At 41.1% G+C, this 1,021,987-nt stretch overlaps 3 protein-coding genes, 1 non-coding gene and 2 pseudogenes across 4 annotated transcripts; 2 read left to right on the forward strand and 4 right to left on the reverse strand.

Annotated features, from left to right (window-relative positions):
• Positions 1-19,263: 19,263 nt before the first annotated feature.
• LRGUK (leucine rich repeats and guanylate kinase domain containing) lies at positions 19,264-88,257 on the reverse strand. Its single transcript, XM_046020246.1, has 16 exons — positions 87,967-88,257; positions 80,406-80,513; positions 77,916-77,997; positions 74,337-74,437; positions 70,696-70,777; positions 61,154-61,278; positions 56,762-56,905; positions 51,453-51,533; positions 49,560-49,646; positions 47,889-47,995; positions 42,972-43,091; positions 36,018-36,114; positions 31,485-31,598; positions 28,312-28,513; positions 27,594-27,689; positions 19,264-21,446 (listed from the first exon to the last, which is right to left on the reverse strand). Exons 1-16 carry the CDS (start codon positions 88,255-88,257, stop codon positions 19,264-19,266), a joined length of 4,020 nt encoding a protein of 1,339 aa, XP_045876202.1.
• A 38,461-nt stretch (positions 88,258-126,718) lies between these two features.
• EXOC4 (exocyst complex component 4) lies at positions 126,719-867,483 on the reverse strand. The gene is made up of 18 exons (XM_046020865.1): positions 867,374-867,483; positions 843,583-843,772; positions 832,022-832,216; positions 813,269-813,453; positions 800,329-800,438; positions 781,755-781,998; positions 762,802-762,976; positions 669,589-669,734; positions 665,052-665,140; positions 534,045-534,141; positions 348,558-348,777; positions 289,795-289,931; positions 275,304-275,459; positions 245,996-246,174; positions 198,332-198,473; positions 190,467-190,645; positions 187,622-187,781; positions 126,719-128,234 (listed from the first exon to the last, which is right to left on the reverse strand). Exons 1-18 carry the CDS (start codon positions 867,457-867,459, stop codon positions 127,997-127,999), a joined length of 2,928 nt encoding a protein of 975 aa, XP_045876821.1. The 5' UTR covers positions 867,460-867,483; the 3' UTR covers positions 126,719-127,996.
• On the reverse strand, positions 256,160-256,651 carry LOC123952090 (gametocyte-specific factor 1-like; the record flags this gene model as incomplete). Its single annotated transcript, XM_046021331.1, has 1 exon — positions 256,160-256,651. A coding segment is annotated over one exon (492 nt), but the record flags the coding sequence as incomplete, so codon positions are not given.
• LOC123952093 lies at positions 472,158-473,147 on the forward strand (annotated as a pseudogene).
• Positions 809,723-828,289, reverse strand: LOC123951809 (annotated as a pseudogene).
• A 29,032-nt stretch (positions 867,484-896,515) lies between the features above and the next one.
• Positions 896,516-896,679, forward strand: LOC123952429. The gene has a single exon (XR_006820664.1). It is a non-coding gene; the product is annotated as a U1 spliceosomal RNA (small nuclear RNA).
• The last annotated feature ends 125,308 nt before the right edge of the window (positions 896,680-1,021,987 follow it).

Here is a 1,021,987-nt window from a genome sequence, read left to right on the forward strand (position 1 = left end):
CAAATGACTTCAGAGGAATAGAAAGAGAATGGAGGAAATTTTTTAAACTCAAAAGGAAATAAAGAGGTAATAAGAGTCTGGAGAAAATGACAAATATTTAAGATAGACAAAGATGATCCAACATACAAACAATAAGAGCCCTTGATAAACCAAAACAAGAAAACAGGATAGGTCACAAAAACAACAATATGAGTCTCAAGTATGACAGACTGTCAACAGCAGACAAGAACTCAGGATATGCTGCCCCCAGAACCCTTCCTGGATCTAGTAAAGAATGGGCCTAGACAACAAACTACTAAACATTGGCCTGAGGCCTAATGATGAGTATCAAGGGTGTACATATCTGAGAAGTAAGACAAAATGAGAGTTAAAAGGGAGCAAGTGTATGACTATGTGCTGAGAGTGTAGCTGTAACACAACCACAAATGACTGGGGCTGGGGTTATCGGAGAACACGTGCAAACAAAATTTTTAACTGTTCTCGGTCTTTTCTACTGGCACTAGTCATATTGGTATTGCTATTTGGAGACTCTTCTGGACACAATCTGGATAAAACACGTGAGAAGTTTCAGAGACGTTAAACTATAGTAGACACCATAGTTCTATCATCTCCCATGTCTTTCAGAATCAGGATGCTCGGGGCGCCTGGGTGGCTCAGTAGGTTAAGCCTCTGCCTTCAGCTTGGGTCATGATCTCAGGGTCCTGGGATCGAGCCCTGCATGGGGCTCTCTGCTCAGCGGGGAGCCCGCTTCCCTTTCTCTCTCTGCCTGCCTCTCTGCCCACTTGTGATCTCTCTCTCTGTCAAGTAAATAATTAAAATCTAAAAAAAAAAAAAAAAAAGAAGAATCAGGATGCTCAGTGTGAAAAAAAGATATGTAATAGAGAAGATGCATAAAAATCCTCAAGTCTTGAATCTGAATTGGAAATATTAACTTGAACCCGTGAGGCATTTTATCCACAGAAAAAGCCTAGAAGCAATGAGCAACCCAGCAGCAACAAGCACTCCTTGGAACCACATGTCCTTGAGCTATCACCTCCCACTTAAAGAAACCAGGGCTCCTTGGAGAAGAGATGGTTTGCGGGTCTGGGGCAGGTAATGCACAGAAGAGTGTAGAAGATCGTGTCCTAACAGAGAGCAAGGTAGCTACTGAAGTTGACATGGGTCATATTAAAGGACACAGGAGCTGCCTGAAGAGGCTCTCAATGGCCAAAGGTAAGGACAATTTGAGTTTCAATAGGATACAAAATGCAGTGGGTAGATGCATTCAATATGTACAAATCAAGAACATAATGATCATAAATGATATTTAAAAATTAACTGGCCACCTCCAAAGAATAATAGGAGACCATATCTTGGAAAAAAAGTGCTTAGACCGCTGATCCTACGTGATCTGTGCCACTTGGTAGCCAGGTAGTAGATGAGAGGAGCATCTCTTTATAGTATCACTCCAGCTAATACACTGGTGAATGTCGTGTCCTGAAAAATGCATCTGAGTAGAAGAAAGCATTTTTCTTTTGGAATCAAAATCGACATTGCTAAGTTGTGTGATCTTGGACAACCTCCCTAAGCTGAGCTCCCTCACAGTATTGAACGGAGTGGTACTTAGTAGATATAGGTACCCAATATTTTGTCACCACAGATCCACCTTCTCCCTGGCCTTCATACATTCAGGTACTTCGTGGGATTGGACGGGACTAATGTGTCATATACACGCATTTGCTAAAGTGGCTTTGAATGAATCAGCCATTCAGCAATTTTTCTGGAGAACTGGCTTTTGGTAAGCTGGTCTGCCCCAGGAGTGAGGGTATCCCCTCAGGAGGTCAGGAGATCTGGTTGAAGAGACAGATACAATTGAAGTTCAAGTGAAGGTTGAAAATCAATCTTCTTCTGGAAGGCAAAAATCTAGTCACAGTTCCAGAGCAGAAAATCTTCACTAAGCCATCATAGCCTTCATGAGTGCCTTCCAGGCAGCCAATCAGGCAAAAGGGGGTTGCAATTAACAGAGAAACTAAAACATAGTGATATCTAACAAAACTCATGAACCTGGACTTCTATAATCAATAGTATATGTGTTGTATACATAAAAACCTTTTACTGGATAGTGTTTGTTACGTATTTTTGCAACAGTAAGAAAAGAGCTGTGTATTGTTTTTTGTTTGTTTGTTTTGTTTTACTCAAAACTAAAAACTGCATTTGAGAAGAAAGGTTGATCAAAATTATATTTACAGTTCTCCAGGAATCTTTCTGAAAATGTTCAAATTAATACGCTCTGGGAGTCGTTCATCAAAGTAAGTACCATTTAAGCTAAGAAGAGAGAAGAAATAAAGCAACAAGGATTGTATAAGCAAGGAATGAGGAAATACACTGGGTATCTATTTAAACTCAAATTATGGTCAAATTCATGGAAAGCATTTGATATTGATAAATTTTTAGAGTCACAAGCAAGAAAAATGATGTTAGCAGATGTTTTTTCCAGACTTAAAGAACGAAGAATAATACTCTTAGACATGTTTTTATAACACAGACAAGACATGTGGGTCCCAGTGATCCCAGAGATGAGAAACAAAATACAGCTGTTGGTATATTAGGCACCAGTAATCCTGAGGATGTCTCCATGCTCCATTAGCCCATTTCTACTCAAGTAAAGAAGCAGTAGTAGAAAGGCTAGAGAAGCACAGACCTCAACCACCAAAGAGAAGAGACCAGAGGCATCTCTATCAGACGATTCCATTCAATAAGGGCAGGATCAGCTCTACTTCGTTCTAGTGTCTAGAACAGGGTCCAGTAAGCAAATACCTGGTATCCACTGAAAAGCAAATCTAATCCTTATACACGGTAGGGATTCAACAAACTCAAGACATGTGAGAAGAAGGGAAGATGAATGAGTGAGAAAAAAGAAAGGGAAAGAGTTAAGGAAGGAAAGAGGGGGGAGGCTTCCACATATGGGAATGGTCAGGATGGCTAGGAGAGCAAAGGCTCTTCCCAGGATTGCTAAACTAGCAATGACAGAATGAACTCATCTTCCAACAAGCCATTACACAGATTAAGAATACTACTTTCCCACATGGCCTGTAGCTCATTATTTCCCTTTCCCCAGATTTATATCCAGGAGGACAGGAAGCTAAGTTTCAGCCCCTAGGAAGCTCTCACCCTACTGGGCTCTACTACTATGGTCTGAATTCTTCATTGTCTTCCAGTCCTTCAGATTGATCATGTAGTTGTACCTCTGTCTGGTTTTGGTTTCAGCATCACCCTTGGACTAAAACCCTGTAGACCACCTTTGATTTTTCAAGCTATGGGAAATCCTACCCAACCCCAAAGAGGGTAAGTAACTCGTTGAGGCTTGTCCAGCTAGTGAACAGACAAATGGCACTCATTTCACTACACCGGGTTCCCTCTTAAACCCCCAGGCGCCAGCATCCCTTGCGTCCTTTTCAACCTTTACTACCTCCTTCCCTCTCCCGAGATAAGCAGTCTCGTGGCTGTTATGGTAACCACTTCCTTTTTTATACTTTTATCACCTAAATATGCATCCCCAAGTATTATGGTTTAGAATTGCCAATTTTTCAATTATATACTAATAGAATCATATAGTGCGCATTCTTTAGATTCAATCATTCTTCGTTCAACAGGATATTTGAGAGAGATATCCATGGAGCGAAGTTTGTTCCTTTTCATTACTATATATATTTCACTACATGAATATTCAAAATTTCACTTGGCCAATTTATTGCTAGTGGACATCTGAGTTTCCAGTTTAGGACCATTATACGTAAGACTACTACGAACATTCTTGCACACACCTTTTGGTGCACATGGCCCCACATTTCCATTGGAATCCCACTGCTGAGTCATGCTCAACTTTAGTGGATAATCCCCTTTTATTTTCTCAAGTGTATAAACTGAAACTCCCACCAACTGTCCTATAAGAGTTTCTACTGTTCACATCCTAACACTCAACTCATGATTTTAGTGCTTCTAGTGTATGTGTAGCAGCATTTCACTGTGGTTATAATTTGCATTTCCTGATAAAGAGGTTGACTATCTCTTCACATAATTATGGCCTTCTGGATATTATCCTTTGCAAAGAGGTTTTTCTGTATTTTTTTTCTTAATAATTTAAAAAAGTTTTTTATATATTCTAAATAAAAGCATTTTGTTATTTATATTTATTGTAAATGTCCTCCCACTCTGTGTGCTTTCTCTTTTTTCCTCTTTAATTCTGTTTTTTTAATTGACATGTTACTAATTTTAATGTTCCCCAATGTTTTAAACGTTTCCTTCGTAAAAGTGCTCTTTGTATTACATTTAAGGAATCTATACCTGCCTCCAAGTCATAAAAGTCTCCTCTTACATTATCTTCTAGAAGTATTCTTGCTCTGTCTTTTAACATTTATATAGATAATCCACCTTAAATTTTGTAATCACATCTTGACATACATGTAGTCAGAAGCTATGCACAAGTAAAGGGTAGAATATTAGAATATAGGAATGAGGCAGAAAGACCTCAGGTGCACAGGGAGTTTGGGGTAGATTTAAGCAGAGGAAGAATGCCGTTTTCAATTAAACGGGAAGGAGCTTCAGAGAAACAGAACTCAAAAAGCCTAGACGATGGAAATTTCCACCTATCCGTTACTGTCAAATGGCTCCTTGATAGTTTCTAAAAGTAAATATGAATACATTAGACCTACAGTGAAGATACCCAAAAAAGCATAAAAATTTCTACTTTGTGGGGGGGGGGTGCAATTTAAGATACAGGTTTTTGACAGAAGAAGTTGCTATTCCTTTCTTTAATCCACTGAAAGTTTTCAAAAATACACGGAAATTTATGTTGGGGAAAGTAAAATGAGCAAAATAACATCTTCTCCAAAGGGTTGCAATGAAAGGTACATGAGATAATTTACATAAAAGCCTTTTCCAAATTACAAATGCTGTGTAAAGGCTATTTATGTTCTCTAACATAACGTGTTAACATCTTTCTAAAGCTTCCGCTGTCCTATGGCTCATTTTGCATTGTTAACAGCTACGCAAAAGGTTAAAATCTGAAAAGTACTTAAAATTTTAAAAATAGCATCGAATCCATCATCTTTAAAAGAAAAGGAGGCGCTAAAAATAACCTCAGGCACATTCCGCCCCACATATATGACAGCAGTAATTGAGTATTTTGTACCTATTTCTGAAGAATGTATTCTGGTTGTTGGGGGTTTGATTTGCTGCTCTATGAAATTGTTGTTACATTGTTTCTCTACCAGCACTGACTGGCAACCATACCAGAACCTCCAGGCGCAAGGAGTTTGAGGATTGTTACCATCAGGGATCAGTCACTGCCAAGGCTCTAACAGGTCTAGATGTTCTAGACCAGGCTATCGATGCCCTAAACAACGGGGCTGAACAGGTTTTTGGGGAGGTGACTGCCAGGAAGGAGTGACCCATGGACAAGTTCATGAGACTACTTTGACCCCAAGTGGCCTGCACTACCTGCTCCCTTCCCCCCAACTCCATCTACCACCACCAATGTGGGGGGCCCCTTGTAGGATCACACTGACTTTTTATCATACCCTTCCCTCTCCAGTTTCTCCAAACTTTTTATTAATCTTATACTGAAATGTTGGTCATGAATTATAGTGAAGAATACATTGTGTGTCTGGGTTTTTTTTCTCTCCCCCATTTCTCTTCCTCTGACCCTCTTTTCTCACTCCTAAATACCTGATTGCCCTTAACCAGACAAAATCTGTCTTTAATCAAGTCTGGAGGTTCTCTAACAGGTGAAATTCAGATTGGTCATATTTAAACACATCGTGAATACCCGCTCACGGGCGTGGGGCAGGGCAAATGAATGGTGCGTGTTTCTCATCAGCGCGTGTGAGGCTGTGCAGCAGGACAGCAAAAGTGGGTTGTGAGGGGTTCTGGGTGTCAGGACGCAGACTTCATTATGAAGGAATAAATGTGGCTAAGAATTTGTTCTGGACTTTACGCTATGGGTCTGCTCTGTCCTGGGGACAGAAAGAAACCTTTATTAGCAAGGCTAAGCCCCAAGAAGCATAAAGCCATACCAGCCAAGAACAGGATAACGAGTGTAGAGAGAAAGGGGTAAACTGATAAAGAATGGAGATTTCCTGGGATGGAAAGATAGAGGCTGAGAGGCTCTTCTGGGAGAGAGAGCTCCCTAGGGGTCAGTCCTATGTGAGGACCTGGTAGCAGATGATATGGAGAATACCAGTGCCACTGGCTCAGAATGGAACTCAAGCTCTTAGACTGGGGGGCATCTCCATGGTAACCATGGTTTTCTAGAAGCCAGGGGCTCTTCCTCAATCTTCCAGAGGATGTAACCCTCAGGGTTCTTGAACTTAACCCAAAGAATGGGAGTAATCCCAACTCTCGTGGCTGATATTTGACTTCCCACAGATCCTGGTTGATGGCAACAATTCCAGAATTAATTTATTTTGGATAAATCAATATGATGTTTCCTGCACTTGCGTATCATGGTACAAATTCATATTATTTATAAGTGTTTGGAGTGCACGCACCCTCTGTTTCTCCTAGGAAGCCCTGATCGGTACCCAAGCCCTTTGCCCTTCCGCAGGTGACTGGACAAGCAGTCTCACATGATCTTTGGGGAAGGGCTTGAAAAGCGCAGCTGGGCCAATTAGATTTTCTTGCCTCTCACAATACAAATGACAGAGACCCAGAGAAGTGGCCAGGAATTGGGAGCACAGAGCCAAGAGGCCACGGAGAGTCAGGGCTGGCGTGCATGAGAATGAGTTCAAATGATGTGAGCGGGAAGCCTGTGTGCGTGAAGGAGGCCGGGCAGCAGAGACAGGACCACAGAACACTTGAGAATCAGCAGCAGAGATGACAGGAACTTGAGGACTCCGGAAGGCAGGGAAACCCGAGCACCTCACTCGTTCATTCTAGAGCCTGGCATTTCCTGTGAGGTCTGTTCTGCAGCCCTGCTCCTGGTGCACCGGGAATCCACTCTCATGTTTTCTCCGTAACTACCTCTTATGTAAACTGACTTGATCGGGCATCTGCTTCTTGCCCCTTGAACACTGGCATCGTGGGACTTAATCCACGTAGCCTGCAGAGCTACGCCTGGATATACCACAGCCCAAAACTTTTCATCAGAGGTAACCAGTCCGAGGCTTTCAGCCACCGCCTACAGTTCTGACTTCAGAGTCTGATGTGATTATTTGCCGACAACAGCCGCGCCTTAAGGAACCACCAACTAGGACCTGACAACCAAAAGGCAAGTCCTGTCGCATCTGTGGTGACAGCAGTGGCTACGAGTTAGGCATCTTCAAATTCCCAGACCATCCTATAATACTATGACAAATGGAAGCTGAGCACAACCTCATCTGCGAGCAGAGCAACTCTGCACTCCGTCCTCCCACACAAACCGATTTTTCTGGGCGGTCTGGGAACTGAATTGCAACAAAGTTACATGAGCCGCTTGAGCACTGCCAAGTTATACAACAGGGCCTCGGAGTGGACTCCGTTCAAGTCTCAGCCCAAGAACACTGGCCATTTTACCCCAACAGGAAAGCCAGTTTTCTCTTGAAAGGCATATTTTACCACATGGGTGCTGTCGAAGTCCTTTTCTATTCTTGCTAAAGAGAAGAGTTGAGAGTCCAAGTTTTGACTAAGGGCTAGGGAAAGGGACTCATGAAAGCTATGCTGAATATTCTTTGTAGAGCCCATGTCTATTCGTACAGGTGTAGAAAGAGGCTAAAAATTTGTCTTCAAGATAAATCATAAGGAACTCTCAATCTCACAAAACAAACTGAGGGTTGCTGGGGGAGGGGGGTTGGGTTATGGACATTGGGGCAGGTATGTGCTATGGTGAGTGCTGTGAAGTGTGTAAGACCTGGACCCCTGGGGATAAAAATACATTATATGTTTATAAAAAAATAAAAATAAATTATTTTAAAAAATTGGCTTCAGCTCATACAGTCAGAGAAGAATTTTGGTGAAACTTAGTCTCAGAATACGAGATCCCCTTTTGGTCTGAGCGGAGCAACCCCCCCCCCCCTTACCACTGGGGTTTTTTGGGCTGAAAGTCTGGCCCATAATTTCACAAAGTAGTTTCTGTCTGTAGAATCCAGGAGGTCACACAGATTCAAAGCGGAGAGCTTGCGAGCGGAATCTTCAGATTTCAGCGGAGGCCTCTTAGTACCTGGGAGGAAAGAAGCCAAAGTTTGCAAATAAGAGGCACGAAATAGCATAAGGGGACTTTCTGAAGTGAGGAGGATGCTTTGTATCTGGATTGTCCCAAACAAGCAAACTCAATACTTAAAGTCTGTGCATTTCAACTTGAGAGTAAGATAACTAAAAATATGTCTGGGTGGCTCAGTCGGTTAAACGTCTGCCTTCAGCTCAGGTCATGATCCCAGGGTCCTGGGACCGAGTCCTGCTAGTGAGGAATCTGTTTCTCCCTCTGCCTGCCCCTCTGCCTACTTATGTGTACTCTCTCTCTCTAAAAAATATCTTTATCTTTAAATAAATAAAAATAAATAAAATAAAATAAAAATAAAAATAAATTTTAAAATATCTTTAAATAAAATAATGTCTTAGAAAACAAGGTCATAATTATTACTGATTATAGTAAAGTCAGGCCACAGCACCTAGTAGACGTGTCCTGGGAGTACACTTGGTGCTCATCAAGACAGGCTTATGAAGGGAACTGAAGGAAATCCTGGCACAAATAATACCTTCCAGATACTTAAATATCACACTGGTAATCACTTTCTGTTTGACAAAATTCTCCTAAAAGGCTAGAAAGAAAATAAAACATGCAACACTGAGAAGAAACTTAAAAAAATAATGGAATGGATGATGAGATCACTGTTTGACAGACTTTATGCATAAATAATGCTGAAAGTTTCCTTTAAAACATTATTAGAATGTCCAGAGACCTAGGACATAAAGAACCTAAGTTTCTATTACTGCTCATCTACAGAGACCCCTGCTGTAAATGCTTTTGGATATATATGAGCATTAGCGACTTTAGGAATATTGCTTTAAAAATGCTAAAGTAGGGGCACCTGGGTGGCTCAGTTGTTAAGCGTCTGCCTTTGACTCAGGTCATGATCCCAGGGTCCTGGGATCAAGTCCCGCATCGGGCTTCCTGCTCAGGGGAAAGCCTGCTTCTCTCTCTCCTACTCCCCCTGTTTGTGTTCTCTCTGTTGCTGTGTCTCTCTCTGTCAAATAAATAAATAAACTCTTATAAAAATGCTAAAGTAAAAAATTTTTAAATTCCAGAATAAATGATCCCCTCATGTTCCACCAAATGGCTGATGGAGCAGAGATGGGAAGCTCTCTTGACCCAAAGACAAGAAAACACTAGATGATATGTAACAGAAATTTGTCATACATAGCACAGCTGAGAAAGCAAGAAAGAAAAATTTCCAGGTGCTGGAAGTGAAGGTTCCAAGTCAGAAGAGTGGGAATCGATACCAAGAAATCCGTGCTCCTGTGGCTGAGGTTTCTGGACTGGGAGTCCAGTCCCTGTGTTCCTGAGGCAGAAGCCCTGGGCTCTTGATACGGTGAGAAGCCGCAAAGCGGGTGTCTGGAAATCGCAGCCCATAGACCAAGGGACTGTGCTTGGACACGGAGTCTCGCCAGAACTGGGGATGGAAGCACCTGTAGGAAATCGGGCCTGTGATCCTGGGTTACATGCTCATATGGAGAACCTGAACTCAAGCTCCCACCAGATGGTGTGACAGTCCCAGACCAGTGAGATAAGGAGAACACTTGTAGGCGAGTCAAAGTATTTAATCCTGTGGGAAAGTCTAAAGCTCCACAGTCCAACACCTGCCTTGGGAAAGACAGAGAGACAGAGACTGAGACTCAGAAGATAGCAACAAATGAGTGTGTCCACACCCAAGGAACCCTAGGCAACAGGGCAATCTGAGAAGCGCTGAGGGTAACTATGGTTGTGACAAGCCCCAGTGACAATAAGGGATCATCGCATGTGGAGACCTTCTTTGTTAAATCTTCATGATGGAAAAACCATTCAACCCGTGTTTGTTGAGTTCCTGCTGTGCCAGCCAGGGCTCTGGATGCTGGGGATACCGGCAATAGACAAAAAGCCTATTCCCTGAGCTGTGGGAATTATAGCCTCGTGCTGGAGAGAGACGAACTACACGTCAGATGCTACAGGCGGTAATACGAGCAGCGAAGCCATGGGCAGTCAGATAAGGGGACAGAGCAAGAGAGGGCATGATGGTCAGAGAAGTCCTATCTAAGGGGGTGACATCCGGACAGGCAACTAAAATCACAAGAAAAGCATTCAACTGTCTGGGACAAAAGCATTATCATGTAGAAAGGGATGCTTTTTATAAGGACCCAGGAGTATGCTTAAGTGAACTACAGGAAGGAATGGATATGGCTGAAGCAAGGTTGGGGGGGAGGGGTATAGTGAGATGGAGATGATGGAGACTGTGCTCAAGAAAAAGAAAGAAAGAGAACGCTTGTTATCTTGATGGGACTCTGAGAACCGAGAGCATTGTGAAAAAGCAGAAGAATTTGAGAAAAGCTATAAAAAATTAAGTTATAAAAATTAAAGAAATAGAAGCTATTTGCATTGAGAAAATTTCCACAGAAATTTCCAGTCTATGTGTCAGGGTTCTTTTTTCTACCTTTCTGAGACATAAGCAATTTGTACCATGGTGTGAACAAGTCAATGTGATAATACAATGGTAAAGATAATGTGTTTACATTATTATTAAACTACCTTGTAATGCCACCACGTTAATGAGTTGAACTCCTATAATGAAGAGTTTCATACAGTTCTTAAAACAGTTTCTAGTGTCAGGGGGTGGGTTATGGACACTGGGGAGGGTATGTGCTATGGTGAGTGCTGTGAAGTGTGTAAACCTGGCGATTCACAGACCTGTACCACTGGGGATAAAAATACATTATATGTTTATAAAAAAATAAAAAAATTTAATAACAAAAAAACAGTTTCTAGTGTCTTAATACATTAGTGGACAAGGGATCTTGCTTCTCAAAAAAATATATATATATATATAATTACCACTGTTACAATAACCTGCAACCAAAGTTTCTTAACATAATTTTATTCAAAGTACCTACATTAAAGACAACCTTGAGGCAACATTAAAATATATATGTAAATTACAGTCCACAAAAACAACCAAGTTCTTCAGTATAAAGGCTAGTTAAATTTATTTAAACACCTACAATGAAGCACAAATGAATTTAATGATGCATGACAGATTTTAAAGTTATTTTATGGATTTATGGATTTTATGCATTATTAAATGCAGGAAAATATAAATGAATTAACTGGAACAAGTGGAAGAACATCTTAAATTAATTCTAAGTAGCTTAGATCTTTTATTTAGATTTCTATCCCTTTGTAGTCAAGTGAATTAAAATAACATGCATAAAACATTGTAAAAGAAGCCGCATAGAATCCAACCTAAATAACAAATGCAGTACGAGCCATGTACCTGAGAATAAAACACGTTGAGTATATATTTAATATCGTACCTTTACACAGACAAAATAAGGCCTTTTCCTGCATAAAGGAGGGAATACAAAATGTTGATCTGACATTATAGGCAGGTAACCACATAGCCATGTCAATAACTAGTAATAAAATTAGAATTTGGGAATCAGACTGTGAATATTTTTAGAAAAAAAACCCCTATTTGAATAACCAATTTTTCTACATTAATGAGATTAGTTATATAGCAAAGCAACTAAGTCATTTTCCTGTTCAAAAATATGAGACTAAACACTTGTAAATGTACATTTTTTTAACATTAAAAAAAAAAAAAAAAACTTGGGAAAAATCAATCAACTAGAATTTGTCCCTGTTTCAAAACCATGGGAAATGTATGACTTGAAAATAGGCTTTAATTTTCAAACAAAAGTTCTCGGATAACTGGAGGGTTTCAGAATCGTTCACGCCCCCCCACCCCATTCAAATGGGGCTTAAAAACAAACACCACAAAACCATATGTTTATGTATATAATAGTGAGGTGTGTTTTTTTTTTTAAACTAAAGAGAGTAATTTATCCTTACCATGATTAATCACATACACATATAAAATATACAAATACTTGGAAAATCACTGTAAAGGAGTCAGTACTGAAATATGTAACCATAAAAATGGACAAAAACAAATTAAGGCACAATAATCTGTGATACAGTATTTATTTATTTTTAATGAGTTACATAATTTTAGTAGAAAATTAAGGAAAACTCAGTTCATCAGGAAGTATTATCACAAAACTAAAGCTTCTGAAAAAAGCTATTTTTCTAGGACAGAATTAAATCTTGAAAGTCTTTTCTATCTGTGCTTCCAAGAGAGGAATAAACGCAACTAAGATTTCACACAATATCCATAATAATTTTCCATAGTAAGATAAACTTTTATAGAGGAAAGCTACCAAGACCAAGGAAACAGAGTAATAATGTTTATGTTCTATATGGTAAAATGAATACACTTATTAGATCCTTCTAAAGTGAAGTGCTCTATTCTTGAGTTTCCAATCAAAGAGTAATCAGCTACTTAAACAGAGAACAGAGTCTGTATCAGGACAAAGGAAAGCATGTGAATGTATATTCTCACACAGAGATAATGAGGTACACAAAAAAATGATTCTTTCCATTGAACTTCACACTGAAACCTCCTCAATATAGCTGCACTAACGGGCTCAATATTTGGTCCCACAAGAATGCCTGGCCAGCTTAGTTGGTGCAGCATGCTACTCTTGATCTCAGAGTTGTGAGTTCACACCCCATGCTGGGTATAGAGCTTACTTAAAAATAAATACAAAAATAAACTTAAAAATAGAATAAAACATATAACAATAGTACCCTGAATTTCATTTTTTTAATGTATTAGTTTATCATTAAGTAGTCAATTGATGCTTTAAAGGAGATAAGATATAGGACAGGCAAATTTCAAGATGAGAAACTTGGTATGTAAGATCTGCATATGTCCAGCACTTGGGCAAGAGAAAGGAGAAGCAGGAAATAGGAGAGAAATCTTCAGGGAGTTTGGATACACATGAAAGCCTTCTTCTCTTTTAAGTGATATGTTTGATAATAAGGCTGGTGATGAGACTTCCACCCAATCCCATACTCTCATCTCTGGCAAGCGCAAGGTACTTCCTAAGGGATCATCCTTCAAGAACAGCTTTTTCAAAAATGGTACATCATTGGCAATTCCTCTAGGAAAGACCTTTTTTTTTGGTCTTTCTTCACTTTTCTTCATCCACGGAAACTGAGGGTCTTTAAGATTGGGTAGCTTGTAAGAGTCAGTCTTGGTCTCAACCCATCACAAAAGGAAAACAGAATGCCTACTATCTGGTAGTTGATTTCTGAGTTAAGTAACTTGACAGTTCTTACTATCTAACCAATTTGAAATGCAGAATATAAATGGCTTTGACTTTATCAATAAAGAAATATCAATAATAAAATAATAGATAACATTTATTGAGCATGTACTATGTGCCAGCTGCCATGACAAGCCTTTCCCATGTGTTTCACCAGGAGATTTCATAACAACCCCAGAGCTGATGTTTCCCCAACTCACTTCTACAAGCTGCGATGTTCGTGTGAACGCCCATCAAACAATCTCTTCATCTCTGTAATACACCACTGAACTACAATTTCTTCCCAACATTATCCCAATTCTGTTTAAACTCCTTAATCCAATCAAGGTTGTGAAAATTTTTTAAAGGATTTTCAGAGAAGACCATACTATTTGCCAAATAATTCTACCTAGTTTGAATGGTTGTTAAATCCAATTAATAATAAAATGCTATGCTTACATTTTTTTTTGCTGCTTACATGTTAACACTAACATTCATATACACATACTATGTACCAGACATTTTCTTTCAACTTGTTAACTCATTTACTCCTCACAATAACCCTGAGGTAGGTTATCGTCTCTACATGAGTATTCTGTAACTTGCCCAAGGTCACACAGCTAGACTGTACTAATCCTGGGATTTCCAATGATTATTTTGACTGTTAGTGTTATTTGAAATTATGAATTTCTAAGGTTATAAACTTTTTAAAGAAGCCTCTGGGGGGCACCTGGGTGGCTCAGTGGATTAAGCCTCTGCCTTTAGCTCAGGTCATGATCCCAGAGTCCTGGGATCGAGCCCCACTTCGGGCTCTCTGCTCAGCAGGGAGTTTGCTTCCTTCTCTCTCTCTGCCTGCCTCTGGCCTACTTGTGATCTGTCTGTCAAATAAATTAAAAAAAAAAAAAAAAAAGACTCTGGCTTTTGCTAATCATGCCCACACTCTCATAATCATCTTGGAGGTGAAAGATTTGGTGGTCTGACATTATTTACCTATCATCAACACAAAGAAATGGTTAGGCTCTTATTATCCTTTTTTTTCTGAACGCCTGCTCAATAATAAAAAAAAAAAAAGTGATTTCTAGAATCACGTCTTTCATATTGAACTAAGCAATTAAATTCAGCTATGAACATATTGTGCTAGACACTACATAAATAGCACAATTATCTAAAGTGGAGTTGGGAAGATCTTTTATGTTAACAAGATGATTTCAGGGTTGTCATGGAGCAAAAGGAAAGGGAGTCAGCTAAGTACTTAGTCCTGAAAACACTACTGATCAAAAAAGTTTCAAAGTGGTTTTTTCTTGCTTTACCTAAGAACTTATTTTTGTGCCTAAGAATTTTGGACATATCTTCTCTGGAGCCCTAATACTGACAAAGAGTGTAACTGCCAATCCGCTGGATCCTTGCTGTTGTCCCAGAAAGGAATTCAGCATTCATGTCATTCATGTCAACCCATCCCATCACACATGAACAACCAGCGCAGGGAAGCATCTAGTCAAACAGGCCTCCAGGAACAACACCAGAGCAAAGCTCCAGAGAGCTCAGCACAAGGGTTTTCCAATCACAGGTTGCAAAATGAATTGTGGAATCCATTTTGTAGGTTACGGCCAGCATTTTTAGAAACTGGGATTAAGAAGAACAGAAGAAAACATCCAGGTTTATCACTATAGTAAGGTGTCTCCTACACGTGTCTGGTGAGGGTGATGATATTGTAAAATGTATTCCTAGTTAATGGATTTTGGGTCTGAAAGTTTGAAAGCCACTGTTCTAATGAGCCCTAAGTGCATAGATTTTCTAGTACTAAGCTTTATTTTCAATTAAATAGACTGCTGGATTCTCCATAGCCATCCAGTAGAGCCTGTTGTAGTAAATGGATTAAATCACAAAAGCAACCTTAAATTTTATCCAGCCCAACTAATCGCCTGACATATGGAAGCTTCTCGTAAGATTCCCAACACAGAGCCTCTAAGTTCTAGAGAAAACCTGTTTGTTCCTTTGTACATGACTTCTAACTTTAAGAAAGCTCCTCATTATGTATGCCAAACTGAAAGAGAACATAACATAAGGTTGCTCCTTCACAGGACAGGTTTTCATACATGTGAATTTGATTCTATGTAACCTTTTCCAAACAAACACAGGTTCGTTGTAGAAAATTTGGAAAATACTAAAAAGCATAAATGAGAAAATAAAAATTATTCATAATCTGACACCCCAGAACTCACAACTGGAACCATACTGGCTTCACCTCCGTAATCTGCTTTTTCCTTAATATCTAACAAATATTCTTCTCTATATTCGTCTACAACATGATTATAATGGCCATGTAACATTTTAGCATATGGCTAAACCATAACTTTTCCATAAGTTATTTTTAAAATCCCATTGGGTGGCTACATTACTTCCAGATTTTATTATAAAGACATCAATGGGAACATCTTTCTATGTCAATTACTTCCTGGGGATAAGTCATAGATTAGAATGACCGGGTTAAACATAGGCAATATTTACAGGCTCTGACGGATACTGCACAACTGTCCCCCCAAAAGTGGCGCCAACTTACTTTCTCAGTGAAGACACAGAAAGCGTGTTTCCCCTTAACCTTACCAAGAATAGGCATTAATTTGCTTTCCATCTTTGCCAGTTTGGTACGCCCCCAAATCTAATCCATTTTAATTTACAGAAGTACTGAAAGCTAAATGTATTTTGACATGTATTTTGGCCATTTTTCTCTCCTCTTTTGTGAATTACCTGACCATGTCCTTTGTCCAATTCTCTTTTGAGGCTTTAAAATAACCGATTTAGTTCTTTAAATATTTGAAGAAGTCTCTTAAGCCCAGCGGAACTATATTATCTCTGTTGATGTCAACACTAGCTGCCAGACTTCCTTTAAAAAGCTAAAGATCACATTAGCTAATAGAGTGACTAAAGTTTGCAGCGTGTTTTTCTGTCCCATAAAGACCACTTTACTGAGGAATACAGCAAATGGAAGTGATGTGAACCTTGTAAACGTAGATGGAAAATGACAATTCTTATACAGCTAAAAAGCAGAAGTTTCTGTTATACCAAGAAAATCAATAGTAGCAGTAAAATCCTCCCACCACACATGAGTTAGTGATCTTGGCTACTCCCTTCCTTGGACAATAAACAAAGTATTGACCAGCTGCTCTGAACCCAGGACATTTTGACATGCCATCAAAACACAAAACTTAGACCATCACAAACCCCCGCGAAGGGAGCTAGAGCTTCCTCTAAGTCAAACAAAGGGAAACCTGGCTTTTCACTTCCTTTGAGAATCCTAAGAAAAATGCATCCTTGAATGCCCTAAGCAGCCTCAGAACCAGTTGCCAGAGGAAGAAACCACGTGTTTTTCTAAATTTCTCGCCTAAGTGAGGTATCAGCGCTTCTGAGATGCACCATTCATGGCTCATAAAACAAGGGGTGGTTATCCTTATTTTCTTCACATCTGTCCTCCCCAACCCCCCACCATGTCCCATCCAGATACCTCCTGAATCTGTCCATTCCTGCCACGGTGCCTTATTACAGACCCTCACCATCTTGTTAGAACTATTGCAATAGCTTCCCAGCCATCCTTCCTACCCCCTGTACTACCTGAAATTCATCCTCCATACCAACTCTAGACACATGCCTCTAAGATAAAAATTTAACTATTCAATGGCTGCCCACTGTTAGATCAAGTTTCCAAACTCACTATTAGCATAGCACAAAACGCCCTTTGGATCTACAGAACCTCCAGCTCTCTTGACATCTGGGTCCTCAGAAGAAATGCTGTGCCAGCTCTTACTGCCATGCTTAGACATATGCTGTTCCCTCTTCGAAGAAACCTTTGCTCTCTCCCATCATTCTGATTTTGCAACCCTGGTGACTTGGCTGAAAGATAACCTCCTTTCGGAAGTGTTTTGTGATCTAATTCTCCCACCCCAAGCTAGATTCAGTGCTCTTCCTTGGTATCCTTATGACATTCTGGAAAAGTTAATAAAGGGGTTTGCCTATTTGGTGTTAAACCTGGCCCAGTGTGCTGTGGGGCTTCCGGCTACCCCAATCACATGGTGTTGTAATGAACTCTCTTATCTGTCTCCCTGGATAAAAGACGGAGCTCATCATCTCACTGTGTACATCTAGCAACCAGAGGTCTGGCAGCTAGAAGGTTCTCAATCAATGCTTGTTGGATGACTGAACTAACTCCATAAACATAAGTTATGATATGTTAAAAAAATATATACCTTACTACGGTCATCTTTACAAATCAGATAAATCAAAGGGTAATTATTGGCATAACATAGGCTCTTCATTTTACAAGAGGATTCCTGCCTCCTGGATTTTAAAAATGTCAACTTCCTCTATTGAACTTGAAATAACATCTGCCATACGTACAATTTCATGGACACATACCTTTCGTAGATGATAAGATCCATTTATACAAGCATTTAGTCCTCCATTTTTTCTCTTTTGGAAATACAGGATGCCAAACACAGTTTCTGATGCTGCTATCTACATTGTAAGCACCCAATATATACCTTGTAACCCTTTAAGAGCCAGATCCCAGGTTAGCTGCTTTGCTTTCAGTCCCTGCTGTCCGGAAATGCAGTTGCCATGTACGCGAGGAGGGGCCCCCAATGGTTACATGTATGGGACCCTGTCTCTGGCCAGAGTAGATTAGTTTAAGAATGAATACTTGGCCCAAGCCAGGCCAGTCAATATCTTTCCCGGAATTTAAAAAAAATTTTACGATTAAAGAACATGCAAATTAATCCCTTTCTAGTAGTGGGAGCTGCCAGATGTAAAACCAGATATAAGACTTGAGAGGTACTGGTGGTCGTGTTCCCTGCCATGTGCAGAAACTTCTATGGAGTCCGTCGGAACCAAAGATAAAGAGCCACCATGGAGAAAGAACCAGAGAAATGACAAGAGTGCTGTTGATGACAGAAAATACTGGGGATGACGAGAGTCTGGGTTATGTTCAATAACTGGTCCCCAGTTCTGAGGTAGGCTCGGCTCTACCTCTACCCTCCCCATAGTTTGGTTGTGGGAGACATTCCACTCCCTTCTCGTAGATTCCCGTAAGCTGCCTCCGGTTGGACCCCGGTCACTTGTCAGCAAAGGAATCCTGATGGTATGAGTTGATAAACGAAAATGGATTCCGCTCCATCTTCTCCCCACTAACCCTTTTCACTGGTTCAACCAGGTGGTTTGGCATAATGAAGGCATGGACTAATTTACATGAGGTTCCTATTTGGAGAGAGAAGGAAGGTATTCATCCTGAAATAAACATCGAGCAAAAGTAAGTTTCAAGTCATACATGCCAACACAAACCCGGAGCACTCAGCAATCACAGTGTCACTGTGCAAGGAACGTATCCCCTGCCCTTCCGAAGACTCCCATGAATTAACTGCGGGTCTGGAACCTTGGCGGGAGTGACCAAGACCCAGAAACTGCAAAGGCTTCCTTTCTCAGAGTTCTCCTTCTGGATCCCTCAATAAGGCAAGAGGCAGGTGAGAAAAGTGACTTTTCCTAATGGAGTCAACAAAAACAATGGCAACGTGACATTCCTTCAGCCAGAGTTCGAGCACATATTGGAATTCCTACAAGTCTGGACACACAGGCTCCCTGCTGGCACCAGCTCTGTTAAGACCAGCTCTACAGCTTGCTGGAGTACCCCACTCGAGGGGCTGCTCTTTGAGGCTACAATGGCGAACCACAAAAATTCGCACAGACTTGCTGCCTTCTAAGAACCCAATGGCGTGACGGGGCTGGTGCCCACCCCCTCATGCTTACGCGGGTGACAGAAGGAAGCTGGGATATGGAGTCATAGTGGCCTGGCCACCACTTTCCTTTCTGTGACAGCACTGCCTCCAAGGGGCACAGACATTAGAGACCCAGTGCTCCAAGGGTGGCTTATACCTTGGTGCTCTGACTGCCCCTGGCTCGCAGTCTTCCTTCCCAGCTGCCCCGTTCCTCGGCAGACACATGACTCTGGGGTGTGGCTGAGCTCTTGTCCTTCGGTGCTCCCCCATGTTTCCGGCTGTGTTTGTCTCTGGCTTGCTGCCCAGGAGTGCTGTCCCTTTGGACAGAGCTCTCTTTGGTCTGACTGGTCCCCTTCTGGGCGGAAGCCTGCAGCGGGGAGTCCAAAACAGTCTCTCTCTTTGGAAATCTTCCCCTTTTATGAGCCTCTTCTTTTCTCCTCGGATGTAGCCTAGAAGCAGAATCTTCTGGTCTGGACTCCGTAGAGGAACTTTCACTCTGGAGAGGTCTCCTGGGCAGGGGCTGACCCTCCTGAGTTGGTGGACCACCACTGAGGGCCGCTTTAGTCTCTTGAGATAATCCTCCAGAATTCCTTCTTTTCGAGGATGGTCCTTTTTTGGACACAGTTCCCTTCTGAACCAGGTCATTTGTGGGGAGGCTGGCACCGGCCTTTTTTCTGGAAGAATGTTCCTTTTCCCGCTTCTCTTCTGGTAACTGGGGATCCTTAGGCAATGGTTCAGCATGGGTTGGCTCAGGGATTTCTGGTGCATGGACTTTTCTCCTCTGGTTCGCCTGAGGACTCTGAGGTGGGCTGGGATTAGGATGGTCGGGAACCTTACTCTGGGATTCTGGCTGCAAGGCTGTCTGATGGCTTCTAGGTGGTGCCTTTTTCAGATGCCCTGGCCCTTTAGTTGTCTCTCTTTGGACAGGGAGTTTTTTTTTCCTAGCTCCTATCTGCTGCACTGGCTCTTGGTTTTGGGGTAAGGCCCGTACATCTGAAATCTTGCTGGAGGAGTGGCCTGCTTTTGGAGCTTGCCTTTCCTTTGCAGGCCTTGAATCATGGTGAGGCCCTGTGTTCTGAGGCAGCCGCTGTTCAGAGAAGGGAGGGGGAATTTGTGGGAGCCTAACGACCTGAGCCTCCTCTTCCTGGGGCAGATCGGGGGCAGGCTGTGGCATGTGCTCCTGGATGGGGGGGCTGATAAGAGGGAGCTTCACCTCCCTGACCTTTTCTTCTTGGACTTGCTGAGGACTATGGTCCAGATGGGGGCTCGGATTTTGTGGTGGTTTGGAATGGGGAGGGCTGATGGGAGGAAGTTTACTGGTGTCTCCTTCCTGAGCTAGTGGAGGCCTGGGGGAGGAAGTCACTGTTTGATCTGAGGCTGTTCCTAAAGCTTCCTCCCTGCTGGGTGACAGGAGTTTGGGTGTGGGCCTCCGGCTCTGGAGTGGAGCAAGGACCTGAGGCTGGGGCAGCCTGGTGGGAGCCAGGCGGCTTCTGGGAAGCAAAGTCATTGGGTCATTCCTGTCCTGGGTCTGTTTGATAGCTGCTGAATCCTGAGGTTGTGGCAATTCTGGGTAAGGAGTGCTAACCCGAACCAATTCTGCTTTGGGGATTTCCTCTTCTAGAAGTTGTTGGGAATCTTCTGGAGATGGTCCCGGTGTTTTGGCCCCATTAGGATGGGGTGGGTCTCTTGGAGGCTCATAATGGGTACTGTTGGGTGGCAGATCAGAGGACTTGGTTTCCTCATCCTGGGTTCTCTGGGGGCTGAGGGATGTTGGGCCAGATCCCTGGGGAGCCTCAGATGGGGGAGGGCCAGTAGAGGTTACCCTGGCCTCCCCTGATTCCTCATCCTGGTCTGGCTGAGGGCTACGAGCTGGAGCTGGGTCAGGGTGCTGAGAAGGCTCCCAGGAAGGAACAATGGAAGGCTGCCCTATTTTATCCGCTTTTGCCTCAGATGTCTGGGACTCATTTTCGGGGAGATCTGTCGTTATTATTTTTGAAGAAAGATCTGATTCTTGAACATCCCCTTCCTTCTGGTTTGGGGATAAGTCTTGGGCCTGCTGGGAAGTAGCAGGTGCTGAGGAGCTGGGCTGTGGAGGAGGCTGAGCACTGACATGGCGACTGGGAGAACGTTCTTCTTGATGGGCTGCTCCCTCCTGGGTCAGCTCTTGGTTCTGGGAGGAGGCTAGGTTCTGATGTTCAGGGACCTGTGCATGAGTCTGTATTCCAGAGAGATGCTCTGTTATCTGGCCATCTGCTTGCAGTTTCGCCAAGCGCCTTGGCGATGGGACCAGATGCGCTGGCACCCCAGAGGGGGTCTTCTTGCTAGAGAGAGCTCCTGCTTTAATATAAGAAGAAGTTAGCTAAAAACACCTTAACATGTACCATGCAACTAAGTAACTTTAGAAATAGAAAAAAAAATCGTTTGTTTCCTTTCCTGATGCACAAAGACCTTTGAAAAGAATAAAATTACACATAGAGAAGAACTGTAACTGTTCCTTCCCCTTGGGGAGACTAGATGCCTAGAATTCTCTCATTCAGTAGAATGTAGAAAATCGTAGTCAATGGAAACCATCAACTTCAGCAAATAAACATAAAGAGACTTATTCACAGAACCAAAATTTACATCCGGGTGAGAGAGTGACAGCAACACTTTTTAGGTGAATGAAATTTAAAATGTCCACAGCTTAGAGAGGTCAGTGCTGCTTTTGATGGCAGAAACTGGAGGGTGGATGTCTAAGCCAGGGGTAGTCCTGCTTGTTTAATGGCAGTCCCCTTCAAGAAACTGGGAGCTCTCTGAGGAATAATCAGCCCACCAAGGGAAGGGAAGGCAAGGCAAGGCATGGGAAATTCAACAGGCACTCAATAAGTCAGTAGGGGGGGTGCCTGGGTGGCTCAGTGGGTTAAAGCCTCTGCCTTCGGCTCAGGTCATGATCCCAGGATCCTGGGATCGAGCCTCGCATCAGGCTCTCTGCTCAGCAGTGAGCCTGCTTCCTCCCTCTCTCTGTCTGCCTCTCTGCCTACTTGTGATCTCTGTCTGTCAAATAAATGAATAAAATCTTTAAAAAAAAAATAAGTCAGTAGGGAATGGAAGGAAGCAAAAAATGGATTCCATGGAAGCATGAGGTGCCATGGCTCACAGGAGCTGCTCCTGATATTCCCCCCACCCCCCATTCCCGCTACCCCCAGGGCTACTCTTTTCCCTCAGAGTCTACTCCAGGTTTCAGCAATGGCTCTCAGAGGCTACTAGCCCATTAACATTGCAGACGGGGACACTTCCTTCGATCACCATGGGAGCAAGTTCTCCGTGTGATTCTGGTCTCATGGACCAACCAGGGACTCGATCAGCGCGGCAGGCACTTGTTTCTAAGAGAAGCCCATACATATTCTGGTGGCCCACAGAACATCTTAACCTGGCCCTAAGGACATGGCTCTGAAATGCTGTAGTCAGGGGTGGCACACCAGTGTGGAACAGCCTTGAAGAAACTAGTCTCGGCCCACTTTGAGGGAAACCTGATGCTCAGAGACTGCAAACCAAGTCAGACCTCCAAGATGACCCCACGGTGATCCATCCCCAGAAGCAAACCAGGCTCCTGGCCACGGTCCATTCTCCTCCACAGAGGAAGATGGGCGTGGACTACTCTGGGTCCTCCCTGAACCTCCTCGTCTGGAGAGGTAGCCTGTGCCTCCAGTTGAACCAGACGTCTCCAGGGAGGGGTTGGGGAAGAGTGGGGACAAGGAAAATCTTTCCACTTGGTGGCATTTCTGAGGGGATGGCTCTGCTCATCATTCCTATCTCCCTAGTTCATGCCAGTAATAGACTGAACACAAATTTAGTCAAGAAACAAGCCTAAATTAAAATATAAGAACAGTAAAAATGTCTAGAAGAGGCAAATTCATAGAGACAGAAAGTAGATTAGAGGTTACCAGGGACTAAAAGGAGAGTTATTGCTTAATGGGAATAGAGTTTCTGGGTGGGAGGGATGAAAACTTTTGGAAAGAGGTAGTAGGGATGGTTATACAGCACTGTGAATGTAGTTAATGCCATTAAGTTGTATTAAAATGGCTAAAATGGCTAATTTTATGTGTTTTTTTTTTTAATCTCACACACAAAGAAATTTTAAAAAATAGAAAGGCATAAGAACAGTAAAACCCAATGCTGGAAGCTCTTTCTCTTGGTAAACCCCTGGTTTCCTAGAATCAGACACACAAGGATTTTTTCCCCCCACTTTTAGAATTTGACAATTCACATCATTTGGCAAATGAAGCCCTGCCCCTTATCAGAGATAAAGACACCATGTGGGACCTAGTAAATTGCTCAATTTCCCCATTTGACTCATCATCACCATCATTTTCCTCTCTCACTAGTCAGATCTAAATAATGATTTGCAAATATAATTTTATTTTATGATTTCTATAGCAGGAACTCAGGGTGGTAGTTGGATCAGCTTTTTAAAAGCTTTATTGGGAGCACCAGAGAGTATTCCAGAAATAGGCTGTAGAGAGACACAGGGAAGGTAAAGACATCCCTTACACTGAGTTGTGAATAAAGTGAGTTTTTTATTTCATAAAAACTGTACTGTTTCCTCAGGATTTTTTTGGTCATCATGCTTTAGAAATGAATATTACCTCGCACTGCTATAAGGGAAAAAAAATAAGATCATCCGTACCATGGTTGATAAATATTTTTAATTAATGGCATTAATTATAATGGTATGTCTCAGTATTTTGAGGTTTTATAATCACTTTGTACCTAATGTTACTATTTTGTATGTGCATTTAATGGAAATTCAATTAGTCTCTCCTCTGGTAAAGGTTTGCATTTCTGGGTCCAGGCTGATGTGGTTGCTATGCTGATAGACTTCAGGCTTATTTTTATGAGTAGAAATTTAAAATTGCATTCTCAGTTACAAATTAGCAACATGAAATTACTGAAGATAAGGCTATGTATTATTACTTCAAATATCTAGGAATAGTTCTCAATTGGCATTGGTACAAGATTCCTGCTTCCATGAAAACAAAGCTATTGGCCACCAGATTTCGGTTTGTACTGAAGCCTAACTTATAGGCAGTCTAAACTAAGGGGGAAAACCTCAGCAAATTCCAGAATGTTCCATAATATTATATGTAGTTGGCTTTGTTGTTTAGAAATGGCAGCTCAAAGTGATTTCTCTGATCAAATTAATGATTACTGGTGAAATCTGGAATATGAAACTAAGGCTTCTAATTTCCAGTTCAAATTTCTAATTGGTCTTTCATAGAACCTTAAATATTTTTTATTTCAACTTCTTACTTTTGACGGCCCAATTAAATATTAAAAAGATTCCAACTATGCTGAAATTACTGATCTTTTCTTTCTAGGGGTCTCATTTATACTTACATAGGTAATGTAACTCTTTACGTAAACATACATGAACTACAGAACTTAAAATCAGAGTGGAAGCAAAAATGCAAAAGCCAGCCAGTCCTGGGGCAGTGACCCTGCTGAGGCTCTGGTCCCTTTTCGGGGAGTCATGACGCTCATTTTGAGGTGGTTATGGTTGGGCCCTGCTCGCCTGCGGTGAACCCCTGTACATGGGGGTCTGCCCTCCTTGGCATTTACTTCACGCCCTCAAACTCCAAGAGGCCCCTGGCTCTACTCTTGAGCCACTAGAGATCCTTTTAAAGCTTTATTAGTAAGGACCATGCTCATTAGAATTTTTAAATACTCACTTGAATCACATCTGGCCTCCACAAAGTCACTTTATGTGCAAGTTTATCCTGAAACCATCGACTGAAGACAGTAACGTCCTCCACAGATGGACTATTTAAATAAAATGAGGTGGTCTGGCTTCTTAAGAAAACACTAACCCTGCCAGGAAAACGGGGGTCTATGCAGGCCAGTGAATTGATGCATTAATTATAAACCTTCCCTCTACTTTTAAAAGCAGAGGCTCTATGAGTCAATAACCGAATGACCCAGTTTCTGTTATGCAGTGTGTCTGAGAGGGAGAACCTTTTAACAAATTCTATAATTCATACTTTCCATGAAATCAGACAGGCCGAACCTAATCAGTCCAAATAAATGAAGTTTCATTTTACCCTTTAAAATGGGAGTCTGTTTTCCTATGCACACATTATCTGGTCTATTAATTCACCAAATGGTAACTGCACCGAATCGTCAGCGTCCTGGTGGTCGCAGAATGTGGAATGATGGAGAATACGGAATGATGGGAGAGCTGGACCCCCACTGACTGAGATCTAGCTCAAACGCTATAGCTCACAGGTGCCCTCTGTGCTGCGGACTGACAAACACGCTTCTCTCCTTTTCTCAGAACTGGTCAGGCTCGGGGGACGGACTCACGCTCATCTAAATCCACAAGGGGCTGATTTAAAAGCCAGAACACCAACTGATTCATTTACAGTGGGAGCCTGGCCTGGCTCAGGGATCAGGGCAGGGTGTTCTAACGTAGGAGAGCGCCCCCAGTGGAACAGCTCCACCCGGGGGACCAAATTAAAGATGAGAAGTTGCCAGGTTAGCAAAGACTGAAAGCAAAGAGAGGCAGATTTCCTCAGGAGAGACTTCCATCCAGCTCTCAAAGCCTCAGGAGATATGCCATGTCCCCTGCCCAGCATGGCTTTCTAAAAAACCAATGGGAGTTTATCCGTGTGGATAAACACATGGGCGTCCCCATTGAATGTCCCCCCTTCAAAGACTGGGCACAGTCCTCCAGTCCTCCATGAAGCCTGTCTGCACATAGGGCACACTTTCTTTCGCTCCTCTGTAGGCGGGAAGTCCTACCCTGGTCACCTGTCTTCTAGAAGAAACACACGGAAGGACACCCTCTGCTACTTGTTGGTTGCGAACCGGTGTCACATTGACCTCATTCCAGAGGTCCCTGACCTGAAAAAAGTGTGTAAAATTGCTAAAGGGCACCGCCAGTCCGAACTCTGGCAAAATCACGGCCTGGCCTGCCCCGACCCGGCCAGTGAAGTCCTACTGGGCCAAGAGTCATGGAGGCCAAAGCACACGAACACACAGCAAGTCAGGGTCTCGCATCAACGTTTTACAAGATGTGATATGTGAGAGCAGTTCAGCCCACTGGATGGGGACCTTCTTTTTCTTCATTCGGGTGGCAAAAACTACACAGAACACAGTCTGTCGTCCCCACCATTTTTAAGTGTTCAGTTCGGTAGTGTTACGTATATTCACGTCGTTCTGCAACCAAGCCCATGAGCTCGTTTCATCTTGTAATAGTGAAACTCTGTAGTTGTTAATCAACAACACTCCATTCCTCCCCCTCCCCCAGCCTCTGGCAGTCATCCCATTTTTCTGTCCTGATGGATTCGACTAGTCTAGGTACCTCATAAATGTGGCATCAGACTGTATTTGTGTTTTTGGGACTGGCTTACTTCACTTAGCGAATACATCCTCCTTGTGGCGTGTGTCAGACAGAAGCCCCTTCCTTTTTAGGGGTGAATAACATTCCACGGTGTTTATCAACCACATTTGGCTGATTCATTCGTCTGTTGATGAACAGTTGGGTTGCTTCCTCCTCTCAGCTACTGTGAATAATGCGGCAGTTCACTGGGGTACAAGTACCTGGGTGAGTCCCTGCTTTCAGTTCTTCTGGGTAAATATCCTGAGGTGGAATTGCTATATCATATGGTGATTCTATTTCTAATTTTTGAGGAATAACTACACTGTTTTCCATCGGAGCTATACCATTTTACTTTCCCAATCTCTCAACATCCTTGCCAAAGCTAATTTTCTGTCTTTTTTTCATAGTCAGCCATCTGAGTGGGGATGAGGTGGATTGGGGAGAACCTTCTAAATACATCTCAAAATATTCATGTGCAAAAATTCTAAGTTAAGGCTTTAGAATTCCTGGATTCCGAAGAGAGACACTGCTCTACAGCCCATGCTGTTTGCTGCACATGTTCCATGAGGCACTAACTCTCCCTCAATGGAGAGCATCAACTCCATCTAGCACGATAGTCAAGTGAAGTTCTGAACAGCAAAGCAGCTTGCCCAAGGGAGCTGGAGGGCCACAACCAGGCTCATACCCTCTGACTGTGCTCTTCCACTATCCTCTCTAGTACCAGACACTTGGATGACTGTGGCAATGCAAAGAAAAGGAGAAAAAAATCTATTGGCCGAAAACAACACTAAACACAAACTTGCCGAGCAGAATGCCACCTCAGCTCCCTCAGGGAGCCAAACTTCTGGAAGGCTGAGCTCTGAACCAGGAGGCTGGCCCTTATTTACCATAAACCACCAAGGAGGCACTGTCCCTGAAGGACAGCCCTGTGAGTGCCACTATGGCCACCCAGACCAGGAGAGGGACAGGTGCAGGGGGCTGATTCATGTAGCTCACTTGTGAAGACAATCACACGGGAGGAAGGAGAGGGATGAAAGAGTTAGAACCAGCTTGAGCCTGGTGGACGAGAACCCACATCGCAACTCAGACTGGTTTTTCTGGCACAAAAAGGGAGAGCGTAGTACCTGCAGTGGGAGCCAAATTCTTGGATGTTTCCTCAGACAACCCAAGGTATTCTCTGATGAGGCAACTCAGCTTTTGGTAGGCAACTTCCAGATCATCTACAGTAAATGAGAGAAGGTACTTTAAGGCAACAGAATCATACCAAACTACAGCCAATTTGCATCTGATGGTGGTAATGATTTTCTAGGCTACATCTAAGTTACGACTATTGTGGTAGGCAGAATTTTGAGACCCTCAAGACACTTCACCCTCATATAACTGCCTTCCTTCAGTGTGGGCAGAACCCGTGAACGTGAGGGGGTGTTACTCCTGTGATTATGTCACGTTAAATGGCAAAAGGGAGTTTTGCAAACGTAACGAAGGTTACTCATCAGTTGAGTTTGGGCTAGTCAGAAGGGAGACTCTCCAGGTGGGCCTACACAGGATCACATGAGCCCCATAAAGGAAGAGTGTTTTCTGGTCGAAGAGGAAAGCAGAGACTTGAAGCATGAGGAGAACGTGATGTCACCAGCTTGAAGACAGAAGCGCCACCCGCACACGACCTGGGAGCAGCCTCTAGGACGTAGGGCAACCCCTCGCAGAGAGCTAACAAAAGAAGCAGACACCCAGTTCTACAACCACAAGAAACTTCGTCAGCCAACAGTTAAGACATACGTTACGGCAGATTTTCCCCCAGTGACATTACACTTCAAAACTAAAACTTCACTGAAAGTTACTGACCTGCATTGATGATCGCATCAAAATATCCTGGAAATTTCTGATTGGTTTTAATATAAAGGTCCACTCTGGACACAGCAAATTCAATCTCTACACGACTGAATAATCCTTTTCTCCGCAAATATCCCTCATATTTTTCCTTGTCCATGGGCACCACCAGGATATATCGAGGCTCAAAATAGGAAAATTTCAAACTTCTTACACCCTATTTGTTCAAAGAAAAGGTAATAAATTAGAAACAGACACATAATTTAGAAATTACGTTGGCGACATCTGACAACACAGGTGTAGTAAGTAGTCTTGTATTACAAGATTTGGATAATTAGCTATTATTTTCCTGTAATTATCTCAAAGTTGGATTACTTTCCTTTGTTTGTCAAATACTGTTATTGGAAATAAAAGAACTACCTGGCCATCCTCTAATTAATTACTCTAATAAACAGGATGGTTAAAAAAGAAAATTGCTAGAGACCCCTGGGTGGCTAGGTCAGTTAGGTGTCCAACTCTCGATTTAGGCTCAGGTCATGATCTCAGGATCATGAGATTGAGCCCACTGTTGGGTTCCACACTGGGCATGGGGCCTGCTTGAGATTCTCTCTCCCTTTCTCTCCACTCCCATTCTCTTAAAAAAAAAAAAAGGAAATTGCTAGATACAAACAGATACATTCACAGTAGTGCTGTATCTTTAATACTGAAAAGTAATTTCTCTTTTTCTTTTTTCAGATTTTATTTTTAAGGAATCTCTATACCTAATGTGGGGCTTGAATTTTTTTTTAAATCTTTTATTTATTTGACAGAGAGAAATCACAACTAGGCAGAGAGGCAGGCAGAGAGAGAGGAGGAAGGGAGGCTCCCTGCGGTGCAGAGCGCCCACGCAATCCCAGGACCCTGGGATCAGGACCTGAGCGGAAGGTAGAGGCTTTAACCCACTGAGCCACCCAGGTGCCCCAGGGCTTGAATTTATAACCCAGAGATCAAGAGTCACATGCTCTACTTAATCAGCCAGGTGCCCCACTGAGAAGTAATTTCAAATCTACATTTCAAAGAACATTCTCTGCAGCTTCAGGACCTAAAGATCTTACCAGAGGAAAAAGGCTCCTCTGTTACCCCATTGTCATCTCCTTGGGACTGGCCCTATTCCTAAACCAGCAACCTGGTTGGCTGGTTCCTGCTACATGTCACAGCTTCTACCCAGACCAAGGGACAACCAAGCTGCCAGGAGCTCACACCGAGAAACAGGGCTGGGTGGTGGTCTGTGGATCTGGAGGGCTGGGTGGTGACAGCCCGCAGCTCCCCAGCTACTGCAGAGCGCGAGCCAATCCCACAATTGCTCCCTGGCCACAAATTTCCTCATCCCTGAAATGCAAGAGTCCTTCCAAACGAGTTCTAAAGCCCCTTCCACCTTGATCCCATCATCAGCAGTTGAGCTCAATGTTCAAAATCTTTGTTTTAAACATGGGGGGATGAAATATGGGATCTTTTACAAAATAATTTCTAAAACTGTCAATGACAGTAGTTTGGAAAAAGGCTTTCACTGGGGAGAACCAGGGACACCAGACCTGGTTTACAGAGTCAACCTCTTGGAAATGAGTAGGAGAGAGTTCTCAGGGAGGAAAAAGAAGACGGGAGCCAGCACTCTGAGAACCAGTGAACCAGAAGAAGGTAAGCACAGGAAGCTGGAGAGTTTCTGCCTTGTCCGAGGAAGATATTTTTGGTGATTAGCATAGAAACCCAGAAAATCTCCTTAGAGATGCAAATGCAGTCAATTGCAGAAAGAGGAGAATTGTGGGATTTTGAAGTTAGAAAAATTAAGGAGCTGGAAGAAACAGGCCCAGTTTCACTGCAGTGAGGCAACACACCCATCCGAGGAGCCAAAAAGGAAATCAGAGTCTCCTGTTCTGCCCAATTACAAAGAAAACAAGTTTTAAAAGAAGTTTCAGAGTCGATAGAAACAGAGTATCTGGCAGCCCAGATTTTGTTTTCTGTAAGTTTGATCTAACAGAATCATTTTCCTGACTTTTTTTTCTGACTACAAAACTTACACCGCTCAGTGAAGTTAGCTTCCAGAAACGATCAAGTGTTCTTAAACACATCGCATACTTAATAAAGCCATACATTGTTAAAACAATTAAATATGGGGCGCCTGGGTGACTCAGTGGGTTAAAGCCTCTGCCTTCAGCTCAGGTCATGATCCCAGGGTTCTGGGATGGAGCCTCCCGTCAGGCTCTCTGCTCAGCAGGGAGCCTGCTTCCTTCCTCTCTCTCTGTCTGCCTCTCTGCCTACTTGTGATCCGTCTGCCAAATAAATAAAAAAACTTAAAAAAAACCACAATTAAATAGGATAGTCATGGTTTTACTCTGGATCTGGACTGGATCCATATTCTAATTACATATTAAAAATATGTAATATTCTGCATATCCTAATTACAGAAGATCACTGGGGAAGATGGCATATGGGGGCAGAGAGGGAAATCTCCTGAAATCTGCAAGTCTGAATTGCTCCAAGCTGGAATGGACTGCAACCTGCGAGCAGCGGGAGTCTGACAGCACAGCCCACGGGTCTCCCACGAAGAATCGGAGAACAAGGGCGGCTGCACAGAGCGGCCAGGCAGGTCCCGAGGGGACAGTGTACCAGCTCCACAGCCAGTGAGGAGGACCTTTACCTGGATATCACTTCATATAAACAGAGACCACATGCCCTAAACAAGGGAATGAGGAAGTTAACACAGAAAGTGAATTGTGGGGTGGCTCAGTTGGTTAAGCAACTGCCTTCAGCTCAGGTCATGATACTGGATACTGGAGTCCTGGGATCGAGTCCCACATCGGGCTCCCTGCCCAGCAGGAAGTCTGCTTCTCCTGCTGACCTCTCTCCTCTCATGCGCTCTCTTTCATGGTCTCTCTCTACCTCTCAAATAAATAAATAAATATTAAAATATTAAAAATATTAAAAAAAAAGAAAGTGAATCGTGAGTAGCACTTCTATTCCTAGTATATGTGCAATCCATGTCTTCTGTCATAACTCTGGTTATAATTGTGCATGTCTGGCCACCCCCTGTGCCTCGCAGGGTGCTAGGTGCTACCCCTCCCTCAACCGCAAATATATATATATAGATCGACAGACTCACATAAACACACACACGCATTTAAAATAAATTGACTGAATGAAAAGACACTTACTTCTATTTCCATGTGAATACAGCTTGCCAAACCGTCTCTTGCGATACCTTCTATGGTGTCCCTATTTAATCCGTAACTGTGATTACCATAATTAAATGTCAGAATGAATTTCCCCTGAAATTTGAGAAGCACAGAGGTTTTTCATATAACAGCTGCCATAATGAAACTGAATATAAATAAAACTATCTGATATCTTACTTTTATATGTTTCCATAAAGCTTACAAATAGAAGGCTGACGATGGGTTTATGGAACTTAATATCAAAATGTGGTAGAGAAATTTATTCAGAATTCTTGGCTGGCAAAAAAAAATGAGTTTTTGGAGATCCCGTAATCTGATGAAACACGTAAGGAGAGTGAAGGCACTGAGGAGAGTGAAGCTGCCAGTAGGACAGAGCATTTTGCTTATTTACCTGTTTCCTTGCCAAACGTGCACCATAAACTGTCATTACTGAGAAAGCAAAACCGATGGCCTGCTCTTTGCCTCAGCCATGTTGGCTACACTGGTAGACTAGGTACCCCAGAAAAAGCTCCCATTCTTGAAAGCCTTGCATTCCCAGATAAGCCTGAAGGCCATGAATTACAGGGACATCTAAAAACCTTGCATCCTGAGATAAGCCATGAAAAACAGGCCCAATTCTGTTTTTCCTTATAAAACACAGCTTTTTATTGACACTGTCCCAAATGTTTTTCAACAGAATTGCTGTGTGACCTAGAGTCATTCGAGGTTTAAATACTGCCTTCCATCTAATTTCTGGAAGCCCAGTTGTTCCCAAAGCTGTACTCCCTTGCAAAACAGTCCAAGTTAAAGCATGCCTCTCGAAATTGACCATTTCTTTGACACTGTTAATGTTTATTAAGCTACTAGGTCTCATCTAAACTGGAAAGCTGATGACAAAAGAAGGAATAAAAATATGGATGATCTTGGCAACTATGGCTCCTCACACACGGGATTTTAAAAGAAATGAAATGAAAGCTTGCAAGGCTGAACCCTGTCAATTGAATTGAATCCCATCGGATGGCAGCATCATTAAGAAAAGTAGTCGTTAGGAATACTTTATGCTACCTTTGCCCCCTGGACTGACATGTTCTGGAGATTTGGGGACGGGGGACAGGCCATCTGTCGGGGTGGTGGTGCATGGCACGGGTGTTGGAAGTCCATGAGACACAGAATACCTGTTGTGGTGGGGTGGGTCTCTAGTGAATGTGTCTGCTAGCAGTGATGAAGACAATCCACACACTTCGTAATCCAAAGGACTTTATATCATGCATTTTAAAAGTTAAAAACTCAACAACAAATATCCTAATATTTTGTCTTCAATGTCAAGCCTTCTTTGTTCTTTTTTTTTTTTTAAGATTTTGTTTATTTATTTGACAGACAGAGATCACAAGTAGGCAGAGAGAGAGGAAGGAAGCAGGCTCCCTGCTGAGCAGAGAGCCCGACACGGGGCTCAATCCCAGGACCCTGGGATCATGACCTGAGCCGAAGGCAGAGGCTTTAACCCACTGAGCCACCCAGGCGCCCCACCTTCTTTGTTCTTTGAAGCAAATAGTACGACATCTTATATATATATATACATATATCATATGTACGTAATATGATACATATATACATTGCATCTATATAGATAGACAAGATCCCTATCTGAATCTCCCATCAGGTATACACTCTATCTTGCTTAACGTGACTCACCCTGTTTTCAAAATGCGGGGGATTTTTTTTGGTTTTTTTGGAGGTAGGGTAGAGAGAGAGAGGGAACCTTAAGCAGGCTCCATATCCAATGTGGAGCCTGACATGGGCCTCGATCTCACACCCCAGAGATCATGTCCTAAGCTAAAATCAAGAGTTGGACACTTAACCAACTGAGCCACCCAGGTGCCCCTCAAAATGTACTTTTGAATCACATTTCAGATAAATACTGTGCATTTGTTCACTTGTGTGTACAAGGGCCGCCCTCTGTGGAGTGCAAAAATATTCTCTGGGAGAATGAAGAGTTGGGAGGAATCTGGCATTGTACTTTAGTACATAAAACAGGCTTTGTTATACTTCTTTTAAAAGAATTTACAATAAGTGTCCTCCAGCTCCTGGCTGGTGATAGTCCTTTCACATCTTCCTGCTGGAGGGTTTCTTTCTTTTTTTTTTTTTTTAAGATTTATTTATTTATTTGACAGACAGAGAACACAAGCAGGCAGAGAGGCAGGCAGAGAGAGAGGAAGGGAAGCAGGCTCCCCGCTGAGCAGAGAGCCCAACGTGGGGCTTGATCCCAGGACCCTGGGATCATGCCCTGAGTGGAAGGCAGAGGCTTTAACCCACTGAGCCACCCAGGAGCCCCTGGAGGGTTTCTTAGTAAACAACAATAATCCTATTTCAGAAGCCTCCAGGTCTATGATCTTACTTCCACAAGAGAGAAAGAATATCTTCAGGGGCGTGACTGCACGTATGTCCTTAAAAATGGACCGTGTGTCTGGGGCACGTGGGTGGCTCAGTTGGTTAAGCGACTGCCTTCAGCTCAGGTCATGATCCTGGAGTCCCAGGATCGAGTCCCACATCAGGCTCCAGCTCCACGAGTCCGCTTCACCCTCTGACCTTCTCCCCTCTCATGCTCTCTCTCTGTCTCTCTCTCAAATAAATAAATAAAATCTTTTTTAAAAATTAAAAAAAAAAAAAGGATTGTGTGTCTGTAGGCATGCAGTGGGGTGACGATCCACATGTAGGTGATGAGGGAATGGAGGAGAGGGTGCCTCCACAGGAGGCATCAGGGGCCTGGGTATGCCAGGGTAGTCTGCCAAGGCAGGGCAGCAGGCCGGCTGGGTGGGGGTTCCGGGGAGCGGGGGTGTGTATACAGGAGGCGGAGTGTGTCGGTATGACTGGAGAAGCTGACAATGTGTCATGAGTTACAACCTCTCATGGTTTGCCTCTTCGTGAAACAGTCTTGAGCTCGCTTTAAGGAAAAGGAGCTCAGAAGCAAAATTCCAGTTGAAGAAAATGACATTATACTGAAGTAATACACGTTAGCAGAAGCAGTAAAAACAAGCACTACTCACACAGACAAGGATTTTGTAGAGGGAGTCAAACACTGAAACCAAATATGGAGTGTAAGTACAGCGACTTCTTAGACCAGGAATTAAACCAGACTTAGTTACTACCGATCCAGTAAGATATGGAATGTCAGGGGAGCATATGGCGTACTGAGAACAGACGAACTGAACCAAGGGAAAAAAATGCCTCAGACTCTTAACAAGAGAAATTAACATGAATTTCAGGAACTAGCTCTTTTTCAACCCAAAGAGTCCTAAAGGAATCCTTCTTACTAATATCAAGATAATGCTTCTTATCGCTATTAAGGCTTTTAGAAATATAAAAATCCCAAAGTACTCTTGATACATTCAAATGAACTACCAAAATACAGCCCTAGGAGAGAAGATTATACTGAATCTCAAAGATGTTCTTTTGACAAGGTTAGAGGGGAGACGGCCTAAAGATTATAGGACTATCTCACTTTCGTTTCTCTGTGAATGCAAGAGAAAACATGCACTATGTATAAAGTTGGGCATTCAAAATCAAACTCGTAGAAACTGCAGATCTCAGACTTAATTCTACCACAGTTATGCACACTGATGTGTAACATGGAAGCTTAAGGCTATATATATGTCCAGGACAGGCCAACTGAATAAGACACTCCATGATGAAATGATGTTTAGGGCTGCAACAGTTAGAAAGGACCACTGATGGGGCACCTGGGTTGCTCAGTTGGTTGAGTGTCCAATTCCTGGTTTCAGCTCAGGTCATAAACTCAGGGTCCTGAGATCGAGCCCCACATCAGGCTCTGCACTCAGTGTGAAGTCTGCTTGTCCCTCTCCCTCTGCTCTTTCTCATAAATAAATAAAATCTTAAATTAAAAAAAAGAAGAAAGCACCGTGACAGCAAACAGGAGGGGTCTCTGGACAGCACACTCCAATAGCAAGAGAGGCTCAACTCACATCACACATCAGATCGGGTCTGTGACAACTGCCTATGTTGAATAAAGTCTGATTAAGAACAGTGGCACGTGGGGCGCCTGGATGGCTCAGTGGGTTAAGCCTCTGCCTTCGGCTCAGGTCATGGTCTCCAGGTCCTGGGATCAAGTCCCATATCGGGCTCTCTGCTCAGTGGGGAGCCTGCCTTCCCCTCTCTCTCTGTCTGCCTCTGCCTACTTGTGATCTCTGTCATATGAATAAATAAAATCTTAAAAAACAAAACAGCAGGACATGATAAGCATGGATCACAAGCACTTTACATAGAGGTCTTATTTCCATTTTCTTAAAATGTCTACTCATTGAGCTTCACTGAAAATTTACAATACTCTCTCCAAGATCCTAAAATAAAGCTGCATGTCAACAAGGATGTACACACGGTTTAAGGAAAAAACAACCTAAAAAGAACACTTCTCTCATAACAAACACAAGATTTTTCTCTTTGTTATCACTAGTTCCTAATATTCCTACCAGAGGAAGAGTATTTCTTGTGTAATACAAACAGAGGAGAAGTTCTTACCATATTTAGCATTTCATCAAAAACTTCCTGAGAGATAAAATGGTAATCCACTCGATCCCCTTCTCCAAAGTAAGGCGGTCTTGTGGTGTGGCAGGCCCTGAAAGCACAGTAGATAACTGGTCGGCTTCCAGCAGCTTGAGATTGAAAATAGAAAAGGTTTGAGTAAAAGTAGGTTTTAAAAGTTGAAATTGATCCATGAATCATGAGTTGTGAGGTAACGTAGTTCTGGAAACACTGTGGTTTCAAAGTGCTAGACCACATTCAGCTGCTCCACTCCTCCAGGGCTCATACAAACTTGGGATCGTCCACACCGAGTACAGACGCGCTGGTATTGGTCACCTCCTCACACACGACTGCTTCCGCTCATTTCATGTCTATTTCCACCCAAGAGTCTTCGTGTCCTCTCTGCTCTGTGGGCATTTCCCCGGGCCCCTCCTACTCCCTCACCTGGCTAGCCCACCTGTCTTCCAGGACTCAAGTTAAGTGCCCTGCTCCCCTCCCGTCCCCCACCCCCAACCCACAAGCCTTTCTTGCCCCACCCTGTGGCTGATTATGCTGCTCTCCACGTGCTCAGAGTCTCAGTGCCTGCCACCCATCTCCACCCAGTTCCTTGCCCAGGACCCCACCTCCTCAGCTCCGCCAACACCAGGTACAAGCCTCCCATGGGAAGCCCTGGGTAGAGCTCTCAGCTCAACCAGAGAGGCCCTTGCTGACCACTGTGACAGCATCCCCTCCCCGTCCCCACACCCTCCCACTTACTCCCTGTCACTGGAACTGTCTTCCTTTATCCACATATCTGGTTCTTCCCTGTCTTCCCCAGCAGAACATACAACTCAGGAGGACAGGACTTTATCTTGTTCATCTTTCTTGCTACTGCATTCCCCACAACCCACCTCTGTGCAAGCAGTCACTAGTTATCTGTAACATGAACGAGTAAAGGGACACCTGGGTGGCTCAGTCGGTTAAGCCGCTGCCTTCTGCTCGGGTCATGATCCCAGGATCCTGGGATCGAGTCTTGCATTGAGCTCCTTGCTCAACGAGGAGCCTGCTTCTTTCTCTGCCTCTGCCTGCCACTCTGCCTGCTTGTGCGTGCTCTCTCTTTCTCCCTCTCTGACAAATAAATAAATGAGTAAAATCTTTTAAAACACGAGTGAGTAAATGACACCTGTGAGGTGGATAACGGGCATGACCAACTCCACTTGGTGGAGGACAATAAAGACAACTAGTCTAAGGCCACAGAGCAGAGCAGCGTCAGTCCCAGAAATAGACAATGGGGTCCCAACTAGCCCATGACTCTCGATTTCATACCCCATTTCCTAGTGTTGAGTTCTGGGACTACAGTGCAAACTGATCTTTTGTATTATCCTGTGGTTTTCAAGGAGCAGATGAGACTAGCTAGACGCTTGACATGGTATTTCAGGTCTTCCTCACAAGAAGCCATGAGGCGAGTGTTGCTGTTCCCATTTCACAGATGATAAAATTGAGGCAAAGCAGTTAGGTGACTAAGCAGCAGTGCCAGGATGACCCCACATCAATTCCTCTTACTATCAGTTACGCAGCATCGTAACCTCAAAAGCTTCTCTGTTACAGGGCCCAATTTTTATCATTTATACCACTGGTTCCCCTTCCATTACCATCAAGAACTAACTGGACTAGTAAATGTTAAAGTCTTAACATTCTACTTAAATTATAGACCCAGGAAGGAGAGTATATTCCAAGAAGACACTGTCAAACACTATGGTATTTGTTTTGTGGTGTGACTACTCTGGCATTCCTTCACACACCTTGGCAGGGCCCTGGGACCTCTGTCTAGTGGTGTCCTTGACAGGTGGAAAAGCTCAGTGACGGGGCACCCCGCACTGCACACCCTTCACACAGCCTTACGCGCGATATTGGATTTACATTTTCCAACAAAGGAACTGAGCGGCAGGAATTTTTTTCAGAATTTCTAAAAGGAAGACAAAGCCAAGAAGTAATTTGAAGCTTCTAGGCAGGTAAATAAAGAGAAGGCTTCAGAGAGGAGGAGGATGCGGATGACAGAGCCTGTATGCACTGCAGAACCTTCTATTACGATCGACCTAAGACGACTTGTGCGTTTTTGAATCCTGTCATCTAATTTTCACATGCAGAAATGTTCACTGTGGAGTAGGTTGCCCAAATGCGAACATCTTAAAAAGGAAATGCTGCAGAGTGAGAGGAGTGTTTCACTAAACTTAGAAAAAAATGATGCCAAATTTTAGACAGAAATCTGCCTGGGCCATCACCTCCGGTGTCCTTTTGCTTCCCGGTCTCAATACAATTCCATTGGTAATTTAGATTTCCATGAGTTTATTATTTACTAATTAATTTACGAGTTAAGTCACGGTTTACAACGGGAGCCACACCAAAGAAGAACTGAGTTAGAGATGAACGTCAGACTACAACACTGGGCCGGAGCGTCTGAGAGTGAGTTTGGACCTTCGAAAGGCCTCTTCATGGGCCAGCTGTCCTGGAGGATCCTAGCAAATCAAGTCCCTGGGGAAGAGACGATGATTGGGAGGGGACGGAACCCGCAAGGTCAATGGAATGTCCCCATATCCAGGGAAATGTAATAGGATGAGAAGATGCCAGAGAAGCGCTAGCCAGTTGGATGAAGGGCAGAGATGTTTTCAGTTTGATTCAGAAGCACATAGTTTTAGAATCTCAGTTCTGAACCAGACTGCCTCAGGAAATAACAAACTTCTTGCTACTGGAGATATTTGGGCAGAGGCTTGGCTGTGAGCACATCCAAATTCAAGTACATGTTGTGATGAGCACCGGGTGCTGTGCGCAACTAACGAATCACTGAACACCACCTCAAAGCTCACGAGGTACTCCATGCTGGCTAACGGAACACAGGAAAAAAAAATTCAACCACAAGGGAAAAAAAGATAAATAAAAAAGAAAGAAAGAAAAAAGAAATATATTCAAGCCCACCATAGCACACCACATTGTTAGTAAGCGAACTCTTTCAAAGGCTACCCGAAAAAGACAGGTCTTCCTAGGGCATTCAGTAGAAGAATTAAATTGGTCCTAACCCTCAATGCAAATATATGCCAATTAACTGCTGGGCATAAAGAGATCATCAACATCTAAGATGCTAGCACCACGTCTGAGTATCCTATTCCAGGAAGCCACCGCCCCGCCCACTCTCCAGTAACAACACGCCCACTTTCTAACTCACACCATGGTGAGCTGTGACTGTACCCCAGCTGGTCCCCGGGTCTCCAGTCTCCCCTTCCCACCCTCTGCCGAGCCGCCCACAGGGCGCACTTTCTGGAACACAGCAGTCCTCGAGACACTCCCTGCTTACAAATCCTTTCTGCTCAGACTCCCGTCTGTGTGTCTGGTCTTATCTTCTGCCGTCTCCCCGCACCCTCGGGTACTCCAGGCTGTACAGGCAGCTCATTAAATGTGCCTGTCCTTCTTCCCACCCCGAAGGCGCTCCCACTCGAGTTCCACAGCCCACGTGTCTTCCACATCTTCTATCCTGGAGATCATCGCAGCACCCATCCAACTATCCTGTGAGCCAGCACTGACCTGACTGAATCCCATACTAGATGCTAAGCTCCCAGGACAGGGCCCACGTCTGTTCATTCTGCAGTTCTCTGCCGGCACACGGCTGGTGCCCAATAAACACTGATTAGATGAATAAATGAGCCGTTCTATTGGTTTGTCACATCTGGATAAGCAGGCATTAGGTTAGCCTGCATTAAGGTAGCTGCGGCTCATACATCTCATTTAACTAAAGAGCTGTGGTCTTCTCCGTTATTGCGTTAGCGTACTGAAAGTAAAGATGTTTAGCAGTCGGCATCAAGAAAAAGGTCATAAAGGGGCGCCTGGGTGGCTCAGTGGGTTAAGCCACTGCCTTCGGCTCAGGTCATGATCTCAGGATCCTGGGATCGAGTCCCGCATCGGGCTCTCTGCTCAGCGGAGAGCCTGCTTCCCTTCCTCTCTCTCTGCCTGCCTCTCTTGTGATTTCTCTCTGTCAAATAAATAAATAAAATCTTAAAAAAAAAAAAAAAAAGAAAAGGTCTTAAAGATAGCTACTGCTGTAAAACAGAGATCTCAGAAAGAAGACTAAAGTTTTTCTTTCATGACTATTCAGATCACTTTCAAGGCCTTAAATCGGGAAGGTGGACAGGAATACTGGCATTGTTTTATGTTTCTCTCGTTATCCATTACTCTGTCAGGGAGCCACTGATTTGTGTGGTAATATTAAGGTTGGAAATAGATTTTGAAGGCAGTAAATTCCTATCCCCACATAGAACTAATACAGGTAAGGAAAGAACCACCAACCTACTTCTAAAACCAAGAACAAATAGAAAAATCAAAACCTAACACAAGAACAAAATCTCTCAGCCATTCCAATGCTTGTTAGATCACCACATTATGATTTTAATATTGATATATCTGGATACACAACTTAGTGCATAAGAATTTCATTGGATGTCTCAATCATGGGGCAGTGTGATTTAAAAAGACAGAATACCACGAGAAAATGAAATAGATGGGAAAGAAAAGATTCAAGCAAAGGGCAGAGAAAGTGCCTTTGTAAATACTTGAATATTTCAAGATGAAACTGTTTTCATGCCTTTTTTCCCCATTTCATTAAAAATCAACAAAAATTATGTTGGATAAGGAATTTAAAAATCTAAACAAGAGCAACACCTTGCCTCTGAAGATGTGCTTTGGTTTCATCATTTGTTTTAATCAGAAAGTTGCGGCACATAAAGTGGTACTTTCTTACCTTCTCCACAGATAAAATTACTGGCTGTCTAAAATCTTCCTTCTTAATCCAATGATATGATCTTTGATCCATACCTTGATGGGATTTTTAAAATGATGTGCCACTGAGCAACTCTGCCTCCTTGGGGACGCCAGTGAAAGGTGGGACAATGCTTCGGAGCCTGCGACGGAGGGGGATGAGTGGGTGTGTACTTGGCAGCAAGGCTGTAAGGCGCGTCTTTCCACACTGGCCACTAATTCCAGCAGGAGGAGAAAGATAGCAGTAGCAGTAGTAACTGTAGGCACGAAGCTAGTTTTAAGGTTTTGTTTTGCTGCCTTGTGCTTCCACACGACACTAATTAAAGGTCTGAGTTGTCCACTAGATTACAAATTCCATTAAGGCAAGGACGTTATCAATCTTGTTCTCACTGTATCTTTAGGGCTTAGCACATGGGAGGAATTCAATCAATATTTATTGAATGAATCGGTAAACAAATGAATGAATCCATCCATCTCTCCATATATCCATCTGTGGCAATTGTGGAAAATCACCTTTGTTTCTTATGGTAATTTCCTATGAAATATGGTATAGAATACCCTTAATTCATTCATCCTGTTCACTCATTCAATCTGTCACTTGGTTAACAAGTATTCCTCATGTAGGTATTAAGTGCCTGGTCATCTCCTAAACACCGAGAACCAAATGGTGGGCAAAGCTGACATTGGTCCATACCCTCCTTGGGCTTACAGTTGAGTAGGGAGGACAAACATTAAATAAATCAATCACAAGCAGGATGGATAAGCATTCTAATAGGGGAAAAACAGGATTTAATAAAAATGAATAAGAGGAAGGCCAGCCAAGCGAAAACAGAGAGGCAGACTGTCTCACAATCTTGGTGAGGACTTAATAAACACCTTAATAAACACACCTGATCCTGCGGGCCTCCATAAACGTGTATCACAAACACATATGAAGGACCTGGCTCTCAACATTGACAACATAATTAAAAGGAATTCTAATCAGAGAAAGCCTTGGTTTCCAGCATTCTGGTTTGCTAAAAGGTTCTGGGTTTAGATGCTGGCACAATGGTTGGGATACACAATCTGCTGACTTTGACCTTCCATTCATTGTGTTCTACTTATCTACAGGTTCAGCACCCCTATATAGGTAGGCATAATGGCACTCTATACTTTTTTATTCTAATGTTAAGTTTTAATTTAATTTTGTTACTTCAGGGTACTTAAAATATATTAGTAAATAAATCATTTTATATATTTGGATCCTGGAGTTGTTCAAATGAGGGATGTAATTTTAGATATCTAAATAAATGGACCTGTTTCAAATAGTATTTACATTGTTTGAACATGTATAGCTTAAGGGAAGGCGAGGCATTAGAAAATAATTTGCATTTATTTTTCTTGCTGTCTGAAAAATCTTTGCAGTCCCCTCCTCTGGTCACCGACAGACATTACTAATCTAGAAATAATTGCTTTGCCATAGGTTAAAAACGAAAAGGAAACCAGTTCGAAAGATCACAGTGGCGACTCTAAATCTGACTCCCAGAAACCTTTAAAAAGTCTTTAAGCCTCCCCGCACCCCCCCCAAAAAGGTCTTTAAGCCCAGCTGAAGAATTTTTTTAAATGGTCCTCATTTTTTTGATATTCTCCTCTATTTTAACTGGACCATGAGGGAATCACATGGCAAAATGTCTGCTCCAGAAAACTGGAGTGCAGTGAATGCTAGCCCAAGGGAAAGAAAAGGAAAAGCCTTTGCCGTCATTTCTCTTCCCTTCCTCATGAAACGGGCCTCCGAAGAGGCCTCCTCATGTGGAGATGAGGCAGTGGAGGGGCAGGTGGCGGGAGTCCGGGGAGGAGCGAGGAGGGAAGCTCACGGGTCTTCCCACCCCCATCCTCGTCCCTGATGTCGCAGCTGGTGGCCACAGGACGAGCCTGGCCTCCGACGCCACACGCTTCACTGAAAACGCACAGATTTTGCAACCCTTGGAGAGTGATGTCAGCGGTCGGCGAATGAAGGTGAACATTTGGGAGAATAAAGGACAACAACATGCAGGGTCTCTCTCACACTGTGATAAATGGCAAAGAAACCGATGAGCCTTCTCTGTACCTTTCCAAGCTTGCTGAAAATTAACAGCCCCAAGCAGCAACAGCCGACATTTTCCGTCCTTCCCGGCCAGTGAGCACACTTACCCGTACCGGAAGTACGTGCTGAACTGTCTGCAGAGGCGGTGAGCGAGTTCTCGTTTCCCACAGGCTTCAGGACCGGCCAGCACCAACATGGGATAGGGGGCGTCCAGGCGGGGGAGAGTGCTGGAATACAGGGCAGGCAGTGATGGCCGGGTCTGGTCACATACACAGCCAGCAGGCAGGGTCTACACCCCAGTCACACCCAAGTCAGGGTCTCCACCCCAGTCAGGCCTAAGTCAGGGCCTACACCCCAGTCAGGCCTAAGCCCGTGACTGAGCACCTGCTACCTACAGGCACTGGACAGGAGGCTGGTCCTACTTTCCTGAGCAAGTTCATGAGGATAGGTCAAAAATAATATTCAAAGCATAGATAACAAGTCAAGTCCAAATGCATGTAAATTTACTTTACCCACATTTTTGAAAGGAAAAATATGGTAAAATGTGTTAGTTCTTGGTTGATCAAGTATTTCCCTAAGAACTTCAACATGAAAGAAGGAAGACTGTTCTCTGAGAAGTTTTAGTATCTATGCCCACTGAATTAGAACACAGATATGCAATGAAAATGGTAATAATTAAAATTTACCTAAGCAATCAATATGTCTCAGGCACTACTCTATTAGTCCGATGGACATTACCTCATTTAATTACTACAGGAAGTGGATGAAGATGTTTCTATCATTATCTATCATTATCCCCATTACATACACAAAGAAACTGAAGTACAGAGAGGTCACTTAACTTGCTCAAAGGAACAGCTAATGGCTAAGAGCCACTATAGGAATCAAGACATGGCTTCTGGGCCTGGAAGACTGGACTAAGGAGTGAAAACATGCTGGCTGATGTGTGTGAATTCCACTCGTGCCACAACTATGAAATACAGAATAAGATATATTTTAAGAATACATGCTAAGGCATAGATTCTATGAAGAATGGAGGTGGTGGCAGTATAATTTTTCAATCTCTCTGAACACTCACAGGGGAAAAATACAAAAATCAGAAACAGTTAACAGCAAAAACCCATGGATAACATGTGTAACAAAACCAGATGAAAAAGTATTTCCATGAACCAAAAGCCCACAGAGCCTTGTACATTGCAGGGATCCATGCGGGGGGGGGGGGGGGGGAGGGGGGGGGCAGAAATGGGGCAGCAAGTGACACGCCTGAAGACAAGGGAACCCCAGCAGGGCCAACGGGAACCACTGGAAAGCAAACAGGCTGAAATGCTACATGAACAAAATCTGTACATCCATATTCATAATAGCTGGATTTGTAATAGCCCCCAAACAGAATCAGCTCAGAAGTCTTTCAAGAGATGAATAGTTAAACTAATCGTGGTGGATCCACATAAGGAATATGACTCGGCAAAGAAAAAAAAAAAAAAAAAGGAATGAATTGTTGGTATATCCAACAATGGATGCATCTCTAGGGAATAAGGCTAAGTTAAAAAAAAAAAAAGCCAATCCCAAAAGGTTATACATGATATGATTGTTTGTATCATATTCTTGAAATGACAACATGATAGACGTGGAGACGGGACCACTGGCTGCCAGGGAGTAGGGGAGTTGAAGAGGAAGGAGGTGGCTGTGGCCCTAAAGGGGAAGCACAGGGATCCTTGTGACAAAACTCTTCTGTGGTGGTGCTCATACGATCTAGACGTGTGGCAACACTGCATGTAACTAAAGGCACCCATGAGTACATGCGAAGCTGGTGAAATCTGATCAGGCCGGTGGGCTGTATCAATGTCAAGTTCCTGGTTTTGATATTCTGCTATAGTTATGCAAGGTATTACCACTAGAAACATCTAGAATTTCTCTGTATTATCTCTTACCGCTGCATGTGAACCTAAAATTATCTCAAAATTATACGCAACTTATGAATCATTGAACACTATGCCAAACACTAATGATGTCCTATTATGGGCTAATTGAATTTAAATAAAAACAAATAAAAAATAAAATTATCTGAAAGTATAATTTTTAAATGATTAAAGAGAAAAACAATTGAAAGTGACAAATATTGAGTATAGGCAAAGGAGATCTTTCTGAAGGAGAAAACCAAAGCAAAGGAACAGAACAAATATTAAAGACCATAATTCAAGAAAACTGTCCTGAAATTAAAAAAAAAATAAAACTATGCATTGAAAGAGTATACAGCATACCTGGGAGTATTAGCCCAGAATGACTAATATTAAGACACAGTCTAGCAAAATGACTTGATTTTAAAGAAAAAAAAAAAATCACTCAGCTAGAAAAAAAGAGCACACAACCTATAAGGGAAAGGAAATTGTTTTTAGATTTTGATAGATGTTTTGCACCGCTCCCCAAAAAAGAGTATCATATTTTATAAATTCAAGGAAAAAAGTGTGAGAGTCATGGATTTTTAAATATAACAAAAATGACTTTCAAGTATAAAGGACAGAGAATATTATCAACATATAAGTGTTCAAGGGATACTGATCCCATAGCATATCCTAAGGAGTCTATAGGAGATCAAGCTTTGCATACCCATTAACTCAGAAGACATTAATACAAGGGCTGATGGGAAGCCATAAATATGTAGTTATCCATAGAACTAAGACAAATGACGGCAAAGGGGGAAGTATGGTGGGTGATGGATACACGTTCTGACAATATAAATATGGTACACTATTTTTAAAGTGGGTGATTGACACTTACATAAAATATATACAATAGGTAAGTTCTCAGGGATAGAAAGGAGATACAAAGTCTCCAGGGACTGGGAGTAGTGGTAGTAACTGGGCAGTTACTGCTTAGGGGTTGCAGCTTTTGCTGGGGGGTGGAGGGATGAAAAATTTTGGAAACAGGTGGTGATGATGATTGCCACGACAGTGTAAATATAATTAATGCCACATAGTTATACACTCTAAAATGGTTAAAATGGCAAATTCTATGTTATAGATACTTTACCACAATAAAAAACGGGGGCAGGGTGATGGGAAGAGCATAGGCAAAATATGATTTCAGTGTTTTCGGCAAGCATGTCAGTGGTAGTATTAGGACTGATGCTGTTGTGCTGCAATATGGGATTTTAAAAAAGTAATTATGGGATATTCTAAATCCATCTCCCTCTGTGTCTTTGATGTGAGAGGAAAGGAGGACACAGATGTAATAGAGAGGAGGATAAGTAAAAGCTCAACTATCGTCTTGAAATTGAGTTGTAAGTATCAGTATGAATTCAGGAGGTATTTTATCATCTACCTATAAATAAATATGGATCAATATATATAGACTAGATATAAGTGCATTGAATAGATGTAGACAGAGACATATAAGTAGATAAACAGGATAGATAAAATAGACCAGTGGGTGATTGGATAGATGGGTGGATGGCTGGATGAATGGATGGATGAAAGGAAGGAAAGAAATACATTCTTAGGTCTGTCTACTAAAAAGCCTAACAACAAGGACCAACTCAGTAGCAATGATTATCTCTAGCAACCAGGTTGTGACTGGGAAGTACCATTTCTCACTGAAACCAACCAGGGCTTCTTGGAGAAGTGGTTAATTCCAGAGTATGGATAGGGCTTGTAGAAGATAAGCCTGGAGGACCTTGTCATACAGGAGAGCAAGAAAGCTATCAGTGACCACCAGGCTGGAGTCAAGATTCTGCCATGTAATTTTAGTATTGTTTCCTCACCCTAGTTGCACCAGGGGAAGGGACAGTGTTCCCCAACAATGCAGTATAAGAGTGCCAAGGTCAAGAGTTAGGGTTCCCTATGGGGCCAGCCTGGGAAGGGCAATGATAGTCTTGCCCCTGTCTCCATGAGTTTCTCACAATGAACACTGCTTCATTTTGGAGCATCTGGGGCTGCTTGGCCATTTTGCTCTGGTCTACTCGATAGCCACAAATGATGATGAAATACGTGTTTTTCAGGCAGTGCTATAAATTTCTTTGATACATGTTTTTATATAAATGTACCCTAAAGCATGAAACAACTAGCAATCTCATAAACTAGGAAAGAAATACAACAAGGACATAAATGCCCTTCTTTTAAATCAAATGTGCTTTTCCAGATGTATGCAAATAAATGATAAATCAGTTCACCTAGAGGGCGACCATAAATATATAAAACTGTCAATGTCTATATTATTAAATTACATGTAAAAAAATCATGTCCTGGATGCAAAATAAAACATGTGCTCTCTGTGGGAAACCAACCATGTGAAGTACAGAAGCAAATACCACATAAAGAAGGGAAGCCATTTATAACGAAGAGATTTTACAAGTATTTTTAAAATGCCTTTGGGTATTGATAGAATTTCTGCAATATACTTATAGCATAAATGGCCATCTGCTCCAACAGATTGTTTAAAAAGAAACGGAGAAACTGTGGTAAATCTGTCTTTGAACTTAGAGGTGAGAGACTCTGTTCATGCGCTCAGCTAAGCTGGGTGACTCACGGGCTCAGTGCAATCGGTGTAAAGACGATCTCAAATTTCCCTTGGGCTTCCTTCTATGGACTTTCTCATAGTCTGCATTCATGCTCTTTGGCAGGGCTATCGAGTATTTACTCACAGCTAAGGAAAAAATTTACGGTGGACAGAAATCATCACAATTCTTTGTTAATGAGGCAAAGGTCTATGGTTCTGTCCTACAGCAGGAAAACTGACACATTTTAAACATGTTTCAATGTTCTACGTCAGAGCTAACCACCATTCAAGGGGCCAGATGGTCAAGGGGAGACGAATCCACTCATCTCCACACCTGGGAAACCACCAGTGAGTGAACCCCGCGCTCGAGCATGTGACGATAATCCCTAAAACTGAGACAGTCAAAAAAAGACCCTCCTCTCAGAGAAGGTGAGGAAGGGATGAGTCACAAAACAGAGGGCTAGGGCAGTCGCCGAGGATGTCCTGTGCTCACCACCCTGAGTTCTACCCTGGGGATCCCTCACGAATACCTGTCAAAGATCCTCTGGGGCTGCATCACGCTGTTGACGACATGGGTCAGGTGATCTTGGGCTGCGACCACTTCAGGGGGAGGGTCATACATATTCACAGCTGCAACCTTTTCCAGAATTAGAAATGCAAGAGGAAAACATGATTCATTTCTTCAAAGAAGACAAGTCTTAAATTTTCTTGAGCGAAACATTCAAGACAGGCAACCGGGTATGGAAAATAATTTAACACATGCTCACGACCTTTGCGCTCCATCTTCCTGTCTACTCTAACTTTCCCAAAACCTAAATAAGGGTGGTTATCTTACAATACCGAGCTGGAGTCCACGGGTCCCCCACTTCTTTCTGCTCCCTGGTTTGGGAGGGAAGAAGTAAACACCAAACCTCTAAAGCCCAAGAGTACTTTTAATATAGTAATAAGCATTCCCGCTTTGAGCCTGAGAGGAAAGAATAAAATACAAAGTTCTAGATCTCAGGTCGTCGATACCATGGGGATGTGTTCCTCATGCCATCCCACCAGGAGCTATTCCAATTATCCCAAATTCTACCCAAACCTCCTCTTCTTTCAGCAGAGCTTCCTGTGTTCAAAGATGGGGGTCTTTCCCTCGTGACGTAGACTTCTCTAACCGAATGTCCTTGTCACCCCTCTACATCCACGATCCTCGTGTACCCCTCCTTTACTTAATGCAGGCTTTTGAACTACACTCCCTTCACAAAACGTTAAGGAGAAAGAGAAATCTAGGAAGTGCCTCTGAGTTTGAGAATAACAAGGCACTAACATCCGCAACTATTTTTAACCGCAGTTTCCAAGAGGCACATATGAAGCGGAATATCTGCCACTCTACATGCTTATACCTGTTTTCATGCTCATCTCAAATTTGTATTTAGTGTAGGAAATCCTTCGTTAATGGAGATTTCAGCTGTCACCGGTCACTAAAGCAAGACAAAGTCCCACCCCGGTATGATAGCAGGGAGGCAGGTGCTAGCGCATCAGGTCCCATCACTCTGGAACTGTGTGTCCAGGGGGATCATGAATTCAAAGAGCGAAATTAAGGGTTTAAAATACCAGGAGAGTAGGGGCGCCTGGATGGCTTAGTGGGTTAAAGCCTCTACCTTCGGCTCAGGTCATGATCCCAGTGTCCTGGGATCGAGCCCCGAATCGGGCTCTCTGCTCAGAGGGGAGCCTGCTTCCTCCTCTCTCTCTGCCTACTTGTGATCTCTGTCTGTCAAATAAATAAAATCTTTAAAAAAAATAATAAAATACCAGGAGAGTGATCTGAGTACCTTTTGATTATATATGTAGAGTGATGTAATAATAAATTTCATTATTAAATGAATGTTTAGAGCAACACAGAGAGAATAACACAGCCTCCAGATATGGTAGTTATCCAAAATTAACAGACTGCCATCGTGCTGCTGCCTGGAGCTGTGGAACGCGGCTTCCGTCCCCACTGCTGGCCTGTTGACTGCGCAAGAGCAGCACCTTCGCCACATTCGTGCTGACGCTCAGCTTTGTAGGGGGTTAAGCCACAGAGTAAGGAAACACTCCCTAAATAAGCCGTTACTTCCCATATTGCCTTGTGTGCCATTTATTGATTACATTGGTCCCACGGCGGGCAGCAAAGCCCTTGAGCACATTAACTCTCAAACACATGGAATAATGTGATTACATACCTTTTCTTCCACTTTAATTTTCTTCTGGTCTAATTCTGTTAATCGTAGGAGCATAAAAATCACGAAGAACCAATATTCAGATTTTTCCTAGTTAAAATATGAAGAGGAATATTCAGTTGCCTTTCTTTCCCACGTGAGCAAGCACTAGTATGCTACTCCCACAAGTTGGTGTTTCAGCTTCTACCCTGTCCACACACACACACACACACACACACCCTTCAGGGTATTTGCACTTCCATGCTCACCAGTCCTCTCACATTAACTCACATGCAGACTGTGCCTTGTAGCTTACAAAGCTCTTCAAATGTGTGATCTTGTTAATCTCCCTGTGACATAAGCAGGACGGGTATGACCATCCTCATTTCTAAAGAGGAACTAACCAAGCCTCAGTGGTGAAGCATTTCACCTAAGATTCCGTGGCCGGGGATTCAAATCTATCCTGCAAATAATGAACATTATTTATGACAACTTTGTCATTTGTTTAGTATTATTTTGTATTATTTTGAACTTGTACTGTTTGGAATTTATTTTACAATAAATAATATTCACTTATAGAACAAATTCCTTATTACTCCCAACCATCTGCCATGTTAGGATTATCTGGCTTTTAGAAATATAATTAAAGTTTAGGGGCGCCTGGGTGGGTCAGAGGGTTAAAGCCTCTGCCTTCGGCTCAGGTCATGATCTCGAAGTCCTGGGATCGAGCCCTGTATCGGGCTCTCTGCTCAGCAGGAAGCCTGCTTCCATCTCTCTCTCTCTCTCTCTCTGCCTACTTGTGATCTCTGTCTGTCAAATAAATAAGTTTAAAAAAAAAAAAAGAAATATAATTAAAGTTTTGTATTAAGAAGCAACATCTTTGAAGAGAAAGGTATTAGTGGGTGATGCATTTATAGATAAGAATGCACATGAAATGAACATACAGAAGTATCCTTTTTGTCCTTTGAGGTGCGAGTTGGGGAGGTTGTGTATATAAGTGAGCTAACGTGTGAGAAAGGGTTTGTGGTATTTATTTATGCACATGCGCAAACACTCCGCCTGGCTCGAAAACTGGAAAGCGGAGGGAGGTTGGTGGCTGCTTTGTAAGCCCTGCTTCTTTCTTACCAGAGATGCTTTTAAGTTGGTGGCCACTACTCCAATACCAAGGACTGGATTTATTTTTTAATCTTGTTTTTCATTTTTGCTTGTGCTTTATTTTTTTTCTTTTTGTTGGCCAGACATGTTCATCAAGTTACACACACAGAAAAAGGTACTCAGAGGTACATTTAAATTCAAGAGTCTCTGGAAAGGGAAGGGTATAGGTAGCAAAGTGGAACGAAGGACAAATGGAAAAAGAGGGAGGGACAGAAGCCAGGAGAGAGAATCTATCAAGGGTAGGAAAGACAGAGGCTTGACAAACAGTGGAGTTTTGAATACCAGAGGGGAACAATCCAGAGGAAATAGAGTATTTCTTTCTATAATCGTTTTTACACCACCACCAATTTCCCCAACTATATCCAGACCAATTACTATAGATATCTGATCTGAGACCTTCTTTCCCCTCGTACACCACAGGAACCAGTCTGTCTACACCTCCAGCATGGCGCCTTCTATGACCTAAAAGGACATTGCTCCAGGGTCAGTGGCTGCGTCAGGTGATTTTTATTACCAGTTGGGATGAGTCACACGTGACCCCCGCAACCCCCAACCCCAACCCCAGACAGGCACTCCAGGCTCCACTGTGCCCTTTGGCATGAACAGCCCCTCCTTTGCCTAAACCTCCTAATTGTTTCCTTAGAGATGGAGAGTGAAGGTAAACACGGGGCATTCACATCCCTGCTGCTCCTTATCAAAAGTACCTCTGGAAGAATTCCAAAAAGGTCCTCACCCCCTCTCCCCACATATTCTCTCTCTCACCTGAATTGGATTTCTTAGAAAATTGAGAACCCGGAGGAGAGGTAGATTTTCAATGTATTCTATTTCACCCAGCTCGGCAATCTGTTTAATCAAAGAAACAAAGTATTATCAGTAGACTAACTGTGCAACCCATAACATAAAGTTCTGTGAAGGGAGCTGACTTGGATCTTCTAAAGTCAACTTCTTCTAGAAACTGTTCTGTTGCGTAGCCCAGCCTTCTAATGAGTATTTGGATCGCAGAGCACAGGAATGACCGCGAGCCGCCTCACGAAATGGGAACACACACAGCCATGTTTTCTTTTTTCCTCTCTGCTTAAAGAACCGTGAGCTGATTCTCCTCTCAGCCATATTTATTTTAAGGCAGAGATAACTTAGTATGCAGAATCAGAGAAACAGGACAAAAAACACAGGTGGGGGCTCCGTGGTTCTCTCTCCTCGGCCCTAATCCTTCCTAACCCTCCTGTTCCCCAGTCCCCCTCCCCAGCGCTGCCTCTGCTAACCTGGCTATTTGGGACTGGTGAAGACTTCTTACTATGTGTGTATGTGTAGCTCTATTGTTTTTTCAACAAGAGGTAATTATTTTAAGGAAAGATAAAAACAGAAACTATACGACACAGTTCTTGACATGGGTGTTCGCCTTACAATTTTTTGTTTACACTGTATCCTTATGTTTTATACTCTTTTCTGTGTAGGTTATGTTTCATAACTTTGAAAAAAGGTTGCTGGTCAGTTCCTTAATTTGACCACGGAGAAAGCTTGGGTTGCAGAATTCCTGAATTTCCCACTAAAGACAGTTTTACTTAAATTTCCTGTAGTTAGCATAATTATAATTTTATTTCAAATGTGGCTATTAAACTTTTGCAAAAAAAAATTAATAATCACGTCATTTCTATTTCTCCCCAAGTCATTCCCGCGTGCGTTGTGAACGCGCTCTCCAAAGGGAGTCACCAATAATTTCTGAGTTATCCAAACACAAAATGCAGCTAAAATTAAACTACTCCCAGAGCTAAATCAGGGGAAGAACATATGCACCATGTTCAAGGGATGCCATTTTCAAAGACGTACTATACAAGGTAAATTCTGAGTCATCATATAGAGCCTGCATTAGTTCTAGATGCTTATGAATCAGCATTAATCTGCTTATAGCGCTGCTATGCTATGGGACACAGCACTTTCAACACAATGGCTATAGCCATTAGAGGGACATTTAGATCCTCTGCAAGATAAAAGGATCATTCTGTGATTCAGGAAAGTGGAATAGTCAACTAGGTTCACACTGCTTGGTCAGAGCAGTGGGCTGATTTTCCTCTAGCATACGGCCCCTGTGCTTGGACCCAACACAGATGCGAGAAGGGGGATGTTTTCCTGCAATGAGCATGTCTCACCACTAAGTCCTGGCCATGTGCCCTGGCACACAGTGCTGGTGAGCGTGGAAACTGGCATGTTTTTCCTAAGGGGCAAGCTGACGGGTTACGTGTACATAAGCTATGAACCAGCTACCCCATCCTCAAGAGGTTTGCACTGAAGAGATCATCAGACCGCCAAACGTTAAATAAAGAACATTGGGCCCAACATTTTTGTAAAAGTTTAAAAATTCCTCAATTCTGAATAACCCCAGCATTATGTGATTAAATGAGTCATAGCACAGTCCCATAATAGGAACACTATGCACCCTTTAGAAGGGTAGAGATATCTCTGATAACTGACATGGAAAGCTCTTGAAATGTTGCAAACAACATGAATAGCATGATCACGGACTACATAAAATTAGAACTAAAATGTCAGCTGGGATCATCTGGTCTTTTGAGAGTCACGTGAGAAGGATCCAGCTCCCTTCCCCAAGAGGTTGTTAAGGGGAGAGCAAAGCACGTATGGGCTAGCCCGGCTTCAAGATCCTACGCCTGCTGAATTAGCCACACTCCACAGATACTGGCTGTCCCGACTGTGCCCTTGGTCCCTCTTCTGAAGATCTCACCCTACAGCAGATCCATCCTCATGCCTTCTTCTCAAATGCCAAACCCAGGGCTCTGCGCCTCACTGACTATTCGTTACAGTAGGTGTAGGGGTACAGCGCCCCAAATGACCTGAAGTGAGACATCGCCGGAAAGGTTCTATTCCTGGAGGACCTTGAGCCATGTCACACCAGCAGAGCTGATCCCCAGATTCCAGATGCCCCTCTTCTCAAACCTTCTCTGCCACTGGGGGCAGAGACCCCTAGCAGCTTGTCAACTTCAAATTCCTAGGGAGAGCAGTTCAGTTGACTCATGTCACCGTTTGCTCCGAGGCTATGCTCTCCCAGCCCCAGCATCCACACTTAAAGCCCCCTGTGAAGGCTTTTTTCTTTGACTGATTGGCTGATTGATTTGTGAAATAATGACACCAGAAGAAGGAAAACAGTGTTCTCTGAGTAACTCCCCAACCAATGTCTTGTTTCTAGAAGAAAGGACAGAGGTTATCATAGAGTTAACATTTGGGGGATAAGTTTTAAATGGCAGAAATGACATCCACACTCACAAGGACTATAGAGAGTGATAAGGGCCCCCAAATCACCCAACGATGGGAAATATTTGCAAAGGAACTTAAAAGAGATGATGAAATGATCGTGTGAGGGTACAGCCATGTGTCAGCCGCTAAAAGCAAGTAAATAATACTGACGGAAGTACAAATGATAAAACATCAAATTAATCATATGAGGAGCAACAGCTAAGTTATGCTTCTGTAAAATGACAAACTTTCCATCCCTGACATGGTATTCTCAGTGGTACTGGGGAAACCTCTGAGGAAATCTGTGCAAGGCACGAAGAACATTTCAAACTACTGTTGGTTGCTCCCCAACCTGCCCAGTGGGGAGCCAGGGAATTGTGTTATTGTTACGGACTCAATTGTTCCCAAAGGATTCCCTGCTTTGGGACACATGGCCACTTTTTCTTTAATGGAGTCTCCTGAATATTTGAAATTTATAAACTCCTTTACTCACTTAATGATACTTTTTTTTCCCTTAAATGTTTTCAAATGTAACTTGAAATGCCTATTGAAATGGAAGAAAATGATATACTTATTCATGAGGTCTTTCTAGAGCAGCACTATCCAATATGGTAGTTAGTAGCCACATGTGGCTAATTAGCACTTGGAGTCTGGCTAGGATGAACTGGAATGTGCATTAAGTATAAAATACACATCAGAAGTCAAAAGCTTAGCATGGGCAAAAGGTTGTAAAGCTCCTCATCAATGATTTTTTTTATATTACATATTGACATGATGATATTTTGGATGTATTGGGCTAAATAAAAGATATTATTACAATTATTTTCACTTATTTCTTCTTACTTTTTTATTGTGGCTATTAGAAAAGTTAAAATTGTATATTTGGCTCACAGTTATGGCTTGCATTATATTTCTATCACTCTTGGGGGCACCTGCGTGGCTCAGTGGGTTAAAGCCTCTGCCTTCGGCTCAGGTCATGATCCCAGGGTCCTGGGATCGAGCCCCGCATCAGCCTCTCCGCTCAGCAGGGAGCCTGCTTCCCTCTCTCTCTCTTCCTGCTTCTCTTCCTACTTGTGATCTCTCTGTCAAACAAATAAATAAAATCTTAAAAAAAAAAAGAAAGAAAGCACTCTTGTAGAGCATTATACTCTAGGCTTTCCTGAAGGAAGAGTCACCAGCATTTCATTTACTGTATTATGTTTCAGCATTGAGAACACTGAGTCTGGAGGCAAACCATCCTACATTTGCATTCTTGCTCTGCTTTTTGCTGGGTGTAGGATTTTGGGCATGTTACACTTAACCTTTCTGTGCCCCTGTTTCCTCATCCAGAAAATATGACAATAGTAGGGGTATAATGAGGATTAAATGGGACAATGGATGTGAAGCGCTTAGAACAGTGCCTTGTGCACAGGTACTCAGCAAATATCTCTAGATGATCCTTTGACTGCAATTATTACTATTATTAACATGAATCATTATTCCTTTCCCTGACTTCTGAAATGCATTCAGCTGGGATTCGATGAATGCATTTCACCTTTTCAATACTCCCTGGATACAGGTAAGAACCATTTTCATGGTAATTTCACGAAAGGACACTAAACCCATATGAAATAGAGACTATGCTGACTCCATAAGACACGTGGCAAGGGGAACAAAAGTTAAATGAACTTCAGAAGTTGACAAAACAATTTAATATGCAAATCAAGTAAAAATAAGGACTAAGAGTTTTATCTGTGATTAAAAGTCAACTTTTTCCCAGACCTAAAGATGGCCTTTTCTTGATGTTTAGATGAGCAGGTAATACAAGTTCATTGGAGAAAGAGTCATCAGACATAACTGATAAGCACCATCGCACCTGAACAGAGAAAGGTCTCCACAGCACCACATCTCCCCCCAGATAAGACCCATGCGTCTTTCAGGGCCCAAGTTTGCATTTTCAGGAAGAAATAGTCAATTTCTTTTGGATGTCTTTCAAAAAAATGTGGTCAAGTACTCAGAATAAAATTGTTTTGCAGACATTATTGCTTAAGTCATCAATAAACCATGATTACAAGCCCAAATGCTTCATTGAAAATCATGTATAATAAGAGTGAACGCCAGGGGCGCCTGGGTGGCTCAGTGGGTTAAGCCGCTGCCTTCGGCTCAGGTCATGATCTCAGGGTCCTGGGATCGAGCCCCGCATCGGGCTCTCTGCTTAGCAGGGAGCCTGCTTCCCTTCCTCTCTCTCTGCCTGCCTCTCTGCCTGCTTGTGATTTCTGTCTGTCAAATAAATAAATAAAATCTTTAAAAAAAAAATAAGAGTGAACGCCAATATTTATAATTTGTGAAACAAAGCTTGTATTAAACCAGATATGGAAAATTTTAGTCTATCTAATCCCCAACTCCTACAAATTAGGAACATACACTATTGTTACCAACAGAATATTGGACTATGCCTCTTCTCCTTAAATGACAGTCACGGGCAACACCAGCCTGAGGCTCTTCTCATGTTTCCCATTTCCCTGCTCTGACACTTTAGATACTCCCAAGGTCACCTTTCTATACAAAATTTTACATGAACATATCTACTTCAGAAAATCATGTCCACTCGGTTGCAGATTAAACCCTTAAAACAATGTATTAGGAATCATCAAATTTTCAAAAATTAAGAATCGTATTAATTACAAACAAACAAAACAGTCCTTCTGCAACTATTGCTCCTGGAGATTTTCTAGAATGATTCTAAGCTGGCATTTCAAGTGAGAGCCCTGGAGAAACTAATAATGGGTCCTAATGTGTCCTCTTCTGCAGACACTGAAACCAGGACAGATGACATGTGACGTTACCTTATTATCTTCCAGGTTGATCACCTCCAGGAAGTCATGGTTCTCCAAGCCCTGGAGGCTGCTGATCTGATTGTGGGACAGATCCACGATCTGCAAGGCTTTTAGGTCCTCCAAACCCGTGATCTTCTCAATCTGGTTACTGCTCTACAATTGGTAAAATACATTCAATATCTTAATGTATCTTAGTAGGAAAAAGTGTAAGGCCAAGTTTTCATTCTGGATATTGCTCAAATCTCCCAAAATCAACAAGTCATTCTTGTTCCCCTGCCTCCTCCCATTTCCACCCTAAACACATATATGAACACCCCAGAAAGAAATCCCAGTATTTCAGCTGGAAGAATCAGAATGTCATATTTTCACTAAAGTTCATGCAAGATGAATGTTTGAATCAGTAGGACAGACAGAAGCTAGGTAGTATAAGCTTTTAACATTGTTTACCTAAAGCCTGAAAACAGCATGACTCCATGTTTACCTTCAGAAACAATATTTAATGCAAGTCTTTCAGCGCCATCATGTTACACCACTCAAACAGTGTGACTACCACAAATGCTTGGTTTTTAGGAACATTCTAAATATAATAACTTCCTATCACAAAGGCCAAGGTAGTCTGATTCATGGCTTGAATTATTCATGTTCTTGTACAGGTTCCTCCTCTGGAACCTAGGCTAGACCTATGACTTCCCTTAAGCAAAAGAATATGGCAGAAGTGTGCCAGTACCAAGTCTAAGAATTAAGAAGGCCTGGTAGTTTCCCTTCTTGTGTCTTGGAGCCCTGCGCTGCCATGTAAGGACTCTAACTACTCTGTTAGGAGAAGATTTTTGGAGAGATCCCATGGAGAAGAGGTCACATGGAAAGGGGCCCTGACACTAAAGAGAAGAAAAATCCAGCCATTCCAGCATCCGCTCTGAGTGCAGCCCCTGCCAGTCTGCCGGCTTAATGAAGCAAGAGCAGCAGAAGAACCACCCTGCTGAACCCAGCTCAGATTGCAGAACGGCTAGCCAAAATGATGGTTAGTGACTAATATTTCTCCATGCACTACACTTGGGGTGGCTTGTTATTCAACAATAGATAACTGTGTTCTTCAATAATTCACACATAAGCATTTTCTCAGACAATGAGCATAAAACAAAGATTCAGAGATTCTCTTTCCGAACCCCATGGACCATAACCAGAAATGACAGTGGCCACAATAATCTGCATTTTCTTGTGTATTTTCCAACATACAGTTCCTTGGGTTTCTTAGCCTCAACGTGTAAAAACATGCCACAGTAAAGTTACACTATCAGTTTTAGTTGGGAATCATAAACACAATTTTGAGGTTTCAATTAATGACATAAAATGCCCATCTTTAAACTTTTAATACTTTTAATAAGCATTTAACTGAAAACTAAATTATAGCATGCTCTTCCATCTACAGTATTTTTTCCTGATATATGATTGCTGGTACATTGTAATAGCAAGAGCTCATTTTCATCCTATCTTTCAGAAGATTTCACTTCAATAATGAGCAAGATTTGTAGTCATTAGTTTAATTCTGTGACTCTTTAAAATATATTACTAGAATGTTGATATTCTACAAAGCTGGGTGATAATACATGGGGGTTCATTAAACTAGTCCCTTTTTAAAATATATGTTTGAACAATTCCATAATCAGAAGGGAAAAATACTCATAATCCCCATTTGCCTAAGTTAAGTCAAATTTCCTACTATTCAGAGTTCAAAAAAGTTCTAAAAAGTGTAATAGGAAAGGAAAAGAAAAAACTGCACTAAAGTTAACATATCTATACTAATTTAACTTACTGAAATAAGACCTCAATATCCTATTTAAAATATGCCCACATATAAAATTTATATACAATACAGTTCTTCCCAAAGGACTTTGAAGTGTTAAAACTATGGAAGACAGACTATAATAAATCTTTACAGCGTCTCTGATGGCTTTCAAAGTGGTAGATGCAAAAGAGTAGAGTGAGGCATAGAAACATTTAATTAGCTAGCCTATGTTCATAAAGGAAGGCAGAATAGGGAGATATTCAGAATCACAGAATTTCTGAGTTGAAAGTCATCCAGTCAAACCCTTTATCTGAAGCTGAAAAATGGACACATTGACCCTCAAAGTGGACATCCAGTTTCAGCAAGTTCTTTTCTGTAAAATCATGATGAGCAGGAAAAGGAGGCCTTTAGAGCAAAGCTATATTCTTAAACAGATGAAATGAGAAATATTCTTCATCTCCCCAATTTGGAAAGGAAAATACAAACGGCTCTTAGTAAGACAAAACGAATTTTAAAGTGTGGAATGTATTCTCCTCCCTTGCTCAAAGAAGCAGTTGACAGAAAAGCCCATGAGTGACCCACATTATCCCCTTCCATTTACTGTAAAAGCTGATGGTAGAGAATTAACTGGTTTGTATAGCAAATTATTCTCTTTTCTCTAAAAAAATGTAAAATGAATTATTTGCAGTAGTAAAGCAGTTGGTTTTCTAATTCCACAAACTAAAACATAAGAGCATTAACTGTTGAAACAAATGTGTATCTTTTTATCTTACATATTTCATTAACATTTGTGAAAGAAACCCTTACTCTTCTCAAAAATTTTAAGGGAAAATGAATGATGGCATGGTCCATATTTTCTGATTCATCTTGGGTGACTGGGGCAGGGACTGGGAACAATCCCCCTAATTTATTTGTAGAAAAAATGTCTTTTATGCTTTTTCTAAAAACTGCTTGAGATGGGACAATCAACATGGATTACTTGTTTAGTTATTGAAATAAACTCTTGGGATGAAAGTGCTATGTGTTAATTTTTTTAATCATGAGTTCAGTTCTCCTCCCTCTAAGCACACCCCCTTATCTCTTTCCACATACCATGCTCCACTTAAAGTTAATGGGAGCGCCAGTAAAAAGAGATGTAAAGAGAAGGATAAGGTTCTAACGAGGTACCACCAGAGTAGTACACATTGCCAGTATTCCTTTAAATTATCATTTTTTGAATGTGACTTTCTTTTATAATTTTTAGAGTTGCCCACCAACATAACAAATTCATTTTCTTTTTATGTTTTGCTAACATGCCCCTGTGGACAGATAACATGAAACCTTAGGAACATTATAAGACCTCTCCATGCCTCCAGTCCATCCTGGGTACTGGAACCAATACTTTGCCCTCACCTAACTCGCCATGAGGAGTGAAGTCTCTTGAAAAAGTGCTTCAAGCTCAGAGAAAGAAAAATGAACACTAGCCAACCTTCCGCTATCTGTAGTTTAAATAAGACAGGAATAGTCTATTACAAATGTCATAAATCTGCAGATAACCCCAAGATGTCATTTCTAAAAGCAGTTCAACAATCTCCCATGGGATAGTTCACATAAGAAATTAATAAGCTACCAGCCTTGTGGCTTAAAATCCTCTCTGCCCACCTTGTGACAGATATAATAAAAAACAGCAAAGCCACCCAAGGGTAAGACGTAGAAGAGAGGAGGAAAGGATGAAGAAACTTGAATAATCCACAACTATATCATCAGCTTTTAAATTAGTGAGCTAATCTGTTATTTCAAAAACACGGTATATATCTTTAGAACTATTATAATTCTGCTGACTTTTTGATAAATTATCTGCATGTTTATTCATAGTCACAGTGCACGTCAGAGCTTAAGAAAAGTTCTATGGGAAAAAAATTTAAAAATTTCAAGTTTCTGATTGGAATCGCTCCTTTAGTTTCAGCATCAATTTTGGTTTTCTAAAATGGGAAGCTAGCATATATTAATATAAAAGCACTGCCAACATTCAGATAACATCTTATGGTTCATTTGAGAACAATAAAGTGTAAATAGCACTAAATATTATGCTTAAATATGCTTAAATGTTATTTCATCAGTGAGACATTATGAAATGTATTTTTAATAGTTGTTAAAAGTATTCTTTTCTTTCTCAGTGTAAAATGTCAATCCTTTAAAACATTGAATTTGGACACCAAATTAGAAAATCACTTTACTACAGCAGGAAATATTGATCCTACATGTATACAGCACTGAAAGGAGCAAACAAAATGGAAGACAAAAACTTTCATGAAGGAATCAGTTCTTCATCTTGAAAAATCCTGATTTTCATTCAGTTATCATTCATACACTTGCTAAAACATTAACTAGTACTTTCCATCAAGAATAACTTTTTAGGGCATCTGGGTGACTCAGATGGTTAAACATCTGCCTTCAACTCAGGTCATGATCTGGGGGTCCTGAGATCTAGCCCTGCATCAGGCTCCCCGTTCAGCAGGGAACTTGCTTCTCCCTCTCCCTCTGCCTGCTGCTCCCCCTGCTTGTACTCTCTCTCTGGCAAATAAATAAACAAAATCTTAAAAAAAAAAACAAAAAAACAAACTTTTGGTTAGACTCACCAGACAAAGGATCTTGATTGGCAGCATACCTAAGCCGTTAATTGATGTGATCTTGTTCTTGGCCAGACTCAGGTGCGTTAGGCCACTACACAGCTCTAGCCCACTGATCTCCTCTATCCTGTTGTCTATACACCGTGACTGTGTTTAAGGAAAACGTTATGAGAAACATTCTGAAAAGGGGCGCCCAGGTGGCTCAGTCGGTTAAGCATCTGACTCTTGCTTTTGGCTCAGATCATGATTTCAGAATTACGAGATTGAGCCCCACATCGGGCTCTACACTCAGCACCGAGTCTGCTTTTCCCTCTCCCCTCTCTCCCTCCACCCCCCACTTGTGCACACACACTCTCTCTCAAATAAAATCTTTAAAAAGAAAAAATGTTTTGAAGAAAAAAAACAGTGTCATATCATAAAGCACTAATAGATGCCAACACAGGATGAACGCTAAATCTTGAAATATATTTTTTTCATTATAGAAGTTAATACTAAAAAAAAAAAGTTAATATTGGCACTGCTTAAATTATTTTAAAGACACAGCTTTTGAGTATGCTCAGTTGCATTCTGCATTCTTAAGTGACTCATTTAATCAGTGAGGAGAAACATCTCAGGGTGCTTCAGAAGCTGCCTCCTTGGCAGTGATTTTCCTCGGTTCCTTAATAATTTCCACAAGAAACTCCCGTGCTCTCCCCAAGTCGGGACTTTGGCTTCGTCATCCTCAGAATCAGGGGAACAGCCTGGGAGATGTCCCCGGTGGCAGACTGGTGGTAAAGAACCAATACCCGGACACAGAGAGGAGCAGCCTTTTCTGTCTCTATCGGTTTCTCTTCTCCCTTTAAAATAAATGAGGCCTAAATTCCGTCTTCATTTCCTCACGTTAAGTTTCTAGTCATTTTAAAATTTAAATTGCGTCTGTGTTTCTATCCTTAGAATCACCTAAAACTGCAGTCCCAAAGTCACCAATTCTATCCCCCTCTCTCTGGTCTCAATCTCTTCAGCAAATTTTCAGGATTTAGTATCATTTGCGCACCACAACTCATTTTCCTTCCCAAGTAACTGAAGAGATCACGGTTCTCTCAGCCACTCGCAATCCGCAGGGCATCCAGTCAATCAGCAGGAGTTGGCATTTTGTGCTTTAAAACACCTCTTTAACGATCCCCTTCCTTTCAGACCACTCCACTACCAACTTAATCCAGCTTTAGCACCAATGGGAGCATCTAACGTCCACTTCTCGCCTCAAATCACCTGACACACTGTAGTCAGGTTAATTTTTTCAAAATATTGATTAGATATCATGTTTCAATCAAAAAATTCTCACAGGACAAATTCCAAATTCCTCACTCTGGCATCGGAAGCCCCTGACTTGACGCAAAACCTATTTGTCCAGTTTCATCTCCGTTAGAACCCAGTGAGAATTCCCTAAGTCTGCCAGGTCAGTCTTCTCAGCAGGTCTGGAATGTACCAAGGACTTTCTTACTTAGCAGTGTCTTTTTTTTTTTTTTTTTAAATCATATTGCTTTCCTACCCTTCCTAAACCCTGCCCAATCCTCAGGACTTAATTTCAAACTCTATTTCTTTTCTTTCTTAAACATATACATTAAGCCAACTTCTTGGGGCACCTGGTTGGCTCAGTGGGTTAAAGCCTCTGCCTTCCACTCAGGTCATGATCCCGGGGTCCTGGGATCGAGCCCCGCATCGGGCTCTCTGCTCAGTGGGGAGCCTGCTTCCTCTTCTCTCTCTCTGCCTGCCTCTCTGCCTACTTGTCATCTCTGTCTGTCAAATAAATTAAAAAAAAAAAACTTAAAAAAAAACCAACTTCTTTATTATCTCTTTTTGAAAGATAATCCCATATTCTTATTTCTGTTGCTCTTAATTACTTAAGTACTCACAAAGGACAGGCTGGGAGAACATATTTGCAACAGAAATAGTAGATGAAGGATTACTATCTAGAATACATAAAGAATGACAATAACTCAATCCAAAAGAATAAAGACAGAACCAGTCAACAGAAAATGAGAAAGAGTACAGGGAGGAAATTCTCAAGAGCAAACCCAAGCAGCTAATAAATGTATTAATCAGGAGAATGCAAATCAAAGTGCCCTTCCTCACCTATCAGTTTAACAAGCATTTTAAAGGGTTCTGAGGAACAGACTGAGGGTTCATTATGTCAGAGCCAACTTGAAAGCAACCTGGCAGGGTCTGCTGTAACTGTCAATTTGTCACATCAACTTCACTTCTTGATATCCACTCTGGACAGACCATTTCTTCCTCGAAGCCTTTTCTGGTCAACTTCCAACCTCCCACCTATCTCTTTCCATTAATCATTCCCCTTTTTTAAAGGGGAAGAAAAGATGCTTAAGTGTCACAAAAACAGGTATTTTGCCTCATAATTCTCTGTAGATCTCCTAAGTCCACTAGTTACTAATTATGTGACTTAACTTCTCTCGGCTCAGACTTTTCACTGGTAGAGTGGGAATAGCAAACAATGGGTTGCTATGAAAACTGAAAGTTTGATCACAGAAAAAAATCATTGGAATGAGGCTCACAAGCTATAAAGTTCCTCACAATTATAAGGCAGTTATCATTACCACATTAAAAGCGCCTGAAGCCAAGGAATCACATCCTCTACCTGTTGGTCAACAGCACAAAATGTTAGATTGAAAGCCAGCATCTACTCCAAAAAGATGTAGGCAAGAGAAAGAGATAAATCAGGAAACCAGAAGCAGTGAGGATAACGTACTACCAAATGAACCAGACACTCCTAATTTTTCTCCATTGGTTCCAGATTTGATCCTTGGAAGCATAGTTTCGCTTGTCATCAAATATGCATTTTCAAATGTACTTTGATAAAGCTCTCCTGCCAGGAGAGCTCTACAAAGCATTCATGCTCACAAACACCACACTCTTTCTGCTTGTTTCCTCTGCACTGTTTAAATAATCATTCTCAAACCAGAACGAAGACCAGGTCTTTGCTGATACAGATTGTAACAAAGGCTGTGAAATGTGGGAAACAGAGATTAAACTCTCCCACAGCTATAGATGAAATAAAATGTCCTTGGCAATCTTTGGTAAGAAAAATTAGGCAAGGAAAACTTCAAGTGGCCGTCTGCCTCCAGTTAGCACAGAAGCAATAGTCCTTAAGTCCTATGTCAGGTGCACTAGTGTCCACATAGTTCTGCTCCAACCGTTATGAAGATGCTCAATGGGGAAGAGTAAAACAAATGCTTGTGGGCACTGAGTCAGGAAGCCTTCCCATGGGAACGGGGCAAGGATCAGAAAACAAGGACTTAGGAATCCTGAAACTGTCGAGAGCTAGTGGGAATTGACAAGGCAAGCTTGTTTATTGTGTATGCAGTAATTTTCCAAGACAGCCGAGGCTAACCCCAGTCACTCAGTACATCTGCTTCACTCTCCAGCTTTGACTAGTATAGCAAGTCAGGTTTTATGAAATTCGCCTCGCAAGGGCCAAGGGAAGAGGAATACAGGTGCCTCAATGCAGCTGGGGGGCAAAGTTGCAAAGTTCTTCAAGTTGCAAAGGCTTGAGGAACTGACTGCACAGCTCTGCTGAGAAATAAGTTCATTTCAGAAAAACTGTCTATTTCCCAACTCTGCACTCCCCTTTAAACTGCAAGGAATTTCAGTCTCTATAAATTAATCACATTCTTGACTGATGAGTACTTTTTACAATGGCCCAACACCCCACCCCCACTGCCCACCACCACACTCTCAAGGTCACAACATCTGTGACCACGAGTAACGATAAAGGTCAGTATGCAGTAGTCCGTTTAGAGGTCTGAGTTCACAGCTTGCTTTCGGGAATACCTTTATCTCCCTCATCTCTCATCTTCTTATTTTAAGAACCTGCATGGAATGTTACTTGTCCTTCCTCTGAACGTTATTCTTTTGCATTCTTTCATGTAGGTCTTGGGACTTTCCAACTAGAAGAAATATAATCTGGTAAATCACTAAGCCATTACAATGAATTAGCTTACTGGGTTAACCCTCTTAAGTACATTTTAATTTTCAAAGGCCGCTGGCTATCAGAAGAAGGAGACTCAAAGAACTCAAAATCATCATACTGCATTCCAGCTCTAAAGTTTTACATTTCAGTGAATAAATCTTTTACAGTGGAACTTTAGGTCCTCAGAAACTGAGGGACGGAATCCAAAGGCACATAAGCGTAACTGTGCAGCAAGGAAGAGCCCCACGATGTAGTTTTATATCTTGGTGATGCTGTCAGCAGTTTGCAGAGCTTGACATGAATTATTCACTAGTTCCGTATTCGCTCTTATTCGTTTGTCTACAATCATAAAATATGGTTCGGGTGTAGAGAAAACAGTTACTGAGAAATAAGTAGGAAATCCATCACAATTCTCTTAGTAGAGAGAACCGCAATGATAGCTTTAATCAAAACCAATCCTGAAAGATCTATATCACCTTACCAGTGAAAAATGTTCTTCACTATAGGAGTGAATGTCTAAAAAATGAAACACACATACACTTTAAATGGATAGGTGATAAAAGTAGTTATGACTCAATGAATTGCAGCACGGGGACAACAATGGAACTTAGAGGACGAATCTCAGTGCAACCACTGACCACATGATCCTGGACAGTAAATGAGCCTCCCTGGGTCTTAGGCTCCTCTTTCATAAAAGAACAGTTAGGAGTAGATCATCTCTAAAGTCCGGTCTGGATTTTAAAATTCTGTGAATCACTTTTTAAAAGCTCCATGGCTCTATAACCATCTAACAAATTCTAATGAATAATCAATCTGTCGATACTTACCGGTAAAGAATACACAGCATTCTTTCTTAAGAATAGTCTTTCTTGACTTATCCTTGACAAAGTTTATCAGCTTGTGATTTAGGATGTTTATCAATTAATCATCAGTTAGCCACAAATGGAACGACAAAATAGCGTAAGATAAACCAAAAACTTGATTTCTTAAACCAGTCCACTTTGAGGCACTAATTTAATCTACAATCGCAATGTCACCATTAACCAGGTCAATTAACAGACTTGTATTTATTTTAAAGAAGTGCTTTTTAAAGATGCTAATTACAATTTTGTTGAATTATATTTTAAAAGTGCACATGTTCCCCTCAAATAGAAAAGACATATTCGCCCACTAAGGAAAGCTTGAACATAAAGAGCACAAAAATGATAGCCACCAAACCCCTAAAAAGGACACACGGAATGGCATCAGATTAGGAAAGCGTGCCCTTCGAGGTACAACAGAGAGGACTGGCTAGCTTAAAGCTGGGGATCTTCAAGTGCACTCCTCAGACCAGCAATATCCGCACCACCTGGGAGCTTATAAAAATGCAAATTCTCAGGTACCACCCCAGACCTACCCCATCAGAAGTTCTAAGGATGGAGGCCAGCAAGTTTTTAAACAAATCCTCCAGGGGATTCGGCTACAGCTCAAGTCTGAAGCTTGGTAAATAACTATTTTCAAAGAAATTAATAAATTTCCGATTTAAAACATTTTTAATGGACACAGGTACAGCATCTGCCCATACACAGCCTGCGTATATTTATTTTTAAAAGTCTAGTGAACACTCTGGAAATGGGTCCTACCTTCAGCCCAAGAACATGAACAGTAACTCACTTCTACCTCTGCACGCCCCTCCTGTTGCATCCAACGCCTCCCTCTCGGAGATGGCCACCATGCTGAATTGTCTACTTCCTCTTCCTTTTCCCCTTTGGTTGGATACTAAAATTATATTTAGTTTTATTAAGATGCATCCCTACTGCTCCATGGAGATAAATTTCATTCGTTTTCACCACCGTAGGATATGTTAGGAGTGTAACGTAAGTTGTGCTTTCTCTTATCAATGAGCATATGGGCTATTTCAACTTTCTGCTATGACAACCAGTGTTGCTATGAGCATTCTTATACAAGCCTCCAGATACACGCTGCTAAACTTCCCATATGTAGGAATGAAAGTGCTGGGCCACCGGGAATTTTGATGTTCAACTTTATAAAAGAGCGTAAAATTGCTCTCCAAAGTGGTTGAACTAATTTCATACCCAAAGGAAGGGGGAAAAAAAAAGAGAGAGAGAGAGAGAGATCCTCTTGACCTACATGTTCTCCAACACTTGGTATTTTTAGATTTCTTTTTTTTTTTTTTAAGATTTTATTTATTTATTTGACAGAGAGAGATCACAACTAGGCAGAGAGGCAAGCAGAGAGAGTGAGAGGGAAGCAGGCTCCCTGCCGAGCAGAGAGCCCGATGCGGGACTCGATCCCAGGACCCTGAGATCATGACCTGAGCCGAAGGCCTTGAATGGATGTAACATAGTATCTCATGTGGTCTTGGGCTGCATTTCTCTGAATACAAATGACGCTGACATCTAGTCATGCTACTAGACTTATCCGACTCATTTTCTGTAAAACACTTTTTATACATCTTCTCCCATCTTCCTATCTGGGAACATGGAATATATTTCTCTTTAGTTAGGTCTTTACTGCTCTTCGATAAAGTTTTATTAGATTCCTCCCACAGGTCTTACTCATTGTTAATAAGATTCCTTTTTATTGCTCTTGTAGATGGGGTCTCTGTTTTAAGTTGTGCTTTCTAATGGCTTGTTTGTGATGGAGAAAAATGCAATTGATTTCCTTTTATTGAAGTCATATCCAACTACTTTGTTGAGCTCTCAAAACTATCATTTCTAGTAGTTCATTGCAAGTTACTGATATTCTCTATGGACAACCATGTCATTTGCAACAAGAACAAAAAATCTTTTTATCTTCTCAATTTTTATACTTCGGGGCTTTTTCCCTCGGTTTTACAGTGCTGGCTAAAACCACCAAAACAGTGATGGATAGAAAGGGCAATGGTAGAGATCTTTGTCTTGTTCCCAATTTTAAAGAACGTTTAGAACATGTCCCCAGTTAGGACAAAGTCTGCTTCAAATATTTGTATAGACCTTTTCAAGTTGAGGAAATTCCCTGTAACTAGTTTACTAATAGTTTTTATTGTAAATAAGATTCTATAAAATTCTATCTATTGAGTTTCTAAACCTACTGATCATATGGTTTATTTCTCTTAATCGGTTAACATAGTTAATGACATTTACTGACCTTCTAATATTAAACTATCCTAATATTCATGAGATAAACCAAACTTGGTCATGGTATTATCTTTTTCAAACACTGCCAGATTCAGTTTGCCAATACATGGTTAGGATTTTTACATGTAGATCATGGGTGAAAGGAGTCTATCATTTTCCTTTCTCTTATCGTTCCTTATCTGCTTTTGGATATCAAACTAATCTCATGAGCGTGAATCGTGAATATGCTTTCTATTCTCAATCTTTGAAAGATTTTTTCATTATTGGAAGATCTGTTCTTAAAAGTTTGCATCTGGTGGGAGTTTTTTTATATGAGTATTTTAATTTAATTTACTTTATATGAACTACATTTATAAATACAGGACTACTCAGGGTTTCTATTTCCAAATCAGCATATTTTTCTAAGAATTTATCCATTTCATTTAGGTTTTCAAATGTACTGGCATAAAAAATGTTTAAAAATTCTTATGCAAAGCTTTTCAGTCTTTTCAAAAATCTAATCTAATAACATAATTATATACAGTATGTATGACACTCTAAAACAGAATAAGAGGCATATTCAGTACTGTTTAAAAACCAGCCTACTATCTATTCAAAATGGTAAGCTAAGAATTTGTTTCATTAAGAGTTTATGAAGGGTAGCTTGTTTTGGCTCCTTGTGTTTGCATTTTAAAGACCACAGGTGAGGAATGCTGCCATGTTACATTTTAATTATATGTTCATGTTCTGAATTTCAATTGGTTCTGCTGTAATGAGGACAGCTTTTTATACTTTGGAGAGAAGACTGAATCGCTACATCTAAAGTCAGGCTAAGGAAAAAAAACACCAAGAAACCCTATTTTTCTTCATGGTGTTTGACATTTACGAATCGTAACAGTTTTTCACACAGAAAAATAAATTTATGTAGAACTTAAGTCTTCCGTGATAGACATGTTTTAAACTGCACCCTCTGTTTGGATTCCAAAATCCTATGGAGTTGTTTTCTCTGGCAGTTCCATGCTATACACAGAAGAGTATTTTCTGGGAGGCAGATCCCAGATTGCCACGTGACCGCCCCCATTCAGGGTGCCCTAAGCTGGAGCTCTGGATGCTCCCTCCTCCTTTCTGGCTGGTAGGAGTCTCTGGCATGGCTGACTTCTAGACCAGTGCTTCTCAAGCTTTACCAAGTGCATTCCCATCACCCAGGGGTCTTGTTAAAAATGGAGGTTCTCATGTCAGGGGTCTGCGGCAGATCCCAGAGCCTGCATTTCTAAGAAATTCCAGGCAGTGGTGTTGCTGATATCATTAATCTTCCCTGAGGAGTGTTCTTCTAGGTGGTCTGAGTGGATTTCTGAGTCAGGTGGCTTCTGGGTGGTCAGCCTCTACCTTCTTGCACATTCAGTATGTATGACCGTCAAGCATCAAGTGAGAAGTTCTACCAACAGGTGCTGCCAACATGTACTACTTTTGGTTTGCCATCAGAGCATTTCATTTCAATCATTTTTCTCAGTAGGAAACATTTAGGAGAACTTGCTCGCTTCAAGAGCACCCGCTAAATTCCCAATAATGGCACATTCCACATACCAGTTCTAAAGAACATGGCGCTATGTTCGAAGTTTCCCATCATATATGAAAAAGGCTTTTCCCCAATAAAATACATGCTCAAGACCATATACCTTCTGTTCTCCCCACATCTCAGTCTCATTACAAGTGTAGTGTTCTAACTGCTGCCCTGTCCCTGGAATGAGGCACCCAAGGGCAATCAATTCACTCCCCACTCTACCCTGAAAAACCCTCAGGTGGGCAGAGAGATACTGAGAAAGAGAAGACACTGCTCCCTTAGCACCCAGAAAACATCAGTCTCCGGTGTAAAGAGACTCCAGCTCATTAAACTCACAGATTCCCAATTAACCCTTTAGGATCTTGACGCTGGTGTGTGCATACTTCCAGGTAGATGTTCTCCATGGGAGCCTGACTCATGCAGTATATATGTTCCTAAAGTTGGCTGCTCATCGAAAGAGGTTGGTTTTGCTTTTTTTAAAAAACAAAAGTATATTTTAAATACACCAGAAAAGTTTGCTATTTAAAGGGTAGTTACTATGAATTCTTTCGTGAAATAAAAAAAAAAAATCACTTATTTTCCTTTTGGTCATATCTGAATTTCCAGATACTGACCTTATTATATAAAACAGGACACAAGTTTAAGTAAATTCCAAGAGTCAATTAGAAATAAGCCTATGTTTATCAGAAAATGACTGTCTTATGTAGCTTTTTCAGGTGGATGATGCTCTTGGCAAGCTCTGACTTACAATCTTGCTCCTTGGTAAATAAAACATGTTTCTTCATTTTGTGAATATCAATTCTTAATCATTCAAATGAGTCACACATCTCCAGTAAATTGCTTATCTGGTACCACTCCAAGTCATCCAAGAACACAGTTATTAACAGGCCTATTACCCAAATTTCCCCTTTATTCATTCAAAGGATACTGTCCAAAATTAGTTTAGTGAGAGTCTGGTATTCTGACAAATCACGCATTTCAGAAATTTGATTGTAGGAAAAATCCACCTTCTGATGAGAAAAAGAGAACAATAGGTCAAAGTTTATTTCTCGTCTGCTTAACCACAATAATTTCTCACATAAGATCTTTCTGGCCGTGGGGTTAGAATCCATTACTGAAAATATGCCAAGGCTAACACAGCCACCCATATCTAATCACGTTCTGTCTGGACTCTTGTCTGTTCAATCTGAGGGACAGGGGGAAGGAGTCCCCCCCCCCTGGGCCCGGTGCAGACACCCCCACCCCCAAACACTTTCCATTCCTGCCATTCCTCTCTCCATTTCCGGCAATCACTTCAGGCTTTCTTCATCTTCCCACAGAATTCACCTCAATTCCGCTTTTACCACCATTTCTTTCATTTTCTCTACTGCCCCACGAGCGGCATTCACTTAGTTCACGTGTTCATCTTTTCTCTGCCTTTTCTCCTCTCTCAATATATTCTCCCGAGTCACTTCTCAAGTGCCAGAAAAATCTTTCTTATTCATCCCTCAGGCTACATCTCATCCACTTAACACCCTTTCTCAAAACGGACTATTTTAGGAAAGCCTTTTCAGCAACATGAGTTGTTCTTTCTCCAAAATAGGAGACAAAAGAAAAACAACATTAAGTGACTTTTAATATTCACCCCTGAGCAAAAGATGAACAAAAAGGATTAAAAAAAAATTTTTTTTAATGCTACATTTATAACTTGCTGGGCACATGTAATAATTCTCTGGAAAACTATCAAACAATGTTCTAATGAGCACTATTCTTATATTCTAGTGCCCTTTAAAACAGGGTCCCCCTGTACAAAGAATACTTTATCAATGTATTAAATACTAAAAACTTCAAATATTAAAAAACATATTGAAAACTCACATGCCAAGAGAAGAAAACAGATTAAGTTGATTACAAGTTAGCAACAGGACCACATTGTCAGTAAAACACAAGTGTGTGAACCATGTGAAGAAACAGTAATGTGCAAACAAAATATTATTAGTTCAAAAAACCCCAAACAATTGGAACACAAAAACTGACGCCGATATAAACTACAACTATGTCAAACATAGAGCATGGCTGACCTAAAGCGTTCCGTCTGATGTGACCGAACGAAGTTTCATATTCACTTTGGTCTTCTGCGTAATTGTGATGGACCGGGAGTCAACACTGATCTAGGCTTACTTATAATTGACACTTTTTTCCATTAATACCTTCTGTTCTTGTGCCACCGTCGTGTCTGCTCCTCTCTGTCTAACTCTAGCCCTCTCTGGGCCACATGCCCATACTGTGCCCTCTGGCACCTGTGTTACCAGGTGTGCTGAGAGGCTGGAGAGGGTTCTGATTGGTGCTCTGACTCCCCCAGGAGTTCCACCGGACCCGAAGGCTTGCAGGGAGTCCCATCCACCAAATGAACCTGCTGGACTTACTAGGAGCAAAGCATTCTGGGAAATACAGAACGTGTATACGAACAGGCCCCTGCGTTCAGGAAAGGTGAGCCTTCTCTGGCTGGTGGCCCAAGGCTCACAGATAATAAGGGAACAGGATGTAGAGCTTTCTGAGAGGGTGGGATGGGGTACACAAGCCTGGTTTCCTGGGTAGACACGGGCTTTGGGTGGCAGACTTTGGGTTCCGTCCCAACCCTGCTACCTCCCAGCAAAGATGACATATGTGATTTGCCCTTTCTCTACTCTGGAGTCCTCATCTGTGAAATGGGACCGTCCCACCTGCTCACAGCTTTACAGGGAGGACTGCTTAAGGATAATGCCCTGAAAACACCAGCAGGCCTGGGTCATGGCCCCCAGGCTGACACAGAGTTCACAAGGGCTTGGAGCGCGTCACCCGGGGCGGTCTGGCTCTTGGCAGGCACTTCTCTACAGGGACTGATAGATTTGCTCTTAACTCTCTGGGAGCTCAGAACCTTAAAGACAGGGTTTCTGTATTGTTTTTGTTCATTGGTGAAGCCTTCTTCGGGGAGAGGGTGGGGAGGGTGAATGGAAGAAATTCCAAGGAAGTTTTTCCCAAGGGAAGGGTTCATGCGGTTGCCTTGACTCATTTCCCTGGGGCGTAGGACAAAGCAGAACGGGACAGCAACTCAGGGAGAAAGGAAACAGCTCTGCAAATACAATTCCCAATCACCTGGTGATCACGGGGCCCCACGCCGAGTACAAATAGGCACCTCGTATGGCTTATTTGGACAAAGGAACGTCACCTTGGCAATAAGTATAATTTCAAAGGAGAAAAAATTTTAGGGGTGCCTGGATGGCTCAGTGGGTTAAGCCTCTGCCTTCGGCTCAGGTCACGATCTCAGGGTCCTGGGATCGAGCCCCGCATCGGGCTCTCCGCTCAGCGGGGAGCCTGCTTCCCCCTCTCTCTCTGCCTGCCTCTCTGCCTACTTGTGATCTCTCTCTGTCAAATAAATAAATATCTTTAAAAAATTTTACCCCAGTACTGAAAAAAAAATCGGGGTAAACATAAGAAAAATTAAAAGAGCATCTCACTAGCAGTATGGGTGATGTCAGATTTTGATTTCAAACCAATTTTCCTATTTGTGCAAACCCTACTACTTGGGATCTGAGTTCATTTGGTTTGTAAATAAAACAAAATAGATAATAAAAGGCAATAAGTGATGTCCAATATTTAATGAAATACATTCGTCTACTCGAACACTAATCCCAAGCTCCCAGTGACAGCTCTCAGATTCGTCAGCACATTAGAGCCACCTGGGGGTCCTTTAAAAAAATTCCACACCCAGGCCTTCCCTTGGGCCTCTTGAATCAGACTCTCTGGCAGGAAGATGCAGGTGTGTTCCAAAGTCTCCAGGTGACTGAAATGTGCAGAAGAGTCTGAGAACCACGAATCTCTAACCTGTCTGCTTCAGTGTGGCCCACGGACCACCAGCAGGGGCATCACTTGAAAGGCTGTTAGAAACCACAGTCTCAGGGCACCTGGGTGGCTCAGTGGGTAAAGCCGCTGACTTCGGCTTAGGTCATGATCCCAGAGTCCTGGGATCGAGCCCCAAGTCAGGCTCTCTGCTCAGCAGGGAGCCTGCTTCTCCCTCTCTCTCTGCCTACTTGTGATCTCTCTCTCTCCATCAAATAAATAAATAAAATCTTTAAAAAAGAAAAGAAAAGAAACCAGTCTCAGGCCTGACTTCAGAACCTCCAGGGTCAGAATCCCTGGTTTCCGCAAGAACCCCGGATGACTGTACGCACATTAAAGCATGAGACACAGCCCAGAGCCAGCTGCTCCATCAACTCCCATTCACACAGTTTGGTTCTGTGTCAGATGCAAAAGCAACTTCAGAGATGCAAGATCAGAAATCATTGTTGGAAAAAAAAAAAAAAGTATTTAGCTGTGAGAGAGAGAAGTTAGTTCTTTAGCCTGAACACTATTAGCAAAGCTTCCTAAGATTATTTGCAGACAGTCTTCCTTTCTCATAAATGATACCCAAATCCCTTCTTACTTCATTTCAGACACTTACACTATTTACTCCCATATCTCAGGCTGTCTGAACTCCCTATTTGAGCACTGTATTGCGTGTTAATGTACTTTGCAGACCACTTAATGAATGAATGCGATGATCAAATCTACCTTGAGATTTTTAGGTGGCTTGAAATTGAAGAATGTCGTCAATTTATTGTGAGAAGCATTAAGTTCTAGAAGGTAAGGCATACAACTCACACAAGACAGATCTGGGGGGAGAAACAAATACAGAAATAAGGTAAGCCAATAAAATCAAAATTAGACTAAGTCATTAAAAACAGCTTATGTTACATCAGAGCATTTTCTCCTTATGCCAGTTGCAAGCACTTCTTAATTATTCCAAGCAAGTGAAATGAATAAAAATAGGAAAGCATGAAACACAGGCAATGTGGAGAACTCTCCATGAGCTCCTACCTTCACCTTCTTCCCCAGGGCCTCCCCTTCTCCTCAACATTTTTCTAGCTACTGGTACATCCTCCAGGTCCCAGCTCACTCTCCCATGAGCTACTAACAGCCAAATTCTTAAAAAATACCAGCCTCAGGGCGCCATCAGTGGGTATTAAAAAATACCCACTCATGGCTCAGTGGGTTAAAGCGTCTGCCTTCGGCTCAGGTCATGATCCCAAGGGTCCTGGAATCGAGCCCCGCATCAAGCTCCCTGCTCTGTGGAAAGCCTGCTTCTCAACCTCTCCCACTCCCCCTGCTTGTGTTCCCTCTCTAGCTGTGTCTGTCAAATAAATAAAATCTTAAATAAAAAAAAAAAAAACCAGCCTTGGAGGAAAGGACGAGAAACTAAAGCCACAGATAATCCCCTTGATAATCCCCTAAGTGACTGTATTAAGTCTTTTCACAAAGACTGAAAATGCCACAATTAGAGAAGTTTCTTTGTTATAAATTAAATTTTGTTTTAGTTGGACTTAGCCCTAAATCTCATTAATTATTTGAAGTGATTTAAATTATTACTATTATTTTACTTTGGCTCTGGATTGGTTCAGAGATAGGTCCGAGTTTTGCTCTTTATCCCAAGCAAATATTCTAAACCTCGAACACTAAGCAAAGGACAGCTCTGCTCTAATGACAGTAACATATAAAACATAAAAATGGTGAAGTTCTGTGTTGCCCTTCTCTGCCCCTCTACAGCAGAGGCACATTTCGAAGCAGCAGGATAAATTAGACAAAGACTCAGGAAGAGGATTTACAGCCCTGTCTCCAGCAGGAACTCCAGTCTCCCACCTGAAAACAGTAATCATAACAGCTTTCCCTCTCTTTCCATTCTAGGTCACAGAAACAGCTATTACATGCCTCCCCACGCCTAGGAAGGCCTTTAGTGGAGCAGCAGGGGCCTTCCCTGAAGTGGGCGGAGAAGGCACCATGAGCACACCCCTCCGCCTACCACCCCCTCAAACAGCTTTCCTTCTCGAGATCCTGCCAAATTCTACATCATTTCTCTAGTCTAAATCACACCCTTCTTTAGCCTGTCTTTATGGAATTATTCTAGGATGGACAATACACTGAGACTTAATTGGTGGGACTTAATGAGTGAATCAAGGAAGGCTGCCTGGAAAAGGAATCTTAAGGTGAAACTGTAACTGTCATGACTTGACAAGTCTTGCCTATTTGTCCTTCCTGAGCTCAGCTCCATTTCTCTCAGTCAACTCTATTACTATCCAATGGACCCCATGTCTCCTTGGAGCTGATCTTTCTGTGGGCAGGTAAGTGCTGGACCACGGAGCTGTCCTGAAGCAGAAGCAGCCGCTACCACTGAAAGGGAGCTACGGAAATGGCAAGTACATCCCAATTCTGTAGATGACCAATCCTTTCAAATCACTCGGAGGAAAAAATGCATGGTCTGGATTGTGGGCCCTCTAACTCTGGCCGGCCCGTTAATCCCTACTTGTTGCAGTGATCTCCATGTCCACCAGATGGCAGGAGCTCCTCGCGTCTACAAGGGTGGTTCTCAAACTGTGGTCCTGGGTCGGGCACACCCGGCTTCCCAGGGGAACTAATTAGAAATGCAAATTCTCCAGTCCCACCCCAGAGCTGCAGAATCAGAAACTGAGGGCGGGGCACAGCGGGCTGTGTTTTAATGCCCTCCCCAGGTGATTCTGATTCAAGTGAAAATCTGGTCTACATCAGAACATGAATTAAAAAAAAGAAAAAAATATATATACTGTGCCTTACACATAGTAGGTTCTCGAACACTGGATGTCCTTAAAGACGTCCTTAAAGACGACTGATCTGAGAAAAGTTCCCTTCACAACTGGGGAGTCCCAGCTCAAGCTGAGGGGGTATGAGGCCACCCCTGAGCACTGCGGCCCATCACGCTGCAACTCCTTACCCAGGGATAGAAACAGACCTGGGAGTGGTGGCGGCAGGGTAGCTCCTGCCAGTGACACTGAAAAACACTTCCTGATGACAGGATATCTGGGATTTGATTAAAAATAACCCTAGCGGGGGCGCCTGCCTCACTCAGTTAATAGTCTGTCTTCGGCTTAGGGGCTTAGGTCATGATCCGGGTCCCCAGGAGGGATCTCCCTGCTCAGTGGGGCGTCTGCTTCTCCCTCTGCCCCTCTCCTCCCCGTGCTTGGGCTTGCTCTAAAATCTTTAAAATAACCCCGGGGGGAGGTGGTCAGGGAGGTATAGGTGAAACCAGATAGGCGACCGGCTGATCAATGTTGAACCTGCATGTTCATTACAACAGTCCCTTGTGCCCATGTTTGTAATTTCCCATTGAAAAAAAGATTTCTAAAACTAGAAAAAAATAACTCACAAACAGTAGCATTAGAGGAAAAAACGAAGTTGAACTAGTTCTTAGCCACTGAAGAGCACGGCTGGATTTTAATTACTGCTCTCCTAGGAGGGGAAGAAATCAGAAAGGGACCAGAGAAAACCGTATCAGCAACATTTAACCGCCAGGAAAAAGACGGGCTAAAGTCGCCAGTGGAAAGATGATCAGCAATAAAGCAGGTCAAAAACAACTGCTGAGTTCCCTCCAAGTCTAACGAAAAGAAACTGGACACTTTAACTTCAAATGAGATCAGAAAACAAGAATCAAGGTTTGAAGAAAATATGACTAACTGCATTAAATGTGAGCAAGATTTCTCAGCAAATACATTACGGAGAACCACAAACCGTGCAGTGGAAGAACCAGCTACATGTAAAGAGACAGTAAAAAAAAAGAAAAAAAAAGGAAAAAAATAAATGTGTGGAATCCCTGGCACTCAAGTAAGAAGAAAAGAAGTAGCTGGCCAGAATTAAAATGTAGATGCAAAAGCAAAATTAAAAAAAGAATCCGTTAAAGGAAAAAAAAGGTGGGAGGGGGAGAAGGACTAATTCATCTGTACGGAAAAACTAATAGGGGGAAAGACAAGGGAATCATCAAATATTCAGGAGGTATTAAAGAAGTAATGAGCTGTCTCTTACAAGGAAAAAACAAAGCAGACATTTCATGGGATACGTTTCAACACCACTGAACGATTCGAACCACGGACAATGGTGCATGTCGGCTGACTTTACTCATCACCCATGGTGCCTTTTTTAGACGCAAAGTAGAGCTTCGATATGTGAAGGGATCCACAGTAGCACTTACACCAAGTTTTGTAGGATTAACCTCTATTACATACTGCGCAGCTTTAATTTTGAAATAACTGAATGATCCATCAATCTACAAGAACAAAAATTACATACCTTCAATTTTATTTACTGAAAGATCCAACTTCTGTAGGTGAACATATTCACAGAGAATGCTAATGTCAATTAAATCACAACCCTGAGAAGATAAAAGGTAAAAAGACTTTAATGCTGCTTTAACAGGTTAGTACTCTGCCATCTCCTGACACCTGGAAGTAAGAGTGGACAGAGATCCAGAATTTCTGTAAGGATAGTAATGATAGTATACTTGTACTATACTTAGAGAAAAAGTATAGTAAAAATATACTTACTTATAGTAAAAGTATAGTAGTTGAATGAAAGAACTACATCTGAGGCCTCCTACTAACAGGATCTCAACGCAGATGACAAACCCATTTAAAACATGCATTCCTCTAAAGAAGAAAATAGCTTGGAAAATTAGTGATATTAGCAAAAACAAATACAACATGAAAAGGCAAATTAAAGCAGTGTTGAATAGACCTTTAGAGTTTTATTATTTTTTTAAAAGGAGAAGAAAAAAAAAAACCCATAGAATAGCAGTAAGGCCAAATCCTTTCTTTTGTAGAAGAAAAGGCAGATGCCTAGAATTTAAATGAAATGCTAAAGAGATCACGTATCACCAGATCATTAATAACACTGTTACCTACATTTTCACAAGGTCCTGTTCAAAGCTCCTTCACAGTAATCTCATCTGACCAAGTAAAACTGAGATCCATAAGGCAGACTAGTCCCAGTTTGGTGATGAGGAATACGAGGGACAGAGAGGGATTGTGAATAACCTAAAATCACACAGCAAATTAGCAACAGAGAAGCAGATCCAAGTCTCCTAATCCTTCTCCAAGATTCCTGCCATGAAATCGTGCTTCTGGAGAACTTCAGGAGTGGGGAAGAGAATTTGATCCCTTGGAACAGACTCTTATCGCTGGTTTATGTTACAATGTCCAAATCAGAAAAAGTCAACCAATGAAGTATCATGATAAGCAAGTTCTCAAGCACACTGATAAAATGTTTAATGAAGGCCACAAGAATAGTGTAATAAATATGAAAGAAAACCTACTATGCACAATGCACTGTGCATGATGAGAAACACAGTGCAATGATGGGGTAGAGCTGAACTGTGCCCTTAAGAAACTTGGACTTTGGCAGGAGAGATGCTATGTATGTAAGTAATAAGAAAAAGTAAAAAATAACATGTAACATTAGATATAAGGGGATGAAATCACCAAATCAGGCAACCGTAAGAAAATGTATGCAGTAAGACAGGTTATAAAGGCAAAGTAATTCAATATGATATATCTCAAATGTAAGGAGGTCAGGGGCAAGGTAAGGTAAGGTAAGCTTAGTCCATCTAGCTGAAATAAGATTTAAAGGATTGCTTTTTTTGTTTCTTTTTGCAGATCAATTTAAGGCATAGCACTACATACATGAGTAGAATATTGATTGAAATGGACTTGTGCAGGGATGTATCGGGTGCTGGAATTATCTACCATTCCAGTGCCTAACACAGGGCAGTGCGCACAGAGGCTCCCTATAAGTTACTGCTTAACTAAGCAGTTTACTTAAGTTACTGCCGAGTCATCCAGAACACGTTGTAACGTAAAAATGGTAAAAGGTTACAGCCTTAATATGCTGTCCTCAAAGAAGATGCCATGGAACCAGCATGAGTGAAAAGAGCTTAACATTTCTTGGATACTTTACAGTTCAAATCCAAGAGAGACCAAGATTATGAGTTGTATATGCTCATTATACATACTTCAGCCATATTATATAGCACAGTAGCAAAATTTCAGTGTGCTTTTTTTCACCTACGTATCTGCCTTTACTGTGTGGCTCTCCAAGCAATATTTAATACTTCATAATATAAGGAAGCAAAAAGAGTTAAATTATTTTTCTAGGGCTTTAGAGAAACAAAAGGAAGAAAGAATCTGAAATACTATGAGTACCTTGCTATTATAGCTTTCCTTAAAAAGTGAAGCCAAGATTATGTGTTAGTATTGATATCTTGAAAATTGATGAACAACACATTTTTGTCTTTAATAATGGGTATCTTTTGGAAAGTGAGCTGTGGCTTAAAGCACTTATTTCTTCACATACTTGGTGGGGGGGCAGTCAATATCAAAATACTTTGTTCCCTTGGATTTAGATATTAATTTTAGTCCTGGCACTGATCAGAGAGAAAATTATTAAAGAGTTTTTGATTGGTTTCACAGAGTCAAATTCAACTTCTGGAAAGAAAGCATTGATTACTATAATACAGACTACTTAAGATGAAAGAAACAGACTGATGGGAATGAAAACAAAGGAATTCAGGGGCTGATTACTGGACTGCCCAGAGCGCTTTGATGCCTCACATAACACAAATAACTCTTATCACCAGTCTCCATCAAATGAAAGACTCTGAGATCTAGGCCCACCACAAAAACTGTGAATGCCAGAAAAAATAGATATGAACCAGAAAAAATAGAAATGATCCAACCAGTATTAAGATGTAGCCTAGTCAGCCCATGGTGATCTTGTCATACTCACTGGTAAAGCTAGATTGAGATAGACCTGCTCAGTCCCAGAGCCTGAGCGCCCCAACTGGTGAAGGGCATTGGCCACGACCTCCTCTCTCAGGACCCCATCAAATTTCTCCTGCAAAAAAACAAAGACAAAAACAAAACAAACAGGTGGACAAAGGACTTCCATTAGAAAAGAAACAGTCCAGGGGTGCCTGGGTGGCTCAGCTGGTTAAGCGTTGACTCTTGATTTAGGCTCAGGTCATCATCTCATCATCTCAGGGTCATGAGATTGAGCCCCACATCAGGCTCTGCACTCAGTGGGGAGTCTGCTTGAGGCTCTCTTTCTCTCTCTTTCCCTTTGCCCTGCCCCTTGCTCATTCCTGCTCTCTCTCTCTCAAATGAACACATAAATCTTAAAAAAAAAAAAAAAAGGAAAGAAAGAAAAAGAAACAGTCCACCCCCTCACAGCCAGCATTTAGTATATTACATACTCAGGAGCTGACCCTTCCAGAATTTATCAGCCCTAAAGAAAATTCTATGTTGAAGACACATACATAGGACATATATAATCAAATATCTCTTAAATAGGTGTTCTTATTACCACTGAATTGTCGGGTGGTCACTTGCATTAGGTATTGAAAGTGACATACAACAGCAATGGAAACATCACCATTAGCGGTGAGAGCTACGCTGATTGAGGGCTTCTCGGCTCCAGAGAAGAGCTCGTAACGATCAACTCATTGAATCCTCCTGACAACCCGGAGGCAGGCACTCTTGGTTCCATTTAACAGATGAAGAAACTTAGGCTTACAGGGGTTAACTTGCCTGAAACCACATAGCTAGTGGTATAATAATAATAATAATAATAATAATAATAATAAGCCTGATTCTGTCGGACTCTGAGGCAATTCTAACCACTATCCTAGACTGTCGGCCTCCACCTGAAAGGATTGTTGCATCCAAATTAAGGCAATTACTTTGCTAAATCTGGTATTCTTGCTGCGGGGGAGGGGGGGAAGACAACAAAAAAGAAAACAGGTTCTCTGTTTGCTTCCTATTAGCTAATTTTACTGGATTCATACAATTTACAAGATTTATTAAAACGGTAATAACTGGGGTGCCTAGGTGGCTCAGTGGGTTAAAGCCTCTGCCTTCGGCTCAGGTTATGATCTTAGGGTCCTGGGATCGAGCCCAGCATCAGGCTCTCTGCTCAGCGGGGAGCCTGCTTCCCCTGCCTCTCTCTTTCTGCCTGCCTTTCTGCCTACTTGTGATCTCTATCCGTCAAATAAATAAATAAAATCTTTTAAAAATAACAAATAAAAATAAATAAAAAGGTAACAATCACTGCCATAAGGAGATTGGCCCTTGGTGTGTAGAAAGCCATGAACCAGTGATGCGTCAACATGCCCTTTCCCCAAAAATAAACAGAAGAGACAACAGGTAGATCCGTATTAGCTCCGTACTGCCTTCAACTCTATAACGACCAACACATCAGCACGAGGACACAAAACTCAGTAATCCCATTAGTCACACCAATATAATTAACTGCGACTAGCACGTATACAATGACGGCAAAAGACTCTTTCCAGTTCTGTATTAATTCAGGAACCAATAGCGCTGCTCGGGCTGCTGGTACTGAGGGCGAAGTACATAGGCTTGCGCTAGGAGCAGGAGTTTCTCTGTGCCAGCCCTCCACTAGTCCCGGAAAGCAAGTATCGCCCGTGCATACAGGGGAGATAGTGCACAAGCTGTGAGGCTGCACAGGCTTGGTTTGAGCCCCCAATCGGCCATTTTGAATTTGTGACTTTGGGAAGATAAAGTTTTCTCTGAGCCTCTTATTCTTCATCTGCAAATAGGAAACGTTATTACCTTCTCTTAATGGGTTAAGTAGAATGAAAAAAAAAATACTGTAAAGCTCTTAGCACTTTGCCTAGAACTATAGCAAGTGTTCCCACTGAATGACAGTTGTTTCCAATAATTGATGAAGTTAGAAATTCTGCATCTTAAGGCTTCCTTCTTCCATATCAATCAACCTGTTTACAAACAGAGGAAAGACAATCACTTTTCTAAACAGAGTCCCAACTTCTTATACAACATCTGGGAAGGATTAGAAATGGGGGTGTCACCTTCCCCTCCAAAACTTTCCATCTAAATCTCTGAATTTTTTTTTTAAAGATTTTATTTATTTATTTGACGGAGAGGTCACAAGCAGGCAGAGAGGCAGGCAGGGAGAGAGAGGGGGAAGCAGGCTCCCCGCTGAGCAGAGAGCCTGATGTGAGGCTCTATCCCAGGACCCTGAGATCATGACCTGAGCTGAAGGCAGAGGCTTAACCCACTGAGCCACCCAGGTGCCCCTAAATCTCTGAAGTTTACCTGACCCACACCCTCTATTTCCTGGTGTGAGAAGATACATTGCCCCCCACCCACTGAGGATAGTAGATAAGTGTCTGCCTTTCAACACAGCCATGGATGTGGAAGCCCGGCACGCTGGTCAGCATTTTCCCAGCTCCCCAAGGCAAGCGTCCCCATGGCAACCCCCTCACACATCCCTTGAGGGTCTTGCCCTTTGTCAGCATCATGCTTTTCCCTTCTGATCTTTGGTCATTTTCAGACCTTTAAAAGCCCTACTTGATCTTGGGCAGTTTCGGAGCCTAAGGATGGCCATTCAATCCCCCTCCTGCCCCCAAGCGCTCATGCGCGTGCACATGTGTTTCTTTTTCAACTCCAGACACTTTAAATTGATCTCTTCTCGGCTTCAGCCACTCGTTGCCATGGCCACACCCCGGACCAAGTCATCCTGCTGAACTGTTCCACCTTAGAAACCTCAGACCCTAGCATTCTCCTCTGCGGTCCTACACTAACTCCGCTCCATTATGACAACCTCTCTAGCTGGTTCATCCTTTCCTCTCTCAGAGTCTACCTGTCCCCTCTCACTTCCTTCCCTGCTTGGTATCCCCTGGGCCATTTCAATGTCTCTCTACCCTTAAGTCCCTGACTCCTGGTCCTGACTCAAACTACCGCACACATACCCAAACCTGAATCAAGTTCACAATCAACTACTGCGCTGAGGCAGGGACTGTCATCTCGTCATTCATCTGAGACAAAAATCTTTCCAGCATGCCGGGCACGTGCTAGCCAGTATGCTCGGCTCAGTGGATAGAGTTATGAATAAGACATGGTGTCTGGCCTTAAGGGATTCACAGTTCAGTATGGGAGACAGACAAATACACAAGCAATTTCAAGTAGTTTGATAAATATTACAATACGAGTAAGGAGGGTGCTTTGACCATAAGCAGGGCATCCATTTTTTGCCAGTTCTAGGGGGAATTAGGAGGTTAGCAAAGCCTTGCTGGGGGAGAAAGCAATGAAGTTAAGACATAAGTAACTAAGTGACTCTGGCAAAGGAGAAGAAAGGGGAGGAGAAGAAGACCAAGAAGGGTACAGCAGGCAAAAGGGCAACAGGTACAAAACTCCAAAGGCAAAGGTAAGCACAGCCCATTGGGGAAACTAGAATTCAAGATAGCTGAAGCATAAAGCAGGAGGGGGAAGACGGTGCCTGGTACACAGCAGGGGCTCAAACACAGCTGAGTGAATTAAAACTGCTCCTGCCCTTGAGCCACGGAGTGCGCTGGGAGGGGACCCCCAGCCATGCACGCTGGTACCACTCCAGTGTCAACTGTTCGCTGCGCCCGCTGCTGTTCCAGGCCCTCGTTCATCAGCTGCCTTTCAGCCCCCCACCCCGGCCCCCCAGCCCGGCTGTCAGATCTCCAACCTCTCCTCAAGTCTCCAGGGGCCTCCCCTCCTTTGTCCTCACTCTCAGCAGGTGCATTGCTCCCCCACTTCCCGTAGAAGTGACCAGACATCAACCCTGCCAGCATTCTGCACCTGTCCGAACGCCCTTCCTTCGAGTGTCAAAGGCAGACTATTCCTTTTCCACACTCAGGGACCCCCACTTCCTGCTTCCTCAGGGATCTTGCCCAGAGACCATCCATTTTGCCCTCTTTGCCTGCGATGTCAGCCAGTCTCTCTCCATATTACTCTGCACCCTGTCAGTTCTCCAGCGACACAAGTCTGTGAGTCCCTTCCTGTTCCTTCAGCTACAGCTCTGGTATCCCTCAATAACCAAGCTACCGCAGAGCTGCTTTCGCATCCTTTAGTGCCCCTCGCTCACCTCCCACTCACTCTTCAGGGCACTTCGGTTAGGCTTCCGCCTTCACGACATCACAAAACCACACGGGCCAAGGTCTCCAATCACCCTCAAACGGGGAAAGCTAATGAGCACTGTTTAGGGCCCTTCCCGTTTAACCTACTGGCAGCACAACTCATTTCCACTTTTTCAGACTCTTCCTTGCCTTGGCTTCCCCTCACACAATGCTTCTTTCTTCTCCTTCTTCGCTTACCGTTCCCTTCCTGTTGCCTTCCCTGGTTTCTCTTCATCTGCTGCACCCCCTTAGGGTACATTCTTCCCTTGGCCCTCCTCTTCTCTTCCTGGATGATCTCACAGACCCCAATGCTGATGATCTCACGTCTCCTGCCCTGAGGCCCCCTCCCCTGATTTCCAGAGTCATGTGATTCATCTGTCTAATCTTTCCTGTGCTGCTGCACCTGTCCCCTTTCCAACTGCTGTGGAAATTTCCTGTGGTGAACAGCCTTCATATGTCCCCAGACTGTGCCAGAGACCCAGCAGTCATCCCAGACTTCCAATACTTACTTAGTAACTGTCCCACCTTAAATATTTTAAATGTCTTCATCTTTAGCTTCTTTTCCATTCCCATGTCCACTTCCTTAATCCAGACTCTTGTCTCTCCTCCATAGACATTGCTAGAGGCTTCTCATGATCTGCCTGTCTCCAGTCTTACCATCCTCTAATCTAACCCCAGTCGGGCTGCCAGGGGAGCTCCCCACCGCTTAGAGACCCAAGTCCATGGTAAAACAGCGTAAAACCCTCCAAAATCTGGCCCACACTTCACCTGTGTGCCCACACACTCCCTCACCCAGACAAGGGTGTGCTTCCCCGAAGTCTGCCATGATTCCTGCAATCCAGCTGTCATCTGTACACATCTAAGTACAACACTTCAGATGCTCAACAGCTGTGATTTACTCACATCCTTATCTAACCTTGAGCACAGGGGACACCTAGGTCCTCAAGGAAGTTCTCATTTTCTTCTGTCATTACTACTGCTATTATGCATTACTTCTGTAACTTTTAGGACCCTACTCTGTTCAGACACTCTATCAAGAACTTTAACAGGCTTTCTTATCCGATTTGATATTTATAACTATCCCATGAGTAGACACTACCCACATTAAGTTACTGGCAGAGCAGTTTCCATGCACCAGACACATGTGATGGGCCCGTATGGAGTCAGAGTGGCTCCTACATAGTAATCATTCAATGAATGTTTGCTCAAAGTCAGTGAAATTTACCAAATCACTTAATAAGCTATAGTTAGATTAAAAACCTGTGTGTTTTATTATTTGTATTAGTAAAAATAATATATTATGGTAAGTATTTTACTTATGGTTCTCATCTAAGTCTCACAACTCTCCTATGAGATAGGTATCATTAGAATTCCCAGATTACAGAGGAGACATAGAAGTGAAATAACTTACTCAAAATCTCAAAACTAACCAAAGGCAGTATTTTGAACAGCTGGTCTACCTTCTTTGAGTTCACCAGGGGCTTCTGAGACTAATTACGCCATAGGCACTCAGTAACAACTGTGACCATTATGGCATTATAAACCTTAGCCAGGCAAGGAGATGGACAATAAGTCTTTGACCATGAAAAGTCTAAATTTTTCCTCAATTCCAAGTTTTCAGCTTATTCAGCTATTAAAATTTATTGGACACTCCAAAAAGCTAAAATAAGATGTAAGAATACAAAATAAATATTAATATTTAGAACATAAGTGGAGGACAAAATAAACTTTTCCACACACAGCCTACAAGCCAGGGATAACCAGTTCAAGTCAACCCCCCCACCCATGGTTTGTTAATGGCATACTGAACACAGGTTAATATCAGCACTAATGAAACCCACAGCCCAAGAGCATGTGTTAATTAGAATAATAAAGTAAACCAGTAATTCATCTGTGAATTCCTTTGGGGAGGAAGCTGGTAGAAACCATACAAACATCTCAAAGTTATAAAAACATTGCTACAGTTTTGCATTTATCACTGTTAAGAGGGTAGCAAAGTAAATCAACAAAAGATGAATAATGTAAGTAATAATTTTCTATCATCCACTTTAAGAAAAACTAATGTGTAACCAGCCCATATAGAAGGAAGTAGAAAAAGAGGAAAGTCAAAATGGGAGAGAAGGGTGGAAAAATGGGCCAAATATTGAAAATGGATAGAAGGGTATTACGAAAGAAGGGAACCCACGTGGGAAAAGAATGAAGGTGGTTAATAGTAAAATCAGAGGAACATAAGACAATGCAAATTTCAGACAGGTGAATACGAATAAACAGGAAAAATGAGAAAAGGAGTTTGTGAAAGGAATGGGGCTAGCAAAGAAAAACATATGTGGCCTCAAGGAGAAGAGGGGATTAGGAAAATGCACAAAGATGCAGAGCAGGGAAGCCAAAATATCACAGAACTGGGGTACTGCAAACATTCTATTTTTTTGTATTATATCTACTTCAGAAATGATTTTGCAGCAGTTTATACCATGAAGGAAGAGGAAAGGAGAGAAAAAAACCCAAGAGAAAAACTATTAAAATGAAGAAAAATATTGATTCTGAGTTTCCCGGCAGCCAAGACAAAGAGGAAAACCCAACAGTTTATTGAAAGGAAGCGAATCAACTTATGTTTTTGAAGGAAGGCAAACAATATATTAGAAGCCAAGAGTGTACACACTCTTGTACAGTGTAGGAAAGAAGTGGAATTGGGTGAGGTTTAGAAGATGTACTGTAGAAAAGAGAATTTATAGTAATGTGAAGGCAAAGCCACAGCTCAGGCAATACAGATGGGAAGGGAAGAAACATTCTCCTCCTGCGAAAACACTACCACAGTGAGCCGGCTGTTTGTACACCACTGTAAGGGGGTGTGTGTTGCTTGTGTAATACATTACATAGCCCAGGCAGAAGCAATACATTACTTGGTCTTTGGTAGCCCTTATCGGATTACTTCAGGACAGTATTTTTTTTTCCCCCTGGAGGAAGGAGGATGAAGGGACTGGAAGTGGGGAAGAGTGCTGGAGTACCTCACAATCACGGAAAAGGGTGCAGGGGCTGCCAAGGACGAACTCTGCACGTTCCCAATACCGTCGAAGCCCAACTTTTCAAAGCTAAAGCTCTAACTCCCCATACAAATAGGTGGAAACTTTTTCATCAGGACGCTGCGAAACTTGACTCTTCGGACACCCAATGTGCTAGGGACCCAAAAAGGAGACACGTGGAAATAAATGCAGGCAAAAGGTGAGGGAACAGGAAGAAAGGAGCAGGAGCCTAGGAGCGGCCGGGGAGAGGCACTCCGGACGGCGAGGGCCCGAGGGCTGGTGAGGGGCGCGTGGGGGAGCTGCCGCCCGAGTAGCAGGGCCCGACGCCAGGAGAAGAGAGAAAGGGGGTGGGAGTAAGGCACACCTCCAAATCCTGCATCTCGGACCCTGAGGACTCCTCGGATTCCCCTTCGCCCTCGCCCTCGTATTCCTCTCCGTCCGCGTCCGACTCTTGAGAGCGGTGAATGAGCTGCTGGAGCAGGTAGGAGGAGGCTTTGTGGAAAGTACCTTTCGATCTCTGCCCCATGGGAAAAGAAGACCAGCGAGACTGCCGCTCTTTTTCTGAGTGCGGCAGAATCCACTGGGCTCCGGTTCGTGAACCGCTCTGCAGAGGGGAAGACATCGGCCACTGGGGACCGCTCTCGGCGGCCGCCATTTTTGTTTACCGGGGTTGCCCAGGAGACGGCCTCCAGGGGAGGAGGCGCCGCAAGGGATTGTGGGCTGTAATCTCCGCCCCTCCGCGCGTCTTGGTTTACAGTCTGAGCCACCGCGGGCTCGCGGCTTTTTCTTTCTTTTCGTCTGACTCGTATGGGTGTTTCCCCCCTCTCTTTTAGTGCGTTCAGTCGCTGGCTTTCTTTTTACTTGTCTTTCTCATATTCACCTCTTTTCTTCGCACCCCTTTTGTCTCCAACTGGTTTCTCCTGACCTGGAGGTCCCTTTGGGAGATTTTTCATCCCACCCTGATGCCACCTGTGAGCATCCTTCATTCATCTGCTTCATTCGCAGAGGCCCTTTCCACAGAGTGGCCCTTTGAAAGTGTTAGATGTCTCTAATGATCTCCGTCGAAAAGCTAATTAAGACTGAAACTTTGAGCGGACCGCGCGTTGTTAGACCAGGTTCTGCATAAATGAAATAGAAGGCACGGCTCCTGTCTTTATTATTTAATTGCAGATACTAAAGAAAAAGGACCAGAGGAGGACGGGAGCTGATTTGCAATTAATTTACATTTTCCCCTTGAAATGAGAAGCCCTGTCCTTGGGGAGAAAAACGGGCAGTGGTCTAACAATCCAAACAGAAGAGGAAAAAAAAGAAAAAAAAGATTGTCAAATTGACACTGTATCTGAAAGCCTCTGAAAAGCTATTAGCATCCCATAAATAATTGTATTAGTCAAGTGACCTGCATTGGTAATTATTTTTATCTTGTTGCATAGGTTCTCTGTGCAGTTAGATACTCTTGCAAGATTACAAAGCATGATTTTATGCTAGCGTGATTTTATGTGATCCAAATCCCATAGCCGTGAGCTCCACTAAGTAGACTACGGAAAAGCAGAATGAAAATTATAGTAACTATTATTGCCATAGTGATGACAATAAAGACCTTTGCAGGGAAGTCGCTTGCATCCTCCTGGCCTTACAGGGCTTTTTCTCCATGCTTCAATGATAGCAGTTGCAAATGCAAAATGATCCTGTCAATGGCTGCCAGGGGAGAAGAAGAAAAAATCCGTATGGACACCATCCATTGACTATTATCTTTCTCAGTGCTGGAGGGACCATTAAAACTGACATAAAGCTTTCAGAATTACCTTCCTTCATTATCTTGCTAGTCATAAATGTAAAGGCCACAATGAAAGTATCTCTTTTTGCTCTGCTCATCTTGCTGCTTGTTTATTTCTTTTTCCTGTGGGTGAAGACTCCTCCAAGGGGTTTTTCCTTATCGTCACCCCCACAAGACCTGACTCTTGCTAACTGACATACAGAAGAAGGGGGCAGAAAGCCTAAATATGGAAACCAGGTGTGGTTTTGGTTTCTTAAAATAATTCAATCAGCATTTCTAGCAAAGCAAGATTTGCCAATGCCAGTCTATTGAGGATAGTGTCTTAAGATGGAGTTAGTTAGGACCTATCAAAGAATAATTTTCAAAAAATTAAAAATATGATTCTCATACAAAAATGGAATAAAACACTTGTGAAAGATTTTATTCAACCTATTCATTAATGAGAGAGCCAGTAATACGGTAACAGGGCATTCACAGTCCGTAAAGAGAGGCATTCTGAAATAAGTTCACTAAGTTAAAGGGAAAAAAAACGGCTGATACCCTACAGGACATTAAACTATAGCTTCTGGAGTTATGTCTGTCTGTCTGTCTTTCTTTTTAAGATTTATTTATTAGAGAGCATGCGTAAGCGGGGTCAGATGCAGAGGGAAAGGGCAAGAAGCAGATTCCCCGCTGAGCACGGAGCCAGAAATCGGCTCAGTCTCACCACCCTGAGATCATGACCTGAGCAGAAATCAAGAGTCTGACATTTAACTGATGGTCCCACCGGGGCACCCCTGGAGTTATATATTTCTAAGTGCTCTCTTTTCACCTTTACATTTATGCTGTGTCTATCCCCACTTGACAGATGAGGTAACTGAGGCCCAGAGAAGTTAAATAACTGGCCCGAGTTCAAGTGGTGGTGCTGAAATCCAAACCCAGAATGACCAGTTCTACAGTCCACCTTTAAGTACCGTTTTTGCAGATGGAAGATATAAGTCAAGATAAAGGTAGACAAGAGGTCTCAGGAGAAAGAACATGTATCAGTTAATGTTCTTCAGTAGAAATAAGAGAATTCACTCAGACAATGACCCTTTCATATAGAATCATGGCATGTCAGAACTAGAGAGAACTTAAAAGCTTATCTTATCGAATGTTCCCTTTTATAGGAGGAGAAACTGGTGGTCCACCAGAAACAATAACTTGCCCCAAATCACGTGATTTATTAACAGCTGAGCAGGAACTAAGAGTTTAGACCTCTCACTGCTCAATCTTTGCTCTTGCTAGTTCACCAAAATGCTCCTGGGGCTGGAATTTTATGAATAGAACACTTTGGGGTTCTGGGCATCAAAATGCAAGACATTACCTCCATAAAATTATGTTACCAGGTAGAGAAGACAAACAGGCAGAGGGAGAAGAAGTGAGAGGAGGAAATATTTTGTCTAAACTCTTACTGGCATAAAATATCAACAACTGCTTCCATTTATGCTCTGCTTATAGTAAACAAGGCTTACCCTAAGTGCCATCTACATATCTCAATGAAATATTCCAACTGCTTGCTGAAATAGGAATCGATATTTCCATTTTACAAAGGGGAAGAAGGATGCTCCAAAATGCCAAGTGAACTGCCCTGTCACACAGTTTGTGTCCACACCAAAATTCCAACACAAGTCTTACTGGATCCAAAGCCTCTGGTCTTAACCAGTAGCACTCTGTCTTCTCGAGAAGTATGAATTGGTTTTTCAGGAAGTGAGGCACAAAGAGCATGCCCTTGATGAGAGCCAGAAAATGTACTATATATGTGTGTGCATGCGTGTGTATGTGTTCTGGGCAGGCAGGAAGAGCTCAGGATTCTGGGACCAGGGAAATAGAGTAGGCGGGGCCAGCAGTGGGATATGGTAATCCAGGAGAGTAAGGGCTTCTGGGATAGCCCGGGATCCTTTCCGCCGCTGATGATGTCCCCTTCCCGCCAAGAAAGTGGAATACTGTCACCATGAAGCTAAGAGCAGCTCTCTTGAGAGGACAAACAGAATAGGCTATTGGGAGGAGAGTGTCAAAGGGGTCAGGAGCTGTAGTGTGGAAAGAAGGTGCTAATTACCAGCTTTAGGGACTAGGTAGCTGGGCCTCTGTGACAGTATTTATCATACTGTTGACTTTTTGTGTGGAAGAGGGATCTTCCCCAATCCGGAGCCAGTACTCTAAGGCAACTGGCAATGGGAAGAAAAGGCAGGGACCAACCTTCTATTTCCTGTATTTGGGAAGAGTACCTTCCCCGGACTGTGGACCTTGGGCAAAGCAAGGAATGTGTGGCAACTGGCAATGGGAAGAAAAGGCAGGGACCAACCTTCTATTTCCTGTATTTGGGAAGAGTACCTTCCCCGGACTGTGGACCTTGGGCAAAGCAAGGAATGTGTGGCTCCATCCCCTTCATGTACCTATGCCCCAATTTTGTGCAAGGAAAAACAGGTGGGACAGTACTTCTCAGGTATGTTGAAATGGCAGCACCTTGAACTTGTGGTATTTTTTTAATGGAATATATAAATTTTTACAGACTATCATGAAATGGGAGAACAGATAGACCATTGAAGGCACCGGTGATATGAGAGTAACAATGAAAACATAACCACCACTAATAATGTTTAATGGGTATTTACTATGTGCCAGGTAACCTTATAAGTGATTTACATATATTAATTCATTTTATCCCTATTAGGACCCTACAAAGTTGAAATTAAAATCCCTCTATTCTAGATGAGCTAAGCATAGGGAGATTATAACCCACTCAACCTACTTTATCACACAGTGGCAAAGCAAGGACTCAAATAGAGAAAGCTTGGTTTCCCAGCCCACATCCTTCATCAAAACACTACTTCATGGGGCACTTGGCTAGCTCAGTTGGAAGAGCGGGCCACTCTTATCTCAGGGCTGTGAGTTTAAGCCCCATGTTCGGGATAAAGATTACTCAAGTAAATAAGAAACAGAACAAAACACTGTACTTCTGTTCAACCACTTTTGTGAAAGTTTATGAAGGCTGTTAGGGACTGAATTTTCCTGTCCCCCTCCTGCCAAGTCCCTGTGCTGAAATCTAATCCCCAGTGTGATGGGGTAAGGAGATGGGGCCTCTTGGAAGTGATTAGGTCATAAGGATGGAATTCTCATGATGGGATTATCCGAGGCCAGAGAGCTGGTTCCCTCTTTCTGCCTTGTGAGGATACACCGGGAAGGTGGCAGTTTGCAAGCTGGAAGTTCTTCCCCAGAACCTGAACCTGGCACCAAGATCTTGGACTTCCAGCCTCCAGAACTGGGAGAAGTAAATTTCTGTTGTCTATAAATCACCCAGTTCACAGTATTCTGTTACAGCAGCCAAAATTGACTAAAATAGGGGAGACCCTTAAAGTTGAGATCATTCAATGCATTAATGTCATACCTCGTTTACTTTGTTATCCCTTTCTGTGAAGATGAGGTCATTCTTCATAAGGAAGTTCATTATCTAATAACAGCCTAGTGAACTGTGGACAGTAAGCAAATAATTATACAATAATCATTTAATTTCAACTGCCATAATGGCTAATGAGGGAACATGTAGGAGCCATGAGACCATAACCTAGGGCCTTGACACAATATGGTGTGGAAGGATCCTTCGAAATGTTAAGACAGACAGACGCTTGGAGCCTCACGATTATTTTCAAACAGGCTGGGGAAAGACAATACAACAAACGAGGAACTTCATTTGTTATCTTTATAGAAATCAGTTGCATCCAGATTATGGTGGGAGTAATTAATCAGGCTGGTAGAACCTAATAAAGTCCTGGCAGGACTTGACTGAGCCACATACTATGTGTTCTAAGTCGGGGTGCCTGGGCGGCTCAGTCGGTTAAGCATCTGCCTTTGGCTCAGGTCATGATCCCAGGGTCCTGGGATCAAGTCCCACATTAGGGTCATGGCTCAGTGGGAGCCTGCTTCTCCCTCTGCCTGCCACCACCCCCTACTTGTGCTAACAAATAAATAAAATCTTAAAAAAAAAAAAAAAAGGTAAACCCTTGATCTCTTTAGTCAAGAAATTTGCATTATAGTTGAGCAGCAAGATATAGAGATTTCAAAAAGAGAGGGGGCACCTGGGTGGCTCAGTGGGTTAAACCTCTGCCTTCGGCTCATGTCATGATCTCAGGGTCCTGGGATGGAGCCCTGCATGGAGCTCTCTGCTCAGCAGGGAGCCTGCTTCCCCTCCCCCTCTGACTGCCTCTCTGCCTGCCTGTGCTCTTTCTCTCTGTCAAATAAATAAATTAAAAAAAAAAAAAGTCTAGGGTGTACATAGGAATAATAAGAATAACAGTGATGATTAAAAAATGGAAAGAGGGGCGCCTGGGTGGCTCAGTGTGTTAAAGCCTCTGCCTTCGGCTCGGTTGTGATCCCAGGGTGCTCGGATCGAGCCCTGCATCGGCCTCTCTGCTCAGCAGGAAGCCTACTTTCCTTCCTCTCTCTCTGCCTGCCTCTCTGCCTAACTGCAATCTCTCTCCATCAGATAAATAAAAGTTTTTCAAAAAGTACACAGGAAGGGGGCGCCTGGATGGCTCAGTCGGTTAAGTGTCTGCCTTCAGCTCAGGTCGTGATCCCAGGGTCCCTGCTCAGCGGGGAGTCGTCTTCTCCCCCTCCCTCTGCCTGCAGCTCCCCTGCTTGTGTGCTCTGTCAAATAAATAAAAATCTTAAAACAAAAAAATGTACACAAGAGGGCACCTGGGTAGCTCAGATGAGTAAGCATTTGCCTTCAGCTCAGGTCATAATCTCCAGGTCCTGGGATCAAGCCCCACACAGGGCTCCCAGCTCAGCCAGGAGTCTCTTTCTCCCTCTCCCTCTCCCCTTGCCTGTGCTCTCTCTCTGTCTCTCAAATAAATAAATAAAATCTTTTTATTTTATTATTTTTTAAGATTTTATTTATCCTTTTGACAGAGAGACACAGTGAGAGACAGAACACAAACAGGGGTTGTGGGAGAGGGAGAAGCAGGCTTCCTGCCCAGCAAGGAGCCTGATATGGGGCTCGATCCCAGGACCCTGGGATCATGACCTGAGCTGAAGGCAGATGCCTAATGACAGAGCCACCCAGGCACCCAATAAATAAAATCTTTAAAAAACAAACATAAAAGTACATAAGAGAAGGTAAGTCCCACCTGACAGATCTGGAGGTAGTTTCAGGCACTCGGGGAGGGAGCAGGTGCAGACCACTCCCGACAGAGGGCTCACTCCTCCAGGCAGTGGAAGCAGTCCAGTCCACAGGAGCTAAATCTGTCCCCAGATAGGGATGTTCAGAAGCTTTGAGGATGAGGTAAGAGGTGAACAAGGCCTTCAAGGAGGAAGGAGACACGTCAGAGGAGCAGAAGAACGGGGAGTCAAGTGATGGGAAGTTGCATAGATCGAGGCAAGGAGGCTGGCCTGGACATGTTTTAGGAAGAGGCTCTGAGAAGTAACGGGTCTAGACATAAAAACTGCTCACGGGAAGTCGGGAAGGAGGGAGGGTGCCGACTTCCTCAAAGAAGAGGGGCGTGCCTGAAGGAGCAGGTGAAATTCCCTCATGTCAAAATATCTTAGAATCTAGGGGATGACAGTAAAGAAAAAGAGGAGAGGAGATGGGCCTCGTAGGCGATTCTGACAGCCACGTGGAGAAGGCAGGAGCCATACAATTCTTGGTTTTCCGCCCAGTCCCTTACACTCAGATGCTGCTTTCCCATGGGACGAATAGGGGCTCCGCTGGTCCCTGACACAGCGTGTCTTCTAGGCACTGGACACAATTCCCATCCACACCTTGTGGCCAGACTTCCTCAGTTTCCTTTCTCCACGGAGGGTCCCTCCCTTCCTTGCTGAAGCACCTGGTACATAAGCTTTATGAAAAGCGCTTTATAAACATGTATTGACAGGTTCAGAAGCTTAGCTTTGTGGTGATTATACCGAATGCAGCTGCTGCCTCAGTCCTCCTGAGTGAAATGACACCCGCGTGGAGGAGTGTTTGGAATTAACTTAGAAGGACGCCGGTCCCAGCAAGGAGGACCTGGTCTCTGAAGCCGCCAGAAATCAGAATTCTGACACAAACCAGAATTCCTAAACTCAAAGGACTTCACAGGACTCCTTTAGATTAGACCTGGGATCTAATCCAAGCCTGTCCTCACGCCTACCTCCCCAGGTCCCAGGGAGAGTTCAGTCAGAGGAATAGGAACCTCAAAATGAAACTCAGGGCTTCAGGGTGGTAGATGGCAAATACAGCCAGGGATTCTCCTGTCCCAGTCCGCGCACCCCTTGCCAGGTGACTTCAGCCCCTCCCACTAAGGGGTGGAGCCTATTTCTCCACTCGGAGTGAGACTTGCTTCAGCCCACGGAACAGCTGCAAATGTGGTAACAGCAGAGACCGGAAAATGCTTGGGCATTGGGCCAGCCTGCCCACCTGCCTGCCTCCGTCCCTCCCTTCCTTCCTCTCTTTTTTCTTTCTCTCTTTCTCTCTCCCTCTTTTTCCTTCCCTTCTTTCCTTCCCTTTTTTCCCCCCATCTTTCTGTCTTTTCCGCCTTTCTTTCTTCCTCTTCTTTCTTTCCCTCCTTCCCTCCCTTTCTTCCCTCTTTCCATTTGTTCCTTCCTTCCTCAGAGAGAGAGAGAGAGCACGCACACAAGCAAGAGGAGCAGCAGGCAGAGGGAGGCGCTGGCTCCCCACTGAGCAAGGACCCTGATGATGTGGGGCTCCATTCCAGGACACCGGGATTGTGACCTGAGCCAAGGCAGACACTTGACCGACTGAGCAGCCCAGGCGCCCCTGTACTGTTCTCTCTTGGTGCGCCTAGGAAGATGGTAATCACCCTGTGAAGAAGCCAGGACCAGCCAGCAGGCTGATGACAGACCCGGGTCTAGCTCCCTGGGGCTTTGGGTCGCTGCCTCCCATTACCAGGCACATCAGCAAAACCAGCCCAGATCAACCGACACCAGCTGTCCTGCTGACTGACTCAAGATTTCTAGGGGAACCCAGCAAAAACCAGACTAGAAGAACCGTTCAGTTAACCTAAAGAAGGATGAACTAAATAAATGGTTGTTTTAAGCCACTGAGATCTTGGGATGGTCTGAAAGGCAGCAGAAGTGAATTTATACATAGTGTCTGGATTGCCTATAGTCTCGTCTCACTGGTTAGTGACAGACTGATCTTAGAATCTTTATCTTCCAACTTTCACTCAAGTGATTTTTCTTCTTTTTTTTCCCTTTTTTGGCCCTTTTTTTTTCTTTTCATTCTTCTTTCTTTTCTTCTTCGTGTGTGTGTGTGTGTGTGTGTGTGTGTGTGTGTGTGTGTGTGATTTTGGAGGACAGAAGTCCCAAGATCTGAAGCTGGCAAGCTGAAGACCCGAGAGAGCCCACGGCATAAGTTCCTGGCCAAGAGCAGAGGAAGACAGATGTCTCAGCTTAGCAGTCGGACAAGCAGAGTTCCCTCTTACTTCGCCTTCTTGTTCTATTCAGATCTTCAATTTTTTTTTTAAGATTTTATTTATTTTGAGAGACAGAGTGAGAGAGATCACAAGGGAGAGGCGGAGGGTAAAGGGAGAAGCAGGCCCCTTGCTGAGCCGGGAGCCTGTCAGGACTCCATCCCAGGACTCTGGGATCACAACCTGAGCTGACAGCAGTCGCTTAACTGAATGAGCCAGTTGGGCACCCAGGGTCTTCAGTTTTGATTGCAGGAGCCCCCCATATTAGGGAGGGCAGTTTCGTTTACTCAGTCTACTGACTCAAGTGTTAATCTCACTTAGGAGCATTGTCACAAATGCACCCAGAACAAGTCTGACCGAATGTTTGGGCACCTCGTGACCTGGTCTGGTTGATGCGTAAAATTAGCCAGTACAGGAGCTAACGCTTGTGAGTGGTTTCTAAATAAGGGACAGAAACAAAGTCCTTTGGGATCTGTCAAAGGGAAAAGAACAAATCTCATACCTTTTCCCATCAGTGTTCCAGTGGCCCCATCAGACCCTGGCAGATGCTCTGACCACCATCATCCATTTCGTGCCCCACTGCCTGGGGGAGCACTCTTGTGTTTCTTAGGTCTGGATGATGCAAGCCACGAAAAGTATCAAAAAGTCTAGCGTGGGGGCGCCTGGGTGGCTCAGTGGGTTAAACCTCTGCCTCATGATCTCCGAGTCCTGGGATGGAGCCCCGCACCGGGCTCTCTACTCAGCAGGGAGCCTGCTTCCCCTCCCCCTCTGACTGCCTTTCTGCCTACCTGTGCTCTTTCTCTCTCTCTGTCAAATAAATAAATTTTTTAAAAAAAAAGTCTAGGGTGTACATAGGAATAATAAGAATAACAGGAATGATTAAAAAATGGAAAGACCCACACTTACATGAGAAATACAAGTAGACAAGAGGTAGCTCTAGAATTCTATGAAACATTCAAAAGTGGGAAGAGGATGATACAGAAATCATACCTGGAGTCATGTCGCTGGGCTTTTTGGAGTCACAGGATCCTGGCAACATACATACCATCAATCAATAAACATCAAAATCAAAACAAAAAATCAATAACCATCAGAAGAATAGGACCAGGTCCTGCCCTTGGGCCTCTCACTGCCCTTAGACACCCAGGTGAGCAAATCTGTGTTTGAATTATTTATCTGCTTTGTAAAGAGTCTCGCAGATACCAACAGCTCTGAATATCTAGTATTTTCATGATAAATAAATAGAGGCTCAGGGTATTTTTTTCAAAGGTCATTAATTATTGAGGTCCCCTCCAGCAGCTCTTACTCTGTCTCATTTGGGATTTTTGTTCCTGACCAAATCAAGTTACTAAAGAGTTCGTCTTGACTGGGAATTCAGTCAGGAAGTGATTTACGGCTTTTATAAAATTCCTTTGCATAAAAATCATGTTGGAGAAACTTGATTTTTGACTATTTCGGTTCTGAGTTGTTCTACAGCCTTTAAAAAATGTGGCAAAATACACACACAATTCACCATCACAACCACTGAAAAGTGTACATACAGTTCAATGATATTAAGTATATTTACACAGCTGTGCAAGGGTCACCACCATCCATCCCCAGAATTCTTTTCATTGTGCAAAACTGACTCTATACCCATCAGACAATAACTCCCCATTTGCCCTTCACCCCAGCCCCTGGAGATCACCATTCTGTCTTCTGTCTCTATGACTTTGACTAGTCCATGTGCTTCATGGAAGTAGAATCATAGAATTCTTGGTGACTGGCTTATTTTACTTAGCATAATAGCCTCAAGGTTTATCCATGTTATAGCACATGTAAAATTTTTCTTCTTAGGTCTGAATAATATTCCATGATATGCCTATACCACATTCGGCTCATCCATTTATCTGTCAGTGGACACTGCGGTTGCTCCCATCTTTTGGCTGTTATGACTAATGCTGCAATGAAATGGATGTGTGGAGACCCTGCTTTCACTTCTTTTGTGTATATGCCTAGAAGTGGCATTACTGGACCAGACGCTAATTCTATTTTTAAATTTTTAATGAACTGCCATACTGTTTTTGATAGCAGCTGCATCATTTTACATTCCTATTAACAGTGCATAAGGGCTCCAATTTCTCCACATCCTTGCTAACACTTGGTACTTTCTGGGTTTTTTTTTGTTTGTTTGTTTTGCTTTGTTTTTGGATGATAGTCATCCCAGTGGGTATAAAGTTGTATCTCCTTGTGGTTTGGGTTTGCATTTCTCTACTGGTTAGTGATGTGGAGCATCTTTCTGAGTGTTTATTGGCCATTTGTAGATCTTCTTTGGGGAAATATCTGTCAGTCCTTTGCCCATTTTAAAATCAGGTTGCATGGGTTTTGTTATTGAGTTGTAGAAGTTCTTTATATAGTCTGAATACTAATCTTTTATCAGATATATGACCTGCAAATATTTCACTCATTCCATGGGTTGTGTTTTCACTCTGTTGATTGTGTTGTTTGATGAACAGAAGTTTTAAATTTTTACTTAGTCCAGTTTATCTATTTGTACTGTTGTTCTCTATGCCTTTCCACATTTGAGAAGTGACTGTCATAGTCTGGAAGCTTTTCTCCCATGTTTTCTTCTGACAGTTTTATAGCTTTATCTCTTATGTTTATGTCTTTGACCCATTTTGAGTTAACTTCTATATATGGTTCAAGGCAAGATTCAACTTCATTCTTCTGCATATGGACATCCAATTTCCTTAACATTATTTGTTGAAAAGACCCTATTACTTTCTTTAACATATAAAATTATCAAAAGAAACAAGGATTGCCTCTTTAGGCAGAGAGTATTACCACTGTACAAGATGGGACTAATTATAGGGCAGGCATTATCAAACACATTACTGGGATTAATTTTAATAACCTGTAAGGCATAGGCACTGGTTAGTCTCCATTTCTTCCCTGTCCCATCTCTTCCTCTCTAGCCTCCATATCTCTGGAGGGGCTGACCCCTGCAGATGATATCATCTGGCTCCCTTGCCTTTTGTCTTTTAATTGATTTTGGCCAAAGAGAAGCCAGGTGAGAGAATGATCAGAGTTTCCCTTATACCACCTGCATCCCTCCATGACTATTGTTCCAGTCTAGAGAACCCCATCCATAGCTTCAGTTCTCACTGGGTTCAATTAGAATATTGTTTGTTTCCCTTGATCCTTCCGTTTCTGCTTCAGCTAGGCCCTGATATCTCAACATCCTTTGGTGGTTTCCTTAACTCTACCCATAGTCTCTTTGTTAAATTCTATTCAGAAGCCTAACCAAGTGGGCCTAATATTTCCTGCTGAGTCCCTCACTGATATGAATGGTAAGTGAACATGAAGACAGCTTTTTATTTTTTCTTTTTAAGATTTATTTATTTGAGAGAGAGAAAAAGCAAGCATGCATGCATGTGCATAGAGGGAAGGGGCAGAAGGAGACACAGTCTTAAGCAGACTGAGCTCAGTGCAAACGCTGACCTGGGGCTTGATCTCAAGATCCAGAGACCATGACCTGAGCCACAATCAAGAGTGGTTCACCCAACCAACTGCACCACCCAGGCATTCTGAAGACAGCCTTTTTTAAAGGAGCTAGTGAAGCTAATTAGTATAGTGAAATATTCACCATGGTATTTACATCCTGTTTAGAAGTGGAAGGTTGAGTGAGAGAGGCTCAGGAGTCATCTCTCCTGCGTTTTTCTTTTCCTTTCTTTTTTTTTTTTTTTTTTTTGGATGCAAGGGAAGTCTAGGGCTATACCATCCTGAACATGCCTAATCTCATCTGGATGCAAGGGAATTAGGGGGGAAGGGAAGGGAAATCATGAGGTTTTTTGTTTGTTTGGTTTTTTTTAAACTAAGATTTCAAAGGGAAAACAATGTAAAAGACCAACATGCCTGCCAGGTATAAAGATAGCTATTATAAGCAGACCAGTAGTAGGAATTTATACTACTAGCAAATTAGAGCAGCCTGAAGGGTTTCTTCAGTCTCCCTAAACCCAGTCAGGAAGTTACATGTTGTTTATATGCCACTCATTGGTAAAGACAGGTTTACTATTTGGGCATAAGAAGTAAACCCAGGGCTGAATTACATTAAGCAATAATTTATATCAGAAGTTAATGAGACAGCTGGCTTGAATGTGAAAGTACCCAAGTATTCTATGACTTTTAATCTTGATCCTTTAGTCACATCTCAAAGGTAATTGTCTCTTCCCTTGGCTCAATTCTCTTCTATGCATGTGAACCTAACTAAAGGGCAAACTGCTTCTAAAGGGCTAAACTTGCTTCACTTAGTAAACTAATCTGACTGTGTCTGGAAGGGACCTCTGCCTGTAGCTGGACTTGAATGGATTCCTTCTGTAAACGTTCTGTAAACTACACCCAGAATATTGTACCCTAGGGGTGAATCCTGGGAACACACTTCCTAAAACCTTCCGGCTACCCCCATTACTGATTCTATCCACAAGAAAATGCTACTATGTTTATAAATGTCCCAGCCACCTCCTGGCAGCAGCTTTCAGAATGGGAGGCTTATAACCACAGAAGTAAACAATCCAGTGCACAACCTGTGGGGTAGTTTGTAAACCCAACCTCTTCTGATCATGATAATCATCACAATTTAGAAGGTTACATGGCTAATTCCTAATCCTCTGCCATCTCAAAAATTACCCTTTACCTTAAAACTTCTTTTTAAAAATATTTTATTTATTTATTTGACAGATAGAGATCACAAGTAGGCAGAGAGGCAGGCAGAGAGAGAGAAGGAAGCAGGCTCCCCGCTGAGCAGAGAGCCCTATGCGGGGCTCAATCCCAGGACCCTGAGATCATGACCTGAGGCATTGGCAGACAAAGGCAGAGGCTAAACCCACTGAGCCAACTAGGCACCCCTTTAAACTTTTTTAAAAGAAGTAAATGGATATGGATCACGGTTAAAAATAGGGAGAGATCTTCTCCATGTCCAATCAGCTCATACTTATTCAAATAATGACTAGGAGTCTGGGACAGAGGGCTTCCAATTTGATTCATATCTCCCCATTCAACCATTTCTCAAGGAAACTGCCAAGTCTTCTTAGATAAATCCTAAACAATATTTTATATTTTCATTATGCTTGTTTTTAAAAATGAAAGTAAAAAGACAAAGTATTTTTCACCCTGGCAATAAACCTGCACAGGCAGAGAATTAGATGTCAGAATCTTTAGTAGCAGCCACATTATTTAGCTGATGAATTAATAGGAATTTGTGGAAGAGGAGGTAGGATTTAAAGTCAAAGCTGAATAACAATTAGGTCTTAGTGTCATTAAAATTCTACTTTCAGCCGCTACTAATTGTCTTTCTGACCACAAAAGACATTAGTTTTTCTGAGTAAGGAGGAAAAAGATCTATATTGTTTTACGACACTATGCACTGAAGAGACTGCCACTGTAGAAAGAGGTTGTCATTTAAACTGCCTAGACAGGAATAGATGAACAGAAAAGGGGGAGGTGGGGAGAGCACTGAGAAGCATGTGAGGATCTTGAAAGCATGAGCAAATTCAGTGGCAGGAAAACAGATGAGGGAGTGTAAGAAGAAATAGCAGAGGCCAGCATCAGGACCTCTGCCTTGACAAAGGGGGCAGAGAGCACTGGACACCAGGTGTCCGTTATTGAGAAAAAGATCAGGTGCCTTGAAAGGGAAGGTTGGGGGTGTCATGCAAGGCCAAAGACAAGTCAATGTGACTCCAAAGGACAGTGTAGCTATTGGTGTTAAGCCTTTAGCAAATTTTCGTCATTGAGATACTGGTTGGTATCTGGAACTCACTTGGGGGGCAGCATTCCCAGCATGATTATGCCTTACCACCCCCTCCCACCCCAAACAAATGCTGGTCTACTAAGAGTATCACGAGGAGTATCCACCCCTGGTGATTCCTGGTTAGAGACAATTAATATGGAACCTGAAGGCATATCCCTATGAAGCAGGTCCCTTCATCTATTAATTGAGAGTTACAGAGCACTGACCTTTGAATTATGTGATGAAGTACAGAAGCTGAGCTATTAGACTGTTAAGACTATAATTCTGAGCCCAACCGTTCACAAATGGAATGATCGAAGGTGAGGAAACATAATAGCATCCGTAACATGTGGAAATCCAAAATAGGAAGGAGGTCCTCACTGCCAGACCTCAAGACTGTAAAGCAAATCTGATAAACACACGGCCCCTGGAGAAGAGCAGGAAAAAAAAAAAAAAAAAAAAGCTGATTTCATAAATTCTGAGCTACTCCTCCTAGAACAGAGGAACAAGAATTCCTTCTCAAGGAGCAGCCGTTTAAAAGAGAGCTGCCAAGAGAGGTCGAGATAAGAAAGGAATGACTCAGCAAGAAGATGGCAGCCCTTGAAAACCGAAATATGGGTCAGAGCCTCAGCCCTTCTTAGCCTTTCTAATGGCTCCTCCGAGGGCAGTTCTGTTAACTTCGAAGCCATCCCTGAAAGATGAAAATGAACATCCCATGATCTCATCACAGCACTAAAAGGGGTCACATTCTAGTTAGCAAATGGCAGGCTCTCTTTATAATTTACATGCTTAACAGAAGCTTCTAGATTCCTGGAATTTCCCTTAGGGAGACAAAATAAATAAGAAAAGCTGCCTGTGATAACCCGTGGTGTAGTGGGAGAAACGGAACTAAGTACAGATGATTCTGAAAGATGGGTGAATTTCGTAATACAATGTGAGGGATGCCAATGAGGGAGCGAGGACCAAGTACTAAGGGAAGGCAGAGGAGGCTGTGACTAATGGACCCCACTTGGAACCCATCCTTCCTCACCATCGGAGGCTAGGGAGCAAGTGCAGGATTGAGTCCTAGTGAGGAGAGAAAGGGCACGCCAACGTTTTCCCTTTTGTTTGGGTCCCTTAATTTGCTAGACTGGCTCTAGGTGCCATCTGTCCTCGATATTTATGAAAAATACCTTATTGTACTTATTTTCTCGGAAGACTCTGTGGAATTGTAAATCATGTCATATGTGTCCCCTGAAAACAAATCTAGGATGTCAACCCCCCAGCAAATTAATACGCAGCTGGCCTACCCACTATCGCTACCGTTTCTAATACAGATGAAGGGATTTCATAAATAAGACCCCTGATATGTGGCAGGCACTATGCTCGGCTTTTTTATACCTTCTCTTTCTTAATATTCACAACAGTAGGAACAAGTATCCCATTTTGCAAACCAGAAGACAAGAGTTAGGGGGTTAGGTGACTTACCTAAGAGTACATGAGCCCATAGGTAGGTGGTCCAGCACAAAATGTAAACCTAGATCTTCTTGATGTGGGAAACAAAGGCAAAAGAAAAATTAGATTTCCTTACTACATACAGCCCTTTCACAGGTCCTCAAAACAGGCAGAGTGACATCCCTCTTGGAACTCAGCTGCCTTGATGTTAGTACTTCACTAAGTGTAAAGGTTAACCCAACCCCCAGGATCCTGTAAGTCTACTTTAACATATAAAGATGCCTTTGGGAAACTTCTTTATCTCTACCTACCCCCTCTTCCTAGATACATGTTGGCAGTCATCCTTCAAGCCCATGACCCATTGATCTACATCTGAAGGGTCTCATGACTGTTTACTAAACAATAATCAATGACCTTTCTGAATAATAACTACAGAGATCCTGGAAACCTTGCTTGCCAAAAATACCTGGGAGGCTAGTGCTATCCCCAGCCCCCTCCAAACTTGAAGGTATAAGATGGGCCACTTCTCATGACCCCAGTGCAACTCTTTCTGTCCCGTGCTTCAATAAAACCACCTTCTTGCACCAAAGATGTCTCAGGAATTCTTTCTTGGCCTTCGGCTTCGAACCCTAATGCCTATATGCTCTTTCTACCACATTCTGTGCATCCCCCAGAAACCTGAAATACAACCCGCACCAAAGAAATCTCTTAGAAGAAAAAAAGCTGAGGCTTCACTACTTTAACAAATAGAATGAAAGCATCGGGTCATGAAATACCCAGGCTGGAGCACATCGCTAACACCTGTAGACCCAATAGCTCTCACCCCCAGCCTCCACCCCACCCCTCCTTCCTCACAGACCCTGCACCTCCTTAGGAACTCTGCTTACAAGCAGACAGGTGTTGCCTCCTGGAGCCTGGCCCCACCCAGTAAAGGCTCTGCTGGGGCCTTGATTGATTTCAGTCCGGGAGGTCCCTTTCCTTGCTGGCGATTGGCTTAGGATGTTCACAAGGAACCCATCTGGCCAATGATATGTTTCCACCGAAGGAGCTTCTGCGAATGGGTTCCCACTTCTAAAAAAAAGGCTTCAGGTGGGGCGCCCGGGTGGCTCAGTGGGTTAAAGCCTCTGCTTTCCGCTCAGGTCATGATCCCAGGGTCCCGGGATCGAGCCCCACATCGGGCTCTCTGCTCCGCAAGGAGCCTGCTTCCTCCTCTCTCTCTCTCTGCCTGCCTCTCTGCCTAGTTGTGATTTCTCTGTCGAATAAATAAAATATTTTAAAAAAATGGCTTCAGGGTCGCGTGGGTGGTGCAGTGGGTTAAGCTTCTGCCTTCAGCTCAGGTCATGATCTCAGGGTCCCGGGATCGAGCCCCGCATTGAGCCCTGCATCGGGCTCTCTGCTCAGTGGGGAGCCTGCTTCCCCCTTCTCTCTCCCCCTGCATCTCTGCCTACTTGTGATCTCTGTCAAAGAAATAAATAAAATCTTTTTTAAAAAAAAGTTTCAGAGGCAGAGATGGCCTCTTCTTGCATGGTTTGGGGACACTAACATATAAGCCTCTTGGAACTAGGTCAGCATAAAATCATCAGCCTTTGTAATCAGTGGGAACAGGAGAGAGGGAGCCTGTTTCCTGAAAAATGGCTGCTTCAGCCCAGATCAGGGACCACCTTGGGTCTTTCATTACTTGCCTTGATCATGGGAACCATTCATGGATGTTTCCAATGGTTAACTGGTTATCTGAATTAGTTTGCCTCCCCCCCCCACCCCCCAGAATCTGGAGCAGTTAATCACATCACGTTCATTTCTTTTGTAATTTAGAGAACTTTCTCTGTGAAATGCAGAGCAATTTCACAGAAGCCATAGGAAACTTGTCTTCCCAGGGTCCCTTATAAGATCAAACAGGTATCTGTCAACAAAGGGCAGTCATCCCTGCTAGAGCTCTTTAATGTGATAATGAGATAATGCGGGTCTCTGATTTCTCCTGTGCTTGGAAGGGTCTGCCCACTGCACCCCGCCTGCACCTCTTCTCCCAATTCATCCCCTCTCAGCATCCTCCTCCCACCTCTCTCTTAAATGCAAATAAATTTCTCAATATCCTCTCTGTTCTGTACACTCTTAACCCTTTCTCCTTACCACTTTGCGCTTGCAGGGCACCCCAGATCTTTACCCATACATTCAGGTCAACAAAGGCTTATGGAGTGCCTCCTTGGAGCAAAGCACTGTCATAAACAAAGTGGAAGATAGAAACCTGGTGTGCCTGGGTGGCTCGGTCGTTAGGCAGCTGCCTTCAGCTCAGGTCATGATCCAGGGGTCCTGGGATCGAGCCCCACATTGGGCTCCCCACTTGGTGGGAAGCCTGCTTCTCCCTCTCCCACTCCCCCTGCTCTCTCTTTCTGTCAAATAAACAAATAAAATCTTAAAAAAGAAAGAAAGAAAGAAACCTGAGTCAAGTCCCGGCTCTCAGTTAGTTTAGACTCTTGTGGCAGAACTAAATCCGGATAAAGTAAACAGAAAATACAAACCAGGGGCACCTGGATGGCTCAGTGGGTTAAGCCTCTGCCTTCCGCTCAGGTCATGATCTCAGGGTCCTGGGATCGAGCCCCGCATCGGGCTCTCTGCTCAGCGTGGAGCCTGCTTCCTCCTCTCTCTCTCTCTCTCTCTCTCTCTCTCTCAGAGAGGCCTCTCTGCCTACTTGTGATCTCTCTCTCGGTCAAAAAAATAAATAAAATCTTTAAAAAAAAAGAAAAGAAAATAGAAAATACAAACCAGGCTCCCATTCTTGACCGGCGGCTGCAGAAAGGGCCAGTGGAACTGGGGCTAAGAGCAGGTGGGAGGCACTGGACAGAAGAGGACTGTCAGTTCTGCCTGACAGTTTGCCGATCAGCTAGAGGACTGATCACAGATGAATGATGCTTCTACCCCACCTTCCATCTCCCCCTTTCTGGGATCCTTCTTACCCTGGCTGTTGACTCTTTCTGTGCATCTTTACCTTCTCTCTCAAACGAGGAGCTCTCTTCAACTACTTAAAAAAAAAAAAAAAGTGCTGTTAGGATTGTCATTACCTTCAGCTTCCCTTTCCTCCTAAGTTGCATATTTCCTGGGATCTTTTGAGACGGCGTGTGAGGCTGAGCTAGCTCCAAGATTCAAGTAAGGCGCCATCCCTCAGCCTGTGGGGACGAGAGTCCAGTCAGGGGAAAGAGCTGAGGCTTTCCGGGGTAGTGGGCCGCTGGGTTAGCCCCCGTCTATGAGTAATGTTCCCTGCCTGAGCACTGCTGTGCTCAGTGGGACAGGCTGCAGGCAAGTTGATGGGGGAGGGGGGGGCGTCCAACGACCCGTGTGCCTCCATCAAAATGTGGGACAGTCTTGGAGCATCACATGGATTGCCTCTGTATAACTCGTTCACTGTGAAAGCTAAGGAAACCCACTAAGGATCGCTATTTGTAGAGTTGGCCTCTGTCCTGGTGTTACTCAGAACTAAAAGGACCATTAGTACTGAAAACTAGGACTTCTTACTGGTCACACCCAACTAGCTATTCTGGAGCAAGATACTTTGCTTCTTTTATCTCCAGAGTTCTCACTGAAAGCTGGGAGCAATGAACATATAGCCCGGGGTCGCCTTGAGAGTGATGTGGGCTAACGTAGATTTAACCCCCGGCACAGTACGCCGCCCAGAGACAGCCCTCCGCGAGTGGGAGTTCTCCTCCAACCCCCCAAATCCCTTTCCGTAAACATTTCCTTGAGAGTCTACTTTGGGTTTAGTACAAAACACTATTTGTGAACTGAGTCAGTCCTACGGCCAACCTTCCAGCAAGAGTAGATCCCATAGAATATTGGAGAAATTTCTAGCAAATTCATCGGTCAAAAATTTCAATGTAAAGAAAAATCGTCTATTTTGAAAACAAGATGGGAAACCCCCAGCTGTCGTGGATGAACAGCTTAGCAAGGATGACGTCCCCTGCTTCAGAAGAGGCAATGCGACACCCTCACGTAAGGTGGCCACAGGTGGCTGCTAAATCCTTGAAATGTGGCTGGCGTGAACAGAGACGTACTGGGAGCACAGACAGACACTGGATTTTGGAGCGTTCAAACCCAAAAAATCCCATAAAATACCTCAAACATTTAAAAATTAATTATATGTTGAAATGGTACTATTTTGGACATATTGGGTTAAGTAAGATATTTTATTAAAAATGTTATGAGATTTTATTAACATCAACTTCACCTGTTTTGTTTTTTTACCTTTTTAAATGTGGCTGTTAGCAATTATTTAATTACTTGTGGCTCACCTTAGACGTTTACTGGATGGGGAGGAGATGGTAAGTAGTTTTGACGACAAGCCACCGTGTGGGGTCTTAGTTTTATTGGGCTTAGAGACTGCGGGAGATAGTATTCACTTTTACCTGGCTTTATAAAGACTTCAGCATAGAAAGAGTTACGTATAGTTTGTATTCTTCTACCGAACTTAACCACAGCTTTTATACTCTGCTTTAAAAGAAAGTAGTTTCTCTCATTCTGTTGCAAAAAGCATCCAAGTTCTTCTTTCCAAATGCAGCTTCTTTTGTCTCTCTCTCTCTCCCAATGCATCAATTAAGAATACTTTGATGACCAGAGCCTCCTCTGTCGGGGAGCTCGCTCACCGCTCACCGACTAATTAACTCTCCAAAGAGAGCTGAGAGCTTTGCTTTCTTACTCCCTCCGTGTCTCCACTTCCGTTTCCTGTTATGGCTGGGAGAGCAAAGCAAGAAGATGGCTCTCTGGGGCTGCAGGGCCTCAGGCTTGAGTCCTTGTTTTTCCAGGTGGGGAACACCTTCCCTGACAAACAGTGTATTTATTTCATTACTTCATCCTCTCGCACAGAGACAGGACTTGGCTAAAAGCAAGGTTCCAGCACTTTTGCCACTGACCAAATCTTTTCTTTTTTTTTTTTTTTTTTTCAGATTTTTAAAAATCTATTTATTTGACACAGAGCGAGATCACGAGTAGGCAGAGAGGCCGGTAGAGAGAGAGGGAGAAGCAGACTCCCTGCTGAGCAGAGAGCCCGATGTGGGGCTTAATCCCAGGACCCTGAGATCACGACCCGAGCTGAAGGCAGAGGCTTAACCCACTGAGCCACCCAGGCGCCCCTGACCAAATCCTTTCTTTGTTAATAGTACTTAAAACAAAACAAAACAAAACAAACAACCATATTTGAATAGATGAGAACAGTTTTTAAGTGGATTACCAGACTGTTTTTCCCCCCATTTCATTTCCTGTTTGCTAGAACTGTTATTTTATAGTTGGCTTCAAAATTCCAATTCTCACGTCAAGGTGAATGATGTCATATTTTCTCTCATGTTCATTTTCTTCCAAGTTTAACGCCTGCCCCACAGACGACCACAAAATGAATGTGTGAAGGAATTCCTCAACTCCCTCCACATGGCCCTCCCTTCCTCACTAAATCGGTCAGTGGCACTTCTGTCCTCCTAGTCATCAGGTTCCAAACATTGACAACCTGTGGTCCCGTTCCTCTCTCTCCCTTCCTCTCCGGAGACTCACACATTTGCTAGGTCAACAGACAGTCTCATCACTCGTCTTCATCCCCTCTGTTCTGTTGCCATTTTTCCTACTGCAGTTGTCCTAGCTTCTTCCTCGGGGGCCAGCAGCAGCTTCCTGGGCGGCTTCCTGTCTCTCATTTCTCACAGCAGATGTGTCGATGTGTCCAAGTTTATCTTCCTGTAGATACGACCAAGTCACTTCTTAGAACATAACCTGGTTCCCCACGACTTACAGACTGAAGTCAGACATCTCAAATCACTTCTGGTCAAAGTGGATATAAATAAGCATGAAACAACGGAGAAATAAAATCCCCCAGATTAAAAAAAAAAAAAATCCTGCCATTCAAAGCTCTGTATTGCCTGTCCCCAAAATACCTTCTCATGGCTCCTGTTCAGCCTCCTGGTTCCAACAAAACCGAGCCACTGCATGCTCCCGAGATGCAAGTCCGACTCTTTTTTTTTCTTTTTTTTTTAAGATTTGAGAGAGAGAAGGGGAGGAGGGGTAGAAGAAAGAATCTCAAGCAGATTCCTTGCTGAACGGGGAGTCTCTACTGAATGGGGCCTACTCAGGTCTTGATCTCAACACCCCAAGATCACATCCTGAGCCCAAATCACGAGTCAGACTTGCGCCTGACGGAGCCACTCAGGCGCCCCGCAAGCCCAGTTCTTAACTCAAGAGGCTGGTGCTCTCACCTTCACCCGAGCCTCTCTTTTCCCACGCCTAAAAATATAGTCCTACAAATCCCTATTGGCTTGCTAGGGCTGCCATAACAAAGCACCACAAACTGGGGGGCGGGGGTGCTTAGAACAACGTAAATGTATTGCCTGGCAGTCCTGGCAGCCAGTGAGAGATCCAGATTTCAGCAGGACCACACCCCCTGTGTAAGGCTCTGGGAAGGAGCTGTTCCAGGCCTCTCTGACAGCTTCGAGTTCCTTGGCTTCGAGCAACATAATTCCAGTCTTCGCGTGGCATCTCGGGGTGTGCGTGTGTAAATTTCCCTTTTTTACAAGGACATCATTGACACTGGATGAAGCCTCCCCCTACTCCACTCTGACTTTATCTTAACTGATCACAGCTACCATGACCTGATTTCCAAATAAAGTCACGATTCCTTAGCACTAAGATTAGGACTTCCTCTAGCCAAGCTGAAATGTCACCTCCTTTTGGAAACATCCCAGACCCACCGTCCTTTTCCCTATCCCAAACATGATAGAACCACTCTCCCTGTCTTTATCACCTCTGGCCTAAGTAGCCCCTATGACTTTTCTGTGTTTTGTGACCCAAGCACTGGCTTTGTGTCTGGTTTAGGCACTGGGTTGTCACCAGGCTGCTTTTTGAAAGGAACGCCAACCCCGCTACGGCAACTCTTAACTTGCACACCCATCCCTCGCCCTGGAAGGTGGAGGAGGAAAAGCATAAATGTTTCAGAGGACTCTCCTTGGTCCTGGAATCCCGTTGAGTGCGACGAGGAGATGTCCCAGAGGCAACTCCTTGCAGGACAGTTGTCCCCAGAACAAGAGCTGGAGTTCTGAAGACACCTCCGCGGATGACGTCACCTCCAACAGCTAGAGGCTGTGCTTCCAACTGCAACCGTGGGTAGAAGCGAGGTTGCTTCCAGCCCTCCCCACCCTTGCCGGCAGCTCTCGCTTCCAGAGCAGTTAATCTGCTATTTAAAATGCAGATCTTGATTTTTTTTCACTGCCTGCTCAGCCACATTTGGAGGTTTTGATTAGGAGATAGCGCCCTGTGTGCAAGAATTGGGTCGGGTCACACCATTTAATAAAGCTATCATGACTGATGTGAGCACTACACACAAAAGGGAACGGGAGGCGTACAGCTATAGTCCTTGTGGCATGAAATCGTGCAGCTTCCGCTGGGGTAGGGACCTTTTTGATGTCACAGGGTGAGGGATTAAGTCATAATTATGTAGATCTAAATTACCTTCCAGCAAACCTACTGGCGGTTCTTCATTAACGTCGCAGCAGGCTTTAATTCCAGCATAAGACTGATCACCCTTCAGCTGCCCGACATCCAGCCTGCAGAATATGTTTGGAATTAAGCAGGGACTTCGGTGAAAAGAACATCAGGTGCCATTTCTCTACTTTGTCTCAGACTCGATTTTGGTGAATAAGTGCATGTCCTCCTGTCACGATGTTGCTTGGACGTGTGCTTGCTGGTTGCACACATTTGACTTCACTACCCAGAGCTCGTGGCGCTGACGTCGGAGAACCTAGTGGTGATGAGGGACCTTGCATGTCACGGATCATCTGAGTCTTCACCAGAAGGCAGTCCAACTCCAAGTCAGATTTCTTCCAGAAACTTTCACAACTAAGGTGGCCCACTGATAGGAACACGAAACTTTGCCAGGCCCAAATTAGATTTAGAGCCACAACATCTTCGTGTCTTTTCTGGAAACACCGAGATAGTGAGGAGGAGAGGTTTAGGGATAAAAGGAATCTGCTAGGAACTTGGATGTTTCCATTCATATCAGGTTGTGGAGGTTGATCCCTGATCAATGGGCAGGAACTCTTACCATTGGTGAGTTGACTCCTGTTTTGGATGACCCAGGAACTTGTCTCAGCAAGGATGTCTGTGAGCCACAACCATCTCCTCCCTCTTCCACCGGAGTAAACCGAGGAGGCCGCCTCCTAAATGTTAGGTGAGATAAAACAGCCTCGCTTTAGGAGACTTTCCTGCAAGCAGTAGACAGTGAGATCTACTTCTCTCCATTAAGGAGGGAGATAGGCTTTCTCGTACTCATCTTCTGGGATTGGTTACCCATAGCCTTTTTTTTTTTTCTATCTGTAATAAGGAATGTTCTTCAGTTAAATCCGGTAACGTTTAGGGGCACCTGGGTGACTCAGTCTGAAGTGTCTGCCTTCAGCTCAAGTCATGACTTCAGGGTCCTGGGGTCGAGCCCCAAGTTGGGCTCCTTGCTCAGTGGAGAGTCTGCTTCTCCCTCTCCCTCTGCCCTCCCCTCTAGGTTTTCCATCTTTCCCATGCACACACACACACACACTCTCTCTCTCTCAAATAAGTAAAATCTTTAAAAAAAGATTGAAAAGTCAGGTAATGTTTAGCCCTAACAAAAGCATACAGAAGATGACAGAGTTGGGAGGGATAATCTGGACCAATGATTCTCCAACCAGAATTAGCTAGTGGGCTGAAAAAAGGGAAGATATTGTCAGGTCTCACCACTAGGGGAGGATGTCAACATCTCTAGCGATGGGGAGTGGAATTTTTTTCTTAAGCTGCCACAAAGTTTAATTTTAATTCTAGCAACTGTTCTAATTCTTCTGTGTGGTTTCTGGACTCTTATTTTTATCTTAGCTTGTTTATGGATGTGTCATAATTCTAGACTACTTCAGATTCTTTCTGGAAAACAGTGGTAGTGGTGTGTGTGAAATTATAAGTAAATTTGAAAACAGAGGTCATCCGGAAAAAATCCTGTACCCACTAGAGAAGGACACCACATTCATCATCTGTGATAAACAGCCATCCATCTCTGATTGAAAATTTTAAGTGACAGCAGCGCACCACAGTAAAATGTGATTTCTCCCACTATAGGCTGCTCTCGTTGTATAAAGTTCTTCCTCATATTGAAACAAAATTAGCTTCCTGGTAGCATTTCTCTATTGATCTTAATTCTTTCCTTTCATTATTTTAAAGGACTTTTGCCTCTCAGTATTCATTAGTTACTATTGCTGGATAACAAATTAGCCCCAAGCTTAGCTGCTCAAACAACAGACCCCGATGGTGTGAGATACACAGCTTCGGAGGGTCAGAAATCCAAGAGCAAGTTACCTGGATGACTCTAGCTCAGGGGCTCTCGTGAAACAATGACTGAGATATCAGCCGGAGGGGCTACCGTCATCTGAAGGCTTGACGCAAGCTGTAGGATTGGCTTCCAATGCGACCCAACCACATGGTGGTTGATGGGAGGTCAGTCCTTTGCCATGTGGCTGTCTCCATTGGGCTGTTCCAGTGTCCTCAGGACGGAGCAGCTGGCTGCCCCAGAGCAAGGAATCCAAGAAAGCAAGGAGAAGCATCAGTGTTTTCAGTATCTAATATGGTCACCGCCATCATTTCTGCCACATGCTGCTTGGTAGGATTATGTTGCTAACTGCAGCCCAACTCAAGGGGTACAAAATTAATCTCTATTGATAATCTCTATTTATATTCTCTATTTGGTGGGGCATTATTCTTATGCTTCCATTTAACTCTTTATATATGGTTTCCTTTAGTTCTGTAAACATATTTATAATAACTGATTGAAAGTCTTTATATAGTAAGCCCAACATCTAGGCTTCTTCAGGGACAATTTCTATTGACTGTTTCCTCTCCTGTGTATGGGCCATACTTCCTGTTTCTTTGTGTGTCTCATAATTTTTTGGTTGAAAATTAGACATTAAAAAATTTTACTGAAATACATCACATGCCAACCGTAATAAGATTCATACTTTTAAAAATGCATAATGCAATGGATTTTAGTATATTCGCAAGATTGTACAATCATCACCACTATCTAATTCCAGAACATTATCATCAGCCCAAAAAGAACTCCATACCCATTGAAAACTGGACATTTAAAATACTGTGGCAGTTCTGGAAATCAGACACCTTCCTCCACCGGGGTTCTTGTTGCTGTTTTTGTTTTGTTTGTTTGTTTTGGGGGGGTTGGGGGGAAGGGCAGAGAGAGAGGGAGAGAGAAAATCTTAAGCAGGTTCCATGCTGTGCACAGAGCCTGACGCAGCTCAGTCTTACAACCCTGAGATTATGACCTGAGCAGAAATCAAGGGTTAGACACTGAACTGACTGAGCCACCCAGGTGGGCCATTGTTGTTTCATTATTGTTTGTTTTGTAACTTTCCTGGACAGAGTCTGTACACAGATATGTACTCCCTGTCATGTGTGACCACTAAAGTCTGTGTTCAATTAACGTAATGGTCAGATGATGACGGAACAGAAATTTCCATAAATGCTTTGAACCAATTAGTCTCCAGTCTTTCCCAAGAGGCACTGTGTGTGTGTGTGTGTGTGTGTGTGTGTGTGTTTATGTGTGTGTATCTTTGCTGGGGCACACTTGCAACACTCCTTAAGTATATACAACTTCCTGCTTGTTTAAGTTCAGCAGTGGTGAGAAGTTGAGAATTTCTGTCCCTCTTATACCTTTCTGGAGTGTTCTCACAGTCCTGCACATGTGTGTGTGGTCTTCCAGATCCTGTGATAATTTTGGAGCTTTTCAAAGGCCCCTATGAACAACTCATTTCTGAGATCATCCTCTTAAAGTTTTGGTCACTCTTTTGTTGGCCCCAACTGGTATTCAACCTCAGGCACTCGCAATGAGAAACAATTGCTATTTACTGTTCTTGACAAACGCCCTAGGGATTGTGTTCCCTCCTCCCTCCCTACCCCCAGTAAGCTCTGAATCAGGTCAAATAATGACAATGTCCTATAACTAGGGCTTTCCATGGAGCTATAAGACAGGTAAAATAGTGACAATTCTATGTGAAAGGGGCTTTTTGAGGGGCTCCAAACTCAATCCACCTCTCCAATGGTCGTATGGCTGCTCATTCTCACAGCTTACCATGATTCTGAAGCTGCTGTTTTTCATGACAGCAGAGCAAGGGTGAGGGGCACGGGAATAGTGCGAGTTAAAAATGCTACAGAAAAGAAAAATGCTACAACATTTGCTATTCTCATGGAGATTCAGCAGTTTTTCTGGAATAAGAGCTCATTGGGTTGTTGGAAGCCTTCGGTTAGTTTCCACTTAATTTTGGCAATTTTTACAAGTATTCTTACTGATTTTATGGAAGAATGAATTTTCAGAAGTTCTTGCTCCATCATTCTGGAACTCTCCAAGGTCCACCTCTTGAAGGGAAGAGTACCAGAGAATTTGTACCTATATTAACACCACCACACAGCATCTGTTCCCAGAACTCAAATCCAAAGTCTCACCTGCCAACCTGGCACAGAGGCGCCATTAGCAGTGATGAGATGTGACAGCGGAATTCAGGGGTGGGGAGACCTGTCCTTTGGGTGAATACATTTTTTAGAGCTGAACCAGATACTTTCCAAGAGTTGCTCATCCTCTCTTTGACCTCCTGGAAAGCCTATAACCTTGGAAACCTCTGTAAAAACCTGAAAGGAGGGGAGGCATCTACATTCAAAGAAGCTTCCAGGAGGCTGTCCTGATATAAAGATAATCCAAGGGCAGTGCAGGCATCCCCTGGGCTAAGGAGATCTGCCAGCCTCCCTGATCGACTTTCCCGTGAGGTCACTCACTGTGCTTGGAAGCTCTTCTTCTTGCCTGGATGGTGCCCTACCAATTGGCAGCCATGTTCTCATTTTTGGCCAAGCCCTCTGGCACTTTTTATGTAGTCCATGGTGTCCTGAGATTTTAATACTGTCTTTCATGCTGTCTTGAACACTAACAAGAGACAAGTTTCTTTGCTATTGGATGAATAAGGACGTGACCACAGCTTCCATGGGAGTATTTTCGAAGTATAACTTAGGTCTGTACAGTTGGCTCCTAAGTAGCTGCCTTCACAGTGGCCGTTTATATATGGTGGTCAAGGTAAGAACTAAACAGTGGAAACCCCACCCTCTTGGCTGAGCCATGTTTCCAGAAATGAACAGCTGAGACCAGGCTCTTTCTCTTTCTTTCACAGTGAAGGGCCTTCCCAGGACAGCTAGGATAGCAGTTTGCAGGAACCACACAGCCTTGGTTTGCCTCATGTGTAGGTATCAGAATGACATTACAGGTGCTCTTTTTTGTTTGCTATAATAAGCCTAGTTTTCTGTGGAGAAGGAAGCTGAGAGATTTTTCACTTTGCGATACACTTACAGGGAGGAACTGGCACACACAGTAGAGAAGCAGGAGAATAACCAGAATGTACATGCTAGACCTTGCCCTCTTGCTGATCCTGAACTAAAAAGTGTGACAGGGCACCTGGGTGGCTCAGTCGGTTAAGCGTCTGCCTTCAGCTCAGGTCATAATCCTAGGGTCCCGGGATGGAGCCCCACATTGGGCTCCCTGCTGAGCAGGGAACCTGTTTCTCCATCTCCCTCTGCCAGCTGCTCCCCCTGCTTGTGCTCTAATAAAGAAACAAAATCTTAAAAAAAAAAAAAAGAAAAGAAAAGAAAAAGAAAAAGGAAATGAGACAGATTAAAGATGGCTAAAAATTCTTTAATATATCTCTGTTTGAGAGGTAGGATCTATTACCAGCCTATTACCTTTTGACATTCAGAATATGGCCAAAGTGATGTCAAGCCAGTTTTAGGGCTAGCTTTAAAAAGAACTGGCAGCTTCTGTTTGGGTGTCTTAGTGTCCTAGCCATCATGAAAAAGTGCAGCTACTCTGCTGGAGAGTCCACATGTGGAGGCGCTGAGACAATGCAGGGAGGGAAGAGGACCCTCAGAGCCATTCCTGCCAAGATGACAGTCACGTGAGTAAAACATCTCGAATGCTCCGGACTAGCCCAGCTGCCAACTCAATACCACAGGGTGACCCTGGTAGACACCACATGAAGCAGAAGAAGTGCCCAGCTAATCTCTGCTCAAATTCTAGATTCAAAGACCCATGAGATCCAATAAAATGATTAGTTCCAACTATGAGATCGGGTTAGCGTGTTACACAGCAGTATCTACTGCAACAGGCAGCAGTGCCCTTCTTTGAGAGTATGCCTTAGGCTAAGCAAAGGACCAGAGCTAGACCCTGACTTTTCTGCAGCTGCATCCAGAAGGGCCCTCACAGACCTTCTTAGGGTGCCAGGACTAAGGGCCTGTCCTGTGCAGCACCGGGTGGAGTTCCTAGTTGCCTGCTGGTGTGCAAGCTGTCCTCGGTGTGTCTTGTGCTTATGATTAACAAGTAAGTATCTAAAAGAGAAACTGTTGCATCACCAACATGTCCATTTCCAAGCTTTTTGAGACATACTGGCAAGTTGTGATTCTGGAAAGTTCCTACCAATTTCTAGTTCCTTCTACAGTCTGAGAGAGTGTCTGCTTCCTGCCCCCTCAGCGACATGAGCTATTATCAACTGCAGTAGTAAATGTCATCTTACGAGTAATGTCATCCCTTTGCATGACCTTGCTTTGCTCATCTTGGTATCCATTGTGCCTGGCAGAGTGTCTGGAACAAAGCAGGTACACAATAAAGATTTTTTGAATGAATAAAGCCTCAAAAGGCTGCGAAATCTATTCCTCCAACCCAAAGTTCTCTCCTGTCTACTCTTTTTACTCTAGATGTCCCACAGTTGCTTCAAATTTTTCCACTCCCTTCTTCACGTCCAACCCTGCTTCTCCCCTCCCCCATGGTGCTCCCGGTCTTACTGACTGGGACCTCACCCCCTCAGGTAACCTAGCCAGAAACTTGGGAACCTTCCTTTGCTCCTTTACCACTTCCTCTTACTTTCTCCCAGCCAACCAATGATTGTGTCCTGAAATTCTATTCATTCTTCACTCCTACATTCATTCTAAAAATATTTCTTGATCATCTAGTATGTCCCAGGGTTTGGTCTAGGTGTTGGAAATCCAGAGAACAAAAGATACAAATACCCCAGCCCTCATAAAATGTATATTTTAGATGGTGAAACAAAACAAAACAAAAGAAATTAACAACTAAATTCTATGGGATGTCAGATGGTGATCAATGTGATCAATGTGATCAATGGAGAAAAATTAAGCAGAGAAAGGTGACAGGATATGGGAGAGGGACTTCTGTATTAAACAGGTAGTCCGTGAAGGGTTCACTTAGGTGAAATCCAAGCAGAGCCTGGAAGGAGGTAAGGGAGCCATCACGCTCTGCACCTCCTGAATCTATCCCCATTTGTCTGTCTGCACAGCCATTGCCCTCGTTCAAGCCACCACCATCTTTCTCCTGGATTATTACTAGTCTCCCTGCCACCCACTTTCTAATTTATTAACCATCTTCCTCCAGGGTGATATTTCTCAAGTCAAAACCTGATCCCAACTCTCTTCCCTAAAACCCTAAACTCTTCGAGGTAAAAACCAAAAATTCATTCCTATCTCTTACAAACCCCCAAGACCTTCTCTAACTTTTTGTTCCCCAGGTGCCCCTTGATAGCCATAGCTACTTACAGTTCCTTCGATAAGCATGGCGCTGAACTTTTAAAAACCTTCTTAAGCTCCTCTTTTCTCATTTCATGAAGAAAGTCACAGTCCTCTTCTTGGTGTTGCTTCCTTTTTATTTGGTTTGGAGATGCATTTCAGAGAGCCTGCCTCCCTTTAAAAGAGCCATTCATTCAGAAAAGGTAGGTTTTGGGGCAGGATGAAACTTTCTAATCAGTAAGGTAAGTGCTAATCATGCAAATGAAGGATGTCTGTAGTGTAATAAGTCAGGGGTGGCGGCTCTGCATTATTAATAAGCTATGGGCTGGTGGCATGGCCCTGGATATTAATAGCATAAGGTAGATGGTGTGATAAGGGCACAAAGCTCTGTACCCTTGGAAGGGGAGCCAGTTTGCGGCAGCAATAGGGGCCAGGTTTGGGGGCTCTGTGTACCAGCTGATGGGGTCTCTGGACCAGACTTCGTGATTGTGGGTGAGTGGGGTGGAGGGTTCAGGGGGTCAGAGAAGTGCCACATAAAGGGGTCTGGACCTGGCTTTGTTTTGGGTGGGGGGAACCTCGTCAGTGCCTTTGTGTTCTGAGGCAGGCTGGGACTAGACCCTGGGTCCTGCCTGACAAATTCAAGTTGTAGGTGCCATGGTCATGTGGACCACTCATTGCAAAGTCATGTCCACAGCTAGGAAGAAGACCATCAGTAGATGTCCTCATGTGCAGCATTAGAGAAATGGATCTGAAGGGTGGGATGTTAATGACGGGCAGGAAAGCCCAAGCATGAGAGGGGTTAGACGTGGGTGGTGAGATGTGTTCAAGATATACGCTTGGCTGGGAAGACTGTTGGCTCTTCCACTTTTTCAGGAATGAATTTAAAAAAAGGTAAAGCCAGTACCTACAGCTATGGAACCAGACTTCAAGGCCTGGGTCCCCATAAGGAACTCTGTCTCTAGATCTGTCTAGAAGGTGAGTCTGATCCTGCTGACAAAGCCTTGTTGTGTTTGCCTTGGAATGAATGTTCTGATAACCGTGTTGGTTGGAGAGCAGGGACAGAGAAGGGGAATTCATGGAACTTACAGAGCATCTTGAAAGATGCCATTCATCTTAGCTAATAATGTTGCTAATAAAGGTTGTCTGCAGCTTGCTTACTTGTCACCTACTACCTGCTAGAGAAGTTGTGGGGAAGAGGTATATCGCTCCTCCTTACTTCTTATGGTTGAAGGCTACTGATGTTTACCAAAGGAACCTGACAAACATCATGTCAAATTGACTTAGCTCTATGCTATGGTCTGAATGTTTGTGTTTTCCCAGAATTTGTATGTTAAAATCCTCATCCCCTACATGATGGTGTTAGGAGGGGCAGCCCTTGGGATGCACTTAGGTCATGAGTGCTCATGAATGGGGTTAGTGCCCTTAAAAAAGAGACCCCAGAGAGCTTCCTGACCCCTTCTACCACGTGAGGACACTGTGAGAAGGTGCCATCTATGAACCACAAAGTGGGCTCCTTCACTAGATACCAAATCTGTCACTGCTTTGGTCTTGGGACTTCCCAGAACCAGTGGGAAATACATTTCTATTGCTTATAACCTACCTAGTGTCTGGTATTTCATTAGAGGAGCCAAATGGTCCTCATGGAGGGGTAGGATGCCGGACAAATTACATAGATGCTTTTCCTTCTAAGCTCTGAGTAGGGTCTAGGACACTGTGCAACCATCTCAGGGGTCTGCTGCGGCAGGACCTGTGCCATGACTTGCTGTATCTAGGAACATGGAAATAAAAATTCAAGGAAATGGTAATAGTTAATAAACCTGTAGAACTTAAGATTTTCTATAACCCCTGTGAAAACACCTCAATGCTTCCTAGCCTACAGATGAGTGAATTGTAGCGCTTAAAGTACCCAAAGACCTAGTGCCTTGTGCTTCAATAGTATCTCAAAATTAGCTAAGTTAACAGCATTTCAGTGTTGTGTTTCCTCATTTTAAAATCGCAGCTTCAGATCTCTTTCATAACCACTAACATTTACTTCCATTGGGACACCAGAGAAATACAAGGAACTCTAAGCTATTGACGAAGATGGTAGAAAAACAGAAAATTGATTTTTTGCCAGTCTTTTCACGTTTTTGTGAGTGGACCTAGGTTATCAGAAGATAAAAACTCAATTCTAGGGACTGGTATTGAATGGCCCTGTGATGGAAAGCTTCCAAAGTAAAAAGGGTTGGTCCAGTGGGATGATTAGACCCCAGAGAAAATTCAGGAGCAGAGATATATGGCCTCTTGTTTAGGCATTTTCAAGCTTTAAAACAGTTAATTGTAATGCTCTTTTTTTTTCCCTCTGTATGTAGTGGGTGTCTCTAGAAGCCTCCCTATGAATAATCAGAAATACTGAACTGAGGACTGTGTAGATGGCCCACTAATACCAGGAGTTTCAGGAGTTCAAGGACGGAGACAGAAACATTAAAAGACATAAAGTGGGGGGGGGGGGGGCTCCAGGGTCACTCTTTGAGTGAACAACACGTCCCTAGTTGTTTCTATCTCTAGCTCAAATGTGCTGACAAGCTCTTGATCCTGGCAAGGCACTCTTCTCCCTCACGTCTCTAAATTTGGCTCCTGGTCCCATCACTCCACCCAACCAGCTCTCTTTGATGACAATAATTTCATCCTTTTTAAAAAAAAGTTCCTTTCTCTTTCTGCTCTCATTAAGGTCAGTCTCTTTGTCATGCATATTAGTCAGGACAAGCAAGGCTATGCTGCAGGAACAAACAACCCCCGAATTTCAATAACAAAGATTCATTTCATTCTTACATCACATGTCGAAGGCATGTCAGCTTGGGCTCTGCTCTGCATTGTCCTCCTTCTGGGACCCAAGCACACTGAATGGTCACTGTCTGGCACTTGCTGGATGTCATGGTGGGGGTGAGGGGCAGTGAGCTCTGGAGGGTTGCACACAGTAATTAAATACTTCAGGAAATGTTACATTTCTACCCACAACTCACTGGCTACCTAATCACATTGTTCCACCCAAACAAAAAAGATCCAGGAAATACAATCCTACTATATTCCTGGAAGGTAGAGAGCAGGAAATCAGGTATATTGCTCTGTTCTTTCCATGCAGACATGTCATGTCTTTGGAGGCCCAGGCTTGCCTTCTACCACTCTACTTGGCAACTTACCAGCATGGGGCATGTGTGGGCTCCCAAATGCAGGGTGTCTGGGATTGACAGTCAAGACATCTGGATGTGGTCCTGCCTGGGTCACCAAGTGTCCCTACTCTCTTCTCCTGGAACATCTTACTTGACCATTCAGAAAAGTGAACCGGTGGGGATAAATGCTCTCCAAAGTTTGATTCAGCTCTTACAAATCCACAATAGATTTGTTACTGAGAAATTGAGGTCATCGCTCCACCCCAAATTAAAATAAAAGGGACATCCCCTCTCCTACCTTATAGGCAGATTATCTGGGGAATAAACTTCCTGTTTCAGGGCAGAAAAGGAAAAGAAAGGTAAAGGACAAGAGAGTCATTTGGGAAACTCCTTTAAAGAGGCTACTGTCTTGAAAGATCCAGGACCTGCCGGTGGTGGAAAGAAAAACACACTTTAGCATTTGGTGCAAAGAGGGGAGAACTGTCCCTCCCACCTGGAGTGTCAGGCTCCAAAGCTAGGAAGAGACCTCCTGTGGCTTCCAGGCAGCTCTGGACCTGCACCTAGCTCACAGCGCCCCCAGCAGACAGGTCCTTGGGTGGGCGTGAGTGCAGGGCCTGCATGAGACAAGACTTCCACATCTGGAGCAGCAGAGGGCATCCGGAGCAGGGGCGGTCAAGTGGTGAGGACACACAGATGACCATTCTGTCTTCACCATTTTCCGGCTGTGCTTTAGCAATGGAACCTTGACACAACCCAAAGGAAGGGAAGCCTCTTCCCTACCTCCCTACCAGGAAAACACAACAAATTACTGTGGTTAAGGTGGTTGCTGAGAATAGTAAGTGGGAGCTCAGAGCCAGATTTGGTGTAGAGGGGGAAAAAAGACATTTTTCCCCTGCTCAGTTTCGTAGATCCATTTATGAACTTCTTTTAGAGATCCCTGATCCGACACTGCTCAGCACAGGCAGGAAGAGCAACCGCAAACTCATACCCGGGCAGAAGGCTATTCTGTCTGTTAAGGCCTGGTCCCTGATGGGTCCTGGAGCCTTCAGTTTAATGAGATGCGCATCATACACGGCAGGCAATGAGATGCAAACTCACTAAAAGCTAAAAGGGAAGCAGACACTGGAGGGCAGGTGTCCTGTGTTGGGGAGGGGACTCAGACAATGCAGTGACAGACTCTGAACTGCTGCGGTCTGGCGGCTTCAGGCTTCAAGCACAAGGAGCAGCATCCTGGCCCTGCCTGCCGCGTCCCAGGCCTTTCTGACAATAGGCCCTGTCAAGATGGCGGCGCTCCTATACCACATCCACAGAGCAGGTTTTCTAGGTATTGGGTCAACAGCTCCTCAAAGAAACAGATGAAATATTCTTAGAATATTGCTTCTGATGCATATGTCATATTTATCATATGGTAGAAGCTGAAAACCTCTTTTACTTTATGCAGAAACTGTGGGATAGGTGCTATTATTATTATTATTATCCCATTCCTCAGATGAGGAAACTGAAGCTTACAGCATTTAATAGTTTATACAACAGCCAACCACTTCTATAAGGCTGAGGTGACCTTCTGAGCCAAGGTATAGAGGATTCTAAAACCTGAGCATTTGGTCCCCACCCCCCAATACGCCAGCATTTGGTCCAAGTATGGGTCATCATCAACCTCCAGGGACCGAAAGTTGTTTTTTTTGGTTGTTTTTCTTTTTTTAAAAATTATTTTATGGAAGCTTTATTTTTATGAAATATTTTTATGGAAGCTTTCGTTCTTTCTTTCTTTAAATTTTCTTTCTTTAGTAGAGAGAGAGCATGTGAGAGAGTGAGTGAGAGAGAAACAGAGAGCAGGAGCGGGGGAGAGGGAGAAGCAGACTCTCTGCCGAGCAGTGAGCCTGATGCGGTGCTCCATCTCGTACCCTGGAATCGTGACCTGAGCCGAAGTCAGACGCCCAACTGAGTCACCCAGGCACCCCCCCCCCCCCCGAAAGTTCTTGGGTCCAAAAATTTTGTACATATGCTGGCCAGAGGCAGCGGAGCAGCCCCAGAGGAGAGTAGGAAAGGCAGTCTTAAACCCAATCTGGGAGTGGCTCCCCCTGGCGGCTGTAGGAGAGGACACAGCCGATGAGAAGTCCCTCGAGGCTCAAATACAGCTTGTGAGGGTCTCTCCTTTCTCCCTAGGGATGAGATGAAGGGGGGTTGCCAAGCCTGAACTCTGGCGTTGGCATGTCTGGGCTACGTCTCAACGTGAGCCTTGGTTTCTTCTGCAAAGTAGGGATGCTAATAGTAACAGTCTATAGGATTTTTTTGAGGGTTCAGTGCTCAAAAAGTGCTATCTAAAATAACATGATAGCAATCACAAAAACAATAGCAAAAACCAGGTGCTGTCCTCTTGATCGCTTGCAGTAAACACACTTGTGAACGAACGCTCGGCCTGGCAGGTACGTAAGGTTGGGATGGAGAGATGGGCGGTTTTTCTCCTCTTACGGTTTGTATTGCAAAGTCAGCAGGAATCTGAGGCCACATTTCTAAGAGGGATGGAATATAATGGAAGCTACACTCACCCAACCGCTCTGAACCTCATTTTCCCCCCTCATTTCTATGGACATACATAAGCTGTCTATACATTAAAAAAAAATTCATGTGCAGCCTTTACAGGTCCCTGCATTCCCAGGCTCCCAGGGGCTCCCGCTCCAGGTGTGTGACTGTCCCGACAATATTTTTAATTACAGACACGAGTCTTGGGCAGGGATGTCGAAACAACCCCCTCAAACCAGGCCCCCGCTCCTCAGGCTCACACCTCGCCCCATTAGCAGAGGCTTCTCCCGGGTTGGCCTCGGAGTTTCCTTTTAAAGAGATTTCTAACTCGATTCCGGTGGCTTTTGCATCTCATTACGGTCGTGATAATTAGCTCTATCTCATTACAGCCCAGCCCCGCTGGAAAAGGATTAGTTGTTTTCAGGTGTAGACCCATGGTGGGCCCCTTACCACACCTCTTCAAAATTCCAGGCAGGCTGCCCGCCTCCGCCAAATGAGGACAACTCCTTCCAGCTGTGTGCACTTCATGACAACTTCCATTGCAGGGCAAGGCTCTGCTGTATTTCACATCTGGTCACACGTTTATTAATTATGCGCTTCGTATAACAGCCAGGCCTAATTAGGACACAGCCGAGACCTTTGCTGAGCCAAGTCTTTCTTTGTTTTCTTCTTCTTGGTACCTCATTACCCTCCCTCCAAATTAGGCCCAATTTGTTTTACATCCCTGCCCCATTAAGACAATTGCTCTCAGGTGTGTGAATTTCCGCACCAGCTCTGCTTGTTCTAGCACATTCTGGTTGACTGGGACACTCCTTGTTTTCCTATCACCTCCTGCTCCGAGGACAGCCACTTTGCCGGGCTTCTCATCACATCTGCCTCTAGTGGAGTGGAGACCAGCTAGGGCTCGTTGAAGCCTGACAGCTGTGTTTTACTGTGAAATTTCTGTGCCCCGTGTGCTAGGAGGCAGAGAATCAGGAACCCAGTGGCCTCAGGCCGTTCATGAAACCCAGGAGGCACGAATCCATTTGTTCCATTCACATATGGTAAAGGGGGGATCTTTCAGGTTCTGGAGAGCCAGGAAGGGCCCAGTGAACAGAGAGATACAGTCCCGAGCTTCCAGAAGGGCAAAGCTCAGAAGAAAGCAGCAGAGGGGCAGGATGAAGATGTCAGACCTCAATCCTAGGAGATGTCTTCCTAAGTGAAAGGGTGGTCTTGATGCATTGAGTGGCAAATAAAAAACTCGGGGGAGGGCAAGATCGGGGGGAAGTTGGTTAGCTCTTCGTCAGAGTGGATGTATAAGCTCCATGTCCCAAGGGACTGCCCCTCCTGCTTGACATTACATGAATCCTGTATCACCTGAGCTGTCTAATAGGCAATGGCCATCTTCTTGACCGAATGAACGCAGTAGCGCTGAGACATTCATGGATATGACTTGACAGGAGGATCGTTGGGTTTGGTTGCCAGTTCAGCTTGGCTAGTATTTGTGTTTTTCTCCCCAAGCTATTTGAAACATAAATTAATGATGGTCAGGCTGAGCAAACGATCAGGCAAGAATGAGGTCTTGCTTCTATGAATGAAGTCCTTCCGTCTGCATCCATTTGGCCATCCCCCACCGAACAGGACATGGGCTGTCCTGGACCTGTTAAAAACAAGTGATGTGCCATCCTATAAAGAAATCTGCACCTTGAATGTCTTGGACAAAGAGGCACAGATCACTTTTTCTGTGCAGAACTGACATTTTTCAATCCCATCATTATTGTAAGCAAAGCAGGGATTCTACTTTTCTAAACGCTCCCCCGCAGCAGCCCATCTGCCATTTTCCTGCTGGTTCTCAGTGTTCTTGGCATTCTACTCACTCCAAATCCATGTCCCTTTTCACATCCAATAAAACTATCTTAGGCACTCACCAACTCCACTCCTAGCTCCTCTGGTATCCTTGTAACCTCCCCAGAGGTCTAGACCTAGAATGGAAGGAAGGAGAAGAAAAGGTACAGAAGCTATGCTGGGAAGCCGTGGCCACCTATAGGCAGCCTCCAGACCAAAGGGGTCAGCTCAACGTTCCTTCATCTCCCCTCTCCCACCCCGACTTCTTGAGTAGACTACTTTCCTACGATGTTGTTTTTTCCATGGTTTTCTCCTACATGGATTCAACTTCTTTCTGACCAGACTCTGAACCACACAGATTTACAGTATTCCTTCTAGAACCCTCTGGAAGACCATCTTTCTGCTGCCTGCTGAATTCCCAGGTTGGTCCTGATTTCTAACTCAGCCCTGAGTGTACATCCATTAGGGTTTTGGTTAGCATCCGGTGTCCATACCCTGTCTTAAAGGTAGACAATGAAGTGCCCTCCCTCATTGTCTAGTATCTGGCCGTAGGTCTTGCTGCATTTGGCACATATTAGGAATGTTTGCTGAATAAAGAACTCAAGAAAAACAACACACAGCAGTTATTTCAGCTTCTCAAAAGATTCTTTAATTTCTGCCTTTCCCACCAAGACCAAATCTGTACAAACAGGTATACGATTTTGGACCATCACAATATGGGGCATTGCCATGTATGGTCGAAGTCCTTCCGGCTCTCCTCCCCACGTGTTTCCAAGTGTGTCCCAATCAGTGCATTGCTTTCTCCTGTGACATATCAACCATGGGCAGCAGGAGTGCTTGGAGACTTGGGGGACAATGGCGGGGTCCAGTGTGCCAGGAGAGGTGAGCAGCCAAACCATCTGGGCACATTTTAGAAATGGCCTCCGCTGGCGGGTACACAGAGGTTGAATGTCATGCCGTCCCATCTTCCGGGCACTCAGCTGAGTGGACCAGGGCAACTTTCTAAGGTGAGGAAGACCTAGGGGCTCACATCGAGAGCAAGTAAGCATCTAAGAACCGCTCACATCCAAACAGTGTTAACTGAGAATCAAAGTTCTTTACCCACGATTTTCTCTTGGAAAGCAGAGGTTAAAAAATCAAGAGGAGGGCAGACTGCCTTTCATTCTTCTATTTTTGTGATTAATTTGAAGGCTATTGGTTTTGATGCAGCAGCAGTAAAGACAAAAAGGCAATACACTGACCACATTCTGTGTACAAGCTGCTGCACACAGAACTTGCTCAGGGACGGAGATAAAGGGACTTTCCCCCCTAGCCCCAAAGAGGTCCTATTTTGGTTAGGAAAACTTGTTGAAAATTACAGCCAGTTGAGAAGCCACTGATCTGAGGTTGGCAATAGAGATGGAAGGCAATGCACATGTGCTCATTTCACTGAACTGTAAACTGACAGGGTCGGGAGAGTCAGAAGCTACTGTTTGTGTAAGAGAACCCCATGAAGTGTTTTAGGAAGGGACGAAAACTGAGGGAGTCCGTCTGCTTTCCAAAGACTGCTGGTAGCTGTAATTTGTGCATTCATTTTTTTTCAGAGTCCAATTTGATACAACCTTCCTCCCATCCCACCCTAGTCACTCCATCCTTTGGAACCGACTGCGCTAGAGAAGACATTAAATCAAAACATTCTGTACTGCAAACTCCCTTTAGAGTTTATATGAAAAGCCCAAAGAGACACAAAAAAATATCCTCACGTCTTCTCTCCACTAAAGCATCAGCGTAGAGAAAAGCAAATCCGCTCCGAATATACCCAATAAGATACCAGAGAAAGAGCAAAGAGGACTGAATGAACAAAAATGGTGCCCCCCACCCCGCTCATCTCCCCCCACGCCCCCCGCCCCCAGCAGTGCGCCCAATTAAACCGTAGTTATTTTCTTATCCTTGGTGGCTTGCTTGATGGCAGCCTGCTCGCAAATGATCTCCTTGAGCCGCTGCAGCCTCATGTTCTGGGTGGTCTGGTCTCCCACCCCAGTCTGACTGCGGTGCAGCAAGGTCAGGGCGTGGATGTACTCTAGCTCCGTGTACTTCACGCCCTGGTCCACCACCAGGTTCAGGAGTTCGTCGGCTGTGTTGTATAACATCTCGTAATACTGCCTGGGGAAGGAAGAGGGGACATTGCTCACCATCTCCATTGTCGGCCGTTTATGTGGTTTTAGGGGTAATGAATATGTTGTTTATAAATTACTTATTCCATAGGGATCTGTCGATCACTAGACCTTGTTCTCAGTCCTATGAATATAAGGGAGAACAAGACACACACGAGCTCTGTCCTCTTGGAGCTCAGCGGAGTTTTCTCCATGAGAGTAAGTCTGATGGAAGCCTCTGGGAGACCTCCCATCTTTCAGGGCCTCCGTTCACTCGAGATTTGGCCTAATGTTATATTTACTTAGCAGGTTCCAAAGAAAAAGAAGTAGGGCCAGCACCAGGAGGGAGGGAAATAGTCATCTGGCAGGCGCCATGAAAGCTGGTTTTGTCTTATTCAATCCCTCGTTCATTTACTTATTCGTTGGAGGCTCTGTGAAATGTGTGGTTTTCTCCTCCATAAGGTGGGATAATAACAGTACTTACCTCTTCGGGTTATTGGAAGAATTAATTCATCCCTATAAAGCACTCGGAATGGTGCCCTACTAACATACCTGCTCCGTAAATATTAGCCATTATTTGAAATAATAATAGTGTATTCATAGTAACGTAATGATGGTCATGGAAGTATATAATGATGAGCAAGACACGGCCTCTCTCCTCAAATAGCTCAGAGATAAGTCGGAAAGATAACGGAACCAGGGAAATAATGGTTGAGTTTCTGTTGACAAGGTTCATTTCCAAGTACTGCATCTTTTTTTTTTTTTAAAGATTTTATTTATTTATTTGACAGAGAGAGAGATCACAAGTAGGCAGAGAGGCAGGCAGAGAGAGAGGAAGAAGCAGGCTCCCCGCGGAGCAGAGAGCCCGATGCGGGGCCCAAGTACTGCATCTTTTAACCCTCACTATACTTAGGGAGGAGCCCCTTCTCAGATAAGGAAACTGAAGCATACCAAGTTACAGGACTCACTCAGCGTCCCAAAGAAGGAGGGGCTGTGGCAGGATATGCACCGGAGTTTCTAACTCTCCTTCTTCATGGATACAGACAAGAATAATGCTCCACGTGACATGAAGGCAGTATAAATGTTATAAATTTATAGCAGAGAAAGGAGAAATCCTACCATGCTGAGGGGAAGGTGAAGAATCAAGGAAGACTTCATATGGGGTACGATCCTGTCAGGCAGGGCTTCCAGGAAGGAAATTCTAGATTAAGGGAAAAGAGAAGAGCAGAAGCAGAGACTCCTCCTGGGAGGGGGAATGTGGTTAGCCTGGGGAGTGTAGATGGACAGCAGAGTTGTGGGAAAAGGCAGTTAAAGTCAGAAGGCAGACGGTTTGACATCAGGCTAGTTAAATTAATAAAGAACCTTAGACTTAGTCAAGTCAGTAAAGGACCTCCCTCCCTCACCCCACAAGGTTCTATTGAGAACGGAAGCACCATCCAAGTTGTGCTTCTGGAAGACTAAGGTGATACTGGTTCACAGAATGGTCTGGGGATGGGGCAAAAAGTTGCAGACTTGAGATCCATTTGGCTGCAAGGCCACTGGCCTGGGTGAAGGAGAGGAGTGTAGTACCCATAAGAGAAATACGCATTACAGTGAGTCTCCAGTGTGGAGAGAACATGGGGGGGGGGGGGTGTAGCCAGAAAAGGAGAAGGCAGCCATTTGCCCTTCTTAAAACCAACATTATGCCACCACTAACCCTCAGGGAATCTACACTAACTTGCATATTTACTACAAATCACCCAGGAGGTAAAGTTGAGTACAGGCTCTGTGCCAAGCGATGCTCTCACAGCTGGTTAGGCAAAGAACTGAGAAGCCTTCCCAGGCACAGTTTACTTCCTTCTCTCTTCCTGAAAGGAAAGGCACTTTGCCTCAATGGAGGGCAGACCAAGGCAGAAGGCCTAAGGCAACTGCAGAGATGAAGGGATCTTGTAGACCTACCAGGATCATTGGACTTGAGTTTTGAATTTGTTTCCTGTTCATCAGGAACATCTTGATAAAAAGACATCCTCTGGGAGAAGTAAGTTATTCTTGCAGTAAGGAATATATTCTGGGAGCTCATAATTTTAAGAATATTTTATAAATTGTTGTTACAGTGGGAATATGGTCAGTAACGGCACTGATGTCTTTTCACATGGCTAGTAATTCCTTTTCCTGCTCTGCTAAATCTCCTTTTCTAATTAATATGCTCTTAAAAAAAAAAAAAGAATACGCTTTCACAAATATTTCCTAAATAGTGGCAGGAATAGTAAATGCTCATTTTATATGGGCAAGTTTATGAGCGATTTCAGGCAGCAAAAGGGTCAACATCCTTGTGCAGAGGGTCCTCTTGGGGCTAGTTTTCTGTAAATGAGAGTTCACTTTCACTTCCTGCGACCACGTATTTAGAAATCACTGCTCAAAGGTAACCTTGAAGGCAGACAGAGGTGCTTCTAATAGGAGAGGCAAATTAACTCCGGCCTGCAGACTTCCGGGAGCCCAGTATCAGATTCGGTCAGGAACCTTTCTGAGGCTTCATGTTCAGCATAAAACCCACGTGAATTACCCATACCCCATAATACATCTGTTGGAACTTACAAATTTTAAGAAAAACCTGATACTGTAGGAAGATGCGTATTTATCTGATGGCTTTGCATGTTTCTTGGCACACCATGGCTTCCTCCCTGATGCCAGCCCCCATTTTGAGAAATGAGGCCCTGCATCATCCAATGTGCTGTCTCTCGGATGCACAGGTAAGGAAGAGAGCTGCCCATTTAGGGAACTACCTAAGAACACATAACTTGCTGGAAAAGAACACATATTGAAATCTAGACCTACCTAACGGAATGACAGAAAATTGGGGGCCCATGATTCTCTCAAGGTTAGAAGGGACATGGTGGCTGCAGTTCTCGGCTGGTGGTTCTCCAGCTAGAAAGTGCCTCGGGAGCTTATGAAAAGTACAGATTCCTTAGGACCCCACCCCAGCTGTTGTGATTCCCAAAGGTCCCGAACCTAGTGGGGATTCTGACCCAGAGTCTCTCTGGTGTGGGAAGAGTTACAGAACCATTCCCAACTCCTTGAGCCAAGGACCTAAAAGCGTTAGGGAAGGAGAAAGAAGCAGCAAGTGGATGGTGATGCTTTTGACTGAGATTAAACCAAAAGAACTGGGTTTCTTTGTATTATGATGTTGATATTTTCATCATTTATCTTAAGAAGTAACATCGATCCCACCTAGCCAGATGAAACTGGATTTCTTTAGAAAAATCTGATGACTTGTTTCCAGGGATACTGGCTGGTTTTCTACAGAGACCACTGTTCCATGCTGGGAGCAAACAAGAAAACAAAGATGCCTGGATTTCCAGTCAGTCCTGGTGCCTCCAGTGTGATACGCGATGAAGGGTGAGCCACTTAACTCCTTAACGTTTCAATATCCTCTGTGCAATGAAGAACTTTCTAAATTCCAGAATGACACTCTGAAGTGGACTCAGAGACTAAAAGAGTCCTCAAGAGCCTCAGATGAACAGTGTCCCAGATTTGCAAAGCAGAGTTATTAAACAAAATTGACAGGTAACTGATGGTGTGTTTTCTGTAGTTAGGGGAAAAAAATTACCCATAACCATGATGATATATTAGGTCATAAAGAAACATAAATATTTAAAGAGGGCATGAAATTCATTCATCTTGCAGACTAGTACCCGGCAGCAGAGATGACGCTAAATCAGCACAGCGACGGTGGTAACCGGAGGAAGGGTGCGACAAAGTGCCCCAAGGAGAAAATAGGAAAATGCCCCAAACTGTACAATGAGAATGGGCCTCCATGATAAACACTGACACGCTGAAATGAAATCATGTAACCCAATTGGGATAAATAATTTACCAGCACTTATTGAGGCTCCAGGAAAATGAAAGCTTGATCTTTATCATCGAGCATTACAATAGCAGCCGTGGCTTCCAGGCATCACGTTTTTGTATGAGATAGCGCTTAGCTGCCGGGATGGGAGCAATGAACACACATTTGATTTAGGCCTTTTCCAGCTCATGACTTGGATGGCAAGTCTCTTCAAAGCCCATGACATTTGGAAGCCAACTGCCAGACGTGGCCCAAAGATCCTATTCCAGAAACCAGAGTTCCACGTCACCCTGATGGAGGTGGTTTCCTCCCATGGTTTCTCTCTTTGAGGTGCACCTTTGTGCAGAGGTTCCCAAAATGGCCTGAGTGGACAGGGAGGCAGGTGGGGCGATAGGAGAGAGTGGTGGGGGGGGGGGCTGATGTCACCTAGACTGGTCTCTTGTGCCCAGTCGGGAATATGACAATGTTCGCACTTTGTTCTGGTACAGACAGATGATTTTCTCACACCTTCCTCACCTTCCCTTTTTCAATGGGCTTTCTTCCCTGTGTGTTTTTCTTACTTTATTGTAATGGCACTGAACGGCCCCTCTTTCTCCCCATTGACTGCATTGGCAAATACTTACACAAGTGAGGATAGGAAGGGCATGTTGGTAAGCTGAGCAGGTCTCCTTTTTCAAGTTTTCTTTTCTTTTTTAAGATTTTATTTATTTATTTGGCAGAGAGAGAGGGATCACAAGTAGGCAGAGAGGCAGGCAGAGAGGCAGGCAGAGAGGGGGAAGCAGGCTCCCCGCTGAGCAGAGAGCCTGATGCAGGGCTCAATCCCAGGACCCTGAGATCATGGCCCGGGCTGAAGGCAGAGGCTTAACCCACTAAGCTACCCAGGTGCCCCCTTTTTCAAGTTTTCAAATGGAGTTTATTTAACCTTTCTCTGATTGGGAAATTAATATACATGTCATATAGACTATACAGACTCAACAGAAAGATTAAGCAGAAACGAAGATTACTCCTAGAAGTCCATTATAAAATATAAATATTTAAAAATATATGTATATAAATATAAAAATATATATTTATTTTTTATTTATAAAAATATATATTTATTTATATATTTATATTTATATATATAAAATATATAAAAAATATACCACATTTTTGCATGTCTTTTTAGCTTTTGTTTTCCATATGTGATGTTCTACCAATTTCTCTATTACAGTTGAAATATTTGGGTTGACAGACTGTTAGACACTTTGTTTCCAATTTTATTTTACTTATTTGTTTTGGTTTTAACAATAAACCTCATTGGCTACAATACTGCCACTGCGCAAAGCTTTTTGGTTTGGTTTTAAAAAAAGATTTCATTTATTTATTTAGAGAGAGAGAGAGCATGAGTAAGGGGGAGGGACAGAGGGAGAGGGAGAAGGAGAAACAGGCACCCCTCTGAGCAGGGAACCTGTGTGGACATGGGGCTCAATCCCAGGACCTGGGCGATCATGACCTGAGCCGAAGGTAGACTCTTAACCGACGGAGCCACCCAGGCACCCTTTTGTTTCCAATTTTAAACACTTTCTTTCCTGAGGATAGATTCTAAAGCAGTTTTAGTCAAAGGTAAGTATAGTATTTAGGACTTGGGCAATGCTGCCAAACTGCTTCCTAAAAGAGTTGCATCGATTTTTCTTCTACCAACAACACAGGACTGCACCTACCTTCTTCTATTCTTTTAACAGTCATGAAGTCAAACCATTTTTCATCTACTTACTGGTTTTTAATGTACATAGGTCTGTATGTATGTTTTTTTTTAAAGATTTAATTTATTTATTTGATAGACAGAGATCACAAGTAGGCAGAGAGGCAGGCAGAGAGAGAGGGGGAAACAGGCTCCCTGCTGAGCAGAGAGCCCGATGCGGGCCTTGATCCCAGGACCCTGGGATCATGACCTGAGCTGAAGGCAGAGGCCCCAACCCACTGAGCCATCCAGGTGCCCCAGGTCTGTATGTTTAAACGTACATAGTCTGTTGATATACCTTTGTATATCTGGAGTATAAGTGCTCTTCTCATTCAAGAACTCTTAAGAAATTTCCACAAACAAGAAGCAAGACCTTTCTAGTCTCTTGTCCCTGGTTCCACCTCCCACTCTGCCACACTCATCATAAAAGTTATCACTGCATCTCTGAAAGCTACTGCCAAGTTTCAGCTCTCTTCGTTGTAAATGGAGGAAAGAAAGCCCTAGTAAAACCAGCAATTCCCACACAGCAACTGTCATTCTTAGACCTGTAGGCAGTCCTGAGAGTCTGGGGTTGGGGGTGGAAAGAAGGTGTAACTGGGGGCTGTCCATAGTCCCCGGGGAAAGCTTTGCCATCTGCCTCCCTTTACAGGGTGGGGTCCAGAGTCCAAAATCCCTGAAGAAAATCTGTATTTTCCATGGTTACCTAGTTATGTCTCATACTGGGTGTGAGAATCTGTCTTGATTGAGGTACTATTAATAATAATGTCTAGGGGCGCCTGGGTGGCTCAGTGGGTTAAAGCCTCTGCCTTCAGCTCAGGTCATGATCCCAGGGTTCTGGGATCGAGCCCTGCATTGGGCTCTGCTCAGCAGGAAGCCTGCTTCCTCCTCTTTTTCTGCCTGCCTCTCTGCCTACTTGTGATCTTTGTCTGTCAAATAAATAAATAAAATCTTTTTTTTAAAAAAAAAGGTCTAAATTTTAGGTGCACTGGCATACACTACCCTTTGACGTAGCTACGGCAAACATCCACACTGCACAAACAAGCACACAGCCATTTGTCGAAGGCCTCACAATCAAGGACTTTGAACCCTGTATGTCATATAGACTATACGGACTCAACACAAAGATTAAGCAGAATATGCCATAATATGGATATAATGGAAGCGGTAGAAAGTGGAAGTACTAATTGCAAAGAAGAGTTGCATAGCAAATTTTAGTCATGATTCAGGTAATAGGGACAAAATAAAATTCACGTACTAACTCAACTCTGCCTTCTATGGTAATGGAATACACTAGTATTTCGGTAATTCGAAATTCATTTACATATTCTGTAGTTAATATTTGAACAGCACTGGATTTGATCTGGGAGTTCAGGGCTCTAAAACAAATAATGAAGTCATGCTGTTGAGTCAGCATTCCAGAAGTTACAGAAATGAGTTTTGGCTTTTTCAGATTTTATTTATTTATTTGACAGAGAGAGATCACAAGTAGGCAGAGAGGCAAGCAGAGAGAGTGAGAGGGAAGCAGGCTCCCTGCCAAGCAGAGAGCCCGATGCGGGACTCGATCCCAGGACCCCGAGATCATGACCTGAGCCGAAGGCAGTGGCCTAAACCACTGAGCCACCCAGGAGCCCCGAGTTTTGGCTTTTTCATCAAGTCACGTGTTCCTCGCTTTTTGCTGGGTAATGGACAAAGTCACCTCTCTTTCCAAAAGTTGGCTATCCTTCTGACTGATTACTTCCTTGAGGAAGAGGGAAAACTAAGCAATGTCATTGTAAAGGCTTTTTCATCTAGTCCTTCCTGAGATACTCAAAGTAATAATGTCAACAAGACAATTGGGCTCTGAGGCAGACTTTTTTTTTTTTAAGATTTTATTTTTATTTATTTGACAGACAGAGATCACAAGTAGGCAGAGAGAAAGAGAGAGAGAGAGAGAGAGGAAGGGACGCAGGCTCCCTGCTGAGCAGAGAGCCCGATGTGGGGCTCAATCCCAGGACACTGGGATCATGACCTGAGCCGAAGGCAGAGGCTTTAACCCACTGAGCCACCCAGGCGCCCCTGAGGCAGGCTTCTTAAACTTAAGTTTTGAAGGAGCAAAATTTTACCTGAATTTAACTTAGTATTGACAGTACCCCCCCCCCCATATTCTTTTAAGCCAATAGTTGCAGCATTTTGAGAACGTGAATAAAAAACCCAGTAGTAGATGGGTCACTAAATTGTTGGGTAAAACATCCAACTCCTGTTCATTCAATGGTATGCATGGTGATAAGCAGGGAGATGGAGAAAGAGAAAAGAAAGAGACTGAATAATCCATAACTAGGTAATCATCCCATAAATAATTAAGAGGTAGTTAGAGCAGAAAGACTTACAAGACTTAGAGAGAAGTGAATACTCAAGAGATCAACTAAGCCCAGATTCTGGTTAAGTCTTTCACTCCCTGCTAACTCGTTGTGTGACCTTGGGCAAATGCTGTCGGCTCTTTGGACGTCTGCTTCCCAAACTGAAAACAAAGAGGTCAGAGCAGATGCTATTTAAGCATTTTTTTGGATTTTAAAACCTTTATAGCGTCCTCCACTTGCTCCTTTAAAACCATGGGCTTCCATCAGAATTAGCTGATGCTGATTTTCCCTGAACCGTAGTAGGTGAGATGCTGCAGTGATTGATTTGGAAATATTCTGAACAAGTGTAAACTCAGCTCAGATGTGTACTTTCCAGACCAATAATAAAATGGATGGTAATCCCGCGTGTCAGAAGAATAAATTAGTTTATTAAAAAATATAATATAATTGCTCTCATTTGTCTTCCCCTTCAAAGAGCTTAGAGTTTATTACAGACATGATTGAAAATTCTAATTTGAAATCGTGGAAGTTATTTCCATTGCAGGAATGAGAAAACTCAGGTAGAGAAAAGTGAAATAATTCTCGGAGAGGTACTGGCAGAATTGGATTTACGTTCTCTAGGGATAGTTCTTAACATTCCTGACAACAGACGGGGGGCAGGCTTTTGTTCGGATCAGGGCATTCCAGAAGAGAAGCGTGGTCTTTAGAAAAGACAGTGGAGACATTCCCTCAGCGGGGGGCAGGAGAAAATCATTCAAGAGGTAGTCAGAGCCTGAGAATCTGGTGTGCTAGTCCTGTGCAGGCTTGATGGGTCATCCACCTGCATTTTCTTCATAGAAAGTGGCGCGCGCGCGCGCGCACACACACACACACACACACACTCTCTCTCTCTCTCTCTCTCTCTCTCTCTCTCTCTCTCTCTCTGCTTTCCCGGACAGCGCTGTCCTTAACCGCGGTTACCTGATGGCTGAGTCTGGATAACCAGCACGTGTCAGTAGTACCCGGGGAGGGGGTCTCTTCTGAGGAGATGCTAAAGCTAAAATGGACTGTGTTCATCCTTCTCAGGAACGTAGGCTGGTATTTTGACAGCAGGCCCCAGACCCCTGCTTTATTTCAGAAAACAAAACCACTCGAAACAAAGGAATTCCTCAGAGACCCATCACTTGTGAGGTGATGATCCTCTCCCAAGCTCACTTACAGTCCCTGAAATGGGAAGAAAATTTCTTCTGGTTCTCTCAGCTAGAAATTTTGCTCCTCACCTTCGCAATACCTTCTACATTTATACTATCTGTGGCTGAAATTTCCTCCTCGGGAACTTAAGGATTCCTATGTCGCTCTCCGCTCCATCAGATAATTTTTTAAATTAAGTTTTCCGCAGCAGGGCTAGAGGAAGATCTGCATTTTAAATTCAGTACAATTAAAACTGTGTCTCTTTGGTCTGGCACTGCCTTCGGTCAAACCCCATTTGTATGAATAATTATTCAGTCCATTAAGAAGTCTGCTCAACTCCTTCTCCCATTTTGAAGGTTTTAATAAATATTGATCAGGCACACTTCTGTTTGCACTTGCCAAAGCAATTCTGATGGATTCATCTTCTGATGTTATCAAATAATGAAATATGAAAGAGTGAATAGAATTAGCCTCTTGTTCTGTGATTTTTTATTTAGGTCCTTCATTTTACTTTCATAATTGTGTTTGTCTCCTACTCCTGTAAACGCTCTTTTGATTATCAAAAGGTGAATCCAGGTTAAGGAGAGTTATGCTGTGCTGAATATCACTTTAGAGAGTTTTTTCAATTAAAAAATAATATAGAGAAGATCATAGGTTGATAAAAGGAGATAGTATTACGTACTTTGGTGGTCTCCAAGCCACATATTATTTACCGATTAGCACAGGGCCCTTATACTGAGTATTATCGATATGGCCCAGGTTAGCCATCTGGGAAGTGGTTGTGACATACGCAGAAGAAAAATAATTCAGAGGCCCTACAGCTTTTTCCGTTTTAAGCATTTATCAACTTTTCAATAAATAATGCAAAGGATTTCTTCAAAGGAATATCTAGTGTTATTATCACTAGTACTTAGGAAGCCATAGTAACATCTTAAAAGCTAATACGGTAGTGTCCCCTTATCCACAGTCTTGCTATCTATGGTTCCAGTTATCCACGGTCAACCACGGTCCACAAGCAGAGGACCCTCCTCTTGAAGTATCACTAACAGCAGCCTCGTGCTACGTCACATGCCTATGTCGTCCACCTCACTTTATCTCATCACACAGGCATTCGCCATCTCCCATCATCACAAGAAGGATGTGCACGAGATATTCTGAGACCACATAACTTTTCTTACGGCGGACTGTTATAATTGTCCCCCTATTTATTATTAGTTACTGTTGTTGGTCTCTTACTGTGCCTAATGTACAAGTAAACTTTGCCGAAGGTATTACGTATAGGAAAAAGTACGTAGGAGGTTGAGTACTATCCGTAGTTTCAGACATCTGTGACACGGTCTTGGAAGTTATTCCTTGCACATAAGGGGGGACTATTGTAGAACAGAGAAAATTATAGACATATAGTCCCTTGGTTTCGAGAAGCTTCTTTTATCTCCACTTTGAAAAAATACAATCACGACCCAGATCAAAGATATCTAGGACACTAGGTAAAACTTTACAGTAAAATAAATCTGGGCTTGCCAGCCAGCCTGCCCATGCTGCTCCTCTCTGTTGGTCTGTGGGAAAGAAGAAAAGAGTTGGAGGGCACTAGACAAGGAACCAAGTCAAGGATAGGATTCTGCTCCTGTGCCTACCAATTAGTGATGGATGGGGAAGTGAAGGGGTCACTGGTGTTGGGTTTCCATATTTATAAAATGGAAATCCTTTTCTACCTGTAAGTGTTTGGCGAGAGACGTCAGTGAGGGTAGGCACGGACTGCATGGCTTCGATGGAAGAACCTGCCATTCGAATATTAAGGCAACGAGGCCAAGGTAACGGATCCATTCCAGTAGCTGCCAGTTCTTTCCTTCAGCCACTGACTCTGCCCTAACCAGCTACCCCACAAGTGTGTTTCGACAAGGTCTGGGTGAGGCTGAGTGGATGGTTCACTGCAAGCCGTTATCACTGCTGGGGAGCCTGACACAAGAATTGCTATTCGGCCATCAGCTGGCTAAGTTACTCAAACCCTTACCAATGACTTTTGGTCCTAGTTAGGGATCCCACCGCACTTCTCGATATTGGTACGGGGGATTTCTCTACTTTGCTGAGACAAAAGAACTGTATCTTTTAGGGCTGAAGGGCCAGAAAGAAAAACGGGTTTGGCAGAGGAACAAAAAAAATCACAGATTATTTGAAAAGCATGAGCATATGCAAATCGGCAGGTCCCAAAGGCAAAATACTCCAGGGCGTTATTTACTAAACCCTCAGGTTATTTACAGAAGCAAGAAAACCTAAATAAACCAAAGCTACAAAATGGGCCACCTGAGATTCAAGGACATGTGACTCAGACCCGATGTCAATTAGAAAAATGATAGACTAAATCAGAAAGAGCTAATGGAAATATGTACAATATCCAGCAGGGTTTAATTAAAAACCCAAATACTCTGACAAACGTGATGGATAGCTTTGGGTAGCAATGTGAATTTGGTGGATGGAAACACCACTGTGGCTGATATATATTTGCATGTCAGTGAACCATTTTATCCAGTGCCTCTAAAAAAAATGTAACTAGCAAAACGAATTTATTTTGAATGGCTACCCCTGATGGGACATTGGCTGAAGAACAAACAAAGGGTAATGATAAAGGCAGATCAACAAATTCATAGAGAAAGCATCTAGCGAATGCTGAGGACACTGGCTTATAACTGATCTCACTTAACACCTTCATTAATGTGCAAGCACATACAGGTGCCGCCAAGGGCAAATGTTACTAAATGGGGAAGGGCTGTGAATAGCAACAAAGAAAGAGAAAGATTGTAACGGACTCGAGAATTCGAGTTGGGGCAGAAAAGAACGAAATGAGACACATGTGGGGAAAACCCAAGTGAATTTCTTTGGAAGAAATTCTACCCTTCTGTATTTCATGGTGGGGAGGAACCTTAGAACAGCACTAGTAAAATGGTTCATGGGGGGGAGGTGTGTATGGGGGGCGGGTAAGGACAAGCAACCAGAATTTTCTTACTACCTATAAAAAAAAAAAAATTAAAAGTACCAGTTTTAGGGCAAGGACGTGATGATAACCCCTCCTTTGTTGTGCTTCAGAATTCTGTCTTGCTATAGACCCTAAAGCCAATGGAAAGAAAATCAGAAAAGAGCATCAAATGGGATTAAAGGGACAGAAGGTTGGAGGAAAAGAGAGGATTAAAAGATATTTGGTCCAGCGTTTGCTCCAATGGCAGCTTATCAAGAAGTGAGGTTTTCCCTGACCACCTTCTCGAAGGCAAGACCTGCCCCACTCATCACACTTTGTCCTTTTACTGAACTTCACTTCTGTTCAGCATCGATCTTTAGCTAAAGATATTAATATATCTTAAATATATATTAAATATATATATTTATATATATTAATATAAATATATATATTATAAATATATATTAAATATAAATATATATTAAAAGTGTTTTCTGGGGATAGTTATATTTTTATATGTATTTTTTAAATTTACATTATACGTATTTTAAAAAATGTATCTACCAATGAAGTTAGAGACCCAGCATCTTCTAGTGGTTAAGCTAATGGACTCAGGAGCCAGCAACCTCGGTTCAGATCCTAGTTCCGTCTCTTACTATTTTTATGCTCTTGGGCAATTTACTAATCTCTCTTGTGGAGGCCGAGAAAATCAAGGCCATCCCACCTCAGGTTTAGCCTTAGCATAAGTGCAGCCATCTTAGCTCCGGAAGCCATCTCAGACCCCTGTGCCCAAGGGCTGAACTTTCCCCCACCCTGCTTTAGTAACCCCCACCCTGTTTTGGTTCCAGGAATCCCCACCCAGGAACCCATAAATACCCCTGCCTTAACTAAGCTCGGGGTCCAAGTCCCTACTTCGCCGTGTTGGGTATACTTGGGCCCAAGCTTAAGCTTGTTGAATAAACCCTTGTGCGACTGCATCGGTGCTTGACTCCTTGGTGGTCTCTCGGACACGAAAACTTGGACACAACACTCTGTGGTTTCTTTTCTTCATCGGAGAAAGGAAGTAGCAATATGGGGTTGTTACAAGGATCAAACGATGAAGATGAGTGGCTGGAACGGAGTAAGTGTTGTTTGTCTACTATGTGAATGTCTGCCGCCCCCCCCCCCCCCCAAACACAGGGGCTGTGACAGCAGCGTTGGATTCGGTCTCACTCCTTGGTACCTCCTGGCCCGAGAACAAGACATCTGTGGGTGTGGAATCAATGAAAAGGAACCGATGAATGACAGATTGGACAGTCAGTCCATCTCTTAAGTGACAAAGGACAAAGTAAAAAGCAGTCGGATTCTTCGACACTGATGGGGAAGCACCTATGAATGAAAGAGGTGCTCTGTGTAAAAGGAGGGGTCCTGTGACCCAGCTCTGGGGGGGAGATGTGGAGCACCTCTGTGGGGGTCACCTGGCTGCAAATAAAGAAGGGGGGGACAGAGAAGAGACCTGTTTCTGGCTAATGATGTGCAATCTGCCATCTTCTCTTTCATCCTCCAGTGGGGTTAGACATGAATCCCACAACTTTTCTCTGATGCATACGACCTCGGATATTTCTTGGTTTCTCTGAACTTCAGTTTCTTCATTTATATGTGGGGTAGGTCACGTAACATTACAAGTTAAGTTTGAGGATTAAATCAAATGACATGGTAGGTATGCCTTTGATCCCAGCGCCATTAGGATCCTGCTAGGGTTTTGTTTTGTTTCGACATTGTGGATTTAGTATCTACCCCTTTCCCTCATTCTTTCATGTCTGCCTTCAAACATCCTTATGTTTCTCCTCTTTTGAAAACAAAAACAAGAGAAAAAAAAAAACCCAAATCCAAACAACAACCTCCACAACCTTCATGCAATCGTCTGTCTCTCGTTTCTTTTCTCCTTTTCATTGTTAAATTTCTTGAACAAATCATTTGTATTCACCGTCTCTCCTTCTAAAGCCTCCATTTTGTGAAACTACATTTTAAAAAGTCACCAATGACATTCTAATACATAAACACAATGGCTTTTCCTTAGTCGTCTTCCTCTTGGGTTTTCCATTCTGAACCAACTCTCTTTAAGTCATGTTATTAGATCCTTCTCGAGCTCCCTCAGATTCTTCCAGTTCTTTCTTGGCTCCTCTTCTGTCCGTTGGCTGCAGGCATTCCTCGCCGGCAGTCCTTGGCCTTTCCTTCTCCTCTCTCTGCTTCCAAGTCTTACCTGTGCATGAGATCTCCTCTCTCAACAGATCAAAGCTTTATTTTCATGGGTTTCCAGACATTTCTACTAGATGTCCTTATCAGGTGCCTAACTTCCAAAGTTTGCGAAATCTCAAAATATCAATGTCACTATTGACTCTTGTCTGATCAACATCCCTTACGCTCCTTGCTTATCTCCAGTCTCACTACCACAGCTCAGAGTCTCTTCTCAGTAGGTTATGACAACTGTCTCCTACTGGAGTCTCTCCTGCTCACTCACTCGCCCAGCCCAGACTAATACTCTCCGTTTCCAACCAGATCAGATTACTATTCCTAATAAAATAAACAAACAAGCAAACAAAAAACCCAAAACAAGGGGCATCTGGGTGGCTCAGTGGGTTAAGCCTCTGCCTTCGGCTCAGGTCATGATCTCAGGGTCCTGGGATCGAACCCCGCATCGGGCTCTCTGCTCAGTGGGGAGCCTGGTTCCCTGCCCCCCACTCTCTGCCTGTCTCTCTGTGATCTCTTTGTGATCTCTCTCTCTGTCAAATAAATAAATAAACTCTTAACAACAACAACCCAAAACAAAAAAGACTTGTGTGTTCACTGATGTCAACAGGATCAAGTCCCCAAACTTCTAACGCTGACAATCCAAGGTGGCCCCGAGTCCACCTTTTCTTCCATCTTCTCCCTTTAACCTTCTATTTAAGCCAAACAGAGCTCCTCATGTCTCTAGAACATACTTTGTCCTTTTTTGCATTAGACTTGTGTATCAAAGCCTAAAGAACCCTCAAGACTGATGAAATCTCCTTCCACTACGAAGCCGTCCCCTGAACAACTTCTTCCTTCTCTGTTACTGCATGGGTCCCCCATTTAACATGCGACATTCCAAGCAGGATCTGCTTTTGAAAGAGGTTATTAAGATTCTTTATGAAGAGTGATACAATAAAAAAAGTTACCAGGGTCTAACAGGAGGTGATGATAGTACCTACCCCATAGAGCGTTATTGAGCTAATACCTGTAAAATGCTTAAAACAGTGTCTGGCACCTAATACACAGATATTCGTTGAATAAGCAAAATAAAAGGTACAAACAAGCATATGGTACAAAGCCTTTTTCTCCACTCCTGTCTCCTAGCTAGCTACCCTGTTTCCTGTCCTAGAGCCCATCACCACTACTAGTTTCCTGGGTAGCCTTCCAGATACATTGTATACATACACCCCTGTAGTTGTGTGTGTGTGTGTACGCACCTGTGAGCATGCACGCGCACATGTATTTAAAGAGCAATGGTGTTTACATGCTCTTCTGCACTTGGCTTTTCCCACTTAACTACGTATCTTGGAGACGGTTGCACTTCAGTGCATATCGACCTGCCTCATTCTTCTTAATGGCTGCGGAGGATTCCATTGTTTGGATGCACCATATTATGTATTTATGATCTTCTCCCAGAATGTGGGCCTCCTGATGACAAAGACGATGTCTTACGACTCTCTGCAGCTTCCTCAGTGCTGATATGGCACCTTTTAAAACCATTCTTTGTTTATTCGCTCAACAAACATTTAAGCATCAGTTAGGCATCAGGTAGTCTCCAGTAGGTTCTGGGGCTGCAGAAGTGAGTTCTGGGGCTGCTCTCTGGAGAGGACAATAGCCATGTGATTACAGCAGCGTGATAGTGGCTGTAAGAAAGGTACACGTGAGACTCCCTAAGATCACAGATGGGGGACTGGACACTTCTTAGAGCAGTCAGGGAAGGCTGCTTGGAGGCAACGTCGGTGCTGAGGCAGACACAAGGGGAAGAAAGTGCTTCATATGCGAAGTCAGTGGAATGTGAGAACTGGTTAGGAAGGTGGGATGAACGGTGTAAGAGAATGGTCGAGTTTCATTCTTCTACATATCGCTGTCCAGTTTTCCCAGAACCATTTATTGAAGAGACTGTCTTTTTTCCATTGAATATTTTTTCCTGTTTTGTCGAAGATTATTTGACCATAGAGTTGAGGGTCCATATCTGGGCTCTCCACTCTGTTCCACTGGTCTATGTGTCTGTTTTTATGCCAGTACCACGCTGTCTTGGTGATCACAGCTTTGTAGTAAAGCTTGAAATCGGGTAACGTGATGCCGCCAGTTTTGTTTTTGTTTTTCAACATTTCCTTAGCAATTCAGGGTCTCTTCTGACTCCATACAAATTTTAGGATTATTTGCTCCAGCTCTTTGAAAAATATTGGTGGAATTTTGATCGGAATGGCATTAAAAGTATAGATTGCTCTAGGCAGTATAGACATTTATTCTCTTACACCGTTCACAAAGATAAACTCGAAATGGATAAAAGACCTCAACGTGAGACAGGAATCTATCAGAATCCTAGAGGAGAACATAGGCAGTAACCTCTTTGATATCAGCCACAGCAACTTCTTTCAAGATAAGTCTCCAAAGGCCAAGGAAACAAAAGCAAAAATGAACTTTTGGGACCTCATCAAGATCAAAAGCTTCTGCACAGCAAAGGAAACAGTCAACAAAACAAAGAGGCAACCCACGGAATGGGAGAAGATATTTGTAAATGACAGTACAGACAAAAGGTTGATATCCAGGATCTACAAAGAACTTCTCAAACTCAACACACACAAAACAGATAATCATATCAAAAAATGGGCAGAAGATATGAATAGATACTTCTCCAACAAAGACATACAAATGGCTATCAGACACATGAAAAAATGTTCATCATCACTAGCCATCAGGGAGATTCAAATTAAAACAACATTGAGATACCACCTAACACCAGTTAGAATGGCCAAAATTAGCAAGACAGGAAACAACGTGTGCTGGAGAGGATGTGGAGAAAGGGGAACCCTCTTACACTGTTGGTGGGAATGCAAGTTAGTGCAGCCACTTTGGAGAACAGTGTGGAGATTCCTGAAGAAATTAAAAATAGAGCTTCCCTATGACCCTGCAATTGCACTGCTGGGTATTTACCCCAAAGATACAGATGTAGTGAAAAGAAGGGCCATTTGTACCCCAATGTTTATTGCAGCAATGGCTACGGTCGCCAAACTGTGGAAAGAACCAAGATGCCCTTCAACGGATGAATGGATAAGGAAGATGTGGTCCATATACACAATGGAGTATTATACCTCCATCAGAAAGGACGAATACCCAACTTTTGTAGCAACATGGACAGGACTGGAAGAAATTATGCTGAGCGAAATAAGTCAAGCAGAGAGAGTCAAGTATCATATGGTCTCACTTATTTGTGGAGCATAACAAATAACATGGAGGACATGGGGAGATGGAGAGGAGAGGGAGTTGAGGGAAACTGGAAGGGGAGATGAACCATGAGAGACTATGGACTCTGAAAAACAACCAGAGGGTTATGAAGGGGCGGCGGGAGGGGGTGGGGTGGGGTGGGAGGTTGAGGAACCAGGTGGTGGTAATAGGGAGGGCACGTACTGCATGGAGCACTGGGTGTGATGCCAAAACAATGAACACTGTTATGCTGTAAATAAGCAAATAAAAATAAATAAATTAATTAAAAAAAAAAAAAAAAGGAAGGTGGGATGAATAGGGTATTTGCAGGGAAGGGGCTCCAGATGGTTTAGTCCTCACTGGGGTGCAAGGGGTACATGGAGGGTGAGGGAGGGACAGAAGGTCAGCGAGGTAAGCTGGAGCCAGGGCAACACAGACCTTGTGTGTCACACCAGAAACCTGGGACCCACGGTAGGAGGAAGTGTGGGCGGAATGAGAGGATGAGGGTGAGACCGACTTAGAGTTGCTAACCTTTTACTCTGCCTATGTTGTTCCAACTAAACAATCATCTGTCATTTCAGGATTTTTTTTATGTAGTTATTTTGAAGATTTATTTATTTATCTGAGAGAGAGCAAGTGCACACATGGGTAGGGGGAGGGGCAGGAGGAGAGAATCCTCAAGCAGACTGCCTGCTGAGTGCAGGGGCCCCAATGCAGGGCTGGAGCCTATGACCCACGAGTTCTCAACATGAGCTGAAACCAGGAATCAGATGCTTAACCGACTGAGTCACCTAGGCGCCCCTATTATGAGGATTTCATAAAGGAAAGTCTTTTAATACTCCTCAAGTAGGAAGGTAATTATTTCAGAACAAAAAATTATATTCTCTTTGATGAGAAACACACTACAGGATCACTATTTTTCTAATTGTCCTAAAGATGAGGACAGTTTTGCTGCAGTTTCCAGACTGGCATGGGGGAACCAGCGCTGTGGTTGATGGGAAGGCATCTGAAGACAGAGGGTTTTTGAAACAAGTCAGATGTGAGGACAGCTGGGATGTAGAAAGACCTCTTGGGCTGTAGGGCGTAGGTCAGCCCCTGTGAGAAGCAAGGGAGCCTTCCAACTGTCCAATTACCCAGCTTTCCCTGGTTTGCTCGATATCTCCTGGTCAGACCGTATCAGTGTTCCAGGTGTCCTCACCACGTCCCCAAGCATACAGCGGAACAAAATCAACGTCCAAGAGAGAAGCGGATGCCAACACCTCAGCAGAAAAACACATCCTTCTGTCACTTCTAGTGCCTTCTATTCAGGTCAACACTGGCCTGGAACCGTGAGGACACACTCAGCAGGATGGAGAAGAGGCAGAGGCGGAAGGGCAGCGGCAGCAGGAACAGAAGACGGCAAGAGGGACGCCTTTCACCAAAAGGTACCACCTATTTCTACTCTTCTACTGGGCTGTTGGAAAAACAAGGCAAGGAGGACCAAGATGTATATAATCATATATAAAATTCTAAATTAGGAGTACGATCATCATCTTATTTAATCTCTGGACAACCACACACAACAGGATTGATAACCTTAGTCTGGCAGATACAGAGAGAATCTGAGAAAAAGGTCACTAGTTTTCATGGACTGACGATGGATTCCAAGCCTGGTCTGTGGGATTCTCTCCCAGTCCAGGGGATTCTCCATGGGGATTCCGGGAGCACTGGTAGCTGACGGTGTCCTAGTGCAGGGCAAGAATTTACACCAGATTTTTGTTTTACAATCGGGATTTGAGTCTGGGGAGGGTGTCTGGAGGGATATGAGGTAAAACAGGATATAATTAGCCACGGGGAAATTGATTCTGAGAGTCTGCAGAGAAAATCCAGTGCGGAGGGACAGAATAGAAATTTTTTTCAACAGGCCCTTTCCATATAAAAGACTAATGCGAGACTGTTCAACAATGCCGTTCTCCTAAGTCTATAAATAAAGAAAAGGGTGTTTGATGGAGAAAGTATATATAGCATTTGCATTCTTTTTGTAGGAAGAAAAAAGTATCCGATTTGAAAAACCTCCCAGAAAGGGCACCATAGGAGAGAAAGGTCTTAGAGCGCGGTTAATACCTCCATTTAAATGCTAATGCTAACCTATAGCGCCCGACCACACAAAAATGAAAGTTTTTCAAAGACCATAAAGTGAATTTAAAATGAAAACCTAATTTCCTGAATAAAAGATTTTTTATTTCGGCAGAGAAGCGGATACATGGAATTGCACGAGAGGAATACCCTGCCGATCAGGGTAAAAACCAGCCACAAAACCACAGCGCGCCAGGCTAACCGCAGGGACGGGGGCTGCCTCTGTCACATACCTGGGTTTCCCTTCAGAAGACTTCCCTTTGGAGCTCAGCATTTGCCCCAGATGGTGCCTGATCGAGGGTGTGGCTCCCCATCCCCCTCTCCACCCACCCCCCACCTTTGGAAGGAAAGGTAGAGCCCCAGGCAAGGAGGGGGGGGCGGCGACAGTCACATGGTCGCAGCCACGCTCTACAGTTAAGTCTTGTAGTTTACTGTGCGCAGGTTATATCTCAGTAAGAGCGTACTACCTTCCTCCCCCATCCACCTAAAACACAGGAAAGAAAATGACAGCAGGCAATAGGCTAGGTGTTGGGGGTGGGCACCCGGATACGTATTTTTAACTCAGCCTCGCATCCTAACATTATGACAAATACTGGTTTTATGAACTTTGAAAACAGTATGGGGGCAAAAAAAGCTCATCACAAAAACCACACATTATAGGATTCCGTTTAAATGGTATCTCCAGAAGACGCAAACCCACAGAGACAGGAGATTAGCGGCTGCCAGGGGTGGGAGTCAGGAAACGAGGAGTGTCTGATAATGGATACAGTTGGGTTGATGAAAATGCTCTCAAATTATCTAGTGATGATAGCCGCCCAATCGTACACCATCCAAAAAACCCCACGCAGACCGCACACTTTAAAAGGGTTAATGTTTATGGTATGTAAATTGTATCTCAAGCTGTTATAAAAATGCTAATTTTATGAACTACAACCCTGACTTCTTTAGCTACACGGAGAATGTACACCCACAGCCAATAGCGGTGTGAAGATTGATCCATTAATCAAGACATTTGCTGCAGTTCAATGTTCGCCCGGGACATTTGCAGAAAAGATTCTGTCAGCTGACAGATACGGGAACATTTTCACCAGCTCCCCTATCCACCAAGTTCCCCTGAAATGTACCGAAGCTGTTTGCAGGGCTCCATACTTTGGTAGGTCCTCCCCGCGGACGCCTCCTCCAAAGCCTTTGCACAGAATGCCTTCGGACTGCCTGTAGTCGTGCAGGCTATTCTCAAGATAAGCTTATGACAACGAATAATGAACAACCCCTAGTAGAAAAACAGGTTAGGACTGGGGACAGTTTTATGCACATGGTTATGGAGTAACAGAAATATAACCACGGGGCGCCTGAAGGGCTCTGTCTGAAGGGCTCCGTCTGAAGGGCTCCGTCCGTTAAGCATCTACCTTCAACTTAAGTCATGATGTCGGGGTGAGCGAGTCCAGCACTGGGATCCCTGCTCAGTGGGGAGTCTGCTTTTCCCTCTCCCTCTGCCCCTTCCCCCGACTTGTGCTCTCTCTCTTTCTCTCTCTCTCTAATAAATAAATCTTGGGGGAGGGAAAAAAAAAAAGAAATATAACCGAGCTGACAATTCACAACTGATTATTTTAATGTTTTGTTGAGGGGAAACAATTAGTATTTATTTAACACTAGATGCCAGACGCTTTCCCGTTGCCCTGGATTTCATCCTCATTGCCAGAACTCACAAAGGCTAAATACCTAAGGCTGCCTGATTGGTTAACAACAGTCTGGCTGAATTCTGCCTGCCTGATAATATACTACCCTAGCTTACCTCGCCCAGATCATTCCAGAAAAACTCTGAAATGGGACGTGAGAAAACAGTTTATACTCGGGAGCAAGTCTGGGGAAACAAAACTGTTTGTAACGGAAAGCCCCATTGAGATGCTCCTTGTGACAGCCCTGTGTAAACCGTAAAGTGCTATGCAAATACACCTATTTGGCAAAAACATATTATTATTATTATTATTTGAGCCTGGGTGTTGGATGGGGGGAATTAGAAGCTGAGATGCAGACAACTCCTCACCCTGTGGCTGCCGTGCTAGCTTCTGCGAAGTTAAAGCAGAAGAGGAGACTTCCTGCCATGGTCTGCTCTCCACCAGCTGGTCTTTATTCATGGTAATGAGTGACTTTCCAAGGCTGAGTTGAGGCTGCACAAGGTGGGAAGGTGGGGGCAGGATGGCCTGTGATCCCTGTGAGTACAGGTTTGGAAGAAAAAACATGCTGATTCTCCATAGGAAAAACAGAAAGTTATTCCCAAGACAGCAAAATAGCCTGGAAACCTGAACCCAGTGTTTCGCAAATATTAGAGAAGGTTGGGGGGAAGAGCGAAAGGGTGTATTCCATTCACTTCACATTCACAACCTTCAGAGTCAGTGTCTCCTAGTTTCCAGGGCTTTCAAAAATTGAATGACCCTCCACAGTGCTTCACATATGGTCTGGTGGGCTCTGGGGCAGCAAGCAGGATATGCCTGTTGGTTATTCTGTGGCCCCGGGGAAATGCCGATCTCAGGACATGAGGATCAGTGGAGGAAACTCGATGAGAGGAACACGGCATAGGGGATTACTTGGGGTTATCCACGAGTCTGGAGGGTCACCAGCACGCCCACTCTGCCCGGATCTCCAAGCTGCTGGTATGGTCACTAGACTCCAGCATTACCAGGCCAGTGTGACTAACCAAGGCTATCCCAAATACCCTGCCTCAAATTAGGACTACGGGTTGAGCTGTAGACGCTAAGCAGGGGGGTGTGGAAAAGAACAGGCAAGACACCAGTAAGCCTTCAGTCTGCCCTTTCTACGGCGAGACTGTTTGGGCCAGTTCCCTGCCTCCCCTGCCTCCCAACTTCCATCTCAACGGTGTAAATGTAGGGGCAGAGGAGAGAGCTCACCTGCTGCCCCGAAACTTACAAGAGCGTGTAGCATACCTGCGTTAGAGTTCAAAACCAAAGGCCACGACCATCTGAGGCTCTGCTGGGAGATGTTACACGTGACCTCCGGGCCAGAAAGGAACCGCTACGTCTGGAGGGCCCCGATGTGCCACCCAGGCAGCTGGCGGCGTCCCTCCCAATGCAGGTCTGTGTTTCTGCTGAGAATCTGCTTTACCGGGAAACATTTCTAGTGTTTTCAGAGAGGAGCATTTCAAGTGCAGTGGTGAAACACACATTGGTTGGTGACCCAAATGTCTCTGCAAGTATTTTCTCAGGCTGCAGGTGCACGTGTTTACAAACCCCCCTGCAGGGATGTTGTGGAAATATCTGCCTGGGGAGAGAAATCGCAATGCTATCAAGTGCAGCCGGGATGTCATGAAGAAAATGCCTCTGTGTCCTTTTATATTCCGTGAGACAGTGTAGACACGACATCTCATGTGCTTCTGTTCCAGTCCTTGCCCTGTCACTAGCTAATGAGTGATCTCGATCACAGCACGTAAGGCTGCGGTACCTCAGTTTCCCTATCGGACGCAGACATGGGTTGACTAGAAAGACGACGTCTGAGCACCATCCTCACCCATGACAGAGACTAAAGTGGGAGGAGGGGTAGCAGCATTGTTATTATTTCCGTTTTCCAGCTAAAGAAATTTACGCTTTGGAGAGATGAGCCCCCCAGGTCTAATGGCTTATCAATAGGAGAGCTTCCAATCTTCATCTCCTATGCCCCCAAGCCTGCAACTTTTCTATCACACCACACAGGCTCGTGACCAATTTTCTGGCTTCCTGGGTGTCTCTGTACTGAACCACGGCGTCCCCAGTCACAGATAGCCCACATTTATGATTGGTCCACTTAACTTTCATTTCTTCCCCACCATGCGTTATGTCACTCGATCTGCCCTGGGCGGGGGGGGGGGGGGGGGGGGGACAACAACAACCATGTTTTTGACAAGAGCATCGCGCTCCCTGGGAATGCAGGAGATGGGGCCCGATTTCAGTGCGTGTTCAATTGAAAGTAATAGTGGCTCCATTGTAATAAAAAGCTTTATTGTGCTTTGTAATGAAGACACAAAGCACTTAGTTGAAATCACAGTCTTTTAAACTCGTCTGCTTTATACTCTACCACAGAGATGCAGCTGCAAGGGGATTCAAAGGGAATTTTACAGCATGACTGCCTCACGGTAGCCAAAGCTCTGAGTGGGAACCTCGGCTTTGCCCGGGGACTACCTCTGGGGTCAGCGTTTCTCATCTTTTCTCTCCTCGCTGTGTCTATGGCAGGCACTCTCTGATCTTTCTGGACGCTTATTCTACTTGTGAGGATTGACAGGCTTCCCCCAAAGCTCCATTACACATTACATGATCTCAGGCAGGGTATACAAGCCCCGTCCCACCTACCTCTCTCTACATGCGCGCGCGCGCGCGCACACACACACACACACACACACACACACAGCCACAGCCACATGTGCACACCAGAATAAGAGACTGTTTGCTCAGTGGGAGGAGAGGGAAATGAGGATTTTCCAGCCCTTAAATAAAGATTATAACTGTTGTTGGGCTGTACAAAGATACAGAGTAATTAAAAAGCTCTTCAAAGAATGGAATACGTACATTAAATCCAGTTAAATAATTTTTCAGAAACACTGCAAGCCACCCTTCTTGCTGTTTCATTCTCTTATAACGAACCGAAGGAAGAATATCTCATTCTCTAAATGGAACTTTATGGAGTTTCAATAAGCCCCCTCAGCACTTATCTGAATCTTTAATTAGTTCTATAATATACTGATGATATCAAGCCTAATTAAATTTATATAGATAAGGTGCAATGAAATTCTAACCAAGTGAGCTGGAAAGCATATATTAAATAGTAAATTTAATGGTTCAAGCTGATAACTATAATTTTCTATCAAAAAATTAAATTCAATTTACATGTTGTATTCAAATTGATTTTGAGTGTGCAAATTATTGGAAAAATCTCCTGAATGTATCAGTAAAATTGCTAATCCAGTCTGTTTAAATATCAGTTATTAATGTCTGCATTTGCAAATAAGCCACACACATTTGCATTTTTACTGCACATGGTAAAAATTATCTAAACCTTATGCCATTTTATTAAGAATACTAAGTGATTTTTCTTTTAGCTTCCTGCATAAATTAAGGGGCCAAAGAAATGACTATTGGGTCTAAAGAAAAGTCAGCAATTCAATATACAGCAAGGCAAAGATGATACATATTTATTGCTGACTAAAGCAGTTCACTTTACTTTTTGGGAAAAAGCGATTAGGATGGGAAAATCCTTCCTTATTTGGAATCCACTGGAATGGAACCATACACAAGGTCTGATGCCATAATCACAGGGAGAGGTGGACATGCACACATTTGGCAGTGTTTGCCAACAGTTTTGGGAGGGGAAGGGAAACGCAATGTTATGTTTATCAGAGAGAAAGGTACACACCAGAAGATTATATTTCAGCCAAGAAATAGGCTTGGGAAGCATTATTAACTATATACAGGATTATTCAAAGACAAGACCCAACCACCTGTACCATATACGATAATCAGTAATTGTGCCATTCTTGGTTTTCACAGGTGACTGGCTACCATTTAGAACAATCAGCACTGAACGTGGCTTTTTCTTTGCTGACATGCAAGAACATTGAAGATGTTACAAATATTGTTAATTAAGCTTCAGTGACCTCAGAATTAGCTGTATGCTTGTACAAATTTCTGCATTGATTACTTGGGACCAGCCATTATCTGCTTTCCCCAAAACATAACTTTATTACTCTTGGATTCCACGGGTTAGAAAGCTATCTTTGAAATGACCAAATATTCATTAAACATCTATTATATGTCATGTGCTTGCATTACGGAAGATACCAATAATATGCCAATGATGTCAGAGAATAGGAAAATGAGTGTCGAGGAGTTGAGCATTTCAGAAAAGGGGTGATAGGTAGTACGACGCATTTTGAAGAGTAGGAAGTTGGGGCGCCTGGGTGGCTCAGTCGTTAAGCCTCTGCCTTCAGCTCAGGTCATGATCCCAGGGTCCTGGGATCGAGCCTCACATCAGGCTCCCTGCTCGGCAGGAAACCTGCTTCTCCCTCTCCCGCTTTCCCTGCTTGTGTTCCCTCTCTCGCTGCCTCTCTTTCTGTCAAATAAATAAATAAAATCTTGAAAAAAAAAAAAAAGAGTGGGAAGTTTAAGAATAAGTCAGAACAAATGCATGGACTCACATGTAAGGAGCACTGTGATCAATGGGAACAGAAGTTTCTGGAATAAACAATGAGAGAAGAAGCTGGCCAATTAAGAAAGGACAATGAATAGGATAATTTTTATTCAAGCTTATAAAGCCTCGGCTGGATAATTTGTAATAAAGTTGCTCTAAGGATGGAATGACAAGTTAATTTAAGGGAAACAACATCACAAAGGATGTCTGACACTAGAAAGATATAAATACCCACTGAAGGACTGTTGCTTTATTCCAAACATGGGAGGGCAGTGATGGTGGAAACAGTAAAACAGCAGCAGAAGCTGGAACCTTCTGGAGGAAGAAAGAGTCAACGCGTCTTTGTGTTTAACAGGATACATGCAGTTGGCAAGACTGATGAATGTGCCACGGACTGTGTTAGGAATTTCTAGAAAGTACAGTCTAAGGTTAAGGTACTAAGGTTCAGCTTTGGCAGACCTTGAGCCTGTTTTTACAGAGAACCAAAATCAGAGCAAATGGGCCTGTTAGTCTGTTATTAAGAATTTGAAAACTGAAGAGGAAGAATTGCTTGGCCCTGATAGAGACGATGAAAGACAATAGGGGGCCCACGCTGATCCAGATATCCCTCCTGAATGGAGAATGCTCTTGTTTAGAAGTGGGAACTTGCTCTATGAGAGAATAAGATGAACTCTTTTCAAATGCAAACTCTTCAACAAAGTGAAAGCCTGTGGTTTCTGACCTTGCCTTCCCCTTGCCCCAACCCCCCACAGCTGTTCATTCTGTGGGGGCCCGCTGAGCACAACAGTCTGAACTGCTGGCGGGGGGGATCTATTCTGAACGGGGAGCTCTGAGGAAGGGCAGTGAGGAGGGAAACACTCAAGGCCTGGCAAAATGATATCATTTCGCATGACTGTGATGGCCTGTTCCCATCCCTAACTTTTGTTCAGAATGTTCCAAGGATGAGAGAGCAACTACAGAGGGTCAAAGAAAAGGGACTGGGACTCTCACAGCGCCTTTTGAAAACTCGGTCCAATCGTGGACTGCCTTGCCAGAAAACAATGAAATCGACATCCACACGGATTTTGCGTCTAGTTTTGCAGTTTATGGACCCCCTGTAGCTGCATTATGCACTCCATGTGAGGATTACCCGGTGTAGACTCTACATGTTACACACAGACATCACCCCCCACACAGACATACAAAGATCTGCATCTTCTCATAGAGACTCATCCTTTCTGCACCAGGCTTACGTGTGTGTGCATGCACGCACGCACGCGCACAACACACCTATCCACCTATCAAGCTGTACGTAACTCTCTTCCACCCACTTGGAATTCTCATTTATCAGGATCTCTGCTCACACTAACCAGATGGAAGCAGGAACATGGGGCAGTTTAAAGTGGGTGGATCTTTCCATGTTGCAGCCAGGAAATGAAGGGAGAAACCTCCGTGTCACTGCAAGCAGGAACGCAGGTTATGGGATTTATTGGTATAGACACACATCTGCTTATCTTGACATGGGCACCTTGAGCGCTCTGAGACTGCTGGGTAAGCCAGTGTTCATTTGCCTTCATTCTTAGGGCCCTCTCCCTGAGCCAGCCACGCCGCAGGAGGGTTCGAACTTACAGCCCAGGGAGCGTACAAGAGCCCCTCGTTATTGCCGAGGGTGATATACAGAGATGGGGGCATCCTGCGGTTCTTGGTACAGACCTCCTCCCACTGTCGCTACCTGAAAAGACCAGGGCATGGGGGCCATGCAGGGCACCGAAGGAGCATAAGGTAGAAATAGGGAAACAAGTACAACAGAGATGAGAATAAATTAGAAGGAAGAGCCAGGGAGAGCCGAGGAATCAGAAGGAAGTCACAGAGAATAAAATGTTTTGCAAGTGATTTCTCCAAAAGGATTAATGTGCCCACCTCATTCAGCTCTGCACTCTCCAGCCATTTAAAAGACAAATTAGAAAGGCCAACAACATCTGAACAGCGGACTTCAAGTGGCGGCTCTGGAAGTGCATCAAGGTAAATACGGACGCCAAGAGGATCAACCCCGCACTTGGCGAAGACAGTCTTATTCTGCGATGTGTCACAGGCCCTGAAATTAACAAAGGCTTAAATCTTTCTATATGTTTCTATGTGTTTACTGGATCACCCTGGGGGAGTCTCAGGCTGCCCCATCTCGGGCCGCATGTTAAGCCTGAAACCCGCCCCGCCGAAGCTCCCGGTCCGCCTGGTGCACATGCCTCTCAGCTCAACGGGTTCAGACAGGCCCCATCTGCCAGATATGCTGATTCCTACACGATCAACACGCAGTTCCTGAGCCCAGCGCTTCTCAGACCTGCCTCCAAGAGCATGATGTCTGTGCTGCAGCACGGGCCACAGAAGGGGAGGGAGGCGGATGCAGCGCCAGATTTCATTCCCATCTTGACCTTTCGAAGGGAAGTTGTGGAAAGACAAGCTACCTTTTTTAGTTCCCTGTTACTCAGAGTGCTAGGCATTTTGCACAGAACTCCCTGCGTTCAGAACCAGTTGGTAAGTAGTAGGACGCCGAGGATTACTATTTTATAACTGGAAATACTGGCGTGAGAAATATGTGCTTTTTCAAGAACTTCCAGCGTTCAGGGAAGAAATGAGGAGGCGAAGCTAGCAAGAGGAGGTCTCCCTGCATGAGGAGCAGTGGGGACAGCTCACTTCCAAATCATGCCTGAAACATTCACGGCAAAGCATGTGAAGCCATGGATGCCACGGGAAGACTGTCGGGTCTCATTGTCTTGGTGAAGGATGCAAGGGGTGCGGAGTCTAACACCAGGCCTGCGTCTTGGCAGATGGGTGTTGGAACTAATTGAGATGATACATTTGAACTTCTTTGGGTCTCTCTGCTAGAGAAATTCAATTATTATTGAATTATAATCCTCTAACGTATTTTATTCACCATCTCACGCTTTTTGATTATCTGAGCCTGATTTCTTTTTATAATTCAAAGTGTTCCAGGGAAGGAATAAAGTTACCATGGTCTCCTTCTGTGAGGAATCCATTCCACTGAAATCCCCTTCAATGGAGCTCCGTAGGGTTCGGCTCAGGGCGCTGTGGGAGCAGCGTGCAGTCCTTTGATTGAGAAAACTTGGTCAAAAGCACGGATATCTTTACCTTTTGGTCTTTACCCTCGTTGCCTTTCATCCCTCCTCTTGTTACTATATTCATGCTTCAAATGAGAATCAAATTCTTCTCCCTTGCCTAATTTGATTCACTTTTCCATAATGTTGGCTGACCATCCAACACATAAAAATGGGGGGACCAAGCTACACACTCTCTTGCATGCTACTATAGGAAGAGTTAGCAACTGCTGACATTTTCCTTATATTTATACCATTGGCAGTTTCACTTAAGCCTTAAAACCATCCTAACAGGGGCACCTGGGTGGCTCAGAGGGTTAAACCCCTGCCTTCAGCTCGGGTCATAATCCCAGCGTCCTGGGATCCAGCCCCACAGCAGGCTCTCTGCTCAGCGGGGAGCCTGCTTCCCCCGTCCCCCCCCACCTGCCTGCTTATGATCTCTCTCTCTCTGTCAAATAAATAAATAAATAAAATCTTAAAAACAAAACAAAACACCCTAACACATAAGCCAACCGCCTCCATTTTTAGAAATAACTAAAGCATGGAAAGGTCTGGAAATGCCTGGAGGTCACGCAGCTACTACTAAGTGGGTGGGCTGGGATCTAAACCCTGGTTCGCATTGTGTTTCCATTTTACTAAGTTGCAAAACAAGCAAGTTTTGAGAAGAGGCACAGAACCCTTCTCCCTATATAGAACCCATATATTATCACATGGCTATAGATTATCTAAAGAGAGGAAGGATCTTTTAGAACCTCTGAATTATACAAAGCTATTTAATCAAAGAAAAAAATGTACTTAGCAGCTCTGAGGATCCTGATTTGATACATAGCCAGAAAGAAGGAACCTATGTTTCTAGATCTTAAGAGAGAATTACTGAACAAGGCCACGAGACAGTCACCGTGGTCCTTTTCCCTCTGAACTATGTCTATAACTGATTTACAGAGACAACAACTTTTCCTTGGTAGGGGTCTATCGGCATGAAATCTGATCAGTTAAGAGAGAGACGAGATAATGGTTGTCATGCCTAAGTCTTAGGTTCATGCTAGAATACAAGTTGCCATTTCCAGAGACCTTCCACCAAGTCAAGTCAGCTGAGTAGCTGTAAGAAGGCAGCGGTCCCTTTCTGTTGCCAGTGTCTGGTTTAGAGGAGGGTGTGTGAGACAATTAGGGCCAGTAAGACACGAGTGGAAGTCCATTAGCGAGACTGCTTGAAAACGTTTCTTTGAGACAGAATTTAAGCAAGAGGGGGAAACTGTCCTTTTCTGCTCCATGTTATGATGCTTGGAAGTGTAGGAACCTGCCTGGGACGACAGAGGGGGCTGTGGAGCATGAAGCCAACAGACCTTGAGGAGCGAACAGCAGAGAGCTGGCAAGATATAACATATATTCAACGAAGTATTATTCGGCTGTAAAAAAACAAAGAACAAAATCTCACCATCTGCAAGCACACGGATGGAGCTAGAGAGGATAATGCAAAGTGAAAAAAGTCAGTCAGAGGAAGACAAATACCATTTGATTTCACTGATATGAGGAATTTCAGGAACAAAGCAAATGAACAAAGGAGACACACCAAGAAACAGACTCTCTCTCTCTCTTTTTAAACATTGTATTTATTTTTGCAAGAGACAGAGAGAGAAAGAGAGAGAGAGGGAGATGGTGAGCACAAGAGGTGGGGGATGGGCAGAGGGAGAAGCAGACCCCTGGCTGATCAGGGAACAAGATGAAGGCCTTGATCCCCCCACCCTGGGATCATGACCTGAGCCGAAGGCAGATGCTTAACCGACTGAGCCACCCGGGCACCCAAGAAACAGACTCTGAACTCTAGAGAACAAACTGATGGCCAGAAGGGGAGGTGGGAGGGGGATGGGTGACACAGGTGGTGGGGATTAGAGGCCACACTCATGATGAGCACTGAGTCTTAGGTAGAGTTGTGGAATGTTTTAAATGTTTTAAGTCTCCGAGTCCCTTCCCTCTACTGTACGGAGTCAGATGTATCTAACAGATAAACCTGGTGTGAAAGACAAAAAGTACAGCTCACTTGCAATACCTTTCTCCTCTTTCCGGTATTTTATTACTTTGGTGTAAAAATGCTGCCCTCTATGATTTAAATAATTAACTATCTAAACCAATCTAACTATTTAAACTTCCAACTCATCTGCTGCCTGGCCCCGCTTTTTAAGAGGAAGCTACTAATGACCCTTTTGTAAACTTTTCTTCCTCTCTCTATGGTCCATATTTCACCTTCCACTGGCCCCTGGCTTCCATTTTCTCTTAGCCGTATTTTTACTTTTGCCTGTGTTGTCCTACAAGCACAACCTGGTCTCCCGTCCTTTGCTGCATGACGTCGGGTGAAAACCAGAGGACATTTACATCATTGCGAGCACCGCGTATGGCTCGGTGCCTGGCCCGGTACTGTGTAAGGAGTACACTTCCCTCTATCATTCGGTCATAACCGTGAGGCGTCTTCAAGAGCATGCTTCTGGAACTCTGCTTTGTATTTGGACCATGAATTTTTTCTGCAGTTTTTTTTCCCCCTCAAAATTTCAGATTGGCTTTTCTTTTTCTTACATTATTTATATTTAATCATAGCTTAAGGTTTTTTTTTTTTAATTCTTAATCATACTATGCATCTTCTTGAGTCTTTCTACTCCCAGAGATCTTTTCCTGGGGGTGTTGTATCTCGTCACCACAAACTGGACTGGATCCTTCTTCAAATCTGCTTCAAGGCTGCCCTTTTGCTGTTTTTCTGAGTGGAATTGAGTGTTTTTTTAGACATCATGTTTTTTAATTTTTTGGTTTATTTACTTGCTTTGCTTGAATACATCCTTAGTTCCCCGGGAAGAAGAGCATGAAAAGTAAACTCTCTGAATCCTTAAAATTCTAACCATGTCTTCATCTTGCCCTCAGCATGGCGGATACACCCTTTGGATGCATGTTTCTAGGTTGAAATCATTGCTCCTCAGAGCTGAGCAGGTATCATTTCATTACTTCCTAGCACTTAGTGCTACTGATCACACGCCTGATGCTGGCTGACTTGCTTTTCTCCCTCTCTCGCTGAAGCTTTTAGGAACTTTACTTTTGGCACTATGATAGTTCACAAGGCTGCCTTTAGGTAAGGCTGTTTTTTTCATCCGCCGCGTTGGGCACCCAATAGCCTCATCTACTGTGAAGGCCTGTGCCCTTAGTTTTAGAGAAGTGTTTCTACGATTCGGCAACACTTTCCCTTCCCTTTCATTGTCTCATCTCTTTTCTTGTGACTCCAATTAGTGGGATGCTAGGCCTTTAAGTACAGCTTGGATCACGTTCCTAAAATGCCTCTCCTCTTGGTGGGAGAGAGTTCTGCCTGCGAGAGTTATGTGGCGGGTGCTGAAAGTGCTAACAGGTAAGTCTGTTTCTCCTGTGGGTTAGTGGGTGGGGTGCCAACTGTCAAGTGGGAAACCTCTTTCTCTGATGCCACACGAAGACGGTCTGTTCTGGGGCCGTGACAGCCACACCAGATGCCCTGACTTTCCCCAAATATTTCCCAAGATGGCTCCTTCAGGGATAAATTCTGGGTGCTGGCATTTTACAGGGGTGGATAAAATGTGCTATAATGACATTTTCATATTTATAGAATTTTCATTAATCCTTCTGTTTTCAGTCTCTCTCGGCAGTCCCATTTTTAACTGTGGGTTATGAACCTGGAACTACTCCAAAGTGCCATTGCACATTCTAGTCAGAGGTCCCTCCACCCCAGTTTACCCATTAACTGTACCCCTTCTCCTTCCCATCTTCCAGAAATTCTGTTGGCCACCTCTGTTCACTGGTAAATCCCCTCCTACTCTTTCTCTGCTTGAATGGATTCTTGTTTATTTTTCTGTGGAAGTACAGTCCTGACGGCTGCCATCTTGAATCCTACATATTTTTTAACCCGTGCAAGCTTTGAAAAATACTGGAGATGATGCCAAATGTTTTACCACAACTTTTAACGTATGGCACTGAAACTCAGTGTGTGCTCAGGGAGAGCACAGTATTGCCCATTATGGGCACCTAAGCAGGCCCACGGAGAGGGGGAAGCGGCTGAAGCTGTCCATTGGGCTTGGAGGAGCTTCAAACCGTTATCAACTCCAGAAACAAGCGAAGAAGAGAGACGCTGGGCTCTAATGTGTTGACTCTTAATGATGCAGGATGCTTGGAGCCCCCAGGCTGGGCTTTACTGAGAGGCCCAGCTGCTTCCGCAGGTAGCAAGGTGACTATCACAGTCCCCCTCCCCCCATCAGGCGGAGCCACCCAGCTCCGGGCTGGGCTGGTCCGGTCCCAGCTGGCACCACTGCTGTGAGGGCCGTAATGAGCAGCGGCAGTACAGGGTGTCAGATGGCTCAGAGCCTGGGGTGGTGAGCAGCTTCTGCACCTTGATGTGGCGTGGAGAGGTGCCAATCAGCCCCATGAGCAGCAGGAAGACAGTGGCAGAGGCAACAGCTTGTGCGTGAGGGCGATGACAGCAGCCATAGTGACGACAGGCGGGCAGCTGCCACCAATACGAGTGGCAGCCGCTGGACAGCGACAGCAGCTACAACTGCAGGAGAAAGTGGTGACAGGCTTAGGGGACACACACCTACCGCTTTGATATAACAGACGGAAAATCACTTTCGATATACAGAATACTGGTTTCTAGGTAATGTGGTTAGAAGAAAAGACTTCACGATGCTTAAAGATGCCTATGACAAGGTGGCCTCTTTCTAACACCAAGGTCAGAGAACCTCTGAAGAGATTCTGTCACCATATTTCTGTCACTGATTCCGCATTTCAGCTTGCAGGGGGGCATCTGTGTCTAAAAGGGCCAGTACTTCTAGAAGGGCTGTACTCTTTGCTGTCATCAGGTGGCAGTAACGAGTCATAATTTATAATCCCAGATGGTTTGGGTTGTAACTAGGGAGATCAGACATTCAGAATCTTAAATCATGACTTTGTAACTCATCTCACTGTCTGCTTATTAAAACAAGTTAAGCCGAGAGATTCACGAACAAATGAAAACTCAGAAAAGAAAAATCTTTCTTGCAAATACAAAACAAAAGAATTTCCTTACATTTCTTGCACTATTCTTAACTTAATGGATCTATAATGGAGTCTCAGATTCTTTCTCTTTCATTAGATGAGTCTATTTTAACTTGGGGATTGCTTTTTCTTGAGCGGCTTTCTATAGCATCGCTCCTTTTCTGTAATAAGAAAGGCTTCCTTCAGCTGGGATGTAAGTGTTTGTCAGATTATTTTTTTTAATTAATTAATTTTTCAAAAAATTATTTATTTATTTATTTGACAGACAGGGATCACAAGTAGGCAGAGAGGCAGGCAGAGAGAGAGGGAGGGAAGCAGGCTCCCCACTGAGCAGAGAGCCTAATGTGGGGCTCGATCCCAGGACCCTGGGGCCAGGACCCTGGGATCATGACCTGAGCCAAAGGCAGAGACTTTAACCCACTGAGCCACCCAGGTGCCCCTGTCAGATTTTGAACGAGTAATACCTTTCTCTACCCTCCCAAGTGCAAATTTCTCTTTGTCTAGCTAGAAGTTCTGTAGTCCTAATTAGCTCCATAATCAACTCTTAATAATGATGAAAAAAAAAAATCATCAGGAGCACTAAAAGCATTCCCTTACTTCCAGAGGCAGTGTCTGTCCTCAACCACAGACAGTGATTCCCTTTTGGGGGTGGGAGCGGGAGAGAGGGAGAGAGGCAAGGGAGGAGGAAAGGAAGGAGGGAGAGAGAGAAAAAGAGAGAGGGTGGGGAGGAGAGGGGGAAAGGGTAGAGAGAGGGAGAGCGAGGCAAAGAGAGCCGCTCCCTATCATTCTTTACCATTATTCTCCATTTTAGTTCTTATTCGCTTTTTTTTAAAAAAAAAAAAAACAGCTTTATTGGGTGTAACTCACATACCATATAATTCACCCACTTCAAGTGTAATGGCCTTTATCTTCTTTATAGATAATAGATAATGTGCAACCATCACCACAGCTGAATTTAGAACACCATCATCACCTCAAAAAAGAAAGCCTGTACCTTTTGGCTACCACGCCTGTCCCCCCTGCTCCCTACCCAGCCCTGGGCAACTACGAATCTACTTTCTGTTTCTACGGATTTCTCTGTTCTGGACTCTTATATGAATGGAATCAGAGCAAATCCGATCTTTTGTGACTGTCTTTTTTCACTGAGCATAATGTTGTCAGGATTCATTCATGTGCTTCAATCTTTTATAGCCAAATAATAACCCATTGTGTGGATAGACCACATTTGCGTATCCATTCATCCAGCGATGGACATATGGGTTGTTTCCACCTTGTGGTTATTATACATAATAATGCTATTTATGGACACGTTTCTGCGGGGACATATGTTTTCCTTTATTTTGGGTGTATACCCAGGAGTGAGTCTTATGAGGTTTTAATATCCTTTCTCATCTTAGTCCTCTCTTAGTCTTCTTCCTCTTAATTGTTATCCCACTCATCCCTCTCATTACTGAGCCCACCCTCCTCCACCACGTACAAGCAGGAACTAGATCCTCATCTTTGACATTCTAGTAATGGTTATCTCTCAAGTATGTTCAGGAGGTATGAATGGATGACTTCTTGCTAATGGATGATCCCTTGAGGTATGAATGGATGACCCCTTGCCAATGGATGATCCCTTGAGGTATGAATGGATGACCCCTTGAGGTATGAATGGATGACCCCTTGCCAATGGATGGCCCCTTGAGGTATGAATGGATGACCCCTTGCCAATGGATGATCCCTTGAGGTATGAATGGATGACCCCTTGCCAATGGATGGCCCCTTGAGGTATGAATGGATGACCCCTTGCCAATGGATGATCCCTTGAGGTATGAATGGATGACCCCTTGCCAATGGATGGCCCCTTGAGGTATGAATGGATAGCTCCTTGCCAATCTGTCATAACCACCTCAAAAAACTGACTTCTTTAGGAAATGCTTCAGATATTGAAATAGTTCAAATTACAAGCTTTTGTGCTTATACGTGGCTTTATTCATTAAGGAAATTAGTGGTAAGAAGCTCCCAAGAGTACATGGTTCCAGAGATGTGTAAGAGCCTAAGAAGAGGCTGTTTTAAAAGGTCCACCAAGGTCCTAAGGTGAAACAGAAGCTTAATGTACAATGAACACAGGAGATTATCAAGTTACATATTCGGGATGAGACTATCCTTAACAGCTTAGAAGAAACATTTGGGACCTAAAGGTCCTCTCACGTCTGCTCACTAGATATGGTGAGGTAGACGAGAACACTTGAGAACATTCTTTCAAGGCAGACAGCAGATGTCTAAATCAGTCCAGATTCCTCTCAGGGTCAGAGTAAGAATCTGAAGGTTTTTGTAAGTGACCACAACACTAAACCTGTTCAAATTGGTCAGATACCTGGATTCTCCCTGTCTACCCAGCATTTTAAGGTTGTTTCTCTAAGTTACTAGCATGAACTCGGGCTCAGGAAAAGAACCCATATACCCTGTGGAAAAATGTTCATTGGAAGCAGAAGATTAGTACCCAAGTTAGCACTTAACAAGCCAGTGACGAGACTCAACCTCCCGTCCTGGGCAACTGTACTGTGTCTGCCAGTATGGGAGTCCAGCCACCCTCCACACCGACGCAGACCTACGATATCCTGGTTCTTCTGCTAAGGAGATAACTTCCGGCTCCTTAGCAGCAGGAGAAGTCTCCCCCTCCAGTCTCTCCCTCTCACATAATCACAGTCCTTATATTTTGTTTTGACTAGGAGTTTAGCAGAATTCAGATGGTAATTGTGTTATCATTTCTACTTTAATTTGCTTAAGAAAAAAGATTCAAATTGATGTGGGCAGAGCAGATATTTATAGCGATGAGAGAACATGGCAATATCAATATCAAAAGGTAATAAAACGAATAATCTTTCTGTATTTACTTAGTAACAAGGATATGAGTATGTGTGGATAGTGAACAGAAGTCATAATTATTATCACATGGTAATTTCTGTTTATAAAGAAGTGTCTAGCAGCAATATTATTCTAGTCTTAGAGAAGGAAAACATTATGGGGAGTGGGGTTAACAAGATACCCCTTGAGTTGTAAAAGAAACTAGGGGGAGGGGTTCAAACTACACAAAGATGGTGATGCTTCTTTTCTGGAGATTACCTGCCACTGCTCGAGGACAGCATGGCTTCCAATGGGAATGTGAACACTGGGAAAGTTGACATCAGCCTCCAGGAGGCCCTGAGTCTTGGGGCGTGGGGTGGGGAAAGGGGAGTCCTGACCAAGGAGTCAGGAAATCTGAGTTCTAGTCCTACCAGGATCCCTCACTGGCCAGTTTCTCCATCTCCCTAAGCCAGTTTCCTGCCTGTTAAAGGAAGGTGACAGATGACACCACCTCAAAGTCCTTGCAAATGAAGACTTTCTAGGTTTCTGTGAAGACAAGGTGATGTAAGACTCTGACAGTCAACTGGGACTTCTCTTGCCCAGATTCTACAGCCATTTCTCCCTTCTGTGGCTTGCTCCTTTCCCCAATCTCAAGGAAACTATACTTAGCTTAGTCAGGTCAGTTTTTGTTCTTTCTCCCCTCGTAGTCCCTGAATCTGCTGCTCAGTGGTTTTCAGCCAGGGCTGGGGAGGGAACTGGGCTTGCTTTCCTTTCCTCCTTAGCGCCCCAGAGAAGAGCTAATTAATTTACATAGAAACCTTCAGCCTCACAGGAGGGCTCTAAACACAAAAATGCAGATTACTATTATTTCTGGGGATTCAGCATTTATTGTTAATCAAAGTGACAGAGGACAAGTGAATATATATTTTCAAAAGGCTTTTCTCTTAACCCCTTGGATAACAGTCACCTTGGAACTTTATTTTTGTAGGAGCCCCTTAAATATTTGAGACACCCGGCTGTCACATTCAGGGTTACAAAACAGTTCTTCCTGAGATCCAACTAAATTGGAAACTAAATGGTACAACGCACTGTACTAACCAAGCTCCTGATTTTCTTTTTTTTTTTTTTAAAGATTTTATTTATTTATTTGACAGAGAGAGATACAAGTAGGCAGAGAGGCAGGCAGAGAGAGTGAGAGGGAAGCAGGCTCCCTGCCAAGCAGAGAGCCCGATGCGGGACTCGATCCCAGGACCCCGAGACCATGACCTGAGCCGAAGGCAGCGGCTTAAACCACTGAGCCACCCAGGCGCCCCAGCTCCTGATTTTCTTAAAGGTACAGTTTAAGGAGAGCAGCTGCATCCAAAAATTAGACTTCGGAAACTTTAACTGCTTTTGCTTCTGCAGAAAGTGACCTTTTCTTGGTCTTATCGTCCTCTTAAATCTCCCCGCTCTCAAAGTACAGCTCAAAACTGCATTTTTTCTCTATTTCAATCCACTCCTAGCAGCACTCTGTCTAGCTCTTTCCATAAAATAATTTTGAAGTGTCTGTCTCCTTTGGCACCTAATAAACTCAGTACTTCACTGCGTATGCCACTCACTTATTACATTTCATTCATTCAGCACAATGTTATCGGGGGTAGTTCTTTCTTGTTTTTGTTTTTCCGGGATCCATCCGACTGCTTCTGGTAACAGCAGCTTTCCTTTTCTCTAGAACACTTCCTGGGAAGTCCTGGTCTGAAGGGTCAGCCCCTCGCAACAGGTGTGGGCACGTGATGCGGACCGTCCAATCAGAGCGCCCCTTCCTCCCGGCCACTGCGATTGGTTCGTAGGAGGACAGGACCATCAGAGTCCCTCCATGAGATTTGCTGTGCGGATTTTGGAAGCGAGAGGGTTTCTTTCCCTAACATTCTCTGCTAAAAGTATGATATTACTTTGCGGCTATTATTTTGAGGAGGACAAAGGCTATATAATAATAAAGCCAAGCAAATGCAAACAGAAGCAAGAGTCTGATGGATTAAAAAAAAGACTGAGTCCTGCTGATGTGGTTTGAATCCTTGGACAAAACTATGTCTAAACTAATCACCCCTTGAATATCTCAGTTTCATGATTCAATAAATTCTCTTTTTTGGCACAAGCTAGTTTGGATTTGGTTTCTGCTCTTCGCAATAGAAATAATCCTGACAAATACGCTGGATGCCTACTGTACCTAGCACTGAACACTTACTCTGCAGCCTGAAGTTTAGACACAGGATAGCTAAATCCCCAAGGTAACGCCTATGATAATGGAGGTAGCCCTCCCATTACTCATGCCTTTACATAGTCCCCTCCTACACTAAACGTGGGCTAGCCCAGTGACTTGCTTTAACTGACAGAATGTGGCAGAAGTGATAATCCTGTGTCCAAGACTTAAGGCCTGGCAGCTTCTACTTTCATGCTTTTGGGAGCCCCAAGTCACTATGTAGGAAGTATAACTGCCGTGATGGAGAAATCACTTGGAAGAGTTATGTGGAAGGTAGAATCTCGGAGACTAATTGAGGAGAGAAAGAGAAGGAGCTAGTTACCCTGACACCCCAGCTGAGCTCAGGCTTCCAGCGACCCCCACCAGTCACACACAGACAAAGGAGTGTGGATGCTCCAGGTCTAGCTGCCATCACCTTACAGCCATGGGAGACATCCCAAGGTAATCCAGCAGAACTGTAGAGCTGAGCCCCAGTCCATATGCTAAGTCAACAGAACTAATGTCATGGCTGCTGTACTTGGTACTAAGTTTGGGGATGATTCATTATATAGTAATAGATAATGGAAACAAACGTATAAAACTGATAATTAGGTTTTCTCAACTATGGGAGCCAAGCTTCAGGGCATACAAACAAGCCAGTTTTGCTTTCTCTTTAAAAAATTAAAATTTCTGGGGCGCCTGGGTGGCTCAGTGGGTTAAAGCCTCTGCCTTCGGCTCAGGTCATGATCCCAGGGTCCTGGGATCGAGCCCCACATTGGGTTCTCTGCTCAGCAGGGAACCTGCTTCCCTTCCTCTCTCCCTGCCTGCCTCTCTGCCTACTTGCGATCTCTGTCAAATAAATAAATAAAATCTAAAAAAAAAATTAAAATTCTTTTTTTATTTTTAAAGGTTTAATTGACACAGAGAGAGACAGCCAGAGAGGGAACACAAGCAGGGGGAGTGGGAGAGTGAGAAGCAGACTCCTCAACAAGCAGGAAGCCTGACGTGGGGCTCGATCCAGGACCCTGGGATCACGACCTGAGCCAAAGGTAGATGCTTAATGACTAAGCCACCCAGGCACCCCCCCAAAATTAAAATTTCTTGATGGATATTTAAGTATACTATAGAATTAGCCAAGATAAAGAGATGCGGTGTAACTTTATATAAAAACTTTAAGAGCAATGAGTAATAATCAAAGTTGACATTAAAACTTCAATAGTAACGATTAATAATGTAAAACTGAGCTTTGCTGAAGACTGAAAGAACTAAAAGTGAAAATTTACTCGATTCACTAGATTTTACCATGTATATGTATGTAACAACCAAGGTTGTAAGTTGCAGAGAAGCAATTATTGAAAGAGTACTGGGTAAAATTCACAGATGAGCCAGGAAAGTGAGCAGGAACCAACAGGCTAGGCAGCAGTTGAGATCATGGCCAGAAGCACTCCAGAATCACCCTGCAAAGACAGTTTCCTGAAGATACCATTGCTGCTGCCACTTAAACACAGAACACTGTGTTTTGCTTAGCTGCCAGCAGAACTGGATGTTGACCCTGCCATGGTCACTGCTATCGGCCACTCCCCAGGTAGCTGGAAGTTTCACCACTGCTGATAACACCTCATATGATTCTCCGTTACCCCTGACCTTGGAGTCCCTAGCTCCCTGATTAGTCTGGAGTAGGTGCATCTGATTGTCTGTTATAGGCTGGGTCCCCACAGAGGAAGCAAGCCTGGACTTTGTGTTTTTATGATGGAGGATGGGCTCTGTCTCCCTCGAAGGCCATGCTGTGGAGAATTCTCTCAACACAGGAGGAGATTTAGAAGCTAACTGGTCAAAAAATGACAAATGTCAGTCCGAGATCACTCCTTTTATTTTTCTTTTAAAACGACGAGTTTTGGGGCGCCTGGGTGGCTCAGTTGGTTGGGCATCCAACTCTTGATGATTGATCATGAACTGAGATCCCATCTCAGTTCATGGGATCGAGCTCTTCGTTGGTCTCTGCGCCTGCTTGGGATTCTCTCTCTCTTTCTGTTCCTCCCCTCCCACTTGTGCTCATTTTCTCTAAATAAATAAATGAAATCTTCAAAATGACTGGGTTTTCTACTGATGGAACAAAAACACCTATCTTCTTGCTTTCCCCTCTCTTCCAAATATGTAAAATTCATTGAAAAACCGTAAAAGCTTCTTACAAGCTATTTAAGACAATTTCATTTCATTAGTCATTGTATTACCACCACATGTAGGTGTTTGGATACTTGGGGAATTAGGGTTTGTATGTAGCAGTGACCCCCCTCTCCCCGTGCTGTCTGATCCTGCCTTCTTACCTACCCTGGACACTCTCTAATGCTACTGTGTGCCAGCCCTCAGAGGTCCTACACCCCTTCCTGCCTCTGTTGGGCCTGACAATAACTGCCATCATTCCTAGATAGACAATAGGTGCCGTGCCAAAATCCTTTCTCATAATCCTTTTTGCTTCCTTTTGTGTATCCCTGCAGACCTATAAAACATTTCCTTTCAATTTCTTGCAGGGAAGATAAAAAATTTGTTACCCCTCCTTGAAGCCCTTTCAACGAAGAACACCCGGCATCATCATCTAATAGAGTCTATAAAATCACTGAGGCTGTGGTATATCTTCTTGAAATACTAACGCGTTTCATTGTCATGAGCTGTATAGAACAATAGCTAAAATGCAGATAGAGCTGGCTTTGAATCATGGTTCTGTCAGTTGCTAGTTGTGTAGACCTTGGGTTACTTAATCTTTCAGGCTGAATTTTCCCATTTGTAAAATGAAAATGCTAATACCTAGACACACTAGGTTATTACAAGGATTACATCTGATAACCTGTGAACATCACCTAAGAAGAGGGCCTTACACAAGGCTCAATACATGATAGTTATTGAGGTAGGTGCTCAATACATGGTAGTTATTGGTAACTGTGTGTTAACAATAATAGAATGAAAGACATTTTGAGCAGTTTGTTGTTACTGTTTCGCCTTATTTATATGTGGAAAACTGAAATGCGATGATAGAATTATAGTGCTTTAAAAACTCCACGATGCAGCACGGGAAGAAAAGAAGGGGTTACAGATGTAATCAGAGATTCTGGCTTAAACTGAGATATCATATAGCCAACAGGTTTTAATAGACAGAATACAGTAAAAAATAGACATAATGGTAAAACTACACTAAACACAGTGGTATTCTTTGATAATGGAAGGGATCTTCCAGTCTCGGGGGAAACATCATGAACACCAATGATCACTGTAAGAAAAAAACTCAGAAGTCCCAGTAAGTATGATTTTCCATACAGAAGAATTCTCCAATAGACAACCAATTAATCAGTAAGATAAGTAATGAGACAACCAATTCTCACTGCTCTTCTCTTTGATTCTAAATATAAATGACAGTTTGAAGAGAGAGATTAATATTGGAAAGGGGAAAACTTATTTTTCTAAGTAAGGGAGAGCTTGATCCAGGAGATTAAGCAAACCTTTGAAGGTAGGATTTATGATGGCTCACTGGTCAGGAATGGACAAGATAGATTTGATGGAACAGAAAAACGTAATACCATAGGAGTTAAAAAGAGATATGAAAATGTACAATTCAAATTTTTAGGGGTGACCCATCCCTAGTGCTAACTAACAGTAAGGGACCTACCTATGACAATATGTCATGCTGGCCAGGATATCGTCCTCACTACTATATCTGCTTGGATAAGGACCTCTTCTAAGATAGTTGTCAAAAGGAAATTTCTCTCTTATTCTACAGGTGAGCTAACAAAAGGGTCAGTGTCATCCAAGCAGATCTGCATAGGCCCTACTGAAGAAAGGGACCCCAGGAAAGGAGCTGCAGCTTTCAATGGAAACTTTTCCTTTCCTTTCTTTCTTTCTTTCTTCTTCTTCTTCTTTTTTTTTTTAATTTAAAAAAGGGAAAAGAGCTATTAGAGGCTCTTTGGCTTCAGGGCCCGTAATTTAAACATATGCTTTTGGTGGGAAGGAAGCTCAGAATGCCCCAGACCACATTCTTTCCCTCCACACCACAAACAGTAAATATTTAAGGCTCATTAGAGAAACTGGCAAATAGCTAATAGCCAACAGCCACAAAACTTAACTAAGGCAATCAGCTCCCTGGCAGACATATGCTTCCCTTGTTCAAATGTTAGTTATGTCATTATCATTTCAATACTTTCATCCCCGGAGAACTAGGAAACCAAGAAAAGAAAAAGGGGAAATTTCTGAAAACTGAAAAGTAAAAATGCTCCTATGCTATATAATTAAAGTTAACAAAAGACACAGACCCACTGCCACGTACGCGGAGCGGAGCGAAGCTGAAACTTCAGATGACTGATTTATCACAGCAAGTAATTACTTTATGTTTTTCACAAACATTTGAAACCTATTATTACTTTCACAGCAGCACACATCAACAGAAGACTGTCACCTAAGGGAGAAATGGGGGAACTGGGCTGTAATTAATTGCCGCTTGAACGTAGCCATGAAGCCTTTAATGTTGTCAATAACATGGTCCAGCCCCTAAAAAGCCCCAGCTGCTCCCTCCTTCCTGTGTCCCCAGTACCCCCAAAATGTTTCACCAGTGTCTTTGTTAAATAGATTGCCGCGAGGAGAAGGAGATGGGGTGCTACTGCTTGCGGGAGAGCGGAGGCTGGGGATCCACCATTCCCCCGACCTGGGGGGACAGAGAGAGAGAGAGAGAGGTCAGTTAAGAGCTGGCCTCTCCCCCTCCGCCCACCATTCGTTCTCTCTCATGAGATTCCATTTGCAATTGAGCAAAATCGGAGGTGGGCAATTCTTGGGGAGGAATTTAAACATACAGATACCAGGCAATGGAAATCATTACAGCAGCCAGCGAAGCCTCAATCTTTAAAGGTTAGAACACAAAGATTAAGAGTGCCTCCAGGAAAAAGCAAAATGGCTGATCTGAATAAAACCTTTCCATCAACTGGAAAACCATAGCACGGCAGAGAAGATGAAGAGTGACAGCAGATGTGACATTTATATTTTTTGAGCACCTACATGTTTATTTTTTGAATTACCGTTCTGAGCCTTATAGGACCTTTATAGGTCATGCAAAAGCAGTAGCCAGCTTCTGTTGGTCTTACTCTCCAGGAGGTGTGGTGAGCAAATGCCACAACTGGGAGCTTGACTGGAAGAAACTGGCCTCCCCTCCTTCTGTCTTCATTCCTTCATATATACACATGCCTTCATTTTTCTGTCCTTTTAGTCATCAAATATTAAAAGTGCCTGTTACATACTGTGTACCTGAGAAATCTTTACAGTACCTTTATGGAATTAGATTGAAGTGTTTTTGTTTTTGTTGTGAAACAGAAAGCAGATATTTATTTTATTTTTTTAAAGATTTTTAAAATTTATTTGAGAGAGAGAGAGAGACCATGAGAAGGGGGAAGGTCAGAGGGAGAAGCATACTCCCTGCCAAGCAGGGAGCCCGATGTGGGACTCGATCCTGGGACTCCAGGATCATGACCTGAGCCGAAGACAGTTGCTTAACCAACTGAGCCACCCAGGCGCGCAATGAAGTTAATTTGCTTCCTCTCAAAAGCCTTTCCTGGGATAGCGTCTTCTGAGAGCTGGTGGCCGAGGCGGGGCTCTGGACCTCTGTGCCCCATCTCTGACTCTACCTTGTGCAACTCTGGGCAAGTTGTGTCTATAGCAGATCGTCTACTCAGAGCCTTATTTTTAGATAAGGAAACTTCAGCTAAGAGAGTGGAAGTGACTTGCCCAAGTTTATACCACAACCGTGGATTGAATCTGTTTATTGGCCTTTGACTACCTCAGCGAAGTACTAGTTGGGTCACCCCCAAACTTCCAAGACCACAGTTGACTCGGCCTCAAAATAGTTGTCATCGGATCATCGTCATGGTGCCTGTCCTGACGGGTGATGCTAATGGCTCCACTTAATCCAGAAAAGGGTTTTCAGGCAAGTCTTACTTTGACTGCCTGCAGCAGGAGGAAGATGGAATCCGGGTGGGGGGAGTGGGGAGGACTAAAGCAAACCGAGGGGCTGAGAGAGAAATGGCCTACTGTGAGTCTCAAAGAACACAGGAAAGGCCAGAATTTCTCGAAGAGCATCCAAGAACTACTGGCATCAGGCTCTCGGGGGCACTTGCTAAGTAAACTGCAGATTCCTGCTCTCCACCCCCTTCCCCAACCTGAACTTTCTAGACTTGAATTTTTAGGGCTGGAGTCAAAGAATTCCACTTAAAAGAAATTCCCTATACCATCTAGCCTTTGATAACCATTTGGTTTATCCGGTTGGTGTTTTAAGAGTACAGATGGATGTATTTGGGATTAATGATGGAGTTTACCCATGATATGATCATATGCTAGCTCTAATCTGTGGTATGATTCTGAGAGAGTGTTTTCTGTTTTATTTTTAGATTTGAGAGAGAGAGAGAGAATGCATGCGTGCGCAGTAGCCAGCTTCTGTTGGTCTGTGGGCGGGGGAGGATGAAGGGCGACAATCTCAAGCAGACTCCCCGCTGAGCGCAGGCTTGACATCATAGTGGGGCTCCATCTCATGACCCTGAGATTGTGACCTGAGCTGGAGTCAAGAGTCAGACACTTAACAGCTGACTGAGTCACCCAGGTGCCCCACAAGAGAGTGTTCTTGAATGTCAAGTACTACTGCTCCAGCACAGTTCCTTGGAAGTGGGACAGACCAACAATGGGCAGTACTGAGTACCAAATGGCTAAGCAAAACCAGCCCTCCCTCACACATTCCAGTGCAGGAGAGGTCTGCAGAGCCTTCTACAATGAAACTGCTAATTAAAGCTAATTAAAAGTGCCAGAGACTAGAGCTTGATGGAAATCAAGCGGGAAGGACAACCAGAAAAAAATAAAGGAAATGTTTGAGAGCCAAGAGCCTAATTGAAAAATGAAATCATATTTTAATTACACAAAGCAAACAGAGACCCAATATTTACCAAATGAGAACCCTGATTTCTCATGGCTAAGAACACAGAGAGACTTTGGTGTTGGACTGATCAAAGTTTGACTCCTACAACTCTTATTATTATGTAAACTGAGAATTTGCTTAGCCTCTTTAAGCTTTAGTTTTTTTCATCTAGAAAATGAGGTCACAATAGTTACATATAGAGTTTCAGTGAGCCAATACAGGCAAAGCACTTCTTACGGTGCATCTCATGTACTGAGGTTCAATTACACGATAGTAATAATACTTGCTCTGTGTAAAAGAATGAAACTCGACCATTCTCTTACACCATACATAAAGATAAACTCAAAATGGATAAAAGACCTCAATGTGAGGCAGAATCTATCAAAATCCTAGAGAGGAACATAGAGAGTAACCTCTTGGACATCGACCACAGCAACTTCTTTCAAGATATGTCTCCAAAGACAAAAGAAACAAAAGCGAAAATGAACTTCTGGGACTCCATCAAGATCAAAAGCTTCTGCACAGCAAAGGAAAGAGTCAACAAAACAAACAGGAAACCCACTGAATGGGAGAAGATACTCACAAATGACACTACAGACAAAGGGCTGATATCCAAGATCTATAAAGAACTCCTCAAACTCAACACACACAAAATAGATAATCACATTAAAAAAATGGGCAGAAGACATGAACAGACACTTCTCCAAAAAAGACATACAAATGCCTAACAGACATATGAACAAATGTTCATCATCATTAGCCATCAGGGAGATTCAAATCAAAACCACACTGAGATACCACCTTATACCAGTTAGAATGGCAAAATCAACAAGACAGTAAATAGCAAGTGTTGGAGAGGATGTGGAGAAAGGGGAACCCTTTTACACTGTTGGTGGGAATGCAAGTTGGTGCAGCCACTTTGGAGAACAGTGTGGAGACTCCTCAAGAAATTAAAAATAGAGCTTCCCTATGACCCTGCAATTGCACTACTGGGTATTTACCCCAAAGATACAGATGCGGTCAAAAGAAGGGCCATCTTTACCCCAATGTTCATAGCAGCAATGGCCACAGTCGCCAAACTCTGGAAAGAACCAAGATGCCCTTCAATGGACAAACAGATAAAGAAGATATGGTCCATATATACAATGGAGTATTATGCCTCCATCAGAAAGGATGAATACCCAACTTTCGTATCAACATGGACGGGACTGGAGGAGATTATGCTGAGTGAAGTAAGTCAAGCAGAGAAAGTCAATTATCGTATGGTTTCACTTACATGTGGAGCATAAGGAATAACACGGAGGACATTGGGTGAGGGAGAGGAGAAAGGAATTGGGGGAAATCGGAGGGGGAGATGAACCATGAGAGACTGGACTCTGAGAAACAAACTGAGGGTTTTGGGGGGTGGGTTGGGCAAGCCTGGTGGTGGGTATTATGGAGGGCATGTATTGCATGGAGCACTGGGTGTGGTGCATAAACAATGAATTTTGGAACACTGAAAAAAATAAAATAAGAACGGTAATAGTTGCTCTAATATCATCACTGCAAGGAAGTAATTTAGGCCTGTAGGTAGTTTATACTGAAGTCGGTTGTCTTCTAGAAGCCGTCCTTGTTTCAGGGAAATGAAAGGGTGGAGTCATAAGTCTAGGCACATGTTTACTTCTTGGTAACGTACTTATATTTAGCTTAAGGATGCTCTCTGGAACATACACGGAAATTCGTATTTATCAAACACTCTGAAACACAAATCACATTCATAAACATTTTAGATTGCTGTTACAGAGCAGTAGAGGGGAAAAAAACCCACCGAGAAACGAAAAACAAAACACAATTATGGTAACTAGTCATAAGAACTGTCGAATGAGAAAGGCGCTGGGAGGAAGTCAGGCCTTGATATGGTTTGTATGAGCTTTAGCTGTTTCCGTGGCTATCCCAAAGGCTTGCCTGTTTCCTACGTTTAAGCACCAAAATTAAACACTGTATCTTCATTTAGAAAACAAGAAAGGTCAGCTTCCAGCCTCAAGTTTTTCGGTAAGAATTCTAATAAAGTCAGTAAATGATCATTCTTGGGCTTGAGTCAAGAACAAGCTTCATATCTTTTTAGTACACATCTTTTTAGCACAATCATTTCCTGGCAGAAAAATGGCCTCGCTGGGTGAATTAATTTAATTTCCTAACTGTGACAACTACAAAGGTAGTGCAGGGTATATAAATAGCACAATTTGATGAGAGATTTTGGGCAAGTCACTTCTGATTTCCAATCCTTGGGATCTTTATTGGAAATAATACCGCCTGTCATCTATGCTAATCTCTGAATCATTCCAATTCCAGTACATGCGCTACAAAGGGAAGACTACAACTATCTGCCAGTAATCTTGAGTAACCCTGAATTATACATTGCCATTATATATGTACAAGGTATGGTGACATTAATTGAGCATAATCAAAAGAATTCTTACTTAATCAAAGCCTCATACATAAGATATGACCAATCAAGCATCAATACAGACAGGTATTACTTTTGAGAGTTTTATAAATACTCATTTTTGGGGTACTCTATGGGGGATGAAGAGCCCCCCTTGGACAATTAGTGATCGGTTAATTGCTAGAAGGTATGGAACCTACTATGAGTACCATAAATACAGAAAAAGCAGATCAGTAGAAAGAGGGATGATCAGAAACAGTGTAGCAAGGTCAAATGAAGGTTTAATTAGGGAGATGTAATATTATTTATGTCTACTTATACAAATTTTAAAGAAAATTTTCTCAGAGATTAAGCTATATAAATTTTATTATTAAATTTTATTAATGGATATATTTCCTCCTACCAGGCAGCAAAAGCTATTTAACCCATCATATTTTCAAATTTACTCTGACCCCCAAGAAAGTTAGGGCTAGTGTTGTATCACCATTAAATTCAAGAGATATAACAGAATTTTTAGGGGGCACCATCATTAAAAGAATTTGGGTAATAGACAAATCTCTCCTATAAAATTTATCACAAATCCACATGATTAATAATCTTGAGTTGAAAACCTGGAGTCTTACAGGTAGGGTTTGAAACGGGATAGGTTATTCTAGGATTGGAGAAGCAGCTAAAACCAATGGCAGAATAAAGGTGGGGAAAAATTAGCAGAGAAAAATATATGAAAAACATATATATATGTAATTTTTCAGAAACAGAATTGCTTTTCCGGCAATCAAATGACATTTTATTTAATGCGGGGGGGGGGGCATTTCATGTTTTCAGCTGAATTACCTCCAAAGCCTACTTCAGAGGCAGTACCCACTCTTCATTCCCGGGAGTGATGGGGATTTACGGGACCACAGATAATCATCTGTCTGGATGTCTGTGGGTGTTTCCAGTAGATGGCAGCATGTCATCGCTAATTCCCGTCAGGCTACACCCTGGTCAGCCCAAAGAGGAAAACCCACACCTCTGCTGCAGAAAACCAAAGGGCTGCTCCGGGTGCAAGCAAGAGGTTTGTGTGAAGAAGTCAGCCTAAACAGCCGCCTTGGAAGGAAATTCAACATTTTCAGCCATGCCAGAGATCATTCTTGGCCTTTGATACATACAAGGTCAAGGATAAAGCAGGGGTCTGAGGGGATATATATTCAGTTTTAGGTTGAATCTGTCACCTGGAGGGAGCGCCTCAACTGTTTGCCTCAAAGGGGAGTCCGAGAGGTTAAAATGGGACGATGATTTAATTTATGGGGAAGAAAGGTGCTACATGAATTCATGGAGGGAAGGACCAGTTCTTTGCAGCAGGCTTGTCCTTTTCTGCTCTTGTACCTTCCCCTATCCTCTTCTCATGCCCTTTCTATCCTGGCCTTCCCCAGGACACAGTCCTCCGTCCACAGTGCTGATTTCCCCTACCGGTTTTGAACCACAGGCCTAGGCTGACGACTCCCCACCTCTGTTGGTTCACGACAGCTCCTCCCACCACTAGCTTCTAGCTCACATGTCTAGTTGTGTGTTAGACATCTCCACTTGGAAATCTCACAGGCCGCTTGCACTCATCACATCCACTGATGACCTCCATCAAACCTCCCTCTCCCCATTCCTGGAGGTTTACCTTTAAAAAAAAAAAAAACAACAACACCTAATTGGCTTTACTCAGTGATTTCTGAATCAGGCAGCATCCTATCTAGCAAATGGAAGGGTGGTCCTAGGACCCACCCATGTCAGAAAGTACCCTGATTCCTTTTTCTTTATTCTCATGGTTCCATCACTCTCTAAATCCTGCCAATTTTAGCTCCTATGTATCTCTCAACTCCACGTCCTCCATCTCCCCCAGTTTGGACCTGGTTCAGGCCTACACCCTCTTGACAATCACCTTCCACTTGGCCTGCAAGGGCTGTGGCTTATCATCCTCCTATCCATTTCTCACCTAGCTGCTCAAGTAATCTTTTAGAATACAGATCTAACCATCTCGCTCTTACGCTGACTCCATTTACGCTACAGGATAAAGTCTGAACACCTTATCATCCACCCCTCCCCCCAGAATCTTCTACCACTCTCTTCCTCAAGCATATGCCCCAGTCACCTTGAACTGCCCTCTCCCAAATGGCTCCCTCCTCATCCTGGATAACTCTGCTTCAGATTAACATGAAGCATCACCTCCTCCAAAAATTCTGCCTTGATCTCCAACCTCCCTAATGGACTGGGGGAACTCAAAAAGTTAGGTATTGCCAACACAAAATCCCCCCAGAGATGTAAGTATAAAACATGGGCTACTTATTTCCTGTGACGGGAAGCTTTCAAGCTTTAAAGTTCAACCTCTTTTTAACAGCCTTATTGAGATATAATTCACACACCATACAACTCACTCATTTAAAGTGTACATTTTCTATGTCCTTTTGTATAGTCACAGGATTGTACATCCATCAGCACAATCTACTTTAGAACATTTTCATTATCCCCAAAGGAAACCCAAGTTCCCATTTTCTCCCGACCCTCCAGCTTTAAGTAACCGCTACTCCATTTTCTGTCTCTATAACTTTGCCTACTTTGGACATTTCATCTGAATGGAGTCATATACTCTATGGTCTTTCACGACCAGCTTCTTTCATTTAATGTGATGTTTTCAAGGTTCATGCACGTTTGTCATTATGGATCAGGGCTTTTCTTTTTATAGCTGAAAAATACCCGTTGTGTGTGTTTATCACATTTTATTTCTCTATCAGCTGAGGGATATGTCTGGGTTGTTGCCACTTCTTGGCCGTTACGAAAATTTGTATACAGATTTTTATGTAGGTGTAGGTTTTCATTTCTCTCGGTAATACCTAGAAGAGGAATTGCCAGGTCATAGGGCAAGTGGGCAGTAAGTCTAACTTTTTGAAGACCTGATGCACTGCCTTTCAAAGCAGCTCTGCCATTTTATATTCCCACCAGCAACGTATGAACGATCCGGTTTCCCACATCCTAACACTTGCTGGAGTGGACTGTCTTTTTGATTACAGCAATCCTAGCGGGTGTAATGTGACTATCTCATTATGGTTTTGATTTGCATTTTCTTAATAACATCTTTTCATGTGTGTATTCTATACAACTTCTTTGGAGAAATGGCTATACAAATCATTTGCCTGTTTTTCGATAGTTTTTTCCAATAGTTTTAGACTTACAGGAAGATTGAGAAGACAGCACAAAGATTTCCCATATAACTTGCACCCAGTCTCCCTATTATCAATATCTTAGTGTGATATCTTTATCACAACTAATGAATATTGATACATTATTTATTTTTTTAAAAGATTTTATTTATTTGACAGAGAGAGATCAGATCACAAGTAGGCAGAGAGGCAGGTAGAGAGAGGGGGGGAAGCAGGCTCCCTGCTTAGCAGAGAGCCTGATGTGGGGCTTGATCCCAGGACCCTGAGATCATGACCTGAACTGAAGGCAGAGGCTCAACCCCCTGAGCCACCCAGGCACCCCGAATATTGATACATTGTTAACTAAAGTCCATAGTTTATTCATATTTTCTTAGTTTTTACATAATGTCCTTTTTCTGTTCCAGGATCCCATCCAGGACACTGATTACACACAGCTGTCATGCCTTCTTAATTATTTATTAATAAAGATTTTATTTATTTGAGAGACAGAGAGAGATCATGTGTACACATGGGTGGGGGGGAGGGGCAGAGGGAGAGGAAGGAGCAGACTGCTGAGTGGGGAGCCTGAAGTGGGGCTTGACCCCAGGACCCTGAGATCATGATGTGAGTTGAAGTCAGATGCTTAACTGACTGAACCACCCAGGTCCCCTCCCACGCCTTCTTAGTCTTGTTTTGGCTACAAAAGTTTCTCAGACTTGCCTTGTTTTTGATGACCTTGATACTTTCGAGGAGTACTGGTATTTCTTTCATAGGATCTTCCTTTATTGAAAACTTTCTGATGTTTTCCTCAGTTATACGGGGGGTTATAGGTTTTGGGTAAGATCACAGAGGTAAAGTTATCATTTTCATCCCCTCAAATCAAAGGTATATCCAACAACATGCTTTGTGTAATTTGGCGTTGCCCCTTGAACCTGGCTGAAGTACTATTTGTCAGATTTCTCCACTATAACGTTACCTTCCTCCGACGGCTTATGTACTCTTTGGAAGGAAGTCCCTAAGAACAATCTACACTTAAGAAGTCAAGAGTAAGTTTCCTTATTTAGGGTAGTAGCTGTGTAATTCATTTGGAATTCTTCTGTATAGGAGATTTGTCTCTTCTTCCTCACTTATTACTTTATTCAATCATTTTAATTGTATCACTATGGACTCATAAATATTTATTCTGTACTTTGTGTCATAATCCAATACTTTATTTTGTTGCCAAATTATCCCAGCTTTGGCCATTAGGCTCTCTTTCGGTTGGCCCCTGTGTCCTTGTGACACATTCCCATCAAAGTGGGATGTGTGTGTGTGTGTGTGTGTGTGTGTGTGTGTGTGTGTGTATGTGCGCGTGTTTAGTACTTCCTTAACTTCTGGATGCTCCACACTCATCTTATATATTTTCTGTCCTAGTCCTAGAATCAGCCATTTCTCCCAGAAGCCTTGGTTCTTTCATTGGAGAAGAGTATTAGAAACCAAGATCTGGACACTAGGTGTGCTCATTGCTACTGGGGCACCTTTACCTATTCTTTAATTGGGTTATTTGCCTTTGTATTATGGAGTTGTAAGAGTCTTCTATGAATTCTGGATACAAGTTCCTTATCAGATATGTGATACGAAAATATTTTCTCCCATTCTTTCAGTTGTCTCTTTACTTTCTTGATTCAGTCTCTTATTGAGTTAAATAAATATTGTTGTGTTCTACTTCTCTGTATAAACCTATGTCCCGAGGAGGTGTTTCAAGCAAGCTTTCTTTCTCCTTTGGTTTCCAGATTCCAAATAGTTCCTTCATTACCAGTGGGATTTTTCTTTTGGATACTGTGAAGATGTCCTATGTATGTGTATTACACATAGAAGATGCAGGGCCTTACTGGTTAAGTAAACATATACAGAACAGCTCCAAAGCTGAACCAGAGTTGCTTGAAGGGGGTTGAGGGCTGGAGAAGGGAGGGGTGGAGCATGGAGGAGCACCTTCCTTAAAAATAAAACCATTCGGTGTCCTTCGAAGAGAGATCACAGCTCCTCTTCATCATGGGAAACACATGATGAATAAATATGCTGGGAACAGCAGGGCTTTCTTAGTAATCATTCAGTGAGAAAAGAGAGGGTGCCTATTTGGTCTTTTATATATCACACCAGAAGCCTCTAATTGCATTCTTGTTTGTCTTGAATGCATCAGACCCCACCACAGAACTGAGCAGTGAGAAGTCTGTTCCCAAAGCTTGTTTCTGCACTACGTAAGTTGTGTAGAGAAGATCAAGGAGTGCAAACCAAAGCATTTCAGCCCTCTTGTAAGGTCCACCAGTACCCCAATTCTCTGTCCTGAGCTAACAAACTACTAGCACCATTTGACACAGATGAAGACAAACTCTTAAAACACTTGCTTCTGGGGGCACCTGGGTGGCTCAGTGGATTAAGCCGCTGCCTTCGGCTCAGGTCATGATCTCAGGGTCCTGGGATCAAGCCCCGCATCGGGCTCTCTGCTCCGCAGGGAGCCTGCTTCCTCCTCTCTCTCTGCCTGCTTCTCTGCCTACTTGTGATCTCTCTCTCTGTCAAATAAATAAATAAAATCTTAAAAAAAACCAAAACCAAAAACAAACAAAAAACACTTGCTTCTGGGAAACAGACCTCTCTCCTCTTTTCTTTCCTGCTCCTTCTCAGGTTCCTTTGCTGGTTTGTCCTCAGCACTCCAACATCTCAACAGTGGAGTACCCACCCAAGGCCCAATTCTTGGATGGCTTCCCTTTTTCTATGCTTGTGTTGTCAATAAGATCTCATTTCTCATTCCATCTCATGGCTTTAAATCCCATCTACCTGCTGATGATTCCCAAACTCCTATTTCTAGCCTAGACCTCTTTCCTGAATACAGATTTGTACATTCAGCTCTCTCTTCCTGACTTCTATTCAGATGTCTAATGTGCATCTCAACCTTAGTATTTCTAAACCCAAACTCGATACCTCCTTCCTATCTGCCCTGTTTCCACCTCCCCAAACTCAACCTGTCTTTCCCAGTGTCTAGCGTACTTTCATTTCAGTAAATCAAAACTCCATCCTTTGAAATGCTCAGAATAAAAACCTTGGAGTCACTGGTTTACTTCCAATCCTTCAGAAAATCCTGTCAGATCTGCTTGTAAAATATATCCTAATCTGACTACTTATCTTCTGCAGTGCCGCCATCTTGGCTCGAATCAATACTATCTTTCATCTAGGTTATTGCAGTAGTTTCCTGACAGCTCCTTCTGTTTTTGCTCTTGCCTGCAACCTACCTTCCCCAAATGTCTACTTACCACATAGTAACCAGGAGTGATTCTTTTACAATGTAAGTCACATTATGGCAGTCTCTATTCCAAACCGTCTGATAGCTTCCTATCTCACTCAAAGTAAAAGCCACTGTTAACGCAACAACCTTCAGGATCTCAGCTTCTTAGATGAAACCTGTGATCCCGTCTCTGATTCTTCCCTCTACTCATTCACTTCATACATACTGGCCTTTCTGCTGTTCTTTAAATGCCAAGCGTACTTCTCCTTCTGGCTCTTTCCTCTGTGTGTCTTTTCCTGGTATGCTCTTCCCCTAGATATCCACATGGGTTGTTCCCTGTCTTCCTTTAGCTTTTTCCTCAATTGTTACCACATCATTAAGGGCTTCCGTGACCACTCCACAATTGTGGGTGACCTTCATTACCTTGGCATACTCTCTTCCCCTTCCCATGCCTGATTTTCACATATATCATCTGAGATACTTTATATTTTACTTCTTTATTAGTCTGCCTTAACTGCCTGAATTATAATAGTGTAAATTCCATAAGGGCAGGACCTAAAGAGAAGACACTCAATAAACAACAGTTGAATGAGTGAATGAAAGAATGAGTAAAAGGGTGAAGAAGCTTTCTTAATGTGTTGGAACTTCTCCCCTTACCACTTCCTGAATCTAAGCTTTCATTTCCTTATCTTTGTCGGATTTAAGTATGAGAGATGCGAGTCTAGAGAAAATCAAAATGAGAAAAAAATCGAAGTGAGATGAAGCCTTGAAGGAAACCAGAGGTGGCAGGAGAGATGAAGGAGAAAGAGAACTGTAAAGGGACAGATGTCAGAGGGAAAATGTGGGGAGAGCGGGAAGAACCAGGAAGAAAACTCTGGACTCATCTACTTGAATAATGGCTTCACTTAAAGTACAAAGATTGTTGGAGCCACTCTGGGGACCTCAGTGCTCAGCCAGACTTCTCCCGCGGTGCAGTGCCTGGACTTCCAGGTTATTTCAGAGACTCAGTCTGGAGAAGTGCAAGACAGCTCAGGGGAAGATGATTTGTCATGAAAGGAACTAAAAAAAAGCCCGCTCAAGAAGCCTTTCCATTTTCTAGTTAACCTGCAGTCATTTTCCAGGACAGAGTATCATCTTGACTCTAAAAATGTACAATGGGGTTAAAAGGGTCAACACCATAGCAAAGATCATTGTCTGGGGGACAGAGTTTCTCTAATTCCGGTGATTATACAGGTTATGCTGATCCTTGGTCACCTGAGATTTATCTTCCTACTAGAAATGAGAGTAAAGGTGTGTAGAAAAAGAGATCGATAGCAATGCCGCAAGGAGAAGAATCAACACAAATGGAATCACTCCACATTCTTCTTTATTACAGAAAGGGTGTTGTATTTTCCACTGGCCAGGGAGGCTGTGGAGGTGAAAAAACTACAAGAGCATTGCAACTTCTTGTTAAGTAAGTTTTCTGACACACGGCAACTAGTGATTAATTACTGTGTTAGAAGATAACATTCCTATAGAGACTTGCTGGAAATACAGATGCTGCCCATGCTTGATTAGACACTGCTTAAGGAATGCTGAGGCACACTGCTGCAGTCTATTATTTCTGGCTATTTTGGTATTGCTGTTATATTCATTTTATACAGCTTCAAATTCAGTGGAATCGATGGAGCCCATTTCCATGAAATCTGTCCTACCAAAACCAGAAACAGAAAAAAATAAGGCCATAAAGCGTGTCTGTGTATCTTCAATGTATGAGAGCAAGAGCAAATGAAGGAGAAAGAGACAATGAATCACAGGGATACATGGTTCCTTTTGTAAAATGCTTTATGTTCTAGGGAGATGCTGTTCCTTGTAAACCTGTAAGAACACCAACCCATGTCAGCTAGTGAAACTCTTAGGGCATTAAAGACAGACTAAAATTTGTCATTATCCAAGTTCTTCATCAGCACCAAAAGAAGCCTTGAGTGGATACTTATCCATTCATTCAATACCCATGATGAGCACCTACTCTGGGCTCAGCACTAAGAAAACAGAAAAGAGTCTCGGTCTTGGGACATATAAGTCTAATAGGGAGAGGTCTTCTGAGGGGTGCCTGGGTGGCTCAGTCAGTTACACGGCCGACTCTTGGTTTTGGCTCAGGTCATGATCTCAGGGTCATGAGATTGAGCTCCACATTAGGGTCCCCACACAGCAGGAGTCTGCTTGGGATTCTTTCTCCCTCTCCCTCTGTCCTTCCCTGCCACACGATCTCTCTCTCGCTCATCAAATAAATGAATAAATCTTAAAAAAAAAAAAAAAAAAGGAGAGGCCTTCTGAACCAAGACTGGAAGGACAGAATCAGTCAATGCTACATATTTATGCTGCCCATTTCCTTTTATAATCCATTCAGAGTAAACAGCAATAGTAGCAGTACCTCTTCCAAATGGTCACATTTCAGGTCACACCCACTGCTTTGGACATCAGTCCCAAATCCAACTATAAAAGGCCTGGCTCAGTTGCCATTTAATTACTTCCTGAAGAGGCAGTGTGGGCACGCAGCCCACAGATGCCGACCTCAATACTGCCCAGTCAGCATTTCATTATTCAGGTGCTAGTTTTTTTAGGATGTGCTGGGGCCCCATACTGTCTGCCAAAACCTGTTAATTTACTTATTTCAGCTAAATAAAAAAATCATTTAAAGAAGGATGATTGAATTTAAGAATTATATTCCTCAGAGAATTAGTAATGCTTCTCTGTATCCCTCAGGCCTCCATGTTCTTAACTTCCCCTTGTCAATGTTATTATGAACAGACTAATTCAATAATGAGATCATTCCCCATAAGAGCGACCAAATAAATGCAGCCTTCAGTCACACCTGGTTTCCCTAATCTGAGCAAAGAAGGCTTTCTACCAAATTTAGCCTAAAATAGGGAATTTAATGAACACACAACACACACATGCATGCACAAAGGAAGAATCAGACAGGGAAGGAGGACAGAGAAGCAGAGGAACAGAGCAGCAATGGAACAAATGGAAGGAGAGATTGGAGAAGAGAAGCTAAAAATGAAGATACATTGTTATAGGCTTTCAAAACAAGGATCCTAGCATATATGTCTTGATAACTGTCAATGTAATGTAATATTTCATTATTTCCTGAAAGGTCTTAAAAATGATTTCAAATTTTCTGGAAATTCTTGAGGAATGCAAAAATCCAATGAAATGACACAGAAGTACCAACGTTAGGCAGGAGAATTCCAGATGATTAAAAACAAATGACTTCCTAGCCATAAAGGAGTTTATGAAAAAATTCACTAAGGTACAAAGAGTAGTAAAACACCAAGATACCATAATCACTGTCTATCTTCTTCAAAACTGTTTTAGCTTTCAATGAGTACCAAAGGTCTGATGATTTAAGTAAGGTATACAGTGTTGAGACCACATGAAGAGAGAATAAAACAACCCTTAAATTTGAAAAAGTACATTATAAAGAAACATTAAAAATTGAGATCCGCAAACTAGGAAAGAGTAAGAGTGCACTTTAAAAGAAGAGCCTTCAAGGACATGGAAGGTGAGCCCAGTTGATGATGAGTGATCACTGTCCACACAACGAAAACGAGAAGAAGGGATTTCAAGTGGGAAAGAGAGAAGAGATGAGGAAAAGGTTCATGAAAACATATATTTAACACGTGCTTTATGAAAGAAAAAAAGAAGGAGATAATCCTAGTGGATTTATAAATTTTCAAATGTTTACAAATTTGCAAATGATTAAATAATACCTAATTTATACCATTGAATATTTGTTCAGATATTAAAAGTGGTACAGTGGACCCTTGAACAATGTGGGTAGGGAGGGGTGCCAACCTCCTACACAGTCACAGATGGTGTATAACTTCTGACTCACCCAAAACTTTAGTATGAATAGCCTACTGTTGGCCAGATATTGTACCGATAACATCAATAGTTGACAAACACGTTTTGTAGGTTATATGTATTAAATACTGTTTTCTCACAAGAAAGTAAGCTAGAGAAAAGAAAATGTTATGAAGAAAATAAGGAAGAGAAAATACATTAATTGCAGTGTATGAAAAAAGTCTGCATATGAGTGGACCTACACCGTTCAAACCCATGTTGTTCAGGGATCAACTGCCCTACCAAGGACTATCAGCGGCTTTGGGAAAAATAATGTTTTCAATGAAGGTTACTGATATGGGAAAATGCAGTTAAACAAATATAAAATTGCATTAACATAGTTCCAATTTTGTACAAAGAGAAATCAAATGCATACATAGTATGAAAATTCACTTGTATCCCTGGCAGAGGCACAAGGCCAGGAGAAATTACACCAAATGTCATAGTCTCCAGGTGAAAGTTTAATTTCAGTCATGTTTACTGATATTGTTTGTATTTTATGTGGCATATCTTATGCAATAAGCAAATATTACTTTTAGAATAAGAAAGTTACTGAAGTTTTGTACTACGAAGAACTTAGGTTAGAGAACAGGAAAACTCCCTGCCCAAGGCAGGTTCCACATTCAATAGAATCATAGAGCATTACCTTCTCTAAGATTGATGAACATCTAATTGTTTCATTTTTTCTTTAATTTTTCTTTAACTTTTTAAGTACTAAGAATCTATTTTACTAAGGGATTTTGAGAGGCAATGGGATCTTGACTTTGGTACAAGGGACTGAGCCTGGTCCTTCCTCCTACCTTGCAAAGTCCAGGTCTGCCTCCCGCGACATGGTGATGTTGGTCAAATTCTGCTGCAGGACAAAGATGTTCCTACACATCTTCTTGATGCCGGACTCACTGATGCGCCTGAAGTACTGGGCGCCATTAATGAGGATGCAGGAGATCAGGTGACCCAGGCCTGAGGGACCAGCACAGATCAGCGGTGGAGGGGCGGGGGGGGGGGGGGAGAAGAAAAGACAGATTAGTGCCACGTTGTGTGAACGTACACATGAATTTGCAAAGATGTCTGTCTTCAAATCCTCCACAGATTGAAATGATCAAAGAAGACATATCTCTGAGGGTTGCTGCACCCACTGACCCTGCAGTAGTTCTGGAGTACTTATACATCGTCCTAATAGCTACAAATGGAGAGGCTTTACGCAACATACCCACTGCATACCCCAAGCCACCATGCCAAGGGCTTAGAAAATAAGCCAGTTGGTTACAAACTACTGAAGAGCATTGGAACTCTTATTTTTCTGTAAAGAGGCACTGAAACCAGAGAAGAACACATGCAAATACAATGATCTGTTTTGTTTCCTTTTCCTCCCACAAAAAAAGACAAGGGTGTATTTTTGGCTCAAACGTTGATTTGGAACCTAAAAAGCAAAAATATGTCAGTAAGAAATGGATGCATGTGGGTCACCATTCTTCAAAGCTTCCCCTGGAACTCTAAAGCTAGTCTGCCTAGTCACAAGCAGTCTACTGTCTTCATGATCTCCCTCTTCGGAAGTCATAGAGTCTCCATGGTGACGGTTCAAGGCGGGGCTTTAGGATCCATGACTCCCTCTGTCTGCAGAATGAGTTTCCCTTGACGAGGATGAACGCAGAAAAGGGAGAGGAGGAGCGTTCTCTCCTGCCTCAGCTACACTCGTGCAGTTGCTTCCAGACCACAAACTCACCTGTACGTGCAACTACTTGAAAGGGAAGTAAAAGGCTTTTTACTCAAAGAAAAGGAAACACACGTGTGGATTTTACATTTAAAGCCACTGATTGATGTGAAAAATCTCTGTAGGTTAAGTTTGGGTATGATTTTACTGAGTCCATAACTCCGGGTATAATTTTGTTCTGCCATCGTAAAATGTAATTTGCCTAAGCGGAGGCAATGAGGGGGTGTAGTGTTTGTAGAGAATAGTAAATAATAATAAATACATTAAATAAGTAAATTTAGGGGCAGCTGGGTGGCTCAGTCGGTTAAGTGTCCTACTCTTGATCTCAGCTTGGGCCTTGATCTCAGGTTTGAGTTCAAGCCCTGCATTGCATGGAGCCCACTCCCTGCCCAACATGGAGCCCACTTAGAAAAAAAAAAAAAAGTAAATTTATATGACAAATATACATAAAAATTATCATAATAATTTTTAAAAAATCCAGTAGAAGTTGTCTGTTCTGTATTATTACCATACATTGGCAATTACTATACACAAACAATATCTGTGATAAAATGCTCCTCTTCTCCACGCCAAAGAAGACTGATACCTTCTCACCCCCATTCCCTACCCCTTGGGAAATTCTGTATTATGCCTTTTCAATTTAGGAAGAAATATCACAGAGAAATATCTAGAGCTTTTTCAAACAGAAGGTATTATGATTCCTTCATCTTTATCTACGTTAGAGCGTTACACCCATATTTCAAGAAGATGTTGCTATTCATCAGGATTGGATGTTAAGAAATGGGCAAAATGAGAGGGAAAGTCTGGGAACTGTGAATGTTGATACACGGGGCTTGGAAGAGTCACGGTCAAGAGCAAGGAGGAAACAGTGTAGTGAGCGAGGAGTGACTCCTCAGATGGGCACCACAGCTCCAAGCTACAGAGGACTGCTGTGGCTCTCAAATTCTCAGTGCTACAGGGAGAACAGTTAACCTCTTAATCACTAACACTTTTTGGCTGAAGTCTTCTAGGAATAGTTCCTTTCAGGACATAGCTCTCTCTTTATGACATAATTTAATGGGAAAATAGGATTTTCAGTTTTTTGGTCCAAGTTTGCTGGGATATAACTGTTTCATAAAGCAAGCAGTGGCCAAGCCTTTCTTTCCTATCTCCAGGTTCTACGGTCCTTTGCACAATGCACTTTCTTAACTGTTTTGAATAACATTGCTTTAATTCTGAGAGATACCATAGATACTTCTGGGACCCAGGACTATATACAAATAAACCAAAACAAGAAAGGAAGGAATATAGTTTGAAGTCCTAAAAGTCCCACCCATGAGAGAAATTCAGCATGAAAAATTATTTGGTTGGCACTGCATATTTAACAATGTTGAAGGTGAATGCCTTTATGCGGAAATGTCTTTCGTGTCCTTCCCTTGCCAGCCTGCCCCATGGCATTAATGGATCCAGCCTTCCTAAAATCTCTGCTGATCAGAGGTTTCTTTTCAGACAACGGCTCATTCTTTGAGAGAAAACTTCCCCTTCCACTGATAATTTTAGTTAACAGATCTTTTTTTGGAGTCTTCTCATTGTATGTGTGCTTCTTTTTCTTTTATGAGCTTCTCTTGAGCTAACTCATGGTCCACTCTACATATTTACCCAACTCTCATGAGTGGCGTGTCAGGGAGGCAGCCAGGCTGCCATCTGCCTTATGTTGGATGAAATCTTATCAACCAGAAGCAGATGGCAGCCAGACTGTTGTCTACCTAGCCATCCGCAGAGAGACTAGGTACTGCAGCTTTGATCCAAAAAGAGAAAAACCGAACCAAAACAAAACCCAAACAACTATAAGTTGTGAACTTCAATAATAGGGAAAGATTTAAAAAAAAAAAAAAAAACAACACCCATCACCCTTCCTTCCTCCCCAAATCCTGGGGACACAGGCAAGGTCTGACCTTCAAATATATATTGGAACTTGTGCTGCTGAAGGCTGGCACTCATGGCCTCTTCAATGGCGCTGATGTCTTTGTTGAGCTTGACCACCAAAGGGTCATAATCCATACTTTCCACATTAGCCACAATGGCGTAGTTCCCCTCCTTTGCGAGGGGGATGAGATAATGGAAACAGTGAACCCTGAAAAAAAGGCAAAGACGGAGAGGGCAGTTAGTAATACATTTTCCTGATGAAACAATAATCTTGGGACAGACCGCCCAAATATTTAAGGCAGCAGTGACCCAGTAAATATTTAAGTCGTCCTCCGCTTGTTCACCAGAAAGCCATCTAATGAAGAAGGGAGGGATCCGGAGCAAGTTAGCTTCTGTGAGCCTCGCCTGCTTGACCCAAACATCGGGGGTGAGGAATAAACAAGCGCTAACATCCCCTTCAAAGACCAGATTATATGCCCAGTGCGAAAAGCATTCTATCCTTCAACAGACACTGCTGTAGCAGAAATGAGAGGCAGAGGTCACGGAGCTCAAAAAAGTTGCCTCTGGAATGAGACCATTTTGGTTTCAGTTCCCAATTCCATCATCTGCTGGCTGCGTGGCTTTCGGTGAGTTACTTCATCTCTGTCTTGATTTCCTCATCTGTGCACTTGGGATGGTAACAACACTTAACCTCTAAGGGGCTCTGAGGAGCTACTGAACACTGAGCATGAGGCATGGATGCACGGCACAGGGCAAGGCACAGCAAGTGTTGGCTACCATCACTATGACTATAATTAATCTATTACTTCAGTCAAACACTATAATAAATTTACTTATTTATTTAAAAATAAAGTTGTGTTGGGCCTTGGGAATGTGAGACATGGTTTGTGCTCCGAAAGACTCCATAGTTTAGTAGGGCAGACCAAAAAAAAAAGACCAAAAGAGGGCAGAGTGTCACTCAGGAGCACGTGGTCCTCTGGTGAGAACCATGGAAGTCTGCCACTGGGGTGTCAGGAAAGGTTTGCAACATAGGGTGAAACTTAAGTACATAAGATGATCTGAATGAGCTTAAAGAAGGAGGACATTCCTATGTGGACACTGCCTCAGTCATTCTGACCATGTACCCGTCTTGGGTTCTTTTTGGTAGTTATTGGGAACTGCCAAAGAAGTCTGAGATGGGTAAGGATCGGCTACTCCATAACCTTGGTGTGAAGCTGTGACAAAAGCAAGTTTCAGTCCAAACAATTCCTCCACACATATAGGCATTTTTAAAGAAACAAAAACAAACAAAACCCTTCATCCTTTGGCAGACCCAGTTCAAACAGGCTGACTGTAAACTCAGTGAGGTAGACAGGAAGATGTTCAGAGTCAAAACTCTGTTACCCTTATAGTCTGTATCAGGTAATGGGAAATATTCCTAAACAAAAGGCTGCAAAAGCCTTGGGCATTATTGCTAGTGAACTGTCTTCAGGCTTGACTACCATCTTTTTTTTTTTTTTAAGTAAGGTTTATTGAGAAATAATTAATAAAAGTAAAATGCACCCTTCTCAGTGTATAGTTCTATGACATTTGACAAGTCTAGACAGTTGTGTAATCACTACTATAATCAAGTTGTAGAACCATATCACCACCCCCAGAATTCCCTTGAGCCCCTCTGCAGTCAACCTCTACCCATACCCCAAGGATCTGGCAACCATTGATTTACAGACACTTCCTATACTTTTGTCTTGTCCAGAAGGCCCTATAAATAGAATCATTTATAGGCTTCTGGAGTTTGGCTTCTTTCACTCTGCTTAAAGCATTTCTGCTTATTTGCCATTCATATACCTTTGTGTTCATAATTCTTGCCCAATATTTTTATTAGGTTGTTTTCTTATTATTAAAATTTGAGAGTTCTTTATATGTTCTGGATACAAGTTATTGATTAGATATACATTTTGCAAACATTTTCTCCTCCTCCTTGGCTTGTCTTTTCATCTTAGTGATGTCTTTTGAGGAATGGTTTTTAATTTTGATGAATTTCAGTTTATTATATTTCTTCTTTTATGGATGGTGTTTCTGGAGTCATATGTAAGAAATCTTGGCCTAAATAACATCACAAAGATTTTTTCCCCCCTAAGTTTTCCCCTGGAAGCCTTAAAGTTTTAGGTTTTATATTTAGATTAATGATCCATTTTTTAAACATATTTTGGCAAGATTTTATTTATGTACCTGAGAGAGAGAGCATGTGCTTGTACAAGTGGGCAGTGGGAAGGGGCAGACGAAGAGGGAGAAGCAGACACCTGGCTGAACAGGGAGCCCGACACGGGGCTCGATCCAGGACCCTGCGGATCATGACCTGAAGGCAGATACTTAACTGACTAAGCCACCCAAGTGCCCTGATTCGTTTTGAGCCAAGTTTTTTTTTTTTTTTGTTTTGTTTTGTTTTTTAAAGATTTTATTTATTTGACAGAGAGAAATCACAAGAGAGGCAGGCAGAGAGAGAGGAAGGGAAGCAGGCTCTCCGCCGAGCAGAGAGCCCGATGCGGGACTCGATCCCAGGATCCCGAGATCACGACCCGAGCCGAAGGCAGCGGCTTAACCCACTGAGCCACCCAGGTGCCCCTTGAGCCAAGTTTTGTATAGGATTGTGTTACATTCTTACAACTTGCTTATGTGGGGGGGAATCTAAAGATCTTGACTACCAGCTCATATTCATTATGGGTGATCATCTAACAGCTGCGTCAATTAATGACAAATTTTGCCAATAAAAATTCACACTGGCCTTCCTGTGCTAATTGGCAAGGTGTATACTGTTAATCAAGACACCAGTAACCATGCTGGTTGCAGCCCCTTCTGGAATGTGACCTTTCTAATATCACGAAAGCTGACCGATCCTGGAGTGGGATTCACGACGAGGGAAACTGATTACTACTGTGGTTGAAATGAAACTGAGTAGCTCTTAACTGAAAATAAAATCAAGCCTTCAATGCTAAAGTATTTTTATAGTAAATTACACATGACGTAACTCCAGACAATGGGAAGACCACATACAAAGGCATGAGGGTATGAATGAAGGCCGGTTTTCAGGAATGACAAGTGGTTCCTTTTGGTACACACACATCACATGTGAAGACAGAGGCATGAGGTTCACTTGGGGAGATGGGCAGGAGGGCCGGTCATCATCAGCTTTGGAGGCCATCTATGGACTCCGGACTTTATTTGAGAAGCCACCAGGGGGCCTTACGAGGATTTTGAGAGGTGAAATGATATAATCAGATGCACGCTTTGGCACGATCGCTCTAGCACAGTATAAAGGGTGGACTGATGCTGAAGAATGGAAGCAACTGAAAGTAGAGAGACTACTTGGGATAGTCTCAGGAACTGGAGGTGAGAGCGTATCAGATCCTGACGTGAGTGGCATGGAAGAGAAGTAAGACTACTTCAAGGAACTGTCTTCCTCTCCCAAAATGGTTAGAGATGAAAAAAGATATTAAAGTAGCCACTGGCAAATGTCAAATTCAAAAAGTGTTTCTTTTCTTCAGAGTCTGGCATGCTGTTGCTGACCTTAAGATGACTTTGGCATTAAGGGTTTCTACAAATATTGCTGATTACGCAGCAGGATGGGTAATTTTCAGAAAGTACACACTCCGGATCCCAACGGTAACAGGCGCTCGCTGTGGAACCCACTTAGAGCCCTCCTGATGGGAAGAGAAATCAGCTGATAAAGGTGACATTCCTGGCATCGTGGACTCAAATGGCAACTTAATTTTCTTCTTCTAAAGTTCAAATAGGGGGGAAAAGCCTCAACAATTTTTAATGGTCTCACCATGCCTTTCATTTCTTGGGAGTGTCATTTGCCTTATGCTTCAAACTGTGGAAAGGGGCTGCTTGTTGGTTAAATGTGACCTACAGGGACACGGGTAAAATGTCAAATGCTCTTTGGATGGAGCATTTGGTCCTTCAACATGGAACCTATTGGATTTGAGAACACCTGGTTTGAACGTTAACAACATTACAGAAAAATACGGGCTGCAGATATGGAGGTATTTTGGTGAATAAGATAAATTTTTGGCATCTGAAGTTGTTCTGGCCTTCTTGCTAGCATTTCTCACTATTTTTTCCCCATTAATTTCTTTGTCTATTCTATCTGTGCTCTCTTATTCCAGTGGCTTCAGGGGTAGAAGTACCAGAGACAGTACCTAACCAGCCACTTCTTCATTGCACCAGCCCCAGAGGGACAGGGCCTAACTTCTAACTCTCTTTTACGGTCAGACTGGAACGAGCGAAACCAACATTAGGAGATTATGGTGATAAGGACGATGCTGCCCGTACAGCCTCAGGGCCTCTTGAATACACGCAGTGGGCTGTTGGGTGAAAACAGAGCCTTCAAACGACTTCATTTCCTTTAAAGAGCAACAGATTTTGTTTGGACAAACAGCACTTCTTTTGTCTGGGTTTGATTTCAAACCAGCTCATTCTCCAGAAGCATTCAGATTTTTATTGAGCAGTTACTACGGGGGCAGGACTGTTCCAGGTTCTGGGGCCAGAGGAATAAAAATGGCACAGCTGACTCCCTCCTCCTAGGAGTCATCATCATCCACTGTGGATACGGGGGAGCCTGGCACCCTCCTTATTTCAGCATTTCCACGGTATAGTGTACTGATATGCTAGTGATGCACTTTGCTCATTTTGTATTATCAACCGTATGAACACACACACACACACACGCTTGTTACTGTGACAGAGAATGAATGAAATCTGTCGATATTCATTTCCGGAGCCATCCACAGAACTCTCTGCCTAGTTTTACTTGTCATACTTCAAAACGAACAAAGACAGTATGGAACATATTCATAACAAAGCAACCCGAATGTTGAAACCATGTGATATGAGAAGGTAGGAGAAATTAATTTAGAAACAATAAACATGTTTAGTGCTTTTAGCAAAAGTCAAGGGAAGGAAATTCTGCATCTAGGACTCTAAAACTCAGTACTTTTGTTATTCGTTCTTACAATGACCTTTTTCTGTTTTTCAGCGATTGCTGAAGGAGATACAGCAATGGGTGTCATCGCGATGAGTGGTTTCTTGTAAAGTTAATAAATAATGACTAAGGTATGTTCAGCATTAAGAATAGTACCGTCATGACGTATGAAAATAAAGAGGGCAGAATAGAGGTTAAGGATTTAAAAGACTTACTCAAACACGTTGAAAAATCTCCCACTGGGAATTAACTACACCACAAGCGGCTAGTTCTGAACATGGAACACTTTGTGTTTCCAACACAATCGATAGCATAAATTCCAGGAGCTGTGATAGTAATTAATTTGATGTTCCTTTGCTTTTCTGTGCAACCCGGGTAACAGAGGCTTCAGAATGTTACTGATTTTTGTTTTTGTTCCTGTCTACTGCCTTTCTCTATTCATAGAAACCACCTGATTTATTTCACTGTCAGCTTGTAAGTAAACAGAAAACAAATCTAAAAATTATCACAGAACAAATCGGGAAAACACAGAGGAAGGGCCTTTCTTCCCGGACAGCTGCATGTAAGGAAAATGATCAGAAATGAGGCCAGGTGGAACACTTCCAACCTGCAGTGCTGCTTCTCTTACTCCACTCGCAAGGTGCGGCGTGATTAAGAAGTAAGCCATTGGACAAGATAATGAAGAATGAACAGAGCACGAGGCATACACAAGAAATGACGTCCAGAATACATGATCAATTACGCTTTGCCTAAGCACATCTGAAAGATAGCCAATTTCTAACTGGAGTCCAGACATATGAACCAAAATCCTATTTACGTTTTTAAAACCTCAACCTAGTAAAGACTCCAAATGAAACAACAAAATGCTCTATGAACTTTGATAATGTCTCATGGTAATACAGAAGATGTGTTACTGTACACTTTCTGATCTCGAATTTTCTGATTCTGAAGTTCCAAAAGTCCGTATCCACCAGGGGTCTGATGTGGCTACCCAGAGGTCTCGTAGATGCCTCTAACTAACCATCTCCCAGATGGAAGTCTTGATTTTCACCCCTCCTGCAACCCTTCTCCTCCCTCAGGCTTTCTCACCTCTGTTAATGGCCCTGGCACCCACAGAGTTACGCTGGGCCCAAAGCTGCTAGTCTTCCTCGAGTCTGTCCTTTAGCTGCCACCAGCCCCAGCGCCCCAGCCAGGTGACCAACACATTTCATCAGCTCTGCCTTTGGAATAGATTTCAAACCAACCGTTTTCGTGCAACCTCTCTGCTGATCTGGAGCTCATAACTGGTCTCAACGCACGCTAGGCTTCCATTCATACTCCTTCCTATAATCCCTTTTCCAAACGATAGCTGAAGTGCCCTTTTAAAAATGAAAATGAATGAATGAATGAAGGAATGAATGAAGCTCTCTCCCTTGCTTGGAACCTTTCTATGTCTTTGCGATGCCCTTAGAATGAAATCTGAGCCGGTCACCTGGTCTGCGCGGCATGATGACATGCCAGGCTTCACGACCCCACCTCCTTGTTCCCAATGCTCTACACACCCTAACCCTTCTCCACTCCTCAACACGGCCAAGCTTGATTATCTCGGGACCTCTCGGTCTGAGATTCCCTTTTCCTAGGTCTTTACACACGTGGTTCTTTCTTGTTACCATGTCACATTTTCTTTGACCACGCTATCTAAAAAGCAAAGAAGCCGATACCTCTTTGTAGTCAACCCCAGTTACGCTCTGCCATGTCCAGAATGAAAACTAGCCACGTGCGGCTATCGAGCACTTGAGATGTGACCAATCTGAATTTCAATGTGCTCTAAGTGTAAAATATGCAGATTTGGAAAGACTTCATACACAAAAAAATGTAAACTAGCTCATCCATAATTCTGACATTAGTTATATGCTGAAATGATAATATTTTGGATACACTGGGTTAGACAAAATATATCATAATTTATGTGTTTGCTTCTACTTTTTCAAATGTGACTCTTAGAAAATTTCAGTGATTTATGTGGTTCAAACATATGGCTCACTTTGTAGTTGTATCAGCACTGCTTGATTCCATTAAGATATTTTGTTAGTTGCACTTATGTGAAATTATCTCTCTTTGTTCGTTCATTGGCTGTTTCCTCCATTAGAATGTAGCTCCATGAGAGCAGGGCCCTTGAGTGATTTTTTTTTCATTGCTGTATCCCAATTCCTAGCACACCGCCTGGCACAGAGGGCACTTAGTAAATGTTCATTGAATGAACAAACGATTGAAGACTTTCCTGTCTTTTCTTTCTACCACTTCCATAGGTGTGATAAGAGAGGCTACCAACACTAAGAATGTTCTACACCGCAAGGGAAGGAACAAGAATCCAAGATTACAGAATCTTTGAAACTCTTGTCCTGAATTATGATTAACGTAATCTCTTCTTAGGTCTCAAGTTCTTGAAGAATGGCTCCTGCATCTGTATATTCCCTTACCGATTAGCAGAACACGTTCATGAAAATGTCAGTGACCATAAAGTCACCATAATCACAAAGCTACCACATTCTGAGCATTTATTTTGTGGCAGGCATTATACTAATGATTATTTCATTTACGAAGTCTGTAGACCAGGAATTATTGTTTTACTTTTATGATGAGAAAACAGGATCAGGAGAGGTGGATTAACTGACTTTAAGATGGCCTAACTAGCTGGTAGAGACATTCAAATCCAGAACATTCTGATGTCACAGGGCACGCAGACTCTGAATCACCATATTTACGATACAGTGTGTGCTTAAAACTTTTACAGTGATTGGTTAACACTAAAAATCACATTCAGTGTAAAAAAATAAAAAAGGACATCAGTAGTAAGAATGAAAAGTTACAGTGATATGCTCCAGAATGAAGCAAGCGATAGGTGACCTGCGGCGCATTTCAGCTGCGGTCTTGGGCTTGCCTGCATTATACCTGACTTCCAGATGCAGCACCAGCAAGCAGCGGTCAGCCATATCCTGGAAAGATCTGGCAAGTTCACTCAGCGTTTGCATGATCTGCTCCGACACTGGGGGCAGATCCATGGTCACATGGCTCTCCTGAGCTGGAGACAGCACTGAAAGGAGAAGAAAACACAGTCACTGCACTAGGTGCCTGGAGATTTGCTGGAAATGACATCTGACTTTGCTGTTGTCATGTTTTTACCAATTTGACTAATGCTGGTGTGGGCAGCATTCAACATCCAAGACACAATAGACTGTTTCTGTACTTGATTCAATACTGATTGTCTTCAACCAATTCACAGATTATTGGAGCAGAACCTTGGCGTTGGAAATGGCCTGAGCAGGCGTCCGGCCCAAGCACGTGGTCAAGGCTTGTGTCTCTTGCACATCTTCTAGTGATTGCTGGGCTTCTGCTTACGTACCCCGATGAGTGTGAACGAAAACTCAGTACCGTTTAAGGCAGCCTACTCCATCTGGAAAGCTGTGACCATCTCTACCTACTGACATCTGTTGCCATTAACTTCTAATCATGGGCTCTGATTCTAGAACTTGGCAACCATTCTCATAAGTGTTAGCACTTCAAGTATTCAAGACACCATGTCTTGTGGCTTCCTTCAAGTCTTCCCTTTTCTAGGCTAACTAACTTCAGTTTTTCAGCTATTCTTCATATAATCAGAGTGAATTGTTTTTTAATTCTCTTAATTTGCCAACAAACCCATTCCAATTGTTCTGTATCTCCCTTGAAATGTGGTACTCAGGACCAAACATAACAAATACCACAGAGTAGGGGCTCCTGGGTGGCTCAGTGGGTTGAGCCTCTGCCTTCGGCTCAGATCATGATCTTGGGGTCCTGGGATCGAGCCCCACATGGCTCTCTGCTCAGCGGGGAGCCTGCTTCCCCTCCTCTCTCTGCCTGCCTCTCTGCCTACTTGTGATCTCTGTCTGTCAAATAAATAAATAAATAAATAAAATCTTTATAAAAAAATAAATACCACAGAGTAGATCTGTCCTGTCTACATAGAATGATCAATTCCCTGGTTCTAGATGTTATGCTGCTTGCACATGAGGAACAAGAAGGTGAACTCTTCTTGGGTGGGGGGTAGGAAGAGTGAGCTGTAGTCTGCTCTATCTCATATATAGCCTACAGTCAGCTGAAAGCCCCAAAAGGTCGTTTGGGAAAATTTCATAGAGCTACCTTCTGTATCTCTATTAAATAATTAATAAAATATTTATGGTACTTGGACATTTTCTTCAGGAAAATATTGAACAGCAAAAATGCAAACTATATTTATATCTAGACTTCTGCTGCATATCCAGTTCCCCACAACTTCTCAAAGGTCACCAACAACGAATTTGGCAATTTCATTCAAAAGTTCTTTTAGTACTCTAGAATTTTCAAGACAGGCTTTGAATCCTGTTTCCACTACTCACTTACTATGTGACCAAGAGCTAAACACTTAAATTATGTCTGCCTCAGTTTCTCACTGTAAAATGGAGATGATACCACCTACACCCTGGGGTTCTGGGGAGCATTAAATGGGTTAACGTGGGTAAAACACATATAATAATAGCATATCAACCTCACTTAATGTTAATACAAATAATAAGTAATTATTATTATTCTTTAGCATGTGATTTGTCCAGATTAAGAGTTTTAAGCTTAACTATAGTGTCAAGGTAAAAGATAATTCCCTTGAGATTCCATCATCAGTATTTTTTGCTTTTCCACCTGAAAATCCTTCTGTCAGAGGATGCAGTGTCTTTTGGAAGAAGGGCACTTAGGGCCTGTGAGATCTGGCAAAGCATCACTGACTGGCTCAGGAGGGGTTCCCCTTACAGGGTAGAGAGTCCCAGGTGGCTGTGGCAGGGTTTATAGCCACAGGCTGTCAGAACTGCATCTGTTTCTAGACTTTGCTATGCCCAGAGAATGGCCCAGAAAGACAGCCCAGCCTCGTAGGGCCAAGTTCTCTGGGAAACCAGACTTGAATAAATTCAGGTATTATGGCAAAGATTGAACAAAAAACAAATTTGGGCCAAGGGAACAGATCTGTAAGGAAGAATGAAATGTAATGACGTAGATTTAAAATTCCTACCAGCCTTGGCATCACTCAAGAGGCTCACTAACTCCACCCACAGGAGAGTGGCTACGGCATGGCGGCCCCTCTCCACGGCCAACACTGCCCAGCCTGTAGGACTGCAAGACGAGATCACTGCCTTCGTAATGTTTTCATCTGGCAGGCCACATGAAAGCAACTATAAGGAACACTAGTCTAATACTTCAAAGCATGTTAGGGCTTTGAGCCCTTGGACTCTGCTGTTGAATGACACTGACCGTCGATAGAGAGCTCTTTCTGTGCCACGATGGGGGCAGAAATCAGACCCCAAAGAGATCAGACTCGTGGCTTAAGGTCCAAAGTTATATCAATCTCCCAACACTATCAAAGACATTTTGGACAAATTCCACCAAGAAGAAAAATCCAAGTAGACGAATTTAATGGAAGATAAACAGTCAAGAGAAAACTTGGAATGAGTGAGGTAAAAGGAGTTTAGAAAAGCAGCACATTGCATATTCCGCTCGACTATCATCTACAACAAAAATGTAACATTTCAGTAAAGCAACATGAAACCTCATGCCTGAGTTCTATAGAAAAACCCTCCTGTGAATTCCCCAGGGCTCCCTGAAACTTACAAAGTTTTCTTAACAAGAAGGAATTATTGGAGCAAAATGCTGAGCATGGCAAACAAATACAACACAAAACAGTGAACTCTCTCTTAAATGTCAAATGGAAACCTACAAAAAAGCAATGCTGACAGAAGCGGCTGGGGATACAGTCGAGATAGGAGGTGACTGGACACACACCTGGGACATCCTTTTAGAGGCCATGAGGTGGTTTATCTTAGGGATTACTCTTCATATCATCAAAGCCCACATATAGTGGACTTTAAAAATATTAACACTTGGGGCACCTGGGTGGCTCAGTGGGTTAAGTGTCTGCCTTCGCTCAGGTCATGATCTCAGAGTCCTGGGATCGAGCCCTGCATCTGGCTCTCTGCTCAGCAGGGAGCTTGCCTCTCTGCCTACTTGTGATCTCTCTCTCTGTCAAACAAATAAATAAACATCTTTAAAAATATATTAGTACTTGATCATTTTATTAAGATATACACTTTGAGCTGTTCTGCTAATACTAGGGATGGGTCCCATCAGATCATTCATAATATCCTGCTCCTCTTATAGCCACTGTATAAAAGCAGGCATCTTAGAGACTCCCAACTAACTAATCGTGGCAACGGAACTGTGGCTTTTTGTACTAAATTGATCGGTTTATAGGAGGATGCTGAAGCTTGCTCTCCACGGCAGGCACTCCTTGTTAGGTGAACCAAGACACATTTTCAATTCTCCCCTCTCCCTTGCTCACACACTATAGACTCCAGAAAGCTGAATGTTCACATTTCCGGCCTTGGTCGTAGCGAGAGGAGGCCACGTGTCCCCGTCTGCCCCATGACCTTTAATATAGATTCTTCTGTGGCAACTTGACTTAACCCCGGCTAATTCTGCAACTCATCTTCTGACAGAAAAACGAAAGTATGGATTGTTGCCCCTAAAACTTTCTGGATTTTAATCTCAAAAATGTCTTCAATGTCACTTGTCCATCTTTCCCTAGTGCTTGGTTAGCTCCTTTCCCCCTTCTCAGCAACTTTTCCCAAACCATGTTGCTTTGTCCTTCCTACTCTCTTGTCACTCCTCTTTTTTTTCTTTTTTAAAGATTTTATTTATTTATTTGACAGAGACAGAGAGAGAGATTCTCATTAAGATTTCAAGGGAATCATCAACACTTGCTCTCTCTGTGGTCTTGCCTATTAACCCTTCCACATGCCATAATCCTTCTACCTTTGCCTCTTTACTACAGCATTATTCTCATCATCACCAATGATCTCTTAATTGCCAAAACCGGTGGGTGCTTTACAATTCTAATCTCAGAAAGGCCCTCTGCTATGTTCAACGTTGACTGGCCACTTCCTCTTAAAATTCCACTTACTTTTGGCTTAGATGGCACCCTACTCCTCTGGGTGTCTGTTATCTCTCTGACATTGTTTTCATCATTTCCTTCCCTGAATCCTCTTCCTTTAGCCCCCCCAGAAGTGCTGGGGTTCCCAGGACTTATTCCTCTGTTGGTCTCCCTTACTTGTCATTCTGTATGTTCTCCCTGAGTGAGCTCATCCATTTTCATGGCTTTTGCTATTATCTAGGGATTGAGGACTCCTAAACTTCATTTGAGCAACTGTGCAAGCTAACCTTACCTGTATATCCCACAGGCATCTCAAATGCAATGTGTTCTAAACAAAACTCATTATCTATCTTCAGCATCTGCTCTTTATCCTGAATTCCCTCTGCATCAGTGGTGTAGCAATCTAGAAATCTCAGCTGCAAGCTTGAGAGTAATTTCTGAGCCTCTCCTCTCCCTCACTCTCCCCGGCAAAGACTAATTTCTGCCAATTTCATTTCCTAAACGTCTCTTAATATCTTTTATCTTTTCTGTACCTGCTGTGACTTTCTTGGTTCAGTCCTCATTTCTGCCATGAACTACTACTACAGGAGGAGGCCTCATGCCTGGCCCCTACCTTGAATCAATCCTCCATGTTTAGCTCATTAAATGAGTTAGAGAAGCAGAGTTATTCCTCAAAAACACAAATGAGACTTTGTCAATTTCTTGTAAAAATAATATCAGTGTTTCCCATTGCTTATGTGTTGACGTCCAAGCTCCTGAGCAAGGCTTTCCATGATTTTTGGTTTCTGTCTAATACTCCAGTTTTTCACCATTTCTCTAACTCCCATTTTCTCCTTTCTCTCCAACTTCTCTCCTTTTCCATCCTGGCCCACTAATCTGACACTTTCTTAAAGCAGATTCCCTAAACACATCCTGCTGTTTCAGGATTCTGTGCCTTGGATGGTTCTTAATCCTCTTTCTAAACTATTCATGCTTTCTGGCTCAGAAAGTGTTTCCTGATTCTCCAGGCTGGGTCATTGGCTCCTCTGTCCACCCCCAGGCCCCTGTAATTCCATACAGTAGTTACCGGATACCATTGACATCTGTTTATCAGTATGTCTTCCTATAGATCAGTAACTCCTTCACAGCAGAGATTATCTATATATCTATATCTGTCCATATCTGTTGGGAGGCATACAGGAGTTCGATCAATGCTTTTTTATTAAACAGAACAAATGGTTTAATTGACCAATGTGCCAGGACAAATAATTCACATAATAACAGATTGATGAAAATCAGGAGAGAGAAGGCACAGCTTGCCATTTACAACTGTAACTTTTCCCTTAGTTTCTTGAGTATATCCTGGGGACAGAGTGGGCATATGGAAGTAGTTCATGCTAGCTGGTTTCCTGGGCTGTTCAGGAATCCTGCAGAAGTGCAGTCTAAAGGAATTCTGGTCAATCCCTACAGCCCAAGCACTTCCCTATAAATGGTATTGCCTTTAGAAGTCACTTTAATTTCATGAGTCCGCCTCGTGGAAGCCAAGCCTTGGGGGTCCTCTCTTTTCCACGGACATAAAATCCCTGGCATATCAAATAACCAGTATCTTCCAAGGGAAGCCAGTGTACTGTCATGGAGAAGCAATCAGCCTAGGACATTAGGATGTCTCAAGTGGTTCCACATCCTAATATTAACCAGACTGAAATGTGTTTAAGTCTTAAAATTAGTTGAAATTGGACGCATTCAGACCCAGAAGAGCATCTGTTTTCAAGGATGCAGCTGCTACACTTTCAATGGCAACTTACTGTGACTTCTTTAATTGATTCAAAGGAGGATGCCCTTGTGCATCTGTAATATTATCTAAAATTGTTACAATGTTAGCTTAGACTGGTATCAGCTGTCATCAAAGTGATAAATTGAAAAGGAAAAGCTGGTTATTGTGGCAAGAAAAGAAAGGTTAACTCTGTGAATTCAAACTTTTTAGAAGATGGAAAAAAGACAATGAAGAATGATCCCATGAGATTTTCTCACTTGAAAACATTTTAGAAGATCAAATTTTGGTACAATCATTATTTCTGACTCCTCTTGCTATTTGTACATAGAAATGATAGACACCATATAACAATGTCTGCTTGAACCTCGGATACATTTATTTAATTTCCAATCTGCAGTTTCCTCTTTAGAAAATCATGGTAATCGTATCTTCCCAACTCCCAGAGCGGTGGGTTATTAGGTTCTGTAAATAATTTTGAGATCCTTCAATGTTGTTACCTGGCTGACATTTTTTAAATATAAAAATAGGAATGCAGATTAGGCCTGTGACATTAGGAACTCCAGGGGCTTATAGAAGCAGAGGGAGCTGGACCAGAAGACCCTCACCCCAACTCCTCCCTCTCCCTAACTGCCTGCAGGATTGTGCTGCTATCAAGCCTAATGGTGGGGACGGATCGAAGGGTGTCGGACACTCTCAGGCTGTGGTTCCAAGTTGGAACCTCAATGCCAGCTAGCTCTGTCCTCGGGCTTTTCAATTTCTCTGTACCACCATCCTACCTTTTATTCATGCTCTGGAATTATTTGTAAACCTACACAAGCTAACCAGCCCCGACACCAGTGCTTTGCACACAATAGTCACCCTTCTAAGTGTTTGTTCAATAAATCACTCATCTATTTATGAAACCGACTGGCTTCCGGAAGCAGAGGTGATATTCACATGCTAAAGTCTCTACTGTCTTTATAGCATCAAATTTGAATTTTTTAAAAAAAGATTTTATTTATTTGACAGAGAGAGAGAGAAAGAAAGAGAGCACAAGCAGGCAAAGCAGCAGGCAGAGGGAAAAGGAGAAGCAGGGTCCTTGTGAGCAGGGAGATCCACATGGGGCTTAATCCCAGGACCCTGGAATCATGACCTGAACCAAAGGCAGACACTTAACTGACTGAGCCACCCAGGCACCCTGAATTCTGAATTTTCTTAGGATAGAGGTGTCCTTTCCTTTTTATCTAAGGCAGTTACTCCAAATGTTTCATGGTGACTCTTGGATCATTCTTTCTTTTTCTGAAATACATTTTTAAACTCCCTGCTATGCTCTGCCAGCAGTCCTAGCTTTTGGCACGGTCATTTACCAATTTAGCAAGTCATCTATTTTGTCACTCCTTCCCATCCGCTGAACAATCCAGAACTTTCCCTGAAGTTCTTCTGCTGCATTTCTTTTTTTTTTTTTATTTCTTTATTTTCAGCATAACAGTGTTCATTGTTTTTGCACCACACCCAGTGCTCCATGCAGTACGTGCCCTCCCTATTACCCACCACCTGGTTCCTCAACCTCCCACCCCCACCTCCCCCAAAACCCTCTGGTTGCTTTTCAGAGTCTATAGTCTCTCATGGTTCATCTCCCCTTCCAGTTTCCCTCAACTCCCTCTCCTCTCCACCTCCCCATGTCCACTGTGTTCTTTGTTATGCTCCACAAATAAGTGAGACCATATGATACTTGACTCTCTCTGCTTGACTTATTTCACTCAGCATAATCTCTTCCAGTCCCATCCATGTTGCTACAAAAGTTGGGTATTCATCCTTTCTGATGGAGGCATAATACTCCATCGTGTATATGGACCACATCTTCCTTATCCTTTCATCCGTTGAAGGGCATCTTGGTTCTTTCCACAGTTTGGCGACCGTGGCCATTGCTGCAATAAACATTGGGGTACAGATGGCTCTTCTTTTCACTACATCTGTATCTTTGGGGTAAATACCCAGCAGTGCAATTGCAGGGTCATAGGGAAGCTCTATTCTTAATTTTTGAGGAATCTCCACACTGTTCTCCAAAGTGGCTGCACCAACTTGCATTCCCACTAACAGTGTAAGAGGGTTCCTCTTTCTCCCCATCCTCTCCAACACACGTTGTTTCCTGTCTTGCTAATTTTGGCCATTCTAACTGGTGTCAGGTGGTATCTCAATGTAGTTTTAATTCGAATCTCCCTGATGGCTAGTGATGATGAACATTTTTTCATGTGTCTGATAGCCATTTGTATGTCTTCATTGGAGAAGTGTCTGTTCATATCTTCTGCCCATTTTTTGATATGATTATCTGTTTTGTGTGTGTTGAGTTTGAGGAGTTCTTTATCGATCCTGGATATCAACCTTTTGTCTGTACTGTCATTTGCAAATATCTTCTCCCATTCCGTGGGTTGCCTCTTTGATTTGTTGACTGTGTCAGTTGCTGTCTTCTGCTGCATTTCTATATAAAGACCAGGCTTACGTAAGAAACATGTCAGGTGGGTTCTCTTCAATTCTGCTTCCTATTTCAGAAGCAGTGGTTCTTCTGTCCCTGAATAATACCTAGTTCTTTTTAGTCCAGATTTTCCTAGAAATTTTAAGTTTGGACTAGCAAAATCAATTGACTCCGAAAACCAGAATGCTGCCTCAGACTGTTCCCTGACCCACGCAATTACGATGGCCAAGGATGGGGGACACACTGGACATTATTCACACTAGAGCTTGTGCAGGTGCACCTGTGGGCGACCAGCTCTGGAAACACAGCCCAGTCTCAGAGGCCTAACACCCAGCCGACGAAGCCTCTTAGAGCTAGCGGCTGTGCAGCAAGAATGCCAAGCCTTTTCACTGCTGCTTCTGGAAGGAAGCTCTCTTTTGTCTCCTCTGAAGGGAAGGAGGACAAATGGAAGGGATTTTTTTTTTTTTTTAAATTGGGGTGGCTAAAAATGGAAGAAATTCATCACTAGGAAGGACAAAAGAGATTAAGAATGGAGGAACTGGAGCACAAAGTGAATGTGTGTTATTTATGTTTGCTTTTCTAGGGTCTAATTACCTAATTGATAAAATATTTATGGTAAAAAAAAATGTTTCCAGTGGGTGCAGGAGGCAAAGACCTACTTTCATTTCTGTGCTACTATCTGTTATTTAAATGATCACGTGTTTTATCTTTCCCCCGTTAGTCACAGACTTATGAGCAACACAACTTCGTGTCCTGTGGAACAACTCTCTCCCTCACCCTCCTCCCCCTACCCCAAAATGTCTTCTATGACCCTAACTGAAGGCAGTGATGCTTTGGGGAAGAAAAGGTGTGTTTGCACCACTCGCTGCCCAGCCTAATGGCATGGATGTTCCATAACACTGGTTTAAGAATGTGTTATTATAAGACAAATAAATAAATAAATAAAGACCAAAGATCAAATCTTTATAAAGAACTCAGTTTTAAGGACGCCGCTTAAGAGTAATTTCCCTCTCTTCTGTTGGTGGGAATGCAAGCTGGTGCAACCACTCTGGAAAACAGCATGGAGGTTCCTCAAAATGTTGAAAATAGAACTACCCTATGACCCAGCAATTGCACTACTGGGTATTTACCCTAAAGATACAAACATAGTGATCCGAAGGGGCACGTGTACCCGAATGTTTATAGCAGCAATGTCTACAATAGCCAAACTATGGAAAGAACCTAGATGTCCATCAACAGATGAATGGATAAAGAAGATGTGGTATATATACACAATGGAATACTATGCAGCCATCAAAAGAAATGAAATCTTGCCATTTGCGACGACGTGGATGGAACTAGAGCGTATCATGCTTAGTGAAATAAGTCAATCAGAGAAAGACAACTATCATATGATCTCCCTGATATGAGGACATGGAGAAGCAACATGGCGGGTTAGGGGGATAGGAAAAGACTAAATGAAACAAGATGGGATTGGGAGGGAGACAAACCATAAATGACTCTTAATCTCACAAAACAAACTGGGGGTTGCTGGGGGGAGGTAGGATTGGGAGAGGGGGAGGGGGCTATGGACATTGGGGAGGGGAGGCGAACCATAAGAGACTATGGACTCTGAAAAACAACCTGAGGGTTTTGAAGGGTCACGGGTGGGAGGTTGGGGGAACAGGTGGTGGGTAATAGGGAGGGCATGTATTGCATGGAGCACTGGGTGTTGTGCAAAAACAATGAATACTGTTACGCTGAAAAAATAAATAAAATGGAAAAAAAAACTTGCAAGTCCATCTTAATAACGATGGACTTGATGTACTTGGTAGGATGTCTTGAGGCAGAAGGCTTTAGAGCTGGACAGACTGGGGTTCAGATCCTAGCTCCCCACCTACTGGTCTGCGATCTTGGGCAAATCCCTAAACTTGCTGAACCGTACCGCAGGCCTGCTTTGCAATCGTTAATAAGATGAACTCACACAATATATGTGGTACCTGAGTGTTTTGCCTGATTAAAGCACAGTATTTAAAAAAAAAAAAAAGAGTAATTTCCCTCTCTGTGAAACCATATTCTTTCCTGCTGGTTCCCAGAGGAACAGAACGTATTCTCTCCCTTATTATTACCTGTAGAGCACAGTTCTTAACAACAGTCGGCCTCACTGTCCTCACATGTCTCCTCAGAGAGTTGCTGTGAGGACCAAATGGGGAGCACAGCCCCTCTTGCGGTGCCTGCCACAAAGCTAGGACCATGTGAACTCCAGTAATGCAAGGCCTCCCTTTCCCCCTTCCAGTCTTGGCACAGCTCCCCTCATGCTGTAGAGTCCCCGGGAGCTTGTGAGATCTGTGAGAACGAAAGCCACAGCCTACTCTTCCTGGCATCTCTCACAGTCGAGCTCCTCCTTACCCTCAGCAGTAATGCCTGTTGCCTTGAATTGGCAGGTTAAGGACAAATAAAAAATTTTTGTGTCTTTTTCTTTTCATTATAGCTCCACAGTGCCTTTAACCCAGTGTCTTCCAAATAGCTTACTAGCTTGGAACATTATTCTGTTTCAGGGTAAGAAACTGAACCTCCAGGAAGGCCATGAGTGAAACTGAAGAATTATCCCAAATATTGACCTATACAGAGAAAACAGGGCAGATCCCTGTAAGGCTCATGGTGAAGGGCAAAACAAAAATAAGAACCGAGATATAAAAAAAAAAAAAAAAAAAAAGGAAAGGACTGTTGTTCCCTTAGGCTACACAGGATAAGAGGTCAATTCTGAGCCAACAGGATAAACGACACGGGGCATGTTGTAGAGAGAACATCACACCCCGTTCCTCATGCAACAGGGCTCGCTCGACGTAAGGAGCCTGAGCAAAGCCCCAGGTCCTCCCAGACGGTGAGCTTTAGTCTCGACTTCTCTACAGTGTCAACCAGCCCAGACACACTGGTTTTTATACCTCGAGAGTGACTGTACAGACATTAGTCCCCTCCGGTCCTGGGGGGAGACATTAAGATTGATTTTTCCTTTATTCCAAATAATCCTCCCCAAGGCCTGGTAAAAACCTAATCATCTACTAAAAAGGCGTGTGGTGTGGCCAATTCAGCTCCTGCCGGATATGAAAGAGAAATGGAGGAAAAGCTAATGAACAGCTCCTGTCCTTGTGCTGAAAGGCTCTATTGTGGGACTCTCTTAGATTTCCGCGGACTCTGTAAGCCTTTTGTGTTTCTGTAACACCCAGCCTCAAAAAGCATCTTAAGGTGTTAACAAATACTTAGCCAGATATTTTCTGTGAGTAAGCGACACAGATTTAAGTTGCAAGAGAACTGCAGACGCAAAAATATTACGTGGCATAGAGATAACATTTATTCATGTGTCAACGGGATCCTTCCAGCTCTAGGATTTGTAAATCTTCCGGAAAGCCTCCAGGGATGACTCATTAACTGTGTAAATTGGAAACAGGAGGTCCACTTGCAAATGTTGAGACTGAACCGAACAGAAATAAAGCACACTTCCCGACAGGGCACGGCCGACCGTGCCACACAGGGAGACAGAGCTGAGGGAGTTACACGGAAAGCCCTTGCGGGGGTGTCTCTTGCACGTGACTTCTCCCAGTGGCCTTTGTCCCTGTGACTCTCCTCTCCAGGCAGCTGCATCATTCATACATTTGGACTTGAGGTAAGAAATAATCATCCTGACCTGCAGCAGGCACAAGTTTCACTTTTGGGAGGATCACCTTACCTACCTCCCACGAGTCCGGGGATTCAATGAGAAAATACATAAAGGCTCAGAACAGTGTTTGCCTCATGAGCCCTTAATACATAGCAATGACTATTACCATCGCAACTACTATTAACACTATTGTTTATTCAATAATGACGTACTGAATGAAACAACAGCAGACCCCAGGATCCTTCTCCTCTGGCCATAGCTCGGAGCAGGCTTTGGGGCAAACAGACGAGCTTTAGACGGTGAACAGCAAAACGTGGTGAGCAATCGTGAGTGAGGAACAAAAAAGGTTCTAATCCTAGAAGCACCGGTTACTCTGATCCTATGGGCTGTGAGGACAACACACGTAAGACGACTGACTTATCAGGAAGCCAGCACTGATCCTGCCACCAAGCACACAGACCAGCCCCGAGACTAGCTGTGTCACCGGCGACGGCTCCCTCCGAAGCATGTTGGAAGTAAGAAATGCAGAGAATGAACCTCCTAACACACATGGTACAGGACTTGCAGGTGTAAATCTTGCTGAGAGAATTTCTCCTCAGTGAGGACAGGGGTGGCCACTTCTCCAGTGTGCGGTAAAGGTAACAGTTAACTAAGTCCCTCCCCTTTGAAGCTCTCTTGTGTCAGATATGACCTCTACAGGCTAAATGGATGAGCTCATGCCACACACATACTGACTAATGCCTTGTGAAGGTTAATACTGTACAGCATATTTCTGTCTTTACACATTAGTAACACATGAATACCGTTCTCACACGCATTCCAGCCTTGCCGTATAATCCCCAGAATCATTAACAATCACAGAGATGCTTCCAGAATCAACTGTCCTAAATATCAAAAGACTCCTAATCTGTTTTGAAGCCAGTTAAGGGTAAGCTACATAGAGAAGCAATCGTTTTTCTATCAAGTGAGTATATAATCTGAGAATACGTATTAACCTTACTGGAAATCTAAGTAACTTTCTTTCTCTAAGTAAAAAGACATGAGTGTTCTCATAGTAACTATGAACACTACTTTTTCTATTGTTATGTAACAACATTTCTCTTGGATTGATCAAGTTTAGACTTAGAAAGTGGTGGTTAAATTCTGACTCGACTATCTACTAACTGAATAACCTTGGGCAAACTGCAAAGACCCTGAACTGGGGTGATACCTGTTTCAGCCTCCAAGGGTCATCGTAAGGACTCAGGGTCTAGAGAGCACATAAAGCATCTAGAACAATCCATGGCACATAGTAAGTGCTCAGTAAATCTCAGTTACTATTGCTGGACTTCTTGCTGGGAATCCTGGAAGACTGGGACTCCTAGACTCATCTCCTTACTCATTAAAACACCTTCCAAAACACTGGGGAGTTGTGGACTTAGCTGTTCATGCGGCTAATGGACAGAAAGAAACTGATGCAGTAAGACATTTACACGTGTAAACGTCTGACATTCTGACCTTAAAATAAGGAATCACAAAAGTTAGAGAACATTATAGAATTGTGGCAATGTTCAAAGCAGTGGAGGCAAACAGGAGAAAAGGAGACTGCAAGTGGCAGGTTTAAATTTTACCTTTTCATCTACAAAGCGAGGAGAAGGACTTCCTCCCAAGTTAGTTTCAGTGAAAGTGGGGGCATTTCAGGCAGGCACGAGGAAGTGGAGCTTGTCGGGAAAGCAAGGAAGGACACCCGGAAGCAGCTTGGGAGAAGATACAGTAGGTGTTTCTCACATTATTTTGAGGGAGGAATGACAGGGATCTTTCTTTTCATGGAAAGGATGTCTGTAGCACTTGGTTCTTGAGCAAAGGGAACTTGGGCATTATCTTAGGAATTCAGAAGGATATTCCACAAAGCTTGGAAACTGTGCTTTTGAGAGATTGGGTCTGCCTTCCTCACACAGGGCTTAAAAGGTCGGATTTGTGCTATGAATCAGCATTTACTTCATGGTCACAGGTTACTCCCCCCCCGCCAAAGGCAGAGTGAGGAGACGGGAGAGGAAATGTACATGGGTGTGTGTCCACGTGGTACAGCTAAGCGAGCAGGTGACCAGGAATCGACAGAGCCTTCCGTTTTGACCTGAAGCGACCAAAACTGTTACTTTCACCTGAAGAGCGAGAAACCATGTTATAAATTATTTTCATATGCACATAAAGACACTGACAAGTCAGCTCTTCTGTGGAGGCTTAAAACAGCTGAACGGGGCTTATTTGGGAAAGATGTTTTTTATCTTCCCTACCAGAGGGAGACTTGTCATTTTATTTTTTCTTGGGAATATGTTCCCCTCGATATTACCCTAGATTACATTTATTGTAGAAAGTGAGATGAGAAAATACACTTGTGCCTTGGTCCTTGGTCAACTCGGCATTGTCCCCAGCCCTTTTCTGGAAGCTCAGGAACGAACTGTATTTTCCAATAGCTTGCCGGTAGGGCAAAGGTACTTAGATTTTGAATAAGGTGAATACGTATCCAACTCCTGCCAGCAAGAGGCACTCGCAGAAGATGTGGAAGGCAAAGAGAGAGGGAAGACGTGCTCCTCCTCTTGCACTGGTAGAAAGATGCTCAGGCAGATGGCAAGTTAGAGGGGTACACAGCTGTTTGCAGGAGAGCTCTGGCGACAGCTGCTTCCTCCTGGCACTTGGTGAAACCTCTGGGCGCCTTCCCTCCATGTCCCCATTTCCTGAAGCTGGCAGCTCCTTTCCTTGCTCTTTGCTTCCTTCCACTGTTTTCTAAGCTTTTTAAAACCCTTTCAAAAACATCTAATTCCTTGTATTAAATTCCCTCTTGCTTGAAATACCTGACATGGTTTCTGTTTTCCCAACTGAGTCTAGAGGAAGAAATACATACAAGCTTCTATGCATGAGATATTCCTGAGACCATCTCGAGCAGGAGGGAGTGGGATGAAGAATCGCTAAGAATCCATCCCCGGGTTCCCCTTTCATGGAAGCTGGTGACCTCTAAGACCAGGATGTGCGGAATGTGCTCAGCAGAGCTGCTAGTCTCCCCAAGCCCATTCTCTTGCTTTCTGCCAGCTCCCTTCATCAGAAAAGCTCCACTTTTATTTGTAACCTGTTAAGATCTGGCAGCAAAAATCTGCTGAAAGGGCCATTTATAAACCACTGTCCTTGAAGAGGAGGGATTTGGTCACAAGCAAACCATTTCCCATTGCACGCCAGCCTAGAGATACCCGCCAGAGTAGGGATAAAAGTCAAGCACTTAAATTACAGCACAACTCCTAAAGACGGAGGATGAATGGCAGCAAAGTCTGTATAAACATTTACTTGGAAACAAGTGACCAGCTTTCTCTTTATTAGTTTAGCCACATGAATTCTAGTATCTTTTTTAAAAAAATGTGTTTACGGAGTACTGAACAAATTATAAATTGCTCTCATTTTGAACTACACCTGCCAAGACTCCCTTGCAAAATAGATTCGACCTTCCCTTTGGAAAATGTTTCACTGATCCAATGAGCTGTCCAGTTTTTCAGAAAAGTGTGCCATGGGCTTCTCTACTATTTTCTAACGAAATCCCAGGTTAAAGATGTAGACTGCCACAAAGCTGACTTCTTAGAGAAGTCACTCCATTTGGAGCTGCTTTCAAAGACTATATTAAAAACTTCAGATTAATACTGATTTTTTTTTTTTCGAGAGAGGACGCACATGCATGTGCCCATGAGCAGTGAGGCAGGGAGGGCAGAGGGAGAAAGAGAGGGAACCTTAAGCAGGCTCCATATCTAGCATGGAGCCCGATGCGGGGCTTGATCTTACCACCCTGAGATTATGACCTGAGCTGAAATCAAGTCGAACGCTTAACCAACTGAGCCACCCAGGCGCCCCAATATTGAGCTTATCTTCCAAAACAGCTCCACGTTTGTGAGCACGCTAAGCATGTAACAACTTCCAGCCTCCACAGTTTGGATCACTGGCCCTCAGACAGGCTGAAGTCATAAAATGTAGAAGGAACCCCCTACTGACCGCTAAAAGCTTCGATCTCTTTGTTCTTAGGCTCATTCATCTGAACATTTAGTTTTAAGTGGGTACTCACCAATTTTTATCTCTTTCTCTGCTGGACCAAGCAGAATTTTATTTTCAGAGCAACACTAAGATGACACTGGTAAGCCTTGGTTTGAAAAGACACAAGAGCTACACAGAAAATACATTCACGTTCATTTGGAGATCAGACACACACATTGAGATCACAGCAAAATCTGGCCTGCTAATTTTATGGATATATGCACAGTGCTCCGGCTCCCTCCATTACACAGCCTGTTCAGTCTCTTCCCGGGGTCCTTGGGCAGCGAGGACCCTTTCCTTTTCCTCGTGTGAACCCACGGGGGCTTCTGCCTCTCCCCGCATTCCTCTCTGGGTGCCAACAATCATGCTGGTTCTTGGGGTCATGGGCAAACTTTAGTTCATGATTTCTAGAATTTCTTCAGATTTCCCCTGTTTTGAGAACAGGAGTACCGGCTGTAATCTGGAGTTAAGTCATTTTTCACGTGTTTTACATTTTCTCGAATTCAGGAAATTTCTTGAATACCCCGAGATAATCTATTTGAATTCTACTTTAAAACCTTAAAACAGGCCATCTGATGTTTTTCTCGCACTTGTTTCTTACTATGACTTATCTATTATTTTTTCATTTGAAAAATAGCCCCTTTCTAAATAGAAACAGAAGAAGGGTGGTTCTGCCTTCCATTAGCATCACCTTCATCATTTTGCCAAATGTGAGCCCATCCATTTCCTGTTCTTTCTGTGTCTAAATACAGGTAAATTTTATTGTCCGCAGCATCTCTAGTGTCCACCGGGTGATTCTGGGTGTTTGCGACCCTCACACTTTACCCAAGGCTCACCCTCCATCTTCTGTGCCTACTAGGTACTCGTTCTTTCATTCTTACGTCCTTCCACATGGGCTTATCAGAGAGCTCTTAGGAGGTGAGACCACAGTGTGGTGATAAAAGGTTCAGACTGGAAGCAAACAGGGTAAGTTGAAATTCTGGCTCCCACACCAACGGCTTCATAGCTGTGTGTCCTTGGGTAAGTTTTTTAACCTCTCTGTGCCTCAGTTCTTCAGTATGCAAAAATAGAGAGAATCATGGTATTTGTTTCATGGGGGTACTGTAAGGATTAAATGAGAGAATGACTGTGTGTGTTTAATAATACACCCTAGAATAAAATGTGTTTGATATTTTTTTTTGTTGAAATGATTTAGCCTTTTACGGTGTAAATTTTGTCTTGTATCATCTCCCACAGATGTGAGCTATGTTCTCTTTGATAGGTTCTAACCATGGGATCACAGTGATATATTTTCTGACTGTCTGAAAATTTAACTCTGTGAAAATGATACATCCCACTATGCCTGGTATTTACTTTGCTGTGTAAACTCCAATATGACATGGTAACATTCTCCAAAGACTATTACAATGTTCACTTTCCCACCGAGTTCTTCCTTTTGGTGAGAATTACATACAGAATATTGAGTCTCCACATTTTCTCCTTCTTGGGAAGAAAAGTCATTGGAAAGACAATTCAAGAACTTAATTCCCATCCTATTTTAGCTGAATTAGACTTTTGGAAACTACTTGAAACCTCCCATCACAGCTGCCACCATGTCACTTTGATCATTTTATCAAGAAAGCATCATTCAGAGCCTGTATTTCACTGAGTGGTCTGTAGTATACTTTTATAACAGTATCAATCACTTCTACAGAACTCAAAATAAACATAGGAATGCCTACAGGGTTTTTATTTCCTTCAGTGCTACAAATGTTCCCCATTTTCCATTCTGCCATTATCTTAGGTGAAATCGTTTATACAACAAAGATGTTGATAAGTAATTAGCAAAATCAGTAGTACAGTCAATTCTCAATAAAACTTGCACAGGAGCCCATTTTTTTTTCTAGGATCTCCTATTTTCATTTTAGTTATCAGCATCCTCCTCTTCCTTCATTAAACCACTCACAAGAACTACGACAAAGCTGAATTCCTTTAAGGGCATTCAGATGCTTACTTCCCAGGGTGGGCATCACCTGAGTCCTTCTCGGTTATTTATTTTGTAATTATCATAATATGTTTATAATTCCATATGCTAACCCATAAGCAGAATTCCTGGTTCACTCCATCTCCCAACATGGGACAAATGCAGGCTAGGAAACAAATGACTTTTGAATGAGTCTGTTTTGCTGCTTCTAGACTAATATCTAAGGTTAGATTTGTGTATTAGAGATCAAATACCATTAAAATAATTGTCTCTCTACTGAAAATAATTTCTATGACTCAGTCAGTTGAGTATATCTCCTAAGGAGAATTTTTTACAATCACGTTCTAGTTCAACTATGAAATTTGGATGGCTTCCTTTATTTGCTCATATTTATGTCTGAGCTGTACTACACATCTGTGATGTGCAGGTACCGTTTCATTTTAGTGAGCATCACTTCAGCATATGGCTCTATTGGCAGAGCAATTCCTTATCCCCACCCAGGGCTTGGCACAGGCACAGTCCACCAGTTGCACAGACAAGGATTCTGGAAAGGCTTTTGATGTCTGTATCCTGCACTGCCTAGATTGAATTAGTGATGGAAGTCCGCTGATCATTCTTCTCTAGTATCTCCAAACCATCCCCACAGCCTCCATCTTGGATGGTCCTCCACCATTCATCACCCGTGTTAGCCTAGCAGGTTTCTAACTAATCTGTTTGCCTCAAGAATTCTTCCTCTCCGATTTATCCTCCTAGAGTCCTGCCGAAGAAATTACTCTAAAACACCGTTGCATCATGTTTCTCTTATGTCTAACAATCTTTTGATAGCTTGCCCTTACCTTTTAAGTAACATCTCAACTGGTCCTTGCCCAAATCTCCAGCTTCATTGCTTGCTGCTCCCCTACCAGGAACCTATGTTCCAGGCCCAATGAACCCATGAACGACCCTGAACTCATGCTCTTTTCTTTCACTTCATAGCCTTTTCTCCTCCCCTCCGCTTTTTGGTTTCTCCTCCATAAAATGCCCCTCTATCCTCTCTTTGCCTGGTGAATTCATCTTTGTTCTTTAAGATCCACATCAGCTTCCCCCTTTTCCAGAAGGCCTTCTCTGATACTTACATTTTCCTTAAAACATGCTTCATGCTTTCCCATTGTATGTTGTGTTGCCCAATCACAGTATGGTGTAATTACTTTTCAAGCCCGTCTTTTCCATGACCTAGAAATACCCCACAGGCAGAAGGTGGGTCTTGTTTACTCATGGCCCTGCCGCCTAGCATCTGGCTGGTACTGCGTTACCTGTTAAGCTGAGGCGATCCACAAATATTTACTGAATCAGTATCTTCTCTGATGGCCCCAAGAGACAGTACATTGATGTAGTTTAATTTCTATCGGATAAATTCAACAGAACACATGATTTATGAATTCCTCTCTATGCCTCTAACCAGTGTGGCTCTCCAGCTGATTGACCATGTGTCTTTTTGTCTCCACAGTAGGGGATGTCTACTGGAGAAGATGAATGGAGAGGAAAGCAGCTGGCCAAGCCAGAGAGTAAAACAGGACAGTCGGAGGACAAAGGCAAAAACAGAGGAAAGTCAAATTGACTTTTCTAGGACCACTCTCAGCACCTCCTCATTCTCTGCAACTTGAAGAATCCATAACACAGAAAATTACCCCCCAAAATCCCTTCAGACAATGCAAATCTCTGTTTCTGCATTTGCAGGGTCCATCTGAGTTGCTTTATTTAAACATAAAGACATGAAAACAACGCCCCCTCCACACGTCCTACAACAGTATGCTTTCCAACATGCTTTGAACTTGATGAAGCAATTCTGGTTATTTCAAAGTTTGTTAAAATGTCACATCTGCTTTTATTAGATAAGGAAGCAACCTACAAGATAAGGAAGAGAGGTAAAGGATTTTCTAATCCCGGAAATCAGACGCATGCCCAAGAATCACCCAAGCAGATTTTCAGAAAGATAGAAAGAAAGCCCCTCATATGAAAACTGCCCTATGAGAAAGTAGAAATCATTGTTCAAGTGGACAGATGAATCGTCGACAGTGAGGGGTGCTGCAAGAATGTACGAGAAAGAAAAAGCTAGAGAAGTGAGTAACATTTCTTCTCAGTTTCATGAAAAGTCATGTCGCTCCCAGAACAACATCCCAGCTCGGTCACTGGCTAAGCCTAGATCATACCTCAATGCTTCAGCTTTTCCATCTGTAAAATGGGCATAAAGACACTAGTTTTATTATTATTATTTATTTCATAAGTTATTTATTTAGATAACTTTGGACTGTGGGTGTGGGATTAACCAAAGGATGAATAGAGTAGGAGTCTCAGATGTATAGTGAGAGAGTGTTTCTGCCGGGGACGCGACAGGAAAGGGGGGGACGGGAAATAAATACAAAATGGATGGAATGACTTCTTGGGTAACCCCGAAGTGCTCACTTCAGGGAAGAGAGGAGGGATGCCCGACAGAGCTCGGAAAGGGATGTCAAGTCATCCGAGATGAGCTGTGATAAGCAGGCCTGACTACGTTGCCCCCATCAGCTCAGTAAACACTAATGATGAAGACAAGTGCAGACAACCACTGGTGATAAAGAGGCAGCTAAACACTCTATTAGTTTTTCATTTTGTGAATTAATGTCCTTTGTGGAGTGTGTACACTAACCAGTAATGAGTCGGCTCCTTAGAACTGCCTGGGGTACTCCACTCTGCCTCTGCAGGAAGGCATAAATTTCACATGGAAATCAGCACTTTTAAGGAGGCAATAACTCCTTTAAAAGAAGTTTGTTTTCGATTAGTTTCTACACACATCCTGCTTGAAGAAAATCTGCCTCTTTTTTTCAATCAACCTTCCATCCTTCCCTATAAAGATGAAAGAAGAAAGAGGCCAAGTGGTCTTCCATAAGATTTTATAGATAAATAGATCGCTCCAATTTCCCTAAAAGCCCACATATAAACCGGGAATATTTAAGAAAACCAACACCTCTGAAGCCCTATTAGTCTCCCATAACAATAAAGCGAAATCAATCTCTTACTAGTCAAGTCTTGCACATTAAGCCTGATGATTAAGTTTCCTCCATTCGCCAAGGCCCTGTGAACCTTATCTACCCCCGCAGAATTAGAAAGTCAGGCTGGGGCCTCTGAGACACATAATCGTATTTCATTTCCCTAGGTTTAAAACCGCTATAGCTCACGAAGGACTCCGCGGTGAGGGCTGAGGTTCTCCTTTCGGCCTTTAACCAGCCTCTCTGTGAGTATTTCAACTAGAAGACATTTCTTAAAGGAGAAGGGTCTGGGGAAGGCCCCTGGAACCTTCTGGTGGTGGTGGTGGGGGGAGGTGTGTGTGCCCTGTGGCTGACAATCCCGATCCAGTGAAGCCTGTACTCATACAACAAAACTGAATAAGAGCCTGAGACAAAAAATAGAGTTGTTTCTTCAACTTAGTTGGCTTCCTTTTTAATATAAAAAGTTAATTTCAGGGAGATTGCATACTGATATAAACAAGTAGATGAGGAGCCAAGAGGTCTAAATTCCATGACTGGTTTCTTTGCTGATTTTCTAAGGAGGGCTTTGGATTTATTTTCTTCTCTGAGATTTATATACTACTTGTTTTCTTAAGAACTTGAAGTTGCTTCTCATATATTACCTTATATTAGTCTTGCAGATTTTAATTAAAAAGATATATTACATACATAATAAAAACCTCCTGAAATATATACTGCTATTTCTAAACTAACATTCTTAACGTTCATCCCTTCAAGTCGAACCTATGGCTTTGTTCTTTTCTCCATAATCTTCAGTATTTCCTAGATAACTGTGTTAAAGCAGAAAACACTGCATTGATTTGACCGGGCATCTGTATTCATGTCCAATGTAGATAATGGCCCCACTAGGCTATAAGGCCCCAAATGACCCGGGCCTTGTATCTTCTGTTCACCATTGAATCGACTTGCCTAACCCAGTCCTGGGCACAGAGAAGGCTGAAGGAGTGAAGTGACAGAATGAATGAAAGAATACATAACCTTTCTAGTTTGGTGTTAATTTCATCCTCCTCCTTCCCTTCATGAGAGTTCTCATCTCTTTCTTTTTTGATGCTTTAGTATCACAGATTCCTCTTTAATATTTAAGCATAAAACTAGTCCTTTCTTCAAATCCTTAACAATAGTCATCCCACAGTTTGGGGCCAGCAACATTTATTATTTGACTCCCCTCTTTTTTTTTGCACCCCTTGCCTTACTCGTCAGACAACCCTCCTGAGCGCTGGCATTCCTTTGGCTCCTGGACTGTCTCTAGTCTGAAAAGAAGTTCCTAAAAGTTCACAATTTCATCTTCTCCTATGGAGTATATTTTGTAGTTTATCATATCACAACAATACTTAAGTGAAGCCGATGGTTTTTCTTGTTACTCAGTTAGCATTTATAAAACACTTAGAGTATATTCTAAAATATCCTTTAAAACTAAAAGGCATTCACAGAGTTGGTTTAAAAAAAAGAATTCTGAGCTTTTCAAAGTGCTGAGCCCTTCCAATAGGGCAGTCAGTCCCCTACAAAAAATGGGAGCCCCATCCCAACCTTTCTGCGCTGATGGAGTGAGTACAACTTCAGGGGGTGACTAGATGGGACCACAGGGTGCTGAGCGCCTTCCCCTGGGAGCTGGTTCCTTGTTTTGCTACTGCTTGCCACCCCAGCATCTCGGAGCCATCCCTACATGGCCAGCATGTGAAAACATATTGAAATCCTCCTCAGATCACAATACATCTGTTCTAAGAGGCTGGATGAGAGATGCCAGGGGAACATTAACTCAGAATTTCCTAACTCAAGTGAAATTAAAATCTCAGCCACAGTGAAGAATTAATGTAGCCCTTTGCATTTTAAATACATATTTTAATTAAATGACACCCATCCGCAGAATATGAGACTGCATTTTTATTGAGGATTTCAAATGATATAATCTGTTCCTATGAAGCATAAATGGCTTGGTTCATGTTTCCAGAAACCTCAGAAGAATTATATAGATCTGGCATCAGCACATGTGGTAACACTCAATTTTGCTTAAATTTAAATCTGTTTGACTTGCATGGTAAGTGTTGTTTGTGTGGTAAGATTTAGATTGTGTATGAAAGTGACGGAAAATAAGAGCACAGCCCCTTAAACGTCTTGGATCATTGCTGCGGTGAGTCTGTCCCTGGGAACGCCAGGGTCAAGGGCAGAGCATCTCTGCCCCGCTAGAGCTGTGTAGCCTCAGTGATAAGCTCTTAACTCATTTCACCTAATGAGAAGCTTCCTCTAAGGTGAAAGATATGCTAATAGGCCTAAAGACTGAAAAAGAGACGGGACAGCTACCTGGGAGCCGCACAATTCCACGTGACAGAAATGATTTCCGGCCAGTGTAAGTTTCCAGGAAACCCAACTACCCTAACAGGGTAGACAGCAAATGCTTCCCTTTCCCTTTAATGTGCTTATTTAGTATCTTTGCTCTGAGCAGCTGTTTGACCTGTATGTCTACAGAAAGTACGGTCTTCAAGATAGAGCACCTAGAGAGGGCAGGATGGAACCTGGACTCTGGACCCGGCTGTGGCACCCCACCGATGTGTGACCTCGGAGAGTCAGACATATGGCGCTCAGTTTCCTGTCCATAAACTGCCTCCCATCTGGTCGGTGTGGAATCCGAGCCAGCTGCTGCTGGTGAGAATCAGGTCTGGGACTCACACCGTCCTAAGTTCTAGTTCTGGCTTCACCACCTGCACGATTTCCTGGAAGTTGCTCCATCTTTTGAATCACTTTGGTCAACTAAAAATTGAGATGATGATGCTTATTGTATTAGTTTCCTGCCGCTGCTTTGACAAATTACTACAGAAGTAGCAGCTTAAAACAACACACACTTAGCATCGTATAGTTCTGGAGATTAGAAGTCTGACATGGATCTCCCTGGGCTGAAACTGAGGCTTCAGAGGCTGTGGGCTGAATTCACTTCCGGGTCAGCACTCGCTGCTAGAGGCTGTCCACATTCTGTGGCTTGCGGCCCTTTCCTCCATCTTTAGAGCCAGCAATGGAAGGGTGAGTCCTCACAGGGCCTCGCTCTGACATCTTATCTGCTTTCCCTTCACTTGTAAGGACCTTTGTAGTGACACTGGGCCCACCTGGATTACACAGGATAATTTCCTCTACTGTAAATTGAGCTGAGCAGCCATTTTAATTCCCCTTTGCTGAACATACTTGCAGGTCCTGGGGAAGAAGACCTCAACATCTTTTGGAGGCTACATTCTGCCTACCAAGTTACCTTCAAAGCACTATAATAATTAGAGATAATGTTCTAAAACTCCTAGTATAGTGCTCGCTTCGGCAGCACATATACTAAAATTCCTAGTATTGTGTCAGGTGCATAGTAAGTTCTCGGTAAGTGGCAGAGTTCATCATTGGAACTGCCTAGTTGACTGAGGTCTTGTCAATCTTGGACATTCTGTTATAAAAGAGTAAAATGTTTTGCTAATAGCTTTATGTTTTGATCATTAAGAAGTAGGTTCCAAGATATAAGATCATGTATCTGTAAACATTTGTCTGTTAATGGCCAGAATATTATAATAGCATAGTTATCTGACTTTCTAGTTAATCTGCTGGTAGAAATTTAAGGCAAGTTAAATATTCTGGTGTGATTATTATGCTCTTAGGGAGATTTGCCTCAAAAACTATGTCAGATAGCTTGTGGAAATATCTTAAGAGTAAACTGTTTCTATTATTACTTCTGGGGGTGTAATGTTGTAGATCCAAATATTTTATCAGCTTTTCTTATGTGTATTTATACAGACACACACATGTAATATAAAGGTTTAATATTTCATTATATATAAAACTGAGTAAATTATCCAGGTTCTACTACCTTATGGAAGTAGCGGAGACACAGAACCCAGTTCCATCTACTCTGTGGTAGGGATCCTCTTGGTTGTGGCTCTCTAATAGCCCTTAAGAAACCAGAAAACATCTTGATTGAGATAGTGTGTCTAAAAGCAAGGCAGAGTATCGGGAGGCCACCTGAGATCTTATTAAATATTAGATAGGAGAGCTCTTATTTTCTCATCCAAACATAGGCAAATAAACTATGCTGCTATGATTTGGGTTTGGTGGTCAGTACTAGGAATGATGGCAGACTACGGTTACTCTCGTCATCAGTTTCACAGGAGAAACTGAAAGTCCAGATTCCAACAGACATTTGGAAAGTGTGTTTTTCTCCAGTTCCTGGATATCAGGAAGACTGGAAATTTATGGACAATGGGCTCTTCCTTGACTGGGTCTATCTAATGTTTTCATGCAGGACTGTATAGTATTCCTTACAACTGATCATAAACTTAAAAGTGAAGACCCAGGGAGGACGTCTACTGGTGTAATCACTTTTTAGCTCACTTTTTAAATGTAATCAAAGCTACAGATGCCCGTAAAGAGTCATTTTTGGAAGCTTAACTCTTTTAGTTGATTTTTCACAGTTCTCAGCCTTCTACTTGTCCACTTCGCTCCTTGATTTCCCACTTCTCGGTGTTTGCTGCCCTCCCACTAGCAAGATGAGAACTCAGCTCCCTCCACATATGCACACTCTTCTCACTGCTTTCTTGCTAACGTTGCATCTTAACTTCGGTGAGATCCATATGCTGCGTTGACATTATTCTTACTAAGTGCCCCTAACATCTAAGGCTGTGTAGTAGTCCCTAGTCCCCCTCCCCCACCCAAACCCCAGACCACAGGCTCGTTTCCTCTGATGCTAATAATGTCTTTGCTACTTAGCATTTGGTTAGTTTCTTACGTACTTAGGGATCATTCAACCCCTAACACTTTCCCTGATCAAACAATTTCTTCTCTCCCCAAATCCAAACACACTGGGTATTCTGAACAGATGTCTCCTGAGACCTTCTCAATGTCTCATCTCTGGGGCAGTTTCTCCCTATGCCTGCTGCATAGCTGCCCTGTTGGCATCTCCCGTCATGACCATGTTGGGGTTCTTTCTCTGTGTTAATGATCTGCGATATCTGTTCCTTCTCACCATGCCTTCCTATTTTTATATAAACTCTTCAAGTTTGGTAGATTCTGAAGAAGGCTGAATGGAAAATGTATTTTTTGAGATCTTACATATGTTTGACATGTTTTTGTTCTTCACTCGCACTGAACTGACACTTTTGGCTAGGTACAGGATTCTAGGTTGGAAATAGTTTTTCTTAGAACCTAAAAGGTATTTTTCTATTGTCTTCCAGCTTCCAGTGCTACTTCTGAGGAGTCATTGTTTTCTGTTTCTTGATTTTTTTTTTTCTATAAATCACTCCCCCAGCCCCTTTTTTTCTCCTGGACAGTGTAGGGTCTTCTCTTTATTCTGAGGGTTCTGCAATTTTGTGATGACTGCTTTGTTAGGAGGAACCTAGCTCTGTTTTCATCCCTTAGAGACTCTGGTCTCATCTAATTTGAAAATGTTTTTTGCTTTGGGTGGTTTTCTTCATTTTTCTTTGATGTTTCTCTTTATTTCTCTCCTCTCTCTGTGGCCCTATTATTTAATTTTTGGATACTGGACTGCTCCTTGGGTCCTTTTTATTTCTGCCTAGTTGTTATTTGTCTTTATGTTATCCTTTTTTTTTTTTTTTTTAATATTTCTTCAACTCTATCTTTTAACTTTTCTTTTGGTTAGGGGCTGTAATTTTCACTTATTTTTCTATCCATGAGTTCTTCTCTGTTCTTTGAATGTTCCTTTCATATAGAATACTATTTTTGTTGTGGATGCACTGTCTTCTCCTCCTTCTTCTATAACTTCCTTCTTCTTAACTATAACCTTCTTCTTCTGGGATACGAACTGTAAGTGCTTTCTGCCCCCTCCCCTGGATAATCCTTGTTTCGTCTGAGTTATGTTTTTCTGTTTACTTTGGTCTCTGTGTTTCATATTTGGTTTCCTCAAATGTCTCCTGTCACTGGCTCTCTGATCGTAGTTCAGCAGGACTGACTTGAAGTTTTGTGTCTGTGGAGATGGTGCTTGTGGACTGCGGTCACCACGGCAAGTGATCTGGTTGGTCTCCTTCACTGGGGAACTACAGATATCCGTGTCCTTGGGTTTTGTTTTTGTTTTTCTTCTCTTGGGCTGCTCAGAGTCTTCAGACTTTCCAGTCTCCTGTCTCACGTTATATACCTGGCTGCCAGCAAACTGGGGAGAGAAGGCAGGTCTCAACAGCCATTAATGTGAACCGTGAATAAGCCACCCCAATTTCAGGAGGGTAGCCCCACACTCAACTATGACATATATCCCACAGCCCCAAGGAATCTGTACTTTACTATTTTCAGGAAACCAACCTCCGGTGTTGTTTTGACTTGATAGGAGCAGTGCCACAGCTATGTGAGAGAGGGTACAGAATCCGAGAGTGAATGTCTCACAAACAGCTTTCAACTAGTCTTCCCGTTTTCAGCCCCATCTTCGTTCCTTCTTTCAGAGTAGTTAGCCATGCCATTTTTTTTTTTTTTAACATAAGTTGTATAACTTCTTGGTGTACTCACTACCGGTTCAGAAATTAGCTTTCTTGGATTTTTCTCTTCTGTTGTCTTTGTTCCTGTGGACTCAGACCTTTAAAATTCTCCTCTGCCTTGTTTTAGTGGGGTTAATGGAGAAAGGACAGATTAATGTGTATGTTCATTCCATCACTTTTTTTAAATAATTATTTAGGTTCATGCTAATGACAATTATTAACTTTATAATTATATTATGATGTGGTTGGACCTGGGGTGTATTTTACTCAGAATGGCCTTCTTCCACTTCCTCCAATCCATAGATCCATCGAACGTGCTGAGTGTCCATCCCTCCTAAATTCTAAAATTCTATGCCAGTGTCTTCCTCAGCAAAATGCATGCGTGGGTGTATCAACGTGGTATTTTACATAAGAAACAGGCAGGCTTCAGGCATCATAATTAATCACTGGTTTCATTCCTATCTCAATGTCTTGAGAAGAAATCTGCTGGGAACAACATCAAAGATAGAGATGGCAGCTTTTATTGATTCTACACAGCCTCTGACTCTGTGGACATGAACGATTCACAGCTAAGTCTATGAGTTGAGTTCAACACTAATCTCCAGTTACAGCATCAAGTTTAGAAGGTGCTCTGGTTGGAGCAGAAGGTGGAAAACCTAGAACTATGCTTGCTCAGGACCCTTCCAAGCTGTCTAAAAACCACTACTCTATGGCAAAAAAATTGGGGGGCCTAAATCAACAATTTATTAGTCCACTGGAATAAACCTAGAATTGATTTTTTTTAAATTTTTTATTTTATTATTATTTTAAAAAGATTTTATTTATTTATTTGACAGAGATCACAAGTAGGCAGAGAGGCAGGCAGAGAGAGAGAGGAGGAAGCAGGCTCCCCACCAAGCAGAGAGCCGGATGTGAGGCTCGATCCGAGGACCCTGGGATCATGACCTGAGCCGAAGGCAGAGGGTTTAACCCACTGAGCCACCCAGGCTCCCTGTTTTTTTTTTTTTTCTTTTAATTTAATTTAATTTATTTGACACAGAGAGATCTCAAGTAGGCAGAGCAGCAGGGAGAAAAAAAGGGGGAAGCAGGCTCCCCACTGAGCAGAGAGTCCGATGTGGGCCTCAATCCCAGGACCTTGAGATCATGACCTGAGCTGAAAGCAGAGGCTTAATCCACTGAGCCACCCAGGTGCCCCTAGAATTGTCTTTCTTTAAAAAAAAAAAAAAAAAAAAAAAAGATTTTATTTATTTATTTATTTGACAGACAGAGATCACAACTAGGCAGAGAGGCAGGCAGTGAGAGAGTGAGAGAGGGAAGCAGGCTCCCTGCTGAGCAGACAGCCCAATGTGGGGCTTGATCCCAGGACCCTGAGATCATGACCTGAGCTGAAGGCAGAGGCTTTAACCCAATGAGCCACCCAGGTGCCTCTAGAATTGTTTTTTTGAGGAAGATTCTGACTCGGTTTATAGCTTCTCCTTTAGCCCTACTCCAGACAGGTTTTCTTCACTGGATTTCACAAATGCTTACTGGGTCTATGCCACAATATAGCCCTGGTGAGAGAGGCTGTTCGTGTCTATACATAGAGTTAAATACAGTCCATATCACATTATCTTAAATGTACTCTCATGGTAAGTAAATGGTAGTATAGGGGTAGTTGGTGGGGAAGAGAGTTCTCTCTGAGACTGCTGCATAGAGCATGTGTTCTTGAAGTCATTCAGATAGAAATATATACTTCCCCACCAGAAAAATAATATTAATGGAGGTTAAGGTCAATTTTGGGATCCATTCATGCTAATTGAAACAATCCACATTTTTTCCACCCCCTTCTGTATACTGTTGGGATAAACAGGAAAGGAACCAAGTCCATATTTTCCAAATGCTTACAGTCTGGTTGGTAAGGCAGATACAGAAACAGACAAATGGTACAATACAGTATGTAAGATGCTAGAGATAGCTCTTGGGTATGACAGAGCTCAGATGAACGTGACTTAATTCAATATGAAAGGGCCCACAAAAGTTTGTTGGAAGTGGTGAGGCTTAAGCTGAATTTTAAAGGATGAATGGGTGAAGGAAAATGGGAAAAGGTAGGAGAATGGGCATTAAGTTCGGAGGAGACAGCCTGAATAAAGATAAGGGGCTGAGAAATGGCAGGACATTGCAGGCAAACTAAGGGCAGTTTTGGTGTTCATAAAAACAGAGATACAGGGGCACCTGGGTGGCTCAGTGGGTTAAAGCCTCTGCCTTTGGCTCAAGTCATGATCTCAGGGTCCTGGGATCGAGCCCTGCATTGGGCTCTCTGCTCAGCAGGGAGCCTGCTTCCTCCTCTCTCTCTCTCTGCCTGCCTCTCTGCCTACTTGTGATCTCTGTCTGTCAAATAAATAAATAAAATCTTAAAAAAACCCAGAGATACAGAGTGTGAAGAACATTCTAAGTCATGTTAAGGATCTTGGACCTTGCCCACAGGATGATGAGAAGCCACTATAGCAAGCTGTATGGTCAGATCTGCCTTCGGACAGATCACTTCGGAACAGCAGTTGTATCATAGGAGGAGAAGAATGGAAGCAGGCTACTGAGAGGATCGGGGTGAGAAAGAACAGAGGTGTCAATTAGGGCAGTGGCAGTAGTGATGAAGAAATGACAGATGTCGAAATATTTAGGAAGAGATGCAGCAGATCTTCATAGCAACTATCAAAAATAGGCATTACTATTATACCTAATTTAGAGATGGGATAATTGAAACTCATAGAAATTAGAAATCACGTTGCATATCCCGTAACCAGAAATAACAATGTTTCTACGGGAGAAATGCATTCAGAGTTTTAAAAAAGAACTTCTGGATGGCAACATGTTCATCATTGTACCAAAACAGGTGCTGAAGGAGAGACTGAGGAAGGGAAAGACCAGTCAAAGAAGGTCAGAAGGAACATTTTCAGTAAGTAAAATCCACATTTAGCAAGGGATAAAATAGGTATGTAATTAAATATATTGCTTTAAATAAGGACATTAGAGGCTAAAAATACTGTGAAAATCCAAAGGTAATTGTACTGTTTAATCTTAGGAGAAATTCTTAATGGAGATAAATAGAGGACGTGAAGGGAACCTTCCTATGCTCTGTAAGATAATTGTTACTATCAGTGCCTGAAATGAGAGGAAGCAAGAAAGGGAATGGGCGTACCTGCAGATGTAAGGAAAAGGGCTGGCTCATCTGTAGACACAGATTTACCAGGCGGCTCAGCAAAGACAAAGGTAGCAGATTTCAGGCTCTCACTGCAAGCGCTTTGTTAATTTAGCTTAATTTGATGAAATATTTACTGAGTTCCTGCTATGTTCAAAGAGCTATGCCTGAAGCGGTTCTATTACTGATACTGATAATTACACCGGCCACGTCGACGTCTGTATCAGCACGAAGAACTCACTGGGACCTGTATGGTACACCAGGTTGGCCGTGGTTTCTGCTCGGTGCTTTGGTTTATGATCCCCGTTGACGCGGAGCATTGATGAGGGAGAGCAGTCTTAGCACGAGCTGATTTGGCAGTGGGGGCCAATTCACATAACTAATTCAGTGTGGAAAGTAGGAAATTAAGTGAATGGCAACATGGGTAATTGACCCCTAATGAATTCAAGCTAAATAGCTATTTTCACTATTCTTGTTTCTCAGTATATTACTGGGATGCATTTTTCAACCGTTTAGATGTTTCAAATGGCTCTGCTGAAATGAAAAGACGCTCTGTGATAATGAAGCCTTTTTGTTGTTTCATGGTGTATGTGAAACCGTAAGTGATCCTTGGTAAAAGACTGGTGTACAAAGAAAATCTAGAAATAATCAATTAACCCAACAGTGGTCACAGAAAATATAATATTAGCACGTAAGGATCTTAACTTCCTTTGTTGTTGTTGTTGTTGTTGTTTTTTGGATCTTAACTTCCTAATCGAAAGACCAGGATGGCTTGCACTCTTTACACTCTTGTATTTAAAAAAAATTTTTTTTTTATTATGTTCAGTTAGCCAGCATATAGTACATCATAAGTTTCTGTGACTAAAGTTATACTTCGCCATCAGGATTTTATTGAAGCCTGATGACCACAGTTAATAAAAATCGAGTACTTTTAAGTTATGGTAGATGTTTTAAATTAATGTATATAGGTATTTATTTATTTTTAAAATTCCTCTCTATATGGTATTAAAGAAGTGTTGGTATCTTGTATACTGTCCTAGGGATATTCAGGGCCACTCAAACATTGAATAGTCTGTAGGTACTCTGCTCTTAAAAAATAAGACAGTTTATAAGACATCTAACTGGAAGAAAAATTCATCCGCACAATCAACTCAATGAGACCTGTTGTAAGTTTTAATTCCTAACGAGAGAGAGAATGCAGATGAACACAGATGGGAGCTGTTGACACCAAAAGGGCTCTGGGCTTGGATGTCCTGTCATTTTTGTTAGTTTTTTCTAAAACCACCAGGCAGCAGTGTCTTCATTTCTATGTCCCCTGACACACTCAAGTGCACATAACAGAGAAAGTCACTTAATGAGAGCGGAGGTTTAACCTGAAGTTTTGCTCACTGTGACCCTGAATGAACACCCCCTGACCCTAGGCCTGAGGTCCACGGCCACATGGCTTTTGGGAGGCTGTGAAATGTGAGGGCTCAGGGTCTAATTTCAAAATGCGACACACCAAAGGTCCCATGACAGTGAAACGAAACTCAGGCAGCATGGCCCAGTTAACAACTGGTGGGGCAGGAGAAGGGGAGAAGCAAACCAGACACAGACCTGGGCATTTCACACTGAGGAGCATTATGAGCAAATATGGCAGCAAAATGAAGAGTCAGAAATAAAATATCCCCAGGATGACTAAGAATGGGGAAACAAGCTTTAAAGAGAAGCAGAAGGATAAAAAGCCCTATCCCTGATCGAGAGGTCACTGCTGGCCAGGCATTGTGTCAGGCATTGGGCACAAGAGTGGATCGATCCTGTGAGGAAGTGATAATATATATAGACAATCCCAGGGATGATATCAGAAGTGCCTGCCCAAGGCCAAGCTCATGCTTGTGTGTTGAGTTATTCTGGTGCTGAGGAACAAGAGTAAGGCAGGAGCATAACGCGGTCTCAAAACTCCATGGGCAGGGCTGGGTCAAGAGAAGAGAAAATGTGGGTACAGTGCTGAAGAGAAGCACCGCTCCCACTCGTTTGTAGGCGGAGTTTCCGGCCACTGGTGGCGCGTGTGGCAGCCATCTGTCCGTCAGTGACCCATGCTCTGTTTCCTGGAGCGAGGCAGATACAGCAACATATGCAACAGTCTTCTGTGGGGGCGTTTCCCTAGCACACTTCCAAGATTTCTGTGAAAAGCCCCAAGGCTGCTGGCTGGAGAAATGTGGTAATCGGGCTGTGGTACCTTTCAACAAATAACACGGAGGAGTTTTCCTCACGCTCCCTCTTTGAGAAGCAGGCATGACAGAAGTTCCGAACATCTCCTCTCTCTGAGTCAAGTTTGAGCAAATATTTTTCTTCATAAAGCTGACCCTAAAGGATGGCCTTCGTAATTCCTGTTTGAAGAGAGACTCTAATGCTATTTCTGTTTTGGTGCTTAAAATAATACTCCATAAATCTTAAAATTAATATTTTGGTAAGTCTCTGTGGGCTTGCAGTATCCTGATTAAAAGTCTCTACTGTAAAAAGTCAAAGTCTTATCATCACAGGTCTTGAGTGAAGTTCTATATTGCCCTAAAAATTGTGCAAAAGACTCTCTTGGAAGGAATGGACAGTTCCTCACTAGACCCAATGAGTTTCCAACGAAGGAAGAGGACACATGACCACTTTATTATTCTGATCCGTTGTTCAGCCTCCCTCACCTAAATCTCCCAGAGTCCTCACTATGAAAAGACGGCGGTTAGTTTAATTAGAAAATAGACCTAATATAGGACACTGTCCAACACAGAACCTGGAGTAAAAGATAAACACCTAAAACTATATGTTACAGATCAGTTCCAAGGCTTAGAGAAAGTATATGCTTCTTTTAAAAATAATTCACTAAGAAAAAAAAAAATAATTCACTAAGAACCACAGAGAACTGAATTTTTTCAGACTTAGAATGTTAAGATTCTCAATAATGAGCTATACAGAGAAAGTGATATTGTTTGAATTTGCATTTCTCCCCCAGGTATTAGGCTAATGACTTTATCATTTTCCTTTTAGGAAGTTACCCACATAAAGACAATCTTTATATATAGAGACCCACTTATGTAGCTTATCACCACCTTTACTGAGGTTCTATAATATAATAATTCTGATAATACCTTGGCTTGTCTTCTAACAACAGCTTCATAATACCTCATCTTTGCCATACGCTGTGTTGTTTCAGGAGAATGAGGTTCCGAAGAGATACAGAATACACACATATTGGAAAATAAAAAGAATAAAAAAAGAGGAAACCCTCAACTGCAATTAAAATGCAGCAGTCCTCCATGACACGTCCCAACGCTAGTTAATACAGACATTTCCAATAACTTTAATCTTTAAGTGGTGATTGTCCAGGAAAAAAAAAAAGAAATCAAGTTTGCGTTTCTTAAAAGACAAGAGGGAAGAAAATGACTTGTCATATCTGACTGGTTCGGAAATATAAAATCCAATTCTGAAGAAGTAGAGATAAGAAAAGTGGTGTGGAAGTACCATCAGCTTAGCAAACACTAAATAATGAACAATGCAGAGACTGTCCAGCATGATAAAATACTCTATTAGAGGGACTGTTTTTAAATGAGTGATAATTGTGGCCCATCCACAGTGAAAGGTTATTGAATTTTTATCTATAGCAAGAAGCTTTTGACAGACTTGCTGAAAAGTCACCTACAAATAGTACCTTCTTTAGATGAATTTGACCAAAGGGGTTTTCCAGCATGTGACATCTTTCTGACATTTACAGGATTTTTGCTTCCTTGAAGAATCTGATCAGATATTCTTAGTTTCTAGGAAGACACTTAGGTTTTTCATCAGTTGTCCTCATTATTCTTCCTTTCATAAAAATGGGATTAAACTGTTAGTTGAAGACTCCAGTCAAATCCACCCAGGATTCAATGACTAGAGCTCCAAGATGAGAGTACATAGAATTAACTACTGTTAGTAAACAACACTACTCCTTGGAAACCTACACCATATCAAGTGTATCATATCTAGCACCGTATCATATCTCCTATAAAGGAGGAGGTCTTTTACATTTTTATTGTATGATTTATAATACTGGATATATATTTGTATATATATGAATTTAGGACAATAAAATAAAAGAGAACCTTTCCTTAAATACAGGACTACAAAATTTGGTTCCAAATTAGATTCTCATTGTGGATGGAGGTGGGGAGGGGAACAGGTTTTAAGCTTTAGCTTCTTAAAATGGGTGGAATGTCAAGATCACTTACCCCCTTTAAAAAAAATCTATTTATTTCTTTATTTATTATTCTTTTAAAATTTAAGTAGGCTCTATACCCAGCATGGAGCCCAATGTGGGGCTTGAACTCACGACCCTGAGATCAAGACCCGAGACGAGATCAAGAGTCGGATGGTCAAACAACTGAGCCACCCAGGCTCTCCAACTCATGCCCCCTTTTAAAGTTCACTCAGTGAGGGGTGCCTGGGTGGCTCAGTGGGTTAAGCCGCTGCCTTTGGCTCAGGTCATGATCTCAGGGTCCTGGGACTGAGTCCCGCATCAGGCTCTCTGCTCAGCGGGGAGCCTGCTTTCCTCTCTCTCTCTCTCTCTCTGCCTGCCTTTCTGCCTACTTGTGATCTCTCTGTGTCAAATAAATAAATAAAATCTTTAAAAAAAAAAAAGTTCACTCAGTGTCATTCATGCCAGGAATGCAGCATCACAATCACCTTGCTGTAATTTTGGGAGACAGCTGAAGAAGAGCTTACCCCTGGGGGCAAACAGAGGCACTCCGGCATTCGGAGCCACACCAGGAACAGGTGGTTAGGTTGTTTTTCTAGACACTGTGGTCTACACTCTGACAAACAGTCAGATTTTGGTCTAGATTTTGTCACCGTCCTGTTCTAACCTTGGGCAAATGGTCAAATTTCTGTTTCATGATCATGCTTTGAGAAAATGAAGACTGGCCTGTCAACGAGCCTGAGGCAGGGATAAGGGATTAAGAATTAATGGTTACAAAGGACCTTGAAAGTATGAAATGCAATCTAAACACTGAGTCCATTACTGTCCTTGTGACGCCCCTCTGGGACTGGCGCATGCACACACAGACTCACGCATAGCGCCCTGCTGCCACACTTCACTGGGGCTGGCCGTCTGCAAAGGGTCCTTTCGTACTATTGATTAATAAGTAAGCTGTCCCGGGATGCCTGGGTGGCTCAGTGGTTAAAGCCTCTGCCTTCAGCTCAGGTCATGATCTCAGGGTCCTGGGATCGAGCCCCGCATCGGGCTCTCTGCTTGGCAGGGAGCCTGCTTTCCCCCCTCTCTCTACCTGCTTCTCTGCCTACTTGTGATCTTTGTCTGCCAAATAAATAAATAAAATCTTTAAAAAAAAATAAGTAAGCTGTCTGAAAAAGCATATCCAGTTTACATTTGGAGCATTTTTCTAAATCCAATCTCCACAGATAGCAATTTCTTCCATTAAATTCAGGCCAGCCCTCTATCCTCTTTGTTTTCCCTGACAGGATTTGTCTCTCCTACCCACACTCCGCTTTGTGGCATCCCTAAACTTAGTTTCATGGGTGAAGAAATTAAAAGACACACTCTTTGTCTAGTGAGGAGTTCATTAAGTCATGGTCAGTGGGCTTATCTCAAGTTTTAAAGCACCCAACTATCTCAGGACTTCTCTAGATAAGAGCTTAGATTTAATAGTAGAATCCAGGCCTTGAGGTACAATCTTTCACTTGGTTCTCATTGTAAGAGGCTTCTGTATTTGGCAAATCAGTCCCCTTAGATTTTCTGCTCAAGTCCTGCTGCCCTGATGGCTACTCTTCCTCACCTCAGCTTGGTGTTGGCTCAGGTAATCCTGCACCTGCACTATTCTCCTCAGTCTGAGTCCTCAGCACGCCATTTTAGAGTCCTCTCTTGTTTTCCAACCCCTTCTGGCCTCCCCCCACTTCCCAAAGATTTTCAATTTTATTTCTTATTCCTGTTGCCATTTTATAGTTTAGTCTGAAGATACAATTGTTCAGCTGGAAGCTCCCAGCCACCAAACTTAAGTATCCATGATATTACCATATTTTAATAAAATATTTCCCTCATGGATACAAACGTTGGTGCTTTCAGAGATACAGCCCCATAATTCTTTATGGACAGATACTCAGAGCACCATAATTACACTGAAATGCCCACAGCACTAGGCTTCTGCAGCTTCACAATTGATAATCACCTCTTTGCTGAGGGAGCTTGGGTACTGCTTTCTAATCAGTCCTTAGGACAGGATAATGAACTCTACAGATGACCATCTGACTGACAGGAAGGGAATTGTTTTCGGTTCTGCCTTTAAATAATAACCGAGCCCTCTTTTTATAGTTTTGAAGAACAAAAAGAGTATCTTTTGACGATTCAACTTTGGCTTCTCAGAAGGACACTTGTAGACAGGTGACTTTCAGACCCAGGTCCATTCTCAGACACATTCCCATGACCTCGGAAACACTGGGGAACTCTGTGCAGTGAGAGCCATGATTTACTAGGAATGATTCAGGAGCACATATGTTAGAGTGTGAAAAGCAACACAGGACTTGAGATCAAAGAGAAGCCCAAAGAGGTGAGAGGAAGGTCAAGACCCAGCACTAAGGGAGGAGAGCAATGAGAGAGCTCTAGTGAGCAGGTTGAGAGTCGGAACCCCGGGAACCCCATACTGAGTCGCCATGCTGTGTTAGCATATACTAACACCTCCCGAGTTCATCATCTCAGTTAATGGTTAGAGCAACCTGATGAGTTTGTATCACTGCTTCTATTTAACAGGTAAAGAGACTTATTTAGCTCAGAAAGGCTACGTAATTACCCTACGCTGACTCAACTTGCCTCGCCTATCTCCAAGTGAATCTGATTTCAAAGTCACATATGTGCTATAAGCCTCCTAGACCAGGAGAAGTATGGGAGAGAGTCTGTGGACTAAAACAACATCATAGATATTCAGGGATAGGCAAAAATGGCCCTGATTTAGAAGCCATGTGAGGGCACTCAATGAGAGGAAAGAGGAAAAAGACAAGGTAAAAATGTTTAAGAAGAGGACTTCCCATTGTGTATCAGTATTTAAAATGTACCAAAAAGCAAAGCAACATGGGTCACCCGGAAGCTGGGGCGATAATCAGCACTAATAGCGCATAATGCATCTGTATGGAGAAAGAGCTAGGAGGGTCCAGATGGTCTTCCTTATAAAATGGGAGACCTACCAGCATCTCTACTGTTAGTAACAACAGGGCTTCAAGAGAGTCCTAGGAATCAGGTGAGTACCCTAAGCACAGGGAGTTTCTAAGCAATTCCTACTTAGGATGAATTTCAATCAGTTTATAAATAACAGAGTACAATTATGACTGAAAATGAACAAAATGGAATCATCATCAGATCATCATTTAGTGTTTTTTACTCCTACAAAACATATTAGTTGTGAAGTTGGGTACAACACGGAAACATACTTGGACATTATTTTAAAAAGTGATAAAAGCTCACATGAAAGTAGAGGTAGCACCAATTAAGTAAGATCAAAATAAATCCGGAGTTGGACACTGGGCATGAAACTCATGAAGGAGATGTAAGATGGCGGTAATTTAATTTTCTCAGAAAAGAGCCATGATCATGAGGGGCCCCTGGTGGCTCAGTCAGTTAAGCATCCAACTCTTGATTTTGGCTCAGGACATGATCTCAGAGTTGTGGGATCGAGCCTTGTGTCGGGCTCCACGTTCAGCATGGAGTCTGCTTGAGATTCTCTCTCTCCCTCTCCCCACTCACATATTCTTTCTCTTTCAAAATCAATAAATAAAAATCCTAAAATATGAAAAAAAAAAAAAGCACGCTCATGAAGTTAACCAGGGCAATGAACGTGGACAGTACCACCAACAGAGGAAGGAGGATGGTAAGAGTGAAGCCACAGAAGGAGAGTCAAGAAAATGACAACTAATAAGACCAAAAACGGATGATGGCCTAGAAAGCCTAACCTCAGAAAGATGATTAGAGCAACTAAATATGTAGGGTTGTGCTAAGCAGTGCCTGACAGGGAGCTGTCTGATAACAGTCGACAAATATTTGAAACTTGTAAATACTGCAGCAAGAGAGGAATTACCACGTGTGGAGTTTTAATTAAAAATAATCAGATGAAATTATGACAGGAAAAACTCTGGCTTAATAGTTTGACAAATGCAAAGCTGAAACAGAACAGTGTCCCATGGGATCTTGCCTAGGGACGTTTTTATTCACATTCGTGTCAAGGCAGAAAAACATACGGCCGTGGGGGTGTGTGTGTGTGTGTGTAGGGGTCTGTATTTTATCTTTCATTTACCAGTAAGGCAGAAAAAGCCCTTGACAGTGAGCTCTAGCATGGGAGAATTCATATTCCATCTTCTAGAATGGAATGAAATGTTTTATTTATAAAAGGACAGATAGATAGAAATAGGTAGACAGAAAAAAATGATAGAAAATGATAAATTATCGCAGGCAACACATAAAGGCTTCCTGGTATGCCACAAAACCATGCATGTGAGGGATGGGAGTATACAGACACCTGGACCTTCTCCATCCTTAATTTCAGTTACACAACTGACTTATACACAATTTCGCATTCATCCAATTGGTTTGACATTTGCAGCCTTTTGTATTAAGGGAGACAAGGATTCTTTGTGCCCTTCTCCTCTGACTGGCTTGAGAAGGGTAAGAGGAATATTTATATTTTTAACCAAATTTGAGCCACAGTTTGACTAACTAAAAGACTGCTAAGCACAAGTGGGCTGTTGACTCTGGCAGAGACTCAAAGTACAACATTTTGTGCCTGGTGTTCTTGTCCAGGAAGTGGGAAGTCATGCTAATCCCGAGCTTTTGAGAATAGAAGAACTGGCAAAATAACTACAAATAATTTCCCAACAGAAAGAGGAAGAGAAATTAAAGAAGACACAAGTCGGGGGGGGGGGGGCGCTCCCAATCTGTGGTTCTCCATCTTGGCTATTTGTTGATTCCCCTGGGGAGATGATAAATGCACAGTGGTCTGGGCCTCTCCCCCAGAGGGTCTGAGTGAAAGCTCCACAGGTGATTCCAATATAAGCCAAGGTTGTGAACCAATCCTTTAAACCAGTGGTTCTCGACCTCTGATCTGATTGGTCAGGGATGCCCGGGCCATCTGCTGGAACAACGAAATGGAAATCTCTGACAATAGGGCCCAGCATCACGATTATAAAAGCTCCCAAATGATTACAATTGATGTGCAGCCAGCTTTGAGAACTGCTACTCTACATTTCCCAGGAAGCAAGTCTCACTCATACACAGGCTTGGAGTCAACACTGCACATTGACTTTTTAGTAAAGAAAATTCAGGGAACTCTTTTAATCTCAGCACGGCTTTGTCTGAAACATGACCGTGTATGCTTATTAAGTGGTGCTCAGCACACATGGCTGTAGGCCCTGATCAGTAGCTCCGGGTAGAAAAAACAGCTCCCGCCACACAGAGCCTCTCAGACCCATAAGATTAGAGAATGTATATCAACTGCATAATTGTTGAGGGTAGACAACTATTTTCTTTAGCAGCTATTCAACTTGTCCAAACACTGGGCTTATAAGAGATGCATTCATCATGTCAAAAAATAGTCACTAGAGAGATAAACACACAAGTAATTTATGGTGGAAAAGTGGAAAGTTGCTCCAGAATTCAGGAGGAACTGTCTGGAGAGGGCTACATGAGTTGGAGGCATAAAAATCAATCCCAGAACATCATCAGTGATAAGTCACATTGATAGGAGCTTTTCTTGGTGAAACGATTTGATGAGAATTGCACTTTATCTCTGTGGTTTTCCTTCCCCAAACCCGTAAGTCCAGTCTAATCATGGAAAGAGATTAGGCAAACCCATACCGAAGGATGTTCTGCAAAATACCCGACCAGTTTTCCTCCAGACTGTCAAGGTCATCAAAAAGGAAGAAAGTCTAGGAAACTGTCACAATCTAGATGAACTTGAAGAGCTATAATGACTAAATACATTATGATATCCTAAATGGGAGCCTGGAACAGAAGAAGGACATTAGGTAAAAGCGAAGAAAATTCTAATAAAGTAAAGACATAATAGTGATATATCAATATTCGTTCATTAGTTGTGATGAGAATGTACCATATTAATATAAGATGTTAACGATAGGGGGAAACTGGATGTGATATATATGGAAACCCTGTACCATCTCTGAAACTTTACTCTGAATCTACAGCTATTCCAAAATTTAAAAAAAAAAATTAAACATATTTTTTGAAGATTTTTACTTATTTGAGAGAGAGTGAGAGGGAGAGAGATCACAAAGGCAGAAGGAAAAGCAGACTTGCTACTGAGCAGGGAGCCTGATGCGGGACTCAATCCCAGGACCCTGAGATCATGACCTGAGCCGAAGGCAGAGGCTTAACCCACTGAGGCACCCAGGCACCCCTCAAAATCAAAATTCTAATTAAAAAAATCAATCCCTGGACCCCCACAATAGACATACTAGCATTTGACAACGAACTGAGGTGTGGAATTCTATTAGAGTGTTTGTGAACCGTGAGGAAGGTGCACAGTGACTGGAGAAGTGTCAGTATCGCAACCGAATTTGAAACAAGCAAAAAGGAAACCACAGTCATTTTACATTGGTTGACTTGAACATTTCTAAAAATGATTGAACAAATCAAATAATCAACCAAATTGCAACAGAAATCATCTGATGGTGTGCAAATTTGCCAATTATATGAAATTACATTCCTGCAATAGTAAAACAGCTGTCCTGTCCTGTGCCTGACTGTGTGGGGAGAAATCAAAGATTCTGAACAAATTATATAAATACAGCATAGGACCAGTGTTTCCCAGGAGTCGTTCCATGGAAGCAGAGTCCTAGGAGATGTTCTGCAGAGAGAGAATTCACTGCTAAGTTTGGGAAACACTGCATTGCTGTCAATGTGGCTGGTGTGACTGAGGAGCTGAATTTTTAGCTTAATTTAATTTAAATTTAAGGAGCCACCCAAGGGTAGTGGCTGCTGTATAAGACCGTGCAGTATCTAGAATTTATTACATAACACGGCAACAAGACAGGTGGAGTTTCTAAGTTACTTGTAGAACAAGTAGAACTTGTGTAGAACTTGTGTAGAACTTGTAGAACTAACTTATAGAACTAACTTGTAGAACAAAAACAGAGTGACAAATTTGAGAAATGTCCTACTCTCAACGATGATGAAATTCAAAAGGGATATGTGCACTACTCCTGTAAATTTAAGGAATAGAAATTCTGGTTATACACTGGCAATGATGATCAGAAGAAATGATCACAGGTTAAATGTTGGCATTAAAGCGCTTGCATTAAAAAAATCTGATGATCCTCCTGTATGGTTTAATAGAAACACGGCTAGAACGGCCTCCCCAGCACTGCCAGGACTGAATCTTGGTCCTGGTCAAGACAGTAATGGAGTGGACAGAAAATTAAATTGTGAGTTTGAAGACTTGCTTCCATCCCGGCTCGGGCATAGACATGCGGTGTGACCATTCTGAAGCTTCCATTTTCTCATAAGCAAAATAACTGAGTTGGACCAGATGATTTCTAAGATCCCCAGCAATAAATTCATCACTTTAAGAAAGAAGTATAATTTGCACACACAAATTTATGGCAGCACCCTTCACAATAGCCAAGAGGTGGAAACAACCCAAATGTCCACTGACAGATAAATGGCTTAAAAAAGGCAGCAGATACATACAGTGCAGTATTATATTTCCTTCTTGTCCTGTCACATACTACAACATAGATGAGCTTGAAGACAGTATGCTAAGTGAAATCAGCCAGTCACCAGAACAGAAATACTGTTGATTCCACATACATAAGGATATCTAAAGTCAAATGAACAGGAAATAGAATATAGTTACCCAGGGCTGGGAGGGAGAGGAAATGGAGAATTGTTCAATGGGTAGAGAGCATCAGTTGTACAAGATGAAAAAGTTCTAGAGATCTGCTGAATAATATATTTAATGCTACACTAATGTACACTCAGAAATGGTCAAGATGGGGCACCTGGGTGGCTCAGTTGGTTAAACATCCGATTCTTGGTCTTGGCTCAGGTCATGATCCCATGGGTCGGCATGGAATAAACTTGAAGATTCTCTCTCTCTCTGCTCCTCCCCCACCTTGGGCTTGCACACTCTCTCTCAAATAAATAAATAAATAAATCTTAAAAAAAAAAAAGATAAATAGTTGTAAAACTAATACTACAATTCCTGAACAAATCCCAGAAACCAAAATTATAACATTTACTCACCCTGGGTGTTAGAGGGATGTTTTAACCTTTCGATTTCGCAGACTGGAAAAGACTCAGACATATTTTATTGTTTATCGTCTACCCGCACTGCATGTGGGCTCAGAAAGAAATTTAGTCATGGGAACTGTGAGCAGAGGTGGACAGCCTGGGTCAAAGGAACCTACGGTTGGGCCCATATTCACCAAAAGCCAAGTTCACCAACCAAGAGGGTGTGAGTGAACTTGGTCCTGCTCTGGGCTCCTAATTCTGCCATGTTCGGTTGCCCTTGATTCAGAGACTGGGATTGTCAGGCCAGAAGTCTTTAATATCTAGAGATGGGCAGGTAGTGGCCAGGGAAGTATTTTCAGAGACATCTAGTATTTTATGGATAAAATATTCAACACCTAATTTTTGAAGAATAGGCCGAAGAAAGAGGGTTAGACTGAAGTAAAGGGACTTAAAAAAAGAAAGAAAGAAAAAAGTGACCTCCCAGATGGTAAGGTTAAAGAGCAGAATATGTAATCAAGGAAGTTCTAGGATATCTAGTCCTGAAGATTTTTTTACAGAATCCAAGACAGACAGGAGGCCCCCTGAGGAAGCAGTGCAGACAAAACAAGCCCCTGCACCCCTCTAGTTCTCTGCTGTCTATTTTTAAAAGCCATGCATCTCTAAAACAAAACCATCAATTTTCAAATTGAATATACTCCAACAATTTTTATGTAGGTCACATTTGCCGAGAATTTTCTTAACCGGAAGAGTTCATCTCAGAGTCTTTGTTTAGGATTTGTACGTACACACAGCAGATAGTACAAAGGGCAGATGCTATCTTCCACCTGTACTACAAGGTTGAAATTGTGATCCATGGGGGAAAATATGTCTAAACCTAGATTCTGAATGCCCAGTGCTAAATGTGATCCTTCTCAACTTCTTTGCACTGAAACCATGTCCTGAACATAAAGGAGTTCTACAAGGTGGAGCAGGAGACAGAGACTGGGTTGCAGATGCAGAGCAAAACAGAGTCAGAAGACAAGGCTAATACAAAGAGAATCGGGGGGACCCATGAGAAAAGGTCAAGCTGGGTCAATCCAAGGCTTTTCTGGAACTGTTTCCGGAGCTCTTAGAAAAAAATGCTCATTTTTAGTCTGGGATCAAACAATCCTGGGGCTGCTGGTGGCCAAGGATGCTGCCATACGGGAAGTGCTTGCCTGAGATGGAAAGCAATAAAGAGAAAATACCAAGAGATGGAGGAAGGGAGACAGAAGGGCTGGGAGAGAGAGAGTGTGTGAGCAAAAGAACATGCATGTGTAAGCATGTCTGGGACAAGGTGCTATCTTGTAAACCTGGATCCAGCCATACCTGAAGCCTTTGATTTACCAGTTTTATGAGTCAGTGCGTTATTTTTCCTTCAATATGTCTGTTTCTTTCCATGGAAAGAATCCTAAGTAGAACAGGAATGAGTAAGAGGAGGGTGGTGGGGAATACCAGAAGAAATGGAGCAGGAATCAAGTATGGCAGTAGGACAAAAGCAAGAGCAGTGCCTTCGATGTAGTCAGGACCTCTTTGAGGCGAGGAGACCCTTTTAAGTGCAAACAGACAGAGTGACATTTAGGAAATGCTAAAAGAGACAGAAAAATTATCTTCGAAGAAATGGTCAGCTTTCACCTCTTGGACGATTGGGCATCCACGCCCGGCCACTAAATTGCAGTCCTCTCTTCTGTGTGACATGGGATGTTCTGGGTGCGTGACCGTCATGCTATAATGTTTGGAAAGATATTCTACTATGGAAATCATTTTCTGCAAATTTCCTCTAGTCCATCAACACGAATAGCTTCATCATTCTATCAGAGCCACCTATCTCCCAAATAGTTAACAGAACGTGGAGCAAGAAATAAGCCTAAAATCTTCTCTTCTGGATTTCTTCCCATCCTGCTGAGTATCCCTGAGTGCTAGATAAAAGGCTGGCATTTTCTTCATGTTACCTCGTCTCCAGATTTGGAAACACTTTTGTGGAGGTAATCACTTGGTTCGGTTTTCAAAGGAATAATAAAGAGCTTATCCCTTATTCTCTTTCTAGAGTCACACTGACACGGAGCAGTCAAAGTAACCCATTACCAGAAACTTCCCTGCTTTGCTCAAATTATAAACATCAGTGGGCATCTCTCCTGGGAATTCAAAGAACAGATGAGTGTGGGTGAGCCAGCCCTGCTGTTCGAATGAACCAGGTTTGCTAAATGTTTTGTTTTAGCAAAGACAACCTAAGTAGTGATTACGGTTCACTTGGGTTTTGTACTGATCGTCAAAATGCTGACAGTCACTTAAATCACTCACTGGGTGGAATAATCACCCTGAAAAGAAATGGGAGAGTACAACTCGCATTACAAAATGGAACTGAACACAGGAGACAAGTAGCAACGGGTGTGGTAGAAGCGATCTTTGTCAGAATAACAGAGATGATTAAAGACAAGAATTAGATTTCAAGTGTACTGGGTACCTCGGTGACATGAACACAACAGGCAAAGGGAGACAAACCATAAATGACTCTTAATCTCACAAAACAAACTGGGGGTTGCTGGGGGGAGGTGGTATTGGGAGAGGGGGAGCGGGCTATGGACATTGGGGAGGGGAGGCGAACCATAAGAGACTATGGACTCTGAAAAACAACCTGAGGGTTTTGAAGGGTCAGGGGTGGGAGGTTGGGGCAACCTGAGGGTTTTGAAGGGTCAGGGGTGGGAGGTTGGGGGAACAGGTGGTGGGTAATGGGGAGGGCACGTTTTGCATGGAGCACTGGGTGTTGTGCAAAAAGAATGAATACTGTTACACTGAAAAAATAAATAAAATGAAAAAAAAAAAAAAAAAAAAAAGAACATCTCTTTTTGAGAAGAGCTCGTGTCAGGTTGGCCTGTGTGTGTCACCTGGGGTCTTTCTATAGAGCTTCTGGACCGTTTTGCTTTTGCAAAACCCTTTTCTTTTCTTTTTTCTTTTTTTTTTTTTTAAAGATTTTATTTATTTATTTGACAGACAGAGATCAAAAGTAGGCAGAGGTAGGCAGAGAGAGAGAGGAAGGGAAGCAGGCTCCCCGCCAAGCAGAGAGCCCGATGCGGGGCTCGATCCGAGGACTCTGGGATCATGACCTGAGCTGAAGGCAGAGGTTTTAACCCACTGAGCCACCCAGGTGCCCTGCAAAACCCTTTTCAAATGGACAGAACAGAATCTGGAATGCTGAGCCACCAGAAATAAGAGACTGCATTATGAAGTATTAGATGTTGATGGCCTCCAAATGAGAGGACCCCTTCCAGATGTCACTAGTCAACGGACCCCAGGCAGCCCTGCATTTGTAGGGGTCAAAGGAAACTGGGAAAAGCAGCTTGTGGTCCTATTACAGAACTGCTTATTTGGCAATTAGCAGAAGGGAAATGAGTTCTGACTTTGATTTTTGGTGGAGCGGGGTGAGGCTGGGAGATAAACTGGGTAATTTCGGCCACTGCTTGTGTCGGACCGCCTGACATTGACAGGATGAGAAAGTTGATGGCCTTTCAAGGATATCTCCAGACCGGATCTGCTCAGACCCCACACTGTGCCCAAATTACCCTCTTCTTACAGATTCTGAGACTGAACGTGTAATTTTAGCTTCAGATAAAAAGTTATGTTAAATAATAAGCATAAAAATAAAATATAAATGAAAAGTAGTATTTGAAGAAGACTTCCAAGCAGAGTATATCATTTTGCTCATAGGCTCCCTTCCTTCTGTCCATTTCCCCCCACACAACGGAGTTTCAGGAGAGCTGCAGCATCAGCGAGAGGCTGGTGAGCGTTCAACGGATTCTGAGCCTCTAGGGGGTGCGTATTTCAGGGAAGAATTTACCCTGTGGGTTTCCTCCCCCCTCTTCCATCTCCAGGCTGGAAGCCATGGGTTAACCAAATCATGACTTTTCAAAAGACAATGATAATAAAGAACTTACTCTGAAGTTCACAGCCCAAACAATGCAGGCTTTTTCCTTCTCATTATCTCCTAACAGTTAACTCTAATATCAAGTTCAAAGCTGATTCTGTTTCTTTCATGTTATTGCTGTTGTTTTACTTTTTTCCTGCTGTTTATTTATGTATTCAAATCTGTCAGCGCCTTGACTCCTTCCTATCATTTTTTTCTTTGCTTCTATTTTAACGGCCTAACACATACTTCTGAACTCATGCTTTTGATGTGCCCTAAAGTATTGATTTTATCGCCAGTGAATAAAGTGTATGTGCCCTAAAGGTTTCAAACTATTCTTCTCGGAGTCATTGGTCCTCAATAGAAAAAAGTTTCCTGTTTTTATTTCATATCCTATGCCTGCCATTCCTTGAATTCTGTAAGTGTTCTGTCAGCACTTACAGAATCCCTGTTTTTCTTCGGGAATCCCTGTTTTTCTCGGTGTCTCTATTTTCTAGCACCTTCGTCACTTCTATTATTCTTTCGTTGGACACTTTTTCATTAACTTTATGGCAGTTCACATGAAAACATCAGCCGTGTGCTCAGCTCTGGAACAGTTCTATCCTTGAGAAGTTGTAAGGAGGACAAAGGCACTGTTTTCTGTTCTGGAGACACAGTGGTGTGTTTTTCCCTGATTTTATGTTTCAAAGGTTTAGTACCAAGCTATGGTGAACGTGAACCTTTTTTGGCTTTCCATGCTCCACACAAGCAAGTGGCGATTCCTTCCATTAGCAGGATCACAAAGTGAGAGGTGCAGCCTAAGCAGAGCCCTTGCACAGATCTAGCACGGACCTTCTGATGACTTGGGACACCCCTCCTACAGGGACATGTACTTGTACCCGTGTTTCAAATGAAACTACCCAGTCTAGCTTCTTCCGTCGTCCCCACAACCATCGCCGTACAGATACTTACTCTGGGATGTAGAAAGATTAGAGAAAGCTGACTTTGTTCGACCTGCTAGCCACTCCAGGCTTTCATGCATGTTGGCCAAAGCTTTGAGGTCACTGACATCACGGAGGATGTCTTGCGGAGGGATTAGCTTATCTCCCAGGTTCCCAATAAGGACTTCTGACTCCTTGCCGAAGGCTGCCCTAAGAGACAAATCAGAAACATATTTCACATACAGCATGGAAAAGAGGGGGTATGCAATACCGTTTTAGGCAGGGCTGTCAGTATTTCATAGCATGCTTTGTTTCCCAAGTTTACTGTTGTGAGAAAACTATCATATACCTGCTTACAATTGTTCCAGTAGGAGAAAGACAGTTCTTAGAAGAATGAAGTTTCCCTGATGCTCCTACCTTCAACAGGAAACAGCATGGGGCCTCACCTAGACAGTGATGGTCCCTGGGGACGGCTTTGATGCCCACTAGCTTGTGGCTTTTTTTCCTTGTCTCTTCTGCTATGGACACTGACCAAAAGCTTGGGGCATGAAAAATGTACAAGGTTTGAAGGTTATTGTGATAAATAAAACCACCAAGTTAATCAGCTAGGAAATGTTTTAAAATGTTCAAAAGCAGGGACACCTGGGTGGCTCCAGTGGGTTAAGCCTCTGCCTTCGGCTCAGGCCATGACCTCGGGGTCCTGGGATCAAGCCCTGCATAGGGCTCTCTGCTCGGTGGAGAGCCTGCTTCCCACCCCTCCATGCCTGACTCTCTGCCTGCTTGTGATCTCTCTCTCTGTCAAATAAATAAAATCTTTAAAAAAAAAAAAAATGGTCAAAGCAAAGAGGGTCCAGTCTCTTTAAGAGAGCAGATTATAGTTGAGATGACGACAGGCCTCCTTCCTTCACTCCCTGACTTGTTGTAAAAGGGATCTGAAGCAAACTACAAGGCATTAAGGTATGTACTTAAATTAGAAAAGAGAGACCAATAAAAACCAATGCTGGATCCTTTCACTGACTGGAAAAGTAAAGTTGGATGGTCTGCACACAAAAGCCAGCATGCTCATGATATCTGGTGGAGGGAGGCTGAAAAATGAAGTTCTGTGGGGTCACAGGAGGAGGGAGTCGGGAGGGCCCCTGGAGACCATGCAGTGCCGCCACAGCACGGAGGCAGAAATGGAGGCTCAGAAAGTGAACTGTTGTGTCCACATAACACACGAGTGGCAGAGCTGGGACTCTGTCTAATTCCCACAGCGCCCTTCCTTTCAGAAATACAGAGGGCTGAAATGACAGAAGACGACTGACGCTGCTAGGGAGAAAAATCTTGTCTTTTAGGGACGCAGAGCCGCTGCCGGTGAAGGCTGGAACAGGCACCTGGAGAGTTCTCTCTGAAAGTCCCAAAGCTTTTTAAAACTCAGAACACCTTAAGTGAGCAGAAACAAAGGCTTTATTTTAAGGAGCAGGAACCAAATTATGTTTCAAGCCAGCGGTGACGAGTAACAGGTGACAGAGTCAGGACGACGCTTCACCGCTGGAGCCCAGCACCAAAGCAGACGTTCCACGTGGAAAGAAACAACGGCTGTGAATTAAAAACTTATAAAAAATGTGTGTGCTACCGAGCAGTGAGTCCCCACGAGGCTTCTTATTTCAACGCAGCGTTCCAGTGTTTTAAGGAAAAGTCGTCCTCAAGTGACCGAGTTGGGTAAGCTGTGGTCATGGAGGCAACAGAGACTCCGCCCAGGAAGCGGAAGAGCACATATGAATTGACTCAGCGGTCTCGTGAGAGGTCTTGGGGCGGAATCCTAAAGTCTGCATCTCGAACCAGTTTCAGAAAGCATGCTTTCTTTGAGTACTAAGAGTTGGAGCATAGGCTTCTAAGTCACCCGAACCTGGTGCTGAATCCTAATTCCGCCATTTACTGCCGGACGTGGCTTCGCTTCTCTGATCCTCGTTAGCAGGGGGTGAGGGTGTTGACCTTGGATGAAGTAATATAAACATCAGAGGGGACTTCAGAAACCTTTACTGGGACAATTTGAGTAATTCCAAAAGTAGAGAGAACGGGTAGGATAATCTCCCCCGGGTCAGTCTTCTTTCACCTGTCTTTCTCCACACCCCACCCCTTTGGAGGATTTTGAAACAATCATTCAGGTGATGTGAGGCACGTGACCCAGTGCATGGAACTTGGTGAAAGCTAACAAGCTGTAGTTATTATCACCTACAGGCTGTTGAGATGGCTGGTTTATTTGGCATCAACCCAGGGTAATGCTATGATGAATGAATTAAAATAGACAAGTGATCAGAAGTCAGTCAATTAGATCTCAAGGGCTAGTTTTACAAATGGAACCTCATAGCACCACAGCAAATGTTACCATGTCTTAGAGTCAGGACTTCTGAGAATCTTCAAGAGGTAAATTACTGTGATGGAAACTACTAGCTGCCTGCCCAGTATCCATCATCCCATGCCTTCTTAGGCAAAGGACGCTGGGATTGTTGGGGTCAGCCATGTGTTCGGCTTTAAAACAAACCAAAACAAAACAAAACAATCCCCTGCTCAATTTCCCAGCCCTTCTTCCAGAAGCGGTGGTCAATGAGCTATAAACCAAAACCAGTAAGTGGGCTTCCAAGAAAGCCCTTTTAAGCCATCTTAGCTGGCAGGGACCTCTTGTGCCCCCTGCATTTCTGGAATGCAGTTATGGCAGGTGAAGCTACAACAGGGCTTCTTCAAACATCAGATGACCTTGAGCATGAGAACAATGCTGAGAATAATGGAGCCAAAGATTAGAAGGGCATGGCGGAGCTGACGCCACCACAGAGCTGCAGTGCAGGCCCAGACAATGCGCTTCTGGGCTTCGTGTCACTGGAGGGACAATAAAACCCTATTTGTTTCGGCCACTGCGATTCCAAGTTTCTGCCACCAGCAGCTAAATGCAATTTCTAACTGACACAATGATTAAATTAGCATAAATTATGTCAACCTCGGAAAACTTTCCCTGAATTTAGATATCCCTAAAATCAAGTTACCGGGAAAAGCAAAACAATGTCTCCTCCCTGATTTGAGCCCGGCAGACAGTTCGAGCATCTTCTCTGTGGCTGTCATTCAGTCAAGCTGTAAATATTTAGTTTTCTTAATCTGTCCTTATATATCAACTCTCCCAGCCCCTTAATCATCTTTGATAGATATAACACAAAAAATGCCTCCAAGCCTGGTGGTTAAAAGGCAACAGGGGAGGCAAACAGCTTCGAAAAACAGGCTCGGAGGCATTTTTATGCGTGTAGGTGTAACCCTGGGTGGAATGTGACAATCAAGACAAATGTATTTATGTAGAAGTCTAATCTCTTGTGTGGGGATCTCTAGGCCTTGGGCATGTCTGCGGTGTGTTTCCAGCCCTGGGTGCCTATCCCATTTTCCTTTGGCTCACTCAGATTTGCTTAACCTTCTCCGACGGGAGAGCAACAGACTGAGAAAAATACAAACTGCCTCATGTTGAATACATAGGACACATCTCATTTGACAGGAATCCATAATCATCCCCTAACAACCTGGAGAGAGCACAGAAGCCATGACATCGGGAATAAATGATTGACAGTTATAACCACTTCACACACACACAAATCATTCCTTTGAGGATTTGTGTGTGTCAAAGAGCTTGGTGGATGGTTTTTATGTGTTACAATAACCTTAAGGGGATGGCTTTAGCTGCTTGACTACAGATCTTTTCTCTAAACCTTCTAATTTCTTAAATAAATTATGGTATATCCACACTATGGAAAACTACGCAGGCATTAGAAATTATATAGTAGAAAACACTTGATACCATAGAAAAATGCTGGCTATGGCTTATTTTTAGCTATGATCCCCAGCTGAGTAAAATAAGCTGTTATATAACTATATGTACTGTAGGATATTAAAAAAAAAAGATTATATGTCTATCTAAACTAAAAAAGGCCGGATGTCTACATATCCAAATGCTAACTGTGTAGCCGGATTGTGCTTGGAGCTTCTCTGTATTTTCTACATTTTCTCCAAAGAGCATGTTTACTTTTTAATTAAAAACAAAACTTGGAAACCCTACCACAAATGAGAAAATGTTTCAAAGGGACACATCAAGAATTTTAGCACGGAAAATAGGAGGATGTGGATATTACAGTTACTTAAGTCACTTGGGGAGGCAACGGGTGGTTGGCTGGTTCAGACCGAGACTCCAGGCTTGCTCAAGACGCAGTCACTGTCCGGCATAGAGGATCTCACTGTCAGAACAATGACCGCCCAGCATCTGGGTCAATACTGTTTCTCTTTCTAGATCTGAATTTCTACATACTCTTCACCTTCTGCTGCTTCTGCGAGCCCATTAATGAAGGAAGACATTACATATATTTGGCTGACGTGGGCAGCAGAATCATCGTTACCCTGAGAAAGAGAAGTAACAAATCCAGGTGGGACAGACACTCAGTCATGGCCCACAGGTCATCGGACAGAGCCGGGAACAGCAACTGGAACTCAAAGCTTGTGTGAGCCAGCTACCAAGGCCTGCGCGAGGAGCCCCCTTCGCCAGCGGTAGGCCAACATATTCACATAGACGTCTATAAAAAACGACAGAAGTGTCAAACCTGTGAGGCTTAACTTTAGCACACAATTATAATCTTGAAAGAGCTTGATCTGACAAGAATTCATTTGAGATTTTTGCCAAGAGTGTAGAACCCGTTTAATTTAATTTTACCACACAATTATAATCTTGAAGGAGGTCTATCCGACAAGAATTCATTTAAGAGAATTTTGCCAAAGATGCTGAAAATTGTCTCCATTTAGTCTTTAAATGGTTCTGTTATCGGGTGAAATCTTAGAAAGGCCAAAAAAAAAAAAAATCTGCATCTTCAGCAGACTAAATGCACTTAGGAAAGAAACATCACAAATAATTTGTTTCAGAATGACTGATCTGCAGATCTGGACTCTATTCAGTCCCATGCCACATACACTCACATTCCCTTGCTCTCCCCTCAAATCTCCCCCGTGGCTTCCTATTGCTCAGGAGCCTTGGAAACGTGCTGGAGCGCACTCCCCTCTGATCTGGGACAGGGCCGGGAAGAGCAAGGACCAGCTCAAAGAGCGAACCGGACTCCCACAGGCTTCCTCCCTCTCAGAAGGGGCAGTATTGTACCCACCGCTGTCACAGCCCCTTAACAGAGCCGCTTGCCTCAGATTTCCTCAAGGTCTTCCGGACAATCCTGCTATCCTATTCAACAGTATTTCTGGCCACGAAATTTCTTTTACAGGAAAGAAGCATACGGCAGGGCTGATGTTCCCAGAATGCCCTTCTCGTGGCTTAGGCCATCCCGCCGGAAGGAGCTGGCCTGACAGAGGGGTGCAATGGCCCCTGCAGGATTCAGCTAAGGGTCCAGTTGGAAGCTAACACTTACCAGGCTGGAGTGCTGGAGGGCTTGACTCAGTACTCCAACCCCTTCCCCCCAACCCCCCCCCCCCCAAACCTCCCCAATCACTGCCGCCATAATAAGAAAATACAGGCCTGGGAAGTAAGGAATAAAAGCAGGAATGGCCCTTCCTCTCATGATTATAAACAGTTACAGACGTTCAATTCTTGCCCCCTCCCCCAACTTGGGGCTAGATGGGTTTTCAGGTAGTCGGGAAGGAATGTCTCCGCAGGCAGCTACAACAATGACCCCATCAAAACTGGTAGCAGAGGAGCGGCTCCTGGGTGGCTCAGTCGGTTGGGCGGCTGCCTTGAGCTCAGGTCATGATCCCAGGGTCCTGAGCCCCATGTCGGGTTCCCTGCTCAGCAGGGCACCTCCTTTTGCCTCTCCCACTCCCCCTGCTTGTGCTCTCTCTCTTTCTGTGTCAAATGAATAAATAAAAGATCCTAAAACAACAACAACCAAAAACTGGTAGCAGAGACGGCCATCTAGCCTTTTGGCCTTCTCACCACAGAACCAACAGGCCGAGAGGGCCGACTGTGATGCCAAGGGGTAAATCCGTGGCTTCGACACTGTAAGTGCAGGCAGACCACGTCAGATTCACTGGGACCCATCTTAGCGTTTCTACGTCCATGGTGAAATTAAGGGAAAACTCAGGGCAACCCGATAGAGGCAGGAATGCTAAGAACTCAGCTCTTCTAGGAACAAAGGCTTAGTTTAACACATACAGGTGGTGACCTCTGTCGAGCTGAGGTAGCAGCAGAGGCCAAGAGCGCACAGTGGGACAGGCGGGTAGAAGAAGGAGGGAGGAAATAGCTCCCGCTGCCTGGGAACCGCCTGGCATATCTACGCATATATCAACCAATGGTTTCTTTTTGTTTTCCACTTTCCTTACTAGTTTTTATTTGTATTAAAATCTACATAACATAAAACTGATCATTTTCACCATTTTTAAGTATACGGTTCCACGGCATTAAGTATGTTCACAATGTGTGACCATCATCACTATCTGTTTCTAGATCTTTTCCATCAACCCAAAAAGAAACTCTGTGCCCATTTAATGGTAACTTTCCCTACCCTTCCTCCCCCTCTCCCCCGCCCCCCCGCCCCGGCGGAGTCCCTGGCAACCCTTATTCGAGCTTGTGTATAGGAATTTGTCTGTTCTGGACATCTCACAGACATGGAATCACACCATACGTATCCTTCTCTGTCTGGCTTATTAACATGTTTTCAAGGTTCATCCACGGTGTAGTATCAGAGACTCGTTCCTTTTTTAAGGTTGAATAATTTATTGTTATTATGTTCATACCACGTAGCGTCTATCCATTAACTGGCTGATGCACAGGCTGGTTGTCAATAATGCTCCCATGCACACTGGGGTACTAGTATCTATGCCTCTGCCTTCAATTCCTTTGTGTACATATGGAGAAGTGGAATTGCCGAGTCATATGGTAACTCTGTGTTTCTCTCTCTACGGAACTACCAAACCGTTTTCCACAGTGGCTGCACCATTTTACATTCCCACCAGCAATGCACAGGGGGTCCAATTATTCCACATCCTTGCCAAAATTTGCTATTTGCTGGCTTTAAAATTTCCAGTTAATTTTTAAATAGTAGCCATCCTAATGGGTTTGAGGTGGTCTCTACCTTACTATTTTATATGAGGAGCTGGTGGTGATCAACTTCCCAATTTTTCTTTTCTTCTTCATCTTTCTTTCTTTCTTTCTTTCTTTCTTTCTTTCTTTCTTTCTTTTTTTAAGAGATGCAGAGAGAGGTCTGGGGAGAAGCAGAGGGAGTGGGAGAGAGAGAGGGAGCGAGAGAGGGGATCTTAAGCAGGCTCCACACCCAGTGCAGAGACTGACTTGGGGCTCAATTTCACAACTCTAAGATCATGACCTGAGCCGAAATCAAGAATCAGAAGCTTAACCAACTGAGCCACTCAGATGCCCCAACTTTCTACGTTCATTCAGAGGTCACCAGATATGAGGAGTCACATCTGAGACATGACCACGGAGGACAGGGGCAATCCTAGACTTGAGATGAATACAATGAGTGATGAGCCAGGGTCCCCCTTATTGGGGAGACAGGGAGGGAACACCTTTATATGATGAACAGCACCTGATCCGAGGCAGAAGTATAAAGTTCTAAAATACGCACATAAGGGTGAGGATGGATAGAGAGCAACACAAGGGTAAGACTAAAACTCCTGGGCCTGTTTGCCTTAAGATCCATTCCTCATCTTTCCCTTGCTCTGATCTGTACTGGGGCGAGGCAGGGGCTGATCTCTGCAGCCTGCTTTCCAGGCTCCCAGCTGGGTACGGACGCTGGGAGGCCCTCGGTGGGAGGGACACTGAAGGGCAAAGGGAGAGGAGAAGGCAGGGCATTTATCCCCTGCCCTCTCCGCCTTCTGAATCATGTCTCCAGCAACGGATGCATCTCCTTGGCTCCAGCTCCTACCCAGCTGTGGTCTACAACATTCCTCTGTCCTTTGGCATTCCAGCTAAAGGGAGGGGAGTAGCTTCTTGCTCTTGCTAACCTATGGGTTATCTGAATGTTCCTATTCCATAGGCCCTCATTAAAATGTATAACCAACTCCTTACATTAAATTCTCTTGGAGGTAAATAGTTGGCATCGTTTCTATTTTCCATGTTAGGCCTTGACTTACACATTAGATCTAATAACGACGTCTGGTCATGTTCATTGCTATTGGGGACTGAGTCAATTATTTGGCATGGGAATTAATTAGTCCTGTTGTATAAGCAGACAAACTGAGACATGTTAACGTGACTGGTAGACATCACTTAGCCATTATCTGTCAGAGCCTAAACTGATGAAGGTTATAAAAAGGTCAGGTCACCTACCTAGATTCCTAATAATACCGACTGATTCTATTGAGATTTGACAATGACACATCCATTTATCACTTCTGCTTTTTACAACTGCTCCATCTTCAACCCTTTCAAAACTTAATTCGTCTGTGTCAAAAATAATGGGGGTAGCACGCATTCTGATGGGTTCTTTAATCAGGTTTTCAAAAACTGTTTTTCTAAAATGAGCTTGGCTAAACCCTTATAAATAAGAATAAAACAGCCCAGTTATCTTGATTACAATATTATTTCTTTCCTCCTCGAAACTGCTAAAACTCATCCCCAAGTCTATCCTTCAATCATTTTCATGCGTGTGCATTTCATCACACACTCTCATGGGAACAGCTATTTTTCACATTTAGTAAGTAAATGCTCCTTTTTAGAAATTTGTCTCTGTCCATAATCACAATCAAGGATTTGTTTCAGTTGCTTTCTTTGCCTACCGTCCGTCCGCCATGTAAAAACTTGCATTGCTCCAGCCTGGCTGGATGACGCCGAGCCGTCCACAGCTCTGTGCAGGGACAGACAGGGAATGAGTCCGGGAGGGGTCCGAGGGTGTTCTCTGCGATCACGCTGAATATATAAAATATCAGCAATTTCTCTGCCCCCGGGTCCTGCTTGGGGCTTAGAATAATATTAGTTTATTGTTCTTTTTCTCCTGGTTTCAGGGAAATTGTAGTTTCTGGGTTTCTCACAGAAGACAACCAGAAAAATCAATCAAGACCATCAAGGGGGTGGGGGTTTGACCACCAGCTCTTCCTCTTGTTTCTTTAAATCAGCTCACTCATCACGACAGGCACAAAATGCTGGATGCATGGATTTATGACATTCTGGTCCTGAGAGGGAAGTTGGTGTTAGTGTAAACCAGTGGTTCTCGCTCTGGCTATACATTAAAAGCTGAACTAGAAAAGTGTGAAAAAAATTCCCCATGTCAAACTCCATCTGTAAAAAGTGATTTAATCGGTCATGGGTGGGGCTCAGGCATGGGCATTTTAAAAAATAATGGCTTTATTGGGATATATTTCCTATGTCATAAAATTTGCCCATTTAATATGTGCAACTCAAAAGTATTAATCACAGTCATGTCATTATATATAATCACAGTTAATGGGACCATACCACAATTTAGAGCATTTTCATTACCGCAAAAAGAAACCCTGTACCCATTAGACTTCATACTTATTCCTGACCCTTACCCTCCAGCCCTAAGTAAATGCTAATCTACTTTCTGCCTCTATAGAGACAGACATTCATGCGATTTATACTCATAAAAATGGAATCACACTATATGTCCTCTTTTGTGACTGGTTTCTTCAACCATGTCTAAGCCTATCATAGTACTTCCTTTCTTTTATTACCAAATAATATTCCATTGTATGGATATACCATATTTTGTTTACACATTTATTGGCTGATAGACATTAGGGTTGGTTTCCATTTCGAGGCTATTATGAGTTTTGCTGCTATGGACTTTCATGTATAAAGCTTTGTGTGATTATGTGTTTTCATTTCTCTTGGGTATATATACTTAGAAGTACAACTGTTGGGTCACAGGGTAACTATCTATAACCTTTCAAGAAAATGCTATATTGTTTTCCAAAATGGCTGCACCATTTTCCATTTTCCACTAGCATATGTGGATTCCAATTTCTCTACATCCTTGCCAGCTCTTGCTATTATCTCTCCTTTTGAAAATTCCAGTCATTTTAATGGACATGAAGAAATACATACATATATATGTATATATATATATATATATATATATTTTTTTTTTTTTCAGTTTGAAAGTCACAGACAGTTTATCTTTCTATAATTAGATTACGAGGAAAAACCACGAAGAACCCACTGGTAGCAGGAAGAAGCAAGAGTCTTCTAGGGTCTGGCATTTGATGAGATATTCAGTTACTGTGCATTTCCATTGTTTTTCCATGGCAGAACATACGGCAGAGACTTGGGAACACGCATGCCTGAAGCCAGGTTACTCTTATGTTCCATAACTATGTTGCTCGCAGGGCTGTTGTTGCCACAGTAGTTGGCTGTGCCCCAGACAAATGGGGTGCTGGTCTGTTCCCACAGATCTTTATCCCAGTCTTCATCGCAAGGAGGGCACTGCCATGTGCTCTCAGCCAGAGTCTCTTGTCCAAGGTTCCCAGTTTGGTTGACAACATCCTGCTCAATACAACTTTTATCATCACAGCTTGAGATATGATGACTAATTTTGGCGGGAGGAACCTGGTGTCGAGCATTGAAGGGACAAGTAGCCAATTTGTTTGCGACATCAGGATGATTCTTTCTGCACTTGATAAGATGATAAGGAAACCTGCAGGCCCTGATCTGGTGGTTTTTATCATAGGGGCATTGTAATAGCTTTTCAGGGTCCAGGGAATCGAGATATATATATATATATATGTGTATATATATATATTTATATATTTATATATATTATATATTATATTTATTATTTTATTATTTTATATTTATTAAATTTATTAAATATATATTTATATATTATATATAATATATAAAATATATTTATTTATATATATATATATATAAAAGCATGTGTGTGCAAGCAGTAGAGGGAGGGGCAGAGAAAGAAGAAGAAGAGAGAAATTTAAAAAAAAAGATTTTATTTATTTATTTGACAGAGATCACAAGCAGGCAGAGAGGCAGTCAGAGAGAGGAGGAAGCAGGCTCCCCGCTGAGCAGAGAACCTGATGCGGGGCTCGATCCCAGGTATATACCTCATTGTGGTTTTGATTTTCATTTCCTTGATGGCTAATGACATTTAGCTTCTTTTCATGTGTTTATTGACTGTTTTACGTCTTCTTTAGAGAAATGTCATTTCTGATGCTTTGTTCATTTTTTAATTGGGTTATCTGTCTTGTAATTATTGAGTCATCCATTCTTTACTGGATGTATACTAGGGATCTGTGCCATTAGCTGGGCTCTGTCCTAGATCCAATGGTGGGGGCAAAAGCCACTGGGATGAATGCCTAGTCCGCTAATATGCCATAACCCAGAGTTTGAAAAACATGGTGTTAAAGTCTGCCTACCTCTGTAAATGTGTTCCTTGACTGGGTCTTCCAAAGATGGCGGACGTTGACCAATAGTTTTATAGAGACACTAAAACACACAGAGGAAGATGTGAGCATTCGCTCACTGTAGCAAAGGTGGGAACAGAGCCGGTTCTGTCCTTAGTTTACTAATCAGGGCCACAGCACCACTGTCCCTCACAAGTCACAGGAGCTTTAGGATTTCACTTTGCCCAGGGATTCCACAGCCCTCAGTCCTGCTGCCTCAAGATACAAAAACATGGCTTCTTATCAAGGAATTAGACTTTCTTGAGTACTCTACTCTAAGTAGTGCTAAAGGGCATCTGTCAAATCTGAGTGGTGTCCCTTCATAATAACAGGCACCTTTCTACTTTATAAAACCAAGTCTAATCACAGGAGTCCTTAAATTGGAGAACCTTCTCTAGCTGTGGTCGGAGAGAGAGATGTGATGATGGAAGAAGGTCAGAGAGTCCTTTGAAGATAGAAGAAAGAGACCAAGAAATGAGGGCAGCCTCTAAAAGCTGGAAATGGAAAGGAAATGGAGTCTTCTTTAGAACCTCCAGAAAGGAACACAGTCCTGCCGACACCTTGGTTGTAGCTCATTGGGGCCTGGGTTAGACTTTGAACCTTTAGAACTGTAAGAAAATGAGTCTGTGTTGTTTTCAGCCACTAAGTCTCTGATAATCTGCTACAGCAGCAATGAAAAAAGAAAAGAAAATATCTGGTAATGAAGGGCACATGGAGAATGCCCTTGTCGTTGAGAGATAAATGCTCGTGTGTTTAAAGATGACTACCATGTCAGTAGTCTACTTTTTGATGGTCTGGCAAGAGACAAGTAAGTGCATTTATTTGGTGAGAACAGAGTGGATATGGCAAGATGCTAACAGTCAGTAAATCTAAGTCAAAGCCTACAAGCATTCACTGGATGGTTACTTCAGTTTTTTTGTGAATTTATCATTGAAAAAAAAGTTAAAGTTAAAAAAAAATAAGCGAGGAAGAGATGGATAATTGCTGTGCTTTTCAAAATCACTGCCCAAAACACTTCCTAGGACAGCAGTCTCCCAGCAATCACTCTTGAAGTTTCTTCCCAGCGCACTGAGTTTCTGAGAATGAAGGCTTCGTACAGGGTATAACATAACACGTACGATGAGACTTTAATGCGCCAAATTAAAAACTTGAACAATATTATAAAAGCAATCAGAACTCTCACAAACTGTCTTTGCCATTCTTATTTCAGATCTGAAGAGATAAAATTTAGAATGACAGCCACTTATGTTTTGACATGTTTAATCCGTGCAGGCATAAATGCATAATTTCTTCTGTCAGTCCATCTTTCTGTCCTTGTATAGGAATTCTGGAATAGTTTATGTGTTGTATTCTTATGGGTGAGAAAAACTATTATGCTCAAATAACTTTCTTCTCGAAGAAAAGGGCTTGGAGCCACCAAGGTGACAGCAGGGCAAAGGCACCATTCTGCTAAAGGCAATTTCACCTCTATGTGGGTTCCCTGTCTAAAAGACAGACAGGGTGCCTGGGTGGCTCAGTGGTTTAAGCCACTGCCTTCGGCTCAGGTCATGATCTCAGGGTCCTGGGATCGAGTCCCGCATCAGGCTCTCTGCTCGGCAGGGAGCCTGCTTCCCTCTCACTCTCTCTGCCTACTTGTGATCTCTCTCTGTCAAATAAATAAATAAAATCTTTAAAAAAAAATAAAAGACAGACACTAAAAGATCACTTTTTTCATCATGAAGCCCATAGAGGCTGGGCTGGTAGCAAAACACTAGGGTTCAAATAGTGAGTTTCCAATTAGAGGCCAAGATTCTAATCACAGGTCACTAGAAGTGACTGGGTGATAGGTCTAAATACACAACGGGAGATTCATTATGTAAAAACACACAACACAACACAACAAACCTCTGTTCCTATACGATTAGGAACTACGCAAGTCATAAGACAAGCAATTCCTTAAATTTTTTCTGTAATTATAGTTTCATCATTTTTCTTCTCCAGCAGCATGACATTTCTTCTTTTGCCTGTATTACTAACAATATATTCTACACATTAAACAGTTAGCTTTTTAAAATTTCTGGCTCATTTCCAGTCACTAATGTAAAATTATGACTTAGACTGTAGGCAAACAGCTAAGTATTTTCACCCTGTTATGGACTGAAGTGTATTCCCCACTCCTGAAATTCATGTGGTGAGGTCCTAAACCCCAAAGTGATGATATTTAGAGGTGGGATATTTGGGAGGTAATTAAGTTATGAAAGTGGAGCCCTCATGATGGGTTAATACCCTTATACGGAGAGACCTGAGAGAGATCTCTCTTTCTCTCTCTGATGTGTGAGGGTATACCAAGAAAACGGGCCTTTGCAAGCCAGGAGGAGAGCTCTTTTTTTTTTTTTTAAAGATTTTATTTATTTGACACACAGAGAGAGATCACAAGCAGGCAGAGAGGCATGCAGAGAGAGGGGGAAGCAGGCTCTCCACTTGAGGAGAGAGCCCAACGTGGGGCTCGATCCCAGGACCCCGAGATCATGACCTGAGCCAAAGGCAGAGGCTTAACCCACTGAGCCACACAGACGCCCCCAGGAGGAGAGCTCTTATCAGAAACTGAACTGGCCGACACCTTGGTCTTGGACTTCCCAGCTTCTAGGACTGCAAGAAAGAAAGTTCTGGTGTTTAAGCCACCCAGTCAATCTATAGTGTTTTGTTATGGCAGCCTGAGCTGACTAATACATACCCCATACTCGGAGACTCATTCTATGCTATCCTTTCTCTTCTTTAACTCCATTACTGTATCAAGTAGTACATGAATACAGACATACATTCATGCAACAAGCATTTACTGAGCAACCACTGTGTGGCTCACACGAGGTCTGGCATTCAATACCCAAATTCTAGAGCAATGATACTTGTAAGTACTCTGGTCATTAATCCTATGCTTTTGATATCAGGTGTCAAATCCTACTTTGATTGGGACTTGATTTCAAAAGCCTTTTCGGCACCCTATGCTTTTATGACAACATTTTTCTGGAAAACAATAGTCATTGAAGAATTGACCAAATTTTCTTGTAAGATCAGCTTAATAATTCAAGGTTATGATTTAGAGATATCAAATGAATGATGAATGTTTGCAAAAAATACACCATAAACGTAAACATCCTAAAACCAGAACCCTGAGTAGAGCCAAAACATAGTAAAATTATACTAAAAATTCTACAACATGGACAGAATGTACTAGGTATATGATTACAAAAGGGCTCCACCTACTCTAAAATGTAAACACACAACATGAAAATACAACTCTGCTGGACATTAAACATGACCTAATGTAGTAGACACGTGCACACATGCGCACACACACACCCTCCCAGCGTGTAAGTTCTAGAATTAATGACTGTCATTTAAAGAGGAGGGGCAGAGGTGCGGAGAAGTAAGGGGCGCTGGCTAAAGACAGCTTTAGCCTAGGAGCAGGGTGAGGCAGAAGCCCAAATCTCAGTCTTAGGGTTTTCTCCACATTTTTTACCCCCTTTTTGGAAACAAGCAGATAAGTACACTGATGTATCAGTGAGTAAGAGAAGAATTCCATGGAAATTGATACTAGGTTGGGGCACTGGGTGGCTCAGTCTATTAAGTGAATGGCTCTTGGTGTTGGCTCAGGTTATGATCTCAGGGTCCTGAGATTGAGACCTGTGTTGGGCTCTGCACTCAGCAGGAAGACTGCTTGAGATTCTCTCCTTCTCTTTCCTTCTACCTCTGCTCTTCCCCTGCTCTCAACTCACTCTCTCTCAAATAAATAAATCTTAAAAAAGAGAGAGAGAGAGAGAGAGAGAGAGAAACTGATACTAGGTTACAACAAGCAAAGAGCTAATTGTGAATAGCACATTATTTTCAGGCTCATGGCACCTGCTCCAAGTTTTGATAAAGAATCCACTTGGAACAAAATTGTATTGAAGTGCTTTGATAGCGCGAACATGCTCTGTTCAGCTAAGCCACTCAAATAAGCCTGGCTAGCTAAGTTTTCTTTGTAGGATGTTGTCATTCAACACTGGATATTAATAATAAGGCACACGCTTTTCCTATAGGTGCTAGGACTTCTGAGGTATACAGTTTTTTGGCCGGGAGCGACAGTAAGTAACATAAGTAAGTAACATAAGTAACATAAGTAAGTAAGTTATGCATTTATACAAATAGCAATAGTTTGCCATAAAGAACATTTATTAAGCTTCAAAACAGATGATCACATGTAGGATTAAAATAACCAATAATTATAAGTTGAACACATACTCTAGTTTTTCAAATACCGAGAATGATTGCAGATTTAAAAGTCAAAATTCATGTATCATTGAGCCTCCACACCTGAGTATTCCAGCTCACCGATCATTCTGGTTACTTCTCAAATTACCGTACAATCTCCTTTTGAATAAATTAAACCTACTCAGGGTAGAGACACTAAACAACTGATCTTAAGCAAAGGCAATGACTCCCAAACTAAACAATGAAGTGGTCTGTCTTCAAAGTAGCTTTCTTGGAACAGAGAAGGGGAAGGAACTGAGGAATGGCTGGGGTGTAGGGGTTATATGGAAGACCAAGAAAGAGATGGGGACCTCCGGGACTAAGTGAGATAATACAGAGAAGAGTAAATGCTTTGCATCAAATGGGCAGAAAAGTGAAGATGGCTTCAGATTAAGATTTTTAGCAGGGGTAAAAAAAATGTTAGAATGATGATGTATTTGCAGAGAATTAGTAAAAAGGCAGTGAACAGTAACAGGGTTTGAGAATATGTGGAATTTTTTTTTTTTCAAACAAAAACTTAAAGCCTAAGTGATAACTACTCATAGTTAAATAACTTACAATGCTCAGCAGTGATCCCCTGTCCGGCGCCTACCCATCCTTCGTCTTGTGCCCCTGAAGTAAGTACCTATAGCTTACAAAAACCAACTATTTCTGTTCCAAGTTCTTCCAGTGGTTACATCCACGTGGAAATTGCTACTTGTTGATGTGTTAATTTTAGATACTTTGATTCTGACTGCCCTTCTTCCCCCCTCCCCTCATTATATCCAGTTCCCCTTCTTAATGGAGTTACATGATTATTTTTAGTTTATCTACTGGTCTCTCAGATTTTTATGCATGTCTTTACCGCTAGCAGACTCCCCACACGATAAATTGCTTATTTAACTACCCTCCTAGTCTCTGAGCCCCTAAGGCAGGAGGGAAGCAGGGAGGAGTGCAGAGCGGGAGAGAGTTTTGGGGAGGAAATGCTGGAGAGGCATCTGATACCTGAGCTGAATCTTGCAAGCAGAACAGGACAGGATGGAAGGAGGCAGGGGTGGGATGAGCAGAGGACATTCCAGGAAGAGCAATGGGCAAGGCAAACCCATAGAGGGAGGAAAGAGCACGGTAGATGGAGAACTGGAAAAAGTTCAGTATGGAAAAAAAGGCGTGGGTGAGAAGGTGAGTGGTTCATCATCTGGAAGGATGTCAGCCTGTAGCAGAGAGCGTCCGTGAGTAGAGACAGAGCTGGGGAAAGACAACAGCAGGCAAGGCCTTCTTGGCAGTGGTTTTGGACTGTCTCACTGCTGGCCGGTGTCTTAGGAACACCTCTTCCTGCTCCTACCCAGGCTAGGTAACAGGTATCCTTCCCAACACAGAACACTATTCTCAGCCTCTTTCTGAAGGGCTGAGTGGGACTCATTTGGGCAGATCATTATCTTCTCTTTGATTAAGACTCCGAATGAGAGAAAGAGGAATGGTGTTAAATGAACTAAAATCTAAGTTTAAAAAGTTAAGTAATTCCACGATCTGAAATTATACAAAAAAACACAATGTAGAAAACACTCTATCAGCGACTTTTTACCAATACTAATGAATAATTATAATCCTCCAATAATTGTCTACATAGATTAGCATTTATGCAATATATAGGAGAGATTTTAAGGTCTTTTTCATTTACTGACAATCTTATGCTAAGAAGACAGATATCATTTTAATATAATAACAAAGTGCCTAATGCAATCGTCTTGAACATTAATTGATATGTTTTGTAGCTGAGTCTCCAGTTAATTACCTGTCTTTTTTGTTTAATTTTGAGATTAAGTCTGCTTCTCATCTAGTCTTGCCTGGCGGTGCCCTACATCCATCTATGACCTTCATCTTGTTTAATCGAGGGGAAAAAAAAAACATTTTAGCAAAGCATTTTCTACCCTTGTACTCACTTAATATATTCATATTTTCTGATTCATCTTTCCTTTTATAATTATATTTTTAAGTCACATTAAGCCTGCAGAGATAGTGGAATATATGTCTCCATGCTAATGAACATTTTGTTCAAGCTAGCTAGCCTATTTTCTCCTGCACTGGATCTTTTACTTGTTCCTTCAAATTCATCTAAAGATTCTTCAACAGCTGTAGTTACTGGGAATCTTTTTGCTTTTTTTAAAGATTTTATTTATTTATTTGAGAGAGAGACCATGAGTGGGGGGTGGAGGGTGGGCAGAGGGAGCAGACTCCCCACTGTGCAGGAAGCCTGATGGGGGTTGAGGGGGGCAGCGGGATGGATCCTGAGCCAAACACAGACACTTAATCAACTGAGCCACCCAGGCACCGTCCCCCACTTTTTAAAAGTAGGCTCCATACCCAGTGTGAAGCTTGAACTCAGGACCCTGAGATCAAGACCTGAGCTGAGCTCAAGAGACACTTAACCAATTGAGCCACCCAGGCACCCTGTTATTGGGAACCTTTTAACAGCTATTGCTTGTATTGTTTTGAGAACTTTTTAAAATTTCCAGATGGAATTTTTATGAAAAATTATTTATGTTCTACTTTATTCATACCATGTTTCATCTAAACATATTTCTAAGCCCACTAGATTTCGGCCTCTCTGTCTAATCTGAGCTGGCTGAAGAAACCAGACAGGTTTGTAAAGACCTACTAAAGGCAAAACCGAAATAAAACAGACTAATTAGTGGCCATACCAAGGACTAGAACCTGGGCCTGTGAGCTTCCAAAAGGAACATGGTCCTACATGTGCAACTTTTAGGGAGGCCACTGAAGGCACTTTCTTTCAATTAAGACACTGGCTCACCATTCTTTACGTTTTATTCTTTTCATTTGAAGAATGGGTGATTTTACTTATTTTAAAATTAGTTTCATTCATCCAACATTTACCGAGGATCTGTGATGTACTAGGTAGGTGAAGGTGCAAACCTTTCTTCTTTCATTCTCTTTTTTTCACTAAGCATTTAATACAGAACTCATACCAAATCAAATCTCAGGAATGGCCTTGCTCTTTGAAATAGTATTTTGCTGTTCTTTAGTAACACTGAGTCCCTAATTTCATAAGACAACAAAAAGCAGCCTTAATAAACATGGCATTCACTTGATTCTACAGACAAAACAAGAAGTTATCTTCTAAAACACTCAGTAACTAAATATAGCTAAAAATATCCTTACTCTCTCTTCCCTGTTCAGGTCTGCATTACACTCTCTCTGAAACCTACATAAATTCCTTTATATCATCTTTGTATTTTCACTCTCTTTGTGTCATCTCTCTTTTTTCAACAGTGATTCTTTTTCTTTTTTCTTTTCTTTGATTAGGCAAACATAAAACTCAGAGAATTCATAACAATGCAATACAATGAATATTAACAATTGCAAACTAAACCCAGAGGGAAAGCACTTATATGACAAATGTCTGACATTAGCATAACATGATTAGAAAACCAGTCAAGATTATAATGATCAATGAAAATGAAGGAATAACTCAAAAGTTCAAACCTATAAATTCCTGATCTATTTTGAGGCTGGACGATCATGTTGGGGTAGTTCTTAGAGCTAGACCTTCCGGGCTCAATTTTTAGCTCTGTTGCTTAGTAGCTCTGTCAATCTGAGGAAGTTACTTCATTTCTCTACCCCTCTGTTTCCTCATCATACTTGAAAACAATGTTGCTATATACAATGCCAGATACCATCAACTCTGATGGTTGTAACTGTTCAAACAGATTGTATGATTTTTTTTTTATCATTCATCTTACTGCCTGCTAGACTTCAAGACTGTAATTTGTAGGCTTTATATATTCCTTGATTTCTATCAACTGAAGACTCTGTTCCTGGTCTCACCAATCACATCTATCTGCTTAAGGGTTTTTAAACCTGGCTCTGGAGAAGTGATTCTTATTTTTAAAACCCTGGGTCACTGAATGAAATGGAGGGTCACAGACTTTTGGGGATGATCTTTCTAATACAGATGGCCTCCCCGACTCCTAGACAATCCCTCCTCACTCCTGTTACTTGTCCCAACACCTTATGTCTTCTGTTAATTTTATCTCCAGAAAGCGGGACTGCTTTTATCAGTGGATATTCATTGATCTCAAAAGATAAATATATACATATATATGACAGATGCAAAGACAATGGGCTACAAAGCCCGCTTTCAGCTTCCTGGAGAACAAAAGGATATTTGCTATTTTTCCTTTTCTATTAAAGCCCTGAAAAAAAAATAAAAAATAAAAATAAAACCCTGGCTTGACCTATTTCTTCCCCCTCTATTCAAAGTTAAGCCTGGAAATAACATACTTTATTTTTTAGTTAAAAAAACAAGAATAGGAAAGGGCCTCATTTAGTAATGAAGGGAACGTAACCTTTATTCAATGCAAAGGGCATTGGATTCTATATTCATCCGTGTGTCAAATAGCCCTCTGAGCTTTAAAAACTAATTATAGGAGGGGAGTGTGACTTTTCAGTCTTTTCGGCTCCTGCCATGCTGTATGGTACTTTAACGTGCTCAAGGCTCTATCAACTCTACCGCATTGGCATATCAATAAAGGGTGATCTCTCCTACCTATCCTCGCTTCTATGACTAATCAGGATAAAGAATGTGAAAGATTAAGAGGAAAGAATCACTAACAAAACAGAACAGATTGAAAAGTTATTTTTCTATTGTTAAAGTAAATATAATTTGTTTTCAAACTATGTCTACATGCCAAAGCATGGACCAATCTCTTGGGCATAATGTTCAGCAAAATAAATTCCATACTATGATTAAACTTATATAAAATTTGGGTACACTCAATCTGATCTATGGTGATCAAAGTCAGAACAGTGGTTACCTTGCGGGGGGGGGGGGGCTATCTGGGCTCTGTATTTTGATCTGAGAGGTGATTCCATGGGTATAATCATATATAACATTTCACTGAGTTATATACCTTAGGTTACATTTGACTTCATCTATATTGTAGTTCACTAAAATTTTTAAAAAATGTATGTATAAGTTGTTTTACCTTCAAATTTAAGGTGAAAGGTGATATGCTTCAGTGAACAAAGCAGGAATAAGAAAGCGAGGGACCTAATCTAGCTTTTCTGTATCAGAAGCATGAGGTGGTACACCAATATGCAGCTCTTGGGATGGGCATTCTCTTTTTTGGAATAGGGCTAGAAGCCCATCCCCTTAAGCTACCGGAGATACTAATAAAACTAACTGAAAATCTCTTTGCAAGCATAGAAGACAATTAAGAAGCTACATAATAATAAGCCAAGGAAACAGGAAGATTAACATTCATTTAAAGTAATCTGAAAAGTTGGGAAACAATAATTTATCCTCTAGAAATTGTTTCTAATAAAACTATTCAGGTTATAGATATGATTAAATGGATACACTTAAAGAGAAAAATATATTCAGCACAAAAAAGGTTTTCGAGAAAAACATCTCGAGTCTTTGGTATACTTACGGATTTCTAAATATCAATCTCTCTCTAACAAAGGAGTTGCATCCTGATATTTAAAGAATGCCTACAAATCAGTAGGGAAAAGACAGATAACTTTAGTGAAAATGGGCGACAGATATGACCAAATATATTACAAAAGAGCATATTCAAATGGCCAATAAATACATAAAAGTACATTAAAAGGTGCTAAATTTCATTAGTCATGAGAGAAATGCATAATAAACCACAATGAAAGACTTCTACGATCCTACAAGGTGGCTAACATGTAAAAAAAGGAAATATCAAGTACAGATGAGATACGGAGCAACTGGGACTCTCACATACTGCTGTGAGTATAAACTCTCACTGCCACTCTAGAAAACTGTTTGGCACTGTGTACCTAAGGTGAACATATGCATACCTTATGACCCAGCAATTCTACTCTGAGAATATAAGCAACAGAAATATATACATATGGCTACCAAAATACATGTAGTAGAATATACATAGCAACACTACATGAAACAGTTCCAACTTATGGCCTATCAGCAGAATAAATGAATATATACACATATAAACACACACACACACACACACACACACACACACACACACACACCACACAATTTAATACAGACTATAGAGTAATGGGGACCTATACACAACAATAGGGAAGAATCTTGCCAACAGAATATGAAACAAATGAAGCCAGTCATAAAAGAATACATAAGTGCTTGATTTCATTTATATAAAATCCAAAAACAGATTCAATTAATCTGTGTTTAGAAGTCAGATGAGGGCAACTTTTGGAGATGCAAGTAGAGACTAGTAGCAGGTAGCATGAGAAGGTTCCTTGTTGCTATGCTTTCTGGGTATAAGTTACACAATAAAAAGTATGAAAATTTACCAAGATGTGCCTTTGACCTATGCTCAAACTAAAAAATAAATTATTAATAAAAAATAAACTATAGGTAATGTAAACAAAGAAACAGAAACTCTAAGAAAGAATCACAAGGAAATTCTGGAAATCAAACACATCACAATAGAAATGAAAAGTATTTTTTTTAAAATTCCTTTATTTGTTTATTTACAGCATAACAGTGTTCATTGTTTTGGCATCACACCCAGTGCTCCATGCAGTATGTGCCCTCCCTATTACCCACCACCTGGTTTCTCAACCTCCCCCCCCCCCCCCCGCCCCTTCAAAACCCTCTGGTTGTTTTTCAGAGTCCATAATCTCTCATGGTTCATCTCCCCTTCCAGTTTCCCTCAACTCCCTCTCCTCTCCATCTCCCCATGTCCTCCATGCTATTTGTTATGCTCCACAAATAAGTGAGACCATATGATACTTGACTCTCTCTGCTTGACTTATTTCGCTCAGCATAATTTCTTCCAGTCCTGTCCATGTTGCTACAAAAGTTGGGTATTCGTCCTTTCTGATGGAGGCATAATACTCCATTGTGTATATGGACCACATCTTCCTTATCCATTCATCCGTTGAAGGGCATCTTGGTTCTTTCCACAGTCTGGCGACCGTAGCCATTGCTGCAATAAACATTGGGGTACAGATGGGCCTTCTTTTCACTACATCTGTATCTTTGGGGTAAATACCCAGCAGTGCAATTGCAGGGTCATAGGGAAGCTCTATTCTTAATTTCTTCAGGAGTCTCCACACTGTTCTCCAAAGTGGCTGCACTAACTTGCAATCCCACCAACAGTGTAAGAGGGTTCCCCTTTCTCCACATCCTCTCCAACACACGTTGTTTCCTGTCTTGCTAATTTTGGCCATTCTAACTGGTGTCAGGTGGTATCTCAATGTTGTTTTAATTTGAATCTCCCTGATGGCTAGTGATGATGAACATTTTTTCATGTGTCTGATAGCCATTTGTATGTCTTCGTTGGAGAAGTGTCTGTTCATATCTTCTGCCCATTTTTCGATATGATTATCTGTTTTGTGGGTGTTGAGTTTGAGAAGTTCTTTATAGATCCTGGATATCAACCTTTTGTCTGTACTGTCATTTGCAAATATCTTCTCCCATTCCGTGGGTTGCCTTTTTGTTTTGTTGACTGTTTCCTTTGCTGTGCAGAAACTTTTGATCTTGATGAAGTCCCAAAAGTTCATTTTTGCTTTTGTTTCCTTGGCCTTTGGAGACATATCTTGAAAGAAGTTGCTGTGGCTGATATCGAAGAGGTTACTGCCTATGTTCTCCTCTAGGATTCTGATGGATTTCTGTCTCACGTTGAGGTCTTTTATCCATTTCGAGTTTATCTTTGTGTACGGTGTAAGAGAATGGTCGAGTTTCATTCTTCTACATATCGCTGTCCAGTTTTCCCAGCACCATTTATTGAAGAGACTGTCTTTTTTCCATTGAATATTTTTTCCTGTTTTGTCGAAGATTATTTCACCATAGAGTTGAGGGTCCATATCTGGGCTCTCCACTCTATTCCACTGGTCTATGTGTCTGTTTTTATGCCAGTACCACGCTGTCTTGGTGATCACAGCTTTGTAGTAAAGCTTGAAATCGGGTAACGTGATGCCACCAGTTTTGTTTTTGTTTTTCAACATTTCCTTAGCAATTCGGGGTCTCTTCTGATTCCATACAAATTTTAGGATTATTTGCTCCAGCTCTTTGAAAAATACTGGTGGAATTTTGATCGGAATGGCATTAAAAGTATAGATTGCTCTAGGCAGTATAGACATTTTAACAATGTTTATTCTTCCAATCCAAGAGCATGGAACAGTCTTCCATCTTTTTGTGTCTTCTTCAGTTTCTTTCATGAGTGTTCTGTAGTTCCTCGAGTACAGGTCCTTTACCTCTTTAGTTAGGTTTATTCCCAGGTATCTTATGGTTCTTGGTGCTATAGTAAATGGAATCGATTCTCTAATTTCCCTTTCTGTATTTTCATTGTTAGTGTATAAGAAAGCCACTGATTTCTGTACATTGACTTTGTATCCTGCCACGTTACTGAATTGCTGTATGAGTTCTGTAGTTTGGGGGTGGAGTCTTTGGGGTTTTCCATATAAAGAATCATGTCATCTGCGAAGAGAGAGAGTTTGACTTCTTCCTTGCCAATTTGGATACCTTTTATTTCTCTTTGTTGTCTGATTGCCGTTGCTAGAACTTCTAATACTATGTTGAACAAGAGTGGTGAGAGTGGGCATCCTTGTCGTGTTCCTGATCTCAACAGGAAGGCTGCAAGCTTTTTCCCATTGAGGATGATATTTGCTGTGGGTCTTTCATAGATAGATTTTATGAAGTTCAGGAATGTTCCCTCTATCCCTATACTTTGAAGCGTTTTCATCAGGAACGGATGCTGGATTTTGTCAAATGCTTTTTCTGCATCAATTGAGAGGACCATGTGGTTCTTCTCTCTTCTCTTATTGATTTGTTCTATCACATTGATTGATTTGCGAATGTTGAACCAACCTTGCAACCCAGGGATGAATCCCACCTGGTCATGGTGGATAATCTTTTTAATGTGCTGCTGGATCCTGTTTGCTAGGATCTTGTTGAGAATCTTTGCATCCATATTCATCAGTGATATTGGTCTGAAATTCTCCTTTTTGGTAGGGTCTTTGCCTGGTTTGGGGATCAGGGTAATGCTGGCTTCATAAAAAGAGTCTGGAAGTTTTCCTTCTGCTTCAATTTTTTGGAACAGCTTCAGGAGAATTGGTGTTATTTCTTCTTTGAAGGTTTGGTAGAATTCCCCAGGGAATCCATCAGGTCCTGGGCTCTTGTTTTTTGGGAGGTTTTTGATCACTGCTTCAATCTCATTACTAGATATCGGTCTATTCAGGTTGTCAATTTCTTCCTGGTTCAATTTTGGGAGTTTGTAGTTTTCCAGGAATGCATCCATTTCATCTAGGTTGCTTAGCTTATTGGCATATAACTGTTGGTAATAATTTCTGATGATTGTTTCTATTTCCTTGGTGTTAGTTGTGATCTCTCCCTTTTCATTCATAATTTTATTAATTTGGGCTTTCTCTCTTTTCTTTTGGATTAGTGTGGCCAATGGTTTATCGATCTTATTGATTCTTTCAAAAAACCAGCTTCTAGTTTCATTGATATGTTCTACTGTATCTCTCGTTTCTACCTCATTGATCTCTGCTCTAATCTTGATTATTTCCCTTCTTGCATGTGGAGTTGGTTTGATTTGTTGTTGATTCTCCAGTTCTTTAAGGTGTAGAGACAGCTGGTGTATTCTGGATTTTTCAATGTTTTTGAGGGAGGCTTGGATGGCTATGTATTTCCCCCTTAGAACCGCCTTTGCTGTATCCCATAGGTTTTGGACCGAAGTGTCTTCATTCTCCTTGGTTTCCATGAATTGTTTAAGTTCATCTTTGATCTCCTGGTTGATCCAAGCATTCTTAAGCAAGGTGGTCTTTAGCTTCCATGTGTTTGAGTTCCTTCTGAACTTTTCCTTGTGATTGAGTTCCAGTTTCAAAGCATTGTGATCTGAGAATATGCAGGGAATAATGTCAGTCTTTTGGTATCGGTTGAGTCCTGCTTTGTGACCCAGTATATGGTCTATTCTGGAGAAGGTTCCATGTGCACTTGAGAAGAATGAGTATTCTGTTGTTTTCGGGTGGAATGAGAAATGAAAAGTATTTTTGATGAGCTTATCAATACACAGGGCATAATCAAGGAAAGAATCAGTGAGCTAGAAGAAATGTCAATAGAAACTTCCAAAATTGAAATCCAAAGAGAAAAAAGAATGAAAAGACAATAGAATATCTAAGAACTGTAGGAATAATTAAAGGAGGTACTGTATTTGGACAATGGGAATACCAGAAGCAGAAGAAAGAGAAAAAGGAACAGGAGAAATATTTGACTAAATAATGGCTGAATTTCCCCAAACCAATGATGGACATCAAATCACAGATCTAGGAAGCTCAGAGTACACCAAACATCTCTCTCTCTCTCTCTCTCTCTCACACACACACACACACACACACACCCCTACACCTAGGCATATAATATTCAAATGGCTCAAAATAAAAAACGAAGAATAAAATCTTGAAAGAAGACTGAGGCAAAAAGTTACTTACTGAAGAACAAAGATAAAAGTTACATTAGACTTCTCTTCAAAAACCATGGAAGCAAGAATAGTGGATTGAAATATTTAAAGTGTTAAAACAATCACCAACCTAGAATCTTGTGCCCTACAAAATTATTTTTCAAAAGCGAAGGAGAAATAAAGACTTTCTCTGGCAAACAAAAATTGAGGGAATTTGGGAGTTCCCCACTACTTGTGAGGTAGGATGCTGCCCAAATTACAAATCATTTAACAAGCCAATTAAAAAATGGGGGAATTTGTCACTAGCGGACCTGCTTCACAGAAGATGTTTAAAAAATTCTTTAGGGCAAAGGAAAATTACTTAGTTCAGAAATTTGGCTCTACATTAGGTAAGGAAGAGCATTAAAGGAGGAATAATAAAATCTTTTATTTCTCTTACTCCTCACTGGTCTACCAGATAACAATTTGATCAAAAGAATAATAGCAGCATTATATGGAGTAATTATTGCTTATGGTAAAAGAAATACACGAATGACAACAACGTTATAAGGGATGGAAGGGGAGAATTAGGAACACTTTGTATAAGGTACTTGCATTACCTGTTTTAGTGGGCTGGTGTTAAGTGGACTTGAATTAGTTATAAATGTATATTGCAAACGCTAGAGAAACCACTAAAAAAGGTAAAAGAAAAGTATAATTTATATGCTAAGAGAGGGGAGAAAGTAGAATCATATAAAATAGTCAATTAAAACCAGAAAGCAGAAAAGCACAACCCATCAAAGAAAAAAATACAGTAAGTTAGACTTCACTAAAATGTAAAACATTTGTTCTACAAAAGAAGCTGTGAAGAGAATGAAAAGGTAAGTCTCAGACTGGGAGAAAATCTTTGCAAAACACATATCAGATGGAGGACAGCATCTAAAACATACAAAGAACTCTTAAAACTCAACAATAAGAAAACACAACCCAATTAAAAAATGAGCAGTATCTCAACAAAAATATATATACAGTATCAAATAAGCATATGAAAAGATGAAGTTCAACATCATATGCCATTAGGGAAATACAAATTAAAACAACGAGATTTCACTACACACCTGTTAGAATGTACCAACTCCACAACATTAGCACCAAATGCTAGAGAGGATGGGGAGCAACAGGAACTCTCATTTACTGCCGACGGGAATGCAAAATAGAACCACTTTGGAAAACAGTGACAATTTCTTACAAAACGAAATACACTCTTACTACACGATCTGGCAATCACATTCTGTAGTATTTACCCAAATGAATGAAAATGAATCAAAACTTACATCAACACAAAAACCTATACACGAGTGTTTAGAGCACCTTTATTTATAATTGCCAGAACTTGGAAGCAATCAAAATGTCCTTCTACTGGTGAATGGATTAAACAAACCATAGTACATCCCTATAATGGAGTATCACTCGGGGATTAAAAAAAGAGTTATCAGGCCACAAAAAGACATGGAAGGAATCTTAAGTGCATATTTTTAAGCACAACAAGCCAATTTGAAAAGGCCACATGTGATTCCAACTCTCAGCTATTCTGGAAAAGGCAAAACTATGGAGATGGTAAAAAGAAATCAGCAGTTGGCAGGGCTTTGGGGAAAGGAAGGCAGGGATGAATATGGGGAACACAGAAGAGTTCTAAGGCAACTATATAAATCTGAATGATACCAATACAACCATTTATCTTTGTCAAGACCCATAGAATGTACAACAGGAAGAGTAAACCTTAATGTAAATCATAGACTTCAGATGATAATAATCAATATTAGCTCATCAAGTACAACACATGTACCACACTTAATGCAAGATGTTAAAAACACAGGACACTGAACATGGTGGGTAAGAGTACATGATGGGAACACTATACTTTTGGCTCAATACTTTCTGTAAACTAAAACTCCCCCCCCAATAAAGTCTATTAATCTAAAAAGTCAACTCTCTCTCTCTCTCTCTCTATATATATATAGTTAAATTATAGGTGAATTTGTGAGTTTCACAATTTTTATATGGTATTAAATGGCACTCTAACAAATTTTCATAATAAAAGGCTGGAAAAATGTGGCACTATCATTTACGTATGAATACAGGTAACTTCATGAGCAGCGAAAACCTATTTACCTACAGTTACAACCCACATTCTGAGAAAAAGATGAGCCCACAGTTGTATGATGAGTTAAAAGTAAAATATTGGCCATTACGTTCTTTATTCCTTTTTTGATCTTTGCTTCTTTAAAGTGCTCTGGTTTTATTTTTACTATTTATTCATTCACTTGGATAGGCAAAAAGCAGTAAGGTTAAACCTAATTTTAATGTGACAAAGTATTACTTCATTTTTCTCCCTACTTTACACAGCTCTACAGTGACAGAGGTGAAATATTTCACTGTGGCCATGTGAAAATGAGTAGTGTCATTGAATGAGGCCACAGTGTCATGGCTATGTAAATAATTTAAATTGTACAAAGTTAAATGTTGAGTGATAAAGTTGAGACCTTACTTTTCTCAAAATAAGTAGGAACCAATCAGAGATAATACAATGAATTTGAACAACAAATTGAGCTTCATGAGAAGCTCATTTATATTTCCAGAAAGTTCCACTAACAGTTCTAGGAACTGCAATTGCTAAGAACAATTTTAAAAGACTCTGTATGGGCAAGAACTTTATGTCATTAATTGTCATCTTTCCAAGGTATGGCACATAATAAGGTCAATACAGCTTTGCTGAATAAATAAATGTGTTAATGAGTAAATCACATGCTTCCCCTTAGAGGAAAAAACGACCTACAAATTAAAAGATATTTTAACTTGATTTAACAATTCTCTAAATTTGATCCATATTAATCCCTTAAAATTTTTTTTAAAAGATTTTATTTATTTATTTATTTGACACAGAGAGAGAGAGATCAAGTAGGCAGAGAGGCGGGCAGAGAGAGGGAGGAAGCAGGCTCCCTGATGAGCAGAGAGCCTGATGCGGGGCTCGATCCCAGGACCCTGAGATCATGACCTGAGCCAAAGGCAGAGGCTTAACCCACTGAGCCACCCAGACACGCCCCCCTCTAAAATTCTGAGTATGAGGCATATTTACATGGGAAATGAGGTGTGTTAGGATAGAAACAGACTTTATTGAGTTCATTGCTGTTCGATATTTAGAATTGCCTCAAATTTCATGTAAGGAGGAGTTAGCTAAATGGATGTTTTCACTTCCGATGTTTAATACAACATAGGAAAGAAATCTGTTACCTTATGAAATCTTCTTCCTCTTCTCTCTTTGGCCTCAGCTGTTTGGGCTGAGCCATGTTCATCCAGTTTGGCAGAGATTTCAGGAGTCTGCTGATGTCATCATCTTTTGCCCACGATGCACTGATGACAAGTTTCTCTTCTGACTGAACAATGCCCCTGAACACAATCAGTGGAAAAGAGATACTTCAGCACACTGCCTGCTGTCCAGTTAGCATTTTTCATCTACCTTAGAAGCAGCAGAAAAAAAAAAATAGCACCGCCATTTCTCTTATTAACATGACCCATGATCTGAGTTGGAGTGATGACATCCATTAATAGGTCACGTTACTGGAAAACCATTTCTAGATTTTGTTCATAGTTTTTTTCACTGCTGAGTAACTGTGAAAAAGTCATAATAAGATGAATTCGTCACCCTTATCCTAGTTAATCCCTTAGGATAAATAAACATATATGGTAGGTTTGGGGGGTATCTTTCAAGAAAGATGTTGAACAAATAAGAATGTTATGAAATGAAGTAACAACATGAATGGGATTGGGAAGGTGACAAAGTGTTACAAAAGGCTGTTCTCTGACTTCTTGGTTTAAATCAACCGTCAGCTCTACTTCAAGGTACTTTTTGAACTAGGGACACCCCTATATTCAAAGTAAATCTACCATCATAGAGAAACCTTCTGCCCCTGATGTCAGGCAGAGAAAGTCTTTGATTATTGCTCTCTCCAGTGGGCTTTGACTGGTGACCTAGAGTGACAGGCTTCAAGTCCTTTAATAGGGCCCAGGGGTGAGCTATTAACACTGCGCTTACCAGACATTCCCTGTAAATTCATCTTAAACGTTCAATTTCAACTTAATTAAAAAGCTTCTCCTACTTTCAACATTTCTGTCACTATAACTAATTTCAATGGTCTAAAAATCATCAGCAACTCTAGGTGACAGGAATGACATTTATTGATGAGGGGAGTGCTACTTAGCTGGCTACCCCGTCCCAAGTTGACCCAGACTCCAGAAGTTTCCCCCCTCACAGGCGGGAATTTTTGTTGGTGTAAGAGTCACAACTAGAGGACATTACGCACTTCTTAATCTACAATATATGTATGGTGGGTATGCACGATAAAATCTCCTTACCCAACAGACAATTTAATTCTTGTCAACAAAGGAAGCTGAAACCTAAAAACTGACTCATGGCAACCTGACTCGAGGTAATAGGATTTCGGGTTGTAGGGAGCAGTATCGCTCTGTTCTCTGAAAATAGGCTAGAATTACTAGCTGACTTCTGGCATTCTTCTAACTCATGATAAGCAAAAGGTTTCTAACAGTAACTATGGTCAGCAATACAGAAATTAGACTACAGAACCTTCTTTCCTCCGGTCTCTCAAATCCCTCTCCCTGCTACCTCCTATTCTCTTTTTCCTTCTGTTATTTTCTTGCATATTTTCTGCGGTATTTATGGATGAGTCCCCCAATCTTTTACCCATTCAGATGTGGGGTGCTGGGTACCATATCACATTCATGATGTGTGCCAGGCGGGCTGTCAATGTTCTTAGGCCTTCCTTTTACCCGCTTCTGCTCAACTTCCCCTCGCAGTCCCTCAATGCTCTTTTTTAAACCTTCACCTTTTATCTCCCCCTTGCTTACCCCCTACAGTCTTCCTATCTGACACAGCAGGGAGGCTTCTTAATTATATACTTGCAAACATTCCCCCTCTTTTCCCCACAGAAATATCTTCAAACCTATCTCATCCTCATTCACTTCCGGTTAATCCTTCTACCTAGGCCCTTAGGGATCCTCCCTACTGCCCCCCAAATCTACTTTTTGATATCTTGTATCTCTCTCAATATATTTCCTAACCCCCATTATTTTTATTATTATTATTATTTTTTTAAAGAATGAATCAGTCTCTTCCTCGATCCAGCACTTCTCTCCAGGGAAGCTCTTCTCCACCCTTCACAGACACTGGCACCCAGTGAATGGCCTTTACTCACCGACTTCTCTTTCTCAGTTCTCACTCATTTTATCCATTTATGAACTCTCTCTCCGGGATCTACTCTAGGATTGAACCCAGCTATTGCTTTTTTGAAATGCTTTGCATTATTGTATTTTTCCTTTCTAGATTTTCTTTTTAGCTCTTTTAGAAATCCACTGGCCTCCCTCCTCCAAAATGATCTGCCCTTGTATTACGGGTTCTATTCTTTATCTTTCTGAATATTTTATTTTATTTTACTTTCTGAATATTTTAAAAGCAGCAATTTTAAAGTTCCTTTCATGTGGCTTTATATTTTTTGGTAGTTCAGTGGATGTCAAATGTCCTGTTAGTTGCATTTTCCTCCTTTTCTCATGATAAGGAGTTTTCTCATGTCATCTGCTATTGGTCTGTAAGCTCCCCCTCGGTAGGACTTGTCCTCTGTGGGAATCCCACAGTTGCCCTGAGGTTCAGAATTTTGTAGAATTTTTCATTTTAGCACTAGCTGAAATGAAAAAAAAAAATTGCTTAGTGAAACACTACCTTAAAGTACCCACATTGTTCACTTACATATATTTTTAAAAGACTGGCTTAATTCAATAATCAATATTTTATTACTGGCTTCACTAATATTCATAGATCCTATTTTATTAAAAAAACAGAAATCAAAAGGAACTAAGATGCTACCTATATACTGCTTTCAACAATAAATTATTAATTCATACTGAAATGAAGATCAATCCTGAATGTCATTCCAAGTTTCGAATTGGAAATATTGACATTGATCAGTGACGTACAATTAGCCCAAAAGGAATTTTTCACTCAAATGGAAAAGTCTCCATCCTCACCGACTGCATTTATTAGTTTATCATTTTGTGATAAGCTGGATGGTGTGGGCTACAAAATTCTAGGACATATCCAAATAGCCCCAAAAAAGAAGAGCTAAATTTCCAACAATTATTCCACAAGAGGAGTAGGGTTAATCACAGTACTAGAACCATAATCTACTAATTAATTCACAGCTCAATGGGCCACAGACAGAGCCATCTGTGTAACTATTTGTACCCGTTCCCAGGAGGAAGAGGAAAACGAGTATACCTCTTGAAACAGGTGATAAGGCTGCCATGAGAAGGGTCTACCCTCTAGACACAGTTGAGTGAATTTCCTTCAGAAAACATCTGCTGGTGTTGACTGGCTCTCGTGTGCACGGCTTCCTCTCTGGAGCAGTTGGGAAGTGCAAGTGTGCCTGGTCCCTGGACACAGCTGGGGTGCTGAGCCTTCCATTAGGTAAACAACCCGGGGCAGGTGGAGCTAATTGGATTCAACTGTTCAGTGACAGCCAGGGCATGGCGTTTGCTTTCCCAGGCTGAATCTCCCAGATACTTCAAAAACTAGGAGCCAAGGTAGACAGATGAACCCCCAGTCACGGACGGTTCAAATTCAGCTGCTGTAGTGGATTTTCAGCTGTGAATGATTGGACCTACAGCAGGCCAAAGGGTAGCACAATGTCCACTAACACAGTGATCGTGACAATGAGGGCTGCAGAAATAAGAGGTCATGGTATGCCGCCAATTCAAACAAAACAAACACGAAAACAAAACCCCCAAATCCCTTAAGATGAGATGGAGCAGAACAAGAATAGGCAGAATAAGCAAATTAGGCTCTTTTTTTTTTTTTTTATCACTCTCAAGGCTGGTCAGAGAGCTTGATGACAGTCTGGATTTCTACCTAAGAATCACAACTTCAGAAACATCTGATTACTTTGGAGATGGCTCACGGGAAGCAGAAACAATTCAAGGGGACCTGTGGAAAAGGATTTTTTAAAAAAAATTATTTATTTGACGAAGAGATAGAGAGAGAGAGTACAAGTAGGCCCAGCATCAGGCAGAGGGAGAGGGAGAAACAGGTTCTCTGCTGAGCAGAGAGCCTGACAAGGGGCTCAATCCCAAGACTCTGGGATCACGACCTGAGCCAAAGGCAGACGCTTAACTGACTGAGCCACCCAGGCACCCCCAGTGGAAAAGGATTTGAAATTTGAGAGTCTGCAGAAGGTAACTCTTGGGGCATAATTTAATAACAACCTTTACATAGACAAGTTCTCGGAAGAAGGGTCATAGCTGATATTTTTTAAAAAACAAGAAGAAAAGAATTATATTGGAACAGAGGACCATAAATTAATATAAAATTTGTCTTAACTGTCAATGTTCAGATTTTTGTTATAAGCACACTGAAGACCTTGATGGAAAGACATCAGACCAGATAACTGCCTGTCTCAACTCTAAATGCATGCTCTCTGTCTTTTTTTTTTTTTTTTAAAGATTTTATTTATTTATTTGACAGAGAAAGATCACAAGTAGGCAGGGAGGCAGGCAGAGAGAGAGAGAGAGAGAGAGAGAGAGAGAAGCAGGCTCCCCACTGAGCAAAGAGCCGGATGCGGGGCTCCATCTCAGGACCCTGAGATCATGATCTGAGCCGAAGGCAGCAGCTTAACCCACAGGAGCCCCTAAATGCATGCTTTCTTATTGGATTTAGAATAAAACTCAAATTCCCTGGTCTTGAGATCCTTTGCAATGGTCCTTAATTCTGGGATGCAGTAAAACACCTGGGAAGTGTTTTAAATGTGTATCAGTTACACATTCTGAAGTGGGGCTTAGCACGGATAGCTTTAAGCTCTTGCATGATTCTAACGCGTAGCCAGAAATAACCTGAATGATGTGCCCCTTGCGCCTGTCCATCCTTCCTCAGTATTCACTTCTCTCTTCTCTCTCCCTCTGTTCCAGTTACACGAAGCTTAATGCACGTAAGCTTTGAGCCTCTTGCCATCTTCACACCTCTCCCTCCTCTGCCTGAAATGTTCTTTCCCATATCGCCACGTGGTTCCTTCTCAACCTTCAGAATTTAGCTTGAATATCAGGTCCTCTCTGAGGTCTTTCCTGATGCTGTCCCTCACCTTGAACCTTTTTTTTTTTTTTTTAAAACCACATCACCCTTATTTCTGAGAAATTTATTGTTTGTTACTTGATTTATTCTGTGTCCTTCATTAGGATGTGAAGTCCATGAAGGCAGGACCATGCCTGGTGGATTCGCTTCTATACTCTTAGATCTAGAACAATGCTGGCCCCAGAAATGCTTCAAAATTACTGGAATAAATAAAGTAATGCATGAATGAATGACAGCAGAGACACATGAAGCACCACGGAAATAACAGAGGTTATAAAAATATCTTTCTTAGGGGAAACCCTCCTACACTGTTGGTGGGAATGCAAGCTAGTGCAGCCACTCTGGAAAACAGCATGGAGGTTCCTCAAAAAGTTTATAATAGAGCTACCCTATGACCCAGCAATCACACTACTGGGTATTTACCCTAAGGATACAAATGTAGTGATCTGAAGGGGCACGTGCACCCAAATATTTATAGCAGCAATGTCCATAACAGCCCAACTATGGAAAGAACCTAGATGTCCATCAACAGGTGAATGGATAAAGAAGATGTGGTATATATATATATATATATATATATATATATATATATATATATAATGGAATACTATGCAGCCATCAAAAGAAATGAAATCTTGCCATTTGTGATGACATGGATGGAACTAGAGGGTATTATGCTGAGCGAAATAAGTCAATCAGAGAAAGACAATTAGCATATGATCTCCCTGATATGAGGAATTTGAGAGGCAAAGTTGGGGGGACTGGAGGGGTAGGGATGGAAAAAATGAAACAAGATGGGATCAGGAGGGAGACAAACCATAAGAGACTCTTAATTTCACAAAACAAACTGAGGGTTGCAGAGGGGAGGGGCATAGGGAGAGGTTGGTTGGGTTATGGACATTGGGTAGGTGCTATGGTGAGTGCTGTCAAGTGTAAACCTGGCGATTCACAGATCTGTACCCCTGGGGCTAATAATACATTATATGTTAATAAAAAATAAAAAATTAAAATAAAAAACTAAAAATAAATAAAATAAAAATCTTTCTTTGGCCATCTTATTAGTGAACAGCAATATTACCAATGAATTGATATAAAAATAAATAATAAATTCCAGCAGCAATAACTATCAGCTGACAGTTGGCATTTCCTAGGCATTGCTCTCAACACTTCACCTGTATTATTAACTCTTACAATCCCACTAACAATCCTGTGCGGTAGGTGGGGTGATCATTCGCATTTGATGGACGCGATCCCAAGGCCTGCTCAGGATCCAGCAGCTGAGGAGGGCCGAGCTGGGACCGGGTCTGTACCAACTGCTCCTGAGTCTGCACTCCTGCTAGAACGCCTCTCTGAATCATTGGCAACATTTCTCAGGTCCCCTGTTGCCTCTTCAATTCCACTAGCTCTTCTCTGGGCTTTAGAGCCTGACATAAAGCCACCCTCATGCGGTGACCTTCGCTGGGTTCTGGACCTTTCTGTACCTCCATTTTCTTATAGGTGAGGTCGGGGGAGTCCCGTCTTCTGGACGGTTGCAGCTGAAGAGACGGGTGAGTGACTGACAGTCCCCTGCACAGTGGCGGAGCGGGCTTTCCTGAGTGTGACCCCATTCCAGTGCAGGTCGTTATTACTTTGCGACAAAGTTACTGCAAGAGGCTCCTGTCTGATGTCGCTGTCGGCTGACTTGTGGGGGAGAAATTATGACTGGCTGCTTGCTGTGGAGTCCGTGGGACACGTGGCTGCGTGGGCAGCATCTGTGTCAGCCGACGTGCATCCGAAAGGCAGAGGGAAGCTCCTCATTTCATCAGGAAAGATGGGGGAGAGGCATCCAGACCGGCATCAGGCTAAAAGTTAGAGATGACTATGTGGGAAAAGACATAAGAATTTCCTCCTAGATTTCCAAAGTTTAGATCATGGGTGAAGTTAACACCATGAGAACCACTTCTGGGAGATTTTAAACGACTCTTTCCCCAGGCCCAAGGCTCAGTGGGCCCAGTGTGGGAAATCCTGTATGGGTGCTTTGATATCTCCCCAGATAAGTCGATGTGAATCCACAGTTGAAAAACAATGTTTTTGAAAAAGACACGTAAACCAATAACTGATCAGATCGTGCATCGAAAAAATTTGTAAGTTGTAATACAATGGGATGCCGGGATAGGGTAATGCATAATAAATTAGAGGAGCGAATGTCAGCTCTCGTTTGCAGAGCGCTTCCTATGAACCAGACAGTGTACATATTTTATGAGTGTTCCTTTGTATTTCCTCAGTATTTCATACAAATGAATACATCAGTGCCACATAAGCCAAGCGGGTAAGGGACAGAACATAGTTTCAAGAGGCAACCAGAAGACAAGCCTGTGTGGAGCTTACAGAGAGTTCCCTTGGCTCTTTTTCTGATTCTTTTTTTCCCTTTTTTTAGATTTTATTTATTTATTCATTTGAGAGAGAGAGAGAGAGAGACCATGCACACATGAGTAGGGGGAGGGGCAGAGGGAGAGAGACTCTTGGGCAGACGCCACACTGACCGCAAAGCCTGATTTGGGGTGGAGGGTGTGTGTGTGGAAGGGACAACTTGGTTTCATGATCCCGAGATCATGACCTGAGCTGAAACCAAAAGTCAGATGCTCAACCAACGGCACCACTGTGCACCCCTCCTTGGCTCTTCTGAGGTTCAAAGTTAGTTTAGACTCTTGATTTGGCTCAGGTTATGATCTCAGGGTCCTGGGACTGAGCCCTGCGTTGGACTCCAGGCTGAACAGGCAATTTGCTCAAGATTCTCTCTCCCCCTCTCCCTCTGCCCTTCCCCACACTTGCATTCACTCACTCTCTCTTTCAGACAAATAAATCTTAAAAAAAAAAAAAAAAAAAGTTTAGCTTAGGTTTTCCAGCTTTTTCTCTTTGATTCCACTGTCTCTTTGATTCTTTGGGCTTAGAGCCAGACAGACTTAGCTTCTGGCGCGTGCAACTCCCACTCCCAACCCCTGTGACCTTAGCTGGGTTATGAAGTTGGCAAGGCAAGCTCAACCACTCTCTCATTCCTGCAGGACGCTGGCCTCTGGCTACTCTGGAAACCCTGGGGCTTCAAGACCCATCACAGGTCCTGGTCTCTCATTTCTTTGTCACACAGTGTGGCCACTGAGATCTTAGAACACCGCTTCGATCATGGAGAAGGCAGATCATCCTCCTTACCAAAACCTCCTTGCCAGGATAGTATTCCCTTGCTTCATGTGGGAAGTCGTCAGCATTCCCTATTCTGCCCATTTCTACCCAGCCACACCGTCTACCTAGTCATTTTAATTTCTCAACCTCCCCAACAAAACACCCCGAGGGTCAGGGAGTTGCCTAGCCTGGAGCCAGACCTGGTTTCTGCCGTCAGCAATTTCAAGTTTACCCCAATGTCACCCTTTCTTCATGCTCTGGCATGAGTTCTCGGTCTTCTGTGAACCCTGAGGATGGTTATACCTTCTCCTAATCAAAACATACTGGTGCTTTCTATCAGCGGAGCCACAAAGATTAGAAGATGTTTTGTATTTTCTACCAAGCCCAACCAAGGCAGAGAGACCAAAAAATAAAATAAAATAAAATAAAATAAACAAACTGATGCTGAATTGGAAGAGGCAGAAACTTTAAAAAACTGTGATTTCCAGTCTTTTAATGACTATTTTGGGACACCTAAGCTGCTGGCAGGACCCCAGGACAAAGAGGACAAGCAGAGGCAGAGAAGCACTCAGCTCGGAAGCAGCAGGCTAATGGACCAACAGGCTGATTGCTAATGCAGCTCATTGGAGAACCCACAGCTGAGTTTTCCTCTAAGCCCCAAGGGGTGGGACTAATTAAGGAAAAGACTTCTAGTCCTCATTACCCTTTTCGGAAATCTCTCTTTATCCAAAGCATGTAACATGACATCATTAGACACTTCGGTCTTTCTCTCCAGAGTGAGGTGTTCCCGGAAAGGTGAGATGTTCCTGACCTTCCCTCAGATCTCTCAACTCCCAGTGAATGCTCTGGTTCTTGGGGTAAACTTAGAAAACAAGTCAGCTCTCAGCAGAGGGCATTGTGAGCTTGTGGATTTGATCATTTCTGCAAAAGATATCTGCTGAGAAAGAATCAGATTCGCAATGTTTCCCCGCTCCCTTCTTCCTTCCCCAATGTTATATCATTTTGGATCATTTGAATTGTATATGGCTTTCTATTTAAGTCAGTCATTTGCTGGCAGCAAAACTAGAACATTTCCTGTTTTTCCTCTCACTGTAATCAGGATTTGGCTGTCCAAATTAGGACTGCCCTAATTACTCCACAGCAGGTGCCAATCTGGGGGAGGGCAGTAAATGGGAAGAGAGGAAGTAAGGACACTTTGCATCTTCAGAGTCAGACAGTAAGAAAACACTTTCCCTCTAGCTTGAAAAACCTTATTAAGTAATGGGCAACAGGCACCATGGGGTTATATATGGGTGGGTGTGTGTGTGTGTGTGTGTGTGTGTGTGTGTGCGCGTGCGCGCGCGTGTGTGTTGCTTTATAACAGCCATATAAACGATTTTCTATTTTTTCCCCCTCAAAGCATCACGGAATTACTTTTCCCATCCTTGAGATAATTCATCCCAGGCCTGTAATTCAGCGACTGTGGTAGATCGCTACAGATACTACCTTGTGCATGAAATGATCGGATAATGGGCACCAGTAAGTGGACACCATTCCAGACAGTTTGGCCAGGAGGGACACCACAGTGGTATGGATTGCTGGGGGAAGGAACCAAGAGGCTCTATATGACCACAATACATCAGGAACCCGACCGAAAGCAAGAGCTGTGCTCCGAGAAGAAGTAATACATACAATGGAGACAGAGTTGTGCTGTTTGGACAAAATGGTGAAACGTAGATGGCAGAGAAAGAATTTAATCCCTGGAAGGACAGACCACAGCACACAAAACCATCCATGTTCCCGCCTGGGTCAGTCCCTCCGCCTGGGCGGTACATCCGGCTCCTGCGGACCAGCCGTTCGCCCCTTTCTGTCCTACCTCAGCAAACTTCCCCCTGTCTCAAGTAATACTCTTCAAATCCAAACACGCCCTGATTTCTTCTCATTAAAATAACATATAAAATGACAAAACACGCTTCCTACGACCTCAACTCTCCAGCTACCACCTCCTTTCTCTGGCCCTCGTGGTGGCAAAACTCACTGGAGGGGTCCCCCTGTACTTCCACGTCCCCCACTCTCCACTTCCTTCTTCAGCGCAGGCCCCTCTGGGTTTCCCACCCACAGGTCCACAGAAACCCCTTGTGACGACCACTGACGACCTCTGTGAGGTCAGATCTGTCACTCCGTCAGCTCGAATGCTGACCCGAAGCTTCCTCCCTCCACTCTGCTCCTTGGTTTCCGGGACACCCCGCTCTGAATTTGCCTCCTATGTCACTGACTGCCTCTTCTCAGTTGCCTTTGCTGGTTTCTTCTCTTCTGGCAAACTTCTTCAAGTCCACAGTCCTCCTCTCTGTCATGCTTACATTCACTCCCCTGAGGTTTCATCTCGTCCACGGTTTTAAATACCATTTACACATACTATTTATATGTCGATGGCCAGACCCCTCTCCTTTGGATGCCTGCTTCCTATCTCTGTGTGGATGCCCCAGAGACACCCCCCCCACCAATTGTAAGTCCTCGCTTGCTGGTCCTGTGGTGTCTTCCATCTCCATAGCTGGCAACTCCATCTTTCCATCACTCAAATAAAAAAATCCTAGGAGTCATCTTCAACGCCTTTCTTCCTCTCACACCTTCTAACTACGGCAGTGAATTCCAAACAGATTCAGAATTCAACCAGTCCTCACCATCCCTGCTGCTACCGTCAGTATGAGCGGTCTTCATCTCTTACCCGGATTGCCACGATAGCCCTTAACCGCGCTCCCTGCTTCCATCCTTGTCCCCACACAGCTTACGCTTGGTACAGTGTAGGTCATGGTGATCATGCTGCCCTCCTAGGGGGCTCCCCGTTTCACTCAGAGTAGAAGTCAGTATCCCTACTGTGACCTACAAGGCCCTGCATGGTCTGGCCTTCTGTGCTCTTTGGGACGTCCACTTCATACCCTCTTTGCTCACTTTACGCCAACCACACTGGCCTCCCAGCGGTGACTCCTGGAAAGTCACATGCAGAGCCCTGCCTTAGGGCCTTTGCCTTCTTCAGGGTATTCTTTCCAGATACTTCAGCTAACTCCCCAAATTCCTTTGAGCCTCTTCTCAAACCTCAGCTTGAGTGGCCCTCTGGACCACCTTATGTACAATGGCGGGCTCCTTCTCCTACACTCCAGAGTCTATCTGCCCTATTGCATTCTCCCCACCGCTCCCCATAGTACTTATTATCTTAAAATTCTTTGTTTCTCTCATTCTATTTATTGTCTGTCTTCTCTCTTCCATCTCCAGCAGAATGTCAACTTCATGAAAGCAGCATCTTGTCTTTTGGTTCATCACTGTCTCTACAAACTCTACAAGTACTTAAGAAACATCTGCTGAATGAATGAAATCCTAGAAACCAGTATGTTGCTTTAAGGACGGGATAACAAACTGTCAACAATTACTGGAATTAAAGAATATCCCGACAGGCTTAATACATTTAGGCAAGGACCTCGGGGCACCAGAAATAACTCAGAGCAGAGAATCACAGTCCCATTCCCAATCATCTTAGAGGTACCCTGGCAAACAGTGAAAAATGCCCAAGAGCAAAGATGTTCATAAAAGAAAAGAAAGTATATGACAGAAATCAGGTGAGTTTGGAGTTAGAGGCAAAATTCTAGAACAGATTATTCAAGATGGTTTGTGAACAATTAGGAAGTGGTCCTCACTCAGAGCCAGGAAGACCTCCCAACGCACAAGTCACATGCCTTTGTTCCTACCCTAACTCATTGATTTGACATAGGAAATGGCAAGTCTGGCTCAAGGTCAAGAGTCCTGGTTTCGAAGGGTAATTTGTAAGCTGTCAAAGATGAGCGAGAGCTCTTAACAAAGGTTCTGCACAGCAGGGGCAGTGGTCCTGAAAGTAGAAGGATACCTCGTACCGTCTTTTGCACACCTGTATGTGCCCACTCTGGGGAGATCCGAGGGAGCGGGAGCTTCATTATAAAGGTTAGGACTGGAAGGACACCAGCAAGAAAACTAACAAGTCTCTTATGGGGGCAGATGATAAAATACAGGAAGTGCTATCATGAATGGTGGTAAGGGTCATCTTTGTCATCAGAATCACAGCTAATCATCTTGGGGAAAACTTACTATTTTGCTAAAAACAGCTCTAGAAGACTAACATTTTCAAAACAACCCTATGAGGGGAGATCTATTATTATTCCTTCTTGCAGATAAGAAAATTAAGGCACAGGGAGGCTGAGTAACTAGTTGTTCAAGGTCACAGGAACTAGTAAGTGGCAAAGTCAGCATTCAGATGTAGGTTCCAGAGCCTGCTCTTGGGGTATAGACTGATTTCACATTTAGAAAACCCCAGGAATTTCTGAAATACTGGGTAAAGTAGGAATGAGAATCTCAAAGAAGTCTCGAGAGGTATGCCCCCAAATTCTCAACTTAGCCTTGTCCTGGTGAACATTTTTTTTTTCAAATTACATACATAAAGAAACTAAAAGATTGCTTATAAAATCAAGAATGACAAGGAATTTGGGGAAGAGCTAAGATTTTCTGATGACAGAATGAGGACTCAAAAATACCTCAGAAGACTGAAACAATGAGCTAAAAATAACATTAAATTTAATGGGTAAATATGAGATCTTGAATTCAAGTTTAAAAAAATTCTCTACAAATACAGCACAGAAAAGATAAAGCTAATTTCAATTACTATTTCTTCAGATATTTCCTTACCCCCTACAGCCAACCAGTGGCTACAAATTTGCCTCCTCGTGTCTCTTCCCCACTCTCTTTTGAGAGTATCTCTTTTGCTTCTTTCCAATTCAGAAACACGTTGCCTCTCTTTCTCTCCCTCCTCCTCCACACTCTTGCCTTTCCTGTCCATCACACACAAAGCTCAGAAAAGTCTCCCTGACGCACAGGTCTGTGCCTGGTACTCCCATTTATTCTTAATCAGTGGTTCCCCACTACCTAATTGTACAAGGCCAAGTTCCCTGCGCCTGTATTCAAGAGCCTCCATGTTGGCTCAGCCTTCCTTTCCCAAACCCAAATATTCGTCATTTGTTCTTTCTTTCCCTACTCTTCCCACCTCCTTGACATTGCTCTGGTTCCTTCCTTCAGCTCTTTAGCCCAAATCCTATCTAAGCCCTCCTCATTCTCCACAAGGCCTACTTCCTACCTGTCATGGAGGGTCTCCTGTCCTCATATCGCTTGTTTCTTCCTCCTTGAGCATGTCTAACTATCTTATATTCTCTACCACAAATTAACACCGTGGACAGTGGTCTCTGATTTCCTTTTCTGTCCTCTACCAAGAGAATGTCTTGGTCTCTGATTTCCTTTTCTGTTCTCTACCAAGAGAATGTCTTGGTCTCTGATTTCCTTTTCTGTTCTCTACCAAGAAGGCAAACTCATTCGAGTTATAATCTCTGACTGACGGATTACTTTATCCTCACATACTCACATTGTCTCAGACCTCGTAAATGCTCAATAAATCTCTGGCAAAGGTGATGTCAGAATGTACTAAGAAGCACCGTGTCCAGCAATGGGTCCTACACAAGGAAAGTAATGATTTTGCTGAACTAACAGGCAACGATGCTGATACGTCCCCTGTGTCCCTGAAATGTCCTTTATTCTGTCCGCCTCCCTCATCCCATCTGTCTTTCTAAAGCCAGCACACATCCACACATCTCACCTGTGAAATCTTTTCTGACTCGTCTCCCCTTCTTTTTCTCTCTCATCTTTCCTTCCTTCTGTTCTTTTGTCCCATATTGTGCAAGTAGCTCCTGATTACTGTACTTTCCTATATCTCCTTAATTACAGATCACATAAATCTTAGTGTTTTATCATATACTCTTTTCTTCCCTAATTGTTTCAGGTCTTGTTAACTAGACCATCATTTGCTCCTATTATTAGCTTCTTACCAGAAGTGCTAGGATCTGTTCCATAGCTCAGTGAGATTTCTGAGCCCAGAGAAAAGAAATCAGAGGGAAAACTAAAGGTTTTCCAGTTCATAACAATGGTGTTTCAGTTCTGTGGATGCTGGAAACAGGCCTAACCGTCCTGTCATCGTGGTTGGAAGGCTACAGATCAAGCATCTGGAGAAGCACATTTAAAGAACTAAAAAGAAACTATATTACAGATTATTAAGGGATCCCAAGAATTTCAAATTGCTTTCCTTTAAAGATCTTTCAGGATCACGAGATGGACTGACCACGATCTGGCATCTCCCCAAAGACAAATCTTAACGATTCCAGGTTTTCATGGAAGTCCAGGCTGACACCTTGTCTCTGCCATTCAGCAGTAGTCCTAAGTGGCTCTGTCCCTTGGTCCCTCCCACTCCCTCCGTTGGCGTGACCACACATGCATCTAGGAGGCACGTGCTCTTGTCAATGCCATGGCCAAGTGCAAAATTGGTCCTTCTCTAGAATGGTGGAGAAACAGTATCCCCAAGCAGGACACTGGTCAGGGTCGCCACCGAAGGTCTACCTGCAGGCCGCGGTGCAGGTGTCCTTGTACTCCTGGAGTTTCACACACACCATGTTGAGGAACTGATCCGAGTACGCGCTTAGGTCGTGCATCAGGTTCATGAGGTCCTGCACGGTCTTCTCCACAATGATCGTGCTCTGTGAGAGGACACAGAAATTCATGAGTTGCTTTCTCTCTCTCTCTCTTTTTAAATTCAAGTCACATGTAGGACAAGGAAGGCCAACGGCAAGGATGCCATCATCTAAGACACGAGCTTTCCTGGGGGAGGTGACACTGACAAATAGCAATTAAAAACAACCAAATAATTAACTTGCATGATGCTGGTCTTCCAAAGGCCTGAGAAAGCACTTTCTGTGGAAAGACGCAGGGCAGGGGTTTACAAAATGGTTTCATGAGATTCTTGGCATCCACGAGACATGGCTATGGCTTTTAAGAAAGAAAATGCATGTTTGGCTGGAGACTGAGTTATTGCATCCAAAGCTGTATTTTGAGATTAGGGACCTACGAAAGGCAACTCAGAGAAAAATGCCCTCCAGGATCTGGAGGAACAAAAGGAATAACATGGAGAACATTAGGAGAAGGAAAGGAAAAGTGAGTTGGGGGAAATCAGAGGGGTAGATGTACCATGAGAGACTGTGGATTTTGAGAAACAAACTGAGGGTTTTAGTGGGGAGGGGAAGTAGGGGGATGGGAGAGCCCAGTGATGGGAATTTTTTTTTAAAGATTTTATTTATTTATTTGACAGACAAAGATCACAAGTAGGCAGAGAGAGGGGGGGAGAAGCATTCTCCCTGCTGAGCAGAGAGCCCAATGTGGGACTCGATCCCAGGACTCTGGGATCATGACCCGAGCCGAAGGCAGCGGCTTAACCCACTGAGCCACCCAGGTGCCTCCCAGGGATGGGTATTAAGGAGGGCACGTATTGCATGGAGCACTGGGTGTTATATGCAAACAATAAATCTTGGAACACTGAAAAATAAAAAGAATAAAAGATATAAAAGATGAAGGAACAGGCTTAGAGAAGGAAGTCAGCAGAGCCAAGGGCTGCAAGCCGCGCCCTTTTAACTACACCCCTCTGCCTCAGAGCTAGCCCGGAGTCTCCCTGCTTGTAGCCCCACCACTTCCTCGTTAGATCAGAGCATTTCCTACCGTTTCCACCGCTGCAAAAGCAGTGTCCAAAGGGACTCGGACATATTTTAAGAATGGAATTAGAGAAATATCCCAGGGAAACAATAATAATAAGCCCATCTTGCAGCTAGAGACTGATAGCACTGTGCGGCGGTCGGCGTTCTATCTGTAAAGAGGCATATTCAATCAACTCGAAATCTTGGATGAAGACAAGACCGTGTTGTTGAAACCATTAATACCTGCCTCTTTCAGAAGGAGCAGAATTACCGTGGAGTAAATATTAATCACATGCCTAGCATTAATCACATTCCTTCCACCCTGGAAGCCTTTGATCAACAATTGGTTTGTTGAAGATGTGTTTATTTACACAGAATTACAGAAGCTACGGTAGACACTGCCATAAAAGTAAACATTAAAAAAATTTTTTTTTCTATGCTGACAAAAATCAAAGGCATTTTATTCTGCTTAAATGTAGACTATGGAGTACAGGGTCTTGGTTCATTTTTTTTTTTTCTTCTGAAAATACAAAGAATGGCTACAACTGGACAGCTTTTCTCAACACAATGGGGAGGATCAGCTTGAGTTATGAGTTCCCCCTGTGTGCTTATTCAAGATTATGTGGCTGCAGAGGCTTCTTATCTTCTGTCCTGCCCCCCCACGACCTCCCCCCTCCCGAAGTAAAATAATCAGAAGGTGAAAAGGAAGGAACGGTTGTATTCTGTAAGGCTAAACCTCACAGGAAACCAAATTATGGTCTCCAAAGAATCCCCACAAGTTCAACTTCCTTTTCTGTATTGATTTTAAGAATAAAGCAGTGCAGCTTCGCCCTGATCCGTGATCCCGCGCCTCTGTGTTTGTGTGTGAGTGACAGGAATTGATTTGGCTTCGCTACATGTCCCCATGCTGCTCAGAAGCATCTAAAATCCTCATCCCGATTCAGAACACAGGATATCCTACAACACGTGGAAGCAATTAATAAAGCAGAGTGGAGTCAGCCATCCTAACAAAGCCCCCTTAAAGTCTAAAACACCGCAGGGAAGAGGAAGGAGCACGGGGAAATTGTTCGGGTTTATTGAGAGAAAGGTCCTGGTTCTATTTCCAATTAAGTTATTGATAATTAACTCCGGGTCGGTTTGGGTAACCGCTCCTTTCTTAAGACTCAATTTAGTCTTTTAATAACCAAGGATGCTTTGGTGGCTCCTAGACTGGCCTTCATCACTCCGGGATCCAGTTGGCAGGGTGGTGCTTTTACACAGAGAGGAAGTTACCTAATTGTTCTCAGATCATCTCAGGTGTGTTTGGTCTCCCTGATTCGATGGTCAACTTCTCGAAAGCAAGACAGGCGTTCTTCATTCCCTTTTGTCCATCTCCCATCCTTCCCCTCCCCCACTGGTTGACGACTTCTCAGGACCTTCAGGACAATGCAACTAATAAGGGAACAGTACTAATAATGTTAGCACACAAAAATGAGCCTCTCTGAATGTCACATACGTCAGGGATGCTAGACACCGGCATTTCTGCACTCCACAGTCTCGCTGGGTGGGTTCAGGGTGGTCTGTGTTTATTCCTGTGACCGCGTCAGAGGGGAAAATGCAAGTACCCGGGAACATCCCCCTGAGATAAGGGTTTGGGGTAAATAGGCAGTACCTACAGGGAATGATTAGAAGGTCGTAGTTTAATTCTAATGATCGTGATCGACAAAAAGCCTATGAGATGCTATATGATTACACACAATTTTCCAGCTATTTGGTTGGCTTACCTTGTCATGGTAGCACTCTGGGTAATCAATCACTATATTCTCTTCAAGGAAAATGACAGTGTAGTTTGCCAAATGATGGGTATTTTTACAGGGTGGGGTGGAAAAGTTCCCATTTTCCAAGAATTTATTACAATTTCCAAATCAGTGGCTCTGACAGTTAAGTGTTGAAAATATCAAATTTCTAACAAGGTCAATTCTGTTTTTATTTATTTGATCTCTCTGGCACCTCAAATGATGTATTAACTTGTTATTAATTTTGGTATTTGCCAATGGTGAATATAATGATTTTATAATAAGTAAAACCCTGATTATATTCATTACAATTTCTACTAAACATATCACAAGTGATTGATATTTGTTTAGAAGCAACTTAATTCTCATTTCTTGCAACTTATTACCAGGTAATAAAGTCTGGGCATGACATGAAAAATGAGAAAAGGAAAAAAAAAATCCCAAGATAGCGGATGCAATAAAAAAGCCATTGCTATGAAAAATAGCTAAAGTTTCTTATAGAGATGCACCAGCGGACTAAAATAGGAAGAGGGTATATAAGGACCAGCTTTTTGGTTCTGTGCTTTAAAAAAAATTTAACAAATGAATGAAGATGATTGGACCTTTAAGACCTTGTCCATTGTTTGCCAAATGGGGCTCTGCAGCAGGATACTAATAGTAACATTAGAGAAAATGGACTCTAAGTTCAAGTAATTTGGAAAATGCTGAGTTAAGGAAAATTGAAGTGGTTTCTTCACTGGATGACTTCGGAAACTTTTACCATGCTAGTGTCACTGTGAATCTGAAAGAGGCAAATGTGGTATTCAATCGTCCCTTAATTATTTAAGAAAACATTTTTCACAGCACAGCATAGATCTTTTCACATCTGGAATGGTACTTCCAGAACATGGTTTGGGAATGACTCCCCAGTTCTCTGGTCATACTGATGAGGACCCTACGCCCAGCGACATGCTTGAAGACTCATAGGGAGTCCAGCTAGGAACCTGGTGAGAATCTGAGCCTCCACCTCAGTCCAAACCTTTCCTATATGCCCAGCCTTTTAAGTTCTGGCCCCTGCCTACCTCTCTAACCTTCTCTACGGCTTCTCCAAGCATGCTAACTCTGTGCGTCAACCATAAGAAGCTATTATTTATTCCTTGACTGCATCAAGCTACTTCTGGCCCCCGTATCTTTGAGTTTCCTAATCTCTGGGGCTGGAATGCCCTTCCTAGCACATGTCTGCCATTCTTGAAAGTCAGCTCAAAGGCTACCTGCTCTGATTCAAATGCCCCTCGTCAGTGCTACCAGAACACCCTAGGCACAATTTAGTCCAAGCCCTCAATGGGGTATGGCACCCATTGGTTCACTTGACTGTCTCTTCTGCTAGACCATCGATTCCCTTACTACACCTCCATATCTCTATGACCTAGGAGCAAAGAATCTGGCATATTGCAGGTGTTCAAGAAGTGTCAATTAATGAAAATGCATAGCACATTCAGGATGGTGAAAAGACAGATTTAGAGCAGAATTACGATGCAAAATAGTGAGCTAACAGCCGGATGTGTGCCGTGAAATCAGACCCACGGCCTCTTTATTACTATATTACTGTATCTTAATTCCCACAGTTCTATCGGCTGAATATTTACTGTGAGTACAAATTTTATATTTCTCTACAAAAAAAAATATTCTGAATTTCACCTAACATTTTCTGTAATGGCAACCCATTATACATACAACAAACTGTGCCAATTTTAAAGTTTAAAGAAATATAAATAAACTCACAAGTCAGGAAAAACAAAACCAAAAACCTTGAGTTTGGGGGTGCCTGGGTGGCTCAGTTGGTTAAGCGTCTGCCTTCGGCCCAGGTCATGGTCCCAGGGTCCTGGGATCGAGCCCCGTGTCAAGCTCCTTGCTTGGCGGGGAGCCTCCTTCTCCCTCTCCCCCTCCCCCTGCTTGTGTTCCCTCTCCTGCTGTGTCTCTCTCTGTCAAATAAATAAAATCTCAAAAAAAAAAAACAAACAAAAAACAAAAAACAACCACCAAACCAAAAAACCTTGAGTTTGGAGAATGTAGTCTCTGTAAGTGGGCCGTTTTAGTCCCTGGAACAGGAATGGTTCAGAGATACCCAAGGTTCTTGAAAACCACTTTTTAGGAAGCATTTGAGAGGAAACAGTAAATTCAGACACACCACCACACTATCACCCTCCCACACACGCACCAGCCATTATGGAGGGAGGGGATTTCACAAATGTTAGATGAAGACAATAATGTTTCTGTTTATTGGGACATAAATTCAACTACCAATCAGTAAGGCGTGTCACAGCACGCCGTCCTTCTAACTATTATCAGGGCCACGTGATCGCTTGCTGGGACAATAACAGCTACAGTGATGGCAATAGTGTTGCAAGCCAAAAGGAAGTCTGCTTTCCATTTCTTTTTTTTTTTTTAATTTATTTTAATTTATTTATTTATTTTTGCTTTCCATTTCTTAATCCGTACTTTGATCTGTGTGAGGTTTAAAACGTTCTCAACGGGTCTGCTCCTTTAATAAGCTGTCTGGTAAAAGTCTGTGCATCCAGGGAGCTGGCACCTGAGCAAATGCCCTTCTACTCTCTTCCCCATCATCCTCCACCTCACAAGCAGAGCGATCTGTTAAAGACTTCCGTCTCCCACGGAAATGAGAGCTTAAGTCCATCAAAAGACATGAATACCGGGAGTGACAGCAGTTGCAAAAAAAGAGGCGACTGTCGCGTGCATCAGTAGCTGAAGGGGCCGAGACCATGTGGTGTAGTCACACAGTGGAATATTACAGAGCAATGAAAAAGGGCAAGCCACCACAGCATGTGACGACGCGGGTGGATCTCGCTGACCGTGTGCTGAGCAAAGCATTAAGTCACGAAGCGAGACAACTGCATGACGGCTCTTATTGTAGTTCGATAACAAGCAGAAGTCATCTCTGGTGGCAGAAGTCAGAACAGTGGCCACCCTTGGAGGACACAGGTCCTGACGGAGAAGGCGAGAACCTTCCAGGTACTGGAAACATCTTGACTGAGCAGCTGTTTCACGAGTAAACACATACGTACAAATTTTTCCCACTTAAGGTTTGTATGGTTTATAGTTTCTAAGTTTAAAAGTGATGTCTGATTATGTCTCTCACCAACTTAAAGCTCTTGAGTGCACGAGGGTCCTCATTCTTCAGACCAGCAAGGCCCGTCATGACTGGGCTTCTGTCTCCTCCTCCAGCCTTACCGGCTACCACCTCCTCTTGCCTCTCTGGGATCCTCCTACCTGGGGCTTCTTCAGTTTTTCGCTCCCATTTCAGGCCCTGCACTTGCCTACGAAGTTCTGTCCCCTTCTTCCTTTCTTAGGGTACTCTTATTTTTCAGATCCCAGCTAAAACCTCCGTTCTGTAGAAAAGCTCTTCCCAACCTACATTAGGCACTCCTGTTAAAAATACCTAGAATATCTCTCTCCTACCCCTTTGGTTCTACTTGTCTGGAGAACGTAGATGAATATACTTTTGCTAGGGGCGGGGGAGAGCCCGACTTGGGAGGGACATCTGGTTGGTGGTGACGTACAGGCATGTTAGATGTCAGTCAGGCACAATTCTGTCCAACTATTACACAGAAGAATAGGTACCCTTCAACCGCTTGGCTGACAGCACCATCTGTACGTGTGTAAGTATTCCAGGACAGTGGTTTTCCCTCACGGGCTATGTTTAAACTGTGAAGATGTAGCAATATTGCTGGCGACACTATTATAGACCACTGGATGCCAACTTTGGGAAGGATGAGAAACTGTCTGCGGATAGGGCAGGAAACTTAATTATTAAAGAGATACACATTTCTCATGTAAAGATCTTCTCTGACCCAAATATGAGGAGGAGACAAAAAGAGATAACTTCAGGAGATAAAAAGCCAGATCAGACAAGGTTTCCACCTTCCAGTGGTTTTTAGATATTAGTAGGAGGAGACCAGTGAGTTCACAAATAAAGACCATAAAGGCTCATAGGTGCTATCCTGGGCATCTGTACCTGGTACAGCAGAGGCAGAGAGAAGGGAAGTTAACTGCACTGGGGTAGGGGTGGGGGAGGGGTAGGAAAGAGGAAATTATCTTTGACTTGATTTCTGAAAGATCGATGATGACTTATAGATTGACAAAAATGGGGAAAGGGCACTTCAGGTGGAAAGAGCAGCATGAATGTGAAATAGCATGAGATTCAGGGAAGTGCTGTGATGAAGGGGGTGTGTGTGTGTCCGTGGGGTGTGTGTGTGTGTCTCGATCGGGAAGGCTATGACGGAAGTCAGAGATAAATGTTGGCGGTCCTTGCATAACAAATGTGTGCTTGGTACCTACACATTTGGAATATCCCTCTTTTACCCTCTCCAGCACGAAAATGCAACAGACTAATCCTGTCGGATGTCACTAATTATTAGATGATCTACTCCAACTACAGGAAGGTAATTTCAAAAGGTTCTACTCTTGAGAAAAAGCAAACTTCTATAACAAACAGGGAAACACATTCTGGCAAGCTGAAGAGAATTATAGCTCATAAATAGGCTTAAACAAAGAATACGAGGTCAAATTTTGGGCAATCAGCAATACTGTATCTCTTGAGAATTCACAGAAGTGATTATAAAATTTACCTGTCAGTCAATAACTTGGAAATGTATGTTACGTAAACTACTCCTAATATCTTCTTAACATTTTGGCTAGAGGATCACTCTGCTTGAATAAAATTTGTGCCTAACATATCTTATCAGCACAGCTGGCTCTTTATGAGGTTTATTTAGGGGCTTGTGATTTCATATTCAAAATAAAACAATGTAGCAGAAAAGGGGAAAAAAGTATACAACAGTTGTGCTTAGTTAGACTGCGAGATACCAGGGATGATCCTTGTTTCCTGACACGCTTCAGATCAATATGACTGTGTGTCCAGGTTATTGGTTCCCCTGGATAGGTAAGGGAACCCAGGGAGTGGAAATATATCAATGAAAAGGTGAACACGGACACTTACAAGATTCTAGCCCAACACATACACCCAAGTATCTTAAGACTGCTATTCAGCAAAATACACAGAAGTTCAACAACATTAGCAGTTGTAGTACTTCTTTTGTGCCAAGCAATGCTCTTGAAACAAGTGATATTCCAAGAGAAAAAGATGCCAGTTAAGAGCAAACAAACTGTAGGGGAATAGCAGTGAAAAGGTGGGAAGAACTGAACTGGGATCTGGAAGACGGGGGAGGTTCAGAATACATGGGGAGGGAGAAGCAAGGCATTTCAGACCTGGGAAAAGCTGGTCTTGTGTGGCAAACAGGAGACGAGGGAGGCTGGAAGGGGAGATTATTGTGGAGGAACCAGAGGAGAAAGGACCGACTGGCCAGGAGCGCCCACCCGAGGAAGGCCTGGATGGCAGGCTGAGGCCTTCTTCCTGTGGGGACAGAAGCAGGGCAGTGGATAAGGTGGTGGATGGAGCTCAGAATCCCAGTCCTAGAGTTGAAAGCAACTATCCACAGTCCAATTCTCTGGCTTTAAAAAGGAAAACCAGAACAAATATTAAAGGGCCTGTCAAGGGTACACAGTTGGCTTATGATACTTCAAAACCTTGAATCCAGGTCTCTGAGCTCCCTCTGGCCAAAGCTGATGATTAGAGCATCAAATGGAATCAATTATTGTAGTTGATGATTTTTATTGAAAAAAAAAAAAAAGAAAAGAAAAATCAATATAGGGAGACAGAGAAAAACTCACCTCACCCTTTGAGGTGACTATTGAATCAAATTCTTTGAAAATTGATAAAGAGAAAGAATTACTCTTTTACTCTTTCTGGTAGGAACCGTTACTATTTCAGGATTACCAAATAGGGAAAGCTCTTCTTTTTTTTTTTTTTTTTTAAAGATTTTATTTATTTACCCAACAGTCAGAAATCACAAGTAAGCAGAGAGGCAGGCAGAGAGAGAGGGGGAAGCAGGCTCCCCGCTGAGCAGGGACCCCCCCCCCCCCCCCCCGCCCGGGATCATGACCTGAGCCGAAGGCAAAGGCCTTAACCCAATGAGCCACCCAGGTGCCTGGGAAAGCTCTCCTTTAATGAAGAATGCCGACTAGGAAGTACGGAAAAACAGAATTAGAAAATCATTTGATTTTTCATAAAACAACTGATTTGGGCAAAGATTATCCATTGCGTTTTAACAAATTGATGAAAGTTGATAGGGAAAATGAACGTTTTTGTAGTGGCAAAAATACACTGCAGAGATTACTTTCCGGACACAAGGGGAAAACTATAATTAGATGGCAGAGGGACAAGATGGTTGCAATTCCCATCCAGGGGTCAACTGTCACATCACTATTGTTAGGAAGGTCTGCGTATGTGATGGGACATGAAATCTATCATCTATTATATATTCTTACTGACACCACTTAACGTCAATCTAATCACACTTTTAGATCTATATCAAGTAAGAGGAAACAGGAAGCTATGAAAGGAATACAGAACACAGGACAGTGCAGAGCACAGGTGGCTGGCTCTGTTCAACACATCGATGTTAGGGGGAGAAAAGGACTGTTCTAGATTAAAAGAGCCACGTCAAAATTACAGTCATAGATAGAATCCTAGTTTGGCTAAACTTACTGTAAAGAACACTTTTGCAAAATGTGGGAAATTTCAAATTTCTAGATATCAGAAGATATTAAGAACTTACTGCTCACACTCATAACTGTGACAATGTCATTGTGATAATGAAGAAAGCGGCCTTATTTTGTAGAGGAGTAATACTAAAGTATTTTGGTATAAAAGAGCTTGAAGCCTTGCTTCAAACCTGAGAAACCCAGAGGAAACACAGGAAGCATTAGTTCTCAGACGCTGGAGAAAGTGAACGAGGTGAGCCCGGTGAATGCCCCAGCTGGAGATTCCAGGCCACCATGCAGGGAAGGGCGGGCGCCCATAGGGAATCTGGAACTCATACTGAGTAGAGGACACAGAATCTTGAGCTTTGGAAGGTTAAGGGAAGGAGGCCTTTGCGGGGTGAAATACTTGAGGGGAGGGAGCTGTACAGAAAAACCAAGGGAGAGGGAGAGTTCCAGATCTTTCTGGAAGTCTTTAGCACAGTCCCCTCAAATCTTTGGCTGAGTACTGATCTGTGCCTGTGGGGCAGGAATTACAAATGCCGGTCGAAGAACTACCTGAAAAAAGCAGGTGGAATTCCCAGACTTCACACAGGGCCAGGAATGGTTCCCATTAGCTAGAGTGGATGAGCCACCTCATAGACATGGCATTGGATTGAGTCCTTGGGAAAGGACTGTGCCTCAGGTAGAAGGGGGAATGGGGGCAAACTAGCCTTAGACTAAAGGTTGCCCTGGACATGTCTCAAAGCCTGGAGGCACATCTTGAAACGATCAGTGTAATTCTATCACTAAAACATGTCCTAAAACAAATCTCAATAATATTTAAAGCGCTTCAACACAATCCAGCACCAGAATTGTAAATAATAGTAATAATAAATCAGCATGCCCAGCATTCAACAGAAGTCTGCCTGGCATGCAAAGACGTGGGAGAATACATCAGGAAAAGGAAAACAGTTCAGAAGAACAGTCCCAGAAATGACACAGACGACAGAATTAGTAGACAAGGAGGTTGGAACCACCGTGATAAATACGTTCTGATGTTCAAGAACATAAAGCAAAACGTGAACATGACAGGAGAAATGGAAGACACAGCAACAGAAACTCCCCAAAATAAAACACAGCGGGAACAAATGACAGTGATGAAACAGAGAGTCAGGAACTGTCCGTGGGACAATATCAAGCTAATATATGTAACTACCATTCCCGAAGGAGGTGGAGGGCAGGAAAAAGACATAATGGCTGGACATTTTCCGCACCTGATGAAAACTTTATGCCCACAGATCCAAGAAGCTCCGCAAACTTCAAACGGAATGTGACAAAGGCTACAGAAAGACACGTTATCATCAAACTGCTGAAAACCGGTGACATTAACAGAAAAGAATCTTACAAACAGAAAGAAAAAAGAGAAATGAAGTCTGAAAGGAAAAATGAAGAATTCAGGCCTTTTGACCCCCATCTCAAGGCTCTCTCTAGTGCCCCGCACTGTGCCCGGTCCTGGGGAAGGTGGTGCGAGATGGAGGGGGACGAGGAGGAGGGGGCGGTAAGAGACACAGGACATGACAGCCAGCTGGCCAGCTGGGGCCCCAGGAAGGAGTCTGGGGTGGCTTGGCCAGAGGTGATGGGGGAGCAGAGGATCCAAGAAAGAAAAGAAAGAACAGGGACAGAGACAAAAAAAAAAAGTGAGGAGAACAAAGTATGGAAAAGGCGAAGAAAGAAGAGTTTCAAGGAAGAGGGGTAGTGTGAAGTCCTCTGATTTTTATGAACAAACAAACCACTCACAAAATCCTCCACTGGAGAAGGACAAATCTCCAATGTTAGACTGACCCCAGGTAGTAGTGTGCCCTGGAATTTTACTCTCTTTCTGCTTAAAGGGCCCATATTATTCCATGTGCTAATGTCTAATTACATATTAAAAAAAAAAAAAAAAAAAACCCAACCGTCCTTCATTCTTTTCCTTAACCCAACCAACACAAACTGTTTTCTTTAAAAAGGTAATTTATGGGGCGCCTGGGTGGCTCAGTCGGTTAAGCGTCTGCCTTCAGTTCCAGTCATGATCCCCCCATTGGGGTCCCTGCTCAGTGGGAAGCCTGCTTCTCCCTCTCCCTCTGTCTGCTACTCCCCTCCTGCTCATATTCTCTCTCCCTGTCAAAGAAATAAATAAAATCTTTTAAAAAAATAAGAAAGATAATTTACACAAAGAAAAACGTAATAGCAAGAAGCAGCATAAAAGTAAAAAGGCATGAAAAACAACAAATATAGATGAACTTAAATGAAATATATATATTCAAAGTTAACCAAATTCTAGCCCTTAGTGACTTGATTGATGAAGGTAAAACACTCAAGTACCCTTGTTTCCTTTCTCTTATTTTGGATATACCTGCAAAAATAAATGGCATTTGTAGAGTATAAACATCAATGTGAGAACAAGCTATCTACCTATCTACCCACCTGTCAATCTATCCAATATTTACCGAACACCTACTATGTGCCAGGCACTACCCCTACACTGTATTCTGGGAATACAACAATTATAAAGAAGTGGGTCACACAGAGGTCTAAGAGCTTTATAGGCATCATCTCATTTAACTCCTTATAAATTCTATTTAACTATCTATAAGATGGGTATTATTATCCTTATCTTATAGTCGAGGAAAATGAAGTACTACGAGATCAAAGAGTTGTCCAAAGACATGCAACTAGAAAACTGTAGCTTTAGTCAGGATGTCAATCCAGGCAGCCTGAACTTTTTGCTGCCTCTATTAAAAACAAGAACAGTGAGTGATGAGTTAATCTTTCCAGGCAGTCTAAGAAGCCAGGTGCGGCCCGGTCAAGGTGAATAAGGACCGACTGTGGAAAGATGTCACCATGACTTTCAGACAGCGGTTTCAGTGTTACAGCTAGTGGAACCAGAACCAGATTTATGAGGAGCTGTGAAGGCGGTGTGTGGTGAGGGGACAGAGATGCTCCTCTGAGACATCTGTCAGTGACAGGGAGGTGGGAAGTGACCCAGCAAGCAGACAGGACAGAGTCAGGATAGGAAGTGGAGATGGAACTCTCTTGCTGGTCACCAGGCTACTCTATGACCGGCCTTCTGGAGGCCAAGGCCACTCCAATGCCAGCAGCTCAGCCAAGAGACTCTTCATACTTTAGGCTCCATCTCTTCATACATACATCTAGGCTCCGTCTCTTCATACTTTCCCCATACCTGGACTCTTTAGTTCATCCAGAACGCCCATCTCGTGCGAAAGCCCTGGACTATGGACCCAAGACTGCCATACAGGCTCAGGCTAATAATCCAAACTATTTTAAAGTTATCTTTCTGAAATTATGTTTTTGCATAATTTTCCATGCCCTGCTAACAACATCACCATAGCGATTTTTAACACCCTTCTTCCTGAGAACTCAGAGTACTTCGCAAATATCTCAATCAATATCCCAACAGATTGTGAGAAAGTAGAGCAGTCATTATCATCCCCATTTTTTAGCAAGTCTAACACTTAAAAGCGGTTTCAAGGAACAAGTATAACACTTAGGAAGAGGTTTTTAAAGAACTCTAGAACATCAAGCTGCCACCAAAGTGGCCTTAAGTGTCTGCATTTCTTTATAGTTCTCAAATTCTCGTTCCACTCTGACTCTTTCTGTCATGCCACAATGCGGCTGCATTCACAGAAACCCTTCTCTTGAGGTAGTAGTATCCTTCAAGCGTTTTCTGTGATTATTTTGTCCTTTTAAAGATTTCACATCCTTCGCCACTCCATTTAGTGCCAACAAACGGAGCTGGAAATTCACAGAGCAGGAACTTTATATTTCTTTTCTTTTTTTTTTAAAGATTTTTATTTATTTATTTGACAGAGAGAGACCACAAGTAGATAGAGAGGCAGGCAGAGAGAGAGAGAGAGGGAGAGGGAAGCAGGCTCGCCACTGAGCAGAAAGCCGGATGTGGGACTCGATCCCAGGATCCTGAGATCATGACCTGAGCCGAAGGCAGCGGCTTAACCCACTGAGCCACCCAGGTGCCCCTATATTTCTTCTTTTCTGCCGGCAAAGGCCGGGTCTCTTCAGCAGGAGGCGCATGACCCACAAGGAGGCACGAGTCATCAGGGAGGAGTCATGGATATGTAAATCAACGTGTCAGAGGAGGAAGTCTGGCCGGACCCAGTGGGAGTCGCGTGCTACGCACACATTTGTTCCACTCCATGCGGACTCACCTGTCTTTGGTGGCTCATTCTATCGTTCCACCCAACAATCAATTATGCTGACAAGTTCCCCTACACATTGTTTCAGCCTCAGTTATTCATGGAGCTCAGAGGTGAGATCTGGGGCCCCCTTAGGAGAAGAATGAGCAAGGAGCTTGGCTTCCAGGAAAATAGAACATATGGAACTGTTTGAGGGAGGCAGCGTTTGAGCAAGCATGCAAGCATGCACACACAAGGGAAAATTTGTTCAAGGGTAGAGCTACAACTCAGATATGCCTCATATGGGGAGAGACGACAAAATTTGTGAAGAGCGCATGTATTTTTTAAGAGCAGGTCTTGTTTTTGATAAAACGGGCTGTTGCAAACCCAGCATTCCAGCCCCTTGTAGGAATAAAGTGAATGGCTCCATGTGATCGCTGTACTTTGAGGAAATCAGTATGTGCCACTGGACAAAAGTCAAGTGACTAGGACCCAGGACTCTGAATATGGTTTTAAGACTAACTTTGAGAGGCACCTGGGTGGCTCAGTGGGTTAAAGCCTCTGCCTTTGGCTCAGGTCATGATCTCAGGGTCCTGGGATCAAGCCCCACATTGGGCTCTCTGCTCAGCAGGGAGCCCGCTTCCCCCTCTCTCTCTGCCTGCCTCTCTGCCTGTGATCTCTCTGTCAAATAAATGAATGAAATCTTTAAAAAAAAAAAAAAAAAGACTAACTTTGAGACACTGAACAAGTTAGTCTTCCTTTCTTCGTTCCCAAGCAGTGTAATAGTCTGTGTGAACCACGGAGACGTCTCCGGCTGGCCCACCAACTTCACCTTTAACCCATTCTCCCAAGTTTAAGAGATGAGTCATTTGCATTTACCCTTCCTGGATTTTCACTACCAAGGCCTCCACGAGATCAGAAATTACCACAATGGACCCTGATAAACCAAACTCAAGGGCACCCTACCAAAGTCTGTGCTAATGGAACGTACTGCCCAGGGAAGCAGCTTTGCTCCTGAATCCAAGAATGGTTAGTGGTTAAAAAAATCAGAATATGGAAGCTTTGATGTATTTCTTTCTAAGACAATCTCTTCACACAGCAAACACCCACGCCACTGGGAAGGATACAGCCAACACATGTACAATAATTTCCCAACTTGAAGGTTTCACCAACCAGGAAAAAAAAATGAACCAACATAGATCCAACTATTTTGCCAAGTTATGGTGCTTAAAATAAAACAAAATAAAAACAGATCATTTACAATACCACTGTCTTTATAAAAGTATGATTAAAAGCATGAGTATTTTAACACTAAGAAAATGGAGGAAAATATCAGAAAAAAGTCCTTTCTAAGAAAGTAAACTGGAGAACACACATACACACACTCTGACCTTAGTTTTCCCATTTCCTGTGCACCCTATATTGGAATGGCTGGCCCAGGTTGGACTGGACCGGGGACCAGGTTGGTCCTAGGATGGAGCTAGGATGGAGGGGTTAGGAATCACCAGCAGAGGACATGCTTTCCAGATCACTATGCCTAATGAGGCACAAATGCCAACGGACAATGTTGAACGGTTGTGAATATGCTCAGCCTTGGGGTGGGGTGGGTTTTGATTTTAAGTGGGAAGTCATCATTCTACCAATCTGGGACTTCATATTCATTCTAGAGTCTCTTAATAGACCAGAGATGAGAACACGAGACAGGCTCACATGTTTTTAAAAGCAAGAGAAATTAAGTACACAAAGATTCAGCTGTCACAATGTTATCTTTGGATCTTAAGTATAAATTTGTTTAAAACACAAAATTAATATAAAACTCAAAAGTATTAAATGCAATAATAAAATTGTTCAAAGTCTCCTCCTGTGGGTAACTTAGAAGGCAATGTAAGAGCATGTGGATACAATTTGGAAAGAAAACTCTAATGATTCATAAAATTACCACAGTTCCCATGTAACTGGAAACAATAGAGCCTACTGCAAAATACAGACAGAGCATTCAATTCATTTTAATGGTTTCTCATTTTTTTCTTTTAAACTCTCTGCTCCTTTTATCACTATGATTTTTTTTTAAAATGAAAAGTAGAATGTCCCTGCTGCCCATTTTCTTCTTGTATTGTTTCCCTTTTGTTCTAAAAATGAGGGTAAAATTAAGTGCTTAGATCACTAGAGATTTCCAGATGGTCAGACAAATGGGTCCTGAGGCTCCTGGGTTTGCGTTTTTCATAGACACGGGCAGGCTTCTCTCACTCGGTCTCCGTGGCTCTTGCTCAATACAAATCTGATTTAGTCTAAGTACCTTCAGTGTGTGACAACCACATTTCTGCCTAGAATGAGGATCCAAATTGGCTTCATTGCTTCAGTCAAAATGGGACTTTTTAAAATGTTTTTCTAAAGTATCCCTTTATTTTCCAATTACATATATTTGCAATAAAAGAGAAAAAGTTTACATTACATATATTTGAATCTTTGCAGACTATTTGGAAATGTGACTGTTTTTCTTTGTTGTCTCCCTTCCTGCTCTCAACTCTTCCTCTGGTTTATTTTGTTAACCCTTTTCTCAGTCCCCTAGAGCTATTGTTCCTGAGTCACCACCCAAAGCCAGGCTTTCTCTTCCTTATTCTCATGTGTTTCTTTTGTTATTCTAGAATAGAAAACTTCAACGCTCTACCGCACAGCGAGTGTGCAGGTCAGAGCTGGGTAACCGCTGGCGGTGTAGATTTTTGTAGATAAGGATGCATGGGTTGCCTACTGTATGCCACACTTTATTCCAGGTGCTCTTAAATTGTGAACTCATTTATTTATGAGGTAGATACAATTACCTCCACTTGCCAGATGGTAAAACTGAGGCAGACAAAGCTCAGGAAAAACCGGAGGTGACACACTATATAGTGAATGGTGCCATCTGAGGAAAAGCCTGTCAGTCTGGCTCCAGAGTCCTTGCTTTCAAGAAGAATTAGGAGAAGAAGGAAGGAGAAGGAAGGGAGAGGGAGAAAATGGGGAAGGGGAAACAAAGAGAGAATTCATGACTGGCTCTCTGATGATACGCAGGAGGAGGGAAGGGCAGCCTAGGAGTAGCCATGGACCTACCGTAAAAATCTGGGTTGGCGTTCACGAGGGCTCTGGGCAAGGAAATGAAAGGCAGACATGGCCATACTGGAGGAAGAGTTCTGTGACCTTGAAGATAAATGGTCACTCATGTGCTGAAGGTCATCAGTGACGGTACTATTGGCAGCAGTAGAAGAGAGTCACATGACTGGCAATGTGATGGGAAATGTTTAGCCACTGGCTCTCCCAGGAGATGAAGGAGTCCCGATCAGTAGCGTTTGCTGGTTTCCATGTGTACACACTCCCAGCATGGACGATTTCACTACCAATGTGATGTCATTGACCTTCGAGCTGGGGAGAGATGCCCAGCAACGCCCAGAATATAAGTATTTCTGGCATTAGCTCAATAGATGCAAAAACCCAAGAGCAAAGATAGTAGTAAAATGTGGTAAAAGAATCAAGGAGTGATGAGTTTGAGTATTTATTCCCTTTGCTTTTAGTATTTTAGAACTTACTTTTTTTTTAAAGATTTTATTTATTTATTTGACAGAGAGAGACAGAATGAGAAAGGGAACACAAACAGGGGGAGTGGGAGAGGGAGAAACAGGCCCCCTGCTGAGGAAGGAGCCCGATGGGGGTTCAATCCCAGGACCCTGGGATCATAACCTCAGCTGAAGGCAGACGCTTAATGACTGAGCCACCTAGGCACCCATAGACTTACCTTGTAATAATGTCTAAAATTACAAAATTTCTGAAAATTTCACAACAGCTCTTAGAAGCCTGTAGGAGCCAGCAGCCACAAACCACCGGGGGTGACTCACTGAATACATCTACTCTCAGATAAGTGGATGGACAGGGGTCTGGAGACTTGAACCTCATCAAATCCCAGATTCGCCACAATGAGGAAATGAATGTAGGGAGAGGGAGACGAACAAATATGACAGAGCTTAGGAAAAACAGAGTATCTAAATCTAATCTGAGGAACAAAGGAAGAGGTCAAGGTCGAGGGTGAAAAAGAGAGTCTGAGAAGGTAAGTTTAGAGGCCCGAGTCTGCGTTCTTGAGGATGCTACAGACCACGAGTGTCAAACCAGAGAACCCTGTGGAATGGGGCCATCCATTCTCATGCTCCCCAAGCAAAGGCTTTGCATCTTCATTCTCTGTTCTATGTTGACTCTATTTCTGGGTATGGAAAGAGGTCAAGGAGGAGACACAGGACACCTCATGAACTGGCAAGCTTTAGGTGAACATTAATGATAACCTGGGCAAAAAGAATGTTAAGACCAGGAATTCAAGAAATCCTGTTTGTACGCACATCTAGATGTGGCACAGAGAAAAATGTGCACGCAAAGCTCACCCACACAGAAGAAAAGCTCAACTATCACAGGGAACTGGCAATCTTTGGGAAAAGCCAGTCTGTCTCACTCAGCAAGGCTTCCCCGGAGTCAAGCACAATCATACTCAGTACATGTATTTGTCACTAAATGAATTTCCATTCTATCTGTTCCACGAGGTAGCTGTCTTTGAAATTCTTGTCACTTGAATACAAAGGGATGCTGTGTGTGTGACCGAGAACTACTTTTTTATGGAAAACTTTCTGCCTTTTTCTTTATTGCTCAAGATTCTAGTAGTATTTGAGAATTCATGAGCTCACAAAGGAAGGCACATTTAAAATGTCTGACCTCCAGCTCTTCCTACCACCTTACTGGGGGCAGCACGATACAGAATTTTTATGTACGTGGCACTTATCAAATGCTTGCTGAATTCAAAGATTAGTGCGAGATTCATCTCATTACTCTAAACTGCCAAATAATGGGCTATTTCGCTAATTGACACCTGAACATATAATTATAACTGGCAACCCTACAGAGCAGAGCACCTCGGGTCAAAAAATCAGCTAGCTTCTAGATCCCAAGGGGCGGAGTGTGGATTGAATTGGAAGTTAGTTAACGTAGTTCTCACTTTTATAATTGCAAAGAGGAAGCCCAGCTGTAAGCCTCAGGACGGCTTTGGTAAAGCCAATACTGAGATTGAGGTCCTTCCGGTGTTATTGAATATTGTGTTCCTGCTCCCCTGGCTCTCCTTTGCTTGAGCGGTAAGGATTTCCTGCCATAAAACTCTGGTTGATGTGGTACAACTTGGATACAAAAAAGTGTAATGTCTAATGAAGAAGAATGTCTAACCTCTATCAACTTCCTTTTTCCAGAACAATCGCTTAGTGACTGTTCTTGAGCATTTACTACCAGCATCTCCTACTGTGCTAAGGAGACGTAAACACAGAAGTGGGGGGGTGGGGAAAACCAAGCTTCATTAAATACCTTCTGTGTGCCCCAGATTATGCTAAGCAGGGCAACACGTGTCCTCTCACTTAGTCCTCACAAAACTCATCTGACAGAGAAGATAGGGAGCTTCAGAAAAGCTGAAGCCCCTGTCCAAGATCACACAGTAGGTCGTGGGGCCCAGAGCTGCCCTCAGACCCATCCCACTCCAAACCCATGCTCTTTCCACTATTCCCCTTGGCAACTTAAATTCCAAATTCTCAGGCCAGGGAGGGCCTTAGAAAACTACAGCCTGGTTTTAGTCTTCTTGGAGAGGCTATAAAAGAGGTACACACAGAAATTCAGCTACCTGCGTGGTATAAACAAATGCTTTTCATCATGGCCGAAGGTTTTATAGACAAGTTTCATCTGAGTTGGGGCCTTCAGGGAAGGTAGGTAGAAAAGATGGACCTTAATGGTACGGGGAGGCAGAAAAGATAGGGGACAGGTATTCCCTATTCCTCCAGTTACCTGAGAGGAGAGGCAGGGCAGGGCCTTCTGACTAAAGGCACAGGTAGCAGCAGTGAGAACGACGTACCTAAGGGAGAATTTACTTCTGGGTGAGGAAAGCAGATTGAACAAACACATCTATTCCCTCTTGCTCCCCAGATTTCTGAAGCGACAGTAAAGAGATTATTTTTGTCCAAGAGAAACACGTATAAGGATTAAGAAGAACAGGAGGGGAGAAGACAAAGGAAACACAAGTCTGGAAGCTGGAAAGCCCATCAGAGTAGTCATCGGCTGTAACAGATGCAGGAAAGTGCAATCCTAGGTCAGGAAGTGGAAAGCTGAAAAGCAAACGGATCTTGGCTGTGAATTCCTGACAGCCCTAGGCACATCTGGATGTGGGGGTAAGAGGGGAAGGGTGGTTACTAAAAGGATTAATTCAAAGTCTGTTGAGAAGGTGGTCAGTTTCTCCAATCCCTTCCCCCACTGGAAAACAGGGCAGTCTCTCCTCTACCCTGGTAAAAACCTGAAGGTTTATTCTCTGAAAAACAGATCTCTGGACTAGGAGACAGGATAAACAATTAAGAGTGAGGGGGCGGGGGGGGGGACAACAATTGCAGAATTAAGCGAATCTATGCATATTGATGCATAGATGGAGGCAGAGAACCTCCAGCCCTGTCTCCCATCCTCTTCCCATTTGGTTTCTTGGATGCTGGCAGGGAGGCCTCTGGTCTCCAGAGAGCAGATCAGAAAATCCTTCTCTGTGGAGCCTCGTCCAAGAATGACCTAACGATACTCACATTGGAGGTTTCCCAAACAAATGGCCCAGTCAAATCTTCATGGTTCTATAACCCCAGCCCAATCCAGGAAGTGAGATCAGAAGAATAAAGAAAAGCTAAAGCTAAATAGGATCTCTTTGAACCAAACTCCATCTAGAATTATTACAAAAGACAATGTAAAGTATTATAATTTACCTACAAGAGCAAATCCTTCTTATTTTTTACCTTCTGTGTTCCTGGTGATTTATCTGATTACCGAATGGATGAAATGACCTCAAATTCATGCTGGTTTAAATGAAAAGGCCATTAGCACACATGCTTTAAAGATCCCTCGGAATCATACAGTGAGATAACTCACAGAGCTCAGTGCACACGCTACCCTCTTCCTTTAATTAAGTTAATCAATACACATTTGCTCGGGGTTCTGGTGAGAGGACCTGGTGTCTTCCAACGCGCACACCTACCTCTGAGGCTTCTAAAAATTAGTCTTTGGGGGGTTTAAGTAAGTGATTAGCATTTTCCACTATTACCCTACAAGTCATACCATGTATCACATTTAAGTGGATGTGGCAGGATCATCTTCTGAGACACTAAATCGTGGTCTGCCACGGGAATGCAGGGGGCAGGTGGGGGGGTGGAGATGGACCCAAGACAGATTCTTCTCCTTCCCTGCTCCCACTTGTAAAAAAACAAAGAATCAAATATTTGTTTCTCTGGGGAAAGGATTAAGAGCTTCCTTTTGCCTCAAGGAGCTCCCCAAAAGCAAATCTACCACCTGGGTCTCTGGGCAAGGCAGAACGAAGTCTGTGTGCTTCAAAAGGATGACGTCAGTGATGGCGATGATGTCAACACCAAGCTTCTTTTGAGTGCTGGCCACGTGTTAGGCAGTGGGCATAGTAATAGCCAAGTTAGAAACTGACATGTTAATTTACTTAATTCTTACACAGCCCTGTGAAGAAAGTACTGTTACTGCTGTTTTGTTTCAGAGAGAGAGCATGCAAACATGGGGGGAGGGGCAGAGAGAGAATCCCAAGCAGACACCCCCACTCTGCCCTACCTCCCCGTGAGCATGGAGCCCGATGTGGGCTTAGGACCCTGAGATCATGACCTGAGCTGAAATCAAGAGTCAGACCCTTAACTGTGCCACCCAGGGGCCCCCGTTACTGCCATTTTACATGCACAATAATTCTTCACTAATCACTTTCATGTTTCAGACTAGGATTTCCCAAATAAAATCCCAATTCCTAATAGGTGGTTTGCTTATTTCAAAATAATAATTAGTGAAATAAAATTCCAGTATAGCCATACATGTTATATAATTTCTTACACTCCCATGTCTCATTTTTCTAAAATATATTCGAATATGGAAAAAAGTGAATAACGACACAAACGTTCACCTAAAACATAAATTCATTTAAAATAGTTCATATACTTAAATGTAAATGCAAAGCTATAAAGTCCAATTAAAAACATAAGGGAGAAACAGGCTCCTGTTGAGCAGGGAGCCCTACGTGGGGCTTGATCCCAGGACCCTAGGATCATGACCTGAGCCGAAGGCAGACACTTAACCAACTGAGCCACAGAGTAATCAGAGAGGGAGACAACCCATGAGAGACTCTTAACTACCAGAAACAAAATGAGGGTTGCTGGAGAGGAGCGGGGTGGAGGGACGGCATAATTGGGTGACGGGCATCAAGGAGGGAACGTGATGGGATGAGCACTGTGTGCTACACACAACTGATGAATTACTGAACTCTATGTCTGAAACTAATGACATTACTATATATGGGCTAACTGAATTTAAAATTTAAAAAGTAGAGGAAAATCTACATAGATTTTGGTTTGTGATTTAGATACAACATCCAAAGCTTAAATCCTGATAAAAATAATAATGTGGAATTCAGGAGGTTTTGACATTTGCGACAACATGGGTGAACCGAAGATGTGTTATGCTCAGTGAAATAAGTCAGCGAAAGACAAATACCTTATGATTCACTCAAATGTGGAATCTAAAAAGCAAAAAACAAAACAAAACAAACCCCCCCCCAAAAAAACAAAAAACAAACGAAAAGCAGAAACAGACCCATAAACATAGACAACTGGTGGTTGCCAGAGGGGAGGGAGGTTGGAAGATGGGCAAAATGGGTGAAGGGGTGGTGACTTATAGGCTTCCAGGTGTGGAATGAGTCAGTCACGGGGACAGAAGGCCCAGCATCAGGAGTACAGTCAGTGATTCTGTGAAAGGACTGTGTGGTGACAGACGGTAGCTGTACTTGTGGCAAACACAGCATAACGCGTAGAGCTGTGGAATTACTATGTTGCTTTCCTGCCTACTGAAGCAGAATCCATACATCTGAATGTAACCTCATAACAACTCATTACAAATCAACAACTCACCATCATCAACATCAACCTTTCTATTTAGCAATAAACCATGCCTTTAAAGACGATTATACCAGGAAGAAAAGTCTGTAGCCACTTAAACGGCTCCAGACCAGCATGTTATTTTATGATTTTATACAGCTTTTCTTACAGAGAGCAGCAGCTATGAAACCTCAGTGCTTTGAATAGAAAGTAGCAGTAGATTCACTGTTGTCGATTTCTGCAATTGCTAATTTGCTGCTTAAAATATTGGGAACCAGAAAATCAGACATACTTGTCCAGAATAGGCTTTGACTTAGGGTCTGTGGGTAAAGCATATGGGCTCTGGTACCTGCCTTCATGAAGGCCCCTATTTATGAAACTTGGCAGCTTTCAATTTTGCTTATACTCATCAACTTCTGGCACTTGTTCTCTTAATCAATCCCCTACTGAGAGGCAGTAAAAATCAAAGGACATCTCTGTCCTCTCTAACAACCAGGTGTGCAACAGCCAAGTGTGCACAGAGAACTATGAATATTTTGGTGAATGAGAGCGGATTCGTGATCTAGATGTATTTTTCAGATGCCTGTGTCAAAATTTAAATTTCTTGAAAGCAAACCCAGTCTTACTCATTTCTATGTACCTCTGAGCACCTACACATAGTTAGCTATTGATTATTATTTATTTCTTGAAATAACCGTTGCCTTATGAGAGACGTGACAGTTGAGCTAGTAATAGTTAGGTATTTGAAGGTGGGTGGAGGGGCATCCCAATAGAGAAAAGTGAAGGAATAAGAACACAAAAGAATGCTCTCCACATATCAGGGACTGGCTGTGTTTGGCTGAGATCCCTGAAATATTTCTAGTGATACATAAGAGAAAAAAACATATACAAGTTGATACCATGTATGGCTTGCATACAGTGCATTTATGTCAATGATGAAATTACATGTATGTTGAGGCTCTTTAAAAGTTTAAGTGCTGGGGCGCCTGGGTGGCTCAGTGGGTTAAAGCCTCTGCCTTTGGCTCAGGTCATGATCCCAGGGTCCTGGGATCAAGCCCTGCATCTGGCTCTCTGCTCAGCAGGGAGCCTGCTTCCCTTCCTCTCTCTCTGCCTGCCTCTCTGCCTACTTGTGATCTCTGTCTGTCAAATAAATAAAAATCTTAAAAAAAAAAAAAAAGTGCTGTCCAGCATTCTGGATAGGTTCTAAGGAATTTCCAGATCACTTCTGTCTCTGCTTTCTAGATGATGAGTATTAGTATTCTTTCATGACTACAGATTTTTTTTTTTTTTTTTTTTTGAGATGGACAGAAAGAGCACGTGCCCAGCATGGAGCCTGATGCGGAACTCGATCTCATGATCCTGAGATCACGACCTGAGCTGAAATCAAGAGTAAAACTTGGAAATAAAGAGGGAAAAGAGCAACAATATCCATTAAGCATTTCTGTGCCTTGACTATATCCTAGACACTTTACTATTTGACTTTCTTCAATTTGCCAACATTTTTCTGAAATAGTATTTTCCTTAGTGTGAAACTCAAACTATCAGACCACAAGATATTTGTCCAAAGTCACATGGCAGCTATATTGGGGGGGGGTGGGGGGTGAGGGGATGAGTTTTGCTTTTAATTTGGGTTCTTTCTTCCCTCTTGCAAATGGCCAAACACCTCCCCGGAGACCCCAAAGTTTTTCACTGTAAGTGGCACTTTTGAGGAAGGAGGAATTGCTGGCTGGCTTCCTTTCTTTCAGAAATTCTAGCTGATGGTCTCTTCTGCTCCGTTAGCTTGACTGCAGCTCGCAGAAGCACTGTGGGAAACGAGGCTGAGCGAGGAGACGTGAGCTGGCCGAGGCAAGCCGGGCTGCGTGACCAGCTGCTGCCAGCACTGCAATGCTGAGGCCTAATTCTGACTCGCGCCGTTTACAGCTTCGAGCTGGGCACCTCTCAAGGACATACGGGCACTGGCCTACAGGCTTTGCAGTTTTTCAAAGGGGAAAACATATCTACGGGGCGGCTGGCCTTCAGAATTGTATCTGAAAAGCCAGCAGAGTATAGCCTGGACTATGTGAAATGGCCAATAATTGACTTGTTTGACCTCTAAAAGGAGCCATTTTCTAACTTCCCAGAAGCATTCTGGATAGGTTCTAAGGAATTTCCAGATCGCTTCTGGCTCTGCTTTTTAGATGGTGGTACTACTACTTGTTACAGACTTTCCTGCATTTTAAAAAGCCCCAGCAAGCAAAACGATGACAGCTACACTTCAGAGCACCTGGTGCCTTTTCCAGTCCGTGCCTCCTTTCAGCTTCAGAAGCCAGCACACTGAATACACACACGCACACACACACACGCACACTGAATACACACACACACACACACACACACACGCGCCCTGCTTTCTCAACTCCTCAAGCTCTGGGACGAACCTCTACTGTTAGGTCATTTGTTCTGTCTCTAGAAGGATTTTGTGACTTCACTCTCTTTAAAAAAAAAAAAAAAAACCCAGCAAACTGTCCTAACTGATCACGGATGGCATGAAAGCAGCTCTCTGGTCCTTGACTTCAATCTGATTTCCTCCCCGCGCTAATGACTGGAAGCCACTACCCTGTGAATAAACCCATTTAGGTCTCCTAACGCCAGCTGCAAGTAGGAAATTAGAGTAAATGGGAAGGCAGGCGCCACGGCAGTTTCAGCGTGGGTACCCGGATCCAAGAGCTGCTCATCCATTAACCAAACAGCAGCACTTGCAAACCCAGCGGGAACCAGTGGCTCCCTGCTGAGAAACAGAAATTAACTTTGTGAGGAGATAATTTGTCTTTAGATGGTTGTCATATTCAGAAAAGCTCTCTCAGGGTGAGGGAGTGGGAAGAGAGGAAGGGAAGCTCCTGACAATCCAGCCACATATCAAACAAAAGCTTATCAGGGAGCCAGGTGGCATCGAAGATTGATGTTGTGCCCGGGCTACCTCTGGGATACGTGCCTGAAGTGTAGCAGGAGCTGTGGTGACTTGTAATGGCTGCTTGGAAAAACGAAGACTGTACAAACAATGGTTACAGATTTAGCTCAACCAGAAAGGACCAAGGAGACAAGTGGACTGAAGTACTGGGAAAACAAATCGGTGCCATTGGGTGGGGTTTTGCAAGGTTTTGGGGGGAAGAGTCAAGCGGCCAGAAGGGACCAAAGATGGCGGCAGAGAGACCTGCTGGAATGGAAGGTGGTCACAGAATGAGCAATCAGAATTTGAAATGCACCCTGGGATCGGACAGCAAGCTGCAACAGGATGCAGCTGTTCCAAACAGATGAAGCAGAAGACATGCCTAAGAAGGTGACACTGTTTTGATTTATTTGAAAATACTTTAATACCACAGGGTGTGGATTAAGTGCCGTGCGGCAGAAGCACAGGAAAACTCTGGGGCCTAGGAACTGAAAAGAACCCCACTTAATTTCAGAATCAACACATCTTGAGCACCTGCAAAATGCCGAATCCCTACCCTCAAGGAGCATCCAAGTCATTTTCCACAAGGCTCTCGGAGCATCAACATCAGAGCCATCTGGCAAACAAAAGACGTCTCAGGGCCTTAGAAGGCAATCATCCAGGTAGATCAAGGGGAGGTATTACTTTCAAAAATGTTCTGCTTCTCCACTGCATTTCTGGCTTTGGATCAGAACCTACCAAGGAAGGAACTTGAATTTGGAGCCTGGGGAGACAGGAAGGAAGCAGCCTTGTGGGTTTCAGAGGCGCCACCTGAACTGGCCACAGCCCCACCAATTCCAACTGATGGCCACCTTTACAAACCAAAGTGATACCTACAGTATAAAAGGGATAGCAGATTAAAAACATCACGTATGTGTTTATTCAACAAACCTTTTCTGAGCTCTCTACACGGCAGATAAGGCACTAAGGAGATGCACAGGCAGTGAGAATACAGTCTCTCCAGCTTTAGTTCCCACACTTGTGGGTGACAGAGAAGAAGATAAACAATTACAAAAGAGGTGATGTCACACGTTCGTAGATGACAGTGTCAGGAATAAGGCCTGGGCAGTCTGTCCCAGGTGCTTAACCAACTCGTCACTACAGCACCACACGTGTATTTTCCCATTTATGCGTGCGCAGAACTTGCATTCGTAATGTATTCTTTTATGCATTATTTATTTAATCCCCATACAGATGCCATAGGGGTCAAATTACAGTTGACCCTTGAACGGCATGGGTTTGCATTACGTGGGTCCACTCATACATGGACTTTTTAAAATACAGTAGAGTACTGTAAATATATTTTCCTCTTACGTATGATTTTCTTTTCTCTAGCTTACTTTATCCTAAGAATACATTATATAATATATGCAACACAAACGATATGTTACATGTAAGGCTTCCTGTCAACAGGAGGCTCCCAGAAATTTGCTTTGGGAAAGTCAAAACTTTACATGGATTTGCTGCCTGGGGGGGAGGTCAGCGTCCCTGACCCCCACATTGTTCAAGGGTCAACGGCATAGGCTCAAGGAAGTTTGGCTTCCTGTGGAAGGCCACGCAGCTCATGAGTAGTAGGGGCTGGATCCATCCCCATTCTAATTTCAAAGGCCTTGGTTTTTTGTTTTAAGATGTTATTTATTTATTTATTTGAGCAAAAGAGAGAGGAGGGAGGGAGCAAGTAGGGAGGAGGGAGGGAGCAAGTAGGGGGGAGGAACAGAGGAAGAGGGACAAGCAGACTCCATGCTGAGCATGGAGCCCCATGTGGGGCTCAATCTCATGACTCTGAGATCATGACCTGAGCCGAAATCAAGAGATGAATGAGCCACCCAGCTCAGATGACTGAGCCACCCAGGCGCCCCGAAGGCTATGCTTTCTTAACTATACAGGCCAGCTTCTTAAAATCAATGTTCACTCAGGCCTTGGTCATGTTCCAGGTCCAGACAAGGCTGTAAGGTAAATATCTCAGAATACAGGCAAAGAAATCGAGACTCAGTGGTGTTAAGGGATAGTATCCATTTACATGGCTAAAAAGGGGTAAAGCTAAAGTCTCACAACCAGGTCCCAGAATCTGAATCGAAGCCTGTCCCACTATGGTGTACACATGGAACGACAGTTTGCCAGCGTTCTCAAGTGTGAAGGGGAATGCAGGGTTAACTAGTTCGACTTGCAGATGAAACACAGAAGCTGACGCGATGCCTACCCTCCTGTCACTGGTTGTTTCTACCCTCTCCCCAAAGAAAAAGGTAGACATTATGCTTTTTAGAATCGTTCATCATTCTACGTTAAGAATATTATTACATCACCATTTGGGCACTTAGTGCAGAGAACATTAATTTGGAGATTTGAAGGTTCTGGGCTGAACTATGGATCTCAAGGCCCTACTCTCAGACATATACCTCCAAATGCAATAGTGCCGGCATGACGAGAATAGAGATCAAGAAGCAATCGTGTCCGCCCAGCCAGCGGAGGACGTATGGACATGGCTGTTCTTGTATCTTCTTTTCATACCTTATTGGACAGGAGAGATCTTTCTATCAGAGTAGAGAATAACAATTAAAATTCACAGGTGCAACTAAGTCGTTTTTCTGGTTCAGATTATTAGATCATTCTAGGACGGCTGGTGACTGGAGAGGGGTTGAACAAGGAATAGAAAGTGGCAAAATTACTCTCTATTAATAATGCCTGGGAAAAGCTCATAAAACATGAAAAGCAACTGCCCAGTTCTCTTGGGGGCTAAAAACAGCTGATTTGGCAGGACCCTAGGAATGGGGGGAGGTATTTACAATACCATGGTCAGCTGGAGGGCAGCGCTGTGTTACCTACTTCCTGCAAATAAGAAAGACACGGGGCATTTAGTGACTCGCAAGACATAGGGGTCATATACCGCACGGGTCTCTAGCTGATGGTCTAGATCACAGAGCTCCATCTTTTTTTTTTTTTTTGGAATTAATTCCAAAAGACAAGTCCTTTTTTTAAAAATTTGATTTCTAGGGAGTAAAGGAAAGAAATAGTGGGGAGGACACCCCCCAAAAGCAGCAGCTGAGGACTATTAGAAGACAGGGATGGGGTGAGGTTAAGAGGCTCCAAAGTTTAAAGTGCTTTGGGGCCCCACAGAGTCTCTAATTTTGCTGATGGCTGCACTTGTGTTTTAAAAATAAAATATCTGCTGAGTGGATTAAAAGAGTGAATTGAATTCCCGAGGCTCCGATTACCTTTCCCTTTGCCAGTTTTTATCGGCAATGATCAGTCAGACTGTCAGGTCTGATGTAAACTTCTTCCCTCTTGCCCTCTTCTTAGCTTCAGAGCATATGAAGTACAGATTAATTTTTTTTTCTCTTTTGAACAGTTGAGCCCAGGAGGAGAATGCGCTAGAAAAATACCCTGTAACCAGGACACCAATATGAGAGGGCAAGGACGTGTGAGGGGATGCTGTCCTCAGGGTCTTCGGGGCCCTTCCCTGCATTGGTCCCCAGGGGTCCCCACAAGCCCTGTGTCTCAGAGCTCCACCCCCACTCACACAGAGAAACAGGAAGCCAGATGGTCCGTGCCTGGAGAGGCAAGTGTACGGGGACACTGCCAGTCTGTCATTGTGAGTCCTCCCCCCAGGGTCAAATGGGATGGACTGTGTCACATACACCCCCCTCCAGGAGTGCTGCCTCTCTCCGATGGGGCTGCTGCCCATCAGCTCCTGGGGAGGGCTGTGGCTTCTGTGCGCAGCCCATCTCGAGCGTTTGACATTCTACCTCCGTAAGACAAACGTAAACACAGTGTAACCACCGGGACTGTGAACTGCCAGAACCTGCTAACGAGTGCCTGTGTGCTCCCAGACAAGCCAGGGAAGGAACACACCCGGACAGGGGCTCTCGATGGGGAGGCAGGAGCAAAGCCTGCAGTAAGGAACGGTGCAGTACGGACGCCGTTCAGCCGACACAAAGAGACGGGTTCTCCTGAGGTTAAAACTGACCGTGAAGCAGGAAGGGTCTCTAGAACAGGATCTCTGTGCCCCCAGAGATGAAGGTGAACATGAGCACACGGGAAGGGCTCAATGAACACTTACTTGCTGAACTGGACCAAACAGATTCAAGATGTCTGAACGGCAACATTTGTGGACGGTCTGCAGGGACTCGGGATGCCCAAGCCTCATGCTAAGCAACTCAGATGTTAAGGCAAAGAAAGATTCTCTTTTCCCATAAAATCAAGGCGGTGATTACGAAAACCACAGATGCACTCCTGCCAATAACAAGGTTAAGAAGGAGCGGAAGGCAAGAAAACCCAGCCAGCTCTACGAAGTAGGTGCTCCTGCTGGTGACTAGGCACACAGTCAGCTCCCTGGCATGCTGAAGAATGGCACGGTTCCCAAGAAGCCAAGCCCGCCGTAACTGCCTGACACCCAGTCGGACTGCGCTTAACCTCAGGCTAGAATCGCTTACTGCATTCTGAACATGAGAAGCAACAAGGCAGTTAATTGACTCAACCTCGCTTCCAGGAACTTAGCCCATCTCAGATCTCCTAGGCCTATAAGGGGGGCACTTCAGAGCCAAGATACTGACAGTCCTGTATGTATTTATTATTATGTTTTGTGTTCTTAACAAGGGACCGGCCCCTAGGTCACTATGACAGGGCTCAACAAATACCAACTCATTTTGGGTGAATTCATGGGAGGCAAGGGTGTCAAGGGACAAGAAATGATGCTTCTCCTTTCTCTTAGAGACAATGCTTTTATCAGAGACGACCCCACGAGTTCCGCTTACTCCCTAACCTCCGCCCTGACTGGAGTCAAAGATGCTGTGATTATTTATTCGTTTTTTAAAATGGGAGAGAATGGATTTTAGAAAGACTTGATTAAATTTCAATTATCTCTTGGGTCACGAGCATTCAGAAAAGCAAATGTGATGATCTAAGAGCTATCTTACATTCTGGAAGCTGTTATGTTAATTTTATTTTCTTACAAGATTAGTAGACTGAGTGATCTGTGGGTCTTCATGGATCTTGAGGGCTATGCTTATGGTAAAAATATGGGGTAGATGACAGCTCATGGAGTCAAGTATTAGCAGGCAGCTGAAAAGCTATCTACTGAGAAGGGTTGCTTATTGGGTTCCTTAAACCCGAAGGAATATTTGCAATAGACGACAGTCCTTGGAAATAACTTGTACAACAATTTTTTGACAATTTTGAGTAAGGACATTGAAGATTTATTAAATTGTAAAAACCCTGACAACTAAGACTACTGCAATCAGTATTGATGATAAAGCCAGTGTTCAACATTATCCTGATAAGCAGGAAACAAAAATTATGGAATTTAAGAGCATCAAATGTTTTTCCCTTACATTCCAAACTGCTGGCTTTATCAAGAGCATTTTAAAAAAAAGGCTAAGGATTTTAATTTATCAAATATCAACAGGACTTAGAATTTGATCAGGTTTAGAAAAATAACAGCAACAACCAAAAATTTCTGACCTGAATTAACAGCAGTAGACTATCCCATGTAGATCACTGTCCTATCAAGGGAGATCAAGTAAACGAGAATTACCCTGTAGAAGTTCTTTTCACTGCTTCTCTTAGTTCTCTACACTCCACCATGTGGTCCTTCTTCCCCGCGACACCACTACCCACAGACACTCACTCCTGGTTCCTCTGTATCACTCAACGGTTCAAATATCACCTTCTGAGAGTCTGTCCCTCACCACTGATCAAAAACAAGCCACTTCTTTCTGAAACACTTTCTGGCATAACAGATGTTCCTGTTTTATTGCCTTTATACCAGTGCAGACTACTGGAGATCATCTTCTTTATTTACTTATTTTCTGGTTTCTTTTTCCACCACTAGCCTGTAAGCTCCATGAAAACTCTGACCTGCCTCTTATTGCCTGCTGTTTTCCCACTGTTGAACATGGTGCCTGAAGCAGAACAGGGAATCTAGAAGTACTTGCTCAATGAAAAGTTAAACATCTGTGCTTGGCCAAACACAGCCAACTGAGTTCAGTTTTAAGTATCTCATTTGGAGAGGGTCAGTATCAATTATTCAGAGGAGAGTCATTAGGATGAGAAACTTCCTCATATGAGGAAAAGATGAACAAACTGGGAATGTTCCATTTAAAGAAGAGACAGCTACTGGGAGACATGATAATTATCTTGAAGAAACGGAAGTGAACTTGCTTTGCTAATATTCCAGGTGGCAAAACTAGAAACAATGGATAAGGTACAGAGAAACAGATTTTTGGTTCAATCACAAGGAGGAACTTTGTTTAAAAAAAAAAAATGAAAACAAAAACAAAAAAGGACAGGAGTGCAGCGATGCAGTGGATTGCCTTGGGAGTGCCAAGTTTCCTGCTAAGGTGGGTATTCGGCGAAGTCTGGACGGTCATCTTGCGGAGGTGAAGTAAAATGGATTCTGACAAGTAGGTGCACTGGGGAGGTGACCTAGGTAACCTTTAAGGCCTTTCAGTTCTAAATACTATGTTGTTCTGAAAGTCTGTTCATATGTAAGTATGATACTTCTCAAACAAAAGGTCCTTGTGATACTCTTCTGAAAACATATTCATTGGGAAACAGCATATACTGTGTCCACTTTTGGAATGTGCTACTGTAAAAATACCTGTTTAATGTTGAAAGTAATTTTGTCCCCCAGCCCATTTTTACCCTGGTACTGGTTCTCACGCAGCACCATTAACATCCCACAACTGGATCCTATGGAATGCACGGAAATGTCAGCCTACACTATGGGAAGAATATTCTTCCTTCCTTAGAATGCCCTAAGTTGTTAGAACTTGCTAGAAGATGCTAGAACTTCTACTTCTGGTCAGTGACAAAGCTTTAAGCTGAAAACATGGGAGTTCTGCAGGACCCAGAGAAAATTTAAAAAATTTTTGCAGTTTTATAAAGGTAAGTAATTTACGTATCACAGGAATTGGTAGTGTTTGTTGGTTTAGAAGAACACAAACAGATCAAAGAAATTGACATTCTATTGAAAAATAGTTCCTGAACATATTTATATTATATGAGTTGTTTCTTTGAACACTATGCCCATGAGTAACTCACATATCCTTAGTTGCACAATATTGAAAACAAATATTTCATATGCTGAAGTGTTGAGAGATGAACATTTAAAAAAAAGTATATTGTCAGAGCTGACCAAAGCCAAGAAAATAAAATGTAGAGTTTTCTTTTCTTTTTCTTTTTTTTTTTTAAAGATTTTATTTAATTATTTGAGTGACAGAGAACATGAGAGGGGAGAGGGTCAGAGGGAGAAGGAGACTCCCCACTGAGCAGGGAGCCCAATGTGGGACTCAATCCCAGGACTCCAGGATGATCTGAGGTGAAGGCAGTCACCCAACCAAAGGAGCCACCCAGGCACCCAATAAAATGTAGCTTTTAGGGAAAGAAACTCTCATCTTTTGTTTCATGGTGTGTTAATTTGGTGAGAATGCAAAAGATCAAAATGATTCATTCAGTCAACAAGTTTTTGAGTACCTACCTTGGGCTGGGGGTAGTTATACCATAGAGATTCACAAACACCCTAAACCAGGGTTTGATTTATTGACCTCCTTTCCCTGCCCCACTCTTTTCCCCAGAGAGCAAGTTGCTGAATATTCACCAAAACACCCCTGGATTAAAAACTACTTTCAAGTCCCTAAGCTTCAGATTGAAAAAGAGGAGACCTTCATTGAAAGGTTAAAGCTACACAACAACATCTTTGTATTCTGGTATCCTTGGCTTCTGAACGGTTCTCCCATACCAAAAAAAAATGTATTTACTTCTGACAAAACATTTTCAGTCAAGAAACATGTATTAGAAATATCATAGGCAAAACTTGAAGGGCTTAAGACAAGGCCATGTATGCTTTTCAAGACAGCGATCAGACCAATTAGAAATTATGTTATACAGGATACTTCATTCTATGTGAGATACCATTATCTTCAACTGCTGTCCCTTATGAAACATGTTGACAAGCCAGCTTCACTGGTGTTAAAAATACGGAAACTGGGAACATTTCAGCATGGTGTCCCTTGAGAATACCAAACCTTTCCTTGAAAGGTTAAAAGTTTCAAATTGAGAACATTTAGATGGTAAGGACACCATCCACAACACCGATCTCGCCGCTGACTGCCGGGGTTGATGGAAAAGGTATCACAGACCACATGGACATCATCTTCCTTCTCCTGCCTGATCTTCCTGAGGCTGTGTACTTGGACAAAAGGGGCCATTTCTGATTTCTTCCCTTTGCTATGTGATATGTTGTTAGGATTTCGTATTAGAATCATATGCATATGAACCTTCCAGGAACAGCCTATCTCTCTCAGTGTGGGGCTCCTGAGTTCCAAGATACAGTTTCCGGAAAGTAGAAGCAAATACTGTTTACAGAGTACTTCCTAGTGAGTAAGTCTGATTCACCTATATTCTCCCATTTAACTTTCTACGGGAGGCATGACAAGTGCTATTACGATAAATTTTACGAATAAATACACTAGTGATGAGACCCACTAAAGACCACATTGTGATGATATGGGTTTGAGGTCCATGTGAAAATCCAGCTCACAATCCAGCAATCTTACCACTGTACCAGGGGTCAGTGGTCTCAACTATGGTCTGTGGGCCAAATCTGCCTGCCACCTATTTTTGTCAAGAAAGTTTACTTGGAACAGCCATGTGCATTCATTACAAACCTTCCCATTACAAAGCCAAAGCTGAATAGTTGCACAAGAGACCATGTGATCTGCAAAGGCTAAAATATTTACCATCTGGTCCTTTATAGAAAAAGTTTGCTGACTTCCACGTGGCGGTTGAGGGGTCCTAAATTTCCATCAGCAACAGCAGCAACCTTTTCAGTCTAATCTGTAACGAGGCAATCTACAGACACCGGGTCCTGCGAAGGGGCTCGCTAGGCCCCGACCACCACCAGGGGGATGCACGTCACCCACACAAAACCACACCTCAGTTAAGGGCGGGCAAGAGGCTGTGTGCTTCCAAGGTGTTCAACTAGCGTGGTTTGACGGCCTATGATTTCCATTATCGCCATTTTGAGGTTTACAGGAAACTGCAGAAAACAAACTGAGTAGAAAGATGGAACTGAAGTCTTTAAAGATGAAGTGAAAGCCTAACGTAATGAAGCAAGCAGCTGACAGGGCTGGATGGAAATGGATTTTATCAAATTCCAGGCTCAGCTTGTGTCTTGCATTGTCTTTCCTTCGATTTCCTTTCACTCTAGCCTCTGTTTCTTTGCTTGACTGAAGCCCAACTATGGAGATATAAAATAAGCATTATTTTTTTTTTTGCTATAAATTAAAATCTTCCCCAGTGTGTGCACACGTGTGTGCATGTACACGTATGTGCACGTGTGAATGTGCATGCACGTATGTGGGGGGAGTGAGGAGATGAGAGCGGTCATCATAGAATTCATTGCAAGGTTCTCTTGTTTTCTTTCTTTCTTTCTTTTTTAAGATTTTATTTATTTGAGAGAGACAGAGGTAGTGAAAGAGGGAACACAAGCAGAGGGAGTGGGAGAGGGAGAAGCAGGCTTCCCGCTGAGCGGGGAGCTGGATGCGGGGCTCAATCCCGGGATCCTGGGATCAAGACCTGAGCTGAAGGTAGACGCTTAACAACTGAGCCACCCAGGCGCCCCCTCTTGGTTTCTGATGGTGAACAGACGCCTGCCTTTTACGTTCTTTAAAATCCTCTGAGACTGACGAGTTCAGCCAGTCAAGCAGAGACACTTCATTTCCCCCGTCACAGCCGAAAGCCAAGAGTGCCCCGTCAGCACTTTGATACCACTGGGGCGAGACCAGATTACCGTGGCCTGTGTTCCTGACATGATTCGAAAATGAACCTTTAATCTGTTACAGGGCGCAGAGCCTCCTTTAACTCAGTGCGTGGCAACAAGAAGTGTAGTGTTTTGTTTCAACCAAGCTCCCAAGCAAGCGGTATCTGGGCAGATATGATTTGCTGGGGGACAGGGGAATGGCGTGGCTGGGACACGTGGCAGGAGGTGTGCCCCAGGGGGCTGCCGCACGTGAAGTGCTTCTGTCAGGGCGAGAGCCCACCAAGCCCCACTTTTCTGGGAGAACCATTTCGGATGGTCCGGGAGCAGTCGAAGCCACAGACGTCCTAGTGAGTACCACGGGCAGAGGCTCTGTTACCCACCCTGCTGTCTCTGCTGGTTGGCCACACTCAGTACATTTCAACTGAATGGAATGTTCTGTCCCGTCGTACGACGGCGCAGGACACAAGATGTGTGTGGATGCTGTGGCAGCACTCCCGCACTAGGGAAACAGCACAGAGCATGTGCCTTCCTCGTCAGAGTCGGCCTCCGCAGCACCCTTCCAAAGAGACGACAGTTCAGCCACTCCATTCCGTATAAAGAGAAAACACGGAGCATTCCAAACCGAGGTTCCCATGACACTGAGGCTACCTACCACACCGATCTTAATTTCAAGACGTTTTAAGTTTGGACTTTCAGGTTTGAGTTAAGGAAAGGCCCTTTTAAAACAAAACAAAATCCATAAGAGAACAATCAGAATCTATCACAATCAAAGCAGAAAATTTCGTGTGGTTTTCAGGTAAAACACAGACATTTTCAGGAGGTAGGGTAGATCTTTTTAGTCAGGAATGGCCTTCTGAAGGGGATTTTAGGTCTGGTTATAAAAATGGGGTGGAATCTAAGGAAAAGGATGAAGCAATGCCGTTCCTCTTCTGGAAGCATGAGAAGAGGGATGGCCAAGGACAGGGAAAGGAGACCGAGCAAGGACTGCATACGTCAGACTGGTAAGAACACAATGTGTGGTGGAGGAAACGCTCAGTGAAGTTACACTGGACAAGAAAGTAAAATAGAGTATGTATCGTTCGAGGTGACTGCTGGAATTAGTGAGTGGGAAGATGGGCAACAGTGATTTTCTTGACAGGATTGTGGGGGAAGTGGTGGTGATTTATACTCACCTGAAGAAGAGGGTATGAGGGGCACCTGGGTGGCTCAGTGGGTTAAAGCCTCTGCCTTCGGCTCAGGTCATGATCCCAGGGTCCCGGGATCGAGCCCCACATTGGGCTCTCTGCCCAGCGGGGAGCCTGCTTCCTTTCCTCTCTCTCTGCCTGCCTCTCTGCCTACTTGTGATCTCTCTGTCAAATAAATAAATAAAATCTTAAAAAAAAAAAAGAAGTAGGTACGAATAATGACCTTTGGGTAGAAAAAGAATGGGTCTGACAGGAGCGAGAGCTATAGCAGAAAAGGCCTCACCCAGTAGGGGGACAACATTCCTGATCTCAACAAATGCCAACTTTCCAGTCTCCCAATTAAAAACTTGGGTGCATCACAGACCTTGGCTCTCCACGCCCAACAGAAGCAGCGGTCATGCGATTCTACTGCCCCACCCCTTTCATGAACACTCTTCCATTTTCTACCGCCTATTTCAGGTTTTCATCTTAAAAAAAAAAATCTCTTATTGTTAAATACAACCCATATATTTCACAGTAACATTTATATGAAAAGGCTTATGATAACCTATGTTCGTGTTAACCATGAAGCAAACCCCTAATGGAACCACCAACACTGTAAAGAAACACAACCTTCCGGCATCCCAAGCACTCCCCGCCCCTGACAAAACTGTCTCTCTTCCCACCTGTGGCAATCTTTGTAATAATCTTTTTCCTGCTATTCTGTATGATTGTACCACTTGGGTTTTACCACTTCGCTCAACTATAAAGTATAACTGCTTCTTACGGATGGAATGATATTTACATATTCTTTTGTGTCTTGCTTCTTTTTCTGAGTGTTCTTTTGTTAGATTCATTCCGAGGGTGTGTAACATGCAGTTCGTTCATCTCTATTGCTGTAAGGAATTCCATCACAGGTATATACAGTGTATCTACGTTCCTGAATGCCCTACCCTATTTCATCCCTCTGTATTTTGCTCAGGTCTCTTCTTCTCCTTTGAATATGTCTCACCTTTCTGGACTCAGCTGAAGTATCATCTCCTTTTTGAAACCTTTCTTGAATGACCAGCCCCCTCCTGAACTCCCAATAGGCCAAGTACACATGTAGACAGAACATGGCAGGCCTAATAGCGATTTGTGGATGTGTTTGCCATTCTTTTCTCAACAATAAACTTGACAGCAGGACTCAGGTCCTTTTCATTTCTGTGGCTCCCTAACTTACACCATGCTCTGTTTTTAGTATCTACAGGATTCATGTTGGCTCAACACATGCAAGGAGACATAGACAACATTCAAGTTTGACACTTGAAACCTCAAAGAAATAAAGTACACGTGACCTAGATCAACAGACAGACTTAGAAGCTGAACTGCTACGCTGGCCTGACATTCGGGAGTTTGGGTTTCAATCTTCCCATACAGCAAGATTTGGGGACCGGCACGAGCCCTCCACGGCTGATATCCTAAAGCTCAACACTCCTAAATCACTACCACCTTTGGTTGTCATTCTTTGTTGATTACCAACTCATACACCTATTTCTCGGCTGCCGGGAGATGGGCAAATGATAAACGATCTCGCCAAGGAAAATACAGTGAAAATGAATTTATTAAGAGTGTACATTCTTCACCGGAGCACAATCTTCAAAGCAATATGCCGCGCTGTCATTATCTCATTACAGTAATTTCAACACTTGCTCCTGTTAACTTATTAAAAAACATTTTAAATCATTTTCTTCATTGCAGGCACAACAAACTATCTCATTACCCAAATATGGATTGGTGCCAAATGATAGGGCAAGGGATGTGATCAAAGAAATGCACACAGGCAGGCAAGAGTCAGGGTTCGGAGAGAGACATGCCTAGACCAAGACAGAACTGTAAACCACTGCTTGCCAAAAACGGGAAGTGGGTTTTCAAGTCGTTGTCATTGTACAACAATTCGCGTAAACATTGGGACTAAAACCTTCAAGTTTTAGAAATACACACATCAGGGCGCCTGGGTGGCTCAGTGGGTTAAGCTGCTGCCTTCGGCTCAGGTCATGATCCCAGAGTCCTGGGATTGAGTCCCGCATCGGGTTCTCTGCTCAGCGGGGAGCCTGCTTCACTCTCACTCTCTCTGCCTGCCTCTCTGTCTGCTTGTGATCTCTCTCTGTCAAATAAATAAATAAAATCTTAAAAAAAAAAAAAAGAAATACACACATCATCTCAAAGACACTGTCTAAAGCAGGGATTGGCACACTCTGGCCTGCCAGCCATATCCGGCTGCTGCATTGTTTTTTGTTAAGGCAAGTTTTATGGGAACACAGCCACGCTCATCTGTTGACACACTGTCCGTGGCTGCTTTTGTACCATGATGGCCCAACTGTTCAAACACAGGCCATATGGCTCGCATAGCTGCATGGAAATATTTGCTCTCTGGCCCTTTACAGAAAAAGCTTGTTGGCCCGTGGTATACAGCCTTCTCGTCGAAGGAGGGCTCACGGACCGGCAGCTTCAGCATGGCTGGCGTGCTGGTTCAAAATGCAGAAACTCAGCAAAGAACCCCCCCCCCCCCCCCCCGGCGACGAACACAGGGATTAAATTTTTAGAAGCACGGTTCTGAGGAACACAGTACTGGAGATAAATAAAGTGACACAAAAAAGGAGGGCCTACTACTAGACTGACAATATTTTATTACTGGACAATGGAGGAGAGGGTTGTTGGCAAAGATCTGCATAAAGACGAAGAGGAAGAAAGAGGTAGATGGAAAATTATGGAGAGCATTAAAGATTGTATATGAAGGGGAGGGATTTCTAGAATCCATTTACACCCCTACAGAGGCTGGGACACACAGAAGCTACTTTACCCCAGATGACGACAGGTTATTTTGGTAAAAGAACCATTACTACTGAAAGCAGGTCTAGGTCCTCTGTCGTCTCCCAGTGCAACAACAACAGGTAAGTAAGAAACAAATTTGCCCATTTCAACCAAGTCCATTTGGTTGTCATATTCATTTCCTTTTTAAATACTCCCTTTTCCCTGGGTAACAGGAAAATTGTTTTTCCAGTAAGGCAAATGGGTTATGACTTGCTCCCTGAAATAAACATGTTATAAAGCCCACTTTCAATCTCTATTTTATTATGTGTTATTTGTGTTCCATTTGTAACAGGCTATATGCTGTCATTTTGGGTTTGCTTTATCCAACACTGGAAGGCCCGGACAGAGAGGAATACCATTTCCTCTCATGGCTACGATGCCTGATATATCATTAGGTTTATATTTCATATCTTCATATTTTCTAAGTTCTCGAGTTGGCAAGTTTCACATATCCAAACTACACACCGCCAAAGAGAAAAATAACAACAGCCGAAGAAGCACAAGAACGGTTTTGTGATCCTCCTTCCACCCAATAGACAGCGCAGTTCGGCCTGGTGAAAAACACATGTTAAAATCCAAATCCTCACTGGAAAATGGCTTCATGAGAAGGAAAAATGGATGTCAGGCAGTAATTTGAGAGGAAAAATTATTGCTCCTGTGATAACAACTGGGAGCTGCTCGGAGACAGTCACCTTCTGCTCCCAAACATGTCCTGCGTTGGGCATGTTGGACTCACCACGTAGAAAATAAATTCAGGCAAAGGCAATCCTTTGTTTAAGAACTTTCAGATGGGACCGTCTTTGATTTAGAGGTGACACACTGACTTCTGTCACAGAAAATTGATACTTTTTTTTAACCACTCCCCCTCTTTGAATTAGATCTGACGAAGAAGGAATGTGGCTGACACTCGGTGGTCTCTCTTCGGAACATCAGGGAATGTAACAGCTGGAAGGACATTCTGAAGAGGACCAGTATCCTTTGTTTAGAGATGAGATGTACAGGCCCAGAGAGGTTAAGGGCACTGCCCAAAGTCGTGTTATGAGTGGGTAGCAGATCATCAAGATATGCAGTCCTGGAGGATAGTTTCTGATTTTAAATTTTGCACTTTTTTTTTTTTTTTTAAGATTTATGTATTTATTTGAGACAGAGAGAGAGTGTGTGTGTGTGTGTGCACAAGCAGGGGGAATGGCAGGCAGAGGGAAGAGGGAGAAGCAGGCTCGCCCCTGAGCAGGGAGCCCCATGTGGGGCTTGATCCCAGGACCCAGGGATCATGACCTGAGCCAAAGGCAGACGCTTAAATGACTGAGCCACCAGGCGCCCCTCAGTTTTGCACTTCTTAACTCTCAGTCGGGTGCCCGGTACACAGCAGGCATTCAGACCTGGTTTGTCCAGCTGCACAGAGAGCCCTGAATTCCAGTCCAAAGTTCTTTCTACTGTACCATGCTTGTTCGTGTTTAACAATGGATTAATCTCTCTTTTATCTTCCCAAAGAATCAGAAGTCATATTTCAAATTATGCTTTTACACAGGTATAATTAAATCTTTAAAAGGTGGGATGGCAAAGAAATTAGAGGCTGGAGCATAACAGACATTTTATAACCTGCAGATGCCAACAGCAGGCAGCCCACCCCACTCCGCCCCCCTTCCCCCACAGTGCAGCGGCAATTATATTCCAGGGTGAATAATATAATTATCTAAATGAAACCAGGAAGGGGGGGAAAAGATGCAACATAAAAGGATTAGCTGCTCAAGGACTTGTGGTTGGGGGAGGGAAGAGGATGGATCTAGGCTGACAATTTCATAAAGTAGCCATCAATTATTTAAATCACTGTGACTTTTCAGACAGCATTCTGGACAGCAAGGGAAAAAACAGTCTAAAATGCTGAAAACCATAAATTAGGAGAGAGATGCTTGTTATTTGGTTTTGGAGTGGAACGTGCTCTGCCTTTAGAGGAAGAAGCAAAATGGAAAGCAAAGTCACCAGAAAAAGCAGGGGCTGCAAGATGTTACTGTTTTTGGAAGTTCAGCAGAACAAAACAGTTTCCTTATAATACAAGCTCGGGGCTGCTAAAAACCCAATGTAAGTACATTACTCAGTACGTGTAAAGGCAGCGGGCTTTCCACAATACCACAGGTAGACCAGAAAGCGAACGGGTCAGCAGAAGAGGGGCCTGGATTTCTCCTACCGGAGCTGTCACTTATCCGATACGTCCCGTTAAACCAGACTCTGAACTAGCTAAACTTGATTCCAGTCACAGAGCTCTACAGTTCTTTGGGAGTCTAGTCTTTCTATGACCGAAAATACCAACACTCACTGGGGAAAATGTGTACCATACCACACACAATCTTTTTCTAAGTAGCATGAGGACACACACAGTATTCGTCTTGTGTATGTAAGTTTGGTTACAACATTCCTCGTCTACAAAGTCGTATGTCTGTTATCCAAGTAAACCAGCATGTGCCTCTATGTTCAGGAGCTGAAAGGATAAGGAAGTAGAATTAAAATAAACCTAAAAATCTGTGCCAATACCTGAAGTATTTGTATTTGCTAAGCTAGCTCCACAGCCACTGGTTATTTCTATCCAGGTACAAGGTCTGCAGCTGGGTTAGAACTCAGGAGGTCAATCTGGTCCATAGCTTCATGAGCCAATTAGCTTGGTCTTCTCTAGATATAGTTAGTTGGGAAAGAGTTAAAACTGTTTTCGACCGAGTCACTTATGATATTCTCTGTAAAACTACTCCATAAAAAAGCAGACATTATAAATATATAAGTAGTCACATAAATATTTAACTGATGCATTTTAGATAAATATATGAACTACAGCAAGACTTTAAAAGAAACAGTTACCCAGGGACTAATTAAAACCACTCACCAACTAAATTGTAACATTATAAATTACAACTTAGCTCTGAATTCTTTTGTCTTTCACTGAAAGAGAAATTTTTAATTTTCTCTTATTTCTGTTCTGTACATCAAAAAGTTTCTGATCACTGGCAGCTTACAAATTTCTTGTCATGCTGGGTGTTGCAGAAAGTTCTCTCTTCGCTTAAAGTTCAGTCCCTCTGTCTATACACCTTCCACCCTTTTAATTCCTCTACAGACAAAGGGGATTCGCTAACAGAATCAAGCTCCTGAGCTCGTGCTATTTATTTTTACTATTTATCAGATCACTGGACATTCAAGAGGGATGTACTCACACCACCTCTTGTCCATTCCACCTCCCAGGCTGTAAACACATTTTCCTTCTGGATCCATCTACTTCCACACTGACTGGCACACAAATCAGGCTCCAACTGGCCCAGCTAACCCTGGCGTCCGACATTTAAAGGTGTGTAGGCAGAAAACCAGAGGCCCCTTAACAGACCCCTGGCATCGCTTTCTGGATGTTAAACATGAAAGCTCTTCTTGAAAGACACAAGCTCCGCTCTTGACAAAACAAGGCTTCATTCCCATGGGGCTAGTTCCTTTGGGGTTAGCGCCTTCTATAAGAAATTCCTGGAGCAGGAACCCCAAATCCTAGAATAAATATACTTATTGTTGGCACTGAATGACATGGGCAAATAATTTTATTTGTTCTTTTGGCCTCTGAAATCCACGTTTCCAGAGAGCAAAAAATCCCTAGTTTTTTCAGCCTTACGTGGATTATCTCTCCTACTATTTGAATTGGAAGAAGACAAAGGGTTAAGTTCTGAAGGTGTCCGTCACCAGTGACACCAGTGAATTCCTAGGACGATCCTTGCAGACAGAAAAGTTTTGTACCGCCTGACTCACTGTCTCCTTCGGCTGTAGCAGCAGGTCTTCAGCAAGTTGGTTTTACTGGGTGATGGGGTTGGAGGGAGTGTGTTTTTCCTGGAAAAGAATGCTAAGTATTTTTTAAAAATAGAACCTAAGCTTGTTTGTTTGTTTTTAAGATTTTTATTTATTTGTCAGAGAGAGAGCAAGTGACAGAGAGCACTCATATAGGCAGGGGGAGTGGCGGGCGGAGGGAGAGGGAGAAGCAGGCTCCCGGCTGAGCATGGAGCCCAACAGGGAACTCATCCCAGGACTCTGGGATCACGACCTGAGCCAAAGGCAAAAGCTTAACCGACTGAGCCACCCGGGCATCCCTAAGAGTAAGTTTTAAAATGCTGTCTTGAATTAAAAATGAATAAGAAGTTGACTTAAAAGTAAAATAAATAAATAAATAAATAAAATAGTACTTAGGAGTAAATTTGAATATTCTTTTATTTTGCCTTGTTCTTGTATGTCAGTTTACTCATCATGTTCATACTTTTATTAAAGCACTTACCACAGTGATATGTTTGTTTATTTTTAAATCTGTCCTCACCACTTTCACAACCCCATTCATCCTCACGACTTCCAGAAATAGCCAAAAACAATATCCAATAGATCTGAAAACTTAGGATCACACAAAAACCTATGGGTGGATGTCCATAGCAGTTTTATTAATAACCATCATAAATGGAAGCGACCGAGATGTCCTTTAGCAGGTGTAATGGATAAACACATTGGTATATCCCCACCACACGCCACATGGAATACCATTTGGTGATGAAAAGAAATGAACTATCAAGCCATGAATATCCATGAATGAATCCTACACATACTGCTAACTAAAGAATCCAGTTGAAAAGAGCTAAATACTGTATGGCTCCAGTTACATGAATCCGGAAAAGGCAAACCTGTAGTTATTGTAAAAAGATTAATGATTGCCAGAGAGGTGGGCAAAGGGGAGATGGGTTGAAAAGACCAAGTACAGAGATTTTGGGGACGAGGGAAAGGAGTGGTAAAAGCCATTTTGTGTGATGCTATAAAGGCAAATATATGATGTTACTTATTTTTTTTTAAAGATTTTGTTTATTTATTATAGAGAGAGAGAAAGAGAGAGAGAGAGCACAAGTGGGCAGAAGGGTAGAGGGAGAGAGAGAAACAGACTCACTGCTGAGCAGAGAGCCTGATGCGGGATGGGCACCCCATGACGTTATGTATTTGTAGAAACCCAAAGAACTTTAAAGCATGGAGAATGAACTCTAATGTATGCAAATTAAATAAAATAATTTAAGGAGGTTAGGGGATCCCAGGATGTAGTGCAGAATGTGACAAAACCACCTAACTGCATTACAAAATGCACAACACAATCTTCTTGAAAGGAGTAGGAGAAAACGGCGCTGAACCAAGCAATGTCAGAAATCAGGATGTAAAACTAAAGGAAAAGAACTGTATATAAGAACTACACACGGTTAATAAAGCTGCTTCCCACAAGGGCACGGGCTAGTAATTCTGGCGCTGCTACATGTTTGCTGGGCTAGAACGGGTGGCGGATGGGAAGGGGGCAGGTGGTTTACCATTGGAGAAGGAAGTTACAGATAAATAAGTTAAGAGGAGCAGGCCAGAGTGATCCATACACTAATGCATTATAGTTGGAGACATCAGTATGAACTAATTTTTTAGCTTAGTATGTAAACGCACAAGGAGTGCCTGAGTGGCTCAGTCTGTTAAGTGTCTGGTTCAGCTCAGGTTGTGATCTCGGGGTTGTAGGATTGAGCCCTGCAGTGGGCTCCATGCTGAGTAAGGAGTCAGCTTGAAATTCTTCCTTCCTCTTCCTCGACCTCTCCCAGATTCTAAAATAAAAATCTTTTAAAAAATATGTAAATCTAAGTAGCTACATGTAGAAATATGTATGGATAGGAATACATATAAGGGTTAGTATACATGCATATATTTCTTTCCTCGATCAGTTGAGAGGACCGAGAAGTAAGGATTCACCAAGTAGCAGCCATCACACTGAGTCCCCAGATCTTGGTTGCCAATACTGTTCTCCAGCAACAGCCGGCTGGAGGAGCTCCTTGGGAAAATGGCTGATTCTAGGACTGGGGCAGAAAACATACGGATGGGGCTTGGAGCATTTTGTAATGTCAGAAAACAAGGAATGCTAAAAAAAAGAAAAAGAAAGAAAAAAGAAAAAAAAAGAAGAAAAAGGGAAAAAAAATCACAAAGATGGGGACACAGGAGAAACAAATACCCGCAAGAGCTCCCACCGGTCAATGCTGGAACTATCTGAACGATAAAAACAAGGCAGTCTTGCATTGTAAGCCTGCTGTCTCCAATGAAAACCCACGAATCCATACTGACATAGATTAGAAGGAGGGAGGAAGAGTAACTTTCTAGAGGAGAACCCTGATGAACACTGCCTCAGCCAGGTGCTCAAGGTTAACTTTTTTTTTTAAGATTTTATTTATTTATTTGACAGAGAGACACAGCGAGAGAGGGAACACAAGCAGGGGGAGTGGGAGAGGGAGAAGTAGGCTTCCCACAGAGCAGGAATAAGGTGGGACTTGATCCCAGGACCCTGGGATTATGACCCCAGCTGGAGGCAGACACTTAAAGACCGAGCCCCGCCCCCCCCAACTTCGACAGTGGTAAGTCTTGTTGATAGCATGTCTATCTGATATGATGGGATAAGAGTGGCATTTTACCTCTGGGGTCTTCCGCCCGGAAACACAGACCCTCTTGTCAAATCACAAGAAAAACATCAGATCAAATCCATATTGCTGGACTTTCTATACCATACCTACCCACTGTCAAGACCATTAAAAAAAGGGAAAGTCTCAGAAACTGCTTCATCCAAGGGGAACCCAACAAGTTAAGACTAAATATAAGGTGTTGTCCTGGATGGGATACTAGAAGAGAGACATGAGGTAAAAACCAAGGCAACTGGAAAAACTATGGACGTTAGTAAGAACGTATCAATATTGGTTTGTTAAATGTAACAAATGCACCAAACTAACAGAAGATGCTAGTAACGGGAAACGAGGCATGGACTACTGGAGAAGTCTCTGTAATATCTTGGCAACTTCTCTGTAAACCTCAAACTTCTTAAAATAAAAAAGCTTAATAAAATAACCAAATACTTAATGCTACCTTCCTTGCAAACAACACAGGTTTGCTTCTGCAAAGTATAACCCTAACTGTGTAAGCCAGAGACCACCCTCTAAGATAACTGTTGGTAACTTCTGTTTTATTCATTCACCAAATGAACACCTACTATGTATCAGAGATTCCTTTTGGCTCTAAGGCAAAATTCTAGAGGATGGAAGAAAAGGAGATACTGCTTGTTTCAAGAGGCAAGAAATGAACGGACAGCTCAGCCCTCTCTACATAGGCAGACTGTGCATTTGGTAAAGTCTTGGAAGCCAGGGGCAAACATAGCACCCAAGGTCACCAGAGCACGTCTGCGAGCACCTGATAGGCAGCCTTGACCTTGCAATGACCAAGGGGAGAACAAATGAAAACATGCTTTGTGGAATCAAAAGGAAGAAGCAATTAAGCTCCTGAGGCTGAAATGGGGGCGAGGAGAAGTCGTATGTGTCCAGTGAAGAGAGGTACAGAAAGCCTTTCATTTAAGTGCTGTCATCTGAATCTGACTTAGCTATTTGCAAGTGAATATACTCAGGGTATTCTGGGCTCCAAAGATATGACCATCCGTCATGGGAACAGCTGTAACTACGGAGGGAAGAGAAGCAGATAAAAATGAGGAAGAAAAAGAAAGGGAAACTAGAGGCCTAGATGGATTTTTTTTTTTTCCTTCTCAAAAGACTCTATTTCCAGTATGCACAATCCAAAAAGGACATAATGACACACAGATAACCTGTTAATGAGCTAGCTGCGTGTTGCCTTTTCCCCAGAGCAGAACTTTACTGACAGAGCTCTGGGGTGTCTGAAAAGGTAATAAAGGAGAAATATACAGCTTAATCTTTGAACACACGTGAACATGCTGCAACCAATGACTGCTCCCGTGGACAGGGGTGGTAAAGAACCCCAGTCACTGTACAGGTTTGAAGAAAAGCCTGATAGAGCACAATGCCTGTCCGAGAAGGTCAGACTGTCTGACCAATTATGACGAGCAATCAAAACAACAACTTCAAATGCTGAGCTGAGCAAAACGTGGGAGCAGCCCGGAGGTCACCACCTGAAGCTCAAGAGGAACACTCATAGGAAACTCTCTGTCTTTCCTTCTGAGTGGACCTCCTAGATCCCGCCTTGGATGGCTTCTCCAACCCCAGACTTGCTACCCTCCAATCCCGTCTGTGAACTGCCAGAGCCCACCCTCGATTATCAGCGCATCCACCCCTTAGGCAAGATCAAATCAGACAGGAGCCAATGAGCCCCTTCACTAGAGCCTTTCATGACTGCTCCTCCTCCCACTTTAAAGGTAACCTGTTCCGCTCAAAGTTTAGGACTTTCTTAAGAGTTCTGTGACCCCTGTTGACCCGCGTTCTCACTCCCCATTCATCTCCTCACCCAGGTGGTCTAACCTCACTGTCTCATGAACATACCTTTTGTGTCTCTACTTCTGTTACATTCCTTGTTTGGGTTCCTTTCTCCTCCGTCTGTGTTGCTATTTCTACACAGCCTGCGATGCCCAGTTCGGGACCCACAGCTCACCTGAAGTCTCTTGATTTCTCTAGCCCTCAGGGCTCTCAACTCGCAGACCACAGCCTTCTGGAACACTGTGCTCAGTGCTAGTTGCAAGCTCTCCCCCATGGCTGCCAGGTCTGCGGGCATGAGGTATTTCAATTCCCTGACGAACCAGAAGCCCCCATGAAATGGGGTCCCCCGTGAAATGGGGTCCCCTAGTGATGGCATCAAGCCGGTGTTTAATCAAGACTTATCATTTAGTGTTATCTACAATTTCAACAGTAGAAATTACTCAACTGCATGTCCCAGTTGAGGGATCCGATTTTTACTAGCCCGCCTTACAGTGTCTAAAGAAACATGAACGCAGGCAAGTTGGTGAGTACGACAGGATGCTCGAAAAGCCAGAGCGGGAGCAATGGTTTTATTTGAATAGTTACTCTTGAAGGGCCAATGAACTTTCAAGATCAGATACTCTGCTTTCTTCCTCCTCATTTTCTCCCTAGAACAGCTCCAAGCCAGAGTTGCAACATTCAGATGGGGCAAAAACGACTTCGGGGAAGAACATCAACAAGCCCCCAGAAGCAGCAGTTCTGTCTGTCTGCGCTCCTCTGCCTCCTACCAAGTAATCTTGCTGGATCAGCAACAGTGCTGCTCCCAAGAATGATAACTACCATTTGCTTGGGCTGTTGAGCCAGCCTTTTCTCTCCTGGTATCTCTCGATGAGATGTTCTTCCTCTTCTCTAGCATTTAAGGAAAAGAAGTACATCAGAAGATGCCTTTGTTAGCGAGTAAAGTGAAATATACATCGGGCAGAGGATCTGAGCCACAGAGTGGTAATGTAGGTCGGTCCCTGTCAGCAGACCTGTCATAAGTCATTACCTTCTCTCCTGCTTATCCACCAGGAGTGGGCAGAGGCAAGATCAAAGCAGACAGCAGCCAGTCAATGTCTCCAATGCCCCAAATGAACCCTGTTTCATAGAACAGCCCAAGTGACAACTGAGACGGCCAGCCGTGAGCCTACCTTGACTTAGAAAATAAATTCAGAATCATCGTTTAAGACCCAGGGCTCATCCCTAGATTGATGTCACTCTGAAACAGCCTTGTGCTCACACAAGTTTCTTAGTACTGAGCAAAGCTGGTAAACAAGCGTCACTAACTGTAATTACGTTCTCATTCAGCAGTCCCTCGTGACTTTGCTACCCACATGGGTAAAGCCTTCCAGCTCGCTTTTTTTAAACTGACCTCATAACCCAGATATAATAAATTCTTGAAAAGTTGCATCTAAATTAAAAGCTGTTCCAAACACATTATGAGGGATGATAGATTGTTGAAGAAAACATTTGTAATTATAACTGACTCGTAAAAACAAACTTGGAAATCATTAATAATTCTTATACCATGCACAGGGCTGGTTGCAAAGATTTTCTACACACATACAAAAAAAAAATCTTCATTTTTAGCTGCTCTGAGTGCACACGTGTGCTTTTGCGCTCTGTCTCTATTTCCCCCCTCCTTGCTTTGCAGAAAGCTATTTTTAGAAGTCTAGTTAAGGAGGAACTTTCTAAGAAAACCATCTGATCCAGAGATAAGACTATAAAGATATTTGTAAAAACTCAAGTTGACCACATTACATGTCTGTTGTCTGCAAATAAAAATCACCTCCTGTTTGCTCACTTCAGTCTTCTTCCATCAATAGTTATGACGACAAATTCCCTTGTAGTATCATATCAACAAAGGCGGTACTTACAGATTACTCACAAGCATAAGCCAGTCCATTCACTGTTCTCTGACACTATTTAAAGGAAAGCCTTTGGAAACAGAGTACTTTCAGAAATTGAACAAAGCAATGACTTTTCCACTTAATTTATTTCTCTTTATGTTCAGATTTTTCTAAGATATTAAAAACCTGTGAATGGGGGTGCCTAGGTGGCTCAGTGGTTTAAAGCCTCTGCCTTCGGCTCAGGCCATGATCCCAGGATTCTGGGATCGAGCCCCGCCATCGGGCTCTCTGCTCAGCAGAGAGCCTGCTTCCTCCTCTCTCTCTCTGCCTGCCTCTCTGCCTACTTGTAATCTCTGTCTGTCAAATAAATAAATAAATAAATCTTTAAAAAGCAAAACAAAACAAAAAAAAAAAACCTGTGAATGACACCACAGTAAAGTGCTTAGGGAACGACTGGGAATTCACTTCGGAGATGGCTGAAGAATTAAAAATGACCAGGTCTGGTTAAGCTATGAAACAAATAAGCATAAAGTGTTAAATGCAGAATTTGGATGGTGACTGTGGGGCTACTGACCACATAGTTTTTCAGCCTTTTTAGGAATTTAAAATATTCATGACACACTGTGGAAAAAATATTGCCAGGTTCTAACACTGGCTGTCTAATCACGCATAAGGCACACTGTTGGGAAAAACTCATAAAGCTTTTCACTTAATAGGAAACCTATTTCATTCCTGTAGGTTTTTTCTTAACACCATTCCCTTTAATGCTAATGGATTTTTCTGAAGGCAGTGATCAGGTGTGTGTGTGTGTGGACCAATAACAGGAAATTATGAATCACCAAGTCAAAACGGAGAGCCGTTCCCAAAGCTCCGCTGAATACATGAGCCCGTACGGACTTTTCACCTTGGCGTTATGGGGTAGCTTGAACATCCTCTGTGCTTTATAGATGAGGGAAGGGAGGTGGTGCAAGGGAAGAGAAGTAGCTTGGGCTCATCTAAGGTCACTGGGCTGACAAGGAGACTAGATCCACAATTTAGATGCTTTTCCCACATGCCATGATAAAATTTACATTAGTTATGTTCCCGGATGGCATAATAACAAAAAGTCTAAAAATATAATGTATTAAACTAGTAACAGAATTAATGCTACAAAACTAATATAGATATGACAAATTGAAGACACAAATGAACGTTCTAAGATTCTGTAAGTCCCCATTAGTCATGAAAGATTTCATTTGCTCAGCTGTCTCAGAAGTGAACAAGTTGAGTGTTGAAAGCCACAGTGACAACATAAATGCCAAAGACAAGAATAAAGCCATCTCCTTTTCCACCTTCTTGGCTAAAGCCTGATGCAGCTACAGTGGTTGGTTATTGGAGGCCCCCACTTGTCATAAAGAGACCAAATAATATTGCGAATGAATAAAATAGTAAGAGTAAAATCCCAAGAAAATCAACACTACAAACTGTGGTAAATTAATATTTTTTTCAGCCGAGACAGACACTGAAGAATCAGATTAGATCCCGATGCATTTTGGTTCTAAGGCTTATTTTAACACAGTGGGACCATCAGTACCGCCTCTCAGAGTGTACATGGGCGGTGGGGGGGGATCAAGTGATCAGCTCTCTTTTCAACTTAATGATGTTCGTGACGACTTCCAGCAGACTTTAAATGGGACTAATCTATTTACGCTAATAAAAGCTGAATCTATTCCGTACCACAGAGTGGGAGGTAACAACTGGCCGTGATGCAAATACCCCTCCAGAGCAGCATTCTTCATATTAACATAATTTGATACGATGAAGATGCTATGCTCTTGCTTCTGGCTACACTTCCTTGGGAGACCAGCAAGAGGTTATCTTGGCTTTGGGCATCAGTGTAATTAGCAATAGCAAGTCATTATACCATAGGCAGCTGTGACTACCAGCCTTCGGAGAAACCCATTCGGAGTGCCAGCCATCACGCAGCCTACTGCAGACTGTCATTGGGAACCTTACTGACACCAGAATCCAGAGCACCCCGGCCTCTTGTCTGAAAAACAATCCTTGTACGCTGCTTCCCGTCAGAGGGTTTTCAAGGAACATATAGCAAATTAAATATACTGCATTCCATATAACTTGCTTCCAATGATCAGCTACAGTGGGGTAAACAGTGAACCCCCCAAATTCTACACAGAACCTCAGAATGGGATCTTACTTGAAAAGAGGGTCTTTGCAGATAATATCACAGTAAGGATGGAGATAGGATGAGGCTGGATTAAGGGTGGGGACTAAATCCAATGAGGCTATCCTTCTAAGACCCAGAAAAGGACACATGGAGACACAGGGAAGAAGGCCATGACAGGATGGAGGCACAGATCAGAGTTATGCTGTTAGAAGCCAAGAAATGCCAGACCCACCAGAAGCTGGAAGAGGCAAGGAAGGGTCCTCCTCTAGGCCCTTGGGAGGGAATGTAGCCCCTGGCTTCCAGAACTGTGACGGGATATGTTTCCAGTATTTAAAGTCACCAAACTGTGGTCATTTGTTACGGTTGGCCTAGGAAACGGACACGTTAGCTTTCATGGCAATAAACACTGAGTGCTACTTCTGCTGCTGAAAAACAACCAGTGGACCACATCCAGGAAAAAGAGAAGGAGGTTAAACAGTATCACCACTTGCTGTCACGCTACGGTGGGGGAAGGCAGGAAACAGAGGTTCCTGGGTGGGTGCTAGCGTACAAAGGACAGGAGCAGGGAAATACAAATTAGCGAGGAGAGGAGATGCAGGGGTTTCTGAAATCGAGACAGATGGCAGGGGTGGAGAAGTCAGCAGGTTAGAAGTCTGTAACGGTGAAAGCACATCACGCTACAATCCACACATATGTGACATGGGGAGGGAAGGAGACATGTTTTACACACAGGACTCCACCTCATCACTAGGAATAATTCCTATTTTCCTATGACACTTCTTTTATTATTCTCGTTTCACGGAGAAGGAAAAGCAGGTACAGAGAAATGAACAATTTGGTCTTGGCCACCAAGTTATCAGATGAAATGGCTGCGATGTAAAACCATTTGTGTCTGATTCCAAGGCTTATGTATTGAAGTTCGCGCAAAGTATCAAAGAGAGCTCTCTGTCACAGGCCTCACTGAATTCAAGAATGTCTCAACTACAATTCTGTATACACTTCCTCTCAGGGCAATGATTGAGCCTACGAAGTAGAAAGATCCAGACCAGTGGCCCCTATCCATCTAAGTATCTTTCAGGACACTGATGCCAGGCCCCACTCCTGATCAACCAAATCAAATCTCTGGGATGGGATCTGGGCAGACGCTGTTTTCCGAAAGCTCCCAGGCGAGTCAAATGGGCACCGCGGCTGAGAACCACTGCCCACTCCCACAGCTGCGGAAGAGATGGGTGTGGCGTTAGTGGGCAACTCTGGCCATGTCACGTCTTGGAAGTAGTCTGACAAATCCTGGAGCAGTGAGGGAAACAAAAAAAAAGGCTTTAAATGTTTCAAGAATGCCTACATCCTGACTTGCACAGCTTCTGTGTTTTTCCTCCAATGATGTGGAGCCTAGGCATTAGGAAAGCTGCCTCTTCCTCTCATCCCCGCATGAGCCAGAAAATTGTAGGCTCATCCTGTGTTTGGAAAGAACTCCGTAAAAATCAGCAATGTGCTAGACTAGGAAGCAGCTTCTGCTGTCACTGCAAATATTGTTTTTACAATTTCTGGGCCTGTAGGAAACAAAGCTGAATAGTTTGTTTTTTTTTTTTTTTTAAGTGACTTCTTTTGTTCACTGCAATGCTAAGAGCCCACAGCTTTAGATCTCATTTCCTAACCTCCAGCTGGGCATGGCGATGTGATGGAGCGCAGTACTTCCAAAACTTCGGTCTCAATCAAAATTACCAGGGGTGGACAGGCTGGTTAGAACGAAGATTCCTGCAGGAACTTGCACTCCTCACCTGTTCAAGTGATGCAGATGCTGAGAGCCCACGGACCGCTCCCTGGCGCAAAAGAGTGCTTCCCAAACTGTAGATGTGCCTGGAAATCACACGCTGATAGTGTACAAATGCAGAGCCTGACTCGGAGGACAGACCGCTCTCTACGGAGCAAGGGTGTAGCCTATTCCATTGCGGGTGGGGAGACAGCTTTCCGGTCGGATGCCCATTCAACAGTTTGACAGGTAAAAGACAAAACCCCTGAGCATAAGCCTTCTAACTGCCCCCCCGCTTTTTTGGACGAAGACACTAAAGAAGAAATGAATTAAACGACCTCCCCCAGAACTGAGGGGTGTTTCCTCATGTCTAAGGAAAGAAAACTGTGGAGACTCCTATAGATGTATAAAGTAACTGAAAGGATGTCCCTTTCAACAGACAGCTGCCACAGCTCCATGTCCAGAGTGCCAGGGTGCTCATTTCCCTTCTCCTAGGAGGCTGCCTTAATTTGAATCAGGATGCTTCGCCTTGCAACAGGTGGAAGCCATTTTGAAAAAAAAAAAGGGTCGGGAGCAGAGGTGGAGGTTGTGGGGGGAAGGTGTCGGGGGATGGCAACAGAGGAATCAGATAATAAGAACACAAGGTGTATTCAATTCTGCGTTCCTGTGGATGCCATCAGAGGAATAAGAACTGTAACATTTTAGGGGCGCCTGGGAGGCTCAGTGGGTTAAAGCCTCTGCCTTCGGCTCAGGTCATGATCCCAGAGTCCTGGGATCAAGCCCCACATCAGGCTCTCTGCTCCACAGGGAGCCTGCTTCCTCCTCTCTCTCTGCCTGCCTCCTTGCCTAGTTGTGATTTCTCTCTGTCAAATAAATAAAAAAAAAAAAAAAAAAAAAGAACTGTAACATTTTAATTTAAGGGTTGCCTAACAATCTTAAGCCCACAAGCACGAATCGTGGGAGGACGACATGCACACACATGTCCTTGTACTAAGGAAGCCCTCATTAATTCATTCACTTTCAATCACTCAGCCATTCACCCATTTATTAAATACTGAATACCTCCTCTACAGCAGACACTTCTAGGAGCTAAGGACTTGGAACACAAGCCCCTGCCAAAAATATTCAAGCAACTTCATCTGTTGGAAAGTGCCTTGGGCACTAAGGTGAGATGATTGCTTCTGTGCTTTCACTCCTTTCTCTCTGAGGCAATACCGAAGAGTAAGAAATTTAGGGCAGTGTGCCCCTAACTGTGGTGAGAGCCCAGCCCAGGCCCCCCCCCCATCTGTCATACATTGATACTTTAAAAAAATACATCAGAAATTAATAAAAAAATTTAAAACCACAAAGATATATAAAACACAAATTCCCCCTCTCCCCCTTTTTTGGTTCGTTTCAACAGGCAATGTTAAATTCCTTTAAAAGGAGGGAGGGCATCTAAATGCTTTCTCTCAAATTCTGTACCTCTCTCAGCAGACTGGTAACAAGTATCTTGCAGACAAGCACGCTCCTCGGGCTACATTTTGAGCAGAACTCGTTTGGACACTGGACTCCAGGGTCAGGTTGCTTGAGTGTGAATTATAGTTCCAGTACTTGCTAGCTCTGTGACTGTGAGCATTTGATTTCATTTTGCAATTTCTCCATTTCCTCCCCATCATAAGAACACCACCCTCACAAAGCTGTTGCCATTACACATAACCCACAAGTCAACACGCAGCAAACGATCGGAATCGTGTCTTGTCGTAGTACATGCTACCAAAAGTGTTAGCTGCTAGCATTACCACTACCCACTAGTAGGAATACAACTGTTACTATTATCACTATCTGTACGACGCGTGTATCATTTGGGGCCGATAGCGGCACAGCCGATTCACCTGTAAGATGGTGTTTCTCATCGCCTCCTTTCTATTCACTTCCTTCCCTTCTGTGAGTTCTGTGCCTAGATGGTGAAATTACGGATTGGAAAGCCTGTTATCACCCACGGAAATGCCCCCTTGTAAGAGATTGTCTATACTGCTCAGATGCCATTTCTGAGAGGTAAGGACAGAGCATCCTGGGGTCCCTCCATCCACGCATCACCAAGCAGATGAAAGCAGCGCTGAGACACCTGTCCTCCCACTCCCCCACCCCCCACCCCACCCCCCACCCCCGCCACCATGGAGAACACCGCTGTGCTGATGCCAGTGTGACACTGGGAGCTGCCTTAGGGTAGAGGGGCAATCGGAGACCCAACAAGACAGTCTAGCAGCGGGAATGACTTCAAAGGACATTTTTTTTAAACATCAAGTAATTGACTTCTTTGTCCACCTGCATCTTTTACACATATGTGTGCTTCTCCAAGCTCGCTTCTCAATAGTTGTTTTGGATTGTCAGCAGAAATTTTTGAGAATTGTTTATTTTTGTTCTTCAGCTTAGTCACCTATAATTAGCCGGGCATAGAAATGTTACAGTGACATTTAAGGAACACTGACACTTGACCATGGAAAATTCTGTTTGAAAACAACTTACAAAGATTAAAAAGCAAGAGAATGTCTCAAGATGCGAGAGGAAAATAACCATCTCAGTACTTTTTCGATCTCATTACTCTGAGGATATTAAATTTATTGATATGGTCTAACTAATTTACATTCTCAGAAAATAAAATTTTTATGAAGAAAGGGCAACAAAATAAATAAGAAAGCAGGTGTTTTGGTTGTGACGACACATTTGGGGATTAATGACCTTACTTTAAATCTAATGACCTTACTTTAAAGATTTACTTACTTACACAGAACTCTATCTTGACTCGGTCAAGGAGAAGACAGGTGAAGTTGGAGTTCTCATCTATCCCTCAGAATGGAATAATCCATTTAGAAAACAAGAGGCATAGTAACACTATGGCTGGTGACGAGGCTAGGAATGACTTAATAAGATGGCAGTAGGCTGCCCGAAGGTATCACTGAGCTGGCAACGTGTGGCCCTGAGATGGTCCAGATTATAGTCAACTATTTCTGAGTTTTAAAGTGTTTTTGCTACTCAAGCTGAAAATGATCATGTACAATAAGCCAGCATCTTTAATATGCCGATATGCTCTGTAGTTCATTGTTGCCTTTGTTTTCTTCAGAATTCAGTACACTAAGTATATTAAAGTTGCTCTGCACAGCAGGGAGCGTGACACCGCGGGGACAGAAATACTGAAAGTTTTTTCTGAATGAGAGGAAGTTAATGATATGGTCAGACCAAAGCTAGATACAAAAAAGGTTTTGTCACTCTCTATTTCTGGTCTTCCCATGCTGACTCTGTAGTTATTTCTAACTCTCAGAACTTATGCACTGTGTCTATCCAACCACCCATCCATCCATCCATCCATCCATCCATCCATCTATCCATCTATCCATGCCTGTATGCAATCCTTCAATAAATTATTTATTGAACACCTTCCTGCTGTCTGGTACTGTACTATGCTTTTGGAACTTACATTCTATTGGGAAAAGACATAATAAATAGGTTAGAAAATCGATGAACTAATAAATATGGTGGTTGTGTAAGATGAAAGAAGAATCAAAGTGTTCAAATAGTGACTGGGGAGATTTATTCAGGATCTGGAGAAAAAAAGAGAATTCTATGCAGAGGATTCAAAGGAGGAAACATTAACGCAGAGACAGAATCACAGAGGTATGGGCAGAATTGAAAGAAGCAACAAGGGATGGATAAGGTACCCAGAGACTAGCAAGAGCAGAAAGCTGTCGTCAAGGGGCAAGGGGAAGAAATGACGTTACCAGAACCCCGTCAGGGCTGGAGCTACGGAGCAGGTGTCACCTGGCAGCACGTCTGGTTACGGAGGGATGTACACACAGCCAGAACAATGATTCAAAGTAGAGAGGAAGGAGATAAGAAACAGCCCTACTCTCTTTCTTCTCTTACCTCTGCCCTTCTGCCGCTATTGGCAGAACCAGATTTTAAGCTATGTGGCAAGGGACCTTTGGTGATACAGTCCAGGGAGTTCAGCTTCAGTGTTGGACTGGACTGGGGTGTCGGAGGGAGGGAAGAATGCAGAATAATCCTACTTAGGTAGGATAGTCAGGAAAAGCTGCCAGCGAGGGGTGGGGTGGGCGGAGAGAGGGGAAGTCAACTGAACTGAGTCTCAGAGAAGAAGGTCCCAGCCACGCAAAGAGCCAGAGTTAGAGTAATCCAGTGGAAGGACAAGTGAGTGCATGCCTTCGCCATTCTCCCTTCCCCGCACCCCGCACTCAGTACATAGATCCCTCACAAGGAACATATTTCACACAGAGTCAGATGATCCAAACGAACACTTTCCTAGGTGTGATGCTATTACTCAAGTTCTGGGAGAGGCAAATGCCTCTACACCGGTTTCTCCACACCACAGAAGAGTTTGCTCATAAAAAAGAACACTTGTACCTAGAGCACTTGCCTTTGAAAGGTTTAGGATTTATATTAACTCTAAGGTATAAAGAAGGAAAAACCAAGGAACACATGTATAAAGGCAGGTAAGGGCAAGCAACTAAAGTAGAACTCTTTTCCATTTGCACAACTTTTCTTTGCAGAGCTCAAGCTTTCCATGCTTTGAGATAATCTCGAATCATGCAACTTCTGTAAAAATATGCTATTGCGTCCATCATTCTCCCAAAGGAAGAAACACTATAACGATACAATCACAGTGTAATAATAATTAATGCAGCTATAAAATTTAAACTCATACTCATGTTCTTTTAGTTTTAGATTTACCTTCAAGTCACTGGCTAAAATGGATATAAAATAAATACCTCAAGCCTATGAATCCAAGTATCTACTAAAAATTACTTATTTCTGTTGCCTGGAAACCATTTCTTTATATAATCAAAGTAAAATTTTCAGTATTAGTGAGCTCTTGAATTAAATCATCTGACTTCTGAAGGCCAGTTTGCTGGTAGGTTCAAATTCACTGTGAGCTAGCTGAGTTCTTAACAGTAAATCTGCCCTAAAATGGTACAACAAGGGTTTTCTTATTGTAGTTGAGGTTTGAGGTAGTTGAGGTTTCCTTCCCTGACATCTTTCAGACATTCACCAGTGGAAAAAGAATTCCCTTCAGGGACAAGTTCCAGGCAAATAATGAGGAGTTGCCTGCATGTCAATGAGACTCACCACCTTCCATATGCAAAGCCAACCACTTTTTTCTTAAAGATCTGAAGGAATTTCCATTATCTCTATGTTAGCGCTAAATTTCCCCAGTGCCGATTTAATTTATTTCTTCTTGGTTCGTCTCTGATGAATATGGAAACAGATGGTAATTCTCTTTCTTTCTGTAATTTGTGTCTCTTGCCGAGTTAATGAGAACCGCTGACAAAAACAGTAAGGTCAAAGTGTATGCTTACCTGTAGGAGAGGCCGCTGCACCCCCATCACCTTCATGGTGTCTGCATTAGCTAGGATCTTCAAGGGGTCAGACGTTTTGGTGACTCCTTCGATCTCCTTGTTGATCTCTGCCAAGACCTGATTGAGGAAGATGTTTTTGATGTACATGGTGAGAAAGTCTCGAAGAGGGCACTGTTTGGCTGGGCCGAGTCCCAGGGCATGCTCGATCTCTTGAATAAATCTGGAGGACAACAGAAGAAAACAGTTGTCAAATATATCAGAAGAAAACTTCTGGAAATATCACAAAACACATATGGGGTATTTCTAGCTTTGGCCTTTCTTCCCATGGAGAGGTGAGGGGAAAATTCCCAGAATTCTGAATGAGAACAGGTCATCACTGTATTATTTGTTTCAATATTAGTTGCTTTTGCTTTCCTAAGTTATTTCACTAATTGAATAAAAATAGGACACAACAGAAAACACAACTTCTAAACTCAGGGGGAAAAAGGGAGACATCAAAAGATATTTGTATTAATTCAATAAGGAAATAAGAATATAAGAAGTGAAGGGAGGCATGATGAACAGTAAACAAACTAAAGGGCAAATTTAAAAGCACACCCCCCAATACTGTGTATTTCTCCCTGAGATCTTTATATGTATAGCCAGAATGTTCCAAAAAAGGGGAGATTTGCATTTCCCTGATGATTAGTGATGTTGAGCATCTTTTCATGTGTGTGTTGGTCATCCGTATATCTTTGTAGAAATGTTTATTAAGGTCCTCTGCCCATTTTATAGGTTTGTTTGTTTGTTTTGGTACTAAGTTGTAGAAGTTCTTTATATATTTTGGATACTAACCCTTCATTGGATATGTCCCTTGCAAACATTTTCTCCCATTCAGTAGGATGTTTGTTTTCTTAATGGTTTCCTTTGCTGTGCAAAAGCTTTTTATTTTGATATAACCCCAACAGTTTAGTTTTGCTTTTGTTTCCCTTGCCTCAGCAGACATATCTAGAAAAATATTGCTATGGCCAATGTCAGAGAAATTACTGTGTTCTCTTCTAGGATTTTTATGGGTTCAGGGCTCACAAATAGGTCTTTAATCCATTTGAGTTTATTTTTGTGTATGGTGTTAGAAAGAGTCCCGTTTCATTCTTTTACATGAAACCACAAGGAGATAATCACCTCACATCTGTTAGAATGGCTAGACTCAAGAAGAAAAGAAACAGTAAGTGTTGGCAAAGATGTGAAGAAAAAGGAACACTTGTGTACTGCTGGTGGGAATGTAAACTGTACAGCCACTCAGTGTGGAGTTTCCTCACAAAATTCAAAATGGTGATACCGTATGATCAGTAATGCCCCTCCTGGGTATTTACCCAGGGAAAATGAAAACACTAACTCAAAAAGATATATGCACCCCTATGTTTACTGCAGCATTATTTGTAACAGTGAAGACATGGAAGCAGCCCAAGTGCCCACCAATAGATGAATGGGTAAAGAAAATACGGTATATATATGCAAGGGAATATTTTAAAAAGATTTTATTTCTTTATTTGAGAGAGAGCATGGGGGGAGCATAGCCAGGGAGGGAGGGGCTGGGGGAGAAGCAGAAGCAGACTCCCTGCTCTGCAGGGTTCAATCCCAGAACCCCAAGATCATGACTTGAGCCGAAGACAGATGCTTAACAAACAGAGCCCCCCGGACACACGGACACACACACACACACACACACACACACACACACACACACTGGAATATTACACAGCCATTAAAGGAGGATGAGATCATGCCATGTGAGACAACATGCATGCACCTAGAAGGTATTACGCTGAGTGAAATAAGTCAGACCGAGAATGACAAATACCAAATGATCTGCTCATAAATGGAATCTAAAAAAGATGAGCAGAATCAGGACTGTAAATACAGAAAACAAGCTGACAGTTGTGGGGGTAGGGGAAGAGGTGGGAGGTGGGCAACCGGGGGGAGGTGCAAAATTAGCCGAGGGAGAGGGACATATAGGCCTCCAGTTATGGAATGAGTAAGTCACAGGAATAGAAAGCAGAGCATAAGGAATACACTCAATGATATCATCATAGTGATACAATGGCACAGATGGTAGCTACTCTTGCGGTGAGCACAGTCTAATGTATAAACTTGTCAAATGGCTAAGTTGTACACCTGAAACTAATGCAACATTGTGTGACAACTACACCCAAATTAAAAAAAGGGGGGGCAGAGGGGATAGAGAGAATAAATGACAACTCTTCTAAATCGTAATGATAAATTGGGAGGTAAAGAAAGAGAACGGGAAGGAAGATGGGGAAAAAGGAGAACTTTAACCTTATTTTTTTTTAAATATTTTATTTATTTATTTGACAGAAAGAGATCACAAGTTGATAGAGAGGCAGGCAGAGAGAGAGAGAGGGAAGCAGGCTCCCTGCTGAGCAGAGAGCCTGATGCGGGACTCGACCCCAGGACCCCGAGATCATGACCAGAGCCGAAGGCAGCAGCTTAACCCACTGAGCCACCCAGGCGCCCGAACTTCAACCTTATTTGTAATGATCTGTTTCCTTTACTGGGAACACTTAAAGCATAGGGAACAGAATGCTAGGAACTGTCCAAACTCACAGATGAGGACACAGATGTTTGTTACATCCTTCTTTGTACTTTTTCTTCCTGCTTTATGTGGTTTTGCTATGCACAGATTTAAGTTACTGCCTCTTAGTTACACCAGTCCCCCCAAAACAAAGTTTAAATTCCAGTTACCACATATGTTAACTGTGAGTAATGGCAATGGCATAAAATGAAAACTTTGCTGCTACCTCTCCAGTCCAGAAATTATGTAAATAACTGAAGTTCAGCACGATCAGCAGATCAATCATGTCTTTCAGAGTCTGACAGTGATTGATAACTGCACATCTGTTACTCAGTTCATGTTCAGGCAGCAAAGCGTGTAGTTGTGTCGTCTCCCTGACTCCCAGTGATAAGCCCGCATGGCATTTTGCAAAAATGGATAATTAAAAGACGGAACTGGCCAAAAGGGATAGAAATACAGATAAAACAAACTAATAGTGATAACACTGGGAGTGAAATTTGAATGGAATGTAAGTGGATTTATAGAAGAAACAGCTGGGAATGTTGATACTGCCCCCTTTAAGAGGCAAACCCAATCAGAGGGAAGGTGAACTGATCTACCTCACCAAGGAAAGTCTTTGTGGTAAAAGGGATGAAGGCATCCCAGGGAAAGTGAGGGAGCCCAAATTGTACCCTAAAGGAACATTTGAAGATATTTCATAAAACTGAAAAGCAAAGAATAAAGTGCTGGCAGATCCAGACTTAAAGCAAGTATGACATTTCACCAATACCTAGAAAAGATGCTCGCTGTGTACTGTAAAGTACATGACAAAAAGAAGGCAGCAAGCACTGGTCAAACTACACTGCCCAAGACTTTAACAAAAGGCTTTATTGCCTAACATTTCTAACATCACAGAGTGCTAAGTACATATTAGTTTTCTAAGTATTTCATTTTTTGAGGTATTTATAATTGGCAGCAAGGGAGTTTTTCAAGTTTTGGCAAAAAGTTTCTGAAGTCAAGAAACAATGTGGTTTTCCCCAGTGATTAACATTGTTTTGCATAGTGATTTTTACTTTTCCAAAATGCTAAGCAAAGTACAGACTATGTTGTATTTTAAATTTTCTTCAAAAAAAATGGAGAAGGAAAATGAAATGAAATCAAGTCAAATGAAATAAAGACAAAAACTGAATGATTAACTGGGAAGATATATTGGCAACTTCTATCACAGATGAGTTAGGAAAAAAAACCCAAACAATTTAGTCGAAAAAATGATCAAAGAACAAGAAAAGACAATTTACAGTAAAAGGAATACAATGGCCATTAAACATGAGAAAAAAATCTTAACTTTGTTCCTAATGAAAAAAATGAAAGGTAAACTATACTGAGATGCCATTTTTTATATCCACGCATTGAGCAGATTTCAAAAACTTGAAAAACATAGTCTTTTGGTGTATGTGTCGGAAGAGGCATTTTCATGCATTGTCGATGGGAATGAGAAATGGTAGGACCCTTACGAAGAGCAAGTCAGCATCATCATTCAAAATTACAAATGCATTTCCTTTTGACCCAGAAACCCCACTTGTGGGAAATTCTTCTGACAACTGTAGCTAAATATGATTACACCGATCAGTGTAGCATTGTTTTTACAGCAAAAGACAAATCAACTAAAAAAAAAAAAAATCCATCATGTAGGGATTCATCAAAGCAACTGTGGTGTTATCTACACATTGAATACTGTGCCAACCTCAACCCCCAAATGCGGAAGCTTTCGACGCACCGCGAACAGACCTCCACGACAAATTGTTCAGTGAGAAAAGCAAGTTGCAGATCAATGTGTATTTAGTAGTACTCCACACACTAGCCTTTCTGCAGAAGTTATGCACCCTCATTTGTTTATTTTCTTATAAAGACAGCCTGGGAAGACTCACAAAAAAACTAATCAAAGGGAGTTCCTGCAGGAAACAGGGATGAGGTGGGTTCTGGAAGAGAAGTGGGAGTTAGACTTTTCGATTACAACTTTAAATGATCATCTTCGATTTGTTTTGAAGGTCAAATTGGCTTTATTCCACAATTTATGAATCAGACAGTATCCCAGCTAGCAAACAGAAAAGAGCTCTTAGAATCATGGGATTTTTAAAGACTGTGAATATAACAGCTACTCAGATAACATTAAATTAGAAAATATAAAGAATTACCTACACATACCAAAGAATGTATTTCATAAACTGCTTTCTAATTAGAGCACATTTAAAGTTTGGTGTATAAATGTTCTTTAAGTTTAGCTGTTTGACCTAATAAAGAGTTTCCTTTACTTAATAAATAAATACATCATGCTTAATCTTGCGTGTCAACAGTTAACATTCCATTAACCTTAGGGGGTGTGTGTGTGTGTGTGTGTGTGCGCGCGCACGCACCTGGGAGGATGAAGGGAAGGGAGGGTTTATACATATAGTATTATCACAATGACAAAATAAGCCAAAGAATGGAGGAAAGAAAGCAGACATTGAAAAACCAAGAGAAACCTCAATGAGGTTTCTTAATTGACTTTATCAACAAGGAAAGGGAGTAAAGGCGTGACCACCACACAAGATATAATAAATCTTTAAGAACGGAGTGAGTGGAAGAAGATGGGGAAAAATGAAGAAGTAAATGTGGACAGTTAACCATAATTTAAAAATCTCCAAATCCCACATCCTGCAATTTTGACCCCTTCTGACTCCTCTAACCCTCAGAGAAATTTCCCCGCCCCCAGGTGTATCTTTTCCCTTTGGTCTGCCTCTAAAAGAAACCACTGTTTTTAATTTGCTTATGAGTAACCACACCAGAGACCTTTTCGTTTTATAATTCTCTAGTATTATGGGACTCAATCATCAGAATCCCTCCTAACTCTTTTCAAAAAGAGTTTTCTGAGGCCTTCCTACATTTTCAAAATCATTATCACTTGTTAAAAACACATTTTTACTAGTTAACCTGCTCCTAAACAGTGGCAGAAGGCTCTAAATTATCCATATTTTCCTTTGTTTTTTCTAGTCCTTTGTTTGCCTTTGGTGTCCCCAAAATATGAAACTGTGCTGAGCAGCGCCAAGGGAGGGGCGGGGCTCCCATCACTTTCAGGTGCATGACTTCTTCCCAATATAAATCTCTTATTCCCGACAACACGCGCATCAGTCTAGAAGGACACATACAGGTTGATGTTGTCATCTCTAACTCAAGGGGACCCATGCAACATGTGCCCAAGTCCGCATTCAGACCTGTGCACTCCCCTCACTGTGCAGAAAACGTGAAACGTGCACGCGAGAAGGAAAGAAAGAAAGAACATGGCTGTCTGATCAGCCCATTTTTATTCTCATCAAAAATGGGGAGCAAATACATGAAATGTGCAAATGGCTCTTTCTTGGGTAGGAAGGACACAGAAGACAGACTCTCCTAAGCAGCCAGAAGGTAAATGAGACTTGCCGTTGCTGCAGAGAGGAATAACGGAGGGAAGCGGAAAGGCCACAGCAGAACGCTTAGAGTGGGTATTCCTGAGGCTGAATCTTGACTCCACAGTGTTGGGTGGGTTATCTAGCCTCTCTTGACCTTTCTGCTGTATTGTGTAAAATGGATCTGATAACACAGACGACTCTTTTGATGATTCAAGGAGGAAAATGAAAGTTAAGAACTCAGCACAGAGGTTGGCACATAGGAAATGCTGGGTAAATCGCAGTGACTATTATTGTGATTACTATCAGGATATTAACCTCAATGAGGCTGGAGAGTAGAGGTAAGTGGAACATATTTTATGACATTTTTTTTTCAACTTCCTCCTACCTTTTCCTATGTTTGCCCATAATTGGCAATTTGGATCACTAGATTAATACCCTATTTCAGGAACAAATTGATAGAGGAAAGACCAAAGCCCCAGGTGGCCGGGGTCAAGTGTAAATTATTCACTTCTATATCCTCAGAGCTTAGTACTACTTACTCTACAGCTAGCGCATAGTAGGCTCTCAGGAAATATTTGGTAAAGGGAGTACTGAATAAAATTAACAGGTCTTTTAAGTTCAACCTGTAGTTCTTGAAACTAAGGTACGACCTCTGTGACAAATACAGCCTTCCTCCCAAGAATTGGGACTAGAGGTCCAAATAAAATATTTAAAAAAGAAAGCACCTCAATGTTAACAGTTGCCTTTTACTGAAAGAGTGTTCTTGAGTCCTTGACCATATACCCAGCACTGTTTTTTTACTTAGTACAATATGGTTATTCACACGACTTTATATTCTATTCTTTTGCAGATATTATAGGCTTATTCCATCCCACTAATGAACACAAGATTATTCAACCAAACATCTATTAGGGAATATTAATGCTGCCCTATGGCTTTATTATAGATAACCTTACAGGGAACATCTTCATTTTGTGACTGTTGAATTATTCCCCCAAGTTATCAGGAGTCACTCCTCATCATTTTTCATGGGCGACTCAACATTTTATTTTCCCCCAGATTGCCACAACGTACTGCATGGCTCCTTTTACCTAGTAAGTACTTGAAAACTGATCTGTTGAATGGGAGATAGGAGAGAGAGTGTCAACAGTGTGGAGGCAAATCATCAAAAAGCTCAGTTTTTCCAACAATGCTCCTAATCAGCTCTATGGAAGTAAGAAAGCACTGAATTTTTAACAGCAAAAAGAATCTCATTAGGAAAGAAAACACTTCACTTCAAAGTTAGGATGGAACACAGATGGAACCCTGTCAGAAGGGTATTATCTAATCTGGTGAAGTGCTTTCCCACTAGGGATTCCCAGCCTGTGAAAGATGAGAAGGCAAACAAAAGCCCAGGTACGCTGGTGTGTATGCAAAGGAGAAGGAGACCAGAGAAAAGAAGTTATGTGATGCCATATGTAGAGCATCTAATCACAGGATTTTGAGGACCCTTATTCAGATCAGCCTTCTAAACCCAAGGCTGTAAAGCAAGATAAACCAAAAAACACCAAGTAGGCAACCGATTCTTATGGCACTTGGATGTCTAAAGCATGGATCTCATTTCCCAAATTCTAATATTGGTATTTGTAAATATTTAACCAAAGGTTTTGCTTTCAGAATGCTACCAACTAGGGGACCTCCTGAAATATGTCCATAGTCAGTACCTATATTTTAAACTTGTTCTTTCTTACAGCAAGTGTGTGGCCTTTGGAATGGATATGGAAGGACACTACCCATACCTGATGTGGTATTTTCAAAATTTTTATCTTGATTTTATTTCTACCCAGGGAAATTGTAAACTGATTAAAATTTCACTCAAGCTTCCCAAGCTCTGTGGATAACCCACCCTCCTCACTGCAAATTCTGTTTCACTGTAAAGCTCTATTTCTTCCATTTTATCTCAGCCCAGAATTACGGCTGCCATGAGCTGGAAATACCCTTGAACATGAAGGGCCTATATTATATTTCAGAAGTTGCAATGTGAGCAATGGTATTTTTTCATTTGAATAAAAGTAATTACTCACAGTAAATATGTATTCCTAACACTCACACCCTAGTTTTTTCTAATTCTATGGCAAACATTAGTAGCAATGGGACAAGCTGACATGTACCTCCTGATAAGAGAGAGAACAGCACAGCATCACTTCTCTGATATTTTTGCCAAAAATGCATAACTTGAACCCAGTCAAGGGGAAACATCATCTTTCCATAAAACCAAAACACAAAATCAGAGGTACAGATTTCAGAAAATTCATATTCCTCTGGCTTTTGGAGCACAGAAAATTCAGTCATGTCTCTCTCATGAACAGTATGTTAGTTTATCGCTCATTACATTTTTAGTATATACATTTGTATATACTCTGTATCATACAAGATACAATATATTAATTCTTTTTCACTTTGATACTTCCTAACTTTGCTGTATACTACCAGATACATGTCTTGGTATTCATCTGAAAGGCTTGAAGTTTTTTCTCCTGATCCCACATATTGGAACCAGTAGAAATGTGTAGAGGGACTTCTCCTTCTGACCACCTACATTCTTCAGCATCTCTCAGAATTATTGGTTCTACTAGTGTACCTTCCAAGCTAGATTCTCTGCAGAGTTGCACCACGAAACTCTGACTCTTCTTCCACTACAAAATAGCTGTCTTTTCCCCTTCATTTTAGTCCCAGGTGTCTATGTAAAGAGTTGCATATTTGCAGGTCTGCAGAAGCTCTGCTAAGCTAGTCAAGCATACTCAAAGGTAGGTCCCCATGGTATCATGCTTCTGGTGCGATACTCCACTATCACATTTCATCACACCTCATGATGCAGATATTTATAAATGCATACATTAAAAACTTAGTAATCAACAGTGAGGCAGTTCATGACAGTGACATGGAATGAGTTACTTGCGCTTTCAAAGCCCAGAATTTGGAACTTGAATTTTTTGCACCTCTGATTTTGTGTCTTGCTTTTATGGCACCAACGCTATTAACAACAACCTTATTACATGAATAACACAGGCATTACAAAGAGAAAATAAAAAAAAAAAACTACAGACCCCTCCCCCCAATCCGGTAAACAGAAAGAATCTTGGGACACACAGAGAATGGAACACTGAGGGCCAACCCCCACCAATAACAGAGGCCTGCGTACCAATGACACTGTTCTGCACTGGACTCTAATTGAAATATTAGACTTTTACGAGACCACAGTACACTCAAAATCCCTGCCATCCATGATTTGTATGAAAAAGAGCAGTGGATAACCCGTAATGAAACCCATTCCCAGGCATGAGCCTATACTTGCACAAACAAATGTACCCTGATGGATGGAGTACTGAGATAAATGGGCCTTTGGAATCCAACCCAAGTGAGGCCGTGCAAAAGGCTGGAAACAGCTCAGTGCACACAAAGAAGCTGCCTGGCAAGACTGGCTCCTTTAGGACATATTTCTTACGTGCTCACTTATTCTCCGATGTGACATTTAAGGTACAGAGCAAACGAAAACAACTTGGGGGGGGGAGAAAAGAAAAAAGAGAAAAAGAAAAAAAAAAAAGAAGCTTCACAGGAATTGATCAGAGATATATTCAACTTCCTTGGATTATCTGACTCAAAAAAAGATCATTTGGCAATGATTTACAAGGGACTCATTCAGAAACAGCAGCAACAGGCATATTTCAGACCATAAATCAGTGGAACATGAAAACTGAAGAAAAATCCATAAAGGTTAATGCACTTTGGAGCGCATTTGCCTCTTAATTCATGGGAGTAAGTCATTGGCACATCAGGAAGAGGCTCCCCCAACAGGCTGTAATTGTTCACACTGAGTGTAACTACTATCTGTGCCTTTTGTATATAAAGATTTTCTGGGTAAAAGTGCGAAATAACCTCATCACGGCAGAGCCCAATCATGTCCTCAGCCCATACCCATAGGAGACAATCTGCTGAACTAATGAAATAAAAAGGGATTTGGGTGCTCTTATTTGTAATGAGTAAAATTCACACCTAGAACTATGGGGGAAAAAAAAAGGTAAAAATTTCCTGTACATTAAGTAAAGGGAGAAAAGAAAATTATCTACAAAATTTGAACTCTACAGGCTTGTAAACAAATTTAACTTTAAAAAAAATCTGTGTACTGTGAGTACACTGCAAGTGATTTGTGACTGCATTTAAGTGCTCCCTCCAGACTGAAAAGCACTTTAGGTAAAATGAAGTAAGCCTCCTTAAAATGACAGCTGTTTAAATTTTTTAGGCATATAATTTGGAAACTGAAGTAATTCAAACTCTAACCCTTAATATCAAGCAATCTTCTTTTTTAATGAAAAAATGCATACGAATACATTAATAAGGGCTCCTGATCTAAAACTCTGAGGCAAAATGATAATTGTGCTTTTCCAGTTGGCCTGGAATTCTGTTTTTAATCCCTTCTCCTTATTTGTAGTCAAGAAACTTCTCCTTTGCGTGTATATATATATTTTTACAAAAGAGAAGGCTGTCTGAAAATTTTTCAAGAAAAATAGCGACTTATTATAAAATGTCTATCATATCACCTGGAAACTTACATGTAATGTATTAAACATGTTATATTTTAGGGGTTCCATACCAGTTTGGCATTAGATATTCTAATGCAAGACACAGGGGAATCTGGCAAATCTTCTACCTATTGCTGTCACTAGAAGCTCTATTAAGAATTGCTTACATCCATTCAGCTCTTACCACGTCCTGGTTGAAGAGCTTTATGTGGATTCTTTTATGCAATTCTCACAATAACTCTATGAGGTCTGCACTATTGCTGTCTGCATTTTACATACAATGAAACTGAGTAAGTGAAAAAAAATGTTATTAGCTGACAGCTACATTGTGCTTATAACAGGCCCGAACTGTGTGAAGCAACCACCATGACTTGCTTCACTTATTCCTTACAACGCTACAAAGAGTACTTTTGTAACTGCTATTTGGAAGAAGAAACGAAGGCATAGAAAGATTAAAGACTTTCCCAAGGTCATACAGCTACTAACTGATGGGGCCAAAACTTGAACTTGGGTGGTTTGGCTCCAGAGGCCAGGCTGGACTTAACCTCCACTCTATACAATGTACTCTTCTAACGCCACTGCCTCCCAAGTGTTCACCCTTAGAGTTAGGAGTCTTGAAGGGAGCTGGTAAGGGGAAAGCAATGAACAGAGGTCCCTATGAAAAGCCCTAGAATGTGCTAATATGGTAGAAGCTTGCGTGGACTGAGAGAACCTTGGTGTTGGTAAATACAAATATTTGGATATACATACCAAGATCAAATTATTCCTCTTAAAAACAGTGAGTCTTCTCTCTAGCTCCAACTTCCTCCCCCAAGATCCTGATCTGTATTTTTAATCTGTTAGCTATTTCAACTGGATGTCCTTTTGACAATTCAAACTATCTCTAAAATGGAACTCTTCATAGGTGCCCTCACACTATTACTTCATTTCTCTCCAGGTTCTCTATTTTTGTACTCTCCTTGTTCCAGTTACCCTGTGCAAGCTTGATCACCTTTCACCTCTTCCTCTCTCATTTTCATCCTTGCTACTCAGGAAAGCAGCTTCCAGACTTAGAGGCATTCTTTTTCCATGATCTCTTATGGTCATGCATTTATTCATGCATTCATTTCTTCCTTTTTTTAAGCAAGTGTTTGTGGAGTGCGTATCTTAGGTCAGGTAGTGTTCTAGGTTCTAAAGCATCCACCATGAAAGAGTCAGGGCCCAGGGACTGTCACTGCCACAGCCAGGATAGGAAAGGACACATCTCAATTGGCTTTGTGTTGACTCCTGGACAGACATTCCTGTGCCTCCATTTGTAACATCCAGCACCATAATTCAGGCTTTTATTAGATCAGATGATGTAGATGGACGGACAGAACTTAATATAAGGCAATTTCTTTCCCAGGCCTCCTAAAACAATCTCCCAACTGGTGTCTTCCATTTTTAGTCCCTTCTTCAGCCAGCTGATCTAATGGAGTCTCACTAAAGTACAGAGTATCTAACTGCTTGCAGCTTCATCAGTGTGGCCTACTCCCTCTTGCCCCCGGGACTTTGCCCATGCTGGTCCATCTGCTAGAACACGTCCTTCTCTACCCTCTCCCCCAACAGTCCCCTGACCTACAGCCACTAGCTTAAATACTACTTCTTCCAAGAGGCTTTGTCCCTTGAGTGTATGTTAAATGCCCTTTCACTTGCCCACAGAGTACCGCAGGTCCCCAGAATATTCCTGCTGAGGTGTCTGTATTCTAAACATCTTGAGGAGGGGGACCGTGTCTTGTTTACTGCAGTCCGTGTTTTGTACCCAAGTCCAATGTATTTGCACTTCTACTCACCAGCAAACTTTGCTCTCTGTGTATTCTTTGCATGAAAAAAAAAAAAAAAAAAGAAATCCCATGCCTTTTCTCATGATGTCTATGTGGCCTACTTTCAGTGCAATCCATTTTCTAAACTGTGGTATATAAGCTAGAGTGGAGGCTTGAGAAGCTGTCATTTTCGCTACAACCTTCCTTCAAGGGCCAATTTGAAGCTCACTCACCTATAAAGTTTTCCCTGATCTCTTTATTATTATTATTTTTTAAAGTAATCTCTATGCCCAGTGTGGGGCTTGACCTCACAATCCCGAGATCAAGAGCTGCATGCTGTACTGACTGAACCAGCTAGGCCCTCCCCCACTCCCAATCTCTCTCAGCTGCTTTATTAACTTGAAATAGTTTCCTTCATTACATAGTATTAGCTCCTTTCTCCCTATTCATTTTCTCTCTCCTGTTAGAATTAGGCTCCTTCAGAGCAGCAACTGTGCTTTGTACATTTTTGAATCTTACCTGAAGCACTTAACCCTAAGTCAAATACAGTGGACACAGTTAATGTTTTAAGAAATGGTGATATTATGTTTCTAACACAACTTACTTAGGCTTTATCTTGAAAGGCCAGTGGTTTTTGTTTTTAAAGATTTTATTTATTTTGAGGGAGAGAGAAAAGAGTACGAGTTGGGGAGGCGGGGCAGAGACAGAGAGAGAATCTCAAGCTGTCTCCACACTGAGTGTGGAGCCTGACATGGCACTTGATCTCACGACTGGGAGATCATAACCTGAGTTGAAATCAAGAGTTGGATACTTAACTGACTGAGGCATCCAGGCGCCCCTAAAGGCCAGTGCTTTTTAAAAGGATTACAATGTATAGATTATTATAAGGTTATATCCTGGGGAATAAATATGGCTGGCCAAAAAAGGTTAAAAAAAAAAAGAAGAAGAACAAACAGATAAAGTGAAAGAAAAAAGAAAAGATTGTGAAGATAAATGATGTATGCACTATGTTAAATTATCATTTTTTAAGGCATTTTAAGGCAACCTATTAGCAAACCAAAACCTGCTCACCCTTCTGGTAACATGAAATTTAGTGAATCTGGCTTGATTTAGAGAATACTGCTTGGGCCTCACTGACGGAAGTCAGAGACTGAAAGCATTTCATGTGTCAAAAACATGAATTGTGAGCCTGCTGGGATAAAATCACACTATCTGTTTGCTGGGAGAGACAGGCTGGCCACTCAGTTCTTTCCTTTACTATTCCCAAAAAGGATGATTTCATTACATTTAACAAATGAATGCTTTGGAAAACTCAGTTTGAATTATCTCTAATGAGCCTATTTGGCAGCTAGGCTTGTTCCTGAACTTAGCTTATGATGATTTCTTATCCTACTCTTGTTGTTTATTATCACTTGATTAACTGCCACCCTGAAGGCAAGGAGCTCTAAGAAAAAGTACCTGGAAAACAGTGCATGATCCCTAGTCAACCATTTGGATACCCATGAGTCACAGACATCTCCTATACCCTAAACTTTTCTACTTTTATCTCCTTTGTTCACATACTTGATTATTTCAAAGAAGGCACGATGGTCTTCTCATTGGTTCCCTTTTCTACAATCCACACTTTCCCAGACCTGTATCTGTAATGATCTTGCAACAGTACTCACAAAGTTATTTTCCATCATGGCTCGAAGTTCTCCTCAAATCTCCTCCTACAGAGCTCTTTCCTATTTGGGAGAGAGTTTTTGTTTTCTGGAGTCTCCTCTTGGCCATCCATTGTCCTATCACAATCTCAAGAGGGTTTCAACATCAGTTATACAATGGGCTGGAGTAATAGCAACTTAACACTGATCACTTTTAAGCTGTCTCAGCAGCCATTCTACTACGGCCCTACTTTCCCTCCAGGGGCCTCAGACTCGTGTCCTTCTTTATAGTTAATTTCATCAATAGGTCCACTTACTGGACAGGAATTCAAGACTATATAATTCCTACCATTCTGTTTCACTCAAGTTTTTATATCCTCTGGAAGGCTAAATCAGCATTAACAATTCTAACAAATCTGACCAGCAGCAAAATATAGATAATTACATTTGTATGTGGAATAATACAGAAAAAAAAAAAAGAAAAACAAACCAGCCTCCTGCTATTCAATTATATAGTCATTAGAACGATGGAATACACATTTCCCAAGAAAAACTAGATCCTATTGAAGAATTTCGATTACAATGTAACTGCTATTCCTCTGTATTTTGCTGATGACAAATACCTAAAACAAACACAAGACAAAGCAACGCCCAGCAGTCAGTGTCTGCAACCAGGTCTCTCTGCTCTGTGAATTTACCCTCTTGGGCTGACTGCTGTTACTAATAATAGCTGAACATGCAAGACACAGAAAACGCCCACAGAAAGTACTTCAAGGGATGCCTGGGTGGCTCAGTTGGTTAAGCCACTGCCTTCAGCTCAGGTCAGGATCTCCAGGGTCCTGGGATCAAGTCCTGCATTGGGTTCCTTGCTCAGCGGGGAGCCTGCTTCTCTCCCCGCCTCTGCCTGCCTCTCTGCCTGCTTGCACGCAAGCGCACGCTCTCTCTCTCTGACAAATAAATAAATAAATAAAATCTCAAAAAAGAAAGTACTTCAAACATAAAAGAAAAAAGAAAAATCCAGTGTAATCCTGGTTTCAAAGCAATGGGGGAAAAAAAGGTAAGGAATATATGCTTTATAGCAGCGCACATAGGAAGAACATCTTAATGGAAAAAATTATTCCAGAAAACTATTCGGTCTCATATAAAACCTGTGAAGCAATTTCTAGCTCATCAGACTGACAGCCAGTTTTTTTGGACAGTCTATTGAATTATGGCAGTATACATATTGACTATATGGCAGTATACATAAAATCGCCCATTTTTATGAAGACGACAATGTAAAATTATGGCCACAGGCATGCCATAGGCACAAGACGTAGTTTTGCATATAGCAACTATGTATTCAGGTTACTGAATGTGAACTTTCTTATTTACTAATACATTGTAGTGGTTTTATGTCATCTTACCCACATGCATATTTTGTTTGATCAGCTACATATGTAACAAGCTCCTCTTGCACAGGAGGTATTCATTGTATTTTCTCTCCTTTTAAAAAGTATGCAGCATCATACCCTTTAATCTTTTCATCTTTGTTTTTGACAAATTTTTGGCAATAATCATTCATGCAAGTTTCCAACAACAATCTGAAATATGATGGTAAACCTCCCAAACATTTAACCAATTAATTAATTCAACTACCATTTACTGACCATGTATAAGACATGCCCTCTGAGTTAGGGATGAAAATTCCTATAGGTCAAGAGGAAAGAGATGATCTCTCTTGTCTGTAGCACATGTTAGCTCTTACCAAGGACTTTCACGTACTTGAACCTCACTCTGCTTTAGGGGCTATTTTGACAGTCATAGTTATTTCCATTTTACAAATGAAGAAATTGCAGTTCAAACAAGATGGGTAATTTGCTGAAGGTCACACTGCTGTCAAGGTTTAAGGCTGTGTCTTGAACCTAGATCTGGCTCCTAATTAGTTCACCATTCTTTCCTCTGTACCATATCCCAAACTGGCAGAGCCTATATGCATAGAAATTCAGAAGAAAGCAAACTAAATGGTCACAGATTCAATGATTATAGAAAATATCCCAATGTGCTCATTTCCAAAGATGGAAAGGCATATTTTTCATAACTAAGTTTTAGATATTTTGGTAGTTTAAAAAACACTGGGAAAGTCAAATGCATACAACTGTGTTGGGAAAAAATGAGTGGGCGAAATGCATCCATAAAAAAGAGTGACATGACATCTCCTCCTTACTGGTGCTTCCCCCTCTACAGGAAGGATCACAGAGTGTGTTATGACCGGACACCAATGCCAAACACGGGCCTGAGCAGCCGGGAGAGATCTGGAATTTTGTAAGACTCAATCACAATGTTAGGCCGAGCATAAAATCTGCACCTTTTACCTCTTAGTCCAATGTTCTATTCTTCAACGACAAAAGTGAAAGAGTGATTAGATCATGTGGGCTTCTCTTTAACCTGGTTGGCCATTTCTTCCAACAGCACAATTACCCTGCTAATGAGATTACATTTGGCTTAACTAGAGGATTATTTCACAGCAAAGCCCTGCTGACTCCAGTTCCCAGAGGTCCCATCGTTCTGTAGATGCGCCCATCTAACATTCGTTTGTCTTAAGAAAACCAGACGTAAAAATCGGGCCTGCACAGTTGCGAGGAACACAAGGGCTTTTGTTTATATTGAAAAAGAGCCTCATTTAGTTCATCTGAATCTTAATACCCAGTGAAATATTTATTAATGAGTATCAGCATAGCAAGGCAGAAAGTCTTATTTGCATTAATTTAAACCATAAATAATTGAAGGTAGATTTCATTCCTTAAGTCATGGATTCAGAAAAAATCCGCAATTGCATGCTGAATAAAAAGAGACCATTAACAAAGTGAAATGTATTAGAAGTTGAGGGTGGTAGATACTTTTGCCCACCCTCGGCCTACACGGATCATTTCTCAATATAGAATTCATTATCCTGCTTGTAGTCCCTTCTGTAGAGGTGACAGGACGGAACAGTAATTTTTTCTAATTTCTGTCAGTCAGGATTGTAGGGAATCTATCTGTGATATTCATCAGGTTGGACCAGAAATTAGTTGAGTATATCTGGATATCCATGCATTCCCTCAGCCAACAAACACTAAGCATGCTAACTGTACGTCAGGTTCCACTCGCTAAGAATAAAAAACAGACAAAATCCAGTACTTGCTCTAAGAGAGCTCAGGCTAAAGCAATGCCAAACCCAAAACAAAAATCCACACCCAATTAGTGGTTATGAAACAAAATTAAGAAGTTGCAATCAGCATTGAGCGAAACAGGGAGGTGGAGAGGAACTTGGTAATTTGTTCACACACCTTATCCCCCAACATGGCTTAAATTCTTCGAGGGTAGGATACCCATCAGCTTGCCTTTTTTTTTTTTTTTTTTAGATTTTATTTATTTATTAGAGAGAGAGAGAGATCACAAGTAGGCAGAGAGAGAGAGGGGGAAGCAGGCTCCCCGCCGAGCAGAGAGCCCGATGTGGGGCTCGATCCCAGGACCCTGGGATCGTGACCTGAGCCGAAGGCAGAGGCTTTAACCCACTAAGCCACCCAGGCACCCTGGATACTGATCAGCTTTATCAGTGCCTTCCCCTCAGTGCCTGGCATAGACACTCAATGCCAGCCTCCTGCCTAAAGCGGTAAGTTAAGGCGGCTTTGAAAATGGCCATGATGTAAACTGGCTATGTGAAGGCTAAGTACAGCTGAGCCCGTGTAAGTAAAATATATATTCATTTGCTGCTGGCCAGTTTTATGGCCATTTTGGACTTTCATCTTCTCTAGCCATGACAATTTGAGCTAACTTCACTTGTGCAAGCTCTAATCAACTCACAATTCAAAGTCTCGACTTTTAGGAAATATTGAGAAATTACAAAGAATATTGCTGCTAAGACAAACTGTGCCTCCTATCGGCTGGGCATATACTGGTGTAGGAGGAGGAAAGTGGGCCTGTTGATTATTCACGAGGAATGAACAGAACACACTCCACCAACAGGAGAACATCAGCACGAGGGGATGCTAGTAAATAATGTCTTGCTCACACCCAACAAGAAGAAAATCATTGCCAAATACCGTCCATGCCTCTCATCTCATTGCTCCCCTTGGAAATGAGCACAAGGGTAAACAGCATTGTTAACAGAGTGATAAGGAGTAAAGAGAGGGTCACCTTCATGCTCTCAGGTGACCCCGGCCCCACATGCCAAGGCTTCACCGTCTGCCCTCACTGTGGTACAGCATCTGGTGGGCGTCCGCCATTCAGGTTGTGGCTCTTGGCCACTGGCATGCGACAATTCTTGTTTTCATCTGAAGGGAAGATGGGTTTGGTCAACTTTGACCACAAGGCCAAGCCATTCTATTTCCCAAGGTCATTTATGTGAGGCTCAATACTGGAAAGGAACAAAAGCATACGATGCTCCTAAAATCTCTGGCTCTCTGACTTGAGAAGTCACCCATACTTGACACTTTGTAGTGCTGTTACCAGAGAACAGAAGACACCTGCCTGTTAGGTATCTACACTGGGAAAGTTCACTCAGATGTCAACACTGTCGGTTACTTGGGTCACCTAAACCTGGAAAGCAATGAGCAGGGGATGTCGATGAAATATTTTCACGAACAAACTTCCTTTGACTATTGTTCTGTCTGAACTTTTGAAACAAAAGATGGAAAACTGTATCATCAGAGGATTGAACACTCAGTGCAGGAATATTACTCAATAGGATGATTATTTTTTTAAAATATTTTATTTATTTACTTGACAGAGAGAGAGGTCACAAGTAGGCAGAGAGGCAGGCAGAGAGAGAGGGGGGAAGCAGGCTCCCCACCGAGCAGAGAGCCCGATGCGGGTCTTGATCCCAGGACCCTGAGATCCTGACCTGAGCCGAAGGCAGAGGCTTAAACCACTGAGCCACCCAGGCACCCCTCAATAGGATGATTATTACTTAATACTGGCTTATGAGGAAAATAAAAGGGACATTATAAAAGAAATCAGCACAACCTTTCTTCTTGGAGTTGTGACTTTTTTGTTCATGGCATCAAAAAGACAATCCAGGTGATTATTTTAGGTCTTGGGAGGGAGCAGGAAGAGTTCCCTCCTCTTTGGTCAATTATCTAGGAGAAGGGGCTGTCATAAAGACGCAGAAGGAATCATAATAATTGGAAACTGGATCTTTGAAGGGTATATTGATTTTCAAATCTATAAGCTATCTATACATCTACCTATCTAATCTAAATATGATTTTAAGAGAATCCGCGAGGGATGAAAACAAAATAATAATAATCATAATGTTTCAAATTTGTCATCAGAATGAGTCACTTTCACATCCATTACCTAATTTAACACCACCAACATCTTACAGGGCTACACTGGGACTGTTCTCTGGGGAAGTGATGTGTTTGACTCTAAGTATAAATTTAGGGAGGGAGGAAAGAATACAGGGATGAATGGGTGGATGGATGAAGATCGCAAAAAGCTATAGCTAGCCGATTCACTGATTTCTTGATATTTGATCTGTTCCTCTGGATGTGCATTATTCCTTTTGAATTACTTTAATGAGATAAAGTAAGGCAAAAAGGCAACAGAATCATCTTCAAACAAATCCCATCTTTATGTCTGGTCTAGATTTCTCTGGTCTAAACCCTCTTCTTCTAGCTTAATCTGTGTCTAGGCTGATCTTTCCCATTCCCACCTGTCATCTACACCGAACATCTCTTTTGCAGTGCTATTCCATTTCTCAAACACCTTCAATAGTTTCTCTTTTCATCACACGAAGCTGAAATTCCCTTTCCAGGGTCTGGCCCCATTTTTTTCCCCATGCCTCTGCAGGAGGCTCATTTGTTTCTTGTTTCCTAAAAATCCAAAATTACTCCTGCCCTGGACCATTCACGGTGAGGTTTTTCCACTCTTTCAGAACACATCTCATTTCGGGGAAGTTTCAGAATACCCATATTTTATACATGTATGATTCACAGGCTGAGAGAAAGGAGGCAACATAATACAGCGAGGCATCCTGACTGCCGTCCTACTTGATGAGAATGTGTCCCATGGGAGGCAGGCCTGGGCAAGAGATGACGATCCAACTCCCTCCACCCGACTCACCTCCTGCTACCTTTTGTGGCATCTGCATCTAGCCCCTTGGTGTGGGACTATGTAATCTAGTACTTTTAAAATACGTACTTTAATGAAATATAATGTCTATTATTCCCAGGGCAAATACTTCTTTTGAAACATAACCAGAGAGAGGAAATCCTAAAGGAAAAGGAAGTTGTACTGGAGTCAGCATGCTGAAAGATGGCGGTCCATCACCCACCTGCTAAGTGATTTTCATAGGTAATCACGAGAACATTCGGTATTCACCTTAGGTTCAGGAGTAGGTTCTAACACCTATCGAGGATCAGAACGCTATGATACAGCCTACTGAAATTCTACCTGCCTTCTAAAAGCTCAGCTTGGGGCTGCTTATCTCCAGGCCATGTTCACCTCCCTCCCTTCCCTCGCTTTCATAGTCCAGGGAACACAATTACGTGTTTATACCTCATCTTCACTGTCCTGTGTTATTTCTCACGTAATCATCTCTTCCCAGCTGTACTTTCATTTCTCTGAGGAGTGAGATTGTGCCTTTTCTATTTCCCATGGTTCCTAACGCAATGCGCCAGTCCAATATTAAGAACCCCACGACATGAGCTTTTGGACAATGTGGTGTAGAAGACAGCATGGGGCCTGGAGTCAGAAGGCCCTCAGTTGGAATCTCCATACGTTCAGATACTTAACTATAGGACATCACTGAACCCCCGAGCCCCAATCTACAAAACAGGGGAATAATATCTCCCTTGGAGGTTTATTGTCAGTTTAGCAGTGATATACGATCTGCACTAATGCCTTCTATTCACCTAACGGATATAAACGGAGTGCCTGAAATACAGTAGCATTCATCATGAGGTAGTAATACTCTTAACAATCAATTCATGATAATCGATTCGTCATTCAATAAATGGTAGAGTATCTGTATCATAAATGTTTTGTCACAACCGAGACTCTTTAGGTAGGAAATCCTTGGAAAATTTCAATGCCTTAGCTTACACCGATGGAGCTCTCCAGAGCTCCCCTGGAGCTTAACAACAATATCTTAGGTCTGCACATTGTTTAGAATTTACAACAGACGCTCACACGCGTTATCGGACTTTTTCAACTTGCAAACACAAAATCCTGGGGACTTTTAAGAGGCAAAGGAATCTGGCAGCACGTAGTGTCTTGGTGGTGACGCTGACAAAAAGTACTTCAAGTGTGCTGTGGGTCTCTGAACGCGCTCGTCCCTCTGTCTGCGCTGCTCTCCCTCCAGGCACGCCACTCACCCTGTCCCCGCACCCAGGTATGTCATCCATATTCTGAAGATGTTCAAGGAGGTCCTGACACTGAAAATACCTCTCTAGTCATTATCTCCTTTAACTGCCTCTTTTTCTTTGTAGAACTTTTCATCGTCTAATGCCATATTTATTTGCTTATTTTCCACTGGAAAGCCCATGAGGGCCAGAACGTAGGCTGCTTCATAGCTGCTCACCTAGAACCTAGAAAAGCACATAGCACATGGTAGGGGCTCCAGGGACACTTGGTGAATAAACGTGAACTTGCTGGAATCCTGTCTACTTCTCTCCATGAACTCCAAGGACCAGGAACTCTAGGAGACGATGAGTTTCGCCAAACCAATGAGTAAGAATGGAAGCAATGTCTGTCTTTACTATTTCTCCCCCAATAAGATCATCCCAGACAGCTGTTCGGAGAAGACTAAAGCTCCAGAGCCTAGTTCTGCTCCCAGATGGGTCATATCTCACCCATCCAATGTGCCCCCTGACCTCCGGTGATACCACGTAGTAACACTGGAATCAGTGAAAGAAAAAAATAAAATGTTCTTATGCAACATGGCCCTAGACCTTGTCCCTTTCTCTGATGCCTCACTATGACTATCATTTGATGATCACACCTGAAAAGTAAGAAACAAGTACGAGTCTAATGACATGACTTGGGCAGAACCGCTTACATTATTTTTTGAATTATCACCAGTAGCACATTCTTGCGTGTTCAAATCCTGAAGCTCTCAATCTGGCCCCCTGTAAAAAGTAACATATGCTCACAATAAATCTTTAAAATGGCTCTATTAATAGAGTGGCTGCAGTGACAGTTTTATAAATGGGCCCCATCTTTATGCAAACTGTGTTTTATTAGATTGCATTATAATGATTTGCAATAAGAATACCGAGATGGGTTGGGAGAGAAGGAACTCCTAACGTTCCCAGGCCGGTCAGGGGTTTCAGAGCCCATGAATTCTGGGTGGCAGACTGTGCATTCCGGGAACAACAGACATCATCAGATTAGTTTTGCTACAGTTGTAGGCTTCTCCGCCTGCTTTTTCCAATCAGATAATAACAGTCTAATAACTGGCTTTGTGTCTGTCAATCCAATTACTTCCTATTTGGGATGTGCTGACACTCCATTAAATCGGCAGACAGATGGCAAGGTCTTTCATTACCCTCCGACTGAATAATTAGCTTCCTGGGCACATAACTAGGGAAGGAGCCCATCTATAAAGTCAGGTGTCTTCCAAACAGAACCAAAGACACAGATCACTAAAAATAATCTTGTTAGCTTAATGTTATGTCAATGCCATGCCTGTAATAGGCAAAGCCGTCTGGTTATCCTTCACTCGACCTGGAAGCCTTTCTGGGCAGTGTTGACCAGGCGAGTGGCCCTCTGGCCCCATTTCCACTAGAGTCCTCTCCCCTGTTAAGTCTGCTCAGTAGCCGCTCCAGGAAAAACACAACCACAGTCTGGGATCCAAATCACGTCACCTTGGGGAAGTGAAACTGTTCTTTCGTCTGACCCGATCTCACTAAGAAATGAAAGGCACACAACACTCACTAAAATAAACTGCCTGTAGAGAAAGTTAGGTAGAATTTAAACAGAAACTTTTAAGACTAGAGGACTAGACACTTGTAGTAAATTAATATGCAATCGTAAGAGTTTTAATGAAGTTCTCTTACAACTGTAAATCTTCATGAGATGCATACAATACAGTTAAGGAAAGAGAATTTGAGAGAAAGCATCATAACGTGTCTTCCATATTTCCCACTCTATTTACCATAATGAAATGCATTTAACAGGTATTCCATCAACTGTGAATCAACTCAGAAACACTTTTACAGAAGTTATTAATATCATGATGCTAACTGTTAAAGGGAAAAAGCTGTGATATAGTTGGTGAAATTAGTGCCCCCAAATACAATGAGAGTTTCCTTCTAAGAAAGGACATGGCTGGCAAGAGATCCTTTTCTACTCCTCTGCCCTCCTTGAGTGGCTTTGTCCCAAATGTCTCAATACCATGGTTCAATTCAAATAAGTCATTTGGCATTTCATGCTTTCAGTGGCTAGAATCTCAGATGGAGACTGCTCATTAATGTGGAGGCAGCATGGTGCCGTGAAAAGAATATGGCCTGGGAAGGGAAAGATCTGGATCCCAACCTGCTTGCCCTTCTCAGTTTACTCACTTAGATGGACTTCACAGATCCTTGGGCTACATCTCTCACATTTCATGATTCACTGTGGGGTGCGGGCGTGATTTGGCCCCATTTCTCAGCTTTCCTCCTTGCTAAGAGTAGTTCTCTCGGGGCCCTAAAAGGCACCTGGAGCATCACTGCTCTCTCATCATGAATATTCATGCTCTAAGGCCACAAAAATGAATAAATGCCCAGCTGCAGGGAACAGAGGGTCAACATACTAACACAGTGCTAGAAGCAAGGCTACGTTAGTGTGTGGAAGCACTAACTAGTGCACTAACTTTATAGCCCTTTAATGAGGATTAAATTTTGTCATGGTTGTGGTTTAAACGGAGGGAAAAACAACAACAACAACCACCACAAGCCCATTAACCATGTTCTCTCTTTTCTAAGGGTCCTCATTCGTTACTTGTTGAGGGTACTAGTTATAATTCAACAGTAGTTCTATGTGAATTCGGTTATGTCAAACCTGATTCGTTGACCACCCCGTTTACTCAACAATTGCGACGGCACTCACAGGGAGGAGTGGCTCTGAAAACCGAGTGCTTCACTGCGGGAGGCTCAGCCAGGGCAGACACAGAATGCTGGTCCAGAGGAAAGAGCAAGTGACCCGTGGCTGTGGTCTGGGGCACAGTCGGGCTGTTATCCCCAGCTTGGACAGCATCCAAGGAAACACATATAATAATGGAAGGAACTCTTGGGCTCTAAGAATTGACACTTGAACGAACTGGATTTGAAGGGTAAGGACCCTCAGGTGTTAGGAGAAGAGATAGAATAGCCTGATAACTGAAGTTCCGAATTGGGAAAGACTTGATTTAATTTTGGGATTTTTACAAGCACTGAAAATGAAGTAAGAATTCCAAAGTGGAAGAGGTAGGCACTATGGCCAGGCTCGCCAAGGAGGCCAAGGAGTTTCTGTGTCACTGGGACAGATAACCAGGGGGCTAGGCTGCCGGTGGCTTTCTGAAGTAATTCACCATTTAAAATGGGAGGGACACACATAGTCCAGGACTCATCTGGACAGCAAAGATGAAAATACCACCCCAATTACTGAAATCACCTGAGTGTGCATGATGGAGGGTCTTTAGAGACTCATTTTTCCAACCAAAACTCAAAACATCAGAAGCCCTGATGCAGGAGTCAAAGTCGACTACAGAAACTGGAAAACAAAGAAAGAAATACCACACTTGGTAGCAAATGACAGGCTAGATAATGAGAAGAAAATGCTTTCCCATGCTCAAGGACCTCCAATCTCATTTCTCGACCAGTCTCCCCCTGAATCAGGAGAGCCGAGAGGGGAAACGACGTACAAAATGCAAGGGGGAGATTCTCAGTGTGGTGAGGAGAATCCCCTTACAGTTGTGTGTTTGAGATCCCCAGTTCGAGAGCTATGCCAGGTACCTGAGAAATGCAGTCAAGATCAACCAAGTAGGGCTTCTGGGTGGCTCAGTTGGTTAAGCGACTGCCTTTGGCTCAGGTCATGATCCTGGAGTCCCGGGATGGAGTCCCACATCGGGCTCCCTACTTGGCGGGGAGCCTGCTTCTCCCGCTGACCTCTCTCCTCTCGTGCTCTCTCTCTCTCTCAAATAAATAAATAAAATCTTAAAAAAAAAAAAAAGATCAACTGACTACTACTGCATCTGTTAAGAGTCTCTTTAAACCCCTAGCAGTAAGATCACCAGGGACGATGATGAAATGGGGTAAACAGGTTTCCTGCTCAAGCTCTCCTTTAAGGATTTCAGGGCCTACTTTTATTAAACGTCTTCATTTGTCAATTGAACATGTTGTGCTTGCTTAGTTATTGAAGTATTTTCACAAGAAAAAGGGTGGGGTGGGGGGTGGGGGAGAGAATGCCTCAAAAAAGGGAATGAATGTCTCCCTTCATCTTTCTTGGCCAGTCTTGCTGAGGCTCCAAAGTCAACAACATGCAAAATCCATTCATACCACCTGAAGCTGACTTCTTTTTGATAGCTCTTCCTGAAGAACTATAAGCGCATCTTATTTGTAGACACTTTTTTTCAGGGCATCAAAATTGTCTCAGTTTTTACAGTTCCATTTTGGAATAAAAATGCATATCCTACAACAGCCTCACTTATAGCTCCCTCCTAGCACAGTGATTTAGAATTTTGCTCCTGTGAACAATTTTCTTCTACATCAGTTTTTTTTTTCCACTTTCCATATTTTTAAAAATGAAAATTCCTTAGTTGTAAATAATCATTTTCTTTCTTTCTTTTTTTTTTTTTAAAGATTTTATTTATTTATTTGAGAGAGAGACAGTGAGAGAGAGCATGAGCGAGGAGAAGGTCAGAGGGAGAAACAGACTCCCCATGGAGCTGGGAGCCCGATGCGGGACTCGATCCCGGGAGTCGGGGATCATGACCTGAGCCGAAGGCAGTCGTCCAACCCACTGAGCCACCCAGGCATCCCATGTAAATAATCATTTTCAATGGACAATGCGGAAAGTGCCTGTTGGGGATTTTAAATGATGAAATACTATGGGCTGTTTAGTTCTGATCTGATCAGAGGCGAATGTGAAAGGGCTCCAGAGAAATTCTAAACCACGAGGGAGACAAAAGAATGGCGACACAGATCCCTACACCAGTGTCCTTAACTTGGGCTCTGCAAATTGCCCTGATACTGTGCGTAAAACTCCCCGGGTCTGGACATCTGAGTATTTCTCCAGGGTCCGTGGACGTTATCAGATCCTCAAAGGTACTGGTATTACCCCCACCGCCCCCACAAAATACCTAATCCACACAAAAATCTCCTGAACAGGGTCTCATCTGCATGTGGAAAACAATATTCAATTTGCTCTGTTTCTGTATTTCATACGTAGTCATAAAAGTAAAAGAGATGACTATAGAGGTGAGTTTTATGTTGCGCCACAGGTGTTTGATTTCTAAAGCGGAGACATCCTTATTTCATAAAGATTAAATATAAAGAAACACGATCTGTTTTAGATAATACAGTTTGCAGTGGGGCAACTGTGGGCCAGCAGCTCTAGACTCTCATCTGTACTCTGCTACGACCGTGCTGCTCAAGCTGCAGCAGGCCCGTGAGCTTCTCTGGGCCCCAGTTCAGAACTGTTGGAAGGTAATTTACACATCAAGGACTTACTTTACTCATCTGCTCTGAGATTTTGTTCTGAAGTACTTTTACTAACTTGACTACATTTATTAAATCATCAATTTCAGGGCGCCTGGGTGGCTCAGTGGGTTAAGCCTCTGCCTTTGGCTCAGGTCATGATCCCAGGGTTCTGGGATTGAGTCCCTCATTGGGCTCCTTGCCTAGGGGGGACCCTGCTTCTCCCTCTGCCTGCTACTCCACTTGGCTTGTGCTCTCTCTCTCTCTCTCTCTGTCAAATAAATAAATAAATAATCAATCTTATTTTAAAAAATCAATTCAAGTTTATATAATTGCCAAAAGAACTTCTGGTCAGTTCTTGTACCCATGTGTCCAACCACCAAACTAATAAATATGAAGTTCTTAGCCACGCGTGAGGCCATATCCAGGGAACTAAGGATGCATAACTGAATTAGGGAGACCCGGCCCTTACAGCAGGTGTGCTCTGCCTTGAGTGGAGAGAGCTCTCGCCAGAATATAAATAAACCTACTTGTAATTTTGTGACCAAATCATAAACACATCCATACTCATGAGTATACCAAAAAGAAACTGTGAAGCTTATCACCAACTTCACAGATTCTAGGAAGTAGGAATCCTGGATCGTCAGCTGGCTGAGTGAGAGCAGCTGGCAGATCTCTCCTAGTTCGAAAACATTAGGATCTCACCCAGAGCCACAGTTCAATACAAGTCCCTGATATCCAGCCCTAATAAAAATACTTCAATGATTACAACACTCCCACATCTCCCCAATCCACATAAATGTCTTCTTTCACTAAAACCCAATTATGTCTATAACTAAAGTAGATATTTATACTGATAATTCAATTTCTGTAATGTACCTTGTCCTCCATGCTTCAGAGAGTTGAGTTTAAATGCCTTTTTTGATTACTAATTATTTTCTAAGTGAGTTTAATGCTTGTGAAAGCTATGGGGACCATATGCCTGAGGATGGATGTTCTGTTTGACGAGCAGATTTCACGGAGCCCCCAGCAGTGTGCGGCGTGAATCCCTACCTACAAATCTCATTCTAGAAAGGCTTGTTCTGTGAAGCTGAAGAATGTTTCAGTCACGAGACCATCTCCTCAGTTACTGGCTAGCTGTAAATCTTAAAGAAGAGATAACCTAGTTCTAGCAATAGGGGATGCATTACACAAAGAATTCACCTAACCATTTAGTTCAGGTGGAATGCATGTGGTCACTCAAAGAATAAAAATTATGTGACATAGGGTGCCTGGGTGGCTCAGATGGTTAAGCATCTTCCTTCAGTTCAGGTCATGATCCCAGGGTCCTGGGATCAAGCCCCGCATCAGGCTCCCTGCTCGGCAGGAAACCTGCTTCTCCCTCTCCCACTTCCCCTGCTTGTGTTCCCTCTCCCGCAGTCTCTCTCTCTCTCTCTCTCTGTAAATAAATAAATAAAATCTTTAAAAAAAATTATGTGACATAGGGCTAATATGGGAACTTTCGATGAAAGCAAATAGCTTCTATGTATTTTCTACCCATCATGATTCAGTTCTGCAGCTTTGGTGCAATTTCAAGTTTTGCGGTTGTCACCCCCAAGGTTTCAGGAAATTGAATCACAGTTTTGCATCCTTTGCTTCAGCCTGCTTGGTGCTCGGTAACGTGTAAGTGCCCCCAGTGGGGTGGGAAAAGACTCATTAGCAGCTTAAAGTTTAGGACTATTAAGTGGTCTCAGGTAAAGACATCTCTCAGCCTTTTCCAGTGAAAATCAATTCATCAAATTCCTTTCCTGTCTGCATTCTATTGCATGCTCTACTGCTCCTAAAAAAGCGCGTCTCTCTTCCAGCTGGGGTAACCGCAGTTCACTCAGCAACCGCGGATTCACTGACCATACTGCAGACTGTAAAGCAGGCTGACTGTCATTTCTGCTGGGATGATCAGGTTGTGCTGGCTATGTGCTCATTATTTACCGGGTTGGAGGCAGCTTCTGATTCCCTTAGGAGCTGCCGAACACTAACGGTGTTAGATTTGTTGCATGAGTATATATGTTTCTTCTAATTATGTGTCAAGGGGCTGGTGATCTTGCTCTCCCGAAAAAAATGGCAAGTCCTTGGACACTTCACACTAGGTCATCAATATGATGACTGCGGCTAAGATGAAGAGGTAGTAACCAAATCAGGATACAATGGCTGGGATGGCTAAAATGCCCAACTGGCAGAGGAAGTCATTCACTACTTTAAACAACAGCGTGTTCTTAGAAAATGAAATGAAAAGGACAAAGTCTTTCCTGTCATCTCCCACCATCACTGCCACGGTAACATTTTGCCTTTGAAATAAAGAAAACTTCGACTGATAAGTAAACTTGCAATTGTTATAATGGTAACATGATCTTATAAGCTACTTAAGTAACTGAGGTATGGAGTTTCACAATTTGACCAAGCGTATACATCTAGGTCAACACTAGGCCTAGAGCCTAGGACTTTCAAATCCCATTTTGATCTTCTTTCCAGTACATTGCACTGTTTTATCATTAAATGTTAATCTGATATTGTTAGTGTAGCAGACTATAAAAGTATATTAGGAAGCTTCCTGGAAGTTACCCACTGAAAAAGTGAAATGCAGCAAAAGGAAAACATGTGCCATTTTGTGGTGGGGGAGGAGAGGCACAGAACCGAATAAAGGGCAGCAAAATACAAAGTGGCACAGAATGGAGAGTTCCTTAAGACTGAGGAAAATTCTTAAGTTTTCCAGAACTTGTCAGATACAGAATTTCCTTCCTTCCTTCTTTCATTTTTTTCTTCCTTCTTTCTTACATACTAGCATTATTAAGATATGATTCAAATACAATTCACCCATCTAAAGTGATTTTTACTATAGTCACAGAGTTGCGTAGCCATCACCATAATCCACTTGAGGACATTATCACCACCCCCAAAAGAAACTATACCTACGACCAGTGACTCTCCATCTCCCCCACAACTCTACCCCATCTTTGGCCCTAGGGTACCAATCATCTACTTCTTATTTCTACACATTTGTCAGTTCTGATGTTTTCATATGGATAGAATCGTACAAATAGGTAGTCTTCATGACTGGCTTCTTTCACTTGGCATGATGTTTCCAAGATTCATCACGTTACAGCATGCGGGTGTACTCTATCCCTTTTTATGGAAGAGAAACGAGCCACTGGAAGAATTTACCATATTTGATTTATCCATTCATCAGCTGGCAGATGACCCTTCCTTTTGAAATGCTAAAATCCCTCCTTTGGGCTCTTCCTTAACTTAAAATCCACTGCTACGACTGTGTTTACTTTTCATTCATAATCATTGATGGAGTAGTGTTTTTTAATCCGTGGAAACCAACACAGTCCAAGTATGAATGGAAAGCCAGATGAAAGATAACTGAAAGGTCATGGATTAGTAGGAATAATAATCAAATGAATGTAAACCATTAATGAAATACCAAAAGAAAGTGGTGTGGATCTTAGGAACTGGACGACGTGTTACCTAGGAAGACACGGGGGTGTAGTTACAATGGCATCACCGGCGACTAGTGACTCAGCAGAGATGGTGGCTTTCCCCATGCCTTCCTTGTGACTTCTCACTACTTCATTAGAATAAAGCAATGGCACTTCCAGAGTCAATCACCCGCCCCTCCCATGTATTACTACATCTTTGACCTCCCCCCAAGCCTAGAAGAGCATCTGGCCGAACTAGAGTTACACTATTAAACAAGCACATAATCCAGCTTTAGGGTTCCCTGTGGAAATAAATACCAGGTTCAGTCCTAGAACTGGGATCTCATAGCAGACCTAAGGGACGAGCTCTCTGAAGTCACTGCTGAGTGTGAACAGATTTGATTCTCAGAATTGTACTTCAAATGACTGAACTGGTTAGTGCCAAAGAAACATCAGAACACAACTGCTACTCAGTTCACGGGGGCTTGCTGAGGATCCACTGTGCGGTGGGCGCTGCTCTAGACACTGGTGACCCAAGACACAATGCTGCTGACCAAGGCGGCAGGCAGTCTCGTGAGGGGAGACGGACACGAACCAGATGTGCACCCCGCAGTGACGGCTGCGACAAAGCAAAATAAAGGAGACTAGGAAAGGCCAGCATGGATGAAGCAGGGGGTGGAGAGAGCGATGAGATGCAACACCAGGGAAATCACTGGGGGGCTGAGTTATGGAGACTTTATCCGCCATGGTAACGAATCTGAATTTCCCCCGACTGGCATGATCTACCCTGTGTTTAAATTGGGTCGCTCTGCCTGCTGTGTGGACAACAGAGTAAATGGGTGACCAAAGCAGGAAGAGCTTCGTGGAGCAGACTGTGGCAGCAATGCAGATAAGAGATTATGGTGGCCCGGATCAGGGTGGGATGAGTGTAGACAGCGCAAAGTGGTTAGATTCCCTATACAGTCTGAAGGTAGAGCACACAAGATTTGTCAAAGACCTACCGTGGGCACGGTATAAAGGAAAGAGAGGTGTCAAGCATGACATGGAGAGTTTTGTTCCGAACAAGTAGAGGGATGGAGCTGGCATGGACCGAGATGAGCAAGACAACAGGAAGAACAGGTTTTAAAGGAAATTAAGAGTTTTGCTTTGGACCAATTTAGATGAACTCATGAGACAGCTAAGGGGGGAGATCAAGTGAGCAGTTAGATACATGAGTCAACAGTTGAGAGGGCAGATTGGCAGTTCAGATAAAAATTTGGAAAATACTGGTGCACAGTTGGTATTTAAAGTCATCAGACTAGGAAGTGCATCTTCTAGAAAAGACAAGAGGCCCCCAAAGACTGAGCTCTAATCTAGAAACAGAAAAGATAAGGATGTGCCAGCGAAGGAGAAGGCACAGCAGCAAGGGAGGGGGAGAACGGACGAAGAACCCAATAATTCCAGTGTTTAGAATACATATGAACTTTATTCCCTTTCCTCTTGGAAATTCCCTAGAATGTATCCCATAATGGTGAAAAACACACCTGTTAGCTATGTGACCTGGTACAAGCCGTCAACCTCTATGAGCCTGCTGCTCTACCTTAAAACAATGCCACCTACGTGTTGAGGGCTTAAATGATGCAATCCATACAAAGTGCTCAATATGGTATATAACAGAAAATGCTCAATAGATGTTACCTATCATTACTGTTATTCATGAATCCTTCCTCTTTTATGTGTAAAGTCCTTTCCATCTGTATATGGATCATTTGGGATTGATTTACAGCCTTGAAGTAGAACTACTCCTGTGTTTGTGTCTTACGTTATCGACTAAAGGGCAGTTTCTTCTCTGCCTGGATGCACAGAAGGGAAATTTTAACATGGTGCACACTGTATGCTCCTTGAAGATACAGAAACGCAAGTGTTGTAAGAGCCACGATGATGATGTCATCACTGCTGAAGCTCATGTGGCCTTCTGTTGGATTTCTGGGGGCCAGGGGAAAGGAAGTGGCAAACTACTGATTAAAGGTCAGCAAAATGTGAAATAATATGGAGTGTAGACCTTCTATGTGGTCGTAAGCCTGAGGGAAAATGTTTTTCTAGACCTAGTGTTCCAAACTTCTCGGGTACTAAGCATATTGCTTTGAGAACTTTGCTCACAAAACTCAGGGAAAATAGTTACCTTCGATGCCCAACGGTTTACTAGAAAGAAATAAATGAACGGCCAAATGAAGAGTACACAGACTCAGAGCCAGAAAGGTCCTAAGCATAGGAGCCTCTGTCCCAGTGGAGTCTTTTCTGACACGTTGGGTGTGCTCACGAACCCGGAGGCCCTCTAAATCCTGCTGTCTAGGGGGTCTTATGAAAGTTTCATTATGTAGGCATGATTCATGAAATCCTTGGCCACGGGTGATTAATTTCCAGTGTCTCTCCCCTCCGAGGAGTCTGAGGGATGCGAGGTAGGGGAGGGGGTCAAAGTTCCAATCTCTAATCCTGCCTTGGTCTTTCTGGTGACCAGCTCCCACCCTGAAACTATCCAGGGGAACCCAGCCACTGGTCATCTCATTAGCATACAAAAGACATTCTATCACTCCAGAGATTCCAAGTGTTTTAGGTGCTGTGTGTCAGGAACCAGGGACAAAGACCAAATAAATATTCCTTACTATACCACAATATGAAATAATACTTTAATTTTGAAAATTGTGTCCTTAGCCAAGTAGGCATAAATGTCATAGTTTTAAGATGTCATTTCAAAAGTGATGGCACCTTTCAGCTGATCAATAGAGTTTCTTTCTGTGGATCCCTTTTTGTTAAGAGGCAGCGAGATGGCGGATGGCAAACTAGGGCTGGAGATAGGATAACCGGTGATTTAATTTAGCAAAGTTAGTTGTTCCTGTGGGAACTGAACTCACAACATTGGTCTCAAACTGTGCTCCAGGTAACTACAATATACTATTCTGGGGTCACGGAGCCGCTGTGAGCTACCTGGAGTAGCCCAGCTGTTTGGAGTAAAAACCAGCAGCTAAGCAGTTAACTGCCTTTGGGAAGGGAAAAAAACCCATTTTTTAAAAAAAATGCCTTCTCTTTTTAAAAGTTAGCCTGATTGCAGCTGTGATTCTTGAACAGCTTGTTCTGAACCACATGGCCTTACCAGCCTCCCAATCTTCCCACTATGTTCCATGCTCAACCGGCTTTCAACAGCTTTCCCGAAGCAACTCCTCAGCATACTAAACTTGGGATTCTTTAACACCAAGTAACACTTTTCTCTCTTTAATGGGATAATTTAGCCTTCTGACTTTCACAGCAGATGCATTTAAGGCTTAGTGATGTCATTTAATTACAGACTCTGAAGAAATCTGAAAGCATCATTATAACTCGCCTGGGCTGTCAGCTCTCTGACGAAGCCCACCAGCAAGGCCATGCACAAGAACAGACTCCAGGGAGGAAGAAAGAAGAGAAAAAGGCACAAGGTCAAGGCCTGTGCTCCATCACTGGAATATTGATGTCCAGCCTTCTCCATCTATCATCTAGTCAAATGCAGATAAAACCCAGAAAGGCAAAGACCGAGGGTCCAAATTAGCAGGCAAATGAATGATCAGGTCAATATACCTAAAGAACAATCATTAAGGTATATTTTCTCAGTTAGAGTGATCAAATTAAGATATCAAAGGTACATTTTTCTGTCCTCTTAATGGTCTCTTGAAGTCTTAGCCACTAGAGTTCAATAGCTACTATGTGCCATTACAAGCACGTGCACGTGACCTCCTTGCCTAGTAAGAGAACCATGATGAAGATTAAGAGAAAAAAATATGAGCAAAGGAAAGCTTATGTGTTAATCAAACACGAAAGTGCCTTAAGAAAAAAGATTAAATGGTGTAATTTAAAACTTTATTGATTTGAATTATTAACATAGTAATTATTAATATTACCAGTGAAAATGGAAGGATAGATAAAATAAATGTTTTAAACTGATGATTACTATTCTTTAAGAACATAAGGAATGGGGATGTGAAGAATTTGTCACATTCATAAGTTGTCCCAAAAGAGCAAATCAAAACAAAACAAAAAAATGTGCATCTCATCTGTTACGTAAAAAAATTTTCTCTTGGTACCGAATGCCGTCAACTATGGGTCAGAGCAATGAAACTGTATAGAAGAATTCATCGAAATGTAAAAGCATCCACAACCACAGATCTGTATTACCTCCTGTTACTGGTACATCATAAGCAAGAGAACTAAGTTATCACCATTTGTCAAAATCCGAACTTCCTCCCTTTTAAATAATTTATAGTTTTTAGAACTACCTATAAGCAATGATCCCATACACTAACTCTCCACGCAGTTCAATGAATGCACACTTTATTACACTACTTAAATGCAAGAGTTCAAGAGCACAAACATGGATGAGTACTTTGGTGTGGTGAAGGAGATGAACATTCTGGCCTTCTGCCACCAGGAATCATATAAAATTCATTGTTCATAAAAGCAGTTATGTCCAAGGGGATGACTGATACGATGTCACACATGGCAGCGCTTCACAGGCAAGCATCAAAGGCCACCTGGGTATGTGACTATGATCCACTCTTTCAACAATCAACCACAGACAGTCCCTGGTCTCTGGTTATCTCCAGCCAGTTGGTCTTGGCAGCCTTTACATCAATGCGGACTTAAGGATGCCATGGTAACATGGACACTCCAAGTCCCCTACCACTGGGAAGGGACCAAGGGACCGAGGAAGTTTTCAAGGACTCCAATGGCCCACATCCATAGTAGAGGACATGAGCTACAGAAGGTTCTTTCAAAGTCATTTATTGAACACTATGAACCACATGAATTACTAATATACTTTATTACTAACCCTCATCGTATTCCCATGAGATACACATCCTTATTTTAAAGATGAAGCACAGATGTACAGAACTTGTCGAATGTCATTAGGCAAATAAAAATGGTGCAGTTGTGCTTCCAACCCTGGTCCGTCCTCGCACTTGGGTCTTTCCACTCTGTCACCTTGCCTTCCAATGGCTTCAGCCAGTGACCAGGGTCGATCAACCAATATGCAGCCTTGAAACCAGAAGTCAGTTCTGTGGAGACTTGTCTTTCCGTATATGCCGTGAAACATTGCCAACCTTTGATGTCATTCCCCTTTCCTTCCATGTACAGTATAATTGTAGTTTGGTACCCAGGTAGTGGCAACATTTAATATAAGGGTAGTCATTCCTGGTATTCATTCAACCAGGTTTTATCTACAAAAAAAAGTGTTTCAGGGGACCCATTAAAAATGTGATTTGCCCCAGGCTCCACCTCTGCTATGAATGATGTTGTGAAGAAGGTTCCCATGTTGAGATCATTTTTCTGCCCTGATTCGAGACTTATCCTTTGACAGCTTTCAGCCTGCCTGATCTGAGTCTCATCTGTTCAAGTAGATTATTGCAAAAGAGACTCCTTACCTAGTGAGATCAACATGCAGGGAGCATCAGATAATTTCTAATTGAATTTTGCATCACTTTGATTAATGTTAATGCCCTCAAGGCCCCAAGGATGGGTGCATTTGTGTGATTTGAAATAATCCAACAATTTTATAAAACCAAGAAGGGATATTTGTTTATTTGTAAGCCCAGAGGCCCAGGTATCTAACTAGTTTGTTGCCCAGAATGATTGCATGCCCTCAGAGGTTACATTTATTTTAGTAAACCCAGATATGTATAAATATAACATTTCCTAATGCAGCATTTTGACAAATGACTAGCAGTGTCTGCATAGATGATTCCCTCTGAGCTAAAGAAGTTAACATGTTTTCTACAGAGGCTTAAAAGACGCTGAACAGAGGCAATATTGCAATCCTTGGAAGCATCTTGATACTGACCCAACTTGGTTGTATTCATCCCCAAAGCCATATCAGTAGAAAGACTCATACACATTAGGATTACAAAGGAATGATTTTTTTTTTTTTTTAAAGTTAGAAGCTGTAAGGGAATGATTAAAATTAGAAGAGGTGGATTCTAACATAACAAAAGCTTTTTTTTTTTTTTTTTTTTTTTTTTTTTGCATTGTCACTCCTTAAGTGCATGTCTGGGAGAGTATTATTGTGTTTTATAGCTGGCCGAACTAAAAATAAGTTAGACATCTTGCCCAAAGGCATAATAGCTGTGAAGCAGTCCAGAACACAATTGGGAGTTGAGGTCCTGAGCCCCCCCACCTCTCCACGGATCACAGCGAGTTACTGAGGAGCCCCGTATGGGAAACTCACAAAGGCGCAGATGGCCCAACGCCAAGGCAAATTCTCTGGAGACATACCAAGCTCTCCCACATGCTTCAGGTACAGGGGTGGCTGGGCTTCACTGATCTGGAAAAACCCCACACACTGGCTTTAGAATCAACAGATTTTCAGAATTAGAAAGGGTCTGTGCATTCACTGATATTCCAATTCCTGAATTTTTCAGATAAAGAGACAAACCCAGAAGGATTAAGGTAGTGAAGGAAACACAACTAGTAAGTAGAAGAGCCAGGTCCCAAAACTCGGGTCTACCCATTCCTAACTCACTGCTCTGTTATCACCACTGCTGTGTGTACAAACCGTCTTTAGACTTCAGAACTGACAGAAAGCCAATTTATGTTTCTAGTGAATCCAGGAACCCCAAGAAGTCTAGTTTAATCGAGTTTAATGACCTCTGTAGGCTACCGACAAATGAACCAGATAATCTACAACAGCTTTCTCCACAGACTGTTCTGAATTTCACATTTCGAGAGGTCTTGTTGTTGCTGTTGTTTGCTTTTAAAAAAAATTTTTTTTAAAGATTTTATTTATTTATTTGACAGACAGAGATCACAAGTGGGCAGAGAGGCAGGCAGAGAGAGAGGAGGAAGCAAGCTCCCCACGGAGCAGAGAGCTTGAGGTGGGGCTCGATATCAGGACCCTGGGATCATGACCTGAGGTGAAGGCAGAGGCTTTAAGCCACTGAGCCACCCAGACGCCCTGCTGTTTGCTTCTTGAGACTCTCTATTTCCCTTATACAGGAAGACATATTATCTAATAGTTGTCATTTTCTCCTCAACCAAAGTGTTGGAAGGAACATAGGCAGAATGTTCCATTCTCGTCAGTGTCGCTGACGCAATGGCCAGTGTCTCATTCTCCCAAAGACTAATTAAAAACACCATCTGCTCAGTTTCATGATGTCATAGGTGGAGTCACCATGAAACAGGCCTATTATAATCAGAGCACCTTCTAGAAGGTCAAATAATCATTTTTAGGAGGCAAAATTTAGTAATTCATAGTTTTAAAAATACCAACATGCTAACAGGGACTCTGGCTGCCACAGACGTTCTCCATTAGTTCTCCCTTTAAGAGAACGTGCTGTGGGGAGCAAAGGTGCTCTCCAGCCTCGAGGCACCACACCTTTGAGTCTCTTCAGTGGTCACGCCAGGCCACAGACAGAGCAGGGCAGTCACACTTAAACTGGGCCACTGCAGCCCCATGTGGGATTCCTTATGATGCTCCTATGCTCCAAAATGGGGGCGGGGGGAGGGGAAGACTTTGCTCTTTGAGAATTATTCACAATAATTCTGGTAGACTCCCGGTAAGTCTGGGAGTTGCTAAGTCCAAGCAAGACATTATCTCTATTAACATAAAAGGGCAGTTTAAAAATATATATGCACGGGAAGAAACCTGTTAAATGACAAACTCTTAAAACCAGTTTTTGAGCTCCCAAACCCATCATGTCTCTGAGGCTGCTAATATCATGAATGCTTCCCTTTTCCACGTTGACACAGTGCAGCAATTATAGGAAGGAGAAACTATTTCAAATATGAAGAAAATTAAGGATTTGGGGGGAAGGTCATTAACTGTGAATGTTAAGGCCGTTAGGGTACTGCTTGGTGGCTAGAAGTAAAAACATCGCTAGTTGTAAAAAACCATCAGTGACCATCAGTTCTGTGCTGATATTACTTCTTAGAAAAAAGCCAACCCCTTCAGCATCCAATGCTTGCTCTTCCAACCTACAAGAACACACTGCTCTGCTCCCCAGTAAATCAGGATAAATCCTCTGATCTGGACAACAAGAAATCACTAACTGAAATTTCTCCAATGATCCAAAGGCCCACTGAGTTCTGAAGCACTCCAAGGAACCGAGTTGCTAGGTTATTTGTTCCTTCTCTTTCCCCCCTCACTCTTTCCTTTTTATAGTACCATAAATCCATGCTTCTCATCTAGCAATATAGCAAAAATAAGAGTTAGTAGTATTGAGAAAGCCATTTAAAAAAAAACCCTCATTTTTATAGACAGGGAAATAAAATGCAGAGTATTTAAACCTCTCACTTATACAATGAAGATGGCAAGTAGATATAAATTTTACAGTATTTAAAAGCAAAACCCTGTGGCCTACCCAAACAAAATTACCTTCTAATACAACTTTGCAAAGGAAATTTCAACTCCAAAGGTAATTTTGCCTCCAAGGTACTTACTGATATATGAATTACATTCACAAAGATGAATCAATAAAATTTGTTTGATAGCTTCATCATCTCTCCATTATCTCAAATCTTCTAAGGCAGCAGGAAAAATCATAAGGATGTTGGGATTGCCTATTTGAAGATACAGAGGAGGCCAAATCCTATCATACCTATTACAGAATAGAGCCTGACCATGAAATCTTAATTAACACTGTAACAATTTACTTAAAAGTCTCTGACACAGCCCATGTGAGGCGAAATCAGAAAGGAAATGCTGTTAGCATTTTAGAAGAATTAAATTCAAAGAAAAAAAAAGACACAGCAGAGGCCACATTACAGACTAAGGGATTCAATAAAGCAATTATTGCTTGGATATTGTTTCTGCTATGTGACAGAATGAAAGGGAAACAGCTCTGAAACTTTGGTGAGATTGTAACTTTCCAAATGAATAATGGTGGGAAGACAGTAAGTGGTCCACAACCTTCCGACCTTCTCCATACTCTAAAAATAGTGGAGAAGTCTTAGACGAGATAAGATCTCAAACCAAGTCCCTTTTAAAGTCAGTAAGGGAATCATGAGGGACTTGGTTTCCATTTTTTTTTCCTCATTAATTTCCCCCTTGAATCAGAAACAAGAGATACAACAGGATGAAAGGCAACTTGGGTGAAAACTCTTACTCTCCACCCTTTGGACCTTTCCTTTGTCATAATCACAGTACAGTACCAGGAAGAATGCCTACAATTCTCATCAATCAAATACACTTTGATAAGGTACTTGTTTTTTTTTTTTTTTTGAATGAAGGATAAAGTAAAGGGTAATGTTAGTAAATACCTAGGCTACAAATAGCACAGAGGTGTGGGAGAGATGTAGCTCCAGGGAGAACAGAAAATCACTTGGTTAAGGTATGGCGCCAAGATAATCTTCATAATGAGTCAAGATATAAGAAGGTTTACACATGACAGTGACCATCTAAGAACTCCGGATAGATCAACAGGCTTAACCCTTAACGACAATCCTTTAAAGGAGGTATTGTTATTGTCATCTCCCTATACCAGAAGAGGAAACTAACAACAGGTTTAGTGACTTTCTCAAGGTCATACAACTAAAAAATGACTAGGCCAGGATGTGAACCGAGACAGGATGGTTTTAAAAGTCTGCATTCTCACCCCTGTGCCAATCTCTCTCTCTCGCCTATATTACTCATCTGCTTCTTACTATAATTCCACATCAGGCCATCCCTGGTTCTGTCAAAAATCATAATACTGCCTTGTTCATTAGAATGACATTCACCACGAACATGAAAGCATTTGTCAGCTTTACGGTGGCAACTTCTCACAAGAGCCTCTGTAGAAGTATTTTTACTATATTCTGTGGTCCAAAAAGAGATCCTCAGGTTATATGACTCAGACCTAAATATACAATCCAGTAATGAGGTTCCCTGATAATATCTTCTGAAGATATAGCTATGAAAGCAAAGTTAATTGACAAAAAAACTATATATGTATTCTTAAGAGAACAAGCAGAGGCCTCGAAGAAAGAACAAAGGGTATGCGGTTTTTAATCTCAGTAGAAATTCTGATAAATACGAACAAGGAACAAGAATCATTAAAGATCCTGGCAAAAACATTTTAACTCTATAATTTTAGCAGACTAAATGTAAGGAAATCAATAGCAAAAGATAATTATAAAATAATGTCTCAGAATATAAAGTAAGTAATTTTCTTGACCCTCAAGTGGTCCTATATTGACAACAAAATTAAAACTTGTGCTCTTTTTTGTTTTCACTGTAGTTCCTTTACAGAAGGCTAAAAGGTCTTAGTTATAAGACAACTTTGTCTCATATTTTTAATAAGGCAGTGAACTACACGTAAGTATTCTTACATACAAAGCAGTGAAGAGGACACCAGTAAAGAAGGGAACACGTTTGTGGCAATAAAAAACTTTAACAGGCAATAAAGGAAGAGAGAATTTTGTTAAGAACTTTGCTAAGAACACCCATCTGAAGACCCAAAGCAGTAGGTTTCCGAACTCAATCCAAATTATCTGGCATACGAACAGGCATTGGCATTCGGAGCCAAATGTTAGCTCTTGAACATTTGATAACTCTTAAAAAATAAAATGTTGATGATTTAAGAGGATACAAATCAAATATGACTTATATTTGTTACAATTTATACATGATCTTAAAAACGAGAGATAAGAACAAATGAATCCTGTCCGCATTCGCAATGGAACTCAACTCCTCAGTCACACTATGCAGCCCTTCATTCACAACGAGGTCAACTAGCCTTCTTTGGCCGTCCCTTTTTCCACACAGACCTTGGGCTTGGGGGTACACATGCCTAAACGTCTGCAATGAGAGACAAGATGTTCAGTTAACACCTGAGGGATGACGGAATAAATTAATAGAAGACTGAAGCTAACGTACAAACCATGGCAGTGCAGCCAGCATTTGGAGAAGGAGAAGAGAAGCCTGTAAGATGAATACCACACTGCTCTTTATTGAGCAACAACATAAAGACACCACCGTTTATATTCCTTGTACCAGAGGGTGAAAGGAGAAGACAGACTGTACCATCAGTAAAGAGTGAACAAAAGAAACCGAAAAACTCAATTTCCTCAGGTGACTAACCTCTTCCTTAAAATCATACTTGCAGCTTGAAGTGTCCACTTCTTTGAGCTGTCTAGACTGGCCAGAATTAGATCTCTAACTTTATTTTGCCTTATTTCTTTAAGAGTGCTTTTTAAAGAAAAAACCAAAATTTTTATATTTTGACAGAGGACGCGAGCACGCATGTGGGTACAGAGGGAGCGGGGCAGAGGGAGAGGGCAGAGATCTCAAGCAGACTCCACACTGAGCGTGGAGCCCCATGTGGCTCGATCTCACAAGCCTGAGATCATGACCTGAGCTGAAATCAAGAGTTGCACACTCAACCGACTGAGCCACGCAGGCGTCCCAAGAGTGTTTTTTATCCACAGAATATCTATAAATGTCTAAAAAAACCCAAGCCCACCAAGACTGTAATAAGGAAAAGACGTATTTCCTTCAAGAGAACTGATGATGCGATTTTCTTCCAGCATTAAGTCCAGTTTTAGACTTCCTAGGAATCCTTTTCTGAAGTGTCAGGAATGCCAAACTTGAGTTGCTCTTTTATGGACATGAGAACATCCTAAATGGTCTACAGTCATGACTTAGAGCCATGAGGGCACCATATAATAAACCTACTATCTCCAATGTATACAGACTTAGGATACGCAACAGAAAAAGAAATGAGTAAGTTGGGGGAATTATGGGTGTCTCACAGGAGACATGGACAGTGAAAAAGATCTCACATTTTCCTGGATATTTTGATGTCTTCACTGTGTCTGTTTTCTCTATTGTATCAGACCCACAGAAAAGAAGGAGGAGAGTATGTCCCAGAGAACATTAGTGTGGCTATGCATATATTTTTCGAGATCAGAGAAAATTCATCTTCCTGTCAAACTTTACTAAAGATGATAAACCAAGGCAAGAGTGCAAGGACAGTGCTACACTGTGTACACAGATTAAGAAAGCCACGTGTTTGTAGATGACACTGTGGTCAGTCCACTTGACTACGTTACTGAACGGCCGAACAAGTGGCCTGAGGTTATTTTGCCATGATGTGGGCTAAGAATGATCAATGTACACTTCTTCCAATTTACTTGAAAGTTTCACACATGGAGGCTGTACATTTCATCCAAATTGATTTCTGTTCCTTTTCCCCAAAGGGAAGGCATACTGCAGGTTAAAGAGACAAAGAAACCCCGCTAGGTCGCACTATATAGTAAGGAGTTGAGAAGAAAAATGGAATTCCTCACTTCTGACATGACAAACTGAGGGAAATAAACCATGTAAAAGACTCTCTTTTTCAAAAATTGCCACAATTATGATTCTGAAGAGTTAAATCCTCCTAAAACCATCAGACCTAGAGCTCTGACATAAAGGCAATCCTCTACCTTCTGCCATGTGTCTGAGTCACCGCTGGAGCTAACAAACTTTGGTCAGGTCAGCCCTATTTTCATCATTATCCACTATTTACTTAATTCATGGGGGAGGGAGAAGTTGAGTGGAGGATTAGAATCTTCAGGGAAAAATATCACAAACTTGACATTGTGAGTTATCATAAGCCTCAGTGATTTTTTTCTTTTTACAGATTTTATTTATTTATTCGGGAGAGACTGAGTGAGAGAGACAGAGCGAGCATAAGCCAGGGAAGAGGCAGAGGGAGGAAGAAGCAGAATCCCCGCTAAGCAGGGAGCCTGATGCAGGGCTCGATCCCAGGACTCCAGGATCATGACCTGAGCCGAAGGCAGACGCTTAACTGACTGAGCCACCCAGGTGCCCCAAGCCTCAATGATTCTTGAAAATGGTCCGGGGATGAGCCTCATACAGACCACTTAGTTCACCTAAAAACATCCAATTCACTAAACCCAACAAAAATATGAAGTCGGAACTCAAGCCCATACGTTAAGGACCACAGACTATCATATGCACAAATAGAGCAAAAGTTAGACTTGAACTAAGTGGATCCGTAAAATTTCTGTTTTATAAGAAATCGAGTTAAATGTCTTTAAGTTAACTATGCTTAATACCATGGACAATATGCCACTGATTATCAGTAATGACTTGAGTTAAACAGCAATGGTTTAAGAATAATAGTAATGATCTCAGCTGGAGCTAATATTCATGAATGAATGCTTACTATGTGCTGGGCTCTGTCTCAGCTAATTTTGTATGTATTATTTCATTATCTTTGTCTTCTTCTTTCAACATCTTTATTCGATGTCATGCTACTTCCTACCGGAACATCTTTAAACCTCTGCAAACATTAGGAGTCCACAGCTGGTAAGGAGGCTGTATTCATTTAGAAAGCAAGTGAACCATTAGAGTAACACATATGGAATTGACGAAGCATACAGTCTCTGCTCATGCCAGAGAATAATTTAAGGTATCAGTCTAGCTCTTCAGGGATATTGATGGTCTGCATGCCTGTGCCCTTTCCAACTCTGCCCTGGGGCTGGGTTAGCTCACTGGATGGAGAATTATACAATGAGGTCCAGAATATGGCTTAATCAGCTTTCCGATTCCAGTTTATTTCACACAGAGAGTAATCACTCAGCATCACACATCGGATCCTTAATCCCAGCTACGTGTTTTGAAAATATATCTTTGTGAGGAGACCAGCTGTAACAGGGAGTGGCTTCATATAAACTCAGCCCTATTATTAGGATGATGGGTGTGGGGAGATCAAAACCACCACAACTGTAGCACAGAACGAATCTCAGATGCGTTCTCCACCGGTAATGGGCCGCAGACCTCTGTTCAGGGATACAGGCTATCTACTACGCGTGTCCATCTAGGATGGAACAGGGCTGCAGACAGAGTGTGGTGGACGAGCTGGGGTGCAGGGGAATGGACAGCAGGGCCAGGAGGCTGTGTGTACTGAGAACATAAGGGCAAGGATAGGAAGGTCAGTACCTCCAAGAATTTATGTTATCAGCTTACTGCTAACATTTCAACTTCCAAAATGGAAGAGTCAATTAGAACCCACAAGAAAGTACCCAGAAATCTGAGCGGCTGTGGAAGGTAGCACATTTTGGGGGCATCATCTGCTCTGGTAAGTAGCATCTCCCAGACTGTCCACTAGGGAGCTCAAAGAGCAAAAATAAAACAAAACTTAGCAACTGTACAGATTCTTAAGGATCCGCTCCAAACCTACTTAAGTAGGTGTCTTCTCGGTGTGCGCACTGACAGGAGAGAAATATGAGAGGAGCAGGAATCCATACTTTTAAGAAAATCTCTGGTAAATTCCTTCTTTGCTATGCTTGGAAACCACTACCCTACAGACACTAGGTACAAGAACTTGAGAGCTGAAAAAGATCGAATTTCTGCACATGAATTGATTAGCCATGTCCCTAAACAGGAAACAGAAACTTAGTGGATCACCTGTTAAAGAATATAGTTTTCGACCAGAAAGTTCCGGCAAGCCGTCTTACAGCCTTCAGCACGGGTTTATGAGGTCTAGGTATGCACTGAGTAAAGATGACATGTGATAAAAGCAAGCAGAGGGTGGGGTGCCTGGGTGGCTCAGTCGGTTTAACTCAGGTTTCAGTTGGTTTCAGCTCTGGTCAAGATCTCGCGCTGCTGGGGTCAAGCCCCGCATCCTGCCCTGCGCTTGGCGGGGACTCCGATTTGGATTCTCTCTCTCTCTCTGTGCCCCTCCTGCTCCTGCTCTCTCTCTAAAATCAATAAATAAATTTTAAAAACCAAAAAGAAACCCCAAGCAGAGGGCAACACAAGATTGTCCAGAGTCCCACAGATGACCCATTTACGCTCACTGCAACCCTACAAGGAAAATATTATTTCTATGCCCATTTTACATGAGAAAACTCAAGGTCAGAAAAGTCTAGTGATTTGCACAAAGTCACTCAGATAATGTGGGAAACAGTGCTCTAAAGGAAAAGGAGCTGCAGCCCAGAAGTCAGGAGAACGGAGTTTTAGCTCAGGCTTACTCTAGCACTCGGACCTCAAAAATCTTTGCATGTAAAGTAAAGGGACTGGATTAGACCATCCATAAGGTCTAATTGTTAAATTTGTTAAATTGTTAAAATTTTAACAATTTATGATTTTAGGCTATCACAAGGAAGGTTTCTGCTTAGTTTCTTTCCTGTTATACTTCATTGCCATGCTATAATGACATTCAGCAAAAGAGGGCATTAAAATCTTATGTGAGAAAACACTGCAGGAGCTAACCAAATTTAAGGTTTCCGTACAGGAGAATAAATAATTTTAGCTAAGGCACTGCAGTTTCTTCTTTAGGAGAAATGATGGTGGGGACGGTGCTCACGGTTTGAGTGCAAGAGCGTGGAAGATTCTCTGTGTTCTAATGCCTAAGTTGCAATGATGAGTGGTATCTCCCATGAGCCCAGGTGTTAGAGAGTGCTGTGTGAGACGTTCCAAAATATTACCAGGGCTGCAGTAACAACTCTGTCTGGAAAACGCACGCCCGGCGTAGCCTGAGATGCATGGCACATACCAAGCAGGAATCATAAATGTGCAGAACGGCTGTATAATTGTTGAACTTGCGCCTCATATATTCATAGTTAATTTTGGCAAACGATTTGAGTTACGGGAAGGGGAAAGATGGGGAGGGGGTGACTTCTCCTGTCCTTCAACTTCTCAGAAATGTATTAGAAATGACAGCCTATGATTGCTGCAGACAGTATCTAATTAACTGTCATTATAAAACACATGTCAGAGCCTGGGGCCTATGAGGGAGCTGATGTCTAATTTCTCTCCAGAATAATAAGAGTCTCCTTTGCAACAAGCTGGTGAATGAATTTTGTTGTCTTATTAATCAACTGATTTCAATCTGACCCCCTATGTCCCCTCCCATACCTTACTCTTTCCTGCTGCATCTCCCCACCCCCACACTACTCTAGAACTCATATTTTAGACAAGTGATGGATTGAAAACAGCATCCTGTCATCTTCTGCCTAGGCAATCTCAATAAAGAGCCACTGCAGAAATATGATATGGAAATGGGAGCTGTTTGTAAAACCTATTAACTCAATAATGAAACAATTATTCCTAAACAACCATGAAAATTACTTACAAGCCTTATTTTCTCTCATTTTGCCCTACCATGGATTGCAATTCTATTTTCATTCCTATTAATTAGAACAAAGAATTTAATCCTTTTCTCCTTCTATTATGCAAAAACAAGCATGGTTATTAGGGAGCTATCTAGTTTCCAATTAATTTTATTTAGGGATGAGTTGCAGAGACAGAATCATTACTGATGTCTCCTAACTAGGGAGTTAAGACGAAACGGGGCCTGAGTCAACACAGTAAGTAAGTAATTTCCCTCAGTTCGTCTTTCCATTCACAGGATTACTCATCAGCTTCCCCCAAACAGATCCATGACAGTTTGCAACTGAGCAAGGAACATTTGCAAATGAGGTTGAACGAAACGAGAAAAAAGACAGTCGGTTGACAGAAGTTGTGTAAGATCCCGCATATAATATAATCCACTGTAACTCCCACTCAGCCCCTCCAATCGTGGTAAAATGTACATCCAAACAGGGTTTTCTGGGAGCAGAAGCCACATTCTGTACCTGTTTAGGCTGTGTTAACGGATAATGACTAAGCAGTGTTTCTGAAATTACGCATCAAAACCAACATGGAACGGACTGGTATGCAACGGAATAGGGCAGAACGGAACGTATCAGAGTATACTGTGTGCAGTGATATGTGCTTCTGTACGTCCGCCCATCAGTACACATGTACATATGCGTTCCTGCTCACCGCTGGTTATGGCAAGACTTCCGAAAATCCTTGGACTAAGACAAAGGAATGGGTCAACAAATATTCATTAAACACACATATGACCCCCAAACCAACTGAATTAGCATTCTGCTTGTCAGCTACTTAACGCACTTCAGACTCTACTCATGAGGCACACCTGCTCCCATCTTTCCTCCACGAGGAGTAATGAGACAGTATGAGAATGATCCTAGTGTCAAAGGTCTGAAGATAACGCTGAGTGACTGACTGGCAAAGTCAGTTGTAGCTTCCGCTGAAGAATTAGCTGGGATCTGGGATGCTGGTAAATGTTGAGAAAGCTCCACAAGGTACATTATGGAAATGTAAAATAAGCCATAATATTTTATCTAAGTGATCAGAACAGATAATTATGTTCAATTTTTAAAAATGGTATGATCTTGACTCCACAGTCAGAAGCAGTCACTTAATTATGACATATTCAAGAGCCAATAAAATGCAGTAATCTGTGCATACATTAAGTGATATTTACATCTGCCCATGAGAGTGCTGATAATTACCGTATTGAAAATCCCATTCTGGGTTTTCCTACACTAGCTCTGCTTCTAATACCTTGTCCAGAGGCTTCGGTGGCTCGGGCCTCAGATGGTAAAACTGTCCCACAGGCTTAATGGATGTTGTGAACTGGGTTGCTATATGCAGAGTTAGCTCAGGACCAAACTGTCCATTTGTCTCTACATTGATTTATGGATCCAGCTACGATCTACCGAGGGATATCTATGTATCAGGCAGAGGGCTAGCTGCTGGGGACATGTGCAGAAAGGCACCGTTTTTGTTCTCACAAACCATACTATCGCCTAAGAGGAAAACACACAAGCGCACTGTATACTAGCGATTCTGCGACACAGAGTCAGTGTCCAGTGGGAAGGAAAGGAAGGAGAAACCAGTTCTCAAGAGAGGCTCGCGGGAGGGCAGCAGAGACTGAAGCTGGACGATGGCTGGAGGAGAAGAGGCCAGGAAACTTTCAGGGATGAGAGAGGCACCGATGGAAAGCAGAGCAAAGCAAAAGAACAGTCTGTGCGTGGAGGGCCAGATCTTCACGGGAGAGTTCGGACGACACCCAGAAAAGGGGGAACGGCAGTAGGTCAGATAACAAAGTAACTGACCAGCTAAATTTTACACAACTAGGGAGTTTCTCTGGGCAGAAAGTCTATACTCAAGAAGTTCATATATAAGCTACTGACTACAAATCTCTCAAGTTAGAGTTTCTCTACTCAAAATTATGCAATCTAGCTTCCTCAGAACTTAGTTATTTAATACCCTTCTGTTACTTCCCACCTAGACGTCATCCCAAGTGCTCTGGTGGAACTGCCTTTCAAAAAGGAAGAAGAGTGTATCCAGATTTCCCTTCACTTCCTTTATCCTGGTGTCAAACACATTTATTGGAGATTATTTCCAACAGTCACTACACTTGTATATAACTGAAGCATGGCATGAGATTAAATAAGATGCTTGCTTCGTAGATGAAGGAAAATTTAAATCTGGTGCATGGGTGTCCCATCTCATCCTTGATGCCTGGCCAAATGTCACCCACCCCAGGCAGTATGCCCTAGATCTCCTGGCCAGAAGTATTTCTATCACTCTTTGAACTGCCACAGCATTTTATTTAAACTCCTTAATGTAACAGCATTTTATTTATTTTTTAGAAACATTTTATTTATTCATTTGAAAGAGAGACAGAGAGGAGGTGGCAGAGGGAGAGGGAGAAGCAGACTCCCCGCTGAGCAGGGAGCCCTATGTGGGGGCTCGATCCCAGAACCTGGAGATGATGACCTGAGCTGAAGGCAGAAGCTTTACCCACTGAGCCACCCAGGTCCCTCCTGTAACAGCATTTTATTTAAACTTGTTAACACACATGTTGCAGCACCTTTCATTCCGCGTCTCTTCTACAGGGTTGTTAGCTCCTAGGGAAGCACTAGCATGGCTCCGGCTTTTGAGGAAGACAAACCTGAGCAGGAACTTCAATTCTACCCTCGGTAGCTGTGTCAGCTTTGGTAAGTAATTTTTCTGAGCCTCAAACTCCTCACCTAAAGAACAGATGCAATCACCAGCCATCTTTCAAGGTTGTTTGCAAGATTAACCGAAGAACCTAGGACAGTGCCTGATACATAGTTTGGGCTCGGAAACTGCTATTCTGTCTACTCTTCCCTTGACAGGGGATCATACATCTTTATCTCTTAGCATTGCCTAGGAAGAAGTGATACATATTGAAGATATGCAACAAATACTTGAGAGTGGAATAGATAAATGAATGAAAACAACCCACTAACTCAGGAAATTTCCAGTAGCGGGGTTTGGTTGCCCTAGTCAACTCATGGGAGAAAGACTTCTGGACATGGGAATGTCCCTGGAACCCTTCACACAAAAGCATGAATATGGCAGTCTCATGGCTTTCTGGGAGCCCTACTACTAGGGGTAAAGAGCATGAAGAGTCAGTCATGTAATTTTGTGGATTTCTTGGGAGTTGTGAGATACGTTGCTGATTAGATGTAGAGTCACGCTGAATATTACAGTCCAACCGCCTACTGGGGGTGCTTTATGAGTTCCGGTCATTACCACTGCTCCCACCCCGACCACCACCATGGTTCTGGAGATTGTCAACAGCAATTTCTATGCCTCTGACTGAGACTTGGTTCTTTAGAGCCAGTCAGTTTCCCACAGGGGCCAGGCATGATGCTTTCATACATAACAGGTGTTAATCATTCAGTATTTTTATCAGTCATTAATCAATGGAAGACACCTTGTTCATAAGTTGGTGGAGAAGACACGTCTGGGCTATCTTCTTTAGCAGTATAGACATGCCACAGGACAGAATTTTCTACTAGGTCACAACTAAGAAAATGTTTCAAAGAACTGCTTCCCATAATACCTTCTATATATAATGATGTACTGTTCCACAAAAGGTAAAGTAAAATATGCTGATGGAAAGAAGACAAGCAACATTACTTTCGAGATATGAAGCTATCAGGCCCTGTGTTCTTTTTCAGTTTGGAAACTTACTCACGATCCTCCTCCTACCATCAAGCTTCCATGCCTCCCCTAAAAATAATAAAGTTGCAACTGATATATTTTATCACCAAGTGACAGAAGTTTCCTGAGTCATAGCTGAATTCTTAAACATATATAATTCTACAAAGAAAACTTTCAAAAATAAATTAAAAAGTAAGTTTCTTGGGGCACCTGGGTGCCTCAGTCAGTTAAGTGTCTGACTCTTGTTATCAGTTCAGGTCTTGATCTCAGGGTCATGAGTTCAAGCCCTGCACTGGGCTCCCCACTGGGAACAGAACCTACTTTAAACAAAAAATACAAAAGCAAGTTCTAAACTGCTGCTTCACTTACAGATTATTCTTGCTCTTAACCCTAGTCCTAGATTAGAAGCCCCCTTGGTAACTCATCCCGAATTCGTTTCTTCAAATAGAATTCGCGTGAAAGCTTGTCAGTGGCACCAAAACTTATTTTATGGAGGCTTAAAATCAAAATCTATTCAATTACTTTCAAGTTGCACTGGAAAAAACATTCCAGGGCTATTCTTTAATTCATGCTGTTGGAGACAATGTCCAAGAGGCTGTAGATGGTAGGGTTTTCTCTTTTGTTTACCAGGAAAAGAACAGAAAGTTACAAGCTACAGGTATGCTGAGAATAGTTTAAATTGCCTCTAACATGTTACCTCGATCATTCATTGCTTTCCCAAATTATGTGGGAAGAAGACGGAACCCCTCCCTCTTTTCCACTCAAGTTATTTCTAGAGCAGTCTACACTAGCGGTTGGTACGGCCTCAGCCCCCTGAATGGCTCTCACAGAACATGTTCGCCTGAAAGTGACAGGTGATCTCTTGGTAGTGCTCATCCTCTTAATGTCTCCACGTCATCTAACACCACCACCATCATTTGCCCCCTCATGTGAAAAGGAAACACATGGCTATTTTCCTATTCCTTGAATATCTCCTTCTTCTTTCTCCACTCACTCTTCCTCTTTGATCTCTTCAGCTTCATTTCTTCCATCTCACCTTGAAGATCAGTCACCTTCCATTTTTTTACACTGCGTGCCCACACTCAGTACCATTATTGTAGTAGCTTCAAGGCATCTTCTACACCAATGACTAAGTACAAAATCCACGACTAGTGGATTCAGACACAAAATTTCAACCGCCTGCTGTATGTTACCACAAGCATGATGCAGAGAAAGCTCTAATTCAGAATGTCCATGCCACAACGGCAGGATCGCCAGCTCCTCTCTCAACCCAGACCCCTGTTCTTCCCACCAGATTCCGTCTATTCTGATCAATGGCATTCCCACTGGCCCAGTTACTCAGTTTCTGATATGATATCCTCTCTTCTATTTCCCCATATCCTGCTCTTTATAGTTTTCCATATTACAAAATTTTGAAATTATCCACTTACTGATCTGACTTCTTCACTAGACCATGTCTCCCTGAGACAAGGAGCCTTGCTTTTTTCCCTCTTGTATACAGTACAGTGCCTGGTAAATGGTAGCTTCCTGTGAGTCTAATACAAATGTCCAATGGTAACAAGGAATCCCTCTCAAAAAATGCTGCTGTGGCCAATTAAGGTTCATTACCTAACCTTGGTGATAGTTTAAACAAGATGCTTTACATATGACATTTAATTTTTCTTCTCTAGCCCTATACGGCGGATGCCACAGCTAGCCCCATTTTATAAATAAAGACCTGGATTCTCAGATGATTGGCAATTTACCTGAAAAGGCATGTTTTAAACCCATTTCTGTCTGGAGCCAAAGCTAAAAGCTCTTGAGAGCTTCAGAGAGAAAAGGAAAGTTTTTGCTGTGAATTAGGAAGAATAAACAAAGAATACATCATAAAAAGTTGATATTTTAAAGAAAGAAATTAATTTTTAACTAAAGAAGGAAAAGAGAAGAATCACGGTCTCTGAATAGAGGCAAGGATACATGCAAATGAAAGGGAACAGTTATGTAAATAAGAATTCTCAGCTCATCACAAGATAAGTGGGAGAAATTTTTAAAAATACCTAGTGGGAGGAACAGTAGGAGGGAAGGGGAAACCTATGAAGGAAGGGGAAAATGTTTGAAACTAAGACATGAAAAGAATGAAAGAGAAAAGACCCAACTGTGTTGGGAATCTTATTTTCACTCTAATGATAATGATTTGCAAGCTTGAGGAAAACCTCTAAATATACCAGGTACCATGAATGATTATAACCACATGATCTAGGCAATCTGACGTTAAACAAATGCTTCAGAGAAGGTATTAAAAGGTAAACCGCACTTGCTGGGCCTTTGAGGATCACTGTCAAGTACTAATTCTCTCCCTCTCTCTTCCAGAATAGACGAAAAGGAGCTTCAGACTGACAGAGAAGGTTTACCTTAATGGGTGAAATTTTATCTTTTAGGTGTGGATAGCATCAGTTGGTGGTTTGGTATAATGTCGACCATTATATTCTAAAATTTATTATTTCCAAACACAATTTGATACTAAAGTAACTCCGTTAAATTTTAGCCAGTCCAAATTCCATTGAGTTAGATAAATATTTTCCAACTACCACTCTAATAAAATGTCACTATTATTTTAGAAAGCATATTACATTGGAATTTAAATAGCAAGTGAGTTGCTTTCCTTTAAAGAATTACACTGTTTCCTGTGTTAAGCAAATAATAATTAACACAAGTACATACAGTTATAATTAGCAGGGAATTTAATTAAACAAATATGCCAACATAACCAGATGCATGACAAAGTAATTGTAATATGCCTTGCCAATGTATTCTTTCCCACTTCATAGTTCTTACATAGTAATTATAAAGCTATCTTATCCTTTTTTTATAAGCACAGAAGTTCTAAATATGAGCCTCCTAAAAGCAAGTAAAAGAAAGCAAAGAGAAGAAATCTTGCTTACGAAGAGGAAGCATCGATAACACAATTATTTCACTGAGAACTCCTGGTAAAAGCTCAGTTGAGTCAGATTCTTTCACTCTGCCTGAACTTTATCAGACTTCGTTCTACTTCAGTTTTGTGGGGTTGAACCCCTAAGCTGGGCAGAAAACTCCACGTGCGTGTGCGTGTGTGTGTGTGTATATATGTACATGTATATATATAGTTTTCTTTTAAAGCCTGAATGCCACCTTGTGTCCCAAAGGAGTCTCAAGAGACGAGAGGGAAATAAATTACAGAAGGGAGGGTAACTATAATTCATAGGTAAAGTTTAAAGTGTGTATGTTTATTTAACACTGAGAAAATAAAAATGATGGATTAATCTGATAATTTTCTTATAGGAAAGATGTTAACACAGAGGAAGGTGAATAATGCAGAAAAAAATATTTTACTGGGTCATTTCCAGAATAACTCCAAGTATAAACTTTATCACAATGCTATTTTTACACTAAGATCTTAAAATAGACTCCCCCCCCTTTATTTTTTTTAAGATTTTTAAAATTTTTAAGTAATCTCTACATCCAACGTGGTGCCTGAACTTCCAATCCTGAGATCAAGAGTTGCATGCTCCACCAACTGGCTCCAGCCAGTCGGGTGCCCCAAAATACATTCTCTTCTTATATTTATCCTATACTTACAAAAAACCCCATGATACTTACAGTGATTAAGAAACAAAAATCTACTCAAGGTAAAACAACAACAGTAACAACAACCAAAAACCAAAACCAAAAAGCACACGTCTAGAGATGTAGATACAACTTAGTTAGAAATATGCCATTAACCTTGGGTTTTCAAAATGGGAACTAGCCATTTTCAAATCCTATCTACATTGCCAAGCTATTCAACTTTTAAATTTTTACCGACCACAGGTTACATATAAACCAGTGGTAAATTCAACCAAAGGTAGGTGGGTCATGATTATATCTGCTAGCGATCACTTCCATTTAAATATTAAGACCTGAAAAAATAAATATTAAGACCTGAAATCAAGGGGGGGGGGGGGACAGAGATTCTGATTAGATACAACACCCAGTTTAATGAAAGTACAAATTTTCCTGAAGCAACAGGATATGCTCATTTTATAGGAAAACAGAACAAAAGCCTATGTTCACAAGTAATATAAGATAAAGAGAGCAGGCAAGATCCTTAAAGTTCCACATACCTCTGTATAGGACTCCATAGGTTATCAAAAGTTTTCACACATTTTAGCTTATCTGATTGTCACAACTATAGATACCTAGTGATTATCTGTATTTAATTATGCAGGAATTGAGAGACCTGGAGAGGATAAAAGTCCTACCTAAGATCACCTGCCTAATAAATGGCACAACTGAGATCAAAACCAGGTCTCTGAATTTTGACTTTACTGTCTTTCCCACCAGCTTGCAGACATCACACAAAGAAGAAACGTCTATATATATGTATAGTAGATCTCAATGCTCTCCAGATTAGCAAAAACTTGATGAATATTAAGCAACTCCTTAGTTAACAGCAAGTAATTTATCAAGCTACTCAATATACTTGAAACTCCTAACTTGCTCATTTTTTTCAAATATTACGCAAAAGAACACTGAATGCAACTGTACATTTCTGAGGTATCTGAGATACAAAATTTCTTTCTGACTATCTCATAGGAAATCAGCCCTCGCAGACTAGGAAGTTTTTGAACTGAGAGCCTCAAACCAGACTCCAGTAGCAGGTCTGCCTCAGTAAAATGCCCTACCCTTGGACCAAATCCTCTTGACCCAGAGTGTACCCGAGCTCTTCTAAGAGGGGTCAATGGTTTTGGCCGCAACTTAGAGACATAATAATGAAACATCCATGAGGCTCCTTGCACTAGAAGAGAAAAGAGGGCTTCACATTTTCACTGCACGAATTAACTTCTTAGAGCAACTTTTTTTTTTTTTTTAAGATTTTATTTATTTCACAGACAGAGATCACAAGTAGGCAGAGAGGCAGGCAGAGAGAGAGGGAAGCAGGCTCCCCTGGGCAGGGAGCAGAGAGCCCGATGCGGGGCTTGATCTCATGACCCTGGGATCATGACCTGAGCTGAAGGCAGAGGCTTTAACCCACTGAGCCACCCAGGTGCCCCGAGCAACTCTTTTTTTTAATGGCAGGAGTATTGGAAGGATAATTTATTTTTTCCCCAATTGCGACCTTCTGGAGAAGTTTTTGAGGAAGGATGCCAATCTTAGTTAAAAACACCTTGACTTCTGTTCAACGTTTGAAAACTACATAGAAGTTGCGGGACACAGAAAGATAAGCAAAAGTGAAAGCGGGGAGGTAAGATAAAATAAACATTTACTAAGTTGAATCAGCTGTTGGCCTGGCACTCTGCTCATTCATGCGGCCACAATCCCTCATTTATTCTTCACATGTAACCTATAAGGGAATCAGTACCGTCATCAATGTACGAGACATGGGCAAAAGCCACAAGGTTAAGAAATTCTACTGATCCACGACATTATGTTTTTATGGCTACAAAAATCAAAAGAAAACTAAGAAACTTGGAAGTACTTTGGCGAGGTCCCAAAGTTGGTAAATCCTGGGACTGTGAGGGCCACTAAAAGCAGAAATGTCCAGTAGAAATCTGTCAAATTGCTTTCAGAGAACATTTTCTCCATAGTCCCTTCCCCATGATTTGTTCTTAATAAAAGGGTTCTAATTTTCCTCTCTTAAAAGTGTGTGGTGTTGCAACGTTTTTTTTCCTTTTCTTTTCTTTTCCTTTGTTGTCATGGCTTTGCTGAATTCTCAGCTAACTTTTCTTTTTTGGAAAACATTAAAAATGCAAGCAGCCCTATATAAAAGCAACAGCAGCTGCTCCCATTTATTAAGCACTATTCTAAAATTTGTGTATTAACGCATTTAATCCTTCCAACAATCCAACGAAGTCATTTTTACAGATAAGCAAATGGGCACTAAGAGGTAAAGGAATCTGCCTACTGTCACATTGCTAGCAAGTTAAGGGAACCAGGTCGTCTTAATCCCTTTTTCAGAATTTCAAAACTATGCCCTTTACTGCTTAATTCATTCAATAAACCAATATAACTGACTATTTTTCTTGTTGCTAGGTACTGTGCTAGGTGAAGGGGATCCAGAGAGGAAAGGCATGGTGCTGAGTCCTGAGGGAAGACATATAATAAGACAGCGAAAAAACTATACCCCAGACTTTCATTTGCTAGAACTGGGTGACTTACAAAGAGACAACCATTCATACCTGGTGCTCACTCCTGTTTTAAATAAACCTAACCACCATTCAGAAGTTTCTGTGTGGTCCCAAGACTAGCAGCACCAACTCTAACTGGAAACTTCTTAGAAATGCAGATGTCCATGGTTCTATGTGGACATGCCACCTTTGGCCAGGAAGACATCCTGACTTTATATATTGATGTCCAGAAAAAAATTATTGTCTTCCCATGTTATAAAAGCAATACCCCTTAATTGCTTAACACCGTGAAATGTACAAAGGAAATAGCCACTGTCAATGTTTTGGTGCATTTTCTTATTAGAGACTACATAGTTAAGATCACATTGTATATACCATTCTGATTCTACTTTATTTCCTTCTTATATCCCAAACCATTTTCAGTATCATTAAAAACACTTGGTGTAGGGACACCTGGGTGGCTCAGTGAGTTAAGCGTCTGTCTTTGGCTCAGGTCATGATCCTAGGATCCTGGGAGTCCCGCATCAGGGTCCTTGCTCAGAGAAGAGTGTGCTTCTCCCCCTGGCAGAAGCTCCCCTGCTCAATCTCTCTCTGACAAATGAAAAAATCTTAAAAAAAAAAAATTGGTAAATATCATTTTAGTTATTATATAACACTACATCACATGGAAGTAGCACAATACCATTTCCCTATCGCTAGTTTCCAATTTTCTGCTGTTATAAACAAGCTGCCGCAAACATATTTGCACAAAAATATTTACTCACATATCATTGTGCTACCTGGATATAAATATCTGTAAGTGAAAAACACTAAGTTTAAATATTTCCATACTTAGTGGTTGTATCAATCAATGATCCCTCTGGCAGAATAAAAGACTACCTGTTGGTTTACCATTTGACGAAGGTATGGAAATGGTTTAAGGTTCCGTTTTTTGTTTCCAGTAATGTTTAATATTCACCACTTATGACATTTTTGCACATATAGGCTCTCACTTATTGATTTTTACTATTTAACTGAAGCCATATAGAATTGCCCTTTTATAGGTAAAATATAGTTGAGAGTCAGCAATTTCATATTGTTCAAATTTAATAGATTAACTTTCAGGATGTGAAATTTTATCACTTAAATTGAAAATTCTATCACTGTTTATTGGGACACAGGACATATATACATGAAAACAAGAGTGATTCCTCTTGTGTCCCACTCAGAGCTCTGCCTCCTTCTACAACCAAGTACCCAGCGGGATTATAAATTTTATAACCCCATCTTAATGTTTTCCCTTAATAGCATGTCAGTTCCCAGAGTGAAAAGGAAGAGGGAAGGAGGGCTATCAAATTCCTGGAAATCCGCCCCCCCTGTGTCTTCCAGAACAAGTCGCCATTCCTCTTTCCTTTTTCTTTCCTGTTCCAAAGGTGTAGAGAGAGAAATCCAGACATGAGAGAGATGAACTCAAGGAGGCAGTGAAGGACACTCACATATCCCTTCGTGTGCCTTTTGCCCATAGCTCTTTTTTTTTTTCTTTTGAGAGAGAGAAAGAGAGGGAAGGCAAATGGGGAAGGGCAGAGGGAGAAGGCTCCATGTTCAGCACAGAGCCTGACACAGAGCTCGATCTCATGACCCTAAGAGATCAGGACCTGAGCCAAAATCAAGAGTCTGATGCTTAATTGACGGGGGCACCCAGGCACCCCTTCTGCTCACTGCTTCTTGGCAAACCACTTCGGTGAAATTTCTTGCAAGGAGAGACAAGAAAAGCCTTCTGAAAGGAACTGAAATTGTCCACTCTGTCAGTCTTCTCCGGATAGGCAAAAATCACTGCGCACAAGTGAAAACAGTTTGCTTACTGATTAGTATTATAATGGGAAGTGGTTAGAAGTGAACCAAGTCATACAGAGAATACACTTACCAGCTATTATCTCAATCAACAAAACTGATTTCACACTGAAAAGGAAGTCAAATTCAGGGGTGCCTGGGTGGCTCAGTGGGTTAAGCCTCTGCCTTCCGCTCAGGTCATGACCTCAGGGTCCTGGGATGGAGCCCCGCATTGGGCTCTCTGTTCAGCGGGGAGCCTGCTTCCCTCCTGTCTCTCTCTGCCTGCCTCTCTGCCTACTTGTGATCTGTCAAATAAATAAATAAATAATCTTAAAAAAAAAAAAAGGAAGTCAAATTTGGGTCGAGCAATATGGTGGGTTGGGAAGAACAGTCAACTCGTCATCTTTTTGGCAGTCTGGGGTCTAGCCCTAGTTTTTTTCATGGAGACTAGATATGGGACTTTCACGGAGGTAAGACCCAATCTATGTATCAGTTCACTCTTTGGTTAAAAAACAAACTAAAAACTATAGTTCAGAAGTGCTGTGAAGTCTCTTTCCGTCCTCAATGCTACGAAGGTATTGACAATTGGATAATACTATCGTGGCTTCTTTTTCTTCCAGCTCTGGCAATAGTACATTCTGCCAAGGGAATTTCATAGCAAATCTTTCAAAGTAGGCTCTTAAGCACCCTTAAACTCTCACATATGCTAGAAAATACAAGGGTTTTATGGGTTTCATGAGCCTATTTCAGATGCTTTAGAAGAAAGAGTGTTATCCAAGCTAATTAATTCATTTCATCTGTGTGGCGCTATGCAATTGTTGGGATTTTTCCAAAAATGCTCCTCGGGGTATCTTCTGCTTACATTGTTTTGTTCAAAAATTCAGAGGTAAACACCAACAGAAAATGCTAATCTTCCTTTAAGACTTCTTAGTTAGGGGAGGTTGAAGCCCCAGTAGATTTGTCGTTAATACTAAATTCTTAATTTATCAGTTTGTTTGCTCTTACTCTGCTCATTGATAGGCTGATACATGCAAATTTTGGTGCAGGGTTGTGAATGGGCTGTTTTGTTTGTACCATCAAGTTGTAAAGATGGGTATTACAGGCCAAATAATGATAATGGAAAATCTAAGAGATTTTACATATATATATAAATTATAGATAATGTTATAATTTTGTTGTACAGCTACTGCTTACAAATAAGGAGGTCATTTCCTAGGCCATGTAAATATTTTTGTTACAGAGAACTTTCTATTATCTAGAAAAAAAGACTTCTTTTAAATTAGCTCAATAAGACATTAGCCATGCTATGCTAATTCTAACTTCTTTCTTTTGGAAAGAAGATTTTGTAGTATAGTGGAGATGATAGAGGAATGAAAGCCAGGAGACCCACCTGCCTGGCTTTTTCCTAAATGAGGCCTAGGATGGCACAAGGTCAAACCAGCTGGGCAGAAGGGAAGTCACAGGGGCAGTGGAGAGAGAGCTCAGGTGGTAACAGCATCAGGTAGAGGAGCTGGGGGTGTGGTGGGGGGAGGGATTTGTCCTGGAAGACACTGGATTCTAAGATTCAAAGGGGACAGGTTTCCAGTGATTGGATAGCCACCCCCGCCCCCCCGCCAACTTCACCCCTACTCTAGGAACTGACATTCTGCCAAGGGAAAATATTACAATACAGTATAGCCTTCCTTATCCTATACCATCACTAAAACCCAATATTTTGAAAAGATTTCTGGGTTAAGAGTAGTATGCATCTTCAAACATAATTATTGTCCAAAAATACTACAACAAAATGTTACCTTCTTGCTAAAAAACACGAGCTGAGAAAGGACAAGGCTTTCTGAACGTCTCTATTGTGCAAATCTGACTCAATACCATTTGCTGTGTCTGTAGGATCTATGAAGAGTCTCCCTACATGCAACTGAGCATCACAACAGGTCGGGTGAAAACTCAGGTTACCTTCCAGTGATCTTTCCTGTAAGGGATCTGACTCGTCCTCCCGTTTCCCTCTTTGGTCAGATTGATGCTGATTTGGAGGCAATGATTAATTTTAACCTGTACTCTGCTCTTCATTTTTTCTGTATTTCTTGTGTCTTCTTTTCTTCTGCTAGGGGCTACCTCTAGACCAAACTGGAAAGCAGGCGCAGCACACCACTAGCCATGCACTTTACTTTTCTTCTACTGGACTCCTTCCTGAACTCTGACCACCTCCCCCCGCCACCCCATTCATGGAGTGTACCCTTTCTCCTTCTTTCCGTCTCTGTCCATCAGGACTGACTCAGCAAGGTGCTTCTTCTGGCTTGCTGTCATGGAGAAAAGGGGTCAACAACGAAGTGCTTCTGGGCCATACATGTCTGCTAACTTTATGTGTGGTACTGCCCGGTGGGGATAAGAGAGAGGTCCTGGAGTCATGCCTGCAAGGTCTGAACCCTGGCTCTGCCATACACTAGCTGTGTAACCATGACACGGGTATGCAATCCTGATAAGCCTAAATTTCTTCACCTGTAAAACGAGGAAGGTCGCAGGACTGTGTATTGTATAAGGTGATACATGTAAAGCCACTTTGGATCTGTGCCTGGGATACAGTAAATAGGCACTGAAGTTTAGATACTATTTTTATTACATCATTTATTTGTTACTATTAATCATCATTGATTAGCTTCTCCCAGATCCATTAGAATTTTAAATTCAGAAAAATTATGTCTTCATCTAATATTCCAGGAAAAAAAGAATTATGTGGTCCTATAAATTTGGGAAGTACTGGTATAAATAAAAGTAAATGATTTTTTTCTTACTATGGGACTTTTGAGGGTCTTTATTAAGGAGTAAGTAATTACTAAAAAGGGCATGAATTATAATGTTTTCCAATCTTATACTATTTACTTATGGAACTATTCTCCTGTCTAGAACATCTCTTAACATTTTGCAAAACAGAATTCTACAGAGGCAACTTAGGCCAAAGTGCCTTAACCTTCTAGATGATAACAGCGTAGTTGCCGGTTCTGTTCTAAGCTGGAGGGAGGGAATCTTTGGCATGGGGAACGATCCCTGAAACTCACAGAATTTCACCCTATTTAAAACTGCCGACCCTGTCAAGTTATCTCTGGCCCTTCTCCGTATTCTTCTCCACCTTCCAGAAATGCCTGGAAATTTCAACATTTCTTCGTTAAGCACTTCAAACTGCCAAAGCACTTTACAACATGATCTTTATACTCTTCATAATTTAAAGATTGAAAAGGCACAACGTATCACAGAAAAAAATCCAATATATTTCAGTTACATTATTAAACTTCAAAGATTAAGAATCCCTTGGGTAACCAGGCCAGAAAAAAATTAATGCTACTTTATATATACACACAACTCGCACACATCCACCCACCCACACTTCTCAGTGTATAACTACACACCGTGTTCCTATTCTACATATTAAAAATCTACATAACATACACTAAATAGGGGTGAAAAGAAGATTATGTGTTCATCTCCAATGATCTCACAGCCTTTGTGAGTAAAACTACCGAAACTCTCTTAAGTGTACCTGGGCTGGTTTGCATGTCGGTCTGCCCTAGACAGCAGGATATGGCCCCTCGGGGACAGACTCCTGGTCTTTTCATCTTTGTATCCCTAGAGTCTGCCATGGTGCCTCAGAGATCACAGGCATTCAATAAATAAATATCTATTCGATTCAATGAATAAGTTACACATTGACTTAATTATTTCATACTAGCTGCTTGACTTTCCTTCTGGGTCAAGTATAAGCAGCAGCACTTCAAAGTTGTTTCCTAATGGGGCACCTGGGTGGCTCAATGGGTTAAAGCCTCTGCCTTCGGCTCAGGTCATGATCCCAGGGTCCTGGGATCCAGTGCCTCATCGGGCTCTCTGCTCAGCGGGGAGCCTGCTTCCCTTCCTCTCTCTCTGCCTGCCTCTCTGCCTACTTGTGATCTCTGTGTCAAATAAATAAATAAAATCTTAAAAAATTAAACAAATAAAGTTGTTTCCTAAAGAGCCCAGCAATGTAGAATTCCCTGACTGAACAGAAAATAAAAGCAACGCTGAAAGTGATCCTCCTTTAACCTCTCTGGAGAAGAAAGCAGACCTGAGTTCCAATCTCTGCTTCTCAACTTACTTGCTGTGTCAACTCAAGCAAGTTATTTACATTTTCTTTAAAGACCCAGTCTCCTTGTCTGTTTGAAAACGGGGATAACGATGGGACTCTATGAGTCAGGGTTCTCCAGAGAAACAGAACCAATAGAAAGCGATAGCTCTTAGAAGAACCCATTATCTTGTTAGCGCAGTATCAAGAAGTTGCTCAGTGATGACTCCACAGTCCCTCAGGAAAAGAGCTGTCTGCTGATATTCTTCTCTCCCATCTCAACTAGGCCATCTCCAAAAGCTGAAGCATCCTCTTGATACTCCTTTAAACATCGAAATCACAAAGCAAACAGCATCTACATCTCAAAAAAATGAGCCGCTTTGTGGTTTTTTTTTTTTCCCTAAAACTACTTTTCCCTCCTGTCTTCTTGAACTCAGCAGAAAAATCCTGAACAATTTAACTAGAGCCATAAAGTGCAACTTATGTTCAATGGCTTACATTCAACATTACATCATTTCCCCATTGGAATCACATTTTAAAGTAGGAGCCACTACCTTCCCATGTAGGAAGAGGGTCTTGGCAGAGAGAGTGGTCTCATCTGTATCAAGGCAGGATGTCGGAATCTGCTCATACACTTACAAATAGCAAACAAAATCTCGACCAACCAATTGCATAGCCAGATTTAGCAATAACATACAATGAAGCTAGGGAACTATTTAGTCCTTAAATGCCCATTTTTTAAAAAAAGATTTATTTACTTATTAGAGAGAGGAGGGGGAGGCAAGGAACAGAGAGAGAGAATCGCAAGCAGGTTCCCTGCTGAGCGTGGAGCCTGACACAGGACTCGATCCTAGGACCCAGACCCTGAGACATGATAAGCTGAAAGCAAGAGTCAGTGCTCAACCGACTAAGCCACCCAGGAACCCCTTTAATTCTTATTTTTTTTTCTTTTTTACAGATTGAGAGAGAGAGAGAGAGAGAGATTACAAGTAGGCAGAGCAGCAGCCAGAGAGGGGAGGAAGCAGGCTCCCTGCCAAGCAGAGAGCCCGATACGGGGCTCGATCCCAGGACCCTGAGATCATGACCTGAGCTGAAGGCAGAGGCTTAACCCACTGAGCCACCCAGGCGCCCCTAATTCTTATTTTTAAATCACAGCCAGACAATTGTGATCATGCCCATTTCCCCCTTTCCTCCTGGAAGCACGAGTTCAGCACGCCCATGTAGCTCCAAGAGTCATCATCTTTGACCACAGTTACAGTGACTATCCTAAATACTCACACCCAAATATTTAAAACTTATTTTAGTTGATATTTTTACATAACTTTACAGTGTGTTTGACACATTTTTTTTTTGTTTTTAGAATTTCTTCCCATTTTCTACTTTCTTGGTTGCACAATATTAGAGAAAAAGGAACCACATCATTTTTTCCCACCTCCCCAAAAGGAAATACTTTCTGAATCCTCTGTCATTTCCATAAATTTTTCCTGTGCTTAGAGCAAAAGATTCTTGGTCCCCAGATGGTCTTGCATGAAACATTTTTTGTGTGTTTGTGCATAATGGTATTTTTAAATGGAGAGGGTCCAAAGCTTTCACCACATTCTCAACGGGGTGGACAAAAAAAAAAAAAAAAAAGAAAAGAAAAGAAAAAGCAAAGAACTACCAATGCCATCAAGGTCTGGTACATTAAAACAGAGTCACAGCCTGGCTACACTGTAGGAGGACTTCAGAAATCATCTTAGAGGCAATAAAGCTCCATACCTTCATTTGACAGTCGGAACAATGGGAGTTCAGAGAGGTTAAGTGAATCTGAAAGAATTTTTTTTTTTAAGAAAGTGACATTATCAAAATAAAAACAAAGTGTCTGTGGAGGTTTTCCTAGCTATTTAAACATCTCCACTCTCTCCCTTCAATTGTAACACAGGTACTTCGAGAAAACAAGCAAGAAGTGTCATCAAGATGGTAATTATGGGTGATTTATTTTCTGTAATGGGGTAATACTGTTTTTATAATGAAAATGATAATTATGAAAATTATATGGAAATATGAAAAAATATGATGTGTAAGAGGAAAAACAGAATACAAATTAGTACATGTGGTATTGTATGAATATATATGCAGGACGAAAATGACTGGAGGCTCCGGAACTAAAAAAAGGCTGTTATGTTGTAAAAGAATGATGACTTTTTTTTCTTTCATCCACATATTTCACTGGTATCAATGCTGTTTTCTCGAAGATTTCATGGCGAAGGGAGCTGCCACGCAGACTTTGGGGAAATAAGCTCCGAGGACGAAGGGGTGCCACAGAGAGGGGAGGGCAAGGTATTCAGAGCAAACTTGCCACCTTGAGTCAAGACATGAAGAAATTACAAATGAGGACATCGGAGGGAAGAGCCTAAGAAATTCAGCGTGTGTGGACACTCAGTTGTGAGGGCAAGAAAGGAGACCTGTATTGTGCCTATCGGCATAGAACCTAACCCATAGGGTGCCTGGATGGCTCAGTGGGTTAAAGCCTCAGCCTTCAGCTCAGGTCATGATCTCAGGGTCCTGGGATGGAGTCCCTCATCGGGCTCTCTGCTCGGCGGGGGGCCTGCTTCTCCTCTCTCTGCCTGCCTCTCTACCTACTTGTGATCTCTCTCTGTCAAATAAATAAACAAAATCTTAAAAAAAAAAAAAAGAACCCAACCCATAATAAGCACTCAGCGAATGGAATTTAGTGTTGCTGTTACTGTACCGTAACACCTTTGGAATATTCTACACAGAAGGCCTAATGATTGCTTCCTATGGCTTTCCAATGTTGTGAAGAACTTTCTATAGCATCCGGTGGGCCTTGTGGTAACAATGCTGGGGAATGGGGGATTTGTTAGCACCTGTTTTCTGGTGGTCCTTGGTCTGAGTCTCAGCAGCACAATTGTATTTGAAATAGACTACGTTTCTTGAGGAAGGTGTATGGGAGAAATGCAGGACTGGCCGTTAGGCCTAGATTTTCTTTTCCTATAGAAAAATGATCCTTGTCAACAAACATTTACTAATCACCAACTAAAATACGCTGCTTGTAAATCTATGGGAAAATGTAAACTATTCTTCCTTGTTTAGCCACAAGAACATGTGTGAAAAAGAAATCAATTTGGTTTCTTTGAGCAGCTTTAGAAACCATATTTGGTAGCTCCTTTAAATTCTAAGAAAGAAAGAAAAATAGTCAAATTTAATAATTATTAACTTACAATGTATTACTAATTAGGCATGGGGTGTTTTATCATACTTGCTGGCATTAAACTTAAAACCAAGTTGGATTTTCAAGTGTTACCATGTATCTCTCATAGTACGTCACCTCACATAACCAATCAATACTGTACAGTAATGACAGATGGACATTTTATTGCGGTGAAGAACTACAGAAGGGAGGCTTGGGTGGCTCAGTCAGTTAAGCGTCTGCCTTTGGCTCAGGTCATGATCCTGGGGTCCTGGGATTGAGCCCCATGTTGGGCTCCCGGCTTGGTGGGGAATTTGCTTCTCCCTCTCCCCCCGATTATGCTCTCTCAAATAAATAAATAAAATCGGGGCACCTGCGTGGCTCAGTGGGTTAAGCCTCTCTGCCTTTGGCTCAGGTCATAATCCCAGGGTCCTGGGATCGAGCCCCGCATCAGGCTCTCTGCTCAGCAGGGAGCCTGCTTCCCTTCTTCTCTCTCTCTGTCTGCCTCTCTGCCTACCTGTGATCTCTGTCTGTCAAATAAATAAATAAAATCTTTAAAAATAAATAAATAAATACATACATACATAAAATCTTTAAAAAAAATGGTAGTAGTTTGTGGTGGTATCACTTGGTCCTCCTTCCTCTGACCATTCCTGAAGTAAGGGAAGTTATTCTCTAAGGTGTCATCCTTACTGAATACACTCCTTGGTCAATTTCGACTATTGTCATGGCTTCACCTACCACCCCAATACCACAGACTTCCTGACATACGCCTCCTGCCGCGACCCATGTGAGCTCCTGAGAGGTATTCCTAACTAATGCACTCCTCCTGGGTATCCATCTCATCAGGACCCAATGCCCCAATTCAAAGCTGCACTTACCATCTTTGCCCTAAAACCTGCTCCTGCTCATACAGTCTTGATTTCAGAGACAGGCACTGCCACAGACCACCTGCCTAAGGCAGAGCTGGAGAGGCCATCCTGGCCTCCTGCTTCTCCTTCACCTCCAGCGGACAGCCAAGACCTGCCAGTTCTGCTTATGAGACCCCTTCCCTCCAGCTTTATTCAAGCAACCTTAATTCAAGACCCCACCGTTTCTCAACCCAAATGTTATAATACACGGTTCCCCCTGACTTTGGTTTTGCCCAGTTCAGAATATTCTCTACACCACTGACACACTACTGTGGGAATTGGAATGGGGGATTCGGTGAGTTAGTACATGAGGTAGATACTGTCTGGCATGTTGTTGTTAGGAACCATACCATTTCCTCCTCCCTTTCCTCCATCCTCTTTACATTCTTACCACTCTTTGACTTCAATTCCTTCAATGCTCCCCAGCTCAGAAAGTCCAAACTTCCTAGCCCTCTACGTAACAGGCCTCTAGTCTCCAGCCATGGCCTATCTCTCCAGCCTCAGGTTCACCACGCCTCCATGTACGCCCAGCACTCTGGGTTCAGGGAGTGACTTGTAGTTCTGCAAATGTGTGAGCACCCTTCCAACATGCTCTCTGCGTGTTCAGTTTCTCAGGTTAGGATGTGATTCCTTCCTTGTTCACCTGAACAAATCCTTGCCGTCCTCTAAGATTTAACATGAATAATTGCTATGGGCTGAATGCTTGTGTGTCCTCCCCTCTCCCATATCGAAATCCCAGCCCCCAGAGGTGATGGTATTAGTAGGTGGGGCCTTTTGGGGGTGATTAGGGCATAAAAGTAAAGCCCTCAAAAATGGGATTAGTGCTCGGGTGAAAGAGATCCTGTAGAGTTCTTTCTCCCTTCTCCCCCTGGGGTGGTAAGGATACAACAAGAAGTCCACAACCTGGAAGAAAACCACTCACCCATACTTGCTGGCACCCTGATCTAGGATTTGCACTCCCCAGAACCATGGGAAATTAATCCTGCTGGTTTATAAGCTGCCCAGTCTGGCGTTTTCTTACAGCAGCAGAACCCACGAAGACAATGGTATAACGGTCACAGAGGCTCCAGGGAACCCCCTACGTGGAGGCCATTTAATTCCTCCCGTGCGTCTCTGTAGCACTAACGACATCTCACTATACCGACCAGACATTGACATATCTCGTTTCTGGAGTTGGGGACTGTTGTTTGGTGGAATCTAAGAGCATCCCTGACTATTCGTTAGTATGCTTCCTTACTTAAAAACATCAAGTATCTTCCACGTGTCATACTCTTGGGTGTGCCGATGATCCATTAAGGAATATTCTCCAGACCCTGCTTTAGCGAGATCAGTGTAAGATAGGAGATTTTGAAAAAATAATAGGTACAATGAAGACTACAGGATTGGTCTTGGGAGAGAGGAGTTATTTCTGCTTCTTGGTGTCCACATCCCTAACAGATGAAAGATTGCTCTATTTATAAATTTCGGTTGAAAAGATTCAGAACACACAAATAAAGCACATCCTAAAGAGATTAAGCTCTTTGATCTATGAAAGAGACGGTCAACACAGTGGAGAAAAACATCAAGAGTCTTCCACAGGATAAAAGGAACGGTGTCAGAGTAGCAGGCAAGACCACATCACAGAGAAAGGAAGCAGGCTTCTTCTAGGCAGGGTAACACACTAACAAACATGGGCCCAGACGTAGGCAATGATGTGGGATAGTGTCTGACAGAGCCAGCGGAGAGTTCAAAGGTTGAGACGAATTGGAAAACCCAGACTTTGGAGAAAGACTTGCAAACTTTGCTAAGGGCATCAAAGCATGGCCTTACTGTAACTCATCTTCCACGACAACATCCCAAGAAGTTAACATTCATTTACTGAGCAACGCTGTCTGTGCCTTCTCGCAGTCTCCTTCCTCTGGCCAAAACCCAACCAAACAAAACTTTGATGGCTACAGACTGAATGTCTGTGTCCCCCTAAAATTCATATATTAAAACCCAACTCCCAATGTCATGGTATTGGGAAGTAGGGCTTTAGGGAGGTGATGAGGTCTTAAGGGTAAGCCCTTGTGAATGGATTAGTGCCCCTGTAAAAAAGAGACTCCAGGAAGCTCCCCTGCCCATTCTGCTATGTGAAGATTCAGTAAGAAGAAAGCCATCTATGAGCCAGGAAGGGAGCTCTCTCCAGACATGGAATCTGCCTTGATCTTGGACTTCCCAGCCTCCAGAACTGTGAGGAATAAATGTCTGTTGTTTCAGCCACTTAATCTAGGATATTTTGTAGTAACAGCCCAAATAAACTCTGAGAGCTTCTCTTTGTTTCTCCCCTCTGATGCTCCTACAGTCTTCTGTACTCCCTCTTTTTTGCTCTAACAGTGATCGTACTTGTAACTACTTGTTTTAATGTCCACTATTCCCACTATACTGTAGGCATCATAGGAGCATAGACCATGTCCACCCATCTTCACAGCCCTACTGTGGGCACAGAGCTGGACACAGAGTAAGCGCTCCACACATATTTGGAAGAAAGGAATAAAAGAATGCACCCACTAAAGAATGAACAAAAGAAAAAACAAACATCCCAGAAAGGTGGGTGCCACTGGTCCCATTCTACAATGAGAATATCCCCACTCTGCAAAGTGACTTGACCAGACCAAACTCACAGAGACCTTGAGCAGCAAAGCCACCTGTGAAGCCAGAACTACTCAGACTCTCCCCCCTGCACCCCTCCCCCCCCATTGCTCTTGCCTCTTAATTCCACAGCTTCCCTTCGATTTCAGCGCAGTAAGAGAAAGCAGAGGGAAAACTAAATGCTTAAGTGTTGCACAGACTTAAGTGAGTCCCCAGGAAAAGGAAGACTAACTAGCAAACCAGAGTTTAGATGCTGGTCCCACAGAAAATAAATTAGACAACTCAGCAGCTATGATAGAGGAGCTATTCCAAATGAAAGGAATGGTATGTAAGAGGGTCATTTCAGGGGCTCCTGAAACTAGTTAAAATAGAAAATTAGACGTATTTCACACCTATGTTTCAAGCCAACATGTAAACCCCAGTATGACAAAAGGAGCTATCCGTGACGCTGTGGTATGGATCAAAGCCTAACAAGCCCTCAAACCAAGACGTCGCTGTGTATGGAGTTTACGCACTTACGTCACCCGCCAACTTTTGCTTTCCTGCTTCAGTTCGGTCCGTGAAAACCAATTACATGTGAATGAAAAGGAAACCAAGCAGTTTCTCAGAAGATGTGACACCCTCTCACATGCTGATAAATCAAATTTGGGTGGAGGCAAGGCAGTAAGGAAATTTCAAACTATTTCGGGCAGTGTGTTTTCTTGGGTCTTTTCCCTGACTAACCCTTCCCACCCCAGATATTAGACTAATTGGAACCCTAGATTTCAAGCATAAGTCTTAAGCTATAATTTGTTACATCTGCTTTAAAATGTGACTGGAATCTCAAATGATTTAATTGTAACATTTGGGACTGGTGAACACTAGTGCAATTACAAATAACTACCAGAGAAATGCTAATAAATGTCACTTTGTTGGGAAAGGCAAAAGACAGGATCCAACTTTACGCAAGCAATTAAAGGTGCTTTTGTGACCATCAAATACACTGGCCTTCCAGATATTTTAATGGTCTTTCGACGAAACAAGAAACTCAAAGGATTCAGTAGACCAGTCAGGAGATCAATTACTTTCTCCATGATGGTCTTCCTCTAGGCTAATCCACATGTGTGGATATAAAATACAAATGACTTTTCCAGGTAGTTTGACTTGCATTTCAAGAATCTTTGCATTTTCCAAAAATTGGTTTTCTCAAGTTTTTCCATTGAAAAAGCTCAAAATAAGTCTATAATTCCTTCACATTCAGCTATTCCTCTCTCATGTCCCACACTATCTTACTTTAAAACTGGTTTCCTCACAGGATGATGCATCACAGGCATTTCTGCTTTCTATGTATATTCATTCCAGAAGAAACCAGCGATCTACCAATGGTACTCTGAAACTCCATCCAGGGAGGCACATACAAAGCCAAAATGGCCTAAAACTTCCTGAGAACTTCCTGAGTGTGTTCAATGGACACACTGGAAAAAGTGTTTTAAGTCAATGATTCTTTCTTTTTTAAGATTTTATTGATTGATTGACTGATTGATCGAGCGAGAGAGCATGCAAGCAGAGAGAGAGGCAGAAGGAGAAGGAGAGAGAGAGAGAATCCTTAAGAAGACTCCCTGATGAGCACGGAGTCCAATGTGGGGCTCAGTCCCATGACCCCGACATCATGAGATGAGCCAAAATTAAGAGTTGGACGCTTAGTGGACTGACCCACCCAGGCGCCCCAAGCCATCTAAATATGCCATCTAAATATGCCTAAAATACAAATTTCCACTAATGTCAATAATGACGGGTCACTATTAAAAACATACAGAAACCATGCTTCTGGGGACAATGGGAAGAAGACGCAGTAGAGAAACAGAAGCCCATGTGATCTGAATCCCCAGATAATTCTAATGTGCACTCCCTTCTCTGTAGACGAGCAGAAAATCCTAGCATTAGGCCTTGTAGCTTTTCTTCACTTCAGATAAATTTCCAGAGATCTCATTTTGGTCTCAGAGGCGTATCTGTTTAGTTTTCATGGCAACAAAATCCAGTGGCCAAGAAAAATCCAACTAACCTGTAGAAAAGGCAACAAAGGAGGGCAAAAGTATGTTCCGTAAGTAGCTAAGACTCTTCTCCTTACACTGAACTTCAAGGTGGTGCAAAAAGGGGAGCAAATTAGTGAGGGAAAAGAATCTACCACTGATACGATGTTAAAATACCAGTCACCCTGGAGTCTTCTTGGTGCTTAAACTAGAGTTTTAGACACAATGTTAACCCTTTGAAGTCTGACCAGATCAGAACCACTTACAGCATAGGACTGAACAGAACTCAAAACAATTAATTCATATTTTTAGAATTCTTCATTCTGATTAATATATAAAGTCTCTTAATACCGGATCCCATCCATCAGGATCCAGAGGCAGGGATATAATTATAAAGTAGGTCACCTGGGGGAAATCTCTCCTTTTCATCACCCGTTTGGACTTCACTGAAGTCTATAGCTAGGGCAGGGATTCCTAAAGGAAAGAAGAATGTAACACTAGACTCTTCTGATTTTAATTTTCAAGTAACAAAGACCTCCCGAATTCCTACCACAATGAATCATCTTACTGATACAAGGATGGAAATGTTTCGTATCTATGAGACCGGATCATACCTACAGTCAACTTCATGGCTCCCAAGCCTTTACGTCACCTTGCCCGTTAGCTGTCTAGCAAAAACAATGAAGCTTAGTATCCTTGTGTCGAAAATGGCTAACACAGCAAGACTGAGGCTGCTATCTTAGGAAGGGCCTGCTTGTAACGTTGGCCCTTAGCTAGTATTTGGAAAGTGTTCTCACCTTTCTCTAACTGATAAGGGTGGTTTACTGTGCCTACATTGTTTGCTGTAAATGGTTTACTCCAAATGCTGGGCTTTCCTTCTTGGGTCTGAAATTTTGGTACATGTTAGGCAGAGAATGTTTATATGACCAAGTGACCAGTCCCTGACCTTGGGTGCTGAATCTCTCAGACACGTTGTTGCATTTCTGCTTCTGGGAGTGGGGTATACTGTGTGTGACCCCGTCTCCCACATGGGAGGGAGAGAGCATAAGGAAGCTACATGAATTCCTACAGACCTCACCTGGGCTTTTTTTTCCCTCCCTTATCAGCCAAAAGTGTATCTTTAGTTACTATATCACTGTAATAAATCTTAGTCATGGGTACAACTATATGCTGAGTCCTTTTAGTAAATCTCCAAACACAGGAGTGACGTTGGGGACCTCCAGTGAAACTATGAAGTGACTTCCCAGTCTGGGACTTTCCAATTGGGACCTCCGAATCACATGGTTTCTCCCATCACAGGGGCGCATTCATTGGCAGGTTCATATTCCGTCTCTTGAAGCTTGTCCTAGTATACACCTAAAACGTATTAACTGAAGAAGAGTCACTGTAGACCTCTGAGTCTAAGGTCTTAGGTCTTAGACCTCGAGATAAGGTCTTCCTTCAAACAAGCAACCTTCTGAAGATAATATCCTCTAGTTGTTTGACTAATCCAAGGTATTAATTCTGCTAGTGGACATGTAAGGCCAGGTATAAACATGTTAGCTTAATAACTGATTAGTAAAAAGTATTTTGTCTATTTTCTTGATTTTTAAATATTTTTTTATAAGTCATCTCTCTACCCAAGGTTGGGGCCTGAACTCAAGACCCTGAGATCAAGAGTCGCGTGCCCTACCAACCGAACCAGCCAGGCACCCCTAATAGAAAGTATTTTGGAGTGACACAAACTTTGCAGTGCCCCAGCTCAGACAGTTCCCAGATCTGCAAATAACGTGGCTGGCCTAGCACAAGAAGAAGGTTTAAGAGAAATAGCCCTAGGAAGAGAAAAGCTGCTGGTCTCCGAGCCTCTGAGTATGGATTCTTCTTTTTCAGTATGAGAACCGGGAGCAAAAAGTTAGCGAGCAATTCTAAATCTAAAACACTAAAATTTCAATCAGGATGTAGATGTTGCAATTATGTGGTGATGGCTGATAGGCGAGAAAATAATAAATATTCTCCCTGGTTGCTGGTTTTTCTTGCTGAGTCATACAGATTTTAAACACTGCCTCAGAATAGGAACAGCTACGTTGAGTTGTGGGTAGAGAGGAGCCACAGAGAGGCTAACCTAGGCTGCATGCTCAGTGAGGGGCCAAATCACTCAAACCACCTTTGCTTTTGAGCAGAGCAATTCAAAACACAAAGGGCAAAACATACATCACTGTCACTTTACCAACAGACTTTCAATGTATGGGAACTTCAAAACCAATTCACAAATTATTAAATATCTTAAATATCTTGCCTTTTATCTTCAAAATACAGAATCTTTTACACTGACAATCAGAATAGACTAGGGGAAATTCTTCAAAGAAAAGTTGGATTTAAACGATATCTGAAAAAAATATGGAAGGAAGCCTCAAGGATAACATGAAGAATTTGCCACCGAAATTTGCAATCGAAACATGATGCTTTTGCACTTTCCTGGGACAAACGTCAACTTTTTTTATATCACTATGTTATGCATGGTGAGGGATGGGAGGAAGAACTTCATCCAGGCAAAATGAGCCAAGCCAACAGAGAACCACCATCTAGAAATGAAGAGGCTCTCTTTGTAACTTTTTAATACTTCTCAGATTATCCTCAATCAATATCATGGTTTAGGATAAAGGTCAGCAGGATGTTACTTACCATTTATTCTTTCTACGAAGTATACAGTTTATTAAGTATATAGTCTGTATCCTATAGAGCTGTCTTTATTCTAGACTATGTTATGTTCTATAGTAGGTGCTCTGGGTGTGTTCAATGCAACGCATCCCAATGTTATATAAAAACCAAAAATAATAGGTCTTAATTTAAAGTAATAATAGCATTTCAGGAAATGGAATTATTAGCAAGTTGGAGTTGACCCGACTTAAGGACTCAACGAAAAGAAGGCCATCAGAGTGACAAAATGCTACTGTACAATTTACTCCATGCATCTAATTTATGTCACTCCCACCACGGGTGACGTGTTGTTTTTCTAAGTGCTGCTTGAAAGAACATGTCTTCTGTCTTGACATCCCTGAGTTTTAACTTTCCCCTGGTGTGGCTGTCCTAGGGTGACTACCTTCTTCTGAACCTCAGACTCTTTCTCGACCTCTTTTCTTCTCTCCTCTCAGGCTCCTGTTTTGGCTCTCTCCAAAGTGTTTCATCAAGCCCCTCTTAAGAAAAGAGAAAATGCCGGGCTGACTTCTAAGAACCACCAAGCTGCTGTCAGTCTGGCAGACGAATGAGGAATCACGGGAAAGATGGGCTGCATCTCAACAAACTGTGAAATTTTTGAGCAACAGATGAAAAGGTTTCTGCATTCTGTTTGAATTCCCTCCATACAAACATGTGTGCATCGTGACAATCCTCTTTTGCTGAAGTTTCTTCTTCAAAAATAAGCCCTGAAGGATACAGCGAGCCTTATGAATCTCAACCCTGAAAGCAAGACCCACTTTCACTGCCAAGCAGTATCTCTGGCACAGAAGCAAGGAACTCCCCCAACTCACACATGTACAAATAATGCGGCCGCAGGCAGAGACGCACTGTGGCTCAGCAGGTCGAAAACATACTCGCTGTGCGACTCTGGCATTGAGAAGATTAACACTGAGTGAACCAGTAAGGGAATCCATGCCTAAATTAGCCTGGGTACGATATTTTGAATTTAAAAACTGGAATATTTCCTCATTTACAACAGGCTTTATGGTAATACGTAACCAGTGAAAACTGAAGCTCTCTACAGAACTTGGAACTGGCAATTATCTTCACTGAAAAAGAAGAGCTTTAGTACGTTTAAAATCAAAGTATGGAAAATCAACCCACGTAGGATTTTTCTAGATGGAGTAAAAAGCTAAAGAAAAAAAAAATTAAAATAAATAAATGCTGCGAGTTGGAACGGCCACTTCGAAAACACCAAGGCAACATGTAACGTGAAAAACGCTTCCTTAGTATTTGCTACCTTACCATGAATTGTAGAGCAATCGTATGCCTTTAGCAAGGCTGAGATAACGATTTTAAAATAGCTTTTCCCGCCCTAGTATAACAGTCAGAAATGTTCTATTAGCATAATTGGAAAACGCAGAACAGTAAGAAATAAATATACTCATTCAACAAACATTTATTGAAGGGATACCCTCTGGCAGGCACTAGACACAAAATAGACAATGGTGAAAAAGACCACCATCAGTTCTCAGAAAACATCCATTCTAGAGGGAGAAACAATAAAAAATCAAGTAAACAGATCAATAAGACAACTGTGTACTGTGATAAGCACCTTAAAGTTACTAGCCACCCCCCACCCAAATCCTAAAAAACAACAGCTAAAAATTAACAGGAGGCAATGGTTCTAAACCAAACCACAATGAATATTTTGGTCTATTTTATCACAGTCCTTTTGAAATATTTAAGTGCTTGTTTTCATAGTTGCAATCCTATGTTACTTTATATGCAGTAGCTTGCACGTAAAGTTCTCTCCCGAACATTTTCTGTATTGTAATCCATTACCAATGGACAGAAGTGTTATAACCATTTTCACCGTTAAATACGCTAACACTTACAGAACACGGTGTATAAGACACTTTCTCTGTCGGCTCATTCAATCTTCATACCAAGCCCATAAGATAGGTGCTTCTATTATTCTCATCTTATAGATTCAAAAAAAAACCTAGAAAGTTTAACTTATTTAAGATTATATAGTTAATTTAAAGCATAGCTAAGATTCAGATGTGGTGAATGGACTTGCACGGAAGCTCCTGTCACAAAACGGCACGATTACTGCCTTAATGGTTGCATAATATTCCATCACTCTCATTTGGTACTTGGTACATGAACTTTTCATAGGACAAAAATGAAAACAACCAAGACAGAACATATGGAGTGACTAGGAAGCAACAACACATTTTATTTAAAAAGCAGAGAAGCAGAAAAAAAGCTTCCTTTGCAATTTCTAAATAAAATGGGTCTAGGGAGAAGAGGAAAAATGAGCTTTCATAAATTATCCCCTTGGCAAATTTCTAAACATATCTAATCCAGAAGTGATTATGTAGTTAGAATAACTTTTTTTTTTTTTTTAAGTAAAGGAACAAATGCTTATTATGTACTATTTTCGCCATGAAAGCATCAGCTAGAACCTTCCAAACATTTGGGATCATGGGCAATAAGCAGCCAAGAATTCAGCCACCAGATGTGTCCAGGCGTAGCTGCGTTTGCAATGCGTTGGCCTCAGCCAATCGAAAGGGTACATGGAATCTTCCGAGGGCCTTGACACAATCTCACAAAAATGCTGGACCCCACACCAATCAGGAGTGGTCTTACTTGCTGGAGGTTCTTACTTGCTGGAGGTGTAGAAGGGATTCCCGTACCCGAGCCAAACCAGTGGGGGAACAACATAAGACCACTTGTAATTCTAAAGATAAAGAACATGACTCTCACCAGAACTCTAGTTCGTCTGGGCCTCCTCATCTCATTTCTCAATGCCTTTGGGTGTTGTGTTTTATTCGGTACTCCCCATCCTTACACCGCAGTATCACTATCATCAATGAGATGAGTTCACTGAATCAAGGCCACGCACTTCAAACATTTCCTACTCCCCTAGAAAGTCTTTGTATTAGGCCTCAGGTACAGATTAAAATGTAACAAGCTTTGTGCTTTGAAATCAGACTGTCCGGGATTCAAATCCTGACCCCATCAGTCACGTCTGTTCTACAAACCTGGAGTGGGGGCAGACAGTTTATGACTTCCTGTATCTCGGCCATCTTCTATAGTGCTTCATACATAGAAGGTGTTCGATAAACAGCTTCCTATTATATTTCTGCATATCTACATTTTCTGTGTATGTTTAACAAGATCTAATTCTCTTCTCCACTTTTTTTTCCTCTAGGAAATATGTACCTGGCAGATGTTTAACAGCTACATATCAGCAGTGAATGAAATGATGTTGGTACATAATTTGGTTGTAAAGTTTATAAAGTGCTTGGAGCTGACAGAAATAGTGCAAATGAAGACTGTAAATGGACATAAAACATGAAATATCTCTCTCACGAACCTAGCTTTTCTCCCTAGATTTATCTCTCCCAAACTAGGGATTCCTGTTTATTGTTTTTCCGCCCACTTCCCCTAAAAGGAAGACACACTGTACTCATTTGCAGCAGGCAGCACCAGGATGGGTCTGATTCATTTAGGACTTCCAGCACCAGGGCACAAAAATGTCAAATTAGCTCCAAACCAAAGAGGAGGCTAATTCACTCCCGAAGCCCAATAAATGGACGGTAATCCCTGTCAATGACGGCCGCAAAGAACAGGGTCCAGAGTACAGTCCCCACTGGCAGGCATGAGATTTTGAGTTATTTCACCGTTTTCTTTTTTTTGTTGTTTTTAAAGGATGACATCTCTTTCCAAAAGGATCCCCTTTTTGGAAAAAAATCCATCCACTCTCTTCCTCTGGAGCTTTGATTCGTGACATGTCACGGCGCTCCGGAGCGGGCTTCTGCCAGGGGTGGGAACGCCAATGTGCGGGACAGGTAGTGACAAGGGCGCAGCTGCGGATGAGGACACTGAAATCAAGGCCTATTCTTCCCACGCCGTCATGCAAAGCCCCTTTGACTGCTCTGAAACAAATACAGCTTAATTTTATTTCCTGCCTGGCTTTGTAGAATTCTGACATGTCCTCAGTCAAACACGACCCGGTCCTTCAATCAGGCCCTATTTTTCTGGAGATGGGAAAACAAGAGGAAGCTAAAGTAATTATTGAAAACTCATAAGCAGCAGCTTTAGCCTAATTACCTTGACTTTCCTTTTTAATTTTTCCATCGATTGTCTCTTGTTAATATCCAAGTATTGACGGAGCTGGTGGAGCCTGGTGCCACTGTGATAAGAACAGATGCCGCTGGGAAGCGAAATGTAATTAGGAGACCCGATGTTCTGTTCTTCATTTTTCAGAAGCACACATGTACAGCCCAGACTTTGGTTTGAGACCCTCTTAAGAATCACCAGCAGCATCACACAGCAAGAATCTTTGTTAAAGGCCTTTGCTGTCTGGTGTGCCTTGGCCACCAGGGGGCAGCCGGGGAAAAAGAAAAACAACCCCTTTCTCTTTGTTCCTCTTTTGATGTTAAAATATGTTTCCCCTGTTTTCAGCACACATTCTATTAGAACTCCCAGGTCAACAACTCCAGGGGGGATGAACAACCCAGGAATGAAGGTGACATCCTTTTGAGCAGCACGTGTTGCCTTTTAAATGCTGTTGTATTTAAAGTTTCAACTGGAAAATAACTAAGCAATATTGGGTGCGCGGCCCTGAATACTAATGTATCATTGACAGATGCTTTTAATAGCTCCTGATTCCTTTGTCTGGGAGAACAGTGAAGTTTTCTTGCTGTAAAATATAAAACTCATTCGAAAAATAATTATTACTAAGGGACTTCCAACTTTTCAATTTCTCATGTATCTACATTTTCTAGAACGCTAATAATATGTTGTAGGTTGAGATTCTTGAATTGCTATGAAGGTGCACCTCACTATAAGCAGACACAATTTAGTACCGTTCTGTGGAAATCAGTTTTCTAGGAGCCAAGAAAACCTTGGCAAACCTGGGTGTCACGTTGCCTTCTGTTTTATCTTTTAAAGCAACTCGGAGAGAAAATCAAGCAGGAGCAGTTACCAATGCTGAAAGTAATCACAAAAACCGGAAAGGAAGAATTCTCAAAGAATAAACCCTGGTTGCAAATTCTATTACATAATCCAGAAAGAAAGAAGCATTCTTAAGGACTGGTAATAGTCATAAAAACCAAGTTGGTGGTGTAAAACCCAAGAAGCATGGGGGATAGCAATAGGAGAAGGAAGCCAATGGATATGAAGGGGGGGAAAATGAACACAAGAATCGTTAGACTGGGGAGCTTAAAGACTCGTATTCGGCAGAAATGGTGCACTGGGCACCGGAAGGGGAAGTAGCAGAAACAGTTTAGAACCTATAAAATGTATTCTGATGACAACAAAGGTACATCAACTACAAAATGACAAGTCCGCAGACTTTGGGGGGCAGTTAGTGAAAGAGCAAATGGATTTCTGTTAAAACAGCTTCATCAGTTCCTGAGGGCAACATTGTAATCAGCTAGGAACAGACATAGACAGATCATCAATCTAGATCAGCAAATGGCAAACACCTCATCGGAAGGTACTGAGAAACAGTCACCCTATAATCTAGGCAATAGTGCATAACCATAACAGGACATAATCTGTGTTTAAAAAGACAAAGGTGGGAAGAGAGATAGAGATGCTTGCTGGGAGGCAACCATAGGAGACTAAGGGAAAGGGAGACAAAAAAAGAAAAACACAGGGTACTCTTTCAGAAATTGAACTATAGCTCTTACTGACATCCTAGACATGGTAAAACACACACACACAAAACTAAGGATGTGTTGTCGCGGGACTTGAAGTGAAATCCTAGCTCCGCTATTTACTATGTATGTGACTGTTTCAACCAGGATTATTTCAGCTACAAATAATAGGAAACGGACTAAAGGTCATAAATAGTTTCATTCTAAGAAACAGACGCTCCCTGGTGGTCTAGTGGTTAGGATTCGGCGCTCTCTCATTCTAAGAAACAGGAACTTTCAGTTACTTTAAGCAGGAAGAGATTTGATGTAAGAAATTTGGTGCTTACAGTGGTATCGTGTTAAGAGCTGGGGGAGCTGGGTCGAAGCCACGTTTCCAGGAATGATTCCAAAATAACACTGAGGAACTGATTCACTGGAGAACTGTGACACCTGTCGCTCTCAGGAAAGTCAGGGATTAGACTACAATGACCTCTGGGTAGTCTCGAAACTAGTCAGTGACTTTTAATATTGTTGCAAAAATGCCAACAACTCCACACTTGCCTCCAGAAAACAGCCAGACCGTAAGAACACAGCTTTTACCTCAGTTTCCCCTTACAAATGTCACGTGACTGCATCTTGTAGGAAGAACCCACTTTATTACCTAAATTCTGCCACAAGGGACACCAGGATATATAGTCATGGAAGGCAATGAGCTTGGAATAATTTCTGAGTGCCAAATCACCAGATGCACAAGCAGCTGAAACAACAGTGACGGACACTAGCATTCATGACAAGAATTCCAGAGGCAAGGCAGTTTAAGAACTGGTTGATTCGGAGACACTGCAATTTCATCCAGGACTCAGGGTCTTACCATTTTTCTGTTCTCTGAACATCAGAAGCTTGTCGCTTTTTGTTTGCAAAATGGCTGCCGTGGTTCCAGGTAACTCATGTACCTTTGACCTTGTTGACAGAAACAAACAGGCCTATTTCTTTGTATTATCTTTCAGTCAGAGAAAACCTTACCTCAAATGCCTCAGTAGACCTTCTCCAGATTGCTGACCAGAACTCTATTGTTTATTTGTGGCCTGGACCATCACTGGCAAAAGAAACAGGATTGGCATGACTGGTCTGGACAAATCATGTTGCACCCTGAGGGCAGGAGAAAGGACCCTTCCCTGAGCACACTGCCTTGCGGAGAGTGTCACCAGACAGGCGCCTGGGTGGGTCAGTGGGTTAAAGCCTCTGCCTTCAGCTCAGGTCATGATCCCAGGGTCCTGGGATGGAGTCCCGGCTCCGGCTCTCTGCTCAGCAGGGAGCCTGTTTCCCTCTCTCTCTCTGCCTGCCTCTCTGACTACTTGTGATATCTCTCTGTCAAATAAATAAATCCTAAAAAGAGAGAGAGAGAGAGAGTCACCAGAACAAATTTAGTATTTGATAGCTAGGAAGATGAGGGGGTGGGAACGGGGTGGCAGGCGATCAACAGGTTAAGCAAGTTGCCTGACACCCACTCTGTGTCTGACCCTCCTCAGTTCTCACATGAGGATGCTAGGATCTCCCCACCCAGCCAAGAAGGGCATCACACCAAGGTAACCTATGCCTATGATCTCACAGGACCATCATTCCTGGAAGGTCACGGAAAGTGACACACAAAGACCCCCGTGGACAGTGTGAGGAAGGAGACTTCTCTCCTCACAAAGTACCACCCTCGCCAAACAGAGTTAATCGACAGGGCAAATAATTGCCCTGAGGGAAAGCAATCTGCTGAGATGTGTGTTTCTGAAGCATTTTATAATGTCATTATGGACAAAAGGCTAGACTCGATCCGAAGAAAGACGACCAGTAAACCATGAAGCTTCCCAACAGCTGGAATGTCTCCAGAGAACGTCTTTGTTGTTTTTAACAGAGACCATCTTGAGCAGTGTCACTGTGATGATGAAGCAACTGCATTTCTGACGCATGTTAACCACTACTGCCGCATGTAATAATGGACAGGCATTACTAGTAGTGCACATGTTAATATCCGTGTAGGATCTTAAATAGAAAATGCGCAGATAATTGCAAATTTCATAGTCCTTGGTTTTCGAAATGTCTTGAGCTTAACTGTTGCTTTCAGGGTATAAGCTAATGCATATCAATTCCTCCTGCCAAGTTCAAACTTTTTTTTTGTACACTCAGTGGAATTTCATTTCATACAGGTATGTGAAGGTAGCAAGCAGGACTGCCTATTAATATGCCCGTAGTTCTTTCTGCTTGCCAAAGTTAATTCACTGAATCAAATTACATTATAATATAAAATATTATTATTGAACTGATCTCATAAACTGATGTTCAAACTTTTCAAAGGAATCTCCCCTAATATTCTTATTTATTTACTCTACTTCGCTACATTGGAATCCTACACCTTCAAATATATCGAGCCATTATGTAAGACTCAGCTCCAAGGTAACATTAATGATGCAGTTACAAAATGGCTATCCCTGGCATTTTGTCATCCAGATATTATGAAAAGGTTGGGAAACGCTTTGACTTGTTGAACAGTACCCTTTTAAAATGATAAAGAAGTTATACAGAAGGCTAATTTGTTATTATGGTGCTTTGTAATGGTTGCACTTGGCCAAGCTAAACTCCATTTCCTTGAACTCTCTTCCCTGGGTGTTTCCAGTTAGGATGGGCTACACAAAAGACATTCTTGCTGGAGATGTGAAGGACGGAAGTGAACCAGGAACGGCTGTGTTCTACAGATTAAGAGGTTAGGATCTTAATGTTGTTGCTCGTTCAAATCCTCGGCCTGGGGCTGCTCACTTCCCCTGATCCTCCTGGAGCTTCTTGGACTCCTATGCCGGGTATGTTTTAGCTCAGTGGTGAAGGGGCCAACACTTCCTGCAGGACACTCACATCATCAGGGTTGGAGACAATGAGAAATGATGCGAGTTCCAACCCATTTTCACGGGTTCTGGCTCAGGTTTGCTCTTCCTCACTTGCTATCCCTCCCCCAGGTGCTACCTGAGCTGTGAAGAAACTGTTTAATCAGAGTCCATGACTGCGTAAGGCCAAGTCCCTGTAACAAATTTTTTATTATGTGTTTTTATATTATATACGCACAAACCTGCACATGCTTCTGCTTTTCTAATTGAATGCCAGTTTTTTAAAAAAGATTTACTTATTTATCTGAGATAGGAAGAGTGTAGTGTGTGTGTGTGTGTGTGTGTGTGTGTGTGCAGGGTGCACAGAGTGGGAGAGAAAATCCCAAGCAGAACTCCCTGCTGAGCACACAGAGCCCAAAGCAAAGGGCTTGATCCCATGACCCCAAGATCACGACCTGAGCCAAAATCAAGAATCGGACACTGAACCAACTAAACCACCTAGGTGCCCCTGAACACCAGTCTTGAATATCATAACTAATTTGACAAAATATCATTCCGTGGCATACTGCTCATAAAAATCTTTATTTTGAAGACAAATAAGCAAAACTAAGTTTTTAAAGTTCCTACAATCTAGTAACTGACTGATGCGTAAATCATCTGTGGATGGATAGCCTTCTTAAAGAGGCAAGAAAGATTCCTACATGTTTAAGTGAGATTTCCATTTGAAAAGGTTAAAAACTAAGTTTTAGCATTTAAAGCCAAACTTTGATTATCTGCTAAATTCTGCTTTCAAAACTTCTTATTCTCTTACCATTCTAGAAAATTTTGCCATTGCCGTAGTTGAATTTTTGACTTTTAAAAACACATATATTAGAGAAAATTATAAAATGAAAGTAACAAAGAGAATGTTAAACATACAGATCTCTGTATTAGGGGAGGATAATTGTTGCATCTATTGGTCAAAAGGGTTCTAAAGAATATTAAACATTATTATGGTAAACGTGCAATATGATATGCAATGATATATGGTTCTGCAACGTGAGTACACCGGAAATGGGGTGCCTGGGTAGCTCAGCCAATTAAGCGCTGACTCTTGATTTCGACTCAGGTCATTCTCTCAGGGTCCTGAGACTGAACCTCACGATGGGCTCTACGCTCAGTAAGGAGTCTATTTGGGATTCTCTCCCTCTCCGTCTGCCCCTCCCTGGCTCACTCACTCTCTTTCTCTCAGATAAGTAAATCTTTAAAAAGATTTTGCCTTATGAGTTTTAGATGTAACATTTTACCTCAACATATAGGGAAGACTCTATGAGTACTTCTCTTATACTAATGAGGGAATTAAGATGAGAGAGAAATAACTTTCCCGGGATCACCTAAATAAGGAAAGTAGCAAGACATGGCACTGTGCCCACTGTTGTATTCCTACTCCCATGCTACAACTTTTAAAATTCATACAAAATTTTTAGAAATTGAGATACTGCTTATAATACTCAATTACTCAACATACAATGTCTCTGTCTTATCTCAGTGCCCCCCACTCATATTCCCTAACCAAACCATCTAGGTATAACCAGTTTTCTCTGATCAGAGTGTAAGCTTCCTGAGGCCAAGTCCATAACTTATTCATGACACTTCCAGATACTTCAGAGTAATGGGCATACAGTCATGGTTTTTGTGAATCAATACTTTGTGGGATTTAAGCATCTGGTATAAGCCTCTTAATGCTGCAAACCACATCTTCTAATTTGAATTCTTTATGAACAGCAGTACTCAATAAAGCCCTATTAATTTTAATAGTCAGATGCCTTTTTAATCTGACAACACAAAGCTGAAAACAGATAGAGACCCAGATTTTTTTCACTGAGAAGATCTAAAAAAAATGATATGTAGACCCATTCACCAAATGGCTTAACTCTACAACAAAGGGTGGGGGGTTTCTCCTGAAGCTTAAAGGTCATTTCAGAACAAATCTGAGAAGGTATTACACACAGGGGTGCCTGGGGGCTCAGTCCATTAAGTGTCCGACTCTTGATCTCAGGGTCACGAGTTTAAGCCCTGCATTGGGCTCCACACTGGGCATGGAGCCTACTCAAACAACAACAACAAAAGTATTATAAACAATGGGTAGAAGATGTATAGAACTTGTTGTTATTCAAAGAAGCAATGCAGATTCAAAATAATAAGGATTGTAAAAGATTTTTGATAAATTAAAAGTACACACTCATTGTGAAAAAGGTAAGGTAGGCTGATGTCATGAAGTTCAATGTTGTCGTTTCACAAAATGCCTTTTGTTCCCGTTAGAAAAAGCAAAGTTCTACACTATGGTGGGTATTCTTAAAAGGCTGTAGAGGGAGGAATCTCCGGTTTCAGGCCACCACACATAATTTGCATTTATATTACACTTTATAGTTTAGATCGCACTTCTGGATCTCAGGTTTTGTTTCAGTCTCCATTTGGGCCAGCTAGTTTCATTCTCTTCCACAGCTACAAACTTTCAAAACAAGCAATCTGTTTTATTAAAAGTTCTACATATATGAAGGAAAAGTAGAGCAAATTCATGTCAGTTCCTGGGGAAGAATTAAAATGGAGTGGAAGTAACAACTTGGGGTTGGAAGGGAGCTTAGACACACGGGGGATATGGTACCCCATCTGCAGCATCCCTGGACATGTCAGTAACATCATCCTCGAACTGGAAGAAGCTAATAGTTGAGACAATTTCTAATAATTACGATTTGCAAAAAGACTTCATATTGAATCAGTATGACATATACCTGAAACTACTAGGTTACTATATGTCAATTATTCTTCAAAAAAAGAGATAACTTCTTAATTAAAAAAAAAGAAAGAATTTAAGTCATGTTCTTTGAAAATGATGTTCTCAAAACACCAAAAATACATTTCCAAAATTATCTATGCAAACAGGTCATGATGCCTGGAACAGCTCAGCGTTTGCAGACATGCAGAGTCTGCTAGTTAATCTCCAAAGAAGGCTTTGTGGCAGGAAGCTCAAATAGCAAGAAGTTATCAGTTTGTCATTCCATTATGCACACCTTCAAGTATAAAACTCATTCTGCTAAAAGAATTTTTTGTCTTTTAAAATGTTACACTAAGCACTGTGCTGCTTCCCGGCAATGCTAACCACAAAGGTAATGATGCTGTACATTTAATTTTTCCAGCCTTCATGTGTCTGCCAGCATTATAAATGAGTCATTAACAGTCTCAAATAGATTGACATTGTTGTTTGCTACTGCTGAGAAATCTCATTTCTTTCAAGACAGCAGGAGACAATTTGGGTTTAATAATTGAGGGGTACCAGAAAGCATGCAAAGTTAAAAGAATCTAAAAGGATATTGTTTCAACCTTCTAGGATATTTATTTTGTCACTGAACTCAAAAGCTAAATGGTGTATTTCATGAAAAGGTCCAGAAAGGGAAGACAGGCTCTAGCCCATGGGAAACATGGGAGTTGTCTCTGATGAGAAAGTGAAAAATTTATATAAGGTAATTATATAAGGGAAGGGAAGAGTAATTTGCTAGACAGGTCCCAGGATGTCCCATGAATCACCACCAGCCACAAGCAGCTTCCTATATGTACAGATAGTCTTGTTAAATGACATCCAAGGATCCAGAAATCTGAAGCTACTTAGCTCCACACTGACTTTGGAAATCAAATAGCCTGGGAAGGATCCACACAGCCTAGAACTTCTATGACAAAAACCTTCCTTCCTAAGGGATTCAGAAAAAAAAAAAAAATCAGAAGCTTCATAAGGTAGAACATTTACACAAGATAAGGAATGTCAGAGAAGGGACGCCTGGAAGGCTCAGTCAGGTAAGCAACTGCCTTCAGCTCAGGTCATGATCCCAGGGTCCTGGGATCGAGTCCCACATCAGGCTCCTTCCTCAGTGAGGAGCCTGCTTCTCTCTCTGCCTCTGCCTGCCACTCTGCCTACTTGTGTTCTCTCTCTCTCTCTCTCTCTCTTTCTGACAAATAAATAAATAAATAAATAAAATCTTAAAAAAAAAAAAAAAAAGGAATGTCAGAGAGAAAAAGTTTAGAGATGAGAGAGCAGGTCACAGCCCAGCTTAGCTGGACCACAGATTCTTGCGGAAGAGTAAGGGAGACGGATGAAATATGCTGGCAGGGACCCATTATCAAGTACTTGTGCAGAATGATCACTGTATTCAATTCCAGTCAACAAGGAGCCATAGCAGGTTTGAAAGGGAAGAGAAAATAATGCAACTGTGACTGAAAAGTAAAGTGCCAGCACTGTTCAGGCCGTGGTACAGACCAGCGAGTGGGCTACTGTCACTGTTCCCACATAGCCAGAAGATTAATGACTGTGGAACGATGAGAACAGCAACTAAGGAATGATTCCTAAAATGGGATCTAGAGGACTTAAATAATAACTGGTAGTGACAAAAGGGAAGATAAAATTGAAGATAAATAGGATATTTATGGCACAAGTGGCTGGAAAAAAAAAACAAGCTAGAAAAAAAATTACAGGAAGATAAGAAGTTCTTCTTTGAACATAAGGACCAATGGTAAATGACAGTACAGAAAGAAGTCCAGAAGGCAGTTTATTATGCGGATTCTGGTTTTGGGACAGAGTACAGGGTGGTATTACATAAGTATAAAGGCAAGGCAAGGAAATAAAGATCACTGATCTAGATACTATCAAATAGAAGACACACCTAAGTTAATAGTTTGGGCCGAAGCAGTATTTTAGGAATAGGAAGGAGGAAGAGGAGACAAAAGAGGACAGAGGAAATGAGCAGTCAGAAAGGCAGGAGACCAATACAGTGTTAACTGCTCCAACCACGAATTCATGAAGCTTGAGGAAAAGGTTTTCACCTGTTTTGAAAGAACCAATAACAAGTCAAGGATGATACATATTAAGGAGAAAACCTGTTGGGTTTCACAATTAGGACGTTATTACAGCCATCATTAGGACCAGTGGTTCTCAACCCCGCCAGCACATCAGAAATCTTCTGGGAAGATCTTTTTATAAAATTATCAGTGGAGATACTCATCACTGACCAATTAAATCAGAATTTATCCAGGTGGTGCCCAGGCATATGAAGTTTTGAAAAGCTGCCCAGATGGTAACAGAATGCAGGGAGGGTTGAAAACTGCTGTTCTAGATGGAATGATGGCAGCAGTAATAAAGAAAAAGAAGAAAGAGGTGGAAGAAGAAGAAAGTTCGCAGGTGGAGAAGACCTCAGTCCACTCTGCGGATACACTTGGTATAAAAAAGAGGTCAGTATCTTGAGAAGACCTCAAGTCAGCAGGAAGTTTACACAGGATAAGGAATGGACACGTCTGTAGGCAGAAAGAAATGAGGAGGTGTCAAGAAAGGTAAGTATCCTCTGGGAATGAAGAGAGGGCCGAGGGCGGATAAGGATTAATAGAACAAGAGTCTGGCAAAGCTGGGAGGAAACAATCAAAAGCACCAATGAGGAGGTGACCTTGATATGACTGGAGAGGACTTATGCCTCAGGAGAAGGAATACAGGAAGAGAAGAGAAACTTCAGAGGTAGAGTCTAACAGGGGTACGGTAAGGGAATCCTCTTTAGACGATCTCAATAGGCCAATAAATAAATGAAGATTGAGGGGTTCAAGAAATGGAGAAGGACCGCACATCTGAAAAGGCAGAGAACCTAGGATCCCATTGAACTGAGGCAGGGAAAAGAACTTCTCGCGTAATTAATCACATTTCTTAGGAGAACACACCAGGGAGATGACTAGAGTGGCAAAGAGGGCTCAGATAAGCTTGGGAGTTGTCTGGCTGCGGCTTATAAACAATACGGCTCAAGACCAGAAGTCAGGCAACAGGAGAAGGATCCACACAGCCTGGAGCTTTTATGGCGAAGGGATTCGGAAGAAATTGAGGACTGCTTGAACCAGTTCCAACTCTCATTTACATTATGTCTGAAGAAAGTTAAGTTCTGACTGAAGTTTTAAGTTAGGAATGGCTTTAAAATAGTACTAACACTAAAATTTACTTTAAGCCTCAAGAAATACTGACAATGAACTGTGAGTCACAATTTATTAAGTCCTTGCAACATCGAAAAGTTGCATGAAATCAACACAGGAAAATTAGGATTTCGATGAATTTCTGGATTTCTGGAAAACCTAACAGAAACTAGAAAAAGAAACTCTAAATAAAAATTTTCCAATAAATGAAGTCTAACAGAAATAATCAGCGATCACTTAAAGTTTCAACCTCATACCCATGTCGTGAAAAAAAGTGAATTATCATGAGTAAGTGAACTCTGAAGATTGCATTTACATTCTGCCAGGTCCTGTTTAAAAAAAAATGGAAAACCAATTTATGATCCATCACCGTCTCCCTGCTTAATGTGATAATGACTGCACAGGCTTAAAAGGTTTAATTTTAAATTCTTTCTAGTACTTGGGATGTTCCCATCAATAATTTGAGTTTTTAAGGTGTCACCCACTCTCACCCTGGGCTGCTAAGGGGAGCTGTCCCAGGAACACAATGAAGGTCTCTTGTAGATAACAAACAACCTATATAAATTCGATCTGCCAAAGGCGCTATTGTCTAGTGCTTGGTAAATGGTTTGTATAAAAATCCATATATTGAGTTGAGCAGAAATGAAATAAAGTCTGAGCAGTGACAGAATGTCAATTACGGAGTTGGTAAAATAGCCCCTTTAAAAAGTTGTTAACTTCGGCACTTTTTTAAAATCTAAGAATTTTATTTAAATATCGTATTTTTCTGCCTCAAGCCACATTTTGAAAAACAGAACAAACTCTTAGGTGAAGGGGAGAAAAATTATTCTTTTGGGTGATTATCTTCTTGGGGATCCACCGAAAGTAAGTTAAAATTTGCATTTTAAATTGCATCCGCAGGACAAGAGAGGTCCAACAGGCAGGCTCCCCTTGTTTATGTAAATAACAACAGCTTGTATCTTGGTCATCTGCACAGTATTTTGAAGAATGAGAAGTGAAGGGCAGGGGCACCTGGGTGGCTCAGTGGGTTAAGCCTCTGCCTTCGGCTCAGGTCATGATCCCGGGATCCTGGGATCGAGTCCCACATCGGGCTCTCTGCTCAGCAGGGGGCCTGCTTCCCCTCTCTCTCTGCTCTGCCTCTCTGTCTGCTTGTGATCTCTCTCTCTGTCAAATAAATAAATAAAATATTAAAAAAAAAAAAGAGAAGTGAAGGGCAGTCTCAACAGGTCACCTCAACATATGCAGAGATGCAGAGATGTAGTAGGTTCTAAACACTGAAAAGGACTTTGCCATAGACATAAATATTAAAGTTGAGGGGGGGTGCCTGGCCTGGCTCAGTTAGAGGCCCATGGGACTCTTAATCTTGGGGTCATGAGTTAGAGCTCCACGTCGGGTGCAGAGATTACCTAAATAAAGAAACCTTTAAAAAATTAAAATTTAGGGACAATAATAACTAACAAATGACAGGTCAAACATAATGACAAAACCTTAGTGTAGGATGGCTAGATTTGGAAAGGAAACGCAGGAAGAGGAGAACACCCAGGTATGTGGCTTAATAACATATAAATTAACATCTGAAATATGAGCTCTGATTTTTAAAATACTTTGGCATAATCAACTGCTTGGTTCCTTATCGCGTCCCTGTGACACGCGTAAAGCAAGCTTTTCTTAAACACCATTCTACAGCTCAGGTAACTGAGGCTCAGAGAAGTTAAGTAACTTGCCCAGAAGCAACTGTCTAGATTAAATGTTGGGGCCAGGATTCCAAGAGAGGTCTCATCAGGCTGAATTCCATGCTAGCCCACTGCACCAACAAGTGAGTGAGTGTTTTATTTGGCCGTGCAAATTGCTATTTCTCTCTTTATCCTTTCACTATGCTGTTTTGCAAATTAAGTAGTCCAAGCCCTTCGTATTTCTTCCCCATCGCATCCCAGCAGTAAGCAGAACATCTTCAGTTGGCACTACTACTGAGCCAAGAGTGCAAGGACAAAGGGCATTCTTTTATTTATGTCCCACAGAAAAGAAATCAAAAGCAGTGAGAAGACTGAGGTGTTATTGCTTAACGGACAGGATTCCATTTTGGGAAGAGGAAGGCGTTCTGGAGATGGTGATGATTGCACAACAGTGTGAATATTCTTTTTTTTTAAGATTTTTTATTCATTTATTTGACAGAATGAAAGATATCACAAGTAAGCTGAGAGACAGGGGGAAAGCAGGCGGATGCGGGGCTCCATCCCAGGACCCTGAGATCATGACCTGAGCTGAAGGCAGAGGTTTAACCCACTGAGCCACCCAGGCGCCCCATGAATATTCTTAATATCCCAGAACTGTACACTAGAAAATGGTTAAAATGGCAAATCTGATATTAGATATATTTTATCACAATAGAAAGCAATAACCCCCTCCTTTTTTTTTAAATCACACTAACACGTCAAAATGTTGCTGTAAGAAAGATAAATTATTACAGGCTAAAATCTACTGTTTTTGATTATCTATGTTAAATACTCTGCGGTTCCATTTAAATGTGATGCATATTTTAAGTAAAATCTAAAGTCAAAAGAAAAAAACCCGAAATCCCATTTTCCATTTGAACAACTAGATTCACTTTGTAATGATTATCAAGTGAGTCTTATAAAGTCAAATGAAATCTAACAGAGAAGAGTAGACTATTTAATCTTACTAAAAGCTTATGTCTTTTATAGCATGAAACATGAAATGACTGAAGCTCACCAAAGTAGCATATATCTATTAATGTGTGTTAATCCATACAAAATAGGGGGAAAAAGCTCATAATTCTAAATTGTTTAATAGTCAATACTGGTATTTTTTGGACACTTTTTCCAAAATGCTTTAGACTGTCAGCTCCCTGAGCATGAAGACTTGTCTTACCCTTTACTGTATGTTCAGAATTTAATAAAGAACAGAAGGAAGGGTGGGAGGGCAGAGAGGAGAGAGAAGGAAGACAAATGGCTTTATAAACACATCCAAACAAGCATCCAGAAAACTTGGGATCTGCCAAATCTCAAATAGTTGGTAGTTGAAAGAGTTGACTTGATTATATCAAAAAGCTATTTTTTTCTGGAGCCATGCTCAGCAGAAATGGCAACGCCATTAATAATATTTTGCCAATCTATCATCTGTTTGAAAGGAGTAATGGGAATTTAGAACATTTCAGTAAAGGTTCATCATAGGCAATTAATCCTAAGACTCTGTATTTGCAGATCCTGCTGACTAACCTCTAGGATTTCCCCCATAAGGTCCTTGTCCAGGTAGAGAATATAATTTCAGATCCATTTAAGAAGATTCTCATTATCGTCACCAGTAATTACTGCCTTTTTTCCCAGTCATCTCATTTGTCAGAAAGAAGGTCAGTAAAAAGTGACCTTAGCTGCCTTTGAGATCTATAGAGTGATTTCTTTTTCCTTTTTTGTTTTTAAAACCTTCCTCGCTTTGCGGTTGTTACAAATAGTAGCCATATTAGAACAACAGAAAATCAAAGCCATGCTATTATTTGAGTAAAGCAGACATCATTTATTCCTTTCACCTAAATCTAAGAAAAGCAATCACAGTTGCCAATGATTATTCATCTGAATGCTACAGTATTTAATTTCTAGAGGTCAATTACTTTATATCTTGCTCTGGGAGGTTTCTGGATTAAGATTTAATTAGTCTTACTCCTTTGACCAAGAGACTAAGCTATTTTAGACCTAGAAAAGGAAGTTTTCTTAGTGTTTTGTGGTAAGGGGAGAATCTAGCTCCTGAATTCATAGGAGTGTTTAGAAAAGGAGAATAACAGAAGTTGATTTTAAGTATTTCAATTTAAAAAAAAAATCATGAAAATATGACTCTGAAGCTTAAAAAAAGACTTACAAAATCTAATATTATATAAAAACATACAGCTAAAAATAAGATAGGATCAGGAAAGCTTGAGAAAAATCTTACTATGCCCCAAGGACCCAAGAAGATCTCCTGTAGGTAAGCACTCTCTTCCAGTTATGCCGAACAGGAAATGCAATGAGTCTTTTTTATTACTCTCTAGTGAACGGACAGCACTGCCTCCCTCTTCTAAGTAACTATTTACCTGGCAGTATGTTTTATGAATGTCTGCCTCCCCCCATTCCTTCACACAGCAGCTTGCAAAGTTTGCACTATAGGCCAACATGGGTCCAAATCCAGTGTTTAGAGGCGAATACGCAAGCAGGAGTGCTACAGAACTATCATACAAACACCAGCGCAGTTACGGTCTTCTCAAAAATGTAAGACTCTTTTTAAAGGCCTAAGTATGTATTAACTCAACAGAGATTAACCAAGTCCACTGTTGATCATTCCCACATTTCTTCTTACAGCCTTGCCCAAGTTTATATTCAGCAAATATGGGGTTTTGCGGGGGTTTTCGTATTTGTCTGTAACTTTTCCTGAAACTAATTCTAAAGAAAAACAAAGGGGGAGAATTCATCCATAACCAGCATTATCTGAGAATCTACAGGGCTGAAGCAACAGAATCATGTTCTTGCCATCCAAATAGTGAAAGGACTGTTTTGTGGAAGAGGAATCAGACTATTTCCTTAGGAGTCAGAAGGTAAGAGCTGAAACGGACAGGTAAGGCTGCAAGGAGACAGCATTTTGCATTAAAAGAAGGCTATCTAGGGGCGCCTGGGTGACTCAGTGGGTTAAGCCACTGCCTTCGGCTCAGGTCATATTAGGGTCCTGGGATCAAGCCCTGCATTGGGCTTCTTGCTCAGTGGGGAGCCCACTTCTCTCTCTGCCTGCCTCTCCCCCTGCTTGTGCTCTCTGTCTCTCTTTCTCTGACAAATAAATAAAATCTTAAAAAAAAGAAAAAGGCTATCTAGGGGCACCTGGGTGGCTCATTGGGTTAAGCCTCTGCCTTCAGCTCAGGTCATGATCTAAGGGTCCTGGGATCAAGCCCCACATCGGGCTCTCTGCTCAGCAGGGACCTTGCTTCTCCTCTCCTCTGCCTGCCTCTCTGCCTACTTGTGATCTCTCTCTCTATATCAAATAAATAAATAAATAAAATCTTTTAAAAAAAAAGATGGTTCTAATGGGCCATTTCACTGAGTGATGGAATGAGTTTCTATAAAAGGTGGAGATATTGGAATGGATAAAATTCACGATAGAGAAACCCTATAGAAAAGATCATACGTTGGAGGATGGCTGGATTAAGAAAACCCTAAACGTTCTCGTAAAATGACCCTAGATGGAAGTCATTCTTCTCTACTTGTTAGCTAACAAGTAAGTGGGTAAAGAGCCCAAGAGTTTATAGAACAGAAGAAGTCTACGTCATGTTACAGGGGAACATAATGTAGATTACGAATAACTAGACGGCACTTACTAGTAATTGTTAGTTGTCTTAACAACAAGACAAATTACTAGCATACACAACCATTTTCCAAAAGAAGGACAGAAAAATGTAGCCCAAATCTGACAAGGGAAAGTACTCTTGGGTGGATTCAATGTAGTCAAAAAGGTCTGAGCCATTCTCTAACTCCCAATGTTATCTACAGTTCAGCAATGAAAAGCTGTCTTCAGTAAACACTGTGTGACAACATCAATGGAAAGTCTCGGTAAGAATTTCCCCAGTACACCCTGTCACAGAACCAAGCCTTTCAAGACAACTCCCTAGCAAATCGTTATTTTCGGGAAAGAACAGCTCTGCTTCTTGCTGCAAAGTCACTAAGGAGAGGTCCAGCTCTCCAGATAACTCTCCCTTCCTCCACCTGATGCACTACCATAAATTTTTAACATAACGTTTTAAGGTCTAATGAAAAAGTTATAAGTATTGACTTTAGCTACAGCTTCTTTTCACTCAGAGACACGCCGCTGATTAACGAGAGAAGGGGCATTTGGGGGCAAAGGAAGAATCAGACAGTCACGCACTTTTATCAAGTTAATAAACTGCCAAGTGGCAATTATTTAAAAGAACTTCAACTAAAGACCGTAAAATGAAAAAAAGAAATTCACCGATGATTAACTTCAGGCAGAGAAGTTAATGCTTAATCCCTCCAACATAAATAATTTAAGAGGAGGTATGTGCAAGAGAAAGTGATACACACTTTAAGACATAAAAACAACAATCTCTTTATGATTTCTCCTTCAACAAACTTGTTTGTTAAATTATTGACACTGAAAACATCTTTCTGTCATCGGACACACAGTAAACACAATGAGGGCATACATAAATATGACTATCTCATTTAATTGTCACAAAACCTTATCTGTCTCAATTTGCAGGTAAAACAGGGGAACCTTCAGGACTTGAAGCTACTTAGCGAAGCTGGTCCTGCTCCTGCTTACAGGGAGTCTGAAATATCAGGAGGGAATGAAAACCAACAACTGGAAACATGACAAGGGTTTAAGAAAGGGTGACAAGGAGAGATGGGGCGGGGGGCAGTGGGAAAGTATTAACAGAGAATAGAGCATCTGCATCAGCCCCTGATTGCTAAGATTTCGGTAGGTAAAGAAGGACAGGACGGCATTTGAAACATCCCGGAATTTGAAGAGGATGAGAATAAAAGCACATGGAATCGCCAGGCTTACCGGAGCCCCGTGCACAGGTGCTGCAGTTGGGCTCACAGCCCGATTAAAGTGCCAAGTCCTGGTCAAGGAGCTGGACATGATTGTGCAGGCAAAGGGGATTCATTAAAAGCTTCTGAACAGCGAGTTTGCGTATTACGCCCCACCAAAGCCAGAAGAGAGTAGTGTGGGCCCAGTGACTCACCGCCTCTGGAAACGTGCATGTCCCCACCAGAGCGTTTGGTAAGTACTGATGAATCTCTCTTTGACACCCTCTCGTTTGGTTGCTGTGACATCACTTCCTGGATTGCTTTGACCCTAATGGTCTTCTTGGCTGCGTGGTCTCCTTACCGGTTTTAGCCCCACACTGGGGCAAGCCAGGGGTCAGCACGCAAACCTGTAATCTTCCTCAGCAGATGCTCACTCTAGGAAACCTTACTCATCCTACTGGGTTTAATACCATTAACTTCGATGACTATCAAATACATCTGTGCAGTCTAGACCTCTCTCGGTTTTCGGCTCCCCTGGATGCCAAACTAGACGTCTCAAGCCTAACAAGGCCAAAATCAACTGGGTTTCTCCTTCCAAACCTGCTCCTGTCAGGTCTTCTCCATCTTACTAGATGGCAACTCTGTTTCACCAAATGTAGAGGACAAGCCCCTGCAAGGTACTGCTTTCGTCTTCTCTTTCACCTCCCACAGGCAGCGTCCTGTCAACTTGACCTCTGAAGCACCGCCTGGGCCACATCACCATGTCCTGTTCTCCACATCACAGGTTGGCCAACAACAGCCCAGGGGCCGTATCTGACCCACCAATAAAGTATTGTTGAAACAAGACCATTTGAGCTCATTCACGTGTTGTCTATCCTGCTTTCATGTTACGGTGGCATACTTGAGTACTGGTAATGAAGATCACATGACCTGCAAAGCCCGAATTTTACTATCTGGCGCATTACAAAAACATAGTTGCTAACCCCTTGTCTGGATTATTATAGTCGCTTTCAAAGTCTTCTCCCTGCTTCTGTCCCTCTACCTCCCTACATACCATTCCCACAAAGCAACTGATGAAAAATTTTAAAACTATGCGGTCCAATATGCTAGCCACACGTTACTACTCAAGTTAAAATCCTATGAATAAAAAAGTTCAGTTCCTTGGGTGCATTTGCCCCAATTCAAGTGCACAAGAGCCCCAAGTGGCTGGTGGCTACCTTACTAGGCACTGTAGATTCTAGAACATGTCCGAGATTACATGAAGTTCTGTTGCTCAGCACTGCTTTAAAATCTATGATCATCTCCCTCCACCTCTCTAAACCCTCCACTAACTTCCTTTTTTACTCAACGTCAAAGTCTTTGCTAAGGCCTATTATTGGATCATCCCGTCTCCAGTCCCCCACATCCTTCTCTGGCCTCATCTCCTCTCACTTCACCTTATCACTGTGTTCTAATCTTATGGGTTCTCCCACAGAGCCCTCCAAATACTAAGAAACACTCCCAATTTCAGGTACTGCACTTGCTGCTCCTTCTACCCAAACATCTGTCTCCAGATATCTGTATCCATCATTTCCTCTCTTCCTTTGTCTCTGCCCAGATAAATCTTCACAGAGAGCCTATTCCGAATTCATCACTCCACTTTACCTGCCTCCATGGCACTTGTCACCAACTGAACTATTACATCTCTATCTTAATATTCACTAATAAAATAAACATGGCATTATTAATATCTGTGATTCCCCACCAGAGTATAAGCTCCAAGAAGCAGGAATTTTGTCTGTTTTGTTCTCTGACATATCCTCAAGAGCCTTATGTCAGCTACACACTGGGTACTCTACAAATATTTGTTGAATGAATGAATGAATGAATGAGAATGCCTTGCGTTAGAGGCTTCAGAAGAATTAAGATGTACGAGGTTCTGTTTTAAAGTCTGTCTTGCTAACCTATCTCCCAGATGTGGGTTTAAAATTTTGTCTGGTACTCCCCGCCAAAGCTCAGCCTGACTGAGGTCTTTCCATTGACTTTGGAGTAACTGATAAGTGAAAGTTTCTCAGCAGCTCACAGTGAGTCCTTTCTGTCTCAAGTTATTGGACAAGACAGGGTGTAAGACTGGAAAAACCAGCTTGGGAAAAACAGCCCTCATCTAGCTGCCCAAGGCCTGAGACCAAATTTCCGAGCCCATTGGCAAAGTTGCCGTTGCCAGATCTGCCAGCCTGAGGTTACTTACTCAGTTTGATGATGGGATTTTGGAGTCACATAATTTAGATTGCCATGACTAGCAATTACACATAAGATTTTTTGTTTACATAACTCGGGACTTCACTTTTAATTTTGAGTAAGTCTTTACGGAAAAAAGTTAACCTTCTTTAGAACTCATGATCAAGTCAAGACGTCCTGTCGTACTACTGCTGCCAAGGGGGAGACACTATGTCTCTTAAACAGTGCTCTCTTTCTCCATCCCAAAGACATCATTGAGGATTTAAGGAAGGAAACACATATAAGGTAGAAGGGTTAGTGCAACAGCTCAAGGTTGGGGGAAACTGCCAGGAGGTCAGCAGGTACAGGCTATAGCAAGGTCCACTTTGATATGGACCACCTGACCTCTTCTCTGCCCTTCTGAATACTTTGTATTTTCCCCAAACCAGCTTCTTTAATGGGTAACAGAGCAGTAGCACAAACAGATACACCCAGCTGACAGCTTTCATTTGGCAAATCTGTTAACGGATGAATTCCAAAGCAGGTAAATAATTTAAGATTACTAATGTAAATGGAGAAGTAACATTTAACTTATAAATAATACTCATAAAGAAAGGAATTTTTCTCCTCTGAGGCATACGAATAAAAACAAATCCATGAGATGATCAGTGACCTAGGAAAAGGTTAAGAGCAGCTTAAATAATGAATGCAGAGGTAGAATTCAGACTGACATAAATTTATTTTTCTTGCTATTGCAACCATACGGCAATAATCCAATATGAGAAGCTGAATTTATGTGGTAAGGGCATAACTCAAACCCTGCTTGTTTAAAAATTCAACAATTTAGGGCAGTTTGGAGTAGTGATATTATACACCACTTTGCATTTTGAATGGCAGGAAAATTTTACATTGATTTTCACAGAAGATACTTAAATGAACCCTCCAGTAAAAATTAATGGCTTATTCTCCCTTTCCTGATGACCTTTAAAATGCCTAGAATTCAAGCTTAAGTACCTAACAGTTATCACTCCTGCTTACTGCCCCAGTTACATTATACCAAAGACGATGAAACTTTCAATAATGTTTCCAAATTGGCTACTGAAAGAGACATGTAATTGCCCAAAGCCCAGTTTAACAATAGCCAGTTTGCCTTTCCTTGTGAAAAGGATATATTTCTTCTTTAACATTTCTCAGTCTGCAGAATCTTGACTTTTTTTTCTACAGGGGAAAAAAATTAACTATTTTTCTCTATTTAAAGAGCTTCTGATTTCCCCTGAACCCCAGATAAATACAAGAGCAACAGTAATTGAATGGACCCAGGTAAAGTAGCTGAATGCGTGAAGCCAGAGAAAACCTGCCTTCTCTAGTGCACCTTTCACTTTCAAAATCAAAGCACTTTCTCAATAGATTTTCAACATTTCATGGTAATGAAACAATGGTTTTAAGGAAAGTCCCAAATGAGGTAATAAGTAAAGTCTGGATAGCAAGAAATGTTTTTTTTTTTCTTTTTGTTTTTTGAGAGCAAGAGAGACTCTCAAGCAGGCCCCACACCCAGCACGGAGCCCGAAGCAGGCTCGAACTCACGCCCCTGAGATCACGACCTGAGCTGAAATCCAGAGTCAGACACTCAACCGAGCCACCGAGGCACCCTTGTTTAGCAAGAAATCTTAAACTTACATTTTATATCTTGAGTTCTACCCTCTTCTTGCTTGTCAGACGTAGGCAAGCCAGAAATTATATGCAGCTGCCGACTGCATCAGATGTGTAACTTCATCCATGCACTTTCTTTCAAAATCAACACGTTCAAACTCAACTCTGTCAAGAACTGTGATGAGTCTGAGTTTTTACCCTACTTGCAAGCTAGTAAGTTAGTATACCTCACTTTTGAGAATGCTGGCAGAACCCTCCCCCCCAAACCAAGAAAACCCTAGCCCTCTGGGTCAGAGATAAAGGATGTTTTACTACTTGTAATAACAACAATAGCCAGGCTACCATCATTCCCTTGCTTTGGTTCCCACTGAGTCCCATGACTTGGGTCAGGAATGAATGACATGTAGTGGGTACAGGACAAGAGGGGAATCCTGGGCTCAGGAAACCCAATCTTTTTGAATGGGCGACAAGCAAACCTGCTCAATCTTTGCTCCCTATAGTGAGACATTATTTCTGTGATACTGGACAACAAAGAAACCTGTCCTTCGCTCCAGAGAGGAGACATTTTTTCTTGTTGCAAGACTGTTCACTGAACAACCATCACTGAGAGGGCAGTCCACAATGGAAGTCCACAGTGTCATGCTTTTCTGTTTATAAGACATGAAGAAACACAAGAAACCCATGGGAAATTGTCTCTCAGCCAACATCTTCTTGCCATGTGTGTACCTGCCCAATGGTTACATGTAAACGAGACACCTGACTCACTAGGTCACAAAGAAGACCTGGTGCTTTTGGTTGACTACAAAGGTTCTAAAACCTCACCTGACACTCAGCATTATGTTACATCTGCATTTTTATATCCCTGAGTCTTACAATGACCTATGTCTTCTGTGATAAAATCTGGTCTCTGACATAGTAAAAATACCAGGAATAGGAATGATACCTCTTGACTTCCAAACATATTTTTTTCTGCCACACCATACTGCCTACATATGAGAAGAGATTCTCTATCTTATTAATGGTTCCAATTATCAGTTTTGATTCCTGGTTTTTTCCCTAAGGAAACTCTATGAACCCCAAACAGGTAATACTCAGAATATATGCTTAATGATGTTTCAAAGTAATTTTCTTTATAATAAGCTCCTAAGAGTACGGAAGATCATAAACTGCAAGGTGATGCCACTGCTGAGAAATGGACAAAATGCCAAATGTTTTTCTTAATCTTATGGAAAAAAAATGGAAAAGAGCCACATCTTCTCATCTTCCCCCCCAAACCAAGGCCAGCCCATTAATTTAGTGACAAAAAGAAGGAGCTTGCTGAATTTCAAGTTCTCCATTCCTCCCTTAATTGGAAAGAGACAGTAACTGTAAGGACAAGCCTACAAGAAGCAAAAGGAATAGAGCAAAATGACAATTGTAACATCAAACTTCTTTACCTATTTACTGTAGGAAAACTGAAGGGTCCTATTTAATATAAGAAGCTCTACTTTAGACCCAACGTATTTCTCCTTAAAATTATCAGATAAATTTAAGTCCTCAATAACATTTCTCCATTTTTGAGGTGGCTCATTTTAAATAGCTGTCAAGTCAATCTCAAGTTATCTGTCCCCTTGCTGGTATGTTAATTTTTCTACATCTCCAAGTGCTCTACATTCTGCTTATCTACCATGGAAACATTACTGTTTGCTAAACACCACAGCTGGGCTGCCGTCAGTATCAGCAAGTTAAGCAAAATATCGTTCTGTCTCTCTTAAAAGTTTTGGGTTTTTTTCTCTGATATTTTAACAATAAAGAACTGAGGAAGGAAAACCTGCTACATTGCCAGAAATTTCTAGAAATTTTATAACATGAGATATCCCCTAAGTAACTATTTCTTATTGTTATACATGAATAAGAAAATAACTTCAAAATCAAATTCTAAGGTTGACCGGTTTGCTTGTGAAAGTTGTGAAGATGAAACCTCACTTGAAACGGCTTTGGGAGGCTCTGAGGGGAGCTTGCACACACTACCGCCTGTTGTCACTGTAGACACCAACAGGCACGCACGTCCCTTGCATTCTCGGATGAGAAGAACCTTACATTACTATCCAACAAGAGGAAGAAGATGTTCCTCCTTGCACAGCAACAGCTCCAGCCAATTAGAAGACATCACTAATCAGCAAAAAGGAAGCCGCCACTCCTGATCTCCTCCAGTGGACTCTTAGTCAAGGCAACCCCTTTCCAACCATCCCTCTTTGCTTTATGCAAGCAAGGCTCCTCTCCTTTGTTCTCCAGATTTGCTTAAGCTTTGCTACAGTTTGCATGTCTCTAATTGTAATTCCTCTGCTCTTCCTGAATAAAACCATTCTGCTGGTGAATTAACCAGCTATTTAATCTTCAAGGTCAAAAAATTGGTGTTTGTTTATTGGTGGTTGTGCCTTGAATTCTCCTGGTTCACAGGCAACAGTCGTAAAACAATAACCTCCAGATTTAATTATAATTCTGAAGTATTTTTTTATTACATTTTAACTATCATTTAGTAGCAAAATAGGTGTTATACACATTTTTATAGATAAGGAAACTAAGGTTCAGAGAACTTAAGTAGCCCAAGGCTCAGAACGCAATCCTTTATTGGTAATATATTCTCTCAAAATCCCATGTTTAACCTCATTTCAGGGACAGATTCACTTGTTCAAGAAATAACGAAAGAGGGGCACCTGGGTGGCTCAGTGGGTTAAAGCCTCTGCCTTTGGCTCGGGTCATGATCCCAGGGTCCTGGGATAGAGCCCCACATCGGGCTCTCTGCTCCGCAGGGAGCCTGCTTCCTCCTCTCTCTCTGCCTGCCTCTCTGCCTAGTTGTGATTTCTCTCTGTCAAATAAATAAAATATTAAAAAAAAAAAAGAAATAACGAAAGACTATTCTAGGCATAAGCTAGGAACTGGGGATACACTGAGAACAGAGGCACCATCTTTGCCCCAAGAGGCCACAGTCCAGTGGGAGTGATGGTAGGAAATACATTAGACAATCATACACAATCAATTATAATCCAGTGGGGAAAAGGCCATTGATTCTGGACTGCAACCCATCAATTCATCCATCCATCCATCCATCCATCCATCCATCATTTCTTGATTAGTCTCTACTGAGCACTATGCTAGGCAGGGTTGGAAAAAGGAATGTTAAACAAGACATTCCAAACTCTTATAAAATTCTGACTTACTATATTAAAATTGTTTATTTATTTATTATTTGATATAGTGCATGCATAAGGAGGGAGTAGAGGAACAGAGGGAGAGGGGGAGAGAGAGAATCTTTTTTTTTTTTTAAGATTTTATTTATGTATTTGAGAGAGAGAGCTTGAGAGAAAGATCACCAGCAAAAGGGAGTGGGTAGAGGGAGAAGCAGACTCCACTGAGCAGGGAGCCTGATGTGGGACTTGATCCTAGGACCCTGGGATCATGACTTGAGCTCCAGGCAGACACTTAACCAACTGAGCCACCCAGGTGCTTGAGAGAGAAAGAGAGAGAGAGAACCTTAAGCAGGCTCCACGCTCAGGGCAGAGCCTGAATTGGGCTTGATCTCATGACTGTGAGATCATGCCTGAGCCAAAAATCAAGAGTCGGTTGTATACTTAACTGCCTGAGCCACCCAGGCTCCTATTTTATTAAATAAAAATATTACTTCTTGAAAAGGGGGTAACACTGTTTCCAAGTTTCTGTCAATTCAGTTTAATGAGAAATCATCAAAATGTACTTCAGAGAAATGCTGTTACATATATATTACACATATATTTATAGTTTTACAGTATTTTGTTACTATACCTTATTAAATATAATTTTTAACTTTTTACAATGCTAAGCCTCAATCTGGGCACACAATGAAGGACAGAAGCAGGGCAGTTCTGAGAGCACACTGTACTGAGACTGGATGAAGGCTAATAGCCAACGGAACAGAAATCAAGTTGAACAGAAATCAAAGTTCAAGCAACTCGAATCCACAGGTTCCTGGAAAATTATTATTTTTAGCCTACAAGCTCTTCCTGCTTTCAGTTTCTTTACCTTTAAATAAATCTGGAGTGTCTACCACTACATTATTTTTCTGAAAAATTCCTCTACACGTCATGTTTGGACAAGAAAATCTTCAATGGCCCCAAACTGACTGGAAGAGGACTCTTCGGTCTTGGATTGGGGAAGGCCGCCCACAATTCCAGTCCTATGTTTCCCAAAATGAGCCTTTGCCCTGACAAAGCTGGTCCACTCACTGTCCCCAGAACATGCCTGCTCTAACACAAACATTCTCACTATTCTCTTTTTTGGAGAATCATTACTTCCTTCATGGCTAATGTTCACTGAACATTTACTCCATGCTAAACGTCTGTTTTATTTAGTCCTCACTACAATCCTATTGATTGTAGGACTGGAGAGGATTGTATGATTGGAGAATGAATTATTATTCTAATTTCAGATTTCAGAATACCGAGGCTTAGAGAAGTGAAGGGTCTATAGTCACAGAGCCAGTAAGTGCGCAGCTAGGATTTGAATTAAGTCTCTTATTTCCAGGGCTCAAACTGTAGACCACTGGAGGGCAATAAGCAGGATTATCTGATGGTGACCCCCCAGAGCTCACTCAGTGTTGCCTGGACAAAAACCAGGCTACTGCCAGTGAACATCTTTTTCCCAGGAGAAGGGACTGTACTCAGGATCAGTTACCCACAGCACTGGTGGCTTGTCCTTCAGAAGAAGAGACTGGGATTTCGCATGGGTCTGAAAGCATCTAGATATTAGGCAGCTGACGTTCCCAGACAACTTCTACAGGCATCTGGGACAATAGATTGAACTGCTTGGACCTGAGCAGCCCAAGGATTCCCTCATGGCAAGGATGCTTTCTCTCATTCTTGAGTGATGGTAAGGCAGAATGTCAGGGGAATTCAAACCCACTCTGCAGGGTCAGCAGAGCAGACCTCCAGTGCACTTCTTTGTGGGATGATAGAGAATGGGGGGAACTGTACCCTCTTCTGTCTTGCTGACTTAGCTGTGTCATTTTTCCTTTTCCCTAACAAAATCTATTCTTTGACTCATGCTGGGTAAGGTTGTGCAGTTAGTCTTTGCCTTGAGACCTGGATGGAACCTAATGGACAAAGTCACCATCCACGGTGCCTTTGGGCATACACTGGACCAACTCTCTCAAGACTGAGCTAAAATCCCATTTCTTCTTCTTTTTTTTTTTAATATTTTATTTATTTGACAGAGAGAAATCACAACTAGGCAGAGAGGCAGGCAGAGAGAGAGGAGGAAGCAGGCTCCCTGCAGAGCAGAAAGCCCCATGTGGGGCTCGATCCCAGGACCCTGGGATCATGACCTGAGCCGAAGGCAGAGGCTTTAACCCACTGAGCCACCCAGGCGCCCCATAAAATCCCATTTCTTCTATGGAAAAGTTCCTGCTTCTCCTTAGTGAGAGGAGCACCTTGAGCCTCTAAACCATAGCAAAGGCTATCCTTCGGCATCTCTTTGGTATGTATCATTATTTAAGGTATCTTTTCCATAAATACGCATTTAGATTTCATTGAAATTTTAAGCTTTCCAAATGTAGGGGAGGGACTCTATATATTTAGCATGTTCAACAGACAGCGTGGCAATGCCTGTATACATAGGCATTTAATATATATTTGCTGGCTGTATGTGTATAAGGATGTGTGCATGTTTCGTTCTTCAGAGGGCCACCTTTCACCCACTCATCTCCTATATCTGAGCTCCTAGTATACATTGAGCCCTGTCTGGGGCACTGGGTTTACAGTAAACTGCTCTGTCACAAGGAGTTCCTCATACAAGAGAAAGATGGATATATGAGTGGTGTATTATAATAAAATCATACAGAACTATGGAGGGGAGTGGAGAGATGATCGTGGAGAGTATCACAGATGGGGATGTGGGGAGGAATGGGGGCAACCCACGGCCAGAACACTCACCATTTTGTTGGGCCTGATGAACGGCTAGACTAAAAAGGAGAAAACTTCTACAACTGAATGAGAGAAATACACCAACTCCTTAGTTACTAAACGAAAAATGCTAATTTAAAAGGAGATGATTCCAATTACTTATAAAATTACAAAGCTCACTTCATTTTCAAAAGTTCTTTTACCAGTTATTGACCTTGAGTTACAAAGAAAGGGGCAATTTTACTGATTTCAATCTTTGGCATTAGTCACCTGAAAGGGTAAGAAAGAGTAGTGAACCTTTCAGAAGTTCTAACAATTCCTCTTTGTCTGAGCCTCTTTTTCTTTTTTCTTTTCTTTTCTTCTTCTTACAGATAAATCTGAATCTATGGGAAATATCAAACAGAATTACTTGCTATCAAACCTAAAAAAAGAACTTGAAATAAATTAAAGAATAATTCATTGCTGTGTTCGCTTTAGTATATGTTCACACATATACTAGAAAATAATTCATTGTTTATTTATATCTGAGTCTAAGGAACACAGAGCTGTGTGAAATATTGGCAAATGAAGAAATGTACTTTTAAAGAAAATTTTCTAAAACTAATGCAAAAAAAAAACCCCTCTTTAATTACACAAAAATAGTCTAGAAGAAAGCTCCAATCATGGGGAATTTTTATATTTTGTGTCAGGAGACCAGATTTCTATTAAAAATCACTTTAAGTCTTCAAGTCTAACAGGCAAGGCCAGATGTGAAAAATGCATATTTCTACAGTGATCAGGGAGGACCTCTCTTCCAGAGCCTTCCAGAGCAATGCTCTCCTCTCTCAGAAGTCTCTAAGTCCACCTTTACAGATAGGTTGTGTTCAACACAGAGTCTGTCTCATACACAGGTATTCCAACTCTCTGACAAGCCCTTGCAACCACTTGTTCAATTTGCTCTTTCCGCCATATTGAAAGCCACTTGAAGGCGGAGTCCCATGCCAACTTTTTCATGGTTCAGTCTCCAGCACTTAGCAGTGCTCTGCACTCAGGAAGTTTTCAATAAATATTTGCTGAATGAATCAACAAATGAATGGAATGCTTCAAGAAAAAGACTATTTAATAAGGATCAATGCTGAGACAAACCTCTCTGAAGGTAGTAGTCTAACCTTGTCTTTGAGAACTTGCCTATAATGTTTTTAAGAAAAAAAAAATTCTGGATTGGGATATGGTATGCTTTCTATGTAACTCAAGGCAAAGCTAACTGCTTTACTAATACATGGTGACCCCATTTGAACACAAATAATATGGCTATTTGACGGTAACTTTCCTATGAAGAAATATGCTTTCTAGAGTATGACTAAGAATTACCACAAGAAGTAACCTGCCTAGTTGCATGTGTCTATGCCACAAACATGCCCTCTGCCCCAAATAAAATAAAGGCTCTAACACCCTGGTACTCTCTCTCCCCTTTCCTCCCTGCTCCAAATGCCCCTAATAGTGGAGAGAAGACAAGCAATGTCTGGTGAAACAATACACAAAATGCAGAATAAGGGGCCATGAATTCATCATAGTTAATTAGGACAGAAAGTCCCTAAGCAGCAGTCGAGAAATTAAGAGAAAAATAGAGAAGAAGGGCAGGAATAGGCCTAAGAATTATTACTATTATTTTTTTGTTTATTTACAGCATAACAGTGTTCATTGTTTTGGCATCACACCCAGTGCTCCATGCAGTATGTGCCCTCCCTATTACCCACCACCTGGTTCCTCAACCTCCCACCCCCCGCCCCTTCAAAACCCTCTGGTTGTTTTTCAAAGTCCATAGTCTCTCATGGTTCATCTCCCCTTCCAGTTTCCCTCAACTCCCTCTCCTCTCCATCTCCCCATGTCCTCCATGTTTGTTATGCTCCACAAATAAGTGAGACCATATGATACTTGACTCTCTCTGCTTGACTTATTTCGCTCAGCATAATCTCTTCCAGTCCCATCCATGTTGCTACAAAAGTTGGGTATTCATCCTTTCTGATGGAGGCGTAATACGCCATCGTGTATATGTACCACATCTTCCTTATCCATTCATCCGTTGAAGGGCATCTTGGTTCTTTCCAGAGTTTGGCGACCGTGGCCATTGCTGCAATAACATTGGGGTACAGATGGCCCTTCTTTTCACTACATCTGTATCTTTGGGGTAAATACCCAGCAGTGCAATTGCAGGGTCATAGGGAAGCTCTATTCTTAATTTCTTCAGGAGTCTCCACACTGTTCTCCAAAGTGGCTGCACTAACTTGCATTCCCACCAACAGTGTAAGAGGGTTCCCCTTTCTCCACATCCTCTCCAACACACGTTGTTTCCTGTCTTGCTAATTTTGGCCATTCTAACTAGTGTCAGGTGGTATCTCAATGTGGTTTTAATTTGAATCTCCCTGATGGCTAGTGATGATGAACATTTTTTCATGTGCCTGAGAGCCATTTGTATGTCTTCATTGGAGAAGTGTCTGTTCATATCTTCTGCCCATTTTTTGATATGATTATCTGTTTTGTGTGTGTTGAGTTTGAGAAGTTCTTTATAGATCCTGGATATCAACCTTTTGTCTGTACTGTCATTTGCAAATATCTTCTCCCATTCCGTGGGTTGCCTTTTTGTTTTGTTGACTGTTTCCTTTGCTGTGCAGAAGCTTTTGAAATTTTTAAGTCCCTAAATTCACTCAAAATATAGGGACCTTTATGCTTAAGACTCTAAATTATTCTAACTTTGACTTTTAACCTTTAATCTGGGATCTCTCTCATTTATTGAAATCCCAATATTACCCCCCCCAACCAATCATAGGAAAGCATTAAAGATTTTCATGGCTACTGCAGGGTGGGTCAGCAAGGAAAGGAATCACAGACCAGGTCCACTTTTGTGGTCTACAGCCGGGTGAAGAGAAACCACTTCCAACTGGGGGCATTCAGTGGTGGCAGCAAGAAATCAGAGGAGAATGAGACCCCTGAAGTCCCCAAGTAACTGAACTGGCATTCCAAAGCCTAGACTACTCAACACAAAGCTACCGACACCAGCTATTCTCTGCCTTCTAGCTCTCCTCTATTTATACAACCCAGCAAGAAACTGTTGCTCTTTCGTGAAGAGTACGATGACTTTAAGAAAAGATAAGACAAACGTGGAGAAAATACATGAATGGAATCAGGTTTATAAAAAATAAATAAATAATAAAAATGGAGTAGGTTGTGTCTGCTGAACTCCATTTCACGGAATAGAAAAATGAGGCCCAGAGATAGGATGGATCTCTCAAATCCATCCTATGTGATAGAACCGAGGCTCAGTATTATTTATTCCTTTGTAGTCTGGTGGTATTTTTACATGATGGCTGTGATCATGACATGAATGGGAAAGAGAGCTAGAGTTACATTCCAAAGATGAGGAACTTTGATCCTGGCTGAGACTTAGGTCACTTCACTACTAAATCCTTCATTTCCACTCTGTTAAAATGGGGAGAGTGCTCCCTAACTTACAGAATTGTTTTCTAAAGTGACACCACATATGTGAATGCACAATAGGCTATGGAACAGAAACATCCCCAGCGTGCTTCCAGTGGCACCAGCAGAATGATGTATTTTCTCATACAAAAGTGAAGTCCCAAAGGGGGAGAGGGCTGCAGGAACAGTAAAATCAAGGCTCTTGCTCTGTGATTCTCTTAGCGCTTCACTCCTCCATGGTCAGTTCGTCCTCAGGTTATTTTCCTCTAAAACTGCAAGGAAGAGAAAACCTCTCTTCCAATTCTGGAATAAAAATCCTTCCTTTTAGTCTGATTGGGCCAGAAAATAATTTGGACTTCCATCTTCTTTAGTAGCTCAACTCCCTTAAGAGCATAGTGTCAGAAGGATGCAAGGGCTAGTATAAGGGCACTAAGTATAGGCAAGCAGAGCCCAGGCCAGCAGAGTCTGTGTTCCTCAAAATGCAAGGGGTCTTTATCAGTAGCTAGTGGAGTCTATTTTCCCTATAAACATCCATGAATTGCTTAATACCATGTACTTCTTCAAGACACTCAGAAGTGATCACGTGTATCTTATCTGTGGGTTTCAGTTTGTGCATCCTTCTTCAAAAATCCATGAACGCTCTACTTTGAGTTTCATTAAATCCATTTCTCTCTCATTTCAGCCTGAACATTACAATCCAGCTCCACAGGTAGCAAATTGAAATGTTTAGTGGCCCATTGCAGACAGATTGAATCTGAAAAGAATACGGCCATAAGAAAGAAGCAAGGCATCAATATCATATAGTAAAGCTCTTGCCAAAGACAGTGATGATGTAGGTGAATGATTGAGCATTTGTTAAACTTCTCCCATTGTGAAAGTAACCTATTATTTTCCTGGTTGTGCAATGAAATGCCTCAATCACCAAAAGAACAAGTCAGTAAAAAATGATATGGCTTGTTTTCTACGGCTGTTTTTCTATGGGGATGGGACCCCACTTGACCAACAGTGTGCTTAATTCATCCTTGTCTGCTGTTCATTCGGTAACAGGTTTCATATGCTGCTAGGGAAGGCTTTTCCCTTCCTCCCTCCCTCCCTCCTCCCTTCCTTTCTTCTTCTTTGATTTTTGTTTTTGATAAAATTAAGCCTGACATAGTTGAAGTTGAAGGCTAAAGTGATACGGTTGCCTGATTTAGGATTACTTATAAAAAAGAAAATAAAAAGCATGTTGCAATAGCGTCAAAGCAAAACTATGAAAAAACAAATGAGGAGGAGGGGTCCTGAAATCTGCTTCTTCGTCTGACTGCACAGTAAAAACAGCTGAGGTTAGACAACAGTTCTCACGTGGTAGCATTTCATACCCGCAAATGCTGATTTATATCCCAACTGGTTTCCATGTCCGAATCATCTCAGCACTGAGAAATCCACTTACACAACATGAGCCCCAGCAGCTACACTGACCCAGGGCTGTGAGTAAGATGGGAGACACAGGCAGGCACCTACGAGATCAGATGCAGAGGAGATGAGCCTCTTCCCAAGGTCTACTCCAACCCGAGACATGAACCTCAACATTGCCTATCCAGTTTCTACAGCACTCCTTCTCAAATGCTATGGACTGAATGCTATGTCCCCATATGTCATGTTGAAGTCCCAATGTGATAGTACTTGGAGGTGGGGATCTTAGGAAGTCATTAGGTCATGAAGGTAGAGCCGTCATGAATGAGATGAGTGCCAATATGAGAAAGACAGTCTCTCTTGGCCACAGGAAGGTAGCGTGCGAGAGCAGGTACCTGCGAATCAGAAAACAGGTCCTCCCAGACACAGACCTTCTGGCGCCTTGATCTTGGACTTCAAGCCTCCAGAGCTGTGAGACGTACACCGTGTTGTCTGCCACCCGACCTATGGTATTTTCATTACAGCCTCAAGGGGCTAAAATCCCACATGTTGTGTCCTCGATGCCTGATGGCTACTTCATGCATTGTTTTATTAAATTCACAAGTTCTTCTGAGGCTGATATAAATCTGTCAACACTTATAGGCAAAGTACTGAGAATCTAAAAGTAGATGTTCTTCTTCACCTGCCATTTGATGTTAAGAACACAAAGGTGACCAATTTAAGTATAACGTGATGAGACCTCTGTAACAGTAACAGCAATCATAGTAATAGTCCCTAACACCTGTAGCAAATCCTAGCAAGTGAGTTCTACTGTGATCCCCATTTTACAGATGAGGAAACAGGGACAGAGAGACCTAAGACATCTGCCCAAGGTTTCACAGCTAGGAAGAAAGCAACACCAAATCAGTCAAGCTATAAGAGCCATGATGGGCTCTTTACCACGACACTAGATCTCACACCTCCTTGAAAAGGGAACAGAAAACCAATGATGGGAGTCATGACCCCCTCACAGGAAATCTTAAAAACAAGACTAAGTTCCAAAGGCAAGGGTAGCAATGGCAAAAGTGAACTACTGGAACTTCATCAAGATCAAAAGCTTCTGCACAGTAAAGGAAACAGTCATCCAAACCAAAAGACAACTGAAAGAACGGGAGAAGATATTTGCAAACGACATATCAGATAAAGGGCTAGTATCCAAAATCTATAAAGAACTTATCAAACTCAACACCCAAAGAACAAATAATCCAATCAAGAAATGGGCAGAAGGGCGCCTGGGTGGCTCAGTGGGTTAAGCCGCTGCCTTCGGCTCAGGTCATGATCTCAGGGTCCTGGGATCGAGTCCCGCATCGGGCTCTCTGCTCAGCAGCGAGCCTGCTTCCCTCTCTCTCTCTCTCTGCCTGCCTCTCTGTCTACTTGTGATCTCTCTCTGTCAAATAAATAAATAAAATCTTTAAAAAAAAAAAAAAAAAGAAATGGGCAGAAGACATAAACAAACATTCCTGCAAAGAAGACATCCAGATGGCCAACAGACACATGAAAAAGTGTTCAACATCACTCGGCATCAGGGAAATACAAATCAATACCACAATGAGATACCACCTCACAGCAGTCAGAATGGCTAAAATTAACAAGTCAGAAAACAACAGATGCTGGCGAGGATGTGGAAAGGGGAACCCTCCTATACTGCTGGTGGGAATGCAAACTGGTGCAACCACTCTGGAAAACAGCATGGAGGTTCCTCAAAAAGTTGAAAATAGAGCTATCCTACGACCCAGCAATCGCACTACTGGGTATTTACCCTAAAGATACAAATGCAGTGATCCGAAAGGCATGTGCACCCGAATGTTTATAGCAGCAATGTCCACAATAGCCAAACTATGGAAAGAACCTAGATGTCCATCAACAGATGAATGGATAAAGAAGATGTGGTATATATATATAATGAATATTATGCAGCCATCAAAAGAAATGAAATCTTGCCATTTGCAATGATGTGGATGGAACTAGAGGGTATCATGCTTAGCGAAATATGTCAATCAGAGAAATTCAACTATCATATGATCTCCCTGATATGAGGAAGTGGAGATGCAACATGGGGGGCTTGGGGGGTAGGAAAAGAATAAATGAAACAAGACGGGATTGGGAGGGAGACAAAGCATAAGAGACTCTTAATCTCACAAAACAAACCAAGGGTTGCGGGGGTGGGGGGCTGGGGGAAGGAGGGTGGTTGGGTTATGGACATTAGGGAAGGTATGTGCTATGGTGAGTGCTGTGAAGTGTGTAAGCCTGGCAATTCACAGACGTGTACCCCTGGGGCTAATAATACATTATATGTTAATTAAAAAAATTTTTTTAATTTTTTAAAAAATAAATAAAACCTTAATAAAAAACAAGGCTAAGTTTGCCTAGCCAATGAAGAGATGTCATCCCCCAGCTATTAGTCTGGGATATGGCCCAATACATACTAAATATAATGATGCCCCCCCGCACCTTGGGCCAGATATAATCAAAACCTTAATCTGATAAGAACAATAAGACTATCCTTGGCAGGGGTCAACTCTAACCTTCTAGGGCAGAGCCCAGCGACAAGCGAGAACCCTTCAGGATGTGGGAAACTATCCTGCTTCCTTTTTATTTATTTTCTTTCCCTCTTGATGTCATCTCCTGAATTCTATTCCTTCACAAAACCTGTTATTTCTCTAGCACCCCCACCAAAGTCAGCCTCGGCAGACAGTGCCTGATTATAATTGGCTGTCCTTTGCTATTACACAGACTCCACTAGTAAAGAGGCAATTGCCTATCAGAACCACATTCTGAAGACAGCGCCCATTAAGAATCTTCCTGTTGTTGCTCAGGGGGAAGCAGTCATTTGTGCTACGGAATCAGACTAAACATATCACATGTCATTTCTTTTGAAGATATGGCTCAGCCCAATACTACAAAATGACCGCTTTGAAAAAAAGCAAGCGAATGAGCAGCAAACCCAGAGGTTCTAACGTTATTAAATGCTGACGTTTGGAAAAGTATTCTCATAAAGATGGTGACCTGGGGGACAGTATAGTCGTAGAACTATGGGATGAAGGGGCCAGACAGAACAAGGTTTAATCACTGCTCCTGGTGCTTATTGGCTGTGTCATACTGAGCAACTTACTGAGACTCAGGTTTTTCATCTTTAAATTGGAAATATGATAATGCCAGAGGTTGCTGTAGGACTTCTGGGAGGATATCAAGTATCCAGCACAGGGTCTGCAGTGCTATTTCATTTAAGTCTGTTTAAACATCTCTCCCACCAGAATTTAAGCCCCATGATGGCAGCCATTCTTGTCTTTGTTCTCCAGAACATAACAAATGCTCAATGAGTATTTCATGAATAAATGAATCAACACACTGGTTGCCTTCTTCCTCAAAACAATGTCAATTCAAGTCAGATCCTCTTTTTTAGTGAGGCAGAAATTCTTTTATCAGGACTCCGTCAGTTACCTAAACCTTTCAAGAAGAATGTCCCTACCCCGGTGAACCAGAATATTTGTTCTCTCCCAAACTCAGTATCAACAACTCAGTGAGAGCTTGTGATGATACATGCCTCAAAATCATTCATTTTAGTTTGCAAGTCACTTATGAGGAATTCCTTTTCTTGTAACAACCCATATTTTACCTTCTTTTTCTTAATTCTTATAAATCAGGAGATTTTGCTGCATTCTAATAGGAGAACTAGGGGCTCTCTAAGTCAGAAGCAGGATTTACCTTGGTGGACAGCTTGGCCTTGTCCCCACACTTCTCTGAGTTGGAGGGTTTTTCTTAGGTTCTAGCTTGAGGATTTCAAAAAGCACTTTATAAATAATATGAACTATAAAACACCATGCAAATTTCAAGATTATCCCATTATCTAAGTAACAGTCAGTTGTCACTTAAGATAACCAGAGTTTCAAAATTTCAAGTCCTTGGATCTGTCAGAAACAAAAATGGTAACATTTTCTGGAAATAAGCATTTGAGAGTTGAGAAAAAAAATTTACAGATTTCCATAATCTACTTTTTTTTTTTTTTTTTTTTTTTTTTAAAGATTTTATTTATTTATTTGACAGAGAGAGATCACAAGTAGGCAGAGAGGCAGGCAGAGAGAGTGAGAGGGAAGCAGGCTCCCTGCCAAGCAGAGAGCCCGATGCGGGGCTCGATCCCAGGACCCTGAGATCATGACCCGAGCCGAAGGCAGCGGCTTAAACCACTGAGCCACCCAGGCGCCCCTTATAATCTACTTTTTTTTTAAAAAGAGATTTTATTTATTTATTTCTCAGAGAGGAAGTAAAAGAGCACAAGCAGGGGGAGAGACAGGGCAGGCAGAGGGAGAGTGAGAAGCAGGCTCCCTGCTGAGCAAGGAGCCTGATGTTGGGGCTTGAGCCCAGGGTCCCTGGATCATGACCTGAGCTGAAGGCAGACACTTAACCAACTGAGCCACCCAGGTGTCCCTTCTATAATGTACTTTAATATAACAAAGTGTTAATCAAATTAATTGGTATGTCACTGTCAACTTTATTTTTCTGTTTCTATTTAACAATGTTTTGGGCGGTCATTTTATTAAGTAATCACTGGTGTAAACTGATTTGTATCATTTTACCAGGAAAAGCATCAGTGTAAGTCCTTCAAAGCATCTGATAATTAGTTATATGCTAAATGAGTCTCTTGGCTTCAATTTTACGCTGGTTTTAAAAAAACAAAAACAGGTAGGTAAAGGCCAGTGACTATTATACATAAAACAGTGTAAGAACACACTTGAGATATGAAAGCAGCCCCTCTGTGATGGATTCAGTGTTTGTGTCCCCCCAGAATTCGTGTGTTGAAGCTCTAACCTCTGGGTGATGGTATCTGGCGGGGGCAGGCGGGAGGAGGTAGGTCTTTGGGTGGTAATTAAGTTTAGATAAGGGGGGAGTGGAGCCTCCTGATGGAATAAGGGCACTTTTAAGAGGAGTAGGAGACATCAATGTTTCCTCTCCCCACCCTGTGAGGACAAGGCCGGAAGGTAGCCAACTGTAAACCAAGGACAGGGAACTCACCAGAACCTGAGTATACTGGCACCATGGTGACCTTGGACTACTAGTCTCCACAAGGATGAGAAATAAATCTGTTGCTCAAGCAACCCATTCTGGAGACTAGGACATACCCTTCACATTCATATTAAGTGGGCCTGAGCTACAGCAGGTGCAGAAACTTCCATTTGCCATCTCTTTTGAGAAGCAAATTGCTCAGGTAACTCTGTACCTCCCCTCCGAGCCCCTCTGGTCCCTGCCCTCTACAACAGGAATGTTAATGAGAGCTTCCCCTCTCTGCAGGCCACCAGCAACAGGGAGGCAGGCAGGCTTTTCTTACTAGCCTGAGAAGGAAATCAGGGAGGAATAGAAATTTCTGTGGTCCTTATCCCTATTTTGAATTTGAAAAATGTGGCTTCTGTCAGCAAACAAAGAAAAATAATTCAGGCAGCTCTCTCGGCAGATAGTCTTTGTGTCCACATATATTTAGAAAGCTGTCTTTTCTTTCCTTTTTTTTTTTCCCCTACCCTGTGGTTTTTTGGAACATTCTATAGTAAAGCAGCAGTGATTACAGAGGAAGCTGTTAAACGATCTCTGATTTCATCCTCACTTCATTATTCTCGAAATCCCCACCCTCCTTGCAGCTCACACTGGGCGTCCACACTGAGGATAAACGCCCCGCCCTGTGCTGTCCCGAATACAGGACAACCACAAGCCACAAGCACTTCCAATGTGACTAGTCCAAACTGAGATGTGCCTGGAGATTAAATACACACTGGATTTCTAAGATTTAGTGTGAAAACCAGAATGTAAAATATGCTATAATTTTTATATTTATTACAAGTTGAAATTGTGGAAAACTAACAAGAAATCTCATTTAGAAAGGAGGCCGCTGGGGGTGCAGTCATGCCCCGCCCTTCATCAGTTGCAGACACAACAGGAAGAGAAGCACTGTGGGCAAACACTTCTTTCCTATCTCAGCAGGAAGGGCTTTCCTTTGCCCTAGCAACAGCCTAGCCAATGAGAGACAATCACGACTCAGCCAAGGAAAAACACCTGTACTTGGAACTCTCAGTTTACTCCAATGGACTTTTTGTTTGTAAGAGCCTTCTCGACAACCCCCCCCCCCCCCCCCCCCGGCCACCCTTTTCTCTATAAAACACTATATTGCTCTCCTTTGTTGTCCAGAATTGCCTATGGTTTTCCCACAGCTGTCCCAGACTGCAATCCTCCACTAGTCCCCAATAAACCCATTTTTGCTGGTAAAATAATGGCCAGTTTTACTTTTTAAGATGAATTATGATTATTTTGGATGTAATGGGTGAAATAAAAAATACTATCAAATTTATTTCAACCTTTTCTTTACCATGGACTCATATGTCTTTGGGAGAGTGCTGATCTACACACTTTTTAGTTAACCAAAAGTTATTTCTAGTGTTGACTTGTGTGTATAAACGTAAATACAAATACTAATAATGTGTGTCTGTTACCATTGCAGCAGGCACTTGTAACTGATAAACCAAATTTATAAATTCTTACAAAGGAGAAGGAAGGTACCATGCTGAAAAGTTTAAAAAATGTGTTCATCCTAATAATTTAATAATATCGCAGTAAATGGAATTAATAAAAAGGTCTACACATGTATAATTTTTCACACGCACACAAACCTGCAAGCCTACATACACATAGTGGTCAGACAAGGGACAATTCAAACTAATTGGGAGGGAAGTTCATTCACACATTAGCAGAGGCCAAGTGAATACGCTCTGGCTAAATGCTGTCTATTAGAAAATATAATACACAAATAAATCACGTGTCTAATTGGCATAGAAAAGCCCCAGTGGAAGCACGCTCTTGAATAGTGCCTAAAATAATTTGATTGTTAGCTTTTGATCTGGTTGATCTTGTTTAATTGTGTTAATATTCAATTTCATTAAAATCTTTAAGGTACTATGCTTCAACTCAACTCCAATTCAGATTATCCTATCACAGATTCGCCTTAAAATTGCGAATTATGCAATCCTATTATATTCTGCACAGATCTTTTTGAGGGTGTGTAAGAGCTATTTGAATAATGGAAATTTCTGAAGCCTAGGATTACATTTTAATTTTAATTACTCAAAAATTCAAATTGGAAAATTATGAATTTCTAGGGTTTCTTTAACTCTTTGGTGGAATACCACTTGCAAATTTAAGATACTGTTTATTTTCATTGATACACATTTTCACATTTGTATTCTCAAATCTCCTGCTTATCTGGCCCTTCTGGTTTTTTTTTTTTTTTTAAACAGATAAGAATATGTTATAAGATAGTTGCTATTCTAAATAGACCTATGATAATGTAAACATCCCAATAAGAGTCTTTCCAAAATATCTGCTTATGCATGTAAGGTATTTGTTTGCCCTGAAGCTGCTGTCATTGTTAAAAATATTCTACATCAAGAAATGCCTTAAAAAAATGACATGGTGACATATCTTTATCTATTAAAGTTTTTGGAAGATCTAAAATCATTTAAACCTCAGTCCAATGAATGAAGAACTAAATCAATTAGGTACTATCATTTGATGTTACAAAAATATATGTGTGTATATACATACACATAAAATACATATATGCATATATAAAAATATATAGTACTATATAAAGCAATTGTACTTAATTTTGGGGTCCTTAAATTTGCTCTAGGGTAATTCCAAAGAAGATTAAAAAAAACTGTTTGGAAGGGAAGGAAAAATAAAGTAAGATAAATACAGAGAGGGAGGCAAATCACAGGACTCTTAACTACAGGAAACAAACAGGGGCTTTGGAAGGGAGGTGGGGGGAGATGCGGTAATTGGATGATGGGCATTAAAGGAGGGCACTTGATATAAACAGCACTGGGTATTACATGCAACTGATGAATCACTGAATTCCACCCCTGAACCTAATAATATACTATACATTAACTAAATTGAATTTAAATTTAAAAATTAAAAATAAAATAAAAAGTAAAAACTTGAGGTGGGGGAAAAACTGTTTGGAGCACTGGTGGCATTTTTTAATATTAAAAACATATTTAAGGGTGCGCCTGGGTGGTTCAGTCAGTTAAGCCTCTGCTTTTGGCTCAGGTCATAATCTCTGGGTCTTGGGATAGAGCCCCGTGCCAGGCTCCCTGGTCAGCAGGGAGTCTGTTTCTCTCTCTCCCTCTGTCCCTGCTCGTGCTCACTCTAGATCAAATAAATAAAATCTTTAAAAATAAATATTTAAGTATTTTTATGGATAAAATTCAATTAGATGATCAAATCTATAATGTTTACTAAAAAAAAAATCAGTCCTTTTATGATATTTCTAACATGTCACCTAAAAAAATTCAGTTGCAAAGACATGTTTACTCTCCTTTCTTCTACATTCCTAGCTTGGAATCCTAGAATTATAGTCCACTTCCTTTTAAGTAAATAAAGAAAGAGAGCTGTCCAAAGTCATCAAGTGAGAAAATGGTGGTTATACTCTTTCCACACTAATTCACAGCTGGAGCTCCCCCTTACCTTTTTAAATTCAAACAGGCCCGGTATTCTCATTCTCAAATTCACAATGTTTATTTTGCATGGATTTTTTTTTTTCCAGACTACATTTAACCAAATTAAGTTACTTAGTCCCTTGAGGAAACTATAAAAACTCAACTGTCCATTCTACTATCACAAACTCCGCATAGTGAAGGCAGTAATACTCTCACATACTGATATCCTAGACACTAATGGGGTCTTTCTCTTTACAACCAGTGCTGTGGATTCTCTCCCCAAATCCACAATCTCTATTAGCTTGCATAGGTTTCCTTCTGAAATTACAACTACCTCTAACTGCCCTCTTGTAATCAAACTTTATTTATTTTTTTTAAAGATTTTATTTATTTATTTGACAGAGAGAGAGATCACAAGTAGGCAGAGAGGCAGGCAGAGAGAGAGGAGGAAGCAGGCTCCCCACGGAGCAGAGAGCCCGATGCGGGGCTCGATCCCAGGACCCTGAGATCATGACCTGAGCCGAAGGCAGCGGCTTAATCCACTGAGCCACCCAGGCGCCCCTTGTAATCAAACTTTAATTCATATTAAGCCTAGGATTTGAATCTGATCAAGTTAAATTTTCTGAAAACAGATATTATTAAGTTAGTACTTATAGCAGAGAAGGGCTCTGTTTTTTTCCCTTTATTAACTAACAAATAAACTATATTTTGTAACAGATAGTGGTCCCCACAATGTTCCTTGGATCACATTGTATAACTAAGTCTCTCTATAAAAAACAATTACAAAGCCAACATATTTCAGGCAACAAAATGTACATGGACTAAAATAAATGAATGTGGATTGTCCGTTGTTATCTGTTATAATACTATCTGACATTTACCTCTTGACTAGGACCTTTTAGCACACCAACAGACTACAGGCTCAAACTCATGAATTCCATGGTTGAGTATCTGACCATGTGTCTCCCTAGATAGTCCCTTTATCAATGAATAAGTGGAAACAATTTCCTGCACTTTTGGAATTTGTCAAAACTCACAGAGTAAATCAGAGACAAATCCAGGAAAGGAGTCCACAAGCAACATCTTTCAATTTCTTTTGTTCACAAAGTCAAGATGACTTTGATATAAAGAACTTGAATCAACATCATACAGAATTCATTTAGTACAGCTTCTCTGAATTGTATCTTTTGGAAAAACAAACAAACTTGCCTCTCCAGAGAAGAATAAATTTAAAGAGGCTTAACACATAACTCTGGAAAATACCTCCTGCTCTGTCAATCTCTCCCACACTCTGTACTTCAGCAAATTATAGTTCAGTCAGAAAAATCCTGGAGTCTAAAAAAAAAAAAAGAACTATTAAATTTTATTTAACCCAGGGTTTTTTCCCCCATTACTATCTTTTCCCTTACTGGCCATGACTCCAGTTACATTTCCTGGGGCACTAGTGTCTTGTGGAACATAGTTTGGCAAATGCTGGATTTATTGAAAAGTACACAGGCTTGAAAGACAAATGAACACAGGGTAAGACTAAAGTAGCTCTCTGGCTAATCTGGACCCCAGTTTTCCTAAAAATACGAGTCTTAATGTAGATCTGACAATGAATAATGCAAAATCAATTGCTCTAATCCATTTTCCACTGTAACAGCAAATAATAAACTTTATTCATTAAGCGAAACAAACATTTAGAGAAAGTGCAGCGTTTTAGATTCTGCTGGAGCTCCTAGAGATGGTCCTTACATGAAGGAGCTCACAGTAGTAGGGGAGACAAACACTCAGATAAACCACTACCGGAAGTGATTCAGCCTCTTCGCTGATTGCGCATAAAAAGGGTCAGGCTGACCAAACCCTCTGGAGGAGTGGAACAGAAGGATGATCGTCAGTTTGCTTCAGGGGTAAGGTGACGGGCACCCCAAAGACACAGGACCCTATTTATTCTTTTTTTTTTTTTTTTTGGTAAAGATTTTATTTATTTGAGAGAGAGAGTGAGAGAGAGAGAGAGCACTCGCACAAGCAAGGGGAGAGGTAGGACAGGCAGAAGGAGAGGGAGAAGCAATGTGGAGCATGGTCCTGGGATCACGACCCAAGCAGAAGGCAGATGCTTAACCGACTGAGCCACCCAGCTGTTCCTATCAGGACTCCATATTTAATTTCCTATTACAGACACAGGACACCAACATACAAATTTACCATCAGCCTCCAAACTTTAAAGTTCTATGCAAAATCTAAATATATGCCCTCAAAAACCATCAAGAGTGAAAAATGATAGCCAATGTACTTGACAGAAATAAGAAAACAAGACATGAGATGCTGGTATGGAGTAAGATGCCCACTAAATGTTGGTAGCTATTTTTTCATAAGTTTAAGTGAAATATAATCTACAAGGCTAAAATAAATAAAAGTTGTACATATCTTTATGCATCTTCTTTAAGATTAATAGTCTCAATTCAAAAATGAAATCACTCACTTAAAACTATATACAACAAATACAGAAAAAAAATAGCCTAAGGCTTTTTTTTTTACATGGAAAGGCATTGATGGGGGGGGGGGCGGATATAGGGAACTAGGGGAATAAAATCAAAGGCCACAAATACAAAAGCAATTTAATCCATAGAGCATTCGAGCTTTTTTTTTTTTTTAATGAAGCATCAGCTTATTTGTGTTTTTTTGTTCTTAAAACTGCACACAAATGCAGTTCACACAGCACGTTTTTAAAACAGCTGATTTCCATCTTGCAGCACAGGTGGGTATATTAGGGGAAAAGAAGGTGGGCTCCTGAGTTACACAGCTCTGGGTTTTCAACCATGTTGTAGCACCAACTAGATGTGTGACCTTATGTAGGATTTTTTATGTTTTATGGGAAAAAATGTTTTATGGAATAAAAATGTCTTACAGAAAGAAATGAGAATAACAGTAGTTACTTCACAAAAGAACTGTAACAGTTAAAATAATCTGTGTTAAAGTGCCTTCCTCTTCCTTCAGCATTAAAATAAGTCATCATCTCCCCATTTCACTCCCAGTTTCCTTTTTTTTAAAGATTTTATTGATTATTGGGGCACCTGGGTGGCTCAGTGGGTTAAAGCCTCTGCCTTCGGCTCAGGTCATGATCCCAGGGTCATGGGATCGAGCCCCGCATCCGGCTCTCTGCTCGGCAGGGAGCCTGCTTCCTCCTCTCTCTCTGCCTACCTCTTTACCTACTTGTGATCTCTGTCTGTGAAATAAATAAATAAAATCTTAAAAAAAAAAAAGATTTTATTGTTTATTTATTTGAGAGAGAGAGAGCGCGTGTGCACACACTGGAGCAGGGAGAGGAACAGAGGGAGCTGGAAAGGCAGACTCCCCACTGAGTATGGAGCCTGACATGGGGCCCAATTTCAGGACCCTGAGGTCATGACCTGAGCTGAAATCAAGAGTTGGGGTCTTTTAAAAAAGATTTTATTTACTTGACAGAGAGAGTGAGAGAACACAAGCAAGGGGAAATGGGGGAGGGAGAAGCAAGCTCCCTGAAACAAGGGGGCTCTAACCCAGGACCCTAGGATCATGACCTGAGCCAAAGGCAGACGCTTAATGACTGAGCCACCCGGGAGCCCCAAGAGTTGGAGTCTTAACTGACAGCCACTCAGGTGCCCCTTCCAGTTTGCCTCTCTGAATGAGAACAAAGATAAATAAAAAGAGAAGCAAAGACAGTGACAAAAGATAAGGGAGAAGAAGAACCAGTCTAGGTAAAGACCATCTCTTTGTCATAAGGGAATTACCACTGGGAGCTTTCCTAGACTAGTTTCCCAGGTCCCAGGCTTTCAGCTTTAGCATCTGAATGAGGAGGGAGGCCCAGGAATGTGACCTGTTTTTTCTGTTCCCTAGGTACTAATTCTGATGTAGCCAATTCCAGACCAGTCCTTAGTATAAATTTCCTAAAGCAATAAACACACAAAGGTGGAGCTTAATAAATCTTTATTAAATGAATACATTGTGTGGGACTGACTGATGGAACCATTTATGGTATCATTTAAAGAGAGGAAAAAAGATTCCAGGAATAATGCCCTGGGTGAGTGTGGAATACTGACAAGACTTCCTGCCTTCAGAGTCTAAAAAAGGAGGCTGACATGTAAACAAATAAAGTAAAATTGTGATAAATATAATAGGAATGCAGTAGAAAGGAGAAGGGGATTAATGTGCTGTTCAAGAGCAGTTAATTTTAAGAATTCAGTATGTTATGTCACTTCGATGTCAACTACAACAATAATGAAAACCCAAAAGATTATGAAGAAAAAAAGACCAAAATTTAAGGGGGACTATCAATTTGTTTTACATTTACAATGTCATACTTTAAATGTTCCGTGGTCAGTATGGTATTTTGTTTTTTAATGCCTCGAGAAATAGTACAAATAACCTCCAAAATGTGGAAAATACACCAACTGGGTTTACATGTTAATCTTCATATAAGACATTATTTCAGCTGTCCTTAATACTGTCACATTTCAGTATAACAAAGGAACCTGGACAGTCCTTTGGCTTTTATTATAACAGGATTTGATACACACAAATATAGCTGTTCAGAGAAGCATAATAGAGATACTTCTAGAACTGTACATCAAACTTATAAAATGTGGAGACACTTAATGAACATCACTGATACTGATGACTAAAAAGTTGCTGTCACTATCAGTTTACTGTCAACGTAGACTTAAGCTGTACACGGGTTGGTTTGGACCTGCCATTAAACGATATTGGAAAGAGGCTCAGCCCTTGAGGGTAAAATGTTGACTCTTGCGATTCACTCACAAAGAGTCACAATGTTGACTCTTTGCGACACAAAGTCTACTTTCTTGTCTAAAAGTAAATAAAAAGAGAATATATCTTCAATAATTTCTCTCCCCCTGGGGCGCCTGGGTGGCTCAGTGGGTTAAGCTGCTGCCTTTGGCTCAGGTCATGATCTCGGGGTCCTGGGATCGAGTCCCGCATCGGGCTCTCTGCTTAGCAGGGAGCCTGCTTCCCTCTCTCTCTCTCTATCTCTCTGCCTGCCTCTGTCTACTGTGATCTCTCTCTGTCAAATAAATAAATAAAATCTTTAAAAATAATAATAATAATAATAATAATTTCTCTCCCCAGTACTATTGAACCAGAGACAGGCAAGCTTGGTGTGACAAAGACACAACTCCATTCCTTCTGGTTGCAAGGAGAGAAGTGAAAATACTATTCAAATTCTTTTAATTTAAGATTCAATTTATTTATTTGAAAGAGAGAGATAGCAAGAGAGAACATGAGCTGAAGGTGGGTAGTGGGAGAAGCAGATACCCTGTTGACCAAGAAACCTGATGTGAGGCTCGATCCTAGGACCCTGGGATCATGACCTGAGCAGACGGCAGACACTTAACTGACTGAGCCACGCAAGAGCTCCAATATTCAAATTCTTGAAATAAGCCATGTATTCTCACCTTCTGAGCATTTACAATGGTTCACCTGTAAGGATTTACAAAAATGCACACTGGAGGGCCTGACCGTCAGTGTTTCTGATTCCACAAGTCTGGGTGGGACTGAGAGTTTGCATTTCTAACAACTTCCCAGGGGATGAAATGGTACTGAGGCAGTGGTCACCCTGTGCGAACCACTTAAACCCTTTCTGTTCAGCCTTGAACAATCCTACCCGATCTGGCCACACCCACTGAAACTTTGCTCAGCAATGACCTCTTCTCTAAAGCCTTCCCTGAGACCCTATCTGTGCTTTCCTATCCTGCTGCTCCCTTCTTCTAATACAAACAAACAAACAAACAAACAAACAAACCATTTTTCATAGCTCTTCTCTTTTACTGAGACTGAGTTCAGCATGGCTGTCTGGACAGAGACAGCATTACACACATTTTTACTGATTTCACTGCACGTGACTGTGAAGACAGCAAGCTTCGGTATCAGACTGCCTGGGTCTGAGCCATGGCTCCGCGGCTTCCTAAGCATGTGATGAGGGCCATGTTGCTTCAAGTCTCTGAACCTCAATTCCCCCTCCAAAACAATAAAGATCTTGACAGGGCACACCACACAGGGTTGCTTGTGCAAAGTAAAAATAGTGATGTAACGTGGTTAGCACGTCACCTGACATGTGACAAATGCTTAACAAATGTGATTCCCTGACAGTATTATTAAGAAACACAGATTTCTAAGAAAAGAGGGATGATAAGTTGCTGCTGGAAAACCCTTCAAGAAAAGAGGATCTTTATAGCTTCCTTTTGCTCTTCCCGCACATCTCCCCCCCCCCCAACACTCTCTGCACACCCCTCTCTGTCTTCTCTGCCCTGGGAATAGCTCTCTGGCTACAGACCCTCAACCCCTGAAAATGTCCGCCTGTGCGACGTTTGCTGCCACCGCCTTCTGGGGCAGGGGCACCACTGAGCAGTCGAGCCCACCACGGTCTGCAGTGGTGCTAAAACCACCAGAGACACTGATTGATCAGAGCCTCAGCAGCTGGGCAGCTCCATGCCCCCTGACCTCACTCATCCCTAGACACAGCTTCCAAACCAGTGCCATTTCAAGGGACATCAACACCACAGCCAAGTTCATCAGGGCGGGGGCTGCCACGGTTGGGGACAGCTGGCTCTGGGGCTGGAACTGGGGCTGAGTTTGGGAGCCTCATCACTGGTGATGCCAGCAACCCCTCTCTGAAGCAATAGTTCTTCTCCTACACCGTTCTGGGCTTTGCCCTCCCAGGGGCCATGGGGCTCTTTTGCCTGATGGAGGCCTTTTTCATCCTCTTTGCCATGTGCCAGAGGCACGTCCACTTCCCACAGGTCTTCCTCCCATGTCTCATCTGCCCTGTATGTTCCTTTGTCTGTATCTCCCTACGCAGCCTGGTGAAAGTCGTTGGCTCCGGGTTTGACAGAGAGAAGACAAATACTGTGGTCATAAGAAGGAAAAAAAAGAGAGAGCGAGAAGATCTTTATAAAGTTTTGCTATGAGATGAATTTTTAAAAGTGATTTTTTTTTTTTCCTTTTCAAGAACATTGGGAGTAAAAGTCTTTATTACTTCACAGCTCTCTGGATTGGACTGGTGTGTGAAGACTGGGGCACAGGGCTGCTCAGTGTCCCTGACTTTATTGCGCTAGAGTCAAGAGATGGGAGAGGAGCTGGGCGAACACTCAAGAAGGAAGCCTACAATGGCCAGGGGAAGGATTCTCAGCATGGTCACGAACACTCGCTCTACTCTGAGAATTATTTACCAAGATACGGCTGGAAGTGTGGGCCGTTTTACTTGGAGAGCAAAACAGTTTCATGACTAGATTTCTTAACTATCTGACCTACAGTAATAAATGTGGAGATGAGGAGGACTGGACTGCATACGGAAGAAATGATAAAGACAGATAGTAATAAACAGCAAAATAACAAGAACAGTAATGAAGAGTACGATGACAAAAATATGTAACCGAAGAGGGCATTTCAACAATTTCAGCCTGTACACAGATTATTGCAAATGTCTGCCTGGTAGCGGAGATACCATTATTTAATTCCAAAAGAACTGGCATCCTTTGGTTTCTCAAGTACTCGGAGTATAATATAAATGTCAAAACTTTCACCCAGGAACCAATGAACCATCTCCTGACAAAGAAAAACGGGCCCGGGAGCAGAGGGCTGTGTCTTCTGAAATGTTAAAAATGACAGACAAGCTAAATTACGTTTGAAGGTTTTATTTTTCTAAGGCAGACAAATGACATTTTTACTAATACTGAAAGATAATTTACTTGTTTAAAAAAATATATTCAGGCCATGTTCTTCTAGTTCCAGGGCTTCCCATACCACTTATAACAACAGAGAATACTAATGACTAATAAAATTGGGCACCGTTTCTTTTCTTACCCATCCCGAAGGAGCAATAATCATCACGACAGTGTCATTTCAAATGTAAAGCAAAATCCCTAATCCACGGGGACTCCAAGTGGAAAGCTGCAAGGTATTGTTTTACTGCTGCCACTTTTTTCATGGCAGATTTCCATCTTGTGGAAGACTTCATTCTAGTTAGCTAAAGGCTGTGTTGATCAAAGGAAAAATGCATGTAGATATATACACTGTATAATGCCTATTCTATATACTGTGGGCCTACGCACAGAATTCTATTTGCAGCTGGCTTCCCAAAAAGCCCAGCTCTTTCAGAGCTAATCATGCTAATAAAATTTACTACCTTCTTCTTGGCTTTGGTGAAGATCCCTATAAAATTACACAATGACCTCAGGACATTTCTATTTGCATTATGGGGTGTCCCCATCATGATTCTAACGCTGAGTTCAATGGCATGTAAAGTGATGCTAAGTAGTTCTACTCTAGACCAACTATTTTAAGAGTGCTTCAAGGCAAATATGTCCTCTAAGCCTACTTTTAAAAATAAATTTTACGTATGTCTGCACACACACACAGCTTCCTAGATCTAGATTCATACACTAGATTGTTAAGATTTAATACAACAATTTGTATTAAATAACTACCCTTATCCAATAGGTTTTGTTTTTTTGTTTTTTTTTTTTTTTTAGTCACATTTCCTGGCAACTGATTAATAACCAGGCAAGCTAAAATAATGAACAACCGTTTTGAATTTACTTTAAGGCCAGACTGAAGAATTTAACTAGCTTGGAGAAAAGTTAGTACTTGTATTAATAATCACGTCATTAGGTGGGGAATAAAAATGTTAAGAGGCACTAGAGAGGGGTAACTATCATCACAGAAATTTAGAATCAAAATACATGAAACAATAAGGATACCAGAGAAAGCCAAACATTAAACTTAGTACCAAATATTATACTTAGTACCAATGCTTTGCCTACAGATTTATCAAAACTGTGGTAGCCCTGTCAAGTCTCAGTTTGTGCTAGCTGGTTAGACGGAAATCACACTCTGCTGACTGGACGTAGCTGGGCTAAGAGAAGACCAAGTAATTGCCACCATCACTGCCCCACCTATCCCACATATGGTCCCTATTGATGGGGTCAGCCCAGAGACCTTGTTCTACAGCATGACTGCATCCTACCAAGCTGTAGCTAAGTAGGCCAAGACTAGGCGTCCTACCCAATGGCAACCAACTGAAAGGCTGGCTAGAAGCCATAATCATGTTCTTACACCTAGAAACCCCAAAATTAAAATGAGGTAAAGAAAAAAGTACATGACACATCATGATGTGTAAGTCCAATTTTTTTTTTAAAGATTTTATTTATTTATTTGACAGACAGAGATCACAAGCAGGCAGAGGGGCAGACAGAGAGAGAGAGGAGGAAGCAGGCTCCCTGCTGGGCAGAGAGTCCAATGCAGGGCTCGATCCCAGGACCCTGGGATCATGACCGGAGCTGAAGGCAGAGGCTTTAACCCACTGAGCCACCCAGGCGCCCCTGTAAGTCCAATTTTTAAAAGAACCAAACCATGAGGACATAAAACTGTAAGGTGGGCAAAGCAAGCATGAAACTTAGCAGAGTCATTTGCTGGAAGGTGAGTATTTGTGGGCCATTTATCATTTACATTATTTTCTCCTGCTCAGCTTTGTAATGTTTACTACCATTCCTGTGATTCTCTTGCATTTCTTCATAACTTCCAAGTACATCATGTACTTGTAATAATCTTGCACTTTGGATAATCTGAATGAGTCTCTATTTGCAATCATCTGAATACGTAACACTTGCAATCTGAATAAGTCTCTATCTGCAAAGAAAAGATCCAACTAAAAGAGTAACCAAAAGTTTTGCCAAGGAATTTGAAAATCAAGTTAAATCTCCAAGTAAGCTGTTATCTTCATAACCCATTTTTCTCCATTTGACCAAACTGCCACAAGAGAGAAGAATAAAAATGGCCGTAGTGGCCTCACAACCACCATTCTTAACAATTCAACAATCAGAAACTACTTCATTTCCCACTTGTGTTTCTCTGGTCTCTCCTCCCCACCCCATATACCCTTACAAGGACTTCATTTATGGTTGACAAATTACAGCAACTGACAGGTGTTTGAGAAAGTAAAAAAAAAAACCTTCATCTTCATCAAAATGGAGCATGGTATTTGTTATTATAGATATTCAGAAGAGCAGAAGATTTTTAAGAATATACAGATTTTTCAGTGGTATTATTAATGATATAAAAGTTCTAATTCTACCTTGTTCGTTATCAAACAACATATCCCATTCATAAACAATTCTCAGACCTCAGACGTAAGGTTCTGTATCTATTTTACTTCTTCCTCTCCTTGACTCTTTATCAAGACTGCCTAAACCTTTTTTTTTTCTTGACAGCATCTTATTCTTTTATTTATTTTAATTAATTAATTGATTGATTAATTTGTCAGGGAGAGAGAGAGTAAGCGCACACAAGCAGGCAGAGTGGCAGGCAGAGGCAGAGAGAGAAGCAGGCTCCCTGCTGAGCAAGGAGCCCAAAGCAGTGATCCCAGGACCCTGGGATCATGACCTGAGCTGAAGGCAGTGGCCTACCCGACTGAGCCACTCAGGCATCCCTTATTCTTTTATGTTTTTGATGCAGGTCATATTTTTTAAATGTTTGAAACATACCCATTTTTATAATCTGTAACCAGTAATCCCATTTCTAAAATTACTGAGAACAAATTCAACTGTGTATTGTTTCTGCCTGATTCTAGTTCATGGTTACATATCCCCTGCGTATTTCTGTAATTTCAGGTTGTGAATTCATGTTTTAGGCAGTTTTATCCATGGGAAGAACTAAGGCCTAAATTTATGGCATGTTCTTCTAGAGAAGAGTTGTTGGCTTTGCCAGGACAAATTTCCTTGTCATCTCTCTATGCTGATAAGTGGTTTCTTTTTTTTTCTTTTATACTATTTTAGTAAAGTTACAACCCTTCAAAAACTCTATGCTTCATAGGGTGGTTTTAATTCTAAAATCCTCTCTTGAACAGGCCCAAGGTCCTGTCTTTAGTAGTGATGCAGCTGTTAAAACTCAAACCTCTCGCTTACTGGGACTGACAAATGCCCCCAAGCAGCTGCGGTATCAGCATCAGCTTACTGCTCTGGTTTTTAGTTTTCTCTTTATTTTCATCCCCAGGAGACCTCTTAATAACAAGGTCAGCAATGCATTTAAAAGGAAGTTTATTACATTACAGCCTGTATTTCTAACTGCTTTGTACTGGGAAATTTTCCAGACATTTTAGCTCTCAATCTTGCCAGAAATCAACGTCCCTTCCTTTTATTTTTATGTGGTCATTTCTAATATTTTTTTCTTTCCCATTTCCTTTAACCTAGGACCCACACATGTCTTGTATCATGCAAAATCGTTCCTACTTCATCAAACCCGATCATTTAAAAGGTGAGGTAATTTGGCATTGCTCAAATTACCAATTCTTCAAGTTGAAAATCAAATATCAATATGGTAATTTTGTACTAAAATTCTTTCTTTAAGTCTACCAAGTTTGTACTAGTACAGTTAAACCATTATTTTTTCATCTTTTGCAAAGTTACAAGACTACATTAAAACCCAAAGAACAAAATTTTCTGGTATTTTAGGTACATCTAAAATTAATTAATTTTAATTCAGTAAATTATCATGAAGGATTAATGCTTTATCTTTCATTTGTAAAACACTGTGTCATAGTTTACAAATGCAGCCCTGACAAAGGCAGGAGAATGATATGACATCTAGAAGCATCTTTTCTGGGCTCGGAGCAGACTCACACAGGTTTGTCCTCTGTGTGCTAAGCAGCATCTGTTAGTCCAAGTTAGTTAAAGCATAGGAGTCTCAGCTAATTGGATAAACCGCATGTGTAATACTGGCAGAACAATACATTTTTAAAATAGCAAATGTGATTTTGTGACTTTCTAAAACGATCCAGGACAGCTTGCTAAATGCATATAAAGTAACCTGGGAGTACACAGTGATCATTTGCTTAATATGCCACATTTTAATAATAATTTTAAAAAAGGTGGGTCGAATTTCTGTTTTCTAGGGTTTTTATTTTATATCCTTATATTCTGGATATGTAGATGTATAGGTAAGATATTCACTAGCTTTTCATATTTTGGTGTTAATATATAGCACCTGTTTTGTTTTTTCTTTCCCATATGAGTGATGTGTCATAAAAGTGACAGTTATTTTAACAAAACTGGCAAGATTGCTTTTCTTGATTCAAGAATGCCTAAAATCTCATGAGTGCTCCCAAAACTCGGGAAGAGAGACAGTGTGTGGTGCAGAGACCATAAAGCTGTACAAGAGGCAGGGCTTTCAAATGAGGATTCTACTGCAAATTATTCTAACCTTCTACAATATTTAATGATCAGTGAAAGAATAATTATCACCATGTGTTTTTGTTCGATTCAAAAGCTACAGATATTAGCTATAATGGCTCAGATGAGCAAATTATAAACCATTCATTCTTGTATTGCCAGCCTTTTGACAGTTTAATATATATGTTAGACCCTGAGCCCCTGAGACATGAGGCAACACTGCATATGAAATCCGCACACTGTGAGTTAAGTTAACAAGTCAGATGTAGAATAAGCTGCAGACTGGAGACTGATCAATTACGCCCCCAACAGAGCAACCAAGGAGCGCCATCTTTGAAAGTAAGCCTGTTGACCTGAAAGAATGAGAAACAACACTCATAGTGATTTTACTCCTTCTAATGTGTCTGATAACACTAACAAAATGTGTCAGCTGGAATGAGCCATGTAAAATCAACACACAGGGAAGGAGAAGCGAGACCCCACAAGGAGAGAGAGGAGTAAAAGGAGAGGAGAGGTGACATTCAAGAGTCATGGTGCTCAGAAAATGAAGGTGGGAAGGGCAACCTTTCAATCAGGTCCTCCCACTAGCCCCCCTTTCACAGAAGGACAAAGTCTCTGAAAGATCAGGACATCAACTTGTCTAAAGAAAAGCATTTCATGGTGGTTGGCACAGAAGGGAAATCCAAACATCCCTTGGCCATGTGTGGACCAACTCCTTTCCTTCAAGCTGGTGCTTGAGAATGTAATGTGCTCTGGGACCCAGCAGGTGTAGTTTGTGAGTCATTCTGAGAGCCGCAGCCCTTATGAGGTGGTAAAAGGGTCTGATGGTAAACATCACTTAATATCTGGTACGGAACTTGCAGGCAATGAAATTACACTGTGTGCGTGAGAAAGGTGGCCCAAGATACTTCTCAGGCTCTGCTCCTCTTCCAAAAAGCCATGTGTGGCTACCTGAGTGTTTCTTTAGTCAATGTTATGGTATGAACCTGGTATATAAGTTCTCAGAAATGGGGCAAAATGGGTGGTTCATGGTTTCTTTTTTTTTTTTTTAAGATTTTATTTATTTATTTGACAGAGAGAGATCACAAGTAGACAGAGAGGCAGGCAGAAAGAGAGAGAGGGAAGCAGGCTCGCTACTGAGCAGAGAGCCCGATGCGGGACTCGATCCCAGGACCCTGAGATCATGACCTGAGCCGAAGGCAGCAGCTTAACCCACTGAGCCACCCAGGCGCCCCGGTTCATGGTTTCTTAAAATTTGGGCCTTATCTCTCTATGTCTCAAGTTCCTCATCTTAAAATGAGAATAATAACCACAACTATTTCATGGGTTATAAGTTTTCACTGTAAAGATTAAACCAATTAATATATGTCAAGTGTTGAAAACCATGCTAGATTTGTAACATTCCATAAATAACTCGTCTAACAGTGTGGCTGTTATCATGCTTAACAGACTTATTTGTTTTCCTGACTTCTTTACATTTACCCAACTTGTAAATTTTTTTTTAATATTTTATTTATTTATTTGACAGAGAGAGAGAGAGAGGTCACAAGTAGTCAGAGAGGCAGGCAGAGAGAGAGGGAGAAACAGGCTCCTCACTGAGCCAAGAGCCCGATGCGGGGCTCAATCCCAGGACCCTGAGATCATGACCTGAGCCGAAGGCAGAGGCTTAAACCACTGAGCCACCCAGGCGCCCCATCAACTTGTAAATTTTTAATTTTCTCATGAGATTCCATATTTCAGCCATTTGGATGTAACATTCTTCTTCCATAGTAAATGAAAAGGTATTTGCTACATGTGCATATTTTTTTAAAATTTTTATTTTCTTAAGATTAATTTATTATTTGAGAAAGAGATAGAGAAAATGGGGAGGTGGGGCAGAGAGAGAGGGAGAGAATTTTAAGATGACTCTGTGCTGAACATGGAACCTGACACAGGACTCCATCTCAGCACCCTGAGATCATGACCTCGGTCAAAACTGGGAGTTGGATGCTCAACTGACTACACTTTTCAGGCACCCCTGTATGTGCATATTTTCAAATGATCATCAGCTAAAGGCAAAGTAAGAGCTGATCTGCCAGGAGAAAAAACAGCCCAATGAAAATGTGTAACAGAATTGTTCTAAAATGGTAACAAGAGATATTAAGTCAAAATTTCACAGGATAGCAAAATTTCACTAGATTAATCAAATTTTTAATTACACAGATTATATAGGTTCTCTCCATTAATACAACTGGATATAGTACATAGCATACTATTTCTTTTGAATAAAGTTATACACATATATGATTCTTCCCAAGTACTAACTTTTTTTTAACACTGTATCTTGAAAAAATTGTACACCTACAGGAGAGTTGCTAGGATAGTACAGCGAGTTCTGCGTACCCTTCATCCACTTCCCCTTACTTAGCCATGGTGTCATTAATAAACTAAGTCAACACTGGTACAATACCATTAACTCTACTACAGTCTATATTCTGATTTCCCCATTTTTCCGCTAATGTCCTTTTTCTGTTTCAGGGTCTAATCTTTGATGCCACATTAAATTTAGATGTCACGTCTTAGTCTTCTCCAATCTATGACAATTCCTCAGTCTTTGGCTTTCATCATTTCAAAACTTCTGAAGAGTACTCACCAGTTATTTTATTCCTTTGATGTTTTCTCAGGATTTAGACTGTGGTTATGGATTTTTGTGAAGAATACCACAGAGGTGAAGTGCCTTTCTCATTTTATCACTTCAGGGGATACATGATATCAATAGGTCTTAATACTAGTGATGTAAACTTTGATCACATGCAAGGTGGTATCTATCAGGCTTCTCCACTGTTACCCTTTTTCCCTTTCCAGGGGTTTGTTACAATGTCCAGCAGAGGAATTGGGTTTTGCCTCCTGGAGGGAAGAGCATCAAGACATCTGTGGACTTATGTTAAGCCTCCACAGTAATTAATAAATACTTTGGGGGAGATATTTGAGGCTATACAAATATCCTGGTTCTATAATTTAGATGTTTTCAAAAGCCGTTTTTACATATATCATTTCCTTTGCCCTTCCTAAGAATCCTTTATTTAATGAATAAATAGACCGAAAATGATGGACACGGCTCACTATAATTAAAGTCTAAAGCAGAATCCCAAGTTCATGCTACAATCGTCAACCCATGTGGTATTGCTAATTTTGCCGCTCAACACCAGCATTGGAAGATTTCACTGTCCAAACAGCAATGCGGGGATAAATAGGTATGCACACTCATTGGCATCAACTTGCCCTACTGAAGACAAAAACCTCCGTAATAGAAAATAAGGAACATTAGGAGACAATCAAGTATTTGATGCCTGAACTGTGTACGCACATCACTGTCACTCCCCTTCTAAATCAAGAGTATTGTTTAATGATCTCAGAATGTCTATTTGGCTCTTTTCCCACAAAATAAACTGGACTCTGGACTACCTAATCAGTTCTTCATTGATGTCTCAATCCCAGTGGAAACTATAGTTTAGGCTTAAGTCTAAAATACAGTTTGAGATATATCTATTTTCTGTTGAATCATACTTCATTCATTCTTTGTTAAATATTTCAGTAATTATCTTTAGTTAATACCATATTTTATAACTTAAATTCCATAACATTTAAATTCTAAAAAGACAAAGCCTAGATGGAATATTTTGTATGCTTTTAGATAATACTTATCAAGTACTTCCACATACATTTCTTCATGTAATCCTTGTAAGCACACTGTCAGATAAACAGAAAAAAATGACTTTATTTCTCTTTTACAGATGAGACTTCTAGAGTTTCAAGAAGTTTGCCTATGACCAACTATCTAACAACTGGTAGTGTCAGGACTTGAAACTAGATAGAAATACATTATACTGTATACCTACATTTGGACTAAACTGGTGGATATTTACTCTTTTTATTTATATCTGAATTTGCCCTACCGTACTTGGATGTATCAGGTCATTTCTTTTCACCAAAATGCATGCTTAGAAACTAGGGGCTGGAGTTATTGACACTTTTTCAAATCACATTTTTTTTCACAGCCTAGAACATATGCTCATCTGATGAAAACATTAAAAATACAGAAAAGATTAAAAACTAGAGAGGAAAAAATACTCAGGGATAACTATGTTCCTTATTTGTTATATTACCTCCTAGTAGTATTTGACATTGTGTCTTTTTTTTGACATCACAGTGTGTCTATGATTTCATGTTCACTTGAAACATACATACTCCTCTTTATTAGCAAAAGCTCTCCATGCACAAAATTTTAACATGCGGCTAACAAAAACAGCAAACAGCCCTAGGATGTTTAATGCCAGTCACTGTTCTAAGTGTTTCACAAATATGAGTTCGTTTAGTCTTCTTCTCAGGCCTATGAGGTGGGTATTATTATCTCCATTTTATAGAGTACGAAACTGACTTCATGGCCATATAATGGTACACCACCTGAAAATACCATAACCTACTTAGCCTTCCCACTATTTCTTGGTTTTTGAGGTTGTTTACGATTTGTAAAGCTGAAACTGGCACAGGCAATGTTAAGTTCTAACTCTGCATATGTTTTTAACATAAATGTATGCTGGTTTGGCTGCAGCTATGAATTAGGTAATGTAAGAAGTGAAGCGCCATCTTTGTTCGCCATTGCTGGAGTTAAGTGGTACTAAAGCAAGGCTGTCTTTCAATTTTCAAATGTCTTGAAGAGCCTGTAATACCCAGTGTTAAGTCTCATGGCCAGGAACCCAGTGAATCACCTTTTTGCCTGAAGAATAGTCTTTACAGGTGATGTCACCTTCCCTCCATGACCGCACTTGGTGGTATGGTTTAGGTCAAGGAAATGGTGATGGAGCAAAGCAAAAGCACTCAGTACAGTCAGTCAACACACGGCAGGTGGGATCAGAAAAACTGCCTGGGGTAACTAGTTTGGTCTGGCAGACCACACTGCCTTTCCATTTTAAAACAAAATAAGAACATTCCAAAAGTCCTTCCGAAATGTTTCTCGGTACGGCAGTCAGTGGGAAGATGGAGGTCCAAAAAAACAAATAATACTAAATGTGAACCAAGGCCCAGGGACTGCTTCCCTACTGCCAGTTTGGAATTGTTTGTAGGAATAAGTGGGTGTCCTGTTTTGTATAAATCCGGACTTTTCTCTCTACAGATACAGAGAGAACACTTCTTTTTAAATTAAAAACAATTCCCCCTCCAAGCGAGCCTCCATCATTCAAAGAGATATCCTGCACCGAAATGCCCTTTACCTGCTTTATTTACATGAGAAACACGACAGAAAGAGACTTTATGCTCTCTACCATCTAATTTCTCTAAGCTACAGCCATTGATTCTTTGTAAGTTTATTTATTCAAAACAACAGCACAAACAATTCTTTTTTCTTGGGTCAGCAGCTTACTGAATTAACATCAATCATCAAAGGAGATGGGGCTGAAAGGAAGATGGAAGCCCATTTTCTCAGAGATTGATTTTTTTTAAGCCAAAACACACAGGCATAAGCAGGAGGCTATTTACCATGGAAAAGGTTCAACTTGAAAGTCACAGCCCAAAACTGGGTACTCACAGCACACATCAGTTCCTTTGAAATCTTTAAGAAGTGTTTTGGGTTTTTTTTCCCCCTTCACTTAAATTTCTTTTTTGATGGCCTGGAGAGTTTGATTACTTCACTATACAAATCCCACCTGAATAGCTTAAAACAAGGGGAGGGCAGGTTCCAAAGAAGAGAGGAGTAGATCAATGTTGGTGTTATTATAATGATTTTCTAATGGCCTTCACTACTCTCTTTACTTACTTTGATGTATTTAAAGTGGGAAAAGTTCATCAAAGACTGCTGTGATTAGAGTCTTAAATGTGTTTAAACAACTACTTTTGGCATGTTTGAGAAGTGATTTGCTTCATAGGTCCCAGCAAAATTATTCTTTGAGAACCTTGATCTGCTTCTTGCTCGGAATTCAGCTCCATTATTTTTCCGTGCAAGGTGGGGGTGGAGGGTTCTTGCCTGAAAATGAAGTCAGAGGGGTCAGGATTCCTGAGACTGCTCTAAGAACTGCAAAAAGTAATTGGTTTATATCCATTTTACATCGTGTCGTGTCAGGGGAATGTGTTTCCTTCCTACAGTTTTTCTGGAGATTTATGTAAGGTGAGAAATGCATTAGACCCGGCATATATAAACCACTAGGCTCCTAGTTCAGTAGAATGTGCTATGTTCTTTATTTCAGATATTTTAAATATTTGCTGTGTTGTTAAATCAACTTTAGGAGAAAATAGATTTTCAGTCTAGGGTCCAAGTAAATGGAGGAAGACCAAAAAAGAAAGAAAAAAGAAAAAAAGTCCTCTAAGCCTGAGTTGGCTGGGCAGGGCCACCTGTGTTATCACCGTTTTCTCTCAAATTGAGACAAAATTTATTTCAGTTAAGACTTTGATATCAGGGGCGCCTGGGTGGCTCAGTGGATTAGGCCGCTGCCTTCAGCTCAGGTCATGATCTCAGGGTCCTGGGATCAAGCCCCGCATCGGGCTCTCTGCTCTGCAGGGAGCCTGCTTCCTCCTCTCTCTCTGCCTGCCTCTCTGCCTACTTGTGATCTCTCTCTGTCAAATAAATAAATAAAATCTTTAAAAAAAAAAAAAAGACTTTGATATCAAAACCATCAATCACCCTCTTGTCTGAGGAGGAAGCAGGAATATCCACTTGTTCCCCAGATGTAAAACAAAGATTTTTAGCCTCTAATTCACAGGGATTGCTGAGGAGTAAAGGTGGTTCCTTAGAAGGAAGAAATAAATTCATTAAATAAAGTCAGTAAGAACCACAAAGGATTCTCACCTATTTTTTTTTTTTTCAAACACCCACTACTTAACAATGAGATACTGTGATCGGTTAACCACTCTAAACTTGCATTTCTATTTTCTTCCATGCTTAGATCACATGCAAATTAGCAAACTAACATTGTCCTGTATACATTATCACCTCTGGCCATTTCTGAGTAATCTTTTAGCTCCAATGTCCTCCAGAATGCTGTGCACTGAGAAAATGCAAAATCTAGAGGAAAAAAAAAGCCCTACTGCAAATAATGACTGGCAAGGTCGACCAATTATAAAGCATTATAGTTCCTATAATGTCTCCACCATTCCATGGGGAGAAGCTGGGATTGAAGCAAAGCTAAAACAAATCAGAACAAAACTAAACTCCCCAGGGCCAGTTCCTGAGCATGTTAGAGCAGTTTCCGTAGGAGCTCCTCACTCGTCAGGTGCAAGGTTCTGCTCTGAGTGGCTCTGTGGCAGACATCCCCAGTGAGAACACATCTCAGGGCCCTCAGAGCAAGGACAGAGGGGTAACTGATCACCATCCCTTATGAGAGGGAGAAATTAAAGACAACATTTTAATAAAAATGCTTTGAGAGAAGGTAAGTTAAAAAGTCTGATTTGGAACAAAGGTAGCAGAAGGTTAAAAAAAAAAAAAAAGGCCTTTGTAAAACCCGGAAAATAAAATTTCCTCTGGTTTTTGAAATGGTGCATTTGTGCTGATTTCTCTCCAAATGAGCAATTTATGGAGGAGAAGCATTAGACTTCTGGGATAACAGGTGAAAATATGTCGTGCTTTTCCAGCTTGGGGAGTGTTGACAAAAGCACTCCAGGGTAAGGGCCTAAATGATTAGTATGTGATGAGCCTGAACTAAAGAGACGTCCTGAGATCAGTTTGAACAATGAAAGAATAACAAGAGAAATACAAAAATAAAATACCTAAGTTTTGCAAGAAGTAACAGAGCTCAACCGGGCAGGAAGAAAGAGGGTAGGAGCCTTCAAGAGCTTGGGTGGTGACACAATGTAGAAATCCAGAAGGGGGAAAAAACAAAAGGAGAGGGACACCAGGTGTGTGATTCAATTTATGACCTCCCCCTAGAAATAAATAAATAAAAGTTTCAAAATAAACATAACCTTGAGAAATCAGTTACTTTAATAAAGGGGTCAGCATGAGGGAAACAGTTGGGAGTAAATTGCATTAAATTATTTCCCTTTGAGTGAACACACAGTGTAATAAGCTGTGAAGAGCGTAATTCTGTACTTACATTGTGTTTTGCAAGCAAAGTGGGAAATTGAGAATTACCGAACCTTGCTGAAGTTCTTATCCAAATGAGTGTTTCAATTAGTTAAGGAAAATTTCCCTATGTTTTAGAACTGGAATTAGTCTATGGAATAGAGCAGTCCATCGATGGTGTTGCAAAATGGCCCTGCAAATTTCGTTATACGTGTGAATAAATCTAACCAAAAAAGCTTTTTGTATTTATAACACATAGCAATATTATTTATATAAGATCATGTGAATTATTTATATAAGATCATGTGTATATTATTTATATAAGATAAGATATAAGATCTTATATATATAAGATCATATATATGCACACACGTACACATATCTACCTATATACATATAGATCTCTATATATATCTACCTGTGTATATATATACATATACATGCACATATATAAAAGCTTTACTAAAATATATTTAACACAATTTCCATACCATAAAATTCACCCTTTTTTAAAACATCATTCTGGACCTGGAGAAAATAGAGCCTTATTGAAAACGGTCAATGAAAGTTTAAGAGTACATTTACAGTGATGCATTTTAAGTCCAGTATACTGTTGAGCACATCATGGGACCTGAAATAAGCATTCTAATTGACTAAGTGATGCAGGCTCTGTAAAACATACCTGCGGACCCCTGAAGGAAACTTAAAAGGTATACCATTTTTTATAGCATTTTTATATTTTATATATTTTATATTTTTATAGCCGATTTATATTTTATAGCATTTTTATAGCATTTTTTAAAAAAGATTTTATTTATTTATTTGACAGACAGAGATCACAAGTAGGCAGAGAGGCAGGCAGAGAGAGAAGGGGGGAAGGTGTGGAGCTCCATCCCAGGACCTGAGATCATGACCTGAGCCGAAGGCAGAGGCTGAACCCACTGCGCCACCCAGGTGCCCCCATAGTGAGCATTTTAAAAATATTTGCAAAATTAAAGAATAAAGGAAGCTAGAAATGTAGAAGGAAAGCAAAAGCCAAAGTAAAAAAACAAAACACAACAAAACAAAAAACAGAAAAGCAAACTTTAAAATACAAACCTAGAATTCCAAATTGAAGCTTAGGAATTTTATTATGGTTAAACTCAAAATAATGCTTATTTTTTTCTTTTTTTAAAAAATGCATGGAGTGCATTTGACATATGAGAAATTTGGCTCCATATCCCTTGTGGGGAGATCAGTACGGCCCTGACAAAGATGGAAGTGTCTAAAGATGAAATCATGGATCAAATCAAGCACAGTAAATCACCTGGATAGGGTCGTTTGACCCACGGATTTGGTAGAAGGTTTGTGCAATTGTAAAGACAAGGGGATTTTTCATTAGTTCCTAGGAAATAGCAACACATCTTAACCATAACAAAGATGTCAACAAGAAAATTCTTTTTTCTAGAACTTAAAAATGAGAGACAAGAGAAACACTAAGAGTTACCAAGCCAGTTAGTTTTGTTTCATGCACAGGAAATAGGGAGGTCAAATAAAACAATAATATTCTACAAAGATCACACAGATATTATCGGTATAAACGAGTATGTGAGAATAAGGGAGGCAAGAATGTGGAGCCTTGGAAAGTCATCAATTTATTTTAATTTTTTTCTCCCCCCACTTCTCTCTCTCTCTCTCTCCCTCTCGATTACACACACACACACACACACACACACGTGTGTATACTTACTTACTATATGTCTGTGTTTATCCCCAAAATGATAGTTGTATATGACTTTTTCAAGAGCATTCTGTAATGCACACGATACGTAACTCCTACTGGAAATAAAAGGTCTTTTCACTAATGAAAATTATCAGGAGTATGGTTCCAGAGTATACAAACTTGGCTCTTACACAGACATACTGTATCCTATTAATTAATATATTTACTTGGTGAAAAAGAGAAAAGACTGCCTTGGGGGAAAAAAGGAGAGGGTGGCGGTTAATAAAATGCCTTATGGGGAATTCACAAATCCCAGAAAATACAGCACTCTCCTTTCTACTTTATATACTCAGACACCATCTTGAATCCTGTATTCCCTCCTGGGCCAGACACATGACAAGGGCAATACTTTACTAGAGAAGAACCCAAGAAAGGCAATCAAACTACTCAGAAAAAAACAACTGTTAAGAAACTAAGGTCACTTAAGTCTGCACATAAGGAAAATGTGACTAATTTATTTAATGGCTGTCATAAAGGGATTAGATCTACTCTATGGTGCTTTCCAAAATAGGCACACTCAGTGTTTTACTCATTTAAAAAATAAAACTTGAACACATTCTCAATGTAACATGCTGTGCTAGATGAGGTGGGACATACGAACGTAATCAGACAAAAATCCTGTTCTCAGAGTATACAGTTGAAGGGAATTTAAGGCATCAAGTTAGGGTATGTGTGCTGTCAAGGATCTGGAACAGTGCATGGTATATAACAGGCACTTGGTAAATATTTGTCTGAATGAGTAAATGACTGTAACTCTCACCCCCACGGATCCTGCAACTCCCTGCCTGACTGAGTTCCATCAGCTGATGTGGCTGCCTCATGTTCTCCATCAAAGGATAGGCAACCTTCCCAAATGGAGACGAGCTATTCGTCTCCACAAGCAGGAGGGGAGGGAGAGGGAGAGGGACTCTCAGCAGACTCTGTGCTGAGAGGGGAGCCCGATGAGGGGCTCCATCAAAACACCCTAGGATCATGACCCGAGTGGAAACCAAGAGTCAAATGCTTAACTGACTGCACCCCCCCAGGTACCCTGAGATGAGCCATTCTTTATTCACAACACAAGTACAGATTAATACACAAGGCAGAAATGATCCCCTGCCAGAGAAGACACCCAAAAAGTGCTATGTGAATTCAGAAGCTGAAGAAATTAAAAGTAAAAAATTATAGGAAGGCAGATTTTAGCTCAATCTAATAGTTGAAGATGTCCAACCAAGAAACAAGTACTACCGAACTCTCAGCTCACCAAATTGAAACTGTCCCTTTGAAGCCTCTCATCCAAGGGTTACTTTACACTGTTTCGCCCTCCATTATCTGGAAATACAGTCTAGGGCTATTCATTTTACAAGGTCATCAGGAATATAGTCTGCTCTAAATCACAGAGTCTGCCAAGTAGAATGGTTTGCCTACACCAAAAGCGGGTAACGAGCAAATCAGCCCTCCAAGTCTTTCAGTATAAAGCTAATTCTTCCCCGATCAAGAACCATAGCTTCACACACAGTCTAGAGACTATTTCTGTTATATGAATAACCTGGGCTTTTCTAAGGTGATATCACACATTCTTAGATAGAACTATGAGACAAGAAGTCTTTAGAGATTGGTCACTATTACATACATACATCTACTGGTCTAGTTGCTACTAAAGAAATATTGTCTAGAGAACCACTGGGTTGTATGGACAGATCAACCTGAGTTCTCCTGAGTATCACATGATAAACAGTAAAATTACGACTTTAGCAAATGCCTTTGAGTGAAATGAGAAAAACCTTTGATATCTGGTTTTTAAAAATGTTATGCTTATAGTCGATGCCTCCATTTGGTGACGACTCTGTGTATCATTTGCTGGTAGCAAAACACAATCACCAAATCTGTTAATGACTCCATTTCCGTAAAGGGAAACCTCAGTGTATCCTTCTACCATGTATATATTTCTCAGTAAATAATCAATAAAATTTAATTATCTTGATTTTAAAGACTGAAAATGCAATAAAAAAGAAATATTAAATACTTTGTGTTTCTTGAGGTAGGTACACCTCTACTTTGCAATACCTAACTTCGTTCAGCACTCTTCCTTTACAGATGTTTTGAGTGATTTAATTTCAAAGAAAAGCCCTAGCAATGCATCATGTGGCAACTATGTGTGGACAAGGAGACGCAAAATGGAGGCAGGCTGGAGCTCGTAGTAAATGCCTCAAGCTAACAGGACAATGACAGCCTTTACTGTATAAGCATTTTCATGCACTTATAATGTAGAGCAGAACTACCACAGGCGACCTGTGAACCCAAACCAGAGTGCTGACATATGTGACAGGAGTCCATGCTCTTTCATTTTTAAAAATTAGGTAACAATTGAATGCATGAGGATGTTACACAATGATTAAAGGCATCTGACTTTCTTCTTGTTTTTCAAATTTAGACAGTCTGGCAAGACTGGGATTATCTTCTAAATGACAGTGATTAGCAGGACCCGAGGGAGGCTAGCCCCTCCAGTTTGGCTAAGTCTCCATTCATGCCAAAGTCACTCATTTATGTTATCAGTCAAGCTCCTGTTAAGTCTGTGACCTTTTATTTCAAGGAAGAAATGTCTAATGAAGGGAGATAAAAGCAAAGGTAACACAAAGATAACCCAGATAATCTCCATGTAATCAGGTATACATTTACACACACAGAGTTCTAAGCATTCGTGAATGTCAACTCCTTGTGGATTTCAACCATGAAACAGAATGGCCCTACTGACCAATGCCCACAGTGAGATATTTCATTTATTCACTTCACTGTGGACATTTCACTTATGGATCGCTGACAGTTCGGGTCATCTTGAAAAGCTCCGAAAACGATAAACTGATAATGAAGGAATTATGAAACAGTGTCCTCCTCTGCCCACCTACCACCATCCCCCGCCGCCGAAAATCCAAGAATTTTCCATGGATGAAGATGGCCGAAAACACTAACCTAACATGTATTTATCACAAGAAATCATGTGTTGTGTAGTTTTAAGAACACTTCCTTATTCCAAATTGCTAATTTGGGGTTGATATTGATATAATCTTCCCAAATGTTGCTAATATGATTGAGTCTTTTCCTTCCCCCAGCCTCATTACATTCACATGCTGGTACTGAGCATAATGTTAAGCATTGTAATTCTGCCTTTATTAGATTCAGGTATATAAATGGCATCCCAGTGAGCGTGGTGAATTTTGATCATTATTTCTCCACTCAAGTTATGCTCATCTTCCTGCTGAGAGGATGATCACAGAGTTTTACCACAAGCCCAAGGGACCCATTATTTATTATATTACATTTTATGGTGTGGAGTAAATAAATAGCATTAAAGTGCTAAATTCATTCACAGAGATGAACTGTATTCATAAACTGGGGAAATTCTTTAAATCAAGCCTATGCTGCTAATAGGCTCTTCATAAAAATGCAGAAAACATCCATTGTAATATGGCAGCAATAAAAGGAGGCAGCTGGGTTAACACACAGAAATATCAGAAGGCAAACATTCTAGGCAAGGCACACAAATGGCATATAACCAAATCACGAGGTTAAACACACAAACCTCACTTACTAATCTGTCGTTTTCATGTAAGTGGACTGTAATAATTCACACCTTAAAAATAATATAATTATCATAACAGCAGAATTCAAAATAAACTAGGTGTAACAATGTGTGAAGAATTCAGCAACCCCAAGCCCTCTTAAGATGTGCCTTAATTAGCCATGCATTTTGTCTTAATCAGCGTGTCTTACACTAAAAGGCCATTTGGTAGGGAATGTGTGTGCATTTGTCTTTTGTATTATATATAATCCGCTCCCATTTCCATCTCTGATTTCTAGGGTCTTTCCCACATTGCTTTTGGTATGGCTTTTGACTATAAAAGATTTTCTAGCCCCAATCCAAAGGGATTTTCTTTCCCCATCCTTCATGTGACTTTTAGGTCATTTAAGGCAACCTACAATTCTGTATTTCTTTCTTGGCAGATATAAACTCAGTAGTGCTTGAGAGTGACACAAATTTCTTGCCGCCCTTGGACTTCACTAGAGAAAGTCACCGTGGGTCTCAAGCGTCAGGCCCCATACTACCCTAGCATCTGTTCCTCCTTATACAGTGCTTTGCCAACACTACCCACATGACTGAGTATTTTTAACAATAGGAAGGATAATGAATTTTCTGTGTCAAGTACAACATTCACTGAGTACTTTAAGGTGGTACAATACAGAAATAAAGAACAAGGAAAATGAGTATTAACAAAGTATCGTGGTAATTATTTGAAATCACACTTAAGAGGAGAACCATAGAAACTATAATCAACATATAAAACGGGGCGAGGAGAAAGGCATGGATGCTGTCTTTGTTTTCGAGATTCCTCTCCAAGCTAATCAGAGATAATCAGAAGCTGTGTATCCAATACAGAATGGAAGCTAAGACAGAGCCAGGTGCCCAGAATGAAGTCAGAAGTCTGGGGGCGAGGGAGAGATTCCAAATGAAAGCGTATGAGGGAACAGCAAGACAAGACAACAATGAGTGTGGTTAGACCACGTAACGATCTGAGTTAGGGCACACAAAGGGACAATGAATGGAACTTTTCAAGATGGGAATAAATGAAGAAAAGAACAAGGAAAAAAAATACACAAGAGAATAGGCAGAAGAGACCAAGTTGACATCAGCACAGAGTCCAGAAGAATGAACAGGGAATCTGGGAAAAGGAAAAAAAAAAATTAGATTTAGGTATCATCATAACCAACTTAATAACTCACACCAGTGTTTCAGGGATTTGGGGTAAAATTACTTGCTTCTTCCCAGCCATCCCTAGTAACTTCTTCATTTGATCCTAAAGGCTGTGCCAGAAGGCCAAGCATAGAATTTCCAACTTCCCTACCAGGGATTCCCTTTAAAAGGGGTTCCTTTAAGGAATCAACACCTGAAAGGCAGAGTAAGGAAGAGGGAGGCCGGACCCAGGCAGATAACTGGTTCTTTCACTTCGCCTCCCGCATAAAAGGTGCTGAGACGGTCTCAAAATCACGTCCTGTGAGGACTAGTCAGGGGGGTATGGAGGCAGGTCCTGGCGAGTAAGCAGGAATAAGCACAGTGTAGGATTTCCAGAAGGGAGGTGTAAAATTTCAGTGTACTGACATTACATAAGGGAGTATATTTCCTGAAAATGAGTTTGTAAAAGCTGATTGATCCATTCGTTTGTTCAACATTCTTCATTTTGCAAACACATATAAAGCAACAACTATTTACTAGGCTGGAGGACAGCCGTCCTTCAAGAGGCAAGCCCATAAGTGATTCGCTGTGTAATGAGGGTGATGGAGAGCCTAGCAGCATCTGACAGAGCTGTCCCCTTTCCTTAAGACACCTCCTTCCCTTGGTTGCCTAAAAACCACCTTCTCTTGGTCTTTTGCTTCCTCACCATCTGTTCCTTTTTGAACAAGCTCTGTTAGGAGCCCTGCCGCTTCCCAACCTACACGATGGAGGTCCCGGGACTTGGAAGTCTTTTCTTTGCTTGTGCTCCCACCCAAGTGGATTATATCCCGTCTCAGGGCCTTTCACAGCCCTGGAATGTTGGTGACTTTCAAATTTATATCTGTGGGGTGTCTGGGTGGCGGCTCAGTTGTTGGGCGTCTGCCTTTGGCTCCGGTCATGATCCCAGGGTCCTAGGATGGAGCCCCACACCAGGCTCCCTGCTCAGCGGGAAGCCTGCTTCTCCCTCTCTCACTCCTCCCCTGCTTATGTTCCTTCTCTCTCGCTGTGTCTCTCTCTGTCAAATAAGTAAATAAAATCTTAAAAAAAAAAATGTATATCTATGGTCTTCCATGCGGACCAGTACCACAGCTCTAGCCACATGTGACTCTCCCATTTTTAATTTAAATTCATTAAAATAAAGACAAATAAGAAATCAGCCCCTCAGTTGTGCTAGCCACAACTGAAGTGCTTAACAGCCATGTGGCTAGTGGCTATCATATCGGACAGTGAAGTTATGAAAAAGTTCTACTGGATAACGCTGGTTTAGTTCTCACTTCCAAACTGTAGAGTCTTGCATCCCACTAACCACTCAACATACAGACTTGGCTCATCTAGCAGGCATCTCAAATTTCCATCTCCAAAACTGAACTCAGGATCTTACCCATCCCACCCCCACCCCCAACTAGCTCTTCCTGCAATCTTCACCCTCTTTGGAAATCCCACCTTCATTCTTCTTGTGGCTTGGGTCAAAAACCTTTGAGATCTGCTTGACTCCTCTTTTTCTTACACTCCTATTCAACCCATTGGCCAGTCTTCCCAGTCCTCCCAGGACATCCAGAGTGGGACCCCCTCTCACCTACACTGCTGCCAACCTAGTTCAGGCCAACATTTCTAACCTAAATTATTGCAGTGGCTTTTTATTCTTTGCTACTACTTTTGCCCCCTTATGGTACATTTATCATATGGCAGCCAAAGCAATCCTTTACAAAGTTAGATCAGATTATAAAATTCCTCTTTTCAAAAGTCTCCAATAGTTTCCCACCTCACCCAGGTTAAAAACCCAAATGCTCAGCACCATCTAAAAGGCCTTAGGGTGGGAGGATGGGGATTAAGAAGGGCACTTGTTGGGAAGAGCACTGGGGTTTGTACGGAAGTGTTGAATCACCGTATTTATACACCTGAAACTAATATTATTCTGTATATTAAGTGGAAATTAAATAAAAACATAAAAACTCTTTCCTCTGCCTAGAAGGCTTCTTTCCTAGGTATCTCATGTTTTCTGCTAATTTCATTCAAGTCTTTGCCTGAACACTTTCTCGGAGCACCTTACATAAAACAGCAACTTATCTGCCTCCTTCCCACCCTGCTTTATTTTTCTTCAAGTATTTACCATCCTGAGGTATTTTGTTTATCGTCTGAATCTCCCATTAGAATATAAACTCCTTAAGAGCAGGGACTTCATTTGTTTTGTTGCTTGATGCATAATAGAAGCTAAATAAATATTTGTTAAATACAAACAAAACACTGTATCACTGTGGTGAATGCCCTCACACAGGAATGTATACGAATGTTCTCCAGATCCGTGAACAGTCAACCAACTGGGACTACCTCCATTGGGCAAACAATATCCACAAGTGTAGAGACTCGGGTACTAACGAACGTGCACACAGATCCCGCACCTTAGCGATGAGTCAGCCCTTGTTTTCTCTCTCCCTGCCCCCACTTCACAACAGCTCCCCCAGCGCTGACGCCCAAAGCCGGCTCTACACTCAGGCAGCCTCATCACCCACCCCTGATCTGGGACGCCTGACGACTCCTTTTCCTTACCTACTGCTGGAAGCATCCTTCCCTGTCCATCTCCGGGCACCACTGCAGGCTCCGCAAGCACCAAAGACAGCTTGCTCTGCCCCTCATCTCTCCCCTCCAGACGTGGCCTCCTTGAGGAAGGGAGCGTCTGTGCTGAGGCACCAGTAGGGCCAAGGCAGAAGGGAAAGGTGAGCGCCATCTTGTCCAAAGAGAGGGAGTTCACCCAGTATGCCTTGGCAACTAGGAAGGGGAAGATGATGGAGTAGGACACAAAGAGAGAGGCAAAAAGGGGAGAACAATCCTGTTGGGCCTACCAAGAAGGACCCTGCATCCTCCCCGCCATGCGCAGACTTGCCCTTCCCAGAACTGCCATCGCACCCAGGTCACGTTATGCTCCTCACATCAGTGAACCCTGGAAACTCTGCCCCTCAACACCTACCTCTCTCAAGTACAAAACCTTGGCCCTGGTCTTTGGTAACCACAAATAGGGTATGTTGAGGGTAATGTCCTTATTCTCTAAAATAAGAAGGTTGGACTGATTGATCTCTAAGGTCCCTTTTATTTACCAAGTCCCAGCAGGGCCTATGAACTTCTGACCCTGCTGCCAGGTTTCAGTAGGAAGAGATGTGCTCCCAGAATCTCAAGCCGACTCTAAATCCATTTCCAGACACAAATTTTAGTTAAATTTGAGAAAGCTACAGTAAGACACTAGAGATAGATGGCGGGTAACACTGTTTTGCAGAGGTTTATACCAAATAAGATTATTTCTATGAGAAAATGCATTCTGAGTTCCAAACAACTAACTGATAAATGAACCAGACATATGAACTATAATCTGTTCACAAGTATGAAACTATACTGTTATGATGCTACTGGGTGCCCTGTTACAGATAAGCTTCAGAAAACAGACAGTTTGGCAAACGACCGTGAACATGACCTAAAGATGCCCACGGACTATTATACAATGTATGTGTACATTTTTACTTGACTTCCATGCATTTCTGGGACACATTTATGAGAAAAGCAAGGCCGTCTTATAACTTATCTTCCATTCATACATTTAATGGCTTTTATTAACCCTGCCTAGATTTACTGCACTTCTTTTGACATTAAAAAACAAACAAATAAACATTCAGAATATAACCTACACAGGGCTTCTGTAGTGCACAGATTTTGACAGTGAGTCACTACGCTCATTTGCGGGGAACAGAGGAGGGACGCTCTCCAGCGCCCAAGACACAACATGGTTGTTCAGCTAAAACACCCTAAACATGACGAGGGAATACACAGCAGGTGAGCAAACTGCAAAGACATTCTATTGGAAAAGGGCAAAAAGCATTTATTGCAAAGGCTATCTTTCATTTATTTGATTATAAAGACTATTTATGTAGTTGTTTGTACCACATCTGCTGGTTCTTAGAAGTTCCAAGTCTTTGAGGTAGAAAACTTGTGATCAGGTATCATCTGAGACGGGGTCTGGTATCGTGGAAGATTCTGGAGACTTGGATTGTTTTAGGCTCTGCTTCTACTTCTAAATCCTAGGTAAGTCACAAAGCTTTACTATACTAGCTCCAAATTCCTCTCAAGTTGAATATAGGGGCTAGACTAGGTGACTGGTAATCTTTTCATGAATACAAATCTATAGGTTGAGCTTAAGTGTGCGCGGCAGGGAAGCAGTCTATTTCTCTTCCATAGGCTGCTACGCAGCTGGGGGGGAACCAGCTTCACAGAATGATGAGATGGAATCCTTATGGCTATTCTGGCAAAGTTGGGTTGTCTGCCCACAATCACTTTTGGCACTGACTGGCAAGTAGATGGGCAGAAATGGCCATGTCATCAGTTGTTTCCAGTGTGTTCCAAAGAACACTAGCCCCCAAATCCTTGAATAACGTGTTTATTGTTCAGATAACCTTAAAAAAATGTTATATACACTATTTGCCTCTGGAAAGTCACAGTGAGCCATGTGTATGAAAGGCTCTGAAAAGTTCTGCAATAAACAGTTGCTTATCTTGTTATCAGGCAAACAAAAAAGTATATTACAATTTTCATGGTACTAAAAAGAATTTACTAAAATAGGGTTTCTTGGGAATAAGGAACTGAGTCTTAATTCACCTTTCTGGCCTCGGCCCTGAGCACAGCATCTGATATACAAGAACGCTCACGATTTTTGAAAAACTGAGTGATGAAACCTGGAAGAGCCTAGAATCTGGAAGCATGGCTGATGTTCTTCTGAGGTCTTATCTATACCTAAAGTCACCAGTAAAAGGTATCAGGAAAGTGCAAATGTAAAAGTAAAATGTACAAGGACAAAACAACAGCTATCTAGGAGGACAAAAGAGTAAACTCAAGCCAGTACGTTCCCTTGGAATACTCTCCTCGAGCAGTAAAGGAGGAAAACTAGAAACAAAATATACCGCATGGGGCTTAGGAAAGTATTATGTTCCACAGGCGCTCAATCAACATTAGCTGATGCTCCCTAGCAGTGTCCATAACTTACTTATCTACCCTCTCATGTTCTCAATGCCTCAATTTCCCTGTCTCTAAAACAAACAAATATTTACTGTAAGATAAAACAGCAATCCATACTCTCTGAGGAGCTGGAAGCCTCACTTTATGTTACAGGAGCATCTGGAAAGAGGCAGATGATGGATGGCGTGTCAATCACCATCATCATCACAACCATTATTGTGGTGAACGGGTAAGGGAGGCAGCAGGCCCACTCTCCCGGCTCCGGGGTTTGCTGTCGTGGGAGATGTGTCCCTTCCACACGCCCACGCACTGCTCGGTTTCTTAGGGCAGGGCGGAGAAGATGAGAATTGATTGCTATGGCATAAAAGTGAATGTAGCTCGGTTCCTGTTATTTGCATTAATAAAGATTTCCTTTTTTGATCCATGACAAATATTTCTGCCCACAAAGTATTTAGAAATTAAATTATTTACTAGGGAGAGCCGAGACAGAAGAGAATAGTTAAAAACAAAACAAAGCAAAACAAGGTATAGGTTGGGGCTTCGAACAGAGTTGGGAGAGGAGGAAAAAAAAAGGTTTGATCAGAATCTTGACTGTATACCACAGGTTCCTAATCCATCAGTTTGTAAATTACTTGAGAACAGGGACCGTGGCCATCACTCTTACATCCCTAGTGACTGGCACAGTGTCTGGAATATATTAGGCACTGAGGAGAGGTTGAAGGAAGGAGAAGGCATGAATACCCATGCCTCAGTGTTTCATCCAGTAATAATGAAAACATAACCAGCTACGTAAGGGCTGACACTAATGATTCAGTTGTTTGTAAAAAGCTTTCAGGGAAAATTTAAAATGTTTCCACCCTTATTAGCATAAGCTTTAGAAGCAGGAGAAGAAGGGGGAAAAGCCCCCCAGCATCTGCGTACTCTCTGTAACGTCCACCAGCTTCATGTAGGACACGGCTACCAAACTATACAGCAGTCATCCCAATTCATTCTGGAGAAAAATCACTGCTTTCAACATAATACACTAAAACAAATTTATAAATGTTAATAAAATTTTTAAAAGGTCAGGTCACTCCTTCCTGTAACATATGTCAGGGGGAACCTAAAACATCTCAGTATCAGGTCATTGGCAGGACAGCTATGACATTAAAGAATGGAGAAAATGGAATTTTTTTCTCTTTAAAAATTAGTTAACCAGCACATCTGTCTGCTTCCCCCCTGGCTGCCTGGAATGCAGCAAGCACTGTAACAGGGGAAATTTACTGAAACTTACCATTAAATCAATATGGCCGAGCCCTCTACAAGGGGCTGTAAGAGTCATGCATGTGGGAAAGCTGAAGGGAACAAATGGACACTGAAAATAAGAACAAAAAATGATTTTAAAAAGTAAAGGGGGGAAAAAAAAAAGCAAAGGGACTCCTCGAATTTCCAAATTTCACAGATCAGGCAGCAAAGCCAGGGTCTTGAAATTTGCCTTATAATCCTTTCTTCCTAAGCTAAAATTAGAGATAGCTCTCTTATTCAAAAATCTAGCATGAAAATGACAGACAAAGGTGAGAGTTCTGGCTGAATTATCAGAAGTTACTTTGGAAGAAGGTAATAAAACTGGATTTATAGAAAAGAACCATACCAGCATTTTATTTAGTGACAAATGGAGATGCTTTTTTTTGGGGGGGGGCTCATCCATGGAGATTCAGAGGGCAGGGAAATATGTTGTCAAATAATTCTGTTGGAGAGTAAAATGTGTTCTGAATATCTGAGAAGCAAACAGTGAAAATACAGTCTGTGTAGGTCATACTGACATTCTGAATAGATTAGAGATAATAAGTATATTTATATGTATATGAAATATATATATAAAAGATACATTTACTATAAAATCTGACCAAGAGCTGACCATAAATCCATACATAACCCAATTATCTAAATGTATAGAATATACTAAGAAGATTGCTTTACAAGTCTTAGAACACTTCAGTTTTATAACTGAAAGGAGTCCTAGAGATCAACTTGGTTAGTAGGGGCGCCTGGGTGGCTCAGTGTGTTAAGCCTCTGCCTTTGGCTCAGGTTATGATCTCAGGGTCCTGGGATCGAGCCTCACATCGGGCTCTCTGCTCAGCAGGGAGTCTGTTTCCCTCTCTCTCTCTCTGCCTGCCTCTGCCTCCTTGTGATCTCTCTGTCAAATAAATAAATAAAATCTTTAAAAAATTAAATGTTTATGGTATTTATAAGGCATATTTATACATATGTATTTGATCTTCATAACCATCCCGGGCAATACAGGAAGTTAACTGATTGATCCAAGACTACCCAGCTGTCCATGTGAAAGTCAAAAGGGGAAAAGCAGGTCTAGGTAAACAAACTCTTCACTAAATTAAGAATGGGAAAGGAATCCACGGAAAACAATCACTATAATAAAGGTGTAAGTGCCTATAAGTAAAAATAACAAGCAACTAAAAGAATCACTTTTACAACCTGCATGACAATGCATATGCCATAGAAACGGAAACAAATGAACATTCCAGGTTGCTACTGAAGATAAAGAGGACAGCACTGCTGTTTAATACAGCAGAGTCCCCCATCACCGTACAATGTCAATGGCGTATGTATCTTTTACAGTCAAAATGCATGTGCTTACAGAAAGGAAAGGAAAAACAGAGATACCATGAAAATCACCTTGAACTTGGCCTGCGGGCTGTTTCTTCCCGGTTTTTGTCTGTGGTTCTGTTTTGTCTTTTTTCATTACCATTATCTAAAGAAGGAAAAATCCCCACCTTGCATGGCAGCTGAGCCCACAGAGACCCATTTTGTCACAGGCCATTAGTGTTCATCATTACATAGCTTAATGCAGTTGTCTGTTCCCTTTAGTGAACTCTGCATAGATTTATCTTCAGCTAATGCTGCAGAGGCTAAGGGAAACTACGAAGGTCTCTGAGTTTGTTTGCCTTTATGGGATAGCATTTTTAAATCATTCTGGGCCAAAGGACCCTACAGAGTTGGAGAAGGTAATATGTGCTTCTGCCTTCATACTGGCTCTAACAGGCAATGTTTACTCACAGGGAAAACGATCTGGGTACTCAGAGGCACCTTTGTTCAGAGGTAGAGAGCTCTTACGTGGCCCTGCAGCTCAGAAGTCTAGAGAAGATTTTTTTGCACAGACACACATATACGTGCATACCCTGAACCTCACAACCCTATCTGAGACTCTGAAACTTCACTCACTCATTCAACAAACATACATTGAAGGTCTCCTTATCTGGTACCATTCTAAGTAATAGGGAAACAACAGTGAATCAAACAGACAAAAGTCCCTACCCTTATGCAACTTATACTCTTAGTGGGGTAAGTGGGGACAGTCAGAAAGACAGATACAAGATAAAGCATGGTGTATGGTGACCAGGGAAACGGGGCAACGGGGACAGGCATATTACAGGTCTAAACAGGACAGCCACCAAAAGCTTTATAGGAATGTAATATGTGAGAAGCGCCTTAAAAGTGTTAAGGTAGTGACTCACAGGGGTGGCTGGTGGAAGAACACTAGTGTTGTTCAAAGGTTCAAGGAGAAGTTCAAGGAGAAGAGTATGGGTGGAACAAAGTGATCTACAGAGAGGGCTGCAGAAAATGCACTGAGCAGCAACTGGTAGGGGCAGATCACATGGGGCCTTCTAAGTCACTGGAAAGAACTCTGGTTTTTCCTCTGCATGAATTGTTACCAGAGAATTTTGAGCCCCAAAGTTCACATGACGTAACTTAACACTGACACAGGATTGCTTTAGCTAAAAGGGAGGAGAGCAACAGATCAAGCTTGAGACTAGTTAGGAGCATAATTCCATTATCCAGGAAGAAATGATGGCGGCAGAGACCAGGAAAGTAATCATGAAGGTGATGAACAATGGTTCGATCCCGGGGTTTACTTACGGAAAAGTCCAAAGGATGTTGCTGACGGACTGTATCGGGGGTGTGAGAAGGGCAGATTCCTAGGCTTTTGGTCTGAGCAACTGGGCCAGTGGTGCTGCTTTCTATTGAGCTGGGGAACTCTATAAAAGGTAGCAGTTGGTGAAAGATGGTGCGGAGCACTGGGATCTCGGTGTTGGACATTTTAAATGTGAGAGTCCCATGTGACAAAGAAGAAGTGTCAGGTAAACCAAAAGACCTAGGCTTTCCGGCTGGAGACCACTGCAGAGGTCCGGGCGGGAGATAGGAATTCGGCAGTCATCTGCTTGAGGAGGGTTTTAAAGTCCAAGACAGGCTGAGTCCACCAGGGAAGTGAAGGTGGCTGAGAACCCAATCCTGGGCACTCCAGGCCGAGAGGTCAGGGGGGTGACGGGGACACTCACGAGGAGGGAAGTGAGAAGAGAGCGTTATCCTGGGGGCCAAGCAGGGAGACGCTCTGAAGAGGAGTGGACAGAAGCCATCTCCCGTATGCATAGAAGGGGTCGGTCACAAGAATGGGGACACTCAAAAAAAAAGAATGGGGACACTCTGTGCTGACTAGCAGGGAAAGTGAAGACCAGGAGAAAACACACAGAAAGGGAAGCTGGGGGTTATACCTGTTCTCTGCCTCCCTTGCTCTGTTTCAATTTCTCCAGTGAGGGAAAAACAAGAGGAAATTAGCTTTAACACGTGTTATAGTTATGAAAACTGACCAAGCCTGTCACATGTTTTGAGGTCTTGGGGAAAAAGCACCGGAAATCTTACTCCCAGTAGAGCCCACGACTACATTTACTCTGTCACCTGTTGCCATCTGTCTACTACTGCTCCGACTGCATCTTTTCAGGCTAGACAAAGACATTCTGATATTCTTCTGCTGTTCTCAGCAGAGCAGACACTCAGCTCCTACTCCCCCCCGCCAAACTTTTTCTTATATATGGACTTACTTATGAATTTTGAAGGTGAAAAGGAACAGGACAAAGAAAGGGAGTGTCAAATTGGCTCTCATTTGCTAAAAACTGTGCAGAACTATTATCCTCAACAAAGTAATGCTCTTGACTTTGACATCCAAGGATAATGATTGAGTAAACAAGTCCGAAGCTGCAAGAATGAACGACATGTTGAGGTATGATTAAATGCCGCACTCAAAATTGCTCCACTCCAAGCTCCCGGAGACACATAATCGCTCTATCTAATAATTTCTCCTCTTCTTGATTTCTCTGCAGCTTTTAATAACTCTCTCCTCCTTTAAACCCTCTTGCATCGTTTCCATAACCGGCTTTACTTCTGTGTCCTTTGCTGTCTCATCACTTCCCTCGTCCTCTTTACATGGCGTGTTCCAAGATTAAATTGACCTCAGCTTTCAATTCTATTCAAGGCTTAAAAATCCCCTCTATGCATAAAATATAGGGATTAAGAGCTCGGATTTAAACATCATCAAGATTTCCACTGAAATCTCACTGTAACAATTACTAGTTGTGTGACCTACGGCAAACTAGAAAAATCTTTTCTGCACCAGTTTCCTCATCTGTACCATTTCCCCATATCCTCATGGATGTTAATACTATCTGCTTTACGGAGTTCTGCGAAGCTTTAATGAACTAATCCACGCAAGGCTCAACATCAAGACTGGCATGTATTAAGCATGCAAAAATATTGACTATTAGTGTGATTCCCGAATATAAATTCCTAGCTCTGGCCTCTCTTCATTCCATGGGCACTTTCTCCTGCCTACTAGAATTAGTCATTTGAATCCCTCAAACTCTCTGTGAACTCAAAACAAAATAATTTAGTATATGTGGATTAAAGAAAATCTACTGTTGAATCATTAGTAAGTCAATTACAGCAAATCATTCAATAAATGTTAGCCTAAGAGAGCAATGAATAAAATGGCATTTCAGTATTGGAAAAATAACTTGAAATAAAGACAGTGTCTAGAAAGTATTTCGCCTATGCCTCCTACAATGCTGTCCTGTTGCACTTTTTTTGCTTTACCAGGCTACCTCTGGTCCAGTTTCATTCTTACAATTTTTACTAATAAAAACAGTATGTTTTAAAAAAAACAACAACAACAACACACAGTATGTTTATTCCATCAATCATCCTTGCCCACCCTAGACAAAAATTACTGGTCTAGGAAATGTCTTAGGGAACTTTAGAAGCCCATGATTCTAAGGCATTTTTCTCTTTAAAAACAAAACAAAACGAACAACAACAACAAAAAACCCTTTTATTATTAATGTATTTTCAGTAACAAATTGCTTCCATTTCAAATATTGTATCCTGGGGTGCCTGGATGGCTCAGTCAGTTAAGCAGCCAACTCCTGATTATGGCTCAAGTCATAACCTCAGGGTTGTGGGATGGAGCCCCATGTCAGGCTCTGTGCTCAGCAGGGAGCCTGCTTGAGATCTTTTCTCTCCCTTTCCCTCCATACCCACCTCCACTTGCGTGTGCTTTCTCTCAAATAGATAAAATCTTTAAAAAATGTATTTTATCCTATTATCCTAAGAGTTGTTAGGGAGGTTAGTACTAAGAACACTGAGCACCCACTCACAGCGGTCTGTCTCACTTATGAACACACTCAGAAGCATGTTCTCATACCACACTCCTGCTGGATCCGTCGCTCACCGCTTCTTTTTAACGGGATACTCCATTTGCTGTCAAAACCTAAATTGGCCAATAATCTTTTCTGAAATATAGATGCTCACTGCCATCACACTTCTTTTATTTCACAAATATATAGCCCTTGACCATAAACACTTGATAAAATATAACCACGGGGCCCATCAAATGTGTCTTTTACCATATCTGTGTGCACTTCCTATATACTCTATAGCTATAAACTCTTCACTTTGATGAAGGAGACGGATTATCACGGTTTAGAAGAAGTCACTAAAATGCACAGATTTCCTCCTGAAATGCTTCGTGACCACACATAGTAAGATGTGTGTATGGTTCATGGTAATTTTGTGTTTCTTTCCTTCCAATGGCAGTTTTTTTTTGTTTTTTCTAAATTCAGGAAGAGTTGGCATACAATATCCTATTGGTTTCAGGTGTACAACAGAGTGCTGTGACAATTCTATAATTACACAGTGCTCCCCACCGTACGTGAGGTCCTCATCGGTCATCACACAAAGGTAGCACTATTGACTATATTCTCTATGCTCTACCTTTCATCTCCATGACTTACTTTATAACTGGAAGCGTGCATCTCTCAAAGTGGGACTTCCCCGCGCCTTACTCTTGGAATACACAGCTGCTCAGAGAGCAACGGAGACCCGGAAAAGCACGTGAGTAGGGTGTGCTCACGTCCTCGCTCCCCCTCTCTTTCAGTTATCACAACGGCTCTTCCCCTCCACGACCGCCACCCATGAAAAAGCCCCGGCTGGCTTGAGTGGTGTGCTGGTGAGCACGCTGAAAGTCAGACAAATAGAGGAGTTCAAATTTTAAATTCACTGTATGGTACTGTGTTCAGTGACCTTGAGCAAATAATTTTACGTCTTTTGCAGATTCCTGATTTTCTAAATTAAATGACTGGTCTGAAAATGAAGAGAAGTCAAGACGCAGGGGCGCCTGGGTGGCTCAGTGGGTAAAGCCTCTGCCTTTGGCTCAGGTCATGATCTCAGGGTCCTGGGATTGAGCCCCGCATCGGGCTCTCTGCTCAGCAGGGAGCCTGCTTGCCCTCTCTCTCTGCCTGCCTCTCTGCCTACTTGTGATCTCTGTCAACTAAATAAATAAAATTAAAAAAAAAAAGTCAAGACGTGAAAAGTCGGTGCTATACAACAAGCACTTAATAAATAGCCGTTCCCAGGCACAGCCTGGCACAGCTTCCCTTTCCACTACACCCTGCACTCCATTTTAATGACGTGTTTGGTGTGCGGCCCCGCAGAATCGAAGTGGCACTGGGTCTTCCCATCAAGTAATCAGAAAAAAAAAAAAAAAAAAAAAAAAAAAGTTAAGAGAAGAATGGGGGGGAGAAGAAAGGAAAACTCTAAATTGCACTCAAAGGTTTAACACTCTTCAGACTGGAGGCTTTTAGAATTTGCAGGGTTCCACTAGGCCCATTCAGTGGGGGAATATGTACTTCCCCATGGCGCACAGAGATCAGCATAAAACAAAACCACCAGCCATTCAAGAGCTGCCTGCCTGCTAGCAAGGGGCTTTTCACATGATGCTGCAGAAAGGCGACCTCAGAGGGACCGGCATCTTTATCAGCATTCTCTCTCCCCTTCCATTTGTTCTTTTTCAAAATTACTGCAGTCAACACAGGCAGCTGTCTCTCTACGTCTCCACACTTCCCTTCGCCCAAGCTCCCAGACAGCAGTTTCCCCATCCTTACCTCTGCCTGGAAAATACTCAATAAAGAAATGAGTGGAAACAAATTAGTCATTCTGCAGTCTATTGATTAAGCCCCATTAAATCAGGGTCACACTGGGTGCGCTTTGGGGGAAGGGAAGCAATCAATCCAAGGCTGCAAAAAAAAAAAAATTAATGGAAACACACTCAGAAGTTTCAGTCCTTTTTACCTTGTTATTAATTAACATTCAGGCGGTGCGTCCTGAGCATATGGCTCAAGGGCCCTAATAAACCCTACAACCGGGGAAGGGAAAGCGCATTATTAACTCCATACACAGAAGGCTGGTGGCAGGCGGGTGCAAGCTTCTGCTTCCTGAGTTGTAGAGAAATGGGCGCTAGGAAAAGAAGACGTCCAGGGTGGAAGACAGTTCAGTCAGATCTTACTTATCTCTGGGAAAATCTATGTCCTTGAAGGCTGCTAAAAAAGTAAATTGCCTCTTTCTCCATCTGAACTAAAGCAAGGAGGGTTTTTCAGAATCCCAAGTGACAGAAAGCTTATGTAACCGCAAGAGAAGGAAGGCGACTGCTGGCCTTTCTGAGGCGTAGTACAAGAGAAGTCACTGAGACCATGTGATCCTACAGGAGCCTCCTAGAGAACCTGTTTAAAATGCTGATCCCCTGGGGCTCCTGGGTGGCTCAGTGGGTTAAAGCCTCTGCCCTTGGCTCAGGCATGGTCCCAGGGTCCTGGGATCGAGCCCCACATCTGGCTCTCTGCTCAGCAGGGAGCCTGCTTCCTCCTCTCTCTCTCTCTGCCTGCTTCTCTGCCTACTTGTGATCTCTGTTAAATAAATAAATAAAATATTTAAAATAAAATAAAATAAAATGCTGATCCCATATGCTGTGGCCAGAGTTCTGACCCAGCAGGTCCAAAGTAAGGACCGGGAAGCTACTTTTTTAATAAGCTCCTTTGCTGATTTAATACAGGTGGTTCTTGGAACACACTTTCACAAACACTGTAAAAGGATAAGACAGAAGCAAAATAAGCAATAATTTTGATTTGTGGGGGGAAAAAAGTAGAGAGAGATACAAGTGACAAAACCAGTCTTCTCTCCCTACAACCAGGCTAGATGACAAGGCCCTTTGAGCATCCTCAGTAGACATCCACTTTGGGAATAAATGAGTGAGTGTTCTTATTTACTGAGTACCTGTGTAATCTTCAACAACTCTATGAAATGGCTACTACTACTGTATCCTCATGAGCAAGATAAAGAAACCAAGAGGAAACAACTTGCCCAGTGTAACACAAGCAAAAAATCGTGCAGCTACGTTTACCTTACCCAACAGCCTACCTGCTCCTGTCCACTATGGATAGTCCATTGCAAATGGTTTGAAGGCATTTTTCCTGAGAGAGGACACCACAGCTGCTTCTGTCCTGGAGAAATTAGCCCCAAATAAAGGTATTTTCTCCTACTTATCTTCACCACAAAAACAGTTTCCCTCAATTCTGGAACCCCCTACTTTCTAACCTGCTAGAATTCGGTGAGACCCTAGAAATATACTGGGGATAGGGAGGCCCATAAACACCTGGTTGGACTTTCAAGCCAAAGTCAAGGAAGAGCCAGGGCTTAGTGATCAAACAAGTTCATACCAGCATAATCTGGCGCTGGTAATATGGAATCACTGAATTTGACAGCCAAGGTCTTAGACTCTCCTAAGTACTCACAGTTATATGTGGCGCACTCTCTCTCTCTCTCTCTTTCTCTCGCTCTCTCTTCCTTCCACCCCTATGCCTTACTGCCTTGGCATAGGACAAATTCTCTGATAGGAAAATTCCTCCCCCACTACTAAGTATAATTCACACCCTGCAGGTCTTAGCATAGACATTTCTTACATTATTATAATATAGTATAATTATAGTATAGTATAATAATATTAATATATATATAATGTAATAAAGGCTGTCTCTACTGTATTCTCCTATTCTTTGTGGCACTTAACTGCTTTCTTTGGGAATGCTTATCCTCCCCGCTAGCCTGTAAACACGAGGGCTGGGAGTGTTACTCGTATCTGTTGTACTCGCTACTGGCTTGCAAAGGACCAAACACATGTATTGGTCTCCCTGTAGCAATACGAGGTGGCTAAAAGCAAAGACCATAACTTGATTTCTCCTGAAAGCACAGATCAAGGCAGACCATTGAAAGATGAATAAAGGAAACCCACAGCTCTTGGTTTTAAATTTTTCCATGTAGCCTCAGTGACCAGTTCCATTATCTTCCAACACGGATTTCACATTCAATCAAGACAGGATCCACACTGATTTGTGAAACAGTATTACCACTCTTGTTAGATGAGAAACTCAAAAATACACTTTTCCAAAATCATATGCTCAGGAAACTGAAGGTCATTTTTACTTAAACCTTTTTTAAGTAGTTTTTTTTTAACTTTTACTCTACTTAACCTTTTTTAGTATAAACTAAAAATCCATGTTTATACTAAAAGTCTATCGACCCTCTTTAGTTGAAGTGTATTTTCAAATTTGGAGCATCACTGAAATTCAATTCTGTCGAGGCAGTTGGGATAGGTTAACAGAACTTTCAAAGATGTTTAAAATCCACGCTAAAAAAATGCTCTTACTGAACAAAACTCTATTCTCAGTAACAAAACCCTAAGAACTTAACAGCTATGAACGGCAGTCTCTCCTTGGCAGTGAATGTTAACTCCGAGCAAAGAGAAACTGAGTTCCTCGATTCTCTTTTGTTGAACTTCATTAAGTGAAAAGGAAGTGATCGTCATGTAGGTGGCATAACTTTTTTCTTTCTGTTTTTCTTTTTTTAAACTCTGCCTGCCTCAGTTCCCACAAGAGATACCATTTCATCTTACTACACTCACAACAACAACAACAAACCAAACATCTGCCACTCTCCATGATCTCTCTGGCTGTCTTATCTTCACAGGATATGTTAGATTCGATGAACGCATTTTTTTCCCAAGTGTTATTTATTCTTTGAAACGCTCTTCTGAATTCTTCTCAGGCCCCCAGAGCAGATATTTTTCCCTGCTCCCAGAAGTTCATTCTTAATTCTGAACGTCAAAAATAAAATACATGCAAATACCATACAAAACGTTGAAAGAAGTCGCTACAGACCTGTACCACATCATTTCGCGGTATTGTAGTTGGTGACCTTCCGGTGCCATGTCCTATACAGACTCAATCCGTTGGAGTCACTGCAATTCCTGTTTTCTGGGGGGTGCTGTTTCTGCTAAAGATGGAACGTTTTCATCCAAGTAACTGCCTACCTCTTTTTTCTGTTAGGGGTCACCACGGCGCTCACTTAGCGTTAATTTGTTTAATGTAAATGTGTCTGTGATGGGTAATTTTATCTGTATTCTGCTGCCACTTCATTTGCAACATTATTCTAATTAATGGGTCATTCATCATTTTATTAGAGCTGTTTTATATTTGAGGAGGTTACAGTTACCTTCATAGTAGTTTTAGAATTGGAAAATAATTCTCGCTACTCTGGTAACATACGTCGGATATGTGACAAGACGAAATTCATTTTCCATTTCTCCCCATCGCCAATTTTGCTAATGTCTTTGCATAAGCAGAAAAGAACACAGCATCCTCTATTTATTCATATAAAAGTCCCCCGAAATGACAGTTTTGCTTTTAAAGCTTAAAATTCAGTCCTTAATTATTCATTAAGTCTACGCAATCTTTCCCTGAGTCCTTCTATACTAAAAATACAGTGGTTGGAGCAATATATCCCATTATTTTACTGTGAATGAGCCCTGAGCCACAGGAAAGGGCAAGAAAGAGAGGTGCTCAGGCCAGGGCTGAGGTAAGGGGACAGGGACAGACATTCCACACATAGCCCTTCCCTTCAGTTTGCTCTACCGCTGACCAGCAGCCGCCAAATGTTCAGTCCTCTGGGACTGTCTAAAAATGGCGATCCATTCAACTATCCATTTTCAGTTTCTATGACAACAATCTCTACGAAACACCATGTATCAGGACCTTCCTGTTTCAAGTACAGGCTTAAGGGATCTATGTACATTGGCTCGTCTTCTAATAATCCCAACAAAGTCCCTGGTATTAGTCTCATTCTACAGATGAAGAAACTGAGACCGCTGTGAGTTCAGCGGTTAAAATGGGAATGGAGTCCAGACTGGTAAGACTTTGACACCTGAATGTTGATAGCATTTCTTCAGGGCTAAACCACCTTCCTCAGAGCTCTCAGTAACCTAATGAATTTAAGGCACTCCTTTAAATTCCCAAGGCATATTCTTTCATGCAGAATTGATTTTTATAAACCCTTATTCACGCATGCGTAGAACCAGTCCTGGAATGACAGGGATGGCCAGTACACTAGCCGATTTCTTATTTCGGAAAACCTCCATGTATTAGAAACCCTATCTTATAAGTCCCAAAGGGGGGAAATACATGATATCTAGGAAGAAACTCATTTCTTCCCATGACTGCCTGTATCTTTCCCAACAACGTTTCTTCATTATAATTAGACTTCCTCACCTCCTATTCCTCCAGCCCTGAATTCTCTGTGGTCCTGGGCACTCTCGTACTACATACGTATAAAGACGAAGAGCTATGGACAGAGAGCATACCATTCTCACATACTTCTCTTGTTTTCACTTCAATTTCTGCTGTGCAGCTCAGAAACAGAAGTTGTTTGGTAAATGACAACAAGAAGGTTCATAAAATCAGGCTTCCTCTTTCTTATCGGTCCAAAGAGAGGAAAACGGAGTTACACCGGGAAGAAAATGCAGGCTATACAGGGAAAAGTATTTGCTAAGCTTTAGAGAGTTTACAAGGAATAAAGGGATGTTTGCAGAGCTGAAGACCCAGAGAAAAAAAAGATTAGAGAAGGTATTTACCCTGTTAACCTGCCAGAAAGAGGTGAAAGTTCTAAGATGTAAACACGTTGCTACGGAAGGGGTTCAGAACAAGTCTCAATAAATAATGTGCCACTTTCGCAATGTGGACTATTTTGAGCCAAAGGTAATCAAGACCCAGCAGATTAAAGAAAAACTTTTATCTCTCCCTTAAACTATTTAAAAGAATCCAGGTGGGGCACCTGGGTGGCTCAGTGGGTTAAGCCGCTGCCTTCCACTCAGGTCATGATCTCAGGGTCCTGGGATCGAGTCCCGCATCCGGCTCTCTGCTCAGCAGGGAGCCTGCTTCCCTCTCTCTCTCTCTCTGCCTGCCTCTCTATCTACTTGTGATCTCTCTCTGTCAAATAAATAAATAAAATATTAAAAAAAAAAAAAAAGAATCCAGGTGGAGGGCTTTGACCAGAAATAGAACTATTACCAAGAGCTAACTTTTTACTTGGCCTATCTGTAGAGCGTAATAAACATCTAATTACCAAACAACTGCTCTTACCTGCGACTCACCATCCTTCCCCTCTGAAACCCTGAACCCCTTCCTTAGCTCAAGATGGCATAAAGCCTCAACTGCCCAGCTTTCCCTTAGGTCTTATATTCATGTGGGGTTCCGCATGTATGTAACTAAATATTTCTCCAGTAATCTGTCTTGTCTTAATTTATTAGAGGAGGTAAACAGCCTGGAAGGGTAGAGGGAAATTTTTTCCTCCCCAATACTGTTTGTGTGAGCAAATGCAAAGTAGTGTAAAAACAGTACAGTACAGCTTTGCATACCCTTCAAATATTACTTTGAGATATTCCTTTTTAAATAAGAAGGTATCTTGATGCAGTGGGTATTTTCAGCTGTAATAGGTAAATACATTGAGAACTATTTCATGATAGTAAAGTGCAAAGGTTTGCCTTGGTCTTTAGGGAAAACAAAACAAAACAAAAAACTTCTGAAAGTTGAGTTATGGTTTTGGATTCCAAGCCAATTCAATGTAATAGAAAATATAATATCTACCTACAAACACAAAAAATTATTAACACTAATAATGTTCTCCTTCCTTTCTGAAGTTTCATTAGAACACACCCTCAGGCCCATCAAAATCTATAGGAAAATGCTACATATGGAAGTAAATATATAAGTTCAGGTCTCAAAACCCTTAAAGGACACAATCTCACTTACTCACTAATGTTGCCCTCTTCCTAGAATTTTCCCTAATTAGAAAACAGTAAGTATTGCCATTGTTATTTATAGTTTTGAATTCCTATAATTTCTTGGTTCTGGAGATTTTTACTCTGTTTTTCTTCTTTTCTACCAGAAAAAGGTGGTGTTAACATTTAAGTCCAAAAAGGGTCTACTTTAATACAGTGTCTGGCCTATGAATTTTTAGGATACTGTTACAAAAGCATTAAAGCTATCTTCATTTTTAAGCCTCTAAGTAAAAAATTAGCGTTAGGAATGAGAGTTTGGAGAATGGAAAAAGTCAAAATTCCTAAAAGAGTGAAAACAGCCATTTGCTCTGAGGCTGGCAAACCAAGGTAGCCACTCAGGGCCCCTGGTCCTGGGGCTGCTGCCGGTCCTCTTCCATTCCAGTTCTCTTACTTCATTCCAGTTCTCTTACTTCCTAGATAGGTCTCTTCCCTGAACTGAGACTCATTCTTTCCCCCGCTGTTCCTCCTCCTCTCTGGATCCATGTCACTCTTTCCTTTCTTCTTTACTTGGCTTCCTTCTGCCCTTCGCCACTCCTTCTTTTGGCTTCATTCTCTCCCTTAAGTGGCTTAAGTGGAACCAGGACGTTTTAACCATTTTTGTGTTTAATAAATAAAGCACTGAAATCTCTCTATTATGTTAAGAAATTAAATATCTTCTATTTCCTTAAAAACGTTAAAAGAAAATAGAAAGGAAACATTTTATCAGCGTGTGGCCTTTAATTTATTTTTGGATAATCAAGAGGAAAAACGCTCTTCCCCATGTCCTACTTACCTTCATTGAAAAGATACTGTGCCTCTAAAGCGGTTTGTGACAGTAATCACAACTCACATTTTTTCACAGATCAATTTTTAAAAATACATGCTTATATCATAAGCACTTATAGGTTGGTAGCTTTTCATCTGCAGTGAGAATATCAAAGGAAAAATGGCAGTTATAAGCCATCAACATTATAGCCAAATTACCTGGAAAAGGAAAGCAAGTAGCTTTTCTGTTTATCTCTAAGCTAATAATGAGAATCAATCTACCAAGCACTACCTGCCTCCTAGAATTCTGGAGTTACACAGTGAGGTCCTTGTGTGCAATCCTGATATCAGAAAGAAGTCCTCAGAGTAATATTTAAAATCACCTTATTCAATGAACAAGCAATCTGTATCTTCATATTATGGTTTAATGCTATGAGGCTAATTCATACTATAAGTGATCCAAAGCCTATTTCTACTAGAGTCAACAATCCTTTTCTTATGATAATGCAATAATTTTTCAGACTAATGAATCATGATGTTTTCCTGAAAATGCTCAATTCAAAATAAATACAGGATCTGTAGTGCTAAAAGACTTATGGGTGGTTTTTTTTTTTTTTTTTCATTTTGTTTTGATTTTTAATTTTTGGAAAATGTATCTTCCTTTTCCTCCAGATTTATTCAAGTTTGAAGGAAAAGTTCCTGCTTCAGTTTAGAGTTTTGATCTTCTTGGCTATGATGTCTTCCTCGGCCTAGACTCTAATGAGAGATTAAATCTCTATGCTCGTTGTCAATCTTCTACATCGAATGCTGGGAGTGAGGAGAAAGCAGCTTTTTATTACAGAACTGTGAGGCCCCTCTTTGGGGAGAAAAAGGAGGAAATGTGGTGTAACATTTCTTTTGGCTTTTCTTCTCACATGGGGAGAATATGTACTTCGGATATATTCAAAGAACCTTTTATGGTCATGATAATTAAATCAGTAAAGAAACTCCATTCCCTCTTTTTTTCTTTCTTTATACAAGAAATGTCTACTCCAGAAATGAAACTGACCAATCTCAATACTAAGAAATTTTTATTTATAAACTAAGTTGAACCTCTTTGTACTGTAGGATAAAATAACCAGGAAAACAAGACTGTATCTGCCGTCTTTTCTCTCTTCTTTGGATTGCTTCCACTACGGTTACTTTACAGAGTAGAGTTAATCCCCCCAAAAGTGACTATCCAACAGGGTAGTTAGTGATTGTATCTTAGAATAAGGATACTAACTCCCAATTTGGGCTTCAACACTTGATGAGAAGTCGGCCAGAATTCTTAGCATAAAGTCTTAACATATGATTCATTTCCCTGTTCCAGGGTGTAATGACTGTGGTAAAGGACCTTGAAATGGCCACTCCATTAGTTTTAAGTGGTACTAATTAGGATTTATAATTTAGAGTCTATGTAACACACAGAAACAAACACGGACTGTGAGAAGATTTGGCTCTTTCTATAAGAAAATACCAATTTGAAGATTAAAAATAAGATTAAGTAGTCTTAAAGGGCACAATTTTCATTCTAGAAAGGAAATAAGCAACCTCAAGTTGCTGCCAGTGGGAGGAACAACTGAGTTTAAAGCTCTATTTCACAAATTAAATTCTGGCTGCATTTTTTAACACCAAGACTTTTTTTTTTTCCCTCCACAGTGCCAAAAATACATTCCAGAGCCAATGTTCTCAAGTGAAAACATACAGCATTTAGACAAGCAGTAATTCGCTAGTAATGTTTCCACATAATCATTTCACACATGATTGCTAATCGTGCCATGTGAGAGAAACCTCTAAACAAGGAAACATATATGGCCATAAAATTAAATTATCAAGCTGATAAACACAGGAGAAATGGTCAAGTAAAAGAGTGCGTTCTAAGCTCATTCAAAGTATTAATAAATTCTGTTTCAGATAACTTTGGATATTTATGAAAAGAGTAGAAATCTGTAAATAACCTAATCTTAGAAATAGAAACACTTTCTTTCTCTTATTCCTGAAATACGTAGCTGAGAAATTGTTTCCCCAAGTAGTGATATAATAATATTCAAGAGGTTCCCAACCTGTCACTTATCATGATAACTTCCTATGACTAAGCTCTTCCGGAATTATTTACTGAGTTTTATGCCAACAGTGTTAGCACCAACCACACTCTCCCCCTTGGTCCCTTCACAAGCCATCGATGGGCAGCAAGAGAGAACTCCCAAATACACCAGAGCTTCCGAGTGCATTCTCCTGCTGAGAAGCAATGCATGGCATTCGAACCAAGAACCAATTCCATTTCCCCTGTCTTGTTCAAAAGGAAAGACACAGACTGTGGTGACTGAAAGCATTAGTGGGGTTTACATAGAGGAAAGCCAAGAGAAACACTCTGAATGGGCACACCATGCCCTCGCTTTTCCAGAAACACAAATGAGCATGGAGGAAGTCAAAGTTATGTATAATCTTCAGTGGTAAAATAGCAGTAATGCTTCACACATGGCAGGATCTGGCAGAGTATGTTACGGAGGCAGCTCATGAAATGCTTAGCTATCAAATTAATTCCAGTTGGCTGGGATATGAACCCTGTCACATATATTGAAAACTAGATGAAACATAACTGAATGTAATGATAAAGAGCAATGAAAGTGCTGCTGGAAAAATAATCAGGAAGCTTCAGGCTTGTTTAATGATTTTGTCAATATCGGGAGAAGAGGAATTCCATGGAACCAGAAGAAATCCCAGAGGGATTTTGCAAACATTAGGAAGAAATTATGCGGAGGGTATCCAATGCTAGTACTTTAAAAAGAGGGGAGGGGGCCTTATTATATACGAATAAGGTCAAGAAAATGCTAAACTAACTTCTAAAGCTTAAAATGATTTTTCTTTTACGACTCCTATGCTGAGCGCATGCTACAAAAAAGTCTACAGAAGATTCACTGTAATCCACCGTAGAGAAGAAATTATTTCTTTTTCTTCTTAATATTTAAGGCACTTGATGGAAAAGCACAGGTCTATTAAGAGAAATGAGGAAAAAAAAAAGAACAACCTATAAACATAGCCGTTGTTTTCCTTTTATAAATTATTTCTGGCATGGTTTCCCTAGAACTTCAGTTTTTAACTGCTCCTCAAAGAAAATATTTAATCAGCTCTCTCACATTGTTTTTAGAAAAGCAAAAACACTAACTGAACAAATAAGTGAATTTTAAAAATTAATGAAATTTCTGAATCAAAGTGCTAATCATTTACTCAAACTACACAAATAAATATATAGATGTGTCTATTCTTCTTCACAAAAGATTAAAGTTTAGCAAGATGGCACTAACAATTGGCCTGGGTGAGTCAAAACTGTTTTCCCTCTCCTTTTAGGGCCCCTACTATATCATCTTGCTCTAAATAAAAAACAAACAAACAAGGAATATATCATATATAAGGAGATATGATTTTAAGGCCAATTCATAAGTGTCATGAAGACTAAATATATGAAAACGTTATATTTATCATAGCTAATTGAAAAAAAGAAGGGCCCACAATGGCAGAAGTCATTTGAGAAATAATGTAAAACCACAAAATATAGGGAAATGCATTCTTTTTAGATGACAATGCCAAGAGAGGATGTTTATAAAGAAGACATCCCTACAGGTAGCATAGCTCTTGAAAGTTTTCATTTCACATCATACCAAGACCCAAAGTTAATATGGAGATAATACTGTCCCATTCTAGAAATATTCAAGTGCTACTTCGTTCTTGCAATGGAGACCTCCCTCATCTGTGTAGAGAAATTTACCTTTAAATAAATTGTATTTTCAATCTATTTTGAAAATTTACCTTAGGTAAATTTACCTTAGGTAAATTTATACAATAAAAGGCCTTACTGTTATGCAAATAAGTATGCCCAAATCAACGAGTTAAATTCATAAAGTTTTCTTCTGAATCAGCCCAATATTTTTAGATAATTATCTTTTAGAACTAAGACTAAGAGAAAAGCGTAACGATTATAGTAGATCACCATTGAGAAAGTACTCTGAGGCTCTCATCTTGACCTGGCCTGCGATGTCTCTGGGACCCAGACCTGGTCAGATTGTGTCTTTCATCTGAGCTGGTTTTTTTTTGGTTTTGTTTTGTTTTTTAAGAGAAAAATGATTTATTCTAATCCAGCAGGAAAACTGTGTTCATGAACCACTTCCAGAGTGTCCTACTGAAGTGATATTCCTGACTCAACCCAGCCCAGTTAGTCACCATACAAAAGGTGTGGAGCCTGAGAAACTTTGTATTTTCAGGGTTTTGAATGAAGAGTAGAAGCTAAGAGCTAGGGTTCCGGAGTCCATCTGCCTGGGCTTGAATCCTGGCCCCGCCATTTATAACAGTGTCATCTTGGTCAAACCACTTCAACTCTCTATGCCTCACATGCGGTTCCTTAGCTATAAAGTGGGGATGATAATGGTACCCACCACAGAGAGTTGCAGTGAAGACTGAATTATACAGTAGATGCTAAGCACCAAAAAACATAGCTGGGTATATCGCTAGGGCTCAATAATTTTAGTTTCATTACTATTTACTTAAGTTGATGCAGACCTTTACAATATATAAGCCTACTATAAATGTGAGACCCAGAATGTGCACTTAAGACAATTCTATTCTGCATTACCCCAACATTCCTGGAATTCAGAATGTTGTAAAACTATTACTTACGTTCGTGTCTATAATCTAAAACACAAGGATTCAAGATGTATGCTCATTCCTATTTCTCCATACAAGTAGGAACTAATGTTAATGTTGTAGAAATTCATTGTTTGCATGGCATCAAACTTTTGGTAGCAAACTGGATGTAAGCAAGGCAAGCACAATCTCTGGGACTGCATCAGTAACCTGACTCCTTAAGGCTTCGGTGATGGTTTTCCTGGAGTTTGCTGGGATAATGAGTCTAGACAGCCTTGATCCATTAAGGACCAGGCCTGCTGTCTTAATGCATTCCCTCAAGTAGTTCAATCATGTTTATTTGGGAGAGACTCTGAGTTATCTTAGGGACGTTCAAATACCAGGTTTCTTGAGATATGCTAATATATTTAAATTACAGAGGGGCTTCCTGATTGCATTAGAAACGCATCCATCTTCCCCTTCTTGTCTTCGCAGAGGGCCTGCCACAGGCTTTGTCACAACCAGTGCAAACTCCTCCTAGGTTGGGGGCCGCTAATTATATTTTGAAGAGCAACTTGTTTGTCTCAGTAGTTATTCATCATCCACCAAATAAAATAATATCTGAAATGTGTGTGCCGCACATAAATATATTTCGTCCAACTCCCAGGAAAATACGTATGTGGAAGCACCCCAAGAGCAGGTTTGGGAGAGAGTCTCAAAGACTGAGAAGAAACTAATGGGAAAAATAAGCAGACGTTTCAGAAATAACAGGGTTGGAAGAAAAAAATCTACTCCCTGGTAGTACAGTTCATATAAATTACTAGAAAGATTTTCAAACTGTCAGCAGAGGCTTCCTTCCTTTCTCCAATCCAAACTACGAATAAAACTTGCTGCAGGAGCGCCAAGGCCAATGACAAAATTCCCCTAACATTTACATCTGTAATGGTTTTTCCTCTGGAGAGAAGAGAAAATATGGGGAAATGAGATTTTTGACAGGCTTTGTGATGTTTAGAAAGGCAGGAGTATGTTTGCAAACTTCAAACCTGAGTGACTTATTCTAGCACCTTTTCTGACAGGCAACATTAAACAAATGTCTCGCATAGGAGGTTCCTCTGGTGTGTGCGCTTGGGCTTGAGGAAGGAGGAGAGGAGGAGTTTCCTGTGCTGTCATGGGAAATTAACGGTCTACCTTAAGGTGGTATACAGACTATCATTTTTTATCAGACACAGGCAGCCCATCCACTAACATAAGCATTCAAGAGAGCAAAATAAGCCACTTTCCAGTAATAATCAGTTCTCCTTAAGTAACTGTACCACAGGGGCGCCTGGGTGGCTCAGTTGGTTGGGCAGCTGCCTTTGGCTTGGGTCGTGATCCCGGACTTCTGGGATCACGCCCCGCATCAGGCTCCTTACTCAGCGGGGAGCTGCTTCTCCCTCTGCCTGCCGCTCCCCCTGCTTGTGCTTACACTCTCTCTCTCTCTGACATATGAATAATTAAAATCTTTAAAAAAAAAAGTAACTGTACCGCAAAACACATTTGGAAATTTATCTTTGGAATTTGTTTCTTTGGGTATCAAAAGCAACCCCAAGAAGGTACAAATCTGTTTAGGTGACAAGGGCCCTAAGGCACATAGGAGCACAAAACTGGAACCATGAACTGTGTACAGTCACCTAACAACAACTGTTTATCCTCATGATCATGGTTCTGACAGTGAGAACCATAAGACATGGCCTCCATGAAAAGCTGACGTTATTAATTTACTCAGCCAACATTTGTTGAGAACCTAGTATGTGTAAGACGTCAGCAAAGTTCTGGGTATGTAAAGCCAAGCACAAAAATGATCATTAACATCTTTCTGAGGAAGAAGCTTGAGAATAAAGAGAGAAGAATTATGTGTTAGCAAGAACGCAGAGGGAAGGGGAGGAGGTGTCAGACGGTATCCCAGAAAAGATGTTGCTGAGGGATGAGTGGAAATGGTTTACGATGGCAGAACAGACTACAGGAAGTGTGTAAGAAAATGAAGGAAATGAGGTTTAAAAGACAGTTCTACAATCCTGTTTTTCTCATCTACCTACTAACTGTGAAGATTATGTGAGAGCCGAGATGTAAGAGGAACCACAAAATGGAGGTGACCTAGACCCCTTAATCACCTTGTAGTACATCCCATGAAGAACCTTGGACAGGCTCTCTTCATGCCTGCGCTCCTGTCCAACATGGTGCAGAAAGCACAGGGTTTAGTCAGAAGCCACAGGCTGACATCCTGCTCCCAATGCTGTGTGGCCTCGAAGAAGGAACTGAACGTTCGAGCCTTCAAACTATTTTTCGGGGCTGACGGAGTAACACAATGTACTTGCAAGCTGCTGTTTTACTGTTAGCTACTTAATGCCATTACATAATTCATATAACTCAAGTAAACATATAATCATAGTAATAAGGTTATTATTTATGTCTGAGTAGATCATGGCTCTATATGCCGACCTCTCCCTTTAGACCTTTATAATTATAAAATAAATACAGTCTCGTTCCAATAAATTCAGAAAATATAGGAAAGTATAACAAAGAAGATAACCCCACATTTATTTCAAGGTTTATATGTACTCATAAATAAAGATATGTATGTATGTATTTTGATCAAAATGTGGTCATGCTATATCTCTACTTTGCAACCAGCACTTTACTCAGTATATTTAACGTATCTTTCCATGTTAATAAAAATACGTCTACTACACAATTTTCAGTGGCTGGACAATGGTGCATGCATAGAACATAATGTATGCAACCAACATCCTCTAGACAGACAGCCCGATATATGGATATAGATCTGAGCTAAACATTCCCTGTGATCTGTCCATTTCAGTCCTTTAATCCTTCCCTTTACCCCATCCTCCCACCCACATACCTCTACTATCCTTTTGCTTTGTTTCTTTGCCAGAACATTTGTATTTGATCTTGAGGATTTTCTGAAAGTCCTCAATTCTGCCTCACCTGATTCAATATTATATTAAGCTTCACTTTATTGTACAATTGTTCAGTGACTTAACCCATAAACTCTATCTCCACTACAAAGGCCATTAGCACACGTGACTCACACCTTTCATCCACGAATCCCTTTCTTGTCCTTCACAAATATTCTCTCCTCACGCCCATCTCCAACTTCCAAGCAAACATCTTACATTTGAATATAACCCAACTTGTTTCTCTTCCCTAATTTTATCTTCTACCTTCTCCTAAAACATCACTATTAACTGTGGATGTTTTCTCCTAATAGGGACATTATTTTCCTATTCTAAGATTATTACTGAGTGTGGGTATATATTTTTTTAAATGTTATTTATTTATTTGAGAGAGAGAGAGAGTGTGTGTGCACGCGAGCAGGGGGAGGAGGAGAGGGAGAGGGACAAGCAGACTCTGTGCAGAGAGCATGGAGCTAATGCTGGGCTCTATCCCAGGACCCAGATATCACAACCTGAGCTGAAATCGAGTCTCACCCTCAATCGACTGAGCCACCCAGGAATCCCTCCTTCACGTGAGACATAATTATGAAAAGAGTGATTCTGGGGGCGCCTGGGTGACTCAGTGGGTTAAAGCCTCTGCCTTCAGCTCAGGTCATGATCCTGGGGTCCTGAGACCAAGCTCCGCATTGGGCTCTCTGCTCCGCAGGGAGCCTGCTTCCTTCTCTCTCTCTGCCTGCCTCTCTGTCTACTTGTGATCTCTGTCTGTCAAATAAATAAATAAAATCTTGAAAAAAAAAAAAAGGATCCAACTTTCCTTTAAAAAAAAAAAAAAAAAGAGTAACTCTGGATGTGTGGGAGCAGGGGGAACCAGAGTTTTCTAGGTGGCCTCCTGGATTCTTGTGGTGTGGATTATGGGAGAGCTCGCGGCATCCTCTCTCGGGACAGAACCACGTGATTTACATACCTACTCACTAAAATTATGGTAGTGCCTCAACCTAGCCTGAGCCTACTCACTGCTTCCTGTGATACTCCCACATCCCACTGCTTCTTGGGTAATCCTTCATGTGACACTTCTCCCCTCCCTCCTGGCTGAATTTGTTATCTTCAAACACTAGCCTACATACTGACGTTTGTCTAAGAATGTTGATTTAAATTGCCAATTATCTTTCTTTGAAACGGATGGTTCTTAATTTCAAGGTTATATATATGTATTTTTTTAGTACGCTCCACACCCAGTATGGAGCACAGTGTGGGGTTTGAACTCATGACCCTAAGATTAAGACCTGAGCTGAGATCAAGAGTTGGATGCTAAACCAACTGAGCCACCCAGGCGTCTCAAGGTAATATCATTTTTACTTTCCTTGGTGTTCTAATTTATTCTCTTTAACAAAACTGGAAACCTATGTGAGTTGCCAATTATTTCTTCATTGATTCAAAAATCTCAAAGTCTAGGAAAAACAGAGTCAATTAATTTTAGCTTCCCTGGCGTTTACTTCTAAGGCTGTAGGATACCGTCTATATTCTTCATCTCGTTAATCTGACTCTGGGCACCCTGGCTCACTGCCTGGGTAGAACACAGAAGAGCCTCTAGATTTCTTACTTGCATGAGAAGCTCGTTGGCCCCCACAAGACAGGAAATCAAAAGGTTTCATGAAAAGTTGTTTGAAGAAGTTTAAATAGTAAGTAGTATTTAAGATCATAATATCCTATTGAGTTCTCATTTATTCCAAAATAATGATTGAATATTATGTTCTTATAACTGTTGATTTCAGTGGTATACGGATACAGGGGCTAACATAAAAGAACCAATAACTGCTGTTATTACCAGTGTGGGTGACTAACACAGACATAATGCTGCACAAAAGCCACCAGACACCAAAGAGGACATACTGTATGATTCCATTTATATGAAGTTCAAGCACAGGCAAACCAATCTACGTACAACGGCAGAAATCCTACTGATGGTTACCTCTTATGGAAAGGTATTGACTGTCAATATGAGAACATCTTCTTGGGCATTGAAAATGAGCTACAGGAATGTTCTCTATTTTAATCTGGATCATATATACTATATGTATACGACTATATAGAAGTATATGACTATACTTGTGTATACACACACAAAAATACAAATATATGAATGTATATACAAATATGTAAGTAAAGCGCTGTACATCTTAATGTATTTATATCATATTGTAATAAACATGAAACAGGATGTCTGGGTGGCTCAGTGGGTTAAGACTGTGCCTTAGGCTCAGGTCATGATCTCAGGGTCCTGGGATCGAGCCCCGTATCCGGCTCTCTGCTCAGCAGGGACCCTGCTTCCCCCTCTCTCTCTGCTTGCCTCTCTGCCTAATTGTGATCTCTGTCAAATAAATAAATAAAATCTTAAAAAAAAAACACAAAACATCATATTGTAATAAACATAAAACAGATTAGCTTTTAAGTTATTTATAGATTCTGGAATCTATAGATTCACAGAATCCAATTAAGATATTTCCATACTCTTTCATTAAAGAGGGATAGCCTGGAAACTTCTTGACATTACCCTGTTTTCTTCTTGCTATGTATCAAATACTTTCTCACCTATTCATGTGGTGGTAGCTTACAGGAAGAGGATTTAGAGAGTGCTCCTTGAGTTTAAAAATAGTAACTACCAAATAATTACTCTCCTCCCACAAGTGCAGAAAACTACTTGTATTCTATTTCCAGTTATCTATTCCAACTGCAAAACAAAAAGATCCAGCACTTCCAAGGTCAAAACCACTGCTCTTGCCACAAAATGAAATTAAGGTCATTAAAAACAAAAACTTCTCTTTTGATACTTTCACCTGTATTCCTGTATCAGGTACAAGAATAAAGACCTTTCCTTTCTCTCTTATGAAATAGCAAAGTTACAAGAAAATATTGTTTTTAGTTTGAGGTTTCTTGTTGTCTTTTTAAATACCAAAAGAAGATAAAAAGGGTCTTTATCCACGAAATGGAAGATATTTCACTTGAAATATTACATATTAAAAAAACACAGTAGGCCATATTAATGATCAAATGTTCAAATGGTAATTGTTAAAAGTAATAAAGTTAAAAATGACCAAGAAGAGCCCTTCGTGTTAGACAGAAGCCCTTCAAACAAAGTAAACAAAGTAGAAGTAAGCAAACAAAGTGAACAGGAGTGGGTGTTTACGTGTGACAGAGAGAGAGAAAGTTTTCTGAGGGGCATGCAAGAGGAAGAGCAAAATAATTTTCCAAATCATACAGAGTATACAACAATGTATAGCCAACACCCAAAGGAACAGAAGTTATCCATAAGACACTGTGTTTTTCCTATAGGTATTCCTAAACTATTTTTAATACCAAATTACATTATCAATTTAGCTTTCAAAATCAGATATAAATGGGCATGAATGCTGAATAGGTACATTGTGGCTACTGCAGTCCAAGACATATACATGTTCAGAATACACAAAAAGCAGCACACAAATTATGTAAACATTTTGCACTGAAAAAAACTTCTCTGCTGTCTTTTATGTGTAAACTAATGTTAATCAATAATCATAAAATTTAAGTAGCAGAAAAAACGGCACCAAAAATATTGCATATTTAGGTCAAAATCAGCAGCAATTATGATGATTTTAGGTTTTTTGGAAAATACGGTTTCAGTCTCATATTAGCTTTTAGCAGAAGAAAATCTTAAACATCACTAAGAGTTAACTTACACTCACATGAACAATTACTGGCCCAGGAAAAAAAAAATGAGAAAAATATAAGCAGGAGAAGAGAAATAAAAAGGAAGGAGGAGAGAAGGAACTCCCTCTCAGGGAAGGGTGAAGTTCCTCTAAGAACTGTGCTACATACAACCATAACATGAACTTCTCTCTTCCTCTGCGTCAGGGAGAGGAAAGTCAAGTCTACTCTGAGTCCTTGGCTTACTCCATGACAATCAACAGCATTACACTAAAACATGAAAAAGTAACCCGGATGAGCACGACCAGAAGAAACACAGAGCTCTGAGGCTGTGCAATAGACCAGAAATCACACTGTATGAAATCCGTGACCTCAAGAGTGCAGACCTCACGGGTGAGCACCTAGTTAATTGCATCTCCAGGAAGGATACTACCTTCCAGGGAAAGCTTTCCTAGTTTTGCCAAATTCATTACAAAATTCTCGTTATGTAGACTCTCTCTAACATCCAACCAACCAGCTAGCCATAATAAAAAAATAAATTAATTTTTAAAAAAAGGAATGTTAACCAACTAGTTCTAATCCAGATGTGTGAAACAACAAAAAACCAAACTACTTTAACTCTTTTACATGATAGACATTCGTATACGTGAAAATAGGTGTCAAATACTGTTTTCATTCTGCGTTTCACTGACATTTCCACTTTTCTTCCTCATAAGGAACGGCCTATACTTTCCTTCTAACTGGACTGCCAAGCCTGACTTCTCTTAACATTGTCATGGAAACGTGCATTGATACTTGGGTTGGAGCCTTGATCATCCTTCCATTTTAGTCGGTAACATAAAATGGCCAGTCAGTCATAATCAGTGTCCAGCCATACACCACATAACACAGTTTGAAAATACAAATGTAGGGGCACCTCGTTGGTTCAGTGGGTTAAGCCTCTGCCTTTGGCTCAGGTCATGATCTCAGGGTCCTGGGATCAAGCCCCGCATCAGGCTCTCTGCTCACCAAGGAGCCTGCTATTCACTCCCCTCTGCCTGCCTCTCTGCCTACTTGTGATCTCTCTCTCTGTCAAATAAATAAATAAAATCTTAAAAAAAAAAAAAAAAAAGGAAAAGAAAATACAAAAGTAAAAGGATAGTTTTGGAAAATGAATTTTAATCTCTGAAAAGTTAATTTGAGGATTAAAAGCCTTTAACATTTCTCACATACTTTAAAAGTAGTTGCTCAGATGTGGGGCTTGAAATCTCAATGCTACTACTCACTGCTTCACACACTGGGGTCAGACAGTCTGAAAACACAGCACTATTTTTCATAATTCTGAGGACAAGGGGGAAAAAAGGTATGTTTCATAAAAATGCAATAGGGTAGCCACATTTCCTTCCATGCATGAATAATGTATGATCTACAATGTTATTTGCTAGACTGTCTAATCACTAGCATCTTTCAAAATGTCTATATAAGCTTTAGCTCATTAAGAACAAACACGTATCTGTATAAAAATATCACATACCTGTGAACACTCAGAATAATATTCTGCCAAATACCAATATACACATTAAACTTTTGTGCATTTCTAAAAAATAAAAATCTTGGGAAATGAAATACAGAAGAATTATTTCAGCTTGGGACATTCATGCTTACTCAAAATCAAGTTTAAATCCCTCTTTCAAAGCATCCACACACTCACACACTATATTTAATATATATATATATATTTTTTTCAAGGAATGATCCAGGAACTATTGCACATTTTCTAAATAAAAGTGAAAAAAAAACTGGCAGAAACAGAAGAGGCTAAATAAAAAAGCTTTTAAAGCAAGGCTTCTTCTATTAGAAATGGTTTTATAATCTTAGAACAGGCTTCTATGATTCATGAAAGAATGATAAAGCAAAGGTACTTCATACAACAATAAGCTTTCAACGTAGTAATAAGAGACAGAAAAGGTGAAAGGACAAAGTGTCTGGGGTTCCAATAGATAACTACTAAAAACAAATTACGAAGCTGAGCTACAACAGTAATACTTTAGGATCGATGTTGTAAAAAGAAAGGAAATGTAAAGTTCTTTTCTGTATTTCTGTATTTCATCCTCTAACAAACATGTTTTAGTCACAACAGAAGTAAAAAGAAACCAAATTACAAAAGAACAAAACAAAAACCATCCACTATCATACCACTTCTAGGTATGAAAGAAAGACTGACCTATTTCAATATCATTACTAAAGAAAATAAAGAATTTTCCTTTATACTTTTGTTGGTATCTGAAGGAAAAAAAAATAATATTCACTTCTACAGACATGTGCTAAACACCCTTCCAAGTGACCCATTAATTCTTTAAACAAGTATTTGTTCTGTGCCCCATTCATGTAGAAGATACATCTGAACCGCTCTGCTCCCTTCATTGTGGAAGTAACATTAGGAAAGGAGGTGAGAAATTAAAAAAAAAAAAAAAAAAAAAAAGACCATGAAGGCCAGAAATCTAGACTGTTACAGGAACACAGATTTGGAGTTCTGAAGACCTAGAATGGTCTTACCAAATTCATTCACTTATGAGTAACAGCTGGTACCAAAAAGTTAGAAAGATCATTTGTGTCAGGCCAGATTTAGACTAATATAAGGAGTTTAGTGATTACCCAGAGTTATTTTCTATAAGAAAAAGATTAGATTTGTTGGCAAAGTTTATTACAAAGACCCCACAAGGCCTTCTGCAAAGCAGCCCACCAAACCCTACTACTTCTTTTGGAGAAAACGACATATAGTTCAGCCACAACTGTTCTGTAAAAAGTTCTCAGACATCTAGACTGTCACATGGAATAAATCCTTAATAACATGTTGATAAGCTGGTGGCCTAATAACATTTGCTCACTATCTGTGGATAATAACACCAAAGTGGACTACATATTTAAGATTTATTTTCCATTTCGGGAGACACAACTGTCAGGAAAGACAGAAATTTTTCACTATAGCAAAGAGAGCTGTGCTAATGACTTCACCCTTAAAAACAGGGCTTCCTGAGTGCCCCACATCCAGGAAGATAAATCTCAGAAAATGGTTTTTGCTGGTAGTCATTACATCAGGCTTTCCCTAAGCCTTCAGAACCTTTGGAAGTTTCAGATCAAGTCCCAAAAGCTTCTTATAAGTCTAAATAGAATGCCCTCCTTGCTGTTTTGACAAAAAAGAGAAGCTTCTACCTCGACTACCTGAGTAGGAAGCTCCTCGCTTATCTGCCCCCACAGGCGCTGTGCGCCAGCAACACGCAGTCGGTTCGCTGTTCCTTCCACATCTCCTCTTCTTCCTTTTCACGTACCCTTTTCCCCGCCCAGGTCATTCGGCCCCCAGAAAGTCACCCAGACGCCTCCCGCACTTCATTTTCCAGTCTAACCAAATGTCATTTTCTCAGAAAGCTCTTCCGGGTGCACGCTAACTAAAACAGTGCCCCCGTGACCACAAGTCACTGCTCAAGTTCCTCCTTTCCATCCCTCGTTCTTCCTAAATGCTACCCCCGATGCTGTTTTCCACGTGTATTAGTTTACTGATTTTTCCACCAGACGAAAGGCCGCAAGGGTAGAGACTGAGATGGAGAGGAGTTGGCACAAAGTGCATGCTCAATAAATTGTATTAAATGGATGAGCAAATGGATTTTTATTGTGCTTAATTATAACAATGAATTTTATATGCCTTTGATCTACCAGTATTGTCAGCGTGGTCAGTACTCTCATTAATAAAGCAAAAAAATACAAAATGCAAGTGTTCATCACAATTGTCATTTACTTTGGAATATCGTTTTTAAAAACATAACCTACTCCGCTAATGGCATAATCAATTTTGGTGCCTTTCATTGTGTGCGGTTTGGTTTCAACCACTTCCTGACCTCCTACCTTCGAGCCCTGCTTAACAATGACAGCGATTTCACAGCGAGGCCCCCGCGAACCCTTAACCAACTCCCCACACTGCTGCTAGCGGGCAGTTGCTCCATTTGACAAGATGAACTTAGAGAAGTTATTCTCCTCTGTAATCAGCGACAAACAATTACATGCGATGATTATGATTTCCCATTCTACTGCCGTTTGCCTTAAAAAAGGCACAGAGCCAACCACAGAAATTCTGACCATCACCATAGCTCAAGATGCCAAGAAGTTCTATCTCCCTAACTAATCTAAATGCCAACCTACTCCTTACTGACCAATGAATAGTTCATTTTTTGTTCTACCCAGAAAGCCTTTAATTGCTGTCTGATCCCAAAGTGTGGCTGATAATAAATTGTGAAAAACGCTCACAGCCCGGATATTCAATATTCGAGCTGCGTCCGACAGAGGAAGCATCAGTGACACTTTTGCAACTTTAAATGCCATCATCATCCACTATGTCTCCAGCCTCTTACCTCTGCCAAGTCACCCCACTGCAAACATCTGTTCTTCAATTGTCTCAGAAGGAACATACTTCATATATGCAAAGTGATCATTACCCTAGAGCCAAATGTCCTTGAGAAGCTAATTGAAGCAAATAAGCAAAAGAAACGTATTGTCATTTGGACTTTTACATTTTAAAATGTCAGTCCTTTGGAGTCCTCAAATATTATAAAAGGATTTCCCAGTCACAAAATCACAAACTTGAGAGGTAGAAAGCAAACTCCAGACCACATCCTTGATTTTATAGACATGGAAAACTAAGGCACACAGGGATTTGGCCAACACTAAAAATTAAAATGTGGTCACTCGTATCTATCTCACCCCACCAGCCCACATTCAGTGGTCTCTCTATCATGAAATACACAAAACTTTCCATTTAAACATTGGCTCCAGTACTAAAAGAATGATTAAATAAAGCATTTAATAAATTAATTTTGTTCTAATTGCAAAATTTCATGTACATTTTTTGCAATAGATAATTAAGGTTAAATGAGGTCATGAGAGTAGGACCGTAATCCAGAAAGGCTGGTGTCCCTATAAGAAGAGGAAGAGGCCATGTCAGGACACAGTGAGAAGGCTTCCCTGCACTCAGGGGTCCTTATTCCAACCTGTCCTAGCTCTCATGACTAGAAATTTTGTTTCTATAACAGTGATGGGCCACATGAAATCCCACCACTTTTCTCTGATGATTCCACCTTTGAAACCAAAGCCTCCATTTGTAAGACGGTTGAATGCAACAGAGTCAAAGGCATAACTTTGTTTCCAATACCAACATTCCCCACCAATTTGCCTTCCTGACCCAGAATGTATGTAAACACGAATGCATGCAGTAAGTAAATAAGTAAGAGATTAATAAAGCTTGAGAGTGTATTTAAATACTTTAGATGCTAAAGCATTTAGATTTGTAAAGAAATAAATTTTGTTGTCACTCAAGTTTTTGCTACATGAAGGAACGGTATTAACAATCTAAGGAACATATAGTCTCTGTTGGGGGGGTTTCAGAGAATAAGGAATAGCGATAAATGAAAAAACAAAGAGAGAAATAAATTCTCGGACCCTCCCCACAAAATCCCACAAATGGCAACCACAAGGTAATTTCAAATTTCCAGAAATGGATACATTATATATTAACTATAACTAAAAAGTGCTACTCTGTCAAACTGTGATTGATACCTCAACAAAATGTATTTTGTTGGTAAAGTTTATCATGATGTAACTATTCAGAAATAATTTGTGTAAAAAAATCCAAATGCATATCTGATCTAGACCAAAGAAAGGAAATATTATCACTCAAATCTCACCATTAACTCAAAAATCACATTAACATTAACATTATACTTCCTAAATCGAAAGTCTATGAAATAATTTATTAGAGTGAAACCATCCATTCCCCTTGGCTGTTTCCAGAAAAAGGTAAAAAGCAGCAACTACGTCAGTGGGGGGAGGGGGGGACAAGTTATTAGGCCTGTCATTTTCAGGGTCTCTATTTTGGTGAAAGTATTTCAGAATCAACTTAGGTATAAGGAAAAACCTCCTCATTTCAGTATGTTTTGTTCACATAGAACAAGAAGTAAACAAAACTGATTAGATTAAATTCTTACCAACAAAAGCTTACGTTAAGGGGTAAGTTTCACACAATGTCTTGTTAGGCTAAGAATAAAGCAGGCAAGATAATACTACAGACCTCGTTTTTCTAAAATGTCATTCTCTGGGACACTTTCCTGATTTCTTACCCAGAAAGAGAAAATGATAAGGAAAAGCATTAAACAAACAAGTCAAGGGGACAGCAGAGTTAAGGGGTAGAGAACAAACTGGAGGTCCGTCCCTATACTCGCCTCCGACCTCCTGTGAGATTTCTTAGTGAAGAAACTGCAGGACATATGAGAAAAGTACAAAAATAAACTTGCAAGTCTGCCAGATCTGGGACCTTGTACAATGATTTTATGGGAGGACAGTAAAAAATGACAGCTTAGAATATATAAAACAGCGTAACAGTAATGTGCTGTGTGGTTTCTTGAACAGGGTGGTTCTAGTTTTTAGTACAGAAAACTTTTACACAGCAACAAATGTACTATCCACTAAATAAAAATGATGAGAACGACATTTTTAATAAATGACGTATACACAAGCAATCTGCAGGATTTCAGGAAGACAGAATACAAGTATTGCTAGACGTAGGGGGAAAGTAGCAAAGGGAAAAGAAAACTCCCTTCCCACAGAAGAGATCTCAGTTCCCTGAGAGAGACGGTGCAAGAAAACAAGGACAGCGCTTAAATGGATGGCAAAAGCCAACTTATGCTAAGCTTCTTCTGAACTAGAGTTTGGGGACTTAGGAGGGGAAGTAGGTGAGTCATTGCATCTGAGCAGAAGCCCAGGCGGAAGAGTGCTGGGTGAAAGGTTATGCGATGACTCCCTACTGGGTGCGGGAAAGGCTGCGGTCATCTATGTCCTACATGGAAGAGATCCCACTCATCTCAGTCCTCACCAGTCATAGCTGTTTGGGGGCTTCTCAGGTTTTGCAGCCCGTGCAGCTAGGGAGCGCAGCAAGGGAGTGGCTTCAAGCAAGGATTTGATGCTACTTTTTCGTTTCCCCAGGACCTCTCATAGAATCAGATTCCAATAAATAATCAGTGATTAAAACTGAATCGAGGAACCTGGATCTGAACCTAATTTGTTGTGGTTTTCACTTCAAATGTTAAATCCAGTGCTTTAATTCCATTCTTCTACATTAACTCTCCCACTAGGTTACATGGTCTTGTAAGTAATAATATGCTAAAAATGTGGATAAATGTGGACAAAAATGTGGATAAAAATGTGGATAATGTGGATAAAAGTGGATAAATCATATCCACTTTGAGCTAGCATGGGAGTAAAATGAGGGGCATTCCAAAGGATGGAAAATATACGTCTACATATTTTATTTAAATAATGCCATAAAAATAAGAGTGATTATTTCTAAACAAGAGTCCACATCGAACTTAGAGAAGGGAAAACATGTACTGTTCAGTGTTGAATATACATTTGTCGATCATGAATAAAGGAATTGAGGAAATTTTCAAGAAGAGTAAAAATGAAATGCACCAATATGACAATGCACACTGACTCTCCTCATTATGAAAACTAAACTTCCAAACTTTAGAAGAAATAATAAATCTAATCACCAACAAATGCTGAAGTATAAAAACTAAAACTAAAAAAAAAACCAAACCAACTATAAGATCTTAATCATCTGAAGTTTCATAAGCCAATTGTGAGGTTTCAGCTAAGACTTTATAATGGGTTTGAGAGGCAAGGTTACAATTTGTGCCAAAGGCTAATTTAAGTCTATAATGATCACTTGCTTAGAAAGGAATTAACTTACCTTGCAGACCACATAATATTCTGGTGACTTCCATTAAGAGTTATACAGAGAATGAATGTACACTGTATCATGCAACAAAACTTTCACTCGTTCTAATCAATAATAACATTTGGAATTAAAGTAGAGACCAATCAAGTGAGTAAAACTAGTGGGAGTAGTATCAAGTCTTAAAACATCTCTCTTTTAAAGAAGAATAAATGCTAAAAAAATGATTGTTAAGAACTGCAATACATTAAACTCTACCCATACTTTAGCAAAAATGCATTCTCTTGACTGTGAAATAGGGTAACTTTTCTTCCTCAATCTCCTAACTTCACACTTACAAAGGGGAAAAAAAAAGTTTAAAGAGAAAAAAAATCTCCTGAAAAGTGGGGACTGACGTCACAGCTAAGAAACTACCCAAGGTCTTCTTCCATGCTTTGGAACAAATGTAAGCATAAGGATTACATTAATCCACGCCATGGCGTGACTTAGCAGTAAATTATGGCGTTAAATCTAGGTTAGAAGATGCCTATAATGATTAAGGTATTTTCCCATTTTCCTAACAATTAGCAACTCTAACTAAGTAGAAATCAATTTAATTAAAGATGAGAGTGAATAGTAAACCAATTACCAAAGTCAGGTGTAATAAATGAGCACTGTTACTTAATCTAGAAATTCTAGATGTTGTAATTTATGTATATAGAAAATCAACTAAATTTATAGAGGAATAGTCTTAATTCTCTTAATTCCATGATTTCCTAAATTACATGATTTACGTTTGCAAACATTTGCTAAAACAGATTTTTCAAAAGATTAATAATGCTTCTTTAAAAATCTCTTGTTATTACATGAAGGATTTTTGTTGTTGTTCTTTAATTTGCCTATTTGTGTTTCTGCATTTAAAACTAATTGGGGGAAGTATTCCAGAAGAATTTTTAAACCTGGTTGCTTAAGTTTAGATCTCTTACCTAAGCAAGAGATCTAAATTGAACTAGTTCCAATGATTTCAATTCAGAAAGTCTTGATTAATGAGTAGGTAGGATAATGATAATCCCAGTAATAAACCGCTTGTGTTTTAGAAAAATATATGCAATATTTAACTGGCCAATTCAGCAGTACTTCCTTAACTGTTATTTCAAATGCTTCAAATATTATAGAAGTTACCTAAGAAAGTTAATGTGATGATCGGAAGCACCTGACTTATAATGAACCCAAGAGTTTCTGGTCCATATTACATGAAAAAAGGAAAAATATATACTGGTTCATTGCAGAGAAAACATACACAATTAATATTATATGGGATTTCTATGTTCAAAGAGTACCCTTTTTTTTTTATTGCAGTCAGTAATGCTTAACATATAATTCACCATCTTAATCGTTTTTAGGTATATGGTACAGTAATGCTAATATATACACACTGTGGTATAACCAGGTCTCTCGAAATTTTTCATCTTGCAAAACCAAAACTTTAGATCCACTAAAGAATAACTCCCTCTTCCTCTCTTGCCCAAAAGTTCCTTTTTAAAGGTATTTAGGGCTTAGTAGTTTTTAAAATGCAATTATCACAGATTCTTATTTTTTTATAGTCATAGTTCCACAATAAACTGAGCAATATAGTAGATTTCATTCTAGTCCGCATCGAGTTGTCTTTAATATATAAAACCATATACATGACATCTATAATGTCTTCCAGTATTTATAAGTTATATTTGTTTCAAGACTTGCCAATCCTCAGAGGATATAGGAGCCATTAATGTAAATTAGGGAGAAAGGCCATGGGTCTGCCATTTTTTCCTGTAAAGAGCCTAAGTGTAAACATCTTAGGCTTTGTAGGCCGTATGGTTTCTCTGGCAAACACTCAACTCTGCAACATTGCAGCACAGAGCATCTACGGACAATGCATAAATAGATGAGTATGATCATGTAAAAAAAATTTAGTGAAAAAAAAAAAGAAAAAGAAAAACAGGTGACAGACTACATTCCTCCTACAGGCCATAAGTCGCCACTGCCCGAAATAAAGAAGGCAATGGGGGGACAATGACAGAGAGAGGAAGAGGGGCAAGGACAGGGAGTAGGAAACAAAGAAAATTATTTTAAAAAGTATTTACGGAGTATTACTTCAGAGAACAAAAAGGTACTTAGCAAAGTTGACACTATTTGTTTTACTGACAAATTCTGATAGTGAAGCCCTGGAAAATGGAACAAATTTTTGTTTCGTGTGTTTATTGAGGACTTGTTTCAATGCTGACTGACCTACTGGCATTCAGTACGTCAGCAAAAATAATGAAAATAATGACTTTCAGTAAGTACATAGGATTTGACTTACCTTAGTAATGGGTGGAATATGACAGTAATATTTCTGGCTCCAGGTTTGCAGACAAACTTGGTTCCTCCACCTTCAATTAAGTTGTCATCAGGACCCCCTTTCAGGAAAAAGGAGAGAAATTTAGTTTATTAGAACTTTTACAAAAAAATAAATCAAGGCTATGGAGATGAATGTGAGGCTATCACAAGAAGGGCTACCATTGAAAACAGCTGCCTTCACATCTATACAATTATTTTGAATGACTGGATCCAGTTAGTCGTCCTCATTACGTAAACAGCAGGGCAGCATTTTCACTCTGGAGTGAAAGGTCAGTAAAGATAAACAGTGTTTTTAAAGAAGCAGTGTCGGGTAAACCCAGTTAAGCTTTTAGATCTGCATTCGTCAGTGTCCTTCTTAGACGGTGCAGCACGTGAAACTTTCCCAAGGAGGAAGCAGCATTCAAGGTTGTCGAGGGCTGTTAAAGTCTGGAGCAAAGACCCACATAAACCTACCTGACCACACTTCATCAGTCTAAGCCCCAGGAATTTTAAGATACACTACTAAGTAACACTAAATTTTTTAAAAATCCTGCTAATGAAACTATACAGTGCTTTCTTATTACCTAGGGTTTTTTTCCCCTTCATTGAAAAGCTTCTTATAGTTTAAATATATACAAGTAAGTGATATAATTTATATGTAAATATTTATTTAAGATTTTTTAAGGCTTTAAGACTTTTAAAATAAATAGATGTTTACCATAAATCTCTCACACACATTTAATACAGAAAAATAAGAAAAATTAAGGTGTTCTTAAACCTATGTAATTTTCAGAATCCAGCTTTTCTTAATGACCCAGAGTTGTCAATATCCTTGTTTGCTAAATGGTGTCACTAAATGGGTTTCTTGAAGGAGTGCATCCAGTATTTTATTCTAGCCTCTAATACTGATTCTGCAGGGTTTAATGCTGATAAGTACTTGATGCTACCGGAAGGCTTAAAGAGAAGGTGTTCCTATACCAACCAAGACTCATAATCTTTCCTCAAACTATCCTTAAGAGGTTCATTAATTGAAACATTGAAGGCTCATGGTATGAGGAATATCCACTCAGCTCACACATACTGAGGCAAAACAACTCATTTGACTCTCTTTTGGGCCACAGCCATGAAAATGCCATTGACTTAATATAACATCCTAATTTCAGAGGTGTTTGTTTGTTTGTTTTCTTTAAAGATTTTATTTATTTATTTGACAGACAGAGATCACAAGTAGGCAGAGAGCCAGGCAGAGAGAGAGAGAGAGAGAGAGAGGGGAGGAAGTAGGCTCCTTGCTGAGCAGAGAGCCCGATGTGGGCTCAATCCCAGGACCATGAGATCATGACCTGAGCCGAAGAAGGAGGCTTTAACCCACTGAGCCACCCAGGTGTCCTATTTCATAGGTTTTAAAATGTGAAAAAATGTGTATCTTAGATGTTGGGAGAAATGCTTTCCCTTCCCCACACACTACTCAAGTTACCTACTATGAGAATGAAAATTAATGTAATCCCCGGCCTCTATCTTTTACTCACTCCAGACGAAGTGAAGTAATTCCCTTGGTAAAACCGAGAAGACCGAGCTGAGCACGCTGGTCACAGCAACCTCCTTATTCCACTTTAGAAACCAGAATGCCCGCAGATGGCAAGTGCTGTCTCACAAAGTCAACAATGAAGCTCTTGCTTTGTCAGGGAAGGATGAAGTGGTCCAGTCCCTTCTGTAAGTGGGTGAGTACATTAGTCTAATTTTGACGTTCAGTTAGCAAGCTCAGTTGGCCCTCATAGTAGACCACATTTCCCAGGCTAGCTTATGTCAGTATAAAAGTTGGTATCTCGCCTTCCATCTACCTTACTTGTATTATTTAATAGTATCAGAAATCTGACAGTAAAGACAGATGCTATTTCCTGGGCCTCCTCAAAATCCTAACAATCTACGCTTAAAATATTCCATTTCTTTTTTCTAAATTCAACATTCTCTTTCCAATTACAGCTCTTTGCATGACACCAAACAAAACTAAATCTCATTTGATTTATTATCTATCTTAATGGTCTCTGAGGTACCTTGGAGACTGGCTGATAAAAACACGTGAAGCCTCAGAAATCCATACCCTGGATCATCAAGACTTCCCTGAGGCATCCGAGTCTAGACAAATCCCACTTGGATCAGTTGTTTCCACCAACTAATCACAGCATGGCTTTTCTTAAGAAAAACAGAAAGTATAATGGCATGTACAGCTCTTGATTCAAAATCATGAGCTATTTTTTTCCTGTTTGAAAAAAAAAATCCATCTTGTATTACTATATTTACACCAGAGAGATCAGTGTTCTGCAAAGTCAGTGGTTTTGCAAAAGGAGAGCATCAAGACAACCACAAACACGAGTCCTTTCACAAAATCCTCTTCTAAAGGGCACATGGTGTGGTTCCAAACAAACAGAACAGAACAAATGGATCGTCTTTATCAACACTTCTCTCTAAGATCATAAAATGAAGTCAGTACTGAATTACCAAGGAAACATGTGTATATGTGTAAAAAATAAACAGGTTATATTCTGCACTCCAGGTGCAACATAAATAACTTTCTATGAGGGGCACCTGGGTGGCTCAGTGGGGTAAAGCCTCTGCCTTCGGCTCAGGTCATGATCCCAGGGTCCTGGGATCAAGCCCCACATAGGGCTCTCTGCCCAGCAGGGAGCCTGCTTCCCTTCCTCTCTCTCTGCCTGCCTCTCTGCCTACTTGTGATCTCTGTCTATCAAACAAATAAATAAAATCTTAAAAGCAAACAAACAAACAAAAACTTTCTATGAAATAAATCTAAACAACAATATAGTGCGTTCATTTATGGAATACGAGCGTTTCTTTTAGGGACAAATGTGAGTAAGACTACATGATCTCTAACGCTTTCTAAAAATTTGTAGGTGCTATGATTTTTGATACTTAACAGTTATATACTGACCTGATAAACCTAGCTCCAATCAAACTGGATATCTTCATGTATACCAAATGCACTGACTGTGCGTGCACAGCCATGTCCTTCTCCACACCTGGCTTCCATCAGGAGGGCCCTGTCCCTTCCTACCATTTCTTTAGGCACCAGATCTAGCCTTAAACTGTTGAGTGGCTCTCTCTCAACGTCCACAATTCTGTTAGCATTGACTTTGTATAAAATAACCTTAACATAGGTCACTTGTATTGTCACTTGCTTTCTAATTGCTTAGGTAACATTTTCCTGCCTGGGATGGAACTTCCTGTAAAGTACACATTTGCTGAATGAAGGAAGACATGGAGACCTACTTTCGTAGAATATCATTGGAATTAGATGAGGAAATATACATGCAAGTTGTTTGGGAACTGTCAAAGACCTAACAAACATAAGCAATTCTTTCTGTACCCCCAGAGCCTTACAGGTAACAGGTGTGCTTAATAAACATTTGTTGATGACAATCATATAGGGAACGTAGATAACAAAAGATACGATACCAGAAATAAGGTTAATGGGCCATGAGAAATGACAGCAAGAGGAAGATTTGGCTGTGAAAATGAAGGATGAGGACGAGCATTCGGCTCGAAACTTAGTAATAGTTGCATTTGTTCCCTGTTAGCTCCAGAAAGATGATTACTGCTTTACAGAGTGGCGTTAAACTAAATAAAAAGTAAACTTTTGGCAGAAGTACCTCAACCCCCAAACAAAATTCCTCCTACAGGAGCCTCATTATATGCTTCCGGGCCCACTGCAAACTCCATCTCCCCTGCATTTGATGTGATTTCCTCTTTACTACGAGTCCGAATCCAGCTTACTCAATTATCAAAAATAGCACCAACCCAGTGAAAATGTTCTTGAAAATACACAGGTCGGAACCAAAAGTAAAGACTGTGGCCAAAGACCATATGGTCTCAGTGTCGAATCCTCTGAGAGTTAGTCCAGCATTTCAGCATTCTGAGTGAGAAACAAAACTCGCCTCTCCTCGTCTGCCTTCCCATAATCAGGTAATCTGGGACCGGCTGTCACAAGCGTTCCGAGGAAACGTGTTCTACCCCGGGAAGAGCACGCAGGGGCCAGAGCATCTCACTCACCTTCATTCATTATGCTTATAGTCTAATCTCAGCTGTCAGAGGCCGGGTGATAGGCACCAGAGAAAATGCTGAATGATGATGGATGGTTGGAAAGAAAAGGAAACTGACAATGGTATTACAAGTAGAATATATCTTGTGCAGAAAGGAGAGGAAATGCCCCAGTCATATTTCAGTTTCAAACAATGAGGACAATGGTCTGACAGGCTCTTGCAGACACCTGGCAAGAGGCACCAAGGCCACCAGTGACTGCCGGGATGACAGCATCTCCAGGCTCACAACTGAGGCCCTTCTTGGAGAATTCACTACATGAAAGTCATCAGCTCCTCAACTTATTTCCTCCTTGATTCTTCCGAAGTGAAATTTGACATCATTTACAATGAATACAATCATTTTAATAAAACAGAAAAAGAAAACCACAGCCTGAGAAATGGGAACAAATGTCCTCGCTGCCAGGACTAGGGGACAGTGGGAAAAATCGCTAAGACCGGTGTCAGACCCCAGAGGCTACTTAATACTACAAGTGTGATAGAATTACTTAAATTTTCTGAGCCTTGGCTTTCCCATTTGTAAAATGCATACTGAAATTAACTCTTTCACAGACCTGTGGTGGTAACATCCTCCTGGGGACTCAGTACACTGTTTGACACCTAGTATACCTCAAATAAATGCTCTACTTTTCTCATTAGAATGACCAAGCAGCTAAGGATCTACCTGATCACATACACACACAGAAAACATCCCTGGAATGTAAACTAAACCACAAAGATCCAATCGACAAAATGCTACTCTTGCTACTTTAGGCAGCGTTGTATGAAGTCAATACCATTCTCAGCAGCAATCATAATACGTCTGTCTTATTTGGGGGGATTCTTGCAGGGAAAGGTCAGAAAATTGTTGAGAACACTTAAAGCATGACAGAAAAAAAAATAACCAATATGTTACAATAAATGTACAGATATAACGATTATGAACTGTCTGCCGAGTGCTTACATGAAGACAGTGTAGAGTCTGGTGGTCAACAGGGCTGAGGCACGGAGAGCGGCGCACCTTATCAGACATGTTTGATGGGGCCTGGATTTCAACTTGGCCCTTCCACATTGTAAAGACTCACAGTGAAGATTTTTTTTTTTTAATAGCAAATACTTAGCTTCATAAACACTTTCGAAGGATTATGAGAATGCATTCTGATTGCATCAGTAAATAGGGTCTTGAATTGTCTCTAAGAGCCTGCTGAATGGCCTAAAAGCTCCCTGAATTCAGAGCTGTCACCTTGTTCTTTGGATTAAGTTCTTTATCAAGGACCCATTTAAAAGCACAGATTATCATTAGGACTTAATGCTGTTGCTGTTGCTACCCCCACTGCCCAACCTGTGACCAGGGACTAGCCTCGGGCTTGGGGTTTGGTAGGAGATTAGGAAGAAGAGGGAAGTAAAATACCCATTCTAACTCTCGAATCACTTACTGTTACGGTCAAGTCAAGCAAATCAAGATTGGTGGTAACTTTCTACTTTTCATGGTAAGTTGCTGTCAGACCTGGGAAGGAAATCTTGGCAATAAACTCCTCCTAGGCAAGGATCACCTTTTGGACTCAACTTCCACCAATTCTATATTCATTAACAACAATATAATTTTGTTCATGGATGTATCTCCGGGGCTTAGAATAGTTTCTGGCACACAATAAGCATTAAGTAAGTATTTGCTGAATGAATATATGAATAAACAAATGAACAAACAAAAAGCGATAATGTGTCTTTTAGATTGTGTGACTTCTAAGTACAAACCACCTAGGAACAAACAGCAGTTGTGCTTTGCATAAAGTATGCTCAGTCAGGAATGCATGTTTCAGTAAAATGCTGAAAAATTTTAAGGTATTATTTGTAGAAAACAATCTCCCAAGTGGAAACAAATTAGTTATCCCCACCATTAGAGGAGTAAATGCCTTATTTATTTATATTTATATATATGCCTTGTCAATTATATTTTATTCCTGGGCAGCTCTAATATTGTACTGAGTAATAATTAAGACGAGTGTCAAGTAAGACACAGAGTACGCAGGGAGGAGGTCAAGGGGCAGGAAGGGGACTCACATTAATAAAACATCTACTAGGCACCTGGTACTCTGTTGGACCTGTAACATAAAATATCTCACTTAATCCTAGTAATAGCCCTGTCATATTAAAGAAATGGAGACTTGTGGGCTTGGGAGGAGGAGTACAGAGTCTTGCTCAAAATCAAAATCACACATGCAGGTTCAGTATTTAAATTGTTTTTCCCAACTATATGCACACTACAATGTGCTCAATATCACTCTATGTTCCAAGAAACTGAAGGGTTGAAAAAAATGACTCAGGTGATGGGTGATACAGGAAAATGCTAAAACAGGGAGCAGTAAACTGATTTAATGGTGGTTTGACATATAAAATGCATTTTCCATGGAAATTGACATTCCATTTTCATGGAATCGACACTAAATACAATAGTTGGTTATCCAAGTCAATGCACAAAAAGCCTCTCTGATCAAAATGTAAGTGAAGCCTTACAACATTTTATAGATAAAACCATCATATAAACAATGATTCTGGAGGGAAAACATTTAATGGTCCAACTGAGGCCAGAAGGCCTCACTCTCCTCTCCAATATTGTCCCAGCAACAAGAACTAGAACTAACTTAACTTTTCCCCATCTGTCCTCACTGGCCAGTGCAGGGTTAGGACTTTCTGGAGGCCCAGAAACATAGAGGTAGGAAGACAAGAAAGGGTCCAGACCTTCAGGGAGGGAAATTTGGAGAGTCTGCCTGTACCCATACCCAAAACACTGACAGAAGCCCATTTTTTTCCTGCTTCCCCTTTTAAAGAAAATTCCAATAACTCTCTCTTGCTTTGTCTTTTACCGTTACATCTGATGGATTTCTTAATAATCCTTCCACACTGCTGAGGGCCCAGGGGAGATGAAATTACTGCAATTTGTAGCAGCACCATATTATTATGGAATATTCTAGAGCAGAAATATGAGTGGAGAAGAGAGACTCTGGGAGTTAGAGTTAAGGATTTACCAGCCGGTTGTAGCAAAAGAACAAGGGGGAAAAGGAGCCAAAGGTTCTGATAAGAAAGAGAGTCAGATGATTGACCACAGATGGGTCAAGGCTGCATAAGAAATAAATGAAACTTGTGAAGACATGACTGATGGTAAGCAATCTGAGCTGACATGCGGGAGTTTCTCTCAGATCAGAGTATTTATGGCTGAAGTCAGAGTGAGAGAAGACTGAAAAGGTTCGGAGGGACAGGCTCAGAGCTGTATCTTTCCTTGCCTTCCCTATGGGTCACCCCAGGAAGCCCTCCCCTGAGTTAGATATGGGATGGGCCAAAACAGTAAGTTAGAGGTTTGGTAGTAAACAAACAGGGAGCAGCAACGTTTGGAGGTGGGGTAAGAATGAGAATGAGGAAAAAAATAAAGTCCGAGGACCTCAGCTCTGAGGGAAAAGAGGAAGCTCCTTTTGGTCCCTTTCTGGTATCACTCACATGAATAAAGCATATTGTACAGAAAAGGGGATCTAAATTAGAGGCTGCCTAGTGACAGGTTACTGTGAGACAAACAGTCCTTGTTGTGCAGTCTAAGGAGGAGTACACGAGATGAACGCGCGGTACCTTGCGTCTGTTGGAATTTCAATGTGAGTAGCCTGCAAGCAAGCAAATACATCACCTGAGTTTTGCTTCAGGTAAGATCCTCTCTCCCAGATGTTTGGCTAAAGACCATGAAATAATTACTTTTTGGTAACCTAACAGTGTTGCTTCCCCGTGAAATCATTTTTATATAGAAATAGAAATAAAAATCATATCCTTTTATGGTTCAAAAACTGACTACAATCTAGTTCCCAAATAACAAGTGAATTTTATAATAATCTATTATTCTGGGGTGGTGTCTTGGCTTACAAAATGAAATAAGAAACAAAAATCCTTAATTATCTTCCTAACAATAAATTCAATGAATGTTTTGGAGGATGGAATAACAAGGAACCAAAGAAAAGAAAAAAAAAACAAACAAATTTTAAGGTTAATAACAGCTCACTCTAAGCCATCAGTAAATGCGTTCACCTGGAGATCTTCCATGAGCATAAGTCAAAGGCGGCTCCATTAGTAACACTACTGACTGTTTCTCTAATGGAGTCTGAAACAGCATGCTCTACAAAGAGCAAAATGTAAGATATGAGCCAATTGCCAGAGGATCCACAGTCACTGCATGCGTATTTTTAAATGGTTGATCAATAAGGCACAAGGGAACTTTAACTGACCATTTTTGAGAAGCATTCCTATCTTTGTGCCATTATCCTCCAACTCACTTTATTTGAAGGCTACATAAGGACACTGCATTGATTCTTTCTTCTCCTTCCTGTTTAACCGATTCGCTAGTTTTAATTATCTTGAATCTACTAAATAGGTTTTAGTGGCAAGCCAGGTCTATCTAGCTCCAAGATTTTCATGTGTGTAAGCTGGCATCCTCTCCCTTATCACGTGTCTGATTACTTTCAACTTAGCATGTTTTCAATGTTCATCCATGCTGTGGCATTTATCAGTCCTTTATTTCTTTTTAAGGATCATTAGTATCCCAATGTATGGATATGCCACAGTTAGTTTATCTGTTCACCAACGGATGAACGTTTCGGTATTTTCACTTTGGCTGTTATGAACTATGGTCATAACTACGTTATGAACAATGCTACTATGAACATCCATGTACTAGTTCTGTGTGGACATGGGTTTCCAATTCTCCTCAATATATACCTAGAATTTGAATTGCTGAGTCATACGGTAACTCTATGTTTAATATTTTGAGGAACTGGCAGCATGTTTTCCAAACAGTCTATGTCCTAATGCTCATTGTTGTTATTTTCTTTAATAAACTATTTAGAAGAAAACCTGTGTGGGTGGGTGGTGGGTGCGCAGTGGCCGGGAGGGGGAAGGTGGTATGTGATGACCAGCACACAGAGGAAGTGTGAATAGTCTGTTCTCCAGAAAAACCCTTTCCCACCAGCCCGAGATCTCCCCGCCTCTGGGAAGGGCGGCCCTGTCTGTTTTGAAGGATCGTGGAAGAAGCACTGCTAGTGTAACAAGTGATGGCAGGGCAGAAGCCTCTGGAAATTGGTACAACTGGGAAACGCTCTGTGCTATCTGTAGTGTTTCAACTAAGTGTCTGTGCTGGTTCATCAACCATGATTAAAACCGACAATGAAGATTCTCTCCTCGCTCAAGTTTCAGATTGCCGAAGATTTTACTGTTTGCTCAGTAGTTCTTGTTAAAATACAGCCAAGAGTGCTATGAAGGATGACAGAGTGCAGTGAAGTTCTCTAATCAGATGAACCCATCTCAGTGCTGACCTAACACGTGTGTTTGACTAGTCAGGAGTCTTCCGATGATGGCTTGCCAGCTGAGTGGTGGATTTATGGTGCAGATAAGCATCAAGCTGAAAACAGACTGTGCCCATCCATCTTGTTTTGCCTGTGAAATGGCCTACGATGGGAGCCCAGGCCACTGGAATTGATGGATACACAGATAAACCAGTTCACGTAGAAAAAAACGATACTGTTAAATGCTGTCATTGTCTCCACGGTCACACGTGCTTAAATCTAAGAATGCCCAAAGGTAGACAGAAATTATATTGAAGAGTTGAGGTGGCAGGTAGAAAGTATAATAACCTAAAATGACTATAAGAAGGAAGACAGATAAAGGTCTCCTTAAAGACAAATTCAGAGTCAGAATACAAGTTGCAAAACATGGTAGCATTTAGCTTACTGACAAAGATAATGAGTGCTGGCATCCAAACAGAAACAGCATTATTTCATGGCTCATTGGAAGCATCTGGATGACTAAGGCACAGGTGGCTTTAAATAACTTTACCAGCAAACCCATAGTCACTCTTTAGGTTTAATCAGCAACAGTCAACTTTCCAGCCACCCTAGGCAACAAGTCTTGGAATATTCTCATAGAATTAAAATCGGTTTTCCAAGCAACCTAAGCATGAGCCATGACATGGCAACACTCAAAATTACATCCAGCAGGGGCTTTTTTTTTTTTCCTGTTTCTACATAAATAGAGCATAACATAGGATTGTGCATGCCCTATGTTCGGCAAAAAAAATTGATTTAAAAAAAGAGTTTTAATCTATCCAGACAGACTGCCCATCCCCTGCAGCTCTCCAATGTCTAACACATTTTTTAAAAATCCAAACCAAACCAAAAAGCAGTGAATTTTTCCAATCTTATTTCCTCTACATTTATCTGGCAAGCTTGTACCTCACACTTCTCAAAAATTTTATTCTCCATTTTATCAGTCATGATTGTTAAAAAGCACATAACCTTCAATGTTATCGTGGTGAACACAGTGAACATCATGGGTGAACTTAAGATTTGGCAACAAGAACGCTGATCATAGAACAGTATCTTAAACTTTTAAAAAAGTCACTTAAACTGCAAAATAACAGGGAATTGATTATAAACTTACACACATTTCAATATAAATAAGTTATACAAACATGTATGTATGGATGGATGGATGGATAAGTGGAATATGACACAGCCATTAAAAATATATATGCTTGTGTTCCCTCTCTCGCTGTGTCTCTCTCTGTCAAATAAAATCTTTAAAATATATATATATATAGACACTGCATTAATAAGGCAAGAAAAAGACTTAACAAGGAGTCATTATGGCGAAGTTATTAATTAAAATAATATTGTTAGATAAGCCAATATTATGTGTCTCATAACTGTAATACTGAATGTCTTTGCTGATTTGATTCTTTTGTCTTTTGTCTTGAATCTTGTTCCTGGATCCTTTTTTCTATAGGTATCATGTATCATCTTTATTTGCATATGTATTTGTGGGTGCATATGTGTTATTTAAGTTCATATTCCTTAGAAATTTATCTGTAACAATTCTTGGAGTATTGGTTTAAAGGCAGGTACCATCAGAATACATTAGCAATCACGTCTGCTAGTGGACCTAAGAGAACTACCAACCTGGAACCCATTTTAAACTAAAGACTCACTTTATTTTTTTTTTTTTTTTTTTTTTTTTTTAAGACTCACTTTAAAATGTTCTCACACGAACCAGAGGATGTTTAGTTTGGCAACAAACCTGGCTTTTCTAGCAATTTTTCCTGCTTTCAGTGTATGCCAAGGTAACCAATTTTCTTCCAGTCCCTTATAAGAGGTGCGAAGGTTATGGGGAAAGGGATGGTATTTCTAGATGATCCGTGTACTCTATATGGAGTTTGGGAGCAACATTCTATGAGACTCCCCAGGCTGGGTCAGTTCACTTGGAAGTGCCTTGCAAGGTTCTTTGGGTTTGGCTTCAAGAACCTTGGTTCTTTGGTTATCTTCAAGGTAAAGACGGGCTTGGAAGTACTCTCCTCAATATCTCTCTGCAGTCCTGTTTTTGCTTCTAATAATCTGAACTTTCTTGCCAGCCCATCAAAGCTATTTAACACATTTTTAAATGTTTCGCCCAACACTTTAAATTTATTCATGGGAAGATCAACAAAGATACCAGTCCTACTGCTAGAAAGAGAAGTCGTCACACAAAGTACTCTACAGAACAGTCTACAATGTCCCCTCTGAATTAAATTATTCCAGTACAAGTATCTCTGGGTTGTATTCAGATATCCCTAGCACTGTCTGTTGTTTGTTTTTAAACAATTCTCATATTATCCAAAGAGAATCATTACAAATACAAAAAAAATAAACAAAATAAAAATAATATAGCTTTTCCTTAACTGTTATCAGTTAACTTGATATAGTGAAATAAATGATACACAATAAAATGCAATTTGATATAGATCATAATCAGATGTTAAGAACGGAAGTTCTAACTTTGATATCAAGTAATTTTCTGGCAACATGAAAGTTGCTTAACCTCTCTGAGGCTTCTATTTTTTACCAAAAAAATAGAGAATGAACCAGATAGTATACTCTTGAGAAACCTTTCCATCTATGAATTTTTATTTCCTAGATCATAAAATGTCCATTGGAATATATTCTGCTGGTAGGTTTTCTTTACATTTTCCAATACGGTAGAACATAATAGAGTAGCACCTTTATCAAGAAGAAATTTATGCCAATTATTATAATCATTGAGATACCATATGCCATAATTCTAATGGGATTTTAAATGGGAATGAACTGTATTTTTGCTTTGGGATATTAGTTATGCTTCAGGAAAAAATAATTAGTATCATTTGGGGCTGACATTTTTATACCATCTAATTATGATCATCTATGCTCTCTTTCTTTTATGGAAAGCATCTTAGATCCTGCATTGATTATCACAAGAACTCCCTAATGCTGACAAATAAAATGGGCAAAATTCATGTTGTGTCTGTGCAATTTTAACCTAAACTGTTTCTTAATAATTCTCCCCAAACCAGGTATCAGAACTTTATGCATAATTGATGGTTTTCAAAATAACAATCCTGACAGAATTATATTTAATAGGAAAACACTAATTTAATTCAATTGAATAATTAGGAACTCAGCATCGTGGTGCCTAGGAGTGGACTCATGATGATATAAAACCTAACGAACAGACATAGTCCATGACGTCAAGAAGTTCATGCTTTCACTGTGGTATGAAAAGGAACACACCAAAAGTTAGAGACAAAGCTATTATAAGATACAGCAAAATATTAAAATACAGTATTCCACAAGATGTAAGTACTACTCTTTAGTTTGAAAACCAACTTACATAAGCATAAAAAAAATTCACGGAAGAGGTAAGTTACAGTTGTTTGGTAGAGAAAATATGACATTGATCTTCTATAAAGTAGCCTGGTATTAATAATACAAGAAAACAGATTAACAAAAGTAACACATAATACAGAACTCCTAACATCGGCATAATTGGTATTACTGGTATCATAAGGTCAGTTCTCCACTGGGCTGTGAAAAAACAGTGATTCAGTCACATAACAAAGGAGCTACTTATCAACATTTTCTAAATACATCATATAAAATTCTTGCTACAACTTTCTTCCTGGAAAAGTGCATTTCTTTTGTATTTCTTCAAAGATCAGTGAATTTGCTTTTTAAATGTTGTTTTTCAAAAGCCTAAAATATAGACAAGGCTTTTATTAAGATAAAATGCACAGAAGAACGACTTGTCAATGTAGGGGAGGAGGGACCAGAGAGAGGCAGAGGTTATTAACAAAAAGGCTCTGCAGATACTAGACAAAGCAACTTAGGATAAAGTAATGGTCTGCAGGCACAGCTTCAGGGCATTTTTTTTTTTTTCTCAACAATCAAGCAGCACCCCGACGATGGAGAAATAAGGGGATAGAGAACAATAAGACGGGAGGCCGGTTAAATTCAAATCCATTCAACAAATATTGATGAAGTGCAGATGTGTCCACGTTCCACACAAGGTGCTGGTAGTAGTAAGAGCAACACCAACCTTGGGTTGCTCACGTCTGCAACCCTGGACTCCTCTTTACTCTTCAGTTTTGTTCATGACTCTCATCCTGTCCACCAGCAAATCCTAGCAGTTCAACCTTCAAGACACAGAGCCAGTGCTTCTCAGGACCTTCACTGCAAACAGCATTCTAAGCTACCACCATCTCTCTCCTGATCTCTTGTCTTCTAACTGGTCTCCCTGCCCCCCTTCATGGGAGTTTCAACATATAAGACAGAGTAATCTGGCTAAAATACAAGTAAGGACAATTTGGTTACTCTGCTCTCTAGAATGCTCTGCTTTCTACCTCATTTGGAGTAAAACTGGAACCCCTTGCAATGACCTCAATAGAAGAATCCATGCGATCTGTCCCCATAATTTTCTGGGTTCATCTCCTACTTCTCCTCCCCTGTCTCACTCTGCTCTTCTGTGAACACACCATACACACACCTGCTTCGGGGCCTCTGTTCCCTCCACTTGTCAACACTCTTCCCCACGGTCTACGTGTCCTCCTCCCTCACCTGCTTCAAGTCTCCACTCAACTGTGTCCTTCTCAGTAAACCCTTCCCTGTCATGCAAAATGAGAGTATGATAAGATATAAATAAAATCATTTAAATAATAAATTCAAATTCCAGCTCTACCACTTGCTCTTTGTGTCTCTCCTTCCCCAAGGCATCTAAATTTTCCAACCTCTGTTTACTTGTCTATAAAAAGAATAATACTCTTCTGTGCCTTCAAGAAATTATAAACAAATAAAAGTATGTGTGAAGGTTTTTGTCAAATTTGTGTAAAGCACAGGATAAATGATAGTTATTCTACATGGAAACAGCTATGTGTTTTGCTAATCCCCACTAGGAAGAAGCTCTAAGAGTCAAATCTTCAGAGGAAAATGGATTCAAGTCATCATTTCATTCTCAGGCATAAGAAACAACAGGGTAGAAGCAATGAGAAATGTTTGGGTTGGAGGAATGGGAGAGTGGGGAGGAATATGATTATCGTCTTTAGATATGTAAAGTGCTGTATTATAAAAAGGAGTTAAGTTGTATTCTGTGGTCCTAGAGACAGGAATAGGACAAAGAGGTTGGAACTTTTGAAAAGGCAGATTTGGGTTTCTAAAAGGTCCCATTTATCAAGGATTGGAAGAGCATGAAAAAGCAACGACTATTTTAGGAGATAGTCTCTTCCTTGAAACTGAAGGTCTTTGTTTGTTTTTTCCTAAGACAAGGTGGTTATTTGTCGTGGTATCTTAAAGGAGATTTAAAGCTATGACTGGAAAGTAAGAATCAGTCCCAGCAGTGAGATTCTGGCATTTCACAAAAATGTCCTAGGATTAAACCCACAAATATAATTAAGTCAAAGACCATCACCAAGGATTCTGCAATAGTCAAAATCCCTAAAGAATTCACTATTATAGTCTGTCACAGTTATGTAGGATCATAAAAAGGGAATTAAATTTATAACATGTCTACTTATATCTAGTTATGTCCAGTCATATCAAGAATAACAGGAAATACTGCACACATTAAATAGCAAATGCAACGTGAATACTGTGTGTGTGTGTGTGTGTGTGTGTGTGTGTGTGTGTTTTAGAGGCCAAGAGTATAAAACAATCAAGCATCTTTTGGACTTTTCATTGTACAGGTAAAGTTTTCAGAAGACTATAACCAGTGCTGTGCTGGTAAATGCTTAGCCAGCTCTCTGTGTCAGGCAGAAGCCCTGATCTGTAGCCTTGGCTGATTTCTGTGGGGTAACTATTTCCATCAAGGTCAATTTTAAGCTACCAACATGGTATCCCTGAACACACAATTGGGTGGAAAAGTTCAGGGTTATCTCCAGCAAGTTCAGGGTTATCTCCAGCAAGCCACTGTGAGGCTGCTCGGGCCCACCTCTGAGTCTAAAACAAGCCTCATGATTCTTATTATATCATTTTACTGTGACCCTACTCCTTTCCCCCACCCCAACACACAAAAATAAAGTATGTGAAGTAATGATACCTCTTCTTTACATACAGGATTTCCCCATTTTTGCTATAACTATGTTTTACACATAGAAATTTCTATTTATGTCTCAATACGAGAGCTGCAGTTTACAGGAAAATATTCCTCTATTAAGATTTTCCTCAGCTGACTTCCACACACTCCCTATGCTTATCACACAGAGGGAGAACAGAGCCATTGCTATAGTCCTATCATGAATTAGTAGTATCAGAAAATTATTCATTTCCAACTCGTTGCAGGCACAGTATACATATAACTGGAATATGCTAAATTCACCAAAGCCAAAAAATCATTTAGTATAAATATCCAAATCAAAATCTTGAACAACTGCAAGTTCAATTTAAGTTTAACTATAAGCTCAATTAAAGCACAGGAAATAATATAAAGGAGTTCTGTATTTTTATACTGGATATCATACAACAAAAATGGTTTCCTTTTTTCCGCCACCTCCTTTCAGTGGATGAGCCCTATACAGAGGCAAAATATATGATTAGAGTTTCCAGTGTTTCCATGGGGCTCAGGACAATAGTACACGATTGTCAGAACTGTGTACATCTAAGAAAGTATTCTTAGCATTTAAAGACGCATCTTCAGGTATGCAGGGTACAGGGATAAGATGACATCATGTCTGGAAGCTGCTTTAAAATACTTCAGCAAAGAATGAAAAAGAAAAAGAAAACAGGAGATGAAGCAAATAAAATTGTAATAACTACTGAATGTGGATGGTAAATACACACAAGATAGACACACATACCATTTCCCCAACTTTTTTGTGTGTTTGCAATTCTTCCCCTGCCCCCCCAAAATAAACAAAGCTTCCAGAAAGACACTGGTTATATTTAACACAGAAAACATTTATTAATTTTCTGTGGATCTACTAGAGACCTTAGTAAATATCCTCCTAAATCCTGTTTCAGCAAGTCTGAATACTACATACATATTTATTGTTATTAACAGTTGAAGGATAATAACACGACTACTCAGGACAAAACTGTGGGTAGTACTCTCAATTCCAAAGTAGTTATATAAAGCCATAAGGCCTTCCTAAGGTTGTTCATTTGACCTTGCAGAGGTATCTCTCACGGCATTCATAATATTGTTTCCCTATTAAAGGAAACTCCCTCAGGGTAAACAATCACCCCACCGTTCGCCATTTTAGATTTCTTTTGCTGAGAACTGAACTGGCCAATAGCACACACTCAGTTAGCCATGATTTTGGCAAAACTGGAAGGCTTGACAGCACGGCACTTGATGTAGATCAAAAGTACTGGTGGCTTTTTTTTTTTTTTAAGATTTTATTTATTTATTTGACAGAGAGAGATCACAAGTAGGCAGAGAGGCAGGCAGAGAGAGAGGAGGAAGCGGGCTCCCCGCTGAGCAGGGAGCCTGAGCAGGGAGCAGGGACCCTGGGATCATGACCTGAGCTGAAGGCAGAGGATTTAACCCACTGAGTCACCCAGGCACCCCCAGAAGCACTGGGTTTAACAAAAGACGCTTAGGGGGTGGCATTCAACAGTCTCAAAGGTATCTGACTAAAGAAATAATCCAGGTGGTGGGTAATAGGGAGGGCACGTACTGCATGGAGCACTGGGTGTGATGCCAAAACAATGAACACTGTTATGCTGTAAATAAGCAAATAAAAATAAATTAATTAATTTAAAAAAAAACAATATATTAAAAAAAAAAAAAAAGAAATAATCCGACTTAACATGTGCTTACAGTACTCCTGCAAATCACAGGCAGGCTGGAAGCAAAGCATCACAACTGGGTATAAGTTGGTCACCGTTTCCTATAACTGGAGCAAAGTTTCACATTCAAGGCCCAGGACAAATGACTGTCCTGCCAAACAACTCTCATGCATCTTGTACTTCAATATTTTATCTCATCTTTATTTGCACTGCATTTTTAAACAGTTGAATGTGCTTTTCTTCTTCCCCCCCAAGGTCTGCAACCATCTCAAAGGCAGGGCCTTTTTGTCTCCTACTTAGGTATAATGCTCAAAGCTCTAACACAGCGTTCAATCGATGAACACAATAAATATACACCTTTTCTGAGAAAGCAGAAAGAAACTGCCCGCAAATTTAATGAGGTAATCAAACTGTTAACCTAGGTATCTTTGAGGAATGTAAGAGAAGATGTTCACTAGATTTGTCTTCCTGGTTTTTACAAGAGAAAATAAATTTCCATTCCTGTTCTCCACTTATCCAACCAAAAAAGAGTCCCAAATTCAGATTAAACTGTTCTATATTAAAGATCCAGAAGGTAGCTTAAAACAAAATCCCAGGAAAATTCTGCTATAAAACTTCGAACATCCTCAAGTTGAAGCATATTCTATTAAAAATGCTTTATTTTAAAAAATCAAAGAAAAATTCTTTTATTCTACTCATAAGTAAAAGAAAAAGTCAATAAAGGACTTAAAATTGATAAAATGATACCAATTTTTGCTTGCTTTTTCTCCCACATATCTTCCGAGCCACGCTTGTTTGCCTTCCCCAAATCTATCTTATACATGAGATATATATACAGTTTTACACAATGGTCCATTTTATATCACTCGGTGAACAAGAAATGATCATACGTTCCCAGCAGAAAGCAGGCTCGAAAGCACCGATGCAAAATGTGTCCATTGTAATAATTTGCATTTCTCCTGTTAAATGCTTCTGATGAGAAAAGCCTACAAAGTGATTATACTCTTCTGTTCTTCTTAAAGCACAATAGAGAAGGAAACATTAGAATGATCACAGAATGCTTGTGGGAATACAATTTCACTCTGATCTCTTTCATGTACAACTCCACGGGGATCTCAAAGGCTCTTCCTGGCACACGATAATTATTTATTTACTCAGATTCTGAGCCTGATGCCATGATACGGATTTAAATATTGTCATACAGATGACGCTTAGGTACAAGGTCCTTCTAGTGACGCTTTATCTATTTTTGCTCCCAATACTCTCTTGTCTAAGATCCAACACCATATGCATTGAAATAAGTTGTTCTTCAATGTTTCAAAACCTGATTTATTAGTTGTTCCCATTCCATCTGCCTCTGAAAACCGCAATGTTTTACTTTCACTGGCTGCACAAAAGGTTGAGGCTCGATTTCCCTTCACTTTTTCATTTGATCAGCATATCTGACACATGTGTTAAGTTCTCCTTTCAACTATATAAACCACTGAAAATTCATGTTTTTTTTTTTTTTTTTTTGGATCAGGTCAGTATAGCACGCGCTTGACTAATGCATTTGTCATCTTCCATATTTACTACCATTTCAAAAACCTGGGCTCAAAAAACTGTCCTTGCTATTGTAAAGCACAGTGAGGCTGGGCTGAAACCCAGGCTTGCCCAAATTGGGAAAACTACCATCAGCCAATACATATTGCATGATCTACAGCTAGGAAAAAGGTGGGACAGTCCTAGGGTCTCAAAATAACTACAACAAGAATAAGAACAGATGGAATTATCTGAGGGGATGGGACTTTCTAGGGAGAAGAGAGAGAAAATGGCCCGGAAAAGGCAAGGAAGACAGCAATCATGTGTCTACACGGCACAGAAAGAGACACTATTTACAACAACAGCAAGGGAAGCAGGCTCGCAAGGTGCTAATAGGTTTTAGTTCTAACTGCTCTTGGAAGAAGGTTAAAAGAACATTCAATAAAGAAGTCTGGGATATAAGAGATCTACAACGATGAGGCAGGTAAATTCAGACAGAGGACAGGGGCAGCAGGGCGCGGGGATGGAAGCAGTATTGGGGACCAGGGGCCTTACAGTGTTGGGCAAGAGGGGAACCATGGGTTCTTCATGGTAACTGATGTGGCTGAGATACAGGGCATGGTGACATGGAACAGACTTTAGATATGAACTGGTAACAGTTGCGGGGAAATGAAGGCCATTAAATTGTTAAGAATATAAATAGTTCTAGAACTCTCGTGTTTATTCTTTGGAGGGTGGTTTGGAAGCAACCTTCTTGAAATGGTCTTAGTCAATGAACAATTCTCAGTCTTCATCCTTGTCACTGGATCTAGCAGTATCAACTAACAAAATCAACTGTTCCTTTTTTTTTATTTTGAAGATTTTATTTATTTATTTGTCAGAAAGAGAGAGTGAGCACACTTCGGGGAGCAGCAGGCAGAGCATTAGGCTCCCTGCTCCCGCTGAGCGGGGAGCCCAATGTGGGATTTGATCCCAGGACCCCAGGATCATGACCTGAACTGAAGGCAGACACTTAACCAACTGAGCAACCCAGGCGTCCCTCAACTGTTCCTTTCTTTTTTTTTTTTTTTTTTTTTTTTTTTTTTTTTTATATTTTTATTTATTTATTTGACAGAGAGAGATCACAAGTAGGCAGAGAGGCAGACAGAGAGAGAGAGAGAGGGAAGCAGGCTCCCTGCCGAGCAGAGAGCCCGATGCGGGGCTCGATCCCAGGACCCTGAGATCATGACCTGAGCCGAAGGCAGCGGCCTAACCCACTAAGCCACCCAGGCGCCCTCAACTGTTCCTTTCTTAAAACAATTTCTTCACTTAGGTTCTGTGACTCTATATTATAATCTCTTGGTTCTCTACCTTACTCCCTAGCCAGTCCTTCTCCATTTTCTTGCTGATTCCTCCTCATCTCCCTGACCTTTTATCACAAGTACCCCTGTGCTGAACCCTTGAACCCTTTCTCTGTTCTAGATACAAGCCATAGAAGATTCCAGTTAAATATCATCTACATAGGAATGAAGCCTCAATTCCCATCTGCAGGCTAGCCCTCTCTCCTGAACTCCAGACTTTGAGGTCCAGCTGACTACTCAGGATCTCCACTGGAATTCTAGTAGGCACAACTCCAATTTAATACGTTCAACAACACACTTTGATCCACCTTCCATTCCCCACTGCTCCTCCTATACTCTTCCTTTTATCAGTAAAAAGGGAAAACATACTGATTCATGCTACACTGGAGATGAACCTGAAAAACATTATGCTAAGTGACTGAAACCAGACATAAAAGGCCACATATAGTTCCATTCATATGAAATACCCAGAGCAAGCAAAACAACAGACAGAAAATAGTCAAGGGCTGGGGAAGGAGGGATGGAGAGTGACTCTTAGAGACAGATTTCTTTCGTGGGTAATAAAAATCTTCTGTAATTATAGAGGGGGTGGTCACACGACTCTGTGAACACACTAAAAATCTTTAAATTGTACACTACAAGATGGTGAATATTGTGGTATATGAATTTTTCTTAATAACATTTAAAATTAAAATAATAAAAGACATAGAAACTTTGTTTTGTTTGCCCTTGTATCTCAAGCCCCTATAACAACATTTGACAACGGTGGCTACTCAAAAAATACTTGCTGAAAGGAAACAGTCAACAAAACAAAGAGGCAACTCACGGAATGGGACAAGATATTTGCAAATGACAATAGAGACAAAAGGTTGATATCCAGGATCTATAAAGAACTCCTCAAACTCAACACACACAAAACAGATAATCATATCAAAAAATGGGCAGAAGATATGAACAGACACTTCTCCAATGAAGACATACAAATGGCTAACAGACACATGAAAAAATGTTCATCATCACTAGCCATCAGGGAGATTCAAATTAAAACCACATTGCAATACCACCTCACACCAGTTAGAATGGCCAAAATTAGCAAGACAGGAAACAACATGTATTGGAGAGGATGTGGAGAAAGGGGAACCCTCTTACACTGTTGGTGGGGATGCAAGTTGGTGCAGCCACTTTGGAGAACAGTGTGGAGACTCCTCAAGAAATTAAAAATAGAGTTTCCCTATGACCCTGCAATTGCACTACTGGGTATTTACCCCAAAGATACAGATGTAGTGAAAAGAAGGGCCATCTGTACCCCAATTTTATAGCAGCAATGGCCACGGTCGCCAAACTGTGGAAAGAACCAAGATGCCCTTCGACGGACGAATGGATAAGGAAGATGTGGTCCATATACATTATGGAGTATTATGCCTCCATCAGAAAAGATGAATACCCAACTTTTGTATCAACATGGACGGGACTGGAAGAGTTTATGCTGAGTGAAATAAGTCAAGCAGAGAGAGTCAAGTATCATATGGTTTCACTTATTTGTGGAGCATAACAAAAAACATGGAGGACAAGGGGAGATGGAGAGGAGAAGGGAGTTGAGGGAAATTGGAAGGGGAGGTGAACCATGAGAGACTATGGACTCTGAAAAACAACCTGAGGGTCTTGAAGGGGCAGGGGGTGGGAGGTTGGGGGAACAAGGTGGTGGGTATTAGGGAGGTCACGTGTTGCATGGAGCACTGGGTGTGGTGCAAAAACAATGAATACTGTTACACTGAAAAGAAATTAAAAAAATACTTGCTGAATAATTGATAAATTAGTCTCTAAAGTTCATACATATATACACACCTGTTACTGTGTACATATTCTACGGTTCCCCCTTCTTTATACATCATTAATGATGTATGATTATTTAATGACGTATGAAAGAAGAGCAGAGATAAGACTAGAAGTCCACTGTTCTACCTTCAAATCAGCCCTAAAAATTAAAATAAATATGAAAAAAAAAAAGCTGAATAAGAAGTACCAAATGTGTTCAGAACTCTATCAAGATAAATTTAGGTATTTGCATAACACTGCATTTAAGCTTAAAAATTAAATTTGTAATTTAAATTTTGGTAGAGCACAATGGGCAAATTCTAAATCAACACACAGACAGATATCATAAAAGCATTTCTATATGGTACAGTGACAGAGAATAAAAAGTCTAAGATACAGTGCCCGACCCTTAAGGAATTTATAAAAACATGAGTAGAAAATAAACACCCAAGTCCTAAAATTTCCAAAGTTAAAAGACTAGCAAACACAGGCTGCACAAAGTGACATTATAAACTTTATTATCTATAAACTTTATCTATATTATCTATATATTATCTATTAATATTATCTATAAATTTTATAGAAGAACAGCCAGATAAACCTGACCTCAGCCAGAGGATCAACATAGTAGCGTCAACGGAAATAAGTTATCTTGAGAACCTATACCTTTGATATGAAGTGTTGTAAACTACATTTGCCCTCTGTGTCTCCCTCTTCAAAAACACAGAACTCCAGGCTAATTATAAGAGAAACATCAGGTAAGGACCAACTGGAGAACATTCTACAAAATTCCTGCGAGGCACTCTTGAAAATTTTCAGGGTCATCATACAAACTCTAACCAAGAACATCCTAACGTGACACCACTGTTAAATGTAATAAGGAGGTATCCTGAATGCAATCATAGAAGGGAAAAAGGTAAAACTAAGAAAAATCTGGAAAAAAAAAAAAGAACTGTAGCTAATAATAGTGTATCATACTGGTTCATTAATTTGAAGAATAAATCATAATGATATGAGACTGTAATAAGATAGGAAACTGGATCTGAGCTTATGTGAAATCCTGAACTATCTTTGCAAGTTTTCTATAAATCTACATCTATTTTAAAATAAGAATGTATTAAGCCACCTGTTTACATGAAAAAAAAAAAAAAAAAAACACCAGCAAGTAAAAGAGTAAAATTATGTATGATTTTAATTTGGTAGCAACTGAAAAAAATCACAGATCTAATATTCTTAAATATTCTTAAATAAATTCTTAAGTAAATATTCTTAAAATTTTTTATCTGGCAGTTTTTCTTTCTACGTGGAAGAGAACTTATCATTAACTAGGGTGGTGGTAGAGATTTAATAATTGTTCTCATTTAGATGACCCTAATTTCACAGTGTATCTTAAAACCTAAGGAACCACATCCCTCTCATGCACAAACACAAACACACCCACAAACACTTTATTTTCAACACCATAGGAAGGCAGCGCATTTTCCATTCCCCGCTGGCAGGCAAGGAAATCCCTCCTAAAAGCACAGGTCTCCCAGGTGTGCTGCTGCCTGGGGTGCTCATGCCAAGGCAAGAACACACCTGTCAAGAAGAAAGGCCCAGCTGAAGCTGAAATATCTGATTGCCTAGACTCCACCCTGCCATATCCCATTCCTCAACCTGTTCATCCATAGGCTCTTTTGGATGGGCTCCTCTCCCTTCTCATTATGGCAGTGTTGTTTGGTCTGAAATGCAATCACAGATGAATTGGACTTTAGGAAATATTCCCATTCTAGTTCTGTAGTCACATCAGAAACCCTAGACCCCGTGTTAATTTTGTTACAGCTTTTAGTTCTCACATTTCAATGGAAAATCACTCTTCCCTCGAGAATGTCACTGATATTGGCAAGAAAGCACGGAGGCTGCCACACAACTCAATCGCCAATAACAACCGGGGAAACTCAACCCTCGGCAGACATTAGTAATCACGGGAAAACAGCCAGAACTTTAATCACAATTCTTTCAGAAACAGCCAGGGACTTCGAAGTGCTGTTATTCTAGGATATGACCCTGATACAGTGCTTAATCAAAGCCACGGCCAGTGCAAGACGAGCCTGCAGACTTTAATAAAAACGAATTTCATAAAAGTCAGCGTGTCAGCATCATGCTGGACCCAACTTAGCAAAATTGTAAAAAGTTTACATATGTACGCATTCTACAGATAAAACGTGATACCAGACAGCAGTTGCGTACATAGAATCGTGTGTTTATACAAACACACATGCACGCACACGCATCTACATGGACACTGCCATCAGACACACAGTCACACAATTAAGGTTCGACAGTCAACCAAAGTACTGGAAAACATGAACCTCTCTAACTGGGGACCAGCTGGGTGGGCAGGTGCAGGATCTGGACTGGACCGCCTCCATGTCCCAGAGATGATCTGGAGGCTTTCTTCAAAATTGAAATTTGGGATAAAGTGTTTTTGGTGCCAAGCCTCTATTAGCAATAGACGCAAGTCCCAGATGTTCAGGAAGCCGTGAAGCATGACTTACTCTGCCATCAGTTCTCTTTTCGGACTGTGTCCTGGCGAAATGGCAAAGGCCATGGTCATACCTTAAGATACAGCAGCTGCCAGAGCGGCTGGTGCAGCTGAGATGCTCAGTTGAGCTGTCTTCTGTCCTCAAGCAGAAGAAAAGAAAAGCAGACAACTGCTAGGCCGTCTTCTCTGCTATACTCCCACTCACAGGGCTCCTCTCTTCTCCCTGACTAGGAGAACTGAGGAATGTGGCAGGGGACAGAGGGGCACGGAGACTGACAGGCCGTTTTAAAATGCTTTATATATTTATAAAGATTATTTCCATCAAGGAATAAATGTAATATGTAATAGCAGGATAAACAGTAATTCAGAATGATTTACAGCCTATTAGAATTGAAGGGGATGGGTTCACTTTTTTTTTTAAAAAAGATTTTATTTATTTGACAGACAGAGATCACAAGTAGGCAGAGAGGCAGGCAGAGAGAGAGAGAGAGGAGGAAGCAGGCTCCCTGCCAAGCAGAGAGCCCAATGCGGGGCTCCATCCCAGGACCCTGAGATCATGACCTGAACCAAAGGCAGAGGCTTAGCCCACTGAGCCACCCAGGCGCCCCAAGATGGGTTCACTCTTAATTCTTAAAACATACATATGCATATGTGTGCGTGCGTGTGTGTGTGTGTATACACATATACATACACATACACACGTGCATAGATATACACATACATACGTAACTCCAAACATTTTCACAGATAGCACCAAATATTTCCATCGGATCTTTCCGCTTATAAAAGAAATGCCTCTGAATATAAATAATGTGACTATGACTGAATGTTCCAGGCCAATGATACCAAAAAACATCAATTAACTAAAAAACCGATCAGATTTTTTACCCTGGAAAATACTAACCCAATCACAGAGAGGTCTATGAAAAGAAAAACACAGAGAAAAGAATGTGGCAAATAAACTATTTCTTAGTTGCTGTGGTTGTTGTTTTAAAGGAACATATAAATGAGAGAGAGAGCGTGGGCAAGGGAGTCTGTATCTGTCTCATTTCCATGCGCTGTTGCCAGGACAATCTTTATCCCCAGGATAGGTGATTCAGAGCAAACCTGCTTTCAAATGTATATCAACAATATTTAATTGTGTACTTTCTTGGTATAATTTGTATGCAGTTGATGCTTCTTTAAAAGCTAAGAAAAAGGCTATTTCTCAAATGTCTGTTTCTATCTGACTAGACAGAGGTTTGAAATATTAAGAAAATAAGCCAACAATACTTGAAGCTAGAGCCCTTCACTGGTTAGAAACACAGATGCATTTCTACCCCGCAATAGTTCATAGGGGAACAAAGGGATAAGACAGCAAAGCTGTAAAGTTTCTTAGTTTCTTCTAGATAGGACAATTTTGTTGTTGTTTTTGATTCTGGAATTATGAATTCTTCGAACGTCAGAAAGACCCATATATAAATGCAAATGCAGAAATATTTTCTAAATGATTTTTCTGCCTTTTTAGAAAGTGGACAACACTGATTCTCTCCATTAGTGCAAATAATAGAGGGTACCCCACACCTAGCTCATCGGGCAAGGGGAAAACTATGCAACCCTCCCTTCCCTGAAGAAGAAAACAGGTCTACATAAATAATAATACCTTATAATAACACAGCTACTTAGTGTCCAAACTGCTTTTGCAATCACACACTCAACTGAGCCTCACAGTACTGGTCAATAAACCAAGTGCTACCAAAGCAACTTATGAGAAAAAAAATCAAGATATCAAAAGGGGAAGCACCTTGCCTAAGATCTTGACAGACGGTTAGTACTTCAAAACAAATGGAAAATGTTAGGCATTGCAAGGAACGTTCAAACCCTCAAAAGTCAAAGGATCTGTCTAGCTTCCAATACCTGCTCTATAATTAACTTGTAGTGTGATATTTAGGGGAAATAATGTCAAGCTGGACATGAATCTGTACTCTGTGGAATAAGAATCATACCACATTCCGCAACTATCTCATCACAGATACCAAAATAAACGAAATAATAAAAGCTAGCCTTTGGACCCAAAACATTCCAAGAATCTTAGGAAGACTTAATCTGTGCTCATCAATCTCAGATACAACCAAAGTTCAGGACAAGGTCGTAGCAGATGTGGAAGTTAACAGGAGAAATGGTAATTTGTTATCTGCCATCAAAGCCGCAATGATACACCATATTCTGTAACCATTCAGACAGCATGGTGATCTTCCATCGAACAGCGATCAGTCAGCAAGTCTCATCTGAGGTAAGGGAGGGCCAAAGGGAAGCATCAGACAGGGTCAGGACAACATGGAAGAACAAGAGAGGAACAAGAGGAGAAAGAATATGGCAGAACAGAGGCAAAGTGAATAGAATATGGTAGCATCCAGCAAGAACAGGACAAAAAAGATAAACCAGAGCTCTCTCTACTCATCTTGGAATTTCTGCTTCCTCCAAAACCAGGAAATGTTAGCAAGGCTCTTCATTTGTACATGGGGTCATGTCCTCAATTGAGAGACGAGGCTTTACAACAGTGCTGACCAATGGAAACATGTGAGTCCCATGTCATTGAGCATTTTCTAGTAGTCACATTAAAAAAGTAAAAGAAAACCAGTGAAATTAATTTTATTAAGATTTTAACTTAACCCAAAAGATCCAAAATAACACTTAAACATGTAAACACACTAAAAAATTTGCAGGTTTTTTATTCTTTTTTAATACTGTTTCTGAAATCCAAGTTTTCATTTTATACTTAGAGCACAACTCAATCCAGATGTTAAATTTTCACAAAAAAACCCCTGAAATGTACTTAGGCTTCATAAAGTCCCCAACTGAAAAAGTAGATTTCATATACCCAAGCTATTCTAGATATAATTAAAAGTTTGCAGTAACTGAATCAGTATCAGTTTTTAAATTAATTAAAATTCAATAAAATTTAAAATTCTGTCCTTCAGTTTCATTAGCCACACTTTAAGAGCTCATGAGCCTTATGTAACTCATGCTACCATGCTGTGCAGCATAACTATATACACGATGTTCTGTACTCTCCAGAACGTCAGGCGTCATTTTGCCCAAACAGGCACAGCTTTCAAAAAGGACAAATGGAGATGAACAAAGCCCAGATATTAAATAACTGATCATCTGTTCACTAATAGTGATTAGACTGGAAGAGTGTGGCAAAGACTTAGTTGTAGCCAATAATCACTCTAATATACTAATAGCTCTTCTGATTTTTAGCTGAGCACCTTGAAATTCAGATTGTATTTCTGGTCGTCTATGAAAGCAAAGTGTGGCTCTATGACTAATTCTGGTCAATAGGATACAAGCAGAAGTGTTATAGTATAGCTTCTTATAATACCCTTAAAAGACAGCTGGACAAGCCCTTGGTCCCCGTTCTGTTTTATCTCTTTCTCATTCAATGGCTGCAATGTCCATCATCTTGCACCATGGTTCTGCCAAAGAAGGAGAAGGAACTTATGTCAGGACCATGAGTTGAAGGAACCCAACCACGCATAGAATTTGTGGAACAAGACCACCATACACACCTGAACTACATAATTCATGACTTCTATGTAAGGGGGGGGCAGATGTCCACTTTATAGAAAAATGATTGCCTTATAGAAGCTATTGTTATTTCGGGTCTTCATTACTTACACAGAACATAAGCCCTATTGATAGAGTGGGTATTCTAGTGGAGATCAATTCGCCAAACTTGATCTGCGTGATCTACATGCAGGATAGTCTACATACGTTAAAGAAGATAAACAAAACTGAAAATCTGGCTGGCTACAAATTCACATCCCTCCTACCCCCCTCAGTTTCTTCTTTTCAAAAGAACTCTGATTTTGTTCTTCTGGACAGCATACTGTATGGAAGGCTGACCCCCAGTGCCCTTACGGGTCAGAGCCAGATTTAAAGAAGAGTCTGTAATTCCAGCCAGTGAGATATGGCATCTTCTGAGAAAGGCTCTCTTGTTTTATACAGGAAATCCAAAGGAAGGTGGGCCTCTGTTGCCTCTAGAGTTCTTGTGTGGATGTGATCGCCATCAGAGCTAGGGGTCCTTGGGTGACTGGCGCCATCTTGGAAACAATGTGAAGATGAAGTCCACACTTGGAAAAGGGAAGACCCCATGAGAATAGCAGAGAAACAAAGCCGGAAGCCCTCTGTACTAAACCAGAAGACAATCTTACTGGAGGAGCTTAATGCTGCGCTAACTGGGAAGCCCATTTATTAATGGGGAAGAGGTGTGATTCTATCACTAATAGCCAAAGGTATATAAAATGATATAAGAATTTCTCCACAGAGGGGTTTGGGGGGTAGGAAAAGAATAAATGAGACAAGATGGGATCGGGAGGGAGACAAACCATAAGAGACTCAATCTCACAAAACAAATTGAGGGTTGCTGGGGGTAGTGGGGTAGGGAGAGGGTGGTTGGGTTATGGACATTGGGGAAAGTATGTGCTATGGTGAGTGCTGTAAAGTGTGTAAACCTGGCGATTCACAGACCTGTACCCCTGGGACTAATAATAAATTATATGTTAACTAAAAAAAAAAGGAAAAGAAAAAAGATTTCTGTGAGGACATACACATTGCATCCCAAGAAAATAAAAAAGAATAAAATTTAAAAAAAAAAAAAAAAGAATTTCCCCACAGAAGCATCCTATTTTTTTTCCAAGCTCCAAAACAAACAAAAACCATGAAATTATAAACAAAAAAATTATCACTGAGTTGGGGAACAAAGGGACTGATGAGGAAGGATGGAATTTAATAGCAGGAAATTCTGATCTTAAGTAGTTCTATCCATTTTACAATATGAACAATTTAATGCAGGTTTTCCCTACCTTTAAAACAAAGTTAAAAAAAATAAAATAAATTGAAAAATTTTTAAAAATAAAGTAAAACAAAGTTAATGTTGTCTATTTTTGTCTTTTCTCCAGAATAAGGCAGCACATTAGGAAATAAAAACAAAAACAAAAACAAAACAGAAGTCTCACAAAATTTCTCATAAACCCATGGTACAATTTCTTTTTGCAATGTAAAATAAAAGAACCAAAGAGCATTTCTGCTATTGCAGCTAAAGGACAAGAAAGAAATCCAGATTAGGTCAAGAATTGGGATACCCAACAAATGGAGTAGCTACACAGCAGGATAAGAGAAAAGAAATGGCACTGCGGGTCAAGGGGGGAGATGGAAGACACATGACGAAAAATGTGGGGTGAGAGCAGAGCTGGAGCAAGGCAAAGGATGCAGGGGAGGAAGTGACCAAGTCCACACCTGGAAGACACATCTCATCAGCTATGACCAAGATAGGCAGAAAGAAGTGCCAGAATCTGGGTTTCAACTCCATAGGAGCCAGAGAGGACAGAGGTCTGATGGGGATGGGAAGGAATATAGGCAATCCCCAAATCCAGGACTCTCCATTGATTCCTTAGAAAAAAATCGAAGGCTTGAGAAGTTTGGTGAAAAGATACAGGAAGTGGGAGATGTAGGAAGGAATTTATTGTTGGTGTTAGGCATGCTTTAGAATTCAAAAGACCAAAGTTCAAAAAAAAAAGTCCAGGACACGTGGATGGGTCTGTCAGTTGAGCATATGCCTTTGGCTTGGATCATGATCCCAGGGCCCTGGGATCAAGCCCCACATCGGGCTCTCTGTTCAGCGGGGAGTCTGCCTCTCTTCTTTCTCACTCATGCTCTCTCTCACTAATTCTGTCTCTCTCAAATAAATAAATAAAATATTTTTTAAAACCAAAAAAACTAGAGTTTATATTTGCTAGAACAAAGAAAGGGAGAAAAGTCTCCAAATGGAAGCCTTTTCTCATTCTTTTCCTGCCCTATCTCTTATAACCAGCTTTTATTGTCCTCCCCTCCAGATTTTACTGTTTGTCTCTCTCATCTACAAAACCTCACACAAACCTCTTGGTTCAAAATGCACCATTTCACCTTTAAGGTTTCTGTCAACTATTAGGTACTAAAATTCCTCTCTCAGTTTAGGCAAGCATAGTTTTGCTTCCAAGACACCCAGATTAGTTGGGGCGCCTGGGTGGCTCAGTGGGTTAAAGCTTCTGCCTTCGGCTCAGGTCATGATCCCAGGGTCCTGGGATCGAGCCCCACATCGGGCTCTCTGCTCCACAGGGAGCCTGCTTCCTTCTCTCTGCCTGCCTCTGCCTACTTGTGGTTTCTCTCTGTCAAATAAATAAAATATTAAAAAAAAAAAAAAAAAGACACCCAGATTAGTTAACAGGAGGTATGTTTGGTTTGAGGGTGGTCTCTCTTCATCACTCTGCCCCAATTCTCCTTGTTGGGAGAATATGACTTATTTTTATCCAACATACAGAGAGGCATCACAGGATCTTTTTTTGATAAATGCGTTTTAAATTATTATTAAATTTTACTATGTCTTTATGTAACCACATAGAATATGGATTTGGATAGGAAATTATTCTTGTTTTAATATTTAATAATTAATTTTAATATTTAATGATCAAAGTGGGTTTCTTTCTGTTTGCTTAATAAATTCTTTTGTATATTGTTTTTAAGATGTATATTTTACTACATTTGCTCAAATATGCTTGCTCATCTATTATAGAAACACACTATTACAAGCATTTTGGAAAAGTGAGATGCAGGAGTTGTGAATACTGGATATAACAAGGGGAAAAAAAAAGGACTGCCTTTTAAAGCCAAGCCTTCAATGTATGGAAAATACAGAAGTGAAAACTCTAACCAGGAGGAAGCTTCATAATTCAAGAGCTTCTATCCATAAAGAACTCCTAGGATTATTTACTGTACAGATCTGACAAGTGGACTTCCATCAACTGTTCTCAATCCCTACTTCCAAAGACAAACTGATTCCCATCTAATAATTACATACACATTACTAATTCAGGGAGCAAGAGGGCCTCTGGCTTAAAGATTTCTAGCTGGATTATCTCAGGCTCTGACAGTTATGCCCGGTAGGTAAGGATTAGAAGAGTTAATTTCAGATAGTGAACTAGAAATACCAAGACTAATGATGAAATGTCAGAGCCTACAACCAGAACAATAAAGCATCATCTCCAATCCTACCTTGATAAATCTGTCCTTGCCCAGATGTTATTCATTCTCTTCCACTTGTAGAAACAAAACAGCACCACAATATTACCTAATGCACAGAACTGGGGACTAGTCACAGTACTCTCTGCTGTGTATCTCATCAAATGAAGCCAGAGTAGTAACACCAAAATGGAAGACTTTGCTGATTTTTTGAAAATTTAAGCCGTTTGATAAATATCTATCAATTTTGTTGGTGAATGGATCTTTCAAGGGCTCTCGAGATAATTCCAGGTGTGAACATTCCTGTGTACAATATAGTGGCCTAAAAAGAATTCTTTCCAAAGGCTTCTAAGGCTTCAAGGAACTCAAGTCTGGACCTTGCCATACCTCTCTGTTTGGCAAAAGAATAATCACAGGTTGATGAATTTCAGAGGTCTGAATGGGAAAAATTACAAAAACTGGTTGGTCCCATCAGAATCAAATTATACTCTTAGGAACACAGAGCACAGCACTGCCCCATGTCTGTATCCACTTTGTTGCCAGTGAATGGGGCAAAAATGAACCAATTCTCAAACCTACATTCATTCAATCTCCCAAACCAAGTGTCATCTCTTGTAACCAAATGAGCTGCACATTCTGTCCAGAAGGGTCCAAACCGAGGAGAAATCACTTCTGCAAACTAACTGTTACAATAGGCCCCTTAGCAGATTCATATCAGCAACTTGGTTCCAGAAGGTGTATTTTTTAACCAAGTGCATATGGTGTTAACAATGAAGGAAAATAGGGAATGTTGCTAGGAAATTAGATGACTCTGTCTCTCTCTAGATCTACATATGTGGAATGTATCCATTACTAATGTACCAATTAAAGTGGAATTACATCAAAACAGCTGAAAAGGGAGCAAAAAAATACCAGGCCTTCATTGCTTTTTTATTGGACATTTATATAAAATAGAGGATAGTGGCAAAAAGGCAAACTTTGTTGCTATTTTACATAATGGCTAATAAATTATTATGCTCCCAGACAGACAACCACTAATAAGCACCCCAAAAAGACTAAAACAAATGGCATTTTGTTTCCTTTTAGGATGCTATTTAACATTTTCAAAAGGTGGGGTGGGGAGGGCCAGGTGAGGAAGGAAAAAGAAAAGGAAATCATTCGTTCTGTGTACACAGTATTTAATTTCTTTTCTGGATCTAGCGGAGGATCTGGGTCTCATGACTCCAAATGCTGCCACATGGCTCCGTTCCTAATGATTGGTCTATTACACTATAGTTGGATTTATTTGAACAATTAAATGACTTGTCCAAAACAGAAGGCATTCCTGCCTTCCAGTAGATAAAATACACGAATTCCCTGAGGGGATGAATATAGGGCAGGAATACAAAGAAGTATGTCCAACAATGGTAAAAATGTCAGGAAACAGAAAATGTCAAATCCCCAAGGGAAAAACAAACTCAAAGTTTGGTTAGAGCTCAGGCACCACTTTTTTTGTGATGAAATTATAGTCTACAGACTCCCCTAAGGGAACAAAATGCTCGAGCTAATCAAAGTGTAGTGTTTGCTGGGTTTTCTTTTTTCAAAGTTCAAAACAGAAAAAACAGCAACAACATAGCTTTCATGTCACTGTTGGCAGGAAATTTTAACTCTTCTCAGGATAACTTTTATTTGGAAAAAACTGAACCAGAAATAAGAGTTGCACATTCTGAGTTCCTCTTTCTGATTCCAATTTCCTGCCTGGTACACTAGAAACTATGGCAATCCGGAGAAGAAATTTAAGTGTTAATTACATATTCAAGCCATCATCTGATTTTGCTGATGGGTTCAACAATGATGGTAAAACTTGGGCATTTTACTTGGTGATTTCTGTTTGATCTGATGCAAACACCTTGTAACAAAGGATTTGAATAAAACTGGCTATGGCCTCCCCACCCTTCCAAGGCCAGTCAAATTCAGTTTCTGTGTGCGCAGGGCCATCTTCATACAGTCTCCGAACAACAATTAACAGCGCCTAATGGAGGCAACTGGTTTTTACTCTTCCAGTTTTGATTTTGCAATCCTAAGTGCCTGCTCTGATAAAAATGAAATGGAACGAGGATTCAATATTTAACTCTCGTGGAATTCCACCAACTTCCTCTTAGATAGGAAGGCTGGCCTTCTCCACCATTTCCGGTTATATTTTGATATTCTATCAATTCCTTGCGGGGGTGACATATTCTCCCTGCAGCGTAAGTGGGGTGAGGAGTACAAAGAGCTGATACAAAGTGTCCTCAGCGCGATGAGCCCATAATGGAGCGGAGGTCAAAGCTGACTGCATGCGCACCTCTAGACGGACAAGAACAGCATGTCACGGACCAAGGACTAAGAGTCTGTCAAGTGTGTTTCCGAACTTCTAATGAGGAAACGTCTCAGAGACGCCTTCTCCATCCACCCCATCTCAAATTTCAACCTTCCTTATGCCTCCTTTTCTGCTGTATAGTGTCCCTCCTTAGCCCTTACTATTATTACAACATCATATGAGATTTCTTATCTTGCTTATCATCCATCTCTTCTAAGTTCCATGATGGCAGGGATTTTTGTCCACTTTCTTCAATGCTACATCCCCACTGCTAGAAGTAGTGCCCAGGCAGCTATCCATTGAATGAATGAATGAACAAAGGAGTGAATAAAGGAGTGAGTGAGACAACCCAAAGGGACAGAGATCAGAAATACTAACTACGATGGTTCACATTTCACTTTTTCTAAAATTAATTTCCCTATACAATAGCCTCGTTTACAAGTAAGGGATCTGAAACTGAGTAAATCTGTTCAAAGCCGCACAGGTAACAGGGAACTGACGAGGATTCGCACAGAACTCTTCACACAGCGCCGTACTGCCTCCTCCTCAAAGAGGAAATGAGACTTGAATCGCTGAGTTGGATCTTTGTGTGAGAAAGACAGAAGGTAATAGAAACAGCCTAAGAAAACACAGACATGAAAATGCACAAGGATCAAATACAGCAGAACGGCAAACCCCCAAGACTTATGTGGAGATTTATGTTAAGACAGAGAAATTAGAGGTACATTCCGGAGGACCTTGAATGCCAGGGCCTGCCCTCTTACAAAGAAACACTTTCAACCCTTATTTTTCTTAAACAGTAGAAGTTTTCTTCATCATTAGAAAGCTTATACTAAGTCAATAAAAAGTCGGAGAAAAAATTCTAAAGAAGACAGGTTAATAGAAAATGAAAACAGACTAAAAACAAAGGCCTAAAAAACAACGGCACAAGAGGAAAAAGGAAGAAAGGACAGGTTTGAAAAGTCTTGTAAAATAAAAAAACAAAAGAAGTTGGTAACAGATTAGGCAAAGATAAGGGCCAGAGAGGACTTGCAGTTTTGGATTCTAACTACATTGTGAATGCTGCTACCTTGAGAGAACAGGGAAATTCAAGAAGGAAGGGGTTTTGAGAGGAGATGATGACTATGATTTTAAGTCAATATGCTCTCCTCCACACTTCCATCCATCCCCCAGATTTTATTCTCCAATTCTTTGCTCTTCTTACTCCCTCCCTGAATGATCAAAGGCACCATCAAGGTATCAACTCCCACCTGACTGCTAATAAAACTCTCCAGTAGAGCCCAGACCTCTCTCCCAAATTCCAGATTTTACCTGACTATCTCAGACATTTCAACTTCAACAATCCGAAAACAACTGCGCTTCTTCCTCCAAAACTGGACCCTCTACCACCCAAGTTCCCATGCTAGCACTCATCTCAGGACTCCTTCCTATCCTTCATACCTTTCCTTCCCACACCCAATAATCACAGGGACTGAAGAAAGAGTTTCAATTTTACTTTACGCCCTTCTGCATTGCTTGAATCTCTATATAACTTGAAATCTATAAACCACAACTAACCAGTGTTGGTGGGGCTGTAGAGAAATTGGAACCCACGTGCACTACCAGTGGGAATGGAAAATGGAAAACAGTATGACAATTCCATAAAAAATTAAAAAGAGAATTACCATGTGATCCAGTAATTACACTTCTGGGTTTATTTCCAAAGGAAGTGAAGAGTTATCTGCATACCACCACCACCACCCACCACCGAAAGTTCTGACAACTGCTATAAAGTGAACAAACCCTGAGGACATTGTGTCAAGTGAAATTCACCAGTCACAAGAAGACAAATACTGTGATTCCACTTACATGAGGTAACTAGACTGGTCCAACTCACAGAGACAGAAACTAGAATGGTGGTTGTCAGGGACGAGGGGGACAAGGGGCGGTTTCTGCTGAGTAAGTATAGCATTTCAGTTGGAGGGATGAAAATGTTTGCAGATGGATGGTGGTGAATGCATCTAGTAACACTACTGCACACTGACTAAGATGGTAAATTTCATGTGTGTATTACCACAATTAAAAATAAATAAACATTTAAAAGTCAATGAAGCAGCTAAAGAAACCCTAAGTACATAATAAAGGTAAATAGACTTGCTTAAACAAACAAGAGTATGGGGACACCGAAAGATATTTAGACTATGTCCATGCCCATTTCTTATCAAAAGAAATGATAGGCAAGGATAAACAAATCATTTACTCTTGTCAGATACTACGTTTTCATTTCCACGACAAAAAGCCAATAGTTTATACTTTGTTTAAATACCCCTTCACTGGTAATCAACTTTAAATGAAACTCATTATGGATGACTAGAGACCTAAAACTCAAGTGTCAGTATACCATTAATATTTTAATTGATTCCATGAATATTCATAGCATCTATTTCTTTAAAGAACACAGTAAGATAACTGAGTTATTCTAATATGCAAATCTCAGCCCTGACAAGACATCTTACCTTCATCTACATTACAAAAACCAATGCATTTTGGGCCCATTCATTATTTATGTAATCCTAGAGTTTCCCAGGTTAACAAGAGCTATTGAGCATAAGCAACATTTTCTCAGATGGGGGCAGAGTAACTGTGGTGTTCCAAAGTCATTTTGTCCCAGCAAATCTGAAAGAGTTGTATTTTATTTTCTCAGGATTCCAAACTAATTTCAACACCACCCCCAACACCTGTTCTTCACTCCAAGCCCAAGAGAACTAGGGAAATGGCAATGTTATTAAAGGTTTGTTTCTCCGCTTTTTCTTTCAATGCCCTGGGACACTCAGCTCTAACACTGCAAAAAATTTTAAGAACTTTGACAGCCATGCCAACTGTTTTATAAAACTAATTGTGCATTCCTTCAATTTCCAATTATAAATAAATTTATGCAAATTGACTGACAGTCCCCCAAAGTGAAGCAACACATTTTGATGCAAAGGCACAAAGGCACACCCATTGATTCACTCAAGCAGCAATGCAAAATATGTCACAGCATCAGGTTATATATATTTTAAAAATCGATAGTGTTGCAGGTTCGTTATGGTGATAAGAAATAAAACACCTAAAAATTCTATGAGATATTCTAATTTTTACTAATTCTGAGATGCAAAGATACATCCTAGGTTCAAAAGCCTTGTGACTAGAAAACAAAATGCTGGAATTTTAATTGCCCAATAAATAATCAGCAATCTGGGAACCACCCTCACAGTTCTGTAGCATCAAGTAAGGTAAAACGTTTCCTTTCTATGGACTAAGGACAGATAGGAAAATCACGACAATCCCACTAAATATCTGATGAGATGTGAAACTGGCTTTGGAGGGAAAAATGCGGCCAAATGCAGGATACAGAACCATGACTTGCTTTTCTTTGAATCCCATGTAATAAGCCCATGACTTATTATAATTTCAAAAAATTAAGGCAATAGGATAAGAACAATTTCAAATGTATACTGAGTTGGAAAAAATTGACATCTGCCTATTGGGGGGCTTACGAAAGGAACACCTGTATGATTTTCAAAATCTAGAATCTCTACCGTGCTCCATAATTTGTCTCCAGTTATGAACACTTAACTTCTGCAACATCATTGTGCTGGCACCTTACAAGGCAATATACTTGCAAATAAGCAAGCAGATTTAGCTTGGATTCTTTTTTTTATTTTAACAGGGTTTTCTGGGGATTGGCGTGGCGGAGGTAGGTCAGAAAAATTGGATATGCAAAACAAAACTATCAGCTTCGTCAGTCAACAAATATATACTGAGTATATAAGGCCTGTGGAAAATAATAAATTTGAACTTTATAATTTGATTACTAAAACATGGGTGAACACTGATAATAACTGGTAGACAAAGAACTGTATCTTCTCTTCTTTTACAGGCAACTTATCCTCATCAGGACTGAGAACACAGTGGAATTAGCATGACAGGAAGCAAGAGTCCTGAGCAGGAACAAGAAGATCCAGGTCCTTTTTCAGACTCTTGTGACTTAATATGTTATGCAATCTCAAGTCCCTGAATTTTGGGGGCCACAGTTATCCCCCAAGTTTTCCAAGATATCTTCTAACTTTATAATAATCATTGGAATAAATGTGGGAAGAGTTATTTTAGGAAGAATTATTACCAGGAAGAGAATGAAAATGTTTACAATGGTGGTCCAGGAATTCACAAGGTGGCATTTTTATAGTTCAAAATTTTTTCATGGACAACAGAAAAAAAATTTTTTTTTTCACAGAGGAAAAAAAATGTTAAATTGAAGGGGAGGGTACTTGGGTGGCTCAGTTGGTTAAGCATCTGCCTCTGGTTCAGGTCATGATCTCAGGGTCCTGGTATCAAGCCCCATGTCAGGCTCCATGCTCAGGAGGGAGCCTGCTTCTCCCTTTCCCTCTGTGCGCATGCATACTCTCTCTCTCTTACCCGCTCTCTCTTGCTCACTCTCTCTCAAATATATATATACATATTTTTAAAGATTTTATTTATTTGTCAGAGAGAGAGGGAGAGCACAAGCAGGAAAGGCAGCAGGCAGAGGGAGAAGCAGACTCCCCGCTGAGCAGAGAGCCTGATGTGGGGCTCGATCCCAGGACCCTGGGATCATGACCTGAGCCAAAGGCAGACACTTAACAACTGAGCCACCCAGGCATCCCTCTCTCAAATAAATTTTTTTAAAAAATCTTTAAATTGAAGGGAAAGAAGAGAAATACAAGTTTGTTACTTCATCATATATTTGCTAGCTTCCTAAAGTCTGATGAATGCAGTAAGTAAATATTCGAAGGCAAGTGGAGGTAACGTATTTTGCTTTTCTAATCCAAAATACTATCCCAACTTTACAAAGGCGGATCTCAGCTCCATCATTTGTACAACTTATTCTTTTCGATTATGTCTATCTTTCAACTACATTGTAAGAGAGACCGCGAAGTCCAGCTTCTGTGCCTACAGGTAAGAATGTCCTCTTCCATTTACGATGAAATGAAAATATATATTCAAACCTGAGCATATGTTCTTCTCTCTCCCTCATGAAGCACTCACAGGCATACAGTGAATAACAGAATTAGAAAGAAAACATACAAACTAAGTTAATTTTAGCATCTTTTTTATAAGCAGAAAGAAATAAAACTGTAATCACCACCACAGGAATTAGGTGTTACAAGACTGGTATACAGTTCCAATGCCTTCACAGATGCTGAATCAGTAATTATCAGAACTATGGATATTTTAAAGGTCATCCTATTATTTGTCATCACTGAAGTTAAATAGATAAATTACTCTGCCCTATACCCAAGGTCTTCTATCAAGACTTGCTGCATTATGCAAGGCTGTAACGGTGCAAGGCCCCCAAGAGTGCACTGTAGTCCCAGTACCCTGTCTCCATGTTGCTTCCGAGAGGTCCCATTTCTCACTTCTGGATTCCTTTTCTACTGAGACTGCATGACATTATCTCTAGCATTATCTGGATGGTGACTGGCACCCCCTTAAGAAACCATCTTCATAGATCTGGGATTATTGGGATCCCCTCCTTTGCTCATTTTAACTCTGCTGGCTGTTACTATATTGGCCAATGGAAGAGAATGTTTTAAATAACTCAAGCTCAACTGACAGATGCCCCCTATAAATGGGTTAAATAAGTTTTTTTAAACAGACATAGTAATGCACTACATAATGGTAATTTGACTGTGACGGAGACACCGGATTAAAATGAAAGAGACAAGCCAACCAATCACTTTTCTTAAGGTGTGATCTGCCAATTATCTCAACCAACACAGATCCTAATATTATCATTCTAGGCCATATGTGTAATTCTCAGGCAAAAAATAAATCTTTTAACAAGTCTGTAAGAGCTGTTGGCACCCATTCATGCCAGCCTGCACTAACATCTTGAGAATTTTGTCTATTCCAAAAAGTATATAATGAGGAGGGAGTCGAAGAGGTGGGAGAGAACCTAGCCATAAACGTGATTTACTTATAGGTTCAAAAAAGATGTAAAGACCCAAGCAATTCTTTTTAAATCTGCTGATAGATAATAAAAAAATGCTGGCAGTGCTCACCACTCGTGAGCTGAAGAAGTATGCGGAGGTCCAGAACATTTTCAATATTCACTGTGCCCATCTGTCAGCAACACAGTCACCGAACAGAACGAGCAATTACCAAAGCCCTTTTCAGATATAATCTGTCAACCGCATCTAGTTCTCCTGCCAAAAGCAATCAGAACTGAGGAATGCAAAAACAGACTGGCCTTATGGGACCAAGGAGGGGTTCATCTGAGATGAACCCGGAGGTGAAGAAACGAAACAGGAAAATTAGAGGACTGTTAGGAGCACTCACTAGGATTTATTTGAACTGAATACTGGGCATCAAAGAAGCATGAAAGGAGAGAGACACCACTAGGATATAAACCCACTCTGCTCTACTGCACTTATTACAATTTTAAATTCAAGAAATTGGTTTACTCATTCCCAGAACTGGTTCTCTCTGGACAGGGAACATACTGGATAGACTCCTCTACAGCCAGTCCATTCCCAGATGCTCCCACCAAAACAGAAGTTTTAAACAAAGGACACCATTTTAATTCTTCAAAAATGTATTAAATCTTCTCAACAGCTACAGCAGTATTGTATGTACTATGGCTCTAAATTTTTTTTTTAAGGTGGGGAGAGCTCTTTCCAAGTTAATGCTCTACTCTAAACCAGCAGCTCCCTTGTCTACTCTGTGATCATCCCCAGAGCCTAGACGAAAATAATGTGCCCTGAAGAAGGCAGTGTAGACAAGGGATCAGAATGGAGAGAGGTAACATTAGGTGTATGTAACCTGGTGTAAAGTGACAAAGACTTGAACAAGGAGGCTAGCTGTGAGAGTAGGAGCCACTAGAGATCAATCTAAAAGAAAGAGGAAAAGACAAGATGTGAAAATTCTCTGGGATCTAGTTCTAGAAAGATCTAGGGGATGAAAGAAATGTGGTACCTTCAAGAGTACATGAGATGGATACACACTGACTTCCTGGGGTCCGGGCGGGGCGGGGCGGTGCAGGGATATCACTTTAAAGCATTTTTAGCTGAGAATTAAGCACATCTTTTTCTTTTCAACAAATGTGTCTAATCAAATATAATTATTTGATTATTGGTGAGCGCTTCACTGATACAGGTAATCTAAGAGCACACGTTCATGATACTATTTGTTTCATGAATGACCCCATCATCAGTACAAGATTCCTTCCAGAAAGTTGGTTCTAACAGATCTGTCAGCCCTGGAGATAAAGGACAATATTTTAACTCTTAAGAGGTTCCAAATCTGCACTAGACAGCATCTCTGCAGGTGTAGCCTTTCCAGAGGAATTTGGTGGAAAGGGCAGAGGCAAAGCTGTAATGAAAAAAAGATGAAGAAAAGGAGAGCAGCCCAGCGTGCGGTGGAAGTACAACAATATTAACAAGAATGAGACCATTTACATTTCAGAGAAGCAATGGCGGTGCTGCCCAGGAGCGTCATTGTTCCTACACGTGAAGAAGAGACACTTCAGGCTAGAGGCAGAAATTGAGGGCGGCAGGTCAGCAGCCCTTTAGACAAACTGACTGACTGGGCATGCATACCATGCCCGGACCTTTACTGTTCTTTAGAAAAAATTCCCACCATCCTTATAGGAAAGTCACCGCAATCGGCAAAATACTTTTATTCAGTGTCTGGTAAGTGAGAGGTCGAACGAGGTAATTTTAAAAGATGTCTACTCTCAAGAAGTTTACAATCTGGTTTAAAAGCTTATACTCTAGACTCATTCTAATTCCTCCCTAAATACCTAAAGAAGCATATGTGTGTGTGTGTATTTAAATGATACTTATGTATATAGATTTTACATATGTATACATTGTATGCATAATCATATGTATGACTGTATAGAATTACATATGTGCGCGCGCACACACACACACACACACACACACACACACACACACCCCTACTGCTGGTTCCATTCAAAAGGCGGAGCTACTTCTATATATTATACACTTTCCACTCATTTCTGTCATATATTGCTTATAAATAATAATGTTTAATTACTAAACTATTAGTAAGAACAGGAACTTGATAGACATCTTACCTAATAACCAATGATCCTAAGAAATACCTTGAAACACAAGATGTTTTATATATGCTAAATAATAACTGGGAAAATTATAACATAACCGAAAGTACTTTAAATTTTTACAAGGCTGTACAATCTCTCTTCACAAAGGAAATAACATCCCCAACATCTTTACTTTGTTCTTAACAAAGGAACATGCAATCCTTACAGCCTGCGCCAAAACTCCAGGTTGGCAATTAAAGACTCTAAGTCCATGAAGTTCTACACGACTGTGTACTTTGGGGTGCGTCACCACGAGCTTCCTGGGTCCCTGATTCCCAGGGTTGGAGTTGCCTCTTGTGATTCCTTAGCGGGGCACAAAGTAGAAGACGGAGGTGAAGACTTGCCAGAGGCTGAGGAGACTAAAACACTAACTGTACTGTCACTGAATCTGGTCCTTCCTCCATTTTTAGAACTTGCACTGTGGCTTCTCTGAATTGTGCCCAGAATACCTGGGTTCCTCCCTGTCTATGTCAATAACTCGTCAATTCGCCTCTCCAGCTCTGTCACTCTGTAAAAATGGGGTTCCTTTCAGTTCTAGTATTCTTTGTGGAGTGATGAGTGTCATATATCATAGACTAGCATTGGCTTTCTTTTATTAATCAGAAACTCTGGAGTCAAAATGTCAACTATATTCAAGATCTAACTGTTCATGTACTATTACAGCTATATGTGACCACACTCTTTTGTTCCAGAATTGGTACAGTTTCAGATTATCTATATATATAGTAAGTGCTTTATCACATGGTCATATCCTTAAATGTTATCTTAGAATCGGACTAGGGCTTCCTGGTAAGTGGAAGATAGCTAATTGAAAAAGTCAAAAATAGACTCTTCCCCAGCTTCCTCCTTCCCTCCAGCACCCTGAGGCCATGCTGCTCCTCTAATTCAGGCTAACCAAGGGCACTATTCCACAGTGCACTCTTCTCTATTTTCACCTCAACATCTCCATCACTACTGGCCCACCCTGCAATTCAAGCTGGTCAACCCTCTCACGTTTTTAAAAAAAAAAAAAAAAAAAAAAAGCCCTTCTTTGTTTTCTCCTCCTCACGTCACAATTCCGGAAGTTGTCATCCACAGTCACCAATCCCAGCTCCCCAGTTCCCACTCACTCCCTAAACCGGCTTCTGCTCCCAGCAGCTACCTACAAAGCTCACCCCAAGGGCATCAGAGACATGTTTCCAGCCCTCTCCTGCTGGAAAAAAACAAAAAACCAAAAAGGCCCCACCCAAAAACCAAAACCAAAGCCAAACCAAAAAAACCCCACAAATTCTCCAATTTTATAGTAGGGAAGTAAGTTTATTAAATTGTAAAATTTCTAGTAGTTACGAGTAGGAGACTGAGTCATAAGCCTTAAGTCACTATAGATCATATTCAAATACCAGTATTCTTGGATTATTAATCAGCATCAAAGTCACACTGTTTCAGCAAGATGACATTTAGACATGTCCCAAAAGCTTCCCCAGAATCCCAGCAGCTCTTCAAATCAGTAACCTATCTTCCCTAAAGTTTATTACTTTATTTCACTGAAGTGATTTTTGCTATGCCAGGAGGAATTCCTTTTATATATTTTTTGTTTGTACCTCCTTTATTCTTCTATAACCTTTCAAATGCTAGAAATCTTTCATATGCATGCACAAAAACCTATCAATTTTTTGCTTAGGTTGTTCAAAGTAAAATGATTATCCAAGCAACTTGATTGTTTATTATTCTTGATTTATTGCTATTTTATATTGAGTAAGCTTTTATAAGTTTTTTTCCTATGCTTATTGATTTTTCAGTTCCAGTCTTCTTTTCCAGGCAGGGTTGTGTTTTAGCCTGCTCAATTATTCAGTGCCATGATTCTGATGTACTACTTACACTGCTACAAATTTGGAGAAATTTAGACAGCAATCTGGATAAGAATTTAGCCTGGAATGATGCAAAACAAAATAGGCTGGAATGTTCCGTTAAAGTACCTCAAAGCACAAATAAGTATGACCATTCAAGTAACTGCCTGGTTTCTTTAACATCTGCTGACATTTAAATTCTTCCTTCCTAAACAATACTGCCTTTTCCATTGGATTCTCTCCACCACTTTCTAGTTGATTCCCACCTGCTGACTCAGTAAAACAGGAAATCTCTGCATTACTTTCTCAGTGAATTCTAATTTTTCGCCAACCTTCCTTCTAAACGATTCATTTTCATTAGTAATTTCCACTTTCCCTAGCTTCCTTCTGTCTGATGACATTTGTCTGTATGCACTACCAAAGGGACTTATCTGGTCATCCCTGGGACTCATACTCGTCTCTCCTGTGAACCACTGCATAACTGAGAGCCACACAAGCAATCACTGGCTCATCACTGTAATATTATTCCTTAATTGTTTATGGATTTAAGTTGTATGTTCCATAAAACTGTAAGTTACATAAAAGCCGATTTCGTAAACAATTCTAAAGTCCAGTGTCTAGGAGGGAAAGACCACCCAGGATGCACAATGAGATAACGACTAGAAAGCAGGGAAATACCAATACTTAAATTAGCATCTCTAATCAGTTTCAAAATAAATGGCTTCCTACACCATTAGTTATCATAGTCTTATTTCTTTTAAATGCATATATAAAGGTGGCTCCTGCTGGGCAATTGTACTTTGGTCATTAACAAGCATATGTCACCTGAAGCAGTGGGTTATATTGATTTTAGCTGCTTGCTACATCTTATACCCAGCCTCTAGATGGAGTCAATGACTTCACTTTCTGTAACAGGAAAGCCACAGGTCAAAAGGATATGGAGAAGGAGCAAAGAGTCCTGGTTTTAGCCGCTTCCTACATGTGTGACCATGGATATAAAACATCTAAGTACTCGAGCTGCACGCATGATGTGGGCCATGCTTCTCAAAGTAGGGCACAAATGCCACCTTCATCTGAGTGGATACTTTAAAATGTAGGTTCTTTGGCCCAGATACCAGACCTGAGCCAAATATGAGTCTAGACCAGGAATCTGTATTTTTATGAAGAATCACCTGGGGCGCTAAAACGGAGCGCCTACGCTATAAAGGGCAATGAAGCAAGTCAGAAAACACTTTTGTTAATCACGTCTCTACCACAGAATCTGCCTTGCACACTGAGTGGGGAGGGGGACTTCTTTAGGTTTCACTCTACAAAACTATTGAAAAAAAAAAAGTGACTGAACTGGATGATCACTAACCGCGAAGGCTGTAAAGCCTCAGATTCCTGATCCCCAGTCTGAAGAGACACGGCAACCCTTACTCGCCACTGTATTAGAAGTCTGCAGAGGCTCTAGATACACACAGCAGCAGCTATTCCGAGTTATACAGTGACAATGCTAAACTGACTTTTCTTTTTTAATAGATTTTATTTATTTATTTGAGAGACAGAGAGAGACAGAGTGAGAGAGCATGAGAGGGGAGGTCAGAGGGAGAAACAGACTTCCCACGGAGCTGGGAGCCTGATGTGGGACTTGATCCAAGGACTCTGGGATTGTGACCTGAGCTGAAGGCAGTCACTTAACCAACTGAGCCACTCAGGTGTCCCTCTACTCTGCTTTAAAAACAATCTGCTTCCTTTTCCAGCTGAAAATAACTACCTGATATCAAATTTCATTTACTTCTCTAAAGTTATGTCAAGTTACACATTCCATCTTATGTTCAAAACTTAAGCCGTTCTCTTATGGTTTATGTCCTTCAGACATATCTAGCATCTCCTCCGTCCCCTTCATTCAAGCCCCTTAGAGTGACTAAAACACTCTGCTTACTTTCAATTGTCCCAAGTACCATACAGTTTCCCGCATGATTAAGCTTCTTTTCCTTTATCACCTCACAATGTATTCTGCCACCTTTCTAGTTATCTGAGTTCTTCTTAATTAATATTTTGGCCTTAAAAAAAAAGTGGTTAATTATTCTTAGTTCTTTCTCAAGGGAGTTCCAAAATCATAAAGTTGGTATGTTACTATTCTTAGACCACCATGTTCTCCTCCATCTTGAAAGCTGGCTCTCTCAAATTTGTTTCCCCAGTCCTTTTTTTCTCCTAGCTACAAAATACATCACTAGGGATGCCAGGCTTATAAATGTGAATCGTATCATCGGTTAATCTATTCATAACACATACTCAACATCCTTCTAAATCAATCTTTCAATGAGTATCTCATAGAACAAAATTGTTTTAAGACACTAATTGGTTCAAAAATTATTATGGTCTGCATATTCTTTACTATGAGTCCTGTCCTTTCTTGGATGCAGAAAGAATTTATCAGTCATTTCTTTGCATTCCCAAACATCTTTACCATTGTACTTACTAAGCTTTTTGTGTTATTATTTGTATAATTTGTTTTGGAAAGACTACCCACCTACTAAGCTATAAAATGATGCCCTCTGAGAGGGCATCCACCAAAGTTCCTTGCACATAAACAATACTCAATAAAAAATTAGTTGAATCAGTGAGGTCAAAAATAAAGCAAAATCAAAGCAGAAGTCAAATGATTTCCCCATCTTTGTATCTGGATAATTTCCAAATGGAATGAAAATTTTAATGCAAAAAAATTAAACTAATGTAAATAATAGAAGAAATGAGAAAATTCCTCATATTATAACCTCAGCCAGTAGAAGTCTTAACTGTGTCACAAGGAATTCATAAAAGAAAAGCTTGTGATACCTGACAAAATAAAAATCAAACATCTCTCATGGCAAAACCTATAATGAAAGTCAAAAGATAAATAAGAAAAAACTGGAAATTCATATCTCGAAGTGTTCAATGACCTGTTAAGGAATTCCTACAAATCAACAACAACAACAACCAAAAAAACAAACAAACAACAAAAAAAAACGGGTGGGGGGGTAATAAACCAATTAAAAATTGCTCATAAATATCTCACAAAAAAAGGAAATAAAGTTGTTCAGTTTGTAATAAATGATGAGCCCCAAGAGGAAAGTACAAATTCAAACTAAAACAAAACATGGTATTTTGTTACCCATCAGAACGGCAATGAGTCAAGAGCCTAGGAATATAACGTGTTGATAAGAACGCAAAGAAACAACCTCAAACATAGCTTGGTGAATGTATAAACTTGCACTACCATTATGGTGGGCAGAATGTCAGGGTCCATCCAAATCACAAATATCTGTAGATTCCACCTCCAGGAACGTATCTTTCAGATACGTTCATCTACATGTGAAAGGACATTTACATCTGCAGCTCTGCTTGTGGTAAGAAAAAAAATCAGAAACAAGTCCAATGCCAGTCACAGAGGAGGAGTTCTCTAACCTATGGTGTATCAATACAATGAAATACTCTCACCATAAAAAGGACTGATACAGCAAATGAAAACAGCCATGTTCACAACAGTATTTACAATGTGCTATCATTATTGTAAAACAAGAGGAAAAAGAATATACATATATTTGCTTATTTATGCAAAAACTATCCCTGAAATGAACTGTAAGCAACTACTGTTATCAGAGGTCTGTGGGAAAGGTCAAAGGATGGCTGGTATACAGGGGTTGCAGAGGGAGTTTACCGTAGACACTTTATCAGTTTCTTAATACCGAATTATAAGAATGCATTACCTATTTACACTGAATTTTTAAAATCAGTAAAACTGAAGGCTTCTTTAAGGTAACACAGTCTATCAAAGTTCTAAAAGAAAGAAAAAAAGCCAAAGGACTTCATTCTCACATCAGTACTTTTACAGAACACACAAACATGTGTGAAAACCTTTCTGTTTTTCTTCATACTCTAAGTGATTCTGTATAGGCGCCCAGGCTTGTTATTTAAGATATTCTAAATCTTTATTTTAATATTATTATATCCACACAAACGTCATCTTCCAGCATAACAAGATGACCGGTGCCTAACCATAACATCTTTTAAATGTAGTTTATTGGAAACACTTGCAATGGCAAGCATCCTTCATTCTTTCTGCAAATATTTATTGAGCACCTCTTCAGTGAAAGACATTGTTGAAGGCACAAAGAATAAAACAGACAAGACAATGAGCATCATCCTGTCCTGACAGAGCTAATATTCTAGTGAGGAGCAGACCCAGTCACTTAGTTTAAATATGCATCTTTAATCAACACATATTGATCATGCATCATGAATAAATGATGTTTCTTGGTTTAAAAAAAAAAAAACAATGTAAGGGCACCTGGGTGGCTCAGTGGGTTAAGCCTCCGCCTCCAGCTTAGGTCATGATCTCAGGGTCCTGGGAAAGAGTCCCACATTGGGCTCTCCGCTCAGCAGGGAGCTGCTTCCCCACCCCCTCTCTCTGCCTACTTGTGATCTCTCTGTGTCAAATCAATAAATAAAATCTTTTTAAAAATTTTAAAAATTTAAAAAAATAAAAATCTTTAAAAAAACTAAAAATAAAAACAACGTAATTCAGAGGATTTTTTTTTTTTACAATGGGTTAAGAATTTACTCACCAGAGAGACAATCTGAGTTTTATTAAATCCTAATCCTATTGAAGCACTTAGTACATACTAAGCCATGCTGGACGTGTACTCTCATATCTATCATGTTCATAACCACCTTACACGATACGTACCATTATTATTTCCACTACACAGATGAGAAAACTGACACTTGGATGGGTTAAATATTATCTAACTCTAAAGCTCGTGAAATAATCACTCTCTTACATCGCCCCTTTTGTCTCCAATTCCTGGTTTCTGACTTCAGAGAGATTATAGACAAAGTACAGATGAGTTTCAAGTCTGGCCCTTGGCCCTCTCACTCCAAACCAAAATATCATTCCTGGCATTAGGGTATAAATCTAAAATTCATGAAAATGTGGCTAAATTAAAATCATGCTAAAAAAATGGAATCTATTATCTTCACTTCATTTAGGCCAATGCATTTACATACCTTCCTAAGTGATACTGAGCTCATGTTCTTTTAAAAAAGTATACTACATACCCACAACCTGCACCAAACTGTCCCTATTAGACATCAGCGTTACTGCCTGGGATCTCTGACGTCCTCTGAACTAGCAGAGAATTTACCTACATCTTGTGCTAGTTATTTGAAAACAAGGGTTATCAGTCCTCAGTTCCACACAGCTGCAAACACTGAGAGGTTCTCAAAGTGTGGTCCTGAAATGCCAGTACTCCCAGCTCTTCGGAATAAACTGACAGACAAACTCCCAGGCCCACCCAAACTAGAGTTGCCAGATTTAGCAAAAGCAAAACAAAAAACAAGATGCCTGGCTAAACTGAAATTTCTGAACACTTGGAACAAAGGACTTCTTTTATAGGGTAAGTATAGTAGCCCCCCTGGTCTAAGGTTTCACTCTGCCTGGCTGAGTTACCCACAGTCAACTGTGGCCCAAAAATATTAAATGGAAAACTGCAGAAATAAACAATTCTACTTTTAAACTATACACCATTCTGAGGAGCCTGGTGAAATCTCATGCCACCCTGTTCCATTCAGCCCCAGACTCATCCTTTTGTCCAGCATATCCATGCTGTATGTGCTACCAGCCCATTAGTGGCATATCCTAGGTATGTATGCATGGGAAGAAATAGTCTATATAGGGTTCCATAAAATCCACAGTCTCAGCCATCCACTGGGGGTCTTGGAAAGCATTCCCCATAGATAAGGGGGGGGCAATTGTACGTTCCAAATATTGCATATGACATACCTAAGAAATCAGTTGCTATTTAGCTGAAAGTCAAATTTAACTAGGTCACTCTACATGAGAATCAAAACCCAGTCTAAAATCCTGAAGGTGAATGCTAGCAATCAGCTTTAACAGGTCCTCAAGGTTATGGATAAAGAAGATATGGTCCATATATACAGCGGAATATTCTGTCTCCATCAGAAAGGATGAAAACCCAACTTTTGTATCAACATGGATAGGACTGGAGATTATGCTGAGTGAGATAAGTCAAGCAGAGAGAGTCAGTTATCATATGGTTTCACTTACTTGTGGACCATAAGGAGTAATACGGAGGACATTGGAAGAAGGAGAGGAGAAGTGAGTTGGGGGAAATCTGAGGGGGGAGACAAACCATGAGACTGTGGACTCTGAGAAACAAACTGAGGGTTTTGGAGGGGAGGGGAATGGGGGGTTGGGTGAGCCTGGTGGTGGGTACTAAGGAGGGAGGGCATGTATTGCATGGAGCACTGGGTGTGGTGCATAAACAATGAATCTTGGAACACTGAAAAAATAAAATAAAGTTAAAAAAAAAAATAGGCCCTCAAGGTTATTCTGACGCCTGTTTCAAGTCTGAGAACCACTGGCCTAGACTCAGCGTCCTCCCTCAGGCTCCCAGCCTTCTAACCTAGTCTGTGTCTAAGTTAAATCCTTTGAGTGGGTAGCATCTATAATAACCGACATATGTACTGAATACTGTCTGTGCACCAGATACTGTTTTAAGGACTCTCCATGGATTTTCCTCTTTTAATCCCATAAACAACCCCATTGAGGTAACTACTATTGTTAACTATTATCATTTCACAGATAAGAAAACTCAGAATAAAATACATTAAGCCCAGGATCCAGCATGACGGATGGATCCAACATCCAACAACTCCGCCATCCACGTCCAATTCTTGGGATTAGCTTCCCTTTGGCTTCTAGTTAGCTGTGGTTCCCAATCCATTTTCTATGGTTATCAATGGAAAAACTCTTTCCCAAGGCCACTGACTGAGATTCTAATTCGAACTAAAATGGGCACCCAAAACCACAATTCAGCAAGTTAGAGGTTTCTCCCGCAATTCCCCACTCACCAGATTAGAACCTTGGGTTATCTACATTTGGTGAGGTAAAGCTTGAGTTTACCTTGAACACTAAAAATTCAGATTACTGGACAAGGTCTTAGCAAACTGAGTTCATAGGCTCTGACTTGAAGGTCCCATTGCAACCTGTAGTAATGCCCAATTTTAGGACGTATCAATTCACGTTGTTTTCCTCTTCGTCCTCACAATTACAAGTCAAAGGCCTTACACACTATAAACATTGGGGGAAAAAAAAAACCCTAAATAAATAGGGAAAATCTTAGCCTGCCTCCTACTGGTCAGTCACCAAAATTCAGCATTTTGACTGATCCAAACTTTTAAAATTGATCATCAGAAGTTGGTTTAGTAAGGTATAGTTGAAAGTATGACATAAAGTGACAAAACCATCTAATTGGGCACACAGGTAAGAACCTGATTTCACCTGCAACTGAGTGGGCAAAATACAAGAATTCCTATGAAGCAAATCATGTTTCCATAAAGCTAAATTTGACTCAGACCCATGTCAACAAAAATAAATTCTCAGCACCTTCATTTTTTCTCTAGAGTAACTCCATTCTACAGAATCATGCCTGACAGAGTAATTCAGCAGGAAAACTCAGATGGACAAAGCAGCTGATATCAAAGAGAGTGGTCTCAGTGTGCAATGAATTCAATTTCTAGCAATTTTGCCTCAACAAATTTCCATCATCGCCCAATTTTGCATTCATGTTGAAAGCGTAAAGCAAGTATATTTGAATCACTATTTTTTAAACCTATATTGTGCAAGGTCTTCATCTAGCATTGGGTTTGTCTCATATTTTCCAACTCATGCCACTTAGTTTTACCAAATCCATTTCCATGAAAACAGACAGGAAAGACAGACCATGTATCAGACACCTCCCACTCACACCACACATAATGAGGCTACAGCTGGTGCACATTCAATTCAATTGGTAACAGGTGTTTGGAGGAAATGCTCTAGCAGATAAGTGCACTTGTCTTTAGGTTCTTAAAAATAACTAGAGCATCTTAATTCTTCTATACAAATAAACCCATCTGACCCAGGCAACAGGAGAAACGAGGAAATCAAGTGACCTACAATAACAAGGGAAGCAATGGAGAAACAGAACTGGAAACCTCACAGCCAACAGCAGCTGCAGGGCAATGACACTCAGTGCTTACAGATGTTCACGAGAGAGCCAGTTGGCCCAATTTTGAATTACTTTTTAAAAACACACACTTCTTGAGGCTTCAGAAAAAAAGCTCATTTAATTCTGGAAACTGTAATAATTGAAAACCATAGTTACCCTTTCTTCTACCACCACAGTCTCTTTCGATTTCGTGTGCCAGTGAAAATGGCCATTAAAAATGACCACTAATGGCAGAGTGTGACAACCCACCAGGATAAATCAAACAAATGAAATTTAACGCTCAACCTCCCAAATGCTGACCACAACAAGTCCTCCTTGGCCTGAAACAGCCATTTGAATTATTGTTTTACTTTTTGAAGTGCACTGAAATGACCAAAATAATTTCATCTTCTTTTCATGACTTCATGAGTCACCAGCCTGTCCCTGTAGACCAGTACATTCCTGATGAGTCTTTCTATTATTAAACTTAATGAGTACTCGGTTTGGCCACAGGGGGGCTAGCAACACACAAATGTGATGACTAACTCGGGGACTAAAAATTAAAAACTCTTATTAAGAGGCACAAGGATTACTAAGGACACATTAAGATCCTTTTATTTTAGGTTTCAGAAGTAACAAGGTCCCAGTATGATACATGAGCCCCATAATGCATTAGTTGTATCATTAGACACTACAATGACTCAGTGCCCTCAATCCTTCTTTCAATTTGTTGCCGTAGCAAAAAACAAGAATATTTCAGCTGTGCTTATCTGAAACTAATTGCAATTTTCTACCTCTTCACACACTTGTGAAAACAGCTATGGCTAAAGTAAAGCTAATATTTCTCCTAGGTGAGAAAGAACTCTATTTGTCAGGGGTATGCCATGACTGCTAAAGCAATGAGACCTTATAAAAATGACAAGTCTGGAAGTGCCAGATGAATGGGATTTTAGAGAAACACGTGAACCAGAAGCACACAGCTGCTATTTCAGGAGGCCAAGGAACCCAGTAAAGCAGAACCCAAGAGTCAGAGAAGCACTGGGCGTCTAATCCAGAGGTCAGGTGTGGCCCAGGGAAGCCTGTTTCGCTGCCTTCTTTATCACAGCAGCAGAAACCAATCTCCGTGCCTGGGCAGTCTAGAGCAGGAAGCAGAAGTGACTGAGAGCAAAAGCACCCTTCACAGAAATTCAACTACTCTTTAACACTACGAAGCAAATGAACAAACACGAGAGTCACCACTCCAGCTAATGAGGAATGGCCAAGGCAATCCAGTCTTAACAGTCAAGGAATTAAGGGCATTTAAAACTGATGGCAACCATGTGTACGTTATTTCTAGGGTTTCCAGGGCCCTGTCCTGCACTGTAAAGATGGCAGCCAAGTAGGGAGGAAGGGCTCCTTAGAATCCCCTGAGGGGGAAAAAATGAAGACTTAATTAATGAACGGGCATAGGGAAATACTGGTTTAAGAGGATATAGAGCAACCTAATCACCTTTGGCACAAAACTGGGTTTGTACCATTTAAAATATTTCCAGTGGTGACTCGCACCTTATTTGCAAAGACCAAGAGTGCTGACTGGCCATCCAAGGCCAATCCAACCTCACTATGACAGAGACTAAAATGCCAAATGCTTTTGTCAACCTTATTTACACAGAGGAGTGGTCGAGTGATCAGACATGAGCCCAGGAGATCTGAAAAAGCTTCCCTTTTTCTGACAACAAGGGGACAAACTGACACAAGCCATCCTTTGCCCTTTTGCCTCAAACACAAATGTAACGACTGCACTACGACAGCCATCTTATGGTCACCAGAGAAAAGCCAAAAGAACTATACAGAATTAGCTCTGATCTTATTGAGTCATTGAACCAAACGCCTATTTCAGACGTTTTATGTGCATAATAATAAACTCTACTGTCACTGGGTTTCCTGTTACGACCGAATGCATTCCTAAGGGATACAAGTGCCATTTTGTTGTATCCTAAATTTCAGCCCCTATAGAAGAATGCAGCCCCATCACGTACCTCAATGTAACTCAACTCTCTAGTGGCAGGATTGCAGGAAATCCTTATTTTCTTCTTTTACTCACATGTGTTTTCTAAATTATTATTATTCCATGAAGTTTTATTTGGTTAAGGAGAAATTACAAATGAATATTCATTTGACACCAATATGGCCATGTAAGATAGTTTAACATAAAAGATAGGTTAACAAAACAAAACAAAACAAAAACCCCCAAAAACCTGGAGAGTTACACCACGATTCTAGAAGGTAAGTTCAAAAGAAGAAGCCCATTCTCGGCTTGTAAATCTATAAATCCAATATATTCCCATCCAAAAAAAAAAAAAAAAATCAGACGTATAATGGAACTGGATATGCTAATTCAAAATTTTACCTGTTAAAACAACGACCTTCCAGTAATTTTAAAAGAAAAAAATTAGAAAGTACTTGTCCTACTGACTTCTAAGGACGACAGCACCTAGCACGAAACTGGAACAGACACAGGTAAATAGCTAAATTGTAATTTCTAGAGAGCCCAGAACCAGAGCCACGCACCTACAGTACAGTGGGCATCTAAGGAAGTATTAGCCTTTTACTAGTCACTGCACTTTTATCCATACGACTCTGGGTGGGCCCATGTTCTCATATGACTTCATTTCAAGGACACATTGAAGGAGAGCTGACCCAAACTGAGATTTTCACACCGAAGAGCAAAAGAATCAGTCTCTTTCTGGGTAGATGAAAAGCCCAGGAACCATTTATAAAAAGACAGACTATAGTGAAAAGAATGAAGCCAAGATGATGAGAAATAGAGACAAAGAAGAAGAGAAAAAGAAAGAACACCTGTTGGCATTTGAGCCCCTGGTCATAACTGTTTTCCCAGGGAAGGTTTATTTAAAAGAATTCTAAAGATCAAGAAGCTGTAGAGGAAGAAAAAGACAAAATTAGCAGCACAAAGTCTTAAACTTTTGCATAATGATATCACGAACAAGGTTTAAAAAATGACCAACGAACTGGGAGAAAATAATTTTGCCCTTATTAAGCAACAATAGATTTCCAGAATATATACAAATCCATAAGAAGTACAGAAAACTAGTCAAGAATTTGACAATTTGGAAAGAAAACAGAAATACATATCAAATGCAAACCAAACTTGGGAGTAATTGAAGTGCTTAAAATCAGATAAGCACTTTACATAATTACTATATATTCTCATACATTTCTCCTCATAGGCACTTCAGTCTTAAAATATTAAAGAGTGCTAATGTGGTCAGTCATATGGGATCCCTGGAAGTCCCTTGGCTGGGTACGGAGTTTCCTTCTTCTGCCCTTCATGCTTCTCTTGGAGGCCACCAGCTATCATTCTTCCGAGCAACTGAAAGTTTATTAGATGATTGAACAAGTATCAACAGCATTAACTCTCAGGCATCTTAAATGATCTGGATTCCATTAAATGCAATTTACATCTTTTCTCTCTTTGTGAATATATCTATGTCTATGGGGACTATCAGAAAAACATAAAACATCAATTCCTTTAAAACTGAAAAAGGAAGAATAGGAAAGAGATTTAAAGAACATGTGTAACATTTGTTTGTAGTTTCCGAAATTATTGTTCTAACATTAGAAACAGGAAAGTGTTAGCTTAAACACATTTTTTCTCATTAAAATAGTTAATGTCTACAGACCCACCCAAAATGCCTCAGGTATTTCATGAAGTTAAAAGAAACTATTATTCACACACTTAACTGAAGAAACTGGTTATTATGAAGTTATAACTAAAAAATACATGTAAAATAAAATATGCAATCACTCTTAATTTCAAGTTATACCTGAACTCTAAGAAGCCACAATCCTAGCAGTGTTATTAGATTTCCCTTTCACACATTTCTTGGGAATCACATTTATAACAGATTTCAGGACAAAAATGTTTTTACTAAAAAAAGAAAGAAGAGAACCAAAATGTCAGCTAACATTCCTTTCAGGAAGCATCTCACTGTGGGTGTTTTAACAGGCTTTGATCAAGGAATAAAAAGCAGATGAATTAACAAACATATGACATAGGTCAGAAGCAACGCGTGAGGGGAAAACACTTACCATACTAATTCCCCATGCTTGCGCTCTTTTAAGTACAATGAAAAAATGGACTGCTGGATTTGGGCAGTTAGCATCGGGAGAATTTTCTTTACTATTCAGAGCTCCGTAAGAATCATGCATGTTTTATGTGCCACACCCCTGTATCTCAACATCCTGACAGGTTCTAAGGGTATGAATCTAGTAACTATTTATGCGAAACAAAATTCTAATTTTTTTTTTAAACTCATGAAAAATGGAAGGCTCTGATTTGAAAACTGAATCACTAACACTGGGCTCATGAAATCCATAGGATACTCAGAGAATGCATATAGCAGGTACCAATTAAATGGCAGAGAACAGATACGCAACCTCAGATTTTTGTTTGTTTCACCTGGGGAGGAGGAGAGGCAGCCAGGCGGTGTTTAAACAAGGATGATACCTACAGCATTCTAAGCAAAAGGGGCTGAATCAAAGCTGTACGATTTATGTTGAAGGGATGGGCATCTCCTGGTCCAACACCCCAGTTAACTGCTCTAGGTGAGGTTAGCTGCTGTTTTCTGAAGAGCTCAATGGCCCACATGATGCTGAGGTCAGAGGTACTCAAGACCCCAAAGAAAGCCCTCTACCTGACAATATAATTTCTCTCTCGGATTTAACTCCATTCACACCCACTCACTGCTGAAACACATGGGAGCAGAAAGGGTCAACAAAAGACCCAGGTTTGAAACCTAACCAGTCTTTGCATATGGGGAAGGTTCCCTTGCTTGCCTGGCTTCATCCCTTTTCAATTCTTCTTCACTGTGGGTTACCTGGAGGCCAAGTCCTTCATCCTCTGCTGTTGAATCCACCCAGTGTTTTAGCATTTCATCCATCCTTTCCAATACCCACCAAAAACACTCTGTTAGGGTCTTCTTTTCCTCAAATCCAGCCCCATAATTCCTCCCAAAGCAGTTAATTCCCCTAAGACTCCTTCTCTGGGTCTCTGACATCTAGGCAGAAACACTCAGCTGAAACACCACCAAAATTCATCCTTACCATGGTACTTGTTTTGTTCCTTTAAAAATTAAGATATGGTATATCCCATGAAACCTGAGTACTTCTCTCTGGCCAGTGCGGGAGTCATGAAGTTGGCAGAGATGTAGAAACGGAAGATGGAGGGGAACAATAAGGAACCAGACGCTGAAATCAAGCTCATCTTAAGAAAATGAGATGGAAAAAGTAGGGCAAGAAATCTCTTCTCAAAATAAGAAGAATGAACTCTAGATATGTATGGAAATTCCATTTAGGATAAGAATCAGCGACAGGAAACAGCCAGAAGGGACTATTTGTACTGAAATACAAGCCATTAACTTGAGCCAAGCTAACAGCAATGACTCCGGTGGCAACTGCTGGCTGCAGATAATTAGTTTAGAACCTATTTGAACATGAATATTTTATCATGCAGCACAAAACTCGTTATGGAGAAGAATTAGAGAGCCAGGACGTCTAAAGGCTCCGGAGAGGTGATCTGTCAGCTCCCAATAAAGAGCCTTCTAGGAGAAAGCAGGTTTAGTGATTCAGCAAGACTGGATTTCATTAAAGCTACAGCAATCCATTAGGAACATATCTGGTTCCAAGCTACACTGCAGCAACGTCACTGTGGGCAGCAACTGACAGGAGAAATGGAGTCAGTGAAAAGTCCCCTCCAGTGGTCCCAATTTCTCAGTGATGCACACATCCTGTTTCTATCAGAATACAACTTAAGGGGCGCCTGGGTGGCTCAGTGGGTTAAGCCTCTGCCTTTGGTTCAGGTCATGACCTCAGGGTCCTGGAATATTGAGCCCCATGTTGGGCTCTCTGCTCAGCAGGGGGCCTGCTTCCTCCTCTCTCTCTGCCTGCCTCTCTGCCTACTTGTGATCTCTGTCTGTCAAATAAATAAATAAAATCTTAAAAAAAAAAAGAATACAACTTCATGTGCCTGGCCAGTTCCGCCATCAAAGCCTAACTACCCTATGTGCTTACGTATGGAAGGTGAAACAAGTCAAAATTTTGGAAAAAAAAAAATTGCACTTTGCCGGCTATGTCAGAAGTGTCACACTGTTACTTTTCCTTGGAAATGTTGAATTTGGTGTCACTCATTGGTTATCACAGCGAACAGCCATTGGTGACAGTCTTACGTGCGTTCATTTATGCCAAGAATTACTCTATGAGGTCGGTATCACTGTTGTCCTTATATTTTGTAGATGACCCAACAGGTAAGCAACGCTAAAGTAAACTTGTCTGAACTCATGGAGCTGGAGGGCAAAGAAAAAATTTAAATTTCAATCTGGCAGTCTGATCCTAAAGTCTGGGTTCTATGTGCATTTCTAGTGACCCTAGGGCTCCTGAATATAAACTTGGTTTATAGGAAAACAAAGTTCAGTCTGTAAATTTTATTTAAAAAATAAAATAAAAATAAAGGCACATAAGTATTATTAAAATAAAAACCTACTATTGTCAAGAAATAAATGTACCTTAAACATCAAATTACAGGTTATCTTTGAGGATGAGACATGAAACGTCTTGCCTGAGAAAACAGTTAACACATATAGCTAATGTACTACCTTCTTCTTAACCACGACACACTCAGCGACCAGCAAAGAAAAAAGATATTTCAATGACTGCTACTTTTTCGATCTACTCTCTACAGAGAATAGCCAAATCTCCACAGTTCCCTAGGCTGATGGGGGACTCAATAAATATTTGTTCATTGTTATTTAGATAAATAACTTGCCCAGGCCATTCTGTGTTAAAGGAATTAATCCATACCCCAAGGGTATTACAGGCTAGATTAATTTTCCGATAACTTCTAATCCACTGCTTGCTCAAACGTTTTCCATCTACAGCAATGCCTTGGAGGTTTCTATGTATTTTATGACATACTGCCGTACCTGAGAGGAACCAGAAGATGAAGAATGTTATGCTTGTTAATCTACCTTTTTTAAATTGAAGTATAATTAACATACAGTGTTACATTACTTTTAGGTATATAATATAATGATTCAATAATTCTACACATTTCTCAGTACTCAGCAAGGTAGGTGTACTCTTAATCCCCCTTTATTTACCCATCCCCCCACCAATTCCCCTCTGGCAATCACAGGTTTGTTATCAGTTAATCCATCTTTTGGTTCCATAAACATTGACTGCATGTAAGTTTCAAGGCACAGGCGATTAAAAAAATTCTTAAGATAGGATTTGTGCCTATAAGGATCTAACAGTCAAGTTGGGGAGACAGATGTATAAATAAAAACCTGTAAGGCAATGTGATGGTTGTTAATACATAAGGAACTACTGAAACAGGAAAGAGAAGACATTAAACTCTCAGAGGTCAGGTAGGGCTCTATTGATGGAAAGTGCTCTGTGATCAGACTATGATCACAGAGGATTATGACTCAGGGTAATTTTGTCAGAGAATATTTGGTTGTATTTTGAAGCACAGATCAGGCAGAGCACCAAAGACACCACCCTGGCCCTGGGTGAAGGCTAAAGGAAAGAAGCAATGAACTTCTCTACCAGAGATTAATTAATTTTTGAAATTGACAAAAACCATAATAATTCCATTTCTGGTGCAGCGAGCTTAGGAACCTAGAATTTAACATATTTCAAGATTCTTCTTATTCAAACCTTATTACCAATAAAGACTTCTAGAGAACAGTATTTAATTTCTGAAAGCTAGAGCTTACAATCTAATACTGTGAGGTTTTCCAGTTTTCAGGAGAAGGCCTGGGCTGCATTTCTATAGATCTTAACACAAACACAGAATAAAGCATGACTTAAGAAAAGCTGGCATTCAGATATCTAAATTTATATAACAGACATACTAAAGTTTTCCAATATACAACTGAATTCTCACTTTCAAGATCACTCACCTTTAAGCGCATTTCCTAAGGACTTTACGTTGTAAGATTTAAAATCTGTATTATACGTATTTTATAAAGTAGGAATATTTATAGATTTATATAGGATCTCCTTATCAGTAAAACAAAGTGTAAGCACCATGGAATAGACACCAGCGGGGGCAGAGGCCCTGGTGGTGACCTGCTGCCTGAGCTTTCAATGTCCCAACAGCCCAACAAACCCTGTGATCACCTCTCACCATGTGGCAAACATGGAAAATAGGTCCTACTGACTTCCCCCCGCTGTCATCCTCTACTCCCGGTTCCCATTATCGACTCCATTTCTAGAAGAGAAAATCTGGATCTGGTAAAGTGAGAAAGATATTTAAAGGCCGAAAATCATATCTGAGATGGACTTTGAAAGACAGACTTTATTGAGTGGATACAAATTAAGTTTAGAAGGGAGAAAGGATTCCAGGGAGAACTCAGAGCACATGCAAAGACACCAGAGGTGAAAGGATTAAGAGCCCAAATAGTAAATTCGGGGAGTGGGCCGGGAGGAAGAAGTATAAGGCATAATGAAGTCTTGAAAAGGGAAGCAACATATTTGGAATATTATTTGAGGACGACTCAATACATTCCATGAAACCCAGAATTAAGGAGTTTCTTTAGAGAAGGCAGACGTAATCCAAGTGTGAAGTAGCAAAAAGCCTGAATTAATTGGGGTAGTGGGAATGAGACAAAGTAAATTACAGACACACTGTGATTTAATAGTATCTTTTACATGTATATCATACTTTATAAAACACTTTATATCCATTATCATATTTGATTCTCATAATAGTCCTGTAAAGTAAATAGCGTATATAATACTGTTCCTACCTTATCACTGAAGAATCAGGGCCTGAAACCTGCCCAGCGCCACCCACCCACTAGTAAATGGCCAGGGGAATATGAGAGCTCAGTGCATGTCAACACCCAAGGATCCTTCAGCTATACAAAGAAAGCAAATAGATCATACATGAGGAAGGGTAAGTTCTGTTCCTTCCTTTATTATCTCAAACACATTTTGTTCAAAGACTTACTAATCTTTGAAGGGAAACACAACATATAATAAGATATGCCTTGATTTCACAAGTGCCTACGCCTGAAGAACAGAGGCTTTATTGTCAAGAGAATACGGTGTTCAGTAGTTGGCACCAGATACTGTGCCAGGGGCTATGAATACCGTGGCAGATACATGCACGTGGTCTGACTGGGCGGACTGTGTTGATTACATGCATGTGATCAGCTCCACCACCAGTCCCAACTGGAGATAGCCCTCCCTCCAAGCCCGTTCCAAGTCACTACTGAGTCTCGGCAATAACTATTCAATTTGCCATATGCTCCTGGAGGTGGCTGTGGTGGAAAAGAGGTAATTCCTAGTGTATCTGGCTTTTGAAAAAACTTCAAAGACCAGTAATTAGGCCTCAACTTCCCTAACATGTGGGTATCAATAAAATACCCCCAGATAAAAGTCTCAGATCTGTCCTAAACTGTAAACAAGAAGTACCTTTTTGTTTTTACAGGACAACAGTAACACAGACATCTTCAATGATTTCTGCTCTGTCTATCAAAACACCTGCTTTGAAGAGAAGCTAAAACACAACAGATGCAATGTAAAACAATGCTAGCTGACACGTAAACCAGTAACTCTGTCTGGAGCTTAGAATAGTATTTTTATGAGGTCTGAAAACCGGGTTCAATGGAGCCATTTTTTCCCCCATTTTTGAAATCAAAGATTCTTAATGATATAAAACAAACGCAATACCACGAAGTCAGAATGCAACTAATTTTATTACTTCTTATATTCAATCAAAATGCCAAATGTCATTCACAATACCATTATTCCTGAACCATGAAAACATGCTTAAATTCCTTATAATAACGCTCAAAGATGTCCACAATGATCTAACTCTATCTTCTCATACAGACTCAATAAAACAAAAAAATTAATTTCCCTCTTCACTCCACAAGTCAGAAATGGATACACTGTTCCCCGCTGTTACCGAGGTAACAGAAACACTACTGCCATAGCACTAATGTGCTCACTTAATGAATTATTTTTTCCTTGGTAATTACTATAATAACAGTAACTCATCCCCAACTTCAGCATCTTAACACAAGCATATTATTTCCATCTCCATATTTAGTTTGGTTACCTCATGGACAAATTTAAATGAATGAAAATCAGCTAGATTACAGGTGGTAAGGACCCCGAAAGAAACACCATATGGAGAGCCATATGCTTTGGCACTTTATCAGCATGTGACAGAATCCTGGAATCTATCTTCAGAATAACTGACATCCTCTCCGTATCAATTCTCTGTACTGGTGCTCTAGAACATTCACATTTTCAACCTTATGCTAACATAGTCTATGTCGAACTACTGAATGCTGTAAATCCAAAGGCACAGCAGTTACTTTCCTCCTTCCAAAAAAGTAAACAGAGCAATTTCTTTTTTTTTTTAAAGATTTTATTTATTTATCTGACAGAGAGAGATCACAGGTAGATAGAGAGGCAGGCAGAGAGAGAGGGAAGCAGGCTTCCCGCTGAGCAGAGAGCCCGATGCGGGACTCGATCCCAGGACCTCAGATCATGACCTGAGCCGAAGGCAGCGGCTCAACCCACTGAGCCACCCAGGCGCCCCAACAGAGCAATTTCAAAACAACTAAAATTACAAAAACATTATCTCCCTATACGCTAGCCTGTAAAAATCACAAGAGGAAACTTTCTGAAGAAAAAGCTGGCGGTGCTGGTGGGGGCGGGGAGTTGGGGGTGGCGGGGGGGAATCCAATGTCAAAGCAGTGAGCAGCTGTGGATCTGGGAAAGGTACGCACAGTGGAAGCTTCTCTCACCTAGCATGGGTCACACAGCAACCGACTGACGTGTCACGAACTACGCTTCGCATCACACTTTTCATTGAAGATGAGCGGAAAGGGCCCCTCTGTGGGGTCACTTATCAGTCATGGTTGAACCAGAGGAAGGCCACCAGAGGGAGGGAGAGGTGAAGAGATCACAAGGCAGTAAGCGAGGGCCGGCGAGGCAAGTCTGAAACCCACAGGGCAGAGGCTCTCAGAGAAGGGCAGGTGCTACCGCTCAGGCCCCAACTGCAGCTGCTGCCTACAGACTGAATCTCTGCTTCAAAGAAGTGGCAGCTCTGCTCTAAGGCCTTTTGTGGTGTTCTGGGGCCCACCCACAGTATCTAGGATCTCCCTCTGTGAAAGCCAACGGATGACTGACTTTAATCATAGCCCCCAAATACCTTCAGAGCAACAGCCCTAGATTAGTTTTATTGACTTAACTAAGAACTGTATCCTAATCAAGTTAACACCTCAAAAAGATCATCGCGGGTTATAGTTTGGAAGTTGGCACTATTTCCTAATTTGTAGGGTTAGTGGACAACAATCATCCAGTTCTATCTCAGCTAAATTTGAATGTGTACGCTTTTTAAATTTAAATTTTTAAATTTCATAAAAATGGATGCTACAATATAAAAGGCCTTATATTACTCTGAGAAATAGACTGAGGGTTTTGGAGGGGAGGAGAGTGGGGGCTTGGGTGAGCCTGGTGGTGGGTATTAAGGAGGGAACGGATTGCATGGAGCACCGGGTGTGGTGCATAAGCAATGAATCTTGGAACATTGAAAAAATTAAACTAAAAACACAAAAGATTTTAAAAAGGCCTTATATTAATGATGGTGGTGGTGGGAATAATAGGAAGGCCATGACTCTTAAACAAAGCTGATATCATTAAATACTAGAAATTGCTCAGAGATAGGGGTTTCACACTCTTAACCAAGGAGCTCTGTTTTTCTAAAAAACCTTTATGACTTACATTCACGCCAGAAAAATAACTGTGATTGTAAACGACAGCTGTAACTGTGTAACGAAACAAGCATCATCAGGGTGTGGTACTGAATCAACCAGAACACAGTGCACTCCGCTACGGAAGGGCTGGGCTGCAGTCGAGATCCTTCACAGAGGGCGCCCACTGTGTGTCTGGCATCAGAGTGGAACAAGGGAGACGTGGTACCTGCCCACAGAGAGCTTATCCTGCCAAAATAAATTGTTTACTATGTAACATCTCTTCCTACCACTGCAGAGTTGTTTAACACCGTAATGAAAGTGACAAGAGTTTTGTAACAAAAACCACGGCTTCAATTCAAAATACAGAAGCGTCCTATAATACACTTCACTAAAATTTTGATTTGTAAGAAAAAAATCAGTGGAGAAATGAAATTCACTGGGTTCTTACTGCTTATGGTTACGGTTAAGTACTAGGCGTATATATACATTACAAATTTAAAGCTGTCAGGGCTCCTGGGTGGCTCAGTCAGTTAAGCATCTGCCTTTGGCTGGTCATAATTCCAGGGTCCTGAGATGGAGCGCCACATCGGGTTCCCTGCTCAGTGGAGAGTTGCTTCTCCCTTATATTGTTTTGATGAACAATTTACCATATGATAGTTTCAAAGTTACATTAGTGGGCAGAAAAGGTCAGACTTTTATGTAATGGAAATGCAGGATGAAAACTGTGCTCCAGACTTCCACCTGCCGAAGTTTCCTGCATTGTCCTCAGTTACAGTGTATGTGTAAATAGAAGCAGAGTAATGTTCTTGGACAGATGAAAGTACAACACAAAAGGAGACTGATAAGTGAATAAATGTCACCTCAGAGGATGTTCCATAATATCAAACAAAGGTTCAGTTCTTTGCTCACCTCTGGTCAGCCTTTGACTTTTCCACAATGTGGGCGAAAAATACAGCCAAATGTCTATCAAGTTTATGCATGCCATGAGACTGGGAAGACAAGAAAAAGAATTAAGATTCCAGGAGATCGTGACCATCTAGGGCTATCTACGCACCCAAGCTAAGATGAAGAAAATTTCAAAGACTAAAGAGCAAGGTCTATAATAAAGAAAAATCAGCCATGTAAGAACACAAAAGTATCTAGAAAAGGCAAACTTATAGGGCAGGAAAGGTGTCAGAGGCTGGGGGTAAGGAAAGAGAATGACTATAAAGGGCTCTACTAGGGAACTTTTGGGGATGAGGATAATGTCCTAGCTATCAGTTGTGGTGATGGCAACACGACTGTATACATTTGCCAAAACTCATCAAATCATAAATTAAATCTTAATAAACCTGACCTTAAAAATAAACTGGACAAAACTAGCTTTAAAATAGCACCAATGAAGACCCCTTAAAAGTCCATATGAATAAACACAAGTAACTAGTGAGAAGATACATCTAGAGTAGTATTAAATTAACAGATGTACAGTTTCTAGAACAAGAGAAGTAAATCATCCAGTTCTCCGGACAGGTCAAATCACGTCTGTAATGAGTATCCATTTTCTAAGAGCGATTTGAACCAACTGAAACTATCAAGAATATCAGTCAGAATGTCAAGATTACTGGAGATCCAGAAATATAAACTAGGAACCGAGGGTTTTCATCCGGAAAAGAAGAGGCTCAGTGGGAAAAGGCTGGCCACCTTCATGAATCTCACGGGCTGCCATTGGAGGCTGAGATGAGTCGCTTCTCTGAGCTAGATGGGGCCAAACTAGGACCACTATGATTAAGCACTGATGCAGACTGGAAAACCAGCAGAAGTAATGCAGAGTGAATTCAAATATTAGGAGAATAGTCAAACCAGATGGCTTTTTAAATCCTTTAACATTGAAAATACTTCATGTTAATGATGAAAAGAATCTGAACTGGGAAACTGTAGCAAACATGGAAAGACTAGAAAACCATTTGAATGTAAAAACTAAATGTTTTGGGGACCATAAGAATGTGAAGAAATCAGAGAAAGGCAAGTTAAATCAAGCTGTAATATTCAATAGGAAAGAAGAAAGAACCCAATGGCTCTCTGGTATCCAGTGTTGTTCTAGGTGTTTCCTACACATTTAATCCTCAGAATAAAGCACTGACATGGGCATTATTGTAAGTCCTTCTTTAGAAAAGAGGACATTGAGGGTTGGAGAGGTTCGACAATGAGTACAACCTCCAAAAACTGGCTGAGTTAGGATTCTTACTTGGATTTGACTCAAAAGTCCACGTGTCCTTTGAATGCCACTATGATTCCCAGTGGTAAGATTAAGTTATCTGGAAAATTAACTTTTGAGACACTTCATTTCTTAATGATACTAACAAATGAGGCACTGCTATACTTTCTCTCCATAAAACAAGAGTCTTGAACCTAACATGTTAGATGGGTAAAATATCTCATTTAGGGGTATTTGGCGAGAAAATTACCACACAAGCAAAAAAAAAAAAAAAAAAAATTATTTAAGCATTTTTATCCCTTGAAAATTTTCAACCATATCATGCTTTCAGCCAAGCATATCCACAGGTCCTTTGGCTTTTAAAAACCCAAAGTGAAATGGAATTAAAAAACAAAATAATCAGAACAAAAGGTGAAGAGTTATCCTCCTGTGCATTCAAGCCTTATCTATTATTTCAGGTATGAGATACAAAGCTCTGAAGCATGCTGACCAGGAAAAAAGAAGGAAAGAAATCTACAAATGGAAGATAACAAGGTTTTTTTTTGGCAGCCAATCAACCCAGCATATCAATAACCTGTTGCTTTTGAAACAGAACATGAAAGGTTACTGCTTTAACTCTCTTGATTTGGCTGAACCTCAAATTTGACAAAATACCATCTAACAAACTTATTAGCATGGTCTTGGAGAACAAGAATAGAGGAAAGGGGGAAAAAAGACAGTATTTAGGTTTTGAAATTTTGGTTAAAATGCAGAAGAAAAAGGCATTAGACGCTGTGAGGTGACCTAATTTAATTTGTTCTAGGAGTTTATAAGAATGGGTTCTGAAGTCCTTGATCCTGACTGATAAAGAAAAAACAATTTCAAAACAAAGGTATCAGAACCATATAGAGAAGTAAGGTAAATCAGTTTCCTACTGGGAAAACAAATGAATGGCAGAAGTTACTATAAAAGTCACTTCACCAGCAGGAATTGAACTCGATTTCAATTTAACTTGATCTTTAAATGATTAGAGGACTAGAAGGAAGACAGATATAACATTAGCCCTCCACATGCTGAGATTATCAAGATTTAAAAATTTATTTTAGATCTGAAAAAAAAATCAAAGCACAAAAACCTGGTAAAAATTTATCTTATACATGCATTTTTCAGTCCATTTGAGTATAATTTTCGAGTTAGGTTGCAAGCAGAGATGATGGGAAATCTTTTGTTCTCTTCAGGAAATATATGCCAAGTTCTTAACACTTTCATTTTCCCAAAGCACCATTACTTGGTGCTAAAAGCCAGGCAAAAAATATATGTATATAATAATAATCAAAATGTAGCCCCTAGCCTTTACTGTTTAACTTCGTTCAGAAAGGTATAATTCAAAATTTTCTAAGTAATGCTATTTCTTGGAGAAATAAGATAAACCTAATTTCATTTATAGGCTAACTAAAGACTGAGGGTCCATTTATCATTTTTAAAATGCTAGCCAGCAGATAAGATTAGTTTCTGTCACTCACAGCACTGTCAAGATGACTCAATATGATTGTAAAGTCGATTTTTATGGCCATATTTGAGCAAATAATAAATGTTCCCAGAGAGGCTTCAGTTTGAAGATCTCCAAGAATTTGACTGATACAGAGGATAAACGACAAGCACATTTCCACTGGTAGGTTCATTTGATAATCTCATACTACTGTTTTCTAAAGAAGACCTAGAAGAAGCCACTAAAATTATTAAGGCCTGATAAAAGCTGTATAGAAATAAAGCTTAAAGAAACTGCGATTATTGCAGCTGAAGAAAAGACAGCACACGGATAACCTAATAATAGTTATTAAATATATGAAAGCTTATTGTCTGAAGGATGGGTCAAGACGAGCGACTCAAGCAAAAAATGGAATTAAAGAATCAAGTAAAATGAAGAAAGGAACTTGCCCACAGTATAACCATTATATATATATATATATATATATATATATATAGCAAATTTTTAAATTTAATTTTTTTTGTGCATGTTCCAAAATTCAGTATTTATGCACCACACCCAGTGCTCCATGCAATACGTGCCCTCCTTAATACCCACCACCAGGATAACTCATCCTCCCGCCCCCTCCTCCCCTCTAAAACCCTCAGTTTGTTTCTCAGAGTCCACAGTCTCTCATGGTTTTTAAGACCTATTTATTTATTTGAGAGAGAGAGAGAGAAAGCGCATATGCATACTCGCACACACACACAAACATGCATGTGTGCGTGTATGAACGGAGAAGGGGCAGAAGGAAAGAATCCTGAAGCAGACTCCCCACTGGGTGGGCAGCCCTCCAACGGGCTTGATCTCACAACCCTGAGATTATGACCTAAGCCCAAACCAAGAGTCAGATGTTTACTTACCAGACTGCACCACCCAGGCGCCCCGAAATATTTAAAGTGGAAAAATACTCTCCTGAAACTCAACACTAGGAAATACCAACTGAATAATAGCTTAAGTGGAGTCAATAAGAATTAATGAAATTATATCTGGATACTCAAAGTAATCTACTGAAATTCCTAAGAAATAATGAAATAAGTAGAAATAGTAAATTAAATAGAAACATAAAAATCTGTCTTAGAGAAAAATCTTAGACTACAGAGAGATTATATTGGGATACTCAATTTACATGCAAAGGGAGTTTCGGAAGAGTTATAAAAAACTTGATTGCTTTCTTAAATCATTATCAAAGGGAACTAAATATCAAAACCTAAACTGCAAAGCCAACTAAGAGTTCAGGGACAAATCTAAAAACCTAAGTTTCCCCAAACACTCAATCTATTATATTTGTGGTCTAATGAAAATGAGCAAAAATTTATTTTGACAACTGTGGTCATCTCTATAGCTCTCAACTGACATATTTCCAGTCTAAATACACTTACTAATACTTTTAATCTCTAATTTTAATTCTGAATCCATCAACAAACTTGAAAAGAACAATTCAAATTTTCCTTAAGACAAAGAAGACTAAAACTGGTCTTGATAAGCAAATATAAAATTAATGCCATTCACTATATCAGTCTGAAACTATTTCAAATCATTTTCTGAATATCTTTAAATAGGCATTCTCTCTTTATCATCAGGAAGATAAGAGGTAACAAGTTGTTAGCAAGGGTGTGGAGATGAGAGAACACTGGTACACCACTGGTGGTCATGGAGATTAGTACAGATATTATGGAAAACAGTATGGAGGTTCCACAAAAAATCAAAAATAGAACTATCATATGATCCAACAATTCCATTTCTGGTTATATATATCCAAAGGAAATGAAAACAGGATTATCAAAAAGATACCTGCATTCCCATGTTTACTATAGCATTATTCATAATAGCTGAAACATGGAAACAACCTGTGTCCACCAATGGATGAAAGGATAATGATGGGGTATATATACACACAATGAAATATCATTCAAACAAGAGAGGGAAGAACATTCTGCCATCTGCGAAATACGAGTGGACCCTACGGGTATTATGTTAAGTGAGATAAACCCCAGACAGAAAAAAGCAAATACTATATAATATCAATTATATGTAGAATCTAAAAAAGTTGGACTTGTAAAAACATTGAGTTGAATGGTGGTTACCAAGGGCTAGGGTGATGGGAAAATTGGAAGATGTTGTTCAAGAGTACAAACTTGCCAACTAGTAGATGAATAAGTCCTGGAGACCTAGTGCACAGTATAGTCGTTACAGTCAACAATAATGTATTATAAACTTCAAAGGGGCTAAGAACCTAGATCTTAATTATTCTCACCACAAACAAAAGAAATTATAGCTATGTGATGCGATAGAGGTATAAGCTATTACCATGATGGTGATCGCAAATCAACATGTTGGACACTTTAATGTTATATGTCCATGACATCACAACTTACAGGAAAAAAACTGGGCATTCTCTAAGTGACACATTATTTCAAAACAATTTCTAAAATAAATTTATAAAATGGAGTTACACTGAATGCTTTAAAAAAAAAAAAAAAAAAGGCAGGGGGCGCCTGGGTGGCTCAGTAGGTCAAAGCCTCTGCCTTCGGCTCAAGTCATGATTCCAGGGTCCTGGGATCAAGCACCACATTGCGCTCTCTGCTCAACAGGGAGCCTTCCTCCCCCTCTCTCTCTGCCTGCCTCTCTGCCCATTTGTGATCTCTGTCTGTCAAGTAAATAAATAAAATCTTAAAAAAAAAAAAGAGAGAATTGTTAAAAAAAAAAAAAGGCAGAATCAAGAATCAAAAGTTAACCACATGATGCAAATAGAGTGTCGTGACAAAACTTCTTTCCCCCACATTACTCCTGACACTGCCTACATTTATTTAATATTTTTTTTAACTTTATCATACTGCTGAAATATCCATCCACCAAATAAGGACCATGGAGAGGTCCACAGATAAGATTTTTCTTTAAAATACAAATGTTCCTACAAGTATTTGAGTTCCTCTAAATTTCCTCTTGTGATTGAGTTCGACTTTCAAAGCACTGTGGTCTGAAAACATGTAGGGAACGATCCCAGTCTTTTGGTACCAGTTGAGACCTGATTTGTGACCCAGTATGTGATCTATTCTGGAGAATGTTCCATGTGCACTAGAGAAGAATGTGCGTTCTGTTGTGTTAGGATGTGCTCTGTTCTGTTGTGTTAGGATGTGCTCTGAATGTATCTGTGAAGTCCGTCTGGTCCAGTGTGTCATTCAAAGCCCTTGGTTTCGTATTGATCTTCAGCTTAGATGGGAGATGTTAACCACTACTAAAGAATAGAGTAGGTAACAGTGACAGACATTCAAACACACAAAATTAATTCGGGTGCCACTGACAGAGATTTTCGGAGATGGCATACCTAACTTGGCCTTCCTGGGTAGTGTTCACATTCTCAAATTATTTGAAAAGATAGATAGAATCATTTCCAATAAGAAAAAAAAAAGTAAATAAAGACTATAATTAGCTTAATTAAACCTAATTATTTCATGTAGACATAAAAATTCAGAAGATGGACCATGAGTTTCTGTATTGTTACCTATTGTAATGTGAAATCTTTCATGTTCCTAACTATATTAGAAATACATTTGTTAGTGCTGTCAAAAACAAAAAAATAACTAGCAAGAAGTGCTCTGATTCATTATGTAAAAATAGCCCACACACCAAGGGATTCCAAATTTCAAAACAAAATATGTTTTTAAAAAGTTGTTTGATGAGAAGTAAATAGAAAAATAAATCAATGTATTTCTGCAAGAAAGCCTTTCTCTGCTTTCCAAAAGGAAGCTATTAGCTGTGCAAGTGAAACTGGCAAAGTCTATCAGGTCAATACATTGTTCCATAATATATGAATTGATAACTACTGGCAGAAATCTTTCAGAGTAAGAGACGCAAAGCTTCTGAACAAGGAAGAAATGGCAATTTACCAGAAAAAACATACACATACACATATACAATAAGCTATGCATTAGCAAATGAAAGCCACAGATTTGGGAATTATGTTTGTAAATTTGAAAGTAAATAAAAAGGCAACTTAGCAATCTAGCAATTGGTTATGAACATGAAGCCATGCATGGAAAACTTATTAATGTTCTTTTAATAGTTTTCTGAGGTAATAAGAACTATGATGGGGTAATCAGTTGGAGTTAGACTGATTTTTAATGTTTTCTTTTCCTGGACACCAAGTAGCATATAGTCCTAAGAAATTTCCATTAGGGGCTCACTGACAAATGGGACAGAAACAGAATTCTAGGGCTGGAGTTTGAAGAAAAAGAAATCCAATGGCAACATTTAGATGGTATGTGGTTTACCACAGATGACATAATGACAAAAAGTGGCCATCAGGAAGAAAATTGCAGCTCCTGTAAGCAACTGCGTTATGAGGCAGGTGGTACATAAGTGATAACAAGTAATGGCAGTAGGTGTAACAAAAAATGCCTCATGTTTATCTAATGCTTTCCTTCGAAAGTACTCAAAACTACCAACAGGGAACAGCTAACCACTCCTCCCAGGTTTTGGAGGTTGCTGGTGGTGATTTTTTCACAGGGCTGAATTACAGAATGCTCATCAAAGAATCATAAAGCAAGAAGGGATTCTGTGAGAGTATCTACAGTGAACCCATCACCTCAGAGCAGATGTGCCCCTACAGCATGCCTCCTTAGAATTTTCCTGGAGAAAATCTACAAATTCCCAGATCTAAGGATTCAGGGAGCAATGAACTTCTTCCAGAAGGACAACTAAATATTCAGGTTTTATCCATGATGGGATCTGGGGAAAGTTTTCATACTTACAAAAAAATATTATAATTTCCTTTCCTACCTTTGAAAACTGCTAAGTCACACACAAAAAGAAAAAAAACTCCAAATTATAAATCATTACAACCTACGCAGAGATTATGGTTAGCTTTTAGAGAGAACCTATGCCTGAGACAAATGGCTTTCTGGTTCCTGATTAACAGGTACTAAAACAGCCTGTCTTCACTTACATCAGCAAGGACCAGAAGGCACCTGAGATCCAGAACTCTGCGAAGTCACAGTTCTGCCAACGAAAGCTGGTTCCTGAGTTCAAAATTTGAGTTCATTTTTAAGGTCACACATTGGCAGTTATGCAAAATGGAGCGTACGAGGTAAAGTGAAGGACAAATGAGATACAGTGGAGTTGGCTATTTACATCAGAGAGTAGCATACGACAGTAAAGAAAAAAATTCTCTTACCTAATCCAAGCATCACAGTGCTTGAAGCAGAATGGAAGGAAGAAGGACACTATCCCCATTTCTGTGCAGCGGTAGGACATTCTGCCACTGTCCTCTGTTCCACTCTTTATAATTATAAGATGAGCAAGTGTGTTTGAGTATGAACCAAAAATTGTTCTTTCTGGATGTAACAGAGTAAAGCAGAGTCTTAAGCATACCACAGGTATGAAGCACCAAGGTAAAAGATAAAGACAGACAGTTAAGTACACATTTCTGAAAAGCAGGATGACAGAGCAGTAGCGGTTTATTTAAAAATGTGCAGCAGACAGACCAGTAAAAGAAAAAAACCATACACATGCAGCAATTTCATGGAGACGGGTATGCCAGTGTGACCCTTTCCTCAGACATATATCATGTATCCATTAAGGGGTTTTAATCTCCTTGAGAGTATGGACACAATTTCAAAATATATAATAAATTCAATCCTAGAAGAAAAAGAAAAAGGACTGTAGGTTAAAAGATTTTAAAGAAGGAGAAGGAGATCTTTGTTGAGCTATGGATGAAGAGAAAGCTGTTTAACAGCAAACGAAGGTAACCAACCCTACCCCAGCTGAACATTCTGACCAAAACGATGGTTCTTCCCCCAACGATGGTCCCTCCATTCTGGAAAAGCATCAACAGGGAATTCTGAGAATTCAGTCTGCAGTAAGTAAAAGAATGCCCTGACTTTCCAGCTCATGTACCATGGCACAAAAGGAAGCGAATCTGGATTCGAAAAAATCTAGGTTTGAGGCTTAGGTCTGCTGCTTACTAGTTAGTTGTGTGACCTTGGACAAGTTACCCAACCTCTGAAACCGGTTACCTCATTTATCAAAATGAAAATACTCTTACGCCTCTTCTATCTCTCAATCACAATAAGCAATGTGAAAAAAGCAGGGGTTCTTGTAATTGTTGCTACCAAAAAAGGGAAACATTTATAAGAGAAAACACCACCAACTACTGTGTAGGAGCTATCGTGACCGGCATACAAACTGTGCGCAACTGCACCTTCCACACAGTTCATAATCAGCCTTGACTACTGATACATCTGAAATATGGACCATATTTCCACAGACGCTTTGATAAAAATAAACCGAAGAGTGCTATACCACCATTATTTTGGAGGAAGGCAATCTTAAAATTCTACATATTGGACTACTTTCAGAGGAACGTGGAGAAAAACCCAACATGGCTTTCTGTTAGATTTGACTGCTTAAGGGTGCAGCCAGTGATCACAGTAGCTGATTCACACAGGAACAAAGAATCCAAGGAGTAGGGACGGTTTCCTCTTGGCAAGATGAGTAAAAGAGATTACAGGTGATATTCTATTTCCACAGGTAGCGTGGGCCTAAAAAGATGGTACGAGCAGTAAATGGGCAGCAACATAAATGATAGAAAGAAAAGGATCTGATTTCCTCAGGCTTTCAGGACACATTTCACATTAACCAACAAGGCAGACTCTGCTGATATTTGCCCTCAAATCCCCCATTCCTCCTTCCCAGCATATAGATGACTGAAACATAATAGTTTCCAGAATCTTCCTTACAGCTAGTTCTGGCCAATGAAATGGACAAGGAAGTCGGTGTGGGCAGCTTCCAGAGAGAGGAGCATGTCCCACTCTGCCTGTGTCTACTCGCTGCTGACTAGTATACAGACAAGACGGCAAGAGTTCAAGTCCTCACCTTGGACAGAGATCTTAGGAAGAGGGCACACATGTGACGAAACATTAAGAAGAGCGAGCCCAGGTCCTCAAGGATGTCATGGATCAAGCCACACACCAGGGCCTGACAACCAGACTTGCATGTGGAGAAAGAATAAAACTCCATCTTGTTCACCCCACCGGGGAGTCCCTACTGTGCACAACTACACCTACCCCTGCAGCCAAGTTAAACACATTTGGCAGCAAGTCTCCTAACTTAATAGGGAGAGTTTTAAAGTAAATTGACAGGAGGAAAGACAAGCTCAGATAAAACAGCAATAGAGGAGGCAATCGGTGTGACTGGGCAAGTAGAAGGACAAAGACCATACCCAGAAGTATTTTTGCTGACCAAGGCTGATTAGAAATAGCACTGATGACCCTCCTGGCCTAATGCTCAAGACCAGCACATGGCCCAAGTAATCTTCCAAGTGAATGAGTGCGATCTCTTAAGAATCACTAAAACTCTGGGGTTGTGAACAGAATGGGAAAGACAGAGATAGTGGGACAGAGAGATGGAAGGAAGGAAATACAGTGGAACACACCAGTCATTTCTTTTTAGTTGTCCTACTTAATCCTCACAGTAACCCAACAAATCACTACTATTACAGATTGGGGAAATGTGGCTAGAAAAAACCTCGTAACTCAAAAAACCAGTAAGTGGAGGAGCAAGAATCCTAACTCAGGTCTTTGTCTCAAAAGCCCACAATCTTCCCATTACATGAAGCTGCTGGTTCAAGGGAAAACTTACTGGGCTCAGAATAGAAGCAAAGTAAAACACCCAGCCTGGCATAACAGACAAGAGAAATAAACGTGAGAGCATCTACTAATCTGAGCCATCAGAAAAGAAGGGGACAATGTGATAGTAAGGAATTCTTGGAAGAAAAGAAGTATGTTCATTCGGTTTAGAACAGCAATACAACATAGGCTGGAAATACCTGCTCATGCACCCACTAGCCTTAGAAGAAAGGAAATGACAACAGGCTTCAAAGATACAATTCCAGGGCTAGAGTCTACAGATGAAAATTAAAATCTGTAAGGTAAAATTTTTAATCAGATAAAAGAATCAATACCGTAAAAACATGCAAGAAACTGCTACCTATAAAGTAGAGCCAGATTCCTGGCCCCCACGCTGTCCTCATTAGTTCAACTACAAGTCCTACAATCCTCCCAGAAAACATTGGCACCAACTTTGGTAACATCCTTGCTTTCCCCAATGTTGAAGTTAGGACTCACAATGGCTCTGGTCATTTACGTAAGACCGTAAGCCTCAAGGTATATGGAATTTTTAAAATAAACTGAGACAGACCCTTGTCACCATCTTCTGGCATTTGTGTTAACAAGTCACAGAAGCAAGGCAGCTGCTACGTGACGAAAAGACAAAATCAGGGGTGACTGAGGTGGTCAGGGGACTGCCTTTGGCTCAGGTCATGATCCCAGGGTGCTGGGATCAAGCTGTGCATCAGACTCCCTGCCCACTGGGGAGCCTGCTTCTCCCTCCCCCTCTGCTGCTCTGCCTGCTTGTGCTCTCTTGCTCTCTCTGTCAAATAAATAAATAAAAATCTTTTAAAAGAAAAAGAAAAAAACAAAATCAGCAGACCTGGAGTCAGAAAGACTTACAGGCAAGGTCTCGCTTTTATGTATGGGTAGTGATACTGTGGGTGAGTCACTTATCCACTCACAACTTCATCAGTGAAGTCAGAATGACACTTACCCCACAAAATAAAAATGCCAAGGCAGAAGTCAGGTACACAAAGACATTAGGTTTTGAGGATACTCAATATACGGTGTTTGAATTGAACGGATGTACAAAAGGTTGTTTATGAAACATAAAATACACGTGGTTTCATGTGTTCAAGCACAGATATCACATAATGGGACCCCATCTCATTCCGAGATAAGGACTCCCACGCCTTTGTAACGACTGTGCCTCACAAGAACCCAAATGTGTGTTAACACATCCGCACAAGTCCCGCTGACAAGTGAGTGACCACTTGGGGTAACGTCAGCTCTGCACATAAAACCTATCCCATCTGCCCCATGGTTTTCCAGTGTATGTCCCCGAAGACAGCACAGTTTCAATCAAGAAGCTCTTCGGCTGGATATGAGGGGCTCAGTGTGCCCAACGATGAAGATGCTGTTTATGTCTACTGACTTGAAAGCCAAGAAAAGCCATCTTCAAAGTCTAGTCTTTCCTTCCTTTGTTTGAGTCCTCCTAACTGACTTGGAATGCTGATGTAACACGACTTCTGTGTATGTGTATGTGAGCGTCTATACATGTTAATGTAATTCAATAGGACTAGGTTAAACCACAGAGAAAACATTTCTCAGCCCTTGATTAAAGCCTGCATTAAACCATCAGACCCCATCACAAGGCTTGCTGATGAGTAGCTATTTGGACACACACAGAGCTGTGATTTCCATCCACTTTACTAATCAGCAAGTTCAGATTTGCTGCTAATGTGACATTGATGAACAGGAATGTTGCTAATGTGACAGTGATGAACAGAAATGACAGCTCAGGGTTGATTAAAATTAGCTAAGGTTCTTCAACCCACGACCAGAATGGAAGGGCTCTGAAAACAGTAACAGCCAAACAAGCCTTTCTGAAACAGAGAGGAAACACCAAAAACATATGTTTACTGATTACACATAAATTTGAGCAAATACACACTGCAATGTGACATCGTTTAAAATGTAGGCAGTCATGATTCAAATCCTACACTAAATCAAAAATGGCAATAAACACAGATACACAGAAGCCAAGTGCCAAGCCAAGCACAATGTCAAAAGGTAGAGGATATGATTTGATTAGGAAAACACCGAGCATACTGGAAGCACAAAGCAAGGGCTTAGCAGAGCTGAAATAAAATTCTCCGTTCTACGATAATGTAGGAATACGTTATCTACGATAGCGTTCTCACCTGCCACGTGGACTTTTTGCATTTGTCACTGACTGGCTGGAGTCAGAAATCTCCATAGCCTTCGGGACAATCAATTCACCTTCCTCCCCTCCCCTTCCTCGCCTCCTCTCCTCTCCAACTACTCCCACACCATGGCGGTCAAGTTCGTGTAGAAATACATGGGGAAATAGAAGCAGCACCGAATGGGTGTATAAGAGTGGAAATGTACTCCTGGCAAAACTAAAGAAGCAGGGAATGTGGATCTCTTTCCCAACATGGTGCTCTTAACGTTTCTCGCAGCTTAATGCAGTCTCAAAAAAACGAAAAACCAGAAACCAAACAAAACCAGAAAATCTACACAGAAATGGCCTCATCGGCTGTGGTACTACCCTAGTCTGTCATGGCAAGAAGCTGACTATAAATAATCCACGCGGAACAGGGTACCCTCCTCGGAGCTAGAGTAAAAGAGAATACAGATGTGTTTGGTTTGGTTTGGTTTTCAAGCAAAAGTCCATACAGGCTGCTGCTGTTAAAGTCTAAATAAAGTGGTCAGAGTCTCGTGTCGACAGTATTGAATTGAATTCCCAGAGACAGATTTACTCAAAATCTAACAGTGAGCCATCCTAAAAGGGTTGGTTATTGACAAGCCACAGTGTCCTGCTATAGGTCTTCATACTAGCACTGAAGATCAAGACGTCTTTCCATATAAATATTCACAGGTATGAGCTACTAAAAAAAGTAAGTGTATCCTGTGCCAAAAATAGCAGTCTTGGAATTCCAGCAAATTTTAATTCAGGTTTTGTATAATGCTAATATACTGCTACCAACTGAAATATTCTCTGGTAAACACAAAACAGAAATAGTTAAGTGACCTTCTAAGAATCCAAAAATCTATAAATAGACCAGACACATTTTACAAGCATTTCTGAAAGGAGGTAACAAAGGAGATCAAAGAATAAGACACACTGCTCCAAGCTTCTGTAATCAGATATTGAAAGTCAATCAACACAGGCAAATCTTCAATTACAGTATTCCCAGTGGCAATCATTGACAGGGCTGTTTCTGGGTCATACTCCATCCATGTAATTTTCACCCTGAAATCTCAAAGAACAGACTATTTTCCAAAGAGGATCTCTCATTTTGAACTCTAACATCTATAGTAAGCTTAATCCCTTTTTAGTAAATAGTCTTTCCTCATGCATAATTATCTAAATTATCCTTTATTAGAATTCCTTAGCAAAAGTAAATTTTCTGAAATTATCTGAATCACCTTATTGCTTTTAAATAAGTCAGTTACAGGAGCCTCTAAACAAATTTATATGGGAGTAAATAATTCAGTGTGTGTGTGCGTGTGTGTGTGTGCACGCGTGCACGTGCTAAAGTTCAAAATCTAACATGGTTTCCAAACTTACAAATCAATGTGGTCAATTTATGACTTGGCCACACCAGAATCTTACTTCTAAAAGCAAAAGGGTACCAGAAGCAGGCTTTCTCTTAGGTCACTGGTATCTTCTAGCATTGCTCTTTGTTTTGACAATAACTTAGCACCAGAGCAGCATGTATGAAAAGCACTCTGGTAAATGAACCACCTACACATCACCTCCTGCTTACTCTACCCCTCCCTGTTTACACAGTGGGAAAATGCAATTGATATATTCATTTCCTAAGAGATTTTTCACTTAAGCAATTTATCCTAACTCTTCTCATTCTGAGATCACCCTTTCTTGTATTTGTCTAAAATACTTAATTCTGACCAGCCATATGCTAATGAATACAGTTAGTAAGTCAAGTTCAGGGTAATGAGAAAGAAAAAGTTCAGAGAATTTTTAGAAGGAAGAGCGCTCCCCAAAACTGTAAGTAGTGAACATCAGGTACTTTTAGGTCCACTGAGCCTAAAAACTATCTAAAATTTCTAAAAACTATCCAATATAAATTAATTAAAAAACAATCCCATTATTATGACACAGATTCACTGAAGAGAAGGGGTACAATGGAATTCTCAACTCCAAGAAGGATTTACGTTCCTAAGGACTATTAGATTTTTCACAGAAAAATAACTTTTTTTTTTCATGTGTTTTTTCTTACGGAGTTTGATAGACCTGCTCCCCAGCCTTCTCTGGGCCTCTGAGGAATGACAGTACTACAGGCCCTGACTATAGCCAAGTCCTTCTTGGTTTTATCACAATTTCCTTTGTCTCCCCTCCAGTTTTCATCTACTTGCCAACATTTTACAAATGAATATAAATTCAATTAATGAATCTTCAGTTAGAAGCCAAGTAGACCATACTCTAAGTCTAAAATGCTAAACATGAAAGAGTTTATCAGAGTAATACTAGTTTAAAAGGCATGGATACTCTCCAACATGGATGGTCAGTCTCCATACAACATGGAAAGCAGCTTCTGTGGTTCAGGAGTTAAATCTAGGAAAGGCCACATACATTCATCTACAGTCAACAAAATAAGGATAACCTTCTCAGACAAAGAAAGCATCAGCTATACTCTAAAAGCTACAAATTGGGTACTACACTATTAATTTTAATTAAAATCTCTACTTCACAAGAAATGTTATTTTATTCTTTTCCTACAGTGCTGTTTGCTACAGAAAATACATGCGTTAAGAGGTCTGTGGTTGTATACATACACCTGGTGTCCATTACTCCATCCACGTTTACTGTTCAGTCTCTACTAGGTCCTGCCTCTCCGAATCTTGCCATATGTCTCATAGATGTCTTACAGAGTTTAATGAGGGAAAAAGAGGGTTAGGGTAAGCCCCTCTGCCATGCTCAAGGTTATACAATTAATTGGCCACAGCACCTGACATCATTTTCCTTCCTCACAAATGTCTTGGAATGGAAAGCGAATTGACTCACATCCTTTGCTTCTACCTTTGACAAAGCTGAACATGTACAAAACCTCAAGCCTTTCTCTATCATTGTTTCTGACTTTTCATCTCAAAACCCTCCAGCTTCATTCATTTATCCCCAACACTCGCGTGACTTAGAAATCACAGGACCAGGGCGCCTGGGTGGCTCAGTCGTTAAGCATCTCATTCAGCTCAGGTCATGATCCCAGGATCCTGGGATCGAGCCTCACATCGGTCTCCCTGCTCAGTGGGAAGCCTGCTTCTCCCTCTCCTGCTCCCTCTGCTTGTGTTCCCTCTCTCACTCTCTCTCTCTGTCAACTAAATAAATAAAATCTTAAAAAAAAAAAAAAAAAGAAAGAAAGAAATCACAGGACGAACTTTCTTGGATTAACCAAAAGTATAAAGAGTAAATTTAACTTCCCTTTAGGAAATCTGTATTTGAAGAGGGATAGATGTACCTCTGTTTAAAAAATATACTTAGCTGATGGGTAAAGAAAATAGCCAGGTGTTCAAATAATTTACCTCTTTTCTAGGCTACAGTAGCACACCACTCCCGTGTTGGAACTGCCACTTCTTGGCAGTGCAGCACAGATTCAGAATGCGAGCTCTGGAATCTGATAGTAGCTCCTGCCCCAAACATATCCATGCAGGCCATGGGAGCTGGGGCATATTACTCAACTGCTCGGGACATAAATTTTCTACACATATTCCCACACTTCCTAGAGGATTAAATGAAATAGTGGAAGTATGTGGTTGACATGTTGTACTTTCCCAATAAATGTTAGTGGAGAGGTTGAAATGTTTCTCTCTCCAATTACAAAGGAGGCTCCAGACTGCTATTCCCGACCATCCCTGCTTATTTCATTTGCAAAGACTGAATAACTCTCCAAGTTGAAAAATGATGACCTAGATATGCCTCTGAATCTCCAGATGAAAGCAGTATTTTAAACATGATTTCTCTAATTGTCTTTTTGTTCTGAATAATCATGCCTCATAAGCAACGATGCCACATGAAAAATGAACACAGACACAGAACTCATCAAAAGGTAACATAATAGGGATCAGAATCAGAAAGGCACAGGTTTGAATCCCTGTTCCACAATCTACTAATGGAGTTATTTGATCTTTCTGACGTTCAATGCCCCATCTACAAAATGGGATAATACTTAAACCTCACAGATTTATTACCGCCATCAAATGAAGTAATATGAGCGAAACACCTGGCACAAAATAAGGGCTCAAACATAAGCTCCCTTCCTCCATGAGCATAATGAACTTAAATTAAACCCCTGCCCCAGCAAAGTTGCTTTTTATCCCCAAGAGAGCAGGGATATCTGGAATGCTCGGGATTTATCTGTGGGAATCTGTTCTTAATATTGTTCTAGTTATATAAACAAGTGATGTGTACTAATTACACTGGGGTTTTACTTTTTGAAATGAAGGCACACCATATACCATAAACATAATAAAAAGCAAAAGAAGAAGGAGAAGAGGATAACAAGGGAACAGCTGGTATAAACTGTGCCCATCATTCAAAGAGGCAATGGGGCCAATAGAGTTTTTCAATAAAAGTAAAGAGAACACTAGGTGGTAATGAAATGGATACTTTAGATCTTGGGAAACAAAACATATTCAGTACTCTTTGGGATGCCAGGGGAGGCTCGGATAACATCTCCTGTCTTAATGAGCTATCCTCCATTCCCAGCTGTTCAGAACAATGACAGAGTTCACTGCGGCAGAGAATCCACATACAAAAACTCCACAGTCCCTAGAGCCAGAGGTGCAGGGCAAATGCTAAATCATACATCTGTTGGTGTTTGGATGTATAAACGAACAGGGACTTGAAAAAAACAACAACAACAAAAACAAAAACAAAACCCCAACACGTTGCACATCTGGGATCTTTCTTCTCCAGTAACTGTCAAACCTATGTTAATCCCTTTTCCTCTTGTTCAGACAAACGTGTTGGCTCTGAGCACTTTTTATAAAAATTAACTTTATTTTTTAGACTAGTTTTAGGTTTACAGAAAATTGAATAGTGTAGAGAGTACCCATATATCTTCTCAATCTGAATACTTTTTAGGGTCCTAGCTCATTTAAGATATAAATGATAATGCAGAATTTGAATAAACCCATTAATTACGTGACTAAAGAAGAGATTTTGAAACCCTAGCCCCCTACTTAGGTTTGCATAAACCAAATGAAACAATCTGTATACAGTACAACGATCAGCCACCAAAAAACCCCAAACAAACAAAAGTGTGTCGCTGGTAGTTATCCAGGGGAGCACGAAAGCCAAATTCAAAATCACAGTAACTGATAAAATATTAAAGTATGTCTATAACAATCAGAACTCTAAAAGCCCATTAACAACATTAATATTTCCTTTTCCTTAACCTCCATATTTGCTAAGACCATAAGAAAACACTTCATAATGGCTCAATCTCCAATCTAAAGAACTCTGAATGTTCCTGAGATCAAGACTCACAGCCTTGGTCCCATGAGACAGCCTCTTTTAACTATGGAAGCACTCCCTTTTGTTTTTAATAAGATCAGGTGTTCTACTGGGTCATGCAGATACATTAAGCAAAAGATTATCAGGTAAGTCATCACTACCACTAGGAAGTAATTAATTGGGTAATACAGTGCAGAGATTTTCAACTGTGGTACCTAACTTGTTAGAAATGCACATCCTTGGGTCCCACTCCTGACCTAATAATGCATCAGGAATTGAGGCCGGGTGGAGGCGGGTGGAGGGGAGTGGTCTCAGCAGTTCTGTTTTAAGAAGATGATCCTGATGCAAATGAAGTTCAAGAATAACTGATACATTCAAGGATGCCTGACCATACAAAATAAGTGAAAATAAACAGTAAATATGTCCCCTACCATCCTCTTTTTTTTTCTCTTTTTTCTTTTTTTTTTTTTTTTTTTGCTAAAAATAGTAAAGAATTTTGATTATTTTTAGGACAATGTTGCATTTCATTTGGGAATTTTGATGACTGTTTTGTAGGGCTTCCTACAGTGGTCTACTGTACAGAATAGTTTCAGCTGCTCCCATTTTTCTAAACCGGGGGCAATGCACATTTTTTACTACATCACAAAAATGAACTGAAACCTTTTGTTTCATCCATATACAATTTCTTAGAATCTGAAAGCAATTCTAATCAGGGTTTTTGACCACATTTTTTTCTTTAGTTTACAGTGACTTTCCAGCTTTCCCAAACTACACTCCAGCACACTGCCTACATCTCATTCCCCTGCCTATGGCTCAGGGCATAATACAACAGAGATACCACAGGAATATCCTAGGTTCAGACAAATTAGGCAAGGGTCTATGTTAGTAGGCTCAAGCCCTTAACCAACATAAAAAACCCAACTACTGCATGATTTATATATGTACACATTTATATTCATGAATACATATACATATATAAATATATATATCTCTCTCTATATATATTCATTTCAAACCAACTACAGATACCAAAAAAATCCAACTAATGGGAGTGGTATTATGATTAGTGTCCCTGAAACTCTGCTCCCTTTTCTACTGTCATCTAACATCATTTCCCATGAAGTCTTTGTAGTAAAATCAGTTCTATTCTTACTGCTAATCCCCTCTGATGTGCCCAGAGAAGGAGAACGCCTTTGAGAATCAATTTGCAAAACTAGTCCTGATATATTTGTTTGCTGCAGGAAGATTTATCCTGTGAAACTTCTCTCGTGAGAAACAGAATATAGGATCAATGGGAAAACTTTTACAGAATCTTAGATCACATATTCAAAAAAAAAAAATTCTCCTCAAATCAATTTGGGCTTTCTTCGACCAGTGAGTAACTGGCTTACTTTGAATTACTGATCCTGTATCACAAATCCTAACCTGACATCAACGTGGATAAAGGAGGAGTGGTCAACATTTATAAATGGGATTAACTTATTTCAGCAAATTGGAAAGAAAAAGGTTGGGTATTTCTGTCAAACTGATTTATGCTTTGGTCTACACCATCCCAAAGAAATAAGAATTTCTCAACAGCTTGGGCAACAACATCGTATTGGTCTCTGAAGTGAAGAAAGAGCCAATTATTGGGGAAGGGAAAATAATGCACCAAACATACGTCTCATCTGGCAGAAGACGGTAAAGACACTGAAGACTTAGCAGCATTATAGGACTCACCTGCTAAGGTTTAAGGAAGTTAGTCCTTCAGGAACAAAAAGCAAGTAAGTCTCTCTCTAACTTGGGAATATTAGCTCAGGAAAAATACTGATGGGAAAGCAGGAATCCCTTTAGGCAAGGGCTTCTTAATCTGGGATCCATGGATAGAATTCAAGGAGTGTATGACCTTGGATGGGGAAAAAGCTTACCTTTATGTTACTAACTGCTAACTGAAATTAAGCATTCCCTTCCATCATGATCATAGGCAACAATGACAACAGTATTCACACACCTGCACCTTGGTCACCAATAGAAATCAACAATATTTTCATATCCTCTTACAGTTGTTCTAAGTATCTCAAAATTATGCTCCCAACTGCTTTGAAAATACAGTATCATCAGATTGCCACTAGATCTTCTTAGTTATTATAACTGTTTTTCAACATAGTTGGTTCCTTTCGTACTTCTGTGCATTTTTAATCCATTTAACATTATTCTGAGAAAGCAAAAAGGCTCATGATCGAAAAACTGTTAAGAAAACTCCTTTAGAAAGAAGATAGTATGGAAAAAAGGAAATACTTCCCAACAGTCCCAGAAACTCTAGCAAAAACCCCATTATAAAGAATTTTCTATGAAAAACAGGCACACTGTTCTCTTCTGAAATCCACAAACGTGTCAGAAGGCAACACCAGCTCACTATTCTCACTTGGCAACTACAACAAGACCTTTAAAAGGTTCAGATGTCTTATTCGGTCCCAACAGGAATAGTTTCCGGACATCAGCTTGACCTTGGAAAGATCAACCGAACAGCAGTGGCTATTCTGGGAAAAGGAGAAGGCAGCTCAGTGATAACCCAGCAAACACATCATCAGGAGCCACATTTTCCTCAGTCCAAGACATTAGCTAAGGTACCACTGTCAGGACACTGTGAGGCATTGCAAGAACCAACAGCCCTTGCAGTATTAAAGCAGTAACAAGCAAATAACCTATGGTGGATAATTCAAATGGCTAAATGTCACACTTACAAGATGGAATAGGTCAAAAGCTCTCTGTATAGAAAAGACTTCAAATGCCCTGATGACAGAGAACTTTGTGCAATTCCAGACAGGAGATGAAAACAATCACAAACCAACAAGTTCGTAATGATCAGATATGCTCTGGTAGTTCAATCTCTGTACAGAGCGGATATTCCTGAAATAATGGTTTATAAGTCCAACACTTTCAATGTGCTAAGAAAGAGTGCATTATTGGAAGGAATTGTACAGTGAGATTTGACCTGTCTGGGATCATGCTTTGAAAAACGATGTCAGTAACTATGATCTCCACATTACATGCGTCTACCCAAATTAATTTACAGGGAACTATTCACCATAAATATATATAAATCCTCATGGCATTTAATATGTAGTGTCTGCTTGAACAGACGTATGCACTACCTAACTAGTCCTCTGACCTTTACGCTATGAGATTCTAAACCTGAAACTTTTCTTTCTGGCATGATCTTTTCCTCAAAGCTATCCCGAAGTGAGTATCTCAAGCAATCAATACATACGAAGCTGGGGCATATTACAGTCATTAGCTGGAAATGTAACTAAGGATAAATAACAACTATCACTATGATGCAGCTCTAGATTCATTTATTTATGGCATCAGGAAAAAGCAAACACAAATGGAGAGTAAAACACTAGTGGGCTACCTGATTTGGTTCAGGAGAGAAATGTTGCAGGTGCCCTTCACATGGGATAGTTTCTGAAAAGAGTTCAAAACAAAGCAGTTGGCCATGGCTTTCCAATGGCCATGTCATAGATTCTTGGGCAGACGGGCTTCAATTTCATTCTTGTCACCCCTATAATGAAACAACTTAAACTCATGTGTGTGCAAGGATTACAAAGGGATATTTCTGAGACAGATTCTGTGCATTTTAAATGCTCTGCAGCTGAAGAGAAACACTTTTTCCTTCTCTGAACAAAGAATTTTCTATTTTCTGTACAACTGTGCTATAAGCCATCCCAATTCTTTAAAAATTTGAACACACAATTATGATTCAGTTGAAAACAAAGATAGTGCCACTATAATTGTGCCCAATGAGCCCAAAATGTTAAACTTTTATTTTCAAGTATGGCTTTCATCCCTCCCTCCTCTAATGCGGTATATATGATAATATATTATTTGTTATTCAGAAGAGGAAGAGTTCCATACAAAATGAGTGACTTCAATTGCCTTATAAATAAAACATGGATAAATGTCTTGGCAAAATAAATTAAAGGAGCATTTGTATTTGATCACTTCATCATATTACTGTCTTTATCTACAAGCAGGAGAAGCTGTTGTTGCCTATTTCCTGAAATTCATTACGTGTAAAGTCCATAATGGAGAAAAATTGCTACTATGTTATGGCTGAAACTCAAACAAATCATACATATTATGCACCTCAGACACTCAAAACACATTAACGGCACAAAACTCAGAAAGGATAATGGTGGCCCACACCTGTAGTTTGGGGGTTTGTATGTTTGTTTTGGAAGGGCTTTTGCTAGCTTGACGATGTTAAAAAATTAACACATCACTGAAGGTTGGTATTGAACTCTATTGTCTCTTCTTAAAATTTACCAAAATGGAGGAAGAGGACAAATATTAGTCTTGATGAAATACCTTTGCTGATTTTGGTTTAATGAATAGAAGTCAGGAGATAAACTACTTAAATCCATTTTTAAGGAAAGCTGAATACATATATCACTGTTATATTGTTAAAGCTGCAAATACAGATGAAATGGAACTGGAATAAATCATAAACAATAAAGAGTATTTATAAAGAGTATTTAAATAGTATTTAAATTTAAAGTATTTAAAGAGTATTTATTACTGTGGGGGTATAATTCTAGGTTGTCTTTCATTTTTCCCCCATTATTTATTAAAATGCATTGGGGGCAATACAAATCTCAAACACTATAGAAATAAGCAACACTACTGTTTAAGAGAAAGCATTTTAAAACAGAGACAGCTAAACCTATTTCAGTGAGAAAATTATGGTGGGAATAAAACACCTTTTTTTCTCATGGGCTCTGGTAGAGTGATTTACAAACCTAAAATCTTAATTACAGCCATCATTTGAGATTAGGTAAAATGAAAATCATCCAATTTCTAAGGATTTCAAGTTTTCAAGAAGTGTTTCCCATAGCATAAACAGCTCTAAAAAAAGAATATTAAAGTCACGATAGTAAGTATACTCAACACAATAAAAGTTAAAGGCTAATTCGTACAAATGTCACTCTGCAAATGTATAAACACTATCATTTCCACTAGCCACTATTAAATTGGCTCAGTTTACCATCCAAATCATGTGATTTGCACATAACAGCCCTGAAGGGTCAACACTCCAGATAACATCCTTTCATTTATTCTATGTATCAGCCACAGTAGTCGTCCTGCTCGGGAAGCTTACCTCCCATCATCCTGGGATTATCTGAAACACACACTTGGTTGATTCTTATGGCCAAGTAGGGAAAAGCATAAATGGAACTCAAAAACTTTACTTTCTCACTAAGCTTGTTGTGGGGAGGGAATGAGGGCATGAGACAGGGAAAGAGGAAGGTGGGAGAGAGAGAGAGAGAAAAAAAAAAAGTGGTAAAGAAAGGAGAGAAAGGAAGTAAGACCAGAGGCATGAAGGTAGGGCTTTAGGAACGGGAAGATGGAAGAATTAACAAGGGCAGCAAAAAGATCTCTTGTAATTTACATAAACTAATAATTTACAATATAACTCCAACAGCCATTCCATTTTTTTGTTGAATATATACTTCATCTTTCAAAATCTTTTACACCTAAAGTCTACATTTGTATAATTAACTGAGCACTTCTCTGCCCTTTACTCAAATCGGTATCATCATGTGAAACATATTTATAAGCATTTCACACCTCAGTAAAGCAAGGGTCCTAACATCCACTTCCTTCATACTCAGACATTCCAGAGTTCATTCCCTGGGCTAGATTTTGTTCTTGTTCCTAAAAATGCGAAAATGAATACAGTACCCTCACTGCGTGAGACAGACAGAAAAAGATTTAAAAAACAACAACACTGCAGTCAGTACATTAAGGAGACATGCATCCACGTCATATGGCGCATCCAAAAGAGGCTTACAAAATAAGCAGAAAAACACACCTACAAATACAGAGAACAAACTGGTGGTTTGCCAGAGGGGAGGGAGCTGGGTGGGACAGGTAAAATGGCTGAAGGGGAGTGGTAGGCACAGGCTTCCAGTGATAGAATGAGTAAGTCACAGGGTAAAAGGTACAGCTTAGGGAAAAGAGTCAATGGTATTTAGTAGCGCTGTCTGGCGATAGACAGTAGCTCAACGTGTGGTGAGCACTGCATAATGCAGTTTTTAAATCACTGCGTAGTACACTCGAAACTAACCTAACACGTTCGTTAACTATACATCAACTAAAGAAAAAAGAGGCTTGTATCAGGTAAGGACTTCTGTCTCTCTGCCATATTTGCTACAATATTATTCAATTTATTTTTTTAGCTTTTAATTTTGCTCTGATTATAAAATTTTTAACATTTTTATGTTGCAACACTAAATTACCCTTTCTTTGCATATCCAAACACTTATTATTTACTTTTACCTTCTAATTTTTTACGTTTTGTTACATTTACTCTTTCAACCATCTATAGTTAGTTTTGTCTGAGATTTCACGAATTAATTTTTTTTCTAAATTATTCTAATACTGTTCATGGACTATATATCCATTCTACGCTGGATTATCATATACAGTAAGTTCTTAAAGAAAATAGGAAGTAAGTTCTTAAAGAAAATAGGAGGTCTATTCATTCCCACTGGTCTAGTGGTCTGTTTCGCAGTAAGGAATTCACCTGAAAACTGTGTCCTAAAGGCACAGGTTGGCAGAACAGACTTCCCGTAAATGCCCAACCTCTCTCAACTAGTCACAGTTCCCATCTGGAGGCTAGTCTGGGTTTAGTCAATTTGTGTCCAACTTTTTTTTGTTGTTGTTTATTTTCCATAAAGAAACCTACAGGAATTCCTCTCTGGTTTGGCTTTTCTACCTTCTGATTATTTTTTCAGAAACTTCTCTCAGTCTGAAAGGTTTTTTATGTATTTTTATGTATACATGTTTTTTATGTATTTTATTTACATGTTTGTGCCAAATATATAATTTTCATTTATAACATAACTACTTATTAATACTCTCATAAACATTTAAATTATAGCTACTACTTCCTAAAATTTTGATGAAACATGCACTTTATAATTTCTTTATTGTGAAGCATTCGGGTAAGTGTCATTATTTCATTGCTGCAGTGAATATATGTATTTTTAATAAAATAATATAAAACATAAAACTTGTCATTTAATTACTTATTTATTTATTTTAAGTAGGCTCCAACACAGGGCCCAAAGCCACGACCATGAGATCAAGGACCTGCAGCTCATGAGGTCAAGAGTTGGACACCTAAGCGACTGAGCACCCGGGCGCTCCTAACTATTTTTAGGCATACAATTTAGTGGCAGTAGAGTACACTCACACAGCTCTGCAATCATCCCCACCATCTATCTCCCAAACTTGGTATTTCAATGTGTGGAACTCCCATAACTATGTGAAATTCTCATTTCGTCATTTCTGTCCAGTATCAATCCCATTATGGTTAGAGCATATCTCATAGTCCTTAGTTTGTGAGAAGGATTATGTAACTAGATATACATTTTTGGAGTAGAAAAGGCTAGATTTAGGCGGATATGTGTGTAAACTGTAGTTAGCGACTGACCCATGTCGCAAACACACAGGTTCACACATTAGGAGAACAAAGGCTAAACATCTCACCTTGAAGACAATGACCTGAAGCAAAAATAACTTAAATGATTATTTTCTACTGTGAATGGTTCAAATTCCATAAAAAATGAACGGATAAGTTGGCAGTAAACATAGAGTTACCGCATCTTCCAACCTTTCAACTTCCTGGTATCCATGTAAGCAAAATGAAGCTTACGGCCACACAAACGCTTCCACACCAACGTTCAATGCAGGCTTATTCACAGTGGCCAAAAAGTGGAAATAACCCCATTGTGGAAATAATCCCAAAAGTCCACCAACTAGTGAGTGGATAAATAAACGGCTACACAGCAGAACATTACTCAGCAAGGAGAAGCCACAAAGGATTGATACATGCTATACTATGGAAGAACCTCGAAAATATGAGAAAAAGTCACAAAATGCCACATATTGTATAATTCCATTTACATGAAACATCCAGAGAAGAAAAATCCATAGAGAAGGAAAGTAGATTAATGACTGCCAAAGTCTAGGCAAAATGGGAAGAAATGAATATTATACAGGACTTTTTGGGGAGATGATGAAAATGTTCAATACTGATTGTGGTGATGGTCATACAACTCTGAATATCCTAAGAACCACTGCACTGTATACTTTATTTATTTTTTTAAAAGATTTTATTTATTTATTTGACAGAGAGAGATCACAAGTAGGCAGAGAGGCAGGCAGAGAGAGTGAGAGGGAAGCAGGCTCCCTGCCGAGCAGAGAGCCCGATGCGGGACTCGATCCCAGGACCCTGAGATTATGACCTGAACCGAAGGCAGTGGCTTAAACCACTGAGCCACCCAGGCGCCCGCACTGTATACTTTAAATGGGTAAATTGTATGGTCATGTGAATTCCAATAAAGTTATATTTTTAAAAGTTTAAAAAAAAAAAAAAAAAGCTGCCCCAAACTTTCTAATGTTCATACAGTTGCAGAGATAGTCATATGACCCACACTAGAGACTGTATTTTCAACAGTGATGCATCAAATGCCTTCCAGTATTTTAGGGGCGCCTGGATAGCTCAGTCAGTTAAGTGTCTGACTCTTGGCTTTGGCTCAGGCCATGACCTCATGGGTCATGAGGTCAAGCCCTGCATCAAACTGGGCACTCAGTGGGGAGTCTGCTTGGGGTTCTCTCTCTCTGCCCCTCCCCACAAGCATGTGTTCTCTCTCCTTCTCTCTCTTAAATAAATATATCTTTTTTTTTAAATTTTATTTATTTATTTGACAGACAGAGATCACAGGTAGGCAGAGAGGCAGCCAGAGAGAGAGGAAGGGAAGCAGGCTCCCCGCTGAGTAGAGAGCCCAATGCGGGGCTCGATCCCAGGACCCTGAGATCATGACCTGAGCTGAAGGCAGAGGCTTTAACCCACTGAGTCACCCAGGTGCCCCTAAATATATCTTTTTTAAAAAAATTTCCTTCCAGTACTTTAAAAGCACGGCTATTGGACAACAATTCAATTCAAAGATGTATTGATGAGAGGTCAATTAACATCAAAGACAGATTTTCTATTCAGATTGATGAAACCACAGTTACTGATAATAGGGCTGTTCAGTGGCATGTTTTCATTACCTTGATAATGATTATAAGTTATAAGAAGACATGGTGTTGGTAAGTTCTTTAAGAAAGTGACTGTACTGAAACATCTATTTTTGCTACAATAAAAAAAACTGGGTTGTGACAAATAAATGTCGATGGAAAATTTAGTGCCCCATGCTACTGGTGGATCGACCTTCAAGGTCGTTAGGTGAAAAGATTTATAGCCCACCTGAAGAAAGTATGCTCTGTAGTTCTTGCAGTACACTGTACTGTGCTGCGAATAAAATTAGTCCATTTCTTTATTACTCTCAACAGTATAATCATTTAAAACTAGTAATAGTATAAAGTCCTATCACCAAAAAATAAGCAACTAGTAATCAATGTCAACTACCTTGCAAAGACATGTGCAGGGCGCCTGGGTGGCTCAGTCATTTGCATCTGCCTTCCGCTCAGGTCATGATCCTGGAGTCTCGGGATCAAGTCCCACATTGGGCTCCCTGCACAGGGGGGAGTCTGCTTCTCTCTCTGTCCCTCACCCAGCTCATGTGCTCTCTCTCTCTCACTCTCAAATAAATGAAATCTTAAAAAAACAAAAGACATGTACAAAAAAAACCAACAAGCTCTAAAAAATTTCCTTTGACATTGACAGAATAAGAACTAGAGTTTAATACTTGGCTAATCAATCCGAGCCTCTAATAACATGTAATAAACTAGTAGTGGCAACAAAAAGTTCAGAATATCCTTAGTCTTAAATGCAGGGCAGAAAAATATCTTTATATACAGAGAATTTAGTACAACAAACCAAATACTGGATCAAAAATAATCCCTATCACTGCAGGACCCCAATTTTTCTCATTTTAGTGCTTAGTTCCCAGCGTCCCTAAGTCTAAACTCTGAGAGTTTCACTGCTATTAGCCAACTCAAAAATGCCAGCATTATTTTTAGTTACATGTTTTTGTATTTTTACTATCCTCCTTTTAACAGCTTTGATGTTTCTTGCTGCCTCCAAGGGCGGTCTCCAATCTAGAGTAGGCAGTCTCTTGTCAATAATTTACATACTTGAAGAGGTTATCTGATGGTGCACAGAGGACCTCTTTGTCCAATTTTCTAAAACATTCATTCCAGAGGTAGATTTATCAGAAATTACCTGGAGGAATTTCTATTTGTTGTCAATATAGAGATGTTCCTAAGAGTTAAATATCAGAGCACAATTAATCAAACTGAGTTACATAATAGTAACAAAATATTATCAATACATATAAATCACCTAGAACAATGTTTGGATGTAAAACTCAAAAATGTTAGGTACTGGAGCACCTGGCGGGCTCAGTGGGTTAAGCGTCTGCCTTTGGCTCAGGTCATGATCTTGGGGTCCTGGGATCGAGCCCTGCATCAGGCTCCCTGCTCAGTGGGGAGTGGGCTTCTCCCTTTCTCTCTGCCTGCTTTTCCTCCTTCTGGGCTCTCTCTGTCATATAAATGAATTTTTGAAAAAATGTTAGGTATCACTCTACATACATCAAGAAGCATGATGTAGGGCCCTGAGCCAGCCACAAATGTGCTACAAAAATACCATTCAATGGAATAACCAATTTTGTCCTCTGCCCAATTACCTTCCAGCAATTTGGACAGCAGATACAGCTCACATACATCCAGCAATTTCCTGACTCCAGATAATAATCAAGAATTGAAAGTAAACAAAAAAGGGCTCTCAGGGGACAAGATGGATGTTAAAAATTTCATAAGCCTTACTACTCACCTCAGGTCTATTTACTTTTACTTTACACAGAGCAATACATTCTTATATCCAATTTCTATGTCTAAAAGATAGAATGAAAACAAGATTAGCAGAAAGTAAGCTAAAAGCAGAAGAAAATGCCTGAAAGTAAGGAAACAAAGACATAAGAAATAAGTAAAAATTAAATTAAAAAGCGGAACCTAGAAAACAAAAAGGATGCTGGATGATCTGAGTTCAAGGACAGATACACCTCAACTTGGGTATAGTACTATTTCAAGTTCATAATAATGACTCCGAGGTAGCAATAAATAGTTGTGTTCTGTTTAAAATAGTCTTTTTAAGACAATGAGAAATATATAAAATGTCTCAAAGTTTTTTCTAGAAAATGGATAAGACATTCAAAAATAAAAAATAACATCAGGCACAGGGCTAAAATTTTCAGATACTTTATCTTCCACTCTAAGTGCTTCTCTAAATAAAATAGGTATTTGCACACTGCAATTTAGAACTAGAAGATGGTTCTTAACCCTCCAAACCCTATAAACCAAAATGTCACAATTTGTGCATTTCCAGAAGGATCCTTATACAATCACTACAGCTTCTGCTGTGATCTGCACCACCCTGCCCATAATGAACCTAACAAACTATCAGGACAATACTAATTAGTCATTTGCAACCCTATGGGTCCCATTATCACCACCCACAGTGCATTACTGAAAACCACTGTAACGGTGTGATTTGTATTTAACGTATGCTCTTAAAACAATTTTATTGCTTACATGTCTCCAGTGTTCAGCTTTCTTAATAAATGATCTCTCACACTATTTCATTTCATCCCCACAGCAACTCCACGAGGAAGACTGCGTCATCAGCTTTCAGGGACAAGGAAATCACATTCTTCAGAGGTGAGCAGTTACATGATTTACCTGAGGCTACCAGACTCTAGGTTCAACACCAGATGTGTCAAAGCCTTGCAGAGGAATATTCATAACTAGCATTATTTAAAAGAGCCAAACAGATAGATAAATAAATAAATAAATAAATAAATGGAAGCAACCCAAATGTCCATCAACCCAAATGAATGGATAAGCAGAATGTGGTATTCCCATATAATGGAATGCTACTTGTCAGTAAAAAGTAAGGAACTACTAATATACACGACATGAATGAACCTCAAAGTACTATGTGAACTGAGAGAAGCCAGATACAAAAGACTGCGTGATTGTAGGATTCTGTTTATATGAAATGTCCCAAAGGGCTAATCTATAAAGACAGGAAGTGCATTCATGATAGTCTGTGGCTGGGCAGGAAGTCACTGTGAATGGTTCTAGGGATCCGGTCGGGGTGACAAACAGGTGCTAAAACTGGATTGTGGTGATGTTTGAACAACTCGGTAAATTCATTAAAATTCAGAACTGCACCTTTAAAATGGGTGAATTTTGTTATTTTAAATGATACCTGAAGAAGGTTGTTAAAAGTAAAACCAGTGTGTCTGACTCTAAAACATGCTATTTCACGAGTAAAGAAAAAAATAAGTCATAAGATGATAAGGATGAAGCCATACGTAGAATCAATTTTTTTTTTTTTTTTTAAGATTTATTTATGAGAGGGGCACCTGGCTGGCTCAGTGGTTAAAGCTTCTGCCTTCAGCTCAGGTCATGATCCCAGGGTCCTGGGATCGAGCCCCGCATCCTCAGCGGGGAGCCTGTTTCCCCCTTTCTCTCTGCCTGCTTCTCTGCCTACTTGTGATCTGTCAATAAATAAATAACATCTTTAAAAAAAAAAAGATCTTTATAAGAGAGAGTGAGCGAGCATGGCGTGAGCTCGAGCGGGAGAGGCAAGGTAGTGAGAATCTCAAGTGGACTCTGCAACGGAGCCCAGTGCTAGGCTCGATCTCAGGACCCTGAGATTACAACCTGAGCCACCACCAAGAGTCGGACGCTTGACTGACTGCTCCACCCAGGAGCCCCAAGTGTGGAATAATTTTTAATGAACTTAGAAGGTCAGCAGCGAACGTCTCATAAAGAGAGAAAATGCAGGATGCCTGGGTGGCTCAGTCGGTTAGGCCGCTGCCTTCAGCACAGGTCATGATCCCAGAGTCCTGGGATCGAGTCCCACGTAGGGCTCCTTGCTCGGCAGGGAGCCTGTTTCTCTCTCCACCTCTGCCTGCTTGTGTGCTCGCTCTCTCTCTGACAAATAAATAAATAAATAAAAATTTTTTTAAAAAGAGAGAAAATGCAATCTTCAATATTAATGATTTAATTGCTTGCAAATAACAGAAAACACATACAAATTGCTTTTAAAACAGAGACTTACTTCTGTCTCCAATCTGAAAGGAGACAGTCCAGGGCTGGAATGCCAACTCCGTGGGCATCAACGGCTGGGGCTCCTCCTGCTCTACACCATCAGTACCTGGCCTCCAACCTGAACACAGCCTCATAGCCACAGCTGGCTGTTTAAATGTCAGCCATTACGCCCAAATTCCAGGCCCAGAGAAGGAGGAGGGAAGAGCTATAAAAGGTTACCTTCTACTTGAGTCAGGCCTTTTAAGGAATTTTCTCAAAACCCTATCCAACCACCTTGGGTTACATTTCATTGGTCACGCTTAACTGCAAAAGGCATTGGGAAATTTATTTATTTAAGCTGTGAACCTTACCACCTAGAATATAATCAGAAGGTGGAATAAAAAAAAGGGGGGGGGGGGTAAACAGACAATGACTAAGCCACCAGCACACCAGCAATTTCTACTGGATTTCCTTCAAAATTGCTCAGGACCAAAAACAGTCAAAAGTCTAGTCTAGAAACTCAAAGAACACTAACGTACAGTTAAACACCTAGGATAAAGATGGTATAGGTGTATATTTTATTCTTTTCAAGAATGTAGTATGCCTTGAAGCATCTAAACTGACTCATTTGTAACTCAAAATCAGAGTCTGATTTTTCTACTGGAATAACAATTTGGAAACTAGTCCTTCATCCTTCTCCTAAACATTCCTCCATCTCCAGTATGTAACTGATGCATAAAACCCCAACGAAGGAGACTTGTACAAACACCCAATTATAGAGTCTGGCAAGTGTTAATTTGTTACTATAGCTACACATTTTATGTCATTTGATGGGAATGTGTCTTTTCAAATTGCTCTAAGCCCAGGGGAAAAGGTATAAGGTTGATGATCTCTTAATGCACAGCCATAATTCTATTAGGTTTGATCTCCAGGGGAAAGAAGAGAATTCCTAAGTGCTATGGTGTGAAAGAGGTAATAGATGCAGCTGGTCAGAGACAACAGGGCTACCCTGACTAGCTAGCATCACCATTCTTCATTTTATGGCAAGGTTTTTAGAGCAGTGGTTCTCAGAATGTGTTCCCTGGGCCAGCAGTATCAAGCACTATGTAAACACATGTCAGAAATGCACATTCTCGGAGCACACCCTGACCTCCTAAATCTGAAACTCAGGAAGTGGAGTCCAGCAGGCTGTTTTTTGTTTTTGTTTTTGTTTTTTGTTTTTTGTTTTTTTTTATTTGACAGAGAGAAATCACAACTAGGCAGAGAGGCAGGCAGAGAGAGAGGAGGAAGCAGGCTCCCTGCAGAGCAGAAAGCCCCATGTGGGGCTCGATCCCAGGACCCTGGGATCATGACCTGAGCCGAAGGCAGAGGCTTTAACCCACTGAGCCACCCAGGCGCCCCCAGCAGGCTGTGTTTTAACAATACCCTCCAAATAATCTCACATGCTCTAAAACTGGAAAACAATGTCTCAGATATAGGCATCGTATTTCACATCTTTCACCAATAAGGTTTTCAAGGACAAGTAAGAAATGTCATTATACATTAAGCCAAGTGCCTTTATGGCCATAGATTAACGTAACTATATTTGTTGATTTTTGATCGTAAGAAAAGGGGACTTATAATGTCCTAGTTTATAATTTATACCTCACCACTAGCTGCTGGTGATCAAAAAAAAGACAACTAGTTATACTACAATTCTTCCAGCCATACTTAGAGATGGTCCTCAGCCAGGAGGTAGCTCTTCATGGAGGTCTTGAGGAATAGAACATAAAACTGAGCACTATGCTTTCTACAGAAATACCACATGTTGGACCATGTATTGCTAGACAAGGTAACTACGCCCTATTTGCATGGCAAGTGTGTTTTATCTTGACAGCGCATCTCAACAGACCGAGATGCTCACTTCTGGGTCTGCAGTGGTGCAGCCTACAGCCAATTACTGAATACCTGCTCCTCCTTTCTAAAAATTACAGAGGATGCCTGTTCGCAATCTATCCAGAAGATGTACTAAGATGATCAGTCTATAAAACAGACTAATTTTCAGAAGAAAAATTAGAGTCAAGTTGCTACTTAGTATCTGAAGCTTTAAAACATTAATTAGAAGACTTAATAAAATTTTGGAATTTTATGTTGAGAGGAAACTTTTTAGACTGCTAAGAAAGATTAAATGACCATATAAGGATACTTTTTTTTTTTTTTTTTTTAAAGATTTTATTTTTTATTTATTTGACAGAGAGAAATCACAAGAGAGGCAGGCAGAGAGAGAGGAAGGGAAGCAGGCTCTCCGCCGAGCAGAGAGCCGGATGCGGGACTCGATCCCAGGACCCTGAGATCATGACCCGAGCCGAAGGCAGCAGCTCAACCCACTGGGCCACCCAGGCGCCCCTATAAGGATACTTTTAATTCTAGGCTCTCTACTCAGTCCCATGATCTATGTGTCTCTGTTTGTGCCACTACCACACCGTTTTGATTAGCAGAGCTTGGTAGTGTATCTTGAAATCTGGTTGTCCTGCCTCCAGCCTTTCTCTTCTTTCTCAAGTTCACTTTGGCCATATCCAGGGACTTTTGTGATTCCATATAAATCTTCGGATTATTTGTTCTAGTTCTGTGAAAAATGTTATTGGTATTTCGATAGGAATCGCACTGAATCTACAGACTGCTTTCGGTAGTATGGGCATTTTAACAATATTAATTCTCCTAATCCACAAGCATGGAATTTCTTTGTGTCCTCTTCAATTTCTTAATGTTTTGTTGCTTGCAGATTACAGGTCTTTCACCTCCTTGGTTAAGTTTACTTCTAGGTATTTTATTCTTTTTGGTACAACTATAAATGAAATTGTTTCTTAATTTCTCTTTCTGCTACTTCATTATCGAAAGCAAGAATATATAATGGGTAAAAGACCATCTCTTCAATAGATGGTGTTGGGAAAACTGGACAGCTACATACAAAAGAATGAAACTAGGCCACTTTGTTATGCCATACACAAAAATAAAATCAAAATGAATTAAAGACCCAAACATAAAATGTGAAACCGTAAAAATCCTAAAAGACAACAGAGGTCATAGTTTCTTTTACATTGGCCATAGCAGTATCTTTCTATGGTAAATAAACTATTTGGACTACATCTAAATAAAAAGCTTCTGCACAATGAAGAAAACAGTCAACAAGACAAAAAGGCAACCTATCAAATGGGAAAAAGTATTTGTAAGTGATATATCCAATAAGGAGTTAATATCCAAAATATATAAAGAACTTATGCAACTCAACACCAAAGAAAACAAACAATCGGACTGAAAAATGGGCAGGGAACCTGAAAAGACATTGCTCTGAAGAAGACATACAGATGGCCTACTGACACACGAAAAGATGCTCAATATTCCTTATCGTTAGGGAGATGCAAATCAAAACCACAATGAGATACTGCCTTACACCTGCCAGAATGGCTAACATGAAAAAGACAAGAAACGTAACAAGTAGCAGTGAGCACGCGAAGAAGAAGAAATCCTAGTACACTGCCAGCAGGAATGAGAAAGTGGTACAGCCATGGTGGAAAAGAATATGCAGGTTCCTCAAAGGATTAAAAGTGGAAACAGACTACTAAGGAAGCTGAACTGCTCTTTGGGCTTACTAAGGATATTAATTTTTCCTTAACTTTTCTTTAAGTTGGGAAACTAAATTTGCAAGAACCATAAGATACTAGAGGAAAGTCCAAGGAAAACTGCAATGTCTACTTAAGAATCTTTTTAAAATGTCGATCCATCTATCTGAAAGAAATCATACCACCAAAAACACTGCTAGTTTAATAGCTTTAAAGTTATTTTTAGAAAAATATTATTCTCACCCCAGCCCCACCAAATTAAATCTAAGGGTCAGACTAGAGAGGAAAAAAAAAAAGCATAATACATTTACATCAAGAACATATAAAGAATATCTAGCAAAAAGAGACAAACAACCCAATAAAAAATAGCAAAGGGGTAATGATTAAATGGTATTAGACTCTAATTCAATGAAAAAACTACAAGGGTTGGGGGACCTGGGTGGCTCAATGGGTTAAAGCCTCTGCCTTCTGCTCAGGTCATGATCTCAGGGTCCTGGGATCGAGCCCCGCATCGGGTTCTCTGCTCAGCAGGGAGCCTGCTTCCCCCTCTCTCTCTGCCTGCCTCTCTGCCTGCTTGTGCTCTCTCTCTCTCTCTGTCAAATAAATAAAGAAAATCTTAAAAAAAAAAAAAAAAGAAAGAAAAAACTACAAGGGTCAAATAAATGCAGAAAAGAAGGTAAACTGCCTAATTCAGCTTTGTACTCAAATTTTGTTCTTTTTTCTTTTTTTTTTTTTTGAGAGAGACAGAAAGCGAGAACAGACATGCGCATGAGTGGTAGTGGGGGGGAGAGCAAAAGGAGGGGGTGAGGCTTAAGCAGGCTCTACAACCAACATGAAGCCCCACATGGGGCTCCATTTCACAACCCTGAGACCATAACCTGAGCCAAAAATCAAGCTGGACACTTTACCAACTGAGCCACCTGGATGCCCCTGCACTCAATGTTCTTAAAAAATGGATAATGTCTAGTGGTGTCAAGAAAATCAAGAAATGGATGCTTTCATAGACTTTTTGGAGAGAATGTAAAATGGTAAACATTTTTTGAAATGTAATTTGATAATCTATTCAAATTCAAATTTTCATATTCCACTTTTGAACAGGCTTATCCTCTTAACCAAGAATTCCTCTTCTAGACACCTATTTTAAGGGATATTCACAAATGTTCATGAAAGTGTTCAGGGCAACATTTCTGAAAGAGCGACATTTGGAAAATGTATATCTGGGAAATCATGTAATACACGTATCAGTGCATAGAGCGGGAACTGGAAGGAGGCATACCAGATTTCTTACAGTGGATAGTCTGGGCAGAGGAACAAAAAAGAATGAGAAGTTCGAAGATTTTACTTAACTTTAAAAAAAATTCAAACATGAACAATAATTTCATGTATAAAATTCAAAAAACAAAGAAGTATACAGAGGAACACTTGAAAGAAAAGAATCTTACACACTTAGATACTTATGGGGATCACAGCATGACATTCAGAGCTGTCCAATCACCATGCTGCACACTCGAGGCTAATGTAACAACGTGCATCAACTCTACTTTAATTTAAAAAAATCTTATCTAAGTCCCAAAATATCAAACAAAACAATGAACTTCAGCCTCCCTGGCTGAAGCTTTCAGGAGAGAACCAGGCTTCTTGACTGGCCCATTCAACCTGTTTGGGCCTGTGCGTATACTAGAGGATAAGCTCAGTTTTCAAGCCACTAGACTACATGAACGCAGAAGACCCTTCCTGGTCCCGCAGGAGAATATGATGTTTTTGAGGCATTTAGTATCACTGAAGTCCATCCAAATTTCAGTCACAGACATCAAAGCACATTTGGATTTTAGACCACAGCCATGGAGTTTGACCTTTAACTTAAATCAGTCATATGTCAATATTAAGAAATATATCTTCCTAGCCATTTAAATATTCTAAGACAACCTGTCAGCCTAGTGCCAAACATATCACAACTCCCAAATAAGCCACCTGCTATGGAAAAAAGAGTCTTTTTGAAAATATTTCTTCAGCATGTCTCCCATTTTAAAGAAACTCTAGTTGAGGACCACCATTTGAAAGTATCTGTACGTTCACCGAACACACAAAGAAGGGATTGTTCATTCATCCTGTACTAAATGCCTCTTAGGGCAATGACTGCACAGTGAGTAAGCAGGAGACCTCAGCAGTGGTTAACGGCAATGAAGTTGAATACAACCACCAAAATCATAGTAATTTAAGACTCCCAGAGAGAAATGTGGGAAGTCATCCAAGCCACTAATCATTTACAACATTTTTTATATTATTTAAGAGAAACCAGCTATAGAACAGCAAGCTTTTTGTTCTAATACTATCAAGCTTTTGTTCTTATACTATCAAGCAATTAGAAGGAAATCTGAAAACGCTGATGTGATGTGCAACAGTACCTCATGCGTAGAAGAATAGGAGGAAGTGTGGGGTCCTCTCAAGGACCTAGGAGGTCTTGCGATCACCTGGGCCTCAAAGAAGGTTCGTATATGAGATGGAGAGAAATCCTCGGTGTTTATAAAAAAAAGTTCATGGCTCTATGTCATTTCATCTCATCAGAACAAGTTATTTCCATTAAGGATGAGATGCCATTAGTTAGTCAAACATTGTTTTCCGCTGACCATTATGAGTGCAATGGCTGCAGACGTCCTACAGTTCTAACTCAGGGAACCTGTAATCAAGAGCAAACCACTAAACCATTAAAAAAGTCTTGGCCGGTTATGTTTGGAAAAGACGGCTTTAATATCTTTGGATGTACTTTAGATATACTGTGCCCGCAAAGGTATAGTTATAAAGCAAACATTCGATTATGGTTACAGGGAATTGATTATGGTTACTGGTCTTTAAAAAGCTGATGGTGGAAGTTTTTTACACTTATAAACCTTCACTGTCCATTCAGCTGCCCTCTCCCTAACTTTCTGAATTTACTCTTCAAGTTCCACGAGGAGTGAGGTAGTCAAACAAGGAAGTCTTGAGCCTTTCTTTGAATTTATCCTGACTTGAAAAGCTCAATGACCCCAGGGTTTCTACCTACACACAGATGACTCACGTATTTCAACTCCTTTACATGTCTAAATTAAGACACCTGAATCTCTCCTAGCTCATTGCTTGGAACCCCAAGGTGTCAACCTTTCATTTCACTGGCCTACACTGCCCATCAGCTCATAAAAATTGGATTTCTTGGAGTGCCTGAGTGGCTCAGTGGGTTAAGCCTCTGCCTTCGGCTCAGGTCATGATTTCAGGGTTCTGGGATCGAGTCCCGCATCGGGCTCTCTGCTCAGCAGTGAGCCTGCTTCCCCTGTCTCTCTACCTAATTGTGATCTCTCTCTCTGTCAATAAATAAACAAAATCTTTTTAAAAAAATTGGATTTCTTAAATTACATTGATCAGGATCCTAAAAAAAAAAAAAGCCTTCTTTGTTCCCATACTATTTCTGCTAGAATAAGACATCCTTATCAAATCAAGTATTTTAATGAAAAATGGGATTAAAGAATGGAGGGTTTCAGGCATTCAATAACAATGTAACTTTCCCAGTACAAATTTCAATAAGAATGAAATATTTACCCGTATATTTAATAGTTAAATATCTGTTATCTATACAGGAGGGTATAATCATATAAACACATGAGTCAACCACTATCAAAGACTGACTATGTTGTACTTAAAAATAAAAGCCATCTTTTCCAAACATCGTCCACAAAGATTTTTCAATAGCCTGCGCCCAAGTCCATCATCCACCATGATATAAACTGAGCAGAGAGCAAAGCAAACAAAGCAGAAATGCTGCCAATAGAACAGCTGACACGCTCCCCCACCACTGGGAATTTCAGATTGGAATAAGGTTATTAACAATTGTGAGCCTCTTAAAGCAAATCAAGTTCCTTAATTAATTATTTGATGAATTGAACTATATCAAACTGTAGTTTTTAAAAAACTAACATTAAAGGAGGGAGAGAAAAAAAAGTCGTAGAATATGCTTGGTTTTTCCACTCCACTAAACAATAATCCTTGCTTTCCTTAAAAAGATTCATATTTAATTAGAATGCCTCTCTTGATTAATTTTCCCAATTTTGATAAACTGAATTATTTCTCTTTGATACTGAAATAAATACTTGAATATAGGTATGTCCACATTTACTTCACGTGCTTTTTGTTGGAGTTGTTTTATTGTTTTCTTCTATAGGTAGTAACATTGCTTTCGCAGTTAGGAACAGTATTTATATATGTACTTGTGAATTTATATATGTGTGTTTATATGTAATAATAGCGTTTTACTACTACTATTATAACAGTAAATTTACTATTACTAATATAAGCATATAACTATCCCCAATAATAGCATTATTACTATTATTGCTATTATGAAAACTAGGCGCCTTCTTCCACCTTCTGCTACAAATCTGCAGACGATGCTGGAGGCAGAGCCCCTGAAAGCTGTCAACACACCACCCCTGCCCCCCATCATACACGCACATACAGTTACGAATCCTTCATTCCTCTGCTTAGGCTCCCCCTGTGTGGACCTGGAAATGCAGAAACATCTGCCAATAAAGAAAACACCTATAAACATAACCCTGTAAATTCTTTCAGCAAATATTTATTAGATACCCAAAAAGCACATAATCATCAACATCTAAAAACATGAAGACCAGCATTTAAGGCTGAAGGCTACAAATCTGACAGGCTCAACTCTTCAGCCCCTGATTGGCGGTTTTTCCTCCTCCTTTCCCCAAGATTAAACTGCAGCCAATTTTCATCCAGCCGGTGATAGATGCTCCTCACCAACAAAGGAAGGGGGATTAAGCAAGACTGACAAATAAAGCTGAGAATCCATAGTGGGCTTGCAAGAATGATGGACTAGATCAATGAATCTTGTTCCTAAATCAGAGATGCTTTAGAGAGAAAAATGCAATGACAGAAATCACTGACTATGTAGTCACCATATGGTCTCTTCCATTCATGGTTAGCATAGTCCAAAAACTGCTTATAAATCTGTTTTTTAAAATAACCCCCAAGTTTCTAACAAAAGCTCCGATATATAAATAGAGAAGATCCACACGGGAAGAGCATGAGAAAACCCGGATTCCGAACCCCACCACCATCTCAGGCCTAGGTAGGGCTCATCACCCGCGTTCCACCTCAGTATGGATGCAAACAACTTCCCTGATGTCAAAAAGCAGGCAGTCCATAAATGTATGTACTGACATCTTCAGATGCGCAGAGCACCACCGTGAGAGCAAAAACTGGCCAGTGAAGAAAACGCTGGATGATTCAGAAGTACTGACAAGGTCCCTTTACTTAAAAATCTTAGAATCTGATGCGCAAAGAAGAAAAAGGTAAGACTCTCACCCTGGCAGACTGCTCTAACGCAAAAGATACAGTGCTCCTCCAGTTCTCAATTGAAATTAGATGTCTAAATTAAGACAAGAGGGAAGAAAAATATTTTCCAGAACAAATGAATTTTCATTATGTTGTATTTCCTTGGGGAGCACCAATTAGGCTGATAACAGGATACACCACTCTACCAGAGGCCTGGGGTTACATTTCTTCTTATCTCAGGCACCTAGGCTTGACAAAGGTCACTTATCATTAAGTGGTAATCTATGTCTTGAGATAATTCGCTTCCTAGATCATGTCTCAATTGATTTAAAATAATTTTAAAAACCCCAATAAAGACACAAAATAAACAGATTCCCAAAATACCAAACCACCATTTAGAAAAAATGGTTCCTTTTCTAATGGAAGAAAAGGTTGGCTTCTCTCCAAAGCATATAAACACTTTAAAAATTTGTTCAGCAACTGACTACGTAAATGAAATTTATTAGAGAAAAACTGAAGAATAAGTAACAATGTAGGAACAAAAAATATCGCTGCGCTTGTAAAACCTATTCCAGGCAAACATTTAAAACAGATACTTTGCATAGCAAATAGGCCACTGAAGAATTGGGCATTTCAGGTTTTTGCATTTTCAGATTTCTTATTCTTCCCCTTCTCTGAATTTCCCATTGCCTTAATGGCAATCTCAGAATTAAAACCAAAAGACAATTTTTTTTTACATATAAATTTCACACTCCCCCACCTCCGCTTTGCTGTCAAGTGTCTGACCCTGGTTTGATAATCTCATTTCCTGAGAATCAAAAAGCTGGAAATTTAAGCTTCCTAGAGTGTTAATTGCAGCCCTGCTCCATTGCTAATCAAAAAATTGGATGTTTTGCATGAAAATGCTTCTCTAATTAATTCTCAGTCATAAATCGCCCTGGTTTTAATAACCCCTCCTTGATTGGATAGCCTTTGAAGAGACAGTGCAGCTAATCCGCTAAACTAGAAAAAACACACGCAGAGGAAATAATAAGTGGGCTTACAAGGTATGAACTAGATGATTGCATTAATACTGTCAAACTAAAAGAAAGTGAGTCCCCTTTCTGGGCTTTTCATGCCTCACCCTGCACCCCAGTAAAATAAACCATGAAACTAGAAATCATGAACAAAGTCAACTGTCACAGAGGCCATGCATCAGAAGTCAAATCTTTCACTCTCCTTCGGTAAAACAGCTATTCCTCTCGTTTTCTTAAAAAGAGGCCTCCCTTGGCATTTTTCCCCCTAGAAGCTGGAGATCCAACCACGTCCACTTGTCACACTGTCTATTTTAATAAGACAGGGTTTTTGTTTCCCTCATTCCCTCTGCTTCTGACTGACAATATATTATCATACATATCTCTAAGAGGTGCTGAACTGGATTTTCATTATCCAAAATGTCAAGATTCGTTTTTGTCATCAGAGAACACAGCTGGTCTACACCAGCAGCCCTTTGATTAATTCAAATGGAACAAGTCACCTATACATAACTTCATTTTCCCTAGACTGGGTCTTGCATTCTGCAAATTTTAATTTACAGCTTGTCAGTATAAGATACCATTTGCTGCCATGGCGGCACTCAAAGAAAAAAAGCAAGTCTTAATTAGCAGCACTTTGCATTAATCCTATGATTACTAATAAGGCAACAATTGGGAATTTTTAGCCTCAGAGCAGGACTTATTTACAATTCACTCACTACCTGTTTAATAATATTGTACAAACTTTCAGAAGATGCTAGAGCAATACAGATGCACAACGATCAGTATACTTAACAAGCACTACTTTTAACATATAAATGAATATAAATGTGGCTTTCCAGTTGACCTGTGAAACAGTTATGTCTCCTTTCTCTAAATTCATGAAAGTAGGTATAAAACAAAGTTACACTAAAAGAAATGACAGAGTAACAGGCGTGGACTAATTATTACAACAAGAGAAAAAGGACTTGAGGTTGATTCTGACTTGGATATAGAATGCACAAACCCACAGGTGTATAGCCTTCTACCATCAATAAGATTACATTAAAAAATTCACAAGCCACCACGAGATACCACTGTATACCCACTAGAATGTCTGAAATTAGAAAAACTGACAATACCAAGAGCTGGCATATACTGCCGGTGGAAATTTAAAATGATACTCTCACTTTAAAAATCTGGCAGTTTCTTAAGAAGTTAAGCATATTCCTACCACAGGACCCACAATTCCACTCCTCAGTATTCCCAAGAGAATTGAAAATTTATGTGCCACACCAAGACTTGTACACAAATGCTTATAGCAGCATTATTCACAATAACTAAAACCTGGACACAACACAAACACATCAACAGCTCGAAGGTAAACGTTGTGGTATATCATATCTCTCTTGTGGTACATCCATACAACAGAGTACCACTCAGCAATAAGAAAGGGACAAATTACTGATAGATGCAGTAACATGGATAAATGTCAAAATCATTATGTTCTCAAAGAAGCCAGTCACAAAATTTTATACTATATGAGTCTACTAATATAAAATTTAGAAACTGCAAGCTAACCTATTGGGACAAATCACGTTGGTAGTCACCTAAGGCTGGGAATAGAGAGAGAATGGCTACAAAAGGGCACAAGGAAACTCCTGAGTGATGAAAATGCTTGGAATCGTGACAGGTAAACACATCTATCAAAACTCAACGAACTGTTCATTTTAAGTGAATGTGGCCTACTGTATGTAAATTATCTCAATAAAAGAGAAAAATGCACAAGCTATTTCAAATCCAAGTTATTTTGCAAATTGTATATAATAAACTCCATGATATCAATTGTTCAACTCTACCATTTACCAGTTGTGTGACTTTGGTCAAGTTACTTAACCTCTATGAGCCATGGTCCTCTTAGCTGTAAAGAATTAGAAAATAAGATCTCCTTCACAAAATGATTCTGAGAGTCAAGTGGTAATTATGTACTGCAAAAAAATGACACCTCGGTAACTTCACTCTCTTCTCTCAAATATTAGTTTCCCTTAACTTCCTTCCTAATATAATTTAATCTGTGATATACTCATGTTTGCCTCAAGTATTACTAATATATTGGAAAAAGTTCTACGCTTGAAAAGACCTCAACTTCTGTCTAGTTCACTGTTTGGTTAATGTGTAATACTGAATTTCTTTTCATTTGTAAAAAGCATGAATATTTACTGAGTGCTGACTACAGATGCCAGACACTGTATGAGGAAATTGAGATGTACGGTTACCTCAAATGACATGGCGCCCATCAGCTTGGAACTTAGGATAAATACTGAACAAACAATTTTACACAAACAATAAGAAAATGCAGAGTAATTATAAGCATGCCATGTGCTACAAATGAAGAAGCTAACCTAGTCGGGCAGGGTAGGGAGGGATTAAAAAAAAAAACAAAAATAAACCGAAGTAAGAGTTAGTAAAAGAAGACACTCCATGTGAAAATTTTTAGAATACTGATTGACACATGGTAAGTATTTAATAAGCATCATTTAAAAATCATGCAAGGCAGAGAATTACCTTAAAGTTGACAACTAGATATCAAGGAGAAAGGGAAGCTGGGGTGAGCCAATTCCAGATAGAGGGAGCAGTATATAAGGAGGCCCCAAGGCCTGAACAGGGATGGCATGGCCTCAGAAGCCCAACGTGGCTGTGGTCAGAAAGGAGGCCACAAAGAGGCTATGTGCAATTGGTGCCCAATCAGGCAGAACACTGTTAGGTGTATTAAGGACATGGAACTTAGTACTAAGAGGTATTTTTTTAAAAAACCACTGAATATTTTTAAGTCACTCTGGTTCCCAAGATAACGAATGATTTGGAAGGAGTCAAGGTAGAGGCAGGATGAGCCTAGAGGTGATGGCAGTTAGAACCTGGGTGGAGGCAAGTCACTTTTAAAAAATAAAGAGTTGGTGGGTTTGTAACAGTAGATGGGTTAGGAGACAGTATCAGCAGGATCTGGGAAGAGATTAACTGCTTACAGAAGAGAAGGATGACTTCCAGGTTTAGCAACTGGTAAGTTGAAATGCTATTTAATGAAATCAAATACACTGAAAGAACAGTGGGTTCTGGGGTGGTGGGTAGAAGGGGAATGATGAATACACAACTTTTGTATCAGCATGGACTGGAGGAGATTATGCTGAGTGAAATAAGCCAAGCAGAGAGAGCCAATTTTCATACGGTTTCACTTACTCGTGGAACATAAGGAATAATGTGGAGGACATTAGGAGAAGGAAGGGAAAAGTGAGGGGGGGGATTGGAGGAGGAGACAGATCACGAGACTGTGGACTCCGAGAAGCAAACTGAGGGTTTTAGAGGGGAGGGGAGTGGGAGGATGAGTGAGCCTGGTGGTGGGTATTAAGGAGGGCACGTACTGAACGGAGCACTGGGTGTTATACGCCAATAATGAATCCTGGGACACTGCATCAAAAACTAATGATGTATTTTATGGTGACTAACATAACACAATAAAAAAAAATTTCTAACAAATTAATAAATGATTTCTTGCAAGAAAGGCTACCTGAGAATCCTGGGTAAAAATGCATATGCATAATCAGGCCTTCCTAGGAAGAACACAAGGTCATTTCTCTATAAAAAGCCGTACTATAAATCAGTGAATTGGGATACAGACAATGCACTAAATAATCATACCCAGAAACTCCTGCCAGATCCAGGGGAGGAAAAAAGTAGCACAATTAGGGAGAGCTCAGAAATCCTTTTAAAAAATGAAAACAACAGAGGCGCCTGGGTGGTGCAGTCAGTTAAGCATCTGTCTCTTGGTTTTGGCTTGGGTCGTGATCTCAGGGTTGTGAGATCGATCCCCGTATTAGGTTCTGTGCTCAACGCAGGGTCTGTTTGGGATTCTCTCTTTCTCTCCACCTCCTGCTCATGTTCTCTGTCTCTCTAAAATACATCTTAAGAAAGAAGAGAGAGAACCATAAGGTAGACTACACATCATCAGAATCGCAAAAATTTAAGAGGCTGATCAAACCACATTTTAGTGAGAATGCAGAACAACTGAAATTCTCAAGCAATTTCTCATTCATTTCTATAATTGCAAAATGCCTATTGGTATCTTCTAAAGCTAAACATGTAACTATTTCATGATAGCCAATAATTCCACTCCTAGGTATAACCCTACAAGAAATCAGTGTTTATGTACAAAATGGTTTATAGCAAATTTGTCATAGCCCCAAAGCAGAAATGATGAATATCTATTAACAAGAGAATGAATAAATTGTCCTATAATCATACAACAAAATGTACAGCAAGAAAAACAAACTGATACATAGAGTAAAATGAATGAATGTCACAGACAACATGTTGAGCAAAAGCAGCTAGAGACACAAGATGTTGTAAGATTCTAACTACGCGGAGGTAAGGAATAGGCAAAGCTAAGTGATGACATTATGAATCAGAAGACAGGCTATGTCGAAGGGCTGGTATTGACCAGGAAGTGGCATGAAACCTAGGGACTAGTTACATGGGTATATCTATACGCAAAAATTTAGCTCTATATTTAAGGTAAGCGTACGTGATACACTTTATTGTAGGTATATTCTACTTCAATAAAAAGAGAAATAATAAAATTGTAAGAATAAGAAAATAAAGTAGAAAAAAGGAAGAGCAGAAAGGATTCAGTTCATAGGGAACTAAAGCTCACACGCTAGAGGTAATCTGTTTACATAACATATATTCTAAAAATAATTGAGATAGCTACAAATTTCAAAGTGTCAACAAACAATTATGGCTAAAATCTCAGCAAACGCCATCGAAAACTGAGCTAATTGTTCCCTCTGGGCATTATATTTGCCCAAAAATGTCCTAGAAGTGAAGGTATAAAGAGAACCATACTACCATTTCGGGAACAAAGGATTTTAATTTCTTGGGAAATAAGTCCACATTCTGTATTGAGGAAACTCCATCTATTGAGTTCATCAGAGGGAACAGTTTAGAAATGATCAGAGACAACCGCTCAATTTAGATGCTAAAGAATTCTTATGGCACAAGACCTTCTCTTGAGAAATGCTTTTTAAATGACTCAATAAGGTATTCAAGAGGAGTCATGATTATGGATTCCCAGTAAGTCACAGAATCTAGAAAGGAAGATACTCATAGATGAGTGGGGCATCCCATCAGCAGCCTCATGTTTCCCTGTCCTCCTCCCACAACCATGCTACGGGGAATGACAGCCATTAACAGTTAACTGCTCACCTTCCGAGCCAAGCCAAAAAATTTCCCTTTCAGATTAGCCGCTATCTTTTTTTTTTTTTTTTTTTTTTTTTTTTTTTTTTTTAAAGATTTATTTTTTTGACAGATAGAGATTACAAGTAGGCAGAGAGGCAGGCAGAGAGAGAGAGAGGAGTAAGCAGGCTCCCAGCCAAACAGAGAGCCCGATGCGGGGCTCGATCCCAGGACCCTGGGATCATGACCTGAGCTGAAGGCAGAGGCTTTAACCCGCTGAGCCACCCAGGCGCCCCGAGATTAGCCGCTATCTTTTTTAAACTAGTTTCAGTCACATACCTTTTATTGGTTTTAAGAATTTATGTTGTTTTCGAAAGATCATTTTCCTTTATGATACTCATCTGAGATCTCTGACAGCTCTAGGATTTTTTATTGACTGGAAGTGGCATGAGAAAGCCACTTTTTTTTAGGTTAAGAATGGTTAGTAGGGGTGCCTGGGTGGCTCAGTGGGTTAAGCCTCTGCCTTCGGCTCAGGTCATGATCTCAGGGTCCTGGGATCAAGCCCCGCATCGGGCTCTCTGCTCAGCAGGGAGCCTGCTTCTGCCTCTCTCTCTGCCTGCCTCTCTGCCTACCTGTGATCTCTCTCTCTGTGTCAAATAAATAAATAAAATCTTAAAAAAAAAAAAAGAATGATTAGTAAATTATGTTTTTTGTTTTTACAAGCAACCAGGAAGTGACTTCACAATGAAGCTAAGGGGCAGGCAGGCAAGACAACAGTGTTTGTAAAACATCACCAAACGATCAGATGGAAGGTAGTTAGTTCATAGAAGGAATGACCTTTCCATTTTAACCTCCTATTTTGCCATCTACTGATCATCTTCAATTATTTACAGAGTAAAAAGCAGTTAGTGGCACTGAATATCAAAATGATTTTGAAGAGAAATGGCCATTTTCGTCATTACCATGAGTATTTACCTCTGGGGTGGATGTAAGTGGTACGAACAGGTCACTGAAGAGTCACTAAGTGCTGCCCACCCAGACCACTGCAGTGGACGCCACTTAACATGACATGATTGCAATGATCACTGATGTAAGCACAGGTTTTCAACACTAGACGAACTTTTGTCAGAAAAGAGAATGGGGAAAAAAGGAGCTTCTGAGACCATTCTAGGAGATTTTACTGGAATGTATTTGTCCATTAGCATATCTATTCATTCATTAATTTAAAAAGTGTGATGACAGGTGCTGGGGCAGGGGAGGCAGACCCCAGATAAATTAGCAATAGTTAACATTTAATCAGCACTTAATTCGTGCCAGGCACAGTTCTCAACCCTTTACATATGTTAACACATTTCATCCTCACTGTGGCCCTATGACATAAGTCATATGACGGAAGTATATTCAGTTTATAGAAAGAGAAACTGACAAAGGAGTTGTTTGCCCAAACTCACCCAGGCAGTAAGCCTGACTGTGGAGACCATGCTCTGAACCTCTAACTAGTCCTCAGACTCCTATCTTTAGGAACAGACCAAGTGCTGAGAATCAAGAACCTAGAGTTTTGGACTGACTGAGAATCACAGAAATCATTTAACTTCTCTCTATTAACTGAGAAAACCAGTTAAGCAACTTGGCACAAAAATCACAAAGCAAGATGTTAAGAAAGATGAATGGTAGCTTGATTTTAGTAATAAAAATACAGGTCCATCCAGGAATAAAAAATAAAGAATTCATATTCTTCAGAGAGTTTAAAATGAGCACTCAAATTAATACACCAACCAAAGCCTAAAAAGGAGAAGGTGGTATCTGCAATTTAAAAGAAGGAGGAGGGAAGGAAGAAAACCCTAGCTCCAACATCAGACTTAAGAAGGGGAATGGTGATGGGTAATCAGACACTGCTGAATGCCTTAAATATGAGGGAGTCGTTAACAGAGTTGGTTAGATTAGATGTGGTTAGATTAGACTGGATAGATTAAAGTGAAACTAAGAGAGAAATATGAAAATATATGTCAGGGGAAAAAAAGGTATCTTCACCCCTAATACTCCATAAAAACTACCCTCTTCTTGCATTTCCTATCTTAAATAAAATCATTACCTACCCAAGTCACCAGATTGGAAAACTGGGAATCGGCCAAAATGTGTATCTTTGTTCAAACTCCACACAGAAGGAGTCATCATTCTATGTGATTCTTCCTCAAAATTGGCTTTTGGATCTACTCCCCCCCGTACCCCCACTGTTACCTCTTAAAAAGCTGGCATGATCTTATAAGCTCTCACCTGAAATAACACAACTTGCCTCACTCTACTCATCACCCAGAGGACAAAATCCACGTCCTCTCGCTGTTACACCAGGTCCTTTGAGACCTGCCCACCGGTCTCCCTTCTCTAAGCCTTATCTTTCCCAACATTCTCTGCTTCAACCCCCAAATACCTACAATCCCATGAAGCTCTCATAAATCAGGTGTCATCTCCATGTTCTCCCTACTTGAGGTACGTGCCCCTCCCCAGGGCAGTCTGGTTAACTCACCTTTCCAACTGCAGTATAAAGATTCCTCCTTTGTAACATCTTCTAAGACTCCCCCTGGCAACGCTCAGGGTTTTCTCCTCCGTGCTCCCAAAAGTACTTAGAATATTCATTAAAACTGTGTCTGCTTGCAAGTCTTGTCTTTGATGACACCTAGAACCTTCCTACATGCGGATGTTCCAGAAACATCCCTGGAATACAGGTAGTCTAGAAATGTCGACTATATGTTGTGACCTCCGATATGGCAATTGACACAACCACCCTAGACAACAGGCAGGGTAAGTGTTACTAACTTCATTACACGGCAGAGCAGTCTAGAGCTCAGAAAGTTAACGTGACTTGCCTAGTAAAAGCAGGATGAGTAATAGGTACTCCTTCCACTAAACCACTGTGCTCCCCAAGCTCCTCAAAGCACAAACAGCTGCACCAACATTCCACATATGAACATCACTAACCAACTGAACAGGGATATGTAAATTAGTTAACTGGTGCTGAAATCAGACGTTAATGTGCAAACAAACAGGGACTTATTTGAGCTAAGTGGGCATGAATATGCAAATGAACTGGCTGCAATTCAGTAGATGTCATCACAATTCTAGGAATGAACATCCTATATTATGACTATTACAATATTCATGTAGCATTCATACATACTCTCATATATTACTGTAATATGGGCTTTTTGAGTTTAAAATTGTGGTGAAGCCAAAAGTAACTTGATGTATATTTTCATCCACACACTTACAAACTGGAAATCAGATGTGAGCACACAGAACTCGTTGATCTCCATACACAACCAAGCTGCCATTTGCAGGCCAAGCTGAGCAAGGTACTCTGGAGATAGGTTAGGCTGGTCCTTCACGATCCCACCCTTGCCAGTATCTCCAGCCAAATCTATCTTGCACAGCCTAAGACGCTACAATAGTTGCATTTAAAACAGCTGTGTTTCCTCCAAAAATTTTACTAAAGGGGCACAGCCTTACCATTGGAACACCCCTCAGAAAATCTAGTAGGTGATCACATTTAGCTTGTACTCAGGTGTAACAAGATTTTTACTTTATCATCACCAAGACACCACTGGTTCTATCAATTCTTAACCTCTTGCTACCATGAACAATGGCCCAAGCCATCCTCAAAGATTTGGTGTCCCCCTTACAAATGATAATCAGTAGCAGTCTGTATACATAAACTGATTTCCTTAATAGAAAAAGTTAGGGACGCCTGGGTGGGCGCAGTTGAGTGTCTGACTCTTGGTTTTGGCTCAGGTCATGATCTCCAGGTCATGGGATTGAGCCCCATGTCAGGCTCCATGCTCAGTCAGAGTCTGCTTGAAACTTTTTCTCCTCTCCCCCTGCCCCCCACCACTTCAGTGTTTTCTCTCTCTCTCTCTTTTTTTTTTTTACTTCAAGTTATATCCTTCTAACTCATGGTATGAAACGAGAAAAGCCTATATGCTCACACTTCCATACATTTATTCCTGCCATGTCTTTTGCCTGAAATGCCCACCCCTTTTTTTAATCTGCAAAGCTTCTCTTCATCTTTTATAAGCAGCCTGAAACTTAAATACTTATGAAAGCCTCCCTGCCTTCCCAGCATTGTGTACAGATCTGTTACAGATCTACATAGTTCCATCATAATGTGTAACACAGTGCTGTGATCACATGTCTGCATGTTGACTCAATCAGAATAGGAACATGTGGGTGGCTCAGCCATTAAGCACTGCCTTCGGCTCAGGTCATGATCCCAGGGTCCTGGGATCAAGTCCCACATCAGGCTCCTTGCTTGGCAGGGAGCCTGCTTCTCCCCCTGCCTGCTATTCTCCCTGCTTGTGCTCTCTCTCTCTCTCTCTCTCTGACAAATAAATAAATAAAATCTTTTAAAAAATTAATCAGGATATAAGCAGGGCTGCAAGTAGGAGAGAACCAAAATACCACGGACTTAAACAGGACCGTTTATTCTTGTCTCAGGGAGAAGTCTGGGATGGTACAATGGCTCTGGTTATCAGAGGCCTGATGCTGCACAGTCTCTAACTCGAGCTGCTTCTATCTCATTGCTCTACCGCCTCATCCGCATGGCCTAAGATGGCTCGCCACCACAGGTCATTCATAGTGTGCGTCAGAAAACGTTCATGCACACTGGGCTGTGAATAAAGGGACAGCCTCTTCCTTCCCTGTAAATATGAGACCCAGTTATAGTTATACACATCACTTTCATGTACATTCTATTGGTTAGAATTAAATTACATGTTCATGGCTGGCTGCACAGAAGGCTTAGAAATGTTTCTATTTGGGGTGGCTATGTGTATGGCTAAAAATCAGGACTCTCTTCATGTGGAGGAGAGACAGAACAAATGCTGGGGGACAAGTGCCAGTCTCTGAGACATGGTCATGGTCCTTTTCTGTTCTTTGGACCTTCCAGGGCAAAACTTGGTTCTGTTCATTACTGTAACCTAAAGGCCCTGCCCAGGACAAATACAGGTAATAAATCTGTACATATGTGATAAATAAATAGAAAGTCTAGAAAACACAGGACACAAAAGTAGACTAGCTGAACCTAGTTCTGACTAGGACCGGGTTCTGACGGGTTAGATGAGGCTGGGGAAGTTGGCAGGGAGCACTCACTCCTGCTCCTGGAGCTGTCTTCTCATGAGCTATCTGAGGGACAGCGGAAGTTCAGTAGCAATCATGGCTGTGGCATGGACCTGCCATTGCAGTGGACTGGGCAGGCCATGAACCAATCTAGCTCTCCCAGAACACTCCAAGTTTCCTGAAGACTTTCCTACAGGAACATTACACTACAGGTGGTTGTGTCTCTGGAGACTTAAGAGGCCTTGTACAAATTATTGTATTTGTACTTTTTATGAAATGTGTGGTATCTGAATGTATAGGACACTAAGTACAGTTTAAAAAAATACAACAGTGTCTCCATCACTTAGCTTAAGAAATAGAACAGTACTATTATCCTTGAAGCCTATGCTCCTCTCTAATTAGTTAGGTGGCCTTTTCCCTGAGTTTTATGTTCAGGCTCCCTCCCTTACCTTCTTCACATTGTCATCACACAAGGATATATGCCTCACGATATTATTCAGTCCTGACTGCTTCTGACCTTCATGCAGATGGGATTCAACTATATCTATAGTCTTTTGTGATTGCTTTTGAGATTAAACCAAGTTAATATACGGGACAGTTCATTTATTTTCATTGCTACATAGTATTCTACTGCATGGCTAGGCCAAGACTGATAAATCCATTCTCCTGTCTATGGTATTTGAGTTAATTCCAGGTTTTTGTTATTCAAACAATGCTACTAGGAACTCAAGGGTCAGTCGGTTTTGCTTTCCACATTTCAGTTCTCCACGCACCCAAAATTTATTTTCCTAACTGATGAGTTTCAAATTCAACTTTTTTGTTAGTTTGTTTATGGTTAATCAATTGTCTGACCACCCATTATTGACTCACCTGTCCCATCCCTACACATCTATAATGTCATCTGTCTCCTTATCAGTTTCCCTTTGTATAGCATGCTGATTCTGGGAGTCTTCAGTTTTGCACTGGTGCCTTGGGTGCTCCGCAGAAGAGAGGAGCAGATGGAACGGGGTCTGGGTAGGGGGCTCTAGAGTCCCAGACCCCATTTAGTCAAGTCACCTCCCCCTCAGTCTGCTTTCTACATTCAACACCGAAATAAAACATACAGAAAACAGGTTCCAGGACTAAAATAACGAATTTGAAAAGTACTAGATTAGGGGCATCTGCATGGCTCAGTTGGTTCAGCCTGTGCCTTCAGCTCGGGTCATGATCTCACGATCCTGGGATAGAGCCCCAAGTATGGCTCCCCACTCAGCAGGGAGTTTGCTTCTCCTTCTGCCCTTCCCCCCACCTCGTTCTCTCTCTCTCTTAAATAAATAAAATCTTTAAAAAAAAGTACCAGATTATGAGCTCCAAGGTACCTGCTACCATTAAAATCTACTATTTTCTTTCCTAGACCTCATACTACATGCATGCAGATGTCAATTTCTTCTGAATTATGATAACAAATCACTTCAGATAAGCATTTCTAATAATTAATACTCCTGAAAGGACTCATGCTTCATTCTGAAAACATAAAACTAGAATTGTGTCTTATTGGGACAATGATCAAGTTGTTCTTTGGCATTCTCATTAGTCTAAAACTTACTTCCCCACTATATACCATGAATGTTTTTGGTCTTCTCTATTTTCTAAAATAGCTCAAGTCAAAATTAGCTGCATCATATAAACTACTAAATTTGGCAAAAATATAATTTCGTACAGTCTTAAAGAAAATCTAAGAAAATGAACAAAGCTGTTATTTTACATTAATTAAAAAGTTAATGAGCCAAATGATAAAAAAATAAGACAGAAGCTAACTTTAAAATTTTCCTGAAACAAGTTAGAAATTTGTCACTTTTTCATATTTTTTATTTAAAAAAAAAGCTTTTAACTCCAGTACTATATAAAGAGAAATGCCTATGTATCACTTTAATCTCAAATACATATCTCATTTAACAGTATTCACTCTTTTCCCACACCTGCATGGGTGAATGAGTACATAGGACAAAGCATTCTTAAAAAATAAGCCCTTTTACTAGGGTAACTGAGACAGAAGATAGAATTAGTGATCTGGAGGACAAACAGATAGAGAGAAAGGATCAGGAAGAAGCCTGGAACAAACAGCTCAGAAGCCACGAAAACAGAATCAGGGAAATAAATGATGCCATGAAACATTCCAATGTCAGAATTATTGGAATCCCTGAAGGGGAGGAGAAAGAAAGAAGTCTAGAAGATATAGTGGAACAAGTTGTCTATGAAAATTTTCCCAATCTCACGAATGGAAACAGCGTTCATGTACTAGAGGCAGAACGGTTTTCCCCCAAGATTATAGATTCTCGAAAGTCCTCGCGACACCTGATAGTAAGAATGAAGAATTATAACTGTAGGCAGACCCTCTTGAAAGCAGCTAGGACAAAGAAGCTCCTTACATACAGAGGAAAGCCCATTAGATAATCTAGTCTAGATAATTAGATACACCTGTCCACAAACACCTGGCAAGCCAGGAAGGGCTGGCAAAGTATATTCAGGGCACTAAATGAGAAGAACATGCAGCCAAGAAAACTTTATCCAGCAAGACTGACATTCAAAATGGATGTAGAGATAAGGAGTTTCCAAGACCGGCAAGGCTTAAAAGACTATGCAACCACCAAGCCGACACTGCAGGAAATATTAAGGGGGGTTCTATAAGAGAGAAAAAATCCTAAGTATATCATTAAACAGAAATATAGAGACAATCTACAGACAGAAAAACTTCAAAGGTAACACGATGTCAATAAAAACGTATGTATCAATAATCACTCTCAATGTGAATGGCTTAAATGCGCCGATAAAACGACTCAGGGTTGCAGACTGGATAAAACGACAGGACCCATCCATATGTTGTCTACAAGAGACCCATTTTGAACCTAAAGATACACCCAGACTGAAAGTGAAGGAATGGAAAAGCATCTTTCATGCCAATGGGCCTCAAAAGAAGGCCGGGGTAGCGATTCTCATATCAGATAAATTAGATTTTAAACTGAAGACTTTAATCAGAGATGCAGAAGGACACTACATAATTCTTAAAGGGACTATCCACCAAGATGATCTAACAATTGTAAATATCTACGCCCCCAATATGGGAGCAGCCAATTATATAAGAAAACTATTAATCAAGATAAAGAGTCACATTGATATGAATACATTAATAGTAGGAGATCTTAACATGCCTCTCTCAGTAATAGATCATCGAAGCAGAAAATCAATAAAGAAATAAGAGCATTGAATGAAACATTGGACCAGATGGACCTCATAGACATATACAGAACATTCCACCCTAAAACAACAGAATACTCATTCTTCTCAAGTGCACAGGGAACCTTCTCCAGAATAGACCACATACTCGGTCACAAAGCAGGACTCAACCGATACCAAAAGACTGACATTATTCTCTGCATATTCTCAGATCACAATGCTTTGAAACTGGAGCTCAATCACAAGGAAAAGTTCGGAAGGAACACAGACACCTGGAAGCTAAAGACCACCTTGCTTAAGAATGCTTGGATCAACCGGGAGATCAAAGGAGAACTTAAACAATTCATGGAAACCAATGAGAATGAAGACATTTGGATCCAAAACCTCTGGGATACAGCAAAGGCGGTTCTAAGGGGGAAATACATAGCCATCCAAGCCTCCCTCAAAAAAATGGAAAAATCCAGAATGCACCAGCTGTCTCTACACCTTAAAGAAAAGGAGAATCAACAACAAATCAAACCAACTCCACACACAAGAAGGGAAATAATCAAGATTAGAGCAGAGATCAATGAGGTAGAAACCGGAGATATAGTAGAACGTATCAATGAAACTAGAAGCTGGTTTTTTGAAAGAATCAATAAGATCGATAAACCATTGGCCACACTAATCCAAAAGAAAAGAAAGCCCAAATTAATAAAATTATGAATGAAAAGGGAGAGATCACAGCTAACACCAAGGAAATAGAAACAATCATCAGAAATTATTACCAACAGTTATACACCAATAAGCTAAGCAACCTAGATGAAATGGATGCATTCCTGGAAAACTATAAACTCCCAAAATTGAACCAGGAAGGAACTGACAACCTGAATAGACCAATATCTAGTAACGAGATTGAAGCAGTGATCAAAAACCTCCCAAAAAACAAGAGCCCAGGACCTGACGGATTCCCTGGGGAATTCTACCAAACTTTCAAAGAAGAAATAACACTAATTCTCCTGAAGCTGTTTCAAAAAATTGAAGCAGAAGGAAAACTTCCAGACTCTTTTTATGAAGCCAGCATTACCCTGATCCCAAACCAGGCAAAGACCCTACCAAAAATGGAAATTTCAGACCAATATCACTGATGAATACGGATGCTAAGATTCTCAACAAGATCCTAGCAAACAGGATCCAGTAGCACATTAAAAAGATTATCCACCATGACCAGGTGGGATTCATCCCTGGGTTACAAGGATGGTTCAACATTCGCAAATCAATCAATGTGATAGAACAAATCAATAAGAGAAGAGAGAAGAACCACATGGTCCTCTCAATTGATGCAGAAAAAGCATTTGACAAAACCCAGCATCCGTTCCTGATTGAAACGCTTCAAAGTATAGGGATAGAGGGAACATTCCTGAACTTCCTAAAATCTATCTATGAAAGACCCACAGCAAATATCATCAATGGGAAAAAGCTTGCAGCCTTCCCGTTGAGATCAGGAACACGACAAGGATGCCCACTCTCACCACTCTTGTTCAACATAGAAGTCCTAGCAACGGCAATCAGACAACAAAGAGAAATAAAAGGTATCCAAATTGGCAATGAAGAAGTCAAACTCTCTCTCTTCGCAGATGACATGATTCTTTATATGGAAAACCCCAAAGACTCCACCTCCAAACTACTAGAACTCATACAGCAATTCAGTAACGTGGCAGGATACAAAGTCAATGTACAGAAATCAGTGGCTTTCTTATACACCAACAATGAAAATACAAAAAGGGAAATTAGAGAATCGATTCCATTTACTATAGCACCAAGAACCATAAGATACCTGGGCATAAACCTAACCAAAGAAGTAAAGGACCTGTACTCGAGGAACTACAGAACACTCATGAAAGAAATTGAAGAAGACACAAAAAGATGGAAGACTGTTCCATGCTCTTGGATTGGAAGAATAAACATTGTTAAAATGTCTATACTGCCTAGAGCAATCTATACTTTTAATGCCATTCCGATCAAAATTCCACCGATATTTTTCAAAGAGCTGGAGCAAATAATCCTAAAATTTGTATGGAGCCAGAAGAGACCCCGAATTGCTAAGGAAATGTTGAAAAACAAAAACAAAACTGGCGGCATCACGTTACCCGATTTCAAGCTTTACTACAAAGCTGTGATCACCAAGACAGTGTGGTACTGGCATAAAAACAGACACATAGACCAGTGGAACAGAGTGGAGAGCCCAGATATGGACCCTCAACTCTATGGTGAAATAATCTTCGACAAAACAGGAAAAAATATTCAATGGAAAAAAGACAGTCTCTTCAATAAATGGTGCTGGGAAAACTGGACAGCGATATGTAGAAGAATGAAACTCGACCATTCTCTTACACCGTACACAAAGATAAACTCGAAATGGATAAAAGACCTCAACGTGAGATAGGAATCTATCAGAATCCTAGAGGAGAACATAGGCAGTCACCTCTTCGATATCAGCCACAGCAACTTCTTTCAAGATATGTCTCCAAAGGCCAAGGAAACAAAAGCAAAAATGAACTTTTGGGACTTCATCAAGATCAAAAGCTTCTGCACAGCAAAGGAAACAGTCAACAAAACAAAGAGGCAACCCACGGAATGGGAGAAGATATTTGCAAATGACAGTACAGACAAAAGGTTGATATCCAGGATCTATAAAGAACTCCTCAAACTCAACACACACAAAACAGATAATCATATCAAAAAATGGGCAGAAGATATGAACAGACACTTCTCCAATGAAGACATACAAATGGCTATCAGACACATGAAAAAATGTTCATCATCACTAGCCATCAGGGAGATTCAAATTAAAACAACATTGAGATACCACCTAACACCAGTTAGAATGGCCAAAATTAGCAAGACAGGAAACAACGTGTGTTGGAGAGGATGTGGAGAAAGGGGAACCCTCTTACACTGTTGGTGGGAATGCAAGTTAGTGCAGCCACTTTGGAGAACAGTGTGGAGATTCCTGAAGAAATTAAAAATAGAGCTTCCCTATGACCCTGCAATCGCACTGCTGGGTATTTACCCCAAAGATACAGATGTAGTGAAAAGAAGGGCCATTTGTACCCCAATGTTTATTGCAGCAATGGCTACGGTCGCCAAACTGTGGAAAGAACCAAGATGCCCTTCAACGGATGAATGGATAAGGAAGATGTGGTCCATATACACAATGGAGTATTATGCCTCCATCAGAAAGGATGAATACCCAACTTTTGTAGCAACATGGACGGGACTGGAAGAAATTATGCTGAGCGAAATAAGTCAAGCAGAGAGAGTCAAGTATCATATGGTCTCACTTATTTGTGGAGCATAACAAATAACATGGAGGACATGGGGAGATGGAGAGGAGAGGGAGTTGAGGGAAACTGGAAGGGGAGATGAACCATGAGAAACTATGGACTCTGAAAAACAACCAGACGGTTATGAAGGGGAGGCAGGGGGGTGGTGGGGGGGGGGTGGGAGGTTGAGGAACCAGGTGGTGGGTAATAGGGAGGGCACGTACTGCATGGAGCACTGGGTGTGATGCCAAAACAATGAACACTGTTATGCTGTAAATAAACAAAAAAAAAAAAAAAAAAAAAAAAGATACCTGGGAATAAACCTAACCAAAGAGGTAAAGGATCTGTACTCGAGGAACTACAGAACACTCATGAAAGAAACTGAAGAAGACACAAAAAGATGGAAGACCATCCCATGCTCTTGGATCGGAAGAATAAACATTGCTAAAATGTCTATACTGCCTAGAGCAATCTAAACTTTTAATGCCACTCCGATGAAAATTCCACCAGTATTTTTCAAAGAGCTGGAGCAAATACTCCTAAAATTTGTATGGAATCAGAAGAGACCCCAAATTGCTAAGGAAATGTTGAAAAACAGAAACAAAACTGGCGGCATCACGTTACCCGATTCCAAGCTTTACTACAAAGCTGTGATCACCAAAAGAGCATGGTACTGGCATAAAAACAGACACATAGACCAGTGGAACAGAGTAGAGAGCCCAGATATGGACCCTCAACTCTAATAATAATCTTCAACAAAACAGGAAAAAATATACAGTGGAAAAAAGACAGTCTCTTCAATAAATGGTGCTGGGAAAGCTGGACAGCTATGTGTAGAAGAATGAAACTCGACCATTCTCTTACACCGTACACAAAGATAAACTCAAAATGGATAAAAGACCTCAACGTGAGACAGGAATCCATCAGAATCCTAGAGGAGAACATAGGCAGTCACCTCTTCGATATCAGCCACAGCAACTTCTTTCAAGATATGTCTCCAAAGGCAAAGGAAAGAAAAGCAAAAATGAACTTTTGGGACTTCATCAAGATCAAAAGCTTCTGCACAGCTTCGTGACAGCTGTTTCGCACTCTCAGGACCCATTGTCCATCCCATAACTTCCAGGCTCCTCCACATGGCTCGGATACCAATGGTTTGTCCAACAGGACTTTGTATGAACTAGAATTCTTCAGAAAACAAACCCATGTCATAAATTAAACCCAGAAACAAAGAACATTTTTAAAGGAAACAGTCAACGAAACAAAGAGGCAACCCATGGAATGGGAGAAGATATTTGCAAATGACAGTACAGACAAAAGGTTGATATCCAGGATCTATAAAGAACTCCTCAAACTCAACACACACAAAAGAGATAATCATATCAAAAAATGGGCAGAAGATATGAACAGACAGTTCTCCAATGAAGACATACAAAAGGCTATCAGACTCATGAAAAAATGCTCATCATCACTAGCCATCAGAGAGATTTAAATTAAAACCACATTGAGATATCACCTTACACCAGTTAGAATGGCCAAAATTAGCAAGACAGGAAACAACGTGTGTTGGAGAGGATGTGGAGAAAGGGGAACCCTCTTACACTGTTGGTGGGAATGCAAGTTGGTGCAGCCACTTTGGAGAACAGTGTGGAGATTCCTCAAGAAATTAAAAATAGAGCTTCCCTATGACCCTGCAATTGCACTACTGGGTATTTACCCCAAAGATACAGAAGTAGTGAAAAGAAGGGCCATCTGTACCCCAATTTTATAGCAGCAATGGCCACGGTCGCCAAACTGTGGAAAGAACCAAGATGCCCTTTGACGGACGAATGGATAAGGAAGATGTGGTCCATATACATTATGGAGTATTATGCCTCCATCAGAAAGGATGAATACCCAACTTTTGTAGCAATATGGACGGGACTGGAAGAGATTATGCTGAGTGAAATAAGTCAAGCAGAGAGAGTCAAGTATCATATGGTTTCACTTATTTGTGGAGCATAACAAAGAACATGGAGAACATGGGGAGATGGAGAGGAGAAGGGAGTTGAGGGAAATTCGAAGGGGAGATGAACCATGAGAGACTATGGACTCTGAAAAACAACCTGAGGGTTTTGAAGGGGCGGGGGGTGGGAGGTTGGGGAACCAGGTGGTGGGTAAGAGGGAGGGCACGTATTGCATGAAGCACTGGGTGTGGTGCAAAAACAATGAATACTGTTATGCTGAAAAGAAATTTTAAAAAAGTGAAAAAAAAAAATAAGCCCTTATAGGTCATCAACTAGTTCTGCACGATGACCAAGGATCATTTTTCAAGAATGAGGTTCACAGGCTTTACTAAGGCTTCGTGACAGCTGTTTCGCACTCTCAGGAGCCATTGTCCATCCCATAACTTCCAGGCTCCTCCACATGGCTCGGATACCAATGGTTTGTCCAACAGGACTTTGTATGAACTAGAACTCTTCAGAAAACAAACCCATGTCATAAATTAAACCCAGAAACAAAGAACATTTTTAAATAAAATGAATATCTACATTGCAACGATTATGGCAAAGAGTGATAGAGTCAGAAACAATCTCAGCACAAAAATACTTTTATTTCCTAAATGATTTTAAATAATGCATTAGTCTATTCATGACCTGAGGAAAACATATTTATTACTTGCTACTTCTTGGGAACATATAAAGAAATTAGCATTTATAAAAATTCTATTATAATTTCATTATAAGACAAATCTTACATAGGAGCAAGTTAGGATCAGTCTTTTTAAAAAGCAAGAACATAAATACATAAAAGGAAGGGAATCAATTTTTATTATGTTAGAACCTAAAGCAGAGAGATAACTATGAAAGATTAAGGTTATCTTGAAATAATTATATGCAATTTTAAGAAGAAAAAATGTATTTTTTCACGTCCCCTGCATATTGCTACATAGTTATTAACAAAGTCATTACGCAAAATTTAAGACTACAAAGAATTTTCTAATTGTATTTCAAGATATAAAGCTTTACAAGTGCTTCTTATGTTTAAGGCTGTGGAACAAATGTGCGGGATGAGTATAAAATTGCTGTACCTCACTTCAGCCAAAATGTCCCTGAAAGTGTGTGCATAAATGGAATCTTGCTTTAACTGCTCCATTACAGAAAAGCTTGCTATTTGAGAGACTTCTATTATAAATCCTTTTGTAAAAAAGGATAATCAGCTCACGGCTAATGTATTTCAAATATCACCCTACCTTAAGGCAAGGTACCTCCAAACAGATTAATTACATATGATATCATTAGGTATTCACAAGCCCAGTCACCAACTATCCATTAGAGAGAAAAACTCAGAAAATTCAGGTCAGTCAGTAAAGAGCCCAGTTTTCCCTGATGCCAGTGCTTCCATATTTACCATGTAAAGCAAATCCTCTTAGAGAAGTCAATTCTCAAGTGGTTGGAGCTTTACAGAATATTTTAATGTCAGGGCTACAGAAATGCCACTCATTAGACTAATGGGAATAAAAATAGCACTCTAAAGGTAATATTATTGAGTACAAACAGAAGTACTAAGTAGCCCCAAGACAGAAAAGAAACTGTAAGCAAAACTGAGTAATACATTTCTACTTGGATCACTGACAATTACTGTGCTCTAGCCATTCGTGAGTTTTATTATCTTAAAAATGAATGAAGGAGACAAATCACAGGACTCCTACTCTGTTTATTAAGCCTCCCACTAGGCTTTCTCATGTAAGTAGGCCTGTGCCTACAAACAAGGAGATACTGAGGACAGAGCCTCCTCCCTCCTATACGTTTTAGTGCTTAATTCAAGCCAAACATTGTCCCAGGCACTGGAATGCACTAATAAGTAAGACTTCAGAGGCAAGTGCAGAAACTTACCAAGTGAAAAAGATATACAGAAATTAAGTATTACGCGGAAAATTTTTTAAAAATGTGAGAAAGAATGATAGGATGGTGGTAGGGAGTGGGTAAGATGCTAGAAGAGGTCAGGAAACAATAACCAGATTTGGGCAGGAGACCCAATCCGGAAGTCACTTGAACCTAGGCACTAAGCAAATCTCAATCTGGGCTGACATATCGGAAGGAGTCTAGAGAGTGAGCACAGGTAAGGTCCCAGCACCAAACCTTGAGACACTCCAACATGTGGAGGGAAAAAGGAACATGGCTGGCCGGAAGATCGAGTGAGATGAACACAGGGAAGCAAACACTGAATCCGCCAAGATGGGGATCGCTGGCGACCTTGAGAGGAGCCAACTCAGAGGAACAGTAAGACTGGAGGGACCAAGAAAACAAGAGATAAAGAAGTGGGTGCAGTTCTCCCAATTCCACGATGTTGAATTTTTTAAAGCACCATTTTAATTTAAATCAATTACAGCTATTCTGCTTTTTCCAGAGTTTTAACTGCATAGTCAAATGAGAAAACCATGGCACAGTGGGACCGAGTAAACTAAGAGCTTATTTTGGTCTTATTTGGTGATTAATACCAGTATCTTGAGGTCTTTTTTAATAAAAAATACTCATGAGAGGGGTTTCTGGGTGGCTCAGTGGGTTAAAGCCTCTGCTTTCGGCTCAGGTCATCGTCTCAGGTTCCTGGGATCAAGCCCCGCATCGGGCTCTCTGCTCAGCGGCGAGTCTGCTCTCTCTGCCTACTTGTGATCTGTCTGTCACATAAATAAATAACGTCATTAAAAAAAAAAAAAAAAAGAAGTAAATCTTCCAACTCAAGAATTAAAAAAAAAGAAAAAAAATGCTCATGAGATAGTGTTCATCAGTTACCTTATTCCCCGAAAGAAGCCCGTGTTAAACGTGAGAAGCCATATTCAAGCTAAATGTTCATTAAAACTATTACCTTTCTAACCTATAGCATGACTGCCTAAGCCACACAGTGAAGCAGTGGAGAGGCTCAAAGCAACAGGACATCTCTGATTAACGGAGACACACAAGTTCGATTTCCACCTGTTCTCTTGCACACTTTGAAAGAGCATCCCACCTCCTCGGCCCAACTGCCAACAGCACCCTAGCTAATGAACCGTCTGCACCTGAACGGAGCCAAGTGAGATGGGTTGATGATACCAAAGAAATCTCATTTCTACGTTCTTTGCTCCCCTTGTGTGTTGTTGAGTAACATTTTTAATTGTGTGATGAATTGAAAATGTTGGGAGAGACTTAACTTTTATAAAATGTGACCTCTCTAATGTGACTTTGATGGCCTTTCTGGTGGATTTTCTTTGCCACAGAAGGAAAAGTTGACCCCTGAACCAAACTACTAGAAAGCGAAGGCTGCAGCTCTGTGGCGGTGAGAGGAGAGACAAAGTCTTCTGCCGGCCCCTCGGGACTGGACTGAACTATTTTCGATTATACCTTTTCAAGGATAAACTGAAATGCTGATCTCACAACAGTCCACGGACAAGTCAGATGAATAGAGTAACTGAAAAAGACTGGCTGGTTTTCTAATGGAAAATAGGTGTGATTTTCCCCTTTTCCTGCTGAACTGTTAAAAGCATTCATCAGAGACACTTCTGCTCCTCAATGAAATACCATCAAACTTTTACAGAAACTCGTCAGCGGAGCTCTTCTCTCACCATGCATGTGAGCTGTCAGCTCAGCTAAAATTATGTTTTAATGATTATTATGAACATGAGATGTTTGCTGACTACTTTCTTCCTTGTAACTGGAGATAAATCCTCCTATTTTGCTGAACACTGGTATGTGAAATATACTAACACATATAGTTCCATATTTCAATTAACTTTCTGAAAAATGAGAAAGTTCCCAGTTACAGAGATTCTTCAATTAACCACCCACACAGAATAAACTTTCTCCATAATGTAGTTGGATTTGGACATGTTTCTCCATTATACACAGAGTGCTGTTCTAGGCCAGACAGCTCAGGGGCAACATTCCTACTTAATGAAGCTACGTAGAGAACTACTGCAGAGAACAAAAACTGATCTACACACAACCTCTCCTTCTCCCTAACTTAAAAACTAACCGAGGGCGCCTGGGTGGCTCAGTAGGTTAAAGCCTCTGCCTTCGGCTCAGGTCATGATCCTGGGGTCCTGGGATCGAGTCCCGCATCGGGCTCTCTGCTCAGCGGGGAGCCTGCTTCCCTTCCTCACTCTCTGCCTGCCTCTGTGCCTACTTGTGATCTCTCTCTCTCAAATAAACAAGTAAAATCTTTTAAAAAAAAAAACAAAAAAAAAAACAACTAACCGAACCTCTGAAGCCAATACTGCCTCTCAGTGGCCGCCTCTCCCTTCGGGGCCCTTCCTGTCTCTCCGCGTTGAGCTCTCTATCCCACGTGTGATGTCAACTGCCCTCACTGGTTCTGTCACTGAGTCAGTCACTATTTACTGAATATTTACCGTACCAGGCCCTGCGCTAAGGATAGAAAATAAAATGGTATTTCTCTCCTGAACTTAGAGTTTCATGGTACACTCAAACAAGTGAGCACTGATCATGGGGTGGGGGACAGTCATCAGACTAAGTGACAACTGAATTTAAGTTGGAAAGTGGAGTAGATTTAGCTAAAGAGACAAAGAGAAGGACGACAAAAACTGAAGTGATAGGACGAGCGAGAACAAGGGGGCTGGAGGAGGAGGAAGACCTAACACTCCCTATTGGGTCAGCACTTTCCTAAACACTGCTCATCACCTACCTCAACGAAGCTTTCACAACAACCTCGTGAGGTGGGTACTGTTATTTCCGTCTCCATGTATGGGTAAGGAAACAGAGGCAAAGAGGTTACGAAACTAGTAAATGGGGAGCTAGATAGTAAGGGTTGGCAATCTGGGCCCTGAACCCTCTCATTGTCACTGCTTTGCTCCAGGGTCTCTCCAGAGATCGTGGACCACCGGGGCCACAGGTGGAAAAGCCATTCTGCATGGCTGGGAGTGCGGAAGAGAAGAGAGTCTACCATCAGTCATCTGTCTTGGTTGAATAATTATGCTTGAATCTGAATGAATGACAGGTTGCTCTATTGTCCCGTTAACTATGTGGTCTACCTTTTCGTCTCAACGTGTCAAACAAAAGGCTTCCTTGTGGCGGGGGTGTTGTACGAAGGGAGGCGGTGTGTGTGTCAGGGCAGGGGTTTGCAGGAAGCCTCTGCTCTTTCTCCACTCCACTTCGCTGTGAGCCTAAAACTGCTCTAAAGCATTAAGTGTACTGATGAGTAAAAAGTGGAATGATCTAAAAGAAAAAAGAAAGTCTTGCTTTGTCCCCATTAAAGAAACTGCATGTCCTACAAACCAAGTGGAGAAAAACTACAGAGGTAAATGTAAAGTTTACATGTCGACTCGACAATTATAGTAAGGATACTGCGTAGCGAGGATCACTCTAGCCCTGAACGATCCGCTACAGCCCCTGAGTGGCAGTTTGGGTACGATCAGTCCTACAGGAACGTGGGCTCGGTCAGCACAATTTGTTCCAAGCTTCCCAGTCCACCCCACACTGCCACGAATCAGATGCTTGCTAGAGCCTGAGTCATCTTCCGCCTTTGCTCCTCGACTTGCTTCAATCCTAACTACTCCCTGCACCCATGCAGCTCATGCTTCCAACAATGTAGAACACCACTACTAAATAAAATGTGGGCAGGCTACTTTCCTTTTCCTTATATCCTCAAACATATTTCTAGGCTGTTAGTTCTGGTAACTCTACCCATGAGCTGTGGGATTATTACTGTATAGGCATGAGAGAGCAGAGTAGCTATCTTTGGAAAAATTACAGGTATTTAGATTAATAATGAAGGTGGAGATAGAAATGGCTGGGTGGTAGTCTTTAAATCCAGAAAGTTCTGGCTGGTTGCTGCATAATGTTTTGAAACCTGATAAATCCTGAAGACTAAATATTTCATTGTGTAAGCTACTCACTGCAACATATTTCAAGTGCCTCTAATGCATCCCCCAAAATGGAAGTGTTCTCATGCATCCGCTATACAGGAAGCCCATAGTTTTAAAATAATTTAAAACATCACTCCCTTCTCTCACCTTCTCGAGCATTTTCATGTGCATCATCCACTTAGCTGTTGGCCCTGACTTCCAGGCACTCTTACTGATATTCATGCCTTACTTGCATAGCTGCATCTTAAGGCTTTATCTTTTCTTCTCTTCTACTCAACCTCCATCCCCTTCGATGCCTAGAATGGCAGACACTTAACAGGACTACATCAGTCCTTTCTAATCGGTCTTTCTAAATCGATTGCATTTACCAGGATTAGCATCCTTCTTGCCACAGAAGAAAATGTTATTGGATTTTTCATTTAATTTAATAAAATTTGCTTGCGATTTATTTTCTCCAGGATTTTCTTCTACAGGCTACAACTCTTTAGGAACCACATATGGGTATCAAATATCCTGTATATCAAAGCTAGCTTGACTACAACATCTCACTTAGAGACACCGTTCTTCCTTTTATATAATGACAGAGGCTACATTTACCCTTTTCTCAATCCCAGGTACTCCTGCTACATTCTAGAAGATACGGAAAGCACGAAGTGTAACAGCGACGGCCACGGAAGACTGGCATTCCCCAAGACTGTGACTGGACTTGTGTCTGCCAGGTTTAAGCACGAAGAGACTGACCTCCTGTCTTGAGCTCTGAGTTCTCACTTGAACGGTAGCAGGTCTATAAAATCTGTGGCCATGACAATGGCTTTGGCTGCCTGATAGCAGATGCTGGGAAGTAAGAGAAGAAGCAGTTTATCAAGTCTTTAAACCTTTGCTATCTTGAAAGAATCCTGTGAAGGCAAACCGCAAATCCACACACGCCTGACACTTCAGATCTTCCTCCAGAAACTCATTTTTCCGGAGAGGTTGAATCACCTACCTTGGAGTTCTCCACTGCGACTGTAGAGCTCCCGCCTCTGCTCTCGCAGATAGGCACTCATGCTGATGGCATGGGAGGACGACTCGAACCTGTGGAGAGACGCAGGGTAAACCAAAAGGCAGTCACCCAACAGGCGGCGTCCAGCCACGTAGTCCAAAAGTGCTCTGCTCCAGTCTGTGGGATGCTCCCTCCTGCTCCCGGCCCCAAACATTCTGGCTCTCCCATGAAAAGGCCAAAGCAGGCTGCTGCAGACCTTGATTTAGGAACACTATTCCTGGCTAATGTCCCCCTCCACAACAGTCTTTGGATCACTTGCTCCTTCTTCATTTCAGCTGATGGAAGTCTTACCTATCGCCTCCAGACCCCTTGCCAGGATCCCTAAGCACATGCGATAAGGGCATCCTGTGAAGTCATTCTAACGGGCTTCTCTCCGGTTCACGAGGCCCCACAGAAATACTGGCTCCACAGGGCTGACATCTTGCTTCTTGAACTCCCCTGGTCAGAGAACTAGCACAGAAGGCATGCGAGCAACGCTCTTTCAGACACCAAACAAGGAAGGCATCGATGGTCTCTCCTTAAAAGTCCTCAAAAGCAGTATAATTTCTAAACGGTTTCTGACCTGCCACCTACAACACAAAATACTCTCTAAACTCTCAGGGGACAAAGTGTGTGTTCACCCCAAGAATCGCTTCAGAGGTTGGCAACATCGAGGACAGGCGCCTGATATCGAAGAGGTTTCTTAACGGCAAAAACAAGAACCCCAGAATAAAAAAAAAAAAAGAAAAAGAAAAAGAAAAAAAAATCAGTCCTAAGAGAAACAGCAGGGAAGGGGGCGAGGGAACAGGTGAACTGAAGACCGTAGCAACAGTGAACCCTTTGACGTGTTAAGAAATTCCATTTCAGGCCTGTGATTTTTCGAAGTCAGAGGAACGGGCTGACAGGAAGAATCCTCCTGAGAAGGATTGCTGCTAAGTAGTAAACAGCAACATCACGGAAGAGCAACAGGGATAATGGCATCGGTTTCTGGCAACAGAAAAGGAACGCCACCACTTTCTTAATTACGCCTTTTTTCCCCATTCTTTGACAAGGAAGATGAATATCAGTCTGAGGGAGACCCTTGGGTTTCTTGATCCTCTCCTCTGCACCCTGCCAAGAACCGAGAGGGCCCTCGCAGCCAGAAGGAAGGCAGAGTGTGCGGTCCTTCAAAAGTGCCACCTGCCAGTCAAGTGCCGGAGAGAAGTCGCTGACCTCCGGAGAGCATGCTGACAGCTATTGATCAAACATGGCAAGGGAAAAAGAAATGAACTCTTGAGCCAAGAATAGAGAGGCACATGGGCTAGAATGAGAACTTAAACACACTTAATTAACCTTGGCTAGGGGCAATTAAAGAGAGTAATAAAGTCCTTCAAGGGTGTCATAAAAACATTACAGCTCACCCAAATCTTAACCCTTTATGACCTGATGCATTTTTGCTACTCAGGAAACCCTCTGTATGTTTGCTACAACTCACAGATTGCTAAAATTTTACAGTAAAAGAGGCCCTAGAGATGATATGGTCTCACTTCCTTATTTTATAGCCAAAGGCACAGAGATCCACTACGGCAGGAGACCTGCTCTGGTTTGCATGGTTCATTAATGGGAGAACCAAGACCAGAAGCAGGTAAATCTGTAAGAATGGTCTAATTCGGTGTGGGTGATGAGTTTCTATTACTATGCAGTAGTAGTGAATGTTTAACAATGACTTAAGTTCATGTCTTCAGTTCCGGTAATTGTGTTTTTCAGTACCACAAGTTCAGGATAGGCTAAATGTGGAAAAATATATACGTGGCCTGAGGTTGAAAGTTAAGGGTGATGGTTGAGAGCATGAAATCTAAACACCTTACAACCCGCTTTCTGCAGTACACCGAGATTTACCACAGGAAGAAAAAGAGAGAAAGAGAGAGAGAGAGAAGCACAGAGAGCAAGCAAGCAAACAACCCAGTGAAGCAAAAGCCCAAGGATTAGGCAGCATCTCGGGCCATCTTCGTTAACCACGTTTTCTCTTTCACTACCTTCCCTGTTTGCTGCAGAGAACCAATTCTATCTGGGCATTCGGCTTCTTTGCTCCCTCGTCAAACAGCTCACAACTATCACCAGAGAAGACCCCTGACTGTTTTAAGACAATCACTGTGGTCTTCCAGGGACTGGTATAGGAATGGGCGTAAGACCTGATCCCAAAACCTGAGAGAAACTTGCAGGGGGTTTTTGTCACTGGCATAAAAGATCAATAAAGAGATAATTATTAATTTTTAAAAAAGATCTGAAATGGTATAGCCATTTTGTAAGACAGTTTGGCAGTGTCTCACAAAGCTAAACATAATCTTACCATATGGTTCGGTAATCATTCTTTTAGGTAGTTCTCCACATGAACAGAAAACTTATATCTACACAAACACGTGTTTGTGCCTTCCTTGTTTGGTGTCTGCATGTTTATAGCGGTCTTCTTCACAATGGCCAGAAACTGGAAGGCACCAAGGTGTCTTTCAACAGTTGAATGGAAAAAAACCAAGGTACATGCACACAATGGAATATTATTTAGCAATATAAAGAGATGAGCTATCAAGCCACGAAAGACCTTAAATGCATATTGCTAAGTGAAAGAAGCTCGTCTGAAAAGTCCACACACTGTATGATTCCAATATAAGACGTTCTGGAAAAGATAAACCACAGAGATAGTGACTATCAGAGGCTCAGGGAGTGGAGACAAGAGAGAGGAATGAGTGGAAAACAGGATGTTGAGGGCAATGAAAACATTGTGTATGATAATGTGATGGTGCATATATGACAAGACATATTTATCAAGACTCATAGAACGTACAACACAAAGAGTGAACTAGAAGGTAAATGATGCACTTTAGTTAATAATGATCAGTATCAGTTCATCAGTTGTACCAAACGTACCAGATGAACGAATGCAAGATATTAACATAAGTAGAAATTCTGAGGAAGGGGGATGTAAGAGAATTCTTTGTCTTGTCTACTTGATTTTTCTGGAAACTGAGAAGTGGTATTAAAAAACAGTCTACTAATTTCAAAAACAAAATGAAACAAGATGGGATTGGGAGGGAGACAAACCATAAATGACTCTTAATCTCACAAAACAAACTGGGGGTTGCTGGGGGGAGGTGGGATTGGGAGAGGGGGAGCGGGCTATGGACATTGGGGAGGGGAGGCGAACCATAAGAGACTGTGGACTCTGAGAAACAACCTGAGGGTTTAGGAGGATCAGGGGTGGGAGGTTGGGGGAACAGGTGGTGGGTAATGGGGAGGGCACGTTTTGCATGGAGCACTGGGTGTTGTGCAAAAAGAATGAATACTGTTACGCTGAAAAAATAAATAAAATGGAAAAAAAAAAAAAAAAAAAAAAAAAAAAAAAAAAAAAAAAACAAAATTTGCAGAAGAATCACACCCTTTCCTTGGCTTCACCATTATACTGGAGTGGGACCGAAGGCATGAAATGAAAGGGTTGCGTCCTTGAGGATAATGCACTGTTGGATTCCAGACTCCTCTTCGTTCCTTCTTCCTGCATGAGGTAAGAACTTTCCAGTGGGGGCCTATGTTACCTGTGGACTAAAGCATTTTAACTACTAGTGCAACTGTGCTCTGAACAAAACAGTAAAACATAAAAAAAGAATGCATTCAATACACAGAATGCATTTTATTCCAATGCAGGCACACTCAATCTCCTCTCCTCTAGATCACAAGATGAACGCCCTGTTGAAACTTCCAGTAATGATTAAGAACTCTATGAATCTATGAAATAAACAAATCTCAAAAGTGAATCAATAAAAGATACTCTAGCTTCAACCGTTCAAAAATAATGAATTCAAAACACAGAGATAATACTCCTGTAGTCACTTCATATGCTAAGATTTACAGGCACAACTGCTTAACCCGTTATCTCCCGACTCCTCAGAAGAACACACAGATCGACCAAGACTTAAAAATCCCGCTTCTACCAATTGCTAGCTATGTGAATTTACGTAAGTTACTTAATCTCGCTTGGGTCTCAAGTTTTTGTGTGCAAAAAAAGGATTAAAAATAAGACCCCGACCCATAAGGTTGTAATGAGTAGATGAGACAATCCATGAAAAAGGCTTCATGCTTTTGCTAGGACTTAAGATTCAGCGTTAGCCACTACTCCTGCTGCCGAAATCTGACATACTCTAAAAGCTAATGTATTTCATTTCATATAAAAGTCCCCAGAAACAATTGGCAAGTTTCATTTCCCTTCACTTTACATAAAACACCACAGAAATAAATTCCAAAATCTTTATTAAAAGTCCTAGACAGCCCACTAACCATATTCCAAAACAGCCATTTCCTCTTACAGAAAACAAAGGTCTACAAAATAAAAAGTATATTCACTTCCTATAAATTGCTTCAAATCAGCTTCCACTGGGTGAGGCACCGGCTGCCGAAACAGTGGAGAATCAATCATCCCACTCGGATCAAATACTCCTGACGCCTGCTATCTTACCATCAGGGAGATACTTACTTAAAAAGAGAATTTTTTGGCCTTTGAGGTTTCTTCTTGGCAAAAAAGGCTGCAAAATCGCGTCCAGTGCTGGCATAACTTAGTTGAGCTGATGGTTCAGAGGCCGTACGAGTATTTTTCATATCCAAGTACTCAGTCAACAGCATCTGTGCAATCAGATAAACAGTTTAATGCACACATTTATGACGGGCTACTAAGAAAAGCAATTTAAAATGATGAAAGCCTCATCCTTGACATTCAGAAGTATATTAACCTAGCTATTCATACTTCTAGTTGGAGATCTAAGGAATGATTCAGTATAGACAGAAAGTCATCTATTTGCCATCTACACCCAAAACTGAGAATAGGATGTTAGGCATTTGAACGTGGGGGTAAAGGGGAACATTTTTCTTGAGGTTCCGCTATGTGCCAGGTACTGCGCCAAGAGAGTTAACCAACATTTGTAAACCTCATAACTAGGGCACCTGGGTGGCTCAGTGATTAAGCGTCTGCCCTTGGCTCAGGTCATGGTCTCAGGGTCCTGGGATCGAGCCTCTATCGGGCTCTCTGCTTCTTCCTCTCCCACTCTCCCTGCTTGTGTTCCCTCTCTCGCCATGTCAATCTCTGTCAAATAAATAAATAAAATCTTAAAAAAAAAAACCCTCATAACTGCTAATTGCAGCAATGTCAGCAACAATGATGCAGTACTTACTGAGGGCTTACTATGTTGTAGGCACGGGGCTAATTTGTATTTAAAGTATAACATTTGATTAAAGGAATTCTCAGGTTACAGATAAGGAAATAGTTTAGGGATTGCAGCATGAACCCTGGGAGCCTCACTCAGGAGACCACGTCACATTCCTCACTCTATAGTAAAGGGGAACAAGGGACTCTGGTGACTCTAACAAACTCGCTAAGAGGCACCATGAGCCACTGCAGGCTAAGAGGCGCTAACCTACAAATGATTTCTAGGGCCACTGCTCATCTTGACAGCTTCAAAGCAAGAAAACCAACAGCTTTTTAAATCACAAGTGCCAATGGGTATTATTTATAAAATTGATCCCCTTTACAGGCTCAAGGAGGGGAGGGCTTGGGCTCGAATCAGCTGCTATATTTCCTTTTTTTTTTTTTTTTTTACTTATTTTAGAGAGAGGGTGTGTGCACATATGTGTGCAAGAGAGGGTGGGAGGGGGAGAGGGAGAGAATCTCAAGCAGGCTGAGCTTGGAGCCTGACACAGAACTTGATCTCATGACCCTGCAATCATGACCTAAGCCAGAATCAAAAGCCGATGCTTAACTGACTGAGCCATCCAGGCGCCCCAGCTGTTGTATTTCTAAGGCGAGTGTTCTAAAAAGTTCCCACTGTTGTGAAAGAAAGTGGCAGATCTGGAAGAGAGATCACCATGGTTCCTAAGACCATCTAACGTGGGATTAAGTATATCAACTCATTTCTGTAATCACTTGCCACATTTAAAATTTCAGGATAATCAAGTGTTACAGAAGATGTAAGCAGGTGCCTGGGTGGCTCAGTGGGTTAAGCCTCTGCCTTTGGCTCAGGTCATGATCTCAGGGTCCTGGGATCGAGTCCCGCATCAGGCTCTCTGCTTGGCAGGGAGCCTGCTTCCTCCTCTCTCTCTCTGTCTGCCTCTCTGCCTACTTGTAATTTCTCTTTGTCAAATAAATAAATAAAATCTTAAAAAAAAAAAGAAGAAGAAGAAGACATAAGCAAGCAATTCTACCCATGACCGAAATAAAAGCTTTGCAGAGACTCAGGTTCCAGTAAGTGCTCCTTCCTGTCTGCAGGTGTATATTCATTCATTTGCATATTCATTCAATAAAGTTTTGAGGACCATATTAAATGTTATCAGCAAAAGCATTTATGAACCACACTGTGAGCATGATGCTGTCCCAAGTTTTAAACCCAATTATGTCTGTTATGAGCACATGTGTTACTAAATATTTATTAAGTAACAGATATGTTCAGAAAATGACCCTAATTTGATCTTCCAATCTAGCAAGCCAGAGCTATTATCTATAATTTGGAGATGAGGAAACAGACTTAGAGGTTTGAGAGACTAGCCTATATCCGTATGTGGGTGCAGGAATTAATGGGAAATCTCTGTACCTTGCCCTCGATTTTGTTGTGAACTTATGTATGTGGTCTTAAGGAAAAAAATAAATAAAACTAGCCTAAGGTCTTATAATTAAGGAACAATAGACCAGGATTTCGACCCTGGTGTAGCTGACTCTGTAGCCTGGCTCATCCCCACAACACTCTACTCTTACTGAAAGTATAAAATCTCCCAATGAGAATGGCTATGGGTGGCAGCAAATAGATTTATTTAAGTTTCTGTACAAAGGAGATTTCGCTGGGAAACTATAAAACATATTAATAGATTGGTCAGTGTTTTTCTTAATATGTTTACGAGGCTACCAGAATATTATTCAGCACAGTGATACTGTAATATACTGACAAATACCATCTCTGCTAATACATCATCCAAACTGCCCAAGAGGCAAGGAGAATATTAAATTGGGTCTTGACTTCAGTAACGACTCAACTGAGGGACTTGATGACTTTGTAGATTTGGCACTCAATTACTTGGTAGATCTAGAGCTGATGCTAATAGTTTGTGGGAATTTGTGATCAAAAGAAGGCTAGTAAACCAGAACAGAATTTCAAATTGATAAGATCACAGAAGGATGTCTATAAAGGCACTTGTCTTCATTCAAGTGTTGGTTTTAATACCAATCAGTCTGACAGAAATAGGTTTCTACCAAAGCATGAAGATACACTAAACCAGGAATTCTTTTGAGGTACTGCTTGTCCTAGAATTCAATGGTTGGCCTTGTACAGTAAAATACTGACTGATCAGGGCCTACCTGATGAGCATCCTTAAAACTCAGGTAATTCAACATCGCTGTTCTTTTTCTCCAAGTCAGTAAAGTCCTCCTAAATATCACCTCTTACTTTATTATCCAGTCTTATACATTGGCTTCTCCCCTTCTTTCGACAAACACATACTATTTCTACCTTCTTAACCAAAAATCTTGCTTTGGTCCTCATTCTCTATGATCTTCTTTCCCTTCTGTCCTCAGGTTCCAAACGTACAAAGCAGCCTTCACATGTATTTCTGTGACCATGATACAGTTTAGTCCTGACTTCCCTCCCACGCTCCAGTCCCACCTCTGTGACAGCACACTTGATCTTCTCTCACATTTCTTGGATAAAGTCAAGCCTAAATTCTGAGACCTAAATCCTTTTCCCATAAAATGGGTAATTCCTTCTGTCTTCTTTCTGTGAGGGGTTTCTTGTTCTTACCAGCCTCTGGGTTTAAAACTTCAGAACGGTCCTTGGCCACTTTCCCTCACCTTTGTACCCATGCAGGAGTCAGTACCCTAGGGCATCAGTCTTTCCCAACTCTATTATTTTGTCCCCACCCATCCATTTGACAGCCATCAACTTCAACTCCTGTTGTTTCTCTCACTGTCTGCCCCTGGTCTCGTCTTTCTCCAGTCCCTCCCATACACCACAAACAGGGTGGTTTTCCTAAAACCGTGTTGCCAATGCCATCTTTTTTTTTTTTTTTTAATTTATTTGACAGAGAGAAATCACAACTAGGCAGAGAGGCAGGCAGAGAGAGAGGAGGAAGCAGGCTCCCCGCGGAGCAGAGAGCCCGATGTGGGGCTCGATCCCAGGACCCTGGGATCATGACCTGAGCCGAAGGCAGAGGCTTTAACCCACTGAGCCCCTGCCAATGCCACCTTAAGGCTATTTTGTCATCTGCGCCAGTCTGACCTTAGTATCTACTCTTGATCATATTTTAGTGTCCACAACATGAACCCAGCACTCAATCAGAATCAACTACTTACCTCTTCCCTGAACATTCATGCCTGGGCCTTCTCATTTGTGGAATGCCTGACCTAGGTTACCCTCTTTCCTCGATACCCTAACAAACCCATCCCCAAAACAATTCCAATGTTTTCTCTCCAATGACTCCTTCTCAAGCCACTTTAGGCCAGCTGTCCCCTTTTCCGAGCTCCTACAGTACCCATCTGATACACTGTTAAAGAAGTGTTCATCAAAAACTATCTGATATGATGACTTAACATTTAAGGAAAAGACACCCAACCACCCCAATTTTTGCAGTTCTTTACTTTCATCATAGAGCCATGAAACACACTAGAAAATGAAATATATATGCAGTGAATCACTGAATTTTACAAAATGTGGTAAGAAGCCTTGATATATATGTTTTCAATACACATGTTAGAAATCTTCTCCAAAACAGAATGAGCTCTGTAAATAACCCTTCAGTATAAAAATCTATAATACAAGTGAAATTAAAAAGGGATAGCTATGAGGCGCCTGGGTAGCTCAGTGGGTTAAAGCCACTGCCTTCAGCTCAGGTCATGATCTCAGGGTCCTGGGGTCGAGCCTCACATCAGGCTCTCTGCTCAGCGGCAAGCTTGCTTCCTCCTCTCTCCCTCTCTGCCCAGCTATGATCTCTGTCTGTCAAATAAATAAATAAAATCTTTTAAAAAGGCAGGGGGGGGGGGATAGCTATGATTTTAACAAAAGCTTTGCCATATTTGTTTCCTTCACTGTATTTGGTTCTTTTTCCTAATATCATTTACCACCTGCTGGAAAATACTGCATTAAAACAGGTAGACACCAAATTTTAAAAAGTATTTTTTTAGTATCTCAAAGAACAAAAAAAGCTCCTTTTTCTAAGATGCTTGAAATTTGTCTGAATTAGGCAAAATCATCTACTACCAAGTCTTGACACAAACGTCAGACACCTGGTATTAAAATACAACCGTGTAATTTCTTGGTGATTCCACGTCGTTGTGAATAATGTACTCCATCTTCTAAATTGTACATAAACATTCTAAACCATTACCTATGGGTTCAAATCTCCATTTTTATGAGCAGAAATAAGCCACACACATTGTCTTTTGCCTGGGGAAAATCACCCAAGACTGGAATTCTGGGACATTATATGAGCTAGCAATCATATCTTACCCGTAGAAAACCTAAAGAAGATTATCCCATGTTCTTGCTAACTCTAAATTCCTTCATATCTTTTCTCTTTGTAAGCACAGGTAATTGCTATAATGAGAGTCAAAGTTTATGGGTCTTTTAACTTCAAAGGTATTAATTTGTAGTACCAAAGACAAGAATTATGGAACATAACTGGAAAGCACAGAATAACCACAGATCCCAGGGATATTATGATTCACTATATCTTTTGAATACCTGGTATGCTGAATGGTTCTGTGATAGAAGCCAAGAAATATAATGCTTTAAAGAAAATAGAAATTGGGGTGGTCTGGTATTTCTTCTGCTGTAATATTTGATTAGCAGTTGCAAAGATGCTCGTCAGAAATCTCATGATATACAAAGCAGAGCCAAGATTTTGAAATTTAGAACTTGCTTAGCATTGGTAACATCATTCTAAATGAATCCCTCATTTACCATTCAACCTTCTTTATTTAAAATATTGTTTGTGGCTGCTTCTGTCACAAACCCAGAGTTTCCTAAAAATAAATATGGAATTTACCAGCTTATAGTGAACACATCTCCTGTCTTTAGCTTCTATGTTAATCTAAGTAGAAACATCCAGATCCCTCTAGGTAGTTAATATAGTAAATCCCTTTCACTAGCTTCCCAGCTTAGAAAATCCTTACCTCATCTACAACTACAATCTTACCCCAACTACTCAGTGGACTCTGGTTGCCATGCTTGTAACCATGGAACTTCACCCTCTCAGCCAGAATCTACTCTAGGGGGAGACGGTCAACCCCCAATTAGGCCATCAGGTTCTCTTTCCCAGGAATGGATTAGTGGGATACAGTCTTTGTTGGTCAACGGAGATGAAAAGATGTAAATTCTTTAGGGCAACCTTCTCATACTGTGTGGATGAAAAACCAAAGAAAGCTAATCTGCAGAGAGGATAAAAGAATGAACTAGATGACGAGACAGAAACAGGAGATAGATTTATAGGTTGCAACCTAAGTTTTCCATAATTTACAAGTCTCAAATCCAGTTGCTAATAACATCTTAAATTTTCTACTTTCTGGTTCCACAATATATCCTTTTGGCCTTTATACATTTTCCTTATTTTTTTCTTATGATAGCTTGAATGGTTTTTTGTTTCTTCACCAAGACACCTATGGATATATGACTACACACTAACATGTATCTAGTGACATTTATATCACAATTTTTGCACAACACTGATATCTCATGATAATAAGAGGAGCGGTTTAAACAGATTTCAATCTGTGCACTAAGAAACCAACTCTGTTCACTGCTAACTTCAAATGTTCCATGATTTTACAGCAAAACCATACTGTACTCATCCCACATGATGAATCTGAAAATTAGATTGCTAATGACAGGAGCAATAATAAGGTGAAAAGAAATCACTATGAACTAAGACTACTTCTCTTGAGCAGTATCTTGAATGTGCCTATATTAAATACTATAATTTTCATCTGCTTTTCAAATGCAGATGTCTAGGAGTTTCTGTTATAGGCACAGCAAAGTAGCTTCCTTTGGACTAATCCTTATACCAATAATAATTATAAAAGCTAAAAGATCGGACCAAAAAAATAATAATAGTAATAATTTGAAGGCCATGGAGAGAAAACAAATTGGGCAGAAACTGGTAGCTCTGACTCTTGAAAGCACACTAGTTGAGGCCCTCTGGCTTCTTCCCAGAGGGAACTTCCTACTTTCCATGGAGCAAGGGCAGAACTCAAGCAGAAACTACAGTCTCAATGGATGGAGGAAACAAGACTAGGTCCAGGGACACGGATGTTCAGAATTTGAGAAGAGTAATCCAAAGAAGAGGGGGTAGCAAAATCAGTATAATATGCCCCTCCAACTATTTCTTTGATTCCAGAAAATATTAAAACAGAAACTGAAACAATATTTTAAAAATTAGGGCCATTAAAATTACTAGAAACTATCAGAATTCCCCCATGTATGTTGCTAGTGAATGAAAGGTTAATGACAAAGAAAAAAAAAAAACCAGAAAAATTCAGTTTTTTAATGAAGCATTTTCATTTCCCTGTTGTATAAGGACTAAAATACTCTGCAGTAGGGAAACTGAAAGAAAAATAAACAGTCATTTTGCAAATAGAATGGCTGCCTGCTTAATTATACTCATTATCAATGGCAATTGTGTAATTAAAACCACTATTAGTATGATCTTGTGAATAGTTCCTTGGTGTTTAAAGTAAAACAAACCAAAAAATTCAATGAGCACACATGTGTTTTCTGGTCTTGTACCAAATACCTGATCAGGAAAAACCTAGATCATGTTTAGCTCTCTGCCAACCACAACAGATGTGTTCTGAACAAAGAAAACCCAGTTAATATTTTCCAAAAAAGCGTTCTCATTTTTTTAGTTAAACATATTTAATACCTAAAATATGCAAAGTATTATGCTGGATATAAAAACAGATTCAAAAATAAATCTTTCCTTACTATCAAAACAAATCAATTTTACTATATATGTAAAATTTTATAAGTATTAAATTTTGTAAAGAGTTAAAAGCCAAATCAATCAATCAGTCCTCCCCCTCATATGCTTATCTAGTGACAGACACACACATGAATGACTACAAGGGAAAGTGGTAAGCATCAAGACAAAGAAATTGCTATGAGCACTTACCAAAGGACAAAACTACTCCAACTGGACAATGAAACAAGGTTTCAAGATAATGGCACATGTAAAGACATAAATAAAATCTTAAAACATGTAAAAGCCAAAAACCAAAATGGTGGAAGGAACAGAACATACCAAGAATTGGTGCTGGGGAAATTCAGAGTATCTTTAGCAGTGAGCAAATAGCTCTGGTAAGAACAAAATGAACAATGAAAGACAGACCTGGAAAGTTGGTAAATGGACAAAGTTCTCAGGACCTTTAACACCAGGCTCAGGTACTGAAGTCAATACAAAAGCAGACGGCAATAAAAGGTTGTGAATAAGTCAGTAAAATGGTGATAAAAAACACTTTAAATAAATGAATCTAGCAGCATATGAAATAATAGATTAGAAGAGAATGGGATTTGGGGTAAAATGAATGATTAAGGAATGATGATTAAGGAAGTACTTAACACATGAAGCGAAAACCTACCAAGATTAAGAAAAAAAGAAAAAGAAAAAGAGAGGGGCCCCTGGATGGCTCAGTCAAGCGTCCGACTCTTGTTTCAGCTCAGGTCATGATCTCAGGGTCTTGAGATCAAGCCCGGGGTCAGGTTCTGAGCTCAGCAAGGATCTGCTGAAGTTTCTCTCTCCCTCTCCCTGTGCGTGCTCTCTCTCTCAAAATAAATAAATAAATCTAAGAAAGAAGAAAGAAAGAGAGAGAGAAAGGAAGGAAGGAAGGGAGGGAGGGAGGGAGGGAGGGAAAAGAAAAGGAAAGAAAAGAAAAAGAGGTTAAAGTAGTGAGAATGGGATTGTACAATTAAGGATACATTTGAGAGTCAATGCGGAGGGGGAAAAATGAACAAAATTTAACCAGTTATTCTGCAAAGGAAAAAGGAGGAGAAATAAAAGAATAACCAAGATTGCTCATCTGAGGAAAGAAAATCCTGTGGTTTCATGAACAATAACTAGGAACACAGGAAGAGTCTTTTTCGTATAGACAATAAATTTAGTTTGAAATATATTCCCTTGTGAAGCATATGAATATTCATATTCATGTGTACCCTCAAATGCATAACTGTGAAAGAGGAAATAATGCTGATGAAATTTCCATGATTTATACATTAATTAACTTGCATTAGGACTATTAAGTATATTTCTATACAGTCTCTGAAGGACACTTTGAAGGACACATGCCCTTGAATATCTGTAATGTGATTTTATCCCATAGTATTGCTTAAAACAGCTTTGTTGAGGTATAATATATGTACCATGAAATTCACCCATTGTAGTGTATGGTTTATTGATTTTTAAGTAACTGTATACAATGTAACCACCATCACAATCATTCTAGAACACTCCTGACACTGCAAAATTTCTCTTATGATGTTAGCAGCAGCTTTTCCATAGAGCCTTCCATCAGGCTGAGGAAGTTCCTTTCTAGTCCTTGTTTGCTAAAGGTTTTTGTTTTTTAATCATCACTGGGTGTCAAGTGCTTTCCTGTGTCTACTGAGATGATTAAGTGGGTTTGACCCTTTATTCTATTAATAATTATGTATTACACAGATTTTTTTATAAATCCCACTTAATCATGGTGCATAATACAGTTTTATGTTGATAGATCCAATCTGCTCGTATTTTGTTCTAGAATTTTGCATCTACGTTTATGAGGGATATTGCTCCATACTCTTCTGTGATCTTTCCCTTTTTTATCACGCTGATACTAGCCTCACAGGATGTGCTGGAAAATGCTCTTTCATTTCTCTGTTTTCTAAATGAGTTTACAAAGGATTGGTATTATTTCTTCTTTAAATGTTTGATAGCACACCAGTGTGGCTTCTCTACCTGGAGGACTCTGGGTTTTCTTTTATTTCCCACACCTCCTCACCCATTTGCTCAGCCCCCTACCCTCCTCCCCTCTGAAACCACTGGTTTGTTCTCTGTACCTATGCGTGTTTCCGTTTTTTGTTTTTAGGAAAATTTTTAATTACTAATTTGTCAGAGGACAATTCAGATTTTCTACTTTTTGAATCAATTTTGCTATTTTGTGCCTTTCTAAGATTCCTCCACTTTTTTTAAATTGCCTAACTGGTTGGCATAAAGTTGTTTATAATATTCCTGTATAAGCTTTTTAAATTTCTTTAAGGTGTGTGGCAATCTCTTCTTTCATTCCTGATTTTGATACCTTTTAATTGATCAATCTAGCTAACGATTTATCAGTTTTGATCTTTTCAAAGAATCCGCTTTTGGTTTCATTACTTTTTCTCAGTTGTTCTTCTGAGTTTTATTTCACTGATTTTTACTTTTGTCTTTATCATTTCCTATTTCTGCTTGCTTTGGATTCTTGTTCTCTTTTCTTCCAGCTCTTAGGGTGCAAAGGGACAGGTTGATTGTAGGTCTTTTTCTTTTCGCTCATGGTGTATTTAGAAGTTAGTTGCTTTACTTCCAAATGTTTAAGAAGATTCGAACTTTCCTCCTATTGTTTAATTCTGTTATGGCTAGAGAACAGACTTATTCCATGATCTGGTGTACGCTCGAGTATGTCACTGTGCAATAGTTTCTGTTCCAACAGTGTGGGGTAGAGTGTACCTTATCCATCAGTTTCACTCAAGATGCTTAACCCTATTGTTCAAGTCTTATGTTTTCTGTCTAGCTGTTCTATCAATTATTGAAAAAAATAGTATGGAGGGGCGCCTGGGTGGCTCACTGGGTTAAAGCCTCTGCCTTTCGCTCAGGTCATGATCCCAGGGTCCTGGGATCGAGCCCCGCATCGGGCTCTCTGCTTGGCGGGGAGCCTGCTTCCTCCTCTCTCTCTCTCTGCCTGCCTCTCTCCCTACTTGTGATCTCTATCTGTCAAATAAATAAATAAAATCTTTAAAAAAAAGAAAAGAAAAAAATAGTATGGAAATCTCTAACTTTAACCATTGAATTTTCCACTCCTTTCCATTTTGTCAGTTTTTCCTCCATGTATTTTGGACCCTATAATATTTTGATGGTTATTTTTAACTCACTCAGAAAAAAAAAAAAAAAGACAAATAAAAGAAAGCATGCCAGGGTAGGACACAGAAGTGGTCTCAACTCCCCAAGGCACATTTCTATTTCAATACATTCTCTGCCCATTTCATTCAAACATATTTTAAAGTTCATTCTATCTATTTCTGCCACTTTCTCCCTTTTCCGCAAACTTGACTACGAAGCTCCATGACTTTCTAAACACCATTACAAAGTAAAACTTCAGCGACTGGTTCAGCTTTACTCTGTACAAAGACTAGGATGTTTCCTCACACTATGTTAATGATCCCTTTTAACAGGGCCTTTCTCAGTCTCCTCGATTTCATTTCAAGGATGTCTCCTCCATTTAACATTCTTGCTCCTTTGGAAATACTCTCGTCTCCATGGTCTCCAACTTTGAATCCCCCTCTCTGACCACAATATCCTATTTCCTCCCAACTAATACAAACCTTTCCCTTCTCAGTTTGGGCTCAAATTTGAGACTGGTCTGCATATTAGAATCACCCTGAAAACCACTTTAAAAATAAAGATTAATGTGCCCCACGTTAGAAACACAAAATGAGAGAGTGATATGGAAATGCAGGAAATGTGTGCTTGAAATGGGCTCTACAACTCAACTAGCTGTACGACCTTCACAGGTTGCTTCATCCAGCTAAGCCTTGTTTCCCTCATCTGTGAAATAAGGGTAACAGGATCTACTCCCTAGAATTAATGTGAGAATAAAAGAAAAAATACATAAAATGCTTAACACATAACAGGCTGTTATTATCGCTGGGGATGAGGCTCAGAAAATCTGCTATGGTTTTTTTTACTGCATCCCAAGAGCCATATAACTAAGATATTATCTCCCTGTGCCTTAGAACTTTGGTTTTCTCAACTGTAGAACAGAAGGAATGATATCACCTGCCCCAAGGAACTACCATCAGGAATGAGTGAGTTAATGCTATCAATTACTTAGAACATTACCTGGAGCATAGCAATGTTTATTTATTTATAAATAAATGAACTTTATATAAAATATAAATTTTTATTTAAAAAGTATATAAATATACTTTATTCGTTAAGTAAAAAAAAAATTATCTCTACAGCCTCATCACCTTCCCACTGTTATCCCTCTTCTCTTTCTTCTTTCCTCTTCCCTTTCTCTCTCTAATAAAACCTCAATGGCTAAGTCTAGGTTTCGGCTAGTACTTACTCTCCAGCCTCCTGGAACACTTTCACTTCAGTGAATCTGACTACCACGTTGTCCAATCCAATCGTTTGCATGCTGAATATCCTTACTCTTTGTTCTTGTTCTCTTCCATTCTAGTTACTTCTGCATTTCAGATCACTCCCAGGTCTCCCTCTACCAGCATACTTTCTCTCAAGTTCTACAGATGCACTCCCATCATCTGCAAGAGCGCCTGTCTAGTTTCCACACCCTTATCACAATAAGGAGATGAAAACAGCACAGACGTGAACAGAGTGCCGAGGCGTGAGGTCAACAAACAGCCTGAGCAGACACACTCTTTATCACCACCATTCTTCAAAAGGAGAGAGGGAGGGAAGAAAGAAAAGTCCCCTTAGCTCCCTTCCTTGTTGTTAATACCATTACCATTTCACTCATCTCCCAAGATGAAAACCTGTAGTTAGCTCTGACTCTTCCCGGTCTGGTTGCCCAAATCACTCGCCAAGTCCTATAGATTTTACACTATGTGTGTCACGTCCATTTCCTCTTCTAAATATTTTTATCCTTATGCTCATCCTGTTAGATCCAGTCCTCATTATCTTTTTCAACAAGTGTTACAGTAGTCTCCCAACCGGTCATTCCGCCTCACACGCCTCATGACCATCTAACCCACAGCTAACGCAGAACTCAATGTCCTCATTCTTCTTCTCAAATCCTTCAGAGGCCTTCCCTTTGACTGCAAAATAAACCCCATCTCCTCACTGTTATTCAGCACATTCCTCAGTCCCCAAAGACCTCTGTAGACTTACTTCCCATTAACTGTTTTTTACATAGCTACTGTTTGGTTAAACTAGATTTTGTCCTGTTCCTTACATAAGTCCCAAAGTTTTTTTGGTCATATCTGAGTTTATCCTTTTTTTTTTTTTTTTTTTTTTTGTAACCCCTACTTGTTACTAACTTTTCCATCTATCAAGCATGGGGGAATGAGATCAAGAAAGTCAATCTAAGTATAACTTGATTGACTTTATTGTTTTTTAACTTGATTGATTTTAACAAATACAGGTGCTCCATTCAGATAAGCCCAGAGGAGATATCAACCCTAGGTATGAGGAAGCAGAAATAGGTAAACACCTTTGAAGTTTTTCTTCTCATGGAGATGTAACCTCCATCCTCTTCTTTCAGTGTTCTTTTTGTAGCAGTCTTTTAATGTCCCTTACCCTTAATCTTAAGATGACAGCTAGCTGCCTCTATTTTCACATTAGATGTAAATGTGTGACACACGCTGGTGGGTAGGATGGACTTTTTTACCTTCTTTCCTACCTTGAGGTCAATCTCCCAGTAGCAATCTCCCAGTAGCAATCTCTCAGTAGCAAACATCCGAACTGACACTACTGGACAACCAGTGAGCTTGTTTCCAAAAGCTATTCGCTCCTTCTGGTTTTCATATGCTTATCACACTCATTTTAGATCAACACTAGACGCTGATCGCAAATACCTCACAGAGGGAAACGTGCAAAAACTGTACATGCTTCTGATGATCTAGCTCACGTTTCACCTTTACAAACTCGTGTGTGTGTGTAAGTACACACACACAGATCCTTGTTCACACTGACACAGATACTCACATATACTGAGAAAATAAACATCAGTGGGCATGCTGCGTGGACACATCATAGGTCTTTGCCTCCTGAGAAGTCACCACCTATCTTAACTGATAACTGGGATATCACTCTCACTGAAACCCACGTAGCCATTTATATCACTCAAGGACTGATCTTGTAGTTAATCTGCCTTCTCTCCTGCCTCTTAGTTCAGGCCATGCCTCTCCTTTGTATCTCTGTTAACATCTAGCAGAGCGTCTTGAACAAAGTAGGTGCTCTCCAGTAGGTCACCTAAATTCAAAGCCAGATGCTCTAAAGGGCAGCTCCATATTGATGTTTTACGGGGGTATAGCTCAGTGGTAGAGCATTTGACTGCATATTGATGTTTTACATTCGCAGATGAGCTCCTTGGAGTCAAACTACAGTCCCCATGGTGAAACTTCAGGCTTTTTGAGGTACATTAATTTACGCACATCACAGGAATATCATTTATTAAATTTCTGCTCCAATGAGATAAGTGCTACCCTAGTGACCTGAAAGAGTTAATGCATCTTGGAAAAGACCCAAATTGCTCTCTGGAGACAGTTTATTCAATTAAGTGTCTCCAACCCAGAATTTTCAATTAGCAGTTCAGTTACTACGAACTCCTTCATATTGGTTATCTGTAATCTGTGAGCATCGACACACCTACAGGAAACAATGTTTGCTTATAGTTCATTCAAAATAGAATCTTTAGGATTTAACAAATGCGGATGCAGATTCCATTAACATTTATTTTGTACCCACTGAGTGCCAGGAACTGTGTTAAATACCTGCTCATGAGGATTCAAAAGGAATATTCTGAAGAGCGGAGGATAATGGGTATTGGAGGCACTGAATACACAAAGCAGGAGATCATAAAGACAAATAAAATGGCTCCTTTTTTAAGGAATCCACAAAGATCTCAACTGAACCCACCTAAGGCTTTTCAGAATCTGGTTTCAGGCTATCTAATCACATCGTACAGTCTTCGTATGAATTATGTATATGGTAAATTCATACAGCACTCACTGCTGTGAATATGTGCCTATTAGCCTTATCTCAAATGATCTTCCCCAACGCCTAGACTCCAACCTTCCATCAAGGACCAGTTCAGCTCCTATCAAACACACAAAACCTTCTCTGACCAACCTCTTTTAAGTCATCCTTTACCATCCTGCAGGATCCACAGATGGTTACCCGGACTTGGTAATTAATCATATACTACTGTTTACAGAACTTCCCTGAATTTCTCTCTTAAACTCCCAATGTGACCTGATAAGAAGGCACTTTGTCTAATATTTCCCTGTATTATCATAAATTCATGTCACATTGAAACATCTTAACTAAAGTCCTTCATAATCAAAGGAAGAACTTAATATCACTCATTTCTCAGCTTTGCCAACTCCTACATCATAAGAAAAATTCTGTCTGTGATGTAAGCAAAATTCTTCTACCTGAAGGTGATGAAATACATATCCTTCAGGCAAGACACTAACCGGATGACCCATATCTGTCAATAGCCTGGTTAAACCCAAAATAATCCTACTTCATCACTTTTGTTTCCAGGAAAAAAATTTCCACATCTACAACAAAATCTGTGATTTTTATACATTATTTTCCCTGAAATGTTCTGTTAATTCAAAACATGGGATTAAATGATTTCACTTATCTAGTACACTCGAGGTCAGCCCATAATCTGAAAGGTTAACCAAATTAACCGCATTGCTGGTTTATCGTAAATATAAAAAGTTAAGGGTTCAAAAAATAGAAACTTAACTTTACTGATATTTATGGCATTAACTCTTAATTCTTTTAGACTAGATTTCCTACGTAACTTTAATTTTTCCCAAGTGTTTTATTTTGATCTTTTATTTCAAAATAATATATGTTCATAACTACAGAAACATATAAACATATACAGAAGCATCTTTGAGTCTTTTAATAGTACTGTTGTATGCAATATATTTTATTGATTTGCCTTTGTTGGTAGTGCATTTCATAATTTTCTCTTGTCATTCCTCTCAATGATAATAAGCACAGTGTTCTACACAATAAAGGACCTAGTAAATGCAATTATGTCCATCCAGAGAACCCAATTTTATCAGCAAGTGAAATAAAACCTGCCAGACTGGCAGCATATGGTCCAATAAGATTCTTTTCACTCTCAATTATTTAGCGCCCATTTTCCATACATCAGAGCACATCACAATTTGTAAACCGTATTCCACCTGCCTGCTCCGACACATTTAACTCCTCCCTTCTGCCCCTAGGATGGAGGGGCAATGTCTGAACAGCTGATGCCAAAGAGTTTCAAAAATAAGTGGCCTATCAGAATCACCTGTCTCTGCAAAATCCGCACCTGTTCACTTTAACTCTCAGAAAGATGACCATGCCCAGCAGTGGGGTGTAATAAAAGGAAACGTGGTAGGATGGTTAATATGACTCATTCCCAGCCACTTGACAGTGAATGTTTGTCGACGTGACTTCAGAACGTCAGAGGGAGGGGGAAGCTGAGCCTAAGCCTCCTGGCTGTGAAAACTTCACAGCTCAACCGAACTATCCCTGGCCCTATTCTTACCGGGTAATGAGCTCATACCATAAAAGCAAGTCATGGAAAGGAAAAAGACAGCATGCTGTTTAAATACCAACCGTGTTAACTCGGAAGCAATACAGCACAATTCGTGTACCTCATGTTCTCTGCTAATTGCTTAAGACATCCTGCCACGGAGGAGACAGCAACAGTAGCCAGGACCTAGTCTTCTTTAAATGCCAGCTCTTAATAACAAACTCCAAAAAGGTCTTAATTGCATTTACCAGGAGCTCATGAACTTTAAAAGTTGTTAATCAGATTTCCATGTAAATGGAATGACGATTAAAGGTTAAGTACAGGTTTCTGAAATTTCAGAAGTTGAGAATATATTGCCCTTCATAGGGGGAAAAAAAACTATCAGCCTTGACGGGAACCAAACATCTTAATTAAACATGCAGAAGTACCATGCTTATTTTTATGTGAAGTTCTATTTTCAAATGTCAAAGTTAATCATGCACTTGACTAAAAATGCGCACAATTCACTCAGCCAGCGAAGAAATGCCTCGGTATTCTTTCCTGAGACAACATCTGCAGGTCTCCGAAAACGTCTCATGGTCCCTCGGACCCGATCCCTGCCTGCGCGACACGGAACCCGGAGAATCACAGTGAAATGCCTTCCACACAGAGATCTTAATTGCTCTCCATCTGAGGAGTAATCTAAAGCCACACGTTTTCAATCAAGTCTGCTTCATATTTATGTGGCTCAGGAGAAACAGGAGATGCTTCCCCCATAAATTTGCTGCACCTGTGTCCCTGGAGTGACATGTTGACAAACGAACATGACATCTCCTCAAACTCCAGTAAGAATTTACGATTCTTGGAAAGAATATATTTGATCAATTATACTGTCATCACAGTTGAAAGCAAAACCGTGTCTTTGGAGTGCACTCCACAAAATTTGCGAGTGCTTGTATTCCGCAACAGGATATAAATGACAGGTTCCCCAACCCCCGAGTCAGGTCCTCCTGCTCTAGCACTCCGTCTCAGATTCTCCAGCTTGAGAGGAGCTAGGAGGAGAAGGACTGAGGTGAATAGCTGTGTAGTGCCCTAGCCAAAACAAGTGCAGGGCTGGAAATCGGAAAGTATTTGGTGGCGTGATATCTAGCTCATAAAAATAAATAATTACTCTTTAAGCTGGTTACCTGCTTGTGGAAGGAAAAAAAAAAATCCCTTCTGCAGCCCTACTTTTTCTGCTTTTTGTCCTGATTATACTTCTAAGTCTCCCTTCTTCTATTCCTTCTAGGAGTCTGAGAAATTTCCAGTGTTTGCTCAACACAGGTAACTACGTCCCACTTTAATAGAAAAGCACTGGTACTTAGTGTTCCTACCAAAGCTACAGCCACAACCGCTGTCGGAATTATTTCTAGCAATTGCGCTAGTGTGATTGCATGTGGCCACAGAGCCAACCCAGGCTCTTGTGTCTTAAAGAAATCCAGAAGGGAAAAAGTAATACCATATAATAATTAGCTCATTTGAGGTGAAAAGAGAGGAAGCAGGGAAGAATTTTTAAATGGTTCTTTTTGGAAACTGCTCCTGCTGAACTGGGAGGTCCTCTGAGTAGCGTGTGTGCTTTTCAAGGACCGGCACCACCATGACGTCTCCCAACTTTCAACTACAAGGGGCTCCCTCTTCCTGAGGACAGAGTGTGAATTTTACGTTTGAGTCAACCCACCACGTGTCGGTAAAGCTTTTAATAAGCCATCTGATTGAGAAAACGATCTCACTCAATATGGCAAGGCTCTAAGGTGCTGGAAGACGGATATGCTGAGAAACCACACTTGCTTCCTGCTAGGGGCCCTTTGTGACCAACAGCATATGGGCAGGCGATGGGTCAGGAGTTCAGAGAGTCTGAGACAACATGTTCTTCTATAACAGTTTCTCAGTAGGAAAGTATTTCATTCTCCTTTATATTTCCCCAAAGAAGCTTACTGGGGGAGGGGGGGAGGGGGGTGGGGTGTGTGTGTGTGTACATGCAATGAATGCCAACTGAATAAATGGTGTTTTGCAGATGAAACTCATAAGCTTGGGGTGACTGGGTGGCTCAGTCGTTTAGGCATCTGCCTTTGGCTCACATCATGACCTGGGAGCCCTACACAGCAGGGAGTCTGCTTCTCCCTCTATCTCTGCCCCTCCTCTGCTTGAGCGTGGGTGCCCAGGCTCTCTCTCTCAAATAAATAAAATCTTTAAAAAAAAGAAAGAAACCCATAAGCTTGTCCTCACCAGTACCCTGTTCTCCTAAAGTACCCAACAAGACAATCAGGGCAGGGCTTCAATAAAGACAGAACGCAAAATTCTTAGGAACTGGTCTTTAAGAACAACCTCTCATCAACTATTACCACCACGATATTCACCGTGGGCTTCTAATGAGACTGACCTAGGCAGTGTCTCACACAATTAAGCCACCTCATCCCAAAATCTGTGCCTTTATTCATTGAGCTGGACACATCTGAACAACCGGCTGATTTCCTCCTGCTACAAATTCAATCACTTTTCAAGAGCCAGCACAAGTATCCGCTTTACACTGATGTTGCCATTCCTCTCTCAAGCATTTATTGACTATAAGGCCCCGAGCTGGGTACCGCACACCCCAAGATGCAGGAGACACGGCTTGCCCGGGAGGAGGTCCAAGGATTGCTCGGTGGTCTTCCGTTCCTTTGAACTTCAGCTTCTCTGCTAGCTGATACAAATAATGCTGTAAATAAAATTAACCTTAAAAATATTACAATATCACACCAAAAGTATCCATTCAAAAGGAGCACTCAAACAGCTATTTCAGCTGCTGACTTGGCTCTCATTTCGGTTCTCCATATTCCCTGGCCTGTTTCTGTGATTTCCTTTATTCATTTAATCAGTATTTAGAAATGCCTTCTGTGGGGTAGTCACTAACCTAAGTACCTTAGTTTGTCACTGGGCTGCTATGTGGAATGACCCAGTTCTCCAAATCACCTATCATGTCCTTTATCCTGGGCTCTGTGATGACTGATTCCATACTGGTGATAGCTGCAGGCCAACAGAGAGCTCCGAGAACCCGGGAAGATACATCTACCATCAGGTACGAGAGGGTCATCTGCACCATTCTGAGCAGCTAGTAGAGCTCAATCCATGATGTCTCCTGACTTGTCTCATGCATGAGACACTGATTAGGTGGTCTAGAATCTAGTTTTCTCTTATTACCCAATCTACTGGAGTAGCCCCATCTGAAGTCTCTCCCTCCTCAAGGTGTTCAATTAATTATATGATCACATCAATGTAAACTACGATGGTGTGCTCCATTAAGCCGAGAGCTTATCATTCCTGATAGTGAGGTACTTTGACTCAGAGAAGATATAATAATTAGTCCCTATTTTGTTGGCCCTAGTAAAGCTATTCCTTCTTCTGGACCCACAGAGCCATTATGTAAACATTTTCTAGCCACACATTGACCCCTCAGAATCTGGTGACCCATATGAATACCGTGATTCTAGCATTCAGTTACAGTAACTCACAAGCAGAAATTAGAATCGCTAATGACAATGTATAGGCTGAGGAACAGTTGCTTTCATTTCCTTTGCATTTACTTTCAACTGGACAACATGTATTTATCTTTAAATAATAGCCTCCATGGATAAAGGAGAATACACCTAGATTGAATGCAGAATGTAGCATAGCAACCAAAGACAATTCTGGTTTAGTGCAACATGGAAGGAAACAGACAGCTAATATAATTGATTTCTTATAATATATAATCTCAGAGAGTGACGCTATTATAATCAATAATCCTTAAATTAGTAAGTAACATAGTTAAAGAATATAAACTTATGATTTGGGACGTGGTGGATCAGGGAATAGCTATTCCTGCACCACTGATATTTTGTGAAATTCCATTTATTTAGCGGCCTTAAACACTGCTAGGACCACAGATGCGTTATTCCATTCTTAAATCAAAATAGCAGGAAGTTAAAACCCTTAAGTCTACAGAATGCTAATTATGCATATTATACATGCAGCTTCAAAGGTGTAGTCAGCACTTTCCCATCCAATCACTAGCTCAGCCTTCTCCACTGATAGCTTCCTATGTGTGTATCTACCACCTGAAGTTTCAGATCCATCAGCTCTGAAACAGCTTTCCAAGAAACCCAGACTTGTCATAATAAAAGGTTCTATAGAAGATAAAGACTATTATTTGTTTCTCATGGGTCAGTCATGATACTTCAGAAAAAAAAAAATCAGTGGAACCTAGATGGGGGTATTCTTGAGCTTTGTCACAGATGGGCTGAAAGTTGACAAGATAATCATCCTATTAAATAAACATCACATATTGCCACCTTAGAAATATCTTCCCTTTGTAGCGCAGAACAAGTTCTGTTTTTGTAACCTTCAGCCTAATGACAAACCAAAGCAAATCCTCTTAAGGACTGAAGGTAGTGCTGGAGAAATAATTAAGATATAATACAAAACATAAAAGCAGAGTTATTCTAGTATAACCAAAAAATTCCTTCTAGAAATGAATTAAAGAAAACATCTTCTAATCTATGAGAAACTGAATATTTAGAATGTTTTCAGTCCAGTTATGTGTGAATAGGGGTAAAAATGTAATAGCAGCCTGTCTCTAGTTTTCTTTAAGATTGACATTTAAAAGCCACCTGAACCACACAATTTAGAACTTAATCATATATTGTCTTGAAATGTCAGTGTTGTTAAAAATATTAGTTTGATCTCTACTAGGAAGCAGTCTAAGACAAGCACCATCTTACACTTTTTCTTTATCTCCCGCATTATAGAGGTTGCTCAATTCCAATGACATGAATAAGGCACTTTTTATCTAAAAAGAAAATCAGCCTGCTTTCAAAATAAAGTTGTGTGTTTAACTTAGAACATGTAACTCCTAACCATGTGTTACATATTCCAAAGAAAACTTTCTAAAGAGAGGAATACCCTGCTTGCAAAAATGGATAATTAACCAAGAAGATGCCTTTAGGAGAGACTACTTGCTTCAATACATGTTTAGAAGCTTACTAACTTACATGTTTATGATGAATTTTCCTTAGAAATATGTTCTTAAAATAGATACAACAGGGAAAAAAAAAAAAAACAATTAAGAGATTTTCTGGACGCTTTATCAGTAGCCCCGAAGTTAATCACTAACTTTGGAGAAATGACTTTTTAATTAACAGAAAATGTAATGTTTGAAATTTTCAATACACACTTTCAACTTTAAAAGTATTAAAAATCTGTATGGTATTATCTAAGAGACAATGCCAATGAGAAAAGGTAAAGGTTTCATTTAAGGATACTCTGAAAGCAAGAGAAAGCAAATGTAATCTCTAATAGAAGGAAGCATTAGTATTCCCCGCCATCAATTATCACCGAGAATTTTCACTATGGAACTTTCTACTATATTCCACAGAATCTGGTCAACCAATGTTATTAACATCTCTGAGCCTTATTGCAGGAGGAAGAACTATATTCCTGCTTTCATGTAAAATGATTTCTAGAACCCTGCTCTATTATTTATAATTCACGGTGATTTTTATATTCTCACAGCCCACTACAGATTTTTCTTAGTGACTTATGTTAGGCTCTTTTAAAGCCTCGTTCCTATTTATGGTTTATTCTCATCTCGGAAAAGGTGACGATCCATTCCAGGTACATGTGTCATGATAAACCTACAGGCTGACAGAGGGTGGACACACGTGGACTTTACAGAGTGGAAAGGAGACTGACGAACAGCTGGCCCTTGTAAGGTCCTTTTCACCTGGAAGAAAAAGGCATGTGGTCTACGGAGGTCAACCAACCTCTCAAGACAGAGTTTAAAAACGGACATGTGTTTCAAATGTCCATATACTGCTCATTTGCCCAGAGTAAACGCAAAGGCCAGCAGTTCATACATGGAACATTTTGTTGGCTGTTCTGTCATTATCGCTAAGGACATGTTTCCACAGTGTACATTTGTTAGACTGTCAGCCGCTGCCAATAACCCATAATGGTGGAGCGTCAAAGCCATCTCGTTAAAAATAACTTTTAGAAGGAAAAGAACCATTATCCACCCTTGGGGGCATGAGCTATTCCGGACATGCGACACACTCAGAGAGCGGACGGGGGCTCGGGTGTGGCGGTGGCAGTGGCTGCTTGGGCTGATGCTGCTTCACACTCTATGCCTGGGCTGTGGTACTGGGCCACCTCTGTGGTCACCGGCGTTCTCCTCAGACACAGCACGTACTGCTTCTCATCACTGTAAATGACTCTTCCCTATATTTCTCAGGCCCCAGCGTACACACTCCCTCACATTTTAACGTATCTAAAATAGTGACAACAAAATAGTTATCCGCAATTGTTTTATATAAAAGATGTACATATTTAGGTACTTTTCCTTTTCCTTCCTAATCTTACATTTCTCAGTATCTTAGTATTAAGGACCCTGCTATAACGTCTACTGCTAATCGAAGCTTTATTCCTCTCCCCTCCTCCTCTCTGCTTTTCTCCCCCCCACCCTGCCCCTTTTTATGTCTTCAGCTTCTTTTTCATGGCGAACGCTGGGTTGTTCAACAAATCGAATGCATTGGAATAATTACCAGACCCTCACCTCTTCTCAGTAGGCAAAAGCTTAAAAGCAACACAGCAATGGGAATACAATTAATACTCCAGAATTGTACACTTTAACATGGTTAAGATGGTACATTTTATGTTATGTGTCTTTTAATGATTACAATTTAAATAATAAAAGAGCAAGACACACGGTCTCTCTGGAGTCGTCCTGTTAACACAGTTATGTCTTCTCAACTCAGAATCGCTGATCTCCTTCCATCGCCATAAGACAGCTACGGGCTAAGCGCGTCCACCCTAGTGACGCACTGTTAACCGACATCTGGAGACCCGAACTGAAGAAACATCAGAACCGGGGGTCCATCTCATCCCTCACACAGCAGTTCACTGAGGAGCAGCCGCCCATTCAAACCCCTCAATAAATGCCTGTGACTCTTCCTCTGTCTCCAGGTTTTTAAATAAAATATGTCTGGGCATGAGGGAGAATATACCAAAAGGCAAAAAAAAAAAAAAAAAAAAAAAAGAACAAGGTTCAATAGTATGAGTCTATCAAATGAAGAAAGAAAAATTCATCTGGCCAAGAATGCAAGAAAGAAAATTAATAAGTAAAATGCTAGCAAGTTACCTGAGTTAATAAATATTCAATTAATCTGTGTTGAACATATACATTTATAATCCCCTTTAAAGCTAATGAAAATAAGATTAATAGAGGTTCATGACCTAAGTTGCAAGTCAATACAAAATCTGGAAGAGGAAAGGAGAAACGAACATCAGACTTTCAAGTTACAATGTTAACTTGGTGTCAGACTCTAGCACCCCGCACAGTCTTTCCCATATTTGCACTAAAATATCCATAAGTGCGAAAGAAGACCAAAAAAACAACTCACCGTGCTCAAACTCTGGCCCACACACAACTACTGCCAAAATCATTAAAGAACTTGCACGAAATACAAGGCTGAGGGAATGGGGTTAAAACCCATACCTTTTTGGTTTACACTTAATGGTTTAACTGAGACACCCCTGGAAGCAAAGTTAGTCTGCTTGCCTGGAAGGGGGTAAAGCCCTCCCTCCTCTTCCACTGTCCATAGTCTCCAAATCAAACAAAACTGAGCAACATTCACGATTACACAGACAATGACTTGAGGCGGCAGCCCTCCTGCTACCACCTCATAGCAGCACGTCTTGTCCTACAACCATGAGAAAGACCCCTTCAGCACGTGCACCCGAATGTTTATGGCAGTAATGTTCAGAATAGCCAAAATATGGAAAGAGCCTAGATGTCCATCCACAGAAGAATGGAGAAAGAAGGTGTGGTATGCAACACCATGCAGCCATCAAAAGAAACAAAATCTTGCCATTTGCAAGGACATGGATGGAACTAGAGTGTACGCTAAGTGAAAAAAGTCAGTCAGAGAAAGACAAGTATCACATGATCTCACTGATATGAGGAATTTCAGAAACAAGACAGAGGATCCTAGGGGAAGGGAGGGAAAAATGAAACAAGATGAAACCAATCTATTTCCTGGAGATGGAGGCTCTGCCAAATAAAATCCTCTTAGGTAAAAGACAAGAGATAAGGAAAAGAATAATCATGGAAAATGCATTTCTGTTTATTTTCATAGGCCGTCTATTCTCTACATATCAGGGCGTCAAGCAGAAATGAAGGTTGAAGATTCCATCTCCAGGAAATAGATTTGCATTATATAAAAACCAGGAACTGAGCTTGCAGATAGACACATGACACTGATTTTTAGCGGTAAACCCCAGAAAATGATTTCATTAGCACACAAATGTTTTAGTAATAAGCTCAAAAGCAGTCTTCATATTCCAAAAGTCCGCACAGTCTAGGAGGATATCCTCTCCTTGGAGAGTGAGTAAATGGGAAAAAGAAAAAGTGAGCAAGAAAAATTTCAAGAAACTAGGAACGACAAAATGTCAATAAATTCTGCCATCTCCGGTAGCATACAAGAAGAACACATGGCCTCTTGTAACAATGAAAGGAATCTTTGAAAACAGGCTAAAAAGAAAAGACACCAGGATCAGATTAAAAAAAAAAAAAAATGGACAAAGGAAAGATAAGAATTGCAAGGAAAACAGAAATGTTGTAACAAGAGAGAAACCTACAGTAAGTGCAGCAGGTTAATAATTTATATACTGTAAAGTTAAATCAGGGGTGCAAAACACAAACTTGAGAAGTATTCCCAAATGTAGATGGAAATAACAACAAAGATTAAAAGGATTGAGAACAGATGATGCCCATCAAGATTTAAGAACAGGGATTCAACCCAAGAATTCTAGAAATAAGACTTTAAAAAAAAAAAAAATCATGTTTACATATGTACGCACACATACACAGAGACAACACACACACCATGAGTTATACTTTCTTGCACTAGGGGAAAAATATCCTATATAAAACAAAAGAATCTACCACATCTGTGGGGGGGGGGCACAAAGGGGGAGGCACGAAAATGAAATGACCCTATCTAGTTCGATCTCACTTGTGATGTAAATGAAATTAGCCAGAATAAAGAACTTCTAAAATGAACAAAAACTGAGGACAGCTTTACACTTTCTCCAACACCATATGATAAAAGACTATTGAACACTGTCTATAGATTTTTAAGAGAAAAGAGAGGGTCCACAACAAACAAACAAACAAACCTCCTCTCATTTACAGAAGCTCAGAGAACATAACTTGAGAGACTTCAGAGAATAAGGAACCCGTGTTCTCGGGAGCATATTGGTTCCTCAGGGCTGTGCTAACAAAGGACCACAAACCGAGTGGCTTAAAACAGCAGAAGTTACTCTCCCGGTTCTGAAGAGATCAAGTACGAAGTCAAGGTGTTGGCAAGTCCACAGCTCTCTGAAGGCTCGGGGAAAGCCTACTTCTTTGACACCTCCCAGTTTCCGGGGCCGACCTGGAGAACCTTCAATCTCTGCCTCCAGCGTCACATGGCATCCGCCCCGTCTCTTCTCTGTATCCAAATTTTCCCCTTAAAAGGACATTAATCTTCATTTTTTAAAAAAAGATTTTGTCAGAGAGAGAGCGCGCACATACAAGCAGGGGAAACAGCAGGCAGAGGGAGAACGAGACTCCCCGCTGATCAAGGAGTCTGACGTGGGGCTCGATCCCAGGATCCTGGGCTCATGACCTGAGTCGAAGGCAGATGCTTCACCAACTGAACCCCGTGGTGTTCCAGGACATGAATCTTTAGAGCGGGGCTCACCCTAATACAGTAGGACTTCATTTTAACCAGATGACATCTGCAAAGACCTTACTTCCAAATCCGGTTACGTTCACAGGTACCAGCGGCAGGACTAGAACCTATCTTTTTGGAGTACACAATTCTACCCACGATATCGCGGAGAGGGAAGGAGAGGGAAGGACTCAGGTACTCTGGGCTACCGAAGATGAATCGAAATTAGGACTCGGGACACAAGGAAGTCACGACACAAAGGACTGCTGGGCTTTCCCAGCCTTAACGTTAAGAAAGGAACTGGACTGAGAGGAGAACACAGTGGGCACTGTGGGCAGAGAACACTCCGCTGACCTGTGCCCTCCCTCTTCTGCCCCTTACCTACAATCGCTTATTTTGACTCACCGTCGAAATGTTTCAGTTAGACACTTGAAACAATAGCAGTGTTATTCTTTCTACCACTAATAATGGCTGACTATTTTAAGCACATTTGGGACAATATTCCAGGAGAGCTACTAAATAGAAAGTATATTGTTCTCTCTAAAAAAGAACAGCTACACAGAGCAACATAATAGCCTTTTTAATTTTTTTGGCCTAGAAACTTAAGAAATAACTTCACATCTCTGAAACTTGATTGAATTACTTCAATCACTGCAATTTTTTTAAAACGAACTCTTCTCTCATCTAGGTCTAGGACTATGACTGTATTATGCATGCTTAAAAATAATTAGGATGTAAATTCAACTATGCTTTAAAAAAATCAAAAGTAAATAATACAAATGAAAGTTAAAAATTATCCCTGGGATATAGAATTCTGGGTGATTTTTAAATTTCATACTTTATATACTTTCTCTTTCTAAACATGTCTATAATGAACACACAACTACATTTATAAGCAGAGTAAAATGACTTATTTAAATAAGTGCATAGAATTTTACATTCCCAATAGCAGAACAATTCTAGGACTTAATGAAGCAAAAATTTAGAGAAGGAAATTCACTAAAATGTAAATGACACTTATTTCTAGGTGCTGGGAACATGGAAAAATTAACTTTTTTCTGTATTTCCCAAGTTTTCTGTAATGAGCATGCCTCATTCTTGTAACACGAAATAATAATATAGGAAGAAAGTGGGGAGGGGACGTGCCTGGTGGACTCTGCAGGAAGAAAAGACTGAACCCACCTTCTTTTCCCATCTGTAAGATCTCTGTACATACTCTGTTTGGGGAATAAGCAAGCAGAAGTTTCTGATTGCCTAAAACACTGTGTAATAGCAAGGAATCAACAGTGATGTTTTCATGCCTCAATATGCTTTAGAAAATTATATATCTTCCAGAACATAATAGTGTAGAGCCAAAATACATCTGAATATAAAAAATGATGAAATGCTTAGTTGACTAGGCCAGACTCACTTTAAAATGGGAACAGAAGCTGCCAGAGCAAACCAAAAGCTGTTTTTCTCCTTTAGTCCTTGACTTGCGGTTAAAAATTCAACATTAAATCTGCCAAAATGTTCCTGGGACTTCAAAGAGCTAAATAAATCTATGTAAATTTAGAGGGAGCCTCAGGAGGACAGGTGAAAGTATCAGAAACAGAGAACTTTAGAAAGTTACGTAGTAACAAAGGCGCATGGGGTTCAAGTGTCCAACTCTTGATTTCCGCTCAGGTCCTGGTCCTATGAGTGGTGGGGCTGCTCCCTGCTCAGCATGGAGTCAGCTTGAGGTTCTCTTTCCCTCTGTTCCTCCCCTCCCCCGCCACTCTCTCTAATAAATAAATAAATCTTTAAAAAAAAAAAAGTATTTCTTTAAAAAAGAAGCAAACAAACAAAGTAATACTACAGAGTCTTGGTTCTAGGCTGATTCCCATTGCCAGAACGTAAGCTTCACCTCTTGACAGTTTATCACTCCACACTCTCAAAATAGTCCCAAATCAAGAATATCATCACTGCTTATCTGGGAAAAAGTAGGGGTTGTCCTTATTCCTCTCGGCTTCTACTGGGTTCAGAGATCGAGTCCATGGCTTCTGAAATTATGTGTGAGGATGGATAGGTTTTGATACTATTACAAAGCACAAAAAGTAAAACTTTAAAAACACGAAGATAAGAATCAAAGTTCCCAATTCGTTTTTATTATTCAGAAATAAAATCCAATCACTAAGAGTTTCCAAATGTTTAATCTTGTTTCTGTCTTTATTTTGTCCAGGATAGGTAGCAGCAGCCGTCTGCTCAGGACAGAAGCAAGCCATGTGTTCGCTAGCTAACAGTGACCAAGCTGGAGAAGAAGCCACCTGCATTTCACAGATAAGCCCTGCTTAAAAAGTTGGGAGTAACCACTCAAAATACCATCAAATCACCAGAGAGAAATTTACAGCACAAAGAACGGAGCACAAATACAAAAGCGTATCTCCCAATCCTAATAAAAACTGGACAAAGTCCCCTTTTAAATAAGAAAATCATTTTATCGACAGTTTTTCGTTGTCATTCTTTTGGGCTGAGAGCAGAGAAGGGTTGGTCCAGTTTCAATGGTCTCAGGCACTGGCAGAGAGAAAACAGAGCCAAAGAGAGCGGCATTCGCACTCACAACCAGAAAGGGAAGGCAATCACAGTAACAGGAAGGGCTGGCTCTGCTTGAGAGGTTAGGGAAGTCTTCTTTACCAATGTCGTCACCTAGGGAGTGTAAAAACTATGTTTCATTGTCCAAGCCTCTGGGGGGGTGGGGGCCTGGGCATAGTGAGTTGCCTTAACTCCCCACCAGGATTCTAAGGCACAGCCCAGGCTGAGAACCACTGAGGCAGTGGAAAAGAGCCCCAGTGCAGAAATTAAACCCCTAGGTTCTCAGACTGGCCCTCACAGTTTTTGGTTGTGTTGGTCCACATAGTTTAAAGCCTTACACCAACACAACTGCAAGAGAAATCATATGTACAATTCTTTCCTAGCTCATGAAGGTTTTAGAACCTCAGATGTGAATTCACTGTAAAGCACTTCCCATGTGTTCCAGCAATCCTTCTCAAATACAATATTTACTAAGAGAGAGATTTCAGGGACTCTTGATAAATCTGAAATCAGAAACCTATGACTGCATATGCACACTTGAGTGGATTCTATAATGAGTTTAAGAAAATTTCAATTTGTCAGAATATAAGTTGAAAACTTTGAGAAATGCTGTCTTATAGAATCAAGTGTATGGCAGGAGAAACTTGGCAATCAGTATACATGATTCAGAAACATGAAAAAAAAATACGCACACAGGAAATCATAGTCATGTCCCCAAAGCTGTGCCCAGTGCTTAAAAATCTGCTCTATTTAAAATAAGATGTTTATGTGCAGTTAATCTCTAGGCAAACAGACATGATTAAAAGAACCTCCAAAATGTGTGAGTTTGAGATCTCTCCCAGTTGTGTGACTTTAAAAATATAATCTATCTGCTGAGACCTCTCAATCCATCAGCCCAGGCCTTCCTCGTGAGCCCCCAGATGCTAGCTCTGTATCTCACGTCTCACAACCATCACAAACTTAATATGGCCAAATAAAGCCCAATTCTCCTCTCCCTTTCCCCAAACTTAATGTGGCTCTTTCACAACATTCAGGACTCAACTCAAATGTCATCCCTTCAATGAGAGCTCGATGACAACCCTAGCCTAAGGAAGATACCTCCAGAAGAAACCACACCCTGCAGTGTTGTTCCTTCATAGTCTCTTTCCACAAGAACTCACCAAAAAGGGGTGCTTCGGTGGCTCAGTGGTTTAAGCCTCTGCCTTTGGCTCGGATCAAGATCTCAGGGTCCTGGGATCGAGTCTTCCATCGGGCTCTCTGATGAGCGGGGAGCCTGTTTCCCCCTCTCTCTCTCTGCCAGTCTCTCTGCCTACTTGTGCTCTCTCTCTCTAATAAATAAATAAAATCTTAAATATATATATATATATATATATATTAACAAAAAAAAAAAAAAAAAAGAACTCACCAGGAAGGAAATTATCGTCTGCGTGTATGAGTTTACTGTCTCCATCTCTGGGATTCTATGCCGTTCATTGCTATAGCCCCAGCATGTAGAACAGTATCTGGTACAGAGTCAGTCCTCAATAAAGATTACTCTCCAACTAACCTTGTTTGTGTCCAAATAGAGGCATTTAAAAGGAGGGAAATTCAAGAATATTAATAGCAAAGGAATAAACTACCCACAGATGGTCAGGCTTTTTCAAAGATTTTCTCTTTTACAGACCCGAGACTCCATGTCCACCATATGAAAACACTCACTCTGGTGCAGTCAAGTCCTTCACACTCCACTTGCTACTTTCTGCTTTGATCCTTCCTTTCTGGTCTCCTTGGTCCATTATGCTATCTCTCAATCCAGAATCTCCCTTGTCCCATTGGATTAAAAATTCCTTTGGTCACCAGCTTGACTCTATAACTGGCTTTTCCTGAAAACAACAATTGGGCGGAACCACTGGCCAACCACCGTCAGCGAGTGAGCTTACATTCTACTCTGATGCAGCCCTGCTTCTACGCACACTTTTTTTTTTCCTTTTAAAGATTTTATTTATCCATTTGACAGACAGAGATAACAAGTACTCAGAGAGAGAGAGGGAAGCAGGCTCCCCGCCAAGCAGAGAGCCCGATTCGGGGCTTGATCCCAAGACCCTGGGGTCATGACCTGAGCTGAAGGCAGAGGCTTTAACACACTGAGCCACCCAGGCGCCCCTCCACACACCTTTTTTTACCAGGCTACCAGTACTCGGGGCTCCTTGGAACAAAAGAACAAGAAAGTGATCACAATTCCCTGAACCACATAGTTTCTGGGGTCAGTCATTTGTCCCTGGTCCTGGCACAATGGTCAAAATAAAGAAAATACTCCATCCTAAGCTTCCTTTATTCCCTTACTGTAAACACTTCAGGTAGAGCTCAAGCTTTCTATACATAGAAGACCTCACTTCACTACGTCCTTCGACTTTGAGGGGCCATGTTCCAGCTGACCTTTCTGGGCACAGAACTTTGAGAGATAAAGATGAAACCCCAAGGCCCACAGTAGAATGCTTGGTTCTGGCCCCTTGTTGAAGACAGGAAGATGGGGGGAATTTTCCTGAAGGCTGATTAGTCATACCATCCACCAACACCCCCAGGGGGCAAGCCAACAGGCTTGCAAATGAATCTGCAGAGACAAACCTACCCAGGGGATTGGCCGGATTCTGCACCTATAACCATGGGAAGGATCACCGAAAAGTTTTTGATACTGCGTTTCCACCACCAGAAGCGAGTGACAAAACTCAGGTGCAACTAATATGCACTTCAGAGACCAAGGCCTTACCCACAGGCCTTTCTGATTCCATCCAAGCCTACTGAGCTGCTCTCGTCAAGAGAGCAGAGCTGAGTCCACCACATTCAGCATTCCACATAAGAGTTTACCAAAAGGCAGGTGTGCTGATGTCCATCTTTCCCCTGGTGCTGGGTCTCTCCTGCTAGAATTTCTGCAAACCTATCCTTCTGCATCTACCACTACTCGCATTTCTTCACCAGGTCTAGCCTGGACAAATGCTTAGCCTCTGGAAGATTACCTGAGGACAAGAGCTGTGGGGCCCCCCTCATAAGGAAATGAATGGCTTTCAAACTAACTCCAGGCCTCCTTTCACAGCAACCACAGCTTCTCACTCCACCACTTGCCCAAAGCCCTCACCCCCACAGACATGCACTTCCTACTACAGATTATGTTATCATTGTACTCCTTTCTGATCAATGGTGCTCTCCCTTATCTTTCATTGGTCAACCTTATCAACCTTCACTACCACCCTCCTACTGGACCGGGATCATCTCAAACTTGAATGGGTTTAAACCCATTCATCTTCTCTTCAAGAGAAACAATACCACCATCCTTTTAGTTAGACAAAGCTTGGTCAGCTTTGATTTATTCCTTTCCTCAATATCCAGCCGATCTTCAAGTCCCTCAAATGCCTTCTCCTTACATCAGAATCTATTTACTCCCACCCTGTCCATATTTCACTTTGTTCACTAACCCTTCCATCACAAACCCCTCCTTATCTACTAGGTTCTCTCCTTGAGCTGTATAAAGAGGCTCCAATCCCATCTCGAGCTCCCCTGCATCCATCGGCCACCCCCACTACACTGAGGAATCCCTCCTATTTCCAAAGCACTTCCAGACTGTTCCAGCATTTAGCACATCATGTTGTCACAATTTATGTGACTGACTGCCCACCAGTGAGGGCTCTTTAAAGCAGAGGTTCCAGGTTTTTGACTTCAAATCTCCACAGTATTATAAATTTCAATAAATGTTTACCAAGAGAATAAATCCTCCCTATAAATCCTCTCTAATAACTGTCCCTTTCTATTCTCATGGTCCTTACAAAAGGGTCATTCTAATTGGCCTTGAGTCTTATCCCCTCTAGTTCATCATTAAAACTACATCCAACACATCCTTCCTAAGACAGCAATTTCATAATATCAATTCCAGAGATTAAAAAAGCATATATATATATATATACACACAAGAGACATGCACACAAAAAACAAACAATAAAAAAATCTCCAATGGCTCCCACTGCTCATGGCAGGAGTCGTCAGTGTCTGACCATTGGTACTAGATCTGAAAGACCATGTGTGCAGAAATTCTCTCACAACCTTCTAAGATGGCACACGAGAGAAGAACCCAGCCAGCAGAGCTACACCTCAGGAACAGGCATCAGTAAGTCCACCACGTGTGCACACATGCACACACCTATCCAAAGGCTCAGCGGTTTTAGTCAGAATTCCCTCCTCTGTACCATTCACGGGCCCTATCCCTCAGAGGATGGATTAGAGCTTTACAGGGAATGATAAATGCCTCTTTAAGATGTTAGAAACTCTTGCTCCAGAAAATATAAAAGCGAAAGTCTGTAGCTGGGATTTCTAGGCCCTCTGTGGTCAGCCGCAACCTACTGACCGGGTTCTCACTCATCCATGTCTTAGACGCACAGCCTCTGTGCCAGCTCCTGCCGTGCCGTCCCTCCCCCAACACACTCCTTGTCCTCTCCTGCCTCGACCTTTTTTGGCACTGCTTCCCCTCTGTAATGCTGCTTCCATCCTGAAGCGTTTTTCAGCCACTCCATAATTTCCCCTTTCCTTTATTCCCCGAGTACCTGGAGTCCCTATTACTGGTTTGGCACCTACCACTCCAGCTGTTAAAGTTACAACTTTTGAAATAAAAGATTTCAACCAAAATCTCCCCGTAGTACTAAAATACCTCCAGTCAGGTCATGAACACTGATGGCCAAATGTAGCATAAGAAGTTAATCCTCAAGCCAAAGTGCCTCAAAGGAAGAGGGAATTGAATGGGCAGCCAGGGCTAGAGATAAAGGTAGGAAGAATAACAAAGTAAAAGCCTTCATAACAGTACCGGGCTGATTCTAGTACTTTCCTCTGCACCCCTTAATATGTCACCTAGGAAGAGTGAGACTCAGTAAAAGCATGAAGAGAAATAAGATAGTGCTTGTAGTTTTCAGGAACTACAGTTAATTTTTTTTTTTTCCAAGTTTAAAAGGTAGTTGGTGTTACCCATGCAAGACCCTGGCTTGGGAATAGTTAAAATGGGGCAGGGGGGCGGGGGGGGGTGTGGTAGGTGCAGGTGTAGGAGAGGGTTGCCAGCAAGTGATTATTCAATTGAATCACTAACCTTTTTTTTTAATGCTTTTAAATGAACACATTTAATTAAAAGGAAACAATAAATAAAGAGGCAGTAACTCACGAGAAGCATTGTGCAAAGCTGACTTTGATTTCTTTGAGCCGTCTGAACTGAGTGATAGATGGAAGAGTTACCCGCAGAGTCAGAGTCACCATGATTACTCTATTGTTCGAAATCTCTACACGTTCCACAATTCAATGGTGAGGCAGAATCGGGGGAAACACAGGAAGGGTCACCTGAGCTAGGAGACTGGGAGACTCCCACTACGTCTTCGTTCCTTTTGTCTTACAGACTTTATGTCTCTGAATAAATTGTGATTCTTTCACCAGTGCCAGACCAGTGATACATCTTTTTTGGTCCCAGGTAATCATATGTCAGTAGTTAGAAGACAGCTTTGTGTAGCGTCATCATCATCATAAACACACACACACACACACACACAAAACACACACACACACACACACACAGTCAGTCAGAAGTAAAAACAATCCTGGAATCCAAATCTTCTGATACCTATATTGTCTTATGTGCTATAAGCTTGTCAACAAAACTACTGAAGAAAAGACCCAGTGTTACACGTAAATAATAGGAAATCAAAAAAGTTTTCAGATGAGGAAGACATAAAGAAAACAATTCAATATACCCTAAGCATAAAAGGTCAGGGACAAAGTCACTTTTGCTCATTGTCACAATTTTGAGTGCCCAACACAGTGCCTTGCAGATGGCAGGCATTTCATAGATTAATTTGCAAACAAACATTTGGAGATGAAAATCTGGCTGTTGCACCTGGGGAAAAGGCTGGAGCCTAGAACCCAGCTAGCAGGCCGCAGCAACAGTACACAGCAGCAGAGCCGATGGACCACGTCATCAAAACCTCTTGGATGCCTCCTAAAAAGGCAGCCATCTAGGCTCTTCACTGGCCAAATGTATTAGAATTTCTGGGCTCAGGACCCAGGAATCTCAACTTCCAACAAACATTCCACGGTGATTCTCCCTGCCCTCAAGGCTTGAGATCCTGAGTGTATGAGAAATTAATGACCTGCACTGGAGGCGAGGGAAAGAAAGGAACCGCACAGAAATCAAAATTTAAGTCTAAAGAACATAGGGCATTACAGAGAGAAGAGACAGAGCATGAGCGATGGGGAGGATAAAAATAAGGGGAAGTTAGTTATCAACTAAGGTAAGAACCATTTAAATATAAATGTACAAACATTAAAGAAGCAGCTCTGAGGAGCCCTGGGATGAAGGATTAATTCCATTAGTGTGCAAGAGGCCAGGAGGACCAGAAGAGACATCATTAGGATAATTAAATAATTAACACACATAGGATTAAAACTCCTCTTGGGGAAAATGATAATGAACAAGAAACACCTAATGGAGTTTCACAAATGACTCTTCAAATATCTACAAAGACAGATCTGAACTAAATATGGAGGAAAGTGTAAAGTATCTTGTTACAGTCAGCTAAAACTTACAAAAGAGTCAGAGGTAGCGAATTAATTCATGCACCTCAAATAAGTCAGACATGAGAAGATGAGCTTTTAAAATCACCAAGGGTGGCGGGTGGGGAGGAAGACGGTGGGGGGGGGTGGAAATGCTGCTAAAAATGGAGTAGGGGATGGAATTAATGAAGACTAAACCAGCTCAGAAACTGAACTAATTCCTTTTAATATGTCTTTGACAAGAAAAATGAAGAAGACATATTTGTATAATTAGAGAGAATGAAGACTTTGCAGAAATAGCGACTGACAAAAAGCAGATGGGGAACACTTGACAAAACTGAGCTCAGGCCGATCGGCAGGCCTGCATGATGGGAAGCGAGGCCTCTTAAGGGAATTCACTCACATACTTGAGGAGTCATTTACAATCGTTAGGGAAAGATCACAGAAAAATGGGGAAACAGAAGATTTGAAGGCAAAAAAATTATAATGAAACATCTTATCAATCTTAAAATGGTTACAGAGAAAGATGATGGCAAACGGTAGTGGTAAAAGCAGTGATATTTCCTCCCTCCCATTCAGACTGTGGGCTCCATGAGGCCAGAGACGTTCTTCTTCACTGTGCGACGTAAGCACCAAGTTTAGAGCAACAGCAAGTGATCACCAGGTAGCAGAACGTGTATATGGACAATAAGCTAGAAAGTGAATGGTACCAAACTTCTGCCTTTCTTCTGAGCAGAAAATTGCACCACAGAGGAGTGCTATGCCCATTTTTTTTCTCTTGTGTGTGAAATAATATAATAGGAAAAGGCAGAATACATGAACATCTGGTAGCCAATTAAATCATAAACCATGATCAGAATAAAACCCTAAACACTCTAGAAAGAGTAAATCTGAGAAACTATAAAATAAAAGCAAAAAAAAAATACAATATATACCATAAATTTGAGCAAATATTCTCAGTGCTTTCTTTACAAAGAAATCCTCCAAGGTATTTGGAGAACATACTAAGCTTAAAGAGAGGCCAAAAGTAAACAGAAACCGTAAAATCTACCTTTACTATGATTGTTATAAGTCAACGAATCATGGAAGCGTCTCACACACACATTCCATCCCAAACCCTATGCAACGTCAAACACCCAAATACTTTTTCAATTAATTTATCCTCGATTTATAAACAGGGCAGACAGGCAAATTTATACAAAGACATATGCTTTCAGGAGGCTGACACTAAGCTAATGGGAAAAGATCTCAAAGTTACAAACAGATTAAATGCTACATTCCCCACAAGCTAAATTAAAAGGAGGAAGACTCCATCTCTGGGCATCTTTAGGTATCTCCTTATGGAGACTACAGTGCATTCCATGCAAGACGTATTGAAAACGACACCCCGATTAAGCCAAATTGAAAGCCTCTGAACTCCCATGCAGGAAAGGTATATGACACTTAGGAAGACTGCTTCCATCACAGCTCAGTCCTAGTTGTCTGATCAGGTCCTCTATGGCCTTAAGGATTAAGCTAGCAGACTATCCCTTAAGGCATGAGCTATGTTCAGCTTTTGTTTTTGAACACATCACCTCCTCTCAGGAAAAAGGAGATGAAGAGGAATAGGAAAAGGGTAACGGCCCTGATCACTGAAATGGGAGAGGGGTTTTCATCACTGATACGTCTTTATGCCAAAAGAAGAGCAAAGGAGAAAACAGAACCAAAGGTACTATCATTTATATGAATACCGACAGCTCCGACCTACAAAGGGTAAGTTAGGGTCAAATTCAAGACCTCGCGCAGAGGGCCAAGCTCCATGGGGCTGGACGGGCACGCATAGACGGGCGAGCTGAGAGAACAGAGGGGGGGTACGAGGAAGGCCAAACCACTCTAGGTCTGACCCATGTCATATCCAGTTTGTCTAGAGGCCAAGAAAAAAAAATCTTTCAAGAACAATCAAGCTGATATAAGAGCATCGATCTCTTGAAATAACCGGCAAGGATAAATTCTATCTCCTTAAAACAGAGCAGAACAATACACACGCAAAAAAAAAAAAAAAAAAAAAGTGCTGTTTAAGAAAATTCAGAGACCCTTATTCTACCTCTAGACAAGGACAAATTAAGAGATTATTTCTATAAATTCACTGTTGTGAACATGCTGCAACCAAAGTGTCGATCAACAAGTGAATGGATAATGAAGATGTACACACACACACACAGGGTAAAATATTATTCAGCCAGGAGAAAAAGGAAATCCTGCCATTTGCAAAACATGGATAGACTTTGAGGGCACTATGCTAAATGAATATGTAGAATTTTACATGTGGAATCTTCAAAGAAAAAAAAGTCAAACTCCTAAAAAGGAAGAGTAAAAAAGTGGTTGCAAAGGGCTAGAAGGGATTAAGGAAATAAGGAGAGGTTGGTAAAAGGGCCCAAACTTTTAGTCATAGATGAATAAGGTCAGAAGATCAAATACTTAAAAAAAGAAGAAAAGAAAAAAAGTAAGAGTTAATTGGGGGTAAAAAATCTAAATAAGGGCTTGACGCAAAGGAAAAGAAAAAAAATCGAGCACTTCAGCAAGTTTAGTTATTCGCTTATTCGGTCAACACAATCCAGGTAGGCCAATAAGCAATGGCAGAAACTTTTACCTCACCCAGATACTTCTGGAAATGAACAAATTTCTAAAGAATGAAGCACTGTTTTCCAAAAATGGATGTCCGTGGAACATCTAAAACTCGGGTGACAGAAATACAGATGCCTATGACTAGGAGAGAGCATTCCATAATAAATGCGTTTGGAGTGTCATTTGACTGCTATCGTTAGCACAGTATTACCTAATTTATCTGGTAACCTGGACCATTCAGAACTTAAAGGACAGGAAAGAAAGAGACATCTCACCAGGCAAATTTTACCGAAGTGACAAACCCCACTGACGCGCTCAGGCTCTGGACGCCAGGGAGTGCTCTCCTGCTTCCGTATTCTGCCGGCCATTCTAGCGACCTTGGCTCCTGCCTTCCAAGCTTACACCACAGTAGCTGGGCAGCTCAGAAGGGACGAGGAGCTTGTCTGAGACAGACATAATAAGTGTCTAGATAGGATAACCTACCAGCAGAGAGAAAGGGGGAGAAAGGGGAGAAAAACAGGTGGCCTGAAAAGCAGACAAGTGAGACAGAAAGAAATGTCAGTCTGGGGCAGGTTCGGGGTGTGGACAACAGTGTATGGGCCTCTGGAGGTGACTAGGGGACCTCTGACATGCCACAACGCACTCAGTCAAGGGTAGTATGCAGAGTGCAAATGAAGCATGAGTGACCAGGTTCAAAATGATGGTCCTTCAAACCACCAAGGTAGGTCTCAATGCTTAGGATTTTGTGGCAAAAAGACCTGAAAGAGTTCAGAGCACATAACCCCAAAATACGCCATTTGGGCCTATCTTGAGTGAAAGCCACTTGAAAAACAGCAAATATAAGAAAAACACTCTGACCTTCCTTCTTTTTCTTCAGAGCAGGAGACGAAACTCCTCCACGAAAGCTTCCTCTCTCGACCAGAAGGAAAGTGACATGCTGACCATCAAGGAAGACCCGCGGGGAGTGAAAGAACTACACACGCAAACAGGTCTCGTTAAAACGATGCTCATCTTCCTAATTTAGCCTCCTCACACCTCTTACTCCTCCATGGCTGCCTTGTTCAACCTCATATAACAAAGCGAATAGATTAGCCGAGTCTTCGAGCCTTTCTTTACGAGGGGCCCCATGTCATATAAAACTTCCATGAAATACATTTGTATGCCTTTCTCCTCTTTTTTTTTTTTAAAGAATTTATTTATTTGACAGAGAGAGATCACAAGTAGGCAGAGAGGCAGGCAGAGAGAGAGAGAGGAGGAAGCAGGCTCCCTGCCAAGCAGAGAGCTCAATGCGAGACTTGATCCCAGGACCCTGAGATCATGACCTGAGCTGAAGGCAGAGGCTTAACCCACTGAGCCACCCAGTCGCCCTGCCTTTCTCCTCTTAATCATTTTTGTCCATTTTCAAACCCAGCCAGGGACCCTAAGAAGGTGAAGGAAAACTTTTTCCACTTTTACACGGCTAATTTGAGAAATATATTTTATAAGTTTTTCCACTTAAAAATGTTAGAATACAACCTTTGGTACTTAGAGGAATGAGATCTTGCTTTCTGAAATATTAAGCTGCACTGAAAGTCAGATTCCTAGACAGTGCGTAAGAAATTAGACATTACCAATCTTCTTTTTAGAGAAAATAGGATACAATAGTTTAGAGTTTGCTTACAATAAAGCAATCAGTCTCCATCAGAACTAAGCCTGCCATTTAAGAAAACAAAAAAAACAACAGTAAGGATAAAGCTTTAATTACAAAAACAAAGAGCCATATGGATTTGGCTATTATGACAGCACAATCCCAAGGTCTGTGAACTGCAACTCATTTCAGTCCTGGCACACAAGCCTTGAAAAACGGTTAAACAAGCTCAAAGTATCTTTGAGGCAACAATTGCTCACTGGGTTTCCGATTTTTTTCGGCACTGAATTAAAAGTTAATAGATGTTGCAGGCAGTTCCTGTGTGTCCCTTAATCTGCAACCCCCCAAACTCTGAGAAATCAAAGCAGCTCCTACCATGGCTTTGCAGTCTGGAGGGGCAGCAAAATGCCATGGTGGGGGAGCTTTGAAGTTTGTTAATAATAGAAAGAGAAATATACCATGAATGCCAGAGGGGGGAGCTCAGAGCAAAGGGAAAGATCATGTTTATAATGGGCAAGAAAGAAATTCTGAAAACCTTCTGAGCTTTCACACAATATCCTTTTTTTCTCTTTTCAGTGTTTTCTTTTGAACGATGGGTTCCAATACCCTTTGAAATAAACAATCCTCCCACCCACCACCACCATTTTTTCCCTAGGCAGAGGGAAAATAAATAAAAGTACTGCCAACAGTAACCAGTTTAAACACTGGGCAGGTGTCTGAAACCTCTGCTTCAGGGAAATCTCCAGCACATGGCCTCCCCTCTCTAATCAGTTTTGTTTGCAAATGAATCTACACAGAAGGATTGGCATCTAATGATGCTGGAGGCACAGGGAAGGAATTAAGTCCAAGACAATCATTATTTTAAAGAGGTGTTTGGCTTCCTCCACATTCCTTTATATGTTTACTTCTAAAGACAAAATGGAATTTTAATAGGCTCTTTCCATAATTAAAGAGACTATCTTTGTGTATTCACTGCCCTTTTCACCACTGAGGAAATGAAATGACTTCAGCAAAGAAAGGAGCCACTGCCATTATCTTCTCCTAGAAACAACTTCCAAGTACAGACAGGTTTGCAGAGATAGCCAGGGTTAACCAAGCACCCTTCTTCCAGCTCTGAATTGTCAGCATTCCTTTAACTGGGTTTTCAATCCCGAAGGACTTTGTCAGGGACCAGAGACATGAAATTGGCATTAAAACAGGTACAAACAATAAGGTTTTGATTCTATAGGGAAAGTTAAGGCTCCCAAATCGTTACATAAAGGAAATCTTTATCAGGAAACAGCACCCTTTTGTATCCGTTAGCTAATGCCACAAAACTGAGTAACAAACCACATTAAAAACTCAACAACGTATTTCTTTCTTAATCACATATACACTGGTTATCTGGGATTTGCCAAAAGACCAAATCCAAATGCACAAGTGCATTTCAAGCCTTTGCTAGTGCCATTATCTGCTAATGCCATTGGTCATGGTAGGTTGACATGTCCAAGGCCAGTGTCACTGGAAGGAGAAAGGGGTGTCCCCTCACAGACAGGGGTGGGGTGGTGGAGTTAGAGAAGGACTATTTGCTGAACTGTCCACCACATGCTCAGATACAAGCCGCAGGAGGTTTTTGTTGTTGTTTTCCCACACCTGGTACCCTGCTGTTAATGGAATACAAAGGTCTGCTCGCTACATCCTCTTGGTGAAAGAGACCTAGTTTTATAAGCTTCCATTTAGAGGATCACTAGAAAATAAGAACAGGAAGGGGGAGCCTTTAGAACTGAATTCTGTTGTATTTATGAGTATAAAAGGACACGATTAGGAATTTTATTAGCTCCTCAGTAATCTGTTGACTAATAAATTGTCTGCCTTACACCAGCATCAACACTGTTTGATACAATATTAGCTTAACATAGAAATAGCCCTCCAGGTAGCAAAACTACCAAGAAGAGAGAAGGTAGAAAAGACCATGTCAAGATGTCCAACTTGGATAGTGTAAGCAATAGCGGTAGCACTGGCAGAAGCTGGAAAAGAGTGGAAAGCACCTAACAGTTTGACAGGAATTTTTAACAAATCTGTAAATGACATTATAAGATAATTTTAAAAGCCTCTCATTGTCCACATACATTTAAGAGTTAACTTGTCGACCACATAACCAGTTAAATCCTACGGGGAACAGATGTGGGCTGGAGAAAGACTGGTGTGTGTGCGCGTGTGTGCGTATGTGTGTGTTGAATTTATATATCTATGTATATATCTATGTATGCCTGCACAGATATATAACAAAACTTGATTAGGACAGGCCATTGAACCCCAGATTCAGTTTCCACTGACAACTACCGAATGCCTACTATGTGTCCAATACCGTATCTCACAAAAGCCACACTCTGAGGAATTAATATTATCCGTGTTTTATAAATGAGTAAAGCGAGCCTTGGTGAAGTTCTGTGACTTAAACAAGAGCACTCAGGGCCCCTGAGTGGCTCAGTTAAGTAAGCGTCTGCCTTCAGCTCAGGTCATGATCCTGGGGCCCTGGGATGAGTCCTGATCCCAGTATTAGGCTCCCTGCTCAGCTCAGCTGGCAATCTGTTTCTCCCTCTTTCTTACCCTCCCCCGACTCTAGCACTCTCCCTTTCTCTTGCTCTTACTCTCGCTGTCTCACAAATAAATCTTTAGATAAAATAAAATAAAACAAAATATAAAATAAATAAGATTATTCAACAAGTTAGTCACAGAGACAGAATTTGAACAAAAATCTTCTAAATAAAAGCCTATTTCCCCCTCTCTACCACCCCATGCTAATACCTAAAAATGCCTTTATTTCTTAACTTAGCCAAAAGGCAGGTTCTTTTATATTTTCCCAATCTCAATGCCCAACACTACGTGAATGGACTAAACCAGAAACACAATTATTACCTTAACAGCTTATAATGCTCCCTAGGAGATATCCCACAAATATCGACAAATATAACCAGAGTTTGGGAATCTGTTAAACCTCCTACTCTAATATCAGGTATCAATCAGCTGGTGACAAGTTACAAAAAGAAGAAAATCTCAATACTTTCAAGTAATGTCTTCATATTCTGTTTCCTGGAATGAGTTTTAACTGAAGTAATTGAACTGTTTCCCATAAACCCTTATAAAAAAATAAAGACTTTGTCAAAAGGAAGTGAAATAGATACACTTCGTAATCAAAGGCTCTAGATTTCTACCTACAGTCTATAGCTTTTGCACAGTGATTCTCAACTTCATTAAGGGTCCAGTCTATAAACCTATCCTTCATGGCACACAACTCCACTTAACATGCAAATGTGGCTCCAAAAACACTGTCTCAGATACAGGATAATCTATGCTTACTTACGCTATGCTACATTTAATTTATACATATATTACTCCAGAAGAGCAGAGTAGGGAGGAAAGACTGATAAAATGGATTCCTCCATCCACAAGGGTGATTAGGAAAGAAAAGAATACTAGTAAATAGATAGTGAACCTCTGGTAGCTTGTCTTACTTTTAGATAATTAGTTGTGAATTTTTTAAGGCAAGTGACTCACAAGGGAAAGTACAAATTTATTGTCTTCTACAATCTAATAATCTTGGCAGCTATGAAAGTTATCTATTTATTGATGGGCAACTGTAATTTATCTTCCCCAGGTAAAATGCAGTTATTTAAATGTTCTTCTTTTATGAACGCTGGCCTCAGCAGTAAACATGTAAATGACTTCTGAAGAACAAAAACACTCATTAAATGTCAATAAAGCCCAAAGTAAAGCTATAAACTGTCAGAAAATGCTACATGAGGTCAGTGAGGTCAGCAATGGACCACCAAGCTCAGAGAGAAGAGTGAATTCAAGATGATTGTGATGCTAAGAGCTGGGCAGGGAAATCTGGACCCGGATTCCAGCTGTTGCTCTGCCATTAAGTCTCGGTGTGATCTTTAGAAAGTCACCTGATCTCTATGGGAATAATTTTTCTCATTAAAAACAGACAAAACAAACAAACAAAAAAAAAAACAGAGGAGTTGGATTATATTCATTTTTTCATTCAGGAACATTTGCTGAGCACCTATTATTCTATAGCATTGGCCTAGGTGGAGTGGATATAGCCATGACCAAAACAGACAAGGCACCAGATCTCAGGGACCTTCCATTCCAGTGGGAAGACGGACCCATTAGAAATCCTCCAGCCCTAACACTCTATGACCATTCAAAGCTTCAGGTCATAACTCATTCCAGTATACATGTTCCAAAAGGCAGGAAACAAATAGTAAACTTATTTTCAACTGTATGTCAGTTGCATTTCAAACAATATGCCCAATATGGTGGGAATATAACACGGTGCAGCCAGTTTGGCATTTTGGCAGTTCCTCAAGAAATTGCTCAAGAGTTGCCCTATGACCTTAAAATTCCATTCCTAGGTATACTCAAATCCTAAATACATCTTCATGTAAAAACTTATACATGAATGTTCACAGCAACATAGTTCATTAATAGCCAAAAGTGGAAATAATCCAGATATGCATCAACTTACAAATGGATAAATCAAATATCTACACAAAGGAATATCATAAAGACATAAAAAGGAATGATGCACTGATACATGCAATAAAATGGATGAACCCTAAAAACGATGCTAAGTGAAAGAAGCTAGTCACAAAAGATTATGTTCGATACCATTCCATGTACATGAAAGAAATGTCCAAAATAGGTAAATCCACAGACTGATGGTTGCCCAAAGCCTGAGAAGAAGGAACAGGAGGGAACTGCTAATGGTAAGTTACTGCCGATGACTAGGTTCTTTTTTGGGGTGGGGAACATGTTCTGGGACCAGATAGTGATGAGGGATGCCCAACCTTGTGACTATACTAAAAACTACTGAATTGTACACGTCAAAATGATGAATTTTATAGGATGTGGATTCTCTTTCAATTTTCTTAATCTTGAAAACTAAAACAAGTACGGAAAATGATCCCAATATACGATAAAATCAAAGTGGCATACTGAAATACAAAGTAGATGACTTGCTAGTGAAATATTTACAATACTCAGATTAAGATTTCAAAGCAAATTTTACATTTCGCTCATTATTTCAGGTCCAAGGCAAACACTGTTAAAGTCAATTAAAAGATATGAAAAGCCATGTTTCTATCAGTTCTCTCTCTAATACTCTATTGTAAGCCTTTACTGTTCCAGTATGCTTGCACCTAAATCAATATACTCTCTATTTCTCCTTCCTCATTGTTCTTCTAACCCATATTATTAATTACCTCAATCCCTAGTCTCAAATCATATCTCTCTTGGTTAATACTTTCCCTGCCTCTCCAGCCTTTCAAAGGCACCAATATTTCTACCATCCCCCTTTAATCAGCTTTTGACTCATAACAAATTAGTATTCTTAGATACATTCCTAAGGTAAATTTTGATTAGTGCAAAAGAGCAAGAGATTAAACACAAAAGTGCAGAAAAAGTGAGGATATTCATGGTAAGCAGTTTCATCAAAATTAACTTAAGTCCTGATATAATTCAATTCAAAACTAAATATACACAATAAGCACCAATAAATGCTGGGGGAATAAAACCAGCAGAGTAACGAGAAAATGCACTGATGTAAAATGTAGCTGAAGAAACCTGGAAATTGTTAGACAAGTCACAAGCGGCAACTACTGGATCTGCTTCCTGACCTATAAATTCAACAGCAGCAAATTCTGAGCATTAAGTCTGTGCATACTTAGACAAACCTGTAGAAGCTCCAGGGATTTCTACAAGAACTACGTGAGGGGCTGCATAATAAATACAATAAAATATTAGCATAGAGTGATGGCCATCTGTTCCGAGACTGGTGCTTCTTCCTGATCATTCTATGGCACACGCTCTAGTTCATGGCACCTGCTTATGGCCACTGGAATGACAAATGGCATTTAGGTGCCAATGAAAAACAAATTCAAGGGTCAAAGAAATGTTTGGTAATCCTTTGAGAAGCCCAACAGGGAAAGAACTCCTTAGAGCTCAGGCAGGTTGGGCCTAACCAGAAACTTACTCCTGGTAGAGAAATTTACATTCTACTACACAAGACTACAGACAGGAGAGCTGTTCCTCACATCAGACCAAGTGAATAAAACTGGAAAATTTTAAATCAGGACATTCTCTATGCTGAGTTTAATAATCCGTAGACATACAAATCACTGTCGAGTGTGATCCAGCAATTCTGAGAGCTGAATTTTAAGCTTCCATTAGGCTGGAGCACTTTTACCATGATCCTATCAGTCGTAAGTTGAGAAGCTAAATACCCTATTTCTCAAACTCTTGAAAGCATCACAGACTGAAAGCAAATAATTTGCAAACACAAGGAAGTTATGTCTCTCATCCTTTTCTGTAATAAAAAAAAAAATTGATTTTATCCTCAAAATCTACCAATTGATTTTTCTCCTCCTTTTCATCAGGGTTATTAAAAAGTAGTACAATTGCTCGATGTGGGAATCTTAATCTGAAAGGAAGAACAGCAGAACAGTGGATCCCCAAAGCACGAGGGTGTGTGTGTGTGTGTGTGTGTGTATACTGCCCTCACTCCCACCCTCCAGACACACAGTAAGAAAATTTCTGGCCACCAACCTTCTGAATTTTAGTCTCTACCATGGCAATCCATGGAAAGGAGAGCAAAGAGAGCCCCCAAAGGCAAGATGTTGATTTACAGAGTTCTGCAATTCAATCTTTCCATGCCACCGCCATGTTTTCCAGCACCCCAATGCACAGATAACCACTAGATGGCAAAATTAGGTTGGAGAGTAACAGCTGCAAACTGATCCAAGATACAGAATGTTTGGTTCTCCGTTTGGAGCTGATGCTAAAATTCCTCCTCTACCAAAAATCAAAGCAAAAGTCTTTTTGATTCTTCTTCCTGTTTTGTGAACAGATGATTAATCACAGAGTTTGGCATGCCATAAGGTAATCATTTCTAAATTATGTCAAAATGTCAGGGTTGTTGACAAAAGTGCCAGAGGTGAGCAAAATGCCTAAGATTTAGCATACAGAGAGCAAGCAAAACAGTAAGCTGGTGGAGGTGTATCTCACCCAACTGAAGGAAGCCGTCAGTGGACTAGCATGGCCTGGAAAGTTGGAGAGAAAATCAGTTACTCTTTTTCCCACCCAAAATGTTGCCTAGCTCATGAGACATATGATATGTAATCCAAGTGAATGACCCACAAGAACTGATAATCTTCAAAGAATAAAAGAACTCCTCTAATCACCCCTGATGGACCTCAAGGAACACACGTTCAGGAAGACGGAAAGTAATGGCAGAATGCACAGGTTTCTTTAGAATGTGGGCAACAGAAAGACTTCAGAGTCATCTTTTCAAAGGGAACCTAATCACTCATTAGCACAAAAAGCAGAGACCCACACCGTGGATCACACTGTCAATATAAACCGTTCAACTCCCTGTGTTACCTTAAGAGAGGAAACGTCTGAAGTTCACCAGGAAGTTGACATCAAAAGATGCTCATGAAAATAATCAAGAGAAAGTCAAACTGGACTCAACTACATGAGTGATAATATTCAGTAATCGGAACTTCTGTATGACATCATGATGCTGATGATGGCATTCGTTTAAAGGCAAAAAGCCCCACATGCAATTAACAATTCTTTCTTCACCATGTATATACACAAATATTATCTTTAGAACTGCCCTTGGCAAGCAAGGATAGCAAGACAAAGCAACAGTTTGCACAATTTCAATAAAATATTTCTGAAACAAAGGCAAAGGAACCAAGCATTTATCATTTTCCACAGGAAAATTAGCAGAAAATTGAGTCATGTAAATAAACTTACCATAAACATCCAACAGATACTATTATTATCCCACACTTCATGAGCAACAGTTATTTGCATGTAATTAATTTGCTTATTTCTGGTGCCTCAGACAATATAATATGTTTATCAGCTTGGTTTCTCAACAATAAGTGTTTAACTCTTCCGTCTATATTTATAAGAAAATATTTATCTTGCTCTTTCCTTGACAGATTCGGAGCCATCTGCAGGCATAAGACACAGAGCTTCTCCTGTGGCAACTGCAGACATAACCCCAACCGGGGCATGACGTCACCGACTGGAGGGTGAACACAGAATTAGCCAAGGTTGAGTTCAGCAACACCTCTTCTATCCGGGCAACTATGTTGACCAGCGATACAATCTGTGCCAAAGGCATCTCTGGCCAGAGACAGAGAAGACATCTCATGGGTGGGATACAGGCACTCGGCACTAACCCTAGCCCTAACCCTGACCCTAAGCCCTGTGCTCCCTTGAAAGGACAATGCCATGCCAACGTCCCCCTGTCCCCTGCAGTTTTCATGGCTGCTCAGCTCACTGTCCGAGAGCCCCACTCTACAGTCCCATACCCACAATCCAGTGAAGCATATCCCCTCCCTCAGAGAGCACCCTAACAATGCCTCACCCCTCTCCTGAGCTCTGGCCCTGGGAAAACCATGGTTTCCTCCACCACAGTTACTATCACCACTGGCTTAGTGTGTGACTGTAAGAATTCTCCTACCCTTGTCTACCCCCTGGTCAACCGAGATGAAGCTTTGTCCACAGAGGATTTTGGTAGTAATTTGCCAAGTCATGGGTTAAAGATGATATACATCCCACATATTGATCCCTCTCACTTATTCTTTTCTTGCTTTAAAGTTAGCTTCTCTCTGACAGAATATAAGAGTCAACCGATCACATTTTTTTAATTTACTGACCATATTCGTGGTGCTAAATCTCATATCAAATACAGAATATCCTAAGAGATTAAATATTAATATTTAATTAAATATTTAATTAAATAATTAAATATTAAATATTTCTGGCATATCTTATATTAGTGATACTTGTATGGTATAGGGTTATGTGAATAAATAACAAATATTCATTCATTTTTCAATGATTAGTGAGTGCTTATTATGTCTAAGAACAGTGCCAGGTACAGGGTACATATTGACAATGAGGTCATTACATGGTTCGCATTTTTTATGAACTTAAAATGTAACAGGGTGGGGGGAGGGGCCTGGGTGGCTCAGTAGGTTAAGCGGCTGCCTCTGGCCCAGGTCATGATCCTAGGGTCCAGGGATCAAGGCCCGCACAGGGCTCCTTGCTCTATGAGGAGACTTCTCCCTCTCCTTCTCCCTCTGCTCATGCTCTCTCTCGCTCACTCTCTTTCTCAAATAATTTTTTTAAAAATAAAATAAAACAAAACAGGCGAGAACGTGACCAGTGTCTAACATGCACAGTTCCCAAATGAACAAAGTGATATGAAGGCAAGATAAAGAGAGCTATGGGAAAACATGGCCTTAAAGAAGGCAAGAAGGAAAGGTGGGATAAAATATCTAAAGCCAGTATTAATTCTACCTGTGGTTCACTCCTCTGTATAATGAAGTCTCCAGAACAATTCTGGAATTAATCTCTAGAAGGACTCTGACTTCAAAGAAAATTATTTGGCTCATCCTTGGGTTACTCCATTAATTCTCTTACTTACCCCAATGATATTTTCAAAATAAGACTAATTAGTCCTTTTCTTCTTTAAAAAAAAAAAATAAGCACTTCCCACAATTTCTTTAGTAAGATAAAGCTCCACATACTTCTATAAAATTCTAACTATAGATTTTTTTTCTATTATTAAAAAGAATGAGATTCCTAGTTTTTTTAATTGCTCCATAAATCCCCAAGGGATTTTCCACCAATGCCCATTTCAATCAACTGTAAGTTGAAATGTCATTCTGAACTGGGTCATTCTAAAAAGCTGCACAGAACAGTAAAATGTGTAACCTATATAACCTGCACGTTAAGAAAACATGGTTCGAAAATCAGTCCTCCACAGTTTGACTACAATTCCGCCGGCTCCCGGACAGAAACACAGAACTCTCATATTAGGTGCTCTTTTTACCATGCAGTGCCAGCTACATTAAGCACCCTTTCATTACATAACGTGAGCTACAGGGAATACAGAACTCTTAGAATAACTGTCCCTCTTAGTGAACAATGCAAGCTACAGAAGTGCCCTATTTATACGCAATGCTAGTTTATAGGAAACACAGAAACGCTAACGGTAACCTTAAACATAGAAATGTTCAAATCACCCTCAGATAAGGGTGACCTTGTCGTCTTGGGAAAGCAAACAGTTTCCCTGAGCAAGTTTTTTTTTTTTTTTTTTTTTTTAATTTCACATCAGAGCTTCTGTTTTTGCCTTGTTTCCAGTTCATGCCTACATTACTACAATTCCCTCCGCCTACTCTGATCAAGGAAGGCATTCGGCCTGGCCTGCTTGCAGTGCTCAGAGGTAAAAGGCACAAATGATAGGTCCCAAAGCAACAATCAGGACCTTTACACCAAGTGAGGAACAAAAGGGCTTAGCAGGGGGGTTAAAAAAAGCAAATGGTTAGGGCACCTGGGTGGCTCAGTGGGTTAAGCCGCTGCCTTCAGCTCAGGTCATGATCTCAGGGTCCTGGGATCGAGTCCCACATCGGGCTCTCTGCTCAGCGGAGAGCCTGCTTCCCTTCCTCTCTCTCTCTGCCTGCCTCTCTTGTGATTTCTCTCTGTCAAATAAATAAATAAAATAAAATCTTTAAAAAAAAAAAAAAAGCAAATGTTTAAATGGCTTTAAGTAATGCTACTGAGAAAAAGAGAAAGATTGCCTTAGGTACCTGGGTGGCTCTGTAGGTTAAGTTGCTGCCTTGGGCTCAGGTCACGACCTGAATGGGATCTCCTGCATTGGTCTCCCTGTTCATCATCGAGTCTGCTTCTCCCTCTTCCTCCCCCTCCCCACACCACACCCCAGCTCAGGAGCACTGGCTTGAGCTCTCTCTCTCTCACACAAAAATATGTAAATAAAATCTTAAAAAAAAAAAAAAAGATCACCTATAGGAGTTGCACATAGTACTTACTTTTCTTTCTTCTGCCTAATATTATAGGTGGTCATTTATATGCCTATCTCAGTAAATTAAAAATTGCTTGAGGGCAAGGATCATAGTTCTTTGAGTTCACATTTCTAAAACATCTTTAAAAAAAAAAAAAGAAAAAAACACCTCAGTAAAGAATATAACTGGCCCGAAAAACAAACTATGTAGGGGAGAAAAAGGAGTAAGAAGTTTGGTAAGGATTAAAAAGAAATTTTAAGTACCATATTCACTGGCCTTCATTTCAGCTCTCTAGTTGAAAGTAACAGAAAACTCAAAATAGCTTAAATTAAAAAGGGAGGTTAATTTATGAATTTAGAGGTCTATTACACAACTCAAAGGCAAAAATATAGCCAGAACTAAGAAAAGCAATAGGGAAATGGAAAGCAGACAAGATCCCTCACAGTGAGGCCTCTCTCTCCATTATGCTAATTCTCTCTGCAGGTCTAAATCCCTCTACCCTCTGTGACAAGCTTTCTCTTTACTCCACATAACAGAAGATAGCTACGCTAAGGCTTCCTTGGCTTCTAGTCTCCTCACATTAGATCAGCAAGGCCAGGCAGCCTTTTTTTTTTTTTTTAAGATTTTATTAATTTGAGAGAGAGAAAGCACATGTGTACACACATGAGCAGGGGCGGTGGACAAAGGGAGAGAGACTCTCAAGCAGACTCCTCGATAAGCATGGAGCCCGATGCGGGGCTCGATCTCATGACCCTGAGATCATGACCTGAGCCAAAATAAAGAGTTGGACGCTCAACTGACTGAGCCACCCAGGTGCCCCATGAACTGTCATCTTCTGGTCCCAAATTCTAAATTCCAAGATGGGGAATCTGTGTGGCCCTGTTTGGTTCAGGCATCCATCCCTGCTCTGACAGACTGTGACCAGATGGGCAGGACCATCATGACTTTTAGGTGCCCATTTCTGTGGGAAGAGGAGAGCTCCGTGCATCAGGCACCTACAACAGAAGTCCACTGCAACGTGAGAGAAGGCTTTACGGGTTGCCAACAACTGTCACATTCTTTAGGTCACAGCACAGCCCTGCAAGAGGGGGATGCTAGAACTCACAAGAAAACAGGAGTTGAGGATATAGTTCAAGGACCACCCCACGATTTCTCAGCTACTAGGACAGGGATAATAACCCACGTCCAGTACTTCCCACCAACTCCCACCATCCAAATCGAATGGTGAAAAAGAACAACACTTTTTCAAAAAGTCAAAATCAGGAGCTCACAAACTCTCAAAGAAGTGTCCGACAGCAACACAAAAGTGGAAAACACGACGCTTTATTGGAGGTGGGGGACGGGGTTGTTAGTGCGGGCAACAGGAGATACAACAAATTCTCTGATGTGAATAAGTCTTTACATAGATCATTTTCGAGTCATAAAACAGTTTACTTGACTAAGCCAAGCCCAAAGAACTTTCTTCTCCCGCCATGAAACTCTTTTGGCATCTATCATCTACTACACTGTTTCTTACCATGCAGTCACCTGGGGAACATAGTTAAGATATAGATAATGATTTAGTAAGTGCCACAGACAGACTTCAAGATGGCCCTCATGATCCCCACTTCCTGGTATCCATACTTTTGTGTAATTCCCTCCCCCTGGGCCTGTGACTTGCAGAATATAGCAAAGAAGAAGGGATGTCACATTATGTTCTATAAGACTGTCTTACTAGTAAACTATCTTCCTCTCTCCCCACTACCCTCCCTGTTAGTCTCCACAGTTAGCTGGCTTTGAAGCAGCAAGCTACCAGGAATCCTGGGGCCGCAAGGAAATGAATGTGGACAATAATCAAGGAAGCCTAGAAGCAAATTCTCTTCAGTCAAACCTCAGAGGTAGGCTGAAGGACCTCTCCTGCAGCATGGTGAGAAACCCCGATGAAGAGGAACCAGCTGAGCTGTCCAAACGCTGGACCCACAGAAACTGTGACAATAAATACGCGGGCTGCTTTTAGTCACTAAGTCTGTGGCAATTTATAAGGCAACCACAAAAACTGAGAGAGCAGGTCTAGACTGGGGCCTGAGCTCTGGGCCTCCCCACTTCGAACAGCACTGCTACTCATCGGACACCGACGTGGGCTGCCTTCTGTTTGGGCTCACCTTTCAAGTTGCCCTTGTCCCCATCAAAATACAGTCTCCTCATAATACGAAGTATTACACTCCGTGGCTCCCAGGACAGGATTCAATAAATACTTGAGGGCTGGCTCTCTTCATGTCACCGCTACCTTCCTGGTCTCTCACTTCACTGAGAGGCTGATTTTTCCTTTTAAAATCAGCTTCACATCAAAACACCACCATCAGGTGGTAAATTTCTTTACTGTCGGTTCTCAGAGATCACTTCTTAATTCTCTCAATGATGAGTGCTAAGTTGGAGTTGGAGAATTTCACACTTGCATCTGTGAAGAAGCCCTTAATCTGTTCCCCACCCGGAGCTTCCTTTCCTTCCTTGACCTTCTCCCCATCCTATGGACCAGACATCAGCTCACCTGCCACCGGTACTGTTAGTCCATAATCACCAACATTCTCACCAGATGATTCATTGGATGTCCCTCAAATTGAAACCACCTTGTTATTTTCTTGAAATCATTTCTCTGCTCTCCCCTCTCTACCTCTACAGAGACACCCTGCGACCTGAAATAACACCGATATTCAGAGGAATGGGCTCTACTACCTTCCTTGAATTCACTCATAGCGGGAAGATCACACTGAACCACTTAATCACTTCCATGCACAGCCAAAGATGACCTTTTCCTAACATTGAAAATATCAGTTGTCCTTACAATATTTTCCCATAAATATCCATTTTTCTTTTTTTCATGTAAATTCTAAAACCTTATCATGTATGAGAGCTTTTATCGAATCCTATATCCTACATAAAAGTTGCTATAAAACAGCTGGCCAATCAATTACAATGGCCTCTCAGTCCCAGAGGACATTCACCAGCACGACTGTTCTCAGTTCACCTTATATCCGACAACATTTATGATAATGTCAAAAGCAGTTATAGGTAATGGTATACACAATGATTCCAAACAGGTTAAAAAATATATATATAGAGAGAGAGAGAAGGAATCCAGGGAGTGACAGCTACAGCAGAACCTTAGAAGGCAGGTCATGTCTATTCAAAAAAGGTTTTTCCAGAGATTTTGTTCTGGTCCCTTGAAGACTGTGCTCCTACCCTCACCCCAACAGAATCAATGTGCTGACCCATTTTTTTTTAATTTCTCACCAGCACATCCCCAATCTATGCATACTTCAGACATTCTTAGTGATTTCTAACACATTGTTTTCCATGAATGCTGTGACTTTAATTGAGTAGTATCTTAGCAGTGGGACACGAAAGCAAGAGACTGATTATTCAGTGTTCTCTAGGAACCAACACACAACCTTAGCAAGAGATAACTGGCCAACTTCATGATCCCAGCTATTTTTCCATTCCTTTCACACACAGATGAAGCAAGAGCTACCATGGTAAATCAGTGGCAAAATTCCTGGGCACTAATGGACCATACCCACCCCCAACCCCCCCAAAAAAAGGTTGAGTTTGGGATCCTACAAGATCACAGAGTACAGCTTATACATGCGAAGCATTGAGCCGAGAAAGAAACCAATACATGAATTCTGTACTAATCGTTGTCCCTTATCCTGGACTTGGTGATATGTTGGAGGGCATTTTCTCCACAAGACGGGTGAAACTGATAAAACTACTATGTTCTTTCTATGACTACGAGGGGATAAGGGGGGGAGAAAAATAGAAAACAATTATGTAGAAACCACTTTCCAGCAAAACAGAAAAAACATTCAGTTGTTAACAGTATGGCCTTACAGTTGTTAAGAGTTAATCACCTGGGTGGTTCCGTTGGTTAAATGTCCAACTCTTGATTTTGGCTCACGTCAGGATCTCAGGGTTGTGAGATGGAGCCCCATGCTGCGTGTGGAGTCTGCTTAAGATTCTCTTTCTCAGGCGCCTGGGTGGCTCAGTCATTAAGCGTCGCCTTCAGCTCAGGTCGTGATCCCAGGGTCCTGGGATCAATCCCCACATTAGGCTCCGTGCTCCGAGGGAAGCCTGTTTCTCCCTCTCTCACTCACCCTGCTTGTGTTCCCTCTCTTACCGTGTCTCTCTCTGTCAAATAAATAAAGTCTTAAAACAAACAAAAAAAAAGATTCTCTTTCTCAAAAGATGGGATCAGGAGGGAGACAAACCATAAGAGACTCTTAATCTCACAAAACAGACTGAGGGTTTCGTGTCGAGGGGGCTGGGCAGGTAGGGAGAGGGAGGTTGGGTTATGGACATTGGGGAAGGTATGTGCTATGGTGAGTGTTCTGAAGTGTGTAAACCTGGCAATTCACAGACCTGTACCCCTGGGGCTAATAATACATTGTATGTTAATAAAAAATAAATTAAAAAAAAATCAAGAGAAAAAAAAAGATTTTCTTTCTCCTTCTCCCTTTATTCCTTCCCCACTTCCTCCACTAAAAACAAAAAATATGGCCTGAACTCAAAATAAAAAATTCACCTACCAACTGATGCCAGTAAAAAGAAACCCATGCAAAAACTTTAAGTGTATTATTAAAAAGTTCATGTTTCACTGCACAATCAAATTTAAAAATCCTTAGTTTTTATTTCAAAGAAGTTAATGATAGTTATTCACTCTAAAATGAAATTTTAAATGAAGGTAAAACTACATGGAGCCCAAAGGTACTGATGAGACGGAGTGGCTGAGAATTCCTGCAAGCAATGGCAGCTAGGACGGATGGGATCATACTGTTAATGTCAAGAGTGAAGAGGCAGAAAAAAGGAGATAACTATGGCCCAGGAATTCCCACTTGTCTTCAATCTTTGGCTCTTTTCTGCCCATAAATGATATCCAATCTAGCTTGGACTCACAGTCATTACGGTTTTTTCTGCTCTTTACTAGAAACTACATTTTCTTACCCCACCAACCTTGTGATCATAAAAACCTTTTAAAACCCTAAGAGGTAGAAAGTCATGCAGTTAGACCTTCCATCTCCACATCCCACCCCCTCTTTGAATCCTTCCCCTGATAGGAGACTCCCTATCTCTGGAAACACTGTATTCCATATTAGACAGCTCCAGTATTGGTTCTTTTACTCAGCAGAAGTCTGTCTTACTTCCAGTTACTTAGCCTGAGTTCTGTCCACTCATAAAATAGAATTAAAAGAATTACTTACCCATATGGGAACTGTTCAAACATTGAAAGGGAAATTATGATGTCTCCACCAAATCTTTCGTTGGCAGCACTGTGAATCCCTTCCTTTATACTGCACGTTTTGTGTGCTTTTCTTCGATCCCAGCTTCCAAAGCATAAAAACCAAATATTCACATAGACCTCACCATTCACACTATCTAAATTCAAGTGAGCTCTCAGGGTTTCCAGACAATGCACTCAGTCATCTGCCTTTTATTTCTTCGCCCATACAAAGGTATTGCAAATGCTCTTCATTCTCTGTAATAACCTTACGTTGTCACCTCCAACACCGCAGGACCTTCACCACACACAGGGCCCGGGCCACACAGCCCGTCATCCTTCTCTGCTCCAACACTGGCTTACCCCGCCTCCCTCCAACCCTCCTTCACAAAATCTAACCCTGCCATCCGGTCTGTGACTTCTGAAATTATTTTCCTCCATTATATCCTCCCAGATACCTGGGAAGGGAGGAGCGATGAAGGACTAATAACATTTACTGACCCTGAGTTAGGTATTTTGCACACACTTTGTACATATTGTTATCATTCAATCACTCCAACTTTTTGACGGCTTTCCCATAAGGTCTCTCCATGCTAAATAAAATTGTTCCTTTTAAAATTAAGATACATTATTTATGCCTCTACTATATGCAAAGTACTGTGGTTGGCAGTGGTACAAAGATGAATAAATCACCCACTACGCCTTCACTCAAAGGATCTTAAGAGTTAGAAAGAGAAACAGCCATATACGCAAATAATACAAAGCTTCTAACAAGGGAGGAAGGAGAGAAGATATGAATAAAGTAGTCCCTCTTGTTTCTAAATCAGAACACTGTTGCTGTGATGCCAGTTAGAAACTCCCAACCTGTTCCCATGGATGATGGTCTAGTACTATACCGAGTTCAATGCACAAGGCTAAATTAAGTGCTTCGATCCATCTTTCCTTTAAAGCTATTGCCCTGGGGCGCCTGGGTGGCTCAGTGGGTTAAAGCCTCTGCTTTCGGCCCAGGTCATGATCCCAGAATCCTGGGATCGAGCCCCGCATCAGACTCTCTGCTCTGCAGGGAGCCTGCTTCCTCCTCTCTCTCTGCCTGCCTCTCTGCCTACTTGTGATCTCTGTCTGTCAAATAAATAAATAAAATCTTAAAAAAAAATAATTTTTTTTAAAGCTATTGCCCTATTTCTCCTCTTCAACTCACTGACCTTTTGAATGTGTTTAATTTTTTCACACACCATCTATGGCTTACCTCCTACAATTTAAATCTTACTTCTAAAAATCACAACTCCATCCTTGGAGGATATGAATGAGCTGATTACTAAATTAAAAACTGTTTTTTGTTTAACAAGACTATACTCTCTCCCTCTCTGACACACGTGACAATGCTGACAACACTAACTTGTGTTTGTACCAATAAATGATTCTTCAACTTACTCGTGTGGACCAAATTTTACTTCTCGTATCTCACCAAAATGGAAGCATGCACCAAAGCATTTCCGAGATTTTTTTTTTAATCCTTCCATAGAAAAATTTTCCACTCTCACCACATCCACAATCATTTTGGGATAGCTGCCTTTCTCTCTACCCCCCGCTTCTTTCTCTATGTATTTTGTTTTTACATGTATACACACAAAAAAATAGAAAACAATGTAGTGAACAACTATCTTTCTACCGCCATGATTTAACAAATGTTAGTATTTTGCCTTACTTGTGTCATGCCTTTATTTTTTAAGAAGTAAAATGATACAAATACAGCTCAAGCACACTCTCCCATCTCTTCCCATTTTAATACTTTGATTATACATATATAATATGAAACGGGACATACTATTAGCCTGCATGCTTTAAATACACATTTTATACACACACACACAGACACACACACACACACAGGAAAAAACAATCAACATCATTAATCATCAGGGAAACTCCAATCAAAACCACAAGGAGACACCTGTTCACACCCACTAAAATGTTTAAAATAAAAAGATATTTTTATTTTATCACACCCACTAGATGTTTAAAATAAAAAGGCCAATAAGGACAAGGAGGAACTGAACTCACCATACGCTCTGCTCTTAGTCAGACTGTAAAAGGATATAGTCACTTTAGAAAACAGTTTGGTGGTTCCAACATAGTTGAACTATATATACACGGTTACCATATAACCCAGCAATTCCACTCCAATGTATACACCCTCCAAAAATGAACACAAATGTTCACACAAAAACTTGTACACTAAAATCCACAGCAGCATTATTTATATTACGCAGAAAGTAGAAATAATCCAAATGTCCACCAATTGATGAATGGATAAATCAAACATGGTATATTCACACAATGGAAAATTATCTGGCAATAATAAAGGAAGGACTGATACAGCTACATCACGTATCAACACTGAAAACATCATCTATCTGAAAGCAACTAGTCACACAGAAGCACACACAATGTAATTTCATTTACACAAAACATCCAAAATAGCCAAATATAGGGAGACAGAAAGTAGATTAATGGTTGCCTAGGCCTGGAGAGGATGAGAGACTTGGGGATGGGGTAGAGCAGCTAAGGGTTCCTTCAAGGGATAATGAAAATGTTCTAAAATTGACTGAGGCTACAGATGCCCAACTCTGAATATTCTGAAATCCACTGAATTGCCTACTTCGAATAGGCTAATTGTGTGATATGTGAATTACACTTCAATAAAGCAGGGTTTTTTACACATATAAAACTTGGTAAACATTACATTATAACTCTATTATATACACTGCATATATCTCAGTACATAGACTATATACTCTTTTACAGCTTATTGATTCAGCACTACATTTCTGAGATTCATCCCTGTGGAGAACCAGTTTATTTTAACTGCTCCAGTTCATGGGACGTGGGGCTGGGGGGACAATGTAGTGAGTGTTCACTACTTTGATCAGCACCCCTACTTTTTTTTTTTTTCTATTAGAAGTGGTGCTAGCAAGAACATCCTTGCTCATGTTCCTTTGACGTGAGTGACAATTTTTTAGGCTAACACCTAAAAGGAGAATGGCTGAGTTGCAGAATATGTACATCTTCAACTGTACCAGGTACTTCCAGATTGCCTGCTAAAAATATTAGAGAACTGACTCCCATCGGTTATATGCAGGAGTTCCGGTTTCTTCTCATCCTTGCCAACACTTGGTGTTAGCAAGCTGATTAGGTTTCGCCAATCAATAGGTTTAAAATGGAATCTCCCCGGGGTTTTACTTTTCATTTCCCTGATTATTAGTGATGCTGAGCATCTTTCATCATAAGTGGCCATTCAGCCTTCTTCCTCTGTGAAGTGCCTAGTCATATCCTTTGCCTGTTTTCTACGGAGTAGTTTGGTTTTTTTCTTACTGATCTGTAGGACTTTTTCCAAACTCTGCATACTTACCTTTAATCATTTAGAAGAGTTGCAAGTATGTACTCCGAGTCTGTGGTCTGCCTTTTCATTTTCTTTTTAATGCCTTTTGTTATACTGAAGATTTTTATGTTAATGTATTCCAAAATGTCAGTCTTTTCTGCCAGTGCTTATAATTTTTATGTCTTAAGGAATTTTCCCCTATCACAATGTCATGGAAAACCGCACTGTGTGTTCTCTTACAAAGATTTTAGAGTTTGCTTTCCACATATAGACCTATAACTCATCTGGATCTTAGCGTTTTCTGTAGTGTTAAGTGGAGATTTAATTTTATTTTTTCCATATAGATAGATCTAACTCCATTTATCATTTATCAAATCCATTCTGACCCCACTAATCAGTAACTCCTACATTACTTTCAAATCTGTATTAGCTATTTTATAATCACCGAGATAATCACTGATTCAGACTAGAATCAAAACGGGATGCGAGACCTACCTGGTGAAAGGCTAAGAAAGAGGATAAACAAATGGTCTCTAGATATCACACTACAGATTGCTTATGATACAGGAGATCTGTCCCTTCACAATGAAAAGAGTTGGAGGAAATATTTTAATCAAGTGATCAAACCCAGCATCGCCAATAATAGAACAAGGCGATACAGACTTCCTGACATGAAAATGGAAAGCACACAACACCTCCTGTGGGGTATTAATGCCACAGCTCGCCAAACTGAATCTAATCGGGAGGAACGAATGAGATAGATCCAGATGTCGGAGAGTCTTGCAAGACAACTGGTCTGGAATCTTCAAAATTATCAAAAACAGTGGCGCCTGGGTGACTCAGTAGGTTAAGCCTCTGCCTTCGGCTCAGGTCATGATCCCAGGGTCCTGGGATCAAGCCCTGCATCAGGCTCTCTGCTCAGCAGGGAGCCTGCTTCCTCCTCTCTCTCTGCCTCTCTCTGCCTACTTGTGATCTCTGTCTGTCAAATAAGTAAATAAAATCTTTAAAAAAAATTATCAAAAACAAAAAAGGTAAAAGGACTATTCCATTAAAGAACATTAAATAGGCAGGACAAACAAAAATATAATATACAATCCTTGCATGGATCCCAAGTTATCTTTAAAAGTCCAATTTAAAAGATACTTTTTAATAACTGGAGAAATTTGAGTATGAACTGCATATTAAATAATATTGTATCAACATAGTGTATAGTGACAGTACTGAATTCAGCCATGTAAAAGAATGCTCTAATTGTAAGACGATATAGGCTAAAATATTTAGGGATAAAGTATCTTGATGTGTGTTATAAATACACACATATTTCTATATTTTTGTGTGTGGATATATACATGTTGTGTAGAATATGTATACACACAGAAATTAAACAAATCTGGCAAAATTTTAAGTGGAGGCAACAGTTCTATTAATGTTTACTTGTACTGTTCTTTGAATATTTGTTGAACTTTAAATTTTTCAAAAAAAATAAAAAACTGGGGATAAAAGTTATACTGCCTCTCATAACTTCAGTTTTGAACTACTACAGCTTTTTGCAATTTCATCTTTGACCCCTACTGTCATTTTGATATTGAGCTAAAATAAGTATCTTTTCCCCAGTATAACCTCCCTCTCTAATTTTCCAATTTCTATGTTGCTTTAGCATCACTTTCCCTATTAGAGTCAAAATCCTGTATTCAACTTAGAGGATACTGGAGGCTATTAATGAAAACTGTAATATTTATTGAGACCAGTTAGGCTGATTTTCACAATTATGGTTGAAAAATTAGTTTACCTAAATAGACCAGTAAGTGGAGAAAGAATGTGTAACTCTGAAGAACTAAACTGATAAATCTATAGCAGACAAGGTAAATCAAAGGAGGATTCTCTAAGAAAGCTGGTCCAAAGACACTCTTCATCAGAGAGACTGCATACAGGCTTGTTCCAACGCCAAGCGTCTTGCAACAAGAACCCATCAAGTGCCAAAACATCTTGGAGTCAAAGGGTACAGATGACAAGGTACTAGGATCTTCCATGAACCCAAAGTTCTGGGATGCATGATCAGTAGCAAAGCAGACTTGCAAACCTCTGCCAGAGGAAGTGCTGAGGCCGCCTGTCATCTGGGCCCGCACCCCAGCACTGTGAAGCATTCCCAGACTCTGTGACAACTCGGGGGTATAAGCAAGTTGTCTTGACATCCTGAGAATTTGACCGTCGCTGGCCCAATACAGAATCTTCTTCACCACCCCACTTTCAATAAGCATTTTTTGAATGCCCATCAGAAGCCAGAAACACCATTCCGGGCACCAAGAAATCAAACATAAATACACCACAGGCCCTGGGCCCAGGACGGTTATACTGAAAATGGCTACATAACCGCGAAAGCCAGTCGGTGTGCCGAGTCTGAGGAACACATGTATACCACATCCAGACCAGGAAGTCACCAGTTCTTTTTAAGGAACAGGTTATCTGAGCAGGAACGTGGAAGGCTGACTGGAACTTTACCGGGTGGGCCGCAGAGACAGGGCGCATGAGCAAGAGGAAAGAGCTGGTCCACAAGCAAAGACGCCTGAAGAGCAGGACATTTTCCAGCCGGCTGTGCGCGCACGGTGGGAACACAAAGGTTAGGAGATGAAAGGGGAGTACCACGATAGGGCAAAAGTTCTTGTCTGCTACACTAACAAGCACGTCAAAGACAAAACCGAGAGGTTTTAAGCAAGAGACCCAATGTCCGCTGTGGGTGCAGAAGGCGTGCGGCGTGTGTGAGCGCACGTGTGTCAGTACAGACACTGTTACGTGAATAATCCTATTTCAAGGAAACAGCACTTACTAAACACTAAATATGTGCCTGACATTATCTCATTTAAGCCTCTCAACAGGCTTATGATATCTATATTAATTCCCTTGCTTTACAGACCAGAAACGTAAGGCAAAAAGAGAAGAATCTTCCAAGGCCACACAGCTGGTGGAAGGCGAAGTGCCATCTCTCTCTCTCCTATTTCGTTAGTGCCTCTCGACTCTTGCTTCATGCATCCTCTCATCGTGGTTACTCCAGACTCCCCTCCATGTGACCCATATGGACGCTGGATTCAACATCCTAACACACTGCTTTAGCGGGCTACTTCTCTGCTCAAATAATCTCAATGACCCCTTAATACCTATAAGTAAATATCCAAATTCCATAATTTGGTCTGTGTCTTCCACACTCCCAAAGTGGAGTCCTCAGAAAACAGCCTCTGAGCCACAGTTCGGCACGCAGGATGCTTGTTTAGGAGTCCTCTTGGGGTCAACACCCACGGCTTCCTTTCAGAGACGAGAAACAGGATGGAGGGCAATGTCAAGCCACAGTAAAGGCCCGAAACGAGCATCAGCTGACACCACGGGGAGCATGGGGCTAGAACGGACCTTCAGAGTTGTGAAATGGCCTCATCTTTACGCTCCTTCACTGGGTAACATGCACAAACCCAAGAATCGGCACCTTGGGCAATCTCTGAGGGCGCTGATAGCCAGAGTCCTGGCCACCACAATCTCCGATCCGATCGACAATGCAAGTATGAATGGTCCCCTATTCAAAACTCTTTGAAGACTCCACTGCCATTCCAATCAAGTCCAAATTCATTAAGCATGGCCCACAAGGACCCATGAGGTTTATAAAAAACTAAGTCTCTTTTGGGGTGCCTAGGTGGCTCAGTCAGTTGAGCACACGACTCATGGTTTTGGCTCAGGTCATGGTCTCAGGTTGTGAGATCAAGCCCTGTGTCGGTTCCAGACTCAGCATAGAGTCTGCTTAAGATTCTCTCCCTTTCCCTCTCCCTCCCCTTCTCCCCCTCTGCCCCTCTCCTCACTCACATGAGAGCACACATACACACATAAACAAAATCTTTAAGAACAAAAAAATTAGGTCACTTGCACAGTATCCCAAAGCCAGCCAAGATAGCTAAACTGCAATCAAGCAGCAATCCGACACCAACGTCAGTGACGTCTAAGGTCTTACCAACACAATGCCAATGCAAAGGGCACGGAAGGGGATTCAAGCTAGAAAGACTATCTACAGCAATATTTTCTTAAGGGCACTTTTGCCATTTTACAAGTCCCACCAAAACAAGACTATTAAATGAGTTAAGAATGTTCCCTAGTAACTCCTTCAGATGTTAAGCACTGAGCAAAATAACAAGAAATTTGGTTTTAAAACAACCAAATTACCAGTTTCAGCATGACCTCCACCGGAGCCCATAAATCGGAAGAAAACTCAACGAGCTGTGCTAAAGGAAAATCACTGAACTTGACAGAAGGAACCATTCTAACAGGGGCCTTCGGCAGATGGAGCTCTCCGCTCTGAATTGGTGCTGAACCACATGGAACAGGAAAATCTGAAGAGCTGGAAATACAGTCATTTAGACAAAGGTTCTGAACATTTGCACTGATTAAAATGCCAATCACCCTTCTCCTAAGAGCACTGGCATTAACCCTGGTGTACCAGCCACATTTCAACTCTGAATAATGTTATTATTAAACACGTACTGAGCACCAACAATGCCTTCAGCACCTGTAAGAAAGAGACCGAGCACCCGCCTGGTAGTCTGCCATCAACCAGTGTTTTGGGAAAGCCAGAAGAAAGACTATTAACCACTCTTGGATTTTATTTTTATGGGGGGAAAAGAAACCCTCAAAGTTTATCTCTCCCCTTAAATTTTAATATGAGTCAGGGGATTATTTACGGGAAAATGTTCCTTATGATGGTTACTGTTTTCTCATCTCATCCTTGATGTGGTCATATGAATTAGGCTTATCACCAGGCTCTGTTTTAATTAACTCAGGATATTTGATTGTACATGTTGGCTTGGGATTAACATACAATTGTGAAGTTGCAGAACTGGGCTACCCTTAGACGCTAAAAAGGATATCATTACCAAAATAAAGATGAAAATATTAAAATAACCAAATACAAACAGAAATATATCTATTCCTCCAAATGCCCCCGCCACAGGTATGCTACATTTTATCAGCTAAATAAGGCCCACCCACCAAATACTAGTCCTCCAAAAAGCTGAATTCTGTATGGAAGCAGCCCAAGTGTCCATCAATAGATGAATGAGTAAAGAACATGTGATACACACACACACACACACACACACACACACACACACACACACAACTATTATTCAGCCATAAAAATGAATGAAATCTGGCCATTTGCAACAACATGTATGGATCTAGAGGATAATGCTAAGTGAAATTAGCCAGTTGGAGAAAGACAAATATTACATGATTTCACTCATATGTGCAATTTAAGACACAAACAAACAAAGGCAAAAAAGACACACAAACCAAAAAACAGACTCTTAACTATGGAGAGAAGAAACTGACGGTTACCAGAAGCGGCGGTGGGGGAGGGAGGAGGGGGCGGCGGGGGATGTGGGTGAAGTAGGTGAAGGAGATAGAGTACTTGATCTATTTTGTACTTGATCATCTTGATGAGCACTGAGTAATGCAAAGAATTGTTGAATCACTGTATTGTATACCCAAGTTAGTACAACACAGCATGTTAACTATACTGGATATAAAATTTTAAGACTTTTTTTTAAAAGCTGAATTCTTAAGTACTCAAGAGGTTTCAATCAGAAATTCTGTGTACTCTAGACACTCTTACAAGGCTTAAAGTTTAGATTGTCCACTACAGAGCACGACTAACGCTGGCCCAGCATTCAAGTAACAACCCCCCAAAAGCAATACACTCTTATAAACTAGTCACTAAAGGACAGGTTATTATTAGTCCATGATCCACTTAAACGGTTAGAGTCCTACCTCCTCCTTTCAAAGGCCACACTTAGAAGTAAACTACACTAGAGAGGAACAAAACACTTGCAATTCAACATCAAGGGGAAAAAAACTGCTTTGTTATGATTTACCCCATAACTTTTAAAAAGGACAGACAGCAGGTGAGAACATACATTCAAGTAATTCAGTATAAATGACACTGCGTGAGTTCCAAATAAACTATCACGTCCCACTTGACACGGGGACAGAGCTTTCCCTGGGCTGGCATACTTTTGTGACCTTGAAAATAAGTCTCTCATAATCTCACTATAATTTGTACTTAGAGATGCCTTCACTGGGCTATTTTATGTCGGGATTTTTATTCAAACAACTTTCTTGAGAAGGTCATTATGTGTTTAGATGGAATATAAAGACCAAGAAATTGTTCTACTTTTGCTGATGCTGAGTCCTGAAAATATTAAATCCACAGATACAAAATCTGTGATAAGATCTAGTTAGAATTCTGCAAGTGTAAGAATGTGTTAAATGTACTGACAGAGGTCAGAAAAAGCACAGGAAAAGGGAAATGTCTTTATAATGAGTAAATGACTAAATATTTTTATGTAATAAGAACTCTCTAGTTTATTTCTAATGACATTTCAGAGACTACTAAAGACAACTCTATGGTGGGTAAAGGAATTCAAGGAAGACCTAGGATCTACAGATGGTAGGAAGATGCTTCAACTTCCTTCTATTTGGTTAATGCTTCTATAGTCAACTATCTAAGGCCCTTTCCTTTGTACCCAAAAATGACTGTGCAGATATAAGACAGGGCGTAGTTTAACTGCTTCTTCTTCTTCCCTTTTTTTTTTTTTTATAGAAGTGGATGGGTTAACACATTATTTTGCCAAGTTCCTTTTGATATAAAAGTTAGGTATCTTTAAGATGGCTGACCATAACAATTATTTTTATATATTTTATAATTTATAATATGTAGCCAAAAAAGAGAAAAGTAAATGACCCAAAGATCACTGTATCTGTAAATTAAGCCTTTCAAGATCATAGGTGCATCCAACAGTGCGGTCCTAAGCTTTAGTAAGATGAAGGATGGTGACCTAGCACAATTTAAATGGTCTAGACCTACTGACACTAATGTAGATTTCAAACCAATTTCAGTACCATCTTTTGGAGACCTTAAATGTACTTATTCAAACAGAATACAAAATAAAGACAGCAGACAGATGCCCACATATGACCATTGTGAACACATGTATTGCCAGAGAAGACATTCCTCAGTCTTAACATTCTTTTGATTATCCTACACAAAACTTTAATTTCCCTAACAGAATGCTTTTTTCTCAGATGCAATGCTTCCTTTTCTCCCTCCTCTGATATCCTGTACGATGGGTAAGTCCTGATAAGGAGACTCTGAGCTACCTTGAAACACATGCCCGACACATGACTATGATCCCTACAGGTCGACTGTGTGGTGCTCATGGACATAAAGCCATTTCAAAAGTACACGCACTGTGTGTTGGCTCAGCAGGATGGGCTGTCCGGCAGTAGGGGGGAAATGAAAAGGCAGCAAAGCCCAGGTAAAATATAATTTCATTTCTTAGCCTGGAGAAGAGACTCCTTGCGAATCCATGTGCTTAGTCCTCATGCCTTTATTTGTTAAACAAGGTTAATAATTCCGAATATTCTCTTAAGAGCATCATACGCACAAGCTAATTAATAATAATTAAGAACAAGAAAAATGTACAATTCTTTTAAAATGTTAACTGACAGCAGATTTCCCTGCAAATAAGGTCCAGTAATGTCTGGTTCGTTCATTCAACTCTCCTCCCTAGCCGGGTAAGGTTAACTAACCCAGAGGCTGGAAGACCAAAGTACTTCCAACAGGCTAAATATAACATTCTTCAGAACACCAGATCCCTGGGGTAATTAAAATAGATAGAAACAAAAGACAGAATTAATTGAAGGATCACAGCCCGCCAAATATCTGAGTAAGACTAGCTCTTAATATGTTGCTCAGTAAGAAAGGTTGAGCAGGGGTCAGGATGAGGATAGAACAAAGTCATGCCCACTGCTCTGAGCTAGTGATCTCAGAAGCTAATAAGGTAAACGCTCAGAGAAACAAAAGCAAATCAACTCCTCTGGCCTTTTCTGGAAATATCTGGAACATCAACAAAGAAATTTAGCCTCCAGCACATTCTGCCTCTCCTAGCTGGTAATGCTCCACATGATTGCTTTGGGAAGATGGGGGGGGGGGGGCACTATGCTTAGCTACAATGTGTAGCACAGGCATTACACTTGCATTTCAGTATGCAGGTTCTGTAAGAGGACTGAATCAAGAGAGTAAACCTAATACAGTCAAAATTCGAGGATTCTTAGACTATCAAAATGTTAGCTTTGTAGTAGGAAAACCAAACCTCAATAAAGTGGGAATAAAGCCTGATCATTCTGTTATTGTATTTTAGCTAAACGTTTATAAATCTGCTCGTTTACTGTACGATTGCTCATGAGCAATGCACAGCCTATGAGTAAAAATGATCATGATTTATCATCATCAAGCCTACTGAGAAGTTTATCTGATTTTGATTACACTTCTCTTCTTAGGCAGTCACTCCAGATAGCTCCACCAAGAGAAAAGTTTATAGAAGATGGTCATAACACAGGCTACCTGTGGTGCTTCAAGACGTCCTTTGGTCTTATAAAGCATTAAATATTAAAACATGCAAAAACAAATGAGAAGAATTATGGATACCTGTTCAATTATCTTCTCCTAGCCCCACAGCCCCAAGAATCCACATCAGTACTCCCTGAAAATACACAGGATTCACATACGATGGACTGAAAAGAATGTAGGCAGCAGCCTAAGATTCCAGTGGAATATACAGACATTGGCATCAGACTAATTGAGATTCAAATCCAAGCAAACATGTCCTTTGGCAAAATCATGCAGTGAGACATGGACAGAGCATTGCAATGTAGGGGAAACGAGATTATCACAAGGCTCAGGATTGAAGGAATCCTAAGGAAAAGGAGCAGCCAACTCCACCCCACCCCAGCATGACTACCAGCACCTAGTCATCGCCACCACGCCCCCTGGATCCTCTCCCCCGAGACCACCGCCCACAACACCACTGCCGCCATCATCACCTGCATCAGCGCCGCCAATAGCACCTCCCTCAACACCTTCATCATCATCATCATCATCATTCTACTGGGTTTGGAGACAGGTTTGGGTTTAACTTCTGGCTGACCCTCAAATTATTTGATCATTGTTAGCCTCCGATTTCTCATCTGAGCAAATGCAAATGAGCAATGATCTCGGTTTGGCATAATCGTTGCGAAGACAATAAAATTAAATGAGACCAAGGATACATTTACAAATCTAGGTATTCAAGACAGACCACTTCAAACCTGGATTCTACTTTCTGTGCTTGTTCTAGTTTCACTTTAAAAAGAATCTCTGCATCAACCAAGTAAAAATGCTCCAGAGTGGTAATTCTGGCACTATCAAAATTTTGTTGAAACTGCTCTAACTTTAGTAATTTATAGCAACCATTTTCAGTTAGTTGGAGACTTCATCTTACAAACATCTTGTCTTGCTGCAGTCTGGTATCCTTTCACAGTTTAATTTTCAAATATTTTATATTTTAATATGGCCAATATCCCCTTCCTTTAATGTTAAGGCACAGTGACTTTAACCTTTATATCCAATTGCAGACTTGATTACTTGAATTGCTTTTGCTGTTGTGAATCTGTTAAAGAGAAAATCATTCTGGGACACCTGGGTACCTTGGTCAGTTAACTATCTGACTCCTGATTTTGGCTCCCATCATGATCTCAGGGTTGCAAGATGGAGCCCCACAGCGGGCTCTATGCGCAGCAAGGAGTCTGCTTAAGATTCTCTCTTTCACTCTGCCCCTTCCCTCTCATGCACATGTGTGCTATCTCTCTCAAATAAATCAATCTTTTCAAAAGAGAGAAAGGCATTCTGATGCCTGTTAAAATGGTAAGGGAGACTTCATTCAAGTCTACTGCAATAGATTTACTGCAACAGGGGAGAGAAATAGAGCTCAACTCTGAATACAGCCAAGACAGGTTGGGGATTTATAGATGACAAGGAGAGTGAGGGGTGTTGATGGACGAAAAAGTACTAGAAGGAAACACCAAGGGTAGGAGAATCCTTGCTAAACAGAGGTCAAGTCCTTGAGGATGACAAATTTGGATCAATTATCAACAGTGATCAAAAACCAAAGGGTAGGAGATTCTCCCTAAACTGATTGAGGATTATTGCTAAAACTGAACCCAGTAAAGAACAAACACAGAAACCCAAGGTCAAGGCCTAGTCAAGAAGACAGCTAGAGGAACCTTATTAAGGTTTACTTACAGATAGGGTCTTTGTCAAATCCAAGAGTAATCAATCCCCAAATGAGGGCAAAGAGTAGCCATCCTAATAAAGAACATGAAGCTCACTTCATACATTCTGGGACATTCACACCATCAGCAACAAACTGTTTCCTGTCACTCTCTGTCCAAGTTCAGTGTTATAATACCGTTTTACATTCATCAAGCACAGTATATTTAATAAAACCAGTTACATTCATTTTTATGAATTGATAGTCAATAAAATGACTATTGCCTAAATACATTCTGTATAAGCAGATATAAACTAAAGTGAACTATGAGAACTACATTTTACTTACATGTTAGAATTCCAGGAATATAGTCTTTCTCTAAAGTTCCAGCTACATATGAGAACTTAATCTTTTATATTTTACCAATATAGCAAAGAAATTACAAGAGGCAAAGACAAAGAGTCAAAAGAAATTTTTAAAAAATACTACCCTTTACAATAAAATTAAAAATACAACCTTAGAAAACCATTCAGGGAAAAAACTATGATTTTAATGTTTTAAAGCAATAGAAACTCAATAGGTAGTATAATGTACACAAGTTCGGTTGTATTAATCCATAATGCTCACAAATTCTAAGCACTGGAACACATGCAGTAATTTTTTGTAAGTATTTTTCAATCCACAATCTTGAAAATTTGTTGGGGTTCTGTGAAGTACTCCACAACAGCCCATGAAGAACAGATGGTTAAAGAAAATGTCATGGGATCTGGAATCAGTCTATCCTGAATTCAAGTTTACTTTCTCCTGGCTCACCATGTGACTTTGTGTAAATGACTCTCTGTCTTAGTTTCTTCATCTGTGATGCAGAAATAAAAGGAGGGGAGGCAGGGGAAGACCTCTGCAAGCACTGTATCATTATGTATCAGTGACTACACTGAGAATGCCAACGCAGACTCATGCTTGAGATGTTTTTGTAAATTACAGACAAATTTTATCTTTAAGATCATATCCATCTTGCTGGCAACCCCAGCGTCTTGCCCATAGTAGACTCAAATATATGCTAAGTGATGCGAATGGATTGGTAGGTGAGTGGGTAGAATTTCATTCTCTTGCTAGCACTAAATAATAATCCCATCACCTCCGTTAGGTGGCACATTTGCCTCGAAAGGCCAAAAAAAAAAAAAAAAAAAAAAATCACATTCAGAAAACAAGAAGTTATACTACCAGTATCTATTGGTAATACTTACATTATTTGACCATAATCTGAATAGAAAAAAAACAAAAAAGGAAAAATAACCTTACTTTTTAACAATTTCCACAACCTATCTCTACTCAAATATTTATTATTGGTTTTAGGATGATTATTCCAGATCTTTTCCCTTCTACTTCATATATAATATGGATCACTGACTATATACTAACATAAAATTACAAATTTTATCTTAGTGAAATTTGTTTTATATACACCATCAAAACTTTACTACTAAATCAATGTGGTATGATTTTAATATAAATTTTCCATCGCCTCAAAAGCACTATAAGTTCTGCCTTCGGCAAAGGAAAGATAGTACTTACAATTTTTTTTTTTAATTGAGTATCTTATTCAATAAACACTTTTATGTGCCAGGCACTAAGAATACAGCTGTGAGACTTTTTCACAAATGGTGCAGGGGAACCAAGATATCCACATGCAAAATAAATAAATAAATAAATAAAGTTGGACCCTTACCTAACATCATATAAAAAAATAAAAATAGATTAAAGACCAAAATGTATGACCTAAATATACAGAACCCTTAGACAAAAACACAGGGCAAGGGTTTCATGCCCTTGAATTTCCTGAGTATGACACCAAAAGCAGAAGCAGCAAAACAGCAGACAAACTGACTTCTTGAAAACTTTAAAATTATGTGCATCAAAAGATAGTAAAGCAGGACCCAATAAATACCGTTGGCATCACTCTAGTGGCCAACCACTCTAATAGGCCAAATTCTTTTCTGCTAACAATGACAACCCACAGAGTTCAGAACTTCCATTCTGGGTCAAATGTGTTGCCCAGCCAGGAGTCTTTCCACAAATATGGTAGGCTTACAGTAACTAGGGGGAAAGGGTACTGAAGGACGAGAGTAGAGATCACAGCCCTTTAAAAATCCCAACCTCTCAAGGTTAGAAATGCTAAAGGATTGGGTGGGTGGGTGGCTGTGTGTGTGTGTGTGTGTGTACACATTTGTGTTCCATCCCGCAAGTAAAGACATTTCTTCTCTTGTTCTCGTAAGTGTTAGAGTCTTGCTATTCAAAGTGTGGTACAAGTGGTTTGGCATCACCTGAGAACTTGCCGGAAATGCGAACTATCTAAGCCCCATCTACAACTACCGAATAAAAGTCTGCATTTTCAAAACAAGTAATTCATATTCATGTTTAAGTGTGAGAAACCCTGAATAAGGGGACCTGACCACAACTCACCTCCCTAAAGGTCAAATGAATATGACAGCATTGCCGCCCCCACAGCTGAATGAAGGAGTAACTCAACAACAGCCTTCAAATTCTGCAACATACACAGCAGTACACACCGGTACTTCGTGGCAACTGGCACGAGTCAGAACGTAACCTAAGTAATTCCCGTATTCCATACACTACAATGTTTAGGCAAAACTAATATAATTATGACTTGTTTTAAATACTTTCTAGAGAAAAAATTCATTTCCACTTTATTTAGTAGAGCAATAGGTAACTCCCATACCAATAACTCATCCTGGATTTTCTGGTTTCCCAAAGGGCTTTGCAAAGACCTTAATTACATACCAGTCTAGGGCAACTATTTCATTAGCTAATTTTCTGGCCGCCCCCTTTTGTCAGGTGAAAATGTGTTACCACGGTTCCCAGTGAAGGCACAGTTAATGTGTTTTGGATAGCAATTTGCCTTAAAAGGGGTAATTAATATTCTAGCTTGAAAATAAACAACACACCTATTAAAAAGTATTCAGAAATAGATGAAAAAGTTGAAGAAGCTAAACTTATGTCAAAATTTAGACCAAAAAAAGGAAGTCATGCAAATGTCACTGTATATTTTATTTAATATATTCAGTTATCTTTAAAAAATTTCCAATGAAAAGACTGATCATTTATCCTCTAATTATTAAAGAACATAAAACTAACCATGTTACGAAAGACCAAATTTTAAGACAACTAAGATCACTGGGAAGTTAATGGACTGAAGATGAGAGAAGACAGCTCCCTAAATTTGTCTCAGTATTAATACAAAAGCCACTACAAAGAGGCTCAATCTTTTCAGAACGCACATAAAAAGACGTGTGCACTATGGCAGCAATGAACAATACTGTAACGAGTGGTGACTATAACTTAGGCACGCCCAGAATAATATTAAAAATCACCCAACTCTTTCAGGTGGTTGAAAGAACACTTGAAAGACATTTTTGTAACTTTCACTGCTTCCTGCACAACTTGGTAATGAGTTTCAGAACCTGATGTCAATTACAATCCTATGGCTACAGACAGCTCCTCGTGCCGCCACTCCGAGGTCTCGCATCTTTTCACTTTCTGTGTCTATTTTCACCGTATGTATACATTTCATTCCCCGCATCTTTCCTTTTTCTCCATCACGGCTTTCCATAGTACCCACTCATCTACCCATCAACATACACCACCTGTCTCGATATTCACCTTCCCATTATCTAGTTTATTAACCCACCATGTAACACAAAAACAGGGGAAGAGGATCTCTCAGAAGCATGATGGGATGGAAGGAGGGCTCCAGACAAATTTTAGATAGTTGTTACGGTCAACGAGCACTAAAACTGAGAGAAGAGGTCAAAAATAATTCCTCAAAGAAATCTGGCTTTGGTTCCTAAAATAATGGAATGAGAAAGAAAAAAAGATAAACTGTAAGGCAGATTCAATGACCTGACATTAACATGCTGCTTAAAAAAAGAAAAGCAAAAATTCCTAAGAAGAAAATGGAGGGGAGAGCATTATAGCACACTACCTCCAGCCACAGGGTGACTCCTAAGTGGCTGGTTATCTACAAATATTAGGAAGCCACTTACTAAATGGTTACCCCCAAATTAACCAGTGCCAAGTGAGCAGAGGGGCGGAGTGAGCAACGCATCAAACCTGGTATAGAGATGCCCTATAGTAGGTGACTAATAAATATCTACCAGCTAAATACTCTTATCACCTGCTAACTGTTCTATTGGATTACATGTAATAAGATAATCAAGAAAATCTTAAGTCTCTACTTAAGTCTGCTTAAGTCTAGGTCCAGGGTCTTCAAGTAGCTGAATTTACACCTTTTAGAACCCAGCCTAATCCGAGGTCTCATCATCTCAGGTCAGATCAACCACAGTGGCCTTCTAAACTGGTTTTCCTGCCTCCAAGTCTCTCCGGTTCTCTCCAGGCTGCTCAGATGTCTTTAGTGCCACTACCCTCTGCCTCCAGAGCCCCGAGTGACTTGAGTACAAACTCTAAATGTATATAAAAACACCGAGCACCATGCCTAAGATAGAAAGGAATCCGTTAAGTGTCAGTTTACTCTGAAACCTTCGTTGACATTCAAAAGCCTCAAAAACCTGGCCCCTACTTTCCTCACAAATTTGAGGGGTGACTACACCTATACAGGGCTCCTTTCCTCCAAACAAAGTGGGCTACTACTTGTCACCACAACAGGGCCCATGCAAAGTATCTAATCTCCCTGCTGGGAATACGAGCCACTCCCACCCTCCCTTTTCCCTTCTCATAACTCAATCTTCTTCTCCAAGCTCTCCACCCAGCTCTAATCCCACTTCCACGTGAAGCCTCCCTAAAAGGGCCCAACGTCTCATTTCTGCGAGGTCCAACACTGCATTTTGTCTACAGTGTTCATGAAGTGTGTATCTCTTCTGTGAGTTTTAGGTACTACTATCAACGGGGGAGACAAAATTTCTGAGATGCAGAAAGACGACATTCATAAATGAAACATCTCAGCATGAAACTTGTTACGCCCATAATGCTAGCTGTACTCGTCTGTAAGACAGACTCTTGCCCTCAAATGAACATAATGACAAGAGAAGGCGGGCTTCAGAGATCCCACTGGTGTATTATCTCTTGAGTTGGGTGTCGATGATTTGCGTATATTTAGTTTGTGAAAATGTGTGAAAAATACACTCCTGTGATGTGTACACATTCTCATCTGCATGAAAAAGGCAAAATAAGCAGGTGGAGAAAGTGAGGGGGTGGGAGAGAGAAAAACTTAAATCCACAATCTGTACAAAGAAAAAATCCATTCTCACCTACCAGGCTGGCAGCTGTCCTGGTAGTTCCAAGCCCTACTTACCTTCAAGGGTGTTACAAATGTTTACCTTTACAGGCTCTAAATGCTATTCATCACTTTCACCCTTCTAACAAGGTATGGTTTGGCTGAAATAAAAATAGTAACTCTAAACTAAAAATGTCAACATTTCACAGGCTAATACCAAGATAATTTACAGAAATGCCAGGAGGACCAGCTAATTTACATGAGTAAAGCACTTTGGAAATGTAAATGGTATACATATTCTAACCAATGATGGTAATGATGGTTGAGTTATCAATATTTTAACCTTTATAAGTGTAATTAAAAAATAAGCACTTAAATACCGCTTTACATTCTCTAATCAGTTTAGAGATACTAATTAAGCCACAGGTCACCCTCTGAAATAAATGCAATTCCATTTAGAGAAAATGCAAGGCAGGCCACCAAGTTAGGCTCACACTGAAGGAGTAAAGATACCCAGCTCTCTGGTGCTCACACCTCTGAGAATGTGAAACACAATGACATAAACAAAGGAGGACAAGAAGAAGTCAGTGGTCTTGCTCGACTTTGGGCCCCTGAGGTAAATAAACCTTGCTTGAAGAAAGCGGGGGTTACCAGGGAATGTCTGGAGAGGAAATTTAAGCAAAATGAAGATCAGGCCCCACTCTGCTGTAGGCTACACCAGAAGCTCAACATGACGGACCAAAGCAAATGCAGAGAGCAAGTGTGAACCACAGAAAAGGGTTAACATGGGAGTGTACCAAGCCACTAAGATCCTGGGTTGAAAGGAGCTGCTTCCACTAGGAAAATGCGGATACAGCCCTACTTCCTCCCAGAGCCATGTATACACCCTTCTCCTTGTCCCTACGTGGTAATTTACTGAAAATGGCACCCAAGCTTACGTATGAACTCGAGTAACAAGACAGTCTGACAAACGTGAAACAAATTGTTGGCCGGGAGGCCGTAGCCCATGATGGCTTCCTACGTGTGATACTCAGGTCCCTCCACTGGAAGATTCTCGAGACTTTATGTGCACAAGTTCTGGCCTGGAGAGCCTGCCTACTAGTCTCTACACATTTTTTTTCTTTCTCCAATGGCAACAAGCACCTGAAGCTTAATATATGAGCAAAATACCATAATGAAGAGGAGCAGACAAAGCCATCAAGGTTTAGATAAACTCTGAAAAACAATGGAGACAATACATCACAGCGGTCATGTGTCCAACTGGAATTAGACAAAGCAGAGTGCGAATCTTGATCTCACCACTTAATAGTGAGGCAAGCAAGTCACTAGACTTCTTTAAAACTTGCTTTTGTCACCTAACACTAAGAGTAACGGCATCATCAATGTGGGGATTCAGTGGAATTATGTAAGTGAAGTACTAAGTTTAAGCACAGTGGCATGTGGTAAACACTCGGTAAATGTTTGCCGTAATTTTTAAATGTTTTAATTTCTAATGGAGAGATTAGGTTTAGACAAAAAAAGAGGATGGGGTATCTGCCCTAGGGGAATGGCAAGCACAACAGCTCCGAGGTAAGAGAAAGGAGAATTATGAATACTGAAAGATAAATGGAGTAATAGAGGACAGGCGTGACAGTAATAGGAAAAGATGGCAAGATAAGGATCAAAATATTAATTCTTTTTGAAATTATTGAGCGTCTGCTGGGAGATGACACAGTATTAGTTTAGAGATAAAAAAGAAGACGCCCTCAGTGCTAACAGATCAAGAGCTATTAATTCACCTGCAGAGCCTGCGACTTTAGGTGACGTTAGGTGACGGGTGAATGGGGGTAGGGTGGGACAAACAACAGCAGAGGGTATATCCAGGCTTAGGTAAGCCTGGCTCTGTCTGTGATAGATCCTGGCTGGCTCAGAGGTCGTTAGGAATCAAGGCTTGAGATGGATGAAGCCGTGATGGTTGTGACAAACAGCAGAGCGGCAAGTCAGACGAATACTCTGGTTTGCAAACGGACTCCTCCACCAAAACACACACAAAAGTGAACCTCACGTCTCAGTTAGTTTGTATTTCCTTGTCTTTTGAAAGATCGGCAATGAAGTTTCAGTCCTGCAACACTCACGTAAACAGAAGCAAACTACAGCTTTTCCAATGGGAAAGCGATGACGACCTTGAAAAAGTCACTCCACTATACTAATTTTCCCAGTTTCGAAGTGAAAGCCTTGCTGTAAAAGGGTGTGGCTCACTATACTGGGAAGCGAGTCATCCAAGGAATCGACGATCCCAGGAGGGGCATGTTTTCCAGGGAGATTTTAGGCTAACTAAATGAATACAAGGAAATAAAGGCAGCAGTGTGCTAGAACAGGGTTCTAGGTTTACACCCTGGGCTGTTCTTGGCACCCAACTTGCTGTGGAACCTCTTGGGTGCCTCCCTAACGTAAGTCACTACAGCAGAGCCTGGGGAGCATCTAACTTCACTTCGGCTTAGGTTGTGATCTCAGGGTCATCAGATCGAGCCCCAAGCCAGGCTCCGTGCTCAGTGCAGAGTCTACTTGTCCATCCCGTCACCCCTCCACCCCCGGCTCCTCCCCACCACACACACGCTCTTGCTCTAAAATAAATAAATAAAATCTCTGGGGGGGAAGAAGTCACTACAGTAGTCACTTCAATCATTCTTTTTAAAATCTCCCTATTGAACAGTAGTTAAGGCAATAAACACAGACATCAGACCAGGATCCAAAGCCTGACTCTACTACTGTTTACCAATCATGAGGACACAGTCCTCATGGGAGCTTGGGAATAATAACTTCAAGCTCTCTGAAATGTTGTGAGCAATGGAAAAAAAATATATATATATATATATATAAGGCTTGGCCTGGGTCACAGTCATTAGCTTAAGTGAGTATGAGTGCTTAAGTTTCTTGAAGTAACACCAGTACTTCCTTGCTACACCTTAGTGTCTAAAATTCCACGGTTCTCCTGCACGTCGGAATCGCCAAGAGGGCTTGTTCAAACACAGATCACAGAACTCCATCCTGCTGGAGTTTCTCAGTCAGTGTATCTGAGACCAAGCCCTAGAATTTGTACTTCTAATTGGTTCGCAAGTGACTGATGATGCTAGTCTGGGGACCACACCATAACCACCGGTCTGTCTAAAGTCATTCCTGATGTCCCTGTCCACCCTGAGAACTTTTCATGCTAAGACAAAGGAACGAACTTCTTCTAGAAGGAGTCAGAAAAGGCTAACATTTAAAAAAAAAAAAACAACAAAACAAAACAAAACCTGTTGGCCGTGCACACATGCAACAAAGAAAAAAATGACAGCATTGGCTGAACTGAGCTAACCAGGCCCTAAAGCGAAAGCTGGGGTGCCCCTATACCCCCTGGCACTCTTTTTCATAAAATATTAGTGCAGGTTTATTCCGTAAAATTCCAAGCAATTCGGGTCATATTAAATCCCCACAGAAATGCAGGCAGAATGAACAGATGGCTTTTTCCTTCCTAAATACTGTGTGTGTGTATAATTTTTTCATTTTTTTTTTTTTTTTTTTTTTTTTTTACTTGAGCAGTAAAACTCACTGCCTTCAGAGTCACATGGGGCCTGAACATGGGCAATCTCAGCGCATTCCGAACCACCACAGTTCTGGGATCCTGTTCACTTGCCCTTTAAACACCGGGAACTGCTCATACCCTGTGGGAACCCAGTTGGTCATGAATGGAGGTAAGAGGAGACAGAAAATCAAGAGCATTATAGAGCTAGAAAAGGAGGGATCTGCCAAGCTCTCCTGGTTGCCTCCGGGGTTTTGATTTCAAGACAAGGCCTCTGCTCTCCATGGCATACATTTTCCCACCCCTCTAGTCCTCTGATTAATGACCCCAGAAGATGAACACCACCACATACTGGAATGGAGTTTCCGTGTAGGTACAGAAAAATTGTAAGATTTTTTTTAATATTAAAAATGCCAACTTTCTTTAAACTGAACCCTTGAAGTGCCCCTATTTTGCCCTAGGACGTTCACCTTTACCCTCCCACAAGTAAATGGATTTATCATCATCTCAATCACTACCAGGTTTTAAAAAAAAAAAAAAAGAGGCAAAAGTACTGCTATTTGACTAGCAATAATATAAAGACTTGGTGACCAGGACAAAATTACACTAATTACCATAGACTAGCTGGACATCTTCAAATTGAGGCTCTCTGAAGTAATTTACTACGATAAACTGACTAAATTACAGCAATTTTAATTTCATATTCTTGTAGTCCCTCTCACCCACACCCCATAACTCTGCTTGTCTTTAAAAAGGCCACTGTGAGGCACTTTGGGTAGGATCTTTTTTTAATGCTACATTTGTAACATGCTCTTGAAGCTTGAAATTAAAATTTCTTTTTTCCACCAGTTTGGTCCCTTCCCATTTGGCAAACATCTTTTTTTGATCCTTGCATCTCTAATGGAGCTGAAAATTAATATGACTTTTTTGCTTAATTCTTTGATTATGCAAAAGAATCATCAATGATGTTATTAGCATGGTTCTTTCTGCATAGTAGGGAGTTGTAATAAAAACCTTACATTTCTATAGAACCTCATCTCCCAGAAGACCACCGTACACTTCAGAAACCATGCTCAGAGGGAACATCTCCACGCCACTCGCTTGCAGCTGCCCCTCAGGTGAAATGCATGCTCTGATTAAATGGCATTTACTCAAAAGAATTATATAATACAAGCCCGGATGATTCTAAAGAAAGACTTAACACTTAAAAGAAGGTAATTACACACAAAAGACATCACAGAAAGAAGTGGATTTGATTTATAGCAAGTCCAGTTCATTTACAGCAAGATACGCAGGGAAACTTTAATAAGGATAAGAAAATGGAAATGAAAAATCAAAATGTAAAATCCCTCCTTTTTTCCCCCCAAAGAACTAAGGACAATTTCGGATAGTCTCATTTTGACTTAACCTATTATCAAATTTGTCACCATTCTTCCAAATGTGTTGTCACACCCGCACTAGAAATGACGCCAATGAGCGAGCCCAGGTTAGCTAGGAACGATACTGTGGTCATCTCCATTATTAACGGTTTCTCTTGCCAACATTATTCATGCCCCTTATCTGGAAGCCTGAGCTAAGCGGCCTGGCCAGCAGAAACCTGGAAATGACTGAACTACCATCCAGTTTAAGAGGAAGAGGTGAAATGCTCTCCTGGGAACATAGCAAATCTTCAGTTTTATGATTCCTCTGCTACATCATTTTTAAATCTACGAAGTTCATCCTATTTACAAGGCACTTAAAATTCAATCTGAAGTCAATCATTATCTACTGGGTATCAACCACTCACTCACTCAAGAAATATTAGGTACATATTTGACACACTTAAGGTGTACCAAATTCTGGGGTGGGGCAGAGGGGCAGTGGGGGGAGACAACGATTAATAAACAATGTCCCTTCTCTCAAAATAGGAGCTGAAAAAAGAATTAAAACCTGCAAGTGCAAAAACACTGGGACAAATGGTCCTCCAGAGGACTCTTACGTGCCTGAGAAGGAAAGATGTGGATTCGGTAGAGGAAAAGCAGTACCTGTGAGATATGCCAAAAGAGTAGTAAAAACAAGAAGCTCAACAAGTTCTGGAAAGGAAATCATGGGCGCTTCATGGATAAGACAGAGCTGACTGGAGCACAGGAAAGAAGGTATCCAGGCATGCAGGCAGAGATACTAGTACGAGAAAGGACAGAATCCAACTTGAAAGACAGACAGACTAATTTAACCAGAGCATGTCTACAGGAAAAGAGTAAAACCAAACATGGAAGAGAAGGCTCATCCTAATTGTGGAGGCACCTGAATGCCAAGCTAAGAAAATAATCTTATCCAACAGACCAGTTCGTTACAGGGAAGCAGACCATTTGTAATGACCCAATATTTCGTTAGTATTTTTCAATTTACTTTGATGAGCCAACAATGCTGCTGCAGACAAAGCCCGGCACACCCATCAACGCCACAGCACAAGGAGCCACGCTGTTCTTCAAGAGCTCTCTCGCGTGTAAGAACTTAAAATTACCACATTTTGGGGAGCCTGGGTGACTCGGCCGGTTAAGCATCTGCCTTCAGTTCAGGTCTTGACCCCGGGGTCCTGGGATCGAGCCCCGCATCAGGCTCCCAGCTCAGCAGGGAGTCTGCCTCTCCCTCTGCTCCTCCCCACCGCTCATGTTTTCTCTCACATGCATTCACTCTCCCTCTCAAATAAATAAAATCTTTTAAAAAAATGTTTTTTAAATAAAATTATCACACATCTACAGGACAAAGGACGAATCTGTGGTCATCGAGCTGCCAGGTATCCTTTTTCTTTACAGTAAAACCTGGGCAGGGTGGAGGGCGGGGGGAGCTGAACTGGCATTCATGCCTACTGCTCTCCCATTCCCAAAATAGCCCAGGGAGGCCAGCTTGCAACCCTATTGGATTATTAGGAATCTCGGAAGAACACCTTGACACTCTCACACCAGCCCCCTCGACCAAGTTCATCTGCCTTCAATGAGGGACCCTAGTGACCCTACCTGTGTTGCATCCCAGAGGAGTGATTCTATAAAACTGGGTCAACCTCAGGGCAGTGAATCTCCCCCATACCCTATGCCAATCAGCAGAGCATCGAAAATGTGCCTGCATGGGGAAAAACAAGAGATGGTATTTCTAATCACAGCGGGTGAACAGATCATCAGCAAGGACCCAGAGTCAGAGAAGAAATGAGAAAGCCTGCCGGGATATTCAGTCTATTTCCCTAGTGATACACATTCAATTCCGTCAGGATCAAATGCCCAAGGAAATTCATCCCCATTCTCCTAGGGGACCTTCCCGTAGACCAACAGTTCTCACCGTGGAAGGATTTCCTGATGTTCGGTTTCGTTTGCGTTTATAATTCCTTTCTGCTGCGCTCACTCCAACTGGTGTGGAAAGTAAACAATTGCCCTTCTTATTTGAATTTTTAAAAACTGTAAAGTCTCACCTTGCCAAGTTTACCTTTTGCATTTGTATTTCCAATCAAAAGCACCTGGGCTACACGATTGGTTATTAGTTTATATTCCTTTTTTCAAGAATACCAGGCACTGCCTGATTTATTGCCCCTCGATAAAAACACAGTTGACAATAAACAAGAACTTCCTTTCACTTTGCAGCTATCTCTGAAACAGCTTGGGGAACCCCTCCAACGTGCTCTCTACTAAAGCAGTGCTAACTACTGAGGATTCAGAACTCTGCTGAGACTTTAAAACAACGATATCTCTTCATCTGATCTCCAAAAAGGCTCCCGTCTCTTTACTTTTGTGCTCACTGCTAAACACACCAGTTCTTCTCTGAAGCCCTTCATCACTGCAGATGCTCTGCTTGGGACCTGCACCCATCGGTCTGTCATTCCGGGGCACATGTGTCCAACAGAGCATCTGGGATGCCACCTCACCAGACCCAGGGAAGCAGGGACGGTCGGCCCCAGCTCTGTGCGGAGATGCGGTTCTGTGCAGCACAGCCAAAAATAGAGCTGGCCTTTTTCATTGCCATATCACGTTGCTAACACATCTCTAGCGTGCTGTCACTCATCACCCCCGTGAGACCGGCTATTTCGTGCTGAGCTTTCGTCAGCTGCTGTAGTGTGCTTGGCGGCAGCCCTTGGTTTTCCTGAGATGGAATCTGATCTGAAGTGGTGGGTTTTGTTGTCATTGTTCACTTTACATTCGCAAAATCCTTCAAAACTTGTAGGGAGTGAAACCGAAAAGGTTCATACACCAATGTGACAACTCCTTGGCAATACCAACAAATACTTCCGGGAAGCCCAAAACTATGAAAAAATAGTAACTGTAGCCTTGAATGCTATAAAATTTGATATATAATCTTATAAAGGATCAAAAAAAAATGTAAGGGACTTGTAAGAAAATTCCCCTGATGAAGCACCCATTATCTTTTTCAGCGCCTCACTGTATGACCGACAGATATTTGACAGCAAAAATTTATTCTGCCCATCCTTCTACAACTAGGTAATACACGCATAAAACACAGATGGGTAAATACGATGCTCTTAAAAAGTTTTAAAACAGACATCGGAATAACACATTTTCTTAAGATACTTTGAGTAAGAAAGGACTTCTTTAGGACGATCTATAATTTTTGTGCCTTCCCATTAACCCCATTCCCCGGAATTCTGATGGATGTAAGACAAAAGAAACAGGAGAGGATACCAGAGGACTGTTGGTGCCCGCCCTCAACTACCCAGTTCTCAGTCATCGTGTCAGACAGGCTCACACATACAGGGATCACAACGGAAGGAAACGTCAAGTCGCCTCAACTCCAAAGTCTTTTCCTTAGGGCTGGCCAAATAAGCTTTTTGCCCAGCTCACTGTGCATCTTCACTTCCTTCCAGGCTCACTTCAGGACCTGTTAGCACAAGTTTTATTCGCTCTGCTAGCTGTCCATCCACACCCCCGAGGGACTCTCCAGCCTGGGAAAGCTACCAGCCCTGGCCTCAACAGCACGCGGGTCCTGCTCAACAATCTGCCCTCCTAGCACCCGCACACTATGAAAAAATGCAGAAGCAGAAGGAAGGCAAGATGTGGCATCCCTGAAAGAAACTCCAGTCTCTGGGGACCGTGGAATATGCTGCTTGTGACAACTGTGGAGAGCTAACCGAGCCGACAAACTACATAAGGAAAGCGCCAGGCACTAGCTTCGCTTTTACACTCCTGAGTCTCTGAACTGGTCCATTTTCCTGCTTTGGCCGTTAATCCCCAGGCAGATGGGTGATCCCTAAATTTGTCTCCTTCCCTAAACTTTCCCCTGTACTCAATCTTAGTCCCCCCGGGGGTAACACAATTCTACAGGGATATTGTGCCAATACCTCAAATGTAACAGGCACAAAGTACCATCTTCCCGAACCTAATCCCCAACAACCAGATACAAAACTCCACCCTGACTTACGGCTCTCCGTTTGGTAGAGTCAACGTTAAAAGGTTTTTGAAAATTCACTCTTCTTTTAAAATCTTTAATCTCTGACCTGTTGCTTTTTGGCATCCCTGCCCTCATCTCCCCTTTCCATCCTGCACTGTTTGAGCCTAACCTCTAATTGGGATCTCTCCATCCATTTCCTTCTCCACCAATCCATTCTGCACACTGCTTCCAGATAGATCATCTTAAAAATATGAATCTCACCTTTTTATTTTTCTATCAGAAAAGCATAATCTCTACCACCAGCTAGGAAGTAATTATACCCCCCAAAAATCAAACTAAATCTGAGGAAGCTTCTAGACCCAAGTTACAGGACAATAATAAATAGCAAGTAAACCATGGAAAAGCAAGCAACAGAAGCCAGAATATTTCAAATTGTACAGGACAAATGATGTGGTTTCTTCAATAAATAAATTTCAAGTGGTAGAAACAAAATAGAAGGGCACCTGGGTGGCTCAGTCCTTAAGCATCTGCTTTCAGCTCAGGTCATGATCCCAGGGTCCTGGGATCAACCCCTACATCGGGGTCCCTGCTTGGTGGGAAGCCTGCTTCTCCCTCTCCCTCTGTCCCTGCTTGTGTTCCCTCTCTTACCATGTCTCTCGTCAAATAAAAAGATAAAATCTTTTTTAAAAATGAGATTTAACTTGTAGATTGATGGAGTTTTAAGAAATGTATCAATCACACTGCAATATTTAAACCTTATTTGGATTCTGATTCAAACAAACTGCAAAAAATATACAATTAGAACATCTGAGACAGCTCAAAATGTGAACACTGACTGGATTATTTGGTTGTAAGAAATTTCAGTTTTTAGGTACTTTTTTTTTTTTTAACGGAGTCCTTATCTTTTAGAATTCATACTCTACTACAGATGAAACAGAATCACCTCTAGGATTTTTTTCAAAATAGTAAAAGAAAGGGAAATGGACACTGGTAGAAACAAAACAATACTGGGACACCTGGGTGACTCTGTCAGTTAAGTGTCCGACTCGATTTCAGCTCAGGCCGTGATCTTGGGGTTGTGAGATGGAGTCCCAGCTTGGGAATCTGTGCTCAGCAGGGAGTCTGCTAGAGATTTCAGCATCACAGAGCACTTCCAAAGAACCAGCCGACCAACCAGAAACCTCCATTCTCCCCAGGCCTCTAACATACTAGCTGCATTATACGTTCAACCCTAACCAAACTGAGATGTGCAAGTCTCACCGTGACCATGAACTCAGCTACTTTAGAGCATTCTGACCTTCTCCTCCTCTGGTCTTCTCTAGCACCGGTGTTTAAAATGAAAATTTTCTCATGGGATCATGAACGGCTGTGTAATTGTCCTTGATCAATGCTTTGTCTTAACTCCCTACAAGGTTATGCTTTCTTAAATTCCCTTAAATGAACATGTTTAAAAAGGAAGAAATACCTTTTCCCCTCAGTTTAAAAAACAAAAACAAAAAATGAATTTTCATTAATATAAATCTAGAAAACTCATATAAGTAATGACTGGAGATGGGGAGGTAACATACAACCCCCCCATTTTTTTTATTTTTTTATTTTTTTTTATTTGACAGAGAGAAATCACAACTAGGCAGAGAGGCAGGCAGAGAGAGAGGAGGAAGCAGGCTCCCCGGAGAGCAGAGAGCCCGATGTGGGGCTCGATCCCAGGACCCTGGGATCATGACCTGAGCCGAAGGCAGAGGCTTTAACCCACTGAGCCACCCAGGCGCCCTAACCCCCCATTGTTAATAATAAACAGTAAAAAACATTTAGACACAATTGCTTCCAATCCTAAACATAGTCTTGAATGAAATAATGTATTTGTCCAATTCTCAACTATTCAAGTCAAAAATAGGAATTACTTGCTAGCTGTCCTTGGGCTGCTGCTCTATAGAAAGCTGTCCAAAAGGGGCGCCTGGGTGGCTCAGTGGTTTAAGCCTCTGCCTTCAGCTCAGGTCATGATCGCAGGGTCCTGGGATCGAACCCCACAACGGGCTCTCTGCTCAGCAGGGGGCTTGTTTCCTCCCTCCCTGCTTCTCCGCCTACTTATGATCTCTCTCTGTCAAATAAATAAACAAAATCTTTAAAAAAAAAAATAAATAAAAGGTTGTCCAAAATCTGTGAACGGAGATAGGTGACAGCACAATCATTTAGGTGTTTTTTTTTCCTTTAAAATGCGTGTGTACTATGTGTACTAAAGCATTTTCCCCCCATCTATATAGAGTTTCAACATCTTATCATTTGCTCTCTGTCATGGAACATAGACACTTCTAAACATGTGACAGAGACCTATCTTTCAATTCACTTTTTATCAATTTCTCTTACTCCTTAAGATTGTCTTCAATAGCTTTGGTTTGAATATGACCGAACCTCTCACACATGCTAATCCTGGCTCTCCACTGGGAATGCACGTTAGAATCAACTGGAATCCTACTAAAACAGGCTCTCCAGAAGTGGGGCGCAGGGACTTCTGGCTGGAATCCTCACCACTGACTCTACGGCCTCCTGGCTCCTAGCAGGCCCCCAGCCTCTGACCAGGTGCCCCACACCCTCATAAGCACACGGTCTTGATAGGGACCCTGACAGCATCAGTAGGAGTACAAGCCCGAGGGACGTGTGACTTGCAACGCTCCAGCTTCTAAAATCTCAGACAAAACCAGAGAAGAAAATAAGCTTTGGAAGTGGTAGGCTGTCATCTCTCCCACTAGACCAAGATCCAAGCAGACCCTGCCCGGGTGATAAGGAATTTAAGGAGAGCAGCCTTTCCACAAGATCGACTTATTCTGGAGTGTCCATCTGCTGCTAAACTACTATACTAGAGAGTTTGGCCCAATGTATTAGGATGTCCATGACATTTACTTCAGTTTTCACTGGCACGAGATATAACCTTGGCACCTGCCACATCTGTATCGGCAGCCAGAAGATCTCCTTGGCGGCCCAGCGTTTCCTGCTGTAAGCATTAACAGTAGTGAACATAAAATGACAGAGGATGAGCCCTGATGCTATGGAAACTGGCTCCAATTTCGAGGAAGATTTCTAATGTAACTTTCTAATGTAAATGCAGTTCTGTTCACCGGGTGGCATCCCACCCAGTGACGAGACACGACAAAACTTCCAGGACCAAGTACGTTTTGGGAGAGTCAGTGGCCGGGCAGGCAATAACTTTACTATGCCTCCCAAACTAGAGGCTAGCAAAAAGTTTTAAAGGCTGAGACATGAAGAAAAACTATTTCTGCAAGGATAATCTGACAAGTTCTCTGGCTTGGAATACTGAAAAAAGCGGGTTTTACTTGAAGGTCTGGAATCCTCAGCTAACAAAATATCAAATGAAACCAAACCCAAGAATAACCTAGTTTCAGACCTGGATTCAAAAGAGAAATTGCATTTGTCTCCTTGAAAAACTCCTCTGGGCCATGGATCAGTACCAGTAAGATCTGTGCATTTCCTACCTGACAGCAAACTTCAAGTTCTCTCTGTATGAGGTTAATTTTATCACTACTTAAACATTTATGCGCCAGTTAGCAAAAGCAAAATGATTTTACATTCTGTCTGTGTTGATCTCTGGAAAGAGAGATCAAGGCATGAAAACGTGAAGTGACTTGTTCTGGGTGTCACTGTCAGGGGTAAACAGCATAAGGAGAACCCAGAGCCTCCACCGACCTCGGGAGCACTGCTGAGCACGCCACGGGGCTACCCTTCCAGACGGTAACAGCTAAATGGGCATTTGTTTCACGAGGAGATACAATAGAAGGAAAATTTTTTTTAGCACCCTAACACCTGTTTAAAGTGATCCTTTCATTCCCTGTTGGGCAGAATGCCACAAGAAATAGAATACTTTGTTTCCACGGTGCCTTAGTCTTACGCACCTGAAAATGTGCAGCCAACAGAAGGACAGACATGTCACCAAGGAGGTGACGTTTGGGAAGGTGCTGTTGCTGCTCAGAAGGACAAAAACATGTATTTCTATCATCACAGTTTCAATAAGAGTGTAAGACTGCAAAAGGAGTGCAGCAGTGTATGGTCACAGGGCTGACACCAGGAGGAAACTCTGACACCCTGTTATTAGGATGACTACAGCCTTGTCTCCCTCACAAGGCTGTCTCCAGACACAAACACGCTGAGACAAATGAGCCTTTCACCGGCAGGATGGACTCTGCCTGCCAGGGAAAGCCCAGGTTCCAGGGGAGAAAGGCTGCTGAAGTCTTTAAAAGATCAAAAATTATTTTCTCTTCCAAGACTTGATAAACAAAAGAGCATTTCAATTTGTCAGCAAGAAACATCTTCCATTCGAAGAAACACAAAAACCCAAACTCTACGCATGAATTCCATTCACTGAGTAATACCATCATCTCGGCTCAAGGGGGCGCTCGCTTAACCGCACGGGGCTACTCTTCTTGCCCCTCACTTCATTCTCCAGGAAGGATTTCAACCCAGAGGGCATGCCACTGGCAAGTATATGAAAACTCAACTGGCCTAAGCAGAAAACTCTACACAGAATGTAAACCAAGAGTCTTTTTTAAAGTCTTCATGTTGGTTTAGGAGGAACAATGACAACAACAAAAGCATTCTCCTGAGTTTCTACTCCTGCCAAATCTCTAACAGTGAATTTGGTGCAAACATACACTGTAGGCTCCTCCTCACTTCACCAGTGAGCTCTCTATCTTGTGTTCATCCTCATTCCCGAACGCCTAGCACATACCTGGCTCCAATAACTTAATACTATACCATCATTAAAATATCTGCCATATTGGAATCCAGATTTCTGAGTCATCCACATGGTGTTATAGATTGCCAAGACTCCCGAAAGGTTTACAAATCCTTCTCTCCCCTGTATTCCTTTACCATGCCCCATGAAAGCCCATCTTGTTTATTTCACTATTAGACAATACTCAAGTATTATCCACAGACTCTCCATTTGCCTACAAAACAGTTTCCCTGCATTCCTCTCTAGCCACTCTGCTCAGTCCTTTTCAACGCCAGCACACTAATCCTACTTCATCTCACCACACCGCCATCAAAATCCCCAGTGGTCTAATATTACTGCAAACAAAGGTCCCCAAACTTCAGCATGCATACAAATCACCCGAAGGGCTTGTTAAAACACAGATCATACGGCTGCATCCCTAGAGTTTATCATTTCGTTAAGTATAACGTAGGGATAAAAATCTGCACTTTTAGTATGTTCTCAGGGAACACCGGCCCAAAGCAATGGTTCCCAATTAGAGGATCTTAAGTAAGTAGAACAAAACCACCTTAGGAACTAAACAACAAAACAAAACAACAAAAAACCACCCCACCCAACACAGAAACCACAGAATCCAGTCCTTATCTGCAGTGATTCCCATTTGGAAGCTCTAGGAGGGGGCTAGGAATCAAGCCCTGGGTAAATTAAATGCATACCCTGCCTCAGAAATAATCCAGTCTGAAAATTATCACAAATGCCTCAAGGCCTTCCACAAGCTATGCCCCAACCTACCTAGCCGGAAGAAGGGGTCACTTACAGCGCAACCTTTCTCTTTCTCACTTATCTCTGAAGACCATTTTCCATTCCCTCTGGGCCACGTAACACCATCTCATTTGCCCGTTCCAATTACCTGGAGAGCCACTGCCATCTCCTCCACTCCTGTACCCCAGGAACCAGCTCATCATCATCATCCCCCAAGCCCTTTTTTGGTCCATTCCACATGTTTCAGCGCAATTACAGGACATGCTGTGCCAACTGCTTTCTTATATATTCAGCGACATTAGCTCATTGGAGTGCCTGCCACTGTACACCCTGTTTATGGATGGGTGTATGGCCTAGTATCACTCAGTGACCTGTGACTGTAAAGAATTTTTGAAGGAATCACAAAACACAGCTAAAAACAAGGTAAAAGTTGCAGAATAATTTTTACTGTATAATAACAATTTAAAATATTTAGGTGAACTTCTTATTCAAAAACCACTTCATTCTCAAATCTGTGGGTTAATAAAGACTAATAGAATACATAGTTAAGAAACAACCGCAGATTAATTCAAGTCGTGACTAAGGTCCTTCTTCCAACATACGTCGAAGGAAACAGAAAATGGGGACAGGAGAGTAGATAAGTAAGAGGCGAAAAATGGACAAAAAAAAAAAAGGAGCAAAGAACAGTGATACCTTGATCTTGAACCAATTAAAATAATAAATGACATGATATTTCTATGTTAGACACCTCACCTTGTATTATTAGATCAGTTTTAGTTTTATATTCTTTATCTGTCAAATAATGTGTGCCAGTGATACAAGAACAGAGTAACATGGAATAGTAACAGTATTTCCAAGTCTATGATTTGGGTACTACCAGTTTACTGAGAGCTATAACAAACAACCGAGACCTCTTTTACGTCTTAAACGCATCCTGGAAGGGGAAAGCAGTGGGGAACAGGAAGTAACTGCTAACGGACACAAACTTTCTAGAGTGTTGAAAATATTCTAAAATTGTATCACGGTGATGGCTGTACAACTCTGTAAGTTTACCAAAACCACTGAAATCTATACTTTAAATGCATGAATCTTATGCCATGCAAATTATCTCAATAAAGCTGTTTGGGTGCCTGGGTGGCTCAGTTGTTAAGCATCTGCCTTCAGCTCAGGTCATGATCCCAGAGTCCTGGGATCGAGGCCCACATCTGGCTCCCTGCTCAGCAGGAAGCCTCCTTCTCCTCTCCTGCTCCCCCTGCTTGTGTTCCCTCTCTCTGTGTGTCTCTGTCAAATAAATAAATAAAATCTTTTTTAAAAGCTGTTTAAGTAGGCAAAACAACTCCTATCATAAAATGGAGGTAAGAGGGGTGCCTGGGTGGCTCAGTGGTTAAAGCCTCTACCTTCGGCTCAGGTCATGATCCCGGGGTCCTGGCATCGAGCCCCACATTGGGCTCTCTGCTCAGCAGGGAGCCCGCTTCCCCCTCTCTCTCTGCCTGCCTCTCTGTCTACTTGTGATCTCTGTCTGTCAAATAAATAAATAAAATCTTTAAAAAAAAAAAAAATGGAGGTAAGATCCCCAAATCACTTCATTTGAAACCGTATGTGTGAAAGGTGTAAGTCATTTCATAAAGCCAAAAACATGTATTTTAAGTTATGTTAATATTTTAGCTGTTCCTGTCTGATGGAACTTAAAGTTCCTTAGTGTATTACAAATATTTTTAATACAAGTAGGTGGGTTTTGTTTTCAAAAGTGTGGGAATTGTGTATGTTGGACAAATTCAAACAAAGTAGAGCTAAGTAAGGCATATCTGACTTCGTTCATAACCATAATTAATTCTTCATGATAGCATTACCAATACAAACCCAACAGATGTAAAAGCTGTTTTCAACGTACAGCATTAGTCTAAGTTTGTCAAATACCAGGGATCATATGAACTTTTAAAATATTTCATAATCTTGCAAAAGTAAGTTTAGATAGTCTGTAAATACTTTCTAGGGCTTGATATATTCAAGACTGAAATGCCAGAAGTACTATGATACAAATAATTCCATACGATAATACTAAGTATCTAATAGTATCCAACATGTCTGCATAATACAAATTGCTAGTATTCCATGGTATCTCTCTATTCATATACTTATAATCTACCTATATTTATCTATCTATACATCTATCTATCTACTTGAGAGAGCATGCAAGTGGGGACAGGGGAGAGGGGCAGAGGGGCAGAGACGAGTGAGAATCTTAAGCAGGCTCCATACCCAGCACAGAGCCTGATGTGGGGCTCAAGTTCACAACCCTGAGATCGTGACCTGAGCCGAAATCAAGAGTCAGACATTTAACCAATTGAGCCATCCGGGCACCCCAATGTGTATCTTTATATTTAAAGAGGATCCCTTAAACCCATAGTGACAAACCCAAAAAGATTGGGGTATGTTCTTCAAAATGTCACAGAGAAGTTAGTGGCCATTTTTATCACCAGTTCCTTCTAAGCATTTTGTCCTTTTCCCCTCTGGCTACCCTCTCCTTTTCCCCTTTGGCTATCTTTAAGGCTTTCTTCTTTGGTTCTCAGCAACCTGAGATGCAGCATCTGGGTACTGGTTTTCTTTGTGTTACTGCTGCTTAGGATTTGTTGAGCTTCTTGGATCTACAGTTTTGTGTTTTTCAATAAATTTGGAAACTTTTGGTCATTTCTTCTGATAATTTTCTGCCCCAACAACTCTCTCCCCTCTCCTCAGTACCTGCGACTACAAAATGCTAAACTGCAGGATATGGGCCCATTATAGACAATACAGCTTTGTTCGTGTTTCTTTGCAATCGGCTTTCTCCCGATGCTTCATTTTGGATCGTTCCCATTGATTCATCCTCAAGTTCTCTGACCTTTTCTTCTGTAGCAGGCAATCGGCAGCTAGAGGCACCTGGTACATTTTTCCTTTCAGATATTAATTTTTACTAATTTTCTTAAATCCCAGCTAAAGTCGCATTCTTCTGCCTTTTCACAAAGGTAAGAGTGTGCTGGACTCTGTGGATGCTTCACTACTGAAAATGAGGACTGTCTTACTCTCCAGTGAGTTTTGCTCTGGCAGGCCGCTAATGTACAGGAGGATCAGGCTGATGCCACAGAGACTTGGTTAGGCAAGATCTCGAGTCACCCCTACCCTACAGTCAGAACAGTCCTCTTACCACAACACAACCTTTCTGAGGCCACATTGGAAAGAACAGGGTGCTCGGCAAGTTGAGCCCACTCTGGCCACTCTGAACTCCCAACATTTCTAAGCATCTGGCAACATCTGGAATTGCCAATCAACATACAGTCCCACTGTGGCCATTTTCTGCCAAGCCTTGTGGTGCGTCTACGCAGCTTCATATTTGACCAAAGACCCAAGGGCACTCTTTTCCGACCAATGGGGGCACCTCCTCTGGGCAATTCCCTCTTCTCCACCTCCACCATCCCACCCCACAGATTCCAGCTGCTTCCACATCCTCAAACTCTCACCTCTGCTTCCTCTGCTTAAGGAGCCTGTTGCTGTCTGCCTCAATTTCACTTCCCTATGCTACGGTGGCAAGTGTCCCCCGAGAGGAGGCTGGGATGAATGAGGGACACACTTCATGTGTTCTCTGTCTCTCAAATGAACGTGCTGACTGCCTCAGTCCATCCGGCTTTAGAGCTACTTACAACAGGAGGTAAGTCCATCATGGCTAGAACCAAAAGTCCCTCATTCTTACCACTTTTGAAAATGGCCTTGAAGTCTATTTTCTTGTTTCATCCTTAAACATGGGACATGTTTGTGGGAAAAGCACATATTTCTGTGATATATATAAATCAAGATATAAAATGTTAAAGCACCAGTTTCTCAGCAATAAAGATACTTTATTCGATACACAAATATTCATCAAGCAGCTACTATGGGCACGTGGTAATAGACAAAGCAGCAAAAGGAACGCAGAGGATGTAGCTGCAACCTGTATTTTTTTCACTGAGCCATCAACAGAGCACACAGACTGCACCCAAAAAAAGTCTAATGAATGAGTAGCCAAGAATCCATCATTCAATCCAACAGAAGCATACCTTACACTCTTAAAAATGACAACAATTTACATTCATGATTTATTTCTTCCTGCAAATACTCCTATTTGCCCTGTAAGTAATTTCATTCCTACAGTTATATTTTTCAATTTCCTACATGTACTTAATTTTTTTTGTATTAGTAGGTACTATCTAACCAAGTCACTTCTATTTAGCTATGTCAAATTTGCTTCAGCTAACTCTTAATCGAATTTCCAATTCTCATCTGGCCAAATCAAATATATTTTCCTAGCACATGGAGGGAAAATATAATAAAATTTCTAAATACCATCTCTGCCTACTCATACCAAACAGTAATATCATTTCTCCCATCTTCAACAAATCAAGGTGATACATTTATACCTTACGGTTATTTTCATCTCTCAAAACACACTCTTGACCTGTCATTTACTCCAATATACACAAGAGATGACTGTAAGAAAACAGCCAGAAAACTAAGCTACATATGTTCATAAAATACTGTTTAAGAACATTTTAATATTGATTACCTTAATATACGACTCATTCCAGAGAAGTCAAGTACGTTATGACAGAAAGCCAAATACTATACATCCTCGATTGCAACATATTGAGAATCTCCTAATATGAAAGCCTGGTCAAAAAAGTTGAAAGGTCTTTTTGGAAGATGAGGGAAATTGATGACATCAGCAGCATCACCCTTAAATAGCATTGTGGCTTTCTCACTGTTTATGAGTAAAGGGACATTTTAGGTGCAGGTTTTTCATTCCAATCTGTTATTCCACATCAAGATGGCGCCATATCTGTAAAAGGACCTTACCTGCAGAACATCTTGGATCTTCACCCACACGTCTGCCATATCGTACAACTTGACATCGTCCTGCTGGGTTAGTGGGGCCACAACAGTGTCCTGCAGGTACCCCAGGACCACGGAGTGTGCAGTGGCTACAGCATTAAACTTGTCAAACAGCAACTCCAGCAGCTCCAGAAGCAACCTGGTGAAAAAGCAGATAATATTTACATCCACACACGCACGCCCATGAAGATGGCTTATGAAGGCCAGCATGAAAACCATCAACCTTGGAGACAGCACACGGGATTTTCACAGATCGATCTCCAAAAGTTGTAGGATCGAAGCAATTCTTGAAGCTAAACCTCAGTTTCCTCTGCTAGAGAATGGAGAGGATGCAAGAATGGAAAAGCCAATGGTGATGTCCCTGAACCAGCAGTGACAGCTCATGCGTCCTTTTTATCATATTTGAACGATCACCACACTACTACTCTGTATTCACACAGGCAGTTTCTCCGAGAAATTCAGGCAATTTTTCAGACAACAGTTCGATGTTACACAGAACATGCTATTTCCCAGCGATAAATTGGGCACTTTGGTAAGGATGCTAATCCTTTTAGTCACGGAAAGCTGTGCCTACCATTCAGATGTATGGCCTGAGTTGCCCGAAAAAAAAATACACACCTGCCAAGCAATCTGACTCTCACCACAGGGAGCAGCTTAGGCATCTGCATTATCTCATTTTTCATAGTGAGAGATGCTGGACACATATTATTACATCCATTTTATGTACTCAGGGACACAAAATGAGGTTGCAAGGCAGCTGAGCCTAGAACAAAAGTTGATTTCCGTGTCAGTGCATTTAACCACGTACCTCTTGCTGTAGCTCTAGAATGCAGATGTGCATTCGGGGATAGCTTGAAGCTTTATGTCAGGAATGCCAAGTAATTCCTCTAACACTGAGCCTTACAGCTTCACTGATCACGTAGGCTTGGAATTATTTTTCCTCCTCTGAACTTGTATTTTATCCCACTTGTAAGGAACCTATATGTGGCTCGTGTATGTGACTCAATAAACGTGGGTCACAAGTATTTACACAGAGAGGTTTTACCTCCCTTCTTCAGTACTAGTCTTTCAATATGGGAAACTGCTTTATACATCTCCATATACTTAGGAGCACTGAAAACATGATCAGCAAATATTTGCTGAATTGAATGTGTGTACCAAGAACGAGTCCAGAAAATTCTGGAATGTGACCTTTACTGTGTATTGTGGGCTCTCAGTTCAGAGTTCCTAAGCAGACTTACAATGTAACTTGAAAAGTGGAAAAGGAAAGCAAAAGAGCTTATCAGCTATGTCAGTTAACAAGATTTTATTACCATAAATAAGAGGTCGTAACTACAATTTCATCAAAATGTATAGCCTATTATCTATTCCTATGGCTACTTTACTGCCCAATTACGATAATTAATGTGCCAGTGTGACAGCCAATAACTATCCTATGATAAAACCCTAATATCTGTTTGACATTTTAATTTAGATGAGACAGAATCAATAAAAATTTATGTAGTACTCCCAGTTTAGAACACACATAATCCAGAAATTAAACACTATATTTGTAAATAGGAGCCATTCTACCTTTGGGAATGATGGGATTTTTTTTTTAATCTTTTAAAGGTCAAATCACATTCATACTGACATATATGTGAAACAATTCTTTCTCAGCTGTTACAGGAGAAATTCTCAAACATCAGCAGAGGGTACGGAGGAAGATGTGTCTAACATAACAGCCGAAACAGTTAATTCAGTGTAGGGAAATGATCTGTATAAAACTGATATCTGGCATCATACAGAGTAAATTCCTGATTAAGTGAAGGCTCTATTTTTCAAATAAAGATTTAGGTAAGTATGTAAGCCTTATGGTTCCCAAATATCAATCCACAGACCCCAGAGTATTTTTCAGGGATAGACAGGAAAATAAGAACAGGAACATTTATCAACTTTTCACAAAAGTAAATTCATTTGGTATTTTTGGTACTCTCTTGATAGGAAAATCTCATTTTCTATCATGACGGCAATTAACCCTGCCAAATGTCCTTAACTTGACAAAATTAAAAATAACCTTATGCTATACGCTAACGGTTCTTGCCATCCTATTGATCCAGGACATCCAGAAGCCTGGGGCACACTGGTGTCCAACTGCCCAATGGCATGAAGCTCCAGGTACAGGCCTGCAAACCAGCAATGAAGCAGAAAACGCTGGAAAAGAGGTGGTTCCTCTGAATGCAGGGGTGCTGCTGTCTGATCATCTCCAGGGCCACCAAGCTCCATGACTGCACACCCTGACAGCCACTCAAGGACAAGGGCAGTTAAGCAAGCTAGGGCAGTGCTCTATTTAGAAAAGAGACAGAGCAGGGAATTGGGGTTTAGGGATGAGATTCATGGTAACTATTGACATCATGGAAATAGCAATCCTTCGATACAATGCTGACACATTGCCAGCTTCCCTCAATCCTGAACAATCTAGACCAAGATAGACTTGTTGTCGTAGGACCATCATAGCCATAACAGAAGCCACATAGGAAAGAGAGAAGAGACAGGCCGGAAGTGAAGGGAGTCTGGTTGCAGCTCTACCTACATCTGAAACATCAACCCATTTCAAAGACAGAGACACTCTCCTTTGCCTTACCCCAGCACAAGCATGGCAATATTAATAAAAGCCACAGTTCTTACACCAAAATTAAAGACTTCAACACTGTAAATGATACCATCAAGAAAGTGAAAAGACATCCCACGAAATGGGTGAAAATATTTAAAAATCATTCATCTGACAAAGGATTTGTATCTAGCCAATCTAAAGATTTCTTACAACTCACAATAAAAAGAATAACCAAATTTTAAGATAGATACAGGTTTTGAAAAGATTTCTCCAAAGAAGATATATGAATAACCAAAAGGCAAAAAAAGACATGCAACGTCAGAGAAATTCAAGTCAGAATCACAAGATACCATCGCCCATCAGGATAGCTATATTCAAATAGGCAAGCGATAAAAAGTCCTGTTGAGGTCATAGAGAGAAACCGGAACTCTCAATACAATACCGGTGGGAATGTAAAATGGTAGAGCTGCTCTGGAAACGGGTTTGGCAATTCTTCAAAACATGAAACAGAAGGTTACCATATGAACCTAGGATTCCATTCCTAGGTATATCCTCAAGAGAAATGAAAACATACGTGTACACAGAAACTTCTACACAGATGCTCATGGCAGCATTATTCCTAAAGTAAAATATTATAATAGTAAAGCTGTAAAAATGGAAATAATCCACATGTCCATCACCTCATCAATCGACAAACAAAATGTTCTATATTTGTACAACAGATTATTATTGGTTATCAAAGGGAATGAAGGGCTGGACATGCTACAAGAAGGATGAACCTTGAAAATGTGACAGGTAAGGAAAGTCACAGAAGACTACGTATTTAATGATTCTATTTATACAAAATACCCAGAATATGCAAATTTTGTACACACACACACACACACACACACACACACATATATATAAATATGTAAAATATATCCATAGTTACTTAAGTGGGTGGGAACTGACTACTAACGCATATGGGGTTTATTTTTTTAGGGCCAGGGGGACAAAAATGTTCTGGAACCAGACAGAGGTGCTGACTGCACAACCCTGTGGATACACTAAAAACCACGGAACTGTACACTTTCAATGGATGAACTGTGTAGTATCTGAACTTTATCTCAATATGTCTATTTTAAAAAGAAACCCATCAGCTATGGCACTGAGTGAGGACAGCAGGGCCCACACTGCCTCTGTAGTGAGAACATATAAAATAGTGAAAAAGGAAACTGATGTCTCAAAAAGTGAAGTATTATGAGAGTGGATTCCTTTGGGGTCTTACTATAGGAGGACATGAGCTTTTGTCTTTTGGCTGACTTGGTTTTGGTTTATTCTTCCCAGAATACTTACTACTGTAAGTAACCTGTTAGAAATCAAGATTCACGGGCTTTCCCAGCATCAATAATTCCTCTATTCTTTATGAAGGGAAAAAAAAAAACAAAACCTCAACTTCTCCAAGTGTTCCCATCTATAAAAACAAAGTATTTATTAATACCTGTTTAGGGTTCTCACTGAACTCCTGGAAAGAGCACAGCAGAAAACAGACAGAACCAGGTAGAGGGAAGAGAGTTCAGGCACCCTCTGTCTGGGTTTCTGGCTTAAGCAATTCTGAAGATGCTGGTTATCCTTCCTGAGAGTGAGTGAATTCAAGTGAAGACAGAAATTTGGAAAGAGGGTTCCTGGGTTTACATCTGGTTAAGTTTAAGATGTTATTTACTTAAGCACTTGGATATGCAAATCTGGACGACACTGGAAATTTTTAAGAATGATAAATATTTGAGAGGAAGCGATCACTCAGGATAATATGCAGAGTAAGTAAGGCAAGCAAGGTTCACAGCCAACACTTTCCAAAACAGCAGCATTGAAAAGATGGTTAGGAAGTAGCTAGAGGGGAAGAATGAAGCTAGGAAAGGAAATTGTAGAAGACAAAGGAGAAGTGAATATCCACAGTCAAGGCTAGACTGAGGCCAGAGGAGGTAAAGACAGAGAATCATACAACTCACGGGTCCTTGGCAAGACCTTGGCAAGAGGATTGCAGAGGAGCACTGGAAGCTGATCCCTCCCCAGTGGAATGAGGAGTGAATGGCTAATAAGGAAAGAGAAACCGAAGTCAAAACACACATTTCGCAAAGGCACAACATCCCTTACCAACATACACACTCCTTAAAAAAGAAAAAGCAAGATAACTCTCTCCTGAAGCATCAAAGAATAAGAGAGATCGGGAATCACTCACATTAAACAGGACATAAATCCACACTAGTCTGGCCCAATTTAGAGCCACCAAAAATCAAGAGAAACAAGATAAATATTCATAGACACTCGCCAACTGTCCACACGACACTAGAGTGAGAAAACAAGCGACTGTCTTCAGCTGTAGACATACTCAGGGTCACCCAAACACACAAAGCCCCACTCAAGTTATTCCCCACTCCCACCACAAAATTTAAATAAATAAAAGAAATAAACCATTCCATTGCAGTTAACTCAGTCACTTACATCATTTTAGGCTCAAGGTTTCACCACAGATCTAAAAGACAAATGAGCTGACAGAATTAATCAAGTACTAGAGACTCCTTAAACGGAACTTAACAAAAGGCCTCATATACAAAGAAGCCTAAGAACCTCCAAGATTGAATTTTCAATTAATTGCCATTTCTGCCCTTCAGAAAAAAAGAACACACATTGTCTCTCTCACATGCACCACAGTGGTCATATCTAGAGGCACAAAATAGTGTGCATTAACAGCAATACAGCATCACAGGTGGCACAGGGCCATGGTAATCCTGGGACGACCAGACAGTATAAATGCCACTGAGAACCACAGACCTGAAGCCAGCTCCCTGCTGCATATCCATGGGACCTTCACAACATCATGAGGGTATTCCAAATCGCAGGTTCCTCAAACACAAACTTCTTCAATTACAGTTTCCTAATCACAGACACTGAGAAATAGATGCAAAAAATATATGTAAAGTCCCAAAAGCTTTTGCACAGCAAAGGAAACAGTCAACAAAACAAAGAGGCAACTCACGGAATGGGAGAAGATATTTGCCAATGATACTATAGACAAAGGGCTGATATCCAAGATCTATGAAGAACTCCTCAAACTCAACACCCAAAAAACAGATAATCATGTCAAGAAATGGGCAGAAGACATGAACAGACACTTCTCCAAAGACATACAAATGGTACACTTCTCCAAAGACATACAAAAGGCTAACAGACACATGAAAAAATGTTCATCATCACTAGGCATCAGGGAAATTCCAATCAAAACCACACCGAGATACCACCTTACACCAGTTAGAATGGCCAAAATCAACAGGACAGGAAACTACATGTGTTGGAAAGGATGTGGAGAAAGGGGAACCCTCTCTCACTGTTGGTGGGGATGCAAGCTGGTGCAATCACTTTGGAAAATAGTGTGGAGAAATTAAGAAATTAAAAATAGAGCTGCCCTATGACCCTGCAATTGCACTGCTGGGTATTTATCCCAAAGATACAGATGTAGTGAAAAGAAGAGCCATCTGTACCCCAATGTTCATAGCAGCAATGGCCATGGTCGCCAAACTGTGGGAAGAACCAAGATGCCCTTCAACAGACGAATGGATAAGGAAGATGTGGTCCATATATACAATGGAGTATTATGCCTCCATCAGAAAGGATGAATACCCAATTTTTTTTATCAACATGGATGGGACTGGAGGAGATTATGCTGAATGAAATAAGTCAAGCAGAGAAAGTCAATTATCATATGGTTCCACTTACTTGTGGAGCATAAGGAATAACAGGGAGGACACTGGGAGATGGAGAGGAGAAGTGAGCTGGGGGAAATCAGAGGAGGAGACAAACCAAGAGACTATGGACTCTGAAAAACAAACTGAGGGTTCTGGAAGGGAGAAGCATGAGGGGATGGGTGAGCCTGGTGGTGGGTATTAAGGAGGGCACATATTGCGTGGAGCACTGGGTGTGGTGCATAAGCAATGAATCTTGGAACACTGAAAAAAATTAAGATGTTAAAAAAAAATGTAGGGGCGCTTGGGTGGCTCAGTGGGTTAAAGCCTCTGCCTTCGGCTCAGGTCATGATCTCAGGGTCCTGGGATCAAGTCCCGCATCGGGCTCTCTGCTCAGTGGGGAGCCTGCTTCCCTCTCTCTCTCTGCCTGCCTCTCTGCCTACTTGTAATCTCTGTCTGTCAAATAAATAAATAAAATCTTAAAAAAAAAAAAGTATGTAAAAGTAAACTGAAAAAGCAAACCTAAAACAACAGTAAGTTGTTTTCTGTACTTTTAACCGATACCATCTGAAAGGGGAGAGGGAGAATGACACAGGAGATGCTCCAGATGTCTGCATGGCCCAGGTGCACCTCTGTCCCTCCGTCAGCTCCGTCAGTAAGATACAGCAGCATCATTCCAGGAAGACCACTGCTTCAGTTTACTTGGATCTCGAGTCTGTCACTGATAACTGAAGGAGGCCTAACTCACAGGGTAAGAGCTAATTCCTTCATTCCTCTGCAACTCTATATGCCCTCCAAAAATAGATGGTCACAACAGACACAGAGTAGTGACAAAACAGTGACATGCATGACCTCCTGCAACAGAAAATAAGGGCAGAAGCCTTAGTTTACATCTCCCTGTAACCACATGTCTCCTCCAACACAAGGTCCAATGCCCAGAATGAGGTAATAGTCAAATGTCGTGCGTGCCTGAGTTCACGTGTAGGGTGGCGGCAATATTAGAAGTCTAGGATCAGAGACACTGACCTGGGGTCCTCAGCATGGGGCTGGTGGCTACAGCTGGCATAGTGAAAGAAAGCTCTGAAACAGGAGGGCGGAAGTAGGAGGGGAAAGAGGATGATGACAACAGCGACAAGGACTGCAACAAAAACCACTGCGCCAAACACAGCCACACTGATTACAAGCCGGGCACTGTGAGAAGGGCTTTACTTGGATCATCTCATTGAAACCCTTGGCTTTTATCCCTATTTTGTAGACAACGAAACTGTAACGCAGATAAGGTTCAAACAAAGGCCTCAGTTTTAGAGGCTGTTCCTTTTAGGGGTATTAGGAAAAAAGGAAGTCGTTTCTAAGAAGAGGCCACGGGGGCCTGGGTGGCTCCACTGGTTAAGGCTTCAACTCATGATTTTGGCTCCGATTGTGATCTCCAGGTCGTGAGATGGAGCCCCACGCTGAGCAGGAAGTCTGCTTCAGATCTTCTCTCTCCCTCTCCCTCCACGCACGCTCTCTCACTCTCTCTCTAATAAACAGATCTTGGAAGGAAGGAAGGGGGGAAGGGAGGGAGGGAAGAAAGGAAAGGAGAAGGGGAGGGAAGACGGGAGGGAGGGAGGCCAAAGAGGTATCGGTACTGTACAATGCCAGGGAAACCAAGTCTGGAAAAAATGTCAATAGAACTGACTCTACCTTCTCACCATAAACTAGTTTTTACCCCTGATATTCTACTAAAACAACTCTTGCAGAAGTCTCCAACATCATTTTGCTCCATCTAACAGACACTCTCCAGCCCTTATTTAAATAAGTGCAGCACTTGTTTCTACTGACCACACGCTCCTCCTTGAGACACTGCCTTCCCCTGGTCCACAAGCCAACGCTCTTCTGCTTTCCTTCCACCTCTCCGGTGGCTCCTTCTCAGAAGCCTCTTCCTCAGTCTGTTCCCAGAGTCCTGTGAACGCTTCCCAATCCTCACACTCTCTCTGGGTGACCAATAACAAGGTGAGGAAATACAATACATATTATAACCTCCTGGTTTCAGAGCCCATAATAAAAAAAATATTTCACATTGAACTACCCTCTCAAAAGGATAATCTTACTAATCTTAACGTGAGAATCAAAGGTATAGTTCAAGCTGAAAGACACATGCACTCAGAGCTAACTTTAAAAATACTGTAATAAAATCTGTTTTGTGTTAAAAAACAAAAACAAAAACAAAAACCCCACAGAAGTGTGGGACTGAAGGAGATATTTGTTCTTTAAACATACATCCAATTACCTGGCAGATTTTAGAAACAGCCCTCTTTAAAGTAAAATGTTACTTTTTTTCCCAGATCCTCTACTAACTTCCCACTTGCAGCTACCCCTGTCTGCCTCATCTTCAAGAAACTTTAAGAAAATGTTAACGAACCGTTATAAGGAGACAAGGAGTGTCTATGGTATAAAGATGTATCATCAAGCTGTGAAAAGTGTTCAATATTTAAGGTGAGATACGACTATCTGAATCTAAATTTAACATCCAGGGAAACTTGAATTAGTCATTTGGCTGGAAAACCCATGTTTGCAGCCAAGGAGCTGCCTTACTTGGTCACAAAGCAAAGACACACACACACACAAGGTAGAAAATCGGTTCCGTCCTACTACTACTTATCTGCTGAGACTTTAAAATCTGGGTTCTGTATCTTCCCAATGATAGACAAAGGCAAAAACTACAGACTATTTATTTCCCTACCACTATGCTCTAAGAGATAAGAAAACACTGACCTCTGAGCTTGGGTCTTCTGGGAGAAATGAAAGGAAATTGATCATCAATTATTTCCTATCAAAATGGTCTTAGTTCCACATGTCTCTATCTCACATAGACAGTTTCCTAACAAGCTTGGCTGAGCTAGTAGTTTTCATCTCACAACAGGACAAGACCCCACTTAATCTTCAGGGTTGTCTAATGTCTACTTGTAAAGGGGTAGAGGTAAGTTTTGCCACTTATTAATAACAATCTTCATGTAAAAAGAAGTTACTATTTGAGAAGTGCTGACTAATTCTCCATCTGCACGATGAAAAGAACAGGAAAAAACGATCAGCAATGCCGAAAGAAACAGAGCAAAAATAGAAAGCACACTGCACTGGGCCTGGCGCTGGCAGCTTTCTTCCTGTGCCACTTCCCCACCGGTAAGTCAGTCTCCCATGCTCAGTGCCTGAATTCGGGGTCGATGACCCCAGTGAATTAATTCTAACATACGTCAAACTAGTGACTAAAATTAGAAAACAAACCCAGGCCTTCTTCCTTTGAATTAAAGAATTGGCATCATTCTTTGCAAAGCCTTTCCCAGATAACCTCTTCAACAGAAGGTGCTGGGAATCCTGGAAGCCACAGGGAGAAGAGAGAAGCTGGATCCTGATCTCACACCATACACAGAAGTCAACTCTAAGTGGGGTAAGGACTCAACCATAGACCCGAAACCACAAAATTCTTAGAAGAAAACAGATCGGCCTTGGCAATGATTTTTTGGATTTGACACCAAAAGCAAAAGCAGCAAAAGTAAAAACAAGCAAGCAGGACCCTGTCAAATTAAAAAGCTTCAGCACAGCAAAGGAAACCATGAACAAAATGAGAAGCAACCCATAGAGTGGAACAATATATTTGCAAATGATAGGGGCATCTGGGTGGCTCAGTCAGTTAGGCATCTGACTTGGGCTCAGAAAAGGATCTTGGAGTCCTGGAATCGAGCCCCAAGGTGGGAATCCCCACTCCGCAAGGAGTCTGCTTCTCCCACTCCCTCTGCCTCTCTGCCTGCTTGTACATGCGGGCTTGCTCTCTCTCTCTCGCTCTCTCTCTCTCTCTCTAACAAATAAAATCTTTAAGAAATACATTTGCAAATGATATATCTGGTAAGAGTTAATATGTATAATCTATAAAGAATTCATACAACTCAGTAATCACAACAAAAAGGCATATATGCACAACCCTATTTAGAAATAGGCAGAGAACTAAATAAGACATTTTTCCAAGGAAGATATACAAAAAAACCAAAAGGCACGTAAAATGGTGCTTAGCATCACTCATCATCAGGGAAATGCAAATCAAAACCAAAATGAGATACCACCTCACACCTGGCAGAATGCCTATCATCAAATGACAACAAAAGAACAAATATTGGCAAGGACGTGGAGAAGAAGGAATCCTTGTGCCCTGTTGGTTGGCAATGTTAATTGGTGGAGCCCCTACTAAAAATAGTACGGGGGTTCCACAACAAATTAAAAATGCAGCTGCCCTATGATCCAGCAATCCCGTATCTGGGGATTGAAAGGAAAAGACAGGGAATGAAAACAGGATCTCAGAAAGACATCTGAGTTCTCATGTTTGTTTCAGCATTGCTCACAAGAGCTAAAATTGGAAAACAACGTAAGTGTCCATCAATGGACAAGCAGATAAAGAAGATGTGGTATGCATGTGTGTGTATACACGCATATACATACAGACCTATGTACATACGTACAATGAAATATGATTTGGCCAGAAGAAAGGGGGACATCCTGTCATTTGTGACAACATGGATGAAATCTGAGGGTATCAGGATAAGGGAAATAAGTCTAGCAAATACTATGTGTTTTCACATATGAGGAATCTAAAAAAAAAAAAAAAGCCCAACTCAAAGAAACAGGTTAGAACGATGGTTGCCAGGGGCTGGGGGTGGAGAAAATGGGGAGCTGGTCAAATAGTACAAACTTGCAGCTGTAACTGTGTAAGTCCTGGGTAGCTAATGTATAGCATGGTGACTAGAGTTAATACCATATTATGGACTTGAAAGTTGCTAAGAGTAGATCGTAAGTTCTCACCTCAAAAAAGAAATGGGAATTAACTGATGTGATGCAGTTGTTAGGTAATGCTATGGCGGCAATCATTTTTGCAATATGTAAGGGTGTCCAATCAACATGTTCTACACCTTAAATTTATGCAATGTTGTGAGTCAAGTATAATACCTCACTGAAGCTGGTGGGAAGGGGGGCGGAAGTCCTCTCCCCTGTGCCAAAATAATATATCATCATAGTGGAACATTAGAAAAAGTATCCATAAATCTACTTCTCAGAGATAACTAAAGATGTTAGATGTGTATTTTTAGTATAAGAATGTGCCAGGTCCCTACAGGGGAATGGCTTAGGTATCTAAGTCATCAGTTTAATTCTCAGGTGAGCTAATTAAGATCCATTTACTCTGTGGCTGCTGATCACACTTTTTAACATGTCCAGCTATCTCTGAGAGGCCTGTCATCGATCACAACAGGGGGTGTGGGTGGGAGAATGGATGTGTCAGTGCAGACACGGCCTTTCTCCAGTGGAAAAACAAAAGCAGGCCCAGGAAAAGAATTGGGAGCGTCAATTTCATAGAAGATGGAAGGCAAACTCCCTGACGGAAAGAGACTACTTCTACTCTTAATTCTGCCACCGTCAAGCTTTGTGAACTATGAAATTATTTTGGCTTTCACATTTCTCTGAGTAAATCTGGGATTAATAACCCCCCACCTCTGATGAGGCCAGTGGTGAGGGCAGCTCAGCTCACGTATCAGATGACAAAAGCATAAGTACTACAAAAGCAGAAAACGCTGTGATGTCTGAGATGTTGTAAAGAGTGTTCTCAAGCTCTGACAAGCACACGAATTGCCTAAGGCATAGACCCCTGCAGGCCCTGCCCCCAGACACTCCACTTCAATCCCCCTCCACTTCCAGCTTCCAAATGGCATTGGTGCTGCTCCTTAGACCCCACTCCTGGTGCGGAGATTTGTTTTTTTTAATTCACTTCCTCTTATTAAAAAATTATCTTCTTAGCATCTTTTTCTTCTTCGTAAACATTCTTGGGCAATTCAGTATGTGTCCAGCCCTAGGTCAGGCTGCAAAAACACGAAGTTCAGTCCCCTCTTACGAACTCATAGTCCAGTCTAATTAGAGACGGTGGTAATGAAATGGGCCGGGAGTCAGAAGAACCCCTAAGGTACGAAATACAGCCTAAGAGACTCAAGACGATGTTTTAATCCCATCTGACAAGACCCTAAACATCAGAAGGGAAGGCTGTCACTTGACACAAGGGTTTTATTTGTGTTATTGCAAGGAACACTTCATGTCAGTTTGAATGTGGAATACCTTTTCATCTAACACCAACAAGTGCACAGAAAATAGGACCTAAGGCAGCTCCCACCATCTACCAGATAGAGAAGGGGGTCCAGATGCAGCAGGAAGGCTGACACCTAAATATTATCAATAAACCATGAAATAGATTTTATCTGCCAGTCCTTTAACTCGTATGATCTCTAATTCGAACCTGTAATACCATGGAAAACAAGAGATTTCAAAGGCAGGTTTTGCTGGTGATGGGTTTTTTTTTTTTTTTTTCACCCTGATAGATATAAATAAAGATTTAAGCAATCTCCTATAAGACCTGTCCCATTTAGCCAAACACCTTTTCTTTGAAGACCATCATCTCCCAAGAACAATACACAATCGGAAAGATAGCTGTCCAATTTCATGCTTACAAGGGAGTGAAGAACATTACTCACATTACTAATTACCTGATATGTTACAAAGCTATGACCAAATTTATTTATTACGTCTTACTAGAACATACATAGATTTGGAACCAGTACTACCTTCCATGGTAATAAATTTTACGTTTTAGTTAACAATTGGTATATGAAGTCCCACATGTAAAGAATTAACTCCTTTCGTTTGTTCTAAAAATACTGCAGTAAAGCTGCAGGGGATATGCTCTAGTTGAAGAAGAGTGGAATTTCCTGTCTGTCGTTGGTTCATCCTATTCATACCCTTCAGTATTCAACAGTTGAGTATATTTAAAGCATGTTCTTACTGATATGTGTAATCAAAAGTAGAGATTTAATCAAATGATATCGTAATCACTGAAGTTAAATTTACTTGCTTCCCGCTTGCTTTGATTCGAATTAAAGACTCCTCTAAATTACATCAAGGCCCTCCTGATTCCGAGCATGTCCAGGTGCTACATGCAGTGGCTGGGAATGGCTACACGAAGTCACAAGGACAAATGCTTGACCTTGGCTCATAGCTGCTCCTAAATGACTTTTCTGTCCAATAAAATGACCAATCCCACAAAATCCTACATTTCAGAGACTTAGGAGAAGAGTAACTAATAGAAAAAGAAAATATGGAAGGAAATGCTACTTACTTAGACTCACATGCCTGACTCCAGCCACAGGTCTAAAAAAAAATACATGAGAAGTATTTCATTTATCTGTCTTTTCATAAATACTGCCTTTGTACTACACAACTAATCTTGGGGACTAAGCCTTTAGACTTCCTCATAGAGGGAATCACTCTGTAAGAATACCCTATTATATCAGTATGCCCTCATTCCACGTTTTAGACTCGGAGTCTCAAAAATATTCTTAAAGTTTATTTTTTTCAACTTTTAGAGCACTAATTCAATCATTTCTGTAAACTTACCAGCGTTCACTGACTGACAAACCAGGGGAAAAAAAAAAAGTTTTAGGAAATAAGGCAAAGACCAACCTCGAAAGAAAAAAAAAAAAAAAAAGAAACCATAAAGTAAATGATTCAGTGTTAGAATTATTCAGCAAGCATTCAGTTAAAACTGAGAATCAATTACATGGAGGATATATAGGAGGCAGAAATGAAAGGCGCATACAAAAAAAAAAAAAAAAGAAAGGCGCATACAGCCCGTTATAATACAGTTCCGCAAGTGTTACCTCTGTTTAAAAGTGGTGTGGCCACTCCTTCATATTCCAGATGTATCAAAGATATAAATACTAAAAACAAGACTATCTAAATACAAGAAAAAAGCTGAAAAATTGTATTTATAGTCTCAGAGTAAGGAAGACCTAAGTTTGACACAAAACTCAGAAGCTATGAAAGAAAGCTTGATAAATACAGCCTCATAAAAACAAAAACTATAATATATAATAATAATGCCTACATGGTCAGATATCTTAACAATCCCCCATCCAAGTACTAACCAAGCCAGACCCTGCTTACTAACATATGGGATCAGATGAGACCAAGTGTGTCACAGTGGTATGACTGTAGACCATAAACAAAGTCAAAAGAGAAAAATTGAGGGGAAATTATAATCCCAAAGAACTAATTTTCTTAATAGAGAGTTCTTACAAATCAATAAAAAAATTTTAAAAAAAAACAGAAAAGTTGATAGTTCACTGAAAAGGAAATAAACATTTAAACCCTGTGTTATTGAAAATTTCACATTTCAAAAACAAAGAAGAGCATAATAAACTAATATACTTATTAAAAAGTTTTCCGATTAATGCCTTTCCTCCCCCTCCGGACTTTAAACTTATGCCTTATTTCTTTGGCGTTTCAGCCCAGGGTCTGGTCCACGATAGATATTCAACATATGTAGGAATTCCTTCTTTCATCCAACAAATATTGGGTCAGGTGGGCACTGCACTACATTCTGAGGACAGGGTGCTGAGCAAAGCAAACTCATTCTTTTTCAAGGCTTCCATTCTAGGAGCAGTTAAAGATAACCAAACACATATAGACACACACACACATAGAACATAGAAGGTAATCTAATGGTCCAGATCCTGTTGGTCTCCAAACAGGTATTAATTACATGTTTCCATACTGATACCCTCATTAGGCATTTTCATTTTCAATGATTTCTTCTGATTAAAGTAACTTTAGTACTTTAATTCTTAAACAATTAATTTTTCACTAGAACTTAAATAACAGTTACAAAATAGAGAGGGAGGAAAAATCTACAACGTTATCCAAATACGGCTACTTTCAGCATTAAAGCGTATTTCTTTCCTGTGTTTTCCACAAATCTTTACTATCCCAGTGGGCACAGAACATGTAATGTTCTCTGCCTTTTAGATCAGACGCTTCATCTTCCTACATTCTTAACCAAGACGAAGGAACATGGCAAAAGGATCTCTTTCCAAAAGGAAAACGGGTTTCCATAGCAGCCATGGCTTCAACTCATTCAATCCCTTCTGCCCTCTTCAAGACCAGCAGTTCTACCAAAGCTGAGCAGCCCTCCAGCACCTACCCCTGCAATGATCTGCTGCCTCCAAGTTTAAACGGGGTCACTTTTAAGTAGACGGAAGAGGTGCCTCACACATGCCAATCACTCTCTTTTCTCCCATCATCCTCTCCTCCATATATTCTTGACATCGAACCTTGAGAGGATTTTCTTTCTTTTACCTCTTCCTCACACTTTTCCTATTTGTTAATTATTAAAGAACTTCTTCCAGCTTCTTGGAAACAAAAATGCTATGAAATGCTCACGGGCTAGATTTTGGGAAAGAAGCAGTAATTACACAGCAGGAGAGGAAGAAATGGGTAATGAGCTGCCCAGACAGCAGACCACATGAGCCATCTGAAACTGAAGACACTGCCTGTCTTTTGGAGGAAATTATGGGTAGCAGGAGGTTCTGGGAGATTAGCAAAGCACATGTTGCTCTTATGTTTATAGCAAGTTGGCAACAGGAATTGGATATTTTTCTTTAATAGTAAGCAGAGGTTTATATTCATAGATTATGGATGAACAGAAAGACTATCTCTCCAATAAACAGACAACAGATAGTTGGGGGGGGATCCAGTGTCAAAAAATAAGTGGGTCACCAAAGTGATTTTTAAAAACTGGCTGTACAAATATTCTGACTCTGCAGGAAGTAAAGCATGACTATTCACTAGTCTGGTCCCTTCTTCTTTTCTAGCAAAACAGCACACCACATTAATTCTCTTCGCATAAAGACAAATGAAAACAGGCCTGCAATGCATCACAACCACACTATATTTAATAAGATGATGCTGAACAATAAAACTTCTAAGGAAAGTTATAGAACTGGTATCTTGCCTCAGAGTAGCATTTATATGCTAATGATCTGGAAGAGGTTAATTCAGTGGCGGTGAGGGAAAGAATGTGCATATTGGGGGTAAAAAACGATTTATGGTTCTTTTTACCGACATTCCAACTTTAAGAAAAACAGACTCTTGTACTTTTACATAAGATTTCTTGTATTGTAAATAATATGAAGTATTATGACTTCTTTCTAAAATAAATTCCCCTAACACAACCTGGTACAGTTTGATGAACATAAAATACGATGCAACCTTCAAGGGATAATCTGACAATATCCCTTCTAAAATTTTCATCTTCTAGAAGCAACAAGGCCAGTCACTTTTGAATGACATTTTCAAGGTCATTAATCTGTGAATTTTAAGGCACCTGCGAGCATAGAGCCACCATATACTAGCTCAAAATTATCAGTCATTTGGAATCCCAGCCTAAGACTCAAGAAGAGAGGCTCACCCCAAAAATTTGTTCTCTCTCAACTATTTTATCTCTTAGTAGTTTGGGCCCAATTTTTCAGATTTGTACATTTTATAAAATGGGATCGTGTTATACACATGAAACCAAGACCAGCAGCTTGTTCACTTGCCAGTGTCCAATATATCCTGCCTACAAAAGCTCTGAATACCGACAACAAAAAAAAAAACTTAAAGGGGTGGGGGTTGGCGGGGAACCCTTCTGCTAACTCATTCCTCACAGAGGAAACATTTATTATTTCCTGGGGCAGTATGCTGAATTTCTACTTCTACAGCTGTAATTTCCACTTGTGAATACTGGAAGGGGCTTAGGGAATGGAAGAGGAAGGGGTCAAAATCCTATGAAAGACACATTGCTTTTAAGGGTACGGTAATGAGATTTGCAGAAAAGTTATTGATCCGTGCCCTTTCGTTTTATTTCCAATATACACTATAGTCATGTTATTTCCCTATGAAAGTTCAGTGTATTCATCTAGGGACTTGCAGCAACAGGGCAAATAGCAAGCCAGAATTTTGGAGTGTTCATTAGTAAGGAGGCAAAAGGTCTTCACGGAAATCCAGGCACCAGGCAAAGAAAGAAGAAAAGCAAAGTTCAATTTAGAACCATTCCCCAGCCTCTCTGGATCACAATGTGAGTGATCAAAGAACACGGCAGTTCAGGAAGGAAGCAAGAATAAATAAACGCGTGTGTTCATATATACCTAGGCATGTAATAGTTCTTCCTGGCGCTGCTCTACTAAACTCGAATCATGTGACCTCACCTAGGGCAAGCAGTCCTCTAAGATGGGGAATATTTTCTTCAGATTATAGAGCTGGCATTCAAAAGCAGTTCTGCCTGACAATGAAACCCATCAAAACACGTGCTTTGAAACGGTCTATGGCAAGAGATGGGTGGAAGATGGTTTCTTTACCAACTGCACTTTTTTTTTTTAAGACTTAGTTATTTGAGAGACTGAGTGAGGGGAGGAGCAGAGGGAGAAAACCCTCAAGCAGACTCCCCACTGACTGCGGAGTCCAATGCAGGCCCGGATTCCATGACCCATGAGATCACGACCCAAGCCAAAACCAAGAGCCAGACACTCAACCGACTGAGCCGCCCAGGCACCCCATACGAACTGCACTTTTGAATGAAGTTCAAGGGAATTAACTTTTGAAGAGCTTTAAGGAATAATCAAAGTCAATGTTATTTAGGTATTTAGATATATCAAAGAATATAGAAAATACGAATAGAACATTAATTTTTCTAAAATATTTAAAGTCTGAGAAATTCTAAGTAAGCTCTTCTTTCTCCTTAAATTTGTTATTTGCTTAAAAAAAAAAAAACTTTTACGTCCTATATACAAAGAGAAGAATTCCCTTTACAGGTCCACAAGATTATGACCCCCTCCACATACTGGCTGGCACCTCCCAGGAACTGACATTATTTGAGAGAAGACCTGCTCCACTCTGCCCTCTGCCCCGACATGAAACTGTAGTTTCCAGTGGTCTCTCCCTGTCCCTCTACTGTGACAAATCCCTGCCCTGGTAAGCATGGAGGGTTGGGGGAGGGTAACAGCAGAGAAGGAGGTGGGGAGGAACAGAAACCTGTGTAGAGTATATCTTGGATTTTCTAGGAAAGTCAATTTCAAATATCTTGTCCCACGGTCAAGTGATATTAGTTCTATTATGCCCTGAACTCTGGTTTGGCAGACATGATCTCTCAGTGTATGAGTTAAGACAGAGTTAGGACTGTAGTACAATTTCAGTTTCCCCTTATGAAACAAGAATTATGAAATCCAAATCCTATTAGCTATTTTAAATAGATACAGGAATTCCTAAAACCTATTTGCCTTATTGGCAAATATCACCACACATCAAAGGAGAAAGCAGAGGACAAAGGAAAGACCACAGAGATGCATTCAACTCCAAGGCCAGCCACTTCATCTGTGACCTTGAACTAATTATTAGTTTCTGAGCCCCAGTTTCCCTAATTGTAAAATGCAGACACTAATAAGTAGCTCATAAAGTGGTGGTGGGAATAAATGAAATAATATACATAAATGCCTTGAATAATGCTTAGTACTTAATATTCAATAACATTTTTTTCATTTGAGTATGAACAATATACTTTAAAACTTTTCAACCCAATAATGCCTATTCAGCTATTTTCACCAATCTGAGTTTGTAGGGGCTCTAGTACCCCAAGTTCAAGAAATAACATCAACAGAAGCTGTTCACCTAGCCCCCATCCTAGAAAATGTAGACTTCTCAAAACTACAAACTGCACGCCCATTTACCTTGGTTGGTTCTCCACAGTGAGGTTCTCTCCTCTCTGATAGCCACTGTCTGCTACCTGGGTTGTAGACCTCTTCACAATTTGCTGTAGCTCCTGCTCCAAGCGTTCTTTGATCGCCTTCACGGTCTCTGGAATCTTCTTCAGTTTGGCCAGTCCCTTGATGAGGATGCCCATAAAAAGGGTGCTGTTCTCCTCTGGATCCGATTCCAAATCCTCCTTGATGTCCTGCAGGTTCATCTCCCTTACTGTAAAAAAAGAAAAGAAAAAGGTTCCATTACAAGATTCAAAAACAGAATGCACTGAATAAATGGGATCACAGCTTTGATTACTGCCCTAGAGGAATTAGAGAAGACTTCTCAAGGGGGAAACAAACCATGAGAGACTGTGAACTCTGAGAAACAAACTGAGGGTTTTGGAGGGGATGAGGGTGGCGGGATGGGTGAGCCTGGTGGTGGGTATTAAGGAGGGCACAGATTGCACGCAGCACTGGGTATGGTGCATAAACAATGAATCTTGGAACACTGAAAAATGAAACAAAATTTTAAAAAAATATATATCCCCAAAAAATTGTATTCACATAGTGACTAAGAATCACAAGTAACAGTTACATTCCTCAAATCATAGCCATCAGTGAAAATAAGAGGTGGAAGCCATTAAAAACAAGGAAATCTCCACAGAAAGTTTTCCATGGACAGCCCCTTCTACAATGAGCCAGTCCACTCAGGACATTTATTAAGCACTCGCTGTTGATAAAATGCCAAACTTGGTGCTACAGGAGAATTCTTGAGAGCCATAGTCTCAAAACTCTTATTTAATACTTACAAAAGATAAGTACCTTGATAAAAAGAGGTAAGTTACATAAGGTAAATTAGTTAAAACAAATGACAAGAGATGAAGAAAACTGAAGAACGGTATGTGCAAAGTGAGACACGACTCTAAGGAAAAGAGTAATGAAGACTTTTCATAAATACAAAAGAACCACCTTCTACTTTTCTCTAAACATAGGTCTACCATAATAACACACTCTACGGAAAATGGGTCTTGCAAATCCATGTTAGTTTTCTGAGAAATAATTTTATATGTCAAAAGTCTCCATAGATCTACAGGCTTTGGGATGGAAGAGGGTAGGGGAGCACAGTGGTTCTCAACCCCCAGTGAGGAGCTGGGGAGAGCGAGCGATGGGGATCTGAGACCTCCATTACCGACTGAAAACCACAGGCCCTCCCTTCCGACTAACACACATACACACAAATATGTGCCCCAAAATACCCAAAAATAATTCTCTTGTTTTAACAATGGTTGGATTTAGATAGAATAAAGCGAAAGTGAGTAAAAGCCAGAAGATGGACCCTAACAGTTAAAGTCTTCCCCATCCTTCCCTCTCTATTCTTCAAAACAACTGGCAGGTTGTTTGTTTGTTTGTTTGTTTTTTGTTTTTTGTTTTTTAAACTATTTTATTTATTTGACAGAGAGAAATCACAACTAGTCAGAGAGGCAGGCAGAGAGAGAAGAGGAAGCAGGCTCCCCGCGGAGCAGAGAGCCCGATGTGGGGCTCGATCCCCGGACCCTGGGATCATGACCTGAGCCAAAGGCAGAGGCTTTAACCCACTGAGCCACCCAGGTGCCCCCTGGCAGGTTTTTAAAATATGTGATACCCTGAAAGACTGCATACATTCTTCTTTAGGGGAGTCAAGCTCAATGACACTATGAGTCCACTCCAAGCTGTTCAGCACCACTGGAATGCACTGCAATCTACTGATTAGGGAAGAATGAAAATATCCCAATATCCCCACTACAGGCAGTAAATCCGTGTAACCACTGCATAGAGTCTCCAAAACCCCTACTTCAGATGATACGCACGCTATTCTCTTCAATCCCTTCTATTCATGTTCCCAACTCGTAAAATGCACTTCAGTATGAACCAAAAGCATTTAAGGACATGCAGGATATAATTACTTCAACAAGCTTGTTTTCACCGAAGACGTCCTCTTCGTATTTATCCACGAGGCTGAAAACCATGTGGAGAGACGGAAGCACAGCAAGAAGAACCGAATTCCTAGGATTTTCTTTGCAACACAAAGAATTTTAATATTTCATTTAAAATGAAATTTAATATTTCATTTAAAATGAAATTTAATATTTCATTTAAAAAATCTTAAGACTAGTAAAGCGGGAGTAGAACCAAGATGACTTAAGCCTGTGAAGATGACAATTTTGATGGCAAATAAAAAAAATAAAAAAAAACACACACACACACAAACAAAACATAAGGCATTGATATTTCCAAATGTGACATTGCAAAAATTGACATTTTAGTTACTGGTTTTCTTTTATACATTAAGAACTGGACCCCTCAGGCCACAGACTTCCTCCATCCTGCAAAACCAATCCCGGCAGCAAGAAGAGAGAAATACTTAGCAGCCAAGGAGCCATCTAAATTCAGCATGTTGCAGGTTGGGGGGCGGGGCGCAACCAGAATGAAGCGCAACTATAAGCAGAGCTTCAGGCAGGGAAAAAAGTAACAGAAATTTAGCCAAGAGACAATGACCTTCACAAAAGTGCACATATGAGTCACAAACAGACACAAGCAAGGGGCCACTTGTGTGTCACAAGCACCTGCCACAAGAGTGACTGGTGAGGAGATAAATGTAGTAAGATCCATGAGCCCCTAGACGGTGTGGCATATAGCTACTTATATGTGCACTAATATGATAGAGAGCCTATTAAAAAATAATAAGCAAGGTATGAATAATAACATGCCAGAGCCTCAAATGGCACATTTGTTTCGAACTTTATCTTTCTGTTTGTCTCCTGAAATCTCCTAGAGCATAAACAGTGAGCAGATCCAATATTAATTAATTTATATTATCTATTTCACTTACATCAGCTGAAAATTAAAAGGCAATTTAAAAGGATAATATAATCAACCATGAAGACTAGTCCAATAATCACGGTGAGGTCAGATAGAATTATTGGTGCTTTATGGAAAAAGTCTTGTACAAAAATAATATAGCTGAAATTCAGTATGGACCTCCCACCACAATCAGAACAAAATGTACATACTTCCAAACAACTTAACGCCAAACCATTCCTTCCCTTGTATCTATAGTGATACAGTACTCAAAGTGCAGATTTAAGAACACTTTATAATTAGAAATACTATACTCTCACCCAGCTCTCTCTGATCTTTTTGCTCTGAAGAGACTTATCAAGTGAAGATTTCCTGAACCTGCTTTTGAAGACCCTCAGTGGCAGAACAGTGCTAAATACTAAGATTTTCATGTTCTTCCCCACTATTACTAGTAAAAGCCTATTGGCCCCAACTGTTCCTTATCATATGCATAGACAGGGAAGGAAGAAGGAAGATACAGATGTGTAGGTATACGTGCTTAAGTGGTTTGAGGCTAAGCATGGATTCATGAAGGTTTAACAAAGACACTTTGGGACTCATGAAACAATTAACTGGATGCTATCTCCAGTCCTCCCAAGCTCCACAATTCCATGATTCTATCAACTTAGAGTAAATCTATACATCTCTGGTTCCATGGCCTATAGCCAATTCTGTGCATCTAGATTATAGATAGCCCATTTTAAAAATAACAGAGAAAGTGAATAATCCATTTAAGCAGGTTAAGTCTTCTATAAAAGAAAACTACCTTTTGTTTCCCAGTGAGTACAGGAAGCAATGAGACTAGTCCGTAACTGCTTTCTTTTCTTGGTATGTTTGGTAAGAAAATATGAGTAACATGCACCATGGCTATATACACATGCCATCAAATCTGCACAAAAACCCTGGTGATACACTTTAACTTTGTACTGAATAAGCTTCATTATTTAACTTAAGATTTATACATGTTAAATTGTAAGAGATAACGGTAGTGTTTACCACAGAAACTCCTGGTAAATGTCATGCTTTATACTATGCATGGTAACTAAAGTATATAGATATAGTAGATCTGATTTCGACCTACATACATAACTTCATTTACATGTTGTATTCAAGAACATTATGTCTATATAACAGGGGAACTGTGTCACTATTGAACAGATTTCAATATAAATTCAATATAAAAAGGAGACTTCAAAACACTCACCAAGCCTACTTAACCCAATAAAGTACCAAGAGAATTACAAACCCACACCTGCCCCCACAGGCAGGAGTCTTGCCTCAGTAGAGTGACAATGCTCTCAAATAGAAAATAAGAACGTTACCACTTAACAGTAATTCTGGTCAAAATGGCACTATAAATTCACAGTTGAGATACCCAATCTCCAGACAGTTATATACAAAAGAGAAACTAAGAAGTTATGAAGAAATAGTCTGGTTCAAAATTGAGAGTAACATCTCTGTGGACAAGCAATAGAAAAAAGGAATGGAGCCAGAATATGTATCCAACGATGGCTGTGTGGAGAAGCAGGCCGAGGCAGGCAAGATCTAGCCCATGGGGTGTTATAGACTTCACGCGCACCACTGGCTAGATGAGCGGACAAAGTCCTCCACGGAGGGCTACAAGCACAGGACCAAATCAAGCTCTACACCTACAGACGCTTCTGGTCTCATCAAATCCTTATCTTCCATCCACATCCCAGTGGAGATACCTGGTCAACTATTTATCTTAAATACCATTCATCTCACCAATGAAAAATTACCTCTAACATCTTTTATTCTAATTAATGCACCCACTGGTACAGATGAGAGAGCAGTCTCTGATGCACGGGTTGCCCCTGGAGTATAGAATCTTGATTAGGGTCTTTCAAATGTTAACTAACTACCCCTGAAGTGTGGATTCCTGATTAAGGTACTTCAGAAATGTTAACTAAGCCCCCCTAAGGTGCAGATTAAATTACTTTAAAGGAAACTACAGACAATATAACACCCTACTCCTGAAAGGAGGCTGCCAAAAGTTATTACCAACTCTGTGCTAAGGACCATCATTTACATGAAGCTAGGGGTTTTTACAGTCCCAGCACAGGAATAGTTTCATCTCAGAGGTGGAGAATGAAAGCACAATGAATGTGCCCAGGTCCACCCATAAGTGAAAGTGGGCTAAGGGGGAAATGATGGTATGTTTCAGGAGGAAGGTAGAGTGAAGGGTAGACTATTAACGATAAAAACAAAACGATACTGTTCAGTTTCCCTTGGCACAGCGCTTAACATACACGATCTCTTTTAAAGCAAGGAGGATGCATCTTTGAAAGTCAAGGAGTAGCCACCAGTGGAAAAGTGGCTACTAAAAACTTTAAGTGGGCAACAGGATAAGAGAAGACACAAGGAACAGATGAAAAAATTGTTTATATTAATATTCAATAATATGTATTGGGTTTTGTGAGTTCAACTGCCTAAAGAGATAATACGATGTGGTAAAAAGAGCAAGAGCGGGGCCTCATAGGACTTTAGATCTGATTATCAACTCTACCACATTCTAACTGGGTAAATCTCTCTTCAAGTCATTAAATCTTGCAGGACTTCAACTTTCTCATCTGTAAAATGGAAATAATATTACCTACACAACTGTATATATTAAAGGAGGTAATATGACATCAAAACACAAAAACAAACCCCCAAGAAATGGGGGAAAATGTACTTTTACAACATCTAGCTTTAGGAACTCCTGGATTGCTAGAGACAATAGAAATTACTGAATTCGCCATTTCTCCTATTTCCTCCAAAAACAACACAGAACAACCAGAAGAACAAACAAAAGCTCATACAAATCATACCCTCAGGATAACCTGCAGATTGGAAATGCCCCAAATTCACAACCATAAATAAAAATAAGAAAAAAACACCTAATCCCATCAAAGGATCACCCAGGCTCCTGACCTACCTCTGCTCTGCCACAAGGCTTTGTTGCAAGCAAAACATGGCTGTTGAAGAACCATGAAAAAACTAGGAGGTTAGCAATGATTCTAAGACTGATCTAAAAAAGACTACGACCACTCTACATTTCAAATACTCAAAAAGTATCCAAAGAGATGAGAGCATGGACTAGAGGGAAGAGAGTTTAAGAGGAGATAATTTGTAGGAGCAGTATTTGAGACCTCCAGCCTCTATGGGAGAAATCAGACAAACGGAAGAGAGAAATGTCCTTTGGCTACTGGATAGTGAAGGGAGAAAGAAGCATAAAGGGAAAATTCAGGACACCACGAGAGAACCAAAATTCTGAGAACAACCTTCTCCTACCATCAAAACAAATAATACACTCAAGTATTTGGATTTTGCTAGGCTGACAGAAGAGGGAGCCAATGATCTAGGAATTCAATTAAACACCCCAAACCCATAAAGAGAGAACAGGAAAAAATGAACAAATTCTTATGAAGGTATGGGGCAGAGGGGTTGTCAGAAAATCCAACACACATTAAAAGAGGAAAATTTCCTGCAACAAAACTATCATGAAGCACAAGAGTATTAGTTAGCAACACTCCAGATGGAAGAAATATATTCAAACAAGAACCTGCGGATACAAAAGCCATCTTGAGTCAGAAATCCCAAAACTAAGAACAGACATGGACAAATAAAAGAAAGGTCTGAGAAGCAAATGGACTAAACTGAGAAGAGACAATGGAAGAAAAAGGATATTACTTCAGACAGGAAGAATAAATTATAAAATACCCAAGAGAAAACAGACACAAATGAGTATCTTATAAAGGGTATTAAGGAAATTCAGGGAACCAAAATAGAGAATAAAAGGGATATAAAGAAAAAAGTACAAAGACCAAAGAGAAAGCAATAGAAATGGAAGACAGGCAAAGAAAAAGGTAACATATTAGAAGAAAAACAAACAACAGGTTGTTTAAAATTATTTTTTAAAAAATCTTGAATCTACAAAATGAAAGAGCCTATTGGGTACCTGGGAAAATCAGCCATTCAAAAAATAAACAAACAAACAAACTCCAGGGCATACCCTACTACAACTGTTAAGTTCCTAGGTTAAAAAGTCATTGAAGTCTACAGGCTCACAACTTACAAGGCCAAACAAGGCAAACTGGTGCAGCCACTCTGGAAAAACAGTATGGAGATTTCTCAAAAAGTTAAAAATAGAACTACCCTATGACCCAGCAACTGCACTACTACATATTTATCCAAAAGATGACAAAAATAGTGATTCAAAGAGGCACATGCACCTCAATGTTTATAACAGAAATGCCCACAACTACCAAAAAAATGGAAATAGCTCAGATGTCCATCAACAGAAGAATGGATAAAGGAGATGTGGTACATATATACAATGGAATATTGCTCTGCCATCAAAAAGTATGAAATCCTGCCATTCACAATAATGTGGATAGAATTAGAGGGTATTATGTTAAGCAAAATAAGTCAATCATAGGGTGCCTGGGTGGCTCAGTGGGTTAAGCTTCTGCCTTCTGCTCAGGTCACGATCTCAGGGTCCTGGGATTGAGTCCCACATCGGGCTCTCTGCTCAGCAGGGAGCCTGCTTCCCCCCCGCCCCCTCTCTGCCTGCCTCTCTGCCAACTTGTAATCTCTCTCTGTGTGTCAAATAAATAAATAAAATCTTAAAAAAGAATAAGTCAGTCAGAGAAAGACAAATATCATGATTTCACTCATAGATAGAACTTAAGAAAAAATCAGATGAACATAGGAGAAAGTAAGGAAAAATAAAATAAGGTGAAATAAGAGAGGCAAACCATAAGAGACTTTTTTTTTAAGATTTTACTTACTCATTTGAGAGAGAGCAAGCAGGCACAAGCTGGGGAGGGGGGGGCGGTGGCACTGGGAGAGGAAGCAGCAGGCTCCCCACTGAGCAGGGAGCCCAACACAGGGTTCAATCCCAGGACCCTGGGAATCATTATCTAAGCAATAGGCAGACACTTAAAGGTCTGAGCCACTCAGGTGCCTCAAGAGACTCTTAACTATAGGAAACAAATTAAGGGTTGCTGGAACGGAGGTGGGTAGGGATGGGCTAAATGGGTGATGGGCATTAAGGAGGGCACTTGTTGTAATAAGCACTGGGTGTTATTGTAACTGATGAATCACTAAACTCCACCAGGAACCTAATAATACACTATATGTTAACCAACTTAAAGGTAAATAAAAAATTTTAATTAAAAAATTTTCATAAAACACAAAAAAGAAGATAATGAAGTAGCATTTTATAATAAAAAAAGAAAGAATATCAGTAGGTAAAAATTGTAAACTAATGAATTTATACCCATCTAAGCTGTCCTTTAAGTACCAAGGCTACAGGACCTACTAAAGAAATTCTGCACCCATGAGCCTTTTCTTAAGGAATCTTTTGATGAGCCAAGAGATGAGTGGAAAAACTTCAGCAAAAAAGATTGATGATGAGCATTTAAAACATTTAAGTGTAGATTTAAGATAAAAACACAACTGGCAGGTGTGAATGGAAGATAGCTAAGACAAATACATTATAAACAATAAAAAGTAAAAAATAACACAAATAGAAGCTAGCAGAAAAGAAAGGATAACGAAGTCATGCTGTTACTTAGGCAAAAGACAGGGATTAAAGGATATCCACAAAAACAGAAATGTGAGAGGGAAAGATTAAAGCATTAAAAAGGGACTAAGCATTTTTCTATGTTTTTAAAAACATAAAAAGACAAGGAAAAAACACCTCCTAAACAACAACAACAAAAAAAGTGTTAAAGGAGCAAAGAATATCTCAGAGAAAAAGAACCATAGCAACTATACATATTTATAAAATACTACAATAGAGGGGCGCCTGGGTGGCTCAGTGGGTTAAAGCCTCTGCCTTCGGAACAGGTCATGATCCCAGGGTCCTGGGATAGAGTCCCGCATCGGGCTCTCTGTTCAGTGGGGAGCCTGCTCCCCGCCCCCTCCCACCCCGGCTTGCTTTCTGCCTACTTGTGATCTCTGTCTGTCAAATAAATAAATAAAATCTTAAAAAAAAAAAAAAACAATACTACGAAAGAGCTGAGAAAAACATTAGTCTTATCAATATACATCAATAGATCATACTCATCTATTAAAAGAAAAGGATTTTCAATTTGAGTCACAAAGCAGGGCCCAACAATAGGCTATACACAGATCTCAAAACCAGTAATTTAGAAAGGCTAGAAATATAGAATAAACAAAAGACGCCAGTCAAAAAGCATTAACCATTATGACGAAGGGCATCTTTTAATATCACATGCCACAATTCGTAACAAGGCTACAACACTTACAAATACTGACATACCAAATTAAACAGCAGCCACCATTTTGAAATAAAACTACAAGGGAGGCAGAGATACAGGGGAAAACCCACTAATAGAAAACTTGAATACATCACAAAAAAAAAAAAAAAAAGAGATCGAAGACCTAAACAGTAATTAAATAATGCAGATCTTATGGATATATATCAACTCTATACCTGATAACCAAGAATGTACCCGTTAGGGCCGATTTAATGTTTAAACCTGTTTAACTATTAGGGCCTGCTTAGCCATATTGCCTAGGTAGCCATACTGTTCTTTACATACACGGACTTCATTCCAGGAATAAATGCCCCAGGAGTTCCTGGTATGGGTTCCGGTATGGATTCCGGGAGTAAACGCCTTAACAATAGAAGCCATGTACCTTGGGTCTGCAGTTACGTCCTATAAAACCAGCCTGTGAGATCGGGACGGGGTCGCTCTCTTCGGAGGCGGCCCTGGCTGGTCAGTCTGACTTCTAATGCTTAGCATAGAATAAAGCTTTGCATAACTTTCACTTTGTCTCAGTCTCATTCCTTTGATAATGGACCCCAACAGTACCTTTTACTCAAGCACCCACAGGACATTCACAAACACTGGTCATGTATTGTCACAGAGAAAATGTAAGTTCCATGAAGTAAAAGTATTACCAACAACAATACTCTCTGAACTCAACACAAAAAAGCTAGAAAGAATTAAGAGAAAATAAAATTCTTCCATTAAAAACACTGTATCAAGGGGTGCCTAGGTGGCTCAGTCAGTTAAGCGTCTGCCTCCAGCTCAGGTCATGATCCCGGGGACCTGGGCTCGAGCTTGGCAGCCATTAGTCTCCCTGCTCAGTAAAGAGTCTGGTTCGCCCTCTGCCTCTCCCTCTGCCCCTCGCAACACAAACCCAACTCATGCACTTTCTCTCTCTCCCTCTCTAATAAATAAATAAAATCTTTAAAAACAATGGATTTCAAATGAGAAGATATTTTTAAAATGATAATGGAAACTTTAAATATCAAGGTATATGGGATGCATTTAAGGTGTTGAGAAAAATTCCTGTCACTGAACACTTTTATCAGTAAAACTGAAAGAAAATATATGATTTCAACGTCTAGATCAGAAGAAAAAATAAACCAAAAGAAAACACAAAGAAGGAAATAAAGATAAAAGCAGAAAATGAGGTGGAGGGCGCCTGGATGGCTCAGTGGGTTAAGCCACTGCCTTCGGCTCAGGTCATGATCTCGGGGTCCTGGGATCGAGTCCCACATCGGGCTCTCTGCTCGGCGGGGAGCCTGCTTCCCTCTCTCTCTCTCTCTGCCTGCCTCTCTGCCTACTTGTGATCTCTCTCTCTCGCTGTCAAATAAATAAATAAATAAAATCTTTAAAAAAAAAAAAAAAAGAAAAGAAAATGAGGTGGAGAACAGAAAAATGAACTAACCAATAATCAAAATAGTGGTTATTTCTTGAAAATTAAAAACAAAAACAAAACAAAAAACCCTTACACAATAGACAAACCACCAGCTACTTTGATCAAGAAAAGGGAGCTAGTGCAAATAAAAAGATAAAAAGAGAAAAGGAAATTTCAAAATCAGAAGAAAATACTGATCTCTGTATAGATAAAATCTGAAAAATTAAATGAAATCAATAACTTCCTAGAAAAACACACATTATTAAAATTTATCCCAACAGAGCAGAATGCTTAAAGAGAACAATCTACACAGGAAAAAAGACAGAAAATTAATAAAAAGCAAAAATATGAAAAAGTATCAGATCCAAATGTTTTCACAGGGAAATTCCCTAACCTTCAAATATCAGAGAATCCCAATGCTCCATAAGTTGTTCTAGAGCACTGAAAATGAAGAAAAATTTCCCTTCCTTTTATGAAGCAAATTATTATATTGAATGCAAAATCTGGTATGATTTAGACAGTAGGCTAATATCCTTTATAAACATCAATGCAAAAACTCGAAGTAAACTATTAGCAAACAGAATTCACCCTCACACTGAGAAAGTAACACACCATCATCAAGAGGCATTTATTCTAGGAAATGAAAAATTGGTTCAATATTAGGAAATCCATTAAAATGTAACACAGTAAGAGATTTAAAGACAAAATAGAAAAAAGTGGATGAAAGACAATGACAATTCACAAAAAAATCAAAATGGGCTTTAAAATTTCCTTACAGAAAATTGTTCAAAGTGACTCATAGTAAGAGAAATGCAAATTAAACAATACTGTGATACCATTTTCATCCATCAAATGGGCAAAAGGTCTAACAACATAATTTGGCAAGGCTGTGGGGAAAACGAGCACTCTCACACACTCATGGTACAATTTAAGCTGGTAAACTCTCCTGGGGAATTTGGCCATACCAAAAAAATACACATGGCCTTCTCTTGATTGAGCTATCCCTTCTCTAGATGTTTACCCTAATGATACACCTCCAACATTATGAAAACACATATGCACAATGTTATTCATTACATCACGACTTATAAAGGCAAAATATAGTAAACAATCTATATACCATACATAAGAGCTTGGCTGAACTATGATAAATCACCATAATGGAGAAGTATGCAAGGGTTAAAAAAAATAGGAAGAAAGCTGGGGCACATGGGTGACTCAGTGGGTTAAGCCTCTGCCTTAGGCTCAGGTCATGATCCCAGGGTCCTGGGATTGAGCCCCGCATCAGGCTCTCTGCTCAGCAGGGAGCCTGCTTCTCCCTCTCTCTCTTTGCCTACCTCTCTGCCTACTTGTGATCTCTGCTGTCAAATAAATAAATAAAACCTTTAAAAAAAATAATAAGAAAGCATAATCTATATAAACAGAAATAGAGTGATTTCTAGGATATAAAGTGAGAACAGCAAAATATAAGAGTATCTAAAGTAAAATTCCCCCCTTCATGGAACATTTAAGAAGAAACACAGGAAGAATAAACCAGAAACTCACGAAATTGATTAACTACAAGGCATGGGTAGAAAAACAGAAAAATGATTAGCATCCATTAACTCTCTTGTAACAGTAATAAAGAAATGGCCTAACAAAAACCTGGCAAATGACAGACAATTTACAAGAGACCCAAATGGTTCATATACATGGAAAGATTCTCAACATCTCTAGAAACCTCAGAAATGCAAACTAAAATTACAAACTAAAATAATAAAAACACAGAGCCTATCAGATTTGTGAAAATCCATTTGCAAAAATTAAAAGTCAAACAAAGCCAATTTTAAGGGGAATAGAGAACCAAAGCTCTTGCATAATTCAGAGAAATCTACATTGGTACAATAACTTAAAAAGCTATCTGCAGGGGCGCTTGTGTGGCTCAGTCAGTTAAAAGTCTGACTCTTGATTTTGGGTCAGGTCATGATCTCAAGGTCATACAATCAAACCCAGTGTTGGACTCCACTTAAGAGTGTCTCTCTCTCCCTCTGCCCCTCCCCACCTGCTCTCTTGCTTAAAATAATAATAATAAGAAGAAGAAGAAGAAGAAGAAGAAGAAGAATAAAAATAGCTACTTGGCAAGTGAAGTTTAAAATGCACAACATTCTTATTTATACAGATACAACACACATGGCCCCCAAAGAATAGAGCTTCCTCACTTTGGAGGCATTGTGGCACATAGAGAAAACAGCAGTGCTTAGCCAGCACAACAAGGATAAATGGGGATGGCTGCAAGTAGCTAAGAGAACTTGCCTAGAGATTCCAATTGCCCCAAGACCAGACTAGCTACACCAAAGGCTGAAGGATTCAGTATCCCAGATATACCTATAACCCACTCCCAAGAGATCAGTAGCTGGGAAACTGTCCTATAGTTTACAAACTGTCCTACAGTGTACAACAATACTCACTGTTATAAGGTCCCTAATAATGAAAAACTGAAACTTATAACTTGTCTATCAATAGAAGAATGGATAAATTGTGATTACATAATAAGATACTACACAGTAGTTAAATAAACGAGAGCTACATCATAACATAAGAAAATCCAAAAAAGTGCAATGTTGAGCTCAAAACCCAAGTAGCAGAATGATACATATATGATACAAAATCAGTAAATTCATTAAATTATATCATTAAACTTAAGTAAATATGTAAATTAAGCTACACAATTTATTTACGCCCTAAAATACTCAAAGTAATATACTTTGTATATATAAACAAATATACACAATATTATAACACTTACATATAAATATATACATATATAAACATATAAACTATGCATATTGTTTCTGTATTTACAAAAACACAATATATATACATACATACACACAGTAAAAGTATGCAAACATACAGGAAAAAGATAGGGAACAATTTCAAAATAGTAGTTACCAAAAGGGTAGAAGAGAGAAGAAAGGAAATTGAGGAACAATTCATGCATTCATGGGGGCGTTTCAACTGTACCTATAAATTTTTTTTAAAGAATCTGAATCAAGTATGGAAAAATATTAAGACTTATTAACCTAGTAGGAAATACATAATGATGGTTATATTCATCTCCTATTCATAATAAATAAATGTATTTTAATTAAACTCTGGCCTTGCTTTATTTTTACATTTATAAATATCTGAACCATTAGTTCTATTTTGCCTCCCTTATATATAGTCCTCAGCTCTACTTATGATTAATCACAGAAATCAACCAACATATTTAATAGCAAATGAAGGATACTTGAGGAACAACTGATTTAAAATGCCAAGGGAGGCCCCAACTTCAGGACAGAAGTACCTCAAAAGGCATCATATTGTTGTGGAGAACTTTCACTATTCTAGACATGTGAGTTGCAAGAAGAAAAATTTCATCTCCTTTTATATTAGGATTCATAGCTCCCACTCCATGTACAGAGAATTTAAATATCAAATCCTAAATTTTTAAGAAAAGTATCAAATCCCAGAACAAGATTTTATGAAATAAAATACACATGAGAAAACAGCAGCAAAAGAAAAAAAAAATCATTTAATTTGCGCTCTCTTTAGGTTTTATTGCTTAACCTATGCTGGTACCAGAAAGAAAGGAAGTAAGAAGTCCAGTTTCATTATAGTTACATTCACAGCAATCCCAGCAGGGGCATGCATAAAATGAATAAAGAAGCCACAAATGAAATGCCTGTGTTACCCCGGGAGTAATTGCTCAGTCAAAACGTTCCAAAGGCAGTTTGCCAAATGACAGGACATACTGGGAATCCAAAAGCTTAAACCAACATTTTACTACAATTATTGGCTTTTCTCCATGCTTCTCCCATCCTTTTACCTAAGTTATAGTTGAATTACTACATCTAAATTAGACATTAGTTTCCTGTACATTACAAAATACTGTGACTGATGAGAAATAGGAGAAAGGCTTGCAAAATATATCGCTTACTCATTTAGAGTGGGAACAGCATGACGCTACCTTCCAACAATTACCATCTGGTCAACCTGTACCGATCACTCAACCTCTGTGAGTGGAATATATTTATAAAGTGAGTTTTAAAAATACCTGATTAACTAGAGTATATAAGCAATCTCCCATATTTACTACACAAACTGCCTATTATGTTTGCGCTTACTTTTTAATATTTAACATTTGCATTTTTTTCTTATTAGCTAGTTTTATTGATTTACAGGGGTTCTTTATATATTCTGGATACTTAACCTCTGTTGGATAAATGCCAATCTTTCCATGTTCTATGGACTCTTCTGTAAATTGCCCGTGATTTGCTCCTTCTTTAAGAGGCCATTTCTTTTCCTCACTAATGTGCAGGAAAGCTAAGTGGATGCTAATCATCTTTCTCTCACTGGATTTCTTGCTTCTTCCAACCTGTGCCTTGATTTTACATTTTGTAATTAAATTTTTAATTAGATGATACATACACATTTACAGTTCTATACTTTTATAACTTAAGTATTTAATAGACTGAAATAGGATAGATACAATAATCACCAGATAATGACAACAGTACCTGCCATAACTACCTCATAGGACTGCAGCCATCAGTTGAATGATTTACAAAAGCCTTACAAATATGCCTTACAAACCAATATGCCTTACAAACCATAACATGTAAACTATAATGGAAAATCTCACAGAAAAGTCACTTACACCTCTACCTGTAAAGAAGACATTTGAAAAAGACTCATTTGCAAACCATCGAAATTCTTGTTCAAATTGAAAGTCCTCAGGAATCACCTCCAACCTAAATTTAAGGTACCCCAATAAGACCTGTTCTATCCGGGGATTCCCTATTGGAACATCCGCTATAAAAAACATCAGTTCTAATGGATACACCCTCCATCCTACTATTTCACAAGATGAGAGGGGAGTTTTAAAAGCCTATGTTAAATTTCCTGCTGAAAATGACTATTACTTTCAAGGATGACTTGCAGGGCACTTCACAAATATACTCTTAGGACTTACTGTTCATTAAGAATAAGAAAATATCTGCCCTTTATTTATAGCGTATTTCATCAGCCTCACACTTTTATACGTACTTGGTAACATTTTATGCAGTTCTCTACATAATTTCCTTCTTCCTCATTTACATAACCCCCTTTAATAATGTGACCCAGATTAATATAGTCCTTAAGACTGAAACTGCAATGATTTAAAAAGACTTCACACATAATTTAAAAAAAGTCAAAATTTTACATCTTGGCGCCTCAAGATAACTCAAGTCAGAAAATAGGCAGTGCAGAATGTGGTAAGCAGAATGACTGTCCCCAAAAGATACCCATGTCCTAATCCCCAGACTCTCTGAATATGTCTCATGGCAAAAGGAGACTTCGTAGATGTGTTTAAGGCTAAGGACCTTGAACTGGGCAGAGCAGCCTGAATTAGCCAGGTGGAATCAATCCAGTCACTCACGTCCTTAAAAGAGGAAGGAGGCAGAAGAGTGGGTCAGAGAGATGGGACACACTGTCGCTGGTTTTGAAGAGAGAGGAAGAGGGCAATAATCTGGGAAAGCAGCCCATAAGAGCTGCGAAAGGCAAGGAAATGGACTCTCCTGTAGAGCCTCCAGAAGGAACACAGCCATGCCAACATCTTGATTTTAGTTCAATGAGACCCATACCGGACTTCTACAAAACTGTAAGATGATAAATTTATGTTCTCATAATTTATTGTGGCAACAGGAAAAAACTAATACCCAGAGCATCCCTAGCTTTTTTGCAGGAAAACAAACCAGTTAGAAGGGCATAGTCTGGAACCCAGCTCCTTACTTGAAATCACAGCGCTACTCCTGGTCAGTTGTGTCAGCTTAAACCAATTATTAACCCTCTATGCCCTGGTTTTCTCATCTGTAGAATGGAGCTATTGTAATAATAGTACCTACCTACAGAGATTGTTAAAGGACTGAGCTAATTCATGCAAAGCACTTAAAATGTTGTTCTACATATGGTAGGCACTAAACACATCTTACCTACTGCATTTCATCAGTAATATTTCAACCATCTTCTCTTTTGGTCACCCACAGAAAAATGATGAGACCAACAGCCTTCAACAGTGAAAGAAATGAGCCCTTCTAAAAAGAAAGGTTTGTAGCTTAGGTACAAGCAGTCTCCATGATGGTCCCAGCGCCACTCAACTACCACTCGGCTCTTCAAGAGTCATCCCCAATAAGGAAGGAACAGACTCCCAAAGACAAAGTGTTACCATGAACTCCATGAAGTGAGAAATGCTAACTCAACTATGGGCTTGACAGAAAAAGAACCCATCAAAGAGTCAGCTGTCTGATTAAAAATAATACATGTAGCAAAATGAGTTTCTACTGAAATTTGCCATAACTGGCATTTTTTCGACTTACTTAGTATTTACACAGTGCTTTTCATTTGCAAATGCCTGCCCTATCATTTCTTTGTAAACAATTAAAATTTTTATTTTACTTAGCCATTGACTCGGCAACAATTGCTTCAATTGCTATAACCAGGCTAAGCAGTGATGGTTCACGCTATAAAAACACAAAGATAAAACAACTGATAATTTCTTCTAGAGGAAGAGGTAAATTACAAAAGTATAAATGTATAATGTTTCATAATTCCACGCTCTACAACAGCTCAAAGCAGTGTCAAAACTCAAAAGAATAGTAATACTATGTCACAAAGAAGGAGAAATTTTTTAGCTCCAGGAAGAGGCTTGAGTACAAACCTTGTAAAGTGTCACAATAAACGTAAATGTTCCGGGTTTTTGGGTTTTTTGGGTTTTTTGAATCATTAAGTAGACCAAGAGTAAAATCTATTACAAAAGAATTTCTATGCTTTTCCTACAGTAAAAGCAATAAACCTCAAGATTCCAAGCCTAAATAACCCTAAAATTTAATTAAATGATATTTTGAAAGGTAATTAAATATGCCCCAGCAACAATATATATAGTCAGGCTCTCAAAAGAAACACTTTCAATTAGTTACACAAAATGTATTGACTGACTCCAAATTTTTTCTCTGCCTTTCCACCTTTTCATTATTTCAAGCTCTACAGGACTACAGAACTAGAAAAGAACTATAAGAACTAATTTACCCCTGCAAGGCCAACGATAACTGACATCCTCATTCCTTAAAAGGTACTGAGGACTTTCGCTGTGACACAAAGGCACCGCAGAACATCTCACAGAAAAAAATCCCATCTCCTTCTCCTCAACCCAGTGCTGCCATAGTTGAAGACTCTTTGCAGAGGCCTGGGCCAAGACAGTCTGGGCCAAGGTCAGCTGACCCCTCTGACAGGGCAGGTCTGAGTCATTCCAGAATAAATCCCCTAAATCTGTGTTCAGATTCAAAGCATACTCTCCCTCTCTGATCGTAAATGTAGGCCAGAATGGCTCTTATTCAACAGAATAGTATGTAGCCCAAGAACAAACATGGCTAGTTTGTGGGTATGACCTCAACGTACATTATATGTGTGCGTGTGCACACCCATATGTCAGCACATGTGGAAACAGGGAAGGCACTGGAAAACACAAGGTCTCTCTATAGAGGACACAGGATCTGGAGCAGATCTAGAGCACTCAGAAGCTCTCAAGGATCAGAGAGAGCATGCAACATGTACGGCAGCTGGGTAAAAGCTGACAGAAACAACCGAGGTCATGATGGGGAGGGGCGGGTGGAGGGATGGCAGGGGGTAAGACTCCCTGCATCAAAGAGCATTCCAATTCAACTTCAGAAACACAAACAGTGCTGGTCAAATAAGGCCTAAATAGATCGGATTTAGGAGACGGGCCAGATTCAGCTGCCAGTTTTCAAAGCTGATAATGCAACAGGCCCAACCAGTCATCTTCTATCTTACTCCCTCTGAGGGTGGCACAGAGCTCACCAGAAGCTCCAAGGCACTAACCTCAGGACCTCCCAGGCCTGACCCCCCAGATTTCCCCAGGTCTTTACTAAGGAACTACAACATTATGAAAAGAAGGTGAGTGACTAAAGAATTAAATACTTACCACTTGAGCTTCCAGGAGTAGAAAACTGAGAGGTATCAAGGAATTTTCGAGGCGTAGGAAGGTTTGTAACATCAATCAGAGGAACGGGAGAAGCATCTTTTATAAGAGAGCTGAAAGGGAAAGGTAGGTAGTTACCACTTTCTCCAAAACCCCACTACCTGCCCATCCCTTAAACCTTTCGTTTTGGCATAAGCCCTCTGTACACTGATTTCAAGTGTCTTCCAAGTGTATTTCCAGCGGTGACTGTACAGAGACGGGTACAGAGATGTAGTCTAAGAGTTCCAAGAATTCAAATTTTTGTCTTTTTATCTCAATGCTAGCTGGGTCTAAAAAAATTAGCATAAATATATTCTGGATCATCTGGATGACTACCTTACCACGAACTTATGCCATGCAAATTCAGTACCCTCCTCTGTTCCTATATTAATATTAATTTATCAGCAAAGAAAGATCACATGTGACCATATCATGATAACTGAACTAAGGTTTAAGTATTTAAGCTTTGTTTAACTTGTGTTTTTCAAGCTGGAGTTTTTTTATATACTCTGGGAGTTCACTACATTTAGTTTTCTTTAAAAGAGGCTCATGGGACGCCTGGGTGACTCAGTCGGTTAAGCATCTGTCTGCCTTCAGTGTAGGTCATGATCCCAGAGTCCTGGGATCGAGTCCCACATCAGGATCCTTGCTCGGCAGGGAGCCTGCTTCTCCCTCTGCCTGTTCCTCCCCTTATTTGTGCTCTCACTCACTCTCTGACAAATAAAATAAAATCTTTAAAAAAAGAAAAAAAAATCATAAATTTCATCAAGTTGAGAATCATGACAATAAAAGATGATTTAAGGAACTCAAACAGGTTAATTCAGTATTTGATTACCCATTTCACCTTTTCCATAAAGGCCTTAGCAACTCATCTTAATGATTAACTTTAGCATCTCCAGAATAAACACATTAATTTTAAATGACATAAAGACTATAAAAAAACAATTAAATTTTCAAGTTAATTCACATTTATAGCCATCTGGTAAGTGAAAGAAGTAGGCAATTCCAACGCAAGTCAAACTCATGTTCTACTCTCAAGAAACTGAATCATCTACAGGGTGCCTGGCTGGCTCATTCAGAAGCACGAGGCTCTTAATCTTGGGGCCAAAAGTTCGGGCCTCATGTTGGGTGTAGAGATTACTAAAAAAAAAAATAACAAACTTAAAAAAGAATGAAACAAAATCGTCAAATCACATTGTAACCAAAACAGAAAAGCTTCTCTAAGTTCCAAGGGTAGACAGGTCAAAGCCGCAGCTCTCACCTCTTTCCTGTCCCACCAACATCAGTAGCAGTGGCTGACCACAGACGTGATTCTCACAGTGGGTTGTAAAGGGTGGGCAGGCCGAGCAGGGGAAGCAGGGACAAGACTACAACTTAAGGAAAGATTTCTCCAAATGGGAAAGACGTTGTACATTTCAAACACCGGCATCCGCACATCCCACAGGGACATAACCCCACCTCCCTCTCACCCCTCCTTTGGGATCCATAGCGCTAGATATGTGTGTATTTCTGATCTAATAAGCATATGTGTGTTCTTCAGAAAACTGAAAAACAAACTTTAGGTTGAAGGCAAAATCATCATTTAAGGTTTATTTTTATCAAGTGCCAATAACATGTGAGCTATTGTCCCGGGCCTTGAGGATAACGGACAGTTAGTGAGGTCCCCCTTCTCACTTCCTACATGGAAGAAGGGATCACGACACAATTAAGCTGGCAGCATCTCAGTGCCTGGCACAGGGCTCAGCGCTGAGGGTCCAAGTACGACTACGAAACGAGTGAAACCAAACAGCCTATTTCCAACTGCTGGAATCACTTGCAGACTCATGCGAAACCTCAAGCATAAGATATAAAACTAACAAAAGTAACGCTTACCTAGAATTAAACTGACATAGTTACCCATCATTCTTTTCCTCCATTATAAGCCTGTTTAGCTCCTATTTACACATAGACTGTCTTAAGAAACAGTCTTCAAATCCGCTGATTCGTCACAATAGTTTGTCTATTTATAAAGTCAGTAAGGTCACAGATTTACCTAGTCCTCCTTTCCATACTGACCACCGCTCCATCTCTGGTCTTCCCTCGGCTGCCTTACCTTGTCCTCTGAACACTGCTCACAACCGCCCCGCGAGCTCCATATCCCTATCTAGCCTGGATTCGCAAACCCAAGGAGACAGAGGATCATCAGGGACGTTTATGGTGCTGCTACTCACTAGTAAGAAAAAGTTCATTTCAATTCTAAATGATGGGAAAAATATGCAATAAATATTTCTAAAACAAAAATGGAGAAGTTTGGGGCGCCTGGGTGGCTCAGTGGGTTGGAGTCTCTGCCTTCAGCTCGGGTCGTGATCCCAGGGTCCTGGGATGGAGACCTGGATGGGCTCTCTGCTCAGCGGGGAGCCTGCTTCCCTTCCTCTCTCTCTGCCTGCCTCTCTGCCTACCTATGATCTCTGTCAAATAAATAAATAAAATCTTAAAAAAAATGGAGAAGTTATTTTTGAAGCATTGGTCCACGAAGGTATCGGTTAACAGGAAAGTTCAGGTGCAGAGCTGCATTACAGCCTGTCATCCTATGAATGAAATCATACACGGAGTGCATATTTGTGTGCGGTGATACGTGTATTTTTGTGGGTATAATACAAAGTTCTATAAACACAGATGTGCACAAGCCTCACGTTAAATTAAAACCTACAATTATTTTCTCAATTTTTTTTAAAGATTTTTTATTTATTTATTTGACAGAGAGAGATCACAAGTAGATAGAGAGGCAGGCAGAGAGAGAGAGGGAAGCAGGCCCCTGCTGAGCAGAGAGCCCAATGCGGGACTCGATCCTAGGACCCTGAGATCATGACCTGAGCCGAAGGCAGCGGTTTAACCCACTAAGCCACCCAGGCGCCCTTATTTTCTCAATTTTAACTAAAAATATGTTTCTGTTAAATACAGGGTGGTAAATGTCTTGCCATTTTAACTCTGAAAAACATAACCTACTGACTTTATTATCAGAGCCAGAAGGGCCCTTACACTCCATCAATAAACTTTTAGAAAGTCAATTTACCGCAAGACTATTTTCATAGACTCATCTCTCTAAAATTTTCCCCTGGGCTTCAATTTTCTCCTTTGTGAACACCAACCCAAAGGCAAGCAACTCTGGAAATGACTTTTGGTTTTTCTCTTGTTCCGTTATGAAAGGACTTAGTCTCAGGAGTTCAAGAGAAAGCGGGCACACCCACTCGTTTAGCTACGACAGACATGAAGCTCGACACAACGGCAGGCGCTATTATGGAATCGTGCATTTAATTAGTGTGCACCTCTGTTTCCATCTCTGAAGAAACAAAGCTGAGCATATATGAGTACCTCCAAAGGGTTCTGAATCTCTCTGAGGAAGTATTTTTGAAAGAAAAAAAAAATTAAAATTAGCTCTTCTTATCAGGTTTGTAATTCGAGTGCACGGAACAGCTTTATTTTGAAAGAAATATTGGTACAAGTTATTGTTCTTTTAAAATATCTATGATTATAAGTTTTTATTTTAAATCCATTTAGAGTCATTCGGAGCTAAGCTGTATAAGGACAGGTGACTACATAAAATACTTTCTGGCATAAGACCGCCCCCCTGCCCCTGCCAAATCACTAACTGCATATTGTGATTGAACGTGGTCTGTTATTTACTAACCACAGGGTGGCAGACAGAAAAACTACAGAGCAAATTATACCAAAAACAACCCCTACCCTCATAATCCTATGGACCTTCTGAGTATTAACTACCCATCCATCTAGTAAGGATCTACTTCTTCGCGTTTGACTCCAATAGCCATGAAAGGTTTGGGTTTTGTGGGGTTTTTTAAAGAAGGGTTAGAAGTACTAACAGCTTGGGATGCCTGGGTGGCTCAGTGGGTTAAAGCCTCTGCCTTCAGCTCAGGTTATGATCCCAGGGTCCTGTCTCTCTGCTCAGCAAGGAGCCAGCTTCCCTTCCTCTCTCTCTGCCTGCCTTTCTGCCTACTTGTGATCTCTGTCTGTCAAATAAATAATTTTTTTAAAAAAGTACTAACAGCTTATTAAACATTTGCTTTTTAATTAGAACTCATTTCTGTTCCTTCACTTAATAATACGTCCAAAATTCACAGGGGCAGCTCCCTTGGCTGATTTTATCGTCAAACTAAAACTTGACAGAGGAGAGTTGAACTTTAAGTTGTAAATTTAGTAATGAATGGATTCACCTCTATAACCCCAACAGCTGGCATGGTACCTGGCAAAGAGCAAATGTTCATAAAAGTTTGTTAAATCAAACTGAGCTGAGAAATAGCTGTCAAAGATAATATGCCCTTAGTAAGAAAATTTAACTGAATAATGAAACAGGAATGGCTGGCAAAGTAATCCTCTATAGTTCCAAGTTCTGTCTGAACATACAGAAAGAAAAATGAATGTCAAAAACAGTCATGATCCAAATGACAGATAAGAGTGAAGATGTGTAATACAAAATAAAGTGAAACTAAAATCCAGGCAAAGAGGAAAAAAGATGAGAAAACTGAAAGATAAAAAGAAAACAGACATAAAAAGAAAAAACTTCCGAAGACAAAACAGGGGATAAATAACACAACAGGGTCAAGCACACTCTTCACACCCCACCCCAGACAAATATGGACAGCAAATTCCATGGGGCTGAAATTTTCTCCCCCATGAGCCAAAGAGCATCCAAGGATACAAGGTCAAATCAAGTTTTAACCTGGGATGCATGAAGTAAAAGTATGAACTTAAAATAACCGTTTTACTGGCTTTATCAATTTATAAAGGTATTATAGGTTTTTAAAAAACATTAAGAAAATAAAAATAGGGGTGCCTGGGTGGCTCAGTGGGTTAAAGCCTCTGCCTTCGGCTCAGGTCATGATCCCAGCGTCCTGGGATCAAGCCCCACATCCAGCTCTCTGCTCAGCAGGGAGCCTGCTTCCCTCTCTCTCTCTGCCTGCCTATCTGCCTACTTGTGATCTGTCAAATAAATAAATAAAATCTTTAACAAAAAAAAAAGAAAAGAAAAATAACCTACTAATATAGTCTAGTGCCTTTCAAAACATTTAACAGAAAAGTGTCTGTCCATCTATCCCTGCGGTGCTACATATACACATACTCATACACACAAAAATGTACATGCTTTCTTTTCTAACCTTATTTGGATCATCCCATATAGAATTTTAAATCCTAGGTTTTCATTTCAGCAGTAAGCATTTTGCCATTTCACTAAAAATGATCTTTGGGGTGGCTCAGTTGGTTAAGCATCTGACTCTTGGTTTTGGCTCAGGTTGTGCTCTCAGGGCTGTAAGAATGAGCCCTGCTTCTGGCTCTACACTTAGTGTGGTGTCTGCCTAGAGTTTCTCTTGCCCTCTCCCTCTGCCCTTTCCATCTCCACCCCCATCTAAAATAAATAAATACTTAAAAAAAAATAATCTCCAAAAGCATCACCAATAATTGTATTACTCTTAAAGTAAAAATACATGCTTATGATGAATACATTCATAGTCCTAAGTTATGAAGGAGTCCTTCTTTCCTATTTCCCACCCACCATTTCCATTTCTCACAGGTAATTCTTTTGATCAGTGTCAGCATTCCTTCCAGGAATTTTCTATAAACACAGAAACATTTATGTCTACAAATAAAGGATACATAGTTAAGTAGGGATCCTCTCAATTCTTACACAAATAGGATCATCCTGTATTACTGTCTCTCAGTTGGCTTTTTTTGGACCCAAGAATATATCTTGAAATCTTTCTCTAACAGCACAAAGAGATCTTTCTCTTCATTTAAGAATTACATTGCATTGATATGCCATAATTCATTTAACGATAAACATCTAAGTCCTGTATTTTTGTTTATCAATATCCTTTATCCTTTATCAAATACCCTTATCAAAAACATTTCAATGAATATCCTGTTACATATATTTTTATGATATAATACTATATTTCTAGGATATGGGCCTACAAAGCCTCCTCCACACACATACTCTTCATTTTTTCTAGTGGTAGTAAGTTTTATCATATGATTTTAAAATTGACTTAGATTTTTTTGTATACAATAACACATACACATCTAAATTGACCTTCTTTAGTCAAAAGTCTCAATACCCATTTCTAAATAGCCTTCATTCCCTCTACTTACTTGGATTATTGTTTATATTAAAGTCCCCCCCAAAAATATATTAAAGTCCCATACATCCTGCATCTGTTTCTAAATTCTGTTTGGCTATACCAATCTGATTTTCTATTTGCATACCTGTATGTACTGTTCTGATTAGTTTTAAAATATATTTTAATATTAGATAAGAAAGGCCTTATTATCTCCCTTCAATTTTATCCCTTTTTTTTCAAAAGGTTTTATTTAATTGGTGGTTCACAGACCCTGGGGCTAATAATACATTATATATTTAATAAATAAGTAAATAAATAGATAAATAAATGGTTTTATTTGACAGAGAGACACAGTGATTGAGGGACCACAAGCAGGGGAAGTGGGAGAGGGAGAAGCAGGCTTCCCACTGAGCAGGGAGCCCGATGTGGGGCTCAATCCCAGGACCCCAGGATCATGACCTGAGCCAAAGGCAGACGCTTAACAACTGAGCCATCCAGGCGCCTTCCCTTCAATTTTTCTTTTAAATAATTCTTGTTCATTTATTCTTCTATGTGAAGTATAGATCTAATAATTTCAAAAAACCCAACTGGGCTTTAACTGGGACTGATCTCTTTAAGTAAATGGAAGGTCTCCTCATTTATTTAGGTCTTGTTTCATATCCTCCAAATATCATTTTTTCCCCAAATATCATTTTTATTACTTTTTCCATTTAGCCATATAACTCTTTCTTATTGTATCTACTAATTGTCTGTTTCTACTTTAAAAATATCCATTCTTGGGTGCCTGGGTGGTTCAGTCAGTAAAGCATCTGCCTTCAGCTCAGGTCATGATCTCAGGTCCTGGGATTGAGCCCCAAGTCAGCTCCCTGCTCAGCAGGGAGTCTGCTTCTCCCTCTCCCCCTTCCCTAACTCGTGCTGTGTCTCTCTCTCAAACAAATAAATAAAATCTTAAAAAAAAAAAAAAAAAAGATGTGCCTTCATGTGATTTTTTTGTTTTCTCCCATAGTAGAAATGTGTTGGATGTTTATGTGTTTCTTTTTGGACACCAGTAATTGGAACAGTCTTTGCAAAGACCCTCCACTGTCTGGGCGGAAGCCAAAAAGAGGGCCCAATATCCTGCTGTAGAAGCTGAAGGAGGCCAGACATGTCTCAGGCTCAACAAACTGCATGCTTCCACCAAGGACTCTGAATCTTGAGGGGTAAGGACAGATGCAGGGACATTCAGAGATCACTGAAAACCAGCAACCGCAGGCATGGTAACAGTAGGGCAACAACCCCACCAGACCCTTCCCTGGGGCTTGTCTATGGTGTTCCGGATGTACTCAGCTGCTTCATCTCTCCTGGTCTCTCCTGGGTTTTAGAGCCTGATTTCAAAGCCTTCTGTCCCTTAGACTCTGTGACCTACCTTACCACTTTCCACTTAGTTCCTTTACTTATTTGACTTATCAGGATTGATTTCTGCTATTTGCAAGCTAGAACACTGGCTAATAGATCATCTTTGTCTGGAGAATATTTTATTTGCTTCTCCTCTCATGAGTTTCAACACAGAAATCCTTAAACACACATATCTAGGTTAATAAATAGGAAATTAAACATTTCCTCCCATTATTCGAATCCAGAACAAAGTCTAACTCATCCTATACAAGAATTCAGCATTCCTTTTTCTCTCCTGCCAGTCGAAATTTCCCAGTTTGGAACTTAATGTGGCGATAGAATCCTGTGTATTGTGGAGTACTCTTTGACCACATAGATATTTGTCAAAAAGAGCTTCAGCTTATATTTTTGATCTCATAAAAATATGTCAGTTATGTAAATGCGAATTTACATATTTAATGATGTGTAGTTCTTATAGTAGTTTCAACCTACCTACACCTTTATTGTTCTCAAGTTGCTGATTTTGGTTTGTACTATCTTTGAGTATTTTTCTTAGGAAAATAAAAAACAACACTTCTTTTTGTTGTTAATTTATATCTCAGAATGTCTCTCTGCTGCTCATGCTTATTAGTGTTCATCTGACTGGGTATAGAAATCTTTGGTCCCAACTCGGCCCCATTCAACACTTTGTAGACTCCGTTCTGCTGCCTTCTGGCTTTTCTTGTTCAGCAAATCCTGGTGATCCTGATTTTTGCTCCTGTTTATCGCCTGTTTAAAACAGAAGACTTAAAATAGCAATGGCCTGAGTACAATAAAAATTTTTCCCTCCTCTCATATAAAAGATGTAATCCATTTAGGAAAACACAGAAGGATCAATGCTATTAAGCTGTTTAGGATGGGCCTTCCATCCTCAAGGTCACCTAGTATTCAAGATGGCTTGATGGCACCAATCCACGTCCTTGACAGGAAGTAAAGGAAGGCAAGTGAAGGGTAAAAGAGTGAACATACCAGTTTGGCCGGCACCTTTAAAGAATTTTCCTATGAGCCCTGATTCAAAAGCTTGCAAGCAAAAGTCTCACCCTTAGCTATGTAGCACGATGGGAAATAGAGCCTATTAGCTGCTAGGAACAAAATGAGGGTTGTCATTAAAAATGAAGAAAGAGTGAATGGATATCAGGCAGGCAAATAACTATCTCTGTCACAGAAGATAACAATTTTTTTCCTATTCTGTACAGAAATTTTTTAAAATTCATAAAGATTTCCTGATCCCATCGAAGACTAAGTTTTTTCATTAATTTTTACCTTAAATCCTTTTGACTTGTAGATCAAGGTCTTTTGGGGTTTTTTTTTAAGTAGGTTTCTTTATATACACTGTAATTATTCCTCTATTTCTCTCTGTATTCATTTGCTAGGGCTGCCATAATAAGGTATCCCAGACTGAGTGGCTTAAACAACAGAAATTTACTTTCTCACAGTTCTAGAGTCCAGAAGTCAAGATCAAGGTGGTGAGAAGGCTGGTTCCTTCTGAGGACTCGGTCCTTATGTTGTAGATGGTATCTTAGCACTATGTCTTCATGGGATCTTCCCTCTGGGCCAAGTCTGTATCCTCTTAGAGAGACACCAGTCATAGGGGGAGTAGGGCCCACCCTAATGACCTCATTTTTTTTTTTCTCATTAAACATTGTTTTAATGGGTCTCAAAATTCTGTGACAGATTTTTGGTCAAGTTGTTTCCATTAAAAAGTACTGATTTTAAAAACTAGTACTTAAACTTAAAACTGCCACACACACACACACAAAAATGGTCCAGAAAACATTCTCCTTACCTTCTGAAGGTTTTACGATGCATTGTTATCATCAACCAGTCTTTCATTATTAAACTTAAATGGCCAATTGACACAAACAGTTCTGAGACCTTTCTTCCACCACTGATTAAGACTGGGGTGGCAGGTATTGTGGATCATATTCATTTAGCCTTCTGAGCTTTCTGGGCAGACTTGGTGACCTTGCCAGCTCCAGCTGCCTTCTTGTCCACTGCTTTGATGACACCCACAGCAACCATCTGTCTCATGTCACGAACAGCAAAACGGCCCAGAGGAGGACAGTCAGAGAAGCTCTCAACACACATAGGCTTGCCAGGAACCATATCAACAATGGCAGCGTCACCAGATTTCAAGAACTTGGGACCATCTTCCAGCTTTTTTCCAGAACGATGATCTATCTTCTCCTTCAGCTCAGCAAACTTGCAAGCAATGTGAGCTGTGTGACAACCCAGCACAGGTGCATATCCAGCACTAATTTGGCCTGGATGGTTCAGGATAATCACCTGAGCTGTGAAGCCAGCTGCTTCCATTGGTGGGTCATTTTTGCTGTCACCAGCCACACTGCCACGACGAACATCTTTGACAGATACGTTCTTGACATTGAAGCCCACATTGTCCCCAGGAAGAGCCTCACTCAAAGCTTCATGGTGCATTTCAACAGACTTTACTTCAGTTGTAACACTGACTGGAGCAAAGGTGACCACCATGCCAGGTTTAAGAACACCAGTCTCCACTCGGCCCACAGTACCAATACCACCAACTTTGTAGACGTCCTGGAGAGGCAGACGCAAGGGCTTGTCAGTTGGACGAGTTGGTGGCAGAATGCAATCCAGGGCTTCAAGCAGTGTGGTTCCACTGGCATTCCCATCTTTACGGGTGACTTTCCATCCCTTGAACCAAGGCATGTTAGCACTTGGCTCCAGCATGTTGTCCCCATTCCAACCAGAAATCGGCACAAATGCTACTGTGTCGGGGTTGTAGCCAATTTTCTTAATGTAGGTGCTGACTTCCTTAACGATTTCCTCGTATCTCTTCTGGCTGTATGTAGGGTGGCTCAGTGGAATCCATTTTGTTAATACCAACAATTAGTTGTTTTACACCCAGTGTGTAAGCCAGAAGGCCATGCTCACCGGTCTGCCCATTCTTGGAAATACCTGCTTCAAATTCACCAACACCAGCAGCAACAACCAGGACAGCACAGTCAGCCTGAGATGTGCCTGTAATCATGTTTTTGATAAAGTCTCTGTGTCCTGGAGCATCAATGATGGTCACATAATACTTGCTGGTCTCGAATTTCCACAGGGTGATATCAATGGTGATACCACGTTCACGTTCAGCTTTCAGTTTATCCAAGACCCAGGCATACTTGAAGGAGCCTTTTCCCATCTCAGCAGCCTCCTTCTCGAATTTTTCAATAGCTCTTTTGTCGATCTTTTGTCGATCCCACCACATTTGTAGATCAGATGACCAGTAGTGGTAGACTTGCCCGAATCTACGTGTCTGATGACAACAATGTTGATATGAGTCGTTTCCTTCCCCATTCTGGTTTAGGTTGAGCGGTGGTTTTCACCCTCATTTTAATTTCCTTACCTCTTCAAAGATCCTATCCCCAAGCTTAGTCACAGCCTGAGGTCCTGGCAATTAGGACTTTCATACCCCAATTTTAGGGGAACACAATTCAGACCCAAACACTATCATGTTAGTGTTGTTCTACAGAATAACTAAAATCACTATCCTCTACTATCTATACATCTACAATCTTTCTATCATCTTGTCTTTTTTCTTCTTTATGAGGAGGAAATTGCTCCCTCCTTATCACTGAGCCAATTCTTCTCTCTAATGCTTTAAACAACGACTGACTTTCCCTACTTTATTTCATCTGTTCTTAGATTTTGCTCATGTTCTAGTTAGTTCTTTTTGCATTTCTACCAATTTTATTCTTCTTGCTCCCCATCCACCTCTCACAGAAGCTATATGCTTGTTGCAAACAACCACAAAATCTCAGTTATGTTCAACAGGCAAGTATTTTGCTGGCTGGCTGATCCAGGCTAGGTAGCTCAACGATCTTAGCTCAGTGCCACGTGGCTCTCCTCCTCTATACATAATGCCACCCTGACAAGAGTCTTTACACAAAAGGGCATGCTCCCTGCCACAGGCACGTTTTGAGCCCCTCCTTGTGTCACATGCTAACAGTATGCAAACGTATGACCCCCCCAAAAAAAAGCCAAAACAAATCAAAGATCATTATACTTTTCCCACTACAGTGGAAGAAGGAATAATAATTTTGAATAATCTAATCTATTACATCATCCTGTATCTTTTGGAGAACTCAAGCTTAAGCATCTTAAATTTTCATATTTTGATTCAGAAAATTATTCTTTAAAATAAATGCTCTGCTCTGAGACTTCGAGGCAATGCTTATTTTCCATTATGTTACAGAGTATTTTCACAGGACCCAGAGTGGTTTGGTCTTTGTTTTTTTTTTTTTAATCCTTACATGGGAAGCCATCGATTCAGACCTGCTATTTGCCACCACACACTACAGAAGGAATTTCCTCAGCGTTGGCCCCCACCTAACACTACTCTCCACCAAGGAACTGGCGTTCTATCCAGATCCAGTGTTGAAGTCATGTCTCAGATGCATAACCCTCAGCTCAATTTGTGTGCCCAGCAGAAGATTTTCTAGTGCCCAAATGCAGGAAAGAGATAGAAACCTCACTTTCCGTCAGAGCCTTGTACTAAACTGAAGCATCGTGCACAGGGTTGGCAATTTTCGTCTGAACAGGACAGAACTTCAGAGACTTCATCCCTGGCATGCACTGCTTCCAGTGCTCCTCTTGTCCGCAGCTGGAGGAAAAAGCACGAGCACCCGCATTCTGGCAGATACTGCTGCAAGTGCCCTCCAAAAAGATCTTCTGACTATTTTAAAGGAATGTTAGAAAGACTGGGACATGCACAGCTGTCTGATGTGTTAGTAACGTCAGTATTCTACTGTCTTAACTGTCTTAAGATCTAGTCCTATTCCCTGCCAAGTCTAGAATAACCTAATGAATTTCTTGAGTCCACACCCAGGCCCTTAAGTATAGGCCTATGCTACCATCAGCCCAGGGATAAAAGGAAAGTGTGTACTCTGAAGCTCTCTTGAACTATTCTAGAAAGAAGATTGTCTTAAGCTGAGCACAACCCTAAGTAACAAGGAATCTTTTAAGTCCAGTTCAGACATTTCTACTCCTTCATTATGCTGACCGTACCATACAATTTAAGCATCTTTTCTCTTCCTTCTGAGGTATGCCAGAGTATCTCTGATCCAGTAAAAAGGCCCACAGTAGCTGTTTCTTATCTTTACAAAAAAGGACCATAATAAATGTGCAATGAAGGAATGAAGGACCTTTGCACGTCAGCCTTTCAGAATATGGAATATTTGCTATTATAAAACCGTCTTATACCTTCAGGGCAGTATGTTAAAAAGTTAAAAAAAAAAAAAAGGCAAAATCAAGAAGGAAATCAATGACCACAGTATTCTGGGAAACAAATAACATTCCTTATAATTCTGCGCCGCCACGAGGCACCGCAGCCGGGAGCCCCTTGCACCAACCTCACTCTCCCTTTCTCCTTGTTCCGCTGCACAACGCGGCTCGTGGATCGGATGTACAAGTGCCGATGCAGCTCGTCGATGAGAACCAAGTGGAGGTTCATCTTCTTGCTGTGAAGCTCCAACCTAAGGTCACTCAGTCCTTCCACCTGCAGCAAGGGTCCCTCCAAGGACTCGACTGCTGACACCTGCACAGGAGAGGGGAAAAAAATGATTAAGTAGGACGACGACCTAACTGAGCCATATTAGAAAGAGGAAACTACTACTGTTGGGGACCTTCTTTTATGAGACTCTGAGACTTTCCAGAGAAGACTTGATTTTAGAAAAATATATGACCATATTTTTAAAAGCTCTGGTCAAAAAAAGAGTTCCTGAGAACCTTAGGAGCATATATCAGACTTTGAAGTCTCCTACTTCTGCCTTGGGACGCTCTGATGTCTAAAGAGAAATAATGCTGACGAAGACGATCCTGTTAAACAAGAAGGCAGCTGAAGCACCGCAAAGCCGTACATAGAACCTGTTCCCACACACACTTACTGCCTGTTAACAGACACAAGCTAAGTGGCCCTCCCGATTAAACCGTATCATTCATACTCTCACGAGAGGACCACATACTAATGATTTCAATCAGCTTTTAATCAAATTTAGCTTTTCTTTTTAAGATTTTATTTTTTTATTTATTTGGCAAAGAGAGAGGGAGAGAGGGAGAGAGGCAACACAAGCAGGGGGGTGAGAGAGGCAGAGAAAGGCTTCCCGCTGAGCAGGGAGCCTGATGTGGGGCTCAATCCCAGGACCCTAGGATCACGACCTGAGCCAAAGGCAGACACTTAATGACTGAGCCACCCAGGGACCCCAAATTTAGCTTTTTAAGACTAAGTAAGAGCGTACTGCATAAATTTTTAAATAATTCCCACGGTGCTCATGAGTCAGAGCTTCACTGGCCCAAGTCTCCATGTGTGTCTACACACAGTCAGATACGAATCTCTCTCACTCTTTCTAATGTACACCCACATGGAGGGAAATGCATGTGTTACATGAATGCTACAAGGAGAAAATAGCAGTCCTCACCTCTCCTTGGCCCAATCCAGTTCGATAGAAGAAAGAGGATATGAATGCTTAATAGGAGATAAACTATGGAGACAAAAATACTCCTGGTGTAAAGAACAATTTGGGAGATTTTAAGACAAAAAAGACTGGATGAATAAAAATGGTGTGAGAATGCCTGCAACGAATGAAGATGAGGAATTCAGGGAGCCTGGAACAACTCACTCTGAAACGAAAGCAATAACTGAAAAGGAAAAAAAAAAAGCAAGCATTATATGATCCCATTTATCCATGTATATAAAGATTATATTTGTCTTTCTGTAGAGATTTTTTTTTTAAAGATTTATTTATTTATTTATTTGAGAGGCAGAAATCACAAGTAGGCAGAGAGTCAGGCCGAGAGAGAGAGGGGAAGCAGCTCCCTGCTGAGCAGAGAGCCTGATGCCGGCCTTGATCCCAGGACCCTGAGATCATGACCTGAGCCGAAGGCAGAGGCTTAACCCACTGAGCCACCCAGGTGCCCTAGATATTTTTTTTTTTAACATGGGGCCTGAACTCACACCTGAGATCAACGATACCTGAGCTGACATCAAGAATTGGATGCTTAGGGGTGCCTGGGTGGCTCAGCGGGTTAAAGCCTCTGCCTTCGGCTCAGGTCATGATCCCAGGGTCCTGGGATCGAGCCCCGCATCGGGCTCTCTGCTTGGCTGGGAGCCTGCTTCCTCCTCTCTCTCTCTCTCTGCCTGCCTCTCTGCCTACTTGCCTACTTGTAATCTCTATCTGTCAAATAAATAAATCTTTAAAAAAAAAAAAAAAATTGGATGCTTAACTGACTGAGCTACCCAGGCATCCCCAGATATATATATGTGTGTGTGTGTGTATATATATATATAGTTTTTTAAAGAAAAGAACAATGTGAAGAGTGTACTCTAGGTACTATTCCTTAGGAGAAAAATAAAAGCAAGAGAGAAATACAAAGAATGTAATAACAATAGCCATAGTAGTAGTAGTGATAGTGGGAAAGAGAAGACTACAAGATGAACTCAGAGGGAAAAGAGCCCTACCAAGCTCCCCAACGGGATTCCTGTGCTATGACAATTCCCTACCCAGGTTATACTTGTAAATATGCCTAAAAGGTACAGATAAAGGCAATAATGAATGATACTTCAGGGTAAAAACAGTAAGGGTAATTAGGGATATAAATATGCATTTGCCTATGTTTCAGCATATATAGAAAAGCAATAGAAAATAAGAGCCACAAACCATACCAACAGTCCAGGGTGCTGACCACTGACCCATACCAGTACACACAATCATCTGGGAGCAGGTGGACAGCGAATACAGAAAGCCTGGAGCGACCGAATACAAACTGGCCTGAGATGGGAAGGAAAATGCACAGGCTAACCCACAAACACATCACTTGCTTTGTGATGTGCTGTAATCAGATGCCAGTAGCAAGTAGTTTCCTTGAGTTAACGGAGAAAGAATGGAGGCATGAAAAAGTGACAAGCCCTGGGCCAGCTCTGCCCCCTGCAGCCTGCCAGTCCATTTTCATGCTGGCTGGCAACTGCCTCTGGGACAAAAGCCCCTAGGCCGCATGCGAGCTGCCAACGATTCCAGATGGAAAAGCAGACTCACGAAATGACCACTGCGTCCCCAAGGAGGAAAAACAACAACAAATTCATTTACACGTATGCTCTAAAATGGATTTTAAAACTCGGGTCTCTAACAGAGAAAAGAGGATGCATTAACCTTTGGTGACATCGAGATCCAGAAAATGAAAAATAATTTGGTAAGCCACTGGCCCATCATGTAGCCTTATCCCTTAAGGTAATTAAATCCAGCTGAGATATTTAAGCTTAAAAACCACCCACCGCACATCCACACTCAATTTGTTTATAGGAATTTGTATGAGGATTTTTAACCCAAATAGTTCATGTTCCAAATACAAAATTATAAGATAATGTCAACTTTCAAAAGTCACTTAATTTATATATATATATATAAAATATATATATAATATAATATATATATATATATAGGTTAAGCACTATAATATATATATATAGGTTAAGCACTAACCACAGTCCCTGGCACGTACTGAGTTCTCACTGTAATTAGATTTTTAACAGAATCTATTTATTCTGTGGATAAAGCAACCTCACAAGGTGGGGCACCTGGGTGGCTCAATGAGTTAAGCCTCTGCCTTCAGCTCGGGTCATGATCCACATCCGGCTCTTTGCTCAGCAGGGAGCCTGCTTTCCCCTCTCTCTCTGCCTGCCTCTCTGCCTGCTTGTGATCTCTTTCTCTCTTTCTGCCAAATGAATGGATAAAATCTTAAAAAAAAAAAAGAAAGAAAGAAAGAAAAGAAACCTCAAAAGGTGTTACTAACATTGCTAAATGCTACATTTTCAGTAAAGTATTGTTTGTTCATAGAACCATTATAACCACTTAGATGATGAACTTTCTGAGTATGTTTTCTGGACCCAAAATACAAGTACAATTAATATATATAATCAAGAGTACCGTAAGAATTTCAAAGACTTAAAAACCTTACCACACAAGTCAGAGTAGTCTTATTTTTATATGAAAATACAGTCCTCTAGTTTTCTGGCCTTCATTTATTAAAAGCGATAAATAGAGACCTAGGCAAGGCCACTGTCCTGCCCTACTCTAATCGCATGAAGTGGTACTAAAAGTAATTTTAAGAAAACAGTTGTCAGAGACGACATATAAACGGCTAAGAGACACATGAAAAGATGCTCAACATCACTCAGCATCAGGGAAATACAAATCAAACCCACGGTGAGTACCACCTCACACCAGTCAGAATGACTAAAATTAACAACTCAGGAAACAACAGATGTTGGCGAGGATGTAGAAAAAGAGGAACCCTCTTACACTGTTGGTGGGAATGCAAGCTGGTGCAGCCACTCTGGAAAACAGTATGGGGGTTCCCCAAAAAGTTAAAAATAGGACTACCCTAAGCCTCAGCAATTGTACTACTAGGTATTTATCTGAAGGAGACAAAAATGGTGATTCAGAGGGGCACCTGCACCCAAATGTTTATAGCAGAAATGGCTACAATTGCCAAAACAAAGAGAGAGCCCAGATGTCCTGAGAGATGAATGGATAAAGAGGATATGGTGTATATATACCATGGAGTATCACTCAGCCATCAAAAGAATGAAATCTTGCCATTTGCAATGAAGTGGATGGAGCGAGAGGGTATTATGTTAAGCAAAATAAGTCAGTTTAAAAAGACAAATACCATACGATTTCACTCATGTGTGGAATTCATGAAATAAAATGGACGAAGATAGGGGAAGGGAAGGAAATATAAAATAAGATAAAAACAGAGAGGGAGGCAAACCAGAGGAAGAGACTCCTACCTACAGGGGATAAACTGAAGGTTGCTGGAAGGGAGGTGAGTGGGGGATGGGGTAACTGGGTGATGGACGTTGAGGGGGGCACTTGATGGAATGAGCACTGGGTGTTACTTCCTACCAATGAATCACTGAATTCTACCTCTGAAACTAATAATGCCCTATATGTTAGTTAAATTGACCTTAAATTAAAATTAAAAAATAAAAAAGAGTGGTACCAATATGTTACAACATGGTTGGAATTTGAAAACATTCTGCTAAGTGAAATAAGCTATACACAAAAGTACAAATACTGCGTGATTCCATTTAAATGATGTACCTAGAAGAGGCAAATTCATAGAGATAGAAAGTAGAAGAGTGGTTTCGGGAAGCTGGGGGGAAAAGAGGCATTACTGTTTAATGGGTACAGAGCTGCAGCTTCGGAAGATGATAAAGTTCCAGAGCTGGACGGTAGTGATGTCACACAGTGTAAATGTTCTTAATGCCACCGCCCGTACACGTCAAAATGTTTAAAATGGGGCACGCCTAGCCTGTTCAGTCAGTGGAGCATGAGACCCTCGATGTCAAGGTTGTGAGTTCCAGCCCCCGACTGGGTGTAGAGATTATTTAAAAAATAAAATCTTTAAAAAAATAAAATAGTTGTCAGTGTAACATATGATGTCTAGAACATCAAGTTTATAGAAACCAGACACTTACCTGGTTTCAAGCAGCTCATACCATAAAGGTTACACATAAGCAAAACTTGGTGAAGCAGAAAACAGTCAACCCAACCAACTACCACGGATAGTCACACTGTTGTGTGTTTGGGGTGAGGGGAGAGTAGTGGGGAGGAGAGGACCTGGTTTCCAGGCATTTACTAACATTTAGGCTTTATTAGAAATCATTAAATATCCCTGGGGTGCCTGGCGGGTTGAGGTGGTAGAGCACGCAACTCGACCTCAGGGTTCTAAGTTCAAGCCCCACACAGGGCACAGAGATTACTTATAGAAAAAATCTTTTAAAAAAATCATTAAACAGCCACCCACATCTAGATACACATAACAAACTGGTAAAAATACAACTAACGAGTTGTTCTTTTTTTTCCAATGTGGTCATTTTATGAATCATTTCACTCTTTTCCAAATTTAATGTCTACAGAGCACTTTTTAGATACCATTGATGAACCATTAACAAGAATTCAACAGACACAGTTGGATTAAAGTGGACAGCAACAAAATGGTCTAAAATGATCTTACAGGTGAACTGTTATGAGAAATTTTTAAAACTGGGTCTTTAAGTGTGACATACAACATCAAATATGTATTTTTACAGAAGACATACCAGATGAAAAAATCAAATAGACAACAATATAGGAGGTAAATGCTGTCTACACCTCTCTCACAGAGAAATAACATACACTCGTGCCCCAAATGATCTCTAGTATGACCTTCCAGAATTCTCAGATACGCCACACCATCTCTTAAAGGTAGTGTAAAATGCGCCAATTAAATGATTTGGAAGTTTCTTAGACAGTTTCAAAAATAAAATTAGGGGGTTGGGGGAGATACTACAAGTAGGGATTGTTTTCATACAATTCCAATTACTACTCAATTGAACATCACTATTCTACTCACCACAGCTGGAAACTTCTTAAAGAACAGAACTCCTTTCTAGACTTGAAAAACATTTCCTTTAGGATTATGAAAATACGCTAGTATTTACAAAATGTTTTAATACGTAATATTACCAAACATTTTCATTTGGCTACACCACATTGCCCAAAGCAGAAATTTGGCTATCAGACAGGAATTTTGAAAAAAACAAAAAAAACAAAAAAACCCCAATAACAACTAAACGCAGCTTGAAACCTCTCCAAAACAAAAACACAGTATCTTTCATGCATTAGTTTGCAATTTGAACCACAGCAAACGGTTTTCACAAGTAAAAAAAGACCCAGTATTGGCTGTTCTATATGGTTTAATCTATTCGTTTTAGGAGCTCTAAAAGCTTTGATGCATCTAGGAGAGCACAGTGCTGTTTGTAGAACACTGTGGCCTTATAATAACAGAACCTATGTATTTAATCACATCACAGAATCTACGAAAAATTTAACGTGTGTGTGTGTGTGTGTGTGTATACACACACACACACACACACACACAGAGACATTTTAGCATAAAACCACAAACGTGACCCCAAAGGATTTTGTTGAACAAAATCCTGTTAAACGTAAACTTAAAGCAACCTCCACTCGACCTGTGTTTGTAATAGGACACCAGCCACGATTGGGAACACATGCAGGGGACGGCTTAGTCTGCTCTACATACTAAAAGGATGGGGGAAAGGGGAGGAGAAGGAAGTCCAGAGGCAGAGTGTGGGGCATACAAAGCAAAATGAGGGACTCCAGGGACACCTGGGTGGCTCAGTGGGTTAAAGCCTCTGCCTTCAGCTGAGGTCATGATCCCAGGGTCCTGGGTTGTCTGCTCGGCAGGGAGCCTGCTTCCCTTCCTCTCTGCCTGACTCTCTGCCTACTTGTGATCTCTTTCTCTGTCAAATAAATAAATAAAATCTTTAAAAAACAAAAACAAAAACGAGGGACTCCATTCAAGGCCCAGGGCTGTAGTGGAGGTTTAGAGGAGTCTTAGGGGATCTGTAGGAAAAACAGAAGCTTGGATCCCAGCTTTCCTGGAGAAGATCTGGCTCCCTATGGCTCTGTTTTGCCACTGACTGCAGGCCTGAACTTAACAACAGACTTCCCAAGAAAGCTGCATCACAGGGCAAGGCCAAGGGCCTGCAGCAAGAACACTTTTTTCTACCTTTACTCGTCAGCTGGCAGCCAATCCACAATGATCCAATGCGGCAATCAAAAGTGCCCATTCTTAAAGTCAGTTGGCTAACAGAGTATCGATCAGCCCCATTCAGGTGCCCCTGCTCCCTCTGGAAACCCAATACCTATAATGCAGACTCAGCATGCTCTCACCATTAAAAACAGGATGCTGTCGTCTCCTTCCATTCTCCTTTCATTACTGCCACGGCTATTACATGTTTTTATTTAATAAACCTTCATCAGTTCAAATGAAGGGCTGTTATTAGTTGTGCTAACAACCAAATGATAATGCTCCAGAGAGCATCCCAGCCTGTTGGTGCATTAGCAAAGAGAGGAGAAGGGCTGAGGTCAAGCATGTGTCAATGTAAATGAGGCGGTATTAGGTAGTAAAGGCTTAATGCAATAGACTGCTGGGGAGTTAATGGAATTTACAGGATAAAGCAAATGAGATGAAGTTATTGATAAGTGAATGAACGGAGGGGGGCCCCCCCGCGAGATAAAGCACTGTTAAAGAAAAGCCCTTTCACTTGTGGATTTCTTTTTTTTTTTTTTTTAAAGATTTTATTTATTTATTTGACAGAGAGAGATACAAGTAGGCAGAGAGGCAGGCAGAGAGAGTGAGAGGGAAGCAGGCTCCCTGCCGAGCAGAGAGCCCGATGCGGGACTCGATCCCAGGACCCTGAGATCATGACCTGAGCCGAAGGCAGCGGCTTAAACCACTGAGCCACCTTCTTTAAAGTATCTTCAAATCTATCTCAGAAAACAAAACTCAGGAGAGATCAAATGGGACTGCAGGTTTCACCAAGGAGCTCAACCCGCCGCTGCTGCGAGACACAGGCTTGTTCTCAAAGCATACCGTTTGACCAAGCTATTTAAGTCTTCTTTGGGCCTTCCCCCCTCTTTTTGGTTTTTAGGGGTTTTTTTTTCCCTAAACATCAGGGTGTTCCACCACAAATAATTCCCATAACTTCAGCGAAAATCTTTCCTTTTTCTTTTTTCCTCTTGTAAAGTAGGCGTGGCAGCTCTTCTAAGATATTCCATCAGTCCAAGCCTCACAGAAGGACAGTATCTGAGAAATGAAAGGCTGTATTTTCTATTGTAAGAAACCTTCAAAGGCTGTCAGGACAGCCTTAGGGTCCTACCCTAATTTCACAGGTAAAAAAAAAAAAAAAAGCCCAGGAATGTTTCTTAACCTTTGTTTTTCTTGCAAATTATAAAAATACATGATCAAGACAACTTGAAAACCACAAAATCACAAAGGAAAAAGATGGTCCACATTCTCACTAATCAGGTAACATGTATTTTAACCTGATTCTTTCCAAGTGTTTTTCCACACAAAGTTTTTAAAAAGTATTGTTGTTTTTAAATGTGCTCTTTTTTTGGCCATATGTGGAAACATGTGACCATTAGCCAATATATTTTTAGCATTCATACACATAAAATGAATATTCCACAAATGACTTAAACTATTTCCCCATACTAGGTAATTGCTATTCTCTTATTTTCACATATCTTCCTGTGATAAAAATTGTATACAAGGATAATTATCATATAATTAAAATTCTTAACTCTTTCCTTAACATTCTAGAAGTAAAATTCCAATATATATTGAAAATATATACTTATTTAGTATATAATATACTTATTTAGAGCTTCTAATACATAATGCCAAATTAAGAGCCTTATTTGTTCTAAATGGACTTATAATGGATCAGTTCACAAATACTTTCTGATGAAATTAAACAATACCTCACACCTTAAGAGACAGTTAAGAATTTTAATTGCTTATGGAAAAGATCACACAAACAAAAATCCTTCACTGTTCCTAATCTTAGGGTCCCTATGGTTCCTCCAATTCTCAATGCCCATCAGTGCTCCATAAAGACAGCATTAAATCCTAGGTTTCTATTCCAAAATACAAGAGAAAAGACCACTAGGTAAGATATCCTCATTTGACAAATGTTCCAAAGTCACTTACTTCCTATCATCATATTTGTTATTCTGGGACAAGAAAGTTACAGAGTTGGCAAAGCAGGTCTCTGAGAGTCACTGCAGGCTCTTAAATCAAGGCACTTAAATCAAGACAATTTCCCCCACTCTCCAAGATCCCCAAATCATTAGAAATGCTCTGCACTTACACAGCTCTTTACTAACATCAACTATTAAAATCCCACAAAGGAACGTGAAAGAAATATGATTTTTTGCATTTTCAGAGCTAGGAACAAGAAGTCATCAGGACTGGGGTGAATCGAAGAGAAAACGGACTCCAACAAGCTCCTCCTATCTTGTCAAGCCAAGCAAAAGTTACCAATCCGCCTTCTCAGATCATCGTCAAGTTGACGGAGTGCTCCCATCAACAACACGTGTCATTGCCTGCAGCAGCTTATACATTTACAGGGTTCCCATCTGGCCACAGAATTATAGGGTCCCCATCTGGTCACATCTTGACCAATCAGAAACCTGTCCAAGCAAGTCCATGTATGAATCTGAAATCCGGAATATGACAGAGGAGGTCAGCAAAGGACCTCATGTATTATCGTTGCCTGAGTTTATTCCTCCTACAGACTAAAGTGCATAAATGTGTGTGCACACATCTGATTAGAACAACATGTGTGCATCAGCGATGGTAGCTCCAGGAGAGAAAGGCTGCTCAGTATAAACACGTCTCAGATGACTGCCTTTTCTCTTACCTGGCACTGCGTAAGGGTAATGATGCTACTTAAACTTTTTTAAATGTGTATATTGCCTTATGTTTTACAAAGCACTGTATCCTTACAAAATTTCATTTTTATTCTCACTGCCAGCCATTCTATAATCTAGGCAGGGTATGTGTATATCAATTCTACAGAAGAGAATACTACAAAATAGAAAGTGATTTGTCTAAGCTCATAAAACTGGTGAGAAGTTGAGTCAGGGCTAGAATTAACAACATCTGGCTTCTAAATCCATTTTCTTTGCACTATACCACAATGTCCCTAGCCACCACTTGTCAATAAGTCAATTTTGTGCCTCAATTTCAACCCATGAAATCCCAGCGAGGTCAGATAAGAAACCACAGTAAGAATGCAGGAATTAGAGCACCAAGGAGAGCCCTAAAGAGTTCAAGTCAGCCCAAACCCGGAGAGCATCTGATTTAACCATTCACCAACGCTCCTACTGACCAAACCATCAGGCTATAATACCAAATAAGAGCCAAATACTCGGTCAGCTCTACCCAAAATCCACAACAGAGGATGGCAACAAAGCAACTTGAAACTACAACATTTCTATATAAATGTGAGTATCAGTCACAGTCTGATGTCTGTCGTATGCAAATACGTGGCTTCTAATTCCTTAGAGTCAAGGACAATTAGTTTTACTCTGCTGCATAGCATAGATAGGCTATACCCTAAATCTACAGTCCCAAATTTATGTGAACATTGGAATCACCGGAAGAGCGTTAAATTACTGAACTTAGTATCCCACTGCCGGAGACATCACTGGCATCAGTGTAGGGTGTGGCTTTAGGGCTTTAGAATTCTTGAAGGAGTCCCTAATGCACAGACTTTGGGAATCACTGCCCTCTAGCCAAGCAAGCCAACTGAAAACTGGTGAACCTTATGAGGTTTAGTGCAATCTAATAGAATTTCTATGTGCTTTAAAATAAAACAGGCAGGGGCGCTTGGGTGACTCAGTGGGTTAAGCCTCTGCCTTCGGCTCAGGTCATGATCTCACGGTCCTGGGATTGAGCTCCCTATCAGTCTCTCTGCTCAGTGGGGAGCCTGCTTCCCTTCCTCTCTCTCTGCCTGCCTCTCTGCCTACTTGTGGTCTCTGTCTGTCAAATAAATACATAAAATCTTAAAAAAAAAAAAAAAGAAAAGAAAAGAAACCCTAGCCTTCAAAAACCAAATATAAATAAAAAGAGCATTGAGCACCAACAAAAATAGTTGACAAGCCCAGTACTTTTACTCTCCAGGAAAAAAAGGAAGCTGCCACACTAAGGTTACTCATTTAATTTTAGACAAAAAGTAAGGTCTCTTATTTAATAACTTTATTTTCTGCTCTAAACCTTTTGGGAAAAGACTGGATATAGGTGTTTGAAGGAATGGAGGGGTCATCTCAAATACAGCTCAAAGCAGCTACAACTGACCGCCTTATTTAACTAGCCAGCCATATTATCCCACCCCACCCCCAATATTCTTGGTCCCCATTTCTTGTCATGCTCATCATGACACGAGACACTACTTGTTCATGTGTCTCTCCTTATTAGCATCCAAGCTCCTTCCAGGTTAAGGCCACATTCAGATATGTATACCAACAACGCAAGTGATCAACAATGGCATCATCCCATTCTTTGTAAGTCTATCAAAACATGTGCCTTAGGCGCCTGAGTGGCTCAGTTGGTTAAATGACTACCTTCAGCTCAGGTCATATTCCTGGAGTCCAAGACTGAATCCCACATGGGGCTCCCTGCTGAGCAGGGAGTCTGCTTCTCCCTTGGACCCTCCCCCCTTCCATCTCTCTCTCTCAAATAAATAAAATCTTAAAAAAAAAAAAAAAGTGCCCAATTCTTGCCTGTTATTAGTATAGAATATCAGCATTGGTCTTTCAAATCAATATACTACACTAGGAACAGATGAGCTTAATGGTATCTATTTCCTTATTGACCATGGATATATTTTTTATCACGTGTAGAGAAATCTATATGGAATACTGAAACATTTTTGCAGTCACTTACCACTTTCAGGTTAGGTCCAATAAGTTCACTGGAATGTTTCAGCTCTCGATATTTATAGAGCTTTCACCTCAATACCATTCCCACATCATAATGAGAAAGAACAGTCCTGTGAGATCTTAGAAACTCTCAAACCAGATGAAAGGGATGTGCACTTTGGTCCCCTTTCTCTTACTTGTACATTAATCATTTGATAGTGGATGCATGATCACCCTTTCCCTGCCCAGAGTCTGAGAAAAGAATTCGTCTATTTGCTAATGACACAGTTTTAACGGCAGCAGAAGGAACAATCTCACTGCTCCACCGGTCCTGCCATCTAAGCACTGACAGAAAGAATAGCTTAACGGCAAATACTTTGTAACACTGAAATCAACATTATTGATAAGCACCCTCCAGTCCTGAACTGGCTTATAACCAATCACAATACTAGCAGAAAACCACATTTAGTTACCTAAGAGTAGATTTTACAACAAACTGCTCCTAGATCATTTAGTGATGAACTGCGTTGCTTACGATTAGACAGTAGATACTATGAACTGTGAACATACACTCAAAGTGGGCCAAAAAGGGGATACAGAGAATCTGAAATTTGTCCATGTCAAATCCCAAATAGATGGCAAAGAACTTCGGGGTCCTGATCACCCTTCTGTGCATGTGTTAAACAGACTAGATTGTTTTTGGAGGAAAATCTTCTCCATGCCAGCAGGAACTCCTTTGTATACAGTGTAGCGTAGTCTTTCATTCAGAGAAGTGTCCCTTTGAGGGAAGAAGCAATCAATAATGCTTAACCTAGCCAGCCTACTTCAACTCTATCAGCTCAAAACAAGTCCACCTCCAACCAGTTTTTGAAATTGTGTCAAGGGAGCGATCACCATATCCTTCTTACAGTATCAGTTAATCAATTCATTATAAACAATATTTCTAAGCACTTACTATATATAAGTGTAAAGTATGGGCTTTACATAAATAGCTTAGTATCTCATTTAATCCCTTCAACAACCCTCGGGAATACATGTAATTCTCAACTCCCAACTTTCAGCCAAGTCAAACTGAATCCAGCTAGTAAAAGTCAAAGCCGGGATTCAAACACAGGTCCATCTGACCCACACTAAGGCCAATGCTGTCATTCACAACTTTGATTGTTTATCCAACGAGCGCAAAGGATCTCGTGAGCTGAAAATACGACAAATATACTTTTATTACAGGAGCTTAGAAAACTATGCAACTAAGTTGCCTTATTGCCCTACTGCCTTACTCCCTCTGTGCCAGTTGTGGCCACATTTTCACCAGCAAAAGTGACATATTTTCACCATACCATTCTCTCAAGGCATCTCTGGGATTCTCTGGGAAGAAGGCAGTTACATAAATATTAGTTATTACTATAATAATCCTTATCTCACTATACAGCTATGACTTTTTTTAAAAAAATGTAAATAAATGATTAAGAGACATTCAAAATCTCTACCATCTCAGGAAGACTTGGAAATGAAAACATTTAGCGACAGGCCCTGTGACTGTCATCTGAAGTGCTTCAAAACCGCTCGCGCTGGCTTAGTTTCCACTGATTGAACGCAATTAGGAATGGACTTCTATGGGTTGATCCATCAGAACTGGTGTAAGTGGTTTTCAAAGCTCATCTGTGCAGTTTGAGTCTGATGCAGACTTCCACATAAATTTTCCTTTTAAAAAAGTTCATAAAAATATTAACTATCATAAAATACCTTCCTGGTTAGCTCGTGCCACTGGGAAGAAGCTGTTATTCTTATATTAATAATTCTTCCCAGAATTAATCAGTCATTGTACATTAGAACCAGCAGCTGGAGTGTTTTGAGTGATAATGAAACCTGTAACAAGGCATCTTCAGCCGTCTTTTCAAGACAATAAGGGAATTAAAATTTCAATTTAAATGCAGAGGTTTGAAACACGCTTCACTGGCAAAATTACTTCAATTAATGTGAGTGGAATACAAAGGACAGACTGCAGAAATGTGATGCAGCAACCAGAAATTATGTCATTAATGTGCTTGCATCAACCCAGCACAATGACTGCAAAGGTCTAATTTAAACCGTACATATCACAAAGCTACAGGCTACAATATTAATCAAGTCTCTGATTTCAATGTGACGGATACAGGCTTCTTGTTGGACCACTTTTAGCTTTTCATAAGCTAACAGCAGCTGTTTACCTTGAAGAAGGAAACAAAAGGCCATGCCTATTTGCAGACATTCCCTGTCATGACAATTTAATTATTTTATGCAATACTCATGTTATCATATCAAAAGAAGAAATAAATATCCCATCTAGGAGCCAAGTCTACAGCTATCAGACCAGGGTGAGGGTGAGGCAGGAATTGCAGGAGCCAACAGGAGCCATGGGTCACCACTGATTTATTTACTCTGGATTTATGAACCTGAGTAAGGATTAAATTACTGGCCATCTGCACCTGCCTTCCAAAGGAAATGCAGAATCTTTTGATAAACAAATCCAAGGAAATCGGAGAGTTTTGAAAGACTCGACTTTTTGTATTCACTTTCCTCTGATGTCTTTAAGCAAAGATTTTTTTCATTTGGACCCTTGAGGTGCCTTAAGTAGATTTTACTTCTAATAGCATGTAATGGTGGGGAAAGGAAATGTGATTTTTTTTTTCCATAGGAAGTCCAATGAAAGAGCAATTACAGACCGTACTATTCACTCATATACAAAAGGTCAAATTGCAGGAAATTTCCAACCTTTTCAGCACACCTTGAATCCTACCTTCGTGAAATCATCATTGTACATTAGGATCATGCAAAGCAACTACCTCGTCTGGAAAATAGGGATCATATCAGAAACCTCTCTCTTGTAGGGTTATTGCGAGAATTAAATATGTTAACAAGTGTAACTGACTCAAAACAGTACCAGAACGTAATAAAAACTCAATATATACTAGTGGTTATTATAATCATTGTTTGCTGTTCATTTAAATATTGTAAAAAGGAAAGGTTAGAAACTAGAGAAACTTGCCGTTAAAACAAACACTGAAACCAGAGAAAAATCAGACCAGAGCCCCTAGAGGGGAAACCCCCTGTTTTCTGTTTAATGATATTAAAGTCTTTCCCATAGTTACCCATTTGGCCAATGATCTGGGAACCCTGATTAGATGAGGCGCACTATGCTAAGAACTGGGCAGACAAAAATAAGTAAGATAAAGCCCTTGACCTCAATGACCTACCATACAAACAAAAGCAAATGTATTACAAGAAGTACATGCAGCTTATGGAAACAAATAAAAAAAGCATCTACTCAGGCTAAATATTCTTACCACAATAAAAACAATACATCTTTTTTTTTTTTTTTAAGAGAAAAGCATCTTATCACCTGGGACATTCAGAGAGCTAATGAAATTTGAGCCAAGCCCTAAAGAATAAATCATCATTTTCCAGGCAGACAGGATTGGGATTAGGTTCAAGGAAATACGATCAATTAAACAACATCTATCATATCCCTACATCAGCAACAAATAACTGGAAGTTGTTATTAACAAAAAGCCACTGTTCTAAAAAATTCAATAGCAAAAAATGATATTTTTAATACCTCTAAGCGATACATTACTAAGCATTATTATATAGAACATAAATGAAAAAAATCAATAAATGAGACCTATTCACTGAAAAGACTCAATATTACAAAGATGAAATTCTTATATTGAATCCATCTCATGACACTTTTTGAGGAATATGACAAGCTGATACTAAAATTCATGTGGAAGAGTAACGAGCCAAGAATAGCACAGATAACTCTGAAAAGCGAGGTGAGGGAGCGTCTCCACCTGCTATCATCAAGATAGATCATAAAATAATAGTAATTAAAACAGCATGGTTTCGGTGCTGAAATAAACAGAACCAACTGAACAAAACAAGGAGCTCAGGGACAGGCCCATGCATACATGAAAAGTTGATATGTGACCAAGATGGCAGTAGAAGTCAGGAGGAAATAAATTCAGCAAATGGTCTGAGCCACGTGGTTATTTATACAGAAGATAAAATTAGATCCCTAGTTCATACCATATTCGGAAATAGATTCCAAGTGGATTAAAGAAGACACAGGAGATTCTCTATATGACACTGGGATAGAAAAAAAAATTTCTTGAAATAAAAATTGGACATGGAACACCAGGGTGGTTCAGTCAGCTAAGCATCCGACTCTTGATTTCTGCTCAGGTCATGATCTCAGGGTGCTGGGCCGGGAGACTGCTTGAGATTCTCTCTCTCCCTCCCTCTCCCTTTCCCTCTAGCCCTCCCCCTGACACTCATGCTCTCTCTCTCTCAAAACACTGAAAAAAAAAAAAAGAATAAAAATAAAATAGTTATTCTAAAAAAAAAATTGGATTAAGAAAAAAAATTATTGATTAAATTTAAACACTTCTTTGTAACAAAAGGCTTCATAAACAAAGTAAAAAGATATACCGCCAACTAGGAAAAGATATTTCAAATACATCTAACAAAAGATTAGTATCCAGAATATATAAACAACAACAAATAGGAAAAAGAAGGAACTTCTGGAAAACATAGCTCATATACTCACCTCTTTCTGGAGGTAACTGCTCTTCCTTCCCACCCCACTCCCCAGATCCCCACTCACCCAACCACATAATATATTTTTTTAATCATTTATTTATTTATTTGACAGAGAGAGAGATCACAAGTAGAGAGGCAGGCAGAGAGAGAGAGAGGGAAGCAGGCTCCCTGCTGAGCAGAGAGCCGGATGCGGGACTCGATCCCAGGACCCCGGGATCATGACCTGAGCCGAAGGCAGCGGCTTAACCCACTGAGCCACCCGGGCGCCCCCACATAATTTTAATTGGAACTGACAATCATAATACTCAAGCTGACCCAACGTAGACCCTACCCCCATATTTTTTAATTACAAAATTTTCCTCTGTAAACTTGGAAAGATACAGGCCACAGCCAAAACCCTTTCTTCTCTCCCAAACCCCAAACCCTACTTACCTGTGGAAGCAGCACATATCGGTGGCATTCCACATATACTCCTGGCCTTTCAGCTGATTGGTTAAGTGAACTGCTTACTATTCACTCCTTTTTTTTTCTTTAGAGAGATTTTATTTATCTATTTATTTGACACAGAGAGAGAAATCACAAGTAAGCAGAGAGACAGGCAGTGGGGCGTGGGGGGCAGGCTCCCTGCTGAGCAGAGAGCCCAATGCGGGCCTCGATCCCAGGACCCTGGGATCATAACCTGAGCTGAAGGCAGAGGCTTAACCCATTGAGCCACCCAGGCGCCCTTACTGTTCACTCCTATCACACAACCAGGTTTTAAAATATGACAGAATACCATGGCATATCTCATGTCTTGGTTACCAGATTCCCTTAAAAGCTTCTTATGAAGGACTTATGGCAAAATTCTTCTTGAAAACCTCAATGGAACCACTTGGATGATTTACCCTGCTTCTCCCACCAAGCCCTCTTGGTATTTTTCCCAGTGTTACTGCCGATCTAATTTGGTCAAACAAAGATAAGGGATGCTCACGTACTGTGGAAAAAAGAATCCAAATGCAGTCATCTGCTAGAGGGCTTCTGTAGCCTCCACACAACTCTGAATCAGACGGCAGTGGGGGTGCTTGCGTGGAAAGAGGAGGTAGACAGAGCAGCCCTCTAAGAGCCACAGGCCCTGAGAAAATCAGTCTTAATAAATAACAAGATGGATATTACTTTTTATTCATCTTCTGGACGCTCAGCCACATGTACCAACAGTTGCTACATTCTCCAAATTTTCATTTCTAATTCAAAAAATAACAGAATGGAGGCAGCCCACTGGCTCAGTCAGTAGAGCGGGCGACTCTTGATCTCAGGGTTTTGACTGCAAGCCCCACACTGGGTGTAGAGCTTACTTTAAAAAGAAGTAACAGAATGGACTCAGAGGCTAAAGGCCAGGCTGTGGAGTACTCTTGCTTAACAAAGCCCCTTCCAGAATTATTGCTCCAGCATTATTTTCCTTCTCATCAATTTATTACTTTCTTTCTCATCTTTCTTTCTCGTTTGGGGGGGGGGGAGCCCTCACATAACAATCACTTCAAAGACTTTGTAGAACATCAAGTTTGTCAATCTCCTAAAGCTATCTCTCATACAGATTTCATTCTTTAAAATGGGATTCATGGGGCGCCTGGGCTCAGTGGGTTAAAGCCTCTGCCTTCGGCTCAGGTCATGATCCCAGGGTTCTGGGATCGAGCCCCGCATCGGGCTCTCCACTTAGCAGGGAGCCTGCTTCTTCCTTTCTCTCTCTGCCTGCCTCTCTGCCTAGTGATCTCTGTCTGTTAAATAAATAAATAGTAAAAAAAAAAATCTTAAAAAAAATAAAATGGAATTAATTAGGGGAGCCTCGCTGGCACAGGCAGTAAAGCACAGAACTCTTGATCTCAGGGTTGTGAGTTCAAGCCCTACATAGGGCATGGAGCCTCCTTTAAAAAAAAAAAAAAATCAGTAAATAAATAAAATAAAATGGGATTCATTTACCATCTTCCTCTGAAACTCAAACACTTCTCATTACCATGCCAACACGATCCAAGTACTGGGGTTTTTTTTACCCTTATATGACTTGCCATGGTTCCAAAGGCAGACAATACAGTAATAATTGTCTGCTACTTCAAACACTAGAATTAGGAAGAGAACCAATCGGGCTTCAACTGCCAGGGCTCGTGAATCCCAAGAGGGCAGTTTGTAACGGGCAACATGAAAGCCAGCGCTTGGAGAACGAGAGCAAGGGCTCTCCTAGCTTAACGGGAATGACCATCAGTATGACTGTCCTCTCACCAGCATGTCCGTGGCACTGAGGTAGTGCTTGCTCGCCATGCACTGTTCCAGCTTCTGAGGCACTTGCTTGATATTCTCAATTTCATCCAGCAGGTTCAGGACATGCTTATGCTCAATTCCTTCGATCCACAGTTTCCGAAGTTCATCCCTCTTGCAGTGCAACAGCATCTTGCATGAAAGCAGATTCTCTTTCACCTACAAGAAAACAGGGTCAACGTCAAGTCAGTCCAAAGTCTTGCCACCCGAAACCTATAATCTGGTTAGTTGTCTTCGTTAGTGTCACTAGAAGGGAACCGTTCCTAATCCCCCCTCCCACCTATCCCCATGGCTGGTAGGCTTGCAAAATTCTCATCCTGGGGGCGCCTGGGTGGCTCAGTTGGTTAAGCGACTGCCTTCAGCTCAGGTCATGATCCCAGAGTCCTGGGATCGAGTCCCACATCGGACTCCCTGCTCCTTGGAGAGTCTGCTTCTCCCTCTGACTTTTTCCCCTCTCATGCTCTCTCTCTCAAATAAATAAAATCTTTGGGGAAAAAAAAAAATTCTCATCCTGGTTCTGACACTGACTCACCTGGATGGGTGGCCTCCAACTTTGTGTGTATTTCGCTCTCCCGTGAAATGAGAAAACGACTCCTAACCTACCTCTGAATGAATCTAGGAAAAGGGACTTAGGACTAAGAGATCTCTGAAAATATGTTAAAATATCCACCCACTGAGGTTAAAAAAAAAGGGACTTAGGACTAAGAGATCTCTGAAAATATGTTAAAATATCCACCCACTGAGGTTAAAATATCTAAAAGAGAATGACTGATAGAATCCATGCTATTATTCCTCGCCCATTTTCTCTGCATGTTTCTTACTCAGCTGATAGGTCACTTGGACCATCCTACATCCGTAAGTCAGAGGAAGTTTACAGCCAAGGAACTGCGCATTCATCTCAACTGACATAAAAATAAGCCTGCTTTCCAGAAAAAAGAGTAGACACATCTACAGATAACCTCAAAATAAGAGGAATTAGCACATACCAAGGATTTTTAGATATTAAATAAGACAATCTCAAACATTCTCATCGATCCGCAGTTTGGTGACCAGTATGGCACAGCTCCACAAAACTGGAGGAGGAGGAGGAGCACGGAGGGGTAGTCACAAGGTACATGAGGAGCACATTTTCATATTCGTAATTAATACTTTTCTGATTTTTAGGACAAGAAATAAAAAGAATCCCGGCCTTCCACAATTCACAGAGCTACTATCCTATACTTTGGACATTCCTCACATTCTAAATTTATTTAAATTAGAATTCAGTATTTGTTTACAGTGTTTTTTGTTTTTGTTTTTTTGAGAGAGAGAGAAAGAAAGAGGAGGGAGTATGGCAAGGGAGAGGAGAGCAAGAATCTTGAACAGGCTCCACACACAGCTCAGAGCCCAAGGCGGGGTTCAGTCTCACTACCCTGAGATCATGACGTGAGCCAAAATCAAGAGTAGGATGCTTAATCGAATGAGCCACCCAGGCACAACACCCAACTTTTTCTTTTTCTTAAGAGAGAGAGAGAGTAGTTATTTTGTGTTTCGTTTTAGGTAAGATTTATGAATACATGTCAGGTACACTATTTGATCAGTTTTAGTTAATGCAAGAGACCTGTACAATCCAAACAATCAAACACAGGACATTTCCACCACCCTAGAAAGTCTACCATGTTTCTGACTATTGAAAATCTGTCTTCTATGAGATTTGGTGTAGTGGTGCACATACTTGGAAATATTATGCTTCTGGTCATTATGAAACTACATTTCAACATTTTTCCAACACACATGGGAAACATAAAGACAGAATGCGAAGACCAGAATGCTTCCTGAGAAAGCATTCGCTCTATTCCACCAATAACTTCAGGGCAATACCAAATCCCACCTTTAAGAAACTCTCTAATGTAAAAAGAACCCTAAATAAAGAGATTTTGTAATCTCTCTTGATAAGCACAGTGGAATGATTATTGGCTTTGAGGGGAGTCATGGATCCCTTTGAAAAATCTCCTGAAGACGTTCCTAATTACCTCCACTCCCTCCTGCACTTCCAAAGTAATTAAAAAAGAAAAATCTGCTAAGCATAAAGCACCTAAAAAGGAAAACAGAGAGGAGGGAATGGCATATAAGAGATGATAACAAAACCTTTGAAGTTGGCAAGAAGGCTGGAACGTGAGTAATTCAGCAGAGGAGAGCAATCTGAAAGTCTTAGCGTGGAGTGGGGTTTGCTACCATGGACAAGAAGCACCAAGAACACCGAAGGCGGAATACAGGGCTCACACCTTCCATAAGGCATATTTGGAGCCCTGGAGCCTCATCAAACCACACAGATGGGAAATTCCCTCCCTCCCCACCCCCGCCAAACACTGGCCAAATAGAAGGTTTATGACCTGAAAATCAGAAAGGATCCGGGCTAAGGGAAGGGTGTGAGGCACTGGACAACAAACCCAAAAACGAGCTTGAAGTGGGCCTATGGACTAGTAACATCCTCAGCCCCCTGCTGACCCTTGGCCTCTGGCCAGGGGGCTCTGAACACACTCAGCTGGACTTTCAGCCCCAACACAGGAAATGTGGGGCTCTCCCTGGGAAAGGTGACCAGGCAAAAAGACCTCGAGATAGTAACATCTGGGGTTTCCACCCAGGAAACCGCTGGGTCCCTGCCCACTCATCACTAGATAAGGCCCACAAAACGCTCTGAGCTCCCAATCAGCTTTGTACCTCCTCCCTCTACCATTCAGCTAGTTAGCCAAGGAAAGCCTGGAATATGCAAATTTAGGCACCAAAACAAAAGAAAAAAGTGCGGGGGCGGGGGGGGGGGGGGGGGCAGGGGGTATGGGACAAACATCTATACAGGAAACAAAAATTTTTTAAAACTACAATTAAGATCCCTTAGGGAAAACAGGGGAAGGCACTTCATCAATGAAACAAGAATAGGACGTTATTAAAAAAAGACAACAACTGAGAATCAAAACAACTCTTGGAAATGAAAATATGATAGAAAAAAAATCCAATATAAAGGCTAGAAGCTACCCTTGAGGAAATCTCCAGAGAATAAAACAAAAACAAGAGAGAGAAGATAAAAAAAAAAATGAGGGGATTGATCCAAGAAGTCTACTACTTGCCAAACAGGAGGTCCAGGGGAGGAAAAATGAGACAAATGGAGTGGAGAAAAATACCAATAAAATAATAAAAGAAAGTGTCCCAGAAGACACGTGTTTTTAGATTGAAAAAGCACACCAAGTGCTCAAGAAAATGCAGTGAGAAAAGACCCAAGCCAGGGCACATTATCCTGACATGTGAGAACACAGGGATAAAGAGACAATCGTAAAAGCTTTCAAGGGGGGTGGGGAGAGGAAGGAAATCCATACAAAGGACTGTGAATCAGAATGCATCAGACTTTTCTCAACAGTAACACTAAAAGCTACAAGACAAAGGAATAATATAGCTTCAAAATCCTGAGAGAGAATTATTTCCCAGAAAAACTATCAATCAAGTGTGAGGGAAGAATAAAGAGATTTTCAGACATACAAGCTCTCAAAAAATAAATAAATAAATAAATAAATAAACCTTATATGCACGCTATCTCAGCAAGCTAGCGAAAAACACACTCGATCAACACCAGAGAAAAACAGAAGATGGCAAACAGGGGATCCAGGAAAGGGGAAAACCAACGCAGAAGAAAGGCAACAGGAAGAGTCACTCTAATTACAAGGAAAGCAGCAACAACGAAATTGCAGAAGCACAAACAGTATGCCCGATGGCTTAAAGGTAAATATTTATGTAGTTGTAATAAAATGAGCACCATCTCTTTAACCAAAACTAGGATACACCAGAGAGAGAGGGTTGAGGGAAGAAGATGCAGTGGGGTAGGGAAAAGAGTGGGAGGCAGACCTAATCCCCATCTTCCACAGCTAGAAGCTCCTACACCATGTCTGAAATAGAAAAATCGCGGCGCCTGGGTGGCTCAGTGGGTTAAGCCTCTGCCTTCAGCTCAGGTCATGATCCCAGGGTCCTGGGATCGAGCCCCACATTGGGCTCTCTGCTCAGCAGGGAGCCTACTTCCCTTCCTCTCTCTCTGCCTGCCTCTCTGCTTACTTGTGATCCCTGTCTGTCAAATAAATAAATAAAATCTTTTAAAAAAATACAATAAAATAAAATATAAAAGTCGAGACTACTCTAAGCATTTCACTAACAGTAATAGTCAGTACCTTTGAGGTTTTGCAGTTGGGACTCGGGAAGGATGAGATGGGGAAGTACCGTTTTTGTCATCACTTGTGGGTTTGACTTCTTCAATTTTTAATTGAAGTATAGTCGACATGTAGTATGGGTTCCAGGTGGACGACACAGTGATAGGACAATCATATACATCATAAAATGCTCACCACGATTAAGTGTAGTCATCCTCTGTCACCATACAAAGTTGTTATAATATTATTGACTATATTCCCCATGCTCTACTCTTCAACCCTACTCAATACCCTACAACTGTGTATCTCTTAAGGCCAATTATTAAGGACTTTGAAACATATTTCTCAAGGCTGTCATTCCCTGATCCTCTTTGGAGTTCCCGGTGTCTGGGCTAGGATTTCCAGCTATTAAGTCCATTGTCTCTCAAATCTTAGTTAAAATCTGTTAAAGTTTGATTTCTAATATTCTACTCTTCTCAACTTGGTTCTACAATTCTCAGATTTTTTTTTTAATAGTTACTATGGAAATTGGTAAAAATAAATTTTATGTCATGCAACACCCAACTAGGCTCTTGAGCAAGAGAGGGAGGGATAAACTTACTGAGTGTCAGTAAAGCTTAGCAAACTCCTTTCTCATTGGAAAAAAGACCATTATGGCATTTCACACTAAGATATATACAATGCAGTCAGCTCACTTCCCCTTTTTGCCTACTACATGGAGGGAAACTGAAAAGGAAGGCAGAACTTTCGTCTGTATTTGGGGTGGGGGAGATGGCATCAGGCTATGTGGAAAATGTACATCACCAAAATTATTACCTAAACTATTTAGTTATTAGCCAAAGCTGCAGACGTAAGAAACTACAAGAACTTTTAATATTAGATTGCCCTGAGGCTTCAACTTTTTGATTAAAAAGTCCCAGTTATGAAGAAATGTTATTTTAAAACTTGGGTGACGGGGGGGGAATACTACTCGGCAATAAAAGAGAAGAAATAAGAAGAATTTCAAACATTTTGATGAACAAATGGCGCGAGGTGCAAAAAAGTACATACCGAAGTTCTAGAACATGCAAAAATAAAAAATAATCTATAGTGATGGGATTTAATTTTTTTTTAAGATTTTATTTATTGGGGCACCTGGGTGGCTCAGTGGGTTAAGCCTCTGCCTTCAGCTCAGGTCATGGTCTCAGGGTCCTGGGATCAAGCCCCGCATCGGGCTCTCTGCTCAGCAGGGAGCCTGCTTCCCCCTCTCTCTCTGCCTGCCTCTCTGCCTACTTGTGATCTGTCTGTCAAATAAATAAATAAAATCTTAAAAAAAAAAAGATTTTACTTATTTATCTGACAGAGAAAGACACAGCGAGAGAAGGAACACAAGCAGGGGGAGTGGGAGACGGACAAGCAGGCTTCTCGCCAAGCAGAGAGCATGATGCAAGGCTCGATCCCTGGAATCTGGGATCATGACCGAAGCCAAAGGCAGACGCTTAAAGACTGAGCCACCCAGGCGCCCCATACAGTGATGGGATTTAAATCAGTAATTGTTTGGTGCAGGACGTGGAGGGGCTAGGGGATAAGGAGGGGAACACAGAATTTTAATTCTAAGGAAGCAGGAGGGAACTCTCTGGGATGGATGGGAATACATTCGAGGATATATAAATTTGCCAGAACTCACTGAACTGTACTCTAAAATACTGTATTTTATTGCAGGTAAATTATAGCTTGATAAATGCTTTTTATGCAGGAAAGAGAGAAACCGCACTGCAGTCATCAATGAGTAACAACATCTAAAATGTGAGAATGGTACCAAGTTACATCTAAACTTTTATTTCTCGATGTGGTAACAGCATTTTAATTCCATTCTATTGAATTTATCAGGATCATTAGGATTGAAAACTTATGCTACTGTGTGTTCCTGCAATAAATCCATAGTCAAGCTATTCAAATCAACACACTAAAACCCAAGTATAGAAATCATTCTTCAAACACAAGTTTCCTTTGCTTCCTTCGACTTCTAGTAACTTCATGGTTGTTCTTAATCACCTGTGTGGCCCCAGCAAGAATTTCAGTTTCAATATACAAGATCCTCCAGCCACTCTAATTAGAGCCTATTAGAAAAAGAGAAGATAACCAAGAGGTTATTGTGAATGGGTATTTGAGATGATACAGAAAGCAGAGAAACAGAACTATCTGCAACCTTGTTCTGGGGAAGATAAAAGAGAGGAAAACTGCCCAGGGCCTCTGAGTAACAACATGGTCGCATTTGTGAGATAGGAACAGAGACTGATGTAAGAGAGGCTGACGGATACAGGCCTCATGTCATCAGATTCAATGATTTTCTGATTTTGTTCAAGGATTACTGGAGGGGAGGGGAGCAAGGGGGAATGCCTTTGGGTGCACATAGTATCTGTAATAAAGCATAATGAATATGCGAGCCCCCCACTGTAACTACAGACTAGAAATAGTCTACAAAGTTCCCCATAAGCAAGGGACATTAACTGAAAATTAATGTAACAGTGGACGTTATTCTTAATTCTGAGAGTACAAAATTTATTTTCTCTTCGGTAGCTAAAAATAAATCTACATATAAACGTGTTTATGGGTATTCTCCTGGCATGTGTCTGACCCCTTTTTTTCCATAGTCTTGTACAAAGTGTCTGGAAGGAATGACATGCAGAAACACTACTCACTGTTCTGTTTTAAAGCCCTTTAGAACTACCGATGACTTTTAAATTACCCTCAAACTTTTATTCCCATACTTTTGTTCCCTTCAGGTTTTTGTTTTAGTTTGGTTTTTTTAGCTGCCATTCTAAGGTCTTAAATTCTCTGAGAGGCTCCACTGAACCCCTTCTAAGGGTAATACTTTTCCTTTGAGTTGCAGAGTCTGGACATATTACACTAATACAGATACACAAACTTAATAGAAACACGACCTCATAATTCTTGTGAATGCTTTCACACACTCTCCTGCCTCGATTTTAAATGATGCTATCTCATTACTGCCCACTGTTGAACATGTCCCTTTCTAGGCTTTTCTCCCTTTCTCCAAGAAGCAGCCAGGGTTTTCCCCCATTACATTTGGGCTGTAAATAATTTCCTGCCACATCCATGCTGCTCTACTGTGACATTTTCTTATATTAAGGTTATTCTTTGTTCTTATTCTATCTCTCAAGTTATACTTTCTTTTCTTTTTTTTTTTAAGATTTTATTTATTTATTTGACAGACAGAGATCACAAGTAAGCAGAGCAGCAGGCAGAAACAGAGGGGGAAGCAGGCTCCCCACTGAGCAGGGAGCCCGATGTGGGGCTCGATCCCAGGACCCTGAGATCATGACCTGAGCTGAAGGCAGAGGCTTATTAACCCACTGAGCCACCCAGGCACCCCTCAAGGTATACTTTCATATAAAAGCCACAAACTTATTTTAAATGTTAAGTAATGAATGTGGTACTACTCGATGATTAAACCCTTAACAACTTTGTCTGAATAATCACATATAGTTATTTCTAATTACAGGCAAGAGAAATGAGTTAAGAGCTTGATCTAGTACCAACTTGGGGCAGCTGAAAGTGAGGTGAAATGTAAAGTGTGCACATTCACCCTAGAGACAAGTCCATTTTCCCTTCACCAGCCCCCGGGATAAACATGAGACAGATACTTAGTGTCTTTAAAGAAATCTGATGTCCTCGCATCCACACCCTACAGCACAGAGCAAACATTCCATTTCAAAGGCCAGCAAGTATCACCTGTACCACCCAAGTCCCCAGCTTGTACCCATTCATATCCATCTATTTTGATGCTGCTGCTGTAACAGTCATTATTAGGAGACCAGCAGAACTCATGGATTCTGAGATTTTCTGGTGCAGTAACATGTCATTCTGACTGATATCTATACATATTCCACAGTAATAGGATAGCCTAAGGATTCTGATTATCCACATTACTTGACCTGATAAATTATACATGATCTTTCATTTACATGTTTTTTTTTTTTTAATCTAGAAAAAAAATTCCCAGTAGACTTGACTCTCTGGAAAAAGAGTCAACCTTATCATCTCATTATCCTCAAAGACTTCGATTCTACTAATATACATCCATAGATGAAACTATTATCAGGGAAATGTCAACAGTTCTGTGTTCTTGAGCTCTAAAAGCAGGAATATGAACATCTTCACCTGCCGTGGTCCCCACTGAAATCTACTCGGTGTGTCAGGTGCAGTAATTTTAAATTTAAATATAAATTTTAAAATGCCATTTTTGTGTTCAAAAGTTTATTGCAATGGATTCCCACCACATTCAAGAGTTATGAACCAAGTCCTTACAGTCACCAAAACCCCTGGTGACCTGACCCGCCACACTGTGCCTCATCCACCAGCTCTGTCTCTCCAGCCACTCTCCCCTTCCCTTCCCCCATCCCATTTTGCTCCAGCCCCACTGGCCTCCCCACTGCTTACCCCAAATTCCCATCATGTTCTTGCTTCAGGACCTCTATGCACCTGCCAATCCTTCTTCCTAAGGTGCTTCTCTTGACTCTCCCTCATTTCCTTCAGGTGTTGGCTCAAACGTCCCCTCAGTCAAGCCTTCCCTGACCAACCCATTTAAACAGCAACTCTCAATTCTCCCTTCCGTGCATTTGGCTTTGAAAGCACAGCACTTCTTACCATCTGTTATACCACACTGTACTAATTTATAGGGGGTTTCCCTTGACCAGAATGGAAACCAGAACGTAAACTCCACAAGGCCAGGAATTTGTTTTATTCACTTCTATACCCCAGAGTCTCGATCAATGCTCAGCACAAAACAGACACTTCACACAGAGACTCAATCCACGTGGTTAAACATCACCTACTTTGTTTTTCTGTCCCCACCCACAGCATGTCAGTTCCGTGAAGACAGGGATAGGTGTTCTCCACGGGGATAACCCCAGCACTGAAAACAGAACCAGACACACAGCTAGCACGCCATAGATATTTGTTGAATGAATCCCATTACATTCGTTTGGCAGAGAGCAGAAAGAAAATTTCAACTCACATCTGCACATGCTCACTATCTTACTGGATATGAAATAACATAGCCCTGTCATGATTCAGTCATCCCCACTTTTATTTTTAAAATATGCATGACTATACACACATATATTTTATATATAATCCAAAGTGCAATTAAAAACCAAAATTGACGGGAAAAGATGAATAAGAACACATCAGTGTTTCCTCGGTGATAAGAAATGGACTTTCACAGTACAAAACTGTCAAATCATACAATAAAAACAAATTCACATTCATTTTTCTTTTCCCATTTATCAATTATTAAAGGCTTTTTTGAAAAGAGCTTTAGCCCTTTCTCTTCCCAATATTGAGCTAATTCATAATAGAATTAGGTGACATTTACTTTGACAAGTATCTGATGTAATAAAGTTTTCTTTTTGTTTTCTTTTGCTCAAAATTCCAGCGTACTTACAAATGAGGATGGCGAACAGACTGTGGCTGCTAAAACAAATGTGAAATAATCAAGAGGAGACTCTTTCTCAATACCAGCCCAAACTCTCTGGGCAAAGAGGCTATCGACTCCAAGTGATAGGGAGTCAAGGCAGAAACCACTACAGGCTTCCCTTGACATGAGGACAAAGTCCATTCAGCCAAGCAGACTAATCAGAAAATAGAAATACCAAACCTTCACCCTCACTGTGATTACCCAGGGCAAAGCCAGAAGGTCAGCAGCACTAGACATTCATTTCGGACTCCTCTCGAGCTCATTATATTGGGTCAAAATGGACTACAGTTGACTTTAAACTGATCTATAGCTTTACCTAGTTTCACAGATAAATCCACAGGATGAACTCACCATTTGTAAAGGCAAAGAATTATAGTATCCCTTTTGAAAATGCCCAGTTAATTTTACGATGTAAAGAGGTCATCAAATTGCTTCAGAAAAGGTTAAGAGCTTGCTGATTCTCAAAATGGTCCTCTTAGAGGCTGAAACTCATGTGTCAATAGCATTTTTCTAAGAATAATTTAAGAAACTGCTTAGAAAACCGTCAGGTAAGGTCTAGAAGACAGACAAGAGAACATGGGGGAAGGCTGTACACACAGCTGTTACTGGGCAGGGACCATCCAGCGAATTCGGAACCAATCAACAGCACGGGCAGCTCCTTTCAAATGGTCTGTGCAGCCCCGTGGGCACAGAAGTGCTGGAGCAGCAGCTGTGGAGTATGGAGGAGACCAAGCGTGAGGCTCTGCATCTCATGCCCAACACCACACAAGAGGCAGCTAGGATGTCAGGGTTCCACGAGATAGCTCATTTTAAGAAGGGCAGTTACTGTCTAAAAGAGGTCTGAAAACCAGCAGCGAGGAGCTTAAGAGTTAGGGAGACCAGCGTTCAAATCCTAAATCTGTTGAGCGAGGAACGGTCAAGCCTGGCAAGGAAGCAGTGCTAAGCGGCAGCAGTTACCGTTAGCAGACTGCTACCAAAAGAATGTAAGGAGTGATCCTCCAAACACACAGCCAGAGACCCCAGGACTATGATGCGACGGTCACCGACGGTCGGGTCATCCCTTGGCCAAATATAAAAATACCCCTGAGGAACCCACTTTGTCCTTTAGGCAGTAATGACATGGCAGCCAGGAACCAGGAGCTTTTTAAGATCCCACGAACAAAGGCGGTAGGCAGGAAAAGAAAGGGGCAAGAAGTAGAAAGAGAGAGAGGAAGAAACAAAGAATGAACAAGAAATCGCTGCAAAATAGAGAAAAATGACAAAACGGAAGTTACTGCCTGCTTGTCACGACTAAGGAGAGGTATTCAAGAATTTCAGTATTCATAAATACATGTCTCCGTAATTCACAAGTTGGGTTTCCTTGTCACAATCATACCCGGAATGTCTCATCAGTGCACAGAAGTCACAACCAACTTCAAATGAGGGGACATACTCAAAGCCCAAATTTCAAAAAATGATTCAAGGGCTACAGCAACACACACACACACACACACACACACACACACGTACACAATGTGTGACAGGAGCCTATTAAATACACGGGATACACAGAAATGGGAGCCCCTAATAGTAAGAGGCCCTGGGTCTTCAAACAGCTCCCCTTTCGTGTCCTCACGCGGAGGCCACCTTCCCCATGTCCTTTCACGGCGTGACGAGAAACAGCAGCAGGAGCCAAGGATAAGACACAGAGAGGAGGCGATTCGAGGATGCCCTCAGTGCTCCTCTTCAGCCAGGCTTTCCAGACACGGCAAAACTCCCAGAAACTGTCATTATGAGTCCCTCCTCAGGCCAGTCACCGCTATCTCGGCGCCTTCACACACTACGACCCCTGGCCTAATGGAGGGCAACAATCCCAAGGGGACAAGGAGGCCCACCTGCTTAATTTTGTTTCGGGAGTTGGTGATGCGCTCCGTGATGCTCTGGTATGTGCGGATGGCTGTGGTCAATTCCGTGTAGTGCTGCACAATCAACTCGTCCAGGTCCCGGTCACACTTCTCATAGGCTTCTTCGAGGCGCCCCTTCTCATTCTCTCGGTCTTCCACATCATCACTAGTAGACAGAGTCCTGGTGAAGACAGAGGCTGTATCAAGCTCAATCAAATTTAAAAGCAAAAAAGGAAGAGAGAGGAGTTAATACACCAGCACATTCCCCTAAGGGGGTAGGAAATGAAACAAGTTACTAACAGAAAACACTGAAGCCATCTTCCTAGTACATTTCAGGAGCCCACCTAAGTGGATTTGGCGGTTGCCTGTCCGAGCAGCCTTTCCTTCCACTCTTTCCTTGGCACACGAATCTTAATTAGATGGTGGGCAGCAGGAACTCTGCAAGAGTCCGGGCAGGTTCTGATTTTGCCTGTCTGAATCCCAGGAATTCCATTCACCATCTCAGTGACAAGGCTGGCCAACGAGACCTGAAGACTTCCAGGTGACGTTTTCTTGCAAGATTAACCGGAAGCTGGGTATTGGGTTTTTTTTTTCCTGGACACTGGATATTGTTAAACAAAACTAAGATACTCAAATATGTCACCCACCTTACAACCATGGAAGGAAAGTCAAGAGAAACGCCAAACGACTACACTGATACATTGAACCCCCAAAGCAGCCAACACCTACTGCTGCTTTCCTTTGGGACTTCTCGTTAGGGCAGATAATAGAAACCCATTCGTTTAAGTCACCCTCAGCTGGTCTTTCATATAAAGCTAAAAGTGTACTAACTGATGAAATTACTTACACAGTGAGGAATGGAGCATTCCAAATAGCACATTTAAATGAACTAAATTTGGTACAGAGCCCCCAGCGGCCTGAAAATAAGGTCACATCAATTCTAAAATACGTTACAGCAGCAATAACAGAAGCGATACTACAAGAAAATCCTGATTTTTACCATTTATCACAGCACTAACAAGACTGATAGAAGTCAACAATAACCAGGGGACGAGATAGATACTTATTAAAAGTCTTTCAATAACTTAGTTTGATACACGGGCCACAGATCTTTGTTTTCTTTTATTATCCTTTTTGGACATTTTTTGTAAGTGTTCTAATCAGTAACAAAGAAACCTTCTTCTCTTATCTGTTGGCTGCAGTAATTTAGAGTTTCATTAAATTCGCTCAGATTTGTCAGCTTATATTCATTCAGCATCGCCTATTTCATTTATCTTTAATTTAGGGAAGGGGTAGTTTAGGCTTTCGATGATGGATACAATCAATTATAAGTCCATCATTAGAGCTGCTTTCAGAGATGGTCTATCTGTGAATCAATCACACATCTATTTCCAGATATTCACAAGCAAAATACTGTAGAACTGTAGTTGGGGGAACAGTTTTTTTCCCCCAACTGTCATTTAGAGCAAGAGATCTTAATTCATGAGCCACATCATATATAAAACTTCCTTCTCAATTTAGAGGGAGATTCCGCAGACCAGTCTTCGACATCAATATAATCTCTAAAAAGAATTTCATAAATGTGTTAGGGATGCCAAGAGACCAGTTCTAGCAGGAAATGGTGGGGAAGGGGGGGTGGGCAGGACCAGAAATATAATGAAGGAAAATGCAAAGCCTCTAAGGGTTGTGTGGTGCACTCCAGAAAGCAACACTCTAGGAACCCCAAGACTCGAAGGAAGGCCTTTACCAGGCCAGATCCTGTGTCCCCCTCTGTCAATTGGTGATCCTATCAGACTACCTACCTTCCAGATTACTTTCAGGTAGAAAATACTGCACAAATATTTGGCTAATAAAATAAATCAGAGTGGACAACCTCGAAGGAATATGGTTTCAAAGATGGAGCTACCAATATCACTTGCAATATTTGGGTACAGGGAGCTAACCGTGCCTTCCTATTGTTTCTATGATACATAACTTTGCTCTTTAAATCTGAAACCTTCCAGGCTGGTAATCTAAAGTAAAGCACAATCAGAAAATGCCTTCGATTTATCAGCTGTCCCCAAGGGAAGAGTTCCTAGGTATTTACCTCTGATTTCCCCTTCTAATAGCAAACAACCACGGATTTGTCAGAGCTGCACCAGATCAGTTTGCCATCTTTACAACGCTTTGATTTCCTCTCCACCGCCATTTGTGCAAGGAAACATGCCAAACATTTCACGTTGTTTACATTAACTAGGAGAATTACCATTAAAGAAAATGTCAGGCCCAGAGAGGACACCTTCTCGGGCATCAGCTGTCACTGTAACACATTACCACCGCATTAGGAGTTATTTATGAAATAGAAAGGGTTACTAAAATGAAGATTAGAAAGTAAATTGGGTCCATAGGGGGTTTTAGCTCCTGTTTTCATTCTTAGAGAAAATATTTGTATAAGGAAAGAGCCTATGCCAGGTTTGCGCCCCTTTAATTTCATCCTCTTAATGGAAACTGGGCTGAATGACAGTTTGCCTTTAGTTGGAAACAGAGAACAAAACCACCGAAGGGTTTTTTTTTTTTTTTTTTTTAGTTAGAGAAAAGGAAGGCAACAAGGTTACTAATAACAATAATAGCCACAAATATTTAGAGAGGCTTACCACAGCTTCCAGAAACCCCCAGGGCTGCACACTGTATAGACTGTATGCTGAAGCCTCCTGACAGCCCTTGGGAGTAGTCCTGTTTTCATCCTCCCTCTGCAATTTGAATTCTGGCTCCACCACTTAGTACCTGTATGACCTTGGTCGTGGCATCTCATTTTATTTTATTTTTTATTTCTTTTCAGTGTTCCAGACTTCATTGTTTATGCACCACACCCAGTGCTCCATGCAATACGTGCCCTCCTTAATACCCACCACCAGGATCACCCAACCTCCCACCCCCCCACCCCTCCAAAACCCTCTCATTGTTTTTCAGAGTCCACAGTCTCTCATCGTTCGTCTCTCCCTCCAATTTCCCCATGTCCTCCATGTTATTTCTTATGCTCCACAAATAAGCGAAATCTCATTTTTTAAAAGATTTTCTTGGGGCGCCTGGGTGGCTCAGTGGTTTAAGCCGCTGCCTTCGGCTCGGGTCATGATCTCGGGGTCCTGGGATCGAGTCCCGCATCGGGCTCTCTGCTCAGCAGGGAGACTGCTTCCCTCTCACTCTCTCTGCCTGCCTCTCTGCCTACTTGTGATCTCTCTCTGTCAAATAAATAAATAAAAATCTTTAAAAAAAAAAAAAAAGATTTTCTTTATTTATTTGAGAGAGACTGAGAGAGAAAGCACAAGCGGAGAGAGGGAGAAGCAGACTCCCCGATGGGCAGGGAGCCTGATACAGGGCTCAATCCCATGGCCCTGAGATCATGATCTGGGCCGAAGGCAGACACTTAACTGCCTGAGCCACCCAGGCACCCCCGCCTCATTTTGCTCATCTACAAAATGCAGAGAATAAGGATACCTTCTCCTATAGGGCCACTGGTGAGAATTAAAGGAGATCCAACAAAGCCTGGGAAATCATTGGCACTCAGTGAATGGCCGTGACTACTGCTGGTTCTCACTGTCACAGTAGTAGCAGTCAGAGCAGCAAGGGCGACAGCAGTGTTCCACAATGTCATGCAAAGGACATTCTTTGGAGACAAAGATTCAAATTCTATCACCCCCAAAACGCTAGATCATTTGGCACTAGGCATGAGATTTAACCTCTCTGACTCACCTTACTCCTCCCTGACATCAAGAATTGTAGAAAATCTGACCTTTTTTTTTTAAAGATTTTATTTATTTATTTGACAGAGAGAAATTACAAGTAGGCAGAGAGGCAGGCAGAGAGAGGGGAGGAAGCAGGCTCCCTGCTGAGCAGAGAGCCCGATGCAGGACTCGATCCCAGGACCCTGAGATCATGACCTGAGCCGAAGGCAGAGGCTTAACCCACTGAGCCACCCAGGCGCCCGAGAATCTGATGTTTTTATCCTATTCATAAGCTAACAAATTAGCCTGCCAGAGTCTCGTGGATGCTGCCAGAAGACACAAAACTCATGGGTCAGAAACAAAGGACTTCATTACAGCACAGCACACAGCCAGGGCACTGGCGTATCTGCAGTAGCCCCCACCCCAGCCTCAAGTCCCATGAGGGTTAGGCAACTGGACCCAACTTTATGCCCAGACACACTGTGAGTGACTAGAGAGGAACCTGAATGTGGGAAAACTTTTATACTGGACAGTACACCTGACCTGCCTGCCTGCTCTTGTACAGGGAGAGATCGTCTCTATCTTCCAAACATCCAAATACACAACCTTGGTGAGACTGTCTAAAACAAAGGGCACTCAGTGCTTTGCTCAGAAGAACTTCAGAACCAGCACTCCCAAGAATGGGCTCCCAGCAATAATGAACCATAATTCCCTGGGTTCCTTCAGAGACTGGGTTGTATCAGGTGATAGTAGATGGTATCCCCAACGCCTGTTTTGTTTTCTGCAAAATGAGACCAGAAGCACAATGTCTCCCACAATAAGTATTTGCACCATAAATGAATGATACAGCATAAAAGCAGACCAGAAGTCTAGGGCAAAAGTATTCATCTCTGCTACCAAAACGCAGCAAATTTCAATGTGGAATTATCTTACTTTAAGCCAGTCACTTCACCTCAACTGAGAGCAGGGTAGGGGAGAACACCTGTCATCTAAGTTCACCTCGCCAGCCAGGTCAGGAACCTCTCCTCAGCCTTCTAATAAGCCTCTGTGAGATGGAAAACTCACTAGTTCGCAAAGCCATTCACCGCAATTTTGAACAACTCTCCTTATTACAACAGCTCACCTTTCATTAAAATAAAATCAGCCTCTTTATAATTTCTACCCATTGATCCAAGTTCCACTTTTTTCGGTTACATAAGTCTATTCCCTCTTCCATACAATTTCTCTTTAAGTGGTAAAAGGCTCTCAGTACTTCTTTCTGAGATTAAACATCTCTAACTGCTTCAACTATTTCTCCCACAACATGGCTCCCATGTGCCCCACCATCCTTGTAGATTTCCCTTCCAAAACAGCTAATGCTCACATAGAACTTACTATATGCCCGACATTCATCTGAGTGGTTTTAGGCATAATAATTCACTTATTCCTGACAACAACCCTAGAGGTAGGTACCATTACCATCCCTCTGTCCCTGCCTTATTACAGACAGGAAATGGAGTTGTGTATTAGAGGCACAGAACTTTTAAGTAGCAGATCCGGGCCCCAAACCTGAGCCTTCTGACGTTAAAAGCTTCCCCATCCTATGTAGTACCAGTGAATACGACACACTCCTAATATGGCCTGACCAGTCCAAACAGGAAGAGGTTTTTATATCCTATAATACAGGCACCGTATTTTTAATAATCAGGCCTAAAACTACATTTTGGTAAATGCCGACACCAAAAATTATCCAAGATCCCCCGGACAGTAAGTGCTGACAAGCCAGCTCTCACTCATCTACTTGGGAAATTTTCAAACTAAACACAGAAATGTACATCGATCCTTGCGTCCTACATTTGAGAAAGGGAAGAGGAAAGTGAGGCACAGGATATTAGGTAGTGGCCACAATGTGCCAGGGAATGCAGTGGTTATTTTGCACACATAGCTAAGATAATCCTCAGAAAGTCTGGTGAGATGAAATCAGAGGAACAGAGAAGGAAGGTAACTTTCACCCACATGCACAGCTAAGATGGGAACTGGACTTGACACGAAGGATACCTAACTTCACAGCCCATGCCTTTTCCACTATGCCTGTTGTGAACTCCTACTTCTTGTGCCTTCGACTCCTGATCAAGCTACAGCTCACATGTAAAGAGAAGAGGAGATGGGCAGAGATGTAGACAATACTAAAAAACCTGCTAAGTGCTCCCAGAGTCTTGAGTCTGGACAAGAAGCATGAACTGAAGGACATGAGCACAGGAGTAACGATCTGAAGTTGCCACCCCAGGATGCTTTCATGTTACTTAATCACTTAGATTTTCTTCTCCATTCCTATCTCACAACCATTAAGATTTACAAACTATTGCCAAGTTCATGGAGTAACATTAAAAGCATACACTAAATTCTAGTTAAGCCAGACACAGAGACATTTCTGGATCACCAAGAATTTTGCACAAAGACAGCTCTGGCATTTGGCATGATGAATTACAACTCTAACCATGACTAATTAGTCCCCAGGAAGGAATTTATTTACCTAATGGGCTAAAAGGCCCACAGTGCACACATTAAGCTACTATTCACAGCACATAGTAGGAACACATGCTACATGGTTCTAGTGAATTCACAGGCAGCTCCCAGCGAGCCTTCCACACAAGCAGCAGCTCCCAGCGAGCCTTCCACACAAGCATTAAACCGGAGGTAAGTAACGGCAGATCTGAAACTGAATTTGTCACTTTCCTTTTTTTTTTTAACACCAGCTTCTGTATTTCAGTCTAGCCGGTCAAGTGTTCTGAAAGGAAAATAACTAGTCACCACCACGGACTCCTTCTACGGAGCAATTTTGCCTTCACTTTGGACTTAATAGAGTAATGGGAGTCCAGACAGGGGGAAGGCACACAAAAGTCTATATTGCTCTTAAAAAAGACAAAGGGAAGATCAAATAAAAGAAAAGGCACACCTATGAAGATAAGGTTAGCCACCCCAAGGTGACCCATCCCTCAAGAGAAACAACAACCTTCAGTCAAAGACAAAATGAGAGGATGCAGAAAAAACGCAAAGCAAAAACACGGCCAACTTGGAATATATCCTACGTTTCTGACTCTTCTCATCATATGTCAACCATGAGGTGTTGAGCAAGTCACTTAGCTTCTGTGTCTGTCTCTTTTCTCACCAAGCAGACAAGATAGTAAGAGTACCTGCCTCACCAAGTGGTTGTGATGGGCGACATGTGTGAACGCGCTTGGTAAAACATCAAGGGCCATGGATGTGTGGGCTGACACGTTATTAGGAACCAAATAAATCATCTGTGCATCACAATAATGTCAGCCCAAAGCCTCCCCCATTCGAAAGTTCCTGAAGATATTTATTCACGAATTGAGGTCAGACCTTTTCTTTATATTCTTAACGGTGCCTGGCACATTCAAAGTGCTCGGGAAAAGCTAAATAATGAGCAGCAGCCAAAGGCAGGCTCTGAAGAGGTCAGGGAGGGCAGTTCTCTGCCTTAAGAAACAATTGCTATTAAATTATCTCACAGAAAGAAATGCCTGCTCAAAAATCTCTCCGAAAGGACAAATAATAGTTACAGCAACCCTACTGAGTTCATTTAGTCATTCAGCCAATAGTTCCTAGACACCTAGGACATGGCAGGCGGGTGCTAAGCAGCTAGTGATACAGCCAGGGATAAAAGCAATTCCTCCCCTCAGGAGGCTTACATCCTGGAGAAGCAGGTAACACGAGAGAAATACACAACACATGCAGGCCGGGAAGAAACGGTTATGGAAGAAACAGAGGCTGGGTAGAGGAGGGGGAGTGTACAAAACAAGGAGGCCAGAGAAAACCTCTCAGATCAAGATGGCATTTGAATAGAGCTTTCTAGAAAATGAGGGGGAGAGAGGCGGCACTTTCTGGGGAAAAAGATTCCAGAAAGAACAGAAGATGCACAAGCCCTGAGGCAGGGCACATTTGGCTTGTTCAAGGTACAAGGAATGGCAAGGAAGTCAGTGTGGCTTCAGAGAAGCAAGAGAGGGGACAGTGATCGATCAGATAAGAAGCTGGGAGCCAGATCAGGTACAGCTCTGTGGACTTTTCCTCTAAGTGTTCTTTGATGCCACCTGGGGCTTAGCACCCAGGCAAATAACAGCTTTCAGGGCACCTGGCTGGCTCCATGGGAAGAGCACACAACTCTTGACATTGGGGTAGTGAGTTCGAACCCCACGTTGGGTGTAGAGAAATAAAAGAAAAATAAATAAAAACTTAAAAAAAAAGGACAGCTTTTTTTCTTTAATTTTATTATGTTACTCACCACACAGTACATCATTAGTTTTTGATGTAGTATTCTATGATTCATTGTTTGTGTGTAAACACGGCTTTCAACCAGTATTTAATAATGAATACTGAATGCAAATATTCAACAATATTTCAAGTTTCATTTTACATCTATCCAACCTCTTTCTTAAAAAGACTGGAGACCATTTGTACAAAAATGTAGGTAATAGGGACGCCTGGGTGGCTCAGTGGTTTAGGCCGCTGCCTTCGGCTCGGGTCATGATCTCGGGGTCCTGGGATCGAGTCCCATGTCGAGCTCTCTGCTCTGAAGGGAGCCTGCTTCCCTCTCTCTCTCTCTGCCTGCCTCTCTGCCTACTTGTGATCTCTCTCTGTCAAAATAAAGAAATAAAATCTTTAAAAAAAAAAATGTAGGTAATACAAATGAGAAAGTAAACCTAGTTAAGGAGATAGAGGCCATGCAAATGCAGAACTCAGGTATGCAGGACATGGAGGCAAAAACAAATGATAGGAAACAAGTCCTCAATCTGACCATGAGGTTCCTAGCGATGCAAAAGGGGAAATGTAGCCAGTTAAGTCATTCTCATTATCAAAAAGATGGATTCCAGTTCTTCTATTGAGGAAGCAAACTTTAAGCTACTCCTAAATTCTAAAAGAAATCTTTCACTTAAAACAGTAAGGATGACAATATACAATACAATGAACAAGGTCCTCAACCACCTTCTAAAAACAATAAATTTTATGTGGTCATTTTTTTTTTTTAAGATTTTATTTATTTATTTGACAGACAGAGATCACAAGTAGGCAGAGAGGCAGGCAGAGACAGAGAGGAGGAAACAGTCTGTCCGCAGAGCAGAGAGCCCGATGCGGGGCTCGATCCCAGAACCCTGGGATCATGACCCAAGCTGAAGGCAGAGGCCTTAACCCACTGAGCCACCCAGGCGCCCCTATGTGGTCATTTCTTGTAAGTTCCTTCCAGAACAGAACATTGAAACACAACTCAGACCAAGAGATTGTGACTCTGAACATAATCCAAGCATGAAGCTTTTCCAATGATCCATTTTAATCTAAGAATGGAATTTGGGGAAAGGAGAGGATGAAATGGATGAAATCATGTTTCATTAATTTCCTCCTCTCAGCAAGCCCTTTGATAGTTCAAGCTGACCAGACAGCAGTTCTTTGAAGAGCATCGACAGTACAAGTATTTGGTATTAGAGGATTAGTAGGGACTGTTAAATATCATAAGCCAGAAAAGCATGTAGGAAGGTTGCCAACTAATTGCGAAAAATTGACGACCTGACCAGGGCTCTAGCCTGAGCCTCGAGATCACCTATAAGTAATGACAGACCATCCCTGTGGAAGCATTTTAGGGTATTTTAACAAAGTACTAAGAGTCTCCAGAGTACCACCTGTTACAGACTAAATTGAGACACACTGTCCTCCCACTACCAAATGTATATCGAAGCAACCCTCAATGTGACTGTTTGGAGATTAGAGTCTCTAAAGGAGGTCATATGGACAGGGCCTCAATGAGATACAACTGGTGTCCTTATAAGCAGAGAAAAGAGACACAAAAGAGCCCTCTCTCTCCACACACTCGCAGAGGAAAGGCCATTTGAGGACACAGCAAGAAGGTGGCCATCTACAAGCCAAGGAGAGGCCTTGCCAAAAACCAACCCTGCTGGTACCTTGATCTTGGACCTCTAGCCCCCAGAACTATGAGAAAAGAGATTTCTGTTGAAGCCACCCAGCTTGTGGTGTTTTGTTATGGCAGCTCCAGCAATCTATACATGACCCTAGGAAACACAGTAGTATTTTGCTTGGCTAAAATCTCAAGGCAGATGTTATTGGTCACGCCCCTTAGAGCAACACAGATTCTCAACAAATCCTCAAGAATTAACTGCCTACTTCAGCCTCAGATAACTAAACTAATTAACCTGCTATAAGAAATACTTAATGCAAAAAAAAAAAAGAAATACTTAATGCAATACATCTGAATTTTGGTGACACCTGCAGAACAATTAGCAGTAAGTCCTGCTATCTGAAAACAGTTAATACACTTAATTGTCTACTAAGGGCATTCCTTGTTGGTATCCAGTGACCTCTCCTCCAGGAATAATAAAGATTAACAAAACAATTAATGTAAATCCCTTCAAACAACTCAGAAAAACTCATTACAAGTAAGGTCCCACATATCCAAAAATCAGTTATCAGGAAACTACAGCTCTACAAAGCTCAATCTACAATAGGAATCAAATCTCAGTGATACCCTTTCTGGAAAATACTCAGAATAGGCCTCTTACCTGAAATCCCCAACTCCCTGCACTTTTTATTCCTCAGACTCTTAAACCCCTCAACCAGCACCACCTTCTTTCATTAGGGCAATTCTGATAAATCTTTTTAGTCACATAATGGAAAGAGCACCAGACAAGGGGTCCTCTTCATTTACAAAATATTGTAACACGTTATTGTAAGGCAAAAACCAGTATTTTTAAACTCAAATACACAAGGGTTAACTAGTTTCAGGCCCTCACTCCAAGTAGTAAAAAAAACTATTAGCTTACTGAGCTTTCTAGAATATTCCTTTTTGGGGGCGCCTGGGTGGCTCAGTGGGTTAAAGCCTCTGCCTTCGGCTCAGGTCATGATCCCAGAGTCCTGGGATCAAGCCCCACGTCCGGCTCTCTGCTCTGCAGGGAGCCTGCTTCCTCCTCTCTCTCTGCCTGCCTCTCTGCCTAGTTGTGATTTCTCTCTGTCAAATAAATAAAATATTAAAAAAAAAAAAAAGTTGAATGCTTAGAATATTCCTTTTTGTTACTGATCCCAACACAGGAACAAAAAGTCTAGAGCATACATGATTCCTGAAGACATGTTTCCATTTTCTTTACCAAACTAGATCTCCTTAGCCCTTATTTCAAAGTGTGAGAGTCAGATTTTCTTTTCTTTTAAAGCATGAATTAGCCAATGTTAAGAAATGCCTGACAGTAATATGTCAGCAGGGGAACTAAAGTCGGGTCTAGGGGCACCTGAGTGGCTCAGTCAATTAAGTGTCTGCCCTCGGCTCAGGTCATGATCCCAGGGTCCTGGCTCCCTGCTCAGCAGAGAGTCTGCCCCCTAACCCCCGCCCCTTCTGTCCACTCCTGCTCATGTGCACCTGCACCCATTCCTACTCAAATAAATACTTTAAAAAAAAAAAGACAGTTCTAGGTATGAGTATAAATCCAAACTAAAGAGAAGAAAAAGAGATCGTTAAGAATATAAACACTAACAAGTTGAGAAGAATCTTCAAAGCCTATTCTACTAAGCAGAGCACTTTGTATATGATGATTCATCTACAAATGCTTCCAATGAATTACACACACAAAAAAGAGGGACTCTCATAATTCCGAGTTTGCATGGAAAAAAATCAAACATTAAATGTTTGAGATGTGTATCACTACATAATCACATAAGATATGGCTTCACTCAAAGCATAACTGAATCTACATTACACTTTTTAATCCGATTTTATTATATTCAATTATACACTGCGACTGCTTGTTTCTTAATTATGTCTTATTAGATCCCACAAAATATAAGATAATCCCGTCCCAACTGATAACGATTCATGATGACAAGTCCCTCTGAAAAACTTTCCTGATGCATAAAAACAACATCTCTTAATTCACTACAAAAATTCACTTAATATCAAGTGACAGTAAACAATTTCTGCTTTAAAGTCAACTAAAAATTCACTGGTGTCTTGCTTCAGACAGCACTTAGGGCCAATTACTATACCCAACACATGCAGCTTTTCAATATTTCAATTAACTCAGTCATACAAAATACTTCTGGGGACCAAAAGCTCTAAGTCTTGTAACCAACAGAGAAGGCCATTATCTAAAATTAAGTAAAATCACCTTCACTACATGGGGAGATGGAGAGAAGTGAGTTGGGGGAAATGGGAGAGGGAGATGAACCATGAGAGACTGTGGACTCTGAGAAACAAAGTGAGGGCTTTGGAGGGGAGGAGGGGAGGGGTTGGATAAGCCTGGTGGCGAGTATTAAGGAGGGCACGTATTGCATGGAGCCCTGGGTGTGGTGCATAAACAATGATTTCTGGAACACTGAAAAGAAATTAAAAAAAAAAAAATTGCCTCACTACAGCATAAAACGGAGTCCAGGATTGATAGAGTCAATGTTAAATCTACCCCCTACTCTTTCCTTGGGGCTACCTCTTTGCCCACTTCCATTTGAAGCTCCACACCCTCCTCCAAGCCTTCTCCACAGTGATCTTATTTTTCATCTCCAGGGGAATGTTTCATTTACAACACAGTCTGGCATTTGGTCATTTTAAAGGTGTAGGCTACTTCCTAATGTGGAGTTTCCGCTTAGTTCCTCAGAAATCCCATTTTAGAAGACAAAAGTGGGTGCTGCATGGTACTAGGTTATCTTGAAATTCTGGATTACACAAATTGAAGCAAGTTTCTTAACTGCAGACATCCAGGAGACTTTAATATGTTTGTGTGCCAGGTGCCTTGGGAAGGAGGGCAGAAGCTGAGTGGACAAGTGGACAAGACATGAAGATTATGTAGTATTTCTTAGATTTAGTCATCTACAGACCCTTGTAATTCCCACCCCCTTGTATCTCCCCAGCCCATAAACACACATGTGCATTTTCGCGGAAAACGTACAAAAACTGAGAGACTCCTCAAATAACCCTGCTTCAATGATTATCAACACATCCCAGTCTTGTTTCATCTATACCCTAACTTGAACCCCTAGTTATTTTGAAGGAAATACTCGACTTGGATATTTTTATCAGTATATAATGCACTATGTACCTCTTAAAAGAAAACAGTCTTAATTCCAGTATAATTTACATAGTGTTACATTGTTTCCGGGTGTCCAATACAGTGATTCAACAATTTTATGCATGACTCAGGGCTCCTCGATGTAAGTGCACTCTAAATCCCCATTGCCTCTTTCAGCCAGCCTCCCCACCCACCCAGGCTCCTGCAACCACCTGTTTGTTCTCTAGAGTTAAAAGTCTTTTTCTTTTTTTTTTTTTTAAAGATTTTATTTATTTATTTGGCAGAGAGAGATCATAAGTAGGCAGAAAGGCAGGCAGAGAGAGTGAGAGGGAAGCAGGCTCCCCGCTGAGAAGAGAGCCCGATGTGGGACTCGATCCCAGGACCCCGAGATCATGACCTGAGCCGAAGGCAGCGGCTTAAACCACTGAGCCACCCAGGCGCCCCCAAAAGTCTTTTTCTTTATTCATTTGTTTTGTTACTTAAATTAAGAATATTTTTTAAAAAAATAGCCAGGATACCATTATCTCAGCTTTAAAAAGTTAATGCTAATTGATTTATTTCCCCAACTAAATTATGTCCTCAGGGCTACTCAAATTCTAGCTTGCATTCAGATCATCTGGTAATCCTGTTACACTGAAGAATGGCTCAGGTGGCCCCGGTGGTGACAGAGGCTGCCTCCCCCCTTTTTAAGATTCTACACTCCTAGCAAGCTCAAGTGGTATTTTAAAAATAATGTGTCCCCCATCATATCTAACACAATGACAGGCACCAAATTTTAATGGGAAAATGCTTCTTGAATTATATGCCACTTTATTTTTTGCAAGGGCTGTATACGCAATTAATGAATCACTGACACTACATGAAAAACCAGTGACAGCCTGGATGCTGGCTAACTGAACATAATAAAAAAATAAAAATTAAAAAAACTGAAAAACAAAAAATTTTTTAAAGAATAAGTGGTCAAAAAGGTTCTCCTAAGCAACTTAAAATATTAAGTTTTTCTTCTGTCAAATGGTACACAAGAACTTTCCTGTTAAATGGTGAGTTCCCATGTTTTTCAAGGCAAAATTCCTGACACATAAAGGATTGACTACTAAAAAGACCAGAACTCATTTCCTGGCTTGAAAGCAGTGAAAAATGTAAGTAGCTGCAGAGGAGAAGACCAAAGTGGGCAGAGCTCAGAGGTCACCACTGCAAACCGAAAAATGCAAGCAAAAACAAAAAGCAAAACAAAACCACCACCAAAAGAAAAAAAAAAAAAAAAACAATCTAAATGCTGTGCCTCCCAAAGAAAACCAATTACCAGCTCTATGAGAGCTCAGGCTACCAAGAACAATATTATCACAGGCAAACAAACAAACAAAAAACCTATATCTTTAATAATAAAGAAATACACAAACAGATGCAAAATAGTTCCAAAGCATTTCTCGGAGGTCTGAAGGAAACGTTCCTGGAAAAATACCATATGAAGCGAAAGTGTTTAGCTGTTTAATGAAATACTCTGCAAAATCTGAAATGCTATTAGGGCCAAGATGTCTAGTTCACTCTCATGCTGTACCTTTACACAGCAGACCTCTATGCATGGTGACCTTATTCTTCCATCTGCTCATATGCAACTGATGAAATCGGACCAATAAAAATGAATCTTTAAAGATATTTTTCAAAATATGAAGCACTGATAGACTTCCGCTCCGGTCTAGATGAAGTAACTGGGACTGGATTTGCCCTAGCAGCTGAAAATAACCACCAAAAAAACAAAAACAAAAACAAAAAACTGATTTCAAGGGGCATCTGGGTGGCTCAATTGGTTAAGCGACTACCTTCAGCTCGAGTCGTGATCCGAGGGTCCTGGGATGGAGTCCCACATCGGGCTCCCTGCTTCTCCCTCTCCCTCTGCTGCTCTGCCTGCTTGTGTTCTCTTACTCTATCAAATAAATAAATAAAATCTTTAAAAAAAAAAAAACTGATTTCAAAACCTTAACCATTAAGGCAGAGTTTGCAGGGCAGGTGATGGAAAGGAAAGAACTACAGAGCACTCTGGAGATCCTGTAGAAGGGCTCCCTTAAAGCTTCCGCTCACTATCATCATGCCTAGGAAAACTACTCAAGGCCAGGAAAAGAACCACCAGTAAGGATTAATGGGCGCAAGTACTGGAAATCACACACAGCCAGAAGGGAAAATCTCAGGGTTCACAGAGCACTGGGTGGAGTACTCAAAAGGATTTTGCCATATTAGGGAAACAAAACTGGCCCTAAAACAAATGTACCTCCGTCCCCATGAGCAAAATTTAAAACAAGACCTGAAAGGACCATAATGTCCAAGTAACTTAACCAAATCCTAGAACAAAATTCAGGAATATTTACAAGAAAACAAAGACATCTGCTATCAGTACCCAAAAGGTAAAATTCACAATACCTAGTATCCAAAACATATGTTATGTAAAAAGGGGGGAGCAGTTATTAATCAATTGAAATCCAAAAATGACATAAGAAGACAAAATGAGTAAACATTAAAAGTATTATAATACCTGTATTTCATAGGCCAAGAAGCTACAGGAAAGACTGAAGTTCAAGGAGAGCTATTAAAGATTTTATTTCATAAAGACCCAACTCAAATTTCTAGAGCTCAAAACTATAATCTAATAAAAAAATACATTACATAGGGTTAACAACAGATTGGAAATTGTAGAAAAGATTGATGACTTTGAAGACATAGTAATAATAGAGGGGAAAACATAAGCATTCAGTGAGGTGTGGGACTTGAAGTGCCTAAAATACTTAGATAAATCTGACCAACAATATGTAAGACTACACACTGAAATCTATTTAAAAAATTGATCAGTGAAATTAAAGAATTAAATGAAAAAATACATCTATTCAGGGATAAGAAGACTCAACATGACAAAGATGTCAATTTTCCTATATCACTTTGTACATTCAATGCAATCCCAACCAAAATCCCAGGTTTTACTGTACAAATTTGCTAGCTAACTCAAAAACTGATATCAGAAAAAAATAAAATAAAATTGATGCAGAAATGCAAAGGACCTAGAATACCCAAAATAACTTTTGTTTTAAGTAGGCTCCATGGAGCCCAATGAGGGGCCTGAACTCACAACCATGATGAGATCAAGACCTGAGCCAAAATTCAGAGTGGAGCGCTTAACCAACTGAGTCACCCCAGCACCCCATCCAAAGTAACTTTTAAAAAGTAGGGTAACAGGGGCGCCTGGGTGGTTCAGTGGGTTTCAGCCTCTGCCTTTGGCTCAGGTCATGATCTCAGGGTCCTGGAATCAAGTCCCACATTGGGCTCTCTGCTTGGCAGAGAGCCTGCTTCCCCCTCTCTCTCTGCCTGCCTCTCTGCCTACTTGTGATCTCTCTCTGTCAAGTAAATAAATAAAATCTTTAAAGAAAAAAAAAAAATTGGGTACAGGTGGAGAGCATACACTGTCTTCAAGACTTAAAAAAGCAACAATCAAGACTGTGTGGTAATGTCATCAAGATAAACAGATGAGTGAAATAGACTAGAGAATCAAGAAACAGACCCACATTAGTCAACTGATTTTTGACAGATATGCAAGAAGCAAGCATAATCTGTTTAATGAATGGTGTTGGAACAATAGGATACTCTTGCATAAAAAAATAAACTGGAAAAAAGACAGGGATGCTGTGTTTGTCCCTATCTTGATGTGAGTAGTGGTCATACAGGTAAAAATTCATCAAGCCATATACTTAATATATGTGCACTTGAGTATTTGCATGTATACCTCAAAAATGGAGACAAATAAAGTCAGTGTATAAGTTAGCATAGAGAAGGGCGCCTGGCTGGCTCAGTCAATAGAGCATGCGACTCTTGATCTTGGGGTTATGAGTTCGAGCCCCACATTAGGGGGTAGAGATTACTTAAAAATAGGTTAGCATATACAGTAAGCTCCTATATTTATTTTAAAAATAATATTTTTGTTTGAAATAAAAGAATTTCTATCCATCCATCCAATATTTTGTACATGCATATACGCACACCCAGAGACACAGCAAAGTCTGGAATTAGGTTCAGCTAATATCAATGACAGTGACTGGAATAATCCCATCTTCTTGCATTTCTACTGTTTGAATATGTAACAATATATTGTTTTGAATTATAACATTGTTTGAATTATAACAATACAGTCAATTTTTTAAAACTGGAAGCAAAGTTATTAATAGTGTTTAATTCTGGGTAAAGAGAATATGAGAGTTTATATTTTCTTCTCTGTAATTTTCTATATATTTTTAATTCTCCCACTTAAAAAGTATTTATATAACTCCAAACTATGTATAGCAACTATATATAGCAACATGAAAAAATGCTCTTATGCTAAAAAAAGTTGATATAATTACAACTATTGAAGTTCTGTAAGTACCTAGACAAGACCCACACAAACACCTTATAAAGGAAAACAGGTAATATTTAGGAAATGAGATTGTTGGACTTATTTTTTTTAATAACTTTTTTTTTTTTTACAAGTTTTTGCAACACAAAAATGGGGATGTGGCAGTGACAAGAAGGGAACAAAACACATAGAGTGTTGTTGAAGATCCCACATAGGTCCAACAATGGAAAACAGAAATCACCTTTTCCATAAATGGTGCTCGAACAACTGAACATCCACCTGCAAAAAAGTGAATCTAGATACAGATCTTAGAGCCTTCACAAAAATTAACTTGAACTGTATAACCTGAACTGGATAGCCAAGTACAAGACTTAATATGAAACTCTCAGACGTGAACACTGGATGATCGTGAGTACGGCACAGAGTTTTTAGGTTACAATGCCAAAGACATGACCCATCACAGAAATCACTAATGATTCATTAAAAGTACAAACTTCTGCTCTGGGAAAGACTCTGTCAAGAGAATAAGACAAGCCACAGACTGGGAGAAAATACTTGCAACACACATATATCTGCATACATCCAGCTGTAACACACAACTAAATGATAGGGAGACAATTACTCCCCTCTTACTCACAACGGACTTAATAAAGACAATCATCAGAAACATCCAGTTTCTGGCCAGGGCTTGGGAAAACAGGTGAGCGAATACACCACTCGTGGGAGCGAAAATGACCATCTTTCTGGAGGATATGTGGACTCTCTGAAATACAGCACCGGTCTACTCCCTGATGTACACGAATGCTCACTGTTTTAACAGAAGATTTTTAAAAAGAAAAGAAAAAGAAACAACTTAAGCGTTTGTTATAAAAAAGGGATGGGAGAGGGACCACTAAGCAAACAGATTATGGTGTATCCATACGACAGAATGCTACATAGCCGCTAAAAAGATTGAGATAGATCAGTATGTGTTACTAGAGAAGATCTCCAGAATAAAGAAAAACAGGCAAATGAATAAAGGGTCAAAAATATACATAGTATGATCCCATTTGTTTAAAGAAAATATAATTTTAATGAATATTCCTTAAGTGTATATAAATTCATAAGCATTATATATTAAAATATTAAATATTTTAAAATGTATATTCTGGTTTAAAGATTATACATTCATGCATACTTAAATACAATTTTCTATTCCTCTCAAGGAACCAAAGGTACATCAGGAAGGATATGAACAGGGTGAAAAGTCTTCATTTTTTATTTTATTCCTCTTGAAATATTTGAATTTTCTTATATAACTAAATTTTAAATATTATGTATTTTAATGGCAAAAGGGTTATGTAGGCAAAGAGATCATAGGCCTTTCAATTCGCTGGTTTATAAACTTTCTGTCTTTAATCTAATAAATGTTTTATACTTTATGTCTGTTTATATTTTATGTTTTATATGCACACATAAGCATATATATTTAAATCTAGTTTCTGTGGCTGACTCCCAAATTATCAATAATTACCATCTTAATTCAGCTACACAAGGTTGCTTGGTTACAAAGTGAACATTCTGACAAATGGAATCAAACATTCAAGCCAAACTGGAAAGGTTATTTCTAACAGAAAATTAGCATCATATCCTGGGGGTTCTCTGGTGGACATTACAATCAAGTTTCTAACCAGATCCTCAAAGAATCTGAGAAGCAGCAGATCCTGAAAACGAAGAAATGAACACCTGCAAGCGTTCTCTACGCCAAACTGTGTTAGCCCCTCCTGTACCCTCTTAAATTTCTCCCAAAACCAAAGATCATATTATTATCCCATTTCACAATTGTACTAGATACAGTGGTCTGAAGTAACTGGTCCAAGGTAATTGTACGTGGGTAACACAATCTGGTAAGTTTCTACTAACTACACCTCAACGTCCACCGGACACTATGACCATATCTATCCACTGTGAGTAGTGGCTTAAAAAAAAAACAAACCTGACTATCACCCAACATTACACCTCTCTGCCTCAAAGCCTTCAGGAAATCCCAATGTTAAGAATTACACATGGGGTTAGAAACTAAGACATGGATTCCCAAGATACTAATTCTTCATGTTTAGCAGGAAAAGGGGGTGGGGATTATTCTGCCCCTTCTATCCACATATGCTATCACATGTCCCAAGACTTCGGGGAGAAAAAAGTGTTTAGTCTCCAGACAGCCTAGCAGTAATTTTCCAAACAGTACTGCATCCCCGGTGCCAAGATGTCCCAGGGTGCAAAGGGAGTGGAAACCCAAAAAACCATAGTGAGCCAGGCTCAGATGAAGAGAAGACGTGTTACTAGAAACAACACCCACCACCTAACAACAACTTCGAGGACTCTGCTCCAGAATGACCACGTTCCTTTCTGCCACAAACTGTGTCATGGACCTCAAAGCTATTTGTTCAAAGCCCTGATCAAAGCCTGGACCCCTTCAACAAAGCTTGCTTTGAATTAAAAGTGGGGCTGACCAAAACACTCTTGGAGGAGGAAGGGAATTTAACAGGTGTCTACAATAAAGGATTTTCTAAGTTTTTGAAATTCCAACTTCTGTGAAGACATGAAAGTTGATGAAAACGTGAGCCCTCGACTGCCTTCAAAACTCCTTGACATCTGTAACCAGAGTCTGTCCACAAAAGCTCTGCTCTGAGGTTTTCGTAAGGTCGCCTAAAGTCACAGCCAAAGTTTGTCTTCCCAATTAAATGGTCTATTAAAGGCCAACTTATAAAGAGAAGAGAGTCAACATTTAATTGGAAAGCAAATCACCTAACAGTAAGAGGTAGACACATTTCCCAATTAAAAATCTGACAAGAACTCACAAAAATAAAACAGCATCTCCAAAATGCCATCTTGCCCATTCCCCATTTAGAAAGGCTGCCTGCTCCGATTTCACACCAAAGAAAAGGGTAGAGGGGAAATCAATAAAAAGTAGGAAAATGCTGTGTGTGCGCGCACACGTGTAAAACTGTCCAAATTTACAACAGCAGGTGATCGCAACTCTGTCCACCCAATTAGTTTCATTTTAAAGGGCCAGTGGCAAGACTTCAAACCAAAAGCTGCATTAGCAGTGGCCTCTGACAGACTCGGTCCCAAGCACCATCCATCTCCTCATCAAAGCCCCACTTCCCAGCCTGAGGATCTCTTCTGCAATACCCCGGGAGTCTACCCTTTGAAACATCTGACTGTCCAGAAATATTTTTATTCAACACTTTTTAAATGGTTAAGAATTTAATTTATGAGTCTTGAGGTACTTAAATACCCATCGACCAAAATGTGACATTTTCACTACTCTAGACTTCTTGAAAATGTTTTGATTTTTAAATGCTTCAAAGTGATGAATGATCATACCAGCAAAATAGTTATTATTTATTTGGTACCATAGATAAAAAGAGTGATGAGATTTGGCTGGTTCCCATGTCTATACTTAATATGTCCTTGGGCTGAACCCTTATCCACCTGCTGTTTTCTTATCCAGTGTTAAAAGATGACTAGCAATAAATGCTGTTTCAGGGCACCTGGGTGGCTCAATGGGTTAGGTCTCTGCCTTTGACTCGGGTCATGATCTCAGGATCCTGGGATAGAGCGCTACATCGGGCTCTCTACTCAGCGGGGAGCCTGCTTCCTCCTCTCTCTCTGCCTGCCTCTCTGCCTACTTGTAATCTCTGTCAAATAAATAAATAAAATCTTTTTAAAAAAAGATAAAGCTAAACTAATCAAACTTTTCAAAGGATTATCACTGACTCATTTATCTGGTAACAAAATGACAGGTCCAAGGAAACATAAAAGAGAACTGGCATGTATCAATATATCCTCAAGAAGGCTCAGATTTTATAAACATGAACCTAAAATGGATTCGGGAAAGCTTTGGTCTTCGAGAGAGAATCTGAAAAGAGGTTAAGGAGAAGAAGTAATCCAAGTTTAACATGAGGAAGAATCATGAATACAATGTTGCAAGAAGGGGTAACACAAAGAATACAAACTGAACAGAGAGACAAAGCATCTTCAGAGTAACAACAATTTACTAACAAGAAATATACATTCCCCATTTCCCCTCCTCAATTTTGTAAGGAAATTGACATATAACACCATAGTCGTTTAAGGTATACAACATGATTTAATATATTATGTATATTGCAAAATGATTACAATAATAAGGTTAGTTAACATGCACCCATCTCAGTTACAATTTCTTTTTCTTGTAATAGAACCTTTAAGATCTACTCTCTTAGCAACTACATTCCCCACTCTATTCTCCTCTGAAGTACTCTCCCCTGCTTCTCCCCACCCAAACACCAAAGTAATACTACCATCCTACTCTCATTAACTGCCACTGTTCATGAAATTTAAACCATTGCATACGTTCAAAAAGCACATCAGGGAGGAAAAAACAAAGAGAGAAAGCTGGCAACACTCTCAGGCCAAACCCACAATTTTCCTGTGACTCAAAGAAATATTGAAATATAAAAATCAACACTCAAGAAGCAACAACAACTAGTCTTAAATAAGGTCATATGTAACCATGAACTCTAATCCTTACTAAACTTGCCCAGAATGTTAGATCTGGACCCTCCATTATACTATGCTAGTTAACAGTAACAAAAGTATTATGCAAGTGGTCTGCGGTCAAGGTTAAAGAAGAAAAATGAAAAACATTAATACACAACAGAATTCAGCATAAAAACTGTGTAGGCCTAAATCATGACAATACGTGAAGGTAATATAGATGGGCTTAAGAGGGAGGTGAACAACCACAAATCATATGCCACCCCATCCAGAGGGAGAGTCCCCCTGAAGAACAAAGGAACAGACAACCAAAGGCAATGTGTTTCTGAATCAGCATCAGTTTAAAAAACAAAACACAAAAAAACCAAAAAACTTCAGTTTGGTTTTTATGCTTTTTTCAAATGTAGGATGTAGGGCATTTAGAATGAATGTAACTGGCACTTAAGAAAACTGATACACAGCGGAAAAGAAATGGGTGAAGCCTACAGAATCAGAAATGCACAGATGAAATGGTATGTTTATATATAGCTGTTACCTTCCCTAACCCCCACTACACTTGACCACTCCTACTTCTGGATTCCCATATTTCACTCCTGTTTCTAGTCTTCTAGTCTGTCACAGTTTTTACTTCCATATTTTATCCCTCAAGTGAACTATACTCTGAAGGGTAACATCATGTCTGATTCGTCTTTGCTAAACTCAGGGAATTCACTCAATTGCTCAACAAATATTTATAAAGTATGTATTAACTCCGAGGCACCATAGTACAAACTGGCACTAAATACATCGTTGAAGTGAATGCTGACTATAAGGCAGACAAAATAAAGAAGTTCAAAAAAGAATCCAAATAAATTCATGAATTAGAACTCCACAAAGGATTAAGATGGTATGCTACCATCTCTCCAATCTAGTTGGAGTTTCAGTATCATGAAACAAACATCTACACTGCCTGTCCTGTCACAATTATGTGGGTCCACACTAGACCAGGGCTCTCTTTGCATGGCCCACCGAGTTTATGAAGCATTTCCACACAGAGAACAATTCTTATGTCAAAAAAAAAAACAACAAAAAAACAAGCCAGTAATAATTTCATAATCTTAAACTAGAAGCCCCTAAAAAACACCCATGAGCTCGTCTTTATCAGTCCAGGAGTGTTAGACTATTTTAAAATTCAATCTATTCTTATATTCAAACCCTTACTAACTACCAGGTACTGTTGAGGCTGAATTTAAAAAAAAAAAAAAAAATCATCAGGACATTGCAGGGGCCCTCCTAGAACTCAACCAGAAGTTTAGCATGGGGCGGGGATTTACTTTATGAAAAATTCCCGAGTTGACATTCAAATGTCAACAACGTAAAAACGTGTTATAATACATTTTATTCAGGTTGTTGTAATCACTTCCTGTATCATCCTTAACGATGTCCGAAAGGATTCCCCACCCTTACTTTATTTCACATTTTTAAAAAAGGAGCCCCTAAAAGGTCCACCACTCCCACTCCCACCATGCATATTCTGGGAAAATAACGTGCATAGAGGATAACCCGAAATTTGTTTTGTTTTGAAGGAACAGACCGGGATAGGAAGGCAGAATAACAATGGAAAACGACTGTACGCCTTCCAACCCACAGCCCTTCTACAAGCTCACTACAGGCTCTTGTATTGGAGGCTGTGGCCATTCACAGGTGGTTGGAGGTGTCCGAAGTGTGAGAACACAATCTGCAACTCGTGACAGTAGCCCCCGGACTTCAGGGCCTTACACCCAGAAATCCAGGAAACAAGGCGCCTTCCCCAAGGGAGCGCTGCTGAAGGCAATCCCTAAATAAACGCTGTGTGAATAAATGAACACTCCTGGCTGTCTCGACCAAGCGCCAAACAGCGTGCTTCTAGGGCCCACGGACCCGAATGCAAAGCTCAGGTCCGAAAGACAAGACAGCGAGGCAGGGCTCCTCCCTTTAGCCCAACCCCAGAGAAAATGGGGGAACTTGCGGGGGCCCTTGGGAGGGGCTGGGGGGAGGCAAGGAGGAAGGGGGAGGGGTCGGCAGGGTGGAACCCAGCTAACCCTTCTCCCTTCCAAAGCGGAGGTCGAGCCGCTGCCCGCTGCCCCCTGTCCCCTGACCCTGCCTCCTGCCTCCCTCACCTGATCACAGAGATGAGCAGCCCCGAGGGGTCTTTGCTTTTGCTGACTGTGCTTCTGTATTTCCCACCAGCCGCTTCTGCCGCCATCTTGGTACCGGGCGGAGGTGGGGGAACCGGTGGGTAAGAAGGGACCAAGCGAACGTAAACTCTGTAATCGACCCCGCTGGGGAGTAACCAATGGAAGAAGAGAAGTTCGGAGACGCGAAACCGGATAGTCCAATCGCTGAACTAAGGAGGTGGGACTGAGGAAGCAAGTTTCGCGGTCTCGCTTTCGCTCTAAGCACTCTGGGAATTGTAGTTTCTTTCCGGGGTTCCTGGGAGCGCAGGAAAACTAGACCAGTGGCAACTTGGTGAAGTCTCCTAATGACTGATTTGTATTTATTCTGATCTGGTCTGGGTTTGGTTTTGTTTTGTTTTCCAGTTTCCTTTTTTTTTTAGAATTTTATCATGTTTTTAATCAAATTTATCTTACAATGCCACAAAGAGTATATAGGGGTGTGTTTTTACGTGGGCGGGGGTATTTCTATGAGCAAAATTTGACTTTAAACACAAGTGGTTTAAAAAACAGTTTAATACCTAGGGGCGCCTGGGTGGCTCAGGGGGTTAAGCTTCTGCCTTCGGCTCAGGTCATGATCTCGGGGTCCTGGGATGGAGTTCCCCATCGGGCTTTCTGTTCAGCGGGGAGCCTGCTTCCCCCACCCCCTCTGCCTGCCCCTCTGCCTGCCCCTCTGCCTGCCCCTCTGCCTGCCTCTCTGCCTGCCTCTCTGCCTGCTTGTGCGCTCGCTCGCTCTCTCTGTCAAAAAAGTAAATAAAATGTTTAAAAAAAAGAAAATTAGTACTTAGGGCTTCTTAGGTAGCAAAACAGCTCTCTTGAAAATCAGCCCTCGACACACAGAAAAATTAAAAATTTAAATCAAATAAATAAAAACAATTCAATAAAATGCGAAAATAAGACACGAGAATGCTTTTCTTTAGAGAATAAATGCTTATTCTCTAAAACTAAATGTTTTTACATTCGTTTTATGTGTGAGTTCAGCTATCTTCCGGTGTGCTTGTATTTCCAGATTATCCTAAAAAAAAATACCTGCAAAAACATGCAAATTAGATATTGACCAAAAGACCAAAAAGCAAAACTGACCAATTTGCAGATTTTTTTCTTCCCAAGCTAAATAAAATATACATAGTAATAGGGGCGCCTGGGTGGCTCAGTGGTTTAGGCCTCTGCCTTCGGCTCAGGTCATGGTCTCAGGGTCCTGGGATCGAGCCCCACATTGGGCTTTCTGCTCCGCGGGGAGCCTGCTTCCTCGTCTCTCTCTGCCTGCCTCTCTGCCTAGTTGTGACCTCTCTCTCTGTCAAATAAATAAATAAAATATTAAAAATATATATATACATAGTAATACTGTACTTGTGTTTTCTTAATATTTTTCCCGGTAGGTTTTTATATTTCTTGCATTTGACTCCACTGGCTTAGTCATTAATTCAGAACATGAAATAAATAAGAAACAAAGATTAGTGTGCATATGAAAAAGCATAAATCAAGGAACAAGAGGAAAAATAAATATGAAACAGGAGGGAAGGATGCTGCTTGATAGCAGTAAAGACTTAAAGAACTTCAAAGATGAGGGTGCGTGGGTGGCTCAGTGGGTTAAAGCCTCTGCCTTTGGCTCTAGTCATGATCCCAGGGTCGTGGGATCCGGCCCCACATCGGGCCCCACATCGGGCTCTCTGCTCTGCAGGGAGCCTGCTTTCTCCTCTCTCTCTCTGCCTGCCTCTCTGCCTACTTGTGATCTCTGTCTGTCAAATAAAGAAATAAAATCTTAAAAAAAAACAAACAAAAAAAACTTCAAAGACGAAGAGAATGCAAATTCAGATGCTCTGGAGTTGTAGAGATGCAAACACAGAACACATCAACTACCTTTACTGAGAAAACATAGAAGTATTAAATAAATTGTAGAACATCCATATATGAGGATATAACATATAGCCACTGGAAATCATAATTTTAATGGCTTTTAATGAAAGTGAGGTTTTCATGGTTTAAGTACAAAAAGCAGGCTAGAAAGTTAAATAGCTTATATACAGAGAGAAAAGTAATTTTCCCTAGTGGCTAAGAATGCAAGCAGTAGGGAAACACCATGATCATTGCAGTTGATGCAGAAAAGATCTTTTCACAAAATCCAATACCCTTTTCACAATGAAATACTTGGAAAACTAGAAATGGAGGGGAACTTCTTCAACATGATAAAGAATATTTATTAAAAACACACAGCTAACATCATATTCAATGGTGAAAAACTGAAAGCCTTCCAGCTGTGATCAGGCACAGGATAAGGACACCCACTTTTGCCACTTCTATTCAACATAGTACTAGAAATTCTAGCCAGAGCAATTAGGCAAGAAAAATGATAAAAAGCATCTAAATTGGAAAGGAAGATGTGAAACTGTTTGTAGACAATATGATTTTACATATGGAAATCCTAAAGACTTTTTAAAAAAATGATTAAAGCCAATAAATTAACTCAGCAGGAGTTAATATAAAGTCAAGAAAAATCGGGGGAAAAAAAGAAAAGAAAAATCGGTAGTCTTTTTATACACTAACAATGAACAATCCAAAAGAAACTTAACGAAGTAATTCCATTTACAATCACAATAATATATTTAGGAATAAATTTAACCAAGGAAATGAAAGACTTCTACACTGAAAGCTACAAAACATTGGTGAAATAAATTGAAGAACTAAGTAAATAGAAAGACATCCTGTGTCCATGAATTGGAAGACAATATAGTTAAGATATCAATGTTCCCTAAAGCTATGTATAAACTCAATGCAATTCCCATGAAAATTCCAATGACTTTTTTTTGCCAAATTGAAAAAACTGATCTTAAAATTCATATAGAATTGCAAGGAGCCCAAACAGTCAAAGCAATCTTTAAAAAGAACAAATTTGGAGAACTGAGTCTTCTTAATTTCAAATTTACTAAGAAGCTATAGTAATCAAAAGTGTGGCACTTACATAAACACATAGATAAACAGAATAGTACACAGAGCCCTGAAATGAACCCAAATATCTAAGATTAATTGATTTCCTACAACAGTGCCAATATCATTCAATGGAAAAAGAAAATTCTTTTCAACAATGATTCAGGGAAAACTGTATATACATGTGCAAAAGAATGAAGGTGGATCCTGTCTTAGTCCACTCAAGCTACTATAACATACCGCAGACTGGGTAGCTTATAAACAACGGAAACCTATTTCTTCCATTTCTGGAGGCTTTGAGTCCAAGACAAAGGTGTCAGCATAGTCATGTTCCAGTGAAGTCTCTCCTCCTGGTCAGCACCTTCATCCTGTGTCCTCAGTAGTGGAAGGGATGAGGAATTCTGTGAAGTCTCTTTTACAAGAACACTAATCCCTAATCACCTCTTATCTCCTAATACTATTGGCTTTGGGGGTTAGGATTCAACATATGAATTTGCAGGTCAGGGAGAATACAGTCAGACCTCACAACATATGATAAAATTTAACCCAAAATGGATCAAAGACCTAGATATAAGAGATAAAATTCTTAAAAGAAAAAATGAGGTAAATCCTTAGGACCTTAGATTTGGCAATGGATTTTTATATATCCCACCAAGATTATGAACAACAAAGGGAAAAATAGATGACTTGGATTTCACCAAAATTAGAAACTTTTGTGTACCAAAGGACACGATCAAGAAAGTAAAAAAGACACCCCACAGGGTGTGAGAAAATATACACGAATCATATCTCTGATTTGAGTCTTGTATCCAGCATATGGAAAGAATCCTTAGAACTCAACCGCAAAAGACAGAAACTCCAATTAAAAACTGGGCAATGGACTAGAGTAGACATTTCTCCAAGGGAAATATACAAATGGGCAACAAACACTTGAAAAGATGCTCAACGACATTAGTCACCAGGGAAATGTAAATCAAAACCACAGTGAGATACCACTTCACACCCACTAGTATGGCTACAATTTTAAATACCAGAAAATAGGGGCACCTGGGTGGCTCAGTGGGTCAAAGCCTCTGCCTTCGGCTCGGGTCATGATCCCAGGATCCTGGGATCGAGCCCCATATCAGGCTCTCTGCTCCACAGGGAGCCTGCTTCCTCCTCTCTCTCTGCCTGCCTCTCTGCCTAGTTGTGATTTCTCTCTGTCAAATAAATAAAATAAAATAAATAAATAAATACCAGAAAATAAATGTTGGCAAGAATGTGGAAGGAAGGAACCCTTCCTTGTACATACATTGTTGGTGGGAATGTAAAATGGTGCAGACAATGTCAAAAACAGTTTGGTGGTTCCTCAAAAAAATTAAAATTACCACATGACCAGGAAATTTGACCCATAGGAATATATCCAAGAGAACTAAAAAGAAGTGCTCAAAAAAACTTGTACACAAACATCCATAGCAGCACTGTTTACAATTGCCAAAGGTGGAAACAACCCAGTGTCTATCATTGGATGAATGTGTTATAATATGTGGTATATGACTGAGGTATAAAGAAAATTTGACATATCCATACAATGGAATATTCTTCAGCCAAAAAGAGGGAATAGAAGACTAATACATGCTATACCTTGATGAATGTTGAAAACATTTTATTAAGTGAAAGAAGCTAGATACAAAAGACTACACAATGTATGATTCTATTTTAATAAAATACCCAAAATGGGAAAATTTGCCCAGATAGAAAGCAGATGTCAGGGTCAAGGACAGGACACCCAAAGTGGGCCACTTTAGCAGATTCAGATTCAGAAAAATCTCTTTACCTCCCCCTCAACTGCTTTAAAAGAATGTAGATAGAAGACCTGCTCCAGGTCCACGGATTACTAACTACATTGCAATATGAACTCGGTGTGGTAGACAGGGAGGGACCTAGCAAGGGCTGTTTGATCAAAGTCTTCTATGTCCCATTGTTTCTGCATGCCCGAGAAAACATTTGTTTATCAAACATATGCTCTTGTTTATCTTCCTATAAACTTCATTCCTTCCCTTTGAAGTCCCGGACCCCGATCCCCTTCTCCTTAGTTCAGGGTGACTTATACACCTCATTCTGCCAGACTGCCTTTAAAATCTCATGTCTCAGGGCACCTGGGTGGCTCAGTGGGTTAAAGCCTCTGCCTTAGGCTCAGGTCGTGATCCCAGGGTCCTGGGATCGAGCCCCGCATCGGGCTCTCTGCTCAACAGGGAGCCTGCTTCCTCCTCTCTCTCTCTCTGCCTGCCTCTCTGCCTGCTTGTGATCTCTGTCTGTCAAATAAATAAATTTTTAAAAAATCTTAAAAAAATAAAATAAAATAAAATCTCATGTCTCTGTGTGTTCCCTGTGCATATGAAACTAAATTTTTATTTTCTCCTGTTAATCTGTGTCGTGTCAATTTGATTCTTAGTCCATCTGGAAGGACTTTGAAGAGCAGAAGAAATTCTTCTTCCCCAACAAAGATTAGTGATTCCCTGGGGTAGGGTAGAGATGGGAACGGGGAATGACTGCTTTACAGACATAGGATTTCCTTTGGGGAAGATGGAAATGTTCTGGAACTTGATAGTGATGATTGCACAATTTTATGAATGAATTAAAACCCACTGAATGATACACTTTAAAGTGGTTAAAACAGTAAATATTATGTTATGTGTATTTGATGGCAATAAAAAAAATTTTAAATGAGGGTTGTGCATAAGAACCACCTAGATTTAATACCAGCTCTTCACTTACTGGCTAGGTTACCTCAGGCAAGTTACTTAACCTTTCTGTGCCTCCGTTTCCTTACTGGTAAAGCAAGTGATAATAAGGAACTCCCTTAGAAAGAGTAATTTGGACACTGTGAGATAAGCGTGATCTGCACTAGGCAAACATCAGCTATTATTGCTAAAAGTAAGATACTAGTTTTGTTTAAAATACACCTTGATGGGTATTATGAAGTTGTTTTGAGGAGCAAGAACACAGATTTTTTTTTCCATTTTTTAACATCTTTCTGCATCTTCCAAATCTTCTATTTGTAGGTTGCCTTTGTAAACGGAGATAAACAAAAGAGCTTTTTTAAAAAGCAAGAATTGGATAGACACCAAAATGGTGGCTACTTTTATCATAAACTGGAAAAGCAATTATGTGATAATTAAATCAGCACACCCCAATTAAACCTTAATTCAATGAATTGCTTTTGCTTCTCTATTTTACTTCCTTTATATCCCACTTCCAGAAGCCTTACCCATTGCACCTATTGTCATCAGGTCACAGGCATACCCTTTCACACTGCCTCTATTCTAGGTGAGCTTCTAAACTAACCCCAAACTTGCACTTAACTGTGAACAATGAGCGAGGGAAAAAAAAAAATCAAGGTAGGGCTTAGTGGGTCTGCCCATTTGTAACCACAGACTCCCAATCTCACCAGGCTACTTGGAACCAGATAAAAGGTATGAAGATCTAAGGGACTGATTATAGACTTTGCTGTGTGGAGGGCTCACCTGCTACACAGAGAAGTAAAAGAAAAGGAAATGATGATAAATCACAGCACCTTCTCAATGCCCAAAGAATAAAAGCATAAAGGCTGCAGATGTTTCAATGGGAAATAAGTAAGGAAGATTAGGATGGCTATAGCAGTCCTCGCAGAATAGGTGGGTTATACTTGAGCTGGACCAAAAAAAAAAAAAAAAAAAAAAAAAAAATAGAGACTTAAACACCAGAACAGGAAGAAAAGAGCCTTCTAGACAAGTGGAGGTGCAAAGTGCCAACATGTATTCTATGTTAAAAGAATAATTTGAATAGAATAAAGCATTCATGGAGAAGAAATGGTGTCATAGGGAAAGAGATCCATGGGGATCTGTTCAGAAAGGACCTTGAACCCCATGGCCCGGCATTGGCTATGTTTTTGCAGTGACGGTGAGAAGCAGTGTATGCTCAGGTCTTGTTTTATATTGTCTATTATATTGTAAACCAGGGCAGACTGTTTCTTATTATTACATTTGTAAATATACCCAGAGGCTCTTAAAGCCACGGGAACATCCAATTAAATTAAAACGCTTTGACCTCTTTGGATGAGAGGCTCTATATAAATCCAAGGTATTGATATTCTTATTATTGCGGATAAATGAAATGTGTGAATAAGGCTACCTCAGCAGCAGATTCATAAAAAAATGCCGGGCCTGGGTGTCTGCAGGATACCTAGCACAGACCCAGCGGATTTGAAAAAGAGTGTTTCATAATGTCAGCCATGCAGGCAGAACTCTGGAAAGAGAGTTATTTCATGTCCTCTTCGATGTCGCCTGCTTATAAGAATCAGCTCACCTAAGATACAAGAAATATGCTTTTGGCATGGCGGAGGAAATCAAGGCACAGCCTATAGGTTAAAACTAGAGGAAAAAAGTGAACGATGCTTTCATCATGGAAAAAACAATGCTTTTATTCAGGATTTCAACTTATCAGCTTTTTCAATGACCTCAGTTTACATAAATCTTACAAAAATATAAGCTTAATTTGAGATATGCACACATTGTATTCTTTTTTTTTTTTTTTAAAGATTTATTTATTTGACAGAGAGAAATCACAAGAGAGGCAGGCAGAGAGAGAGGAAGGGAAGCAGGCTCTCCGCTGAGCAGAGAGCCCGATGCGGGACTCGATCCCAGGACCTCGAGATCATGACCTGAGCCGAAGGCAGCGGCTTAACCCACTGAGCCACCCAGGCGCCCCCACACATTGTATTCTATTGGAGGGAAGTGTTACAAGTAGATCGCAAGAGGCTGTACAAGGTCTCACCTGTTACTGTGTTTGCCACATTCTTGGTACCTGGTGCAGCCTATGTTGTCTATGGGGTTTAATCTTCATGTTGCATCTGAGTTTACTCTTGATGTTGCATTTGAGTTGCATTTGAGGTTAGCCAAGAATAGTCTTTTCAATAATAAAGGGCAACGTTCTAGAAAGGAGAGCGTTCTTTGTTTCTGCGGGACACCAGCCTGACTGCTGGTAGCAAACGCAGCAACTATCCCCCAGGTTCCTCCCAGATTCCAACATCCAACAAACACCAAGTGCATTAAAATGTCCCAGGGACCATGCCTAGCCAATACCTTCTGGGGCTCTCCACCCAGCTTTTCAGCCAGGCCTCAAACTGAATCCACTTTTCCTACCCGCTTCTATTCCCTACTGCCTACTTCCCTTGTGTTTCCCGCTTCAACAAATGGCTCAAAAATCTGTTGAGTGAAAAATCATCCTATGCAATGGGACCAAATATTTGCAAATCATTTATCTAATAAGAATCTAGTATCCAGAAAATAAAGAACTCTTATAGTTCAGCACAAAAAGACAAATAATTCAATTGTTTTTTAATGAGCAAAGTTTCTAATTAGACATTTCTCCAAAGGAGATATACAGATGGCCAACAAGCACATGAAAAGATGATAAACATCATTGGTCCTTAAGGAGATGCAAACCCAAACCACCATGAGAAACTACTTCACACCCACTAGATGGCTATAATTTTTTGAAAAGGAAAATAACAATTGTTGGCAAGTATGTGGAGAAATGGGAAACTAGTGCATCACCTGTGAGAATATAAAATAGCACAGCTACAATGGAAACACAGCGTGGAGGTTCCCCAAATGGTTGAACCCCAAATTACCATATGACTCAGAAATTTTCCATGGAGGTATATACACAAAAGAATTGAAAATAGGTGTCCTAATAAAAATGTATACACAAATGTTTATAGCAGTACTCTTCACAATATCCAAAGTTGGAAAGAACACTAATGTCCATCAATGGGTAGATGGAGAAACAAAATGTGGTAAACCCATACAATGGATTATTACTCAGCCATAAAAAAGAATGAAGTATTGATCAATTCTACAACACGGATATATCTCAAAAACATTCCACTAAGTAAAAGAAGCCAGACACAAAAGGTCCCATATTATGTGATTCCTTTTCTATGAAATATCCAGAAAAGATAAATCCAAAGAGAGAGAAAATAGATTAGTGGTTGTCAGGTGAACATAGAGAGTGACTGCTTTATGGGCACAAGGTTGCCTTTGGAGGTGATGCAAATGTTCTGGACCTGGATAGTGTTGCATACCATTGTAAATATAGTAAATGTCACTGAATTATACACTATTACATATAGGTAGTAATTATCTATACGTACATTATATACATTACAATATATAAATATAAATTATAACATATTTTATGATTTTATAATAATATAGTTATAATATATACATGTAATGAAAGGGAGAAAAAGAAAGAGAGAGACCAAGCACGTTCTATCAATTTGACCTGCACGATGCTTCTTAATTCCATCCCCTTCTTGACATTCCCTTCCCATTGATTTAATCAGGTCTTTATCATCCCTCCTCTAAAACTCTCATCAGCTTCCTACATGGGACTTCTTTCTCTTGTATCACCCTCATTCTGATCTACCCACCACACTAGTCAAAATCCGCCAGTTCAGATGTGTTGTCCGTGGTGTCTGTGGCCTTTGCTGATTTGCAGCTGTTCTGTGAGGCTTGCTCATCAGCTGATGATTAGCAGTCTGACTGTGCAACGCCTCGTACATTCCAGATGTTAGAAGTTTTTTCTTATGCATCTAATCTACCACTGAATGAGTGGAAAGTAAGACTTTACATACTTTTTATGTACTGTAATATTTCTTTTTTTTTTAAGATTTTATATATTTATTTGGCAGACAGAGATCACAAGTAGGCAGAGAGGCAGGCAGGGGCCGGTGGGAAGCAGGCTCCCTGCTGAGCAGAGAGCCCAATGTGGGACCCAATCCCAGGACCCTGAGATCATGACCCAAGCTGAAGGCAGAGGCTTAACCCACTGAGTCACCCAGGCGCCCCAATGTACTGTAATATTTCTTTATATGAATCTCTCCTATACCCCACCCTCAATATGAGGAATCTGACCCTTTACTCCTGCTTTAGGAACATCGAAGGACTCTCATTGCCCATAGCATTATTTTTCAAACTGTTCACTAGAGAACCAGCTCCAAATGATCTTCCCAGCTTCTTTACTGATTACTCCCCATTATATCTTGCTCTCTAGCCATGTCCCAAACACCCCAGGTATTCTTATATTTTTCCCTTGTTCTACATTCTTTTGCTCAGCCTACAATGTCGCTGAGTCCCAGATCCCACATCTTAACTATGGGCTTAAAACATGGCTACCTATCTTCAAGCTTGTTAAGAAACTCAGTAAGATATATATTAAGATATCAGTAAGATATATATGTAGGACACTCAACATATGGTTATTTTTAAGAAAGAATGTCTTTCCATTTGCCTGGTTAAAGTTCTGCTTGCCCTTTAAGGCCAAAGTTCAGTAGTTCACCTAAGCACTCACACCACACACGCACACACCACAACTCCCTTTATCTCCATTAACAACATTTACAGCAAGATGATACAGTTGTCAGAGGGGCTGTGTCGGTTTCTTCAGGCTTGTTCATTTGTAAACTTGAGTGCAAAACCAGGTAAACTTGAGCACAAATACAGTGAAAATGAATTGTATAATGAAATGAAGACAACGAAATGAATACAATTCATTTTCATACCGTCAGGACCTTCCACAGACCAAGGTCTCAGTATTTGTTGAACTGAAACATCCTCTATACTCCTTTAATATATAATGGGCTAAGACCAAATCTTCCAAAATTCCTTTAAGGAAAACTAACCAGAGCGCCTAGTAAACATCACCATAGTCATCAAACTAGTCAGTGATTTAAATACAGTAATTTCTTCAGCAACTTAAAATAGACTTTACCATTTTAGTTGAATTAATTCAAATTTAAGTTGTCTTTTGGGAACGATAAATGAATAGAAATAGAAATCATTTTTGATAGATTTATAGATTATAATCTCATTTTACTATATAAAATCATGAGGAATGTTAAAATAGAATCAGCAACATCATTTCATATCTGTAATTTTTCATACTGTCTAGACTAAAATCCCGTGTTGTCTCATGTTTCATATATATAAGTAAAACTGTAGACAATACAAAGATCGATGTGTTTGTTCTGTAAAAATGCTTATAGATGTTTATTGTGGAATTAAACAAATATTCAAAATGCAAAAGCTTATGAATTTTAATTTAAATAATTGTTTGATAATATTTCTGTCCTTAATTGGCTTGTCAGTTGGTTTAAAAAACAAAAGACACTTGTGCCAGACAATGAAACAGTGGAGTTGTCTATTCCAAGAGTTCAAGGATTAATGCCTCCAGAAGTTCAATCACCCTGAAATCACACTTCTATTGCAATGGAATCAACAGCAAAACCATCATTTATCTTCAACTGTTCTAAGAGAATCTTCAACCATCTACCAAGAAAAATTTGTTATGACAATGCCCTCTGATATCTGGAGACTGGCAGGTGTCACAGGGGAGACCGATTCACAAATGGAATCAATTATTCTGTGTGGACTGAACAGTTATTGAACAGAGATTATCAAGTTGAACTGGTTCAGCTAGTACATGAGAAACAGATACCTATATGGTGTCACTTGATTAGCTCTCTGAAAGCAACTTTCCTCTGTTCATCCTATTTCCTAGAAACCCTTTGAAAAAAGCCATTGTGTGTGGAGGGAGTTAGAACATATTAAGACTTATTTACATTAGGGGCACCTAGGTGGCTCAGTGGGTTAAACCTCTGCCTTTGGCTCAGGTCATGATCTCAGGGTCCTGGGATCGAGCCCTGCATTGGGCTCTCTGCTCAGTGAGGAGCCTGTTACTCCCTCTGTCTCTCTGCCTGCCTCTCTACCTGCTTGTGATCTCTGTCTGTCAAATAAATAAATAAAATCTTAAAAAAAAAAAAAACTACTAAACTTAAATATAATTGGTGATTTGAATTTATCTGCTTGGAAAAACTTTTTAAAAAAGACTTATTTACATTATATAAATATATTTTCCCCAATAGATACATGAGTACATGTGTACAAAGAGAACTGTGAAAGATATTCATAGCAGCATGATTCATAATATCCCCAAATTGGGCGTTACAGGAAAACACCCAACAGTAGGATGTAGAAACAGTGTCGTAGTCAAGCAACAGAATACCCAAGAGCGGTGAAAAGAAGCCAATTTCAGCTACACACAACAACACAAGTGAATCTCAGAAATGTAGTATGGAGGGCACCTGGGTGGCTCAGTTGGTTGGGGGACTGCCTTCAGCTTGGGTCATGATCCTGGAGTCCCAGGATTGGGTCCCACATCGGGCTCCCTGCTCAGCGGGGAGTCTGCTTCTCCCTCAGACCCTCTACCCTCTCATGCTCTTTCCCATTCTCTCTCTCAAATAAATACAATCTTTTAAAAAATGTAATATGGAATAAACAAAGACAGACACAAAATCATGCCTACTGTGTAGTCCCACCCACACAAAGTTCAAAAACAAGCAAAAGAAACTATATTGTGGTTACCTTCTAGAAGAGTAGCACAAGGTCGTAACTGGAGGGGGAGGGACCAGTAGTCTTCTCCTTCTTGATAAGGTGGTGGTTACCTAAATATTCAACTTTGTTTTAGACCTCACTTCTATTTTATTTTTTATATTCTATTTTATTAACTTTTCTGAAAGTGACAACAATGTATTGTCAAACATACTTTCACTATTCTGAATGATACCATATATACTGAATTTATATACGCTCTAAACACATTATTCTTACATATGCATCATATATCCTTGTAAGAATACAAGAAGGTGATGAAATAATCATCTGGGTTGGAGCACATGGGTCACACAGTCAAGCATCCAACTCTTGGTTTTGGCTCAGGTCATGATATCAGGGTCAAGAGACAGAGCCCTGCACCCAGCTCTGTGCTCAGCATGGAGGCTGCTTGGGTTTCTCTCTCCCTCTCCCTCTGGCCCTCATCCTCCCCCCCACGCTCTCTCTCTCTCAAAATAAATAAATAAAACTTAAATATATATATATATATAATATATATGATGTATATCATATATATTATATATATATATAAAATCATCTGGGTTCCTCTTGGGAAGGGAACCGGGCACCTGGAGGGTAGGGATGTATTTTAAGATTTATATTTTTTTTAATTTGGCAGGGAGAAAGATCACAAGTAGGCAGAGAGGCAGGCAGAGAGAGAGGGGGAAGTAGGCTCCCCGCCAAGCAGAGAGCCCGATAGGGGGGCTCGATCCCAGGACCCTGAGATCATGACCCGAGCCGAAGGCAGAGGCTTAACCCACTGAGTCACCTAGGCGCCCTGGATAGGGATGTATTTTAAAATGTTTAACCCATATGAATGTATTATCTGTTCAAACAATAATAATTTAAATACATTATTCCAAGCTTTATCTGGCATACAGAGTTTCTGACAGAATTTAGTAATTTCAAGATTCTGGCTTTTACTTCCTGTGGTTTGCGTTTGTCATCCATATCTTGTATTACACAGTGCTCACACTAGTGTCTTGCTAAGGTGATGACAGTCCCTTGACGATTACCATCTACTTTAAAAATTCGATGGCATTTTGCTCTTCCCATTTCCAATCATTTTCCAGAATTTTGTGTCCATGTCTTACTTTAGCCTCCAAAACTCTCTCCTAAGATTTCACTGGCAGTTCTAATACAGGTTTTTCAGGGTTCCCACACACAGTTTTTTCACTTTTATACATTCTTAAACTTTTTAAAAGTTTAATTAAATGATTGCTCAAAACCTCATCAAATTCTCCCGTTATGGAAATAATTGCTCAGAAGCACCACTTTTATAAACACTTGTGTGCACTAAGTAAACACTAAATAGATGACATTTGTTTAACTTTACAGGTTTGTGAGATTTTCACACTTAATTTCAAAAATATTAAGTAAATAAACGCTCAGCTGTGCACACAATTCTTAAGAAACAGTCATTACCACCTGCTACCGGTTCACTGCCAACATTTGTAAATTAATAAACATGGTTTTCACCTGAGCACAGAATTCTGGGTTCTTTGGCTGGAGTGATCATGGAGAAAATGTGCTCTCCTTTGGGGAAACGAAATAAGATTTTTATATATAATACATGAGTGGGAGTGTCATGAAAAACAAAATGCCAAGAATTATGGGAAAGGGTAACAAGGGGACTTAAATAGTAAGACCTGCTAAAACCTAAACCTATTGAGAGGACTTGACAAAATAGCAGAAACTCTAAAATAATTTTTAACAATAATCTCAGCTAACAGACGGGAAAACTGAAATAGACCCAGAGTGATCTGGAATGTGTCTATTTAAGGTTTCCACTCTTCTGATCCACAAGTGGTATTTTTAAAGTTAAGAAGGATATGACATCGGGCATGACCAAGCCTCGATGCTGGTCCCGGGAGGGTCATCTGCATGCCAGGAATTAAGACTTCAGGTGCTGGGGCGCCTGGGTGGCTCAGTGGGTTAAAGCCTCTGCCTTTGGCTCAGGTCATGATCTCAGGGTCCTGGGATCGAGCCCCGCATCGGACTCTCTGCTCAGCAGGGAGCCTGCTTCTTCCCTCTCTCTCTGCCTGCCTCTCTGCCTACTTGTGATCTCTCTCTGTGTGTCAAATAAATAAAGAAAATCTTAAAAAAAAAAGAAAAAAAGACTTCAGGTGCTACATGTGAGATGTGTGAGGGAGGGAGCGCATCATAGGGACTTCAGATAATAGCTATTTACCAACAATAAATAGCATTTCAGTATTAACATCATTGTGTAAGCTGGTGCACATTAGCAGATCAGCCCTGTACTAATCCCAGTAACAATCCCGATCTTCCCAATAAGTGTCCCATATATATATATATACATATAGATATATAGATATATGCGAGGCTACGTTCTAGAATTTCTACATATGTTATCCTCAGTTCCTCTCTAATCTTTCTAGGTAGAAATGATTATTCCAGATTCTAACAAGAAGAACCATGAGACAGACAAATGAATTTCAATTTCCGCATTCATTCAAAGTGACTTTTTGGATGTAAGAACAAAATGCAATCCATGAATTTTAATGGGATCCGAGATTTTTTAAAAAGCAGTAAACCAATTATAGCAGATGTTTTTGATACAATTCTTGCATTTTATTTTATTTTTAAGATTTTATTTATTTATTTGACACAGAGAGAGAAAGAGAGAGAGAGATCACAAGTAGGCAGAGAGACAGGCAGAGGGGAAGCAGGCTCCCTGCTGAGCAGAGAGCCCGACGTGGTACTTGATTCCAGGACCCTGAGATCATGACCCAAGCCGAAGGTAGAGGCTTGACCCACTGAGCCACCCAGGCGCCCCCAATTCTTGAATTTTAAACATAGACTGTATATTAATCTCTTTTCTTAGGTGTCATGGTTGTATTGTGTGTTTGTATAGGAAAATGTTCTTGTTTTTAGGAAATGGGTCTTGAAATAATTTATGGATGAAAAGTCATGGTTTCTTCACGGTATTTCCAAATGGTTTAGAAAAAAATAAATATGTGTGTAAACAGATAAAGTAAATGTGGCCAGATGTTAGCGATTGGTTAACTTAAGAATATAGTTTTTCTTTCAATTTCTCTGTAGGTTTAAACATTTAAAAAATACGATGTTGAGGAATAAAAGAAAAAGTATAAAACATGTATATAGAAACGGCATATTTGTTGGGTATTTGATACATACATAGCAATGAGCCAGACACAGAGGAACATAAAGAAACTGTGAAAATAGCGCTCACCTCATAGTAACACGCTAGCAATGTGGGAAATAACACAACCATGGTTCATGCCTGCAATCTGATGTCACTATATGGTTTTAGAAACAAAGTATTTAAAGGATAACACCTTCAGTCAATGGCATCAGAAGGAAGAGGATGTTTAATGATGTTATCTAGAAGGTACCATGGTGTAGCTGGGAGCAGGATGGTTAGCTGCCCAACAGGAAGTAATACTTCCGACCACAGGGGGATGAACCAGCTCTGGGATCGATCACCACCAAACAGAACGTGGAATGTGCCAGAGCGGAAGCAGAGAGGCTGAAGGGACCCGAGTGTGCAGGGCACTCTGAGTGGAATGAGAGACGCTAGGGCGCATGCACCCATTTTTGTTAACGAGGCCGTTAGGCAACCAGCAAGTACTTCGTCTAATTCCTGGCAGAGAGGCAAGCCTTCTGTAGAAAATATGTAATAAGGATCAGTCCTTCGAGGTGAGGCTTCGACAGGTCAGTGCTTCTGCATTTGCAGCAGGAACAACACGGAACACGGAGAAGAGGGCACAAATCAGACCGGAATCATTCTCTTCAACACCCTGGTTAAGGGTTTTGCCAAGGTGATAGAAAATTCCCTTTCGAGGATGCTTATCACAGGTGCCTAGAGAAAAATAAGCTATTTTCCTTACACAGAGTGTGCCCAGCCTTTCTCAACAAATCTTTTCTGCCAGTTTCATAAAGTTCTGAGACAAGGAACTTGTCTAAGTATTATTATATTTAGATACCTGGACTCAACAAACACCAAACCATTAAGTCTGGATCCCCCTGTCCTGAAAAGCAGAAGCTAAGCAGCCCTCTGCAAAATCCAATTTCCACAGTCTGATTTCTGCCCAGTGTTTTACACTAACATGGGGGGGGGGGTGCCAAGAGTAGAGGTCTTAAGATGAAAAGCTGAAAATGGGAGTAGGAGAGATAAAATTGAGGTTGGGAGGGGGAGAGGGAAACATGAGCGGGAAGCCCAGAAGGTAATGTGAAGTTGTGCAGCAAGGAAGGGTTTGCTGAATAAGGATTAAGAGTCACACAGGAATGAATGACTGTGGGAAGTAAATCCCTCCCCCCAACACGTTCACAGTCTCACGCTCATACATGCACTCGAGCTCACAAGCACACGGTTTTCAAAAAAATCTGCAGACCATGAACATTCTCGTCTCCCCAGAAAATCAGAATTGTTCTTCCTACAACAGCAAGTGCTCCCGGGCTGACTCTCCTTCAAGCCATCAACCCCACCTTCTCTATCCTTTGTTATCACTAAAAAAAAAAAAAAAAAAAAAAAAACACCATAAGCATCAGCCTGCAGCAAATTCCAAAAGGCCGTTGGCATAACACATTGGTTTTGCATCAAATTTATTGCTGAATTTCACTGGCTTCTCCTGATCTGGTTTATTGCTGATTTTAATCTTGTTTGCTTTAGGCTTCTGAGCCCCACTGCAAAATACCTAATATACTCTTTGTGGCTAGACACTGTATAAATAAAATGTATTATATTCCCATTATAACCACACTAGATCATCCACATTATGTAGCACCCATAGGTGGCCCACATTTTTAATTATTTCCCCCCAAAACTCTAAATTACTACAATGAATTTAGAAACGCCTCTACTTCTCATCAGAGTAAGTAATTGAATACTCCATTATGATTATAAACCATTTTTCGTTGGAAGTGCTCATTCCCAGAGGGCTTTGCTCTGTGCAGAAAGGCTGTAGGCAGGGCTCTGGAAGGGCAACGTGCTCTCAGATAATCACGTTTGTGATTTTTGCCTTAGATCTTAAACCGCTTTCACTCTAACGAACCCTCCCAGTATTCTGTTGCAAAATGAATCAGGGGAGCTCCATTTTCTGGGTAGAAAAGCAATTCCCAGTACAAGGAGGGCACCCTTCTCCTGGGAAATGTTATGACCTGTTTTTAGGTGGAAAGACAGAGAGCCCTGTCTGCATCTCCTGCTTCTCAAGGACCTTCAGCTGAGGGGCGTCTGTGTAGCTCAGGTCGTGATTGGGGGGACACGACAACTCTGGGATTGAGCCCCACATCGGTTCCCTGCTCAGCGGGGAGTCTCCTTCTACCTCTCCTTCTGTCTCCCTCCCCCTCCCCAGTTTGTGCTCTTTCTCTCTCCCCCACCCCTCTAAATAAATACATAAAATCTTTTTTTAAAAAAAATCAAGTAACTTCAGCTGAAAATAATCGCTATGCCAACGTGGCATATTTTGGGGGGCTGTGTCCTCAACCCCTGCGGGAGGACGAGCGGCATGATGACGTCAGAAGTCTGCAAATGAAGCTTGCTGCACAGACTGATCGCCCCTAACAACCCACAGGGGCGAAAAATCACTCATCAGTCCGAGGCTTCACAACAGAAACTCTTGAAAATAAAAACAAAAAATAATGAGGAAGGGGCCGAGGACGACTGTCATCTGGTGGGCTCTCCCTTCAAAAACCTGCAAGGATTTCTTGGTAGGAATGGTAGGTAGAGGGCTGCTAGAACCCTTTGCTAAGTGGCTGGGGACTCCTTTTGCCACCTGAACCCTTGATAACTTCTCCATTTATCTTAGCTCTGGGTCTTCTGCTCATCGGGCTGCCGCGAAAGTTCATTCTAGCTAGAAATACTTCGTCTGAAGGCATCTTTTCTAAATGGGAGGTCTTTACCTAATCTGGGCAGGGGGACTCTTGACAGCAAATATAAAGCCCAGTGACTTCCTCTGTCTCTCCCTGGCAATACCTGAAGGGTTTTCATAACAGAAGGGTTGACTGCCCACCTGCCAGTGGGACACTTACATAAGTAACTAAGAGTTGATCTTCAGCATACACCCAGCTGTAACTGATACACAATGTCATTGTTTTGCACTTCCTCCTTTTACACTCAAGGTCAATGTGTGCTGAATAAGCAGCACAAAGGGAAGTACCCGTTCCCTGGTGTGCAGGGGGAGTCCGGGGAAGGCCTCTGGGGTGAGTGTGTGTGTGTGTTGCGTGCACCAGGGATATTAGAAGCCACAAGGCAAACACAGAGCTTCTTTCTGAATCTTGTCCTTTACCCCATGCAGCCATTGTTGTTAAACCGCACGAGTGACTGGCAAATAATTGATAGAACATTGGGCAGATAAGCCTATCTTCCACAGAAAATCACACGGATTCGAGACTTACAGACAACTCTTTCACAGGAGAATGCAAAGGGGCAGGAGGAAACTTCTGCAATACTGGTTAGGTTCTATTTCTTTTCTTCTTCTTCTTCTTTTTTTTTTTTTAAGATTTTTAATTTATTTATGATAGAGAGAGAAATAGAGGGGGAACACAAGCACAGGGGAGCTGGAGAGGGAGAAGCAGGCTCCCCGCTGAGCCGGGAGCCGGATATGGGTCTCGATCGCAGGACCCTGAGATCATGACCTGAGCTGAAGGCAGACACTTAAGGACTGAGCCACCCAGGCACCCCTGAGTATGTTCTATTTCTTGATCTGGGAGCTAGCCACTAGCAGTGCTCATTTTGTGGAAATTCATGCAGCTGCATACTTATGAGTTGTGTACTTTTCTATATGTGAGTTATACTTCAATTAAAAAGCTCATTAAAGTATTAAAGAAAATTGAATATATTAAGTGTATGCACTAGTTGAAATTTTAGAGGAATTTTAATTAACTAGGTAAATGGCTAAATATTAATCAGTCAGTTTAAAATTTATTGTTCAAAATCTGCTAATTCTATAAAACAGAATAAGATTTAGAAACTGAATTTTAAAACTCAGGGAAAATATCATTCACCCATAAAAAGGAATAAAATACTGATACACGTTACAATGAGACCCACCTCCGAAACAGTTGGAGGGAAAGGAGCCCGGTGCGAGGCCCCAGACTGTAGGATTCCATTTACATAAATATCCAGAATGGATAAATCCACAGAGACAGGATGCAGATCAGGGGTTACCAGGGTCTGGGGAAGGGGAAATTGAGGAAAAACTGCTTAATAGTAATCTGGGTAATCTGAGTTTAATTAGATTAGGGTTGCCAGATTTAACAAATAAAAATACAGGGCATCCAATTAAGTTTAAATTGCAGATAAAGAACACGTTTTTTAAACCTAAGTCTATGTCATACATTGTTTGGAATATACATATTTTTTTTAAGATTTTAAAAATTTATTTATTCGAGAAAGAGAGAGAGCCCGAGCAGGGGAAGGGGCAGAGGAAGAGAGAGAAGGAGAAGCAGGATCCCCCACTGAGCTGGGAACCGTAGGCTGGACTCGATCTCAGGACGGGGAGATCATGACCTGAGCCAAAGGCAGATGCTTGACAGACTGAGCCATCCAGGCACCCCCGGAATATACTTAGAGTAAAAAAAAAAAATTATTATTTCATCTGAAATCAAATGTAACTGAGTATCCTGCATTTTATCTGGCAATCCTATGTTCAGGGTATGTGTGCATTTTAGGAGAAAGACCCTGAGGCTCAGGGAAGACCCAGTACTCTTCCAGTTTGCACGGTCTTAAATGCTGAAACAGGGTCTCTGTTCATTTTTTGCCCCAAGATGCTGTGAAAAGGTGAAATCATGGCCTAAAAAACTGTGCCGTTTTCTTGATTCCTGCCTTTCCTGATCCTGCTGTCCAGCCTCTGTCTTTTCTGCTCTATGGCCAAACAGATTTCTAATTAACCTCTTCTGTCCCTTGTATCGGCAATCGTCCTCCTGGTTTATGTCTCCAATGAACCTGTCCCTTTCTACCTGTTTTCTTATCCTGCCCCTGAGGTTTAATTCTGCTCAAGAGTCTTCTCAAAACCAGTAGAAAGTAAATGAGGACTGTCAACTTAACTCAACCTGGACCATGCCTGGGGAGGGAGGCAGCAAAACATGAAGCAAGAGAGAAGGAAAAAGAAGTTCTTTGACTTTCCCCTCTTTGGATATCTCACAGAATGTGGGACCTGCTGCGTCTCTATTTACCTTAGAAACAAGTTTTGTGTCAATGGGCTGAGCCTCTTGACCTCGGGTTTTTTCAACCATAAATGCAAATAATCTCAACCCAAGACCGTAAGCAGGAGAAAAGGGGTGAGAGTGAGAAAGTGCCAAGGCTGGGAAAGTTATTTATCTTTATTTATTGAGAGTTATGGGAGATATTTTAGGATGTGTTTTTTTTTTTTTCCTCCTGGAATACCACATCTAAAACAGGCTTCGATCTGTTTTAAGATTTTATTTATTTATTTATTTTATTTATTTATTTGACAGACACAGATGGCAAGTAGGCAGAGAGGCAGGCAGAGAGAGAGAGAGGGAAGCACGCTCCCTGCTGAGCAGAGAGCCCGATGCGGGACTCGATCCCAGGACCCCGAGATCATGACCTGAGCCGAAGGCAGCGGCTTAACCCACTGAGCCACCCAGGCGCCCCTTCGATCTGTTTTAAAAGAAATGTTGTCAATATATTCTCTCCACCCGCACCCTAATCCCAACAGCGAGTCAGAGGTGTTATGAACAGGGATAAAGAAGCTTAGCTGAGGTGGGCCAAGGGCCACATCCATCGTAAATCGCCGGCACCCTCCAGCGGCCCTGGCTTAAGCCCCTCCACTGGAGAGCCAGTGATGGTCAGAGAAGCAGCCTTTTTTTAATTTATTTTTTTAAAGATTTTATTTATTTGAGAGAAAGAGGGGAAGAGAGAATGAAACCATGCATGAGCAGGGGGAGAAGGAGAAGCAGACTCTCCATCGAGCAGAGAACCTGATGCGGGGCTTGATCCCAGGACCCTGGGGTCATGACCTGAGCCAAAGGCAGACGCTTAACCAACTGAGCCACCATGTGTCCCAGAAACAGATTCTTTAAAGCCACCCTGGAGTCTCTAAGAAATGTCACAGCTTCAGATGCCTGAAAGGAAACGTTCTGGAGCTAAACACCAGGAAACATCTATCAAAACACAAAGGAAGTGACAAATTACTTTGTAATATGCAGAAAAATATGCATTTGAATGATCATCTCTTAAGACTTTGGGGGGGAGAGGAGAATAACACCTTTATAGACGTTATGCAGGAGGATGGGTGACTGCTTTATTCTTCTATTAAATCTTCCCAGAAAAGGAAACTCGAGAGACTCAAAAGGGGCTTGCAAATCAGTTCTTACAGTTTCTCTCTTTAGCTATCTGGCTTTCTCTGACTTCTGCTCTCAACAGACATCACAAGCCCGAGGTCCCATCCATCACCCCTGCTGGGCCTCGGCTGCAAGTTTTAGGTTTTTTTTTGTTTCTGAAACATTCTTTTTGTGGTCTCATCTTTTCAGCTCCACAGAGACAGCTAAGTGTTTCCTAGCCGTTTGTGTTCTTATATCCCTTGCATTTAATGTAGTGTTGTAAATCCAAGTTACAGGGATTCCCCGTCCTCTTACGAAAGGGTATGTGCCTCTCAGGAGCCCTTGTTGGAGGCCTTACATGGCTGTTTAACAGCATTTTTCAGCCTTTGTTGCCAGCAGAGGATTAGACCATAGGTCTCTAAAGGGAGAAGGCAGGGGAGACACCTGATGTTCCAGGGATTGGGTAAAATGTCCCATTGGTATAGGAGGGAAAATAACAAAACATCGATTTATTTCTCTTTTAAAAAGGAAAGGAGTTAAACTTTAATACTTCCTCTATGGATTGACCCTGCCATCCTCACTTGGTCCACTCGGGTATTTGCCACCGGTGGTCTAACCAAGTGAACTGGTAAGAGTGGGGGTTCTATGGTGAGTTGAGATTGACGGTGACCCCCATTCTCATTCATTGTATTCGATGGAATTGTGAAATTGTGTAATTTGCATGCATGCAGTTACATGATCTTGCAGAATATCTTGTGTGGATTTAATCCACTAAATTAAGAAGTGGCTTTAAAAATATTCTTACGGGGAGGACATAAATTTTATTGAATTTTAATGATGCCAGCACAAGGGAACAAGAAATTTGCAAAGCTGGGCGCCTGGGTGGCTCAGTGGGTTAAGCCGCTGCCTTCGGCTCAGGTCATGATCTCGGGGTCCTGGGATCAAGTCCCACATCGGGCTCTCTGCTCAGAAGGGAGCCCGCTTCCCTCTCTCTCTCTCTGCCTGCCTCTCTATCTACTTGTGATCTGTCTCTGTCAAATAAATGTTTAAAAAAAAAAAAAGAGTTGTTTAAAAAAAAAAAAAAAAAGAAATTTGCAAAGCTGATGTATTGCCTTCACCTCACATGGCCTCGGTGTTGGCCACCTTGCAGGCGAAAACAGTGATGATCTAACAGGACCAAGGCATTTATCTTGCTTAGTATGTTTGTTTCCACTGAAAAGAGAAAGTGTTATAGCAAATAAATGGAATAAAATCTATTTTAAAATACTGTTTATTTTGGGATGCTTGGGTGGCTCAGTTGGTTAAAGCATCTTTCTTTGTCTCAGGTCATGATCCTGGGGTCCAGGGATCGCGTCCCACATCAGGCTCCTTGATCGGCGGGGAGCCTACTGCTCCCTCTGCCTGCTATTCCTCCTGCTTGTGTGCTCTCTCTCTCTCTCACACGCAAATAAGTAAAATCTTAAAAAAAAAGATGTGAAAATACTGTTTATTTTTCTTTAATTTTATAACATATTAGTAGAGTAGTGCATGCTATTTTGCAATTATAAACTCAAAGAATCATTCCTGATAGGTATACACAACCCCAGAAGTTTGGCAACCACCAGATGAAAGTCAGTGGGGTGCTGGAACTGGCTCATATAGGCTCATGAGAGCTGACGGTTAACATTTTAGGAATTTCTCAAGGCTATGTTAAACACCAATATTAAAAATTTACTTTTATAAACTTACAATTATATAAATTTTGTTTAAAACCAAGATAGTAATTATTTAAAACTTTTCATTTCCTAATTATTTTACTACTATTATTTTACTATCTGTTTTGAGGTTACTGACATTGATTTTTTGGTGTATTAGTTACCTATTGCTGCGTAACAGATTACCCCAAAACTGAGCAGCTGAAAATAACAATATGTATTAGCTCACCAAGGTTCTAAATCAACAATCTGAGCACAGCTTAGCTGGGTAGCTCTGGCTCAGAGATTCTCATGGGACTGCAGATAAGATGTCTCAAGGCTTGACTGAGGCAGAGGATTTGCTTCCAAGCAAATGTTAACCAACATGGCTGTTGGCTGGGGGCCTAAGTTCCTTGCTGCATAGGCATCCCTATCGGGCTGCCCATAGGATGGTAGCTAGCCCCTAGGTGAATGATGAGAGAGAGAGAGAAAGGAAGAAAGAAAGAATGAATGAATGAATGAGCAAGAGAGAGCAAAGCTGCAATGTCTTTTGTCGCCTGACCTTGGGAGTAACTTACCATCACTTCTGCCATATTTTATTGGTTACACAAACCAACCTGGAACACTGGGGGAATAAACACGAGGTGTGAATACCAGGGAGGCTCTCTTAGAGGCTGGCTAGCACAGGTGGAAATATCATATAATGAGGTGCTACTGTGGATGTCTCCCAAACTCTGCATTTGGTGACATCACACTGATTGTTTCACATTGACTGTGGTAGAAGTGTTTATCCTACAGAAATCAACAAAAATGCTACAAATCAAGTAGTTTTTGTTGTTGTTTCTTTGTGGGTTATTTTGCATGTTTGGTTTGAGGGGAGAACTAGTTCTTAAACACTCACACAACACATCTAGATTAAAATACACCCTGTACTGAGTTTGTTAAAGTAATGGGGGAAGGGGCAGGTAACCCATAGGTTAGGAGCACGTGGCAGGGAGAATTAGTTGGAACTTATTGGGGACCCCATTAGGGTTAAAGAACCAAGATAGAGGTAGCAAATGAAGATTGTGGTGGTGGGAGGTGGGATCAAGTAAGGGGCTGGTCTCTCAGTGGTTTGGAAGGAGAGCAGAGTGGCCTGTAGATCACTGCATGCTCATTATATATGTCGAGGACAAGGGAAGACTAGAAAAATACTTACCTAGTATGACGTGGTGTGCATCCAAGGCTTCCACTCCCTAGAGGGCTGACATACTGCATCTGAATTTTGACCTTTTTTGACCTTGAACTCATATCAATGTCCTAATTGGAGACTGAAACAATAGTCATTTAAGACTGAGGAAGCAAGAATTTGAAGCAATGGTTAAAGAAACAAGCAGAGAAGCATGGTAGAGGAGCAAGAGACAATGTGAGTGGTCTTCTGGATAATAAATGGCTCTTGGTCAAGAGCGAGCAAGACAATAGTATTAGTGATGAGAATTGAATCTGTCCTGTGCAAAGAGATCCCTTTCAATCTCTGTTCTTACTGGATAATGAATGTAGGTTTGTTTCATTCTCAACTTAACCATTCAAGATTCAATTCAGTAAGTACTTCTTTGAGGCCTGCTATGCACCAACAGAATGGGCTGAGTTCCTGGGAACAGAGGTTGGGCTTGGAGCTAAGAGAACTATATTCAAGTCTGTACTCCAGATAATGTTATAGACTTTGGGGCCTAGTTTAAACATTTTAAGGAACTTCCCATTTTTTCCTGATAAAAAATAAGGATTTTGGAATTAAAAAAAATTTTTTTTCCTGCAGAAATAGACATAACATAAAATGTACCACTTTAACCATTTTTAAGAGTTTACAGTGAAGGGGCATTAAGTACTTTCATAGTGTTGAGCAACCATCACCACCATTTTCAGGATTTTTTCATCATCTCAGACAGAAATTTGTACCCATTAAACAACAACTCCCCAAGAGATGTTGGAACTTTCAGTATTTTGTTCACTTTTTTCTTTTTCTTAGCACCATCCAAGTCCAGACATCATGCATTAAATATGAAAGCAAAAATTCATTAGCCAGGGTTAATGAGCAGACATGAATTGAAATATTTCAAACCCAAACAAAACAAGGCTTTAACCTACATCATATAGCTGCTGATAAATTAAAACTGAAAATTTAAAGATCAATGAAAAAATGGGTTTGTGGATTAATTACAAAACTGGGGAACAACCAAATGCAACCTTCCCAGCAACAAAGATCAATTCTGTCATATACATACTTAATGAGGGAATTATGTGGGCTGAAATAAGAATCATAATTTTATCTTTAAGAACTTAGCCTTCAAACTGTGAATGGAACCCAGAATTACTCTACTTTAACTCACATATCTCTTACCAGATAATATTTTAACCCACTGAGCCACCCAGGCAACCCTAAAATATTTTTATTTATTTATTTGACAGACAGAGATCACAAGTAGGCAGAGAGGTAGGCAGAGAGAGAAGGGGGGGGGAAGCAGGCTCCCTGCTGAGCAGAGAGCCCGATGCAGGGCTTGATCCCAGGACCCTGGGATCATGACCTGAGCCGAAGGCAGAGGCTTTAACCCTTACCAGATAATATTTTATATAGATATAAAAACATCATACTTATAAGTATATAAATAAAATATATTAAATATATATTTTTATTGCGTTTTTTTTGAGAGAGAGAGAGTGAAGGGGGAAGGGGCAGAAGGACAGAGAGAATCATAAGCAGGCTCCACGCCCAGAGAGAAGTCAGACACACAGGGCTCAGTCTCATGGCCTGAAATCATGACCTGAGCCAAAATCAAGAGTCAGATGGTTAGCCAACTGAGTCATCCAGGTGCCCCATTTTTATTAATGTATATGTTTTGTTATATATATATATATATATATATATATATATATATATATATATTAAATAATAATGTTCTAGAGAATCCCGTGGTCTGCTTCCCACCCCACCCCCACTGTCTAGACTTGACAACTAGACCTCTTTTATTTTCAATCTTAGGAATCATACCATGGGAAGACAGTTGGGAGAACAGGTGTGAAGCTTAGGAGAATGGGAAATAATACACCTCAATTCAGTATTCCTCCATTTTGAATTTTGCCAGAAGCAGTGCTTAAGACAAGTATTCATGTGCAAGTAATTTCATCTGGAGGGGCAGGAAGAAGCTCCATAAAGGAGTGGGGAAGTGAGGCAGGGATAGGAAGACAGCCAATAGAGTATGCATTATCAGGCTAACTTCCACTTGAGTGATTGCACCTTAATCCTGTAAGCAGCTCTGGTAAATGTTACAGAACATAGGTGCATTGTCAAAGTCAAGGGTGGAAGGACCTGGGTACTGGAGAAGAAAAATAATTTTCCCTGCACCATTCTGAGTTCTAAGCTGAAAACCCTGTAATAAAAGAGAGATTAACAAGAGAAAAACAAACAGAAGTTCATTAAGATATATACTTCATACATGCATGAGAGATATGCAGAGAAAAATGTGTAACTCTCTGAGGTGGCTTAGAATTCAGGCTTAAATATTCTGTAATAGGGTCAGGGGAGAGTCAGTGATGTTTAGGGAAGATGAATGGCTCCTTAGAAGAGTGTATGGAAGGTATGATAGTTCATGACAAAATCTGTCTGGTGCGATATTGACTTCTCGTCTCCTCTCCTGTGATAAGAGTCAGTCCTCCTTGATTGATGAAACTCCTGGGGAGGAGGTTTAAGACAACTGAGTTCCTTTTGGAGGGTGTGTCTTTAGGAGCTAAAGGGAGTTCACAGAAAGCTCTCCTTGCATTTGTTCTTTCTCAAATGCTTGCAACTCAAAATAATATATCAAAATGGGATATTTTAGGGTGACATATCCTGAACTTCTACAGTCCTATTTTGGGATATACTCTGCGATTCTCCAGTATTTAGCCAACTGAGCCACAGTTCCTAGGGGTCATTGTTTGAGGGCTATTCCCATGGGTGAATTAAAAAAATAACACAAAACGAAAGGCTACATTTGAATTCATGTAAGAAGTTGGAGAGGCAGATCCAAGACTGTGGGAACTTGAAACATGATGAGCGGTTAAAACTTTATTCCTGGTATCAAGAATTTTTTTTTAATATTTTATTTATTTGACAGAGAGAAATCACAACTAGGCAGAGAGGCAGGCAGAGAAAGAGGAGGAAGCAGGCTCCCCGCGGAGCAGAGAGCCCAATGTGGGGCTCGATCCCAGGACCCTGGGATATGACCTGAGCCGAAGGCAGAGGCTTTAACCCAGGTGCCCCTGGTATCAAGAATTTTATTCAAGAATTACTCTTGAATTATTGGAGAGCATTTCCATTCAGCATGGGGATGAAAGCAGCATGGGAGCATTATCTGGCTAAGTTCTAGTTAAGATTACTCTGAGAAGAAGAAATTGCAGGACAGCAAGAGTTGAAACAGAGAAACCAATTAGAAGCTTATGGATGGATTGATTGATAACTGGAAGTGATTTTAAATTACCCACTGGGGCAAGAGATGATGGGGGCTCAGGTTCTGGTGATGGCAACAAGGATTGAGAGTTGTGGCGGGAGTCAAGATACATTTTGAGGGTAGAATTAACAGCACCACAAGTAAAGAATGAGAGAGAGAGAGGAAAGTAAATGCTGGCTCTCAGGTTTTCGACTTGAACAACTGGGTGGCTGGCAGGGCTTTGCTAATTCTGGAAAGGCTGGGGAGGCACAAGTTTGGTGGTAGAAATCAGGAATTCTGTTTTGAATGTGTTATGCTTGAGATATCAGTTAGACACACAAATGAAGCTGTTAAGTAGGCTGTTGGAGCTACAAGTCTAGATTTTAAAGAATTCTGGCTTGAGATATAAATTTAGGCCTTAATAATATCAATTTAGGTGACAAATACAGAGATAAATTTAAAGCCGGGAGACCGAACTTCAGTTTTTATTTTTTATTTTTATTTTCTTTTTTAAGATTTTATTTATTTATTTGACAGACAGAGATCCCAGGTAGGCAGAGAGGCAGACAGAGAGAGGGGAGGAAGCAGGCTCCCTGCTGAGCAGAGAGCCCGATGCGGGGCTCGATCCCAGAACCCTGGGATCACGACTCGAGCCGAAGGCAGAGGCTTTAACCCACTGAGCCACCCAGGCGCCCCCGAACTTTAGTTTTTAAATAGTTGGCAGAAGACATTCCTGCCTATGTCAGACAGATATCTGCTATCCATCCCCCTAGACCTACCCTCCTCCTGTTTCTACACTGCTTTCTGCCTCAAGGGGATTGTTAAGTGCGGAGGGAGCCATCCATGATCTTCCTCGCCCTCTGAGTCCAGGTTGAGGGCCACCTGTGGGGAACCCTCCCTCTACCTCCAGGAGATGAGAGGGAGGAAAGATGATGAGGTTCTTTGGTCGCCTCTTTACAGGGTCCCCTCAACCAAAAGCCACTGGCACTGAGCGATTCCCTGTGGTTCCCCTCCATCCAGCTCATACCTTTTATTGAACATTCCTCAAATTATCCCAAGCTCAGTAGACTGTGCCCTTCCTCTTGGGACCCTGAATAATACACCCCCTTTCTCCTCTTAAAAATCAGTCCCAAACGCTAATGGAAACAATGACTAGAATCTCAAACTCCACCTTATCACGTGTAACCCAAATTCATACTATGTGAAGGTGGGAAAGAGGGTGAGGAATGATGAACGAGTTTGCAAAGCTTGGGAAAGCACCAGATTGTTTGGAAGGAAGGGGTACAAAGGGGAAAAACAGGAAGATGGATACTTGCCTGGCAGGGGTGATACCATGATCACGAAGGTGGTTTTCCGAGGGCGAGGCTTATCCATTGCACTCCGGATGTGCTGACCCCTGCGATTTCCCGAAATGTGGGAAACTCGACTGCATAATTTGTGGTAGTGGGGGACTGCCTTCGCGCTTTCCCCTGATTAAAAACAAACAAACAAAAAAATCAAAAACCAGGAAGATGGTTTAAAAGGCTGGCTAGCAATACACATGTTCCTATCTCTACTTCAAATTCAGGGCAGGTGGTCTCACCCACTTCAGCAGCAGAAAAGTGATTTCTTTTCTGGAGAGGTTAAACCCGAGAGAGGCCAGATTGGAGCAGAAAGTGGAGGTTCCAGGAGGACTATTTCCAAGAAATAAAAATTAGAATGGATCCACTTCCTGACAAGTTTGACTATGAAGAAAATTCTGTGCAGTGGCATTTTACATTTCCCTGTGATTATACAGGAGAGCTTAACTATCCATTCAAAGAATATTAAGCAAATGAAAAAATGAGTATATTTTTAACTCCAGGTAAAACAAAAATTTGCACAAGAAAATAATCATAATTATGGTACGTCAGTTGGCTCAGCAGTGAACAGTATTTATATATTCATTATACTGAAAACAGATTTAACATGTTATTATGTTGGGAAGAAGGGGAAATACCTATTAACTTAAAATGCACATACCTTATGGCCCAGGAATTCCCCCTGAAATAATTTATACTGTGTACTGAGTATAAAATAATTTATACTCAAGGAAACTTATGACAGTGTTGTTTAAAACAGCAAAAGGTTGAAAATGACCTAAAGGACAACAATAGCAGTAAATCAGTAGTATTCCAAAAACAGAATAATATTCAGCCTTCCGAAAGAATGAGGCAGTGCCATAAAGACTAACACTGAAAAAAAATGTCCACTGTATATTTTGAAGTGACATAAGCAGGATTCAGAGTATTCTGCAAACTTTATATAAAGGTGTGTTTGTGTTTGTTCACATCGAGAATACCTCTGGAAGGAGATACCAGACACCAGTAACATTGGTTGCCTCTATGAAGGGAACGGAACCAGTGGGAGAGGGATGGTTCAGGATAGGGAAAGACAATGGTGTTCTGTTAAAAAAAAACCCTGTGGTGGGAGACCTGGGTGGCTCAGTGGGTTAAGCCTCTGACTTTGGCTCAGGTCATGATCTCAGGATCCTAGGATCGAGCCCTGTGTTGGGATCCCTGATGAGTGGGGAGCCTACTTCTCCTCTCCTTCTGTCCTCCCTCCCGCTTGTGCATGCTCGCTCTCCCTGTAATAAATAAATAACATCTTTAAAAAAAAAAAAGGCCCTGGCACTGTGTGACTTTTTAAAAAAGTATGTATATAAAAAAAGCAGAAGCAGACCCATAAATACAAAGAACAAATTGATGGTTGCCGGACAGGGGCGGGGTGTCGGGATAGGTGAAATGGGTGATGGGGAGTGGGAGGGATAGGTTTCCATTTATGGAATGAATATGTCGTGGGGATGAAGTGAAAGTAGCCAATAGATTGTAATGGTGTTGTAGGGTGACAGATGGTAGCTACACGTATGAACAGAGCATAAAGTGTGGCGTTGTCAAGCCACTATGTGGTACACCTGAAACTAACATAACATTGTGTGTTAATGTCATTTCAATAAAGAAGAAATTTCAAAACTTATTTTTTAACAGTGAACTCATCGACTGGATTGGTGGTTGTTAGAGGGTGTTAGAGGGTAGAGTAGGAGTGAGCAAAAGGTGCAAACTTCCAGTTTAAGATAAATAAGTCCTTGAGATGAAATGTACAGCCCGGTGACTGTGTATACCTACTATACATATGACTATACTGTAAGTTTGAAAGCTGCTAAGAGAGGAGATCTCAAAAGTTCTCACAAGAAAAAAAATTTGTAATATGTGCGGTGATGGATATTAACTTATTGTGCCCATCAATTTGCAATATACGCCTGTACCAAATCATTATGTTGCGCAGCTAAAACGAATACAGTGGTATCTATCATTATCTCAGTGAAAAAAAAGAAGCCAAAAAACTAAGAATTAAAAAAATTAGAACTATGTGTATGGACAGTCAATCCCACCAAATGAATACACAAGTCTCTCCGGCAGACATATGTTTTTTAAATGCTGATTTCAAATCTGGTCAAATTTCTGAACTTCCTTATCAGCCCTAGTAGTTTTAAGTAATTATCTGGAACATTGGAATTAAACATAATTCGTGACACATAAAGGCAGTTATCTTACTTTCCCCCAATATTTGTGACTTATTTCTTTGTCTTCAGGTTCAAAGCTCCAGTACAAAGTAGGACAGAGGAGCTGACGCAGATACCCCTCCCACATCCTGATTTCAGCTAGAATGTTCCCAGCCCCACCAAGTACCTACTGCTTCTAGAAGTAACTACTGCTTGCTCGGAATCTATGGCAGAGATCATTTATCAGGTTAAGAGTGTTTCATTCCTTTCCTATTTTAGTTTAAGGCTTGTAATGTTAATCAGAAATAGGAATTGAATTTGAGCAGATTTTTAAAGCATATATATATATATATATATATATGTATACATATAAAGATTTTATTTCTTTATTTGACAGACGGAGATCACAAGTAGGCAGAGAGAGAGAGAAGCAGGCTCCCCGCTGAGCAGAGAGCCCGATGTGGGGCTCGATCCCAGGATCCTGGGATCATGACCTGAGCCGAAGGCAGAGGCTTTAACCCACTGAGCCATCCAGGCACCCCTTTAAAGCATATATTGATGTTGATTTCCCTATTTGTTAATACAGAAAATTACATGAAAAAGATTTTCTGCATTGCAATATCCTTAAATTCATGAGATTAAATGACATTTGGCTATGGTGTGGATTTGTGAGATTATATACTTATAGATCATCATTTTATAACACATAATTTAGGATATTTATTTGTATTTATAGTGATATATATATATTTGGTTCTATCCATCGATATATTCTATCCACAACCATATAACAAGGTGGGATGCCTTCCATCTTTTTCTATTCCTGGAATAATTTATACAAGAGTTATCTGTTTCTTGAACATTTGATAGTACCTGTCTATAAATTTTCCAGGACTGAGACTTTAAAGGATAGATCTTTGATTACCTGTTCAATTACTTCAATAGTTTTTGAATAATTCAGTTTTTTACCTCTTATTTCTCCTGAGGTCTATATCGAGATATATATTTTTCTGGAATATCATCCATTTAATCTATACTTTCACACATAATGGTATCATCTTGTGGAGCTGAAAAAATAAAACACTGCTGGGCCTTTAGTCCATTTGCTTTCGTTTTTCTAAGGTTCATTATTTTTGTATTTTCTCATTTACCTTTGTAAGGATGGCCAAACTGTTTATCTTGCTATTCTTTTTTTTTCTATTCTTTAAAATAATTCATTTTTGTTTATATTGTTCAATTCTACTATATCTATATTCTGTTTCATTCCTTGTTTTTTTTTACAATATTTCCCTTTTACTCTTGCATACATTTCAAAGGTTCTTGCAACAAATGACTAGTTCGCCTTTTAAATTTTTATTTTCTAATAAATACCTTTAAAGCTATAAGTTTTCTTGGGCACACCCCACAGGTTTTGATATGTGGAGCTACTGTGGCCATTTATCTCTCAATAATTTGTAATTTCAGCATTGATGTTATTTGTATACCAAGTATTATTAGAAGTGTGTTTAGGTATTTAAATTATATTTTAGAAGGACTTGAATTTCCTTTTTGATGCAAGAAAAGGCACAACAGTGTGAATATAATTAACACTACTGAACTGTACATTTAAAAATAGTTAAGATGGTACATCTTATGGTATGTGTATTTTATCACCATTTTAAAAAGGTAAAACACACACACACATACACACGTAAAGAGACAAATGGATTTCTAGGTGAGTTCAGTGTAGTCACAAGACAGAGACAGAAGAACCAGAGCATTGGCAGCATCAGAAGGACTTGGCCCATTCTTGCTGACCTCGACGATAGAGAAAGGGACCCTGAGCTGAGAAATGCAGCAGCTTGTAGAAGCTGGAAATGGCAAGAAAACAGATTCTCCTCTAGACCCTCTAGAAAGTTCTGCCAACCCTTGATTTAACAGTTAGTTAAGCTTGAACTTCATCGGAGATATTACTGTATTAGCCCTTTTCTGTATTTGGTATAAAACTAATGTAAGCATAGTGATCTGCATGGACTGGCATATAAGCCATGGGAGAAGTCTTCCTATAAAATATTGAGAGACTTTTCTCCTCTCACCATCCTTTTGCACAGTCATAGTGCAGACAGCATCATCTAAGGTTCTCAGTGAGAAAATGGTGGCAGAAGGAAGTTAGGCATCTAGGTCTCAGGATCTCAGTCGTGGATGAGGGGGTAGAATTTGCTGGATTAGTGCTATCTCTGCCATCCTAACTGAGCTCTCTCCAGAATCCACTCTACCCAGCCAGGATTGGAACACTAAGCCCTTGGTACCCAGTCCCAGCGAGGCCCAAAGAGTGGGAGCTTGGGAAATATTAACTGAAACACTACTAAAATTTTCACCTGCAGTGATTAGAATGGTGGGAGAGAGAAAGGCCACAGTCCACCAGGCTCTTTGCCCTCTCAAGGGCTTAAGGGAATTTCATTCCCAGAAATGTGTACAGAGCCTTTGCCATTGTGTCCCAGATGTGTTCCACTCGCTTATCCTTTGAACTTTAGATTGCATTAGAAGAGCTAACATTTGCTTGTGTGGAAGGAGACTCTTCTCTACCCTTCTCCCCGGACATCTGAGAAAGGTCTGAGACAGAATGATTCCTTTAATAAATGGATACAGCACTGTATCTTGCCAACAATATTTTGATCGATCTTTTCTTTTACTGTTTTTAAAACAGAATTCAAAGTGGTTTCCAGATTTGGTACAATTCCTCTGATGTATGATTTTCCAAGTTTATGGATCAGTGCAGGACTTTCTGGCTGTAAGTTGGGGAAATTGAGGCAGGGGGTTGGGGAGTGTTGGAGTCCAAGTTACTTAAGATTGGAAAGGGGATTATGAGTTGATGAGAAACTCAACTCAATTATGAGTTGATGAGAAACTCAACCAGAGATTTGGAAAATTGGAAAAATTGGAAAATTTTTCCACCGCTTGCCCTCAATGATGCCTCTAATTCTAAGTATCTTAGAATAATTATCTCCTAGGCTTCAACTGTAGCTCTCTCTCTACAAAGCAGAAAATGAAGGTGAAGATGAACGCCACATGTTTAAAGCTGAAGAAATGTTTTCTCTCCTTCCCTGCCTCCCCATATCATCCAAATCATTTCTGCAGTGCCTGAGTCCTGAAAAAAACTTAAAATCTTTAAATCGTTTCCATTTTTGGTGTTAAAACGCTATTCCAAATGTGAGTTCTTCAGGCAAAAATATTTGCACACAATAATTTTTATTAGTACTTTTACAACGTATAATCTTTACAAATGACTTTCTTCTGCAATATTCCTCAGAAAGTAGTTTACTTAAGAAGGCAGTTTATGAAACTTGTAAGTTGTTAAAAAGTTACTAAGGAAAATCATTTATGTGCAAAATAAAATATTGATCAAATGGTTATAACTTGAAGTGAGCTCTCACATAAAAGAAAAATAAAACGCGAAGATGTAAAGGCACTCAAGTGAAGAGAGATCTAGAAATAGAATTAATTACTAAGAGGATTTTTTCTAAAGGACTGAAATGCCTTACCTGGCCATAATCCCCTGTTCCTGCTCCATGCAAAGAATCGATGAAAAGACCTAAAAGTTAGAAGGAACTACTTCAGCAGAAGCTGTTAGAAGAGGGAGTTGCTGAAATGCCTCTTTAAGCTAAAGCAATAGCTGGGAATTGATGGAAACTATGAAAACATTTCACCCTGAGGCAGAGAGTCTATAGAGCTACGGACATGAACCATCTGATGTGTTGCCTGACTTTAAAACAGGGATTAAAGAGACATTAAAAAAAGATATCTTAAAGTCAAGTCTTGGGATAAGAAACTATGCTATGGATGATCATGTTTAGAATTTGTAAGAAATGAACTGAGTTTTCCATTATACCAGGTGTTTTTTTTCCCCCAACGATTGCCCCCAGATGAATGCTTCTAAAGCAAAAGTCTCTAGACATGGAATGAAGTTTCACTGATATCCAAGCCTTTTTTAGTCCACCTGAACCCGCCAAGAGACGACATTCCCCTTCCCCTTTTACAGTTAGGTGTGGCCTCTCGACTGAGTCCAGCCCTGGACTTAACAAGGCACTTCAGTAAAAACTTCCAGATCCTCCCCTACGCTCTCAGTCTTCCTTCAGTTCCTGGCTGGAGGTGACTTTTCCACCCAGAGGACTCAAAGTCCCTAGAAGATGACAGAACCATGAGATGGAAGGCGTCGGAGTCCTGGAATCTCTGCACGGGAAGCAGCCAATCCATTTGGATTGGGACATGAGCAAGAAATGGACCTATTCTTGTGATAAGCAGCAAAGCTTGGAGGTTATTTGTTATGCAGATAAACTACCTTAATTAATACAGTGCTTATTAACATGACAGATCCCTCATTCCATTCCAAAATACATTGAATCAGAAACACTTGGAACAGGATCCAGGTCTCTGGAATTCTTAAGTTCTCCAAGCAGTTTAAAAAAAAAATTTTTTTAAAGATTTTATTTAAATGACAGAGAGAGAGAGAGATGTACCAAGAGAGGGAACACAAGCAGCGGGAATGGGAGCTCTGTGGGAGGCTTCCCGCTGAGCTGGGAGCCGGGTGTGCGGGGCTCAATCCCAGGACCCTGGGATCATGACCTAAGCTGAAGGCAGAGGCTTAACCCACTGAGCCACCCAGGCACCCCTTTTCCAAGCAATTGTATGTACACTAAAGTTGTGCTGCTTAAAACTTAGATTCCTTTAAAGTTATCCATATCCATATTAAAATGAACCCTTTCTTCAATGTTTTTTTTTCCCCTTTCTTCAGTGTATTAAGTCAAACAATTCAAAAGAGTTTTAAATCTGTTAATATGGAGCAATGCTTTAGAAACTATCCATCTGGTTTTTAATGCCACATGGTTTAATCATGTAGGTCGGAGTGTGCAGCATATATTCAACAAATATGTTTTAAGCATTCATCACGTGTCAGTAACTGTACTGGATGTTGAAGATACATGATCAACCAAACAGTCACATCTCCTCCTGTGGGTGTGGTTAACTATAATATATTGTGATAAGTGGAAATACCTGGTGGTCTGAGAGCCTATGAAAAGCATTTAACCCAGGTGTGGTGGATTCAGAAAAAACATCTCAACTAAAGCATGAAGGATGAGTAGGAATGAGCCTGAGAAAAGGGAGGAGGAAAACATTTTTCCAAATAGGCAAAGTACGTAGCATGCATTAAGATGAAAAGGGAGAGAATTTCACATGTGGCATGGCGTTGAGGATGGGCATGAAGAGACTTGGGGCGAGGGAACTAAGCATGGGCCAGGGCAGAAGGCAGTGGAAATCAACTTCAGGAACTTGGAAATCATCTTGAGGGGAATGAGGTGCCATTGAAAGGGTTTAAAGGGAAATGCACTTCATCAGATTTGTTTATAAAATTGTTTTGGTTGCATTGTGCAGAATGGATTGGATGGGCTAAGACTGGAGGAAACCAGTTAATAAGCTGGTCTGTGTGTGTTACAGAGATCCAGGTAATACGCTAACTAATTAATTTATTCATTCAACTAACATTTATTGATACCCAACCAAGGGGCTTGGGATAGAGTGGTGACAAGGCAGATAATGACTTATCCTCATGAATTGAGAGAGAGAGAGAGAGAGAGAGAGTGAGATATGTAATAAAAATAGATAGTGGCCCAGAGTAGTCATAATAAGAGTGGAGGAAACATTGGTAATGGAGGAAATGTAGGAGCGGAGGAAGAAGAAGCCCAAGATAATGTTCTGGTTTCTGGCATGACAAACAGTACCACCATTCATGGAAATAAAGAGGACAAGAGTAAGATTACGTTGAAAGGAGAGAGTGTGTTTAGTTTTGGACTTAACACTACCTGATTTCGAGACATAAAGATACGGTAATCAAGACAGGGTGGTATTGGCATAAAGATAGATCAATGAAATAGATTAAAGAGTACCGAAATAGATGCACACATATTTGGTCAATTGATTTTCAACAAAAGCACAAAAGCAATCCCATGGAGTAAAGTTAGTCTTTTCAACAAATGATTTTGTAACAGTTAAACAACTATATGCAAAAATAATCCTTCGATCTATATCTTATACCATGTAAAAATTAAACTCAGGATATATTTTAGATCAAACTGTAACTTCTAAAGCTTAAACTTCTAGAAGAAAATATCAGTGGCCTTAGACACAGATTTCTTAGATATGATATCAAAAACATAAACCATAAAAGAAAACAAATAGATATGTTGGAGTTCACCAAAATTAAGAACTGTGACAAAGAGAACTTCATCAAAATTAAGAACTTTATTAAGAAAATGAAAAACCGGGGCACCTGGGTGGCTCAGTGGGCTAAAGCCTCTGCCTTCGGCTCAGGTCATGATCCCAGGGTCCTGGGATCGAGCCCCGCATTGGGCTCTCTACTGAGCAGGGAGCTTGTTTCCCCCTCTTTCTCTCTGCCTACTTATGATCTCTGTCAAATAAATAAATAAAATCTTAAAAAAAAAAAAAGAAAATGAAAAACCACAGACTGGGAGAAAATATTTGGAAGTTTTGTATCTGGTAAAGAACTTAGATCCAGAATATATAAAGAATTCTCCAAGTCCAAAAATAAGAAAGGAAACAACTATATTAAAAAAATGGGCAAAAGTTTTGGGAAGTTGTTTTACCAAGGAAGATAAATAGATGATAATCACATGAAAAAATGCTCCACATCCTTAGGTATTAGGGAAATACAAATTAAAACCATAACGAGATGACACCGCACACCCACTGGAATGGCTAAAATTAAAACAAAAATTAACACATACGTCTATACAAAGATAAATCTGCACTCCCTAAACTGGACACAACACAAATGTTCAACAACAAATTGTGGTATAGCTATACAGTGGAATATGACACAGCAACAAAAGGAATTAGCTATTGATACATGCAAAAGTACAGATGAATCTCAAAATTATGACAATTAGAAAAAGTCATGAAAAATGATATATGCCATATGCCTTAACTTATTTAAAATTCTAGAAAGTCCAAATGAATTTATGGTGACAAAAGCCGATCAGTAATTTCCTGTGGACTGACAGGGAGTGGTGGTGTGAAGGGATTGGAGAGAGGGATGACAAAGAAATTCAAGGAAACCTTTGGCGTGATGGATGTATCCCTTATCTTGACTGTAGTGGTAGTTTCAAGTGTGTGTGTGTGTATGTGTGTATGTGTGTGTATAACACATACAAAAGTTTTAAAGGTTTTAAAATTGTATACTTTAAATATGTATAGTTTCTTGTCTATCAATTATACTTCAATAAAACTGCTAAAGGACTTTAAAAAAAAATACTATGTGGGAGGGCCTTATCCAGTTTGTTAAAGGCCTAAATAGATAAAAGGCTAAAAATGAATTTTCTCTCTGCTTGTCTTCAAACTGGGACATCAGTCTTCTCCACCTTCAGACTTGGACTAAGACTATAATTTACACCATTGCCTTTCCTGGGTCTCTAGTTTGGGACTATAGATCTTGGGCTTTTCAGCTTCCATAAGTGCAAGAGTGAATTCCTTAAGTAAATATACACATGTATACACGCGCATGTGTGTTTATATGTAAATACATACATATAGAGAGAGAATTATATATGTGACATACAATTCTATAAATTTATATTATTGAAATATCATATTTATATATTTTTATGTTATCTGTTAGATTATACACATAATTTTATGTAGAGATAGATTATAGAATAGAGAATAGGAGATATGTACATATCTCCCATATTTTATATATATATGTGTGTATGTATATGTGTGTGTGTATATATGTGTGTGTGTATGTGTATTTATACACACACATGTAGATATAGATAGAGATAGACATAGATATGCAGGTATTTCCCATTAGTTCTGTTTCTCTGGAGAGCCCAGACTGATACAGAAGCAGAGAATGTGGCCAGTTAGATCAGTTGAGGAACGCTCCTCAGCCAGGTGGTAGAATTGGACAAAGAGACAAGAGTTGACGAAGATAAAGCAGGGAAGACAGAAGAATGGGGCAGCTGGGTATGGGGGAAATAGGAGGAGGTCCTGGGAAGTAGGGGTGTCCACGTGTTAACTAACAGATACAGAGGGGATAATGAGTGAATGAAATAGTCATCAGGATGAGAACTTGAACTGACAACTTTGAGAAACAGATTTCCAGATGATGACAAGATATCGGGATGTGGAAGGTAGACCACTGAGAAAAAGTGGAGGTGATGTCTGTCGGCATTGTGTGAAACAGGGAGCTGACTGACCAGGTCCTGGAGTCATCCCTGTAAATTCTGAAGAATCCAGGCTGGCCGTATCAGCATCTCCCACTTGCAGGTTTTGCTAGTTCGAATGATTCAGTACCTCTGTAGAAAATCTCATTCCTAAACACACATAAAATGACCATGGAAAACATCATGCCTGAAATATTTTGATCAGAAAAACTGTGTCTTTAGTGTTCTAGAGGGTCTAGCCCTTTCTTGTCCTTTCATGGTGTTTTCAGCCTTGCAAGCTATAGGACTTAGAAAAATCCTATTAAAAAAGTTCCTTTCCTGTGATTGATCTTTCCTAATCCCTCCCCTGGCAGCTCTGCTTTAGCCCAGTGACTTGAGTTAGTTATGACTGGATGGGTCCTATGAAATGAAGACACTGGATTAGATTAGATCAGCAGGAGGTTCGGGACCTTTTTTGTTGTTGTTGTTGACTCCTTCAGAAATTTGATGAAAATATGAGTTCTTTTTCTGGGAAAATGAATGTTGCACGTATCTACACAATTCTGCATTCAGCCTAAAGGCGGTTCATAGACTGTCACTTAATATAACCTGAATTTGATTATCATGGGTATTTTTCAATTCTACAGTACTATGCATTGTAAAAGGTACACTACAAAATCAGTTGGCTTGTTAGCAAAAAACAAAACAATATATATATGTATATATATAAATATATATGTATACACATATATATTTTTAATTTTATTACAGTTCTCTCCCCTTAAGTTGTCCCTGAGATCTCTTTCTGTAATTGGTGATATCTAGAGCTACCGTACACATTTCTCTCTGGTTATGGCATGATATTTCTCTCTTAGCACGCCCCTTGCCTGTCAGAGCACCTGACAGCCATCTTATTCACCCCAACAGATTTTATTTAAAAAGGATCAGTCTCTTCTGCTGAAACAGCTGAGTCTGACTTCCTGTTTGTTGACTGGCAATGGCCCAACCCCGCAGCTGAAGTGGTAGAAGGGACATCAGAGACTCCAACTATTTCTGGGCAATTCTCTCTGAACGGGGAATACAAGTGGAAGAGATGGGCTTGGCACAGAAGGGAGTGGAGAGAACTATGGGCAATGGCAGGGTCTCTGTTGCACATATTTGAGCTCGCGGTCCCAAGAGTGTTTAGAAATGGCCAGCCCGGGGCGCCTGGGTGGCTCAGTGGGTTAAAGCCTCTGCCTTTCGCTCAGGTCATGATCCCAATCGAGCCCCGCGTCGGGCTCTCTGCTTGGCGAGAAGCCTGCTTCCTCCTCTCTCTCTCTCTCTCTGCCTGCCTCTCTGCCAACTTGTGATCTCTATCTGTCAAATAAATAAAATCTTAAAAAAAAAAAAAAAGAAAAAAAAAAGAAATGGCCAGCCCAGGAATAGACAACAGAGTGAAATAAGGAAAAGAGAAAAGAAAAAAAAAAAGGTCCTTCCCAAGCAAGCAAGCAAGCAAGCAACAAAACATACACCATTAAAAAAAAAAATCATGTCTAGAGATAGACTTCATTTTTTATTCCTCTTAAATTAAGATCAGTCACCAACGTGGAAGCTTTCTTTCTGTGGAAAGGTCCCTAATCATTTGTCCGTGGCAGAAGTAGGAGAGCTGTCTGTTTAATAGCCAGGGTAAATGCAAATTCCTTTTTTCTTTCTTTTTTTTTTTTTAAAGATTTTATTTATTTATTTGACACAGAGAGAGAGAGAGAGAGAGAGAGAGAGATCCCAAGTAGGCAGAGAGGTAGGCAGGGAGAAAGGGGAAAGCAGGCTCCCCGCTGAGCAGAGAGCCCGATATGGGACTGGATCCCAACACCCCGGGATCATGACCTGAACTGAAGGCAGAGGCTTAACCCACTGAGCCACCCAGGCGCCCCTAAATGCAAATTCTAATCCATTTTAGAAAATGGGCTCTTAGATGAGGTTATTTCTTCTGGCTCTAGAAACCACATACTAGAAACCACTAAAAGACAACAAAAAGAGAAGAATCAAGCAATAGATGGGTTATAGCTCTATCCTAAAAATCTCGAGCTAAGCAAAACTACTTCAGTCACTCCCCAAACATAGTTCTGAGTTCCCTGGAAGCCAAGGTAAGAAATTTAATGGCAGAGGTAGTCTTCATTAGCTGCAAAATAAATATAACAGCTTTAAAATTTTTTTCCTATCATTAAATTCTCAAGTAAATTTACCTGTCGTGCAGATATTCGATTAATATGGTAGATTTAAATACCTTCAATTGTATTTGAGATACAGGGACATTTTTATATGGAAAGTTCTCAAATATATTCTTGATAAGTGTCAAGGGGAGGATATTAAGTCATTCACTTGTTAAGGTTCTCTCAGAGGTAGCTTAAGGAAGTCTATCATGAAAGTGTTATTTGCTAGTTTTTGACTTGGCATGAAGATAAAACTTAGACTAGAAGAGAATTTAGGCTAGAGGAATACATCTTTAGCTATTCTTCTTGGAAAATTCTTTTCAATTATCAGTTGTCTCAAGTGGGTAATTAACAGACAATGAATGGCAGGTAATTTGAGACCTAAAGCACAGATATTCCGCTCGGCTGATAGAAGAAGACTAGTATGCTATAAGCATTTGATGTGCAGAACTGAGGTTTTATTATGAACGAAGAGGCTTGACTTATATTCTTGCCTAGGTGGAAAGTTTTTCCATTTGTACCCTGAGTAGTTTTCAGATGCATATGTAAACAGTGCCAAGATATTTTTCAGGAAGCAGCCTTGAATAACTAAAACATCTCCTGATAACCAAATTAAATAACAAAAACTGTTTAGTCTGAAAACTGGAGCACATCGACCGACCCATAGTGACTATTTAGAATTTCGCAAAATTTTAGGCTTTTTAAAAAAATAATCAATAGGATTACTTGCTTTAGGATGATTGGTAAAGAGAATAAAACTATGCCAACATCAAAGGAGAGGACACACACATTCCTGTTTGCATTGGGAAGAGAGAACGCCTCCAGCTATCCAATAGTTGTACCAATATGTTGGTATGAGTTCCAGGGAATGGGAAAGGAGTTACAGAGTTGCAACTAAGAGTACAGGAGACCTCTTACTTCTGCTTCTCAGGACTCATTTAAAGGGACTGTTGAAGTTAGACCAAGTAGAACCAGATTTTCATTATTCATTTCAGTAAGGATGAAAAGGGGCATGGTGCAAGCTATAAAAAGCAAAAGACTCATAGTGTCAGCATGGTTGTTAAAGCGAGAGGAAATTTGCATTACAGTTTTCCACATTATTTAAAAAAAAAAGATTTCCTTTAGATTCAAAGTCCACTCAAGTATCTTGTCCTATGATTTATGATTTGAGAACAAAGAATTCCTATGCCTTTTATCCAGTTTTTCCCCCCTCTGGGAGTGTGATTATCTTGTAAATTAGTAAATAGCCAGGCAGAATGGGAGGCAGAGAAGAATTTAGTAAAGAAAGACACTTCTTTGAGTTCAAGATTTGGAAAATTGGTCCAATCAACGTTGGCAGTGCGCAATGAACAGAAGAGTATAATCAATAGAACCAGAGGTCCAAATAAATAATAAACAACAAAATGTTGTTTATTTAAATATAAGTATACTTAAATATAAATTTATATATTTTGCAAATAAATATAAATATGTTTGAAATAGATATTAAAATAGACTTTAAGTCAAATTCAGTTATAAGAGACAAAGAAGGTCACTATATATATATAATACAGGGGTCAATTCATCAAGAGGATATCACAATAATAAATATATATGCGCCCAACACCAGAGAACCTAAATGTAGTAAGTAAATATGAACAGATCTGAAAGGAGAAATAGACAATAATACAATAATGGTAGAGGACTTCAGTACCCCACTTTCAACAATGAACAGGTGATCCAGACAGAAAATCAATAAAGAAACACTCAGCTTGAACTACCTCTTAGACCAAATGGACCTATCAGGCATATCCAGAACATTTAATCCAGGAGCAACAGAATACACATTTTTCTCAAGTGCATAGGAAACATTCCCCGGATAGATCATACGTTGAGCCACTAAAATAAACCTTAGCAATGTAAGAAGGGTGAAATTGTATCAAGTATCTTTTCAAACCACCATGATTTGAAACTAGAAATCAGTAACAGGAGGAAAACTGGAAAACTCATAAATGTGTCGAAACTAAACAATACACCCTGAACAACCAATGGGTCAACGAAGAAACCAAAGGGAAATGAAAAAATATTTTGAAACAAAAGAAAATGGAGATACAACATATCAAAATTTATGAGATGCAGCAAAAACAGTTTTAAGAAGGAAATTTATTGTGTTGAACTTCTATAGTAAGAAAGAAGAAAAATTTCAAATATACAACCTAAATTTACACCTTAAGGAACTGAAAAAAGAAGGACAAACTAAGCCCAAAGAAAAGATCAATGAAATTAATTGCTTGTTTTTGAAAAAACAAAACTGACAAACTGTTACCTAGACTTACCAAGAAAAAAGGGACAGTTCAACATCCACAAATCAATAAATGTGATATACCACATTAACAGAATGAAAGATAAAAATCATATGATCATCTCAATAGATATAGAAAAAGCATCTGACAAGATTCAACAATCTTTCATGATAAAAATTCTCAAGAAACTGGATATAGAAGAAATATACCTCAATATCATCCTCAATTGGGAAAGGTTAAAAGCTTTCTTTATAATAGAAATAAGAGAAGGGACCCCAGTCTCACCATTCCTATTCGACTTTGTACTGGAAGTCCTAGCCAGGGCATCTAGCCAAGAAAAAGAAGTAAAAGACATAAAAATGAGACAGAAAGATGTAAAATTGCCTCTAACTGATCACATGATGTTATATATAGAAAACCCTAAAGATTCCGCAAAAACACTATTAGAACTAATTAATGGATTCAGTAAAGTTCCGGTATACAAAACCAACACAAAAAAGTTGGTTGCATTTCAACATATTATCAAGGAATTCTCTAAGAAAAGTTTAAAAATCTCATGTACAGGGCCACCTGGGTGGTGCAGTTGGTTAAGCATCTGAGTCCTGGTTTTGGCTCAGGTTGTGATCTCAGGGTCATGAGATTGAGCCCCACATCTGGCTCCAGAGTCTGCTTGGATTCTCTCTCCCTCTCCCTCTGCTCCTGCTCACCCCCTGCTCCCACTCTCTCTCAAAAATAAATAAATAAATCTTTTTAAAAAATCCCATTTATAAGAACATCAAAAATAATAAAATAGTAAGTAATAAATGTAACCAAGGAGGAGAAATATCTGTGTGCTAAAAACGATGAGATATTGATGAAAGAAATTGAAGAAGACATAAATAAATGGAAAGATATCCCATCTTCATGGATGAAAAGGATTAGTACTGTTAAAATGTCCATACTGCCCAAAGCCATCTATAGATTCAAACCAATCCTTATAAAAATTCTAATGGCATTTCTCACAGAAATAGAAAGAATAATCCTAACATTCATATGGAACTGCAGAAGTCCCCTAACAGACAAAGCACAGCTAACAAAGAACAAAACTGGAAGCATTCTAATTCCTGATTTAAAACTTTATTACAAAAACATAGGAATAAAAAAGTATGATAGTGGCATAAAAACAGACACATAAACCAGTGGAACAGAAATAAGAATTCTGAAATTAACCCATGTATATGTGATCAACTAATATTTGGCAAATAATCAAGACAATTCAATGGGGAAATAAGTCTCTTCAATAAATTACACCAAGAAGAATGAAGAATGAAGAAGAATGAAATTGGACCCCTATCTCACACCACTCAAAAAACTAACTCAAAATGGATTAAAGAGACTTAAATATAAAACAGAAAATGCAAAACTTCTAGAATAAAACATGAGGAAAACCTCCTTCACATTGATCTTGGCAATAATTTTTTGGGTATGACACAAAATTACAAATAACAAAAGCAAAAATGAATAAGTAGGACTATATCAAACTAAAAAGCTCTGCATAGCAAAAGAAACAATTAGCAAAATAAAAAGGCAACCTATGGAATGGAAGAAAATATTTGCAAACCATCTACCTGATAAGGGGTTAATGTTGGAAATATATAAGGAACTCATAGAACTCAACAGCAAAGAAACAAAAAACCCAGTCTGATTTGAAAATGAGCAAAGAACATAAATAGGTATTTTTCCCAAAGAAGACATACAAATGGTCAACAGGTACATGAAAAGATGCTCAAATCACGCATCATCAGAGAATCACAAATCAAAACCATAATGAGATATCTCTTCACACCTGTTAGAATGACTATTATCAAAAAGACAAGAGATAACAAGCGTTGACAGGAATGGAGAAAAGAGAATGCATGTGCATTGTTGGTAGGAATGTACATTGGTACAGTCACAAAATAAAACAGTATAGAGGGTCCTTAAAAAATTAAAAATAGAGCTACCGTATGATTCACCAGCCCAGCTTCTGGGTATAGATGGGCAGTAAATAACATCACTATCTTGAAGTGATATATGCATGTTTATTGCAACATTATTCACAATAACCAAGACACGGGAACAACCCGTGTTCCTCAATGGGTGTAAAAGGAACATGTGAGAATATGTATACAATATTACTCAGCCATTAAAAAGGAAGCCCTACCTTTTGTGACAACATGGATAGACCTTGAGGTCATTAGGCTAAATGAAATAAGGCAGACAGACAAAGGCAAACACTGTGTGACCTTAATTTACTTTATGACCTTTTCTTTTTCTTTCTTTCTTTCTTTTTTTTTAGATATATGGATTCTAAAAAAGCTGAACTCAAATTGAGAGTTGGTGGTGGTTGTCAGGAGCTAGGAGGCTAAGGGAAATGGGGAGATGTTGGTCAAAGGGTACAAACTTCCAGCTACAAGATGGTTAAGTACTAAGGGTCTAATGTCCAAAATGGTGACTGTAATTAATAGTATTTTATTATATACTTGAAAGTTGTTAAGAGAGTAGATCTTAAAAGCCATGACCAGGGATAACAGTATGGCTCACTCAGTGGAGCGTGTGACTCTTCATCTCAGGGTTGTAAGTTCAAGCCCCCCATTGGGTGTAGAGATGACTTAAAAATAACATCTTTCCAAAGACATCATCACACCCACCCACCCCCACACGCAAACACACCAAGTACTTATGGGAGGGGACAAAGGTGCTAACTAACCTTATTGTGGTAATCATTTCCTCATATGTAGGGTTAGGACTCCTGCCTGAATTCCAGAATGATAAGATAATAAATCGGTGTTGTCCAAAGTCACCAAGGCTGTGGTCATTTGTTACAGCACCAACAGAATACTAATCCCATGGGCAAAGTGGGTGAAATGTATCACTGTCCTCAGGTGTTGATATAAAAGGCCATCTTAGGCTTGACAGGAATAAGCAGAACAGTTGAGGGGAGGGGAGTAGGTATGGTCTTGGTTATTGCCCAGTAGAGAGGTCGATCCCCACTCCCAAACCTTAGCTACCTGCATTCAGAAGTAAGAGACAGTAGAACCGCTGGGGAAAATGTATTAGACTCTCTCCCCTTCCCCCCGAGTGTGAACGACAAAGATGCGTGTGGCAGACTATTCCTCCAGCCTGAGGCCAGACGGCAGAACAGGACATGTGGGTCCCCAGGAGAAGGCACACCACAAAAGAGGAGGAAATCCAGGCTGGAGACTCAAACTTAGCACGAGCAATTTGCCTGTCAAGGGAAAGTATTGGTTTGAAGCAGAACCTGTGGACTAAAACCTCTCACCCAGCCTCCCCAGCATGGTGAAAATGGCTATATATTCAAAGAGGGGTGCCCCCTGAGACCCGGACAGCAGTGTGGCTGGCTGCTTCTCCCGGCTTTTCATTTGGCCCCATTTCAGGGGGTAGAGATGGAAACTCCAGGCTGACGGGAGGCCCAACAGTTCTTGTTGTTGTTGACTGACTGGCTAGCAGTGAAGATAAATGAATTCTCCCTCTTCTGGCTGCCAGCAGCTGGCAGAGCCCTGAGGGGGTCTCCCTGGAGAAACAGTGGGATTCTTAAGGAGGTCTGGCAAGAACGACTCGGATCTGGTGATTTGGGGTCTTAAAGAAAATTCAAGCTTCCTACATTTTGTCCTAAGCTTGTGGGTTTTGGAACTTTGGGTTAGTTGAGGTAGGTTTTTTGTCCTATATTTGCATTTAGAACTAAGAAACAGGGCACCTGGGTGGCTCAGTGGGTTAAAGCCTCTGCTTTCGGCTCAGATCATGATCCCAGGGTCCTGGGTTCTAGCCCCACATCAGGCTCTCTGATCAGCAGGGTGCCTACTTCCTCCTCTCTCTCTGCCTGCTTCTCTGCCTACTTGTGATCTCCCTCTGTCAAATAAATAAATAAATAAAATCTTTAAAAAAAAAAAGAACTAAGAAATGACCATGTGTAAGTGACATGCTCGGACTGGGATGCCTAAAAGATAGAGATTATATGTTTTATAATATATAACTATATATATCATATATAATTATATTATATGTAATGTAATATAATATTATAATTTTATAATTTTATAAATATCCATTGATGGAGATGCTTAAAATGATAACCTTTCCTAGAGAGACTGTTTCTGTCTTATCAAAGACGATTCACTTGGGTGAACCACCTGTAAATGTCAGAGAGGGAGTTCCCTTGGCGTGAGGAGGGGTGGCAAGGCTGCTAAACAGCTCGGACTTGTCAATATAAGGGCTTGTCTCTGAGGACAGAGAACCAAATCATCCCTGAAAGGGAAAGGCAGAGGGAGTATTTAGGGGAGGGCCTCCAGGACTCTACCCTAAGCTGATAAAACTGACTCTCTTTATTCCTATGGGATTAAGCCTTTAGTGTCCTTTGATCACTGGAAGTATCAGGGTAGCCTTGAGGGTGGAACCCTGGGCTTTCTGCCAGTAGGCACCTAGGAGGGCTTTACTGTCGGGCAAATAATGGGGAAAGCAAGAGAACTGTGAACATATTTGCACCCTGAGTTTGTGAAACAAACGGTCATACAATGGATATAAATGATGCTCTGTGTCCCAAAGCATTAAGCATTCAGGGAAACAATGTCACTGTTTCCCTCCTGCTCAAACAACATGTGGCCTTGTTGTCTAAAACTGCAAACAGGGGCATCTGAGGAGAAGAGGCTGGGAAATACTCATATAACCTCTTGACGGCCATCCTTGGCGAACACTTGTATAGACAAGCATCACTGGCTTTGTCTGACATTTGCCAGATTCCTACCTAAATAACCAGTACCTGCATCTCTAGCACTGGGAAAGAAATAAGATTTAATAGTTTGCGATGGATAAGGTGGTCCGATCTGACTGACTTTGTTTTGAAACAAGATTAGATACCCTTGTAGGAGCTGTGAATGTGTAAATATGTGCTAAACGTGTCACTGAAAGCCTGGTAGACACAGCCCTGGGCTTCACAGAGGTGTGAGGGGGAAGACGTTTTCTCGGTGTGCAGCTGTAGAACGTTTTAACACCCTCTGTCTCTGTGGATGAAACACTATCATCTTGGCAGCTCCGAAGCTCTCTGTGTTCTTCTTGAATATTCCGCTGTATTCAGAGAAAATGATCCCCAGTAATTTTAAGAGGGAGCTCTCCCCGGAAGAGGTCAGGATGGAAAAATTAACTTTTCCAAGGGGCTGGCCCTCCTGTTAAGGAGACAAGGCTTATGCAGATGAAGACAAAGATGACCTTCAAGATGGAGGGAAGGCATAGAGGAGGTTGGTAAAGAGACTCGAGAAATCGAGAAATCATTTTGGATTGGAAAATGAGCATGGTGGGGCTCCCACCGTGCTGACCTGCGCGCGTGGTGGGGTGAGAAATCTCTTTACAGCAGCACTGAGTTCTGCGTTGAGGACTCCTGGTGCGGGTGCGATCAAGGAAGTTCTGGAACATTCATTTGCATGAAATAAGGTGAAAGAAGTAGAATGGAGGGGTGAAAGGGAGGGGAAGGGAATTGGTGATAGAAAAGGCCTAGAGGGAAGCAAGGGCAAAAATGAACTACTGGGACTTCATTAGATAAAAAGCTTTTGCACAGCAAAGGAAACAGCCAACAAAACCAAAAGACAACTGACAGAATGGGAGAAGATACTTGCAAATGACATATCAGATCAAAGGTTAGTATCCAAAAATCTATAAAGAACTTATCAAACTCAACACCCAACAAACAATCCAATCAAGAAATGGGCAGAAGGGGTGCCTGGGTGGCTCAGTGGATTAAGCCGCTGCCTTCAGCTCAGGTCATGATCTCAGGGTCCTGGGATCGAGCCCCGCATCGGGCTCTCTGCTCTGCAGGGAGCCTGCTTCCTCCGCTCTCTCTGCCTGCCTCTCTGGCCACTTGTGACCTCTCTCTCTGTCAAATAAATAAATAATAAAATCTTTAAAAAAAAAAAAAAGAAATGGGCAGAAGACATGAACAGACATTTCTGCAAAGAAGACATCCAAATGGCCAACAGACACATGACAAAATGCTCCACATCTCTTGGCATCAGGGAAATACAAATCAAAACCACAATGAGATACCACCTCACCCCAGTCAGAATGGCTAAAATTAATCAGTCAGGAAACAAAAGATGTTGGCAAGGACGTGGAGAAAGGAGAAGCCTCCTACACTGTCAGTGGGAATGCAAGCTGGTGCGGCCTCTCTGGAAAACAGTATGGAGGTTCCTCAAAAAGTTGAAAATAGAACCACCCTATGACCCAGCAATCACACTACTGTGTATTTACCCTAAAGATACAAATGTAGTGATCCAAAGGGGCACGTGTACCCAAATGTTTATAGCAGCAATGTCCACAATAGCCAAACTATGGAAAAAGGCTAGATGTCCATCAACAGATGAATGGATAAAGAAGATGTGGCATACACACACACACACACACACACACACACACGAATACTATGCAGCCATCAAAAAACCAAAATCTTGCCATTTGCAATGACCTGGATGGAACTAGAGGGTATTATGCTAAGTGAAATAAGTCAATCAGAGAAAGAAAATTATCACATGATGAGGAATTTGAGAAACAAGACAGGATCATAGGGGTAAGGGAGGGAAAAATGAAACAAGATGAGACTAGAGAGGGAGACAAACCATAAGATACTCTTTTTTGTTTTTCAAAGATTTTATTTTATTTATTTGACAGAGACCACAAGTAGGCAGAGAGGCAGGTGGGTGGGGTGGGGGAAGTGGGCTTTCTCCGCTGAGTGGAAAGCCCGATGCAAGGCTCGATCCCAGGACCCTGAGATCATGACCTGAGCTGAAGGCAGAGACTTTAACCCACTGAGCCACCCAGGTGCCCCAAGAGACTCTTAATCTCAGGAAACAAACTGAGGGTTGCTGGAGGAGAGGGGGGTGAGTGGGATGGAGTGGCTGGGTGATGGACATGGGGGAGGGTATGTGCTATGGTGAGTGCTGTGAATTGTGTAAGACTGATGAATCACAAACCTATACCCCTGAAACAAATAATACATTATTTGTTAATACAAAAGGCCTAGAGGAACAGTAGGTTTTCTGTCAGTTTCCTTCAAAATGTCTTCCAGGGGTTTGCTGATACAATTAATAAGTCAACACAGCCCAGGATCCCAACTGTCAATCCTGGATGGGGTTCCTGACCTGATCCCAATCACCTGTCTAGGTGGGTACATTCCAACCCTCAGAGAAGGAGCAGCTTGCAGCAGGGACCAATGAATCCAAAGTTTTGGGAAGCTTCCCAGCACTGTCCAGTTCTCTGGTGGCCCCAGATTTACAGGAATGTGGGGTTCCTCCTGTGGTCTGGTGTTCGAGACAGAGCCTCAGACCTACTCAAGGCCACTTAAAACTCGGAGAGTCAAACTGCAGGTTTCAGGAGCAAAGCCAAAGCTTCTGTTAGCAATGGAACCTTCAGAAAAGACCTAAGACACTAACAACAGTAGGTCATGTAGAGAGTATGGAGAGAGTGTCCTGGGCCTGGTGACAAATGCGAGATATGGAAATAATTCTTTGTTCAAGTGTAACATAGTGCCACCAGCTCCAGACTCTTCCAATTTTTTTCCTTAAAAGTCTAGATCCCATCTCAGTAAGAGCTGGATGCTATATTTGGTTGGTTGATGGACTGAGACCCATCAATTTCAATATCCCTAGATTACGGCAAAATCATTTAGAGGCCCCTCTGACTGATGGGTTATTCTTTTTCCCTTCCATCATCACAGCATGTCGACTGTGTGTTTGCCATAATTAACTAACGTAATGTTAATAGCAAACTTCAGTGATGTATATCAGCCCTCAAACTCACTAAGATCTTAGGAGAAAAAAAAAAGGACTAATTTTTTTTTCTTACTTAACACAATCCCCTGGGGAAATCAGAAGCTAAGGAAATTTCCAGCGATGAAATTAAAAACTATTCCCTCAGCGGATTAAGTCAAATAATAGGGAACAATAGTGGCTATAACTTAACTGTAAGGGACTTTCTAGTGTCACTTCAGAGTTGGCAGGGCTGGAACACAATGGGCCTTCAGTAAGTGTTGACAAATACAAGGGATGGGGGCTGGGGAGAGATTGAGAGAATGAGGGATGGATCGGGAGCAGGTGGGAGGAGGGAGAGAAGGACTGATGACTCCAGTTTAGTTCTGATTTTTGAGGAAGCCAGTGAAAAGAGAGACTGAAAATATATATAATAAGGTCTGTTGGAAAAGTATTTAATTGCTTCCTAAAACTTTTGACATGTCAATAGTTATGCTGACACATAGCTTAACAATCAAGGAGATCCTGTAAAAATGGTATACGGGGGAGGAATCTCCAATATTGCTTGCAGTTGTGATACTGAGAATCCTCTGGAATGGAAACAAGTGAGGTGTATCTGGGTCAGGTAAAAATAATATCAACAGGAGGTGTCTGGGTGGCTCAGTTGGTTAAGCATCTGCCTTTGGCTTAGGTCATGGTCTCAGTGTCTTGGGATAGAGCCCCACATGGGCTCTGCTCAAAAGTCTGCTTCTTCCTGTCCTTTTGCCTGCCACTCTCCCTGCTTGTGTTCTCTCTTTCTTCAATAAAAAAATAAAATCTTGTTTTAAAAACAAGATAATATCAACAATGGGGCACCTGGGTGGTATAGTTTGTTTGAGTGTCCAGCTCTTGGTTTCAGCTCAGGTCATGATCTCAGGGATCATGAGATCTGGCCCTGCCTTGAGCTCTGTACTTTGCCCAGAGTCGGCTTAAGACTCTCCCTTCCTCTTCCTCTGCCCCTCTCCCCTCAATAAAATACATAAATCTTAAAAAAGAAGATAACACCAACAAAGAAAGGTGTTCTTTTGAAACTTGGATTAAAATAACAGTGATACCCTCTATTCTCAACCTCTTAAAAATATTATCTGTATTATATATACACATAATTTTTAATTAAGAGATTTAGGTGTGGAAGTGAGCGCTCACCTGAGACCCTTTCTGGTGATTAAATTAAAGCTGTCTATAACACTGGAGAAACCTGTCTTTACAATTTGGAAGCTGAACATTAGCATACGCTTGACAGGTGATTTGTCCCAGTCTATAGCATTTGAGTTTGGGCCCCAGGGTTAGGATTGTATCTACCTTCATCACTCTGCCAGAAATTCTAAGCGAAAGATGTGACCTTAATCCATAGATATTAATCAAAACCCAATTAAATACCAGATGATTAACGATGACAATCTCAAGTTCCTGTTTTGAACCCATTTGAAGAAAATACTGACAAAATATAAAAATGGAAATTGGACCAAAGGAAGAGGAAGTTGGCAAGAAGGAAATCATGAGAAAGGCCTTGAGAGGCAATCAAAAGTGAAAGAAATCCCAAGAAGAATCCTGAAGTCTTATATCTTACCTGGAGCCTCAACCACCTCTGCTGGCTCTGAGCCACATCTTAGACATAAAACAGACTTCCTCCCTCCACAGTGTAGGGACCTGAATATTCTAACAGGGCGGGGAGTGAACACCAGGGCATATTGTTGTGCATTATAATTTGAATATAAAGCAATAAATCAAGATTTTGTTGTTGTGCAAGTGACAGAAAACTAACTCCAACTGACTTCAGCACAAAAACAGATGAATAGGTTCTCATGATAGAAAAATCTAGAATGTCAGGTATGGCTGGGTCCAGGGGCTTGAACCACATCAAATTATTAGCACTCGGTTTTCTTCTCAATCATCTTTATTAACATCAAGAAGATGGTCCCTGTATGGGAGCTCCCAGCAGCTTCAAACTTCTATCATCTGTATGTGAGTAACGAGAAGTATCTTCAAGAGCTTATCTTTCCCTATAATTTCAGTAAAAGTCACGGGGTGCCATTGCATTGCCTGGCTTGGATTGCATACCCATCACTGAACTCATCAATGTAGTCAGCAAAACACAACATGCTGGCTTGCCATGCTGGGCCACATGCGGACTTCCCGACCAGTGGGCACGGTCAGTCCTACTGAACTATATGGACCGGAAGTGGTGTTGTGACCAGAAAGAAGGGCAAAGGCAATCACTGTCCACCACATAACCTTTATTCTCTTTCTTTTTCTCCACTTTCCTGAGAACATCAGAAGGTCCTTTTATTTGCTTTTCAGGAACCACTTCTCCTACCTTCAGTTCCAATTGGAAAATGAATTTCTCAGTAAGTTATCCACCTAAACGGTGTGGTTCCCATGCTCTGCCCTCCGTTCCCTTCCCTCACAGCTTTCCAACTAAGAGAAAACATTCCCCTCGGCATTTGCTGCCTGCTTTCAAGCCTCTTCTAGCTGACTTGCCTCTGTTCTGGTAACGTCTGTTTTCTGATCATCTCTGTTTTCCTCCAGATCATGTTCCCTCACCCTACACTATTCTGCTACCTCGTCCATTTGCCCATTTCTACTAGCATCTTTGAGCTTCCAGGCCCAAAGGGCCTTAGCCTGACAAATAACGCTGACCTTAACAAATAGTAACACAATGACTTGTTAAACTATTGACCAAAAAGAGGTAGTTTTAAAAAACTCCACCGAAAATGGGGGGATGGCAGATAATTCACGATGATGAGCGATGGTAAGAATAGTAAAATTATTACATATGGGTAAAGGCAAGGAATGGTTTTGCTTTGCATCCCATTCCAGGGGTTAGTAATTTGGTAGTATGGCAAATATCCTGGAAGGTTTATAGAGAAAACCCTCAATTTATCGCTCGGGCTTTCTTTCCCTCACTAAATGTACAATCCTACATTGCAACTTTGAATGTCTACAGAAGCCTGGTGGGTTGACCTAAATGGCAACAGAACTGGGTCTCAGACAGCAGAGAGTGATGTGTACAGCTGTGGTGAACGGCAGCATGGTGGTGTGTCCTTCTGAAGAGGGCACATTCTGGTACTGAGTTCAAATCCTGGTTCTACCCTCTCTTAGTTCTTTGATCATGGTCTGAATATCTGCCCCTGTTTCCCATGTGTAAAACAGGCAAATCACTGAGATGCCTGGGTGGTTCAGTAGTTAAGTGGCTGACTTCGGGTCAGGTCATGATCTCAGGGTCCTGGGATCGAGTCCCACAGTAAGCTCTGCACTCAGCTGGGAGTCTGCTTGTCCCTCTGCCCCTCCCCCAACTTGTGCTCTCTTTCTCTCAAATAAATAAATAAAATCTTTTAAAAAATGGGCAACTCACTGAACTGCCTTGTAGGATCACTGTAAGTACTGAGTTAATACATGTAAAGCATGTGCAGTGGTTTCTGGTACATAATAAGCAACATGTAAGTGCTGACAATTATTATTTTCAAATCCAGCCCATCATTTCCACACAGGAATGTCTCCATCTTGTGAGATCGTCTTACATTTCAAGACAAGCTAGAAATGCAGTTTATCACGGTTAAGTTCTCTGACCCTATATGTTTGATCTACTTGAAAAAATATTTCAAAACACCAAGAAAGCTGTACTGGTTAGGAAGGCATTCAGTTGCAAGTTACTGAAAACCCAGCTTACAATGGCTTAATCAAATGACTGTATTTTTTGCCACATAAAAAGAAGTCCGACACAATCTCTTTGGAAAACTGCTTAGCAGGACGCATACTCTTGGGTGTATACCCACCAGAAATATGTACACATGTTTATCATCAGACTCTTTACAAACGTTCACTGATAATAACCAAAAACTGCATAGTATACAAACGTTCCCTAACAGTAGAATGGATAAATTATAGTGTATATACACATGGGATACCACACAGTAATGAAAACAAGCGAACCATAACACGTACCAATATGGAAGGATCCCACAAACATAATATCAAGTGAATGAACCAGACAAAAATTATACACACTCTACAATTTCAAGTATATACAGTTCAAAATCAGGCAAAATTAATCAGTGGTATTAGAAGCAGGAAGAGGGTTATCCTTGTGGTGGTAAAGAGTGAAAGGAGAGGGGCACCTGGGTGGCTCAGTGGGTTAAAGCCTCTGCCTTCGGCTCAGGTCATGATCCCAGGGTCCTGGGATCGAGCCCCACATCAGGCTCTCTGCTCAGCAGGGAGCCTGTTTCCCTTCCCCTCTCTCTGCCTGCCTCTCTGCCTACTTGTGATCTCTGTCTGCCAAATAAATAAATAAAATCTTAAAAAAAAAAAAAGAGTGAAAGGAGACCTGGGGATGGAGGGGGACACTGGGGTGCTGGTTACTCTCTGTTTCTTGATATGAGTTCTGCTTCCAAGGATGTATGCAGGTTGTGAGGTTTTGTTGAGCTATGCATTTATGGCTGGTGTCTTTTTTATATGTATATTACACTTCAATAAAAATACTTTAAAAGAAGTATAGAGGTGAGTGGTTGCTGGTATTGATTCTAAGACCCAGGATTTTATTCATTTGTACACTACATCCTCAGTCTATTGGCCTTCGTTCTTAAGCCTGTTAGCTCATATGATGACCACCCCATGTCTGTATCTCACGTTCACATTCATGGCCCAAGGATGAGGCCATCATCCTTTTTTATCAGAAAATCCAAAATTATTTCCCAGAAGCCCCCCTCACCCTAGCCCACAGCCATTCACTTCCATCACAAAGGCCAAAACTGGGTCATGTGGTCACTCCTAGTGGAAGGAGAGACCCTCTCCCCCATACTGAAAGGTGCCAAGGAGGAAGACATTTGGAAAAGGTGTTTTTGTAATCAATCAACAGTATCTGCCATACAGGCCAAAGAAGATACATTTATAAGTCAGATGTAATGGTTGCTCCTTTTCTGGATCCCCATGTAAGAGCAGTGTGTGTGTGTGTGTGTGTGTGTGTGTTCCTGGGTATAATTTATCATATGAAATTTAAGAGATATTTTTGAGATTAACACAGCTGATCACTCAACTGTCTTACCTGTAAGTCAGGCTTACCCAAAATGATAAGATTGAGAGGAGAATAGGCATGAGGGTGACCCAGAGTGATAGGATCCTTTTGACATGAATTGTGACCTTTTTTTTTTAACTAAATAAAGAAAGAAATGTAGAAATACTCCTCTACAAATATCTGTACTAGTCAGATTTCAGACTATAGGGCTAATTGGGTGCCTAAGTAAAAGCAGGTTTATTTTTCATTTGAACACTGAACATTCCTTCTGGAAATCCTGAGCCCTTGGTAATCTGTAATAAATTTTTTGTCTCTATGAATTTGCCTCTTCTAGATATTTCATGTAAGTAGGATCAAATGATATTTGTCCTTTTATGGCTGGCTTATTTCACGTAGCATAATGCTTCCAAGGTTCATCCGTGTTTTAGCGTGTGTTGGGACTTTGTTTCTTTTTGTGGCTGAATGATATTACATTTATGGGTATACCACATTGTGTTCCTCCTTTCTCCCATCATGGGACATTTGGGTTACTTTTGACTATTAGGGGCATCTGCAAAGAGCTTTTTCTCTATACAAAACCACAGCCAACTTGGCGCTTCCTTGGGCACCACCAACTGAGTCAATCACATTAACCCAAAGATACACCCAGACTGAAAGTGAAGGGATGGAGAAGCATCTTTCATGCCAATGGGCCTCAAAAGAAGGCCAGGGTAGCGATTCTCATATCAGATAAATTAGATTTTAAATTAAAGACTGTAGTCAGAGATACAGAAGGACACTACATAATTCTTAAAGGGACTATCCACCAAGACGATCTAACAATTGTAAATATCTATGCCCCCAATATGAGAGCAGCCAATTACATAAGAAAACTATTAATCAAGATAAAGAGTTATACTGATATGAATACACTAATAGTAGGAGATCTTAACACGCCTCTCTCAGTAATAGACAGATCATCCAAGAAGAAAATGAATAAAGAAACAAGAGCATTGAATGACACATTGGACCAGATGGACCTCATAGATATATACAGAACATTCCACCCTAAAACAACAGAATACTCATTCTTCTCAAGTGCACATGGAACCTTCTCCAGACTAGACCACATACTGGGTCACAAAGCAGGACTCAACCGATACCAAAAGACTGACATTATTCCCTGCATATTCTCAGATCACAATGCTTTGAAACTGGAGCTCAATCACAAGGAAAAGTTTAGAAGGAACTCAAACACCTAGAAGCTAAAGACCACCTTGCTTCAGAATGCTTGGATCAACCAGGAGATCAAAGAAGAACTTAAACAATTCATGGAAACCAATGAGAATGAAGACACTTGGGTCCAAAACCTATGGGATACAGCAAAGGCGGTCCTAAGGGGGAAATACATAGCCATCCAAGCCTCCCTCAAAAAAATTGAAAAATCCAGAATACACCAGCTCTCTCTACACATTAAAGAACTGGAGAATCAACAACAAATCAAACCAACTCCACACATAAGAAGGGAAATAATCAAGATTAGAGCAGAGATCAATGAGGTAGAAACCAGAGATACAGTAGAACGTATCAATGAAACTAGAAGCTGGTTTTTTGAAAGAATCAATAAGATCGATAAACCATTGGCCACACTAATCCAAAAGAAAAGAGAGAAAGCCCAAATTAATAAAATTATGAATGAAAAGGGAGAGATCACAATAACACCAAGGAAGTAGAAACAATCATCAGAAATTATTACCAACAGTTATATGCCAATAAACTTTTGACTATTGTAAATAATGCTGCCATTACACTGGCGTGTAAGTAACTGAGTCCCTGTTTTCAGATCTTTGGGGTATATGCCTAGGAGTAGAATTGCTGGGTCATACAGTAATTCTATATTTGGCTTTTCGAAGAACAGCCAGAATATTATCCAGTTGCTGCACTACTTGATATTCCCATCAGCAACGTACGAGCGTTCCAATTTCTCCAAGGGTATGTTCTTGGAATCATCCGCCACTAATGGGCACATTCCACATCTGTGCATCCTCATCTCCCATTTCACGTTTCTGGGAGAGAGAATACCATTGGCCCAGCTGGGGTGGGATCAGGGGCTTGCCCCCAAATCAGCTGTCAACGCCGGGAGGAGGAGGGGTCATGTGAAGTCATGTGAAGGGAGTGCTGGGGAGGGGGGAGGTGGGATTGTGCGAGCTGAGCAGTCCATCCAGGATGTCTGTACCGTACTCGGTTTCCTCTTCTCTGACATGGGGATAATAATACTTAATACAATACACCTGTGAGGACTAAATAAGTTCATACATAGAAAGTTTTTAGCAATTGCCTAGCACTCAATATATGCAGGTTTGTAGCAACAGCACCCGCGGGCTGAGAGTGGGAAAAGGATGCTTGGTGGGCAAGCACCACCCTCTTCGGTCAAGTGTCAAGTGTACCTAGTTTTTCCATTACGAAGAAAGCCCTCTGTTGTTGATTTATAAGCCTTGAATTTATCCAACGCAAGTTTTGAGCCTACTTCTATTTTCAGCCTATATCGCCTTCAGCAGTAATGTGTTTCATTTCTTTACTACCTGCTTTCTCCGGGAGTCATTTGTTGTATTTGTCCTAACTGCCTCCCACCCCCTCTTTCAAGCTCCTGCGACTACGGGGGCCCTGGGACCTTCACCAAAGGACCTGTTTGCCTTTCTGACTTCAGGTGAACGGGAACCATTTGCACGGGTGCCGGGCTTTCTTCTGAGTTGCTTTCCAAATCACGTATTTTCTTTGCATATCTTCACGGACAAGCTTCTAGTCTTTTTAGCTTTACTGAAACATCAGAGTGAAATCACTTCCTTGCAGCATTCACGTAAGTTGCTGCCTATGAGAAGAACAAAGCTAAGTGGCTGCGTTGTGACTTGCTAGGTGCCACCACCATCTCTAGGCCTTGTTCCGGCTACTCATTGCCCAGCACAGGCCGTGCAAACTCGTGCCACAATAAAATGACAATTTTCTTCTTTTTAGATTTTTTTTTTTTAATGGAGAGAGAGAGAGTCTAGGTAGGCAGAGTGGTCGGCAGAGGGAGAGAGAGAAGCAGGCTCTCTGCTGATTATGGAGCTGCCATGGGACTCGATCCCAGGACCCTGGAATCATGACCTGAGCAGAAGGCAGACGCTTAACCGACTGAGCCACCCAGGCACCCCAAAATGACGAGTTATCTTACCTGCCTTTAGAGTTACTCTTATCACAAAGGAAAATTCAGGACTGAGAGAGTATTGTTTCAGAAGTTAGTAACACATGCATTTTATTTTATTTTATTTTTTTTAGCTTTTTCTTTTAGGATTAGAGGTGCAATTAGGGGCATCTGCAAAGTGCTTTTTCTCTATACAAAACCACAGCCAACTGATGCTCTTCCTTGGGCGCCACCAACTGAGTCAATCACATTTACCCAAGCTCTGAGAAATGTTACTACGGCGCGATGCATGGGCAACGACTGTGTCTGTTCCCCACATACAGTCACTCCCAATTATCTGCACAAATGCAGGGGTGCGGTGGTGCAGATAATTCAAAACCACAAACAATCCAAATGCCATTTCTGCTTGGCTTGAGAATACATTATGCAAATTTTGACAGCAAATTTACCTTCTTTATTACATTTTGCTTGGATTTATATTAAAAAATTATTTGCATTCTCTATGAGCCTGTGGGGCCCGGGGAAGGGAAGTGATGGGGAAGGGGGAGGGGAGGAGGGGAGGAATGGCATTCTTGGATTTCAAGAGAATCATTAAACCTTGGCAGTGAAAGAAGCCTTAGAAATCACAATGCAACTACTCCTTTTTTTTTTTTTTTTTTTTTTAGAGAAAGCAACCAAGGCCGGGAACAGTGATGTGACTTACGTGAGATCCCGAAGCAAACTGTTGGCAGAGGAGGAAGGAGAAGCTGCTCTCTGGCTTTTTCGTTTCAAGGGAGAAACACACGGGATTATGTCAGAAGCCCGACTGAGTGTTCCTGCTTTTTCGGGAAAAACCCAAACCCACAAACCATCTTGTTAGCCCTTCCGAATGCTGAAGCTATCCACACTCTTGCTTCTGGAGGGACAAAACTTCCGGAACAAGGCTGGATTGGGAGGTTCTGCCTCTGTAGGGACGAGACAGTACCTGTTTCCCAGAGGCAGCTAATAGCCCAGGAGTGTTCCGAGCCTTCTTATCACATGCTGTGGGGATTTGAATTGCTTGGCGTTAGCCAAGAGCTCTCAAGGAAGAGTCACCTGAGTTCTGTGTGAGTCGGGAGTACAGAATTGTGGGGAGGCCACAAACGCTGGAATTAGCGGCTCTGTGCCTTGGGGAGTGTGGGGAGGGAGGGTGTGTATAAACACAGTGCTTTGAATCAGGACTCTAGCAGCATGTGCCAGCCTGACGGGCTGGAACCTGGCCACTGGTGAGTGAAGTTGACCTTGAAATAACAGCTAAAGAGCAAACATGAAGCAGATAGGCAGGCCTCCTCACTCTGGCTAACTTTAGTTAAGAAGCATAGCAGTGAGGTTCAAGAAAAGACACTGACAAAGTCAGCCAGCCAGCAAACATCGACTCAGGTGTCTCTGGGGAGCTGGGTGGCCAGAGGGGACAGGAAAGAAGGACCTGGGTTGCCCCACTCCACAGCAACTTCCAGTATGACTAGCAGCTGTGTCAAGGGTCAAGATCAGCTAAACGCTCTTTGTCGGTTGGAGCCAGCTGGCTGCAGGTCTTCGAGCATTCCTGTGTAGGCAGGTGTTCTCAGCACCTTGGCCCTCCTGGAGTGATCCAGCAGAAGGTGCTAGAGCACCTGGAGGTGCTCAAAGGCTGACATGGCATGGGAGGCCGGCTTGAAATGGGAATGGAAGCCAAAGATGGAGGAGAAACTCTTTGCAGGGAAACAGGCAGGGTTTGCTTCGAGCTTCCGGTTGGGCAAGTTTGATCAATCAACACCACTTGCATGTCCTGCACACCCTTATTTTCAGCCAAGAATGAAGACAAACATTTACGTTTGAACGCAGAGTAATGTTTGAAGCTGCTTCATGGGTTAAACTCCTCCCTTTTAATCAGAGATGGATTTTATTCATGTTTATTCATTCTTTTGAGGCAAAGCCTTTTTCTCTGCTCATAGCAACATCTGCTTAGAAGTGCTAGGGCTGGGGCGCCTGGGTGACTCAGTGGGTTAAAGCCTCTGTCTTCGGCTCAGGTTGTGATCCCAGGGTCCTGAGAGCCCGGCATCCGGCTCTCTGCTCAGCAGGGAACCTACTTCTCCCTCTCTGTCTGCCTGCCTCTCTGCCTACTTGTGATCTCACTCTCTGTCAAATAAATAAATAAAATCTTAAAAAAAAAAAAAAGTGCTAGGGTTATCAATAATAGCTATGTTATCATGTAATAGGTTACTAACAATAATACATCATAACCATACAACTTTAGTTTATGGAAAGTTAACATTGATGGAAGCGTTTGTATAGAATTTCCCATTTAATTCCCACAATAGCAATGTAAAGCAAAGATAAGAGCAGTTTATTATCTCCAGGTCTTCACTGAGCTTATGTAAGGACGTAGGACACTGTAGGATGGAAACTTGAACCCAGGTCTTGTAATTTTCTTTTGCAAGTTCTATGGCTCTCCCTCCAAATACCTGGGAGGAATGATTCAATGGCTTAGGATAAGGTAAAACGAGAGCTATGAGTAGAAATGCATTAGGGGCGTCTGGGTGGCTCAGTCGGTTAAAGCCTCTGCCTTCGGCTCAGGTCATGATCCCAGCATCCTGGGATCGAGCCCCGCATCGGGCTTTCTGCTCAGCGTGGAGCCTGCTTCCTCCTCTCTCTCTCTGCCTGCCTCTCTGCCTACTTATAATTTCTGTCTTTCAAATAAATAAATAAAATATTAAAAAAAAAAAAAAGAAATGCATTGAACACATGCTCTCCATTACACCTGCATTTGGCCTGAGAACCTTCTATCACCAGTTCATAGAGGACGTGAAATAAGTTGTTGCCTACAAAGGGTAATTTGAAGATCATTAGAAAGAGTTGGAAATACAAATTCTTAGGCCCTCCCCAGATCTACTGAATCAGAAATTCTAAAAGTAGACACATATTGTTGTCTACACACATTTTAGCTCTGATACTCACTAAATAAATGGATGAGGCTGTGTTTTAGTAAAACTTCATTTAGACTAATCAGAGCTCACTCGGTTAATGACATTAATCATCCCAATGTGAGGATACCTACAGAATAAATTGCTGTAAGCAAAATTGCTTTTTCAAAGATAATGAAATACCATTTTATGAAAGACTTTAAGAAGTCTTATTTATTTTTATTTTCTGATGACTCATCTCTAGCCTAAGATACCTAGGTTTTCAGTATTACAAAGACACCTAGTAGGTTGTTTCCCCCACTTTATTTTTTTACTGAATTATATTCCTTTTTATCTTTTATCAGCATATATTCTTATATCAGTATATATGTTATGTATATTTTTATATCAGTATATATCTTTTATATTGCTATTTATATCAGCATAAATACATACTGGTATATTTATCAGTATACATTCTTTTTTCTATTTTATCAGTTAGCTTTGCTGCCTAACAAACTACCCCAACGCTGAGGGACTTAAAACAGCAACCATTTACTATTGTTCCTGATTCTATAGTTCAGGTGGATGGTTCAGCTCACCTGAGCCAGGCTTGGCTGATCTGAACTGGGCTTGCTTATGTGTCTGTGGTTAGCCAATGGGTTAGCTGGAGGCTTCCTCATCTAGGATGGCCTCACTCACGAATCTGAAGGTTAACAGGTAATGATGATGGTGACTCAGACACATATCTCTCATGGGAACAAGCCCAGGCTTATTCATGTGGTAGCTGGACAGCGCTCCAAGAGATCTAGAGAAAGGCCACAAGTCTTGAGGCCGTTGTTCAGAACTGGTACAAAGTCACTTCCTCCATATTCTATTCATAATGGAATTCACAAGGTTAGCCCAGACTCAAGTGGTGGAGACCTAGGTAAGTCCTCTTGATGGAAGGAGCTGCAAAGGCACATTGCAAAGTAATGCGGTTCCGGGAGGAGAATAATTGTGCCTATTTTTGCAATCTACTGCAGAGATGCTTTTAATTTTTATATTTGCTTTCAGAAAGTTCTGAAAAAAAAACTGCATTGATCATGAAACTAGCTTAGAGTCCTGGATGACATTTTCTGCTTCTCTACCCCAACTGCTACATCTGGGGGAGAATTAGGCCTGTGAGACCTTCATTACCTACCCCGTGCTGTAAGGAAAGCCCCAATGAGGTGAGATTATTTTAGTCTCATCTAATGACTATGAAGCTAGAACTATTTTGGAGTCATTCTCCATTCCCCTATCTCCTCTCCCTCTCTCTCTCTTGCTGAGATATAATGTACATGCAGTAAAATTTACCCTTTTTAATGCAGTTCTAAGAGTTTTGACAAATGCATATCATTGTTCAATGCACAGCACAATGAAAACACAGACCTCCATCCCTTCAAAAACATCCCCTCCCCCACTCCAGCACCTGTTGAGTCAACCTCTGATCTAGTCCCTGTCCCTATAGTTTTACCTTTTCCAGAATATTGTAGTGATAGAATCCAACATTATATAATCTTGTGGTTCTGGTTTCTTTCCTTTAGCATAATTCCTTTAAGATTTATCCATTTTGTAGCATAGAGTTTGTTCTTTCATACTGCTGAGTAGTACTCTGTGTTCTTTTAAATTACTCTTCAGGAAATTAATTGGGCCAAGTTCAGAGGTAAGTTCTATTCATGCAAACATGTTCTTTTCTACTCCAAAGCTTATGGAATTAGCATAAGAGCAAGAAAGAAGAAGCCCATGCAGGGGGAGAAAAGTCTTTATTTAGCCCTTTGACATGTTACTTTTCATACTTCTCTCCTTCCAGTGGTTTCTCTCCTTTGACATTTTTAATAAGTGCCTTTAAAAGCTAGGAGCAATTTTAAAGATCACCTAATATGACCCCATTATTATCTAAAAGTAAATGTTTACTTTCTATCAATTTGTCACAGGCAGGTAATTTTTAAAAATGAAGAAGTGCTGAAAAATATAACTGAAAGTCACAACCCCAAACCCCACCAATTCCTGGTTCCCCACAGGCCAGTCCTCTCTTTTCAATCCTTTTGTTTCTTTTTTCTGGCTTTTACCTCAATTTCTCTAGGTCATGAGCTCATAATGACGTTTAAGTTACACTTTCTGGTGTTTTCTATTGACTGTTACATCAGATGAAAATTTAGTTTTTTTATATACTCTTTCCACTCCCTCTAGACTCATAATGTACTCATATCACAGCTGAAAGGTAAACTGACATTTGTATTTATATGACATTATTTTGACTGTGCAAACTTTGTCCACTGAGGTACCAAGTATTTCACTATGATTGCTTCCTTTTTTGGACCTTTTCCTCTGGTGTTAATGATTGCCTCATATTTTTCATTTCCTGTTTTCTTTGTAAATATTTAACTTTTCATCCAACAACCTCTCAATACAATTTTCCATGGTGATACGTTCACCAAATGATCAATCAGTTCCTTCTTTTCCCAGGAACCTTCCATTTTCTTACTCCAGTATTGACTGGTTGCTCTCTGGGGTTGCTGCTCTCATTCTAAGAATTCTCTATCTTTCTGTCTCTTAGGTTGGATCCCCAATGACCTGTTTCCCATCTTTTCTTGTGTTTGTTTTAATCCTTTTCTGGAGTGCATTCTCTAGCAGCTTCCAAAGAGTGATTAATGAAAGGTAAAAAATGTAGGTCCTTTTTATACCTGAAGATATCCTGTCTTTACCCTCACAGTTGATGGTTTGGCTGGATGTGGATAGAACATAATTTTCCTTCAAAATTTTAGACACATTTCCCCACTATCTTCTAATTTCCAATAATGCTGTTGAGAAATCCAATGCTATTGTGATTCCTGATCTTTTGTATACGATTTTAAAAGAAAAGCTCTGAAAGGTTTAGGCTCTTTATTCCTGATGTATTGAAATTTTACAATGATATTCGTGGATGTGGGTTTTTTTCATTCTTTGTAGTGACATTCTAGAGGCTCTTTCAATCTGGAGATCCATGTCCTACAATTTTCTTGTATTATTTCTTTGATAATTCCCTCTCCGTGACTTCTTTTGTTCTCTCTTTCTGGTATGTCCATTAATCAGACGTTGAATCTTTTGTTTTGAGCCTCTAATTTTCTCATTGTTTCTCCTATGATTTATTTCCTTGCCTTTTTGTTATACTCTCTGAGACATTTCTTAAACTCTTTTTTTCTCCCAATTTATTGGAAAAAAAAACATTAAAAATTGTTTTTTATAATATTTTTAATTTTGAAGAGTTCCTTTTCTCTGATTATTCTTTTTATAGTTCCTTCCCCCCATGGATTTGTTATTGTCATATTTCTAAGAGTAAAAATTATATTTATTTTTTTAAATAATATTTTGCTGCCTACATTGTCTCTGTTTCTTTGTCATTCCTTTTCCCCATGTGCATGTGTGCGTATGTGTGTGTGTGTGTGTGTGTTGTATCTTTCATATTGGAGGATTTTCTCAAATGTCAAGAGATCCTTGGTTGTCAGTTCATATTTTAGAAGGAGCTATTAAAGAGCTGATTGGAAATTCCATCTGTAGAGCTGAGCTTGCTGCTTTCGTTGTAAATTAGTAGAGTAGCAAGCTGATTGATTTTTATTGGTGGAATTCATATCTGTATCTCTAGGTGTTTTCTCTGGGACATTCAGTTATTCCAGAGAAGAATTCTACAATTTATTTTACTTTCTTTGGGTAGAGGGTGGTGGGGAAAGGGGAAGGCCATGGCAATAAATCTGGTTCCCAGTGTTTTGGCAGCTAAGCATAGCAGAGGAGGTGGGGGTCTCACTGGTCATTTCACACATAATTTACTTTTTTTAATCTAGTGCTTATTCCCTGCTTTCCACTGGGCTGGTGACCCTGAGTTTGAAGCCACTCTGCTTTAATTCCTACTTGGTCCAGGGAATGAGAGAGATACACATGTGGCTGCTCAGGATGGGGTGAGTTCTGAGGCATTCTCTTTGTTCCTTAGATAGACTTTCAATCATCTCCCTTATTTTTAGCCACTTTCCTCACTCCTGCATTCTGTGGTATTAAGTGTCTTTAAAATCTTATTGTTAACCAACTATACAGGCTTTCTCCATGCTGCCACATCATTTAAACTCCTTCATTTATTTTCATATATTATAGTTTGAGGTTATAAATATTTCCTAATTTCATGGATTATGGAGTTTATGTTTTTTCTCTCATATTCTTTGTCAGTTTGGGGTGATTTCTTCAAAGAAAAAGAGACAGGAAAAGACTATACTGCTGTCTTAAAATTGGAAATTCTCTAATAGCATGTTTTAATTTTAATGCAGGTTCTCAAATTGTCCTTCATAGAGTTTGTACCAATTTATTTTTTATTTTTTTGTAAGATTTTTTATGTATTTATTTGACAGAGAGAGAGATCACAAGTAGGCAGAGAGGCAGGCAGAGAGAGAGGAGGAAGCAGGCTCCCTGCAGAGCAGAGAGCCCGATGTGGGGCTCGATCCCAGAACCCTGAGATCATGACCTGAGCCGAAGGCAGCGGCTTAATCCACTGAGCCACCCAGGCGCCCAGTTTGTACCAATTTATATATAACAATATAAAAGTGTCTTCCCTCTATCATCACCATCTTAATATGTTAACTTGAAAATTTTTATTTATTTTATTATTTTTTTTAGAGAGAGAGAGTGAGAGCAGGGAGAGGGGTTGAAGGGTGGGGGGAGGGGGAGAATCTCAAGCAGACTCTGGGAGCTGAGCCCAGGGACCCAGGGCTGGATCTCACGACCCTGAGATTGGGACCTGAGCTGAAATCAAGAGTCCATTGTTTAACTAACTAAGTCACCCAGATGCCCCTATATGTTAGCTTTTAATCTTAGTCAATCTTTGTGAAAAATGGAGATGGCATGATTTTAACTATATCTTTTGTAAAGGGAAATAAGACCTCATTCATTCTAAATATAGTCGTTCAGTAAATACATGTCTTTGCACACAGGTGTTTGTAGATAAATTACTACAAATTCCTCTTTGGAAAATATCTCAAAGCGTTCACTTTTCTGAAAGTAGATTGTCAGGAGAGTTGTATTTATATACGAGAAATTGCACATGAGTGGGCTTCTTTATATATCATAAAGGGCCTGGTCAAGTGGAATTTGAAGAACTCTGGACCCCATCACATTATTCCCTAGTTTGCTCTCCGAGAGTTTCCTCCAGGGAGCCAAGTAACAGGTGATGAAAGGGGTGGGGACACTTATCCTACATTATGTTTTCTTCTCAGGTTCCTGACTTCTGAGCTCTTAGTTTTTTTACACAGTATGTGTCCTCTAAGCTGTTCAAGGTGGCCTATAATCTCTTTGACAGTCAACATTTCATAAACTGCTCAACAGCTCTGCCATTAGACACCAGGCTCAAGAGACACGTTTGGCACAGAAGCAAATCCAAATCTCTGGCCTGCCATCACTGAGAGTTCTAGAAGATGTTTAGCTCAGAAAGACCTGATTAGGAAGTTATTTATCCTTCTGTTTAAGAAATGTAAAGGGGGGCGCCTGGGTGGCTCAGTGGGTTAAAGCCTCTGCCTTCGGCTCAGGTCATGATCCCAGGGTCCTGGGATCGAGCCCCACATCGGGCTCTCTGCTCAGCGGGGAGCCTGCTTCCTCCTCTCTCTCCCTGCCTGCCTCTCTGACTAGTTGCAATCTCTATCAAATAAATAAATAAAAATTTAAAAAAAAAAGAAATGTAAAGGGATTGGATTTTCCATTTGGTGGTTATTTCTCCTCCACTGGGGTCCTTGTGTATCTGGAAAAATAAAAGACACTACTGGAAGGTATATAAGAAAGAGTTGCCTCATTTTAACAAACTTAGTACAACAAATTGTAAAACTCATTGGCTGTTATTTGGAAGAGAACTGCTTCTTTGCTCTTTATTAACATTTTATGGTGATTTTTATACCCAATTTCCAATTCCCAGCTCCTATCTGTGGCTAGGTGGGGTAAGTAATCTCAGTTTGTGGAGAGGTTAAGGGAGTAAACAAAGAAGGATTCCTATTTAGTGTGGCATGTTAGCCACACAAACATCCATCCTGGCACCAATCTCTTACTGTTTTTTTCATTTTTTTTTTTGAGCCTTAATAACTATATTGTCTTCCAAGGGTTACTCTCCTCAAAGATTTAAATAGGTCTTTAATGTTCTGAAAAATTTATAAAACAAACAAAAAGGCTGGTTTCATTTAAAGGTGATTTATGGTTCTGAATCTACTTCACTGCATGTTATCACCCTCATAAAAAAGAAAAATGGAAATAGACATCTTAATTCCTTGATTTTAGAGGAAAAATCACAACTATGCACTTCGCCACACTTCTCTAGGTGAAGTATAGACAGGGATCTACACCTTACACTTCAGTGAAGTTTCTAAGCATCATTTTTAGCTTCCTCAGTGAATGCCTAACACCTGGGTGTCTCCAACGCCATACTGTATATCTACCTTATTTAAGAGACACCCAGCAATTCCATCAATAAGGTTTTTTTTGTTGTCACTTGACAAGGGAACAATACGCTGACAGACTAAGCCCACAATAGCTTCTATCAATCAAGCACTTTGGGAAATCAGAAATGACAATGAAACTCACTGCATTAAATAACCCATGGTGCTGGGAATTAATCAGAAATCTGGTGTTGTTGAAAATAAATGAGTTTTTAATAAATTAGATTTGAGAATTACTTACAAGCTGTGGATTATGGGTCTGTGCAGAGACAGCTTCTGATTCATTGGGAAATCTCCGCAGGGGGTAACTGCTGCTAAAGGAGACAGGAAAATACGCTCATTCCCTCTGGGAGAAAAGGAAAAGGAGGTTGGTTGCCCGAAGATGTGCCAACTTCTCCTTTCCTGCCCATTCTCACACCAGCCAGGCCAGCTCTTTGCTTGAAGCCCCTACGTTCTCTGTGTTGACACTGATATCCGTCAAAGAAACATTTTTCCTACTTAGCACTCTTATGTGAAGCATCTGCTTGTCATCTTAGACCTAAATTACCTAAAGTTTCAGAGTAAATTATTTAACATGGGATGGCACTCAATTTCATAATTAAATTAATTGATTCGGTTTGGGAGACATTCAGTGAATGATCCACAGTGGGCAGCAAGATCTGGCCCACCATACCCTAACAATCAGTTAGATTTAACTCAAGACAATACAGCACTAGTTATGGCGTCCCTACTATGTGCAAGGTCCTATGCTGTGTATTAGGAATATAAAATTGCCACTGTTCTCTCAAGGATCTTAGAGTCTTATGGGGAAGTTGGATCTGAATACAAAGCAAAATGTCCTAAGTGTTTGGTGAAGTTACAAATTCCTGTAGAATGGCAGAGGAGGGACAGGAAATTCTAGGTTGAGTTGTTTGAGAAGACTACAGATATGAGGACATTTGGAGTGGATGCTGGATGACTAATCTGATCACAACAGATAAGGAAAGTGTTAAGGCATTTGAAGCAGGTGGAACAGTATGACCAAACACTAAGATGGAATCTTGAAAATGCAGGATAAATACAGTTACTAGCACTATATTATAAACTTGAAATGTGCTAAGACCATGAATCTTAAGTGTTTTCACTACACACAAACAAAAAAAAAAAAAAAAAAGGAAAGGAAAGAAAATGCTAAATTTCGGTGGATATGTTAGTTAGCTTGATTGTATTTATTATTTCACAACATATGCATATATCAAAACATGAAGGCATGCATCTTAAATATATATAATTTTTATTTGTCAATTATACCTCAGTAAAGATGGAGGGAAAAAGAAAATGCAGGTAATATTTGAAAATTGTAATTCATTTGTTCACCCAACAGGCATTGAATGCCTACTCTAGCTTAAGTTCTATATAGCCTCTGAAGTGTAAGGTTGAGGAAGGACTGTACTGGATATGAGGCAAGGAAAAGTTGGGGAACAGAGATTGAAGGACCAAGAGTTCATGTAAAATATTTTTATTTTGTTTAATATTTTTCATAAATGTTTTTTCATGATGTTTAATGTTTTTTCCATAAATCATTTTTTCATAATGATGTTTTCATAAATAGGCTCAGACAAGTGAGCCTATTTTTCTGCCACTTCATTTTTTTCACTTAATATGTCCTGGAGATACTCCTATGTCTGTACCTGTAAGACCATCTCATTATTTTCTTTAAATTTATATATCTTACATTAAAAGTGAACTATAATATATCTAACTGTTTTTCCCACTGGTGAATATTTAGATTGGGGAAAATGATCTTAAACATTTTCTTTCGTTAAAAGAAACCAGCCCAGGGGTTTCTACTATGTTGTAGAACTTTTTAAAAGGAAGATATATTAGAACCAAGGCTGGATCTTATCACTCGGTCAATATTTGCAGAGGATTCGATTAGAGTCATGCCAGAAAAAAAGGGAGTGCATTCACACTAGGTAATTGAGGAGAGTTTAGTCAAGTTTTACAATGTCTGATAAAGTAATAATGCTTAGTAAAGGCAGTATTTATGAAAGCGTATGTAGGGTTTAGGGGAACTAACAAGGAATGATGTTTTACCCCACGGTCAAAAATCAAGAAGCTGTCATCACCTCTAGGCTAGACTGGCAAGGAGCAGGAGAGGTTCCTGGATACTCTACAGAGAGAGGCAGCCAACTCCTCATGACCAGGCAAAGAGGGATCCACAGGGATGCACATCTTGACCTCATTCTCATCCTGACGGTTGCGTTTCAATTGGGTATTCCAGTGGCCAAACCATTTAGCAGCCAGAGAGCAATCCACAGTCAGCCCCTTGGGTCACAATGCAGGATGGAGAAGGATGAAGAGAGAATCTGGAGGTGTATCCAGAAAATCGTTAGTAGAAAGACCAGTTAAGAGTTAACAATGTTTTCATATTGAAAATTATACTAAGGGGTGCCTGGGTGGCACAGTTGGTTAAGCATCCAACTCTTGGTTTCTGCTCAGATCATGAAATCAAGCCCTGCATTCGGCTCTGTGCTCCACACAGAGTCTGGTTGAGTTTCTCTGCCCTCTCCCTCTGCCCCTCCCTGCCCAAACAAATAAATAAGTCTTTTTTTTTTTTTTTTTTTTTTTAGTTATGCTAAATAATGGGAAGTTTTCATTGAGAGTTTCAGGATTAATATTTATTGGGAAGAAATTAAATATTATTGAGAGTCAGTAAGAGAACTTCTAGGACATTCTACAATATACCTGACAAGTAGGTCTACAAAAACATAACTTCTAAATCTTTATTCTTGACTTTTTTCTTGAGTTCCAGATTCCTCACATTTCAACTGATTGTTGGGCATCACTTCTTTTTCTTTCTTTTTTTAAATATCTCTGCAGGGAGTCTGATTTTATTTTATGTTATTTTATTTTTTGTTTCAAGTTTTTATTTACATCCTAGTTAGTTAACATAGAGTGTAATATTGGTTTCAGGAGTAGAATTTAATAATTTATTACTTACCTACAATACCCAGTGCTCATTAAAAGAAGTGTCCTCATCAGAAAGGATGAATACCCAACTCTTGTAGCAACATGGACAGGACTGGAAGAGATTATGCTGAGCGAAATAAGTCAAGCAGAGAGAGTCAATTATCATATGGTTTCACTTATTTGTGGAGCATAACAAATAACATGGAGGGCATGGGGAGATGGAGAGGAGAAAGGAGTTGAGGGAAATTGGAAGGGAAGTGAACCATGAGAGACTATGGACTCTGAAAAACGACCTGAGGGTTTTGAAGGGGCGGGGGGTAGGAGGTTGGGGGACCAGGTGGTGGGCATTAGGGAGGGCACGTGTTGCATGGATGTGGTGCAAAACCAATGAATACTGTTACGCTGAAAAGAAATAAAAAAATAAAAAACAAACAAACAAAAATACCATTGATTGATTTTTTAAATTCCTTTTTTTTTTTTTCTTTTCAGATATCTTACATAATTTCACTTCTTTTTCTTTAAGGCCCTAACATTTTGGATTAAAAAAATTTCTCTTAAAGAAAAAAAAAAACACGAAAAAAAAGTGCCCTCCTTAATACCCATCATCCATCTAGCCCAACCCCCGCCCACCTCCCTCCAGCAACCCTCAGTTTATTCTCTATAGTTAAGGCTCTCTTGTGGGACACCTCGGTAGCTCTGTTGGTTGAGAGTCCCACTCTTTATTTTAGCTTGGGTCTTGATCTCAGGGTTGTAAGTTCAAGCCCTGTGTTGGGCTCTGAGCTAGGCATGGAGCCTACTTTAAGAAAAAGAAAAGAAAAAAAAAAGTCCCTTATGATTTACCTCCTTCTCTCCCCTGCTTTCCCATATGTACATCTCTTTTGTTTTTTGAATTCCACATATGAGTGAAACATGCAATAATTGCCTTTCTCTGAGTGACTTATTTTACTTAGCATAATACACTCTAACTCCATCCATGTCATTGCAAATGGCAAGATTTCATTCTTTTTGATGACTGAATAATATTCCATTGTATGTGTATACTACATCTTTATCCATTCATCAGTTGATGGACACTGGGGCTTTTCCCATAATTTAGCTATTGTAGATAATGCTGCTATAAACTTCAGGGTGCACATGTCTTTTCAAATCAGTATTTTCATATCCTTTGTGTAAATACCTAGTAGTGCAGTTGCTCGATCATAGGGTAGCTCTATTTTTAACTTTTTGAGGTACCTCTGTACTGTTTTCCAGAGTGGCTGCCCTGTTTGCATTCCCACCAAGAGTGCAAGGGGGTTCCCCTTTTTCCACAATCTCACCAACACCTTTTGTTTCCTGTGTGGTTAATTTTAGCCATCCTGACAGGTGTGAGGTAATACCTCATTGTAGTTTTGATCTATACTTCCCTGATGATGAGTAATGTTGAGCAACTTTTCGTGTGTCTGTTAGCCATCGGTGTGTCTTCTTTGGAAAAATGTCTGTTCATGTCTCCTGTCCATTTCTTAACTGGATTATTTGTGTTTTGGATGTTGAGTTTGGTAAGTTCTTTATAGATTTTGGACACTAAACCTTTATCAGATACATCATTCACAAATATCTTCTAACCAGGCATCATTTCTATGTCAAACTTAATATGCCTCCCTTATGCCTCCTCGGACCTGTCCTTGACCCTGGCCCACCTTGACTACTCTCTCCTTCCCCTATGTCTCTATTTCTCTTACCTTATCGTATAAGCTGTCACTCTAGGTTTCTTCCTCCACCACATTGTTAGCTTGTTGAACTCAAGACAAGGATATGGCTCTTTTTTACCCTCTATGCCCTATGTAGAGCTTGTTTACCTTTATTTTGGGGAGAAATAGGAACTTTCTCTTCCAAACTAAATCTGTTCCACAGGACTCACCCTAATTTGTATCATCTCCGTTGTTCCCAAACCATTCAATTTTTTTTTTTAAGATTTTTATTTATTTATTTGTCAGAGAGAGAGAGCAAGAGCGAGCACAGGCAGACAGAGTGGCAGAGACAGAGAGAGAAGCAGGCTCCCTGCCGAGCACGGAGCCTGATGTGGGACTCGATCCCAGGACGCTGGGATCATGACCTGAGCCGAAGGCAGCCGCTTAACCAACTGAGCCACCCAGGCATCCCCCAAACCATTCAATTTTTTAAGTCATCTCCTCACTGTCTTGTAAGTTATTTGAGGGCAGGGACCACATTTATTTGTGTTGATATGCCTCCTGGTGTCCCACTTGTTGTGGAAAGAACTTAACACTCAGTAGGAGACCAATGGCTACTGTTGATGTTTTTGTTCTCACTGTTAATTGTGTCTGGAGTAAACCATGTCTCAGCTGGGGCACCATCTGAGTTTACCAGACAAACTTCAGCATGAGAACTAAGTTTGGAACTGTAATATTCAAGATGGATTCCTGTTGTGTCAGGGCTCCCCACTGAGAAAATTGCCTTCAGTTCAGCCAGTTTTTAACTGTTCTGTCAGCTGACATGAATATGCCAAGGGGGAAAAAAAAGGCCACTGACAGATCACAGGGTGGCTTGGTGATTAGGCATTAACAGACAATAAAAGTTTGGACAGATCGCGTCTTCAAGTGCCGCAGGTATCACGAAAATGTACTACATCGTTCCGACTTCATTGAAATGGCTGTTAGACAAGACTGAAAAATACTTGATTATAACTATCCCTTTGTGGGTCTTTTCCACATTCATTTGAAAGAGGTATGGCAGCTCGTAAAGAAGAGCCACTTCCTTGCAAGCCAGAGGGCTTAATGAAGAATTAAAGATATTGCAACCTTGTAGCTGAAATAATAGAAAGAAAATTGAATTATTCTTCCCGTATTAAATGCATATATTTCTGACTGTTTCTGCCAAGATGCCTTTGCTAACCCCGTGGAGTGAAATACACTTTGTTTTCACATGGGTGCATTAAACAAAGCTGGGGCTCTTCTACAACTCTTAGAAGGGAACAAAAAACATCAGGATGAAAAAGCGCGCTCGACGTATGGTTGTATCAGCTCGAAATTGTATCACAGCTGCTTCTGGTACCATTAGATGGAACACTGGGCAATTTATAGAAGTCATTTTTAACAATTTGATTGTTGGTATATATCTGCTGAATTGATTGGTTGCGGAGACAGATCTTTATTTTTGTAATAGCAATAACATCCTTTGCAGATTACTGCTCAATTTATTCCTGATGCTAACATTACCCACCAGCATCTATCAATTTATATTGGAAAAAGATGTTCTTATTTCTTAATTATCTGTTTAATTGTAGGGAGACTAGAGTCCTGTGATGCCCTGATTTGCCAGCACTGGGGAGCCTGCCAGAGTCAATGAGAGTATCTCAGTTTGGCTTCTAGAGAGCTCTATGAAACCTCATGGTATTAACAACATTTACCCCTGTGTATAATAAGGAGCTCATGCCCTGAATCACAGCCGGCGGCACAGCCTACCCCAACTGAGGTCTCTGCAAGCCAGCAAACGGCTTCTCCGTTGACCTACTTTCCTGCTGCTCTAGTCTTGCCAGCTCTTGTGTCAGGCATCCTGATGCTGACACCCTCCATGGGGTCTCACTTGGGCTTCTCTGGAGAGTGACTGATGGGAGGGCAGGACTGCCCAAATTTTGTGGCAGCCCCCTGGGATAAATTATGGGTCTCGTTTTTGACCAGTGGGTTCAGATTGGTAAAAATGGAAATTAAACACATTTTGCTGGTTTCCTCTTCACCCCAGGCACCACTACCACTAAATATAAACATAGATCTATGTAATAAATGTGCATAAGAAAGCAACTACTGTAATTAGGTCATATTTACATTAGCCTGCTCTTTCATTTTGAGGTTTCCTTTGTTTTTCATTATTTTGATTGTGATAAAATAAAATACCATTACAGCCATTTAATTGTATCATTCAGTGGCATTAAATATGCTCATATTATTCCGCAATCATCACATCCATCTCCAAAACTTTTTCATCTTCAGCGACCAACCCATTTTCTGTCTATAAATTGCACTACTCTAGGCGCCCTGTATAAGCGGAACCCTACAATATCCACTCCGTGTTTGGTTTCTCTTATTTAGCATAATATCTTCAAGGTTCATCATGTTGTAGAGCTTATCAGAATTTATTTCCTTTTTAGGGTCGAATAATATCCTGTTGTATGGGTAGGCCATATTTTGTTTATTTTTTCATATCCATCAATGGACATTTGGGTTGTTTCTGCCTTTTGGCTATTGTGGTTTTTTTTTTTTTTAATAGTGGTATGATTCGATCTTTATCTTTTGTGTATCTACTAAAGGATTTTTCTTTTTCTTTTTTTAAGCCTTTTCTTTGTGGTCATCATGAGGTTTACATAGATCATCTTACAGTTAAAGCATTTCATTTTTTTTTAAAAAGTATTTCATTTTAAGTTAGTTGTTGTGAATAAGGCTATCATGAACATGGGTATACACATATCTGGTTGAGTCCTGCTTTTAATTATTTTGGTCTTTGCTTACTCTTTAAAAGTACTGCTCCTGGGGCGCCTGGGTGGCTTAGTCGGTTAAGCCTCTGCCTTCGGCTCGGGTCATGATCTCAGGGTCCTGGGATCGAGCCCCACATCGAGCTCTCTGCTCAACAGGGAGCTGGCTTCCCCCCTCTCTCTCTGCCTGCCTCCCTGCTTCCTTGTGATCTCTCTCTATCTCTGCGTCAAATAAATAAATAAAATCTTTAAAAAAATAAAATAAAATAGTAAAAGTAAATAAAAGTACTGCTCATTTTCTTCACCATGTGACCATATCCCAACCTTATCTCCTAGTGATTCAGAGTTCTTGTCAAAAGCCTTTCATTGTTGGTACCTGAATTTCCCCTCTTCTCATTCTCTGCCCTCCCTGGCATCCTCTTCTTCAGAGCACAGACTGTGATTTATCTCCCAAACCTCCTTTCCACCCTCAGTCTTCTATAGAAGAGGCAGAAGCCCAGGGCTGGACTCTCAGAAGAGGGATACTCCCATATCTTCTCACTGATGCGCAATGGCCAGGGTGGATCCCAGTCCCAAGACTTCCACAGCGAGAAGTGGTAATGTCTGATTTCTTACCTGGCAGCCTTTGTGAATGCATGAAAATCATCCCTGATTTTGAGACCCTGGCAGAAGATAAAGGCTGAGCATAAGCCCCATGGTCAAAGACCAATAGCCAGAACTGTTATAATGGCCTCAGCAACTTTGAACTCTATCAACACTGTGGCAGGAGGAGGCCATCTTTGTCCCAAGTGGGATCCAAGATCAAGTAAAGACAGCCCTTTCTCCAATAAGGAGGAAAGGTTGGTTGGGGTCAGCAGCCCTCTCAGGGGTTATAATCACTCTTTTCTAAATCACTCTGGTGTTTTATTGTTCTTTTCATCACAATCATCATCAATATTTTAGATCACTACCATTTTTAGCATGCTTACTATATACAAAGTACATGATAAGAAATTTACTTGAATTTTTTCTCTTTGTATATTTTTAAACTCACTCTTAACTAGAGGTAGAATACTCTGGAACCAGACTTCCAAGTTCTAGTCCCACTAGCTAATGGCTTGAAACTCTCTATCCCTTACTTTCCTCACATAAGAGGGGGACAATAGCTGTCTGTATCTTGAAGAATTTTTAGGATTGAATAAGATCATCTGTGGAGAGCATTGGAATCATAACTAGCACAGAGTCAGTACCTACCTAAGTTAGTTCTTCTTACTTCTCCATCTTAAGGATAAAGAAACTAAGGCAGAGCAGGTTAGGAAATTTGTCTGGGGTCACACATTCTGAATCTGTTGACTCATAATATTTCTCAGCTTTGTAGAGGCTCACTCTGTTGTCCGTGGAAGAGGAAATACAAATAGCTGTATTTCAGCCTTTTATATACATTACAAATATGTCCCCACCCCAAGATACATTTTGTGTTAACCAACCTGCCTCTACTTCAAGTTGCAAAGAGAAGATAAGACAGAGTTAAATAAAATACCCGCCTCTAATTTTTACTGACCTAAGGCAAGTAGATATCTAAAAGGCTGATATATTGATATCGTCCATGTACAAACACACAGAGAGCATGAAGATTCCTTATCTCGCCCTCTGCTAAATATCTATTCTCAACATTCCCAGTCACTGGAAAGCAAACAATTACTCCTTCCTCCTATCTCACCACCCTCATCACTCTCCACAAATTGGTACATCAGAGATAGTGAGTGGAGATGGCAATTCACAGAGCAGGAAATGATCTCCACAGGTATTCCTTCTGCAGAAACCTGCCCATTCCCGAAAAGGAAGGACCAGATGAGTCCTTCTCAAGTGCATTTCAAAGTCATCATGGCAAAACTCTTTTAAAATCTGGATCATTTCAACATAACCTTTAATAGACTTAGCATTTAATTTTCTTGGACTTGACTCACATCAGAAACAGTTGGATTTTATTCTCCCTCATCAAACCTCATGCTGTGCTTGATACAGATAGGTTATTTGCAAGTGGGCATGGCCCGTCTGACTACAAGAAGGCAACAGGACACAAGTGTGAATGCAGATAGTTGTTTTGTTTTGTTTTAAGATTTATTTATTTATTTGAGAGAGAGAGAGAAAGATAGAGAGGCAGAAAGGGGCAGAGGGCAAGGGAGAGAGAGTCTCAAGCAGATTATACACTGAGTGCAGAGCCCATCTGGGGACTTAATCTCTTGGCCCTACATGTCTGAATGCAGACAATTTTTTTTTTTAAGATTTATTTATTTATTTGAGATAGAGAGAGTGGCAGGGAAGGTCAGAAGGCGTAGGAGAGAGTCTCAAGCAGGCTCCATGCTGAGCGCAGAACCCATTGCTGGGCTCTATCTCATGACCCTGAGATCATGACCTGACCCAAAACCAAAAGTTGGAGGTTTAACTGACTATGCTACCCAGGTGCCCTTGAACGCGGACAGCTTTAAATTGAAACATCATTCTGCCTCAGTTGTGATGGGTCCCAGGACATAGATGTGAACTCATCTTTAAAAGTTGATACCAGGTAATGTAGACATGGTGGAATGCAGGTGAACTCTTCAGAGTTGGTTAACAAAGGATTGGTGGGCTCATGTCTAGATTTTATGGAAACTTTTCTTGCAGTAGACAAGGTGTTAGAATAGAAAGTGAAGTGTAAAGTTTCTTTTAACATCCACATTTTCTGATTCTAAAAGCAAGAGATGGAGAGTGTGTACTGGGGAAAAGACTATGTCTAGGTCCAGGGTTGATAAACATTTTCTGTAAAGGGACACGTAGTTAGGTTTGGAAACCATGCGGTCTCTGTCACAAGCTCTTCCATTATACCAGGAAAGGAGCCAGAGACAAGATATAAATGATCAGTCATGGCTGTGTTCCAATAAAACTCTATTTACAAAAAGAGGTTGCAGGTTGATTCAGTCTATGGGCCCAAGTTGGTCAGCCCCTGTACTAGGTTCTATGCTAGGCACTTTTATACATTATCTCAATTGCTTAGACTGAATGTAAGATATAGTCCAGTTACACTAACCTAGTTAAGTGACATGAACAAAGATAAAGACAGAATTTTCTCATGCATCAAGTGAGGAATAGTAAATAAGGTTGGCCCCAGACTTCCACAAGAGTATGCAACACTAAAAGAAAATAAAGGAGGAATATCATCAGAGTTCTAAGAGAAAGAAATTGTGACTTGTGAGCATTTCATGTATGTAAAAAACTACACCAGACTCTCTCACATACAAAATAACTAAAAAAAAAAAAAAAAAAAATACAGACCCATGAGCATTTCTGAAAAAGCTGCAGATAACAAAATTCCACATTGAGGTAAATCAAGATAAAGAACATAAGAATGGACATTCTGTGATCAAAGGACTGGTAGAAAGCATTAAATACCTTTGAATAAGAGAGTCAAAGCCAGATTCCAAGGAACTATGGTATATTACATGTACAGAAATTAAAATGAAAACTACAAATGTAGACAATATAAAAACAACCATACAGCAAACACAGATGAGGAGCTGGGCGAAGGGAGCTGGGAGGAACTGAGAGAGTACTGATGTCTAACAGAGAAATATGTGATGACTCTACCTGCCTAATAGTTTTCATATTCTCATCTTAGCTTTGAAGGGGTCTTTTAGAAAATTGTTTCTGTGGCAGGTGAAGGAAATAGTTATTTGAAGGTCAACAAACAGTTCCTCTGTTTCATGTCCATTTAAACAAAGCAAAATTAAATTTAATTCTTTTAACTTAAAGTAACATCTATAATGTGAGCTCATTTAAAAAAAAAAAAGGTTTTGGTTGTGTTATCCTAAATAAAGAATAGAATTTTGGGCTGTAGGAATTTGAGCTGTTTCTAAATTTCTATTTTTTTTCTTACATTTCCATTAATTGAATTTATAGCCTGATCAAGTAAAAAAAAATTTTTTTTAATAAAATGATGAAGTGGTTTTCATAAAGAAAAGAATGAAAAAGAAAAAAAAGAATCAAACATGTTAGCAGTAATTAACTTTTGGTGAGGATACAAAAAATGACTATTTCATTTTGTTAATTTATATATTAAAACAAAGAAACCAACATGAATTTGTAAAAACGTAGGATATGTTGTCATAAAAGCCATAGAAAGAGCATTTTCTAGGAAAGAATAGTCAACAGTGCCTAATTCTAAAGAGAAGTTAAATAAGATCAAGACAAATATTACCAATAGGAAAGTCACAGTTGACCTTAATGAAACCAATTTCAAGGGAATGATAGAAGAGAAGCCAGAGAAGTAAGTGAAGGTGGCGGGAGTAGGAAGTGAAGAGGTGGAGAGTCCGAGTTTAGGTAACTCTTTCCAAAACTCATTCTTCCTCAAAAACACCTCTTAGGATAGATATTTCCTCTATTCATATGGGGAAATTGAGGTTTAATGTCCTTAACCAAGGTCACATGGCTGGTGATTTCTGAGCCAGTGTCCCAGCCCAGGTCTGTCTGATTCTAAGCCTATTCTCTTTCACTGTACCATGATTTGTGTGAAGTTGTGCTTGAAAGGTTTGGTTGGATGATAGGACTATCCTGGCCATATCGAATTGGACTAGAGTGGACACCCAGTGGACAGTACCAATTGGACTGGAGTAGACCAAACATGAACCTAAACCTCCTGGGAATTTTTTTTTTTTTTAAGATTTTTTTTTTTTTTTTATTTGACAGACTGAGAGAGATCACAAGTAGGCAGAGAGGTAGGCAGAGAGAGAGGAGGATTTTTTCTTTTTTCTTCTTCCTTTTTAAGATTTTTGTTTTTTCCTCCTGGGAATTTTTATTAGAGCTACAAGATACAGTACTTTTTTTTTTTTTTAAGGCCTTTGAACTGAGGACAATTAAAATGGGTCAAGATAACCATATTTGTCCTTGTGCACATAATGAGGCAGAGAAAGCTGATTAAGAGACACAGCTAGACGGAAGAAGGCAGAGATGGAGATGAGGGTGGGGAGAGGTCATGCAGGGAAAGGGAAAGTGCAAGGCCGTGTGGTTCCAGAAAGGGAAAGGGACAGAGTGAAGTAGAGAGAAGCTGCTTTGACTCATCTGGCTTTTCAGTGTTGGTTCTGGCAAAGTCCAGCTGCACTTTTTCGATTGAGCTTGTTATTTCTGTTCCTGCTAACCCGCTAGTCCTGACTAGGGCAGGAAGGTAAGAATTTAGTCACGTCCGAGAAAGACTGATGGAGGAGTGAGAGCTGAAGGTTGACCTGACATCTCCATGGCATTGGGCCTGCTACTTACCAATGGATTGTTGGATGGACTGCTTATCTCTCAGAGTCTTCCAATTCTACTGAATAAGAAGAAGTCTCCTGAGAAATATAGCCCTGACCTCTCTTCCCAGATACCTTCCTCTTTCTCTGACTGGGCCAAGAGAAGCTCAGAGCATGAAACTTTTACAAAAAGATGTAACAGAAAGCAACTATAACCCAAAGGCAGGCTATGAGCTGTTGAAGCCTCCTTTAGTTGCATTGAATCCTCCTTTCTTGAGAGGAACTGGGAGGATTCCCAGCCTGCTGTGGAATGCTTGAGCCATACTTCCGTGCTTTTCAGTCTTTGAGGCCTGTGGTGTTCCCAAATTCCCTTACAGCTCCTTAGTGGGGTTTGGAAAACATAAAGTTTCCCGTAATTACTAAGTCCCAGTCCGTCAGGCAGCAGCTGGAGGAGGAGACCACTTATTCATTTCTAGTGAAGAGTTCACTTCCTTGATAATGAAGAATTGGTCTTAGAGGGACTCACAAAATTATTCACTCATTGTTCATCATCATCATTTTCCTGCCAAGTCTCATATACGTAATCAATCGGTAAACGGGTGATGATAATAAGATCTTAAGTTTAAATGTCTGTAAGTCATTTGGCATTATTCTGATTTAAGGTGATAGCTGATAAGCCAGCCGTGGGCTTCATAAATTGCTCGACGGGGGTCCACCAGCATCAATACTTGAAGGTGACCTCCTCACAAGCCATGACATTTCCGCAGGGGATTGGAGGCACCATCTTCTTTCCAAATGTTTGGAAAAGCTTCATTCATCAGCTCATCTCTCATAAGGACCGGGTCGTTGTGGAATTTTTCAGCGGAGAATGGATAATTCAATGTAGTAGATGAACTTGGGCTCTCAGATGGAGTGTGACGTAGATGTTCTTCCTTAATGCATTTTACACCCTCAGCTGTCACGTGCTGCACATGAGATCATGTCCTCTGAATAAAGAGCATCTTGTGTCCAAGCCGACGTGTGTGACTTGGCTGATACTGACTTCAAGGCTGCGATGCGTTACAAGGTGCCTGATGCCACCCCAAGCTGTACCCCGCCCCCCACCATGGCTTAGGTTGACAGGATGCAACATAACAGGTTGGGGCAATGCCAGGGCATGTGGGAAGCAGCGTTACGTGTCCTGCCGGCAAAGCAGGGTGTTCTCAGCGGGAGCAAGCACATCACAACAGAAAGCCCTGCTTTCACCCAATCCTGCGTCTGTCTGCGGACTGCGGAAAACTGGCTCGCTGAGGCTCTCACCATCGTCGAATCTACTGTTCAGATCTAAGTGCGTTTTACCCAATTCTCTCAGCAATTGCTTTCAAAGAAACAGCCTGAAGCCAACCTAAAGCCACCTCGGGGGAGATAGGAGCCTGGAATTGCAGATCTGTGGTTAGAAATTAGGCATGTGTGAAATCTTGGCATTTGCCTTGACTTTTGAAGGCTGTCATGAGGGCAACTTCCCGTATAGCTCCTGCGTGTGTTTGCCAGATCTGCATTTCACTCTGCATATGATCAAGTCGGTGGTACCAGAGAGTCTACACAAGACCACCGTTAGCCTAGAAGTCGCCTTTTTGTAAATTAGCCAAAGGCACAGCTTTTTCTACAGGGTGTCTGCAAGACTGCCCGTTCTGACACTAGCTGCTTCCTCTCCAGACCTCCAGACCTCTCCTCCCCCCTTGTTCTTAGCCACCTGAAAGGGTCTCTAACCCGTCTCCTCCTTGGTCAGGTTACCCTCGTTTCTTGCCCTTTGGCGTAGCCTATGCCTATCTCCCTGCAGAGCCCACTTCAGAGAAAACTTACACGAAGGGGATGTTTAAAATTCCAAGCTGTTCTAGAACATCCGCTCTCTGTTGCAAGACCAAAGCACATCAATAAAGTCCAACAACAGTGAAGACAATGCTGTGGGTTCTCACCGAAATGCTGAGTAAGGATTATTAAATGAGGTGTTGGTCTTTATACATAACGGCTTTCCTAATCATAAAAGTGGTGTTTACTAAAGAAAAATTGAAGTGTACAGAAAGTATTAAGTAAAAAATCAAAATCATCTATAATCCTACCATTTTGACATTATACTATCAAGGTTTTGGTATATTTTCTTCCAATTTTTGTTATAGGTATAACTCATCCATTGAAAAAGCCTCTTGGGATTATGTATATGATACATACTACCAGGTACAATGTATTACACATAATAATTGCATGATATAATACTACATTACTGCAAATATATAACATATATAACATTATTCCACATAAATGTAGTATATATAATTTTGTGCCCTTCCTTTTTCCCACTTATTATAATATTACTAACATTCCCCCATGATTTATTTTAGATAACTTACTAGCATGGGAATTACTAAGTCAGAGGGGCATTTGTAAATCACACAATGTATATGTACGATCTCATCACGAGGATGTTATCTGGGTGTGAAATCTTAGCAAGCTCACAGGCCAAGGAAGAACAGTCCATTGTCTTTCCCTGAGAGGGACCCAGGTTCGTTACGGAAACTAATCTACAGGAGCTGGAGGCTGAGGGTGCTCCTTCCACTTCATTCACCAAGTCACTGGAACAATATATATGTCCACCCCCAAGCCTCGCTTTCTACCCCTACGGAAGCAATTTAGAAATTGCCTTCAGGATTCCTGAGGTCTTCTTGGGAGGATCACAAGACAGCCAGGCTGGGTTCCCAGACTTCCCGACACATACTGCTCACCATTCCTGGCTCTTCTCAGAACTATGCTTTTTTCATATGTTTGGTTCTTCTGAAGACTGGGAAAGGGGTTCTCTGGAGAGTAGATGGTTGGGAGCAGAAGTGAAAAATGACAGAGGGAAAATGTTGCTGAAGCCTCATGCTTGGCTCCATTTCCTAGGTTCTTCCTTAATTATATTAAGGAAGGCATTGGGAATAAAATGTGACTTAGTTCTTGAAACCTGTCCAATGCAGTAGCCACCAGCCACACGTTGGCTATTTAAATTTAAATGAATTAAGGGGTGCCTGGGTGACTTGATCAGTTAAGCATCTGCCTTTGGCTCAGGTCATGATCCCAGGGTCTTGGGATCAAGCCCTGCATCGGGCTCCCTGCTCGGCGGGGAGCCTGCTTCTCCCCCTCCCTCTGCTTGCTGCTGCCCCTGCTTGTTCTGTCTGTCAAATGAATAAATAAAAATCTTCTAAAAATTTTTAAATGAATTAAACAGAATATAACTAAAAATTTTGTTCCTCCATCTCACCAGTCACATTTGGAGTGCTCAGTAGCAACATGTGTCTATACAGATTATTTCCATGATCTCAGAAATTTCTGTGGATAGTGCTGCTCTAAACTATTCCTAGCTAGAGTAGAGTAAGTGCATACCCCTGGGATTCTAGAGCCTTCACCAGAAATTCATCAGGGAAGACATTTCTCTGAAGACTCTTGTTTTCTTTGAAAAGCTCATGTGAATTTTTCCTTTCTAAAATATAAGGCATACACGTTTGCTTTAATGTAAAAACATGATTTTATATACTGAACAGTGGATAAAAAGGACAAACCAAAAAGGTGCCAGATTTTCCCTGTGCTTTTTCACATCACAGTTGGAGGTACAAGCCCGTGGGGCATGGAGGGTATTGCTCTCTGCTGCCTGTCACCAGGGCGAATTTCTCACAGAATTTCCCCCACACACCCAGGGAGAGACACATGTGGTCCCTGAGCAACAGAACTTATTAAGCACCTACTGTTTTGGGTATCATGGCAGACAATAGAAATATAAGGCAGATAGTCATGAATTTCTAGAGTCTTAAGATTAGAATCAACCTTCAAAGCATATACAATCCACACCTTAGTGTGGCTTAGTGGCTTCAGTTATAGTCCCTGATCTGATCCTCCTTTCAGCGCATGAGATTGAGATTGTCTGTTGATGATTTGGCCTGTATTTTTTTTTCCCCCTGAAGGAGTGCTTTCATTTAGCAAAGGCTGCTTAATGATTTTCAACAAGGAAGATGTCCAGAATGAGATGAAGAAAAATGGACATTTGTACAGAGCATGGAGTGGGGTTGGGTTGAGATTTATGGTCCGTTTGCTATTCTCAAGGCTTCCAGGGAATTAGATCAAATGTCTGGGTTGTTTCCTGCTCTAGAACCTAAAATGTCAAAATGTGTGCTCATTTCAGTTCCTCATTCTGTAGCTGAGGCTTTATTTCTTCCCTGGGCTCAGGGGGGATGGAAACAGTGAATCCCTATCCTATGGATAGCTCTCTATCCATAATGTTGAAAATGTTGAAATCTCTATTAATGTCTTCTGCAGATTTACAGCCCAGACTAAATCTCTGCTCTTCTCACCTTCCCCATAGGTACTGTTTTCCAACTCAATCACTCTTGTTTGTTTCTGGAACGTCTCCAACTTCTCCATGCCCATTCTAAGGTAAATGGGATGACAAAATAAGGTCTTAACCAGTGCTCCAGGGTTGGATTCCATCAAAACGGCACCAAGACCAATTATAATTCCAATTTCTACTGCCCATTGGTTTTTCTCTAACCTGGGGCCCAACACCTGTTGTGTGTATGTTTGTGTGTGTGTTGCTTTGTTTTGTTTTACCCAGATCAGACCTCACTGTTCAGATTCTCTCAACATTCAACTGTTGCAGATGTATCATATATCAGAGTTGTTATTGCAAATATTTGTTTCAATTAATTAGCAACGGCCTTATGATGAAGCCTGCCTGCATTTTTCTATTGTAACCATGTGGTAGCTCTAGCCCCCGGGCCACGCAGAGCCCAGCAACAATCCCTAACGATCCTCTTAATTACACAGTTGGGGTAACCATTCTGTCTAAAAAATCTGCTTTGTAATTACAAAATCACCAGCCCAGCCAGCCATGTTGACCCATCAATCGCTTGCATTCCACTGTGTCCTTAAAATGTGTGCTGTCTTCTCTCCAAATCACGGGGAAGCTTCAGAAACTGGGGGGCGCAGAGTGCAGCTGCTCCTTTAATAAGTGTCTCTGCCCCAGGGCTCCTCCACAGCTGGGCTTCTTCCTTTACCTCCTGCCATCTTTTCCTCCACCAATCCTCAAATCCACTAAGGAATTCATTTCTTCTTTCAAATCCGTCTGCAAAAAGCTAGTTGCCATCATTTAGCATAAGCCTGAAAAAGCTCACGTTGGCCTCCTAGGTTGACAGGCTTCCTTCCTTGGATGCAAAAATTGTTGTGGAAATTGCTACTTAACTGGATCCCACTTATGAACCGGGCTTGTATGGTCAGCTCCCAGATCAGCACGTGTCCCTCTGTTACTGTGTGTATTGCATTGAATTGTGATGACCTGCAAGTTTCCTCCATGTAAAAGGAGCTCTGAGATGCTAATATCCAGCCCAGTGACTGGCCCATAGCACGGGCTTGGTGCATCTTTGCAGTTAAGTGTTGGCAATGAAAAAGCTGGCAAGTTCTTAAATTCTCTGCTGTGTCACATCTTTTCATTTTGAAGGCTCCTGCTGGTAAATTCATCCTGACCGCAATACACATGAGGGAATCTTGGGACCTGGATAATATAGGTGCATCTTGGGTGGCTGGTTAGTGGAGTTCCTTTCTGACATCCAAGGAACCAAGGAAGTACTGTTTGGCTGTGTGATAAGAATTCCTAGTGTCCTGGGTATTCTCCACATGCTCTTCCCTTATTTCACCCAGGCAATCATAGCCTGCCCTTAGACTGTGGAAGTATCAGAGCTCCAGTTATCCTATGGGAACCGGTGGCACTTAGAGGATCTGTGTCCTGGTCACCACCTCTCCTTATGGAAACCCTGCCTTCTGGAGCAGTGCAAACTGGCTAGATGCTTGTGCTCATGTTGTGAGTGACATGATTTAAAAGAAAAGGGAAGTTTTGGAACAACAGGAATGCTCCTTTCTTGCTGCTGGGAATACAAAAAAATACAGTCACTCTAGAAGACAGTTGGGCAGTTTCCTGCAAAGCTAAACAGTCTTTCCATATGACCCAGGAATCATGCTCCTAGGTATTTGTCGAATTAATTGAAAGGTTATGTTCATGAAAACCTACACACAAACGTTTATAGCACTTTTTTTAAGAAAAATTATTTTTAAGTAATCTTTTTTAAAAAAAGATTTATTTATTTATTTATTTGACAGACTGAGATCACAAGTAGGCTGAGAAGCAGGCAGAGAGAGGAAGGGAAGCAGCCTCCCGCCAAAAAGAGAGCCTGATGTGGGGCTCGATCCCAGGACCTTGGGATCATGACCTGAGCCGAAGGCAGAGGCTTTAACCCACTGAGCCACCCAGGCGCCCCAATTTTTAAGTAATCTTTATACCCAACATGGGGCTCCAACTTACAACCCTGAGACCAAGGGTTTGCATGCTCTGCCAACTCAACCAACCAGGCACCCCTGTTTATGACAATTTTATTCGTTATCACTAGATGTTGAAAGGAACTGAGATGTCCTTCAATAGGTGGATGGATAAACAATCTGTGGTACATGTGGTATATTATTTGGTGATAAAAAGAAATCAGCTATTAAGCCACAGAAATACATGAAGAAACTTTAAAGCTCCTTAGTGAAAGAAGCCAATCTAAAAGGCCCCATATTATATGATTTCAATTATATGACATTCTGGAAAAGGCAAAACTATATAGCCAGTAAAATGATCCATGGTTTCTAGGGCTTCACTTGGAGGAGGAGACGGGTGAATGCAGGAAGGACAGGGGATTTTTTTAAGGCTGTGACATTATTCTACATGATACTGTAACAGATACATGACGTTACACACTTCTCAAGACCCAAAGAACTTTACAACACAAGGAGTAAATCTTAATGTATGTAAACTTAAAAAATTATTTAGGGGGTTGAATGGTCCCAGGAAGGAATGCGGACTGTGATAAGACAACCTAAATGTATGAAACATTCTCACTGACGGGGACAGGGGAGAAGATGCTGACTGAAGTAATTCTGGAAATCAGTCAAATCTGTAAGACTGAAGATGAAAGACACTGCACACCAGCACTGTGCTTAGCAAGTTGTTAGCCCCAGGGATGTAGGCTAGCAGTTCTGATACTGCTACTTGTATATATTGGAAATGAACATTCATGTGTACTAGAATTAGGTAAATGAATGGCAAATGGTACAAATAAGGTTTCTCACTGATGGGTGGAAATTTACAGATCAACCAGGAGAGAAATCTAGAATGATCCATGTGGTAATGGATCAGGGTTGGAGACATCAGTATGAATTCATAGCCTATTATAGATATAGAAGCCTACATATGGAAATGTATACTTTTGTATTTGTGTGTGTGTGCATACATGGACATATGTGTATACGTGTACACACATGTATATACACATGTGTGTATATACACACATGCAAACATGTATGTGTATATACACACATTTTTTTGTTCTGTTAGCTGAGAGAGTCTAAGAGAAACAACATCCCAGTAGCAACAAGCACACTTAACACCAAGACTTTGGTTTCTAATATCATTCTTCAATGAAAGGAACCAGGGCCCCTTGAAGAAATGGCAGATTTTAGAACTAGGACTAATTTGACAAAATAAGAAATACATATTTGGTCTCTCTCTCCAATTCCAGGTAGGGAACTAAAATTCTTGGAACTTCCTGAGTGATTGAGTGAGAGGCACAACTTTTGTTCTTCACAATAAGCCCCTTTAAACTGTACCTGAGTTTACGCTAATCAAGTGACTCTTGGAGGATGGGGGGCTGGTTGCCAGAGGAACCAATCATGTGATTAGAGAGTTGGAACTTTCAGCCCTACCTCTACTTTCTGAGAAGGGAAAAGAGCAAGAGATTGAATTAATCACCAGTGACAGTGATATAATCAGTTATGCTTATGTAATGGAATCTTTATAAAAACCCTGAACAAGGTGCACAGAGAGAATCTGGGTTGTTGAACATATCCAAAGAGTTAGGGGACAACATGCCCTGAGAAGGCATGGAAGCTCCACATGCCTTCTTCCTTCCTTGCCCTATGCATCTCTTCTATTTGGATGTTCCCGAGTTGTATCCTTTTATAATAAACCAGTACTAGCAAAGTGCTTTTCTGAATTCTGTGGGCCACTATAGCAGATTACTGAACCTGAGGAAGGAGTTGTGGGACCCTTCAATTTGTAGGCAAGTCAGACAGATGTGTGGATGACCTGGAGACCCACTGCTCATGATTGGCAACTGAGCTCAGGGGTAGTCATGTGGGACTGAACCCTTAAGTTGTAGGGTCTGTGCTAACTACAGGTAGTTAGTGTTACTATTGCTTAATATAAGAGAGAACTGCACACATTTAGTATCAGGAGTATTATGTGAGTAGAGGACATAGTTTTTCTTTTAGCAAGAAATGCATAGAATAAGCCTTGAGCACCTTATAGGGCCAGAAATTAAGAAAGCACACACACACACAAATAAAGCAGAACAAGTTGATGGGGATGCATCAATGGAGTACAAGAGCCAACTGAAAAGCTCTCAACGGCCAAAGCTGGGACTATTAGAACAATGCGATAGATAAAGCAGTGCTGAATTATAACCTAAAGCAGAAAAGAAACATCCATGAGTCCACACTGACATAAAGAATGATTGAATAAAATGATAAATGGTGGAGAAAAGAGAAGTCTGCCATGCAGAAAAATTCCAAATAATTTATGTAGATACTCCACCTTCAAGGAGGGGAAGCGTCATTCTGCAATCCTTAAGTGTCAAACGTAGTGACTTCCTTCTAGAGTACACTATGGAAAGGGGGAAAAAAATCACTGTGTGGTGCAGAAAGTTAACAAACACTTCCTCAGCTTGGTGATCAAGGTCAGCATCAATTGTCATAAATCATGTTGAAAGTATGTACCCTTGTTATGACATGATAAAAACTGTACTTTACCCCTGTGGTTTTCCTTCTAGTAATCCATAACCCCGTCTTATCATGAGAAAAGCATCGGACAAGTTCCAATAGAGTGGCATCCTGTAAAATACCTGACCAGTACTCCTCAAAACTGTCAAGGACATCAAAAACAAAGAAAGTCTGAGAAACTGTCAGCACTAAAATGAACCTAAGGAAATGTAGTGACTGAATGTAATATGGGATTGGGGGGTTGGGGAGGACTTTAAGAAAAAACTAAGGAGATGGGGTGCCTGGGTGGCTCAGTGGGTTAAAGCCTCTGCCTTCGGCTCAGGTCATGATCCCAGGGTCCTGGGATGGAGCCTCGCATCGGGCTCTCTGCTCAGCAGGGAGCCTGCTTCCTCCTCTCTCTCCCTGCCTGCCTCTCTGACTAGTTGCAATCTCTGTCTATCAAATAAATAAATAAAATTTAAAAAAAAAGAAAAAACTAAGGAGATCTGAAAAAAGTATATAGAGTTTAGTTAATAGTAGTGCATCAATACTGGCCCATTAACCATGATAGATGTGCTATACTCATTTAAGATATTAATAACAGGGGAACCTGGGTGCAAAGTATATGGAAAATCTTTGTGTTATCTTTTAGATTTTTTCTAGAACTCCAAAACTGTCCTAAAACATAGATTATTTAAAAAGAGGGGACAACTTCTGTGGTCATCAGGGCTTCCATCCTGGTCCCCTTCTCTCCTGACTCTGCATTCTGGGGTACTCGTAGCTCTCCTGATTTGCCCTCCCTTACCTTTGGCTAGTACGGCAAGGGCAATGCTGGCTATACCATTTGTCCCCCTTTGCTCCCTCCTTACCCTTTCTCTGTGCCCCTAGAAGTTGCCCGCTATGAATTGCACCAACTGGGCTCCCTTCCCTCTGACTTCTGCTAGGTTCTGCAAAAGGAAGGCACTGGCAGGAGATCAGAACGTGGAAGGAGAGAGAAGCTGGGGTATGTATTCCCCTGGCGTCCCTCCTGCTTGGCTGTGAGCTGGTGGTGACTGTGTTGTAGTCTCTGAGGCTAGAGCTCTCTCTGGGAGCTCTGTCTAGAGCTCTCTGTTTCCCTAACCACTCCTTCCTCTTGTACCTTCAGAGCTAGGCTAGTTATAGGTGCTGTTGCTTCCCAGAGATTTTACCATTACTCCTTGGTTTCTTTGAATCCTGCCCACAGCTTGTAAGTAGCCCCTTCATTAAACTCATCTGTATTTCCCTAACTTGAATGTGCCACCCGATCTTGCCCCGATCCAACCGGCACTCAGGGCTTCAAGGCCCTGATTATCACCAGTGCTCCCTTGTGTGCTTGACCCAATCCCTGGCTCTCCTCACCCCGCCAGTGGTGACTCACATGCTTCTCTACGAAAACAAGAAAAGCTTGCCCCCCCCCCCCTGGTGCTTGGAAGTCTGAGCCTCAGAGTCTGCTCACCCGATAGAAGCAGGAGGATAAGATTCGGTCAACATCATATCTCTATGTAAACTCGTGCTGAGGCACCCTCTTCTACGTAGTGAGGGTCTTCATTTGAAAAGTGGGGGATGTTAGGGGAGCCCGGGTGGCTCATGCGCTAAGTGTCTGCCTTCGGCTCAGGTCATGATCCCCAGATCCTGAGATCAAATCCTGCACCGGGCTCCCTGCTTGGCCCTCTCCCACTCCCCTGCCTGTGTTCCCTCTCCCTCTGTGTCTCTCTCTGTCAAATAAATAAATAAATCTTTTTTTTTTTTTTCCATTTTATTTATTTTTTCAGCGTAACAGTATTCATTCTTTTTGCACAACACCCAGTGCTCCATGCAAAACGTGCCCTCCCCATCACCCACCACCTGTTCCCCCAACCTCCCACCCCTGACCCTTCAAAACCCTCAGGTTGTTTTTCAGAGTCCATAGTCTCTTATGGTTCGCCTCCCCTCCCCAATGTCCATAGCCCGCTCCCCCTCTCCCAATCCCACCTCCCCCCAGCAACCCCCAGTTTGTTTTGTGAGATTAAGAGTCATTTATGGTTTGTAAATAAATCTTAAAAAAGAAAAGAAAGAGAAAGAAAAAGAAAAATGGGGATGTTGCCCCAGGCATACCTTATCTCTTACTGTAAGAACTGCCAGTGACAACGCAAGTGAAGTCAGTAATAAAACTAAAGAAACATGTAATAACATCCGTTTTATAATCTTTTCTCCTCATTATAAAAGTAATATAAGTTCTAGGGTGTTAAATATTTTATGAGCATGTATTCATACATTAATATTGTAATTAAGAGACTATAAAAAGATATACATAAAATAGATGCTTATGATTAAACATTTGAAAAATAATTTAAAAGTTTAAAGGAACCAATAAAAATGACCCGCAAGGTTGGGACAACAAAATGGTGCGTTGAGAGAACACGAGAATTCACGGTTAAAATCCTGGCGCCATCCCTTTTAGTTGTAACCTTGTAGAAGGCACAGAGCTCCTCTCAGTCTCCTTTGTCACAGCTGTAAAAGAAGGGACACTAATACTTCCCTAAGAGTACTGTGGCAAGCATTAGAGATAATAGAAGCACGGCCTTTCGTACAGCAGCGCCTCGCGCAGAGTTTGAGAGACAGAGCTGGGCTTGACTCTCCGCCAGTCCCAAGCTCTTTGACCCCGAGAAAGTTAACTAACCTCTCCTGGTCTATAAAACAGGGAGACAGAAATGATTACTCTTTCTCGGACAGGGTAATTCATGACAGAAGAGCTTCTCAGGACAGCAAAGAGCCCGCAGGGAGGGTCTTGCGTTTCCGCGTCTCTCTCCGAGTTCTACCTGCTCCTCGTCTTTTCGCTTTCACCCTCATCTACCACCACCGCCGTCATCTCGGGAAAGGAAATCCATCCCCGAGTGACCCACCAGGTCTGGTCTTACAAATAAGGTGTTTACCTATTCAGGGAGGAGGGGGACAAATTGGGGCCGCTCGCCATCCCCAGAATGCGCCTTTCAGAGATGTATTTTAGGGCGCCTGGGTGGCTCAGTGGGTTAAGCCTCTGGCTTCAGCTCAGGTCGTGATCTCACCGTCCTGGGATCGAGTCCTGCATCGGGATCTCTGCTCGACAGGGAGCCTGCTTCCCCCTCCTCTCTCTCTGCCTGCCTCTCTGCCTACTTGTGATCTCTCTCTGTCAAATAAATAAATAAAATCTTAAAAAAAAAAAAAAAAGTATTTTAGTTCAAGTCTGTTGAAAAGGCAGTAAGGGTAACGTGGGAGGCCACTGGTCATGGGCTTTGGGAAGTACAGCTTCCTAGGTGACGGGGGGGGGGGGGGGGGGGGGGGGGGGGGGGGGGGCCTGGGGCCCTCCCCGCCCATACATTCCTACGCTGATCAAACCTAGCAAGAACCAACAGTAGCAGTAACCTTACATTGGAGAAGAAAAAAAAAAAGTCAAGTGGTGAGAGAGAGGGAGGGAGGAGCTGGTGGCGGGAGATAAAAAGGAGGACTGAGAGGGGGGATGTTAGGAGAACTGTCTTTTCTAACTCTATCTCAGCGATGGGGGGATGTTTGCCAGGTTTTTGTTTATTTTATTTAGGTTTATGTGCTTGCTGGAGAATCTGCTATTCTCTTTTCTGTGAGCCGGACACTGTACTATGCACTCTGCAAATATTAAATTTGTTTTGTAAACATATACAATTACAATTATGATCATTTGATTATATGGCGTCCTAGGAGACTAGGACATGGTTTAAAGCGGCGGGTACACCTGTTCTGTCTCACTCCCCTCTCTCTATTCTGGGGTCGGTAGGATGACATTTGCACACCTAACTATACACCGCTCATTCATTAATTTTTCCAAGAAAGATTTACTGTGCTGTTAAGTCAAGAAAACAGCACGCACTGACCTGGAGCTTATATTCCAGTAGAAAGAGACAGAACAAAGAAAAATTAGTCATAAATAATTCTTTTAGGGAACCCAGAATTTCAGGATGAGTAAGTCCATCAGATAGTCTTTCTGAAAGCAGCTTTTAATGGCTCAGATGGTGGCCAAAACCTAAGGACATGGTTTTGGGGAATAGGGTTATATGGGGACATGCTAACAAGAGGAAGACCCAGATGGGGTGATCCGAGGTCGGGGCTATTCCCCACATCCCCTCTTCGGCTGGGTCCCGGCCTGGAGTTCTGGCGTCGCTAGCTAACCAGGCTGTTCCCCACAGTTTCCAAGAATGAGGGTAGTGCTGAGCCCAATGGCGGGCTGGAGGGCTACAGAACTCCCTTATCTCTTTATCGTCTGTGGGGATTGCTTCAATAAGGCAGAGGGGAAGCAGGGATGATAGATTTCCTTAGGAAAATCATATTAAAGTTCAATTTGTTAAATCAGCCTCCTGATCTTATCAACGGTGGACACTCATTCCAGCCGCAGAACCAGGAGGGGATAAATTCCTCAGGCTGAGCCCGCAGATGGTTATCCTGACGGAGGACGAAATCAATGGAGAAGTCATCTAAGGAATGTACTCGGGGCTTATAGAATACCGGGCTGGTAATATTGCTTGATCAGAGTGCAATCATTATTTTCCCCTGGTGTGTGTATTTTTGTGTGTCATTTCAATAACAAAGCTTTCGATATTGTTGGAATTTCCCTCTTCAGGTGAGAACAGCAAAACACCTGTTACCTCTGTTCTTGTTTTCATCAACAAAATTCAGACTCTCTACCGTGCCAGAACATTTCCTGGAAATTTTTGGAAACGAGGCTGGGAAGGAGGTTTTATGCTGCTGGCAATGAGCACAAACCTATAGGACGTAAGTGCTTCTCGGAGAGCCTTCAGTGCTGAGGAAAGCAACCTGACAGCCTGAGGGGCGACTGGGGAAGGAACTGCCTTTGGGGAGACTTTATGGGCGGATAGGATAAGGGGTTACACCAGGGAATGCCTTAGGAAATGGCCCAGGGATAAATACCCCATTTATCCAATCACCCAATAAGGGCCGAGCACGTTCTGTGTGCCGAGACCTTTGTGAAACGCAGATTCGGGGGAGTCTGAGACCTTTGTGAAACACAGATTCGGGGGAGTCTGAGCAAGTCATTCCCTTGCTTGAGGAGCTTGTGATCTAGGGAGGGGTGGGCCATTTGGCCCTGCTGGGTTTTGTTATACCCCAAGGGTGAAAAATGATCTTTACATTTTTTTAATGGTGGCAAGCAGGTGGGGGTAATATTTCATGACAGGTGAAAATGACAAGAAATGCCAATTTCAGTGTCCATAAATAAAGATTTATTGGAACACCGTGCCACTCATTCATCTATATTATCGTCTATGGTTGACTACTCCCTGCAGTAACAGAGTTGAGTACCTGTGACAAAGCCCTTATGGCCCTCGAAACCCAAAATATTTGTTATCTGGCCCCTTATTTGTTTGTATGTTTATTTGTTTAGTATTTATTTATTTAACGTAGCCCTTCAGAGAAAAAGTTTGCCAACCATGATCAGGAGGGTAGAGTCAAGAAGAAGATGCCTCACAGGGTTGCTAAGACCTACGGGGTGGTGTGTAGAGTAGGGCCCCTCCCTCTAGGACCAGGACTTGGCACGTACCACAGACATTCGCATGACAGGTGTCCACACAGCTAAGCAGAGAGTAGAAGGAAGCTTGACCCACTCTGTTGGAGTGGGATCTCCCACCACTGACTTCTCAGACCCCTGGCTGGCCTTGCAGCCCCTGCCAGAGCATGCTCCCCCTGGACTGGAAAGAACCCAGTTCTGGGAGGCTGGAAGGCCTGGATTCCCTGCATCAGTCAGGGTTCTCCAGAGAAACACCCCCAGAAACAATGGTTAGCCAAGTATGTGGGCACCCTGTAATCCCATTAAGTCAACATAGAAAATTAACCTTCACAGCCCTGACTGACCCTGGTAAGCTATTTATCTTTTTGGATTAGAAAAAACTGCTCTTTCTGGCTAGTGTCCAAAATCTATAAAGAATTTAGCAAACTCAATACCCAAAGAACAAATAATCCAATCAAGAAATGGGCAGAAGACATGAACAGACATTTCTGCAAAGAAGACATCCAGATGGCCAACAGACACATGAAAAAGTGCTCCACGTCACTCGGCATCAGGGAAATGCAAATCAAAACCGCAATGAGATATCACCTCACACCAGCCAGAATGGCTAAAATTAACAAGTCAGGAAATGACAGATGCTGGTGAGGATGCGGAGAAAGGGGAACCCTCCTACACTGTTGGTGGGAATGCAAGCTGGTGCAACCACTCTGGAAAACAGCATGGAGGTTCCTCAAAATGTTGAAAATAGAATTACCTTATGACCCAGCAATTGCACTACTAGGAATTTACCCTAAAGATACAAACGCAGTGATCCGAAGGGGCACGTGCACCCGAATGTTTATAGCAGCAATGTCTACAATAGCCAAACTATGGAAAGAACCTAGATGTCCATCAACAGATGAATGGATAAAGAAGATGTGGTATATATACACAATGGAATACTATGCAGCCATCAAAGGAAATGAAATCTTGCCATTTGCAATGACGTGGATGGAACTAGAGGGTATCATGCTTAGTGAAATAAGTCAATCAGAAAAGACAACTATCGTATGATCTCCCTGATATGAGGAAGTGGAGATGCAACATGGGGAGGTTGGGGGGGTAGGAGAAGAATAAATGAAACAAGATGGGATTGGGAGGGAGATAAACCATAAGTGACTCTTAATCTCACAAAACAAACTGAGGGTTGCTGGGGGGGAGGTGGGGTTGGGAGAGGGGGAGGGGGTTATGAACATTGGGGAGGGTATGTGCTATGGTGAGTGCTGTGAAGTGTGTAAACCTGGCGATTCACAGACCTGTACCCCGGGGATAAAAATACATTATATGCTTATAAAAAATAAAAAATTAAAAATTAAAAAAAAGAAAAAGAAAAAACTGCCCTTTCTAACTCATATGCTAGTGGTGAGGATGAAACTCGCTTCAAGCTTCACAAAAGAGCCGAGTGCCCTATAAATATGACATGATTCCTATTTTTTTCAATCAGAGACCCCTTTTCATTTCTTCTGTGACAATGAGGACTTTTCAGAGAGTATTAGCTGCCCATCAGCAGCTTTTCCAAGAGCCTGATTTGTATACAGTTAACACTTAATAGTGGGAGTTTGCTTCCATGGACTAGATGGGTTCACTTGGCCCCAGGACCTGTCTTGCTACTCACTGGCATTTTCCTGTCTCTTTGTTAATCGGTCTGATTCTGAGCACTGAAGAATCATAAACATCCATGAAAAACTACAGGAGATTTGTGTTTCTGACAAAAACAGCTAATCCTTCAACCAGCTAATCCTTCAAACAGCTAATCCTTCAACCAGACCATTTAAAAATTTTTTTTTATTTATTTCTTATTTTTTTATAAACATATAATGTATTTTTATCCCCAGGGGTACTGCATTTTTTTTTCTTAATTAAAAAAATAAAAATATAAATGAAACTGCAGGACTGTCCTGAGCCCCCAGCCCACTCTGTTTCCTGAAAAATGGAGTGTGTTTGGGTGACAGATGGCAAACCTTTTCACATCCTGCTTTCCTGGGATCACTGAAAAGACACTTTTCCTATTTCCGAGAAATTGATCTTTGATTGTATTTGCTGCTTGTGGGATATCTGGGGAGAACAAAATATTCTGCTGGTTTTAAATATATGCAAAGTATCTTAACCTGATCGAAGACAGTGTTCATCAAAGGGAGAAATAGCGGGGGAAGGAAGAGGGAGAAAAGGAGGGGCGGGGGGGGGGAGAGAGAGAGAAGGGAGCCTTCTCAGGATGTCATCCCTACTCTGGGCTGTCAGAGAAGAGGCAGGTATGGAGAAATGATAGCAACAGGATGGTCAATATCTTGAATTCACTGCTCATCACTGCTTGGTTCAGTCTACGTGAAAATGTTATGAAAAAATACCTTCTGTTTAAATCCATTCTTTCTCACAACAGCGGAGAGAGGCACCAAGTAAAAACAATTCCATTCTACAGGTGTGGGAAGTGAGTGCCTTGTGTTCTATGACTGTAGAGCTGGAGAGAGAATCCAAAGAATCCAGACAATCCCAGAGAATCCCTAGGAACCCCTTTGGTTTAAAGCAGCCTGATTCCCTGGGGTTCCATTCCGCTGCCCCTTTGCCGATTTGTCTCTCCACCCCAATGATGTTTCCTTCTCCAAGGTACTTTTGAGCAGTACTTCCAAGTCCTACCATTTGAAGAAAGAAATTGTTTTAAAAATGGAAGCTCTCAAACTCTGGAGTCAGTTCTTTAAGTCTCTTTCTTGTTTTAAACACCAAAAATCAGAAATGCTCACTACTCTTAAAGAGAAGCAGAGATCAAAGGCAGGAGCTAAACCCACAGTTACAGAGCTGTCATTTCAAAGATTTTCCCATCGTTGCTGTACTCGGAATTTGCGGTAACCAACGTGTCTCAAGTAAATTGCTTCCCCTGTCTTTCATGATTCCTATTCCTGAGGATTTGACAATCTAACGCTTTGTTTCCCCCATCGCAAAAGTCAGCTTGACACCCTTGTTTCTCCTTTAAAAGATAAAGGCCCTCTGATAGAGAAATGGCAGGTGGTTTATCTTGTGGTCTTATCAAAGTCAATAGAAGAGTCAGCACTTGACCAGGTAACTCTGGCCCTCCTTCTATTTGGGATTACTAAGGAATGCAGCCAGTCCGGTCTTGGGCTGACTGGACTAAGAAGGCAAAGAGGAGTAATACACTGGGACAACACGTTCACTGGGGGATCTGGGTGGTCTATCACAGCATCCATCAGCAGTCTTTTTAAAATTAATTAAACTAATTGATTGATTGATTGATTTGAAAGAAAGTGTGAAAGAGCACACACGCCAGAGTGTAAAAGGGCAAAGGGAGAGGGAGAGAGAATCTCAAGAAGAGCCTGACACAGAGCTTGATCTCAAGACCCTGAGATCATGACCTGAGCCGAAGTCAAGAATCAGACACCACCAACAGAGCCACTCAGGCATGTCCCATCAGCAGTCTTAGGACAGACACTGATAATTCCAGCAAAAGAAAGAAAGATGAGATGAGAAGAGAAGAGACAAGACAAAACAGGACAGGACGGGACGGGACGGGAAGGGACGGGAAGGGATGGGAAGGGAAGAGAAGGGAAAGGAAAAGAAAGGGAAGGGAAGGGAAGGGGGAAAAAAAGAAATTAGATGAGGAAAAAGAATCTAGTAGCCAAGAGTCCCTACTGCTTCTAGCCCCTCACTAGCCCTTTGGCAAGAAGCCCATTGCACTCATCCTACAAGCTCTGGAAGATGCAAGACATAAGCTGAATGAGGGAAGCTCAAGTTTTCTTGCAGCTGCGGGCTGTACAACCCCTAACTCTGTGCAGATGGTGTCCAGTAGCAGCAGGGAGCCCAGACATGGCTTCAGGTGTTGGGTTTTGTTCTTTTTTTAAGATTTTATTTATTTATTTGTCAGAGAGAGAGAGCACAATCAGGGGGAGCAGCAGGCAGAGCAGGCAGAGGGAGAAGCAAACTCCCTGATGTGCAGGGAGCCCGATGTGGGGCTCGATCCTCTAGCACCCTGGGATCATGACCTAAGCAGAAGGCAGACACTCAAATGACTGAGCAACCCAGGCATCCTCAGATGTTGGTTTTACAAGGAAAGGACCAGAGTTAGAGTAAGATGTTGTCCTTTCTGTCTCTAAGGAACCTGGGCTTGTAGAGCTCAGATTGGTTTAACTCAAAGCTACTCTGGAGTAGGATAAGCAGCAAAGGGCAAATTCAATACAACTTCAGTTATGTTAATGAGAGCTGAGTCATGCAGGGCACCCTCCTGCAGACTCTACCAGGGTTCCTGAGCTAGTTGCCCCAGTGGCCTTCTCCTCTCAACAACAGGAGCCTGGATCCCCGTAGCAATGTAATAGATGCTCATGAAATGGAATGACCCTAAAAATGAGACTCAGATCCACAGAGGAAGACTTGGCCCTCCTGGGGTATGGGTGCCCTTTCCCAGTTCTACACTCCGGCATTTGAGGCATGGTCTACGTGGGGAGACCCAGCGACAGGAATGAAGCTCCAGACTCTCAGAGCTCCAACTAGGATAGCGATGCTTGAAGAAAGTCCAAACTCAATCAAGGCTGGAGGTCTGACCTGCTTTTTTTAGTGATTCCCCTTTGAGTTGTGAACATCTAGAGAGCTGAGTACAGAGTTGAATCTGAGCCCATTGACAGGGCTGATCTGTAGGATTATCTTGACTTCAGAAGGTAAATTCCTATATCTATCCAGGCATGAAACTTTCCCACTTATTCTTTCAACAGACATTTTTGTGAAGAACTCCAGGCTAGGCATTGCATCAGAAACTACAGATACAAAAACATTAATATGTGGACCTTTTCCATGAGGAAATCATGGTGGGCTTTACAGTGGTATTTCCTAGAATCATTACATCATCCACAGTGTTGGGTGGGGCAAAATTGTGGTAGAGGGATAAGGATAATTAGGGACTAGTCTTGAGCCCAAATGACCTTGACTATTTAACATGAACTCTAGGGTTTCTGCTGAGGCATGAGCCCTGTTCTGAACCTCAGACTTTTTGGCTAGGGCTTTGATATCCTATCTGGCATTTATTTTTAAAAATAAAAAAAAAATTAAAATTAAAAAAAGCTCCTACCTAAGGTCAGGCTCTAACAAGGATGAGTTTCTTTTTTTTTTTTTTTTTTTTTTAAGGATGAATTTTTTTATACCTTCAAGCATCTCAGCATCATAGAAATTTCTGCATTTCTGCTGACATGTTTCACTCATTGGGTTGGACCTCTACATATTTATGCCATTCCAGACTGAGCCTGAATTTGCTATAGACCAATGGACTTTTCTTTCTTCTTTTGTTTCCACCCTTCTTTTCTTATTGGGACTCACTCCACAGATTACCATCCCATGAGGACCACCCAGAAAGCAAAATTAATACCTCAGCGCCAAACCTACTTATTTGTAGCTTCTTCCTTTTCATCTTGGCTTGCAGCTGAGAAGCCAGCATGCCTCCGGACAGGCCCTGGTTATTATGACACTGTCCAGATTAAGTCTTTCCCCAGGAAGACCTCATCCTCCATGTCATCTGTACCATGCCCCCTCCTTTGTGCTGCCATTGTGGATTCTTGTGTGTGTACCGAGGAGAATGACAGCCTGAAATTAGGCTGCTGCTTTTGGACATTGGGTAGGAAGATGATTCCAAACCCAAGGGTGAAGTAGAGTTGACTCCTGATGATCAGTCTGAAGGGCCTCTTTTAACCACCTCCTGCAGATGAGTTTGGATCAGCTTCAACACAAGAGTTAAACTGGTGCTTCAGGACAACAGACCTGGGTCCTAGTGCCAGCTCTACCTTCCCTCTGTGACTTTGGATCTGTTACTTAGCTCTCTAAGCCTCAGTTTCTCTATCTTTAAGGCAGTGTTAATACCCTCCCAGAGAGGATGATCAGAGAGTTTAAATGAGATGGTGTGTTAAGACATTGGCTCAGGGTTCAGGAAGAGTTCAAAACATGGCAAATATTATTACTTTCTATTCTGATGGTTATTTCTTTGGCTCTCCCTAAATGAAACTGTAGAAGAGAGTCAATCCTCCTACCTTTGCAATGACAGAGCCAAAACATGATTTAGGAAAACCTGGAGGAAGAGCACAGGAAATTGCAGGTGAAACCGAAGAGGGACCTGAGAAAGAAAGAGGAAGCAAGGCTCAAGGTCATGTCCTGTCCCTGGGACAAAATGTGCTTTTTGTTTTTTTTTTGTTTTGTGTTCATTTCTAGGTCTTGCATTTATGTTTTCATTATGGATTATTTCTGATATACACAAAAACAGAGAAAACACTCTAATCAACCATCCACGTACTTAGCCTCTAGCCTCAATGATCATTTGCCAACCGTGAAACTGGCTTTTGATGCCTTAATTTCTTCCATATATAGTGATTAATGACCGATGTCTATTTCTCTCCTTGCTAACAGGAATGGATAGGGGATGATTGTGAGGAACCTACTATTCTTCCTACTCCCAAAATACCTTCCAGAAAGCCATGAAACACATCACGTCATCATTTCAAGTACGATAGACTTGTGAAATGTTGAAATTTTCCAATTTGGCTTCCCCATCCCCAAACTTGCCCACAAATCCAAGACATAACCTTAAACATATAAAGGAACATAACTTCCTTTTTCCCCCCAACTCCTGTCATATTATGCAGTATGAAACAATTTGAGATTAAAGTGACAAATTAACCGTTAACTGCTAAATATTTAATGTGAAGAAAAGCTGTTTAAAACCCATAAAAATGCAGGCAATAAATCTGAATAGTATAGAGGGGAAATGTTATATTAACTTAGATTTTGCAGCACCTTAATATTGTCTTATATTAGACGCTTGCCAATTGGAGAACACACAACACATTTACTGCATAAATTTATGAACATGTTCTGGTAACCCCATCCATTTTCTCTGTATTGTTTTCTCTTGGCATTTATAGCAACTTCAGTTTGTCACTGCACAAGGATAAGTGATTTTTAAATTTTTTCCTCTAGTTTTGGCTCTTGCTTAGTGAAGTACACTCATGGATACCTCACCTTTTTTCCATCACCCTGGAAAAATCAGGTTGATTTTTAAAAATGAAAGTGATAGAAACTAAGGCAGGACTACAGAAGAGGTAGAAAACAAGGATGGGAAAGCTCTCACTTTCAACCTCCCAATAAGTCATCCTCAGAATTCATATTGCTACTCTTAATGTATTCCACTGAGGTTGCTAATGCCTGCCACAAAACAATTGTCCAGAAATACAGAGGGAGTTAATGAAGTAATAATGAGGAGAAAATGCCTATGAGTTATAGAATGTTCCTTGGTTTAAAGTGGTAATAAATGAATGTGAATCAAGCGAGAGCTTTTGGATCTTTGCTTGTATTGTCTTCCCTACCTAGAATGCTTAATACCCTTCTTCTTTGCCTATCTACAGGGATGTCATGTGCAGCTATACAGGTTGTGCACTGCATATCTCCAGGGGCTCCATTCACACAGATCTCCATGTGATTAGTGTTCTTGCCCATTATGCTCCACTTCTGGGATGCTTTCCTGACCCCCACAGTCCTCAAGTTTCTCTCCCTTCAATGGGCACTCAAAGATGCTACCATAGGTACTTCGGACGGGTTCCTCTGGCCCTGATCTCATGAGAGGACAATGCCTCACACCCCAAATAAGAATTCTCACCAGAGAACCCTGAAGACCTCAGGTGAGTGGTCAAGAGTCAACTGAGAAGGGAGCTTTAACCTTATAAGTAAAACCCAGTCACCACAGTGTTGTTAAACTACCCACAGAAAAACCATAGCAAGGATTCTTGGGCCAAGAAGGCCTCCGCCATTGCCACAGGGAAACCAAAGGGGGTGTTCAGATGTAACCAGCTCCTTCATCTGAAAGGATATCAGCTCATGATCCAGCCTGAGGTCAAGCCGTGTATCTCAGATTACTGCTGCCAGAATTCCTTACATTGGAGCCAGGACAGAGCTAGCCATGTACATGTCTCCTAACCTCCAGTTCCACCCTCCGAGTCATCAGGAACTGGGCTTCACTGAGCTGCAATTTATTCTTCCCTTGCTCTAAACAAGAGCCCAGAACCCTTTTGTATCAACATCATTCAGACTCCCAGCCCAACTCCTGCTGCAGACTATGACCTGACGAGTTATCCAGGTCCTCTAAGCCTTGTCAGTATGCCTCCCCATCACTGCTTCTGTCCCCCTATCCAGGGCCATTAGGCAGCCCAGGACAAGGCAGTTATACTGAGAGCTTGATACTTGGCCCATGTGACCTGTGATATGTTTTTAACATAGTGCTCCACCTGGATGAGGACACAGGCCAGGCTGCACTGGTTTTTCTATCCTAGGAGCCAGCATAGCCATGAATGCACAGTGGGTATTCAAAAAACATTTGTTAATAGTGCTAGGTGTGTAAAGGGAGCAGTTTAAAATTTCCTAAACTAATGAAAGAATCATAGCCCGTGTATCGTGTATTTTTTATGGCCTCGTGTTGACATGCCTCTGGTTAGTTACCCAAACTTGTTTCCATGGTGAATGTGGCAGGAATATGTGATTATGGGTCTGTAACTTTCTCTTCCTTTTGAAAAAGCTACATGATCACCATGTTTCTAAATATTATCTTGTAGCCGACCTGTCACTGCCAATGGCCTTCTAGAGTTGGCTTCTCTTACCACATGTAGTTGACTGTTGTATAGAAAGTTCTTATAAATGTTCTAGGAAGGAGAACTAGGACAGGGAATTCCTAAAGGTCCAAATGAGGATGAGAGAAGTAACATTTCTGGGGGGCTCTCCCATGCCAGGATATACTTATACAACTTTATTTAATCCTCTCAACCCCATTTTACAGATGAGAGAAACTAGGACTCGGAGAGGTAACTACATCAGATAGGGGGCTCTTAAAAGGAGAACTCGACTCTATTGCAGGAATATCTGACTCTAGGGCCCAGGCTCCTTTCACTGCACGTGCTTTAGAACAAGTTGGGTTGGGAAGGTAACTCAACAGTGAAGCTATGGAAGGTTGAGGACATGGATGAGAAAGATGACACCCTACACAGATGAATTGTGTGGTGACAAAGAAAGACAAAGGGAGATAACAGACAATATCTGGTGTTGGGTTTTATCCAGAAGCAGGGCAAGGATCCTGTCTGTCCTGGTTACCATGGTCAAACCTCTGCTTAGCACATGGCTGGCTCCTAATTTGTGCTTTACTTTTTTTTTTCTTTTTTTTTCCTTAAGATTTATTTTGAGAGAGACAGAGCAGGTGGGGAGAGGGGCAGAGGAAGAGAAACCTTCACACACACCTCCTGCTGAGCAAGGAGTCCAACTTTGGACTTGGGCTTGATTCCACAAACCATGAGATCATGACCTGAGCCAAAACCAAGAGTTGAATGCTTAACTGACTGTGGCACCAAGAGACCCCTAATTTGTGCTTTAATTTGTCAAATAAGTTTCTAGTCTCTGGCATGAGGCTTTGTTTTGCAATTAAATCTCAGCAGGAATAGTCAAATGCACCTTTATTGGTTTTAGCCACTCTGCATAGATTGTTTCATGAATATGCAACCCAAAGTGCCTCATAGCTTACCCTAAGTCTTTCCTAGAAGGTAAACAAGCAAAGTGGTTTTGAACTGTTGGGCTTGGAAAATCAGGGACCATGTAAGATGATAGTCACTGGCTGCATGCGACTATTTAAAATTAAATTAAATTAAAAATGTAGTTCCTGCATTGCACTAACCACATTTTGAGTCTTCACAGCCACATGTGGCTAGTGGCTACCACGCTGCGCAGACAGTGCAGATAGAAAACATTCCCATCATCACAGAAAGTTCTATTGGACAGCACTGGATTAGAACACACCCTAGTTGCATGATCCTGTAGCTGCGTGACATGGACAAATGGACAAATCATCAACTGACACTTATGACGGAAATAATAATAGCACCTGTCTTAGCCTAAGTGTCCCAAAAAACAGAATCTAAAACAGAGGTCTATATACGAATCCTTTACTGGGGCGTGTACTGCAGCGAACAGGAGTCAAGGATGGGGCGAGTCAAGAACGAAAGAGGGAGAGCCCGTACATGGTACATGTTTGAGTGGATGTCATCCGTAAGCAATTAACTTCTTGATTCTTCAAGACTATCTGCAAAGCTGTATAAAGTGAAACTCAGATTCAATTTTCTGGGAAATGGAAAGAGACAGGAAACGTTCATCTATGGGTTCTCACTCCCTTTGCTTTCCTCCAAGGGTAGGGGGTGTGCTGATTCAAATATTCATCTCTGAACAAGCTAAAATTTGGTTGCCCTGCCCTTGCCAGACAGTGATCACTCCAATTCCCGTTCACCAGTCCCTAAGAGATGCTCACGTTGAATCACCTGGGTTCTAGATAAATCCTTCCCTATGTGAGTTTTATCTAACTAGCTTTTTGTGGTAATCTGGAGTCAATTACTCTTGCCAGTATAATAGTTCCTTTCTTAGTCTCCTTGTGCTTTAGCTTGAGGACTCTACAAATGATTAGGTGGAATGACAGCTTCAAGTTCAGTGACTAAGTCCCCTGGCACAATTCCTCCTTGTGCTGTGTATTCTAGATGTTGGGAGATAGCACCATATATCTTCTTTTGACTCAGTATATGTATTATACCCTGCAGCAAAAAAAAAAAAAAGACAATCCAGCAGGGGGCCACTCCTGAGATAGAGTCTTTTTGGGGATGGCTCTCAGTAAAGTATTCAGTTAGGCTGGCTGCTTCTGAATAATAGGGTACGTGATCAGCTCAGAGGATCCTGTGGTCACGTATCCATTATTGATCTCTGTTTGCCATAAAAAAAAGACCCCTTCTTCTAAGGTAACACTGTGCTATATATAATTCTATATATATAGCATTGTATCTAATGTATTGTATGTATATTATATCTATTGTACATATCGTATTCACATTTTATATAATGCTAATAGAAGAGGGATTCTGTAGTTCGATAATAGTGGCTCTGCTGAGGGCACTGTGAGCTAGAAAGGCCAACACATATCTGGATTAAGTATCAGGTCTGTTAAAGGCAAATTTCTGCTCCCTCTGGGGTAGAAGAGTCTGATATAATCAACCTACTACCAATAGTTTGGCTGATGTTCTTGAGGAATGGGACTATATCAAGGACTCATGGTCAGTCTTGATGTTGGTTAGTTGAACACTCAGAAATGACATTAGCCTTGATGAGAGAGGACCTACCATTGGACCCATGGGTAGTCTCCATGGCTGCTGCCTTTGGGCACTCTGGTTTTCGATCCATTGCACCGCCACTAGAGTGGCTTATGAGAGAGGCTGACTAACATTCATAGGATGAGTTATCCTATCTGTCCACCAGCTGTTTAGGGCCTCCTCTGAAGAGGAGGTATCAGATATCCTCTGTTGGGCGTCAATGTCAGACACAAAGATCTGCCTGCTTTTTCTCATTCCCACAGGTCCAGCCGCATACCTTTCCCCCAGAGTTCTCTCTGTCTTATGTCTTCCAATCTCATTCCTTTCAAGTCCCTGACCAACCGGCCAAAGCATTCACCACTGTGAATAAATAAATACATAAATAAACACCAGACATCTGTGTTTAATCCATACCTCAGGCTACTTCTCCTTTCATAGAAAATAGAATAATTAAATATACAAATTCTTACTGCTCCATCTACTAGGAAAATTTCCCTTTACCCCTGGACTTATAGAATATATTTTTAGCCAGCACCAATATATTATACCAACCCATCTAGGAAGTGGGGTCAAATTCTCTCTCCCTCTATTAGGTGGCTATAGAGACACCCTCTTCCCACTCCATAAAGCCATTGTTGCAAGTTGAGGATAGATGTTGGTGCAAAAAAGGGTAAGTGACTTGGGGACTGGGTCAATAGATCCTACAACGTGCTTATGCATTCTGGATCTATTCTGACAGGATCCCAAATGTATTGTTTGTTATGCATAGAGAATGACTTCTGTACCCAACTGACCTTCTGTCTTAGTGGTTTTGATAATAGTGAGCTCAGAATCGTCAGTTTGGGTTTCATAGACTTTTGACATCCCAGGTATTAGAGACATCTGCTAGAGCCCAGGACATACCAGGAATCATTTCTGGAAAGAAAGAAAGAAAACTGCCTGATTCAGGAAAGTATGGCCAACTCCAGAAACCAGCTATAATTCTCATGTTAGGGCTTGCCAGAAACTTCAGACAGCATTCTTAACCACGAGGATCTCCATAGCACCATCAGATCTGCTGGGACAGGTGGTCCCAGCAACAGGGCAGTTTGCCCTGAAGCCTGGACCCGTTGCTAATTGTTTTTGTGTTCTGGATCCCACTTGAAAAATAGAAGCCTTTCTAGTCACTTGATATACTGGTTAGAATAGTATTTTCAAGTAAGTGCAAGCTGCTTCCAAAATCCAAAATGCCTACAAACATTGTGCCCTCTTGATAAGATGTGCAAGGTATAAACACCTGCCCTCTACCTTAGTATAGGTATCCCAGGCCATCCCAGACTTTATGGACGTCTAAAAATGTCACCACCAACTACATATCTACAGGAAACGTAGAGTAACATGCCAAAGGACTCCACAGGGATGCCATTAGCAAAATCTAATTCTGCAGGAAAAACAACTTAGTTCCTTTAACAAATAAATTGCAAGAAAAAAAAATCCCAGAGAGATGGAAGGGGAACTGGTAAATTAGAAGCAACTGTATTTATTTTTTTTAAAAAGATTTTATTTATTTATTTGACAGAGAGATCACAAGTAGGCAGAAGAGGCAGGCAGAGAGAGGAGGAAGCAGGCTCCCTGCCGAGCAGAGAGCCCGATGCAGGGCTCGATCCCAGGACCCTGAGATCATGACCTGAGCCGAAGGCAGAGGCTTTAACCCTCTGAGCCACCCAGATGCCTCTAGAAGCAACTTTAAAAACATATCAACCAGGGCACCTGGGTGGCTCAGGCAGTTAAGCATCTGACTCTTGAGTTCATCTCAGGTCATGATCTCAGGGTCATGGGATCAAGCCCCACATTGGGCTCTGTGCTTAGCAGACAGAGTCTGAGATTTTCTCCCTCTGCCCCTGCCTTTGCCGCTTGTGCTCTGTCTCTCTCAAATCAATCAATCATCAATCAGTCTTACTTGGAGAAATGTCTGTTCATGTCTTCTGCCCACATCTTGACTGGATTATTTTTTTTTTAAGATTTTATTTAGTTATTTGACAGACAGAGATCACAAGTAGGCAGAGAGGCAGGCAGAGAGAGAGAGAGGGAAGCAGGCTCCCCGCTGAGCAGAGAGCCCGATGCGGGACTCGATCCCAGGACCCTGAGATCATGACCTGAGCCGAAGGCAGCGGCTTAACCCACTGAGCCACCCAGGCGCCCCGGATTATTTATTTTTAAGGTGTTGAGTTTGATATGTTCTTTATAGATCTTGGATACTAGCCCTTTATCTGATAAGACATTTGCAAATATCTTCTCCCATTCTGTAGGTTGTCTTTTGGTTTTCTCGACTATTTCCTTTGCTGTGCAAAAGCTTTTTATTTTGATGAAGTCCCAATAGTTCATTTTTGCTTTTGTTTACCTTGTCTTTTGAGACATGTCTAGCAAGAATTTGCTGAGGCCAAGGTCAAAGAGGTGGCTGCCTGTGTACATGAAAAAATGCTCAACAGAACTCGGCATCCAGGGAAATACAAATCAAAACCACAATGAGATACTTCTCCACACCAGTCAGAATGGCTAAAATTAGCAAATCAGGAAAAAACAAATGTTGGTGAGGATATAGAGAAGGGGGAACCCTCTTGCACTGTAGGTGGGAATGCCAGCTGGTACAGTTACTTTGAAAAACAGCATGGAGGTTCCTCAAAAAGTTAAAAATAGAGCTACCCTATAACCCAGCAATTGCACTACTGGGTATTTACCCAAATGATACAAATGTAGTGATCCTAAGGGGCACCTGCACCCCGATGTTTATAGCAGCAATGTCCACAATAGCCCAACTACGGAAAGAGCCCAGATGTCCATTAATAGATGAATGGATAAAGAAGAAGTTTTATATATATATACATATATATATATACACACACACACATATATCTGGATCATATACCATATGAATATATATATGTATGTGTACATATGTATATGTGTATATATACCATATATATCATATATATCTGATCATATATATATATATATATGTTACTCAGCCATTTGAAAAAAATGAAATCTTACCATTTGCAATGACATGGATGGAACTAGAGTATTACGTTAAGTGAAATAAGTCACAGAAAGGCAATTACCGTATGATTTCACTCTTACGTGGAACTTACGAAACAAAACAGAGGATCATAAGAGAAGGAAGAGAAAAATAAAATAAGATGAAATCAGAGAGGGAGAAAAACCATAAGAGACTCATAACTATAGGAGATAAACTGAGGGGTGCTGGAGTGGAAGTGGGTGGGGGATGAGATAACTGGGCGATGGGCATTAAGGAGGGTATGTGATGGAATGAGCCCTGGGTGTTATATTCAACTCATGAATTACTGAACTCTACCTCTGAAACTAATGATACACTATATGTTAATTAAATGAACTTTAAGAAAATACAATTTGGGGAATTGTATTGGGAATAAAATAAATAAACCTTTAAAAATAAACAACTTTTAAAAATAAACCAATAAATACATACATATATAAATAAATAAAAACATAACAACCAATTGCAATGTGTAGATTTTCTTTGTATCTTTATTCAAACAACTTTAAAAATGTGCAACATTTATGAAACAACTGGAAATTCTATTTTTTTTAAAAGATTTTATTTACTTATTTGACAGAGAGAGATCACAAGTAGATAGAGAGGCAGGCAGAGAGAGAGAGAGGGAAGCAGGCTCCCTGCTGAGCAGAGAGCCTGATGCAGGACTCCATCCCAGGACCCTGAGATCATGACCTGAGCGGAAGGCAGTGGCGTAACCCATTGAGCCACCCAGGCGCCCACAACTGGAAATTCAAAAAAATGACTGAATATTTGATGATATTAAGCTATTATGAAGTATTTTTAGATATGGAATTAGATACTGTAACTATGTTAACAAGAAGTCTTATCTTCCAGAGGTATGTATGAAATAGTTAGGAATTAAAAGATACAATCTCTGGGACTTGTTTCAAAATACTATGGGAGGGAGAAGTGAATGAAGTTATAGAGGAAACAAAATTGGCTATGAGTTGATCAATGTTGAAGCTAGGTGAAGGACACATGGTGATTTATTATTCTGCCTAGTTCTGTGTATATTTGAAATTTTCTATACTAAAAGTTAAATTTTTCAGTTAAAACATTTTATTTTATCACGATGTTTGTAAGCAAGTAATCACACTAGACACGTTTGCAACTTGAGTCTGTAGAATTTATCTCCACAACTGGTTCACTTACAAGAGCATCCAGGATACTTCCATCCCATTCTCCCCAGATCCCATTAGCAAGATGTCATTAATGCTCTGGTGGAATATCAAGACAATGAAGTCCCTACAGATGTGATTGGGGCAAGAATAGGAAAGTTAGCACAGCCCTGGGGCAAGACAGTGAACGCACTTCTGTCCCTCTCATGTAAAATCAAACTGGTTCTGACCCTCCCTCTACTGATCTGGATGGGGAAGAGGGCATCTGCCAGATCAGTAGCCCCACATGAAGAACTAGAGGCTGTGTTGATTTGCTTTAGTAAAGATACAACAGCTGGAATGGCAGCTGCTCATTGGGGCGACCACTTGATTAAGGTTTATGGTTATCACCCACCAGGATGGATCTTGGATTTTTTTGGTTTTGTTTTTTGGCATCCAGATAGGCAAATTGACTGGCAATATAATGGAAGCCACTACCCCTGCATCTTTTAAACCTCTGATTGTAGCACTAATCTGTACAACTTCTGAGATGCACAGTTGCTTTGCTGTCTTGGTTAGAAAGGTAAGGGAGGGGAGAAATGAAACTGTTCTCTCTAACATAGTGGTGTTTATTCTAGAACTGAGAAAACTAACAAGAGGATTCTTCTAACTTTTGAACTTAACCGTCCCAGGGACATACTTGGACTTTCTCCGAGCAACCCATGCAGAGCAGGAGCAGAGAAACTCTGGGGCAAGAAGTATGGGACCAAGGGCAGATATCCAGGTTGCATCTGAATGGAGCTGGCTGCAGCCCATGCCAGACTGGTCAGTGTAGCATTGATTCGACTGACAGATCAGTAAGATCCAGAGAATTTAAAGTAGTGTACAGGGAGTGTCCTCTACTGTCAAATTCAGGCTGAAGGATTATCGAGAGGATTAAATAAGCAAGCCATATAAATGTTGCACTGTGTATTACATACTTCGGTACTCAAAAACTCTGAACTACTCTGTCATTACTGTATTCATCATTATTACTATTTCCCTGAGGAGTAGACCTTTTATTCAGGGAAAGAGCAAGGTGCAGAAAGCTTGGATTATGATACCACCCCCTCCCGTTGTCCCTGGGATCTTCTTCTTAAGGAATTCATTTGCTTGCTGGGCCCCATAAGGCATGCAAACATAATTAAAACTACACTAGCAATTGCTATTTTGCCTCTTCCACCAGAATCTTCCTGATAATGACGAGTTATTTTTTTCCCAGTTATCTTTCCTCCCATTATTAATTAAGGTTTTACTGAATGGCCATGCTGGATACTTCTCATGCCTTAAATTCTCTTTTCAGAGGCCTGTTGTGATTTCGTTATGGCACCTCGATTCTGAGCTATCCTTATTCCGAATCTGGCTGACTATATTATCAAGCTCACAAAACTTGCCTCTGTGAAGTGGAATATCCTACTAGGTTTCAGAGTAGTTCAGAGGAGAAAAAACGAGAAGAATGAAAAATAATCAATTTAAAAGAAAGGAACACATGGAAACAAATATATAGAGAGAACAGAGAGTAACAATAAAAAGATGAGGTGGTGGATATAAATCTAAATAAATCAGTAATTACTTAATAAAAATGGACTAATAGAGGTGCCTGGGTGGCTCAGTGGGCTAAAGCCTCTGCCTTCCGCTCAGGTCATGATCCCAGGGTCCTGGGATCGAGCTCCTCCTCAGGCTCTCTGCTCAGCGGGAAGCCTGCTTCCTCCTCTCTCTCTCTCTGCCTGCCTCTCTGCCTACTTGTAATATCTCTCTCTGTCAAATAAATAAAATCTTTTTTAAAAATGGACTAATACTTTAGCTAAAACAAAGATCTTTCAGGCCACATTTAAAAGATCCAAGTACGTGTTATTTACAAAAAAATCTAAAGCATGAGACTATAGAAAGATTAGGAATAAAAGGATAGAACTTCTGATTCAAGACAAGATGGAATAACAGAGGTCAAACTTACTCTCCCATCTGAAACAAACAAAAGCAGACAAAATATTTGAAACAGTGTTTTTCAAGATGCTGGAACTTGACAATGAAGAACAGTGATCATTAGAAAACAGGAAACAAATGAGGTGAGCCACACCATTGCTCCAGCTTAGTGTCTTGAGAGTTTCTAATTCACTGGACAGAAGGAAGAACCCATCCAGAGGTTGGTGAACTCCCTGAATTGAGGAAACAGAGCTAAGAGTCCAAGGTGCATAGGTGGCTAGACCTTGCAGGAGAGTGCCGGAAAGAAAGGGCTGAAAAGATAGATAACTCTGGAGATCTGCAGAAGGTCGTTGAGTATCTAACAGAACACTGATCAATGCATGCATGTGAGGAAACTACCCAAGACAGGGGCGGGGCAGGGGGGGGTGTACATTTGCAGGCTTTCACATAGGGCTGGGAACAGTACCTGTTCCCACCTGTCAGACTAGAAACCTAATTCACAGATAACCGGATAGAGTACTTAAAAGGGTCTTGCCTCAGTAGTGAGGAATAATTAGTCCTAGACTAATTACTATTCTAGTCCCAATGAACAAAAATTAAAGAAAGAGCAGAAAGGATCAAGTGGTTTCAAAGTAACCTAATTATGTCCCAAAACAAAGATCAAAACTATTTATAGAAAAACAAAACTTTTCAGCACCCAGCAAGGTAAAATTCACAATGACTGCCATCCAATTAAACAGTACCAAACCTGCAAAGCAGGAAAATATGCCCCAGAAAGTGGAGTAAAATCTGTTAATTGAAATTGACTAAGAATTGATGAATATTAGAATTAGCAACGATATTAAAACCGTGTTTTCATATATTTAAAAAGGTAAATAGAAGGGTGCTCTATAGGGTGGCTCAGTCAGTTAAGAATTTGACTCAGTCTCAGGTCATGATCTTGGGGTTGTGAGGTCCAGCCCCAGTTCTGTGTCTGCACTGAGGGCAGAGCCTACTCAAGATTATCTCTCTTCCTCTCCCTCCGTCCCTCCCCTGTTCTCTCTCTCTTGCACACACACTCACACACTTTTTCTCCTAAAAAAAACAAAAACAAACAAACCCCCCCCCCCAACAACAACAAAAACAAATGGAACTTCTGGATATGAAAGTTACAATGTTTGAGATGAAAAGTGTGCTGGATGGGTTAACATCAGATTAGACATTACAAAAGAAAAGATTGGTGAACTTGAAGCTAATAATAATAAATGCTATTTAAAATGAAATGCAGAGAAAAAAATTTTTTAATGAAAAGAGCTTCAGTGACCTGTGAGACAACTTCAAGTGGGAATAAGAAAAAATAAGAAACGAGAAGGAAAGATCTACTGATATATGCAACATGAATAAACTTAAAAATAAATAAATCAAAGAATTTATATAAAAAAGAGAACATAAGGAATGATTCCATTTATATAAAATTCTATGGAAAGCCAACTAATGTATAGTGACACAAAAATGGTCAATAATTGCCTAGGGACTCTTCGGAAAAGCTGGGGGAGAATCAAGGGAAAATGGAAAGAGGTACATGGGAACTTTTAAAGGTGATGTTTATGTCCATTATTGTGACGCACAAAGATACCAGGAAAATACTAACGGAAAGAAATATGCTTTAGCTATGCTAATATTGGGTGGAACAGATGGTTGGTACACAAAAATATTGTTAGTGGTAAAGATGATCACTTCTTAATGATATAATTGCGATTACCAAAAAGATACAGTAAACAACTTAATATGTACTTATTAATATCATCTCAAAACACGTAAAGCAAAAATGGACAAAACTAAAATGACAAATAGATAAATCCACAATCTTAGCAAGAGATTTGAACCACCTTTCTCAAAAATTCATTTAAAGAGCAGACAAAAATCAGTAAGAATATGGAAGATTAGAACAATGAACAATTTAACAAACTTTGCCTAATAGCACCCAGTAGCACAGAACCCAACATTTTTAGTATGTTGATGCCTTTCAAGGACCCATGGAAAATTTACAACAACTCTCCATGTACTAGGACAGAAAAAAAATCTCCACACATTTCAAAATATTAGTTCATATAGGACAGTGTTGCAAGTTGGGTTCTCCAGAAGCATGTCCCACCCAAAGGGAAAAGGAGCTGGGATACTCATATACCAACTCCTATCAGTGATTGGTTGAAGTCAACTTCCTGGGTTTGAGAGAAACAGAGAATGCTGTCAGGCAAAAAAGGCAAAGCAGGCAGTGTGAGATTGGATCAATGCTCATTGAAGAGGTAAAGGCAAGGGGATAACCATATCTCCCACCGCAGAAGGGGGTGTGATAGGGAGTGTGGTGATGAAAAACACATGGATGACCCTTTCCAAAGATATCCCAACTCTTAGCCTCTATTCCCCTTAATAAATTTGCCTTCTTATTGCCTAGAGATGGGTGATGAGCCAGTTCTGGATAGAATGTTCTCACCATCCTTTTTGGCATGTCTTATGTAATGGTCTAACACTGTGGTTTAGAATGTAGAGGTATTTTGTACCTTTAAGCATGAGTTGGGGAGCCTGAGCCCAAATTCCGAGACAAGAAGAGTCGTATTTTTATATCTTACTACAAAGTCTTATAATTCTTTGCCCTTCCCATTGTCTCTTGAGGCAATGGGGCAAAACTCTACGATTTGAAACCCAGAATCCAATGAAAACATATATATGTTGGCACAGAGGGTGTTAATTACAGGACTGGGAGGGAAATCGTAGTTTTGAAATCTTTGGAAAGTAATGGAGCATTAGTGATTTTTTTGGAAGCATATGGCACAAGTTCTTTTGTTATTTCTCAAAGGGTGGAACAAATTTTAGTGAGAAAGGAAATCTTCTAAATGTTGGAGTTGATCGTAGTCTGTATCCTGTAATACATGCATCTGTGCGGCAGCTCTCTTGCCCCCGGAAGCTCAAGTCCTACGCACCATCCTTCCACTTAGCAAGTAAACAGTTCAGAGAAACTTTTCATCTCAAGTCCAAAACCAAAAAGTTGGAGAGATCATTTTCACAATCTGTTCAAACATCAACAGACCAGAACAGCTCAGTCCTCCAGAACTCCTGGGCAAATACAATGATGCCAAATCCAACTGAGAGCTCACACCACTTGTATCCAAGGAAAGCCCTCCCTGTCCTAGCTCTTGGGGTTGGGTCATTGATTCTTTCACTGCAGATTGTCTCTTAGATACATCACTCTGTGCCCAATTCCTGCTTTCTTAGATAAGGGTTCCATATGGCTTATCTGAACTATAGTCTTCTGGAAGATTTTCTTGCCTCCCACCACTATCTCACCAACATTATGTACCCTGTGTAATCTGGAGCCAGGATAAGCCATTTAAAATACCACTTCCATTACTTCACTGTCTTATTTAGTATCTTACTCCAGTACAAATTTTTTATCTAAGGCCCATCCTGACTTTCACAAGTCAGCTCTTCTTTATTTGTCTAGGATACCCTGTGCCTAATTTTTAATGTGTATCCTATGCCTTCCCTTATCTGGTCTGTTGCCCAGACTCATGATGCTTTCTCTTACTCTCATATGCACACGCTCTCACTATTTCCTTCCCACCCACCACTAACATCCAAATGCTACTAAATGAGATGGTATGTGCAGAAGAATCTACCACTCTAAGTGACGTTATCAATCTTCACATGTTGCTCCCCTCCCCACAAATGGTACCGATTACTATTTCAGGTGCCCCAGTCATGTGACACCCTCCACCTCCGAGGAATGAGGAAGAAAGGGGACTCGAGTCCAAACTTTAATGAACAGAGGCTTCCAAACCAATCAGTCTAAGAACCCTACATCTGTTACTCCTTCATATCATTGTAATTTTCTTCATAGTGTTTTCATCATTTGAAATTACCTATTCATATACTGTTGACAGTCTATGCCTCCCCACTAGGTTATGATCTCCACCTGAATAGTGCCCTGTCTATCTTGTTCCCCACATTATCCCCAGCACCTGTACCTGGCACACAGCAGGTGTTCAAGAAATAGTAGTTCAGGGGGGTTTAGGTGGCTCCAATGGTTAAGCATCTGACTCTTGGTTTCGGCTCACATCATGATCTCTGGATAGGGAGATAGAGCCTTGGGTGGGGAGATAGAGCCCCCTGTCAGGCTCCCCACTCAGTGGAGAGTTTGCTTCCACTCTCCCTCTCCCTCTGCCCATCCCCCCTACTTGTGCACATACTCTCTTTTTCTCTCTGAAATAAACAGATACATCTTAAAAAAATAAATAGTAGTTGAATGAGTGAATGGGTCTGTCTCATGAAGTCTTATTATGGTGGCTAGCACTGATTTCTTGCTTTTCTAACTGGTAACTCAGTACCTCAGATTCGACCCTCGGTTAGAATGAGTGTGGCAGCTTGCTGAATGAAGTTGTCTGCACTTACTTTATACGTGTATCTCTTATTTCCCAACTTCAATATACTCTATTTCAAAACATTTTTCTTAACTTTTAAGTAATCTCTACACCCCTGCAGATCAACTGTCATGTGCTCCACCAAAAGAGACAGTTAGGCCCCCTCAGTATACTTTGTGTTACTTCTTTTTGGTAGGAATTTAAGCTTGGTGAATGAGATCACCAGTTTTGACTGAGATCATCCAGTTTTTAGAACTAGATTTTTATTTCCATTTTTTTAGCTGAATGATTTTGAATAAATTACTCAATCTTCCTGAACTGGAACAAGGTAAAAACAGTACTTTTCTCAGAGGGTTGATAGAAGGATTCAAAGAGAAATTACAAGAGCTGGTAGAGAGCTTTGGACATAGTGAATACTTGTTAAATGCCAGATACTTTTAATTAAAAAAATACATACAGAAATTATAATGTATATTATTTATGTTATAATGTATATATTATAAAAATATAATGCATGTTTAATAAACATTAAACTATATATATTATTAAAATCTACTGTTAAAAAGAAAATAATGACCATGAGCCCACTACTCAGAATTAACAACAGGGAGGAGCAAGATGGCAGAGGAGTAGGAACCCTGATATCATCAGCTCCCAGGAGTTCAGCTAGATAGTTACAAACCATTTTGATTCATCATTATCAAACCATCAAACCTGAACACCTACAAACTCAACAGAGATTGAAGAGAAGAAGAGCAGCAATTCTAGGAACAGAAAAAGCGACCACTTTCTGGAAGGTAGGACGTGTGGAAAAGTGAATCCCAGACCGTAGTGGGGGGGGGAGGGGCAGGGTCCCGGCAAACAGTAGAGCCGCGGAGCCCCAAATCGGAACTTTTAGAAGTCTGCTCTGCTGAGGGATGTCACTCCAGAGGCTAAGGGGGGAGGGGGTTGGGCCCTCACTGGGACAGTGTGGTCTTAGGACCCTCAGGGACACAAAAAGACGGATGCCTGAGTGTGGCAGAGCCCCCAGGTATCAGAGCGGGGAAGCCAGCTGCAGAGATGGAGCCAAGGAGAGGTCACTCAGTTTGGGGTTACCTTAAACCTTGATCCAAGGCACAGTCGGGTCACTGCTTTTCGAGCAGGGACCCCACAAGTGGCAGATCCGGGGAGACTCACCTTCCTCTGGGAGGCATGGTGCAGGAGTGGGTTGCAGGAATCAGCCGAGTTTGGAGACTCCAAACGGGGCCGTGTGCCAGAGATAGAAATGCTCAGAAACAGGCCAGGTGAGCACAGAGCATGGCCAGAGACCAGGGAGATGGGAGGGACTGACTGCTTTTCTCTGAGGGTGCAGTGAGGAGTGCGGCCCCAAGGTCTCAGCTCCTTTAGGCTGGATATGAGGAGGCCGCCATCTTCATTCCCGTCCTCTAGAGCTCTACGGAAAGCGTTCAGGGAACAAAAGCTTCTGAGAGCGAATCTGAGCAGATGATTTAGCCTAGCCTCTGGCAAGGGTGGTACAATTCCGCCTTGGGCAAAGACATTTGAGAATCATTGCAATAGGCCCCTCCCCTAGAAGAGCAGCGAGAACACCCAGCCAAGACACGAACTCACAAGACAGAATTCATGGCCTTTTCCCCATGATTCTTTAGTCTTTAAAAATTAAAGTTTTTAGGGGCGCCTGGGTGGCTCAGCGGGTTAAAGCCTCTGCCTTCGGCTCAGGTCATGATCCCAGGGTCCTGGGATCAAGCCCCGCATCGGGCTCTCTGCTTGGCTGGGAGCCTGCCTGCTTCCTCCTCTCTCTCTCATTCTCTGCCTGCCTCTCTGCCTACTTGTAATCTCTATCTGTCAAAAAAATAAATCTTTAAAAAAAAAATTAAAGTTTTTAAATTTTTTTATTCTGTTCTTTAAAATTTGTCCTCTTTCCTATTTTAACATTTTTTAAACTACTGTATCTTATTAATACCTTTTAAAAAATCTTTTAAAATTTTCATTGTTATAGTCATAGTCTATCCTTTTATTGTAATTAGCCTTATTGTTTGTATACTTTTAGGTTTTTCTTTCTTTAAAATTTTGGGGTAGAAAAATAGAAATGGAAGGACAACTTCCAAACTCATTTTATGAGGCCAGTGTTACTTTGATCCCCAAACCAGACAAAGACCCCATCAAAAAGGAGAATTACAGACGAATATCCTTGATGAGCATGGTTGTAAAAATTCTCACCAAAATACTAGCTAATAGGATCCAACAATACATTAAAAGGATTATTCACCATGATCAAGTGGGATTTATTCCTGGGCTGCAAGGCTGGTTTGACAACCACAAATCAATCAATGTGATACCATACATTAATAAAGAAAGAACAGGAACCCTATGACACTCTCAATAGATGCTGAAAAAAGCATTTGATCAAAGAACAAACAATCCAATCAAGAAATGGGCAGAGGACATGAACAGACATTTCTGCAAAGAAGACATCCAGATGGCCAACAGACACATGAAAAAGTGCTCCACGTCACTCGGCATCAGGGAAATACAAATCAAAACCACAATGAGATATCACCTCACACCAGTCAGAATGGCTAAAATTAACAAGTCAGGAAATGACAGATGCTGGAGAGGATGTGGAGAAAGGGGAACCCTCCTCCACTGTTGGTGGGAATGCAAGCTGGTGCAACCACTCTGGAAAACAGCATGGAGGTTCCTCAAAATGTTGAAAATAGAACTACCCTATGACCCAGCAATTGCACTACTGGGTATTTACCCTAAAGATACAAACATAGTGATCCGAAGGGGCACGTGTACCCGAATGTTTATAGCAGCAATGTCTACAATAGCCAGACTATGGAAAGAACCTAGATGTCCATCAACAGATGAATGGATCAAGAAGATGTGGTATATATACACAATGGAATACTATGCAGCCATCAAAAGAAATGAAATCTTGCCATTTGCGACGACGTGGATGGAACTAGAGCGTATCATGCTTAGTGAAATAAGTCAATCGGAGAAAGACAACTATCATATGATCTCCCTGATATGAGGACATGGAGAAGCAACATGGGGGGGTAGGGGGATAGGAGAAGAATAAATGCTGGGGGGAGGTGAGTACAGCATCCCTTCTTGATCAAAACTCTTCACAGTGTTGGGATAGAGGGCACATACCTCAATATCATTAAAGCCATCTATGAAAAACCCACAGAGAATATCATCCTCAATTGGGGAAAAAACTGAACACGGCAGGGATGTCCACTATCACCACTGCTCTTCAACATAGTACTAGAAGTCCTAGCCTCAGCAATCAGACAACAAAAAGAAACAAAAGGCATCTGAATCAGCAAAGAAGAAGTCAAACTCTCACTCTTTGCAGATGATATGATACTTTATGTGGAAAACCCAGAAGACTCTACTGCAAAACTGCTAGAACTCATACAGGAATTCAGTAAAGTGTCAGGATATAAAATCAGTGCACAGAAATCAGTTGCATTTCTATACACCAACAACAAGACAGAAGAAGAAAGAGAAATTAAGGAGTCGATCCCATTTACAGTTGGCACCCAAAACCATAAAATACCTAGGAATAAACCTAACCAAAGAGGCAAAAAATCTGTACTCAGAAAACTATAAAGTACTCATGAAAGAAATTGAGGAAGACACAAAGAAATGGAAAAACGTTCCCTGTTCATGGACTGGAATAACAAATATTGTGAAAATGTCTATACTACCTGAAGCAATCTACACATTTAATGCAATCCCTATCAAAATACCATCCATTTTTTCCTAAAGAAATGGAATAAATAATCCTAAAATTTATATGGAACCAGAAAAGACCCTGACTAGCCAGAGGAACACTGAAAAAGAAAACCAAAGTTGGTGGCATCACAATTCCAGACTTCAAGCAAAGGCAAGGGAAGCAAGGGCAAAAATGAACTATTGGGACTTCAATAAGATCAAAAGCTTCTACACAGCAAAGGAAACAGTCAACAAAACCAAAAGACAACTGACAGAATGGGAGAAGTTATTTACAAATGACATATCAGATAAAGTGCTAGTATCCAAAATCTATAAAGAATTTCTCAAACTCAACCCCCAAAGAACAATAATCCAATTAAGAAAAAGACACAAGACATGAACAGACATTTCTGCAAAGAGGACATCCAAATGGCCAACAGGCACATGAAAAAGTGCTCAACATCACTTGGCATCAGGGAAATACAAATCAAAACCACAATGAGATACCACCTCACACCAGTAAGAATGGCTAAAATTAGTCAGGAAATGATAGATGTTGGCAAGGACATGGAGAAAGGGGAACCCTCCAACACTGTTGGTGGGAATGTAAGCTGGTGTGGCCACTCTGGAAAGCAGTGTGGAGTTTCCTCAGAAGGTTGAAAATAGAGCTACCCTATGACCCAGCAATTGTACTACTGGTATTTACCCTAAAGATACAAATGTAGGGATCTGAAGGGGCAAGTGCACCTGAATGTTTATAGCAGCAATGCAGCAGCAAGTTCCATTGCCAAACTATGGAAAGAGGCTAGATGTCCATCAACAGATGAATGGATAAAGAAGATATGAGATAGATATATATATATATATATATATATATATCACATATTTATATATGTGTGTACACACACACACACAATGGAATACTATGCAGCCATCAAAAAACCCCTGAAATCTTGCCATTTACAACAATGTGAATGGGACTAGAGGTATTATGCTAAGAGAAATAAGTCAATCAGAGAAAGACAATTATCATATGGTCTCTCCTATATGAGGAATTTGAGAGGCAGGGTGCGGGGTTGTGGGGGGCAGGGAGGGAAAAAAATAAACAAGATGGGACTGGGGAGGGAAACAAACCATAAGAGACTCTTAATCTCAGGAAACAAACTGAGGTTTGCTGGGGGTGGGGGGGTAGGTATAAGGTGGCTGGGTTCTGGACATTGGGGAGGGTATGTGCTATGATGAGTGCTGTGAAGTGTGTAAGCCTGATGATTTACAGACCTGTACCCCTGGGGCTAATAATACATTATATGTTAATAAAAAAAAAAGAAATAACAACTAACATTTCATCATTTTTCAGGTTTTTTGAAACACATTATTGATAAACATAGAGAAGTCCTTGTTGCTAAATGTTATTGTGACCATGATTATGGTTATCATTTCCACCCAGAAATGTTCCTTGAGGATAATAATCATGTCATATATTTTTTCCATTCCGACCGTTCTAGAACAAATGCTGCTATAGTTACCTAGGAATACTCATTGAATTTAACTGAGATGAGAGTTTATTCACACTGTAGAAATCGGATTTAAAGAAGATAAGATGCGTCATGATTGTCAGATCCAGGAAAAATCTACAGTGTTTCTAGATCATGTATAAAAGATTTTATTAAGTTTATCAACCCCGTGACAAAGCTGAAGATAAATTCTCTGCCTGTAAGATCTCACAGAAACACTACAATTTGAAACGGAACCAAATAGGGGGATGGGACTCATGTTCCACTCCACCTAGAAGGCCTTTGAAAGCAGCAACCAGCCAGCTAATAGGAGTCAGAAAGGCTTCCAGCAGGGAAGAGATGATTAAGAAGACACTGGCCTGTTCAAGGCAGTTTCCTTTTGTGAACCAGATGAGAGGTAGCGGGTTTCTGGGTGCTCGGCAGCGCCAAGCCTGGGCGGCAGTACTGAACAAAACCAGCACCAAAGCAGCAGTTTGAAGATGCATCCAGGTCTAAGTCAAGCTGTCGCCAATTCACTCCATAACAAGTCCCTTGGTCCCCTTTGAGCTCAGGCTCCTCACTTTCCTAATGAATTGGTAGGAACAGTTGAACTCTCGGGAGCCTGTTAAAATTCTAAATATTGTGATATTCCAAGTCCCGTCTGTTTCTGAACCAGTCTGGCTCCTTCACGTTTCAATGTTGTATGAGTTACCTATTTCCATGTAACAAGATACCCCAAAACTTTGTAGCTTGAAACAGCAAACGTTTATTGTCTCATTTTCTGTGTATCAGGAATCCCAAGATGACTCCACTGGGTGCCCAATGGAGGGTCTTTCTCAAGGCTACAGTCAAGATGTTGGCAGGGGCTGCAGTTAGCCCAAGGTTGGCTAGAGAGGTAATCTGTGTCCAAACTCGCTCGGGTGACAGTTGGCAGGTCTCAGGTCTTCACTGGCCGGTGGCAAAGACATCAGTTTTTTGCCATGTGGCCTTCTCCAAAGGGCTAATTCAAAACATGGTCACTGGTTATCGTCTGAGGGAAAGGGAGAGAAAAAGGAAGGAGAGGGAAGGGAGAGAAGAAGGAGGGGTAGAGAGAAGAGAGAACAAAGAGAGGGAGTGCCCAAGATGGAAGCCACAATCTTTTTTCTAAAGCCTCAGAAGTAACATCCTTCACTTCTACCCTGTTCTCCTTAGAAGTGAGTGAATACATTCATCCCACACTCGACTGGAGGGGATTAACAAAGACATAGAATTCAGAAGGTGGGGGTCCCTGGGGCCATGTCAGAGGATGCCCACCACAAAAGTAGAAATGGAAACAAGGTTAGATGGCGACACAGGACCAGGTGAAATTTATCTGGTGGAACCAATGATGAAGATACAGGTAGGATGACCAACTCACCCCAGGTGGCTTGAGACTCTCTTGTTTTTAGCAGTGCCAATCCTATGTCCCAGGAAAACCCTCTGTTCTTGGCACATAGAGACTGTGGGTCACCCTGTGGGTGTTCTGGCAATTTCTGATTCTCCATTCCAGGGTGTGCTCTGTCAGTCCAAAGGGGTTGCTTTCTCTCTCACAGTCGCTCTACACAGACAGAGCCAGTATGAACCCATGGGACAGGGTCTACCCTGAAATGGGCCATGCATGACTTGCCATAATGAGAGATGCTCCTAATTTGGCAGTGTGGACCTTCCCTGGGAAGACCTTCTTACTGAATGGTATACAGTTTATTGTGTCACGCAGGGCATTGTTGCTAATGCCACTTTGGCTGGCACCGGGCTGGTGGATATTGGCACAGCACCCTGCAGCCAGGGCACCGGGCCATCATGACAGATGGATTCATGTGCTGGCATGTTGTGGAATCAACAGGTCCATCGAGTGCAAAAGTGATAGGCTAGAAAGAGATTTCAGACACTCAGAATGCAGACTGAGCCCTAGGAGACTTTGGGATATTGTCTAGGCAGTGCTGGGAGATGAGTTTCCTGAAAATGGAATGAAGCAAACCGATGTCCTCTGAAAGACTTTGTAAAAGAATTTGGCATCAAAGAAAATTCCACCCATCCTTGATTTTTTTCTCTCTTAGTGGCAACAAATGCCCAGATGGACGATCACCTCCTTCCCACCAACACAACGAATCAGAGCAAAACAGAGACAGAAAAAGAGAAAGAGAGCCTCTGAATCTAATTAAACCTTCAAGCTCCCTCTGCTTTGTCTATTTCTTTGTGCCTGTATGGCTAAACCAGGTGACGAGTTAATAGAAAAATCCTATGGTGAAATCTCCTCGAAGAAACACTTTTGCTAAAAATAATAAGTTATCTCATACATTATTACAGTTTTGTTTTTTTTTACCCGAGAGTCATCCTCATTCCACTAGAATGTAATTCAATTTACCATTGTGACTATTATTCCCTGCGTTTTCCTTAGAAACCTTGGGAAATACACTCTCAGCGAAGAGGAGTAATGGCAGGCATAGAAAAGGAATGATTTTTAGTTTCGATACAATGCTTTTCTTAGCAATCAGAAAAGCAGGACAAAGGACAAATCAGGCAAACAGGGCACTGGCCTGACATGGATATGCTGATAGTTCTGATGGCTCAGATACTTGGATTCTCAGAATATCTGTCTTTCTCAGACTATCTTTGTGCTGCTGTGGGGAAAGGAGACAGAGATTTCAGATAGAAACCACTAGAAGTTGTAAGGCTGGAAAGGGGATCACAGAAACTCAGCCATGGTGATACGATTTCTCAGGGTCTGTTAATTGTTCTCTCTAAGGCATTCTTATCTATAATTCTACCTGGCAGCGATGGTAAGGAAGGTGTTATGAGCCCGACTTTATCTCTGAGGAAAGGGATGACGAGACTTCTTTCACATATCTGAACTCCAGCCAGTTAGATCCAGAAGCTGTCACTAGAACATGGCCCAGTGAGGGCCGAACCACATACCATTCAGGGCCTGAGTATCCATAACCCAGCACTTGAAACCCATTCAACGACCCCCTTCACATAGTGTGACAAAGGAAATGATGCCATTTTTTTTTAAAGATTTTATTTATTTATTTGACAGAGAGAAATCACAAGAGAGGCAGGCAGAGAGAGAGGAAGGGAAGCAGGCTCTCCGCTGAGCAGAGAGCCCGATGTGGGACTCGATCCCAGGACCCTGAGATCATGACCTGAGCTGAAGGCAGCGGCTTAACCCACTGAGCCACCCAGGCGCCGCCATTTTCTTTTTTAAAAATAGATTTTAGGGGCGCCTGGGTGGCTCAGTGGATTAAGCCACTGCCTTCGGCTCAGGTCATGATCTCAGGGTCCTGGGATCGAGCCCCGCATCGGGCTCTCTACTCCGCAGGGAGCCTGCTTCCTCCTCTCTCTCTACCTGCCTCTCTGCCTACTTGTGATCTCTGTCTGTCAAATAAATAAACTCTTTAAAAAAAAAAAAAAAAAAAAAAAAAAAAAAAAAAAAAAAAAAAAAAAATAAAAATAGATTTTAATGTTATTTTAGACTAAATAGACACAACAGAAACAGCATTTGACTTAGGGTGTGAGTCTAAAGCCACGATTCGCTTATTATTGGCCTTTCTTTTCTTGAGGTGTAATGGATATATAACTTTAAATTAGTTTCAGATATACAAAATAATTACTCAATATTTGTATATATTGCAAAATGATCCCCCCAATAAGTCTGGTTAGAATCTGTCACCAGTTAGAATTTTTTTTTATGATGAGAACTTTTTTGTATATATACATATATATATATTTATTATTATTATATATAATATTAATATGTATATATTTTATTAAGGTTTTCAAAAAAATCCAACACACTGAACATAGTGTTCCATTAGTTTCAGGTGTGTGATATAGTGACTCAACAATTCTATACATTACTCAGTGCTCATGATATAAGTGTATTGTTTTATCTCCATCACCTATTTCCCTATCCCTCCCACCTCTTTGCTGGTAACCTTCATTTGCTCTCTATAGTTAGGGGTCTGTTTCTTGGTTTGTCTTTCTCTCCTTCTCTTTTTCCCTTTGCTTATTTGTTTTGTTTCCTAAATCCCACATCTGAGTGGAATCATATGGTATTTGTTTTTCTTTTATTTCACTTAGCATTATACTCTCTAGATCCATCCATGTTGTTGCAAATGGCAAGATTGCATTCTTTTTCATGGCTGAATAATATTCCATTGTATTTATATACCATATCTTCTTGATCCATTCATCTGTTGATGGACAGTTGGGTTGCTTCTATAATTTGGCTCTTATAAACAATGCTGCAATGAATGTTGGAGTGTATGTATCCCTTTTAATTAGTGTTTTCATATTCTTTGGGTAAATATCCAGTAGTACAATTACTGGATCATAGGGAAGTTCTGTCTCTAACTTTTTGAAGAATCTCTGTACTGTTTTCCACAGTGGCTGCACCAGTTCACATTCCCACCAGCCATGCACAAGAGTTACTTTCCTATGATGAGAAATGTTAAGATCTACTCCCTTGGGAACCTTCAAATATGCAATACAGCATTATAGCTTACTGTCACTATGTTGTACGTCGCATTCCTAGGACTTATTTATTTAACAGCTGGAATTTTATAGCTTTTGAACCCCAGAATGTCATTCTAAATCCCTGTCTCTTGTAAGAAAATTAGATGCTGAGGAAGTTCTTGGTAAGGATGCAAAGTGAGAAAGCTGAGAGGAGCTCTAACTTGCTCCATGGGAAATAGGAAGCTTGAGAGGGGGACATTACCTCCAAAGAGCCAGAGAGTCTGCTCAGTGGAAAAGGGCAGGCCACTGTGTCCTAAGAGGAATTTAGAGGAAATCTTACAAAGTTTTACTGATTGAACTGTACTACACAGATCTTTCCTCTGTCTTATCACAAAATCTATCATAGCTTATGCAACTTGCTGGTACTCTTGGAGTTGGAGTTATTACAGATGGGTTTGTTGTCTCCCCATTTGGGGAGATGGGGAGGCACAGTCAGGTGTGACGTACTGAGGTGACCCAGTCAGCAGACAATGAGCATAACATAGATTCTGCCCACACGGAGAAGATCAACTTTGGCCCTCCCTTGGCCACCCTAAAGCAGCTCAGGAACTTGAGACAGCCAATGTGGTCAGAAGTGATGCCACAGAGTCACTTAGGAAATAAGGGAATGTATTAATTTATTTCAGAGAGTCATTGGGGTGAAGAAGTCCCCAGGATATTCTTGCTCAGGAGCAAGCCTAAATAGGACAGCATTCTGAAGGTCTGTTATTAGAACAGCTTCCCCTGATTGACCCTAGCTGGGGAAAAACAGAACAACATACCAACGACAGAGAACAGCATATTAAAGCCCTCCTAATCCAGGCTACTTTTTCCTATTTTCTCTTCGATTTGCATAAGGGAAATAAAGAAACTTACCCCTACTCATTCAATTATTTGTCTGGCCACCTCTGGCCCAGAATCTATGAACTAAGGCTTTCTCCACCAAGGCTGAAAAACAGCAGATGGTATTAACCTGTACTTTAAAACCAAGCGAGTCAAACATATTAGCAACAGAAGCTTGAAATAAGAGTCTTTGCACCAATCTCTTACTGAGAAAATAAGCTGTTGTCGTTGCTGGCAATTAATCAATTTGGAATTTCGTGTGGGATTCAAAGGAACCTATGCCTTCCATAGGCATAGCCTGCTTTTATTCTGAGAAGACCATCCATTGTCTGCCAGTCCTTTAGCATGGCTGAACTAGACTTGAGGGGGATGCCCATAAAAGACAACATGTTGTCAGCATTGGGGTGGGTGACACCACTGTCCCTCTCCCCAGAGCCTGGTGCTAACTCGGAGTAGTGGAAAAAACTGAGCTCCCCAATGCCAGGGAAACATCTGCGTCTACTGCAGCAAAACGCTGTACTCATTCCCTCTGCTTTTTGACTCATTGCAGGAATCTCATTATGAACTCATTTCATCTCTCCAGGGAGCAAGCTGATGGAAGACACTGTTAAAATTGTATTTCAGTGTCTTGAACCTATTTAAAGCAGACTGCTGGGAGGTTATTATCCTTCCTGTCGTTAAAAGTGGAAACAACGCTAACAATAATAATATTTTTATTGAGCACTCAAACCACAAATATTTATTGAATAAGGATTGTGTCTACCTAGCACTGTATCAGGCACTACCCACACCTCAGAACAGCTTGGTACCTCGCCCCTGTCTCAGGAAATTTACAACATAGTTGGAAGACAAGGTCTATAAAATATTTTCATTGCCGTTGAGCTGTATAGTGGGGAGATTCAGCCCACAGACACAGAAGACCTGGATTCTAGCTTTGGTCCCACCATTTACTCACTGTGTGACATGAAGTGAGCTCAGCAGGCTTCAGTGTCTTTACTGATAGAGTGAGAGGTTTATCCTGCATTATGTATTTGCCAAATATTTATTGAACATGTAGGTGTCTGGCATCATACTGGGGTTATAGAAATAAAATCATCCACATTTTAATGCAAGCAGCAGATAAATCAATAAATAATGACAGACAATATTCTTTGCAAGGTAATACAATAGAGATTCATTCATTCCCTTTATCACGTGGTCATTTAGCACCTACTATGTGCCATTCCTCTAGGTGCTTTGGGAAACATCAGTGGACAAAATGGACAAACATTCCCTACTTTCACGGAGTTCATATTCTAGCAGGGAAGAAATGGGGAATAAATAATAAGTAAAAATAAATAATTATACACCCAAAGGTGGTAAGTATGAGGAAGACAAAATGAAAGCAGGTTCTATTGGATCAGGAGTGAGGGGAGGATGGGAGGTGGAAATCTGAGGAGGTGATTTTTTCTTTTGAGAAAAGCCTTGAAGGAGATGAGGAAGTTAATCATGCAAATAGCTGGGAAAGGGGTGCTCTAGGCAGAGGGTCCAAAGCTGGTGGTATTCGAGAGGTTGCTGAGGAGGCTGGCATGGGTGGTGCAGGGGGAGCAGAGCAAAGGAGTAGACAAGGACAGAGAGATGGGGTGGGTGGGGGAAGACTCTGTTGGATTCTATGAAATGCTGGAAGGATATTGGCTCTTTACTCTTCTTGAAGTGGGAGATTCTGGAGGGTTCAGAGTAGAGGAGGATATTCTCTTAACTTACAGACCAAATAGCAGCAGAACCTGACAATTTCACAACCCCAAGGAGCTTGAAGCATAGCCTAAGGGCAGTGGAGTCTTGCGAGGATGCTGTGACATTTCACAACTTGAATTTTAGAGGGTTACCTCTGGCAGTGGTGTAGAGAGTGGGCTGGAACATGAAGCTTGGAGAGGTAAAAAGAAACCTCCTACCCCCCCACCCCTTTCTCCAGCTTCATTGGGATATAATTGACATATTACATTGTATCAGTTTGCGTGTCCCACTTGCTGACCTGATACTCTTGTATATTGCACAAGTATAAAACACACCTCCAACATGTCACATGATCACCATTTCTTTTTTGTGCTAAGAACATGTAAGATTTACTCTCTTAACAAAGTTCAAGTATATAATACCGTATTATTAACTCTAATCACCAGGCTGTACATTAAATCCTCACAACTTATTTGTCTTGTAGCTGGAGGTTTATACTCTTTGACTAACATCTCCTCATCCTCCCCCATCCCACTCCCCACCTCCAGCCCTGGTAACTACCATGCTACCCTCTTTTAAAAAGAAGCCTCTTTTAATGCTTCCGAAGAGAAGGCAGCAAGGCAGAAACTAAGTATTAAAGATGGAGAAGGATGGGCGCCTGGGTGGCTCAGTGGGTTAAAGCCTCTGCCTTCGGCTCAGTTCATGGTCTCAGGGTCTTGGGATCGAGCCCCGCATCGGGCTCTCTGCTCAAGCAGGGAGCCTGCTTCCTCCTCTCTCTCTCTGCCTGCCTCTCTGCCTACTTGTGATCTCTGTCTGTCAAATTAAATAAATAAAAATCTTTAAAAAAAAAAGATGGAGAAGGAAAACCAAATCAAAATATTTTTAAGGTGACAGAATCAAAAAGACTTTGCGACCAACTGTATTTAGAGAGAAAGGGCGAGGACGGCCATCAGGTTCTGGGCTGGGGAACAGGATAGATGGTATTATCAGTCTCTCAGAGAACACCGTACACATTTCAGGGACCCCTAGGGCAGGGTGGGGTGGGAGAAGACATGCTCCGTTTCAGACTTGCTGAATGGGAAGGGAGCGTGGTCACAGTGATGGAGATGTTCAGTCGGAAGTCCTGAAAGACATTACCAGTGCTTGTGAATTTCAGCTTCTGCTCTCCTTCCAGGCTCTGGGAGGCTTCACAGACCCCTCGCCATGGGGCAGAGCCAAGGGATTTATTCTGTCCGATGAGATGTAAATGAAAGGGATGTGGGCCATTCCTCCACTGTTTGCATATTCTTTCAACAGTTCTTCATTGGGTAACTCCTTGTGTGCTTAGGGCAGTGAACAAAACAGAACGAGGGCATGTATGGATCTGATACTCTAGGGCACACAGGGGAGGTGGACTGACAAAACATTTTTTTCACTGCATGTTATTTCTGAAGCTGGGATGCACCATGAGACTGATGGTATGTCATGCTTAATTGGCAACACTCTTTCTTCTTAGTAGTATATAAAATAATACTGTGTCTTACAATGGATAACATCTTAAATTTGATGATATATGGGTATAAGTCATCATAGTCACAAATAATATAAAAAATGACTATTGATTTTTGTTAAGATTTTATTTATTTATTTGACAGACAGAGATCACAAGTAGGCAGAGAGGCAGGCAGAGAGAGAGGGAAGCAGGCTGCCCACTGAGCAGAAAGCCCGATGCGGGGCTCGATCCCAGGACTCTGGGATCATGACCTGAGCCGAATACAGAGGCTTTAACCCACTGAGCCACCCAGGTGCCCCCCAAAAATGACTATTGATTTAGCCAGAAGTTCTGATGTTCTATAAGTGTCAGGAGCTGTGGGAGAGCACAGGTAGTGTCAATGAGCTGAGTTCTCCCCTATCACTGTGGGAAGTCAATAGATAATATTTAGAATAGAAATAGGATTTGCATGTTACTTAAAATGTTGAGATAAATACTAAGATAATTAGAAGAATGGAGAGTGACTACTTCCTTGACTGGGGTAGAGAAGTGTTAAGCAGGAGACTGCTGTGTACTGTAAAAGCCTTTTCATACCTTTTTATTTTTTTAACCATGTCATGTATTTCTTTGATTAAAATATAAACTAATTAAAAGCAAACCATCGTATTTTAGTTTGTGTTCCCTAAATGCAGAGGCTGATAGGGACTCTGGTGCCTGGGACTTGTCGGGCTCCTCAGGAAAGCTCTGTGATGAAGCAAGAACATGAGGACAGGGAGGAGGAAGGAGCCAGGCAAGGAAGTAGCCTTAGCTGAAGTCTCACCTTGGTGGATCCACGGAAAGCTCAGGTCATGAGTTCTACAGAGTTGTCCCACCTTGAGGCTGGAGGGCAGCAGTCAGACAGTGGCTGACCCCTGGGTGGGATGTAACTTCCCAGGCACCTCAGGGTGAAGATGTTTTGTCAACCGAGGGCATAAGCATAAGTCACTAGTTTAGCCCTTATGGAGGCATCTGGGGGGATGGGCATGCTATCTTGGTGGAGCCTCGACACCAAGCATACCATAGATCTCAAGTATAATACGTGACACTATGTATTATGACATGACATGGCATGGCACCAGTATGCCATAGATTTCAAGGATAAATGCACAGTCTCTTATAACCAGGGTTCTTTGGGTTGCAAGTGACAAAAAGCCATGCCTAACTAAGCTAAGGGAAAATAAGGCAGGGAAGGATTTTAATGACTCTTAAAAATCAGACTCGGCTGCATCAGCTCCATTTTTCTCTCCCCCTCTCAGACAGGCGCTCATCAGCTGCTGACAACCCACAGCCCAAGGCGCCCATCTGGTTTAGCAATCCCGGGACAAAGAGAAGGTTTCCTACAGCTTTGGCTGAAAACTACCCAGAGGTTGGTGATTGGCGTCTTCAGTCATATCCTTGAACCAATTGCCAGAGGCCTTAGCGGGGAAGAGGCAGGGCAAGGGACAGAGGGCTCTGTGGTGAGAGTCAGGGGCAGCCTGTCCCAACCACAGGAAAATGGTTTTCCCCAGAAAGGAAGAGTTCTACAATCAGAAGGAGAAAAAGTGATGTTAGGTGGGCAAAACCCCAGCAGCCGTCCACGACCACCCATTTCGCTAGCTTTTCTCATTCTCCTGGTGGCCGGATCCTTCATTCTCAGAAAGGAGGACATTGTACCCCTTCACCAGCTCTCTTCACTCTTGCTCAGGAGTCGTGTCGACTGTCCTGACCTTAGCTGCCATCTCTAAGGAGCCCAGGGGCCGATGTGAAATGATATTTGTGACTCCACTTAGTTCATCTCCGTTCTGCTCTAAGCACAGGAAGTTTAGGGAGAAGAGAGGGCTTGTGCAAGGTCGGAAGAGAAGGGAAAATTTTCTTGACCCAGTGGTAAGACGATAAATTCCGTAGCTCTGAGGTCTCGAATCAGGATGTTATGACCTTTTCCGTCTTCAAGTCGTGTGCCCTGCCAGCCTGGTTATTCATAAGAATTCCGAGAGGCCCAGAGGCTTTCATGAAATAGAGGATGCCATTTCAGAAAAGAACACACAGTTCACCTCTTCCACAATGGATTATATTTTTCCCCATTCACATGAATATTTCTCAGCTCAGAATCCCTAAGCTGCTTTTAGCAAAGGAACGCTATCTCTTGTATCAAAATTGGATTCTGGGGACACCTAGGTGGCTCAGTGGGTTAAAGCCTCTGCCTTCAGCTCAGGTCATGATCTCAGGGTCCTGGGATCGAGCCCCCCATTGAGCTCTCTGCCCTGCAGGGAGCCTGTTTCCTCCTCTCTCTCTCTCTCTCTCTCTCTCTGCCTGCCTCTCTGCCTACTTGTGATCTCTGTCTGTCAAATAAAGAAATAAAATCTTCTTAAAAAATTGGATTCTGATTTAGACTTTAAACATTGAACTGGCCAGAAATCTTGTATCTCCAAACCCACCTCTATCTCAAGTCTGGACCTTATGGGACATAGAGGAAAGAGCAAAAATTGAGTCTTAATAAAGTCTTGAAAATTGCACACTGGGGCAATAGTTAATATTGAAAATCAAAATGACAGGGAAATGCCAAAAAAATGCTAGATGATGGTTTCTAGCCGAGAAAGGTGGGAAGGCCACCATGGAGATTTAAGCCTTAGGAACAGCAGTGTGGGCCTCTGACTGCCTGCATCAGCATTACTGGGGAAATGTATTAAAAAGGCTGATGTGGGGGTCCCATCCAAAACCTAATGTGAATCACAGTATCTGGGGATGGGGCCAGGTATTTATTTAGACACGTTCAAGAAGTCTCCCAGGTGATTCTGGTGCACATCCATGCGTTGACCTGTCACCCCAGCCAGAAAGCCACCAGAGGTAGAGCTCTGTCTTTGGCACCAATAATACCGGGTACTTCAATCTTAAGTCTGCTTTGGAGAGCTAAGCCTTTGTAAAGACAGACAAAGAAATTAGCCATGCAATTGCGACGTTATTCTTCATAATACGATCACTCTTAGAAAGAGGCCATGAAATGCTTAGCACGACGTGGGTTTTTTAAAGAGATTGTACTATTTGATCAGGAAACCCCTACCTCACGTTTCAAAGGATGAAAGCAATGAAAGGATCGAGGGGCCTTAAGAATGTATTTCTTTGAAAAGTATTTTAAGGTAGCACTTGAGGATTTCAAACCTGCTAGCCAGCATCGCAAGATTTTGTGCATAGCCGTGTTAAAGCCATTATAGAAGAGCTCCATCTCGGAGTAGTGCCAAATCAAAGACATGTTCACAAGGAAAATGCTACCTGTTCCCCCAGGGTCACCTGCTGAGGTCCTGCAGAGGTGGGCTTCCTGCTGTGAGGCCAGAGGCCACTGTCAGAGGGACACTTGAGTAGGCAGTTGCCTCTCTTCCCTCCACCCTGAGCTTCTGCTGGCTCTTCTAGAGCAAAGTGGGCTTTGTGTTTCCTGCCTATTTGTCACTTCTCACTCAGCTTCGCACGCTTCTGCATTCTGGATTCTCTTTGGATCAATTCCAGCTAGTGTGAAAAGAGAGCTTCTGGTCCACTTTTTATTTTCGATGCTGTCCCTTCTGCCCCACCCTGGAGCTTTGTTTCTGCACATGGAATAGTTTGCACCATCAGGGACAATGACCTGAGTGTCCTGTAGAGGGGACAAAGCCCATCAGGGATAAAAGAAAGCACTTTGAACTTAGGAGCCTGACTTCCATTCTGTCGCCAGTTCGCTGAACAAGGGAGAAAACATTCTGGGACAAGAGGGAGTTTGGTGTTCTGCCAGAGAATAAACAAGAAATCAGGGACCTTGCCTTTGTTTATTTAGTAAACTAAGTTTCTGAGTCTGATACATTATATTCTGATGTCCCCTTTGTCCACCACATTAGTTCCTGGCTTCTGTTGTTACTGGGGCCAGACCCTAAATCCAATCTCTGTTCTTCAAGACCTCCAGCTACTCCTACCCCTGGCCAGCTGTCTCCCCAAATCATGCCTGCAGCTATCAGAGAAACCTGGTACTTGTCAGTAATCCTATGGAAAGATATCCCCATTTTTGGATAGACAACTGAAGATACATACCTACTGATGATGGTATGGTTTAAAAGTCTTATTCTTCTTTCTAAGATTTTATTTATTTATTTGTGTGTGAGAGAGAGAGCACAAGAAGGCAGAGAGGGAGGCAGAGGGAGAAGCAGGCTCCCTGCTGAGCAAGGAGCCCAATAGGAGACTCGATCCCAGGACCCTGAGATTATGACCTGAGCCAAAGGCAGAGGCTTAACCAACTGAGCCACCCAGGCATCCTAAAGGTTTTATTCTTAAAAAAAAAAAAAAAAAAAAGCTTCATTGTCATGTTCAAATGAAAGAAATATCGTTTGGATATCATGCTTTCTTAGAAATCTTCGAAAGCTGCGAGTTGTGCTTAGATTTGATTTTCATCAGTAATCCAGGACCCCATGGGCCACAAGATGTTTGACAATCAAATCTGCCCCCACTTGGGAAAGGGAAGGAAGCCCAAGGGAAGGGCCCATCACTGTTCCTTTCTCCCAAATCTACGAAGGGACCAAGCACCCCGAAAACAGTCCAAGGGCATGGTAGGACATGCTCTTTTATCTTTTCACCTTGAAGTTGAAAAGGAAGTCTCTTGCTTATTTACTAGTTGGTTGGTTTGTTTTAGACTTCTAGAAATTATAAAATATGTATTTTATTTTCAAATAATATTAGAGTACATACAGTGAAAAAATTAATCATCGTCATCATCATTCATCATCTCTCATTCCATTCTCCTCCTCAAAAATAACCAACTTGATAAGTTTGTTGTTGTAGTCATTGCTTTCTGGTTTTCTAGACATTTACAGTGTATATAAATATATATTACATATATATTTATTGATAGTTGAGCTTTTTACAAAGCTTCTTGAGTTGGGGAAAACACTGGTATATTGTAATTCTCCTTATACTTCCGATGACACAGATGAACAAGTCTACGAAACTTTGTCCACAAAAACCAATAACTCTAAGTGTAAATTGCATAGGACTTTCTAGAGAGGTTACTGAGTTGTCACAGGCCAAAAGCTTAATATGGGACACACAAGAATATTTATGTCACTATCCAAAAACCATCCTTTTCTAAAAATGAGGTGGATCCTTTTAGAATTCCCCATAAACCATGACAGTGTTTCAACTATTCCTGGTAAAGAGGAACAAATATATAGGAAGATATTATATTGTTATTAACATTGTCTTCTTAGTTGAGAAAAGAGATGGCAAGAGAACATATTTATTTTGATCCTATACTTTCAGGGAAAAGTTGCTTTTTATCCCTAAGACATATACCAAAATATGATTTTTCACTTTGCTTTTTATATTCTTTGAACTATACAAATATTACAGTGGCTACATGTTGCCTTTTCATTGTGTCATGAGAGAAGGATCAAAGTATAAATTGCCCTCTGGGGCCTGAAATCCTATGCAACCTAGAGTTTAGCTGGATCCTGCCCAGCTAAAGGTTTGCTCCCAACTCCATCACCTCAGGGGGTCCCCAGCCCCCTGCTGCCGTTTCTTCTAGTCTGACAGAGACTTCTCTCTCTGGCTCTGGTGTCCTCCATGTTGGATTTCTCCGTCCACCTCAGCCCCAACACAAACTCCAACATCCTCACTACTTTCCACAGCAACGTAATGTTTCATTGGTTTGGGGTGAGTTTTTAGAAGCTGTGTGGTTCACAGAAAAGGGACACACCATAGGACATGGGGCTTTCCTCCATCCCTGACTACGCTCTTTCTTCTCCCAGGTCCCAACCCACATGTCTCTCCTTTCATTTCCTTCTTGCTCCATTAGGGAACAAAAACCGTCTGTCCTTGTCTTACACAAATGTGTTTTCAGCCTTCTCTGAAGCCTTGACATCGACCAATGTTCTTGCCTATATCAAGAGGTGAAGTTTTTCCAACAAAAGAGGTTTTTTCCCCTCTGAAAAAATTTGCTAAGAGCCTACATTTAAATTCATTTTGTTAAATATAGGTAGACCACCAAATCCTAGGTTGGAATCGAAAGATTAGATAATAATGTCAAACTTCTGTCCTTCCAAGAATGTTTGTTTTGATCTGAACTTCTAGAATGAGACCCCCTTGTTTACCCATATTTACCCAGATGGCTCTCTGCTTTTATACCAGCAGCTGCTGAAGGATGAGCTCCTTGAGATGCCTGGTGCTGGACAGAAGGAATGCCTGGGGACCTGGTAAGCGAAGAGAATGTCCCCATGACCTGGGAAGCCATCCCATCTACAAAGCTATTCCTGAGGTTATCACTACCTGGGAACTAAGACTCTTGGGCATCACATGTCTGATTCTGTCATGAGCAAGCAGGGCTTGCCAAGGTTAGTCCCAGGTCAGGCACTGGAGTTTTCCCCCTCCCCCCAAAATACTAGGGTAGGTGTACGGGGGTGACAGGATGGGCCTGCTAAGGGCGAATCTCTCTCCCAGAGCAAAGATGGGCTAGAACAAAGCAAGGAAACCACTTCCTGGGCACCAGGCAGAATGCAGGGCTAAACCCCACTCCTGAGGACACTGGGTTACTCAGCGGAGTAGGTGGTTAGGAGTGAGGAGAATGGAAGGGCACAGGAGCCCAGCGTTTCGTACTTAGCCAGAATGGGGAGGCAGTAACATTCCAGGGGGCCACCCTTGGGGAACCAAGTCTTGGGATTGGCCTAGATGAGACTGACTCAGTCTAGTAGTGCCTCCAGGCTCTGGATTCCAGATGGAGAAGAGTAATCGTTCCAATTACTATGGCTGTTGCAAAAGCAAGCAAACAAACAATCAAAAACGACAACAAAAAACCTATCCTATAAGTTTATGGCTTAAAACAAGGCAGTAGTCATTTTGCTTGCAGATCTGATTTGGACAGGGCTCAGCAGTGAGAGCTCATCTCTGCTCACTCAGCCTAAGCTGGGATCATCTGAAGCCTCAGACCCCCGCTCACTCACATGTCTGGTGGTGATGCTAGCTGGAAGTGGGGACCTTAGCTAGTATCCTCAGCTGTAACACATGGCCTCTCCCTGTGACCTGGGCTTCCTCTCAGCATGGTAGCTAGGTTGCATGGGTTGGCATCTTGAGAAAGAGAGAGCCAAGCAGAAGCTAGATGCTTTAGGTGACCTAGCCTCAGAAGTCCTGTAATGTCTCTTCTGCCTCATTCTGTGCATGGAGGCTATTGCAAAGGCCCAACCAGGTTCATGGGGAGTATAGACCGCACTTCTTAGCAGGAAATGGCAAATCTCCAGAAAAAGAGCACTTGGAACTAGAAGTACTGGAAACATCACTGTGGCTATTTTTGGAAAATTCAATCTGTCCAAGTTCTAGACCAAAATCAAGGCGGTGACCGTGATACACGTCCTCTCCCAGGCCAATGAGCTGTGGCCTTGGGGCCCATTCAGCCTGGGAGGGGAGGGTGACTAGGAGTGGCAGAGGGCGAGCTTGAGTATGAGTACCCCATTCTAGCTCTGAAAGGCTGGGGAAGGGAGAGCAGAAGAGATGAACTGAAGGAGGGAGGGGGGGAGCTGGCAACAATTCTTCCTTCTGCCATTCACGGCTACGTTGACCATTTCACATTCTGGCGGAAGGCCGGCATTTCTCGCAGGGACTTTGTTTATAAGTGAATCACTCTCTCCGAACACACAGGCAGTCGAGTCACAAAGATGGTTCCAATATGAGATGGATAAGGTTCATCACAGCTCCGGATTAACTATAAATTCCTAATGTGTTGAGGTAAGACACATCTCTACCTCTCAGCAGACAAAAAGACAAACACAATGATCCGTGAACGAAAGAAACAGAGGCGCTGCCCAAGTGAAATGAGCCTTTATATGTCACCTTCCTTACCTCGTGTTTTCGTAGCTGTACCTTCAGACTCCCAGACTGCTGCCCGAGGTTTACTGATGGTTTCTTTCAGGGATCATTAAAAGTGATTTGTGGGCTGGCAAGCCTTGTATTTTCCATGCTCGGGATTCAGTTTACAGCATGTAACTTGGGAAGGGGTATCTGGAGGACTGCTTTCCCATCCAGGAAATCTCCTACTCCGGAAAGTCAAAGAGGGTTTCAACAGTCCATTGGCCGTGGATGATGTGGAGCTTGAGCTGGAGGAAATGGCTCCCTGAGACTCAGGGTGAGGGTGAGGTGAGGGCCCAGGAGGTTGCCGCCTCTCTTCCCTCCTGTCATGCTGCCCCGGTGACTGGGGGCCTTGGGAATGCAGGGCTTCAAGCAGCTAATGCTCCGTGCAAGAGAGCTCAGCCTCACATAACCAGGCTGCTCAAGAAGCCTTTTGCATATTTTCCTTCACTTGCTTCTCAGTGGCTCCTGGCCCCCACTTTTTTCTTGGGGGCCGTTTTTGTTTACAAGTGAACAGCGCCTTTGGACTTTACAGATGCATGCTGTCAGTAATCTATTGTGGATAAGGGTGTGCGTGTCAGGCATCAAGGCATTCTCTTTTAAGATGCTGCCCTTCCTCTGGGCCAGCGCTCCATCCTGGGAAGTACACGTCCTGCTTGCCTACCCCGGAGCCAAGGCCCTTCCCTGGGCATTCTGAAAAGGCAGAGCCAGGAAGCCAACCTGCCTGGTTGTTTTCTCTTTCTCCCCATACCCCATAATTTTAATCAGCAAGAAATGCTTTGTCCAGCACCTGCTGAGTCCGCAGACTGTCACTGGTCCTAGCATGTGTGTGTGAGACTTGATACTCATTACCAGAAATCAGTCCCATTGCACTGTGTGGATGAGTCCTGCCCAGGTCAAGGTCTCACCCAGAGAAACGGTCTGGTGCCAGAAATGCAAAGTAGATCTAATCGATGCTGGTGTGAGGGTCAGTTTTCTGTGTCAACGCGGTTAGCCTCTAAGTTGGCCAGTTATTCAATCACAGGCTAATCGAGATATTGCTTTGGGGGTATTTCCATAGATGTGGCTAACATCCAAAATCAGTTGACTAAACAAAGGATATTATCCTCGATGATGTGGGTGATCATTTCAACCAATCTGTTAAAAGGTCTTCATCATAAAACCGAGGTTTCCCTGAGGAAGTAGCAATTCTGCTCAAGACCACAGCGTCAGCCTCTGCCCCAAGGTTCCCAGCTTGCTGGTCACTGTACAGATTTCAGGTTTGCCAGTCCCCACATAAGCCAATTCCTGGAAATATCTATACCTATGAATCATCTATCAATGTCTATCTATTTATTTGTCTATCTATCTATCATCATCTTCTATCTGCCTATCAAATCTCCTACTATTTCTGTTTCCCGGGAGGACCCTGACAGAGGCCACAGACATCCACTGAAAGACAACGAAGTAGAGCCAGTTCTTTGTCCACAGAAACATGTGCTGACTTTCCCTGTCTCCCTTATCACTGGGATCTCCCATCCCTGATACCTTGATACCCTCCTGTTCTGCAGCTATGGATGGATCTGGCGCCATCCTCTGAGCCTCTGCCTCCATGGAAGCCTCACCTGCCGGGAATGGAGGTGGCGAAAAAGGAAAAAAACAACAGCTACGTGGACGAGCCACGTGTGTATTTTATGGGGTCAAAGTGAGGCTACCTTAGCCATCCTTTACTCTCTAAAATGTTTCCAAACCACTTTTAAATTTATAATTAAAAAATTCTCCTGAAATCTTCATAATAACCTATAAGGCTATTTTTATTTACGCATACAAGTTAGATTAGGTAGGTGTCATTCCTTTCTAGAGATGAGAAAATAAAAAATTAGAGAAATTAAAGATTAGGTCTAGGGCTGCCAGGGTGGCTCAGTTGGTTAAGCCTCTGCCTTTGGCTCAGGTCATGATCCCAGGGTCCTGGGATCGAGCCCTGTGGGGGCTCCCTGCTCAGTTTGGAGTCTGTTTCTCTCCCACCTTTTGCCCCTTCAACTGCTTGTGCTTTCTCTCTCTCTCTCAAATAAATAAAGACAATCTTAAAAAAAAAAGTTAGGTCTAGGTCCCACTCTAGATATCGCTTTATTGGCCACAAAATTAGGGTTAGGACATAAGAATTAGGATGCCACTCATTATGTTGCAGGCACTTCATAAACAAGAATATGCTTGATTCACATTAACAGACATACCTCAAAGATGAGGGACTTTAGATGGGCTGAATAGAAAGTTGAGTAGGACACAATCCCCACCTTCAGGTACAAGGGAGGAGAGGGGTGCTGTGATACAGACAGGTGCCCCCTGGTTTCTCACCACACCCAGGAGAAAGGCAGTTTGTGGAGATGCCTTCCTTGGGTGAGATCTCCTGCCTACCTTCCTTGACTTCCTTGTAGAATGTGGTTGGCAACAGCCTGCCCCAAATCTAGTGACTGTCATGTGTCAGGAATCCCAGGACAGTCGGGGAAAGAAAACTTCCAAACGGCCTTGATCATCAGGAACTCTCCCTACCCAGAGCTGCCGCTGTCCCTGCTTCTCTTCCTATTAGTTTTGTAATTATTCAAAAGACAATTAAAAGTAGAGAAAATGATTCTCAAAAGAAATGAGGAGGGGATAAAAAGCAGGACTTTGTAAGGCGAGAAATGGTTTGAAGAAAGAATTGAGAAAGACTCAAATGAGATAACAGCAATTATAAAAAATTGGGAATGCATTTGAGAGATGGACAATTAAAAATAGATATAAAACAATTTAAAGTAAAAAATCATAATTAATAGTATAAAATAAAATCATGATTAACTTTGTAAGGCAAAATTATAGTTAATTATGCTTTTTAAAGATTGATAATTAACAAGCAGAGATAAATAGTATTAAGTTAAAATGATAATTAGTTAAAATAATATTTTAGAAATGATGGGTGCACCAATAGGAAAATGGACTAAGGACACAAATTCACATTTGAAGAAATCCAAATGACAATATGTATATGTAAAAATGTTCAACCTCACTAGTAATAAGATAAATGTAAACTAAAGCCATAAGCTATTGACTTTTTGTTTATCAAGTTGGTTATGGCTTAAAAAAATAATGCTATTCACTGTAGTCAAGGGTACAGAAAGAAGCTCTTCATAACATCTACTTCAAGACAGGTGGAATTGTGAATTGTTTCAGATATAGAGGTTGGCAAGACACACAAGAACTTTGAAAATAACCATATTTTTTTTTCAATTTTTTTATTGTGGTAAAATATGTGGAAACGTTACCATCTTAATCATTTTTAAGTGTACAGTTCAGTGGCTGTAATTAAAAATACATTCATGTCATTGCACAACCACCTCCACTGTCCATCTCCAGAACTCTTCTCATCCTGCAAAACTAAGTTCTACACCCATTAAATAATAACTCACCGTTTCCCCCTCCCTGCAGCACACCCCTTCCCCAGTTCCACTTCCTGTCTCTGTGGTTTTGACTCCTCTGGGACCCTCATATAAGTGGAATCATACAGTTATTTGTTTCAATATACAATTTGAAATTGTATATTCAATTCAATATTCTTTTGTCCAGTGATTTCAATGTCCAGGTTTTATCCTAGAGAAGTAGTCACAAATATGTACAATGAGTTGGCCAAAAGAATCTTCATCAAAGCATTGTTAATAGCATTTTTTAAATTAGCAGAGGATGAAGGGGGTCCTTGGGTGGCTCAGTCTGTTGAGTGTCCGATTCTTGGTTTTTGGCTCAGGTCATGATCTCATGTTGGGTTCTGTGCTCAGCGGGGAATCTGCTTGGGATTCTCTCCCTCTGCCCCTCCCCCTCCCTCCTTCTCTTCCTCTAAAATAAATAAATCTTTAAAATTAGTGTGTGTGGGGGGTCCCTTTGGCCTGATTGCAGGAAATTTGACAAAGACTTATTATAAAAGGATACTGTGCAATCATTAAAAACATTGTTATAAAAAGAATACTTAATGACATGGAAAAGAGAATCTCAATATATTAAGAAAAACTGCAGCAGGCTAAGACCAGTGCATACTATATGACCCTGTTGGTTTTGGAGGAAAAAAAAATATGTGCATATATTCTTCCTCTATCAGCACCAGTTATTTATAGATAATGGGTAGTTATGGGTGATTTAATTCTCAATTCATTATTTATCTACTTTGCTACAATAAACACATGTTATTTTTCATAAGTGAAAGAAACTCAAGGAAGGTTATGGAAAATAAGATAACAGGTTAAAAATAAGAATTCTAGATTAAGAATTTAAAATAGAATCAATCTAAGTAATTTAAATATCTAAAACATATACAAACAAAATACAATATTAAGGGCTTGGAATTATAATTAATAAGATATTTTAAATCAGGAAGAATAAAACTAACCCCACCAGAATAACATAAAATCACCATTTATTGAGCTCTCAGTGGATGCTGTTTGTGCTAGGTTGCTTTAAATATATTTAAATACATTAAAATGGGGTGATAGGGTAAAAAAATTCATTTATTTAAATAAATTAGTGGATAATAGAGGGGAAAGGTAGAAGCATCGGAGAAGGGCAAGCTTCAGACCTTAGAGTCAACTCTAGATGGTGCATCCATTCCCTCTTGAGAAACTCCTTCCTCACAACCTAGTCTTGGGAGCAAATGAGTCTTCCCTTCTGCTAGTCAGCAGGTGTCAAAGACAATACATTCAAGTGATTCTTCAGACTACAACCCATTCTCACAGTTTCCCTCCCTGGTCAGGGCCCCAAGAGATCCCCCTAGTCCCTGATCCAGTCCCTAACCTCCTACTCTAGTAACCAAAAGGACCAAGTAACTCTGTGCCACCCTAAAAGATGGAGGGAATTAATGTAATTTGGATACACAGAACTTGAAACAATTAATCAGCTGGTGTGTTTTTTGTGGCAACTTACAGAAGACAAGACTCAGAGTCTAGGAAGACTTTTGACTAAAGGTAAGACTTGATTCAGAGCTGCGAGATGTGTCCAGGGCTAAGTTTCTCTCTCTCCAGTTCTTCTTGGCTCTGTTCTTTCTGGGTTAACGCCATTTTCGGGCAGCCTTCTTTTGGGATCAACAAGGGACACACTCCAGGCTACAACCTCCTTCCCATGTAGTGGGAATCTATTCCAGGAGCTTCCTCTGAAGAAGGACTTTTTTTCCCTCCTAAAAATCACCAGGGGGGCTGCTGATAGGTGTAAGTCACCGAGGAACATTATTCCCTCACTGGAGCTGAGGGTGGGGACAGTCTCATCCCAAACTGATGGTTGAGGGAGGAAAAGAGGGAGTTCATGAATAGAAAATTAGATTATTAATGGCAGGAGAGAAGAAAAGCAAATGTCAGGGAAGACCCAATAAATGTCCATCCCAGCAATTCTTTGATTTTAGATCCCCTTTGATCTGGGGATGATTTTATTACGCAGGTGATGCCTGAATTGGTGTTTTCAGGGTGTTCATGACCTGGAGAGTCTTTCTGGACTGAAATAAGAGCATGTGGAATGGACTATTTAGACCTGGGGGAAAATTTAGTGATATGGCACACCACAGGCAGGCAGAGGGGACGATTGGCTAGAATCCGATCCTGCCTGATGAGTAACCAAGAGACAGAGTGCAGACACATTTTATTTAAATGTACTTACTCTCGGATATTTGGTCCTACAATCCTGGGGGCAGTACACCAACCCCTGTGGATTGCACCTGAAGTGCATTTCAATAACTTGATGTTTAACAACCAGCGTGAGGAAAAAAAATAAAAGAGCTCTGATTTGTAGTGTTTGCCTTCCATCGAGGTGAAATTATCCCCACCCCAGTCAAACCCAAGCTACTGAGGTGGTATCAGGAAATACAGAGGCAGGGATCGCTGAACGTAGAAGAGCCCTCATGAGTCGGTGGGATCTCGCCCTTACACCTCACAGCTTTCACTTCCTCAGTCTGGGGCTGCCTGGGATGTATCTGCCCCACTGCTTCCTCTTTTCTCCATCTTCTGATTTTCTCAGTTTTGCTGATGAAGACTATAGTGGATTCAGAATGTTCCTGTTAATTATGAAGTATTCTGGATCCCTGCTTTCCCATAAAGGATTCACTCATCCCCTAAGATGGATTCTATCAAACACATTTTTCTCTCTTTCAACTGACTTTCTAAAATTTACTTATGTCTTATAGAGTGCAAAAATTGTAAGCCTCCGTCTCGGTGAATTTTTAAAAATCCAGGCACCCACTCTGCACACTGTAAACCATTCCCAGCACACCAGAAGATGCCATTGGGCCCACTCCCACTCAACCCCACTCCAAAAGCTAACCGCTCCTCTGATATCTACCACCACAGATTAGTTTTGCCTATTCTCCAACACCATGCAAATGACCTCATGCATATGTATTCTTCCGCGTAGGGCTTCTTTTGCTCAATATCCTGTTTATGATGTTCAGCCATGTTGTTGAATGCAGCGATAGTTAATTTTTTTTTTCAATAGTATAGCATTCCATTGTGTAAATATACCACAATTTCTTTCTCCATTCCAAAGCTGACAGAGCTTGTGAACTTGGAGCTCTTGTGAACAAAGAGCTGCAGGGAATATTCCTGTAGGTGTCTTTTGGTAAGCATTCATTTCCGTTGCGTCTAGTCACAGGAGTGAAATTGCTGGGTCATTAGCTAGGGAATGATTAGCAACTGAATTGATGAAGCCTCCAAGACTCCCAGGAGGAAGGTGTACTGGTTCCTGCCAGCCCTGAGCCACCTCTATGCTGAATACGCTTTTGCCCCCCTCACAGCTGCACACTGTCCTTCCTCACCTCTGCTTGATGATGTGTTTGCTATGGGTCCACTGGCCACTGCAGCATCTCAGATTGGGCTTCCAAGCCTTGGCATATAGGACTCATGTGGGCAGTTTCTCATGACAGAGCTGCATGAGGTGGTGGTAAAGTACTGGATTAAATTGCTGGAGTTCAAGGGCACTTGGGTGGCTCAGGTCATGATCCCAGGGGCCTGGGATGGAGCCCCCTGTCAGGCTCCCTGCTCAGCTGCACCTCCCTCTGCTCTCTCTCTCTCTCTCAAATAAATGAATAAAATCTTTAAAAAAATAAAAATGAAAAATGAAAAAATAAATTGCTGGGGATCTGGGAGTTCCCTAGGCTGTGAGGAAATGAGGCTGTGTGGTCTTGGGAAACTCACAGTCTTTCTGGTTGTCAGTTTCCTCATCTGCGAAATAAAGAGAAGGTCAAATAGTTGCCAAGGCCACCACTTGGCAGTCTGTGATTCCTGATAAGAGTTATAGTGCCCAGATTCCCGTTCCAGGGTGAGTGCTGGGATTCACTGGGGTTTAGAACATACAGATAAAACAGAATTTCAGGGGAGTTGAGAGGCTCACAAAACACCCTTGGGGCTTCTCTGAGCTGGGGCAAAAGGGAAACCAAACAAGGCAACACCCTTAGGTGAGGACCAGTTGTGTGGAATGTATACTTCGGGACATTTCTACACAATTAGCATCAATAAACAGGCATTTCTCTGCCTGTCCAATGCTGAAGAAGTGCTCCTGTAACCTTGATGCATTTCAAGCATTTGTTATTTGGAAGTAAAGAGACTAAGAGCCTGTATTTCAGAAATCTCTCAAGATCCATGACAGGTAGATATTGGGTAAGGGTTAGGAGAATGTCCCTGTGCTCTCAAATAAAAATGGTTTGAAAATTCATCAAGGCCAGAGCAGCTCTTGAGGAGAGATGACAGATGGAATGTTTGTGCCTGTTTGAGGATCAGAGGAGAAATGAGCCTCGTCTGACCTGGGCTCTGTTTGTCAGAGATGATCACTCCACATCAGATGCCGAGGAAATCCAAGGCCCCTGAGACTCCTGCGGGGCTCGAGGGTGGAGGGGATAAGAGCTGGGCCGGGTGAACCTCTCACCCTCTGGGCAGAGACTTCCTTAGGCTCTGGCATCCCTCTTTCCCTCCCCTGATACCAACACTGTATTTCAGTCACTCTATTCTGATGAAGATAAGATGAGGAGAAAAGAAATGAGATGTCAGGGAAAAATACATAAAAATGAAAAAAGAATCAGAAGAATGTGTAGGAAATGGCAGAGAATGGCCTTTTAAGAAACCTGCTATACATTTGCTGAGGCTTTACTCTACGATAATCTTTATGCCAGAGGTAACAGGAAATCTTGGTGCCTCGCCAAGTTGTAACCCACGTGTAAAATTTATTTTAGTTATGTGGTATTAAGTGGTGTCTGTTAAGTAGAATGGTCGCCGGAGCCCATCCTGTGATGACAACAGAGATCAGCTTATGAAATGCATTTTGAATGAGAAGTTAGTAGCGAAAGCAGCTATTTAGTGGAAGGCAAAGATAGACGGAGGGGTTCCTGAGACATGGGAGCAGGCTGCCTCGTGATTTTACTGGATGCACGGGCAGTACAAGGATCAGTCTCACTTGAACAGTGATGGGATGCTAAACGGACACCGTGGAATTTGTGCCGTTACTATGGATATTTCCCAAGACACAGAGAGATACTCATACAGAACTTGTGAATGCCTTGTAATTATTGCTGACTTGTCTCGTGCTATTTTGTGTTTCTAATCTCTTCAAGTATGCTGCCCCAAATTCTTCTATTCAAAATATGTCTCATAAGCACACTTGTGCATACACTCACACACACACAGACACACAATTACTGTTTTAGGGCTTCATTGTTTTTATGGGATTCCACGTAAAATAATTGGCTGGGAAACCTTAGGCTGACATCCTGCTCCAGCTTGCTGTGTAAGTCTTAGTCCACATTTTCAGAATGTTTTTATGTTGACTGTCTGCACCACGTAAGAAGCACTTTTCAGTGATTTTAATTGGTTTGCTATAACTATGGCAACTATATGTCCTAGATTTTCTAGGATGATCTTGATTTCAAGGACTTATTTAATTGTCTTTATAAGTACACAAATAATAGAGTGTGTGCTCCAATTTTTAGCTCAGAAAACATGATCATTATATCTATCTTCTCTTTCAGCACAGGTCCTAGAATCTGAGGACTCACCTCCGCAGCTGAAATGCTACCCGGAAATGCTGGGGGAAAAGCTATGATGATCAACAGAGTCATTCGTGTTTCTGGTTGGGGACCAAGAACAGGTCTCTCTCCTTCCTGATACCTCATCATGCCAGAACATGTTCCTTCTCTTCTTACCCTCCTTCTCACGCACTTCTTCCTACACTCCCAAGTAATAGAGCAAGGATGGTCAAATAATGTGTGAAGGGAAGTGGTAGAAGAGGATTCACCAGGATTTTGCTTCTGTGACTTTTTATTTAGAGTTGGAACTGAAAAATCAGAGTATGTAATGCAAACCTTCTTCCTAACTTGAGACTTCTGGAATTTTTGTTTGAATGATTTGGAAGTCTAGGTGTATCCCCTGCCGCCCCCCCCCCCCCGCCCAAAGGATAGGGGGAATTTGGGATGACTGGAATTTTGACAGCAAAAGCATTTATTTATTTGTTTGATTTCTTTCTTTGCAGCATTCATTCCAAAGGTTAGACCTGGTGGGAATGTAAAAGAGGCTGCTCAGGATAAAAAGAAGTGGGAAAGTAATACTGCTTGATGGTCAAGCTAAGAGTCATGAAGAATCAAAGTATTGTTCAGTTCTCTGCTTTGTATCGGTATATACTGTTGCTGGTCTCCTGTGTGAAGACTGAAGAAAATATGTTGTATTATGGTTGCAGATATTTAGGTAGGCGTTGTATGAATACAAAGATTCTTTGGTAAGGCTGGCTGTACCCCAGAACCTAAAAAACATGGAACCCTTGGGCTTTAGGAAGAGTAGGAGCCTTGCAAGCTTCAGTCCTTGTACAAAACCTCAGTATGAAAGCCTTCCTGAAGTCTAGGGAACTCTGGAAGCTTCTGGAGTTGTGGGTCTTTCCTCCTCATGCTATTGGTAGGACTAAGGAAGATCTGATTTATTCTAGTCTCTCTTTTGATTGGCTTATTTTTTAGTACCTCAAAGCTTCTCAGAGTTTCTTTTTTCCCTTCCTTTTTCTTTAAAAAACCTATTTGAGATTTTATTGAATGATAAATACATTTCTATCAGGTTTGATAGCTATAAATTCTTTTTTTTAACAGTATAACTCAAATTTTATTAAAATTTGTATCTGCATACAGGAATTAAGAAAACTTTTTTTTAAGGATTTTATTTATTTATTTGACAGACAGAGATCACAAGTAGGCAGAGAGGCAGGCAGAGAGAGTGAGAGGGAAGCAGTCTCCCTGCTGAGCAGAGAGCCCGATGCGGGACTCGATCCCAGGACCCTGAGATCATGACCTGAGCCGAAGGCAGCGGCCTAAACCACTGAGCCACCCAGGCGCCCCAAGAAAACATTTTTTACACTAGTTATCTCAAACTTGTGGAATGGTAAGTTATTTCAATTTTTACTGTTAATGTCTTCCTTCTTTTTACATTTATATAAGATAATCTTTAAAAATTTTTTTTCTTTTTAGAATTTTTTAATGGTAAAAAAGAAAAGTGAAAATACAGCCTTTAAGATATTAGATACTTTTAAAAAAAGATTTTATTTATTTCTTTGACAGAGAGAGAGCGATCACAAGTAGGCAGAAAGGCAGGAAGAGAGAGAGGGGGAAGCAGGCTCCCTGCTGAGACCCCCACCCCCCATGAAGGGCTTGATCCCAGGACCCTGAGATCATGACCTGAGCCGAAGGCAGAGGCTTGACCCACTGAGCCACCCAGGCACCCCTAGATACTTTTATTTTTTAAAAATTTTTGAAAAGATTTTATTTATTTATTTGACAGAGAGAGAGAAAGCACAAGAAGGGGAGTGACAGGAAGAGGGAGAAGGAGAAGCAGGCTCTCCACTGAGCAGGGAGCCCCATGTGGGACTGGATCCCAGGACCCTGAGATCGTGACCTGAGCCGAAGACAGATGCTTAACAGATTGAGCCACCCAGGTGCCCAAATTTGATACACTTAAACATTGCAGAACCCATGCCTATAATTGAAAACACATATTTTACATATTCTGGAAGTTTGTGTTCTGCAGATTATTCTTTATTCAAATTAAAAATTGTTAAATAATTTAAATCCCTAGTAAATGACAAACAAAACTGCATAGGAGACACTTTCTTATTTTTTTATTAACATATAAAGTATTATTTGTTTCAGGGGTACAGGTCTGTGAATCATCAGTCTTACACACTTCACAGCACATACCTTCCCCAATGTCCATAACCAGCCACCCCATCTCTCCCACCCAGTTCCGCTCCAGCAACCCTCAGTTTGTTTCCTGAAGTTAAGAGTCTCTCATGGTTTGTCTCCCTCTCTGGTTTCATCTTGTTTCATATTTCCCTCCCTTCCCCTATGATCCTCTGTCTTGTTTCTCAAATTCCTCCTATCAGTGAGATCATATGATACTTGTCTTGGAGACAGTTTCTTATATATGGATTTCCTTGGATCTAAGTTTAAGAGGTTGTATTTATTCTTTTTTCATTTATTTAAATTTTAGTTATTTAACATATGATGCAATGTGGGTTTCAGGAGTAGAAGTCAGTGACTCATTACTGACATAAACAACCCAGTGCTCATCACAAGTGCTCTCCTTAATACCTATCCCCCATCCACCTCCCTCCATCACCCTTCAGCTTGTTCTCTGTCTTTAAGAGTTTCCTATGGTTTGATTCCCTCTTTCCTTTCCCCCTTTTCCCTCATCCCATATGTTCGTCTGTTTTTTTTTAAAGATTTTTTAAAAGGTTTTTTACTTATTTATTTGATAGACAGAGATCACAAGTAGGCAGAGAGGCAAGCAGAGAGAGAGTGGGAAGCAGGCTGCTCTCTGAGCAGAGAGCCCGATGCGGGGCTCGATCCCAGGACCCTGGGATCATGACCTTAGCCGAAGGCAGAGGCTTTAACCTACTGAGCCACCCGGGTGCCCCTGTTCGTCTGTTTTGTTTCTTAAATTCCACATATGAGTGAGATCATATGATAATTGTCTTTCTCTGACTGGCTTACTTCCCTTAGCATAATACACTCTAGCTACATCCATGTTGTTGCAAATGGCAAGATTTCATTCTTTTTGATGGCTGAGTAATACTCCATTGTGTATTTATAACACATTTTCTTTCCCATTCATCAGTTGATGGATATTTGGACTCTTTGCATAGTTTGACTATTGTTGATAATGTGGCAATACACATTGGGTGCAAGTAAACCTTCAAATCTGTATTTTTTTTATCCTTTGGGTAAATACTTCATCTTGCAATTGATGGATCATTAGGTAGTTCTATTTTTAACTTCATGAGGGACTTCCATACTGTTCTCCAGAGCAGCTGCACCAGTTAACATTCCTACCAGCAAGCAGGGCAAGAGGGATCCCTTTTCTCCTCCTCCGTGTCAACAGCTGTTGTTTCTTGTGTTTTTAATTTTGATAGCTATAAATTCTTCATTGGTATGCATGAAGCTTGCATTATAAGTCCATCCATTTGGAGTATACAATTCAATGAGGGTCTATGTAAAGAGTTCTGCAAACATCTCCATAATCCAATTTTAGAACATTTTTATTACCATCCTCCCCTCGCCCCCCACAAAAAGAAACCCTGTTCCAACTAGAAGTTACTTCCTACATCCTCCTAATCCTTGGCAAACCTAATCTGCTTTTTTTTTTTTTTCCAATGAATTTCCCTACTCTGGACATTTCATTCAAATGGAGTCATAACAAAGTGGTCTTCTATGACTGAGTTCTTTCACCTGATGGAATGTTCTTGAGGTTCATCCATATTGTGGCATATGTCAGTACTTCATTCCTTTTTATTGCTGAATAATATTCCATTGCCTGGGTATACTACATTTTGTTTATCCAACAGTTCGTGGGACTTGAGTTGATGTTCTTGCTGCTATAAATGCAATTGTTTTCTTAATTTCATTCTTGTTAATTGCTAGTGTATAGAAATACAGTTTATTTTTGTAAGTTGATCTTGTATCCTGCACCCTTGCTGAATTTAAAAAATTAATTCTAATAGTTTTTTAGTGGATTTCTTGAGATTTGTGTATTTATAAGATCAAGCCATCTGTGAATAGAGATCGTTTTACTTCTTTTCCAATCTGGATGCTTCTTATTCTTATGGTTTCTGCTCCCACCTCTCTTTAGTTTATGATGCCTCAGGGTTCTGACTCAGTATCAGAGCTTCTTTCTTTGTTTTCTTTTCTTATGCTCTGAATGTTCAAGTTTAAATTTGAGACTGCAATAGAGAGATAGAGAAAAGGTAAAAGACGTATAGAATTTGAGTGGCTCAAGTGTTTGCTATTGTTTTTGGTTGGGTAAATCTTTGTGTTCTTGTTCTTAGGTCTCTGGCTGAATGCTGCCTTGAGTTAGATGATCACCAGTAAGCTGTGGCCAGAGAGCAAGGGAGACCACAGGTTCTGCGTGGCTCAAGAAATGTTCTTTAGAAGGGACTGTGGACATGTTTGGCCTTGAGAGTGATACAGATAGGCCAATATTGTTATAGTAGGCATAGGATGTATCTTTTTTTTTCAGTTCAAATAATTTTTTTTTCATTTGTTTTTTTGGTAGTGTTGTTTGGAATGGATTATGAATTCTGAAGCATTTTTATATTGCCTAATAAGCCGGCTTACATGTTTCTATACCATAAAAAGTGATGGCAATCTACTACTTCTCACATTTAGACCTCATCACCTTTATTTTGTTGAAAGAACTCATTTAATAGTTTAAGTACATAAATATATTCAAGATAACTAGTGGTTCTTTCATATCTTTACTCTCTCCTAGAACTCTTAAAATTAGTTATTTTGATAAGAATTTATTGAGCATCTGTTTTATGTAGAACCTCCAATATGTACTATATATTGGAGTAATGAGTGAGGAGGGTGTGTACATGGAGGGAGTGTGCCAAAGAAAAGAAAGAAATAATCCCTGGGAACTTTAGTTCCCTGTAAAAGGAAGGTTTAAACATATTACACAACTTGAGACTAAGTACAAAGTAACATGCAGTCTCAAAACTGCAAAGTAGTATAATACAATTTAGAAACATACATATTGAAACTAACAAAATGATGACATCAAATAAACTCAGTACTCTGCTACTGACCCCCAGGGACACAGAGATGAAAGACATAGTCTGGGCCCTAAAGATTCCTACATTAATAAATCAACACATAATTGAAACTCAAAAACGTTATCACAATTTAAGGGGTGCCTGGCTGGCTCAGTTGGAGGAGCATGCAATCCTTGATCTAGGGATTGTGAGCAAACTCCATGTTGGATGTAGAGATTAAATAGATAAAACTTTAAGGGGCGCCTGGGTGGCTCAGTGGGTTAAAGCCTCTGCTTTCAGCTCAGGTCATGATCCCAGGGTCCTGGGATCGAGCCCTGTGTCGGGCTCCATGCTCGGCGGGGAGCCTGCTTCCCCCTCTCTCTCTGCCTGCCTCTCTGCCTTCTCGTCATCTCTGTCTGTCAAATAAATAAATAAAAAAAAAGTGTTATTTTGGTTTGTGAATGCTATGTATTAAGAGGATGCCATGCTGTTTAGGCTGGTTGCTTTTAATCTTGAAAGGTATTCAAGGAGAGTATTATCATTAACCTAACTTCCAAATCTGCCTCTGTAAGACTAAAGTTACATGACTAAACTTACATGTCACAGGTATATATATATACCTATATTATATATATAAGCATATATAATATATAAAAATATAAATAAATAAGTATATATAAATATGTATTATTATATATTTATATATAAAATATAATTATTTTTTATTTATTTTTAAAAATATTTTATTTATTTATTTGACAGAGAGAGATCACAAGTAGGCAGAGAGAGAGAGAGGTGGAAGCAGGCTCCCCGCCAAGCAGAGAGCCTGATGCGGGACTCGATCTGAGGACCCTGAGATCAT

The sequence above is a fragment of the Meles meles genome, chromosome 10, assembly GCF_922984935.1.
Source record: "Meles meles chromosome 10, mMelMel3.1 paternal haplotype, whole genome shotgun sequence".
Taxonomy (NCBI): domain Eukaryota; kingdom Metazoa; phylum Chordata; class Mammalia; order Carnivora; family Mustelidae; genus Meles; species Meles meles.

What these genes read in the sequence shown, in the direction of transcription:
- EXOC4 (XM_046020865.1), bottom strand. Translation starts at nt 867,459, where the DNA reads ATGGCGGCAGAAGCGGCTGGTGGGAAATACAGAAGCACAGTCAGCAAA. An exon ending in TACTCCTGGAAGCTCAAGTG is followed by an intron (nt 781,999 to 800,328) that starts GTAAGTATTTAA and finishes CTTTTTTTACAG; the next exon opens with TAAGGGAGATGAACCTGCAG. An exon ending in GTTCCAATATATATTTGAAG is followed by an intron (nt 187,782 to 190,466) that starts GTCAGACCTTGC and finishes CTGGTCCCTCAG; the next exon opens with GCCTGGGTCACCTGATCTCC.
- LRGUK (XM_046020246.1), bottom strand. Translation starts at nt 88,257, where the DNA reads ATGGCGGCCGCCGAGAGCGGTCCCCAGTGGCCGATGTCTTCCCCTCTG. An exon ending in CCCCAGAGGATCTTTGACAG is followed by an intron (nt 43,092 to 47,888) that starts GTATTCGTGAGG and finishes CCTGTATTCCAG; the next exon opens with CACTCTCCCCCGCCTGGACG. An exon ending in TGATGCGATCATCAATGCAG is followed by an intron (nt 27,690 to 28,311) that starts GTCAGTAACTTT and finishes CATTTACTGTAG; the next exon opens with ATGATCTGGAAGTTGCCTAC.